General features: G+C 39.4%; 3 protein-coding genes, 1 non-coding gene and 3 pseudogenes across 5 annotated transcripts; 1 reads left to right on the top strand and 6 right to left on the bottom strand.

Moving 5' to 3' along the window:
* Positions 1–38139: 38139 nt before the first annotated feature.
* Positions 38140–38975, bottom strand: LOC123462966 (autophagy-related protein 101-like). The gene has a single exon (XM_045157623.1). It carries the CDS (start codon positions 38844–38846, stop codon positions 38190–38192), a length of 657 nt encoding a protein of 218 aa, XP_045013558.1. The 5' UTR covers positions 38847–38975; the 3' UTR covers positions 38140–38189.
* A 4116-nt stretch (positions 38976–43091) lies between these two features.
* Positions 43092–43719, bottom strand: LOC101618017 (annotated as a pseudogene).
* A 47756-nt stretch (positions 43720–91475) lies between these two features.
* LOC123462705 (lysine-rich nucleolar protein 1-like) lies at positions 91476–93565 on the bottom strand. The gene is made up of 2 exons (XM_045155696.1): positions 93562–93565; positions 91476–93263 (listed from the first exon to the last, which is right to left on the bottom strand). The coding sequence occupies exon 2, from the start codon at positions 93259–93261 to the stop codon at positions 91879–91881; it is 1383 nt and encodes a 460-aa protein (XP_045011631.1). The 5' UTR covers positions 93262–93263; positions 93562–93565; the 3' UTR covers positions 91476–91878.
* A 107754-nt stretch (positions 93566–201319) lies between these two features.
* On the bottom strand, positions 201320–1056934 carry Plcb1 (phospholipase C beta 1). Of its 2 annotated transcripts, XM_004661511.2 has the most exons (33): positions 1056737–1056934; positions 1038514–1038591; positions 791886–791954; positions 534848–534985; positions 505371–505450; positions 503591–503644; positions 502565–502640; positions 494111–494211; positions 492415–492581; positions 457373–457519; positions 446985–447142; positions 437088–437170; positions 429602–429686; positions 426743–426920; positions 419240–419307; positions 416778–416874; positions 414502–414586; positions 412409–412533; positions 404763–404917; positions 400774–400938; positions 400465–400564; positions 398004–398108; positions 397083–397192; positions 366675–366807; positions 362778–362831; positions 359474–359693; positions 355433–355613; positions 312691–312767; positions 312505–312594; positions 312036–312093; positions 310944–311030; positions 299952–300069; positions 204461–204588 (listed from the first exon to the last, which is right to left on the bottom strand). In XM_004661511.2, exons 1-32 carry the CDS (start codon positions 1056833–1056835, stop codon positions 299971–299973), a joined length of 3522 nt encoding a protein of 1173 aa, XP_004661568.1. In that variant the 5' UTR covers positions 1056836–1056934; the 3' UTR covers positions 204461–204588; positions 299952–299970. The 2 variants fall into 2 exon arrangements, with proteins under 2 accessions (XP_004661567.1, XP_004661568.1); XM_004661510.2 differs by lacking the exon at positions 299952–300069 and having other exon boundaries at positions 201320–204588; positions 1056737–1056933.
* On the bottom strand, positions 335926–336032 carry LOC123463045. Its single transcript, XR_006638657.1, has one exon. It is a non-coding gene; the product is annotated as a U6 spliceosomal RNA (small nuclear RNA).
* A 21718-nt stretch (positions 1056935–1078652) lies between the features above and the next one.
* On the top strand, positions 1078653–1078766 carry LOC123463007 (annotated as a pseudogene).
* Positions 1078767–1087327: 8561 nt separating this feature from the next.
* Positions 1087328–1088639, bottom strand: LOC101595644 (annotated as a pseudogene).
* Positions 1088640–1152096: the final 63457 nt, after the last annotated feature.

Raw genomic sequence — 1152096 nt, 5'->3', positions numbered from 1 at the left:
GAGAAATGTGGGGAGCCCCTCGGCCCGCATGGCCAAGGCCTATGGGGAGAGTACCCCTGGCCAAGCCCTAAAGATGGCTCCTGACGGAAGTTCAGTGCTTGGGACAAACAAGTCCATATTTGGAGGAGTTTGCCATCTCTGCCGCTCATTGGTTTCTGATGCTCGTCTGGAGGGGTTGCGTGGCCTGGGGTGATTGGGCAGAGTGAGTGCGCTAATAAGGAAGCCCGCCCGAGGCTCCGGGGAGATGAAGCTTGAAGTTGCCTGAATAAACTGCTGTAAGAAGAACTGGTGGTTGTGTCTTCCTTGCTGGTCGAGGCGGACGCGACAGAGAAACAATAAAGTCACCCTTGTGTAACTGTTCTTTTCTTTTGTTGGGACAAACACGCAAGAGAAACAACCTAAGGGAAGAGTTAATTATTTTGGTTCACAGTTTCAGGGGTTTCAGTCCACAGTCTGTGAGAAGTCCGTGAGAATCTGTGAGATGCTCTGTGAGAAGGCAGAGCATCGTGGTGGGAGCATGTGTCAGATACTGCTCACCTGTGACAGTCAGGAGATGAGTGGGGAGTTCCTGGGACAAGGTACAACACCCAAGGGCACACTCCCATTGACCTTCTTCCTCCAGCTAGGCCCTACCTACTAAATTCCCAGAGCCTACCAAAACAGTGCTGCCAATTAAAGACTGAGCATCAGCATATGAACCTGGGGGAGAAATTTCATATTTCAATCATAACAGCTTCTTCTCTCTTCAAATTCTCTAAGTCACCAAGTCAGGAGGCAAAATGATCCAAGGTAAGTTTAAAAAGCTTTTAAACTGGAGCTCTATATTGGACCAGTCTGAACCCTCTTTCTTTCTTCCTTTCTTCCTCCCTCCCTCCCTTCCTTCCTTTCTTTGTCTCTTTATATCTTTCTTTCCTTCTGGTATCAGTAATTCTAGCAATTTCAAATGAAATTTATTTTTGTTGACTCTTATCCCCCTCCCTACTCTCAATATTCCCTTTCTCCCCCAGTCCTCTCTACTTCACCAATGTCATCCTCTCTTCTGCTTACATGCCACATGTGTTTCTTCCACCTTCCTTCACCCCTCTTCCAGCTCTTTGTAAATAACAAAGTGTAGTAAAGATATTACTAGTGACCACAACTACCTAATTGTCTCCTTATGACCACATAATCATCAATCAATCAATCTGTGCTCCAAAACCTCCATGTAGTTGGGCAGAACTGTGTGTTACTTCCAGCCAATGGACTCTAAGCAAAAGTGATAAGTGTCATTTTTGTGCTGAGAAAGTAAAATCTTTGGAGACCTTACAGTGTTTTCGTCCCCTGCTGTGGTCCCCTGAAAGTCATGTATTAGATTAAACAGAATCATAAGATACAGGCAGATGGGTCTCTGAGTCACCTTTTGGAAGGGAGATGCCTTAGAAATCTGTTCAGCCCATGTCAGGTTTTCCATGAGTAAGAAATAATCCTTGGTCAAGTCATTCTGACTAATGTAGAATATGACACTAGAAGAGGGTTGTCACCGAAACAGAAATCTAAAATATTTGGCAAAAATTTGATTAGTAATGTGGTGGGCACACACGTATATAAGTCTAGGAAGATGGTAATCCAAGTGCAAAGCTGAAAAATATTGATTAAAAATTGTTGCCAGACAACTTGGTATATCATTAGATAGTTGTTGCTGCAAGGAAAACAACAAACACTGCAGGTTAAAGTGAACTTGATATCTTAAAGTTTTAGTGGGCAAAAGTCAAAGGAGAACTTCCCCTGGCCACAATCAAGGCATCAGTAGCCTCCTTTCCTTCTGCAGCCCTCAAGGGCAAATGTTTGCTCACTCAGTTGAGTAGTTGGCACAACCCACTTCCTGGCATTTGTAGGAATAAAGTTTCTATTTCCTTGCTGTCTGTTGACTATGAGCTGTTCTCAGCTTTAAAGGCCACTACATCCCTTCAGTTGTTACCTTCTTAGGCCACCAAGCCAGCAAGGACAGACGGGTCTTTTCACAGAGAATCTGTGATTCACTCTTCTATCGCCCTTTTACACTTTTAAGAGCTCACATGATCAAATAGAGGCCACCAAGAAAATTCAGGATCATTTCCCTACTTCAAAGTTGTGTGTCAGTAAAAAAACACAAAATGCCTTATCTTTTCTCTGCTTTAACTCCACAATCAGCACACAGACTTCTGTTACCTCAAAAGGCATGGAAGCTTTTGCCCATGAGCAAGAAACCCGGTGGCAAACAGCAGTTGAGTGTCCACTAAACTGCTGCAGAGTTCAGGTCAGATCTCACAGGTTGAGGTCTCAAACACCCAAACTGGCCCTCCCCGTATTTTCGATGCCCACCAATAAGCCACAGTTTACTTCTGATCATCCAGCCAAGGATATTACCATTCTGTCCTCAGAATGGTAATAACCACAGACCTCAGAGAGACACTTACTACAGCTCCAAGGTTCATATGCAGATAATTAGAAAAGTTGCAGATGAGGACATAGGTGGGAAACGATGGATGCATAGCTCTCATGCTTCCCTGAACAAGCCACTGTCTAGGAACCCCATGGGTTCTACTATGAGAACACTCTCCAATCCTTTTTGTAAAAAATATCTATTTATTTAATAGAGAGAAAGAAGGAGAGAGAAAGAGAGAGAGAGAGAGAGAGAGAGAGGGAGAAAGAAAGAAAGAAAGAAAGAAAGAAAGAAGGAAGGAAGGAAGGAAGGAAGGAAGGAAGGAAGGAAGGAAGGAAGGAAGGAAGGCTGTTCATGATGCCAGGTCCTCCAGCCAATGCAAACAAACTTCAGACGCATGCGTGACGTATGCATCAGGATTATGTGGGTACTGGGGAATTCAACTTGGGTTGTTATGCTTTGCAGGCAAGTGCCTTAGCCACTAAGCCATCTCTCCAGCCCCCCAAATCTTTTCTGTAGAGATCTGTCATCACTTCATTGCATAGGCATGGCTAGAGCATATGTAACCAGGTCAAAGTGAGGCTCAACAAACATGGGTATTGCCTACTGAAAAAGTACTGAGTGAGGAAATGCAGCAAGGCTTGTCCATTCAGATTCTTCTTAGTATCTGTGCACCATTCCTTCCTCCCGGGTTAGGGACTAGAATGTTCCTCACTACTATAAGGAGGTTTATACCACCTAGTATAGGACAGAATTAGGACAGAGAATTTCTTTATGGCCACTTCCAAGACAGAAAGGAAGAAGATTTGAGTTTCTGTGAGTTGACTTGGGGAGATGGCAGTCCATGGCCTGCCTTGGGAAGGGAGCTGTAAACCAGAAGCCATGGATAAAAACCAAAAAATATATATATTCTAATATCAGAAACATTAACTGATTGACAATCTTTTTCCATCTGCAACCTGTATTCCTTTTGCCATGTGAAGTTACATATTTCACTTTTTAGGGATTAGGCAGACTTTTTTTTAGAATCATTAGTGTGCCTATCACAGAAGGAAAATGTCTGCGAAACAGAACTTTGATGATTGCTGCAAGCCATGCTTCACAGCAGTGTTGCAGAAAAGGCATGCACACGCAAAACCTTGCCAATCTGCAAGTAGAAATGAGAGGAAATCAAGAAGTTCTAGAAATTCAAAGTAGTATAAATTTAGAAATGGCCTCAATTTCCATTCCTCAAAGGGGATATGTACATATGTATGTGTGTGTGTGTATTATGTATGTGTGTATATGTACTCACACACACATACACACACCTGGATTTATCCAACAAAATCCTGGGATAAAGGACATTGAAGCAAAGAAAAGGCTAAGAGTACAGTGTTCTGTGAAACTTTTCACTGGGATAAAATAAGTCAAAAATAACAGTATATGGGTTGTCCTCTTCTGGAAGCCCTGTACCCTCAAAGGAACCCTATGAAGTTGGAAATGGAAGATGAAACCCAAGTCAGCAAAGTAAGTCAGGACTTAGAAATCATGGTCTTGACGTTATAATAGGGGGAAAAGAGATGCCATCACAATAAAAGAGATTGCATGGTGGTGGTGGGGAATATGATGGAGAATGGAGCTGTAGAGAAAGGAGAAAGTAGGAGATTATCATGGTTTATTGTCTGTAATTATGGAAGTTTTCAATAATAAATTTTAAAAAATGAATCATAGTCTTGGGTTGAAGAGATGGCTTAGTGGTTAAGGCCCTTGCCTGTGAAGCCTAAGGACCAAGGTTTGATTTCCCAAAACCCAAGTAAGCCAGATGCATAAGGTGGCATATGTGTCCGGAGTTCATTTGCACTGGCTAAAAGCCCTGGCATGCCCATTTTCTCCTTCTCCCCCCCTCTCAAATAAATAAATTAATAAGTAAAATATTTTTTTAAAAAAAGAATTATTGTCTAGGAAGATTTTTGATTGTGTTTATTGGGATTACTGAGTACATGGAACACTGATCTCCAGTGTGGCTGGAAAGCATACAAAAGAAGCAGGATTCTGGGGTCATAACGGTGGCCTCAAATGCCATGGGCAGGTTGCTGAAAGAGGAATATTTATTTTCATCCATGACAGGTTCAAGGGCTAAGGAAAGGAAAGTGGGCATATGCTCAACCATGTTGCCTCTGTGCGATGCATGTATGTTCCTACTGCTCCAGGTCTATAATTTTTAAAGACCCAGGGGGAAATCTTGATGAAAATCAATGTTTGGCCTTGTTACATACTGTGTAAGGAATACCATGATGCTCAAGAAATCCAAATATGCTTTCCTTGCAAACCACTGCAGCTCAAACAGGACAGCTTCCCTGTGGTTAAATGAGATTAGGTCATGCCAAGTAGGAGCTTTATAAAGTGTTCTCTCTCCCACTTAAGGAATAGTAGAGTGACCCATGTGGCCCAATATTACTTCATGTTGAAGGGACTGAGAGCCAGGGGAGAAGGCTGATTGTCTGCTTTTCATTGCTTTGCATTTTCTTGGTAATTATTGGTGATTCACTAATTAGCCATTAACCACAAGTGTAAAATTAATCCCACCACCATCCTGGCATTTCAATCCACAGGTGTAACTCACTTTACTCAGGGATCTATTACTGAAATGTTTTTTTGTATTGTTTTGTTTTTAAATTTGAGGTTTCCTGCTGTCAAATTGCATTTATATTTTATCTTCTGTTTTATTCAAGTTTCAGTATGATTTTAAGATGGTAACTTTCTCTATCCCTAAATTTATCTGCCCAGGAGGTAAGCATTTAAATAACTAGAATGATTAGTCTTTGTACATTATTTAGTAAGATCACTGGTCACTATGGATTCTTTTTTTTTTTTTTTTGAGGCAAGCCCAACAGATTGGCCTTTTTTTTTAATGTGAGAAAGCAAGAGAGAAGGGGAGGAAGAATTGGCATGTCAGGGCCTCCAGCCACTGAAATCAAATTCCAGATGTGTGCCACCTTGTGTGCATGTGGGACCTTGCCCACTTGTATCCCCCAGCTCATCTGGCTTACGAGGGATCTGGGGAGTTGAACATGGGTCCTTAGGCTTCTTAGGCAAGTGCCTTAACCATTAACTTATCTCTCCACCTCGTCACTACTGATACTTAATTTTCTTTCCCATTATTATCATTTATTTTGCATTTTGTACCTGTCCAAGCTTCTTCAGAAGTTCCTAGGAGTCAGTAGAGCATGTACTTACCATGTTCAAAGCCCTGGGATCAGTTCTCAAAACTACAAAAATTAAAATAAAGTGAATCTTCCATTTGTCAGAAGTTCAATACAGAAAAACTGACTGTTGGGCTGGAGAGATGGCTTAGCGGTTAAGGCACTTGCCTGTGAAGCCTAAGGACCAAAGTTCGATTCCCCAGGACCCATGTAAGCCAGATGCACAAGGTGGCACATGCATCTGGAGTTGGTTTGCAGTGGTTGGAAGCCCTGGTGGGCCCATTCTCTCTATCTCACTCTGCCTCTTTCCCTCTCTCAAATAAATAAATAAAAATAAAAATAGTTTTAAAAAACTGATTGTTAAGCATTTGGGCTACTGCCTATGCAAAAAGATACCTCACAAAAGTAGTTATGCCTCTAAATCCAAAAACCTCAGTGAAGGGTTCATAAAATCCTGACCCTTTCTTACTCTCTGTTCCTGCTTTGATAATGTCTTTCTATGTAGCCCAAGCTGGCCTCCAATTTATGATCCTCCTGCCTCCAGCTTTGGAGCAGACTTCCCCCCACCCCCACCCCAGTAGTTTGGAGCCTCTGAGGTTCTGCCAGCTAGGGGCCTCAAGGAGGAGATAAGTTCTCAAAACAGAAAAGGAAGACCACTTATAGAAGGGACCAAAGTAGATAACTTACTGAAGAATGGATAATATCTTACAGTCTTTTTTTCTTTTTGTACTGAGAAATCAAACCCAGGGCCTCACTATGCTAAGCAAGCATTCTACCAATGAGCTTAACCCTTTCAATCTGTCAAACACTGAAGGCTTCATAAATGACCACCCTTAGGGTAAATGAAACATACTTTCTAGTGATAGTATAATATTCTGGAAAATAATTTTTAATACTTTATATTGCAGTAAATGTAGATTCATTTATATTAATTTCTTCAAAATATATGGAGTCATTGGAAAATGATATGCATTCTAAAATATTCAGGTTAATGAATGAAAATAACTAGAATCAGCAAAAATGTTGAACATACAGAGGAAGTAGCTGATTAAATATGAGTTGTGTTTCCACTGCTAGCCTGAGAACCTCCTCCAAGGAGATGGCAATAGACACAGACAAGACTCAAAACATAAAAGACAAATATCAGAAGCTGTAGAGAGCTCAATACTAATATAAGTGAAGGACACTTATAACACCCTCTAAAGCTCAGGAAACATTGTGGACTAGGGGCTGGAAAGAATGTAAGAACCACAAGGTGGAAAGGAGTATCCTGAAGCATTGTTCTCCTGCCTATAGCAACTGACTGGTACATTCATGACCCCCACAGTGAAAACCAATAATCCCCCACAGTGGAACGGAGCAAAAGACAGGGAACATAAAAGTATAATGCAAGATGAATATAATCAATACACAATATGTTTATACAGTGAAATTCACAATTAATATAAATATCCAACAATAGCTGAGCAGCCCAGATTCTTGAAAAATGTTGAGATTTTAGGTTCACTTCCCAGCTATAGAACTTTGGACAAAATACAGTGTTTCTGAATCTGTGTTCTTGCTGGGAAAATGGGAATATTATATCTAAGATTTATTGAAATTATATGGAAAGGCCATTTTACAAATACTCTTGAGGCTATAGAGATGACTTAGTGGTTAAGGCATTTGTCTGTGAACCCACATAAGCCAGATAGATGCACATAGTGGTGCATGTGTCTTGAGTTCATTTGTAGTGGCTAGAGGCCCTGGCAATCCTTTCTCTTTCTCTCTCTCTCTCTCTCTCTCTCTCTTCTCATAAACAAGTAAATAAAAGTAAAATACTTATTATTTGCTGTTAGTTTTCTCTATGCAGGCTTATTTTGACCATCTATAACCATAAGTTCCAATAGGTATTTTTCAGTATCCAAGAATATCTGTTTCAATAGTCACACCAGCAGTGTCTCAGTTACTCAGCAGACAAATGCTGGTAGTGTCTACCACACTGGGCAGTGTAGATACCTTGGAAAAATCTTTTGTTCTATGTTACCCTAGAGCCTTGTACTCATAACAGAAACATGAAAGTGAAAGATAGTAACTGGAGATAAAATGTAGATTTTCAGCATGCATTTTAAAAAACATTTTATTATTTATTTATTTATTTGAGTGAGAGGCAGATATAACAGAAAGAAAATGGGTGTTCCAAGGCCTGTAGCCACTGCAAACAAACTCCAAATTCATGTGCCACTTGTACATCTGGCTTTACATGGGTACTGGGGAATCAAACCTAGGTCCTTTGGCTTTGTCAGAACATACCTTAACCACTATGCCATCTCTCCAGCCTCAACGTGCATTTTTAAAGTTCTATTTATGTATTTGTTTATTGGGAGGGAGATAGAGGCAGATAGAGAATGGGCACACCAGAGCCTCCAGCCACTGCACATGAACTCCAGACATATGTGTCACTTTGTGCATCTGGCTTTTGTGGATCCTGGGGAATCAAATTTGGGTCCTTTGGCTTTGCAGGCTAGTGTCTTAACCACTAAGTCATCTCTCTAGCTCCCTCAGTGTGCATTTTAATAGATGCATACTTAGACCTGCATTTTGAAGCATTACTCCTAAAATTTAGTTAGAAGAAAAATAAGTTCAATTACAAGGTGTGATCCCACTATAAACACCAAGACAAATTGACCACTGAAACTTTAATTGTTGTCTGTTGGCTTGGATTTCCTCATTTGTCTCAAACTATATTGGACATAGATTATTTCTGGATTTTCCATATTTCAGTCAGTTCTTAGAGAAGTAATTGCTGAATTACAGTCATTTAAAATATCTTCCTAAGTTCTTATTGAATATACTACTTTGAAAACTTCTATGTATTTAATCTATTAATAAAGAACTTTAACATCACTTCAGTGAGTGCTATAATGGGTGTGCACTATATTTGGAAGCCCTTATCTTCCTTGTGTTTCACACAGACCATGGTTTTCTTTTTACTAGTGAAGTGTCCCCCAATACTACCCGTAATATCTAAAACTCAATATTGAGGTCCAAACTGAGGTCCAGATTTAAAGATGCTTCTCACTCCCAGTGTGCATGTAGTCTGCTCTCCCTCCTCACAGGTTGCCCATCCTTCCATATCTCCATCCACCATATACAGTTCCAAGTATCCTGAGACTATTAGTTTGGTTTTACAAAGTTATTTACTTGGGTTTGAAATGGGTTCAGGTTCATTCTAACATCATGATCTGGAGAAAAGGCTTTAAATTAGCTTCACTTACTAATCTGTAATGGAGGATAATGGAAGCACTTGCTTATTGGCTGTTCTGAGAAGTCAATAGAAATAAAGTGTACAGCATGGCTCCTGGCAAAGAAAAACTCAGTGGTAGCACTGAGCATAAGCCTTTCCACTCAACTTATTTTCAACCAGTACAACATCTCACTAGGGCTAGGGATCCCCAATGATACCTCTCTGAGGAGTAGGACATGCTGACTGTATCAGACGTTATGCACACTTGTGCTTTGGGTGTGAAATGTTCCCATAAGTTTGTGTGTTTGGGCTGCTGGTCCCCCACTGGTGGTGCTGTCTGGGAGGCTGGAGGACCTTTAGGAGGGTAGCTTCACTTCAGGAGCTTCTCTGCTTCCTTACCACAGAAGTGTTGTGGCCAGCAATGTCACACTCCTTCCACTGTGCTTTTCCTGCTGTGAAGAACAGTATGTGCTAACATCAATCCTTCCTTCCTGAAGTGGCTTTGTTAGATATTTTGTCATAACACTGAGGAAAAACTTCTAATATATGCATACCAGCAAGGTCAATCCCTCATTATACCTTGTGAATTAGAGAGCATGAGTCAGTTCTTCGAGGTCAGTCTACTGCATCTATCAGGAAAAACTGAATTTAAAAAAAATATATTTATTTATTTGAGAGTGACACAGAGAGAGAGAATGGGCATGCCAGGGCCTCCAGCCACTGGAAACAAACTCCAGATGTGTGCGACCCCTTGTGCATCTGAATAACATGGGTCTCGAATTGGGGTCCTTAGGCTTCACAGACAAATGCTTAACCACTAAGCCATCTCTCCAGCTCCCCAAAAACTGAATTTCTGCAAACATACACTTAAGACCAACTCCAAATTAGAATAACCAGAAAAGACACTCACTTTATCCTCGCAACATAGAGATGAGCTTCTCTAAACCCACTCTTACATTGTGTTAGCTATAACTGACACAACCACAGGCATCTTTTGTGACTCACATGTATGCATCATCCTTATGACCATGCTCTGGGTAGTGTTTATTTATTCATTTATTTTTTGAGATAGGGTCTCAGTCGAGCCTAGGCTGACCTTAAATTCATTATGTACATTCAGGATGGATTCAAACTCACAGTGATCCTCCTTCCTCTCCCTCCCGAGTGTTGGTATTAAAGGCATGCACCACCATGCCCAACAGGCAAATGTTGCTTTTAGGGGTGCATCCATATTTGCCATTTGTATGGTTTGAATATCTCTTCTTAGACTCATCAAGATGTTCAGTTGCCACCATATAAGTGTTGAGAGGTAGAACTTTTAATCTGTGAAATATGTGATTAGGTCATGAAGGCTCTACCCTGGTAATTGGATTAATGCCATTATGATAGACTGGATCAAAAAGGATAATTCCCTCTCTTTCTCTCTCTTTCTTAGTGCATGTGATTTCTTCTGCCATGTTAAACACAGGATGAAGGACCTCATTAGATGAGTCCCTCTATCTTAAACTTCCCATCCTCCAGAACCATGAGTGCAAAACCCTTCTATTGTTTACATATAAAATTCACCCTGACTGTGTTCTGTGATAGCAGCAGGAACTAAGACACCATTAGTCTCTTTGCTCTCAAAATGTTTTGCGTCACTGCATTGCAGAAATAGCTCAGTAAGGGTTAAATTTCAAATAAACCAAAACCTTTGCCTTTCAAGGGTAAGAGAAGCACCTAGCACCATTATCCACAGTAAGTACCTAACACAAAGTTGTTCATCAACGTTTCTCCTATTGTTTCGTTTTTGAGTCTCTTGATCATTCTTTTTCTACCCTTCCTTCTTGCTACCACCAAAGATTGCTTTGAGCGGGGGAGGGATCCAATAACCTCATTCACATTAAGATGCAAATTAGTTATTCCCTGCAAGGCTTAATAGGGTCTCTCCCATGGGGAATTTATATTTTAATGTGAACCAAAGGACCACATCTATAAAAGTATAATTTTAAGGATCAGAAAGTTAAGTAGAGGAAGGTCACTCAAGGAGGCTGTAGGCATGTCTAGCTTCTATATGTGTCAGATGTTGGGCAGGTGGAGCACAGCAAGGTCTGTGAGGAGCAGCAGGAGCTAAGGACCAGACAGAACATTGGGCAGAACATTGTGGATCCCTCCTAGGTAATCCAGGAAACAGGAGGTAGGACGTGCAGTGAAAGGACCCTGTGACAGATAGTCAGCAGTGGTTGAGCTCTTCCAGGGTTTAGCATAGGGACAGAGCAGCAAGGACAAGCTGGTGGCACATGAGGTAAATTTGGCAACAGAAAACTTCCAGACATTCAGGTAAGAGACAGAAATGCCAGGAAGCACATATTCCATGTAGCAGGGCAGGGGCAAGTGTTGATATTCAAAGTAGGATGAGAAATTCCCAAGTAGTATCTTGAGACATTGTGATTTTTATCTTGATATAAATTTGCTTGCAACCTCTGCCTATTTTACAAGAGTGGTACTCATTCAGCTGTCTATCCTCAATTGTTTTCACTGTGTGGTTTGGCGACACCTTGATGTATACTCTCTGACTCCCCTTGGCTGGCTCTCCACCTTTGGTTCATGGTGTTTTCCCTTTTTCCTGTTGTTCACTTTTGGCATTATTTGGAGTTATTCCTTTGGAATAATTTATGCTTTATACAGAGTAATCAAGACATGTCTCTGACAGTTGCAAGCCATTTTCTTCCTTTTTAGAGCCAAGCTGACCAATTTTGTCTCAGTTGCCATTAGTGGGAGGCCTGACAAAACTGGCTATAGGAAGAGCTTGGCCATGCAAGTCAGCTACAGTGTGAAGATTAGCTTTGTCTAGAAACCTGAGGCTTTCACCTCTTAGGAGCCCAGCAGCAGCTTCAGAGCCCAGAAACAACTAGTCAATCAGCTCTTTTGCTGTTTCAGGGCCTATTCCTATGTTGTGGATCCTTCCAGACCATATAACAAAATCTAGAAAGACTAAAGCTCTATTTGTCATTTTTTTGAGAGACTATTTTTGATTATTAGTTATGTACACAGTGTAAACAGTCATGTTGGTACCATCATTAGCCTCCTCTCTGTCCTCCCCCCCTCTGCAGGGACCCTCTTTGTTGGGGAATACGGGTCATGCATTGTGAGGTTAGCCTTCAGTTATGGGTTAGGACAACATGTGGCTCTAACATTCTTTCTGCCTTCTTCTGCGAATTTCCCTGAGCCATGTTGTCTTCATTTTAGGTCTTTTTCAGTGATGACGTCTTGGGAGCCTTTGTGTCTCTGGATATCTGGTTTGGTAGGAGTTGAGTGTTCTCTGTGTCTATCTCCTTCACCCTTGTGCTGGTAACAGGTTCACCAAGGAAGCAGCACTCTTGCTCCTTTCCCCAAATACTCTTAGTTTTACCTGGGGCCCTTTTGAGGTGTGATGGGCTGGTTCTATCCTTAGAAGCTGCATCCATCTGAAAAAGAGAAGCAAATTCTCCAATAGAAGGTGAAGTTAGCACCAGATAAATGGTATAACCTTATTTTTTAGAGAGAATTTAATAGGTATTTGTCTTTTGTAATTATTGTTGCATTAGATGTTTTTCTTCATGATTATGATTCCATGTACTAAGTATGTTTGTACTCAGATTCTCCTCCTGTGGCTGGCTAGACAAGTAACTGCACATTGACTGGATCAGCCTTGCATCCGCCCATGGTGCTCATTTTAGGACCCAGTCTGATGCAAGAGGACTCCTTCTCATGTCAAATGGCAATAGTATGAGAAAAAGCTAAACTATGTGAATAAATCTAAAACCTTTGGACAGACATGGTATGGTTTATATCTTCTTACAGTCCATTGACCGAATCCAGACACACTGCCAAGGGTAATGCCAATAGAGGGTACAGAAGTAGACCTTCTAAAGAGGGAACCACAGCATCTCTGAGAGCAAAAAATAGAAAGGAAAAATATAATACTATCTATGCATTGGCTTATAGAGTGAAAATGTGAAAATAAAATAATAGGAGGGAGCTGGAGAGATATTTCAATGGTTAAATATCTTGCTTACAGAGCCTAACTGCTTCAGTTCGATTCCCCAGTGCCCACGTAAAGCCAGATGCACAAAGTAGTATATGCATCTGGAGTATATTTGCAGTGGCAAGAAGCCCTGGCATGGTCATTCTCTCTCTCTCCCTCCCCCTCCCCCACCTACCTATCTACCTAACTGCTTGCAAATAAATAAATAAAATGCTCAAAAAATATTAGGAGGAAGAGGAGGAGGAAAAGTTACCCTTTGTTGAGTGGCTTCTTTGGACTAACAGTGGATTAAGTACACAATATGTGCTTTCTAATACATGTTATTGACAACTCTGAAAATACTTGATAGATAAGGACATTTACCAACAGAGACATCAAGTAAGCATGTAACAACAACAAAATAGTTATGAGTTCATAGTTATTGAATATTACATCAATTTCATGCCTTTTCTGCTAGAACTAATAAGCACTAACTAAAGTTGTTTTAAGGTGGTATTAACTATCTGCTGTGAGAGAGCTCTAGCTAGGGGAATTTGAAGTTTGGCTTCCAGTGGTCCAAGGTCTTCCTTGCTTCTGTCCTGCCATCCTTGTGTGTGTGATAGCTCATGATGCCAAAATATTCGCAGCATTTTCAGGCTTCATAACAACCTCTGTATTTCTCTAACATGTATCCCTTTATTAAAGTCTCAATTGAACATTTATGCTCATTTCTCATTGGCCACAATTACATCATAGATTTATGACTAAGCCAATCACTTGACAAGTAGTAAATCACTCAAAGTGACTCAAACAAAATTATGACTCACAGTTTGGGCTTAGGAAAATCCTGGTCTTCCAAACAGACAGAATCCTCTGGGATAGTTAAGTAAAGTTAGGATTACGTTAGTATGGAAGAAAGAGAAAAAATCTGATTAGACAGCTGAAACATTTGCCAACCTCTTACTTGGTGCCTGTGTTGTACTTATCATTGTACCTGAATTAAATATGACCATGATGCTGCAATTTTTTAAATTCATTTTTAATATTTTATTTATTTATTTGAGAGGGACAGAAAGTGAGAGAGAGAATGGTGTGCCAGGGCTTCTATCCACAACAATCTCCAGATGCATGTGCCACCATGAACATCTGGCTTACATGGCTTGTGGGGAATCTAACCTGGGTTCTTAGGCTTTGCAGCCAAGTGCCTTAACCACTAAGTCATCTCTGTTATTGCTGAAGATTGTAATTAGAGTCAACTTTTAGATTTCATTCCGGAAATTGAAGTAAATTTTCTAACATCATTCAAATAATAAATGTTAACCCTGAATCAAAATTAGCTTCCACAGGGCTGGAGAGATGGCTTAGCAGTTAAGTGCTTGCCTGTGAAGCCTAAGGACCCTGGTTCGAGGCTCGGTTCCCCAGGTCCCACGTTAGCCAGTTGCACATGGGGGCGCACACGTCTGGAGTTCGTTTGCAGAGGCTGGAAGCCCTGGCGTGCCCATTCTCTCTCTCTCCCTCTATCTGTCTTTCTCTCTGTGTCTGTCACTCTCAAATAAATAAATAAATTAATTAAAAAATAATAAAAAAATAATAAAAAAATTAGCTTCCACAGCCAGAGTTATTCACCAAAGTGTAGATATTACAGCTTAGGTTGATTATAGCATGTACATTTTTCATTGTATGTGATATGTGTACATGTGTATGCATATGTGTGTGGTTGCATGTGCCCATGTGTGCATGTGTATGGGGAGGCCAGATGTCATTGTCAGGGGCTTACTAAATTACTCTCTACCTCATTAGTTCTTTTTGAATTTTCTTCTTACATTTATTTATTTGTGAGGAAGAGAGAGAGAGAGAGAGAGAGAGAGAAAGCGAGCGAATGGCACCTCACCACTACAAACAAACCCCAGATACATGCACTACTTTGTGTATCTCTCTTTATATGGATAATGGAGAATCAAACCTGGGTTGTCAGGCTTTACAAGTAATTGCCTTTAACCACTGAACCAACTCCCCAGCCCTCTACCTTATTTTGTAAGACAGTTTCTCACTGAACCTGGAGCTCACTGTGTCCACAAGACTAGCTGTTTAGCAAGCCCAGGGAGCCACCTGTTTCTACCTCCGTAGGGCTAGAATTTCTGGCATGTGTCATGCCTGGCTCTTATTGGATGTTTGTGTAGCAAGCATTTTACTGACTGATCCATCATTACTGCTCTCATTTCTTAAAATTTTAATCTCTGAAATCAGAATGTAACTAACAGTCAATAGTGGCTTTAAATTTCACTCACAGTGTTTCTTTTCCCTTAAAAGTATATAAAATCATCTTAATATCTGTCTTATAGTCAGAGATATAGCTGGGAAGAAATATGCTTCAAGTTATTGGTAAGGTTTTAAAATGATACCAAATTGTGTAGCCTGTGTATCCAAAATACCAACATCCTTATTAATCACCACTAGGAACATGTGGAAATGCTCTTCAAGGTTCCCTTGCTCCTTGTTGATGGGGCATGGCTAGTCCAGAAACACACCATAGTTATGTATGCCAATGACAAAGTCTTCCTTTTATGAGCTCAAGCCCAAAATGATACTCTAATGGGTGGTTGTCTCCTTTCTTGGAAGCTCCCGGGAAAATGGACAGAGAGCCATGCCAGTCCTGGCCTCATCTTTCTTGATAGCATGGTGCCTTTTATCTAGAACCTGATTCTCTTGGGACCTGACAATTCTGTGATCACACAATGAATGAGTACACCAGCAGATAGGCTTAATTCTATCATATTCCTGTCATCTGACTGACCCAGGAGAAGACATGGTTCTTCCCTTCCCAAGGAATCAAACCTATGAATTTGCCATCAGGCCCTTGCAAATCACAAGGGCCTCCTTCCCATTTCTCCCTTTCCCTGTCCTCCTTGTAATCACAGTCCCCACACCACTGGGGACAATTTACTCTCACTTGATTCTTCTACTCACCTCTGAGTCCATGGGTCAGCTCTGCTAAAATCCAGGGGAACTTAAAGGGCTCTAAAGCTGTAGCTAGTATATCCATATCAGTTCTTATTAAGTTCTTATTAAGTGTATCCTGAGGGGGAAACTTCAGAAGGGGTTTAATGGACACCTGGATGAAAGACAGACACTCTCTTAAGCCAAGCAAGCATTCAAGCACCAAATTACAGTGGATGTAGATTGCTGTGACTTGAGTAGAATGTCTTACAAACCTGATTTGGTTGGAGGTAGGAGTGAATATTCAGAAAGGCTTTATGGAAAGAGAAGCATTTTAGCACAGGTGTAATATGCTAAAGCTAACTACTCTATACAGGAAAGGCTACAGTTTGCGAGGCAGAAAGATGAGGGTGATTTCAATAGAAATCAAAGGCGAGGCTTGAATAAGCCGTATGAAAAAGCCAACAATGTGGTGATGCTTTCTATTAGATTCCTCAGAAGCAGAAATTGAGGTGTTCTCAGGACTTGCTGATGAGCTATGTCAGGGAAAAGTCATGCATTGGACCAATTTATTTCAAGACAAACATACTTGAAGGAAAAGTGACACTATTAGCTCAGGTCATTAGAAAGCATGAATTTGGAGCTAACCTGAAAGCTAATGGATGCAAGACTCACGTACAAGAAGTCAGGACCCATCAGGGCAGTGGAACTGGCTCTCTATGCGCTTAGCTCTTCCTTTACTCTGTGGGAAGGTACAAGGGAACAATGCTAGACAAACACCTTCAGACTAATACTAGATAATAACCTCAGAAATATGACAGGGCTTTTTGTTGTTGTTGTTTTGTTTTTTCGAGGTAGAGTCTCGTTGTAGCCTAGGCTGACCTGGAATTCACTACGTAGTCTCCAGATGGCCTTGAATTCATGGTAATCCTCCTACCTCTGCCTCCCAAGTGCTGGGATTAAAGGTATGTGCCACCACGCCCAGCCCATAAAAGGGCTTTTTATGCTACATTTCAGCCTAGGCAAATCCCAGGGAAGAACTCTGCTTGGCTGCCTTGAGTCCCATAGCCACTTCGTGGATAGATCCCTGGGAATAGATTATGTGGCAGAGACTGATATGGGTTGACAGATGTGGTGGTTTGATTCAGGTGTCCCCCATACATTCAGGTGTTCTGAATGCCAGGTTCCCAGCTGATGGCAATTTGGGAATTAAAGACTCCTGGAGGCGGTGTACTGTTGGGGGTGGGCTTATAGGTGTTATAGCCAGTGTCCCCTTGCCAGCGTTTGGCACACTCTACTATTGCTATTGTCCACTTGATGTTGGTGAGGGGGTGATGTCCACCCTCTTTTCATGTCGTCGGTTTCCCCTGCCATGATCTAGCTTCCCTTCAAGCCTGTAAGCCAAAATAAACCTTTTTTTTCCCCCACAAGCTGCTCTTGGTTGGGTGATTTCTACCAGCAATGTGAACCTGACTGCAACAACAGATAATATTTTCCCTCACCTCCTACCACATATTTATACCTGCTTTCCCAGCTTACCTTGCATTTTGATGTCACTGGGCAGAATGTGGTTTGAACAATGACATGTGGAATCATTCAGATATATTTTTTCCCTATATGCTGGGCAGACATGGAGGACCAAGCCAAGAAACTAAGGCTCAGATCCCTGGATGGGAATGGCAGGGTGAAAGTCTGTTTCTCATCTATGAACATTTACCTTAGATCTTACATGGGCAAGAAGTACATTTTTCTCATATTAAGGCACTGAAGTTGGAGGGCTAAATGTTGCAACAAGAAGTGTTTCTTGTTCCAGCTAACAGTGCTCTGAGAAGCTTTGTGCTCAGTCTTGTGGACAGACAACTGTAGCCTTTGGTACACTTAGCTATTGGCTCTCATTGGATTCTGATTGACTGTGTTTCAGTCACATATCTTTGCCCATAATAACTGTTGCTGTCCCAGAGATAGCTTACCAGATTCAGCCTGGCCTGAGTTACACAGCTTCTCCTGTAACCAAAGGTGTGGAACTTGACTGACAGCCCACCTGAGTACAGACAAAATAGTGTACAAACTGATCCCCAAAGAAAACAACAGTACTCTGTAGACAAGGGCAGCAGTACAATGACATCATCTCAAGGAAGGCCACCAATGCCATCCGCACGCACAATGACCACTGGCACAAGCCATGATCTTGAAGGAGGCTGTCATTCTTATTTAAAAATGTTTGGCCAGGAAAATACATGTTGGCATTCTCAATGTCTGACAATAAATACCTCATCCTAATGCTTGAGTACCCACTCCTCTGCATGATTGTTTTTATTCTACCAGCATGTTCTCCATGTTGCAACCAATTCTGGTTCCATGTGCCACAGCCTGGCAGGTCAGTCCCTGTAGCCCTGGGGCAGTGAGTCTCAGCCTCAGTGTTTGATTCACCCAGGCAGCCGGTGGGAAAGCATGTTCCTAAGCAACATATCCAGAAATTTTGTTTTAATAGAACTGGACTGAGAAGGTGCCCTTCCATCAGCTTCCCTCATAATGCAGATGCTGCTGACCTGAGAACCAGATTCTGGGAACATGGAGAGAAAGGTGGCGTATATGCTGGCAACTGTTGACAGCTTTCAACTAGATATTAGACGGTCCTAGCAGGCTTAGAGAAGAAATAGCTGGTTTTAAAGCAAATATCACAGGGTTGGATCTTCAAACAGTAATAGACAAAGCCGAAAAGGCTTTGGTTGACCAAGTTCCACAAAATCTTCATGTTAGAGCACAATGATTTAGTCAGAGACAAAGGTGGTGTAAGCCACCTTACCTTCTTCCCACCTGATCCCATTTTCACACGTGTCCCCAAAGTAGCTGCCCTTGGCTCAAAAGAAAGACATGGAACTAGAACACGACAGCCGTGAGAACTGTGTCTAGCACCAGAACTATGTGATGACATGAGTACAGTACGTTTCTGAAGCTCTTCTTTGCCAAAGAAGCTGTAAGCCAATCTTGAAGTCATTTGGGTTGTTAGAACATTAAAACAATCTCTAGTCTGTCTTCTGCAGAATGTAAGACACATGAGAAAAGGGATTTGTGTTTTTAACCAGTGTTCCCAGTGCCAGCACAGGCTCTCACACAGAGTATAAGCTTAATAAACATGTATATAAAGGGAAAAATAAACATTCCCATCAGAAACATGAAATTTGCGAATAGAGGGGCTGGAGAGATTGCTCATCAGTTAAGGTACCTGCCTGAAAAACTTAACAACCCGGCTTTAACTCCCAGTACCCAGATGTACAAAGTGGCACATGAGTATGGAGTTTGTTTGCAGTGGCTAGAGGCCCTGGCATGTCCATTCTCTCTCTATCTCCTTGCAACTAAAACTATTTTATATTTATTTATATTATATTGATACTTTAAAAATTTTATATGGGCTGGAGAGATGGCTTAGCGGTTAAGCGCTTGCCTGTGAAGCCTAAGGACCCTGGTTTGAGGCTCGGTTCCCCAGGTCCCACGTTAGCCAGATGCACAAGGGGGCGCACGCGTCTGGAGTTCGTTTGCAGAGGCTGGAAGCCCTGGCGCGCCCATTCTCTCTCTCTCCCTCTATCTGTCTTTCTCTCTGTGTCTGTCGCTCTCAAATAAATAAATAAAAAATTTAAAAAAATTTATATAAAATTAAAAAAAATATATTTAAAAAAATAAATTTGTAGATAGAATCTGGCCATGAAAACAATGTCTCCCAAGGAAAATATAGTCTCCCCTGTTGTGGTAGTTTGAATGTATGTCCTCCACAAACTCAGGTATCTTATTAAAGCATGTAAGGTAGGCATCCAGCTGCCTGACTGGGGGAGGTATCACTGGGGGTGGATCCTGTTGAAGTGCAGCCCTAAGGTGTGTTTGGGGGCAGATTTGATTTCCAGCCCAAAAGTACGCAGAGCAGTCTGAGCTCTGCCTAGTTCCCCCTGCTGCTTGCTGCCGATTTTTATGCTTGTTTCTTTTTGCTGTGTGCTGGCTGGTGTTGTTTGCTCAGCTTGGATGCATGGAAACAGCTTCTCCCGCCACTGATGGAACTTCCCCTAGATCTGAAGCTCGAAATAAATCTTTTCTTCCTCTAAACCATGCCTGGTTTGGATATTTATACCAGCAATGTGAAGCTGACTGCAGCACCTATGCTCCCCAGATAGGGTCATGGTAATGCAAGGACAATAAAGAGTTTTCTTAGGGGCAGAATTAGGGCCATGGGAAATCTACAAAAAGGACTCATGATCTATCAAGGAAGTTCTTACTCAAGTAATTTTGGGTCGAAAATAGGCAATGTGTGCTTAGTGAAATTTCATAATTGGTGTATTTGCCTCTCCCTTCTGACTAAGAGGTATGTTTGGTCACTGCAGGGTCATTTCTTTATTGTGTGTTACATGTGTTTGCTGGTCATTTATCTTTGTGGCATTACCTGTGACCTTGGAGTTGAGCTGAATATGTGATTGGCTAGAATTTGAGTTATTTGTGACTATATCACTCCAGGCTTTAAGAGCAGCCTCTTCAAATCCTTCCCTGCTTGCACTTCACACTGCCTTCCTTCTCTGTGTGAGGGGATATCCTTGTACTTCCCTCCTGCAAGGACACTTGTGAAGGCACTTAGCACTCACCTGGATAATCCCAGATAATCCCTTAATCTCAAAACTCTTAAGTATATCTAGAGCATGCTGTCTGTGAGAAACACTACTGCTACTTAACATAGAAGTGGAAAGGTTAACAGCTGTCAGTCACACCATTTAATAGGAATTCATAAAAGGGTAGTTGATACACATAACTGTGTATGGGAGTAAAATGGTATGCCAATAGAGAGTGAGAAATAAAATGTAGAATGGGACACATGGGATAAATGTGTAATAAACTGGGCCTCAAAGAGCTCTTGTGAGCTGAGTGTGGTGGTGCATGCCTTTAATCCCAGAACTCGGGAGGCAGAAGTAGGAGGATTGCTGTGAGCTTAAGGCCACTACAGAGTGAGTTCCAGGTCAGCTTGGGCTGGAGTGAGACCCTACTTCGAAAAAAAGCAAACCAAAACGAAACCAAACAACAATAACAAAAAAGAGCAATTGTGTTATGGAGGGTTGAGGTTTCAATGTGTCCCCCAAAGGTGTCGTGTTGGAAACAAGCTCCAAATTTATATATAATGGTATTTGGGGCCTGTGGGAAGTAATTGGTTTTAATGAGACTGGTCCCCATGCTGGCATTAGATGGCTTTATAAGAAGTAGAAGAGACACCTATCTAGCACACTTGCTGTCTTGCCATGTGATGCTCAGCACCATGGTACAAGATAGTAAGAAGGGCAAAATCACACCCAGAGCCATGGTATAGAACTTTTCAGACTCCATAACTATGTAATAAATGAGACTGTATTTATCACTCTCCCAGTCTGTGGTATTCAGTTATAGCAACAGAAAGGAAACAAAGATAAAGGGAATTGCATAGGGAACAAAAGTGGACAGGTGAGTGCAGTGTACGAAAACCAGGAGATTTTTCAACTTGCTCTGGCTGCAAATAGAACAGAGTGAAGAGACTGCAGTCCCACCAGTAAAGAGCCTGGAGGGGACAACAGAAGCAAGATCATGAAGCAAAGCCCCTGGAAACAGTGATAAGAATCTGACTTTATTCAAGGAAAGGTGAGTGGGAGGGGAAACACACTGAAAATTTTCAGCTGAGTATTGTGCATTATTCAATGTACTGCTGAGCGGAGGGCAAATACTCAACACATTCTTAGTCAATGAAATCATTGTAAGTGCTCAGAGTTTGTCTAAATTCAGGAAGAATTTAATTCACTCAGCCCTAATCTTATTTAGATACATGAATTCAGTGTGCAATTTAATCAGAATATAAGGTAGGTTTACTGTTAGAACAAGAAAACTCTTAGTGTCTTGACCTGGTAGAGATTCATTTCTTAAGAGATAAAAGCACTACTGCCTAGTGGCTTGGAGCTCTCTGATTTCCTTGCATTCCTGCCACACAGTGAAACTAGACAACATTCACCAGCTCTTCATTGCCTTAGCCCAGAGTGACTTGCATCACTCAACTCACATGCCATTGGAAAAACTTCTCCTATGCCTCCACGTAAATATAAGAGCAGAACAGATAAGCTGTGTGCCCAAGAAAATGCAAGAGGACACGGATATTGGTTGTCATGCATAACTTCTGAGAGGTTTTAATAACCTTATATTCAACAAAGCACACCTGTGTTTAGTTTCTTAAAAGATTGGAAAGAAGCCAGACATGGTGGCACATGCCTTTAATCCCAGCACTCGGGAGGCAGAGGTAGGAGGATCGCCATGAGTTTGAGGCCATCCTGAGACTACGAAGTGAATTCCAGGTCAGCCTGGACTAGAGTGAGACCCTACCTTGAAAAACAAAACAAAACAAAACAAAACAAAACAAAACAAAACAAAACAAAAAAAAGATTGGAAAGAGATTCTTATTTTTTAAGTATTAATGACTCATCTCCCTAGAGTTGTAGAGGCCACAATGACTATATGTAAAATAAATTTTGAGTCACACATTTTTCTTAATATCTTCTATTCCCCATCATCTGATGAAAGATGCTTGCCAAAAATTGTAATTATTGCAAAAGATGCTTGATTTTCTGCTACCAATAAACATATTAGCAAAGTTTTTGAATCCCCACCTCCTAATCTTATAACATTAACCAGCTGAAAAGGCAAAATGAGAGCACAGTTTTGATAAACTGTGGACTTCAGAAGTGAGTGATTTAACTATCAAAAGTTGAAAGAAGCCACTGAGAAAATTTGTGAAACCCTCAATTTTATTTGTTAGTTTACCTTGTTATGATCACTCTATAGAAGTCTAATGTGACTTGAGGGTGTTGCATCACATGTAACACAATTCTACATACTACATATAGCCAAAAGTCAACAGTCAACATTTGATTTATTCATTTTGTGGTTTAACAACTAACAGAAAACTATAATTTTAACATTAATTTAATGTTTTTTTATATACACATATATACATATATATACATATTTGTGTGATGTACATATATATATAACTATATATATGGAATGTACAAGCATGCACATAATATATAATATATATGTTGCATGCATATATATAATATGTGTAAAATGTTTATATATATCATGTATACATTTGTTTGTATGTATTACATGTAACAAATTATTTTTTTATTTCAGGTATATTTTTTATAATTTTTATTTTGTATTATTAAGAATTTTGGGAACTGGGCGTGGTGGCACATGCCTTTAATCCCAGCACTCGGGAGGCAGTGGTAGGAGGATCGCTGAGAGTTCGAGCCCACCCTGAGACTACAGAGTGAATTTCAGGTCAGCTTGAGCCAGAGTGAGACCCTACCTTGAAAAACCAAAAAAAAAGAAGAAGAAGAAGAAGAATTTTGGGGCTAGAGAGATGGCTTAGCAGTTAAGGTACTTGCCTGCAAAGTATAAGACCCAGGATCAATTCCCCAGTACTCACATAAGCCAGATAGACATAGTGGTACATGGATCTGGAGTTTGTTTGCAGTGGCTGGAGGTCCTGGCATGCTCATTCTCTCTCTCTATAGCTATCTGTTTCTCTTCCTGCTCCCTCTCTCAAATAAAATAAATAAATAATAAAAATATGTTTTATTGACCATATTTTGTATGGATACATCGTGTGCTGGTACCATCTTTTCCCTCTTTCCTGCCCACATTCTGCAGGGGCCCCTCCTCAGTGAGATTGCTGGTATTCCCCATGGGGTTGTGGGATATGTGTTCTGGGAGAAGCAGTCAGTTATTGGGGGGAGGCAGTGTCTCTGGGCATGGCATCCCAATCTGTGCCTCTTACAATCTTTTAGCCCCATCTTCCACAAAGTTCCCTGAGCCATGGTGGGTGTGTTTTAAGTCTACATCTGTGATGAGTACTTAGGAGCCTCAGGATTTCTGCTTGGGTAAGAGTTGAATATCCTCAGTGTCTGTATCCTTCACGCTGGCACCCTGGCACTGTTTGTCAGGCTCCCCATGGAAGCAGCACCCTTACTCATCTCCCCACTTCCTCTGTGGATTTAAATGGGTACGACTGAGATGCAAGAGGTGGTTTATCTCTTCCAGTCTTGATGCCTTCTAAAAATGAAAAACAGATTTTCTAATGGAGAGGGAAGTCAGCATAGGTTAAATTGGATAAACATTATTAATTAGGGAGAGTTTGATGGACATAGCTCTTCTTTTAGCCAAATACTAATGGGAGCCTGACCCTGAGAGCATAATCATTGTCTCCATAGGATTCTGATCTGGTTCCTAGTTTGAGATATGAGTTCCTTTCCACTGAGAAGATCTCTTAGCCAATCAGAAAGCCGCTGGTTACCCACCAAGGCTGTGTGCCACCCTTGCACTGGTGTGTATATCTTGTCACACTGGTTGCTTCTTGAGTAGCTTGGACCCCTGCTTGTTCACACCATTATTGTATACTTTCCCCAGTAGCTCATGTACCACTTTCCAGCACTAGATGAGCTAACTGTTTGAGGATTGGCTTTCTTCCAGATTCCAGCCAGGTCTCTCTGTGTTCTGTGCCAGCAGCATATAGTGTCTTCAGCAATACAGTCTTACCTTTTACCTCAGGCTGGTACTCAAGTGTTTTGACATAAGTCTGTCTGGTTTGGGGGACCTTGTAGGTCTCTCCAATCAACAGCTCAATGTGGGTAGCACCTATTTCTGGTACTGGGAGTTATAGGTCAGAGCCAGTTTTTTTAGGATTAGGCTTCATCCCACCCTCTCCAGAGCCCTTCTTTTTGTGTCAACCCCTATACCCTTGTTGAGGATTATATCTTTTAGTCTGCCTTCAAGGACAAAGGTCTCTATGGTACCAGCTCATTGGGGGCTTAGTTTTGTGTTTATTTCCCACCAGCCTCCCCTTCCTCTCCCCCAAACCCTTCCATCCCTATTGTTTGGGCCTCAAGTTGCCTATCTGGTATGTCAACAACTCAGGCTGATCCAGGTTAGGAACCACAGATGAGTGAGAACACGTGGCATTTGTCTTTCTGAGATTGTGTGTGTTCACTGAATATGATCTAAGTCCACCCATTTTCCTACAAATTTCATTGTATCATTTTTTTCTTACTGCTGAGTAGAATTCCACTGGGTATATGTACCATAGTTTCACTATCATTTGTCTGGTGATAGACACCTGGGTTGATTCCAGTTCTTAGCTATTATGAATTGAGCAGCTATAAACATGGCTGAGCAAGTATCTCTGTAGTGAAGCATGGAGCTTTTCGGGTAAATGCCCAGTATAATAACTGAGTCTGTTGGTAGTTCTACATTGTAGAGCTTTTAGGGTCAATGCCCAGTATAATAACTGGTGATACCTCCAGAGGTGTTTCTTTTGCTGGGCATATATTTGGATAGCCAAGGCCTGCTGCCAATCCATATTAATTTTGAGATCATTTTTTCTATCTCTGTGAAGAATGATGCTGAAGTTTTTATTGGTATTGCGTTAAATCTGCATATTGGTTTTGGTAGAATTGCCATTTCACAATATTAATTCAACCTATCCAGAAGCATGGGAGGTCTCTCCATCTTCTCAAGTCCTCCTCATTTTCTTGAGTGTTGCTATGTTTTTAGTATATAGGGTTAGGGTTTTTGTGAGGTAGGTCTCTATATCAGGTTGACCTGGAATTCACTACGTAGTATCAGGCGAGCCTTGAATTCACAATGATTCACCAACTTCTGCCTCCCAAGTGCTGGGATTAAAGGAGTATGCCATCACACCTGGCTCTGTATTTTGATATTAGATCATTTTTCCATTCCTCTCTATGAAATTTTCATCACTATTTTGTTACTAAATTTTTCAATGCCCATGTGTGAATAGCAAGGTTCTCTGATTTGAAGAAGTTCTGGACTTGAACTTTGTAGGCTTGGCCGCTATTGAGGGATTGTGAATAGCAACGTTTGGTTTAAACTATCCACAGACAAGTTGACTTCTATATATTCTAGGGTATTATTAAACATTTCCAGGAAAGTAATTGAATGAGCTCAGGCGCAGAAAGGGTGGGGAGTGACTGGAGGAGATCAGGGGAAGCCAGGTTCAGAGGCAACATTGTCTCATGATGTTTTAAGCAACAGCCCCTCATGCCTCTTCACCATTCCTTAAAACAGTAGAGGCATTTAATGTACTTCTCTGGGTATATAATGATGCCCAAGGCCATGGTTATTAACATTTCTATAGTTGTTAAGCTAAAATGTCAGGATATATAGGAACTGTAAAGCGCTATACAAACTTCCAGTGCATTTTATTTTTTGGTGTATGACATTAAGGTTCTTCCATGGGAATTCCATCAGGCTGTACAGCTATAACTCAGTAGAAATGAAGTGATTTGCAATATACTTTAGGATTCTTCTTTATTTTTAAATATTTTTATTTATTTATTTATTTGCAAGCACACACAGACAGACAGAGAATGGGTGTACCAATGTCTCCAGCCACTGCAAATAAACTCCAGGCTCATGTACCACTTTGTGCATCTGGATTTTATGTGGGTACTGGGAAACCAATCTGGGTGGTTAAGCTCTATAGGCAAGTGTCTTAACTGCTGAGCCATCTCTTCAAGCCCTGTTAATAATTTTTTTGTTTTGTTTTGTTTTTCAAGGTAGGGTCTTGCTCTAGCCCAGGCTGTCTTGAAATCTACTATGTAGTCTCAGGGTGGCCCCGAACTCATGGTGACCTTTTTACCTCTGCACCACCACACATGGTTTATGACTCTTTATATGGGTCATTTATAAGCTTTTTTAGTTCCAATCTTTTAGTTGTTAAAAGTATGTTAGTAAGTGAGGTGTGGTGGCTCACGCCTTTAATCCCAGCACTCAGGAGGCAGAGGTAGAAGGATCCCTGTGAGGCTACCCTGAGACTGCAAAGTGAATTCCAGGTTTATCTTAGCTAGAGTGAGACCTTACTTCAAAAAAAAAAAAAAAAAAAGAGTATGTTAGTAAGCTATTTCCATCACAGAGAACATTCCCTGCAGAATTTGAATCTTTTGCAATGTTCATGAGGGTTTTTGTTTGTTTGTTTGGTTGGTTTTTCGAGGTAGGATCTCACTCTAGCCCAGGCTGACCTGGAATTCACTATGTAGTGTCAGGATGGTCTCAAACTCACAGCAATCCTCCTACCTTGCTGGGATTAAAGGAGTGTGCCACCATGCCAGGCAGAGAATATCTTTAAATATACCCTGGCACTTGGTCTATCTTTGTGAACCTACTGCTTGAACTTGAAAAGAATGTGTTTTGCAGTTATTGGGTAAGATGGTCTATAAATATCAATTAGGTCAAGGTGGTTGATACGGACTGTTCAGTTTTAGAAAAAAAAATTAAATGGCTAATCATTTGGGGAATAGAAATTAAATCTGGTAAGTTTATAGACGAAGCTATTCTATTGCTGAATACTCATGAATAATTTTACTCTTAACTTTTTCAAACTTGGGAACTGTTCTTATTAGCTCACTGTATTCCCCTTTCAGATAAATTCCTTGAGTGGATGAGAATGACCTCACATTGTACAAACTACAAAGAAAAATTCATTGTCAGAACTCCTCACATAGCATAGCATTTTATGCATCAGCTTTCCAATCTCTTGAGGGGCTATCTAAAGCTTGAGCATGGCATAAGCCACCTTGTGCATCTGGCTTACAGGGGTACTGAGGGATAGAACCTGGGTCCTTAGGCTTCGCAGACAAGCACGTTAACCACCAAGCCATCTCTCCAGCCCAACTCACTGCCTTTCTGTCTGACTCTCTCTGTCTTTCTCAAATAAATGAATAAAATAAAATAAAAATATTTTTAAAATTGAAGGGTGGTAGAACATGACACCCAAAACGTGCCTCTTTGGCATAAGGATTATTTTGAGCTGAGACCAATTAAGAAAAAGCAGATACTTGCCAGGCTTGGCGGTGTATGCCTTTAATCTCAGCATTTGGGAGGCAGAGGTAGGAGGATCACCATGAGTTCAAAGCCACCCTTAGACTACATAGTGAATTCCAGGTCAGCCTGGTCTTGAGTGAAACCCTAATATGAAAAACAAAACAAAACAAAACAAACAAAAAAGCAGATACATGCAAGAAAACTTTCTTAATTTCCCATAATTCTCTAAAAGTGGGACATGGGTTTGTAAGACAATTATAACCACACAATCCTATATCTTTATCAGCCACAGAGGATATTAGAGGTCCACTTGAAACAAACCTTCCTGCAAGTAGCTCTTATCTGCCATCAGTTTCCCATGGAAAGTCTGCCTTCCTAGAATTTCCCATCCCTGGGAGCTCAGTCCTTTTCTTCTGCCTTGTTACTTCCCCATCAATGTATTGTTCTTTTGCTTAGAAGTGATATAAATTCACATTCTAGTCATCCCTTCACTGAGGGTTTCCACATGATGCATGTACTTTCTCATGTTAATCTAACTTGCTTGGGGACAGTGACATTATTAGTAGAAAGGGAAAATCAAATAAATTGTGATTTTATTGGTTCATTTTATCAGGCAGGATTTTTATCTGCAAGTTACAGAAATGAACTGTAGATGATCTGAACTGAGAAACACTTAGGGATAGTGGGTGGTTTCTGAAAAGATGATAATGGGAGTTGGGATCTAAAAATGGACAAGAATAAGCCGGCTGTGGTGGTGCACACCTTTAGTCCCAGTACTTGGGAGACAGAGGTAGGAGGATTACCAAGAGTTCAATGCCACCCTGAGACTACATAGAAGTTCCAGGTCAGCCTTGGCTAGAGCAAAACTGTACCTTGAAAAGCCAATAAATAAATAAACAAAGGACAGGAAGCTAGATGTGGCAGCACATGCCTGGGGAGACTGAGACAAGAGGATTGTGAATTCAGTGTCTATGTAGTGAGATCCTGTCCCAAAAAAGGAGGGGGGAATAAGCATAAAACAAAGCAGACAGGAAGCAAGGTGTCTGGGTGAGGAATGGTTCATCATATGACAATTGTGATGACCTGAGGAACTGTGAGTGGCTGCCATGTTCTCTCTGTCTCTGTCGGAGGCTCCTTTGACAGCTCTGCACAGACCATCATATTAGCCAAGGCTGTCATGCAGGAAGCTCCTCTCCAGAAGGAAAAGGGTTCAGACAAAATCAGGACAAAATCAGATACTAGACACATACTTTCTCTGTGTCTTTTTTTTTTTTAACTCTAAAATATATTTTATTTATTTATTGAGAGAGAGAGAGAGAGAAAGAGAGAGAGAATGGGCACACCAGGGCCTCCAGCCACTCACTGCAAATGAACTCCAGACACATGTTCTACTTTGTGCATCTGGCTTTACATAGGTATTGGGGAATTAAACCTGGGTCCTTAGGGTTTGCAAGCAAGTGCCTTAACCATTTAGCAATCTATCCAGCTCTTTTTCTGTATTTTTAAAAATATTTATTTGCATGCAGATAGAGAAGAGAGCAAGGAAGAATGAGAGGTGGTGAAAAATGAATGTTCTCTGTAAATCCTCCCGTTTGTGAGTTTATCATTATAACAGAATGTCCTGGCTGAGCACCTGGGGAGCCAACCAAAGCACGGCGCTCCGGAGCCCGCTCTCGGCTGCCAGGACCTGGACAGCCTCCCAGCCTCCTCTCCTCCCAGAACCCCCAGCCATCTATAGTCATCTCCTGAGGACACACCATCCAGCTCTGTTGGTCACTGTGTTAAGTATATTCTGCCTGAAGGAGGCTGTCTAGACGATGTCTTTCACTCCTTGCTAATACATTTTTGCTTTAAAAAATTAATTTCAAAGTGATGAATAAGATACATTGTGTCTGTTCCCTGGGTACTTACCTCACAACTAGAAAACATTACACAATTTCAATTCGGAAGAGAGGTTCAGAATGCTTTTCCTGGGCACATATTATTAACTATGAGCAAGCACATTTAAAGAAAGTTTTTGTTTTATGGAAGTTTGTTTTAAAACCAGAAAGCTATGATATGGGAAATAAATGACAACTTTGGAATGCATTGATACTTGGGCAAAATAGACACCTGAAAATACCCATCTGCATTTTATGTCCATCTTGGCAAGGATTCTCTGGGGTTTATGAAACTCTAAAAGTCTGGCATTTGCTTGCTTTTGGGATGGTGCCAAGAAAATGAAATGTTTGTCATCTGATAGAACAGAAAGCCTCTTTGATTTCCTGGAAGAGTACAAACTTGGAGAATTCAAAGCCTGCAGAAAGCGAAAGGAACCCCCCACCCCCAGAATTGGGCCAGGCTGCCAAGCTTTCTGGAGGATTTGCAGAACAGGGACCATATTGTGAGGTCTTTCAGCTACCCCAGACTTCTTATCACTCCTTGCTGACAACTTAGCTAAGCCTCATTAAGGACCCAGAGATTTGCTTCCCAGTCCTAACTGTGTCTACATTTCTTCTGTCTGAAGAAGAACTCAGGTTAGCTGCTGCTTCTCCCATAGTGCCTGTCTGAATCTATGCTTGCCTTTAATTCATGTCGCTCATAAGTCCCCTATGTGGAGACAGGTTTGTTTATACAATGTGGAGTGGTGTCCCCTTTTCAAGCAATTTGTGTCCACTGATGTATCCATTTGAACTCCCAGTAAACTGTGCTGGTTTCCTGCTCAGTCAGTCCCTGACCTGCACACTTGTCCTTCAGCTGTGAGGAGAGCTGCTGCTGTTGGCTCACAGCTGCTGGGTTTTCCCAGAGCATTGTTCTTGGCTGATGGCAGTCACCGCCTGCAGATGCCTGACAGCTTGTCTGTCCCCTAGCCATGTGGCCAATGACTAATAAATAAGAGACACACATTTGGCCTAATTCTAGGCCCCAAGCCTAGATAACTTTTCAGTGCAACTGAAAATGACCCAGAGCTCCACTAGCCAGGCTAAGACTAAGAGGTTAATACTACAAGGTATAAGGCTACCTTCTTGACACCACATCCTTTGCTGGGCTCCCTCTCCTCCTCTATCCTGCTTTATTCCCTCTTTCCCTCCAGGTCTTTTGACAGCACTCCCTAAATAATTATGTGTGCACACATCCTTAGTTGAAGATTTCCTTCTATAGGAAACTTAAGGCAATGGGCTTGTGACTCCAGAATGGGGAACCCATACTATGATGGTATCTTATCTTGCTTTGCTAATTTTTTTTAAAATATTTATTTATTTGAGAGCGACAGACACAGAGAAAGACAGATGGAGGGGGAGAGAGAGAATGGGCGCGCCAAGGCTTCCAGCCTCTGCAAATGAACTCCAGACGCGTGCGCCCCCTTGTGCATCTGGCTAACGTGGGACCTGGGGAACCGAGCCTCGAACCGGGGTCCTTAGGCTTCACCGGCAAGCGCTTAACTGCTAAGCCATCTCTCCAGCCCACTTTGCTAATTTTTGTTCTGGTCAACATATTCTCTTGTTGCATGCAAATGTAATGTGTAGCAAGCCTGCAGGAGAACACTGGCAACTGCCCACTACCCCTCTCAAAGATGCTTAGGGTGTTTGCATTCATCTGGACACCATAGAGTGTTGCCCCGTTAAATTTGTGGATAAAGACCACCCACCAGTGACCATGACATAAACATGCACCATATACTTATCATAAGGACTTCATAAAAAAATCTTAGTTTTAGATGGGGGTGATCCTCCTGCCTCAGCCTCCTGGCTGCTTAAATTACAGATGCGTGACACCATGCCCAAAGACCTTTTTTTGTTGTTGTTTTTTCGAGGTAGGGTCTCACTCTAGCCCAGGCTGACCTGGAATTCACTCTGTAGTCTCAAGGTGGCCTCGAACTCGGCGATCCTCCTACCTCTGCCTCCCGAGTGCTGGGATTAAAGGCGTGCGTCACCACGCCCAGCTCTCCAAAGACCATTTTTAACATAAAAATGATTTTGACTAGTTTGAATGCCTACTGAATTTCTTCATAATATTATCCACGAGAATGAGTCTGCCACTTTCCTCTCAAAACATGGCCCCTTGGGCTGTAGCTGGGGTGATTTTACAGATGTAGAATCTTGGACCTGAATTCAGACCAACCATATCAAAATGTGTGTTTTTTAACCAGATTCTCCCAGAGATTCTTAGAAATATGAATTGAGAACATTGGTTTGATGAATTTATTTCAGCAATGCACTAGTTGCAATCGTATAACTATGACAGAAGGCCTGACATAAACAGTTTAAGGGAGGGGTGGTTCATGATTTCAGAGGATTAAGTCCATAATGACTCAGCCCCCTGTGTTTGGGCAGAACTCCATGAGACAGGGTGTGTGAAGGAGAAACTTCACTTCATGGAGGACAGGAAGCAGAGGGTTTGGAAGGTGCTGGACATCAAGTTTAATAATTAAATGTATGCCCATTTGGTCCCACTTCCTCAAGTTTCCAGGGCTTCCCAAAATAGTGCCTACCATCTGGGGCCCAAGTATTCAACACATGAGCCTGTGGGGCACATTTCATTTTCAAACTCTAACACTATGTGTTTCATGGTTGTTAATGTTACAAGTTTTAGAACTCTCTACTCATCCCTCCTTCTCTTCCACCACCTGGCCATCCTAATTCCAAGACTGCCTTCCTATTGTAGACCTCTCACCTCATTCCCTGCCTCTATCTTCTTAAGCTCACCTGCCTCGTCAACACCTGAGTGGCTTCTCCAGCCTATACACTCTCTCCTTGGAACTATGCTGATGCATGCCTACCCCAGGCCTATGCCTCCATGACACCCCTCCCCACTTCATTACAGGTAGGAGACTGTGTTTTACACTGTGTGGCAGTGGACTCCTTCCATCCAAATGGGAGGGAGCCTTAAAATTATTCTGATTATTCCCATAGCCACAAAGCTCCAGGGATGCCTCACTGCTTTTATTTCTACTTACTAAAGAAAGCAGAGCCTCCCACTGCCTTAAAGCCAACTGCCTCTTCCTCCTCTGCTTCATCAGTCTTTTCCAAAGACTGCTTATAAATAGGATCACAGCCATTTCCAGAGCTAAGAGATGGATCAGCTCAAAGCTGTATTCCTGCTGCTGTCCCACTTAGTCACACATTCACATTGACCCCATGACCAGCTTTCTGTATAATGGAGTTGGGAATGTTAGAACCATAATATCTGCATTTTTGAACTCTGATCACCATTTGACAATGTGTAAGTTTCTGGTTCCCAGAAATGGCCCAGGCCACCTATCTCAATTACAAAACAATATATAAATTTCTATTTCCCTGAAATAGTCCATATCACCTGTCTAATTGTCATTTTCCTGAAGAGTAGCACAGGCCCTGCAAAAGAAAAATTCCAACGACTCCATTGCCTCTATAAGAACCCATAGTTTCATAGAAGTCATCCCCAACCTACCTGGCCAGAGCCCTTCTCAGGCCTTCCTGAATAAAACCTCTCTCTGCTGTTGAGTGGAGTCTTCTCTCATTTTATTTCTCTGCACATTCCTGAATTTCTCCTAATAGCTGTGATATCTGCAAATAAATTGATAATGGCAATCAAAGTTCACAAAAGCTGTAACATAAGGTAGAATAAGTGTGCAGTGATGCAGTTCTTATAAACCCAGAACCCAAGAGGCCGAGGTAGAAGGATCATAAGTTTGAGGCTTGTATAGGCTACATAGCAAGACCTTGCCTCATAAGAAAACAAAGTAGAATAAAAGTTTAGACATCTAGACAATATTTTTCTCTCATATGAGCCATTCTGGACAGAATCTAGAACTTTGGGAGGATGGGGGGAAATATGTCTGCAAAGCAAAACGAATGCCACAAAGCTCATAAACCGAGATTGTCTTGGGCAGTTTAGGGGTGACAGGGCCTGAATGTAAAAGCCAGGCTTGTCTTGGAGCCTGTAGGGGAAGAATGTGTCTTTTCCTTATCTCTGCACCCACGCCCTGGGGAGTCTTTCCACTCCTTTCTAAGAAGGTTCTTCCTGGAGAATTAAGATTTCTGGGAAAATTGCTCTTTTCCACAGACACATGACTTCAGGAGTAGACTGATTAGACTAGCCACTTATATAAAAATTCCTACCTTCAGGCCAGGTGTTGTTGGCCTTTAATCCCAACACTCGGGAGACAGAGGATCACCATGAGTTTGAGGCCACCCTGAGACTACATAGTGAATTCCAGGTCAGCCTGGCTAGGGTGAGACCCTACATCCAAAACCAAAAACAAACCAACAACAACAACAACAACAACAACAAATTCCTATCCTGAGTCTCAAGGCGGCCTTCTTACACCCCTTCTTTCCTCCCTGGATAAGAGCTCTGCTCCTTCCCCTTCTCTTAACTTCTATCTATAGCCTAATAAAAGCTTTCTGAACTTTACCCACTGGTCTGTGGATTTCGTTTTTTGTATTTGTAAGACAAGAGCCCAGCGGCCTCTGACTCAGTGTACATTTTGCATGACGTGAGATTCCTGGCATCCTAACTCCTAAGTTATTGCTCACCCAAGAGCAGAGATAAGACTCCAATGCTCTCAAGTGCTCAACCATACTCCCAAGTCATTGTATTGGTCTTACAGAAAAAAATCTCAGAACCTGTGAAATGATGTTTACTTTTAGCTGTCTAATGAGACTAGTAAACTGGACCTGAAGTCTTGTGAAAACTTGAAAGAACAATTGGAAGGGTGAAAGTGGCTCCCTGAGCATCACCCAGCATGTGCATGTGCTGGTGAATTTGTGAGTACAGATCCCAGGTCCACCCTGAACTGTGGAATCAGAAACTAAGGATATGGTCCAGCCCACCATGGCTCAACAGATCTGCCAGGTGATTCTCAATGATGATGCTCATACTCTGCTTGCACTGTCTTGGAGGAAGCAGAGGAAAACAAAGATGAAGGGACCAGATATTGAGCAGTCTGGGTCTTAGCACAATAAAAGGATAAGGCCATTTGAGGGTGACTGGGCCCTGATAGTAAAAGCAGGGAATGTCCTTGAGCCTGTCCTTGCAGTCTCCACCTGGCTAGAGATCAGAGAAGGATCTGGTTTTTCCTTATCTCTTGGCTAAAGGAGTTCCCTAGATCTTTTTTTCTATAAACAGCCTGAATCCCTCCCTAGGAAGGAGTTTCCCTTTCCTAGAATGAAGTTCCTGGAAGGATTAAGTCTGGTCATGGCACTGTGGTTGGTTAAGTTCAGCTCCCAAACTTGGCATCGTGGCTGGTTAACTCAGCCCTCATTCCGAACCTACAAATGATCCCAATTTGGGTCACTAGCTGGGGCTATGAACCTCGCCTATCTTCTCATGAACAGGAGCTCTCTATACTTTCTTCTCTTTCCTTCTTTTAATCTAGTAAACCTCTCTAAACCTTACCCTCTGGTCTGTGGATTTCAAGTCTTTGAATTCATAAGACAAGAGTTCAGGAATACTCCAAAATTATTGGTGCATTGGTATCTATTGGTGCATTGATGAAGAACCTCAAAATTCTTGTACCAGGAAGCCTTTCTTCCCTAGAACCAGACCCTTCTTTGAAAGGCCTTGGCATAGTAGAGAAGGTGAGTAGGGAAAGATTTCTGTTAAGGGGCCAGTTTCAATGAAGACTCAGTCAGGAAATACCTATGTGCTCAGCTGGGCATGTATTTTAAAGGATAGTAGAGGTGCTGCTAAGAGGCAATTGGAGGGTCATTGCAGGCAATTTAAGGAGTGCAGCTTTTGCACTTCCAAGTGATGAGGAGCCTTGAATCATTAAGTGGTACAGAAACATGCTTCAGAAGAAAAAAAAAAAGTACAAGTGAAAGGAAAAGGGTTCTATTATGTAGAAGTCTAATTTATCCAGGGTTGTTGAGGAGACACTTTAGTAGTCAGCTGTCAGATTAACACCATGCACGTAACCCTGGAGTCACAGACACAGAGCATTGCTGTAACAGGATCAAGTCTGCTGGATTTTTGTCTTGAGGTGTGAGTATTGTACAGACAGGAAGTGGCCATGTTAACAATCAGAGTATGATCTGTATTTAGCACAAAGCTATTTCTTCCCTCAACAAAAGGTTGTGTGATTTTTTTACTCTAACTATATTTCATATTACAAATTTTTCTTTACCATGTTTCCTTCATGCCTGTGTATTTATACCCAGTATTAAAGCCACAGTTAGCCTCTAAATATGACTAAGGTTTCTGTCAGAAGCAGCAAAGCTCACTACCAGCCACCCATAACTCCCAGAGCAAGCGTCCATCTCCCAAAGACCTCACAACTTTCACAAATTGCCACCAGCTATGGACCAAGTATTCAAAGCATATGAGCCTCTGGCCACAAACATGCACCTGGCCAAGGGGTTGGGGGGATATTTTGTCCTTCTACACTTAACTAAGTGGAGCTCTTGGGTGGGAGAGATGGCTTCCATGGATAAAGTGCTTGCCACTCCAGCTGGAGTACCTGAATCCAATCACCAGACCCCATTTAAAAAGCTAGAAGCTGTGTCAGGCTTCTTCAATCCAAGCACACTGACACGATGGGGAGATGGAAGGCTGAGATAGGAGAATTTCTCAGCAAAGAATGGCAGAACAGGAATCTGGAAAAACCCTGCCTCAAATGAGGTGGACAGTTGCCCTCTGACACTCTGACAACCACGTGTGCATGTGCCCACATTCACACACAAACATGTGCACACACACAAATAAATAAGTGAATAGATAACTAAATAAACCAATGCAGCTCTTGGAGTGTCTGCCTAAGTGTCTTGGTACCTCTGACCTAGCCCAGGGAAAGAGTCTGGCTGTCATGACCATGACCAGTAGTCTTGGAGTTTCACAATCTTCCCTGGTGTAGATCTTCTTGAAACAGAAAAGAAAGACACAGGTTGCACTTGAAGGTCTTTGCTAATACTTAAAGCATTCTTAAAAATTCACAAAATGTTCTTTGCAGTTTTTCTATCAATAGTGGTCTTTGGCTTATTACAAAATAGGACACCTGCTTATATAACTGAAACAAATGGAAAACACATTACTGAAATGTTTTGTTTAGTGCGTATTATGTAACCTTTCAGGAATAAACAAATTGTGCTTTTTATATGAGGCTACATAAACATGATGGAGGCTCCTTTCACAGTGTACTATTGTTAGTATAGGTGAAGTTGTGCTGCCTAAGTTGTCATTTTTACTATTGTTATTAGTAAAACAACTCAGTGACTCAGAGTCTAATTGGGCATATTTTGACAAACCAACTATGTAAATACATATAAATTTTGTTTATTTACTGTTTTATGCCATGTAAATTGAGATATGAAAATACAGGCTGTCATCTTCAATCTTGACTGGATGGAGAACTATCTAGCATCTATGAGATTGTTTCCAGAGATGACTAGATCATGAAGGCTTCTCAGTGGATCAACTCTTCCTGGGAGGAGGTGAACGGTAGGAGGTGAAGCATACTTGGAAGAACTAAGCCAAGTTACATCTATTGTCATGTTTACATTTTATAACTCCAAACCTATTTTCTCTTAATATTTTATAATCATAAAATCTAGTTCTTCCTCTGCCATCCTCTTGACACTGGAGAAAATTTTACCTGAGAAGCAAACTTTACACAAATTGGGCTAGAACTCTGTGGGCTCTGATGAAAGAGGGCATTCCATGCACCTAACACTTAAACTGCATGCATCTATATGCTGAGTCCAGTATGTGAAAATGAGGCCTGCTGTTTTCCTGCTGGGTAAAGAATGCATGCAAGTGGCATCTACTAATCCTTATCATTGTTGGTACAGATGGTTCTCTGGATTCTCTTTGGCTTGATGTTCATATAAAGAGCTTTGGAATAGGTTGGCATTTGGCGATAAAAATTATCCATTTTGAAACTTTCCCCATGTATTCCTATCCTTGAAACTGTAGATTGTGGTAACTTCATGAGTTTTTAAAACATTTTATTGACAGCCTTCATACATATATACAGTGTACTCTGATCCTAATCCCCTCCTACTGCCTTCCTTCCTTATTTCCTCATCCACAGAACCCCTTTTTCTTTCCAACTAGTCTTTCTTCTATTGTGATGTAATCATCATTTCCCTCCTCATATTATGCAAGTCTTATTTAGGTACCAACAGACACTAGAAGGTCACGAATGCAGGCTGCTTTATATCTGTAAGAGCACATTCTAAAGCACTCGTCTCCATCTTTTGGCTTTTACATTCTTTCTTCCCGTCACCTCTTCCACAATGGTGTCTGAGCCTTAAAGAGTATGACAGAGTCTCACTTAGTGCTGAGTGCTTAAGACTATGGTCACTTTGAATTTAAATTTTATTATACCCACCTTTTCTTTTTTTTTTTTTTTTTTTGAACCCAAACTCACATTGCAACTTTATTCACCGCTCCCACAGCACCGTGGAGAGTGTAGAAGGGGAACCCATCAATGGTGTGGAGAGCCTGCAAGCAGAACTTAAGGATCACCAGAGGCTGGTGCCGCCCCTTCCAAGTCTTACCAAGAACCTACAGCAGGTTCCAGAACCCCAAAGGCTTGATAATACAAGCCTTAGAAGCCGAGATCTGGGAGCCATCCAAGAGCTCCCGAGGCTCCAGCAAGGCCTACAGGGCAAGGGTGTCTTTGATAAGCCTGCGCACGGTGGTGGTGACGGAGGCTCCCAGGGCTACGGTGATCTGAAAGGAGATCTTGTAGAGGGAGGGCTGCACATCCCGCAAGCCTGTGTCAAACACGTTGTCCACTTCAGACTGCGTGGGCATCTTGGGTAGGCACTCGTGCCGGTTCATCACCTCCACGATGTTGATGATCTTCTCACAGAGCTTCTCGCCCACCTTCTCCCGGCATATCTGCCCTTCCTGTTCTGTGGCCAGGGCCACCACATGCACCTTGACTGTCCACACCTCCCAGGGAAAGCACTCATCTGAGAACTGCCAAGGAGACTTCTTCTTCTGATAGAACTCCAGGGACATCTGGCACAGCCCATCACCACCTGAGTTCCGCAGTGCATCCTTGAATTCCCCAACAGCTTTGCGCAGGGCCCGGTCCAGCTCCTCAGAAGAGACGCGCACGTACGTGAAGTCAATGCAGTCGCAGTCAACATCCTGGATGCCCATGGTGCCGATGGAGTAGGTGCCTTCCTTCTTGTAGTGGACCTTGCCCGTGCTGCGGTGCAGGAGCACGGTGTGCAGCCCAGCCAGCATGGCCTCCTCCACCTGCCTCCCTTCCACCGACACCTCCAGCACCTCCGAGCGACAGTTCATCCTTGCACGTGGGGACTGAAGCGTCGCTCACTCCCTCGGATCACCCGTCCTCCTCCTCGGGCCCAGGGACGACCTCCGCAGGGACACCGAGCCGCGAGAGGACTGTCAGCCGAGCCCACGGCTCCCCGGGCCGGCACCAGAGCCCCGTGGCCAGAGCGGCGCCGCTATACCCACCTTTTCTATATTACCCATTGAAAAGAAATCAGAAAATCATCTCCTGATAGAGATATAAAAACAACTCCTCCCTGTGGCCTTTTGTAGACAAAAGACAGTCCCTGCACTAAAGAGCCTGGTATATGTCCATGCATATTGTCCACAAAATGATGGCAGAAACATTTGCCTTCCTAAAGCTGTCCCGCCAATACATCAGTAGCTATCCCTTCACTACAAAGAAGCCAGGCTTCTGATCCACTCTGTAAAGAAGCAAGCAGTGGGCAGGCAGGCAGGAAGAGAGGTATTTGTTCAAGCCACAGAAACCCTTGAAGAAAGGGGGAGGCAGGCCGCCTTCCTCTGTCAAGTGAACTCCTTTGTTCTGCCAGGTTCAATAGCAGCTTTATTGTTGTGTGTCCAAGCTGAACAAATCTTGAGCCAAAAAAATGAGAAGCAATTCTCAGAACACTGTTAAAATCACTTAAAATATGATTCCATGAAGAGATATGAAACTATAATTTTGCCAACTATCTGTACCTAGCCACAGGGCTGAAATGTTGAGTGGATGTCCAATAATTGCACGATGAATATGCCTGTGCTTCTCCCTTGGACCAAGAACATATAGAACACTTAGGAGCAGCACACAACCAAGGGCCTGCTACACATCAACTGCTTCAGCTTGAGTGGATGAAGATTTTAGCATCTGTTTGCAAAACAGAATCCTAAAAATTAATGTTCCTATGCTCTGAGTTCACTAATTTAAATAAAGGACTTTCACCAGGGGGCATGTTTTGTATCAGAAAAATGGAAGTTTTGATATAATTCTCAAAGACTTAATGAAGTCCAGGAGGAAAAAAAAAATCTAATACCAGAAGAATGTAACACAAATCAGTCTCCAGCGTGGGAAGTAATAATATCACCTAATGAAATGCATAACGGAGCACTAGTGATTACTTCAGGATAATTTAGGCGTCATCACATGGAATCTGCCACCTGCTTTTATCAAGCACACATCTTACTTATGGGCTGTGTCATCTACCTCAGGTGCTATGCTGAGTACAATGGCTGCTTCACGCACAAATCTCCTGCAGGGTTTGGAAGTCCATGGGTGCTCAGTGGCCCAGGGGTCTGCATTCGCTTGAGGGCAGAGCCATAATGCAATCACAGCTGCCATTCTTCAGGCACTATTTTCTATGCTGTGGCCTAGGGTTCATTGACAGGAGCTCAGGCTCCTCGACACTGGCTACTCCTCTGAAGAACTTGCCTCTCCCACCCCAGCGACATTTCCTGCCTCTCAGGGAGGAGTGGGACCTTGTGAGTGCTTCCCATGTCCCCTAGCAACAACTATCTTCCTATAAATTCTCAGACAGGAGCAGGTGCTCATGAGCCCTTCCCCCTTACCCAATGACAGGATGTTGACAGGCCCACTTGTATGCAGTTCTTGTGTCAGTAACTGCAACTGCTGTGAGCTCAAAGTGCTGTGAATCCAGGACTGGGGAACTCTCAGCTTTCAGTGGGACATCTATAGTACCACCCTGAAGTTCAGGGAGAGAGCACTTTGGAAGAGGGGGCAGAGAGAATATCACAGTTGGAGGAAGAAGAGGAGTGAGGTAGAACACTGTCTTCAAAACATGACACAGCCACTGCACTATTGAGCTCACAGCAGAAGAGCTTCTTTGACCAAAGCTTATGATAGCACTAATCTACGGATTTAATATTATATAATAATGGGCATATGATTTCCATTTAGCAAAACAATAGCAGTAGCTTCCTCACTAGGGCCTATGAACTCTGCGGCCCTGGGCTTTTGGAGTAGGTATACAGTACTAGATACGGATTACCTCCTGGGGAAAGGGCCTCAAATCCAAAGAGAAAATAGTTGGTTTCTTCCATTACTGCATATCCATTATTGCACCAGTAGATGCTTCTGTCCTGTTGGGTCAATAGTAGAGTAAGCAGTGTCCATAGCTGAGTGAGACTGTTGATGACAATACTAACTACCCCAGCAGCCTGCAGGAATTCTCCAGCACTATGACAACTAACCAGAGGGAGGAAGTTTCCATTTTCATTCCTCTGTCTTGTAAAGCTTCTCTCTCTCTCTCTCTCTCTTTTTAGAAGGGAGTTTTTTTTTTAATTTTTTGAACTTTATTTATTTATTTGAGGGAGAGAGAGAGATAAAGAGGCAGAGAGCAGTAGAGAGAGAATGGGCACGCTAGGGCCTCCAGCCATTGCAAATGAACTCCAGATGCATGTGCCCCCTGTGCATGTGGCTTACATGGGTCTTAGGGATTCCAACCAAGGTCCTTTAGCTTTGCAGGCAAATGCCTTAACCGCTAAGCCTTCTCTCCAGCCCCAAGCTTCTCTTTTTTTAAAAAGAAAACTAAACAAAACACTAGAATAGTGTAGAGGAAAAGCAATGTGTCCAAAGTCATAGAGTTAAGAAATAGTAGTAGCTTTGAAGTTAAGTGGTATGACTCCAAAGTCAGTGGTGTTGCCTGTGGTATTAAATTGTCTTACATGCCATTTTACTTTATTTTATTTTGTATTAATTCAAAATATCTTTAATTTTTTAACTCTGGATTCACAACTTTCTATGACAAGTGAACTGCAAATGGGGGACTGGGTTGCTGAGAACCCTGAGCTCCAAGTCACACAGCAGTATGCTGGGAACTAGCAGTTGGGTTGCTGGCTGCCACCAGCCTCCTCATCCATGGTGTCCCTCCTGAGGCACTGGCGACCTCCAAAAAAGGAAAGGTGGATGGAGATGGTGGTCCTTCCTGGGTAGCATGAGAAGTTGCAGAGGAGACAGTCCAGAGTGGGATGGGAAGAGGGCAGTGAACTATGCCATGCAGGTTGGGTGGTCACTTGGCCACTCCTCGGCCATCCTGTGCTCTGGTCATTGACGGTGACTTCAGCATCTCTGACCCAAACCTCTCCGAAGGCCCTGGGATAAGCCTGACATGATTGGGGATTAGGAGTCATCCTGGCCTCCACTCTCCCAGCCTGTTGCCCATGCTTTATGCACATGCACCACTTTGTGTGTCTGGTTTTACATGGGTACTGGGAAATTGAATACAGGTGGGCAGGCTTTGCAAACAAGTGCCTTTAACTAACTGCTCAGCTATCTCTCCAGCCCTGTTTTATTTTATTTTATTTTTCTTTCAAGGGAGGGTCTTGTTCCAGCTCAGGCTGACCTGGAATTCACAATGTAGTCTCAGGGTGGCCTCGAACTCACAGTGATCCTCCTACCTCTGCCTATTGCATACTAGGATTAAAGGCGTGCACCACAACACACAGCACTGTTTTTTTCTTTTTCTTTTTCTTTTTTTTTTTTTTTTTGGTTTTCCAGGTGTTGCAGTCCGGTTCTCATTGCTGGTAGAAATCACCCAACCAAGAGCAGCTTCTGGGAAAAAGAGATTTATTTTGGCTTACAGGCTCGAGGGGAAGCTTCACGATGGCAGGGGAAAACGATGGCATGAGCAGAAGGTGGACATCACCCCCTGGCCACTTAAGGTGGACCACAGCAACAGGAGGGTGTGCCAAACACTGGCATGGGGAAACTGGCTATAGAGCCCAGAAGCCCACCCCCAACAATACTCTCTCTCCAGGAGGCAGGAATTCCCAAATATCCATCAGCTGGGAACCTAGCATTCAGAACACCTAAGTTTATGGGGGACACCTGAATCAAACCACCACACCAAGGTAGGGTCTCACTGTAGTCCAGGCTGACCTGGAATTCACTATGTAGTCTCAGGGTGACCTCGAACTCATGGTGATCCACCTACCTCTGCCTCCCAAGTGCTGGGATTAAAGGCGTGCACCACCATGCCCGGCTGATGTTTTTTGCTTTTTGAGACATGGTTTCATTCATTATGGAGCCCATGGTAGCCTTGAACTTCTGGTAATTTCCCTGCCTCAGTCTGGTCTCCTGAGTGGTGACATTACTAGCCAAATAACCGTGGTGGGTTTCTAGTTTTGAGGACATAAGGTCGATCACACCATGTGTGGGACCCTCCTTGGGAACTATGCTGGCCAGGGTGGCTGGTCTGAGAATGCTGTGGAGAGGCACTCGCTGGTGCAGCCGCCTGGCCCTGGCTACTGCACCAGACAGTAAGTGATGTAGCCGCCAGCCATCTCGCTGGGCTGGATGATCTTCATCACCTGCCCTCGCCTGATTCCAAAGTAGCGTGCCACAGGGTCCCCAGCCTGGATCCTGGGCAGCTGGCTCTCACGCAGCTTGTATCACACCAGCAGCTCTGTCACCTCCTCCTTGGTCATGACAACGTGCTCTGGGACCAGCTCGTGCTCTGTGGTATTGATTAGAAGCTCCTGCTGCAGAAACTTCTCCAGGACGTACTTTGGGGCCATGTCCACCACAGACTGCTTGGAGGGAAGGCATCATGCCTTGCTGGACCACGATGAGGGCACGCGTGATGTTCTCCTCCTGCATATGCTGGCAGTATACCTTGATGGTCTTGATTCCCACCTTGGGCTCCTCTGAGAAGAAGAAGAACATCTGATCAGTAGGGTCATCGTTGTGGGCGACCAGCACTGTGAGGTCCGTGCTCCAAGGTCGCCCCTCACTTGGCTCATCCCCAAACTGGGCCTTGAACTCTTTCAGTGTCTGGTCCAGCTCATCCTCGGTTACCAGGTAGCCATGGTCATGACACAGCTGCACGATGGTCTTGTGGATCTTCCACAGCTGGTAGGTCTTGTCATCCATGCTCTTTTAAATCAGATGTATATATTATAAAATCAATCCTAGTTTACAAATGAGGCTTATCATAAAGTTTCAGTTAGTCCTAATATCATTTGCTCCATCTTTTGCACACTTAATATGCATGATATTCTGAGATAGTAGTCCATGGTTTAAGGTACATACTTTAAAATTTCTATATACTGATTTCCCACTATGACAATGTTCTTATTACCTGTAAATTTTTCTTTGTCAAAACAACTCAAGCTTAATGTCATAAGATGACAAGCCTTTATTATCATTACATCTGGGCTCATCTGGATGGCTCTCAGGCATTGCTTCATATGCATTACAGTTGAGTGTGGCTATGTAATCAGGCTAAGGATAAAGCTAGGTCATTTTGTTATGCAATAGCCTGTTACTGTTTCTATGATATCACATGATGGTGAATGGGAAGTCAGAAGAGGGCCTCTGTTGCTATCCTCTAATAGAATGTATAGGACTTACATGGTGCTCAGTGAGTGTTTATTCAATGAACAAATGAATAAAAGGATAGGTAGATGAGTGAGTGAATGACTTATAAAAAAGAGAAATGGCAAAGCCTGAAAACCTGAAGGAGAAGACAGCAAGAACCATCTGAACAGCTGCTCAAGGAGAACACAAACAGAAGCAACTGAGCAGTTCCAGTACAATGACAGGCATTTTTGCAAAGCTCCCCATCCTTGACCTGTCAGGACTGTGAACCTCAGAGAACTCACTCACCTCTGATAAAGATTTCAAAACAAATGATTATACAAGGTAATCAAAGGAATCAAAGAAGAAAACAAACTACTGAAGGAAAACCAAAAAAATAAATAAATACAAGAAATCAGCCTAATGAAATAAAGAAATCAATATAAGACATGAGTAAGGAAATAGAAATAATGAAAAAATACTAAGCAGAAATACCAGAAATGAAAAACAGAGTAAGTAAAACAGAAAACGCTGTAGAAATTCTCACCAGTAGAATGGATCAAGGAGAGGACAGAATATCTAAACTATATGACCAGATGGCATATCTAATACAATCCAACAAACAGAAAGACAAACTAATAAGAAGGCATGAATGGGAATTTCAAGACATTTGGGACATTATGAAGAGATCACACATAAGAATTCAGGGCATAGTATAAGGAGAATTTCACTCCAAAGGCATAACAGGTTCTTTCAACAAAATCATAGAAGAAAACTTCCTCCAAGTATGGAAAGTGATACCAGTGCAGATACAGGAAGCCTAGAGAACAACACACAGACAAAATCAGGAAAGTCTCTCTCACTGTCATATTATAATTAAACTACAAAACACACAAACCAAAGAAACTATATTAAGAGCAGTTAGAGAGAAAAATCAAGTCACATACAAAGGCAAGCCTATCCGTAAAACAGTAGATGACTCAACACAAACTTTAAAAGCCAGAAGGAGACTGGAGAGATGGCTTTGCAGTTAATGTGTTTGCCTGCAAAGCCAAAGGATCCTGGTTCAATTCTCCAGGACCCACGTGAGCCAGATGCATAAGGGGACACATGCATCTGGAGTTCATTTGCAATGTCTGGAGGCCCTGGCATGCACACACACACACACACACACACACATACACACACACACACACACACACACACACACACAATCTCTCTCTGTCTCTCTCTGTCTCTCTCTCTCTCCCCCTCTCCCTCTTTCTCTCTCTCAAATAAATAAATAAAATATTTTTTAAAAGTCAAATGATATGCTTGCAATGGTATCCTCCAAGTTCTGAAAGATAACTGTCAACCAAGGTTACTTTATCCTGCAAAGTTATCCATCCAAGTTGATAAATAAGGACATTGCACAAAAAAATCAGTCTAAAAGGATATATGAAGACCAAACCAGCTTTATAGAAATACTTGAAAGGATCCTCCTGCTAAAGAGAGAGAAAAGCACACATATAAGGAAACTGGAAGAAATAAACCATACTCAAATACTAGTTAATACAAAATAGTAAAGGTAAAACTGGAAGAACTACAAAAAAAGAAAAAAGGCAATAATAAATACACACCTTTCAATAACAACTCTTAATATCATCAGCCTCAATGACCCAACCAAAAGACACAGTTTTTCAGACTGGGTTAAAAAACAGGATCCTTTGATTTGATGTCTCTAAGAAACTCACATTTCCATAAAAGAAGGACACTATTTTAGGATGAAAAGTTGAAAAATGGTGTTTCAAGTAAATGGGCCTAGAAAACAAATAGGTGTCACTATCCTAATATCTGACAGGGTAGACTTCAGAGCAACATTAGTATGTCTCTTGCCTTATTGCTATGGCTAAGACTTCCAGTACTATTGTGGTGGTTTGATTCATGTAGCCCCCATAAACTTAGGTGTTCTGAATGCTAGGTTCCCAGCTGATGGAGATTTGGGAACTAACATCTCCTGGAGGCAGTGTATTGTTAGGTGCAGGATTATAGTTATTATAGCCAATCTCCCTCCTTGCCAATGTTTTCCCCTGCCATTGTGGAGTATACCTCGAGTTTGTAAGCCAAAATAAACCTTTTATCCCCACAAGCTTCTCTTGGTCAGGTGATTTATGACAGCAATGCAAACTTGACTGCAACAGTAATGTTGGTACCAAGAGTGGGGTTGCTGCTAGACACCTGACTGTATAGCTTTGACCTTTTGGAGCTGATTTTCAAGAGCAATGTGGAAGGAGTTGAAATTTGGTAGTGCTGTAAGTATAGATTTGTTGAACTATTCTGGTCAAAGTTGAAAGCCCTGAATGTAGTAAGAGCTAAGAACCGTGAGGTTTGGCTTATGAGGGTAAGAAAACCTTTGCCTGGACTGGGCTTGAAGCAGTTTGTGCGAGTGACTTGCTGCTAATGTGAGCCAAGGGACTTAGCACAGAAAGAAATCTTTGGGCCAAAACTTCTATATTATTTGCATATGTTGTACCATCCCTGCATCTCTGGGATAAAGCCTACTTGGTTGGGGTAGATAATCTTTTTGATATATTCTTGTATTCTTTTTGGCAATATTTTGTTGAGAATTTTTGTATCTATGATCATGAAGGAAATTAGTCTGCTGTTTTCTTTTTTTGTTCTGTCTTTGTCTGGTTTTGGTATGAGAGTGATGCTGGCCTCATAGAAGGAGTTCAGTAGAATTCCTTCCTTTTCTATTTCATGGAAAAGTTTGAGAAGCATTGGTGTTAGTTCTTCCATGAAGGCCTGTAAAATTAAGTATATCCATCTGGGTCTGGACTTCTTTTAGTTGGGAGATTTTTTGGTGTTGTTGTTTTGTTTTTTCAAGGTAAGGTCTCACTCTAGCTCAGGCTGACCTGGATTTCACTATGTAGTCTCAGAGTGGCCTCAAACTCACAGCAATACTCCTACCTCAGCCTCCTGAGTGCCTGGGATTAAAGGCATGCGCCACCATGCCTGGCTATAGTTGGGATTTTTTTTTTTATAACTTCTTGGATCTTGATATTTGTTACAGGTCTATTTATGTGGTTAATCTCATCTTGATTTAAATTTGGTAGGTCATATAAATAAGGAAATTATCTGTTTCTTCTTTCAGATTTTCAAACTTAGTGGAGTGCATGTTCTTATAGTATGTCCCTATGATTTTTTTTTAAAATTCCTCTGGTGTCTGTTGTGATAGTGTCTTTTTCATCTCTAATTCTTTAATTTGTGTCTCTTCTCTCTTTCTTTTGATCAGATTTGCTAAGGGTTATCAATCTTGTTTATCCTTTCAAAGAATCAACCCTTTGTTTCATTGGATTATTATTTTTTGTTTGCTTGTTTGTTTCTATCTCATGAATTTCTGCCCCAATCTTTATTACTTCTTCCTGTCTACTGATTTTTGCTTTGTCTTGTTTTTCTTTTCCTAAGTCCTTAAGGTAAAGCATTAAGTTGTTTACTTGTATACTCTCTAATTTTTTTAATACAGGTACTTAAAGCTATAATTTTTTCTCTTAGGACTGCCTTCATTGTGTCCCAAAGATTTTGGTATGCTGTGTTCTCATTATTACTTGATTCTATGAATTTTTACTATTTCCTTTTTTTTCTTTTTAAATTTTTTTGTTGTTGTTGTTCATTTTTTATTTATTTATTTGAGAGCAACAGACATAGGGAGAAAGACAGATAGAGGGAGAGAGAGAGAATGGGCGTGCCAGGGCTTCCAGCCACTGTGAACGAACTCCAGACGTGTGCGCCCCTTGTGCATCTGGCTAACGTGGGACCTGGGGAACCGAGCCTCGAACCGGGGTCCTTAGGCTTCACAGGCAAGAGCTTAACCGCTAAGCCATCTCTCCAGCCCTACTATTTCCTTTTTGATATCTTCACTGACCCATTCATTATCTAATAATGTATTGTTATGTTTTCATGATTTTGTGTATGCTCTATAGCTTTTCTTGCTTTTAATTTGTAGTTTGATCCCATTGTGATCTGATACAATGCAAGGGGTTATTTCAATTTTCCTGTATTTGTTAAGCTTTACTTTGTGTCCTAATATATGCTCTATTTTAGAGAATGTTCCATGTGCTACTGAAAAGAATGTGGATTCTGCAGCATTTGGATGAAATGTTTTGTAGATATCTGTTAGGTCCATTTGTTCTATGACCTCATTTAATCCAAATGCTTCTGTTTATTTTTTGCCAAGATGACCTGTGAATTGATGAGAGTGAGGTGTTGAAGTCACCACTACAACTGTATTTGGTATTATCTGTGACCTTATTTCTAACAGCATTCATTTGATGAAGTTGGGAACCCCTGTGCTATGTGCATATATGTTTAAGATTGTAATATCCTCCTGTTGGAGTGTCCCTTTAATTAATACAAAGTGACCTTCCTTATATTTCCTAGCTAATGTTGGTCTGAAGTCTACCCTATCAGATATTAGGATAGTGATCCCTGCTTATTTTCTAGGTTCGTTTGCTTGAAACACCATTTTCCAAACTTTCACCCTAAGAGAGTCCATCTTTTGTAGAAAGGTGTGTTTCTCCGAGGCAACAAATTGAAGGATCCTGATTTTTTTTTTTTTCTTTTGGTTTTCCAAGATAAGGGTCTCACTCTAGCACAGGCTGACCTGAAATTCACTATGTAGTCTCAGGATGGCCTCAAACTCATGGTGATACTCTTACCTCTACCTCCCAAGTGCTGGAATTAAAGGCCTGTGCCACCACACCCAGCTATGCTGCTTTTTAACCCAGTCTGCAAACTTGTGTCTTTTGATTTGGCCATTGAGGCTGTCGATATTAAGAGTTGCTATTGAAAGGTGTGTATTTATTTTTGCCATTTTTCTTGTTTTTTAGTTCTTCCAGTTTCATCTTTGCTGTTTTGTATTAACTAGCATTTGAGTCTGGTTTGTTTTTTCCAGGTTCCTTATATGTGTGCTTTTCTATCTCTTCAGCATGTATCCTTTCAATTATTTTCTGTAGAACTGGTTTTGTCTTCAAATATTGCTTTAGCCTGACTTTGTCATGGAATGTCCTTATTTCTCTGTCTATTTGAATGGATAACTTTGCAGGATAAAGTAATCTTGGTTGACAGTTGTTATCTTGCGGAACTTGGAATACATCATTCCAAGCCCTTCTGGCTTTTGAAGTTTGTGTTGAGTAACGTGCTGTTATCCTGATGGGCTTGCCTTTGTAGGTGACTTGATTTTTCTCTCTAACTGCTTTCAATATATTTTCTTTGGTTTGTGTGTTTGGTAGTTTAATTATTATATGGAAAGGAAAGGTTTTTTCCAGGTTTTGTCTGTTTGGTTTTCTAAAGGCTTCCTATATCAGCCTTATTCCCACTTTGGAGGAAGTTTTATTCTATGATTTTGTTGAAAATTCCTATTATGCCTTTGGAGTGAAATTCTTTTCTTTCTACTAGAACCTGAATTCTTATGTTTGATCTTTTCATAGTGTCCTAAATATCTTGGAATTCCCATTCATAACTTCCTATTAGTTTGTCTTTGTCTGTTGGACTGTATTAGATCTGCCACCTGGTCTTAGATATTCTGTTCTCTCCTTCACCCATTCTACTGGTGAGACTTTCTACAGAAGTTTTTATTTGACTTACTGTGTTTTTCGTTCTTAGTATTTCTGACTGGTTTTTCTTTATTATTTCTATTTCCTTATTCATATCTTATATTGATCTCCTTATTGCATTAAATTTGTTTCCTGTGTCTTCTTTGATTCTCTTGAGCATATTTATAATCATTCTTTTGAAATCATCTTTCTCAGGTATTTCCTCTAAATCATTCTCAGTGGAGGTCAGTTCTGATGCATTAATATTTTTGTGGATTTATATTGTCTTAATTTTTTGTGTTTCCTGTATCATAATGTAGAGATATTTGCATCTTGTATTAATTTAATGCTTAGATTTTCTAATTATCTGCAGTATCAATGTATCAATCAATGTGACATTATATATCTTTAGGGTGGGTAGAAGCTTAAGGTGCTGGGTGTGGCTCTTAAAAGACTCAGTGTAACCATAAAAGTGACCCTAGGTGTTGGGTTTGCTTGCTATGAGACTATTCTAGTAGGCTGGGTGGAACAAAAATACAGGCAAATTATAAAATTTAACTGAACAATATACATATTCAGTGAAAACCAGCACAGAGTATTTATTTATGCATGAATAGGTCTTATGACAAACAGATCATCTAATGAAGTCAAAGTCCCTAAGGATTTATGTTGCCCCTCACCCTTAATCCTTTCAACTGGGAGGCTGAGAATTTTGATCTGTAAAGGATTCCAAGGTCAGCTTGTGACTGAGTGACACCCTGTTCCAATGATGGACAGAAGAGGAGACAAAGGCATTATAAATCAGAAAGCAACAAATGACAAGCTCCAAATATAGCTTATTTAAGAATGGCAAATCTGACCATCCATCAGATTTAACATATAATTTACCCGGACATGGAAAGTGCAGTTAACACTTCTAATGCTTTTTTTTTTTCCTAATGTTTTTTGTGGGTACTGACCTGGTGTAAGCCCAGTTACCTTTTGGGATGGCTTTGATCTCAACTATACTGCATGCCCAATTGGGTCCCTCTTTGCTATGCTGTGAACTCAGGTAGGCTGGCTAGGTTGGTGTGTCACTGTTCTGATAGCCTGTGCCAGGTTCTGTCTAGGTGAGCTCCTTTCCCCAGATCTCTAGCGCTTGCACTAGCGGTGGGGGGAGGGGTGGCTATGGATGGTGGCTGAAGTTTTCCCACTGGTCCTGGTTATTCCTATGGCTCAGGTCAAGCCTGGTGGCCATGGCCATAGGAACCCGGTGCCACTGCTGCTGGAGCCACTTCTGCCTGCTCTGTGGTCTCTGTATGCGCTGGATCTCTCCTACTTCTCTGCTGTGGTAATTTCTTATACACCTTCAGGTTTTAGTAGAAGTGTGTATTTTGCTAGGTTTTTTGTTTGTTTGTTTGTTTGTTTGTTGTTTTGCTTTTTCTCCCCTGGGTTGCTTTGGCATGGTTCCTATGCCACCGCCTTAACTGGAAGCTATTTTTTTTTTTTCTATGTAGGGTCTTGCTCTAGCCCAGGCTGACCTGAAATTCACTCTGTAGTTTCAGGGTGCCCTTGAACTCTTGGCAATCTTCCTACCTCTGTCTCCGGAGTGCTGGGATTAAAGGTGTGTGCTACCACACCTAGCTTACATCTCTTATATAAAATATATTTACTTAAAAGCAATGCAGCCAGGTGTGGTGGTTCACAACTTTAATCCCAGCACTTGGGAGGCAGAGATAGGAGGTAGGAGGATCACCCTGAGTTTAAAGTCACCCTGAGACTACAAAGTGAATTCCAGGTCAACCTGGACTAGAGCGAGACCCTACCTAGAAAATAACAACAACAACAACAACAAATGGCACATTGATTCAAATACTATTTTTATTTATATATTTGAGAGTGACAGACAGACAGGAAGAGAAAAAGATAGAGAATGGGCATTCCAGGGCCACTAGCCACTGCAAATGAACTTCAGAGGCATACACCACCTTGTGCATCTGGCTTAGGTAGGTCCTGGGGAATCAAGCCTCAAACTGGGGTCCTTAGGCTTCATAGGCAAGTGCTTAACTGCCAAGCCATCTCTCCAGAACAATATATAATATCTTTTTAACACTTTCTGAAATGTGTTTATTTATTTGAGAGAGATAAAGGAAGAGGTAGAGAGAGAGGGATATAATGGGCATACCAGGGCCTTTAGCCACTGTAAAGGAACCCCAGGCATATGTGCCACCTTGTGCATTTGGCTTATGTGGGTACTGGGAAATGGAACCTGGGTCCTTAGGCTTACACAGGCAAGTGCCTTAAGCACTAAGCCATCTTTCCATCCCCAACATATAATATTTTTAATTTAGTAAATAACAACATACAATATTTAATCATAGAAGAAGTTGTATTTTGTTTTCTACATGAATATGAATCTAACTCAACCTTTAAAACCAAGTAGTCCAAGCTCTTAAAATACATAAAATTTCCAGTCAACTTAGTTCAAGGAACCTTGGTAGTGACAGTTGGAATGCAGTCATGAGAAAATGAAGACGTAGTTAAAACTTCCTCATTTTTAGCTCCTACCACTACAGGCATACAGTCTGTAAAAATATTCAAATCTCTTTCCAAAAAGCAACTGGAGTAAAATCTAAAAAGACTTAGGAAACAAGGGCATCCAGACCAAAATGTAACTATACTGAGTGTATCTTTGTGAAGCCTCAGAGGCATAATTTAAAAATTACTGGGTTAATTTGCTTTTCTATAGCAAATGGTCCCTGAAAATGATGGTGTAATTTATCACCCAGACACATGGATGAAAAGTTCCTGGTGGGTAGCCAGGTCTTGTCTAATCGCATATGGCCTGGTATTGAGATATTTCCTCCATTCTTGGTGAGTTTATGGACACAGAATATTTCCATGGTTTCATCTTTCATTACAGTTCTTCAAATCTAAGTCTTTCTATTAAAATAAAAATGGCTAGAGAGATGGCTCAGCGGTTAAGGCCACTTGCCTGTAAAATCTAATGAACCAAATTTGATTCCCTAGTCCCCATGTAAAAGCTAGATGCACAAAGTGACATCTGGAGTTCATCTGCAGCAGCTGGAGGCCCTGGCATGCCCATTCTCTCCCTCCCTCTCTCTCTTCTATTTAGTTATTTATTTGCAAATAAAGAAAAAAAAACATTTTTAAATACCAAAAACAAACATAAAAGCCAAACTGCTCTTAGCAACAAAAACTCAGAGAGAATCAGGCAGAAGGAAGTTAGTGCTGGTTGTGGGTCACCATTATAATCAGGCCTCTTTCTTGTTGAGAAGACCACCACGGCCTTGATCTTCCCCACCCCAGCTTTACCAGTCCTCCTTTGCCTATCCTGGCCTCCCATCACAGTAAAGAACACACAACAATGAGTAACAAGTTTCTCTTCCAAAGACTGCTAGTGTCTTAGGAGAGCAGGGTTCAAGACGGGGCACTGAATCCTGATGTTGAAATCTCTGACACTAGCGGGATTTTCTCTGGAATTGTGGAGAGTAGGTTTCACATATCATCCCACTTAAGAGATTAAATACTCATACAGAATAATCTCTATATTGATTCATTCATCCTTTAAGATTTTTCATCAATTCAATACTCACCTGGGATCCATTCTCAATACTTCCCCTTCTTAAATGAACAAATTTAAGTAATTACATAACCATGTTATGTCTTAGTTTCCTCTTCTATGAAGTGAGAGTACTTAACTCTCAGGTCTACACTGAGGGGGAACTGAGATAATTCACATAGAACTCTTCTTTGTGGTACTGCTAGGGATTGAACATAGGGCCTTGCAGATGCAAGGCCAATGATCTACCACTGAGCCACTCTCCCAGCCCTTCCAGAACTTTCAAGTTTGTACCTGATATAAGCAAGAAAGTGTCTCAGTGTCTAAATATCGAGTAACTGTAAACTAGTCATTTTGTTAAGTTCTAATTATACAAGGAGAAACAGAATGTTACTGGCATCAAATACCTTCCAGTCTATGGAGGAAGCAGTCATGACACAATGACAAGTAATTTTACATGATATGAACACTGGATATGTATATTGCAAGAGTCAGAAAAACATCCAGCTCTTGACTAAGGCAGTGGAAAGAACATGAGAGCACAATGTGGAAGGAAGGAGATAAATTCAGCAGCCTTTTAGAAAACAGACCAATGAGACATGGGAACTGATTAGATGTACCCTCGACCCCAAATTCATCCAGCTTTACGATGAGTTGAAATTGTTGATATTGGGTGTTAGGTTTAGAAGGGAAAACAATATCATTTTTACTTTTTTATTTTACTTTATTTTATTTTATGTTTCTGGTTTTTTGAGGTAGGGTCTCGCTCTAGTCCAGGCTGACCTGGAATTCAATGTGAAGTCTCAGGGTGGCCTCAGACTCATGACGATTCTCCTATATCTGCCTCCTGAGTGCTGGGATTAAAGGCTTGTGCCACCATGCCTGGCTCATTTTTATTTTTTAGTATTCAGTACATGAGTAATGGACTGGGGGTGTAAACATTTAGACCATAGCACATGATTTTAAGGAGGACATAAGAAAATGGCCAGTCTTGGATTAGATGGTGGCCAGAAGCTGGATCATCTGACTTTCTTTGCTAGGAGGCTGGATGGGTAAAGCGCAGCTAGATGCATGGGTGGTAAAGAAGCAGCTGTCACCCTTTACTCAGAAGAGGGTCATGGTTAATCACTTGCTGTCCACACCATGTGGCCTTGTGGCTTTCCTGCATACATGCTTTAAGCATGGCTTCTATTCAGTGAGTAACACTGTGGCCTTGTCAAGAGAACCCTTTTTCACTCTCCTGGTTCTTTATGTATTTTTTTAAAAAAACATTTATTTGCAAGGAAGGAAGGGAGAGAGAGTGAGCAAGAGAGAATGGGCATATCTAGGCCTCTAGCCACTGAAAATGAACTTCAGGTCCATGTGCCACTCTATGTATCTGGCTTGATGTGGGTACTGGGGAATTGAACCCAGGCTGTTACTTTGTAAGCAAGCACTTTTAACTGCTGAGCCATCTCTCCAGTCCCCTCTATGCATTTTTTTTTTTTCCCAAGGGAGGGTCTCACTCTGGCCTAGGCTGACCTGGAAATTCACTATATAATCTCAAGGTGGCCTTGAACTCACAGAGATCCTCCAAACTCTGACTGCCGAGTGCTGGGATTAAAGGCATGTACCACCACACCCAGCTGAATTTCATTTCTTTTCTTTTCCTTTCCTTTGTGTGTGTGTGTTTCAAGGTAGGGTTTCACTCTAGTCCAGGCTGACCTGGAATTCACCATATAGTCTCAGGTTGGCCTCAAACTCACAGGGATCCTTGAACCTCTGCCTCCTGAGTGCTGGGATTAAAGGTGTGTGCCACCACTCCCAGCTCCCTCTATGCATTTTTATGCAGGGCTGGCACATCTGGGGTGCTAAGACACACTGATGTCCCCTGAGGACATCAGTGTGCACTTGGGATCTTGAGGCCAATCCTGTGGAGTTTCACACTTTGGGCAAACTTGAATTCTGTTCTATAATCAGAGCATGCATATATGCACCTAAAATGATAAGGGGCAGGCGACAGAGACAAGCATGGTTCCCTAATGAAATGAACAAGCATCAATCTCACACTTGCAGACTGGAATGAAAATAGCATACCCAATTATCCAGAAAACCCCATGTAAAGGATAGATTACCATTAACATAAAAAATTAAAAGGAATTTCATTAATGGCTACAGCAGTCTTGTAGGTTGTTTTAGAAACTATTAATAGAAATGCAAGTTGTGATTCTTCAGTGCACACACACCATTAACTTCATATGAGGAGAAAGCCATCAGAAAGTAAGTGAAGCAATTCAACCGGCAGGGAGAGGGGGTCTTCAAGAAAACCACCACTTATAGGCTACAGCCCCAGGTGCCTTTCCATTCATGCTTGCTTATTGGTCGTACCAAATAAGCTCGGCTAAGAAGAGAAAGAATAATTAAAATCACTTTCACTGACATTATAGTAAGGGGGTTCTGCTGCTGGCCGTTTCTTTAAGCCGAGATGTTTTCCAAAGCACTTGTAAATGGAACCCTGACTCCAGTGGAACTTTTGATCATGGATGATGGGTCTTAAATGTCAGCCAAGGGCTTATGTATTAGGTTGGATGTCCAGGATGGCATTATTGGGACATGGTGGACACAGGGCCTTGTGGATGTCTTTGGGTTATTAGTAGTGTGCCTTTGAGGGAAACAAGGGAATTCTTACTTCCTTTTTTTCCTCCTTCTCCATGAGGTTTGCAGTTTGGCTCCTGAAATGATGTGCTTTCTGTCTTTAGGCCTAAAAGCAAAAGAGCCAAGCAATCATGAACTTGAATCTCTGAAATTGGGAGCAAAAACAAGCCTTTTGTCTTTGTAAATTGATTATCTTAGGTATTTGTTATGGTAACTGAAGGATGATAATACAGCTATGAAACTGATTCTAGAAGTCCAGATCTAGAAAATGGAGTCACAGGTTAAAAATCTTAATCACTTACAGGGGGTGGTATTAAAAATGTGATTCTGACACACCAATTGTCTCTCTCTCTCTCATAAAGATAATTACAAGAAAAAAGGTAGAGACTTCTGGTTAAGATGGCGGCATAAGTACCACGCCAAAGCAGCCTAGGGGAGAAAAAGACCCAAAAAACTCAGCAAAATACACACTTTTACTAAAAAGTGAGGTATATAGGAAATTGAAGAAGCAGCGGAGAAGTAGAAGAGATCCAAAGCATCCAGAGACCGCACAGGCTGGCAAAAGCGCCCCGGGCACCTCCGCCAACGACGGCGGAGGCGACTCAGCACCAGAAAACTGCCAGGCTCGGCTCCAGCTGCAGGAAAAGCCAGGTGCGGGAGCTTCCCCTCACACTGCGCTCTCTGCAACTCAGGATATGTGAAGGGAGAGTGGCAGTGAGCAACGGAGGAGCAGACCACGAGGTAGTAGAACATGTGGAACAGCGAGAGAACCAGAGCAGCAGTGGCTCCCTCCCCGCCTCCACCGCCTGAGCCCAGCTCCAGCAAACAGAGCAGCATCCCGGAACAGGCCATGCCAACTTGAGCCGACAGCAGAACCCAAGCAGGAGCAGAGTTCGGCAGCAACATCAGCAGCTCCGGCATCGGTAACAGCGGCCCCAGCAGCAGCAGACCCAGGAGCGGCAGCAGCGGCAGATCCCGCAGCAGCAGCTTCAGTGGCAGAAGCGGCAGTGGACCCAGCAGCAGCAGCTTCAGCAGCAGTGGTGGCTCCAGCAGTGGCAGCTACAGCAGCAGCAGCAGAGGCAGCAGCAGCAGTGGGCCCAGCAGCAGCTTCAGCAGCATCAGTTCCAGCAGTAGGGGTGCTTATCTGCAGGGCCACACTTGCCAGGCTCGGTTTGCCCCACAGGAAAAGCCAGTGCCCAGCTCTAGAAATCAGAACAGCAGTCCGACGACCCAGGGAGCAACTTGACTGAGACCAAAATCTTCCAAGGTAACTGGAATTGCACCAGGGAAGGGTCTCACTTGGTCACAAGCTGACTTGGATCCCTAAACAGACCAGAAATTTTAACCTCTTTGTTGATAGGGCATCTGGTCATTATAATAACTACTCTTGCATACATGCTTGGGGCTGTTTTTGATTGAATGTGTACAGTATTTAGATAAATTTTAGAATCTATCTGTATTTTATTCCACTCAGCCTGCTTGTATACTCCCATAGCAGGGAAACTCAACCCCTAGGAACACCTTTGTAGATACTCTGAGAGTCTTAAGAGCCACACCTAACACCTTAAGCTCCTACCCTGAAAATATATAACTTCAAATCAATTGATACAGCTAAGAATACCCAGCTAGCTAGAAAATCCAAGCTTTAACTTAATTCAAGATGCAAAAATATATACATTATAACACAAGAAACACTAAAAAACAAGATGATATAAATCAACCTAAAAGTATTAATGCATCAGAAATGTCCTTCAGTGAGAACAAGTTAGAGGAAATGCCTGAGAAAGAGTTCAAAAGAATGATTGTAAATATGTTCAAAGAGGTCAAAGAACAAATCAAAAGAATCAAAGAAGAAATCAAATAGGAAATCAAAGGGGAAATCAAAGGAATCAAAGAAGATGCAGAACACCAATTTAATGAAAGAAGGAAGGCAATACAAGACATAAATAAGGAAATAGAAATAATAAAGAAAAACCAGTCAGATTTACTAGCAATGAAGAACACAGTTAATGAAATAAAAAACTCTGTAGAAAATCTCAACAGTAGGATGGATGAGGGGGAGGACAGAATATCTAAGCTAGAAGACCAGGTGGCAGATCTAATATAGTCCAACAAAGAGAAAGACAAACTTATAGAAAAGCATGAGTGGGAATTTCAATATATTCGGGACACTATGAAAAGATCAAATATAAGAATTCATGGCATAGTAGAAGGAGAAGAATTCCACTCCAAAGGCATAGTAGATGTCTTCAACAAAATCATAGAAGAAAATTTCCCCCAAATTGGAAAAGAGGTGCTGATGCAGATACAGGAAACCTTTAGAACTCCAGCCAGACAAAACCTGGAAAGAACCTCTCCTCGCCATATTATAATCAAACTTCCAAACACACACACCAAAGAAAAAATATTGAAAGCAGTTAGAGAGAAAAATCAAGTTACCTACAAAGGCAAGCCCATCAGGATTACAGCAGGTTATTCAACACAAACTTTAAAAGCCAGAAGGGCTTGGAGTGATATATTCTAAGTTCTGAAAGATAACAACTGTCAACCAAGGTTACTTTATCCTGCAAAACTATTCATTCAAAAAGACGGAGAAATAAAGATATTCCATGACAAAAGCAGGTTAAAGGAGTATTTGAAGACAAAACCAGCTCTACAGAAAATATTTGATAGAATCCTCCATGCTGAAGAAAAGGAAAAGCACACATATAAGGAACCTAGAAAAAACAAGCAATACTCAAATACTAGTTAACACAAGAGAGCACAGTAGAACCAGAACCACAAAAAAAAAAAAAAAGGCAAACATAAATACACACCTTTCAATAATATCTCTTAATATCAATGGCCTCAATGCCCCAACGAAAAGACATAGGTTTGCAGACTGGGTTAAAAAGCAGGATCCTACAATTTGTTGTCTCCAAGAAACTCACCTTTCTACAAAGGATAGACATTATATTAGGGTGAAAGGTTGGATAATGGAGTTTTAAGCAAATGTGCCTAGAAAGCAAGCAAGGGTTGCTATCCTAATATCTGACAACGTAGACTTCAGTCAAACGTTAGTCAAGAAAGATAAGGAAGGTCACTTTATGTTGATTAAGGGCACACTCCACCAGGAGGACATTACAATCCTAAACATATATGCACCTAACATGGGGGCTCCCAAATTCATCAAAAAAACACTATTAGAACTAAGGTCACAGATAACACCAAACACAGTGGTGGTGGGTGAATTTAACACCCCACTCTAATCAACTGACAGGTCATCCCGGGAAAAAATAAACAGAGAGGCATCTGGACTAAATGAAGGTCATAGAAGGAATGGACCTAACAGATATATACAGGACATTTCATCCAAAGGCTGCAGAATATACATTCTTTTCAGCAGCACATGAAACATTCTTTAAAATAGACCATATATTAGGACACAAAGCAAATCTTTTTTTTTTTAATTTAATTTATTAGTTTTCTTTTCAGTAAATACAGGCAGTTTGGTACCATTATTTAGGCTCATCTGTGATCTACACCCTCCCATTAGACCCTCCTTGTTAATGAAAATGGGTCGTGCATTGTGGAGTTAGCCCCCACTTATTGGTATGATAAATGTCTCTGCATATCATGACCCAACATGTGACTCTGACATTCTTTCTGCCCCCTCTTCCGCAAAATTTCCCTGAGCCATGTTGGGTTCATTTTTGGTCTGCTTCAGTGCTGAGGTGTTGGGGGCCTCTGAGGCTCTGGCTCTCTGATTTGGTAGGAGTTGATTTTTTTCTGCATTGATTTCCTTCCCATTTGTGCTGGTATCCAGTTCACAGGAAAACATCACCCTTGCTTATTTCGCCAGTTGTCCTTAGTTTCAGTTGGGCCCCTTTTGAGGTATGTTGGGGCAGCTCTCTTCTTAGGATCTGCATCTATCTGGAAAAGAGAAGCAGATTCTCCAATGGAGAGTAAGTTAGCACCCAGAAAATTGAGATAACACTTACTTTTTTGATAGACAGTATGGTAGGTTTAGGCCCTCTTATACCCCGTGATTGATGGTAGCTTGATATTGTAGAGTGGGCTTGTGTTTGGGTGTGGTTCTGACTTGTTTCCCAGTTCCAGCTATGGGTCTAGTACCACTGAGTGGATCAGTTAGCCAAATCAAGAGCAATTGATTCCTCACCATGGCTGTGTACCACTATTGCACTTGTGTGGGCATCACATCCGGTTATTTGTTGCTAATTAGGTTAAACAATGTGTTGCTTGGACAGATCTTGGTCATTTCCCCCAGTCGCCTATGTAGCGCCTTCTGGCACTAGACACGCTGACTGTCTGGGGACTGACTCTCTCCTGGCTTCCAGCCATGTCATTCCATTTTACGTGTCAGCTGCGTATGGAGTCTTCTGCAATAGGGTTTTACTACTGGCCTTTGGTGGGTCATCAAGTACTCTGACAGAAGTCTGTCATTGTTTTGGGAAACCTTGTAGGTTTCTCTGATCAAAAGCTCATTGTGGATGGTAGGCCCAAGCTGGAAGTGGGGGTTACAGATCAATGTCCACTAAGAAATTGAGGAAAAAGATAACTAATATACAAGAGTTAGAGAGGAGAGAGATAGAGGGGAGAGGGGGAGAGGGAGGGAGGGAAGATGTAGGAGATTTAGGTCAGTCTTGATCCTACCCTCTCCAGTGTCTTGTGGTTCAGGTGTTTCCTGTAAGGGTCTAGTGAAGGTTCAGCCATTTGGTCTGTCTTTTAGGAAGTAGAATTTTATGGTACCAATTGCCGTTTGGGTCCGGATTACTGTTTTCCACCCTTTGATTCCCTCCCCGCCCTCCCATCCATCTTATTGTCTAGTCCATGAGGTGCTTGCTGGGTATGTAAGGCATCTTGTGCAGATTCATGTTAGGTGTTGCAGATGAGTGAGACTATGTGTCGATTTTTTTTCTGTGATTGCGTAAGTTCACTGAGAATGATCTGTTCCAGGTTTAACCATTTTTCCTCAAATTTCTTTATATCGTTTTTTCTTACTGCTGTATAGAATTCCATTGTGTAGATATACCACATCTTTGTTGTCCATTCTTCTAATGATGGACATCTGGGTTGATTCCAGCTTTTAGCTATTACGAATTGAGCTGCTACAAACATGGTTGAGCAAATCTCTCTGGCTTTTGGTTTGAAGGTTTTAAGGTAGATGCCCAGTAATGGTATAACTGGGTCTGTTGGTATTTCTATAGTCAGCTTTTTCAGGAGTCTCCATATTGGTTTCCAAAGTGGTTGTACCATCTTGCATTCCCACCAACAGTGAATGAGTGTCCCTGCTTCTCCACATCCTCGCCAGCATTTATTTTCATTTGACCTTTTGATGTTGGCTATCCTTATTGGGGTAAGGTGGAATCTCATAGTTGTTTTAATTTGCATTTCTCTGATGATTAGGGATGATGAACATTTTCTTGGGTGTGTGTTTGCCATTTGTATCTCTTCCTCTGTGAATTGCCTGTTTAACTCTATGCCCCATTTTGTGAGTGGGGTATTAGTCTTCTTATTGTTTAGACTTTTGAGTTCATTGTAAATTCTAGAGATAAGGCCTCTATCAGTTGGATAACCTGCAAATATTTTCTCCCATTCTGTGGGTATTCTATTGGCTTTGCTTATTATATGCTTGTCTGTAAAGAAACTCTTCGGTTTCATATGATCCCAATGGTTGAGTGACTATTTAAGAACTTGAGCCACTGGGGTTTTATTCAGGAAGTCTTTTTCCATTCCTATATCATGGAAAGTACTTCCTAAATTTTCTTCCAGTAGTTTTCGAGTTTCTGGTTTTATGTTGAGGTCTTTGATCCATTTGGATTTGAGTGTTGTGCATGGTGAAATGTGTGGATCAAGTTTTAGTTTCCTGCATGTGGTTATCCAGTTTATCCAGCACCATTTGTTGAAGATGCTATCTTTTTCCAGTCTATATTGTTTGGGCCTTTGTCGAATATCAAGTAGCTATAGTTGCTTGGCCCAAAATCCGGGTCCTCAAGTCTATTCCATTGGTCTATACTCCTGTTTTTATGCCAGTACCATGCTGTTTTTATTACTATGGCTTTGTAATATAGCTTTGTATCAGGTATGGTGATGCCACCAAAGGTATTTTTTTTGCTGAGGATATGTTTGGATATGTGAGGCCTTCTGCCTTTCCATATGAAATTTGAGATCATTTTTTCTATCTCTGTGAAGAACACTGTAGGGATTTTAATTGGAATTGCGTTAAATCTATATATTGCCTTTGGTAGGATTGTCATCTTCACAATGTTAATTCTGCCTATCCAGGAGCATGGGAGGTCTTTCCATCTTTTCAAGTCCTCCTCAATTTCTTTTTTGAGAGTTTTTATATTTTCGTTGTATAGATCTTTTACTTCCTTGGTTAACGTTATTCCAAGGTATTTTATTATTTTTTTTGTTGCTATTGAAAATGGGACTATGTCCTTTATTTCTTTTTCTGTGTCTTTGTCATTTGCATACAGAAATGCTACTGATTTTTGTGCATTGATTTTGTATCCTGCTACTTTGCTATAGGAGTTAATCACCTTCAGGAGTTTTGGGATGGAGTCTCTCGGGTCTCTTACATATACAATCATGTCATCAGCGAATAGAGATGACTTAACTTCTTCCTTTCCAAATTGTATCCCTTTTATTTCCTTCTCCTGCCTTATTGCTTGGGCTAGGACTTCCAGAACTATATTGAAAAGCAGAGGTGAGATAGGACATCCCTGTTTTGTTCCTGATCTCAATGGGAATTCCTCCAGTCTGTCTCCATTAAGTATTATTTGGGCCTTTGGAGCTTTGTATATTGCCTTTATTATGGTAAGATGTGAACCGGCCATGCTGATTCTCTCCAATGTTTTGATCATGAAGTGATGTTGTATCTTGTCAAAGGCCTTTTCTGCATCTGTCGAAATGATCATGCGATTTTTATGTTTAAGCTTGTTTATGTGGTGTATTACATTGACAGATTTTCGTATGTTGAACCACCCTTGTGTTCCTGGGATAAATCCCACTTGGTCAAGGTGGATAATGATTTTGATGTGTTGTTGGATTCGGTTTGCGAGTATTTTGTTGAGGACCTTTGCGTCTATGTTCATTAGGGAAATAGGCCGATAGTTTTCTTTTCTTGTGGCATCTCTGCCTGGTCACAAGCAAATCTTAACAAATACAGGAAAATTGAAATAATTCCTTGCCTTCTATCTGACCACAATGGAATTAAACTACAAATCAGTATCAAGAAAGCTATAGAGCATACACAAAATCATGGAAACTAAACAATACACTACTAAATGATGAATGGGTCAATGAAGAAATCAAGAAGGAAATCAAAAAATTTGTAGAGTCAAACAATAATGAGAACACGACATACCAAAATCTCTGGGACACAATGAAGACAGTCTTAAGAGGTAAATTTATAGCTTTAAGTACCTATATTAAGAAATTAGAAAGGTCACAAGTAAACGACCTAATGCTTCACCTTAAAGCCTTGGCAAAAGAAGAACAAGGCAAACCAAAAATTAGTAGATGGAAAGAATTAAAAAGATTAGGGCAGAAATTAATGAAACAGAAACAAACAAACAAACAAAAAACAACAATTCCAAAAATTAATGAAACAAAGAGTTGGTTCTTTGAAAGGATAAACAAGATTGATAAACCCTTAGCAAATCTGACCAAAAGAAAGAGAGAAGAGACACAAATTAATAAAATCAGAGATGAACAAGGTAACATCACAACAGATTCCAGAGAAATTCAAAAAATTATAGGGACATACTATAAAAGCATATACTCCACAAAGTATGAAAATCTGAAAGAAATGGATGATTTCCTTGATCTATATGACCTACCTAAATTAAATCAAAATGAGATTAATCACTTAAATAGACCTATAACAAACATGGAGATCCGAGCAATTATCAATAATCTCCCAACTAAAAAAAGCCCAGGCCCGGATGGATTCACTGCTGAATTTTACCAGACTTTTAAGGAAGAGCTAACACCATTGCTTCTCAAGCTTTTCCAGGAAATAGAAAAAGAAGGAATTCTACCAAACTCCTTCTATGAGGCCAGCATCACCCTGATACCAAAACCAGGCAAAGATAGAACAAAAAAAGAAAATTACAGACCAATCTCCCTCATGAACATAGATGCAAAAATTCTCAACAAAATATTGGCAAACAGAATACAAGAGTATATCAAAAAGATCATTCACCCGGACCAAGTAGGCTTTATCCCAGAGATGCAGGGATGGTTCAACATACGCAAATCTATAAATGTAATACATTACATAAACGGGTTGAAGGACAAAAATCACATGATCATCTCACTGGATGCAGAGAAAGCATTTGACAAAATCCAACATCCCTTCATGATAAAAGTCCTACAGAGACTGGGAATAGAAGGAACATATCTCAATATAATAAAGGCTATTTATGACAAGCCTACAGCCAACATATTACTAAATGGGGAAAAACTGGAAGCTTTTCCACTAAAATCAGGAACAAGACAAGGGTGTCCACTGTCCCCACTTTTATTTAATATATTACTGGAAGTCTTAGCCATAGCAAGAAGGCAAGAGACATACATAAAAGGGATTCAAATTGGAAAGGAATAGATCAAGTTATCATTATTTGCAGATGACATGATTGTATACATAAAGGAGCCTAAAGACTCTACTAGCAAACTGTTAGAGCTGATCAAAACCTACAGCCATGTAGCAGGATACAAAATAAATACACAGAAGTCAGTAGCCTTCATATATGCTAAGAACAAACACACAGAGGATGAAATCAGAGAATCACTCCCATCCACAATTGCATCAAAAAAAATAAAGTACCTTGGAATAAACCTAATGAAGGAAGTAAAGAATCTCTACAATGAGAACTTTAAAACACACAAGCAAGAAACTGCAGAAGACACTAGGAGATGGAAAAACATCCCTTGTTCCTGGATTGGAAGAATCAATACTGTGAAAATGGCAATCTTACCAAAAGCAATCTACACATTTAATGCAATCCCTATCAAAATTCCAAAGGCTTTCTTCATGGAAATAGAAAAAACAATCCAAAATTTCATTTGGAATCACAAAAAACCTCAAATATGTAAAATAATACTGAGCAACAAAAATAAGGCTGGTTGTATCACCATACCTGATTTTAACCTATACTACAGAGCCATAGTAACAAAAACAGCATGGTACTGGCACAAAAACAGACATGTAGATCAGTGGAACAGAATAGAGGACCCAGATGTAAGCCCACATAGCTATAGCCACCTGATATTCGATAAAAATGCCAAAAATACTCATTAGAGAAAAGACAGCCTCTTCAGCAAATGGTGTTGGGAAAACTGGATATATATATATATATGCAGAAGGATGAAAATAGATTCTTCTCTCTCGCCATGCACAAGAATTAAGTCCAAATGGATTAAAGACCTTAACATCAGATCTGAAACTCTGAAACTGCTAGAGGAAAATGTAGGGGAAACCCTTCAACATATTGGTCTTGGTAAAGACTTTCTGAATACAACCCCAATTGCTCAGGCAATAAAACCACAGATTAATCACTGAGACCTCATGAAATTACAAAGATTTTGCACTGCAAAGGACACAGTGAAAAAAGCAAAGAGGCAATCTACAGAATGGGAAAAAAAATCTTCAGCAGGTATATATCTGATAGAGGATTAATATCTAGGATATACAAAGAACTCAAAAAGTTAAATAATAAGGAATTAAAGAAGCCAATCAAAAAATGGGCTATGGAGCTAAATAGAACATTCTCAAAGGAAGAAATATGAATGACATATAAGCATCTAAAAAATGTTCTACGTCACTAGTCATCAGGGAAATGCAGATTAAAACTACATTGAGATTCCATCTCATTCCTGTCAGATTGGCCACCATCATGAAAACAAATGATCATAAATGTTGGCAGGGATGTAGAAAACCAGGAACTTTTCTACACTGCTTGTGGGAATGCAATCTGGTCCAGCCATTGTGGAAAACAGTGTGGAGGTTACTAAAACAGCTAAAGATTGATCTACCATATGACCCAGCTATAGCACTCCTAGGCATATATCCAAAGGACTCATCTCATTCCCTTAGAAGTATGTGCTGAACCATGTTTATTGCTGCTCAATTTCTAATAGCTGGGAAATGAAACCAGCCTAGATGTCCCTCAACTGATGAGTGGATAATGAAGATGTGGCACATTTATACAATGGAGTTCTACTCAGTGGTAAGGAAAAATGAAGTTATGAAATTTGCAGAAAAATGGATGGACCTGGAAAGTATTATACTAAGTGAGGTAACCCAGGCCCAGAAATCAAGCGCCACATGTTCTGCCTCATATGTGGATCCTAGCTACAGATGATTGGGCTTCTGCATGAGAAGGAAAATACTTAGTAGCAGAGGCCAGTAAGTTAAAAAGGAGACATAAAGGGAAGAGAAAGGTAGGGAGGAGGGTACTTAATAGGTTGATATTGTATATATGTAAGTACAGTGATTGAGATGGGGAGGTAATATGATGGAGAATGGAATTTCAAAGGGGAAAGTGTCATGGGGGAGGGAGGGAATTACTATGGGATATTTTTTTATAATCATGGAAAATGTTAATAAAAATTTTTTTAAAATGTGGTTCTTTGGGAAAGAGCAAGAGTGCCCATAGAAAAGAGGCCTTGGAGAGCTCTCTCCCACTTTTTACTGGGTGAGATCAGTCACAGGTGCTATTGATAGAGCAGAAACCAGCCCTTACCATACATGGAATGTTCTGTCCCAGGTATGAGTGCAGATTGGATTCTAATACTTGAAGAAACCATGAATGCCCTTTGCAAGGATTGGGAATTGTGCTCAGAGGTTGGGATCACAAGGTATGAGGCCCTAGGGCAGAAGTAGAAGAGAAGAAGAAATAAAAAGCTCAGACAGGGGGGAAAAAATGGAGAAAAATGGACAGCTGTAAGATCCGCAGGAGAGAGGCAGGAGACAGCAATATTTTATGAATGTTATGCACTTTAGATCCCTTCAAGCCTCCTAAGGTAAAACTACTGTCTAAGGCTCTGAGGAATCCAAAACACAGCAAGGGCTGCCTGTTTCTTCAGTGTACTGCCAGGGATTGAAACTAGGATTGCAAAAGGAAGCAAGCAGGGAACAGACACTGAGGAGCTCTCGGGGATGGAGGTTGGCAACTATGGCCAAATAGGAGCATGTTCGCCTTCAGTAAATTTCATCCTAGTCTGGAACCTTCACATTCCTTGATGGTCTTACAAAACCTCCTCAGTGTCAGCTGTGGGAGGTGCAGCCGATCTCCATGAAACCCGAATGTTCCTGCCCTTCCACACTCTCCCTCCTGGATGTCCTTGCCTGACCTTGCTTACCTCTCTCTCTTCCTCTCTTGCCCCTCATCTTCATAGATGCACTTTAATTATTCCTTCTAATCCCTCAGAATGACTGGGTCACTTCAAAGGTTGAAAAACAAATGTAGCAGAGGCCAGCACCAAATTCTCATTATCTTTTTTTTTAACCATATCCTCTCATATTATTTATTTTTCTTTTATTTCCTTCAATGTTTCTGGTTTCCATTTTCAATTTTTCCCTCAAAATAAAATTCATATCTCTTCATTTCTAGAGTAACTTCCAAAATAGATTTGTTAGTAATATTTTCATCATCAGTACTATCTTTACTTATTTACTTTTTGTAAGGTGCCATAGCCAACACTCTCTGGATAAATACATTTCCATCTGCCACACGTTCTCTATCACCGTTGCTGTGGAATCCCTAAAGAGACAAGCCCCTTACATCTGGCTGGTTTAGCAGGTGCTAAAAGCCCCAGCTGATCAGTGTATTCAGGTGAAGAGGCAGAAAGCAGTTGCATGGATATAATTTTCCTCCCCTCTTTCTGTCGCTGCTGCTGCTGCTGGAAATGAAACCTAGGGCCTCACACATGCTAATCACATGCTCTTTCACTGAACCCAGTCCTAGAAAACCTTATCATATTGTGTTCTGCTGATGGGCCACTTCCTCCTCCTTCTTGAGCCATGCAAAGGAATTTTAGCTAGACTAAACTTTGGCCTTTTCTAGTTGCTAACCCATTTCTCCCCAAAGAGAGAAGCAAAGTCTCATTTGATAGAAGAATTCAGAAGCAAACGCTGAACTTTCTTTGTTCAATTCCTGCCACATGGAGCTGGCTTCATTCTCATCTTCTCTGTGACATAAGCCCAGTTCCATTACTCTCAGGAGCAGCTTCTGTGAGGGACACAGTTTTCTCAAACACCTGTAATTCATATACATGTTCTAGCAGGAAAGCTACATTGGAGACCAGATAGAACAAACTTTATTAAACCTAGCCATTTTCAATCATAAAAGTTATATTTTATAATCATACAACACATTCCCAATTAGGATACCCAGGCCAACTTGTACTATGGAACTTCTGGAATAACTTTAGTCTTCATGGAGAGAAAAGCCTAAGACTGGCTGGTATTCCCCCCCACCACCAGTTTGAGGGTAAGTATGATACCTGAAAAAAGTAGCCATCTTATACCCATGAGAATAATAATAAAAAGGATGAAATAAAATCATAAGTTAAGTATGTGGAATTAATAAGATAGGAAGAGCTAGAATTTGCAATTCATACATATCAAAGCCACCAATTGCCTACCTCCAAATTCCATCTGGCTTTGAGAGGATAGGGAATCAATTTTTATTTATGAAGGCTCTGCCAGTCAAATGCTTTCCTATTATGCCACATGCAGTCATGTATAAGGCATGATTCCTACTCTAAAGCTGCCCCGAGTCTGCAGCCACATCATTAGGAGAACACCATTATGATAAAACATCAAGATGAGAAGGATAAAAATAGAAAATAGGACACTAGCTTAGGCTAGTATGTGCTTTTTAGAAAAGTCAAATCCAAGGCAGAACCTGAAAATCTGAAGTTAAAGTATAGAGATATGGGAAATAGATGCACAACTAGAAATGATAAAAACAGAATGAGGTGGAAGTGAGGAACGGGAAAGAGCCAAATGAGGACAGAGAGATGAACGACCACCAGATGCAAATCTGACCTGATCCCCACCAACCTGTGCATTCTATGCTCTGTGTAATTCTGAGCATACACTGTGGATAAGTAATTATGATCAATAATTATTTCCCATGGCTACCTTTTTTTGTCAAAGAATTCATGATGAAACATTTTGTGATGATTTGATATGCAAGTCTCAAAGCTCTCCTTAATCTCTACTGGGGGGCCAGTCAGCAAACAAACTTTATCTCCAGATACTGACACAAATTCTACTGGACATGTGTTGTATTCAGCTCTGTGCCTGTCTTCTTTGAGGATCTCCAGCCCTGTTATGAGCTCCTAGTCCAGTTCTTTTTTTTTTTTTTTTTTTTTGGTTTTTCAAGGTAGGGTCTCACTCTGGCCCAGACTGACCTGGAATGCACTATGGAGTCTCAGGGTAGCCTTGAACTCACGACGATCCTCCTACCTCTGCCTCCCGCCAGTTCTTTTTTAAAAACATATTTTATTTATTTGTTTGAAAGACAGAGACAGGCAAACAAAGAGAATGGGCATGCCAGGTCATCTAGGCACTGCGAATGAACTCCAGATACATGTACTACCTTGTGCATCTGGCTTTATGTGGGTATTGGGGAATTGAACATGGGTCCTTTGGCTTTGCCAGCAAGCGCCTTAACTGCAAAGCCATCCTTCCAGCCCCTAGTCTAGTTCTTGATTTGTATCTGGTTATGGCTGAGTGACACGTGGAACCTACTGGTACTTGGGGATCTTGCCTGGAAAGATGGAAAATGGAAGCTCACTCAGAGTGGCCTGGTGATCACACTCCAGCCTAGGAGTCACCATTTTATTGATAGTAAGCATTAACTTCCCTCTGCTTTTGAGTGCTTGTGGTTGGGTCTGGCTGCATTTTTTGATGTAATGGTGGTTAGATCGGTCAGCCAAGGCCTGTCTCTCATAGTTCATAGTAGTTTCAGCTCCAAAGTATCAGTGCTGTCCAAGCCTCTGCTTATGTCATGTTTGTTACTGTCCTATTGGCCAAACCAAGTTAGATGGCCAATGTTATCTTCAGGGAAGTAGAGAAACAGTCTTATGTGTGTGTGTGAGAAAGAGAGAGAGAGAGGAAGAGAGAGAAGAGAGAGAGAGAAGAGAAGAGAGAGAGAGAGAGAGGCTGAGGAATGAACACCCAAGACCTTGCATATAAATGAAGCAGGCTTTTTTTTGGGGGGGGGGGTTCAAGGTAGAGTCTCACTCTAGCCCAGGCTGACATGGAATTTATTATGTAGTCTCAGGGTGGCCTCAAACTCACGGTGATCTTCCTACCTCTGCCTCCTAAGTGCTGAAATTAAAGGTGTGCACCACCATGCCCAGCTGAAGCAGGCATTTTTAACATCAAACTGTATGCCAGGCTCCCAGAAGACTCCTCTTAACTGTAAAAATAATGAAAACATAGTGCAAAAAGGGGAATAAAATTGATGGTCTTTTTCTGGCATTCATCCAACCACAGCTGCATGATAAAATCCATTGAGGATGATGACTAGGTGGTATACCAAAACAATCGCATCAGTTTCTAGAAGTGTGATTTGGTATCAGCAGGTATGTTTGTACGTATGCATGAGTGTCTGGTATATGCTAATAGCCAAGAAGTTTCTTCAGTTTCCAGTCTATAGAAAAGAGTGAGGCCCTGTGAGAAACTTGCTGGCCAGTTAGGAAATTTCTCACTTATTCAAGACATTTTTTGGCATGCATGTGTGTAGAATCTGTGTGATGTGGTGTGTGATGTGATGTGTGTATACTATATGTGATGTGATATGTGATGCATGAAGAGGCCAAAGAAGAATGGTGGGTATGTCCTAAACTCCATCTACCTGTTCATCCCAGAATGCGATTTTTGCCTCTTTTTTTTTTTTTTTTTTTTTTGAGCCACAGGCTTTCTCTGGTTTTTACAGCCCACAAGACTGGGGTTACAGACATGTGTAGTCACACCAGTCAGTTTACATGGCTGCAAGGAATTGCACAGTCTCCGGTCTTCTCAAGCTTCATGTTTGCACACCAAGCACTCTTAAACATGGAGCCCACTTCTCAGCCTGCTAGTTCAACAATCCTTAACATGCAAGCACTGCTTTAGTACACCTTACCTGGCAGGTTGACTTAAATACTCAAGATGTACTGGCCTTCATAGATCAGGTTTCCTGAATTATAGAGTACCCCAGAATCACCCAGGGAATTTGAGAAGGCAGATTTCTGGACTCTGCTTCCAGATTCTGATCGAGTCATACGGGGATGGGGCTGGCGAATGTGCGGATTTACAAGTTCTTCCATGGTGCTCTTCCTGCTGGCTGGAGATGACATTTTGAGAAAATACTATGACAATGCTGCCTGAACCAGAGTGGATTTTTTTTTTCAACTCCAATATTTATTAAGCACATACTAAGTGGAACAGAGTTAAGGAATCCCTGTCTCACTGTCCCATCCATGTGCAATTCTGAACACTCATCCCTGTTCTTTGTCCTCAGCTTGGAGCAGTCTATACTTCTCTCCTTTTCTACAAATTATGCAATATCCAATAATGTAGTGGCAGACTTGCTCAAAAGTTGGCGTTTTCTCAGAGAGTTGTAGCTAGCACAATGACACCCACAGCCAATGGAGACTTTCATTCAGTTTAAAACTCCACTGAGGTAGACTCAGTACTTTCCAGGATGGTGCTTGTCTGGTCTCAATCTTTGCTCACAATTGCTGTTTGGAATGTATAGTAACCTTCTGTGGTCTCACTGGCTTCTTCCAGAAAGCTGGAGATGGTTGGCTCAACATCAGTAGAGAACATAGAAGTTGGTGTACTCTGTCAATATGTGTCTGGGGTCAACTCTACGTCTGTGGTTGGGTGCAGATCAATGGTTGAGTCTTGGCCCATGGTTTCCTCTAGAGAAGTGGTTAGCTCCACTTCATCCAAAACCTCTGAGTCAGTAGTCAGTTCCACTAGGTCACTGATTGGTTCCAGTGGAGTCAGTGGTTGATCCCAGTGGGTGACTAGTTGATCCCTGGAGGAGAATGGGGAAAGTCACAGCCTGGGAGCTCAAGGCAAAAAGCATAAGGACTTTGCAGAGCTTGGTGTCACCATGGGGCAGGACAACAGGGAAGCGGGCAGAAGGCAGGAGCCCAGTGTGGACTTTTGCACTAGTTTTCAAAGTCTTTGCCTCTTGGATAGTTATATCCAGTTAGACAGTAAGTAATCACCACCATAGAGAAAGGATCCTCCACTGGGACAAAAGACTGTTCCAATTGCTTATGACCATGAAAGTACCTCTATCGGTTTCCACTTGGCTAAGAACCTAGTTCTCTGCCTTCCCTCTTAGCTTCTTCCTATTAAGTGAATAGAATGGAAAAGGATTTGGAGTCACCACAGAAAGAAATCTGAAGCCCAGCACTCAACAATGAAAATCAGAACTGTGACAATGAACTCATGTATCCGGTTAACTTCAATCAGAACACACAAAGGATGGCAGATGTATCCCTAGGGAGTCTGTGAGCCTGACCTTTGCCAATTGGGAACTCGTAAGAACAGAGACAAATCACTTGCTCTCTTAGGTAAGAGCAAATGCTTTTTAAGTGCAGTATTTACAGCTCATGCCTTGATCAGAGGAAGTGAATACTCTGGCTACATCCTGATAATTGCAATTGAGAGTAGCTCTTATCAGCACCGGCCAGAAAATTATTTTCTATTCTTTAATGTAATCAGCAGTCTATTTGTAAAATATATCCTCCCTCAGAGGATTTCTGTTTTCTAGGTAAAAGGGTTTAAGTAGTTTACTAGACAGACAATTCATCGTCTGAGGGAGTTTCCAAAGAGCAGGTTGTATTCTAATACTGCATGACGCTCTCCTTTCATACTGGCAACATTCCTAGTTTGGCCAGAGCACAGGATCTTGACCCTAACCCTAATCTAACCCACACATAGCCTAGGCCACTGCTTTATACTGATCTGCCCTCACTGCTAATCATTTCTCCCCTGTGACTCTTGATTTTCCTTATTCCCCATGCTCCTGAGACTCCAGTGTTGATTATGTTTGGCTAGTCAGCAAACATTCTGTCCTTCTACCTTCCTTGTTTAAGAGCAAGGACTTAGGGCTTAAGAGATTGTTTAGTGCTTAAGGCACTTGTCTACCAAGCCAAAAGACCCAGGTTTGATTCCCCAGTACTGACATATGCCAGATGCACAAGGTGGCACATGCATCTGGAATTCGTTTGCAGTGGCTGAAGGCCCTGGCATGCTGATTCTCTATCTGCCTCCCTCTCTTTCAATTAAATAAATAAGTACTAAACAAGAGTAAGGACCTCAGCTAATAGTAAAGTAATGGGCCTCAGTTAATATGGTTGTCAGCTTTATCATATATGTCTTCCCTTCCATATGCACATAGGAATGTTTTAGAAACAGTTCAAGAACACATTTATATAACCACAGTAATGAGTATTATAAGAGTTAAAGGCTATAATAATTAATTTTTATGAGCTATCATGTTTTATATTGAATTAGCAATGTTCAGTCTGAGTCAGTGATTACTATTCTCATTTATAGATGAAGAAACTTAACCATAGAGAGAGTTATTGTTTTCTTAATTTTCTGTTCACAAAGTCTGCACATGAACTACTGCTTCAGACCCATAATTGTATGTGTGTGTGTATGTATGTATGTATGCATGTGTGTATGTATGTATGTATGTATGTATGTATGTGTGTATGTATATATGTATGGATGTATGTATATACTTGAGCACAGGCTCTGACCTCAGATTACTGTAACTAAGGAAGTTCTCCTCTAAGATTCCTGGTATGTGTCATGAAAGAAGGGTGGTATGATTTGGGGAAAGCTGCCAACAAACTTAGAGTGTCACTGACCAAGTGGGTCCCTTGTTTCCTGTAGATATAAGTCAAATGTGAACCAGGTCTGAAGTAAAGCAAAATGAATGTTTCTTCCAGAAGAGACGTACTGAAGGCTAGTCCACAGATAGAGCAGCCTGGGTTGATGTTAGGTGAAAACAGCAGCAAGCTGCTCCAAACACAGAGTAGTCCCTGGGATTGGGTGGTCTTTGCTTAGACTCCTCAGCCTTGTCCTCCATCCTCACCTGTGGAGGAAAGGTAAGGGTTCCTCATGATGCTTCACATATGACATGTCTCATTAGCATAATGTGAAAATTTCCTTGCCTCTCCCCCACTCCAATATTAAGGGATTAGACTAAAGTCTTATGGAATCTAGGCAAGTGTGATACCTCTGAGCTATATACCAGTCCCTTTTCTCAAATTTTTATTTATTTTATTTATTTTTGAGAGAAGAGTCTTGCTAAGTTGCTCTAGGTTGGCCTTGAACTTGTGATCCTTCTGACTCTTCCACCAGGCTCTACCACATCTAAACCTATTCCGTCACATCTGAACCTCTGCTCCAACACAGCCAGAAATCCTACTGCAATATTTTATTTAAGAAATGTCAGTCAAGCCAGGTGTGGTGGCACATACCTTTAATTCTAGCACTCAGAGGTAGGAGGATTACTGTGAGTTCAAGCCACCCTGAGACTACATAGTGATGCCAAGTCAGCCTGGGCTAGTGTGAAACCCTACCTCGAAAAGCCAAAAGAAAAAAAAAAAGTCAGTCAAGTAAAATGTGGGACATCCAGGGATAAAGGATGAACACTGTTTATTACATGCTGCATAGATGACTATTTGTGTCAATCATTTTGTTGCTGGCACAACACACCTGACTGAAAGCAGCTGACGAGAGGATTAGTTGTGGCATATGGTCTCAAGGGGAAGCTTCAAAATGGCAGGGACAGCCATGGCACGAGCAGAGGCTGGACATCACCTCAGCCCCATCAGGTAGAAAACAGCAGCAGGGGAGTGAGCTGGTCTCTGGCAAAGGGGAACTGGCTATAATATCCCTAAACCTGCTCTCAACAACACACCTCCTCCAGCAAGGCTCCACCTACCCAAATTGCCATCAGCTAGGAATCAAGCACTCAAAAGTCACGAGTTTATTGAGGATATCAGCTTTGAACCACCACAAATGGTGAACCTTGTAGGAGCATCTTCAAACAAATAGGACCCACAGGGACACACTTATCTCAAGCCAGTCCATTTACAGCCAATTTAACATTTTCAGTTTCCTAGGAGTTGCATTGCATAGAACAAAACCACTGACATGGAACAATTGTTTCAAATGTACTTTATAGTTTAAATTTAGGCTAGAGCTAGAGAGATGGCTCATTGGTTAAAGGCACTTGCTCACAAAGCCCAATAGACCTGGTTTGATTGCCCAGTACTTATATAAAGCCAGTTGCACAATGTGGCACATATACCTGGAGTTTGTTTGCAGTGGCAGGAGGCCCTGGTATGCCCATTATCTATTGCTGTCTCTACTTGCAAATAACTAATAAATAAAATATTTTAAAATTCAGTTATCACTTCTAATCTCATATTTCTTCTAATTGCCCAAAAGCAAACTCTAAGACAAATCTGAATGTTATATTCAAAAATTTGGTAACATTTCAATATAGTAAACCTATTAAACATTAGATCAGATTAAACATCTGATATTTATTACCTAGATAGAAGTTTAACATATTTATAATCATTGTGATGACTGATATAGTGTTTTTTTTTAAATTTTATTTCTACCACTTCAATTTTTAGTTTTTTGTTTGTTTGTTTGTTTTTCAGGGTAGGATCTCGTTTTAGTCCAGACTGACCTGGAATTTACTATGTAGTCTCAGGCTGCCCTCAAACTTACAGCGATCTTCCTATCTCTGCCCCCCAAGTGCTGGGATTAAAGATGTGTGCCACCATGCCTGGCTCAAATTTTACTTTTTATTGGAAACCAAGGGCCTTGTCAATGGCCAGTAATGTTTTAGGGTCTTCAAGTACCTCCTTGGAAACAATACACTGGAAGGTATCCCATCCCTGGCACTGAAAATTTTCTAGTAACAATCTATGGCTTCTGGGTGTGTCATCCAATAAATTAGATTTCCATACAGCTTATTCCTAACATTTTAAGTTCTGATTAACCCTGCCCCACCCTTCCTTTACTTGATCCCTTCCCCTGACCTCACTTGGCAGTAATCTCTTCATCTACTTACATACATTCAATACTCTCTCCTTAAGTCCTCCCCTCTCCTCTCTCCTTTATAGAACCTTTCTAGTTTACTGGCCTCTGTCACCAATTTCTATTCCAACTCACATACAAGTCTAAACATTTGTAGCTAGGATCCACATATGAGAGAAAACATATGGCATTTAGCTTTTGTTAAATTTCTTTTTTAAGTCTTTTTAAAAATTATTTTATTTATTTGAGAGAGAGAAGGGGAGAGAGAGAGAGAGAGAATGGACACACTAGGGCCTCTAGTCACTGCAAATGAACTCTAGATACATGTGCCCCCCTGCTTCATCTGGCTTATGTGGGTCCTGGAGAGCCAAACCAGGATCCTTTGGCTTTGCAGGCAAATGCCTTAACTGCTAAGCCATTTCTCCAGCCCTTAATTTCTTTTTAAAAGATATTTATTTATTTTTATTTATTTACTTGACAGAGAGAAAGAGGGAGAGAGAAAGAGAATGGGCATGCCAGGGCCTCTAGCCCCTGCAAATGAATTCCAGACACATACACCACCTTGCGTTAACATGGGTTCTGGGGTATCAAACCTGGATCATTTGACTTTGCAGGCAAAAGCCTTAACCACTAAGCCATCCCTCCATTCCTTTTTTTTTTTTTTTTCTTGAGGTAGGATCTCACTCTAGTTCAGGCAGATCTGGAGCTCATTCAGTAGTCCCAGGATGGCCTCGAATTCACAGAAATCCTCGTATCACTGCCTCCCAAGTGCTGGGATTAAAGGAGTTTGCCACCATATTCAGCCCAGTATTTTAGTCTTGAAGATATCATCATTCATCATGCTTGTTTGCCTCATCTGTTTTTTTGTATTTTTTTCTTCTTACTTTCTTTTGTTTAGGAATGGTCCCAGGAACCCAGGCTATGTAGCCAGTGATGACCTTGAACTTTCTGTTCCTCCTGCCTCTACTCCACAAGTGCTGGGATTATAGGCATGTGCCACCTGGCCTTGATTACCAGGTGCTAGGGATTGACCCCAGGGCACAGCACATGCCAGGCAAGCACTCCATCAACCGAGCTCTCTCCTCAGGCCTCTTCTATAGTTTTTGGAAGAAATCATTAATAAATCTGTTTTATTAACTTAAAGGTAAAGTATCTTTTTCTCCTTGGCTGCTCTTAAGATCTCTTCTTGCTGGGCATGGTGGTTCATACCTGTGATCCCCTCACTTAGGAGGTGTAAGCCAGAGGGAAGAGTTCAAGGCCAGCCTGGAATACATAGTGTGCCCTTAAGCAACAAACAAATCAAACAAGACATCATCCTTTTTTTTTTTTTCTTTTGGTTTTTTGAGGTAGCGTCTCACTCTAACCTAGGCTGACCTGGAATTTACTATGGAGTCTCAGGGTGCCTCAAGCTCACCATAATCCTTCTACCTTTGCCTCCCAAGTGCTGGGATTAATGGTGTGTACCACCATGCCTGGCTCAAGACATCATCTTTGCCTGCTAAACTAGATCTAGGCACGCAATTCTTTTTATTCTGATAAAATTTTATTGTACTTCATGAAAATCTACATTCTGGGAAATGATTTCTCAATATCACCACTCCTTATTCATTAGATTTCTCCTTCAGAAACAGTAGAGGTATGACCAACTTTTTTGAAAATTATTTTATATATATTGTAACAAGTTATACTCTTATCTCCTTGCCCCAGCTCCTATTATCTTGGGGGCTCTCCTCAGTGGGATTCTGGTCATGAAGTCCTCAGTCAGTCCGTATAGGGTAGTGGGGGTACCACGAATCAAGGTATTCCTACCCAGTCTGTGGCTCTTACAATATTTCCACCCCCTCTTCTGCAATGTTCCCTGAGCCATAGAAGGTCTGTTGGAAGTCTGATTTCATGTTGAGTACTTTGTAGCCTCTGTATTTCTGCTTTGATAGGTTTTGATTGAGAACTACGTCTGCCACCATCCCCTGGGAGCTGGTTGTCAGGCTGCAGTAAGAGCAGTGTTCATGGTGCCACTTCCACTGCAAGTTCTCCTGGGCCCTGGCAGATGTGGTAGAGGTGGCAAGTCTCATGGTGGGAAGTTGGCTATCTTCTTGTCTTATCAATGGATCTTGGCTCTCCTCTGTTTGTTCTGCTGTCTGTAAAATAAAACAGATTCTCTAGACAAGAATGAGAACAGCTTGAGTTAAAGGAGATATGCAAAGTTATTTGAGAGATTTTTGGTATGCAAACCTACTCTTCTTATCCAGAGAGCAATGGGGTCTCCTCTCTGACGTATGAGTTTCCTGAGTGGGAATCTGATTTGGTTTCCAGCACTAGGTGTGAGTTCCCTCCCACTGAGCAGGCTTCATGTCCAATCAGAGAAGAGTTGGTTACCCACAGAGGCCATGTATCACTAGTGCACATGTGTGTGTATATTGTCTGCCTGGTTGATTCATAGTCCGTAGTGTCCCCTGCTTATTCATACTGCTGGTGACTGTTGTCCTGCAATGGCTTCCATAGGGCTCTCCAGCATGATGAAGTCTAGCCAGGAGGGAGCTCGTTTGCCTTTCAATTACAGCTTAGCAGTCCAATGTCCTGTGACTGAAGCCTGTGGTGTCTTCAGCAATAGGGTCTTATCTTTTAGCTCTGGCAGATAATCAAGTATTTTTGCAATGGCCTACATTGTTTTGAGGACCTCATGGGTTTCCCTGGCCAACAGCTGACTGGGGCAGGGTGGCGTGGGGAGCAAACCCACTTCTGGGCCTGGGATTTACCTGTCAGAGTCAGTGGTTTTAAAGTTAAGCTTTTTCCACCCAGTGTCCCACTGTCCCTCCTCACCCTTTATTGGTGGTTATATCTTGTAGAATGCTGGTCAGAATGAAGGTTTCTATGGGACTGATTCATGTTGTCTAATTTCCCTCCCTACTCTTCTTATTCCATACTGCTCTAAGTCCCTCCACCCCAATATTCTGTCCCTCCCCTAATCTGTCAGGTGACTCCTCCTCTCACTCTGTTTCTTCTTTCTCCAGGTCTCACTCAAGTCTTATGCCCGGACTTCTGGTGTTAACTGCCATCTGCACTCATGTAGTATTGAGCCCAGTTAGGAAGCACCGAGGAGAGAGTACATGCGCTGTTTGTCATTCTGTGCCTGTGTGTTCTTGCTTAGAATGTTTGTATCCAACTCCATCCATTTTTCTGCAAATTTCATTATTTAATTTTTTCTTACCACTGAGTAGAATTACATTGTGTGTATGTAGCACATCTTCATTATCTATTCATCAGTTGATGGGTTTGATGGGCATCTGGGCTGATTCCAGGTCCCGGCTATTGTGAATAGAGCAGCAACAAACATGGTTGAGCAAGAATCTCTGTAGAAAAGAATGGAGTCTTTTTTGTTTTCTTTTTTGAGATAGGGTTTCACTCTAGCCCAGGCAGATGTGGAATTCACTATGTAGTCTCAGAATGGCCTTGAACTCACAGGGATCCTCCTACCTCTGTCTCCTGAGTGCTGGTATTAAAGGTGTGCGCCACCACACCCGCCTAAGAGTAGAGTCTGCAGGGTATATGCCCAGGAATGGAAGAGTTGGATCAAATGGTAGGTCTATTTTCATCTTTTCCAAGGGTCTCAATAGTGATTTCCATAGTGCTCATACAAGTTTGCTCTTCCACCAGCAGCAGGTGAAGATTCTTCTTTCTCTATAGCCTCACCAGCATTTGTTGTCATTTGACTTTTTTTGTTCGTTTGTTTTTAGAGTTAGGGTTTCACTCTAGCCCAGGCTGACCTGGAATTTACTATGTAGTCTCAGGGTGGCCGCAAACTCATGCCTCTACCTCTGCCTCCCGAGTGCTGGGATTAAAGGTATGTACCACCACACCCAACTGTCATTTGACTGTTTGACAAATGCCATCCTCACTGGAGTGGGATAAAATCCCAGAGTTGTTTTGATTTGCATTTCTCTGATGTTGAACATCTCTGTAAATAGGGCTAGTTTGAGTTCTACGTTGCTAATTTGTATCCCTTTTATTTGTTTCTCTTTTCTTAATGCTTGAGCTAAAACTCCAAGTATTATGTTGAAATGCCATGGTGAAAGTGGGCACTCCTGTCTTAATCCAGACCTTAATAGGAACAATTCAAGTTTTTCCCTATTTAGTGAGATCTGGGCCTCAAGTGCATTATACATTGCCTTCATTAGGTCTAGATATGGCCCTTCCATTTCTAGTTACTCCAGTGTTTTAATCATGAATAGTGTTGTGTTTTGTTCAAGGTTTTCTCTGTATCTTTTGAAATGATTATGTGATTATTGTGTTTAAGTTTATTTATGTGGTGAATAACATTATTTAATTTCCCTGTGTTGAACCATCCCTGCATCTTTGGGATGAAACCTATTTGTTTGAGGCAGATGATACTTTGATGTGTTCTTGGATTCGGTTTGTGAGGATTTTATTTTGAATTTTTGCATCTAAGTTCAGTAGAGATATTGGACTATAATATTCTATTTTTGTGGGTTTCTGTTTCATTTAGATATTAGAGTAATGTTGGTTTCATAGAAGAAGATTGGGAGCAGTCACTCCTTTTCAATTATGTGAATTAATTTGACAAGAAGTGATTTTAGTTCTTGAATGAAGATGTATTCAGCACTGAATACATCTGGGTCTGAACTTTTTTGTGTGAGATTTTTAATTATTTTTTCCTATTTTGTTAGAAGTAATAGGTTTGTTTAGGGAGTCTATCTATTCTGGATTTAGTTTTGGAAGTTGATATGAGTCAAGAAATTGACCTATTTTTTCCACATTCCCAATTTTGTGGATATAAGTCTTTGAAATACACCCTGATGAATCTTCCAAATTCATTGGTATCAGTTGTGACATCCCAATTTTCATTTGAAGTTGTCCTGTGACATCCAGACAGGATTCATGGCACATGCCTCCCCAAATAAACACATAAGTAAATAAAATACTTGTCACCAAAATAAAAAGGCCTAGACCACAGTGACCTTTTCCTTTCAGCTTCCTAAAGTTTCCACCACCTCCCACACTAAGGGCAGCGCTAGCTGAGAGAGAATAGGAGCAAAGTAGTCTATTTTTCTGGTTGGTAGCAAGGGACTGACCCACAGAATCATGGTTGCCACCTTGCTGGTTCTGGCAAGACTAGAACCCACATGTGGTCCGTTCTCATCCAAGATGGCTGCAGGCAACAGCATCTCTGTGATAACCGCTTCCTGTTTCTTCCACAATTTCATGGTCTTGGCCACTGTTGGTGGGCTCTCCCTGAGTCACTGTTCCTCTTGGGCCCAATAACCAATCAGGGGTTTCTCCCTGCACGATTGAGTCTGGTGATGAGGCTCATTCTAGTTAGAAATCAGATTTATACAATTGGCCCTGATCCATGGTTGATCTCCCTTTGTCTGATATTTTAGCCCTTACCCTTACTTCTCTTATCCTTTTCTCTCCATCCCTATGTAAAGGTGATCTTGTGGATCTCCCCTCCTCATTCCCAGAGAAGGGAGAATTTATTTTGGCTTTGGCTTTCTTGTCTTACTTTCTCTTTTAATCCTAACTCTCCATAATATAAATCTCCTAATTTACCATCCCCCGAGTCTGCATTCTCAATTCTATGTTAGGGTGAGTAAGAACTCCAGATTTCAGAGCTACTGGTGTGGGGACTCTAATCCTACAGAGAGCTCTCCTGCATCATGGGGACCAAGCATTCAGTCCAAGAGCCTGAGGGGGACATTTCATATTCAAATTCTAACTGCAGATAAACCCCTCCACCACTGAGCCATGTGAATAGCATTTTCGATAGCCTCTTCCTATCATTCTGACTCCTCAGTACTATGTAATTTGCTGTTACACCCATCTGTTAGATTTCTCATTTAGCTATCATATTTTTTTGCCTTTAAAAGGTCACTGATTTTAAATCTGCAAACAGTAATAACCTCTTGTTCTATTTATTCTGAAAAAAAAAAACACTACTTTTTTTCCTGTTCCACATTTGTTAATATAACATACAGTCTGCTATTTTTATAGGTCTTATTCTGATGACCTCTCATGCTGTTTTGCCATTTTCTTATTAATGCCAGAGGTCATAGATTCTGTTTCCTGCCACTAAATTGAGGCCTTCTGCACATGGTACAGAACTAGCTGGTTAGCCTTACCAGGCTCCAAAGACAGTATGGCAGCCTCCCAAAGCAGACCATGTGGAGTATTCCTGCCCTACTTAAGCCGAGGAATGAGAAGGCACGTTCAGGCAGCTGACCCTGAGCTGAGGTGGTTAAAACTAGAGTTTCTGCTTTGGGGGCACAGTAACTTAGCCCACTAAAGAAATAAGGTCCAATGAAAACCATTCTCTGCCCACTTATGTAGTCAATATTCTTCTTTAGAGAGAAGCAAAAAGCCCTGCAGGGTGGTGGGCAAAATGAAACACCAGCAGAAGTTCCTTTTGAAAGTGGCCTAAGGAAGACCCTTTGCCTCGCGGCACCGAGTCTCTCCACTGTGGTGTGGTGAAGCTCTCCCTGGGCTCCATGTGAAGGCATGGGAGCTCTCTGTCTTCAGGTAATGAGGCTGAGCTCAGCCCATGGGGCGGGTACACTGGACAATAGTCTGGCTGCTTCTTTGGGTTTTGTCTCCTGGGCTGCTAATAGTCCCTAAAAATTATCTCTAAAACGAATCAAACACTTGTGGCTGGGGAAGTCATAGTCCTGAGGACAGAAGACGTGACTTTTGTTTGAATAACTGGATGTGTTGTGCCCATGAAATTGTCCTCTGAGTATGTATGTTTTTGCCCATAGGAGAGTACTGCTCTTGTGCTTGGTAAGTGAAGCTTCTTTATGAAGATGGTAGTGATTGCTGGGGTGATTTGATGGCTGAGTGCTCAGCACTAAATGACACAACGCTATCATGTCCTTCAATACACAGGAAACAAAAAGAATGGAGAGGAGTGCTTTGAAACACTGGCTTGCAGGCATGAAGTGCCCTGATCTTGCATTACTCATGACCTGTTTGGCAGTTTCACTGAATACATCATATTTACTATAGTCACAATGGAAGAATGAATTGATTCAAATTTAAACAAAGTCATAGGTGAAGATATCTTAATAACATTGTTCTAGCATTAAAGTTCACTATCAATTGTATTGGCATTTTAAGAACTCATATGTTTAAGGAATAGAATAAAAACTTGCATGCATTTAAAAAAATATTTTATTTATTTATTAATTTATTCATTCATTCATTCATTTACTTTTTGTAAGAGAGAGAGGGAAAGAGAGAGAGAATGAGAATGGGTGTGCCAGGGCCTGCAGCTACTATGAATGAACTCCAGATGCATGTGCCATCTTGTGCATCTGGCTTACATTGGTCCTGGAGGATCAAACCAGGGTCCGTAGGCTTTGCAGGCAAATGCCTTAACTGCTAAGCCATCTCTCTAGCCCTTGAATGTATTTTTTTGTTTTGTTTTGTTTTTTGAGGTAGGGTCTCACTCTAGCCCAGGCTGACCTGGAATTCACTATGGAGTCTCAGGGTGGCCTCGAACTCACAACAATCCTCCTACCTCTGCCTCCCGAGTGCTGGGATTAAAGGTGTGAGCCACCACGCCCAGCTCCTTGAATGTATTTTTAACTGAGATTCACCAATAATTAACAATTTTCCCTTTACTTCCTCCCTCTGACCTGTCTCTATCTCCCTGTATATCTGTCAGTTCCTCCCTCCTTCTCTTGTGTGTGCATGTGCGTGTGTGCACGTGTGTGTAGTTTGTTTCTTTGTATCCTAGGGCTCTGCATTGACAGACTCAAGCAACCACAGATTAAAAATATTTGGATAAAAAGAACTTCATCTGGACTGGATAGGTACAGACATTTTTCTTGTCATTATTCCCCAAACAATCCAGTATAACACCTATTCACATAGTATTTATGATACATTAGATTATTATAAGTAATCTAAAGGTGAGTAAAAGCATAGGTCATATGCAAATACTATGCCATTTCATTAAAGGGACAGAATGCTATTACCTTTTCCCTGAATGGTTCTGAATGCATCTGTACAGATGGGTATATATTCTTTTACATAAACACAGCACAAAGATTGAAATCTAGAAATTCAATATTAATACAGTGTTGTGATTCAGAATATATACTGAAAATTTTTTTGAGGTAGGGGCTCATTGTAGCCTAGGCTGACCTAGAAACCACTCTGTAGTCCCAGGCTAGCCTTGAACTTACAGTCCTCCTACTTCTGCCTCTTGAGTGCTGGGATGAAAGGTGTGCACCACTACATCTGGCTTCAAATTTTGATAGTGGTCTTAATGTTTTTAATGGGAACTTTAAAAAAATCTAGAAAGGTTCATTAGTTTGTTTCATGATCTTTCTTTCTTTTTTCTTCTTTCCTTCTTTCTTTCTTTCTTTCTTTCTTTCTTTCTTTCTTTCTTTCTTTCTTTCTTTCTCTCTCTCTTTCTTTCTTTCTTTTTGGATTTTCAAGAAAGGGTCTTGCTCTAGCCCAGGCTGACCTGGAATTCACTATGTAGTCTCAGGCTGGCCTTGAACCCATGGCTATCCTCCTACCTCTGTCTTCCAAGTGCTAGGATTAAAGACATGCGCCATCATGCCCAGCTTGTGACATTTATATTTTTGAGGTGTACAGGACAATTGCTCATATAATCTGATGTCATCATTCAGAGAAGTTTAAATAATGGATCTCAGAGTGGCTACACTTGTTATCTATAGATGTGGTTCCAATTTTGTTAGGTTGTGGCAGCTTGTGGCTTATATTTTGCAAAACTCCCTCATTCTCTTGTCTTCAACATACTCTGTGCTAGATATGTATTTATACAGCTCAATTAGAGGAGAACAAGTGAATTTAGAGCTTTGAGACACTTTTCTGACGTAATTGGGGTCATTTATGGTGGCTGCAGGCTGCGGGCAGGGTCTGACGGTGTAGTAGGAAGTGTAGAGCTCAGAGGCTAACAATCTGGCAGGATAGTTACATCAATAAATTTATCCCGAGAAGACACATGTGCACACATCAGAATAAAATTGATGGCAATGTAGAAAATGAAATATTTATCAAGAATTTTTTTATTTTAAAAATTATAACAACATGGTTGCACCCTTAGAGAATGAGTGGTGATTCTATACAGTGTGCACGAGCCATGATATATATGATAACCTACTTTTTACGAGATTTCCCCTTAGAACTAAAACCATCCCAGTTATGATGAAGAAAAAAGATATGACTTATTAAAAACTGTCCCAATATCCAAAGCACAGAAGGTAAGCTACGTTTATATATAGCAGCCCAGCTCCCCGAGCTTTGTCACCGAGAACATTCCTGTTGGACCCAAGCTCAATTGTCATGTCATTGAGGGGCAATCTATGTGGAGGTTTCCCCCTAAGGATTCTGCTTTTTGAAATACAATGAAAGAAACCAAGACACAGAGATGGCTAAGCAGAACAAGGGACGATGAGGCACCTTAGCCCTGACTCCTACAGGTTAAGGGACCTGGAAGCAGGGATTGCTCCCACTAAGGACAGCAGGTAAATCATCTTTACAATAACACCTTTATTTACAATATTATTTATTTATCTACAATATTAGTACAATATTATTTATTTACAATCAATCACCTTTATTTTCTCCTATCATTCTATGAGCCTTAAGATGTGGAATATTCTCATTTGCTTTGTGTTAAGTATAAGGCTTGTATAATGTGATTAGAAAAAACCAAGCATCCATTCCTGCCTCTGGGTAATGTTGAATTCCAAAGTGACTTCCCATGTAATGATGTTTTACATTTTGAATATTAATCTTCTTGGAGCACCTACAGTGTTAACTTAAATGCAGTAAATGTGTTATTATGTCAGAATTCAGAAAGTTTCTTCTGTTTGGTTATAAAAGTGTACTATTATTTAAAGCTCCTGTATGCTGAGTGCCTCGGCATATGTTGCAGTCGCTTGTAGGAATGTCAGGACCAGAATGATCAAAGTGTCTGTTAGATTTAGAATGGAAACCCTCTCAATAATCTGTGCAGCATTCCAGATCAAAAGCAAGGAGGAAACTGCTGCTCCCAGCCATTGCCCAGGGAGCATTATAATTCACTGGGCACTGAAACTACAGGAAGATTCTCTATAATATATGCTTCTACAATGTGGGATTTAACATGAGATTGTATCATGAAAAAGAAAGTATAGAGATCTATTTGGCTTTAGGCAGGTTTTTTTTTTATTATTTTTACTCTTTTTGACCCTGTCTTTTACTGTTAAATTGCTCCCTTCTTGTAGGAAGGTATCATTGTAATTTTTGGAAGTGCACTTTTTTTTTTCTTTTGAGCTAGGGTCTCGCTCTAGGTCAGGCTGACCTGGAATTCACTATGTAGTCTCAAGTTGGCCTTGAACTCACAGCTATTCTCCCTCTACCTCTCAAGTGCTGGGATTAAAGGTGTGTGTCACCATGACCAGCTCATTGTCATTTTAAATTGAAGTTGGAAATACAGCAAACATACATGGTAATGTAACATTTTTAAATGTGTGATTCCTACCTCTGGAGACAGTGCACTTGTACAAATCAACTCATACAGGTCAAATAAATGCACAATTCATTTGATTCCCTTATTCCAAGCCTTCCCTTTACAAATGCAGAAGTGTAGAAACTAAAACATGACTTCTTATCTAGCTGATTTAGATCCTTTGAGTGAAATAAAAATCCAAGTTATCTGTAAAATGTTTTTAGCTTGTCTGCTTGCAGGGAAATTGCCTTTTGTTCTTGAAAGATGAGAGATGAAACTCAAAAACACTAAAGGGTTTCAGATCCTCACAAGGTACCAGTGACAGAATCTATGTCCTCCTTCTATTTACCCTTCGATGTTTGTCCTATTTTTGTTTCGGGGTCACTTTCCTCCTGTTGAAGAAGCCCATGTCACACAGAATAAACTTCTCTACAGTATTTTAAAATTAAAGCTTTAGATCTTAAGTACAGTAAAACTCAAAATGCTTTATTCCTAGCAAGGATGCTTGATTTATATATTATGAGTAGGAAAAAGTTGGAGGAAAGGGGAAAGATTTAAGAGACATTTTCAAACATTTTTAGTTTGGGACGCACTCAGGTAAGATAAAATCAAGGTCTCTATTTATGTTCCATTCTTTTCCTCTTCTCCCCCCACCTGCCACCCAATCCTACATTGAATTGACACAAGTACATGAGTGCACATGCATACTTGATTGGTGACCGAGACGGGGTATTGCATGGTAACTGCTGTGGCTGGGACCTGGTGAGTAGTGATAATAATGGGAAAGTGAGATTAAGATCTGTCTAACAACCTCTCCTAGAGTTGTCAAAATATGCTTTGTTTTATTTTTAATATTTTATTTTTATTTATTTGACAGAGAAATAGGGATAGAGAGAGAATGGGTATGCCAGGGCCTTCAGCCACTGCAAATAAACTCCAGATGTGTGTGCCCCCTTATGCATCTGGCTAACGTGGGTCCTGGGGAATCGAAACTTGGTCCTCTGGCTTTGCAGGCAAATGCCTTAACAGCTAAGCCATACCTCCAGCCCACTTTGTTTTATTTTTTAATTTGAAGAGTAGTATATTGTCTTTGGTTGTTGTTAGGGTCAAAGGTAGGGCTGAGAAGTATGGTAGAGATCATATGGTCCCTAAACAGATTTATTTTAACTTTTTAAGCTTAAATGTTTCATTGGTGTAAGAACTTTTGACATCATGAAATTTCCATTGGGAAAAGATTTTTTTTATTAAGTAGAAACTTTGTATGGACACATCATGTGTTGGTACCATCATTTCTGTCCTCCTTGTCTGCACTTCACTGAGAGCCTTCCTCATTGGGCCTGCTGATATTCACCATGAGGTTGTGGGTAATGAGTTTTGAGAACAGCAGTTAGCCACTGTGTGTGGGGTGGGTAATGGCTTTGGATATTCCCTCCCACCCTGTGGCTCTTACAATCTTTCCGCCCCCCTTCCACAAAATTCCTTGAGCCATGGCGGGTGTGTTTCAAGTCTACTTTAGTATTGAGCTCTAAGCAGCTTCTGGATTTCTGCTTTGGTGCATTTTGAGTATCCTCAGTGCCTGTCTCCATCACCATGGCACTGGTTGTCAGGCTGTCTATAGAAGCAGCGCTCTTATTCACTTCAGTTCCCCTCTGTGGTTTCCCGTAGGCCCTGGCTGCTGTGTGATGGTTCATCTACTGCCAGGGAGTCAGCTATATTTTCTTGTCTTATTGATATGTTTGGGTTGTCCTCAATTCTTGCTGCCTTCTGAAAAAGAAAAATGGATTATCCAATGAAGAGCAAGATCAGCATAGGTTAAAGGGGATAAGCATTGTCAATTTAGAGAAATTTTGCCAAAAACTAGTGGGAGCTTGTCTTTGAAGACCATATTCTTGATCTCCATGGGATTCTGACTCTGTTTCCAGTTCCAGCTATGGGTTCCTTTCCACGGAGTGAATCTCTTAGCCAATCAGAAAGCTATTGGTTACCCACCTAGGCTGGTTGCCACCATTGTGCAAGTGTTTACATCTTGGCAGGCTGGTTGCTTTCTTATAGCAGTGTCTCCTGCTTGCTCACAACATTGTGGGCCACTTTCCCCCAGCAGCTCAGTATGATCTTAGATTTTAAGTATATATACAGTAATGTTATCCTTAGTTACAATGTTGTACAACTAATCTGTAAAAAAAATTCTTATTTTCCTCATTATGCTAAGAATATTTAAAATGACACTGTCCTCTTTCTAGATTTCTCAGTGTGAAATATTTTACTATTGACTCTAGGCACAGTATCGCCCAATAGCTCTCTAGAGCTTATTCTTTTTGCCTGACTGAACATTAATTCCATTCACTAATAACTCACTTACCCTCCCTTAAGAGCCTGTAACCACCATTCTACTCTTTGGTTTTATTAATCTATGTTACATACCTCATGTATGTGGAATCATAAAGTATAGTTGACTTTTAATGACTGGCTTATTTTGGTCTTCCAGGTTTATCCACATTTTTACTAATTATAGAATTATTTTATTTTTAAGGCTGAATAATATTCCTCAATATGTATATGAATCTTTAAAAATAGTTTTACTTTATTTATTTATTTATTTGACAGAGAAAGAGGGAGAGAGAGAGAATGGGCACGCCAGGGCCTCCAGCCACTGCAAACTAATTCCAGACGCATGCTCACCCTTGTGCATCTGGCAAATGTGGGTCCTGGAGAATCAAATTGGGGTACTTTGGCTTTGCAGGCAAGCACCTTAACCACTAAGCCATATCTCCAGCCCTAAATTCCCCAGAACCCATGTAAGACAGATGCACAAGGTGTTGCATGCTTCTGGAGTTCGTTTGCTATAGCTGGAGGCTCTGGCATTCCTATTCTTTCTTTCCCTCTCTCTCTCCCTCCCCCCTTCTCTTTCTCTCTCTCAAATAAATAAACAAAATTTAAAAAATTATTCATTTATTTATTAGAGATAGTGGGTACAACAGAGCCTCTAGCCACTGCAAATGAACTCTAGGCATGAACTCCAGTTACATGAGCAAACTTGTGTATCTGGTTTACGTGGGTACTAGGGAACTGAACCTGGGTCCTTAGGTTTTGCAAAGAAGCACCTTAACCATTAAGCCATTTCTCTAGCCCACCATGCCTTTGGTATCTGTTGTAGTCAGGTTTGCATTGCTGGTGGCCAAAATTAACCTACCAAGAGCAGCTTTTGGGAAAAAAAGGATTTATTTTGCCTTATAGACTTGAGGAAAAGCTCCATGATGGCAGGGAAAATTATGGCATGAACAGAGGGTGGACATCACCTCCTCACCAGCATCAGGTGGATGATAAAAACAGGAGAGTGTGCTAAATACTGACAAGAGGAATCTGGCCATAATATCCATAAGCCCACCCCTAACAATACAACAATATACTGTCTCCAGAAGGCATTAATTCCCAAATCTCCAGCAGCTGGGAACCTAGCATTCAGAATACCTAAGTTTATGAGGGATGCCTGAATCAAACCACCACATTATGCCCTGGCTCTCATAAACTGATAACCATCCGTGATATAAAATGCAATGCATTCAATCCATCTTTAAAAGTCCCCATAGTTTTGTTTTTTTTTTTAATTTTTAAAAATATTCATTTGAGTGTATGAGACCCGGACGTGGTGGTACACACCTTTAATCCCAGCACTTGGGAGGCAGAGGTAGGAGGATCATCATGAATTCGAGGCCACCCTGAGACTACAATAGTGAATTCCAGGTCAGTCAGCCTGGGCTAGAATGAAACCCTACCTGGAGGGAAAACAAAAAAACTACAGGAGTCAAGCATCTTGTTCCCTCTAGTACCAAGTAAAGTCCTAATGTTGATCAAGGGCAGAAGAGATTAATTCCTGTCACAAGTTGACCACCGAAACTAATTCAAATACAGACCTCTGCCTACTAGGAGGTAAGACTGCCTCTTATTTAACTCTAGGAGAGGCCAAGTTCACCTTGAAAGAAGAGGCTTAAACTTGCAGGACTTGACCTGGTCAATGCCTGCAGGTTAGAGGACAGGGAGGTCAGGTGCTGCCCATTTGGTATCCATGGGGCAGTACCGAATGCCATACCCTCTTCCTGGCTGGCCTGGGAGGACTCTTCCTTCCCAAGGGGGCTGATTCAGAAACAAGCATACAAACCTGAAGAGGTCTTTCAAGGAGCTTCTGGAAGTTTCTTTGAGCACAAAAGGGGTTTTCTCCCTTCTCTGAAATGTCCTAGGTTCCTTATATGGTGCTTGTAATTGCCTCCACCATCTTCCTAGCAGCTGGATGAAGCCAGTGCCAAGAACAGAGCAGGAAGGAGATGGTCCTTGGTGATCACTCTACCGTGTCCCCTGGCCAGGATTTCCCGCTGTGAGATCTTAGACCTGCCTGTACTGGGATGGCTATGTGTCAGGCCAAGCGACAGGGAAATGCCTCTATCTGAACATCTAGGTGAGGCAGCAAAATGAAGGTGCATGGAAAGGCAGTCATGGGTCCTCATACCCAGAAGCTCTCTGCAGCTTTCCATGGAGCTCATGCCTCTTCAGCCGAGGAGCACCTTCCTCTATCACCCTGCAGGCCAGGCCTCCACGTGGCTTCCACAGAGGATGCCTTTTCTGGCGACCACAAAGCAGCACGTATTTGCCATTAGTTTATCTGTACTAATTGCTGTCCTAAATGCCTCGTTCATTACCAGTCAATGCAGAAATGCCAAATGAAGCCCAACTCAGGAAGGGCAACAGCTAGAAAGTCAGGGTAGCCCAGAGAAGCACTGCATATCAGGGATATTGGGGCACCTAACCACCTCTGGACCAGGGAAAGAAAGTTTGCTGTTGCCCACATAGCATTAATTCCATTTTCCAGTATTTAGACATGGATAAAGTTTGATCCCTCCATGCACTAATCCCCATCAAGTATTTGGGCTCAAAGTCTCTAGAAGGGACTTTTAGGAATGAGCAGTAATGTAGGGCACCTGGTGGCACTTATTGCTAGGTGACCCTGGACAGTTTTATTACTTTCATCTCTGAACTTCAGTTGCCACATCTATAAGATGGAGATAAGAATAACATCCATTTCATAATCATGATTATTTACACTAATGCAAAGAAAACCCTTCAGTATGTGCTCTGTACATGCTAAAACCTACCAGATGTTAGATACTATTACTTACACACCAAGCAAGGATTGAACACTTAACACAGAAAATAGAAGTTTTAGCCACACATATTCTAGTCCTGACACACAAGCCATCCTACCCATTTAGTCCAAAACTCATCATGAGTTTCCTTATTCTTCTTGTTTAACTCAAGACAACTTTCCAACTGGCTTTCATCTACAAAATCAAACAAGATGTAATTTGGGTTGCTCGGGGAGGCAAGACCCTAGAATTTAATCATCAAACTTGACAGACTTGGAGGCGTTCCTATCGCTATAGAAGAGTTTGTTTGTGGTGGTGGAGAATCCAAGGCCAGCTCCACGGCTGTATTTCCAGCTCATGGCTCGGTCGTAGTCCTGCTGCAAGTTCTGCTGTAGTGTGTCTGCGGCCTTCTTGCTGAGGGCCATGTTGGGTCTCCCAGTCATGTTGGGGGGCCGGTTGAATGAAGGGGAAAGATGCTTAAAGCCACCCATCAGTTTGAGAAATTTCAGTTTCTGTTCCTCATTTTCAAAACCAGCAGTATCCCACTGACCAAACTGGGTTCCCGTCCACTTCCTGGGTTCTGAAGCTTCTGTCTTGCCAGACTCCCGATCAATCTCTTCTTGCAAGGCCTTTCGCCTCACCTGGTCTATGTAGGTTTCATCCATGTTGCCCTTCTTTTCCAGCACCACCTCCAAGTCTGCATCAGACACCTCCTCCTCCTCCAAGGGAACTTCTGCTACTCTGTGCTCTTTCCTCTTCTTCTTTTTCTTTGTTTTCACTGCCAGCTCCTCACCAACTGGCTGTTCTTCCTTTTTCTTGGACTTCCCCTTCTTCTTCCCTGGAGATTTCAGGCTGTCTCCTACTGAGATGTAGTCTAGAACTCCAGCTTCAACCGGCTGCTTCTTCCTTCCTCTCCCAGGGCTAGTCTCTACAGCCCTACTGTGCCTACAGTGAACCTGGAGGGTGTCGCTCTCCTGGGGGGCCTTCTTCTTCTTTTTCAAGCTGTGCTCTCTGGTGCTGCCTTGCTTGCGTTTCTGCCCCAAGGCCACCTGCCCCTCAGCCTCCTCCTTCTCCACTGAGGCTGCGTACAGAGCATCGCCAGCCTCACACAGCCAGGGGTCCTTGGTAGAGAAGGCTATGGCATCTCGTGTCTTTTTCTCCTTCTTGTGCTTTTTGACTTTCTTGCCAGCTCCGCTCACCTCCTTGCCCTGTTTGGGGTCAGGGGAAGTCTTCAACTTTGAGCTTTGGGAAGCAGCCAGAGATAAGGACTTCCTTTTCTTTTTCTTCTCTCCACTAAGACATTCCAGCTGGTCAAGGACCTGGCTTCTAGCACTGGGTGACTCTGTCAGTCTGGCACATACCAGGGGCTCAGGTTCTGAAAACTCCTTACAAGAGGTATGGTGGTCCTTCTTTTTCTTCTTTTTCTTGCCCAGAGACATCTCGGAGACCTGCCCCTGACCCACATTATCAGAGGGGGATATGGGCCTTGCAGGAGAAATGTCAGAAAAATAATTGTCACTATTTAAGACAGAGTATTGAGTCTCAGGTTCTTTGACCACTGCAATCTTCTTTTTTTTCTTTTTCTTCTCTGGGACCCCTGGGCCCAGGTCTACTTTCTGGGTCTTGGTGATCATTCCTCACAGGCCTTGGAGTCGTTAATACGCGAGTGCAAGGTCTCAGAGTTATCAAAGCTGCAAAACCGGGATTCGAACCCATCCCGCAGGACTACCCCGAGCCCAGGAGAGAGGCCGTTCCCACGTCCCGCGGCGCCCCCGCCTCAGCACAGGCAGAGCCACGCGGGGGTCCCCGACTTCAGAGCCCAGGGCTTCCGGGGGACCATCTGGGGGTGCCGGCGGTCCTCCTTCCTCCTCACCGCGCGCCCGGCCCCAGGCCCGCGCCAGGCCCGGCCCCCCGCCCGCGCCCCGGGCACTCACCCGGTCCACCCGCGGGCCCCCCATAGTTTTTTAAATCCTAATTATGTGCAAATATCCCCATAGTCCAAGATCTTTTACCTGAGCCATAATACCAAAAAATTCCCCCAAAACCCATAATGGCACAGAATAAACATTCACACTGTAAAACATGGCATTGGGCATAGCAAAGAAATATTCAGCCAATACAATATTGAAACTGGACAAACATCAAGCTCTGTAGCTCCAAGTCCAACAACTCTAGTCAGTGACAAATTTCCAAGTCTGATAATTCTAACCAGCAACAAGTCTCCAGAGTTCCAATTCCACCCCTCCAGCTGGGCTGCTCACAGTCATGGAAGACTTTATCCAGGGCCAGCAGATTTCCTTAGCAGCCATCTCATGGTCCCAGCATCAGCAATTGGGTCTCCACTGCAACCCACAGTTCATCCTCATGGCTTCATGGGGTCTCCATGCAGGCATCCAGAAAATCTGCTTCACACTGCCCATTGCCATTTCCAAAACATAAGACCAAACTGCAAACTAAATGACCCTCTCTTTCCTGCATTTCTTATACTCCACAATACCAGATAGGTTGCCAATTTATTAATGCAGGGGGTAATAAAGCAGACTTTGAAGAACAGGACACTCCTTGAGTACTCAAAAATCCCTTCAAAAGAGTCTACATTCTTCCTGTTGCCCCAGTGTAGGTCAGCTGGCCCAATCTCAAAGGTTGTAATATTTCATGTAATTGAAGCTAGACAGGCAGAAGTTTCAGCCCCAGATTTCTTTCTGTGCCATATTCCTTTACTCACACCAGTCCATTTCTATACCAAGCAACCCTGCACACAAACTGCTTCTAGCCCGTTCCGGGCAAAGCTCTTTTTCACCCTCACAAGCCAAACCTCACAGTTCCTAGTTCTTAATGTATTCTGGTCTTTCAGCTATGACCGGAATAGACCACCAAGCTGGACTTACAGCAATGCAAGACATCTCCTAGGTCAAGGTTTCATATTCATCCACATTACTCTTGAAAATCAGCTCCAAAAGGGCAAAGGCACATAGTCAGGTGTCTAGCAGCAAATGATACGACTCCTTGGTACTAACATTACTGTTCCAATCAGGTTCACATTGCTGGAAGAAATTATTGACCAAGAGCAGCTTTTGGAAAAAAAAGAAAAACAGGTTTATTTTGCCTTATAAATTTGAGGGAATGTTTCACGATGACAGGAGAAAACTATGGCATGGGCAGAAGGTAGACATTACCCCATGGCCAACATAAGGTGGACAATAGCAATAGGAGAGTGTGCCAAACACTGGCAAGGAGACACTAGCTATAATACCCATAAGCCTGTTCCCAACAATACACTGTTTCCAGGAGTTGTTAATTCCCAACTTTCCATCAGCGGGAACCTAGCAGTCAGAGCACCTAAGTTTATGGGGCCACCTGAATCAAACCACCACAGTATTCATTCATCTGTTTTTTTTTTTGTTGTTGTTGTTTTTTTGAGGTAGGGTCTCACTCTAGCCCAGGCTGACCTTGAATTCGGAATGTAGTCTTAGGGTGGCCTTGAACCCGAGGTGATCCTCCTACCTCTGCTTCCCAAGTGCTAGGATTAAAGGCATGCGCCACCACGCCTGGCAACATCCTGGATTTTTGAGTAGTGATTCAATGAACTAAGGTCGCCATACATTATTATTTCATACCTCACAGTGTGGCTATTATTATTTCTTTTTTATTTCAACAAATGTTGCCAAAGATATGCAGAAATCAGAACTCTTGAACTCTGTTTCTGGCAATTCAAAATGGTATAACCACCATGGAAGACAGCATGGTGAGGGCTCAAACAATTAAAAAAATTGCCGTACTTTATGATAAGGTAATTCTGCTCCTGAATATTCATCTAAAAGAATTGAAATCAGAACCTAAAAGGAAATCTAACACGCCTAGTTCACAATACCTAGAATATTTGTTATCTGGCCCATCACGGGGAACATTTCTGCCCCTGCTTACAAGCTTGAGATGCCACTGCACCCAAACTAGCAGATTCAGCACCAGCACAATGTTGTTAGTTCGTAAAGTCCCCAGCCACATTCCACACCAAAGGAAGGAACCTAATAGCGAGTGTCTCATAAGACTTCCACATACTGCTGGGACACACTTGTGTTTGAGCCTCCTGCAGTTAGTCCTGAGTGTCCTGACTGGATACAGTGCTGGTGCAGGTATACCAGAGGATATACTAGAGGATTGGACCTTTGGGTCATGGCTGGCATCTTGTAGAATCACAGAGTTCTGTCTAGAGCAGGATGTTCAAATTGCATTATTAAAGTTCACTTAAGCAGATCAATGATTTTCACACAGAGTGAATTTCCTGTCTATAATAACAAAATGAACATTTGATCACACTTCATTATTTACAAGATAGTTCAAGGTGGACTCAACATAATATTTTAGGAGGCAGAATACCACTGAGCACAGCCTTTTGTCTCTCTGTGGATGTGCTTATGTGTCTTAATACTTTCTGCTTCAAGTAGGATAGATAGGTAATTTAACGTGGATTCAGCAGGTGTGCTTCAGATGTTGAGAGTGATGGGGCCTTTCTCAGGCCAGGTAGGTTTGACTTTAGTGGCTCAGCTGCTGGATAACTCAAGAGTCACTAGGGCCACTGCAAGTCAGTGGTTCTCCAGCTTATGCCCATGCCTAAAATGAGCAGGGTGTGGTAGTTTGATTCAGGTGTCCTCCATAAGCTTATTATGCATTCTGAATGCTAGGTCCTCAGCTGGTGGCAATTTGGGAGCTTAAGCCTCCTGGAGGCAGTGTATTGTTGGGGGCAGGTTTATGTGTGTTATAGCCAGCTTCCTCTTGCCGGTGTTTGGTGCACTCTCCTATCGTTTTTGTCCATGTGATGTTGGCCAGGAGGTGATGCCTACCCTCTCTGCTCATGCCATCATTTCCTCTGCCATCATGGAGCTTTCCCTTGAATCCGTGAGCCAAAATAACCCCTTTCCTCCCAGAAACTGCTCTTGGTCAGATTCTTTGTACAGCAATAGGAAAGTGACTTCAACACAGGGTGAAAGTAGATTTTATTAAGGAAAATATAGAAAAAGATGCCAGAGAGGGTGGGAAAAGTCCCCCCCCCCAAAGAAAGAGAGTGAGGTTTGGAAGACCAGGTGTTCAGGCTAGGAATAGGAAGGTGGGAGAGCCCCAAAGTGGCTGAGCATCAGAGCACGCAAGCCAGTGACTGTGGTTGGCATCCAAGGAAGTGAAAGAAAGGAAAAACAGAAGTGTTGAGCTTTTTGAGCTAGATTTCAGAAAAACTGGCAGGCTTAGCAGAGAGTCTGTAAGAAGCTGTCCTGTGCTGGGGCTTCTTGGGGGCAGGGTAGAGTATATCATCTCATTAAGGATATAATTATTCCTCCCACCTCTTTAGCATGTTTTTAAGGAACAGATATTCTCTTGACAAGCTTCATCTCCTCTGGTTAGAAGGAAGTGGCTCTTCCTTTTCTAATGTTACCAAGGAAACAGGAGTGGTATCTGTCCTCCAGTGACCTCCAAAACTAATGTCTGCCTACCTACAACAGAGGAACATACAATTTTGCCATAAAATGTCCTTAACACACACATACAAATTTCCTTAATGAAATTGTATTGTGCTTTAAGAAAATATTATGTATAAAAATCTAGACAGATAAATTATATCAGAGGCCCAAAATATTTGATAAGCAATTTACTTGTGATAGTAATTTCCCATCTTTCACCTAAGTAGGCTTTTACTGACAACCATTACCACAAGTCACCTTTTAGGAACCTCCCTGTTGCTTTTGGCCAGGCAAGCCTGCAGGTTAGTCAGCTCATACCTGCTTGCTTATACTCAGACAAATTATGAACACACAGAACATCTATCACAATGATGGAGCGTTGACTGGTATTGCACTAGTCTCAGGAAGTGGGTCCATCTCCTATGGGTATTCAGAATCCTTTTTGCAAATGTCTATTCTCTTGAAACCCATAAGTGGATCCCCAAAACTACTTTAAAGCCAGATCCATTGAGTCCAGATCCTAGGGAATTCCCTGTAGGTTTTGACTCCCTGGTTTTCTGTAGAACTGAGTCCAGGCTGCTGTTAGCCCAGGTTGATCTGGCACACCCTGCTTATTCGCTCCCACCAAATACACATAAACCACACATCAGCATGGAAGCCCTTGGGTATTTGGAATTTGAAGGGAGTGTACTCTACAAGTACCATGCGGGGACTCTTAAGCATATAGGGTTGCTCTTCCCAGTATAGGGCCAAATAACCATTGGAGGGTTGATCACCCCTTCTGCTGTTCCTGCCACAGTGAAGTCTTCCTGTTCATGCACCCTCTCCCTGGCTGGCACACAGGTACACACTTGATAAAGAGGCCTTCCTTCATGGGGTGATTAAGAGGAGGCTTGGCTCTGGATACTCAGGGTGTGAGCTATGACAGGAGATGTGGGCTTCGGAAGACCCTCTTTGTTTATAGATTTCCTGCTTCATGACAGCTTGCATAATTGGAAGGAGGCTAGAGTAGGCCCTCTGAAGTTTTGGTCCAGGACAGGAACTGTAGCAGACAGCTTCAGGTTCACTGAGATGAACTTCCAGACTAGGAACAGTTATGGAGGAAGAGATATTTATTGAAGCTTACAGATCCAGGGAAAGTTCCATAATGGCAGAAGAAGCTGGCCTTCTTTCACAACATGAAAGAGAGGGAGAGAAAGATGCACAAGCCTAAAAGCTACACAGCACAACACACTTCAGGAACTCCAGGTAGGCACACTTTTCATATCTTTAGATTGTAATCGGAAACCCACCACCACACCTTAAGATCTGCCCAGTGACGCTGCCTCCGGCCAGGTGGCTGTAGATGCAAACTACAAACTAGTAAAACACTGAATATAGTGGGGGCCATCTATTCAAACTACCACAGGGACCAATTCCCCTAGTGGCTCTAGACTGGGTTTCTCAACCTTCTCATTGCTGGCATAGATAATTCCTTGTCATAGGGGCTGAGCTGTCTGCTATAGATGTGTAACTTCTTCCATGACCTCTGCATATTTTATGACAGTGGTATCCCTGTAGCAGTGGAAACTAAAAATGCCATTAGACCATGTCTGCAGATATGGCCAAATGCCCCATGTGGGGCAAAACATTTGAGAACTATGGTTTTGTAGCAGATACCACATATTCCCAGCATGCACTGGTCTTATGTGATTGACTGGAGGTGGCTGCCCCTTACTGGGCCCTTCAGACAAAAATGGGATGTACAATGGACAGCTCCAGAATATTCCATCCTGTGTCGTTATTGTGTATAATGCTGATTCCTAGCCTCATGAGAATTGCTCCCCCTCCCAGTGAAAGATAAAAATCAGAAATTTTCTCAAAAATTTCCAACCTGACTTTAGGACCAAATTCATCACACAGGTGGTTTCTATCTGAGAACAAAGCATCCAAGAAAAATTGCCATGTCCTGTGGTGATTTCATCAAAGGCATACAGAGACTGTCAAGTGTCATCCCACTTACTCAGAAGGACATCTCTTTAGTGATACCAACCCTAAGTTACAAACACAATGCAAATATCCAGCAGAAAAATCTTCCTCACCAAGTCTATAAAGAATGATGGATGTGACATTCAATTCCTGTTTCAATATGTAGCTAGTCCCTAGAGATTGGAGTTTACTTGACATCATGTTTTCTTTTTATGATTTCCACAAACAAAATAATGCAGGCAATTAACAAGCACTTATTTATACCAAGTCATATTACATTATTGAGTTTTGATATTGTTTTCTTTTATATTTTTTTGTGTGAAAGCACATGTTCAAGAAAAAAATTGCACCTCAGAAAGTTAGGAAGGGAAAATATAGAAAATTATATAGGGTACTCATGAGCACACTACAGATCATGGACCAGCCCTGAATTTGTAAATAAGGTTTTATTTTCATATTTTCTATGGTTGCTTTCATCATACTACAGCAGTCTTGAAGATTTATCACCAATCAAGACCATATGGCTCGTAAATCTGAAAATACTCACTATCTATCCTTTACTTGGAAGATTTTTGAATCCTTGTATGGGAATATGGAGTGTCACTTTGGAGATCTTAAATTGTTTTTTAAAGATAGAATCTTGCTTGGTGGTGGTGCATGCCTTTAATCCCAGCACTCGGGAGGCAGAGGGAGGAGGATCGCTGAGTTTGAGACCACCCTGAGACTATGCAGTTAAATCTTATTCAGCCTGAGACAGAGTGAGACCCTACCTCGAAAAACCAATAAAAAAAAAAAAAAAAAAAAAAAAGCATCTTGCTTGAATTCCAGGTCAGCCTGGGCTAGAGTGAGACCCTACCTCAACCCTGCCCCAAAATAAAAGATAGAATCTTATTATGTAGTTCAAGCCTGGCCTTGGACTAGCAATCCTGCCTCAGCCTCCTTCTGAGCCCTACAATTATAGATGTGCAGTGTCACACTGGCCCTGGCTTCTAAATAGTTAAAGGTTTCCTATTGGTGAGGGTTATGGTAATTATGTTTGGTAGTTTTATGTGATATATATGGGAGTGATCTGATTTGTGAGTCAACTGTTTGAGCAGCAAGACAAGGGCTGAGTGGACCATGTGGTATCACTCAGTGAGCAAATACAGGCTATGTCCTGGACAATTGACACAGGGAGATCTTGGTTAAACATGTTACTGTTTATTACTGCAATTATTCCACATCCAAGTATATTTTCTCAAAGGTTGTGTCAAAAATGTATCAAGGTTGGAGAGATTTCTCCATTGTTAAGGTGCTTGTCTACAAAGCCTAAAGACCCAGGTTTGATTTTCTAGTACCAACGTAAAGCGAGATACACAAACTAGCACATGCATTTGGAGTTCATTTTCAGTGGCTGGAGGCCCTGTCATGTCCATTCTCTCTGTCTGCCTCTTTTCTATCTCTCTCCGCTTGCAAATAAATAAATAATAAATAATAAATAATAATAAATAAATAATAATTTAAAAAACTGTATCAAGCCCTGAAATAGACTTTGGAATCAGGGTTTCTTTTTTTTCTTAAATGCTCTTGGTATTTTCACATTGCTCATGCTCTCTCCAAATGCTAAGCAATACTTTCTTTGGTCTGACTTTCTCCAACTGAACTATTTTGGCTACTGTGATACTTTCCAGTGGATACTTTGGTTTGCTTGTGTGAAAGGACAGAGGCAGCCATTCTGAAGTTTACCATTTGTCAGTATCACGGTTCATGACTGTCCTGTGCATTTGGCTCATGTTTACTGCTTTTGTGTTTTGGATTCAAGTGAAGTCGTAGCTGGAGTTCTGTCATGATGGCTCTGGGTACTTGTCTCAAGTCATCTATAATGACTTGTGAGTACTGGTCTTGAGAGGGCCGAAGCACCAGAGGAAATGCTTAGGAATCTGAAGAAATCTTAGATAATGTATGTTCGAGAGCATACATCCTATGGATATAGTGTACTTAGTATTTTTACATATCTTACTCTTTGTATGATATAACATATGCCACAATATTCAGTCGCCCTAGTATATACATGTGAATATGTGTGGATGTGTAAATGCTATGTGTATATAGGTAGATGAAGGCATATGTGTCTTGCATGCTGTGTCAAAAGAAATACATCTCCAAACAAAAATGAGGGTAAGATCTTGAAGTAGCAAAGTACTTGTCACACTCTTTTTTTTTTTCCTGATGGAATTGTGATGGGTTGAATGGTCAATGTCCCTCAATAGATACAGGAGTTTATTAAAGCTTGCAATTTAGATCTTTAGCCACCTGGCTGGAGGAGGTGTCACTGTGTGTGGATCCTGGATTCCAGCCCTAAGGTGGATCTGAATTCCAACCAAAGGTATGCAAAGTGATTGAGCTCTGCCTGCAGTTCCTGGGGTGAGCTTGCTTGCGGTGTCAGTGGTACCTTTTCTCTTGGTGTGGCTTTTCTCTGGGCGTGGGCCTATGAAAGGGGCCCAGCTTCTTCTACCCTTATGGAATTTCACCTGAATCTGTAAGCTTCAAATAAATTCTCTTCTTCCATAACTGTGCCTCATTTGAAGCTCATCCAGCAGTGTGAGCTGACCCTGTTGTAATGAACTTGGTTGTATTGGCTTTGCTGTGTTTCGTCAGTACAGAAAGCACTGACTGTGTGAAATGATGCATTGTTCACCACCCTACCTGATTTTAGCTTCTAGAAGCATTTGTCTTACATTCTTTTCATTTTATTCCTGACTTTTCATTTTTCTTCATCCCAAGGACTCATTCCTACTTGTGGTGGTTAATTTATATAGTCAACTTGACTGGATCAAGAGTCAAGTGTACTCCTCTTGGATAGGTCTGTTAAGGCATTTCCAGGAGGGATTAATTGAGGGGAGAAATCCTCCCCCTAGACTTGAAAGTCCTTCTGGTGAAAACCTATGTATAAGAGGTCCCAAGATAAAGCAGCCTTATTGCTTGGCTTCCCCTGCCACTGGCTGTTGAGTGCTTCTAACCTTCTGCTGCCTCCTTTACTCACATTGGACTTCAGCTTTTCATGCCTACAACATGGATTGAGGACCAGTGGCTCTCTAGGAAACTTTCCCACCTTTAGCACCAGATTGGGACTGCTGAAGCATCTAGCCTCTCCAAGTAGCTACCAGATTCTCAGCCTCTCCAGTGTGCAGACAGCAGCCATTGTGAGACTATACGACCCATGTAAGCCAATCTTGTAAGTCCCTGTGGCAGTCAGCTTCGAGTTGCTACACAAAGAACCCAACCAAGAGCAGAATATGGGAGGAAAGGGTTTATTTTGGCTTACAAACTTGAGAAGAAGATCAACAATGGCAGGGGGAAATGATGGCATGAGCAGAGGGTGGACATCATCTCCTGGCCAACATCTGTTGAACAACAGCATCAGGAGAGTGTACCAAACACTGGCCAAAGGAAGCTGGCTATAACACCCATAAGACCGTCCTCAAGAACCAGTCTAGGAACCTTCTAGACCTTTAGCACCAGATTGGGACTGCTGAAGCATCTGGCCTCTCCAAGCCTCCTTCCAAGAGGCTCCAATTGCCACCAGCTGGGGACCTAGTACTCAGAACACATAAGTTTATGGGGACACCTGAATCACACTACCACAGTCCCCTTGGTGTGAGATATATATATATATATATGTGTGTGTGTGTGTGTGTATATATATATGTATATATATTATCATGTATGGTCTCAAGAGAACCATAACCCTCCACCTTTTTCACTGGCTCTCCTTGGAGCCAGCCTTGTAGGCATCATTCTGATGAATGCTCACAATGAGAGAATCCAAGATTTCTCAGATACAACATGCTCTCATTCTATAACTTTGCCTCATTTGAAGCTCATCCAGCAGTGTGAGCTGACCCTGTTGTAATGAACTTGGTTGTATTGGCTTTGCTGTGTTTCGTCAGTACAGAAAGCGCTGACTGTGTGAAATGATGCATCGTTCACCATCCTACCTGATTTTAGCTTCTAGAAGCATTAGTCTCTTATTTCTTTATCTCTTTATTTATCTCTTATTTCTATCTGTTGATCATTCTTCAATAAATCACAATCAGCCTGTGATTTATTCACAAGGAAGTCAGAAAGCCATCAGCTAGAGGGAAAGACAAGAGCCCAACCAGCCCAAACCCCTTGTGAAAGTACTTGTACATACGCCAGATGTTAGTGCCATCTTTGTTTCTGATATTACCCTCCCAGAAAAAGCTCCCTTGAACCGCCAGCACACCCTCTTCACCCTGCCTGTTAAAGTTCTCCCCATTCCTATACTGTGAGCTGCCTGGATGGAGGAACTAAGCCTTGATTATATTCTCCGAGAATATAAAGTCAGGGACAAATGAACATTTGTTGAATTAGAAAATACTTAAGATGACTTTTAAGCCTCTCATATGAGAAAAAAAACATAAATCAACAGTGAATTCTGCTTCCTGACAGCTTAACTGATCCCATCTCAGATAATAAAATGTGATATAGTTTTGAAACAATTCCAAACACAGAGTTTACAACATAATATTTCTGTTTTTGAATATATTCCTCCAGCCCTTTGAGTGTCTGTCTAGCACCTTACCACACATTCCATAGGCAAAAACTTGGAGTGAATTCCTCCTCATATCCTCAGAAATGCAACACCAAATCTGGCTGGACCCACAATAAAGGAATTACTGACTTAACCACCAGACTTCAAGCTGTACACAAACTTGAGTTTGATGGACACTTGAGAGCATAGGCAACATTCTGGTAGCTGCTTCTCACAAGGTCAGGAGCATATGTGACATAGATTAGCCAATGCAGGTACCTTTCTTTGTTTGAATTTATATTTTTATTAATTTGTGGAGGGAAGGAGAGAGAGAGAGAGAAATATGAATGAATGAATGAATGAATGAATGAATATGGACATTCCAGGGCCTCTTGCCTCTGCAAATGAACTCCAGATGTATGTGCCACTTTGTGCATCTAGATTTATGTGGGTACTGGGTAATCAAATGCAGGCTGGCAGGCTTGGCAAGAAAACATCTTTAACTGCTGACACCTTTCTGAGCACTAGGAGCTCAGGATGAGCCAGGGTCCCTTGTTAGCCTCTGATAAGTGAAGTCTCACCCGCCACCCCTGCTACCACCTTCTAACATGGAGAGAGATGTAATCACATAGGTCCCAAGAGCCATTCATATGAAGGTTCACATCAAGCTTGAATTAGACTTTACTTTCCACACAGGTTTGCTTCTACTCTAACCAGGCAGCTGAGCTTTAACAGAATCTGGAGCTCATGCACTTTGGGGTTAATATGCCTCTTGTGTTGAGTGTTCTCTCTGCGGGATGTGTTTACATTAGCTTCTTCTTTAATCATTGTAAACCTTTCTGTGGTCACAAACAATATCATTCATTAAGCCAATACTTTGATTGTCACTTTATTTCTACCACATGTCACACAAAGTGCAGAGAGGAAACCTAGGCCACGCACTCCACACCTCAGCCACCTGCTGCGATGCACGAGGCTAGGAGGGGCAAGGAGACTAAGCAGTTATGTGGCACCAACTGTATGCGAATGCATGCTTTGCAAATACCAAATCATGGCAATCTCTTTCTTCCTTAGTGTTTATGACAAGAAATAGAAAATTAATGTGAAAAATCAGCATGACAAGCTGCAAGCAGCAGCTTTAAGTTCATAGATCTGGAGCAGAGGTGGCTCTGCAGAGCTTCTGGGCATTGGCCACTCACCTTGCTGCCTTACCAAGAAGCTCTTGACTTAGTCAGTGGGGTTCTATAACAAAGTATCGTAGACCCAGTGCCTTATTAACAACAGAAATTAATTTCTCACAGTTTTGAGGAATGGAAGTGCAAGACTGGGGTGCCAGGATGATGGGGTGTTGGGTTGAGTTCTCTTCCTGGTTGTAGACTGCTGGCTTTTTATTGTAGCATTGCATTATAGACAGAGTGGGAGTTAATCTCTGGTGACTCTTATATCAGGGCACTAATCCCACACATGAAGGCCCTCCCTCATGACCTAACCACCACTTCAAGCCTCCACCTCCTGATACCACCATATTAAGGGTTGGGATCTTACCTTGGGAATTCTTCTTTTTGGTTTTTCAAGGTAGGGTCTCACTCTGGCCCAGGCTGACTTGGAATTAACTATGTAATTTCAGGGTGGCCTTGAACTAACAGCAATCCTCCTACTTCTGCCTCCCGAGTGCTGGGATTAAAGGCATGTGCCACCATGCCGGGCTCAATTTGGGAATTCTTTAATAAATATATTTATTTTTTTATTTGAGAGAGAAGAGAGAGAAGGAGACAGATAGAAAGAGAGAATGGGCATGCCTGGGCCTCTATGCACTGCAAGTGAACTCCAGATGCATGTGCCACTTTATGCATCTGGCTTATGAGGGTCCTGGGGAATTGAACCTGGGCCCTTAGGCTTTACAGGCAAGCACCTTAACCGCTAAGCCATCTCTCCAGTCCTTCAATTTGGAAATTTTGTTGAGTGGGCAAGAATTATAAATATGAGGTCAATAATAGACACTGAGTACTAAAATTTTACTCTGCCAGATATTAACTTATAACCATATACTATCTAATCACTGACAAGTTATAAATAACATAAAAAAGTGAGTAGAGACTATAAGAGACACTTTAATCAGGTGCAGCCTATGGATGTTGGATCCTGACTCACAAACCAACTGTAAAAGAAAGAAAATTGGGGAAACTGGAGCATGAAGTGATCCAGTTGTGAATTATTTTATGTGAATTTATTACTTTGTTGTTAAAAGATCATTATGTGTTAGAAACACATGTATAAGTAATGATAACTAAACTATATCATATCTAGGGCTTACATTAGCATACTTACATTTGTTCATATATTCTGTAAAATTATGTTTTTTAAACTATAATAATATCTGGAATCTTTATATTCATACGTCAGTTTTATCTCATACTTGCTCGGTATAAGTCCAGTTTTAAACAAAATCTGTTTTCCCTCAGAGCAAAAATGCATACTGATAAGGTCAGGCATACTAAGAACATTCTGCTCCTGTCAGTTCTCCAAGGTCACCTGAGATGTTTCCTTCTGGAACACCTGTTTAAACTAAAACAAGGGCATCTCCATTCTAAAGTGAGGTCAGATGTTGTGATGTGAACAAAATCTACTGGTAAAATGAAATCAATTTTCAAAGATCTTCCTCAAATGTATATGTGAGGACTGTGGGAGTTTATGGCTTACTTACCCAATGGTGCCTGCAAATCCCAAGGAGCTGCATGTCTTTCTCTACACTTCCTGGGAAGATACCTTGGGAAAAGACAGAAAATAAATGGTTCATATCCTGCCTTCTGTCTACAGCTCACAGAAGAACAGCTGGCCAGATCCTCTGGGGAATGTGGAGAAAGACATAAGTTGAGGGAAGGGAGACAAAACCTTCAAATAATTCTACAGTTTAAGTGGAGAAACTAACTTTCAATCTCAACATGTAAAAAGAGAATCCACAATTTATACCAAAATAGCCTTTTAGTGCTCATCAGGCCATTGCTTCTAAATTTACAGTGTGCAGATAGTAGCTACAGAAAGCTGTTCAAATAGATATTGTGATTCAGCGGCTCTGGCATGAGGCCTGATATTCTACATTTCTAACAAGCTGTCAGAGGGTGCCCTGCTGGTCCAGAGACTGCTTAGAGTTCAAGGCCACAGGGTCACTTTCAGGGGAAGGAGAGAATGTTCTCTTTCTTATCTCTCTTTAGTGTCATGTCTTTGTTATACATCATTTCTTAAATCTGTTAGAGGTAGTGAGTACAGTTTGAGAACAAATCTAACAATGACTTTTTTGTCAAGTAGATGGTGACTATTCAAATTTAAATCAATGGTAAACCTTCAGAAAGGTCTGGAAGAAGGGTTGGAGAAGAACATTTGTAAATTCTGGGCTTTTAAAATGTTTTTCCATTTAGGCTTTCAAAAGCTCTGTTATGTGAGGGCTACTTTCCCTTCTTTAATAATAATAATAATGGTAATAATAATGATAAACTTGGAATGGTGGTGCACTCCTTTAAAATCCCAGCACTCGGGAGACAGAGATAGGAAGATTGTCATAAGTTCAAGGCCACCCTGAGAGAATTCCAGGTCAGCCTGGACTAGAGTGAGACCCTACCTTGAAAAATAATAGTAATAATAATAATGAAGTTTGAACTATCCAAAGAAAATGTAGGAAAAGTAACCCAATTTCTTCAAAAATAAATATCAGGAAAAAAGGATGAGGGTGGTAACTGTCATGGACAAAGAGACTTCAGGGGCATATGAAACAATGCAAGATCAGGACTTTGCAGGAAACCTGATCTGACTGAAGAAAACATATGAAAGACTTTTTTTTTTTTTTTTTTTTGAGTTGTTTGGAGAAACAGAACATAGACCAGGTAATAGGCATCAAAGAGTCATTGTTAATGTTCAGTGTCTGTTATTAGAATCATGTTCTACCAGTCTTTATTGGTCAGAGATCAATGGTGAAATTATATCCTGTCTGGATTTGCTTGAAAACACACACATAAAAACAGGGGGATGAGCGCCAAGGAAGGGTAGATGTAATGAAAACAGAAGAACATTCATAAGCATCATTCTTGTCTCTGTACAAAAGGTGTGCTTTGCTTTCTAGCATTGCAGAACCCAGTTAATATATCTTTGAGTTACTCCAATGTAGCATCCTACATCACCAAGATACAATGATCAAAAACAGGAAATCAGCAATTGGATAATGTCACTAACTGAACCAGAGATTTTAATTTCAGTTTTCCTCCTCCACTAATCTCATTTTTCTTTCCCAGAATCTTGGGTAGGATCCCATGCTGCATTTATTTGTCATGTCTCCTTATTCTGCCCAGGTTGGTGATAGTCCCCTCTCCCCTCTTGCTAGTTCTCATGCTCTTGATCTGTTGGCACAGTACTCATTACTTACTTTGTGAAACGTCCTTCAGCATGTGTTTGCCCTAGGTTTCATTATGATTACATTGATAAGTGTTGAGACTGATGGATTCAGGCCTAAATTTTTATTATACTGTTCTCTCTACTTTTGGGTGTGCTAAAAATTTTCCATAGTAGAGATCAAAACAGTTTTAGGTAACAGGTAAAGATGGTTCATTTTGTATTATGCTCTTTGTAATATAAAGGATGCTGTTTTTTTTTTTTATTGTAGTCTAATGGGTCTGAATTCTAATTTCAGCTCTGCTCATTTAGCAATAACGTCAATTTAAAGAAATGATGTGAGCTGGAAAGATTGCTCAGTAGTTAAAGGCATTTTCTTGTGAAGACTGATGATCAAGTCCAAGTCCCCAGTACCCATGTAAAGCCAGATATACAAAATGGTCCCTGTGTCCAGAGTTCATTTGCAGCATCAGGAGGCCTTGGTGTACCCATTCTCTCCTTCTCTTCACCCCCTCAAATAAATAAATAGTTTAAAAAAAAAAAAAGAAGTTAAGCCAGATGTGGTGGTGCATGCCTTTAATCCCAGCACTCACTCAGGAGGCAGAGGTAGGAGGATCACTGAAACTACATAGTGAATTCCACGTCAGTCTGAGCTAGAGTGAAACCCTAACTTGAAAACCAAAACAGAAAAAAAAAAAAAAGAGTGAGAGCAGCATAAATCAAAGGGGATAAACACAGATATTTGGAAAACAATTTCATGGGCACAACCTCTCCTTTTAGTTAAAAAAAAGTGGAAGTTCCTCTCTAGGGTCAATGACCTTTCTGACTTGGCTCTCTGTACCAAGTATGAATTCCATCTCACTGAGCAAACATCATATCCAAGTAGAGAGCAGTTGAACTACACCCACAGCCTGTGTCACTGTTGTACAATGAAAACCTTAGCCTGGCTGGTTGATCTTGTAGCTTGCAGGATCCATTGTGTGTTCATGTTGTTGGGGACCTTTATCCCTTCTTAGCTTGCCTAGAACTTTCTAACACTATCAGAACCAGCCAGCAGGAATCTGGCTTCTATTTCAGTTTCAGCATGATCTTTGAATGTCCTGAGACTGTAGCCTGTGGCATCTCTAGCAACAGTGTCTTACCATTTAGCTCTGGTGGGTAACCAAGTGTTTGGCAATGGCCTGTATTGTTTTGGGGGCCTCATGGGCTTCCTTGGCCATCAGCTCACTGTGGGGGGTAACCCAATTCTGACACTGGAATTTACCAGTAATAGCCTATGGTTTTAGGGTAAAGCTCTCCCCACTCTACAGAATGCTTGTGCCCAAACTATTCCCTATTCTCTCTTATTAAGAGAGTTACATCTTTTAATTTGCTAACCAAGAGCAAGGTTTCTATGGTACTGACTCATGCCATCATTAGTTTTGTGTATCTATCCTTCCCCTCTGTTCCTTATCCCAGCCTCCCTTCCCCCAGACCCCTGTATTCTCTCCTTCTACTTGCTGGTTAAGTATACCCTCCTCTCATCCCTCCGTACACCCTTCTTCTGCCTCCCAAGTGCTAGGACTAAAGGTATATGCCAACACAGCCAACTATGTTTAGATTTTTTGAGGAAGCTCCATACTGATTTTCATAATGGCTATACGTGTTCGCATTCCCACCAACAGTGGATAAGGGTTCCTCTTTCCCCACAACTACCTTCCCAGCAGCAGAGACTTGTAAGTGGTTAGAAATCAAAGCTTTTTCTTTATATTGTTTTGAACGGAATCTGGTTGTGAGTACCTGTCAAGAATGACTGTATAGCTAGGCTTGATGGTGCACACCTTTAGTCCCAGTCCTTGGGAGGCAGAGGTTGGAGGATCATCATGAGTTCAAGGCCACCCTGAGACTACATAGGGAATTCCAGGTCAGCCTGGGCTAGAGTGAGACCCTACTTAAAAAAAAAAAAAAAAAAGAAAGAAAGAAAGAAAGAAAGAAAAGAATGAGTGTATAAAGTCAGGGTTGAACTGTTTTGCGCAGTATCTTAGAAATAGTGTTCTTTGAGAAACTAAAATTCACACAGGAAAGCAAAAATAAATATTGAATATATGGTGTCAGAGTGAGTCATAGAATTCATTGGAACAACAGATTTCCTTGGGACAAGAACTGAGTAAAAGAAAGCTGTAGACCTCTCTTTCTCTCTGTCTCTCTCTCTCTCTTTCGATACAAGAAAGAGATGATTTTTCTCTTTTTCTTGTGTATATTTCCATTGTGCTACTTCTCTACCTATAATCTTTCTCCATCTTATGTGTCCATAAATGAGGAAATACCTATTTGATATTGTAAACCCAGGTACAGCAAAGTTCAAGTTCTTCATTTGAACGTCTGCAGTCTTCCTCATTCACACTCTGGAATCGTGTAACACGACATTATTGAGCTGTGGGCTAAATGGCCATATCAGTCCAATAAGCTACGGCTATGGGGAGGCGGAACATATGTTACCCATAGTAACCGAAGCTGCTCCTTCACTTAGGACTGGCTGGTTGAGAGAGAGAATGGAATCAGTAAAAGCTAAAAGCAAGAAGCAAACTAGATCTTTCTTCCTCAGAATCCATCACTCATTAGTTGCATCAATTTCTTAACCTAAATTCTCAGAGGAGATCACAGTAACTGATTCCCAGTTTTTTCTTAGAAGTGAAAAATCACAATGTAAGTGAAAAATGACTATACTGGGTTGGAGCGATGGCTCAGCAGTTAGGGCACTTGTCTGCAAAACCTAGCAACCTAAGATTGATTCCCCAGTGCCTATGTAAAGCCAGATGCACAAAGGGACACATGCATCTGGAGTCTGTTTGCAGTGGCTAGAGGCCCTGGAATGCCTATTCTCTGTCTCTCTCTCTCTCTCTCCTTATAAAGAATAAAAAATATTTTTAAAAATGACTATACTGTGATTGACACTGCAATGGGAATATACACAAAACTCATAGGAGGAGATGCTTAGCCATGTCTTGGAAAAGGGGAACAAGAAAACTTCAGGAAAATATTAACAAGACATCTAGAATTTGAAGGCCAATTTGAAGGTGTGTCCCTCTTCTAGAATGACTTCCTGAAGGATAAGCCTCAGGTCTTTAGTATGTAGGAGAGCTAAGAGAAGAGTTTTTCCCAGTGGAGCACAGGGTTCCATTGTTCCAGATTTTTCTTCTTTCAGCCATGTTAGATGTCATGATAAAATGGTGAGTATCAAAGCTGGGCATGGTGGTGCACACCTTTAATCCCAGCACACAGGAGGCAGAGGTAGGAGGATCTCTGTGAGTTCGAGGCCAGCCTGAGACTATATAGTGAATTCCCAGTCACCCTGGGCTAGATTAAGACCCTAGCTCCCCAAACAAACAAACAAAAAAAATGAGCACATATATTGCTCTTCTAATGGTTGAAGCATCTGAAATCCAATCTCATTGATTTAACTTCCCAAGAACAGTAATTCTGTTAAGCCATAAGCCTCACTTAGATGGTGTCACTATGTTGTTCAGTTGTCACTATGTTTCCGTTTAGGGCTCTTTGGTACAGGACTTCTGTCTCCAGTGAGGAGACAGACAGTATGGCTGGAACACCTGTGGCAGCTTCACCTCTTCTTCTGTTTACACTGTGAAAATGTGTAGGAGGAGAAGAGAACTTTCATAATCAGGTAATTCCATCCCTTTCCTGGCCTTAGAAAAGGGAAGAACAGGAAGAGAACTGTGTAAAGCAAAGGAAAATGTGTCTAAGCTCATGAATTCTAAGAACCAGAGCAGTTGACATGCATCTTGTACTGTGCCTCAAAGCATCCACTTTAACCACCAGGTTATTGGATTTCTGGGTGGAGAATGGTCTTGGTCCTTCATCAGGAATGCTAGGTAGAGAGCATGGGTGTCTATAGACAATGCCCACTGTTGTTGTTAACCTAAGCATACCCAGAAGCCAGTGTTGAGAATCACAATATGACAGAAACATAGCTGGATTTGTTGTAGAACAATGATGTCATGGCTACATCTTTCACCCTATAATATGTGCACGTTACTAGAACAGTGCTAAACAAATGAAGTCAGAGTTTAACATGGGCATGTCTATGTACTGTGCTAGGATTCATTGGCCATCTGGGGTATATAATTAAAGGAAATCCACTGGAAGGAAACTTCTGAAATGTCTAAACATTGTTGCTTGCATTTTGAAAGCTTAAAAGCACATAACCAGTTCTTCCTTGGAAAGGAACTTGTTTATGCTGCTCATCTGGAACCAGTGCCAGACCCTCATGGTGTTGACTGGCTCCAAGGACTCTTTTGTTTTTGTCCACTGGGGCACTTGATCCTGGCTGGTTTCTGCAAATAAGTCTTTGCAGATAGCATAAGACTTTCCTCTTTAGTTTTAAAGACCTTCAAATTTTCTGGGAAATCATTTCAAAGTCATCTCTTTCTCCCAAAGCTGCCTGGAATCATGGAGAAGAAAAGGCATTAATATTTATAACCACTTACAGAGTTGCTACTGCTGGAAAGGTTGGATAATTATTGTATTGCGGAATGGGAAAGAGGTGTGAGGCACAGGCATAGGGAAAACCAAGCAAAAAAAGTGTCATTTTTGAGATAAGCCTGTATTCCATTCAGAGAGACAGGCGTATACACAAGTTGTACATAGGAACTTGTTTTCAAAAAAGAAAAGGAGGGAAGAAATGAGGGAAAGCCATTTGACAGCACTTCAGTACGAACATCAGCTCAGTGTACTGTCATCTCATCCTATGCCTGTGGAGGCTCTCTGTGCCTTTCCCAGTCTGAGATCACCCAGCTAGAAGGCCTGGTCACACATTTCATCCCCAGTGTGATTAGCATCTGGAGTGCCTTGGGGCTCACTCACACTGTGAGGATGAGAAGATGCTGAGCTTGGAAATGGAAGAGCTCTGCATGACCACAAAACCCCACAGTCCTAGCACAGACACAAGCCAGGAAGTCATTTGCCCTCTGACCCCCTATTCTTCACCGGTTAAATCTGAGATTTGGAATCAGTGGCTTCCAGACCCCTTCTGTTAATTTTAATATTTGATTTTTATTTATTTGAGAGAGATAATGAGAATGGGAGCACCAGAGCCTGTGGCCTCTGCAAATTAACTCTAAATGAATGCACTACCTTGTGTGTCTGGCTTTATGTGGGTACTGGGGAATTGAACCTAGGTCCTTTGGCTTTGCAGGTAAGCACCTTTGCCACTAAACTATCTCTCCAGCCAAAAATTATTATTTTGTTAAAGATTTTATTTTTATTTATCTATTTATTAAAGACAGAGAGAGGAAAAGAGAGAGAGACAAAGAAAGAGAGAGAGAAAATGGGCATGCCAGGGCCTCTAGCCACTGCAAACAAACTCCAGATGCATGTGCCACCATGTGTATCTGGTTTACATGGGACCCAGAGAATCAAACCTGGGTCCTTAGGCTTCACAGATATGTACCTTAACTGCTAAGTCATTACTCTAGCCCCCCAAATGATTATTTAAATTTTTTTGTTTATTTTTATTTGTTTGAGAGCAACAGACAGAGAGAGAAAGAGGCAGATAGAGAGAAACAGAGAATGGGCATGCCAGGGCCTCCAGTCCCTGCAAATGAACTCCAGACATGTGCACCCCCTTATGCATTTGTCTAACGTGGGTCCTGGGGAATCGAGCCTTGAATTGGGGTCCTTAGGCTTCTCAGGCAAGCGCTTAACCGCTAAGCCATCTCTCCAGCCCTTAAATTATTATTTTTAAAGTATCATTTATTTATTTTCAGGGAGAGAGAGAGAAAGAGAGAGAGAATATATGGATTCCCAGACCTGTTGCTGCAGCAAATAAACTCCAGATGCATATACTGCTTTGTGTATCTGGACTTTTGTGGGTAGTAAGGAGTTGAACCTGGGTCACAAGTTTTAGAAGGAAGTGCCCATAGCTGAGCCATCTCCTCAGTCCAGGCCTACTCTTTTTATCCAGAGAGCAGTGGGGACTTCTCTCTAGAATTTATGCATTTTCTATCCATGGGACAGTCTGCAGGTAACCAACTGTTCTGCGATTAGGTTTGAAGCCAGTATTATTTTATTTATTCATTTTTCTTTTCAAATTTATTTTTGTTAACAACTTCCATGATTATTAAAAATATCCCATGGTAATACCCTCCCTCCCCCCCACTGTCCCCTTTGAAACTCCATTCTCCATCATATCCCCTCCCCATCTCAATCAGTCTTTTATTTTGATGTCATGATCTTTTCCTCCTATTATGTTGGCCTTGTGTAGGTAGTGTCAGACACTGTGAGTTCATAGATATCCAGGCCATTTTGTGATGGGGGGAGCACGTTGTAAGGAGTCCTACTCTTCCTTTGGCTCTTACATTCTTTCCGCCACCTCTTCCGCAATAGACCCTGAGCCTTGGAATATATGATAAAGATTTTGCAGTGCTGAGCACTCCTGTCACTTCTTCCCAGCACCATGATGCCTTCTGAGTCACCCCAAGAGTATTATTTTTGTTTTAAATTACAATTAAGGAGACTGGAAAAATGGTTCAGTGGTTAAAGGTGATTATTTGAAAAGCCTGGCCAAGGTTTAATTCCCAAACACCCACATAACTCAGATGTAAAAAATTGTTTGCCATGGCAAGAGGCTATGGCATTGCCTGCATACACACATGCAAAATAAAGAAAAAAATTAATAGTTGAAGTAGTGGCTTCCAATAAGAAGAACTGAAGGAACCCCAAGATGGGGACCCCACGCTCTGCCCGGATATGGCGACACCCCAAATCACTCACGAGAAGCGGTCTTAATGCAAACTGCAAGAGGATTTTATTCCAAGCGCGCTGGGGCCCACAGTCGTACACCTCACAGGGGTAGAGGACTGCAGAGCCCCGAATGCAGGAACGGGACAGTTTTTATAGGGTTTCTAACAAAGCCTGTGCATTAGACCAATCATTTTTTTAACATCAGGAGCCCGCGGGGTGAGAGCCAGTCAGTTTGTGCCATTCCATAGTTTCTAAGCCAATTAGTTTAATTTGTTCAAGCCCCTCGTGGACCAATCAGTCTCCTATGACCTTGGTGGTCTGAGGCAGGCTGCTACAGCTTATGGTGCAGGCTACTAAGGCTTACAGTGTGGGCTATTGGTGCAGGCTATTTACAGAAACTAAATAAGTGGTTCACTTCATTTCCCATCCTTGAGGGCTATCTCATGCCCTTTGTACCTAATTTTATATTAGGAGCGGGCTCTGTTATAATGAGAAGAGGGATTCTTTACTTGCTTCCAACAGAGAGTAAAGCCTGGAGTTTGAGGTACGCAGGGGCCCGGTTAAGCTCCCTTTGGAGCGTGATAGTGTTTCTGGGCTTCTGAATTCTTGAGCCTTTCAGAACTAGTACATGGGTCATATAGATTCTGTGATTCTATGTCGATCACAGTCTGTGCAAAGCACACAGTGCAGCCTCCCCTGGCATCTCCACTTGTGACAGAGCCTTCCAATCTGTCAAAACCTAGACCCAAGAGTATGATCTTGTGTAAGTGGCCTTCATCCAACACTTAAAAACTGAATGTTGTAATTAAGATTTAAGTAGAGTGTGTTTCACTCCCCAATGTGTTTTCACATGTACCCTGCCTCTGGGACTTTCTTTGCTGGTCTCTGCTGCCTTAGGAATGCTTCCTCATCCTTTGAAACTGGCCATCTTAGGTTCAATTCCCCAGTGCTCATGTAAAGTCAGATGCACAAAGCAGCACTTGTATCTGGAGTTTGTTGGCAGTGTCCATGACACACACACACTCTCTCCTTGAAAATCAGTAAAATATTTTAGAGATGGGCACACCATATTTTGTAAGGTATCACCTCCTTACATGTCACCCTCTATCAATGTGGCTTTTTTACAGTAAACATAAGCTTGCAGTGAAGAAACACCAACCATAATAATAATATCAAGTACTTACCTCAGATCACATATGGTTCCAATAACTTTACCATTACTAATTTAAACTCCCCAAATATCTATTCTCTCAATTTTGAAAATATGTCATAACAAGAGATTTAGAAAACCTGCCAGGTAAACTACAAGCCAAGTAAAATGTGGCTTCCAATCCCAGCTCTAATTTTATCAGGAATGCTGCACAGCGACTCCATGAGTGGAATTTTTCTAGTGTGACACTTGTGGCTGCGCTGTCTACATATTCTTCACAATCTTCAGTATTCAGTAACTCGAGTAGTTATTGCACACACCGCTACATATGTTTCAAGCATTAATAAAGTACATATCAGAAATTTGTTTCAAAGTATATTTTAATTCTATTTCAGAGCTGTTTACTTGAGATTGCATTTTTTTGTTTTATACATACATATCATTATTCAACTACAGTACAGACAAACCTTAAGTATGTTAAATGAAAGAAGCCTGTCACATAAGGCCATGTATTGTTCCATTCCCTTAAAAAAATATTTATTTAAGCGAGTAAAGAGTCAGATAGAGAGGGAGGATGGGCCCACCAGGGCCTCCAGCCATTGTAAACGAACTCCGGATGAGTGTGCCACTTTGTGGATTTGGCTTGCATGGGTACTGGAGCATGGAACCTGGTTTCTTAGGCTACACAGGCAAGCACCTTAACCTCTAAGCCATCTCTCCAGCCCTGTTCCATTTTCTTAATGAAACTTCCAGAACAGGCAAATCATAAACACAGAAAGATTAGCAGTTGTCAAGGTGTGGAAGAGAAGTTGGATAGTGACTGCTGGTGTGGACTGAATTTCTTTTGGGAGGAAATGTTCTCAGGTTAGTTACTGGTGAACATTATACCACTCTGTAAATGCACTCAATACCATAATGTTGTACACTTTAGTTGAGTGTATTCTAAAGCACTGAAATTATATTCCAACACAACCATCACTAGCAAACACAACATTATTCTGAGGCGGTTTATGCCTTGCCTCAGTTGTTTGTGGTCCCACATACAGACATATAAACAATAGAAGCTCACCATCTGGCTATGCTTGGTAAATGTATGAAAGGGTTTTGATTAAAAATTTCAAAATATATACTATGAACTGTGTGTTTAAGTAGCTGAAATTGCATAATGATTTGAACTGATATGGAGGAACTAACAGGAAGGGATGTGAATATTAAGGAGTATTTCCTGAAATCCATCAAGAGAACTAGAGAAACAAAATAAGATCCCAGGATTGTTGACCCAGCATTCCTTATCCTCCGGTATCAGTTTCCTTCCACATTTCCCATTGAGTCTGGCTGTGCCTCAGGATACCCCCAGGGCAGGAAATAGGGACTTCCTTTCCTTTTCTGACTGGCCCAACCCACAAAGATGCCTCTGCATGGAGTGCAAAGTGATTCTTCAGCCCCTTCATGGCACTTTACCCTTGTCAGGAAACAGTTTGTTTGTTTCTTAGGCTGGTTGGTGGTCACCCCTAAGTGAGGAAGTTGTCTTTTTAGTGGCTTTCCATCTCATAAACCTTCTTGGAAGATTTCCATTCTCCTCATCCTGTAAAGCCCAGCAAGAGGACCAACTTCTCCAAGAGGGCTTGTCTGAAGACCAAGTTCACCTACCTTGGAACAATGATGTCATGTACATCATCTCTTAAAGCTTATTGGCTTTCTTTGGTTTAGCCTTACAGAGACTTTGTTGATGCTCTGCCTATGGTCCTTTGCAGCTTTGGAGAACAGTTTCTATACATGTTGACTGTGCTGATGAGAGGGCTTCCTGGTTATGGACTAATTTGTTTTTATTTTTATTTATTTATTTATTAGAGAGAGAGAGAGAGAATAGTGTGCTAGGGCCTCCAGCTGCTGCAAGCGAACTCCAGATGCATGTGCCACCTTTTGCGTATGACTTATGTGGGTCCTGGGGAATCGAACCTGGGTCTTTTGGCTTTGCAGTCAAACACCTTAACCTCCAAGCCATCCCTCCAGCCCTGGATTATTTTTTTAAATGAACTTAGTTGCAATCCATAACCAGGCTAGAACAGGCTTTGGACCAACCACTTGTTTTCCTCACCCTGTATGGGAGTTAATTCTGCTGTTCATCTAGGACCACTGAGCACCCTGTATCCAATTGATAATGTACTCATCAATATGTTGTCTGTCACCTTTCCCTCATTCCTTACTTTGCTGCACCATCCCTTATGTTAGCTTGTGCAGATCATTTCCAGAATAAGCTACATGTACACAAGTTCTTGTCTCAGTGATTGACTTGAGGAAACCCCAATTTAGATAAACATGCATGAGCTATGATTAGACATAAGTATAGCAGATCTTTACATGTGATGAGTAACAGAGCATCCATCAGGTAACAAGACCCCAGGATCCACAGGGATACAGGTTTCTCATTCTATGAATGCTGTCATTGCTACAGCAACTGGGAGCCCATGTATTAATTTTTTATTTTATTTTATTTTATTTTTGTTTTTCAAGGTAGGGTCTCACTCTAGCTCACGATGACCTGAAATTCACTATGTAGTTTCAGGGTGGCCTCAAACTCACAGAAATCTTCCTGTCTTTGCATCCTGAGTGCTGGGATTAAAGGTGTGCACCACCACACCTGGCTTTATCTTTTTATTTGTTTATTTATTTGCCTATAAATATTGCATTGAGTTCTCTGGTTGTATCACATTTTCATTTGGTGAGCTTTAAGTAAATTGTTCTCCATTGCCTGGAGTTAGTTCAGGCCAAGACTAAATCACAGGGTTGATTTGAGTAGGTGACAAAATTGTTCTTTTTTCCTCATGACTCAAAATGACCCCAAGGAGATGTGTTTCCTACTACACAGCAGCTCACAGGCAGGAGCAACACAAATGCCCCTCGAGTGGTAAATGAATACAAAAACTTGGCACAACCACACAATGGAATGTGATTCATTCCAAAAAAGAAATAGAAAGGTATTTGCTATGGTATATATAAGCTTTGTAAACACAATGCTAAGTGAAATAAGCTAAATATAAGGACCATGTGTTTTATGGCCCCATTTATGTGAAACACGTAGAAGAGACCAATTCTGAGAGAAAGAAAACAGACTAGTGGTTTCTAGGAGGTGGAGGGGATGCATAGTAACTACTTACAGGTTATAAGGTCATCTTTTGGGAAGCTAAAAATGTCTTGAGTTAGGTAGAGGTAATGATTATATGGCACGAGTGTGTTAGATGTCACTGGAAATGCTTAATATTCAGTGTACTTACTTGTCATGGCCACCTTAATGCAGGTCAGCCGTGGGTTAGAGGTAAGGTCCAGGAGCCCCCGCGTAGTGGTGCTCTGTGTCTGGACCAGAGAAACCTGGGAAGCTGGGGTCATAAAGGACCACTCTGCGGTCAGTCATCACAATGGTCATGTACATACTATTATTGGGAAGTATGTTCATGGTATCAGGATCTAAGGTCAGAGGGCCAACTCTGAGATAACCCAACAAATTAGGTCTGGCTGCATATCCCAGAAAGCAAATGGAAAGGTAGTGTTGGAAAGACAAGACTAATCACTATGGCCAAATTGGAGAGATGGAGAAGGTCAAGCATCTCAGCCCATCTTCCAGAGCACTCCTTCCCACATTTTAACCCAAAGGAGCAGACATGGGGCAGAGTGAGGATAGTGTGTAACTAATCAGTCTTGGTCATTGTCTCGGTTCTCATTCTGTGAGGTGGTTCCAGAGAAGTCACCATCATTGTCATCACCTGCAGGAACAATATGTACTTGTGAGGTGATTGTTCCTGCTTAGGGGACGCTCTTGTCATGAGGTTTGCTTTCTGCTAGGATTCACTGTTTAAGTGTAGGACAATAACTGAAGTCTTCCAGGTACCATTCTGGGGACCTGGAGAAGGATGTTGTAAAAGCAAAACACCCCAGTTACCCCCTCTTGGCATCATTTGTCTTAGAGAGGGGTGAGGTTGGTTAGAGGGACTTAAGGCTAATTAACCATGTACTACCAGTTTAGAAACAGACACTCTGGAGGTGATTATTTCAGAGTCAAGAAGAAATCTTACTCAGTCTTTAAGGCAAAGGGGAAGGAGACAAAATGAGGGCAGGGATGCCAGGCTTTCTTCTGCTTTCAGCTAACCAAGGGTCTCTTTAGGCTCAAGAGAAGAGTTGGTGCTTTTAGCAAGAGCAGCATCTACGTCCTTGTAACATTAAGACTCAACAACTTGACAGTCTTACGCTGCCTGATCATCTGTGCTATTCACAGGAGACTGTCTGAGAACTGGCCTCTGTGTTTGCTCAGCAGGGTCTTTGTCCAAGAACATTCCTCCTCCTAGCCTCGGGGCCCAAGGTGAGGGTGTAGCTCAGGCTATACCTGAAGAAGGCTACATCTGAGTTCCCCACCATTCATTCACCTGATGGCCAGTAAGCCGTGATGTAAGACACCCAGATGCTCTGGAGCAAAGTGTGTGTCCCTCCCCTTTGCAGTCCCACTTTATGGGTGAAAAAATCCATATTTTGAAACCCAGTGGGAGCCCCACTGGGAAATCAGGATCTACGGCCTTGATGCTCAAAGAGTAGTCTGGGATCAGAAACCTGGCTCTCCTCCAGAAGCCTGTCATAAGTGGAGAAAGTTGGAGCCTGCCACAGCCCATGAAGGAGGACTTCTACACAACACTGCAGAAGCTCGGTAGAAGGAGGCCATCCCTTCGGACCTCTGACTATTTAGTTTTCAAAGCAGAGGCTTATGCCTCTCTTCCTTGCAGCTCTTTACCACCAAGCTGAAGAACGCACCTCAGATCTTTCATATACCATGCAGACCTCCTCTGAGAAGAGCCAAAGCAGCCCTTAGCAGGTCCACAATAGCTTAAGCCTCTTGATTTATCTTAGAAATTTGTGTAAATTTTGTATTCAATTCTGTGTTATTTCACTATCTACCCTAACCTATTATTATTTGCTTTTCCGTTTCAAAACTTTGAAACAAATTGATTCTCCAGAAAGCTGCAGTATGTTTTTTTCTTCACTCCCCAAAGCTTCGGTTATGGTTGGGATAAGTGTGGCCCAAGGGCAATGCTTTCAAGGCTTGATTACTAGACTGCAGTGCTCTTGAAAGGTGGTGCAAACTTTCAGAGATGCAACCTAGTGGGAGGAAGCTAGGTCATTGGGGGTGAGACCTGCAGGGGGATTTGGGACCTTAGCCTCTTTTCTCTGTATGCTTCCTGGCCATCATGAGGTGAGCAGCTCATTCCATGACACCTTTCTCATTATAGTGTTGTCCCTTGTCATAGGTCTGAAAGGAGCAGAACAGTAGACCATGGACTGAAATCTTCAAAATACTTAGTGAAATAAACCTATTTCTACTTTAATTTCATTATGTCAGGTATTTTTTTTTTTACAGCAATAGGAAAAACTAAAATAGATGCAAAGTGACTCAATAAGTTGATCATTCCACAGGGAAACACGGCTCAGACACCAAGTATGAGGATAAATACACACATACAAAAATATAATTAGAGTAGATCTTCCTTTGACTCTTTTTATTCTTATTAATTTTATTTATTTATTTTTATTGACAACTTCCATGACTATAAACAATATTCCCTCCTTCCCTCCCTCCACTTTCCCCTTTGAAACTCCAGTGTCCATCATATCCCTTCCCCCTCTCAGTCTCTCTATTTTTTTAAATTAATTATTATTTTTTTTTCGAGGTAGGGTCTCACTCTGGTCCAGGCTGACCTGGAATTAACTCTGTATTCTCAGGGTGGCCTTGAACTCATGGCGATCCTCCTACCTCTGCCTCCCGAGTGCTGGGATTAAAGGCGTGCACCACCATGCCCAGCATTCTCTTTTATTTCGATGTCATGATCTTTTCCTCTTATTATGATGGTCTTGTGTTGGCAGTGTCAGGCACTGTGAGGTCATGGATATCCAGGCCATTTTGTGTCTGGAGGAGCATGTTGTAAAGGGCCCTACCCTTCCTTTGGCTCTTACATTCTTTCCACCACCTCTTCCGCAATGGACCCTGAGCCTTGGAAGGTGTAATAGAGATATTTCAGTGCTGAGCACTCCTCTGACACTTCTTCTCAGCACCATGGTACCTTCTGAGCCATTCCAAGTCACTGCCATCTGAAAAGAGAAGGTTCTCTAACCAAAAGTGCGAGTAGCATTAATATATGGGTATGAACATTAAGAGAAGTGCTTACTGGGCAGTTTGGTGAGCATAGTGTATTCATTTAGCCAGATAGCAGCAGATGTTACACCCCTAGGGCTCATGACTACCCCTGTTGTAGGTTTTCTGTATCAGGGATGCATTCCCTCTCATGGAGTGGGCCTCTAGTCAAATTAGAGGGCATTTGTTTCCCCCATAATAGACGTGTCACTATTGCACCTGTTGGCTCATTTGGCCTGCCTGGCCAAATATAAGGCTTGCAGTGTCCACTGTTGAGTATCTTCACTGGCGATTTGTCTCTTTCCTATTGAATTGCATGCAGCATGGCTTTTTTCCAGCTTTCTGTCAGCTGGTCTACATCTTATCTTCCTTTGACTTTTTAACTGTGGATGTTGATCACAAAAATTTGTTTGAGGTATTCTCCAAAACCAGGAGGAACTTAGATTAGCTCCATAAAAAGTTCCTGATGTCAGTGACATTCTTAGTTGGTCCCTCAAAGCAGAGCCTGGGGTGAGTGCTGGGTGTGTGCTACTTACCTGAATGGGCCTCTTGGAATAAGCAGAGTGTGGAAAGCAGAGCAGGCTGGGGCTGAGCGGGGACGTCATCTTAGTGAAGCCTCACTGCGGCTGGCATCACAGAGACCTCTGGAGCCTGACTCACACCAGAGCTGCCTCACTTGAGGAAAGAGTCTGACATTCTGTCGTCACGTCTGCTCTTCGTCACTAAGCTGCTTGCAGAGGGAGGGGAGAAATCAGAGCACAGTAATTTCTACTCAGCCCAGGGCAACTTTTTGAAGAAAGGGGTCTTTCCTTTCAGTCACAAATCCCAGTAGCAGCGTGGCCGGGAAGTTTGGGTGGGTGGCAGCCATGTCTGCGAGGGCCTTCAGCCTGCACATTCTCATTCTGCCCTGTCCTGTGTAGAGGCTGCACCTTGTTGGTTTAGTCCTTGCAGCTCTCAGCACTCGCTGGCGCAGCTGGGTGTCTCACAGACATGTGTCCATAGCTGATTTTTTTATCGTGTGTTTAAGCATCCTAGGCATAATTACACTAATTAAGGAGGTAAAAATGTCACCGAGCACAAGAATCTTAAGAAATCACAGCAACATAAGCTGCTGGCCACTCGCTAAGACATCATCCTGCAAGGTTTTCTTCCTTAGTCAGTTGTTGGCTGTGACCACTGTGTATAGCCACTGGCTTTTGCTCTTGAAAAAAAAAAAAAAATCCTAAAGGATCCTGAGGATTTCCACAAAAGCCTTGCTAACTTGCCACCTCACTCAGGTGACGTTACTGAGGTGGCTCTCTTCCTTCCCACTTTTGATTTCCACTGTGGCCCTGCCCCGGACACACCTATCAGTGCTTTTTCCTGAACACAGAGTCCCAAGGAAATAACACAAGGGCAGCCCTGCTCTTATCATTCTAGATGATTATTTAAACAGCTGCCAGAGCACTGCAGCTGCCTTGGCAGGCATCCATGGTGAGGAGGGGTGCACCACCCCCTCGCAGCACTAAAGGCATAACCAGGCAGGGAAACATCCATAAGTGTCAAGGAGCTCTCAGACATGGAGAGTATGAGCCTATGTCATCACCTCGAGTGACCTGGTGCTGGGAGGCAGCCTGCATTCAGACCACACTGAACCTGGAAGTGGTTTTATTACTGCATGAGCTCATCAGAGTGCTCAAGTCAAAGAGGCCAGGAGGTGGCACGCAGACTGACTGCTTCAGGGCCTCTCTCCCACATCACTCCCTTCTAGATGCTGTGTGCTTCCTGCCCTTGCCAGTCTGAGGCTGTGGCCACCGTGACTGCTGTCTCATCGCATGGCGGGAACAGGAACTCCTGTAAGCAGGCATTGGAGTTCTGAAGAAAATTGAGAATTCACAATGAATTACTCCCAGCGCAACTATTCTGTTTTTATTGTTCTAAAATCTCTCTGTAAGTGGTAAATGCTGTTTAAATATAAAGCATCCTTAAAGATTCATAGTATGTTCCATATTTCCTGCACTATTGTCATAACACTTGGCCATGGAGTAGTGGGACACTTTAACTGTAATGCATGGAAATTGATGGGCTCTGAGTTCTTTCTCTGAGAACCATGTTGAGATTCTCAAGCTGCGAATCAGTCTCTCTGTAAGGAAGTGGCTATGTGGAAGATTGTGTGTGTTGTCATTTTCAATGGTGGTGGTGTTTTATTCAAAAATTACTTAAAAAAAGTCTTTCCATGTTGACTATGGTATCAAGTACCCTTTTTTACTGCTATCAAGATTCAGATGGACATGTTTGGTTATTTTATTTTTCTAAAAAGAGTTTAAGGGATTGGGGGTATGGCCCAGCTAGTGGAGTGCTTGGTTAGCATACACAAAGCCCTTGGTTAGCATACACAAAGCCCTGAGTTTGATTCTTAGCAGTGCATGGAAACAGGCATGGTGGCTAATGGGAGGTGGATGCAGGAAGGTCAGAGTTCAAAGACCATCCTCAGCTGTGTAACAGTTTTTATTTATTTATTTATTTATTTATTTGAGAGCGACAGACACAGAGAGAAAGACAGATAGAGGGAGAGAGAGAGAATGGGCGCGCCAGGGCTTCCAGCCTCTGCAAACGAACTCCAGACGCATGCGCCCCCTTGTGCATCTGGCTAACGTGGGACCTGGGGAACTGAGCCTCGAACCGGGGTCCTTAGGCTTCACAGGCAAGCGCTTAACCGCTACGCCATCTCTCCAGCCCTGTGTAACAGTTTTTGAGTCCAGCATGAGACAGAGAGGGAGAGAGAGACAGAGAGGGAAGGAGAAAGAGAAAGAGTAAACAACCAGGCCAATTTAACTTAGTGTTTTGGAAAGTCACCTCATGATGTCTTTTGGCCTGAGGAAATGTCACTTTCCCAAGTGTCCTCAGGGAAGCCCTTTTGTCCCTACTTCCTGAAGGGAACAGTGTGTCTGAGAGGGTTTCCTCTCCCACTGCTCTAATTAGCCAGTGACAACTGGGAAACTCAGTAGCCTGTGCATAGGGTCGGCAGGAATCTGCCCAAATGGACAGCTGGCCTGTGGCTCTGAGGCTCAGAATAGCTCATGTTCCTGTGAGTTTTCCCAGGTTTCACAGTTCCATCAGACTAGTGACCTTTCCCAGAGATCGTGGCAGTGTCCTTGGTTTAAAACTGTCATACTGCAATCCAGGTGGGTGGGCATAGACCTCAGAGGGTCTTTCAGCCTCACTGCCACTTGACCTCTTCTTTGAATATCCCCCAAGGTCATCTCCTTCATCCTTAGTCAGGATGTATCCTGCCCAGGTATGAGTTCTGTTCACCAAATCTGCATTTTATTCTCTGGCCACTAGATATACCCTGAACTTGGCACAGACTTGGTACACAGTGGATCCTCATTTTGTGGAACAGTTGATAGAAAATGTACATTGGGTGTTAATCAGCAACATCAGCCTGGGTTCATCTATACCTTGTTTTATTTTTTTTTCCTTCCCTTTATTCCTTCTTCTCTCCTTTCCTATGTGATCTGTAAGAGCTCCAAGTCTACGTTGCATGAAGGCATCACTTACACATAGTGAAATGGACTGTGGTGGTTGTTCACCTCTCAGGCTGATCAAGACAGCATTCCTATCAGCCCAGGAGGCTCCTGCCTTTTTACACGCCTGCTCCCCACACCCCCTTTGAGCGGAGCGCGCTGTGCCACTTTCGCTCACTGTAGACCTTTCTCCCTGTTCCCGTGTTGTACATCAGCAGCTACATTCACTCAGCATAGCATGTTTGAGAACAAGTTCTCATCAAACTCAAACGTACCAAACTTGAACAACATCAGATTATGGGCATTCCTAAGTCAGTGTTAGGCTCCTAGTTGCCCTGGGTGTGGGAGGGGGAAGCATAAGAGAGGGAACTTCCTGAGGTCCTCCCATTCTGCTTCCGTGCTGGTTGGCCCGATCATGTCCATTGTCTGAGCTAACACAATGATTGGAACTTGAGACTATTGGGGTCCCTGTAATCCTTAGACAAAGAGCTGTTGGCAAGGCCAGGGCCACAGTGCTCACAGAAGGCCTCCTAGGAGTCTTCCCAGATACACATTGGAAGTCTTGCCCTGCGTCCCAAAATCTGTGCCTTGGCTCTTGATGTGGGCACCTGCAGGCCTCTATTTCCTGCCCAGTCTAGGGAAAATCTCCTCTCTCAACTCCCCATGCTATCCTCCCATACCCCGGAACCTGCTGCTGTGGTATGCCTTCCATTTTCCTCATCTAAAGCTAAGGGTGGGATTATTTTTTTCTAGCAGCTTCCCTGTGGCCTGGCCTAAACCCAGGCAAAAGAGCACAGAGACTTTCTCTGGTGGACACTGCAGTGTCCTTGAACCTCCTCTGCAGTCAGTTCTTGCATGTATTTGCATGTTAACAATTGAGATTTTGCAGGGCAGTGTAGTTCTGATGTTGGTTAGGCTCAAGCATCTGGCCTTGTGGGAATATCAGCTAGTATGATACTGATGACAAGGCCAGGTAAGCTTACTCACAGTGAAGAGAGAGGGATGCACCAGTGAGCAGATACTTTAAGAGCTCCTGGTTAAGACATAGGTGGTAGTTTGATTCAGGTGTTCCCCATGAACTTAGGTGTTCTGGATGCTAGGTTCCCAGCTGATGGGTATTTGTGAATTAACGCCTCCTGGAGGCAGTGTATTGCTGGGGCAGGCTTATGGGTGATATAGCCAGTGTCTCCTTGCCAGTGTTTGGTACACTCTCCTGTTGCTATTGTCTACCTAATTTTGGCCAGGGGGTGATGTCCATATTCTGCTCATGTCGTCGTTTTCCCTGCCATCATGGAGCTTCTTCTTGAGTCTGTAAGCCAAAATAAACCTCTTTTCCCCCTACAAGCTGCTCCTGGTTAGGTAATTTCTGCCAGCAATGTGAACCTAACTGCAACAACATGGTTGCTAATATCCATTGGCCAAAGAAGTCACAGTGGCCAGTTGAATAGGTAGAACAGTCAGCACGAGAAGTTATACCACAATGTCTTGGGTACAGAAAGGATACACTGTTGAGGTCATAGAATAAACCCAGTATACACACAGGGTACTCCTTGCTATATAGAATGCATTGCATTCATATTTTGTGGATTTATGAATACTGAATTGCTTGTGTGTGGGTGTGTATAATGTATGTGAGTGGTGTGTGTGTTTGCATGTGTGTGCCCTTATAGCACCCTGTGTGTTCCCCTGTGGCAGGATGTGTTTGCCTACAGTGACTAGAGTAGAACTCTGGTGTCCTGAGATGGGGTTTCTTACTGATCACAGAGCTTGCTAGCTCTGAGAATTCTAGGGTATCCGTATCCATAAGAGACTGGAGTTATAGGCATGTGGCCATGCCCAGCAGTTAATGTGGGTGCTGGGGATTGAACTCAAGCAATCTCTCAGACCTTCATGCTTACCCCAAAAATGCCCTTAACCACTAAGCCATCTCTCCACTCTATGAAATATGAACACTCAAGGGACTTTTGCCACTGTAAAAAAAACTCCAGATGCCGGAGTCACTTTGTGCACCTGGCTTTATGTATGTATTAGGGAAACAAACAAGTGCCTTTAACTACTGAGCCATCTTCTGCAGCCCACAATTAACATTTTTTTAAGTCTCAGGAAAAAAAAAACCCAAAACTCTAGCAGAAATATTGGGAATACTATCACTAATGAAGAATAATTAATCTGGGGCATCAGAACAATCTCAGAAGGTGGGATAGCCCTGAAACAACATGCACAAGTGGATTAAGGCTGTCCTTCTGGACGCAGCTTCCTGTTTTAGGATGTGGGCTCCATCATGGCCGAGAACCACTGTACTGGGCAGTAATAATCATGCAACTGTACTCAGAAGTCCGGGGCACACACATCTTAGGACCACTGTACTCAGAAGCCCTGGGCACTCACATCTTAGGACCACTGTTCTCAGAAGTCCTGGGCACTCACATCTTTTTTTTTAATTAAAAAAAATTGTTGTTGTTGTTATTTTTATTTATTTGAGAGCAACAGACAAAGAGAGAGGCAGAGAAAGAGAGAGAATGGGCACGACAGGGCCTCCAGCCACTGCAAAGGAACTCCAGATGTGGGCGCCCCCTTGTGCATCTGGCTAACGTGGGTCCTTGAACCAAGGTCCTTAGGCTTCACAGGCAAGCGCTTAACCGCTAAACCATCTCTCCAGCCCGGCACTCACATCTTATCACAACTGTACTCAGAAGTCCTCACATCTTAGGATCACTGTACTCAGGTGCCCTGGACACATCTTAGAACCACTGTGAATCTTTGTCTTTGTAAAGCTCTTTGGCTTGACTAGTACTTTGTCAAGTGGTTTGAATGTCTCCATTTTTCTATTTTCATATCTTTTAGGGGAGGAAAGTAAAGATTTATTCTGTATGGAAACAGGCAGCTGCTAATATTTGCTATGGTGACTTTTCTCTTGAACGTTTACTTGAAGCATGGACATCTCATAGTAACTTTTGGGAAAAATAACTCTTAAAGTCCTAGAAAAATAAAAGTTTGCCTTATCTGAAGGAAGCATCTCAAATCCCAGTGAAATCACCAAATATTACACACAGTTGAGGTTATGTAGGTAAATCCAATTCAATACAGTAGCATAAATTGCCTTTCATAATAGTGCCTGTTTGAAACATTTGTTACAAAAGTCTCTGTAAGAGCTGGCTTAGTGGTTAATACATTTGTCTGTGAAGCCTAAGGACCCAGGTTCAATTCCTCAATATCCACATAAGCCAGATTCGCAAGGTAGCACATGCATCTGGGTTCATTTGCAGTGACTGGATGCCCTGGTGCACTCACTCTCTCTCTACTCTATCTGCCTGTACTCTCTCTCTGTCTGTCTCTCTCAAATAAAAAACAAATAGAATATTTCAAACAAACAGTTAAAAATAAGTCTCTGTAAATGACTAACCCTTATTTGGGCCTCAAGGGACATGTCATACATAGGGAGGCAGTTTCTAGCATGTTTGTGTTATGATACATGGTGGGGACCAATGCACGACCCATATTCCCCAGGAAGGAGGGTCCCTGTGGAGGGGGGAGGGCAGGGAGGCGGCTAACGATGGTACCAACATGACTATAAACACTGTGTACATAACTAATAAAAAATAAAATAAATGGTGTGGACATCATAAATGGTATAGAGGCATAATTCTCACCTATAACACATATAGTTTTGAAACATACTAAATTTGTATGTGTGTGTGAATGAGCTTTTTTTTTTTTTTTTTTGAGACAGATCCCTTGTTATTCTTGTCATTGGTCTGTCTATTTAGCCCACCACAGGCTTCCTGAACTTTTATGTGGGTTCTGGGTAAATGAACTTTGGTCAGCAGGCTTGTATGCTAAGCCATCTCTCCAGTCTTATTGTGCCCTTTTTCTAAGCATTCAAAGGAAAGAAGTCTAAACCACGACCACAGAGCCAAAGTTAATGTATGATGAGTATGGCTGAAGTTTTTTTTTAATAATTCTTGTTTTAAATATTTTATTTTTTTAGTTGGCACACAACAATTTAGTTATTATTCATTCTGGAAATTTCAAATACAATTTGTTTTTATTGATTCTTGTCCCCCTCCTGCACTCAGCCCCTCTCTCCCTTTCAACTGCCCTCGTTCTCCCTAACACACTCCCCCTCCGCTTACATATCACATACTTTTCTTCGCCCTTCCCTCACTCCTCATCTAGCTCATCTCTTTATACACACATTTGGTCATCATTCTACCCTGGTGGGTTTGACCCACTTTTCCCCTTCTAGATATGACATTACAAGCTAAGACCTGCATATCTGAGAGAGCATATGGTTTGGGTTTTTCTGAGGTTGGGTCACTTAGTATGATTCATTGAAGGTCCATCCATCTTCCTGCAGATGTCATGGCTTCATTTTTCCATACTGGAAGATGTGGGGAAAGAGAAACCCTACTTGCTCTTGGTGGGAATGCCTTTATGGGAATCAGTATGGAGGTATCTCAAAAATTAGAAATAGAAATCCCATGTGATCCATTTATACCACTATTAGGCATATAGTGAAAAGATTCCACACTCTACTACAAAGATACCTGCACATCCACATTTACTACTGCTTTTATTTTTTTATAATAGTTAAAAATTGCAATCAAGCTGGGTGTAGTGGCCCAGGCTTTTACTCCCAGAACTCTAGCATTTGGGAAGCAAACATAGGAGGATCACTGTGAATTCAAGGCCACCCTGATACTACATAGTGAACTCCAGGTCAGCCTGGCCTAGAGCAAAGACCCTGCCCTGAAAAGCCAAAATAAATAAACTAATTAATTAATTAATTAAAAAATGACCCCCAAAAAGGAATCATCCTAGATGCAACAAATGACTGGATAGTGAAAATTTTATTGTATGTATAAATGTAAATAGAATTATATTTTATTTTTGTCATCTTTAAGAGTTATATTTATTTATTTATTTATTTATTTATTTAAGATAAAGAGTGAGTGAGAATGGGCTCCAGGGCCTCTAGCCACTGCAAATGAACTCCAGACAAATGTGCCACCACGTGCATCTGGCTTATATGGAACCTGGAGAATTGATCCTGGGTCCTTAGGCTTTGCAGGCACATGCCTTAACCTCCAAGCCATCTCTCCAGCCCCATAAATGGAATTATATTCACTCATATGTCTGTGTTTTCTTGAGGTTGTTTACATTGTTCTATCACAACATTCTTTTTCTAAAATATTTTCTAAGTTTCTTTAGACACTCTAAATCATTTATTTATTCAGTAGAGAGACAGGGAAATACAGAAAGACACACACACACACACACACACAGAGAGAGAGAGAGAGAGAGAGAAAGAAAGAGACAGGGAGAAAGAGTGAGAGTGAGAGAGAGAAAGAGAGTGTTTGGACATGTCTGGGCCTCTTGCCACTGCAAATGAACTCCAGAGGCATGCTCTGCTTTGTGCATCTGGCTTTTACATAAGTTCTGGGGAATTGAATCCAGGACATGAGGCTTTGCGAGTAAAAGCCTTTAGCCATAATCTAAACTTTTAAAATCATAAATAATCCATAGCAGAAGAAAGCACTAAAAAGTAAAATGTGAGAAAGTAAAAACTGAAAACTGTACCAGCTCAATCAACTTTTCACCATGGGAAGTGTGCAGAGATCATCTTTCAGAGATGAACACTTTCAAAGTTATCCATGGACCTGGAATAATTATGGCTGTTGTTGAAAGAAGAATCAGAATTTGGGAAGGTACATAAAAAACTGCTCAAGGACAATTGCCTGAGGCAGCAATGATATAGACTCTTCAGGGTCAAGAGGTACATAGGATGTTTAGGGACAACTTTCTGCAGAGGATAACTAAGGTGTCAGGAAGATGTTACTTCAAAGACAGCAACTCTCTGCAGTTTCCCTGGGGGCTGATCCTGGGGCAGTCAGTGCCAGCCCTCTTAGATTATTGTCAGTGTCAGATGGCCTTAAATGCTTTCTGTGAGGTTCTAACACAGAAGGTGGTAATGTGCTAGAATATTGACTTGGAGAGTGATCTGGAATCAGGGAAGAATCAGCTAGATTTCTGCTTCAAGGTACACTTTTGGAAAGAGTAATAAACAGTGTGGAAAATATTGATGAACTTGGTCCTGGTAAAAGCTTCATCTCTTTTTCATCTCTCCAGAATTACAGATCATTACCAGCAACAATTCCTGTGACTGAATCTTCAATAGAATCACTTTGTCTGACAGCTTTGCTATTTTATGAGACAATTTTTCCAAGTGACACAAAGTAATTAAAAGATACTACAGAAAATCAATCTGCCTAGTTAATCTTGCCTCTTTCAAACTCAGAAAGGACTTTATAATAACTTGTTTCTCAGACAGCAAAAACAGATTCTTACATTTAGATATCAAGAGTGGGCAGATGCTTTGACAAATAACACAGTAAAGATTTTTGTCTTTCCAAGACACATGGTGTCTACTGCAGCTACTTAATTCTCATTTCTTAGTACATGAGCAGTGGTAGCTAAAATGGCAATTAATGAATAATGATGTTTAGATGTAACCTGCTTATAAATGGCAGCAGGGCTGGGGAGATGGGTTGGTTAGTAATGTGCTTGCTATGCAAGCATGAGCCGTGAGTCTGGTCCCTGGGAAGCATGAAAGCTCAGGCTTGGTGGTAAATGCCTATAATTCCAGGGCTGGTTGACAGAGACAGCAGCATCCCTTGGGCTCATTGGCTAGCTATCAGACCTGAATCAGTGTGCTCCAGGTTCACTGAGAGAACCTGTCTCAAACAAACGTGTAGGGTGATAAAGATACCCCAAAAGATACAATTCTGGGGGCTGGAGAGATGGCTTAGTGGTAAAGCGCTTGTCTGTGAAGCCTAAGGACCTTGGTTCGAGGCTCCATTCCCCAGGGCCCACGTTAGCCAGATGCACAAGGGGGCGCACACGTCTGGTGTTTGTTTACAGCGGCTGGAAGCCCTGGTGCGTCCATTCTCTTTCTCTCTCAATATCTGCCTCTTTCTCTCTCTGTCACTCTCAAACAAATAAATAAAAATAAATACAATTTTTTTAAAAAAGATACACTTCTGGCCTCCACTCCTACTCACACACATGTGAATGCACAGAGCTTGTACAATGCACTGCCTACACCCATATGAACATGCACACATATCACAAATAAAACAAAGCGAAAACCCTGCAGCAGCCAATAGCCAGGGGTCACAGTTAGCAAATGTTCCTTTAAAGTCTTTTAAGAAAACAATAGTCTTGGGGGCTGCTTTTAGAAAAGAGAGAACTTGAGAATAACACATTTGAAAAACAAAAACAAAAACAAAACAAAAACCCAAAACAACAACAACAACAAAAAACCTTCCCTCACTACGAAGAAAAAGATCCCAAATCCACAAGCCAAACATGCCCAGAAGTGTCTTATTAATTTTATTTTACAAACAGTAGCTTTGTACTTTTTTTTTAAAGTCAGGGGAATATACTTATTTTTCTCAAGGGCACATTTATAAATGTGTCGTTTAAAAGCAATTACAAAGGAGGTGCTGTATATGAAAGGAGAAAGGTGTGCCATCTTCTCTCACCCTCTCTACACTCCCCTCTTGCATCCCTTGGAAACTTCAGAGTGTTGAACAACTAGAGATCAACTGCTCCAGTATGACAAGAAACATACCTTGCCTCTCGCCAGGCTTATATACTTTAGCAAGTGAAAATTTAGAATGCTCACTTACATTTCAATATCAGATTAAAAGCTAACACTTTCTAAATAAGCATGTCCCTCAGTATTGATCTGAACTTCACATTTAATAACAGCCTAGTCTGGAGAGATGGCTTAGTGATTAAGATGCTTGACTGCAAAGCCAAAAAAAACTCAGGTTTGATTCCCCAGAAGGCATGTAAGCCAGACTCATAAGGGGACACATGCATCTGGAGTTTGTTTGCAGTGGCTGGATGCCCTGTTGTGCCCATTCTCTCTTTCTTTCTCTCTCTCAAATGAATAAATAAAAATTAATTTGGCAGCCTGTTCTTCACTGGCTGCCTGACCTGGATGACTGTATTTGGCCTCTTTATACCTAGCCTAAGTTTCTCATCAGAAAACTGCAGGAAATTATAGTATCTCTGTAGTTGAAATGTTTGTAGCTTTAGCAAAACTAATATTACTATTTTAATGAATAAGATGCATTCCTAAGATCCTGGCACATACTATTATAGAATGTCCTAGTACTATTATTAGCTACTGTGGCGGTTTGATTGAGGTGTCCCCCATAAACTTAGGTGTTCTGAATGCTTGATTTCAAGATGATGAGCATTTGCGAATTAATGCCTCCTGGAGGGAGTGTATTGTTGGGGGTGGGCTTGTGGGTATTATAGCTAGTTTCTCCCCTTGCCAGTGTTTGGCACACTCTCCTGCTGCTATTGTCCACTTTATGTTAGCCAGGGGTGATGTCCACCCTCTGCTCATGCCATCATTTTCCTCTGCCATACTGGAGCTTCCCCTCAAGTCTGTAAGCCAAAATAAACCTCTTTTTCCCACAGGCTGCTCTTGGTTGGGTGATTTCTACCAGCAATGTGAACATGACTGCAACAGCAAAGTGGTACCGAGGAGTGGGATTGCTAGACCCCTGACTGTGTGGTTTTGGCATTTTGGAGTTGATTTTCAAGAGGAATGAGGAAGGACTTGAAACCTTGGCCTAAGAGATGCCTTGCAGTGCTATAAGTATAGCTTGATGGACTATTCTGGTTAGAGTTGAAAGACCGGATATAGTAAGAACTATGGACTGTGAGGTTTGGCTTATGAAGGTGAGAAAGAGCTTTGCTTAGACTGGTCTAGCAGTTTGTGTGAAAAGCTTGCTGTTATGCCCGTGTCCTGAGAAGCTGTGCAGGGTTGCTTTGCTCAGAAATGAACTGGTGTGAGCAGAAGGATATGGCACAGAAAAAACATCTTTGGGCCTAAACTGATGCCCACTTGCCTGCATATTGTTTGAGAGATAACAACTATTGAGATTGGGCCAGCTGACTTGCACTGGGGCAACAGGAAGAATGTAGACTCTTTTGAAGGGGCCTGAGTGCTCAAGGAGTGTTCTATTCTTCAAAGTCTGCTTTATTCCCCTCTGGATTAACAAATTGGCACCTTACCTGTTATTGTGGAGTATAAGAAATGCAGGAAAGATAGGGTCATTGGGTTTGCAATGTGGTCTTATGTTTTGGAAATGGCCATGGGTAGTGTGAAGCAGGTTTGCTGGATGTTTGCATGGAGACCACATGGGACCATGAGGATGAACTGTGGATTGCAGTGGAGACCCAGTGGAGATGCCAGGACCCGGAGATGGCTGCTAAGGAAAGCTGCTGGCCCCATGAAGTTTTCCAGGATGGTGAGTAGCGTAGCTGGAGGGGCAGATTTGGAACTCCAGAGACTTGTTGCTCATTAGAATTATCAAAGATTTGTCACTGACTAGAGTTGTTGGACTTCAAGCTACAGAGTTTGATGTTTGCCCTGGTTGTTTTAAATCTTGTACTTGTTGAATATTTCTTTGCCATGCCCGGTGCCATCTTCTGCAGTGTGAATAATTATCCTGTGCCATTATGGGTTTTGGGGGGATATTTTAGTATTAAGGTTCAGTTGAAAGACCTTGGATTATAAGGATGTATGAACATCGTTGGAATTGATAAAATATGGGTATTTTTTTCTTTTTATTTCTTTATTTTTATTAATTAGTTTTGTATTCAGCAAATACAGGCAGTTTGGTACCATTATTAGGCTCATCTGTGACCTACCCCCTCCCCATTGGCTCATCCTTGTTGATGTAAATGGGTCATGCATTCTGGAGTTAGCCCACAGTTACGGGTAAGATAAATGTCTCTGCATATCATGACCCAACATGTGGCTCTGACATTCTTTCCGCCCCCTCTTCCACAAAATTTCCCTGAGCCATGTTGGGTTCATTTTTGGTCTGCTTCAGTGATGAGATGTTGGGGGCCTCTGAGGCTCTGGCTCTCTGATTTGGTAGGAGTTGATTTTTCTCTGTGTTGGTCTCCTTCCCCCTTGTGCTGGTATCCAGTTCATCAGGAAAACAGCACCTTTGCTTGTTTCACCAATTTTTCTTAGTTTCAGCCGGGGCCCTTTTGAGGTATGATGGCTCTCTCCTTAGGATCTACATCTATCTGAAAAAGAGAAGCAGATTCTCCAATGGAGAGTAAGTTAGCACCAGGACAAATGAGATAACCCTTACATTTTTTATAGAGAATTTCATAAGTGCAGGCCCTCTTGAGCCCATGATTGATGGTAGCATGATATCGGAGAATGGGCTAATGTTTGGATATGGTTCTGAGTTGTTTCCCAGCTCCAGCTATGGGTCCCATACCACTGAGGGGATCAGTTAGCCAAATCAAGAGCAGTTGGTTCCCCACCATGGCTGAGTGCCACTATTGCACTTGTGTGGGCATCACAACAGGTTATTTGCTGCTAAGTAGGTTAGACCATGAGTTGCTTGGGCAGATATTGGTCATTCCCCCCGCCCCCCCCCCACCCCCCCCCCCGTTGCCCATGTGCACCTTTTGGCACTAGATGCGCTGACTGTCTGGGGACTGTCTCTCTTCTAGCTTCCAGTCATGCCATTCCATTTTACGTGTCAACTGCATATGGTGTCTTCAGCAGTAGGGTCTTACCACTAACCTTTGGTGGGTCATCAAGTACTCTGACAGAAATCTGTCATTCAAACCTTGTAGGTTTCTCTGATCAAAAGCTCTTTGTGGATGATAGCCCCATGCTGGTACTGGGAGTTACAGGTCAGTGCCTACTAAGAAAATGAGGAAAAAGATAACTAATATACAAAAGTTAGAGAGAAGAGAGAAAGGGTGGGGGAGGGGGAGGAAGAGGAAGAGGAAGAGGCAGGGAAGATATAGAAGATTAAGGTTAGCCTTGATCCTACCCTCTCCAGTGTCTTGTGGTTCAGGTGTTCCCTGTAAGGGCCTGGTGAAGGTTCAGTCATTTGGTATGCCTTTTAGGAAGTAGAATTTTATGGTACCATTGGGTAGATTCAGGTTAGGTGCTGTAGATGAGTGAGACTATGTGGCAATTTTTTTCTGTGATTGGGTAAGTTCACTGAGATTTTTAAAACAAGTACAGCTATCAGTTTATGGGGGCCAGGAGCAGAATGTGGTAGTTTGATTCAGGTGTCCCCCATAAACTTAGGTGTTCTGAATGCTAGGTTCCCAGATGATGGACATTTGGGACTTAATGTCTCCTGGAGGGAGTGTATTGTTGGGGGTGGGCTTATGGGTGTTATAGCCAGTTTCTCCTTGCCAGAGTTTGGCACACTCTCCTGTTGCTATTGTCCACTTTATGTTAGCCAGGGGGTGATGTCCACCATCTGCTTATGGCATCATTTCCCCCTGCCATTGTGGAGCTTCCCCTCGAGTCTGTAAGCCAAAATAAACCTCTTTTACCCACAAGCTGCTCTTAGTTGGGTGATTTCTACCAGCAATACAGACCTGACTGCAACAGGTACTCTCATTATATATGTTATTAGCTGATCAATAGTACTAGCAATAGATAATTACTAGCAATAGATATATTCTAATGAGATTTGATGACTGATGTCATTGTTAAAATTGAATTGTGTCACCCTCCAAATTAATCTGTAAAAGCTCTAATCCCCAATGTGACTCTGAAGATGTAATTAAAGTTAAATAAGGTCATAGTATTATGTCCTCATAGGAAGAGCGTGAGACTCCAGGCATGAGTTGAGCACAGGAAAGGCTATGTGGAGACCCAGTGAGCAAGTGATCATCTGTGAGTCTAGGAAAGAGGCCTCAAGGGAAGCAAACCTGCAAGTCTGCACCTTAACAGCCACAACTTTGAGAACATGAATTTCTGTTGTTCAAGCCACTCATTCTGGAGAATTTCATCATGAAAGTCTTGAAACTTAATGCAATAATCAGACAGTTGAATTTAACAATGTATTTCCATTGGCTACTTCAGAAATTGAGATGTTATTATTTATTTATTTTGGTGTTTTGGAGGTAGGGTCTCACTTTAATCCAGGCTAATCTAAAACTCTGTAGCCCCAGAATGGCTTTGAACTCATGGTGATCCTCTTACCTCAGTGCTAGGATTAAAGGTGAATGCCATCATGTCCTGCTGAGATATTATTTTAAGTTTGGGTCAAAATGATGATTTGATAATGACTTGATTTGATGATTTCTTTTATGAAGTGCACTCAGACATATTTCTTATTTTTGGACTTTTAGTATTGTTCTTTGATGTTTGCTTCTTGACCATGGTAAGTTTTGTTTATTTTGCATTTATATCATAAGATGTTTCCATTGATGGAAGCAAAGTGTCTCAAGGAAGTACCACTTCAGCCCAGAGCAACACCATTTCAATCCGCAGATGAAGCAATGGCGGTTAGCATTAAAATCCCTCTACTGCAAATTTCTCTTTTCTTCTTCCTTCTCTCCTGCCACTAGGACTTATAAACCTGATAAGGAGTGGATATTCACATATATATATATTTATTTATTTGGTTTTTCGAGGTAGGGTTTTACTCTGGTCCAGGCTGACCTGGAATTCACTATGTAGTCTCAGGGTGGCCTCAAACTCATGGCCACCCTCTTACCTTTGCCTTCCAAGTGCTGGGATTAAAGGCGTGTGCCATCATGCCCAGCTCTCACATTTATTTTTTGGTGGCATTCATTATTCTAGCTAGACCAGGAAGTTAAAAACAACCTTCTCAATATTCCATGTAAATGCCTGTGTGATCCGTCTTGGAATGGACTATTTTTCTTTATTGTTGGATATGCATTTGTGCTTTATTTTACATTATGTTAACGTATGGATAAAATCATTCCTTGTGATTTTATAAACACTGAGATCTAAATAACTTCCATCTCCTGAAAAAATATAGTTTCATTTTCTTCCCTTCCAAGACATCCATAAAATGGAGGCTTTGCTTCAAAATAGTGTGGGAGTGAGAGGAGTGAAACCAGATTAGCAGGGAGGTGAAGGCTGCAACTCTTTGCTGCCGGCTTTTAGGTATGTTTACCAATTTCTACATTATGGTACATTTCCCGCTCTTCACTCTCTCTATGCAACAGTATTTACGCACACCTTTAATGTCTGTGCAGTGACTCCCATCCTGATAGGCATTGATAGGATTCTTCTCAGAGAGAGGATTGGGGCTTCTTTTTTTTTGGAGGTGGTGGTTAGAGGTAGGGTCTTACTCTGGCCCAGGCTGACCTGGAATTCACTCTGTAATTTCAAGGTGGCCTCAAACTCATCCTCCTACCTCTGCCTTCCAAGTGCTAGGATTAAAGGTGTGTGTGCCACTATGCCTGACTGGTGCTCTTTTTTTTTTTTTTTTTTTTTTTTGAGAAAGAGACAAAGAGGCAGAGAGAAGGGGCAGAGAGAGAATGGGCGCACCAGGGCCTCTAGCTGCTGCAAATGAACTCCTGACACATGCGCCGCCTTGTGCATCTGGCTTACGTAGGTCCTGGGAAATCGAACCTAGGTCCTTTGCCTTTGTAGGCAAGTGCCTTAGCCAGTAAGCCATCTCTCTAGCCCACTGGCTGGCATTCTTTAGTCGGTGGAATTGGGTAGGCATGATATGAGCAGCATGCAATCAGTGACTTTGCATATATAATTTTATTTATATGTGAAGAATGTAATTTTGCATGTTTAATATTGGTTATAAAATTGTATATTTTATGGGGTACAGCATGACATATGTACCTAGATGTGTGTGTGTGTGTGTGTGTGTGTGTGTGTTTACATGCATTGTAGAATGGCTAAACCCATCCAATTAACCCAGAGACTAAATACACTTGCACTACTCTCTGGGGAGTCTTGCTAACCCAACTGTGGTGTGGGTGGCTGCCATTCCTTCATCCTGCCTCCTGAAACAAAAGATGTGAGGTACATCTAAATGTGGATTATAATTTGAGATCAGACCCAATCCACACCAGCTGAAGGTGGCTGAGCCACAGCCAACATATAGGCCTGTGAGAGTATAGCACATGTGTTCTAAGCCAGTGAGATCTTAGAATTGGTTGTTACACTACACAACATTGTGATGGTTTATATTGATTGTCATCTATTGATGCTGTCTGGAGAGAGACCTACTTTAAGTCTGTTCAATAACAGAAAGAGTGCAATGAGTACTGTCACCAGAATTCAGAGGTAGGAGCCATGGCCTGTCTGGCCCATCAGGGAATAAGAATTATAACCAAAGCCAAAAGCGAACCCATGGCTGTGAAAGTTGAGATGTAAGACACTCTTTTGTGTTTTAGAAACAGCACATGTTTCTGTATTCATTAGGCAGTGACTAAGGATCAACCAAAGAGCTATGGGTGGGACATCCAGCATAGCAAAGATCATAAGATGTTGCATTTGACTCCGGATGTATATGACCAAATGTGATACTCTGACCATGTATGCTGCCCTTAAATTCACATGCCAAAATTCCCACACTCTTATACACACTGCCTTGTTGATGATATTATCTGGGCCTTTTGAGAAATGATTAGTTAGGTCATGAACATAGCTCTCATGAATGGATTTGCATACATCTAAGCAAGAGTCAGAGAGTCCTTGCCCTATTCCCTGTGAGGTGAAGTATGTGAGAATTAAATTTCTGTTTGTTTATAAGCTTACCACTCCAGAATACTTTGTTATAACAGCTCAAATGAACTATTCCACTAGGGAAAGTATTCTTTTTCTGTGTTTCCAGTGAGTGCACCCCTCCCCCACCTCCCCGCTGGGAAAGAGAGAAGGGGCCCAGCACAAAGTGAGAAGAGTCATGCGCCACCACCGGTTCTCCCTCTCAGGATCTCCCTCTGCCCTAAAAGGGCACAGAAAGGACAGCAAGTGGAGGCTTAACTGGAAGCATCTTCTAGGCCCAGCCTACCTGTTACAATAGTGGGGCCAAATTTACACTGTTTCCAATCACATCTCCAGGATTTCTGTTTTCTTCTCTTTCAGTCTGACTGCTCTCAGCACCCCTCTTGCTGCCCTGACATTAACCTTAAACCGAGCCTCCTGGATGTGTCCATCCTCTCTAATGCAGTACTCAAAATAGTTCCCACAGAAAAAGGACAAGTAGCCAGAGAAGATAAACTCTCGAAGGATAGCGTCAAAACACCAAATGTTTAGCCAGTGAACTGGGCCCCAGTGAGGACCCATCATATCCTTATGGCTCCATGCCTTTGCTCTCTTTTACAGATTCAAATTCCCAGGAAAGAAACTTTGTTGTTCTGCTATATGTTACCGGCTGAGCAACACAAGGTCCTTAAGTGCCACCTCATTGGCCACTTTGGGTTAGGATGGGAACACTAAGCCCTAGTGAGGAGGAAGAGAGTTAACAGGATCTCTATCAGCAAGGATGCATCCCCACAAAGTTAACACAGTGAGACTAATCCAGGAAACTGAAAGCCTATGTATGAAAGTAGATTATATTGAGGTCTCTGACATCTCTTTCTTGGAGATGTAAAGGCAAGGTATGAGGTCCATGGGGTGAGGAAGAGACTGTGCTGAGGCCAAGCTATTTGTTCTCAAGTCAATGTATTTCATCTGTTAGACATATAAAGTCTCCAATTCTCATCCACTATCAAAAGACCAACTCTTGGCTCTGGGTTGATCGCTTGCCTTACTTTTTCTGCTGTACTGAATACAGGCTCAACTGGTCATACATGCTTGTGAAGAAGGCAAAGCCATCCTTTGAGACTATGAGAAACATTCTTTACCACTGCTAACTTTGAGGTAATCATAAGATATGAGTGAGATCAATTGAGACCAGCCACATCCCCACAGATGGGTCTTGCCACCTGATGAATGCCAATCTATGTACACCTGAGCCGACTCAGTGGAGATCAGAAAAATTGTGTAGCTGCTCCAAGCCCAAGGGACTATTCATAAATTGGGATTTAGCATAGTTGCCATTTTAAGCCATTATATTTTGGGATAGTTTCATTAATACAATACTGATGGAATCAAGAAGCAAAAGCTTTGAGTAGTACTTTCTTTTTTCTATACTGCTTTCCCTGTGGACTCTACAATTCCCCATCAGCACAGTTCTCTGACATCTTTTCCGAACCTCCCGCCCCTCTGGTGAAGAGAACAGTGGGGTAAATCTGGGTCAGAATAGCCATGGGGAATTTCCTTGAAATGTCACTGCTGGGTTTTGCCAGGTGTTGGGGAGAGGACAATGGGAAGTAAGCTTGGACAGAGGCAGCTAAGAATGTCATGTTAACAGGAGAAACTATTCAGTAGTACAGGTCAAGTCAAAACAGAAGCCAAGGGTAAAGATATAGACAAGGACACTGGAATACACATCTCCACAGACTTTAGTGCTATATCAGTTACTTTCTTGTTGCTGAGACAAAAGAACCAACCAGAGGCAGCTGATGGAGGCAAAGGGTTTATTTTGGCTTACAATCTTGAGGGGATGTTCCATCATGGTGGGGAACATATGGGAGGAGCAGACAGCTGGCATCACACTATCGTATCAGCAGAGAGGAAGTAGAGTGAACAAGCAAGACTGGGTTGTAACATCTCAACACCAGGCCCTATTAACACACTTCCTCCAGCAAGGATCCACATTCTAAAGGGTCCATAAACCTTCCAAGCAGTGAGGATTAAGCATTCAAATACATGAAGCTACATTCAAATAAATAATGCTGTGCTACATCATTGCATGAATGTTTGCTTGGCAATTATTCTTTTAATTCTTCTTTCAAAGCTCACTGGTGTCTGCCTATGCATAGGTGAAATGTTTAGAAAGGAGGCTGTATCCACCTGTGCTGCCCAGGAACTTTCCAAGAAATTCCCCAATCAGAACACTCAGTCAAGGCCATTAATGAAATCTGTTTGCCCAGTGACACCATCAGCAGGAGGTACAAGTGGCAGTCTCCTACTGATGAGACTGCAAACACAGACATCTGCTGCTAACTTCTTGGATGAAATCTGTCTGTGAAGCACTTCTGTTAGAGCACATGTGCATTCCCTCGACAAGGTGTTCTTAAGAACCACATGCCTGACAGGGTCATGGCTTTGTTTTTCAATTTAAGAATAATTTGCTAAGTTACTCAGAATGCACCATATGCAAGAATATAAAGGTTTTTTTTTGAGCTTCAAATAGATTCCACAGTCAGCTCCCAATCCAAAGCCCTGAGGCTTCCCACAGCTTTATTTCTCGAGTTAAGGAAGAAATTGTTCTGTGAAATATGTCCACACTGCATGCTGCCTGTCCTCGAATGCCTGAGCCAAATTTATCAAAGGTATTTCCCTCCTCGTTGTGATGGCAGACCCTCCATTCCCTCACTTGGATGGTGGTTTATCAGGACAATTCTACCTAGATCCAGCAATGACTTGAGGATTATGTGGAGTTAGTTAAAGGATGAGAAAACAGGCAGAAAATGCTAAAGAGCTGTACAAATATGAGGCTTTGTGGAAATTGCTTCCCAAAGGAGATCTTCTGGGAACATATTTTCCTGCCAAATTGTTCACTCAGTAGAATTTTCAGAGTACAGAAATAGGGCAGTCCGAACAGTTCTTCAACTCCTGCCATTTACCTGAAAGCATGTGTGTACACAGGTATCATGCTTGCATAGGTGCACATATGCGTGCAAGTTATATACATTTGTGTGCGCAGGTCAGTGGAAAATCTGAGATGTCATTCCTCAGGAAACTTATTGGGTCAGGGTCTCTCACTGGTCCAGAACTCACCAATTACACTTGCTGGCCAAGGAGCACCAGAGATCAACTTATCTGCACTTTCCCAGTGCTGGGATTATAAGTACAAGCCACTATGCCTGGCTACTTTTAAATGAGTTCTTGTGGCTTGAAATCATGTCTTCATGCTTGTGAGGTAAGCACTTTGCCAGATGAACTATCTCTCCAGTCCATATGCCTGAATGTTTAAAGTGATAATGTATTAATTGTACATATTAATGGGATTCTGTGTAATAGTCCATTATATGCATGCAGTGTGCACAGATAACATTCAGACTTTATTTAGCCATCCTCCCCCTCCTTCCCAATTTCTATTAATCACTGTTTTATATTTGGATAAATTTTTTTAACTCCCTATATGAGATAGAACACACAGGACTTGCTAATCTGTGTCTGGCTTGAGACTTATTACACTTAACATAGTGTCTTCGACTTTTATTAGTTTTGCTTCAAATAATGAGATTCATTCTTCTGATGTTTGGCCTTTATCCACTGTGTATATTACCACATGTTCTTTGTTCATTCAGTCATTGATAGGCCTGTAGGTTGATTCTGTGTCTTGGCTGTTGTGAATGGTGTCACAACAAACATGGCTGCCAGGTCTCTTTTTGGCATGCTGAATGTGGCTTCTCTACCACTGCTCATGGCTGGCTCTGTCTTCCTCAAAACCAAAAGCCCACCGAGGGCTGGATAAGTCACAGCAGCTCATCAACTGTGCCAGCATATATTGGTTCACTCTATAACAAAAACTTGCAACTTGATTTTTATTTGAGGTGGACAAACATTGACAAAGTCCACCACTGTGGTCTGAAAGCCAATTTTGGGTTTGCAAGTCAGGGATGGCTCTTGTTACCATTCCTTTCAGGCTCCTTCTAGGTGTCTACCATGTTTGCCAGAATGGAAACAAGTCAGATAATGTCTTATTAGACTATAGATAGAAGAAGGTACTGTGAGTACGTTGTCCTACGTGTAAGCAAGTTGTTCATGTTCGTGTGTGTGTGTGTGTGTGTGTGTGTGCGCGCGCGCGTGCATGCGTGCCTGTGTGCGTGAGTATGTATGCATATGTGTTGATGGAGATCCAATCTAGGGCTCATACATGCCAAGCAGATGTTTTATCACTGAAATGGACCTTTAGCTCCTGTCCTTTGTGGAGACCAGCAATTATTCTCTGTCACCAACCTCTGAGCAGTACCCACCCCCTTCTTTATGGTCTTTCCTTCACATGAGTATAGTGGAAAATTTAGGTTATTGCCTCTGACAGCCATAGAGATAAGAATTGATTTTTGAGGTTTTTTAAAACCTTCTACAGTCATTCTTTCAACAACCCACAAAAGCCCATTCTCTTAATAATTGCCCTTCTTAGAGTGACAGTTCTGGCTCCAGCTCCTCCTCTGCCTCCTTCAACTAGGAAGAGCCCAGCCCACCATAAACTGGGACTATCCCGCCCCTGCCCCCACAGGTCTTGTTGAAGGCAGATTGATGCTCCTGGGCACAGCTGTTAGTTGTCCCTGGCAAGGATGGTCACGGGGTGGGCAGCCAGGAGGGCCTAGCTTGTTCCTGCCCCTCATCCAGTGCAGTTGGCTGCAAGGCCTTCCCTATAGGGTCTCTCACAGCACATGCACAAACTAGTCATTCGGATTTAATTTTCTTTATACTTTATACTTCCTTCATTGCCTCTGCCTTTTTCTCTTGTTCTGTGGCAAAGTGAGGTATGCTGAGGAGGGAAGGTACAGCAACAGAATTACATCATTCTGAGGCTTCCAGAAGAGTAAATAGAGGTACATGGCTCTATCCTAATTATTTCCCTCTTGGACTCCAATTACATGTTAGGAACTTTCCAGCACTCCATCAATTCATCATCTTCAAATTTCCATGGATTATAAAAACTAAAGGGCTTGATCCCAAAGCTTGACATTGTTACAGTGCCAGCAGAGGCTTAAAGGATTAGATCTGGGGAGGCTGGAGAGGATAGTTTCTGTCTTAAGCGGGTAAATAATGGCCTCAAATTTGGCTGACATTCTCTTGCTGGAAAATCTCCCTTTTCTCCTCATTGTCAACAAACCTATAGAATTTTTTCCCCCTCTTTACAATAGCATCATGAGCTCTATGCACAAAGCAAGGACTACTGGAAAATAAAAGGATTATTTCTATAACATGAATTCCCACTTTCTGTGAGTGCTTTGCTGGGTGTTGTTTTTTTATTCCATCCTTCCTCCCCCGCCCCCTTTCTTCCTTTTCCTGAGGATTCAGTGCAAGGCCTCATCTATGTTGGGCAAGTGCTCTATCACTTACTCTCTTTTGATGTGTCCCCAGAAAGCGTGGGAGCAGTTAGGCTATGGTCTCTCCAAATGAAGGTCATGGGCACTTTCTTTGAAATAAAACATATCAAGAAGTATGCCTTGTCTGTGAATGTCAGCTTCTGTGTGTGGTTCTGAGTACTTGAGGCGGTCACTTTCTTGTTGCTGCACAACAGAAACAGCCCTTGGAAGGAAAGGGCCTATGTTGGCTTCCAGTTTCAAGTGGAAGCTTCATTGTGGTGGGGAAAGCATAACAGGTCTGGGCAGGATGCCAAAGTTACAGGCTCACAGCAGCAGGGAAGAAGTAGTCAACGCCAGCCATTTGCACTGGCCTGTGTGGCTGGGCTCCGACATTCCAAGGCCTGCTCCCAGTGACACACTGCTCTAGCAAGGCTACGCCAGCTGGGGATTGACCATGAGGCATCATCAAAAACACAGGAGGCAAGCTGGCCGTGGTGGCGCACGCCTTGAATCCCAGCACTTGGGAGGCAGAGGTAGGAGGATCGCCCTGAGCTCAAGGTCGCTCTGAGACCACACAGTGAATTCTAGGTCAACCTGGGCTAGACTGAGACCCTACCTTAAAAAACTGAAGAAAAAAAAAAAAAAAGAAGAAAGAAACAAAACAAACAACAACAACAACCACAGGAGGCTGCAGGGAACATTTTACATTTGAACCACTCAAGGTTTAAATGTAACCCATCAAGGCTATGCCTTATTTTCATGCGCTCTGGTAGGGGCTGTTGCAGTCAACTTTTGTCACCAGGACAGACGTCAAACCAGAAACAGCTTCTGAGAGAAAGGGCTTCCCGAAGGCTTTCAGGTTCCAGGGAAAGCACTTCAGTGGAGGAAGAAGCTGGCTTGCTGGCTCCTTTTAGCATCCACAGCAGAGAGAAACGGCTGGCAGTGGCAGCACCACCAGCCAGAGCTCAGACGGCTCTCGACACACCTTTGGACTGGACTCAAGATCTGCCTGCCCCCAGTGACACCGCCTCGCGCAGGCTGCTGGAGACTTAAGAAAAAACCTTAATCTTAGTCAGAAATACCTGATTTGGGCTGGAGAGATGGCTCAGTGGTTAAGGCGCTTGCCTGCAAAGCCGAAGGACTGGAGTTTGATTCCCCAGTACCTACGTAAAATCAGGTGCACAAGGTGGTGTATGCATCTGGAGTTCGTTTGTAGTGGCTGGAGGCCTGGCACACCCATTCTCTCTCTCTGCCTCTTTCTCTCTCTCACTTTTCATATAAATAAATCAGTAAATAAAATATTTTTAAATTTTATTTCAGAGAGAGAACGTCAGAGAGAGAGAGAATTGGCAAGCCAGGGCCTCAGCCAGTGCAATCGAACTTGGGACGGTTACATCACCTACTGGGCATGTGCAAACTTGTTCTTGCCTCACTTTTCTGCATCTGGTTTATGTGGGATCTGGAGAATTGCACATGGGTCCTTAGGCTTTGTAGGCAAGTGCCTTAACCACTAAGCCATCTCTCCAGTCCCAAATAAAATATTTTTAAAAATATGCCTGAGTCTATGCAAGCCACCACAAGGGACCTGGTGGAAAATGCGTGGCACATTCAAAAGTGATGACTGAAGGATGCTGAGTGAAGGACTGTTTAGGAAAGCAGGGAATGTGGCTGTGTTTGTAAAAGCCAAGAGATTTCCCCCTTTACCTGCCATGGACCTGGGTAAGGGGTGGCTTTCAAGGTTAGTGACTACTTAATGGACAGTCACCAGAGTATTCAGTAAGGGCCAAATCATGGCATTGTAGTCTACTGGCCAAATTCAATCAGAAGTCAGATGGAAGAGACTCACAAGATGGAGCCATTAGAGAGTAGCTTTCTGCTGTCAGCTGAGACTGGATCTCATAATAATAATCGTTGTTTTGCATAGAAATGAAAAGGTCATGTAGCTGGCCCAGGGTCACCCGTGTAGGGAGTACTAGAATTGAATTTGAACCCAGAGTGACTCTTCTAGCACTTGGACTCAGAGTTCCCCGGCTATTCTGCTATTGGAGCCACTAGACACAAAACACTTCAAGTCCCCCTGAGCACATCTTTCTTATTTCTACTTTCTTCTGCTGATGGAATGAATCTGCAAAGAAGCCCGTGTGTCAGGTTCTGTTACTTGCTACCTTGGTCCTTTCTTAGGATGGCTTTCAGCAATCTAGTGCTATTGTATTTCCCCTAGAGTCACTTTTGCTTCAAGTTTAAGTTTTCTATTTCTCCAGCCTGAATGGCAGGTGTTGGAAGTTTTAGACTGCATGAGGGGTTGAAATAAAGGGACCAGAAGACACAAACGTCTCCTCTCCTGTCTTCTTAACACCCTGTCTGCTACTTTTCTTGGGGGCCTGAGTAGTTGCTCTCTCATCTGCCTGCAGAGAACACTGGAGACTCGGACCTTCACAGACGCTTGCCTCCCCCGGCTCCCTTTCTAGTCGCAAATCTGTGCTGCCTCAGTTTACACCTGACTGAGCCTAGGTAGGACCTGCAGCTTCCTTTATTTCTTCATTCGAACTAGGGAAACCCGAGATTCCATCAACTGCACGTCATGAATATAGGTTTCACAGGGGTTGGTTGTACGTGTGGAAGACCATTAAGGTGACAGGGTCCCTAGAGTCCGATTTAGTGCCATGGAAGGTCAGAACTTTGGCCTCACTGAACCTATGAGAATGGAAAGCACCAAATACCATAATGTCCTTGGCCTTTTGCCCTCGATAAGGAGAGATCTGTTATAAGCAGGAGCAAGGGAACTGGCTGAGAAGGCAAATCCTTAAAGAGGGCAGCCTAAAACCTTCAAGTGCTAACATGCCGGCAAGGAGGCTCCAGACTACTTGTCACTGCTTAGGTACAAATGAACCAAAAATGCGAGTTGGCTTAACCTGGTCACAAAACTGAAGTGATGGTAGTAAATGCACCACTGTACTTCCTGATCCAAAGCTAATAAAAGGTAAATTCATGGAACTCAGTTAACTGTCTCCCATCTCAAATGCCCATCCTGTGGTTAGGATACTCAGAGTGGCCTTTAACTGACTGAATCATTAAGCCAACAGAATAAAGTTAATTGTTTCTTCCTTAAATGGCCTGAGGGGATAAAGCACAGTTTCCATGCCCAAGGCTTATGTTGTCCTGGGCAGAATGCAGCTCTCCCGTCCACCCCGTGAGAGCCAGAATGCACAGATCCACCAAGACACCATCTTTGTTCTTCTCCCAGTTTGTCACCCTGCTGCTTCTTACAAGATGTCCTTTCCTGAGCTCCGGCGTTGTTAAAGCTCCCGTACTTACCCTTTCTTTTGGCTCCCATCTGCGTCTTTGTTTGGGAAGGTACTCTAGGGAGGAAACCTCAGCAAGAACGGGGTGTGTGTGTGGGGGGGTGATTTCCCAGTTCTCCAGGAACAAGCCTACACTGTGATGTTATTCTCCCTGCCCCTTCAGTGAGTGTTAAGAAATCAGCAACTATTCTACTTATCCTTTGTGTGTGTGTATGTGTGTTGTTATTGTTGTTTTTTCATCAATGCGTTTCATCTGAAATTCTCAGCAGAATTTGTGTTTGTTCCACACAAAACTGGTATTAACACTGAAGAACAAATATGCTCACCTCCCTGCAGATAAGATCTGACCTCAGACTTGCTATGTGGCTGAGGATGACCTTCAACTTCTAATCCTCCAGCCCCCTCTGCCTCCTGGGGGCTGCGATTCTAGGCACATACCACCCTGCACGGTTTTATGTGATGCTGGGGCTTTGTGCATGCTAGGCAAACACTCTGCCAACTGAGCTACAGGCCCAACCACTATTCTTTATTTTAAAAAATATTTTATTTATTTATTTGAGAGAGATAGGCAGGGTGTGAGGGAGAGAATGGGCACGCCAGGGCCTATAGCCACTGCAAATGAACTCCAGACACATGTGCCACTTTCTGTAATTGACTTATGTGGGTACCTGGGAATCGAACCTGGGTTCTTAGACTTAGCAGGCAACTACCTTAACTACTAAGCCATCTCTCCCAACCCCCTATTTTTACTTTTAAAATCTAAACATAAAAGATATTTAATTTCTCAAGACCTCCTTGACAAACTTTTCTTGCCTCAGTGGTTAAGAGAAAAAAAAATTCCAGCTCCTCCTGACCCTTGTGTGTCTGAACATCATGTTTTGTTTGAAGAAGTATGCTGTGGAAGTGATTGTTTTTCTCTATTGATATTTTTAGGAAAAATACTTCACACTTTAGGGAGAAATGCTTCAATTTCTAATATGGGGTAATAGGGCTGAGAAGTTGTGTATATTTGAAGGAGGAATATAATTGGGTCTACTCTTTTTCTAGCACAGTCTACATCAGACAAGATAGATACAATTTTTAGTTTGAAAGAATAAAGTGTTCTAAAGTCTTCCAAGCAGTCTACATGATAAACTAGATTTTTCAGAGCCTTTATCTAAAGAGTTTAATATGTTTAAAATCTAATTACCTCTAAAAATAATTTTAATATAATTTTTTCTTATGAGAATTCCCTAATGTACACAGTAAAATGAAAAGTACCATGAGCTCCTATGGAACCATTACCTGGGCTCAGTAATTACTAGAAGTTTGCCAAACCTGCTTTATCGATTTTTTTCTTTTTGAAAACATTTTTCTAACCTCTCAATGCTGTCAGGTATGGATACAATTATTTCAGTCCCCTAACTTCATGGCGTTGCCTCCTTTGGTAGTGGAGATGCTCAACTGCTGCTTGAATATAACCATAGCACAGTGCTCAGTTCTATTTTATTAAAATCTCAACACTTAAGAAAGTGTAAAGTATGGCTGTTACAGAGCAAATGCTAGACATTGTGTTACAATATGCCCACTGACATGCTGTAGTATACATCTATAAATATCAGCTTCTACAGCACAATGTCAACTAATATTTCTTTTTTTTTTTGCTTGTGTCTGTGTATAATGTGGTTGTGTGTATCTCTGTGCATGGTTCATTGTATGTGGTAGTAGGGTATGATCATGGCCCCTGAAACATCCCATGCACTCATGAGCACTTGCCTGCCCTGGGGGTCCTCCTCTGAGGTGGCCAGAGAGGAACATCTGGCATCCTGCTCCATTGTTCTTTACCCTTCCTTCCTTCCTTCCTTCCTTCCTTCCTTCCTTCCTTCCTTCCTTCCTTCCTTCCTTCCTTCCCTCCCTCCCTCCCTCCCTCCCTCCCTCCCTCCCTCCCTCCCTCCCTCCTTCCTTCCTTCCTTCTTTCCTTCCTTCCTTCCTTTCTTTTTGTATTGTGTTTTTTTGAAGTCAGATCTCACTCTAGCCCAGGCTGACCTGGAATTCATTATGTTATCTCAGGGTGGCCTCATACTCCTGGCAATCCTCCTACCTCTGCCTCCCGAGTGCTGGGATTAAAGGCATGTGCCACCACACCTGGCTCCCATTCTTTTTTAGTCTAGAGTCTTTTAGTCATCCCAGAGCTTGCAGTTTTTTTCCTGAGTTCTGGAAATTCTGGGGCCTCTGCTCTCCTATGGGACTGGGGCTACCGATGTGTGTGGCCATATCCAGCTGTTTATGGGGATCCTGAGGGTGGAACTCAATCATTCTCTCAGGCCTCCTCAGACCTTCATTCTTGCACAGAAGTGTTCTTAACCACTAACTTTCGCCAGTGAGACCAAGAAGAACTTTCAAAAATAATATCCATTATTTCAAAAATGTTATTCATCAAAAAATAATCATCCACTTTTGAGTAGTTCTGCAGTAGGATTTGTATAAATTCAGTCAAGGCATGCTTGTGAGAAGAGATGAAAGTCCATTTGAACAAGTTTTAAAAAGACATTTTTGTTCATGAAAGTGTCTTTGAACCAAGCCCAAGCCCAAGAGGGAGCCATGTTGCCCACTCCACAAAGGCATCCAGCTGGGAGATGTATAATATGGCGGTGGGCAGCAGTGGGGTCGGGGAGCTTTCTCAACCTACCAGAATGTTTCTCTGACAAATTTGTGGCCCCAGATATGTCAGCCTCATTCCTGCTTTGCTCTTAATAAATCCCTGCATGTGCCCTATGTTGTTTTCAGCTGTGGGAGGAACTGAGGCTTCTGGGGGTACTCACTTGGGAGCTGCTGTGCTTGGATGCAGAGCTCAGTATTTTGCAATCTGTTTCCAGAAACTTCACACTTGACACCTACCAGACTTGATGCTGACATCCTGAAATTCTGGTTTTGTGCCACGGGGACCACCCATCTCTGTGTGAGGCTACTCTCTTCCCTAGTCTTTTTCTTCTGATGCTAGAGAATTCCAAAGACAGGTGTCTGTAGCAAGTGTATAGGGCAGATAGTCGGATGCAGGGGAGTGCTTGTCTGTGGTTTCTGTAGCACACTCATGAGGGGATGAAGATTCTGAGGACTGCATCCTGAGGCAGCTTGGAGATGGAGGTGTGCTTGGTTCCATGGGCAGAACTTATGACCTTAGACTGGGAATGCTGGCTGCCATGCGGACCAGTTTCAGCGGGGCTCCCCTTCCAACAAGGAGAGAACATTTCATGCTTTCTAGTCTAATACCTTGTGGTATCTTCATTCTGCTCTATCTGGCATCTAGTTTTTTCTGCTCTTGCTTGTGGTGCAAAGAAGTGTCTGTCTCGGGCTGGAGAGATGGCTTAGCAGTTAAGTGTTTGCCTGTGAAGCCTAAGGATCCCGGTTTGAGGCTCGATTCCCCAAGACCCATGTTAGCCAGATGCACAAGGGGGTGCACGCATCTGGAGTTCGTTTGCAGTGGCTGGAGGCTGTGGCACGCCCATTCTCTCCCTCTCTCTCTCTCTCTCTCCTCTCTCTCTCTCTATTGGCCTCATTCTCTCTCTGTCTGCCGCTCTCAAATAAATGAATAAATAAATAAAAGAAGTGTCTGTCTTTACTCCAGGGGTCTCAGATGGTCTACCTAGAGCTTCTATCTCATGGTCTATAGTATTTCACAGGCAATGCAGTTGTCCTGGGGAAGACTTGGCATTGCTTTCCCATGCTTTGTCTAATTAACTGTGGTCAAAGAAGAGAAGGCAGAAAAGGCTGCACAGAAAGCCCTTGGGGTTGGGAGAACAGTTCTGACAGAAATGATTTTTGTATGGGGAGGTACACCTGAAAGATGGCAGTCCTAGCTAAGCATCCTGTGAAGAAGATAATTTTATCCCCCTTTTACTGAAGGCCTCAGAACTGTTTTGCCTAAAATTGCACATTGGGATGGCAGAACCTGGATTTGAATCCACTTCCATGTGAATTCTCAGCTCATAGTTCTGCTACTCCCAGCCTGCATTCTTCTTAAGATGAATGCATCCATTCAATAATTGCCTCATCATGGGGACTCAAGCAATTTCTTTCTTACTTTCTTTGTTATGTGTGTGGTGTGGACATGTATGCATGCATGTTCATATGTATGTGGGTGTATATGTATATAAATCTGCATGTATGTGTATGCATGGAGGCCAGAATTGGATGCCAGATGTCCTCTTTGATTGCTCCACACCTCATTGACTGTGGAAGGGTCTCTCACGTGCACTCAGAGATCACCACTTCAGCTAGTTTGGTGGGCTATCATCCCACCCTGCATCTAAGTGGGTGCTGGAGGTCTGAACTCTGGATGTCACATTTGTGTGGTGAGTGCTTTATCCACTGAGCTGTCTCCCTAGTCCCACTTAAAAATAAAACCTGCACACTTACAATATATAGAGTGGTTATTTGTTTGTTTCAGTGTGTAAGACACCAAAATCACTTTGATCATTAGGTCTTAGCCAACCACTTAAAAATATGCCCTCATGTAGTTTACAAGACCCCCAAATTTATAGAGGCCAGATTGCCTATGTCAGTAGTTAGCATCCTTTTATGTAAGGTTCAGATAGTACATATTTTGAACTTTTTGAGATACATGGTTCCATTGTAACAGCTACTTAATATCACTGTCATAGCCTAAAAGTGAACAGGAAGATATGTTAACAAATGAGATGCAGTCTAACAAAACCTGCTTTATTTACAGCAAATATTGAATTTCATGTAATTCCAATTTCATTGCTATCTTTTTTTATTTGGTTTTGCGAGGTAGGATCCAACTCTAGCTCAGGCTGACCTGGAATTCACCCTGTAGTCTCAGTGTAGTCTTGAACCCATGGTGATCCTCCTACCTCTGCCTCCTGAGTGCTAGGATTAAAGGCATGCACCACCACGCCTGGTTCATTACTATTTTTGTTTTGAGATTTTCAAACATGTTAAAAAATCCTGAGGGCTGGGTAGACAGATTGATGAGTGGTTAAAGGGGCTTGCTCTGCAAGCCTGCCTACCAGAGTTCAGATGCCCAGAACCCATGTGAAGTCAGTCTCTAAGTGTCTGTAATACCAACACACTTACGCTAATGGGAGGAGGACTCGGGACAATCCCAAAGCTTGTGGGCCAGCTAGTGTGGCCTGCCCAGTGGCAAACAACAAGCAAGACAAGAGAGAACTTGTCTTAAATAAGGTGGAAGGAGAGCACAGATAACCCGAGGTTGTCCGCATGTGACCAATAGCATATGATCACCAATACAAACACACACATTCCATACACATAGCTATAACTTTCTGTTTTATTTTAAAACATTTTTTTTTTGTTTTTGAGGTAAGGTTTCACTCTAGTTCAGGCTGATCTGGAATTTACTATGTAGTCTCACGGTAGCCTTAAACTCACAGTGATCCTTCTACCTCTGCCTCCCAACTGCTGGGATTAAAGCCATGTGCCACCACACCTGTAAAGCATCCTGCATTCACAGGTCATGCAAAAAGATTGTGAGCTGAAGTTGTCCAGTAAGTTATATAAGTTACAAACTCCTGACACATAAACATGTGATAGAAACAAACCCAGATCTTGTTAGCATGGAATGAGGCATGTAGTGGGAAGGCAATACTAATCACAAATACTAATCTCAAAGAATTTAAAAGTCCAAAGCAGTGATAACGGTCCTGAAAAGAAAGATCAAAGAGCTGTGAGGAGTTTATCTAGTCTGGGGATGGGATTAGAAAACTCCCTCTTGTATTATAACCTTCCCATGAGCTCCCCCACCTACAGTTATCATTATAGACTCTCATCCCTGGCCTGGCACCCACAGGCCCTGCTGCCCATGCCAATTATGGTTGTCTAGCCACGCTGGCCATTTCTGCAGCCACATGAGTTTGCATAGTGATGAACAGTCCTGCAGTTGTTCCCATTGCGTTTTATCTCATTCCTAACAGATTGTCTTTTTAATTTGCCTCGGTACATATTGAATTCTACTCTGGTCCCTTGAGGCTCTAGAGACTCTATCTCACTCTTCTTTTAGTTTTCCATTTGAATCCCTATTAATCCTCAGTGCTTTCAGCCAGATAACTGATAAAGATACTCTGTACCCAGACTAAAATTGCCTCCCCTCTTCCAGGTGCATGATTCTGTTGTAATTCTAAAACTGTCTTTTTCTTTAATCAGTAGACACAGCTGTAACTCATAACTTGGTATTGTTTCTAAGATTTCTTATGGATGCTCAAATCCCTGGATAATCAAGTTCCTTACACAAAATGGTATAATATTTGCATATAAGTTATACATATCTTTCCATATACTTTAAATCTTTTCTAGATTACTTACAATACCTGATAAAATGTTAATGCTATTTAAGTAGTTGTTATCTACATATTTAGTGCAGATAAATATTTTCTGAAGAGTTTAAATTCTCAGCTAGTTGAACCATAGCGCAGAACTCATAAACTCAACGGGCCCATAAAATTTCACACTATTGGTGCTGGATTAATGCCCAGCTCAAACAAATGGGTCACAACATCCTAGGACAGTGATAGGATGCAAGAGATCATCTCCAAAGCATCCAAATACTTGGCACAGAAGTTGTCTCCGAGGTGAATGAAACTTATTTTAAAGCCTAAGCGCTCAGAAATAGTTTTTTAAATGTTAGACTTAGAGTGAGAAAACACAAATTCAGTATTTGGCCCTGCAACTTCACAGGTAGGGGACTGGGAGCCCTTTTAGGCTTTTCTGCTACAAATGTAGCAATGAGATATCCAGGTCTCTGGTACAGAATTAGAGGAACAAGGTTGACAGAAATTCTGTTTCCATTAAATGTGAGTGTCTTAAAGCTTCTTCGATAATAAATGCAGAGGAGTAATTTATTAGATCATTTGCATGTCTGTGACCACATGTAATATTTCAAGTATAGTCCCAGAGAACCTAAGAAGACAGTCTAAATCTAATGATTTAGTTTTCACTTGTATCATGGTGTGGCAGTTCTAGAAAATGGCTCAAAATTCTTTGACAGCTTTTGCAGTAAGAGGGGAGTTTAGGGCTGGAGAGATGGCTTAGGGGTTAAGGCGCTTGCCTGTGAAGACAAAGGAACCAGGTTCAACTCCTCAGAAAGAACCCATGTAAGCCAGATAGACATGGTGGCACATGCATCTGGAGTTCCCTTGCAATGGCTAGAAGCCCTGGCATGCCCATTCTCTCTCTCTCTCTCTCTCTCTCTCTCAAATAAGTAAGTAAGCAAATAAATAAACATAAAAATGAAGAGGAGGAGTCTAATCCCCTCCTTTCAAATTCGCTTGGGCTTATGACTCAATTGTAATCAACAGAATTAAATAGAAGCAATGTTGTGTGGCTTCTAATGTAAAGTCAGTTCCCTTGAGGTTTTTTTTTTTTTCTTATTTAACAGTCATTATGGGAAAGGTGAAAGGTAGGCACCATGTAAGAAAAGCAGTAACTCCACCCAGCATGCTGGGCCCTCACAGGTGAGTGCATCAGAAACCAGCACTAGTTGAGCCCATTTGACAGCTTCCCCTGCCTGCTGCTATGGTCTACATGAAGTGTCTTGGATGACCAACCTAGCTGAGCCTTCACATGACTGCAGCCCAGCCAACATTTGATTGCAACTGCTTCAAAGATCCCCAGAGATAACATCCTGGCTTCTGGGTTACAAAACCAAATAAAAAAAAAAAAACAGGGCTGGAAGGATGGCTTAACAGTTAAGGCATTTGTTTGCAAAGCCAAATGAGCCAGGTTCAATTCCCCAGGACCCACATAAGCCAGATGCACAAGAGGGTGTGCATGTCTGGAATTTGTTTGCAGTGGCTGGAACTCTCTCTTCCCCTCTTTCTCTCTGTCAAATAAATGAATAAAATATTTTTAGAAATCAAACTGTTAAGTTTGAGTAGTGATTTGTTACACTGCAGTAATGCCAGCAAAAATAATGCCAGACATAACTGGGGCTGGAGAGATGGCTTAATACTTAAGGGACTTACCTTCAAACCCGTACAATCCAGGTTTGATTTCCCAGTACCCATATAAAGCCAGGTGCACAAAGTGGTGAGAGCATCTGTAGTTAGTTTATTTGCAGTGGCTGGAGGCCTTAGTGTGCCCATTCTCTCTCAGTGTCTGTCTCTTTTCTCTCTGTCTCTCTCTGCTTGCAAATAAATATTTTTAAAAATATCCATAACTTTAATGAATATTATTCTAATCATAAAGTTGGTTGTGGTGGTGCTGGTTCCAGCAAGAAAGCAATATAGTTTTCTGGCTTTTGTTTATATTTGTTTTGAAAGATAGTTTTTTAAAGCAATATAATGTTTTATAATGTTAGATTCACACATACTGGTTGTGATTTATTAGTGTCACTATAATGAGTCAAAGGAGAAGCATGATGGAAACAATGAGCTGAGAGCCAAGGCTTCATTGCCTAGTGAGGTTTTGGAGTCCACTAAAGTGCTATGTGGACTCCTTTGAGCATATAACAGCCATGTATTTCTGGCACTAAACACCTGACCAGAAGCAACTTATGGAAGGAAAGGTTTTATTTCTGGCTTATGGTTTTGAAGGGACATTTCATCATGGCAGGAACAGACAGCAAGACATCATATCTTTTTCAACAGCAAATAGCAAAGAGACAAAGCAAGCTCCAAGCACTCAATGGGACTGGACTCATACACCTCAAAACCCACTGCCGGCAATACCTCTCCTCCAGCAAGTCTCCACCTCTCAAGGTCTCCACCAGCTGGGGACTAGCTACAAAGCTTAATCACAAACCCATGAGGGTATGGAGCACACTTTACATTCAACCACCTCACCATGATGACTTAATGTCACCAGGCAAGGTCTACTTTTACTTTTAACTATATATAAAAGTCAAAGTGATTTTCCTAATTTCTACTTTCCCAGTCACTTCAACATAGCATAGTTTACCTCTGGTCACCCAAATGTGGGAGAATTTCTTGTTGGCAGCAGCCATTCATTTGCCTGTTGGGAATTCAATTATGATACATTGCACATTGAAGAGACAGCCTAATCCCACAGATTTGAGGGCTCCCACAAGACCACCCCTATTTCATAGCATGGCTTATCACTAGTGACTAGAAGCCTCAGCTCTCAGTGCATCTTAATGGTAAATGGTTCATTTGTTAAAGAGGCCTCCACAGCTCAGGAAAATACTTCTTTCATTCATCAGCTTAATGATAACAGAGGTTAAAAAAAAAAAACAAAAGGATGCAGATAGATAGCCAGAGAGAAGGGATGGAGAGTACAGGGTATGTGGGAAGATGCTCAGAGCTCCCATGCACTCTCTGGGCCCTCCACCTCCAGCAACCTTTACCTCTTCAGCTCTGCAGAAGTTTCCTGAACATAGTCTTTGGGATTTTTATGGAGGCCTCATTACTCAGGTATGGTTGAGTAAATAGCAGAACATAATCATTCACCTCAACCTTCAACCTTTCTCCCCTACATGGAGGTTGAGGTGGTGCTGAAGGTCCCAACTCTCATGCCTTGCCTAGGTCTTTCTGTGACAAGTCCCCATTGAAGCTACATAGGGACCCCAAGCTTGTCATCTGGAGCATGCAAAAGACATGACCCCCTGATTTCAAGATATTTAGGGTTGTGTGTCAGGAAGACAGATGAAGACCAAATCTGTATTCCACACATCACAGTTTCCACATGTTACTCATGGTGCACTGACCATGTCTGAACCTTAGCTGAGCACTTTAAAATATGTATATTGCTTATGATGACAGATAGAAGCAAGAGAGGAGGTGCCAAGTCACATACATCTGTTCAAAATCCACTCATGTAAAACTGCTTCAATTTGATCTACTAATTGGCAACATATCAAAAAACCCAGATGGATTTTTTCCCTAAAAGCATTTCATAAGCAATTAATTTATTAGTTGAGAATCTCTGAAGTTTGAAAGGTTTTAGTGATCCTTTTTAAGTTTTTTTTTTTTTTTGAGGTAGGGTCTCACTCTAGCCCAGGTTGACCTGGAATTCATTTTGTAGACTCAGACTGCCTTTGAACTCCACCTACCTCTGCCTCCCATTGGTATTAAAGGTATGTGCTACCATGCCTGGCTCTTTTAAAGTTTTATATTGGATTTTCAAGCAAACATTTCATGGAAATTAAACATATATATAAGTTATGTACTATATATGTGACAAATATAACATATTTAACTTACAGGATATGCAATACATAGGACTTAAGCATTGGTGAACCACCCATTAGTTTTCTTTCCAAGATCACGTTGCTCACATTCATTAGTTTATTGTAAAAGAGTTTATAGGTACAGATGAACAGTCAGAGAGAGGGGATACAGAGCCCAAGCCCTATGGGAAGGGCCTCAGTGCTATTATGCCCTCTGTGGGCCTTCCACTGCACAAAGGGAAGTAGACCCTGGGTCTGAAAACATGACGGTTCTCCCAACACCCCTCACACTTTCCAGATTCTACCACATCTTCAAAGGTACCATCATTCTGACTTCCAAAATGGAAGATCAATTTAACTTTATAATTTTTTTAAATTTTATTTGAGAGAGAGAGAAAGAAGCAGATAGATAGATAGGTAGATAGGGAGGGAGGTAGGTAGATAGAGAGAGAATGGCCACAACAGGGCCTTCAGCCGCTGCAAACTCCAGAAGCCTGCACCAACTTATGCATTTGGCTTACATGGGACCTGGGAATTGAACCTAGGTCCTTTGTCTTTGCTGGCAAGTGCCTTAACCACTAAGCCAGGCTTCATTTAACTTTTTATAGAAGAGGCAGGGTCTTGCTATGCGTCCAGGCTAGTGTCTTTCCTCATTGTAGTAGATTCTGAGGCCTTGGAGAGGCAGACACATGGAAGTGGAGAGACGCTGAGTATGTCTTAGAAGGCTCACCCCTGACAGGAATGAGGTGCTGCACCACTGTCGGCGAGGCAGTTGGTGTTGGTGTCCATGCGAGCTACATGTCTCTGTTGAACTACCAGTATTTGGAAGATGATTTGATACAGACCCTAATGTTATCCACAAATAATACCAAATTGTCCATAACCACAAAATGACCCAAGCAAGTGACTAAGAATTGATTCCTCTATGGCATAGTTTCAAGTAGAAATTTCATTAACTAGGGAAAGGAATTCTCTCTGAAGTCAACTCTGAATAAAAGTGTGTGTTAAGAATTCTAATTAAAGTACATGTGTGTAAATCACTGGGGTTAAAACAAAAACCTTCCCTAGTGCCTTCCCTCAGTGATCACTGGTTATTTGCCATTTGTTCTAAGGGCATGGCATAGTCAAGGATGTGGACAAAGACATTGTCTACTCTACACATACCCAGATGATGCTGGGGTTTAGTTCCTGGAGGAACTTGTAAGAAGGCAAAGCTGGAGTCACATCCTAAAGCTGACATGCTTCCCTTTTTGTCTTAACTGCCAATGACTTCAAGACCACATCCTTGCACAGTGGTAGCAATGATCCTGTCTTTTGTCTCTGGAAATATCACTCTTTGTTCTTTTTATGTGGCATAAAATCTTTCAGTTGTGTTATGTGACAATTCATTTCATTTTTCAAGCTGCCTGGGACTCTTTTTAAGTGTTGACCCACATTTTAGTCTTGTGTGTATGTATGTTCCCCTATATGAGTTGTGAGGAGTTATACATTGATGTTGGGGCCTTTGAACCTTCACAAAAGGATATCTATTGTCCAAAGAGGCAACTGACTAGCTAAAAACAGAAGTATAAATGTGACTCCCATCTGTGAATTTGCTAAGCAAGCATAGTTCCTATTTATTTATTTATTTATTTTGGTTTTTTGAGGTAGGGTCTCACTCTAGTCCAGGCTGATGTGGAATTCACTATGTAGTCTCAGGGTGACCTTGAGCTCATGGTGATCCTCCTACTTCTGCCTCCCAGGAGTGCTGGGATTAAAGCTAGTTCTTATTTTAAAGAATTAACCAGTTTTCTCTTTGCTAGGTTTGTGGGTTGAATGTATCCTTCAAAAGACAAACATTAAGAGCTTGTCCTCACAGTGATAATGAGGTGGTGAAGCAAAATAAAGCTCATGCAAGATAGTAAATTCCCTGTGGTGATTTGATTCAGGTCTCCCCCATAAACTTAGGTGTTCTGAATGCTAGGTCCCCAGCTGATGGCAATTTGGAAATTAAAGCCTTCTGGAGGCAGTGTATTGTTGGGGGCAGTCTTATGGATATTACAGCCAGTTTCCCCTTGCCAGTGTTTGGCACACTCTCCTGTGGCTGTTGTCCACCTTATGTTGGCCAGGGGGTGACATTCACTTTTTGTTCATGCCGTCATTTTCCCTTGCCATCATGAAGCTTCCCCTTGAGTCTGTAAGACAAAATAAACCTTTTCTCCCCCACAAGCTGCTTTTGGTCAGGTGTTTCCTGACAACAGTGCGAACCTGACTGCAAAAGTTCCCATCACTTTCTGTAAAGCTAATGGAGGCAATTTTTCTGTACTCACTCTACTATTAGGCACCTTCATGGTTACATTGGGACAAAAACTTTAAGTCTGGTATTTATGTCTGTGGCACATTTGAAAGGGTGGTGTGTAGGGGGAGGTTGTTTTGCTAAACAAGAATTTCCTTGCTAAGACTTGTTAATGCAAAACAAAAAATGAGTAGATTTACTCTTTCTCCTAGTACAACAGTAATAGCAGCAACATTCTGGTAATAACAGTCAGCGTCACATGCATGTGAATGTATAGCAGCCTTGCCTACTCCAAACACAACTCGCAAGATGCCTTGTGCTCATGCCAGTGGGTCCTCACCTCTGATTCAGCATCCCTTAACTCCTTCGCCCCAGCTCGCTCTGCATGGGCTCACTAGGTCTTGGTCAAGTTCAGGACCCTGCTGCTGCCTTCTCCTCACATTTCCCCCTGGTCTGCTTAGCTTGTTCTCCCATTTGCTTGGGTCTTGCCTTGGCTCTTCTCATTGCCCTTAGCTTCTCTGGGGTCTTGGAATGCCTAGCCTTTCTCACATCTTATGTTTATAGTGAACAGTACCCCATTTCTACTCCTATCCCCTTTATTTGCTCATCTGAATATGACACACTTACATTTCTTTGTGCATTACCTCTTCACCACAGAGGAAAGTGAGTTCCATTTATTGCAATGAGTAGTTCTGTATATAGTAGAAGCTCAATTAAAATTTGTTGAATGAACAAGGGACTGAAGGAAAGAAGGAATGATAAGACATGCAATATTGACATGAGAATTAAGGAAAAGTGAACAGGCTGGGCATACACACTTTAATCCCAGCACTTAGGAGGCAGAAGTAGGAGGATCACCATGAGTTTGAGGCTACCCTGAGACTACATAGTAAATTCCAGGTCAGCCTCTAAGCCAACCTCTAAAAACAAATAAAAAATAATAAAGAAAGAAGGAAGGAAAGAAAAAGTAAAAGAAAAGCTGAACAAGGCAACTCACTGTTAAAAATAAACTAGTCCAGACAGCCAGGCACAGTGGCACATGCCTTTAATCCCAACATTTGGGAGGCAAAGGTAGGAGGATCACCGTAAGCTCAAGACTACAGAGTAAATTCCAGGTCAGTCTGAGCTAGAGTGAAACCCTACCTTGAGCCCCCCCCCCAAAAAAAATAAAAATAAAAATAAAAATAAATTAATCATTTTCTGCAAGGCCCTACACTGCACACTAGAAAATAGACTCCATTTATTTATCTGCTTTTGCATATTTTATGTAGATATTCATTTGAGAGACAGACAAAGGGAAAAAAAAAAGACAGAGAATGGGCATGCCACGGCCTCTTGCCACAGTGAACTCAGATGCATGCACCACTCTGTACATCTGGCTTTATCCAAGTACCCAAGTACTAGAGAACTGAACCCAGGCTGACAGGCTTTGCAAGCAAGTACCTTTGAACACTGAGCAGTATCCCTAGCCCAACTCTATTTTAGAGGATATTTTGCCTATTGTACATTTTTTCAGGAATAGATATGTAAGTAAAATAATCTAATCCCAAGAGTCCACCACCTAAACTAGATAATGTCGATGGTGGCAGAGAGGATTTTTCTACCCCAGCTGGTCCAGTGTGTGTTCTGGTCGTAGCTGATTACTGGTCACAGTAGCTGCAGAATAGGTGTAATTTGTCCCTCAAGGGTGCAAGTGTTGTAGAGTTGGTCCTCAGTGTAGTGGTACTGTGGTGGGACTTTTAAGAACAGGCTAGTACAAAGTCCGTAAGTCAATGGGGACATGCTCTTGAAGGGATTAAGGTGGTCTTTGTGGGGCCTTGGAATTAGTTCACCTGAGAAAGCTGTTAAAGAGAACAAACTTGGCCATATATTAGCCTCTTTGGCTTCCTGTGTAGCAATGCGATCTCCCACCTACACTAACTCTCCCCATAGTAATGCCATCTGCCTCATTGGAGCCATGCCCTTGAACTTTCTGAACTCTAAAGTAAGCTTTATAAGCACACAGCTGCAGATATTCTATTACAGCAGTGACAATGGAGGAATGTAGGTGGCTTCTGGCCATGAACTAGTCTTGGTTTCAGACTGAGTAGATTGGCTTGTGTCCCAGAACAAAAAACTCTTCTAAAATAACAGAAATGGCTAAGACATTGATATTAATCTTGGTTAAAGTTTGCTGAATACAAGGTAGAGTATTTCTTATCTGAAATGCTTTGGATAGAAGTGTTTCAGACTTTGGATTTTGGAACATTTGCATATATGTAATGAGCTATCTTAGGGTTGGAATACAGGTGTAAACATGAAATTCATTTATGTTTCACATGTACTCATACATGTTACCTGAAGAAAATCTATAATATTTTTTAATAATTTTAAATATGAAACAAAGTTTCATTGTGTGGAAATTTCCAGTTGTAGCTTAATGTAAGTGCTCAGAAAGTTTTTTTTTTTTTAATTTTTGAGCATTAGGATTTCAGGTTTCTAGATTAAAAATGCTTAACTTGTACTTGGAAAGTACCACAAGCCATGCTGCAGCCTTCACATAGCTTTTCCTGTTTACTCCTTACAACTGTGTGAGGAGCATTCTTTTTCAAAGATGAGACAGCTAAGGGTGTGGCGAATCTTACATAAATTGGGATAAGAATCAGAGCTCCCCTTCTTGTAGTACACTGATCACATATTCTTTGGGAGCCTGTGGTGCTCTGTGAGGTACCTAGTACATGTCTAAGCCTGGAAGAGAGCTGAAGCTGGCTGACAGTATACACTGGGGTGAGATTCCCACGACATCGAGTCCAAGCATCCCCTTCTGACTTCATGCATTGTATGTGACGCACTTCCTTCTCAAGAAGGCAGCGCTGCACCACCAGCCCCAAACCACCCGTCACGTAATGATGAAATAGTTCTGAAAGTGCTTCATTAGACAGTTTTTGTGCGTGTGCAGAGCATGGAGTAAATGTACACAAACTAAAGGCTATATCACTAGATGATAAAGCCTTCAGGGACGCCCATTGTGTGTGTGGTTCTGCATTGACCCCAGCCATAGTTGTTTGATACATGGTTAAAAACCACACCATTGAGGCATTCATTACTTTGAGGCCTAGACTGAAGCTCAAACACCATTGAGAAGGAGTCCGAGCATCCAGAAGTAAGCTTCTGTTAGCTAAATTGTTCATTTAGGAGTCACAGAGGTCTAAATATTGTAAATTAGCATTTACTCATTTCTACTTTTGTTCAATGCACAGAGAAGTGGGAGGCTTGGTGAGACTAATAGCAGAGTGAATCCCTGTGCAGTCAAACACGTCTTGTCACCCTGCAGGGAATGTGCCAGAATGTGATACTCGACTAGGGATGGGCAACCTCCAACCAGAGGGCCTAACATAGCCACGCTCATTCCCGCATGTACTGAAGAATGCTTTGCTGCCATAGATGTAGAGTTGAATATTGTGACAGAGCCCATCTGGCCTGCAAAGCTGAAGTATTTGCTATTTTAAGAAAAAATTCTCAGGCAGGAGAGATGGCTCAGTGGTTAAGGCACTTGCTTACAAAGCAGAGTGACCCAGGTCCTATTCTCCAGTACCCACATACAGCCAGATGCACAAAGTGGTGCATATATCTGGAGTTCATTTGCAGTGGATGGAGGCCCTGGTGTGACCATCCTCTCTCTCTTTCTCTCCCTCTGTCTATCTCTCTCTGTTTGCAAGTAAGTAAATATTTTTTTTTTTAAAGAAAAAAATCTTCTCACCCTTGCCTCAAACCTCCAACACTAATCATAGCAGGCAGGACAGTGGCTGAGCCGCTCATCCTCCGCAGCACAGGGCTTTTCAGTGTTCTTACATGCTTATGGCTGAATCTTGGGGAAATTGTATTTTCTCCCTTTGGCCTAGTTCAGGCTTAAGACTATGCTAGAAGGAACCAGCTTGCTAAGTAAAGGAGAGAAAGTGGGTTAGGTTGAGGGCTTTATCGATCCCGTATTAACACCATGTGCCATGGTGTTACCCCAGTGATAGCAAGGTTGGCACTTCCTGCTTCAGCACAGGGAATCCACCTGTAGGCTCACTCAGCTCCGGTTTGGTTCTGTCTGGCACAGGGAAATGGGCTGGGTTGAGGTGCTTACTGCTCTGTGCAGACCCGTGCTTTTTTTTTTTTATTTTTTGGGGTTTTTCAAGGTGTGTTTAAGAGTTGGTGACAAATGTTTGGTTGGCATGTGTGAATTTCTCCAGTGAAGATGGCCCACACTGACTAGCAAAACCAGCCACGTGTGGGGTCAGGAGAGTAGCAATGGCACCTACATGTCTGTTTCTTGGCTTAAAGACCATGCCTGGAATTCCTCAGACCAAAGTCTGAGCTGTTAGATTTGTCCCAGATCTATACCACACTTAATTTTATACCGGGCAGGACAGTCCTTCCTCAGGATCCCAACTACGGCTTTCCTCACCAGTCACAAGGCGTTCAGGAACCTGAGAGAAAAAACCAAACAAAACTTTTCAAGACATACTTTTAAAAAAGAAACTTCACAAGCTAGAAAGATGCCTCAGTGGTTAAGGCGCTTGCCTGCAAAGCCTAACAACTCAGGTTCAATTCTCCAGTACGCATGTTAAGCCAGAGATGCACAAGGTGATGCATGTGTGGAGTTCATTTGCAGTGGATCGAGGCCCTGGTGTGCCCAATTCTTTCTTACTAAATATATAAAATATTTAAAGAAATAGAAACTTCAGGTAGGAGATGTGGCTCATCAGTTAAACATACTTCCTGCACAAGTATGAGGGCCTGAGACCACTTGAGCTTGAATCTAAGAATCCCACACATCTGTAACTCCAGTCCAGGGGGGTGTGGAAACTGGAGAATTGTTGGAGCTCCTGAGCAGCAAGTGCTGAATCAGTATGAGACTGCATTGCAAGAGGAAAATAGGAGGGTGAGTGATGGAGGGCACCTGATACTCTCCTCCAGCTGCCACAGGTAAGGGCATGACACAGGTGCATGCACTACCCCCCCCCCCAACACACACACACATTGAGAGGGATCAGGTAGCTCTTTTACGCAGTTAGGGTGAGTGGGCCCCTGGAAGTTTTGTTTTTTTTTTTTAAAGCAGGAATGCCTTTGGGCTTATCTTTGTGGTCTCCGCTTTGCTATAGATACAGGATCTGACTTTTTATCTCTTACCTAGATCTGTTTTTTCACAAACAACCTGGGCTCCTCCTGGGAGGGAGGTCTCTCCTAGGGTTTAAATCTAGCCCTAACATTGTGGTTGGTCAAAGTTCAGCCCCAAGAACTTAAGAGTCCTGGCTAGCCTCATCCTGAGACAGTCCCAAATCAATCAGCTGTCCCTCAGGTGAGCTGAGACAGAAGGCAGGGCCCACCACCACAAGGTTAGAAACAAGTTTACAAGGGTAGAACAAGGTTTCTAAGCTGCCTGACCATTTGGGAACCTAAAGCTACTGGCGAGGTTCCCCTCAGGTAGCCCAGGCCCAGCTAGACTGAGCTTAGGGGAGAGCCCCCTAGCCCTACTCACTTCATGGGGTCTTCATCACCTCCAGCTCCCCACATGGGAGGACCTCTTTGAACTTTTTTTCTGTCCTTTTCGCTGTTTTTTTCAGGCCTTCCATATGGGCTCTCAAGCTATGTGGGTGTCTTTCCTAAATAAATGTAACAATTCCAAATTATCCTTTTCAGTCGTGTTTTATTTAATTCTTTGATTAAAAGTAAACATGGACCTGGGGTTTAGGGTTCAAGGACTTTCCTGAACCCCTAGCACCCCATTATGACACCACAGTACCATGCATACTATGCCAAAAGAGAGAGAGAGAGAGAATGCAATTTCCTTTTTCAAGGAGGACTATGACAGTGACTTCCATTTATATGATTAAAGGCATTAGTTACATGATTACAGTGATTCATGGACTTTTGGGTCATCTAGTACTCAGAGAGCTAGAGAGATTCTCATGAAAGAGAAGAAAGTAATTGAAGTGTGATCTCTAATAATCCAAGTCTCTGGTTAAAAAAAAAAAAATCCAAACAGAAAGTCGCTGAGTAAAGCAAATGAAAGAAACATCAGGCAGATACTTTCCAGGGAACGTGAGTTCAATCTATGATTAGCACCCTTATTTTCCAACACACAGTACAGTGATTGAACATAGCAGGTGCTCTGTACAAATCTGTCCTGTAGGGGGTTTAGATATTTAATTTGGGGGCTTCAAACTCAAAGTCCAGCACTGCCTTCACCCAGTGGTGTGGTGGTTTTTGTTCCCATAAGGCTATTTATGATGTGCTAAACTACTCTCTTCGGCATGCACATCCTCCCTCTTGATATGTTGATATAGTTAAACAAGGGCTCTCTCATGCCTTCAAGGTAGTTCTTTATTTCAAATGAAGAAGTAAAAAGGCGGTTCCTCCAGGGAGCTTTGTCTGCTCAGAAGCACACAGGAGAAGTGGAACTCATGTGTAAAACCAGAGCCTATAAGCAAATACTAGGGATGTGTTGATAGCAGCCCCAACACAACCTCCCGACCCTGTGCTTGAACATCTCTGTAGGGACAGAATTTAGGTTTATTCACCTTCCTAAAAGGCTTCCTAAAAGGGTCTGAAGGAAAAAACCCCAGCAGAGGGTCCCCCAGGCTCTGCCTGGATATGGCGACACCCCAAATCACTCACGAGAAGCGGTCTTAATGCAAACTGCAAGAGGATTTTATTCCAAGCACGCTGGGGCCCACAGTCGTACACCTCACAGGGGTAGAGGACTGCAGAGCCCCGAATGCAGGAACAGGACAGTTTTTATAGGGTTTCTAACAAAGCCTGTGCATTAGACCAATCATTTTTTAATATCAGGAGCTCGCAGGGTGTTAGCCAGTCAGTTTGTGCCACCCCATAATTTCTAAGCCAATTAGTTTAATTTGTTCAAGCCCCTCGTGGACCAATCATTCTCTTATGACCTTGGTGGTCAGCATTTGTGCAGGTCCTTGGGTGGGAGTAGCAGAGTATGTTACCAGTCTCCTATGACCTTGGAGGTCAGCATTTGCGCAAGTCCTTGGGTGGGGGTAGCAGAGTATGGTATCAGCCTCCTATGACCTTGGTGGTCTGAGGCAGGCTGCTACAGCTTATGGTGCGAGCTACTAAGGCTTACAGTGTGGGCTATTAAGGCTTATAGTGTAAGGCTTATAGTGCAGGCTATTTACAGAAACCAAATAAGTGGTTCACTTCATTACTCATTTCCCATCCTTGAGGGCTATCTCATGCCCTTTTTACCTAGTTTTATATTAGGAGCGGGCTCTGATATAATGAGAAGAGGGATTCTTTACTTGCTTCCAACAGAGAGTAAAGCCTGGAGTTTGAGGTATGCAGGGAGCCCGCTTAAGCTCCCCTTGGAGCGTGATAGTATTTCTGAGCTTCTGAATTCTTGGGCCTTTCAGTTCAAAGACCACAAACCAGTTAAGGTGGCCTCCTATATAAAATGGAATCATACGGAACTTCTAGAAGTGAGTTGCCATTTCATTTATTAGAAATTACTTGAGCAGGACTGGAGACATGATTTCATGGGTAAAGCCATGAACGTGTGAACACTTGAGTTTGAATCTCCAGAACCCATGAAAAGCTGACATAACAGTATAGATTTATAGATCTGCAAGGGAGGCAGAGGCAGGAGGATCCCCGGAAGCTTGTAGGCCAACTATCCTGGCATACCCAGTGGTGAGCCACAAGAAACTCTGCCTGAGCAATGTGGAAGGTGATAACAGACACTTGATATTGTCAGAGGACCCCCCCCACCACCACCACACACATAGATTTGAAAAAAGAAAATTAGCCAGGCATGGTGGCGCACACCTTTAATCCTTTAATCTCAGCACCCAGGAGGGAGGCAGAGGTAAGAGTGTCTCTGTGAGTTCAAGGACACCCTGAGACTACATAGTAAATTCCAGGTCAGGCTGGGCTAGAGTGAAATCCTACCTGGTGTGGGGGTGGGGGGAAGGAAATTAACAGAGCACCTCTATTATGGTAGTCACATTATTAGTACTGAGGAACAAAGACTAAGTAATATGAATGATTGAGAACTTTCTGTAAGATAGGGCAATTAAAGATAATTTAATTAAATACTGCCCCATATGCAATTAGTGAGATGTACATATTGGTTGCAAAATGAGAGACACAGACAGAGAGAACCTAAATTATACCAAATCATTAGGAAAGGTTTCTGGGGAAACAAAATGCTTGAGAAAACCTTTTTCAGAGCTACATAATATTTAGGCTAAGAGTTAAGAGTGTAGATGTGAGTAATTCTGGCAGAGAAAACGATGCATGTAAAGATGGAGGTGATGAAATGGTGTGACATGTTCTGGGAGATAAAGTCCCAAGGGTATGCTGAGTCTTGTTTTCAAAGCTAAGAGTTTAGCAGATGTAGGAACAATTTGATATGTGCTTCATAAAGCCCATTCTGCAAACACACTGGGCAGATCTTTTGGTGGGGGCAGAAGGAAGAGAACAGAGACAAATACAAAAATTGGAGCTGAGCATGGTGGTACACGCCTTTAATCCCAACACTCAGGAGGCAGAGGTAGGAGAATCATTGTGAGTTCAAGGCTAGCCTGAGACCCTATCTCAAAAAAAATTTAAGAAGTAAAAACTTAAAAAAAAAATTTTTTTTGTTTATTCTTATTTATTTGAGAGTGACAGACAGAGAGAGAAACAGGCAGAGAGAAAGAGAGAATGGACGCCAGGGCCTCCAGCCACTACAAATGAACTCCAGATGCATGCACCCCCCCTCCCCCCGTGCATCTGGCTGACGTGGGTCCTGGGGAATCGAGCCTCGAACCGGGGTCCTTAGGCTTTGCAGGCAAGTGCTTGACTGTTAAGCCATCTCTCCAGTCCCCCAAAATAAAAATTTTAAGGAAACTTGGGAGATATTGATGGAGAAGGGAAATGGACTAGGAAGTTTTGTGTGGTAAGAAGTTTTGAAAGGTTGGGGAGATATCTCAGTGATTAAAGGCACTTGCTTGCAAAACCTGTGGCTTGGGTCCAGTTCTGAAGTACCCATGTAAAGCCAGATGAACAAAGTGTTAGATGTATATGGACTTTGTTTGCAGTGGCAAAAAGCCCTGGTGTGCCTGTTCTTTCTCCCCATCCCTTCTTTAATAAATATAATAAAATATATTTTTTAAAAAGACATTTTGAAATTATTATTGAGTTCCAGTTCTCTGTGGAATGATTTGGAAAATAGACAAAGTGGGTTTAGAAAAATATTGAGTTTAATTACAAACACTCTTAAAAGAGTTTACATTAAGGGGCCTGTGGGGATCAGTAGACATTTGCATATGGCATTTGCATATGAGCCTGAAACCTACAAGGCAAGGCAGGTCTGGTGTTGTGAACACTCTATATGAGAAGCAGAGCTGAATGTGCTTTTGTCTTTCCACAGTGCCAGAAAATATTGAACTAAATTTATAAGGTACAACAGCTTTCTTGCCAGCCACTTGCCAAGTAATCCTGAGTCCCTTGGTAGCTAACTAAGGCAATCAAGATTTTTGTTGTTGGTGGTGGTGGTTATTATGCTGTTGTTGTTTCATTTTTCCAGGTAGATTCTCATTTTAGCCCAGGCTGACCCAGAACTCAGTCTGTAGTCCCAGGCTGCCCTTGAACCTCATGGCAATTCTCCTACCTCTGCTGCCCAAGTTCTGGGACTAAAGGTGTGCACCACCATACCCAGCTCAAGGTTCTTTTATTTCAACATTAAGGACTAATATTGACAATAATCACACACATTACATATCACACAGTAAATAAGTATGTATATTTGTAGGTTCAGAATAGCTACAGAGGGTTAAAGAGGTTTTAGCAGGATTCAACTAGTTTTGAAGAGGTCTAGCTGAGAGGCAGAAATAGAAGCTGATAGGAATGCAGAGTCCCTCACCCTGTTCAAGATCTGCTGGAGGTTCCTGTTTAAAAAGTTCTGATAAGCCTCAGGGTTGGGTTAAGCCACAGAACTGACATGTGGGCCACAGAGACCATAGAGGTAAAGAGGCAGGACTGAGTCCAGACAGAAGAACAAACAAATAGACAGCAGGTACAAATGGGCAAATAGGTGGGCAGGTGGATGGCGTTTCAAGAAGACTACATCAACAGTGAACACCAAACCAAACTAGGAGCTCTTTACCTATCAGTCCCTTGACATATACACCAGGTGGTCAGATAACAGGTCAGTGGGGGTGGTCACCATTGCAGTGTTTGCTGTGCTCCTCTTTGTGGGGTCCAAACTGGTGTGTTTGATAGTACTCAAGCCTAGGTTCCTGACATGATTTTAATATGCTCAGGTGCTCATATGGTCCCAATTTACTTTGATAAATTTACAGGCTTATACCATTTCTAGTTATTTAGGTTTTTTTTTTTGTTTGTTTTGGTTTTTGGTTGAGTAGGGTCACACTCTGGCTCAGGCTGACCTGGAACTCACTCTGTAGTCCCAGGCTGGCCTCAGACTCACAGTGGTCCTCCTACTTTTGCCTCCACAATGCTGGGATTAAAGGTGGATGTATCACATCTGGGTCCTTTCTAGTTTTAAGAATAAGTTTCTTGGGGCTGGAGAGATAGCTTAGTGGTTAAGCACTTATCTGTGAAGCCTAAGGAGCCTGGTTCGAGGCTGTATTTCCCAGGGCCCACGTTAGCCAGATGCACAAGGGGGCATATGCATCTGGAGTTCATTTGCAGTGACTGAAGGCCCTGGTGCACCTACTCTCTCTCTATCTGCCTCTTTCTCTCTGTCTGTTGCTCTCAAATAAATAATAAATAAAATTAAACAAAAAAAATTAAAAAAAGAATAAGTTACTTATCAGTCTGTGCCCCATAGATGTTGTTAGACACATGGTATTATGTGCCCACAAAGGTGTAGAGTCGTCCTGTTTTCTGTGTTTGCATTCAGCATGGAGTCAAAAGCTACTTGTAAAATAGACTATCCCAGGGCAATGCACAGCCTAGAAAACCATTGCTTTAAAAATATGGATTAACTTAGAACAGGGCACAACATGATCTAACATCTAGAAACAGAGACTTGGAGATCTTTAATAGATATGTGATAGTAAAGTTTGGATGAAGGTCTCAGTGAAAATTAGTATAGTGAGAATAAGAGAGTTTTAACAGGACTGAAGTTTGGGGATCAAGGGACAAATGAAGACTCTGGTCAACACACACACACACACACACACACACACACACACACACACTGGGAGGATGGCCACAGATATGATGGGAAGACCAAGAGGCCAAAGGAAAAGGAGACATCAGTCAGGGTATGTCAGGCATCAGGACACACTGTATGGCAGTCAGGTAAGGAATCCACTAGGTACTTAGCAGAAGCCTTTCCTTTGACCCAGCCTAGTGGAAGCAGAAATTAGACCACAGAAGGTTACAGAGTAAATGGAGATGAAAACAGAGAAAGAGAGAGAGAAGGAAAGAAAGATAAAAATGAGCTTATCTAGGAACAGAAAGAGAGAGTAAGGAGCAGTAGAGATTATGGGATTGAGACATAGCAATTTGTCACAGACATCATAGGGGATTTAAAGACATTGACTTACTGAGAGGGTTTGGAGAAACAACTGGGCACAAAGGGACTGTGGAGGTAGGGTTCAAATAAGTAATGTGAGAATTTATGTTGGTCTTAAAAGCATTATGTCATTTACTTTGTGATTTTTTTCATGATTGGTTTTCAAAAGAAATAAACAAAGCCAGGCACCACATATATTGCATGGTTCAACTTTATATGAGTAGGTAAATATATAGAGAAAGTAGGATGGTGATTATCAGGGGCAAGTGTGCAGGAGAATGGGAGTAACTGCTAATGGGACAGGGTTTTGTTTTTGCTTTGAGGAATTAGATAGGGATAATACTTACATAACTTTGTAGAAGTTGCTGTAGAAAAAAATTACTGAATTATACACTTGAATGGATAAGGTTTATGGGATCAAAAGCATAGGCAGGGATGGAGAGATGGCTCAGTGGTTAAGGCACTTGCCTGCAAAGCCCAATGACCTGGGTTTGGTCCCAGAGTACCTACCTAAGTCAAATGTACAAAGTGGCATATGCATGTGGAGTTTGGCATGCCCATTCTCTTCTTCTCTGTCGCCTATCTCTCTCTGCTTGCAAATAAATAAATAAATAAAAATACAATAATTAAAAAGAAATATAGTTAATTGAGTTCCAAATGCTTGAAAAAAAATTTGCTGAGTAAAACCAGAAATAGAAGTCACTGGGGTATGAATGGGTCATTCCCATGGCAGGAGGCACCTAGAGCCCCAGCTATGTGATTTGCAGTACCTACTGTGAAGTGTGAGTGTGGAGCCCCTGGATCACATCATTAAGAATTTTAAGATCTGATAGCATGGCATTGTACTGAGCATGAGCAAAGACCTGGTAGGAACACACGTGCATGAAGCGTATCCCACAAGAGGGTCACCTCACCTGATGATATGGCTTATGGAGCTAGGAAGTGAGAGAAGGTGCAAAATGAGAGAATGGGTGGAAATCTGGAATTGTTCTTGGGGAGAGTTGGAGAGAGAATGTTTATGGACTTGAAAGGTAATGACTAGGCAGGTATGACAGCCAGCTATTGATGAGAGCAGCAATCCATCGTCATCTGCTTGAGACTTTTGGTTTTTACTACTTGCTTTCCCAAGACTAGATATTGGGATTTAAACAGTTGGACTTGCAGGAAAGTCTTGAGTAGCTATAGTTCATCACAGGAGCATATGAATACCAGTTAATGATTAGGCTAATTGGAATTAGTAGATTGCTACAGATGGGTTAAGGGAATTATTTCACCTTAAGTGTGCTTATAAAATGATGCCTGCAGAAAGAGGTATGGAATCCAAGTGAGGTGCCCTTGTAGAAAGCTGGGAGAGACAAGTGAAAGTAGCAAGATGGTGGGTTTGGAAGGAATTATTAGAATTGAGGGATTCAGGTTTGGAGTTCTGACTGTTAACCAATCTAAGCTCCAGCTCTGCTACCTTGAGGCTGCCTGGAATGACAAGATGCCCAGAGACTCAAGAGTCAAGAACCTTGCGTCTTAAGATCTAATGGGGACGAGTTATTCTTGACAGGAAAGAAGTGTCCTCAGTCGCACACAGCAAATTGAGTGTTGATAGATGCTACTGCATATGGCATGACAGATGGAGAAAATCAGGGAATATGCCTTCCCCTGTCACAGAAGTGTTTTCCCTCCATGGCTTTGCTCCTTTTGCAGTAGCTGTACTTCTCACAGTTCTCTCCTCCTCTCCTGCTGCTACTGAGAAAGGGTGCGCCAGGCACAGCACTCAGGGGGAGACCAGGAACCTGGCCAGCATGTGATTGTCCAAAGGATGCAAATCCATTTCGTCTTCAGTTTCTCTAAATAAACTATCAAGTGGAGCTCAACTTACATATACGAGAGTACACAAATCCTAAGTGTACATGCCCATGGGGTCAGTACAGAGCACTCCCCTATTGTACCTCCTTCCAGTAATGGCTCTCCCACAACGATAATGACTGTCCTGATTTCCAGCAGTGAAAATTGATTTCTCCTGTTTGATACTTTGTAAACAAAATCACACTATATGTACTGTTTGGGTTGACTTTTCTTGTCACCATTTTTGTTTGGGAGATTTGTCATGTTGTCATGTCAGCTTTAGTTCATTATCTCTGGTTGTTATAGTCTGGTGTCCAGGAGGGGTTGGGTCCAGGACTTCACAAGGATTCTGAGGAGCATGGATGGATGCTCAAGCCCTTCACATACACTTATGCATATATTTGAAATGTGCTTGAGACCATCTGCTGATTACTTACAATAGCTAATGCAATCTAAACATACACCATCTTGTTTAAAAAAATCTGTGCATATTCAGTGCAGTCAGAATTGTTTTCAAATATTTTGGATTCATTGTGGTTAAACCTGTACATCTAGAGGATCAACTATACCATATTTAATTATATTAGTACACTATCCACCTTATTTATTTATTTTATTTTTTATTTTTTTGGGGTAGAGTTTCATGCTAACTCAGGCTGACCTGAAATTCACAATGTAGTCTCAGGGTGGCCTTGAACTCATGGTGATCCTCCTACCTCTGCCTCCTGAGTGCTGGGATTAAAGGCGTGTGCCACCATGTCCTGCTCTATCCACCCCATTTTTGATAGAAAATTGGGTTTTGGACTGGAGAGATGGCTTAGCGGTTAAGCGCTTGCCTGTGAAGCCTAAGGACCCCGGTTCGAGGCTCGGTTCCCCAGGTCCCACGTTAGCCAGATGCACAAGGGGGCGCACGCGTCTGGAGTTCGTTTGCAGAGGCTGGAAGCCCTGGCGCGCCCATTCTCTCTCCCTGTATCTGTCTTTCTCTCTGTGCCTGTCACTCTCAAATAAATAAATAATTTAAAAAAAAAAGAAAATTGGGTTTTGTCAAATTTGAACTTCTCTGAATATTTTTCTTGTACCTGTCTTTTTGTTGAGTATACTTGTTTTGCTGTTTGTATGTCTATGGCATTGGAATTTCTGGGTTCTCATGTATACATGCATATTAGGATATTCTAGGTACTATAAAAGAAACTTCCATTATGACTATGTTTATGCTTTTTTTTTTTTTTTAAGGAAAGCGCAACAGACTGGCCTTTTTAAAAAATGCATGAGAGTGAAAGCAAGATTGCGAGAATTGGTGTACCAGGGCTTCCCGCCACTGTAATTGAACTCCAAATGCATGAGCCACCTTTGTGCACATGTGCGACCTTGCACACTTGCATTACCTTGTGTGTCTGGCTTACATGGGATCTGAAGAATCATACATGGATCTTTAGGCTTTGCAGGCAAGCGCCTTAACGGCTAAGAAGTCTCTCCCGCCTGACTGTTCATTTTTGTTGTCACTACCACTGCAAGCGAGTCCCAATTGTTATATACTTTGCCAACATTGGCACTGTGCTTTTAAAACTTAGTAATGCTTTGGGGTTGCTCAGTATCACACAGGGTAAATTTGTCTTTGAATTTGTAATGCATTTAATAATTAACCCATTGTAGACCTAGTACTGCTCTGGATTCTGAAGGATATTCCTGGAATGTGGGCCAGGACTCTCTCCTTTCAAGTGAGGAAAACTCAGCAAAACAGAGAGATTTATGTCTGTATAAGTAACTTATAGAAGGACTGCTGAAGCCGAGATCTGAATAGTAGCTGGGCTTCTTGGGCTTTCTCTGAGTCTTGGCTTCATTTTTGCCTGCCCTAGACAGACTTCTTCACATGGCTGAGCCCATGGACAATGACAGGGCTGAGGGAGCACTCCATCTAAGAGCAAAGAAGGAGCAAATAGCTTTTCATCTAATAAGTTCTAATGATAAATGCCCTAGAGATATATTTTATCAGACTAGCATGGTTATGTGCCATCTTGGAACCAGTTTTGGAGGCTCTTGTTGGAGAAATCGGGAGGGAAGATGGTAGGTATGTCATGAGAATTATTACATTTTAGACAGGAATCTAACCTTTATCCCAGTATTTTGTCCCAGGAGGCATTGATAATGGACAAGGATAGCAATCCTATTCCAATGATCTAGCTCAAATTCAGGGAGAGGCGCTATCTCAGAAGGAGAAAGGTTAACAGACATGCTTCCTTGAAGAACTCTTAGGCGCCAGGCCAGTTTTAGCAGTAGACAATTTGTAAAAATTTCAGCAACTATTCTGTTTGTATCTGAGCTGTCATGAGCATACTGTCGGAAGCATAAACTCACACATTTGTCTCTTTTCCACAATGTTAGAATTTATTAAGAAACAATAAATTCATGGGCTTAGCAGTTAAGGCACTTTCCTGCAAAGCCAAAGGACCTCAGTTTGATTCCCCAGGACCTACGTAAGCCAGATGCACAGGTGGCACATGTGTCTGCAGTTCGTTTGCAGTGGCCAAAGGCCCTGGCATGCCCATTCTCTCTCTCTTTCTTTCTTTCTCTCAAATAAATACATAAAAATAAAAAAAATAAATTCACAAGCTACAGTGTTTTCATTGATAGCAATTTTTCCTTTTCTTTCTTTTTTTTTAAATTTTTATTTATTTATTTATTTGAGAGAGACAGACACAGAGAGAAAGACAGATAGAGGGAGAGAGAGAGAATGGGCGCGCCAGGGCTTCCAGCCTCTGCAAACGAACTCCAGACGCGTGTGCCCTCTTGTGCATCTGGCTAACGTGGGACCTGGGGAACCGAGCCTCGAACCGGGGTCCTTAGGCTTCACAGGCAAGCGCTTAACCGCTAAGCCATCTCTCCAGCCCAATTTTGCCTTTTCTTGAAAGGCCCTGTTTTTCATTCCAGTCTAAATTACTAATATTAACTCTAAGATCACACATTTCACATCTCACAGTAAATATATATGCACATATATGTATGTTACAGAATGGCTACAAAAAGGTAATAAAGGCAAGGTGGTTCAAAAAGGCCCAGGAGCGAGGGAAGTGGGAAGAGATGCAAGATGAGTGTCGCCGTCACAGGACTAGCTGGGTTGAAGGTCTGCAGGAAAGTTGGAGAAGGAAAGTCAGGCTGCTGTGGGTCACAGGTTTGAGTGGAGCTGCAGAGTTGAATCCAGCTGCAGAATCAGGCATCGAATAATACAGTGAAGACAGGACCAAGTCTGGGCAGACAGACACATACATGGTTGGACAGCAGGGCCACATGGTCAGATAGGCAACCTAGCAGATGACTCTGTAGTAGGCCCCATCAATGGAAGGGACTGAGGGAGTTGAGGCCCCTGGGAGAGTCAGGAGTTTTCAGCCTATTAGTCCCTTGATACCCACCAGGTGGGTCACCATGGAAGCATTACTTGTCCTCTTCTTTATGGGGTCCATGTGCGGGAGTTTTGTCCTTTTCTTGGTTTGGTTTGTTCAGTGAGTACTTGGGACTGGTTTTCCTGATAGGACCGTAACACACCAGTCCATGTATTCCTATAGTCTTAATTCATCTCAACAGATTTATGGGGTAGCATGCTACCTCCTCCCAGGAATAAGTCATTCATCACTCGATGCTGCATGAGTGGTGCTGGACAGATAGTGCCATTTATGCATCCACCCATGGGCAGAGTTCTCTACCTTCACCATGGAGTCAGAGGCTGATCATGAAAAGCTCTCAGGGCAAGGCACATTTGAAAACCCACTATTTCATACGCTATGGGACAACTTAAGACAGGGTAATCCCTGCTCTTCAAATGCTATGACACCAGAGCTCCTTCTGTTAAGATATAGAGTTAGGCTAAGGAGATGGCTCAGCAGGCAATATCACTTACTATGTAAGTAAGAGGGCCTGATTTGCTGTGAGTTCAATTTCCTAGCACCCACATTGACAGCTAGGTGTGGACGTAGAATACCCATAGGCTAGTTTTGTGGGGAGTAGAGCTGAACTTGAAGAACTACAGCCCCAAGTTCAGTGAAAAATTCCACCCAGAGGAAAAATGGAGATGGGCAGCAGGAGGAGGTTATTTGATAATCTCCTGGCCTTCACACAGATGTACACAGGGTGCGTGCATGTGCATGTACATGTGTGTATGGCACAATGCTAGCAGAAACACCACATCACATGCAAAAAAAATTTTTTTAAACATATGGAGTTTACATCCTTGCTCCTTGAATTCAAGTTGGCCTTGTATCTTCCATTAATGGAAAATTCAAGAAGTAGCAAAGTGCCAGTTCTGCACTTCAGAAGCCCTCTTTTTTCTAGAAGCCACATGAGCAAGACTTCTGGAGGAGGAGAGGTCATAGAGCTCATACATGGAAAAATGTCTGTCCAATTATCCCAGCTCAGGCCTCAGACATGAACATGTAATGCAAACTCAGGAGAGTCATATATATAAGGAAGCCTGGCCAAGACAAAAGGATCTCATGGGTGAGTCTCTCCTGTCCCACAGAATAAGTGTGAATGTGTTAGTCATGTTGTTTGGAATTGTTAAGAAGTAATAGCTAACTGAAATCTCATCCCAGTTTGTGGTTGCTAAATAAGAACATTGAGTAATATTCCCCCTCACCCCCGCTTTTTGGTTGTTTGTGGTAGGGTCTTGCTCTCATATGGAACTTATCTGGAATTCATGATTTGGTCTCAAGTGTGTCTTGAATTCATAGCAATCCTCCTACCTTGGCCTCCTGAGTGCTGAGACTAAAGAAAAGCTCTATCACATCCAGATTTTTTTAAAAAAAAATAATATTTCTTTTCTCCAGGATTATTATTTTGGTGAAAAATAATTTTTAATGAAAATGTGAAAGAAACATATGAATAGTGTCAATCAGGGTGTGAATAAAGTGCAACGAACAAGCGCTGATGTAACGAGCATGGTAGTGTAAAGTGCCCTGTGCTCAAAGAACGCTTCAGGGAGCTGCAACGATTTAAGGATGTCTTCAAGGAAATAAGAATGAGATGCTTACAAGAGAATGAAAGTCATCCTTTGAACAATATTTTTATTCAGGGTTGGCAAGATGGCTCAGCAGTTAAGGTGCTTTCCTGCAAAGCCTAGTGACCTGAGTTCCATTCCCCAGTACCCACATAAACCTCCTAAAAGTAAAAAGGGTACTACCCTAGAAAGTAACCAAAGAACACTAAGACCATATAAACATAGGAATGTATTTAAGCGATATCAGGAAAACATTACACACTAGACAAGGAGGAGTATAATCACTTTCACCTGGACCCTGTACTACAGAGAAGGACACCTAACACTGTTGTATCAATGCCCTCCCACATCCCCCAGTCCTGTAGTCTGGGACTGACAGGTATAGAATTCCTGACTGTCCCAAGGGCTTCCACTCATGTCAGTGCCCACTGCTGGCACAGTATGCCTGAACTGCAGTCTGCCCATCCACCCATTGATCTCTTTGGACCCAGTTCTGCATGTCTGTTTTGTAACCTCCACTGTCCTGTTAGCATTTAGCAGCAGTCGGTTCAGCTCAAAGTAAAGCTGAGCTTAACCCCGTGACCCTGCAGCTTGGCTCTTAAGAGACACCTCCTCCGCTCTCCAACAACGGTCTTTCTCTAACCACACTCTCCAGAGAATATCTTTGCATCTCTGCCTCTGTCTCCAGTGAGGCCTCTTTGAACTCACTGAGGTCAGCTGGGGCCTCTTTAACCTTTTTGTAGCCATTCTGCAATCTACGCAAGTATGTATTTATTTTTGCATATACATATAAATATGTATATTTTTGTGCATATAGTTGCTATGATGTATTATGTATGATCTGAGTTAATACTAGAAGCTAAAATTGGGATAAGAGAAACAGTGCTTGCCTTAGGCAGCCATCAATGGAAATCAAGCTAACTTGGCAAATTGCAGCTAATGAAACTGACTTAGCTAGTGGATTTATTGCTGTTCAATAAATTCTGACATTGAGGAAAGACACAGATGTGTTCATCTATGTTTTAGACAGTGTGCTCACTCAAAAATGACATGGAAAATGTAATTGCTAAGCAAACTCTTCTGGTGGGAGCAAATGGAACTGAGATGAAGAGGCAAGAAAGTGAGGGTGCTAAAACTTACTAGAGAGATATTGCCATGAAAAAGTTCAGAAGATCAATATGCAGTTTCTGAAGATCATGATAACTAAATGATTAGTTATGATGAAAATGAAGAAATTAGTGATTATCCCAAAGTGGCTAAAATAATTGGTGACTCAAACAGTAGAAAAGTTGGAAAGAGGAATTAGTTTTTTTTTAATTTTTTGTTGAGGATCATTTATTGTTTTATTATTTTTATTTTATATGTTTATTTGTTTTAGGGAGAGTTAAAAAGAAGCAGAGAAACACACACACATGCAGAGAGAGAGAGAGAGAGAGAGAGAGAGAGAGAGAGAGAATGGGCATGCTATGACCTCTAGCTACTGCAAACGAACTCCAAATGCATGTGTCACCTTATGCATCTGGCTTATATGGGTACTGGGAAATCGAACCTGGGTCCTTAGGCTTTGCAGCCAAGTGCCTTAACCACAAAGCCATCTCTCTAGCCCATATTGGGAATTTTTAATAGGCAAACATACTCCATTTCACTATAATCACCTCCAACTACCTTTTTTTTTTTTTTTTTTTGGTTGTCCTCCCCTACCTCTATGAAAGAGCAGTTAGTTTTAAAGATAGAATAATGCACTTGGTTTATCAGCTAAGTCCAGTAGTCCTCTTAGCAAAAGAAAGCTATTACTAGATAGCCTAAAATTAAAGCAGCATCCATTTCAAATAATGAGTCACTTGTTCAGGGAAACATTCAGTCGACCGCTTAGGATCACTGTCTCCTGGCCTTACACTCAAGGTATTAAATATTTTTTTCTGTTGCTGAGTAGTAAATCACTCCAAAGTTAGTAACAAGGTAATCACAAACATTGTTTATTTATCTATCTGAAGCTGATTAGGTCAAGGTAGGATGTCTCCCAGGACTAAATGGACCCCAAGACCTACACTCCCTTATATGGTCTCTCAACACCTGGAATATTTTAAACTGAAAAAATCTGTACAAACCCTGTGCAGAAAAGGCCACTCTAACCTACCCTCTGCACTTTCCTTAAGACAGACCCTAAGACCCTTATGGGAGAGCTAATTACCTGGATAAAAGGAACATCCTTGTCTCTAGGGCAAGGAATGCTGAGAAGAATCTGAACAAATGTCCCAAGAACCCATGGGAGAAGTGAATGCTATTTTAAGAATCTGGTCATGAAAGTCTCTTCGGTATTCCATTGGTCAAGGCAGCCAAGAAGCTCTGCTCAGACTCAAGGGCAGAGTTCACAGGTTCCACTGCTGGGTGGGAGCGTTGTTGCCATCACACTCAAGAGGAAGTCTTTAGGAAGTGTGATCAGGATAAGATGGCTATTTCTTCTTATTTCCGTGTGTTTCTAGGGAAGGACAAGAATGTGAACTCCAGTATGGTACAAGGAATAGACAATGGAAAATTTGATTTGGGTATTAATGTCATTTAACTTGCCAGATTTTTAACTCTGAACTGAAATGACCTTCTACCCAGAAATGAAAATGTAAACTTAGAACTGTAGAATTACTAGAATGGATCAGCTCATAAGGGAGCATCTAGCACCTTCCTTTGATTCTAGGTAAATTTGAATAACACATTCAAAGGAGACTTGACTGATTTTTTTTTTAATCACCATATTCAGAATGGATCCCTGCAAGGAAACTCTTTTAAATAATTAAGGACATGTAATGTTTAAATGCTATATGCATTTGATATTGCCCTTGTCACAATAACTTATAGAAGTACTAAAACCTAGGTCTGAATCTGAAATATTCAAAGTCCAGAAATCCCTATGGAGTCCAAAGCAAGCTTCAAATAAAATATATATATCATTCTCTTAAATGTTTCTCTTGCCTTTTCCTAAAAATCTTAATACAATGTGTGTGGTTTGACTCAGATCCTGCCCATAAAGTCGTATGTTTTGAATGCTCTGAAAGCTGCTGGAAGCTTTGGACGTAGAGCCTTGCTAGTGGAGGTGGGTTGCTGAGGGTGTACCTTGAGGTTTTTCAAGCCCCTAACCTGCTAGTGTTAGTTTAGCTCAGTTGCCTGCTATTGTTTCCACCTGCTGTGGCAGAGGTGATGCCTAGCCTCTGCTCATGCCATGCTTTCCCCTGGCATCATAAAGCTTCTGTCAAGACTCTAAGCCAAAATAACTCCTTTCCTCTCATCAACTGCTTTTGGTCAGATGTTTTGTTCCAGCAATGTAAAGATAACTATAACACCTGTATAAATTTACATTAATCTGGTCAAATAAAAGAAATTATGTTGAAAGAACAAGTATATTAAAAAAAAATCTTTGTCTTTTAGACACAAGAGCAGATCAAAGCAAGGATGTAGGCTGGACCTGCTTATGCTTGGTTCCTGTGGTTCTGCTGGTCTACTCAGCTGCTGCCTCTTACGTTGCCCCTGGGCTAGCCTAGAACCTAGGGCTCTGCAGATCTGCTTTGGAATCACCGGTTACTTAGAATTCTGTGCAGAAGGGTTAGCATAATCACTAGGAGATGTGTAAAGCTGTCTAGCACATCATTATCATCATTGGCATTATCATTATCGCCATCGCCTTCAGAAAACATTAAAGCTGAGTTTTCATAACATTCCCTACCAGGTCAAGTGTAGAGTAAACCAAAGAGTGTCTTCATTCTAACAAGGATAGCCCAGGCTGATGAGGCATGAAAAACAAAACACTGGGTGAAGTTAATCCACAAATCCATGAAAGGTTGATATTTTTAATATATATTTATTGGAATCATTTACTTTGCCCCCTGTCAACAATTTTGAGAGAAGAAAGTGAGTGTAGGAATGGCTGGCCTCCCATCTGTTAGCCATCCTAGAAGAACAATAAGGATTAAAGGCCAGTTGGAGACAATTGTCTTAGCATTGGCTGCCTCTCCAGGTATAGTCAAGCAGTGCATCACAGAGACCAGTTAAGTGAGTTTAGCCATGGTATTCTTTTGTTAAAATGAAGATTCTGATTCCTAGAGCAGGAAAAATATTCTATATATCTAATTAGCCCCAAGATAGCGTTCTTGGAGAAGTGATTTGGGGAAAAATTCTTATTCCATTAGAAAGGATATATTTACCAGGTGATATCTAACTTAACAGGAGAGAAGATACTTGAAATCTCTGGATCTTATCATATGGAAGAAATGATAAATTCTTTTCCTTCCCAGTTCCTAATAGAACAAGGTTATTTATTTGTTTGGGATTCTGGTAAAGTTTCAGGAAATCTTGAAGGGTGTGTGTGTATGTGTGTGTGTACATGTGTGTGTGTACATGTCTAATAAAACAACATATACAGATTATAACACATAAAATACAGACAAATTTTGTACATAGCAAGAACAGTTTCTTCAATATAATATAATAATATATTATTAGTAAAATTATGTGTTCTATATATTATGTAGAGTATAGAACATTTATCTTGTTATACATGAGAATCTAAAACCACTTTCATGCTAAAGTAGAACAAATTCACAGAGGTTTGAAAAGAAAGATAATATAAATAAATAATTTAAATTTATTAATTAAATTAATGAGAATTGACTGAAAATTGTCTATTATATCTCAGGTACTGGAAAAGAAACAAGGTGATGGCCTTGTGCTGGGGTAGATGGTAAGGATTCAGAGCCTAGTATAGGAAAGAAACATACATTTGTAATGACTATAACACATTTGACAATAGATACGGTTGCTGAATTTTTTTCCATATGAGAGGAAGAGAGCTGACTCATTATCAAGCCTGAGACAACATCTCAGTTTACAAACACCTTATTGAAACTGTCAACAGTGCAGGTCCAAAATGAGAAAGAATTCATGTCCTGGTGAGCATGTGATTCCAACATATGGCTGCTGTCTAATAATGAGAAGAAAATCTGAGCTCCTCTTCCATTAAAATAATTAAGTGAATGAAATGAAAGCATCACATCTTGGCAAACTACTAGGTTTGTTGTCCTGTTGAAATTAACTTTTCTTGTTTTCCAAGAGTTCATTGGATTTTCTTTTTCTGAGGCATTTTACTCAATATGTAAGTTTGAGTTGTGGACAATAGCTGTGGTTAGTTTTTTTTCTTTCCCCAGTAAGCAAGAACTCCTGTGAAAAGTCAATTCTAGATATTGACCACATAATAGCATCTTTCTTCCAAAATGTTTTGATAGGGTTCAATCTTTCTCTAATTTTCTTGGATCAATAATTAGAAAGAGGTTGTCAAACTTCCAGATTGCTACCATCACTTACAGAAACTTTTTGAGCATTTTATGATAAAATGGAATGGAATTCAATACAAAGCAGTGCAATCCACCGAAGTGCATCCGCCCAGTGCAATCCAACCCAGTGCATCCACCTAATGTAATTTAACCCAGTGCATCTAACCCAGTGCATCCAAGCCAGTGCATCCAACCAATGTATCCACCCAGTGCATTCATCCAGTGCATCAAACCCAGTGCATCCCACCTAGTACACCTAACCCAGTGCAATCCAACCAAGTGATTCCACACAGTGCAATTGAAACCACTACAATCTAGTCCAGTGAAACCCAGTGCAGAATTCCTCTTGGCAATTATAAGAAGACACTCTTTTTGCCAGGCTGTAGCCTGGGGTGATGACTCAGGGCCTAATCTCATCCTTCACTGCTTCTTCAATGGCTACTGCAGACCGACTAAGTTATATAGCAGTCAAAGACCTCCTCTTGGATTTGGCACCATGTTGGATAAACGATGATCTAATTGGTAGTTTAATAGGTTGGTGAATGTTCTCAGGGAACCAGACATTCTAGGCACTGTTTAGATAGTTAATGAAAGTAGTCAGAGACAAGCTGAAGCTCAGTGAAGTCTGTGAAAGTGGTCAACAGGGTAAGGCTATAAATGGTGGTGAGGGGTGAGGAATATTGACCCAAGAGCAGACACTCAGTGTTTCTTGGGACTTGTCACTCATTTCCTGGACCAGATGACCTGGGGTAGTTTGTCTTTTTCTCTCTCATCTTTTTGTTTTTTAATATTTCATTTCTTTCCACGTAAGCCAGATGCACAGGTTGATGCATGCATCTGGAGTTCATTTGCAATGGCTGGAGGCCCTGGCACTCTCTCTCTCCCCCTTTTACTCTCTCTTAAATAAATTAAAGCAATAAACAAATACATTTTTAAAAATACTCAGTGTTACAAAGAGATTTCTCTCTTTAGGAGGAATCAGATGCATACAGCTAGAAAACTTCTATTCACAGAGAGAATCCACTTAAAGGGTCTGTCTACTTTCTGATTTCTTACATTGGGCTGCCATCTGCCCATGTGCCTAAGGGTGACTGTATGTGTTACAACTGTAGCCCTGGGCCCAAGATTGTTCCTTGTAGACCAGTTTGCATGGAACTAGTGATCAAAGACAACAGGGAAAAGAGAGGCCCAAAGCAGGGCACAGGCAGGGTGGAAAAACACGATGCTCACCACTATTGGATACTTACTTCGGCATCTGAAGTCAAACATTTTGTATGTCTTCAGAAAGGTCATTGGCCATGTATGGAGAAAAGACTTAATTTTAAAGTTGTGACAGTGAATGGACTGCTTTGTTTCTAATTTAGATCTACTGTCCTGAGAGTTCAAGTTCACCACACCTGCTGCCATCCACCATGTGTTACTCTCTGGCCAAAATCTACTGGAGGTGAAGTCCCAGACCCCTGAATCTCCATGGGAAGCCAGCAACGTTTATCGAGAGTTTGCTATTCAGAGGATTATTATTATTACTATTATTATTATTTTAGTTTTTTTAGAGATAGGGTCTCGCTCTAGCCCAGCCTGACCTGAAATTCACTATGTAGTCCCAGGCTGGCCTTGAACTGACACTGGTCCCCTTACCTCTGCTTCCTGAGTGTTAGTATTAAAGGTGTGCACCATAATGTCTGGCAGAGAGAGACAGAGGATGGGCATGCCAGGGCCTCCAGCCTCTGCCAAGAGCTTCAGATGCATGCACCACCTTGTGAAACTAGCTTTACGTGGGTACCGGGGAATAGAACCTAGATCCTTAGGATTTGCAGGCAAGTGTCTTAACCAATGATCCATCTCTCCAGCCCCTCAGAGGGAAGGTGTGGTGGTTTGATTCAGGTGTCCCCCATAAACTTAGGTGATCTGAATGTTAGGTTCCCAGATGATGGAGATTTGGGAATTAATGCCTCCTGGAGGGAGTGTATTGTTGGGGGAGGGCTAATGGGTGTAATAGCCAGTTTCCCCATGCCAGTGTTGGGCACACCCTCCTGTTGCTATGGCCCGCCTTAATGTTGGCCAAGGGGTGATGTCCACTCTCTGCTCATGCCATCATTTTCCCTGCCATTGTGGAGCTTCCCCTCGAGCCTATAAGCCAAAATAAATCTCTTTTTCCCAGAAGCTGCTCTTGGTTGGGCAATTTCTACCAGCAATGTGAACCAGACTGCAACAGAAGGTTATTTAGACAGGACTCCAGCACTCTCTCCATCTTTTGTTGTGCATGTATATGTTGTGTGATGTGGTGTGTGCACATGTATGTGCTCTTGCAGCTAGCCATGAGCTCACCTATGGTGGCAAAGCAGAATGTTGCTTGTTAGGCTCCATGGCTCTTCAGTCCATTCTCATTGAGCCAGAGGGATCTGGGAAATGAGAGTTAGGAACAAAGTCAGTAAATAATTATTTTATTCCCATTTGCATTGTGGGTTCAATGCACTTTCTGGCCCATTTGAATTTGTATTGGCTGTGTGGGATGTTAGCAGTTATCAGGTAAGTCAAGGCCTTACTTGATCTTGGGCACATAGGCTTTGCTCTTTCACTGCTGTGACTGGCTCAGCAAAATTGCTGTCATGATTGGCTCAGAGAAATTGCTGCTGGGCAGACACCACTGCTTCTCTTTGAGTTTCAGTGAAAAAAAAAAAAACATACAAGGGAAGAATGACTGCACACAGTTTAGTTGCTCCACAGCCTAAGCAGAGCCTCAGCTGAGCCAACACCTAGATTATGATATTATTTTTAAAACTCCTTCACATGAGGTGTAGTAAGAGTTTTAATTTTTAAAAAATATTTTATTTTTATTTATTTATTTGAGAGAGAGAGAGAGAAAATGGACTCTCCAGGGCTTCCAACCACTGCAAATTGAACTCCAGATGCATGTGCCACCTTGTGCATCTGGCTTAGTGCGTCCTGGGGAATTGAACCAACATCCTTTGGCTTTGCAGGCAAGGGCCTTAAATGCTAAGCCATCTCTCCAGCCTAAGAGTTTTAATTTTTATCAATCTAAAATTCTGATGAGTTTCCTTCTAACCAAAATAACAGCTTTCTCCATATGGAGGCTAAGGGGCAGCTGGGATCATCACACACCCAAAGATGACAATGGGGTCCTTAAATTAACTAATGTGTACCTATCAGTCTGGAGAGTTTATTGAAATCTTTAATCCAAAGATTTTTTTTGAAATAGTCTAAATGTTTTGAAGTTAACTTGAAAATTTCAGCCTTCTTTGTTTTTCCTCTGTCACATGTAAACTGGATTAGAAGGCAGTCCCCAGAATTCCAGAAACATCATGAAAACATTACCATTTTAGTTTTCAATCAGGCTAAATGCATCTAGCTAGGAGTGAAGTTGTCACCCTGCAGGATGGTATCTTGTGTCTCACAACTTCTGCTTCAGAAACTCCATCACAGAATCCAAGGTGTTAACATGTCATTTTGAATATCCTTTTCAGATGTTGTGCTTTTTTTCTCCAACTTTCTTTCCTTCCTTCCTTCTTTTCTTTTTCTTTTTCTTTTCTTTTCTTTTCTTTTTTTTTTTTTTTGAGGCAAGCCCAACAGATTGGCCTTTTTTTTTTTTTTTTTAATGCAAGAGAGCAAGACAGAGAGAGAGAGAGAGAGAGAGAGAGAGAGAGAGAGAGAGAGAGAGAGAGTTGGCACTCCAGGGCCTCGAGCCACTGGAATCAAACTGCAGACACATGCACCACCTTGTGTGCATGTATGTCCTTGCATTCTTGCATCATCTTGTGCATCTGGCATATGTGGGATCTCGAGAGTTGAACATAAGTCCTTGGGCTTTTCAGGCAAGTGTCTTAACTGCTAAACTATCTCTCCAGCCCCAGCTTCCTTTTTTAACTTTTCTAAGCTCTCTTCTGGAGTTGTAGAGGCTGACAGCTTCATCACCCTTTCACTAGATTTACCACCCTTATCCAAAGCCACATCACTCACTCTTCCTGAGTTCTAAGACCTGGGAAAGACCCTCCCAGAGTGCCATATTCACCTCCCCCTCTCACGAAACTGCTGTAATCACTATGCTTACAGCTTCACTTGTCAGATCTGTTATTTCATTTTGTTTGGAGCCATGCTTGGAATGTTAAAAGCAGAGTATCAAGGACTATAGAGCCAGGCATAGTGGCTCACATCTTTAATCCCAGTATTCAGGAGGCTAAGGTAGGAGGATCACTTTGAGTTCAAAGCCAGCCTGAGACTAATTCCAGGTCAGCCTGGACTAGAGTAAGATCCTACCTCTAAAACCCAATAAATAAATAAATATTAAAAAAATAAGCTGGGTGTGATGGCATACACCCTTTATCCCAGCACTTGGGAGGCAGAGATAGGAAGGTCTCCATGGCTGGGCGTGGTGGCGCACGCCTTTAATCCCAGCACTCGGGAGGCAGAGGTAGGAGGATCACCGAGAGTTCGAGGCCACCCTGAGACTACATAGTGAATTCCAGGTCAGCCTGAGCCAGAGTGAGACCCTACCTCGAAAAACCAAAAAAAAAAAAAAAAAGTAAGGAAGGTCTCCATGAATTTGAAGGTAATCTTAGATTACATAGTGAATTCAAAGTCAGCCTGGGCAAGAATAAGACCCTACCTTGAAAAAAAAAAGTACAGAGCTCAGTTTCTTTCTGAAAATAAATAAGGGAACTAAGAAAACTAAGTATTCACTCCCTTTAGACTTTGTGGGTACTTGGTTTGCTGAAGGCCCCTGCATTTCATTTAGTCATGTTCAGCTTTCTTCTGTGCATTGGCCACTGGCCTCATCCTTGAAGCACTGAGATTTGTCACATCTACTGGCTCTACCTGGTTGTCAGGGAGCACACAGGGATAAGGAAGGGCCCACGTGCTTAGCTCACAGTACTCAATAGGGTAATATGGGTCATTTTGGCCAGGGACCATTCTAGCTGCTGATTCCTGTCCTGGGAAATTACCAACTTGCCTTAAAAAAGTATAGGTCTGGGGTTGGTAGTGGGTACTGGCTTTTAGTGGGGACCTCAGCTGAATCTGTCAACTGGAACACCTTATATGGCCTTTTATTATTGTCTGGGCTTGGGCATAGCACTGTAGTCCCTGGGTACTGTGGCTTCTTATATGGTGGCTTAGGTTATCCCGGGACACAAGGCAGAAGCTGTACCTATTCTATGTGGTTTAGCTTTAAGGTAGTTGGTGGCAAAGCAAAGACGATTTACTCTGCTCAGTGTTCTAATGCCTTCATTATCCATTCTGTTTTTACCTTTCCATGTGACCATCTAATGTGTGAGCACCTGTGTATCTTATGAGAGCTAAGCCATTAGGTCTTTTTGTTGTTGTTTTTGGTCTTTGGTCCTTTGAGGTAGTCTTGATCTCTAGCCCAGGCTGACCTGGAATTCACTATGTAGTCTCAAACTCACAATGATCCTCCTACTTCTGCCTCCCAAGTGCTGGGATTAAAGGTGTGTATCACCACACTCGGCCAGAAGTTCTTATAAAATGCTGGGCTTATGTACAAAAGATATTTTTTGTATGTTTTTGATTTTTTGGGGGGTTGGGGGTTAGGGTCTCACTCTAGTCCAGGCTGACCTGGAATTCACTATGTAGCCTCAGGGTGGCCTTAAACTCATAGCCATTCTACCTCAGCCTCCTAATTGCTGGGATTAAAGACATGCACCACCATATCTGGCTCAAAACAGTTTCTTATATGTTTGTCAGAGTTCTCTGTTACAGACAGAGGTTAAACATTGAATGGCATTGGATAGCTCACAGCATCTCTAGAATGGTCAGAGAATCAGGCATGGAAGCTTCACAGTTTAGGAACAACTCCAGGGTTGTACTTCAATTCAGGGAAGAACTCTACCTGCTCCTGGAAAGACTCACTGCATCTCATCCACCTTCACCTGTGTAATGGACCAGAACCTCTGCCCACAAGATCTGGGACATCTGCCTTTGCCTCTGTCCCAGTCGCATGGGTCAGCACAGGGCCTGCTTCTGAATGTCATTTCAAATAGCTACCTAAGTGCTGGGTTCATGTGTCTGTGCTATGGCTGCAACCAGGGAAGTGGAGTTCTAGTGGTCGTACTACATTGCAGATAGGCAGATTGTTAAGGTGGAAACCTCTTAAACAGAACAGTGTTTACAAGGTGCTGAGATGGCAAGAAATAAAAAAGCTCACCAGGTGAGTATGTGGTAGTATTTTACCATCACATGCTCCTACTTCTCAAAGATATCCCTAAATACCACATATTAAGAATTATTTCTCTCTCCCCTGTCAAATAAATAAATAAAATCTTAAAAAATGGCTGGGGAGATTGTTCAATGGTTAAAGGCACTTGCTTGCAAAGTCTGACAGCTTGGGTTTGATTCGCCAGTACCCATGTAAAGCCAAACACACAAAGTGATACAAGTATCTGGAGTTCATTTGTGGTGTCTGGAGTTCATTGCAGTGGCAGGAGGCTCTGGTGTGTCCATTCTCTCTCTTTCATTCTCTTTCTTTCTGTCCTTCTCTCAAATAAATAATTTTTTTAAAAAAAGAATTACTGTAAAAAAATTACTGTCCCTTGCTTCAGAGGAGTCACTGTTATATGGATTCCATTGTGTAAACACAAACGTGTCACTGTCATATGAACTCTATTCTATACACACAAAGGTGTGTTTGACTCCATTTATATACACAACTCCATTATACTTTAAAGAAGTTGAAACTGTTAATGTACAATGTGATCTCATGCCAACAATATAATCAACCAGTAAAAGCCAAATGGATATTTAGTAAAATGAAAAATTTTTTTCTCTTGATGTTTAAAATATATTTTCATATGTATCTCTGTGTGTCTGTATGTGTATAATGTGTCTGCGTGTGTTTGTATGTGTGTATGTGTGGCATGAAGGCCATGAAGCATGTGTGGACATCAGAAGACAGCCTTGGGGTGCTTCTTGTCTCCTTCTATCTTCTAAAACCAGTCTCTTTTGCTGTTGTAGCCTGCAAGCTTTGGAGTCTCCTGGCCCCACCTCCCATTGTCATTGGTACCTAGGCATTACAGATGTGCGTGCCACTTTGCATGAGGTTCCATGCAGGTGCTGGGACATTGAACTCAGCCAGTGAGCTTTGCAAGCAAGCGTGTTTAAGTGCTGCGCATCTCCTCAGCCCTGAATGGATCTTTTTAGTAGTGCATCTGTTCCATTGCTAGTATCTGTCAGTGTTCTTCTATGGGACACTGATAAAACACAATGTTCAATAAATCCTTGACTAGCCAGGATGCTTATCTTAGTAGATACTATTTGGTTGACTTCTGCTTTGGGACTAAACTGGCAAATTCAGGATAAAACAAGAATCACAGTAAGCCCCCAAGAATTTGTTCTAAATACATGTCCAGAGATGGTCTAGCAAGTGTGTCTAATTTGTGGCTTGTGAACTGTATCCTGCCTAGGATAGCTATGAATGTGACCCAGCACAAAACTCTTAAACTTTCTTAAAACATTGTGGATGGCCAGGTGTAATGGCTCATGCCTTTATCCACAGTACTCAGGAACCTGTGGTAGGAGGAGGATTACCATGAGTTCCAGGCCAGCCTGGGACTAGTGTGAGTTCCAAGTCAGCCTGGGCTAGAGTGAGGCCTTACCTCAGGAAGAAGAAAAAAAAACAAAAAAAAAAAAAAACAAAAAACAAAAAACAAAAAACCACAAAAATAAAACACTGGGCTTTTTTATGCATTTTTAAAATAACTTGATTGCATAGTTCTTAAGTGGACTTTGTAGAAAGGTCATGTCTGTAAGGCCAAAATTTTAAAACTCCTCATGTGTAAGGCACAGTAAGAGGAGAGTGCTTTTTGCAAGACCAACAAGCTCATGGCAGAAGATGTATTAGAACTGTGAATGTCTGATTTTCTACATGGTAGTCCTCTCCTCTAAAACTCCCTCAGGTGTACCAGTTAATTCCTGCTGCATAACATATCACCCTGAACTTAGTGGCTAAGACCAACCAACTTTTATGAATGCATCTAAGTTTGCAAGCTGAGTGGTCCTGCTTCCTTGGGTCAGTTTGGCTTCCCAAGCTAAGCTCCTTCATACATGACAGCTAGCTGCTGGCTACCAAGACAGCTCAGCTCCTCTTGACTGGCTCATTATACTTCTTGAGTTTCCGCTGGGAAAATGGGGTCAGCTCTGCTTCAGACAATTCCTCTTCCAACAGACTAACATTAAGGTTGCTCTCATGTTGGTGTCTGGGTTCCAATGGGTGGAAGTGGCAAAAATGGAATAATCTCACTTAATTATCCAAAGCCCATTCTAAGGTCAGCCCATATCTGAGGGCAAGGAAAAGACAGAAAGACATACCTTTTAGTGGCAAGATCTATCAAGTCAAATCATAAAAATATAGCAAAGCCATGATCAATACTACATTTTTACAAGCAGTCAACCATAGTCTAATTTATTCAACCTTCTTTGCTTGTCATCCATTGTATCTGGCCTAGTTGCAATAATCTCTACAGACAAAAAAAATGATGATTAATCTTATTTTCAGGTGAAAAATAAATCATTAAAACATCAATTTTCTTAGGAAATCTTGGTTATCCAAAGTCAAATTTTATCTTGTTATCCAGAAAAAAATCATTAGTCCTCATGAGAAGGAGTCAGGTAGCTTTGTTAGACAGTTAGGTGACTGGGCCCTTGAAAGTAAAGGCAGGAATGTCTGTAATCTGCATTTGCTAGAGATCAAAGGATGATCTGACTTCTGTTTTGTTTTGTTTTTGGTTTTCTAAGGTAGGGTCTCACTCCTTCCTCTGCCTCCCGAGTGCTGGGATTAAAGGTGTGTGCCACCACGCCCGGCTTGATCTGACTTCTTATCTTTTGCCTAAAGGAGTTCCCGAGATCTGAGCCCCTCCCTGGGAGGGAGGTCCCTTTTCTTAGAATTTAAATCTAATCCTGACATTGTGGTTGGTCAAGTTCAGCTCCCAGAATTTAGCATGGTGGCTGGCCTCTTCCTGAGTCAGCCCATAGCCCAGACCAATCTCCTCTCAGTCTAGCTTACTGACTCACCAGAGCCAGAAGGTAAATCCCACTACAGTAAGGGGAGGGCAAGCTCTCTGGGTAGGCCATTCCTCACTCTTAAAACTCCAGGTTCTGGTGATTCCCCCAACCCCTGTTCCCACATGGGCTCTTTCCCACTCCCTCCAGCCCTCCATATGGCTGGAGCTCTTTGTACTTTATTTTCTTTCTTCTCTATCTTTTCTTGTTTGTTTGTTTATTTTTATTTATTTTATTTTATTTTATTTATTTGAGAGAAAGAGGCAGATATATAGAGAGAATGGGCGCACCAGGGCCTCTAGCCACTGCAAACGGTCCTGGGGAATCTAGCCTCGAACTGGGGTCCTTAGGCTTCACAGGCAAGTGCTTAACTGCTAAGCCATCTCTCCATCCCTCCTCTCTATCATTTTATAGATTTTTTCAGGCCCACAACATGGGCTGTCAGACCATGTGGGTATATTCATAGTCCTTCCCTTGGGTCTGTACTTCACTTAAATATAATAATTTAATAATTATCCTTCTCAGTCTTATTCAATTCTTTGGTTAAAGTAGACATGACCCTAGGATTTGGGGTTCAAGGAATTTTCTGAACCACTAACACTCCATTTCACATAAAGTTGTGATTATACCTTGTGTTATAAAAACCATAGAAAAGCCGGGCGTGGTGGCGTATGCCTTTAATCCCAGCACTCGGGAGGCAGAGGTAGGAGGATCTCCACGAGTTCGAGGCCATCCTGAGATTACATAGTGAATTCCAGGTCAGCCTGAGCCAAAGTGAGACCCTACCTCGAAAAACCAAAAAAAAAAAAAAAAAAAAAAAAAACATAGAAAAGGGGTGAGAGATTGCTCAGTAGTTAAGTGTACTTTCTGTACAAACATCTGGGTCTGAGGAGGAAGGCTAGGTTTCCCTGAGTTTAATACCTCCAGGACCCATATAAGCAGCTGGGTGTGGCCATGCAACTCTGTAACACCAGTCCTGTGGGGAGCACTGGAGCTCACAGGAAAGAAAAAAATCACATAGAAATTCAGGAATAATATAAGGTGCATACATAAATTAAAATTGTCTTTGGTGAGAATAATTGACTTCTCAAAGGTGAAGCCAACAGGGAACTGTCAGGATAGATGAGTTTTTACATATCTCCAAGAGAAACTGGAGCTCTTAGTGCTAAATTTTTCTTACAAGGATCTCATGCACACATTTGGCAACTTCAAGGTCTTCAATGTATAGGAGTTTTTACAATCTCTATCTGATATTTTCCTAATTGCTATTTCAGTGGAGATATATGAGTGAGGCTGCAGAGTGTATCCACATAATGCATAGGCCTTCATTTTTAGATTTTTAGATTAGCTACTTTCCCCAGGAGGTTGGCAGTAAAAATTTCAACTTATTCAGTTTCAAGATCCAGTCTGGGTAGCATCAAAGGTGTTCTTCAGGGAAATGGTTGAAATGTTTCAAATAGAAACTGAGTAACTCTGAAAGAAACACTAAGATGTTAGATGAAATAGAAAAAAAAATTAAAAAAAAAACTTTTCCTAAAGAAAAAGAAGAGATGAGATAGCAATTAATCATAGGCCAAAACCTGTTCTCTGGCTAAGATCTAAGCAAAGGACTGAGGCCCATTTGTTCTAAGATTATGTGTCCAAACAAATTTCAACATTTATTTTGGAAGCCTCATGAGATAAATAAAAATGAAAGTCTGAGTCCATTTAAAACAGAGAATCTAACAGCCATTAAGCTGGCTCCCCAAAGGATTCAAAATTAGGATAACATAATAAAATTAGAATAAAGGAAAACCAAAAGTAATTTTGAATAGCAGTGTCTTTATTACAGGGTCTTCAGAGAAAACGTTTTGGGAATTAGACCTAGAGCTTGTACATACTAGGTAAGCACACTACAATTGAACTATATAGTAATCCAAGAAGGTCTTGAACTTGTGATTATACTGTTTCAGCCTCCTGGGTCACTATTATCACAGATTCATATGCCAGACCCAGCTAAAGGAAGGTTGCATTAATACATTTGTCTCATAGAAAATTTTGCCTTTAATGGTCCATCATAAACATTAGTTCAAAAATATTATTAAAACAAAACCAATCAAGACAAAATAAAAACCTAAAGGAGACTGGGCTGAACATTCTCATAGATAGAAATAGACACTGTCTTTCTGTTCGAAGGTATCTAGCCCTGGAGCTCAGAGAGTTCTCACAAGCCCTTTCCGCAAAGAAAATAAACATTATACAGTAAATGTTAAACACATAAGAGAATGAAAAGCTATAATCCAGAACTAGCAGAAACAAAATCATAAAACTGACAGATACAAAGTCAATCATCCACGTAAAGGAAAAAGACAGGTAGAAATAATACTTGTAGAACAGAAAATCATGAAAATTTCCTTTTTTTTCTTTGGGGGTAGGGTCTTACTCTAGCCCAGGCTGACCTGAGACTCATTCTGTAGTCCCAGACTGGCCTGGAACTCATAGTGATCCCCCTACCTCTGCCTCAAGTGCTGGGATTAAAGGTGTGAACATCATGCCAGGTGATGAAAATTGACTTAACAGTACAAAACATACCAAATAGTGTATGTAAAAATAATAACAATGAGATAGGTTGAAATTGGTAGCAAACAGCTCAACAGATTTAACATGATTAGACATAGCTGAACAAAGAATCTGTGAACTAAAAGATCTGAGAACTGGAAAATCAACTGAAAATGATAATTTCTGCTGGGTATGGTGATGCACGCCTTTAATCCCAGCACTCCAGAGACAGAGCTAGAAGGATGACCATGAGTTCGCGGCCAACTTGGAACTACAGGATGAGTTTTAGGTCAGCCTGGGCTAGTGTGAGACCCTACCTCAAAAAATAACAACAGCAAGCTGGGCGTGGTGGCGCACGCCTTTAATCCCAGCACTCCGGAGGCAGAAGTAGGAGGATTGCCATGAGTTCAAGGCCACCCTGAGACTACAGAGTTAATTCCAGGTCAGCCTGGACCAGAGTGAGACCCTACTTCGAAAACCCCCCCACAAAAAAAAAAAAAAAAAACAGCAAAAAGAACAAAACCCCAAACTGATAGTTTCCTCAGAAGCCACCATAAAGTACATGGGCTGAATGGGTGAGGAAGGAATTTGGAAGAACAGAGTAGACTTGGAGGGCATGGACAGTTTAAGTAGCTGATTTATGTCATGAAGTTATCTGTTCTCCTCTTGAGTCATACAGATGATAGATGACTAATAAGATAAACAACATTGTTGGCTGTGACCTTTTTTCTTGAGAATAGAAGCCAGCACATGATAAGAATAACCTGGTTATACTAGACCACAGGCCGCCACAGGCTATTGGAATGGAAAGGGCAAGCTATGCCATCAAATTCAGGTGAAAATGTAAATGTTCCCAGATTTTAGAAAGGTGTTAATTTTGGACTAAGTGGAATGCTATGTCCAACATTTCAAGCAGTGAGAAGAGGCTTGGTGGTCTGCATGGGGGTCCCGTAGATTATTTTTTTTTCCTTATAGTTTGCCAGTGGATAGTTTCTATCTTGTATATCAAAGAAGATGTTTTGGATGATCTGAGCCCTTTGGGTATAAATAACAATCATTAGTTCAGAAATCTTTGACAGGATATACATTCTGTTTAAATAAACAAACTTAGCTCAGTCTTTGAGCACCCTAAAAGCAAAGAAAAAAACTTAATTATTTTTAGTAGCAGGTAAGTTTCAGGAGGCCTATATAGTGATTAAGCTTTTGCTGAGGAAGGACTTTGGTCCTGCAGGCCTCCACTGAGACATCCTTGTTCTGATTCGTTACGGTCCTCTCAGTCCATTTATGCGCAGTAGTTCTCTCTGATTTGAGTGTGTTATCTTTGGGTGTTGTGAGCTTTATCTGTTGTTTGGTATGGGGACTTCTCAAAGCTATCTCTGCATTGCCATTAGCTGAAGTTGACTGTGCCGCTGCCAGGATCTTATTTTTATTATGGTACTTTGCATAAGGAGACAAGATTCCTCTGGTACAAAGCAGTGTGACACTTTCATCTCCTACAACTTAAAAATTGTCTCCCAGCACAGAAGAGGTTACTTTGTCTCATGATTGCCCTCAATAAGTGTGCCCATATCTTTAGTTTTTTCCATTCCCCAGTTCACAGATGTCTAGCCTTCCTCTTGGGTGCTTGAGTTCCCTAAGATCATTGCATGGTCAGCTCTTTATTTTATTTTTATTTTTTTAATATGAGTGCTAAGGAATTGAACTTGGATGAACTCAGGCCCTCATGCTTACATGGCAAGTAGCCTAACAGATGAGCCATCTCCCTAGCCCTGTAGATACTGCCCCCCCCCCCAAGATAGGGTTTTACTCAAAGCTCAGGCTGACCTGGAATTCACTATGTAGTCTCAGGGTGGTCTTGAACTCACGACAATCCTCCTAATCCTCCTATCTCTGCCTCCTGAGTGCTGGGAGGGTTTATTTTTTTTTAATTTTCCTGTAGATACCTTTTTTTTCATTTTTTGTTTATTTTTATTTATCTATTTGAGAGTGACAGAGAGAGAAAGAGGCAGAGAGAGAGGGAGAATGGGTGCCCCAGGGCCTCCAGCCACTGCAAACAAACTCCAGATGCATGCGCCTCCTTGTGCATCTGGCTTATGTGGATCATGGGGACTCTCGCCTCGAACTGGAGTCGTTAGGCTTCACAGGCAAGGGCTTAACCACAAAGCCATCTCTCCAGCCCCCTGTAAATACTTTGATACAAACCTGATAACCTCACAGATGTAGTGGAGCCTTTCTTAATATGTTGAATGTTTGGATGGAGCCTTTAGTTTATTCCAGAAGTCAGTGGAAACAATGCTCCCCACCTATGAGGTCTTTCCTTGTCTGTCAAAGGATGCATGCTGGCTGCAGGAGCTTGGCCAACAGATGTGAAGTGCTGGAAATGAATGTTCCTGCAGAGACCTGCAGCCCATGGGCATAGGTGGATAAATAGCACAGATTCTGCATGTTTTGAATTTACTGCAAGGGGCTCTCTGCAAGTCTTTTCAAGGACATCTAATGCAGTTGAACCCTGTGGCCTGAGATAACTTGCCCAACAACTGTCTTTTCTTGGCTTTCCTCACATTCTCACTCCACAGTAAGAAAGTAAAATAAGGGATACAAATAAATAATAAGATAATAAATAGAAATAAAATAAATAATCAAGGCATATAGGTGAATAGAGATATAATAATTAAAGAAGAAAAATAGAAGTAAAGGAATAAAATTAACAAAGAAAAGGAAAATGTCAACTGGGTGTTGGGAAAAACTTTAGGCTTAGATTTTTTTTCCTCCTGAATCAGTCATATAGAGTAAGGGATAAAACAGGGGAAGCAGTTTTAAGACACCATGTGGTACATTGCAAATCAATTAAGCTTGGACCTATTTTATAGAGTTAGTATCAATTCATCACTTCAATTTGGACTCACAAACCATCTCTCATGGGACACGTGTTCTATCCTAAATTTGAAAGCTTTGCCTGCCCTTTGTTAGGTGAGTTAGATTAGTACTTGGGGAAGCCATTTTTAAAGGATGGAAAATGTCAAGTGCCATTTGATGCAGAAGACACAGTCATGTGTATGTGTGCATGTGTGCACGTGCATGTGCATGCACATGTGTGTGTTCACATGTGTGAACCCTTGCATAGCAATAACATTGCCAGGATGAGGGAACTGTCCCTTCTGCTAAGTTGTACTAGGGTGGAGAAACAGAATGGCCTAGCTGTCATGCCATCCTCTGACCAAACTCCTGCCCTCTTGTCTCCCCCAAAAATCTACAGTGGAAAAGAGATAATTCTTATTTTTTGAGCCACTAGATGTTTGAGTCATTTCTAGAACAGCAATGAAATTCATGCTCCATCTTTGGGGTGCCTCTGGGACACTCACGTGTGCATCTTTGCCTATCAATGTGGCAAAATATATATTATATTTTAAAAAAGAAACAGGGCTAGAGAGATGGCTTATTGGCTAAGCACTTGCCAGAAAAGCCTAAGGGCCCAGGTTTGATCCCCTTGCATCCTCATCAGCCAGATGCACAAGGTAGTGCATGCCTCTGGAGTTTGTCTGCAGTGACTAGAGGCCCTGGCATACCCATTCTCTCTATCTGCCTCTTTCTCTCTAAATAAATAAATAATATTTTAAATATTTTTTTAATTTTATTTATTTATTTATTTTGAGAGCGACAGACACAGAGAGAAAGACAGATAGAGGGAGAGAGAAAGAATGGCCGCGCCAGAGCTTCCAGCCTCTGCAAACGAACTCCAGACGCGTACGCCCCCTTGTGCATCTGGCTAACGTGGAACCTGGGGAACTGAGCCTCAAACCGGGGTCCTTGGGCTTCACAGGCAAGCGCTTAACCGCTAAGCCATCTCTCCAGCCCAATAAATAATATTTTAAAAACCACACATTGGGCTGGAGAGGTGGATCAGTGGTTAAAGGCAGTTTCTTGTAAAGCCTAACAGGCTGGGTTCAGTTTCCCATACCCATGTAAAGCCAGATGTACAAAGTGACACATACATCTGGAGTTCATTTAGTCTCCCTACCCATGCTCGCAAATAAATAAATAAAAATATTTTGTAAAAACCTTACATCAAACGCCCCACATTTTTTTGTTTTTCCATTATGGGTCAAAAACCTTTGTTTTGCTTTCCTTAGTTTAGGAAGAAAGGAAGTAAGGCATGGAGGGAGAGAGACAGGAATTCCACTGTGAAGGCAACTGGCAAATGCCATGCCCCCCTGGGTGGAGAGTGGCAGCGGGATGACAAGCCTCACCAGACTCCATGCCCATGCCCAGTGGTGAGGCGGGCACTACATCTCTGCAGACTGCCACTGTGTCCCCTTCTACTCACAGGACTCCATGCCCATGCCCAGTGGTGAGGTGGGCACTACATCTCTGCAGACTGCCACTGTGCCCCCTTCTACTCACAGGACTCCATGCCCATGCCCAGTGGTGAGGCGGGCACTACATCTCTGCAGACTGCCACTGTGTACCCTTCTACTCACAGGACTCCATGCCCATGCCCAGTGGTGAGGCGGGCACTACATCTCTGCAGACTGCCACTGTGTCCCCTTCTACTCACAGGACTCCATGCCCATGCCCAGTGGTGAGGCGGGCACTACATCTCTGCAGACTGCCACTGTGCCCCCCTTCTACTCACAGGACTCCATGCCCATGCCCAGTGGTGAGGCGGGCACTACATCTCTGCAGACTGCCACTGTGCCCCCTTCTACTCACAGGACTCCATGCCCATGCCCAGTGGTGAGGCGGGCACTACATCTCTGCAGACTGCCACTGTGTACCCCTTCTACTCACAGGACTCCATGCCCATGCCCAGTGGTGAGGCGGGCACTACATCTCTGCAGACTGCCACTGTGTCCCCTTCTACTGGCCTCTGTCAAAAGAGGTGGTCTCTGACTCCAAGAAGGAAGAGCTGGGTTGTGTTAAGAAATTTTTATTGTTTCCTTTGGATTTGTGAATGAAAGCACATAAAATTACGAGTGGAAGAAACATCATGCCACAAAATTGCATAGAATTATTACAAAAATGTGAATTATGCATTTTAAATAATTCGAGATAGAAGAACCAAAATATGTACATTTTAAGAGCTTCAAACACTTTGTCCTATCTCTTTTTTTTCTTTTTAAAAGGCAAAAGTCACAATGTCTAATCCATCACATACAATATTAACACAGTGCACAAGCACAACATTAAATTCAAAGGAAAGCAAGCAAGGGCCCTTTCTTTCAGAACTTATTTAATGACTGCTTATTTATTACAGAAATATTAATTAATATGTTATGGTACTGAAATGTTAAAAACCAAAACGCATGGCATGTCTTTAGAACTTTTAACACTGATTTATACGGCCAAAACCACACTGTTCTCAGTAGTGTAAAGGTGTCAGGGACACAGTCTAATTTAATACACAACTCTACTCTCTATTACCAGAAAAACCACAGTACAGAATTTTACACATTCAACAAGGAACAAAGGCAAATACATAAAGGCACAAAACTGCACATCATATAGACCCCTTTCCTTTATCAATGTCTATGTTCAAGTAATATTAATATTATTACATGATAGTATCACTGTAGTAGTTTCAATGATGCAAGATGCACAGTGTTACACACTACCCCACAACTGCAAAAGTGTCATTGTACAGATATAAAAATGTGATTACAGTAAATGGCCAAATACAAATGTGCTGTAAAATGACTAGAATCACTAAGATAATGAAATCCAACTACCAAAACAGTTTTTTGAAAATCAAGGTTATTCATCCTTAGTCTGTCTCTGGATTAAAATGTGATAAAACATTCAGTAATAATTACCATTGTGTTTGGTTATGCATGCTATCATTGGGTCACTCCTCTCTAATTTTCCAGTCTATAATTTGCTTATAAAAAATGCAGCATTCAGTTTTGACCATTCTTAGTTCTTTATGAGTAATGCCTTTCCTTCAAAGTGCAAGTAGAATGGTTTAGAGAAGGGTTCTCTATCAGTGGAAGTTCAGTTTTACTAAGTGTCTAATTAGCACTAAATCCTTTGGATCAAAATATAATAATCTCTAAAGAGGATGTGATTTTCCCCTTGTGTCTCACTGGATGTGATTTTTTTAATCAAACATTCTGTCTTACTATTTGAAGTAAGCCTTCATTTTGATTAAAACTTAATTGTGATCCCTTGTTATTGCTTAAAGTTAAATAAAATCATTTCCATAAAAATATTAAATTCTTGAAACACATGTTGTAGGACACAACTGCTTTTTGCATTGTAAGATGTTTTGTTATACTACAATCAGACAGGTTCACTTTAAAATAAAATAAAGACATCAGCTTATCATTTCTGGATTTTAATGTTCTTTGTATCACTCTCTGCATTATAATTTTTCTATATCATTAATCTTTCTTACGACCTTTCAATAATGGTTTTGATTATTTGAACTATAATATACTTTGCTTTTCATTCTACTTAAAATAAAGTATGAACATAACAAAACATGATTAAGTGAAGTCAATGTACATACTAACTATATAATCAAAATTTTACTTATGTTATAATAAAATTGAAATCAATCAGTTAAAAATTAGGGAAGATAATAACACATTTGCACTCTATTTACCTATGCATTTAAAAATATTCTGATTGTTAAAAGAAGCTTAAAATCTGATACAATTTTTGATCCTGCAAATTTTTTAATTAAATTTATAAATTTGCATTTTAAGTCTACCTGAAGTTGCATCATTAACTCCATCAATTTTTTCTTACTATTTCCAAATAATTCCATGTAGTGTATATATTTGACCCTTTTCTTCTCTATTTATCCCTGAATTTGGTCTTAAATCATATGAAAGAGATTTGGGGCACTGCCAATTAATAAACACACATTTACACATAAGTGTGTGTGTGTGTGTGTGTGTGTGTGTGTGTGTGGCTACATGGCCAAGTGCATAATACATGGAGTATATACATGGAGATAATATTTATTATTTATACATAGATGTATGCATTTAGAGAAATATTCTATCATCTTCCTCTCATAAAAATATATGAGCCATGAAAAAAATTTAACAAAATTACTAACTGAACCCTGTTTGTTCTGATTGAATTTCTGATTAATATACATCAGTCCAACTCTTTTTACTAAACAGAATACACTTGTAGCTATTTGATCATTTCGGGCCAGAAAGCAATACATACACAGACTGAGTGCAGAGAGTCAATTCGGGTACACACTGCCTGAAAGCACATAGCCAACCTGTTCATGCAGCTGAATGTACAATCCATATTGCTAGTCTTGGGATGGCTTCATCGGGCATTGATACAATCAAGTGATTGTGTTGTTCATAAAAGAAACCAGCTCATTTGAGTCACTATGGTATCTAAGAGAGCCATGTCAGCAACAAATACACTGATGTGTCAATGATAAATAAATTAGCAAACTGCAAGCCACCAGTGCTTGCAAAGCAAAGGACAAAACATTTTAATATGCAATGTAACTTGGAGATATGGAGTTGAGGGGCAGTTAAGGAAAAAATGATCAAAGTTGAATGTTACATAGTGTTAATGGTGCTATACAGTTGTCAAACTATTTCTATTACTTTGCAATACTTTACATCAGAGCTTCACATAAAAACATGAGCTCAAATTTTCTCCAAAGAAGACACTGTCCTTCGTTTCATGGTCCATGGAGCCTGGGAGTTGCCTGCTTTGAATTTATTATTAGAAAGAAAACCAGAAACATCCCGCATACATGCACTCTTCTCTGGTAGACCTGCAGTAGCTTCCACGTGACATATGGAACCAGGACATAGGACTTCTGCAAGGATCCTTCCGGAACTCTCCCTGTGGTGTGGACCTTAGGCTAAGGGATGTGTCTCAGGAAGATGGCCCTGGGCAGTGATCTTTGTAGTGAGAGACAGTCTGAGGGAACTTGAGTGGCCGTGCATATCCGGAAGGTCTGGCAGGAACAGTCACAGGGGAGTATCGAACTCTTTTCTGGGGTTCTCTCCTTCTACTTCCTCGTGGGAAGGAGGCCTGTGGTGCACCTTCCCAGGGTCTGATGCTAAGGAGGGAGGGGCAGAACCGTGATTGCTCTCTTCACTGATCTTCCCCTTCATGGCTTCCTGGACAAACTCCAAAATCTCCAGGGGCAGTCTCTTGAACTTGTCTTGGTATTCTTGCTCTAGCTCCGTCTGTAGCTGAGGGACATCAAGAGAGAAGATGTAAGGTCATTTAGTTCTCTACCCACACACATAAAACTCATTTATGGACATGGGGGAAGGGTGTGGGGAGGGATGAAATATCATTGTTTGGCTTGACATTTGGTCAGTGCTGAAAGTCAAGGTTAGGTCATATGGCATCATAAGGCTAAAAGCCTTGCAGTAAGACATCTCCAAACACGCGCACATAACACATTTGAATGTTTGAAGAAGTAGTGTACAATGTGCTGAAATCTTACACTTAAAGCTTGAAGGTGATTGAGAGCAGAGTGTCAAGGTCAGCTACGAATCGGGCGGCAGGGAGCTCAGAAAGCTGAGACGGAGAGTGCAGAGTGGGCTTTGCGGAGGGCGGCTACAGCAGAGACAGGAGGCCATGAGAGCGCTGTTGTGCTTACTCGTTTTTGTAGGGTACATTCATATTAAGCTTATTGTCTACTCCTAAACCTACACCTCAGGTCCCACTTTACCATTGAACACACTCATATAACCAACTTTAACTTTGACTCTGACTACCTTTGCTCACTTCTTTATTTTTTAATATTTTTAAGGATTTGAAAATATATTTTATATTTGTATTCATTTATTTGAGAGAGAAATAGGGAGATGGGGGGGAGGAAGAGGCAGATAGAAAATAGGCATGCCAGGATCTCCAGCCATTGCAAATGAACTCCAGACCCATACTCCACCTTGTACATCTGGTTTACGTGGGTACTGGGGAAAGGGACCTGGGTCCTTGGGCTTTGCAGGCAAGAATCTTCACTTCTATGACATCTCCCAGCCTTCACTTCTTTATTTTGATTATTTTTCATTGCAATCTTTACTCGCCATGTGCAATGTTTTAACCACCTGGTTTTATACTTTGATTTTTCTTCTGATCATATCAATCTTTCAACTTAAAAGTCTTTAAACTTATCTATTCTATGTGTAAGAAAATTGTCAGACTTTTTAATATCAGGGAAATCTTTCTTTCTTTCTTTCTTCCTCTCTTTCTCTCTTTCTTTCTTTCTTTCTTTCTTTCTTTCTTTCTTTCTTTCTTTCTTTCTTTCTTTATTCATTTTTGCGTGCAGGCTTATCTGCCCTTGTCACAAAATAGTTGTAAAAGCTGGGGTTCTAGGGCAGAAGTGGGCTGGGATAGGGCAGCTGTGAAAACTACCTGCTGGGAAACTTCTGCTGCATGAAGGAGTGTAAAATACACCCTCTCCAATTATTGAATGGTAAGAGGGAGTCCAAGGACTGTGTCTTTTCTCCTCTTATAAACCTCAAGGCAACTTCTTAACACCATTCAGGAGGATGAAGTAGGAGGATCATTATGGATTTGAGGCCAGCCTGGATTACATAAGACCCTATCTCAAAAAATAACATGTCCTTAAAATCTGTAAGTAATTTTGGTTTTTGTCAACATTTAGCATGAACACAGATGAAGTCTTGACTTCTATCCTTTTTCAGGAGGTCTAGGTGGGCCTGAGGCTGACTGCATTCTCAGCAGCTTTGGGAGATGCCCGTATGGCTGGTTCACCTGACCTGCTCTGATTATGTACGTGTTTGCATTCTCCTCTAAGGCCCAGTTCTACTTCTCTCTTGGCTGTATGCCCTCTATCTATAGCTGTCGATGTGGCCTCTGGGTGTTGTCCTAGCCCTCGAGCTTTCTAGGGCAAAGCCAGTCCTCAGCGGCCTGCTGCTTGGAGCTGTGGGTTCTTTCATGGACTGTCGGTCACTTGACCAAACTCTCTTGTTCAAGAACTTTCATTCTTGCTTCTGGGCTGGGGAGATGGTGGGGATGGGGGGACAAGCCAGGGTCTCTTGCCACTATGAGTGAACTCCAGAAGCTTGAGCCACTTTTTTTGCATCTAGCTTTTTTATTATTTTATTTTTTTATGTGGGTGGCTAGGGAATTGAATGCTGACCTGTCAGACTTTGCAATCAAACACCTTTAGTTGCAACTCTTTAGTCCTTTAATCATTTTTAACAATTTATAATCATTGACCCAATTGTGGCTAAGTTAGAATTGTACTGGACTTTCCCTTTTATCATGAGACAGAGCAGATTGTATTGTATAAAAACTAGGTCACTCCCTCACACTTGGTATGAAATGCTGTATCTGTCACTCTTTTGAAAATGTTGTTACCAAACCGATTTCCAAATTGTATTTACTATAAAAGTTCAGGTTAATTTATTTTCTTTTTCTCTTATAAATGAAAGACTTGTTTATTATAAGAAAATATGAAAGGAACGTAGTTGTGACATATACATATTTGGATTGATTCCCAGAAAGTCCCACCTATCAGCAGCCCGGAGCTAGGCATCATTTTACAGGGGCCAAGAAAGTGACAGAAAGAAGAGCAGCAGGCTGTGTGCAGGAGAGCAGGAGAGCAGGAGAGCCGCGACTCTGAGAGCGGGGGGGGGGGGGGGGGGGGGGGGGGGTGGGACGGGGGGCGGGGGGGGGGGACAGGTCCACTCAACAGGGCTGGCAACAACTCGGTGTGTCAGATTCTGAAATTTTAAGAGAAATCAGGAATCCAAAGTTTCAGTGTGTGAACTTTTGATTTTTTTTTTTATTATTGGCAATCAATAGTTTATTAAACCAAAGACATTTTCAAACACTGATCGATAATCTGGTATTATCTATCAGAAGAAATATATATATAGCTTTTGATCTAGCAACCCCTCTTTTGACAATTTGGCTCATACAAATAAATGCATCCTTTTTATACTTTTGTAATTTATCTTTTATTTTTATTTGAGAGAGAGAGGGAGAGATAGAGATGGAGAGAGACAGAGAGAGAGACAGAATGAGCACACCAGGGTCTTCAGCTACTGCAAACAAACTCCAGGCACATGCACCACCTTGTGCATTTGGCATAAGTGGGTCTAGGGAAATTGAGCCTATATCCTTTGGCTTCACAGGCAAATGTCTTAGCCTCTAAGAACATCTCTCCAGTCCTCAAATAAATAAAAGCAACAGCATATAAGGACACTCTAAGCATGGAGCTGACTTTGGCAGGGTTTGTAGGGGCAGAAATATCCTAAACACCAACCAGTGCAAATAATCTTAATTTTTGACTTTGTGCTGTATATGCATTGTCTATTCTCTTTTTCTAAATTTCTACAGAACAATTTGAAAATGTTTCTGACATCATGCCATTTCAACCATAAATACTGTATCACATGCCTCCTGAAAATAAACCTATTTCTTTACATAATGACATCTGAGTGCCTTAATAACAATTTTGATTATTATCTAAAGCCACTTCATGTTCAAATTTTCTAAAAATTATCCCTTTCAAATCCTTTCTAGCTTGTCTTGTTAGACCTGAGTCCAAAAGTCACGTATTTGGTAGTTATGTCTTTATCATTTATCCCATTTGAAATACTGTCGCCTGTCATCTCAAATATCTTATAACTTTGATTTTTTGCATTTTGTCTACTTCTTTTTATAGTCCACCTACATTCTGACTTTTTTCTGATTTTCTTGTGTGTCGTTTGTCCTTGAAGACTGGTGCTTCCAGTTAAGCAGAAGAGAAGTTAAGTCTATAGGCTTTATAAGATGGGAGTTAAGCATTTGCTTTGGTAAGAATATTCAACAGGTCAGGTGGTCCTATTACCAATGACACTATTAAGTCCACTGAAAATAAAAATGGTGAGCGCTAGACCTTGATTTTTTTTAAAGACAGATTTTTAAAGAAATCTTTGAAATTGACAATTACACTATGAGGTTGGTCTCTAGACATGTGTAATTTTCCCTCCTGCCCTTTGATTTAATTGGTCATTCTTTGCTAGCTCATTGGAGGTAAATGTTAATTTCCTCAATTGCATTTAGTTGCATTCTTCTGTTGGGGAATAGCAAGGCCCTGTCTCTAAAAGCAAAATAGACTTCAGGATGTAGTAATGACTTTTCACAATCTATGAGCTAAAGTCATCCCTCAAAAGGCAGGGGAGTAGTGCACTCATTTCCTTTAATTACACATGTGTTGAATCAGAAGTGCAGGAGGTAATCATTTCAAAAAGTAACATGATTTTTTTTCTTTTCACAATTTTTATTAACATTTTCCGTGATTATAAAATATATCCCATGGTAATACCCCCCCCACACTTTCCCCTATGAAATTCCATTCTCCATAATATTACCACCCCATTTCAATCATTGTAGTTACATATATACAATACTTACCTAGTAAGTACCCTCCTCCCTTCCTTTCTCTTCCCTTTATATCTCCTTTTAAACTTATTGGCCTCTGATAGTAAGTATTTTCCTTCTCTTTTATTCTCCGGAAAACTGCAGGAAATGTTTAAAAAACTTATTCTTTGGGTTTAAGTCAGCAACTTTTTATTTTTCCAAATTGGCTAATACTTGACCAGTGAGAATCCTTTCAAACTGGCTTTGAGGTCCACCTATTGGTTTCTGGGCAGCCCCTTCAGTGAAAGTGTTATTATCTCAGCTCTGGATGCTAAAAGTACCTGCTGGAGTATCACTGTCTCTAGGAAACCTCCATGGACACTTAGGTAATACATTTTGCAAAGACATTGACACATGCTGATATTCTGAGTTTATCTTTTTGAGGTCGTTGCCCAGGCTGATCTAAAACAGAACTTACTCTGTAGCACAGGTTGAACCCATGATATTCTTCCTATCTCAGTCTCCTGAATGCTGGGGTAAAGGCATGAGCAACCATGCCCAGCTTCTGTTTGTGATTGTTTTTATAAGCTTAGAGGTTTTAGTAGATTAGAGATAGAACTAAGAGAAAGAAGGAAGACAGAGCTCATGCTCAAGAAGATATGAGTGGGATTCTTACAAATAGGGAAGTTCTGTGATTTTGATTTCTAAAATGGGGTCTTGCTACATAGCCCAGAGAAGCTTAGCATTTATTATGTCATTCAGGCTGACCTTGAATTCATGATCTTCCTGCCTGAACTTCCTCAATGCCGACATTGCAAATGTGTGCCACCATGTTTGGCTTCAATGTAAGATATAATGTTATGTAGTTTTTTTCCTAACTTCTTTGCTTTCACATTTGTATGCCTTCTCTGTGTGTGTACAATGAAAGCTTTGCTTTGTGGTAACACAAGCATGCTTGCTTATATGCCTTAAGTCAAATCATACAAAGTTTCAATATTACGATCTACTGAAATAACCTAGTAAAGTCTAAACTTTTTTGAGGGTTTTGTTTAATGCCTAGAATGTATTCAATAGAGGATGTCAATTATATTGCCCTACTAAAATGTACTTAAAATAATTATATTCTTTTTATTTTCTTTTTCAAATATAGTTGGAAGGGGAGAGAGAGAGAGAAAAATGGAAACAGAGAGAGGGTGCTTTCCAGGGCCTCCTGATACTGCAAACTAACTCCAGATACAAGCACGACTCTATGCACCTGGCCTTATGTGTACACGGAGTAGTTGAATCTGGTTCTTCAGGCTTTATAAACTAGTGTCTAAGGTGCTGATCTGTCTCTCCAGCTCATTTATATCTTTGTAGGGTATATTGCCTTGGATAGATACACAGGATCTTTTGTTTTCTTAATAGATATTTTATGTTATTTTTTTTCATCTTCACTGGGAACATCTGCCATATGTACTTAAAATTCAATTCCTTACTGTCTTTTAACTTTTTAAAATTATATCTATATGTTTTACCTTTGGGAGGAAGGTATTATAAAAATACTGTAATTTTGTTGTATAAAGGATTCTGAAATGTATTGATAAAGATAATAGAAAATAGTGAAACAAATAAGCAAAGAAACTAAGAATTAATAAAACACAAGCATTTCTATGAAATAAACCATAAGACTTGTTTTTAAGGGTATATGATATAGCCAAATAAATGTAAACTAACAAATGAATTTCAGTTTAGGGAGAAATGGTTACAATATACATTATGGTATGACGAAAATAGTATTAGAAAAAATATAAAAATACAAAAGAATGAATATTTGTGCTATAACTATGAGAACATTTTTTAAATGTAAAACTACTTTAGAAGGAAACACTAAAGCATTTACAATAATTGCAAATATTTTTACAATATTATTATTTATTTATAATTATTTACGATAAATTATTATTTACAATAATATTACAAATATTTTTACCGTGTATCATTTTATGGTAGCATGATTATATCATGTGAAACCAAAATCTAATATTTTTTTTAAATACAAAGAGGAAAAAGACAGGATTCTGAATATAGATACATTGCCCAAGAAAATTTTTTGCAGAATCATTGTAGGGTATATAGTATTAACTTCAAAATCACCATTTAGCTAAAAGGATACTAAAAACAATGAGAAAAGTATTCACAAAGTACAGTCAAAGAATGGATAGTTTCAGAATTAGCCTGAATAGTCTTGTAAGGCCTTATCTTATTTTTAGAATAATTTCAAGAATTTTTACTCCAACCAAGAATAGAAAAGTACACAGTGAGATTAGTCAGGCTACCCAGGAACACTAAAAAATGCCATGTGGAAAAAGTAGGCTATATCAATGTCCTAATCATTCTAATTTGTGTTTGTTTTCATCTAAGTTTCATCAAAATAAGTTAACATGAGACTTTGACTCAATACAATCCAAATATAGGGAAATACTAAGTAAAAATAATCACACTTATTTAAATTCATGGCTGCATTTGAATATAAGAAAAAGAAATGCCTGTCATGAAATTAACAAAAGAACTTGACACTAAGAGGCTCCCAAGGCAGCCTCTTACCTTGGCACAGAGCTGCCTGTGCCCTATGAGGATGGGGGAAACCACAGAATGTGGAGTGGGCACATGCTGATACTGAGGACCCTGGTTCAGGTCAGGGATCTCTACCCTTGAGATGGGCATTAGGAAAACATTGGAATGGGTAGGAAAGCTCAAGATCTATGGGATTGCAGGAAGAAAAATATTCATCAAGGGTATTAAGACCCAAATCAACACCAGGAATGAGCAATTTCCAAACTCAAATTACTATTGTGATTCAAGTACCCAATGCTACTAAATTAAAGCAGACCTTGTTATAACCCAGAAGGTCCCAACACAGACAGAGAGCAAATTCAGACAGTTTGGAGTCCTGCACAGTCTAGGCCAGGAGTGAGCCTTATAGACAATTACCCATGACCTTGAACTGAAGTTTAAAATTATAACTCTCTATCTAGTAAAATGCAACTCATATATTCTATCTTGTAATTCAAGATTGTTATTAACAACTGAGAGCTAAAGAAAAGGAACAAAATGGTAAGCAGTATGATTCTAGGTCGGGGGGAGGGGAATACTCTAGACATAAAACAAACACATTGTAAGAATAAAAGTCTTCTTTATGGCTTAAAAAAAGAAAATAAATAAAAGAAAGAGACCATATTTCATGCCAATGTGAAGAACATAGTGAATTTTCAATAGTTTTCTTGTAACATTTTATTAGGTACATTGGTATCATGTCTATATTTTTGGTAAAATTTCCCAGGGAAACTAAATTTTTTGAAAATAATATTAAAATTGATAACCTTTGTAAAGGCCAAAGAAGAAACAAAAAATTGAACCAGTGCTGTAGATCTACACAAAGATAGTTTACTTGGTATAGTTGAGAGTCTTTCCTGTGTTTGACATAAATGTTTGCATTTCCTTAAAAAATGAGCTTGGATGCTGGGTGTGGTGGTGTATGCCTTTAATCCCAGCACTTGGGAGGGAGAGGTAGGAGAATCACCATGAGTTCGAGGCCACCCTGAGACTACATAGTGAATTCCAGGTTAGCCTGAGCTAGAGTGAGACCCTACCTCGGAAAAATAAAAGAATATGTATATATATGTCTCCTTGGGAAGTTACTTTAAAGCACTGGGATTTTAATTTTCTCACATATAAAAGGCAGGTTTCCTGAACTGATTTCCTATAGTTTAAACAAAATCATGCCTGATCAGTGTTTGGTATGTTGTGATTGTTTATGAGTTAATAATTGATATCTTATTTCCAAAACAAGAAAGAGTAAAGGATTTTCCTATCAACCCATCTGGAACCCTGTCTACCAAGGGTCTCTTGTCCCTGTTTAAGCAGTTATTTGGTTAGTATGACATAATCATGGAACTTCTTGGCTCTCTCTTTTTGGACTACATTCTGGTTGACTATTGATTTTGATACATTTATCAATAGCAACATTTTTTGAGCAAAGTCCACATGTTTGGAGCAATGATACATGATGAAATGAGAATCTTTACAAGGTGAAAAATGATGTACATAAGGAAAAGAAAATGTTGGGCTCAGCATGTACTTCAGATCAAGATAGGCTATGGATGCTGACAATGAAGCCAGGATTGTGACCTTAAGTTGGTACTGGAAATTCTTTTGGAATGAGTTTGGAGTAAGAAAGTTAGATGTTCCAGAATGCATGGTATGTCTTTGTCAAGGGACAGAGTGCTCAATCTCTTTAGTGTGGCATAGGACACACTCACTAGGGAGACAGAGTTCTTTAGCTTAAATTCCCTTTTCTGTGGTCAATCTACAGGTGTGTTGTGTAAGTGTGCAAATGACAGAGAGTATGGTTCTCAATTTTTGAATCTGCATATATATATGTATAGATATACATCTATGAAATTTCTATCATATTTCCTTCATGTAGAACCAGATATAGATTATAAAAGAGACCCACATACTCTTTGGTTAAGGACATTTCTTTAAATAATGGCTTTGAGCAAAAAAAAAAAAAAAATGATAAAATGAGAGAACTTTAGATTAGATTTCTTTAAAGGTAATGAACATACAGAGCACCAAGGGCCATGAGGCTGCATTCTAACATGCTTTCAGAAAATGCTAATGTTGCTGGTCTAACTATATTTTGCATAGCACCACTGCAGTCAAAGATTTTTTCCATAATTTTCTCCTTTTGTGCCATATGTTTCTTCTTCCACATTATTTCAGGAAATATACATATATATATATGTATCCCAAAGGATTCCTTTCTGTAGATCTCATCACTCTAGACATAGACCTCTGGAGTTTATAATAGTAAAGGTTGGATTTAGAATGTTTACTGGAGGACACTTAAGTGAGGGGAAGAGCAAGGGATGCCAAGTGTGAAAGACAGGAATAATGGGGAAGCCAAGGACCAGTTAGTAAAAATGCAAAGTAAATGCAAGTACTGAGCCAATAAAAAAGAAAAAGCAGAAGTTAGACATTGTGTTATTTCCTGAGCACAGCTCCTAACATGCATTTGCAGTGGAACTTTTAATCAAGCCAAAAGCAAAATGCATTATAACCCAGCTCTTATGTGTACATTTCTCTTTAGATCACAGAGGAAATGTTCTCCTTTTACAGTGAAGAATAGAATTGAATTCCTGTGACTTTCCTCTTAGCTCTGTCTCCATCCTTCCTTTTTGTCCCTTTCCTAATATACCTCTCCTCAGATGTTTCTATTTCTTAACATAGCCCACACTTTACACTTCTGGGTCTTGAAATACATTTCAAATTTTTCTTTTGCAATTATCTCACAGGCACCTAGAGATTACTGTAGAAACCTTGGAAAGGAACATTAGCAATTATATAGTCAAGTCCTCCAAGATTTCAAAGTCTTGGAAGGGATTTTTGTAATTATACAGTCAAACCCTTTCCTTTTACTAAGTACAAACCTGTGGCCCAAAGTAGTTAGTGGCTTTCTAAGAATATAAAGCACATTGCTTACAAGGATAGAGCCAGGATGTTGTCATTCTCTTTTGCAGCAGGCTGACCAGATTAATGGCTCTGAGATTTCATTTGTCTGTGTATCCATGGCCTTTGCTTAAGATTGTAAGTACCTCTTATTAAAGATGTAGTGTTTCTTTTGCCTTTCTTTCAGTATGAAGGGGCCACATGACTTGGTTTAGCCAATGGGATGGAAAAGCACTTGCTTGGCTTTTACTATAGTTTCTCTGCCTTGTCCTTAGAGCTAGGAGTTGAGACCCATGGAGCAGGGTCATCCCAGCCACAGAGCCAATGTCATCCTAGGTTGATCAGCCAGCCTGTAGCTGATACCCAAAGATGTACTATGATCAGACAAGGTCCAAAGAGCCACCTATGAGACCTATAAGGAACCACAGATGTATTAACAAGTCCAGCTAAGCTTAGCTACACTCAATCAAGAGCACCTGAACCTTACAAACTTATGACCTGAATGACGAGTTATTACTATATGCTCATGCACTTTGTGTCTTGTGTGTAGTATTCTTATGGTATCCGGGCAGAACTTCCATAATTTCTCTCAAAAATTCTGTAGCCTTGGCATGGAATGATTCATTTACGATGGTCCATGATCAAGACTTTTATTGCCTTATATAAATACTCTAGCCACTCAGCATCTAGAAGCCACCTTTACCATAAGCACATCACTTCATTTTAACTACTACTGTGTGGTTCCAGGCCTTGTAAATTTTGTTACAGTACTATGGTACTATCTTCTTACAATTAAGACCTAAGAATTTTCTCTTAGGTGTCTTCTTTAAATTCAGCTGGGATCTATTACAGCTGGGAATTAAAAAAATACAAATGAGGAAAATAATTTTAATTTTATTAGACACTCCTGAGATAACTTATCTAATGGGAATTATGACTATTCTTGAAGTGTTAAAAGATGATTTGTCTTTGAAGGCCTGTGCTTTGGTTCAAGAGAATTATTTTATAATCTCGAGTGATTAAACAATTAGCACATTATTCCAAAAATTCATCACTCATGGGGTGAGGGAACAGAGGCCTACCACCTAACTGGTTTAGGAAAGAATTGAGATCTGAATCCCTAATTCTGGCCTTCTGATCCAGGGCTCCATTCCTACCACCACTCCTGACTAAATCCTCACCATGAAAAGATAAAACTCTGTTGTTGTTGAGGAAAGACGAATAGAAAATTCCAATGTGTTTTCCTTATGTGTCTAGGATTACAAAGTTGCTTTCACAAGATAATTGACATGGCTCTGGGCAGGGATACCATGGCACAGTCTTACTGATATGCTATCCTTTTAACAATCAAATGTGATTTGTGGGAATAATAAAGGCTCTTGATCAGTTGCACTGGCCAATTTGAAAACTTCACTATACATTTTTATGGGTGTCTGTCCTGCTTGGAAGATACTAGCTTTCCATTCCCCCTGCATATTCTTCAGTTTTTAGGGAATGTTTATTTGGTTAGCTGGCTGCTTTTTCGTTTGTCATTAAGATTGCAATTTAATTTGACTATTTCTGTAAAGACTCAGCAAACAGAGAGAAAACTTGAATAAGTTGAATAGTTAACAGAAAAATGAAAATCACTTAAGCTATAACAAATTTAATTAATATTTCTAATAAATACGGTAACAGAACTATAAAATAATTGTGGTAACATAGTGACAGTAATAATTATAATTTGTTAACTGCTGATTATGTGACAAGTATTGTCATTAGAACTTTCCCTATAATCTAAAGTTAGAATCTCTAAACCAAAAATCTTTTATTTTTGGCCAGGGTGGGGAGATTCAAGGTAGGGTTTTCCTCTAGTCTGGGCTGACCTGGAATTCACTCTATATTCTCAGGGTGGCCTCGAACTCACGGCAATCCTCCCACATCTGCCTCCCAAGTGCTGGGATTAAAGGTGTGCACCACCATGTCTGGCTTTGAACCACATTCTTTATTTGGTCCAAGAAATAACATAAATTTATTAGATTTAGTATAAGGCAATAGAAAAAGTGGTATCAGGACCTATGGATAACTGGTATATCTCTCATTTAAAATATAAAAAAAAAAAACCAACATACATCAAGGTGAAATAGAAGACTCAGTTGAATCAGTTGAACTGAGTGACCTGTATGTCACTAGTATGTGGCTCCTTATTTACCTGAACTTTAGGAGCAAGGGCATGACAGCTCATGGTTACTTATACCCTCGAGAGAGGGACTAAGAGAGCGTCTTCAGCTATACCATCCTGAACACACCGATTTAGTCTGATAAAGTAAGCTAAGCAATGTCAGACCTCGTTAGCACATGGATGGGAGAGGGCCTAAGAAAGAAAAGGCAGCATCCGCCAAAAGAACCACATGCTTTCAACCACATGAACTCCAAAATAATCATGAAAAATCCTTTAAAAAATCAATAAAATAAAAGATCATCAAAGGCTAATTATATCAAAATGCAGCAAGCATTTTCTTTTAGTCAAGTAGAATGCTACCAAGAGGAAGAATTGAACTGACATTCTGAATTTAATTCCTACACAGAGTGATCGTGGAAGCAAATGTCCACAGTGCAGATGGTGCTCCCAGTCAACTCAGATAACTGCAGTCCCAGCGGGACATCTTCAGGAAGTCTTGGGTATCTGAACACTTCCTCACATGGAAGGGACCTGTTCCCTTTGTGAGCCTTGGTTTAAACTGTGCACAGATTAGTACTAACTCCTTTCAAGACCCACAAAATCCTGGTAGGATCCCAAGCTGAGCCCTAGGTAGGAGTGCTCTCTCTTGCCTCAGCCTGCTCACTGCAGAGAAAGCAAAAGACAGCCTATGTCACATGTCCTAGAATGAACTCAAATATGTCCCTGGAGAATGCCCTTCTGATCACCTAAAATTAGTCTTGGTTTTTCTTTTTCTTTTTATAAATGTATATTTCAAGAGTGGTAAGCTGTCCTAGGGTTTTATCAGGATAATTGATTTTGATGCTTAGGGAGGAAGTATGTCCTAATTATATAGTCACTCCTAAGCATGATGTTTATGTCTCCTACTTAAATAGCTGTGGTCCAAGTTTGACCATTTTACAATTTGATTTGAGAGGAAATGAAGCATTTCTTCCCTGGCCTCATAGACATTTCAAAAACTTTGAATGTCAGAGGCTTAAATTTTCTACTGAAGTTGAAAATGATGAATGGACTTCTTAAGGACAGAGAACTGAAACAAAGCCAGGTAGAAAGGTGTGTGAGTGACAGGGTCCAAGTAGGAAATGTTGCAAATGTGGAGGACAAATGTGAAATACAAATGGTGGTCACCCAATCCTTTCAACCACATCTGGTTTTTCAAAAGAAATAGGAATTTTTGTTAAGTCTTATTTGTCAGCATTAGCCTCTAAATTAGACATATATAAAACCACAGGCAGGTCAATGTACAACTTCTGAAGAACCTAAGTAATATATTGCATGTCTTTGGACTTGAAAGATAACTACCCCAAAGTTGTATGGGGCCACTCCACAGGGGGAAGGGCCTCCTCGGACAAGGCGGCTGCTACTGGGAAGAAAAGGCTTCTCTCCTTACCCCTGGACACTCTTGTGATCCCAGCTGAGAGCAGATGTAAAATCGGAACACTTCCCACCCTTCCTGTTTTCTCATTTGTCACATGATGGTGGTGGCATAGCTGTATTAAACCTATTGAGTTTCGGATGGGAATGCTGATAAACCAAACGGCATGGTGTTTTGGTAGAAACACTTTTTTCTAAGTCTTCTAGACATGCCACTCATTTTTTGAAGAGGTCTACAGAGGTGACTTCAAATACAAAGGGGTGACTTCACTGACTTGACCTCTAGGCCTTCAGGGTTTTATATGGTAGATCTATTGAATCTCATTATCTTGTTCTATACTGCAGAAAACAGCTAGCTCTCCTCAAAATTTATATTCACTTTCCCATGGCATCTGCTAGACCTCATTGGAGGTTGCCTAGCTCAGGATTTCTTTCTTTCTTTTTTCTTTTTTTTTTTTTTTTGTTTTTTTCAAGGTAGGATTTCACTCTATCCCAGGCTGACCTAGAATTCACTATGTAGTCTCAGGATGGCCTCAAACTCAAAGAAATCCTCCTACCTCTGTCTTCCGAGTGCTGGGATTAAAGGCATGTGCCACCGCGCCTGGTTCAGAAAAATATATAATCCTTCTTACCATCTTCATAACCAGGTATGGCCATTTGTCTAGTCCTTGCCAATAAAATGTCAGAACAAAATATTTTACATGCACATGGGGGCATTGCTAATGTTTCAACCTCTTTCCCAGTGAGCTCTTATGTGATGATGGAGCCACATTATGAAAGAACCTGGGTCTGTGAATCACTTTGTGGAAGTTAACTGTCCATCAGCTGGAAACACCCACGTGTGACCGTTCTGTTATGTGAAGCCATTTGGGTGCTGTTTGTCATAGCAGCTAGGAGTATGCTATGATACATTCATACATACAATCTATGTGGTATCATTACATTGAGATCAGTGTAATGATGAACATATAAGTAGATATTATGGATGTGTCTCTTATTCATGACTTGCCTTTATTAGCCAAGTTTTATACCATAAGGATGGACTCTTAAAGTTGCTGCAGGGTTATTTTTATTATTCTGAATTTAAAGTAGAACTAGAGAATAAATCCAAGTATAAATAGTGAGTACTTTACAGTTACTTTATGGATGTAAGAAAGAGCTAGAATTATGAAGCCCAGGGACATTATTACTTTATATCAATCTTTATCACTTTTTTCTTTTACAAGGCAATGACAGGAATGAAAAACAATTGCCCCTTTCTTCCATCACGGTGTTTAAGTATATGCAGTACCTATAGTTTATGACCAGAGTGAAATTAATCTTGAAATAACAAGAGTGGGTGGCTTCAGTTCAGTACTATTGTAAATTGATTTACATATATTGTTCTTTTTCTTCTGCTTGTGTAACAAGGAGAGTTAGAAAGTAAAATATTACTTTCAGTAACCACTGTTTCTTATTAAGAATCCATTCCTGCCATATAAAATCCTGAGACCACCTTGAAAACTTGGGGGATTTCTCTAAAATCTCTCAATGTTGGGGACTAAAATCTTTTTTATTTACTAGAGGGAGAGAGAGACAAAGAGAGAGGCAGATAGAATGGGCATGCCAGAGCCTTCAGACACTGTGAATGAACTCCAGACACATGTGCCACCTTGTGCATCTGATCTAGCTTATGTGGGTTCTGGGGCATTGAACCTGGGTCCTTTGGATTTGCAGGCAAGTGCCTTAAATGCTAAGCCATCTCTTCAGCCCTAAGATTTTTTTTTTTTTTTTTTTTCCTGAGGTAGTGTCTCACTCTAGCCTAGGTTGACCTGAAATTCATTATGTAGTTTCAGGGTGGACTCAAACTCATGGTGATCTTCCTACCTCTGCCTCATGAGTGCTGGGATTAAAGGCACGTGCCACCATACTTGGCTCCTAAAATAGTTTTTAATGAGTCATAGACATACTTATTCACACAGGTAAATGTCACAGGAAAGATACAACTGATCTTGATGGTGACAGCAAAGTCTCCTGAGTTCTAACCAACCTATCCTGGTTCTCAGTTGATCATATCAAAAAGTCATCCTGATTCCAAATCAACAACATATTCAAATATCTGGAATAAGCTGTGATTCATTCTTTTCTTATACTAATGTTTTCTTTGTCTCTCCCTACTTCTACATTTACAGATTATTTCACTCATTTTAAGTATCCTTCTGAGTATTTGGCATGGTGATTTTGTAGGCACCGAGACATGAGAGAAGCACAGCCTTGTTTTTGAGGAGTCTTCAGGATGGTGGGTGTTAAATGGCATTTTCCTTTGGGCTTAACATGATGCCATCTTGGAGAAGAGAATTCTTTGGCCCAGTAGCGATAGCATATTTGGGGCAGAACAATACTATGATATAGGTCTATGGCTTTGGTCATAGAGCTATTCCTAATAGCTGTAAGAGGGGAGGGTCACAAGACGATTACCTGGAATTCTGGCTATTGTCCCTTCTGCCTTCCCCTCAGCTTCAGGTGATCTTGGGAGAAGTTGGATTATACAGGAAGCAGAAGGTGAGCTAGAGGGGACTTGATGATGCAGCTTCCATGAGGTTGCCCTCCAGGATGGGGTGGGACTTTGCAGTGATGCTGCTGCCCTTGAATCACCCATACTTCTGGAAGTAACTGTGCTCTGTAAGTAATCCCAATAAACTCATTGGCTCTACCAAAACTGGATCTGATGCAATCCTGCTTTGGTTTGCTGTCTGAGCCATATCTAGGGTGAATAGATATATGTGTTCTCATAGCCCCAGCAAAAAGGTTTCATGTGAAATGAACTAATGTGCTAAATAAAACAGATGTCTCGGTGGTTAAGGTGCATGCTTCCCAAACCTAACGACACTGGTTCAACTCCCCAGTACCCACATACAGCCAGATGCACAAAGTGGCATATGCATCTGGAGTTTAAGCAGCTAGAGGCCCTGGCAGTGACCATTCTGTGTGTCTCTCTTCTATGCCTCTCTGCTTACAAATAAATAAATAAAAATATAAAAAAGTGAAAGTTAAACTTTTTTTTAAAAAAAAGATACTATTGTGATATGCTGAGATAAGCACCATGCTGAAATTGTATATATTGAGTTATATAGCTTAAAAGAGAAAATCCCCTTTCTTGGGCATCCCAAGCTAGCAATTACTCAAGACCAGGAGTATTGCATATCAGCAAATGTCAGCCAGTTTTTTTCCGTGTTTGTCTAGATAACAACCACTGAACTGTAATATTGGCCTGTCATGTCATTTCTGCCTTTATACTCCATAGTGGATTACATTCTGAAGTAACTATAGGAACCTTAACAAGAATTCTGAGGTCAGGCCTATAATCCTAGCACTGGAGTGGTGGGTGGCAGAGGCAGGAGTTATCACTGTGAGCTCAAGGCCAGACAGGGCTACATAGTAAGACCCTATCACAAAAATCAAACATCAAACAAAATCCAAGAATGTGAAATACTTTTTTTTTTTTTAATGTACAAAGTTTCCTAGTTTTATTCTAAGTAGAATAAAACTCCTTAGCAGGTAAAAAAAAAAAAAAAAATTATTCCATGATGATCTGTCAATCAAAGAAATCATCATAAGCAAAGTGCTATATAATTACCACTGAGAAGATCTACCAACCCAATTCTTATTAATGTAGTCCTTATTATGAATCGTCATCTCCATACATGTTAATGAAAGTGATAACAAGCATGACAGCTTGCACCGGCAGTGGGCCTGTAATCCCAGCTACTGAAGAGGCTGGGGCAAAATCATCCTAAATTCAAGGCCAGCCTGGGTAACCTTGTAAAATACTGCCATAAAATAAAAACATAAAAATGGGATGGGATTACAATTTAGTAGTAAAGTGCTTGCTTAGCACACTTGTTAGCACTGTATTAAATCCACAGCATGGAAAAAGGAAATAACAAGTTATGATAGACTTCTCAACTGATTAAAAGATTCCAACCTGAACCTTCTGCCCTCTTCAGATGCCGAAAAGTTCCCTTGCTTAATTCTTTCAGTTAAAAGTAAATTGAATCCGGGTGTGGTGGTACACGCCTTTAATCCCAGCACTTGGGAGGAAGAGGTAGGAGGATCACCGTGAGTTCGAGGCCACCCTGAGAATACAGAGTGAATTCCAGGTCAGCCTGGTGTAGAGTGAGATCCTACCTAGAAAAGCCAAAAAAAAAAAAAAAAAAAATAGTAGATTGAAAATTTGTCAAGGTCTATTATGTGTCTATTAATATATATATATATTTTAAATCAGGTTTGAGAGATGGCTTAGTGGTCTAGGCACTTTCCTGCAAAGCCAAAAGACCCAGTTTTTATTTTCCCAAGGCCCACATAAGCCAGATGTACAAGGAGGCGCATGCATCTGAAGCTTTTTTGCAGTGGCTGGAGCCCCTGGTGCACCCATTCTCTCTTTCTCTTTCTCTTTCCCTGCCTATTTCTCCTCTCAAGTAAATAAATACATAATATTTTAAATTAAAAAAATATTTTTGCATGTGTATGTATAGCATGCCAGGATGTCTTGCTACTGCAAACAAATGCCAGATTCATGAACCACTTTTAGCATCTGGCTTTATGTGGGGCAGGGTGAACTGAACCTGGGCTCATATGCTTTGCAAGTAAGTGACTTTCACTGAGCCATCTCCCTAGCCCAAGTTTCTTTAACTAAAGAGTAGAAAGTAATTGTGGTGTATAGTAATATCAAAATGCAGAAATGATGAGGGCAGTTCAGGAAAAGTGCATGAGGCTGTACAGAGCAACTTTTCATATCATGGACACCAGAACCATCAGCATCACACGAGATCTTGTTAGAAATGCAAATTCTCAGCCTAAATTTAATAAATCTGACACTCTAGGCTGGGGATCATATTTATTTGGGTTTTATTAGCTGATTCTGATGATTCCAAAGTCTGATAGCCACTAATGTAGAGCTTCAAGAAGACTGAAGACTTGCAGGTGATTCTCATTTATATGCATTAATGTCAGACATTCTTATATTTGATGATTAAGCTTTGATAAAAAAAATAGTGCTATATTTAGAAAAAAATTTCTACACCCTAGACATACTTGGATACTGCCAGACACAAGATACTGTTTAATGCTCCTGAAGTTCAAATCACTGAGAGAGTGACACTATAATCTTGGGGGTGAGGAGGAAGGTGGGGTGCTCATCCAGTTCTGAAGTTGACGGTCATGGTGATTGTCAGGTTTGTGCTAAGCACCGTGTGCACACTACCATAACTCCCGCTGCATCTCTAGAAAAGTGCATAACTGGCTCTGAGCGCTGGCAGCAGTTGGTGTTGGTGTGTGTGGATCACTGCAGCTTCACCCCTTGCTAGGATGTGCAAAGGTCCATACTCAATGAGCACTAGCAATTCCCTGATAAGACTGAACACCAGCTGTCCAGTTGTAATTTGGTGGACAAAAACCATACCTTTTCATGGCTGTCTTCCCTTCCCATCTCACCTTTCCATTTCCTGACTGGATTTCTGATTTCACTACAGTTAATGGGAGAAAATTTTATTAGACTCGAATATTTGTCTCAGGGTCTGCTTCTGGCAAACCCAGATTAAGCCATTAACTGAGTATTTAGTTTGAATGTATTGGCTGGTATATCCTACAAAAAATTTCAGGGTTTCATTATTTTTTAGATTGGTGTGCCATAGTCCCTCATGCATGTTAATATTATTTGACTTTTTTCATGAAATATTTGAGAGAACATTCATAAATTGCCCAATGAATTCATTTTGTTTGAAGAAGAAAAACTGTTCCTTTCTGTCTGAATCTGTATACGTCTACTTGGTCTTACAACAGACAAAATACAATCAATTAATCCAAGTAAGTTTGAATTTGAATATCTTTTAGTTCCTACTATATGTAGAGATTTTAACCTCAGTTGTCACATACACTGTAACAGATGTCTAAGCTGCTGCAGAAAATTTTCCACAAAGGAGAGAAATATATGCTGAGGAGAGCAGACAGTCTATGGTGAAACACAGCCAGCAAGAATAATGCATAGCTATTTTAATTTTCACATGGAATAGGTGGATAAATGAAAATTCCAGTTGGTCCTGGTGTCTGTGTTCTATAACATTTCAAATGAGAGAAAGGGCTGTTGAGAAAAACTATGTTCAACACTTAAATAAATAAAGCATGCACTCCATGGGAGCAAACTCAAAAGCAGTTTATCTCATAAAAACAATACCAATAATTCTACAAAAAGAAATGTGCTATTGCACTATATTTAATAGCAGGATATAATGGTATCTTTAAGAAAATAGTTTTTACATTACAATAATAATCACATAATAATGCTAGAGATACAATATAAAGAAAAAGTCTTTTGCATGAAAATATATTTAGTATATCCAGCTGTCACATGTGTATTTGAAGCATTTATCCAACAAATCAAAATTCATTGATTTGTTTCGCCTTCTTTTAAACCAAATATTTTATGTTTTAATTCACAAATGAATGAATTATTCTTTGTTCCTGTCTTTCAAAGGCTTAAGTACATGATCCTTTACTAACGCATTTCCTTTTCCTAGATCACATGCTGTTAATACATATGCACACAATGGAATTGTTTGTTCTATACAACTGTGTTTACATTTCATCCATACCAGCAAATACAGTCAGCATTTTCAAGTAAAAATGCCACTAATCAAAACACATGACCTGATTGAAAATATAGCCTTTTGAGTTAAAATACAGCTGAGAGGATTGATTTTATGTTCTCTTTCTTTTAGTAACTCATAAATTGCTTTCCAGCTTATTCTCCCTTGCCCCCAAAACATTTTAAAATGCATATATTCAGTAAATCAGTAAGCAGCTTCTTCTTTGGAAACATGTAAACCAGGATAAAATCGTATGTGTCAAATTAAATGTGGACATAGCGATGATATTAATTTTCCCAAAACAGGTGTCTATTGTATGGTCAAAACAATAAATAGGAAATCAAGAAACTTGTTGAAAAGACTTTGAATTATACCTTGTTTGAAAATTAATTAATGGTTGTTCTGTCAGTATATAGATTCCTCCAAGTACTCCTTCAGATATCAGAGAAATCTTATTCCAGCAATTGAGTATGATTTCGCTGGTAAGACACCAATTTCTCAAAGAAAGGACCTCAAGATACCCTTACTGATGTCCCAAAGATATGTGAACTCATGGTTTGATGCCAACAGTCCCAAAGGCGTAGTTTTGAAGGCTTGGTCCTGAGCTGGTGGCATTATTGAGAGACAACAGGTTCACAAAGGTGTTAAATTTCAGCAATAGATAATCGCTGAATTGAACGAGTGGGAGGTGAGGCCTAGTTAGAGGAAGTAGGTCCCTATGTGGCATACTCTTGAAGGGTGTAACTTGTCCTCTATCCCTTGTGTCTTTGCTCTCTCCCCTTCTGAGCCATCATGAGGCTGCCATAATGCTCCTCTGTGATACCAGCCTGCCCACACAACTATGTGACTATGCACTGAAACCCCTGGTGTTGTGAACCAAAAGAAATCTTTCCCCTTTTAAGTTGCAGTCTGCATTCTGTCACAGTGACTAAAAACTAACATGTATTGATTATGTTAATTAATCATTGAAGTCATTAATGAAATGCATTGATTGCCTGCTAGTGAAAATGAATGGCTTGGTGGTAGCTGGCTTGAAGTGTCCTAAACATTATAAAATCTGATATCTTAAAGATTAGATACTTAAAATATTAATCAATAACTGTAGTTGGGATATAAAATGTCTCCCCTAGCCTCAGGTGTTTATGATTAAGCCTTCTACTTAGTCCCGTGCTGGAGGAGCCTTTGGAAAGTGGAGCCTTGCTGGAGAAGGTGTGTTGCTAGGGGTGGGCCTTGAAGTTTATTAGTCCAACTGCCTTGGGTGTTGAGAGCTAGCTCACTTGGACTACTTCCTGCTTGCTGCTGTGACAAGCTGTGATGTCCTGCTGTCTGCTCTGCCATGCTTTCCCCACCATGATGAAACTTCCAAATCTGTAAGCCAAAGTCAACCCTTTCCTCCCATAAGCTGCTTCTAGTCAGGTGTTTTGACTCTGCAACAAGAAGGCAATTGCTACAGTAAGGTAAAGTGAAACCATAACCAGCCAATCAGATAAAGAGAATGCTGAAACCATGACCTACATATTAATTCTGGGCCTTCCTGCTGAAAGCCTGCAATTACCACACATGAAAAGGACCCATTTGCTAGCATTTCAAGTATAAACATTTTCCTCCATTGGGCCCTTTGCAGCTGTCCAATAACAGTTAATGGAAAACACTGACTGCTACTGTTAATATTTATTGAGCAGTTACTGTAGACTGGGAGCTAGGGTAAGGGCTTGCCCTGAATTATATGCTGGATTGAATTCTGTCATTATTCTCTGTCAGTAAATATTATTGCCATTTTATGGTTAAGAAACACAGTGGCAAATTAGAATTCAAACTGCACATTCTTCAGTTGTAATCCCTTCTTGTAATATGCTTTTGAAAGAAGCCTATATTATCTGTATTTGCTCAAAAGTTCCCTCCAGTGGAAAGGTAGAGAAAGAAATCTTCCCACACAATAAATGTAGGATGAAGGCCAAACGGATACAGATTACCATGGTAGGAGAGGTGGGAGAAAAGGATATTGCTCCCACTGTTTTCCAGGTCTCACTACATTCTAGTAGGTACTCCTCAGTTAAATTGCCTATCACTGTTGCAAATGATTAACTTGATTTAAGAGACTGATGTAGAGTTTACACTACAAGTATCCTTAATAGGAAATACATAAACAATACCCCACAATTTGGAAGACAGGTTTTAAGTGTCCAAAAGATTTAAGCAACCACAACAACAGCATAAAACAGATTTCTTGAATTAATAGAAAACGAAGATAAAAATGATTTAAAAGCTTTCTGGATGGTCGCCAGAATGGCATCTTTAGAAGGAAAAGCTCTTTAGTTCAGCTGCACCCAGTGCGATCCTGGGACCATCAGTAGTACAGCAGCGTCACTCAAATCTGCTGAGTCAGAATTTGCATTTTACCTGGACCTTCAAGTAATCTATAAGCACATGACATCTTTAGACATTAAAGTTTGAATATCATTGTTATGTCCTTATTTTCAACCATGTCCTAAATGTCAGGAGATGCTATTAGCAAGCCAGATGGCATGCTTCTTTGAGATGAATGAGTGATCCATAGAAGAGCAAGCTTACTTTTCTGAAGCTGTGACCTTAGAACTGGAAGGGCCTACTAGGAACCATGCCTTCTTCGAAAGTAGAAACCGTGGAGAAGATGGAACAGTCAACAAGGAGCAGGCCGCCATCATCCAGTCTTCTGAGGCACCAGTACTAGCCCAGGTGTCTTGAGATACTATGTGCTGTTTGAATCTGTGCCTATCCTTTCCAACTAGAGTGCATGTGACAGGCTAGAGAACCATTAGCATGCTGCCTCTGCTGGCCACCCGCCTCTTTTGGATACTCCAAGTAACTGAAACCTAGTGTCAGAAAAAGCATAAATGGACTTTTCTTTTTTCTTACTGACCTTCCTTTTATGTTAAGGTTCCTTTTAAGAACCTGTATTAGGTAAATGAAATTCAGCTGATTATTTGTAAACAAATTTGCACAAAGAAAAAAGAACTATTTATACATTGAAATATTCTCCTTTCCCAGTCCCACTCAGAAGTCATTTCTTGTTGTAACTGAGACAAGAACTGTGAGAGTCCATACTACCATCCACTGAGCACATTCACTGGAGGGCAACAGTGAACCACATGATCCTGTACACTCACATTATCTATAGCCTGAGTCATGCAAAAAACCCAAGACTCCTGACAGGGAGAGTGTATAATTGGGTCTTGTGTAGGGTTACACCATGCTGCCTTGAGTGATCCTTGTTTCATTCTAGTTTGGGCCATCTGTTGTATTTCCATTATTATACAACATCCAGGTTTGGTGTTAAAACTAAATGTTCATTGCAATTATTCTTGACTTGTCAGAACAATTAGACACTGAGTCTCAGATATTTAGACAGTATTACCAAGGCCAAGTTCATGCTTAGATATTTTATAATGAATACAGGACAACATTATTTCTACTGCTCGTATACAATGGTAGGCTATTATGTGTGTGTTCATATGTGACTCAGAAATGAAAATTATAGGTATGGCTGCATAAAATTTACAAAGGGCTCAAAGGATAGGTCAAAAAATAGGAAATATGATAATTATGGCCTAAGGCTATTTCAAAAGAAATTTAGAAATTTTAGGAAAACAAGCTATTAAGGGCTTAAAACTTTCTTGCATGGGAAGGAAAAATCCTGAAAAATTCCTGTGGAATACAGAGCTAAGACTGCTGCCGTGGTTTGGATGTGGAATATCCTCAAAAGGCTCACAAATGAATTAATAAAGGCTTGATGCTATTGAGAGGTGGTGAAAGTGCACCCAGTAGGAGATCTCAGGTCCTTGAGGACATACTCTTAGATCACAGTGGGACCCCACCTGCTCCTTCAGGCCTTCCCTGACAGACATTTTGACTGAGTTATTTATACTATTAAAATATTCTCCTGCCTCAGTCCTGCTCAGAACCCATTTCTTATTATAACTTAGACAAGAAACCATGAGAGCACATTACCATCCACTGAGCATGTTCTCTGGAGGGCATCACAGTGAACCACATGATCCTAGATACTCGCAGTACTTATAACCTGAATCATGCAAAAGACCATCCAAGGTCCAAAGCAGCTAAGGTAATTGGTCATGGGAAAAACTAAGACTATGAGCAAAAATAAACCTTTCCACTTCATAACTGGCTTGTCTTGGATATTTGTCACAGTAACAGAAGACTAACATAATAGCAGCATTTGTAAAGAAGCACACTGAAGAATAACCTTGGCATTACAGGTTGTGCTACAGAGTGATATTGAAGGGATTGGTGCTGACACCAAGATGACACATTAACCAAAGGGTTAGAATAAGGAGCTCAGAAACCAGTTGGCCCTTGAAAGATGAGCATAGTGTCATCACAAATTGGTGAAGGAAAGGTGAATTATTTTATGGATTATACTTACAAAGGTGATTATCTTAGGGATAAATATGACCTTAGATCCCAACCATATACCACATACAATGATAAATTCTAGCCACTTTAAAAATTTAGGTCAAAATGAAATCTTTGATATTTTAGAAGATAATACAAATTAATACATTTCAATCCTTTACTAGGAAAGGATTGCTTAGACAGGCCTTGAGTAAAGCTAACAAAAAGAAAAAACAAAAATCAAATACTAGCTGGCTGTGGTGGCACATGCCTATAATCCCCACATTCAGGAGGCAGAGGTAGGAAGATCCCATGAGTTCAAGGCCACCCCAAGACTACATAGTGAATTCCAGGTCAGCCTAAGCTAGAGTCAGACCCTACCTCAAACCTCCCCCAAGTGCAGCAAACCCCCCAAAGCTTTAAATTTAATAAATCTGTCAATCAAATGTTAATCTTCAATACAGTGAGAAGCAACGCATAAACTTGGCAAAGATATTCCCAGGAAACATGTATGACAAAAGAACAGTTTTGCATCTATAAAGAACTAGTATGAAGCAAGAAGACAACCTAAATTATAAAAAAATGAGGAGGGGCTGGAGTGATGGCTTAGTGGTTAAGGCGCTTGCCTGCAAAGCCAAAGGACCGCGGTTGGATTCCCCAGTACCCATGTAAACTATAGGTACAAGATGGCACATGCATCTGGAGTTCATTTGCAGTGGTTAGAAGCCTTGGAATGCCCATTTTCTCTCTCATTCTGCCTCTTTCCCTCTCTCAAATAAGTCAATAAAAATAAAATATTTTTTAAAACGAGGAAAGGACATATAGGCATTTTACTTAAGGGGTGTTCTTTGCCAAATTCACAGCAACAAACCAAAACAGAATGTGTGATCCTTGTCTTCATTGACTATGGAAAGGTGAAGCAAGACCACAGAAAGATGCCATTTTACCAGGAAAAACAGGAAGCTGCATAAAATATCAGCCACAGGCAGGTGTCCAGACTGACAGGTTCTTCCACACACTGGGCAAGGAAGCTGAGTGTCACTAGTACTTTGGAAGACTGCTTCACATCATCCTGTGAAACTGAAGACCCCTATTTTCCTTTTTTGTTGTTGTTGTTTTTGAGGTAGGGTCTCACTCTAGCTCAGACTGACCTGGAATTCACTGTGCAGTCTCAGGGTGGCCTCGAATTCATGGCAATCCTCCTATCTTTGCCTCCCAAGTGCTGGGATTAAAGGCGTGCACCACCACACCTGGCTTAAAGACCCAAACTTTCTATGGAAAGTCAGTACTGTGCTTTGATGTGCAAATGAAAGAAGCTCTATGTTTGTGCGTTTGCTTCTTTTTGAAGCAGGTCTTACTCTAGCCCAGGCTGACCTGGAACTCAGGGAGATTGTCCTACCGCAGCCTCCTGAGAGCCATGCATAGTGTGTGCATTCTAGGAGAGGCTAGGCACAAATGTTAATAGCCTATTCACTAACTACAAAACAAATTGGGAACTCCTCACATGCTCATTTATAGGAGAATGGAAAAAACTGTAATAAACTTATGGAATAGAGAATGAACTGAAAGTTAACAGGAAGAAGTGCCATATTCAGCAAGTACAGGTAAATCATATAAAGATATATGTAATTTAAATAAGATTCCTTGTTAGGATTCATGGAGAAAAGTGGATGTATCACAGCAGATTGTGTTCAGTATGATGACATATGGTTCACTCTCCATGTGGTTCAGTAGACTATGACATGACTGACATTGCTTCAGTCCTCAAGCTACTGCCCCAAAGGCCCCATATTGCCTTCTCTTTTCCTTCTGGAACACTCCATCAGTATGCAAACAAGCCTGGACTTTTTATCATTGGTAAAGAACTAGAGAGATCCAATTCTAAGTGAGGTCATCTTGAACCAACCTATATCCATAAATATTCTCAGCAGAGTTGTGTATTTGACTTACAGCTGACTCTACATACATAATTGAGGCCCGCCAAGGTCAGTAGACTTTCCCAGATCAACAAGTTGTGAATAAAAATGATTGCTTCTTATTTTATGCCACTGAGTATTTAGATGGCATTTATTATACAGCAACAGCTAAACTGATGCAATAAGTTTATGAATTCATGAATTTTTTTTTTACAAAGTGAACATACGCATTTCACCACTACCTTATCTGGACTCCAGAAATCTTCTTTCCACTTTTCAATTACTAACTACCCTTTCCCCCACCAAAGATAGCTTTTCATTTCATATAAATAGAATATGCTGTTGGCATGGCTTTTTTTGTTTTGTTTTGTTTTATTTATTTATTTTTTTTTTGTAACTGGAGCCTTTCACTAAGTATTTCTTCTGAGAAAGTCAGCCATTTTGCTATGCGCCGCCATGTGTTGTTTTCTTGTTGACATACTGGATTCGAGCACATGAATAGATCACCCTTTGTGATTCACAGTTGGCACCTAATCTGTCTGCTCACAAAAATGTTGCATTCTAATGTGTAAAATGTTTCCCTCATTGTCAATCATACTTAAAATGTCCTGCTTTCTTCCACTTGAATGGTATTCTTTTTTCAGATATATTTCCTGAACTTTCCTGCTATGCTTTCTGGAATGCAGAATGGGAAATTAGATTATTTTCTTTTTGCCATGTATGTGACTAATCCATCACATTTCTTAGAACTGAGAGGGAATCTTGGGCCAGGAGGTGGTGGTATTGATTTGGATTAGATTCTGCTGCAGCTAGGTGAACTTGGCCCTGTAGACTTCCCTCAGGTTGATGTCATGAGGGAGAACTGGCCAAAGTGTTACAAAGGAAATGGTGGCAGTGCTTTCCTTTTCTCCTTATTCTAAGAGCACAGCTCAAAATATACTCTGGACTTCATTTCTCTGGTGGGACAACCCCTGTAATCAGTAGGTATTGAGAAGGAAGAAAACATACACCCCAACAAGGTGAAAGCACATTTTGTAGTTTCCTTCATGTTGCTGGGACAACTTGTAAAGCAAGTTTGGGACAAGTTGTAAAGCAGATGATGGGAGGAAAGGGTTTATTCTGGAAGTGTTGGCATGGCAGGGGAAGGAGGGTAGAGGAGAGGCTGGACACTCCTTGCCACAGCAGCTGCCAGAAAGCAGCAAGAGTGAGCTGAATTCTGACAAGGGGAAAGGTGGGCTATAAAATAACCCTAAGCCCACCCCCAGCAGCACACCTCCTCTAGTGAGGCTCTGCCTCCCAAATTACCACCAGCTGGGGACCAAACTTTCAAAACACATGAGTTTATGGATGACTTCTGATTCAAACCACCATAGCCTCACTTCTGAGTTGTCTGAATTTTCCTTCTTCTGTATGCTCATGATGTTGATGCAAGATTCCCAGATCAATTCTACACATCGATCACATCCCCCTACTAATCAGGTGTTTTTGCTACCTTCCGCAACAGACAGAAATTCTAAATTCACTAAGCACACATCATTTAAAATTTCCCCTATCCCTGTTAGGTTATTTAAACTTTCCCTACATATCAATTAGTTTGAAATAATAAGTCTTTAGGCTATCCATTAATTGCTGCACTGTAGAAATGTTCTGTATTTAAAATTATGCAAGGAAAATTAAGCCGAAACACTAAGGAGTCTTGGCTAATGGTGAAGGCTTCTTAGCCCTTCAGAGCGGGGAAAGATGGCAGGGGCAGCTCAGGGGCTCCTTGCCCAGTCTGCCATTCGCCTGTGTGTGATGAAAACGGCCTGCTCAAGCTGTGGGCTCTCCTTCCTTGCTTTTCAGTTTTCATTTTGAATTCTTACTGTATTTGGTCATGCTGAGGCAGAAGCAACCGATTGTCTGCCAAAGTTCCTTTTCTAGTGGAAATTTATTATAAATAGTTTAAAGGCAACAGAGCCTCATAATTAATTCTCTTTTCTCTCCTTTCTCTTCAAGAAACAATACATAATCTTGGTTAAATTTGTGGGAGGTTGGAAGGGGCTGAGCAGAGGGAGGGGGAGAGAGTGAAAAGGTGTCAGAGCTGGCAGCCTCCTCACCCACAGTGCCTTGATTTCAGGCAACACTGCAATTTTATTGGAAGAAAGATTACTTGTGAAGAAAAAGTCACTGAGCTTCCAGCTATTAGCACAGGGCCATAGGAGCTGTGGCAATTTGTAACAATTGTTCCTTCTTAATCACCAAGGCTTTATACTATGCTGAAAAGTGCCCTCCAAGATCTGGGCAACCTGGTCCATCTCAGAGGATGTGGAGTCAATGGGCAAGTGAGTGCGGTTGGCAACCAGGGCTGGAAAGAAAGGAAAATTGAAGGAGTGTTTAGAAAGCAGGTGTCATTTTTACACCCTCCTTGCCCCGGAAAGTTTAAGCTATGCTTGTTGATGTTGCCTTTGCCTCTTGGTTTTTCCCCCTGGCTTCTTTTGGCCTCACCACGATTAATCCTTTTGACTATAGATCTTGCAAAGCCAGGCACTGCAGGATCGTGCTTGCCCTCTAGTGGTGAAATAATACATGAACAGACTACAAATGCTTTATGCTCCTGACAAGGACACGTTTAGAGCTTGGATATATGCCTTTCCCTTCCTTTTTCATGGATAAGTTTTTGTTTTTTTTTTTTAAAGAAACTTCAACATACCTATAAGGTTTTTCATGTTGTGTCTAGTGGGAGTCTCTAAGTACTCTTCCCTCCTCTTCCTTTCACATCCCTCCCCATGCCTTCCTTTCTCTTCTTTTCCCTTCCCTCTTGTTTTCCTTCCCTTCCTTCTTTTTGGAGGCAGGGCCTCACTCCTTTGTCCAGGTTACTTGAACAACTGGGTTCAAGGAATCTTTCTAACTCAGTTCCCTTCTGTGGTAGAAGCTGGTCATTTGCAGGATGGCACTTTAACCAATGCCCACACAATAGTATAAGAGGCTTCAGCTGCTCGGGCAAAAGCATCCACTCTCAATTTCATTAGTTTTCAGATTCAAATAGAAGTAGGAGAGTCTTTTTAGGGATTTTTTTTTTTCTTTCCCTTGCTTGCATTGAAATTTAGGAACCAGCTTTGCCTTACATTTTTTCCTAGTTCATAACAACACAACTTGGAATAATGAAAAACTAGACATAAACCAGCTGCCTATCAACAATAAGATGGATAGATTGTGATATATTCAAATGCCTTATAGCTATACAGAAACACAGTTAAAGCTATATATACAATGAGGAGTGAAGGCAGGTGCAAAAGATTACAGACTGGGTGACTCCATTAATGTCAACTTCCAAATCAGAAAACGGAATCTCTGTGTCCACTGAAATGTGAATGGCTGCTACCACAGAATGGCGGTTGGGGGTTGTTTATATTCTGTATCATAATGTAAGTGATAATTTCATAAGGTTTTATAAAACATTTCCACACTGTATGATCACAACTCTGGCATCTGTTATGTGATGTTTGCCAGGGAGATGTGAACTAAGGTCTATTTACATCAGGACAGGTTACAAACAGACCAAATAATAATTCCATCTACATCCAACTTGGTGAGCCAATGACTTTATTAGGGTGACTTAAAGGAGTGTGGGTGACTTTCATGCCGCTGCATTAGCATCAAGTCCCCCTGCGGCATGAGTCTCAGCTCAAGAAAACAGCACCCACAGAGTCCCTCCCTGCACTTAACCTACCACCTCCCACAAACTAAGCCCCATCCACCCAAGACCACATACAGCGGGGGATAGAAGCAAGTCATAGGTGGACTCCTAGGTGATGGGTCTGCGTCCTCCCTATTCCATCTCCTAAGACACATCCAGTCTCTCCATGGCCCTCTCCACAGACCTTGCCTTCACTATATGGTTCTGCTTTCTTTGCTGCCAGAACTGGGGCCACCAGGACTCACCACAGAAGCTCATGTCCATATGGGTGATGGTCGTGTCATGCTGGGCACAAAGTACTCACCACAACTGCACTTAATACAGGTCACAACATTGGATGAATAGCCCACTTTATCTTGCTTATACTACTTGTTATATGCAGACTGTTAGATGCTCACCATTGTCTGGACCAATGCTGGCTTTCTGTTGTTTAGTTAATCTCTTTTTTTCTGTTTGTTTGGATAAGCTCTTTTTGACAAACTTCAATATGCATTTGTCTTCCCATCATTTTTAGTGGGAGTTGTCATTTCCAATTACCATCTGAGCCATATGTCCACTCACCTCCCTGACCCTCATTTGTCCATTGGTCATGTAGATTGTTAGTCCAAAGATGGCCACAATGGAACTTCTGGCCACCACGTAGGAGCAGTGACAAAATTAGAGCTCAGTTCCCCAACAGCTGGGGCCAGCCAGAGACTGGTTTGATGTGATCATCCTGTATAAGTATTCTTGAGGAAGTAAAAATGATTGGTGAATATTATAAGAAAACCATAAACATTATGGACAGAGTTGTGAAATCAGAATTGGAGGAGGCTTGTGGTAACTGCAGACCCTTTGCATTTTTAGGGCAGGAAAAGTGACAACTCTCATACTTAACCAATCAATCCCAGAAAAATCTAGTGCCTGCTTACATTCCACTCTCTTTGTCTGTGAGTGACTGCTGGAGAAGCAAGGAGATCATATTTCCCAGGAACACAGGCCCATGCTGAGGATATCAGGATATGGCCAGTTCTCTGCTACTTGTATGGACAGGGTGCTCATGCCAGACATGCCTGCTGGGGCACTCACTGCTGTAAGTTCCCTGGACTACAGGCTCCACATGGTAGGTCTTTTCATATTTCTAAAGATGGAAGGGAATATTTTTAAATAGGACGTTTGAGTTTTAAAACTGGTGACTAGTTTATAAGAAAAAAAAAAGATAGTAAAAATAACAACAATAACAGCAAACACACTGTGGTGGTTTGATTCAGGTGTCCCCCATAAACTTAGGTGTTTTGAATGCTAGGTTCCCAGATGATGGAGATTTGGGGATTAACACCTACAGGAGGCAGTATATTGTTGGGGCAGGTTTATGAGTGTTTTAGCCAGCTTTCCCTTGCCAGTGTTTGGCACATTCTCCTGTTCCTGTTGTCTACCTTATTTGGACCAGGTGGTGATGTCCACCCTCTGCTCATGCCATTGTTTTCCCTTGCCATTGTGGAGCATCTCCTGGAGCCTGTAAGCCAAAATAAATCTCTTTTTCCCTCAAGCTGCTCTTGGTTGGGTGATTTCTACCAGCAATACAAATCTGAATGAAACATAAAGTGGTACCAGGAGTGGGGTTGCTGCTAGACCCCTGACTGTGTGGCTTTGGCATTTTGGAGCTAATTTTCAAGAGGAATATGGAAGGATTTGAAACTTTGGCCTAAGAGATGTCTTGCAGTGCTGTAAGTACAGCTTGATGGACTATTCTGGTCAGAGTTGAAAGACCTGAAAGCAGTAAGTACTATGGACTATGAGGTTTGGCTTATGAGGGTGAGAAAGAGCTTTGCTTGGACTGGGCTAGCTATTTGTGTGAGGCTTGCTCTTATGCCTGTGTTCTGAGAAGTTGTGCAGGGTTGCTTTGCATAGAGATGAACTGGTGTGAGCAGAAGGAAATGGCACAGAAAGAAAAACCTTTGGGTGAACTGCTGGCCATTCTACTACAATTGAGAGACTACAAGCTTTGAGATTGGGCCAGCTGATCTGCACTCAGGCAACAGGAAGAAAGAATGCAGACTCTTTTGAAGGGGCCTGAGTACTCAAGGAGTGTCCTATTCTTCAAAGTATGCTTTATTTCCCTCCCCGGATTAACAAATTGGCATCCTACCTGGTATTGTGGAGTATAATGCAGGAAAGATAGGGTCATTGAGTTTGCAACATGGTCTTGTGTTTTGGAAATGACTGTGGGCAGTGTGAAGCAGGTTTCTTGGATGCCTGCATGGAGACCCAGTGGAGCCTTGAGGATGAACCATGGATTGCAGTGGAGACCCAGTGGAAATGCCAGGGCCACCAGATGGCTGCTGAGGACAGCTGCCAGCCCTGGATGAGGTTTTCCAGGACTGTGAGTAGCCTAGATGGAGGGGTGCAATTGGAACTCCACAGACTTGTTGCTGGTTAGAATTATCGGACTTAGAGACTCATTACTAGCTAGAGTTGTTGGACTTGAAGCTACAGAGTTTGATGTTTGCCCTGGTTGTTTTAAATCTTGTATTGGTTGAATAATTTTTTGCTATGCCTATTGCCATCTTTTGCAGTGTGAGTGTTTATTATGTGCCATTATAGGTTTGGGGGGATGTTTTTTGGTATTATGGCTCGTTGAAAGATCATGGATTATAGGGATGTCTGAAAATCATTGGAATTGATTAAAAACTATGGGGACTTTTAAGTTGGATGAATGCATTGCATTTTACATCATGTATGGTTATCAGTTTATGGGGGCCAGGGGCAGAATGTAATGGTTTGATTCAGGTGTCTCCCATAAACTTAGCTGTTCTAAATGCTAGATTCCCAGCTGATGAAGATTTGGGAATTGATACCTCCTGGAGGGAGTGTATTGTTGGGAGCAGGCTTATGTGTGTTATAGCCAGCTTCCCCTTGCCAGTGTTTGGCACACTCTCCTGTTCCTGTTGCCCACCTTATGTGGGCTAGAGGGTGATGAACACCCTCTGGTAAAGCCATCGTTTTCTCCTGCCATTGTGGAGCTTCCCCTCAAGTCTATAAACAAAAATAATCTTCTCAAGCTCTTCAAGGTAGGAGGTTCACTGTGAGTTTGAGGCCACCCTGAGACTACGTTGTGAATTTCAGGCCAGCCTGGGCTAGAGTGAAACCTACCTTGAAAAACAAAACAAACAAACAAAAAAATTCATAAAGATACCAGAAGCCTCTCCCTAACTTCAAGGCTCCTTATCAAGATGATCTTGGTTGGGTGATTTCTACCAGCAATGTAAACCTGATTGCAACACACCATAAGGATACATGAGTCAAATAACTTGTGTCTGAGGGTTAGTGCAGCAGGTTAGCACTATGCAATTTCTAGGGCATGGATTATGGTTGAAGTAGGATAATCAGAATTATGGTCCTGGAGGCTGAGGAGCCCAAAATAAAGGAACCCACAGAGTCAGTGTTGGGTTATGGCTGCTTTGTTTCCAACAACACAGTGCCTTCCTGCTGTGTCTCCCATGGTGGAGGAATAATGAGAGCCACACAAGACACCTCAAATCCCTGTAAGATATGCTCAATGATCTCTTAATACTGTTGCATGCGGGTTCAGAATCAAGAGGCACATAAACTTTCATTGCAGAGCAGCGGGATCATTTTAGTCCTGCTTCACTGATACTGAGGATGAGACTCAGAAGTGCTTTCCCTGGGAAGCTCAGCCTTTGATCTTTTCCTGACCAAGAAAAGGAAATGTGGCCTGCTGCCCTCTCAGAAGTGTTGGCCTGTGCATGTGACTGTCTCCACATAACTCATGAGCCTTATCAGTAGACACTTACATGGCCCCTCCTACGCCCAGACATATCTTGTGGCTCTGTTAATGCAAGAAGAAAATGTCATGCTTCTGGGTGTTTCTGAGTATCTTGATCTATCCTGAAGCTAACAGGCATCTGCTCTAGCCATGACAAATGTTAAATATTGATAATGTCATCTTTTTTGCTCAAGGGAAAGAAAAATCTGCTAAGAGTCACAGAGTTCTAAATTGAAAACTATGGACCATGTTTTAAAGAGGCAGTTTAGAGTTGGGATTTAGATAACATAAGGGTCAGCCTTTATGTGAACAGCTGCATAAGCTTGGGCTAGGGGCCAGACTGTTTGCCAGACTTGCAGCATAGAATGAGGATGGCAGAGTAAGCCTTCCAGGCACTGAGAGAGACGGCAGGAGCAGCCATCAAGGCAACTGCTCATTACTTCAGAATACCATGGCCACGGTGGGGTTTACCTGCACATAGGTAGAGGCAATGTCCACTGGAGTTCTTGGCTTCTCCTTTATTTCTAAGGTCATATACAACCAAAGCATCCAAACAAAAAGATTTCAGAGAATCAGTTAGCCTGGGACTCCTTCCCATTTTCCCAGTGCCTCCAGTCACTGTGTCCTGGGATAAACTGTTTGAGACTAAGTATTAGGTTTCCAAGGCCCCAAACACAATCCAACCTGAAAACTGTGGCAAATTCCCCATTTGACATTGCATGCTGCTGCCAGGATCTGGGTACTGGGAAATGTTAGGCAGAAGAGAGAAGAGGGAAGGCTGGTCTTGACTCTGTTTCTCTTGTAGAGCTGGTTTTCCTAAGTGTACCTTGTGGGCATTTTGCAACAGAAAAACTGGAGGAAGTCTGTTAGGATGAGGCCTACAGGGCTCCTCCAGACCTCCACTGTGGGCTAGAAGTGTGCATTCCCTGGGATCCCCTTGGGCCTTCTGGCCCATTCATTAGTGCATCCTACATGGAGATGGGGCCTAGTCCCAAGGCTGTCATGCCCCTCTGTAGGTGCCTCAACCACAGTCTAACAATAAATAACATTTTGTCTTTGTACAGGGTAATGGGCATGCAGCTCCTACAACCCTTGGAATCCCCAGAGTGAGAAGCGTATGTTCTATTAGTCATCATGACTCCTGTCAATCATGAGTTGATGCTAACCATGTATTTCACAGAAGGGCCCTCAGAGAGTTTCAGGATGGCTATTCACCAGCATGAGTGATTAGAAGGTAGACACTTACAGCCTTTAGTTGTGGAGGAGCTGGAGAGTGGATGTAAAACCCTTAAACAATAATGGTTTTTTTTAAATTTTTTGTTCAATTATTTATATATTTGAGAGTGACAGACAGAGAGAGAAAGAGGTAGAGAGAGAGAGAATGGGCGCGCCAGGGCCTCTAGCCACTGCAAACTCCAGACGCGTGAGCCCCCTTGTGCATCTGGCTAACGTGGGTCCTGGGGAATCAAGCCTCAAACCGGGGTCCTTAGGCTTCATAGGCAAGCGCCTAGCCGCTAAACCATCTCTCTAGCCCAACAATAATGTTTGAGAGCTTTCAAACTGGTGCAGCTTCTGTATTTGGGTTTCTTCTTCAATGTGTCTTCCATTGTTTGAATGTATCTCCTCCAAAATTTAAGTGTTGAGACTTAATGGCCAATAGGATATTAAAGTAGGCTGTAGATATAGTCTCACTGAAGAGTGCTTGCCTACTGTGCACAGCTCCTTCTTTCGTTTGATTCCTACTACTGCAGAAACAGCAACAAGAAAGGCAAGGCCTTCAAGAGAGGATAATGCCCATGCGGGCTCTTCTTCCATCATGGAGATTAGGCCTTCAGAAAAGTTTCCTGAACTACCCCTCAGCTCTCTTGCCCTTTTACCACATGAAGAGACAGGGTTCCATACTGTGGAAGATGCTGCCTTTTCTAACTGGCCAAATCTGCCAGTGCCTTGATTTTGGACATCCAGCCTCTAGGACTGTGAGAAAGTAAATTTTTGTCCCTTATATATTAACTAGTCTCAAATAATTTGTTATAGCACTACAAAGAAAATTTAGACATCATATATATATATGCTGGTATATACATGCATAGCATTTTCCTGAGTTCTAGGAGCCATTCTAGCAAATTATAGAAGCTTAAGAGGTATATAGAAAGAAGTTCCACTTTGTAGCCAGCTAGGCACAAATAAAGGTGGCCCAGGAATGTACTTGCAACTTACTGACATGGAAACAGCCTTGTGAGACTGAATCCTTAAGCACTAACTCGAAGTAGGATCCAAATTGACTTATATGTTTGGACATCTAGCTTGTGTGGGAAAATAGGTTAGTATAAAAATATTTCAAGCCGAGCGTCGTGACACACACCTTTAACCCAGCACTCGGGAGGCAGAGGTAGGAGGATCACTGTGAGTTTGAGGCCACCCTGAGACTACATAGTAAATTTCAGGCCAGCCTGGACTAGAGTGAAACCCTACCTCGAAAAACCAAAAAAAAAAAAAAAAAAAGTCATGAAGATACCAGAAGCCTCTCCCTCACTTCAAGGCTCCTTTGTGGGCACTCCCAGTCTTCTTCCCGAGTTCTATCTTCCTGAGAGTAGGTCTTATAAATCCAAAGGTTGGATGTGTGTGTGTGGTGGAGGAGGGGCTATACCGCTATGCCCAGAAGAGCTTGCCTGGTATAATACAGGTCAGGGTTCTGCTTTGGACCCTCCAGGTACAGTAGTCCCTATTATTCACAGCTTTGGTTTCTGTAGTTTAGAGTTACCTCTGGTCAGTTACAATCTAAAGATATTAAATTGAAATTTTTAGAGAAAAAAGGCCCATCAATTTTAAATAAGTTGTATTATGGTACACTGTTATAACTGTTCTATTTTATTGTTGTTAATCTCTTATTATGCCTGACAAACTTTATCACAGGTATACATAGATATGTGTACATATATAAGTATGTTCATATGCATATCCAAGTACATGCACACACAGATAAATAGATATGAGTTGGTACTGTCTGCTGCAGCTTCCGGTATTCAGTAGTGGTCTTAGAGTATATTTGCATGAATGGGGTGGGGACAACTGCAGTCCGCTGGACTTTGCTGTATCCCTGGGAATCTTGCAAGTGTGGCCACCAAATTGATTGAGTTAGAAATACTCAATCTTGGCTGTACCTAAAATCACCTAGAGAGCTTTTCAAATGCCCAGTCTTCTTCAGAAGCTGATTAAATTGGGATTTGAGGTGGGTTTGTGGGTGGGACCCAAGTATCAGTATTTCTCAAAGCTCTTCCTATCTAATATTTTACCAAGTTGACAGACAGCCCCTGCTTAGGAGATGAGAACGGAAAACAATGGAAATCAGCAGTGGCAAGCGGCCTTGCAGTGGAAGCGGGGTGAAGGCATGGACGAGTCAGGCACGTCCTCAAGCTGGCCACCATGAGCAGAACAACATGTCCTGTGGGTCTGGCCCTATCTTTAGAGCTTCAAGAGCAGTTGCAGCTCTTTATGTGAAAGTTTGCGCAGCCACTGCTAACACGGAGTTCGACATTGCGCGCTGGCAGGATGCAAAGCAGCCTGGGCCGCTGCTGGCAGGGCTTGGGCACTGCGTGGGGCTTTGCAGTTACACGCTTCCTACCCAGTGTGGACCACGAACCAGCAGCTACAGCGACATCCAGTGGCTTGTTATAAAATTAAGCCATGGAGGCGGACTTGTCAGGAAGTTCTCCCAGACACATGGATTCAGAACTGCATTTCAATGTGACTGATGTGCATGTACACCACAGTTCCAGAATTGAGCAGTAGGAGGTTGCCCCAGTATAGTGAGAGCAACCTCCACATTGTGGGCAGGGTGTCTTTGTGCACTGCCAATTTTGCTGGGTTTCCTGTTTATGGAATTGCTCACCATCCACTGTGTCTTCAACATCAGTGTGCCCTAGGGGACTTGACAGAGAGACTGTACCCTTGGACCTTTGACACTATGCAAAACTGACCTCCAACCCAAGTTCTGCCTCTCTAAAAAGGAAAACAGAAGCTAATTTTCACTTAAAAAAATATGATTAAGACATCCATTCCTTCCCACAATTTCCACTGAGGACCTAAGCAAGACTTATTCTACATGTCACATCGCCAGTTCTCCCCTCAGCCTTCTTGCTTCCTTTGGCACCTTGGTTACCCTCATTATCCTCTTATCATTGCAATGTAATTTAACTCATTAAAAAAGATTTTAAAAGCTTGGGCGCAGTAGAAAGAGAATTAGTTTTTATTGAAGTTTAGCAACTTATAGTTGTACAGTAAACTTTTGTGAGGGCCAACAAACACAATGAAATTCATTAGAGATAAATTTTTTTTCAGAAGAGGGTGGTATCAATTTTATTAATCTTTTTAGACACATAAAGCAAACTTTTAGCTTTGTGGAATTTCTGTTTTCTTTTTTTATCTTGCTGAATTATGTTTTTATTTATTTATTTTTTGGTTTTTCAAGGGAGGATCTCACTCTAGCTAAGACTGACCTGGAATTCACTATGTAGCCTCAGGGTGGCCTCAAACTCATGGCCATCCTCCTACCTCTGCCTCCCGAGTGCTGGGATTAAAGGCGTGTGCCACCACGCCTGGCTCTATGCTTTCATTTTTTAAAATAATTTTCTACTTTCTCTGGGTTTAACATGTAGTTTCTGTTTTAATTTCTTGAGATGCAAGTTTGGATGAAGACGGTTATTATCCTTTCTTCTTTTCTAATCATGCACTAAAAACTTTCTTACTAAACACTACAGAAAGTTTACCATTTGCTTTGGTAAGTAATATTTTCACTATTTGGTTCCAAATACATTCTCATTTTTATTTTATTTTAAAAATTATTAATTCATTTGGAAGGGGGGAGAGAGAGTAATAGAAAGAGAAAAAAAATGGACACACCAGGGCTTCTAGCAACTGCAAATGAACTCCAAATACATGTGCCACTTTGTACCTCTGGCTATACATGGGTACTATGGAACTAAATTTGGGTGATGAGGCTTTGCAGTTAAGTGTCTTAACCTCTGAGCCATCCCTCCAGCCCCTTTCTAATTTTTTAATCTTTTTTTTAACCCATGGATTATGTATTGCTTATTTTCCCAAACATTTAAAGATTTTCTAGTCCTCTTTCTGCTATTGATCTCAAGCTTAATTTCATTTTGTCAAAGAGCATACTCAACATGATTTCAACCCCTTAAAATTTTTGAGATGTATAAATACTTGAAGATTTTGAGACTATGATCTCACATAGTCTATGTTGGTAATTTTTCAAAGTGTAGTTGAGCATTATTGTATAGTTGTTGGATGTGGTTCATTAAGCATGTGAATTATGGTAGCTAGTAGTGTCACTCAAATTCTCTGTGATCTTTTCTGTTTCCCTCTGCTTTGATGGTAACAGAGAGGGTATGTAAGAATCTCCATGCTGGTTGTGTATTTGATTCCACATACACTCATCACCCAAGAAACAAATGGTGTGGGTGTTTCCATATTAGATGAAGTAGATGTAGAGGCAGTCATTCCCAATCAATAGAACTTTCTATTGATGAAATCAATTTTCTAAAGTTGAGAATTTGAAATACAGATTTACTTCTTTGGCTAACAATGATCTTTGTCTCATGCATATAGCATATTAATGAAAGTTTAAATTAGAAGGGCACTTAAAATTTAAACATTGCCAGGAATGGTGTTGCATGTCTTTACTTCCAGCACTTTGGAGGCAAAGGTAGAAGGATTGCTGTGAGTTCGAGGTCAGCCTAGGACTACAGAGTGAATCCCAGTTCAGTCTGTGCTAGAGTGAGACCCTACTTATTAAACAACAGCAGCAAAAAGTTAAACACTGATTGTAAGGCCAAACCTTTCCAATTGATGCATGGGATGAAGTACAGGGTGCAGTGATGCAGTCACCATGGGGTGAAGTACAGGGTGCAGTGATGTGATCACCATGGGGTGAAGTACAGGGTGAAATGATGTGGTCACCATGGGGTGAGGTACAGGGTGCAGTGATGCGGTCACCATGGTGAAATGTTCTTCTGCTTTGATCTTCAGATACCTGTGAGGAGTGATTTTTTTTTTTAAAGCAGCAATAGCCTTCCAAAAGTTTAGGAAAAAGTTAAAAGTTAGAGTCAGATGTTTGGATTTCTGTATCAGTGTTAAACCAAGAGTTTTAAAAATCATGAAAGCTATTTAAACACATATGTTCCCACGTTGGGTTGACAGCAAGAGTTATTTTTAAGCATTAACAAATGTAACCAAATGTTAGTTTTATTTCTATTTTATCACTTTACATTTTATTTCATTTTAGAAAGTATTTATATATTGTACAGTAATTTGTAAGAAATTATTGTGGTAATAGTCAGTCTGATAATATCTATTGTGTAAATAAATGAATAAATCTTGGTGGAAGTAGAGTATTCAGTTTCTAGGGGAGTAAAATAGAAAAATGTGGATACACTGTTTTAAATTACTTTCCTAATATTTAACTTTGCTTTCAGGACAGTAATGGTCACTGGGGTATCGGTGTATAAGTGTCTTATTTTTTAGAACATGAAAATTTCCAAAGCCAGGAAGGAGGTCCTAACTTTAAAAGAATTTAAAAAATTTTTAAATTTATTTTATTTTTAGAAAGACAAAGAGAGAGAAACACACATAGAATTGGCATGCCAGGGCCTCAGCCACTGCAATCAAACCCCGGGTGCTTGTGCCACCTAGTGAACATGTGTGCCCTTTGCTTGCCTCACCTTTGTGTGTCTGGCTTACGTAGGATCTTGAGAATCTAACATAGGTCCTTAGGCTTTGCAGGCAAATGCCTGAACCCTAAGCCATTTCTCCAGCCCGAAAGTAATTTTTTTCAGAAGTTGATGCATTTATAGTATTCCCAAAATTACTATCTATATGTTAAGAAGTCATGATATATTCATAAACTGGAAATGCATAGATGGCTGAATTATTGTCATTCTCCAAGTTCAAATAGTTATAGTTTCATGTCAGTTGATTTTTCAATGTCTTTTGGTATTTCTCAAATAATATTTAAGCTGATATCATTAAAGGGTACGTATACACAAACTATAACTTCCTCTCTTTTATATTTTGGCACTTTGTTATTCCCATATAATTTCATTGTCAAGTTTATTTATTTATTCATTCATTCATTTATTTATTTTTGAGCAATAGAGAGAGAGAGAAAGACAGAGACAGAAAGCCAGGTCCTTAAGCTGTTGCGAGAAAACTCCAATTGCATGTGCCACTTTGTGCATCTGGCTTTATGTGGGCAGTGGGGCATCAAACCTAGGCCATCAAGCCCTGCAAGCAAGCACCTTTAACTACTGAGATATCTCTTGAGCCCTGTAAAATCTATTAATAAGAGCCTTTTATTCATGAATCCACATAAGGTTAATATTTTTCAATGAAATAATATAAAACATTTCAGGAGAAAATTTTGCAATGCCACAAAAAACTGTAGGTGGCTTAAAAACTGCACTTTTGAGCTGGGTGTTATGGTGCATGCCTTTGATTCCAGCACTCCAGAGGCTGAGGTAGCAGGATTACCATGAACTTGAGGTCAGCCTGGGATATAGAGTGAGTTCCAACTCAACCTGAGCTAGAGTAAGAAAGATGCTGCTTCAAAAAAATGAAACAAAACAAACAAACAAAAAACAGTATACTTTTGAATTGTAAGGCTAGACTAAAACATTCAAAATTAGTCATTATTATTAAGAAACAATTGCTAGCTTTGTTTATTTGATAAAAATTTATCCAAATTGACCAAATATTAAGAATTCCCATTAAAAAATCATCATGTACTTTTAATGTAAGCATTCCCACTAATTGTTGGCTTATCCCTCCTTGCGCTTGAATGAGCTGGCCCCATCAATTCTTTCAGGATTTCATTTTTTCAATGAAACAAAATATTGGTGCTGCAGATTGAACCTAGGACCTCACACAGGGCAGGTACATACTTTACTAGTAAGCTACATGTCAAATTTCCCCCAACACTCTGGGTTTCAAAATACTGTACAGCATGGCATTGGCAAAGGTCAAATTTCCTTCTATTTTACTTTGATGTCATCATTTTTTCTTTTATCTTAATTTTATTACCATTTGCTACAATGGCAACATAAAGAATATTTGGTAGATGTTGGACAAAGTTAATCTTTATTTAAATATATTCTTTTAAAATATTTTATTTATTTATTTGAGAGAGAGAAAGAGAAGAGCCAGAGAGAGGGAGAGAGATGGGGGGGGGAGACTATGGGCACGTCATAGTCTCTAGACACTGCAAATGAACTCCAGACGCATTTGCCACTTTATGCATCTGGCTTACATGGGTACTGGGGAATTGAACCTAGGTCCTTCCTGAGGCTTTGCAGGCAAGCACCTTAATTGCTAAGTCATCTCTCCAGCCCACATTTATACTTTTATTATCCCCAAACAGAGAGGAAACCAAGTAACTAGCTCCTTGAACAAGGCTGAAAAGTTAAAGCTCCTTACAAAAACCCAAATTTCTACAAAATAACCTTAAGATACTACCCCAAGTGTGACTCACACAGCAAGGTCATGATCTCAGAGTCAACTGAGAACTTGAGCTGCATAGCCTGATACATACCCTCTCCACCCCAACACAATCAGCAGACACTCATAGTTCAAGTTGATGTCATCTGTTGGCACTTCCTCTGGAATTCCATATTTAATATCAGTTAACACAGTGTAGGAGCTGATTATAAGTTGAGGGCTGTATGCACACACTTGCCAGTGGCCTTGCTAATGAGTCCCTTGCCAGCAAAAGGCTTTGTCTTATGGAAAAATAGAGATAGGAAGGAAGGAAAAAGCCCTGAGATTTAACTGAACACAGAATTCAGAACCTCTTGGTCTTAATAACTATGATTGCCTTGGTTTTCTTTAATAAAGTTATGTTTTGAAGAAACAAGACAAACAAATTAGTCTCCAGATTTACATGGAGAAAAAATCATTTGTATTTGTAATAGTCATGATAAATGATTCTGTTCTTTAAAATATAGTTACTGCTAAAGGTAATTAAAGTGTGACAATGTATTGTTTGAGAAATGACTCCATCAAATCACTTAATAGCCACTTCTACACACTTTAAGGAAACTGTCTCTTGAGATAACAAGTCTGCTTTCATAAATTGTGATCATAACATGATGGTGGAATGCTTTATTAATTCTTAACTGAGAACTGTGAAATGCCATGCTTGGATATGAAATCAATCTGATTTCAAATTTTATTTATTTTACTTTATTTTTATTTATTTGAGAGAGAGAGAGGCAGCTAGAGAATGGGTGTGCCAGGGCCTCTAGCCACTGCAAACAAATTCCAGGTGCATGTGCCACTTAGTGCATCTCGCTTATGTGGGTACTGGGGAATCAAACCTGGGTCCTCAAACTTTGCAGGCAAGTTCCTTAACTGCTATGCCATCTCTCCAGCCCCTCAAATTTTAAGAGACAGAAGTCACCTAGTATACTGAGTGAATTAGGTCACATTATTCATTTATTTATTCATTTATTTTTTTGAGGTTGGATCTCACTCTAGCCCAGGCTGACCTGGAATACACTATACAGTCTTAGGGTGGCCTCAAACTCACGGTGATCCTCCTACCTCTGCCTCCCAAATGCTGGGCTTAAAGGCATGTGCCACTATACCCAACTCAGGTCACATTGTTCTTGATGACATTTAATCTGAAGGAGTTTTTTTTTTTTTTTTTTTTAATTTAATAAAACAGGTGAGGAGCTTTGAGTTGAATTTACTGTTACAGAATCTTTGAAGCTACTGTCTTCAATAAATGCATATTGACTGCCTAAGATTTTGCAGTTATTAAAGCTTGTAACTTAGAAAGAAAGAGGCTCAAGCCAGGCATAATGGTATGCACCTTGTAATCCTGCACTTGGAGGCTGAGGCAGGAGAACTGTTGTTTAGAGCCCATGAGACTGTCAAGGCTTCTCTTAGATTGCTGAAGCTGTCCATTCTGTAGGCTTTCTACCTTCCTCAGGTCTGATCCAAGAGCCAGCTCTGTCTTGTACCCCCACCTCATAATGTCCTTAGCCAGTGCAGCTTTCTCCAAGGGACTACCCTCATCTTTGAGCTTCTGTCTAAGATAAGGTCACACTTATCTCCTCACTCTTGTCTCCCATCTTCATTTTACTTGGTTTTTATCACTCTGATTTCCAGTGAACTTAAAGCCAGGGCCATGACCCTGCATTTCAAAAGTTTGATTAGTTGAGTAAGACTCAGGGCTGTGTTTGAAGCCTGGCTTTAACCAGAGGAGACTCATCATTGATGATTTGATTTAGTCTATATGGTGCTTTGGGCCCTAATAGCACCATAGCAAAATGCTGGAAAATTTCCAAAGGGTTTCATGAAAGATATATACAAAACTCGGGTCAGGGCTGGAGAGATGGTTTAGCGGTTAAGTGCTTGCCTGTGGAGCCTAAAGACTCCGGTTTGAGGCTAGATTTCCCAGGACCCACATTAGCCAGATGCACAAGGGGGAGCATACATCTGGAGTTTGTTTGCAGTGGCTAGAGGCTCTGGAGCACCCATTCTCTCTCTCTATCTGCCTCTTTCTCTTTCTGTCTGTCGTTTTCAAATAAGTAAAATTTAACAAAAAAAAATTAAAAAAAAAAACCCAACTCAGGTCAGCACTGGAGTCTCTGACTCAGATTCTTCTAAAACGTTTTCTATAAGGCAGCTTTAGATATTGCCAGAGTTATGTTTGATTCCTCATTCTACTAGTGTGTTTTGTGAACTGTCACTGAATTGCATTGGTCTTCATGTCTTCACTTATAAGAACATGGATGAGTAGGTATTGGTAATTTCTTTTGACTGTCATGCACTGTTAGATTCCTGGAAGTTTCACTGAGATAAGAGGCCCTTGAACTTTTGTCAGATGTATTTCCACTCTCTGATGAGCTCATGTCTTCTGAATAAGTTTAGAGTATTGCTACTTCTTCTCACTAGCCTCAATCAATAAAATGTTGTTGGTATAATAGGCAAGAGAGGCATCTTCTGCAAGAGAAGGGAGACTTAATGCTGATGTAGGGCTGGAGAACTTATGTGGCCCTGGTGCAGGACAGTACAGGTGTGTTGCTGGCTTTGCCCACTGTAAACAAAATGCTTCTGATGACCTCTATTGACAAGGATGGAGAAATGGGCATTTATCAGATCAATAACTACAGGTGCTGGGATGCATTAATTTCTTCCAGAAATCAAACTGGAGTCATCTTTTGAACAAACTTGCACAATGTACCAGGATCCATTTACATTTTACACAGGACAAACGGGTAAGTTGACAGACCTGCATCATGCAAGTTCTTGAACTGACACTAACTTTTACCATCAGACAGGAATGTGGTTTGCTCTTGGTGAATAACTCTCCTAGGTAGAGGTAGAGGACCTAGTGACTTCCATCTGGCCCTTCCTACTATGATAGCCCTCACTCTAGTAGTGAGGGAACTGTTATGTGGGTTCTGCAAGCTCCTGACAGTTTTTTTTTTTTAATTTGAGAGAGAGAGAATTAGCATGCCAGGGCCTCAGTCACTACAATAGAATTTCAGATGCTTGTGCCACTTAGTGGGCATGTATGACCTTGTGCCTGCCTCACCTTTGTGTGTCTGGCTTATTTGGGTTCTGGTGAGTTGAACCTGGGTCCTCAGACTTTGCAGGCAAGTGCCTTAACCACTAAACCATCTCTCTAGCTCCTGCTGACAGTTTTATTCCAAGATATACTTCAGGACTTGGAAATAGACACAGGATGGGCATTAGAGACCCACTGCCTCTACTGTGAGAAAGATCTGAGCTAAATTTCCATTAATCATGTGATCTCCATAAGCTTTTATTATGATTTGTTTGGACCACTGGATTTCTTGATCTCTTATAATCAGGGTCATTTTAGATCCAATTACCAGTAGCCCCCCAAAGATATGATTACTTCCTTTCCTCCCAACCACATTAACTCCAGTGGAAGGTCCTTTGGGGGAAGGCTAGGAGAAAACTTAACTTTATTATTTTTTTTATACTAGAATTGTTCCTCAAAGAAACCTAGACTTTCTTTTGTTCAGAGGGTTCTGAGTCCATAAACTGGCTCATCTGAAATAGTTTAAGGAAAAAGACTATTTTCTTTTTTTTAAAAAATTTTTAATTTTTTAAAATTTATTTATTTGAGAACAACAGACACAGAGAGAAAGACAGATAGAGGGAGAGAGAGAGAATGGGTGCGCCAGGGCTTCCAGCCTCTGCAAACGAACTCCAGACGTGTGCGCCCCCTTGTGCATCTGGCTAACGTGGGACCTGGGGAACCGAGCCTCAAACCGGGGTCCTTAGGCTTCACAGGCAAGCGCTTAACCACTAAGCCATCTCTCCAGCCCCAAAAGACTATTTTCATCATTCAAAATAAGATGTTTGTTAATTTCATTAATTTTTTTTTATTTGAGAGAGGGAGAGAGTGAGAAAAAAAGAGAGAGAGAATGGGTGTGTCAGGGCCTTCAGCTGATGCAAACTCCAGATGAGTGTGCCCCCTTTGCACACGTGCGACATTGTGTGCTTGCATCACTGTGCGTTTGGCTTACATGGGACCTGGAGATTCCAACATGAGTTTTTAGGCTTTTCAGGGAAGTGCCTTAACCAGTAAGCCAGCTCTCCAGCTCCATTAAAATGTTTTTTGCTCATATAGATCAAATAATGTTTTAGTAGACTTTTGTATTTAACTTCAGGAACACTAGCCAGCATGATAATAGTTCCATGTATGGCAGGCCCCTGTGATTGCCTCTTTTATCCTGAAGTTCATCAAGAGGACCATACCCACCTTGCCTGAGATGGCTGACTGCCCTCGTTTGGCTCCTACCACCCCAGGATCCATCTACTTCTGTTGTATTTAAGTTTCTTAATTCATTGACTGAGGTTCTCACTATAAGTTATGGCCTACAGAGAAAGGTGGTCATAGAACTCATCACAGATTCTCCAGTTCACACAATTTTCTCACAGTTGTGGTAAGAGGTATGCCTATTGGATCCTTACCATGTAAATTGGTCTTAAATGGCAAGTCAAACACTCTAATATCAATTTTTCCTCCAATATCCATCTATTCCTCTACATGAAACTGAGAGTGGTCTTTTATGTCCAGCTTGCTGATTGTGGGCCACTTTCTGGTCCAGCTTTCAGTCAGCCAACCAAACAAATCATTCTAGCCTTTACCAATTACCCAGTGTGCAACATTACATCCCAGTTCTTTGCTTAGTGAGCATATGAGTGACTTTAACCTGATCCAACTTTATGTTAGTTCTTTACTCTTAATATCCATTCCCCCAAATTTCTGTCTGTACAAGTTAGACAGCTTAAGTAGTTACTTAGAATGCAATGTATTTCATGTGTTCCACCTTTAGGAGTTAGAAAGTTCTTGGGACTTGAGTGCCATTGTAGATATAGCAGTAAAGAGGGGAGGTGGGAATGTCCTGAGCAAGTTCAGCGTGTTCTTACACAGCAGCTACTGTATGAGAGTCACTATAGTTCCCTTAAACAATGAAGGATTTATGCTCCAATGAAGATGCAGAAATCTCCCCTTCCACTGGCAAAAATCATCTCAATTCAGGGTTTACTGTCTTCAGCTTCATGAGCTTCATTCATGTGTCACCACTCAAAATGTCAACAATCTATTCCTTCCCAGTCAGTGTCCTCATTTTAGTAATAGACTCCCCTATGAGACTGAGTCAATTTGTTCTATAATTAGCCAGTTGCAAGATGAGATACTGCACTGGATACCAAGTCATCTCACTCCATGGCTGTGTGAGACCGCCTTCCTCAAGCACACAGAGGCTTTCATGCCGTTTACTGTGCCGTCATCCTTGGAGTTCTCATGTCGGGTAGATCAGCACCATGTGGATGATAGCAAGTACCATGGCCTCTCAGGAAATAGCAGGCACCTCTTGGACCATGGCTGCAATGATTACCTGGGAAGCTGAGCCTGATAAAACACTTCCCTAGGCAATCCTTTTTCAGCAGGGTGTCCTTTCATTTAAAGAAAAATCTTCTAAAGGTCTTAAAATGTCCAAGCATAAAGATACTCAAAAGGGAGATTATTAAAATGTTTTTTTAAGAACTTTGAAATGAAATAACTATGTGCAATGCCTTACTGCATGAGAACACTAAACAGAAATGACTAGAAAGTCTTTTATCTTTTGTTTGCTCTAAAGTATTATGCATGGATCATGATGAGAAACTGGCAGATAGCTGTCATGCCATAGGAGAAGGTTGTTCCTCAAATACTACTTTATGGCCTCATTCTTTATTTTATATACAAAAGTGGCTTTAGAAGACCTCACCTGGTGTTAGAAGAGGGCCATGGCAGTCATGGCCTGGTGGTGCTACCACACTGCACAGTGGTTTGGACGGAAGCATAGGGGCAGGTCTGGGAACCAGAAGAAGAGGGTCTCTAACACCTGTGCTCTGCTATGGATTTGAACACATATTGTTGGTTCATTTATATCAAATCCTTCAAGATTCTGCAGTAAAGACCTAAAAAGGGTACATTTGTGCCATTCATTTTTGCTTATTTATAAACCTAAGTAGTAGACTGGCAAAATTATTAGTGCAATTTGGGTGCTACAATTATAGGACTATTTGAGTAGAAAACATTACAAAATAATAGAGGCCCTGTCTTTTAAGAAGAAATAGGAAGCTATAAAAAAGATCTGCCATCATCCTGTTCTTAGGGCCTAGCGAACTGAGAAGCTAGTGTCAAGCACTCCAGAGCTTGGGAGTCTTCACTTCCAAGTGAAATGCATCAACACTGAGTTAAAGCTGGAGCCAAGAGAACAGACCTCATGTCTCATTTGTATGATAAGTTTTTAAGGAAGGGAGGTCCCAGATTTTCTTTAAATCCCTAAAAATCAAACTTTTCTCCTTTAAGCATTCCCCAGATACTCCCACCCCCAAACTACTTTCTGTCCAGTTTCTCCTGGTGGCAGTTCTTTTCCTCAGCACAAGTTGGCGGAAGGAGTTTCTTGGTCTCCGCCTAGCACCACCCCTGGTGCACAGCAACAGCCTCTGTTGTTTCACAAGCACTTTGGTTTGTCTGTACTTGCATGTCTGTTGTCCTGATTGGAGCCAGTGTTTTCTAGTTGCCTCTTAAAAATAGCTTGTGTTGAGAGAAAATATAATTCATACTGTTAATACTCAGTTTTCTCATGAATTTTTCATGGTGGAATTTTGTTTTCAAAGGAAGACATTGGCCTCTTTTATATAAGTACAGGAGTAATGAATTGTTCACTTTTATTTTCAAACTTTTTGTCCATGTGGTTCACACAGAGCTAATTTTTATACATGTCTCACTAGCCTGAGCCTGAAGTCTAATGACATGTGTTGGCCTTGTAAGAATCCAGCCAGTTAGCAGAACTGTATCTAGTTGATCTTCACATGAATCAATTGATCACATTAATTTTGGTATCAACCCATATAAATAAATTAGGAAGAATTATTTAGTTTTCTTCCCAGACTAATAGTGATGTTCAAGTATGATATTTTTTTTAAAGGGTTGCACCTTCAAAATATTTTGGTGAGGTCATTCTCTGCATTTTTCACTTTATGCTACTGCCTTTTATAAAGAACTAGTCTGTCTTTGAAACAGCACAAAAATGCAAAATTCATAATTGTGAAACCTATGACTAACTCAATGTCTTCAAATCTAATTGACTTAAAAATATTGATACTTCAATATTTCACTTATTCCCTGAAAAAAAAATCTTTTGTAAAAGGGAGGAGGATTTTTGCATACATTTTTACTCGTTAAATAAAGAAAAGTCTTTCATATGCATTTTCGTTTTTATGTCTTTAGAGCCTGTGGTGAATTGTCACCTTGCTCCAAGGCACCTTTCCTAGTTCCCCAATGCAAAGCAAGCTGCTTCTTGGGAATGGAACACTTTTCTGTAGCAACTCTGGCTGCTTTGCCCACAACTTTAAATGTGTCCATGTGTCTTTCCTGGTAATCTGCACATCTGTCTCATCCTTCTGCTGTGCATTTTGTTCCTGATTCCCATTGTAAATCTGGTTACATGGAGCTAGCAATGGGCATGACACAGAAGATGGTATGCTCCTTGAAATTTTCTTCACCAAATTAATTAACCTTTTACTTCAAAAAAGTTTTAGTTTTTATTGTATATTTGAGAGAAAGAAGCAGAGAAGGGATGGGGAATGGCATGCTAGGACCTCCAGCCACTATAAATGAACTCCAGACTCACATGCCACCTTGTGCATCTGGCTTAGGTGGGTCCTGGGGAATTGAACTTGGGTCCTGTGGCTTAGTGCTTTAAACCTCTAGCCATTTAATCCTTTACATTTTTAAATTTATTTTCAGTCAATAGACAAAATGTCAGATTTTTTTTCCCCCAGAATGAAACATAAACGGCCTCTATTCCAGTTATGCCCAACAGAGTCCTTAAATCCCATCCTCATGAAGCTGGCCTTCACTAGCTGCATTTAAAGCATTCTGGTCTTCTAAATTCTAACCAGAGTCACCCACTAAGCACTGCTTACAACATTCTAGAATTTTTCTAGTCACAGTCAAATTTGAGTCACAGCAACAGCTCCATTTCTCTCATATCAATTTTCTGTATTATTTTTATGTTGCTATGAGTACAACATCTGACAGAAGCAACTTAAGGAAGGAAAGTTATGTTTTGACTCAAGGTTTCAGAGGATTTCAGTTTCAGTAGTGGTGGAATTCGTGGTGGTATGAGATGAGTGACAAAGGTTCTTTATGGCAGTGTTGAAAGTAGAGAGATTGAGGACAGATTAAGAGGGCAAGTAATCTCGAGTTCCACTCCCAGTGATCTACTTCCCTCAGTTAGGTCCTGCCTTCTAACATTTCCATAGCCTCCCAAAATAGCACCACCACCTGAGGAACAAGTATTTAGAATGTGAACCTTTAAGGGACACTTCAGATTCAAGCGAAAGCCAAGACAAAGAGATGATTTTACAAGAAATTGGCTCATGTGACTATGGAGGATAAAGTGTCTCAAGATTTCTGATTGGCAAACCAGACCCAACTGTCTACTTTCAAAATGAGTCCAGTGGTTCACGAACCAGGAGAACCAATGTGGCAAGTTCCAGTGCTAAACCAATGGGCCTGAGTCAGTCTCAGAGCTCTCTGCCCATCCCCCCTCTCTTCCCTATCATCTAGCCATGCTAACCTTGGTACTCTGGGACTGCCTCCTGGAATGGTGTAGTGGTTTGAATAGATAGACCCCAGTATATTAAGTTTTTTTTTTTTTTAATTAGTTTGTTGTTTGCATCTGTAACCAACTGGCTGGAGGCAGTGTCACTGGGCAGATCTTAAGGCATAGTGGTGGGTTTGAGATTTCAATCTAAAGATATGCAAAGAGTGCCTAGCAAGACTTCCTGAAGTGTGCTGTTCTGTGTGGCTTTTGGCTTGTGCTTCTCTCTCAGCTTGGATCTGTGAAGGCAGCCTTCTTCTGCCACTATGGAACTTCCCCTGGATATATAAGCTTCAATAAATCCCTTCCTCCATAACTGTGCCTGGTATGGAAGTTCATATCAGTGAACCTGAAGCTGTCTGCTACATATGGTAACTGAAGATAACTCTGGGCCAAGAGGAGAGATCACCTGCAGCCCCAGCCCACATTTCTGCATTACCACCCAAGGGCTCTCCTGAATAGCACAGTTTCCTCTCCCCACCAAACCTTCTCCCTGACCGGCTCACTCTATTTTCTTTCTCCTGCTCCAAGGGCATGCATTCTGTCTTCCTTCTTCTTCTCCTCTTCCTCCTTCTTCTCTCTCTCTTTCATATGTACCTTTCTCTCTCTCTTCCCCTCTTTCTCTAATCCCACATTACAATAATGTTTTGTGAACCCTGAGTCTAACAGAGACCAAAGAAAAGCTGATGGTGCACTTTGAATTTGATGGCTGGAGATGCTCAATGGTTTCAGCACCAGCAGTCACACAAGTGAAGTTTCTTCACTTTGTCTGCGGCAGTGGTGGCCAGCTCCCACCATCAAAGTAAAAGCAGGAAATGTTCTTCAGCCTGGCCTTGCAGTTTGCACTTTGCTAGAGGTCAGAGAAGGATATGTGGTTTCTCCTGATCTTTTGTGGCCAAGAAGAGTTCCCTAGATCTGTTTCTCCTTAAGCCGAAGCTGACTCTTTTTCTAAGAAGGAGTGCTCCTCTCTTAGAATTCTAAGATTCCTGAAACTTGAATTTGATTCTGGGCATGGTGGTACATGGCCTTAATCTCAGCACTGGGAAGGCACAGGTGGAAGGATTGTTGTGAGCTTCAGGCCAGCCTGTGCTTCAGAGTGAATTCCAGGTCAGCCTGAGCTAGAGTGAAACCCTACTTTAAAAAAACAAAACAAAACAACCACCCCCCAAACCTGAACTTGACATTATGTCTAGTTATCTCAGGCCCCATTAAGAACTTACAAATGACCAGAATTTGAGTCTCTAGGTGGGCTTTACCTCTTCCTGCCTTCTCAAGGGCAAGAGCTTTCTGCACTCTGGGCTTCACTCTGCTCCTGTTTTTTCATGGGTGGGAACTTCCTGTCCTCTTTCCTCTTTCCTTCTCTTAATCTAATAAAATTTCTGTAAATCTTGCCCTCTTATCTGTGGACTTTAATTCTTTGGTATCGATTTTGTATTTCCTGAGCTCTGCAGAGCTGACACATGAAACCTGCAGGACATGTGGGTGTGATGTTCTGCACTGACTACCATAGAACTGGCCATACACCAGAAGACTATGCAAGCACAAGGGAGGACAGAGGCCTTCTGGGCATCTTGCCTAAAAGTGTAGGTATTAGAGAAGGTACCAGTGGATGGGAGGAATAGAATCAATTGTTAGTGTATCCAGTTTCATGTGGCTACTCTCACAACTTACCAAAACCTATATGTGTTAAAACAACAGAACTCAAGGTGTCCTGAGAGCCATATGCCCTTGAGAGAATTAGCTCCTTACTTCTTCCAGTGCTTAGAAGCTGCCACATCATTCCTTGGCTTAGGCCTGGACAACTGTAGTGTTACCTCTATGGTCATATTTCCTCCCTCTCTTATTCACCTGTGTCTTATCTCTCATTGCCTCACACTTTAATATATATTATCATATACTATTTAATATATATTATCAGATTTAGGGCCCAATGGATATCCCAAAATGATCTCATTGCAACATTCCTACTTTAATTAAATTTACAAAGACCACTTTTCCACATAAGGTAACATTCACATATTCTGGGAAATAGTTATTTTTTTATTTTTTTTTAGATAAGGTCTTACTCTAGCACAGGCTGACCTGGAATTCACTATGTAGTCTTAGGGTGGCCTTGAAATCACAGTGATCCTCCTACTTCTGCCTCCCGAGTGCTGGGATTAAAGGTGTGGCCACCATGCATGGCTGTTCTGGAAATTGAAATGTGGAGATATCTTGTTAGGGATCTCCACTAAACCTATTGCTATTTGAAAAAATTTGGATTTTTCCCCCCTGATTCCACAGTGATGATCCTGGACAGAAAGTGCAGCTGCTGCTATAAAGGTTTTTGTACCTTCGTCATGAACATAACTAACCCTCTCTGGTTCTTCAAACTCTGGATTTAATCCATTTGGCAAAGTGTGAAACAGTTACTTATTACAGAAAAGGTCTCAATCCAGAGAAAGAAGAACAAACAATGTCTTTCAAAAAAAGGAGCCATCTGTGGGTTAGGCCTCACTTCTGATTGTGTCCCCGCATGCCTCTACCTTATGACAGGATCTTATCATCTGCTTGAGCTGTGCGCTAATCCATGGCATGAGAACACACACACTTCACGCTCGAGTGTTAAAATGTCAGTGGCCATCCAGCTCAGCCTTTAAACCCAGCTGTAGCACAGGCCAGGCAAGAAATCCAACTTCAGAATTACTGGCTGTGTTTCCTGGTGCTAATCTCTATATCCCATGACTGTATGTTCACATTTTTCTAGCATTCAAGGGGCTGTATATTTTGAAATGAAATAAAGTTTAGTTTGTTTGATGTATTTTGATGGAGGTGTTTTAAGACCAAGTGTTCCCTAATTTATTTAAATATCCTATATAACTTCCCATTTGTTAGAGGAAGTAGAAACAACTGTTCAAAAAATCGATGTCGATAGTTTTCATTTTAGATCTTAACTTTCAGGAAAGAGAAGTCATATTGCTAAAAAAAAAAAAAAAAAAAGGAATTGGTAAGGTTTAGTCGACATTTCAACCAAAACCTAAGGTGACTCTTCATTCTTTCATAATGATCTGATAAACTGAGGCCAAATAAATCCACTTGGATATAAAAGCATGATGTTTAGAGAGAGATTCTTAAATAAATGAACAAAGAAAGACTGGCAGTTCTCTTTAGGTCAGCATTCCGGTAGAAGCTGACGTGTCTGTCCATCACACAGCACGGATGGTGGCACAGTGGTGCCCTCGTCCAGCCCCCAGGCACTGGCAGCTGACCCTGTGGAAGGCTCCACCTCTAAAGAGTAGTGTTTCTGCCTGTTCCTCTGTCTGAACCTTGGGGGCATTCTGGGACCCCCCATGTTACCTGAGGAAGTCTGAGCTAAACTATAGGCCCTGTCTAGACCCAGTGCCATGGTTTGACTTTATCCCCTAAATAAGTATGTTGGAAGTTCATATCCTGCGTGGAGGTTTGGGAGGTAGAGCCTAATAGGATGTGACTGGGGTCGAGTTGTTTGTTGAGTGAGTTAATTACCTCAGGAAGCCCTTGTCAAAGTGAGTTCTCTGCTTATACTCTCTCTGTTTTTTCAAGGTGGGGTCTCACTTTTGCCCAGGCTGACCTGGAATTTACTATGTAATCTCAGAGATGGCCTTGAATTCATGGTGAATTCCACCACCATGCCAGGCTTTCACACACTCGCTTTTAAAAACACATGCTTGCTGGGTGTGGTGGTGCACGCCTTTAATCCCAGCACTCTGGAGGCAGAGGTAAGAGGATCACTGTGAGTTCGAGGCTAACCTGAGACTCCATAGTGAATTCCAGGTCAGCCTAGGCTAGAGTGAGACCCTACCTCAAAAAACAAACAACAACAAAAATGGCCTTTCACCTTTGGCCATGTCATTGTGTAGCATAAGGCCTTCATCACATGCTGCCACTGTGCTGGTGACTTCTCAGCCTCCAGAGCCACTAGCTAGATAACCTTTTCAGAAAATAAATTTCCCAGTGTGTGGTATTTTGTGAGATCAAGAGAAAAGAGAGACACATACTAGTGACAACCTTTGGATAGGTTTTGCTATACTTACTACATGGAGACATTGTATTTAGTAGGACTTTCAATATTAAAAACACAGCTGTAAAGTTTGGCTTCATTCAGGAAGAGTATTTCGCCACTTCTAGAGGATGTCCACAGTGAACCCAAGTTTTTTGTTGTTGTTGTTTTGTTTTTCTTTTCTGAGGTAGGGTCTCGCTGTAGCTCAGGCTGACCTAGAATTCACTATTCACTATGTAGTCTCAGGGTGGCCTCAAACTCTTGGCGATCCTCCTATCTCTGCCTCCCAAATGCTGGAATTAAAGGTGTGTGCCACCATGCCAGGGCCAAGACTATGTTTTTTATAAATTTGCTTTTTCAGTTAGCTTTATTCTGGTGGTCTTTTATTTTTTTAAATTTATAAGCAGGGAGAGAGAGACAGAGAGAGAGAGAGAGAGACACAGAGAATGAATGGGCAAGTCAGGGCCTCTAGCTGCTGTACACAAACTTAAGATGCATGCTCCACTTTGTGCACTGGGCTTCACATGGGTACTGGAGAATCAAACCTGGGTCCTTAGGCTTTGCAAGCAAGTGCCTTAACCACTAAGCAACCTCCCCAGCCTTCACAATTGTTTTATTGCTAACAGCTTAGCTGTGATAAGTCAAAGACAACTGAGTATATAGACAATTTAAAAATGAGATTTAGGATGATTTATGTAGAAAAATGGAAGCAATTGTCACACAGTCTGGCTTCACGACACTTTCTTATAAAACCATCTACTTGGCTTTGGATATTCTATGTGGGGAAAAACTATCACATCCCAAAAGCTACCACTGTATGCTTCTGGGCCTGAAAGAATAATTTCAAAATTCTTTCAGTAATACCGAATTTTTTTTTTCTTTTCCTTTGAGATGCTGTAAACTGAACCCAAGAAATGTAAATTTTTATCTGAGAGTTTTTGTCTTGTTACTTTTGAAGAAATATATATAATGGTCTATCCATTGTCAGTTTGTTGTGCCCTCCTTGCTCTTTGATATTAAATTGAATTAAATAAACAGGCACATGTCCCTAAGAAATCTAAGTGTCAAAGTGATTACTTGTGGCTCTCTTTGGCCAAGGCCACATGAGTCTATGGGCTCCTTTCAAGCTATGTGGCATTCTGTGCTGAGCCAACTAGAAGCTCTTGAAGTCACTTAGAGAATGCTCCTGAAAATACTGTTTAGCTGAGGGCATGCAGAAAGACAATGCATACTGAAGCAGGCATGCAAGGACCAGGTGCAGAAAACGTTAAAGCCAGGAAGTCTAAGTACTTAAGCTTGTTCTTTGCATTGGGCATTAACCTGAATTTTCCTAGTGGCCCAGGAGTGAAATTGCCAGGGTGAAATCAGAGGCCGCCCACTGCTGAGCTGAGATCTGCATTTGAGCTCAACTCTGGGACAGCAGTTCTCTACCTCATTGACTTTCCTGATGGCTAACTCTTTTGAAGTCAGTCATGCTCCCAGCTAATGCTGAGGATTACAGGACTAAACAAAGTGTATTCCTGGATAACTTATTTCCTCCGACATTTTATTAGAAAATTCTTCAAACACGTGCACAGTTGAAAGACTTTTACAGCAGGCATTGGCATTCTTGCTGCATAGGTCCTACCACACCTTGCTACATGTGCTCTGGCATATGTGTGTCTCATTGAAGTTATTGGATACACTTCAAAGGAAGTTCTGGATATCAAAACAAACACTGTGGCATATGTGTGATTAGCTAGGGTTCGTGATGGGTCAGGAAGGCGCTCTGCAAGGAATCATGATTCATTCCAGTTTTTCTGGGTCTGGATGTTGCTAGTCAGAGACTCCATAGACAGAGCCATACACTTATCTTTCTCTAAGTAGCTTTTTTGTTTGTTTGTTTTTGAGTAGGTTCTTGCTCTAACCCAGGCTGACCTGGAATTCACTATGTGGTTTCAAGGTGCCCTTGAACTCATAGTGATCCTCCTACCTCTGCCTCCTGAGCGCTGGGATTAAAGGTAGGTACCACCACACCTAGCTTGAGTCTCTGCTTTTATCAGGGGAGAAAAAAAAATGAAAAGCTTCCCCCTTTTCCTCCTCTCTCCCATACTTCAATATTATTAAGTGGCTGGATGGACTCCACAGAGCGCTCTGTCTCTCCACAGAGTGCTACTGAATGGTAATTCAGTGCATAGATACAGGAGACACAGTCCTAGGCCCACAGAAAACCTCAATAGCTCTGTGACATTTCTGACCAAGAATGTTGATGAAGTTCTTACATGTAGGTAAGCTTTGCCCAATGAGAACATGTTCTTTTCTAAAAGATTATATATTTATTGCATATGTATATGTGTGTTAGTATGTGTATAGGTGCATGTGCATGTGTGTGTGTGTGTGTGTGTGTGTGTGTGTGTGTGTATGTGGCAGCTTTTTACAACTTTACTTAAAGAGAGAGAGAGAGAATGAGAATGGGCATGCCAGGGCATATAGCCACTGCAAAAGAACTCCACATTCATGCACCACCTTGTGTATCTGGCTTATGTGGGTACTGGGGAACCGAACATGAAGCTTTGCAGACAAACACCTTAACTGCTGAGCCGTCTCTCCATCCCTCACATATCTTACTTGATTGCTCTCCATCTTACTTTTTGTGACAAGGTCTCTCACTGAACCCAGAACTCACTGATTGAGCCCTACAAATAGCCAGAAAGCCCAGAGATGCTTCTGTCTCCAGCACCCCGTTCTGAATTACTGGCCCATGCTGCCATGGCTGACATTTTATGTAGGTGCTCGGGACCCAAAAATAGGTCCCAGTGCTTGTGTTGCAAGCACTTCAGCCACTGGGCCATCTCCCTAGCCCACATCAAGTTCTTAGTAATGTGGTTATCCTCAAGAGATGGGAAGATAGACATGAGAACAGATTGATGCTGGGTTACATCAGGTCCCACTGCAAACTAATCTTTCATTGTTTTAGCCATTTGCCCAAGAGAAGGTTAAAAAGATAACTGACATTGCTGGAAGGTGAATTTCTTTGTCTCATATTGCCAAGCCTTTGAGAGAAGGGAGTGGGACACTGAAGAAGATAGTGGATTATAAATAGAAGTGAGCTTTTGAAAGTATCTTAAAAAGAATTACAAAAAGACAGAGAAAGTTGAAAATCCAATGATGACCTATGAACACATGTTAAGGCTCCCTCCAACATTTCTGGGAATTGTATCCCAGTCCAACATCAAATCTTAACATGTAGGCAAATTATTCAGCTACAGATATATTTTTCTCTTATTTATTTGCTATAAAATAGACTATTTTCTATTAAAGTGGTTTGTCACACTGAATCATTCTTCCCTTTAGCTCAGGTGCCAGCGAGCCATTGTCTAGGGCGCGGTGGGTGACCCAGGCTCTCCTGTCTCTGCTGCACGTTTTCAATTTGGCTGTGGTAGTACAAAAACGCAAGCACCACATACAGAAGTAAGCATGGCTGTGCTAAGGAGATCAAAATTCAAATCTCCAACTATTTTCTTTTTTTGCGAACTCTGAAATATCCTTTTTTTTTTGTTGAGTTTTTAATCATTTCAAAATGCAAAATGCATCCTTTGATCACAGACTATGAAAAGTGGGTGGCAACCTGGATCTGATTTCCATTCTAGTTCGGTCTCTTTGGTAACACTTTCCATGATGGTAGAGAAGCTGTACATTGGCACTGGCTGCATGGGATTATGGGACACATGAAATGTGAATGAAGAAATTATTTTTAAATTTCGTTTGTTTTTGTGTTTTTTTTTTGAGGTAGGGTCTCACTCTAGCCCAGGCTGACCTGGAATTCACTATGTAGTCTCAGGGTGGCCTCGAACTCACAGCAATCATCCTGCCTCTACCTCCCGAGTGCTGGGCTTAAAGGTATGCACCACCACGCCCAGCTTAATTTTGAATTTTATTACATTCTAATTAATTTAAATTTGAACAGTTGTGTGAAACTCATGGCTATCCACTAGACAGCTCAGTTCCTTGGCCTTTCATATTAACTTGATTAAATGCTCTTTCCTCTCGCCTCAAACAAATGGGCAAAGTCCTTCCTTTTTAGGTGAAGTCACACAGGTACCACTCCCTGTGTGGGGGTGCAGGTGATGTCCTGGCTCACATATCACAGCGGCAACACGAACAAACACATGCAGCATGTGCAAAAAAACCAGTGCACAGATGATGCATGGTGCCCGTGCATAGCGTGTGTGTAGTGCACACAGTGAATGCACATGTGCACTTACCCAAGTGCATAGCATGCAGTGCACAAGCACACAGGGCACAGCACACACGAGCACAGATAGTGCATGCCCATGTGTGCACACGATGCACAGTGCATGCGCACAAGTGAACAGCATACTCGGTGCCCACGCACAACATGCAGTGCAAGTGTACGATCACTCAGCCCACAGTGCACGTGTACACATAATCAGCTCTTCGCATCAAAATAACCATGGGAGAAAGTGAACATGCTTCAATACATGATCTCCCCTTCTAATCAATATCTCCCATGCAAATATAATCTAGGAAAATGAAAACTACCTTACAGCATGATAATATTTTGATGGCTTGTTCAAATATTTATTTAAAGTCTTATATCCCCTTTAGTCAGCTTGCAGTAATGACTTTGTGAAAGTGACCTAGGAAGTGACATCTTCTGATATATGCAAAGTAATTTTCAAGTAAATGACGATATACAACCTTAGATCATTTCAAATCAAATCTCACAGCCTCCATGGCAGCGCCTCATGCTGAGTTTACAGGTTAAGCCTAGGGAAGCTGACTCCCACACAAAAGCATAAAATTACTAACATTTAAACTGTTTTGCTAACAAGTATATTCAGCTTGTCTATTAAGTCTTACTCCTTAAAAGCAAATCCAAGTATATTCTTTATTGTGATTAAGCCCATTTATAGTTCAATTTTTATCATCAGTAATAGGGATGAGTTAAAGGTAACTAAGGAAATCCTAGATGAGATGGGTGACCTTTGTTATGCATTAAACAAAATAATAGGGCTAAAGTTCAAGCTAAGGTGGGGTGGGGGTGGAGAATAAAGAGTGCCCTCACAATTTTAATGCCATGCTCAGAATGATACCAGGCTTTGTGGCTCCTTGAAATCTTTCCAGGGAATCATCCTTCTTGTCCTGATGTATCATTTTCTTGAGGAGCCTTCTTCTTGATCATTGCATCTCTTGATCTTATTCTTCCATATTTACATGTATGATTTACAATGAGCTTTTATTATCAAAGACTGCCTCTCAATTTTTTAAATTTTACTTTCATTTATTTGACAGAAAAAGAGGGAGAGAGAGAGAGAGAGAGAATATACATGCCAGGGCCTCCAGCCACTGCAAACAAACTCCAGATGTGTGTGCCCCCTTGTGCAACTGGCTAACGTGGGTCCTGGGGAATTGAACCTGGGTCCTTTGGCTTTGTAGGCAAACACCTTAAGTGCAAAGTCATCCCTCCAGCACCCTGCCTCTCAATTTTAAACTGTTTATCTCATGATCAATTATGTGAACTCTTCCCTTTCCCCTCCTTTTTTTTGAGATGGAATCTTGTGGCCATTTCCTAGGTTTCAGCCATCCTTTCACCTCTGCCTCTGAATAGCTGGCACAGGTGCATGCCTTAGAGCTCAGCTTTGTGACTTCTTTATTTAGATGCTGCAAAGGCATCACAACCATACTGTGTCCAACACTGCTTTCACAGTTTCTCCCATCTTTCTCAGTTTGGCTGTCTCCTACAAATCTGTAGCTCACTGATAGGAGCCAACATCTACTCTATGGCACATGATATGAAGCCAGATAATTCTTTTACTTCTCTCTTTCTTGATGCCTTTTAGCTAACCCAGTCCTGAATCCTGTCTCGCATTACTCTACCTTGTCACAATCCTAATCCAGATGGCTAATGGATCTTGCTTGCATTAACATAAGAGGGTTAACTAATTTTTTTTGAAAGATCAAAAAAATGTGTGAAGGGGGTTGTGAAATTCTATCTTCTGGATAGGCCATGGCCATTCTACTCAAGAACTCACAATATCTATGGTTTCTAGCACATGATTGAGTTTATCTGTACTTTACTACCAATGAGGAAAGGATACATTAGACCCCAGACCTTCCAGACTCGTTAATGGTTGCTGGGAGAGGGGAGTCGGGTTCATCAATGGTGTAGTCATTGGTAAGATGTCCATTCCACAGTAAATAAACTTCTACCCATGATCATGCAAGCAACCCTAACTTAACCCATCTGGTTTGAAAAACACATAAAAATAAGATGGGGATTGTGGAGAAGGGCATTAATAGGAGGGTTATAAGAGAGCCTAACTGGGGCTGGAGAGATGGCTTAGCAGTTAAGTGCTTGCCTGTGAAGCCTAAGGACCCCGGTTCGAGGCTCGGTTCCCCAGGTCCCACGTTAGCCAGATACACAAGGTGGCGCACGCATCTAGAGTTCATTTGCAGAGGCTGGAAGCCCTGGCGCACCCATTCTCTCTCTCTGTCTCTCTCTCTCTATCTGCCTCTTTCTCTTTCTGTCTGTCGCTCTCAAATAAATAAGAATAAACAAAAAAATTTTAAAAAAAAAGAGCCTAACTGTGACAATAAGATCAAAATTCACATGGCATGTGTATATGTGGTGCTGCTCGTGCATGTGTCTATGTGCTCATCTGCAGTGGTGTACGCTTGCCTGCGGTGGCCGGAGCGGAACACTGGGCATCCCTCTCCATCACTTCCTTTCATTCTGATTTGAGTCAGACTGATCCTGGAGCTTGCCTTTTTTTCCATGAGTCTCAGCACTTCTCTGGCCTCTGCTCCCCTACAGGACTGGGGTTACAGATCTGCATGTCCATGCCTAGCTGTGGGCCCTAGGGATCAAACTTGAGCAGTCTTAGGCCTCTATAGACCCTCATGCTTGCACAGGAAGTGCTCTGCACCACTGAGCAATCTCTCTAGGCCTACTTGTTTCCATCATATACTTTCCCACACTACTGCACATAATTCACTTACCCTGGATTTGTGGGCATGTAATCATATATTTAGATTAATGAAGCAGAGACATGGTCCATTCAGATGTTGACATCCAATGGCAGTACAAGACAGAGAAATTATAGCCAACGCTTATATCTGTGCTGTGATATATTTGGAGTTACTCTGAAAATGTTATTCTGGGAACAGGTTCTAGCCTGTGGTATGTACTTGGCACACTAACATTTTACTCATGGTCCCCTTTTCAGAGATACATTTGTATCCATCTGACATTGATGCCTGTAGCCAGATGGCAAAGGATGGACTTGGCTCATTCACACAGTGTGTGACCTATTTACAGGCCCAACAATCTGTGGTTTGATGTGAAATAAAGTATTAAGCTTCTGAGTTTTTAAATTTTTTTTTTGAGGTAGGGTCTCATTGTAACCCAGGCTGACCTGGAATTCACTCTGTGACTCAAGCTGGCTGTGGGCTCATGAAGATCCCCTTACCTCAGCCTCCAGAGTGCTTAGATTATAGTCATATATCACCACACTGAACTTAAGGATTTTTTTAAATGACATTTTTTTTGGTTATATCACATGACATGGACAGTTGATTGATGGATGCATGAAATCCAGCTGTCAAGAAGATAAAATGCAAGATGCATTCCCTGAGACTGGGTGGGCATGATGAGTGGAGGGTGTGATTGTTAACCTAGCGAGGTTCTGACAAGGTCATTTAAACACCGAAGGAAAAAATGTCACTGATACCTTGCTAATTCTTTTTTTTATTATCAAATATTCAGGCAAAAATATATAACTCATTCCATAAAATTGGTTGCAGAGCTCCTCTAGGCCAGATTGATCCTGTGTAACAGTTTGATGAACAGACAAGGACACACATGAATGTGATATCTTCAGATCAACATGTGCCACAAATGGTAGAAACCAAGGGCAGGAATTGCAGCCATTCCTGTTTGAGAAAATCTCTGGAAAGGTAACATTTGAATCATGAATGGAAGACAAAGGAATGCACATGGAGAAATCTAGCAGGTTCATCCAGCAGCAAGAAGAAGAAAAGCATAGGTCCTGGGACAGAGAGCTGGGAAGGCCAGAGCATAGCCCATGCAGAGGAAAAAGGCAACTTGGAGTGGGAGGAAGAGCCAGACCATGAAGGTGGCCTGTGGAGGAGGTTGGCCTGCTCAGAGCCCAGAGAAGAGTTAAGATAAAGGCTTGATTTGAATGAGCTTATGTTACACTTGCTATATGTAAAATTATAGTGAATCATTTCAACATAATGAGAAAATGCTAAAGATGCTGACATATGGAATTATTCCATCTACAAAAATTATGTTTATAGGACATCCGTCCATCGTGATTACTTCTTTCTTCCTTCTCAAAAGCATAACCCTGACTTTTAAATGTAGAATGAGTGCAAAGAAAGGAAAATAGTCAAAAGACATAAGAACATTGAAGGGCCGGAAAGATCACTTAGTGGTTAAAGTGACGGTCTGCAAAGCCAAAGGATATAGGTTCAATTCCCCAGGACCCATATAAGCCAGATGCACTCAAGTTCAATTCCCCAGTATCCACATAAAGCCAGATGAACAAAGTAGGCTATGCATCTGGAGTCCCTTTGCAGTGGCTGGTGGCCCTGGACTACCCATTCTCACCATGTGTCTCTTTTCTATATCTCACTCTGCTTGCAAATAATTCAAAACGCTTTTTAAAAAGCTACTAAAATTTGGTATTTATTGATGAACTTGAACCTATTTATATTATTGACTCTATGTTACTCTCTGCATTAGAAGTCTGTGTTATTGACTATATGTAATTCTCTGCATTAGAAATCTTTGAGATTTTATATTTTATTGTCTTATTTTCCTTAGTTTAAGAGAATCTCATATACATTAATACTAAAACATTAGCATCATGCATTGTATATATCATTATACAACAAAATACTACTTTATGAATAGCAATTATCTGTTTTCCAAAGTATCTTCTAATAAACAGAACATCTTATGTTTTGCTTAGAGCATACCAAGTGATCATTTTTTTTTTGTTAAATTTTGTTTTTTTCTGTATTGCTAAAGAAGTCCTTTCCTTCCCTAGTCTAAGTTATTTTCTAAAGATTTATAGTTTTCTGGGCATGGTGGCTCATGCCTTTAATCCCAGCACTTGGGAGGCAGAGGTAGGAGAATCACTGTGAGTTCAAGGATAGCATGGGATTACATAGTGAGTTCCAGGTCAGGGAATATAGTAAGACCTTGCTTCACACAAATGCATACATACCCACACCCAACAACTTCCCCCAAGATTTACAGTTTTATAATTCACATGGTTTTAAATGACCAAATTATCATAAAACTACCAAATTTGAGTTTCTATGTATTTTGTTAGGTAGTAATATTCTTAATTTCTTTTTTTAAACTTACAACTCATGGTTCTGCTCCTATGTATCGAAATGCCCCAATTTTTCCACTAATCTCTAATGTTAACTTTGTTTAAAATAAAGATTCACATTGTGTACATTTATTTGTGCTAATGTTTAACCCATCCAAGTCCCATCAATATCTTTAGTGTTATATATTCATAATGGGTTTTGATATGTGATACAATTTAAATGTCTTTATCTATTTGTCAGCAGTGAGACAGACATAAGCAGAGTAAGAATGGGCATGCCAGGACCTCTAGCTGCTGTGAAACAAACTCCAGAATCATGTGCCACATTGTATATCTGGCTTTATATGGGCACAGATTGTTAGGCTTTTTCAGGCAAACCCCTTAATCACTGAGCAATCTCTCCAGCTCTGTGATACATCTTTACATTCTGTCCTAGTTCAGGTACATCCCATTAACACTTGGATCATTATTTTCCCATAGAAATCTGGGAATTAGCTTGCCACATTCTATAAATGTTGAGGCTTGTTTATCCCTTTGGCATTGCATTTACTCCATAGAGCAACTTGGAAAAAAATTTTTTTTTATTCTATTGGCTCTTAATGTTCACAAGCATGTGCAGGTCTTATCTGATGTTACTTATTCTCTCATAATGTTCCATACCTGCTACTGGGGTTGTTATTGGCAGTAGCAGATTTGCTAATGTATCATAATGTTCAAGAGTTATGCTAGTTGGCTATTCCTTATTTATGAAAATTCAATTGATACTTTATATATTAATTTAATATTCAGGACAGTTGCTAAAATCTTATTAAAATTATTTGTAGATCAGTTGGAACAGATGTTAATATCATTTGCAAATTAAATTTTACTTACTGAAAATCTCATGCCTTTTATTAATTTTCCATGTCTTACTGCATTAGATAGAAAGGGATAATAGTGGGCATCTTTGTCTAATAGCAACATTTAATTGTGAGGCTTTTCTTGGATTTGTTTTGGTTGTTGTTCACATATATAAATAAACATATACAATCATATATACATACACAAATTAGCAAAACATCTAGTTGTATATTCTTACTCAAGCCCTCTATTTTTTTTCCAGTCTGCTGTATGTGTCAGCCACTGAGAGATTGTGTCACTTGTGTTTACTAAAGAAGTAGATGTAGTATGATGTGTGTCATTTTTACATTCTGTTACAGTATAAGACATACATACACTCTCTCTCTCTTAAAGTTATATACCTCAAAGAACTAGGCATTTTGTCATTGCATAGTAGCTTTCTCTCTTTTTGCACCAAATATATTTTATTTGCTATAAACATAGCTCAAACAGATTTCTCTTAGTTACTTTTTTCCTGGTATGTTACTATTTTCTTTTTGGTACACCTTTTCTAAACCTTCATGTTTCAGTCAGGTTCTCCTTAGGCAGCATATTGATGAGTTAAAAAAGGTAAAAGCTGAGTCTCTGATACTTGTAACTAAAACCTTTCACATATGTTGTAATCACTGATAGTAAAGGAGTCACTTTCAGCATCTCAATTTGGGCTTTCCATCTTTTATGTTTTAAAAAATATTTTTAAAATTTTTATTTATTTGAGAGAGATGGGGGGGGGGAAGTAAAGAGAGTGAATTGGTGTTCCAGGGCCTTCTAGCCACTGCAAGCAAATTCCTTTGTGCTTCTGGTTTATGTGGGTCCTAGGGTATTGAACCTGGGTCCTTTGGCTTTTTTTTTTTTTTTTTTTTTTTTTTTTTTTTTTTTTTTTAGCAAATCCCTAAGCAATCTTGCTAGCCCTGTCTTTCACATTTCTGGTTCCCCCTGATTCCTCCTGCCTTTTTGGATATTTTTTAATCTCACATTTTAATACTTTGCAGTTTATGATGTTATAACCGCGTTATACTTTCAGTGGCATTGGAAATTTTAATATTTGTCATTGTCTAGGGTTAATCAGCATCTTTACAGTCTTTCTGAAGAGCTCACAGACTTTTATTATCATCTCTTTGTTTATTTATTTATTTATTTATTTGAGAGCAGACAGGAAAAGAAAGAGGGAGGGAGGGAGGGAGGGAGGGAGAGAGAGAGAGAGAGAGAGGGAGAGAGAGAGAGAGAATGGGTGCACCAGGGCCTCCAGCCATGCAAACGAACTCCAGATGCATGTGACAGCTTGTGTATCTGGATTACATGGGTACTGGGGAATCGAGCCTCCAACCAGGGTCCTTAGGCTTCACAGGCAAGCGCTTAACTGCTAAACCATCTCTACAGCCCTATCATCTCTTTTGAATAATGTATTTATTTATCTTTTCTTCCTATTATATAACCCACAAAACATCATCAATATCATATATAGTCAATGCTTATTTATATTTATCTGCCTATTTACTTTCTCTTCTTCAGGGGTAGTCTTTGTCTAGTCTTCTTATTGTGGATCAATTTTTCTCTGATCATTTCCTGGAGTAAATATCAGAGAGTAGCAAACTCATCTCCTGCTGTTCTAGACTGGGCTAAAGGTACTGCTATTGCTTCTAGTCTTTTAAAAAATAGTTATATATGACACACACACACACACACACACACACACACACACACATATGGAGAGAGAGAGAGAGAGAGAGAGAGAGAGAGGGAGAGAATGGGTTTGTCAGGGGCTCTAGCCATTGCAAAGGAACTCCAGACATATGCACCACTTTGTGCTTCTGGCTTATGTGGGCTCTGGGGAGTCAAACCTGGGTCCTTTGGCTTTGCAGGCAAGTACTTTAACTGCTAAGCCATCTTTCTAGCTCCTTGCTTCCATTCTTAAGTGATATTTAGATTTCTGAAATTCACCATGGGTATCAAAGTATGAAATTGTTTAAAATGTATCTTGCTGAAGATTCCTGGATCTATGAATTCATGTCTCTATTAATTCTCAACATGTGTTCTTCAAATCCTCTCCTGTTTTATTCTCTCCTCCTTTTATTCTCTCCTACCTGCTCTCATCTTTTTTTTCATGGCCTTTCATTTCTTACCAACTATTCACTGAATCTTAATTTTTTTTTTTTGAGGTAAGGTTTCACTCTAACCCAGCATGATCTAGAATTCACTACATAGTCTCAGGCTCGCCTTGAACTCACAGTGATGAGATCCTTCTACCTATGCCTCTGGAGTGCTGGGAGTAAAGGCATGTACCACCACATCTGGCTAAATTTAATATTTTTTATTTATAGAATTAAATTTCTTTTCAAGTGTGCTTTATCCCTTTTTTATAATAAGTTGTTCATTAGTATGTTGTCTATCTTAACATACTTGTTTAACTGTTTCTTGTAATTTTCAGCTCAGATGCTTCTGTGGTTTCCACTCATGGATGTTCTTAGTATGTACTGTGATCTGCTCAGTACATATTGTGATCTGCTCTGGTGGATACTGTTTCTTGGAAGTTTATCTGCAGTAATAGTTTAAGGCATGGTTTGAAGTTGTTTCCTTTATAAACAAATAAATTTATTATGCCAGAAGTCACTAGGACTTACAAGATGAGAAAGTCAAATACCAAATCCTGGGTTTGTCAAGTGATAAGAACTTGAGACTCTAACTCCTGTGATAACCATCCTAAAATCATGATTTTTCAGGGGCAAAAGAAAAATCTTTCTCTTCATAGTCTACCAACTTTTAAGAACAGCAGTTTTCTTACAACTGCTTATAGTAATAGTTTTTTAAAAATGTTTTCTTGATGCATGCTCAGACTTTGTGTGGCCTTTTGGTGTCTCCACCTTCAGGTGATGGGCCTTTCATTAAATGTGTCATAGTGGCAGCACTTCCTGTCTCACATTGCCTATGCACCATGCAACATGGAAACACAGTGTCCACATGGCAGGCAGCTTCAAGGTGAAGGGCCTCAGCACTTCTCTGCTGTCTTCCTGGGAGCTGCTTCCACTGGAGGCTCTGCTGGGAGCTCCTTGCTTCATCTTTACTATTGACTCATTTAAATACCTTTGTTTAAAAATATTTTTATTTATTTGAAAGCAGAGAGGCAGGGGGAGAAAGAAAGGGCAAGGCCTCTAGCCATTGCAAATGAAATCCAGAAGCATGTGCCAGTTTGTCACTTTGTGCATCTGGCTGTATGTGGGTACTGGAAAATCAAACCCAGACAGTCAGGTTTTACAAACAACTTTCTTAACTACTGAGCCATCTCTCCAGTCCTTAGATTCCTTTTTTTAAGGAGATGCAGTGAGTTTTAATTTAGAAATTGTTTCTCTAGTTTTTTTCTTGATATTTTTATATCTCTTAAAATATTTTATTTATTTATTTTTTCAGAGAGAGAGAGAGAGAGAGAGAGAGAGAGAAAGAATGAGAGACAGAGAAAGAATGGGCATACTAGGGCCGCCCACCACTGCAAAAGAACTCCAGATGCATGTGTCACCATATGCTTCTGACTTACGTGGTTTCTGGGGAGTTGAACCCTGGTCCATCATAGGCAAGCACCTTAACCACTAAACCATTTCTCCAGCTTGATATTTTCATATCTTAAATCATATCAGCAACAGAAAAGGGATTGTACATGACAGAGGGAAGCAAGTGATTTCAGAATTGCTTCAGTATTGCTTTAATACCACTAAGAACCAATTAAGCTAGAAGGGCTCATTAACAGAAATGTGAGAATATCAAGGAATCATAATGGCTCCTTTTAGCCTGAATTGAATTTTTTTTAAAAGCTAGGATAGAAAGATGGCACATGAAAGAAATAAGCAGCTAGAGAAAAAGCTTAGGATTTCAAACAATCTACCATTTAAAGTGAACTTTTAGGGACTTCCGGTTAAGATGGTGGCTTAGGTACCATGTCAAAGCAGCCTAGGGGGGAAAAGGACCGAAAAAGCTCAGCAAAATACACACTTTTACTAAAAAGTGAGGTGTATAGGAAATTGAAATGGCAGTGGAGAAGTAGAAGAGATCTAGAGCCCACACAGGCCAGCAAAAGCTGCCCCGGCAGGTCCGCTGACTGCAGTGGCAGCGCACCAGAAAGCCGCCAGGCTCGGCTCCAGCCACAGGACAAGCCAGGTGCGAGGAGCTTCCACTCACACCGGCGCTCTCCACAACTCAAGAAACGTGAAGGGAGAGCGGCAGTGAGCAACAGAGGAGCAGATCACAAGGTAGAGGGGCACGTGGAACAGTGAGAGAACCAGAGCAGCTGCAGCTCCCTCCCCTTCCCCACCACCTGTGCCCAGCTCCAGTGAACAGAGCAGCAGTCCCAGGACCTGGCCATGCCAAGTTGAGCGAACTGCGGGACCCAAGCAGGAGCAGAGTCCTGCAGCAACATCAGCGGCTCTGGCACCAGCAGCAGCAGTACCAGCAGTAGCAGATCCAGTAGTGGCAGCAGCAGCAGATCCAGCAGCAGCAGCTACAGAGGCAGCAGTTGCAGATCCAGCAGCAGCAGTGGAGGATCCAGCAGTGGCAACTAAAGCAGCAGCAGCAGCAGTGGATCCAGCAGAGGCAACTGACACAGCAGTGGTGACAGATCCAGCAGCGGCAGCTTCAGGAGCAGCAGTGGTAGTTCCAGCAGCAGGGGTGCTGATCTGCAGGGCCACAGATGCCAGGCTTGGTTTGCCCCACAGGAAAAGACAGTGCCCAGCTCCAGAAATCAGAACAGCAGCCCAACGACCCAGCCAGCAACTTGGCTGAGACCAAAATCATCCAAAAAGGTAACTGGGATTGATTGTACCAGGGAAGGGTCTCACTTGGTCACAAGCTGACTTGGAACACTCAACAGATCAGAAATCTTAATCTCTGTGTTGATAGAGGATCTGGTTGTTAAAAGAACTACTCTTGCATAAATATTCGGTGCTGTTTTGATTGAATGTGTACAGTGTTTAGTTAAATTTTAGAATCTACCTGCATTTTATTTCACTCAGCCTACATGAATACACCCATAGCAGGGAAACTCAAACCCTAGGAAGACCTTTATAGATACTCTGAGAGCCTTAAGAGCCACACCTAACACCTTAAGCTCCTATCCTGAAGATATATAACATCAAATCCATTGATACAGCTAAGAATACCTAGCTAGCTAGAAAATCCAAGCATTAACTTAATCCAAGATACAAAAACATATATATTATAACACAAGAAACACTAAAAAGCAAGACAATATATATCCACCTAACAGTATTAATGCATCAGAAATGACCTCCAGTGTGAATGAGTTAGAGGAAATGTCTGAGAAAGATTTCCAAAGAATGATTGTAAATATGTTCAAAGAAGACAGAGAACAAATCAAAGGAGTCAAAGAGGAACTCAAAGAGGAAATCAAAGGAATCAAAGAAGACACAGGACACAAATTCTATGAAATAAAGATGGCAATTCAAGACATAAATAAGGAAATACAAATAATAAAGAAAGCTAGTCAGAATTACTAGCAATGAAGAACACAGTTAATGAAATAAAAAAAAATCTGTAGAAAATCTCACAAGTAGAATGGATGAAGGAGAGGACGGAATATCTAAGCTAGAAGACCAGGTGGCAGATCTAATACAGTCTAACAAAGAGAAAGACAAACTTATAGAAAAGTATGAGTGGGAATTTCAAGATATTTGGGACACTATGAAAAGAACAAATATAAGAATTCAGGGCATAGTAGAAGGAGAAAGATTCCACTCCAAAGGCATAGTAGGCGTCTTCAACAAAATCATAGAAGAAAACTTCCCCCCAATTGGAAAAGAAGTGCCAATGCAGATACAGGAAGCCTTTAGAACCCCAGCCAGAGAAAACCTGGAAAGAACATCTCCTCGTCATATTATAATCAAACTACCAAACACACAAACCAAGGAAAAAATATTGAAAGCAGTTAGAGAGAAAAATCAAGTTACCTACAAAGGCAAGCCTATCAGGATTACAGCAGATTATTCAATACAAACGTTAAAAGCCAGAAGGGCTTGGAGCGATATATTCCAAGTTCTGAAAGATAACAACTGTCAACCAAGGTTACTTTATCCTGCAAAGTTATCCATTCAAATAGATGGAGAAATAAGGACATTACATGACAAAAACAGGTTAAAGGAGTATTTGAAGACAAAACCAGCTCTATAGAAAATACTTGATAGGATCCTCCATGCTAAAGAAAAGGAAAAGCACACATATAAGGAACCTGGAAAAAACAATCAATACTCAAATACTAGTTAACACAAGAAAGCAAAGGCAGAACCAGAACCACACACACAAAAAAATGACAAACATAAATACACACCTTTCACTAATATCTCTTAATATCAATGGCCTCAATGCCCCAAACTAAAGACATAGGTTTGCAGACTGGGTTAAAAAGGAGGATCCTACAATTTGTTGTCTATAAAAAACTCACCTTTCTACAAAGGATAAACATTATCTTAGGGTGAAAGGTTGGAAAATGGTGTTTCAAGCAAATGGGCCTAGAAAACAAGCAGGGGTTGATATCCTCATATATGACAAGGTAGACTTCAGTCCAACGTTTGTCAAGAAAGATAAGGAAGGTTACTTTATATTGATTAAGGGCACACTCCAACAGGAGGACATTACAATCCTAAACATATATGCATCTAACATGGGGGCTCCCAAATTCATCAAACAAACACTATTAGAACTAAGGTCACAGATAGCACAAAACACAGTGGTGGTGGGTGACTTTAACACCCCACTCTCATCAATTGACAGGTCATCCTGGGGAAAAGTAAACAGAGAGGCACCTGGACTAAATGAGGTCATAGAAGGAATGGACCTAACAGATATATACAGGACATTTCATCCAAAGGCTGCAGAATATACATTCTTTTCAGCAACACATGGAACATTCTCTAAAATAGAACATATATTAGGACACAAAGCAAATCTTAACAAATTCAGGAAAATTGAAATAATTCCTTGCATTCTATCTGACCACAATGGAATTAAACTACAAATCAGTAGCAAGAAAGGCTATTAGGCATATACAAAATCATGGAAAATAAACAATACACTACTAAATGATGAATGGGTCAATGAAGAAATCAAGAAGGAAATCAAAAAATTTATAGAGTCAAATGACAATGAGAACACAACATACCAAAATCTCTGGGACACAATGAGGGCAGTTCTAAGAGGTAAATTTATAGCCTTAAGTGCCTATATTAAGAAATTAGAGAGGTCGCAAGTAAACGACCTAATGCTTCACCTTAAAGCCTTGGAAAAAGAAGAACAAAAAACCAAAAATCAGTAGACGGGAAGAAATAATAAAAGATTAGGGCAGAAATTAATGAAATAGAAACAAAGAAACAAAAATCCAAAGAATTAATGAAACAAAGAGTTGGTACTTTGAAAGGATAAACAAGATTGATAAACCCTTTACAAATCTGACCAAAAGAAAGAGAGAAGATACAAATTAATAAAATCAGAGATGAAAAAGGTAACATCACAACAGATTCCAGAGAAGTTCAAAACATCATAGGGACATGCTATAAAAGCATATACTCCACGAAGTATGAAAATCTGAAAGAAATGGATGATTTCCTTGATTTTTATGACCTACCTAAATTAAATCAAAATGAGATCAATCACTTAAATAGACCTGTAACAAGCATGGAGTTATCAATAATCTCCCAACTAAAAAAAGCCCAGGCCCGGATGGATTCACTGCTGAATTTTACCAGACCTTTAAGGAAGAGCTAACACCATTACTTCTTAAGCTTTTCCAGGAAATAGAAAAAGAAGGAATTCTACCAAACTCCTTCTATGAGGCTAGCATCACCCTGATACCAAAACCAGGCAAAGATAGAACAAAAAAAGAAAATTACAGACCAATCTCCCTCATGAACATAGATGTAAAAATTCTCAACAAAATATTGGCAAACAGAATACAAGAGTATATCAAAAAGATCATTCACCCTGACCAAGTAGGATTTATCTGAGAGATGCCGGGATGGTTCAATATACGCAAATCTATAAATGTAATACATTACATAAACGGGTTGAAGGACAAAAATCACATGATCATCTCACTGGACGCAGAGAAAGCATTTGACAAAATCCAATATCCCTTCATGATAAAAGTCCTACAGAGACTGGGAATGGAAAGAACATCTCAATATAATGAAAGCTATTTATGACAAGCCTACAAGCAACATATTACTAAATGGGGAAAAACTGGAAGCTTTTCCAAGTCATTAGGCTTTGCAAGCAAGCATGTTAACTTCTGAACTACCTCTCCAGCCCCAAGACTGACTTTTAAAAGCAGTGGGTATTGTCCACTCATGACCAGCATGGAGGCAGCTATGCAGAAAGGGCCAGCAAGGGGTGCTCATTTGTCAGTCTGCTTGCTAGTGTCATCAGAAAGGATTAACAAATGCAACAGACAGATAATGCACATGGTGTAAAATTCAAAGAAAGTGTTGCACTGCAGTATAATTTGGTTGAGAAAATGTTTCTAACCAAGATAGATGTTATTGGAGTTTTGTATAAAGCAATCAGGAAATTGCATTTTGTGTGTGCGTGTGTGTGTGTGTGTGCACATGTATACCACAAAGACCTCCATTTTCATGGGCTCTGGATCATGGATTTAATCACTCATGGATAAGAAATATTCAAAAGAAAATTTGCAACTGTACTGACAATGTACAAACTTTTACTTCTGTCATTATCTCATTAAAAAATAATAGTTACCATCAAAGCACTTATATCATTTTAGGAATAGAAACAATCCAGACATGATTTAAATTAAAGATCTGCATGGATGTACACAAGTGTTTTGTATTTTTTTTTTTGTACGAAGTTCATTTATTTTCCTTCATTGCGCAGCTGAGAGCACCATAATGCAGCATTTGCTTTATACAGTTGGTTTACCAAAACAGCAAAACTTGATGAGATCCTATGTTTAAGAACAAATTAGTTTTTAAAGTCTTTACTGACTATTTTAGCCTTATTTATGTAATTTTTACAACATGCTAGACAAACAAGTTGCTACTGAGCTGCATTCGAGTGTCATATAAGCCTCCTGTATTCCAGGCTGTCTTGAACAAGTTTTAAGCCAATATGGTACTATCTTTAGGGACTTGAGCATCCATGGACTTTGGTATCCATGGAAAGTCCTGGAAAACTAGTCTTCCATGGATACTGAGAGATATCTTGCATCTGCAAGTAGATGTTGCGGATGGATGGATGCTACTTTTACAATCAGTATCCTCCAGGTAAAAGTGGTAAGAAGAGACTTATGTTCTCTTCTACTATTTCACAAGTAAGGATTTTACTTAGAAAACTGGAAACCTAAGAATCAAAATACTTTTCAGATGTAGTCTTTGGGTTTTCAACTCAGTCCTTATGCAGAATGTTCCTAGAGGCCAGAATCCTGGTCAGACAAGGACCAGAATGCAATGTTATGGAAGGACACCACACATTTTTCTTTGTCCTGGCTCTTGTCAAATCTCACATAGTAGCTTTTGCCATATTTTAGTTTCAGCAGGAAGATTAAGTACTACTTACAGATTGTAGACAGTAAAGTGATCAGGATTAAGTTATGATATCACACAGTACATTTAGGCACAAAGTTTGAAGAAATAGAAACCATTTCTAAAACTTCCAAATGTGTGGGGGAAGCAGTCCTATCCTTTCCAACAGTTATAGAAAATAGAAAATTTCCATTTGAGTTGCTTTAATAGTCCACACCCATCTAAACTGATTTCAAAGTCTCTCTCTGTTGGACACAGGCAAGGGCCACAGGCCACTGAGGGTTAAAATGGGCCTGAGCTGCCAGGCACATCTAAGGGCCCCAGGGCTCCAGGAGGCCACTCCCTCCCCAGCCCAGGACACCTAGAAGTCCTGATAAGATTTAGGTTTCACTCATAGCCCTGTGACCTTTGGCCAGTTGCCTAGGAAACTCCTTATATAGTATCAGCCAGCAGCCTTCACACAGTCCATCCCCCTTGTGACTCATAGCCTGTGGTGATTTGATTCAGGTGTCCCCCATAAACTTAGGTGTTCTGAATGCTAGGTTCCCAGCTGATGGAGAGTTGGGAATTAATGCCTCCTGGAGGGAGTGCATTGTTGGGGGCCGGCTTATGGGTATTAAAGCCAGTTTCCCCTTGCCAGTGTTTGGCACACCCTCCTGTTGCTGTGGTCCATCATATGTTGGCTAGGGGGTGATGTCCACCCTCTGCTCATGCCATCGTTTTCCCCTGACATTGTGGAGCTTCCCCTCAAGCCTGTAAGCCAAAATAAATCTCTTTTTCCCCAGAAGCTGCTCTTGGTTGGGTGATCTCTACCAGCAATGCGAACCGGACTGCAACATAGCCTATACCTTTTCCTGCCACCACACAGATCACCTGACTCTCTCCCTACAGGCTGGAATGAATGTCTCTAGGCATTGGAAAGCAACCTTTGAACCTGCAATCCCCTTAGGACCCTCTTTCCTGCTTTCTCTCAACTGCTTATGAAAACTCAGTCCCCTGACAAATAAACGAGCTGTTCTCTGAAGCCATCTCCCTGGTGTTTCTTCCTATCACACTCACGGCCACTCAAGATCCTGCTCCACCGTTTTCTGGATGCCTTCAGGGAGCCTATGTGCAATGGCACCCTGAGGAACCAGGGACCCCACATCTCTCTCTCTCTCTTTTTGAGGTAGGGTCTTGGTCTAGCCCAGGCTGACCTAGAATTCACTATGTAGTCTCAGGGTGGCCTTGAACTCTCAGTGATCCTCCTACCTCTGCCTCCCGAGTGCTGGAATTAAAGACATGCACTGCCAAACCCAGCTTTGATTTATTTCAAAGTTTCTTGCATGAATCAGTCTCTGAGTTAAGCGCAATCTTTCAAAGTTGCCCTTGTCGTTTCTCAGATCACCTGCAAGGTGGTGAAATCAATTCTGGAAGGAACTCTTTTCAATGGGGGAGATGTGTAGGAGGCACCAGAAATGCAAAGCCCTCTATCCTTTAGGGGCCCTGCATCCATCTGCTGCCTTAGGTGTCTCCACTGGCTGATGACTGCTTGTCATTTGGGGTGATTGATGAAGTCACTTACATGAGTCTATTATGTGTAAAATACCTTCCCTCACATTTAAGCAGAGTGGATTCTAGTGACTGGAAATAGAATTGGCAGCTTCTTGGTGGCAGATGTCTCAGCACAGCACCCAGGCACCTTGCAGCAGCCCTATCAGCATTGGTGACCCACTCATCCATCAAACTGTCACTTCCCAAGTATCTCACCTCTCTACACTGCTGCAGAGGCAACCAAGTTTTCAACACAGGAAATGTGGGGGACACATTCAAACCAGAACAGCTGCTGGGTAGTAGAGCTCCCAAGACCATGATGTAAAATGTATAAGCATTCATATGTGAAACAGGAAAAGAAAACAACCTCCCATTGAAGCACTATCTACAGGAATTATTATCTTTAGAGTTCTTAGACATTTATGTTGCACAATCATTAAGATATTTGAGGGGGGAGTTGGTGTTTTAAGAGAGGGTCTCACTCTGTATCCAAGGCTGTGCCAAACTCATTATATAGTCCAGGCTACTCTTAAATTCATGGTAATATTCCTACCTCAGCCAGGTGCTGGGATTATAAGCATGAGCCACTATATAGAACCAATATTTGTACTTCTATTGAGAGAACAGCAACTCTGCCCACCATTAGCATAAGTAAGCCCCTTTTCCCTCTCCTTCCCTGACAAGCATTTTATTTAGTGTCTCATATTAAACCACACTGAATTATAAATCTGAAGTACTTATGAAAATCTTCAAAACTAGACTTTCCTTTTTATTGCTATCATTTATCTCTTACTCTTATAGAAATATGCTTCCTTTGAGTCTAATTTCCAGAAGTGTGTTAGACAAGACACTTCCTGCTTATCCTACCTTTATCTGGACTCTACACCCACGTTCTACTGATTACTCACAAATAATGAATCTACTAATGATGTGCTGGTTAATGAAGTCAAAAGACACTCTTAGCTGGGTATAGTGGCCGATACCTTTAATCTTAACACTCAGGAGGCAGAGGTAGAAGGACTTCCATGAGTTCAAGGCCAGCCTGGGATGGTAGAGTAAGTTCTAGGTCAACCTGGGCTAGAGTGAGACCTTACTTAAAAAAAAAAAAAAAAAAAAAAAGACATTCTTCTCTACTACCCAGAAGCTGTTCAGCTGTTCTGGTTTGAATGTGTCCCCCACATTTCCTGTGTTGAAAAACTTGGTTTCCCATACAGCAGGGTGGAGAGATGGGATACTTGGGAAGCAACAGTTTGATGGATCAGTGGGTCACCAGAGGGTTGGACTCATTGTCAAATCCACCTCTTCCACATCTTACTCTGCAATGTGACATACTCTGCCTTGCTAAGATTTATCAAGTTGATGCTTACCAGATGCCAAGTAGATGCTGGTCCATGTTCTTGGGTTTCATAACCTCTCAAACTGGGAGCTAAATAAACTCTGTCCTTGCTTCCTTGACACTTTTACCTCCCATTGAGATCAGGTGGCTGTGCCATGCCTCACATTACTCCATATTGCATAAAATATTTTTCTTTTTCAGAGTAGGCCTTGTCCTGAGAGAATCCATTTTACAAGCTGCTTTTGACTCATTACTAAGAATGGAAGATGACTCTGCACCCTGGTGGACACTTAAACACCATCTGTTTAGCACCATCCATGAGGTACAGACTGATAAACAATTTATTCCTATAAGTAGAAGAGGATGCCACCATATAAATTTATCAAAGTAAACTGGGACTATAGGAACACATGGGTGTAGTAAAATCATATCAAGAAAACCAAACCAGAGAACTTATAAAACATACCAGGCAGTGGAAGGGGTGTAAGCCCTCATCTGGACCCCATAAACAATACACATAGTACTGCAGTGGTGATGTCCCTACATCTATTCATCAAGTTTGGGCATCAAGAGATTGACAAAAGAACTCTTGACTCCCCATAGCTTCAGCCCAGCTCAGTTCCAACTGTTGACACCACCTACTTAAACTGCCATCTGCCTGTAGGCCTGTCTGTCTGCCTGAAGGTACTGTCCATTCTTGTGCCCAGACCAAACTATGAATCTGGTCCTGTCCTTTAACTCTACAGCCTCCCCAGTCCCTCACCCCATTCCTACCATTCATGATCCTGAGGATCAACTTAATTCTGACCCTGAAGCCTGACCCTTGGCAGCAGCAGCAAGCAACAACCCTTCAGCCTGGGTTCACTACCTCACTCCCACAGAGACTCTTTTTGCAACCCTATCTGCTGCTTGGCCTCTTTGAAGCTCCTGCCTCCTCAACCTCTTGCAGCCATTCTGTAACCTACATTGACACACATATATAGATACATTTACTTTGTGCTGTGTGATCTGCGAGTCAATATTAGTAATTAAGATTGGCATAAAAGGATCTGGGTGTGCCTTAGCCTTGGCCTGGTTACCAAGGGAATCACAATGACTTGGCAAGTGCTGCCAACAAAACTGACACACATGAATTTATTGTTATTCAATACGTTCTGACACCATGGACAAACATGCTCTGTGTGTTTCTGACAGAGTGCTCACAATACTCCCTCCTTACAGGTCCCTCTTTATCTGTCTCTTCCTTGCTATTTCTTTGTTATTTATTTATGAGAGAGAACAGCATAGAGAATGAGGCATCTCTAAACTGCTGCTTACCCTAGCATCTCTTCTATTTCACTTCTTTCTACTTAAAACTTGTAAAGGCTAAAATATTTCCTCTAAAATGAGCCAGACAAGTGTGAGTTTGACATCAGCTGTGAGATAGTGGTAATAGTGGGAGGGCTATTAACATCATGGATGAAGCAATTTTCAGGTGGAAGACATCGTGTAGGCTAGAAAACTGTTGTTAAAGCTGGGTTTGTGTTTTATGGGACTTTCTTGTTTGCCCCAAATTGTCCATACTGGTCACCTGAAAGTTCGTAGGTTAATAAGACAGTCCCACCTCTCTCTAATGTAGGAAAAGGAAAAAGGCATTAAAAATATATTTCAGTACAAGGTTTGAAATGGTTTGTTCTCTCTGAAATTATTGTTGAAATTTAATTTATATTATAATATATTAAGAAACTGAATAAAGTAGGTCATCTAAAAGGAGGATAGGGCTCTGTCCTAACAAATAGATTAATTTATTCATGTGATTAACGGGTTAATCGGTTATTTCAAAACTGCAATTACTATAAAAGCCCATTTTCTGTCCCTCACCACACAATGCCTTTCGCCACCTTGCAACTCTGCCAGCAAAACAATCATCATCAGATTGGGTTTCTTGACCTTGGGCCAGAGCCATGAGCTTCAGTAAACCTCTTTTCTAAATAACTTGTGCAGTCTGTGGTATTGTGTTATTAGCAGCAGCAAATTGATTAAGATAATCTGTAGCAATCATTTTAACAAAGGCAAGCTACAAGAGAAACCATGTAGATCCTGCGGACACTATGTTCCAGGAAACAGCAGAGCTTGTGCCCGTGGTGCACTGGTACACCTTTACAAAGCAATTCTCCTAGAGAAAAAAGAGGGCTGTGTTACAGTCAGATTCACATTTTTGGCAGAAAACACCTGACCAATATTGGCTTATAGGGAAAAACAAAAGGTTTATTTTGGCTTATAGACTTGAGGGAAAGCTCCATGATGGCAGGGGAAAATGATGACCTGAGCAGAGGGTGGCCAACATCAGATGGACAACAGCAACAGAGCAGTGTGCCAAACGATAGCAAGGGGAAGCTGGTTATAACACCCATACACCCAACCCCAACATTATACCACCTCTGGGAGGCTTCAGTTCCTAAACTGCCATTAGCTGGGGACCTAGCATTCAGAACATGCAAGTTTATGAAGGGCACCTGAATGAAACTACCACAGGCTGTATTTATAGTGGTTGGTAAATTTCATGGAATAAGTTATTGCACCATGAATATTTTCAGACTATTAAATGAGAGCCAGGTGTGTTGGCTCATGCCTTTAGTCTCAGCTCTTGGAAGGTGAAGTAGGGGGATCACTGTGAGTGTTGCAGTCAGGTTTGCATTGCTGGCAGAAAACATAAGACCAAAAGCAGCTTGTGGGAAAAGGGTTTATTTTGATTTACAGATTCAAGGGGAAGCTCCATGATGACAGCAGAAAACGATGGCATGAGCAGGAGGTGGATATCACCTCCTTGCGAACATCAGATGGACAACAAGAACAGGAGAGTGTGCCAAACACTGGCAAGGGGAAACTGGCTATAACACCCATAAGCCCAACCCCAACAATACATTGCCTCCAGAAGACATTAATTCCCAAATATCTATTAGCTGAGAATCTAGCATTCAGGACACCAAAATTTATGGGGGACACCTAATCAAACCAACACATTCCACCCCTGGCTCCCATGAACTGATAACCATACATGATGTAAAATGCAATGCATTCATCCAACTTTAACAGGCCCCATAGTTTTTATTAATCATGATTATGTTCAAATATCCCCATTATCCAAGATCTTTGAATTGAGCCATAATACCAAATACAACAACAACAACAAAAAACCCATAATAGCACAGAATAAACATTCACACAGCAAAAGATAGCATTGAGTATGGCAAAGAAATATTCAACAAATACAAGATTTAAAACAACCAAGGCAAACATCATACTCTGTAGCTCCAATTCCAACAATTTTAACCAATGACAGGTCTCCAAGTCTGATAATTCTAAGCAGCAACAACAAGTCACTGAAGTTCCAATTCTACCCCTCCAGGTAGGATACTCACAGTCCTGGAAAACTTCCTCTGAGGCCAGCAGCTGTCTTTAGCAGCCATCTTGTGGTCCTGGCAGATCCCATGTGTCTCCACTGCAATCTATGGTTCATCCTCATGGCTCCATTGGGTCTCCATGCAGTTACTCCTGTTTCACACTGCCAATGGCCATTTCCAAAGCACAAGACCATGTTGCAAATTCAACGATCCTCTCTTTCCTTCTTTTTTTATACTCCATAATAATTTCTTATACTCCAGGTGGGGGTGCCAATTTGTTAAACCAGGGAGGAATGAAGCAGACTTTGAAGAACAGGACACTCCTTCATCATTCAGTCCCCTTCAAAAGACTATGCATTCTTCTGTTGTCCTAATACAGGTCAGTGGCTGTAGTCACTCATACAATTACAGCTGGCCAGACAGAAGTTTTGGTCCAAAGGTTTCATTTTTTTCTATGCCATATTCCTTTGCTTATCCCAGTCCATTTCTATGCAATTAAACCCTGCTCAAGTTCTCAGAACATGGGCATAACATCAAGCCACTCACACAAATGGCTTCTAGCCCAGTCCAGGCAAAGCTTTTTCTCACCCTCATAAATCAAACCTTCCAGTCCTTAATTCGTACTGTATTCAGGTCTTTCAACCTTGACCACAATAGTCCATCAAACTATACTTACAATGCTGCAAGGCTTCTCTTAGGCCAAGATTTCAAATCCTTCCATATTCCTTTCAAAAATCAGCTCTAAAAGGCCAAAATCTATAGTCAGGTATCTAGCAGTAATACCTCCACTCCTGGGACCAACTTCACTATTGCAGTCAGGTTCACATGGCTGGCAGAAAACACCAGACCAAGAGCAGCTTGTGGGAAAAAGGGTTTACTTAGGCTTACAGACTCGAGGGGAAGCTCCACGATGGCAGGGGAAAACAATGGCACGAGCAGAGGGTGGACATCACCTCCTCACCAATACCACGTGGACCACAGCAACAGAAAAGTATGTCAAACACTGGCAAGGGGAAATTGGCTTTAATACCCATAAGCCAGCCCCCAACAATACACTCCCTTCAAGAGACATTAATTTCCAAATCTCCATCAGCTGGAAACCTAGCATTACAAACACCTAAGTTTATGGGAGATACCTGAATCAAACCAACAGAGTGAGGCCAGTCTAGCCTAAAGAGTTGCAGGTCAGCTTGGTCTAGAGTGAGATGCTACCTCTAATAAAAACAACAATAACAACAACAACAAATTATCAAATAAACCCCAACCAACTCTCAAAACAATAACCTTGAAGGAGTTGGGGGCAAGTTTAGTTATAATCCCCACACAGACTCTGTGTACACAAAATCTGTACTTTGGTAGCACACCAAAAGCTACTAAAGTAGTAAGTGATAACTTTTGAGCATTTACTTTATTTTTACTATATTTCCTTGTAAGTGTATGCAGATTAATTTTTAGAAATAGCCATATTTAACATGTGGCTCATAAAATCCTTGAAAAACCTGCCAACTCTTAGACAGCTCTAGTTCATGAATAATTTGCCATCAAATAATAAAGGAAAATTAATGTTTGCTTAATCAATACTTAATACACTTGAATTCTGTAAGGCGGATAATTTGGTTTTGGTATTTTTTATACTTTCTAATACTCTAGAATGCTACCTATACATATACAAATCAAAAACAGCAATTCCAGGTCAGCCTGGACCAGAGTGAGACCCTACCTCAGAAAAAAAAAAACAAAACAAAACAGCAATTAAAATATACCACTTTCAAGTAGATGATGATTTTCTAAGTAGTTTGTGTGAGCTATATATGTGATATATATTTCCTTTCTGTGAAAAGCAACCTGGAGGAAAGAGGTTTGCTTGATGAATAACATGATTTATTTTTATTTTTATTTTTATTTTTATTTTTATTAACATGTTCCAAGATTACAAAATATATCCCATGGTAGTTGCCTCCCTCCCCACCCCCACACTTTCCCATTTGAAATTCCATTCTCCATCATATTACCTCCCCATTACAATCATTGTAATTACATATATACAATATCAACCTATTAAGTATCCTCCTCCCTTCCTGTCTCTTCCCTTTATGTCTCCTTTTCAACTTATAGGCCTCTGCCAGTAAGTATTTTCATTCTCACGCAGAAGCCCAATCATCTGTAGCTAGGATCCACATATGAGGGAGAACATGTGGCACTTGGCTTTCTGGGCCTGGGTTACCTCACTTAGTATAATCCATTCCAGGTCCATCCATTTTTCTGCAAATTTCATAACTTCATTTTTCCTTACCGCTGAGTAGAACTCCATTGTATAAATGTGCCACATCTTCATTATCCACTCAGCAGTTGAGGGACATCTAGGCTGGTTCCATTTCCCAGCTATTATAAATTGAGCAGCAATAAACATGGTTGAGCACGTACTTCTAAGGAAATGAGATGAGCCCTTTGGATATATGCCTAGGAGTGCTATAGCTGGGTCATAAGGTAGATCAATCTTTAGCTGTGTTAGGAACCTCCACACTGTTTTCCACAATGGCTGGACCAGATTGCATTCCCACCAGCAGTGTAGAAGGGTTCCTTTTTTTCCACATCCCCCCCAACATTTATGATCATTTGTTTTCATGGTGGTGGCCAATCTGACAGGAGTGAGATGGAATCTCAATGTAGTTTTAATCTGCATTTCCCTGATGACTAGTGACGTAGAACATTTTTTTAGATGCTTATATGCCATTCGTATTTCTTCCTTTGAGAATGCTCTATTTAGCTCCATAGCCCATTTTTTGATTGGCATGTTTGATTCCTTATTATTTAACTTTTTGAGTTCTTTGTATATCCTACATATTAATCCTCTATCAGATATATAGCTGGCGAAGATTTTTTCCCATTCTGTAGGTTGCCTCTTTGCTTTTTTTCACTGTGTCCTTTGCAGTGCAAAATCTTTGTAATTTCATGAGGTCCCAGTGATTAATCTGTGGTTTTATTGCCTGAGCAATTGGGGTTGTATTCAGAAAGTCTTTGCCAAGACCAATATGTTGAAGGGTTTCCCCTACTTTTTCCTCTAGCAGTTTCAGAGTTTCAGGTCTGATGTTAAGGTCTTTAATCCATTTGGACTTAATTCTTGTGCATGGCAAGAGAGAAGAGTCTATTTTCATCCTTCTGCAGATATATATCCAGTTTTCAAAACACCATTTGCTGAAGAGGCTGTCTCTTCTCCAATTAGTATTTTTGGCATTTTTATCGAATATCAGGTGGCTATAGCTACTTGGGCTTACATCTGGGTCCTCTATTCTGTTCCACTAATCTACATGTCTGTTTTTGTGCCAGTACCATGCTGTTTTTGTTACTATGGCTCTGTAGTATAGGTTAAAATCAGGTATGGGGATACCACCAGCCTCATTTTTGTTGCTCAATATTATTTTAGATATTCGAGGTTTTTTGTGATTCCAAATGAATTTTTGGATTGTTTTTTCTATTTCCATGAAGAAAGCCTTTGGAATTTTGATAGGGATTGCATTAAATGTATAGATTGCTTTAGGTGAGATTGCCATTTTCACAATATTGATTCTTCCAATCCAGGAACAAGGGATGTTTCTCCACTTTCTAGTGTCTTCTGCAATTTCTCGCATGAGTGTTTTAAAGTTCTCATTGTAGAGATTCTTTACTTCCTTGGTTAGGTTTATTCCAAGGTACTTTATTTTTTTTTGATGCAACTGTGAATGGGAGTGATTCTCTGATTTCATCCTCTGTGTGTTTGTTGTTAGCATATATGAAGGCTACTGATTTCTGTGTATTTATTTTGTATCGTGCTACATTGCTGTAGGTTTTGATCAGCTCTAACAGTTGGCTAGTAGAGTCTTTAGGGTCCTTTATGTATAGAATCATGTCATCTGCAAATAATGATAACTTGATCTCTTCCTTTCCAAGTTGTATTCCTTTTATGTGTCTCTTGCCTTATTGCTATGGCTAAGACTTCCAAAACTATATTAAATAAAAGTGGGGATAGTGGAAACCCTTGTCTTGTTCTTGATTTTAGTGGGAAAGCTTCCAGTTTTTCCCCATTTAGTAATATGTTGGCTGTAGGCTTGTCATAAATAGCCTTTATTATATTGAGATATGTTCCTTCTATTCCCAGTCTCTGTAGGACTTTTATCATAAAGGGATGTTGGATTTTGTCAAATGCTTTCTCTGCGTCTAATGAGATGATCATGTGATTTTTGTCCTTCAACCCATTTATGTAATGTATTACATTTATAGATTTGCGTATGTTGAACCATCCCTCCATCTCTGGGATAAAGCCTACTTGGTCAGGGTGAATGATCTCTTTGATATACTCTTGTATTCTGTTTGCCAATATTTTGTTGAGAATTTTTACATCTATGTTCATGAGGGAGATTGGTCTGTAATTTTCTTTTTTTGTTCTATCTTTGCCTGGTTTTGGTATCAGGGTGATGCTGGCCTCATAGAAGGAGTTTGGTAGAATTCCTTCTTTTTCTATTTCCTGGAAAAGCTTAAGAAGCAATGGTGTGAGCTCTTCCTTAGAAATCTGGTAAAATTCAGCAGGGAATCCATCCGGGCCTGGGCTTTTTTTAGTTGGCAGATTATTGATAACTGTTCGGATCTCCATGTTTGTTATTGGTCTATTTAAATGATTATTCTCATTTTGATTTAATTTAGGTAGGTCATATAGATCAAGGAAATCATCCATTTATTTCAGATTTTCATTATTTGTGGAGCATATGCTTTTATAGTATGACCCTATGATTTTTTGAATTTCTCTGGAATCTGTTGTAATATTACCTTGTTCATCTCTGATTTCATTAATTTGTGTCTCTTCTCTCTTTCTTTAGTCAGATTTGCTAAGGGTTTATCAATCTTGTTTATCCTTTCAAAGAACCAACTCTTTGTTTCATCAATTCTTTGGATTTTTGTTTCTTTGTTTCTATTTCATTAATTTCTGCCCTAATCTTTATTATTTCTTCCCGTCTACTGATTTTTGGTTTGCCTTGTTCTTCTTTTTCCAAGGCTTTAAGGTGAAGCATTAGGTCGTTTACTTGTGACCTGTCTAATTTCTTAATATAGGCACTTAAGGCTATAAACTTACCTCTTAGAACTGCCTTCATTGTGTCCCAGAGATTTTGGTATGTTGTGTTCTCATTATCATTTGACTCTATAAATTTTTGATTTCCTTCTTGATTTCTTCATTGACCCATTCATCATTTAGTAGTGTATTGTTTAGTTTCCATGATTTTGTGTATGCTCTATAGCCTTTCTTGCTACTGATTTGTAGTTTAATTCCATTGTGGTCAGATAGAATGCAAGGAATTATTTCAATTTTCCTGAATTTGTTAAGATTTGCTTTGTGTCCTAATATATGTTCTATTTTAGAGAATGTTCCATGTGTTGCTGCAAAGAATGTATATTCTGCAGCCTTTGGATGAAATGTCCTGTATATATCTTTTTTTAAAAAAATTATTTATTTATTTATTTGAGAGTGACAGACACAGAAAGAAAGACAGATAGAGAGTGAGAGAGAGAATGGGCACGCCAGGGCTTCCAGCCTCTGCAAATGAACTCCAGATGCGTGCGCTCCCTTGTGCATCTGGCTAACGTGGGACCTGGGGAACTGAGCCTCGAACTGGGGTCCTTAGTCTTCACAGGCAAGCGCTTAACTGCTAAGCCATCTCTCCAGCCCATGTCCTGTATATATCTTTTAAGTCCATTCCTTCTATGACCTCATTTAGTCCAGTTGCTTCTCTGTTTACTTTTTCCTGGGATGACCTGTCAATTGATGAGAGTGGGGTGTTAAAGTCACCCACCACCACTGTGTTTGGTGTTATCTGTGACCTTAGTTCTAATAGTGTTTGTTTGACGAATTTGGTAGCCCCCATGTTAGGTGCATATATGTTTAGGATTGTAGTGTCCTCCTGTTGGAGTGTGCCCTTAATCAATATAAAGTGACCTTCCTTATCTTTCTTGACTAACGTTGGACTGAAGTCTACCTTGTCTGATATTAGGATAGCAACCCCTGCTTGTTTTCTAGGCCCATTTGCTTGAAAAACCATCTTCTAACCTTTCACCCTAAGATAATGTCTATCCTTTGTAAAAGGTGAGTTTCTTGGAGACAACAAGTTGTAGGATCCTGCTTTTTAACCCAGTCTGCAAACCTATGTCTTTTTGTTGGGGCATTGAGGCCCTGGATATTAAGAGATATTATTGAAAGGTGTGTATTTATGTTTGCCTTTTTTTTTTTTTTTTTTTTTTTTTTTTTTTTGTGGTTCCGGTTCTACCTGGGCTCTCTTCAGTTAGCTAGTATTTGAGCATTGCTTGTTTTTTCTAGGTTCCTTATATGTATGCTTTTCCTTTTCTTCAGCATGGAGGATTCTATCAAGTATTTTCTGTAGAGCTGGTTTTGTCTTCAAATACTCCTTTAACCTGCTTTTGTCATGGAATGTCCTTATTTCTCCATCTATTTGAATGGATAACTTTGCAGGATAAAGTAACCTTGGTTGACAGTTGTTATCTTTCAGAACTTGGAATATATCACTCTAAGCCCTTCTTGCTTTAAAAGTTTGTGTTGAATAATCTGCTGTAATCCTGATGGGCTTGCTTTTGTAGGTAACTTGATTTTTCTCTCTAACTGCTTTCAACATTTTTTCTTTGGTGTGTGTGTTTGGAAGTTTGATTATAATATGGCGAGGAGAGGTTCTTTCCGGGTTTTGTCTGGCTGGGGTTCTAAAGGCTTCCTGTATCTGCATTGGCACCTCTTTCCCAATTTGGTGGAAATTTCTTCTATGATTTTGTTGAAGACGCCTACCATGCCTTTGGAGTGGAATTTTTCTCCCTCTACTATGCCATGAATTCTTATATTTGTTCTTTTCATAGTGTCCCGAATATCTTGAAATTCTCACTCATACTTTTCTATAAGTTTGTCTTTCTCTTTGTTGGACTGCATTAGGTCTGCCACCTGATCTTCTAGCTTAGATATTCTGTCCTCTCCCTCATCCATCCTACTGGTGAGATTTTCTACAGAGTTTTTTATTTCATTAACTGTGTTCTTCATTGCTAGTAATTCTGACTGGTTTTTCTTTATTATTTCTATTTCCCTATTTATGTCTTGTATTGCCTTCTTTATTTCATTAAATTGGTGTCCTGCCTCTTCTTTGATTCCTTTGATTTCCTCTTTGATTTCCTCTTTGATTTCTTCTTTGATTGTTTTCATGTGTTCTTTGACCTCTTTGAACATATTTATAATTATTCTTTTGAACTCTTTCTCAGGCATTTCCTCTAACTTTTTCTCACTGGAGGACATTTCTGATGCATTAATACTTTTAGGTGGATTTATATTGTCTTGCTTTTTAGTGTTTCTTGTGTTATAATGTATATATTTTTGCATCTTGGATTAAGTTAATGCTTGGATTTTCTAGCTAGCTGGGTATTCTTAGCTGTATCAATTGATTTGATGTAATATATTTTCAGGGTAGGAGCTTAAGGTGTTAGGTGTGGCTCTTAAGACTCTCAGAGTATCTACAAAGATGTTCTTAGGGGTCGAGTTTCCATGCTATAGGAGTATTCAAGCAGGCTTAGTGGAATAAAATACAGGTAGATTCTAAAGTTTAACTAAACACTGTACACATTCAATCAAAAACAGCCCTGAGAATATATGCAAGAGTAGTTATTATAATGACCAGATCCTCTATCAACAAAGAGGTTAATATTTCTGGTCTGTTGAGGGATCCAAGTCAGCTTGCGACCAAGTGAGACCCTTCTCTGGTGCAATCCCAGTTACCTTGGATGATTTTTGTCTCAGTCAAGTTGCTGCCTGGGTCGTTGGGCTGCTATTCTGATTTCTGGAGCTGGGCACTGGCTTTTCCTGTGGGGCGAACCGAGCCTGGCAAGTGTGGCCCTGCAGATCAGCACCCCTGCTGCTGGAAGTGCTGCTCAAGCTGCTGCTGCTGGGTCTGTAGCCGCTGCTGCTGAAGCTGCTGCTGCTGGACCCACTGCTGCTGCCTCTGCTGCTGCTCTAGCTGCCCCTGCTGGAGCCACCACTGCTGCTGAAGCTGCTGCTGCTGTGTCCACTGCCGCTGCTCCCACAGAAGCTGCTGCTGGGTCTGCCACTGCTGCCGCTCCTGGGTCTGCTGCTGCTGGGTCTGCTGCTCCTGGGTCCGCCGCTGCCGCTGTGACTAGAGCTGCTACTTCTGGGGCCGCTGTTACTGGTGCCGGAGCCACTGATGTTGCTGCTGAACTCTGCTCCTGCTTGGGTCCTGCTGTCGGCTCAAGTTGGTGTGGCAGGTCCCGGCGCTGCTGCTCTGTTCGCGGGAGCTGGGCTCAGGCAGTGGGGGAGGGGAGGGAGCCACAGCTGCTCTGGTTCTCTCACTACTCCATGTGTTCTTCTACCTCACGGTCTGCTCCTCCGTTGCTCACTGCCACTCTACCTTCACGTTTCCTGAGTTGCGGAGAGCACGGTGTGAGGGGAAGCTCCCGCACCTGGCTTTTCCTGAGGCTGAAGCCGAGCCTGGAGGCTTTCTGGTGCGCCACCGCCGTGGTTGGCTGGGCTGACAGAGCCACTTTTGCCGGCCTGTGCGGGCTCTGGATGCTCTGGATCTCTTCTACTTCTCCGCTGCTGCTTCAATTTCCTATACACCTCACTTTTTAGTAAAAGTGTATATTTTGCTGAGTTTTTTGGTCTTTTTTCCCCCTTAGGCTGCTTTGGCGTGGTACCTATGCCGCCATCTTAACTGGAAGTCAATAACATGATTTTGATAGACTGATTGTCCCCTCAAATCCACATGTGTAAGCCCCGACTCCTAATGTGAGTGTATTTGGGTCAAAGGGGAGGAGACACCAGACACCCATCCTATGGTATCACCAAAGGACACAGTTAAATGGCATTCTATGCAAGCTTGGAAGAACAGTTTCTCTTGAAACCAACCTTGCAGGTACTTTGATCTTGGACTTCAGAGCCCACAATGATGAGACTATAAATTTAAATTTTTTAAGTCCCCAGTCAGTGAAGCTTTGTGGCAAAAGCCTGAGCTGTTTCATACATCATGAAACAATGAAGGAATATGCAACTCTGAAACTTCAATACCACACTAGCAACTCTGGAATTTTAAGCAAAGTCACAGGGAATTCCTTTATGTTCCTCTGTTACAGACTTCAAATGAATCCTTTGGGTCTCAGTTCAAAGGTTGCCATCTTTGCAAAGCCATCTTTGCTTTTGGTTTTCCCAAGTACATACTAGCCCTTTTCTCTTTATAAATAGCTTTTGAATTTTTTTTAAAATTTTTTTGTTGTTTATTTATTTATTTATTTGAGAGCGAAAGACAGAGAGAGAAAGAGGCAAAGAGAGACAGAGAGAGAGAAGAATGGGTACGCAAGTGCTGCTTAGCCACTACAGATGAACTCCAGATGTGTGCGCCCCCTTGTGCATTTGGCTAATGTGGGTCCTGGGGAATCGAGCCTTGAACTGGGGTCCTTAGGCTTCACAGGCAAGTGCTTAACCACCAAGGCATTTTTCCAGCCTAGCTTTTGAATTTTTAATTCATTATTATTTATTATTATTTTTTTTTGTTGTTTTTTCGAGGTAGGGTCTCACTCTGGTCCAGGCTGACCTGGAATTAACTCTGTAGTCTCAGGGTGGCCTTTAACTCAAAGTGATCCTCCTACTTCTGCCTCCCGAGTGCTAGGATTAAAGGCGTGCGCCACCACGCCTGGCTATTTATTTATTTTGAAATGAGATCTCACTCTGTAGTCTAGGCTGGTCTTCAACTCACTCTGTAGACCAGGATGGCTTTCCAGCCCATGGCAATTGTCTTTCCATAGCCTTCCAAGTGCTAGCAGGTATGAGCTACCACATTCAGCTTATAAATAACTTTTTACAATGATGATCATGACATTTTGTGCTAATTCAGATCTTTTGTAGGTAGATTGTCTGGATACTGGAAATGAAACATGTAGCTGTTTACACTTAAACTTAAATAAAAGTAAAAGTAAATTAAAAAATCATTAGGAGAACCACTATGAGCTTGAGGCCAGCTTGGGACTACAGAGTGAATTCCAGGTCAGCTTGGGCTAGTGCAAACCCCTGCTTTGAGTCCCTATCCCTCCCCAAAAACCTCAATCACTCCATTGCATTTCAAGTCATTAGAACCATCTGTGGCCAGTGGCTGCTACACTGACCACTCAGAGATAATAAATTTAACTGGACGACAGTAGACAATTATCCATTGATGGTAAGACAAGCATCTTCATATTTTCTCAGTCTCTAATGCAGTGGCTGTTATGTAATAGATACCCAATAACTGTTGGTTGAATTGATAAAGCAATGCACACTTGTCACCCAATTATAGCTCTGTGAAGCATTCTTGGTTCCAAGGGGGCTACAGAAATGTGCAAATGCATGAACATTATTGCTGATGAACACAAACTAAAACTGAGCAATTTTAATTTTCGCTATTATCAGAACACCAATATGCATGGTTAAGATATAATTATAGCCTTCATCTCTCAGGTGTTAATTTAGTAATATATAGTGATTAGTTTAGAAGCATACTATTGATTCTAATTTTTTTTTTCTAGGCCATCTAGGCTCCATGGTTCTATAAGTGACCCTATGGGCTCATTAAATCCTTCAGCATGATATTTATGAGACTCTGGTTAATGAGTCCTCCAATGCCTTCAATTCTCTGGCCCTCATGCCTATTATTTTAGTGACAAGCTTCTGATTTTAATTAATCATATCTTTCATGCACTCAAAGGAGATCATAAAAAGGTTACTGTGTCATACGTAGCACTCTGCTACCAGAAGAGTTTTCTGTCTCCACATTTAAAGATCTTCAAAGGCATTTCAAACAACCCGTGGGAATCCATTAAAATGCTCAGATATTCTTATTCTCTGAAAACTTTACTTCATGCCTAAAACTTTGAAAATTTAGCCCAAAGCATTTTCCTTGACTCTGTCACCAAAGAAAAAGAACAGGGTCATTTATCACAAGTCTGGAAAAGCCCCTTCCTGCTGTATGAGCAAGAGTTAAGCATAATTTAAAAGGAGATATTTCTCTTTTATATGTTTTGATAGATTTCCCAGTATCCTCAGGGGTAAACACTAGGACTCAGTAAATATAACTTGCATGAATAAATAAAATAAAAATGAAAGACAATTGCTTAACAAATAAAAACAGGCCCATGGCAAAACTCCAAGTACACACCAGCTCTATCTGGGATATCAGTAGGCTTAGTTAACAAAGATGCTTATCTAGGGCTGGAGATGCAGAAAGTGTCACCAGGGAGGGAGTGGAAAGGGAAGAGAGGTCCAGGGTCTCTGGTTTGGAGTCAGCCCTTATGGCTATAAGCTAAACAATCTGTGAGTAGAAAAGAAGAGAAGAAGGAAGGAGTGAGGCCCTTCATCTCTCTAGAACCTCAGTTTCTTCAAGTGTAACACAGTGAGAACAAGAAGTAATGCACATGAGGTGCTTTGGAAGTGTGCATTTCAGTGATGGGCTCAGCTCAGAAATGCAAAGTGTTATTTTAGAGTGGATTTCAAATTTATTTTAATTTATTTGTGTGTGTGTTTGCATGTATGCACATCTTTGTGTGTTTGCATGTTTATATATGCATGACAGTGTCTTCTGCATGTGTTATAAGCACATGTGTGGAGGTCAAAGGACGAGTTGCGGGTTGGTCCTCACCTTTTCACATCATCTGAGGCACGGCCAGTCTCTCTCTCTGGACCTTGCTGTGCTGTTCTGTGCTGTGCTTGCTCCTGTCTCTGCCTTCCATTTCACTGTCAGGATGTTGAGACCACAGGAGCCCACTATGGATCCTGGGCTTTTTAAATGGGTTCTATGACTTGAACTCAGGTCCTCAAGCTTGAGCAGTGAGCACTCTATCCATTGAGCTATTTCCCCAGCCCTTAAATTATGTTTACTAGGAAAACATTTTAATGCCCTTCTAAGGTCTTCATTTGACTTTAATATATCAAAGCATGGCACAGTGATGTACTTTGTTCTTTGTATTATCTATTGACATAGTCTGGAATACAGCAAGGACTTAAATACTTGTCATCAATTTATAATTTTCTAATGTGATATTATCAGTATTTTTACAAATCAGTCATTCTCCAGTTTTATATCTAATGATTCATATGTTCACAAAGTATCAAACATTATGGATCCATTTTTTTCATGATATTTATCATCAAATATAATAGCTGTATGCATTATTAGCTTTAATTCATTAGCTTTGTTTTCAGAAGTCATTTATAAGTGGAAATGTTTAGGGAAAAGTAATCAAGGAACATTTGTGGAAAGATTAAAACAAAATTTACTTTCAATGTGCTGTCATAGCACATTTTGTTCCTTTTTAAACTATAAAATACTATAATTAGTTTTTTTTTCTGTTTTAGCAATAAGATCTAATTTTTCATGAAAAGTGTGAGACTAGCTTATTTTTATGTCACTGTTTGTCTGTGGAAAGTTAACAGGAACAAACTATGTGATTGAGGGCTCTTTTGGAAGTTTGGGTACTGTGGGAATATTTGTGTCTTTTCAAAATTAAACACTTGTTTGCTAGGCAGGAAGGTCAGTCAACGTGCTGATGGAAATGAAGTTGTGAACAGCTGTCACAAGCCTGACAAAGCACAGCACAAAAGGGTAACATTTGCCATCTCCATGCAGTTGTTTTGAGACCAAAATCCAAGTCCTGCATTCTTAGTGGAACTGTTGTTCACCATGCACGAGGGAAGCCAACATTCTACTTATGATGTGAACCATTTCACAGTGGTTCTTAGAACTACCAGGGCAGCCACAGGTGCAACAAGAAAATGTGGTAATGTTCATAATTGGTAATTTGAAAGACAGTCCTAACATTCACATCCAAGTGGCAAAGGTATGTTAAAGCCTCCCAGATGGCTGTCTGTAGAAGCTGGAACTGAGTATTAATTCGCTCTCCTATCCTTAAATGCACTTGATCACAAGTTCACACAGTTAATTGTCACTGTTGAAGGGACACGGACAAAAATCATAGCCAGACTCTCTTGTTATAGTCAGGAGAAAATAAAGATATCAAAGGGCCACACTTGTGATTAGATAAAGGCATTAAAATCCAACACCATGCCATAAAGGCCACTTGAAGCTTTTCCCACATGGTTAAATCAAGAAGAAGGAATTTTCTAGAAACATGACATTATGTGGTCACTGGGAATGTGGCAGCATCAGATCAGGAATCATGGAAGCTGGGTAGAATGATAGTTTTAACACCCCTCCACACACATCAGATTTGTTGGGTCAGGAGCTGTAATATAATAAGATGCCCAAGTAATTCACAGACCTACCAAGTTTTGGCCAGCACCAAGCTAGAGTATTGAGTGGGGAAGAAGTAGGGGAACTGAGGTCCACCCTCAGGAAGGAGTTCTTTATAGTCTTTGTAGTCACTTTTGGACATATTCCTAAACTCCATGATTTCACAGATCAGCAAATCCTTGAAAGTCAAAAACATTTCAACTTTTACCATAGAACACTGTATTCATTGCATTGGTATAAAAGCTTGACACTATAAAAGTGCTTCACTTTTTACATATTTTGTATTCTTTAATATGATATGTTTATGTGGGGCAATATTTCAGTACTTGCATATGGTGTGAGTATCAGGGTGACAGGCATGCACCCATCACCTCAAGCCTGCATTATTCCTTCGTGTTGGGAACATTCAAAATCTTCTTTACTAACGATTTTTTAACATAAAGTTAAAGGTTGTCAACAAAGACTCGTTAGTCTACTGTGCTATTAGAAGTTTGTTTCTTTTAATCACAAGAATGTGTTTCCCCTTCCAAATACACATCCTTTGGAATGGCACAGGTCCCAGTTTTTCAGATTAAAGGACTACAATGGCTCTCATATTACATTTCCATGGCAAGTTAAGTTCTCTCTTTGAAGTTTAAATTCCTTCCAAACTACAGTGTGTTCCAATCACTAGCACCCAGCATCCTGACTACAGAGATTTATCCAAACACACTTGCTTTGCAGAGTTGGAATCATGAGCTGCCTGCTTAACTCAAAATGCCATGTGGGGATAGAAAGAATTTTGTTGGGGGTTTTCAAAGGAGGGTTTTCATAAATTGAGTGGAGTAGGTTGAAAATGTTATTTTGATCCTACTACATGTTAAGATACCAGGACTGTGGGCAATAAGAGAAGTGAGATCCAGGACTGGAAAATGTCTCTAAAGTCAGAAGAATGGACAAAGAGCAAGAAAGAAAAATTAAGCTTCAAAAAGAAGCCAGGTTTTCAAGTACAGGAACGATGGGAGTAAGAACAAGGAAGAATTGAACTTCTTATGTCAGGAAGAGATGATGTAATGATGAAGAAATCACCATGAAGGAAAGCAAGTATATTGCAAATATGGCTGGGACTTCCACAGGAAGGGGAGAGGGGCGGGTGAAGACCAGGGCATGACTCCATGCTGACTGGACAGGGCATGGCTGCACACCACCCTTCTCTCAAAAGCGACCCCTCCCATCCAGTCCTACCTGGCCGGAAGGATGGTGGTCACCACGTGAGAGCTTGAGGGTTTGGGGGAGTAAAGTTGGGGGGAACAGAGGGATCCTCATGGCAAGTTTCCGACAAGAATGAGGAGGAACCTTCCCCCTGTGTGGAAAAAAAGGGAGGCTGTCATTTTTTTATGTCAATGAAATTGTTTCTTGTGTCATTGGCATTTCAAATTAAAGTCTGGGTGGTTTCTTGGTGTGCCTTCTGGCACAGAGATTTAGCATCCCCACCTGCCAATACTACCTAGTACCTGTAGTATGGCATGGGGCCTGGCCTGCCACGCATGCAGTGGGATTGATAAGTGAGTTCTCATGGATTCTCCCCCATCCTTTCTAGGGATGAGATGACAACTCTTTCTTTAAAACAATTCTTCACAAAGTCCTACTACCACCAGGAAATCATAGAAAATATAACACTGAATGACTGACAGCTTTTTAGAAATTTTATTATTATTATTTTTTCTTCTTTTTTTTACTGAGAGCTTTTGTTCAGTTGAGCAATACAGCTCAGTAAGTCTAATGTTAATGTTAGAAAAATGTCCTCCTAGATGTGAAGTAAGTTTAATTAGTCCTTTACATAAATTGTTCACTCAAAAATAATTATTGGTATTCCAATATTAACTGGAACCATATAGAGAAGATTGACATGGCCTTTAAAGATGGCATGCAAAGTTATACAATATTTATCCAACACCAAGTGTGTGCCAGTCATTGTTCTTGGGTGAATGGTGCTTGATGGTGATAGTGAGCATAAATGGTCAAGACAATTGGTGAAGGCCCTGTCTGGATGTTGATGACACCCTCATGAGAAATGCCCTCCATTGAATAACACACTTATGAAAGAAGTCTATGACTGAATAGAAGGTAACAAGTTTATGAAGAACAGAAAGTAGACCAGTAAAAAGAAGATGGTTAGGGATGGGAGAGTGGTGGAGGGGGTTACAAATCTCAATGGAGCAATCATGGAAAGTCTCTTTGAGAAGATAGACTTTAAAGACTGAAGGGCAGCAGTTGTTCAAGCAGACACTTGGGAGATAAGAAAACAGTACATATAAGAGCCCAGGAATGGGACTGGACTGGCTCACTGAGGCCTAGCAATAAGTCCAGTGCAGGGCTGGAGGCTGGCTTAGTGGTTAAGGCATTTGCCTACAAAGCCACAGGACCCAGGTTCGATTCCCCAGGAGCCACGTTAGCTAGATGCACAAGGGGGCTCACACATCTGGAGTTCATTTTCAGTGGCTGAAGGCCTGGCATGCCCATTCTCTCTATCTCTCTCCCCTCTTACTCTGTCAAATCAATAAGTAAATTAAATAAATAAATAAAAAGTCCAGTATGGCCTGAATGTATTAATGACATATTATGGCCTGAGTATATTAATGACAAAAGGGGGGAGGGTTACAGAAATCAAGGGTTGGTTCATGTAGGATCTTGTAAGAATTTAAGCATTTACTGTGAGTGAGATAGTAGCTACCTAAGGGTCTTGACCTGATTTAAAGGGAGACTGACTGTTAGGCTAGGGATAGAGTGTAAGTAGAAACATAGCAACATCAAGACCTATTAAAATGCCATTTCAAAATCCATGTCAGATGATGGCAATTGGTACTATAACAATTATTTTAGGTCTTATTTACCTTATCATAATTCAAGTCCTAGGGTTTATGATTCTATTTAAAACAAAGACTAATAAGTTTAGGAGTTGTGGCTCATTTTGTATGTCTACAAGTGAAGAGCTCCTCCTCCTCCTCTTTCTCTCTCTCTCTGTAACAGGTAGGATAATGTGGAAAGTTCAAAGAAAAAATGAAACAAATCATTTTAGCCAAAGGTAAAATATAACATGTTTTCATTCTCTCTACATACCCAAACCATACACATGATACTGGCACAAAATTTCCATGAATCAGCATAATGATCCAGGGCAAAATCTGTTTTGATGTCATGGTTTGAATATGAAGAGGTCCCACAGGCTCATGTGTTAGGACTTGGAGGCCAGCTGATGGGTTTTTGGAAAGTGATTGCATTATGGGGCTCTGACTTCATGAATGGATTAATCCACCGACAAACTCATAATTTCGTTTTATTGGGAGGTGCTAGAAATGTCTCTAGAGGTATGGCTTAAAAGATATGTCTTGTCCCCTGCCAGTTCCTTTCAGACTCTTCTCTCTGCTTTCTGTACAAAACAGGGTGAACAGCCATGATCACATGTTCCCTCCAAGTTGTTCTGTCTCACCATAAACCTAGGAACAAGGAGCCTAGCCACCCTGGACAGGACTCTCTGAAACCATGAGCCCAAATAAAACCTTCCTCCCTGAAGCTGTGTTTCTTGGGTAATTAATAGTCATAACCATGCAAAATAGCTAATATCAATGTCAAAATGGTTACATCTGTTAAGATGGTAGTTATATCAAGCTCTCTCTCTCTATTGCTTTGAAATGTGAAAACATTGTTGGAAATTCAAAGAACTGTTTGTTAAAATCAAAGATTCAACTAATTGCTATAATGACTGCAGGAATCTTGTGCCAATTGATTTTTGTTGCCAAAAAAAAATGTATGAAGGGAATCCCACAGTATTGATTTGTTATATCAATTCAGCTGAGGCATAACACACAAAATAGAGACTGTAACTTTTGCTGTTAGCCACTGTTTTCCTATTTTGAACAGAAATTTTCTTTAGTGTTTCCTTAGCATAGTGGTTCTACAACTTCCCTTTTGTGACAACCTTTTCTTTGTTCCCACATTCTGATTCAAAGCACACACTATATTTCCTCTTCAGATAATATTGAAACATTTCACTAGGTTTGAGTTTATCCATCCTTTCCCTTAAAATATCAAGAAACAGTTTTCAGGGATCAATTATAATTTTATCTGCTTTGCTATAAAATGTGTCTGTGATTGGTATTTGTTGACATTTTTCATTATTGTCCATAAGGGGGCTTTAAAAAAATCAGAGATTTATTAAGAATTTGACAATCTAATGCCTAATAGAAAACTGCATACAAACTACGCAGAAATGGCAGGCACACAGAACTGGAGGCAGAAGTAAACCCCAAAGATTTTCTGTTTCTAGGTATGCAGATATATTAATTACTTGTCTCCCAAGTTTCTATCAGAATTGACCATTAACTTCTGTTTAAAGTATTCAGGGGCATTTTTAATGCACAGTTCCAATCTCTTCCACATTCCTTTGGAAAACTAGTTCCAAAGGTTTACAAACCAGTCAGGTTTCTCAAAGGAAAGGCCCTACTTCTCCAGTACCAATTCTCTATGTTTGTTGCTTTACTCATTGTGACCAAATACTTGACAGGAAGCAGCTTAGGAAACAAAAGGTTAACTTGGTTTCGGGTTGCAGGAGGGTGCATTCCACTATGGTGGCAGGAAGATGAAGCAGCTGGTCATGTTACTTTCATAGTCAAATAGCAGAGTGAGAACATGCAGTGGGACCAGGCTACAAGAGCTCAGGGTCTGCTCTCCCCTCCCCACTGAAACACCTCCCCCAGATAGGCTCAACTGCCTAAAGTTTCCACAAACTTCCTGAACACAGCTACCAGCCAGGGAACTAGTATTCAAAGACATGAGTCTATGGGAGAAATTTTATGTTCAAAGCACAATAGGTTGTGAACATGAAGATAAGACAAAGCTAAACAGACGCCAATAGTGTCAGATACCAGTGCCATCTTATGGATTCAAAACCCTTTAGGATTAGAGTAAATTTTTAAAAAACTTGGCAAAGGAAAAATGGAGTCAAAGCAACTCTCACATCCTGCTATTGCCCAGTAGGAAAGCAAACATGTCTTAGTTTTATTCTCAACAAACTCATAAATGACTACATTTGTTTCCAAAAATGGCAATTTATTACACAGGTAATAATGAAAAAAGAATAACCAAAACATCAAACTAGTATGTAGGTCAATCAAGATTAGAGAATGAAAAATCTAGTCTCAGGCTAATGCTCCCCTGTGGGAGCTGACTTCCACCAGAAATTCTAATTGGTACAGGGCGAGGGAATCCTTTTTCCTTCATCTAATAGCAAAAGATTACAGGAGGCACAAAGGAATTATGTAAGAAGAAAAGTTTTACTTTAGCTCCCCAGCTAGACCTCCCTAGTGAATATGGCAAAATGTCAGCCATGTTTAGGGCTCCTCAAAGACAAGCAGTGGGTCTCGCAAGATTAACTTCACATAGAGATGAGTCACTCACCCTGCAACAAAGATGTCAGAGGAGAAATGAGGAGAATCAGTCTATATTCCCTTGGTGAATGAGGAAAAAGTCAGTAGCTACATTGTGAAACATTCTTTTGGAATAAATTCAAATGCCCTACAGCTTCTTGGGATTCTCTCCTGAAGTTGAACTAAATTATACAGAAAACCCATGTCCTAAACAGCATCAAAGACATGCTCAGTGTCAGAGGAAAAGAAGGAAATTACATATTTATCAAATATTTTATGAAGATATGGAAGCTATTCATTAAAAAGTCCCATCAAAGCATGATTCTTCTTATAACCAGAGCCAGTAGCTACAGAGTGATCAATATTTATAATGGGATATTTGCAGCAGTTTCAGAGAGACATGTGAAAATAAACCTCTTTGAAATGTTCAGGATAAAAAGCAGAAAGTCCTTTGTATCATGATCAGTTCAGAGTTGAGCAAGAACACACACACACACACACACACACACACACACACACACACACACACGGCTTCTGTAGCCAGTAGGGGACTTGAATCACTTCCAACACTTTGTAAACATGGATTCTTTCCCATTGGCTTGGCAATCCCAGGTATAGAAATCCCATAGAAAAAAATTATGTCATTGCTTCAGAGGGCTGGGAATATATATATACATATACATATACATATATATATATATATATATATATATATATATATATATATATATATATGTGTGTGTGTGTGTGTGTGTGTGTGTGTGTGTGTGTGTATGTATGTATATATATATATATATGCATACATACACATACATACATATATATGTGTAGATAGATAGATAGATAGATAGACAGATATTCCTCTTTAAGAATTCTGCAACTGGGTTTTATGAAAAGATATACCTGGACCATAATAAAAACTCATATACTTAAGGCTTGAAACATGCATTTTGCTGCCAGGAGACACACAGAAGAACATTTCTTAGAACTGAGAATTCTACACAAAAGGAAGTTTAGTATTCTCTTTTAAGAAAGTCTACTATTTGTAACTTAGTAAGCTTCAGGAGGGCCTATATACAGCAATGGAAATCTTGCTCTTATGTCAAACCGAGGGTCAGAATATTTATCTGTTCTATAAATTGCCTCTAAAAATAACTCACCTCGATTTTCTGCAATGGCCTCAAAAGTTACATGCAAAAGGAATAGATTTGTTTTATCTCATTTTGAATGGGGATAAAAGGCCCTGGTTCATGTCCCAATGTGGGACAGTCTAAAATAAGAGTTCATATTGTGTGTCTACCTGCTCCCCAATAAATATAGACTGGCCCAATTCAAGACTAATCTCTGATTAGCAACTTTCTCCTGTAACTATTCTACTGCAGGACAGGAAGGATGTTGGGAACTTGGGTTCAATACATCTTGAACTTGGTGAGTAAAGGGTCAGCAAAGACACTCTAAATGTATTTTCCCAGATAACTTGCCACCAAAGTACTGTTGGCTTCTATCAGCTGTTTTACAAGTTACCTAATTAAATTTTTTGGTAGGGCTAGAGAGATGGCTTGGCCGTTAAGGCACTTACCTGTGAAGCCTAAGGACCCAAGTTTTACTTTCTAGATCCCACCTTAGCACAAAGGTGAGACAAGCACAAAGTTGCACATGTTCAACAGGTGGTGTACCTGTCTGGAGTTCAATTTCAGTGGCCTGGCACACCAATTCTCTCTCTCTTCTGTTTGTCCTTATGGGACAAAAAATTGTTTACTTGCAAGGTAGAAGATTATGTAGATATGTTTGGTGTTTGGAATAGCTCAAATTAGTCAAGTCAGGAGAACAGTGAAGGTCTCTGCTCAGGCTAAGACTGGGGGCACCTACACATTTCATTACTTAGAAGTTGATGAAGAAGAAATAAATTATTATATTCAATAATCCAGAGAAAGAAACTGAATAAGATGAGATATGTGCCATGCACTATTTATTTCTGCTGTAGGCAAAGACTGGCATGAGCAGTTTCTACTGAGGAAACTTGATCCTTCATGTTCAATTCCTGTGAGAGGGCCACTGGTCTTTGTAACCTACAGTAATGTGTTTTTCTGTGGCTGCCACAAGTGCATGTAACATCTCCCACTGGAAGGTCAGTTCCAGTTTGTCAAAACTTCAGTGATAGAATAGGTCAAAAGTTTCCAGACTTTTCTGGCTAAATGGAACTAACTCAGCCAATCTGTTTTATGGCTACCACCGCTGGAATTATTTGCTTGAGTTTTTCCTCTTTTTATTGTTTCTGCCCTTGTAATTTCACTGCTATCTATGTCACAACTCAAAGCTACCCCGTACCGTAATAAGAGGGGGATAATTTCAAAGCCAGTACCATCCACGGCCCACAGTTGTAGATGTTTTGAGGACAGCTCTGTCATCCTGGCTTTCATAACCATCATGCACCTGTGACTACTGTCCTGTGTGTTAGTTCTCCACTCACTCTACTTTCTTTGAGAGAGGGAGAGAGAGAGAGACACAGAGAGAGAGAGCGACAGAGACAGAGAATGGGCACACCGTGCCTTCAGCCACTGCAAATGAACTCCAGATGCAAGTGCCCCCTTGTGCATCTGGCTATCATGGGTCCTGGGGAATTGGACCTGAGTCCTTTGGCTTTGCAGGCAAATGCCTTAATGGCTAAGCTATTCCTCCAGTTCCACTCACTGTACTTTTGACCATGCTATCTCCCTCTGCTGCTTCTTAGAACTCCTTGCTGTAGTTTGGATCTGCAATGCTCCCACAAGCCCCCAGGCTTGGTCTCCACCACGCAGTGGCATAGAGAGTCCCTGGAAGCTTTAATACGTAAGGCCTGGGGCTGGAGCAATTGCTCAATGGTTAGAGTGCCTGTCTACAAAGCCTAATAACTTGGTTTCAATACCCTGTATCCGCATAAAAGCTGGATGCAGAAAGCACTGCATGTATCTGGAGTTTATTTGCAGTGGCTAGAGGCCCTGGTGTGCCCATTTTCTCTGTCTCTCTTCTCTCTTTCTCTGCTTGCAAATAAATAAATAAAAAATATTTTTTTAAAAAGAGTTAAGGCCTGGCCAGAATGGTAGATCACATAGCCATCATGAGGCTGAGGCAGGAGGATTGCTGTGAGCTTGAGGTCAATCTGGGCCATACAGTGAGTTCTAGGCCAGCCTGTGCTGCAGAGTGAGACTTTGTCTCAACAAAACCAAGAAAGAAAAAAGAAGCTGGGTGTGGTGGCACTCGCCTTTAATCTCAGCACTTGGGAGGCAGAGGTAAAAGGATCACTGTGAGTTCAAGTCCACCCTGAGAATACAGAGTGAATTCCAGGTGACCCTGGGCTAGAGTGAGACCCTACCTCGAAAGAGACAGAAAGATAAAGACAGAAATGTTTAGTAGGAGGAAGTTGGCATGCCTTAATATTGGAATATTGGAAATTTCCCTGTATTTGCTTCCTGGCTGACAGGTACAAACAGGCTTCCTCTACTATATGCTTCTCCTGTGATGTGCCTTGTTACCACAGACCCAACTAACCTTTGACTAAAACCTCTGACCCGGTGAGCTGACATAAACCTTTTTTCCTTTTAATTTGATTATCTTGGCTATTTTGCCACAGTGATAGAAAATTCATAAACATTCCTCCCAGTTATTGTTGTTAGCATTTTCATTTATTTTCCACTTGCTCTCAGAATATTACTATATGTGTTTTCTTATTTTATGATTAAAGTTGTGGTTCCAAAACATATTTGTAAGTTCCAAAGAACACCATTCAATAAATGCTTTAGTCTGACATGAAACCAACATTCTCCAAGGGTTACCTTCAAATCCATTTGTAACAAGATGATCATAAAAACAATGTTACAGAGGAAGAGCAGAGTAATTTATCATGGTACCTGAGGCTGGAAGATCCTGAAAGTAACAGTAAAAAGTGAAAACAAGGGACTTAATAAAAAATTCATAGAAATACTTAAGATCCTTTCTAAGGAACCAAGAAAGAGGAAAGGAAAATTTTCTATCAATATAGATATAGAACCAACTGTTCATTACTATCCAGTTACTTTACTCTCTATTTGATGCTCCAACATTAATTTAGTTCAAGTACCTGGTGACCACGGAAGAGAGAAGCTGAATTCCCTCCATCTCTATGAATGTATTTGGAACACTTTAAGCAGTTATCATAAAACTTATACTCTCTTGCCGTGGCTGGCCTAAGAAAGAGTACATAGTCTCATTACTGCAAATGAGGAGTGAGGGGAAATCTATTGGTGAGATTTTGGAAAGTTTCTATCAGTCCTAAGAAGTATATACTCTGTTCTGCTTTTTTAAAAGAAATATTTATGTGTTTGGGAGAGACAAAGCCATAGAAACAGAGAGAATGAGTATGGGTACAGCAGGGCCACCTGCCACTGCAAATGAACTCCAGACGTATGTGCCACTTTGTACATATGGCTTTATGTGGGTATTGGGGAATCAGACTTGGGTCATCAGGCTTTGCAAGCAAGTGCTTTAACCATGGAACCATTTCTTCAGTCTTGTTCTTTTTCTTTTGAGTTACTTTTAAACTTTTCATTGACAACTTTTGCAAATATATATAATATAACATGATCATAATCCCCTCCCATTACCATCCTTTTTCTCCTTCTCAAATTCCCCCTGTTCTTTCCTACTTGTTCTGTTTTTGAATGGTTTTATTTAAGATAATGATATAGGAGGTTCTGCTGATAACTTGTGACTGTAACTTTAACAGCCCAGGTGATACCAAAGTTAACATCAGAGAGCATGAGTGAGAAAATGTGTATCTGAACATATCCACCTGAGATTGTTGTCAACATTTTTCTTAAAGCCTAGTCAAACCTGGACCTTTTATTCCAAATATTTGAGCACTTAGGACATGTAGATCCAATGGGAACCACTTGTCCTCCCCTGTATATGGGTGACACTTTCAAAGGCCCTCACTGTCTGTCTGAAACCCTGGATAACAACTAAGTCTATATTTCCCCCGATCTTCCCTGTAGCATGGTCACAGATTATCTGAGTCAATTTTTCCTTGAATGTTTCATGCTTTGGTGGCTCCTTTGCATCATTACTTGAGTGATGAACAATTATCAAGTTAAAACAGGTCACCAAAATCCTGTGGTGCCCTAATAGTGATTCTCATAGTACAGAGGGTTGCTGAGTGACTGCTGGGTGGGTTTCATGTGGTGTGGGGTCATGAGGAGTTGTCCTCTAAGGGCAGCTGAAGAGCTCTGGGACTTGGAAAGATGGGCAACTTAAAATTTTGTTCATTTTGGAATTTTTCATTTAATTTTTTTTTTCGAGTTAGGGTCTCTTTCTAGCCCAGGCTGACCTGGAATTCACTATGTAGTCTCAGGGTGGCCTCAAACTCATGTTGATTCTTCTGCCTCTGCTTCCCAAGTGCTGGAATTAAAAGCATGCACCACCACACCTGGCTTAATATTTTTTTAAGATTTAATTTTAAATTTATTTATTTCTGTTGACAAATTCCATAATTATGGATAACAACCCATGGTAATTACCTCCCTTCCCCACTTTCCCCCTTGAAACTCCACTCTCCATCATACCCCTTCCCCCTCTCAATAAGTCTGTTTTACTTTGATATCATCATCTTTTACCTCCTATTATCATAGTCTTATGTAGGTAGTGTCAGGCACCGTGAGATCACAGATATCCAGGCCATTTTGTGTCTGGAAGAGTGTATTGTAAGGAGTCCTACCCTTCCTTTGGCCCATTTAATATTTTTGTACCATGGTTGGGCATGAGTAAAATCCAAGGAAAGTAAGACTGTGAATAAAGAGAGACTTGGGTGACAATTTCTAAAACTCTGCTGAAGTGCATCCCATTTTACTTGTAAGAAGCCTGAGAAAGTGGTAAAGCATCTCTATATAGCATATTTACATGGGAAACATAAGAATTAACAGCATAGCAAAGCAATGATCAGTCTCTGAGGGTTTCTATAGCCAAGTGTAAAGACTTCAGAAATCAAAAATCTTGAGTGTCTTGGGCAATGAATATAAGGAAGGAAGTGCATATAAAACCATGAAAATATACTTAGAATTAACTATGAGACATCTGTTTGCGGAATGAAATATACAATCAGTAAAACTAACACTTGAGTTTTACAGACTCAAAAATCACTCATGTGGAGAAGCAGTACTTTCTGGAGTACATAATGTATCTGTAAATAAAGGCAGGGAAAACTGAAAAACACATTTTTTCACATACAGAAAAAAAAATATTCAGTGATAAGTCACAATGGATGGAATGTTCTAAAACAGATGCTGCTGGCTAACCTGAAAGTATTTCACTTGTTAATATTCATGAGGCAATTCATCTGTAAAAAGCAATGAGCATGACATGTTTTATTATTTTGGATTGAACCCAGGTCTTTGTACATGCTAAAGAACTCACTCTACCACTGAGCTATACTTCCAGACATCAGAAAATTTGAAAGTAGAGCCCAGTAAGATGTTATTATGGGCATGGGAGAGTTGTTTTTGTCTGGTTTATGAGAGCTTACCACTGGCTATAGAGCAGGATGACTTGGTATAGGGCATACTCTACTGGACAAATCCTAAAATTAAAATAACCATGCCCTAGACCTCAGACCTACTGAAACCAAACTGTGTACCCACCTGGTGGTGATAAATGCTTGCGGAAAGGTTTTTATTGTCCCTGGGAAAGATAAGCATTTCAGTAATGTAGTCTGTGTGAGGTGCTTACCTGACCAGATGTGTTTTATTTTCCCTGGATGGAAAGAAAACAGAACGCATGTGAATTGTGACTCAGCTCTGTTTACCTTGGGCTTCTCATCCAGGATCTGCTGGCGGATCTCCTTGTGTTTCTCCACAAGTTTTTCTTGCCTTTTGCTTTGTGCCTCTTCTAACTACAAGAAAGTTACCGAAAGGAAGGAGTCATTTTCAGGAAACAAAAATAAACTTTTGTGTGTGTTTTCAGAAAAACAAACAAACAAAAAGAGAGAGCTTTACAAATCTATGGCACACATGTCCTTTGAAGCTGGTGATGTGTACATAGGGAAGGGCAAGGTGGTGATCCATGGACACACAGTCTTGTAAATGAATAGCTCTGTAATCTCAATTTTAAAAAAATCATAAGGACTGACTCTAGGGGGCATCTTTTCTATTACTGATAACAAATATAGAATTGTTTTCTGTATGGTGGTCAGGGAATACTCCATTTACATTATCTTTTAAGGCTCCTAACTTAGGAAGTGATTTGTGTCTGCTTTTTTTTTTTTTTTTTTTTTAAATTTTATTTATTTATTTGAGAGCGACAGACACAGAGAGAAAGACAGATAGAGGGAGAGAGAGAGAATTGGCGCGCCAGGGCTTCCAGCCACTGCAAACGAACTCCAGACGCGTGCGCCCCCTTGTGCATCTGGCTAACGTGGGACCTGGGGAATCAAGCCTCGAACCGGGGTCCTTAGGCTTCACAGGCAAGCGCTTAACCGCTAAGCCATCTCTCCAGCCCTTTTTTTTTTTTTTTTTTACTTTATTTGGAAGTAGAAAAGAGAGAGAGAGAGAATGGACATGACAGGGCCTCCAGCAGCTATAAAGAAATTCCAGATGCTGGACCCATTTTGTGCATCTGGCTTCATGTGGGTACTAGAGAATCAAACCCAGGCAGTTAGGCTTTGCAGGCAAGTGCCTTAGCCGCTAAGCAATCTCTCCAGCTCATGCCCGTTTTTTAGATTAGCTCGTTATACATGTGGTTTACATTTACATGTGTGCTGATGCTAAAGAGCCATGGAGCAGCTGGGTGCCAGAGATGAGTAGATACAAGGCACAGCTGACTTTCTGGAAGTGCACAGTGACCCTGATGACTGTTCTCTTGTGACCTGCACACTGGAGAGAGCAATGAGCCCACATACCCTCTTGATGTACTGCACCACCTCCTGGATGTATGACCGGATCATCTCTGTTTTCTCCCTAAAAGAAAATGATGCACAAATCATTACACTAGCCCACCATGAATCTCTCATGTCTGGATGCAAGTTTAGAGAACTCATCATTCTTATCACTCCTGCAAGGAAGGTCTAATATGTCAGTCTCTGGACAAAGGTCAGGCTTCTTCTGGGGCATAGGCTCTATTTTCATTAAATGCTCCCAGGATCAACAACTAGGAAGTGAGGATAGAGCCATTTCCCAAAAGAAGACCTTTACTTTTTTTTTTCTAAAAGACCCAGGGTACCCATTGGAGAGAAAGCTTACAAAAGGGATCATTTAGAGGGCAATGAGAGGAGCAGCTTCACGAGGGGCTTTGGTCAAGAACCCATTTCTCTGACATGGGATACAACACATCATGGGTCCAGGTAGAGGAGATGGGTTCTTTCTACTCACTCTTCCATCTGGCTTTTATCTTTGGACTTGGCTTCTGTTATCTTCTCTTGCCTCTTTTTGTCCATTTTCTTCTTTAGTTCCTTCTTTTCTCTGGAAAAACAAAAGCTCAGTCAAATCAAAGGCCATTAGGTTTAATGCGCTGACACCCAGTCATGTCACCCATGGCTACTGGGAATGAAGGCTTACTTCTCACAGATCTCCTTGAGCTTCTTCAGCTGGTTGTTCTGACACTCTTCTGCAACGTCCGTCAACTTCTGAATAAGCTGGGGAAAGAAAACACTGGTTTTCTGTTTTCCATCGTCGCCAGTGCAGCCTCCGGCCCCCGCTCTTCCCCCCCCACAGAGCAGTGTCAGTAGCTAGAAATGTGTGATGGATGCTGAGCAATTGTTAGAATCGCCAGACATCACACTGGCAACCAGCACATAACTGAAAGCATCACATTATCTGGGGCTGTGGCTTTCAATATAAAATCCTTCTGATTATTTTTTCAAATTATATTTAATTCATTGATTGTCATTACAGCTCTGGCAGTCTGGTTCAATGCAAACACAGAGAACAGTGGAGACCTAGGTTTCTACTTCTATTCCATGACTTATCAGAAGTGTAATTTGGGGGCTGGCAACATTACTCAGTGGTAAGCTTTAAAAATATGGTTTGGGCTAAAAGTTTACATTTTCTAAACCTACATTTTCTTGATTATAAACAATCATTACTGCCTTTATCTCTGGTAGGTAATGTGAAGCTTAAGTAAAAGTCACTATGATACAAATATATGTTATAACCAGAAATGAATTATAATTCTTGGTCTCCAGCTTGGCTTACTTTGAGAATGGCATTAGTAATCTATCTTGGAAAATGATGATATGTCTTTCTGTGGGCAATGTCAAGTTAAGACAGAGAAAATTGAAAGTTCTCTTTCATGCTGTCACTGAGGTTTGAATTACTGTATTACTGATTTGCAGCCACTCAAATCAAGATTCTAGAGGGCAGCACTTGGCTCTTTGTATCCTTAGCACTCCATGTGATTCTAGCTGTCAGTAGATGCCCAGTGCACTCTTGTCAGTTACATGAAAGGGATTTTTTTCTCCTGCCAATCAATTCTTACTCTTTATTCCACACGAAGAGACTGTGGAACCTACACTTTTCTAGGCTGCTGTTGCAAGTGGACTCAGTCTTTCTCCCTGGAGCACCAAATAGATGCCATGGACTTCTTTTGAAAGGCCTGACTGCTGTTATCCAAAGGTGAAGATTTTATTTTCCCTAAACTTATAAGATAGGGTGAGTTGACTAGTTTCATACAAGTATTAGCTATAATAGTAACAACGTAGTTAATATACAGCCACCCTCAGGTTCCATGAGAGATTGATCGTAGGGCCTCTAGTGTATACCAACATCCACAGACACCCAGAGCCCTTATATTGAATGGTGTAGTGTTTGCCCATAGCCTTCATACATTCTATTGTGTACTTTAAATTACCTCCAGATCACCCAATCTATATAAACAGTTTTTATGCTGTAGTGTTCAAGGAATAATGATAAAAAAACTATATATGTTTCAGTGCAGATACAATAATTTTTAAATTTTTTATTTATTTATTTGAGAGCGACAGACACAGAGAGAAAGACAGATAGAGGGAGAGAGAGAAAATGGGCACGCCAGGGCTTCCAGCCTCTGCAAACAAACTCCAGATGCGTGCGCCCCCTTGTGCATCTGGCTGAAGTGGGACCTGGGGAAGCGAGCCTCGAACAGGGGTCCTTAGGCTTCACAGGCAAGCGCTTAACTGCTAAGCCATCTCTCCAGCCCCAGATACAATATTTTAAAAATATTTATTTACTTATTTGAGAGAGAGTGAGAAGGAGGAATGAAGGGAGGGTGGGAGGGAGAGAGAAAGAGAGAGAGAGAGAGAGAGAGAGAAAGAGAGAGAGAGAGAGAGAGAGAGAAAGAGAGAGAGAGAGAGAGAGAGAGAGAATGGGCATACCAGGGCCTTTAGCCACAGCAAAATGAACTCTAGATATATACCTTGTGTATCTAACTTTACATGGATACTGGGGAATCAAACTTGGGTTATTAGGTTTTGCAGGCAAGTACCTTAACTGATGAGCCATCTCTCCAGCACTTAGAAAATATTTTTGGTCTACATTTGGTTGAAATTATGGATATAGAACCTACAGATAAAGAGGGCTGGCTATGACTGCAACCCAGCAACCCTTCACTGGCAATCTGTGTATGTGGGGCACATTCTGAAGAGCTTTACATGTATTTATGTAATTGGTTTGGAGCATTGCTGGGTGGTTGGTGTCATATCTTCATTTTACATAGGAACATGTTGATGCAAGAGATTCAGTTTTGAGGCTCAGGCCCAGAATTGGTAAGTGGCAGAGCTTGGCAAAAAGTCAGGCAGGCCCTATGGATTGTGGCTTTTATTACTGCCCTGTACTTCTTCCATGATGAAGCCCTTTTTAGCTAGGGGATTGAAAGAAGTCAAGACAGGAATTCTTAGGAGAATTATAGTAAATAATCCACATTCTGAAATTTGAAACAGATATGACCTCAGGCGTGGGCCAGCGGAAAGCCTATTTGATCATTTCAAAGAGGTTCCTCATCTTGAGTGCCATGGCCAAGGAAATCATAAAATATATAGCCTTGGGCTGCATGACCATCAAATTGTCTAGATGTAAATTTTGGTGTGCAAAGACTGTGGCCATTTTTTTTTCAGAGACTTCCCCTAGCCCTTTGTTCTAGCCCCACGTGTCTTTATACCAATATGTTCCTTTCCCCAGAATGCCTTTTTCCTCTTCCTCCCACCCCAAATATTTCACAGAAGGTTATGCAGGGACTCCCCACATTGCTGCAACATTAGAGTCAGTTGGGGAACTTCTTATAGATTCCAGGGCCTGGTTCCAGATGTGTAGGGGTAGGGCCTGAGCATAAGTATTTTCAGATCTCTAGATGATGTGGATTCTGTGCTAGACCTTGAGGCATCTCCACAGATTCTCCCTTATTCTACAGGCCACTGCTATGCCACCAGTAACATTTGAATTTAATGATAGCACATTTCTCTTTCCATGTTTTTTAAAATTTTTTTTGTTCAATTTTTACTTACTTATTTGAAAGCCACAGACAGAGCGAGAAAGGCAGATAGAGAGACAGAGAATGGGCGCGCCAGGGCCTCCTGCCACTGTAAACGAACTCCAGATGCCTGTGCCCCCTTGTGCATCTGGCTAACATGGGTCCTGGGGAATCGAGCCTTGAACCGGGATCCTTAGGCTTCACAGGCAAGCGCATGACCACTAGGTGATCTCTCCAGCCCTCTTTCCATGTTTTCATCTCTGTCATCAGCCGGAACCACAAACACTTCACTTTCTTGGTTGTGCTCACATTTGCTGCTTCCCTCCCACCACTGTTGTGATCCTTGGTGACATTCAGTTAACAAAGCCACCAAACCAGAGATTTCTCAACTTTTCTGTGCACTTAGTTCTAACATTTATATATTTATATTTTATTTTTCTAACCTTTATTAATTTGGGCTCAGCCTCCACACAAGTGACAGCACCACATTTATTCAAGGGTCCCTACAGCACCCGGCCTAGCTCATCTGGAGGGCCTCAGACCCTGTCTGCTGAGTCCTTGTCCTCCTCAGCTCCAGTTCCCACCTCCTTTGCTCACATTGTGTGTGCATTTTTGAAGAACTATTCAGCTCAGCCCAAACCCAACAATGATTGATCAAGTGTCTCCCAAGACTGTTCTAGAAACTCAGCGAATGAGTCACATTAATTGATCCTGTTGGTCAGATGGTCCATTGACCAACAGCAGCATCAGCATGACATGGAGTACATTAGAAATTCATACACTCAGGTCCTCCTCAAGCCAATGAAGTAAGAATCTCATGTCCACTAGCTTCCACAGTGGATCCTGTGTACATTTGAAACATTGTCCATATGACTGAGGAAAACACAGGAAGCCTAGGAGGAGGAAGCCATGAAAAGTGAAGACCTTCAGAACTTTATCTGTGCCCTCTGCATTACTGCAAATTAAACTTCCTCATGGCTGTTACCATATCACGTGGGAAAGCTTTAAGGGAAAACAGACATGCAATTTCAAGAGACGTGGGTCCATAACATGCTTTGCTGTCCTTTCTTCCAAGATTAAGTTTCTTTTCTTTCTTTCTGTTTTTAAAATCTTTATTTGTGAGGAGATAGAGAGGTAGAGAGAGAATTGCTGTGCCAGAGCCTACAGCCACTGAAAACCAAATCCAGGTGCATGTACCACTGTGCATATGGCTTTATATGGGTACTGGCAAATTGAACTTGGGTCATTAGGCTTTGTAGGCAGGTGCCTTAACCGCTGAGCCATCTCTGAAGCCCGAGATAAAGTTTCTTTACTTTCCTTCCGGCTTTCTCCCACATGTGGCAGGACCTGAACATTTCCATGGCCTCTCTGAAGCACTCCCTCTGCTTCTGTGTAACAGCCATCTCTATCTTCCCCATGCTCCTGGAGCCCTGCACTCTTGTTCCATCTTTAGTGGAAGAAAGCTCAGGTGGTGGCTCTTTCCTGTAATCCTTCTACATGGGAGGATCATGAATTCAAGGCTAGCCTGGGCTACTTAGTGAGACCTTGTCTCAAAAAGCAAAGCAAAGGAAAAAAAAGGAAGAAAGATAGATGACTCTTAGCACTGCAATGCCCCTGCCTCACCTCCTTAAACCTCATTTTACTTTTGTCTTGAACAGTGGTATTTATCTCCTCTTGCATTAATATTTCAAAACCTTTTCTTCTATTTACCTAGCTGGGCTCTTTTTCAGTACTTTTATTATTCCATAAAATAACACAGGGCACTTAGGATAGTGATTTTTTTTGGATATTCTTAGATTAAAATAAATTGAAGAATAATTCACTTATTATATGGTTAAGTTCAAGCAACATATTAGCAGCAGTTTGCCCCATAGCTTCTATAATGGCTAAGAGGCTGAGACAAACAGATCTCCATGAGTTCAAGGTCAGCCTGATCCACATAGTGAGTTTAGAGCAACCTGGGTTAGATTGAGGCTATCTCAAAACAAACAAACAAAACCAAGCAGATGTTTTATTAGTTTATATTGTTTAAATATAAACTATTTCACTATAATGCAGGTGAGATTCCAGTGTGGTATCTGAAAGTACTGCGGAACAGTGTAGGACTGTTAAATGACTCTAACCATTTCATAAGAGACAGTGGCTAACCAGTCTCCCACAAAAAATCTCTGTCCTTAACTTTCAAGCTCTGCAGGAATTACCAGTTCCTCCTCTTTCAGTTCCTCTAGGATCTTCAAGTCAGTTCAGTATCTCCACCTGCCTGCTGACCATTTCTACCTATGGATGCTGGCCAGCACTCCACCGTAGCATTTTGATGAGCAAGCAGTGGCTGTGTCTCTTCCAGAAGACCAGGCAAGGTGTGTTTCCTTCATCAGCTACTGTAGCCAGTTCAAAAGTGGACTTTGCCTTTTACTTTCCTCTTGGGTACTGTCCATGTCCACTGAGTCACAGACACATGAATTTCTCTGCAACCATGTCTTTCTGGTAACAAGACTGAGGAGATGTTTGTGAACTACAGTCGCAACCACACAAGAATTTCTTTCCTATCTTTAGTTTGCCTTTGGCCTTCCACTCCATCCTAAATGTTCGTCTTATTTATGTGCCACAAAGACTTTATCTCTGTCTCCAGATGTTACCTTCCAGCTCTGTATTTCCTTTGCTATACTGGCATTTGTCACATCCTAATAAACCAGGCAATAGTTTGCTCTCAGAACTCTTTGGGTACATGCCTTCAGGCACAGTTTTTTCTCTTGTCATTTTCTCCCTTTGATAATGTCCCATATTAATATCCCAGATGACAGGAGCTCCCATGATTGCCGGACATCACCTCGGATTGTTTTGCTTTGCTTCTGGTGTGGCAGGGGACACCAGTGCAGCTCTATTTCTTTAATGACCTTCTCTTTCCTTTCTTTTTTTTTTTAATGCTATGCATACATCCAACTTTAAAAGTACCCATAGTTTTTATCAATCTTGATGATATTCATACAAACATCCCCACAGTCCAGGGTCTTTTAACTGAGCCATAATACATAATAAAAATACCCTCCCCCCAAAAAAGAACCCATAATGGCACAGAATAAACACTCACACTGCAAAAGATGGCATTGGGCATAGCAAAGAAATACTCAACCAATACAAGATTTAAACAGGGCAAACATCAAACTCTGCAGCTCCAACAACACTAGTCAGTGACAAGTCTCTAAGTCCAATAACTCTAACCAATGACAAGTCTCTGGAGTTCCAATTCTGCCCCTCCAGCTTCATCTGGTGCCAATAACTCTCTTTGGCAGCCATCTTATAGTCCTGGCATCTCCACTGGGTCTTCACTGCAACCCATGGTTCATCCTCACAGCTCCACTGGGTCTCCATGCAGATAATCCAACAAGCCTGCTTCACACTGCCCATGGCCATTTCCAAAATACAAGAATGTAGTAGTTTGAATAGATGGCCCCCAATATGTTCAGTGTTTTAATCGTTTGTAGTTTGCATCTGCAGCCACCTGGCTAGAGGTGGTGTCACTGGGTGGATCTTAGGGTCCAGCTGTAAGGTGTGGAGGTGTGTTTGAAATTCCAATCTAAAGATATTCAAAGTGCCTAGCTCCTGAAGTGTGTGTGCTGTGTGGCCTTTGGCTTCTCTCTTTCTGCTTGGACCAGTGAAAGCAGGCAGTTTCTTCTGCCACACACTTCCCCTGCGACTTCCCCTGGATCTGTAAACTTCAATAAATCCCTTCTTCCATAACTGTGCCTGGTCTGGAAGTTCATCTCAGCAACCTAAAGCTGTCTGCTACAAAGACCATGTTGCAAATTCAATGACATTTCCTTTCCTGCATTTGGTTATACTCCATAGTACCAGGTGGGAGACCAATTTGTTAATCCAGTGGGAAAAAAGTAGACTTTGAAGAAGGAAACACTTCTTCATCACTTAGGCCTCTTCAAAAGACTACATTCTTAAACCAGGCGTGGTGGTGCACACCTTTAATCCCAGCACTCGGGAGGCAGAGGTAGGAGGATCACTGTGAATTCAAGGCCACCCTGAGACTCCATAGTGAATTCCAGGTCAGCCTGGGCTAGAATGAGACCCTACCTCAAAAAAAAAAAAAAAAAAAAAAAGAAAGAAAGAAAGAAAAGAAAAGACTACATTCTTTCTGCTGTCCAAGTGCAGGTAAGGTGTCCCAATCTCAATGGTTGTAAACTCTAAACAATGGCAGCTGAAAAGGTAGCAGTTTTGGTCCAAAGATTTCATTTTTTTTCTGCACCATATCCCTCTGCTCACACCAGTCCATTTCTATGCAATGCAACCCTGCACAAGTTCTCAGGACATGGGCATACAGCAAGCCTGTCACACAAACTGCTTCTAGCCAAGACTAGGCAATCCTCACCCTCATTAGTCAAACCTCACAGTCCATAGTTCTAATTGCATGCATGTCTTCAAACTCTAACCAGAATAGTACATCAAGCTGTACTTACAGCACTGCAAGTTGTTTCTTAGGCCATGGTTCCAAATCTCTGCACATTCCTCTTAAAAATCAGCTCCAAAAGGCCAAAAGCCATACAGTCAGGTTCTAGCAGCAATGATCCCACTTCTTGGTGCTTGTCTGCAAAGACTGAGGGCCCAGGTTCAACTCCCCAGAACCCACATAAACCAGCTGCACATGGTGATGCATTGCATCTGGAGTTTGTTTGCAGTGGCTAGGCCCTGGTGCAACCCTTTCTTTTTTTCCTCTCTCTCTCTCTGAGAAATAAAAATGAAATATTTAAAAATTAAAAAAAAACCTTTAAAAAAGCCACGTGTGTTGGCACACACCTTTAATCCCAGCACACGGGAGGCAGAGGTAGGAGGATCTCCGTAAGTTTGAGGTCACCCTGAGACTACTTAGTGAATTCCATGTCAACCTGGATTAGAGTGAAGCCCTATCTCAAAAAACCAAAATAAATAAATAATAATAATAAAATAAAAATAAAATAGTTTTTAAAAATAAAATCTTGTTGGGGTTGGAGAGATACCTCAGTGATTAAAAGTGCTTACTTGCAAAGCCTGCCAACCTGGGTTAAATTCCCCAGCTACCCAACATAAAGCTGGACTAGTATTCATCCGTAGCATCAAGATCGACCTTCTCTTTTCTGACCTTCCTTTGGGGATTCTCTTCTTTGGCAGCCCAGATGACTAGAGGTCTTGGTCCTTTAGCTGGATTTTTCTATAAGTAGCCAGTTGTAGGTATTTACTTTTTGTTAACTCCTTCCCTTCTTCTCTTTCTTTTTTATTAAGTAGAAACTTTGTACGGACACATCATGTATTGGTACCATCATTTTCCTCCTCTTGTCTCCACTGTTCTGAGGGCCTTCCTCAGTGGGGTTGCTAGCATTCATCCTGGAGCTGTGGGTTATGAGTTGTGACAGCAGCTGGAGGCCATTGTGGTGGGCAATGCCTCTGGATATTCCCTCCCACCCTGTGGCTCTTACAATCTTTCTCTCCCCTCTTCCGCAATCAACTCCTTTTCTTGATAAGGTTCTAGAATGTCAGGCTCTATGCAAAACTGGAGCTGACAAAATGATTGTGAAAGCAATTTTTTAAGTTTCAAAATGACCTTGACCCAACCTCAATGCTAGCCAAGGAATTTCATATCCGGGCCATGGGCTTTTCTACTGGAACCAGATTTAAAAGCATTTTAAACTAAGTTTTCTTCTTTTATGATGAGGCTCCTTAATGTAAATATAGATATATAAATTTTTCTGTCTTGCAATCAAGAGAATATTGACCAAAAATAAATAATTTAAAATTCTAAATTTTTCCACTGGTCCCCAAATAATATGAAAGCACTTCTAAGTTTTGGTCCAAAGTTTTCATTGTATGAGATGAAAACACAGGAGTGAGTGACCCATAGGAGTAGGGTTTTAATCCAGTAATTGAAGCATTTTGTAACTAACGTAAGAGCAGAGAGCACTTTTGGAGTATTTATTAAAAAGTGATTCACTTATTCATTAGCCGCAAACCTCTAAAAGGAAACTATTTCAGGTGGCAAAAATTAATTAAGAATTCCTGGGAAAGAAACTAAAAGTGTACATCGTATCCTGAAATTTTGTAAACAACACTTAATTTTAACTTTTTCTGCTCCAAAGGAACAGTCACATATCAATTACTTGTTTACCATTCATGAAAACATTCCTAGATAAAAGTTCAAACCTTTTAAGGAGAAAAAAATAGCCCCAGGGAATAGAAATTCATGCTTGTTCTGAAGTCTGAGCTAAATTTTACTTGGTTAGTCATTGGAAGGAGAGAAAAGATTTCCATGGAAGATAATAACTTGACACTAAATCAAAAGGAATCAAAAAATCTGTGGACAGAAGTTGTTGCACTTGGAGTCTCTTCTAAGAAGGATAATTTTGTAAGTGGATAGAAAGCCTGGTGTCAAATGCTCAGTCTTTCCATGCATATATCTTCCTTCCTCTTTCACTAATAGGGTTCTGCCTCCCAAGAACTGGGATTAAAGGCATTTGCCACCATGCCTGGTTGGTGTTCAGTCAATTTACAGAGTGCCTAAGGCATAGCAGAGTACTCTTGGCCCAACTGTGAGCGCAGAAGGGCCTGTCCACAGACAGCTGGCTTTCTCCAGTAATTCCCTTCTCTTTTCAAAAGAAGAAAGTCTTTGACTAAAAATGTAGCTGTCGTTATTATTCTCTGAGTTATTATTTTATGCCTATGAAGCCATTATTTACTTATGTGTGTGTATGTGTGCAAGCATTCTTGTGAGGGTGCATGTACACATATATATGTATGTGTTTGAGGAGGCCAGAGGACCACTTCAGATGCTGTTCCTCAGGTGCCATTCATCTCTTCTTTAAATAAAGATGTGTGTGTATTTTTATTTATTTATTTGAGAGTAACAGACAGAGAAAGAAGCAGACAAATAGAGAAAGAATGGGGGCACAGGGCCTCCAGGCACTGCAAATGAACTCCAGATGCATGCACTACCTTGTGCATCTGGCTTATGTGGGTCCTGGGGAATTGAGCCTCATACCAGAGTCCTTAGGCTTCACAGGCAAGTGCCTAACCACTAAGATCTCTCTCTAGCCCTATCCATCTCTTCTTGAGAGTCTGCCAAAGGCTTGGACTTCATCAAGTAGGCTATACTGACTTGCTGGCAAGCCCCAGGGTTCTTTCTGTCTTTTATCACCACAGTGCTAGGATTATAAGTACGCACTACCATGCTTGGCTTTTTTTTGGGGGGGTCGGTGGTGCTGAGGTTTGAGCTCAGGTCATCATGCATGCAAGAAAACACTACTAAATGACTTATCACCCTTGACATTCATTATTTATTTACTTCTTTTCTTTTTTCTTTCTTTCTTTTTTTTTTTTTTGGAGGGAGGTTTCAAGGTAGGGTCTAACTCTAGCTCAGGCTGACCTGGAACTCACTATGTAGTCTCAGGGCAGCCTCAAACTCACAGCAATCCTGCTACCTCTGCCTCCTGGATGTTGGGAATAAAGACATGTGCCACCACACCAGGCTACCTATTTTATTTTATTTCATTTTCTATAGCTAAAAAAAAAAAATTTATAGCTGTTTACTTGAACCTAAATGTTTTATTTTATTTATTTAAGAGAGCAGGAGGGGGAGAGAATGGACACACCAGAGCCTATTGCAAACAAACTCCAGACACATGCGCCACCCTGTGCATCTGGCTTTATGTGGGAACTGGGGAATCAAGTCCGGGTTCTTTGGCCTTGCAGGCAAGCACCTTAACCACTGAGCCATCTCTCCAGCTCCTTAAAAGTTTAATTTATTATTTACTTATTTATTTTACCTCTGGGGAGTAATTCCAGGATCCAGTGTACACCAAGCAAATGGTCTCCCACAAACTAGACCCCCAACCTTGATCCCAATATTTAAATGATTCTTAGATTTTCTTCTTCAGTAGGGAAAGATGAAGTGGAAGTGAAATTCATTGTTGGTAACTTCAGCCAGTGAACTCATGTCTTAAATTATTTTCTACTGTTAAATTATGACAAGGCAAATATCATCTTTTTAGCTCTCTGGGAAATAAAAATTGAGCAATATAATGTACTTCCTTTAATGATATTTTATGTGGTCATTAGCTTAAAATACTTAAAAAATATTTCTAAGAAATCAAGAAGTGTATAAAATAGGGAGATAGAGTCCTGGTGTTTTGTTTTGTAGCCTAGTGACACATGGCTGTTCCCTAGTAACTCACTGGGTTTTATTTCTTCACCATTAACTATAGGAATTCAGTAATCTCTGAAAGTTCCTTTAATACATTTTTAAAATTTTTCTTTTTCTTTTATTTATTTGAAAGAGAGAGACAGAGAAAGAGAGAGAGAGAGAGACACACACAGAGAGAATGTGCATGCCAGGGCCTTCAGCCACTGGAAATGAACTCCAGATGCATGTGTCACCATTTGCATCTGGCTTATGTGGTACTGGCAAACTGAACCTGGGTCCTTAGGCTTTACAGGCATGCACCTTAACTGCTACGCCATATCTTCAGCCCCCATTAATACATTTTTAAATAGTGATAATAAGTGTGTTCTTAGAATTCAATAGTGACCTTATTATATTCTGAAAATAGTAAATAATAGCTATTTATGACCACATAATATTTATATTTCATGCTGTACAAAGTTTTACTTAAAATAATTTATATAAGCCAGGTATAGTGATGCATTCCTGTAGTCTAAGCCACTCAGAGCCTGAGGCAGAGGATTGCTTGAGGCAAGCCTGATACCCACATTGAATTTTTTTAGTGTAACTTCAGATAAGAATTTATAATAGTGACTTCCAGCCAAGATGGCGACTGCCTAGCTGCGCTGAAAATCCCAGGGAAAGAAAAACAAGACATTAAGGGTTCTCTGGGTCTTCTTGTCAGTGGGAGGGTACGGGGGGGGGGGGGGGGGAAGAACAGGGAATCGTGAATATCCTCGTGGGCGGGTAGCCCACCCCTCCCACCAAATAGCCGCTGTGCCTGGCGCCACTACTGCCACACCCGCTGCTGCCGTGCTCTGATCACACACCAATTGCACACTGATGGATCCCTGCGTGTAGAAGCTTAAGCTACTCTGCACACTCGCCCACATTACTGCTCCTGCTGCTGCACGTTCAGTGAGCCCAGTCCCACAGCAATTGCCACACAAGTCAAGACTGTGTCTCTCGCTTGCGCCAGCTCAGGTGCCATCCCCTACCTGTCTGCCATGCCCAGCCAGAGTTTGGGCTGCTTCAGTGCTTGGTACCTCAGTCCCCCTCCATGCTTGAACACAGGCAGCTTTGGTGCATTACCACTTGAGAATTCAGGCAACTTTGGTGCCCCTGTCAAGCAGTAGATAGGCGGCTTTGGCAAGTGGGAGCCAAAACCCAAGCTGCTTGGCAACTGCCCAGGCTGCCTCAGATTCCCATTGCACTAGAGCTCAGGCTGATCCACCCACCTATGTGCCCATACACTATCATTGGCAGAACACAGCGCAAAAGAAATAACATGAAAAATCAAATGCAAGAAAATCCAGTTAGATCACCCAGTCCTACAATGAATACATCTAACCAAAACATAGAAGAGTTATTAGGATCAGAATATCAAATTGAAACTATGAGCAATGCAACCCTGACCAACCTCTGGTGGAACTTGCAGGAAAGCAACAAAGGACTAATAATCCTGTGGATGGTACCATCATTAAGCTAGAATAAACAGATAAGAAACTAGAAGGAGTTCAAAGAGAGTTAAGAGTTTGAGGGAGAGTGAAAAAAAAGACCTTAAAAAATCAGCAGGCCATACTAAATGAATACATAAAGAAATATAGGGATGAATTTCAAGAATCATCAATAAATCAGAAAATGGTGTGAAAAGGGAGCTTGACAGAGGAATGGAAATGGTACAAAGAAAAGTAATAGAAAATGCAAACTTAATTGAACAAGTCCAAAACTCTCAAGAGGCTCTCAAGAATAGAGTCAGCGAAGTGGAAGATAAAATCTCTGATCTGGAAGACAAGATGGAAGAATCAGTTTGAGAGTTCAAATATTTTAGTAAGTTCAAAAGTTCCTGTGAGGGCTGGAGAGATGGCTTACCGGTTAAACGCTTGCCTGTGAAGCCTAAGGACCCCGGTTCGAGGCTCGGTTCCCCAGGTCCCACATTAGCCAGATGCACAGGGGGGCGCACGCATCTGGAGTTCGTTTGCAGAGGCTGGAAGCCCTGGCATGCCCATTCTCTCTCTCTCCCTCAATCTGTCCTTCTCTCTGTGTCTGTCACTCTCAAATAAATAAATAAATAAAAATTAAAAAAAAAAAAGTTCCTGTGAACAGAACATGAGGGAATTGTGGCATACACTTAAACATCCTAATATCAGAATCATTGGAATACCAGAAGGAGAAGAATTTCAGTCCAAAGGCATGGAGAACTTATTTAACAAAATAATTGAAGAAAACTTCCCCAGTGTCTTTAAAGAAAGGCCCATCAAGATACAAGAAGCCAACAGAACTCCAAGCAGACTGGCCCAAAGGAGAAACTCTCCAAGACATATTATCATTAAAACTCTAAACATTGACACTAAAGAGAAAATCCTAAAAGCAGCTAGGGAAAAGCAGCACACCACTTTCAAAGGTAACCCTATCAGAATTACTTCAGACTTCTAAATGGAAACCCTGAAAGCTAGAAGGGCCTGGAAAGAAACTTTCCAAAGTCTAAGAATCTGTGGTTTCCAACCCAAACTACTCTACCCAGCAGAAGCATCCCTCATAATAGATGGTGAAAGAAAAACTTTCCATGACAAAACTCAGCTTCACAATTATATGAACACAAAACCAAACCTACAGAGAGTATTTCAGGAAATTGTCCACAGAGAAGAAATAAATAATCAAACTCAAATGCCTACAAGAAGTAGATCACAATAACCAAACTCAGAGTAGGCACAAAAAACATCAAAGTCCATGAAAACACCAACACACATCTACCATCACAATATGGCAGGGATAAAATGTAATCGCACAGTTATTATCCTAAATATTAATGGCCTTAATCCACCCATCAAGAGACACAGCTAACAGGATGTATCAAAAAATGAGACCCCTCAATATGTAGACTTCAAGAAACACACCTCACCACTAAAGACAGACACTTCCTCAGGGTGAAAGGGTGGAAAACAGTATTCCAAGCAAATGGGAATAAGAAACAAGCAGGTGTAGCTATATTAATATCTAATAAAATAGGCTTCTAATCAAAAAAGACAATGAAGGCCACTTCCTACTTATCAAGGAAACGATATATCAAGAGCATATTGCAATCATAAATCTGTATGCACCAAACACAGGAGCACCACAGTTCATAAAACAAAACCTACTTGACAATAAAACAGAAATAACCAGCAACACCATCATAGATAGGGACTTCAGTACACCATTATCACAGATCATCCAAACAGAAGCTAAACAGGGAAGTAAGAGAGCTCAACAAAACCATAGATCACTTAGACCTAATGGACATCTACAGAACTTTCTATCCCAAATCCACAGACTACACATTCTTCTCAGCAGCCCATGGAACATTCTTTAAAATAGACCATATACTGGGTCACAAAGACTTCCTTCACATATTTAAGAAAATTGACATAATTTCCTGCATGATATCAGATCACAATGATATAATGTTAGAAATCAACAACAAAAAACCCACCAAGAATCTCAATGGCACCTGGAAACTGAACAGCACACTCTTAAACAATAAATGGATAGCGGATGAAATAAAAAATGAAATTGAAAAATTCCTGGAATTGAATGATAATTAGAACACATCATACCAAAACTTATACGACACAAAGAAGGCGGTCCTCAGGGGAAAATTCATAGCACTCAATGCCTTCATAAAAAAGAAAGATCCCGAAGATGGTGACTGCCTAGCTGCACTCCAGATACCAGGGGGAAAAAAAAAGCAAGTATTCAAGGGCTATTAGGGTCTTATTGCCAGTGGGAGGGCACAGACTGGGGGAAAACAGGGAAGCACACACCCCCACGCCCCGCAGCGCCCCGCCGTGTCACAGTGAGACCTGGCGGCCCAGTGTGCCCCGAGCCCCGAGCTCCCCAGCGGCCCCACACACCCCGGCAGCCCCGCGTGCCCCGAGCCCCATGCGCCACACGCCCCCTGCATGCCCCGTGCCCCCCCGCACACCCCGACATGTCCCGCGCCCTGGCAGCCTCATGCCACAGCATGCCCCACAGGCCCCGAGCCCCCCGCATGCCCCACGGCCCCCCCCCGCGCCCCGCCGCACCCCACACACCCTGCCCCGCATGCCCCGCGCCCCGGCATGCCCTGCACCCCGGCTTGCCCAGCGTCCCGGTGTGCCTGCGCACCCTGCGACCCGGAGCGCCCTGTGTGCCCTGCGCCCTGGGGTGCCCTGCGCCACAGCCTGCCCCGCTCCCCAGCACAACCTGCATGCTTCGCGTGCCCCACGCCCCCCGCGCCCACTGTGCCCCCCGTGTGCCCTCGCGCCCACTGCGCGCCCCTGCTCCCTGCACACCCCCTGCGCGCCCCGCGTGCGCCAACCGCACGCCACACATCCCTGCATGGCTGTGCTCTGTTCGGGCACCCACCAGCCACACCCGCCAGCCTGCTGCACTGAAGCTGCAACCTCCACCCTTGTTCTCTGATCCTGCGAGTTGGCCAGCCACGTGGTGCTCGGTTCGCAGGCCCACGGGGGCCACCTCTGCCATGATTAGGTGGCTGCCATATCCCCTGCTGCTGTACTCCCATCACTTGCCGGCCAGCCAGTCTCGGCTGTGTCCTGATCCCGTACCCACATCATCTGCCTCTGCACTACAATTGCATGTGCAGTGGGCCCAGTCCCACAGCAAGGGCCACACAAGTCCACACTGAGGCACTAGCGCCAGCGCAGGTGCCATCCCCTACCTGTACATTGCCACCCATCTCCTATTCCCCTGAGGTGGGAGAGTGCAGGATGTTCGCAGGTCCCAGTGTTCCCACCCAGAGTTTGGGCAGTTTCAGGGCTTGCTACCTCAGTCCCCTTTCAAGCTCAAAGGCAGGCAGCTTAGGTGCATTACTGGGTGAGAATTCAGGCAACTTTGGCGCCCCTGTCAGGCTATAGATACGCGGCTTTGGCAAGAGAGAGCAAAAACCCAGGCTGCTTATGACTGCCCCAGGCTGCCTTGGATTCTCATTAAGCTAGATCCCAGGCTGCTCCACCCACCTACCTGCCCATACACTGACATGGGTAGACCACAGCACAAAAGAAATAACGTGAAAAATAAAATGCAAGAAAATCCAGACAGATCACCTAGTCCAACAAGGATTACATCTGACCAAAACATAGAAGAGTGCTTAGGATCAGAACATCAAGTGGAAGCAATGAACAATGCAACCCTGACCAACCTACTGCTAGAACTGGCAGGAAAGCTACAAAGGACAGATAATCGTGTGGATGCTACCATCACTAAGCTAGAGCAATATGATAAGACACTGGAAGGAATTCAAAGAGAGCTAAGAGAGTTGAGGGAGAGTGAAAAAAAAGAGGACCTTAAAAATCAGCTGGCCACACTAAATGAAAACATAAAGAAATGCAAGGATGATTTCCAAGAATCATCAAGAAAATCAGAAAATGAGATGAAAAGGGAGCTGGACAAAGTGATGGAAGTGATACATAGGAAAGTAGTAGAAAATGCAAACTTAATTGAACAAGCCCAAAACTCGCTAGAGGCTCTCAAGAATAGAGTCAGTGAGGTGGAAGATAGAAATTCTGATCTGGAAGACAGGATGGAAGAAACAGTTCGAGAGTCCAAAAATTTCAGTAAGTTCAAAAGTTCCTGTGAACAGAACATGAGAGAATTGTTGGATACACTTAAACGTCCTAATATCAGAATCATTGGAATACCAGAAGGAGAAGAATTTCAGTCTAAAGGGATGGAGAACTTATTTAACACAATAATTGAAGAAAACTTCCCCCATCTCTTAAAAGAAAGGCCCATCAAGATACAAAAATCAAACAGAACTCCAAACAGACTGGACCAAAGGAGAAACTCCCCAAGACATATTATCATTAAGACTCTAAACATTGACACCAAAGAAAAAATCCTAAAAGCAGCTAGGGAAAAACAGCACACCACTTTCAAAGGAAACCCCATCAGAATTACTTCAGACTTCTCAGTGGAAACCCTGAAAACTAGAAGGGCCTGGAATGAAACTCTCTAAACTCTAAGAAACTATGGCTTCCAGCCCAAACTACTCTACCCGGCAAAAGTCTCCCTTATAATAGCTGGTGAAAGGAAAACTTTCCATGACAAAACTCAGCTTTACAATTATATGAACACAAAACCAAACCTACAGAAAGTACTCCAGGAAATTCTCCACAGAGAAGAAACAAATAACCAAACACAAATGCCTACAAGAAGCAGATCACAGCAACCAAACCCAGAGTAGACAGAAAAAACTTTAAATTCCATGGAAATGCCAACACATCTCTACCACCACAACATGACATGGATCAAATCAAATCTCACAGTCATCACCCTAAATATTAATGGCCTTAATTCACCCATCAAGTGACAGAAGCTAACAGGGTGGATCAAAAAATTAGACCCCTCAATCTGCTGCCTTCAAGAAACCCACCTTACCACTAAAGACAGAAACCTCCTCAGGGTGAAAGGGTGGAAAACAACATTCCAAGCAAATGGGAATAAGAAACAAGCAGGTGTAGCTATATTAATATCAGATAAAGTTGACTTCAAACCAAAAACAATCAAAAAAGACAAAGAAGGCTACTTCCTACTTATAAAGGGAACAATCCATCAAGAGGATATTACAATCATAAATCTGTATGCACCAAACACAGGGGCACCACAGTTCATAAAACAAAACCTACTTGACAATAAAACAGAAATAACCACCAACACCATCATATATGGGGACTTTAACTCACCATTATCAGTAATAGACAGAACATCCAAACAGAAGCTCAACAGGGAAGTAAGAGAGCTCAACAAAACCATAGAGCACTTCGACCTAACAGACATCTACAGAACTTTCCATCCCATATCCACAGACTACACATTCTTTTCAGCAGCCCATGGAACATTCTCTAAAATAGACCATATACTGGGTAACAAAGAAGGCCTCCACATATTTAGGAAAATCAACATAATTCCATGCATAATATCAGATCAATGCTATATTCCTAGAAATCAACAACAAAAAAACCAACAAGAATTCCTACGGCAACTGGAAACTGAATAGCACACTCTTAAACAATAAATGGATAGTGGATGAAATAAAAAAATGAAATTGAAAAATTCCTGGAATTGAATGAAAATGAGAACACATCATACCAAAACTTATGGGACACAATGAAGGCAGTCCTCAGGGGAAAATTCATAGCACTCAATGGCTTCATAAAAAAGACAGAAAGATCCCAAATCAGTAGCCTAACCATCCACATAAAGATATTGGAAAAACAAGAAAAATACAACCCAAAGAGCTCCAGAAGGAAAGAAATAATTAAAATCAGAGAAGAAATTAATGAATTGGAAACCAAGGAAACAATTAAGGAAATTGACAAAACAAAGAGCTGGTTCTTTGAAAAAATGAACAAGATTGACAAACCTTTGGCCAATTTCATCAAGCAAAAAAAGGAGAGACTCCAAATTAACAAAATTCAAAATGAAAAAGGGGAGATCACAACAGACATAAGTGAAATCGGCAGAATCATCAGGACTTATTTCAAAAACCTCTATTCCACAAAACTGGAAAATGTGGAGGAGATGGATAAATTCCTGGATGCATATCATCTACCAAAGCTAAACTCAGAGCAGATTAATCACCTCAATGAACCCTTCACACTCACGGAGATTGAAAAACTAATAAAAAAAACCTCCCAAAAAAGAAGAGTCCAGGACCAGATGGATTCCCAGCTGAATGTTATCAAGCCTTCATGGACGAACTCAAACCAATCTTTCTAAAACTTTGCCACACAATTGAAGAACAGGGAAAGTTACCCAACTCCTTCTATGAAGCTAGTATCACCCTAATCCCAAAACCAGGCAGAGATGCCACAAGAAAAGAAAACTACCAGCCTATTTCCCTAATGAATATAGATGCAAAGATCCTGAACAAAATACTCGCAAACCGAATCCAACAACACATCAAAAGCATTATCCACCTTGACCAAGTGGGATTTATCCCAGGAACATAAGGGTGGATCAACATATGAAAATCTGTCAATGTAATACACCACATAAACAAGCTTAAACATAAAAACCAAATGATTATTTAGATAGATGCAGAAAAGGCCTTTGACAAGATACAACATCATTTCCTGATCAAAACATTGGAGAGAATCAACATGGCCGGTTCACATCTTAACATAATAAAGGCAATATACAAAGTTCCAAAGGCCCAAATAATACTTAATGGACAGAGACTGGAGGAATTCCCATTGAGATCAGGAACAAGACAGGGATGTCCTCTCTCACCTCTGCTTTTCAATATAGTTCTGGAAGTCCTAGCCCAAGCTATAAGGCAGGAGAAGGAAATAAAAGGGATACAATTTGGAAGGGAAGAAATTAAGTTAGCTCTATTCGCTGATGACATGATTGTATATGTAAGAGACCCGAGAGACTCCATCCCAAAACTCCTGAAGGTGATTAACTCCTATAGCAAAGTAGCAGGATACAAAATCAATGCACAAAAATCAGTAGCATTTCTGTATGCAAATGACAAAGACACAGAAAAAGAAATAAAGGACATAGTCCCATTTTCAATAGCAACAACAACAACAAAAAATACCTTGGAATAACGTTAACCAAGGAAGTAAAAGATCTATACAATGAAAATATAAAAACTCTCAAAAAAGAAATTGAGGATGACTTGAAAAGATGGAAAGACCTCCCATGCTCCTAGATAGGCAGAATTAACATTGTGAAGATGACAACCCTAACAAAGGCCATATATTGATTTAACGCAATTCCAATTAAAATCCCTACAGTGTCCTTCACAGAGATAGAAAAAATGATCTCAAATTTCATATGGAAAGGCAGAAGGCCTCACATATCCAAACATATCCTCAGCAAAAGAAATACCTCTGGTGGCATCACCATACCTGATCTAAAGCTATATTACAAAGTCATAGTAATAAAAACAGCATGGTACTGGCAAAAAAACAGGAGTATAGACCAATGGAATAGACTTGAGGACCCGGATTTTGGGTCAAGCAACTATAGCTACTTGATATTTGACAAAGGCCCAAGCAATAGAGAATGGAAAAAAGATAGCACCTTCAACAAATGGTGCTGGACAAACTGGATAACCACATGCAGGAAACTAAAACTTGATCCACACATTTCACCATGCACTACACTCAAATCCAAATGGATCAAAGACCTCAACATAAGACTAGAAACTCAAAAACTACTGGAAGAAAATTTAGAAAGTACTTTCCATGATATAGGAATGGAAAAAGACTTCCTGAACAAAATCCCAGTGGCTCAAGTTCTTAAACAGTCACTCAACCATTGGGATCATATGAAGCTGAAGAGTTTCTTTACAGACAAGCATATAATAAGCAAAGCCAATAGAATACCAACAGAATGGGAGAAAATATTTGCAGGTTATCTAACTGATAGAGGCCTTATCTCTAGAGTTTACAAAGAACTCAAAAGTCCAAACAATAAGACAAATATGCCACTCACAAAATGGGGCACAGAGTTGAACTGGCAATTCACAGAGGAAGATATACAAATGGCAAACACACACTTAAGAAAATGTTCATCATCCTTAATCATCAGAGAAATGCAAATTAAAACAACTATGATGTTCCCCCTTACCCCAATAAGGATAGCCAACATCAAAAGGTCAAATGAAAATAAATGGTGTCGAGGATGTGGAGAAGCAGGGACACTCATTCACTGTTGATTGGAATGCAAGATGGTACAACCACTTTGGAAAGGAATATGGAGACTCCTGAAAAAGCTGACTATAGAAATACCAACAGACCCAGTTATAGCCTTACTGGGCATCTACCCTAAAACCTTCAAACCAAAGGCCAGAGAGATTTGCTCAACCATGTTTGGAGTGGCTCAATTCGTAATAGCTCAAAGCTGGAATCAACCCAGATGTCCATGATTAGAAGAATGGATAACAAAGATGTGGTATATCTACACAATGAATTCTATACAGCAGTAAGAAAAAATGACATAAAGAAATTTGAGGAAAAATGGTTGAACCTGGAACAGATCATTCTCAGTGAACTTACCCAATCACAGAAAAAAAATCGACACATAGTCTCACTCATCTACAACACCTAACCTGAATCTACCCAAGATACCTTACATACCCAGCAAGCACCTCATTGACTAGACAATAGGATGGATGGGAGGGAGGAGAGGGCATCGAAGGGTGGAAAACAGTAATCTGGACCCAAATGGCAATGGTACCATAAAATTCTACTTCCTAAAAGACAGACCATATGGCTGAACCTTCACTAGACCCTTACAGGAAACACCTGAACCACAAGACACTGGAGCGGGTAGGATCAAGAGTAACCTAAATCTTCTACATCTTCCCTCCCTCCCTCTCCCCCTCTCCCCTCTATCTCTCTCCTCTCTAACTCTTGTATATTAGTTATGTTCTTCCTCAATTTCTTAGTGGACCCTGACCTGTAACCCCCACTTCCAGCTTGGGCCTACCATCCACAATGAGCTTTTGATCAGAAAAACCTACAAGGTTTCCCAATACAATGACAGACTTCTGTCAGAGTACTTGATGACCCAACAAAGGCCAGTGGTAAGACCCTATTGCTGAAGACTCCAGATGCAGCTGACACGTAAAATGGAATGACATGGCTGGAAGCCAGGAGAGAGTCAGTCCCCTGACAGTCAGCGTGTCTAGTGCCAGAAGGTGCTCCATGGGCGACTGGGGAAAATGACCAATATCTGTCCAAGCAACTCATTGTTTAACCTAATTAGCAACAAATAACCTGATGTGATGCCCACACAAGTGCAATAGTGGTACACAGCCATGGTGAGGAACCAACTGCTCTTGATTTGGCTAACTGATCCCCTCAGTGGTAAGGGACCCATAGCTGGAGCTGGGAAACATGTCTGAATCATATTGAAACATAAGCCCACTCTCCAATATCAAGCTACCATCAATCATGGGCTACAAGATGGCCTACACCTATTAAACTCTCTATAAAAAAAGTAAGGGTTATCTCATTTGTCCCAGTGCTAACTTACTCTCCGTTGGAGAATCTGCTTCTCTTTTTCAGATAGATGCAGATCCTAAGGAGAGAGCCACCCCATCATACCTCAAAAGGGCCCCGGCTGAAACTAAGGAAAATTGGCAAAACAAGCAAGGGTGCTGTTTTCCTCATGAACTGGATACCAGCACAAGGAGGAAGGAGACCAACACAAAGAAAAATCAATTCCTACCAATTCAGAAAGCCAGAGCCTCAGAGGCCCCCCACACCTCATCACTGAAGCAGACCAAAAATGAACCCAACATGGCTCAGGGAAATTTTGCAGAAGAGGGAGTGGAAAGAATGTCAGAGCCACATGTTGGGTCATGATATGCAGAGATATTTTTTGTAACAATAACTGTGGGCTAACCCCACAATGCACAACCTATATACCTTAACAAGGAGGGGTCACTGGGGTGGGGGTTGGCCATGGATGAGCCTAATAATGCTACCAAACTGCCTCTATTTGCTGAATACAAAACTAAAAATAATAATGATAATAATAGGCTTCACTGAGATTAACAATCTGTTTATTAAATGTATTTATATGATAGATACCCTATGATAATATTGAGATATAGAGATAATAAGTATAATGGAATGACCTCTATAGCTCTTAAACTCTGGTAGGAAAGATGTTATTTTTGTATTCATGTCAATTTTCCATATTTTTATTTTTATTTTTATTTTTATTTTGTATAATGATTACTATGGTGAGATTGTAAAAGGCAGTATAGAGTATGTTAAGACTTATTAAAGAACTGGGCACAGTAAAAAAAAAAAAGAATTTATAATAGCTCAAAGGATCATCCTTATATAAGTACTAATCAGGGAACTTTCATGAGTTATAAAAAACAGGTGCAGGGGTGGGGAGATTGCTCAGTGTTTAAACATATTTGTTTATAAAACTTGATGGCTTGGGTTTGGTTCCCCAGTACATATAAAGGTAGATGCACAAAGTGGGTAATGTATCTGGAATACATTTGTAGCAGTAAGAAGCCCTGGCATACTCCTTTCTGTCTCTAAAACAAACAAACAAGCAAACAAAGAAATAGGCATACATTCACAAGTAGTATAATTATGAATTTCCTTTTTTTTTTTTTAAAATTTATTTATTTGAGGAAACTATGGAACGCTTCACGAATTTGCGTGTCATCCTTGCGCAGGGGCCATGCTAATCTTCTCTGTATCGTTCCAATTTTAGTATATGTGCTGCCGAAGCGAGCACAGATTTCCTTTTTAATAAACAACTTTTTGTTAATTCAGTTAAAAAATATTTTTATTTATTTTCAGAGAAAGAATGAATTGGTGTGCCATGACTTCCAGCCACTGCAAATGTACTCCAGATATTTGTATCACTTTGTGCTTCTGGCTTTATGTGGGTACTGGGGAATCAAACCTAGGCTATTAGGCTTTGCCGACAAGCACTTTAACCACTGAGCCTTTTCTCCAGACTTCAATTAATTTATTTTTATTTTTTAAAAATATTTTTTGTTTGTTTTTATTTATTTGAGAGTGACAGAGAGATTAAGAGGCAGAGAGAGAGAGAGAGAGAGAGAGAGAGAGAGAGAGAGAGAGAGAGAGAGGGAGGGAGAGAATGGGGGTGCCAGGGCCTCCAGCCGCTGCAAATGAACTCCAGATGCGTGTGCCCCCTTGTGCATCTGGCTAACGTGGGTCCTGGGGAATCAAGCCTTGAACTGGGGTCCTTAGGCTTCATAGGTAAGGGCTTAACCACTAAGCCATATCTCCAGCCCAATTTTTTTTTTTTTTTGTTTTTTGTTTTTTTGAGGTAAGGTCTCACTGTAGTCCAGGCTGACCTGGAATTCACTATGTAGTCTAGGGTGGCCTCAAACTCACAGTGATCCTCCTACCTCTGCCTCCCAAGTGCTGGGATTAAAGGTGTGTGTCACCACATCCGGCTCTTAATTAATTTTTTAACATAAGTTGTAAAATGTCCCCTCCCCTGGTCCCCATTTTATAGTGGGTCCACCCCAATAGGGTTACTGTTGTTCATTGTGGGGTAATTAGGGCCTCTGTCTCATGATATTTCTATCTACCTTGAGCTTTTACAATCTATCCACCTTCTCTTCCCAGTAGATCCTGAGCCTTAGTGGGTATGTTATTTGTTATTAATTAGTAGTTAGTTTTTTTTTTTTTTTTTTTTGGTTGTTGTTGTTTGTTTTTGTTTGTTTTTTGAGGTAGAGTCTCACTCTAGCCCAGGCTAACCTGGAATTCACTATGTAGTCTCAGGGTGGCCTCGAAATCATGGTGATCCTCCTACCTCTGCCTCTCTGCCTCCCAAGTGCTGGGATTAAAGATGTTTGCCTATTAGTTAGTTTTGAATTTTCTGTAGTCTCTGTATTTTTGTGATGAACTGAAACATGACATTATGGATTTCTTCATTAAAATACAAGTCAAAAAGAAAATGTTTGATTAAATGAAATGAGATTATAGCCAATTAAAGCAGTTGAAGAAAAATAAGACCAAACCCACCAAAATTTTAGGCTAAGGCTTCATAATTCTGAAAGTTCAAAGGCTACTTATTTTAGAATAAATTTAAAAATGTTGTTTATACCCTGATATAAAGCTGTAACTCTAATATTCAAATGGAGGTTTTCAGACATTATCATTGGGAATCTCATTAAGGGGAAAGATTTGCCATGTTTTTAACTAAACTGTGAGTACATCATGGCTTCCAACAGTCCATTTGGAAGGTACACCCAGAAGAGGTGCCAATGGAGATGAATATCCTGCCAGTAACTTCCTAATACAAAATATATCATTTCCACCTCTGTCACCTGCCAGATAAAATGCATGCAGTAAGTCCCATAAATGGCCAGCTGTGTGGATTCTATTTGTAGAACTTTCCTTACATCAGAATGTCTTCCGTTCCTAAACTACTTTATATTGACACTAATCAAAGCTATTCTTTGCTTTGCCTTGGGTTTGGTTCTGTGTACTGACTGTTTTTCTTAATCTTTCCTAAATAGTCAATAATTAACAGCATTAAAAATACATTAAAACAAAATATATTGTATAAAAATATAAAGAAAAACCAAAGTCAGAAACCATCTATTGCTTTTAACTTCCTTTATTCTTTATTGTTTTACTATCCCTGGGAGTTGAGTCATTTGAATTCTGTAATTGAAGAGGTGGCAGTGGCCAAATGGCAGCAATGGTCAGCTCCACAATGTGATGCTGATGGGACACCATTCCCAGGGCTGCTGCATCTGAGATGTTCTTTGGCAGGGCCCAAGAAATCTTTCAGCAACCTCCCGGAGTGCCTGTTGGCTGACAATTTGCACTATTGCTATCCTTTCCTTAGAATTTTTGGAATTATTATAAGTTTATTACTGCTTATTTTTACTTTCATTTTCCCCTTCTCAGTAGTAATAGGGGAATCGAATTAATAAGCTCCTTTACTCTCCCTTAGGTCTTCTCACAGGGTGCACAGAGCCCATCTCCCTCACCTTCTCTATAACAGGTGTCTGCCAGTGACTGCCCTGAGCCAGCTCAATATGGGATGGTATGAGACTCTGCTTCACTCGGGACTAAGTTGTAACAACATGCTATACTGGTGCTATTGATCTCACCACTCTGCTACCTCCAGCCACCATGAAGCTGCCTCCTCATCACCTGCCCTGAAGAGAGACCCATCAACTGCATTATCCAGCCTCTCCCATAAGAACTCATCACCCTTAAGGTCAGCATGAAAAATTAACCATCATCTCTTATCATTAACAAAAGGCTAGAATTTTAGGTCAGGACAGAATGGAGTTTTAGCAAGAGGGCTACAGAGACATAAGGAAGTGGGTCATCCACATTCCTGAAGGAACCATCCAGCCATTATCCCTTCGTTGCCTAATAAAGCCCCAGGTCTAGCTTTCCTGCCTCCTATCTTCCACCTGGTCACTTCTGGTCTCACCCTATGGCTAATGTAAAGAACAAAGGAATTCCTTCCTTTCCTTATCTTCCCCCAACTGAAGATCCCTATAAAGCACACTATCTATGGAATCTCAAGTTGACTGCTCAGCTTTTGAGAGGCAGTCCTGGCAGCTAGCCCTCCCCACAAAAAAGCTTCCATCTTTGCCTCAAAAAAAAAAAAAAAAAAAAAAAAATCTTCCTTTTATGGAGAGATTTGCAAGGTCAAGAGCAAACTGTAAAACGGAGCAACAAAAAAAGTCATAAACAGAAAATTAAATCAGTACTGGATTAGAAATAGAGAAACATACTGTTATTCAGGCCCCAGGATGATATTATGTGGAGAGGGGCTAACACAGCAATGAAGAAGTAAAAATAACTGCCCTTCTGAGGTCAAAAACGTCTGTCACCTTATAACTGCAGGAGCTGCCTGCCAGGGCTCTCGGCTAGTTTCCATGAGCCTGGGTAAGATATTAACCTGCTTGCAATCTTCGACATTCTTGTTTAAGATATTATCAGAATGTCTATGGGGCAAAAGGCTTATGAGTTAAGCAGAAGCAGGGAAAACCAAAAAAAAAATATTGTGCAAGATTTCTTAGAGAATAGAAGCCACATGAATAAGTTACTATGTCTTGCTTGTAAAAAATATAATGCATAAATAAAGAAGCAGATTTTTGCTCTGCATTCAGTGTGCCTCACCTAAACCACTGGTCCATATCATTTCCTCACAATGCCAACTAAACACATTCCCTTCGAGTTCTACAACCCACTGAGGCTGGACCTTTGCAAGGAGGAAGTAGCATTATAGTCAGATGAAGACTTTATAAGCATCCTTGTGTGAACTTTTTGTTTTAGAACTAGTGATGCAAACACCCAAAGAGATGAAATAATTTATCTAAAATTACCTATGTGCAAATGGAAGTCAGATCTCTCTCTAAATCCTATGCAAATTGTCCTTTTGAAAGACTTTGGAATGGTTATATTCTCAGCACCTTGTTAAATTTCCATGAACTATTTTATTGAAATTTAAAACTAAACTGTGAGAGCTGTGCACAGATTATTTAAATCCAATTTTATGCTGTTCCTCATCTTCACACTTTGCATCATAACTTTGCTTCTCAAAACAGGAGCTAGAGTCCACATCCCTCACCTGACTCCAGGTGAGTCTTATCATTTGAGTTGGCCAACAGGATAAGAAGTCAAAGGCCTCTCGAGAGCCCTTGCCAATGCTCCTCTGCTCTCAGTTGGAGTCCTTTCCAATGTCAGTGTGAGCAAGCCCTGGCAGTCAGTGTGCTGGATCTTAGATATATGATCACCTGCATTGACTCCACTGACAGTCAGCCAACCTTCAGAAACAGAGTCTAAGGAAATGACAGCTATGCCAAAGATACATGCGTAAGGCAAACCAAATTATGTAAAGCCCAAATTGCTAACACATGAAGTCACAAGCTAAATAAATGGTTATTTTTAACCAGTACATTTTAGGGAATGTTGTCATGCAAAAAGGTAATAGATAAAGATGGCATGTTAGTAGCATGCCAGAGCCCTGGGCCACAACAAGCTCCCAAGGGGCGGAACCTCAATGAAATCTGACCCACACTGAATCTTTCCACCATCATATGGGCCACAGGAGGCCTTCAAAAACTGTTGGTAAATGAATGGTTGCATACACATACTTAACACTCTCTGACTTGCCTAATCTGCTGATAGTAAACAATGAAAGAATACAACATCAAATCTGTCCTAACAGAAAAGTAGGAAATGGAGATCAACCAATAGTTTGTAGAAAAAAAGGAACATAGTCAATACAAATCTAAAAATACACCGACCTATACTTTTAAGTACAGCTATGTAGTTTAAGATAAACAGCACTTCCAATAATTTGCAGGGAAACAAACAAACAAAAGATAAATCAGGCAGGGGGAAAAAGATAACCATCACAGTGGTGAAGGTATGAATATCAGACTCTGGATGGGATGGTACGTATTGGTAGAACCTCTTTGGAATCCTTTTCCTTGTCACCATTTGAGGAACAATGTTCTCTGAAGGACTCAGGAACCAGATGTATGCCATGACAGGCTTCAGAGTCCTCAGTAGCCCTATGTTTCTGTTTCCCGGCAAGGTCTAAGTTTTTATTTTCCAGTAAGAATGGGCTTAACAGTTACTGGAAACTGATTATGCCATACATTCTTAAAGTCATAAAATTCAATTCCCCTAGCTCCAGCCCGCCGACTTTGCCATAAGGGTAGGCTTAACAATTAAACCGATTATGCCATACATTATGCCATACATTCCTGAAGTCATGAGACATTCCCGTAGTCATGGATGAGCTCAATTCCCCTAGCCCCAGCCCACCAACTTTGCCCACCAAAATCCTAAGCCAACCAGAAGAGTATACTGTTTAAATCAACTAATCATGTACCCATCCCCTTCTTCTATGTTCAAATCCCCATAAAAACCCTACCCTCCCACTACTCGGGGCTCTTGCAAGGATCCACTGCACTGGTGAAGTCAAGAGACCGATCTTAAGCCCGAATTAAAGCTCCTTGCCCTTGCATACGTGTTTGGTTGTCCTTGGTGGTCACTGGGGGTGCCGAGAACTGGGCATAACATTTTCCACATCATTATTGCAGTGACTTCCAGAATGCAAGACACTGAAAACAACTTAAAATTCCATCAGTGTTGGAGACAAGGAGATGAGCCCTGAACAGATCTTTGCCCTGAGATAACTTCTGCCCTGAGCAACTTCCGACCTTTCCTCATCCCCCCCACCCTGCCATACCTAACTGATTCCATCCCATCACCCCGCCACACCTAACTAATTAACATCCTGCCTGGCGACTGCAGAGATGTGAGAACTATACCGTGAATTCTTGGAATAACTGCAAACTGTCCTAGGCCAAAGGCCAAGAAGATTCTGTAACTTTCCACCACCTGCCTCCTCCAGCCCCCCCCACCCTCACCCAAGACCCTAACCCTAACCCTTAAAAAGGCCACTGTGGCTCAATAAAATTGGACTCTTGACAAGTGTACATTTGCTTGAGTCTCTTCCTCTCTCTCGCCCATCTTATTTCAGGTTAGGGTCCCCCTCGCCCCCACGAATAATGAGGTACCGCGGGTCGGGACAAGTGGCGCCCAATGTGGTGGCTCGAGGCACGGACCCCTACCGGACGGAGACCCCCAATTCAGCGACCTCCGGAGGATTTGTTAAGTGGTCACTGCTTCTCCACCCAAGAAGATGGCAAGACCTGGTAAGTTTTCCCTCTTCATTCCGTTCCATCAAGATGGGCCATTCATTGTCTAAAGAGGCTTCTTTCATAAAGGATTTAAAAGCCTCTCTCAGAGAGCGAGGAATATGGGTAAAGAAAAAGTATCTTATACAGTTTTTTATTTTTGTTGATAAGACATGTCCATGGTTTATGATTGATGGACCTAACAGTCATCCCAAGAAATGGCAAAGAGTCGACACCTCTGTCTCCTGCGTGAGATATGTGTCGACCCCAGAGCTCTGGTTTCCTAAATAAAGCCTCATGCTTTTGCAGCAAGTTGGGTCTCCTGTGTGTCTTTGGGTGCATGCTATCTTGAGACTTGAGTGAAGGTCTCCCTCTGGGGGTCTTTCAATTGAGGACTCGTCCAGGGATTTGCACGTCTACCCCGGACTCCAGAGACCCCCTTGGAGGTAAACAATGTAAATGTCTGCAGCACTGCTTGTCTGAGTGTTTGTCTGAGTGTTTGAGTGATTTCTGTTGCTCTGATCTGTTTTAATTTTGGTTTGGGCAGCTGTTGTTCAGGACCGTGAGGACCTGATAACGGTGGTTGGCAGGACCACAGGCTGCAATCCTGGGGGACGCCCCAGGATCTGAGGAGAGTCAGGGTGGCTGACAGTCTCCTATCTGGTAAAGGAAGATTGTGTATTTCTCCTTCAGGAGAAACCACAGAGGCATCTTCCATCTGAAACTGCATTTGGTTTTCTGTTCTGGACGCATCGGAGGTGTCACGGTTTTTGGTTTCTTTTTGTCAGTATCTATTTTGTGTTTGTTTGTGGACTCTTGTTTCTAATTATGGTACAGACTGTGATGACCCCCCTGACTCTGACGGTATCTCATTTCTCTGAAGTTAGAAGTAAGGCTCATGACTTATCTGTAAAAATTAAAAAAGGTAAATAACAGACTTTCTGCTCCTTTGAGTGGCTGCCAGAGGGAGCATTTGATCTAACCATTATTTCTGCTGTTAAGAATATTGTTTTTCAGAAGGGACCCATTCTCACCCAGATCAACAGCCATACATCCTGGTCTGGGAGAGCCTAGTGACGGATCCCCCGGCATGGGTCAAGCCCTGGATCCACCCCCCATCATGGTCAGGCTCCTGAGTCCTGGCAGTGGCCCAACAAGCCACGAGAAAACCAAGCCAAGTGGCCCCAGACCTCTCGGCTCAGCCCAAAATATATCCTGAAATAGAGGACCCTCCCGAGTGGCCCTCTGCCCTGATTCCATCTCCCCCACCTTAGCCCCCTGCTCTTCCTGCTCCAGCTTTGCCTGAGGGAGGAGGAGATGGGCCCGCTACAGGGACTAGAAACTGAAGGACCTGATTCCACCGTACAAGCCTTTGGTCCTCCCCCTGACCCTAGCATGTCTCAGGCCCAAATGAGTAGCCTACCTAGCTCCCAAATGAGATTGATGTGGGATTCCCTCTCACCCGACCTGAATGGAATTACAACTCAGCAGAAGGTAGGGAGCAACTGACAGTCTACCGCCAGGCTCTGATGGCAGGTCTCAGGGGGGCTGCTCGTCGCCCCGCGAATCTGGCTAAGGTAACCTCCCTCTATTTTTTTAGAATGCTTGATGGAGGCTTCCCGGAGATATACTCCTTTTGGCCCTACTTCTCCGGGTCAACAGGCAGCGATAACAATGACATAGATAAGGCAGTCTGCTCCAGACATTAAAAAGAAATTACAACATCTGGAGGGTTTACAAGATCTAGCTTTGACAGACATAATTAAGGAAGCTGAAAAGGTTTATCATAAGAGAGAGAGAAAAAGAAAAGAAAGAAAAATAAAAGGAAGCAGAAGAGAGAAAAAATAACGGGAAAAGGAGACAAGAAAGGAACTTAAATAGGATATTGGCTGCAGTGATTAAAAAAAAAAATTTCAGGCTTAAGTATGTTGGGATAGTTTGCTTGAGCTTTATCAAATTTAAGTCATGGGTAAAACATAAAATTGTTTTATGTTAATAAAAAATTTCTGTGGTGCATGAAATCAATAGTTATCAAGTTTAAGCCAAAATCATTGGTTGTCAAATAATGTTTTTTCTTTCAAAAATATTTATCAAGGGTTATATTAATATTTAGCTAGCTGTTTGGGCTCAGAAAAGACCAGATTCTACTCTGTTATATGTAAAGTAACTGTCTCAATTTTGGCATCTTAAGTCCAGTGCTTATAACAAAATTAACCCTTAAGACATATTCCCTACTTTAGGGCACAGCCTCATGCTCAAATAATGGTCCTCATTCTGAGAAAAAAAAAAAAAAATCAAGCTCCATGGTTCTATTTCCAATGTTCTCTGAGTAATTTGTACCCACACAGGTATCTGAACTAATCAAAGATGTTTTCACACAGGTGCTAAGACCTTATACTGTCTTACTTGTTTTCTAGGTTAAATAAGTTAAGTTTGTAAATCAACTGGCACTGTTTTCAAGACTGATAACAGGTTCTGCCTATACTTATAAATGTTGGATATTTAAAATGGGAGATGTGCCTACTTTCTATACCTCAGATATATGGCTTATGCTACCACAGTACAACAAAAATTTTAAAGATAGGACAAAATGATTTTAGAAGCCCTGTGCCATTCTTTAGTTAAGTCTATTTCAGTAATTAAATGTGCTCCATATGTATGTACATCCAAGCTGATGTAACTTCCTTTTTAAGTGTGTTAATCACCTATGTAGAAGCCAAAGCCAATTGGAATCATCGGAGTAAAAAGTGTCAATATTTTGGCCTGTGCTCCCATGTCATGAGGCCACTGGAGATGATGGGACACTTCTACACTGGCCCCCTGGTAAGTCACCTGTCTTCCTGAGCAGGGAGGATATGGAGACCCAAACAAAAGTGGTGTACAATGTAAAACAGGAGAGTCACAATTGAGAAGCAATCAGTCCTCCTGACTTCCCAAAGAAGGGAAAACTACTTGGCCAGCATGGCCCTGACTCATCTAACAGGCAAAAGACACCAGTAAGCTATGGGGCTACTCCTGTGTCCCTAAAGTCTCTTTGGAGAGCCATTAATGACCTCCAAAATTAATCCTTAATTAACTTTTGGCTATCTGCAAGGTCTTAAACACTCAGAGAAAAATGTATAACCAAAGATAAAAAATAGCTCTTTATTATTAAGATTAAATGTTATGTATATGTTTCTGATAACTCTGCTAGCATCTCATCTGTTTTACAAGCCATGTTAAATACTACTGTGCCATTTAATGAACAGTTCTGAAAGAAAATCTCAGCCAGCTCATCCTCAGATGGTCCTGAGATGATCCAAGCCTGTCTACCTGGATTCCCTCGACCTACAAAAAGACCAGTTTGCTGTGTGTTCACTTCTCAGTAACTCCTTACTTTTATTCTTTCTTTCCAAAGTTATCTTTCAAGATTATCTTCCTACACTCTGGGGTACATTAAAACAGTTCCCCTCTCTAGGAGAGATTCTCTAACTGCAACAAGTCTCCACTTCGTGTCCCGTTCAGCAGGAAGTAGTAAATGATCTGATGTCTTCGACCCAGCCCCCTAAAGCAGTTAGAGTGTCTTCTCATGAGAGGGAGAAATAAAAGGGAAATAGACTGTCTATACCATACGTTCCTGTTGTCATAGATAAAAGTTTACTTACAATAAGTTTATTTAAAGTTCCTCAAATAAAATTATAGAGCTTGATTGAAATGCCATACAGATTAAAAGTTCTAGGACCTCCCTTTTATGAGGGAATTGCCATCCTTACATCTCCTGTGTCTACTAACAGTGCAGAGGGATTATTCTGGCACTCTGCCCCAGAGGGGGGTATTACTCTTGCATCCATTTCTGGCCTCGGACTGTGTCTATTAGGCCCTGATATGCTCCCTCCTCTGACTCTTGAACCAGTATGCAACCAAACTGCTATTATCAATGACTCCTTTATATATACTAAAGCCCCTAGTAACTCCTATCTTGCTTATTCCATGGGGCTGACTCCCTTTATTGTCAACAAGGACTTTTTACCGACTAAGGACTATTGTGTTGTAGTTATAGTTTTGCCACGATTTTTCATTCATGATTCTGAAAGTTTTACAACTACTATAGATCAAGGCATTGCCATTAGACCAAAAAGAGAGCCTTTAACTGCCCTCACCCTGACTGTGCTCCTGGGACTCAGTGCTGCAGGGGCCGGGACAGGTATTACCTCGCTGGTAACCTCCCAACAGCATTTTTCACAACTCAGTGCCTTAGTGGACAGAGATCTTAACCTCATACATGAGGGGATACAAGATCTCAAAGATTCTTTGGCCTCACTCTCTGAGGTTGTACTTCAAAACCGGAGAGGGCTAAATATGGTGTTCTTAAAGGAAGGGGGACTCTGTGTAGCCCTCAAAGAAGAATGTTGTTTTACTTAGATAAGACTGGGCTAATACAAAATAGCCTTGATAAAGTTAAAAGAAATCTAGAGGACTCAAGAACAACAAGAATCTTGGTATAAAAATTGGTTTTCCACATCTCCCTGGCTAACTACTTTGCTTCCCAGTCTTTTAGGCCCTTTTGTTGGATTCCTTTTGCTTATCTCCTTTGGCCCCTGGGCCTTCAGACGACTAACCAGTTTCATTAAGCGTCAGGTAGATTCTGCAATCAAGGCGGTGGAAGTCCACTACCTCGCCTCGCCACAGAAGAAACATCTGCCGCTGACCTGCCAAAAGAACAAGACAACCCCCCATCTCGATCCTTAGACTTTACCTCCCTGCAAAAACCCACCCTGGGGTGGAAATTTTGGTCCCGCCCCTCCGAATAATAACTCAGGTCTCCGCGACCCCTCATACTAATTGGCTACCAAACATATTTCCTCCAGGATCCTTATGGGGCTTTGACGGTCTTGTTGAGAGCAAAATGCGTTACATTTCCACAAAGTGAGTGGTCTGGTAAGTCAGCGACGGAACGGGTGGCTAAGTCTCGACCCGCCTAAGACAGGACGACCTCGCCGAGAGGAGGCCGATCCAATGACGGGTAAGGGTCCAGCACTGCCCTTCTAACAGGCTCAGACCCCGTTTGTGCCCCTTGTTCGAAGGTCAATCCAAATGACTTTATCGAAATCAATGACCTATGAGTAACAGCGCTCAACCTACTCTGGGGAATGCTCGCCTCTCTGATGTCAGGTTGCTGTCAGGTTGCTCCTCTGGATCCATTTCTACTCTTAAACAAAAATAATCGGCCACCAAAACAAGCCCTTCTTTGGGACATCATTAAGGGGTCGCGGTAACCTCCCTATCCTGGTCCTTGTATACAGAAGAGGGGGAGATGTTGGAGACGAGGAGATGAGCCCTGAACAGATCTTTGCCCTGAGATAACTTCTGCCCTGAGCAACTTCCGACCTTTCCTCATCCCCCCACCCTGCCATACCTAACTGATTCCATCCCCTCACCCCGCCACACCTAACTAATTAACATCCTGCCTGGCGACTGCAGAGATGTGAGAACTATACCGTGAATTCTTGGAATAACTGCAAACTGTCCTAGGCCAAAGGCCAAGAAGATTCTGTAACTTTCCACCACCTGCCTCCTCCAGCCCCCGCCCCCCACCCAAGACCCTAACCCTAACCCTTAAAAAGGCCACTGTGGCTCAATAAAATTGGACTCTTGACAAGTGTACATTTGCTTGAGTCTCTTCCTCTCTCTCGCCCATCTTATTTCAGGTTAGGGTCCCCCTTGCCCCCACGAATAACGAGGTCCCACGGGTCGGGACACATCAGCATAGGACTGAATAAAATGAGTTACCTTGTACCATGAAACAGTATGGAGACATTGTGCAACATTGAATAGCCTAACATTAAAAAAAAAATTGCCCATGAAAGAAATAAGTAAAAATTGTCCATGACATAATGCTAAAACAACAAACAAACTGAAGATCTTATATGCATCTGGATTATATATTTTCTGTATGTGCGTGCATAAAGTCAACTCTATTAGAGGAATAATAGAAAATTTGCCAAATAAAAGTCCACTTTGGAAATTATTCATTCCTCAATTCAATATTAAAATCACTTACGTATTTGTCATTTCTTGTTTGGTGAAAAATGCAACATTTTAGAGGAAGCCAAATCATTTATTTCTCTAGAAAAATGATCCTTCGCTAAAGTCAGAATATGGGAGGAAGACAGATTACACCACAGCAGCAAACAGTGAAGACATTTCCTACTGCAATTGCTCCTAGAATGTAAATCTCAGCTGGGTGACCTGAGAGGGAGGAAATGCAAGCAGCTCTCAGAAAGCTGGAACATATGCGGCTAATGCAAATCTCCAAAGGAATGCAGTGAGTTCCCTCTAGGAGGATGTTAGTAATAACAATGCACATTTCTTTCTTTCTTTCCTTTTTTTTTTGTTTTTGTTTTTTGAGGTAGGGTCTCGCTCTAGCTCAGGCTGACCTGGAATTCACTATGTTATCTCAGGGTGGCCTGGGACTCATGGCAATCCTCCTACTTCTGCTTCCCAAGTGCTGGGATTAAAGGTGTACACCACCACATCTGGCACAATGCACATTTATATTTAAATGTAGACTTCCTAGCCAGCTCATATATTGTACAAAATAAAGGTTTTCATTGAAAACTGATTTTAAATATATTTTTAAAAATTTTATTTGCTTGAGATAGAGAGAGAAAGAGAATGGGTATATCAGGGCCTCCATGTAAATAAACTCCAGGAGCATGTGCCATCTTGTGCATCTGGCTCATGTGGATGCTGGAGAATTGAATCTGGGTCCTTTGCTTTTGCAGGCAAATGTCTTAACCATTGAATTATTTTTAATTTAATTTTTATTTATTTATTTGAGAAAAAGGGAGAGACAGAGAGAGAGGAGAACTGTTTTAAGCACACTGTCCTCTTACTTACTCATCCCTATATTTCAATGGACTGAGAATTATTATTATTATTATTTTTTTTTGGTTTTTCGAGGTAGGGTCTCACTCTGGCCCTGGCTGACCTGGAATTCACTATGTAGTCTTAGGGTGGCCTCGAACTCATGGCAATCCTCCTACCTCTACCTCCAGAGTGCTGGAATTCAAGGCATGCACCACCGCACCCGGTGAGAATTATTCTTATCTCCATGGGTACCTGAGAATATTGAAGCTCAGGGTGGACATGTCACTTCTTCATGGGCAGCAGTATCCAGCATTGGGTGTATTTGGCTCTAACTCCTATGCACCATTACATCTGTTGGACCATTTCTCTCATAACTGATGAGAATTCATCCAGTGCCCTCAGTTGGAAACACAACTTTCTTTTTCTTTTTTAAATTTTGTTGTTGTTTATTTATTTGAGAGCGATAGAGAGAGAAAGTGTGTGTGAGAGAGAGAGATGGAGACAGAACGGGCGTGCCAGGGCTTCCAGCCACTGCAAACGAACTCGAGACGCCTGCGCCCCCTTGTGCATCTGGCTAACGTGGGTCCTGGGGAATCGAGCCTTGAACCGGGGTCCTTAGGCTTCACAGGCAAGCACTTAACCACTAAACCATCTCTCCAGCCCAGATACACAACTTTCAATTCCTTGGGATTGGCAGAGAATTATGGGGTCTCAGATCAATGGGTTGGTTTGGAGTCCTGTAATGCTGGCTAGCATAACAAACAGGAAGATACATAAGAAGACCATGGCTAGTAAAACTTAAGTAAATGAAGGGAAAAATGGTTGGACTATAATGTATTGGATGAGGGCAGGTATAGCTCTGTGGTAGCATGCTTGCCCAGTATATGTAAAAGCCTGGGCTCAATTCCCAGCACTGAAAACACAGGAAGAAGAAAAGATAGAAAGTGGTGGGCCTAGCCCTTCTATGACTCACGAACTATGAATAGCACTATCACAACACAACACCCTCCATCACTCAGCTGTGTATTTAGTTTTAAACGCGAGGCATGAGTAAACACTGAGAGGAACTGGGAGCCTGGTGATGCCCCTGCCCCAACTTCCCACAGTTACTTTGAGAAGGAAAACCTCATCCTACAGGCATAGACAAAGCACAAATAAACCTGAATAACACGTTAAGAAATGGAATAGATCCCCTAGCCATATAGTTCTTCCTAGGAGTTAGGTCCTTACCCAGGGCAAAAAGACTCTCAGGCTATTCACAGAGAGCACTCAGGGGCCCAGACACTAGAGTGGATGGGGGAACTTCCATCTTTCTTCTCATACTTCAGAAACATTTTCTTCCTGTTTATCAATTTATAGAATCGGGGAAATTGTTTCCTTATCTTTGTTTTTGTATCAATCTGATAATAACTTCATTGTTTCATTATCCTTGATGTATCCTTGATGATCCTTTGGTATGTACGGTGAGGATATTTTACTTATTTCTTTAAATATTTTTATTTATTTATTCACAAGCAGAGAGAGATAGAGAGAAGAGAGACAGACAGAAAGAATGGGTATGCCAGGGCCTCCAGCTGTTGCAAAAATTTTCCCAAAAAAATCCCTCCAGAATCATGCGCCACTTGGTGCCTCTGGCTTTATGTGGGTACCCCTATTTTACTTATTTTATCTTAAGCATCTATGTGAGTATTGTGCTGATGCGATTGTTTTTAATGAACATTTGGTCAGGAGCTTACTGTTGTCATGGTTTCTTAATCCTTGAAGTGTGGAGGTAAGCATTTGAAATATATAACTTTTAACCAAAGCCAATTTGTATTTTAAACCCAAAAGCAATTTTGGAAGATGAGATACCTTGTTTAATTTTCCTCATCACCCTTTTTACCTGGAGCCCACTGACTTTTTAATTGCACTTCCATTTGTCTGATTTAGCCTGGGAAGCCCATTAGTCATTCAGAGGTGCTACCAAAGATAGAATTGTCACTTTTGGGTGCCTTTTAGTCAAAAGATTCCTGGGCAGAACAAGCTCTTATTTTTCCCACTTAGAGAGAAAGGTCTAGTGTGTATGTGTTGGAACTAAAGTCCTGGAATGTGAATTGTAGAAGCAAAAAGTCCATGAAATAAACTGTGTCTTTCCAAAATTAGAGTGTGAGCCTTACAATTCTCCAGCGACCTTTACAGTTTTTTGCAAAAGGCACAGGGGACTCACCAGAAGTCTAAATCCACAGACATACTGGTGAAAAGGTAACTATGTTGAGTGGATTGCTCATGTTTGACATGAAAGGATTTAGACACACATTTATATTTTGAAACAAGTTCTTAAATAAATAAATAAAAAAATTAAAAGTTCTTCTAAGGCTGGAGAGATGGCTTAGAAGTTAAGGACTTGCTTGTAAAGCCTAAGGACCCAGGTTCAACTCCCTCAAGTGCTGGGATTAAAGGTATGTACCACCACACCCGGATTTAATTTACTTTTATCTGAAAGAATTAAGCAAGGGAACTTTTCTGCATCTGAAGAGGGCAGAAGTGTCAAGGTTGCCAAACGCACAGGTGATTCATGCACACAAGGTGATGCATGTACACAATGTGGCACACACATCTAGGGTTCCATTGCAATGACTGAGGCCCTGACGTGCCAATTCACTCTCTCATAAGTAATAATAAAAAGTTTTTTTCTAAATTTTCAGTATACACACACACACACACACACACACACACACGCACGAACACATACATTCAGAGTGATTTTCCCTTGGGCTATAGGGAATGGAAGCACATATTCTGGAGTTCGACCTCCAGTAGGATTTCTTCCATCTGTTTCCTCTGCCCCTCAGAAACTAAGTCTTCAGCTTTCCACACTTCACCAGTGGGATTCCTTATACATCCCACTTTGTAGCTCAAATTCATTCCTTCCTTGACTGTGAGGGCTTCTGTTCTCATCTCCACTCTGTGTTCTTGTCTTGGGAATCTCCAGTGAATATGCTTCCCTTTTACTCCACCTTATCTTTTCTGAATATCCACACATCTCTTCCATGAATGGATGGTATCTTGCCCAAGGGACATTCCTACAGCTGGGTTGTTCTAGACTCCTCAGTGGCATTCATCTGTCTAGTCAAACCCAGGATTTTGTGATTTCTGGGGATAACATTGGCTTGAACTGAGCTTTGGGATTGCTTCTTCCTGGGAAATCAGTTCTCATCATGAACTGAGAAAGACAGCCCCAGAGTGGTCCTTGAGAACATTATTTCAGATCATGTCAGTCCACTGTTCTGAACACCACAGTAACACCCACCTCACTCTGAGGACCATACACAGGAGAGGCATAGTCCTAAACATCTTAAATCCGTCTTCCACTCCCCAAATCCCAACTCTCTCACCCATAATTTATAACCCTCCCTGGCAGAGCCTTTCTGATTTTCTTCCAGTGCCCAGGCCTTTTCCTAGTCAAAGGTTTTGCACGTCAAGTCTTCTGCCCCGAGAAATCCTCCTCCATGTGCATGTCCAGGTCAGTCATTCACAGCTTGATTCTTGTGTTGTTATCGGGACGTCCTTCCCCATTGAGTCTATTGAAAACTGCCAAGTACGTGCTTCATCCTTCCCCCACCCAAGCCCAACTTCTCATTTACAATTCTGTTTTAATAATCTATTTTTGATACCAAAATGCTACAACTTTTACTCCTTCTACTCATTTTGCTTGGGGTCTGAGTTCCCCTTCTGCAAGGTCAGCTACAGAGGGGCTAGGGTTGCTGTCATGCCTATCTACTGCTGTTTTGAAATATTTGCTGAGCAGCTGTTTCATAAATCTTTGTTGAGTAATAGATCAATGGCTGAATGAAGAGTTTTGGCTTTGGAGTGATGAAAATAATAACACTGATTTTGATGGTGTTTGAAGAATTTGAAATAAACTGAAAATTAGTTTTGTGTGAATGAACTATATGGATGTGAGGTAAGGCTATTAAAAAAGAGAGGAGCTGGGCATGGTGGCGCACGCCTTTAATCCCAGCACTTGGGAGGCAGAGGTAGGTGGATCACCATGAGTTCGAGGCCACCCTGAGAATACATAGTGAATTCCAGGTCAGCCTGGACTAGAGTGAGACCTTACCTCAAAAAAAAAAAAAAAAAAAAAAAGAAGAAGAAGAAAAACAAAAAGAGAGAGGAGTATAGAATCCCACTCCTCGAGAAGAAAGGCATGGCAGTGTGTGAGCAGGAAACACAACACTATCCCTTCATTATGATGACACTGACCTGCACTCTGAATTAGGAGGTGTAGAGTAGGATTCTCAAGTCAGATGGACAAGGTTCAGATAAAATCACAACAATAACAAAAAAAACCAAACAAACACTTTCTTGTCATGGAAACCTGAAAAAGTCACCAGGCACCTCTATAAGTTTTCTTTTAAATATTTTATTTATTTTTTTTGAGAGAGGGGAGAAAAAGAGAGAGAGAGAGAGACAGGCAGATAGAAAGAAAGAGGGAGGGGACACACCAGGGCCTCCAGCCTCGACAAAGAAGCTCCAGACACATGCACCACCTTGTCCTTATGTGAGTTCTGGGGAATCAAACCTGGCTCCTTAGGCTTTGTAGGCAAGTGACTCAACTCCTAAGCCATCTTTCCAGCTGTTTATTTTTTTTAAAAAAATATTTTATTTATCATATTTGAGAGTGAGAGAAAGAAACAGATAGAGAGAGAGAGAGAGAGTCTATACGTTTTTTTCAATATGGAAACTGCACTGAAAATTTTACCAAGTGCTAATGGTTGTATTAGAACTCAACAGGACAATAACTTAGCAAAGTATATGGTCTCACAGTGACAATATATGGTTGCTATTTTCACCATTGTTTTATTCTGAAGTATGGGTCGTAGTGTGGTGGTTTCAATGTAAAATGTCCCTCCATAGTCTCTTGTGCTTGTAACTAAGCCTTGTACTTAGTCCCCAGGTGTGGAGCCTTTGGGATGTAGAGCTTTGCTAGAGGAGGTTTGTCAATGAAGGCAGGCTTTACAATTATGTAGTCCAGCCTCCCTTGCTAGTGCTAGCTGGCTCACTCTTGCTGCCTTCTCCCAGAGGCTGTGACAAGATGTTATACACTGCCATCTGTTTTTGCTATGCTTTCCCTGCCCTGGTGAAACGTCTCCGAATTGTAAGCCCCAACATAGTATACAGCCTCAGTCACTGAGATGAACCTCTAAACCAAGCACCATTATGGAGAAAGGAAAGTTATTTAATGTTTACAGATCCAGGGGAAGTTCCATAATGGCAGAAGAAGCTAGCCAACTTCCACAGGTCCAAGCAGAGAGAAAGAGAAAAAAAAAAAAAAAAAAAAAAAGCTATAAGCCAACCAAGAAAGTACATTACAGGAACTTCAGGCAAAACTCAAGCACTTTGCATATCTTTAGACTGGAATTCCAAGTCTACCACCACACCTTAGGGCTGGACCTTAAGATCTATCTGCCCAGTGTGACACCTCCTTCATCCAGGTGGCTGTAGATCTAATTACAAACTTTAATAAAATCCCGAATATAGTGTGTGTGGGGGGGCTAGCCATTCAAAGTAAATCATCAAATAAACCCTCTTCTACCATAAGCTACTTCTGATCAGGCGTATTGTTCCTGAAGTGAGAAGGTAACTGCTACCCATGGGTTGCTGGAAAAAATTAGATAGCAGTTGTTACAGCTGAGTGGAAAAAATGACTTACTAAAATTGACTTTTGGCTAAACAGTTAAGTGGGGTTCCTGAGTAGCTGAGGTAGCCTGAACACACCCAAGTTTAACTTTCCAGAACCCACTTAAATAGCTGGGTATGGCCATATGTGCCTGTAATCCCAATCCTGCAAAGGGGCATAGTGACAATGGCAAAGACTTTCTCTATTCCATAGACTGCATGTTCATACACAGTGAATGTACTCATATGCACAGACCCTCAGCAAGAAATGGGCACACTACACAGACTCTTCTATGAACCCATCCCTTTAGTGTACTACTGACTCCTGTTAAGCTTACTTATTTGTCTTATTTTTAGAATTAGCTTAGTTTCAAGGCTACTTTAGGACTAATTTCACTTAATCGATATGCTATTAAATATTGCATCCCTACTACTTGTCAAGTTGTCAAAAACAAGGGGGAAAGTGTCATGAGTCATGAGAAAACATTTTGGAGGACAAAACTCATCACTTACAAAGAGGGTGGATTTACTTTCATCAGGACCTTTAGGAAAGCAAAGGACAGTGGGCCATGTTGGGATTTTGCTATTTATTCTGGAAAAGCCCAGCAATGTAGAAAAAAAAAATGTAAGAATTTTCTTGTAGCATGTTCTCTTTGTTAGAAAAGAATTTTTTACTCCCTGTGTAATCCTAAAGATCTCTTAAAACTACTAAAATTCAAAGGTAAGCTAAAAAGTAAAAAAAAAGAACATAACTTCATTAAAGATATAGCAAGGGGTTTAAAACATGCTAGAATAATGGCGTTTATAAAATGTTCATGAGATGGGCACCAAGTGGACCCTACAGTCTCTCAGCTGGTGTCATTCATACCTGTCCTTGTGTCTTTGGAGTCACCCAAGAGCATCAAACATTTGTAGCAAAGAAATGACAGTGGCACAGACACACACACCCCACATTGCCCAGGCTCACCAGCTTGATGTGCTCTCGTTTCTGGTATTTCTCACTGTAGTACTGCTCTTGCCGGAGGTTAAGCAGCTGCTGCTGCTGCTTGTCCTTGAGGTCTACTAGCTTTTGCGTCATTTCAGCATCCAGGGCAGCAAGGTCTTGCTCAATGGTCGATGGACCGTGGTCAGGGCTGCTGGGTTCTGATCTGCAATGACACAGAGCTTGTCTCCCAAAATGTGCCAGTGGTAGCAGGTGTCTGGAAAGCTACCCAAACCTAGACCTTCACCAAGAGAGCACAGAGCTTGGGAATAAATAGTTTAAAATATTTTATTTATTTATTTATGAGAGAGAGAAAGAGAGAATGGGCATGCCACAGCCTCTAGTCATTGCAAATGAACTCTAGACACCTGCACTACCTTGTGCATCTGGCTTACATGGGTTATAAGGAATCAAACCTAGGCTTTGCAGGCAAACATCTTAACCACTAAGCAATCTCTCCATCCTAGAAATAAATGCTTTGATAAGCCAAATCACTAGAAGAGGATGAGACTCCAAAGATAAACTTAGCAGACAAAGGTCTTTAGTTATAGATAGTGAACTAATTTTGTGTTGTTGTGGGATAAATCAGAGGGACAAAAGAAGCCAGGCAACTGGGGGCCTATGACAAGTGTGGTGAGAATGATAATGCCACATTAGGAAAACAGTATCTAGGAAGAATTTTTTAAAATATCCTTTATTTATTTATTGTAAGGGAACATAAATGTCATTTCTGTCTACACTTGACCTATAAAAACTACTCATTGGGTACTGGAGAAATGGCTCAGTGGTTAAGGGCACTTAGCTTTCAAAGCTTGACAGATGGAGTCAATTCTCCAGGACTCATATCAAGCCGGATGCACAAAGTGGCACATGTATCTGTAGTTTGTTTGCAATGGCAGGAGGCACTGGCATGCCCACATTCACTTCTCTCTCTGTCTGCTTCTCTTTGTCTCCCTCTCTCAAGTAAATTAATAAATAAAATAAAAAATAGCCTACTCATCAAGTAAATTCTGGTGGAGGCCATCAAATAGGTGCCCTAGGGGGCTGGTGAGATTGCTCAGTGGTTAAGGCACTTGCCTGCAAAGCTTATTGACTTGAGTTTGACTCATTAGTACCTATATATAGCCAAATGCACAAAGAAGAACCAGCATCTGGGGTTCATTTACGGGGGGGGGGGGGCAAGAAGCCTGATATACACACTCTGTGTCTATCTGTCTGTCTCCTCTCTCTCTCTCTCTCTCTCTCTGTTTCTGCTTGCAAATAAATAAAAATGTTTTAAAACATATCCTATTTTGCAGAAGAGTGATGTGGATAGAAAACAAAGTATGTAGAATTATGTATGAATAACTGATGATCTTCCTACCAGGCATGTAATTTCTGTTTCTTATGATTTTTAACATCAGGACACATAACAAAAATAAGGCTCTTTGGGAGTTGTGACAACTTAATTGATATTACTAACCAAATTGCATGTTCTCAAAATTTTTTGTTACAAGGAAAAAGGAGATATGACAAATTCATTATAAAGTCTTCCTTGTGTTCATTATATGCAGAAGGACATTCTCTACTCTGTTTTTGAAAACTAAGGAAGATATTTAGAAGATTAGGACTGCTGGGAATGGTGGCACATGCCTTTAATCCCAGCAATTAAGAAGCAAAAGCAGGAGGTTTGAGGCCAGCCTGAGACTACATTGTGAATTCCAGGGCAGCCTGCCCTATAGTGAGACTCCACCATGAAAAGCAAAACAAAGAAATAGCCAGGCGTGGTGGCACATGCCTTTTATTCCAGCACTCGGGAGGCAGAGGTAGGAGGATCACCATGAGATGAGGCCATCCTGAGACTACATAATGAATTACAGATCAGCCTTGGCTAGAGTGAGACCCTATCTCGAAAAACAAAAACAAAGAAAAAAACAAACAAAAAACCCCACAAAAACTAAAACAAAAACTGAGAAACAAAAAAGATTAGGACTAACCAAGATGAAGCAATTCTCACTAACTTACAGTATGAGATTCCTTATAATTTTACAGTCTGTACAGAGAACAGTAGGAAGGGATACAGAGCGAAATGGGGCAGATGGTGCGTGTGTTGGGTTCATGTACGTGGAACCCTTTTCAGAAAAGCCAAACCACCATTCTGGACCTAATACATCAGCCTGGGTTCAATTTCCCAGTATTCACATGTAAAACCAGATGTACAAAGTGGTGCATACATCTGGAGTTCATTTGCAGTGGCAAGAGGCCCTGGCATGCCTCTCCCTCTCTTTGTCTTTCTACTTTGCAGATAAAAAAACAAAAATGTAAAAAGAAGGCTCTCCAGCTTGTCATGAGCATGTCCCATTACCCCTCTTTTATAGCAGGAGTCAGTGTGGCTGGAACATAAAGATGCTTCTTCGATCAGCTATAACCACACAGCAGAGGCAGAGCTTGCTGACCAGCTGCTCCACACATGCCAGGCACACTCACACCAGCCAACCACTTAGGTATGGCCACCTCCAGTTCTCATCTGAGGACACTGGGGCCCTGTGAGACACAGCACGTGGCAGAGTAGAGGACCAACACTGCTGGGAGGCAGAGCCTCTGGGGACAGCATAATGGCATTGAGCCCCACATCTGGACAGAAACAACCTCTTAGTAAACTGCTCTTTGCCTTATGTGGAATGCTCAGTAGAGACGATGGGTATTTGAGTGAGAAAATGATGTGATGGATGTAATGCCAGATGATTACTCTGAGAAATTTTTAGAGCTTTATTGTGGATTAAGGCTGATGCGAGACAGACAGATAGACATAAGCAGGACCTCAGGGGCTTTGCCTCTTCTGACAGATCTCTTGATACTTGATGCTCAGGCCCTTTTTGCTCTTTGAGGAATAGTCTAAAAAACAACCATATGTCAATGTCTCTGCATCATCCATAAAACAGGGTCAAAAGCACTATCCTAATGCTACTTAAAATTAATCCTTTGGTAACTTAATATTGGACAAGCCTTTGTGTCTTCTGGAGGATCAAGCAATCGTTCTTTAATCAGATAAGGAGATCTATGTGACCTTTATTTCTTTTCCCTCAGAGGCTGAAGTGAATTCAGTGTTCAAGGAGAGAAATCACACCAAAAGGTTGATGCAGTAGAAATACGATGTGATATTTCCCCATGTATGTCATTTAAGATGCTTAGTAGCAATCTATAAAAAGAAGTGAAATTCTCTTTAATAACATATAACATATATTATAAGCTAGGTGTGATGGTTCACGCCTGTAATCCCCAGGCTCAGGGCATACTTTTTAATAAGTATGAATTGATATTGGTCAAGATTTTAGAACAATGCCATAAGCCACACTCTACAATGTTCATTAAATGACTAAAATTAAAAATGAAAAATAATTTTGATATTTAGCTAAATAAACCCTGAGGAAAACAACATTGTGCCATAAACAATAAGAAATTAAAGTAACTGCATCTTATTTCTATTTCGCTAGCCATCACACAGTGAAGAAAAGCCAGGAGTGTTGGTACATGCCTTTATTTTCAGCACTAGCCAAGCTGAAGTAGGAGGGAGGATTGCCTTGAGTTTGAAACTAGTCTAGAGTGAGACCCTGCCTAAAAAAAGTGGGAGGAGGCTGGAGGGATGGCTTAGCGGTTAAGGCGTTTGCCTGCAAAGCCAAAGAACCCAGGTTCGATTCCCCAGGATCCACGTTAGCCAGATGCACAAGGGGGCGCACGCATCTGGAGTTCGTTTGCAGTGTGGCTGGTAGCCCTGACGCGCCCATTCTCTCTCTCTCTCCTCCTTCCTCTGTCAAATAAATAAATAAATAAAAATAAAAATATTTTTTAAAAACCAACAAAGCAACAAGAACAACAACAAAACACCAAACCAAGCCAAGCCCAAAACACTGAAGCAAGGAGTTTCATAGAAAATGACTCCCGTTTTGTGAGCGCTCCCTGATGACTTATCACCGTCTAGTTCACACTGCAAGCCTGCAAAGATGTCCAAAGCAAGGGGATGAACCAGGGAGTTCTCATTCAACTTACTTTTTCTTGCTGTCCTTTTTGGCGGACTTTTCCAGAGCAGCCCTCCTCCTCAAGCAGTCATTGTGGATTTCGTTGTACTTCGCCGTGTGCTCCTTGATCAGCTCCGTTGTCTTCTTGTGGTGTCTCTTGACCAGCTCCTTCATTTCTTTGTAATGCTTCTTCTGAAGTTTCACGAACGCTTTCTGTTGCTTGAGCTCTTCGATGGTCTGAGCCTCCACCTCTGCAACCAATGAGCACAAGAGCTGAGGGATGGAGACTGCCCAGGCGGATGGGGCTGCAGCCGGCCCAGGAGCGGCGTCCAGGATCTCTGCCCAGCGTTTGGCCTTCACCTGCGGTCCCGTCCGTTCCGCCACTCGCACCCTCAAGACTGTGCTACCACACTTCACAGAGATCAGTTTCGTTTATGTTTAAAGTATGGGTTCCATAGAAGCATGTGGTTTTCTCAGTGCCCTGGGGGAGAGGGAGTGGAGGCCTGCAGGTGCAGCATCTGAGCCCGGACGCGTGTCCGCATCAGCCCGAGGCGCGCTGCCTGACTCCTGGGAAGCCGTGGAGTGTGCGCTGCGCTCCAGACTGCTCTCCTCAGGAAGCAAAAATGTGGGTCAGTCAGTAGCAGGAGGCATAAACTTTTAGAAAGGGTCTCCCTTTTGACTGAGAGCAATTTTGCAGAGACAGGGAAGCTCTGAACTTGAGAGGCTAAGCTTCCCTGCCCTGGGACTGGGGCCCTTCAGACACACAGGGAATCTTGGCAAGGCATCAGCACCGCCTGCTTTAAGGGTCAGGACACTTCTGCCACTTAAAGGGCTCCTATGATGATGAAATACCACGGCCGCCATTCCGCAAAATAACGGACTATTGCTACCACGACGCATAAACTACACCCCCATGGGGAATACCTGCAACCCTACTGAGGAGCGTCCCCAACGGAATGGGGCAGGGATAAGGGAAAAGAGAGCACCAACACATGGTGTATCCATACAAAACATCTTGTTAAAAATAATAAACATTTAAAAATGCAACTAAGGCAAAGGCAGGAGGATCACCATGAGTTCAAGGCCACCCTGAGACTACGTAGTGAATTCCAGGGAAGCCTGGGCTAGAGTGGAACTGTACCTTGAAACATAAAAACAAACAAAACAAACAATAAAAAACAATAACAAAATAAACTGAGGGGCGGGGAGGAAGTCCTGGAAACAGTTTGATAGTTTTTGGCACCTTAGTGAACAATTACTTGGGTTCCACATCTTTAAGGGGTCCCATTCACAAGGAAGACATCATTGTTTTGTCCTGTCTCTCCATAGTATAGGGCAGTTAAGTGCCTCCGGGGAAGTGCTTTAATGTGCACCTGATGGGTTAGTGACAGCCTATGTGACTGCACAGAATTCAGTCCAGTGTTCAGAAAACATCTGTTGTGTCATAACCTGACCTTACATCATCCTAGATTTCGTGGGCATATTTTATCATTTCTGTAATATTCATTTAATAATGCTCGCATTTCTTAAAATTGCACGGGACAGTTTTCCAGTGCTTTTCTGGGCAAAGCAGGAACCGCAGGCGCCTTTCCCTGGACAGCTCCTCCCTTTTATCATGTGTCTCATCACGACTTTGGGCCTAGTGATCTGAACTCTCTGCTATATTTAAAACTGACAAGAGATTCAGAAACAATCAATGCATGACTCACAACAGACCTGAGTAAAACATGAAACTTATGGATAAACACTGTCGTCAGAATGATAATTTAATTTCTTTAATGCTAAATACACAATTGAGATGTACTTCCCATCCTTCCCTTAAAATGTGTCTGTTCTCTTGATATCAGATTTTTTTTTTTGAGAAATAAGTTGTGGAGAAAACTAGGTACTTGTATTTAACATTTTCCCTCAGGCCTAAGCAGACTTATTATGGTTGAGTAAGAAGTGATTACATTAAGAATTTAAGAGAATAAGGAATTGCTGAATTTTTGGTAACTGATTATATCTTACAATTTAAAAATGTGGTTTCTAGCAAATCAGCTATGGGTAGGTTAGAAATGGGATGTGGTTCCAATGTTCTAAGTCTAACCTATAAAACAAAAATAACCTCAAATGCTGCCTTTGCAAAAGTCTGCAGGCCAAAGGCTGCCCTTTAAAATATGTTCCAAATATAAAAGTAATGTCCATTTCTATAAAGGCAAAAAAGTCACTTAAAAAAAAGCAACCCAGGGATAATCAGAGCTGACACTGTGATGCTGACATGTTGCCTTTTTGTCTATTATTTACATATATCTAATAAACATTGCTTTCTGTTTTCATAAATGTACCATTTTCCATATACCCACTTTAAAATATGTTTTGTTTCCTTATAACAAATTCTTTCGATATTTTTTCTATGCATAATTTATATTTTTGATGAAATATAAAGGCATGCATTAAAGTGCCTAAATCATAAATATTCATTCTTGTTTGGTTTTGTAATGTTAGTATGTCTCAGTAACTATCATCCTGGTGAAAATCAGAATATTACCAGTTGCTTGGGCATGTTCTGGCTCCTGCCCTTCATTGGGGATAATCCTAATCTGGGGTTTCAATGGTGTGAATTCATTTTGCAGGTCTCTGAGTTTTATGTAAATGAAACCATGCTCTTTGGTGCCCCACTTCTTTTTCTCAACACTATACTTATGAGTTTTATCCACATGGTTATGTGTCACTTTTGTGAACGTACAATTGACTTATCTACCTTACTGTTGATAGTCATTTGTATCATTGATATCTGAGTTTTACTAATAGTGGTGTTTTTGGTGAATGTGCATATAATTCTGGTTGGGTTTTGGGTAGTGTATTGTAAGTATTTTTAAGACTCCATTCCATAGTGAATGTTGATTATATTGAAGAAATCTTGCATCAGTTTTAGTCCTCACCATTTCATGTAGCCAACTAAATAGAATATAATTCTCAACTGTATCACAAGTCAGAAACATTGCACATTTTGTGGTCATATTTTTCATAAATGACATATGAGTACTTTAGGAAGACCTCTATTACTATTCTCTGGCTCTTTTGCCAAGAGGAAACTAGTCCTTGGTTTGAAATAGCCATCTCCAGAGCTGCATTATTTTTAGCCTGTGGGGTCCTAGCTCCAAATATGTTTACTTCTTTGTAATCTTAAACCATGTACTGTGACCTAAGTTAACACTAGATGTCTATAGTCTCTCTCAAAGAAGAAATATTAATGTTGTTATTTTTAAGAAGTAGAAATCTCCTCTGCTATAAATATTGGCTTATGTAATGTTCAGCTATCAAATTTCATAGAGGGTAAGGGCAGCGCTTACCTGTTAAGACACTCTGAATAAGGTCTTCTGTTTTGGCAGGCGCCTTTACAGAACCTGTGACAAAAGATAAAATAGGTAGCCTTATTTGACTTTTACATTTTTATTCCATTTATTAGAAAATAGTTTGGGAATGGGGGTGTAGCTCAGTGGTAGAATGCTTGCTTCCATGTGTTTTATGCTTAGCATAGAAAAAAAGAATTACCCCTTGGTTTTGTGTCTCATTCTCTTGATTTTTTAAAAAATATATTCATTTACTTATTTGCGAGAGAGAGAGAGAGAGAGAGAGAGAGAGGGAGAGAGAGAGAGGGAGAGGGAGAATATGAATGGATATACCAAGAACTCTTGCTACTGCAAATTCCAGATGCATGTACCACTTTGTGCATCTGGCTTTATATGGGTACTGAGGACTCAACCCCAGGCTGTCAGGTTTTGCAAGCAAGCACCTTTAACTGTGCAGCCATCTCTCTGGCCACTTTTTCTAGACTTTTAAATACTTTTGGGCTTGAGAGATGGATTAGTGGTTAAGGCACTTGCCTGTGACACCTAAGGATCCAGGTTTGATTCCTCAGAACCCATGTAAGCCAGAAGCACATGGTGGTGTATGCATCTGGAGTTTGTTTACAATGGCTGGAGGCCCTGGTGTGCCCATTCTCTTATTCACTCCCTCTCTCTTAAATAAATAAAACATTAAAAAACAAATTTTAGGGCTGGAAAGATGGGCTCAGCTGTTAAGGCGTTTGCCTGCAAAGCCTAATAACCAGATTTAGATTCCCCAGTTCCCATGTAAAGCCAGATGCGCAAAGTTGCACATGTGTCTGGAGTTTGTGGGCAGCAGCAAGAGGCCCTGGCACCCTGAATCTCTCTTTCTCTCTGCCAGGGTGATGGTGCATGCCTTTAATCCCACCAGTTGGGAGGCTGAGGTAGGAGGATCACTGTGAATTTGAGGCCAGCCTGAGACTACATAGTGAATTCCAGGTCGGCTGGGACTAGAGTAAGACCCTACATAAAAAAATATATATATATAAAAAATAAAAACTTTAAAAATGTGTGTGTGTGTGTGTGTGTACTCATGCACCAGGGCTTCTTGACACTTCAAATGAATACCAGATTTTGCACCACTTTTTTGCACCAGGTTATATAGGTGGGAATTGAGCTCAGATTACCAGCCTTCATAGACAAGTGTCTTTAATTGCTGAACCATTTTCCCAGATGCTTTTTACCTTGAGTTTAAGTCTCAGAAAGAGTACCACGTTGTAGGACAAAAGTATTTATAATGTAATTATTCTAAAAACTGTGTTCATTTTGTAACTGGAAGATAGTCCTACTTGAATATCAAGTTACATGTATTTTTCCATACTGAGGGAGAAAAAGGACATCACTTTGCTTAAAAGGAAAAATTCAATGTAGGCAGGGCTACTGCCACCTTTTGGCAAAATCAGGAGCAACAAGTTTTAATTTAATACTTAACAGGAAGTGGTGATAAACTGCAGGCAAAAAGCATTGGTAAGAATTTAAAGAAAGGCGGAATGTTTGTGCACACTCAAAGTTCCTACCACTAGAAATCTAAGAGTTGAGAGTCATAACTTTTAGGAGGAAACCATCCTCATCTAGCAACCCACAGCACCAGTGATGGGATGTGTCAACCAGCATCACCTATCCCTGAGAGGATGCACCAAGAAGGACATAGCACTCAAACAGGTAGAAGTGCTGTCTGACCATGAGAAAAATCTAGGAATCTCAAAGTGAAGGACAATCTGCAAATTAACTGATCAAACTTCCACCCAAAATATCAAGCTAAGAGGAACAAGAAAGACTTGAGGACTACCATAGAGGGAAAGGGGACCTTGAAGACATGACAAGAAAGTGCAATGTGGGATCATGAGTGGGGAATGCCAACATAAAAAAGATATGACTAGGGGCTGGAAATGAGACACAGTGGTTAAAGGAGCTGACCTATAAAGCCTGATGGCTCAGATTTGATTCCTCAGTACCCACATAAAGCCAGATGCACAAAGTGGCACATGCATCTGGAGTTCACTTGCAGTGGCAAGAGGCCCTGAAGTGTCCCCCTCTTGTTCTCTCTCAAATAAATAATAAAAGAAAAAAGGACAAGACTGAAAAGCAGATGAAGGTCACACATGGTCATTGTGAGCATTTCACTGTGATCTTGCCAAGTGTTAACATTAAGGAAAGAGAAGAGTTTCTGCCATACATTCTGCATCATTTAAAAAAATGTGTCCTGTAAGTCAAAGTATTCTTGAGTATCTCTTAGCAATCAAATGTTAAATTCTCTTTTATTCTCCAAAGCAGTCAGATATACTGACATATATATTATTATATATAACATACTTCAGAAGCACTGAAATGTTTCCATGTGGTAAACAAAAATCTCCATTTAAAAATATTGTTTATTGTTTGAGATTCATAATCTATTATTGATTTTATCAACCTTTTAAAAAATATTTATTTATTTATTTATTTATTTGAGAGCGACAGACATGGAGAGAAAGACAGATAGAGGGAGAGAGAGAGAATGGGCGCGCCAGGGCCTCCAGCCACTGCAAAAGAACTCCAGACGCGTGCGCCCCCTTGTGCATCTGGCTAACGTGGGACCTGGGGAACCGAGCCTCGAACCGGGGTCCTTAGGCTTCACAGGCAAGCTCTTTAACCACTAAGCCATCTCTCCAGACCATCATCAACCTTTTAAAAATCATACTATCAGTACATGTATGTGTAGTACAAATTAAATAGAACTGACTCTTTTTAAAGTATCGTCCTCCACCATGAGAAGTACACTCACACATCAAATGGAAGATCTGAACCCTACCAATGCCACATTCTACTATGATACAGAGGGAATGGGGCATGAAGTCACATGGGAGAAAACCTTTTACTCCTCTGTTTATTAATTGGCTCAACTAACAGAGATCACATGTGTGCCATTCCTCAGTAGAGAGGGTGCAGAAACTGAAATTGGTCCCAGGACAGCTACCATCTGCTGCCAGAAACCTGATACACACGAGATAATCACATCAACCAGCAGTGAGATGAGAAACCAGTGAACTGCACAGAAATCAAAGGATTTCTTCTGAGAAGTGAGTATGGCTCAGGCTGGCATACAGAAGCTCAAAGCAAGAGTTTTAGCAGCGTCTGGAGCCCTGCCTGACCTGACTTGCCCTTTATTGGCTTTGTGGTCTTCAGGAGGCTCATTTTCACTGCCCACATGTGATCTTCCTGTAGAGGCTTGGAATAAAAGTAGAATGAACAACCCACAGGCAAGACTTAGCAGAGTGATGAGCAGAGGGAGGCATTCAAAGTTACTGAACAGTAAGTTGCTTGCAGAGACTTAATGAATTATATCTTCAAAAAGATAGGTGTTCTAAGTAGAGCTGAGATTGTGCTTTAAAGGCCTAGATGTTCTCAGCTGCTTGAAGAACTCTTCACAAACCTGGCTGGCAGGTGGATTTCCACTCACTGCTGAATATAATCCAGTATGCCTGGATGAGTTCTAGGCTGAAAGCAGAGCCGGATGAACACTTTTGGGGCTTTGTGGCATCTGCCCATCCATCCCTCTCTCAATTCATCTTCCCTCTCTCCTTTCCACATCTTTAGCTCCTTCCCTCCATCCACCCATCTATTGCTTCATCCTTCCCTCCTTTCCTCTATCATTCTGTCTCACCATTCCTCCCACTTCTCTGCCCTCTCTCCCTCCTTTACTACTTCCATCCACTATCTTTCCCTTCTTCCCTCCATTCTTCCATGTCTCCACCCACCCATCCATTTGCTCATTGTCACACAAGTCCATGCCTCCTCCTTACCCTCTGCAGCCATCTACAGAGGCACACCAGGCTGCTGACTGAGATATCTAGTGTCACCAGCTCTGTCCTCACTGCTTACCCGGAGCAGGTTGGCTGTGCTGAGCTTGGGAGGGTGGTTTGGGTGCCAGGGATGCAGTGTGGTTCACTCCATTTTCTGCTGGAGTTGTTCTGGCTTCACTTGGAGCCTCTGATGGGGTTTCCCCAGGATCAGCCTAAAATCATAAATATCCTTTAATTTTCCATGTTTCTTATTATCCTTTTATTACCTTCCTACAGCAACAAGTCTACAGATTATGACATTTGGACAATTCATTTGGAACCTGAAACAGCAACTTTAAAACCATCTGGAAAGCAAGATAAACACAGGATAGTGTTGAATCATGATTGTGGAAGGTTCCTTGTATCCCAGGCCCCAGTTTCCATTCCAGTGCCCAGGCCCTTTGGTAGTGCCCTTCCACTTGCCTGATCCAACCAGCTGATTTGTTTTCATCAAATGAGAGAGGAGCACACTTAGTACAAGCAGAGGACCTTAAAGACACCTGAGACTCTTCCCATTCTCTCTCAGAGCCCGGCTATAGTAGTGGGGATAAGAAGTCTGTGGCAGGAGCTGGGTCACCTTTTCAGGTCATCCTGGGCTGACCCAGCTATGCACACACAAGAATGAGCCTGGTCCAAGCAAGAGCTGCCCTGCTGAATAAATAACCTGGGAAAGAGAATAAGTAGTTCCTGTCTTACACTGAGAAATATGGGGGTTGTTTGTTTCATAGTAAAAATGGATGTGATGCTAGGAGTGCAGACTTGCCTGGGCTCCAACTCTTGACATAGCCACTCCACTCTCTGGGCTCTGTTTCATCATCTTACTGACAAGGCTACATCTGTGCTAGGCATCATAATCCCATGTGTCTCATACACTTGCTTAAAGGACCCAAGAAGTTAATGTGTATAGAGTGCTTGGAATCCTTTCAGACACTGGGTAAACATACGCAGGGTAAATAAATATCATATGCAAAAACATTTAAGTCCATTCAACACTACCAATGAATAATAATAAATGCATCAAATATATATAATACACAAATACACATAAAAGTAATAAATGTATCAGCTCATCTGGCCTATGCTACCACTTCAGTAGGTACTCCATGATATCACATTCGGAACAAACATCTATTAACATCTGTTGAAAATGTGCCGATCTTTGTAAAATGATTTCCTTGGAACTGCACACCATTCAGTGACGCTTCTCAGAGCGCCCAGTGTCAGAACTGCACTCCAAGTCCATGGTCGGCTTTACTGACAATGGCTTAATCCCAGTGTTTTGTTTTGTAGTGCATTTATCAGACATATTAGGAATTCATTCTTCCTGCCATCAGCTGGAACCCAACATGAAGTGTGGCATATAATTACATACCAAAGAGAAAGGTGACTTTTACCAAGGATAGGATGGAAGTGAAAATATCAGCATTAATAGTGACAAGTGGTCATGATGTTTTCCCCACATTTTTTTCTTTGAAATGGGGCCTCGTTCTGTAGCTTGGACTGCCCTCATACTCATGATCCTCCTCCCTCAGCCCCCTGAGTGTGGAGTCTACAGACACATACCAAGGTACCATTTCATAAGTGGTTTTGAATCTATCCCCCAAACACATTTAACACAAGTGTTCTACAAGCAATCATAGAACTTTATAGCCCTGCTCACGTACCAGGCTTCTTCAGTGTTGCTGGTCTCAAGGTGGGGAAAGATGAGCCTTGTAGCAGTGGCAAGGCATCCAGTAGGGGACACAGAAGCCTACCCATATGTGCTTTCTATGGTGACGTGCTGTCTTCTGACAGGTAAGCTCTGGTGCAGTCACATCATTTAGTTACACCCAACCAGGAGACTCTCCCTAGAATCATACTTCAAGGGTTTTCTGGCTTCATTTTGCCAGTCATGTCTGCCCCACTTTCAGAACCATGACAGAGCTGCTGCTGAGAGACTGTACCCAGCAGACACCCAGGGACAGAAGTAAGAGTCTGAGTGGACATTATAGTCTAATGTCTGTATTTTATAATATATTTTATTTATTCATTTGAAAGTGAGAAAGAGAAAGAGAGAGGGGGGGGGCATTCCAGGGCCTTCAGCCACTGCAAACGAATTCCAGATGCATGCACCCTCTTGCACATCTGGCTTACGTGGGTCCTGGAGAATCAAATCAGAATCCTTTGGCTTTGGAGAAAATGCTAACCGCTAAGCCAGCCCCTAACATCTGTAATTTTAAAGTTGTGGGTACTCTGTATTCTATGATAATGACAACTTAAAACTACACTGAAGCCGGGCGTGGTGGTGCACGCCTTTATTCCCAGCACTCGGGAGGCAGAGGTAGGAGGATTGCCATGAGTTCAAGGCCTCCCTGAGATGACAGAGTTAATTCCAGGTCAGCCTGGACCAGAGTAAGACCCTACCTCGAAAGACCAACAACAAAAAAAAAAAAAAAAAAAAAAAAAAAAGAACTACACTGGGTGTGATCACGAAAGAAATGTGATCACAATTTTCAAAGAAATCACATTGTTTCACTAAAAAGGCAGCATAGAAAAAGTGAGCAAATAAAATAGTTAATCACAAGCCCTTAAAATTAAAAATGCTCTCCTAAAGTTGGGAAATAATATTTCTGATATAACTGAAAAATTGATGTACACGAGATGTATGTGTGAGCTGAAATCCAATAGAATCCCTGTCCCACTCAAAGCAATCAACACTGTGACTTGATTGCATATGCATCGAGCTGGAAATTGTGACAGAAACAAATGCAGAAGAAATGTGTCATTATAAATTTGATTAAAATAAGCTTTAAATTTAAGTAAATTTCAAGGAAAGGTTCAGAAGACTGGACTGCAGTTGCTTTTAGTAGATTTTTCTTTTTGCAGCAGAGAACAAGCACAGAAAGAAAGAAGTGAGCCTCCCTCTAGTGGCCAGATTGAAGTATTGCAATATATTCTTCAAAAATTGACTTAAACGTTGACTTTACTTTTTAAAAAAATGTATATATTTGACAGAGAAAGAGGGAGAGAGGGAGAGAGGGAGAGAGGGAGAGAGGGAGAGAGAGAGAGAGAGAGAGAAAGAGAGAGAGAGAGAGAGAGAGAGAGAGAGAAAGAGAGAGAGAGAGAGAGAGAGAGAGAGAGAGAGAGAGAGAGAGAGAGAGAGAATATGAATGGGCACGCCAGGGACTCGCCACTGAAAATGAACTCCAAACATCCCACTGTGCATCTAGCTAACGTGGGTCCTGGGGAATCGAACCTGGGTCCTTTGGCTTTGCAGGCAAATGCCTTAACTGCTAAGCCACCCCTCCAGCCCAAGACTTTATTGTTTAAGTATATGCCTCTCATGTTATCCTTATTTATAATTGTATATTTTTAGTTGGCATACAGAACCTTAGTTCATCATTTCAAGTCCAATTTGTATTAGTTGAGTTTTTAAATATTTTGTTTATTTTATTTATTTATTGGAGAGTGACACAGAGAGAGATAGAGAAAGAGAAGGAGAGAGAGAGAGAATGGGCTTGCCAGGGCCTTCAGCCATTGCAAAGGAACTCCAGACGCATGTGCTGCCACCTTGTGAATGTGGCTTACATGAGTCCTGCAGAATCGAGCTTCAAAGTGGGGTCCTTAGTCTTCACAAGGAAAGCGCTCAACCACTCTCCTGCTGTTTACATGTCACTTGTGTCCTTTCCCTCTTCCCTCACCCCTCTTCCAGCTCATCCTTTTGAAAAACTGGGACTTAAAAATTCAAATTACAGTATGGTCATGTACTAAGTTCTCAATAAAATGTTAAACAATAAAGTAAAAAGTTAAAATTTTAAATAAAATCTAAAATTTTCATATTAACATTTTGTAAACATACCATTTCAAGACTGAAAATGAACTTAATTCCATTTTTATAGGTTTGGTAGGAGAAAAGTTGACCAAAATTTTTTCTATTCTGGGCACTGAAATTTTAGCTCTGATGCTCAGGCAATCACAAACTCATTTTCAAAACCTTATTGAACTTTTCACATGGAAGGAAAGGGACTTTTTTTTTTTTTTGCCAGCTGTGACTGAGGTACTCGAAGTATTAGAAAATGTTGGCTTTTCCTGGGTTGTCTATCTTCTCTGTAACTGGTTACGTTGATTTGGATGCCAGGTTGAATTAGAGATAAGGTTATCATTTTTTTTTTTAATTTTTATTAACATTTTCCATTATTATAAAATATATCCCATGGTAATTCCCTCCCTCCCCACCCCCACACTTTCCCGTTTGAAATTCCATTCTCAATCATATTACCTCCCCATTACAAACATTGTAATTACATATATACAATATCAACCTATTAAATATCCTCCTCCCTTCCTTTCTCCACCCTTTATGTCTCCTTTTCAACTTACTGGCCTCTGCTACTAAGTATTTTCATTCTCACGCAGAAGCCCAGTCATCTGTAGCTAGGATCCCCATATGAGAGAGAACATGTGGCGCTTGGCTTTCTGGGCCTGGGTTACCTGACTTAGTATAATACTTTCCAGGTCCATCCATTTTTCTGCAAATTTCATAACTTCATTTTTCTTTACCGCTGAGTAGAACTCCATTGTATAAATGTACCACATCTTCATTATCCACTCATCTGTTGAGGGACATCTAGGCTGGTTCCATTTCCCAGCTATTATAAATTGAGCAGCAATAAACATGGTTGAGCATGTACTTCTAAGGAAATGAGATGAGTCCTTTGGATATATGCCTAGGAGTGCTATAGCTGGGTCATATGGTAGATCAATCTCTAGCTGCTTTAGGAACTTCCACACTGTTTTCCACAATGGCTGGACCAGATTGCATTTCCACCAGCAGTGCAGAAGGGTTCCTTTTTTTCCACATCCCCGCCAACATTTATGATCATTTGTTTTCATGATGGTGGCCAATCTGACAGGAGTGAGATGGAATCTCAATGTAGTTTTAATCTGCATTTCCCTGATGACTAGTGACGTAGAACATTTTTTTAGGTGCTTATATGCCATTCGTATTTCTTCCTTTGAGAACTCTCTATTTAGCTCCTTAGCCCATTTTTTGATTGGCTTGTTTGATTCCTTATTAGTTAACTTTTTGAGTTCTTTGTATATCCTAGATATTAATCCTCTATCAGATATATAGCTGGCGAAGATTTTTTCCCATTCTGTAGGTTGCCTCTTTGCTTTTTTCACTGTGTCCTTTGCGGTGCAAAATCTTTGTAATTTCATTAGGTCCCAGTGGTTAATCTGTGGTTTTATTGCCTGAGCAATTGGGGTTGTATTCAGAAAGTCTTTGCCAAGACCAATATGTTGAAGGGTTTCCCCTACTTTTTCCTCTAGCAGTTTCAAAGTTTCCGGTCTGATGTAAAGGTCTTTAATCCATTTGGACTTAATTCTTGTGCATGGCGAGAGAGAAGAATCTATTTTCATCCTTCTGCAGATATTTATCCAGTTTTCAAAACACCATTTGCTGAAGAGGCTGTCTCTTCTCCAATGAGTATTTTTGGCATTTTTATCGAATATCAGGTGGCTATAGCTACTTGGGATTACATCTGGGTCCTCTATTCTGTTCCACTGATCTACATGTCTGTTTTTGTGCCAGTACCACACTGTTTTTGTTACTATGGCTCTGTAGTATAGGTTAAAATCAGGTATGGTGATACCACCAGCCTCTTTTTTGTTGCTCAGTATTATTTTAGATATTCGAGGTTTTTTGTGATTCCAAATGAATTTTTGGATTGTTTTTTCTATTTCCATGAAGAAAGCCTTTGGAATTTTGATAGGGATTGCATTAAATGTGTAGATTGCTTTTGGTAAGATTGCCATTTTCACGATATTGATTCTTCCAAGCCAGGAACAAGGGATGTTTCTCCACTTTCTAGTGTCTTCTGCAATTTCTCGCTTGAGTGTTTTAAAGTTCTCATTGTATAGATTCTTTACTTCCTTGGTTAGGTTTATTCCAAGGTATTTTATTTTTTTTGATGCAATTGTGAATGGGAGTGATTCTCTGATTTCATCCTCTGTGTGTTTGTTGTTAGCATATACGAAGGCTACTGATTTCTGTGTATTTATTTTGTATCCTGCTACATTGCTGTAGGTTTTGATCAGCTCTAACAGCTTGCTAGTAGAGTCTTTAGGGTCCTTTATGTATAGAATCATGTCATCTGCAAATAATGATAACTTGATTTCTTCCTTTCCAATTTGTATCCCTTTTATGTGTGTCTCTTGCCTTATTGCTATGGCTAAGACTTCCAAAACTATATTAAATAGAAGTGGAGACAGTGGACACCCTTGTCTTGTTCCTGATTTTAGTGGAAAAGCTTCCAGTTTTTCCCCATTTAGTAATATGTTGGCTGTAGGCTTGTCATAAATAGCCTTTATTATATTGAGATATGTTCCTTCTATTCCCAGTCTCTGTAGGACTTTTATCATGAAGGGATGTTGGATTTTGTCAAATGCTTTCTCTGCATCTAATGAGATGATCATGTGATTTTTGTCCTTCAACCCATTTATGTAATGTATTACATTTATAGATTTGCATATGTTGAACCATCCCTGCATCTCTGGGATAAAGCCTACTTGGTCCGGGTGAATGATCTTTTTGATATACTCTTGTATTCTGTTTGCCAATATTTTGTTGAGAATTTTTGCATCTATGTTCATGAGGGAGATTGGTCTGTAATTTTCTTTTTTTGTTCTATCTTTGCCTGGTTTTGGTATCAGGGTGATGCTGGCCTCATAGAAGGAGTTTGGTAGAATTCCTTCTTTTTCTATTTCCTGGAAAAGTTTGAGAAGCAATGGTGTTAGCTCTTCCTTAAAAGTCTGGTAAAATTCAGCAGTGAATCCATCTGGGCCTGGGCTTTTTTTAGTTGGGAGATTATTGATAACTGCTCGGACCTCCATGTTTATTATAGGTCTATTTAAGTGACTAATCTCATTTTGATTTAATTTAGGTAGGTCATATAGATCAAGGAAATCATCCATTTCTTTCAGATTTTCATACTTTGTGGAGTATATGCTTTTATAGTATGTCCCTATAATTTTTTGAATTTCTCTGGAATATGTTGTGATGTTACCTTGTTCATCTCTGATTTTATTAATTTGTGTCTCTTCTCTCTTTCTTTTGGTCAGATTTGCTAAGGGTTTATCAATCTTGTTTATCCTTTCAAAGAACCAACTCTTTGTTTCATTAATTCTTTGGATTGTTCTTTTTGTTTCTATTTCATTAATTTCTGCCCTAATCTTTATTATTTCTTCCCGTCTACTACTTTTTGGTTTGCCTTGTTCTTCTTTTTCCAAGGCTTTAAGGCGAAGCATTAGGTCGTTTACTTGCGACCTTTCTAATTTCTTAATATAGGCACTTAAGGCTATAAATTTACCTCTTAGAACTGCCTTCATTGTGTCCCAGAGATTTTGGTATGTTGTGTTCTCATTATCATTTGACTCTATAAATTTTTTGATTTCCTTTTTGATTTCTTCATTGACCCACTTATCATTTAGTAGTGTATTGTTTAGTTTCCATGATTTTGTGTATGCTCTATAGCCTTTCTTGCTACTGATTTGTAGTTTAATTCCATTGTGGTCAGATAGAATGCAAGGAATTATTTCAATTTTCTTGAATTTGTTAAGATTTGCTTTGTGTCCTAATATATGGTCTATTTTAGAGAATGTTCCATGTGCTGCTGAAAAGAATGTATATTCTGCAGCCTTTGGATGAAATGTCCTGTATATATCTGTTAGGTCCATTCCTTCTATGACCTCATTTAATCTAGATGCCTCTCTGTTTATTCTTTCCCTGGATGACCTGTCAATTGATGAGAGTGGGGTGTTAAAGTCACCCACCACCACTGTGTTTGGTGTTATCTGTGACCTTAGTTCTAATAGTGTTTGTTTGACGAATTTGGGAGCCCCCATGTTAGGTGCATATATGTTTAGGATTGTAATGTCCTCCTGTTGGAGTGTGCCCTTAATCAATATAAAGTGACCTTCCTTATCTTTCTTGACTAACGTCGGACTAAAGTCTACCCTGTCTGATATTAGGATAGCAACCCCTGCTTGTTTTCTAGGCCCATTTGCTTGAAACACCGTCTTCCAACCTTTCACCCTAAGATAATGTCTATCCTTTGTAGAAAGGTGAGTTTCTTGGAGACAACAAATTGTAGGATCCTGCTTTTTAACCCAGTCTGCAAATCTATGTCTTTTCGTTGGGGCATTGAGACCGTTGATATTAAGAGATATTATTGAAAGTATGTATTTATGTTTGCCATTTGTGTGTGTGTGTTACTTGTTCTACCTGTGCTCTCTTCTGTTAACTGGTATTTGAGTATAGCTGGTTTTTTCTAGGTTCCTTATATGTGTGCTTTTCCTTTTGTTCAGCATGGAGGATTCTATCAAGTATTTTCTGTAGAGCTGGTTTTGTCTTCAAATACTCCTTTAACCTGCTTTTGTCATGGAATGTCTTTATTTCTCCATCTATTTGAATGGATAACTTTGCAGGATAAAGTAACCTTGGTTGACAGTTGTTATCTTTCAGAACTTGGAATATATTACTCCAAGCCCTTCTGGCTTTAAAAGTTTGTGTTGAATAATCTGCTGTAATCCTGATGGGCTTGCTTTTGTAGGTAACTTGATTTTTCTCTCTAACTGCTTTCAATATTTTTTCTTTGGTTTGTGTGTTTGGAAGTTTGAGTATAATGTGGCGAGGAGAGGTTCTTTCTGGGTTTTGTCTGGCTGGGGTTCTAAAGGCTTCCTGTATCTGTATTGGCACCTCTTTCCCAATTTGGGGGAAATTTTCCTCTATGATTTTGTTGAAGATGCCTACTATGCCTCTGGAGTGGAGTTCTTCTCCTTCTACTATGCCCTGAATTCTTATATTGGATCTTTTCATAGTGTCCCGAATATCTTGAAATTCCCACTCATACTTTTCTATAAGTTTGTCTTTCTCTTTGTTGGACTGCATTAGGTCTGCCACCTGGTCTTCTAGCTTAGATATTCTGTCCTCTCCCTCATCCATCCTACTGGTGAGATTTTCTACAGAGTTTTTTATTTCATTAACTGTGTTCTTCATTGCTAGTAATTCTGACTGGTTTTTCTTTATTATTTCTATTTCCCTATTTATGTCTTGTATTGCCTTCTTTATTTCATTAAATTGGTGTCCTGCCTCTTCTTTGATTCCTTTGATTTCCTCTTTGATTTCTTCTTTGATTGTTTTCATGTGTTCTTTGACCTCTTTGAACATATTTATAATTATTGTTTTGAACTCTTTCTCAGGCATTTCCTCTAACTCTTTCTCACTGGAGGACATTTCTGATGCATTAATACTTTTAGGTGGATTTATATCATCTTGCTTTTTAGTGTTTCTTGTGTTATAATGTATATATTTTTGCATCTTGGATTAAGTTAATGCTTGGATTTTCTAGCTAGCTGTGTATTCTTAGCTGTATCAATTGGTTTGATGTAATATATTTTCAGGGTAGGATCTTAAGGTATTAGGTGTGGCTCTTAAGACTCTCAGAGTATCTACAAAGATGTTCTTAGGGGTTGAGTTTCCCTGCTATAGGAGTATTCAAGCAGGCTGAGTGGAATAAAATACTGGTAGATTCTAAAATTTAACTAAACACTGTACACATTCAATCAAAAACAGCCCCGAGTATGTATGCAAGAGTAGTTATTATAATGACCAGATCCTCTATCAACAAAGAGGTTTAGATTTCTGGTCTGTTGAGGTATCCAAGTCAGCTTGTGACCAAGTGAGTCCCTTCCCTAGTGCAATCCCAGTTACCTTGGGTGATTGTGTTCTCAGTCAAGTTGCTTCCTGGGTCGTCGGGCTGCTGTTCTGATTTCTGGAGCTGGGCACTTGCTTTTCCTACGGGGCAAACTGAGCCGCTGCTGCTGCCTCTGCTGCTGTTGTAGCTGCCACCACCAGAGCCACCACCGCTGCTGAAGCTGCCGCTGCCGTGTCCACCGCCGCTGCTCACCCCGAAGCCGCTGCTGCGGGATCTGCCGCCACTGCCGCTCCTGGGTCCGCTGCTGCTGGGGCCGCTGGTACCGGTGCTGGAGCCGCTGAAGTTGCTGCCGAACTCTGCTCCTGCTTGGGTCCTGCTGTCAGCCCAAGTTGGCATGGCCGGTCCTGGGCCGCTGCTGTGTTTGCTGGAGCTGGGTTCAGGCGGTGGGGGAGGGGAGGGAGCCGCGGCTGCTCTGGTTGTATCGCTGTTCCACGTGTGCTTCTACCTCGCGGTCTGCTCCTCCCTCCGTTGCTCGCTGCCGCTCTCCCCTCATGTTTCCCGAGTTGCGGAGAGCGCGGTGTGAGGGGAAAATCCCGCACCTGGCTTGTCCTGCGGCTCGAGCCGAGAGTCCGGCGGCTTTCTGCCGCGCCGCGGCTGCGGCAGTTGGCCGAGCTGCCCCGAGCCGCTGTTCCCGCCTGTGCAGGCTCTGGATGCTCTATAACTCTTCTACTTCTCCGCTGCCGCCTCAATTTCCTATACACCTCACTTTTTAGTAAAAGTGTGTATTTTGCTGAGTTTTTTTGGTCTTTTTCCCCCCTAAGCTGCTTTGCCGTGGTACCTACGCCGCCATCTTAACCGGAAGTCCAAGGTTATCATTTTTACAGAACATCATGAGCATGACTTACAACTGCATGATGCAAAAATTCAGTTCACTCAGGACAAATATGGGTGGTTATTTTGGCCTTATTAGAGCCAGACTTTCCCTCTAGGCAGCTTCCTCAAACACATGTGTAACTTCTACCTTAACTTTTAATTTGGTGAATAAAATGAGATAATGTATTCACTTCATTTCTAAGAAATTCAGAATCACTCATGAAATCCATGTCCTGATGTGTGCATATTTAAGTGTTTAGGAGTAACGTATGGGGATGTGTGTGTGTTAAAATTCAGATGAAATGATCATGAGGTAATTTTATTAAAGGTGTTTGTGTTAATATGCAAACCAGAATTTAATTATAGATTGATATATGAGTGCTCATGTACAATTCTTTCAAATTAACAGATTTTGGAAGTTTTTGAAGTGTCTAGCATAGCAAGAAGCAAAAGCTTTTAAGAAGTGGATAAATCCATCTTCTGATTTCTGACACAGAGATTGACTGTCAATCATGACCCCACAATAATTACCTATAACCCCACTGAGGAGGGCCCTTCATGGAATAGGAGGGGCAAAAGGGGGCATGAGTATAACCTGGCTGGATGTGGTGGCTCACAACTTTAATCCCAGCACTTGGGAGGCAAAAGCTGGAGGATCACCATGAGTTCAAGGCTACCCTGAGACTACATAATGAATTCCAAGGTAGCTTGGGCTAGAGCGAAACCCTACCTCAAAAAACAAACAACAACAACAACATAAAACAACCAAAAAACCCCCAAACACCCTTCCTCCCAAAACAAATAAACAAACAGAGTATATCCTGACATCCTGAAGGACATGTAACTATTTTGCAATAGGTTCACATATTATAGTCCTCAGTAAAAAGTAGGTGTCATAGAAAAAAGTGAAACTTTAGTATTATTTAATATCTTTCCTTTTAAATATTGCATTATGCCAAGACCACTCACACACCTTTTGTATGATGCACACTCAGAGGATGTTGGAAATTCCTGTTAACAGAAGTTTTGGGTTTTAAGGGCATGTGTGGTGTGGAACCACACAGATGTTCAGTGATAGAACAAATTCTCCCAGGTATGGAGATGAATGCTACCTCAGTGAGTGAAGCTGCTGTACCTTGGAGGTTTTGGGTTGGGGGATTTTGTCTGGACAGTGTCCAAGTAAGTGTAACCCACATACATAAACCTAACTTGCTTACAGACATATTCACACAATATTCAGTGATATCAAGGGTGAAAGTTCTTGGCATTCTACTGAACTAAAAATTCAATACTTAGAATGTTACTATTGAAGATGAAAGCCATATGCCCTGTGCTCCTGGGAAGGATGAAGAAGCAGTCCTTGCTGAAGGTTACCAGAACCTTACCGCCTTGTTACTGAGGTAGTGGGATGGGCTGGGATGCAAAATGGGCTCCACTGGCCAGTGGGATGTTTTATCACCCCTACTGAATCAGGCTCTCCACTTTATTGGATGCCTTGATCTGAACATTGAAGCCCTAGGGGAAGCTTCAGAGTCAGGCTGCCTGGGACTCAGTGCCAGCCCTTGCTTACTAACTGTGGCATTGGGCAAGGAACTCAACCCTTCAGAGCCAATAGTGCTGCAAATGTTAAAAAAAAAAATAAGGGCTGGAGAGATGGCCTAGTAGTTAAGGTGAAAAATTAAGAGCAGTTAGAACTTGTGGATGTTTTAAGACATAAGTAAAGCGGACCTGGTGGCACAGATCATTCCATCCACCCAGGAGGCTGACAGGAGGAGGACCGCAAGGACTATCTGGGTTACAGAATTAGTTCAAGGTCAGTCTGGGCAATTTAATGAGACTCTCAAAATAAAAAAGTAAAATGATGGCTTAGGATGTAATCAGTGGCAGAATACCAGCCTAACCAAAGAAAAACAATTTAAAACATAAGAAAAAAGAAGCCTACATGTTAACACACTAAAGGGTTTTATACATGGCCTGGTACATAGTAAGTACTCAGTGTGCCTGTTCTGATATGCAAAAGAAGTTATGATTGAATATTTCATTTTGACATTAATGTTATTATACAATATTTTCTAGGCAATATTTTGAGTCATTGCTTTTTCCCTTTATATGTATATTTTAAAAATAGAAAACAGGGGCTGGAGAGATGGCTTAGTGGTTAAGCACTTGCCTGTGAAGCCTAAGGACCCCAGTTCGAGGCTGGATTCCCCAGGACCCACATTAGCCAGGTGCACAAAGGGGTGCATGCGTCTGAAGTTCCTTTGCAGTGGCTGGAGGCCCTGGAGCGCCTATTCTCTCTCTATCTGCTTCTTTCTCTCTCTGTCACTCTCAGATAAATAAACAAATAAAATGGAAAGCAGGAAGTGTTACTGATACTTCATTTGATACCCCTGTAATTACATTAAAATATTTGTACTGTGAAAATATCTTTTATTTGTAACCAAAGATATATTCATTGAGAACATGCTAAAAGGACATGCATCAAAAGTATCTAGACTATTTGTGTGATTACTAAAGGTTTTGTTTATTTCTTTTATTATGTTTTAAGCTTTTTTATTTACTTTTATTTAGAGAAATATCTATAAATGTTATAAACACTTTGTTAGTATCTGGATTATGTTTATATTTCACAAATTTACTAACCTTCAGCCTTAATTGTGATTTAACAAACTGTTAAAAGTAGCTGGGGACGGGGGGAGTTCCAATTAAAATGGCCACATAGGAACCATACCAGATCAGCCTAGGGGAGAAAAAGCCAAAAAACAAAACAAAACAAAAAAGTGCAAAATACACTCTTCTACTAAAAAGTGAGGTGTATAAGAAATAACCAATGGCAGCAGAGCAGTAGGAGAGATCCAGAGCATCCAGAGCCCACATAGGCAGGCAGAAGCGGCTCCAGCAGCGGTGGCACCAGGTATGCAGAGCCACATCTAGAAGGCTCGGCTTGAGCCACAGGAAGAGCCAGGTGAGGGGATTTTTCACTCACACCAGAGCTCTTCACAAACTCAAGAAATGTGAAGGACTGCAGCAAATAATGGAGGAGCAGATCACCATGTAGAGGATCTCGTGGACCAGCCGGAGAACTAGAGCCACCATCCACTGCCTCCCCTCCCCTACCACGAGCGCAAGTGCCAGCAAGAACCAGAGACCAGGGGAAGGGAGCTCACAGCACCCAGCACCAGTGACCAGAGCAGCGGTCCAATGACCCAGCCAACCTACCTGAACCCACAGCGCAGCAAAGAAGGACCCAAGCAAAAGCATAGCATAACTGAGACCAAAATCATCCCAAAAGGTAAGTGGGATTACACCAGGTCAGTACCCACCAAATAAGAAAAAAAAAAAAAAAAAAAAAAAAAAAGCCTGGTATAAAGGCCTGAATCAGTGCTAATTTTACCTTCCATATCAGGATAAATTATATGTTAAATCTGATGGATGGTCAGATTTGCCATTCTTAAATAAGCTATATTTTGGGCTTGTTGTTTGTTGCTTATTGATTTATAGTGGCTTTGTTTCCTCTTTTGTTGTATATTAGAGAAGGGTCTCACTTGGTCACAAGCTGACTTGGAACCCTCAACAGACCAGAAATCTTAACCTCCATGTTGACAGGATTAAGGGTGTGGGGCACCTAAGGGACAGTGACTTTGTTAGAGGATCTGGTCGTCACAATACCTACTCTTGCATAAATGCTCTGTGCTGTTTTTCATTGAATGTGTACATTGTTTAGTTAAAGTTTTGAATTTGCCTGTATTTTGTTCCACTCAGCCTACTTGAATACTCTCATAGCAGACACACCCAACACATGGGGTCACTTTTGTAGATACTCTGAATCTTGAAAGCCACACCTAGCACCTTAAGCTCCTATCCTGAAGATATATAGCATCAGATTGATTGATACATCTAATAATACTGTGGCTAACTAGAAAATCCAAGCATTAAATTAATCCAAGATACAAAAATATGTACATTATAATGCAAGAAACATCAAAAATTAAGACAATATAAATCCACCAAAAAGTATTAATGTATCAGAAATGACCTTCAGTGAGAATGAGTTAGAGGAAATGCCTAAGAAAGATTTCCAAAGAATGATTATAATATGCTCAAAGAAGTCAAAGGAAATCAAAGGAATCAAAGAAGACACAGGAAACCAATTTCATGAAATAAAGATGTCAATACAAGAAATAAATAAGGAAATAGAACTAATAAAGAAAAACCAGTCAGGATTACTAGCAATGAAGAACATAGTTAATGTGAAATAAAAATAAAAAAAACTCTGTAGAAAATTTCACCAGTAGAATGGATGAAGGTGAGACAGAATATCTAAACTAGAAGACAGTCCAACAAAGAGAAAGACAAACTAATAGGAAAGCATGAATGGGAATTTCAAGATATTTGGGACACTATGAAAAGATCAAATATAAGAATTCAGGGTATAGTAGATGGAGAAGAATTTCATTCCAAAGGCATAATAGGCATTTTCAACAAAATCATAGAAGGAAACGTCCACCAAATTGGGAAAGAGGTGCCAATACAGATACAGGAATCCTTTAAAACACCAGCCAGACAAAACCTGGGAAGAACCTCTCCTCAGCATATTATAATTAAACTACCAAGCATACAAACCAAAGAAAATATATTGAAAGCAGGTAGAGAGAAAAATCAAGTTACCTACAAAGGCAAGGCCATCAGGATCACAGCAGATTACTCAACACAAACTTTAAAGGCCAGAAGGACTTGGAGTTATATATTCCAAGTTCTGAAAGATAACAACTGTCAACCAAGGTTACTTTATCCTACAAAGCTATCCATTAAATAGACAAAGAAATAAGGTCATTTCACAACAGAAGCAGGCTAAAAGAATATTTGAAGACAAAACCAGCTCTACAGAAAATAATTGAAAGAAACCTCCATGCTGAAGAAAAAGAAAAACACATAGAAGGAACCTGGAAAAATCAAACAATACTCAGTTAACACAAGACAGCAAAGGTAAAACCAGAAGAATTACAAAAAAAATGGCAAAAATAAATACAGACCTTTCAATAATATCTCTTAATATCAATGGCCTCAATGACCCAACCAAAAGACATAGGTTTGGAGACTGGATTAAAAAGCAGGATCCTTCAATTTGTTTCCTCCAATAAATTCACCTTTCTGCAAAGGATGGACAAGGGTGAAAGATTTTTCAAGCAAATGGGCCTAGAGAAGAAGCAGGGGTTGCTATCCTAATATACGACAAGGTAGACTTCACTCTGACATTAGTTAGGAAAGATAAGGAAGGCCACTTTATATTGATTAAAGGCACACTCCAACAGGAGGATATTACAATCCTAAACATATATGCACCTAATATGGGGGCTTCCCAACTTCATCAAACAAACACTGTTAGAACTAAGGCCACAGATAACACCAAACCCAGTGGTAGTGGATGACTTTAACGCCCCACTCTCATCAATTGACAGGTCATCCCGGGAAAAAATAAACAGAGAGGCATCTGGATAAAATGAAGTCATAGAAAAAATGAACGTAATCGATATCTACAGGACATTTCATCCAAATGCTGCAGAATATATGTTCTTTTCAGCAGTACATGGTACATTCTCTAAAATAGACCATGTATTAGGATACAAAGCAAATCTTAACAAATAGAGGAAAATTGAAATAATTCCTTCATTCTATCTGACCACTAGAAGGGAATCAAACTACAAATTAATAGAAATTAAAGCTATATAGCATACACAAAATCTAAACAATACCCTGCTAAATGATGAATGGGTCAATGAAGAAATCAAGAAGGAAACCAAAAATTTATGGAGACAAACGATAATGAGAACACAACATACCAAAACCTTTGGGACACAATGAAGGCAGTTCTAAGAGGGAAATGTATAGCTTTAAGTGCCTATATTAAGAAATTAGAAATGTCTCAAGTAAACGACCAATGTTTTACCTTAAAGCCTTGGATAAAGAAGAACAAGGCAAACTGAAAATCAGTAGATAGGAAGAAATAATAAAGATTAGGGCAGAAATTAATGAAATAGAAACTAAAGAAACAATCCAAAGAATCAAAGAAACAAAGATTTGGTTCTTTGAAAGGATAAATAAGATTGACAAACACTTAGCAAATCTGACCAAAAGAGAGAATTCGGCACAAATTAATAAAATTAGAGATGTAAAAGGCAGCTCACAACAGATACTAGAGAAATTTAATAAATCATAGGGACATACTATAAAAACATAAACTCCACTAAATATGAAAATCTGAAAGAAATGGATGATTTCCTTGATTTATATGACCTACCTAAATTAAATCAAGATGAGATCAATCACTTAAATAGACCTATAACAAGTATGGAGATCCAAGCAGTTATCAAAAATCTCCCAACTAAAGAAAGTGCAGGCCCAGATGGATCCACTGGTGAATTTTGTCAGACCTTCAGGGAAGAACTAACATCATTGCTTCTTAAGCTTTTCCATAGCACAGAAAAAGAAGGAATCCTACCAAACTCCTTCTATGGAGCCAGCATCACCCTGATACCAAAATCAGGCAAAGATAGAACAAAAAAAAGAAAATTACAGATCAATCTCCCTCATGAACATAGATGCAAAAATTATCAACAAAATATTGGCAAACAGAATTCAAGAATATATCAGAAAGATCATTCACCCTGACCAAGTAGCTTTATCCCAGAGAAGCAGGGATGGTTCAACATTTGCAAATTGATAAATGTAATACATTATATAAATGGATGGAAGGACAAAAATCACATGACCATCTCATAATAGGCAGAAAAGACATTTGACAAAATCCAACATCCCTTCATGATAAAAGTCCTACAGAGGCTAGGAATAGAAGGAACCTATCTCAACATAATAAAGACTATTTATGACAAGCCTACAAACAACATATTACTAAATGGGGAAAAACTGTAAGCTTTTCCACTAAAATCAGGAACAAGACAAGGGTGTCCACTGTTCCCACTTTTATTTAATATAGTACTGGAAGTCTTAGATATAGCAATAAGGCAAGAGATGGACATAAAAGTGATTCAAATTGGAAAGTAAAAAAATCAAGTAATCATTATATGAAGGTGACATGATTCTATACATAAAGGACACTAAAGACTCAACCAGCAAACTATTAGAGCTGATAAACACCTATAGCCATGTAGCAGGATACAAAATTAACACACAAAAATCAGTATCCTCCTTATATGCTAACAACAAACACACAGAGGATGAAATCAGATAATAACTCCCATTCACAATCGCATCAAAAAAAAAAAAAAATAAAGTATCTTGGAATAAACCTAACCAAGGAAGTGAAGGATCTCCACAATGAAAACTTTAAAACACTCAACTGAGAAATTGCAGAAGACACTAGGAAATGGAAAAACATCCCTTGTTCCTGGGCTGAAAGGATCAATATTGTGAAAATAGCAGTCTTACCAAAAGCAATCTACACATTTAATGCAGTCCCCATCAAAATTCCAATGGTATTCTTCATGGAAATAGAAAAAACAATCCAAAAATTCATTTGAATCACAAAAAAATCTCGATTATCTAAAATAATACCGAGCAACAAATACAAGGCTGGTGGTATCACCATACCTGATTTTAACCTACGATACAGCGCCATAGTAACAAAAACAGCATGGTACTGGCACATAAATAGACATGTAGATCAATGGAACAGAATAGAGGACCCAGATGTAAGTTCGGGTAGCTACAGCCACCTGATATTCAATAAAACTGCCAAAAAATACTTGTTGGAGAAAAGACAGCCTCTTCAGAAAATGGTGCTGGGAAAACTGGAAATGTATCTGTAGAAGAATGAAAAGAGATTCTTCTCTCTCTCCATGCACAAGAATTAAGTGCAAATTGATTAAAGACCTTAACATCAGACCTGAAACTTAGAAAATGCTAGAGGAAAAAGCAGGGGAAACCCCTCAACATACTGGTCTTGGCAGAGACTTTCTGAATATAACCCCAATTGTTCAGGAAATAAAATCACAGATCAACCACTGACACCTCATGAAGTTACTAAGATTTTGTACAGCAAAGGACACTGAATAAAGCCAAGCGGCAACCCACAGGATGGGAAAAAAATATTTGCCAGCTCTACATCTGCCAGATGATTAATATTGCAAAGTGAATGAATTTGAAGGAAAGACATCTGAGATCAACTAAAGAGTTACTGAAAGTGCAAGCAACTCCAGAAGTCCGAACTCTCCCATCCCCCACCATCAGACCTTTGAACCTCCATCATTCAGCCCCTAGTGGCAGCGCAGCCAGCAAAGCTGAGCAGAGGTACAGCTGCACTGCACAGCACAACACGGAGGGATCGAGGTGGGCAGTCAGCATTGGTGAGATTGGAAGCCAGCCCATAAGGTAAGGAGGCTGACTGACCAAAAAAAGATAAAAGAAAAAAAACACAAGCAAACAAACAAAAAAACAAGTACACAGGCCTGTACTTGTCAGGGCAGGCTATGGGGTATATATTCTTGGTCAATGAAATAAAAAACTCTGTGGAAAGTCTCTCCACTAGAATGGATGAAGGAAAGAACAGAATATCGAAACTAGAAGACCAGGTGGCAGATCTAATATAGTCCAACAAAGAGAAAGACAAGCTAATAGCAAAGTATGCATGGAAATTTCAAGATACCCGGGACACTATGAAAAGATCAAACATAAGCATTGAGGGTATAACAGAAGGAGAAGAATTTCAATCCAGTAGGTGGTTTCAACAAAATCATTGAAGAAAAACTTCCCCAAATTGGTAAAGAAATACCAATGCAGATACAAGAAGCTTTTAGAACAACAAACACAAAATCTGAAAGAACCTCTCCTTTCCATGTTGTAATTAAACTACTAAACACAGAAACCGAAGGAAAAAAAAATATTGAAAGCAGTTAGAAAGAAGAAGAAAGTCACCTACAAAGGCAAGTCCAATCAAAATAACTGCAGATTACTCAACACAAATTTTAAAAGCCAGAAGGGCTTGCAATGATGTATTCCAAGTTCTGAAAGATAACAACTGTCAACCACGATTACTTTATCCAGTAAAGCTATCTATCTAAATTGATGGAGAAATAAGGACATTCCACAACACACACTGGCTAAAGGAATTTATGACAACTAAACCAGCTCTGCAGAAAATACTTGAAGGAATTCTTAATGCCAAAGAGAAAGCAAAACACACACAGGAAGAAAAAGGAAAAAATAAACCACACTCAAATAAAAGGGAAAACAGGAAACACTACAAAATAAGAAGAATAGCAAGAATAAATGCATACCTTTCAATAGAAACTCTTAATATCAGTGGCCTCAATGCACCATCCAAAAGACACAGGCTTGCAGAATAGATTAAAAGGCAGTATCCTACTATTTGTTGCCTCCAGGAAACTCACCTCTCAATAAAAGATTGACACCACCTTAGGGTGAAAGAATGGAAAACAGTATTTCAAGCAAGTGGACCTAGGACACAAGCAGGGGTTGCTATCCTAATATCTGACAGGATAGACTTCAAACCAACATTAGTGAGGAAAGATAAAGAAGGTCATTTTATACTGATTAAAGGAACACTGCAGCAGGAGGTCATTACAATCCTAAACATACATGCACCTAACATGGGGACTCCCAGTTTCATCAAACAAACATTATTAGTCTTAAGGTCACAGATAACATCAAACACAATTGTAGTGGGAGACTTCAATACCCCACTCTCATCAATTGACAGGTCATCCTGGCAAAAAATGAACAGAGAGACATCTGAATTAAATGACGTCATGGAACAAATGTACCTAACAGATATCTATAGAACATTCCATCCAAATGCTACAAGATATACATTTTTCTCAGCAGCACATGGAACATTTTCTAAAATAGACCATATGTTAGGACACAAAGCAAATCTCCACACATACAGGAAAATTGAAATAATCCATTGTGCTCTATCTGACCACAATGGGACTAAACTGCAAATTAGCAACAAGAAAAGCTACAGAGCATATAGCAATTCATGGACACTAAACAGTACACTACTGAATGATCAATGTCTCATTGAAGAAATCAAAAAGGAAATCAGTAAATTCATAGAATCAGATGATGATGATAATACAACATGCCAAAACCTTTGGGGCACAATGAACACAGTCCCAAGAGAGAAATGTATAGCTCAAAGTGCCTATATTAAGAAATAAGAGAGTTCACAAATAAGCAAATGAATGCTCCACCTTAAGGCCTTGGAAAAAGAAGAACAAGGCAAACCAAAAATCAGTAGACACGAAAAAAAATCATAAAGATTAGGGCAGAAAGTAATGAAATAGAAACAAAAAAAAAAGAAAGAAAATCCAAAGAATCAGTGAAACAAAGAGTTGGTTCTTTGAAAGGATAAGAGAATTGATAAACCCACAGCAAATTTGACCAGAAGAAAGAGAGAAGAGACAAAAGTTAATAAAGTTAGAGATGAAAAAGGCACTATTATAACATACCAAAAAAATTCAGATAATTATAAGGACATACTTTAAGAATACTTTAAGGATATATATGCATCTAAGTTTGAAAATCTGCAGAAATGGATGATTTCCTTGATTCATATGAGCTACCAAAATTAAATCAAGATGAGAAAAACCATTTAAATAGACATATCACAAGTATAGAGATACAAGCAATTATAAAAAGTCTCCCAATTAAAAAATGTCCAGGCCCAGATGGATTCACTGGTGAATTTTACCAGACCACAAGAAAGAACTAACACCAATACTTCTCAAACTTTTCCATGAAATAGAAAAGGAAAATCTTTCTATGAAGCTACCATCACCCTCATACCAAAACCAGTCAAAGACAGAAAAAAAAAAAGAAAATTACAGACCAATCTCCCTCATGAACATAGATGCAAAAATTCTGAACAAAATATTGTCAAACAGAATACAAGAATATATCCAAAAGATTATTCACCCTGACCAAATTGGCTTTATTTCAGGAATGCAGGGATGGTTCAACATATGCAAATTAATAAATGTAAGTCATCACATAAATGGTCTGAAGGACAAAAATCACATGATCATCTCAATAGATGCAGAAAAGGCAGTTGATAAAATCCAACATCCTTTCCTGGTAAAAGTATTACAGAAACTGGAACTAGAAGGAACATAACTCAACATAATTAAAGCTATTTATGACAAACCTACAGCCAACATAATACTAAATGGTGAAAAACTCAAAGCTTTTCCACTAAATTCAGGAACAAAACAAGGGTGTCCACTGTCCCCATTTTTATTTAACATAGTACTGGAAGTCTTAGCTATAGCAATAAGGCAAGAGGCACTCATAAAATGGATACAAGTTGGTGAAGAAAAGATAAAATTATCACTATTTGCAGATGATATAATTCTATACATAAAAGGCCCTAAAAACTGTAGCAGCAAACTGTCAGAGCTGATAAATACTTTTAGCAATGTAGCAGGGTACAAAATAAATATACATAAATCAGTAGCTTTCCTATATACTAACAATAAATGTGTGGAGAATGAAATCAGGGAATCTCCCATTCACAATTGCCTCAAAGAAAATAAAGTACCTTGGAATAAACTTAGCTAAGGAAGTAAAGGAGCTCTATAAGGAGAACTTTAAATCACCCAAGTGAGAAATTGCAGAAGACACAAGGAAATGGGAAGATATCCCATGTTATTGGATTGGAAGAATCAATATTGTGAAAATGTCAATCTTACCAAAAGCAGTCTACACATTTAATGCAATCCCCATTAAAATTCCAATGATATTCTTCACAGGAATAGAAAAAAAAATCCTAAATTTCATTTGGAAGCACAAAAAAACCTTCAAATAGACAAAATGATTTTGAACAACAAAAATAAGTCTGGTGGTATCAACATACCCAATTTTAAGCTATATTACAAAGCCATAGTACTGAGAAGCAACATAGTGCTGAGAAGAAGGGATGGAGGAGTGTCCACCACTGAAACATCTCACACCCTCCAAGGCACAGGGTCCATTGTGGAAGAGGTGGCAGAAAGAATGTAAGGGCCAAAGGAAGGGTACCACCCCTTACATACAACTGTCCGGACAGAATTTGGCCTCAATATCCAAGCCCTATCAGTGCCTAGAAGTACCCACACATGACCCTCATAATAGGAAAAAAAGATGATGACTTCGAATAAGGAGAGACTAATGGAGAGAGGGAGGGAATATGACAGAGAGCAGAGTTATGAAGGGTAAAGTGGGGGAGGAGAAGGGAAGGGAAGGAAGGGAAATACCATGGTTTGTTGTCTATAAGTATAGAAGTTGTGTATATATATATATATTTTAAAAGTAGCCAGGTGTGGAGGCACACTCCCATAGTTCCTATCCTTGGGAAGCACAGGCAGTTAAGATGTCTAGTTTGATCCCAGACTGGGCTACATGATGACACCCTGATCCAAACTGTTAAAATCAGCAAACATTTATTATATTTTCAACCTCCAGCCACTATTCATACATGAACTATGACTGTTACAATATGAATCCCATGTTATATAAACATATAATGAGAATCATGTATTTTCACACAATATGATGTACATTTGTGTAATTTGAACCCAGGGGAAAGTTCAGCTTTCCTATGTATTCATTTTGAAAACTAATCTAAGAAGATAACTCATTAGACTATTAAAGATTTGGGAATGTCCAAATCCAGTGGCTTATAATGTTCAGATAGAAATGACTTTTAGAGGCTCTATGTCAAAACATTCACACTGAAAAAGTTTTGTTTTTCTTTTTAAAATGAGTTCTCCAGTGCCTACATGCTCTAGATAGATTTTTCTTTGGCCAAAAACTATAGCCACAAATTTTTAGCAGTCTCATTTTATACACACACCATTGTAAGACAAGGTACAGACACACTTTTATTCAAAGGCTGGAAGCAACTTTTCCCAAGCATTTCATGATAAGCATGAGATTTTTTTTTTTCTTCAGTTTCAAAAATGTGATGACTAAATGATTTAGACATTTCAAGGGGAAAAATCGTATTTCTCTATGAAACCAATGTAGAGGTTTTATGACTTAAGGTCTCCAAAATAACTGTGAAAATGTTGCCATGTCATCTGAGTTTAAGCAACATCATACATTTTTGAAAATCACTTCTGATTACTTTATGAGAAACACAAATAATACTGACTTAAAACTCTCTTATTTCTGTACTTTTACATACTTTAGTGTTTTATTCTTCCTAAATAGCGTCCTAATATATGATACCTAGTGCAAAATAAAAATGAAGCTCTTAATGGACACTATCGCTGTGGATTCAAAGGTTATCTCTCTTCCTCTCCTTGGAAAACACAGTTTGTTCCAGTCATTAGTCATGACCACTGTGAGGCACTGTCAACAGAATGCCCTTTGCAAGACTTTCACCTCAGCTGTTGTACTTAGTTGATGAGCTGAAAATGGAGGCGTCTGCACATGTGCTTTTGACCTTTGGACGTGAATAATGACTCCTTGGAGAGTCAGGTAGAAGGATGTGTGCAAAGCCACTGATTGAATTCCCAACATTGCAAATAAGTAAATGAGTAAATAGTTTTTAAAAGCTAAAAGTATTTGTAATTTTACTCAAAAATGCTTTCTTTTAAATTCTATTTCCTGGAAGATAAAGTATATCCAGTTGATGAAGGAGATTTATGTCTTCTAATTATGAAAGAATGTAATGAATATTTGTACCTATGTAAATTATCTTTACCTTGAATTATATTATCAAATAAAATACATTTTATTCTATTAAACAGAAGAAGGAAGAGTTACGATAAGGAAAAAAAAAGCACAGAAGCTATTCCAAAGAGAGAAAGTAAGGAGGAGTTTTGGAAATTCACAAAAGCAGTGACAGGAAGCTTGAAAGCTGTGGTGACAGAGACATGTGATTCACTGAGGATAGGCCAAGTTCCCCTGGCACAGGGAAAGCAGGTGGGCCAGGCCACCATGGAGAAAAGAGGCTGGCTGTCCTACCTGCAGGACAAGTCCACAACCCTCACAAGCCCCAAATCCAGTTGCACATGTTGGTAATGTTGTGATTCCTGTAGTAGGTGGGTCACCTGTAGAAAGGAGTCCATTTTGTCACTATATGACTCAGCCAGGTGCACTCCTGAGAGGGAACTTTCATTTAAAACTGAGCTACTCCGTGGGCCCTAGAATCAGAAACAATCTCAAGTCAGAGAACCTAAATTTAACCTGCTGCCTCAGGGTGAGAAACAGGCTAGGGTTGCACTTGTGGAGAACAGGCAGGCTAGATGCCAAAAGTCAGAAAGGGCAGAAAGCTGGGCTCAGGAAGGGCATTGCATAGGGACAGATAGCTCTATCCATGATGGCCAGGAATGGATCTCATCAATTTAGAATAACCCTGGAACTTGATGGCTCTGCGCCTGAGGTCAGTGGGTGGATTAACCTCTGGAGCCTCCTACCTGCTGTTCGTTGCTGTAGATTTGAGGCCTCTGAAATACCAGTGGTCCAACTGACACCCATAGCTGTGTCCCTCCTGTGGGATGACTAATACTCAAGAGCTCTTGAAAGAAAGACAGGCCCTCTGTTAGTACTGATCTCAGTGCTGAGGTTGCTTCCCATACCCCAACACACTTGGGATACATGTGGATTAATGGAGTAGAATAGGGGTCCCCAAAGTAATCTTACTCAGCTATAGCATGACAAATCTCAAAAGATTTATTGTATAAAAGACAGCTTCTTCAATGAAAGGTGCTTAATGGGAAAACTTGATACCTATATGTGAGCCAATGAAACTAGGTTCATATCTCTTACCCTACACAAAAATTAATTCAAAATTAATCAAAGACCTTAACATAAAATATGAAAATTTAAAATTGCTAGAGGAAAACAGATAAAACATTTCAAGGTATAGACATAGGTGAGGACTTTCTGAAACAGCAGTCAATAAATCTGAGAACTGACAAATGGGTTATATACATGAAATCAAAATAGTCACAGCAGAAGAAACTGTCAACAGTGAAAAGTAACCCTTCAGAATGGGGAAAATCAGTGCCAACTACATATCAGACAGGAAGTTACTATCTGGAATATATAAAGAACTGTAAAAATTAAACATAAAGCCTACCCCACAAACAAATCAACCAATCCATAAATGGGCCAATGAACTGAACAGATAATCTGAAAGGGAAGAAACAAAAATGTCCAATAGTATTTGAAAAAGTATTCAACATCTCCATTCATGAAAGATGTGTGAACAAAAATTGCTTTGACATTCCTACTCACCCCAATCAGAAAGGCTATCATTAAGAAGACCAATGGCAGCAAATGAAAGTGGAATTGTGGAGAAAGAGTAATTTTCACACATTGTTTGTAGAAAAGGGAACTGGTGTGGCTACTTAAGAAGTCTGAGTGGAAACCCCCCCCCAAAAAAAAATAAGAAAACCACCATTGGATCCATCTATTCCACTCTGAGGCATATTCCTAAAGGAGTGCAGGTCAACATATCACAGAAATACTTGCCCATTCACATTTATTGATGCACCACACATAATAGTGAAAAACTGAATCCTAGATATCTATCAACAGGTGAATGGATAAAGAGGATGTAGATAAAGATAAAGTGGATATATACATAGTAGAGTTTTATTCAGCCATAAAGAACACTGATCATGATGTGGAAGGTTTATGGTGATTGCCAACTTGTCAAGACCTAGAATCAGCTAGGAAATGAACCTCTGGGCATGCTTGTGAAGGACGTATGGGGAACTGTGGGTTATACCATTCCAAGGGCTGGGGTCCTGGACTGTATAAAGAGGAGAGAAATGGTGAGCACAAGAATTCATCAGTTCCATCTTCCTCACTGAGCACTGAATGTTACCAGCTGCCTCAAGCTCTTGCCACTATGTCTTTCCAACTATGATGGACTATAAGTTCAAGCCATAAGCTGAAATAAACCCCTCCTTCCTTAAGTTGCTTCTTATTAAGTATGTGACCACAGCAACAAGAAAGGAACTAATACAATGACAACTATAAGAAAATGGATTGAAGTACGAATCATTGTGTTAAGTGAAATAAGCCAGGTAGATACAAATACTGGATATCTTCTCTCATAGGCAGAACACACACACACACACACACACACACACACACACACACACACAATGTATATGTATGTACTCATGTGTATTTATGCATATACATATATCTGTGTGTGTGTGCATATATGTGTGTATGTGTTGGTCATGAAAGTAGAAAGAATACCATGAGAGAGGAGGAGAAATTTTAAGGATGGGGAAATTGCAGGGCAAGAGCAGGTAATAGAATATATGTGACTGCAGGTAGAAAGAGAGCTTTTTATTGGAAGAGGACTAGCAAAGGTGAGCTCTAGGAGAATATGAGAGAATAATGGTGGAAGAATAATAACTTAGAACAAAGTATACTGACCAATATGTATGAAAATGTCATAAGGAAACCTATTATTACTGTGTGTGATAACCTAAAAATTGTAATCTAAAAAGCATATGGCAATTGTCAATTCTACTGTCAGCTTCTAGTTCCCAAGAAAAAAATTCAGGAGGGGGCTGGAGAGATGGCTTAGTGGTTAAGTGCTTGCCTATGAAGCCTAAGGACCCCGGTTCGAGGCTCGGTTCCCCAGGTCCCACGTTAGCCAGATGCACAAGGGGGCACACGCATCTAGAGTTCGTTTGCAGAGGCTGGAAGCCCTGGCTCACCCATTCTCTCTCTCTCTCCCTCTATCTGTCTTTCTCTCTGTGTCTGTCCCTCTCAAATAAATAAATAAATAATTAAAAAAAATTCAGGAGGAACACTCACTCTTGTACCTAATCATAAAACAGCAGTCTCCATAGCATTGTTAAACTCCCAGATGCTGAACTGGACTTGAGGACTCTTGAAACCATGCTTTATGGAGAAAACATTTTCGGCAAGGGAAGTAGCATAAAGTATGGCTTCTGTCAAGGTTCACACCCAGCTGCGCTGGGGACAGTGCGGTGTGTGAGTGCATCCTAGGAGGGCCCCACTCTGACTTCCTACTGAGCTGTTCCTGTGCTAGGTCTGTGTCACCCCAATCAGAAAACAAGTTTGTAGGACTCTTCAGGCCTACTTGTTCCTAATAGGCCAGGAACAGTAACTGTTGCCTCCTACAGCAGCCCTTTCAGGGTAGGTTACAGTGGCCCAAAGGTGAGATCTGACTGGGACTGTAGCAGATCTACTTCAAGCATGGAGACACCTGGCTGTGGTGACAGGAATGCATGATGTCCCCCATAGTCTCTTGTGTTAATGAATAATTTCCACACTTAATCATCATTTGGTGGAGCTTTTGGAAGGTGGAGAATGTGTGTCATGGGGGGGAGGGCCTTGAGATTTATTAGTCCAGCCCACTGGGTGTTCAGAGCTCCTTCACTCTGGCTGCTTTCTCCAAGCTGAGGTGACACCCACTGTGTGCTCTGCGTGCTTCCCCTGCCATGATGAAGCTTCCCCTTGAAACTATAAGCCTAAGTGCACCCGTTCTTTACCTAAGCTTCTCCTGGTAGAGCGTTTTGTCCCAGCAACAAGAAAGTAACTACTACGCTGGCTTTATATGGATGTCCTGGAAGCAATACTGCTTGTATTACTTTTATTAAATTCCAACAGAGAGTTCAAGAGTATTTTTTTGTTTTATTTTTCCCTCTGCAGACACCAGGCACAGGTGTTTGATATTTATGATTAAGTATAATTTTAATGGTATTTATGAAAAGTTTTTCAGTCTAACTTAATTTGTTATGGAGAATGATGTGTCTATTGGTTTTATAGTAGAGAATGACTGAAGTTCAAATAAGAGTCTACAAAGTTTTACTCATGTGCAATTTCTTTCCCTTTACTTCATGTTCTCTTTGTTCAATGAGCTCACCATCAAAATGTCCTAGAATTATAAGTAAAGAACAATGAAATCATTATATGTGTACTTAAAAATGCATTGACATGATATTCACTGAAGATCTTGAAATAATAAAGTGCTATAATGACTGGGGATTGGGCAAATGCGCTATTATAGAGCTTTATGATGTAAGACTAAGTTATTAAAATTATGCCAGAAGAAAATTTAATGACAAGGAAAATATTTGTATCAAGTGAAAGTAAAAATGCAGATTAAGAGTATTATACCATTTTATCCACCCCATATTTTTAGTAGCTTGGATATTTGAATTACAGATGATATCTTTGAGGGTAATCTTGTCTCAATTTTTTTTCCTTTCCTATGGTAAACTTGACTGACTTCCATAAGAGTAAAACATTACTTAATAAACATTACCAACTAGACTGGGTTTGTAATTAAACATAGCTATCTGAACAGTTTTTTTTTTTTAAATTATTTTATTTATTTGAGAGCGACAGACACAGAGAGAAAGACAGATAGAGGGAGAGAGAGAGAATGGGCGCGCCAGGGCTTCCAGCCTCTGCAAACGAACTCCAGACGCGTGCGCCCCCTTGTGCATCTGGCTAACGTGGGACCTGGGGAACCGAGCCTCGAACCGGGGTCCTTAGGCTAAGCCATCTCTCCAGCCCGTTTTGGAGACTTTGACTTGCAAAATTTTTATATTTTAGACTCTAATTTTTCAAGATTATGATTACCAGGAGTTTGGTCTGTGAGTATTTTAAACATAATTTTTTTTTACTTATTTATTTATTTATTTGAGAGTGACAGACACAGAGAGGAAGAGGCAGATAGAGACAGAGAGAGAATGGCGCGCCAGGGCCTCCAGCCACTGCAAACGAACTCCAGACACATGTGCCCCCTTGTGCATCTGGCTAACGTGGGTCCTGGGGAATTGAGCCTCGAACCAGGGTCCTTAGGCTTCACAGGCAAGCGCTTAACCGCTAAGCCATCTCTCCAGCCCAATCTGAACAGTTTTTAAGCTTACTTTCTCACTTGTTAGTTTTTTATCATTTGATTTTTTTTTACCTAAAGTTTTCTTCTAAATATTCAAATGAAAGATGAAAAGAGCTAATTTTTAGATACATTTTTTTGATGTTACTCTCAATAATCATTAGATCATACTTTCCTTTTTTTTTTGAGGTAGGGTCTTGCTCTAGCCCACACTAATCTGGCATTCATTATGTAGTCTTAGGGTGGGTTTGAACTCACAGCTATCCTCCTATCTCTGTTCCCTGAGTACTAAAATGAAAGGCATGTGCTACCATGCCCAGATAATTTGCTTTTAAAATACAAAAGGATTACCAATCCATAGAGTTTTGTAGTTTTATATTTTGTTTTTAAATTTTACGTTGTGACATATAATTTTAAAAATGTACAAATCACCTTGAGAATCCATGAATATATAATAATAGTAAACACTTTATGGCCATACCATATGCCAGTCATCATGTTTAGCATTTTTGCATTACAAGAGAAATTTAAAAAACACTTTGAAAAAACTGTATTTTAAAGTAAAAGCAAAGGAAGATATGGAAGCCATCAGCAGGAAAGAATGTACAAACATCTGGTGTGCAGTGGTCAGTGTAACCATAAGTTAAGACAATGGTGCAGGTTACAGAAAAGAGAAAGAAATGTGAAAAATTTGGTCAATCATTCATATGTTTTGTGACAGAACTGAGCTCCATTGAAGCATTGTTACACTTGCTATTTCTTCTCTCAAGTTTGAATTTGGTGTACAAATCCTGTTTATAGCCATGCATTAAGATCCAAGCACTTGCCAGGTATGGCGGCACATTCCTTTAATCCCAGCACTCTGGAGGCAGGAGGCAAAGGTAAGAGGATTGCTGTGAGTTTGAGGCCACCCTGAAGCTACATAATGAATTCCAGATCAACCTGGACTAGAGCGAGACTGTACCTCAAAAAAAAGAATTAAAATTAAAATAAAAAAGACCCAAAGCACTCCCACCTCTTTTTTGATGTCTTCTTCATCTTCCAGAGTCAAAGCAGCCAGTTGCTTTGCTCTCTGCTCCATGAGATTCACATACCGGATTGGATTTGACAAGGCTTCAATCACATCTAAACATGGCAGAGACATTTGCTTAAAGGTTTTAGAGGTTATTGTTTATCATCTATCCATTGATCCATCCATCTCTACAATCACCTTTCCATGAACCCATTTGCCATCCGTCTATCCACAAGTCTATTCAGCATCATTCATTCCTTCATCTAACCATGTAACTATTCACTTAGCTGTGCAACAGCTGAGAAAGACACAGGACTTGGCTAAAAGTTGCAGAGAAGAGGTCAAGTACTTTAGCTCTGAGCACAATGGCATGGGCTCCAAACAACCCCAAGATTTGGCAATCTGGCACTGAATTACATGGCAGTAGCCAAGTGGAAGGAGCATGGCATTTTGGAATGAGGCATATGCTCCAAGTTTACCATAGTCTCCATCTCTCCCCAGTGTCTCACTCCAAATATAATCATTTAAATTTGTGATTCCTGGTTAACTTAATTCTTATAAATTTAAAACTTCATCTATAAAATGATCAGAGGTCTAAGACTAGCTGAAGGCAAATTCATTGTACACACCTAGACAGACAACTATAGCACTGGGTAGCATGGGTGAAGATGTGCTGATACCAGAGGAAGAAGACCACCAATGTGTAAATATACTGCACATGGAGGTGATGGGGTTTAAATTAAAATAAGCCCTAAATAACTAAAATGAATCCACAAAGGCTTGAGCAACTGACCTTTAAGCATACATACAAAAGCAGATGAGACTCTGAGGTCACAGATCTGCCTTCAGTTGAGTTTTCCTTCCACTGAGCCATAAACATGTATCTGACTCCCAATGGCAATGTCTCTGAGTGAGATCGCTTACCTGCATATGTGTCTGGCACATAGTCTTTCACTTCTATGTAAACAAAGACAGCTGGCAGCATCAGAGGCTGGTTCCTCTCATTCCTCAGAGAGATGTAGTGATAGCCTTCAGGGTAACAATTATACTGCAGGTCAAATTTTCTTTACAATGTTAGCTAGGTCCATAAGCACCCATGTGATGGAAGTGTTATTATTATTGGTGACATTGGGCAGCAAATAAATTACTTCTTTCTCATTTTAATCATATAGTCTTAAATGATAAGGTATTATTTTTCTTAACAGACAAGATAACCTTATTGATTCTGAGTTTGTTTTTAATTCTAGCTAGATTTTTCCCTATTAGAGCAAATTTAAAACTGTAAAGCAGAGTCTGAGCTATTAGGACAGATTTGCCGCTGTAGTAGAACTATGCCTTATTTGATTTCTTGACTTGGGCTCTGCCTTGTCTTGTGGGATGTGAGTGATATGGTACAGGCAGAGTTAGGATGTGAGTGATGTGGTACAGGCAGAGTTAGGATGTGAGTGATGAGGTACAGTTAGAGTTAGGATGTGAGTGATGAGGTATAGGTAGAGTTAGGATGTGAGTGATGTGGTACAGGCAGAGTTAGGATGTGAGTGATGAGGTACAGTTAGAGTTAGGATGTGAGTGATGAGGTACAGGTAGAGTTTGGATGTGAGTGATGAGGTACAGGCAGAGTTAGGATGTGAGTGATGAGGTACAGGCAGAGTTAGGATGTGAGTGATGAGGTACAGGCAGAGTTAGGATATGAGTGATGAGGTACAGGCAGAGTTAGGATGTGAGTGATGAGGTACAGGCAGAGTTAGGATATGAGTGATGAGGTACAGGTAGAGTTAGGATATGAGTGATGAGGTACAGGCAGAGTTAGGATATGAGTGATGAGGTACAGGTAGAGTTAGGATGTGAGTGATGAGGTACAGGCAGATTTAGGATGTGAATGATGAGGTACAGGCAGAGTTAGGATGTGAGTGATGAGGTACAGGCAGAGTTAGGATATGAGTGATGAGGTACAGGCAGAGTTAGGATATGAGTGATGAGGTACAGGCAGAGTTAGGGTGTGAGTGATGAGGTACAGGCAGAGTTAGGATGTGAGTGATGAGGTACAGGCAGAGTTAGGATGTGAGTGGTGAGGTACAGGCAGAGTTAGGATGTGAGTGATGAGGTACAGGCAGAGTTAGGATATGAGTGATGAGGTACAGGCAGAGTTAGGGTGTGAGTGATGAGGTACAGGCAGAGTTAGGATGTGAGTGATGAGGTACAGGCAGAGTTAGGATATGAGTGATGAGGTACAGGCAGAGTTAGGATGTGAGAGATGTGGTAGAGGCAGAGTTAGGATGTGAGTAATGAGGTACAGGCAGAGTTAGGATGTGAGTGATGAGGTGCAGAGTTAGTCCCTTTCCATGGCAATGTTTCCCCAAGAGAAGTCCATATTTTGGGTGTTACTGCCTACATTCCAGAGTAAACATGTGGGGCAGATCTTCTCCCAGCTGGGGCCCTGACATACAATTGTGCCAATCAGATGCTGTGCTACAATTTGCTGCTCTTTGTCCCTCAAGGGGTTCTGCGTCAGAAGCCTGGTCCTCAGTGGTGATGTGAGAGGTGGTGGGGTCTTTAAGAGGAGAGTGCCAGTGTGAAGGCCTTATGCTGTTGGGACTTACCTCTGAAGTGACTAAGGCAATGCTAGTGCAACTCACAGTAAGTTGGTTTATTATTAATTATTATTATTAGTAGTAGTATTTGGTGGTTCTGATGATTGAATCTAGAGCGTTGTATATGTTAGGCAAATGCTCCACTACTGAGAAGTCTTCTTACTCCTCAGTCTTCCTTAGACTTTTTTTTTTTTTTTTTGAGACAGGTTCTTGTTATTTTCCCAGGCTGGCATTAAACTCACTCTATCCCAGGATGCCTTGAATTGAGAATTTTCTTGCCTTAGGCTCCTGAGTAACTGAGATTATGAACTATATCACCAGTCCTTCTTAGGGTTAGTTCTTGGAAGAGACTTTCATAAAAAGACAATTCCTGGCCTTATCCAGCTCCCTGGCTTCCTCATCAGATGCAAAATTGATGAGGCTAATATTGGGTTTGCAGCTTCAAAAATCTTAGCCAAAAAACCTCTTTTCTTTATAAAGTAGTCTAAGTCTGGTACTTTCATTGCATCATTGATAAAGAAACCATTATACACTTAGAGTCCATAGACCCATGATCCAGGAACACGAAAACGTATAAGTTTTGAGATAGCTTGTTACACATAGTTATTTTGGTAAAGGTTGACTTGTAAACCACACAGCATAGCACCAAAATGTAAAACTACTAGAGTTAAGTAAATAATTATGTAACTATTGTATACAGAACAAGTTGCTTACAGCATTCTTTGAGATTCATGTCAGGTAGCAAATGAATTTCTCTACAACTTTGATAAGATTTCTCACCACAGTAACCATACCTGGCCGGATAGCTTGTACAGGCAAGATCCGATGGCCAATAAATTTACCTCCTTCTTCATAAACTGCTATCCTCAAACAGGCCAGAGAAGGCAGAACCACCTGAGGGAACATGAAAGACATGACTGGTTACAAGAAGAAGAAATCCCAAGAATGTAAAGCAAATGCTGGAAAAGTAGCTTTCCTGATAGCCTTCGAAATGCAATTGCTTTATGAACTCATACATTCACCCAGTCAGCTACTTACTTTTTACTCAGTGAAAAACACCTGGACAACAGAGTTGCATCTCACATCAGGATTTTGAGGCTCACCTTTTTAAACACAATGGGTTCTTCTTCCCAGACAGGATTTACAGCATTCCCTTGGGATGTCTTGGTCTTAAATGCTTTTCTCCTTGTATCCACAGGCAAACCAAACATATCCACTTCCACATAAGTCCCAACCTTTTTATCAGAAAGAAACTGACCTGAAATAATCTAGAAGACAATTAAAAAATCTTGATTAATGTGTAACAAAGATAAGGAGACACTTTTAAGGAGTAAAGGCTTCTAATGATTGTTAACTGTAAGCAAATGTGATGAAAGCAAGAGTAGAAGTATATTCCTCTTACACTTAAGTTGATAGAGGGATATTGAAGTGGATAGATTAAGCAGTGAACTTTGTAAGCTTTATGGCTGGCCACCCAGGCCAACTGCTCTAATTGATGCAATGATAGCATATCTGTTTTGGAGGAAACCAATTGCTCTCTGATTGGATTTGGGGTCTGCTCATGGAAGGGAATTAATGCCTGGTTCTGAAATAATAATCAAAAGTCTATGGCAGGAGAGGGCATAAGTCCTGGGGTGGGGGAGCTACTACTGTTGTCTGGCTAAAGGAATATATTATGCATATAAACTGCCCTCTTAATACTTATGTTTATGCCCATATATTAGTGTTACTCTCGCTTTTGAAGTGAGAAGCTTCTCTTTTCAGTTGGTGGTGGATACTAAGGTGACTAAAAACTCACCAAAGTGCTGAGAAGTGACAGTGGCATGTTAAGCATTAAACAAGATATTTCTACTACATCCTCCAAGGCTCAGAGACACTTGCCGAAGAGGCGGTAGGAAGAGTGTTATAGCCAAAGGAAGAGGAGGAATGCTTACAATACTGTATTTCAGAAGCAAAATGGCCATGGTATTCATGACCTCATGGTGCCTGATTCTACCTACATAAAACCTGCATAACAGGAGGGAAAGTTATGACACCATCAAATTGGAAGAGGGACTACTTGGAAAGCAAAAGAGAGTCACTGGAGGGGGGGGGGTAGAGGAGAGGAACTAGGAAGAATGGTGGAGGGGATTCTGATCATGATATATTATCTATATGGGTTTTAACTTTTTAAATGTATTTTATTTTATTTTTTGAGAGAGTAAAAGGGAGAGAGAGAGAGAGAGAGAGAGATCAAGAGAGAAGCAGATATAGTTAGAATGTGTGCTCCAGGGCCTTCAGCCACTGTAAATGAACCCAAGAAGCATGCATCGTCTTATGTATCTGGCTTACATGGTTCCCAGGCACTAGAACCTGGGTCGTTTAGCTTTGCAGGCTAGTTAACTGCTAAGCCATCCCTCCAGCCTTATCTTGTCTACATGTATGGAAGTTGTCAATAAAAAGTTAAAAAGATGGAGAGGTTAGGAGTTAATATGAAGGAGTAATATAGGAGAAATAGATGAGCACCAAACCACCATAATCAATTTATCATTCCATCTGACCTCACCCAGTGAGTCATCTATACAATTGTGAGACTCATTTGTCTAGTGACAGAATGAACCAGTGTTGTGAAGTTAATCATAATCTTAATGCTACATATTTATAAAGGTCTCCCATGTCTTCTTCTTGTCAAAGTCTTAGGGCTGCATCCCCTGTCATAAAGGTTAATGGACACATAGAATCTCTTTCTATTTCATCCCAGGAAGAGAAGCAGCAGCAAGCTGACTTTGAGAGTCTGGATTGTGTGGCAGGAACAAGGAACAAAGCTGTCTGCTGGTCAAGAGCTTTCTGAGTCACCAAAGATCAGGAACAGAATTTGCCTCGTCATGGCTAGGACAGAAGTCAGACACAATGGTGACATGAGCATAAGCATGAGAGGTTGTGTGAAGCCAAGGACACTTTTGTGTGGACGTCAGAAATTCTGAAGGACTCAGGGAGGATGTGAGCAAGACAGCTGTCTGAGTTGCCCTGGGACAATTCACTCTATTTCCTGTTCTCTTCTGCATGAGTGCACTGACCAATCACTGTTCCACCTCTGCACAGGCATTCGGCAACATGTTTGAAGCGTTCAGGTGAGAAGAGTGCCTCCAGGGATTCAGAAACATTGAGGTATTAGACGCCTGTGGTACTTGACCAAAGTAGAGGCCTATATAACCGATGACTCGGAGTACTCATCAGTCAGGTGAGATGGGCCACGTTTGAGACTATTGGCTGTATGCGAGGAGATCAAAACTAAGGCATGACTGGACAGACAGGGGCCATGTCCTGGCTCTGGTTGTAATGACATGAGGTTGTGAGACTCTGGTTGTGGGACAGGAGGGACTCTGCCTCTGGTCTGTCACTCAGAGAGTCTCCATTTTAGACAGAGGCAGCAGGGTACACTTGTTTGAATATCAGCTATTACAACTCAACTTTTCTGCCTTTGTGTTATGGTTTTATAATTGCTTACACAGTCAAAGTAGAATTTTCACGACAAAACCAATAACTGAGAAAACATGTAGAAAGCACGTTAAACCTAAACAAGGCAAAAATACAACTTGTTTGACTCAGGACAAAAATTGAGAGAGCTTCAAAACTAGCATTCTATCACTACACAATGCATCTCATTGTGTTTTTCCACACTTGACAGAAATTAAACATTCTTTGCTGACAATGATTTCTTAAAATAAATATAACCATGACACCCTAATTCTACCAACTTGACTCCATAGATGCGGCTTGAGATAACTTCAAAAGATATAGTTAATAGATTTCCTTGAAAATTTATTTTTAAAACTTTGATGTAAAGTGACCGAGTGGTGGGATAATAAGCAGCTTAACAGCAGCAAAGCATGGTGGTGTACATGGACATTTCAGAATTCAGGAGGCAGAAGCATGGGGATTGCAAGTTCAAAGTGAGCCTGAGCTACCTTGTGTGATCTACTTCAAAAATACCAAGGGAGGGCTGGAGAGATGGCTTAGCGGTTAAGCGCTTGCCTGTGAAGCCTAAGGACCCCGGTTTGAGGCTCGGTTCCCCAGGTCCCACGTTAGCCAGATGCACAAGGGGGCGCACGCGTCTGGAGTTCGTTTGCAGAGGCTGGAAGCCCTGGCGCGCCCATTCTCTCTCTCCCTCTATCTGTCTTTCTCTCTGTGTCTGTCGCTCTCAAATAAATAAATAAAAAAATTAAAAAAAAATTCCTGGATTGTCTGGAAGATTGAAAAGCATGTTATGGGAACTTGACAGCTTTTGTTTAGTGTTTAATAACAGAGTAAACAGGAAAGGGAGTAGGGGAAGATCAGATTTCCCTTACATAAGCAACTATATATATCATTTTTATTTATTTATTTGACAATAAAAGAGAGAGAGAGAGGATGGGCATGCCAGGGCCTCCAGCCACTGAAAATTTGTGCAACTGACTAATGTGGGTCCTGGAGAATCGAACCTGGATCCTTTGGTTTTGCAAGGCAAATGCCTTAACTGGTAAGCCATCCCTCCAGCCCTAAACAACTATTTTTGATATATATTTCATGACATAAATATTTACACCAAAAAGAGGATATGTTATGATAATTCTCACCCATTCATTTGATTTATTTGGGGCCCATTCATGTACATATGCATCTCAAGAAAGAGACTTGGCTCCTTGGTCGAATCCATGTGGCCCATGAAGCTGTCTAACATGGATGTAATTCTTAAGAGGAAAAAGATGTATTAAGAAGTTTTGCTTGCTACTAAACTTTTTTAAAAGATTTATTTGTGAGAGAGAGAAAGAGAGAGAGAGAGGGAGAGAGAATGGGCACAACAGGGCCTTTAGCCACTGTAAACAAACTCCAGATGCATGTGCCCCCTTGTGCACATGTGTAACATTGAACATTGTGTCACTATGCATCTGGCTTAAGTGGGACCTGGAGATCCGAACATGTGTTCTTAAGCTTCACAGGCAAGCACCTTAACTGCTAAGCCATCTGTCTAGCCCGAGTTACTAAACTTTTAATGATGAGGCTCTTTTCTATGCAGGATAGATAATATTAAAAGCTTTTGTTAGGGATGGGTTTGTAATAGGGGTGTACATACCTTAACTGATAAAGTGTTGGCCACTATCCCATCTACGATGCCTTCTGTAAATGGATCAAAATGCTTGTCCGGCCTCCTCATGAACTCTGGCTTCAATCTGTAGCCACTCTTCCCATTGTATTCATACATCCCCATGTTTATTTGCATAGCCAGGTCTGGTAACAAAAGCAACTCATTATGAATGCAGTTATGTTTGGTGCCAGACAAAATGTAAAGTTGTAAAATAATATTGTATTACAGTCTACTTTTCTGGAAGGTCTCACCTTTACAGAAGAGAATTACAGATCATAACAATGTAGAAAATGAGTAAGAGAGAAAATCAGCTTATGTCACAAAACCAGAGCTACCATTGCCAACAGGTTGGTTTATAATGTTTTGTTTTCCATTTCAAATATATTTTCATGTACATTACACTTTTTTCAAAGCATTTCTATGGCTAATTTTAACAGCTGTATAAAATTCCTTTGAATACATATATTTGACAAAATGTATTTAGCCAGCTCCCTCTTTGGGCACATTTATGTTTCTTATAAATTTTCACCATTTTATTTATTAATGTTTCAATGTGTATTATTACAGTTTTGCTTTTTAAAAATTTCATTAGTAACTTCCTAAGAAGTAGAATTTCTGGGCCATAATATGTGCACATGGAAAATGACAATATTTTTTCTTTTGATAAATCTTGTTAAAGTGTCCTCCGGAAAATTTAATTTATTCATCTCTAAACTTTTTGAGGGCACTTTTTGAGGACTAATTGCCATAAATCTCACAAACAGAGGGTATCTAATTATGTTTTACTTATTTATGGGAAAAATTTAAATGCACATTTTGATAAGTTACAATGAGTATCCAATTATTTATCAATTCTTTTCCAATGGACAAAGGCTATTGGCCAGTTTTCCTAACAATAAGTGAACTAAATGAATGTCTGCACTTATTGTGTATTATGCTTGTATTAAAAATAATACATATTAGGGTTTAAGGGTATAGCTCAGTGGCAGAGCATTTGCCTAGCTTGCGAATGTGACATAAGTCCTGGGTTTTAGTTTCCTCAAAACTGTAAAACAACAACAACAACAACAAGCAAAAACCATGTTCAGGGGTTAAAGTTATTTGCTTGCAAAGTCTCATGATCTAGGTTCAAGTCCTCAGTACCCACGTAAAGCCAGATTCACAAAGTAGTGCATGTATCTAGAGTTTGTTTGTAGTGGTGGGAAGCCTTGGCATGCCCATTTTCTCTTTCTTTCTCTTAAATAAACAAAGCATAAATATATATTAAAAATGAAATTGGCAAGGGTTCTAAGAAACGTTCAGTTGTCTTGGATTGTCTGTCATGATTCCTCTCCACTAGTATGAACAATAAAGAGGTGAGGATAGAATTATTTTAAAGTTTCATGCTACAAATAATTTTTGCAGCAGAGAAAATAAATAAAAACTTCTCTAGTATTTATTAACCTCTTAAGAATATGATGCTAAAGTTAGACAAAGTGCCTCCAAAAAGAAAATAATAGACCAATCATACTTGTGAACAATTATAAGTGCTTAAGAAATTACAATATAAGATAATTTAATTGGAAAATTATTAATTGGACAAAATTCCTAATCAGAGGAAGAAAATAAGAGAATTCTCATTCTTCAAAACAGTTCCAAATGCTCAAGGAATCACATTCCTATGACACATGTTTTATACAATAATTTACAACACACAACTAGAGTTCATTCTAGGAACAAATGAACAATAGTGCAGTAGGTCTATTAAGATAATTACATTAATACACAGAAGATGAGATGGACATTTGGCCATCCCTACTGATGTCTGAGAGATTTAGTGGCATGTAACAAAACTTCCTAAAGCACTGTCTGGGCTGAGGATGTTGCTTAGTGGTAATGTTCTTGCCAGCATGCCAAATGTCCTGGGCTCAGTCTCCAATAAATCATATGCACACACAAACATACCTTAAATGCTATTAGTTCATGAAAGCTAAGTGTAGACTACTTTTGGGTGTTAAAGAATGTCTGTCTTAAAGTAGAATTGGTGCTATGATGATAACTCAGTGAGTAGGTAAAGGTCTTTCCACTGAGGATAAGAATACCCTATTCAACATCAACATATCATTAAAATTCCCATTAGTATTGAAATGAAGAGGAAGATTCCGTGGTGGTTTGAATCAGGTGTCCCTCATAAACTCGTGTGCTATGAATGCATGATCCCCAGCGGGTGCCAATTTGGGAGTTGGAGCCTTGCTGGAGGAAGTATGTTATTGTGGGTGGGGTTAGGGGTTTTATAGCCAACTCCTCTTGGCCAGAGATCAGCTCAGCTCACTCTCCTGCTGCTGTTTTCCCTCTGCTGTGGCAGAGGTGATGTCCAGACTCTGTCCATGCCATACTTTACTCTGCCAATATGGAGCTTCCCTTGAGACCATAAGCCACAATAAAAATGTTACTCCTATCAGCTGCTTTTGGTCAGGCATTTTCTTCCAGCAACATGGAGGTAACTATAATCGATACTATTTTATTTATTTGAGAGAGGGAGGGAGAAAGAGAGAGAAAGAGGCAGATACAGGGAGAATGGGCATGCATCTCCAGCTACTATAAATGAACTCCAGACACATGCACCACCTTGTGTGTCTGGCTTATGTGGCTACTGAGGAATTGAACCTGGTTCCTTAAGCTTCAGAAGCAAAAGCCTTAAATGCTAAGCCATCTCTCCAGTACTGAATCTGTTCTAGACTCCAGGTAAGTACAAAGGAAGAAGGCAGGGAAATTAAAAGTGATTAAATGTTTGTGTTTTTGAAAATCTCAATGAAATCTACTGACCAAATAGACTATTATAAGAAATAATGAAGATAATTTTTTGAACTGTTTTGATATTTAATTTTAAAAAGCCATGCTTAAAAATAAATGACAGGGGCTAGAGGGATGGCTTTGCAGTTAAGGTACTTGCCTGCAAAGCATAAGGATCCTGGCTTGATTCTCCAGAGCCTACATAAGCTAGATGCACATGGCAGCACATGCATCTGGAGTTCATTTGCAGTGGCTAAAGGCCCTGGTGCACCCATTCTCTCTCTCTCTCTCTCTTTCTAATACATAAATAAAAATAAAATACTGAAAAAATGCATAACAGAATTTCTATAAACTGCACACTAATCTTAGGTAGAAATTAATTAGTAATGTGTTCATGAAGGAAGATGATAATTTATTAAATATATTTATTTACAAAATAAAGATACAAATGCCAGTATCCAGAGATAATGTGTTAAAAAATAGAATGCAAGGGCTGGGGACATATCCCAATGGTAAAGAAATGATTTACATCCCTAACCATCAGGGAAATGTGATTAAAGATACGTTGAAATTCCATCTCATTCCTGTCAGATTGGCTACTATCATGAAAACAAATGACCATAAATGCTGGTGAGGATGCAGTAAAAGAGGAAAACTTCTACACTGTTGGTGGAAATGCAATTGGTCTAGCCATTGTTGAAATCAGTGTGGAGGTTCCTGAGATAGCTGAAAATAGATTTACCATATGACCCAGCTATACCACTCCTAGGCATATATCCTAAGGACTCTTCTCACTACCTTAGAGATACTTGTTCAACCATATTTGTTGCCACTCTATTCACAATAGCTAGGAAATGGAACCAGCCTAGATGTCCCTCAGTTGCTGAGTGAATAATGAAGATGTGGCACATTTATACAATGGAGTTCAACTCAGCAGTTAAAAAAAATGAAATTATGAAATTTGCAGGAAAATGGATGGATCTGGAAAGGATTATACTTAGTGAGTAACCCAGGCCCAGAAAACCAAACATTACATGTACCCTCTGATATGTGGATCCTAGATACAAATGATTGAACTTCTATGTGAGTAGGAATAAAACTCAGTAGCATAGGCCAGTAAACTAGAAAGGAGATATAAAGGAAATATAAGGGGAGGGGAGGGGTGCTTAATTGTATATATGTAAGTAGAAGAACAGATTAATGGGGATGAAAAGGCCCAATTGAGGTCAGGGGAAGAGACTGAGTAAAGGAAAGGTGGAGGGAGGGCTAATCAAAATGTAAGAGGATGCAAATAAATCATACCTTTTTGGACAATGGAACCCTCAGAAGCCATATATTGTTATTAGAAAATTTTCAGTGCTAGGGATGGGATACCTTCCAGTGAGTTGTTGGCCAGGGAGGTCACTGATACCCCCAAAACTTTACAGGACATTGCTGAGGCTTTTGGTTTGCCACCAGGAATAGTTGGTAAAATCCTATTGCTAAAGACTGCACATAGTTGGGCTGCAAGGTCTCTGAGAAATCCTGCTGAAGCTGAGCTGAAAACCTCCTCCATGTAGACCAGTTGACACAAAGCTGGGAAAAACTATGCTCCATGCAGTTCAATGGGAAAGAGAGAAATCACCAGTGAATATACTCAACAGTGGACACTGCAAGCCTTATACTTGACCACTCAGGCTAAATGAGTCAATGGGTACAATAGTGGCATGTCTATTATGGGGAAAACCAACCACTTCATGGGAGGGAATACATCCCTGGTACTGAAAACCTACAACAGGGGTAGTCATAAGCCTTAGGGCTGTAACATTTGCTGGTGTCTGGATAAATGTATATACTATGCTCACCAAACTGCCTAGTAAGCACTTCTCTTAATGTTCATACCCATATGTTAATGCTACTTTCACTTTTGATTAGAGAAGCTTCTCTTTTCAAATGGCAGTGACTTTGTGATGACTCAGAAGGTACCATGGTGCTGAGAAGAAGTTACAGAAGAGTGTTCAGCAATGAAACATTTCTATCACACCTTCCAAGGCTCAGGGTCCATTGTGGAAGAGGTGGTAGAAAGAATGTAAGAGCCAAAGGAAGAGTAAGACTCCTTACAAAATGCTCCTCCAGACACAAAAAGGCCTGAATATCCATGACCTCACAGTGCCAGACACTATCCACACAAGACCATCATAACAGGAGGAAAAGATGATGACATCAAAATAAAAGAGAGACTGATTGAGAGGGGGAAGGGGCATGATGGAGAATGGAGTTTCAAAGGGGAATGTGGGCGGAAGGAGGAATTTACCATGGGTTATTTTCTGTAATTATCGAAGTTGTCAATAAAAAACAAATTTTAAAAGGAGTGTTTATCTAAGTAAACTTGGCCTCTAATGAGGATGAATGATTTTGCTGAGGGACTGAATGCCAAAAGTTTTTAGTAGAAGAAAACACTGTTTCTGTGAGAGTAAAATTTAAATTTTTAAAAAATGTGTTAGTTTTTGCTGTTCATTGTGGTACACGCCTATAATCCAAGCATTTGGGAAACAGAGGCAGGAAGCTTGAGAATTAGAGGTCATCTGGCCTACATAGTGAGTTCTAGGTTAACAATGAATTATTCAGTGAGAACTTGTCCAAACCACACCAAACTAAACAAAAACGACTGTGAGTTTTCTTCAGATAAGTTTGAACTTGTTTTCAAGTACTATAAGCATCCTACTAAATAAAGCTACTTATTTTCCCCTTTTTAGATATAATCCAATTAAACTACACTCATTGGGAATAAGAATTCTGCTGGCAATATTGAAAAAGAAGTGAAATTAATAGTAATGAATGAGACCTTCCCCTTCTAGGAGTAAGCTATATTCTAAATCATCACTGAGTTATTGCATTCACAGTGGTAGACAAATTTAAAGATATAAAACAATGAAAATAAATTCTAAATTAACAAAAGAGGTCACATCTATCAAGCTTCAATTCTAGTTCAGTGAAATGAATGACCAGTTCAGTTTCAGCCTAGTTCAATGGAGTGAAAAAAAGGATTGATCTCACGGAAAATATATACCATAACTAAATTTGGATGGATTAAAGGACTAAATTACCAATGAGAAACAACAGGAGTAAATGGCTCTGTTCTGGGATGGGATTCTGTCACAAAAAGAAACCAAAAGACAGAAAATATTACTCAACCTGATCTCATGAAGTACATTTTTCTGTGTCATCCAAAGGATAATTTGACATTTTTAGGAACACTATTGTTATAATGACCAGGAAAGCATCCAGTAGTCCTGCTAGTGGGAATGAGTCCCAAAGGCAGAAACATTAAAATGAAGGGGATTTTAATTGTTAAGCCTGGATAATAAAGACATGTGATGAAAACAGTGAGATACTGTATTTCATCTGAAACTTACTATCATGATTAGTAGTAGCACTTGACCAAAGTCTCAAAGGACAGATGCACTTAATACCATATATAACTATTGAAAAATATGCCAGCAGAAACCTTTTAAGTTTTGCCATTTTGCAACATGCCAAAAATTTGGTGCTTAAAACTTACTCATATTTAGAATATTTCCCCCCCAAAATTTAGGAGGTGAATTTGATAGCTTACATGCAAAACTATTCTCAAAATAGTGGTTACAGTAGAACAGCCCTCACATGACTAGTGGTAGAAATTATTTTGTGCCTTGTGAAATGCACTTAGTACATAGCTATTAAAATTCAGTTTTTTGCAGAATATTTAAGTATGTGCACATTTTTCCTTTTATAGAGAATTATATGAAACAGTATTTACTTATTCATATAGCTTACCATGTAAAAAGTTGAATCCGTTACTTAGAGCACTGTTGGAAGATTTATCTTTTTTTTTTTTTTTTTTTGGTTTTTCGAGGTAGGGTCTCACTCTGGTCCAGGCTGACCTGGAATTAACTCTGTCATCTCAGGGTGGCCTTGAACTCATGGCAATCCTCCTACCTCTGCCTCCCAAGTGCTGGGATTAAAGGCGTGCGCCACCACGCCCGGCTGGAAGATTTATCTTTTTGTTACACTTTTTAAATTTCCATTTTTCCTAAAATAATTCCATAGTACTTTGAAAAGTTTAAAAACTCACTTGGACAAAACAACACAAAGACCATAGATATGGAGCTGGAGAGATGGCTTAGCTATTAAGGCACTTGCCTGCAAAGTCTAATGACTTGGGTTCGATTCCCTAGTACCCACATAAAGCCCGATGCAGACGGCGGTGCATGCATCTGGAATTTGTCTGCAGTGGCAGAAGGTCCTGGTGTGCCCATTCTCCCTCCTCCCCACCTCTTTTTCTTTCTCTCTCACACAGAAATAAATAAAAATATTAAAAAAACATAGATACACCCTTTTTATAAATTATTAAAGATAATTTTGAAATTTACAAAATTCAGAGGTTTCTTTGTTGTGATTTCTCTTCATTGAAATTCACCTTTAAAAATAGTTTCCTTATTTATGTGTATGCACCCGAGTGCCTGAGCTGTTGCACGTGTGTGTCACAGCAGGAGTGTGGAGTCTGAGGGTAAGTTTTGAGTAAGTCTTCGCAGGCCCACCTCACTTGAGGCAAGGTTTCTCTGGATCTCATTCATCTGTTGTCCTTTCTGGAAAATGTTCTTGTCTTTACCTTTCATCTCCCACAGCATGGAGGGATTACTGCAGCCTGACTTGGGTACTCAGCACGAGCAGCAAGCACTCAGCCATCTCCCCTGGTGCACCGAGCCCCTGATATGGACCTTTTTGATCAAGTTTGTCAAATGTTTTTTTTTTTTTTTTTTTCCTAGCTTAGCTTCCATGGGAATGGTTTGTGGACACTGGAAAATGTGACTTTGAAACATGAGGGGTGGTCATGAACTTACCCACTGTCTGGAAGTTGAGTGCCACCATCTGACAGCCGGCATTCCAGAAGAGCTGAGGCATGTAGTTGGATGAATCCACACGTGTTCCTTTTGGATATATCCTGCTAAGCTGCATTTTGTTATATCTGGACCATCATGTTAAGCAGTGAATGCAATTTTAAAAGTAATCAGTTGATTATATTAACTGCGAGGTTACTTTTCATCTTTCTCATTGGGAAGTGAAGTCAACATTCATGGGAACATTGGACAAGTGGCCAAATATGCAAAAAGCTATCTGAGTAAAGCGAACAAGTACTAAGTGTGCTGTTAGGGGAGAAACAATGTATCCCCTTTGGGAAGCCTGTGGCTGAGAGTCATGGGGCAGTAGAAATAGCAACAAAGTCAGTATGACTGTGTGAAGTGTCAGGGGCAGTGTCAATGATGAGGGACACAGCAGGAAGCTGGAGTTCACAAAGTTACTTGAGAGGAGAGTATTGCATGTGGCACAAGTAGACAATGTGACCTGCTTGAGCTATTTCTGCTAGCTCTGCCCTCATTGTCTTTCCTTCCCTGGGAGTGCTGGTGCCAAGACTGTGGCAGTGTTATGATTGATAATGGGGTAGATATAGCACTGAAACTTCTGCCCTTGCTTCCTTCCAGTTGTAGTTCAATTTCCACACTAAGCACATTGTAGCTACTGAACATGCCGCATCTTTACCACACCACTGACTGGTTCCTCTTACCAGGCACAGTACAGGTTAGCTGCCATTGCAAGCCAGACAAAACTGATCAGTCTTCACTTTGGAACATGTTGGCATGATGTAAGTTACTTCATCTTTATGTGCCCAGTTTTCTCATCTTTATTAATTTAACAATTTCAATTTTGGTTTTGTTTTGTTGAAGCAGAGTCTCACTTTAGTCCAGGCTGACCTGGAACTCACTCTGTAGTGCCAGGCTGGCCTCAAACTCACAGTAATCCTCCTACCTCAGCCTCCTGAGTGCTGGGATGAAAGGTGTGCACCACCATACCCGGCGATAATTTTTACACCATACGACAATTGCAAATAAAATAAGATCAATGCTAAATGCAAACAGAAAAGATTTTTGAAGAATGATTTTATTTATGGAGTTCACATTTGTTTCCTTTCCTGCCCCTGATAAATGCTTGATTCTTTTCTTTCTTCTTTAATATATATATATATATATATATATATATTTGAGACAGGGTTTCATATGTAACCCAGGCTGGCCAAGAACAAATAGTTACCCTGCTTCTGTGTTCCATGTGTTCCAGTGCTGGGATGATCTGCGTGTACTGCCATGGCTCTCGGACTCTGTTGATGAGTTTTAAAGGGGACTTTCATTCAGGAACTGCTCCACAAAATTGAATTTTTTGGGATGGTTAGCCTTAATTTTATGAAAACTAATTTAAAGGCTTTGATTTTATTTTGATTCATGGTTAATTATAAAAAGTTGTATGAAAAATGCCATTGTCATACGTTTACATTCATGTTACATCATCACGTGAACTATTTTTATTTATTTATTTATTTTTGAGGTAGGGTCTTCCTCCAGCCCTGGCTGACCTGGAATTCACTATGTTGTCTTAGGTTGGCCTTGAAATCACAGCAATCATCCTACCTCTACCTGCCAAGTGCTGGGATTAAAGGTGTGCATCACCATACCTGGCTTGAACAATTTCTTAAGTGGACATGTATTACTTGCATGTGAGGTGCCAAGTCATGTCTCTAGATCTGTATACACACTACCTGTGGATAACACATGTATAGAGTATGCACACTTGGTCACAAGTATTGTACCTAATCCAAACAGCAAATCATCAAGCTAGTGGCATTATTTCCATCTAAAGATGAGGAAAAGCAGGATTAGTAAATTGTGAAAACACTCAGTTGGATGCTGTTAGGCAGCCTTCTTAATCCCAAAGCCAGCTGGCTTCCCAACAGCCCAGGCTACATGCACTGCGCATGACACCTGAGCCCATGTGTCACTCCAAGGTTATAGACAGAGGTCATTCTATGCGGCTTCACCATTATTAAGCAGAGAGCCCATGACTTTAGCTGTCCATCAGCGGTCGTTCATCAAATCAAGGATACTCTACAAATTCCACTGGAGACTTCGTGAGTTGCTCAAGGCCCTTGGTTTCCACAAAAGAAGACATCTCAAAGCTCTTATTTCTTTCTGAGTTAAACAACAACAAAAGAAAAGTGAGAAATAAAATTCAACAGTATAGGTTACAATACTATAAAGAATTAAGCAAATGACATGGAGGGCAATTAATTCTCAACTTTCATATTCAATTCTTTTCAATGAACTATTTTCCTATAACAGAAGCTGAGTCTTGCCAGTTATCTCTTGGAATATGTACCACTTGGGTGAGATATTTTTCTGGCTGTGTACTCTCAGGGTATTAGTAAATTTTGGAGGACTATAGTGTGGCAATGAAATTAGTTGTGTTCTAAATCCATCCAGATTTCTCCTTGGGGGCTAATTCAAGATACCCTCAGGGCCAAGTGCTAATACTGCATATGTTATTCCTACCCACATTGTTATCGTCTCACTTACAACTGATGTGCCACCATTATGTGGGATCTTTCAAAGCAGAAGGGCCCTTGGGAAGGCTCCAGCCTGGCAGGCTCCTTTGTAAATTAGATAATAAAGGAGCGAGATGCTAAAGATCTCCCTCTCCTGAACATTTGTGATAGACCAACGTGCTGAAAGTGGCACATACGTCTCCAGTTAGAGGGAGAGGAACAACAAAAAAAAGTTATCCTTGGTTAGAAAGATTGAGAGACAGTCAGGTATGATGGCACATGCCTTTAATCCCAGCACTTAGGAGGCTGAGGTAGAAGGAATACCATGAGTGTGAGGCTAGTCTGGACTACAGAATGAGTTCTAGGTCAGCAAGGGCTAGAGTGAGACCTTGAATCAGCAAAGCAAAACAAAGCAACACAAAGCATAATCAAAAACAAACAAAGGGTGAAAGAAAATTTCACTGTCTTCCCAACTCAAATATCAATGGCCATGTACAGCAGTCAGACAATGATTGAACAGAATGTGTAAACAGCTGTTTTTAAAACTTGGTGAGAAGTACCTCTTGGATTTTCCCCTTTCCAAATTTAAACCTCATTCTTCTTCCTTAACTTACCCCTGACTCTATCCATGACCCACCTGTGTGGTAACAAACATCAGTAATTAAAATCACAGGAAATGTTGAAATCGTCATGTATAAACTACACTGACAGTTAAACTCCTTGTGAATAATAGGTGGCACCATATGCCACTAAGCCACATCTTTTGAGAAAAAATACACAAATATCAATAGCATATAAAAATTTGAGTTTGGATATATTTATGAAGTGATTCTTGAAAAGGCTGCTGTATTTAAGCAAAAAACTGTCTTGAAGACCATATCCTTAAGCAACTGGCAAGTCCCCAGGGTTCTCTTAACTCAAGCTTCCCTGAAGTTTACGACAGCACATGGCACCATCGTAACAGGGCTCCTTTCTCTAGGTAGAAGGCAGATGATTGTCTTCCACTCAATACCGGTGACAGGAAAACTTAAAGTGGTATGGCATTAATTATACATTCTCCTAAGTATATAAATGTGCAGGATAAATGGAATCTGAGTGAGCTGGTTCTCTCTAATGTTGCCAGGACTGTAAGTGTGCCTCTTTCTGTGGCATGGGTAGACGTTTCACACTTTCACTTGTGGAAGACGTTTCACACTTTCACTTGTGGAATGCTTGTGTCCCACCATATAGCAAAACCAAACCAAACGCAAAACTTTCAATTAGCTGCATGTTGGTCTAATATGTTCAAGGAAAAGTGTATCATCATTGTGAACCAGCTCCAGATGTGTTTGCCCCCTTGTGTGCATGTGCGACATGGCCTGCTTGCATCACGGGCGTCGGGCTACATGGCACCTGAAGGTTCAAACATGCATTCTTAGGCTTCTCTGGCAAGGACTTTAATGATTAGGCCCAGCAGCTGAAAGGCCCTGGTGTACCCATTCTCTCTCTCTCTGTCTCTGTGCCTCTTTTGCTTTTTCTCTCTCAAAAATAAAATAATTAAAAATATTTTTTTAAAAAGGAAAAGTATATAATCTATAGTCCTGTCAAATATTTTGGAGTGATGTCATGAAATAGTCTTGTGATTTTTATAAATTTAATATGATATATAATGTTGCAATATGAGGTTGTATTTGTGTAAAGGTTAAAAGATAGCTGAACTCATACATACATCCAAAAATTCACCCAGTTCCATTAAGGATAATATTCTTGGATCCAATTACCCTATATTTACAATATATTCGCTATATGTCACACCAGTTTTTTTTTTTTTTTTTTTAATCCAGGAAAGGCTTACTTACTTTTTGAAATTTCAAATGACTCAAACTTGACTGGCTGAATATAGTTCACCAGGTTTGACATCTCCTCTGTGGCCATGGCCTCACTCCCGGCAGTGCCCTGGAGACAGGGTAAATACAAGAAACATTGCTAGAGTCATCTTATGCTACCCAGGTTATTCTCCCAGGAAAGTGGTCACATGACTCTGAAATGACCTTTGTAGGCAGAAACGCACCATTAGAGAGAGAAAGCAACGCCACCCGTGTCCCTTGCTAGTGCCTGGGGCCACGTGTGTTTCAGAGTTTGAATTTTGGAACATGTATATGAAGGGGGCAGAGATAGGCCTACATATAAACAGAAACTTCACTCAAAGCTCATATACACCTTGTGCACACAGCCTGAAGGCAGTTTATTTATTTATTTTTTTCCCAGTTCTGAGAATTGAACCTAAGGACTCTTGTAAACTAGTCAAGTTTTTCAATAATATTTTGCATGCAATAGTTTCATGGTGTGGAATTTTCCACTTGTGGTAACTAGCTGGCTTCAAAAAGTTCCTGGATTTTAGAATTTGGCTTTGTAACTTTAGCAGGTCAAGCCTACACTTCTTTTATAACGCGGTGACAGGGGTGCGTGCAAGGGGGGGGGGGGGGGGATAACAGCCTCAGTACCCTCCCTCACCACCAGAGGGACTCAGGACCTCAGCCCCTCCCTCCACAGGCCTCAGAAACCAGAACCTGGAGTAATAAGATGTCAGTGCTCAGCAACACACAGCGGGCTTGAACAGCAGGAGCAGGGATGAAGCCCACGGTGAGGAAATTACAGACATTATTATACAGGTAACTCGTTGGGAACTGAAGATTGTTAATAATATTTTGGAAGGAGTGCCTTGCGGAAGTGCATTGGAGTAAATGGATAAGTTCTGAACATCCAGAGTCCAGAGTGCTGGACACCGTGGAACCCCAGATAAATGTCTGCAATTCTTCACACGTGTCCCTCCTTCCGTCCCTCCCTCCCTTTGGCTCCTTTATGGAGTAGGATTAGTAGCGCAGGTTCCTCAAGGTCACCTGATTTCAATCATAATCTCAACCCCAACAGTTGAAAGCTACTGAACTGTAGACAAGTGACTTTACTTCTCTGTGCCTCAGTTATTCATCTCAAAGTTAGGATTCAACATCCGTCCTGACAGTATACAATGTTTTAGTAAATATTGAGTTCATTTATGTGAAAAAGCTTAGAACATGCCTGGCACATAAAGGCTCGTATGATTTGAGGCGTCATTTGCAACTACATAGTTTTTCTTTAATATAATTTTTAATACTGAAGGAAACCATTTCTGAAGTACTAGCATAAGATGGGCCTCTATGGAGTGAGTTAATATTTTATTCTGTTTTTAGAAGAGAAGATGCATACAGGCAAGGTTTCACTTTGAGAACTCTAGAAGAAACGTTTTAGTTAGATGTCAGCTGGGCTGTTTTCATGTATAAGTAGGCAGTTATAATATGATCCAAGAACATTAACAAACTGACATCAAAACTCACATCATTCTCAGGAAGATGTATTTAAGATGTATTTGCCAGATACAGTAACAGTGTTCTAGTTGTTGCCTTTGTAACAGTGTTTTTTTTTTTTTTTAATTAGGATGGAAATTACTGAAGAAACATAAAAAAATTAAACTAAGCTGGGAGTGGTGGTCTACATTGGTGGTTCCAGCTTCCAGGAGGCTAAGCAGGAAGGATCACTTGAGCTCAGGAGTTTCAGAGTAACCTGGGTTACATAGTGAGACCCATTTACAAAAAACCCACATACAAATTTAGACAACCTTAAAATATTTGTAAGAAAAGAGCACCAAATAACAGTTTATTGAGCGAGGTGTACACACCTGTAATGCCAGCACTCTGGAGGTGGAGGTGGAAGGACCCTGAATTTGAGACCAGCCTGGACTGGCTAGCAATATCTTGTCAAACACCCCAATGAATAAATGAATGAGTAAGAAAAAGAAGATGCTGAATTTTTATTTCTGTGAAGACACCAGTGAGGAGATACGGGCTTGAGCATATCTGAGAGCTGGTCCACTATAAGCCTTGGGAGTCTTTGGCTAAAACACAATTCTGGAATGCTGCTTGACCTCTCCCTGGTTTATTTCTAGCTTCTGGGCAATTATGACTTCTGGGTAGGTGACGCTGCTTGGGGAGTGTGAGTCTACAATAACATAGCTCTAGAAACTCCAGGCTTACAACAATGAAGTCAACATTACAGCGCTAAAGTAGTTCTGACATGCCAGTAGACAACTTTTATATTTAAGTTTTTATTTTATTTTATATAATTCATTAATAGCCTCAGAAATTGAAGCTGGCAATGGAACAGCATATGTTTACTCTTTAAGCCACTAGGTGGCAGAAGAGGATCACAGGTCATGTCCAGGCGTCTGCACTGGACCTGGCCAGTCCGTGAATCTATTTGTGGGACAGAAGGTCAAGATACCCACCTCATCCATTGAAGATTTTTTACAGTCATCATCGTCGTCGTCGTCGTCACTCTCTGTGTCAGCCTCTCCTGTCAAATTTTAATAACAGACCATCACATCAAGCAACACTGGCATGTTCAAAGCCCTTGTAATAGCGTATTCCCAAACGTAATTAGGGACTCTTTTAGAAATTGGACATTCTGTTTCTTTTTAAATTGTAGTAGTTTCAGAAAATTATACTAATATTTTTATTTTTTTAGCTTTGAGAATAAATAAAATTTAATATTTCAAATGTTATAAAATGTTCTAACATATTTTTTCTCCACATGTCGTAATACCAGCACTCGAGGAAGTGTGGGGGGGATCACCGTGAGTTTGAGGCCACCCTGAGACTGCATAGTGAATTCCAGGCCAGCCTGAGCCAGACTGAGACCCTACTTCGAAAACAAAAACCATGTGACGTTATATACAACTTGCTTTCTGAGGTGCTTGTGCTCTGCTGTGAGAAATACCTTTCAGGGATGCTACACTCTGTGATATAACACAGATAAACACCTCTCTCTTTTCAGCTTTTATTTATTTATTTTTATTTTAGAGAGAAGAGGGAGATAGGGAGGAAGGGAGAGAATTGGAATGCCAGGGCCTCAGCCATTGCAATTGAACACCAGACACTTGTGCCACCTAGTGGGCATGTGCGACCTTGTGCTTGCCTCACCTTTGTGTACCTGGTTAATGTGGAATCAGGAGACTAGAACATGGGCCCTTAGGCTTCATAGGCAAGTGCCTTAACCGCTAAGCCATCTCTCCAGCCCCTCTTTTTTCATCTTTGTCTTCTTTCCCAGCCCTGACTCTTTCAAACAATCTGTAGTAGACAGCCTCAGGTTCACTGAGATGAACTTCCAGACCAGGCACAGTTATGTAGGAAAGGATATTTATTGAAGTTTACAGATGCAGGGGAAGTCCATAATGGTGGAAGAAGCTGGCCTGCTTTCACCAGTCCAAGGAGAGAGAGAGAGAGAGAGAGAGAGAGCACAACCTACAAGCTAAAAGCCACACAGCACATTTCATGAACTCCTGGTGGAACTAGGCATTTTGCATATCTTTAGATTGGAATTTCAAACCCATCATCACACCGTAGGGATGGACCCTAAGATCCACCCAGTGAAACCACCTCCAGCCAGGTGGCTGCAGATGCAAACTACCAACTAATGAAATACTGAATGTATTGGGGGCCATCTACTCAAACTACCACACAACCCTGGGCCACCATGGAGCTCAGAGGGCCTCACAGAAGCCAAAGAAGTTCTGAGGGCAGCCAGGGACAGTGGGACTATGGGTAGCACAAATGACTACAGGAAAGAAAGCTGAAAGTGCCCTGCATCTGAGCTGTCTGCAGGCTATGTGGAATGCCATCAAAATCGTGGGTGCAGCATTCTCAGAAGGTGGGGACATTCTGTGTGAGGGGCAAAGGTAAGCAAAACGAGTGCTTTAAATTCTTCTTGAAGAGAAAATCTAACTAGGGCCTAATACAACTTCATATTTGGTCAACAGTAAGTAATTTCAGTTGATTGTTTCCTCAACTCCCTCCCCCCAAAAGTTAATGGGTATATTTACTAAACTATCCAAATTAGTATGAAGAATTACATTCTTTCATATCTCAAGGCTTCATTCATGCCCAGTAATGTTAACTGTGTAAGATTATTTTCAAATTAAAAGTAAGGAAGGCTTAGTCGTTTTTAACTTCCATCACTCAGTGCACGCACAGTGCAATGGCACGTCGTGGACAGTAGATGGCAGGGTTAGCTTAGCAATCTAGCAGCCTGCTTTGCTCCTTACCTGCTTCTGCAGGGGGCTTCTGAAAGTTAACCTGCCCTGCTCAACCTGTGGGACTGACAGTGCTTGTCGGACTGGCTTCCAAGCAGGTAATAAATGGCCAAGTCCAGTCATCCACTGCCGAGAGACAGTAAAGCATTCTTGATATATCTTTAGAGGGACACGTGACCCAAGAATTAAAGAAGGGCATACAAAGCCACTTCATGGCAGGAAGCTAGAAAGGGGCTATGAGGGAGGGAAGAGCTGGGAGGACTTAAAGGGAGGGTATGGTAAATATGTAAGTAGAGGGCAAAATATTGAGGGTAGAATGGTCTAAGTGGAATCAGGGGAAGGGATGGAGGAGAGAAGGGGTGGGAGGACAGTTCAAAAAATTTAAGATATTATGAGTAAGCCATATGGAAACCTACTTTTTTGCTGGCCAATAATATATATGTTAAAAAAGAGTTTGGGCATAAGTATTCTATGGAGGTGGATAATGGTGCACCCAGAAGCCATAGATTGTTAAAAATTTCAGTGGCAGGTGTGGGATACATTCTAGTGACTTGTTCACCAGGGAAGTCCATGATGTCCTCCAAACTTTACAGGCCATTGCCAAGGCTCTTGGTTGCCCACTAGAACCAGATGATAGGACCCTATTGCTTTTGGGCTGCAGGTCACTGAGAAATCAAGTAGGAGTGGAGCAGGAAGCCTTCTCCCAGTTGACCAGCTGTCAGAAAAGCTGGAAAGCGCTCTGCTACATGCAGCCTTTTGGAAGAGAGTTGTCAAAAGTGCCAACTGGCAGTGGTTCCTGCAAGCCTTACAGCTGGTCAACTAGGCCAACCGGTGTGATGGCGGCATGTCTGTTATGGGGGGAGACACTGCTCTGTTATTGGATTGGAGGCCCACTCCATGGGAGGGGATTCATGTGTGGTACTGAAAACCTAGTCAAAAGCCTATGTCCGGGGAGATCATAAGTCCTAGGGGAGTAATGACCACTGTTGTCTGGTTAAGTGGATATATTATGCCCACCAAATTACTCTCTGAACATTTGTGTTCATGCTTATGTATTAATTATATATTAATGCTACTCTTAGTTTTGGATAGAGAAGCTTCTCTTTTCAGATGGTGGTGACCAACAAGGTGACTCAAAAATTTCACTCACCATAATGCTGAGAAAAAGTAACAGAGGAGTGTTCAGTACTAAGGGAGACATATCTATCACACCCTATGAGGTTCAGGGAACATTGTGGAAGAGGGGGCAGCAAAAGCATTAGAGCCAAAGGAAGTGTTGGACCTCCTACAATGCTGTCTTCCAGAGACAACATGGCCTTGATATTCATGATCTCAAAGTGCTTGACAAGTGCCTACAAGACCTTTAGAACAGGAAGAAAAAAGTGATGACATCAAAATAGAAGAGAAACTAGTTGGAAAGAAAAAGGAATTCAATGGAGGGTGGATTTAGAAGGGGAAAATGAGGGTGGTGGGAAGGAGTTATAATGGCTTATTTTCTATGAAAATTATCAATAAAAAGTTTAAACTACTTTATGATGCTGATGTCATAATAAGATGAATCAATTTTACTGTGGGTATAACATGTATCTTACTATATTTAGACACATTCTTTTTTTGCTTTTTCAAGGTAGGGTCTCACTATGGCCCAGGCTGACCTGGAATTCACTATGCAGTCTCAGGGTGGCCTTCAACTCATGGTGATTCCCTACTCTGCTTCCCGAGTGGAGTGTGCTTGAGATTAAAGATGTGTGTAACCTTTAGGAGCTTGCCACTTAGAATTTTTGTATGCTTTTTCTTTTGCCACAATTTCTTTTTCTTGTTGTTGTTGTTAAAACAGGAGATTCTTTTAATCAAGTAACATGAAATGATGCTTGACAAAACCTTCTACAAAACATTTCATAAGACACTGCAACCCTCCAGCCATTTCAATGCCCCATCAGAACACTCCAATATGTATGTGGGAAAGAATATATCTTCCTCTACTATAAGAGCAAGAATCTGATTTTCCTTTCACAAGTTACATAAAGCAAACTATTATTTGCATTTGTATTTTAAATTGATACACAGAATTTATACATGATTAACGGGGCTCCCTATAGGCTTTTGGAAGGACCCTGAAGAAATGCTATTGAACTATACATTTTTTTAAATTTATTTATTTGAGAGCGATAGACATAGAGAGAAAGACAGATAGAGGGAGAGAGAGAGAATGGGCGCGCCAGGGCTTCCAGCCTCTGCAAACGAACTCCAGACGCATGCGCCCCCTTGTGCATCTGGCTAACGTGGGACCTGGGGAACTGAGCCTCGAACCGGGGTCCTTAGGCTTCACAGGCAAGCGCTTAACAGCTAAGCCATCTCTCCAGCCCTATACATTTTTTTAAAGTGTCAACAATGAAAAGACCCCAATAAGCAGCATCTGGCTTGACTCTAGATCTTCTAGACAAAAGTCCTGGCTTGGGTCTGAGTCCTAGAAGAGACCCCTGCAGAGCTATTAGCTTGAAATCAGAGCCATGTCATGTTGTTTGAGTTATTTGAGTTCCTGATACTGGGAACATCTACAAACCAAATGGTAAATTAGTAGGGCTCTTTTTCCAGAGGTCTACCTACATATTAAAATCTCCAAAAATTTCCATGGAAAAAAGTAATGATTGCACAACAGACTACTGGCTAGTTTAGGAAATCTACCGAATTACTAACAGATTGCTGCTCTTTCTCCATATTAAGCAATCATGTTTGCTGCCTCGTGGTGTTATGCATCCAGTTAATGAGAGGGGAGAACTGATAGTTGGAAAGGCAGATGGTACACAAACATCAAGCACCCACGCGCAAAGGAAGACATTCCAAGGGCACAGGCAGGTTAGGAAGTAGTGCCTCTCATGACAACCATCTTGAAACTTCAAAAACATTCTCACTGAGAATGGAAGTTATTTCTCAAAAGTGAATCCAAATTGTGTAATAATCTTTGGTGTATACATTCAAAATCCTTTCAAAGAATCATACAATTTCCATTGGTAAGCATGCTAAACTAAGTCATAAACTCAACTGGCAATTAGGAGACAAGGCAATTAGCAGAAAACGAATGCCAGTCAAGGCCTGAGGTGCATCTTGGTGGGGAAGAACCTGCCTCACATGTGAGCAGCCCTGGTTCAGTCCTAGTTCTCAAAAAGGCTTGTCCTAGACTTTATATTTTAATTTTTCAGTTGTTTAAAAATCTTTCAATTGATGTTTGATAATTGCACAGATATACATAGTCCATGGACTTTTCTAGTAGAGAAGTGTCCACACTAAGGAAGAAAATATGACCAGCCTCCAGAAGCCTTTGAGGTTACTTCTGCATAGAGAGAGGGATTAGCTTGACAATAATAATAACAACAACAAAAGCTATTATTACTTTGGATTTTAAAAGCAGGGTCTGACTCTAGCCCAGGCTGACTTGGAACTCACTCTATCACTCCAGGATGGCCTCAAACTCACAATGATCCTCCGGCCTCAGCTTTTAGACTGCTGGGATTAAAGGTGTATACCACCACACCCAGCGGGATTAGCTTGACATCTAACAGCATTTATTACTCTTGCTTGCTTTCATACTTCTCAATGGAGTCATATAGAGCTTGTCTATTTGTACTTGACCTCTTTTGCTATGTTTAATAACATTTGTCTATTTTTATGGATAGCTGTAGATCATTTTCTCCCTACACATTATGCTTTTGTGCAAATATACCATGATTTTTTAATCAGTTTATGGGCCTTTTGTAGGCTCTGGGATTTGGCTACTTTCCATAGTGCTGCTTTTAGATTTTTGGTAAAATCCACATTCATTCCGTTGGGTATTTATTTAGGAATAGAATTACTGCAGCATGGTGAAAGTATATGTTCAGCTTTTTAGGGTAAACATTTTTTCTTTCCCTTTCTTTTCTCTTTTATTGTATTTTTAATTCTCCTTTCTTTCGCTGTTATGATAGAACCCAGAGACTCACTGCTGCCAGGCAAGTACAGAGACCTACTCTGCTTGCTACCCATATTAAACCCATATTAAACCTTTGTAGTGTGTGTGTGTGTGTGTGTGTGTGTGTGTGTGTGTGTGTGTGTGGTTTGCATGTGTTTACATGTGTAGGAGGGCATGTGTGTACATGCATATGTGACAGCCGGAGATTGATATTGAGTATCTTCCTTACTCACTGTCCTTCTTAGTTTCTGAGACAGAGTCTCTTACAGAGTTCAGTGCTCAGCCATTAGCCAGACCAGCTACCCAGCAAAGATAGGGGTTCTCCTGTCTCTACCTCCTCCTCACTGATGCTATGGGTGCATGGCCACCATGTTTGGCATTTTACATGAGCACTGTGGATCTGAACTCTGGTCCTTATGCTTGAGCAGCAAGCACATTACTCAATGAGTCATTTCCCCAGCCTCCATGTTGAACTTTTAATGGAATAACTTCCTAGAGTCAAGCTTAATGCATCCTCAATTTTTATCACCCTACAAAAGAGGATAGAATCAATGACAAATAATTCAAAAACCATGAGTAACCCTTTTGAATTATTTTCTCATATCCACAAAAACAATCCAACACACCCAAATGTAAAAGGAAATGATAAGCATTGTTTAGTGGCTTTTACAGTAAATTCAAGTAATTTTGCTTCTTCATATATATATATATTTTTTTCCAAATTAGGGTCTTGCTCTAGCCCAGACTGACCTGGAATTCACTAGGAAGTCTCAGACTGCCCTCAGCTCACAGTGATCCTCTTTCCTCTGCTTTCCTAGTGCTGGGATTAAAGGTGTTCACTACCATGCCCAGTTCACTTCATAGGTTTTTAAAGTTTTGAAAACATGGGACATTGCAATGCCTAGAACATTTTAGCAGTGTGTGTGAGAACGTCTTCAGTATCTCCTGTCCTGAGTCCTACTGTTAGTGCTCATGAAGAGGCTTGGGGTCGGGTGGCCACTGCAGAGATGACTGGGCTAAAGTGGAACCCAAAACAATGCCCACCCCCCACGGTGTCCATGTGCCGACTTGATAGGAGGTAAAGGACCTGGAGGTGGCTCATAATCCAGGACTCTTTCAGGGGGTCTTAGGTGATGATATGAATCTTTAAATGCAGACAACACTTCTCAGTGGTGATAAGAGGTGACGTGACCACAGAGAGATAACAGGAAGGCAATGCTGATGGGCTTTGAAGCTGGAGGAAAGAGGCTGTGAGGCAGTGGATGTAGGTGGCCTTTAGGAGTTGGGAACCCCCAAAATCAGTCTTCCTTAGAGCTTCCAGAAGGGAATAGAGCCTTGCTGGCACATTTAGCTTATCCTGTAAGTTCTCTGGGGACTTCTGGACTTACAGAATGGGAGGGTAAGACATTTACATTTTCTGTAAATATTATTTATTTGAAAGAGAAGCACAGAGAAAGACAGAAAGAGAGTATGGGCGCACCAGGGCCTCTTGCCACTGCAAATGAACAACAGACACTTGCATCACTTTGTGCATCTGCCTTTATGTGGGTACTGGGAAATGAAGGGCCAACAGGCTTTCAGGCTTTGCTGGCAAGTACCTTTAACTAATGAGATATTTCTCCAGCCTACATTTGTGTTTTAAAGTTTATGGCAACAATAGAAATGCAATGTGTTAAGGACAGGTAAAAGCCCTTCTAGGCTAATTTGGGTCCACAGTCTCACTACCCACTCACAGTGTGAGCCCCTGGCCTCACCAGCTCCTGGAGATGAAGGCTCAAACACGCTGGAGGAATCGCTGTATGTGTTGGAGGCTTGTTCTGAAAGCTTCTTTTTTCCACTTCCCTCTGAGGACTTGTGTGATTTTTTCTTGTTTTTCACCAAAATTTTATACATTAAATCCATAGGGCTTGGAAGAGGCACTCCGGATTCCAACTAATGAAAGAAAAGCAGTTTTTAAAAACACTACTACTTCCTTTCAGATTTCTGCCCAAACCCTCAGCACAAGTGTCTAGATTATTTGTAACTGTCTTAAACATGGTTCATTGAACTGTTCTGTGTCTTACAGTTTTTAAATAAAAAGATTTATTTTAATTAATCAACTCATTTTCATAACAACATCTACATAAATAAGATCATAGGACTGTGCTAGTAGATTTGATTATTAAACTGAATTTCCATGAGTTCTATAATGGATGATATAAATCCAAACACTTTGATGCAGGACAGATAACAAGGCCCTGGCCTGAACTTCCAGAGGAAGGCCAGACACCTGGCAGAAAGAATTGGCATGGGTGGGCATGGTTTTCTAAATGAGCTCATGGAGTGAACTTTTCAGAGACAGCTTACAAACAGCCACATCTTAGCCTGGTACTTGGTGGCTTAGCTGTGCATGTCCATGGAACAGGAAGAGATGGGCTAGGTGGTTGCAGAGCTCTTGCAGCCCCAAGATCTAATCTGCTAGTATCAAGCCTTATTTACAGCTAATGGGAAAAATCAACTTCCCATGAAATGGTTATGAGATGTTGTATCAGAGAACACTGTGCAAGCCAGCCATGAGAAAGGCTTAGTTTTAGAAAGTCTACTGAAGTAACATAAGTAGGTGCTCTGCTCTTTGCTCCCAACTAGTCTAAGGACCTTGTGGAGAGTAGGCCAAAGGATCAAGGTTGGGGAAGCCTCTCTCAGGTCACTGCTGCTGTCTTCCTTCCCAAACAGTGTAAGGATGAGGTTGTCACCAGCCAGCTGGCTGGGGTCCTTTTCCTTTACTCATATAAAAGTGACAAGTAGTTGCAAAGCAGCTCAAGCACTGACAGAAGTCCCAGCCTGAGGCCCAGAGGCTAGCAGTGCCAAGCCTCGAGAGCCAGGGCTATCTTTTCAGGCTTGAGAAGCTAGACACATGGCTCTAGGCACTCAGGTTGGATGTTCATAGCTCTGGGCTTTACCCACCAGTGGCCCTGGCCCTGGAACACACTAAGGGCAGCAGTGAGCAGCAGCCATGGCCAGTGCCTGTTTGTGTTATAGCTCCTAAATGGGCTTGGCTATCGGAATCCTCAGCTCCTAGCAAGGCTAGCATGACAGCTCTCAGGTCAAGGTGTTAGGACCCTTTGCTCTTAAAGCCCAGAACTACAAGAAATTCTTCTAGCAAAAGGGAACCTGATACTCTTTTCCTTAGCTCTTCATGGCCTTTGTCATATCTCGATCAGCTCTTCTCTCCAAACCGGTCACTTTTTGGAACCCTTCTATCGCCGTAGCACTGCCACTTCGCTGCACTTCTGCCCTCTCCTCTTCACGCTACCTGCTCACCCACTAGTATTCTGAGGACAGAGATCTAAAGTGGGCAGAAGAAACTCCAGAGAAGCAACACCAGGAGGTGGCACCAGAGGGTATTATCCAGCTGAGACAAAAACTGAGTGTATCACTTCCTTCTAAAGTTAGAAGGGAAACCAGGAAAATAAAATAAAAAATAGCTGGGCATGGTGGCACACGCCTTTAATCCCAGCATTAAGGAGGTAGGAGGATCACCATTAGTTCAAAGCTACCCTGAGACTACATAGTGAATTCCAGCTCAGCCTGGGCTGGAGTGCAATCCTACTTTGAAAACCCAAGAAAATAGGAAAAAAAAAAAATTAGAGACGGAGTGTGGCAGAGGTGTATGCCACAGCACCTTGTGCAAATTAAAAATTGTGCTTGCCTTACTTGTAGACCTTCTGCTGGGGTCACTAGGAAAAGTGCATCTTCTGGCTCCCCCCATCCTCCATCTCCCAGCCTCTGTGAAAATGGCTGCTAGAGTTCACTGAGGCCATTGATGCAAGTTTTGAAATAGCAGTGGTTGGAAAAATGCCTTCTGGAGCTGGAGGAGCTGCGCTTTGGCAGCAAGCACCTATGGTTGCAACAGAAGTTCCTTAAGGCAGCCATAGTGTTCACAGCAGCTAGATTGCCTTGAGGGCAGTGCCACCGGCTGCCAAACCAGGACTAGTTGGCTGACAGTCAAGTGTAACAACTGTTACTTAGGGAGTCATATCCCTCAGGCCCCTAACATCTTAGCTTAAAAGAAAAATATGCATTGAGAGAGTTTCTTATAAAAGAGCCCTCACATTAGCATTAACAATACTTTAACAGTATTTAACAGTGCTGTACTCTTAGCCAAATACCCAAGGGGAGAGTTAGGCCATTTTACCTGTTTATGACTATAGCCATTGAAGGCCAGAGTTCTGCCTGAAGGGTGCATGAAAGTGGACAGCAAACAGCAGAAACAAGCCAAGAAGTCATTGTGCCACCTTTCACAGCCCACCTTACGTTTATACCATAAGTGTGACAATCATCACTGGGGTGAGCAGAGCCTTGTCTTCTTACACCTTCTCTGCAGGCTGACTGACATTGCTGAGAATTCTGCAATCCTGCCTGAGTTATATTAGACACAGAGAGAGGGACAGGACTGGGATGGGGAAGAACAAAGACGTATGACTTCTGCCCTCACCAGAGCCCAGCGCTGGTATCCCATTGGTCAAACTACGTTAGCTTTAATAAGCAATAGACACAGGGAATTGAAGTCTCCCTTTGGACCCAACCATAGACGTCAAGTGCCTTCCTTCACAGCTAAATGCTAGCACACTTACTGGGTGTTTCTCCAGGGGTTCCATGAGCAGGGCATCGCCAAAGATCAGCCGGCAATACTCAGCCATTTTGGCCTGCTGCTTCGGGCTAAGGAGGAAACAAGGCAAGTAAAAGTAAGCAGAGGGCTTTATCCAAGAGGCAATCTCTCATTAGCTGTCATGGAAACAGAGATTTGCCTAATCTTGCTGTTCAGGATTAATTTCTGTCATTCTGTACCCCTGTCCTGATTTTTCTAAATTGCACACACACGGTGGGTTGGTCAGTATTGGCATGGGCACTGTGAGGTGACGCTTGTTTTCTTCATCTTCTTTTTATTTTTTTTAGTATACATGTCCTCATATGCCTACAAGATATTTATTTTAGCAAGTCAATGGCCAGGACTGTTCACCCTGCTGTTTCCTTGTCACTGGATTCTTGAAATTCCGAGAGTTAGAAACCTTGTTCTGCTTGCCTCAGTCCATGATTTTATATTAACTGGCAAAATACTTGGCAGGGGGACATTTTCATAGTTCCATATTCTTGGGTGAAATTTATCAGTGCAACAGAGTTGTGAGGGAGTATTTGTAAGGAAGTAAGAGAGGAGAGAAGAGGGAGAGAAGAAGGAAGTGAGAGAGGTAAGTAGAGTGGGAGAGGTAGCAGCAGGGGAGAGAAAGAATCTCAAATGTAGAAGAAAACTTAGCAGACTGTGGGTCTGTGGAAGGTTCTGGAGAGAGAGGCAAGTGCAGCAGGCAATTTTGTGTGTGTGTGTGGGGGGAGGTCTGCTATTCCTTTTTTCCTTTTTCTTTCTTTCTTTTATTTCTTTTTTTTTTTTTTTTCGAGGTAGGGTCTCACTCTGGTCCAGGCTGACCTGGAATTAACTATGTAGTTTCAGGGTGGCGTCAAACTCACAGTGATCCTCCTACCTCTGCTTCCTCAGTGCTAGGATTAAAGGCATTTGGCACCAGGCCTGGCTTCCCTTTTATTTTCTTTTTGATTTTTTTTTGATGTTAATTTTTTTATTTTTGATTTTTAAAACATAGTCTCACTATGCAAGCCAGGTTAGCCTGCTGCTCAAGAGCCTCCTGCCTCAGCATCCTGATGGCTGCAGTCACAGGAGTGTACTCCATGCCCAGTGTGGCTTGCCTGTAACTTTTCTGTGCAAGAGAGCTAACTAATCAGCAGCTCACAGAGGCTGCCAGGAGGAGCTTGATCTGACCGGGACTGCTCTGGATCTATAAAAACAGGAGGCTCATCACTGTTCTTGAAATTGAACAGAGGATACTGAGAAGACAAAATGATGTCATGGATGCAAATGCCTTTGAAAAGCAAGAGCAGGACACATGTAAGATGATCACACTGGTAGAAGGCCTGCTCTGCTGACTTGAAGAGACAGGCAGTGCCTCCACCTCATGTCAACACAGTGTTGTTCAAGGGAACATCCAGATTCTTTCAGAACTCCAGCCTCCCTTGACCTTTTCAAGTGCAATTAAAAATATTTTCCTCCTTCTGCTTAAGGTTAAACATCATTACATGGCTTCTAATTCTGGTGGGTATTTTGGTAGATTTGATCTACGGCTATGGAACTGGGCTTCCCAGTTCCACTGCAGTGATGGTGCCCTATGTCAAGAGAAGACTGAATAGACAGTAAGTGATAAGAATGGTGGTGATTTACTATAAATCATATCAAAATAAGATAAATTCATATTTTCTTTTCTTCTTCCATGTAGCCTGGAGCACACTTTTCTAGGAAGGGGGTACTTAGAAGATTCAAATCCTATTCAGAACTTCACAGGTTCATGACACCTCCTTTACAGTTATGAAGTATGTATTTTGGGGGTCAGATGAGCTCCATAGTGTTCATATATCAATTCCCAAACTGATGGCCTTCTTGGAACTACAGGGAGAGTCAAAGGAGTGATTCAAAGAACTTGTAAAGCCTGAATAACAACCTTACAAAGAGACGGATGGGTATCATCCAATCTCTCTTTGAGACAATCTTCCTATGGAGCCAAGGCTGGCTTCAGACTCAGTAAATAGTCCAAGTTGGTCTCAAATTCACAATCCTCATGCCTGAGGATCCCAAGTGCCAAGATCCATGTGCATGCCACCACATCCACTGCAAAGCTTTAAGTCTGTCTTGCTTCTATAGGTTTTTACCACATGGTTTACACAGCCCTGAGTATAGACAGTGATCACTCTCAGTAGTGACTCAGGAGGACTGATGAGGCTTGACCCTGGAAAGCACCAGAGGTGGAGGTTTAAGAACTACCCAGGATGGACATTTGGGAGCAGGTAGGAATGACTGGCTCAGTGGTGACTCATACAGGTTATCTGCCTGGTCAGCCCATGCTATGGTGGCAGCTGTCTGTGTGTTGGATTCACATTACATGCTTTACTAGAGAACTCCCAGAATCTGTTTTATTTTACAGGTGGCATAGACAGCTGGGGAGATCCAAGATCCATCAATATGACAAGAAAAGACAGTCGGCTTTCCACCAGCAGATATCTACCACATTTACCGGGGTCCAAAAGAAACTTCAGAGGAAGCAGTGACATGAGTATTGCTCCCAATGCTAGCCTGACAACCACCTCTAGGGAAGCAGCAACAAAACTGTGGTGAACTGAAACATATTGTAACAGAAATACAGAGGCTACAGAGAGTTCAACACTAAAAACAAACACTAACATACCAGTAAAGGCTTAGATATTGTTGTGGAAGAGTAGGTGCTAAGATTGTAAGAGCCATAGAGTGGGTAGAAATATCCTGATGCACAGCCCTGCACCCCCTCGAGACCAACATAGCCTGTAATCACCCCACAGTGAACACCAATAATTCTACTGAGGAGGGCTGTCAGGGAAGTTGAGACCAAGGGAGAGAGGATATAAGACTATAACTTACGTGAAAAAATTGTTTTTAAAAAAAGAAACTCCCAGATATTTCATTGTACTTGGTGACCTTATTAAATGTCATGGCACTTTCCACTTCCAAGAGTAAACCGACAGCATCTTCATCACCTGAAGCTTTTTAGAAATGCATGCTGGGAAGCAGAGTCTCTGGAGAACTGGGGCAGCTGCCTTGTCGCCCACTCTCCTCATGCTTATGATGCATGTTCATGTTTAGAAACCACTTGGGGGCTGGAGAGATGGCTTAGCGATTAACCACTTGCCTGTGAAGCCTAAGGAGCCCTGTTCAAGGCTCGATTCCCCAGGACCCACGTTAGCCAGATGCAGAAGGGGGTGCATGCGTCTGGAGTTTGTTTGCAGTGGCTGGAAGCCCTGGCGCTCCCATTCTCTCTCTCTCTCCCCCTCTTTCTCTCTCTGTCGCTCTCAAATAAAATAATAATAATAATAATAATAATAATAATAAAAACCACTCGGTGGATTAACTTAGGTTAACAGGGGCAGAAGTACATGATGTAGCTTCAGAGCCCTCTGCTTTCTTTGACAATGACCAGGAATTAAAGGCAAGAGTTTTACACTGATGGCTTCCTGTCAACTTTCCCTGGTTAGTCACGTTTTCACCAGAAAAACATCAGGAACATGTGTTGGGTGTCCTTAGATGGGTGTGATCTGCCAGGGGTCCCCCGTCAGGTTTTGAGAAGGATCACACTGGATCCATGAATCCTACTCTACCCACTCCACAGACAGCCGAGCCATTAGGGGAAGTGAGGCTGCTGAGTCCCTGACCTGGCCACTGCTGCCCATGCAGTGGCCCTGGGTGTGAAGAAACCCGCAGGTGACTGGGATGCGGGTGGCTGATGAGCCACATGCTCCATTCTAGTCACCTGGGGTGTCAGTGAAATGCAGTTTCATGGGTCACTTAGAAGAACAAATATCTTTGTCTGAGATTGAGTAAGCAAGATGTAGGTGTCCAAGGAGAAACCCAAATGGCTATTTGGCAATTGGGCCACTCATATTCTGAATAAACACACTATCTCTTACCTTAATCAGCACAGAGAGCAAACTGAACACAAAAGAGCAGTGGAAAACAAAGGATGCTGGTTGCAAGTATGAACTACAGAAAAAAAGGCATTAAAACCACACCTGGCAAACAAAAAGTCCTGAATTTTTTAGACCATCAACATTAGCTACCAGGAAAATAAAGTGAGACGAAAGCATTCACATGTATATTTTGAGCTTCAAGCCAAAATATACATTTCTAAACACTTCAAAATATCCATAGAGCATCTGGCAAGGGAGCCAGTTTTCTGAAAAAGAATGTGTCTCATTTCCTAGGGCAAAATTCTCCAAGTTAAACTAAACCAACCTGCTTTATAGGCAAGGAACCTGCACTTCATGGATATTAAAAACTGAGTGCAAAATCTCAAAAACTAGGGCTGGAAGTTGCTTCACTTGAATTCTGTCTAAGATTCTTTCTACAAAAATGCTACTTCACAAATTAAGTGGGGCATTTTTGTGCAGAGGTAGACAGCAGCTGGGGAATCTGTGGCTATGGCTCACTGGGATGCTGACATAGCAGGTGGATAAGGGAAGAGCAATGGCAGTGTCCCCTTTGTTATTTGTGGGAAGATAATTTCAAATATTTAAAGGAAGAAATGTCATTAGATCCATGTATTTCTTCCATTACTTACAGTGTGTATTAGTGGTGACTGTGTGGGTCAAATCAATGTAGAGGAGTGGTTCTATGCTAATTTTGCAGGGGCACCATATAGAACATTAAAGTGGTTCACCATAAATGGCTTCCAGGCTTCAGATGAATGACAGCCATGCTGTTGGCAACAGAAGCTAGTGTGTCAGTCTTTCATTGCTACTAGAGTGTCTCAATGATTTGAGACAAATCATGGCATCATGGTATTCTGTGAACGTTTTTTTTTTGTCACATGTAACAAATTAGTTAAAAATTTTAAAATTAATTTTATTTATTTGAGATAAAGAGGAGGAAGAGGACAAGGAGGGGAGGGAGGTGAAGAGAGAAAGAGAGAGAGAGAGAGACATAGAGAGAGACTAACTATCGACATTCCAGAGTTTCCGCTACTGCAAAGGAACTATAGATTCATGCCCAACTTGGTCATTTGACTTTACATAGGTAGTGGGGAATCAAACCCAGACAGGCATGCTTGGCAACCAAGTACCTTAAACCACTGAGCAATGCTTAATTTATTTAACCAGAAAGCGAAGCATGAAAGTACTACATTCTTTTTGCTTCTGTGCACAATGTAGGAAATTGACTTCCCATTCTGTTTTGGATCTCTGTAGGATCCGTGTGGAAGACAGCAGAAAGCACCCTGTAGTCGGGGTTACAAACCACAAATGTGAACATGCATAGGCAGTGAGTCGCCTTGCACATGTCCTGGTTGCCTAAATTTCATGCTTTGGAGACTGATGATACTCCTGATTAGGTGTAGGATATGGTGTTAGCTCAGTACCTGCTTTCTGGGGCCAGGATCATTGACATGACATGACATGTCATCTTAATGGTGTTTTAGCTGCATGGCCATGGGTAAGCTACCTGCCCACTTTGCCATTCAGTTCCTTCATTTGTGAAAAAAAGATAATCCTGATATTTCCTCAGGCACCTGAGTTTGTAGTGAGGGTTGCATGTGGTTAGGCATGTTAAATGCTTTGAATGCTGTCTGGCACAAAAACACATGCTCAACAAGGGATGGTTTCTATGTCCATGGTGGCGGTAGATGTTGTGACCTTGCTGTCCACCTACCTCAGAGAAGAACTTGTGACAGGTGGGACAATTCAGAGTGGTATGATAGTCTTTGATTTTGCTTACTATAACTAGAAATATTTCTTTAAGAAAATAAGTATGTTGAATGTATTATATCAAAAAGCATGAGAAAAAAGGAAAATGGGACACAATCAATAAATATGGAAAGTACTTAGCTAAAAAGAAAAGTAGCAAGGTGTTGTAGAATCCCAAAGGCAGGAGGGAGGGGCAAAGAAGAGAAAGATATCCAGTGAAGTGACTTGCAAATCAGAGCTGTTGTGGCCAACCAGGTGTTGAATATGGTCGCTGTAGAGGAGTCATAAAGGAACAGAACACATTCCCTCTAAGAGAAATTCTATTCTGATCAGACTCTTTCTTTAACACTGCATGAATTTGTTGGGAATTTGTGAATGGATGTATATGACACTAACGTACATGACAAAGAAACATCAACAGACAAGAAAATCTTATAAGGACCTGAAGGGGATGTATGAGCTCTGTTAGTGTAGGTGCTACTGTTCTTCAGTGAAGAAATCAGATTTCAGTCCTTGGGAGGAACAAGAGCAGATACTCTTTGAAGTAATAATGGCCTCACTTTATCTCCAGACACTGATTTCATACACCACAGTCTTAGTTTCATAAACTTTGGCTGACTGGAAACAATAATCTTTTATTGTGGGGCCATTTAAAGTGAGTAACTCTATGATAAACTGATGCTCAGATCTTAGATGTAATTTGTCTCACTGTGATACTTTGTGATAAAATGAACATTAAACAGTTAAGTGGCATGGTGACACACCCATGTGTTCTCAGCCCTTGGTATTCTGAGGCAAGAGGACTGGGATAGCAAAGCCAGACTGGGTTACCCAGCAAGCCTCCTCTGTCTCAGAAAACAAGGTGCTAGAGTTGCTGCTCAGCAGGGAAGCACTGGTCTAGCACGGGCCAGGCCCTGGGCACACTCACCAGCACTGCAAATAAACAAGCAATAAATAAAATAGTCAAGTCAGAACAACCTCTTCTTTGTGTGGAGCTCAGCAATAATGCAGGCTAGCTTGGAAAAGGAAAAGATGTACAAACACGAATAAACGGGGAGACCAACAGGCAGGGTGTAGTGTCTGGTGGACAGAGTTAATAGGTGAGGTGGAAGAGGAGAAGTTACCGTTCTCCCCCAGCCAGAGCAGGGGAGTGGGGGCATTGTAAAGTGCCAAAGCTGACTACACATTGTGTGCAATACAAAGAGCTGATGAGAGGGTTTTATAAGTGGCCCGCTGAATTCCAAATCTTAAGGGGACAGGTATTGTATAAAAACATGTGTTCTCATTGTTCATATCCACACAATATGAATTGTGATGCTATCTACACAAGACCTGAATAGCATGAGGGTAAAAGAATAAATGATGACATAAAAATAGAAGATGGACTAGTTGCAAAGGATAGAGGGGAGATAAAACAAATGAGGGGACAAGAGTTTGGCGACGGGGAATTATGACTTATGATCAGGGTATGCTGTGTATATGAATGGATGTTGTCAATAAAAATTTTAGAGAAAAAAACACAAGAAAAGAAAATGCATTCCATGGCACTATAAAATGAAGTCTTCGGTTTAAATCATACCATGGCATGAGAATAGACCTGCAGAGCCAATGGGCTGCTGACAGGATTTAAGTGAGAGAGCGTGTTCCATTACAGGCAGATGAAAGGATGCCACTTACTACATGACATGATTGAAGGACAACATTAATAATGCCAAATCATCTCAAATCTGATGGGCACTTATTAAAGATGCCTTACTTAGGGATTAAAGATTGTCACTGAAGGTAATGAATACTTACGAATCCACGTGGTTCTCAAATGAAAGGAGAATTGGAAAAGGTGAAGTCTTAAATGCGCACTCAGCGATTGCCTCTATCACCTCCTAAAAATGAAAACACAAGCAGCATCAACAGAGCACAGCGTGCTAACTGTGCATTTTGTTTTCTTGGAATTAAATCCATTAGTACGGAGGGGAGGGGGATTTTGTCATTTGTTTTAGTTGTTTTGTGTGTATGTTTTTAATTTTTTTAAGTGGTAGTGTTTGTTTTGTTGGTGCTAGAATTGAACCCAGGGCTTCATGTATGCTAGACAAGTACTCTACCACTGAGCTACATGTCCAGCCCATGTGTTTATATGTTTTTATTTAGAGACTTGTATCAAATAGCTTGAAATGGATGGAAGGGGCTGTGAGCTTTCTGAATTTTGGTTATACAAGGTTAAAAAGAAAGAAGAGTGGATTTTAGTGGAGGGAGAGAGACACTTGTAAAGAATGATTCTTGCCTTCCCAGTGCTGGGTTTTAAAGGTATATGCCACCATGCCCAGCTTCTTCTGATTATTATTAATTTTTTTGGTTTTTCAAGGAAGTGTTTCACTCTAGCTCAGGATGACCTGGAATTTGCTATGTAATCTCAGAGTGGCCTCGAACTCATGTTGATCCTCTTACCTCTGCCTCCCAAGTGCTGGGATTAAAGGCATATACCACCACTCCCAGCTTTTCTGTGTGTTTTCAAAAATATTTTATTTATTTATTGATTTAGCAGAGAAAGAGGGAGAGGGGGAGAGAATGGGCATGCCAGGGCCTCCAGCTATTGCAAATAAACTCCAGATGCGTGTGCCCAATTGTGCATCTGGCTAACGTGGGTCCTTGGGAATTGAACCAGGGTCCTTTGGCTTAGAAGGCAAGTGCCTTAACAACTAAGCCGTCCTTCCAGCCCTCTTCTGTTTTTAATAATGAAAAAATCTAGTCATATTACAAAAATTTGGGATAATAAGGAAGAGGCAAAATTTTTACCCATAAATTCACTTTCTGAACCAAACCACTGTTAGCATTTGGTTGTATTTATTTCTAGTCTGTTTTTCATATACTTGTGTGTCTTAGTTCTAATTATAGTTACATAATCTGTATCTTAATAAATATTATTATTAAGAGTAACTAAAGGGCCTGAGTGTACAGAAAAGTGGTATGACACTTCCCTGGCATGTTCAAAGCCTTGGGTTTGATTCCCAACACCAAAACAAATAAACAAACAAGCAAGCAACAACAGAACTATAATTCAGCCACTTACAGTGCTCAGCACAACTTTTTAGTACATTCAGAGTTGTGCAACCATCACCTTAATTTACTTTGATACTTTTGTCAACCCCCAAGGAACTATGATCCCACTAGCAGTCACTGCTTTTGCCCACCCAACCCCTACCTCACAGGTGTATTCCTCAGCAGCCACAGATCTGTATGTTTCCCTCGATCCATCTGCTCCAAACATTTCATATTGATGCAATCATGTAATATGTGGCTTTGGGTGTCTGACATCTTTTATGTAGCATGCTTTCAAAGTTCATTGGTGTTCTAACATGTATCAATGCTTCATTATTCCAACTATGTTTATTTAGATGTTTTTCAGGACTGGGGCTTTAGCTCAGGGGTAGAGAGGTTACCATCATACTGTGTTATCCCTGGCATTAAAAAAAAAGTCACAAGATTTAATAACATAAAATTCCAGAAAAAAATTAGAAGTATCAGGATAGATTCAACTACTTGCTAGCTATTAGACTCTTTAGCTGATTTGAGATGATTTCCTCAACATGCACTGACCCCTTCACCTCTCCCATGGCCTCTTCACATCAGATCTGTGGAATGAAGTTTATCACCATGCCAAGTCACAGAGCATGAGGTCATTTTTCTAGGAATAGATTCCTGCAGGAGGAACTACTGAGTTAAATAATATGAAGAATACCATAGGCTTCCACATTAGTTTTCATTTTTCAGCTGCCTAGAGCAATACGTGTAGGACCATATTGCAATGCAGAGCCACCAGCTTTGCATCAGTTCTTTAAAATGTTTTCATCACTGAACTGGTGTGTAAGTGCAATCTCATTTATTGCTTAAGTGTTTTACCATCAATACTATTTAACTTGTACTTGCCATACATGCCTTCATTTACAGTTAGTCTTTAACACTCACTCTTATTCTTTATGAGAAAACCTTTTCTGCTATCTCCGTTACCTTTCCTGTACAACGCATAGCTTCTTTATAGCTAGGCCGTTAAGCCTTTTTGCTTTCCCAGAGTATAAATAAGGCTTTCTAATTCCAAACTTCATTTGCATATATCCTTGAGGAATGATTTGTCTGCAGGGAGTAGGAATCACTGTTTCTTCAAATGAATTCACAGATTGCCTTTCATATATAATCAACTTAACTTTTATCATAGTTGAGTCCATCAAAATAAGTGTAGTATAAAAAGCAAGTTGTACAAGATATGTTTGTTTTTACTGCCTTTATTTATACACAGGTGGTAAATTTGTTTGATTGGTTTATATCTGGTTGCTATGTCTTAGACTTACAAAGCTGTGTGACTTTGGGAAAAAATGATTTCATGCTCCTGAGTCTTTGTTTGATCATCTGAAAGGTGGGGTGATAAACTTTACTCCATGCAACTGAAGTGAAGATGCAGGGAGAGACAGTAAAAGGGCTGGCTCATTTAATGTGAATCTTCCCTAATCAGCTACCAGTACCTGTGTGACAGTGGTTTCTTCTAAATTGACCCTCATGTTGGAGCATCTTGCTAATAACAAGAGCTGTATTCAGTGAACATATGTTCTGCTCCACATAGATGTCTTATATTGCATTGCTAATATTCCATTAGGAAAATATTATATACCACTTTATAGGCTATGAAGTGGGAATTCTAGAGTTATCAACTGCTTCCAACTAAAAGTGAAGGTTAAGAGATATTAATTGCCTTTCCCCAAGTTAAAGGAAGAGAATCCCCCATATGTTTTAAAACTTATCTGTCATACCCTCTGAGCTCCCACTGGGCCCCACAAGCAAGACCTGGTTTGTATTGAATTTACCACATACCTTGGGCTCCTGGCACCTTTATAGAATTGAAGTAGATGTCATGGGCTGGGCATGGAAGGTACTGTGGCCGCCATCTCTGCAGATTTATGAAGGACTTGGTCTGGCTGAATTAGAATTCCTTAATTATGTATCACCACAACCATCATAATGGAAAGCTGAACTTTGGTCACCTCTTTCAATTACAATGTCAATGGCTCCCATTTATAGGGTACTCACGGCATGGAATGCAGTATCTATAAATTGGATGTTTTTTATAATGACCCTAGGGGGTGTGCACTATAGTTATCTGTTTTACTGATTAGGGAGAAGGCTTGGGATGATAAGGAAGCTTCTAGAAGATCTCGTAGCCAGCAGTAGGAGAGCTGGTCCACAAATGGCCAGCAGTTAGCTAGACAGCAACATCCAGAACATTCTTTTCTTTTTCTCTACCTATCTTTCATTTTCTTCTCTCACCATATCTCCTCTGTGTCTTCCATAACGTTAGCTACCACTTCAGAAAAACATTCAAACTTTTATGCTGAAGAAAATATTAACTGAATTTCATCTAATACTTGTAGTTGGGAGCAACTGAAAATTCTAGGAGGCCTACTGGAGGGCTTTATGTTTTCTGTTTGAAATATGTTGTATGGTATGCAGGAACATTCAGGATAAAAAATCAAATAGTGGTTTTATAATGAAACAATTTTCATTACTTCATACATGCTACACGCAGTGGACACTGGATGTAACAGCCCCTTCCAGTGTCATTGCTCCTTATTATGCCATGGCCAGTTTTCAGAGACTTTACAACACTGTGTTCAGTAATCTGTTAACTATTTGGTTCAATGGCTAAGCTCCAGTGGGAAAAACTGCCCTTGAACTCCTTTGCTCTTGACAGACAACAGCAGGGTGCATTTGTATATCTGCTTTCGATGGGCTTTGATGGAGCCATAAATTGCATCCTGAAATATTACTATTCCTATCAGGTAATGCAGCCTCATTTTTTGAAGTGATTCAGTTGACAATTTGATACCTTTTCAACATGCACTCTTGTCTGTTACTCAGTTTTCCCTTCTGTATGGTTGGTGGTTAAAAGGGACCTGCCTAAGGGGAAGAAAAGAGGACTGGCCTGGAATAGAGTGGGAGGTGAGGGTTATCTGTCCTGGATGAGGATGAAGAGACTGAATGGAGAGAATGAGGGCAAACGGTGCATGACCAGGGCACAGCCATCTGAAAGACTAAGGGAAAGATGTAAGGGAGAAGTAGGATGTGAAGCTAGCCTGCGGAATACAAAGGCCTCCATAAAGGAAGGACATGGAGCATCTCTCTTTTCCCAGAACATAACATTTTATTTTGGACCAAGTAACTAGGCATCAGATGTCAATAGGAATGGCTGTTTCTGGGGTATTTCATGCAGTAGTGTTCCAGTCCATATAAACTGAAAGCAGAAAAACTGTGACGTAGTAACAAGTTCTGCCCTCAGATTTTGCAGCAGCTGCAGTATGGCTCAGAGACAGAATGCAGTCTAATTACATGGGGACAGTCAGTTCCAACTGTACAGGAAATGCTGTAAGCAGATTCTCACTGCTTACTTGCACACTGTACATGGACTCTCACCCACGAAAGTGAAGAAAGACAAATTCTACTTGTGAAGTGCATAGAGGCAAGAGGGACTCAAGTGAAGGCTGTATTTTGCTTGGTATTGGGATCTTTATTGATCTGACCCTCCATGGAAGCTCAGTTCTCAGCACTTTGTGTAGATGAGGGTACAAAACCAAGACCTCATCCTTGTGGAGGGTTCATGATGTTAGAAGAGCCAACAAGCAAAGGAAATGGTAACTAAGCAGGTGAGGCAGTGCCTTGTGGGTAACTGGAAACCACAGAGTGAGCAGGATCATGTCAGGGTGGCGTGTGGGAGCCACAGTTGGCAGCAGTCAGAAATAGACATTACTAAGGGGATAAGGAAAAATCTCCCAAGAAGTAAGGGAGAGTCGTGTGGAAACCAAAGGGCCTGTCAGGCAGAGGAAATAACCTCTATAAAAGCTCAGAGGGAAGGCCTGCCTGGTATGGTCAGGGACCAGCAAAAAGGTCCATGTAGTTCTAGCTGAGTTGAGTGAAGGGAAAAAAAAAATGTTAAGAATCAAGGTAACAGGGGAGAGGCCAGTAGAAATTCACAGAGCCTTGTCATAGAGTCTCTTCTCACCCTCCCTTACTGTCACACTGCATTTGGAAAAACAGACAACGGGCCTATAATATGCAAAGTGGAGCCAGTACTAGACTGAGGAAGACAGGCCCAAGTGCCATGTTTATTATTATTACTTTTTTATGAGAGAGAGAGAATTAGCATGCCAGGGCCTCAGCCACTACAGTCCATTTCAGATGTTTGCGCTACTTAGTGGGCATGTATGACCTTGTGCTTGCCTCACCTTTGTGCATCTGGCTAACACGGAATCTGGAGAGTTGAACATAGGTCCTTAGGTTTCGCAGGCAAGCACCTTAACTGCTAAGCCATCTCTCCAGCCCCCAAGTGTCATAAACACTGTATGTCCCTGCTCTGAATCCACAGGCCCCTGAGAGCAAAGGATCACCTTGACCTTTGCATTAGTGTTGCACTTGATTTGCCCTCTTCTGGCTCCTACTGAGAACATGTTACTACCGTATTTATCCTCAACCCAGCCAGGCAATTCTCCTCTCAGCCCCAAACCAACACCTACATCTCTGCAGAAATCCATCTTTCCCAAACATGACTAGAGGAAGCAGGATGGTGTGGTGATAATTTTGTCCTCTCTGGCCATCTGAGTCCCACACTTACACTTCCAGCAGACAGAAACGCCGTGCTCTGTGCTGGATTAAGCCTCTAAGGCTGGCAATGACTGTGTAGACGAAGTGGAGAAGCTGGCTTCCGGACCTAGTAAAGGAACATTCATGGAGCCTGTGACTCAGGTATTAAAGATGTGGTGAAAGAACTACTCGTAGGTCAAGTGCATAGACAAGAGTTATTTCAAGAGACTTTGATGGAAAAGGCCAGGAAGCAAATGTTCCATACAAAATAAATACACCCTCAAGTGTGTTTGGTGTTTATTCTATCCCTAAAACTCAAGGAACTTTTAAGACTAAATGTTAATAGAACTGTTACTATGCTGACAGAGGGTGGGCCTGGGCAGGACATGCACATGCAGAGGGCAGGCCCCCTCAGCACCATCAGGAGGGTCTGCACCACAGACAGGCAGCGGGGCCCAAGCCACATGGGCCCCATCCCGCCATCTTTTGTTCGTCTCATCTCCACTTTCTCTTACAGAGACTACCAGCTGTGCCTGGGACCTCTGATAAGCGACGAAGGACAATGGCAGGGGATGGAAGGGAGCAGGGAAGGAAGGAGGGATGCTATCAAAATCAAACAATGAAACCACTGATTTTTCCACTAAAGAATATGCAGGTTGGGCTGGAGAGATGGCTCAGTAGTTAAAGCCACTTGCTTATAAAGCCTGACTACTTGGGTTCCACTACTCAGGACCCACGTAAAGCCAAAGCCAGGCACACAAAGTGGTACATGCATCTAGAGTTTGCTTGTGTGACTAGAAGCTCTGGTATACCCATTTCCTCTTCTCCCTCTGTTCCTCCCTCAAATAAATAAATATAAATTTTAAAATATTTTACTTATTCATTTTAGAGAAAGAGAGAGAGAAAGAGAAATGGGCATGCCAGGGCCTCTAGTCTCTGCAAATGAACTCCAGATATATGTGGTACCTTGTGTATTTGGCTTTATGTGGGTAATGGGGACTCGAACGTGTGTCCTTTGTCTTTACTGGCAAGTGCCTTAAGTGTTGAGCCCTTTTCATATATATGGTCAGAAGTAAAGTCAATATCATATTCAACATTGTGATATTTAGTGAAGGGTGACAGTAGTTTTCTCTAATTGTGCAGTGTGGCCTATATGCACAAGTCTCCCATAGCCAAATAACTCCAGGGTGGGTGATGCAGGCCTGTAATCCTACCACTCTGGGGACAGATATAGGAGGTATAGTTGGAGGGACCAGTGGGCTACATGGAGAAACCCTATCTTTTCAAATACTGAAGGTGGACTGGAGAGATTGCTTAGTGGTTAAGGCACTTGCCTGTGATGCCTGAGTCCCCAGGTTCAATTCCCAAGAAACTATGAAAGCCAGATGCACATGGTGGCTCATGTGTCTGGAGTTTGTTTGCAGTGGCTAGAGACCCTGACACACCCATTATCTCTCCCTCGCCTCCCCTTCTCTTGTAAATAAATAAAAATTAAAAAGTATATAAAAACACTTTGTTTAAAGGAAGAAAGGCAAAGTTAAATTCCTTTTGATACAACATACTTAGTATACAACAGATATTACGAATGATACCTCTGCAATACATATGTTTTTGTTATAGTCTAATACAGTACCATTGACCAGAACAATCCATTTGTCTAAACTGAAAATTGGCTGTCCTTCAACAATCCAGCTTCTCTTTTGCTATTCTGTTAAGTGATAGCTGCTTATTTTTATGTCAGTTATCCCAGAGGTATAGGGTCAATTTTCCCAAAGTTATTCCTGAAAAGTTACTTCCCAATCTTAAAAAAAAAAAAAAAATAACAAAATCCCAAGTCACTCAAATTTCTTCTGGTGACTTTAATATTAAATGTCTCCTATAACCTCTTATTCTTTGAATACTTGGTCCCCAGCTGGAAGCAATTTGGAAGGTGAAGCCTTGCCAGAGGAAGTGGGTTTCTGGGGGTGGACTTTTGTGTTTTACAGCCTGTGAGGTCACCATTGTCAGAGCTAGCTCACCCTTGCTGATTTCTTCCAACTGCTGTGGCAAGAAATGATGCCCAGCCTTTTCTCTGCCATGTTTTGCTACCAAGATGAAAGTTTCTTTTGAAACTCTAAGCTCAAATAAACCCTTTCCTATAATTAGCTGCTTCTAATCAGGTGTTTTGTGCCAGCAATGATAAGGGAACTAACACCACCACCTCCTCTTCACCTTTTCTCATGTCTCCTGTCTGCTGAGTGCCCCTCATATAGTAGACTGTCTTTGTTACCAACCCTAATGATGCTTATGTCTAAATTCATTCAATATTCTGGCCTCTTACCTGCAAACATCAAGAAATCTAATGAAAAATAAATGCTGGCGAGGATGTGGAGAATTAGGAACACTCATCCACTGTTTGTGGGAATGTAAGATGGTACAACCATTTTGGAAAGCATTATGGAGACTCCTGAAAAAGCTGACTATAGAGATACCAACAGACCCAGTTATTCCCTTACTGGGCATCTTACCTGCAATTTTCAGTGGCCTTGTCCCCAATTCCCTCAACTACCCACACATTTGCCCATGTTTCCTTGGTGTTTTAGGGCTACAGTTTGTGATCCTGAGCCACTTCTATTCCAAGACCCAGGTAACCCAGGTAATGGGACTTATGTCTGGGGACATGGATCTTATCCTCTGGCCCTTGATTTTTTATTTCCTTCCAAAGTGCTAAGAAATCTGAGTCAGCTACGAGAACATGTTCCCCAAATCCAGCACAACCCCTTCTAGATCATTCTCAGGGGACCTAGGACCCTCAATTTTCTCATTAAATTGACTTCAACCCCTTGTGGATTGTTCTTTGTAGGGGATAAAGGTTTGGATATCTTGGCTTGGATGTTCATACTCATGACTGTGAGGACCTTTATGTTACAGGATGGAACTGTGGATGGAAAGTGAAGGACAAAGGAACACAGTCTCCTTCACAGGGTTTATGAAGGTGTGATCATAGCATTATTTCTGCTTCACAATAGCAGCCAATCTATCACAACACAATCTTACTTTCTTTAACCCTCTTCCAAATCACCTAATGTAAACTCAAATCCTGACAATTCTCCCAAATATTCATGGTGACACCACTGTTCCCCAAGACATGTGGTCTCATCATCATGAGCAAATAAAGTCAGTTTTGACTACATGCATGTTACAATAAGTCTTGGGCTAGTATGCATTCACAATCTAAAAAGTAGCCTGAGGAGTGGGATTTTACAGCTATTCCATTCAGACCTGAAAGTATGAAATCAAGATACTCGCAAACGTGAAGCTTTGACATCACCAATATTATATGTAAAAACATTTGTTTTTTCAAACATTTGGATCTCAAATTCTCAGATTTTAGAGTTTTGGATGTTCTAAACTCTATGTAAATCTGAAATCTGAAACTTTTGGTTCCAAGCATTTCAGATAAGGGATATTCAAATGATATCATAATAAAACAGTAATAATACAAATAGAAATATATGCAAGAATACTGACAAATCTCAACAAGGTAGAGTGAAAAAACTGAATAAAAATATATCTAGAATATGAATTGATGCAAATCAATTTGAATTATCAGTAAAGATTTCACTCTTTAGGGCTGTCCTTGAAGTTGTACAGTTCTAGAATGTGAAAAGTAGTGATCACAGTGAGGACAGTCACCTCTGGGGAAGGAAGGTCATTCTGATAAGAATGGGGAGTGTTACTGGGGTGTCAGTAAGGCTTTGCTTTTGACTTAGGTGGTACTTCCATAAGTGTGTACTTTATATTCATTTAGTTAAACTGAACAAGTAAGTCTTATATATTCTTTGCAAGTATATTTCACAATGATAGAAGGAAAGAAAAAATAAGAAAATACCCTTTACTGAGTCAGGTTCTTTAGAATACGGTTAGCATGCTTTAATCCACTCCATGTCAGTCAATAACACATATGTAAAAGGCTATATTTTATCTTCTCAAAGTACAAACATGATTCCCAGTCTGTGACTTTCTGTCTGAGGAAGTTTTAGTCCAAAAGTATCGGGTACCCCAGTTGCCTCTTTGGGCAACTGCCACTCACTTTACCTTGAAGGATATTTCTGTTGTCATGGTGAAGCCATGGGTGATAACAGGCTCTTCCTCTGCAGTCCTCCCTTTCCAGCAGTCCAGTTCCACACAACGACACCCAGACAGGAGCACTTGGCGATACATCTCGACAGAGGAGTTCCCAGCCAACTGGCCAGCTATAAGACAGGAGAGAAAAGCAAACTCAGAACTCCATGAATCCAGCAAGATGGTGAACAAGGGTTTCCTACAAAAATTCCTCAACAATATCAAATGAGGCATTGGTGAATGAGGCGTGGATCTCAGCCTTTCTTTTGCTTCAACCTACCAGAAGGCATAAGCCCAGGTGACATCATAGTTTCCTACTGATGGGTTGGGGGAAGGGAGGAGAGGAAGGAGGACATTGCGATAGAAACAATGACATGTTTATCATCTGTTCATTGTGTTGCTGTTCATTGTTCAGGTTTTTGGAGTCAACATTTAATAAAAAGAATAAAAAACAAGAGCTGGAGAAATGGCTCAGTGGTTAAAGACAGTTGCTTCTAAAGACTTACAGCCTAGGTTTGATTTCCCAGTTCCTATGTAAAACCAGATGCACAAAGTGGCTCATGCATCTGGGGTTTGTTTGCAGCGACAAGAGGTCCTGGTGTACCCATTCTCGCCCTCCTATCTCTCTGTCTCTGTGCTTGCAAAAAACAAGTTAAGTAATTAAAAAACAGCAAAACTCTACTGGGTAGAACTATTTTACATTTTAAAAAGTCCATTTTGGATAATGAAAACAGCAGAGAACAGTTCAGTTACCCAAGTTTCTAAAGATAGGAAATAGAAGCCATGCAATTCTGCTTATGGAGCAGATGACTTAATGTAGTAGGCTCACATTAATCCACAGATTCCATTCTCATCAAAATCCCACCTGACTTGTCCTTTCTTCATTTTCTTACAGAAACTGACATACTGATCCAAAATTTCATATAGAAATGTAAGGGACCTTTATCAGTCAAAATAATTTTGAAAAATATGAACAAAATTATACTATTCAAAGTAGTATGGTAACAAATAGAAGCACAATAGAAAAAATACTAGAAATGAGTGCAGAAATAAACTTTAGATTTAAGTCACTGTACTTTCAATAAGGTTGTCAAGATAACTCAGGGGGCAGAAAAATTAGCCATTTCAATAGACTTACCTTGGACAACTGCATGGTCACATGCAAGAAAATAAATTTGGATTCCTATTTCATACAAAATACAACAAATTAAGTCAAAAAGGATCAAATACATAAAGTGAGAGCTAAAATATAAGAAGTCTGGGCTGGAGAGATGGCTTAGTGGTTAAGGCGCATGCCTGAGAGGCCAAGGACTCATGTTCAACTCTCCAGGTCCCACACGAGGCAGATGCACAGTGACACAAGTGCTCAATGTTGCACATGTGCACAAGGAGGTGCTCACGTCTGGAGTTCGGTCGCAGTGGCTGGAGGCTCTGGAACACCATTTTTTTTTCTCTCCTCTTGCATAAAACAAAAAGGCAAGTTTGTTGAGAGCTCGCCTCAAAAAAAAAATATCAAAGTCTTAGAGGTAAGCATAGGGGTAAATTTTTGTATCTTTGAAAGTTCACTGTTTGTATAGATGTGATACAATAAAACACCCAACAAAGGGAATAACAAGTAAATATCAAAATTGAAAACTTGTGGGCTGAGGTAATGACTCAGTGATTAAAGGTGGAATCTGAGTTAAATCTTTGGGCTTTAGGTACAAACATGACATTCTAAACTATTCAAAATATCATAAGATCACTAAACAGCCAGGGGCTTTCTGGTAAAGAGCAAAGGCATGCCACTGTCCATTCCTTACCACTAATCCAAATGGCCCTGTCAATCACCTACACAGGAAATGCCTGTCAAGGAAGCTGTCTATTCCAGAGACCATAGACAACAATGCAGAGCAGGACTAACCATGTAGTTTGGTGCAGTGGTTTCTCTGGCTATGTCTGCTCTCATCCTGTGACAGTGTTTTCACACACAAAGATACTTTCTCATCCTCCAGAGTGCCCCACTTGACCTTGTGAATAAATGACCTGACCTATGTGCTGTACTCTGTGCCCTGCCCTGTCTGAGCTCTTGTTATGGAGCTCACCAGAATTTGGGAGCTGAGATCCTGTCAAAAGGAATAAAAGCTGCAATAATGAAGACAACTGAGAGGAATGAAGAATGTATCAGGCACAGATGTCAATCTACTCTTCTCTCACTTAAGTTAGTGGAAGTCATAAATTTATCCATAAAATTACTTTTCAAAGATTAATAATAAATTGAAACAAGCATATTATTAAATGTATAGATTGATGTCATTGGCTTTTCATGTTAAAAGTATATCATGCATATTTTTATAAATATAGATATATAGCATATTTTTTTCCTGAGTAAAATTTTTACTATGTGGCTTAAATTGGTCTCAAATTTAAAATTCTCCTGCCTCATCTTCTCCAGTATTGGGATTATAGGAACAGTTGGATTTTAATAGCTGTTTAGAAGATTGTATGTTGACAAAAGCTGTCAAAATGACTTTGAGAGGGACAACATCTGCTCTGTGGAGACACATAGGAGAAAGAAAATGAGATTAAGCTGACTGGCTTAATTTTATTTTTACATGGATGTCACAACAGTCATCCATCAGTGTAACAAAAAGATGACATTCCTGAGCTCTATAGAGCTCTAGTAAAGGTACTGAAAGGCTAAGTAGATCTGTGAAAAATGGGGCATTTAAACACACAAATGTATTTGCAAAAACAGAAATGCTGACAGAACAACCTAAAAAATTCTTCATGCTGGGTAATCAATTTGCTGTTTATAATTGCTTCAAAGTTTATTGTCATTGCCAAACTATACACATCTCTGTTGCATAATGAGCAAAGGACTGTGGGAGGGAAGATTAACTATTGTTTGACCCATCTCTGCTTGTCCACTGAACTTAGATTGAATTTAGAGCTGAAGCTTCACTCCAGAATCATTCACAATGGAGCCTTGAGTCACAGCTTACTGGGGTGTGTCATTTGTGGTGGCTGGTTACATTCACTGTGAAACTTACGGAAGACTAGCTTATTTAAAGAAAGTGAAGGATTTTAATAATTATCAGATTATCTCATCAAAAGTGTTTGTTCCTGAAAGAAACTGCATTAGTATTGAAGAATAAAGCAGGTATATGTGTGTGTGCGTATACATCTGGGGAGTCACTGAAGTTGTGTTACTGACTCCATCCAACACCATCACACACTGTGAAATTACTATTTTATTAATAGATTGATGATTGTCATTAACATTGGCAATGATGCTACCATGGGTTTAGAAGGTAAAGTTGATGCTATAGTTAAATAGATGACTACTGTGAACAGTTCTCCAAGAAAGCTATATGAAAGATGTGGTAGAAGGCTTGACCTTGGCAGACCAGAACATCCTGACTGGAGGCAGTCAGAATATTGTAAGGTCAAAGCCAAAATTACTATTAGCTACCCTAGGTCTTTGAGTAGTCAATTACATTAACTTTTGGGGGGAGATGATATGGATGGGATAAAACATGCAGTCCAAGCAGGCCTCCAACTTTCAATCCTCCTGCCTCAGCTTCTTAAGTGGGTTCTGGGTCTGCCTTCAGTTATCTGTATTTTATATCTGACCTAACAACCTTGTAACTTATAGATGTCAGTATATATCACTGAGTTTCAGAGACCTCAAGCCTCCACAAGGCCTAGCACATAGGGCTATAAGATAACATCTGAAACCCATAGCAGAGATTTCTTCCCTTTACTAAACCTGTCTATCTAACCTCCCACCAGCGCCGCTGGCTAATGTAATGATTTGTGACTTTATTTTGTCCAGTGGTCACAAAAATTCATGTGACCTCTTCCATAGTGGAATATGTCACTGAGGATAACCTGACTCTGTTTCTGGGCCACGGCTCCCATAGTAGGCTCAGCATAAATTGCTTTCTTATTTTTCTCTAAAGGCAGTGTCACTGTCTTATGCTGACAATAAGTAAGTGAAGCTGGAGTGCTCTGTCATCGATGATTCAGTTTCTAGAAACATTTCTTTGCCATTTAAAGAACAATTAGAAAGAATTTAATGTGCTTTTCTAGTATTGATCAGTCAATGTTTGTGAGATGCAAAATAATGTTCAAGCATTAAAGACTGTGTTTATTACAATTCAACACTTAAAATCATTAGAATCCCTCCAAGGTAAACTTCTTATGAAAGGGTAGGTTGATCTCACCCCTTTTTCCTGCTGCCCCAGTGAAATCATGAATCTTTCTTTTTTATTTAAGTTTTTGTTTATTTATTTGCAAGCAGACAGGGAGGGAGAGATAGCGAAAGAGAGAGAAAGAGAGAGAGAGAGAGAGAGAGAGAGAGAGAGAGAGAGAGAGAGAGAGAGAGAGAGAGAGAGACAATGGACACATCAGGGCTTCTAGCCACTGCAAACAAACTCCACATGCATGGGCCACTCTGCATTTGGCTTTACATGGCTACTGGGGAATCAAACTCAGGCCCTTAGGCTTTGCAAGCAAGCACCTTAACTACTGAACCATATACCCAGCCCATGAATCATTCTTGGTTGTGAATTTGAGTGCTAGAGGATGACTTGGCTGAGAAAGTATGGAAGGATACAAAGTCATTCCCACTCCTGAAAAAAATCATTTTAGCCATATGTCATCAGATTTAGGGTCTGCACATATTCCCAAACACTCTGTGCAAGGCCCTGGTCACTGTGGATGAGAAACTGACCTCACCTTCCTGACCTTATCATCCAGGGAAAGGTGGCAACAAATAGGGCTCTCATTTAGTAGGTAGCTTAAACTCTCATCAGAACTGAATACTTCAGGTCATGCTTTATTGCTCTTTTTTCTTGCTAGTAACAATATCATATTTTGGTTCTTATGTGCCTCACAATCCTCTCCTCAGTGCTGGAGAAAATCTAGAATCTTCTCAGATGGTCATGGCAGTTCCATGTCTATGATTGTATCAGCGTGGGCCCAGAAGTTCTCATGTAATTTTGACCATATGTAATAGGACATAGAGAGATGTCGACTGGTGAAAGAAAGGTCTCGAAGAGCCTCTAGGAATACTGTCTTCATTTCCCTCCTAGAGAGGCATGTAAACCAAAGACCTTTCCAGAGGTATGAATGGATGTTGGTTTATAGACAGGCCATGGTTAGTAGGACAGTCATCTTGAAACCACAGTAACTGAAATGATAGAAACCACCTGGGTTTCTGATAACATCAGTGAATTCCCAATTGAATTGAATCAACTATTAAAAATATTATTTATTTATTTATTTGGAGAGAGAGAGAGAGAGAATGGACACACCAGGACCTCCTACTCTGCAAATGAACTCCACACACATGTGCCACTTTGTGTTTCTGGCTTTACATGGGTCCTGGGGAATTGAACCCAGGCCTCTAGGCTTTGTAAGAAAGTGCCTTTAACCACTGACCAGTCTCTCCAGTTCCTTGAACCAATTTTTAACCACTCCTCCTTGGATGCCTTGCTGTGTAAGGTAATTAATTCCTTAATCTTTTAAGTCATTTAATAACAGTGTCCTATTACACTCAACCACAAGGGTCTCTGAGTTTTATTTTTATTTTTTTAATAAAGAAAAGAAGGTAAGCATGTCATTTATAGGTAAATTTAAACTGGGTGTATTAATTTACTAAGCTCATGTCACATCTTCTGTTCATCTTACTACCCAATTTTCTTATATCTGTGCATAGGTTATGTCTTAAAAAAAAACAAACACACAAACAAAAAATGGTAAGTGCTTGCATATGTGAGGAACTAGTGAGTGGAGAAGACGTGAAAGAAGGGAGTAAGTAGCACTCCAGCTAAGGATGAATGATGAATGAATGGTACAAGAGAGATCCAAGTGGGCCTTTCCAACAGCCAAGGAAACTGACACGTGGCAAAGAGGTGAATAGTTATTTGAGGCATTACTGAGATAATTATGTTACTGAAGATAACCAAAGATAATGTTTTTCAACATTAAATCTCAAATACTGTGTTTTTTCTTAAGCCAAATAAAGATATTAACTTTGCAGATGTGCCCATTGCCTTGTGTGTATATGAACCATTATCTCCTCTGCTGCTGGTGAGTGAGAAGGACATGAGTCTGCTAGGGTTCGGCTTGAAATGACTGCCCTCTGCTCTGTCTCAGGAGGAGTTCTCCTGGAGCCACAAGGGTAGATTCTTCAAGGAGACACAATTTAGTACGTGATGACTACTGGGGACACCTCCACGGCCATTCAAAACTCTCGGAAATGACTATCATAATTAAAAACCAACTCATTCTATGCTATATTTTTTCTCAGCAACTTAATTTATGTTTCCTTTTGGATTCATCCTGATACTCAGTAGGGAGCAATAATGAGGATAAAAATAGACATAATGATAATGCATTGCTAAATTGTTTTTCATACTGTATATTTGATTTCTATAGTCCCTTTGAAGGCTCAAAAGAAAACAGTCCACATATTAGAATTCTTCTTTTTTGGACTTAGATTGGAATGTCTCAAGGAATACCAGTTCATAGAGTGTTCCAAGAAAAGCAGTGTGGTGACGAGGTTGAAGCAGTGCTGTCGGTCACCTTAGTGACTAAATCTTACAGTCTTTCTCTCCTGTATTCAAAACATACCAGAGCAGCAGCTAACTTTTGTTTGCACCCAGCATGTTATAGCCTTAAGTGAACACCAAAGCCTTTCCACTGTTACAAACCACCCCTTTGAAATAAGGTTTCTATAAAGTTTCCAATTGCTCTGAAAATAGGTGTAAAGTATAAAACCTAACTTATTTTCTCACTGTTGATTTTTAAATTTAATTGGATTCTTTTGGGTTAGGCTTTGACTGTATTTTTATTACATAGCATCCTTAATTGGTTTTGGGAGTTTGGATTATTATAGCAGAGATGTTCCATTTATCAGAAGGCCCCTGAGAAATGAGAGTTCTATATTAGCTTTATGTGTGATTAAAACACCGATTCTACCATTAACATGTGAAAGAAAAGCATGTTTTGACCCATAAATCTAAAGATTTCAGGCAAAATCTTAGGAGCCTATATTAACATTTTTATATGATATTTTCTCTCTTTCTTTTTCATCTTCCTTCCTCCTTTTTTCCCTTCCTCCCTTCTTTCTTTTCTTCTTAATTTCCTAATTTTATCAAATTCTGGAACAAAGTAATATAATGAGAGTTTATTTAGCATAATTCAAATCTACATAATTACCAATCATGGTATAATAATACACAGCTTAGAAAAGGGGACAAGAACAACAACAAAAATTATATAGTTACTGAAGATCACAACTGAACTTAGCAGAGGTAACAGAGTTTCAAAGTTAAGTGTTTGTAAATAAGTGCACACTGATGTTACTAGAAATTAAATCATAAGACATCCAGAATCATATAAATGAGCCAAATGTTGAATTTGAAAATAATTATTTGAGGTCTTTCTTCAACAGCACAATGAGTTTGGGAATATAACTAAGTGGCAGAACACTTGCCTAACCTGTGAGAAGTCTGGTTTCCATACCAAGCATAGGAAGGGAAAACAAAAGTGAGTCGTGAGTCCTTCTATTTACAATAGCTATTTCACTTTGTCTCCTCCTAAGAACAGTTACCCAATAATAGGCTAACACTTTCAAGGGCGTTTGTTTGTTTGCTTGTTTGTTTTTCAAGGTAGGATCTCACTCTAGCCCAGGTTGACCTGGAATTCACTATGTAGTCTTAGGATGGCTTCAAACTCACAATGATCCTCCTAACTCTGCCTCCAAGGCATGTACCACCAAGCCTGGCTCTCAAGGGATTTTATTGCCATGTATTCATTGTACAAAAGATGGGCTTCATGTAAGTATTTTATACTACATGTTTTGTTTGTTTGCTTGTTTTGAGGTAGGGTCATGCTCTAGCCCAGGCTGACTTGGAATTTGCTATTTATATAAGGCTGGCCTTGAATCCTCCCACCTCTACCTCTTCATTGCTGGGATTAAAGGTGTGTGCCACAATGCCTGGCTACTACATATTCTGATTTTAATCACTCCCCAATTTCCTCTCTCCTATTTCCCCTCACCCATCCTCCTGGTCCTCATCTTTTTCCTAAACAGTTCCCTCTCTGTTTTCAAGTATTTTTTTTTCTTAACATCTAAATACTATAAAGAAGAGGAAACATGAAAAATTTGTCTTTCTGGGCTTGGTTTATTTTGTTTAACATTACTTATCACCCTTTCCATTTCTTCAGTAGACCTAAACAGATAACTCAAAGGAATGCTGAGTAGACACTCTACTCCCTTACACTTGCAGGGCCTATAGAGGTTTCAAAACAGGACTGAAAATTATTTGACACTTTTCCTCTCTTTGGATATTGGTAGACTTATGACTCTGCTGACGGAAATGACATTATTTGAGTTTCAGTGGTCAAAGTGTAAAAATGCAGTGAAGCTTTCCCCATGTTTCCTGGAGTGCTCTTTCTTATAGCCCTCGAGTGGCCATGTAAGAAGTTTACCTTCCCTGGGATGGCCGTGCTGTAAGGAAGCCCAAGCTACCATGTGAGGTTTGTTATATGAAACTAGGTTCACAACCCTAACTAAGGCCACTGTTGGTTCATTTCAACTGAGGTACCAGACATGTTGGAGAAGGTTCCAAATGGTTTATCTCTGAATCTGCTTCTGCCCTTATTCTCTTCCCCAGTGAGTCCCAAGACACCATGAAGCAGAGGAGATTTACCATCCCCTTTGTACTGTCAGACTTCTGACACACTGAATGAAGCTGTACTTGTTTGATGCTTTAGAACACTGGTGCGATTTGTTATGCAGAAATGGTGATTAGAATAAGGTTTGGGTTGAGCCAAACAAACATAATTAGTTTCATGGCATGAGGCTTAGTAGAAAATGCCAGTTGGAACAAAACAGGTATCGTGGCCTGTGAGTTTTAGAATTTGGATGAAAAGCATCTAAATTGTAGTCGAACTAACTGTAGAACTCAGGCATGTGGTTCTGACCAGATGGCATCAGATTAGGTGGTTTACCCTGAGACAGCCCATTCTGGCAGTCTCAAGGCCACATGGCTATCTCCTTTTTACCTCATATGGGAACCAGGCCAATGCAGGCTTTAATACAAATGTACCATGCCCTTGAGGCTAGAGAGAAAGATCTCCATACAGAAATTTTAAGGAAAAGTCTGCTTAACTGTCACCTGGCTGGATACAGAGAACTCCTTGGATGACCCATTTCTATCCAGTGATGAATTTCTCTTGACTTCATGTGTATATCATTGTCAGTCTACCCTGGGTCAGGTGCCATTGGCAATTCAGCCTTCCCCTTACCCCCTGTAAACCATCAGGACTCTCTTCCTCACTCAGACACCAGATAATATCCCAGGCTTCTGTTGCCTGGTGTACATCTGGCTGTGTTACATGTTAGGATGACGGGAAGCAGCACCGTGATGGGGTTTTAAAAAAGAGTTCCTATTTTAAAAACCAGCAGCTTATTTTCTACAATGACGTCTCAAAGCTTGTGACAGGAAGTCTGCAATATAGAATTCATTTTGAAAGGAATGTGTTTTGATTATATAACTAATCTCAGATTATTAAGATCAGAACTTTTGAAATCTTAATTCTAAGATCTGGTGAGATTATGTGTATATACACACACACACACACACACACACACACACACACACAGAGGGAGAGAGAATATATGTTTTAATATTTTCCTTTTATTGATGAATCACCAAAAACCATAACAATGCTCAATGCAGAGCAAATTAGGACATATAATGTTGTTTTGCCTTACTTTGTTATATTTACAAATAAATCTAAGTTGTCATTTAGATTTCTATCTGTGTGTATGAAGTCCTGTTTCATACTGAGAATAAAAAACAATTTTCTTTCAGTAGCAATTATTTAGGTCTCAGAGCTCTCTTATAGATGAACTCAGTGTCAAGAAGGTCGAGTTATCAGTGACTTTTTTTTTCTTTCTTTCCTTTCTTTCTTTTTTTTTTTCTGTGGTGCATGAGATGGAGTCCAAGGCTTCTCCATCCAGCAAGTGCTCTGCTCCTGAGGCACATCCCACCCATGAACTAAAAGTTCCCTGTACAGTCAGTTCAAGCACATTAAAATTCCATGGTCTGTAGATACCAGATGCCTAATACGGTTTAGAAGACTTGAAATCTAGGTCTCCATGGAAAGGCAATGGTGCTGCTTTACAAACAGACATAACTGCTTTTAGGTGGAGACCTGAGCAGTGGAAGCCCAGTTCCCAGAGGTACTGGCCAGGGAAAGGGGAAGAAACTTGACTTTAGTTTTCCAACAATGGAAACTGGAGCCTGGTGCAATCTCCTGAGACCAGCTATCAGAACAGTCAGAGAATGACAAATTCATACCTGTGAGGTAGGTGTTGTGTGAGGAGTTAATGAAATAGTGAGACAGGGGCTGTGACATGTCTTCATTCAAATCCAGTTTCTCAGGAGAAACAACTCCATTTTCCTCTCCACTCAGGTAGCGCATAAATCCATCTACTGAGATCTGCCCTGGAGGAATGGATCATAAGAGGAAAGTGAGCGTACTCATTCTAAGAGTTGGTTGCATCAGGTGGTTTTAAATATCCTCCTGGTCTCCCAAAACCTGACATCATTCAAGGAGAAGACAGGAGCGACAATTTCACTGTAATATAGACAAACAATGGTCTAGGACTATGCTATGTTATTACAATGATCTTCAGTCATAAAGAAAAAAAAATGTAGTTTCCTGATGTCCACTGACTTCTTAGAGGATTTAGATAACTAAATACACATATAATATATATTTTTAAAATATTTATTTATTTGCAAGCACATGCACATGGTGAGAGAGATTGTGAGAGAGGGGGAGAGAGAGAGACAGAGAGAGAGAGAGAGAGAGAGAGAGAGAGAGAGTGTTACATGGGTATTGAGGATTAAACTTTGGATCTCCAGGCTTTCTAAACAAGTACCTTTAACAGCTGAGCCAACTCCCAGCCCTAAGCCTTCTTTTTCTAAAACATAAGAATGAATATCAACTTGGGCTAAAAAACGTTATATCTAGGTAAATCACCTTGAAATGATTTTCTATTTTTTTCTGTTATATGGAATATATGCTACTTTTTTTTTAACTTTAATCAAAATTTATTTAAATTTTCTTATATATGCAGACTTGGTTTTATTACTTAGAAAACTGAAATTCTCTAATATTAGAAAAATTATTGTACATGTCTTAAAACTCTATCCCACAAAATAAGCATATAGTAAGCCAGCTTCAACCTAACCAGATTATGGAAGGAAAGGAGAGGCAAAGATTGTTGAAATCATTAGCATAAACATTATTTTAAAAATAAAGCCTGTGAATCTTCCAGATTAAAATGAAACAAAAAAGGCTATCATTAGTTTTTTTAGGTTCAGGAACAAAATTAATATTTCCCAGCTAAATGAACTCAAACTAAATTACTAAATTACTAAAATAATCCAACAGAAATCCAGTTCTCTACTAACCTTCCTAATTCATTCTATATTTTTGACCTCAAACCTGAGGAATTTGGAACAATGGATATTGACTATAGGTTTCTTAGCTTACTAGAAGGATAAAAAATTATTTCAGAAAACCCCAAAGTACAATTTTATATATATATATATGAAAAAATGAGAATCTTAGTATATTGATATAAATTTCACTTTCAAAACAACATGTATTCCAAAATTATCAAAAAAGGAAGATAAATTTGTCAATATAACAATTCAAAACATCTTCCAAAAACTCAAGAGTTTGCATTTTTGAGCAGGCAGTCTCAACACAAGAGTAAGATCAGACCTTCAGTAAGTCACGAAATTACCACTCAAAAAAGATAAGACTTTTTCCATGTAAAGGGTAAACCTAGAACTTAATGATGAAACTGTAGAATACCAAAGGTAAAGAGAAAAGCTCTGAGAGATTGTATGTACAGTGCGCAAACCAAAGGTCACCCAGTTTCTCAACACTTCAAAATTCTGAGCAAAAATCATTTCTTTATTTGTATTTTTACTTAGCCAAACTACCAATTAAGTAGTTCCTTTTCTAAGAATAATGTAGAAAAATGTGCTCTTCCAAAAGGACAGTAACTAAGGAAGAAGAATTCAAGAGACCCAGAAAGCAATACAGAGGATCCTCAGCATGACAGTGAAGCAGGCTCCTGATAAAAGCCATCCTCAAGTCTATAGAGAACTGAGGGCTGCAAAAGGTAGTCCATGCTGGGCATGGTGGTGCACGCCTTTAATCCCGGCACTCAGGAGGCAGAGGTAAGAGGATCAGCAAGAGTTCAAGGCCATCCTAAATTTCATAGTGAATTCCACGTCAGCCTGGGCTAGAGTGAGACCCTGCCTTGAAAAACCACAACATCCAAAAAAAAAAAAAAAAAAAAATTTAGTCCATAGAAAACAAAGTGGAAACGATGTTTATGAACTCCTAATGTTTAGAATGCTTAGATACAAACAATATTTTGATAGGCATAATACAATGTTGTCTCTATTTGGCGGAGATGGAAGAAGGGAAGGAAAATGATTAAACAATCTAAAACTAAAATGTCATCAAATAGTGGTTGAGCACTTGAAATTTTTCAAAGGGGCTTTTAAAAATGAAAGTGGCAGGCTATTGCTGTGACACAAGATTGGAAAAACAGAAAAGGGGATAGAAAGTATCTTTCCCTGTATTTACATTACTCCTAATATAAAAAATACCCCTGCTTTAAAACTTAGGTAAGAAAGAATTCAACAATGAAATGTTCTCTAATATTCTATAATGTTTTGCACAATTAGGGTCTAGTAATATTAATTGCAAAAGACAAGTTCATACATTAATGATGCTTTGAAGGATACATTGCACAAGACAAAACCAAGAGGCACCAGACTAAGCTGATGTTCATTTCCCGTGTAGACTTCATGAAATCATAGTAGATTTCAGTCACTAAATATACAATCATAGCAGGCACTGTGAAATCCACCAGCCACTAGTATTCTGGAAAGTAATGCAATGCTGCCATTACAGATTAGCCATTGCGCAAGAGAATAGTGAGGTATAATCTTCTGCATGACACTGCCCATCACCATGGTAACAACCAGCTGTATTCCTATCACACTCATGGCACCCAGGGCACATTGTGGGCACCTCCACACTTCTCTGTGTCTCCCTGTGGGCTCTGAGCTGGGTTTGGTGGGGTGTTGGGGAGAGGCAGAGGGAAATGTCCTCAAAATGGCAAGGGGAAAAGGTGTTCTGGCTCAACTGGAAGTTTTCCCTGTGCTATGCTATTTTTTTTAAATATATGTAAAGTGTCTTTATTTTGAATGAGTTAAAGTGTTTTTGAATCATCATTTTCTGTTACCCAGAAAGTAAAGATGACAACAAATGAGGTTTGCTTTGCAATAAATAATGAATACTTATATAAAGGGAGATCTTTGAGTTTATGTTGAGAATGATTTTGCTTCACACAGAAGAAATGTGAGTCACCCTTCAAGATTTTATTTAGAAACATTCTTTTTGTTGTAAAATGTTTTAAGTGAATACAGCTAAATATGGAGATCACTTTTTTCAGCTTTACCTAGGTATAATTGGCAGACAGATGATAAAATTTAAGTACCATTTGATGTTGTGATTCCTCATTTTTACCATACTAACTTTCATAGGTGCAGGAGACACATCTTAATGATTTTGGTCCATCAGTACAGCTTGTTTCTTCAGTTTCAACAATTCAAACTTCAAAATAATATCAAATTTATGAGAAATGAAGATGGTAACCAGTAAATATTGAAGGAGACTTCTTTCTTTTTAAAAGTTATTTATTTATTTATTTTGAGGTAGGGTCTCACTCTAGCCCAGGCTGACCTGGAATTCATTATGGAGTCTCAGGGTGGCCTTGAACTCAAGGCAATCCTCCTACCTCTGCCTCTGGAGTGTTGGGATTAAAGGTGTGTGCCACCATGCCTGACTTGAAAGTTTTTTGGTTTAATTTAAAAATTAAATTTTTAAAAGAACTAAATGTAATTTAAAAGCACTAAAAATCAGCATTTAATGCTCATTGAAGAAAAATATTGACATAATATAAGCTCCAAGGGAAAAAAAAAAAAAACTTGGAGAGATGGCCCAGCCATTGAGGCTCCTGCCTGCGAAGCCTACGAACCCGTGTTCACTCCAGACCCCATGCACTACTCCTGAGTCCATGTACGCACGAGCACAGAGGAGAGGTGAGCACATGCCCACCCAGTAGTGCAGACGCCTGGAGTTCGATTACAGTGGCTGAGGCCCTGGTGCACCCATTCGCTCTAAAATAAAAAAAAAAGTTTTTATAATCATTTATTTGTTTATTTATTTATTTATTTGACAGAGAAAGAGGGAGAGAGAGACAGACAGAATGGGCACACCAGGGCCTCCAGCCACCGCAAATGAACTCCAGATGTGTGTGCCCCCTTGTGCATCTCGCTAATGTGGGTCCTGGGGAATTGAACCTGGGTCCTTTGGCTTTGCAGGCAAACACCTTAACTGCTACGTCATCCCTCCAGCCCCAAAGTGGTTTTTTTTTTTTTTTGAATACACATAAGTACTTTTTCTGAGGAAAACAGTGTTAAAACTTTGGTGGGTATGCATCAAAAAAGTGTGTGTGCATATTTCTTTAATGAAGATACAATCATACATGCATAAATATATAATCATATTAAATTTTGCAATATCCTCCATATTAACTGAACAATCCATTATGGAACATTTTTATGCAAACATAAATTCCACAGATATATGTTTAAATATGATTCATAAAATATATACTTCTTTATATTCCATATATTATAAAATATAAAATTATAATAAGACTAATAAATATTCTATTATCATTATCATTGGTTATTAAATTTGTTTTTTATTTTTTCACACTCTGTTAAATCCTCTGGTGGTTAAGTCCTGAAACACACACTTAATTGCTTCTGTGGTACAAACTGTCAAGAACAGAATTACTAACTCACAAACTATGCAAGTTTTAAGGCTTATAAAACATTTCACCAATTTTCCTTTTGTTCTAGCAATTAAAGCTTTCACCAATGGCATATTAAAGTCCTTGTTTTCCATCTTGTATTCCCTGCTACAATACTCAGAGGTAAAAGCATACTGACTTGAACATTATTTTTTTCTTGAATGACAAGGAGTGTGTCATTTTTAAATGGCCAAGTTAATGACTATCAGAGTAAATTAATGTTTTAAACATATAATAAATATCTTGAAGTAATTGATGTTCACCTTTTCTTAATCCTGGGCACATTATAGCTAAATCATTTTCAATATTATTCAGGAATAAATAAAAAGAAATGTGACAATTGTCTCTCTTTTGAAGAGGGTGGCTGATTCATAAAAGAAACATCTTTCTCAGGGTTGGGTGATGACTCAGTGGATAAAATGCTCGCTATGTTAGCATGTGGGTCTGATTTCAGATTGCCAGAATTCATATAAATGCTCGGGTACAGTGATTATATAGCTCTAGTCCCAGTGCTCTGGAGTCAGAGAGAGAATCCCAGGGCAAACTAGTTATCTACACCTGCCAAATTGGTGAGCTCCGCGTTCAGTGGAAAACCTGTCTCAATAAGTAAGGTGGAGAGCAAAAAAGAGAGACCCTTGACCTAGACCTCTGGCACACACATACACACACACACACACACGTACATGCACTCATGTGTACCCACACACATACAAAAATACATATAGACATGCTTGCACACCACATACACATGCCAAAAAGAAACAATTTCCTAACAAAACATTTATAGAAAAAAAATGTTTGCACCATAAACTGCCAAAAATGAGCTAAGTGTACATCATGATAACTTTAGTAATGATAAAATGAAAACTGCTAAGAAGGTCTCTTGTGTTAGAAATGACAAGTATGGCATAGAATCTTTCTACTGGCATGTTTGTGTGTGAGCTGTTTAATAGATATCAAATAGTCCTCATCTAACAAAGTAAGCATCCTGGTCATGACGCTATTGAAAAGAACACCTTCCATTAAAACTGTGTACTGACTATGTTCTGATGAGTGTATATGTACATCTCTTTGGACTGGTTGTGATTTTTGAAAATGAAACAAAGAAATTTATTTCAGTAGATGGCCTAAAATATTTTGGAGTATAAAACTCTTTGAGATAACATTTCATTATTTTTTTCAGTATTCCTATTTTCTATGATAAATCCAACTTGTCAGGTAATACTTACTCTAGCCTCTGCTCTTCCTTCCTCTATCTTTTTCCTTCTTTTCTCTCTCTTCATCTTCTATTCATTTAAAAATAAATTTAACACTTGCCATGTGCTAAATGCACAAAAAATAGAGCCCAATAAGCACAGGCCTTGCCTTCTCATAGAGGATAAGACTGTCCACCCACTGACTATCAGGCATGGGCACCCCAAGTCAGGTGTCCATTTATATTGCAATCGCCCCTGCAATCTCCCATGATGCCATGAGAACACTGTGAAATTACTTCTCTTAGTGATTATTTTGAGTCAAATTACAATATATGCTGTTCTGAAAGTGGAAAAGCACCCAGGGCAGTATCATTTTGCATGATTCTTGTTGTTTGGTTAAGTCAAGTCATATGAAAGTTGATTACATATTTGGCATCTTAACATATGCAAAATGGAAATTTCGTTCAACTCTATCTATCCTTAGAGGCAAGACAGCAAAATGCCAGGTTGATCAGAGCCAGAAAAGGTGAAAGAACTGATCAGTAATGCTGCATACCAGGAAATGTGGGGCTTAGTTGCTATGTTCCTATAGCAAGTGTGTATGCCTTTTATAGGCAGGTGAAGTGTGTCAGAAGAACACTGCAGTCATGCAGCTATCTACATGGTGCTGCTCTTGACCCCAGGGCTGTCAATGTTTAACTGCAATCCTTTTTCAGGAAAAAAAACTAGCACTGGGCTTGTTCAGAAACATTTTAAAAATATTTGATTTTTATTTATTTATGAGAGAGAGAGAGAGAGAGAGAGAGAGAGAGACAAAGACAAAGAGAGGGAATGGGCATCATGCCAGGGCCTCTAGCAACTGCAAACAAACTCCAGATGCATGTGCCACCATGTTCATCTGACTTATGTAGGTCCTGGGGAATTGAACCTGGGTCCTTAGGCTTTGCTGGCAAGTGCCTTATCTACTAAGCCAGCTCTCCAGCCCTGATTAGAAACTTTTAAAAGCAATTAAAATAAGGTACATGCTAATAGGGTTGAGATGACAAATGAAGTTTAACTTTGGCATCAATTCCTATTTATTACTAGTACCTTCTGGGTACTTTGGATGGGAAAGACTATGAACTATGCTTGTTATTAATTTTAATGTCTATGTTGGGTACAGGGCAGAAGAATGAGGGTATGTAAGCTATACAAATCCTCCTTCACTTAAGAAATTATAATTCATGTCATGGTATAATTTGTAAAGTAATGTGTAGTAGTTTCACTTAATTATTAATAATAATGCCAGGAAGATGACAAACGCAGTTCAAAGAAGGCTATGAAACATTATTATCTCTAGCTCTAACATCTATCTATACACATATCTGTGTATATGCATGTCTCTCACATGCACTCTAAATGTTAAATGCCCTCAATAGTCTCATGTGTGTGTGACTAAGCCTCTTATGTAGTCTCTACTTGGTAGAGCCATGCTGGAAGAGATGTCTATTCCTAGGGACAGGCCTTGGGGTCTTATGGTTTAGCCCCACTTGCCATTTGCCAGTAGCTTACTCTCTTTACTTGTCTGCTTCTGTGGAGATGTGACAACGAGCCGCCTACCTCTGCCATGCTTTCCCCACCACAGTAAAACTTCCCACACTGCAATCCAGAAATAAAACTTTTTTTTTTTCCCCATAAGCTGCTTTTGGTCAGGTGTTTTGTCCAAGCAGTGAGAAGGTAATTACCTTCTCTTTCTCTCTCATCTGTATCTATTATCCATCTATGTCCTTTTGACAAGTTTTGTGCCAGTGATTGAGTCCAGGTGCTCACACATGCCAAGAAAGCACTGAGCATGCCAACAGGCCAGGGACTCAGGTTAAAAAATGCAGATATTTTGGTAACTACCAATGAGTTGTACCCCTAGTGTCTTTATCAGCAAAAAACCCCCATAAACAAACAAATTAACAAAAAATGCAAAACTAAACAGAGACCTGGATAAATATTACTAAATAAAATACAAATCTAGCTGGGTGTGGTGGCATATGCCTTTAATCCTAGCACTCAGGAGGCAGAGGTAGGAGGATCGCCATGAGTTTGAGGCCACTCTGAGACTATAAAATGAATTCCAGGTCAGCCTGAGCTAGAGTGAGACCCTACCTCGAAAAACCAAACCAAACCAAAACAAAACCAAACGAATCTAGTTAAGGTCCTTCATGTCAAATAAACAATAGCTTTTTTTTTTTTTTTTTTTTTTTTTTAAGGTAGAGTCTTGCTCCAGCCCAAGCTGACCTGGATTTCAGTATGTAGTCTCAGGGTGGCCTCCAACTCAGAGCGATCCTCCTACTTCTGCCTCCCACGTGCTGGGATTAAAGGCATGCGCCACCATGCCCAGCTCAACATTTTAAGGTTATGTTTTCTACCTTATTTGCTTCATACGTGGGATGGGAAGATGGATTAGACGTTAAAGAATCTTGCTTGTAGAACTTGGCAGCCTGGGTTTGATTCCCTAGTAGCAATGTAAGGCCAGATACATAAAGTGGCACCTGCATCTCAAGTTCATTTGCAGTGGCAAGAGGACACATATACTCTCTCTGTCTCAAATAAATATAGTTTCATAGAAATGAAAGATTTATCTTTTATAAAAATGTTTTGGGGATTGAACCTAAGGCCTAAAATATTCTAAATAGGCAATCTACTATGTGCTGTACCTCCAGACCGTTACCATAATATTTAATATAGATTAAAATCAGTAAAAAAAAAAACCTAGAAGATAAATGAATTAGTGTTTGTGAAAATTAATTATATAAAAGATTAAACAAATCACCAGTGAAGAGCTTTATCTGACTTTGAGTAAGAATAATGAACAGCTTTGGTAGGCTAGGTCAGATAGAAGACGGTGTGGGTGGCAGGTGAACAGACACTAGGCATCAATTTTCTACCACAAACTGCCTTGCGAACAATGCTGGGCTCAAGGCCTCTGATATATCATATGACTGGGTAGAGATGTGTCAAAGTCACGAGAATCCACTATACAAATAAGGATTTGGAGTAGTCATTAAAATTTAGAAAATATTTCAACTAAGGGGTCAGTTAAGTTTCAAAACTGTAGATGTTTATTATATCTCAAAGATATATCTAATAAAGTGTCGGTGTTAGAGGCAGACACTCTATGGATTATTCTTGGTTCCATATAATCTATAGCTAGAAGACTGCTGTAGTCATTGACTTAAATGTACCAACTTAAAAATAAAAATAAATCTTTCATTGTGTGGAAGTTTGAATGTGGAATGTCCCCCACGCCATCATGTGTTTTGAATGTTTGGTCCACAGCTGGAGGCAAATTGGGAGGAGGAGCCTTGCTGAAAAAGGCAGGTTGTTTGGGGGCAGGCTTTGGGGTGTTAAAGCCCAAGAGCTTGTTCTTACCAGACCTCACTCACTCCTGCAGCTATCTTTCATCTCTCGTGGCATGATGTGATGCCTAGCCTTCTTTCCAGCCACCATGAAGCTTCCTCTTGAGATTGTAAACCCAAATAAACTCTTTCCTCCCATCAGATGCTTTTGGTTGGGTCTTTTGTTCCAGTAACTCAAAGATAACTACAATACTGTTTCTGAAAAATTACTTTTGCTTTTCCTAGTTCAATGAATATTACAGAAGAATGGGAAATCTTGAGACTTGAAAGATGATGGGGCTAGGGATTGTAGTTCAGTGGGCAAGTGTTTGCCTAACACGTACTAGGCCAATGGGTTCAATACCCAGCACTGAAAACAACAAAATAAAGAGAAATAAAGCTCTAAGTGATAAGACATATATTGTCTTTATAAACAAATAGTAGAACATGAAATACAGCTTCCACATTTTGGTTATCAATACATCCAAGGACAAATCCTTAACCTAAGGATGAATAAACTAGGGCTCCCTGAGTTTTCAATTCTGGTTCTCAAGTAATAAGAAGTCTAGTGGGCCAGTATATTAGGAATGGCCACTAGCTAAATTAAAAGTTGCCTCATACTAGAATAAAGTTAAGAAACATCAAGCCACAATGGAAAGCAGAGCTATAATTTCCCAAAATAAAATCAATGAAAATAAAATTCAAGTTCAGAATGGGAATCACCCCAGCTGACACGGCTAAAAATAAACTTATTCACATGTTTACTTAATAAAGACTAGTATGCTTTCAATTATACATGTCAGTCCCATGATGACACCTAAAAGTCTTTATAAGAACATACATTATTTAAACCATTTGGAGTCATTGTATGGAGTTATGTCCCTCAAGTAATAGGATGTAGCACTGTTCTATGAAGTTGTTCAGAAAAATTCTGGTGTTCAATCAAGAAGAAAATAAATGTTGCAAACAGACTTAAATGGAGAGGAATCTTCTTTAAGAGACCTCAGAGGAAAGTGATGATTAGATAATGGTCCCCAGGGGCCAGTGCATTTGTTGCAAAGGAAACTCTAGCTTTCATGGACCTATACCCTCTCTTCACTTTGTCTGGTCTTCTTCATCCTTTGGGGCAGGTAATGGCAGAGGCTGTGCTGATGTACTCCTGCAGATATTAGGAAGACACAAATTAAAACACCGTGGAGACATTATGATACCCATGATGGTACATTAGTTTATCAAGTTGACAGGATTTGGAATCGCCAGGGAAACAAATCTCTGGTCCTGTTTGTAAGGATTTTCTATACCAGATTAGTTGAAGTGAGAGAACCACCCTAACTATGGGGGGTGCTATCCCATAAGCTGAGTTCCTGGACTCCATAAAGGAGAAAAGCTAGCTAAGGATTCAACATTCATTGCTCTGCTCTACCTTTTCTATGCTGATGTGATGGTATGAAGCTGGCTGTCTGCTTCTGCCAGGCTTTCCCACTATGCCAGACTTCTCAAAATTATAAGCCAAAAATAAATCTCTTCCTTTCTAACACTTGTTATGATTGGATATTTTGTCCCAGCGATGAGAAAGTAATTGACAAAGAAAAATTGGTGTCAGGAATGGGGTTATTGCTGTGGTAAATCTAACCATGTTGCTCTGTTCTCATTCAATGATTTCCCTTGTCAGAATGAAATTTATCCTTGAGACTATGGGACCAAACAAAAACTTCTTTCCCATCAGTTGCATTTGGTTGGGTCCCTTAACACATCAACAAGTTATCTCCGAATCTGGGGCCACATCATAGGTCTTGAAAGACAATGAAGAATGGGGGGACTTATTTTCAGAAAATGGATCTCTTGAGAATAGAAGAATCATCTAGATCTTAAACTGGTTCTCAGAACTGTCTAGATTGCCACTCCTGTCCCAGGCATCTAGGCAAAGATGATTCTAGCTGAAGCCTCTTGGCAAAGAGTCAGATGTCTTGAACACACACTAGAACTGAGGTCCTTCTTATTTGTGGTTATCAACAAGCACATTTTTAATGGGACTCTACCTTGATACACCATGAGGTAGTGAGAGCAACCAGGAATGTGTCCATTAGCATCTGCCATACATCAAGATCTGTAAAACAGCCAGGCATGGTAGCACACACCTTTAATCCCAGCACTTTGGGGGCAGAGGTAGGAGGACCGCTGTGAGTTTGAGGCTACAATGAGACTACAGAGTGAATTCTAGGTCAGCCTGGGCTAAAGTGAGACCATACCTTGAAAGACCCCCCCCCCCCCCGCAAAAAAAAAAGAATCTTTAAAACATAGCTTGAAATATTTCATTTTAATTCTTTTTTATGTCCAGTTAATTTTTTTGGCTTTTCAAGATAGGGTCTCACTCTAGCCCAGACTGATCTGGAATTCACTGTGTAATCTCAGGGTAGCCTCAAACTCATGGGGATCCTCTTACTTTGGCCTCCCTAACACTGGGAATAAGGCATGTGCCACCACACTAGGCCTCCAGTTCAAATTTTAATTCATTTAGTGCAATGTCCTAATATATATGTAGCTACTAAAGGACAGGAGAGTGAAGTTCACATACTTACTTAGGCCACCACGTTAAAATTATGTTAGCTATATAAGAATGTTCTGGATTCTTGAGGACTCAAATTTCAGCAACCTTTTGTTCCACTCTTTTTTAATTTCGGGTGTTGAGAACTTTGCAGTACATATTCACCATCCCCCAAATAGTATGTAATCTAGTTTATTATTTTATTTATTTATTTTTATTTTTATTCTTTTAGGTAGGGTCTTGCTCTAGCAATTCACTATGTAGTCTCAGCCTGGTCTTGAACTCACAGTGATCCTCCTACCTCTGTTTCCTGAGTATTGGGATTAAAGATGTGCATCATCACACCTGGCTGTAGTCTTTTTTTGTTTTTTGTTTGTTTCTGGAAATCCTGTCTTTGGCTGCAATTTATTGAAATTTTACAATGATGTATTTTAGTATGCTTTTATCTTTCTCTTTTGTGCTGGTTACCCTTTGAGATCTTTCAGTCTGAAAGCTATCATCCTGTTTGTGATAAATTTCACAAAGTATTCCTATAATAATTTATTTTTCTATAATACTATTTAGCCAGATGTTAAATTTTCATACAGTTTACACAATGTAGATGCTAATTTTCATGAAACATATTTATTTGACTCTTGGGACTATTTTTTCAATTGTATTTCTAACTTTTCCTTCACTGTTTTCTATCTACTAATGGACTAAGACAAGATGCATATGCTCCATTCATTAAGTTTATTCTGAAGTCCCATGATAGTCTATTATATTACATACTGTTATTTTTGTTGATTAAGATTGCATGCTGTTAATCTTTGATTCTAGTATTTTTAGATAAAATTGAATCAGATAAAAGGGACTTATAGTAACATTCCCAGGCTATCTTTTCTTTTTTGTTTTAAGATTTTAGTGTTATTTATTTATTTATTAGAGACAGAGAGGAAGGAGAGAGAGAGTGAGAATGGGTGTGCCAGGGTCTCTAGCCGCTACAAGCAAACTACAGATGCATGCGCCACCCTGTGCATCTGGCTTACATGGAACTTAGAGAATCGAACCAGGGTCCTTTGGCTTTGCAGGCAAAGTTCCTTAACTGCTAAGCCATCTCTCTCCAGTCCCCCGGGTTGTATTTCATTTCAATCACTGTATGGTAAAGCATGTAGTGACTAAGATCTCACCACAGGTGGCGCTGTATGTATAACTTGTCAGTCAGAGTTTCCTGGCTGCTTCTCTCAGGTAGAATGAATGCGATCACAGCCCCAGAAGCAGTCTGAGCTCTCAGGTACTTGGGGAACTGCTGGGACCCGGGTTTCTTGTGCCAGCCTCACAGGGCTCTTGAAAGGGCATGATAAGAATATGAAAGACAGCCGGGCGTGGTGGCGCACACCTTTAATCCCATCACTCGGAGGCAGAGGTAGGAGGTTCGCTATGAGTCCAAGGCCACCTGGAGACTCCATAGCGAATTCTAGGTCAGCCTGGGATAGAGTGAGACCCTACCTCGAAATCCCCCCCACACAAAAAAAATAAGAATATGAAAGATGCTGTCAAGGAATGTTAACTGAATCAACCTGGCCTTTGATGACCATCTTCCCTCATGGTGGTCATGGGAATGTGGCCTTGTGACTTCAATCAGTAGACAATCAAGTCCACAGTTATAATTGCATTTCTTTTTTGTTTTGTTTTGTTTTTCGAGGTAGGGTCTCACTCTGGCTCAGGCTGACCTGGAATTCACTATGTAGTCTCAGGGTGGCCTTGAACTCACAGCGATCCTCCTACCTCTGCCTCCCTAGTGCTGGGATTAAAGGCGTGCGCCACCACGCCCGGCTTATAATTGCATTTCTTAAATCTCTGATATAAGTTTTGAATTTGAGTTTAAAACACCATTAGAGGAATGATCCAGTTATCTAAGAATATGTAAGTAGACTTCTAGAACTAAATTCTAAGGCCTTGAAATAATTACATACTCAGTCCTAAAGTAGCTGAGTTTACTTAACAAAAGAGATGTTTCTCCCTTATCCTCCCAAAGTCTGACCCTCTGTCTTCTCTCTGCAATAGGTAGCAGCAAGTATGCTACCTTTGTCTCAGCAAAGGAAAGAAAATAAAAAGTTGTATTTTCTGCTTGTTCCTGTGGGATCTTTTATACCAAAACTTTCTTTTACCCCAGTGTAGAGGAAGTCCCAGAAAAGTTAGACTTCTAGATCTGTCAAAATCATCCAGGAGAGGGGGGTAGGACAATGCAGAACACGATAAATCCTTCCTTTGGTGATTAAAAAAAGTTGGATGTACTGCATTAGACTGCATATGGCAAGCAACTATCCATGGACACACACTCCTCTTACAGTTTTTGCTCAGCTCTGGCAGAATTTCTTATTAAAGTCACAAGTAAAAAGAATATCTGAAATAATCTATAGGCCCCAATCCTCTACCTGAAAGCTTATGAGTAAGGCTTTCAATAAGGACATGATAACACAGGTGAATGCTTCTCATTCATACTGAAATATGTGAGCCTAGTAGAAAGTTAAAAATACTATATTCCTATGATTTTTTTTGGATACATCATTGTTTATTGTTTCAAGTGGATGGAATATATAAATCCTACTGAGTAGTTTAGTGTGGCCCTGAATCACATATCAATAGGTTAAATGAAGACTTTATTTTGTAATCTGGGTATTCATGTATATACCACAAATTGCCTTAATGACAAACCCAAACTTCTTTTATGACTTGGCCTGTTAGCTATTCATCCTTTGCACTGGGAGTGATGGTACAGAGAGTGAGAGCCTTTCACACTGAAGAAACAAGATGCTTCCCACCAGTCACCAAGAAAGGAAATGTTCATGCTGACTCTGTATGACTATAAAGTCACTTGAAGAATCAGTTACTATCCAATGTAAAATACACGAGTTGTTTAACCCTATGATTTTTTTTTTTGTATGATCTCTATGGCACAGGGACAAAGACAACACATAAAACATAATTTAAACGTAATCTCTACATAGAATTCATCACACATCACTAAAGTGTTTTGAGAATCCCCAATTTCTTTCTTGCTCAGTATGTACCTTTTTGAGATAATTTTTGGCTCAGGTTGTCCTGGTACTTACTATTAGCCCAATATGCCCTTAAATATAGTGGCAATCCTCCTATCTCAGCTTCACAAATACTGCTATTATAGGTATAAGCCACCATGACTGGCTCAGTATGAATTGTTATTGGGATTGTGTGATGGTTAATCCTCATTGTCTACTTGACTAGATTCAGAATAAGACAGACCTTTGAGTATGTATCTATGAGTAGGTTTCCAGAGAAGTTTAGCTGAGGAGGAAGGACTAATCTTGAATGTGGGTGGCCCCATCCTGTGGACTAGGGGCCTGAAATGAAAGCCAATGAAAAAGGGAGAAAGCAAGGTGAACACAACCATTCATTCTTTTTTTGCTTCTTGACTGTGAAAATAATGATGCCAGCTGCTTCATGCTCCTGCCTCCACCGATAGAACTACTGGAGTTGCCACACCTTCCCCAATATTGTGAACTGTGCACTTAAACTGTGAGCCGGCTTAAATGTTTCCTTCCTTAAGTGGTTATTGCCACGCATTTTATCACAGCAACAAGAAAAGTACAGAAAATTGGCCACAGGAGTGAGGTTGCTGCTATGATAAACCTGGTGAAGCCTGACTGTGTGCTTCACAGGCCTTTGGGACGTGTTTGTGGAAGGAATATAGAAGACTTTGGAGCTCTGTGCTAGAGGATGTTGTAAGCGGCTCTGATAGCCCACACTGGTGGGGGTGTAGAAAATCAGAATGGTAACAGAGGCAAGTAGTGGAGACTGTGCTCACCATATTTCAGAGGGAAACAAGGACTCTATCAGAAAATAGACCAGAGGCCATTTGTGTTATATTATATACCAAGAATGGAGGTGTATTCTGATCAGATCCTGAAAATTTGAATGAGGTTGAATTCAAAAGTCATAAATTAAGTTATTTGTTGGGAAAATTTCAGGGCAATATACCATTCAGGCTATGCTTTCATTTCTGCCCACTATTATTAGTTAGCTCAACCATGAGAGAGAGAGCAGAAAAATAGTTAAAAAAGTGCAGTTTGATGAGGAAAGAGCATCAGCATGTTTAAAGTTATAGACATGGCAAGTACAGAGAATAGAAACTGTAATTGTTTAAGAGACTAGCACCATTAAAGAAAAACCTGTGCTGTACTGGGTCAACAGGGAAGGTGCCCTAAAGGAAAGAGTCCATTAAATCAAGGCTTCAGCTTGTAAAACCATTTGAAAGTAAAAACAAAAAACTGAAAATGCTTCTGACTATGTTTCCTGCTCAAAAACAACTACCTAAGGAAGTGTTTGCTTAGGTTTGTCTGGCAAGGTACACAGAGGTCACTGTAGCTGTGATCAAAGAGACCAGAATATACTTCCAGTTGGCAGCAGAACCTGGCACAGTTGTTCACCTGATGTTGGCTTTACACATATGAAAAATATAAGAGAGAAGGGGTTATGGAGGTTTTCACCAAGGTTTCAGGAAGCCACTGAGTCCATGCAATATGTAGCTGGGGCGGAATTCCTACAAAGGGGCTCTGAGAGACCACTGTGCCAAGTTGTGAAGGTGAAAACTAAATTATAACAGAACCCTAGGATGTTAGAGATGCCAACACTATGCCAATGAAAGCTGTAGGCATGGAGTGGGGTCAATCTTTGGAATAGGTTGTGTGTGCTTCAGATAGCCAAATTAGAAGGGCAGGGCTACCCAAGGCTCTCAGAGCCCAGATGATGTCACAAGGAGCCCCAGATACGAAACCTGGCGCTTCAGGATTTGGTATTCTCTTCATCCTCCTGCCTCTGACTCTTCAGCAATATCCTACCAGCGTGGACCGCCACAACTGGCAGGATTTGGTATTCTCTACTAAGCTGAACTTCCCTTGCTTTGCCTCCATTCCTCCCTTTCAGAATGTGAGTGCTTATTCTGTGCCATTGTATATTGGAAGTATGTAATTTGTTTCTTACTTATTTGTTTTTTATTTTATAGGTGCTCACAATTAAGAGATTACCTTGAGTCTCAAAAGAAACTTTGTACTTTTGAACAACGTTGAATTTATTAAAGACTATGGGGATTTTCAAAGTTAGACTGACTTCATTTTGCTTTATGAGACAAGAATGAGCCTTGGAGGACCAGGAGTGGAATGGATTTAGAATTATGTAGGAGACAACTCTAGGTGAATCTGTGAGGGTGTTTTCAGAGAAGTTTCACTGAGGAGGGAATGGCTACCCAGAATAAAAAGGGAAAATAGATAAAAGGAGCTTATCCTTTCCTCTCTCTCTCTCTCTCTCTCTCTCTCTCTCTCTCTCTCTCTCTGCTTCCTGACTATGGGTACAATGTGTCCAGCTGCTTCATGTTCCTGTCACCACAGCTAGTGACAGCAGACCATATTCATTGCCACAGTCTTCATCATGATGGACTGTGTCCTAAAACTGTGGGCTAAAATAAATATTTCCCTAAGTTGTTTGGTCAGGTATTTTGTCACAACATTAAGAGAACCAATCCATATACTTATCTAGGAAATGTACTGTTGTAGCTACCTTCTTGTTACTGGGATTAAAAACCCAGGTAGGAGTGAGGATGGGAAAAAGGGGTTTACTTTTGTTTATATAGTCTCAAGGGATAACTTCATGATGGCAGGGAAAAGATGACTGAGAGAGCAAAGGCTGGACATCACCTCCTTGGCATAGCAGGTGGCAAACAGTAGTAGGAGAGTGAGCTGACTTCTAGCAAAAGTGAGCTGCCTATAATACCCCCAAGCCTGTCCCCGCATCACACTTCCTCCAACAAGACTCCGCCTCTAAAACTGCTGTCAGCTGGGAACCAAAGAAAACATATGAGTTTATGGGCAACACCTAATTCAGGCCACTACATGCACCAAACACATGACATGAAATTGCTCCTGAACTAGTCCTAAGAGCAGATGTAAGTTAGCAGTGGTGACGTGCTAAGGAAAAAAAAAAATCAATGAAGCTTCAAGAGGAGACCATGTGGCTGGCAATGTTGATATACACTATCTTCCTTGTTAAATAATGGACTTCATCTTGGAAGGAATCCTACCTAACATGTAAGTGTAAGCAGGTATAACAAGGAAGAAAAAGAATGCTTTTGAAGAGGTTCAGAGGTTTGATCTGCCTCTAATAATATTATTTAACATACTTTACATGTTGCCTACTATTTGAAAAACTCATTTCATCCTTACTCACACTCTGTAAGTGGCCGGTAATTTTGTGCCTATTTTACAGATAAGAAATCTGAAGAAAATAGTGTGCTCAAGATAATGCATACCATAAAAGAATATGTTAGGATTTGAGCCTAGGTGGACAAGCTTTTTATCCCATGTCATCAACAACTATGCTATGATGCTGTGGAAGACACTGGCATCGTCTAGTAAAATAAAACTTAAAAAAATAAGCAATCATAACATGAGCTACCATTACAGGCCACAGGCCATGTATCAGACATAGAGAACCAGTGAGAGGACTATTAAATTTCCATTAAGTAAATTGAGGCCTAGAGAGAAGAGCACCTTGCCTGAGGGTATAAGAATAGCCAGTGTGGAAACTGGATCAAGAGCTCATGCTGAGATGAGGAAAGGACAGATGGTGGTGGCTGAGATAGCTCACGTTTATCCACACACCTCCACAAGAACTGGCCTGAATAAGGCCACGGACCATGAAAAAGAAGTATTTTGCCGCATTGACAGTTTGCTTCAATCTGGTTACCCTGCATTAGTTCTAAAAATAGCTCTGAATGTGACCAGTGAAGAGTTTTTCCCCGTGATTTACTTATCTCTCTAAAATGTGTTACTTTAATCTTTCTGTTAAAAGAAGCTGGGCTCTGGCAGAGAAATTCTCATCTGGCAGAGGCGTGAGGATTAGCTCTTTGATTTGAATTTATCTATCTAGGTCCAAAATTTTTTTCCAGGCTTAATTTACATTCTCAACTCTGCATACAGTTTTGAAGGCATCCTCTAGCATTTTCCTTCTCCAATGCACATTTAGGAAGAAAAAATATAATAGAAAAGTTGTTAGGCCAACATAAGGATAATATGAATGCTAAATAGAAGAGGTGACATTGTTTTCTGAAAACTATGCAGGTTAGCTTGAAAAAAGTAGAAACAGTCCAACACATACAAATATCTTTAAAACCTCACAGCACAGAGAAATTTTGCCTTGGTAGACAGATGGCCCATAAATCCACATAGAATCATCAGGCTGTCATGATGAGTGAACTGGACAACGTGTCTGCCAGCTAGCCTGGGTACCAGACTCATATTGTTGAGCCAACTGCCAATTAGGCAGGATCTGGCCCTCATATGTTTGGATGTCACTGGGATTAGGTGGTTGAGAAAGCATTCATCATCATTCAATCGTCACTCTTCATGCAATGATAGCAGAGCTGCTGGAACACTAGTAGCCCACGAGCTTAACACCTCCTTAAATCACTTCCCCATCCAGCATGGAGAAGCTATTTCTGAGCTCCTGTTTATTTCTGCTGCTATGATTCTTGTGGCAATGATAGCTCAGGGTTCACTAAAACCTATCTGCCCGCTTGTAGAGATATTTGAATATTCCTTTTTCAGTATTTATCTTTGCTTGGGTCCACATTTTCTTAGCCCGTATGCGAACCAACTCTGTATTTGTATATACTTTGCTGAAGTCTTTATTTTTCATCAAGATTTTTTTCAGCCCTGGACTTAGTATGCTATACAATGTACTCACGCATTATTATTTCGTCTTGAATTAAAAAAGGTTATCCATTTTTATTGTCCATGGACCATGAAACCTGCTCTGTTCCATAGCTGTGAATGTATACAAGCTTGTGGCAGGGCGTGATGACACTCACTGAGGGGCATGTGCTCTTCCCCAAGCTTCTGCAGCTGAGCCTCTGGCCCTGCTCTTGCACCTGCTGCTTTCCTGCACGATGCAAGTTGCACTTGTTGACAGGGTTTGTGTGAATGTTCTTAATAATGACAGCTAACCTTGGCTTAGCACTTTACATTCCTAAAATATTCTCACATCTGTGGATTAATGCACTCCTCACTGTTCTGTAACAAACATTTATTACTTAACATGACAGAGAAACCTTAACATAAAGATTTAACTGTCCCTTTAAATTGACAAGGAGAGATAAAGATAAAATCCAAATTAAACTTCCTTTCTTACCCAGGAATGGTGGCTCACCCCTGTAATCAGGACATGTGGGAGGCTGAGGCAGAAGGAATGTTGTGAGTTTAAGGCCAGTCTGTAATGTATAGTGAGTTCTAAGCCAGCTTGGGTTACAATTAAATTCTGTCCCAAAAAAACACACAAACAACAACAAAATATCAGAAATAAGGTACATTTTTTCTCCCCCCCCCCACCGCCACAGTACTGGGGATTGAACCTAGGCTTTCACATACATGAGGCATGAACTTGACCATTCACCACCCAATTTCCTTTCCTTCTAAGAACAGCCATAGACCTGTATACCGAGCCTAGAATTGTGTAAATATGAATTTATCTTTGGAGTCAAAGATTCTCAGGGGGCTAGGGCATGCGTCCTGATGCATTCTATGACAGCACTGCCGCTCTGCTCTGAGTGATGTCTCACAGTGTTTCCTTTCCACAATGTAAAGGAGGCAAAACGTTCTAGATTCGTAACTGGAATGCAGTTACCCTTGGTCAAACTGGATGTGGGCTTTATACAGGCAAGGAGCCTCACTTTCTTTACCTCTCTCCAGCATGAAGGAAGACCAAGGGTATGCTTCCTGATGAGCTGCTTGGAACATTTTTCCCTCAGTGCCATCCCTTATCTGGGCCTCAACACACAGCAGGACACATCATTTCCTCTGAATAAGCTTTTAGCACATCTTTCCACATACACTGATTGGACTTGAGGTTGTGATACACAATGGCCTGGGAAACAAACAATAGCATGTTTCCATTGTCTAGCTCGATGGTTACCGCAGACAGTCAAGCTCCAAACAATGTGTACTGAGTGTTCGACAAAGAGTTGGGTACTTGTCAGGAGGGAGGTTTAGTGGGAGGATTACAAATTCTGGCCCAGCCTGGGCAAGATGGTGAGACAGTCTCAAATAATCAATAAAAAGGCAACATAAAAAGGATGGAAGTGCAGTTCAGTAGCAATAGACTTGCTTAACATGTATTAGGCCCTGGGTTCAATCTGAGTAACACACACACACACACAAAGAGAGAGAGAGAGAGAGAGAGAATGAATGAGAGAGAGAGAGAAAGAGAAAAAGACAGACAGAAAATGAATGAGCCAAGGGTAGTACTAAGGCTTTCACTGACATCACTAATGCTACCATTTGAAACTATTTCTCACTAATTCCTTCTCAAAGAGTGTGAGCTCTTCCTAAACTAGTCATGTTCCTTGACCATTAAAAGATTCACTTTCCTTTTCATAAATAGGAGATAAAAAAGGTAAAACCGAACTGGGTGTGGTGGCACACACCTTTAGTCCCAGCACTTGGGAGGCAGAGGTGGGAGGATCTCATGAGTTCAAGGCCATCCTGAGACTACATAGTGAGTTCCAGGTCAACCTGGGCTAGAGTGAGGCCCTACCTCAAAAAAAAGTAAAGCTAAAGGTTTGTTCTGAGGTATGCCAAAGGGCTTATTAGAGAGGCAGGGACAGAGGGCTAAAAGGAGGAAGAGAAAGCAGCCAGCAAAAGCTGTAGTACTGGTATGTGTCTCCAGAGCTCAGTCCTGAGGCTCTTATTACAGTTGCAGAGCTGGCTAGAAAAATCCTTTTTATACTACTGTGATCACAGGGAACATTTGCTTTGCTGGTAAGGAAACTATAGTAGACTACATTGGTGCCTTAGGGGATATGACTGGAATTCTATTTGCATCTTCTTGCCTGATGGCTTACTTTATGTCCAGCAGCCACAAGTGCCCAAGAGTTAACACTTTCCTGAGAGAGTCCTCCTGTAGCCATGGATGGATGTCCTACAAACTAACAGTGTTTATGGCAGGACTGAGTTCTGGTTACACACACAGGGGCAACAGTCTTTACTGGCTGCTGTCTCTTCTCTCTCTCTCTCTCTCTTTTTTAGAGAGAGGGAGGGAGAATTGGTGCGCCAGGGCCTCAGCCACTACAATAGAACTCCAGACACTTGCACCACCTAGTGGGGATGTGCGACCTTCCACATGCCTCACCTTTGTGTGTCTGGCTTACATGGGATCTGGAGCGTCAAACATGTGTCCCTAGGTTTTGCAGGCAAGTCACATACCTGCTAAGCCATCTCTCCAGCACCACTCTGATTTCTCATTTAGTCTCAGCTCCTGAGGAAAAATCCAGCATATACCAACATGACCAAGAAACATGCTTGGTACATTTCTTTTTTTTTACCTGCTAGTGGCCAAGATTGATTTTGTATATCATAGTCTATGAAGACTCATCTTGGCATCTGGAGAGGTGGCTTAGTGGTTAAGGCACTTGCCCATGAAGCTAAAGAACTGAGGTTCAATTCTCCAGTACCCACGTAAGCAAGATGCACAAGGTGGTGCATGTGTCTGGAGTTTGTTTGCAATGGCTAGAGGCCCTGGTGCATCCATTCATTCTCTCTCTCTGCCTTTTTCTCTCTCTCAACTAAATGAATAAAATTTTTAAAAAGACTATTTTTAATTAACACTATCCCTAGCACAGAGATAATTGACTTACAACTGGAGTCTTGGAGATTGCAAAGATCCAGAGTTAAGACAGAACTTGTAAGTACAATGTATTAATGTTTCTTCAGTCACTCTGGGAATCCCAAGGACTCACTGCTGTGGCCCATTTTTCAGATTTCCAATGAGGTAGAATGGACCATCCCCTGTGGTCTCTTTGTGTTACAGTGTCTGTTCCCTGTGCTCAATGCTTCCCTCTGACTCACTGCTATAAGTTGACTCTTCACAAAATCAGACTCTGGGAATTGCAGTACCAGGGATCACAGGCCTGAGCTTTATGGACTTTTTCCAGCACAGAACAACCTGCCTCCTGTTCTTGACTTAACCAGGCTCCTGCCTGGCCCCAGCACTGGGGCTCACATGCCTGTGGCTTCATGGCCTTTCTTCACCACTGAGCAACCTGTCTCCTATTCTTGACTTAGCCAGACCCCCGCCTGACCCCAGCTGAGAAGGTATAACAGCAGCCAGTATCAATGCCATGTTCTGCTGGGAAGTTATATGGAAGGGAAAAGTAGCTATTCTCTGCTTTGTCCCAATAGCTCCCACACAGGAAATGGCAAAGCATCTGGGGAAGGTCTCATCTGATGAAGGGAAGAGGCGTTAACAAGACAGCAGCGTACTGTGGGTGGCTCAGCTTGCCAAGCTCACTTCCTCACGCCCTGGGACAGCATTTGCTTTTGCCTTTTACTATTTATACTTTTCCTGTCTGTGTACTTTATGGACAAAGGATTTTTCAGCTCTGAGGCAATGTGGTTGTGACTTTTTGGCTTGAATGGAGCTGTTGAGAGATGCTGACAGAGGTCACTGAAGGAAAGGCCCAAGGAAGGAAAAAAAAAGTGGGGGGATTCCTGGGTCAGGCCTTTCCCCCTTTGGACCCAGTCTCTTCCCCTGGGGAATGAAGGAAATGCAACAAGAATCCAGAAGGGACAGTGCTCAAAGTTAAGTTGCCACATCAACCAATGAACAAATGACCCATAACAATGGCTATCCTGAAGCAAAGGTGTATTTTTCCCTTCTGGTCATTCCCAGTCAATTCATAGAAGTCTAAGACCATAAGAAGCTCAGACTTAAGGGAGGTTGGGATGTACTCAGGAATGACAAGGGCATTCTTCTGTAACCTTCCCCAGAGGCTAGAAAGTCAGTAGGTGGACTTTAAATAGGATTCTAATCAATAAACTACAGTGGCTTTCAACAGCTTTCTAAGTGTAGTAAATTAAGGCATGAAAAGAGTTAGCTGAGTCATACAGTTTTCATCTACCTTTTGAGAAGAAAACCTGTCTTATTCAAGTTTACTTTGTTCCTTCATTCCCTCACTGGCTCTGCAAGGCATCTATGTATACAGGGGTAAGTGACCACCTTAATTGCAATGTTGCTCTTTAAGCCAGTCAATGTTTCCTCCAGATAAGTGGTTTTCAGAGCATCCTGCATCTCCTGGGTGTTTGGCAGAAATGCATGAAGAACATAGGCTGGACAGAGGGGAGGGAAGTCCTGCCATCAGGAGCTGTACACTTTTGTTTGATCTAAACAGTATTTTTAATGGTTTTCCCTACCTAATTCCTTCCCATTATTATCACTCATTGTTAGGGTTCTATTTTGTGTGTGAGACAAGGTCCCTCTTGCTGGTCTGGCTGGTCTGAGAGCTTCAGGATTCTCCTGACTCTTCCTTTAGTCCTTGTTGGGCTTATAGATACATGACTACTGCATGTCTGGTTTTACATGAGTGTTCAGGATCTGAACTCTAGTCTTCAGGCTTGTGCAGCAAAAGCTTTTAACCACTGAGCAATCTCCCCAGTTCTCTATTGATTTTTCTTATAATGGTTTCTTAGAAGAAACAAATAAAAGCATGCTAGGTTAAGGACAAGCTTGCTGACCACTGATGTTGATGGCAACTGCTAAACCCCAGAGTCAGTGCTGTGTCTTTTTTCTTAGCAAGTGTTGATGGAGGCCCTGTGGGAAGGGGTGTGTGGAGAAAATAGGAGTTTGAGGCACAGCACTGTTTCCTCTATGATCTGGGAGTTTGAGTTAACCTTGGAGACAGGAAACACAGGATTTGAAGCCACTTGTGAATGGTAGCAAGTGAGGCAATTGTGGGGTAAGAGAGACAGAACGGGCTGGGACACAGCACAGGTCATTTTCACTCTCACAAATCTTAGCTTCTCTTAACTTGCTTATCTCTTGCTCCTGAAATAGTTGTTAGGACTGTGGGCCTGGGGCCTTTCAAAAGCAGGTTCTGAGACAACGCTTTGTTTTCAAATACCTTACTAAGGATGTAGACTAAGAGAAGTGAGAAAAACTACAGGGGGAAGGTCATCAGACAGGTTATAGTTGTAGAGAACTAGGTAGCAGAACACATGTGTGGGACTATAGTCACATACACATTTCTGTGACATAACACCTGACCAAAAGCAGCTGATGAGAGGAAAGGGCTTATTTTAGCTTATAGTCTTCAGGGGAACTTTCACCATAGCAGGAAAAGGCTGGTAGAACACAGACTGGACATTGCATCTTGCTATAGCAGCTGGAAAAAAGCAGGAAGAGGTGGGCTGGAGAGATGGCATAGTGGTTAAGGCAGTTTCCTGTGAAGCCTAAGGACCCAGGGTCGATTCCCCAGAACTTAAATAAACCAGATGTACAAGGTGGCAGATGCATCTGGAATTTGCTATAGCTAGAGGCCCTGGTGCATCCATTTTATCAATCTGCCCATCTCTCTCAAACAAATAAATAAATTATATTCTTTAAAAAAAAGCAAGAAGAGTAAGCTGAGCCTCTGGCAAGAGGGAGCCTGCTGTAACACCTCTAAGCTGGCTCCCAGCAACACACCTCCTCCGGCAAGACTCCACCTACCAAACTGCTACCTGCTGAGGACCAAGTATTCAAAACACATGAAGGTATGGAGAGACATGTGATTCAAACCACCACATGGCATGGGGCAATCCAAGTAAGACACTAATCCTCCAACCATTCCTGGGCAGTGGCATCCACGGAACTGCAGGCTGGCTGTGATTGGACTGAGACAAAGTCCTGGAAAGTCACAGAGGATTCTACTGGCTGAGGTGAGTGCCAAAGGATCTGGGAGGAGCACTGATGTTGCTGTATAACTGGTGTCCTCACATTTCACAGACGAGTATCCTGAAGACCAAGAAACGAACACTGCTTGACTAAAGCATACTAGCTTAACTGCCACCTGGGTCAGGTATTTTCTTTAATTTTGGCATGTTTGATCTCTCAGGGATGCTCTCAGAGATAGTAAATAATCCTTAAATTTTTATAATTTCTACCTAGAAATACAGAAATTGTGCTGGGAACATATAATTTAAAAATGTTGATGAGAAAACTCAGTGATATCCACTTAAGAGTCAAATGTATATCCTAAGTAATGAGTCAAGTACACATCTTGATATGTTTACAATTAAAATCATAACTCAGGTAAATGAAAATTTATATAAAGAAAATGCTGAGCTAGAAAGGAACATTTGGGCACAGATGTAACATGTTATATTCTTATAAGGTTACATTAGTAATTATAAGTTGAAACTTAACTAAGTTATGTAAGCTTATAAGCCAAGAAATGATTTCCCAAAACTTTGAATAGTACTCTTAGTCTACAAATGGCTCAGGACAATTTAGTGTAAATAAGTACTAATGGTAACCTTGTAGTGTCCCAGGTCAACTGTTTAGTAGGCAATAATTCTACATACATATATATGTATCCACACACACATGTGTTTGTGTGTGTGTGTGTGTGTGTGTGTGTGTGTGTGTGTGTATGTATGGCCTTCTCATCTTAAATTCTTTGAGCAATTATTTCAGGAATCATTTCAAAGATGAGCAGATTGGGGAGTGGAGCTGGTCAAAGAAGTTAAATGGCTTCCTAAAATCATAGGAAAACTGATAACTGGGTTTGGTTTTGACCCAGTTCAAGTGGAACTTATTACTTTTCTGTCATGTGACCAAATTAGCTGACACAAATTAAAGGAGGAAAGATTTATTTTGAATCAGAATTTCGGAAAGCTTCAGTCCATCCTGGTGGCAGAAACTTGGGCAGAGGCTGTTCACATTGTGGGTAAACAAAACACAGAGTGTGTCAGGAATCAGGGGCATGTGTAACCTTTAAAAGATCAGTGACCTACTTATATCATTCGGGACCCACTTATGGTCCTCAGCCTCTCCAAATAGCACCACCAACTGAAACAAGCTTTCAAAATAACTTGTATGGATATATTTCAGATACTATGACATGGGCTCGATTACTTTTATCTGTCCTATAGCCATTCCTCTTTTGCCTGCTGAGCATATCCCATTTGAACTTTGAAGAACCCTTTCCCTTCCATTATCAGGTCACATGACTTGTAACTGATGTAGCTGACTCTTCACTGGCTCTAGGAAGAATCATGTGACCTCAATCCATCCAGTGACTTTAGTTCAGGGGTGGCTGTGAGTGGTGGACCAGGGTCAGTAATTTGGGAGGTGTGATGAAACCATGAGTATACTGAGATAACTCATGTTGACAGGGCTGAAACTACTGAAAGCTATCTTGTTACTTCACATAGATCTGACCAAGAAATATAACTAGCATAGAAAAAAAAAGATGACAGACAAGGAAAGATAATTTCTTATTTTTGTTATTGGAAACAAGCTTTAAAAATATTTGTGTAGTACAATGTGATGTTTTGATACATAACTGCATGGCAAGGTGATTAAATCAAGTGAATTAGATCCATCACCTCACATATTTCCTTTTGTGTTTTAAACATTTAAAATCTCATCCATTGGCTATTTTGAAATAAAGAGTATATACTACTTGTTATTACCATTGATAAATCACGAAAGCTCATTATTCCTGTATACCTAAAATTTGGTACTCTTTGACCAGCATTCCCCTCTTCCTCATCAACCCTCCTCTCTCAGCCTCAGGTAACCACAATTCCAATTTGTAGCTCTGTGAAGTGTGTTTTTTTGTTTTGTTTTGTTTTGTTTTGTTTGTTTGTTTTAAAACAGGGCTTCACTCTAGCCTGGGCTCACTTGAGAAAGGATCTAGTACTGTTTGAAGCCATTGAAGTCCTGATTAAAAAAAAAAAAAATTGCCTGTTGGTACTGAAAGGCCCAAGAATTCAAGAGCCCAGAAATACTATCACACTCCAAAGGGAGCTTAAGCGGGCCCCTGCATACCTCAAACTCCAGGCTTTACTCTCTGTTGAAAGCAAGTAAAGAATCCCTCTTCTCATTATATCAGAGCCCGCTCCTAATATAAAACTAGGTAAAAAGGGCATGAGATAGCCCTCAAGGATGGGAAATGAGTAATAAAGTAAACCACTTATTTGGTTTCTGTAAATAGCCTGCACCATAAGCCTTAATAGCCCACACTGTAAGCCTTAGTAGCCTGCACCATAAGCTGTAGCAGCCTGCCTCAGACCACCAAGGTCATAGGAGACTGATACCACACTCTGCTACCCCCACCCAAGGACCTGCGCAAATGCTGACCTCCAAGGTCATAGGAGACTGATACCACACTCTGCTACTCCCACCCAAGGACCTGCGCAAATGCTGACCACCAAGGTCATAAGAGACTGATTGGTCCACGAGGGGCTTGAACAAATTAAACTAATTGGCTTAGAAACTATGGAGTGGCACAAACTGACTGGCTCGCACCCCGTGGGCTCCTGATGTTAAAAAAATGATTGGTCTAATGCACAGGCTTTGTTAGAAACCCTATAAAAACTGTCCCGTTCCTGCATTCGGGGCTCTGCAGTCCTCTACCCCTGTGCGGTGTACGACTGTGGGCCCCAGCGCGCTTGGAATAAAATCCTCTTGCAGTTTGCATCAAGACCGCTTCTCGTGAGTGATTTGGGGTGTCGCCATATCCGAGCAGAGTGTGGGGTCCACGTTTTGGGGGTCTTACAGTACCAGTAAACTCAAATTTAAGTTTTAAAAGAAGGAACCTTACCTAATACTACAGATTGTCAAGTCCAGAGCTCACTTGGCCCGTTTCTTGCTGTTGATAATAATGCTACCGTATATTTGAATTGTGTTATAAACAGCTTCCCGTTATTGGGATAAACTTTCAAACCAGGCAAAGTTTAAAGGAGGAAGGCGTTTATTTCAAGCTTACTGAGCAAAGGGGAAATACCAACAGTGGTGGAAGAAGCTACTTCCGTGCATCCAAACAGAGAGAAACTATCACCAGGCACCAAACACCAAAAGCAACAAGCAAAGAACAGGCCTGGGCCATGAATCGTAGGGGGGACCCGACAGAGCTCTCTGCATGCCTTTGGCCTGGAATTCAGACCCGCCTGAAACATACCTCAGAGCTGGACCACAGGATTCATCCTCAGTGACAGCTCCTCTAGACAGTTGGAAATCCAGGTTATAAGCTTTAATAAAAAACCTGAGTCTAGCTGGGCATGGTGGTGCATGCCTTTAATCCCAGCACTGGGGAGGCAGAGGTAGGAGAATCGCTGTGAGTTCGAAGGTACCCTGAGACTACATAGTTAATTCCAGGTCAGCCTGGACCAGAGTGAGATCCTACCTCAAAAAAACCAAAAATAAATAAATAAATAAATTAAGCACAACTGAGTCTACAGGGGACATGCATTCAAACTACACATTGGATCAGGACACTGAAAACACAATACGGCTATCTCTATGGATATAATCATTGCTATCTTAGGTCTAGTTGGAGGAAAACTGTTCTCTGTATTTTAACTTTTATTTCTGTGCTTAAAACCGAATTGCTATGCAATTATTATTATGAGTTTATTTCAACTATTAAACCATTAACTCCCTAAGTACTGATCAAATACTAAAGGAAATTATATAGCTTCATTTCTTATGATTTAACTGCAATATAATGGGAGGATTTTGTACAGCACACCTTATAAAAAATTTAAGAGGAAGAATTCATGATAAAATATGGACCTTGAAATACTCAGAATATAGCCTGCTATTTCAGCTCACTTACTTAACAAGCACACATACACATGTGCTCTTCACAAAGGACTGACAGCATGAAAAAATTCAACTTTTTTGTTTAGGTTTTGCAGTTTAAGCAAAATTTGGCTTTCATTTATGGACATCAGTTGAATCATGAGATCCATATTATATTGCCAAAATCACTGATAGAGTTATTTTATTTTTCATCATAATTTTTACTCACTGTCATTTTTCTGAAGAGTTTAAGTGATTAAAAAGACATTAGGCATCAAGCTACAACATTCATGACCTTTTTGGAAGAGGCTGGGGTCATTGTGTATTCTTATGTCAAGCACATTTAGGCCTTCAGTACAGACAACTTGGCAAGGAAGAGACATTTCTGACTAGGGCAGAAATATTTTTAAATATATGATTGTATTTTGTAAAAATAAGCCAAGCGGTCCTTGAGAGTAATAGTCTCCGTGATAAGATTCAAACACTCTCTTAATGGAAATCATACATGTGAGGATTTGTTTTAGCATGTGACAGAGACCCTTGGAGTATTTATTTATTTTTTTTAAAGATTTTATTTTCAGTTATTTATTAGAGACAGAGAGAGAGAGTGAGAATGGGCACACCAGGGCCTTTCGCCACTGCAAACAAACTCCGGATGCATGTGTCACCATGTGCCTAGGTGTGACCTGGAGAATTGAAGCTAGGTCCTTAGGCTTCGCAGGCATGCACCTTAACCACTAAGGCATCTCTCCAGCCCTCTTGGAAAATTTATAATCAATATACATATCTCCCCACACAGAGGAATTCCAGTGGAGAAATGTGACAACCATGCTACCTATAGCAGGCTTGCAAAATATCAAAGACTACCCATTCCTGATGTTCATGTTATATGTGAAACCTATAGTGAGCTTGATGTTTAGGCTTTGGGCCACCTTAAAATATTTTTCCATTCAATTTTAGGTTTTTACTTAAATATATAAAATACACATAAAAACTAAGCATTAACATGCCAGCTTTATTGTTTGTTTATTTAAAATCTACTTTTAAATGTGTTTATTGGTATGAGTTTACATATATGTGCCCACTTATATCTTTGTTATATAATACAATTAAGTATATTTTTATGCCTCACATTTTATAAACAGAGGCAATATAGAAGTGTGTTTTTAGATAAATAAGATTGAATTTGTTTGTTAGCACTGTGGTAACAACAATTTAACTAATTCTTGTGGCACATATGAGGAACTAGTCAAAATGAAAGCAGCAGAAGAAAACAAATTATAATGGTATATTAAACTTTCCTATTTCTTTATGTCTTTATTGATTAAAGTACATGAACTGCCTGACTTAAAGCCTGGCTTCTTGAAAAGCATGCTGTTATTCATTTGACTCCACAATGTTAACTTGACTTTTTGCAAAATGTTACTGCGCACTGCTATTCTTATTGATTTATTTATTTTATAGCACTGGGAATTGAACTCAGGCCTGCACTCATGCTAGGAGAGTGCTGCCACTGAGCTCCATCCCTGGCCCCATGTGCATTTTGAAAAAATATTTTATTTTTTATTTTAATTTATTTGAGAATTTGAGAGAGAGAGACATAGAGAGAGAGAGAGAGAGAGAGAGAGAGAGAGAGAGAGAGAGAGAGAGAGAGAGAGAATGGGCATGCCAGGGCCTCCAGCTACTGCAAACAAACTGCAGATGCAGGAGCCCCCTTGTACATTTGGCTTATGTGGGTTCTGGGGAATTGAACCTGGATCCTTTGGCTTTGCAGGCAAATGCCTTAATCACCAAGCCATCTCTCCAGCCCCCACATGTGCATTTTTTAAAGTCGCAGAATAAATGAAAGCTATTTCCTTACAAATCGGTATCAGCCATCATATTTAAGTTGAATAGAACTTTCTTAAATTGCACTTGATGTTTATGTACAATTACTTAACAAATAAGTAAGATCAAAAAAGAAGTTTATGGAAAAAATCCTAAAGTCAATATAACAATATGAACTACAAAATGAAATTCAAAAAATCGATTTTCATTAAGAAAAATTTAAACTGTTTCAAACACTTCAATATAACACATCAATTTCTTCATCCTACAAATGAATTTCAAAATCATAATCCCTTTGACTGTGAAATAAAAATGAACACAAGAAAATTATCTCCAATCTTTTCTGTTTCCATAAACACAGTGTTTTAACACACAAAATCACTTAGTATCAAATAGCTCAGTTCAATATCATTTTCTCATTCAACTTTTTGGGTTAACAAATAAATTTGGAGATTTAAAGATTTCCTACAGTGAGCTAATGAGAAAGTTAAAAAAAAAATAGTTGTCTGGGCCTATGTCCAAGTGTGCTTGCTTGTCTTCAGAACTCTTTGGATTTACCTTGTGAATTGTTAAGGCTCAGCCCTAAGTTTTCTTGGGGCTTAATATAGAAGGGTGCCTTAAAAACATTTTCTGAATGAGGGAATGACTGAATAAAGGAATGAAACATTCTATCCTAGGAAAATCTCATTTCATCCCTGTTGAAATTAACTCAGCCTGAATATTATCTCTTCTTTGAACCTTCCCTCCAGGAAGACACCTCCCCATCTTCCTGCTTCCTCTAGGTATTTCATACCCCTCAAAGCCTAGTTGCTCAGAGCAGGGGTAGGTGTGGGTGAGTTCTGGCCAGATGGAATTAGCATTGCCTAGTTCTTTATTAGAAATGCAGAATCAACAATCTGCATTGTAACAAGGCCTTAGGTGATTGCTTGCACCTTAGAATTTGAGAAGTGATATTTGTATTCACATTTTATTTTATTTTTTTTAAGACCACAAGTCTTAAAACACCTCTTGTTTTGGTATTTATGCTTTCTTTCTTTTTTCTTTCCAGGCCTTGAGAGGCCCAGAGGTCTTCCTGCTTCAGCCTCCCCAGTGCTGATATTGCTGGCAAGTGGTTCTAGGCCCAGTGATGTGAGTCTTCGAAAGTTTGTTTTTTTATCTGCTGAGCATCATCATCCTCTGCTTCGTGCTCTTCATTAACAATTTATTGAGTACAAGGTCATGAATGAATGCAGATCGGTTTGAGTTTATGAGAACACCAGAGACTGATGCTCCTCTCCCCACTGCAGTGCTGTTACTTAAGATAATTATAACTTAATGACAACTGGGTGCTGAACTAAACTTTAATAAGCACAATCTTACTGTATCCTTAAGACACAGTTACTATAAGTGCCTATAAAAATGATTTTTATTTATTTATTTGCAAGCAGAGAGAGACAGAGAGAAGAGAGACAGAGAGATTGAGCACTCCAGGGCTTTCAGCCACTACAAATGAACTCCAGTTGCATGTACCACTTTGTGCATCTGATTTTACATGGGTACTGGGTAATCAAACTTGGGTTGTTAGGCACTGCAGGAAAACACCTTAACTTCTGAGCCATCTTTTCAGCCTGTAAGTGCCTTTTTAAGTATACATGCTTTGGGGATGAAATGACTCTACTAAAGTCTTTTGTAATTTGATCAGTTGACACCTAGAGAGTAGTTTCTTCCATATGGAAGATGGATGGGGAATGGTGTCAGCTGTAGCCATCTAGACCTGCTTATTTGTCACTGGAGTCCCCTGAGGTGATAGAAAGTACATCTCCTAGGCTCGTAGGTGGTTAGCTGTCTAGTCACATCTTGGTGTTATATACCAAGCCCCTGTCTTGCTCATGCTTTTGGTAGAGAGCTACCAATCTAACTTCTTTGTACAATAACAATAGATGACATTCTCCAGCGACAAGTTGGATCACAAATGCTTTATCAAAAAGGCTGATCACACTTCACCTATATTAAACATTGCATCACATACAAACCCACATTCTAGGTGACAGAGGGAATGAAAGGAGTTCTAAGGCCCAGATGATTTATGATATGCTAGAAAACATCCAAGCAACTAAAACCAACTCTCTTCATTGCAATGTACTATTAAAGTTAGCACTTGACCATCACATCACGTGGACTAGATGCTGTTTTTGCAGATATCATCTGTTTGAAACTCACAAGAAATCAATCAAGAACTTTTTCATTTCAGTTGAGAAGATGAGGCAATTCAGGAACAGAGAACCCAAGTGTCAAGATCACCTTGTTCTATAATGTCTCTGTACTGCGGTGAATCATGACACAGGGACTCATGGCTAATATCATTAGGCCACAGGGAGGATTGAGGGGTTTCACAAAAGCTTTCTGTTTTCCTATTGCCATGAGCTAATCATTTTTAGACATCAGGCTGGAATTGTCATAACAGTGTATGTCAGCTGTTCTTGGAGATATCTGGATTTCACAAGCGGAATCCAATCTATGTTCCAAAAACCATCACCAAAAGTTTTTCCCTGCTTGAAGAGACAGATAAATTCAGAGTGTTAGAGAAGAATAGACATCATGTACAGGTATATTTGGAGAGGCTGACAAGACTCTCTGTCAGTTATGTTGCCTCCTTTGACCCTTGTAGCAACAAGAAGAATAATGACAATAACTAAAGCAAAATACTTGAACAAGAAAATAAACAGAAACTAAAAAATATCTATAAATTCTGAAGTAATAAAATGAAGGAGACATAAGATTTTACTTTATACTTAGTAAATACTTCATTACTGGTTCAGAAGACCAATTCTAGAATAAGTACAATGTGAGAAAAGACATGATAACCATTCTTTATTTTATTTTGAAAGGAGAGAAAGAGTGACACACACACAGAGAATGGGTATGCCAGTGCCTTTCAGATGCCGTGAACAAACTCCAGACGTGTGGCCCCTGTGTGCATGTGTGACATTGCACACTGTGTCATCACATCTGGCTACGTGGGACCTGGTGATTCAAGCATACGTTCTTAGGCTTCACAGGTAAGTGCTTTAACTGCTAAGCCATCTCTTCAGCCTGATAATCATTCTTACTTTAAGCATGCTACAGTTATTTCTGTTGCCATAGAAATTGTCCACATATTCATATGCAATTTATTTCTTCTCAATAATTGGCTAATGATAGCTTGTTTAGTTCCCGATGAAATTTCTAGACAATTTGCTATAGTATTAGTACAACACACAGACTTACTAAGAGGATATTTCAATCCAGATATGATCCAGTCTCAATGGTAGAAGTCTAGCCAAAGGTCATATTTGTGGGCACTGCTGTTGATATAACTCAAAACTTCCAGCAAATTGATTTTTGGCAACTCATTTTTTTAGAATAAAAAAAAATATTAGTAACTTCCAGGCAACTTTGAGCTGTCTTTCTCATATCAATGTTTGAACTTATTCCTTTTCTACTAACACTACTTTTTTTTTTTTTACCTACAAGGCCAATTTTTCTAGAATATTCCCTCAAGATGAGATACCATAAACTGGAATAAAAAGAATCTAATACACCAAATATTCCCTTCAGTTTTAGAGATTTAGAGCAAAACAAAATAAAATTCATAGTCTACTCTATAGGACTTTCTGAAAAGTCACTCTCAAAGGCAACCTTCAAATCAGTAAATTTCATATATGAGAAATAAATATTTAAATTTGGAAAAAAAATGAACATATGTAGCACACATACATAGACATAGAAAGTGACAGAAACAGGCATACAGTGGGGGCAGATGGTCTGGGCCATCGGTGATATCCCTCAATGGTAACCAGAGGCTTGTTAGTGGTATGCAGAGCCTGAGTGCACTGACCTTTTTTGGCAAGGCTGCTGTTGGGCTCATACTTCTCGATCAGCACTTGAACTTGCTCTTGCTTCAGAGGTGGGTAGAGTATTTCATTCAGCCGGGGGTCTCGCTGCTTGAGGTTAATAAAATCCATCATCTGGTCTACAGTAAGGTATGGTTTGCTTTTGGCACCACTAAAAAATAATTCAAAAATGATAAATTCCAGTATTTTCCTCACCATGTCTTATTTATGCATTTGGCTACAGAGAAAAAAAAAATCCAGCACACCTAAAAACTGTACATTATACAGTAATTCTACCTTTCCCTAAAAACAGTGGTGTCCCACCATATTGCCTGTGGACCTATGGGCTACATACAACTTTTGTCATCAGCATCATCACTCAATCCTAAAATCTTTGGAAAGACTCAGGTGCCCAAGAAAATGCACAGTTGTATGACACTGCAAAGATGGTGCAAGGATATACTCTAAGTTGGTCATTATGGTATGTATAAGCTTATGCTTACTTAACAATGAAATGATTCTTTGCCATTGAACTTTCATATCTCACTTATTTGAAGATGCATGTATTACTGATTCACTGCTTTAACAACAACAAAAAAAATCCTTGCATGGACATAGCTTTTCATTTCATTAAAGCTACAGTTTCTTAAGAGTCTAATATATATATATATATATTTGTTGTTGTTGTTGTTTGTTTGCTTTTTGAGGTAAGGTCTTACTCTAGCCCAGGCTTACCTGGAATTCACTATATAGTGTCAGGGTGGCCTCCAACTCACAGTGATCCTCCTACATCTGCCTCCTCCTGAGGGCTGGGATTAGAGGTGTACACCACCACGCCTGGCCTAAAATATTTTTTTGAGATGAGGTCTCACTAATTACCCATGACTGACCTAGTACTTAGTAGGTATGTAGTTTTACCTGGCCTCCAACTCAGGTTGAGCCTCCTGACTCAGCCTTCTTTAAATAATTGTAATGATAATTTATGACTATTGAGTGTTGGATTAAATCATTAATACACATAATCTTTGTCCTTATAACAATATAAGGTAATCAAAGTAATGTGGTACAAATTACCCATCTCAATTTACTGACCACTTAAAAACAAGTTCAATGGTATAAATATTATGTATCTTCCACAAGTCTTTCATGGTGATAAAAATCATAAAACAAAACTATCCAGCATGCAAGGTCATTCTCTCATATGTCTTGATACTCTGATTTACTAGTTGTCTGTCTCTTTAAAAAAATAATGCCATTATAAGTTTGTAATTTCTAAGAGAAAAGAAAATAATATTCCATCTTGGAGGGTTGTTAGTAATCCCATTTTCTCTTTTCACTAATGTGGTTCAAAGCCATAAAAAGAGTAGCTCCCAGCTGAAATGTCTCTGCTACATGAGTCTGTCTCCTGTGTACCCACACACCTTTCTTTTCTGTCTGTAATCTTTACACAGTAATCATCAACAGAGTATTGGAAAATTACACCCAGCAACCCATCATAGCAAACATCTGCTTAGTATAACAGTGGTTGCGTGTCAAGGCCAGGTTCACCTCCAACATGCCACCCAGCAAGCATTGTTTTCTGACATGGTGTGTGATACTCTTCCATCTCTGCCTTCTTCCAGTACCAATCAATATACCGCCCAAGCCACACTGAGTACCAACACAATCAGGAAAACAGTGGATCAAAACACATCATCTTACAATTCAGAAAAGATGTTATCAATCTCAGGTCGGGGACAAAGATTGTTCAGGAAAACTCTGTACACATCTGGAGTGAAATCCTCTTGAGGTATGGACTCATTCTGGGAAATAAAACATTTTCGTCAGAAATTGGCCTATTTCTTTCTATACTTCCTTCTCTCTTTCCCCTCTCTTTTCTCTTTTCCTTTTCTCTAGACCAGGCAAGTGCCCAGAATACATCTATGAGGCCAACTATTAGATCTTGATCTTGGGGTTTCTTTCTCTCTCCCCCTCTCTGTAGACTAAGGGACATCAGGGTATTATTCTCATAAACACTATTCACTTGTTTTTGAGACAGGTCTCTTATTGTCAGGGAGCTCAACGATTACACTAGACTGCTTAGGCAGAGAGCTATGGGAATCCTTCTGTCCCTGCCTTCCAGGCACTGGTATTACAAACATGCACTGTGGCATTAGTATGTGCACATTGTATTTTTATTAGTTTTTTTGAGTGAATATTTTTTAAATGATGACCCTAGAGACAGACATTGTCAAAATGAAAACCCAAATTGCAATTTTGTGTCATTTGTTTACGAACACTCTTCCCTCTGGTTTCTATGATCCAATCAGTTTTCATAAGTAGGACAGCATCTATAATTATCTATCACTGACTGCTTCTACTCCTATTGTTTGGGAAACAAGTTATCAATATGAAAGGCCACTTCTATGGCTCCTATTTTCTGTTTGGTTGGGCTGCCATGGAAACCAGATGCATGTATTCAAGCCTTTATTAACAGGAAGGGCACTTTCCATGCAGTTTTCTATTTCAGTTATGTGTCTACATGATTATTTTTATTGCCAAACTCCTAAAACAAAGAAAACACACTTCCTTTTAAGTATATTCATGTTTTTGAATATATTTTTATACAAATTTCTAAAAGTCATTTTCTAAAATCATATAGTGCTTGCTATCAGATAAGAGCATTCAACTCACCACTTGGCAGATAGTAGGAGCCACACATGTGTGGAATGAATGAATGGAGTACTATTTCCTTTACTAAGCTCATTAAGAGAAGGGAAAACAATTTGCTGTAAAATAGAATTTCAAAACAAAACAAAATGACACACGACAGCACACGAGTCATTTCAGTATAGAGGGATCTTTGTGTCACTAGGCTTAGGCTACTCAAACATGGTTTGTGTCCTTAGATCTAGGCTATGGAGACAAACACTTCACTTTGAGTCACTCCACTTAGCTTACGAACTAAGACACATACTTTAAGATCATGAACATAAGGTGTCAAATCTGAGAATAATAGGAAAATCTCATGGATTGAGTTTTATTATTGGTGTTTTGCCAGCCAAAAAATGGGGACATGTATAACCTATAAACAGGTTTCCGGATTTCCATTTTTTTTAAAATTTTTGTTTATTTATTTGAGAGCAACAGACAGAGAGAGAAAGACGGTGGGGGGGGGGAAGAGAGAGAGAGAGAAAGAGAGAGAGAAAGAGAGAGAGAGAGAGAAAGAGAGAGAGAGAGAGAGAGAGAGAGAGAGAGAGAGAGAGAGAGAGAATGAGTGCACCAGGGATTCCAGCCACTGCGAACGAACTCCAGATGCATGCGTCCCCTTCTGCATCTGGCTAACGTGGGTCCTGGGGAATCGAGCCTCAAACCGGGGACCTTAGGCTTCACAGGCAAGCGCTTAACCACTAAGCCATCTCTCCAGCCCTGGATTTCCATTTGATTTATAAAAAGAAAGTCTGTTGGATAGAGGATACCATTCTGCCTCTCCCCTCCTCCCCGCCTCTCTCTCTCTCTCTCTCTCTCTCTCGTATGTGTGTGTGTGTGTGTGTGTGTGTGTGTGTGTGTGTGTTACACACACAGAACTCTTTAGTTTGTTTTGTGACCAGTCAGAAATACCTTGGCTACCCACCTCTGGCTGTAAGACATAGGAAAGAGGAAGGCTTAAAATAATTTGAAGAAAGCTGTTCAGTGGTGTATAGCTCACTAATTGAAATGCACACAACTTTATTTCATTTGTGAATCCCTGGTATGTTTTCCAGTTCTTCTAGCGCCTTCTAATGTCACCCAGCTGACCATAGTAAACTGATTTTCCTCTAGGATATTATCTGCTGTCTTCTTTTTCTTACTGGATTCTTATCTGATTTTAAAGTCTCCTCCTCTGGAAAGCTTTGGTTATGCTGTATCTCTTCTCTCCTGTCACAGCTTGCTTGTCACAAGCTTCAGCACCCATCTAACTCTGGTGTGTGCTAAGCTGTAGCTATCTCTCTATTCCTTGCCAGCCTATAGGTGAGCACAAGCTCCAACCTGCATGGTGCTTGATAACTGCTTAATTTACAGGGGGCAACACAGTAGGCAACCTATAAATAGTTATCAAATGAATATCAGAATGGTGAAAACTGATAACACTGATTATATAGTATATTTCCTTTGGAAAGATCAATTATACTCATTTACACAAAAGTACAGGCACATAGTCTCATAGAACAACATATTTTACAAAACTTAACCACTGTTTATTTACCAGTGGACAAGATAACAGGATAATTGGTCTGAGCACAATATTATTCTCATTGCCTGTTGAAACTTAGCACATGCAAAATAAAAAGACAATCAGTAAAGTTGGTTTTTTTAAAAAAAATATCTTATATTTTTATTTGAAAGAAAGGCATTACGAGATTCAGGAGAGAGAATGGGCATGCCAGGGCCTCTAGCCACTGCAAATAAATTCCAGACATGTGTGCCACCTTGTGCAACTGGCTTTATGTAGGTACTGAGGAAATGAACCTGGGTCCTTTGGCTTGGCAGAAAAGTACCTTAATTTCTAAGCTCTCTCTCCAGCCCAAAGGTGGTTTTCATTTTCTCATTATCCTCCTACCCAGATTGACCAGGCATGATGCCACAAATTCTTTGGGGTCAGTTGGTGTAAATGGAATAAACATTCTTTTGTAGAAAAGGATTAAAATAAGTGAGCATTACTGAAAGCTACAGTGAAAGGGCACAGGGGAGATAGTTATTGAAAAGCTACGGATGAGACTGAAATTCAGATCTCAGCCACATGCTTTCTCTTCTTACCTTATGAGTTGGTAAAGTGGATGACAATGGTTCACTCCACAGTTTGACAAGGAAGAAGCAAAAGTCCAGGGTGCTAAAGGTCATGTGTCCATGTATGTCTCTGTGAAATTGTTTATATTTCTAGTTTTCTACTATCTGTGTTTTTTTTTTTTTTTCACTGCCGGGTCGATCTCATTACTTAATTCTTTTAAATACTTAATTCCTTTAAATTCTGTGCAAGATGCCTGGAATGCAGTAGACACTTAATATCTGTGGGGTGAACCCAGGAGGTAGGACTTGGCTTTAGGTCTTCTTGTCTTGTCATTCAGGACCTGGTCTCACTCCAGGTATCCAATATCAACTACATAGTTACTGGTTATTTGTTGCTGCTGTACTTGAAATTTTGGGTAAATTAAGAAGGTTAGTCTAATTTGAAACAATATGATCTGAACAAGGGCTGTTTAATGTACTGTAAAGAATTAGCTACTGTGAAAAATGAATTGTTTCAGTTATATTAGGAATCTCAACAGGGAAAAGTTATTAAAGAATTTTAAAACTTTTCTTGACAGTTTCAACTACTGTCATTTATATTTCCAGATTCCATTGACCTCACAGTATTACATCAATATATCAAATTAAAGTAAAAAAATAAAAATATGGGATATGTGTGTGTGTGTATATATATATATATATATATATATATATGTATATATACTATGTTCAAAAAGATAACAAGAATTAATATTTATTATTTGCTATGTGCCACACATGTGATGCTTTGTAACGTTTATAGAATCTTGACTGCTTTTATTTCAATCCCTGGGCCAATTCTATGACGCTTCACTGTTACCATTGTATTGTTATAGCTTGAAAAGGAAGGGTGCAAGGAAGTCATGACTCGCCTGTGAGGTCCTTGTATAGCAGGGTGGTGGCGGTGGCAGCATTCAGAGTCTGGGTTGCTCTGTTCTACAGCTTACTCAGTCAGCTAAATGTTACTATTAGTTTTAGGATAATGTTTTATAATTTCTGTGATATATATTCGCATGTTTAAAGAGATAATTCTATAGTGACTAGGTATTTAATATTCAAAACTCTGATTTACAACTATATTTTACTGAAGCAGATTATAATAGAATCCAGCCACATATTTTTATGACAAGTGAGTGATTATTTCCCAGTACATTTAGACATTTAACTTTTTTAAAAAATATTTTTATCCTAAAACTATGGAACAAAAGTTGAATTAAAACAGTGCAGTGCTCATGAAATAATTAAAATTACATTTCTCATTACGAGTGCTTATGAGGTTTTAAACAGAATTTTGATGTAATCAATATTAAGAACCATAGCTGCAGAAACAAGTATGTCTCTGATTTATTTTCAACAAGTAGAGACAATGAACTATATTATACACAGAAGTCCTTTAAAAACTTTATTCATAGTATTCCTTAATGAAACATAGTATCCTTTGAATCCATTTCCTGATGTATCATATGTATGTATGTATGTATGTACATATATATATATATATATATGCATGTATGGGTGTGTGTTGGCAAACAAGGGTGGTAGTTGCAACAGCATGTACTATATATATATATACGTGTGTGTGTGTGTGTGTGTGTGTGTGTGTGTGTGTGTGTATGTATAAAATCTACTATAGTAAACTAAACTCTGTACTTAAAAAATATAGATTCATTTCTTATCTTCATTATAATGCAATCCTACAAGCCAATGTTATGGCAAGACTGTACTGCAACTCCAAATGTCACCAAGCTCTTTTCAAGTTCATAAGCCTTAAATCAAGGGAATTTGGTGATAAATTACTTTCAGTTCTCAGAAAGCTTGTGAGTACAGTAGTAATTTTCTGAGTGTGTAAAGGTTTTCAAAGGTCTCACTGGAAAATGTGTTTGGATTATTAATAGAAGGGCAGTAATTGGTTTGTCTCTTTTTAGGCGCAGTATTCATTTTTAACAACGAGGGTAACTTAAGGTTAGCAGCTGTAATCTCCAAAGGAGTACCCTCTGAAGGAATGTGTTATTCCTGTGTCAGCCAGGGTACAAGTTCAAGTGCATTAATTATCCTTAACAATGTGTACAAAGATGATGTTTAAAAAAATCTCAACAGGATATCCACTGTGTTTCTGGTAAAGTATCTATTTACAGAACACAATTAAGGCAAGTTTGAATGATGGCTGCCTAGGAAACAGACTGGTTTATGCAGGACTAGCTACCATTTATATAGCCCCTTTCTTCTGTGCAGTGTTTAAATTACTTCTTATTAATAAATTCAGAATCTTTCATCTAATCAGTATTTCTTATATCCAATGTTCTGTAGATATACAATTACCACGAGGATTGTAAAACAGAGTTTCGATGTGCCATAGGAAGTTCACAGAAATACTTTATTCTGGCTCTGAACCTCCTGGTTTTTGGATTTTTTTAAATTGAGAACTTTAATGAATAAACATATTGTAATTTGATTGTGTTTTCATTGTTTTTGGATTTTTGAAAAAACATTCAAATTCTTTAAGTCTTCCAAGTAAATTAAACTTTACTATGAATAATGATCTCTTAAAACAATGATGGAAGTTGATTATATTTACAGCATCTTCATTTTGTGATCAGAAAATTGCCATTACATTTAATTTGCTAAAGTTTTTTTTAATTTAAATATAATGCCTGCTATTTGAATCTCATTTCCCTTCTAAAGTGTCTCTGGTTGATAGTAAACTGAAAGTAAGAGCCTATAATGACATAGGAAATTATAAAGACTCAATTTATGTTTATTGACTGAAGTGTCAGAATCCAGTTGTTTAGAAAATTGCATTTTGCAGAGGATTGACTAATGTATTAGATTTTTCCATGTGTCTTTGCTTTTTATCCCTTCTTTCACTTAGCAAAATGTATATTACCAGTCAGATTTTTTCAAATCATTGACTTCAATAAAGTCCTATTCAAGAATTTATCCAGGAAATATAAAATAGGAAATGATGACAAAGAAAAATGTTCTTTGAATGTCTTTGTAATCCCATGTCTCTGAATGTAGTGGTCTTAGTTGCTCAAACCAAGTATGTTCTTCTTGCCTCAGGGCTCTGAGCACACTGTTTTCTTTTTCTAGAATGATCTTCCCTTACTCTTAGTGGCAGCATTGGATTTTATTTTTAATAGCACTACCGCTTACTTATAAATACATTTGCTGATGATTTATCAACTAATTCCCCTAGAACATGCTAGAGTCTTTTAATCCCGGGGCTTCATTTTATTTGCCAATATATACTCAATATCTTTTAATATGTATTAAGAAGGTGAGAAATATCTATTGAGTCAATGACAAGATCATCATTGTTGTATTTTTCCTACTTGAAAGCATCTAGTGAGCAATAGTAAGTAGGTCCAATCATTTTACTTTGCTTAGTAAAATTAAGAAAAAGGGCCAAAGGTGTAGCTAGGTGGGAAAGAACTTGCAAAGCATGACCTAGGTCTTGGGCTTGATCCTCAGCGTGGTCTCTCCTCAAAAAGAAAATCAAAGAAAGCAGAAGAAAGGTAAAGAAAAAAAACTGTTTTGCAAACTTGTGCCACTGCCCAGTTTTGCAGCAGCAATAGCCTTTGTACTTACTGAGTAAACACAGTACCACAGGGGAGAACCACTCTTTATATGATCTACCAAAGAGTCTTCTCTCTCATTTTTGGGTGATTTATGGGACAGAGAGAAAGAGAGAGAGAATGGGTACCCCAGGGTCTCTAGCCACTGCAAACAAACTCCAGGCATGTCACCTTGTGCATCTGGCTTACATGGGTTCTGGATAAACGGAATCTGGCTAAGCCATTTCTACAGCACCCCTTTCTTGAGATAGTCCTGGTTGTCCTAGAACTTGCTATGTAGACCAGGCTAACCCCAAACTTGCAGTAATTTCTCTGACCCTGCCTCCTTAATGGTGGAGTTACTAGGCATATGACACCATACCTAGCTATCTTTCTTCTCTCCACCTCCTTCTTTTTCTCTTTCTCTTTTAAGTTGTTGTAAGAATTGACTGTGAACTGAATAAGTACCACTCAGCACTTTTTTATAATCTGATCACATGTTGAAGAGCAGCTTCAGAGGCTCGTATGTGCATGGCGAACAAGGCTGGTACCTTTTTAAGCGCCTTCCTGTACAGTCAGCGCTATCCTTAGGTAAGCTCTATCTATACCATGGGGCATAGGGTTCACATAAGACTCTGGTAATCAATAGTAATGAATGGTTTTAGATTGATACAGAAGACACTGGAAATTATTCTCAGGAGTTAATGCATGTGGAATATATCCACAATGCTTGCACTCTCCTAGAATAAAGTAGGTGAACTCCACACTGTGTTGAACTTGAAACCCTCTCAGTCTAACCTTTAAAGTACAACCTTGCAGAGTACATACACTATATTTATTTCAAGTACTGACATGTCAACTGTAGATGAAACTGCCAAAACTTAAAGCTAGAAATTTAAAAAAGAAAAGAGGAGATTCCTATTTTACAAGCTTCATTTGTAAATATAACAGCTTTGCATCATTATTAGCTAATATTTCAAGAGATACTAAGAATAATTTTATAGTAAGTGAAAATGATAGGTTCAAATCCATTTTAAACATCTCTTGTTGGATAACACTGATCTTTAGGTTGGTATGTGTGTGTGTGTGTGTGTGTATATATATATATATATATATATATATATATATATATATATATTTCTCTAATATATGAAATTAGTAAATGTATATTTACTAACTGGATTGTCCCTTCTTCCTTCCATTTTTCATTGCAATGTTGGAGATCAGACTTAGGCTTCATGCATGCTAGCCACAACTCCAGTCTGCATTATTGATTTTTATTTGCTTGTATATAATTTTGTTTGTTTTGATGCAGTGTCTCATGTAGCCCAGGCTGGCCTTGAACTTACTATGCCTGAGGCTGCCCTTGAACTTCTGATCCTTCTCCTCTACCTCCCATGTAATGGGATTATAGGCATAGGCCACCATGTTCAGCTAAACTTTTTCTTCCAATAACAAAGGGCCATTCTAGATTGAAATCCTGAGCATGAATGATTTTAACAGTGGTTCTATATATTGTAGATATTAACAAGTCATAGACTTCTTCCTCCTCTTCTTTTTCTTCTTCGTTTTGTTTTGTTTGTTAAGACAGCTGGGCTACAACATCACCCTGGCTGGCCTCACACTGCGGCAACCCTTGTACTTCTATCAATTGAGTAATGGGCTACAAGTGTGTATAACCATGTGCACCATCACACCTGGATAAGTTATGGGTTTCTTAATTCTATGAAGGTATGTCTAAGTTATGGAGAGGCAATGTGTACTAAGAACTAAGAGCTATTTTTGTGGAGCTATTACAGTCAAGTAACATGCTCACCCTTGAAGATGGAAGACTACAAGCCTCTAATGCGGTTTCCACTCGCTTCCGGTCTGCTGAAAACAAGCGATAGATGCTGTGAAGTGAAAACACAGGTGAGAGCTATTTACCAGGTACTGTGGCTCACCATACTCATAGATGACACCAACTCAGAGCACTCCATTGAACCAAACCTCGTCATGGTTGATAATTACAAAAAAAGATATCCATCCCCACCACACATCTGTTCTCAAGACCTCCACATGTCCTTTCAAAAATTGCAATGTCCTGGGTAATTGAGCCTGGGTCCTTTGGCTTTGCAGGCAAGGCCTTAAATGCTAAGCTATCTCTCTAGTTCCAATAATTTAAGTTTTTATTAACAAAAACACATTGATAGTTTAAAAATCAAAGATTAAGTACTTTTGACTAATATGAACTACAATGTACTTCCTTTGGTCATTAATTTGGCTTTAAAAATATAACTTAGTTCTGGGAAATTTATTATAATGACTTGAGTTTATAGGTTCTATAGAAAACATGAGATAAACTTGTACCTGGCACATACAACTCCCACCAGACATGAGGTGAGGTTGTCATCATCCTTAGACTGGTTTTGCTCTGTTGCCTTCTTCCTCCTTCCACTCTGGTTTATCACTTAAGCTCCCTGCCTGGCTCCTGCAGGCACTGGATATTGCAAACTCTGCTTTATGGCTGGAGCCACAGCGACAGCAGGAGGCATCAAGATCACCCAATTTACACTCCTAGGATTGATCTGAACTGGTATTGAAGCTTGTGATAGAAGCAATGAGGTTCCTTCTTACCCCTTCTATTCACTTCTCATAAAAGTGAAGCCACAGGACAGGGTGACCCACAGAAATGTTATGAGAAAACCAGCTGCTCTGGTGCGAGACCAGTAGAAGGAGGGCAGAGTTTCCACACTTTTCTATGGCCCCACCCAGCTGGGGGAGAAATGAAGCAGAGCAGTGACACAGACTCACGTCCAAGAAAATAGGAATAGGAGCAATAGGAAATGGTCTTGAAGCTTACTTTTTGAGAGGAATACGTCCTTCTGGAGTGACTTGCAGCTTCAGTTTAGTGTATCTGTTGGAAAAGTGGAAAAGCAAATATTTAAATTTTAAAAACTATTGATAAATATAATTCAAAAGGAAGATCCCATGCTTATGTGTAGTGTGCTAAATTGTACAAATTGCTCAAATCTGCAAACTAGCACACGGATGAAGAAGTGAAATTCCGTGACACTAGTAGCCTCCTAGAAAGCCCCCTCATACTTTCTCCCAGAGTGTCTTTCTTCCCCCAAAGTAGGCATCATCCCAACATTAAACAGCAGGTCCTTTTTACTTTCTTTTTTTAACCTTATATCAATGGGTTCATATTCTTTGTATCTGCCTTCCTTCACTCAGGATTATGTTTTTGAGATCCATATATACTTTGCTTATAGTTGCCATACTTTGTGTCTAGGAAATTCCACTGTAGGAATAGAAGAACTTTACTATCTCTCCAACCGTTTAGAGACACATAGGTAGAGAGCTGGTACAACTACAGTGTGTGTGTAAATGGGAGATGCTACTATAGAAAACTCATTCTCAGTACCCAGTCATACTATGTCTAAGAAGTGTGTATGAAACAAAAATGTTCACAATATTCCCATCAAAAGTCATGCTCTCACAGGGAGACAGATTCTCATCTGGAATAGGCATCTATGGTAGATAGTGTTTAGTTAACCAGTTTTACCCAGCTATATTTCAGGTAGAACAATTATTTTCCTCCATGTCCCCTGCCATTAGCATGGCCTGGAAGAACAAATGTTGTAAAAATCTTTGATGGACAAAGGATGGTAAGATTAGATACAGGATAAAGGGGAGACAAGGAGACATGTTGAAAGAATCCATAGAGTAACAAAATCAGGAGAAGTGATGATCCCATGATGAAACTTTTAAGTGAAAACCTGTGACTAAAGTAAAAGGAGTTCATAGAAGAGCAAAAAAGAAAAGTGACTGAAGTATGAAGTCTCGAATGATGGGTCTGTATCTATAACAAGAGGGAAGACAGGAGTGTATTCAGCAAAACAGAGAAGCACCTATTAATGTTTCTGCTTGTGGGTTAGATTTAAAGGTCTCCCAACTTCTGAATCACCACAGCTTCCAAAAGGAACACAGCCAGACTTCCTTACTGCTCATATGGCAAACACTATTATTTTTCTTGGTCAGTTAATTTTTAGAAAAGCTCACGCAATTCCAGAATGACTGGCTAAATTGTTTTGCTTTCCTTTCCCTCTCAGTTTTCTTCTGCTCCTTCCTCCACAGCCTGTCTCCTTCTCTTTCCTTAGTACTACTCACTCTAATAATCTCAGGTCTGGAATCATGGATACCAGCATACTGATTTAGTAGGCAGAAACTGTCATCTCTTAGAGAGGGCATCTTGGAGATCTCTGAGTCGAGGGCAACCCAGAGACAGTTGCTCTTCATTCTTTTTCTCAGCTTAGCAAGTGAGAAGACAGAGGTAGAAACAGAAATGGGTAATTCTTCATTCTGAGCCCAGCTGCCAGAGCTTGGAAGTACCCTCGCTGTATGGCGAAGGCATCAATGTCAGGCAAGCTTAGCCCATGCAGGAAGAAAGAGCAACCTTTCTTGGAAGTCTCCCAAAACTCTGAACAGTTGGAGGTATCAGTTCTCTAACAAATCCCAAAGGGAAATTTATGTTTATGAATGTGCGAAGCCAGGGCAGCATAAACAAAAGCCTCACAAAGGAGAGAGGAAACTGACTCAGAAGAAGCAACACCCTTAGCAATAAAATTAGAATGACTTACGCTTTTTCCAGAAATGCGTCTCTGGACATGTTTTGGGCCAGCAGGTTTGTTGCCAAGCTGAAGACCTCATTTGTCCATTCCTGAAAAATGTAAATCACAGTTTCATTAGCTTAAATACTTCTCTGTCATAAGATATGCTTTCAGCATGGCTTCTGGGAGGACAGATTAGTTCAATGGGTTACTTATTCCACTTTTGTTGGATAAAAATGACATTTCAAATGTCTGTGATGTCTTTTTCATAAGGAATTTTTTTTACACATAAACCAGCAGTTTTAAGCTTTTGAACATCCTCATTGATAGGCAAGTGCTATCCTTCAACAACTGAACACCTTTTACTAATTTTGTTGAAATGTAAATGTAAATAATAGTATATATTTTCAATAAAACTACAAATAGCATCTTCCTACTTTTCTACTCATACAAAAACCACTGCATTCTAGAGATCTAAATTTTAACTCTAGTTCTAGAAGTTTCAAAGTGGTCACAGTGCCAAACAATGCATAGTCCTCTTCCGTAGTCCTCCAAATCCTGTTAATCCCTCACTGCTTTCCAAATCTTCACTCCTATCTCACAACAATCAGGAGTTACCTCACATTGCCTTTCAGAAAATTGAAAACAGCAATTTTGCCAAAGGAATGCTGAGTCTCCATTCTTCATAATATTGATAAATCAGAAATGATTTTTATTCTAAGTGAAAATGATAAAAGTGACAGTTGATCAACTGATAGTGTTGTTATGGGTTTGGATCTCTTCTTTTTTTATTTTTAAAATAAATACTGAATGGCTTTTCTCATTTCTGGTTTCTAGATTTTATTTATTTATTTGCATACAGAGGTGGGGGGGAGGGAGAGGGAGAGAGAACGGGCACACCAGGGCGTCTAGCTATACAAATAAACTCCAGATGCATGTACCACTTTGTGTATCTGCTTTATGTGGGTACTGGGGTATCAAACCTAGGTCATTAGGTTTTCAGGCCAGTGCCTGAACCATTGAGCAATCACTCCAGTCCCGGATTTCTCCCTAATGAGATAATACCTGATGTTCCATAATTACCACATTTCAGTCAATACCCTTTCCATATCTATTGATATATGCTTTTAAAATTTTTAGGCATTCGCATGTTGTTGGCTGCATATGTATTTAAGATTGTTATATCCTCTTAATGGTTTAATTCTTATAATATAGTGACTTTCTTTGTCTCTTTCGACAGTTCCTGACTTAAAAATCTATTTTGTCTGATATGCTTTGAAGCATACTTGGTTAGTTCTGGGCAGAATTTGCCTGCAATATATTTTCATTCCATATTATATTGTTTATATACATTCATAAAACTAAGGTGTATTTCTTTTAGGCAGTATATGGCTGGATCTTGGTTTTTAAAGTATATTTAGAAAAATTGTGTCTTTTGACTGGAGAATGGTCCCCAGTTATATTTATTGACTTGTAGGCAGGTATTCACTGCTGGTGTTTTATCAGTTTGGGGCTATTTGAGACTTCTCTCTCCAAACCTTAGGATCTTTCCTTTAATTTGTTGTGAAATAATGTCTTTTAGTTAAATCTAGTTTTGTTGTTATTTATGCTATTGATTTTACTGAGTGTTTTTTGTTGTATTATTTTTTAATTATGATTATTTGTTTTGTGCTTTTGGATATAAGGCACTAATAATATGCTGTCATGTAATTAAGTACCATTTTTTTCTGAGACTACACTAACAATGGGCCTAGAATAATGGGAAAGAGATGAAACTAAGAATGAGAGGCTAGCAAATGTATTAGGAGTTACATGGAACCAGAAACTATCTAACAGGAATTAGAACAATGAAAAGTTGCAGCTTAAAAGTACAGCTGAGTGTCAGAGTAAAAGAGCATTTTGTGTCTGATCTGATGTCTATAGATAATGGAGCAGAAATGTGATACTGCCAAGAGCTCCTTATTAGGGAGCAGTGAGGAGAGCCAAGGATACACTCAGCATTAGGGAGATTATCTGGCAGCAAGAAGAACTCAATTAGGAAGGTGCGGTGTAGATGAAAAATCCCGAAACCTTGACCTCTATTGATTGTAGGCTGAGGGTTTAGAAAAGAGCACAGGACAGCTATGAGAGGAAGAGGAAATTATTTATTACCACATTTGATGTGCACAAAAAGAAGCACCAGAAAAAGGTGAATAGTTTGGAAATCTAGAAATAACTTCCAATCAGGTAATATATGCTGTCACTGGTTTTATAGATAATTTCCTTACAAAGTATATTCTGCAGTAAAGGTCAGACTTTAGCTATTTCCAGCCTTATGGCAACTTCATGCATCAGTAAACATATTTATAGCCAAAGTTAGTGTACAGCACTGTTTGTTTGGTTAGAGATAATTCCATATCAAATATAGGAAGAGAAGAAATAAAAGGTTTTGGCAGAGAGTTAATTTAGTCTGACCTTTAAGGTAAAAACTAAAACTTCCAATATATCCATTCCAATGAATATATACTGTAAGTCATATACAATTCATAATTTTTCTTTCCTTTTTATTTTTTGAGACAGGTTCTCACTGTAGCCTGGATTGACAAGAAATTCATTTTTAGCCCAGGCTGGCTTTGAACTCATGGATCCTTCTACCACAGCCTCCAGACTGCTGGGGTCAAAGTTGTGTGCCCAGATTAATATAGAATTTTATATTAGACAATTTTAAGGAACAAAAATGTGCAATTAATTTCACTGAGATATTTTATTTAGTTCAGTATTTCGAAGTTACTAGTATCAAGACTCCTTAATCTAAAAATTCAAAATCCAAAACTCTCTGAGCATCTCCATGGCATGACAAGTGGGAAATTCACTTGATCTCATGGCATGTATCACAGTCAAAATGCAGATATAATAAAAATATTCCGTAATGGCATGGGAAGATAGTTCACTTGTTTACAAAGCCTACCAGCCTAGGTTCAATTCCTCAGCACCTGGAAAATCAGAAGCAAGGCAGTGTTTGCTTCTGGAGCTCATCTGCAGCAGCTAGAGCCCTGCGGTGCCCAGAGGACACTCAAGAACATGCATGTAAATATAGAAATTGGAAATGTATGAAGTAAAATCGTCTTCAGGCTATATATAAAAGTTAAAAATGAAACATAAATTACTTTTATATTTATACTTGAATCCAATCTCCAAGATTTCTCATATGTATGCAAATATTCTGAAATAATAAAAAAATCCAGAATCAGAACCGCATCTGCTCCTGTGTGTTTTGGGCAAGGGATCCTTAGCCTGTATCAGTCATATAATCAATACACAAAGCATTATTTTTTCTAATACAAAAATTATTGAGATATTCTATATTCTTTGACATGATGAGCCATTGAAATGTGGTCTCAGTTTGCATTGACCATATTTCAGGTTTTTTTTAAAAAATATTTTATTCATTTGCAAGGAGAAAGAGAGAGAGAGAGAGAGAGAGAGAGAGAGAGAGAGAGAGAGAGAGAGAGAGAATGCCAGGGCCTCTAGCCACTGTCAATGAGCTCCAGATGCATGTGCTACTTTGTACATCTGGCTTCACATGGGTACTGGGGAATTGAACCTGCGTTTTAGGCTTGGAAAGCAAGCACCTTTACCTCTGAGCCATCTTTCCAGCCATGTTTCAGGTTCTTGACAGCTACATGTGACTATGGCTGCCACAATGGCCCGTATGGATCCTCTAGATCCATCTGTGTTTCTGTGGGCTATGGAATAAAGGAGTGTATTTTACTTTGGATTCCTCAGAAGTGGATCCTGAGGCAAGAGTTGATGAGAACTAGATCAAAAATTATTTATTTATGTATTTAAGAGAGAGAGAAAAAGGGTGAGGGAGAGAAAGTGAGAGAATGGGCACTCCAGGGCCTCTAGCCACTGCAAATGAACTCCAGATATATGTGCCACCCTGCACATCTGGTGTTACATGGGTTTAGGGAAATTTTATACATAGCCTGAAGACAATTTTACTTCATACATTTCCAATTTCTATATTTACGTGCATGTTCTTGAGTGTCCTCTGGGCACTGCAGGGCTCTAGCTTCTGCAGATGAGCTCCAGAAGCAAGCGTTGCCTTGCATCTGATTTTCCAGGTGCTGCCCCAGTATCTATATTAAAAATAGCATGGCTGAAGAGATGGGGCCAGAGTAGATTAGACAGGCAGAGTTCTTCATGGAATTATGAAGGCCTGCTCTGGGGCAGGTGGGTCACATGCAGTTGTTTACACAAATTCGGTGCCGGGAATGGCAGCTCTTTCTTTATCTGGAGGATTTGCCCTTTAATTTGCCAAAGCAAGGTTCTGACTATCACTCAACTGGGTTCATCCTCTGCCATTTAAACCCTCAAGCTTTTTAAAGGTCATTTTTCTGTCTTATGATTAATCTCCTCTTAGCAAGGGGTTAAGCAAAGTTTATAACCTGAGAAAATGGCTCTAAAGACTGGAAAGATAAATAGGTAATTTTTTTTTTAAAGAAAAGAAAGTGGCTCTAGGACTGCAGAGATAGCTTAGCAGTTAAGATGCTTGCCCGTGAAGTCTAAGGACCCAGGTTTGACTCCCCAGTACCCATGTAAGCCTGATGTACAAGGTGGTACATGAATCTGGAATTTGTTTACAGTGGCTAAAGGCAAGGGCATGCCCATTCTCTCTCTCTCTGCCTCTATTTCTCCAAATAAATAAATAAATAAATGAAAATGGCTCTAAATATTAACTTCCATTGAATTTGACTAGAGTTTAAATGCTCACAATTCTAGATTACTTTTACAAATATGTTTACCACAGATGCCAGTTTAGACATGGCCAGAGATACCAAGTTTTTGTGCCATGTCACAAAGTTAGTGAATTTTCATTTCTTTTAAAAATATTCATTTATTTATTTGAAAGAAAGGAGTGTGTGAGAGAGAGAATGGGCACATCAGAGCCTCTTGTCCCTGCAAATGAACTCCAGACACATATGCCACTTTGTGCATCTGGAATTATGTGGGAACTGGGGAATCAAACCGGGGCTATCAGGCTTTGCAACCAAGTGCCTTTAACTGCTGAGCCATCTCTCCAGCCCTACATCTTTATTTCTAAAGCTACTTAAGTTCTGAAGTGTGTGGCTCAGGATTTTATGTCTTGCTTTTTCCTGTGGATTACTGTTTGACAATGGTCAGATCCTCTGATAGCTAATGTACCTCATTCGAAGCAAGACTCTTTGTATCCAGTAGCTTAAGTCTTGCACCATTTTCCAGAATGTAGGTGGCTAATATCCTCATTGTATAGACAAGGTTTGATTCATGTTTTGTTTTATTGAGGAGGGTCTCACTCTAGCTCAGGTTGTCCTGGAATTTACTCTGTAGTCTAAGGGTAGCCTCAAACTCACAGCAATCTTCCTACCTCTGCCTCCGTAGTGCTGGGATTAAAGGCATGTGCCATCATGTCCAGCTTGATTCATGGTTTTAAAGCACTTAATCCAGTTTCTTATGTCTTTAGGGCTAATCAAGACACTGCTTAGGAGCAGATTACTAGTTTCTTGGGTTTCAAATCTGGACTTGTAGACACTTTACTCATTATCACTTGCTCTAGAAAACTGGAAGATGGTTGATATACACAATTAAACAGAATGAAACTGGTAACAGTCCTGTAGCTGTATTGTATAGCCAACAGTGATTTAACACTTACTATACCTAGACACTGTTATAAAAATTTTGTAAATAATTAAGTCATTTAACTCTTATAATGCCCTAAGAGATAAACTCTATTATCAATAGCCCATTTTACAGATAAGAAAGCTAAGGGATAAATGAGAGAAGGTGACATAGCTAGTTATGGGAGCACCTGGAACTGAACTTGAACCAGGGTTCAAAGGTTTGCCTCCAGAGTTGAAGCATCAAATCACTACTTCATGATAATGGAGTAAAAAAAGTGGAGGGGAAATGAGAACTGATAAATATTATGAGGAGAGTGGTGTAGTTTTGATATAACTGAAATTACTGAAATAACTGAATAAATGAAATAACTGAAGCCTGAAGTATAAATCTAGCCCACCATCTGTTTTTACAAAAGTTTTTTTTTTTTTTTTTGTCTTTCAAGGTAGGTTCTCACTGTAGCCCAGGCTCATCTGCAATTAGTCTCAGGGTAGCCACGAACTCATGGTGAGTCTCCTCTCTCTGCCTCCTGAGTGACCACACCTGGCCACAAATGAAGATTTATTGGAACATCTGCCATAAAGGGACATGACTAGCTTCAAAAGAGACCTCTGAAATGGAAAACACTATGTGACCCCTCCCAGGCAATCAGTGGGAGCTCTGGGTATGGACTTGTCTATGTTTCAAATGTTATAGAACTTTTTTCATATTGTACACATTCTCTGGCTAGAGACTCTTTGCGCTCAGCACTATTTCTTCAGAATGTGGCCTGCTGCTGCATGAAGGTCTAGTCCACTTTAATTTCCATACTCTTCCATGATAGTAATGTATAATTTATGAATCCATTCTTTTATTGATGGACACCTATGTTTATTTCTTCAAAAATGATGTTGGCACAACATGTTTCGTGTTGCCTTAGGGCTTATGTAAATGATTCTCTAGGGTGGAGAAATCTTAAGCATTTTCAGCAGTACTTCTTGTTCAACGAAGTGTGGGATATCCTACAGTCCCACTGGTAGAGTGGCAGAGCTGGTATCTCTTGCATTCTCACAAACATTTGCCTTTATGTGACCTTCAGAAAAATTGTACAAATCTAATGGCTATAATGTGCTACCTTGTGGTAGTTTTAACTGGCATTCTAATTTACCTACCTATTTGATCATTGCTTTTTGTATTTGGGAGCTGTTCTGTTTTCTTTTATTGTGTGTGCAAATTTCATGTTTGTATTCCTAACCTATTTTTCTATTTATTGATTTGAAAGGCAGGTAGAGTTTTGCTTGTTTGAGTTTTGAGTTCAAGCATCATGGCATGTCAGGTACCTAAGCAATGGCTGTGACATAGCTGGAGTCATCAGAAAAGGCAGAAGGCATCCTCCGCTTTCATTCTGAATACCTCTGTACACACACACACACACTGCTGTGTACATGTGTATGCATGGATACGTATGATCATATTTAATTATGAGTCAATGGTTTTGGCCATATAGTTAAAAAATAGCAAATGATAATGTTCTGAAAGCAGGTATTTCTAAAGTTGTTCATTTGAGAGCTCTATTCATTACAATTATGTATTTACTAGACTTTTTAAATGGTGCTTTAGGTTCCCAGCAATACAATGGCAGGCAGAGGTTTTCTGTATATCACATGCTTCACCTGTGTATAGCCTATGACATTATCAATATCCCCCACCAGAATGGTAGGTTTATTAAAACTGACATGTCTGCATTAACTCATGAACTCATTATTATGCAGGTTCCATCATTTACATAAGCATTCATTTCTTTCATTCCTTTTTAAAAATTTATTGGTTTTTTTTCGAGGTAGAGCTTCACTCTGGCCCAGGCTGACCTGGAATTCACTATGTAGTCTCAGGGTAGCCTAGAACTCACAGCAATCTCCTACCTCTGTCTCCTAAGTGCTGGAACTAAAGGCATGTACCACCATGCCTGGCAAATTTATTGATTTTCTTTTAATAAAAAGGTTGCACACATAGACTCCCCTCTTCCCCATTCCATTTCTATTGAGGATCTTTAGTGGGGTTGTTGGTATTCACTGTGACGACCAAGAGGCCTCAGTCAGTCTTTGCAGGGATGGGGAAAACATGGTGTCTGAGGCGATTCCCACCCACCCTGAGGGTTTTATATTCTTTTTACCTTCTCTTCTGCTATTGTAGTATCTGTGACATATGCAACGGTTCTATTCATTGAGAAGTTCTTCCTGCTATCATTGACAATGGTGTCATCCTGACTAGCTTTGCTCATCTGTGGTGCTAGTCTGGGATTGGAGTAAGGTAGAACATTCTCTCCCTCAGCATCGCCTTCCTTGTCTAACATGTTTCTCTCCTCTAGTGGCATGCAACAAGATCCATCCTGCTGAACATTTGTCTTAAGCATGCAGTGAGGAACCATTCCACAATGACAGTGTGAGTTGTATAGTTTTCTTAAAATCAGAAAGGACTGTAAAAGGGCTGTAGAGATGGCCCACCAATTAAAGGTACTTGGTTGCAAAGCTTGATGGTCTGGGTTCAATTCCCAGTATCCATGTAAAACCATATGCACAAAATGGCATGTGCATATGGAGTTTGTTCTGGAGTTTCCATTTTCCCCTCTCTTTCTCATCTCCTTGCAAATCAATAAAAATAAATAAAAAATTAAAGGCTGTAAGAGAAATGACTGCATGTATGATATAAAGTATAACATATAGAATTATACAGAATTTCGCAAACATTTCTGGTATAGTTTCTTTGCATTTGGTACTATGATAGGCCTTAGATCTTAAAGTTAATATGTTCTCATTTTTAAAATATATTTTTTATTTATTTGTTACAGAGAGGAAGAGAGAGAGAATGGGTGGACCAGCCAGGGCCTCCAGCCACTGCAAATGTACTCCAGGCGCATGCACCACCTTGTGCATCTGGCTAATGTGTGTCCTGGCTAATAGAACCTGGGTCCTTTGGCTTTGCAGGTAAGCACCTTAATCGCTAAGCCATCCTTCTAGCCCATGTTCTTCTTTTCAATGTACTCAAAGAGAAGTGTTGCCAGCTATAAACAACTATGGCCACTACAACAAACCACAAGCAATAATCATACTAGGACCCAGGATTGTCACTGCTGGAACAATAACAGATCATACTACTCAGCTGATATGAAATTTAGGTAAGGTACATAATTATTTTCAAATGCATTTAGGTTATAGTTAACAAAAGCACAACTTAAGCTAATGGGAAATGGGGGTATTGATCAAGGACACAGAGCTATTTATTTCAATTAAAGGAAAAGTTGAATAAGTTATAGCAAGAGAGTGAATTAGTAACATAAGCTTGTCAAGAATTTGGAGCCTGAATGTCAGGATACTGTTTTCACTGCTTTTGCACTGATCTCTCTTTCAGCTGTCATGATTCTTTTCCCTGCCTCTGAGTCTCCCTCCTCCTCCACCCCTGTGCTGGCCACAAACTGCACCAATGGTTGTCACATATGATGTCTCCTGTTACCAGAGACAATCTCCCTGATTGGCTCACTTCTAGAAGTAAGAATCCCAACACTCTGATGGATGTATCTTCAGGAAAACTAATTCAGGTAAGAACCCAGCAGTGACCAGACCAAATCTAGGTGTGGTGGTTTGATTCAGGTGTCCCCCATAAACTTAGGTATTCTGAATGCTAGGTTCTCAGCTGATGGAAATTTGGGAATTAACACCTCCTGGAGGGAGTGTATTGTTGGGGGCGGGCTTATGGGTGTTATAGCCAGTTTCCCCATGCCAGTATTTGGCACACTCTCCTGTTGCTGTTGTCTACCTGAAGTTGGCCGGGGGTGATGTCCAACCTATGCTCATGCCATCATTTTCCCTGCCATCATGGAGCTTCCCTCTTGAGCCTGTAAGCCAAAATAAACCTCTTTTTTTTCCCCACAAGCTGCTCTTGGTTGGGTGATTACTACCAGCAGTGAGAACCTGACTGCCACAGTAGGGAAGCAATAAGCAGAAGGAAGGAAGAATGCAAAGAAATAGTCTGCCTTCACTTTACATAGGGGCATCATGGAAAAGAAGATGGAAGAGAAGGATGCATATCCCATAGCTGGTGTGGCACCTCAGAGCTCTTTTCATTTTTACATTTTTATTTTATTTTATTTTTAGAGAGAGTGAGAGAGAGCTAGACAGAGACAGAGGGAGAAAGAGAGAGAAAATTGTCACTCTAGGGCCTCAGCCTCTGCAATCAACCTCCACTTGCACCACCTAGTGGGCATGTTCGACCTTATGCCTGCCTCACCTTTGTGTGTCTGGCTAATGCGAGATATGGAGAGTAGAACATGGGTCCTTAGGCAAGCACCTTAACTGCTAAGGCATCTCTGCAGCCCTCAGAGCTCTTTGGTTTTTAAATAAAAGAGTAATAGCAATAAATTCATATTTATGAATTGACTGCATGAATGAATATATAAATGAAAAAGATTCGCTCCTAAGTTTTATGTCTTTTTTGTCTTTTGAAGTTAAGTCATAAAGCTCTCTTATCATTTTAGGTTTTGATCACCCTTCCTGGTTACAGGTTTATGACACAAGTTTTACACATTTCTGATTGTAGTGTGAGCTGTGCTGGAATAAATTAAAAAGAAATGCTGGGAGAAATGGGTGTACCAAGGGGCTGGGGGAGTTCTCCAGTGAACAATACATGGAAACAGCAGTGTTTAAGTTTAGAGCTTCTTTGCTGGCAACACACATACTTCATGTTATGTTCTGTGTTTAGGGGCTGGGTTCTGAGGATGTGCCACCCAACTGCCAAGGAAAGGCACATTGTACTGTGACACCTTGATGGTCAAGGGAAGCAATGGCATGCCTACAAATGCATTACAGAGGATGCACATGTACAGAGATCCACATTTCGTATGCTTTTGACGGGTGTAAGTCTAGTACATCTCTAGTCTCCTTGACATTTATTTGTTCTTCTAATAGGGAAATCTCAACATAGTGAAATAAAATTCAAATGAGCTTGAAGAAAATTATTTGCCAAAATAAATAAGAAGTAAATAAAAACCCTTCATATGGTTTAGGTATAGCTTGTCCCCTCTGAAACTCATTCTGAATTTAAATTTTCATTGTTATGGGAGATGGAGCCATTAAGACATGATTGGGTCATGAGAGAGAATTTATGCTGCTGTCAGGGGATAAGTTAATAATTGTAGTGAGAAAGTTCTTATTCTCATGGGACTGAATTAGTTACTGTGAGAGTAGTGAGGTAGCATGGAGTGAGGCCAGCCCTCATGACGGGTGTCCTGCTTGTTCTTGGGCTTTTCTACTGTTTCATGTCACAGTGCAAAGGCTGGCTTCTTAATCCTGGACTCCAAACCTTTTGTCTTTTATCAACTAGCCAATCTCAGTCAGACGGCTGTGCTAGCAGAAAATTGACTCAGGCATCCCCCAAAAGAGCAAGTGAAAGAAGACAGAAAGGTATTTGCACTGGCTGACCTTCAGGCCTGCAGCTGGGTCCTGAGTGACAGGGAGCACCAAGTGAGGTCTTGGCATCAGCTAGTTTTTAAAGTCACTCCCAATGTGCACAACTGAGTGTTCCTTTGTGGGACCCTCTAAGATTTACTGCGGTGGCTTTCCTGTCAGTCTGCCATGTTCTCCAAACAGTACCCTCCAATAGCCCCAGGTGATGTTATGTAAACATTATTCATTATTATTCTGTACCTGCCCAGTATTGGGTGTTGTAGACCACAGATGTGTAAGCAGAATCTATAATGACAGGTGCTATCAATGATTACTTTTAAAGTAATTTTATTTGAAGAGATCAAATGCAAACAGATTTTTTTTAAAGGAAGAAGTATGGTGCATTTTCTTAGTAAGATGCGACTGAGAAGAAAAGGGGAGGAGTCACAGTTTCTTCAGAGTTAAGTGGCGCAGCTAATGCACTGAACTGAAACATCTGACTAAATTAAGACTATGTTCCTTGAAAGTGAAGCTGCAAACTCCACACAGGTAGTTCCTCATTGACATACAACTTACTGGCAGAATTCCGCTAAAACGTAATTTTCTCATTTGGAAATCAATTTGTTTTCAATTACCTTAATTATACCTCCCAAGTTTACTTTACAGCTTTTGGCAAGCTAGATTCATTTCCCTCAAATGAAGGGGTGTGTGACCAATCCTATGCCTCCTCCTTGTCCTGAGAGCTAGTCTCTGCCTGTATATCACTTCACCTGTGATCATTGCCCACTGCATTGAAGAGGACATGGGTAAGGAGGTCTTAAACAAAGTATTTCTTCTTGTTTTCTAATTTTCATTTTTTAAATAATTTCATTTATTTGCAAGAAGAAAGAGAGAATAGGAATATAGGCAAGTCAGGGCATCTTGCCATTACAAATGAATTCTAGATGCCTGTGCCAATTTGTGGATCTGGCTTTACATAGGTACTGAGGAATGAAACTCAGAACGTTAGGCTTTGCAAGAAAGTGACTTTAGCCACTGAGTGAGCTCTCTAAGCCCCTGTTTTCTAATTTTCAATTAAGATACTTTGATCAATTTATTTAATGGTTCTTTCTGACTCCTACTGGTGAAGTCTATTCTAGATTATTTAATATAGTTTACTGGATTTTAGAACCATAACTACCACTTCCAAGCTGTGGACTCACTGCTAAGTGCTATCTAATGGCCATTGGCTCCTTCCTGCCTAAGTGGAGCCCAGTGGTGTCCGGGTCAGCAGTGTGACCAGCTGAAAATTACACTTAGCCACTTCCTTAGCCCTTGGGTGCTGACATTCTTCATAGCCATCATAGGAAGTAGATGTTTTGGAGTGGTTCTAGGAAAATGTGATTTCCTGATGTCAGTGTTATGGACTCTGCTGTTGGAAAAGAAGCACGGAATGGCTGGAATTGGGGCAGACCCTGGGTCTGTGAGATGACCATGGCTTCAGTCTTAGTAGCTCTGAGCTACTGAATCTAGGCCACAAACCACCTGCCTCCAGGCTTCCTTCCATGTCAGAAAAATACAGCAAATAATATACCAGCAAATATTGTAAATTGTTTAAGTTAATGTTTGGCATAGTGTACTCTAGCCACCACAGTTCTTTTAAGATAGATTACTCAATTTCTTTTTAATTTTTTAAAAAAATTATTTATGAGAGAGAGGGAGAACATGGTTTAGCCGGGGCCTCTAGCCACTGCCAATGAACTCCAGACACATATGTCACCATGTGCATCTGGCTTGCATGAGTACTGGGAAATTGAACCTGGGCCCTTAGTCTTTGTAGGAAGCACCCTAACGGCTAAGCCATCTCTCTAGCACATATATTACTGAATTTCTTAACAGACAAATCCTCAGATTTCTGTCCTAGGAAGTAACTGGTTATCAATTTTCCTGCAGGAGAAGGGGATAATCATTGTATTCCTTCAATTAATTGCTCAGGTTTTATTTTGTTTTGGATGGTGGTGATTGAACCGAGGGACTCATGCATGCCATATATGTACTCTATCCTGAGCTATACCCTGTTTCGTATTGCTCTTATTTTTACTTCCTCTCACCAAATCTTTGGTTACCTTCAAAATAGATCTGGCATCTATTCAGAACCCCCGCCCCCTGCAAGCACTCTCCTCTCTTCTACTTTTGGCTTGCTTTTCACCAGAGCAGCTGGGGTAATCCTGTTAAAATATGGCACACCAAATCAATCCCTTGTTCAAGATGACGCAATATGTTCCATTCCAGGAAAGACAAATGTTTGTAATGTACATATGTTATGCTTTGGGTCAGCGTCACCCCTCACCCTAAATCAGCCTGTCTGTTCTGGCTGCTGCCCCTCGTCCCACTTCAACCAAAGCAGCCTCGGCATTGTTCTGCCAGTGCACTGGGCTCCCTTGTATCAGGATCTGTTCTTCCCCCAGACAACTGCTTGATTCTTATTTATCTTCCTGGGTTTTGTTCCAGTTGCACCTTTGTATTCTACTCTGCTCTAACCACCATGGCTGAAACTGAAACACACACCCTCGCTCCAGTACTTCCTGCCACCTTCTCTGCCTTATTCCCCTGGCACTACCACCAACTTGTTTATCTTGTTGTCAATCTCCCTATTCATACATATTTGATTATTTGTGTTATGACAGCACTCAAAACAATGTGTGACACACAGTGAGTAATTAAATGAATATAACCATTAGAAAAAATTAGTAGCAAGGTATTTTCAAAAAGTTTTTTTTTTTTTTTTTAATTTTTAGTGACGGATTGCTCACTGGAAGCATTTTACTCAACTATTGCATCTGGTTTCATGGTAGTCCAACTTGCCTCTCTCAAAGGAAGTCAGGTGTATTTTTGCTCCAATATTTTACATGTAAAGGGGGAAGTTCAACAAAGATCTTCTTCCTACAAAACAATACTGATTTATTTATTTTTCTCTTGCTCCCTTCCTCCCTCTTTGATCTCCCTCTCCCACTTTCTGTCAGCATACCTGCATCAAGGCCAGTCTCAAAGATTCTATGCTCAGGTACATTTAGCTACCAGGCACCAGAAGACATGGACTCGAGGAGGCAGCTGATTGTCACTGCAGCCTGGCTGGGTGGATGGGAAGGGGAGATGCCACTGCCTAGCTGGTTTTCTGTCTTCCAGTTCTGGGGAGACCAGGGTCTCTACTCATAGTAGCCTACAATCATAGATTATGATTATTTCTATTTCTATTTCCCTTCTCTTGAACTTCAGTGCTTTCATGTGGCATCCTAGAACACTGTCTGGTTCCAAGAAGCTCATGATTAATGCATGAAAAGATAATACTCAGAGGTCCCAAGACAGACACTTTATCATACAGCCACTAGAATGAGAGTCACTACACTTATCTGTGGGGAAAAGATGTTCTAGGTTGTTCTTTTGTCTCTTTTTGTTATAAATATCTCTTTCTTGAATTCCGAGATTTTAAATATCTATATGAATGTTACAGATGTGACATTTTCACAAAATAAAATTTAGGACTTAAAGCTAAATGAAATATTTGTTTTTTATTTGCCTCACACTAAAATCAAACTCAAGTGCAGGACATGGGGGAGCTCTCATTTTCTAACAAAGGCTGTCCATAATTATAAGACCAAGATTATAGTGCACTGACATGCTAAGAATTTGTTCTGAAATTATGGCTGACTTGGGATATCATCTAAGATGGTCTAGGTTTGTATTGTTAAAATTAGAAGGTCAGGAATAGTAGGGAATGATTCTAGAAAATATAATAAATAAAATATCTTACATTGCATTTTGGCAAATAGTCACCTTTTGGAATTCCTAAGGAAGTCACTCATGTTTCCCTTATACTCTCAAATTTGTTGTTGAATATAATTTATAGTGCCCCTTTTTTCTTTCTTTCTTTCTTTCTTTCTTTTCTTTTTTCTTTTTTTTCTTTTTTTTGGTTTTTCACAATAGGGTTTCACTCTAGCTCAGGCTGACCTGGAATTCACTATGTAATCTCAGGGTGGCCTCAAACTCATGGTGATCCTCCTACCTCTGCCTCCTGAGTGCTGGGATTAAAGATATGTGCCACCACCCTAGCCTCCTTTTTTATTAATAATTTTTCAATTGAAGAAAATTCAGAGGTATAGCCATTGCTTACCACAGATTGGTCCTAAAACAAGGAAGTAAGGAAAAGAAATTAACTTTTTATAGAGAATATCTTAATGTTTGCAAATTCTTACAATGCTTGTGTTCCCTGAATAAAAAGGTCAGTTTAAAATATCATTTTAATGTTTTTATTTCTTTATTGGAGAGAGAGAGAGAGAGAGAGAGAGAGAGAGAGAGAGAGAGAGAGAGGGAGGATGAGTGCGCCAGAGCTTCCAGCCACTGCAAACCACATTCAGATGCAGGCGCCACCATGTGCATCTGGCTTACGTTGGACCTGGAGAATTGAACCTGGATCCTTCAACTTCACAGACATGTGCCTTAACCACTAAGCCATCTCTCCAGCCCTAAAATATCTTTTTGTACTATTAATTTTGAAGATTGTCTAAGAAAATTTCCAAAGGTTTTCATGAGTTAAATTCTAAAACAGAATAGCTTAGAAGTGGCTTGGCAGGTCCCATTAATTGTTCCTTTCTTTTTAATTTCCCAATTTTATGCCATAAAGTATATATAGTTTTCTCTTCCCCCACCACTTTACTTGAGACTGGGTCTTGCTTCTATGAGGCACTTACAGCTGTTATCCTGCCATAGCATCCCAATGCTGGGATTGTGGACATCTACTTCCATACCTACCTAGGTAATTTTCTTAAACCAAAAGCTTCTTTTATTTTTTGGCCTAAAAGGTATTAAGTACTTGGAAAACAGAAGCTATTTTAGCTAGTTTTAATAAGCATTTTGTAACTGATGGGGATAGAGGCAGAGGTAACAGCATCAGGAATTCTGAATGGGAACAAGGTTGAGGCTGTAAAAAGATTAGAATGGGAGTCATCATACTTAGGGCTTCCTCTGTCCTCCTACTGAAGCTTGGCAAATTGTGCTGGGAAGATTGAAGCAACCAGCGAGCTGAGGGTACTCAACTTCTTCAAGTCTAAAAAGATGAGATTAGAGTCCGTAATGCTCAAAGTCCCCATGGCCTTAACATTTTATATCATCTGTCAGTTGTTTTCAAGGGCTCAGAAGCCTCTTCCCCCTCTTTCTTCCCTAGATTTTTCTTTTTACCTTCCTCCCTCCTTTCTTCCTTTACTTCCTTCTTCCTTCTTTCCCATTATCTTTCTCTTCCTCCTTCTCTCCATCCCCTTTGTTTTATCCCTTTTTTCCTATCCCCAAAGACATTTAAAGATAATCTATTTACATGCCACCACTAAGCTAGATCACAAGTTTCTAAGTTATGACATTTCACTTTCACCAGTTTATAAACTCTGGGTAGTTTTTTGAACACATTAACAGGTAATGTAGAAGGAATTACCACAGTAGAAAATATTTATGCCATACATGGAAAATCAAAGGAGAGAACAGTGAATTCTTCCTGAAAATCATGGAATGGAAAGAGGAATAGGGTGCCCCTCCTGAGGCTTAGGCCTTTGTATGCAGATGGGCAGGCCTAGTTTGAGAACAAAAAGTCCAGGAAAGCAAGTATTAGATGAATAAGGGCAAGAGCTTGAAGAAAACTACTAGGGGAAGGAGAGTGAGAAAAGAGATGTGAGAGCCTATCAGCGAGTTGAGAGATCTTGGCTCTTATCCAAGTGGTTTTCCAGACGGTGCGCAAACAAACTTCTGGGAAATACCACATCACAGCCTTCAAGCCAGTGATATCTATCCTCTCAAACACAGCAGCAGAGGTCCCCTTAAAAAATCTAAAATTACAGATACTCCAGGCTAATGCTTACTATGTTGAATATGTTTTTAGAAAGCTCGTTTATTCTGTGACAGTTACTTTAAAAGACAATTATGTAGCATACAGAGATGCCCTGCTAAGCTGTGTGTGTGCGTGTGCGTGTGCGTGTGTGTGTGTGTGTGTGTGTGTGTGTGTGTGAAATAACATTTTAAAGTGTCATTGGATCAATGAGTTGGGAAACTGGCCATATATCTTATTATCTTATACAGAGATGCCCTGCTAAGCTGTGTGTGTGTGTGTGTGTGTGTGTGTGTGTGTGTGTGTGTGTGAAATAACATTTTAAAGTGTAATTGGATCAATGAGTTGGGAAGCTGGCCATATATCTTAAGACAGAACACATGAAAACCTATGAGCATCAATTACGCTCTCCAGTATATGCCCCAAGAAAGCAGATTTTTGTAGCATCACTGTTACCAAAGCCTTGTATTGGAAACTGCCTGAATGTTTGTCAGCTATAGAATAAATTACAGAACATTGTTTAATGAAAAGAATGTAAACATATAAACCATAGAAATAGAGAAAATAAATAAATTTAGCATCATAGGAGACACAAAATATTGTATAAGTCCAGGAGATATATTGAAAGCAAGTAAAATAAATTAATAATATTTGAAGCCTAAAAAGCTCTGTGTGGATTTTTTTTCTTAGTTTTTGCTGTTGTTTGTTTTGTTTCTTAAAGTGGGGTCTCACTCTAATCCATGCTTATCTGAAATTCTGTAGCTCCAGGTGGACCTCAAATTCATGGTAATCCTCCTACCTCCTGAGTGCTGAGATTAAAGGCATGTACCATCATGCCCAGCTGTTTTTCTTTTCAACCTATATTTTATGAGAGAGAGAGAGAGAGAGAGAGAGAGAGAGAGAGAAGTAAGGGCACACTGTGGTGGTTTGATTCAGGTGTCCCTCATAAACTTAGGTATCCTAAATGCTAGGTTCCCAGCTGATGGAGATTTGGGAATTAATGCCTGCTAAAGGTGGTGTATTGTTGGGAGCAGGCTTATGGGTGTTATAGCCAGTTTCCCATGCCAGGACTTGGCATACGCTCCTGTTCACGTTGTCCACATTATGTGGGCTGGGGGTGATGTCCACCCTCTGCTCATACGATTGTTTTCCCCTGCCATTGTGGAGCTTCCCCTTGAGCCTGTAAGCCAAAATAAACCTCTTTTTTCCCCACAAGCTTCTCTTGGTTGGGTGATTTCTAGAAGCAATGAAAACTTGACTGCAATAGTAATGTGGTACTGGGGAGTGGGATTGCTGCTAGACACCTGACTGTGTGGCTTTGGCCTTTTGGAACTGATTTCAAGAGGAATGTAGAAGGATTTGAAACTTTGGCCTAAGGGAAGCCTTGCAGTGATGTAGGTACAGCTTGATGGACTATTCTTGTCAGAGTTAAAAGACCTGAATGCAGTAAGAACTGTGGACTGTGAGGTTTGGCTTATGAGGGTGAGAGAGAGCTTTACTTGGACTGGGCTAGAAGCAGTTGCGTGAGAGCTTGCTGTTATGCCTGTGTCCGGAGAACTTGTGCAGGGTTATTTTGATTAGAAATGGACTGAGGTGAGCAGAGGGATATGGCATAGAAAAAAAATAAAATATTTGGGCCAAACTTCTCCCTGTTCAACTGAAATTGTAAGATTACAACCTTTGAGGTTGGTCAGCTGACATGCACTGGGGCAACAGGAAGAATGTCGGCTCTTTTGAAGAGGCCTTAATGCTCAAGGAGTGTCCTGTTCTTTAAAGTCTTCTTTAGGGCTGGAGAGATGGCTTAGCAGATAAGGCACTTGCCTACAAAGCCAAAGGACTCAAGTATGATTCCCCAAGACCCACATAAGCCAGGTGCACAAGGAAGCACATGCATCTGGAGTTCATTTGCAGTGGTTGGAGGCCCTGGCTTTCCCATTCTCTCTTTCTCTCCCTCTCAATCTCTCTCTCTCTCTACCCCTGCCTATTTCTCTTCCTCTCTCTCTCAAATAAAATAATAAAATAAAATAAATTCTGCTTTATTCCCCCTGGATTAACAAATTGGCACCCTACCTGGTATTGCTGATTATACGAAATGCAAGAAAGAGAGGGTCATTGAGTTTGCAACACGGTCTTGTGTTTTGGAAATTGCCATGAGCAGTGTGAAGCCGGTTTGCTGGATGCCTGCATGGAGATTCCATAGGATCATGAGAATGAACAATGGGTTGCAGTGGAGACCCAGTGGAGATGCTGGGACCACGAGATAGCTGTTAAGGAAAGCTGCTGGCCTGGATGAAGTTTTCTAGGACTGTGAGTAGCCTAGCTGGAGGAGTGGAATTGGAGCTCCAGAGACTTGTGGGTTAGAATGATTAGACTTGGAGATTTGTCATTGACTGGAGTTGTTGGACTTGGAACTACCGAGTTTGATGTTGGTCCCTTTTTAATCTTATATTGGTTGAATATTTCCTTGCTATGCCCAATGCTGTCTTTTGCAGTGTGAGTGTTTATTCTATACCATTATTATTATTATTATTATTATTATTATTATTATTATTATTCGGAGAGTTTTGGTATTATGGCTCAGTTAGAAGATCTAGGGGGATGTATGAACATCATTGGAACTGATAAAATCTATGTGGGCTTTTAAAATTGGATGAATGAACTGCATTTTACATCATGTATGGCTATCAGTTTATGGGAGCCGAGGGAGGAATATGATGGTTTGATTCAGGTGTCCCCCATAAACTTAGGTTTCTTGAATGCTAGGGTCTCAACTGATAGAGATTTGGGAATTAATGCCTGCTGGAGGCAGTGTATTATTGGGGGTGGGCTTATGGGTGTTATAGCCAGTTTCCCCATGCCAGTGTTTGGCACATTCTCCTGTTCCTGTTGTCCACTTTATGTGGGCCAGGGGGTGATGTCCACCCTTTGCTCATACAATCATTTCCCCCCTGCCATTGTGGAGCTTCCTCTCGAACCTGTAAGCCAAAATAAACCTCTTTTTCCCACAAGCTGCTCTTGGTTGGGTGATTTCTACCAGCAGTGTGAACCTGACTGCAACACACACCAAGGCCTCTTGTCACTGCAAACAAATTCCAGATACATGTGCCACTTTGTGCATCTGGCTTTATGTGGGTACTGAGCAACTGAACCCAGGATGTCAGACTGTGTTCTTAAGGAACAACACTAAGGTTGACCCTTAGCTTCCACATTCATGTGCATACAAGTGGACACAATTACATACACATATGCACCTGTGTACACATGAACACACACACACAGAGTCAAAACAATGCTGTCTGCCAATGCCTGTGCAGATGAATGAACCAAATGGAAACAAAACTTTCTCTGCACGGTTATTACTAGGCATCTCTTTGTTTAAAGCCACTGGGTCATTGCTTGTCTAATATTCTGATTCTCAACCAATGAATGCAACACTAGGGCTGAAACTTGCCAAAATTGGGGGCTTATTATCATGTCTAGTGATATAGTACTTCATATCAGAGTCTGAATCTCAAGCTATATCTCAGGGTGACAGGCTACCTCACCAATGTGGTCCATTGAACAGGAAGCAGGAGTGGGGTAAGGAGGTGAACCTCCATGGTCACACACAGGAGATCAAACAGAAGGCTTAGGTTTTCCTACACCACCAGCCCCAGACTTCTTAAAAAGCCTGCAGTCCAGTTTTCATCATGGATGATAAGAAAAGGAATTAAATTCAAAGAAAGGCAAGGTAGAAATCACTTTGGTTTTCTAAGTGCAAAACAGGGAAGGTTTTTACTATAACTTTCTTTACATGCTGGGATTCTTCTGAGCTAAATTACGGGACAGAATTTTCGCATTCCAGATCTGTGTGGTCTCTTAGCAGCTGCGCAGTGGGATTTGAAGTCTGAGGTCGTTTCTAACATATGACAATCCTGGGAGAACTTATTTCTGGCTCATAAGCATTCTGCCATTTACAACTTTCACAGCGCTGCTCACCCTGCATGATACTAGGGAGTAGTGTCCACAGCCCGATGTCAATTTATATGCTACCACTCTTCCAAAATAGAACAGGCTATGGAATAAATGATGGAGCTGGGCAGGCAGAACAAAACTATGCTATCTTCAGATACACTGGGCGGTTGAAAACTTTATCTGATGAATACGTTAGCTTACTCACAGTAATGACTTTTTTTTTTAAACATAAGGTCTCACTCTAGCTCAGGTTGACCGGGAATTCACTATGTAGTCTCAGGGTGGCCTTGAACTCACAGTGATCCTCCTATCTTTTCCTCCTGAGTGCTGGGATTAAAGGCAGCACCACCATACCTAGCTTTCACAATAACAACAAATTTGTGAGTGGATGTAAGTGACCTGCCTCATATAGTCCATGCTAACCTTACCAGTCAGATATTTAAAGCAATCCACTAACAAGTGGGGAAAGGTGCTTGAGAAATCAAATAGTCCTTATTTGCACACTGAGTGGCTTCTGGCTAAAATCCAGCTTCAGTCACAGGAGAAAAGAAGCAATCAGACAAGAACTTCTACAACGTGTCCCACTTACTGGCATCTCCGTCTCTACGTCTCTTCTCTACAGTGAGATGCCTGATGCTGCCTAGATCTTGCCTCTCTGTGCAATGTTTGGGGATAAGAATCAGATAGTAAATAGTTTAGGCTTTTTGGGTTATATGGTTGAGAGCATAACAATTCATGTCATGTAAAAGCAACCTTAGGCAATATGGAAACAAATGGGTGTAACTATGTTCCAATAAAACTTTATTTATAAAGCAGACATTTGGCAGAAATTAGTCCCCCATACTGTAATTTCTCAAGTCCATCACTCAATTCTACTTCTCTTGCCTAATCAAACACACGCTCTAGTTCTTCTACTCACCTGCACCAGCATTTAACCACGTTTGGTTCCTGCCCCGTATGCAAATATTTCTCCCAACTTAAATATCAATTCTTGACTTCACTTCCCCTTCTAATATCTTTCTCACATCTTCTTGTGCTCTTTACATCACAATTTTTCAGAAAAGCAATCTGCTTTAATTAAAAAAATATTCCTCCAATATTCTCAGAAGTCACTACAAGAAGAAATTGGACCCTATGATTCCACTGATCTTCACATCATCAGAACCTACTGTCAGCTTTTGGCCTTCAACTTACTTAATGGTGGGTGAGCACTGTTGACCCAGGTGATGTTTCTCCTCCTTGACATACATTTTTCACCCAGCTTCAATGATAAATGTTTGGTGGCTGCCTCACTGGTGGCTCCTTCTTGGCCTCCTTTCTGATTATTTTTTGTTGTTGTTGTTTGTTTGTTTTTGTTTTTGAGGTAGGGTTTTGCTCTATCCCAGGATGACCTAGAATTCACTATGTAGTGTCAAGGTGACCTTGAACTCACAACTTTCTTTCCTCCTATCTCTGCCTTCTCCCAAGTGCTGGGATTAAAGGCATGTGCCACGACACCTGGCTTCCTTTCTGATTCATATATCTCCTTGTTACAGAGTCCATGACTCTGACCTTTGATATGTTCTCTGTCTAGCATTATTCTCTAACTGATTTCATATGGATTCATTAAGTTCCATGATGACTTTAAATATTACTCAACCCAAAGAGTCCCAAGTTTATGTGACATATTTGGTGTTGAATTATAACCAGCAACCAACTCAGCATCTCCATTTGGATATTCAATAATTTTAAGCTGCTCATGACCAAAACTGAATCCCTGCCATATGCCTTCAGGCAAAAATTCACATTCTAGATTACCTTTTTGTTATATCAGTGACACTTCCAATTTTGATGCAACATTCTAACATCTTTGATTCCTTTCTCTTGCATGGAACATGGATCATAAGCAAAGGTTCTGTTATTTTGATATGTAGATTTTTTTTAATCTCCTTCTCAATTCTACTGTGGTCCAAGTAACAATGACTACTCTACTCATAGTATTTCAGTAGTTTCCTAAATGATCTGCCTGTTCACATTGCTGCCCCCTCCTCCCCTCAACTCTGCAGTCAGTTATTGAATACATCCTATGTCATATCATTTTGTCCTCAAATCAAAACCCTCAAACAGTTTCCAAGTCACTCCAGAGTCCTTCAACAATCTATAACCCTACAAGAAGTCAACTTCTGTTGCCATCTCCATTCTTTCATTAGTACCTTTTCTCAGTCTTTCTCTCCATGCTCCTGCTACACTTGCCCTTTACTATTTCCAGTTTATCAATCTCTTGCCTTAGGGCTTTTGTACTTTATGTCTCTCTATTGGGATATTTTCTCTACCCATATTCTCATGGCTTGCTCCCTCATGTGCTTTAAGTCCTCACTCAGAGGACTTGCTTACTCAGAGTTAATAGCAAGCCCAGACCACTTCTCAACATCCCCCACTTCTTCATTTTTCTTCCTATCACTCACCTTTTCCCAATATGTGGCATGAATCAATGATTAATTGTTTAGTTTCTCTCTTTCCATAACACACTTCATATGGAAAAAGGTCTTTGTTTTGTTCATTTTTATCCTCAGCATCTAGAACAGATCTTGGGACATTGTGCAGAGCTTATTAAACTTTCATTAAATAAATCTGTGAGTAATGGGCCTGCATTTTATGGGTGAAGAACTGACCCAGATTGTTACGGGACTGAAGGGCTCCTATCCACTTGCCAGGACAATGCAGCTGAAACTTCTAATCTGCAGATTCCTTCTCTAGTGCTCTCATCTCTTTAGTGTGCTCTTTCCTAGAGCACTAATCTCAGGACATATAATCAATATGAGCTCCTTCCTCTCTTCATTTCTTTCCTGTATCAAGCCAAAATGGTCTTTTGGTTGGAGGTGACATTTCATTTACAATAGTCTTATTTTCTTCAGCTACAGAACAGCCCACATTAATTCTCAGCAGTAATTCAATTGCTTGTTTTGCATTTGTTTAATTAATACCCTAGATTAATTAATAGAGGTGACCTTGTAGAACATTGTGTAGTGTTTATGACCTTCCTGACTATAAAATTTGGGGCTGGAGAGATGGCTTAGCGGTTAAGTGCTTGCCTGTGAAGCCTAAGGACCCCGGTTCGAGGCTCGGTTCCCCAGGTCCCACGTTAGCCAGATGCACAAGGGGGCGCACGCGTCTGGAGTTCGTTTGCAGAGGCTGGAAGCCCTGGTGCGCCCATTCTCTCTCTCTCCCTCTCTCTGTCCTTCTCTCTGTGTCTGTCGCTCTCAAAAAAAAAAAAAAAAAAAAATTAAAAAAAAAAATTTAAAAAATTTGTCCTTCTTATGTCATGTGTCTCTTAGTCTTTCATTTTATTCTTTTTATTTTATTTTTTTAAAATATATTTTTGGTTATTTTTATTTATTTATTTGAGAGCAACAGACAGGGAGAAAGAGGGAGAGAGAGGGAGCGAGAGTGAGAGAGAGAGGGAGAGAGAGAGAAAATGGGCGCGCCAGGGCTTCCAGCCACTGCAAACGAACTCCAGACGCATGTGCCCCCTTGTGAATTTGGCTAATGTGGGTCCTGGGGAATCAAGCCTTGAATCGGGGTCCTTAGGCTTCACAGGTAAACGCTTAACCACTAAGCCATCTCTCCAGCCCTTCTTTTTATTTTTTTTAAATACATTTATTTATTTATGAGATAGGAGGATGGAGAAAGAGGGCAGGGGAAGAGGCAGATAGAGAGAATGAGCAAGCCAGGGACTCCAGTTGCTGCAAACCAACTCCAGACACATGCATTACCTTGTGCATCTGGCATATGTGGGAACTGGGGAATTGAACCTAGGTTCTTAGGCTTTATAGGCAAGCACCTTAACTGCTAAGTCATCTCTTCAGGCCTAGTCTTTCATTTTCAAGTTCTATGCTTAGAAATGGAGGCTAGAGGCATTCTGAAGATTTCCTTCCACATTATTCTGTCTTCCTTCTCTTCAGAGCCATGGAGATGTTCTTATTAAGAATGCAATCTGATCAGAGGCAACAGATAAGTGGCTATAATTAAACTTTAAAAAAAATTACACAGTGGCCATGAAGGGGGCAGATGATTCTATTTCTTGAAAATATCCTGTATTGAGGACATATGTCTCAGGCACTGTAAGATTGTAGAAATGGTTTGCAATATAGAGAATACATTCTGCTGAGGAATGCAGATTCTGCTCTGCCCATTGTGCTCAGTGGTCAGTAAATAGTATTCTATTATTTATTCATTTATTTGTTTACTTATTTACACAGGGTCTCATGTATCCCAGGTTAATCTTTTAATCTTGATCTAACTGCATAGCCAACTTCTTTTACTCCTGCTTCTGCCACCCCAGTGATAGGATTACAGGTATGTGCCACCACGCCCTGTTTATGTAGCACTGAGGATTGAACCAGGGCTTTGTGCATGCTAGGCAAGCACTCTATCGAATGAGTTTCAATCCCAGCCCTTTAAATCAATGATTTTCTTTAATATGATCTTCCTGGAAATGAAATCTAGGTAGTCAAACTGACAAATGACATTCTGAAATCTTGCCTATCCCATAGTTATATGTGTTTTCCCACATGCCCCATGAAAATAACTGGTGACAATATTTAACCTCCTATTTGGATTGTGCAGGCGCTTTTGGAAGAAAACCCAAAGGTCTGTCAATGTTGCGCCTGTGGAAGAAGAGAGACCCTCAGAGTTCAGTGTCTAGACTTCACATGGCCTGGGAGCTTGTGAGGGATGAGAGTGCTCAGACTTCATCCTAACCACCTTCACTGGGCTGAGGCCCACCACCCACCATGTGCTGTTTTCGAAAGCTTCTCTGGTGGTGCTGATACATGCTGAAATTTTGTACTCACAGAAGCTACACTGATGAGAATTGCTTGGGCAGACTGCTAGGTTGCTACTACAATTTTCCCAACTCTGTCTTACCTCTGTGCAATGTAGTAATTAACACCTGTCAAAGTCCTACACAGATATAAGTCTAAATCCAGCCTATATTATCCCTGAGAATTAGTGATTGATCTTGTGTCTGATGCTGTCCTACAAGTTAACTGATGGGTGAGTAGGCATGTTGAAATATATTAGCACTCATCTATGGTGAGGGATCTCAAAAAAGACTAGACTAAGAACTAAAGGCTAGTCCAGACCATCAAAAAAGTCAGAGGGAAGACTTTATGTTAAGTAGATGCTACATAAGAAAAAGTGAAACGTGTGCTTGAGTCCATGGTCTTCCATTGTAATACAAGAGGCTAGAGATAAGAGGTATGTGGCTATGATTAATAAAGACTCTCCTCTGAGTGAGGCTAGGGGTTATACTGTAGTGATTTCCAAGAAAGACTCAGTCATGGAGAGAATTAAGAAGTACATTAGCTACTGCAGCATATCCCATAGAAACATCATGCCCATGTTTTAACTCTGTTCTCTTCCTTTAGACTATGAGGCAGCCATATTTATTATAGAGCTTATTTTCCCCCTAATCCTTTGTTTTCATGTGTTCACTTAGTTTATTCATACCTCCAACCTTAGTATAGACTGTGTAGCCATGAGAGGGGTGTCTGTTGAGAGCCAACAGTAGGCAGGCAAAGATGATGGTGACATTCACCCCCAAACCTGTAGCTCTTGGAATGGGAAAGAAATTCCAGGAGGTTACATGAGGTCCTGGAGCTCAAAGTGGTAGAAAACACAATGAATCCACTGGTCCTCAGGGAAGCAGAGATGTATGGAGAACTCTGTAATATTTACTTCCTGTTTCTAAAGATCCTTTCAGGGGTTGCTCCCAGAGGGAAGTTCACTGTTAGAGTACAGGAGGGCTGGCAAGTCATTCTGGGTGCAGAAGCAGAGGGTGAGTGTTGTTTATTCATCTAACCACACCGAGAGAAGTTAAAAGACAGTTTCCCCTACTTGTCTGTTGCTCAAAGGATTCCCTTGTCTTAACGAATAAATGACAAATTCAGTTTCAACCAGCCATGGTGGTATAAGACTGTAGACCCAGCACTCATGAGGCTGAGGCCAGAGAATTGCAAGTTTGAGGCCAACCTGGCTATATAGTGTGATTTTGTCTCCAAAAAACTTAATTTGTGTTTGGGGAGATGGTTTATCTATTAAACATACTTGCTTATAAACCTTGCTGATCCTGTTTCAGTTCCCTAGTATTCACATAAAGCCAGATGCACAAAGTAGTGCATCTGAAGTTACATTGCAATGCAAGAGGCTCTGGTGTGCCCATCATTCATCTCTTTCTTTCCTTGCACATAAATCAATAAAAAATGATTTTTTAGAAATTAATTTGCACACACTTAGAATACTATCTAGACTAGTGTTGCTGCTGACTAACTTCTTCAGGTTTTTGTATTCTCTAACCAATCCTGTAAGAGAAAATTCCTTACTCTTGCATCTCACTCTCTGGCCTCCTCTGATGTATCTGCACAGATCCAGATAAGGCAAAGCATGTTCACAAATTCGTTGAGTTAGCTGGTACTATTTCCTGCAGTGCCAGCTCTTGGAGGGAACAGTTGCACTCACTGCCACAGCCATAGTCATAGCCATAGCCCCGTGCCTGGAACTGTGTGTTGTCTAAATGAATGAGTGGGGATCCACTTTAACCAATGTCTTCTGGAGACATCGACTTGAAGTTCAGGACTCTATTGGGCACCTTACATCATGAGACACTGAGTGGCTGAGAATTTCAATGTGCTTGGGGGGTGGGAAATACCCTATATAAAAATACAGTCAGAAAACATAAAGTATACTCCATAGCTTCATTAATTGTATGAAGACCATCAAGAAGCTGATGGTGGACAATATAAACATCATCCTGATGGGGACTATTACAGGGCTTAGAAATCAAAATCCCCATGGAAAATTAGTGGCTAGAAGTCATAGAAGTGAAAAAAACCATACTTAAATCATAATTGCACAAACGTTTAATGAATGTTAAAGTATGCAGACTGGTATGCAATATAAATAGGTCTATCTATATTCACTCCTAGTAAAAATCTGCCTGAAAGTGACATTTTTTGACTGTCTTGAGACCTATTGAATCTCATGATAGGTCATTTTTGAAAGGGGATATAGTCATATTTGTAGAAAGTAATTTTAAAAATATCTTGCCAATGTCTAGAATTTTTTTTTTTTACCTTGTCCATCCATCATCCAGCTACCTGTCCATCTATATGCTGAGAAATGAAGCAGATACAACTCAATGACACCAGGATAGGAGCTACTGCAGGGCAAAAATAATGCCGTCGCACACACAGGCAGAGTTTCATTGCAATGAAATCTCCCCAAGTGTAAATTATACAGTGAAAGCAAATGAGCAACTTGGTTGTTACAGACAGAAAATGGATTAGGCTCTTACACACTTAGAAAGAGTAGTTTCAAACACCTTAGAGTATTAAAACTGGCTGTTCATTCTGTTACTAAGAATTGAAGTCAATATAATAAATATTGGAAATAAACCCCTGCCAAAAATCACTGACAGTTACAGGACAGGCTAACACATCCACTGTCACTCTCAGAATTGTTGGAGCACCACAGACTACAAAATGACAGATCACAATGCCCAAACAGTGCATGTGCAGCTGGACTAACCCTGGGGTTGTGGCCAATGACATGAGATGCTCTACTGGGTCATGTAAAAGACATGAAGACTCTAAGATACTCTTATATTCATACTTAACTCATAGGAAATTATATGAAGGGCCATAATCGTCACTTGTGCTTTGGATGAACATGGGGGAAAAGCTCTTCTTTAAGTGTGTTCAGTCAATGCCAAATGGGCATTTATAGAGGAGGTATCACAGTGGAAGTGCAAGGTGTCTAGACAGTTACAGCTTTGTGACTGCTATATTATACTTGTACCCTAATTATTCCACATGCATTTTAAAGGTTCAGTATCATAGTAGAATAGCTATTCTTTGGAGAAAAGACCGTATTTAAATCATCCCTCTAGTTTATAGCTGAAAAATACATTGAGATGTTTAATATTTTCATTATTTCACATATTTGTTAACTATTATATGAATGGTGATCTATGTGCTATGTAGGAGAAAAAGTTAAAAATGTGTTAAAGTTTATGCTCTCAAGGAGAGAGAAAGAATGGATATGAAGGAGGAAATTGTATCAAGATGAAGTTAAGACAGAATGATTTGGGAGAAGATGTTAAGTTGAAATGGAATGTGGTTTGATGTATATTTTATTTTGCAAAGGAAATATATCAAATTCTTTATTCCTAATGAAAAGAACAATCTCTGTAAAACAAAGCCAGTGCTACTCTTTAGGAATATTTGAATTACACATACTTGACAGCTTAATTATTTTTAGATACTTTTTTTAAGAAATATTTTTATTTATTTATTTGAAAGAGAGAAACAGTAAAAGAGGAAGAGAGAGAAAGAGAATGGGTGCACCAGGGTTTCTAGCCACTGCAAACAAACTTTAGATGCATGCTTCACCTTGTGCATCTGGCTTACATGGGTCCTGGGGAATTAAACCTGGGTGCTTTGGCTTTGTAGGCAAGCGCCTTAACCACGAAGCCATCTCTCCAGCCTCTTAGATGCAACTTTAACATAAATTAAATATGACACAAAATCACAGTCTTTCATGGGTATTAGTACACTGTTGCAACATCTGGACAAAAGTGATAGTTTTTTTTATATTTCCATCCTCCATACCTTGGCCACTTCTTCTTGGAAAGCCACGAGATTCAAATGAGAGATGTTCACTAAGTCAGGACCATATACCACAGTTATCATGCGATGCTCCAGGCGCCCAATATTCCCCACATCCAGAAGTTCACGTAATTTGGGGTCCTGGATAACAAATGTTAAAAAAAGAATTAGTCTATTAGAAAACATTCTAATATGGTAGTATCACTAAAAGAAAAAAAAACAACAAAAAACAAAAAAACGAGCTAGAGCTAGGCATGGTGGTGCATGCCTTTAATCCCAACACTTGGGAGGCAGAGGCAGGAGGATAACCATAAGTTTGAGGTCACTCTGAGACTACATAGAGAATTCCCGGTCAGCCTGGGCTAGAGTGAGACCCTACGTCAGAAATCCACATGCATAAAAAGAACTAGATCTAGACGGAATTCAAAGCAAAGTCTCTCTTTTTTGATAGGAAATGGTACAAATTGAAATGTTCCACCCCAGCTAGAGAGATAAACAACTTGCCTGAAGGGTTCAGGGAGAAAATTTCTTGTTCAAGGTCTGTGACCTTTAGCAAAGTCTTTTTTTCTGTCATACTGCCATTCTATAATACACTTTTATGAACCACCATTCTTTATTTCCTCTAATCATCCCATGAATTGAATATTAAATAAAAAATCTCCATCTTTCTTCATTCTTCATGGATATGCTACAACAAAGTAGTACTTATGGTTTAAAAATACTTATTATGTTTGTGGTCATTTCAATAGTTAAGTAGCCCCCATAAGTGCCTATGATTAACGTCAGCTTAGTGCTATCGGGAGGTGGGAGCAGGTAAGAGGGAGTGATCATTGAGAGTGTCACTCCTCTTCCTCTTTGTTTTAGCCCTTTCTACCCATGGGGTGAATGGCTTTGCTAAGATTCAAACTTCGGTGTGAGATGCTATCCCCTCTTTCTTTCCATCAGATACCAAAATGCCTAGCTCTGTACTAAAACCTCCAAAGCTGTGAGCCAAAATAAAGCCTTTCTCCTTATAAGCTGACTGCCTCAGTATTTGTTACAGCAATAGAAACATGACTAACAGTATCATCTAGGCCTGGGGCACAAACATAGCCCAGAGTTACAGCACAGACCATGTGGCTCACTGAGCACAGATGTACTAAGACAGGACAAGAGTGTGAACCAAGGGCTGTCACCAGCTACATAATAATAGTTTAGACCATATTTTTTGCTCAGTTGCCACTTGAGACATGCTTTCAGCAGAGTACCCTAGTTGTGTTTCCACATTGGAAGATAATCAGAACAGTTAAGAAGCCTGACAGTTTTCATTTAACTCCACTTTCAAATTTAAGTCCTAGATTCTCTCTATTCCTAAGAGTTACAAACTAGAGACTGCCTATGTAAGTGGATTCATTCTCTCTTAAACATGGGGAGTTGTGATTAAATTATTTTATATTCATTCTAAAGAGTTTGGGGTATTTGACCACTGAAGGAATAAAGACTACACCTAAGAAAGGTGGATTCAATAGCAATATGTTTGTGTAATTATAATATTTAATATATAATTTAAAATGTTAGAGCTTTATGGAAAGAATAAACATGTGACCAAATTTTTTACAAGAGTATTAAATAGCAGTTTAAATCATCACTACTTCATCTGAATTTTAAAGAAAAGCTCTTACATTTGCATTTCAGTTATTCAACAAATAAAATAAAATTTTAATATATTTAGATATCATCTTTGGCACCAGAAGCATCTTTTTTGAAGAAAGTAAGCCTTACTCAGTTATTTTCCATCTCCATTTTATATATATTTAGTGGATTTGAGGCTGAGTCAACACTTTGTATATAAGTTTAATTTTGTCGGTAGCAGTTAATACAATATTTCCAATTTGCCTTATGCCACTTTCATTCATCACTCAATGTGAAAGATTTGGCAGGTGAAAGACTTTTCACCAATATTCAGTACCACAGTTGAAAATAAAAAGATTCCTTGATACAGTTAAGTGAGACTGAGTAGTACCTATAATTCAATAGACAGAAAAAAATAACATATTATCCAAGTCATCTTCCAAAGTGGTTTTATCTTATTAAAATAATATTAAATAAGATTAAAATAAGATAAAATAGGGGTCAGGAGACATGGCTCAGTGGTTAAGGTGCTTGCTTGCAAAGACTAAGGACCTGGATTTGATCCCCTAGTATGAACCTAAAGCTAGGTGCACAAGGTGGTGCACATGTCTGGAGCTCATTTGCAGTGACTAGAGCCCTTGGCATGCACACTTATTCTCTCAAATAAATAAATCATTAAAAATAAGAGAAGATAAGTTGCTTCATCTTATTAAAATATAAAACGATCCACTTGCCAAATCAAAGTAAGAAATAAAAGATGACCTATTGGTACCAGTTGCCTTCCTGGGGTCAAATGGAAGCTAAAAGGTAAAATTTGATCTCTTGGGCAATCATCCCCACTGAAGCTCACAGTGCACAAAACTCACAGCAGTTTGTGACAGGGAAAGCAGCTAGCTTCCTCTCCTCATGTCAGTATTTGTCCAACATCAAAATTCCAAAGTATAGCCAGACTGTCACTCAGGTGATAAGCAACTCCATCCCTTCTTTCTGCTTTGACTGCACAACCTCCCAAGTGCCAGAAAAATTCAGGTGCTCAGCTGCTGGGATAGCAGAAAAGTCACAGCCTGAGGGCAAAGATGTGTGTGAAGCAGGCAATTAGGAGTCTTGGTCCTTCACATTTAAGCCTCTCAGAGAGAGGGAAATAAATTATTCTCTTTTTCAACCTATGTGGAGACCAGATCCAATAGGTAATTTTCAATTTTTATGCCTTGGCTAAAAGGATACACAGGTTATGTGAGTGTAACTCATCTCCCTATCCCTGGATGGTGAGCTTTTTGTTTTTGTTTGTTTGCTTTCTTTTTGAACATGCATGTGTTTTTGGTGAGGTGGTGTTTGGCAGTGAAGTGTATGTGTGGTACATGCATGTGTATGTGTGCAGGTGAACATTCATTGGTCAGAGAAGAAAGAGGCAGCCTCCTCTATCACTAATCTGAGCTTCCTTGAGAGAAGACTCTCACTGAACCTGGAGTTGCTATTTTCTCAGTCAGACTGGCTGCCTAGATAATGCCGGTGATTCTCTGATCTCTGTTCCCTGTTACGGGTGTGCATAGCTGTGCCCAGCTATTGATGTGAGTGCTGAGACCCTCATGGAGAATCAGGATTCCTTGGGCATTCTAGCATATATGGCAAGCTGTCTGAGCTATCTCCCCATCTACAGAGTTTTGTTTGTTAATTAATGTTCTTTCCCTTTATTCTGTAGAAATTTATTTCCTTCCATGGTACTTTGCTCTGGTTTTATGTTGCATAAAATGAACATAATTTAAAGCTAAACATATTTAAAAAGAAGGTCCAAAAATTTCTTTTTTAAAAAAAATATAAATTAGTTTTGTACTCAGTGAATACAGTCAATTTGGTACCATTATTAGGCTCATCCATGACCTACGCCCCTTGGCCCCTCTTTGTTGAGGTATATGGGTCATGCATTCTGGAGTTAGCCCACAGTTATGGGTAGGATAAATGTCTTTGCATATCATGACCCAACATGTGGCTCTGACATTCTTTCTGCCCCCTCTTCCGCAAAATTTCCCTGACCATGTTGGGTTCATTTTTGGTCTGCCTCAGTGATGAGGTGTTGGGGGCCTCTGGGTCTTTGGATCTCTGATTTGGTAGGAGTTGATTTTTCTCTGTGTTGATCTCCTTTACCCTTGTGCTCAGAGAGGAAGAAATACAAATGGCAAAAATTTCTTAATGACAATGTTTTCTTTGTCTCAATGTTGTATGAATATGTGTGTATGGATGGATAAATATGTCTTAAACACATACATAGCATACAGTATGGCTATATTGACACATTCTCCTTGAATTTTTGGACTCACAAACAGTAGAACAGGGTTTGGACCCAGGGGAGAGGGTACAAGGAAGGATTTTCTATCAGGATATCTGATGGAAGCTTCAGCTCTGAGCAGCAGCAAGTCAGGTGGTGGCTCTTGAACAGAGGAAAAGAGGTAACTTACATAGGAAGAATTCTTACCAAAGGTTCCTATCTAGTACTTTCATACAAATGAGGGCTCTGTACTGGCAGAGTGTTCATTCTTGATTTGCCAATGCCAAATAAATGGACCTGGTAGTATAGATTCATAATTCACAGCTACTGGCAAGGCTGAGACAGGAGGATCACTAGTTCAAGGTCTACCTGGGCACTTGAGAACATGTCTCAAAAATGAAAAATAAAAAAGGGCTGGGATATATCTCAGTCATAGAGTGCATGTCTAGTATGTGAAATGCCCTGGGTTCAATTATCACTACCAAAGAGAAGGGTGCAGGGGTAAGAGTCTGTGTGTATGTGCAGTGTGAATGTGCAGTGTCTAGCCCTCAGCCTCAGTCTCAGAGCTCAGCTGTGGGCAGTAGCTAATTGATCAGCATTGAGTCTTAGGAAAGCAAGCATTCAGAAGAACGAATCTTATTTGCATCTTTATGACTGGGATGTGCTTAGTGATGCGTTTCTCACTCCAGGGGGCATATGAGCTCTGTGTCCCTGGTTATGTTCTTTGTAGCCCTTCAGAGAAAAATAGGTATGATCCCTTGGGAACCTTATCTGCATCTAATCAATTTTATCACCCTTTTGGGTGGACCTTGACCTTTTCCCATGGAGGAAGGCAACAGAATCTGACTTCAGGCATTAATGCAGTAATCCAAATGACTCCTAAACTGTAACAGGTCACATGTGCATAGAATTAATGTCTTTTTTTTTGTGGTGACTGACATGATTTCTTATTCTACATATGCTATGAAATAAATATTAGCTCCTTTAACTTTTTATTATTAAAATTATGAATGTTTTGAAGAGTTAAAAGAAGAGAAACTTTCCCAACACTTTAGTATAAAGAATTGAAGGAATTTGAAGTAAATGGCTATTTTTTTCCATGACTGCCTGAATAAAGATAAATGTTTCACTGAAGGCTCTAAACATAGTTCAAAATTAAGTATTATTTGATTTTTAGATTTTTAAATTTATGGCTGTTTACTATTGTTCTAAATATATATAAATTAGCCATATCCCATAACATATGAAGATCAATAATGCATGATACCTTAAGAAGGGACACAAAACCCTTTACATTTCAAAGTCTTGGGGAGATCTGATGTCAACTTTTATAAGAATTAGTAGCATCTAAATAAGTCCAGGCTTAAATATGCCTTTTTATATTTGTAATTTTCTTTGAAAATAAGAAGTCTTCAAAATCTCTCACTACCCAGTCATCAATTATGCATGAAGAGCAAAGCTGTCACCTCTAAGACCTCCATTTTCAATGAATAGCGATCATCCTAACAACTGCATGATTGGGTCTATTCAGTAACACCAGCCAGGTCAACCATGTCTCCATACCCTAAAGTGGTCACCAGCATTCATGGCGCAATTCTGTACAGGGAATAAAAATGGAATTTAAGGAGTTTGAAGCTCTCCTAATTTTACAAGAGAATCATGCTGGCATTATGAGTCACATCTTTACATTTTACTTGTTGATCTGCACAGATGAGCTTTTTTCTTTGTTCTCAAATCTTCGCTGTCTTTTCACTTTTTTTTTTCTTCCTTCCTAAGTTCTCAGACATTTCTTCTGTCCCTCACCAAACATTTATGTTAGGGGAGTTTGTAAATCTATTGCAAGGCAGGAAGTCAAATGTTCTTAAGTCTTCCTAAGAAGATGACATTTAATGCATGAAATATTTTGAGATAAAACACATTTCCCAGTTTCCTACAAAGAGAATTGAAAGCATCCCATTGTCAATCACTAATTGAATTTTTCCCACTTTTTGACTTCGTTATTAGTTTACCCACATATCTGCCTCATGGTTAAATTATTGCAACCACTGTCTGAGCTGCGCAAGCAACATACGATGTAGGACTAGGAGAACACACAGACTCACCTTTTAGCTTTAATGATCCCTACTCAATACCATTCTGTGAGATGTAGTTATGAACAAAAGTTTACAAAACTATAGACTAATTTTATTTAGCTTGTTTGATTTTGTAGTATTGCTGGGTAGTTTCAACAGTTGAGAGAAAAAGACACTGGGCCATGAATGAGTTGTCTTCTGTGGTATGCTGGTAATTATTTAACAATAGACTTTCAGAAAACAAAATGAAACAAAATAGAAAATCCCTAAAACCATGGATACTGGATGGTAAATCTCAGTTTCAGAATTGGCTTATTTCCCCACAGTGAGCTGTTATCTGTGAGACCCATGGGGTACCCAAAACAATATAGCTATTGCCATGGAACTTGGTTACCTGCAAAAGCTAAAAGATTATTGCTGAAGAAATCGCTGCCTGTAGTCAGGACATCCAGAGACCACCTTGGAACTGAAAAGAAAACCAGTTTTCTCCTGGTTAACCCTCATAGCACTAGAAAGTTCTATGGGAGCTACTGAGGAATGATAGTCACCAATAGCACAAATAAGCAGGAGATCCTGCAAGCTATGAAATCAACCAGCCAGGGCTTGAAGTACATACATGCCTAATAATGGCATACAGCCTATGTGGGAAGCAAAATGCTCTGGGATTGGACATGAGGTCCACTTAGTGAGAGTGGGCTTATATGTGGTACTGGCAACCGACTCATAATTCCATAGATAAAAAACTCATAGGCTCCAGAGAACCTTCACTGCTCTTTGGCTAAGAAGAGTGGGTACTGATATCAAAGAATGTCTCAAATAACTATGCTTATCCCCGTTAATCCCAACTGTTCTCACTCTTGGCTGGTGATCCTATTTTAATTTACAGATGGCAGGAAACACTGGGGAGATCCAGGATCCATCAAAATGACATGAAAAGATAGCCAACTGCCCACCATGAGATGGGTCTCCTCTCCCACATCTTCTGGAATCCAGGAGACATTGCAGAAGTTGTTGTGACATTAGTACTGCTCTGACTGCAAGCCTGACAACCTGTTCCAGAGAGATGGTGACAGAAACTGTGGTCACCCAAAACTCACCAAAGCAGAAATCCAGAAGCTATGGAGAACTCAACACTAAATCAGACTTATGTGTCATCACTGGATAGGTTTCACTATTATAAACGATGATTCCATAAACATCTTTGAATGCACATATGGGATCAAATGCCAGATTTACCCTTGTTTGCTAACATGCCTGGCCCACTGCTCTTTTTTTTTTTATGACCCAAAGGAGAGCAAGAAAAATAAGAACATCATGCCAGTATCTCTCACATGCTTCTGCTTTACTTGTGTGACAAACTGAGCTATGGCTGCAAGAAATATCCAAGTATTGTTTTTACAGTGAGGGTCCAAACTTCTTTCTGACATACAACGACGGATGGTTTCTTTAAAAATACTCTCACCACACAGTGAAGTATGGTTGTTTTGTTAATTAGGCTGGCAGTTTCATTTTTCACAATAAAGCTCTGATAGGGGTGGGACTTTGAACCCTCTAAGGCATGAAAGAGCTGGTGCAATGTAGAGAAGTTGGAGTCTTTGCCTCATCAGTAAATAGGGCAGAAAGATCAGGAGGGAGGCCCATAATGTCCCTTGTGCCTATGGAACCTGGGCCATTTCTTGCTTCTGGGTTACAGATACCTGAAGGTAACTGGGCTTCTGGGTGGGTAACTTACAATTTCTGGAGGGCAATGGCAGAGAAAGATTTTAGGAGATACAACACAGGCCAGGAGAAGATGAAATCTAGAAGGCTTAGCAGGAATTTAATTAAACTTGGAACAAGTTATTCTTTCCCCTAACCTTGCCCAACCAGTGAATGACAAAAATGAGGACCTGAGAACTGCCTTCTTCAAAACTGCCTTTTGTGTTTTTCTCTCATAGAATTCCAAGAAAATTGTGATTGTTCATTTAAGTCCCCTTCACTCTAGAAATTTGTATACCTATCCACAAATAGCATCTCTACACTTAACATAAATACACTTTTTCCATTTGTCCTACTTTATACCTCTTCATCTCTCACTCAACAAACTATATTCTTATTGATACCCTGTGAATTGGGCAGTCTCTGTTCTCAAGGTCCTAAGGATCTCATAGTATAAAGAAATATATGGACTCTGACTATAGCCGGGTAAGTGTCCTTAGAAAAAAAGAGTGCAGCCACCTGGCTGTGTTTAAGAAAGTTGAAAAGGGTACGAAATATCCAGCTGATTGGTTTTTAACAGAGGAAGCATGGAGGTAATGCACTCCTTAAGACATCTTGACTATTGCTGAGAGAATGCTCTGGAAATACTATTGGAAACAAGAGTAGAGATCAAAGTTACTCAATATTTTCTGTCTACTCAGGTAATACAACTCTATAGACTCTATTGGCCAATAACTATTTTCCAGTCAATATTACTAGATCTCCTGGGAATTGTAGCTCTTCTGAAAAAATTGTTTTTATGGATGCAAGAAGTAACATGCAGTGCTGAAGGGATGACAGCAGTTAAGGCACTGGCCTGCAAGGCCTAAGAACCCAGGTTCAATTCCCCAGCACACATATAAGCCAGAAGTACAAGGTGACTCATGTGCATAGGTGCTGCATGTGCACAAGGAGACACATATGTCTGGCGTTCATTTACAGTGGCTAAAGCTCTGGTGTGCTAATTCTCTCTCTCTCTCATAAATAAAAAATATAAAAATAAAGAAGTGACATACAGGTAAAAATTATGTTTCTAGCAGTTAAGAAACTCAAAACAATTATTTTTTTTTGCTTGTTTGAGGCGGGGTATCATGTTGGCCACTGTACCTGCCTTCACTTTTATAAAAATTAAACATAAAATAGGCAAAATAAACAACTAGTCTTATTCTAACTGATTTAAACAAACTGATTATAGTTGTTGGGATTTAGAACACTCACCCGGTATTATTCAAGGCTTGGCTGCCAATTTGTGGTGCTGCTGAAATGGATGTGGAACTTTTAGAAGGTGGAGTCTAGGGGGAGGAGAATAGTCCCTAAGGGTATGCCCTTGAAGGGGCTCTGGGAGCCTTGCCCCCTCCTGCTTATGCTTTCTGGAAACAACGAGGTTTCCAGAGCCTCCTCAATCATGCTTCTGTCATCAGTAATTACTACTTTACTACAGGCCCCCAAATACCACAACCAACTGGTCAAGGACTGAATTCTCTGAAACCATGAACAAAAACAATTCTTTCTTCTTTTAAGCTTATCTCAGAAATTTTTCATAGTGATTTTATTTTATTAAAGATATGAATAATTTTTTAAATTTCTACTTGATCTACCACTGAGGCTTAATCTTATCAAAACAAAAGTATTTATTTTCCCCATATTTGATAAGTAAAAATTCAAGAAGATAGTTCACAGTGATGCCATTTTAGATTTTTAGATTATTGCATATATGTTTTGTCAACCTTTAAAACACAAGGGATTTTTTACTTTAAAATAAAAATAAAATTCCACATTCACACAGACTATGGCACATAAATGTATGTATTATACATATACAGCATATAACACACACACCTATAATTTCTTGGATGCTTATAAGGTACCATAGATTTTAAGCTCTGGAAAAAGTTAAAAATTAAAATACATTTACTCAACACTTATAACCTCATATTATATATAAATTTTACTCAAAACATTATCATAGATATGAATGTAAGAGTTAAAACTGTAAAGATTTTAGGAGGCTATGTAGGTATAAATCTTTGAGATATTGGATTAGGTGATGGTTTCCTATATACTAACAGCAAAAGCAGAAACAGTAACAGAATAGCAAATTTGGCCTCATCAATTCTCAACACAATGGGCTTGGGGTATAACTCAGTAGAACACTTGCTAGTATATGCGATTTCCCCAGGTTTGCAAAGAAAGACAACAATTGATCAGTCACTAAATAATAAGTAAATATACTACAGAGTAAAGATCCTATCAAGAAAGAAAAAGAAGACAACCAAATGGGAGAAAATATTTGCAAATTTTAATAACAGACTTGTCAAATATGCCACTGTTGGGAATGTAAATTTGGTATAGCCACTTTAGAAAAAAGCTTAAAATTCCTTGAAATGGTAAACAGTCAACCATATGATTCAGCAATATCCCACCTAAGTACACAGGCATGAAAAAAGAAGTTTATGTCAACAATAATAACAAAACCTTGTCCATAAAAGCTCATATCAATGTCTTTTTCACAACAGTCAAAACTTTGAAATAGCCAACGTGCTTCAGGTTAGCTCACAGCTGTTAATTCCAGCCCTCAGGATGCTAAAGCAGAAGTCCTATAGTTTGAGGCCTGACTGGATCATAGTGAGTTTCAGGCCAGCTTAGACTACAGGTTATCTTAAAATAAATAAATAAATAAATAAATAAATAAATAAATAAATAAATAAATAAATAAAACCAGACAAGCAAACAAAAATTGAAACATTGCTAATCAACTGATGAAAGAATAAATTAAAGCAGAATATTACTTGGAAATTAAAAGCAATGAAGTAAAAATGCATGTCACACCATGAACAAACATTGAAAAGATTATGTTAGTACAAGAAGCCAATTGTGAGTCTACTAATTGTACAATTATATTTATAGAATAGTCAGATAATCTTTTCTTTTTCATTTTTGAGACATGGTCTCATATATCCAAGGATGACTTTGAACTACTGATTCTCTTGTTGCTCTCTCTCAAGTGCTGAGATTCTAGGCATATGCCACCATGCTTAGCTTAGAATAGTCAAATCTACAGAAAGTAAAGGTTCATGGCCGCTATGGGATAGGGGAGGGAGAGTGATATCCAATAGTATAGAATTTCATTGTATGCTGATGAAAATATCTTAAAGTTAAACATCAGTGACAGCGTACAACCTTAATTAGTAAAGTATGGAAGAAACTAAAAACCATTGAATTACACATTTTCCAAAAATTAGTAAGCTTCTATGTAGACACAGATGTTCATTTGCAGATCCTATATACCTGGGGGTGTGCATACTGTGTTTTAAAACTTGTAGTTACACTCTCATTGCTGGCACAAAGCACCCTACCAAAAGCAGCTGATGGGAGGAGAGCTTTTATTTTGCCTTATGGCCTCAAGGGGAAGTTCCCTGGTGGCAGGGGAAAGCATGGCATGGTTGGGCATCATGACTGCCACAGCAGGTTGAAAACAACATTGAGAGAGTGAGCTGAACTCCATCAAAGGGGGGCTGGCTGTAATACACATAAACCCACCCTCAGCAACACCCCTCCTCCAGCAAGGCTCCACCTCCAAAATTGTCATCATCTGGGAACCAATCACTCAAATCACATGAGTTTATGGGGGACATCTAATTTAAAACACCACAAGAACATTTGTGTGAACCATGGGATTTGGTGGGTGGGGTGGTTTTTCTTGGCCTTGTAATAGACGGCGAATTGAAGGGAAAGAAGATGTTGTTACAGCAGAGGATGGTGACACAAATTTCTTGGATTCAGAGTTTATAATGTTCTCAGATCCTAAAAATATGCTTAGCTTGCCATGATTGTTTACTCTCTAACTCGCTATAGCCGTGACATTCTGTTCCTGCTTGATCCAAATGTTGGGGGAATTTCCAGATTTTTTACCTTGTTGGGCTGTCCTAAGTCACAAATACAAATGTTTGAGCCAGGTCCAATATCTTTGAGACATGTACCGTTCCAATGTAATAAGATACTGAAGACAAGTAGCCTAAATTCCGAAAGACAGACATGATTTTGCTGTACTGATCTACTTGCTGTGTATATGAATGAAACTGAGAAAAGGAGAAAAGTTGAAAATATAGTCTTTTAATTCAGTAACTTCTTAGCAGGGAACAAGAACATTTAACTTTTCATTATCTCAAAAACTACCAGGAATTCTAGTGCCAATTTGGGGGAAAGGGATATGTAGAAAATTAAGTAATTAAGATGCTTTATATTGTCACAACTAACTGTTTTTTACAACAAAGAGAATCTAATTACATAGGACATCATCATGTACAATTGATAATTGTTGCAGTGAAATTATGGAAAAATAAACATTGAAATCATTCAAATACTAGACACTGAAATTAAAATAAGGCTTCATTTGGAACAAAAATAATTATCTGTAATATTTTAATTTTTTACTCTTTTGCATTCATTTATTTTTTCATAAAATATTTGTTGTTACACTGTGCATGTCACTATGCAAAGTGCCTCATATTAGTGTTTTTTTAAATGCATTTCTGAAGCATTCTATAAGAGAGACTAGTGTCTTAGGGAAGAACCTGTCCTATGAATCCAAACATCATTATTAAACATTTAGAAATACTGTCTTATTCCCAGTTAATAAATGCCACAGGATAATAATGCCTTGCTCAGGTGAGCAGTGGAAGGTCACATGACAAAGAGGTTTCTGAACTGGAACGAGGTGTTCCTGCAGGCATACCCTTTTCTTTTAAGCCAGAGTTGATTATTAGCTCATTTTAAAGTCCATTTACTACCTTGAGTAAGGAGAACAAATTTATCACACATATGATAGATCTCAAAGTCTAGAAATCCAAAGCTCTCACTCAGAGATTTTAAATTTGGGTGTGTTGAGACTAAATGGTTTTAATGTCATCAGGTCTCTAGCCTTATTGAATACATATTTTTAGATTTATTTTTAAAATTAATTTTGAGAGAGAATGAAAGAGCACATAGAGAATGGGTGCACAGGGCCTTCAGCTGCTGTAAACAACTCCAGATGTATGCGATGCCTTGTACATCTGGATTACATAGGCACTGGGGAATCTAACCGTTGTCCTTTGGCTTCCAGGCAAATGCCTTAACTGTTAAGCCATCTCTCCTGCCCTTAAGGGCAACATATATACGTTAATGATTATAGATTCATTGATTTTAAGTGTATAGCTTAATGACTTCTATGTATGTATAAAACATGAATCACAATCACCCCTTGTTACAATACAGCACATTCCTAGACCCTCATATAATCTAGTCATTGAAAAATTATTTATATGAGAAGTCATTGTTGTATATATGTATGATGTACAAGATGATTACAATGTGGGGTGGTTCAATCAACTATGTAACATTTGCTTTGCCTCACATAGTTACATGTTAAAAAAAAATTTTAAATACTTCTTTATTTGAGAGAGGGAGATAGAAGTAATGGACACCCCGGGGCCTCTAGCCACTGCAAACAAACTCCACACACATGCGCCACCATGTGCCTTTGGCTTATGTGGGTATGGAGGAATCAAACCTGCGTCCTTATCACAGGTATGTGCCTTAACTGCTAAGCCATATCTCCAGCCCTAAAATATTTTTTACAATTCATTTATTTGTCTCTGTGTGTATTTGTGTGAGTGTGTGGGTGTGTATGTGTGTATGCCAGGGTCTCTTGCCACTGCAAATGAATGCCAGCCACACGTGCCACTTTTGGTGACTTACTTTATATGACTGGCTATGGAATTGAACCTGAGCCCTCAAGTTTTTCAGGCAAGCACCTTTAACCATTAAGCAGGCTGGTCATTTTTATGTCTATAAGTAACCTTTGACTGAAACCTTTGAAACTGTTACCCAAAATAAATAATTTCTTTTTTTTTTTGAGGTAGAGTCTTGCTCTAGTCAAGACTGACCTGTAATTCACGTAGTCTCAGGGTGGCCTCAAATTCATGATGATCCTCCAAAGTGCTGAGATTAAAGGCATGTATGACTGTGCCTGGCTCTTCCCTCCTTTTAAAAACTTTTAAATTTTTATTTATTTGAGGCAACCAGAGAGAAAGAGACAGATAGAGAGAATGAGTATGCCAGGGCCTCTAGCCACCATAAATGAACTCCAGACATATGGTACTGGGGAATCAAACCTGTGTCTTTAAGCTTCACAGGCAAGTGCCTTAACTGCTAAGCCATCTCTTCAGCCATATTCCCTCCTTTTAAGAGCCTATGTTGGTTTTTTTTTTCCTTTTCTATTCTCTAATCCCCTATTCCCTTCCTCCCTCCCTTCTTCCTTCAATTCTTTTCTTCTTTTTGTGCATAGAGTGACTAAAAGTTAACTAACACAGGTATGGCTGGAGATTTTCCACATTCATGTCCCAGAAGATGTTGATATTGCTGGTCTAGAGTCTATGCTCTGGGAGTTAGTGATTAAATGTAGGCACAGCTGGATTGACAAAATTCTGGATTCACAGAAAGAGCAGTGGCCCATTGGGAATCAACTGGTAATGCTTAACCTCACCAGGTGGGGATTATCCATAATATTGTTTGAATTACATCTCTGAGTCTCATATTAAGGAAAGTCCAAATGTTAACCTGATTTTGGATGGGAGCCACTTTAAAAACCTTAAATATGAGCTTAGTAATTTAGAGGGATGTGTACCAAAGAGAGGTACTTGATTTTTTTCTTTTCAAGGTAAGGTCTTACTTTAGGCCAGGCTGACCTGGAATTCACTCTGTAGTCTCAGGGTGGCCTCAAACTCATGGCAATCCTCCTACTTCTGCCTCCCAAGTGCTGGGATTAAAGGCGTGTGCCACCATGCCTGGTGAGAGGTACTTGATTTTTGAGATGAACTTGTGAGGCCAGGTTCTACTTACTTTGAATTAAAGTCAACAAGACAAAATAAAAGAAATTCTGAAGCATTTATTTAAATGATAAATGCAATAATGTATCACACATTGTGGTAAAAATCAATTTTATTTTTAATAGAGCATGTGCTATTTTTCATATGTAGTTTCAGAGAACTTAATAGAATGTAAGTGGTCTTGTTATACAAACAGTATGTTTGAAAGGTGAATTTTATGTATCTGAGGATCTTCAAAAGCAAGATATGCAGAAGAAACATACACAAAGAAAATAAGATAAAACTTTTAAAAATAAAACATGCCAGGCTCCTCTGTGAGGAGCTTTAGCTGTGCCATGTCTTGGACTGTTGTATATAGCTCCATGTTGCTAGGGTGAACATCTAAATTGGACAGAGTTTAGAGGAAGAAGGGGTTTATTTCAAACTTACAGATCCAAGGGAAGCTCTATCAGTGGTGGAAGAAGCTGCTTCCATGCATCCAAGCAGAGAGAAACCCTCACCAGCCAGCAACATCAAAAGTGATGAGCATAAGACCAGCAGCCAGGAGCAGGGACCTCAGCAGAGCTCAGACTTCTCTACATACCTTTTGGCTGAAAATCAGATCTGTATCAAACATATCTTATGGCTGGACCCAGGATCTGACCCCCCCCTCCCCCCCCAGTGACAGTTCCTCCAGCTAGTGGCTAGAGACAAACTTTAATAAAACACCTGAGTCTAGGGGAGGCAGACATTCAGACTATCATATGTATTGCCACTATACACTGTGAAAAATTCTTGGGAAGAATAGGAACATTTTCAACCAACAGGCCAGCTTCTTGGTATGCTCTCAGTTTCTGTTTCCAATGCTTCAAAAACTAGGGACTGGGCAGATGGCTCAGTCAGTGAAGTGCTTGCATGAGGGTTGGAGAGTGGATCTTCCGCACCATGCGAAAGCCCAACCCAGCAGCAGGCATCTGTAATCCCGGTTCTGGGGAGGCAGAGGTTATATGGTGTCTGGGGCTTGCTGCCTAGGTAATTTAGAAAATAGGTGGGCTCTAGGATCACTGTCTCAAAAAGTTAGATGGAGAGCTAATGAGGAAGAGACCAAATCCTGACCTCTGGTCTTCAAGTGCTCCTGCACACACCTGTGTGCCCTCACACGCACATACACACATGCATAACACAAACATACACACAATAAAATGGCTACAGAAATTAACCTTCTTTTAAAATACTTTTTATTTTGTTTATTTGCAAGGAGAGAGAGAGAGAGAGGGAGAGGGAGGATATAAGAATGGTCTGTCAGGGTCTCTAGCTGCTGCAAACAATCTGCAGATGCATGTGCCAGGTTTTGCATCTGCATTTACGTGGGTACTGGCAAATTGAACCCAGGTTTTTAGGCTTTTCAGGCAAGTGTTAACCACTGAGCAATCTCTCAGCCCAGAAATTGAACTTTTAAATAAGTATAAAAATTAAACTTTTTTTTAAAAAAAGACACATATATCTGACACAACTATAGTTTAGCTTGTAGCACTCGGTGTTTCTAAGTTATCATGAACAATAGATCACAAAGAGAACAATGAAGTAAAATTTTAATATGCTTTGAACACCTACTTTGCATGCCCTTTAAATGATGAGATTTTTTCCTTTAGTATTCCTTGACCTGAATACACTCCTCTATCATAATACTGAAGACTTTGATTGGGTTTCAGCTAGAATTTGTAACCTCTGGTTAATCATCATGTATTACATAGTTTTTGGATGAAATACATTGGGACAGGGATAGATAAGTCTATTCATGTTAATTCAGCATTGACATTCAGAGTTTAATTCAATTTTCAGAAATGATGATATCCTTGGTATTTCAGCAAGTCCAATTTTAATTAATATCTTGACACCTCTTTAAATACCATTTTGAATTTTACATACCTGCTTTAAATTAAGGCAGTTTAAGGTCTGTCATGAGAGCCTCTATTCTGGGAACATCAAGAGTCAACCTTGCTTTTGTTTGATTTTGACAGAGGGAACTTGGTATTAAATACTCATTTTATCTCCACATCTTTATGGTTATTGGAAAATCTGCTTTGTTTCCTGTGATCATCTTTTCAATTTAGCTTCATCTGTGAACTTTCATTTTTTTTTTTTAAGCTACATAAAGTAGTGCCTCATGTGAAATATGAGAAGTGACAGACGAACCTCAGGTGAAACCTGGGCAACCTCAAGGAAGAATAGGCAAGGAAATGTGGTCAAGGTGATGGGCAGGAGCAGGGGAGGCAATGGGAGCATTGAGCTCCGGGGATAGCAGCCACTGTGCTTCCTGGGCAAGCCTGTCTCAGAGCAAGGAGAGACTGCTTGCAAGCTCCAACAGATTTAGATGAATTTTACATTTCCACCAAGAGTTAAAAGCTTTCTCCATGAACATGAACCCTCCTCCCGCATCCACTTTACTTGGGCATGATGAAAGCTTGCTCACAGATATTCTAGGGACTAGTCACCTATGTGAGTCCTGGCTTGGTTACATACTAGCCTTGTAAGGTAAGTGTTTTGTTCCGATTCTCCATTTTGGCATGTAAACATTCAGTTTAGGCTGTTTTCAAATCATAATCACTAAATTTTATTTTATTTTATTTTATTTTATTTTATTTTGGTTTTTCAAGGTAGAGTCTCACTCTAGCTCAGGCTGACCTGGAATTAACTATGTAGTCTCAGGGTGGCCTTGAACTCACGGCGATCCTCCTACCTCTGCCTCCCGAGTGCATAATCACTAAATTTTAGAAATCAGGGAGTGTCCAGTGAACATGAGCTTTTAACATTGCCAGTATTGCTCCTGTTGAGCTCAAGGCCTAGTGCATGCTAGGCAAGTGCTCTGCCCCTGAACTCCACCCTCATTATGACTTTCATATTCACAGTCATCATTTTCATATTAGACAATAAATTATAGGAAATTAATTTATAATACTGTTCTCTCTTGATTCATTTGATATATTTAGATTAACTTTGATCTCATTAAAAGCTCCTCTTTCCTCTCAATTTTATACAGAAACATTAATTGTCTTTAAAAAAATCTTTCTTTAGTTTGCATCTAAGAGATATATATTATCCTTCAATGCAAGTTCATGGACACTTCTTTTAAAAAGTACCTCTGTTACATTACCTGTATTATAAAATGTAAAACCAACTTTTAAAATGATTCAAAGGTTAATACAATAATGCATTTCTTTATGGAATGCCCTTTAAGCACTTAATGTGGGAGAGGAGCTCTGCCATCTCTGAGCACATCTGATGTGTGTTGCATGGCTGTCGGATGGAGACAAGATGCACTTAGTGAGGGGCGTTGTTTCTAAAGGTAGTAATTTCTCTGCTAGGCTATTTATGAAATGCATTGAAAGCACTGAGCTCACACTGATACTGCTGCCTAGAAACTGGTACCTTTTGATTCTGCAAAGACATGTGAAAGGGATTCCTACAAAATGATATATGAAAAGAGCTCTCTGAGGGCTGGACAATCAAGAGAGCTCTCAGGGCTTCACTTTTACATAGATAAAGGTACTCAAAATACAGTTGGTGGGCTGGCAGCAACCCCACTGCAGGCAACTAGAAAGAACACAGGCATCTCAAGCCCCAAGCTCGACTTATACACTACCTACATCAGGGTCTGAAAAACTGATGTAGACAGAGACTTGCAGTGTGGTTGGGCAGCCAGGAACATCAGACACCAAGGTTAGCGATGCAGATCTTGGGCTGGCGAGATGGCTCAGTGGTTAAGAGTGCTTACTGAAATCATGAGGGTATGCATCTCCTGACCCCAAGCAGGAAAACCTTGATATAACTCGTGCCAGAAGACCCCATACCAGGGTGTTGTAGTGATGTTGGTATGCTATATTTCTGTAGCAATCCGTATTACTTCCAAGGAGTGAGAATATGAGCAGGTCCAGGTCAGCTTTCGCCCTAGATTTTGCCTTTGCATTTGGCCATGTTGGCTTTTTTTTTTTTTTTTTTTTTTGGTTTTTCGAGGTAGGGTCTCACTCTGGTCCAGGCTGACCTGGAATTAACTCTGTAGTCTTAGGTCTCAGGGTGGCCTCGAACTCTCAGTGATCCTCCTACCTCTGCCTCCCAAGTGCTGGGACTAAAGGTGTGTGCCACCATGCCCGGCTCATGTTCACTTTTTTTTTTTTAAATAATTCTTTTTATTTATTTTATTTGAGAGCGACAGACACAGAGAGAAAGACAGATAGAGGGAGAGAGAGAATGGGCGCGCCAGGGCTTCCAGCCTCTGCAAACGAAGTCCAGACGCATGCGCCCCCTTGTGCATCTGGCTAACGTGGGACCTGGGGAACCGAGCCTTGAACCGGGGTCCTTAGGCTTCACAGGCAAGTGCTTAACCGCTAAGCCATCTCTCCAGCCCTCATGTTCACTTTTTAATCAGGTCAGAAAGAAAGGTTCCAGGCAGGAGTATGCATGGAAAACCATCCCTTCATTTCTTCAACAAATGACTGAACACTGATTACAGTTGGAGATTCTTGAACAGTATCCATGGCTTAAGCAATCAAAATCTTTCTGTTCTGGAATTGATACTCAGGTAGGATGAGGAAAATAATACACCCTCTGCCTTTGAGGCAAAAACAGAATGAAAAGACCACAAATGAGTCCCCCCACTCCAAGGGAAAGCATGAAGCATGAGATCACAGATACTAGGTCATTCTGAGCTAGGATGGGCTGAAACAAAATAAAACAAAAAAGTCTAAGTAAATATTTTCTTGAGGACTCTGGTGCTAGAATGCATATATGGGCTCTATCCCCAGCATTGCAAATTGGTTGTTCCAATTCTTTTCTGGAAGATACAGCAAAATGAACCAAGACCTTCTGGATCAATGCAACTGCTGTAGGCAAGTTTCTGTGACCTCCTTATTCCTGTTGTGTTTCTTTGAAATCTCTGTAAGTCTGGATCCTTGACCATTTTGGTAACACATTCTGGACAATAGAAGATGTGCTTTTCCTTGGGTGGTTGGTTCTTATTTTGATTTAAATCAAGTTTTTGTTCTCAGATTCAGTGTGCCTAATCTTGCCTTTTAGGCTGACATTTCTGTAGAGTGTGGCAAATCTTCACAATGACTGTTCTTGCTTCCCCTACAGGCCTTTCCTGACCGCCCTGACTATCAGCCATGTACACCATTACTACAGTGTTTTCTGGCTCCAAGAGTTCAGCCTGAGATGAGGAGTATGTCTTCAATGAGTCTCAGGTCTTCCATGTCTGTGGATGAGACTGGGTTTTACTCTAGTTGTTTCCAAGTACTCTGTGAGTATGAGTTGCCGAGTTGCATCTGTATAGTGTGGCAACTGTTTCTACCTTCCTTGGTGGGAGTTTGGTTAGATGAGGTTGCCTTCTAGTAGGATCATAGAATTTTTGTTTCCAACTAATTGACAATTAAGATACAGTCTTTTCACTGCCATGTTCTGGATTCAGTTTCTGAAAAACTTGTAAGCTGTAATTGCTTTATTCAAATATATATTTTGTGAAGTGGATTTATCTTTGACTGTGACCAGTCCTTTCACTCTGACTGCAATGAAAACATGAGAGAACAAATCTTTCCATGAAGGGAAAGGAGAGACATTGCTCTACCATTCCAAAAGGATGCTCTGAGAAATGGAAGCCCTAGTTGAAACCTTGCTCAATAGCCTCAGGAGGCTTCCAGGGACTTGCACTGGAAGTTATTTTAGGGATCTGTAAGCTCACTCAGGAGGTAAACAAGGAGTCACCTCAAGCATCCAACTTCCTGTTAGGTAGTTGGGTGTCTGAGACTCATAAATGAGCTAAATGACTCAAGAGAGAAACCTACAGGAGTCAACCTCACAAGCAGCACATTTGGCATTACACATGGTATGGGATGCTCTGGGGGTTCCCTGCACACTTGGCCTTACACACAGTCAAGGGTATTCTGAGGGTTCCCTAAACACTTGGTCTTACACACCATATGGGATGCTCTGGGGGTTCCCAGCACAACTGGCCTTATACACGGCCTGGGATACTCTGAGTGTTCCAAGTACACTGGGCCTTACACTCAGCCTGAGACACTCTGAGGGTCCCTAGGAGGCCTTTTTTTTTCTCTTTACTAATATCCAAGAAGAAACAGAAATTAATTGTTGTTAATAGAGCACAAACCCTAGCTCTTATAGACACTGGTTAGATTGGCTCTTTGTGTCCTCAGCTCCACTACTTTCAATTATCATCTTTAGGACCAGAGTACCTCAGTGGTAGAGCACTTGCCTAGCATGTCTGAGGACCTGTGTTCAAACCTTTCAACCCCAAATAATAATAAATTATCCTTTCTTTGGAGTACTGAAACTACTCAAAAGGTGATGGTTTCTAACCATCTTGTGACTGCTTGTAGTGCTAACCCATAGTGTTCCATGTGGGGCTCTTGCAGGCTCTCACTTCTTTCTGCTTACTCCATAGTTGCCAGTACATCTTCATGGTGTTCTCTCTCTCCCTCTATCTCTTTCTCTTTTGATGAGTCTAGGCTACCCAGGGTTATCTTGAACTCCTGGACTCAGGAGACACTCTAGCCTGTCTTTGAGCAGCTAGGATTACAGGTGAACCCACCATGCCCAGCTCTGTAGTGATTACTTAAAAATTCAAAATAGAAATATTTCCTTCCTTTCAAAAGGCTGGTGGTGGGTATTTTTAGGAAACAAAAACAAGAATACCCAGATTTAGACTTCTATGACAAGCTATAGACTCAAAAATCCCTTCTCCACAAACTGTCTTTCAAAAATGACTAAAATTTGTAATAAATTAAAACAAGAAAAGCTCGAGAAAGACTTAAACAAGCCTTCCCAAATACTCCCTCAGGTCAAGTGGGCATACAAAATGCTCTTTGCTCTATTCCTTAAAGGGCTATGCCTTTAAGTCTATAAAATATTCTTTAAGAGCTACATTAAAAGGCCTTTAATTGGGCCAGAGAGATGGCTTAGCAGTTAAGGCATTTATCTGCAAAGCCAAAGGACCCAGCTGCGATTCCCCAGGATCCACATAATCCAGATGCATAGGGTAGCACAGGCATCTGGAGCTTGTTTGCCGGGTCTAGAGGCCTTGGTGTGCCCATTCTCTCCCTCCCCCCTCTATCTCAAATAAATAAATAAAAATAAACAATATTTTTTAAAAAGTCTTAAGTTTATCAACTAAGTTGATCTCCAAAATATGGCTTTATGACATTTTAATTAGACATTTTTATACTCTTTATACAAAAACGTTCTACCTATAAAGGAAGTTTCCATGCTTAAGGGAGGCTCTTTCCAGGGAGAGACCTGAACTAGAAACCTCATGGATGACCTCAGCCAGGACTCTTTCCTCCCCAGTGGCCATTATCCTGCCCTTAGTCTCAGCACATTGTGGTGTTTAGATCTAAGTCCTTTTGGTTAAATGGTAAATTTTCTTCCTTCCTTATTTTACAAGAGTCAAACCTTTTAGAAATTCCAGTATTGAATGTCTAGTTACTGACAGGGCTTGGGGTATCAAACAAGTAAGCAAAAAGACTGATGGTATAATGGGAAAATACTGCTTAAAAGCTAGCAAATGAAGAACGTATGTGATAGCTCAGAGATCTTTTCTCCTGTCTGTATTTTATATGTGTTTTTGTACATGTGTGCAGAGTATGTGATGTCTGTATCCATGCTCACCTACACTTGTGTTCCATCATTGTCTATATGATACCAAACTGATTGGAATAGAGAACTTTCCACAACCACTATGCCATTTTTCTAGTCCCTGGAATAGAGAACTTGCATTCCATACAATGGACCTTGGGAAAGAACCCTGCGGGCTGCCTCTCTGCATCCTATTATTTCCTTGGCAGAGGCATTTACTCAAATTGGACCTAGCTTATATAAGTTCTCTTTGAAAAGGGTGCCTCCTTCCCTGTCTTAGACCCTCCACAGGCATTGTTTACCACAGGCCTTGTGAGCTCCTAGATAGATATGGATATCAGGAGCATTCCTGGGAGCAGGATTTTAAATTGAGCCTTTGCTGATTAGCACTTGCCTCTTCTTGAGCCATTGTGTTTTTCAATATTTTAGAAAGGCAGACAAAACCCAAACTATGGACATGACTTAGGAACCTCTTGCGCTTGCTAAACTGCAGCCTCATGATTCATAAGGGTCCATGTTGGTGACAGATTTGGCTCCTTATAATTCCAGCACTATCTTCCTTGAAATGTGCAGCATACCATCTAAAGTCATGTGAGACTTTCCACTCACTTCATGACCATCAGTACACCATCAGTGCTTCCAAAGAAAGACTTGGGTGCAAAAGCAAAAAATGATTAAGGATATAAATGTTGTCATGACAAAAATCTTTAGCACTAGAGAAACATGAGGCATGAAGCCATGGTCACCTAGGTCATGCTAACCTGCCACAGCAGGTTTCTTCTGACACTCAGATGCTGTGAATATAATACCTAACTCCAGTGAAAACTTGTCGTGTGTAATCACCATTCTTACCTGGATTGTATAAGGGGTCAATGGCCAATCAACATCTTCTGCTACTGTTGTTAACCACTGTACTTGTGACAGTTTGTAGAAACCTGTTTTTGTTTTTATAACTTCATAAACTCTGTAACAACCTACACCCCTTGGATACCGTCTTTGGAGTGCTTATTATGGGCACCTAGAATTTTTTTAATTCTTATTTTGCTCTAATAAACTCTTCATTCTCACACACTGCATGCCTCAATTTACCTTTTAATTTGACAGGAAAGATCAGTATCTTACAAAAAATTGTTCCTTTCTTAGTCCATTTAGGATTCTGTGTACAATATCCTGGACTAGATATTTATAAGCAACAAAATGATTTCTTCACATTTTGAAGGCTAGGAGCCCAGGTTCTAGCTTGATTCAGTGTATGGTGAGTTCTGCTTCCCCATTCACAGTATTCTTGCTGTGTCCTTGATGCTGCAAAGGGATGTCTTTCATAAAGACATTAATCTGATCCACAAGAGGCCATCCATGAATCACTTCTGAAAGGATTTACTCTTAATGCCATTACCTTAGGGATGAGGATTTCAAAGTATAAATTTGAAGAGACATATATATTCAGACCATTATGATAAATGGATGAAAACTCTACATATTATGAATTCTGAAATAGTGCCTTCTAAATTAATTCTACTTTATTTTCAATTCATTACATAAAGTCACAATAAATAAAAAATATTAAGTTGGATATTTTGAGCTCCTTTATATTAATTTATATGACAAATAAACAACACAGCATAAGATAAAATTAATACAGACATTTGCTCTGTTATTTTCAATTTTTGTTACTACTCCTACAGCTGGGGAAAATTATACATTTAGTGGTTTAAATCAACACAAATTTAATATTTTCCAGTTTTATAAGTCAGAAATCTGACATAGATGCCCCTATATTCCTTTCTAAAAGCCTTTCCCCTTCTGGGGAAATCTGTTGTTTTGGCTCTTCCAGTCTCTAGGGATGACCAGCATTCCATGCATCATGACTTCTTTCTTCATCTTCAAGGCCAGAAAACCTGAATCCAATTCTTCCCAATTCAGCATTTCTCTGGCATCTCTTCAGAATCCCTCTTTCTCTTTTTTGGATCCCTGGGATACACTTCATCTACCTGTATAGTCCAGTGTGGCAAGAGGATAGGCTTATTTTGGCTTAGAGTTTTGGAGGCCTCTGACATGTTTTGGGGGTACTGGTGTTGAGGCAATGCAATATGATGGGAGTCCAAGAAGGATCAAACTATTAACCTCATGGCCAAGACATGTAAGAGAGGGACAGGGGAGAAAGAGAGGGAGAAAGGAAGAAAAAGAGTGAAGAGCTCGGAGTTTTATAATTTCCTTTGAAGGCACGGTCCTGAGTGACCTAATACTCCCACTAGAGCACACTTCTTAAAGTTACTACCACATCCCAATGGCACCATGCCAGGAACTATATGCCTTTAACACCTGGACCTTTGAAGGGACACTCCTGATCCAAACGATGCTATATCTAAGATAATTGTTTGTTTTTAAGATAAGATCAGCAACCCTAATTCCATTTGCAACCTTCTCTTTTTAAAGATGTCATTATAGAGTTTAAGAGAAGAAGAGAAGGTAATACTCCTATAAAACAGGAGATATTTTCAGCAGGGAATCCCTCTGCAACCTCCTTACCCCCCACCGTGCATTTTAATACATCCCCAAAAACCTTTGGAGAGCCATTACTTGGCCTACACCTTACCACTTTTATCTATCTCTCTCTCATAATTAAATAAATAAAGAAAAACAAAAACAGTTTCATGTGCCCTGGAACAAGAGAAAATAGAACCAGAAAGCTTTACCTGCCATCCTAGTCATTTTGGCACAAAACCAACTTTGAAGGTAAAATAGAGGGAAATAGGTTTTTAAAGTTATGATTCAAATTCAGCAGTCCTTCAGTCTTGGAGGAGTACCTGGATGTGAGTGTCTGATGACCCTCATGGACACCTGATAAAAGTATCTCCTGAGTGCTTGCATGCACATCTATTCAAGAGGCTACATGGGAATGCCCACCTGAGGAGCAATTGCTTTTATTTTTTATTTTTATTTTTTTGGTTGTTCAAGGTAGGGTCTCACTCTAACCCAGGCTGACCTGAATTCACTATGGAGTCTCAGGGTGACCTCGGACTCACCACAATCCTTCTACCTCTGCCTGCTGAGTGCTGGGATTAAAGGCGTGCACCACCATGCCCGGCTAGCAATTGCTTTTAAAACCTGTCTATCTACCTTTGGCTGGTAACCCTCCTGGGACAAGCAACTGTCCCAGGTGTACTATATAACATCATTTCATACAACTTGGGGGTGACCAAGTAATATTTATTTGTGTGTAACATCCTAATTATTCTAAGCATTAGAATAATAATAACTTATTTTTATTGAGTAGTGTCTTAGAGACAACACTCTACTAAGAGCTTGTGATCTGTTATCTCATTTAAATATCATAGAAACAAAGGAAATTTATAACCACCATGTGGTACAGAGACACACCATTATATTAAGTGACACATCTCACTATTTCTCAAAATAATGTTAATAACTATTTTATCTTCTTATCTTGCTTTGAGCCTTTTCAGACTGTATGCCATGCTAGGAGCTATATTTTGAATATTCTTGAACTGTTCTATATAATAACAAGTGGAGATCCTTGCATGACATGCTCAGCCAGCCAACATGCATTGATTCATATTTTACATTTCTACCAACTATATTTATTTATTTATATTTATTTGAGAGAGAGAATGAGTGCACCAGGGCCTCCAGCCACTGCAAACAGACCCCAGATGTACACACCACAGTGTGTATCTGGCTTACATGGGTAGAAAGGAATTGAATGTGAGTCCTTAGGCTTTGTAGGCAAGGACCTTAATCTCTAAACCATCTCTCCAGACCCCCAACTATTTTTTTTATAGTAACTAAGAGTTATGGTTATTCACTTCAACAAAAGAGGGACATTTTATTCTTTTATAATTTTTTTTTTACTTGTATGTAAGGAGAGAGAAATAGAGAGGTAATGAATAGAGGGGAATGAATGACACTCTGTGCCTCTGACTTTATGAGAGTACCAGGAAATTAAACCTAGGACAGTAACTTTTGTAAGCAAGTGTCTTTGTCATGGAGTCATATCCTTAGCCTAAAAGGGACATTTCAAATACATGATAACTTGGTACATATTTGATTGTGCAATTTAAAAAAATTGGTGAGAAATAGGAGAGATGGAGGAAAGTTTTAAATTTCAAAAATTGAAGTGGCTTGGGAAGTTACCTCATTCACAAAAAATATTTAACAAGTAGTCTATGGGCAATGAGCTTGGAAAAACTAGGACCCCAGAACTTGACTTACTCTCCACTTGTTTCTTAGGGATATTAATTATGCTGTATTAATTGAACCCCAGCATGAAGGTGTGTCAAGATTACTACCTCATGGTACAACTTGAGCATGTCTAAATCTAAAATCAGAAATACTCTAAAATGTGGAACTATTTGAGCATCAGCTCTCAAATCGTTTTCAGATTTTGGAGCATTCTTTGTTTTAAGTTCTTTTGGAAGAGAGATACTCAACCAGCAAAGTCTGCACGGATATTCCAAAATCAACAAGAACAACAAATATGAGGAAACCTCCAGAATCTGCCACACTACTATTCCCACATGCTTTGGACAAGGGATACTCAACTTTTACTTTGAAATTTTTATGTCAGAGTTTTAAACTTGAACACAGTGACTAGAGAAATATAATTGTGCTGTTTCTTCTGTAGACCTTGCATTTAAACACCTTTAAAGATAGAAAAAAAAACATGAAATGATAAAAGAAAGAGAGGTAAATAAAGAAAAGAAAGGGAAGAATGATGTGAGGGTGGGGGGAGGAATAAAGAAAGACAGAAAAAAGAGAAAGGGAGGAAGAAAGGAAGGATGGAAAAAAAAAAAAACAGGACTTGTGATGTGGTCAGTAATGAATGGTCCTACTTCCCCTCTCATGTCCTGAACTTCTTTAATTCTGGAAGGCCATGGGAATCTTCTTTGAATGGACTGGTGTACATTCTTGTGGACTTTCTTGCTTATAGCCTTATGATATTATTATACCAGAAAACAGCAGAGTCAAATTGCCACACACTCTCCTTCAGTGGTTCCCTAGACAGGCCACATTAAGGATGGTGCTGTATGATCTCATAATTGTTTTAATTTCTACTAATTAATAATAACCCAACTCATTTAGTGTGAGTCCAGGGAGAATTCTATGTTGCAACTGCTCAAAGCTAAGAAGATTTTGTAACTTCCTCTTTGGAATTTATATTCAGCTTTTATATTTGATAGCTCTGGTATTCATTTTAATGGGAGAAAAGAGAGAAAATCATTTTTTGTGCTTAAAATTTTACAAATTCAGTAACACTTCTGTTAGATAAAAATTTGTTCATCTAATGAAAGGTATTTTTAGGCCTGAAAAGTTTGTAAAAATATCAATCATTGTATACCTTAGACCAAAATGCATATCTTTTTCTCAAACTGAAACATATTGGATGCTAGGAATTTATATCTCAAGGAGTCCTTGGTGCATTTGTGTGAGGACCACTGCTTTTGTAACCCAGAATTTTCACATTTTTAAAATATGTTTTCCATCTTTGATATTTTTATATATGTATGCAATGTATTTTTGACCTTGTTCCTTAAATTACTGTCTTATCTCTCTCCTCTCACCCTTCTCCTTCTCAATCCCCATTTGCCTTTCATGACTTTTTTCATACATTGAGTGTGCATGGAAGGTTATTTACTGTGGAATGGCATCTTACCAGTGGCTACACCACTGATCAGCCCGACTCCCCTTCTCCCCATAACTGGTATTCTCATGAGCTCACAGCAGCTGTTATTTCCATCACAAGATCCAGCTTGTCAATATTTGATCATTTATGGGGGCAGGACACAGAAGTTTCAAATAATTCTTGATTTTGGAATTGAAATTTTTGAGACCAGACACCAATGTTTGGACTTACACTTCTGAGAATCTTAATTTCCTCTGATTTACAACAATGCAAATCTTACAGAATATATAGAAAGTTTTTTTTTTTTACTGTATTTTTGTAGTGATAGGGTCAAAACACAAGACCCTGCAATTATGCTATGGAAATACTCTATCACTGAGCTATGTATTTTTTAAATTAAATTTGATATTTGAGTTACTTTTGTTCTATTTATGAGTGATCACAAAGTCTATGGCAGGCTGTGATTTGTCACTCTGAAGTGTCAGATCTTTGTAGAACCTGCATGACCAACGTAGGATAGCACGTTAATTAGTAAGTCTCCACCTGGCCCTAGCCTGGTATCTGCTTTTGAAAAGAAAAAATAACTATTTTGGTGAAGTACAGCTTTAATTCCAGAACTAAGGAGGTCGAGGGAGGAAGGCCAGGAGCTTAAGGCCATCCTTAGATACACAGTGAACGGGAGACCAAACTGTGCTGCATGAGACCCCGTCTCTAAGAACAAGACAAATCCAGAACCTTGCCCATGAGCTACATCTTCAGCCCTGTACCTACTCTTAGATATAAATTTATTGTCTGTACTTATTATGTGGATGATAGCTCTTCTACCATCCCCAAACAATATTGTTTTATGAAAACATCTTCAGATAAAAAGGCTAAAGTTGTTAAACCATTCCAGAAAACCTGATGCTGTGTTAGACACAAGACATTCCAGAAGTATAGAAAACAGAGGGGGAAAAAAAAAGAAAACATAATCCTTTATCTCTCTCTTGATGTGACCTTCACTGTGTATGTGTGTGGGTCTCTCTGGATTCCCTCTCATCTCTGCTTGGATACTCCTGAGTGTGGTCCATACCTCCACCCAGCCTGGCTGGCTTGGGGTGAGACAACATACTATTACTTTTTGGTCTGTATTGTTTTTCTGCTTGTCTCTGCTTTAGAGTTTGGGGTAAGTTCTCACTTTAATTACAGGTATGATTTTCCTCTGGGCTGTGACCCTCCCACATGTGTATCTTCCCTACACTCTAAGATTTACCACATGTGTGTTTTCTCTAACTCTAGGCCTATTACCTATGTAGTTTTCATAAATTCGAGGTAATCACGAGTGTAACACTTTTCATTACTAATTTCTCCTCTTAATCTCCTGGTCTCTGCTTTGATATTTTCTCTCTACTGTTAAGTTACCACCTTTTGCCATTTTAACTTCTCTTGAACGGATCTCATGGACTATGCTGTGTTTTCCACATGATAACATATTTCCTACCTCTCACAAGTTCAGCCTCCCTTCCTAGACCCTACCCCAATCTTCCTTAAATAAACCCCCCAATTTGTGATTTTCTCCTAAATAAACTTAATAATTCATAAATAACAAAATTGAAAGTTGGAAGTCACTTAGGTCTCTAAGAGGAGTAAGTCAGCTATATATATACCAGAAATGTACAACTGAAATGCTAATAAGATATTTGAAGATGAAATACAGCCTTTGTGACATGAAGGTATATGAACTCTACAAGTCAGATAATGCAACCAATATATATATATATAAGAGCATCTTTGACTAATTTTAGCTGATGTGATTAACCAAGAAGAAAGGTTTGCGTGTCTCGGGAAGTCTGCATGCATGTAGTCAGTGAGCGCTGAGTGACTATGGGCCCTGAGTAGGACAGGAGCCGGGCTGGAGTTCGGTTTCTAGTAAGACAAAACACATTTCCTCAAAGAGTTTTCATTGCCTAACAGGAAAAGTAAAAGGTATCAACAACCTGTTAATGTTGTGTGGAGAGGAAAAGCTTTCCTATAGAGAGAAGATAGCAAGATTTCATGGAGGCAGTCTCTAATTTTGAATTTTAAAAAAGTATGGTATCTCCATATTTGTAGCTGTCAAGAAGGAAATCTCAAACTTGGTAAGCAGTGGAAGGAAGGCATGCTAAAGAAGCAAATTAAGGGGATGAAGCGATTACTCAGTGGTTAAAGTGGTTGCTTGTAAAGCCCAATAACCTGGGTTCAATTCTGCATTACTCATGTAAATCCAGATGTACAAAGTAGCACATGCACCTAGGATTCAAATGCAATGGCAGAAGGCCCTGGCATGCCCATTGTCTCTCTTTTTAAATAAATAAATAAAATCATAAGTGCATTAGGGCTTGGGCTGTACCCCAGTGGTGAGCATGTCATTGGCATGTACAAAGCCCTGGATTCAATCTCAGTACCAAAACCTAAACCACACCATACCACACCACACACACCACACCATACATACCATACCACATCACACATACCACACCACACCACACATACCACACCATGCCACACCACACTACACCACACATACCACACTACACCATACAAAAGATGGACTTGCAAATTTAGGATTCCAGAATATGACCACTAGGTTGAGATTTGCAAGAAAAAGAAGTTCTCAAAGCTATGCATAATGATTGTACCTTGAGAGATTGAGTCAGCAGGATTATGAGTTCAAGACCAGCCTGAGCAACAAAGTGAGACACTGAGTAACAACAACAACAACAACAACAAAAACCTTCAGACCAAGAAAGGTAAACAGTGGAAATTCTGGGAGATAAGAGACAATGTTGAAGCCCATTAACATTCTTGGAGTAAACTTGGAGTAAAACAGGTATAACACTCATGAAAGATGCTGAATTTCTTCCCAATCACATTTCATCTTGAAAAATTATGCGGATTTCTCTAGAAGGATCTGCTGAGCTTTGAGATATAAGCTATGCATAGTTAAGGGTTGGGGTAGTAAAGACTGAGACGGAATGTGATCCTGCCTCACTTCCCTTGACCCTTGCTTACATACAGTAAGGCACCAGTTCTTGGATATGACAGGGGCGTAAAGAACATCCTAGAATATGCTACTAGAACTGTGCCTAGACCAGCAGTGCTGAACCCTGGTAGCCATTTTTTGCTGCCAGGAATTTAGCAAAAATCACACCTGTATTGAAAGGAGCATTTCAGTAGGATCCTGGCTATAGCATGGGCAAAGGTGAATGATGAACACATCACAGGGTGATCTTTTCTAAGAAAAAAACTTGTTTGTTGGGATCATGAGGATCTAAAGAGAAGCTAGAAATAGCAAAGGACATGGTGCCTAGATTACTCTCACTGCTTTTTAGTGCACCAACTCTTTTCAGGGAAACACAGCTATCTAGGATAAGCTAGGATAGAAGGTCAGTGAGGGCTACTTTTAAGCAGTCAGTAACTGAGGAAGCTTGGTGAGGTACTAGAGAAATTCTCTCTCTTAATATGGGCGGTGTTTCTCTGGTGCGTAAACACATGGGCAAATTAGTCCAGAGATACATGTAGGATATACATACCATACCATACCATACTATTTCTACTAAGCCACAATAGAGTAAAAAAAAAAACAAACAAACAAGAATAAAGATAAATTACTTCCAAATCCTGGTTCTCAATTTTATATTTGTTAAATCTTATATATTCACAGTGTATTTACAGATGTCCACTTGGGGTAAGAATATAATAATGTCTTTATTAATAATAATAATAATGTGCTTCATTGGTCATTGTTTTTTAAAATATATTTTGGGGCATCATCAAATTTTTCCATGTGACTATAATATCCTTAAATCATCTTTCATCATTTAAACATAAAGTGAAAAGTTGTTCTAAATTATTTCTATTAATAAGTAAACTGATTCTAGAAGTGTTCCTTGTATAGTTAACTAACAATTACAGACAGAAACCAATATTATTTTTTTCTACTAGAGTGCTTCATTTCTCTAAGGTCCTTCTTTTTGCCCCGGAAATACTCATTTAAATGCAGGTGTGAGGATGCATAAGCTTCTTAGCAGTGACTCAGAGTGCTGACGGGCCCCTTTTTATGATTTTTCCAGACAGAGAGAGATGGTTCAGCATGTTAAGTAGCTATAATGGTATAATTCAGCTATAAATGGCTGCTCCATACAATTGCTTACCGCTCCTAAATTTCTCCACCATAAATGCCAAGTTAAAACACTTGAATTTCGTTTCTCTTTCCCTTACTTCCTTAGATAAAGGCAGATCCAAAGTTCAGAATGCAAAAATTGAAAGTGCCCCTTGAAAGAAATTTCAAGGTTTTTACCAGGTATGCAGGAGGAATGAGGGAGAAATTACAGGATGAGATTCCAGCAAGCAGAGCAATCAAAGGCACACTCTCTGTTTAAAGTAAGCATGCAGGTCACCAAGTTCTTGCACTTGTTTGTTATTTAGTATGGGAGCTACATGCTTGGGACTGTACATTCCATTACTATTCTCTTGGACTGGGTATATCCGGTCAGCTTGCCCAGAAGCCAAGCCTGAGATGAAGCTCTACAACAGTGACTTATTGAGAAAGGCTCCCAGGGGAAACACATTAGATAATAATAAATGAAGGGCTGGAGAGATGGATTAGCGGTTAAGCGCTTGCCTGTGAAGCCTAAGGACCCCGGTTGGAGGCTCGCTTCCCCAGGTCCCACGTTAGCCAGATGCACAAAGGGGCGCACGCGTCTGGAGTTCCTTTGCAGAGACTGGAAGCCCTGGCGCGCCCATTCTCTCTCTCTCCCTCTATCTGTCTTTCTCTCTGTGTCTGTCGCTCTCAAATAAATAAATAAAAAATTTAAAAAAAATAATAAATGAAATATTGGAAAGGGCAACAAGCTGAGCAAGGGTGTAGTTTCAGCTGGAGACAAGTTTCAGCCTCTTCCAAGAGGAGCTCTAGAGTTCAAACATGCCACATCCTAGGCCCAATTTGAGATTGTCTAGTTCTTTGTTGTGGAAAAAATTGAAGATGGCTCAGATTTTCTCAGCATTTTAGAGAAAAAGAAAGCAACTGAATTTTAATTTACCTGATTTTATATCCTAAGCATATGATCATGAACATATTGAAGACTTTCTAGTCATAGTCGATATGTTTCTGTACCAGTGCTTAAAAAGAAGCAGTTAAATTTGAGTATTTGAAATTAAGGTACATCAGTCAGGTAGTAGCACAGTAAGATCATATAACAAGCTGCTCCCATTCATGGTGGCTTGCAACATTGACTTGTTTATGTTATTCTATGTGTGCTGGCCTCTTGGTTCTGCTTATACACATGGAAGTGACATGCTGTTGCCACATGAAGGATGGCTTTGTCTGAGACAAATGTTGAGTTTTGCTCCAAGCTCTTTCCCTGGCAGGCTTGCCTGGACATATTCTTTTTATGAATCTGTTAAAAACAGTCTAACTGAAAGTTCAACTGTACTACTACTTTTGTTGTGGATGTCACACTGCTGAGTTGAATGGAGGGCAGTTAGAAAGTTGCCAGTCTAAAGGCATGGTTACAGGAAGTGGTAATGATGAAGAATTGGCACCTACAATGTAATCAGTCTTCCAAGAAAATAAATACCAGCAAGTGCACTTAAAGGAATAGAAGTGCTTTGAATACAAACAGGATTAATATTCTATCATCTTGCCACAATGCTTGGGAACTGAGATTTACATTTACTAAATAACTCTAAAGAACTAACATAAATTCCTTTTTTTAAAATGCCATCATTTATTTGGGAGGGAAGATTGAGTGGGGTGGAGAGAGAGAGAGAGAGAAAGAGAGAGAGAGAGAGAAAGTGCCTGGGCGCACCAGGGTCTCTTTGCACTGCAAATGAGCTCTATATGCATGTGCTACTTTGTTTGTCTGGCTTTATGTTGGCACTGGGGATTGCACTAGGACCTGTGGGCTTTGCAAATAAGGGACTTTAACTGATGAGTGATCTCTGCAGCTCCCACTATGAATTCCTATCAAGACTGAGTATTGCAAGAAACTTCCTCATGTCTGGATCTTAGTATCCTTTGTATTATTGATTCACTAACTTATTACATGATAGGCTTAAAAGAAGTATTTGAATCATCACCTGAGGTTATAATGAAGGTGATAAGAAATAGTGATTTTTTTTTTCCCTTCAGGGATCCAGATTATGAAGGGTCTGATTTTTGGTCATCTTGAGTGGTAAGGGAGAAAGAGGAAATGTGTATTTGGGGAATTAAACAAGACTATGTGATTCTACAACATTCATCTACTTTTTACATTTTGGTTCTTTAAACAGCATTGATTGGAATTAAGTGATCAGAACTTTCTATTTTGTTATTTTATTTATTTTTTTGTTAATTAGTTTTATACTTTCTATATTTGGTATGTTTACTCATACAAATAATTTATGTGAGTTCTCTATTGTAATTTTTCATTTTCTGACCTTGCCACCAATCATCTATTCTTTTTTAAATTTTTATTTATTTATTTATTCACTTATTTTGAGAGAGAGATAAGAGAGAGAAGCAGATGGAGAGAGAGTGAATGGGCATGCCAGGGTCTCCAGCCCATGCAAATGAACTCCAGATCCATGGACTACTTTGTGTATCTAGCTTCCGTGGGTACTGGGGAATTGAACCTGGGCCCCATAGGCTTTGCAGGCAAGTGCTTTAGCCACTAAGCTATCTCTCTAGCCCCAATCAACAACTATTGTTTTTCTTTTTCTTAATTTATTTTTATTTTTAGAGAAAGAGAGAGAGACAGAGAGAGAGAGAGAATTGGTGTGCCAGAGTTTTAGCCACTGCAATTGAACTCCAGATGCTTGTGCCACTTAGTGGGCATGTGGAACCTTGCACTTGCCTCACCTTTGTGTGGCTATCATGGGATCTGGAGAGTAGAACATAGGACCTTAGGCTTCACAGGTAAGGGCCTTAACCGCAAAGCTATCTGTCCAGCCCCAACATCTGTTCTTGATATCACATTCTTAACTAGGACAGATTAATTTTTTATGAACCAACAGTTGTGCTCTCACTGCTTCACCAGATCAAGGGCTCTAACTATTTACAACTTTGAAATGCACTGGAATATCACTGCCATTCCCCTACAGAGAGTAATTAGACAGAAGTGGCTATTTCATGCTCATACAAAGGAAATTCACACAATTAACAAAATTAAGGGAATATATAACACAGGATAAGCACTAGGTTGATGTTTGTAAAGCACAGGAAAGAAAGTTTGTCTGGACCTTGGCCTTAGTAAGCTATTAAACAACGAAGAAAAAGAAATGAGCACATGAAAAATAAATTGCAAAGGCTAATGACGGTTAGGATTAGAAGTTACTTGTTAGTGAGCTTTATTAGAACAGAGAGGGAAGACATCTCTATGGGATTCAGGGGACAGGCTTATTAGCTACTGGGCAAATTTTAAAGACATGCTTATGAAGTCAGATGCTCTGCAACCCACACACATGGCCCAGGTATGGGAATGTGGTACATACAAATGTACCAATGATTTTACAACACAACCAAGTACAGGAAACACTAATGAGCTCTGGCATTTTCATATTGAAACCAGAATCAAAGAAGAAAGACTGATGGGGAAAAAACTAAAGTAGTGATTGATAATGTAGTGATTAGCTAAGAGGAATCACATGGGTTATTTCCAACACATTTATTTACATTTAGTCTTTTAAATTCATAATTTCAGTTTAAAATGTCAGCTATTGTAAGACCCCTTAGATACTAAGGCTTATGAAATAAAACTTAAGCCACATTTCACTGGGGAATGTTTAAAGTTTTATTTCTTTTTCCTTTGACAGTTAATATTGCTTAAGTTAAAAAGTCATCAAAGAAAATGTGAAATGGTCTTATGAGTCAACATGATTTTTTCAAGACACTCAAAAGTATTTTTATGTTGTAACTAATGGGTGCTTTGATTGTTGCTGTTTTATTAATGTTTTATCATCAAACTTTCTTGTTTTGCACCCCAGCTCCTATGTTGGGGCTCTTTTCTCCTTTTCCACAATCTGGCACCATGGAATTAAGGTAAATTCTCTTGCAATACTCTTTACATCCTTCAGTGCATACTTTAGCTTTTATTTCATCTCTGACTCTCATCAATAACCTTGGAACACCCATAGTAATGTAATTGATGTATGGAATACTATGTATCAATCATTAAATTGCAGGCTTAAAATTAAAACCAAATGGCATAAAATGCAGTCTCATTCATAGTTTATCTTAATTTGGAAAAATATTAAAAGGTAAATGAATACTTTAAATTGTACTATTAGAAGGAGAGATTCCAGAAAGTTAACTTGCCTTTGGGAGGAGAGATGAATAGCAGATTTATTCTGTGCCTTTATATGAACTTATATGTTCCTCATATCTACCAAAACCAACATTGCAATCATACATAGCAATTTTACATGAGCAATGCATCTGTGTACTTACATAAAAATGGAAATAGTAAATTTAAGGTATTACCCCAAAATAATGCCTGGATATATGAAAGTGTGAAGTGTTTTCTAATCCAAATCTTTTGTGAGAAAGAAAAACAAGAGCAATTCTGAAACTATATACCAAAATAGAAATATCGAGTTAGGGAGCATAACTTTCTTCTCCTTGCTCTCTTATTTATTGCTTGATACTCTGTTCATTGCAGACTGGAGGAACTTTATCAATAACTGAGATGGGCTCAATAGCCATTCATGCAGAACTGGTCCCTAAGCTCCTAGATAGTACTTTTTTTTTTTTTAATTAAGGCATGGAATCAGGTTAAGTTCTTTAGCAAGAAAGAATAAACTACTATCTTTAGTGAAAATTAGCCAGAAATGTCTACCAATTGTCAGAAGATTACTTTTACCAATGTGTTCCTCCAGATATAAAATGGCCTGGATATCCATGACCTCACAGTGCCTGACACTGCCTACACAAGACCATCATAATAGGAGGAAAAGATCATGACATCAAAATAAAAGAGAGATTGATTGAGAGAGGGAGGGGATATGATGGAGAATAGAGTTTCAAAAGGAAAGTGGCGGGGGGAGGGAATTACCATGGGATATTGTTTACAATCATGGAAGCTTTTAATTATAAAAATAAAAAAAATATGCTAGAAAAGATTACTGTTAATTATTCATTTGGCCATCTAGAAAGTAGTTTCCAAAATTATAGAAAAATTTAAATATTCAGAGAAATTTAAAAAGTACTTATTGCAGTTTATTTTAACATATGTCAATATCTGCTCTTTAAACCGTAATTTTATTGTATTTTATACCTTAAAGTAACTATAATTTTTAAAAGATTTACATTTTTAAAAATCCAGGTACCTTCCACAAGGCAGATTTATCTGTGAGTTTCACAGTGTGAACAAAGTATATCTCTCAGCTTATCACTGGCATGAAATTAAGAGATAAAGCAAGTATCACAGACCCCAGTCACTGGAGTGGTGTAGAGATCAACTCTCATTGAAAGCAGATCAAGATCAGGCTGGAGTTGGCATATTGTCCAGCTTCCCCATGCAGACAAGTATAGATCAGGGAGAAGCCCTCTGTGTCACTCTTGAATGAGCTCAAAAACTTCCATTTTCATGCTTACAATAAATTAAACCCTACCCATAGGAATTCATTTGCAGGCAAACTGCTAAACAGGTGTGTGGCATGACTGGAGTCTGATTTAAAGGATAACAGGAAGGTTCCATCTACTTCCTGACACTCCCCACTGTTCAGTTTATGACTTGACTCTAAAGTCAAGAAAGAAAATGTAGGAGTCACATGGACTCAGAGTGCTTGCAGACATGGTCTGTAGGCATAATAATCTTCTATGGTGAAGGCAACACTATTTGGAGTCTTGATACTGACTAGCTAGCTTTAGTTTGAATTTCTAAGAGACTCCACCAGACACATGAAGCACCTTACTAAATGGTCATGAATCACACATATTAATACCTTAAGAAAGCCATTTTCCTATTTTTAGTGTATCCTTGCTCAAGCCACTCAGTTATTTCATGTCTTCACGAGTCAATCTATGTATTGTGCTAGATAGATGATTTCCTAAGTGGCTGTGAGAGGTTTCTGTTTGAGTAGCATGAGACACACTTCTGAAGGAGTTTTATGTTATTATTGCATTCCTTCTCCCTGCTACCCTCATCATAGGGCTCTGTTCTCTACTCATATCTCACATCAATGTTTTATCATATTTGAACTTGGCTTCTAAATTCTGGCCTTTTATCTTTCTGGCTGGAATAATTTTTTTCTGTGGCCAGAGCCTGCTTATTGCTTAACCTGTTGGAAGAACCAGAGATATGATATATTCTGCAAACAGCCCTCAGCCAATGATGAGGAGAAAGTTGGGGGATAAATAGCCCAGGTCCTTTGCATGTTAGGCAGGGAAATTGAGGCTTTTATTAAGTCCTGTTTCCAAGTTTTCAATGGGATTGGCTGTGGGTGCCCATTGTAGTGTCTTGACAACATATCTTTTATTGATTACATCTCTTCCTTGTCTCATACCTTTACCCCTCTAATACTATCATCTGTTAACTCTATCAAAATAAACTATTTTGACTCAAATCTCTGACACAAGATCAACATCTGGACAGTCTAACTCAGATACCTTCTACTATTGATAGCTAGGATAAACATGATGAAGAATTGCACCCACTTATTACATCTATTTTCCCAATAAATTTTTTAAAAGTTCCATGATCTTAGGGTATTATATCCTTAATCTTAAAAAAACTTAATTGAAAAAGATTGCTCTGTGGTTCAGTCTTGATATTTTTTATTCTGTGGTATATACTGGTTTCTGAAATCTTTTGAGATCAGTTTTAAGCCTGAATTAGACTTTTAAGAACAGAAGTCTTAGAGGTAACTTTAAAGAGATTTACATTTATGTCATCCCTCTTTTGTCCATGGGACATGTCCATTAGCCATTAACTGCAAAATTGTAAATGTTCAGTTGCCTGGAGGCAAGAAACTCTAGGCTTCTTGTTTAGTTTTCATTTGACTCTGGCCTGAAAGCCATGAAGGAAAACTATCACTATTGTCATCCATTGATTCTCAGAAGCCCTGTTCCTGGAGACAACAAACACAATGTAAAAATATTATATGCCTTTGAGAGCTTACAGTATGCTTTTAGGAGTACAGATCAAAGTTAAATGCAGCCATTTAGAACTTAGGATTTTTGCAGATTGGTCACAAATGTCATTTGTAGAGAATCTCATACACATGTACTACAGAATGCATAATTGGAAACTCTTCTCACTGGTGTCTGGAGGGAAAGTTGGCAGAAACTATGGAAAAATAGTCACAGATAGAGAGATAGTTAGATATGGGTAGATATGAACATTCACAAAAGTATTGTTTTGAAATAAAAAGAGGAATTTAGAAATAGTCAAAATGTTCAAAAATACAGAAACTTTACCTGAAACTCACAATTGAATTCTACACAGTATTGAGATAAGCTAGTGGCATAACATCAATATCAGTCCTGTGACAGTGTGTCCTCCTGCAGTCTTGTTTCTCTGCAACTTTTCCTAGCAAAAGTTCTTGAAAAAAGTGTGATCTCTATTGTCTCTTTTCTCCCTGTACCTTATGAACGTTCATTTGAATACTTGTTTCCACTTCCCTCCAGAGGCTGCTCTAAAAAGTGCAGGTGTCTGTGTGTGGTATGGGTACGTCTTGGTCTCTTGCCACTGTAGAAACAAGTGTGAAAACTTTGTGTCCAGCTCTACATGGATGTTGGACAATTGAATCCAGGCCAACAGGTTTTGCAAACAAGTGCTCCAAATCACTGAGCCATCTCTCCAGCCCCAAAGCCTACGTTCTCAAGGTGACCAATGACCTCAACAGGGTCAAACTAATTGATAACATTTCAGTTCCTCATTCCTTCCTTCCTTCCCCTTCCTCCTCTTCCCCTTTTCTTTTCCCTTCCTTCCTTCCTTCCTTCCTTCCTTCCTTCCTTCCTTCCTTCCTTCCTTCCTTCCTTCCTTCTTTCCTTTCTTCTTTCTTTCTCTCTCTCTCTTTCTTTTTATTCCTTCCTTCCTCCTTCCCTTCCTCCCTTCTTTTATTCCTTCCCTCCCTCTCTAATTCATTTAGTTATTATTTATTTCCTGAGCGTTGTACCTCGGGCTGCATGCTAGACAAATGCTTTACCACTAAGCTATATCCCTAGTCCAATATTATTGTTCTCATCACATTTGATTACTTGGTAGCTTTTAGGTTAAGTGACCATGTCCTTTGCTCATGATTTTAATCTTTTACTATTGGGCATATAATCCAAGGCCTTTCATCTTCTCTATTTTAAATGTCATCTTTTAGATAGCCTTTAGGGATTTGTCCCCTATTCTTCTTATGTTAACTGACCATTTTTTCCTGTTCACTTTGTTTCTTCCTCCCATATGTTACTGCATTATGTAAGGATTTTTTTAGAGCTATTTTATTCATCTGCACAACTCCCCTAAGTATTTATATCTATCTATAGCCTAGATAACTTTAGTCTATAAGTAATTAGAATTCTCAAGTCTATCCCCTTTTGCTAAAATACTCTAGATCCCAATACCCACTTCTTATACATTTTTGTATGAATGCAGGGTTAGCTTTAAGAGTATGAGATTAGAATAGTCACACTGGAGACAGATTTACAAAGGCTCATACTTGGCTGAATGGTCAGCAGTTGTGGTCCTAAAATTCTTAATTATTTGATATCTGACTAATGTTTTGCTTCTGAAATCTGATGGGGCTGCATAGGAACAAAGATGCTTTTTCCATGGTGCATGTCCATAGTCCCTTGATGATCCACTCACACATAGCATCCCAAAGCTACACTACCAGTTCATGAATTTACAGTGCTTGAGAGATCAGAGAATCATCTTGAGGCTTTGAGAGCCAGGCTTTTCATCAGGATCACAACTTGCTTCAATGGCAGAGAGAAGACAATAGCTATTACTAAACCCAATCTTACTTGTGCATTTCCCCATATTAGTCAACCACCACATCAAATAGTTGACACAGAAGTGAGAAAGCCAGGGTAACCCAGAGATCCTTTTCCTTTCAGTACTTTCTTCTGCACATGGAAGAAGGCTGCAAATGTTAGTAGAAATTTCAAGACATGAAATAAAAATACCCAAGTTAGTTGGTCAGCATGGCTATTATCCTTATCCTGTTAGGAACAACAACAACAACAGCAAAACCATAGGCATGTACTCATTCTGAAAAAGAAAATGTGGGCTACAGAGAAGGCTTAGGCAGTTAAGATGCATGCATGCAAAGCCCAAGGACCTAGGTTTAATTCCCCAGTACCCATGTAAGCCAGATGCACAGAGTGACACATGCATCTGGAGTATGCTTGCAGTGGCTAGAGGCCCTGGTGTGCCCATTCTCTCTTCCTCTGTCTGTCTGTCTCTCTCAAATAAATAAAATAAAATATTAAAAAAAAGAAAATGTAGGGGCCTAGAGAAATGGTTTAGTGGTTAAGGTGCTTGCCTGTGAAGCCAAAGGACCCATATTTGATTCCCCAGGAGCCACATAAGCCAGATGCACAAGGTGGCACATGCATGCAGAATTCGTGTACAGCAGCTGAAGGCCTGGGGTACCCGTTCTTTCTGTCCTTCTCTCTCTCACTCTCTCTCTCTCTCTTTGCCTCTTTCTCTCTTTCTAATAAATAAATAAAAGTAAAATATTATTAAAAAGTTTGAAATAAAAGAAAATGTATTGTTTGGTGATTTGATATTCAAGTTAAATGCTTTTAGATATGCTTCCAAATTCCAACATATAAAACTATATGGTAGCTCATGCTGATAACATATTTCTTAAATTTTATTTACTTAGGAATACATGAAACACAGGAAGGCTATAGAAGAAAAAAATATTTCTTTTAGGTTTATTCCAGGGTACTTTATTTTTTCTGATGCAATTGTGAATGGGAGTGATTCTCTGATTTCATCCTCTGTGTGTTTGTTGTTAGCATATAGGAAGGCAACTGCTTTCTGTGTATTTATTTTGTATCCTGCTACGTGGCTGTAGGTGTTTAACAGCTCTAACATTTTGCTGGTAGAGTCTTTAGGGACCTTTATGTATAGAATCATGTCATCTGCAAATAATGATAACTTGATCTCTTCTTTTCTAATTTGTATCTCTTTTATGTGTGTCTCTTGCCTTATTGGTATGGCTTAGACATCCAGTATTATATTAAAAAGAAGTGGGGACAGTGGATACCCTTGTCTTGTTCCTGATTTTAGTGGAAAAGCTTCCAGTTTTTTTTTTTTCTGAAAATACACAGGAAACTATAGAAGAAAAAAATACTTTATATTTTAATAACTTCAATGACACAGCACTTTCATCTCTGCTTTTTGGAAAAGAGGCACCTCACTTTTATTTTTATACTATCTTGGCACATATGCAAGCGCCCCTGAGTGAATGATGCTCAACGGACATGTTGAACTTCAAATCCTCAATTATGTTTCCTTCCTTTCCCAACCTCCTTCTCTGGCTTTTCTTATCTTAGTCACAGCCTGTAAATCCATCAGTTGCTCAAGTGAAAAATTCGAGTCAGATTTTATTTTCTGACTTTCACAGCTGTGAAAGTCCCACGTATGTTACAACCTCCCCAGGTCAGCCCTCCAGCCGTCCTCCTCTCCGTCTGCGACCTCTTAGCTCAGCTAGCTATCATGCCTCACCTGGCTAGTGTGGCTGCTGTTAACCTGACTCCCTGTTGTCTCTCCAAGAGACATTTTATGAAAAGGTCTTAAGGAGATATTTTAAGTAATAAATAGATATCTTCCTTTCTTGTTAAATATACTCCATCTCGTTGCTTTTTACATGAATCCTGGATAATGGCTTCCAAACTTTTATAAAATCTTGTATCGCCATGCTGGCTTAGAGCTTTCCTCATTTCTTTCCCCTTTTTTTCTACACCCTATATTTTCTCACACAACTTCTGATGATTTCTCCCAGCTTCCAGGACTGCTTTTTTATTTCTATCCTTTTTATACTACAGGGATTTTTGTTTGTTTGTTTGTTTCTTGGTGTTCTCAGTACTGTGATCTTTGCTGAATGGATCTCTCATACAGATCTTAGCTTAAATTCTGCTCCTCAGAGTCCTTCTCTAAATACTCCTAAGACAAAAGTTCATCTAGTTACTGCAGGTTCATCACACTGTTTCTCCGAGTGCTTAGACTTGTCTGGAACAAGAGAGATCCTCAGTAAGTACATGCTGACTGAGAAAATACGTGGAAAAAAATGAATTAACTTGTTAGGTTTGTGTGGTGGTTTGAATAGATGGCCCCCAATATATTCAGTTTTTTATTTGTTTGTAGTTTGCATCTGCAGCCACCTGGCTGGAGGCAGTTTCACTGAATAGATCTTAAGGTGTGGTGGTGGGTTTCAGGTTTCAATCTCTTACTGTGTAGCAGGCCCAGATTTGGAATGGAATAGACTGACCCCTGTGGTGGAGGGGCTGCAGGTTTCTTAATGGACAATCTTATTCCTCAGCAATTATATTTGGTTTTATAATGGGCATAAGCCCAGAGAGTAAGGATACATTTTTGGATCTTGTTTTATAGCTAAAAAATAAACCTTATTTCTGACCCTTAGTTTGATCTAGGAAGTATCTACTTCTAGGCTCTACTGACATCAGAATGGCAATGAAGAGGAATGGTGAATTTGGCATGAAACAGGCAGCAGAGGAGTGACAAGAGAGGAATCAATGACCCGCTGACCAGGTTGAGCTATGGATGTGTCCATCCTCATTAGTTTTCATTTCCAGGCCTTCTGGTTACACCAGGCAATAATTCTCATTGCCTAAACCAGCAGGAACTGGATTTTTCTTTACTTGCAAATGCAGAATTGTAATGGACAGAGTAGTAAATTTTAACCACTGTTTACATTTGGAGTGTATTTCTTTCCAGGAGTTTTTAATGCTATATAAAATAAGAATGATATAAAAAAGAATGCATATGCAATTTCATGTCATCTTCTACTTATTGTTAAATATTGGCATTTGTTTTCATATTCATATGTATTTTGCTAAACATAATCTTGTTAGTTAGAGAAATAAATTTTGATGGTATATTCTATTTTACATTATTTACCATTTCCCTGTTTTCAGAAAGTTGAGTATTATCACTCCACATGTTTACTTTCATTTCATTTCATTTATTTATTTAAAGAATATATTGGGCTGGAGAGATGGTGTAGCAGTTAAGCACTTGCCTGTGAAGCCTAAGGATCCTGCTTTGAGGCTCGATTCCCCAGGACCCACGTTACCCAGATGCACAAGGGGGCACACAAGTCTGGAGTTCGTTTGCAGTGGCTGGAAGCCCTAGCACACCCATTCTCTCTCGCTCTCTATCTGCCTCTTTTTCTCTCTGTCACTCTCAAATAAATAAAAATAAAAATAAAAGTAAAAAAAGAATATATTGGATTAAGATATATAAAAATTGTTGCACCCACTGAAAAACAATGCTAGCTTTAAAAAATTTTCCAGGTATTTCATACAATAGTAGCTTTCTTATATTGGGCTTTATCACAATTTAGTATATTTTAAAAAATAAATAAAAATAATTGGTATCACCCTGCTTTAATTTGCATTTTTTGCTACAGTGTATATAATTTTTGACATGTATTTGATTGAAATATTTATTCTTACTGGTGATGTTTGTTCAACATTTAGTAGGATTTTTTTGTTTCAAGGTAGGGTTTCACTCTAGCCCAAGCTGACTTGGAATTCACTATATTTTATAGTAATCTTCTCATTGTAGCTGATGTGGTCACTATCCTAATAATACTTCCTGAGTTTTTATTATTCCTCTGAACACAAATAATGACCAAAACAAAGACCTGCATCTTTCTGCCTGGGAACATTCTTACTGATGAGTCAAATTATGGAAGTACCCGAAAGACACAACTTCATTCACAAACTAGAAATATCCACCATCAAACATCATCAGGAGTTGATGGACGCTCCCTTGTCCTTGGGTGGATAACAAGTCTGTCTGTGTTTATGTTCTCTGCAAGGCTAGGTTCCAGTTGCCCACAGTGGCAACTCACTTCTTTGTAGATGTCTCTGTCTGTCGGTTGAGATAGGATTTTCTGACGCCCAGGATGGCCCGGGACTTTCTATGTAGCTGAACTCTTTGATCCTCCTTCTAAGTGCAGGGATTACCTATGTGTGCCACCATATGCAGAGCTCCCCTTCACTCACCTTACATTCCCATGTTCCTTTCATTCTATCATCCCTTGCTCCCAAATGGATTCTTGTTGAAATCACTTTCCAGATAAACTCTGTGCCCCAAATATTCTTTTTAAATTTTTTTTCTTTTCACAATTTTTATTAACATTTTCCCATGGTTACAAAAAATATCCCATGATAATACCCTCCCTACCCTCCCCACACTTTCCCCTTTGGAATTCCATTCTCCATCATATTACCTCCCCATCTCAAAAATTGTAGTTACATATATACAATACTAACCTATTAAGCACCCTCCTCCCTTCCTTTCTCTTCCCTTTATATCTCCTTTTTAACTCACTGGCCTCTGCTACTAAGTATTTTCCTTCTAAGACAGAAGCCCAATCATCTATAGCTAGGATCCACATATGAGGGAGAACATGTGACACTTGGCTTTCTGAGCCTGGGTTACCTCACTTAGTATAATCCTTTCCAGATCCATCCATTTATCTGCAAATTTCATAACTTCATTTTTCTTTACCACTGAGTAGAACTCCATTGTATAAATGTGCCACATCTTCATTATCCACTCATCAGTTGAGGGACATCTAGGCTGGTTCCATTTCCCAGCTATTATAAATTGAGCAGCAATAAATATGGTTGAGCATGTACTTCTAAGTAAATGAGATGAGTCCTTAGGATATATGCCTAGGGGTGCTATAGATGGATCATATGGTAGATCAATCTTTAGCTGTTTTAGGAACCTCCACACTGATTTCCACAATAGCTAGATCAGATTGCATTCCCACTAACAGTGTAGAAGGGTTCCTCTTTTTCCACATCCCCACCAACATTTATGATCATTTGTTTTTATGATGGTGGCCAATCTGACAGGAGTGAGATGGAATCTCAATGTAGTTTTAATCTGCATTTCCCTGATGACTAGTGACATAGAATATTTTTTTTTTACATGCTTATATGCCATTCGTATTTCTTCCTTTGAGAATGCTCTATTTAGCTCCATAGCCCATTTTTTGATTGGCTTGTATGAACCATCCCTGCATCTCTGGGATAAAGCCTACTTAGTCAGGGTGAATGATCTTTTTGATATGTTCTTGTATTCTGTTTACCAATATTTTGTTGAGAATTTTTGCATCTATGTTCATGAGGGAAATGGTCTGTAATTTTCTTTTTTTGTTCTATTTTTGCCTGGTTTTGGTATCAGGGTGATGCTGGCTTCATAGAAGGAGTTTGGTAGAATTCCTTCTTTTTCTATTTCTTGGAAAAGCTTAAGAAGCAATGGTGTTAGCTCTTCCTTGAAGGTCTGATAAAATTCAGCAGTGAGGGCTGGAGAGATGGCTTAGCGGTTAAGCGCTTGCCTGTGAAGCCTAAGGACCCCGGTTCAAGGCTCGGTTCCCCAGGTCCCACGTTAGCCAGATGCACAAGGGGGCGCACGCGTCTGGAGTTTGTTTGCAGTGGCTGGAAGCCCTGGCACGCCCATTCTATCTCTCTCCCTCTATCTGTCTTTCTCCCTGTGTCTGTTGCTCTCAAATAAATAAATAAATAAAATTAAAAAAAAAAAAATTCAGCAGTGAAGCCATCTGGCCCTGGGCTTTTTTTAATTGGGAGATTATTGATAACTGTTCAGATCTCTATGCTTTTTATAGGTCTAATTAAGTGATTAATCTCATTTTGATTTAAGTTAGGTATGTCATATAAATCAAGGAAATCATCCATTTCTTTCAGATTTTCATACTTTGTGGAGTATATGCTTTTATAGTATGTCCCTATGATTTTTTTGAATTTCTCCGGCATCTGTTGTGATGTTACCTTTTTCATCTCTGATTTTATTAATTTGTGTCTCTTCTCTCTTTCTTTTGGTCAGATTTGCTAAGGGTTTATCAATCTTGTTTATCCTTTCAAAGAACCAACTCCTTGTTTCATTAATTCTTTGGATTTTTTTTTGTTTGTTTCTGTTACATTAACTTCTGCTCTAATATTTATTATTTCTTCCCGTCTACTGATTTTTGGTTTGCCTTGTTCTTCTTTTTCCAAGGCTTTAAGGTGAAGCATTAGGTCGTTTACTTGTGACCTTTCTAATTTCTTAATATAGGCACTTAAAGCTATAAATTTACCTCTTAGAACTGCCTTCGCTGTGTCCCAGAGATTTTGGTATGATGTGTTCTCATTAGTGTTTGACTCTATAAATTTTTTGAATGTCCTTCTTGATTTCTTCATTGACTCTTTCATCATTTAGTAGTGTATTGTTTAGTTTCCATGATTTTGTGTAAGCTCTATAGCCTTTCTTGCTACTGATTTGTAGTTTGATTCCATTGTGGTCAGAGAGAATGCAAGGAATTGTTTCAATTTTCCTGTATTTGTTAAGAGTGGAATTCTACTTCTACTATGCCCTGACAATTTATATTTGATCTTTTCATAGTATCCCAAATATCTTGAAATTCCCACTCATACTTTTCTATAAGTTTGTCTTTCTCTTTGTTGGACTATATTGTATCTGCCACCTGGTCTTCTAGCTTAGATATTCTGTCCTCTCCTTCATCCATTCTACTGGTGAAATTTTTTAGAGTTTTTTTTTTTTTTTAATTTCATTAACTGTGTTCTTTATGGCTAGCAATTCTGACTGGTTTTTCTTTATTGTTTCTATTTCCTTATTTATGTCTTGCATTTCCTTCTTTGTTTCATTAAATGGGTGTCCTGCCTCTTCTTTGATTTCCTCTTTGATTCCTTTTATTTCCTCTTTGATTTCTTCTTTGATTCCTTTGATTTGTTCTTTGACTTCTTTGAACATATTTACAATCATTCTTTTGAAATCTTTCTCAGGCATTTCCTCTAACTTGTTCTCACTGGAGGTCATTTCGGCTGCATTAATACTTTTAGGTGGGTTTATATTGTCTTGCTTTTTACTGTTTCTTGTGTTATAATGTATATATTTTTGCATCTTGGATTAAGTTAATGCTTGGATTTTCTAGCTAGCTGGGTATTCTTAGCTCTATCAATTGATTTGATGTTATATATCTTCAGGGTCGGAGCTTAAGGTGTTAGGTGTGGCTCTTAAGACTCTCAGAGTATCTCCAAAGGTGTTCCTAGGGGTTGAGTTTCCCTGCTATGGGAGTATTCAAGTAGGCTGAGTGGAATAAAATACAGGTGGATTCTAAAATTTAACTAACCATTTACACATTCAATCAAAAACAGCACCAAGTAGTTATGCAAGAGTAGCTATTATAACAACCAGATCCTCTATCAACAAAGAGTTTAAGATTTCTGGTCTGTTCAGGGATCCAAGTCAGCTTGTGACCAAGTGAGACCCTTCCCTGGTGCAATCCCAGTTACCTTGGATGATTTTGGTCTCAGTAAAGTTGCTGGCTGGGTCGTTGGGCTGCTGTTCTGATTTCTGGAGCTGGGCACTGGCTTTTCCTGCAGGGCAAACTGAGCCTGGCAACTGTGGCCCTGCAGAATGGCACCCCCGCTGCTGGAACCGCTACTGCTGTTGTTGAAGCTGCTGCTGCTGGGTCTGTTGCCACTGCTGCTGGATCCACTGCTGCTGCCGCCGCTGAAGCTGCTGCTGCTGGATCTGCCACTGCTGCTGCTATTGGATCCGCTGCTGCTGGGACCACTGTTGCCGGTGCAGGAGCCACTGATGTTGCTGCTGGACTCTGCTCCTGCTTGGGTCCCGCTGTCGGCTTGAGTTGATATGGCCAGTCCCGGGACTGCTGCTCTGTTCACTGGAGCTGAGCACAGGCTCAGGTGGCAGGGGAGGGAGCCGATGCTGCTCTAGTTCTCTCACTGTTCCCACATGTTCTACCTTGTGATCTGCTCCTCCTTGTTCACTGCTGCTCTCCCTTCATGTTTGTAGAGTTTGCGGAGAGCTCCGGTGTGAGTGGAAGCTCCCCTCACCTGGCTTTTCTTGCAGCCTGAGCTGAGCCTGGCGGCTTTCTGGTGTGCCGCTGCCACCACTGCCATAGTTGGCAGACCTGCTGGGGCCACTTTTGCCGGCCTGTGCGGGTTCTGGATGCTCTGGATCTCTTCTACTTCTCCACTGCCGTTTCAATTTCCTATACACCTCACTTTTTAGTAAAAGTGTGTATTTTGCTGATTTTTTTGGTCTTCCTCCCCCCCCCCCCATGCTGCTTTGGCATGGTACCTACGCTGACATCTTAACTGGAAGTCCCAAATATTCTATTAGGTTATGTCTAAGAAATACAAATTATGACACATCAAATGAGATTGAATTATTGCCTGAAGGTTTTTAAAACATTGAACATTTGAAATCTTCTCAGTTCTATGTTTAAAATATTCAAAATGAAGTAGTTCATTTTCCTTTAAAATTAGCACAAATGTACGCTGGTATTATTTCAAGAAAAGGAGTGCAAATAACTGATGTTTCATGGTTTTAAGCATTTTTTTTTCATTAATTACAGTTAGGAATCTAGAACTTGTTTTGTCCACCATCCCCAGCACTGTGAGGTACTTTATTAGAGCTTTTAAATAGTACAGATTTCTCTCTCCCTAGTCTTTAGTCCTCATGTGTTAAAGAAATCTTTTGGAAGGAAGGCAGCATATGTTGCAATAACTGGGCCCTTTCATTAAATTTATCCCTTAAGAAAAGACCACACAGTAACTGATTTGATCTCAGTTCAAAGAGAACCTTGACTAGAAAATTTCCAGAGGTAAAATATGAAGAGCAAAAGAAGTTTTTCACATATTAAAAATTTCCAGTAACCGTAGTATATTCTCTCCAGCATCGATCTGGCTAGGGTATTTTAAGTTCACTTAAAATTTAAATGATATTTTATAGACCACATGAATATCTTGTTTCCAAGTATACTTGCATTAGTTAGCTTTCTCTCACTGGAATGAATACCTGAGGTAAATCAACTGATAAAGATGAAAGGTTTATTTTTGGCTCATGGTTTCTAAGGTCTCAGTACATGACTTCTTGTTCCCATATCTCTGACCCTGTGACAATGTAGTACAACATGGCAGGAGTGTGCGATGGCTGCTCACCCAATGGCAAACAGAAATTACAGGGAGATACTTTAAAAGATTATTATCCCCACTTTAAAGGACATGGCTCTAATAACCCATCTTCCTTGTACTAAGTCCCACATCACAAAGGCTCCCTACATCCCAAAAGCAACACAAGCTGTAAAATATGCTTTTCACTCATGAGTCTTTAGAAGACATTTTAGATCTAAACCACTGCAACCTAATTTGTTTTAAAAATTAGTACTGTAAGAAGAAATTCTTCCCAAAGAAAGTTTGTAGCTGAGACAATATCATAGCTATGCATTCATTACTGTTTCACAACACCACAATTTAGAACTTCTGACTTCTTCAGATTTCCAATTTGTGTATAAGATCTGAAAACCCAACGGATCATAAATTCCTTTTAAAGTATAAAATTACTTCAAAGACACAACTTTGGTTGCTAAGTCACAACTTCTAAATAGTGTCTTAAAATTTTTAACCATTTCAAACAGACTTTTCAACACTGGTTGCTTTTAAGTAGAGTAGGAATATACTGCCTACTACTAATAATTATTGCTAACCTATTTTAAAATAAAGTACCATAAAATAGTTTCATATGTATACCAGTGCAAGTTTTATGGGCATCATGATGTACACTGAAAATATTTATAGTTTGAAAGAAAGATCTTTTTTTCCATCACAACTTAGACAGATCTTCTATAAAGATCTTAATGTGACTGTAACTGAACTTAAGAGCATCATGTCCTCAGGTGTCAGGGTATACATAAAAGAGGAAAATGAAATAGAGACGTGAAAGCCTTGATGATTTAGGGTAAAAACCGGATAATAGGAAGAATGGTTTGAGATAGAAGAGTCAGTAGAAATGGGTCACCATTTCAGCACCCATTCTCTTTGTATTTTAGCTATAATACCTTTCCTAAACTATAGAACTTGCCCTGGAGCTTAAGGTCAGGAACACACAAATTAGAACATTGCCTTGAAAGTCAATAGCACTTCAGTTGGGTAAAAGTGCTAGCCCTTTCCAATGTTCATGAGTTCAGTAGCCAGGCCGATATTACACAATGATACAAAATGCCTGTGATGCCTTCATGGGGGAAAAACAAATGTGGTCTTAGGTAGCTATATAGCTTATAACTACAAATTCTGTGACATTTCCTTTCATCTTACAACTTTATATTAACTGTCTCTTGCAAACCAATTCAATGACTATATAAGTACAAACTACACCAATAAAACTGCATATCCACATAGTTTTGTCCTGATATATCACAGAAAACTATGCTTATTTATTCCATGAATGTATAGCTTTCAAAACTCAGAAATGATTTATATTCTCAAGGTAGTTCAAACTAGGTAACTGAGATCTAGAAAATCTAAAATAGTCTTCATCCCTTGTAGGTTGTATGAAAAAGTAGCCCTGTAGTATAACCCAGCATGTACTAATTTATGCTGCAATACCAGGAACATTCCAAGGAAATTCAATGATGTCTACTGATGGAATTCAGTGCTATAATTACCAACCAAGCAAAACAAAGCTGAAATATATTCCATGGAAACTCTAACTGCCCAAAAGTTGCCCACAAAAATGTTATGTTGATTTGGTGAACTTAAATAATGATCATCATCTCATTCATATTCATGTATTTTCTAAGAAATGTCTTTCATGTTCCTTGGATAGGTCACACATCATTTCCCAGCTCTCTGTGAAGGTGTTAAGAGAATCTGTTGTCACATTTATTAGACACAACTTTGTGATGAGGTGTGTGTTTGTTTCACATACTGAAAAATAACATAAGTCAGATGCCTTGTCCATCACTCACTTGACACACTAAGCAGGCATTCCTTGATACTTAGGAATTGCAGTCATCTACTGATAACACACCAGTGTTATTGCGAGTGCATCTTATAAATAAACAATGGTATAAAGTAAAACATCCAGATAGATTCATTCTGAATTCCAAATAGGTTGGAGATATATAATTAATCTAGAAAGGTTAAAAGTATCAACTTAAATATACGTACCTCATACTTATATCAATAATGAGATGAAAATTTTGAACAATTGATTTTTCTTAATACATAGGAATTAACTTGATTTTTTTATACCATTGTTTAATGTACTATGTAAACTTTTAAAGTTTTAGCTGTCAGTCTCATAAGTCTACACACACACACTATATATATATATATATATATATATATATATATATATATACACATATATATATATATATATATATATATATATATATATATATGTTTATACTCACATGTTTATACTCCAAAAACCACTAAGAAGGCACAACTTCAAGCAAACAATGGATGTGACAATATTAATGACCAGCTGATTGGCCAACAACATGTTTTTCATAAAAGATGGGGAGTGTTTACTCCAAAACATAGACCTTGATTATGTACTTTCCTGGATTAGAATTTTCTGTGGTCAATAATAATAATAATGAATCACTCACAATATTACCAAACCTAGTAATTTGAGATTAGAAATATTTTAAAAATGAGTTCATTCCAGTAAGATTCCTCATGTAAATTCACATTGCAAGATTACTTGCAATTTCAGTTGACTACACTAAATTGGAGTTATGTTTATTAAAAATGTCATCCACTTTTTAAAAAGAAACAATCTTAAGTTCATAATGAAATCAGTATACTGTTTTGGCTGAAAGGCTGCCCATTACTCTGGTAATCAGGCTGGCTTCACACAAACATTAGTTATTGACATGCAGCTGATCAAATGAGATTGCCTCACTTAGTTACTACTCACAAGGCAACAGGAGACACTAAACCCACTTCTTTTTTTCCCAGAACAGTGCTCTTATTGAGAGAACCTCTCCCTTTTCCAAAGTCCAAGTACTGCTAGCAGTGAAGTGGTAGCTCTCAACATCATTACCTTGCCTCTGGTTTGGCTGGGCAGCCTTTCAGATCCTTTTGGCTTGGGTTGCTTTCTGCCCTCAGAATTCTGGAGTGAGACAGTATGGCCAAGGCTGAAATCCATTCAAAGTTTCAAGATGTGAGTAAGATGTGTGTAGGAGCAGATATTAATGGCTGCTTTCTGCCTAGTCAACCCTTCCTACTTAGACTTGTGCAACTAAGAAGGCTAGGAGTAAACTTGGCAAAGACCCTTCACTCTCTTTTCTCTTCCTTCGCCCCCAAAAATCTGCTCAGAAAATAAGGCAATCAGTCTTAACTAGACTTTGTCCTGCTTCATGGGAGTATTTCTTGCTGTAAGAATATCATTAACTTGGTCTGGTCTGATTAAGTTCAGGTGACAAGAGAAAACAGATGTATTAGTCCATATATGCTAATTACAGTACATGTTCTTGATTTTACTCTAAAGCCACTATTAACTTTTGGATCAGTTTTCTTTAAGGTCATTTACATTGATGATCTCTATACTGACGAGGTTGATTGTAAAGTAGATTTAGCCTATAAACTGTACTTCCTAATTGCTTTTGTTAATGAGATTTAACCCTCAGATAAATTGAGGAACCTAAGCAATTTTGGTGAGGAAAACAAGGGAAAAAACAAGGATGATAAATATTTCAATATTCTTATTTAGAAGTGAATCATAGCAGTCCTTTACATATGACATATGAACACAAAATCTAAAGGCATACTTGGAATTAACCTTGAAGTATCAAACAACTGCAGACTTTGTTCCCACTTCAGTGAATTAAGCAGTACTTACATGCTACTCATTTCTGTATCGTCTTAAGACATAGAATAAAAATGAAGTCTCTGTTGTTATGTATTACACCCCCCATTTCCAGTTGCAACTTTTACTTATATAAACTATAATTATATTTTAAATTAAAGATACCAAATTTTTTGATGAGGAACTAATTCTATTCAGTTAGGCTTAAAGATGAGGCAGGCTTCATAGGCATAGAGAATTGTCAGACAAAATGAACAATGGCTGGAAGCTGATGCAACTGAAGAATGGTATTATAGCAGACAAACATCATGTAAGCAGTAGCAAAGACATAGGCAACCCAAAACCAGGGGGACAAACATGCACAAGTGAGATGATGGCTAGATGTCCTTTGCTTCATTATAATGGTATTTGTGTATCATTAGTCTTGCAAAAATGCTTTTTTCTATTTTGTATTTGATAGCATGACATGTCCAGAAAATCCTACATAAAGACAGAGAATAGAATAAATCCTATTCCAGGAGAATTCAATTGGCTCACAGAATTCTCCACAACCTTTCCATCTTAATTCATCACCCCCATTAAAGTTTTCCTATAAGGTGCTATTCAAAATCCTTGGTGGCATGCCACAACCCTACACACCCAAGCTCACGCTCACCTCATGTGCAAGTACTTATGATTTACTTATGTACTTACTCTCTGAAGTGAACTACCTTCTTACCTGTGAATTGTTTGGATATAAATAGTCCCATAGCCTCAGGAATTTTCTTTATGAGGATTATGCTTCCTACTTAAGTTTCCATTACTGCTGGTGAAGTTGTGTCATTGGGGTGGATCTGGAATTCAGTCCTAAGATGTGTATTCAGAGTCAGCTCTTGCTGGCTAGTGCTGACTGTTGTCTCTGCTGTGGGTGTGATGTGCTGAGCCAGCTTCCTCTGCCATAATGAAGCTTCTCCTGGAACCTTTAAGCATGAAATAAACCCTATACTCCTATAAGCTGCTTCTGGTCGGGTGTTTGCCCCAGCAACAAAACAATGGGTAGTAGTTTCATAGAGTCACTTTATCTCTGAGACTACCTCAGCCCTAATCACCAGAAATGCAATCACAAGAAGGTCATAAAAGTTACATGGGAGACACTAAGTCAAAGTTAAATGAGAGAGCTTATGGTGGTCTGAATCTAAACTGTCCCCATAGCCTCAAGTGTTTGTGATTAAACCTCTTCCTATTATTAAGCTTCCAGTTGGTGGAGCCTTTGAGAGGTGGAATCTTTAGGAGGAGGTGTGTCATGGAAGACAGACCTTTAATTTTATTAGTCCAGCCTACTGGGTGTTCAGAGCTAGTTAGCCTGCTCTTGATGTGCCCATCCTGATGTAAAGATGTGAATCAGTTGTCTTTTCTGCCATGGTTTCTCTGCCTCAATAAAACTTGAAATTGTAAGTCTGACATAAACCCTTCCCTTCCATAAACTGCTCCGGTTGGGTGTTTAATCTTAGCAGCCAGAAAGAACTGCTACAGACCTCCTTCTTGCAAGTACCCTTCAAGTATCTATCTCAAACAGTCCTTGCCAGCTCTTAGGTCATCTCTCACATTAATTTCCCTATCCTCTGTCAGCTAGCAGGCATTCTGCTTACATCTTGTTTTTGTGTTCAGAGACTGAGGTTAACTTAGGCTTAGGGTTAAACTTAATGCATGCTAAACACTCAGATACACTCCCAGTGTACTTACTTTTCCATAATATGTTATATCACCACATTATCCCCTAGACCAGTCTAAGTCTATTGGATGGGAACACATCACTTTCCTAACTTCCTTTCATTATGCATCCATGGTTTCCTTTATCTTTGTTAGCATGTCTATGTCTCTTCAAGCCGAGTTTCTGTTAATTTTATTTTCTGTGTGGATGTGCTATCTTTTCTTGGTTCATTTCATGCTTTGATTTTTTTTTTTTTTTTTGTAATTGCTGAAACCTAGACATTTCAAAGTGTATTATGAGGTTACCCTAGGAATCACATTCTTTCTTCTCCTTAGGATTTACTGTTTCTGCCTGTTATAGGTTAAAGTTGTTTGTTTAGTGACTTTTCTAAAGTACATTTTTATCATTAAACTACACAGCATAAATGTCACCATTTCAAGTGTATAGTTGAGTGACACTGAGTGCACTCACAATGCTGTTATACCAGTATTACTGACACTATTTATGGAGCATTCTCGTCTCCCATGCTGAAAGTCTGTACCCATTAAAAAAGAACACCTATTCTTTTTGTGTATGAATTTATTATAGGCACCTCATATAATATCCTTTAATATAACATCTTCAAAGTTCATCCATGTCCAAATGCATGTCAGAATTTCTTTCCTTTTAAAATCTGCATAGTATTACATTGTTTGTTTCTCCATCCACTGATACAAAAATGAGTTGTTTTCACCTTTGGACTATTGTGAATAATGCTGTTATGAACATGAGTGTGAAAATATGTCCGGGTTCCTGTTTTCAGTTGCTTGGTGTAGACTCCCAGAAGTCAACTTGGTAGGTTATATAGTAGTTTTATAAGTTAAAGCTTTAAAACCCATATCACTTTCCATGACAGGTGAAACATTTCACATTCTTTCCAGGAATGCACAAACATTTATTTTCCCACAATAAGCTAACACTTGTTATTTTGTTGTATTTTTAGTATAATTAAAATAATAGCCATATTCATATGAATAAAGTGGTTTCTCTCTCTTCCTACCTTTTCACCTCTTTCTTCTTTTCTTCCTTTTCTCTCTCTCAGAGCATTTTAAGGCAACATTTTGCCCTAGCCCAGGTTTATCTAGAACTCACTCTCTAGCCACAGGTTGAACTTGAACTCACTGTGATACTCCTACCTTAGCCTAAATTGTTTTGATTTATATTTCCTTCATTTCAATCAAATGTGATGGCTAATCTTGACTGTCAACTTGACTGGATTTATAACCAAGTGAAGGACATGGCTCTGGGGAGGTCTTTGAGGATACATACAGAGAGGTTTAACTGAGTATGGAAGGGTGGCACCTTTCTGTAGCAGTTTAGACATACAGCAGTGGTCTGAGGACAAAGCAATGTTTTTACCCCTGTTTCCTATGGTGTGTGCATCTGCTCTGTGGCTGATAATACTGCCGTCCTTTGTTGACAAGAGAACCCAATACCATTGGTCTTTCAGCATGTACTGGAGACAAGCAGTTCTCCAGGAATCCTCTAGGCCTTTAGAAGCAGATTGGGACTACTGAGGGATTGGGCCTTGTGGACTGAGCAGCTACCAAGTTTTCAGCTTCTCTAGCCTCTATCCTGAAAAGCAATGTAATAAATTACTTTTACAATATGTATTTATTCTATCAGCATTCTATCAGTTCTGTTCCTCTAGAGAAGCCTTACTAACACACTCACTGTTGGTAAGCAACTTTTCATGTACTTACTGTATACTTTTAAATTGGATATTTCTAAATGTCTTTTTAGTTTTTCACTCATTTATATGGACTAGTTTTATAAGGTTATATTTTTTGTTGTGGGTCTCCAAGTTTGCTATTTAGTTATACTGTTTTAGGTAGTAGCTTAACAGAGGTTTACCTAAATGTGTACACACACACACACACACACACACACACACACACACACACACACTCCTAACCTGGTCTTACTTAGTCTGGCTATTTAAAACTGTCTTATTTTCACTGCTGTTCTAGAGTCTTAAGTTTTTAAGTTGGAAGTAAAATCTTAAACTCTTCTCAAATCTTTTCTGGGAATTGTTCCTCCTCTGTCTCATGCATAGCTCTTAGACTCCTCAACATACGGGAACTTTTTAAAGCTATTATCACCCAGTGCCACTACTCCCAGCCTGTCCTCTCAGAATCTATTCAAGCTCATTTTTTTTTTCATTGAAATCTTTTGCTCTTTGTTGCTTGTTCATTTGACTTTCAATGTTTTTCAGAAATATTTTATACATGTGGATTGCCTTCTCCAGTTAGGTAAAATGAAACTTCTGTCATTCCTTCCAGAATCCGCAAGTTAGTCAAAGCAGATAAGCAATTTCTTAGTAATAAAGCCTGTTCTGCTTCTTCCAAAACCAGGTAAACTTGTGGTATGGGCTTTCATATTTAAGACTGCTGCCATGCTGAGGAGAGGTGTGTAGCCAGGCTAAGGTAAAAAGTTCACTATGATGGCTAATTGTGATTGCCAACAAAATTGAATTGAGAAACATCTAGGGCCCGGGAATATGGCTTAGTGGATAGAACACTTTTCATACAAGTATGACAGCTAGTTGAGATCCCTAGAACCCATATAAATACTTTGAGGGTGTCGCAGCTAAATTCTCATTGCTGGACAAACTACCACCCAGAAACAGTTTATGGGAGGAAAGAGCTTATTTCAGGTTTACAGAATCCAGGGGAAACAGTATCAATGGTGGAAGAAACTGGCTCACTTTCTTAGATTTATACCAGACACACAGCACCATGTAGCTAGCAAACACGAACAGCCAGAGCTCAAACTGCACTGAACACACCTTCAGGCTGGACTACAAGATTGTCACAGGTGATATACTTCTTCCCTAGGAGGACTCCACCCACTGGAGACTCAAGGTGCAGACTCAAGCTTCATCAAAAACATCTGAATCTATGGGGGCCATACATTCAAACCACCACATCCCACTCCTGATCCCCATAGACTCATGACTATCTCACAATGCAAATTACCCTCAGATCAACTTCAAAGGTCTTTGTCATCTTTACTGAGTTTAATATTGTCCAAAAGTCCCAAGTCTTGTCTGACTTTTAATATTATATCTTAATTATGAGCTCTGTAAGTTCAACACACAAGATATATACTTCCAATACATAATGACACAGAGAAAACAGTCCCACTGCAAAAAGTCATAACAAGGAGAGACTGGATCAATGCAAATAATAACCAGCAGATGAACATCAAATATCTGCAGTTCAAGTCCAACATCTATATACAGTGACAAAAATCTGAGTTCCAATTCTGCCCACCCACCAGCTGGGTTGAGCACACAGGGAAAATCCATTCAAAATGCACAGTGTTCCATGGTGGCTGTTCCACAGAACTGGTGCATCTAAAACATCGTTGGGTCTATACTACAAACCATGATTCATCTTCATAGCTCCACAGAATGGCCTTACTATGCATTTTATGACCTATTTCCTTGTATTTTCTCATGCTTCCAAAACCTATAGTGGTTGTGCAGCATAGCCAAATTTGTAAATCCACGGGAGAATAAACCCATACTTGGAAAGAATTCTTCCTTTAGAATTCTTCTTTCAAGTTACTTCTTTGTAAAAGTATTTGTATTATTACTCATTTGCGCCTTTGAAGGGTGGATTTCACCCTAAAGCATCTTTTTCTGTTGTCCCAATGCAAAGTAGTTGGCTGACTCTTAATAGTGGTAATCAACTTATCAGTTGCAGTTTCAGTACCTAAAACCAATCTCTTTGCTAGTAACTTTAAACTTGCTTGAATTTTTTCTGTGATTAACCTTACATCTTTCAAATATTTCTGTTTTATACCTTCTGCCAAGCATACCAGTCCATTATTTTATTTATTTTTATTTGCAAGAGGAGAGAAAGAGAAACAGAAATAGAGTGTGGGGATTGGGTGTACCAGGACCTCTTACTTGCAAATGAACTTGCTTGTAAATGAATTACAAACACACGTGCCACTTTGTGCATCTGGAGTTATATAGGTCCTGGGGAATTGAACCCAGGCTGGCAGGATTTACAAGCAAGTGCTTTTAACCACTGACCCATTTCCCCATCTCCATTACTTTTAAATTCAACCTTGAACAAATTCTTTGTGCATGGGCAGAAGAGTACAGCCAACCTTCACACCAGTAGGTTAGTTCCAATAAATTTCTCTCTTTTCTCTTTGAAAGTTCATTAGCCAAGCTTTCACAGTCCACAATTCTATTTGCTTTTATCATTTTAAAACTCTCACCAGAATAGTCCATCAAGCTATGCTTACAATAATGCAAAGATTCTCCATTTTAAAGTACCATATCTTTCCACATTCTTCCAGTACACAAGTTCCAATATTCCAAAACCTGCATGATCAGATTGACCTCATCAACAACCACACTTTTCCCAAATTTGTTGTTTCAGTTACCTTTACATTGCTGGACAAACAGCCAAATAGAAGAAACTTATGGGAAGAAAGAGTTTCAGGCTTACAGGATCCAAGAAAACCACCGTTAGTGGTGGAAGAAGCTAGCTCACTCCATTATATACCAGTATAGCAGAGAAAGAAAAACCAACAGCCAGGAAATACAGTCAGAGATCCCACTGCACTTTGTATATCTTAGGCCTGGACTACGAGATCCACCCCCCCAGTGTCATGCCCTTTCCCAATAGGGATTTTCTCTCTGGAGATTCAAATTGTAAGATCAACCCTAATAAAAGTAAATAAATAAATAAATAATAATAAAAAAAACACCTGAGTCTATGGAGTAATACATTCAGATTACCACAGAGGGCATGGAGGCCCACCTGCAATTATAGTTCTTGGGAGGCAGAGGCAGTAACTACCCAGGACAAGATGGCTGAGTGGAATAGCTGAATTGGTGAGCTCTGGGTTAAAGTAAGATACCCTGCCTCAGTAAATAAAATGGAAAGTAATTGAGGAAGACACTTGAAGTCAACCCAGCCAATGCTGGCCTCCACATATATGTGTACATGTACTCACACATGCTGTCTAAAAACATATGAACATACATACAGATACATGCAGTATACGCTTAAACATAGATGTACATAAAAACATCTAGGTGTGAGGCACACCTTTGGGTAAGACGGAGGAAGACAGGTCCTGAACCATGTCATAGGGTTGGAGCTCAGACTGAACAGAAAAGGGAAAAAAATGAGAAAGCCTATTGAGTGATGGCATTAACCTTTCCATGCTTCATGATCAACTGAGATGTGGGCATGCAGCCTCTCTGTGGACAGGAGAAGGTCCTGCTGCCTTATCTTTTCCACCATGATGGGCTGTATCCCCTGAACTGTGAGCTAAATAATTTAAACCCTCCCTCCCTTATGTTGCTTTGCTAAAAGGTATTTGTCAAGCAATGAGAAGTAACTGATAAGTTACAAAACTCTCTTAACCACATTAAACTTTATATTTTCTTGATTCTGGATCTGCCTGGATACCTTAAACCTCCGGTTCTTCCCCAGAGTTTCCACAAGTTTGATCTTTATGTTATTGGCTTACCACTTTTTCTGACTTCATCACTGACCCTCATTTGATAAGGATGTATAATCCCATAACTTTAATTGAGATGAATGGGCTTCAAAAGGCAGATCATGGTAAGTGTCTTGGGTGCCTAATAAGTAATTTGAGTTTTGAAGTTCTGTCATTATCTAGACATATACTCCACCTCTTCATCCCACTCATTTTGAATAAACAAGAGCATGACAGTATTAGTGCTTCATAAACGTAGCCATCCACATCCACTGGAGTACTCAACATTACTCAGATTGGTGTGGGCTTGGAGTTTATGGCTTAATCACTGCCAATGATACTTTCTGCTCTTGGTTGATCTTAAATCTTCTGAAAAGGTCATGAGTCTGCATATATTACCTATAAATCTCTGGCTCCCTAACTCTTATTAAGTGTTTCATGGAATTGTGGTAAATAAAAACCAAGCAACACATCTAGTTTTAATGATAAGGTAAAGCCAAGTGTGTATATCAGGCTAGACTATGTTCTCTTATCATAAATGTTACATCAGCTATTTGGTTGTCAGAGCTTCATCAAATACATCTGAAATTGTTGGAGTTGAATGAGAATAGACTGTAATTTCCATGTCTGCCCCAAATAGTCAGTCACTGACTAGAAAATTCTTGCCAGTTAAGATAGAGCCAATTTTCTCTATTTCATAAAAGTATATTATTTTCAAAAAGAAATTTTAAAATAATTTTAGGGATGATTGAAATTCTATGAAATTATAGGAAAGATATGCTGTTATAGGAATAGGTTTCAAAAAATATTTTTAAAGTTTTTATTTACTTGCAAGGAGAGAGAGAGAGAGAGTGAGAGAGAGAAAATCTGAATATGGGCATGCCAGGGTCCCTAGCCAGTGCAAATGAATTCCAGATACATGTACCACTTCCTGCATTCAGTTCTACATGGGTACTGAGGAAATGATCCCAGATCATTAGGCTTTACAGACAGGTGCCTTAACCACTGGACAATCTCTCCAGCCCCACAGAAATTATTTATAAATGAAAAGACATTTAATAAATGGCCTTGAATGTCTTCTGTGGAAATGCTCCACAGCCTACTTCTCTGGTATGATCAAAGATGTATTTGGTAATAATTAAACTGTGTAGGTTAATTTCAGCATTTGAAAATGCAGAGTTAATGGGTTTGATCTCTCTGTAATATTGCTCTGAAATCCACCCTTATCACCTCCATGTTTTCTTCTAGAACTTTTATCACTTTTCAAGCTCCAAAGTGTTAGTTGGTTTTAAGCAAGTTTGTCTGAGGAAGAACCAGGTAAAGAGATCTGTGGGACATGCCTCATGGTGAAAATCTTCCTATGGAATGAAATGTAACGTTTAGAAAATGACTTCTCTAGCCAACTTGGAAGAGTACTAAATATGTGATAGAAATTTTCCAATGCTACATGAGAAGACTGTCACCACAAAACCTCACCATGTATGAAGGTTTGCTGAGAAATCTGAATTTTTCTTTTTTTAAATTTGTGGTGCTGGGGATGGAACTCAGGGCCTATGCATGGTAGGCAAGTGTTCTGTCCCTGAGGTACATACTCGTGTAAATATACCATCATGTGTTTACCTTTTCCAGCCTGTGTAAATTCCAGTTGTTTCCAGGTTAAGGTTATTATGAGGAAAGTTATTATGAACATTATTTTTCAGGTCACTAGATAGATAGATAAATAGGTATACAATTGCTGAGTCATAGGATGCCGAGCATCTATTTACCTTTGTTAGATACTGCCACCAAGCCCGGTTGCACAGGATGTAATGTCACCTACTCATGAGGATGAGACAGGAGGATTGTAAATTTAAGTCCTGCCTGGACTACAGAATGAGTTCAAGAACAATGTAAGAGCCCATCTCAAAATAAAAAGTAAAGAGTGCTGAGGCTGGAGCTAGGTTGGTAGAATGCTTGCCTTGTGTGTGTGTGACCTCCTAGTTTCAATCTCCAGCATAACAGGAAAAGAAAAATAGATAATGACAAAGTACTTTCTACGGCAGGCATACTCAGTCACAGTACCATAGTGCAAAGCTTTGAGCTACTCTTATTATGCCAGCACTTAGTCCTCTTAGCATTTTTACTGTTTTCAATTTCAGGCATGTTCATTGATTGCTTAGTGGTGTGATGTTTATTGGAGCTTAGAAACAACTCTATAAAGTTCTCAATAATATTTTTCTGGATTCACTTACTTAAATTTTTCTTGACTTTATTTTCAATCCTCTAAACATTTCCATACCCAAAATATGATCAGCAGAACCAAGCTCATTTTTAAACATTTATTTATTGATTTGAGAGATAGATAGTGAGACAGAGAGAGGTAGATAGAGAGAGAGAGAATGGGTGCACCAGGGCCTCCAGCCACTGCAAATGAACTCTAATATGCATGTGCCCCTTTGTGCATCTGGCTTATGTGGGTCCAGGGGAATCAAACCTGGGTCCTTTGGCTTTGAAGGCAAGTGCTTTAACTGCTAAGCCATTTCCCCAGCCTAATCATCAGAATCAAACACACATAAAGTATTTAAAAAAAAAGAAACCTCTTTGTTGTGTATGTATAGAAATGCTCACATCATGAGAGAAGTGGTACATTCTAAGAAGAATCTGATTTTAATGAGAATCAGCTTTCAAGTGCTGAGAAGTTGATGGATCTTAAAATCAAGCTTCTGGATACCAAATGCTTGCTGCATTTTCAGAAATGATTCTGCCTTGTACCTGGAGCTGTGCTGATATCATTTATTTCACCAAGATTTCACTAACAGTATTAAACAGTGAGAAACTATAACAAAGCCTTGCCTTGTGATAGCAGAAACCAGAGAAAGGAAAAAAAAAAAAAAAAAAAAAAACCAACAACCCTGAAATTGCTTTTTTTTCACACTTGTAAAAGTGTGTCTTTTGAATTTTGTGATTATTGTCTCCTGAGGAAGTATAAAATGCATGCAGATTGTAAAGTCACCATGACTGACAACAGATTTACCTGTGGAATATAGTGTGGCATTTGCAACAAGACTGAGTTGATGGAGAGTCAGGCCTGCTCTTCATGAAGTTGTGGATATAAACTAGACTGCTTTCAGCATTATCAAATGCACCAAGGATACAGTCCAAGAATAGATGTCATTTCAAAATGTGGTCCTTGTTCACCTATTCAAGCTTCTGAATCCCTAAGGTAATTAACATTTAATCATCATGAAATAAGAATGAGAAAGCCTTTTCCTTGAATCTTACAACATGGATGGGAAGCTAGGAGGAAGCATGGGGCATTTTACATCTGTTTTCCAGGGGTTGAAATGTAGGTAGCGGCTCTTAGAAGTTGGTGATTGGCCTAAACTTATTCTACTAAGTATATCTGGACCAAAAAGTTGAAATGTATCACTGTGTATGTGTATGCATCATTTTGGTGCTATGTTACTTTCCACTAGCATATTTGTACTCAATTAATAAATCAACCAACCAACCAATAAGAAAATAAGTGTAAAAGCTGGAAATTCCAATATACTAGACAATGTAAACATTCTATTGGTTCTAAGTGTTGTGATGTTGCCATGTAGAACATGGTCTGTTTACAGAGCAAACCAAAACTGAAATGCTCACATGTTTTCTGAGAAGCTTATCATCAACTATCGGTGGTTCCCTCTACTACTCCTTTTCCTACTCATTTCAACCATTCACTTGCTTAACTCTTTCCACTTAGCAGCTGGACACTTAAAACTAAAGGACACCAATACAGAAAGGTATCAACAATTACTTGTATAAGGATGCAACTTTTAAGATCTGTTCAGTGCAATAATGGAAGGAAGAGTACCATGTTTAATTGTGTGTACTAAGTCACCAACAAGAACACTGAATGGCTGTAAGTACTTTCACAGCAGAGACTCTAATCATTCTAGACAGACAGTGACTTTAGTGCTGCATGAGGGTTTGGGAAGCCCTTTTTGTGACAAGTATTTACCATCACTCTGGAACCATGGAAAATAACTGGTGGCCACAAAGTGGTCATGTCCTCTGAGGAGCTGAGGAAGAAGATATTCACTAACTAATATAAAATCATTCAGTATCTTATATATTTTATTTGTCTATATATTTTCAGAGTGAGGGAGAGACAGACAGAAGAGAGAAAGAGAGAGAAAGACACAGCCAAGGTGCCTAGCCACTGCGAATAAACTAGAAATGCATGCACCACTTTGTGCATCTGGCTTTAGGTGGTGTGGTGGTTTGATTTAAGTGTCTCTATAAACATATATGCTCTAAATGCTAGGTGTCTAGCTGGTGGCAATTTGGAAATTGGAGCCTCCTGAAAGCAGTATGTTGTTGGGAGTGGGATTTTAGGTGTTATAGCCAGTTTGCCCTTGCCAGTGTTTGGCATACTTTCCTGCTGCTGTTGTCCACCTGATGTTGGCCAGGAGGTGATGGCCACCCTCTGCTCATGCCATCATTTTCTCTTGCCATTATAGAGCTTCTCCTAAAGTCTGCAAACCAAAATAAACCCTTTCCTATCATAAGCTGCTCTTGGTTGAGTATTTTCTGTCAGCAATATGAAGCTAATTGCAACAAGTGGATAACAGGGAATCGAACTTAGGTCGTTAGGCCTTGCAGTCAAGCGCCTTAACCTCTGAGACATCTCTCCAGCCCAAAGCATTCAATATTTTAATAACCAGCCAGACACAACAGTATTACAAGCTTGTATTTAGGCCTAAAATTGTATTAAAACCATAGCTTTTCACTAATACCAATGTCCCTTCTCGTAGGAAGGGTTTATTTTTCCCTGAAACAGAAGTTTTACCCAAAGCTATTCCTTTTTGAATCACTATCTAAAAAAATACCAGACAACAATTTTAGGGAAAAGAGTTCATTTGAGACTTTGTCATAGAAAATATTGATAGAAGAGTAGGAAAATGGAGACAGGAATGGGAAGAAATGGGAGCACAAACTATTGAGCAGCTAGCACCGGGAGCAACTGGAACTTCAGTATTTGGCCATCAGGAAATGGTGGAGTTAGGTAGAGGTGATGGATGAGCTGAGTATCCATCAGCTCCATTGATGACTGTTAGACTGCTGTTCTGGACTGCCCACTCTCCAGCGTTCTGAAGGAGAAGCTACCGGGGAAAGCCCCCAGGCACAGATAGAGGTAACAGCAGCTATATGAACTGAAGATGGATACACCTTCCAGGTAAAATAGTTCTTTGAATCCTTTTGAGCAAATGGTCATGACTAAGCAAAGCTAAGTATATATTTTCATTGAAATAAAGGTGAATAATATTAAGGAATATAAAGCATGGATAAATCATTTCTTACACATAAGAGTACATGTATGTGCATATTACTCTCTTCTAACTACTGTGTGTGGCTCTTATCTGCCCATGGGACAGAATAAACCCAGAAGCCATATTTCAAGAACTATACAGGATTAAATATGGGCAATGAAGAGGAGGAACAAGTAAAGTGTGACTCTCATGTTTCTAGTTTGCACAAAAGGATAGTTATAGGTGAGTTTATGATAATGCATTTGATTTTGGTCCCCATACAGGACTAATTTTGAGTCTCAGTCTGAAGCCAGGTCCAAATCTGTGATGGACAATTAGATAATTCCTTTGATTATGTTCATATTTGAAAGTGCTGTAATTGCTTATTTAAAAAATTATGCTGGAGTCTGCCATAGGGCTTCAATGAAAATAAGAGCAAGCAACGAGAAGACAGAATGAGCACAAAGAACCAATTGCTTTGTGTTCAGTAGCTCAAGGAAACAAGGAGCTGGCCTTGTTACACGTTTGAGAAGATGAGAAACTCTGTGAAGTGACAATCTACTGCTCAAGATTCTTCAGAGAAGATTCCATGTTATTATTCTGGAAATTCATGCTTTTTGTTTTATCAGGGTGTCATTTGAACCTGTAACTTAATTCAAGCCAAGTTCTGATTTGCAAATAGGAGGTACAATTACTAGTGCATAAATATATATAGAAAAATATGCTATCTGAAAATAGCAGAGTAGAGATAAGGCCAAGGCAGGGCCAGAAGATAATATTGAGAAGAACACAGCTGAATTAAAAAGAAGAGCTCATTTGTTATGACAGAAGAAAATTTACTCAAAAAAATAGAAATGCAACTTTTGCCAGCAGGGCTCATGATACTAGCCATTTCCGACAAACACAGAACTTGAGAAGGAAATGGCAAGACATAAGGATGAATAACAGTAGTTATCACAGCATCATCAACGATTCTTTCTTCCTTTTATTTTTGTATTGTTTTGTTTTTTTGAGGTAGAGTTTTGTTCTAGTCCAGGCTGACCTTGAATACATTATGTAGTCTCAGGGTGGCCTCGAACCTACGGTGATCCCCCTACCTTTACTTCCCAAGTGCTGGAATTAAAAGTGTGTCCCACCATGCCCAACCAGTGATCATTTCAGTTACAGATTTGTGGTTTATCAGATTTATGTGGAATGTACTTAGTTTTGCAGCAAGATCACTTTAGTTAGTGTTTTTCCTGGGTTTCTATGATAGTTGATAGATGGAGAGATATAGATTTAAACAGATATTATAAATCTCTCTATCTATATAATGTATTTGGGGGGGTGTGCATGTGTGCAGCTCTGGTGGCACACACATTCTGTGTGCCTCTTTCTCCCTCTCTCCAATAAAGAAAGAAAGAAAGAAAGAATGTGAAAAAATCATAAACAAAAAATCTTTCATCTCTTAAGTTGTTTCTGGCAGGTACTTTTATTAGTCACAAAATATCTAATGCAATTCCAAGTAGAAATATAGCACTATTCTTAGATATGTAGAAAATTATGGACTGGTCATGGAAGACAGCTCAGCAATTAAGGCAATTGCCTGCAAAGCCTAACAACCCAGGTCTAGCTCCCTAATATCCATGTAAAGCCAGATGCACCAAGTGACACACGCATCTGGAGCTCGCTTGCAGCAACTAGAGACCCTGGCACACCCATTCTCTCCCTCCCTCTCCCTCTTCTCTGTATGTCTCTCTGCTTACAAATAAATAAATAAAAGCAATAAAAAATTACAAAAATAAAATTATGGTCCATGATATACTCTTAAAATAATTTATAACTATGTTACATTTTAGAAAAATATTACTGAAATATTCATTGGAGGAGTTTCTTTTAAAAATGATTGACAGCACAGATACACTGGGAAGATTTGATAATGTTCAACAGAATATATTTATTTTATTGATAACTCAGTTTAAGTGACTATGTGGGTATTTCCTGGCTCTTTGATTTTAGTTTCTTCTGACTCCTAAATGATTTGTAGTATTTGGACCCTTCATTGTTTTCGTTGTTGTTTGGAACAGGGTCTTAGTGTATAGCCCAGCTTGTTCTCAAATACTTGGTACCCTTCTGTCCTCAGCCTCTGAAATGCTGAGATTAAAGGATACACATACATGATAACACATTTCATAATGGAGATCTGGCTCAGATACGTGTAGTAGAATAACTTCTAGGCCAAGCGCATTATGCCTGGTTCATTTTTTTTTTTTTTATTGTAGATGGTATTACCTTCAGGTCACTATTCCTTTGCAACTTCAGTTTCTGTATCTATAGAACAGATGTGGCCTTACTCTTCTCCCAAGAATATGTGTAGGACTCAGTGGAGTTATATACAGTATAGAGGTATTCACATCAACATCAGTTGTTCCTCAAGCCAAATAATTTAGTATATCATAAAAACAAATCCAGTACTTTCTACCCAATGCCCTCTTCTGAGCTTTTTCTTCATTTGGCCTTGAAAATCTGATATATCTTTAAATATCTTTGATATTTTCTTCTTTCTCATCTCCCTCTTCCAACTGCCAAAGGTTCTGATATCAGTATTACTTGTGTGTCTACATCCTTGCCTGTTCCTGCTCTAGTCATCAAAAATCTAATTTATCCCCTCTTAGCCACTATATTTCCTTTCTAAGGATCAGCCCTACTGTTCTCTCCAAACATGAGTTCATAACCAACTGCTGCCAAAGTCATCTCCCACAAACACATGTTGAGTTGTACCACAGTCCTGCTATAAAACTTTCTGCAGTTTTCCATTTCTAGCCAAGAGGGAAAACTGGCACAGAGTGGCTTCCATGGTCTTGTCTTCAGTCTACCTTGACCAGCCTGACCTCCCTTCATACTAGAGCCCTCAGGGAATACTCTCCCCTAGCTAAAGTAGCCATCCCATAACACAGGCCTGCCTTACTCTTCTCTGCCTCATGACATGTTCAGTCTTCTCTTGCACCTGCCATGTCCATCTTTTTCTCAGCCTACACTGTCAGCATACTCACTCCAACATCCTTCTTCATGGATAGATTTCTAAGAGACAAATTTTAAAATATTCTCTTTTTTAATTATTTTTGGTTTATTTTTATTTATTTATTTGAAAGTGACAGAGAGAGAGAGAGAGAGAGAGAATGGGCGCGCCAGGGCTTCCAGCCACTGCAAACGAACTCCAGATGCATGTGCTCCCTTGTGCATCTGGCTAACGTGGGTCCTAGGGAATTGAGCCTCGAACTGGGGTCCTTAGGTCCTTCACAGGCAAGCACTTAATGACTAGGCCATCTCTCCAGCCCTAAAATATTCTTTTCCAGTTACATTTTCCTATATTTTTTCTTATAACGTTTTCTACCTAGGACTTTGTGTTCATATTATTCTTGACATACACATCCTTCTAAATTATCATTCCACTGACAGTGAAGACTGCAATTGCAACAAAGACTTACAGGCCTTGCTTAATGGCAGATACTCAAGAAAATGTTACTGAATACATTGTGTGTAAATGTATATATCAAGTCTGTTTTTTGATTTACAACTTTAGTAAACACATCCTTTCTTTACAGAATAGATTCTTTTGCCTTCCACTATTTTGTCATAATTGAGAGAATAGCTCTGCTAAAGGACCCTATTAGACATATAGATTCTTAAACTGCTTTGTGAACCCATTAGAACATGTAATACACAAAATTTTGCATGTCTTTATTTAATTTCAGTGTTACAAACATCTAAAAATCAGAGTCTTTCCTACTTCTTGGCCTTCCTGAAATGAATGCACCTGAGCGAGGGAAGAGTTAGGCAGTTCTTGCAGTGTATAATGCTTTATAGCTCTCAAAACACTTTTATACCCTTATGCTGTAGATTGGAATCATGTACTACAATTTCTTGTTTAAAGAGAAAAATCTTGCTATCCCAGGAAGATTGAGTGACACTGTAGATTTTGATTTTATAATCTCCCGGACTTTTAGCAGTGCTGGAATCAGCTTCACAGTACATGACGTTGCACATGTCCACATCTCCTCCTCTTCTGTGGTTTAGAGGAAAGTGTGCTTTCAGTGCAGACTTCTTGTAACTGTCTTCCCTCCTCTTTTGGCTATGTCAGCCCAGGTGGTCTGAAATTCCCATGTTCAAATGTTCATGCTGCCTCAGTCTAAGGGTAGATACAACTACTGGGGCATTATTATGTATGAATTGCTTTTTTATTTTACATACTTCAAATCCCTCTTTTCTTTAGAGTTTTTTATTTGTATAAATCTGAACAGACTCATTATACTTGTACCAGTGGAAGAGTTTTGAAAAATATATACACTGGTATAATTGTACCACAGGATAATCACAACGTTCCTGTTTCCTACTTATGTTCTCCCTTGTGGCCCAGGTGTGTTTCTAGAATCCTATGATCTTTTTCATGTTGGCATAAAAGTTAAAGATGTGCTACATATATTTTGTGTGATCATGCCTTGCCTATACCTCAAGCCACTTTTCACTCAGAGTAAAAACTAAATGGCTCCACAGTCCTGAGCACTCTGTCGACATGTAGTCACACATAAGACTTTCAGTACTTATATCCCTGTTCCTTCCTCCCTTTCTTCCTTCTTCCCTTTCTCTCTCCTCCCCTCATCTATTTCCACTTTAAGATTGTTTTCTGTGACTTTCTTTTCCAATATGCACATGATCACCTAGATAATGTGGTTAAAATACATTTTCAGGCTGGAGAGATGGCTTAGTGGTTAAATGCTTTCCTGTGAAGCCTGAGGACTTGGTTTGAGGCTTGATTTCCCAGGACCCATGTTAGCCGGATGCACAAGGGAGCGCATGCATCTGGAGTTTGTTTGCAGTGGCTAGAGGCCCTGGCACGCCCATTCTTTCTGCCTCTTTCTCTCTCTGTTTGTCACTCTTAAATAAATAAATAAAAATAAAACAACAAAAAGTACATTTTCACTTAGTAGATGTGCAGTAGGGCCCAAGATTCTGTATTTATAATACACTGATCGAAGATACTGATGCGTTATGATGTAAGGGGCCAGGACACCTAGCACCAAGTAAAAGCAGAGACTTGACTTGCTTCCTTTTGACCACCTCATTCTTAGTGTTGGGTTCAGGCCTGCTACATCATAGCTTAACAGCTCTTTGATAAAGAGTGTAAGATATCTGAATACACGGATGAATGAATTCTCAGTGGAAGTAAACATATATACTGTGGCTTTCCAGATAGCTTTTGTTTTCATTGTCTGTCTCTTTAGACTTCACTTGTGCAAGCCTATTAACCTCTCTGAGCTTCAGTTTCTTCATATGCATAATGAACCCATTATGTATGTAATGAAATCATAATGTATCCTCTAAGGCCCATTTTTACTTAAAGTGTAATATTCTATGAAGGGGATGAGAAGTCTATGACCATACCACCTTGAATGCACATGAAGTGGGTGTGAAACAGTAATTTTCTAGCATCTCAAAAATATTTTTTTCTAAGGAAACATGAAGGGAAGACAATTGTATAAGTGTCACTGAGGTGCTTACATTTTTTTTTTCTTAAATGCTATTCTCTTTTTTTCTTCCCTATTCTCAACAATTTCTAGTTAAAATCTTTGAACATATTTTCTGAATTGGAATTATAAAAGATAAGAAAATTCCCAAATCATATTCAATGCCATGAGGGGTTTTACGCAAATCCACCTAGTATCTAGTGAGACTTCTGACAAGAGTGGGTAGGCAGTGTAGAAAATGTGTGAGCAGTACACACACAGCTTGTGACCCAGTGTGCCTGTCTGCTTCCCCTGTGGACTGACCCTCGGCTTTGGCATTTTACCCGTGGGAGTCAAATTCTATCCTTCCTTTGGGCAGAAGATATGGGGGTGCCTGAGGCATTAGGTCATTGTCTTCTGGTCAAGTCCAAATTTAAGTCTTTGAAAAAAAAAAAGAAAGAGAAGAAAGGCCACAGAGGCCCAGGAGCCTAGAGATCTCTTCACTTCGAGGCCATCTACCTGATTATTTCCGGAGAGCAGAGCATGGCAGAGCAGAGGAAGGACACAACCCACCATTGGAGGTCATTAGAGTTAAACAAGTGAGCGTCTGAATCCCCAGAGAATTCTGGGCTCCTGCATAGAACACGGTTTCAGTTTATTCAGAGTTCTACCTCTGAAAGGGAAGAAAATTACTCACAGCTGGGTAATGAAGTTGCATCTGTGTTCCTAACTAGCTGAAGCCACCTTGTCCCTTTTTATCTGATTCAAATTGTAGTACTATTTCCAAATTGCATGCAAATGCAACATGGAAGGAGCTTGAGAGGAAAGATACAGCTCAGAAGTCACACTGAGACTGCTTGAAAGTCAGGTTTGGCTCATTAGTTCTTCCATTAATCTTCCACGGAGTAAGGTATGGAATGAGTTTTGATTTTACTTGACAAGTACTCAAAAATAACTAATCCAAAAGAAAAGTAAATTATGTACACCTTGATAAGGCCATATCCATCACTCCACATGAACCCATTTCATTACCTTTCCTTGTTTTTTGGGTTTTACCATTAGCCATTTAGCAATCATACTTTTTTTTTTTTTTTAAACAGGATGTGTTATACAACTAGACAGAGCATTTCTGTGTGACCAGGGATAGAATAAAGGTGGGAAATTCTTCTCCACTAGTATCTCCCATTTGCATGTGATCTTGAAGCATGTCTCCTACCAAGTTACCTCACACCCTCCACCCCTGCCCCAGTTGCCAGAACTTCAAAGGCTCACTTCTACCTAAACTTCTCATCCAAAGCTTCCTCAGTTCTCAGAAGGGTCAGTGACTTGCCAGCAGTTATGAAATTTCTAAATGGTGGAGTCCAAATACTGAACCAGATGGCTTTAATTCCAAAGCCCAAACTCTAATTTCTACTCTTAGAGTTTCTCATACAACCTGTGGTTAATGTGGAATTGCTTACTTCAGGTAAAAGCCTCACTTCTGAAGATGGGAGGGGCAGTAGAAAAAGTTACAGTGGCTTCCCCTTCTAAATATTAACAGAAAACTGTGTATGGATTTCCATGTTTGCACATATGCCACAGTACTCACTGTGCAGAGTTCCACATTGCGGTAATAATAATAGTATGCCTCATTGGTGAGCATGGAAGAATTAGTAAAATAAATAAATAAAGACCATCAAAGCTCCAAATCACTGGCTTAGAATAGCTCTGCAAAGGTTATATTTTCATGAATCAAAACCAAGTCCTAACTTCAATAGGTCAATTGTAGCTATAACAACACTGCTTTTTTTCACCATCTGTCAACAGCATGGAGAAGGTAGGGATGACTCTAATCATTACTTGTATCTGACATGACCTCACTTCTGCATTCACCAATAGGAATCTATGGAGAGGCACTCCAGTGGCTTGGAAACATCTGAAAGGAGGCTCAAGATGTGGCGTGATTTAAAAGACAGGAGGGAGTTGTGAGGCTGCTGCAAATAAACTGCCAGGAAGGTTTGTTTTAAAGGATGTGTTCAGGCTGATATGTAAGAAGGCACAGACTTTCTCAGTTAGAATGTGCTTCTGATTGCTGGCTGACAAGGTATTTTCTTTTCTGTCTTAAAAAGTATGCAGGAAATGTTCCATTTTGTGATTTATGACTGGGTGAGGTTTCAACCACCTGTGGGCCTCTGAAAACTGCATAAAGAGTTAGCAAGGAGGAGGAGGGTGTCCTCATCCAAGCTTCACCACATCAACAAGCTGGAGAAACAGGATGTCCTCTGTCTCCTAGAAGGCATGGCTATCCGGAAAGGAATGGATAGCCTATTCGTCAGACAACACCACTGGATGAGGATTTTAAACAAACGAAGATTTTCATATAAGTAAACATTTTCTTGAATGTGATGTGAACCATGAACATTTTCTTATAGTTCTGTGTCAGGCTTATGAGCTAGCTGACTACTGTATTGTGTGGAATTTGTACTGGATCACATATTTAGTTTGTAATTTTAATTTGTTTTCTTTACTTGGTACATGAAGCATAGCAGCTCGACACAGTTATGGGACCCGAGGTGACAATCAGAACAAGCACGCACTGTATAATGCTCACGAGGAAACCTCCTGTCACTTCTATCACCAGTCATTCTTCTCTGGTAAACTGAGCCTGTTATTCCTATGATATCTCATTCATTATTTCCACCTTTTCTAAAGCAAATGGACTAAGGGTAGAGGTCCAATGGGGAGTAAGACTAACAGGTACAACTGCTAGTTCCTTGAGGGATAGTATCATGGGAAAAGACATTTGCTCAAAGCCCAGTGGACTGAGCTTCTAATGTTCTTAAATCTGTTCATTTAAAATAGTATTTATTTTTCCTATTGCTGCTAATTTAAACAAGAAAAAAAATAAAGAATTATGGGAAGGAGATAAGGAGGAAGGATGTGCGTGTGTGTGTGTGTGTGTGTGTGTGTGTGTGTGTGCGCCAAGCATGGTGTTAAGCACTATAGGACACTATAGTTTAGCAGCAACTGTATTATGACTCTTTCTATCCTCTAAGGAAAGGATTTTAACTTAATCCTTTTTAATCCTATGTCCTCAGCATCAGTACTGCATGTAAAATAGTCTGTAAATGTTTTGATTAGGTGACCAATTCAATCCTTGAATGAATATGAATGACTATGTGCAGCCTGGGGAAATGTATTATCAAGCTTTTTTCGAGAAAAATAATTTTAAATGACTTTATCCTCAGAGTTTTATGATCTCAGACTCAAGCAATCTTGTAAATGGTTCCATTTGTCATGTTAGTCAAAGAGGAAAAAGATAGGTTTGTTTTGTTCCTGTTCTTGGTAATCCTCAATTCCATTTCTCCTAAAGGTGGGATAAATTGAAAATGAGAATTAAGGGTATAGTTAACATATTTTATGATTTTTTAAAAAGTTAGATGTAAAAATTAAATAGAGTTTGGAAAGTTTAAGAGATAAATGAATTATCTCACAATTTTGGAGCATCATAGTTTAATACCAAAAAATAGGACTGCTTGACATAAAATGTATCAGAGAAATACAGTCCAAAAGAAGTAAAACAATGCTATGTTCTTATTAACTTGTGCCAGAATAGCATCCTTCTTGTGCATGGGTCTTTGTGAACATTGTGTGTGTGTGTGTGTGTGTTAATATTTATTTTTAACACATGTGTATCTTACTATTTGCTATTTAATCACAAGTAAGGTTAACTGAATCTATAGGATGTTACTCCTGTAATGCAAGCCACAGAACTGGTCACTCCTTTTCATGATTAGAAGTGGAATCTGAATTCATTTACCCAACAAAAGAGGGATGGACACTAGCTAACAATATTGACTAATTTGGTACTGACTTGGGTAGTGAGCTTTGATTCATTCATGCTTTCTTATTCTACCAAGCACTTTGTGATTAAAAAAATGGTAGAATTAAGCTTGAGACAACTTTTTTAGTAGAAGGTGGTTTTTAAAGCCCAATCCAAGGCTGAGGAGATGGTTCAGAGGTTAAGAGTACTTGCTGCTAAAGCACAAGGGTGTCTAGAGCCAGAGACCACCAAGTTCAAGTCTCCAAAACTCATGTAAAAAGCAGGGTATGACCATGCACAGTGTAACCCATGTGGAAGTATTCTAATCCTGACACTGGGATCTTTGTTTTATAATCCATGGATTCTGGGGGAGGCATTATCCACCCATGGTGGAGAACTCCATTTAAACTCTTTTTTTTAAAGTTGTAGCTTTAAAGTAGCTTATAATGCAATGGGTTTCCCTGTAGTTTGAAACTTTCCTAAACTTAAAGAAGTTCTGAGTTTCATACGCTCACTCACTGTTCATGGTTATATACTTGCTCCTGCACATAAATATGTCCATAAAGGAAGGACTTTCAGTATAAGTGTTTTCATAGACATGGTTCCTGCTTTATACTGCTGACATCTCTCTCCCTTATGGTATGCCAGAGTTCAAATGTTCATTGCTGTGGTAGCCCATGTTTAAAAAGGCCACTATGTAGGCCTTCTTTCTCTGTATTGCATGACACTCTCTTGTAGAGATAAGGAGTCTGGCCTGGGTCTTTTATGATCCCTTTGGCAAAAGGGATGTTTGCCAGTTCCAGATCTAGTTGTTAAAGGTCCCAGTCCTCTCTGTCTCTTGCTTCTTGGAGTACTGAGCTATCAGGTAGGATGCCCATGGTACTATACCATGCAGAAAGGTCTCATGAAGAGTACCGAGGTACCAGACATGGGTGTAGTCATTATTTATGATGCTTAACCCAGCTAAGCTTTGGGTACTTTATTTCCAACCACCAACTCCATCACCATGTGAGAGATCCCATGTAGGAGCCACTTAGCAGAGTCCAGCCAACCCACCATGCTTGAGGGTCATTTATTACATATATTGGTTGAGGAGGAAGAACAATATAACCAGATGCATCTGCTTTAGAAGTTGAAATTTAAACCACAAAATTCTCCCAAGATGCCCGATAGAGAAATTTTATCCACATTTCATCTTGTAAATCCATGAAATCTTATTTCCCTTGAAAATATTTGCTGAATTATCAACAAGGCTTAGTAATATATCTCAAAATAGCTACTAGAGAGGGCTTTGGATGTTTCCAACACACAAAAAAAATACTCAAGGTGATAGATTTCTTCTACTTGACATGATCTGCTTATTGCATAATATATTCACATATTAAATGTCACATTGCATCTAAAATGTGTACCACTATTATGCATTAATTAAAATTAAAAGAGAAAAGCCAGCCAATGTGATGTTTCTATAGTGAACATAGTAATAAAAGAATTAACTGTAAGCTCATATAACAGCTTTAGCAAAATATTTGGAAATTAGAGAAAACTAAGTCCCCCTGAGCCCACTATCTTTATATTCTTACAAAAGGGATGTTTAGTAAATTTCTTACCACATTATTTCCTCTTTAATCATAGATGCTTCACTTCACTTCAGTAACATTATAATTATGAGTGGGGTTCATTTAGAGGCACCTGAAACCTGTATAATTTACCTCGAGAAAAAAATAATAAAAAAAGAACCAATAACCATATGAAACACACTGCTGGCCCTCTGGAAAAGCCTTTAAAGGGATTATGTGAGTGAGAGGTCAGGTAATTTGTTTCACTAGCTTCCCTGTAAACCAAGCATTGACTAAAACAAATATGTTAATTTGAATCTTATTATTTAATTATATAAAAATAATGTTCTGAGTTGAACCTCAGAAAGTGAAAGATGGGCCATTTTCTGTGGGGTCACTTTGATTAGCCTCTGGATGGTGATAATTTGGGCTGTGCACTTCTTTGTTGTGAGACATTGTCTTTTTCCAGGCTTTTCCTGTGGGAAGGGGAACTAAATGACCCCACCACCTGAGAGCTTGCCCAACGGATTCCTGTCCCTGCTCAGTTATATTGTTCTCATAGATAATTATGATAGTTAAAACATATTTTCATGCATTTGATTTATTTAATTTTAAGTTTCCCCTATAAAACTAAGTTCTGTCTTAAAAGGAATGATATTTACATGTTTTTGACATCAATTGCCAAATTTTCTTTCTTAAAAGACTTTCAATTATTATAAACATAGAAAAACATATTTTACTATAAATGGAAATAAAGTAATTATAATTAATTATAGAACATATGCTACTAACTATATGCTACTTACTTTGCTAATAAGTTTTACCATTTGATAAAATACTCTCTTATGGAACAGTCATCAAGAAATTCATAAGGATGCTCTCCTTTTTTGGTTTGATTTTTAAATGCTAATAATTTACTTTGGCAAAAAAAACTACCTTATTTCAATCAATTGAAAGAGAGGACTTGAGGATGTCTTTTTAGTTAGTTTTTCTTGCTCTGTGCATGGCTCAGCCCTTCATAGTGAAGGCCTATATTTGAGTTCAGAAAGCAAAGGGTGAGATTGCTTTACCATATCTTCTTACATGTATGAGAAAGCTATAGGCTCCCATGTGTGGTAGTGGCGTCTGATTCCAGAAAACACACCACATTTCCCAGCATTTCTACACCTGTCATGTGGGTTTATAACTATAGCCATTTTTTTTTTTATTTTGGTTTTGCAAGGTAGGGTCTCACTCTAGGCCAGGCTTTTTCTGATCTCTCTATGTAGTCCCAGGTTGACCTCGAGCTCATAGCAATTCTCCTATCTGTGTCCCAAGGACTGGAATTAACGGTGTGCACCAGACTATAACTTCTCCTATTGCCCAAACATCCCATAAGCATCTTTTCCAAAGTGAAACAAAAGTCTCAGGTTGTTGTGTTTTTTTTTTATATCAGGATTAGAATCAAGGAGAAAGGTATTTTTCTCTCTCTCTGATGAGTGCTGTTAGCATTCCCTCTTTTGAGCAATCTAGGGCCCCTTCCCTATTTGGTTGAAAACAGGGTCTCCTGATGCTTTCTCCTAGTTTTACAGCTTCTAAAGCACTAGGAGGAGGATCCCAAGAGGTCATTCCAGAACTTCAAAGGTCCACCAGCCTTCCAACAAAACCATTTCTATATCACCCTTGTTCCAGGGTCTGATAGCCACAGCTCTAAACCCCTAGACAAGAATGATTTGTAACTTCCGAGGAAATTATTTAGTTCAGGCAGCCAGAGGTAGAGATATATTTATAAAATTTTTACCACATAAAGGATGTTCCCTGACAGTTCACATCTACTAATAATATTGATCTAAGATGATTTTAGAGTTTTTTCTTTCCTACTCTCTATTTCCTTTCTGCTTTTTCTCCTTTACATGTCCTTATCTTTCTTTCTTTCTTTCTTTTTCCCTCTCACTATCCCATATTTTCTTTCTCCAGAGTGTTTTGAAAGGATGTCCTGTCAATGGGACTATAAGAGAGATTTTTTTTTAATGTTGATAAATTCTTATCCATGCTGTAAAATTCCACAACTGGCTTTATGGCTTTGCTCTATGTCTATTAAATGAAAATTAGAATCTGTTAAACAAATTCACCATATTTAGCTTTCCAAAATGTCCTTGATAAAACTGACAAATATAGCATTTATAACAGACATGAAAAACAAATAACAGGAGAAACTCTCTAGCAACCTTCCTCAAGTTTAGGGAGATTAATATGAAATGCAGGTGGCATAAGCCACAGGTCAGGAAGGAATTGTATCCTTACAGCTGCCTAGCAACCAGAATGTGTACCTGATCTGGCTTTTAATCTGTAAGATTAGGCAGTGCCTGGATACTAACTAACTGATAAAACAGCTTTCTTGCTGAAGGATCTGATAGACTCCATATCAAAATAATTCAATATGTTTTCTATTTAAATGCTTTTTTTTTGCTTTAAGTAAAATACTCTCAAAATGCAAGTGACTGTGGGCTATTAGGAAGGATGAAAACCAACAACACTCCTCACTCACACTTTGACATAACCCCACAAAACACAAAATTTTCATCTGTGATGGTTGATCTTGATTGTCAGCTTGACTGAATCAAGAAACACATTGCTCAACAGTAAATACCAATAACCCTACTGAGTGCTTCCAGTTTTTACTTTTTATATACAAGGATGCTCTGAGCATTGACATACAAGGCTTTGAATTGACCCATACAAATTGAATTACTGGGCATAGGATCAATGTACATTTAGGCTTTCTAAGTGACTGAAAATTTACATTATAGTTTTTCAATGCACAATGCTACCTTGAAAACTTTCACACAAATGATTTTTTTATTACTATTGAAGTGTTTCTGCTGTTGGGATAGTTCATTGAGAAATAAGGTTAGAATTGTAGGCACCACTATGATTTCTTAGTTTTCCAACTTTCCTTCCTAAGTTTAAAAATATTATGTTAAACAATATTTTAAGGATCATCATTCCTTCAACTGAGTTATAGCAAAACTCCAATAATGTACATAGACCTTAACGGTACAGCCCAATGACATTTTACATATATAAATTCAACAATTATGGCCAATATCTAGAAAATTGAAGATTACAATACTACAGAAAATCTTACACCTCTTATAGTTTATACAGTGTCTCACAGAGAAAGGCACTATTTTTTAAAATATTTTAATTAATTAACTTGAGTGAGTGAGTGAGTATGAGAGAGAGGCATAAAGAAAGAATGGGTACTCCAGGGCCTCCAGCCATGGGAAACAAATTCCAGATGCATGTGGCTTATATGTGTTCTGGGGAATTGAACCTGGGTCCTCAGGCTTCACAGATAAGTGCCTTAACTTCTTAGTCATCTCTTCAGCCTGGGAACAGTATTTTGACATTGACTCCATAAGATTATTGCACTTGAGCTTAAATTTTATGTAAGTGCAGCCATACACACTTGAAAGCCTGGATAAGATGTGTTAGTTTTGAAAAACAAAATAATTTTTTTTTATTACACACCAAGTCTTACCATATGGCTAATGGGAATGCACCCCAAGAGCTTTTCAGTCACTCAGTGAAAAAGACAATTACACTCACTTTTTGTATAAGAAATCTCAGACTAATATAAAAACCCCTTGCCAAATTTCAGGCTGGGCACTCTGGCCACATACACCTAACAGACACCTGCTGTGACTGTAGCGTCCACCCCAACCCCTCTCTCACCACAGAGATTAAGAGGTAACTTGACTGCAGGCACATACTGTGGGATATTTATTGCCTAATCATGCTGCCTCATGAGGCAGGAGTCTGCTCATCTCTGAAGAGCACAAGCCCTATTCTTTCTAGTGGAACTGAAAACCGTCTTTGGAATCCCACCACACTATCGGGGGAGTTGATGGTCCTAACTCACATAATTAAACCCTCTGGCCTCAAGGATAATTTGACTCAGTATGGACTAGTATGGCTGAACAAGAATGCATATTCAGATGAGCCTGACATTGTCTGGTTATGTGGACCTCATCCAGCTGTGAATGACCTCATCCTGCTATGTCTGACATCATTTTGCTGTGTCTGACACCATCTGTGGCTCACATTATCCCATGGTGTTTGACCTCATCTCTCTGTGCTGACCTTGTTGTTCTGTTCAGATACCATTGTAGTATGTTTGGTACTACACTCTAAGTTTCAGCTATCATTGGAATCTAGTCCTTTATAATCACAATGGGAGACAATTATCCTTGTCCAGTTTTCTCTCTTTAGTAAGATCTGAAGGCAAGATGCTGGAGATGAGGAATCAAGAGCTGACTTGAAGACAAGTGTAACTGCCAGGGATAGCCTTCTTTCTGTATTGGTTGTACTTCCCTGCCCTTTATCTGTTTTTGTTTTTTTTTTAGAAAATTAAAATGGTAGGTGAATATAAATATTGTAGCCCACAGCTGACCATAGTATTGCTAACGGAGGTCAGTTCTTCATTAAAATGCAATTAATGCCCCCAAATATCAACATACAAAATTATATAGAATGTAATGCCTGGAGCTGCCAGTGCTGGAAAAATCTGTGTGGATTTGAACAGTAGCTTATCAGTTAAGTTTTTTACACCCAACATGATGCCCTGCTGGGGAAAACAATATACTTGCTGCCCAGGGAAGATGATGTAAAGGTAAGCCTACATCAGGACTCATGTCAGAAAACAGCTAGAAGTGTAGGGAAATATTTAATCCAAGTGATTTTCGAATACCAACTGGGAAAACAATATTGGATAGGATAATATGTTAGATTTTGCAACTAGGTTTTCCACTGTGTAAACAAGGTCCAGGAATAAGGTAGGTAAGGTTGTCAACTGATTCACATTCAATAAAAGAATGCACATTTAAGAAGCTCCTCAGGAAAAGAAAATGATTAGCCAGACTCAAAGGTCTATGTCAGGTTTGTGTGACAACCTTATACACGAATGAATACAAGAGGCATTTCTTTTTAATTTTGTTGTTTTTGAGGTAGGGTTTCATTCTGGCACAGCTGACCTGGAACTTACCATGTAGTCCCAGAATGGCCTCAAATTCACAGTGATCCTCCTACCTAAACATCCTTGGTGCTGGCACTGAAGGTACGCATCACGATGCCTGGCAATATGCAGTTGTTAAAACTAAGTTCCTTTCATAAACTTTAAAATGTTAGAGTAAAAAAGCAGTAGAGCTATATGCCTTCCTTTACACAGCACATCAGAGCACGTAGTATCTCAAAGTCACCCACATGTCCTTCTCTGCTTGTTACTCCAATCCCAAATTAAATTAAGGCCTATGTGACCTTCATTTTAAAGGTAACTACTCAAAGTCATCAGCTTTCAAGTAAACATATCACATCTTTACAAAAATACATTAGTGAAAATTGTTATCCAGTCCCATATGCATGATTTGCACAGGTGCCCTAACATTAATGGGAAAGAACTTCCCAAAGAGAACTCTATGTCCTCTGTCAGCCCCCACAAAACAAGTTCATTCTTCCCAGACTTGATGCAATTTTTTGAGTTTTACTTCACTTAATTCAGGTACTATTCAAAGATGGCAGAGTTGAGTTTCTTTACAGTTTTATTGTACATTTGACAGCAACAGAGCTCACTGTGGGGAAGAGATGAAAATTAAGTTTTGTTCTGTGACTCTGGAATGATTTCCCTGAGGTCTGCTATTCAAGATCTCTCCTTGCCCAAAGGCCCAAGTTGGTCAATTAGAGTTAGAGTAAATTGTGTCTCCTCATTCCAGGTTTTAAGCGTGTAGATAACTAGCATAATTGAGGTTGTAGCCTGAATTTGGCCTTATCAACACCAAAATCAAATCAACTTACATCATACTTACAAATATGCAAACAAATATTTATGATATTTCATCCTGAAATTTAAACCTTGAATATATGAATACTTATACCAATTATAATTAAATTTCATGGACTTCTGCCAAGGTTAAGCTCCTTTCCTAATTGGTCTCCATACAACTGGTAAGATGATATTTTACAGAAATTTTTGTTTCCTTTTCCATCCACCAGCCTTGATCTGAAATTGAAAAATTAGATTTTCCCCCTAAGTAGCAATGCCATTGTCAATAGGAATGCCAGTCTATTAGCTTTATTGGTTTTATTTATTTTTTTTTTTCTGAAAGCACATGGTCTGACATTTAACCTGTGCTCATACCTCTCCCAGTAGTCTCAGTACGCCACTAGGGCTCCCTGAGATAGTCTTGAAACAGATGCTGCAACTTTAACAGTTGTGGCAGTGAAAGTCCACATAGTCCTTGCCTCATCTCTGCCTCCCAAACCCACAGGGCAGGGGATCTAGATCAGGGGCAAAGGGAGAGGGCATAAATCTCTGAGACAGTAGTTTTGGATGATGGATGATCATCCATTAATGTCTTAGAAAGCAGCAAATGCTTACCACACCAACAAATATATTCTAGCTTATGATAAACAGTGTCAAACAAAACAATTAAGAGTCCAGCACATATATCATTTAGTAGAGACTGTGGTTTGACACTTGGTTTCACTTCTTCATTGCATCTTTTGCTCCCTTTAACTTTAGCTAACTGTGATTATAAATATTTAATCAGATCATTACTGCCAGCCTAAAATAAGAAAAAAGAAATCCTGACAGATACTCGAAGTCAAATTGACCTTGAAAAGACAAAGACACATTTAAAATATTACTGTCCTCTTGATTTGCATTTAAGGAGGGAAGCACAGGCCAGAATAATTTAGCAAAATGTAGCTATTAAAACAAAAACAAACAAACAAACAAAAAAAAACACTGACCCAGGCTCAGGTGTTCCACAGAGAAAAAATTAAAAACCACATAATCAAACAAACAAAACCTCACCAGCAGCTGCTCCTAAAATCCTAGTCAGGTTCATTTTATGTCACAATTTGTTAAATTTTCTAAATTACCAAAACTATATAAAACTGGTTTATTATGTTTATTTTCTAATATTAGTTTATAGAGTGTTACACTTATGGTTGTTATGTATATAAATATAACAATAATTTTAATCTTTGGACATAAAAGTTTTTAATACATGCCATTGAAAAGAATGCAATTATTTTTTCTGATGCTTTGATTTTATTGTTTTTTTTTTTTTTTTTCTTTTTGGTTTCTCATGGTAGTGTCTCACTGTAGCCCAGGATGACCTGGAATTCAGTATGGAGTGTCAGGGTGGCCTCAAACTCATGGCAATCCTCCTACCTCTTCTAACTCCTGAGTGCTGGGATTAAAGACATGTGCCACAGCACCTGGTTTGTTGTTCTTTTTCTTTTAAACTCCTACATAACAGGTTGAAATATATGTTGGAAGCTTTTTATGATATTTTAAAATTAAATTATAATGTAATTATCATGACATTTAGAGCTCTAACATGGCTTCGTGACTCAATCTACTGCACTCCACAAGTGGCTTGCAAAGGAGTAGTTTCTAGCAGCTTCTTTGGTGACTTACTGGTCATCTCTTGCGCATTGGGTCTTTATGTAGCATTGAAAACCCATCACAGGCAACCATCTTCTCCTTCCACTGCACATTGACATGGAAGCTAGCTCCATGTGTTAAGCACCCAGTCTACTCCACACATCCTCTTTCAGTGGGCTTCAAAGTTAGTTTATCACACAAATGATGTCCCACTGACACTGTCTCTATGGCCAACCACTTGTTCTCAGACCTTCCTGACATTGTCAGTCAAATCCTCACACTGTTTCATGAGATTGATTCATGGTCATGTGCTTTTCCCTTTTGTCTTTGGGTCTCTCTTTCTGCACACACACCCTACTTCAGCATGATTAGAATCATGAATAAAATAAAAATAAAACTTTCTCTTGGGCTTAACTTTTGTCCCATGGACTGCTTACCTTTCTTTGGAATCCTCACGAAAGCATAAGACTCCTTGGTCTTCATTGTCTCCCTTGCCCTCCTCCCAGTCCCAGTGTCCTTGCTAGTGCTGGACAGAGAGTAGGGACTTCAACATTGAGTGGAGAACTATGTAGATGCACATAAGCACCAGTGATAAACAGACGTCCGCTCTGATCAAGGACCATCTGACCTTTTAAAGAAGGTCGCTACATCACACTCAGACCTTTCTATCTGGTAGAAGGAGTGAGAATCTATGGTGATGTCATTCATTTTTTTTTTTTTTTTGTCTCATAGAGCCAAGCCACCATGCTCTGTGGCCAGCCTTCCCCTTGATAGCTTGGCCTGCACATTTCAGCCCATTCAATTAAAATACCAGCATTAATACTCTTGATTTAAGATTTCCTCATTGTAGAAGCAGAATCACCCTTTGTCTTGCCTCAGGAAATGAATCTCAAATAATGATATGCAATCATTCCATATTCCTAATTAACCTATGTTTGCAATAATTGACAAGAAAGACTTAAGATTTTTTTTATAACTTAGAACACACTATTAAAAGTTATTCTGTCTACTCTTACTGTGGTTAAGAATCTTTAAAGTCATGTTTTTAAGTCACTCATTCTTAAAATCCAAGTTTTTTCTTTTGGTCACAGGAGATTATTTCATTTGAAATCACCTTTTTTTGTGTTCTCTTGACCCTGAGGAAAGGGAGATACACCCTGCTTTCACCATGAGTGGCATCTGCATGAGGGAGAATAAAGAACTGGTGCTGGAATATGAACAGGCTTTTGATGGCATTGGCATTGGTCCATGCTGAATGGCATTTATCATCCTAGGAGTGTGTTTAGGAGAGGACATTTGTGATGACCCCACTGGCTGGCACAAGAACATGGTCATACTCATAAAATTAGTGTCTTAGCTGTGGCTCCCTTGAAAAAGGATCTCTTCAGAAGAAATCCTTGAGGGAGAAAAGAAGTGAGATGCTGGTTCAGCTGACCAGTGGTCTCCACTTGATTGTGGGAGGGTGTCCTGTGTCCTTTCCATTCCCAATGACAAATTCTTCCTATATTCCCTATAGCTATGATTTCTAGCACATTGTACATGTGTTTTATTTCATTAATTTGGACAGAAAGTCTCATATTTTAAAGCACAGAATATAGATGCCAAATACTATATAATTGACTGTTTCCAAATTATTATTGGTTACATTAAAAAGTGGCTCTTAAAATTGATAGTCTATTCAATTTAATGAAAGATAATGTATTCCATACAATAGGCATACATGGACTGTTCTGTACATGCTTGGGTTTTAGTTCTGTATCTGCTTCTAAATGGTAAAGTAACAGAATTAGAAGTGATGTGTTTTAAAATGCTTAAGTACACAGTAGCTGAACATGTACTTCAAAATTCACTGACAGAGTATAACTCATGAATGTAAGATAAAGTGTCCTGACCATCAGCCCATAACAGACCCCCAGTACCTTTGCTTCACTTCTCCTCTTCTTTCCCACCTTACTAATTTGTACAAATGAGGAGGGCCTGGATGCATTAATGAAAATTATAGGAAAGGGAACTTTTTAAATTCAAGAACAAGTAGCTGATACAAGGTTAATGAGGCATTACCTAGAATTGGCCCTTTAGGGAGCAGCCTTAATAAATGGATAAGAATAATTTATAATTAGGCTTTTCGTTGCTGTACTTGAAAGGTACTTAAGGTTAGACATATCTTCTATTGCTTGAAATTTTGTTTCTATTTTTAATTTGCCCTAGGAAGGTTTTCTTACATTTTCTGTACAGCTGACTTAACACAGTTCCACCTAGAGAAACACTTTGTTGGTATCAGAAACATTCATGTTAATAGATATCACCTTTATTCTGGTAGTGTTTGGATAGAGCATGTTGTATATCCATGCAATATTTGCAGAACTCTTAGGTTATCCTTAACAGTTCAGAAGTCTTCCTAATGCACAGATTCTGACAAAGCCAGATCTTTAAGATCATAAGCTGTATGACTCCACTGATGGGCAGCTCAAGTAGACACAGACATTATTTATGGTCAGAGAAATTAGGTGGCAAGTGCTTTGAGGAATGGTGTGATTAGCTGGAACAGAACAGGATGAAAGCTTTTGGGTGATGTTCCAAATATCAGTCTAGATGAATATTAAGAGAGTTTATATATATATATGTTAAACTTCTTTGTACTGTACAATTAATAGCTGTGTGCTTTACAGAAGTTAGATTTGACTGAAATTAGATAATCCTTAGGAAATAGTGAATAGGTTGTTACTCAGTTCTTGGATTCTGCTTTAGAGAAGTGACTACCACAAAAAAAAAAAAAAAAAGAAACAGTTGGGTTTGGGTCACTGGATGACTAATTCAATTAAAGTTTAATATATAGTTCATATGACTTATCCAAACTCTAGTCCCTGTCTAACTACATACTATAAACTCTAGATATTGTCATTGAAATTGCAATTTTAAGTTTACTAACTTTAACCAATAGGGTTTCCTCAAATGCCTAAAATGAGGTTACAGAATAAATGGCTTCTCCAAGCCTTAGCCTCACCAAGAAATTTTCATCTCTTTATAAAGTGCTAGTGGAACCTTTCACCTAAGTATGATTTCTAAGCAGCTTCTCTGTGACTTCCAGGTTATAGAAAGTTCAACTCTTTATAAATGAAACTTGAACTCTAGAACATTCATGATTTAAAAAGGAAGTAAGCCAGGTCTAGAGGTACAGGTCTATAATCCTAGCTCCTTTGAGGGTTAAGGGAGAAGTTTCACAAGGTAAAGACCTGTCTAGGCCACAGAGCAAATTCAAAGTTGGCCTATACGAATAAATGATATTCTATTTCTGAGTAACAAGTCAACAACAACCACAAAAGGGTTAGAGATATGGCAGCACTTGTTCAGCATGTATGAGGCCTCCTTAACTTCAGTCCCTGTACTACATACAAAGATAAACAGATAAATAATAAAAGAAATAAAAGCAGGCTGGAGAGAGTTCCCAGTGGGTAAGGCACTTGTTTACAAAGCCTAAGGACTGGATTTGATTCTCCAGTATCCACATAAAGCCAGATGCACAAAATGTTGCTTGCATTTGGTAATCATTTGCAGTGGCTGAAGGCCCTCATGTGTGCCACCCCCTTCCTTGCAACTAAATAAATATTTTCAAAAAGAATAAAAAGAAAACTGTGAAATTGTCCAAATAGGGTTTTCTTATGACACAGATATGCATAAAGTAGGGGCTTTGGTCAAATATAATATCCCTTTGACCATTATCAACCAGGAAATAACCAAAAATGTATCAGTTAAAAAATTAATTAAAAACAAGAAATAAGTGTGAAAACTAAGCACTTTTCAGGCTTGAATACATAATGACATAATGTTGCCGAATAAAGTCCTATAAATACAATTATTGAGATAAAGAAGCATAAAAATCTTCAACTGCAGATTTCTGGGGAAAAGTCGTACAGAACAATCTGTATGTCATGGTGGTTTTTCTGTCATGGGGTATGGTTTTGTAGATGGTTCCTAGTGTGTCTACTGTCTTTACTTATGCTCATAAACTAATGTGGAGGCAGTTATATGAAATGGAGACAATTACGTACAGATACTAAGATGTTTAGGAACAACTTTTCCTCTGATCTTCAGTTGCCATGGGTGGGCTATAGGGGAAAGTGAAAGGGTAAAGTGGGCCTTGTGGATGATATCTTGTACTTTGCTTTTTCTTCTATTTCTCATTCCTTCATTCTCACACTGGTTCATCTCATTTACTTTCACTTTTTGCCCAGATTAGAGTTCTAAGCCTCTTCATCAGAGAAAGTTTTACTTATCTTTTTCTCCCATAGACTTCCCTCCTTCCATATGAATGAATTAGAATCCCACATTAGCTACTGTCTTTTGAAGTATTCATCAGTCACAATTTCTTTCTTAGTCCCCAGACTGTAAGGTGCCAGGACCTTAGCACATGTTTTGCCTGGTATGTTGTAATAGAAATTTGGTAAGTACTAGATGAGTACACATTTGTAGCAGCAAATGGATGATAAAACTGACACAGCTCTGAACCTGAACTGTGATAGCATTGTTTCCTTAGCAAACACTAGAGATGGAACCTTAAAATATTGCATCTACACAGGTCATTTTCTTTTTACTTGAATTTTCATTCTACATTTCTCTCCTGTCCCACATCTCACACCTTTGTGAGACTCACTGGGAAGTAATACCAAATTTCTTTATACATTAACACATAATATAACTTAGAGGAAATCTGGAAGAGAAATGTATTTCTGATTTTATGGTCAGTGTAGGGTAATAAGGATAAAATACAACTCCCCACTCTTATTGACACAATGAAAATTGGTTTCCAAGAACAGGGTTTCAGTTGAGATGAGAGGAGGGTTTTTCTCTTCTCCAGTCATTCATAATCCGGACTCCCATGTTTCTCTTCTGTTTACCTCTTGGTTTTGTGATCCTCTACATTAGCTCAGTAGTAGGACTAGGATTAATTTAGTGAACCACTTTCACTCATATTCCATTGAAGGCTTAGAAACATGTCCTCCAGTGATAAATCAGGCAGGGAAATACAGCTGTTATATGACTGGATAGGGGAGGACAGAACATGAATGTGGGTGGAGCTGTTGATACTATTTCTGTACCTGCCATTGTTTGGATTCTCTTTCTCCAGTTCTTTCTTTTTGAAATCAGAATGAAAATGCTAATGGGAGGAAAGAGCTGTGGTTGCCAGGGTTGCATGGCTCTGACTGATGACCCTCCTGCATCATTAACCTGTTGTTGACTCACTTTTAAGCATAACCACACCTGCTTTTCAGTTACTACATTTTTCCCATCTTTCTAGATCCAAGTATACTGTGTCTCACTCTTTCATGTTAACTGGGCTCCAGGTTCACCCCCAAATCTGCCTTGGGGTCAGGACTCTAACTTGGGGGATGGCAGACAGAAGGTGCCAGACATAAACAACACTTCCGCCCCCTTACCTATGCTTCTCTAAATGCAACAGGATGTCATCTCTTTGCTCAGAATGCCTAGCTTCTTGTTCTGGGGAGAGAGTGTTGTTTGTTTTCTGCTTTCTCCTCCTTTAAGAGGTAGCTGTAGTATCTCCTCATCAATCAGGTGGTTAAGTCCACTCCCTGTGAAGACTGGCATATACCTGGTATAAATCTAGGACTTAAAACTTCATATAGGCAGCCTTATTCATGGGTCTGTATACGCTGTAAGAACTGAGAAACCTGAACTGTGTTGTGTTTTTCTTTAGGATCATAACAAAGAATATGTAGAAAAACATCACGAATATTTATTGGTCCACTGAATACCTTTAGCAACTTGATTATGACTCAGCTATATCTTGCTTAATATTTTAGTCACCAGGCACTTTGAAAACTCTTATATGTGACTAGAAGTATATATCATCAAAATGAAAGAAAATACTTAAGTGGATATTAAGATCATAATTTCTCACTTTCAATGAAGCCTTAGAATTCTGAAAGAAATGAGCAATTCAGTACTTCTAATTTGGCCAAATATAGCTGTGGGTATTTAGTAGCAGTGAAAATAACTGACTCATATTTTAGACATTGCTTCGCTGTCTGAAGGGGAAACTATCTGGTGGATTAGATTGTCCTTCTTAAGTGGCCATGCTGTCCCTTTCACAGTCCTGGGAGGTGACCCATCTTTTTGTCCTTGTGAATATCTGACTGACTTCCACCTTATTGTAAGCAGAGTGTGTTAGAAATAAAAAATATTCTGATTGTCCGTGTTAAAACTAAGGTGTGTTAAGTGGACTCAGGCCCAATTACAGAAAAAAGAAGCCCTGAGCTTACCCTGCAGGATCAAACATAAAGCTACCTTGCTTTCACTACAGAGTCTTTTGAACTCATAAGGAGGGAGGGGTCTTATTTCCCATGAGTGCATATAGGTTGGGCTCAACTCTGACTGGCTTTTATCCCCTGTAATCTAGCAGAGTTTATACAGTGGGTGCTTGCAATGGGTGGTCATTGCTAAATGCACCTTCATGTGTTCTGCCATTACAAGTGAGAGAACAAGAGAGGGATGTAGTAGATAGATCCATGTGGTCAGAGCCATGTCTTGCTGCACCACAGATGACTCATCAAGATAAAAAAGAAATTTACAGTGCTGTACTTGGGTGTGTACACTACCCATAGCTTCAAGGCATACATTTCTTACAGGAATTCGATATTATATCTCCCTCAAAATTATACACAACTCGCCAATGAATTATTTCAGAATAAGGTAACATACATTGAACCAATCCAGACTTGTGAAGAAGACATTGGGATAGAAGTACTAACTATTCTTGAAGGTAGTTACTAGACGGACCATACCTCACTTGGATAATTGTATTAGATGTATAAAAACACAAAGGAAGCTTCCACATAGTTACACAAGTTCACAGAGTCTAAGTGATAAGAGGAAAACTGCAGGAGAGGTAAATGATTATGGTAGAAAGTTCTAATAATTGCAATGCAACCTGAGTATATTTACTGCCATAATTACACATGTAATTTATAGTAATGGTGTCCTTATGCTAACAGTTATTATTTTAATAAAACCACTGGTATAATAAAGTAGATACTATTACTGAAACTGCTCTCTAATTGAAGGACTATTACTACAGTCACCTTAAAATAGAAACAGTAAATACGTGGTACAGACTTAAGAGAGTACAGAGAGGTTCTTTTAGGGCTGAATCTATGGAAAACCATATCACTCTACAGAGCTATCCTTCAGAACTTTAAGTTTGTCTTCTAGATTCTTCTGACTTTAATAAGTAATCACCTTGAGTCAAATCTACCCAAGATACCTAACATACCCAGCAAGCATCTCATGGACTAGATACTAGGATTGAGTCAAGATTCCTTTTAATCTAGGGTCTCAGTTGGGGGAGGACAGTCTCCATGTACATGACCTAAGCATGTACTAGAAACTCAGAATTCCAGTCCAACCCCCAAGTACTACAAGAGCCTATTACTTTTACCAAGATTATCAGCTGATCTGTATCAAGATTAAAGTTCAAGAAATATTAGCCTTGGATATCTATTTTGAGGAATTATTTTCTATGTTAAGACAAAAATAACATAAGAATAATTTCTCAAATATATTTTATGAATGTTATGGAAGTAGAAAAATATATTACTATAAAATTCAGGCCATATTTCGTTTGTTTAGGTTGAAATACAGTATATGTGAATAGACAGTGTTATACCATAGGGCACATTATTGTTTAGGAATAAGGATTATCACTTTGACATTCTTTTTTTCTTAGTAAAGTTTAAAATGCTATTGCTCTTCAGCTCTGGAAGCCCTTTATGCCTTTCATAAGCTAATTATTCATTTCCTTTGGTAACATTTTAATCCTTTTCTCATTTAGTAGAATTTAGGGATAACCATCAGGGAATATTTCATGACAGTAACTAGCTGAATGGAAATAGAAATCTTACAACACTTAGTAAAGTTGTAACTCCCTGGGATTCAGTACCTGTAGCATATGTCTTCATTCTGAATTGTCCAGTCTGTTCCAACCCATTGGGGTTATTGAAAGGAGGTGAACTCTTTGCAACATAAGAAACTATTTTTTTCTTATTATAATCAATTAAGAAAACAGTGTTCATTCTGTGTAACATTGTAAATGTCTTGTTTTAGTTTGGGGTTGGGGATTGAAGAAAGGCCTTGTTCATGCTGGGCTTGTACTGGGCCATGGAGCCACACTGTTTCCCACAGGTTATTTTCCTTGTGTATGAATGAATGTATGTATTCCATTTGATCCTGCATGAAACATGGACATCTGGGCTTTAATACTGATGGTATAGCTTACTGGATTTGTTCCCATCTGTCTTCAATGTGATCTCTATCCAGATAAGAGCATATCCCTATGACCATTGAGGATTTCCTCTATTCTCTAGTTATTAATTCTGCTTGTCCTTGAACTTCACACAAATAGAACTATATGACATATTCTGGTATGTCCTAGATTTATTCAATGGACATTTTCTGGCTTAAACAAAGCCATTCTGCTAAGTGAGAAGAGCTAGGTGCAGTAAGACATATATTGCATGTTGGCACTTATATATAGAACTAGAATCTATAGAAATAGAGGGTAGAATGGTGGTTTCTAGAGGCAGAGGGGAAGATGGAAGGGAAAAAGGGCATGGGTCAAAGTGGTAAAGCTTCAGTTAGGAAATACCAAAATTTCAGTTAGTCTACTATACAGAAATATAACTATAGTTAATAATAATGAGTTGAAATGTTCTCACCACAAAAATGATATGTATATGAGCTTATGAGTATGCTAATTAGCCTGATATGCTCATTCTACAATGTGTATGTGAGGAGAAACAGTACACTGAACACCATATATAGATGTAGTTATTGAGCTGGGCATGGTGGCACACATCTTTATACCAGCACTTGGGGGGGCAGAGGTAGGAGAATTATCATAAGTTCGAGGTCACCCTGAAACTTCATAGTGAATTCAAGGTCAGCCTGGGCTAGCATGAAACTCTACCTCAAAAAACCCAAATAATAAACAAACAAACATGGTTATTATTTGGCAACAGAAATAAAATAAAGCCACAAGAACTGGTTGAAGATCTAGATGTAGAAGGTAGAGAACTTGCCTAATATGCATGAGGCTCTGGGTTGGGTCCCTAGCAACACACACACAAATACCCACACACAGTGTCCTGGTAGACAACCTGAACTATGTATTTATGTGCTGAAAGACAATCTACACAGTGGGAGAAATATCTGCAAACCTGGCAAAGGGATAGTATATAAAGTATTATAAGGAACTAAAAAATACTCTAACATAAGAACATCCTGATAAAAATAGACAAATAACCTGCATCAACATTTCTGAAAAGAAGAAATACAAATGGCCAACGTATTTATGAAAAAATGATCTATGTCATTAATACCTAGGGAAATGGAAACTAAAACCATAGTTAAATATAATTTCACACCTGCCCTAATAACTTCTATGAAAAAGACAAAATATATCAAGTTCCTTCAAGTATGCAGAGGAAAGGGAACACTTGCATCCTGTTTTGGGGAAGGTAAATTATGATAAATGTTATGGAAAGTAGTATGGAAGTGCCTTGCAAAACACAAACAAAGACAGAATGAATATTACTTTCTCTTTAGAAAAGAAGAGCATACTGTGTTTTGAGGCAAGGCATAATGCCTTGAGGGCATTATGTTATGTAAGAAAAAGCCATACAGAAAAGCAAATGTCACATGATTTCATATACAGAATGTTAAACAACATCAAACTTGTACAAGTAGATAGTAGAATGGTGGTTCCTCATGTTGGGACAGTAATGCTTATCCAAAACTCCAAAACTTCATATACAGAAGAAATAATTTTTGTGATATATAGCACTGGTGATTATAGTTAATAATGATATATTATATACATCAATAACAAAAATGGATTATAAGTGTTCTTAGTATATAAATGGGTAATAGATGAGGTGATATGTTAGTTAACTTGGTATAATCATTCCACAATGTATACATATATCAAAACTTTGCATTGCATCACCTATATACTATTTGACAGTTAAAAACAATTAACTTTATAATTTCTAACCAAAGAAGTTTAGGGGAATACATGATGCAACCTTTCTTTTGGTTGATGATGGAGCTAGGTTTCAGAATGTTGGCTTTGCACACATCTAGCCTTTCATTCTGTCCTTAGCACCATAAAAATTAAGAACCAACTGTAAAATAAACATAAAAATAAACAAGCCCTCCTCTTCAGAAGTAGTCTAAGTTTAGCTACTTCTTTAGAACATAAAGTAAAAGCTAACTCACTTCAGAGAAATTAACTTTAAAAGGCAATTTTTAAAATGTTGATAATACCCTCCCTTTCAAAGCCCCCAAACAAAATTTGGGCCACTGGTCTTGTTCCAAATACAGAAGACAGGATCTGGCTAGTGTAGACTTTCTAAGGGAAAGCAACTTCCTCCCAGCCCTGAAATCATTTGGTTGATAAAATAAGCAAGCTCCATGTTCTAGGTGACACTCAATTCACTCTGAAATGATCAGCAAAGCGACCTGTTGGTGTTATTTATAATTGACAATTTAACTGTTTTTACATTCCCAGAAAGACTCAAAATCTGTTACAGTTTGAAATGTCCCCCATAGGTTCATAAATTTGAATACTTGGTCTCCATCTGGTGGCACTGTTTTGGGAGTTTGTGTATACTTTGGTAATATACATAGCTAACAGAAGTTGGTTGCTGAGGTGAGCCTTGAAGATGAAATCACATTCTAGTTCTTAAGCAAATTGCATCCTGACCTGCCAAAATGTGAGAGGCCACACAACAAGCAACCTTCTGCAACCATGGACAGAGATACTCCAGTTGCCATGCAGTCAAGGACATGACTGTACCCTCTAAATTCTTCCTCCTTTAAGTTGGCTCTGTCAGGCCACAGTAATGAGAAAAGTAACTTGTCCCTTGTTATTTGTAATGCATGTTAGTCAGTCAAGACATTATGTATTCCTCCATGGTTAAAAGTTACAATCATTAGCAGAACTGATAGGGAACAAGGTGCCATCATGCAGTCCCTGAAAAGAAAGCACAAATAGCAAGGCCAAAAAAAGCAGGTGGCAATATTTATTTGTACAAACTGTAATCCTATGTCTAAAGGGACAGAACCATACTAACAAATTACTGGGAAATAGACAATTATTTCTGAGCCTTCAGAAGGAGGCCTGTAGCATGTCTATAGTCTTAACATTGTCAAAAATAAAACCTATTTTTAAAATTAATTTGAAGGCTTTTCTCATGCCAGTGTTTTTACCAGCCTGTCTTGGTCTAAAATTCTGACTCACTCAACTCATTTGACACATTCACTCTTTACTTTTCTCTCTTTGTATTTCACATGCATCAGGAAGAATATAATTTGATGAATAACCTTAGCTAGCTTTTATTTTTTTAAGAATATAAACAAAAAGGCAATCATGTACTGCCTTTGCTTTTTGCCTCACACTGATTGGGGCTCATTGAAAGATCTTCCCTGTGAATTTGCATATGTTTTCAAAGCACATGAAAAATATGTTCAATAACCTCCCCTGCATCATTTTCCAGTTGCCTTGTAAGGGTTGATACTCTGTTGCTCTCTGATGTGGAATGAGGTTTGAAAGTGCAGTGCAGGCAAGCTCCTGCCATTTCTTTTGTCTAGCTAGGCATAGGCAGGAGGTCTGCGTGGTCTCTCAGCATCACACAACACAAAGATCCATAGTGTGACTGAGTACACATCAGGATTAACACTGAATCACTGTGCTTCCAAAAGGACAGGCTTGGAAGGGAAGGCCTGGAAGATCACAGTTTTTAACAGAGATAGTAAAAGAAAAGCAATCATTAAGTTGATTTAGGTAGTGATGTATACCAAGGATGGAGCTAAGGAGTGGGAGCAGGTAAGAAGGACTCATTACATGAAAGAATAACTTTGAATCATGCATGAATTTTGGTTGTATCTTTACATCACCTTTCCCTAGTCAATCTTAACAGTACCAGTGTAAAAAAAAAAAATCACTCTACCCTCTTTCAAAATCTTTTATGGTCTTCACTTTTAAGCCCTTTCTGAAGTCATGATTAAGATTTTATTATACACACACATACATCCACACACACACAAACATATATATGCAGTTTTATTATAAAATATAAGCATATATTTGTATAAATATATAAAGTTTTTACTATGTATATAAATATATTTAGACATGGAATCATATAAAGTGTATGCCAGCTTCAAATTAATTCCATTTTTTAAATTTAGTTTTAATAACCATTACATTTAACCACAGAATGTGTGTGTGTGTGTGTGTGTGTGTGTGTGTGTGTGTGTGTGAACTACTTACACTGACCCTGACATACACTAGATGTCTACAGAGTCAACACCATAGGCTTATTTCCAGAGTCACTAAGGAAAAATTTGATGTGGTGTGATTTGCTGACTTTGCTCAAAGGTCATATATGCATAGCTTGTTTTATTACCTACAACAAAGTTTAAGCAACATATTAGAAATCAGCAAGACCAGCACAGTGATCACAGTGATGGTCTAGACAAAGAACTGGAACTTTAAACTCGTTAAGGCTGTCACTCAGAATGAGTATCTGGTTACTTGTCTGAATTTACAAAATGAAGCAATGAAACAGTCTGAGATTCATGATATCATACTTTTGTTTGAGAATCCTAACGTTTAGTTCATATACAAATATATTGTAGCATGATGGTTGCTACCAGAACTTCACTTATGGTACTCTCAAAATCATCTCATTAGTCTCCATGGCTCTATGCTAGTATCAGTGGTTGATGGAAGTATTTGCAAAATAGGCTTAGGATGCAAATATCCAATTCTTTGCTATGTCTCTAAGATACGTAGGGGGATTTGTATCTATTAACACTGTAATTTACCAAATTAATTTTCTGAGATATTTTAAAGTGAAGCGAACTTAAGATCTTTAAAATTGTCTTGGAAAACAAAGATTATTGTTATTAAAAGATGTCTGGGGACTGGGGAGATAGCTTAGTGGTTAAAGGCACTTGCTTGCAAAGCTGTGAGTTCAGGTTCAATTCCCCTGTTCCCATGTAAAGACAGATGCATAATGTCTGGAAAAATTGTAATCTATTCCATTTTTAAATTAAATGTTGACATATGCTAAGATGACCATAGTGGTGACAGTGAGAGTGCCAGATGTTGTAAAAAGTATTTTAAATAAGCAAAGCTTAACATTACAAAGAGAAGTCAACTGATGAACCATATTGTAAGAATGACATGAAGTCAAGTGCACAGTAAAGGACATTTAATATAATGCTTTTATTCTATTCCTTTTTGGTTCTATCCAGCAGGGCATCTTACTAAATCATTTTCAAGTACAATATCCTTAACATTCTTGATAGCAATCTGACCAATTCCTTCCCTGATAAGAAGTAGACAAAGATAAAAATGTGGCAGCTCAGCTTACAGCCTTCTTGTTGCACAATTCATTTCTCTGCCTTCCAAATCTGTTATTTCTCTGAAGTTCATTGAGGTCACATCTTGGCTTTTGAATGTAAAGTCAATGAATTCTGGCCATACAGACAGACACTGACCTCTGTTATTCAATCTCTTCTTCATTTTTATCTTTGGTTACTCCATGTTGTCATATGTGGAATAACACTCCTCACAACTTTCCTTGTCCCAAAGAATTGGAAATTAACCCTCTCTTTGATCTTTGGCAACTATGATGTCTTAATTACTCTCAGATTCTGAAAGTCATGCAGTGACCTCCAGTTTACTAAAATAAAAAAAATATTATTCCATGTGATCAAGGAGGCCATGCAATTATATATAAATCAAAACACTTAAAAGAATAATTGGTTTTGATGAAAATTTGAGGTTATTATATTAACACACCTATGTTACACCTGCCTATTAAAATTTTTTTATACTGGATTTTATTTTATTTATTTAAAATTTTTTTTTTTACCATTTTCCATGATTATAAAAAAATATCCCATGTTAATTCCCTCCCTCCCCCCCACTTCCCCCTGTGAAGTTCCATTCTCCATCATATTACCTCCCCATCACAATCATTGCACTTACATATATACAATATCAACCAATTAAGTACCCTCCTCCCTTCCTTTCTCTTCCCTTTATATCTCCTTTTTAACTTACTGGCCTTTGTTACTAAGTATTTTCATTCTCATGCAGAAGCCCAGTCATCTGTAGCTAGGATCCACATATGAGAGAACATGTGGCGCTTGGGTTTCTGGGCCTGGGTTACCTCACTTAGGATAATCCTTTCCAGGTCCATCCATTTTTCTGCAAATTTCATAACTTCACTTTTCTTTACCACTGAGTAGAACTCCATTGTATAAATGTGCCACATCTTCATTATCCACTCATCAGTTGAGAGACATCTAGGCTGGTTCCATTTCCCAGCTATTATAGATTGAGCAGCAATAAACATGGTTGAACATGTACTTCTAAGGAAATGAGATGATTCCTTCGGATATATGCCTAGGGGTGCTATAGCTGGGTCATATGGTAGATCAATCTTTAGCTGTTTTAGGAACCTCCACACTGATTTCCACAATGGCTGGACCAGATTGCATTCCCACCAGCAGTGTAGAAGGGTTCCTCTTTTTCCACATCCCCGCCAACACTTATGATCATTTGTTTTCATGATGGTGGCCAATCTGACAGGAGTGAGATGGAATCTCAATGTAGTTTTAATCTGCATTTCCCTGATGACTAGTGACATAGAACATTTTTTTAGATGCTTATATGCCATTCATATTTCTTCCTTTGAGAATGCTCTATTTAGCTCCATAGCCCATTTTTTGATTGGCTTGTTTGATTCCTTATTACTTAACTTTTTGAGTTCTTTGTATATCCTAGATATTAATCCTCTATCAGATATATAGCTGCTGAAGATTTTTTCCTATTCTGTAGGTTGCCTCTTTGCTTTTTTCACTGTGTCCTTTGCAGTGAAAAATCTTTGTAATTTTATGAGGTCCCAGTGATTAATCTGTGGTTTTATTGCCTGGGCAATTGGGGTTTTATTCAGAAAGTCTTAGCCAAGACCAATATATTGAAGGGTTTCCCCTACTTTTTGCTCTAGCAGTTTCAGAGTTTCAGGTCTAATGTTAATGTTAATCCATTTGGACTTAATTCTTGTGCATGGAGAGAGAGAAGAATCTATTTTCATCCTTCTGCAGATACATATCCAGTTTTCCCAAAACCATTTGCTGAAGAGGCTGTCTTTTCTCCAATGAGTATTTTTGGCATTTTTATTGAATATCAGATGGTTATAGCTACCTGGGCTTACATCTGGGTCCTCTATTCTGTTCCACTAATCTATATGTCTGTTTTTGTGACAGTACCACACTGTTTTTGTTACTATGGCTCTGTAGTATAGGTTAAAATCAGGTATGGTGATACCACCAGGCTTATTTTTGTTGCTCAGTATTATTTCAGATATTCAAGTTTTTTTTGAGATTCAAATTGAATTTTTGGATTGTTTTTTCTATTTCCATGAAGAATGCTTTTGGAATTTTGATAGGGATTGCATTAAATGTGTAGATTGCTTTAGGTTAGATTGCCTTTTTCACAATATTGATTCTTCCAATCCAGGAACAGGGGATGTTTCTCCACTTTCTAGTGTCTTCTGCAATTTCTCACTTGAGTTTTTTAAAGTTGTCATTGTAGAGATTCTTTACTTCCTTGGTTAGGTTTATTCCAAGGTACTTTATTTTTGTTGATGTAATTGTGAATGGGAGTGCTTCTCTGATTTCCTCATCTGTGTGTTTGTTAGCATATAGGAAGGCTACTGATTTCTGTGTATTTATTTTGTATCCTGCTACATGGCTGTAGGTTTTGATCAGCTCTAACAGTTTGCTTTAGAACTTTTAGGGTCCTTTATGTATAGAATCATGTCATCTGCAAATAATGATAACTTGATCTCTTCCTTTCCAATTTGTATCCGTTTTATGTGTGTCTCTTGTCTTATTGCTATGGCTAAGACTTCCAGAACTATATTAAATAAAAGAGGGGACAGTGGACACCCTTGTCTTATTTGTATTTTAGTGGAAAAGCTATCAGTTTTCCCACATTTAGTAATATGTTGGCTGTAGGATTGTCATAAATAGCTTTTATTATATTGAGATATGTTCCTTCTATTCCCAGTCTCTGTAGGGCTTTTATCATGAAAGGATGTTGGATTTTGTCAAATGCTTTCTCTGCGTCCAATGAGATGATCATGTGATTTTTGTCCTTCAACCCATTTATATAAAGTATTACATTTATAGGTTTGTGTATATTGAACCATCCCTGCATCTCTGGGATAAAGCCTACTTGGTCACGGTGAATGATCTTTTTGATATACTCTTGTATTCTGTTTGCCAATATTTTGTTAAGAATTTTTGCATCATGTTCATGAGGGAGATTGGTCTGTAATTTTCCTCTTTTTGTTCTATCTTTGCCTGGTTTTGGTATCAGGGTGATGCTGGCTTCATAGAAGGAGTTTGGTAGAATTCCTACTTTTTCTATTTCCTGGAAAAGCTTAAGAAGCAATGGTGTTAGCTCTTCCTTAAAGGTCTGGTAAAATTCAGCAGTGAATCCATCTGGGCCTGGGCTTTTTTTAGTTGGGAGATTATTGATAACTGTTCGGATCTCCATGTTTGTTATAGGTCTATTTAAGTGATTAGTCTCATTTTCATTTAATTTAGGTAGGTCAAATAAATCAAGGAAAGCATCCATTTCTTTCAGATTTTCATACTATGTGGAGTATATGCTTTTATAGTATGTCCCTATGATTTTTTGAATTTCTCTGGAATCTGTTGTGATGTTACCTTTTTCATCTCTGATTTTATTAATTTGTGTCTCTTCTCTCTTTCTTTTGGTCAGATTTGCTAAGGGTTTATCAATCTTGTTTATCCTTTCAAAGAATCAACTCTTTGTTTCATTAATTCTTTTGATTTTTTTTCTTTGTCCCTATTTCATTAATTTCTGCCCTAATCTTTGTTATTTCTTCCTGTCTACTGATTTTTGGTTTGCCTTGTTCTTCTTTTTCCAAGGCTTTAAGGTGAAGCATTAGGTCATTTACTTGCGACCTTTTTAATTTCTTAATATAGGCCCTTAAGGCAATAAATTTACTCTTAGAACTGCCTTCATTGTGTCGCAGAGATTTTGATATGTTGTGTTCTCATTATCGTTTGACTCTATAAATTTTTTGATTTCCTTCTTGATTTCTTCATTGACCCATTCATCATTTAGGAGTGTATTGTTCAGTTTCCATGATTTTGTGTATGCTCTATAGCCTTTCTTGCTACTGATTTGTAGTTTAATTCCATTGTGGTCAGATAGAATGCAAGGAATTATTTCAATTTTGCTGAATTTGTTAAGATTTGCCTTGTGTCCTAATATATGGTATATTTTAGAGAATGTTCCATGTGCTGCTGAAAAGAATGTATATTCTGCAGCCTTTGGATGAAATGTTCTGTATATATCCATTAGGTCCATTCCTTCTATGACCTCATTTATTCCAGATGCCTCTCTGTGTATTTTTTCCCGGGATGACCTGTCAATTGATGAGAGTGGGTTGTTAAAGTCACCCACCACTACTGTGTTTGGTGTTATATGTGACCTTAGTTCTAATAGTGTTTTTTTGATGTATTTGGGAGCCCCCATGTTAGGTGCATATATGTTTAGGATTGCAATGTCCTCCTGTTGGAGTGTGCCCTTAATCAATATAAAGTGACCTTCCTTATCTTTCTTGACTAATGTTGTACTAAAATCTACCTTGTCAGATATTAGGATAGCAACTCCTGCTTGTTTTGTAGGCCCATGTGCTTGAAACACCATCTTCCAACCTTTCACCCTAAGATAATGTCTATCCTTTGTAGAAAGGTGAGTTTCTTGGAGACAACAAATTGTAGGATCCTGCCTTTTAACCCAGTCTTCAAATCTATGTCTTTTCGTTGGGGCATTGAGGCAGGTGATATTAAGAGATGTTACTGAAAGGTGTGTATTTATGTTTTGCCTTTTTTTTTTTTTTTGTGGTTCCGGTTCTACCTGAGCTCTCTTGTGTTAACTAGTATTTGAGTATTGCTTGTTTGTTCCAGGTACCTTATATGTGTGCTTTTCCTTTTCTTCAGCATGGAGGATTCTATTAAGTATTTTCTTTAAAGTTGGTTTTTCTTCAAATACTCCTTTAACCTGCTTTCGTCATGGAATGTCCTTATTTCTCCGTCTATTTGAATGGGTAACTTTGCAGGATGAAGTATCCTTGGTTTACAGTTGTTATCTTTCAGAACTTGGAATATATCACTCTAAGACCTTCTGGCTTTAAAAGTTTGTGTTGAAAAATCTGCTGTAATCCTGATGGTATTGCTTTTGTAGGTAACTTGATTTTTCTCTCTAACTGCTTTCAGTATTTTTTTCATTGGTGTGTGTGTTTGGAACTTTGATTATAATATGGCGAGGAGAGGTTCTTTCCAGGTTTTGTCTGGCTGGGGTTCTAAAGGCTTCCTGTATATGCATTGGCACCTCATTCCCAATTTGGGGGAAATTTTCTTCTATGATTTTGTTGAAGACGCCTACTATGCCTTTGGAGTGGAATTCTCCTTCTACTATGCCCTGAATTCTTATATTTGATCTTTTCATAGTGTCCCGAATATCTTGAAATTCCCACTCATATTTTTCTATAAGTTTGTCTTTCTCTTTGTTGGCCTGTATTAGATCTGCCACCTGGTCTTCTAGCTTAGGTATTCTGTCCTCTCCTTTATCCATTCTACTGGTGAGATTTTCTACAGAGTTTTTTATTTCATTAACTGTGTTCTTCATTGCTAGTAATTCTGACTGGTTTTCCTTATTTATGTCTTGCATTGCCTTCTTTATTTCATGAAATTGGTGTCCTGCATCTTCTTTGATTCCTTTGATTTCCTCTTTAAGTTCCTCTTTGACTCCTTTGATTTGTTCTCTGACTTCTTTGAACATATTTACAATCATTCTTTTGAAATCTTTCTCAGGCATTTCCTCTAACTTGTTCTCACTGGAGGTCATTTCTGATGCATTAAGACTTTTAGGTGGATTTATATCGTTTTGCTTTTTAGTGTTTCTTGTGTTATAATGTATATATTTTTGCATCTTGTATTAAGTTAATGCTTGGATTTTCTAGCTAGCTGGGTATCTTAGCTGTATCAACTGATTTGACATTATATATTTTCAGGGTAGGAGCTTAAGGTGTTAGATGTAGCTGTTAAGACTCTCAGAGTATCTACAAAGGTGCTCCTAGGGGTTGAGATTCCCTGCTATGGGGGTATTCAAGTAGGCTGAGTGGAATAAAATACAGATAGATTCTAAAAGATAACTACACACTGTACCCATTTAGTCAAAACCAGCCTCAAGTATGTATGTCAGCGTAGTTGTTATAACAACCAGATCTTCTATCAACATAGAAGTTAAGATTTCTGTTCTGTTGCGGGATCCAGGTCAGCTTGTGACCAAGTGAGACCCTTCCCTGGTGCAAACCCAGTTTCCTTGGATGAGTTTGGTCTCAGTCAAGTTGCTGCCTGGGTCATTGGGCTGCTGTTCTGATTTCTGGAGCTGGGCACTGGTTTTTCCTGTGGGGTAAACCGAGCCTGGCAAGTGTGGCCCTGCAGGTCAGCACCCCTGCTGCTGGCACTGCTGCTGCTAAAGCTGCCTCTTCTGGGTGTGTCAGGAGCTGAAGCTGCTGCTGCTGGGCCCACTGCTGCTGTCACCTCTGCTGCTGTAGCTGCCACTTCTGGAGCCAGTGCTGTTGCTGAAGCTGCTGCTGCTCGATCTGCCGCTGCTGCTGCTGCTCGATCTGCCGCTGCTGCTGCTACTGGGTCTGCTGCTGTTGGGGCCACTGTTGTTGGTGCCGGAGCCAGTGATGTTGCTGCCGGACTCTGCTCTTGCTTCGGTCCCGCTGTTGGCCCAAGTTAGCGTGGCCAGGTCCCAGGACAGCTGCTCTGTTCGCTGGAGCTGGGCTCAGGTGGTGGGGGAGGGGATAGAGCCACAGCTGCTCTGGTTCTCTTGCTGTTCCATGTGTTCTTCTACCTCGTGGTCTGCTCCTCTGTTGCTCACTGGCACTCTCCCTTTATGTTTCCTGACCTGCGAGAGCACCGGTGTGAGGGGAAAATCCCCACACCTGACTTTTCCTGTGGCTGGAGCCGAGTCTGGAGGCTTTCTGGTGCACTGCCGCCGTCATGGTTGCCGGAGCTGCCAGGGACCCTTTTGCCAGCCTGTGCGGGCTCTGGATGCTCTGGATCTCTTGTACTTCTTCGCTGCTGCTTCAATTTCCTATACACCTCACTTTTTAGTAAAAATGTGTATTTTGCTGAGTTTTTTTGGTCTTTTCTCCCTCCAGGCTGCTTTTGCGTGGTACCTATACCTCCATCTTAACCGGAAGCTATTAAAAATTTTTAATAAAATTTTTTCAAGATTTAGCTGAGATAAGTATGTAAAAAATTAAAAATTAAAATGGAGAGAAGGCTTAGAGGTTAAGATGCCTACCAATGAAGCCTAAGGACCCAGGCTTGATATCCTAGGTGCCACATAAGTCAGATGCACAAGGTAGCACAGGCATCCGGAGTTTGTTTGCAGTGGCTAGAATGGGTAATGCCCATTCTCTTTCTCTATCTGCTTCTTTCTCTCTTTCTAATAAACAAATAAAATATATATTTAAAAATAAAATAGCACTCAACTGTGCAAGAATATGGAGAAACCAGAAGGAAGGGAAACCTAATCTAAAAAGTACTAGCATCTTCATCTTGGACATTCCAGGCACAAGAACTGTCAGGTGTGACTTGGTCACCTGACAGAGAAAGGAGTCCTTGACTCATGTCACAAGGGATCATATGTACAGGAGAAAACGTAAATGTACTGAGATAATGAAGAGCAGATTCTGAGGCGGGCCTCAGACAGGTACATGTAAGCAACATGGATCAAATGTTTTGTAATTGCATGCATATGATACATGTCACTTTGCATGTACTTATGCAAATATATGTAAATAGTCATATTCCCCATAGATAAGTATATCAGCACCCCATGGAAAAAATGATTTGTACCTGTCTTCATAGGCCATATATTGTTTTGCATGCACTTATATAAATATACGTATATCTTCAAATTATATCTAAGAATTACTGTCTGATGGATGATTTTTAAAAATGAGTTTTAAAAATTTTTTGATATAGAGAAAACATGCAAGAGAGAGAAAGAGGAAGATAGATAGATAGATAGATAGATAGATAGATAGATAGATAGATAATGAATAAGGGCACACAAGTGCCTGTAGCCACTGAAAACAAACTCCAGACACATGTGCCATTTGTGCATCTGGTTTATGTGGGTACTGGGGAATTGAACCTGGGCCCTTTGGCTTGACAGGCAAATGCCTTAACCACTAGGCCTTCTCTGCAGCCCTTTCTGGTTGACTATTTTTTAATTTTCTCATTTATTTATTTGAGAGAGAGAAGGAGGAAGAAAGAGGCAGATAGAGAATGAGCACATCAGGGCCTCCAGCCACTGCAAATGAACTCCAGATGCATGTGCCCCCTTGTGCATCAGGCTTACATGGGTCCTGGAGAGTTGAACCTGGGTCCTTTGGCTTTGCAGGCAAATTCCTGCAAGCCATATATCCAGCCCTCTCATTGATTTTTAAGAAAAATAAATAAATTTGAATAATGATATCCTTTTAAAACATGGGAACGTGATGAATTGTGTAATTGTTGCTATCTGAAATGACGTCAGATAAACTGAGGAAAGAGTCAGTTGTTTCATAAGTAATCTAAGCTTACAGAAAGTATTTTCAGATTAGTTGTGATTGATTATGAAGACTGATTATTTGTGCTTTACATTTTTTGGCAATCTACCTTATTTATTTTTAGCTCTTTTGAAGCAAGGTCTCACTGTAGCTCAGGCTTAGGCTCACTTGGAACGTATTCAGTAGCCCAGGCTGGCCTAAAATTTATGGCAACCCTGCCTCAGACTCCTGAATGGTGGAATTATAGTTTTGATTCAACTTGTTTGGCTTAGATCTGGTATTCTTTTCAGCACATCTATAATTGCAACTTCATTAAACCTCTAATTTTCTTAAGATGCACTTTGTTTTATGAAAAGGTGTAGTTTTCAAGGTCAGTATTCACAGGTCCCCATGAGCTCTTTGGCATATCAAAATGTAGACTTTGCATAACAGTGTAGGGCACACCATTAAATAGATGGATATAGGCAATTTCATACTAAGAGCAAACTTCTTATAAAACCTGTAATCTCATAGACAATATTGTGTTTGTGGAGATTATTTTAGATGAAGCTTAGTTGGGTTAGATGCAAGTCCAGTAGAGCTAAGAATGCTAGGTTGGAATTACTGCAGAGGTATTGATAAGGCATTTTTATTCTTTAAAAAATTTAATGGCAAGTTACTTTTTTTTGTAAAATTTTTACAAACCAAAGAAAACAACCCAATATCAGATAATACTGCATTGGCTCAAGTACAATTGCAGACCAGGTTGTTAGTGAACAAGAGTAAGGAAGGAATAGGAAAGAAATAGGTAACATACACAAATTGTACAGTAGTCTCATTCCACATACTAAAATTGAAACTTTCATCCAAAAAAGCAAGTTAAATTTTCCTTCTATGCCAAGAGCTATTCCCTTAAGAAACATGGGGGAGGGAGAGCTTTCCCAGTTGTCCATTTTGACAGATCCTTCCAATAATAACAGCAAGTAATTTGCATGTAATCTAACCCACATTTAATTAAATTGTTACTCCATTCACTCTCTTAAAAGCCATCTTATTTCTCCAAACAGATGGGTCATAATTACTAGCTCCTAGAGACTGTGCCTTGACTAGAGCCAACTGTAATTTCCCTCATAGCTCTTGTAAATGTAAACTTTCTAGAGGTCTCTTGGAGAAGAATTAATATCACCAAGTAACTAAATGGTTTCCCCAAACTGTCCATAGTAGCAAAACAGGATACAGTTAATAGAGCATTTTACTTGGTAGCACAAAAATGAGAAATTTGTCACTGAAAGGACTTAAAATACACACACTTATATGACTAGAAGCCTTCTACTATTATTATTTTTAACCTATGATTAAAGAAGGACATAATACCTTCAATTATTGCTTTACTCACCAATTGCCAGTTGAGTTGATTCAAAATTTCTGTGCTAGGGTAATATGAAAACCTGTATCTGTTATCCATTTTCTATGTCCCATCCACTGTTTCCCCATTAGCCACCATGGGCTGAGAGGAAGCATACTACAGAGTTTCAAGATGGCATTCTGCTCAAGCAGAGAGGCAGGGACAGACTGAATGAAGGAGAATGGCCCTGCTATACCTATTGTTAGCAGCACAGAGCATGTCTTTGTTGAGAAGAGGGATGAGGTTTCTTTTTCGCAGTGAGAACTTTCCAATCTCCTTGTCAAGAGAAAAGTACAAAAGAGCACAGCTGCCTATTTGTCAATGCCCCTGGCAATTTTAGAAAATATAGCGATGTCTTATATTTCATTATTTTTAAGGAACAAAATACATCAGAAAATACCCAGCTAATTTTGTGTGTATATGTGTTGTTGTTGTTGTTGTTCTGGTTTGAATTGGTTCTGTGGTGACTTTTAGAATAAAATGCTTTCAGGATAAGATAAGAAGAGACATAAATGCAAAGGAGGGGAGAAAGCAGAACAAAGAAAGAGGAGGAAGTTGGGACAAAGGCTTAAGGCATAATCATCTATTTTTAATTAAATGAACTTCCTATTCAAAGCAATTGTCTTATGGTTCAATATAATAATTAAATGAAAAATTAAAATGGATTTCACTTGACTTATAATTCTTGGAAAATACTTATCAGTTATAATGATCATCATTATGTGCCTAGGACCGAACTCACAGTCTCTTGCAGACCAAGTCTTATAGTATGATGCACCTACTGGGTCACGTCCATGAGGCCCAGTCATTGAGCAGGCTCACTGTTTCATTGCAGTAGAAGAAGGAAATAGCAAGCCACAAATTGTACATAGTCACATGTTTCCACAAAGGTGACACAAGACTCTTCAGCTCACATGTCTATGTTCAAAATAAAATGCAAGTTTAAACCTACTTTTACATAGGCAGAGATATATAGTACTCCTGTGTAGTCAGAAATACCAAAAATCATGGGATCATAGTGGCAGAGTGTATACTTAATGTGGTGGTTTGAATGTGAATGTATTTCCCCAGCTGCCTGGGTGAGGAGGTGTTGCTGTGGGCAGATTAAGGTGTCCAGCCCAAAGGTTTGTTTGGGGGCAGAGCTTCTTTCTGCCAAATGTGTAAAAAGCACACTGCAACTATGAGTAACCTAAAAAACAGGTCCGGTGAGATGGCGACAGACACTGTGGTTACTTAATCCTCGTCAAAACAGATATCGAGATGCTACAGAGAAAGCAACACCAAATCAGATCCCTATTTTGCTGGCCAGGTTTCAGGGAACATTTCACAAGCAGGGGCAGAAGGACTGTAAGAGCTTCAGAGTGGGTGGGATTAGCCTGAGACACTGCATCCCCTTTTCCCAAAGACTCTTGGTCCCCCACAATGAATACCAATAATCCCACCAAAGAAGACCCCCAGCAAACTTGGGGTAGGGGTCTAACAGTAAAACCTTTTTATAAAAAAATTAAAAATAAAATAAAGCAGACTGAGCTCTGGGTGTCTTGCATGCTGCTGGCGCATGTCTGCTGCGTGCTGCTTGCTTTTTGGTGTTTTCTGCCTAGCTGTTTCCCCCTGCTTGGATCTGAGAAAGGGACCTAGCTTATTCAGCCATTAATGGAACATCCCCTTGAAATAAATCCTGTTCTCACCTAAACCATGTCTGGCTGGATGCTCATCACAGCATCCCATTCACATTCAAACCACCGCATTAAGTATACACTCTGCCACTATGATCCCATGGGTTTTGGTATTTCTAGCTGCACAGGAACACTATATACCTCTGTCTACTTAAAAGTAGGTTTAACTGTGTGTTTTATTTTGAACATGGACATGGGAGGTGAAGAGCCTCGTGCCACCTTTGTGGAAACACCTTAGGAGACTATGCACGATTTGTGGCTTGTTTTTTCCTTCTTCTTCTGCAGAGAGACAGTAGGCCTGCTCCGTGACTGGGTCTCAGATGGAGTTGACCCAGCACACAGTTCCTTGCCAATATATAATGGAACTATAGCCAAACTGAGAAATACATTTTTACTCTGAGGATCATCTGCCAAAAATGGATTAAAATAGTTCCTTTCAAGTAAAATCTTTATGTTCACATGCCTGCTTCAACCCTAGAAACATCACAAATGTCATATTGAGTAATGATTGGGGGCAAGGAGAAGAAACAGTGTCAAGACCAGCCACATTCTTTTTCTTTACCACAAACTATGAGTCAAATCATTTAGACATCAGTTGACTGAATAAAAGCTTTACATGCATCTTTCCTAGCACTTCAAAATTTTATATTAAATGTTTCACTATTTAATGCTTAGATGATCTATCTATACTTAAGACTCAAGGTTCAAAAAGGCAAGGAAAAAAACCTGTTGTGAAAAGTTTTCCTCTTCTTCAGTTCCTATCAGCTCAGGTCCTAACACCTAATTGTTACACATTTTCTTTATCATAGTTGTGTATGTTTCCAGAAATTTTCAGATGAATATGAGTGCACAAAAAGTGCAAATGTGCACGTGGCACAGTAAGAATGGTGTATAGTCTCAGTGCTCAGAAGCTAGGCAGGGAGGTAGTGCGTTGGAGAGCAGTTCACTGTGCCATACAGTGAGATTTTGCTCAAAATAGTAAAACCAAACAAAAACCCCAATACATTTGTTTATAATAAAAAAATAAACAGGGCTGGGGAGATTGCTTAGTGGTTAAGGCACTTGTATGCGAAGCCAAAGGACCTAGGTTCAATTCCCCAGGACCCACATCAACCAGATGCACAACGTGGCACATGTGTCTGGAGTTCATGTACAATAGCTGAAGGCCCTGGTGCATCCATTCCCACCTTTCCATCTGACTCTGTGCTATGTGCCTAAGTAAGTGAAGAAATGGCAGGCCTAAACAGCCATCAGACATGGAGACCTGAATGTCACTGAAATGAAGTGGGACACTGCACTTTTGGAGGAGTGTGGGAGGGAGGGATAGAATGATGACTAGAAAGACCACTTCACACGCTGCTATTGCATACTGGGCTTCTCCCATCTGCTTGCCAAGGTCTTTTCTTTTCCTGTAATAGCTCATTTGATCTGTACATCAGACTCTAAAGTGGGTTTTATTTTATGCTTTTCTAGATAATGGTCACTTCAGGCACCCAAATGTCACAGCACATAGCTGGTCAGTGGAAAAATCACAAAGGCTCCTTTTCTCTCTTGCTCCATATCCAGGACTGGTAGAGAGACAAGTGACCAGAATACAGTAAAAAATGAGCTTCTTTCTGGCCAAGGTTTACAGATTTTCAGTAACTTCAGGAAAAAATAAACAAGGATTTGAAAACATGACAGAAATAAAATAATACTCAACATTTTTTAAACACATTTTTCTCTTTTTAGGGATTATCATCAAAATGAAAAAAAAAAAAAACATTACCTGGAACTGTGGTTTTGTACAATTATTCAAGAATAAATTTCCCCCAAATCCTGAAAAGAACAACACACTTTTGTTAAGAGTTGAGAAGACTGTATTTGAGGTCTGCTCCACAGGAGGTACTTCATGCCTGATACTGAAAACCTAGTGACATGCCTTTTTCTGGGAGGGTCACTGCACTCTAATAAACTGCAGTCTAATTACATATGTTTATGCCTAAATATTGGAGATGTTCTCACTTTTAGTTAATTAACTAATTATTTGAGTGAAAAAGAGAGGGAAAGAAGGAAGGAGGGAGAGGAAGAGAGAGAAAGAATCGATGTGCCAGGGCCTCCAACTACTGCAAATGAACTCCAGACACATGCACCACCTTGTGCATCTGGCTTATGTGGGTCCTGGGGAGTAGAACTGAGGTCCTTTGGCTTTGCAGGCAAATGCCTTAACTGCTAAGCCATCTCTTCAGCTCTGATCTCACTTTTGAGTAGAGAAATTTCTCTTTTCATAAGACAGTGACTGCTGGGGAGACTCAAAACTTGTTCAAGTGCTGAGAAGTGACAGTTCATTGCTTAGTACTGAGTGAGACAATGTATCAAACACTACAGTGGCTCAGGGATTATAGGAACTGTAACAGAAGTGATGGCAGAAAAGAAAAACGTAAGAGTCAAAGGATGGGAAGGAATGCTTTGGAAAAGCTGTCTTTGAGACACAAAATTGTTACTGCATTCATGATCTCACAGCAATTGTCCTTAAATGCACCAAACCTGCATAATATTGGGCCCATTAACAGGTTGTTGTGGATAATGGAGGAGGGCAAGAAAGAAAAAAAACATCAACATAGAAAAGGGAATAGTAGGATAATAGGGTATGGTGGTGTAAGCCTGCAATCCCAGCACTGCTGATGTAGAGATACATTTCTTGGGAGAAACTGGCTATGAGACTAACCTAACCCATGGCTTTTGAAGTCCATGAAAGATCCTGTCTCAGTAAGTACGGTGGAGAATGAGAAGGGGGACATCTAATATCAACTTCTGGCCTTTACAGGTGTGCTCACACATATACCCATGTATCCACATAGACACATGTGCCCAGACACATATGAGCACACTTGCCCAGACACATGCACACCATACACACATGCCCATACAAAATCAATGGAGGAAAAAAAAAAAAAACTGCTTAGAAATAAACCTGGAATCTTTTCTCAGCCATAGCATATGAGAATGGAGCTGGAGCCGTAACTACCAACTCACCCACCAGCAGAACTTGGAAAGTTTCCTTATCTCTGAGAATGCAGTTGTTCAAAATACAACAGGAAATATCCAGCCTCTATGCACACTGATAAGGAGAAAGCATAATTAAGTAAACAGGAGTTATAAAATATATATGCACCATATTTCCTTCAACAACATATCTTTGCAAATGATAAAATAAGAGATTTAAAACTACAAGCATGTATACCTGCCTTGCCAATGGAAAAGTGTTTAAGATTTTCATAAAATTATATGGCGGCTATTAATACCACCTTTATCATTCACTGTGACAGTACTGACAGGAATAACAGAAGATTTAAATGTCAGGATGGTTCATGTCAAGTATGTTTCCTCCATGGAAAGTTTTAAGAATATATATTTTAAATAGTCATACTATCTTTAGAGCCAACTCACAGAACACCATTAATGTTAATTTTCAGTTTACATAATAGGAAATTTAAAATAAATGTGATTCATTTGTAACTAGAAGCCATTGTATACATTAATGAGTATATAATCTTAGCTCTAAAAAGTATATAAGTTGGCAAATGAAGTGAAGCTATTGCTCATAAGTTTTACTTAACTCTTGTTTACTTTTTAAAAATTGTATTTTTAGGAAAGAAGAATCAACCTTAGAGAGCTAAAACATGGGACTAATGTAAGGAACAAATATACATACATATTTAGGGCAGGAGAAATGACTTAGCAGTTAAGCTCTTGCCTGTGAAGCCAAAGGATCCAGGTTTGATTATCAAGGCCCCAAGTAAGCCAGATGCATGAAGGGCACATGCATCTGGAGTTCATTTGCAGTGGCTAGAGGCCCTGGCATGCCCATTCTCTCTTTCCCTCTTTCTCTGTCTTTCTTCTATCTCTCTCTCTCTCTCTGCTTGAAAATAAATAAATAAATCTATAAAAAAGAAATATACACATTTAATAAAACATCTAGTTAATATAGTTATTTGACTAAACACATAATACTATACAATTAATACAATAAGAAATATGAACATATGTATAGTTTTGTATTTATATATATATATATATACATATATGTAATATATATGTATATATATATACATATATATATATATATATATATATATATACACACACACACACACACTTATATTTTAAATGGTGTCCCATTATATCTGATACTTCACTTTTTATCATTTTGTAAAAGGAAAATTTATTTATAAACTACGTGTTAAGACTCTAGACCTCACATTAAGAAGCCACAGTAACTAATGAGGAGGAATTGTACTGCATGGGGCTATACAAAGCCCAGGATATCCCACTGTATGAAATTCATCATAGATTGGCATTTTGTTGCTCAGCTTAGAAATCCAGAAAGGCCAGGGCCTGGGGTCTAGCAACTCAGGGTGGCTTGTGCATCAAGCAGACAGAGACTTTTCTTTAGTAGTGTCACGAGGTGGAACAGGTTCAGCAAAGTTTCCTGTGAAGGCACAATAGAAGCAAACTTGATACAACCTTCTACTCTGGGCCATTGGTTCCAATGTGGAGGGTACATCTGTGTCACATTTCTTTAATTATCACACACAGAGCATCCTAGTCTGGTGCATTGGGTACTGTGCTAGGCATGTGAGGAACAGCAGTCTGCTATGCATCCAACAGTCTCTTCACCTGGCTGACAGCTGAAGCTATAGGGAGTGCTAAGAAAGTACATAAAGAAATGTACTTGGAAACTGTGCCAAGAAGTAGATATTCACATGCATACCAAAACTACAAGATTATATGAATTTAAATTACAACCAAAATGCCCTTGATATAATGAGCCAAAGTACACAGACATGGTAGTCGCTACATGATCTCTTTCCTCTTTTTCAATGTTCATATAATAAAAAGTATGTGGTACCGAGCTGATAGTCCTTGGTTTTGATTGACCAAAAGTCCATAGTTGTAAGATAACCCCTGTGTAGCTCTCACATAATGAAGCAAAGGTCAGAATGTCTTCTTTCTTCATGACCTGGCCACACTCTAGACCCTGCCATCACTGCCATGTGAAAGCCTGGGCTCAAGCTCCAGCACACTGACATAGAGTGAAGTATAAAGGCACAATTGCCATGGAGTTCATGGTCAGTCAGGGTCCAGCTGATTTCAAAGTTGAAAACATTCCTGTAAGTTGCACAAGCTGTGATCAGCTTAGCTTACCTTTATCAGCAGAATAGCACCTGATGTAGATCCCAAATTCCAACTGGGTGAAACATGAGACTGAATATAAAGATGTCTTAACTGATCACACTTTGGGATAATTAGTTATGAAGTAAAGCTAACTCTTAGTCAGTGGGCTAGTCACTACCATAGTCCCAGGTATTCCTGATAGTGGGCCTGCAACTTCTAAGTATCTTCTTATTTCTTACTCAGTCTCTTGAAAGTGTACTTTAAAAGCACAGGGACCTTTCACAGCTTTATTTTATGACTACATGTCCAGCTCTTAGAATAGTCCTTACCTACTCAATACATATTTGTAAAGTAAATAAATAAATTTATTTAGATAACTATTTTACAAGTGAAATGACATAAATGCATATTTCAATCTTGCTTAGATTTTTTTCTGTTGGCTTTATTATCATCCTAAAAGGTAAGCACTGACCAGAAATGAAAAAGTATTTGTAAAGTAAGTAGCACATGTGTAAGAGATGAGGAACTTCAGTCCATGTGAAAAATATTATGTACTAGATTCACAAATGAATGCACTGTTTATGAGTAAACACTTATTAATGAATAAGGATAAAATTATGTAGTTAATGAGTTTCTTGCTTATATATTAATTAATTGATTTTAAAAATACATGAATTCAATTAGTTTTTCTACACTTTATCTATTTAAAACAAGTCTGAATCTTGGCCAAAAAAAAAATATCATACCAATCTTACTGAGTTTTGTGTTTTTTTTCTTTCGTTCACACAGGTGATCAGTGTAGACACTGGTAACACAAATTATACTTAGATCTGCATAACATCATCTAAAACTACAATCTAGCAGCCATAACCAATTCATTTTATGGTCAAATTCACAGTTAAATCTTTTGTAATTAATTGGCTTGTAGCTGTTGTGAGCAGCCATCAGAAACTAAATAGTATTTGTCTTGTTTATAGATGAAATGGGTAATTTAGAGAGCAATTTTCTCCTACAAACATATTTAATAATTGCTGGCACAACTGTATCCAAAATATTATCTCCTAAATTACTTTCCAAAATTAAGTTTAGACAGACTGTATTTACCCATTTTCTCATATATAATTTAAAGTTAAATAGCAAATATCAAATGGATATTTCAAACACTCAACAATGCATTTAATGTGATTTTGAATTTTTAAACATTTTGCTAGTGATATATATGGACAGCTAATATAACCAAAAGAAAATCTAGACTTACTTTGTAATTTAAATTTTCTATATGGTTTTCTACATTACATGCATGAGAATGAATAAAAATTTTGTAGATGGTTTTCCTCATTTCCAAGCAATTATATTAATTAGCATGTCTAGGGTATGATTATTTTTTCAGATTCCTTAGATAGTTCTATAGTGTATATGACTGCTGGTACTAATAGGCAACTTAAAATATTGGATGTCAAGTAGTCTTCTCTATCTTCTTCACAATTCTTCAGGTTCACTATGTGGATTCCATGAAGATTGGCTGTTATTTGAGTCCCTTATTTTTTTGTAGCAATTTTGCTACCAACAAAACTGTCTCCTACCTAAACTTTCTCATTATCAGTGAAAGTGAACATGAATTCCTCCCATCAATATAAATGCACAGTTCCAGGCATACCATTGGGCAAGAGATTGAAATTGTGGGATAAACGTCAATTTGATTTATGTATGCTCTGGACTGCCACAGTCTTTTCCTGACCTGATTTTTTTTAATTGAGAACTTAAATATATGAACACACAGTAATATGATTGTGTTTCCATCCCTTAGCCCTTCATTGACCCTCTCCCCCACTTATCACCCACCAAAGACCGTCTTACAAAGTAGTCCTTCCTTTGTTGAGTTATCTCACTTCTTTTGTCCTTCTCTGTACTCCATGGCAAAATATTGATAAGATGGTCTTGTGAGTATATTGGTAACCACAGTGGGATCATGAATTCACCAGTTTATGCTCTCTGTGAGCTTTTCACTCTTTCTGACCACACTTTCACAATGTTTCCTGAGTCTTGGAAAGAGTGGTAGAAATTTCCTTTAATGTTGAGCTCTCAGTAGCTTCTTGTTTTCTACTTTGACAATTTTTGAGTCTCTTCAGTGTCTACCACCATCCATAGAAAAAAGTTCTTTCTTTCCATGATTACCTCTGTAATATTCCCTAAGCCCTGGCAGGTGTGATAGAGAGGATTCATCCAGTGCTAAAGCCCTTGGATTTCTCTTGTCATTTAGATGAGTCTTGAGTCTCCCTGTATTTTCCATCATTCACAACTGGAGCTTGGGGCTGGTGCCACACTGAGCTGCCTGGAATGGTTAGGATTCCCCTCTGCAACCTTACCTGGGTCTCCTCTGGCCTGATTTCAAATCAAACCAGTGGAAGACAGCATTTAACAATACTATGAAGACAGTGGATGTAGTTCAGTGGTAGCATGTGTGCTCAGCATGTATGAGGAGGCCTTGAGTTCTGTCCAGCAGATATAGAACAGAACAGTCAACAGCAACAAAATACTCTTTGCTTGCCAGCCGACCTCATGTCAAAAGACACCTTGTGAAGAAAATGTAGCCTTCTAAATGGCTTTCGTATAGCCTCTTGATCATGTCCATATGGCTACAAGCTCTTAAGAGGCTCACGAGAATGACAATGATCTGAGAAAAATGAATCTGAAAAAAATGAATCATGAGTCATTTCATAGTGTGGATGCAAAGGCATTACCCATGATTTTAGAAAAATAGTTCTCTTTAAATGATTGAGACACTCCTTTTCCACCATCTGAAAACCAACACTCTCATGTAGCTTTTCTAGTTTACACTGAAACTTTATAATGTAGATGACAATGTCCAACAACGAGGAGAAAACTGAAAAAAATAAATAATATGATATCCATGTTCTGTTACCACTTACCTCCTTTGGGATCAGTCAGAACAAAAAAGGGAAGTAAACCTCATGAATAGGAAAGGTAATCTTCTTTGGGATAAGAATTTTGAATAAAACAAAGTGGTAATAGAACAGTAGTTTAAGTAGGTAGGGTGGCCATAGATGACTAGATAGGGACTATTTTCCTGAGGTGGGATGAGCTAGAAGCATTGGGGCTGTAGAATAGCAAATGCCTTTGGACAGAAAGAAGGTTGGATATTAAGGCTAGTGCCTATGTGTGGCATAATTAGGGTAGAGTAAATGAAAGGAAGGCCCAAGCCAACAAAGCCAGACAGACCTACACCTTATGGATATTAGTCTAAGTTTCAAGAGCAGGCTCTGAAGACAACATGCTGAGGGCTATTTCTTGACCCCACCACTATTACTGCTTTGCCTGTAATCTTGCATGAAATTCTCTAAGTGTCTGCTTCTCTATGTGTAAAATAGAAATAATGACAGTTATTTGATAGGGTTATAATGACATTTAATGACTTTTTACAAGTTAAGGCTTTAAAATGGTGGTTAGAATTGTTTAGAACTAAATAAAATTTGATGGTGCAAGATCATTGTTGTTATTCTCCATATTTGTCTTTCTTTATAAGATTAAAGCTTAAGAATATTTTGAACTGAGTCTCAGATAAGGAGAACCAAGAAAAAGGGAAAAGGGTGAAAGAATGCATATTAAACATTAAGAAGACTGTGTTGTCTTCTCACATACTGTGGGTTACTCCATCATCATAGAACAAAGTGAAATATGGATCACCTAGAACTACATGTCACAGAAAGTGCAACTCACCCAGAGTCCAAAAACATTAAGAGTAGAGCTAGCATGTTGGAAGGAAGGGAAGATTGAAGGAAGAGTGGGAGGAATGAAGCCAAGGGAATCCTGAATCACTTATCTCACCAGCTTGCTTTTTTCACCAGGTTTCAGGGTCACATGTCTAAGCAGCCTCCCAAAATGTTTTTCCTGAATTTGGAGGCTGATTTCATATCTCTCAAGTTGATTGAAACCAGTTATCCTTCACTAAGGCCTGCACAGTTTTCCAGTGGTGTGCCTTTGACAATAGAGGCCTGAAAACGCCACCCTTGGAGCACTCTTCAGCTGCTACTTTCTGAATACTTCTTGTCAACAACTGCAATGTTTAACTACACTGAAGGAGAATTCATCCCTGCCTCTATCCACTTAACTCCACTCTCCAGCTACTCTGGTTGTTTATCTTATAAATACTCCCAACCCAATCCTTGCGGAGGTGGAACTGGGATTCAGGGATCCTTGCAAACTCTCAGATGCATGCTGCTTCAGTGACTGGCACAGCAGTGCGTACAAAAGAGGCCTCCCTGGGTAACAGAAGTAGAAAGTGGTAGAGGAATAGGTGAAGATAATTGTGTTGGAAAAGAAAAAAACATATGTTTTATGAGCAACTGAGAAAGAAGTAGAAACTTACCCAGAAAACTGACAAGAGGACTACTGTGACACACTAAGGAACATAGGGAACAGACTGAAGGAAGCCTATCTTCTCTCTTCAATACTAAACCATTGTTTTCACATCAGCAGCTGGCTTTTATTTTCTGACTTTAGTGCAAGTCAGCTTATACAAATAAAAAGCATCTTCAGTGACTAAACATACATCACTAACTTAAAAATACCATGTTGCATTGTAGCATTTCTTTCACTATAATGTGAGACTTATGTAAGAGTTATTCAGTTGTTTAATAGTTTCCTCTGAATTCAAACCTTTCATCTTAAAGAAAGGCCCATTAAGACCTAAGAAGTAGATCAGGTATGGTGATGCCTCCAGTGGTATTTCTTTTGAGGATATGTTTGGATATGCAAGGACTTTTGCCTTTCCATATGAAATTTGAGATCAATTTCTCTATCTCTGTGAAGAACACTGTAGGGATTTTCACTGGAATTGCATTAAGTCTGTATATTGCCTTTGGTAGGATTGCCATCTTCACAATGTTAATTCTGCCTATCCAGGAGCCTGGGAGGTCTTTCCATTTTCTCAAGACCTCCTCAATTTCTTTTTCTTTTTCTTTCTTTTTTTTTTTTGAGTGTTTTTATGTTTTTGTTGTATAGATCTTTCAGTTCCTTGGTTAACGTTATTCCAAGGTATTTTTATATTATTTTTGTTGAAATTGAAAATGGGACTATGTCCCTTATTTCTTTCTCTGTATCTTTGTCATTTGCATATAGAAAGGCTACTGATTTTTGTGCATTGACTTTGTATCCTGCTACTTTGCTATAGGAGTTAATCAGCTTCAGGAGTTTTTGGATGGAGTCTCTTGGGTCTCTTATATATATAAAATCATGTCATCAGGGAATAGAGCTAACTTAACTTTTTCCTTTCTAAATTACATCCCTTTGATATCCTTCTCCTATCTTATTGCTTGAGCTAGGACTTCCAGTACTATATCGAAAAGTAGAGGTGAGAGTGGACAACCCTATCTTGTTCCTGATCTTAATGGGTCTAAAACTACATTACAAAGCCATAGTAATAAAAACAGCATGGTACTGGCATAAAAACAGGAGTATAGACCAATGGAATAGACTTGAGGACCCGGATTTTGGGCCAAGCAACTATAGCTACTTGATATTTGACAAAGGCCTGAACAATATAGTCTGGCAAAAAGACAGCATCTTCAACAAATGGTGCTGGACAAAGTGGATAACCATATGCAGGAAACTGCAACTTGATCCACACATTTCACCATGCACTGCACTCAAATCCAAATGGATAAAAGACCTCAATATAAGACCAGAAACTCAAATACTACTGAAATAAAATTTAGGAAGTACTTTCCATGATATAGGAATGGAAAAAGACTTCCTGAACAAAACTCCAGTGGCTCATGATCTTAAACATTAACTCAACCAATGGGATCACATGAAGCTGAAGAGTTTCTTTGCAGACAAGCATACAATAAGCAAAGCCAATAGATTGCCCACAGAATGGGAAAAAATATTTGTGGGTTATCCAACTGCTAGAGGCCTAATCTCTAGTATCTACAAAGAACTCAAAAAACCTAAACAGTAAGAAGTCAAACACTCCACTCACAAAAAGGGGCAAAGAGATGAACAGGCAGTTCACAGAGGAAGAAATACAACTGGGAAACACACACCTAAGAAAATGTTCATCATCCCCAATCATCAGAGAAATGCAAATTAAAACAACTATGAGATTCCACTTTACCCCAAAAAAGATAGCAAACATCAAAAAATCAAATGAAAATAAATGCTGGTGAGGATGTGGAGAAGTAGAAACACTCATCCACTGTTGGTGGGTAGGTAGGTTGGTACAACCTACCTTGGAAAGCAATATGGAGCCTCCTGAAAAAGCTGACTATGGAGATACCAACAGACACAGTTATTCCCTTACTGGGCATCTACCCTTCTACCTTCAAACCACAGCCCAGAGCGATTTGCTCAACCATGTTTGTAGCAGCTCAATTTGTAATAGCTAAGAGCTGGAGTCAACCCAGATGTCCATCATTAGAAGAATGGATAACTAAGACGTGGTATATCTACACAATGGAATTACATGCAGCAGTAAGAAAAAATGACACAATGAAATTTGAGGAAAAATGGTTGAACCTGGAACAGATAATTTTCAGTGAACTTACCCAATGATAGAAAAAAAAAAATTGCCACATAGTCTCACTCATCTACAGCACCTAACCTGAATCTACCCTAGATACCTTACATACCCAGAAAGCATCTCATGGACTAGACACTAGGATGCGTGGGGTGGGAAGGAAGTGCATCGAAGGAGTGGGAAACACAAATCTAGACCCAAATGGCAATGGTACCATAAAATTTTACTTCCTAAAATGCAGACCAAATGGCTAAACCTTCACCAGGCCCTTACAGGGGACACCTGAACCACAAGACACTGGAGAGGGTAGGATCAAGGCTAACCTTAATCTTCTATATCTTCCCTCCCTCCCCCTCCCTCTCCCTCTCTTTCTTTCTCTTCTCTCTAACTCTTGTATTTTAGTTATCTTTTTCCTCATTTTCTTAGTGGGTACTGACCTGTAACTTCCAGTACTAGCATGGGGCTATCATCCACAATGAGCTTTTGATCAGAGAGACCAACAAGTTTTCCTAAAAGACAGACAGATTTCTGTCAGAGTACTTGATGACCCACCAAAGATTATTGGTACAACCCTACTGCTGAAGATACCTTGTGTGGTTGACATGTAAAATGGAATGGCATGGCTGGAAGTTGGAAGAGAGTCAGTCCCCACAGTCAGCATGTCTAGTGCCAGAAGTTGCTGCATGGGCATCTGGGGGAAAATAACCAATATCTGTCCAAGCAACTCATGGTCTAACCTACTTAGCAGCAAGTAACCTGTTGTGATGCCCACACAAGTGCAATAGTAGCACACAGCCATGGTGGGGAACCAGCTGCACTTGATTGGGCTAACTGATCCCCTTAGTGGTATGGGACCCATAGCTGGTGCTAGAAAACAAGTCAGAACCATATGCAAACATAAGCCCACTCTCTATTATCAAGCTACCATCAATCATGGGCTACAGAAGGGCCTACACCTATTAAATTCTCTATAAAAAAAGTAAGGGTTATCTCATTTGTCCTTGTGCTAACTTACTCTCCATTGGAGAATCTGCTTCTCTTATTCAGATAGATGTAAATCCTAAGGAAAGAGCCACCCCATCATACCTCAAAAGGGCCCTGGCAGAAACTAAGAAAAATTGGTGAAACAAGCAAGGGTGCTCTTTTCCTGGTGAATCAGATACCAGCACAAGGGAGAAGGAGATCAACATAGAGAAAAATCAACTCCTACCAAATCAGAGAGCCAGAGACCCAGAGGCCCCCAACACCTCATCACTGAAGCAGACCAAAAATGAACCCAACATGGTTCAGGGGAATTTTCTGGAAGAGGGTCTGGAAAGAATGTCAGAGCCATACGTTGGGGCATGATATGCAGAGACATTTATCTTACCCATAACTGTGGGCTAACTCCACAATGCACGACTCATATACCTCAACAAGGAGGGGTCAAGGGGGTGGATAGGTCACGGATGAGACGAACAATGGTACCAAACTGACTGTGTTTGCTGAATACAAAACTAATTAATAAAAAAAAATACTAACAAGACCTAAGAAGTAAACAAAACTTGAAAAGTCAGGAATTAAATAGCTCAGAGATTTGGAAAGCCCCTCAGAACATTAATAAGGTATAAGAACTCCCAGGGAAAAGGACTTTCTGACCCCCATCTGTGGGCCTTCAAGTCATGCAGGGAGGGACAGGGATGAAAGTTTTAGCACAACAGTCACCAGCTGGGTGAGACTATCCTCAGAGAACAACTTTATCCAAAGTAGTTAAGACCACACACAGAGACTTTTCTCTCACATAGAGATCTGGTGTGTGTTTATAACCTGAGCTTTTAGGTTCCTGCCCACACTGCCCATACCAGCTGTATTCAGTGATGCACAGGGTTCGTGTTCTCAGGAGGAGATAGTGTATATAGAGTGTGGAAGATCAATGGAGGGAAAGTTCTATCTATGCAGCAATAGGAAGGTCACCAGCCATGCTGGAATGAAACCTTTCCATGTTACAACTGATTGCGGTCTAGGTATTCCTGTCTAAGTGACTCCTCAACATCCACACTCTGTAAGGGAGCCAAATAAATGCATCAGTTCACCAGGTTGAGCATGGGGAGAATTGGTCTTTAGGCTGTTGGGGGGTGGGTCCTGCTTACGAGAAATAAACACTTTCTGGTGGTTTGGTTCAGGTGCCCCCCATAAACCTAGGTGTTCTGAATGCTAGGTTCCCAACTGATGGAGATTTGGGAATTAATGCCTCCTAGAGACTGTGTATTGTTGGAGACAGGCTTATGGATATTATAGCCAGCTCCTCCTTGCTAGGGTTTGGCATGCTCTCCTGTTCCTGTTGTCCACCTTACGTGGGCTAGGGGGTGATGTCCACCCTCTGCCCATGCCATCATTTTCCCCTGCCATCGTAGAGCTTTCCCTTGAGCCTCTATGCCAAAACAAACCTTTTTTAACAACAAGTTGCTCTTGTTTGGGTGATTGCTACCAGCAATGCAAAACTGACTGCAACAATACAATGGCACTGAGGAGTGGGATTACTGCTAGACACCTGACTGTGTGGCTGTAGACTTTTGGATCTGATTTTTAAGAGGAATGTGGAAGGATTTGAAACCTTGGCCAAAGAGATGCCTTGAAGTGCTGTAAGTACAGCTTGATGGATATTCTGTTCAGAGTGGAAAGACCTGAATACAGTAAGTACTATGAACTGTGAGCTTTGGCTTATGAGGGTGACAAAGTGCTTTGCTTGTACTGTGATAGCAGTTTGTGCGAGAAGCTTGCTGTTATGCCCATGTCACGTGAGAAGTAGTGCAGGTTTGCTTTGCATAGAAATGAATTAGTATGAGGAGAGGGATATGGCACAGAAAAAAAAAAAAAATCTTTGTGTCAACTGCTGCCCATTCAGCTGCAATTGAGAGATTACAAACTTTTAGACTGTGCCAGCTGACCTACACTCGGGCAAAAGGAAGAATGTAGACTCTTTTTTAAGGGGCCTGAGTGCTCAAGGAGTGTCCTGTTCTTCAAAGTCTGCTTTATTCCCTCCTAGATTAACAAATTGCCACCCTACCAGATATTGTGAAGTGTAGGAAATGCAGAAAAGAGATAGTCATTGAGTTGGGAACACAGTCTTGTGGTTTGGAAATGGCCATGGGCAGTGTGAGGCAGGTTTGCTGGATGCCTGCATGGAGACCCCATGGAGCCATGAGGATGAACCATAGATTGCAGTGGAGACCCAGTGGAGATGCCAGGACCATGAGATCACTGCTAGGGAAAGCTTCTGGTCCTGATGGAGTTTTTCAGGACTGTGAGTAACCTAGATGGAGGGGAGGCATTGGAGTGCCAGAGACTTGTTGCTGGTTAAAATTATCATACTTGGGCTGGAGAGATGGCTTAGCGGTTAAGCGCTTGCCTGTGAAGACTAAGGACCCTGGTTCGAGGCTCAGTTCCCCAGGTCCCACATTAGCCAGATGCACAAGGGGGCTCACGTGTCTGGAGTTCATTTGCAGAGGCTGGAAGCCCTGGCATGCCCATTCTCTCTCTCTCTCCCTCTATCTGTCTTTCCCTCTGTGTCTGTCACTCTCAAATAAATAAATAAATAAATAAATTTAAAAAATATTTAAAAAAATTATCAGACTTGGATATTTGTCACTGAATAGAGTTGCTGGACCTGAATCTACAGAGTTTGATGTTTGCCCTGATTGTTTTAAATCTTGTATTGGCTGAATATTTCTTTTGTATGCCCAATGCCATATTTTGTAGTGTGAATGTTTATTCTGTGCCATTATGGGTTTTTTTTTTGGGGGGGGTATTTTTTGGTATTATGGCTCAGTTAACAGATCTTGGATTATGTGGTTTTTTGAACTTACTTAGGGTTGATAAAAATGATGGATACTTCTAAAGATGGACTGAATGCATTGTATCTTATAACACATATGGTTATCAGTTTATAGGGGCCAAAGGCAGAATATGATGGTTTGACTCCGGTGTCCCCCATAAACTTAGGTGTTCTGAGTGCTAGGTTCCCAGCTGATGAAGATTTCAGAATTAAGGCCTCCTGGAGGCAGTGTATTGTTAGGGGCAGGCTTATTCGTGTTATAGCCAGCTCCTCCTTGCTAGTATTCCTGTTACTATTGTCCAATTTATGTGGGCCAGGGGGTGCTGTACACCCTCTGCTCATGCCATCATTTTCCCCTGCCATCGTGGAGCTTTCCCCTTGAGTCTGTAAGCCAAAATAAATCTCTTTTTTCCCACAAGCTGCTCTCAGTTAGGTGATTTCTACCAGCAATGCAAACCTAGCTGCAACATACTTCTTGGCTTCTCTCCAGAAAGGAAGTAATGCAATGTGACCCATATGAGGGTGAGCTTACTGGTGATGTAGCTGCCTTTGATTCATCCATGCTCCCATTAGAATCCCCCTCCCATTTACTCCTGCATAATTCCAATAAACTCATTGGTTTGCCTTGTTGGATTTTAGTAGAGCTATTTCTTTAGTGACCTATTAGTATGATAGATGTTTATTCATGCCTTCCCAAGAAAAATTAGCACAACACAATGTCCAAACAGGTACTCCCCAAAATGAGTTGAGGAGGAATGGTTGCATGACCCCTGCAATGGGAGCTGAAGCATGCAATTGTGGCAGGTCCATGTGAAGGTGAGGCTCTGTGAATGTCAGGTTATTTGAATGTGGAAAAATTCCTACATGGCCATCCTTCCCTATGTGGTACAATGCCTTCTTGCTATAGCCATGGTATGGTGGTCTTGCTATGGGAGTCAAGCTGTTTGAGAGCAGATTGTCTACAGAGGAAATCCCAGCATTGCCATCTTCTATGTGGCATGGAGTGGCACTCCTTCTTGAGCAAGTGAAGTCAGCCATGTGAGTATAAGGACATCTTCAAAACAGTTGAAGGGCTGAAGAATGAAATGCAATCCCTGAGAGTAGCAAAAATGGGGTGACATTTCTGGCAAGTCATTGCAGTCATTATGTGGCCACTGTTATGCATACTAAGATACTCAACTGAGGCAAACAAAGGGAAGGGACATGTCTCTAGCATACTATGCATTAGCCTCTGATTATCCAGCAAATTGGATAAAGGTGAGTATGAAATGGGCTGGCCAAGGGAAGAGAGAACACAAGTTAGATCTGTACTCAAGAGGCCTTCCTAGGGTCCAAAATCTCAGAAGCCATGGAAAGAGTCAGCTAGTAAATACAGAGAGAATGACATAGACATGACAGAGTATACCCTGCAAGTCCATGCACCCTTTGAAAGAGAGAAAGGGAAACGTCAAGATGTGGTATTCAGATGGGGGTCTTAGTAATGGTCTAATGTAGAAACCATGATGTTCAGGCAGTATTCTGCCTTGGATCTGCTTGAACTGGGAAAGACTTTTCAGCAAGAAACAAAAGAACCTCTCATGGTCTGGCTTTTGAGATGGGATTAGTCTGAATGCTTTGGAAGCAGAGAAACTGAGTAATATAATTGCTCATTCCTTGCTGAAACAAAACCAGCATCAACTGAGGCTACATAAGGGAAATTTGACCTTGATGGACAGCCTCATAGGAACCATTAGACATTGGTATGCCCACTAACAGTCTCATAAACATATCAGGGTCTGAAAGACAATAGAGAAAGTGAGGCTTTACTGGGAACTAGCATGAGAGAGGTAGTGTTTGGTGCTAAGTTCATCAGGGCAGATAGAGCTGTGTTCACCAGAAAGTTCTGAGAAAAAAATTAATTCAGTAGGGACCTTGGTAATGATATGGAGCTTTCACATTACTGAACCCCATGGTGAGTTACGATTTTCTGAGTTAGGTCAGGCTTTGGCTGATTGAAGTGACATAGACCAGCATGAAAATCAGGTTTACAAAGTCACGAGACAATCTAAAATGAGATAAAAAGAAAGGCAAAATGTCAAAAGGAGTCTGTTCAGGTCACTAGAAGGCAAATGTGGTAAGATTAATGTCAAGCCAGAGTCCTTTGAAAAAAAATAACCCAAAGCCACATGCTGTGTTAGTGAGCTTTTAGAAGGCTTTAAAGCCTGAGAAACAGTTCACAAAAGATGGAAGTGACAAAATATGAGAAAAGAGTAATCTTGACATAGTGGTGGACAATTCCCACCTCCACTCCCAACTATGAAATGTGCCTTGATACCGTGTAAGACAGTATACAGGAGGTGAAGACTATTACCCCACTCGGGGTCCTATCCATACTCAGGTGGACATTGGGAAGACAAAGGCCATAGTACTGGTCCACGTGCTCTAAGGACAGAGGAGCAGAGTGCCCTTTGGCCTAAGTCAGGATGAAAGATGCAAGCCAGCCTTAATGAAACTATCAGGGGTGGAGAGATGCACAAGTAGCCCTAGAGCAACAGCAGTAGCACTGGACCAGAGGCCAGAGGGCTCATGGAAAATGGCCTGTAGATAATAGAAGGTGAGATGGGGTAGTCCATCCATGACACTGTTCTCAATATTGGTCTGTTGAGGAAACAATACAAGTGAGGAGATCTTTCCGTGCAGCCTTGGAGTTTGCTGATGTTCTCTTTAGGATACCCTTAGTTACTGACTCCTGAGAACAATTGGTACTTTCTTGGAATACCTCCCTGCCTTCTGTAAAAAAAGCTTTCATTACATGGGTATTTTAATACTAACCTGAGTGTCTTACATATTTGTAAAACCATTTGGAAGAACAGTAAGGACAACAGTTAAGACATTTAAATGACACCCTGTGTAGGTGAAAACAGACACTCTCAAAAATCATACAGCTGTTAAATGAAACTCCAAGTGGCAGGGATGGGCCTCCCCCCTACAAGTTGTTGGCCAGGGTGGTCCTTGAGGCTCCACAAACCATAAGGCTATTGCTACTACTGTTGGTTATATACCAAAATGAGATGATAACTCCTTACTGCTGAAGGCACCACGTATTTTGGCTGTGGGACATAGAGTAATAAAGTTTGAACTAAACTGAAAGCTGCCTTATTACTGGTTGGAAGAAACTATGTGGGGTGCTAGGGAGAAAATGTTATCAATAGTTTTACTTGGCTATGGGTACTGCATGCAACAGTACCAACATGCCAGGGAAGATATGCCTGCTGGTGTAACAGTGGCCTGGGTGTTATGGCATCAGTTATATCAATCAGTTGCCTTCCATTTGGACTTAAGTCCCACTCCACAGTAGGAAAGTCATATCTGATACTGTAAGGTGAAATAACTCCTACTGTTTTTTTATGTAGTATGAGATGACTGTCAAGTTGCTTCTAAATACTTATGTTTATGCCTATGGATTACTATGTCTGCCACCCTCAGACTGTCATGGAGGGAAGCATACTACCGAGTGCAATGAGAGGTATACTACAGAGACTCATAACTGGTCAAACTCCCAAGACTCTTGCTATAGCATAGTGGCCTCCTGGCACTTGGCCACAGAAAGGAAACCTAGCCAAACATCTATATCACCCTCTCCAAGGCTGATAAACATTACGGAAGGGGTGTAAGAGAGAGTGGATGAAATGTTGTGTAGCAGTTTCCTCCATATTAAAACATTCTATTCTGGAGGAAGGATCAGGAAGTAAATAAAACAAGGGCCAGCAAGCAAATAACTTAGGAGGCTCTGGAAGCTCCAGAAACTTATAGGATTCACAAAGTTACACAGAGTAGCAACTGGGGAAAAGACACTGACCAGCCAAGCTGCCTGTAAGTTGTGTCAGAAGCTCTAAGGTTGCAGCTTGTACAGATGGTTGGTTAACCATGTTGGAGTGGGCTTTGTGGTGATGCGGCTATCTTTGAGACATCCATGCTCCTGTAAATAAGCCTTCTTTGTGCTTCTGTCCTTCTGATTTACCAAGTTGGACCCTGGTGGGATAATTACTTTGGTTTGTCACTGATGTCCTATCTGGAATAAACAGATGTATGTTCATGTCTACCCCCCACCAAGAAACAGTTAACACTTTCTTTTATAATTTGAGTTAATTTCTAGAAAGTGAGTTTTTAAAATATTTTATTTACTTTGCAAGCAGAGACAAATAGACAAACAGACACATACACACACACACACACACACACACACACACACACACACACACAGAGAGAGAGAGAGACAGAGAGAGAGAGAGAAAGAGACAGAGAATGTGTGCATCAGAGCCTCTTGCCACAGCAAACAAACTCCAGATGCATGATTACTGGGGAACTGAACCCATGTTTTTTTCCCTTCAATTCCTTAAACACATAATAATTGACTTGAAATCTTGACATCTATGGACATTTAGATAAAAAGCAACAATGGGTCAGGTGTTGTGGTGCACACCTTTAATCCCAGCATTGGGGAGGCAGAGGTAGGGGGATCGCCATGAGTGCGAGGCCACCCTGAGACTACATAGTGAATTCCAGGTCAACCTTAGTGAGAGTGAAACCCTACCTCAGAAAAAAAAAAGCAACAATGACAGGATGGTATTGCAAATAAAAACAGTATTTTGTATACATGTGTGAAAATATTATAATGAAATCTATTTTGTTCAAATATTTTACATTAAAAGAGAAAACTGGATATTTTTATAAGGCTAAAAGAAAACAATATTCCAGAAAATCTACTTATAATGTTCCAGTTTTTCAAATACACAAAGTATGACCTTTTAGTTCCTTTTGAGAATCCCCTAACAGGGAAACACAGACTGCTATAGGCTACTGTGAGGACTTGACTAGAAGCTGAATTCAGCTCATAGTCAAGTTAAAGCATGTAGAATTCTGAAAACCTTAGTGGAAATGAAGGCTTCCAATGGTTAGGTGCTAAAACCAGTAAGATTTAATAAAGTCTTATATGGAGCAAATCAGAGCCTTTCATCAATTTTGCCACGAAATCAAACCATAAGCTAAAAATGCACTGATGTATTCTTACAGACTAATCACCACTTAGATAACTGTATAACCTAGATAGGAAAATTTATCCAAGCTGTGGTGGACTTTGTTTTGAATTAAAACTGATACACATAAAGGTGCTTTAAGAAAGAAGATAGGCTTTTCCTCGCCTGCCTTCCCATGGGCAGGAGCTCTTCAGACCAACTCTGCTTTTCTTCTCATAATCTAATAAAGTCTTTCTAAACTGAAAAAAAAATAAAAAGTAAACATAAGAAGTCTGTCCCATTTTTCTTACTTTGTCTTTTGCATTATAAAATAAGAATTAGAGAATAGATGGAGGGAAATTTGAGAGATTGATGAAAGGTGGGTAGCATAGAGGATGGATTGAAAGATAAAGTATATATACTGTGGGGTAGACTAGATACATGTAAAGGAGGTCTTGGGATGATCAGTGTGAGGTATTCTTATCAAGTTCATTTCAGAAAGTTAACAAGATCAGGAAGAAGAAAATGACAAAGGTAAATTTTATTTTATTTGAATTGTTTGTTCTCTTTAAAATAAGAATGGCATTACTTGTGCATTGACATAATTAAATATAATTTAAGAATCAGGAAAATGCAATTATATTATTATGATAGAATATTACAATTAGTAAAATCAATTGTAACTCAATATAATATAACCATAAATTTATAAGCAGCGTTTTTTTCTTTGTAGAACTTAAGGCATTAAAATTTCAGGCTTAAAACTAAGACAATATAAGAAAATCTACACCTGGGAATGCTTGCATGTAGATTTCATCATATCATATATTCCAAGTCAGGTATTCTTAAGTCCTGGCTCATGTTTACATTCTCATTTGGGCACAAGAAATCCAACATTTCCCCCTACTTCATTATGTCAAAACTATAACTCACTAAATTACTCCTAATCAGGTACAGAAGGAAATTTGACTTAACAAAAACAAATATTTCCTGCTTAAATTATTGAGCATTATGCTGTGTTATTAAACAAAAAACATACACACAATTAGGAACGACTCTTAATTATTTCAAACATGCCCATAAGACATTCTTTCAGGTAGACAAACAAAATTCCATCTGGAAACTGTAGATAACAATGCAAACTACATCACAAGGCATGATTCACACACAGTGTCCAGGATACATCTCACAAATCACAACTACATCAAAAGCCTAACTCCTGGAACTCTATGTGATTAAATAGAAAGTAGAAAAATTCTAGTTCCTTCATCTTTTCCTCCCTCCCTTGCTTCCTTCCCTCTCTCCATCCTGCTCTCCTTTTTGCCTGTTTTTGCACAGATAATAGCTGATTGGGTAAAACAGTGATTTCCTGTTTTGTACAATAGCTGATTGGGTAAAACAATAACTGCAAAACAATGATTTGCTACAAATGAGAAAGCTTGCTATTAAATGATGAGACCAATGTGTTGGGTCTTGAGAGGTCCAGGCGTGAGGTCTAGTGGAACTTCCTGAGCCTAGCTAAAGTTTGACGACCTGTCTCTGGCCAGCTAGGACTCAGCAAGATGCCTAATGGCTTCTTGCCTGCTACTTCTGGGCAGTAGTTGGAATTATAATTTCAATAGTCACAGTTTACTATTGGCCCTTACCTCTCCCCTCATCCTAAAATCCCTGCCTTTGTTCCTAATATTATATAGGCAACTGCTTGTAACAATAAAGTGAGTTCCTGCTTCCACAAGACTCCCGACTCAGCGTGGTTTTTCTCCGGTGACTAGGAGAGGTTCTGAGTCATCTAATGTCCACCCTTCCCCTCAACCCCTTGGGAGGAACCAGCGGGCTTGGTCCCTCTTCAGCACTACCTGCCTGCCGGGGTAGAGCCCAGCACCAATGCACAGAATACAGTTTGCAGATAGCTTCTTTAACACATCACACTGTGAACCAAGACTATGTTCCAGTTTCTTAATCAGTCATTTCCAGTCAATGTAGAGGGAAAGGGACCTGACATACCTTTACATCTGAGCCAACAACAATAACCAATGGCAAAGGCTTGTATTTAAGATACAATGTGAAGCAACACAGCACACTGAGCTTGGGTAAAGGTAGAAAATGAGTTGAGTCCCAACTACAATCCACCTTATTCTCTTAAGTGAGCAGGCAGTCCACAGTGCAGGGAGCAAGAGTCCTGGAAAATCCTAGAGTGCCATGTACTGGAAAGATATAGCTGAGATCTCAGAAATACTGAAGCTGGAAGAGTTCACAGGAACTATCAATGGGGAGGAGACAGCTTCAGAGAAAAAGAAATCTACAGATGGGTACAGTGTTCTCAGTTAAGTACTGTTCCCATCATGCAGGTATTGAAACAACCCCAGCTGAGACAATTTCAGGACTGTGTAAACCACCTGCCCCACTAGCTAGGCTTGAAATGTAGTCTAATACCAAATGTACCTGGAGACCTTTAAAGAGGTAGAGGAGGCATTAAAAATATGAAGAAATTATATCTTAAAAAATTTCAAGTTTGATGAAAAGCATAAACCTGTAAATTTGAGGAGCTCCGTAAGTCACAAATGCAAGAAATATAAAGAAAGCATTCTAAGGGATAGCATGGTTGAATTGCTCATAGTTTGTTATAGAAAATTGTAAAAGAAACCATAAAATAAGTATGAATAACTAAAGAAAACTAAAGATTAAAAATGAATAGGTTCCTTTAAAAACATAAGCTCTTAAGACTCACTTGAGGAGAAATTGATTCCTGAACAGCTCTATATCTATTAAAGGATTTAAACTGTTGTGGTTTGAATTAGGTGTCCCCCATAAACTTATGTGTTTTCATTGTTTGTTCCCAGCTGGTGGCAATTTGGGTGGTAGAACCTTGCTGGAGGAGGTGTGTTGTTGGGGATGGGTTTAGGGTTGTTAGAGCTACCTTCCACTTGCCAGAGCTTGGCTCACTCTCCTGCTGTGGCAGAGGTGATGTCAAGCCTCTGCTCATGCCATTTTTTCCTCGCCGTCATGGAGCTCCCCCTCAAGGCTGCAAGCCAAAATAACTTTTTTTCCCATCAGCTGCTATAGGTCAGGAACTTTATCCTAGCAACAAGAAGGCAACTACAACAATGGGTCTCTAAAACTCTTCTCACAAAGAATATCCTATATTACATTGGTTTATTGGTGAATTATACCAAACATTCAAGAAAGAAATAGTACATCACACAAAGTCCCCTGGAAACCAGAAAAAGGGAATAATGCTCATCTCATTTTATGAAACTCCCAAGACCAAAAGCATGCAGAGTTGGGAGAAAAGAAAACCACACCTCAATATACTTCAACAGAGATGATAAGCTGGAAAAAGTAAATCAGCAAACCAAATCTGGTAACATATGTCAAGAAAAATACAGCAGGACTAAGTGAGGGCTTATCCCCAAGGATGCAAAGGTGATTGTATTATTTAAAAAATAATAATAATTCACCATGACAGACCAAAAGAGGAAAAATCCAATGACCATCTCAGTGGATGCAGAAAAATGCATTTAATAGAATCTAACATTGATTCCCAAAAATAACTAAAAGCAAAGTAGAAATTTTCTCAAATCTGACAAAGGATATCAAAGAAATGCCTAGCACTAAAACACTGAGCCACAGAAACCTCCAAATTGTCCTCTTAAGTCCATGAGCAAGAGGGATGTTTTCGATCCTGTTACAGCTGCTCCACAGGGCACTGGCATTTGTATGCAACTACAGGAGAAAGGAACATTAGATGATCTTCTTGAAGAAACACAGTGGAACCTGTCAAAAGCTGTTTTAACTAGCAAAACTGTCAGGTCCAAGATTACCATACAAAATCAATTTTAATTTTATATAGTGACAGCAATACATAAGCTATGAAATATTGGAAACTGTAAAACAATATGAAAGTTTAAGAAGTAGACTCAGAGCTTTGTATATTGCCTTTGTTATGGTAAGATATGAACCTACCATGCCAATTCTCTCCAATGTTTTGATCATGAAGTGATGTATCTTATCAAAGGCCTTTTCTGCATCTATTGAAATGATCATGTGGTTTTTATGTTTAATCTTGTTTATGTGGTGTATTACATTGACAGATTTCCATATGTTGAACCATCCTTGTGTTCCTGGGATAAATCCCACTTGGTCAAGGTGGATAATGCTTTTGATGTGTTGGATTCGGTTTGCAAGGATTTTGTTCAGGATCTTTGCATCTAAGTTCATTAGGGAAATAGGCCGGTAGTTTTCTTTTCTTGTGGCATCTCTGCCTGGTTTTGAATTAGGGTGATACTAGCTTCATAAAAGGAGTTAGGTAGCTTTCCCTGTTGTTCAATTGTGTGGCACAGTTTTAGGAAGATTGGTTTGAGTTCTTCCATGAAGGTTTGATAGAATTCAGCTGACTAGCCATCTGGTCCTGGACTCTTCTTTTTGGGGAGGTTTTTTGTTACTTTTTCAATCTCCATGAGTGTGATGGGTTCATTGAGGTGATTAATCTGTTCTGAGTTTAGCTTTGATAGATGGTATGCATTCAGGAATTTATCCATCTCCTCCAAATTATCCAGTTTTGTGGAGTAGAGGTTTGTGAAATAAGTCCTAATGATTCTACCAATTTCACTTATGTCTGTTCTGATCTCTCCTTTTTTCACTTTGAATTTTGTTAATTTGAAGCTTCTCCTATTTTTGCTTGATCAAATTGGCCAGTGGTTTGTCAATCTTGTTTATTTTTTCAAAGAACCAGCTCTTTGTTTTGTCAATTGTCTTAATTGTTTCCTTGGTTTCAAATTCATTAATTTCTGCTCTAATTTTAATTATTTATTTCCTTCTGGAGCTCTTTGGGTTGGATTTTTCTTGTTTTTTCAGGGCCTTTAGGTGGATGATTATGTTATTGATTTGGGATCTTTCTGTCTTTTTTATGAAATATTTTTAAGCAACTATTGTCCAAACTCATCTACATATCAAACTGAACTCAATCTAAATCCCAAATTCCTTAAACTTGACAATGTATTTTAAAAAATCATACATAAATGAAAACAATCTTATTTCAACACAACTTTGAAAATGAAAAAAATATATATATAGATAGTCAAAATTATCTGATTTTAAGTATTTCTATAATTCATGGTTGTTAAAACAATGAAATATTGACATAAAGAAAAATAAAAAAATAGAACAAGAAAGAAAAAGTCCAGAAAGTGACACACTTAGAGCAACTGATTTTCAAATGAAGTCAAGAGACAGTTCAGCAAACAGAATACATTATTTCGACAAATGATGCAGTATATCAACATAAGCAATGGAACTTCAACCCAATGTATAACTTGTACCATGTACAAACTAACTTAGCATCAATCATAGACAAGTATACAATCTAAACTAAAAGACACTTCATTTGTCTTTAACAAAAAGGATAGAATCTTTGAGTTAGACAAGGAGTTTTTCATATACAACACAGAGTACAGTCCGCAAAAGAACAAATTAACAACTAGACGGTATAAAAGTTAAACATATCTGCTATTTGAAAGACATGTTATGCAAATGAAAAAACAGGGATAAGGAGATGGTTCAGTGGTTAAAGGTGCTTATCAATTAATTCCCCAATATACATGTAAAGCCAAATGCATAAAGTGCCACATGTTTCTAAAGTTAATTTGCAGTTGCAGGAGGCCCTGGTACATCCATACTCATTCATCCTCTCTCTTCCTCTTTCTTGCTATCTCTCAAAAGAATTTTTTTTTCATTGACAGCTTCTATACTTAACAGACAAAATACCATGATAATTCCCTCCCCTCCTTTACCTTCCCCTTCACAAATCTACACTCCATTATATTCCCTCCCTCTCTCCATTAGTCTGTCTTTTATTTTGATGTCATCATATTTTCTTCCTATTATGAGGGTTTTGTGAAGATAGTGCTAGGCACTGAGAGGTCATTGATATCAAGGCCAATTTCTATCTGGTTGCTTACATTGTAAGCAGTCCTACCCTTCCTTCGGCCCTTACATTCTTTCAGTCACCTCTTCTGCAATGGACCCTTAGCCTTGGATGGTGTACTAGAAATGTTTCAGTGCTTAACATTCCTCTGTCATGTCTTCTCAGCACTACGGTGCTTTTGGGTTATCCCAGTGGTAACTGTTATCTGAAAAGAGAAGCTTCTCTAGCCAAAAGTGAGACTAGCATTAATATATGGGTATGAACATGAAGAGAAGTGCTTACATAGCAGTTTGGTGAGCATAATAAATTTCCCTCCTATAGAGCAATTCTTAGTACAATTAGACAACAGTTAGTTTTAACAGTAAAGGCAAACCACAAATTTCGATAAAATATTGGCAAATCTTGCATCTCAAAAGGGATTTGTGTCCTGAATATAGACAATTAAAGAACTCTCCAAATCTGAAAATAAACAATCTCTCCTCCCAAAGTAGGCAGATTTGGACAGCTATGTTAGCAAGGGAGAATTTGGTGAATAGTAATGAACTGATGATTCCTGGCATCATTAAACATCAGCAAAATGCAAACAAAACCCATATTGTAATGCCATTGTCCATCTACTGCAATCTACTTTACTGTGTAAAGTTAGTAACTTAGCAAACAAAGTATTGATAAGGACACAAAGCAACTGGAATCACACAGCCAGCCATGTCATTGAGCACTCTGCTAGTTTCTTTAAAAAGTGAAACATGGGCTGGAGAAATGGCTGGGTGGGTAAAAGCACCTGCTTCTCAAGTGAGATGGTCTGAGTTTAGATCACCAGAGTCCAGCTGAAAGCCTAACACAGTACCAAGCACCTGTTATCACAGCCTTCCTCTGGTGAGACTGAGGGCAGAGACAGGAGAATCCCAGCAGCTTGCAGCCTAGCTTTCCCGGCATGTGCAGCAGGGAACCACATAGAGACTCTGCCTCAAGCAAAGCGGAATGCACCTGAAACTTATCCTGTCACCTCCACACGTGCACCTTGACACATACCCACCTGTGCACACAGGAACATAAACACATAAGATATTTATATAAAGTTAAATATATGCCTGACATATGATCCAACTGAACTATTGCGTGGTACTGATGTTTAAGAAATAAAAGCATATTTCTGTGCACAAAATATATACAAAGAGTAACCTATAAATGGAAAAACTGCTTTGTTCTCATCAACAGTTTAATACCATGGTAACCAGCCAACAACCTAAAATTAGCTTTTGAACAATAGATGCTTGCATTTGTGTGTGTGTGTGCACACTGACGAACAGTAAGTACATGGTTGTCTCTTCATGACTGTGTATGTGTGTGTATGTGTATGTGCGCAAGTGTGCACATGCATGCATTGTGATATACCCTTAGCTCATAAAACATTATTCCGTGCTTATGTAATTCCAAGTGGCTCTTCACTCCAGTCTCTAGGAAATTCCCTGGAAGAAGTGCTCAGTAGCTCTTAATGACTTTTGCTCAGAAATGGATGACATCGCTGTCTTCAGACTTCACTGTCCATAGCTAGCCTGCCCATATTTGAACTCCTCAATGAGGATATAGGAAGGATGAGGCTTGGTATCGAAGGACAGGGAGGAAAAGACAGCAAACTCATTTCGATAGTAGTATGGCTCAAGGTATTTTCATATTGAATTATCTGTGGATTTTTTTTTTTTCTGTCTTGCCTGCAGAAATCCATAGATCACTGCTTAGATGCCCTCCAACGCAAGTAAGAAGAAAAGATGCTCAACTAATAAGCCAAACCTAGCCTAAGAAGTGGCTGGTGTCCAGGATCTCCTGGAGAATTTTAAAGAAAGAATAGAGCTCCCTTTTCGACAAAGCCATAGTCTAAGGTGCCAGGGTGAATAGGAACATGTTTAGTTGCCCCCTTTCATTAAAATATTTGCAAAAAATGAGAACACTTTGGAGCCATTATAGTTCTATGGTTTGCCTGGCTATATCAACTCCTGTGGCTGAACATGGGTCACCATGCTGGCTTTGTTGCTTCAGCCAACCTGACTTTTATCACCTATTTGACCTAAACCAGAACATTCTATGATATAAACATTTGGAAAAATATACTAAAATCATGTATCATTCAGACAAAAAAAAAAAAGAATTTAGTGGAGGAAGTTTGGAGGAGGGGATGAAGAAAAGGTATGACACCAAGTTATTCTTTTTATAAAATGATAAGTTATATGAAGAAACAATAGCATTTTCACTTATAACTATTTCTATAGGTCATTGAGCCAAAATATTTCAGGTATGTAACAATTGTTCTTTGAGGAGAAAAATAACTCTTATCCTGCAATGGAACTTTCCTCTGGGTTCTCAGCATTTTGTTCATCCTAGTGTGAAGGCCATATCCAATATTGTGTATTCTACAGGCTGGGGATGTATAGATACTTCCTCATGGATTACTTATAATGGGTCTAGGCTCACCTTTAACACATCTTTTCTGTTCCCATGAGAACCAGTGATAACCTCTTGGGAATGGTTCCTATATTCTACCTTTTTGGGTTACCATCCCTAGAAGCTTTATATATGCTTTTAAGGTAGTCCATATATGTGCAAAGAAAAAGAGTCATCTAAAGTTGTACACTGTGTTGATCAGTATCAAATAAAATAAAGTGTTTTATTTAGGAACATGTTTGCCAGTCTCCATCTGTCCTCAACATGCCATGCTGAGATTAAACAGGTCTATGAGGCTTTGCCATGCTATAGTTTTCATAATATGAGCTATCAGTTAAATCTTGATCTCCAATGCAACATGGTCCAGGATCAAGTCATTCACTCTAGAAAACCTACAGATTCCCTGAATTCTTCTACTTGCAGTTCTACCATGTTTAATAATAACAATAGAGTTATCAAGTACAGACCTACAAACAGCATTCCATAATCTGCAATCAATCTTGATATGATCTTATGGCGAGGAAATAGAAAATTCTTGATGTGCTATCTATATTTTATCGAACCATTACATTCTTAATGATATTAGGAAGCCTAAGAATGTGAACCCTAACCATCGTTCATGTAAATTAAAGATGCCCTGGAGAAATATCAAGTAGTCAAAAAAAGAAAAGAGATTATTTTAACACTGAGGTCATTCCATGCACAAGCCTTTGAGTTAAGAGACAGCCCTGGTTACACTGGGAGATCTGGTTTCCTTATTTATTGTTTAATCATGTTGGGTTTCTTAGAGTCAGAAACAGAGATTAGAGATGTTTGTGCCTTGGATTTATTGAGGTCCAACTCTCAAGAGAAACCTGTCAGAGAGCCAGGAAAGCTGAACAGGCAGGGGACAAAGCCAGGCAAGGATGTGGCATCTCCATCAGCCTGTTCCCTGGAGCACTCTGCAGCAAAATCCCACCCGGAGGTAAGAGAACTGCAATGTGTATGCTCCTAAATCAGCCAGTGCTTCTGCATCACCTGGGAGAGATGTAACAGAACCTCCTGAGTATTTCAAGGGTGAATCATTAGCAGCTTTTAAGGGCTGGTTGCAGAATCCTAGTGAAGGTGATTGTATAAACACTCTTTTTTTTTTTTTTTTTTTCTGGCAGGCCTCAGAAAGGGCCTATGTTCGGGATAACTTCATAGAATCCTCTTTTCTATCTAAACAGACCCATGATAGCTACAAAATGTCTCAGGAGCTTAAGAACATATCAGATCCAGAAGCTCTGCCAGGACCCTCCTTCCCATCTGACTGAAGCTGGAATCTCACCTAGTGTTGAAGAGTCCCAACCATTCCAGGGAAAATATTTCTGAAGACCTTTTGGAACCGGAGTAATTACAAGATGATTATTGTAAAGCCAATATTGGACTCCAGGAGTAAGCCCAGGTTCAGAGACTTGGAGTCATTTCTATGTTCCCTGGCTGCACCAATGCACGCATGCCAGGGCACCTCAGCTCCACACTTCCAGGAAACCAGCCATTATGACAAATAAGTATCAAGGGAAAAACAATATATTGTGCATCATCTGTTTTACCAATTCCAGAATTTCTTTATGAAACACCTCCCCCATATTGTGCATAAATGTCTTATAGAAGTATAAAATGTGTGGAAAAAGTTGCAGGTGTGAGGTCTTCCTGGGCCACAGAGTGAGTTGAAGGCCAAACCAGGAAACTCAGTGAAGCAGAGTGAGATGAATGCTGCTCAGCTTGCTTTCTGCTTTTCATTCAGGTCAGACCCTTCCTTGATTTAACCTTTATGGAAACACCCTCATAGAAACACCTCAACCTATGCTTCCATAGCAGTTTTAAACCAGTTAATTAACAGTCACTATTAACCATCACACTACCAAAATGTCAGCAACCTTTGGAAAGATTTTGGAATAAAATCAATCAAGAGAAGAGAAAAAGGAATGATTGCATGGCTGATAACTTATCATTACTAAATTTTAAAGCAACAATGCCAACCTGAAAATCTAAAAGTGGGAAAAGTAACTGGCACTTGACAGACTTATGGATCTCAAGGAGTTGGAATCAACCATACATGAAAGAGCCAACCGAAAGGGTTTCTATTAAAGTCAACATTCTTTTTTCTTAGTACCCCAAGAATATTGGTGATATTATCTTGCCAGCAGCTTTGGTTAATCTCTGAAGATTTCACAAGGAACAAAGCAAAGATCTTGATTTAATGCAGTGAATATTGCCATAGTTTGCTCAGAGCAGGCTAGGAGATTTAATTTCATAGCAAACTTAAAATATTCCCAGAAAACTATTCAGAACCTATAAATAATGTCTAAACACTGTGATAGTTATCTTCTTGTTGCTGTAAAAAATACCTAAAAAATCATTTTAAGAGAAGAAGGCTAATTTCAGTTTGCAGTTCTAGGTCACAATGCATCACAAAGGGGAAGGTATGGTGGCAAGAGCTTGGAACAGCTGGTCACACTCAGCTCACATCAAGGAAGTAGAAAGTAATGGATGTTCCTGGCCTGAGAAAGGGTACCTCAAATTAATCTAATCAAGGTATTCCTCACAGGCATACTCAGAAGCTAACCTAATATACACAGTCCCTCACAGTGACTCTAAATCCTGTCAAGTTGACAATCATTATAAACTATCACAAAAACTATTGGTGTACCTCCCTTTTGTTCCTATGGAGAACACAGATTTCACTTTTATTATTCATCCAAACAAATGCCCTTCTTGATATGCCACTGTTAAAAATTTTCATGGCTAAATGTCTGTTGCTCCTTTAGTATTTCCTGTAACAGCATTTGCAAGATCATAAACATAATCTAATGGCTTTTCAAGTTTCCATGCCCTGGATATGATCAGCACATGAAGTAGAGTCCCAGTCAATTACTAGAGTGTGAAAGGTACATCTAACAGGAACAGTTTTAGTTTATCCAGCTAAAATGAATAAAAATCAGTTTAATTGCTTATTAAACAGTAGCTGATGGACAAATAGGGTTATGAAAAGTTCTTAGTAATGTGGGCAAACAAGTTAGAGATGATCATAAATCAAGATTGAATAGTCAAGATTTTACTATTTTGGGCATCTGTTCCACAGTGGGTCAGTTCATAATCAGTGTGTCTTTTCTTGTCTAATCTTTTCTTTATAATTTGGTAGAAAAGACTGGATCTCCTGAAAAGCCAGGAGAGAGTCAGTCCCCAGACAGTCAGTGTGTCTAGTGCCAGAAGGCGCTACATAGGCGACTGGGGGAAGTGACCAAGATCTGTCCAAGCAACACATTGTTTAACCTAAGTAGCAACAATTAACCGGATGTGATACCCACACAAGTGCAATAGTGGTACACAGCCATGGTGAGGAATCAATTGCTCTTGATTTGGCTAACTGATCCACTCAGTGGTACTAGACCCTTAGCTGGAGCTGGGAAACAAGTCAGAACCATACCCAAACACAAGCCCACTCTACAATATCAAGCTACCATCAATCACGGGGTATAAGAGGGCCTACACCTATCAAACTGTCTATCAAAAAAGTAAGTGTTATCTCAGTTTTCTGGGTGCTAACTTACTCTCCGTTGGAGAATCTGCTTCTCTTTTCCAGATAGATGCAGATCCTAAGAAGAGAGCTGCCCCAACATACCTCAGAAGGGGCCCAACTGAAACTAAGGACAACTGGCGAAATAAGCAAGGGTGATGTTTTCCTGTGAACTGGATACCAGCACAAAGGGGAAGGAGATCAATGCAGAGAAAAATCAACTCCTACCAAATCAGAGAGCCAGAGCCTCAGAGGCCCCCAACACCTCAGCACTGAAGCAGACCAAAAATGAACCCAACATGGCTCAGGGAAATCTTGCGGAAGAGGGGGCGGAAAGAATGTCAGAGTTACATGTTGGGTCATGATTTTCAGAGACATTTATCATACTAATAACTGGGGGCTAACTTCACAATGCACAACCCATTTTCAATAACAAGGAGGGTCTAATGGGAGGGGGTAGATCACAGATGAGCCTAAATAATGGTACCAAACTGCCTGTATTTACTGAAAAGAAAACTAATAAATTAAGTTAAAAAAAAAAAAGAATCAAAAAAAAAAAAAAAAAAGAAAAGACTGGATCTAGGACTTTATGTGTGCTAAGTAGACACCACATTTTTAAAATCATTTATTTTCATTTATTTATTTGGAGGGGAAAAAGAAGGAGAGGAGAGGAGATAAGAGGAGAGAGAGAGAGAGAGAAAGAGAGAGAGAGAGAGAGAGAGAGAGAGAGAGAGAGAGGAGGGGTGCACCAGGGCCTCCAGCTGCTGCAAACAAACCCATATGCCACTTTGTGTAACTGGCTTACATGGGTCCTGGGGAATCAAACCTTGGTCCTTTGGCTTTGCAGGCAAGTGCCTTAACTGCTAAGCCATCTCTCAGACATCACTTTTTTATTATGGGTACATTACTATATATTCAGTATACATGTATACATATGTTTAATGCATACGATAACTACACGTTTCATGGGGTCCAGTATGGTACTTTAATACATGTCTAGGAAACATAATGATCAGAGCATGGTAATTGATATCTCAGACATATGTAAATATATCATTTCTTTGTATTTAAGTATTCAAAATCCTATTACTTAAAAAAATAATCAATTGTTGTCAAATCATAGCTACCCTACTGTGCACATTTAAACTTAAATTGTCACAGGTCTGCATGCTCTCAAGTAAAGAGCTATCCAGAATGTCATTTTAACCTTCTATGGAGGAGTTCTGTAATCTGCAAGTTCATCAGCCACACAACTATTCTCTTGTAAAAGTCTATAGCTAATTGCATTTTGAGTGGAAACAATGCTGTTTTGGTCTTTACCCCACTTTAGTGCTCCCCACCTGGCTCTCCCCTGAAAATCATACTGTGAGCTGCTGCCAGTTATAAAGCCATTTTGACTTAATACAAAACAAAACAATGAGCCATCCAAGTCACCTACAGTTTAAGATCTGAGAGGTAGAAAGGTGGTGAGTCACCCAATTAACTCATGGGTGCTGTAAATTGTTTCCTTTATGTGAGGAGTGAAGTCTCAACAACAGAATCAAAACCAAACCCCCTCCATTAATTCTGACCCATTTGATAAGAGATTAAAGTGGAAGAAAAGAAGACATTTCAATTAGTTAAAATGCAGTAGCATAAGGGAAATCACACTGAATAGAACGCTTTATTGAGTTAAAAGTATCTTAATATTTTTTACCAGAAGAGATGATTATTCAAGCCTGTGGCAATGCTAGAGTGTGGCTTTAAGGTACAATTGCTGTGCTGGATCCAACAGAAAACAAATTCTAGTGACAATGGCCTGAAGGCCATTTTATGGGAAATGGGAATTTTATTTTCAGTATCAAATACTCCAGAGTTTTAAGTTCACAATGAAATTTTCTAATTCCTCCCAATTTGTCCACTTGAAACTTAGAAACACTGAACATGCAGACATTTGTCCTCAATTCAGGGAAGTTTAATCTCTATTTTTTTCATAACAATGTAGCATTTTGTGGCTTTAATAATAACAGTTAGCACCTCCCAAAATAGCTGCCTAAATGAAATTTCCATTCTCTAACATACAGTAAAACAATATGTTGCCATTTGCAATTTTCTTTCCATGCTACAAACAGATAAAAGTAGGTCAATAATAAATGGACAGAAGGATATTCCTGCCAATCTTATTTTATGTACATGTATCCTCACTTCCTGAGCCCCCCCCCCCCCGCACCAAAAAAAGTAAGAAAAGTAAATTTAGAAGCACTTCAAAACTAAACCACATCAAATTTATGGTATGCTTGGTGGTTTGATTCAGGAGTCCCCCATAAACTTAGGTGTTCTGAATGTTAGGTTCCCAGCTGATGGACATTTGGGAATTAACACCTCCTGGAGGCACTGTATTGTTGGGTGTTATAGCCAGCTTCCTCTTGCCAGTGTCTGACACACTATCCTGCTGCTGTTGTCCATCTGAGGTTGGACAGGAGGTGATTTCCACTCTGCTCATACTAACGTTTTATTTCCTGCTTTGGCCCTCAGTCTGTAAGCCAAAATAAACTGCTCCCTTTTGTCCCCCACAAGCTGCTTTTGGTTGGGTGTTTTCTGCCAGTAATGCCAACCTGACTACAATGAATCTTTAGTGTTGTTAGAAAATCTTTCAAATCTTTCTCATACCGTTGTGAAGTGAAGCGGAAAAAACAATAACAAAAACTGCTTCTGTAGCTGTGAAGTCAAACACTTCCTGAGGCTTCCTTTCTAGAGCTGTGATGACCAGACACTTCTGCACACATCTCCCTGGGGAAGAGGGCTTTCTGCCTTTTTCTATCTATTCTTGGTTTTGTGGGCTCTCTGGCTTGCCTATTGTATACAGGGGAAGGGGTGCTGTGCTAGCTATGAGGTCAAACCTTAGGAGATGGGCACTTTCTACTCTCAAGATCCCTGAACACCTTGAGCTATACGGAGCTCTACCATGGTGACCATGTTGGAAAGGTCCTTTGAGTGACTTCTACAGAAGTCTGAGACTCAAGAAAATGGAAAAGCTTCACCACTCCAAATTCTTCATGTGTGTGCAAAAGAGTACAGTGCTGTCTACCATGGGAATGAAATAACCAAACACTTGTTTTCAGTTTCCAGGTCATGTGCTCTTTGCATGTCAGATTGACCTTCCAAACTCTAAGGTAGTTTCAGTAACATCTGTGTAGACCTCTCTCTATGAGTTTGGAGAGCTCCACTTTCAACTCCCCAGAACATATGTAAGCCAGATGTACAAAGTGATGCATGCACACAAGGGGGCACACGTGTCTGGAGTTCAACTGGGCTGGCTAGAGGCCCTGGTGTGCCAATGCCCTCTCGCACACCACATGAAAGAAATAATAGAAAAAAAAGAACTGTTTTGTACTTAGAGATGTAACGATGGAATTCAATGAGCAAATTGTCCTGGAGTTTGTGTTTAAAGTGGGGAGACAGGTAACAATCTAAAAAGGTAAGGAACATGACATTACTGGAATGTGATAAATACATTCAAGCAAAAAAGCAAAGGGAAGTGACAAAATGGAACTAGAAAGCCAAGAGGTCAGTGATGCACCTCTGAGATAACAACATGTCAGAGGAGACACAAACAAGAGAAAACAGCAGCTCTCAGGAGGAGAGCATATACAAAGGTCAAGAGGAGCACCATCTCAATGTTAGGCCTCTGCCTTCGCCGTTTGAGTTCTTTGATTTTTTCCTTTGGGGTTCCCAAACTTAGGTCACCCATGCTTCACTGTGTGTACTGCACTTTGTCTCTGCCATTTTGATCTCTTATGGAATAACACAAGACAAGCAGAAAAATTCTATGATTTTAATAGGAAAGGACACAAGTTCTTTGTCTGCAGTGCTGTAGCATCCTGAAATATCACTCATCTAAGAAATGGAAAACTGTGAAACTTTGGAGTTTGGTGTTGGCCTTAACAAAAGCTAAACAGGAAACTTATAAAATGGTCTGGCAAATGGAAACTTGGCTGGGGAGCGGGGAGGATGAGCATGACATAACATATAGAAAACTTGCATCTTTTCAATTTAAAAATTTAAATTGTGGTGTATTGACCTTTGATGATAAGCATTCTCTGCCTAAGTGAGGCAGAGCATCACTGTAACTCAGGCTTACTTCTATCTCGCTATCACTCTGTATCTTATTTACTGGCATTACAGGCTTTCTCCACCAAGCTTAGCTTGGTACTGAATATATATTATTACAAGACAGAAATACTATTCTAACAGAAATTCCAATCAATTGGCCAAATATTCCTTATAGGTTTAAGAGATTAAAAGATTAACTCAGTACTTTTAATGAGGACTCTAAAAAGCACTGTTCAGATCTTTATAATCTGAGACAGAGAAAGGCTAGTCAGTCATATGGGAAGTATACTCCATTCATTAAACTTTGAGGAGAAACTTCACTCTAATAATGTTAACTGAAGCAAGTTCATAAAGCAGCTTAAAGCTGGTATTTCAGCAGTTAGTGGAATTATGAAAACTTCTGCATATTGGTAGAATATGTGTGAGGCACATTTAGGAAGAGTTATATTAGAACACTCATCAAGAAACAGCAAGTGTTCTAGAGTAGCATATACGTCACTCATTGCCTAAGTGAAAAACAACATTCAGACTCTGCCTTAGATACCTATTTATAATGCGAGTGGGTCAATATGTTTTTTCTTTTGAGTTGGGTATTTATTAGAGATGCAATGAAGACTATTGTAGAGAGACTTAGCTTTCAAGTCACCTCAGTCTGGTTAATTAATGGGTGGTTGGTTCCGTTTCTTATTGCTTCTATCCTTATAATGCTAAAGTTTTCAAAGTAAATGGAATCAGGGAATGCCCCTTGGTTCAGTTAAGATGAGTGTCTGCCCATATCTCTCTGTCAAAAATAACAGCCACATGCTCTGACTTCCTGATGTGTTTTGAGCATGTTTTCAAAACCCATTATATTGTTCACAGTCCCATTTGGCAGACAGTCTGCATTAATATACATATTTTTTCAATATGTAAAACTGTATCCTTTGTAATTAAATTGTCTATTATTTTATTCTAAGTGAAAATAAGTAGCAGCATTTAAAAAAAAATGTTTGAATGATTTTCCCTACAATTGTGATGGTACATAACTGGATGGAAAGTTAATAATTTTGAAAATGCTGTTGTTATTATATTCAGTGAATGGTTTTATGGGATGTTATTCAAATATGTTTTGTGAAAAGTATCCTTTCTATTCATTGTTATAGGTTAATGGATATACCAATTTGTGAAGCTGGACAAATTACACAAATTTTCTCCTGAGATTGCAGAACCACAATTTTAATACAACTTTCCTCAAGAACAAAATAAATTGAGCTATAGACACTGGTTTTTATTAGACTATGAATAAATGACATACTAAAATAATTATTTAATCTGTGGTTGTACATGAAAATCCACATCAATAGTAAATGATTTATTGCATGCCTGGAAGTTATTTTGATATTTATTTTTCTTTCTTTCATGGGAGGCTATTCAGGTAGACTCCAACTCCAACTTGTTGGAAAAAAAGATAATAAGAATCTACATTCACAGATAGTGTTGACTTTCATTAGATTTTATTACTTGTGATTTTCAAATAAAAACACATTCAATTTATTTATCTGTTCAGTGTCTACTCCATGATGATTATGATTCAAGTGGACAGAGAAAAATAAAGAAGGCACATGCATGCTAGTAGAGGAAAACAACTAGCATCTAAAGAAATTCCTCCAAAATGATAATTTAAGACTATTAAAGTATGGTGGTTTGATTCAGGTGTTCCCCACAAACTTAGGTGTTCTGAATACTAGGTTCCCATCTGATGGGGATTTGGGAATTAATGACTGCTGGAGGTGGTATATTGTTGGGGGTGGGCTTATGTGTGTTATAGCCAGTTTCCCCTTGTCAGTGTTTGGCACACTCTCCTGTTCCTGTTGTCCACCTTATGTTGGCCAGGTGGTGATGTCCACCCTCTGCTTATGCCATCATTTTTCCCTGCCATCATAGAGCTTCCCCTGAAGCCTATAAGCCAAAATAAACCTCCTTTTCTCACAAATTGCTCTTGGTTAGGTGATTTCTACCAGCAATGTAAACATGACTGCAACATAAGGTATCCTCTAAGTATTGTTAATAAGATTAGCTGAAGTAAACTACATTAAATGGATAACCAATGCATAACTGCACTAAGCATTTGGTTCTGTCCCTGAACTCTGGGCCTACAGGAAGGCTGCCACACCCAGCTAGCATTGATGTGGATGCTGGGGACCTGACTCTGTTCCTCATGCTTTGGGAATATGTTTTATTGACTGAACTATTTCTCCAGCCTCTTAAGCATGTATTTCAAAATTTTCAACATGCAAGAAGAAATTTTCAAGTCTAGTTCACCAAACTGAGAGGTAGTTTGCAAATTTCCTACTTTCATTTTGTGAAGGTCATTTTTAGACTTGGTTTTTGTATGTGGTTCTCAAACTACACTGGGAGTATCTAGTTAGTACCTAGAGGTCTCCATAGAAAAGCAGAATTCTAAGGAAGCCAGCAACCACTATAGAACTTTCCCTGTTTATGACTCAGGTTACACCTCAGGCTATGATAAATATACAGTAGGAAAAGAACCAAAAAATTACAGGTATTTTGGAGAAAGATCTTCAAATATAAGTATGCCTTTCTCAGAGATGTCTTTTCTAACATATCCTTCCCACTCCTCACATCCCCAGTTGCAGGCCTTGGTTGTGTATTTCTCTAACACATGAACTTTGTTTCCTACCCTATAAGTATTTTCTTTGAACTAGTGGATTTTTAGCCACATTTGGATTGGTGTTTTCCTGTTTACTTTGTAGTAGAGAATAAGAGCTTGAGCATAGCCCTGATTTACCTTCTGCCCATCTTGGGTTTTAGGCTGGGACTTCACTCGGACATCAAGTCAGATGTCTGGAACCTTTTGGTGTCTGCGTCCTTGGCTCTGCTGGCCCAGAAGCCATGCCAGAAGTGCTACACCTTATTGTGTGAACGATGCCCGACCAACCTCAGGACTGCAAAGGTAAGGAAGGCTGAAGACCTCACTCTCTCCTTTATTTCCTTACTACTGTGCTACAACTTAGCAAAGCCCTAGAAGTCCATAGAACTTGGCATATGGGGTTAATCATTATCTGGGTGGTCTAGTCATTCTACCACCACCACGAAATGCTGGAGCTTAGCAAGGGGAATCTATTCCCTGGAATCTGAGAACTAAGACAAGAAAGCATGGAAGATGCTTGGGGTTTATTAGTTGGATCACATTACAGGTTTTTCCACATGCCTATCATCTTGGAATGAAAAATTACTTAGAGCATAATTTTTTCTCATGACAGATGATGGTAGAAGTTCCAGAGAACAACTCTTCACACAAGCACACGTAAAATTGGTCATTACACATTTGGAGGCCAAATACACCAAAGGGCCAAGATAATGGAATAGACTTAAGCCTATTCACTTTCAATTATGGCAAAGATAGAGAGCAAAAATACTGGATAAGAGCCGGGCGTGGTGGTACATGCCTTTAATTGCAGCACTTGGGAGGTAGAGGTAGGTGGATCATCATGAGTTCAAGGCCACCCTGAGACTACATAGTTAGTTCCAGGTCAGCATGGACCAGAGTGAGACTCTACCTCAAAAAACCAATAAATAAATAAATAAAACTGAATAAAAAGTAGCAGTTAACATAGATGCTAGCTATATAACATGGAATGGTATATAGCTATATTGTGAAAAAGCCTGCAGTCTGTTAAGATTCTTTGAAGTAATTAATTTATAAGCAGAGAGAACTAGAAAAAAGAGACAGACAAAAAGTGAGAGAGAGGGAGAGAGAGAGACAGAGGGCATGATTGTGCCACAGTATCTTACTGCTGCAAATAAACTCCAGATGCATGTAGCAATTGGTGCACCTGACTTTATATGGGGACCATGGAATCAAGCCTCAGTCAGTAGGCTTTTAAAGAAAGGACCTTTGATTGCTTAGCCATCACCCAAGCCTGCTATAGTTTTTCTTTTTGTTGTTTTGTTTTTCCTTTTTCCAAACTGTTGCTTTGAAATATAATGACCAATATTTTGCCTCAATTTAAATTGTCACCATCACTATAGGTTTTTGTCTTTCTTCTCCTTTTTTTCTACTTCATTTTCACTATCTGGATTTTATTGTTAAGTCTTTAATTTATGGCTTTTCAGTATCTCTGAACTTAGCACATGTTGTCGATATTCTTTGTGAATTAAACCTACACAGAAGCAAGTGATAAGCACCCAACCTTTTGTTTCTTCCGCATAGTTCCTTGCATGATGCTCTGCCCTGAATAATTCCTCAGTAATTGTTTACTTTAGTGTTAACACAGTGCTAAGGATTGCTAACACTGGAATGAAATAACCACTGGAGCAAATTGCCTCTACAGTCTCTTCCCAAAAGAAATCACTGATTCCCTTTCCTTCATGTAAACTTGTACTCAGTAGATTTAAAGCCAGAAGAAACCATTGAGACTTTGGTGGGTGAAAGCTGAGGCAAAACCATGATAAGAGAAGAGCTGGAGATGGCTTGAACAGCTGATGGAAAGCACAGCTACATAGAACCTGATGCATTTCCTGGGGTTTCTCCTTATTTTATACTACCCCAGATAACATAGGTTCAATTATAGTACCAGGATTTGGCTATTTAGATGAACACACTATGTTTAATTTTTTATATACTATTTTTATGTATTTAGTTGTGAGCAAGAAAGAGGCAGAGAAGGGAGACAGAAGGAAAGAAAGAGAGAGAATGGACATTCCAGGCATCCAGCTACTACAAATGAACTCTAGATGCATGTGCCACCTTGTGCATCTGGCTCAAGTGCCTTAATCACTAAGCAATCTGTCCAGCCATTTATTTATTTTTTTCTTTTTGCAGTCCTAGAGATCATCCGACCACTGTCAGGCAAGTTCTCTGACTGGCTATGCCCCCAGAGTCCCCAGCCCTGCCTTTCTTCATTTGCTTCTAATATCAGACAGAGGCCTATACAATGGAATAAGAAATAGACTTTCAACACCTTACAATTAAGTTGTTGTGTCAATTGTCAGGGGTTGATTCCTACTTACTGAGTCTCTCAAAACATAGTGTGCCTTGGGGATGCGCAGGAGTCTTGCTAACCTGTCTATTCTTATTCAGTAGACTTGCATGGTCCCTGATAGCCTGTCACACAAGCCTGCAGGGACTGCTGATGCTTCCAGTCTACAGACTTTGGGTATTTGACCACATACAAAGTTTGATGCTGCTTTAGTTGGTCTGGGGTGATCTTGAACATCTGTTCTATTTAGAACTTGCTGAGTAATCAAAACTAGAGTCTAATTTCAGAAAATCTGGAATGTACCATCCTCTTTCTGACAAAAATCCTTTTTACACAGCTGGTTTCTGAATAGTCCTTTATGGTAAGGAAATAATGCAACTGCAGCAAGTTTGATTGCTGGCCTATATAATGGAGTGCACGCCTCCTACCATCATTTCAAGCTAATTGTGGCATGCAAATACACACACACACACACACACACACACACACACACACGCATGCGCATGCTTCCTAATCACTGGATATCATGCATACAAAAGCCATCTTTTTATGAGAGACAGAGAAAGAGAGAGAGAGAGAAAGGGAGAGAGACAATTGGTGCACCAAGGCCTCTAGCTACTGGGATTGAACTCAATGTGTGTGTCACCTTGTGTTTATGCATAACCTTGTCCATCTTACTTATGTGGGTTCTGTGGTGTCAAACTTGGGACCTGATGCTCCACAGGCTAGTGCCTTAACCACCAAGCCATCTCTCCAGCCCAGAAAAACCATTGTAATTCAAAACTCTTTGTGGAACAGTCCAAAGATGCTCTGTATCCACCTCACCCCAGGAGCTTTTAGGAAATGCAAACTTTCAGTCCCTACAATCAGGCACATTGAGTCAAAAATATATTTTTAATAATATTTGAAGGTGATTTTTTGCTCATTAAATTTTGAGAAGCTTTAATGAGATTCCTTTTCATGTTTTATGAAGTTTCACATTCAAGCATTTGATAAAAGGATAGTGTTAACACAATGTCCAAAGTACTTAAAATAATGCTAACATCCAGCCAGAATAAATAATTGGAGGGAAGAGATGATTGGATCCTTCTTTTCATTTTATTTTAGCAAGGTAAAAGTGAGGTTACGTCATTGATCAGAACACTCATTCCTCAAGGTGACCCACCACCTTCTATGTGACCTATGCTTCATCAAGCCCAGAAAACTGATTCAGGCTGTCACACTTGAGTTAAGAGTAAACGTTTGCTCTGTGGATCTTCAGCAGTGAGTTACACAATCAACTATCACACTTTCTTTCTTACATTTTATTCCTGCTGTCATCACCCTACACCTCCTTCAAATCCTGTAATCTGCTAGAAGTTCTGCCCAGAAAAGACTCTTATGTGACCAACATTAGGGATGGAGCCCAAGGGAAAGGTGCTTGTTCAGTGCCAGTGTCCACGGAGACAGCCTGAAACGGAGACTGTGGCCTTTGGATCTGTGGCACCTGCATCTCCTCCAAGATTGTGAGAAATGCAGAGGCCTGGGTTGTACCCAGAGCTGACCCCAGGGACTCCAGAGCTTCACGTGTCTAGTGTTCAGACTCCAAGGACCCCAGAACCTCACCTGTCTAGTGCTCATACAAGAATAGAAAGTTCCAAGGAATGGGGGCAGCCCTGTGCTTCCACATATGGTCCCTTGTAACCATGTACAAAGGCACTGAGTGCACCACCTGAATCTTTTCCACACTTTGCAGCATGCCATACCTTCCATACCATTTACACTTGCTGGTCTTTGAGATAGTCACTAAAGAAAGTGTTTTACTCCCCCCCACCCCAGCTAACAATAACTGATCAACTTCGCCCATGTGCCCCACTTTCTTCAGCTTTCTAGCCTCTGGTAACCAGCTTTGTACTCTCAACTTTTATGAGAACAACTTTTTTAGATTCCACTGATGAGTGAAATAATTCATTATTTGATTTTGTTTGGTTGGCTTATTTCTCTTAAAAAAAATTACCATTTCCATCCATGTCATTGAGAATGGCAGGATTCCATCCTGTTTATAGCTGACTATCATTCTGTTGGTTACATGTAGAACATGTTTTTGATCCATTCATCAACTGAATGGATATTTAGGTCACTTACATTTCTTAACCATTGTGAACGTTATGATAATGTACATGAGGGTGCCTATGCCTCTGATACATTCTGATTTTATTTCCTTTGAACCTATACCCTCCTGACATTGCTGGATAATGTGGTAATCCTATTCATAATTTTCTATAGAGGCGCCATACTGCTTTTCATAACGGCTACCCTAATTTACATTCCTGCCAACAGTTTGCAAATGATAATCTTCAGATTTGCCAAGCATAGTCTTGACCCAGGGCCTTTGTCTCTGCTGTTCCCTATACCTGCAATCCTTTCCTAGAAAATGTCACATGGTTTTTCTCCCTCAAATCACTTGCCATTCTGTTCATGTGAGCTTTTCACACCACCTTCATCAGCAGCCTTCATCACTCTCTAGTGCTTCACTAAAATGTGTCTTCTTGATTGTTAGTGATAATTCATAATGAGCCACATTTGTGTTTAGAAGCATTTATTGCATCCATAACTATATCCACCTTGTAGCTTATGACTACACATATATTGGACAGCCAATACTGCTTCAATGAACACATCAACTACCTTCAAGTCCCACCCTCTTTGTCACTAGGGTGTGGGAATGAGCTGAAAGGTGCTATGATGTTTGTTTCAAAATTACATGTGCTAAGCACTCTCTCTTATTCTCATCACCTTGTTGAGTCTTGAATCTGCCTGGTATTAATGCCATCTGAAAACAGAAGCAATGCTAACCAAAATTTGTAACAGCTCTGATCGATCGATCGATCAATCGATCTATCTATCTATCTATCTATCTATCTATCTATCTATCCATCCAAAACCATGTAAAGTGAAATCTGATGGGCACAATGTGCTCATTTAGCCAAAGAACAACAGTGATAGCTTTCTTGAGTGCCTATGACCTTCCAAACTATATTAAAACCACTAGAGTTCAGGAGCATTGCAGAAGAGAAGGCAGAATGAATATAAGAGTCACAAAGTGGGAAGGAGTACTTTGGAGCAATCATAACCTTACAGCAGATGTTGTTACCTTTGTGGGACCTGTATAGTATTGAGCTCATCATCATTTTGTCATAGAGGACCAAGGAGGACAAAAAGAAAGAAGCATCAAAACAAAAGGACTACTTAGAGAGGGGAAGGTGCTTAGTGGAGTAAGAGTGTGGGAGGAGAGTAAAAGAGAGTAATGGGAGAGGAATACCACCAAATTACAGTATATTCAAGTATTAAAATCATCAATTAAAAATTACATGTACAAGGCGAGAGGCCAGCAGGAGACAAGGCCACAACAGACAAGTAATTGTGTTACCAAGATTCTCAGCAGGACCATTCTAGAGGGTGTGATCAGTTCTTGTCATGTTTCCATCAGAGAAGGAAGTCCCAACCTTGTACAGATGGGAGTAAAGCTTCTGCCCAGATTTGTGCACAGCTACCTCCAAGAATCTGCTAACAGCTGGGCCTTGGAAAGAATACTTCCCCAACAGTTACATCATAACTTAACCCTTCTGAATTACATTTTCAGCCACTGAGCAGTTCAGCCAGAACCAATTACATGATGTCATTTTCCATTTCAAAAAAGAGATCAGGCCATGGATGGATATTTACTTCCTATTAGCGCCCTAGAGCAAAGGCGGGTGGCTCCATCTTCTGTGTGTTAATGGTACCTGTTGAAATGAACACTAACAAGGCCAGGCTGTCAAAATCCATTTGGTAGCTACTCAATTTAATGTTCAAAGAACATTTGAGAGATACAAATAGGAGCTGGTTATTTGTTTTGTAAATTGCAAACAGATCCTTTGCTCCATAATATTTGCCTTTCAGTAATGCCAAAATCATCTTTGAACACACTTGAAAAGAACTTATTAAGGAAATTGCTTAGCATACTGATATATTAATTATTAGGCTGAGATTCACATGTATAATTAATATTTGCATGCATGTGTGATATTGTTCCTTTGGAGATAACTAACTATATCTCATTATTCATATTAGTTTCAATATCATGAACATGAAAAAGCAAATATTTGGCTGAGTGTGTCAGAGAAACCTATGACCCCCCCACCCACCAAAACAAAAAACACCATATACCTTCTTGAGCATGCATTATGCTACATTTCCTAATATACTGTGTGGGGAGGTGTAGCCATGTGACTGACTTTAGGTCAGAGGGAAGAGCTAATATGTATGTTCACAAATATTTATACTTGGTAATCCTCCATGCTATTTTCTGTTCTGGCTTGACAAATTCTTGCAGGGCAAACTGGAAGTCTCAACAGACAAAGCCAAAAGGAGGATCATGGGCTTCTGCATCAAAATTCTATAGTGTTGTAGTGGATCTAGCTTGGTAGAGGACTTGTCTAGCATGCACAGGGCCCTAGGTTCAGCCCCCAACACTATGGAAAAAAAGATGTTTATAGTGTTAACTTACTAAGATTTGAAGGCTTATCTTTTACATTTAGTACTAGAGTAGAGTAAGGTTCCCCTCTGAGGTCCTTTCTTACATCATGTCCTTATAGGCTAGAACTTAGATCTATGATTGCTTAACTTTCCCAAGTGTTTGAGTGATCACTGGTAGATCTCAATGATGAACAGAACTTTTCTATTTCAGTAAGCCATTCTAAAAAGTGATGGTGCATCTGGGGTTAAACAATTTGATACAAAATATTGACTAGGTGAGGTGGCCTAGCTTGTACATCATCTGGCTCCTGCATGACACAAGTGACCAGCAAAATCTTTCGACTGGCATTAGAGGCAGAATAATAAAATGGATAATAGAATAATAAAATACATAAAACAATAAGTAAAATTAAATAAATTGAAATGAAAGAAAATGTTCGTTGTTTTGAGTTAATGGTTTTAACTTTTTCAGTTTTTAAAGATCTTATTTTTATTCATTTATTAGAGAGAGAGAAAGAGAGAGGGGAAAGCGAATGGGTGCTCCAGGGCCTTTAGCCACTCAAACAAATTCCAGATGCATGTGCCATTGTGAGCATTTGGCTTCTCTGGGTACTGGGGCATCAAACCTGAGTCCTTAGGCTTTGCAGGCAAGTGTCTTAACTAATAACTTATCTCTCCAGCCAGAGTCAATGGTGTTAATATTTTACTTACTTATTCGTTTATTTGCAAGCAGAAACGGGAAGAGGGGGAGAGGGAGAGACTGAGAGCATCAGGGCCTCTGCCATTGCAAACAAACTCCAGTTGTGTATATCCTCTGTGCCTCTTGCTTTACATAGTTACTGGGGAATCAAACGTGAAGCAAGCAAGCAAGGGCCATTACCTGCTGAGCCATTTCTCAAACCCTGATTATCTGTGTTTAATGTGCCTTGAAATAAAATTTCACCAAAAACAAACCACAGCAAAATCCCCCAAATATTGTTAAATTTCCCAATGGATTAGTTCTAGTACTATCCTTAGGGGGAAATTTGAAATTACTGTGACTATGGAATACTTTAAAAAACTTTTACATCTCCAGCTAAAGCAGTGGGGATGACACAGTGTCTATTCCCCATGTATGTGTGCATGATTTTAGAGAAGGCAGTGTAAATGCCAGCCACAAATAAATATATAATACTATTTTCGGAAATAGCTCTTTCCTCCTGTGTTTATGACAAAATAGAATAATCACCAAAGTATGCATGAGATCTTCTGAATGAAACTAGTGGGACCAAAGTTACAGGTGTCCCCAGTTTCTATTAAAAGAGCCCCTCAAAAGGAGGGAGGCTATTCAAAACAAGCGCCTTGAGAAGCATCATATGTTAATTTTAGCACTCTTGAAATTCACAACACAGCAAGCCTGCAAAATGTGATTCACCTGGCAGGGGGTCAATAATGAACTCTGATGGCAAATAAACATGCCAGCTACCTAAGAGGCATCACAAGCTGTCCGCCTCAAGACTTCCTAGTTTCTTCCTCCTCTTTCTGTTTAATTATATTAATTTTATTTTGGTGAAATATCAAGTACTCTCCATATTAATTCTACTCTGTGGCAAGCAACTTATCCATCACTGTTTCTTCGTCTGGGCTTCAGACCTGTCCTCTTGTCACCATCAAAGATTTCTGTGGCTTTATGCTTTCTTTTGTTAAAAAAAAAAAAAATAGCACGTTTAAAGCAATGCTGCCTAAGTGCTGTTTACACAGCACAAGTCCCACAAGAAATAAGGCTTCCTACTCATGCACATCCCTTTTCCTGAACACATAGATCATGTGGCTTCACATAAAAGGCTCAAGGAAGTCCTTTGTTGCATGCACTGAAATGTATTGATTGCACCTACAGTTACCCAGGCTTATTAAACCTATTATGTCTTGGGAACTATGATATTAAATGTGACGTAGAAGGTTGGGATAAAATAATTTGTTAGAGCTTGTATGTGGATGGCTGTCATGCAGGATTTTACATGTCTAAGATCTTAGAATCCACACTCATAAGCACTGCACTAAAACTGATTCCCACTTGGAACTTATGTAGGTTTGTTCCTTAATTAATGTAAAATATATATCATGAAAGTACAGATAATAAATGTGAAAACTTATGCATGTTATGTAGGTATACAGCCATGTAACTAGTAACTAGATGAAGATGTAGAACACTTCTAAAAGAGTTTCATTCATTCTTTTTTTCTGGCCAATGTCCTCTAAACCCAGAATGAAATCTATCCTAACTTTGAGAATGATCTGTTAGGTTTGGCTGTTGTTCAACAGCCTATAAAAGAACTCACAGAGTTCACAGTGCTATGCCTGGTGTCCAGAGTTCCACATTATCTCCATGAGATTTGTCTACCCTTTTTGTGTGGCAATAATTTGTTTTTCAATATTTCTAAGCAGAAACTCATATGTTTGAGAGATAAATAGGAGAGTTATAGTCAGATTCTTTTAAAAAAATTTTCAATGGTGCCAACAATAGAACCTAGGTAGGTCTCACCAGGCAACAGGACTGAGTTGAGGAAAACCTAAACAAGAAATCTTACCTACATCAGCCAGTGGAAGTCTTTCTTGTATACAAGCTCAGTTTTACATATTCTTTTTTAAATTAATTTATTTTTATATTAATTAGTTTTGTACTCAGCAAATACAGTCAATTTGGCCACATTTTGGGTCATGATATGCACAGACATTTATCCTACCCATAACTGTGGGCTAACTCTAGAATGTGTGACCCATATACTTCAACAAGGAGGGGCCTGGGGGAGGGGTAGGACATGGATGAGCCTAACAATGGTACCAAGTTACACATATTCTGATAGAAACCTAACACAGCTTGTAAAATCATTATGGAAAGAGTTCAGAAGATAAAAGAGAAAAGGGTGAATGCTTTCTGGATATGTGGGTAAAGGAGAGAGACTGAGAGAGTGAGAGCCCGTGGGAGTTCATGACAGTCTACAGAACATGGTTATATAATTTTTAGACAAAGCAGGGACAATTCCTTACTAGCTTGGCTTCATTGTTGGGTGAGTGTCATAATATGATTTTGAGTCAAAATCTTCACAATGACACTCATGAGGATTGCAAGAAGGTGGCAATTGCTGAGCTGATATGGCTGCAGGCAGAGCTCTCAGATTAATTCAGAGTTGACTTTATAAGTTAAATTCTCATTAAATAATTTAGTTCTTTTGTAGTTATAATGATCAGAAATATAATATGTGTTGACTTTGGGAAAGCATTTGGCAAAATATGTCCTTGATGTTATACTAAAGGAGAATTAATAGCATCTGGAATAATTGCCATTAACAGGTAACTGTTATAATGGCAAACTGACCATGTCTCTTTACATAGGGGCATACAAAGTTCTGCTTTTAAAGTGAGGCTACTCTACATTTTTAACAATGACACAGACAAAAATAATTGAATTGTTTTGAACAAATGTACACATAACATGAATTTGAGGGACAGTTTGGCAGTTATAAATTAGAATCCCAAAAGTTTCATAAAGGAAGTCCTATCTACCAAATAAATTTTAATAACATTAAGTTTAGTCTTTAATTTGGACCTAAAAATCTGCATTAGAGAGAGAGAGAAAAAAAAAAACTTCACACTGGATTTAATTCAGCTGATTACATGTTAACATTCTGCTGTGGATAGGCAAATAAAGCTGTGCTGTCTGACTTCTACTCCTCAGCATGACAGCCTAGACTCCTTGTATAGCTGGAAGAAGATGAAATTAAAGTAATAAGTCATAACAGGCATCAATACTGAAGTAAGACTTTGCCCTGAGGATATCTGTAGTCATAATGACCTTGAAGTTCTATCTGCATGATTTGAAATAAAGCTATTGGAACACCAAGGAGACAGAGTATTGGCTCCTTACGTGTGCAGCTGAGGTGGAGAACGCTTATGAAATTAGAGCAGCAGAGACTGGAAATAATTCCTTTCAGAAGACAAGCTGTTTTAGTCACCTTTAACATTAAGCAAAGGGGAATACAAATCTTTTTTTTTTTTTTAGATTCATTCCTTCATTTTCATTCTTTTTTTTTCTTAATTATTTATTTATTTATTTGAGAGCAACAGACAGAGAGAAAGACAGATAGAGGAAGAGAGAGAGTGGGTGCGCCAGGGCTTCCAGCCTCTGCAAACGAACTCCAGACGCGTGCGCCCCCTTGTGCATCTGGCTAACGTGGGACCTGGGGAATCGAGCCTCGAACCGGGGTCCTTAGGCTTCACAGGCAAGCGCTTAACCGCTAAACCATCTCTCCAGCCCCAAATCTTTTTTTTTAATTGAAATCTCATAAGGACATATGGTGTGCATTTGATTGGCATTAGCATTACCTATGCATGTGTGTCTGTTGAGGGGTGCATAACAAGTATGAATCTATTGATTGGTTTTGATATTCACATGCTTCTCAAGCTAATTTAAATGAATGAAAATCTTATTTAGAGTGGACGCAGATCTCATAGAGCACTTACAATAAAGCTCCCCTGAAAACATGGAATGTCTGAGGTGATGTGGGGACATGAACAAAAACTTGTAAAAATAATACATAATGTAGAAATCACAACATCACATGGTGATTCACAAATATGTACAAATATTACATGTCAACAAAAATTTACAGACAAAATAAATTGAGAAATAAACCAATACAAACTTTTGAGAAATTCAAAGTAAAATAATTATGAATTAGGTTCTGATTTCAGTTGTATTCACAATTATCCTTTTGAAAAGATATGAGAGTATGTACATACTAATCAACATATTTGTGAAAGCATTTGGTATGTGATATGACTCTAAAGAGAAATATGAGAAAGAAAACACAGAAGTCATAGCTGTGGTTACTGAGGTGAGGAAGAAAATGAAGAGATGAGTGGGTTGTATGGTGTGTTCCTGGGTAGGAGAAGCTGGAGACAGTTTTTCTTTTAAAAGTCCTTTTTAAAATTATAATTCTTTGAATTTTTATAAATATTAAAAACTAGCATAATTTAAAAAAATTATTAGTCATGCTCTTCTAATTACATTTTTATATACAATTAAGAGTCTGTATGAACACACTCATGTACATACACATATTAATGTGCTACTCCATGCTAGTCATGTTGCTGCTGGAGTAATGCATCCATTTACAGACGCATCACCTTTAGGAAATGAGTATGATCTGAAAATAAATTCAGCCATGAAAAATGCTTAGAAAGCACACTTTCTAAGAAATAACTGGTCACATGAATGAAGTAAATCAGGTTGAAGTAACATGCACGGGTACTCTTTTCACAGTCCTTTGCTCTTTTGTTCCTGAGTGGAGAACTTGCATAGTGACTTGGACTTTAATGGCTAAGAATTATTACGGAAATCAATTAGGAATCAAATTGGGATAAAATCAAGGAAGAGAAATCAAATAAGGAATGCATATAGAAAGTTGTGTTGGTTGCATCAAGTTTTAAATGAAAATTTAAACAATTTAAATATGGAGCTTGTTTAACAATATATAAAAGCTGACAGCTGCATTAAAAAGTTGAAACACTTTAAAGAATGAAATCAATGTGCTCTCATTCAGAAATACCTTGGTTTGTCTTACTCACTTCTTGTTAAATGATTAAGTGCTCAGATCGGCCCATACATAAATCATGACTGTACAGAGGTCACTGAATGGCGCCTTCCTGCCATTGCTAGGAAGGAGAGACTGTCATTACTTCCAGAACTCAACTCAACAGCAGTCACCCAAGACCGTACAGAGGTACTCAGCCTCAGTGAATTAATATATGTAAAATGTTTAAAATAGTGCTTTTCATACTTGGTAAATGTTCATTATTGTAGTTTTCCTATTTCAATGAGGAAGGCAATGCTTTAGATAAAAATGTGCATTCTATCTTTCTCTGTCTCTGTCCTCCATGTCTCTGCCCCATGTAAACAAAGGCTGTAAAAAAAAACCCGCTTTAACAAAGTAAATTTGCTCAAGAAAAACAAACAGAAAATACTTTTGTTTTATCACAGGAAGAAATTGTGTAGCTGACACATTGGATTGGAGTATTTCCAAAATGAGATGGGCTTATAAATTTGCAATCCCAATTACTATGGTATTTATGACTACTAATGAGGTTATTAAGTCACACACAGAAAATCCCAAACCAATATATTATTCTTATTTCCACATAAAAGAAAATTAAGCTAAAGAAGTTTGCTAAGCATCTGGCCCAGGACCAGTTTGATTCTGCTCATGAGGAAAAATATTGCATGTTATTTGATGTTAATATTTTACCATTACTTCTGTGCAATGCTAGGGATCAAACCCAGAAGCACTCTAACACTGGGCTATGTCCCCGAGCTTTTTAGATTATTATTTTATTTCCCTATTAGATTATAGATGTGTTTATATAAGGCAAATTTCCAAATGGTTTCAACAAATATATAATTAATTAGAGTCAGAAAAGAACACATGTTGACAAAAACGAACATTTGCAGCTTGAAAGACACTGGAAATAAAATAATGTGGAAAAAACTTTATGTGTATAACACAGCAAATCTATGAGGTAAGTTTAACATTACCATAATCATGACTGCTATTCTGATATGAGGAAATTGATGCTTAGAGGGATTAAGTTACTTGTCAAAAATTATCTTACAATCAGCTGAGGCAAAACTACCTACCCACCATTTCTTGTAGCTTCAAAGTCAAATTATTTGATAGTTCTATGAATCCTCTGGCACAACTGTGAATTAGATCTCTTAGAAGGCATACCTGACTAGATGCATATGTTATTATTGAGCTTGTGCAAGATTCTTGAAAAATCACAAATAAGTTGATCTTATAGAAGTTGAGAATAGAATAATGGCTATACCAAATGTTGGGAGATAGTAGGAAGGGATTGGAGAACACTGGGCAAAAGGGAGGAAGTAGTAATTAGATAGGTATTCAAATGAATGGTAGAATGCCTATAGATAGATATGCTGTAGTATGTATTTGAAAATATCAAAGCAATGGATTTGTTTTTATCACAAAGTAATCTTAAATGTTTGAGAAGATACATATTTTAATCCTAATTTGAAGATCACAAAATTTAACATATATAGAAAAAAATCACATAGTTATCCACAAATATATACATTCTTTTTGTGTCATTTTAAAGAATATTCTGAAAGTTCAGAGATAACTAAGAAACAGCCTTTGACCTGGAGAATTCCCTTCTCAAGACTATGAGAATCCAAGGAGCTTATGAAGATTTTAAATCCTCCAGAAAATTCAATTATGGCAGGAAACTAACTTAAAATTCATTAAATGTAATGAATTACATTTCTGCTCCTCAGTTGTGTGTGCCACATTTCAAGTACTCAATCTCTCATGTGGCAAAGGCTCCCTGATCTAGAAAGCCACCAATATGAACTGTGTCCACCATCGCAGACACTTTGCCAACATGCCTTGCTCCTGAGCAGAGCCCCTCAGTGTGCACTCACATCAGCCGTCTTGCCTGGGAGTGAGTCAGAAAACAAGTCTCCAGTGATTCATGCGGTACTTAAAGTCTTAAATGGATGGTTTAGAGAAGAGCTTCAAAGACTTTTCCAAAAATTTCTGACCGAATATAATGTGTGGGATGGTTAAGGAAAGTAGTGTGGGCATTTAGAAGAACATAGAAAAGGTTGCATTCAAAATAAATACTGAAAAGTCAGTAACAAAAATAATGGTCATCACATATGGATGGCCATATGCCAGACAACACACAGAGAGTTTGACTATATTAAAATCATTCTCAGTGAACTTATCCAATCACAGAAAGATAATCGCCGCATAGTCTCATTCATCTACAGTACCTAACCTGAATCTACCCAAAATGCCAACATACCCAGCAAGCATCTCGAGGAATGGACAATAGCGTAGTTGGGGAGGGAAGGGAGGGCAAGGAAGGGGTTAGGAGACACAAATCTAGACCCCAAACAGCAATGATACGATACAATTCTGCATCCTAAAAGGCAGACCAAATGGTTGAACCTTCACCAGGCCCTTAGAAGGAACACCTGAGCCACAAGACACTGGAGAGGGTATGATGAAGACTGACCTTAATCTTCTATAGTTTCTCTCTTTCTCTCTCTCTCTCTCTCTCTCTCTCTCTCTCCTCTAACTCTTTTATATTAGTTATCTTTTTCCTCATTTTCTTAGTGGGCACTGACCTGTAACTCCCAGTACCAGCAGGTGGCTATCATCCACAATGAGCTTTTTTTTTTTTTTAAATATTTTATTTATTTATTTGAGAGCGACAGAGACAGAGAGAAAGCTAGATAGAGGGGGAGAGAGAGAGAATGGGCACGCCAGGGCTTCCAGCCTCTGCAAACGAACTCCAGATGCGTGCGACCCCTTGTGCATCTGGCTAACGTGGGACCTGGGGAACCGAGCCTCAAACCGGAGTCCTTAGGCTTCACAGGCGAGCGCTTAACCACTAAGCCATCTCTCCAGCCCCACAATGAGCTTTTGATCAGAAAGCTACAAGTTTTCCTAAAAGAAAGACAGATTTCTGTCAGAGTACTTAATGACCCACCAAAGGTTAGTGGTAAGACCCTATTGCTGAAGACACCATATGCAGCTGACACGTAAAGTGGAACGGCATGGCTGGAAGCCAGGAGACAGTCAGTCCCCAGACAGTCAGCGTGTCTAGTGCCAGAAGGTGCTACATGGGTGACTGGGGGAAATGACCAATATCTGTCCAAACAACTCATGGTCTAGCCTACTTAGCAGCAAATAACTTGTTGGGATGCCCACACAAGTGCAACAGTGGTACACAGCCATGGTGGGAAACCAACAGCTCTTGATTTGGCTAAATGATCCCCTCAGTGGAAAGGGCCCCATAGCTGGTGCTGCGAAACAAGTCAGAACCATATCCAAACATGAGCCCGCTCTCCATTATCAAGCTACCAACAATGGTGGGCTACAAGAGGACCTACACCTATTAAATTCTCTATAAAAAATAAGGGTTATCCCATTTGTCTGGTGCTAACTTTACTCTCCGTTGGAGAATCTGTTTCTCTTTTTCAGATAGACACAGATCCAAAAGAGATAACCACTCTATCATACCTCAAAAGGGCCACAGCTGAATCTAAGAATAATTGGTGAAACAAGCAAGGGTGCTGTTTTCTTGGTGAACCGGGTACCAGCACAAGGGTGAAGGAGAGCAACATAGAGAAAAATCAACTCCTACCAAATCAGATATCCAGAGACCCAGAGGCCCCCAACACCTCATCACTGAAGCAGGCGTGGCTCAAGTTAGATCATGATATGCAGAGACCTTTCTCCTACCCATAACTATGGGATAACTCCACAATGCATGACCCATATACCTCAACAAAGAGGAGCCAAGGGGAGGAGTTAGGATATGAATGAGCCTAACAATGGTACCCACTTGACTGTATTCACTGAGTACAAAACTAATTAATAAAAACAAAAAAATTTAATTAAAAAATTTAAAAAAAAACTTCCTTATGGCATAGGTTTTCTTTTTTATTTTTCAGTGCATGTTAACTATACAGAATAACTGGTTTTTACTGTGACATTTTCATACAGGCATATAACCAATATACTTTGTAATATTCATTCCTATTCCCCTTTCTTACTAATTTTCCCTTTCCCTGACCCTCTTCTTTTCAAATATTTTCTCTTCTACTTTCATATCATCTCTTTTATTATTATCTTCTAGATTTGACTTTAGAAAGTATGACTTGTTTTGCTAAACAGTGTCATCACCAGTGTCCTTTTCATCCTCCACAAATGCATGGTCTTAATCTTCTTTATGGCAGAATAATACTATGCCACATCACATTATATTTTTCAATTCATCTGGTTTTGGCATCTAGACTAATTCCATAGCCTGACTATTATGATACTATCTTAATAAACTGGAAATCTTACTTGCATCAGGACTGATTGTGCAAGTATATACCAATTATCATATGGAAGGTCCAGTTTTTCTCAAGGAGCATTCATACAAATTTCCATCATAGCTTGATTTATTCCCATTCCAATCAAGAGTATATTAGAGTATATAAGGGTTCTTCTCACATTCTCACCAGCATTCATTATTTTTTGTATTCTTGGTAATCACCATTCTGAACACAGTTTTTTTTTAATTTCATTGAATAATTGAGAACTCTAATATATGAACATATTAAAAATTGGTCACATTTCCTATGAGGCTGTATGCTTATTCTCCCTCTCCCTCACCCTCATCTATATTTGACTTAGGAACTCCTTAGTAGGGTTATTAGTAATCATTGTGGGGTCATAATGGACCAGACACTGTCTGTGTGGGAAGAAAATGCTTAAGAGTATACCTATGCACCCTGAAGCTCTTACACTCTTTTTTTAAAAAAATTATTTACTCATTTATGAGAGAGAGAGAAAGAGAGAGGGAGGGAGGCACATCAGAGCCTCCAGCCACTGAAAGTGAACTCCAGATGCATGTGCTACCTTATACATCTGGCATACATGTGTCCATGTTAATAGAACCTGGGTCCTCTGGCATTACAGGCAAGCACTTTAACTGCTAGGCAATCTCTCAACTCCTAGAAGACTAATTTTTGATGATCATAGCCTCTTCTTTTAGCCAAATGACAATGAATGCTTCCACTCCCTCCAACTACCCAGCCCCCTCCCCCCAGCCACCAGGGTCTATAACTTTCTAAGCCATAGGCTTCTGATTTGGTTCTCAGTACCAGACACAGGCATGAACTCCCTCCCATGGAATGGGCCTCATGTCCAATCAGAGAACAGGTGATTATTCCCACAAAGTATGCACCACTATAGTACCAGTTGGTACATCTTGCCTTGCTGGCTGCGTGGATCAGGTAGAACAACCTAGCAGAAAATCTGGGAAAGCTTGGAAGGTGCTCTCATGGCAGCCGCTTCAGGGTCTGTGGGCACACAGTCTCAGTTTTAAAATGGTGTTGAAAGTGTGAATGTTTTTAGGTTACTCTTGTAGCAAAGTATTCCTAGCATCCTACAAAAGAGATACTGGATAGTGCCAGTATATAACTGTAGCCAATACTTCTAGAAAAAAGTAATGACTTACTAAGAAAGATTCAAAAAGCAGATTCCACCCTGTCATATTTCTATGACCACTACATCCCAACATTGAAATTACAGAAATCATTTCCATCACTTTCTAAACAGTTTCTTAAGTTTGCACAAATAGATCTCCCCCATTCATAGAAACAATGCTGGTTCAGGAAAATAAAACTCCAGTGTGTTATTTCTGAGCTGGACATTTCCACTTACATTGGTATTCCAGAGGCACATAGGGAGTGTTCTCACACTGACTGTCATCACTTTGGGGAAGTGTCACAGAGAAATTTCACTGCATTCTTTCACTAATTCTGAGAAATTCTATTGGGAAAAAGAATTTATGCATCACCCTAAGGCAATTAATTTCTAGAAAGTTTCTTAGTTGCACCATACAATGTGTTGATTTGTGAGATGACCTTAAATTCGCTGGCAACAGAAAGAACTGAGACCCCCTGGGACAGTGGCCCATGCAGTGGTTTTCATGATCTGAGGTCACTTGAGGTTTCCTAGAGTGATACCATCAGATAACAAATGACTGCTTGTCTTGAGCTTCATGACATTCATAGTAGCCACCCAATACCATGTATTGTATATACCAAGACTATTTAACTATAATTGCATATTATATATGACTAGATATAAATAAATTTAATTATATCTCTAATAGTGCATAAAACATGGACATTGTACAAGATTATTCTTTTGTTCTCTCAAATATGCCCATAAATAACAGTATTCAAGGGAATGCTGTCTGAGAATAATAAAGACAAAAACAATACTCTTCACCAAGCAGCCCAAGCATGAGAAAATGATTAAACATTCAATATTAATAATTTGCTATTTAACAATGATCCAAGAACCATATTAATCTCTATCCAAAGAACACAACTGAGAAAAAAATTGAGAATGATCTCTATGCAGATGCACATTCACACCCAATACAATTGCTATGCAAATGCCTGAGGACAAAATTAACTTGCTTAGTCAAAACTTCCCACTGGAGATGAGTACAGGTTTTTGTGAAGTTAGCTGCAGAAGTATTATTCTGGTCCATGTTGTACCCATTATTTTTCTACAAAGACCAATATGAATAGATAACACTCCCTTTCCCTCCCCTGTAAAATTAACCTTACTTGTCAGAAACTTTGCAAGAACCTAGCTTTCAAACAGTCTGGTGGCATCAATACACCCTGCACCTCCATGCACAAGTGTGACAAGCAAGTCACATTTCATTCTACATTGGCTTTTCATTCTATTGAAACAGAATCTGAACATTTCAAAGAGTAGGCACCACGTTATTAGAATATTTTGTGGAGTGTCAAACTCTGTGCAAACATTATTTCATTTATCTAGATGATTTCTTCTCTAGAGTGGGTGAAGTGTTATTATTAATGTTAAGTGGGAAAAGTTTGCTTTGAAGGTCAGCTTCTCTCTACCTATGAAAGAAGAACTTATAAATAAGTATAAAATGACAACCCCAATGCTTTTAATCACAGGCAGCTACTACAAGTAAGGTAAACAGGCAAAATTAGATATGTGATAGGAATGGACTGAGAAAGAGAAGATGCACACATTTGTTTAATGTAGCAAAAGGGTTAAAATTTAAACCTTGAGAAATGTCTTGAGGCAAGGAAATCTGCTTTTTTTTGAAATCACATAGATTTATGAGGAAGCATCTTACTGTATGCGTTAAGAAAGGGAACAGTGTTCTGAGAGATAGAGTCATGGGAGGATTAGAATATTGTGAAAATGGAAGAGGAAGGAATGATCCATACTAAAATGAAATACTCTGTTTCTCACTTAACAAACATTGACTGGGCATATGAGACTGAATATGCAACTGTGCAATGTCTGATAATGTCCGACAACAGAGCTTTGGCACAAGCAGCAACCAGCTGGAAGCCCCACGACAAGCTCTGTGGAACTGAGCTCAGCATCATGTTTTGACCAGGATTTCTCAGTTCTTTCCCTTCTCCCTCCTACTGAGGCCTGGGGAGGCCAACTTAGTTCTCAAGCCACCCACATGTGATGCCCACTAGTTGTCTTGACTAGCTTCCTCCTATGAGCATACACTTGAGACCTGCCCCCTTTCTCTAAAATCTCCCTACCTGCATTAGGGTCTCTGTCAAATGCAGGTGATGGTGACCAATTTGCTTGTACATTTTACATAGTTTCCACATTCTTCTGTGTGTGGTCTTCATTTATTTCCACAGACCCATGTTTAAGGCCATCTTATAAAGTAATCCAGTAAGAGAATGCAGAAGGGAATTTCAAATTGAGTAGCATGTATTTCTGTACTAGATAGTAGGGCAAGAGCAGAATAGGGGCTGAGTGTGCCAGAGGGCAGTGTATGAGGATTGTCACAAGTGCAAGCATGAGAATTTGAATAAAAGGCAGGAAGACCATGAAGGTCTTTGAGTGACAAACGTGCTAGATTTAAAATTCCAATTGTGGTAGTGGGCAGTAGTGGTGACAAACTTTAAATGGGTACTTAAATTGACTTTGAAGTTTTGAAAGGTTACACTGTCACCATGGTTGCAGGTGGGTGGAAGATGTGCAAGGTATGGCTATGAGAACATCACAGCTGTGGCAAAATGAAAGATGCTATAGAATGGGAGAGTGGTCATGGGGAAACAGATGAGGAATCAGTAAGTGAGCAGAATCATTGATTAAACAATAACATGTATTCCTATAATTTACCACATACTTTTGATTATGATATAAAAAGTTTTGATTTTGCTGTGCACCTAGTTTTGATTATAGCCCCCACTTGCTTACCGTCCTTGAACACAGACTGGAATTAATACTTAGCATGATGATGGGCACCTAAAAAACAACTGAGAAATCTCATGAGCATTCCCTGTTGTAACTACAGTGAGTGAGTGACTATGACAGGATGCAGTTGGACTACAACATAATGCCTGCGCAGCCACAGAAATAAGGATTTCCAGCATCAGAAGGTGGGTGTAACAGGCTTATACATAGGATAATAGCACTTTTAATAATAATACTAAAATGATATTAGTGTGTCCTTTATCTTTTTAAATCATATAGCCAAGGATATAACATTGAAAATAGAATGTCTAACAGGTATTACAGAAAGAGGTTGTTTGTTTGTTTGTTTGAAGTAGGGTCTCAATCCAGCCCAGGGTAACCTGGAATTCACTATGTAGTCTCATTCTGGCCTTAAATTCACATTAGCCCTCCTACCTCTGACTCTTGAATGCTGGAATTAAAGGCATGAGGCACCATGCCCAGCCCACAGCAAGAGTTCTTGATGCCTCTTCCTCTCCCTCCCTCCTTCCTTCCCTCCCTCCCTCCTTCCCTCCCTCCCTCCCTCCCTCCCTCCCTCCCTCCCTCCCTTCTTTCCTCTAGCCTTCCTTCTCTCCACGCATTTTCCCTGTATTCAACAAATATTCATCAATCATGTGTTATGGCACATAATATAATTTTATATTTAGATACAATGGACCAAAAAGCAGAGAAGAAAAACATATGAAAGTCCATGAGGGGTACATACTAGAAGATAATAAATTAAATTGGAAGTAAGATATATAATTCATTAGATGGGGATAAGTGCTCTAGAGAAAAGAAAATACAGAGGCCAAAGAAGGCTTGGATGCAAAGATGACACCTGACTAAAGGCATGCAAGAGGGGACAGGATGAGCCATGTTGCCATCCACAGAACAGCATCAGACATTGGCATCACCATCTCCACAACAGCACCATCATTCACTCTGTTGCTCAGTCCAATAACCTATGAGTCACACTGACTTGCTTCTTCTCACTTTATATCTAATCCATCACCCAACTCTGACACTTCCACCTCCCAGATATGTCCTCAGTCCTCCCCCACCTTCTCCACAAAACACTCATGCTCATGCTCCATTCCACCTAACTGCTCTGCAGGTCACATTTTCTGGCCCACAGATGGCAGACTAGTCTTTTTAAATAACACATCATATAATTTCACACTTTAAAGCACATCTTTTCCTAAGCAATCTATCCTTTTGGCATGAAATCCTGATTCCACTTCATGTCTAAGGGATGCTGAATGATTCCTGGTCATTTCATCATGCATTTCTCTCTCTCTCTCCCTCATGTAGCCATGTGTCACTCTCATTTCTGACTCAGAGCATGCATTCACTGAGTATGGCTTTCATTAATAAAATGCCACAGACTGGGTGACTTAAACAATAGGAATTTATTTTATCTGTGCTCTGATGGCTGGAAGGTGCCTTCAGGGATGGTTTCCACTGAGGTTCTTCTTTCTGGCTTGTTTATGGCTGCCTAGTCTCTCTGTCCTCACATGGCCCTTCCTTTGTGAGCAGAGAATGAGTTCTGGTGTTTCTTCCTAAGACACTGCATTATTAGGTCCTCCCTTATCCATCCTTAACTACTCAATTAAAGGCCCAATTTCCAAATATAGTTACACTTTGTTAGATATTCTACATATAAAATTTTAGCAGAATGGGTCACAGTTCATTCCACAAGAAGAAAAGTTGTCTTTTCTTGCGCCATATCCCCCACCTGACAAGTTTGTCTCCCCAGATTTCTATGTCATTCATTTCTCACTTAATGCAGATACACTTCCTTTATTATCTGCTGCAGTATTATTAAACCCACCTCCATGTCCCACATATCCTCTCTCTTTACCCTTTTCTCATTTTTTTGCTCCCCACCCCACACCTCTAACACTGTATTTATGTAGTTTGCTGCTTGCTCCCTGTCTGGACCTAGCATAGTAACCTGTACACAGCAAGTACTTAATCTGCATTGTTGAATGGACTCATCACAGCAATTCTACCAGGGAGGGCTATCAGTGTTCACACATGTGGAAACAGAAGCTAGGCTTCCTTAGTCTGAACAGAGATTTTAATCCAAGTGTGTCACATTTCATTGCTTATCAGCTCCATCCTTCACAGCAGTCCCAAGAGGTGCCTGTGGAAGCTATTGTTACTGCTCAGCTTCCACTGGAATCTGAGGACATACTGCTGATATGATGAAGCAATGCTGAGGAGCAGGGCCAGCAGCTTCCCTCACAAGGACTGTACCTGAAGGGAGGCTTCACAGAGCAGCATCCACTTGTTGATTCTTAGGGTCATTTCCTGTGCTCTTGGATCCTGTTCAGAATGTTTTGTCCTATGCCTATATCTTGAAACATGTTCACTGTTTTTTCCTTTAGCACTTTAGTGCTTTAGGTTTTATACATACAGATCCATGTTTATTACAACTCTACTTCAATAGCTACGAATTATAATCAGCCTATATGCCCACTGACAGATAAACAGAGAATGAAAACGTACATATACACAGTGGAATTCTATTCAACAATATAGAGACATAGGAAAATAGAACTCTATTGGAACCAAATATAGTCAAGTTGGGAGGGGGTGAGCGAAGGACAAAGGACACATGAGACATGTAAACAGAAGGGAGAATATACTGCAGGGAAGAGGATGAGTGGCAGGTGATATGTAGGAATCAACAGGCTGTATTTGAATTTGGTAGAATAAATGATATATAAGTCTCTGCATAGAAACTAAAATATTAAAAAAAATAAAGACAGGACTACTCTAGGAATAATGTCATGCTGGAAACAGGTGTTCTTGTAAAGGTGAGCTATCCTACTCACAAAAGTGGAAGTCAGCAGAATCCACAGGGCAAGACTGGTGGGGCTCAAGTATAGTTGATTTCTACTGAGGTTTAAGTTAAATAGAGGAGAAATAGATATCCATAGCAGATGAAATACTCAAGAATAATCAACCAGTCAAGGAAACAAAGCATTATCAATCACAGATATCAATACATGAACGTACGTTCCATCCTCAGTCTCACTTACCTGCCCTCCTAAGTCCTGTACTCATTGGACTCATCATGTTTATACTAGGATATGTTTTATCCAGTGTATTCATCTGGTAAAGTCTTATTCATCCTTCAAAACCCAAATCAAACACCATTCCCTTTCTGGCTCTTTTGTGTCCATCTCTCTGGACAGAAACAAATATTTTCTTTCCAGGGTTCACTGATCTTCATTACCAAAACCACCCCTGAGAAGAAGACACTGTTCCAGAGTGCACACATCATTTGTTTAAGATCATTTTCTCCACAGTGCACTCAAAGATATTACCAGTATGCTGCCTGTCTCATGCCTCCAGTGTATCACTTTGGAAGAACATAATAAATGTTAGAAAATTCAACTTTAATTTCAAAAAGAGGCCCGTGATGTTTGCTTAAAGAAATCAAACAATTCTATAGCAGAGAAATGAACTGAAGGCTTAGCCCCCAAATCTGTTTTTCTTCTACACCATATTCCATCTCTGGAAGCCATTTTATTGTGTATTTTTCAGATGGCCAATAGATTCCCAGGGGTTACCTGATCACCTTTCTCTTGGGCACTTGGCTTTGGCAAAAATGCTCAAGGATGAACTGATAATTAAGAGAAGAGAAACATAAGGGAAAAATAATATCTACCAGAAAAAATTGTTTGGCGCTGAAGAGATGATTCAGTGGTTAAAGGCACTAGCTTGCAAAGCCTGTTAGACTGGGTTTGATTCCCTAGTACCTACATAAAGCCACATTCATATTGACACATGTGTCTGGAGTTAATTTCCAGTGGTAGGATGTCCTGGTGTGCTGGCATTTCTCTTTCTTTCTTTCTTTCTCTCTCTTTCTCCTCTGTTCTCTCAAGTCAGTCAATCAATAAATTAATTAACAAATAATATTTTTAAGTTTGTGTTATAGGAGATGTACTACCACAGAAAGTTAAAAATGAAGGCAAAAGGTTATGTTTTGCAAATAAGAATAATCTGAAGTATAGTTTCATGACTATTATCTACTGAACACAGCATTCAAAATTAAATTTGTTTTTAGTTTTGTTAGCACTTCTACAATTGTTTGTTTCAATTTTAAACATATGGCAAAGTCCTAGGACTGTGTTTCATAAAACTTCAATAAGCTAAAATAATCCCCTTGTATGCCTATGGGTCATTAAGATTTTTTTTTAATAAAAGAAGTAAAGTTTCAAAAGGGAAGGAAGGATGAAGAAGGAGAGAAGAGAGACAGGTGGAAAGGAGGAGGGAGGAAATTTATAATGGAGTAATTCAAATGCCTAAAAGTCTATCTCAAAGGAATTCATGGGAAGACAAAAATAAGACACATTTACAATGTGTCTCCAAGTACAAATTGTCTGTTATTTTCTCTGAGTATGATTATTAGAAAGAGTAGTGTTTTAATGAACAGATCACCATGTGACATGGTCACATGTAAGCATATCTTACTATGGAAGCAGGGAATGAGTACCATGCAGACCAACAGTGAAAATGATATGATAATGGGTTGAGCCAGTGCACAGTTTGCATATTACTGCCAAGATTTAGCATTTATCTTACAGACAGAATAGCTTTGTTTATGGCAGCAGTTAGAATCCTGTCTTATTTCACCATTTAGTATGTATCTCCCACTGCTGCTACATACAGATTCAAGAAATGTTTTCATTAGGTACAAACCTACTGTTGACGGCTTAGCAGTGAAATAATGTGGTCCAGTGTGGAAAATCATGCCAGTTGGCATGGGTTCAAATATTCCTTATATTATTTTTGGTGACTGTTTAGGATAGCATGAACTTATAAGAGTGAATTTTTATTTTTAGCCCATGTTTATTGAGTTGATCATATGTCACAAAAAGAGAATGATAGAATCTTAAAGGGGCCAGGGAGTTGGCTCAGTAGGAGAACCTGAGTTTGGATCCCTAACACTCAATAAAATCCAGTTGTAGAAGTACATGTCTGTAATCCCAGCACTGGACAAGTGTAGGTAGGAAGATTCTTGGGGGTTGCTCCCTAGCTAGATTAGCCAAATTGGTGAGCTCCAGGTTCAATGAGAGACCCTAACTCAGAAAATAGGGTGGGGGTGATTGAGGAAGACAACAATCTCTGTCCTCCTCATACACGTGTTCCTCATACATATGAATACATAAATACATACATACATACATACATACATACATACATACATACATGTAAAAAAATTGGTCCTTGACTTAGAAGCTTTTTTCCTCTATTGTCATTATCTTAATAAAACTATTAGCCTTGATAAAAAAGAAAGGACTGTTCTTTCACTTTAAGGCTATGGAGAAAAAGAGATAAACATTTCTAAATATGTGCAATGCCCATCAAATAAAAGTAATATGTCCAACTTCTATTATTCTGAATGTCTCTTAAGTATATTCTCTTTTCCTCCTCATTTGAGTTTCCATATGAAATACAGAGATATGAAGTACTACATTCACAGTAATTTCTTTGGTCGTAGAATCATTGAACCCCACAACTGAAAGGGTTCTCCAAGTTTATCCTGTTCAACAGCCTTGGTCATATCTTTAATGCAGAAGTAATTTCTTTTCTAACCTAGAAGCAGTCTGTGACCTTAAACAAATTGAGACTAACTTGTGTGAGATTCATAGCTTTGTTTATCATTGTTAATGTTCATCAAAACATCTGAAATCCAGGCAGGGGAGGAAAACAGTGTATAAAAACAAACAAACAAAAAGGACCTTCAACAAGACAGTACAATGAACTCTCATTTTTCAAAAATGAATTATTCCTGAGATAATGCATTGACATGATTTCCAAGTGTGCTCTGGAATGCTGGAATGGTAGGCATTGTTATTTCTGTCGCTGCAGGACCCTGATGTTGAAACAAGTTTTTATAAGATAAGATTTTCACAATCTTGGGCATACAATTTGTCTTCAATGGCACCATAACACAGCAATTGCTCTACCAGTTCAGGCTTCTTCCATTGCCTTCTAAGCATAGCACAGCCACAGATTTAGTGAGAAGTGCGTCAGCCACCTTGCCATGCAAATGAAAACATGCATCTGCTGGATGTCTTTGAACAGCTCCAATTATCAATTCCTAGTGGTAAAAACAGCAAAAGGTCAAAGACTGCTGCACATTTAAGATTTTCAGATCCTACTTGATCATACCTGGCAATAGCATCTGGCAGGATCAACAGAAATATACAAACACTGAGATTTTTTTCCCCTTTGAAATATGCCTGTCATTCTGGTTAAGAAAAAAAGAAAAAAATAATATGCAACTATTCAAGAGATTTGTCCCAGGAGTTAGTTCTTGATGTCAAGTCTGCAAATTGACCACAGATAAATCATTATGTACTTCCAAATGCATCTTTGGCAGACAAGTCCATCACAGCAGGAAAATGTATGTGGGATTGTCAATACCCAGTTGGAAAAGCATATCTCAGGACTGTTGCCAAGAGCTTATTTAAGAGGGTAACATGAATACAAACAGGGTGGTAAACATTTTCCTGATGGCCTGCTAAATATATATACAAGAATCCAAAATCACAGAGCCCAAGGGGAAGTTAAAGATCATTTTCTCATGGATTCATTTCCTGCCCATTCACTACTTTCTTCCTCCTTTATTAAAAGAGTTCCTGCTATACTCATATTCCACAGCTTTCATTGTTGACTGGCTCAAAATGCTACTGCTCATTAGCCTGCTTCCTGGATGGGCAACCCTAGATTAGAAAGGCATTTCTAATAAGAGATACAAAGTATTTCCTCTCACTTCCATGGAGTATTTTATTCTGACCTCTTTAAGGAAATTTCCATAGGAAATTCTTTTATAGTTTCAGTGAAGCCAACTCATATCCTCATTTTTTCCTCACAACTAAACTATCCCCTGGCCTTGGGCTGTCACGTTCTGTGCTTCCCACACTACCCCAACCCTAATAACATCAATTACAGTTTGAGCTGTCATTATGGCAGACTTGTGTGACATTAGGTTAAATCACAAATCTTAGGATGAACATTCCAGCGACGATGAACAGAAAGTATACAGTTTGCCCAAGTTTTAGAGATATTCAGGGAGTGAGGAAAGTGTAAAACCCAAGTCATTAAGATCTAAAAATTCAAACTCTGAGAGTGGAACAGGTCACATAGATTTTATGTGAGTTCTTGCTCACAGCAGTGGCCCAAAAGGTCTGACTGACTCAGGGAGATATTGATTTTATTTTTTTTTTCGAGGTAGAGTCTCACTCTGGCCCAGGCTGACCTGGAATTCACTATGTAGTCCCAGGATGGCCTCAAACTCATGGCAATCTTCCTACTTCTGCCTCCCGAGTGCTGGGATTAAAGGTATGTGCCACCATGCCTGGCAATTGATGTTTGTAATGATACTCAGAGTGATGTTACAACTTCTAAAAGCCTATTGCCTCCTACTGGACTTGTGATAAGCAAATCATTTGATATATACATACATAATACACACACACACACACACACACACACACACATATATATATATATGTATATATACACACACACATATATATATATATGTATGTATATCTGAGATATGATCAGTAATGAACACCAACTCATGGGGATGACTGCACACAGAACTGTCCATGTGCTTAACTACAGAGTCTACTCTATCTGCCCCCTGATGCTTACTGTGTTTGTTTCTAAATGCTCCCAATCTGAGGCCTTAAACATCTGCATCCATTAAAATCCCAGCAAGAAATGAAATAAAATATAAACAAATCTGAATGATACAAGTTAAGGGAAAAGACTTTAGTGAAGGAAAACTCTGAAGTTGTAAGCAGGTTGTGAGTACAACAGAACTTGCTGTACCAAGGAATTAGTCACTGGTGCAAGGTACTAATTCCTCTGGACCTGAAGTGAGGTGGCAGTAGTGGAAGTAGGAATGTGGTAAATGTACAGTTCCGTTACAGCTGGTGAGAGCTAGAACTATGGATGGATTGCTTGTTGGGAGGTACAGTGGGGGTTTAGCCAATGCCAGACATGTGATGTGATGCAGAGGCAACAGGGCATACACATCTCTCTTCCTTTGCCCTTCACTAAACTCATAGTTGATAATTCACAGTATGCTTGGCTGGTCATGAAATCACCTTCCTAGGGCAAGGAACAAGTAGAAGGTTGTGGTGACTAGTTCAGTAGGGTGGCAGTGGGAGTCAGAGAATGATGGCATAACAAACATTAACAAAAACTTCAGTACATATTGCTTCTTTGGACCATGGACCAATCTGCCAATGTCTCTTTGATATTAGCAGTGATTCATTTTATAGGAATATCAAACTGTAGATTACTTCTTTTTTTAATTTTTTTTTAATTTTTAATTTATTTATTTGAGAGCGACAGACACAAAGAGAAAGACAGATAGAGGGAGAGAGAGAGAATGGGCGCGCCAGGGCTTCCAGCCTCTGCAAATGAACTCCAGACACGTGCGCCCCCTTGTGCATCTGGCTAATGTGGGACCTGGGGAACCGAGCCTCGAACCGGGGTCCTTAGGCTTCACAGGCAAGCTCTTGACCGCTAAGCCATCTCTCCAGCCCTGTAGATTACTTCTTTACTTTATGAAATCATGGACTTCCTTCTATCAAGATGGAAGATTTGACTTCGTCCAGATCAATTGATAATATTTTTGATAACAATAAAATGCAAGGTTAGGACTCATACCCAGGGGTCATTTGCATTCAATCTCATGAAATAGTTTTGTCATTAAATATGAAAAGTAATTTCTATTCTTCATAAAACTGGTCTTTCCAAGGGGTGCTAGTGTTCATGAGAATAAAGGAAGATTAGAAACCAGTTTGTAATCAAATAGTATTTATCCAGCATGCTGGGTGTGCATGATTAGCTGTCTTAATGGATATGAGGAATGATAAAGATAATTTAACCAGCTAGGTCTTATCACTATGATAAAAATATGTAGCAGCACTGTAATTATTTATTATTTATGCCTAGGGAGGCCACATGAATCACAGACAAGAGAAGGTAATTTGGATTTGAAGTTTCACAGAACTTTTAATATAAATATTAATTGAACTGAGCTTTAAAATATAAAAACACAACAGGAATTTTTTATAAATTATTAAAAGAATATAAAACAAGTGATATATATATATACATATATATATATACATTTTTATAGAAAAATATCAAAGCACAAGTATGAAATATATTATAGAATCTCTAAATCATATTTTGTGCACATCTATATACCAATTGAGTATGTTCTATTACTTTATTTCTGCAAGTTTTCTCAAGTAATAAATACTCAGTGTACCTTTTCCTGTTTCCTCTTGTCTGAAAGCAAAGCTGAAACAAAGAATGTTTCTTAAAACCAGAGTACTTGTTTTCTGTACATATTTACCTTCAGTTAATACTTCTTTTATACCAATTACATAACAGTTCTGTGGTCAGGTGCTCCATTGTTTCAGTTTGATTATTCTTCCTCAGTATATCTGCCTATAAAGGGCTTAAGGAAATTTTCAGCTACAAAGTGCTTCACAGTTGGATAATCCAGACCAAAAGGTCATCTGTTAAAGGTCTAGCCAAAGCCTACCTGCTAACTAATAGTTTGGTCACAAACCTGTGACCTTCCGCAGAGGTGGTACAATCCCTGATAGATAGCAACAAGTGAGAGGAAGATTGGGTCCTTGGGACGTTGAATGATGCACTAAGGCTCTAACCTCTTCCTATTTACCTTCTGACATCTATGAAACCGACAGTTTTAGCTGGATCGTGTATCCCCTGCCACAATGTTTCCTCACCACAACCCCAAAGTGACTGAAATCACTAAAACACAGAAAAAAAATCAAGCTTTCTTCCTTTAAGCTGATTATTTTTCCTGGCATTTTTTAAAAAATAATTTATTTATTTGAGAGCGACAGACACACACACACACACACACACACACACAGAGAGAGAGAGAGAGAGAGAGAGAGAGAGAGAGAGAGAGAGAGAGAGAGAGAGAATGGGTGTACCAGGACCTCCAGCCACTGAAAATGAACTCCAGATGCATGTGCCCCCTTATGCATCTGGCTAATGTGGGTCCTGGGGAATCGAGCCTTGAACTGGGGTCCTTAGGCTTCACAAGCAAGTACTTAACTGCTAAACCATCTCTCCAGCCCTTTTCCTGACATTTTGACACAGCAATAAAAGCTGACAAAAAGTCATATACCCCAAAGAAAATATTAAGAGGACCCTAAGCCTCTATCTCCACATTGGAATTTTTCTGTAGGAAGAATACATAGTAGCAGAAATAATTCACGTCATGACCAGTTACTGCTTATGTATCACATGTGCTTGAATCATTTATAACCAGGTCATTTTTCACTGAGTCCTGACTTTCATGCCAAACCATATGTGTTGAAATAAATATTACTTGCAAATCTCAAGAATAAGAGATTGATTATCTTATAGCAACATGTGTTGTATTACAATCACACAGTACTTATTTTGCATGTAGTAAACTAATAATCAAAAACCTTGGCTGCAAAAATGTAGTCAAATCCATTTGCTCCAGAATCATCTTACTCTATATTTTGGAAATTCAAATCTGATTCAGGAAATTTTTAGTCGGTCAGGTTCTTCGATGTTTTTATTAGCAGACTTTCATTGCTGGGAAAATACATAATGTGAAACAAATTATGGGATAGAGGAATAATTGAGCTGAAAGTGATAGAGGTCACAGTCCATCATGAAAGGAGGGTCTGCAAAAGGACAGAAACTGATAATGTGGTGGAGAGAGAAAATACTGGTACTATCTGACCTCACTGTTTCCTCTTTGTACCCTTTGGACACAAATCTAGGAATGGTTCCTTGCATATTCACAATAGGTCTTTCCCCCATAAATAAAATTTTCTGTAAATATCCTCTGAGACATTCACAAGGATGTATTTTACCATTACTTGACACTTCTCAGTCAATTATATTGAAAAAACTAATGATCACAGTATATATTCTATGAAGCTCTATATGTTTGTAATGTTAAACTGTCTAAACTATTTCAACTATATTACTATTGCTTATGTATGCATGGTGTGTTTGCATATGGATGCACATGTGTGTGGCTATTTGTGCGTGTGTGTGTGTGTGTGTGTGTATTGAGGGCAAAAATTGATGATGAATGTCTTCCTCAATCATTCTCCACTTTAATTACTGTGTAAGCGTCTCTCATTTTTACCTAGAGTTCACTGATTCTGGAAGTCTAGGCTAGCCAGCTTGCCCCAGGGGACTACTGTCTATGCCTACAAAGTGCTAGGATTTTAGGTAAACCACCATGTCTATTTGATATTTACATGGGTGCTGGGGATCAAAACTCTGGTAGTCACACTTCACAGAAAATTTATTATCCTCTCAGATATCTCTGCAGCCCAAACCATATTATTATTGAGATTTTTTTGATAAACAGAATCACCTTTGTAAGAACCTCACTGAATTGTTAGATCTAACCATAGATCCTTGATACCAATAAATAAATGATAATGCCCTGTTAATTGAAAAAGGGACTAAATACAATTGCATGCAGCAAAAATTATTGGAACACTGTCAAGAATCAAGGCTACTTATTTACAGGTAAATAATTAATTTTTTGTGATGGTACATTTTGGAAATGATTACTCCACTGACAGACATGGAAATCTCTTCTTAAAATATCTTCACTAGAAAGTGTATTAATTTCTTAGGTAATTTCTAACCATTATAAAATATGTAAACTTTCCAGATACATGGAAACACAGATAAACAGTGAGTGTGTGTATATATATATACAAAATAATTCACTATGTGTATGAAATATTTCATGTATGTATGTATGTGTATATATATATATATGAATTATTTTTACTGGTTAAAAAACTTGTGGTAGAATAACATATGATGACAAATTCCTGTAGAAACTACAGGTATAACATGCAGTCTGATACATTTGTTCTGAGTTTTCCTTCTCCTATCCATGAAAAGGTATAATAGTTAAGCAGTTTCCTTAGACAATAAAAAACAGTAAAGCTCAGAGATTTTTAAGGAATACAATGCTAACAACAGAGATATATGGCTATTACCCATCACCTATATTATATTCATTATAGACTAGCAAATGTTCAAAACTTTTCTCATATCAGAATAATCATAAATGATTTTCTAGCCTTAGAAATATATTTTCCAGTAATTCATCGATTGCTGGTTTTCAAGTTACAGTATCTTTATGTTCAAACACAGGAAGTTTCAGCCATCCTGTTTAATGATAGCCTTGAAGTGATGAGTTTACATTCAGCTGCCCTCTCAAGAGAAGTTCATGTATATGTGAACTTTGTTAAAGTAAAGGGATGATGAGAGAAATCCTATCATTCCTTTAGTTTAACAATTTTTGCAAGTAGCTGAACCTTTTTTAATGATTAATTTCTCTATATTTTATCAGAGAGTGTATATATATATATATATATATATATATATATATATATATATATATATCTTCTAAACACTGCAAATCCTAAGACAATATTAATTAAAATAAGATGGAAAGTAGAGGTCATAATGGTTTCAAAAGAAGGCTAGGGATGAAGAAATTAAAGAAAGCCTTAAAAAAGCTAGAGGATTTTGTCACATATCAAAATATATTTTTCTATGTCTATAAAAATGTCAATGATTAGAGGAAAAAGTAAATTAAAAAAAAAAACTAGCTTATCAAAAGAGGGGTAAAGGGTTAAACCAAATATAAGGTAGTCTTTGAAAATATAGCCAAGTATATTAGATGAGAAGTAAGTTTCACTTACAGACCTGCTATCCACATATCATCCAAATGTCCAAATATCATCTGCTAAGTATCTAAGTATCACACACCTTTAAAAGGTGACAAATGTGTGTTTAGAATGTGGTGTGAATACATGAGCCATAAACCCTTTGAAAATTCGACATAAATCTCAGCTGCCTTGGTTAAATGTCTGAGTATTTTTGTACCCACTTTTCTTACAAAAGAGCAACAGTTTATGCTACTTGTTTTTATGGGTCTTAGGAAAATATGCATCTAAAAGAAGAGGTTTCTTTTTAAGGTATTGTTGAAACAGACAATAAAATATATTCCAGTCTTAATAAATGATTCAGTGTGCTGATACTACCCTAGATGGCTCAAAGTTGGGAAGTTTGTCTAATGCTACTTTAAAAATTGACCCTGAACTCTAGATAGAAGATAGAGTGATCTGGCAAATTGCCTTCCATCAACTGTTAAATCATTTGCCCACACTTGCCAAGAGTATCTTAGTCCACATTCCATATAATGCATTAGCTTTTACAAAGGTAGATGAAGGATAGTTTACAGTGTAAATGACTTTTATAATAACTGGGAAGAAAAATGTCCTGATAAGAACATGTTCTTGACTCCATTCTTACCAGTTCCTTTTCAGTAGTAGTATCAACAATCAAAGAGAAAATAGGTTCAGCAGAGTAAAAGTGAGGCAAGGTATGTTCTCTATCACCATAGAAAGGCAGAGGGGCTTCCTTATCCTTGGTGTCAGTAAGTTCATCAATGTACAGTTTCTTGTAGGCCAGTGTGAGGATTGAGGAACTTGAGGTCTCCAGGTTCAGGAAGGGGAAAATGAGCTGTTCTTGTTCCATATCAAGGTGTCTCATTCAGCAGAGCCAGAGCTCCTCACCAAAGACCTGCATTCTTTTTATTCCTACAGTTCCCCCATGGCTGAGTGCACTATGGCCTGCACCCAGAGAGGCTTTAAAGCCTTTTGAATTGAGATTGTCACTGTTGGATGGTAGGAATGACCCATATCTACCTTCTTTCTAACATATCTTATATTTTTTTCTTCCAAATTTTAACTTATATTTTTCCTTTTACTATCATGTTTTGACAGTTGGAAATTCATTAATTATAATGCACAATCTACCAACATCTTCCTTTATGGTCTCCGAGTTTTATGGCATTTCTGGAAATGTGATCACCCACTCTTTAATTATGAAGCATATTTCTGATTAGTGCAATAGTTTGTTTTCTTCTCACTGCTCAGATGTTTCCCATCTCAAATTTATTTGCATGGATTATACAGAGGTATGATGTCAAAATTACTTACATTACAAATATATATTTATTGTTCCCACACCTTTAAAGAATACATCCTTCTTTATTATTTGAAAATGTCACTTTATTGTCTACTATTGCAAAAGAAACATTTGATATGAAAGCATATACAAATACATGAAATGTAACATATGAGATATACTTTAAAGATGATCATTCTGAAAACATAAATACTTTAAGTATATAAAACATGTTACATATGCTCACATATTTTTGATGTCTGAGGAAATGATTGTCTCATGTTACAGTGTGTATATCACATATTGCTAATTTCTCTTTTTGTACTAGTCAGTCTTCTTAGGCTACAATAATGTAGATGTAGCTTGGTAAGGTTACTTAGATTCCCTTTAGTAGCTAACAAACTATATAATATGTAATTATACCTAATAATTCCTTGATTGTTATTATAGAATATATCAGAATGACAGTAAAGATAGAAATATAATATAATACTAAATAGGACTTTTTTGCCCCAATATTTTCATGAAAATATGAAATACTGGTGGAAGAAGACACACAAAGTAGATAAAAAAAATAAGATGTCACTACTCTTTACAAAATGACTACTTCCTTAAGAAATACATATGAACAGTGTGGTTTAGTACTGTGATAGATTTGCAGTCAGGCTTCAGCAGTTTAATAAAAACAGTTCTAATACAAGTGCACTCTAGTGAAATGGCATTTCATGAAGCCATTCTAAATGCATTATCTTTGTTTGGACATTTTCTAATCTGTTCTATAACATGAATATAAGTTGCACATGGTAGGAGATAATGTTCTAGTAAATAGTATCTTTAGAATATCCTCTTTTTTCTTTCTTTTGTTCCTGGCTGAAGGGAAAGGCATATTCTAGGCCCAGCACACAAGTTCACTACTGCCCATGCCTATAACAGGCAAGGTGAAGGTTGCCAAACTGTCGCAGTTGGTCCAGTGAAAGGTACAACAGGGCTTTCCATAGCAACAAATGGAACCAGAATATTTCTTGATTTGGAGCTACAGAAATGCTTAGCTAAAAAGGGGACATTATATGGAGATTAAACACCAGAAATAAAAATCAAGAACTGATGAGACTTAGTAAAAAGGGAAAAGAGAATGGGAGAGGATATTTGGGAAAGGAGTTAAGTCATAAGATATTTCAAATGAGAAATATCTTTACATGAAGTCTCAATGTGAAAGAATTAATGTGAAGTCTTAGTTTGCTTGTTTTTTTTTTAACACAAGTGAGAATAGTAGAGTTAGTGAAGCAAAAATAGTTACAGCTCATCAAATTAATATGTATTCATATTCAATATTTTTAATGATAGGATTTCAAAATTAAGCTACAAACACACCATTATCTCCCTTATGTAAAAAGTGTGTCTGTGGACTGTGGAGATAGCTCTGTGCACAAAGAACCTGGTGGACAACTCTGAGGACCCAAGTTCAGATTCACATACCCCACGTATAAGTCAGAAGCTATGGCAGGCTTCCATAATCTCACTGCACACTCAGTGGGAAGTGGGTGGAGACAGAGAACATTCTCAGCTCTCAGAAGTAGTGGTGAACAGCAAGAGATACTGCTTCAAATATAAGATAAGAGGTCAAGATTGACCCAAAAGTTGTTCTTTGTCTCCTATACATGCTCTGTGATATGTGTACATTCACACTCACAAATATATGCATAAACACACATAAAATAAATAAATTAATTAAAAATGTGTCTCTTCCAGGGATCACCTAACATCTTTAAAAACCTCTTCTCAGGGATGCCAGAACTCCCCTGCAATTCATCTTATCAGCCACAATAACATCGTTTCAACTAGTAACAAGTACTTTTAAAAATAATCTTTGTCATACACGTGCATGGGAAAAGGGATATTACCTTGAAAAGAGTCTAAATGTTTATATGTAATAAATGAAGAATAAATAGTAAAGCCAGCCAGCCAGCACTCACCGACTACTATTGGAGTGTCACTTAGGCATATGTATTACATTTTATTTGTTGTGTAATAATCTGTTACAAATCTAATAGCTTCAGACAATGCACCTGACCTCACTCTTTCCATTGGCCAGATGTCTGGACATAGTCTCCCTGAGGCTTCTATCAGGACCTCACAAGGCTGTGATCAAGGTGTCAGGCAGGTAGTGTTAACATCTCTAGGCTTGACTGATGAACATACTGCTTACAGGTTGTTGCAATCAAGTTCACATTGCTGGCAGAAATCACCTGACCAAGAGCAGCATCTCCACTATAACCCATAGTTAATCCTCATAGCTCCATCAAGTCTCTACACAGACATCCAGCAAACCTGTTTCACACTTTCCATGGCTGTTTTCAAACTGCATTAAAAAATAAATTACCCTTTCTTGCATTTCTTATACTCCATAACACTAGGTGGGGGTGCCAATTTGTTAATCCAGGGGGGAATAAAGCAGATTTAGAAGAATAGGACACTCCTTGAGCACTCAGGCCCCTTCAAAAGAATCTACATACTTCCTGCTGTCCCAGTGCAGGTCAGCTGGCCCAATATCAATGGTTGTAATCTCTCATATAATTGCAGCTGAACAGGTAAAAGTTTCAGCCAAAAGATTTCATTTCCAAGCAAAGCAACCCTGCACAAATTCTCAGGACAGGGGCATAACAGCAAGCCTCTCACACAATCTACTTCTAGTCCAGTCCAAGCAAAGCTCTTTCTCACCCTCATAAGCCAAACCTCAGAGTTCATAGCTCTTACCACAATCAAGTCTTTCAACTCTGAACAGAATAGTCCATGAAGCTGTACTTATAGCACTGCAAGGCATCTCTTAGGCCAAGGTTTCAAATTCTTCCACATTCCTCTTGAAAATCAACTCCAAAAGGCCAAAGGCACATAGTCAGGTGTCTAGCAGAAATCCTACTCCTTGGTATCAACTGTACTGTTTTAGTCAAGTTCACACTGCTTGTAGAAATCACCTGACCAAGAGCAGGTTTTGGGGGGGAAAAAAAAGGGTTTATTATGGCTTACAGACTTGAGGTAACACTCCACAATTGGAGTGAAAAACAATGGCATGAGCAGAGGGTTGACATCAATCCCTGGAAAACATAAAGTGAACAATAAAAACAGGACAGTGTGCCAAACACCGGCAAGAGGAAGCTGGCTAAAACACTCAAAAACAAGCCCCCAACATACACTGCCTGCAGTAGGTATTAATTCCCAAATCTTCATCAGCTGGGAACCTAGCATTCATACCACCTAAGTTTATGAGGGACACCTGAATCAGACCATCACACAGGTTCATTCAAGTGTTGGCAGAATTTAATTTCTTAAGTTTTATGGTTAATGGCCTTGACTTTTGTTCTGGCAGCATTACATACTAGAGCCTCCATGAAGTTCCCAAAATCTTACTACATTCCTGAGGCTGTTATATTACTTTTTTATGTGTCAGCCACTGGTAGGACCACTAACCTTATCACATATGCAAGGATTCTGTTACCTCCAGAAGGGCCACATCCCTTTTTAAAGACCTTTCACCTAATTAAGTTGGACCCAACCAGGATAATCACCCTTTTGTTTTCTTCAAAATCAACTGGCTTGGGACTTGATGTGCAAAATTCTTCCTTTTCAGCATAGTTTATCATTTGGAAGTAAGTCCTAGATCCTGTTTGCATTACAAAAGTGGGGATTATATAGAAGGGATAAAGACCAGAGGTCATGATAACGGGACCAGGTCAGAAGTCTGCCTGTCACATCTGTGCCCCACAATTTTGTATAGCAAGAATGAAAACATTAATGCATGCAGTGGATCTACATAAGATCTAGGTAGGTTTGTCAACAGGGACAAAAAAAAGGACTAGGTAGTAATGCCACGCCTGATTTTATTCCCAGTGGTAACTTTGTTACACAATATATTTCAACATGTATTCAACTGAAGGAATACTTTGTGCCATAAATTTATGCACTACAGCTATATGAAATGGTGGTAGCATAATTTACACAAACTTGCTTGAACATTATATGCGCATGAGTGGTCAGATACTATGGTGGAAAGTATGCACATCTGGGAGTCATGAGAGTGTTGGGTACTGCTTGGCTTCCACTAACCAGGTTCTGCCTTACAAAATCTGTCTCATCATGCATGAAGTACAGAAACTATCTCCAAATGCCTGCAGGGTTAAACGGTTCCATCACAGATGGATGAGGGTAATGATGAAGGAATGGGCTCTGGGACTATGCAGAATTCTGGCTAGTTCATAGATACTTATGTGTGATCTCAAGAAAGTTACATAATTCCCTTTGAACTTCACTGTTCATATTTGTTTCATAACATTAATAACTGTTTCTAGTTCCTACTAATGAAATTCTCAGCATAGTGCTTGAAATGTAGACATGAATAAAGTCAATAAATATTAGTTCTAATCTTTTAGCATATCTGAAAATCCCACTATAGTAACTAATTGAACTAACATGCATTGAATACCTAATCTGTTACAAGCACTGTTTTAAGCATAATTGAATAAATTACTGAAAAAGACAGGAAAAACTGTCCACACATGATTTTATATGATTATATAGAGAGAGTGTCTACTGCTATTATTATTTTTAAATTATATCCATTGAAATATATAACATCACTGCAACAGATGCACACAAAAAGTTCTTACTTATTCTTGAAACTTTACTGTCCAGTGTGTTGGACATAGGCAGCCAATAAAGTTTTATATGAGTGAGAAAAAATAATAAGGTAGAGAGCTTGCCTTCAAAAATGTTTAAAATCCAAGAAGAAGGGTTAGAGTCAACTAAAATCAATACATGTATTATAAACTGTCAATGAACTTTCTGTTTCATTAAAGACGTGTTATACATAATTATACCTACCTGTAATTTAGACCAAGAAAAGAAACCAGATCCTTATAAACTGGAAAGGGCAAGTGGTAACAGAAAATAATATTAAAATTAATAGCTGCTTTGATTGAAAATAATCTGAAAATTATCTGGTATTAATAGCAAAAACAAAAAGAACATAAGTTGACTCTGTTTTTAATAGAAGTAAATGTATGTACCAAATTTTCCAGAGATAGAGCTTATCCCTGATGGTACCCATGATAGTTGTTTACACTTTAGAGAATCTAGTTACAAATATATTTATTTTACGCCATGTTTGGAGGCAATTTACAGTGGTTCATTATCAAAAGGCTAATATCATTACCAGATGGATAAAACCAATTGATGACAATAATGATAAAGCATATCCATCCTTTACTGAACAATCACTTTGCCAGCATCCTGCTGCAAGAATTAAATGAGAAATAGACACAAATTTCTCATTTATTTCCTACAACATCATTGTCAGATAGTTACTCTGACATTCATTTACTGTTAAAGAAAAAAAGCAAATGAGATCAGAACTTGCTAAAGGTCACACAGAGAACAAGATTCTAGGGTACCAGTAATTTCACTTCATAGCACTCATACTTTATTTTGTAATTCATAGTGGTTCTTTTTGTAGAAAAAAAAACTTAAAAAAAACATGGAAAAATCATCTTCCACATTAAAATAATCATATTTTTCTTCCCAAACCTAAAACTCCACAACATGCAATTAACAATTTCTCAGAGATTTATTATTTTTCTAGAATCTTCTTTGCTCTAATTGTTAAAGAATTAGATTTTCCTATATGGTCATTGTAAAGTTAAATTTCCAGGAGTTTATGTCCCTGATTCTTAGGTCTATCACTCTCCTCTTGATCAACTAACCTGACCTAGGTAAGCACCGAATATTGCAAGGAATTTGGTTCTTATTGTAACCATCCTTCTTGTATCAATAAATCTTCCTGGGTCTAATTAGGACTTTATGTAACCTCAGATGATTGTGCCAATGATGCTGAATCTGTTTGCCCTGGAAAATTGGTTCCAGTGAGGACTAATGAATGGATACCACATGTGATGGGAAAATCTACAAATAGCAGAGCCAGATGGGGTCATGTTATCTTGCCCCAGTGGGTGCCACTGGGAGAAGTCATCCAGTGCCAAATTGACACAGGACAGGAAGTGTTTTCTGTGCCAGCTGGATTTCTGCTCCTCTGCCTTGTTAATTTTGATGGATGAGTGATATCCCTTCTCCATGTTTGGCTGGCAAACAGGCTGGATTGATCAAAAGGTTTATTGTTGTCCATTTCAAATGCCACTTCTAAGTTCCTGTCGCTTTGATCAAGAAGGAAAGATTTTCTCAGAAAAGAAACAAACATGGACTTGGAAGGAACTGGTTGTAGGGGGAAACAAAAAAAAGCCTGCCACAAACCACAGTATGCATACCAATGAGTATTGGTAAAATGGTGGTCAGTTTTGATGTTTAGTCTTCTAATGACCAAGTTGTACGCACCCCGTCATAGGTCATAGGTTGTAGCTTTAACCCCCAATGTGACTTTAGTTAGGAGATCTTTAGAAGAAAATTAAAGTTCTGTGAGGCTGCAAGGGCAGAGAGAGCCATCTATAAGCAGAGAAAAGAGTGAGACCTATGTGTCAGTACCTTTACCTTGGACATCCCAGCTTAGATGGGCAGGAGAAGTGCATTTCTCTTGTTTAAGCAGTCCACTCAAGTATTTTATGATCTTTTCAACTCATATTTTGAAATTAAGCTCCAGGTAATATTTTGTTCTTTCTGAGACATTTATGGGAAAACTAGGACTTAGAGAACATTTTGTTCCTACCACTAAGTAATCTGGAGAGCATGGTATCTCTGTCTGGTAAAGAATGCACCAACATACACAGAAAGCCACATATGGACTACCAGCTGTCCTATTCTGTCCCTAGTGTTGTGTATGTCTGGGGAGGGTTTACATTCCCTTATGTGTTGACTTTGAACTCCTGAAACCTCTTTAGCCAAAAATTTGCCTGTGAGTTTGTAAAGAATTCAATTAGGCAACAAAACAATGAAAATGGTTAGGAAACAATTTAAGAGATTAAAAGATCACATTTGGAGTAAAGAATCAACATTTGCCATATTTTGTTGAAAAGAATTTTCCCTGTGCTTCTATTTCTGTCCAATACCCCACACCCAAGCCAAAATGAGACGTCCCCTTAACGCCATGCTTCAGAGGAGCTTGGTGGTGCAGATCCAACCACAACTAAGGCTTGTGTCCAGTAGAGATAGTGAAAACACCCCCATGCCCTTACTTTTAGACATTTTGTTAATTCATACAGAGACATCCAACATTTTCAGTAGTGCATGATAAGAATTTTTGAAGCATTCTATTGTCCCTCTTATTTGGAGCTTAGCATGAATTGAAGAAGATGGAGATATGATTTTTAGTGTTTCTGTTCAATATATGAATTATATATGAGTACAAGGCATATACTATTACTGATCCTTTCCTATGCCTAATTAAGAAAAACAGGAAATGATTTTCTTCATACTTTTCTCCTCTCTTGATGAGAAACAACATACACATATAGATACATACATGGCATTTCCTTCTGAATCAGCGGAGCTATAGTTCTGTTGGTATTGTATACAAGGAAGCTCTAAATCAGAACCAGTATAAGTCCTAACATCAGCCAAGATAGATCCATTAAGCATGCATCCATGAGACTTGATTCTGAGCCTGGCTGGGGTCCATCCTGTTCTCAGGCAGGGCACTGCTGAGATCAGAACTCTACTGATGGATGCACCACCTCAGACTGTTCCTTTCAAATTCACCTGCCCAGTGCCAAATGCAGTGCCATTCTTCTGAAATGCCATGGCCCGAAGCTGGCCTGAGATGAATATCTTCTCTGTCCTCCTTGGAATTAATTTCTTTATTTTGCAGGTATAACTCAAATTCATGGCACATGTTTGTATTTCTCCCATGGAATTATCTTCCAGTTTAAAACCCATTGTCAGATTCACCCTCTACCACACAAACAAAAATTTAAAAGCTGAAGCTAAACACTTAAGCTGATTCATGTTCAAATCTTGGCTTTATGTCATAAACAAAAGAACAAGTTAAAAGTAGTTTATTTTTAAAAGAACTGAAAGTTGTTACCCTTTTAAGCCAATGGTGGGTCATGAAACATAATGCCTACCTTAGTTGATAACTGCAATGATTAAGCTGCTTATGTAGGGCTTGAGATGTAGGTCAGTGGTAGAGTACTTGTTCAGCAAGGGAAAGGACCTAGGTTCAATTCCCAGTACTATAAGCAAAACAAGAGCTAAATGTGTAGAACAAATCCCGATTTTAGCATTCTTTCTTCCTTTACTATAAAGATCTACAATCCTAAAAGAAATACATAGATGTGGATCATGGCTTTATATTTTTCTGATCATGGTCTCCACTAAGAAATGATTTCATATGACAATACACTCATCCATACTTGTATCTATGCAACTGAAGCAAAGTTTTAAAAGTCAGCACAGATCTCTATTAGATGTGAAACACACTGACATTTCCTATTGTGCCTCACTTGATTTACTTGATTCTATTGTGTTTCCTCCCAAATAATGTGGCAAATCCATAAAAAATTAATTTATAACTCACAAACAGATCATAATGTAAAAAGCCTGATCCACAACATCCTTTATCCCCTTAGCCATTGAGGGCACTGAAAAGAACTGTCACTCAAATTGAAAATCCAGCTCAGTTGTATATACTCCACAACTCAAAACTAAAAGAGTAGGAACACTGACTCTGCTAACTACATGTGATGAGGAGTCTATTTCTGTTCACCCCAAACAGAGAAGGCAACAGTGAACACTCAGGACTTCAGAAACCTCACATGGTCCTGGACCCTTTCCTTACTGTATTCTCCTATGTCTATACACATATTTGATGCTCCACCTTGGCTGAGCACATACTGCAGACTATGGCCATCAGTCCCAAAGTCAAAGCTAGACTAGCAAAGCCAGCATGGTTTTCTTTTTCTCTTACATAATTTCATGTACAGGAGATTGTTTTTTACTGTAGATCACAGCAATATGGGTGTTTGATTTAATTTTTTTTATTTGCTTAATTTGAGAACTTTCACCTTTTCATTTAAAGGAATCACTTTAGGGATTCTCTTCAGAATATTCAATTTGCTAGAATAGTTAATCTCATCCCTTGGGACCACTGAGTAAAATCAGGATTTCTTATTGAACACAAACATTGTGATTCTATGAGTCAATCTGATCAACTGTGAAAGCAACTAACTCGTAGTCTATACAGTGTGGATACAATGAATGGAAGGACAGAGCACAGATGTGTGAACATTTACCATGCCACCCGAAATGTCATGTGCTTTGAAATTTATGAATTATTTCTGGAATTTTCCATTGAAAATTCTTGGATTATACTCGAGTGGTATTTTATGGCTGTTTCCTCCAGGTTGGATGTGATAATTGCTGTCATGAATCAAAGCAGCTGTGATCACTTCCACCAGACACTCACAAGATTAATGCCATTAACATTGCCAGTCCTGCTGGGAAAAGAAGAAAGGCTAGGAAGGCTCATGAGGTACCTCTTCTCCCCAACAGTATATTGCAAGATGTTAATATCTAGAAGAAGACTGTTGGTGGTGTAAATGTGTGTACAATGTCCATGCTCATATAAGTAAACCCTTCACAATACATTCATTGATTTCTATGATGGATTGGGTAAAATCGTTTTTTAATTTTTTGAGGAGGAATTGTTGCCTCCTCCATCTGGGGCAAATTAAAACAGCCTCCTCAGAAAAACCTAGGCAACAACCTTAAATGACTCAAACCCCTGATGAGAGGGGAATTTCTCTAATGATGGTCAATCACATGTCTATAATGCTGAAAGCTGGCACATGCATGAGTGCACGCACACACACAAAGTATAACCATGTTTCTCCCATATGTTCTATGGGCATAAGTGTGTTCATAGTGTTCATAAAGATGCAGGAAACTTCCTCTATTCACCTGCCTAATGGGCTCCTGGAGGCTTGGAGAAGTTTTCCTCTTTGTAGGATCATCAGTGCTACCACACAGCTAATCCAAAAGTCATAGCTTTCATATTAACAACCATGGGATAGAAATCAAACTTTTTTCCTCCATTAATTCATGTTTCTGAGACATATTTTTCAGAGTTGCTAAACTAAATTAGACAGAAATTGCAGAACTGAGCTGAGAAGATAACTCAGCAGTTAAAGGCACTTGCTACCAAAACCTGAAATCCAAGGTTTAATTCCACAGTGCCCACATAAAGCCAGATGAACAAGGTGACACATGCATCTGGAATTTGTATGCAGTGACAGGAGGCTCCTGCATGCCCATTTCCCCCACCCCTGCTTGCAAATAAAGTATTCAAAGAAAGGAGTTACAGAACTAACTTTGCATGCCACTTCAGCTCTCCATCATTTCTCAAAGATGGGCTACCTGTATCCCCAAGCACCTCTTCCTGAGCTCAGTAGAATAGCTTGAGCTATTTGTTTAATCTCTCATAATTCCTTGTTTGTGACACTTGCTAAAGTAAAGTGTACTCTCCAGACAGGAACCATGAATCAAGAGTAAATAATTTTCCCCATTTATTTACATTATACTATTTCTTTTCTTCATGATTTTCTTTTATCTAAGTAGCTGCCCCCACCACCATTTTGGGATTTTCTTTCTTTGTTATATCTTTATTTTTCTTTTCTGAGAGCCTTGCATGAACTCAGAAATGTCTTGAACTCATGAGTCTCCTGCCTTAACCTCCATTACAGGTATGTATAACCAAACCTAGCCTTTTATTTCCTTCCCTCCCTCCCTCCCTCCCTCCCTCCCTCCCTCCCTCCCTCCCTCCATTTCACCACAAGTCATGGGTTTTTGTTCAGAATATAACAAATTGTTTTGTTTTCCTGGCTTTGCCCTTCTTTCTTAGTTTTATTAATACTAATCTTCAAATCTCTCCAGTGCAGGCAGTTTCCCAATCATCTCTACTCATTTAAACTCCATCTGAAGTTTTTATTTCCTATCACATTGAAGACACTGTGATGAGAGAATCAAAACTCAAGGTATGATTTTTCAAAACTTCAGAAGCCTGCTTTTCTTAGACTTTCTGGCTGAGAACAAACTGGAATTTTATCTTCCTTAAGCTGAGCTACAGATCTATGTCCAGAGTCCTGTACCTCCTTATGTAGAATCATGTTGTCATAATACTCTAATACTTCTATCTTAACTCAGTTCATTTTTCCCTCTTCTGCTCAGAAGATCTCAACCTACATATTTTAAAATAAATCTTGTGTGCATTTAGAGTTATAACATTGTGTTAGAGGAGCTATAGGCATAGTATCACAGTCATTATATCAAAAAAGTAACATATCATATTACATAGCTATTTTTTTAAATCTGCTTTTTAAACTAAAATCCCCAATACCATAGAATTCTATTAACTTCAGTCCTCATGTGTTTACTTACTGTCCATCCAACTAGTACCTTCTGGTCTCTAGCTTCACATTGCTTTAAAGTTCTGTATCTCATACAATAAACATAAATTGGACTTACAATTTGCTTATCAATTCAAATTTGTGATATCTCTCCCTCCCTCTTTTCTGTGTGTATGAACTCATGTGAGCAAACAAAACCAGTGTGCTCATTTGGTTTTCCATAATAGAGTTAAAAATCTAACTGTAACAGAATACTTACGCATTGGGCAGAAATAAAACATTTAGAATTGTGATTCATCTTCAGACTTGTCTAGAAACTACTGGGAGTTAAAGTAGCACATTGCTCATGGAGAACAATCACTGGACTGCTTCATTTCTTGCCAATCACCCTTCCGTGTCTCAGGGGAAAGAAATCACATTTCATTGTATCCCTGGCTATTCCAGGCAGAAATGAAGCAGTGCTTCCTATGTTTCTTTCAACTTGGCAAAATATCAGAATCAGCTCACATAGGTGCCAGAAAAGTGTCATTGTAAAGCTCAAAATGAAGGAAGGGTAAGCTTAAGCAGGTCTCCCTATTGCCTGCTGTAAAATACAGAAACTGAGAAGAAAGTTTGAAAAAAAGCACACAAGTGTCCTCTCATAGAAAAATTTTCCTTTTGAAAATTGAATTCAGCACAGACCTAACATTCTTGCCCACTGCAAAGGAGAAATGATACCTCAATGAGCATGGGCATTGTTCATGAGAGAATAATAGAGGGACCATGGGCCACAACCGCTGAAGTGTGACAGTTGGTTTTGTACTTTGACCAGTATAGCTCATGGTCTGGAGATTTTATACTAAGCTATTTCAGAGGCAAAGGATATTCAGTTATTTTTTAAGGCTGAGAACAATATTTTTTTAAATAAAGAGATTTAAAAAAACGTAAAAAGAACAAAAGTGGTAAGTTGGGTGTGGTAGTGAATCCTAGCACTTGTGAGGTGAAAGACAAGAGGAACAAAAGCCCAAGGTCATCCTCAGCTACATAGCTAGTTTGAGGCCAGATCTCATGGGCTCCTGAGATCCTGTCACAATGAAGAGGAGTGGGGTGGAGAGAAGAGGAACAGTGGAAAAGAAAAAGGAACAGGAGGATAAGAAGAGAGAAGGTAGAAGATAATAGTCATAACAGTAATGATGATGATGATAATGATGATGGTAGGGAATATTTTGTTGACAAGTATTAAATTTGTTTCCTTTTAGACACTTGCTATTCAGTTGATATCACCTGGAGTCTTATAAGAGATTTGGAATCTCAGGCCCAACATGGACCTATTAAATCTAAGTTGGCCTTTATAAAAGCTCCCCAGACATTTAAGAATCACCTTCAAAATGCAAATGATTTGTTTCTCTTTGAGCATAGTTACATATAGTAGACTTTACTATCCAAGGTTTTACTTTTTAAATAGTAGACAGACACCCTTGGTCAGTCTTGTTCCAAAATATGAAATATAAAGATTCCAAAAATAAAATTTGTACATTTTAAATTGTGTTTGAGTTGAATGACAAAGTCTCATAGTTTCAGTCCATCTTCTCAATTGGTGGAGATGAGCTATCCTTTGGCCAGGGTACCCCAGTGGTCCTTTCTTCTATATGCTTCCCTGTCGTTAGTCACTCAGTCGCTGAGTTCAGCTGTAGCAGTATCATGATACCATGCTCAAGTCCTTGTCAGTTTACTTAACAATGGCCTCAACGCATGCAAACTAAAACTGTGGACAGTCAAGAGAAGCCATATAGTTCTTCCTTTGAATTAAAAAGTAAAGGTCCCTAATGTATATATCCAGAGTTCAGTCAGCTACTTAGGTTTTGGCATCATAATCTGACCCTCAAGGTGAAGGGAAGACTACTCGATTGAGATGGACCATTTGCTAAATACTTATTTTTTGTTAAACATTAATCCTAGAACATCTTTGTTGTACCCAAACTATGGATGTGATGTTGGGGAAAGCAGAAGGCAGCTAAAAGGACTAATGTATCTTAAATCTGACAAAAATTGCAGAAATAGAGGAGTTATTTCATAGCTACGCTCGCTAGATCTTACACCAATGACTTTTTTCTAGTAAATAGCCCAGTGAATATTAATATAAGCTTCTTCCAATGCTGCCTGATAGAAATTATAAAGAGGGGATAAAGAAATGGTTTACTAGTTAAAGCACTTGTCTATGAAGCCTAAGGACCTAGGTTCAATTCCCCAGTGCATATGTAAGCCATATGCATCTGGAGGTCTTTGCTGTAGCTGGAAGCTTTGGCATGGCCATTCTTTCTTTCTGTATCTGCCTGTCTCTCTCTTTCTCTCTCTCTTGCAAATAAATAAAATAAGATAAAATAAATCATGAAAAGTTGGTTTCAACAAGATAATAGATCCTGTGTAAGTTACATAAATACTCTGTTGGCTTCTAAATGCAAATGAATATATTAGAGGTAAACAATTGAATTTTTGTCCTATGACTCAGAAGTTAATTTTCAGTATAATATACTTTGCAGTATCATATACTTTTCCTCTGGGTTGCTTATCTTGTAATTTGTTGTACATGCAACAAATCCAGTATTCATCATTATTGTGTGCGTGTGTGCACATGAGCCAGTAAGGTACATGTTATAATACTTGAACCCAACTTCTAGACCCTTTGGTCCTAGTAGTAGGCAAAGCCTTAGAAAAAACACAGTATTTCTTTCAGCCTGGATCTCAGGCTCTGTGGGTGTTCTTCACTTTATAGCCCAATTCACTCAGCTTGATTCTATGCTTCTTATGCATACTAAGTGCCCTGGGCAGAGCCACTTTGGGATGCTCTGAAAGGGCACAGATGAGAAACATTAGGTCTCTGATTCATGGAGTATGAAGACAGGTGTGGAAATTAATAGAAATACAGTGTTTGCCAAATGTGAAGGTCAAAACTTTTGTTATTAATTTGGCTTACATCCCACCCACAGTATAAATTGCTTGATTTTAACTGATTTACTATCCTAAAGGGAAAACAGTAAATTGAGCATAATTAAATAGTGAGATAAATGTCTTAGCTAAGCTTTTCTCTTTTGTTATGACAGAGTGACCCCATAAGGCTTCAAATTTGCTAAGCCCAGGTTGGTGTCAACCGTGAAATTTTCCTGCTACTGTCTCTTGAGTGTTGTAACTATAGGCCTATACCACTATGTTCAGATCTTCAGTGTTCTTAATAACAGATTTCTATAGTATAAGCGGTGGCATGTAAACCTTCTCCAGTTCCTAAATCATGATCCAACCCATTGAATCTTGGAGTTTTACAAAATTAGTCTCCTCATGGTGAAAAATTCATGGCTCAGGATCTTACCGGCTCCTTCTCAGTAGCCAAAAAGATTCTGATTCTGTCAATGCAGATTCTCCACAAGCAATTCAACTTCCACCCAGTATGCATGATTGAGATGGCAACATAACCAGTCTTTAAGAAAATGAGATTAGATTCATAATGAGAACACATTTATTTAATTGCCATTTTTTTATGCATTTGATGTGTTACTGTTCACCTGCTGCAGGTCAGGCACTCTCCTAGTATTTCAGGAAGACAGAGATTATCAAAACAGATCAGCCTCTTATGTCTTGGGACTCATGAATATATGGGTAAAAACTGAAAAACAATCATGCAAAAGATTATTAAGAACTTTATTGATATAATTCAATAATTTAGTAACATGCCAAATGGCTAATTAATCTTAAATAGTGATACCTCCTGTGTGGTGGTTTGATTCAGGTTTCCCACATAAACTTAGGTGTTCTGAATGCTAGGTTTCCACCTGATGGAGATTTGGGAATTAACACCTGCTGGAGGCAGTGTTGGGGAGGGTTTATGGGTGTAATAGCCAGTTTGCCCTTGCCAATGTTTAGGACACTCTCCTGTTGCTATAGCCCACCTTATGTTGGCCAGGGGATGATATCCACCCTCTGCTCATGTTGTCATTTTCCCTGCCATCATGGAGCATCCCCCTAGAGCCTGTAAGCTCAAATTAACCTCTTTTTCCCATGAGCTGCACTTGGTTGGGTGATTTCTACCAGCAATGCAAACCAAACTGTAGCAGTAAGGTGGCACCAAGGAGTGGCATTGCTTCGAGACACCTGTGTGGCTTTTACATTTTGGAGCTAATTTTCAAGAGGAATGTGGAAGGAATTGGAACCTTGGCCTACAAGATGCTTTGCAGTGTTGTAAGTACAGCTTCATGGACTATTTTGATCAGAGTTGAATGGCCTGAATACAGTAAGAAATATGGACCGTGTGGGTTGGCTTATGAGGGTGAGAAAGAGCTTTGCTTGGACTGGCTAGAAGCAGATGAGAGGTTGGCTGTTATGGCCATGTCCTGAAAAGTTGTTCAGGGTTGCACTATGTAGAAATGGACTGATGTGAGCAGAGGGATATGGCAGAGAAAAAATGAAATTTTTGGACCTAAACTTCTGCTCATTCACCTGCAAATTGTTTGGGAGATTACAACCATTGAGATTGGGCTAGCTTACCTGTAATGGAGCAACAGGAAGAATGTAGCACTCTTTTGAGGGGTTCTAAGTGGTCAAAGAGTGTCCTGTTCTTCAAAGTCTGCTTTATTCCCCCCTGGATTAGCAAATTGGCACCCCATCTGGTATTGTGGAATATAAGAAATGCAGGAAAGAGAGGGTCATTGTGTTTGCAACACAGTCTTGTTTTTGCAAATGGCTATGGGCAATGTGAAGCAAGTTTGCTGGATTCCTGTGTGCAGACCCCCATGGGGCCATGAGGATTAACTGTGGGTTGCAGTGGGGACACAGTGGAGATGCCATGACCATGAGATGGCTCCTAAGGAAAGCTGCCAACCCGATGATGTTTTTCAGGAGTGTGAGTAGCCTAGCTGGAGGGGCAGAATTGGAACTCCAGAGACTTCTTGTTGGTTCAAATTGTTGGACTTGGAGACTTGTCACTGGCTAGAGTTTTTAGTTTTGGAGCTAAAGAGTTTGATATTTGCCCTGTTTAAATCTTGTATTTGTTGAATATTTCTTTGCTATGCCTCATGCCATCTTTAGCAGTGTGGGTGTTTATTCTGTGTCATTTTGGGTTTGGGGGGATTTTTTTTTTTTGGTATTATGGCTCAGTTAAAAGACATTGGATTGTGGGGATGTTTGAACATCATTAGGATTGATTAAAAAAAAAAACAACTATGGGGACTTTTTAAAGTTGGATAAATGCATTGCATTTTACATCATGGATGGTTATCAGTTTATGTTGGCCAGGGGCAAAATGTGGTGGTTTGATACAGGTGCCCCCATAAACTTAGATGTTTTGAATACTAGTTTCCCTCCTGATGGAGATTTGGGAATTAACACCTCCAGGAGGCAGTGCATTGTTGGGGGTAGGCTTATGGGTATTATAGCCAGTTTCCCCTTGTCAGTGTTTGGCACACTCTCCTGTTGCTATGGTCCACCTTATGTTGGTCAGGGGGTGATGTTCACCCTCTGCTCATGTCATCATTTTCACTGCCATCATAGAGCTTCCCCCTAGAACCTGTAAGCCAAAATAAACCTCTTTTTTTCCACAAGCTGCACTTGGTTGGGTGATTTTTACCAGTAATGTGAACCGGACTGCAACATCCTCTTAAGGAAATAAAGCTAGCTAAGATAATCATTGCTGAATCTAGTTAATTATTATCACTTTACTTATCTGATAAATATATTTATAGTATGAAATGATTAATATTAATTTCCACCATCGCAGCACTTAAATCAGAGTAGGAGACAAAACTCTGGGCCTGCCTTTGAGTTTCTAGACTACACTAATTGAGGTGGGAATACCCACCATAATTGTTGGTGGCTGGATTCCATGGTCTGGGGTTCCAGACTGAATAAAAAGGAGATGGATAGAGGGGAGAACATTCATCCCCACTTCCTATAGCAGCTGCAATGTGATCAGACCCTGAGGCTCAGGACGATGTGCTATGCTTTTCCTGCCATGATGGGCTTTAGCCCTTTGATTGGCCAGCCAAAATAAACCCTTCCTTCTTTAAGATTCTTTGGTCAGAATGTTATCACAGCAACAACAACAAAAAGAAGGTAAAGAGTTTTGTATATTCTTTATAGATATCAAATCATTCAATTTTCAAAACTTGCTGTGAAGGGTATTTTTTTTGTCCTGTCATTTTAGAGATTAGAAAATAATGATACATCTATGGAGGTTAAAAATGTTACAATGCCAGGGCTGTGCTACCTTCCAGTGAGTTGTTAGCCAGTGAGACTCCTGATGCCTCAAAACATAATGTCATTGCCAAGGCTCTTGGTTGCTCACCAGAAGTAGATGTTAAGACCCTACTGCTGAAGATTTCATGTGCTTGGGCTGCAGGTCTCTCATAAGGTAAGCTGGAGATGAGCTAGAACCCTCCTCCCTGTTGACTAGCTGTCAGAATGCTGGGAAGAGCAGAATGCAGCCTATTTGCAGAGAGAAGTTACAACAGTGTTAACCAGAAGTGGATCCTACAAGCCTAAAAACTGGCGAGATAGGCCAAATGTGCCAGGTGGTACAATAGTGGTGGGAAGAGTATGGAAGAAACTAATTGTTCTCTGACTGGACTGGAACCCTGCTGTCATAGTCAGCTTCACATTCCTGGGATGAAGCTTCAGATCTCACAGAGTTTATGGGAGAAAGGGATTTATTTGAAGCTTAAAGATCCAAGGGAAGAGGCTGGCTCCCTTTCAGATATCTCAGGCAAGAGCAAGTAAGCACATTCAACAGCAAGATAACAGGGACTGGGGCAGAACTCACTCCGCATACTTTAGGCTAGAATTCAGTTATGCCTCCAGTGACATACCTTAGGGCTAGACCCTGAGATCCACCCACAGTGACAACTCCTCCAGCCATGCAGCTGTAAATCCAAGATACAGCTTTAATGAAACATTTGAGCCTATTGGGGAACATAAATACAAACTCCCACATCGGCTCCACTGGAGGGAAGACATGCCTGGTACTGAAAACCTCATTAAAAGTCTATGTCTGGGGATGTCATGAGCCCTAGGAAACTAAAAACTACTGTTGTCTCACCAAAGTGGCCTTTTATATATGTTTATGTCCATATATTAATGTTACTATCACTTTTGGTCAGAGAAGCTTCCCTTTTCAGATGGTGGTAATGACTAGAGTGACACAAAACTCACCATAGTTCTAAAAAGTGTCAGTGGATTGTTCACTACTAAGTGAGACATCTCTATCATATCCTCCAAGGCTCAGAGACCATTGCAGAAGAGGTGGTAGAAAGAATTTAAATGTCAAAGAAAGGGCAGTACTGGTTGCAATTCAATATTCCAGACACATATTTTTAAAAAGTATTTTATTTGTCAGAGAGAAAGAGAGAGAGGCAAATAGAGAGAGAAAGAGACAGTGGATGTGCCAGGGCCTTCGGCTGCTGCAAACAAACTTCAGACACATGCACTACCTTATGCATCTGTCTTACATGGGTCCTAGGGAATCGAACCTGGGTCCCTTGGCTTTATAGGCAAGTGCCTTAAGCTAAGCCATCCCTTCAGCCCCACAAAGTGTTTTTGACTTTATGATCTCACATGCCTGGCCCTACCTACATATGACTTTGATAATAGGAGGGAAAACTGATGACATCAAAATTAAACAGACACTAATTTGAAAAGAAGAAGGGATTCAAGGGAGGGTGGATTTTGGAGGGGGAGAATGGAATTGGTGGGAGGAAATTATCATGGTTCATTGTCAATACTTATGGAAGCTGCCAATAAAAAGTTTAAAAAAGAGAATGAAAATGAAGGGTACTTCCCATGCCCTGGATCACTGGTGACCAGTACCAGGTTTGAACATAGAAAATATATATGCAGAACTTATTCTCCCATACCCTAGGTATGCTGCAATAGGACTGCTATTAAGAGCTGGCACTGCTGATCCTGATGCCCATGATATTTATGTATTCTTCCCATATCATGGCTGACAAAACCTTTCCATTACTAAGCGAAGGATAATTCCAAATGCATGATTTGTCAAAGCATCTGGGATGGTTTGATTTGGATGTCCCCATAAACTTAGAGGTTCTGAATGCTAGGTGTCCAGCTGATGGCAATTGGGAATTAAAGCCTCCTGGAGGCAGTGTACTATTGGGAACAGGCTTATGGCTGTTATAGTCACTCTTGCCAGTGTTTGGCACAGTATCCTGTTGCTGCTGTCTATCTGATGTTGCCCAGGAGGTAATGTCCAAACTCTGCTTATGCTATCATTTTCCCCTGCCATCATGGAGCTTCCCCTTGAGTCTGTAAGCCCAAATACACCCCCTTTTTTTTTTCCTCCACAAGCTGCTCTGTGTTAGGTGTCTTCTGCCAGAAAAGTGAACCTGACTACAACAGTAAAGTTGGTACTGAGAAGGGGTGTCATTGCTGCTATAATCCTGACTATGTGGCTTCTGCCTTTTTGAGCTGCTTTTCAGGAGAAATGTGGATGAATTTGAAACTTTGGCCTAAGAGTTGCTTTTCAGTGCTATAAGTACATCTTGATCAATTATTCTTTTCACAGTTGAAACACCTGACTGTAAGAACTATGGACTGTGAGGTTTGGCTTGTGAGTGCGAGAACAATCTTTGCCTAGGCTGGGCTAGAAGCAGTCTGTGTGAGAGGTTTGCTGTTATTCCCATGTCCTGAGCACTTGTATAGGGTTGCATTGCATAGAAATGGACTGGTTTGGGCAGAAGGATATGGTATAGAATGAAATCTTTGGGCTGAAGTTTCTGCCTGTCCAGCTGTAGTTGTTTGAGAGATTACAACCATTGACTTTGGGCCAGATGACCTGCATTGGAACAAAATAAAGAATGCAGAGTCTATTAAAGTGGACTGAATACTGAAGGAATGTCCTGTTCTTCAAAGTCTGCTTTATTCCTTACTGAATTAACAAACTGCCACTCCATCTGCTCTTGTGGAGAAATAAAGTAAAGAGGTCATTGAATTTGTAGTACAGTCTTGTGTTTTGGAAACAGCCATGGGCAGTGTGAAGCATGTTTGCTAGATTGCCTACATGGAGACTCAATAGATGGACTGTGGGTGGCAATGGAGACCAATAAAGATGGTGGAACCATTAGAAAGCTTTTAAGGAGAGCTCCTGGCCCTCAATGAAGTTTTCTAGGACTATGAATAGCCTAGCTGGAGGGACAGAATTGGAACCTCAGAGACTTGTTGCTGGTTAGAATTATCAGACTTGGAAATTTGTCACTGACTGGAGTTGTAGGACTTGGAGTTACAGAGCTTGATGTTTGCCATGTTTATTATTATTATTTTTATTAGTTATGTGCACAGTGTGTATACAGCCATGTTGGTACCATTGTTAGCCTCCTCTGTGTCCTCTGCCCTCCATAGGGTCCTACCTCATTGGGGAATGTGGGTTATGCATTGTGGGGTGTGGTAGATAGCTTCATGTTCACTGAGATGAACTTCCAGACCAGGCACAGTTATGGAGGAAGGTATATTTATTGAAGCTTACAGCTCCAGGGGAAGTTCTATAAATGGCAGAAGAAGCTGGCCTGCCTTCACAGGACAAAACACAGAGAGAGCGAGAAGCACAAGTCTAAAAGACAAAAGCCACATAGCACACTTCAGGAGCTCCAGCTAGACACACTTTGCATATCTTTAGATTGAAATCTAAAACCCACCACAATACCTTATGATCCACCCAGTGGCACTGCCTCCAGCCAGGTGGCTACAGATGCAAACTACAAACAATAAAAATACTGATTATATTGGGGGACATCTATTCAAACTACCACATGGGGTTAGCTATCAGTTATGGGTAAAAGGCAATGTCTTTGTAGATAATGCCCTAAACCCATAGCTGGAGCTGGGAAACAATCTAGAACCATATCCAAAAAATGAGCCTCCTCTCCATCATCAAGCTATCACCAATCATGGGCTACAAGAGGGCCTACACCTACTAAATTCTCTATAAAAGAATAATGGTTATCCCATTTGTCTGGTGATGTTTGCCCTGTTTAAATGTTGTATTGTTTGAATATTTCTTTGCTATGCCTAATGTTATCTTTTGCAGTGTGAGTGTTTATTCTGTGCCATTATGGGGTTTTGGGGTTGATTTTTTGTTTTGGTATTATCAGTTAAAAGACCTTGGACTATGAGGATGTTTGACCATTATTGGGATTGAATAAAAATTATGGGGCCTTTTAAAGTTGATGAATGCATTGCATTCTACAACATGTGTAGTTATCAGGTCTTTTTGGCAGTGTTTGGCACACTCTCCTGTTGCTGTTGTTCATCTGATGTTGCCCAGGAGGTGATGTCCACCCTCTGTTCATGCCATAATTTTCCCCTGCCATTATCCCTTGAGTCTGTAAGCCCAAATAAGCATTTTTCCCCACAAGCTGCTCTTGGTAGGGTGTTTTCTGCCAGCAAAGTGAATCTGATTGCAACAGCATCCTTGCTGCCTCATACTGTTGCATTGATATCAGCTATACTCAAATTTCACCAGATATTTCTCTTTTTATTGATTTATCATTAGCATACAATAGGCTATACAGATATTAAGTGAATAAATAATTGAATTTGATAAAGAATATATACATGTCTACCCTATCAAAACATAGATCTTTTATAATACGTGAGGGTAGTTCACTTATACCATTTCTTGCCCAGTTATACACATTATATTGGCTTCTATCTGATATTTCTGCATGCATTTTGAATAATGGGTAATGTTTTGATTTCTCAGAAATCTTTCCATTGTCAAAGCACACCAATAATCACATTTGAATGTAATATCCATCACATTTTCAACAGCGAGCTGCAATTCTGGACTTCTTTGTCCTCTTTTTGTCTATGCAAATCTTCTTCAAGTGTCTGTCAGCCATGCCCTAATTTCACTACATATTATAGTTCTACACACATCATAGCTGACAGGGTGCCTGAGGAAAGGTGCAGGCTCATTTGCTTGTCTGTGATTTATAATATATAGTATCATCACTTACCAGTCACTAAACAAATGGAGTAGATGCATTTGCCTAACCTCCCAAAGACATGCCCATCATCATCTTCACTAGACAGGCAGAACACACAGATATGACTTGCAGGTGCAATTTGCCTGCCATTCTCACTAAATGCTGTGCATCAACCATTCCTTGGGAGAACCTTAACCTTAACTTTATGGAGATGAAGATGTGAAACCAGAACATATTCTTGACCCATGATGCTCAAACTTTAACATGAATATAAATTCTCTGAGAATCTTGTTAAAATGTGTATTCTTATTTGATGGGTCTTGGGGTTGGGCCTGAGACATGGTTCTGTGAAGCCCTAGATAATGTTGATGTTGCTTGAGCAGGAAGGTACTAGGGGCAAATTCACATCTGGAGTAAATAAACATTTACAAGAATTATATTCTTTTTCTCTTTGCTGAGACTAAATACCTTACAAGAAACTATATAGGATGGAGAGTTTATTTTGGCTCATGATTTAAGAGACCGAGTCCATCATAGTAGGGAATGTATGGTGGCCAGAGTGACTCTCACTGTGGTGGAAAAAACATGAAGCTATTTGTTTGCATCTCTGTAGAACAGAAAGTAGAAAAAGGGAGAGCTGCTAGTACTCAGCTGGTATTTTCCTTTTGTCCCTCCTTATCCAGTCAGGACCTAAGCCCCTGGGATTGTGCCATCCACATCAATCTTCACAGATATACCCAAAGTTGTGCCTCACTAATCCAATCATGTTGATGACTGAAATTAACCATCATGACAACATAAAGGTATTAGATCATAAATGGAATTTCAAGTAAAAATTTTTAGTCAGTGTAGTAAACTTAAAATGATTTGTTTAATGTTGGACTTGTTAGAGTCCTTAACATATTAATGTGAACAGCCATTTTCCCAGAATGCATCACGGTATATTAGGATTCCTAAATTTATATTAAACCTTGGATTTTTTTTTACAGAGTAGTTGAAGGATTGCATACTCCCACAATAGGATGATGGGAGCTCAGAAGTGTTTTTCCATCCTAAATTTCTAAAATTCACAAAGAGATCCCCCCTAAAGTGTATCTTTAAAACAAAAGAAAGCAAGCATTAGAGGGTACCATAGACCCTAGCCTATGCATAAAATAGCTTAATTTCTAGCACTGTGAAAGAAAAATAAGTCCCTGTTTTTTATTCATGTTTGCTTCATTTTCTTCCCTTCTTCTGAAATGACAAGTTCTACACACTTTTGGAACAGGATGACTGAGTTTGTAAACTGTTCTCAATGAATTCTCTGAGACAAGCAGACACGGGTACATAGCAAAGCTGATAACACATAACTCATGTGAACATATTCACTACACCAGAGAGCTTCAGAAATCACTACAGGGCCAGTTATTCCTTGTTTCTGCCTAAGAGCAGGGCATTCACTCTTCTTGCTGGCTGCTTGGGAAAACTGGCCCTGTGTCTTCTCATAGCTTTATCCTTCTCTCACTAGGCCTCTTCTTAGGGATGCTATATTTATCTGACAGATGAGTTTTAAATTTTCTTTCCAGTCTGTCAACCTGGTCTTTTCCATCTGAATATCTAAAACAGAACTAGACTTTAAAACTAGGCACTTCTAGGAAGCCTAAAATATTCTGAAAATCAATGGTATTTTTTTACTTTCTAATATGAGCCACACTCTTCCCGATACACTTGAGTTTGGCCTTGCATCATGCTATGATATTCTGGTTTAGTTACTTAAATACATTGATTTAAAGAACAGGCCCCAAACCTTTGAAAATTTAATTTACTAAAAAAGATAACACTAACAAAATACCATGATAGCTATTCAGTAAACCCTCATTAATCTTATATGAAATTTTTATACTTCTACTCAATCAAGAATAAGCCTGGTGGTTCCTACAACATTTAAAAATTAGAAACTTGAGCTTTAAAAATGGCTTAGTGGTTAAGGCATTTACCTGAGAAGCCTAAGGACTCCAGTTCAATTCCCCAGGACCCACACCAGCTAGATGCACAAGGGCGTGCATGCGTCTAGAGTTTGTTTGCAGTAGCTGGAGACTATGGCATGACCATTCTCTCTTTGTCTTTAGCTGCCTCTTTCTCTTTCTCAAATAAATAAACAAATAAAATTAGAAACTTAAGCTTGGTCTTTTGCATATGGAGGGCAGGATCAGGCACCTTAGACCAACAAAGGTAACTGGGGACCTCTCAGCACTAGCTGGCTGCTCTCTCATAGATAATTGAGAAGTTTTTCATTTTTCACAACCATCCTTAACACAGGAATGATCACTCCTGTTATGAGTTAGAAAATTAGGGGATTGCTCTATTATAAAAATACATAACAGTCTGTCTTAGAAGCATCTTTGGAGCTGCCAAGAAACAGAAATCACACCAATAACTGGGGGCTAACTCCACAATGCACGACCCATTTTCATTAACAAGGAGGGTCTAATGGGAGGGGGTAGATCACAGATGAGCCTAAATAATGGTACCAAACTGCCTGTATTTACTGAAAAGAAAACTAATAAATTAAATTTAAAAAAAAAGTTTAGAGATATAGGCCTATGGTTTTCTCTTCCTGTTGTATATCTGTCTGATTTTTGTATAAGGATGATGCTTGCTTCATAAAAGGAGTAGGGGAGCATTCCTTGTTCTCCAATTTCATGAAATACTTTGAGAAAAATCAGTTTCAGTTCTTCAATAAAGGTTTGCTAGAATTTGGCTGAAGGAAAAAAAAAAAAAAGAAACAGAAATCAGACTCACTATTGTGATCTTACTTAATAATATAACACTGACAGGAATATTTCTAACATACAGATGCCTTTACAATAAATTCATACAAAAGGTTGCTCCTAAAGATTTATGAGGCCTACAAATAAAGAACAGTACAATACTACCTCAGGATTAAGATATCAAAATTAGATACCTCGAAATTTCAAGAGTTATAGGCAGATTAGGTGCATCCATATTTAAATACACTTTGTGAGAAAAATTGGTCCCATTTTATACCATTATTTCCATATGAAATCACCATAATTGTTGTGAATATTTTCAGAAAATTTTTATTGATTAAACAATGTCCTAAGCCTGAGACACATTTCTAAACATAAAAGTAGACTAAGTTAAATTAAAACAGGCCATTCCCAAAGATAGATGTCACAAATGTATTAAAGCAGCTAAGAACTGAATGAAGTTCTAAAGGTTACATGTTTAATTTTATACACCAAAGACCACTTAGCTTCAACTTTTAAAAGACTAAGCTGTATTTTAGCTTAACATCATTCATTTTCCACATGATCAAGGATACTTGCATAATAATTAGCTGTAATGATTATGTGAAAATTACATTAATGAGCTGTGGTGAGAGCATACAAAATATTTTCTGTGAATGAGTTTTAAAAATGGTTCTTGTAGGATATTAAGAAATCTCAGCCATTGCCCCTCTCTTCTGTGTTGGAAGATGATGAAACATAGAACTGGGCACCTTGGAGAAGGGGTAGCATTTCATATAGAGGGACCACTGTGTTTGCAGGATGATGGGATCAAACCACCATCAGTGTATTTAAAGCCAACCTAGGTCGCTAGAATGCTCAATGTTGTATAAAAATCAGAACTATCATTATACAAAAATTCACACAGAGAATTGCTTTCCCATTACAACAATGCAAAAGTTTGATCATTTTCATTGTAAGTCACTTTTCAAAATCCAAATTTTTTTTTTTGCCTGTGTATGTGTATAGTGTGTGTACATGGGATTGACTCTATGTGAGCATGTATATACAGAAACTAGAGATAGATATAGGATTTTTTTTTTGGTCACTTTCTACCATAATTTTTTGAGACAGGATATTTTGCTGAACCTAGACATCACTGGTTTGGCTAGACTAGCTATCAAATGAATCCCAGGGATACCCTGTCTCTGTCTCCTAAGCATTGAGCTTACAAGCAAAGTTGAATGCACCATCATGCCCGGGCATGTTTACATAGGTGGTAAAGATTTGAACTCAGGTCCTTACATGCATGGCAAGCACTTTAGCCATGGAGTTATCACCACAGCAAACTCCCAATTTAAAATTACCAAGGAAATAGAAATATTTATAATCAATAATTAAAAAGAATTAAAGAACTAGGAAAACTTTTTGGAAAGTTCTCCACTAATAGATAAAGGGTCCAGCTGTCTCATGGGGCTACAGAAATGGCTTAGCGTTAAGGTGCTTGCCTGCAAAGCTAAAGGAGCCAGGTTTGATTCCCAAAGACCCACATAAGTCAAATGCTCAAGGTGGCACAGCCATCTGAAGTTTATTGCAATAGCTGGAGGCCCTTGTCAGCCCATTCTCTTTCTCTACCTGCCTCTTTTTTTTTCTCTCTCTCTTTCAAATAAAAAAAAAAAATTACAAAAGTACCTGCTCTCATGTACTTAGTAACAGAAAAAGAGACTAAGTCAATTCCATGTTCATTTCTGAGATCGATTTCGAGCAGATCTGGACATTATAAAGATGGACAAACATGGCTGGACATGATTAAACTGACTGATGTGAGAAGATGGTCTGAAGGTATGGAATGCTCTGGCATATGGTCAGGAAAGCAGAGTCATTCTGAAGGACATGGAATCTGTTATTACATTAAAAAACAACACTGTAGACTTCCAGGTAAAATGGTTGCATAGGAATCATGCCAATCCAACCCAAGGAGGATTTAAGCAAAACCACAGCAAAACATACTCTTCATCGAAAATCAGAAGGTATATAGGTTTTTATCAGACACAGCAGAGACGCAGGAGAGACTAAGATCTACCACAAAGGTGAAAATCTGCCAGAATCCGGTGGAGGTGCTTGCGGACCCAAACCACGCGAATTCATGTGCCCACCCAGTGCCAGCTGAAGGAGCAGAAACCAAACAAGGACAATTTTCAATCTCATTAGCCTCCTTGCAAAGTCAAGAAACTGGAAGGGGAGACAGCAGAGATTAGCTGAGGAGCTGCTAAAAGGGACAGAGGCAGGACCAGCTGAGCAGTTCCAGTGCAACTCCAGGCTTCCTGCACTCTCTCATCCCCCAACCATCAGCACTGAGACCCTCCAGAGAATGGATTCAGCCCCGGTGGCAGGGTATCCAGCACAGCTGATTAGAACACCAGATTCACAGCACAACACAGAGGGATCGAGGTGAGCACTCAGCATTGGAGAGATCTGAAGCAACCCAAAAAGATAACGAGACTGACTGACTGAAAAAAAAAAAAAAAAAAAAAGAAAAGAAAAAGAAAAAGAAAAAGGCAGATACATAGGCCCACACTGGAAGAGCTAATATCAGGGAAGGTTATGGGTTACATGTTCTTGATTGGCTTTACCATTCTCAATTAAGCTGTATTTGGGGATTGACTATTGTTGCCTTTGATGCTTTCAGATTCACAGGGCCTTTGTCTTCTTCTGTCATTATTGGGGGCAGGGTCTGATTCAGACCAGGCTAACCTGGAACCCAATTCAGAACAGAAATCTCAACCTCCCAGTTGATAGGATTAAGGGTGTAAAGCAACACACCCTTAGGGATTTTTGCTTTATAAGATTATCTGTTTGTTTTAATCTCCAAACTTGCATACTCTGTGTTGGTTTTTATTGAACATGTTATTGCTCATTGAATTTGAGAATTTGTCAGTAAATGGCTCTACCCAGCCCAGAGAATACTTGAATAGCAGGCAGACTCAATACCTAAGATCACTTCTGCGGATGGACTAGAGCACAAGAGCTGCACCTGGCACCTTAAACTCCCACTCTGGAGGCACATAAAGCTGGATTTTATTAGAAAACTCAAGCATCAATTCAACTCAGGACGCAAAAATTAATACATTAAAATACAAGAAACACAAAGAATCCATACAATACAACCCCACAAAAAATTATAAATCTATCAGAAATGGCCCCAAATGAGACTGTGTTAGATGAAATCCCTGAAAAAGATTTAAAAAAAAAAAGATTTTATCTATAATCAAAGGAAAAATCAGAGGAATCAAAAAGGAAAACAAAGAGGCTGGAGAAAAGGCTTAGCAGTTAAGGAATTTGCCTGCAAAGCTAGAGGATCCCAGTTTGATTCTCCAGGACACATGTAAGCCAGATGCACAAGAGGGTGCTTCCATTTGGCATTCATTTGCAGTGGCTGTAGGCCCTGGCATGCAAATTCTCTCTCCCTTTCTCTAGAATAAATGAATAAATAAATAAATAAATAATATTTTTTAAAAATCTCACAGACTTTTCAGTGAGCAGTTAAAATGGAAGAAGAAGGAGGAGGAGGAGAAGGAGGAGGAGGAGGAGGCGGCGGCGGCGGCTGCTGCGGCGGCGGCGGCAAAGGAGTTAAAGAAGAAAACAAAAGCCTGAAGGAATTCCAAGAGAACACAGGAAACCAGCTTAATTAAATAAGGAGGTCACTATAAGACATGAGGAAGGAAATAAAAATACTAATGAAAAACCAGGCAGACATTCTAGCAGTGGAAAGCACAGCCAAATAGAAAAACTCTGTAAAGTCTCAACAGGAGAATGGATGAATCAGAGAAAAGAATACCTAAACTAGAAGAGCAGGTGGCAGATCTAATACAGTCCAACAAAGAGAAAGATAAGCTAATATGAAGATATGAATGGGAATTTCAAGATATACAGGACACTATGAAAAGATCAAACATAGGAACTTAGGTTATAGTAGTAGAAGAATAATTTCAATGCAGAGGCATAGTAGGTGTTTTCAACATAATCATAGAAGAAAAATTTCCCCAAATTGGTAAAGAAATGCCAATATAGATATAAGAAGCTTTTAGAACACCAAAGAGACAAAACCTGGAAAGAACCTCTCCTCATCATGTTATAATTAAAGAACAAAACATGTAAACCCAAGAAAATATACTTAAAGTAGTTTGAGAGAAAAGGTATGTCACCTATAAAGGCAAGCCCATCAGGATAATAGCAGACTAATCAACATAAACTTCAGAAGCCAACCAAGAATACTTTATCCTGCAAAGCTATCTACCAAATTGATGGAGAAGTAAGGACATTCCACAGTAAAAACTGGCTAAAGGAATTTATGACAACTAAACCAGCTATGCAGAAAATACTTGAAGCAATCCTTCATGCTGAAGAGAATGAAAAGTCCTGAAATTCTAAAACTGCTAGAGGAAAAGGTAGGGGAAACCCTTCAACATATTGGTGTAGGTAATGGCTTTTTGAATATAGCCTCAATTTTTCAGGAAATAAAACCACTAATCAGCCACTGGGATCTCATGAAATTACAAAGCTTTTGTACAGAAAAGGATGCAGCTATACATCTGAAAGAGGATTAATGTCCAGAATATATGAAGAACTCAGAATGCAAAACACTAAGAAATCAAAGGACTATGGAATGGAACTAAATAGAGTCTTCTCAAAGAAAGAAATACAGATGGCATATAAACATCTGAAAAAAGTGTTCTACATTCTCAGACATCAGGGAAATGCAAATTAAAACTACTTTGAGATTTCATCTCACTCCTGTCAGAATGGCGACCATCAAGAAAACAAATGGCAATAAATGTTGGCAAGGATGCAGAAAACGGCGAACCGTTCTATACTATTGGGAATGTAGTCTGGTACAGCCATTGTGGAAATCAGTGTGGAGGTTCTTGAGACAGATAAAAATTGATTTACCATATGATCCAGCTATAGCACTCTGTCCATATATGCTAATGACTCTTCTTACTACCTTAGAGATATTTGCACAGTCATGTTTATTTCTACTCTATTCACAATAGGTAGGAAATAGAACCATCCAAGATGTCCTCAACAGATGAATGGATAATAAAGCTGTGGTACATTTATACAACAGAGTTCTATTAAGTGGCAAAGAAAAATGAAATTATGAAATTTGTAGGAAATGGATGGATATGCAAAGGATTATTTTTAGTGAGGTAACTTGGACCCAGAAAGGCAAACATTGCACATGGATCCTAGCTACAAATGTTTAGTATTATGTGTGAACTGGAACTTAAAATTGGTAGCAGAGGCCAGTAAGCTACAAAAAGGCTGTAAAGGAGGGAGGAGAGGGAAGGACTTAAGGTGAGGGTATTGTATATATGTAAGGAGAAGAACAGATTACAGAATAGCCTAAGTGAGGTCAGGGGAAGAGATTGAGTAAGGGGAGAGTGAGGGAGAATCAATCAAAATTTCAGATATTCTAAATAAGACATATAAAAGCCAATGTTTTTGGATAATGGCACATCCAGAAGCCATAGATTGCTACTAGAAAGTTTGCAGTGCCAGGAAAATGGGATACCCTCCAGTGAGTTTGCAAGAGAGGTCCCTGTTCCCTCTAAAACATTATAGGCTATTGCCAAGGACCTGGATTTCCCATGAGTAACAGATATTAAGACCCTATTGCTGAAGACTTCACATACCTGGGCAGCAAGGTCACTGAGAAATCAAGGTGGTTCTGAGCTGAAGACCTTCTCCATGTAGACCAGCCAACTGAAAGCTGGAAAAAGTTGCTCTGCATGCACCACTCTGGGAGACAGAAGTCATCGGTGGTGAAAACTAAATGACTGAACTGGTGAAATAGGGCAATGTTTGCTCTAGGGGAAACCAACTGCTCTCCATTTCAATTGGAGGCCTGCTCTATGGAAGGGAATACATGTCTGGTACTGAAAACCTAATCAAAAACCAACTACAGGGGAGGTCATGAACCTTATGGGTATAAAGCCTGCTCTTGTCTGGCTAAATGCATACATTACTTTCACCAAAGTTCCCTGAAACACTACACTTAATATTCATATTCACATGTTATTGCTACTTTCATATAGGTTAGAGAAGCTTCTATTTTCAGATGGTAGTGACCACTGGAATGACCCAAAAGAGAACATAGTGCTGAGAAGTGACAGAGGTGTGTTTAGTATTGAAGCATCTCTATCATACCCTCCAAGACTCAGGGTCCTTGCAGAAGAGGTGCCAGAAAGAATGTAAGAGACAAAGGATGGGTACCACTCCTTACAAAGTAACTGTCCAGAAAGAAATTGGACTTGATATGCATGACCTCACAGTGCCTAGCAATGCCTTCACAAGACCCTTATAAAAGGAGAAAAAGATGGTAACAACATCAAAATAAAAGAGAGACTAATGGAGAGAGGGAGAGGATATGATAGAGAGTGGAGTTGTGAAGGGGAAAATGGGGGAGTGGAGGGAATTACATGTTTTATTGTCCGTAAGTATAGAAGTTGTCAATAATAATAATAAATACCTGTAGGAGATGGTAAGGATTTCTCTGAAAGATAGTTACCATAATACCTACTGGTAGGATTCAGTTAACTTCGGGTCAGGATCAGAAAGTAAGGACAACATCAGGATGCAAAGAATGAGAGGAGGACAAGTTGAACCCTGAGTCTGACTCTCACCATCTCCAACATTAGCTATACTTGACTAGAGGAAGATGCAGGTGTCCTTCACTGGGAAATGACACATGTCAGGTCTTAAACTTCTCCAGGCTATAGGATGAAGGTCCAGTCAGAGCTACAGGACTGTAGATGGCTGCCAGGAGCCAGCGAGGTAAACTGCATCAGCAGTATCCTATGTGTAATGCCTGAAAAGTAGTTTTCTTAGAGGCAATTCAGTAGATCCATTCAGTCTGCATCTATACATTCCACTATATTGAATAACTATTATAAATTCAAGATAGGCTTCCAGAACTTGGCCCAGTGAATTTTTCTCCCCTAAGATTTTCTGCTCCAACATTCTGTTTCCACACCAAGGTATATGGGACTCCATTAAGAATAGTGGATAGGGATTAAATCACAAATTAATTGAATAATATAATTAGAATTAGATTGTATATAATTTCATAGGCACTGACATTATGACTTATTGCACTGAAGTGAATCAACTTGTTTACCTTCAGGGTTGGCTTCTCTAAAGCAGGAATCCTGATGTAGTTCTCACACAAGATGATCAAAAAAGGCAAATAAACAAATGGAACCACTAGAAGAATTAATCACACTGATTTCATATGGTACTGAAATAAGTTATTTGGGGCAATAGTGTCCTAGTGATCAGTTCTTTATACAATCATGTTCTATGTAATGCTTGGGTCAGTGGTCAATGACCTATAGGGCAGTGGATTATAATGGAGTTGAGAAAGTTCAATATACAAGTGGGATTGCAGGTTTCATAATGTCGCAGTACATTGCTCACATACTTGTGGTGATGCTGATGTAAAACAAACCTACTATTGTCCTGCCATGTGTGTACAAGTATAGCACTGCCTACCATGTACAGTGTGTAATACTAAGAAATGTACAATCCTGTCCATGTATGCATTTGTTATACTAGTCATGGTTACTTTAGAGTACATTACCTCCATTTATAACAACAGAGTTTACTGTACAGCAATATGCCATGTTATGCTGGCAGCAACCTCAAATGCTTTGCATTTATGAAATCTCTGGGTTATATCAAGAAGATACTCCCAGAAATTGACCTATATATCTTGGTTTGTGCAACACACTCTATGGAATTTCCTAATAATCCATATCATTAAATGGTATGTGTGTTCATCTCTAAGACACACCACCAAGAACTATTTCCCCTCAAGACATAAGTCTAGCATTCATATTTTCCCCTGGTATTTGTAACTCTATCTTCTCTTATTTGTAAGACAATCTTCAATCAGGCTACTTTTATGTGGTACCCTAAACCAAACATTTTCTTTTTTTTAATATAATTTTTAAGTTGCTTTTATTTATTTATTTGAGAGAGACAGAGAGGGACAGGAAGAGGCAGATAGAGAGAGAGGGAGAGAGAATGGGTGCACCAGGGCCTCCAGCCACTGCAAACAAACTCCATACGTGTGCGTCCCTTGTGCATCTGACTAACAGGGGTCTTGGAGAATCAAGCCTCAAACCAGGGTCTTTAGGCTTCACAGGCAAGCGCTTAACTGCTAAGCCATCTCTCCAGCCCCTAAGCCAAACATTTTCATACCAGCACTGTTTGTATAATTCCTCCGAAGGTTTCCATACATAGAATGGATGCTTCAAAATTTGGTCAAATTGGTCATTTCCAAGTAAATCATGGATAATCATATTAGGTCTCATTCATATATACTGCTGAATGTTTGCAGAATCTCCATAAAGGCCTCAGTAATCTGTCTCCCTCTTAATTTTCTTTTATGTATTTTGGGAAATGTATATATTCTTCCCAAAGGGACACTAGGTTTTTAAAACTAGTGAGCTTAGTTTTGTACCCTCCAAGGTTTGCATGATCATATGTATTGAATTTTTTGGTAGACCTTTTCAAATTTTGTTTTCATAAGAAAGACAATATGAGAATCTATAACTAAACACAATATAGCATATTAACATCTAAAACACTTTTTCTATAAACAAATTGTAGACTGGAGAACATGGTACTTAAATTGTTTATAGGTTGTTTGCAATCATGTCTGAGATAAACATAAATGAATGTATTTAAGAGCAAAAATACTGGGGTTTTGTTCAGGAAGTTTTTTATATTCCTATATCATGGAAAGTACTCCCTAAATTTTCTTCCAGTAGGATTCGAGTTTCTGGTCTTATGTTGAGGTCTTTGATCCATTTGGATTTGAGTGTAGTCAAGTTCTTAAACAGTCACTAAACCAATGGGATCATATGAAGCTGAAGAGTTTCTTTACAGACAAGCATATAATAAGCAAAGCCAATACAATACCCACAGAATAGGAGAAAATATTTGCAGGTTATCCAACTGACAGAGGCCTAATCTCTAGAATCTACAAAGAACTCAAAAGTCTAAACAATAAGAAGACAAATACCCCACTCACAAAATGGGGCACAGAGTTGAACAGGGAATTCACAGAGGAAGATATACAAATGGCAAACACACTTAAGAAAATGTTCATCATCCCTAATCATCAGGGAAATGCAAATTAAAACAACTATGAGATTCCACCTTACCCCTATAAGGATAGCCAACAAAAATCAAATGAAAATAAATGCTGGCAAGGATGTGGAGAAGCAGGAACATTCATTATTGTTGCTGGGAATGCAGGATGGTACAACCACTTTGGAAAGCAATATGGAGACTCCTGAAAAAGCTGACTATAGAAATACCAACAGACCCAGTTATACCCTTACTGAGCATCTACCTTAAAACCTTCAAACCACAGGCCAGAGAGATTTGCTCAACCATGTTTGTAGTGGCTCAATTTGTAATAGCTAAAAGCTGGAATCAACCCAGATGTCCATCATTAGAAGAATGGATAACAAAGATGTGGTATATCTACACAATGGAATTCTATACAGCAGTAAGAAAAAATGACACAAAGAAATTTGAGGAAAAATGGTTGAACCTGGAACAGATCATTCTCAGTGAACTTACCCAATCACAGAAAACAAATCGACACATAGTCTCACTCATCTACAGCACCTAACCTGAATCTACCCAAGATACCTTACTTACCCAGAAAACACATCATGGACTAGACAATAGGATGGATGGGGAGGGCGGGGAGGGCATTGAAGGGTGGAAAACAGTAATCTAGACCCTAACAGCAATGGTACCATAAAATTCTACCTCCTAAAAGATAGACCAAATGGCTGAACCTTCACTAGATCCTTACGGGGAACACCTGAACCACAAGACACTGGAGAGGGTAGGATCAAGACTAACCTAAATCTTCTACATCCTCCCTCCCTCCCTCTCCCCCTCCGCCCCCCTCTCCTTCCTCCCTAACTCTTGTATATTAGTTATGTTTTTCCTCAATTTCTTAGTGGGCACTGACCTGTAACCCCCACTTCCAGCTTGGGGCTACCATCCAAAATGAGCTATTGCTCAGAGTAACCTACAAGGTTTCCCAAAACAATGACAGACTTCTGTCAGAGTACTTGGTGACCCACCAAAGGCCAGTAGTAAGACCCTATTGCTGAAAACTCCATATGCACCTGACACGTAAAATTGCACGGCATGGCTGGAAACCAGGAGAGAGTCAGTCCCCAGACAGTCAACGTGTCTAGTGCCAGAAGGTGCTACATGGGCGACTGGGGGAAATGACCAATATCTGTCCAAGCAACTCATTGTCTAACCTAATTAGCCACAAATAACCTGATGTGATGCCCACACAAGTACAATAGTAGCACACAGCCATGGTAGGGAACCAACTGCTCTTGATTTGGCTAACTGATCCCCTCAGTGGTAAGACACCCATAGCTGGAGCTGGGAAACAAGTCAGAACCATACCCAAACATAAGCCCACTCTCCAATATCAAGCTACCATCAATCATGGGGTACAAGAGGGCCTACACCTACCAAACTCTCTATCAAAAAAGTACTTGTTATCTCTATTTTCCAGGTGCTAACTTACTCTCCGTTGGAGAATCTGCTTCTCTTTTTCAGATAGATGCAGATCCTAAGGAGAGAGCTGCCCCAACATACCTCAAAAGGGGCCTGACTGAAACTAAGGACAATTGGTGAAACAAGCAAGGGTGATGTTTTCCTAATGAACTGGATACCAGCACAAAGGGGAAGGAGACCAACACAGAGAAATATCAACTCCTACCAAATCAGAGAGCCAGAGCCTCAGAGGCCCCAAACACCTCAGCACTGAAGCAGACCAAAAATGAACCCAATATGGCTCAGGGAGATTTTGTGGAAGAGGGGGCGGAAAGAATGTCAAAGTCACATGTTGGGTCATGATATGCAGAGACATTCATCATACCAATAACTGTGGGCTAACTCCACAAGCACGACCCATTTACATCAACAAGGAGGGTCCAATGGGAGGGGGTAGAACATGGATGAGCCTAAATAATGGTACCAAACTGCCTGTATTTGCTGAAAAGAAAACTAATAAATTAAAATTTAAAAAAAGAGCAAAAATACTTCTTTACTAGATAACATATCCTCATTACTTTCATTCTAAAAAGTCAATTATCCACAATACTGTGAATTTAGAAGATGCTATTTATAATGTGAGTCAAATGGAATTGGAAACAAATCAGGCTTTGGAGATTCCTTAACATACCAAATATTTTTAGTATAACCTAGAGGCAAAACACAGAAAGAATAATTTCAAAAAAGATGAAATCAAGATAAGGTATGACTGAACAAGTATGCAGAGAATTGCTCTTAATGGAGCAGACAGTAACCTTTGTAATTAAGAATCCTGTGCCTCTGCTGCTCCCTTTTTCTAGAACTATCTTCCTAGGCTAAATAACTAACAAGAAATTCTGACCAGAATCCTGATGTCTGGTTCCTGGCTCTTACTCTTCCATGGACCTTTGGTATCTTTCTGACACACATTATGGGTAGTATCCCATTACATAAGCAATTTCAATGATGAACTTAAGACCATGAGAAAACCCAGTTGTTGCCCCATTGCCTCTTCATCCTATTGGAGGATACCTGAAGCTGAAGTTTTGGAGGACAGTTTCCATATATGCTTATTCTATCTCTTTAGACTCCTGGTATCCCCAAGAAAAAATAAATGGCAATGGTCCATTATGTTGGTTCATTCACTAACACAACTTTTATTGATCATCTTTATTTCTTTGCATCATTCTCCCTACTTACTCTCATCCCTGGGATCACTTCCAGATAACACATTCATATTGAACTCTATCTCAGAATTAGCTTTCACAAGACTCCAAATTAAGAACATAGTATAAAAGGTCAAAAGCAATCTACCATTCTATAATGTCATTTTGCTGGTTCTGGCTTTCAGAACATTATCTTGCTTCTAAAATCTATTGTGACTTTTCAGAAAAGCCTTGTCTCAGGCACGAACCCAGGAATCTATCATTTTCTTCCTTTTTTATTCATTAGAGAGAAATGAAGCATGTATGTGAATTTGCCTTGATATATCCCATAAACCTCAGACACCCACACTTGCCATACAGGGACTCTGTATTTGGTTCACAATAAAGGCATCAATAAGCTATTTTACAAGGTATGTTAGGATCACATTCAAAACTGATTTAAAGTGTGCATGAAAATACTCTACTACTTACTTCTTCTTTTTTTTTTTTTTTTTTTTTTTTTTTTTTTCCTGAGGGAGGAACTTCCTCTAGCACAGGCTGACCTGGAATTAACTCTGTAGTCTCAGGGTGGCCTTGAACTCATGGTGATCCTCCTACCTCTGCCTCCCAAGTGCTGGGATTTTCATTTTTTTTTTTTTTTTTTTAATTTGAGAGCGACAGACACAGAAAGACAGATAGAGGGAGAGAGAGAATGGGCACGCCAGGGCTTCCAGCCTCAAACGAACTCCAGACGTGTGCGCCCCCTTGTGCATCTGGCTAACGTAGGACTTGGGGAACTGAGCCTCGAACCGGGGTCCTTAGGCTTCACAGGCAAGCGCTTAACTGCTAACCCATCTCTCCAGCCCAACTTACTTCTACTTTAGAAAATACTCTTCAGTGGCTAAAGTGGGCAAGTTGCTAATATCCACGTGCCCATGATAAAAACAGAAAATTGCCAGTGTTTCTGCATGGATGATTAATTAGCACTGAAAACTACTTTAGGGTAGTGCCTCTCCAACATTCAGGAGCATACCACTTACCTGAAGAATTTTTTTAAATGCATATTCTGAGTCATTATGTTTGGGCAAGAGCCAAGGTTGTACATTTTGAATAAACTCTCAATGATGCAGATACTGCCTGTGCAAGGATAAACTTTGAAAGTTAAAGTTGAAAACACATGCTTTTCCCTAAGGCAGACACATCCATGTGTAAAAGCAGAAGTGTGAGTCCTTGTCCACACTCGTCATGTCTCCAGTGTTCAGTAGCCACTTGTGGCTAGTAGCTATCATACTGGACCACATGGACACATTTCCAGTAGTGCATAGTTTTAAATGCTGGAAAAATGTTCTCAGATAAAAATATACTTTTATTTTTAATTTAGAGTTTTCTTTTCTTAAGTGTTTTCTTTTAAATCTGTTTATTTATTTGAGAGAGGAGGAGAGAGAGAGAGAGAGAGCAAGAGACAAAGAGAGAGAGAGAGAATGGGCATAGCAGGGCCTCTGGCCACTGCAAACTCCAGACACATGTGCCACCCTGTGCATCTGGCTGTGCATGGTTACTGGGGAATCGAACCTGGGTGCTTTGGATTTGCAGTTAAGTGCCTTAACTACTAACCCACTACTCCATCCCTAAATTTTTCTTTATTATGCTTTCCATTCTCCATATCCTTCCAAAATCTCACACTGCAGCCAGCATTTTCCTTCTTATACACCTTTATACAGGATTCTGAAGTGGGAACAGGGGAATGATTGAAGACATCCTGTGTATATAATGCTTCTCAAATGGCTGGGTTATAGTTCATAGGCTATTAAGAATATGTGCTTTTCATAACTACTCCAATTTCTAGTTATTTTTCTAGCTTTGATAAAATATAGATATTAATTCTTATAGAGTTGTGAAAATACATCAAATCTGGTACAGCTGAAATGTTCTCTTTGACTGAGTAAACTAGCCACAGGAGTTATCTTTGATTTTAGTAACCAAAATAATAATATGTACACATTTATCTCTTAATATCAAGACTGAGACAAAAGACTCCTCTAATGAAAAACAGATTGTATGTTTTGGCTCATTTCCCCCAATTTGCTTTTCCTGAAAAAGATACCTTTTATTTAACTCATAGTTATTTATCATCCCAACAGCTGAAAATGCCTTAAAAGTACAATGGTTAGGATTGGTTTTAGTATAAGAATCTTTGTGGAAAATAAATATCTGCCCAAAGAACAAACATAACATACATTGTTTGATTGTAATTAAAGCAATTCAGTTTAGAAAATTACAGTTCGTGATAGAATACGTAGAAGTCAATATTTTGTGTGTGTTTGTGTGGGGAAGGTGACAGGATGTTGCTGATTGAATCATTCTTGTCCTGAGCTTAAAAATCTAATCTAAAACAGGGAAAATTGGGGGGGAAACACATAAATTTGAAACTGTGTCCAAAAATTTCTGGTATTGCAAATGAACAAGGCTCTAGAACTGTTCTATCAGGAATTATCATAGCAATCAGACACTGGTGGTAGAAGCCTTTTAGACTTTTGTTTTTGACAAAAGTAGCCTTGAAATCCACTCTGAAAGTGGTGACTCCAAAATATGTAGAGAAGTCTAAAGAAACTTAGGCATATGAGCACAAATTGTGATACTCAGATTTTAAAATGTTTATTTATCTACAGTAATAACTTGAAAGAAATAATTAACTGCTTAATGTTCTGTGTTCATGTTGTTAAGAAACATTTTAACAATTCAAATAAACCCAAAAGATCCTCTATGTCAGGAGGGTTTATTGTGGTAACAAACCCTATTCCTGTCAATGTAAGGAAATGAAGTAAGATGCTAATTTTAAATAACAATATGGTAAGGCAAGAAAAAAAATGGAAGGAATTGTTGACTATTGTTTACAGAATTTAAACATACATAATACTAATATAAAAGTTGGGTAAATTATGAATGCAAATTTGCAAATATGTATTAATATTAAAAAAGTGTCAGGTATCTATGATGACAAAATAGATTTTAATATACGAGTAGTTACTTCAGAATGTGGATAAGGTCTTAGCAAACAAAATTAACACTGGAGTTGAATTTCTTTAACATGATCCAATTCACTGTGTAAATTATTTTCTAAAATGTATAGTAGGTTTTTTAAATTTCCAATAAATTAGAAATTTAGAGAGTATTGAAATTCACAAGAAAAACAATCTTTCATTATGCCAAAACTCAAATACAGGCAGTGTTGACACATTCTTGTGTTCCCTCCATGATGTTTTTGTTTAAAAAATACATCAAAAAGGTATATTATTTTTTAAGTAAGATCAAGGCCTGGAGAGATGGCTTAGTACTTACTGTGCTTGCCTGCAAAGCCTAAGAACCCATGTTCAATCTCTCTCCAGATCCCACATAAGCCAGACACACAAAGGTGATGTCAGCACAAGGATGCACATGCACACTGGGTGGTACAAACCTCTGGAGTTCGAATTCAGTGGCTAAGGCCCTGGCATACCAATTCTCTCTCCCTCTCTCTCAAAAAATAAAAACATAAACAAATAAACCAAGGCCAAAGTGCAGGTACAAACAATAGCTCTCATCTATTCAAACATATATTCTTTTTGTTTGTTTGTTTGTTTGTTTTTCGAGGTAGGGTCTCACTCTAGCCCAGGCTGACCTGGAATTCACTACAGATTCTCAGGGTGGCCTCAAACTTACATTGATCCTCCTACCTTTGCCTACTGAGTGCTGGGATTAAAGGCATGAGCCACCACGCCTGGCTTCAAACATGTATTTATTATGGATCATGTTTTAAGCATATTACCTCAGGAATCTTCATGATACTCACAAACCCCTGGCAAAGCTATTATTTCCCCTTAACCGCCAAGGAGGCACAGGAGATACACAGCAGAACTGGTTACCAATTAGACTTTAAAATCCTTTAAGGTGGGCTGGAGGAATGGTGCAGCAGTTAAAGCATTTCCCTGCAAAGCCAAAGGACCCAGGTTCCATTCCCCAGGACCCATGTTAGCCAGATGCACAAAGGGGCGCATGCATCTGGAGTCCATTTGCAGTGGCTGGAGGCCCTGGCACACCCATCCTCTCTCTCTTCCTCTTTCTCTGTCAAATAAATAAAAAAAATGAAAACAAATAAAATAATTTTAAAATCCCATAAAATCCTGGATGCTTGCCCATATCTAACTTCCCACTCTCCTACTGTATAATTTGATCAGCCAACTAATGCTGACCTGTGATTGAAATGAAATCTAGTCAGAAGACAAAAACAGACTTTTGTTGCATAGTAGATGAGATTATTAGTCTCAGTTCTTCACTTCCTAACTTTGGTACTGTACCATGGGGCCATGCAGATGCTGTATGAATCCCAGTCCCAATAAGATAGGGTTTGCCGACATGACTATATTGGGACTATACCATATGGTGGAAAAAGAGTTCTTAATGTGATGCAGGGCTTAATAGGAAGGATAATTTTGTTCTTTATCTTTTTTATTAGTTATGTACACAGTGTGTATACAACCATGTTGGTACTATCGTTAGCCTCCTCCCTGCCCTCTCCCCTTCGCAGGGACCCTCCTCTTTGGGGAATATGGGTCGTGCATTGTGGGGTTAGCCAGCAGTAATGGGTAAGAGGCAAGGACTCTGTGCATAATGTCCCAACATGTGGCTCTAACATTCTTTCTGTCCCCTCTTTTGCAAATTTCCCTGAGCCATGTTGGGTTCACTTTAGGTCTGCTTCAGTGATGAGGTCTTGGGAGCTTCTGAGTCTCTGGATACCTGGTTTGGTAGCAGTTGAGTTTTTTTCTGTGTCTGTCTCCTTCACACTTGTGCTGGTACCAGGTTCACCAAGAAAATAGCACTCTTGCTCATTTCCCTGATTACTTTTAGTTTCAGCTGGGGTCCTGGTGAGGCGTGATGGGTTTCTTGGCATTGCTACAGGAACAACAGCCTCAGTTATTCACATCACTAGAAGTATACATTCTTGGTCAAAGACTGTTATTATATCAGCTATGCTGTATGGAATTATTCTGAGTTGGCTGAATTTGGCTGAGTCGGGCTCAGATTTTCAATCCAGGTCTCCATGGTTTCTTTGAACTGGCAGATGTCAAATTTGGTTTATGCATGAAACATTTAGAGCTCACCATGATGCTAATGTTCAGTTTGTCTGGACTGGGATATATGCCATAAAAACCCCTAAAGCCCATAAATCTCTGGTTGGCCTCTTTAAATTTGTGAAGCCATTTTCATGGAAAGATTGTCACACACAGCTTCAAGAGAGAATAAACAGTCCTTTCCCTAGCAGGGACAAGCCTTGCATGTTCTGCCTCACACAATTCAGACATCAAATCCCATGGGCATCCTTGAGAATATATGGCAAGTGGATGTGGGTATGTTCACTATTCATCTCTATGCCTCACTAAAATACTGATGGTTCTAAAAATACTTCAATTCTCTATACTATAGAAACAATATTAAATATTTGCTTTTTTGATAGCAAGTCAAACATATTTTGGACTCAGAAGCTTGATTGAAGTAGAACATGACTAAAATTAGTAATAGAATTTGATGGGTTTTAGCAATAGAAAAATTATCAACAAGTACTATTAGTAGATATCCATGACTCTCAATATATGTTTGGCAAAAACAAAAAGGCTGAAGAATGGGAGTGAGGTAATTTGTGTGAGATGCGCAGCTGGGTAGTGACACAGCTGGAAACAAACTAACACAGTTGAATCTTAACAGTGTGATCTTGGCTACTTAGACAAAATGGTAATGTGCTCAGTGGTGTAAAACTGCCCAGAGTTAAGAGTAATTTTACTTTGAGTGTGTGTATTCAACTACCCATGTATTTATGGTATATGGACTTCACTTTAAAAATGAAACATCTGATTTGTAATGTAAGAAAATTTGTTTTAAAAAGTCTAATGTTTTTGTCATTATAATATTTTTAATTAACTTGGAATCTTGAATAGCTTAGGGTAACCATTTCAGACTTCAGTATTCATATTTACTGAACTAGACGACACACTGCATCATTTTCCTGTTATTAATATCTTACTTTTCCACAACCAATAAACCAAAGCTGATATATTGTTTAACTAAAGTCCATTTGTACTCATATTTCTCTACTTATGACCCAATGTCCTTTTCCTGTCCAGAGTCCCATTCAGGAAGCCATATCTCATTTAGCCATCACAACTCCTTAGGGACATCTCTCTATAATGTGATTTTCAGACTCTCTTTGTTTTTAATGATTGTTGATTTTGAGGAGAACTCTTCTGTGCAGGTATTTTGTAAAACATCCATAAATTTAAGTCTGTGTAAATTTTTTCATGGTATTTCATGGAAATATCAGTTTAAAGGGGAAACAATTTAAGACTCATGACATCACATCATGTTACAAGTACATACTGCCAAACCACATCAATGACTTCATGTATCACTGAGGACATTAACATTGGTGACATGGCAGAGGTGGTGTTTGACAGGTTCCCTTTCCCTAAGATTGGTTATTCTTTTCCCATTCTTTGTATATTGCATTCTTCGGGATGTAGTCAGACTTAAGGGGTAGGGAGTTACATTCTACTCTACTGAAGGGAAATTATCTACATAATCATGAAAGATTTCTCTATTCTCTCCCATTTTTAAATCGTATTCAATAATTAAAATATTTGAGTATCATTCCAAAATATTTATTTTGTGGTTTAGTTTTGGTTTATAATTCAATATTGCATCATTTACTTGCTCATAGAATTCCAATATCCACACTGGAATACTTTTACTCAACCTTTGTCCCTTTGTTATATAAATTCCTGCACATTCCTAGAACAATCCATTTCTGCTAGGACTCCTGGTCTTATAGAATAGCATTAGAAGCCAAATCTGGGTCTGGATATGCTCATAGCTTCTTAGATATTATTAATTCTAAATCCTTAGCAATTAGAACTTGAGAAATAAATAAATATGTGTATGCTAATCTGATGAAATACACACACATCTATAACTGTTTTTATGTCAACCTCTTAGTATCTAAACATGGACTCTTAGTGATGTTTTATGCTAGGATCACAAGTTCATTTAGCATACCATCTGGATTTCCCATAATGACAAAAGTATTGGAAGACAATGGACTCTATTAGCCTTGAATTCACACTAATTTACATTGAAAGTTAAAACTTTTTGTGACAGGGTCTTACTATGTAGCTCAGGCTGGCTTTCCTGCCTCAGCCTCCTGAATGCTGAGATAGTAAATAAGTGATACCACTCCCTAATCTCACTGAAAGTTAAGAGGACAATATCCTTGGGGTTGACAGGTGCTTGGAATTAGCATGTTGCTTCTTTAGTTACCAGTCTAGAATTTCCCACTTACAAATATCCCATCCAAAATATTTATCTAAATTCCCATTAGACATGACCACATTCAAACAATTAATCAAAATGCTCCTAATAAATGGGTTTCAAATGAAAAGGACAGCCCAAACAAGGTGATCTCTCTCATAATGACTGGCAATCTTGCTTATTCCAATAGTTCATTGTGATGGTAGTAGGACCACAGCTTAAGATTTGAACAGTCTTCTACCCTTTGCAATGGTTTAATTTTCTTTAATTTATTTAGTTATTTGAAAGAAGAGATGAAGAAAGAGAAAAGGGGACTCTAGCCACTGAAAATTAACCCCGAATGCATGTGCCACTGTGTGCATCTGCCTTTATGTGAGTATTGGGAATTGAACCGATCATTAGGTTTTGCAAGCAAGCACCTTAAGTGCTCAGCCATCTCTCCAGCCCCCTGCTATGGTTTCATCATTGAGCTCTTTTCTTCAAAGAGCAGTCTGTGTTACACAAGCCTTTGTAAATGGAATAACCATTTGCTGCTTTGGAATACTAGAAGGTGAAATGAAAATTATCTGACTCAGAAAAATAAGGACACTGAGTCCCCATTAGCATGGATGGAGACCAGAGTGTACCTTATTTGCATTTTCTTTTCAAGACAAAATTGTTTTCATCAGGAATGACAGTGCTAAAGATGCTTGGGACTTTTTTCTGAACACATAAAACAGTGGCTATTCCCTTAAGCATTATCTGTGTTTCCTCTCTGTGGTGGTTTGATTCAGGTGTCCCCCATAAACCTAGGTGTTCTGAATGCTAGGTTCCCAGCTGATGGAGATTTGGGAATTAATGCCTCCTGGAGGGAGTGTATTGTTGGGGGCGGGCTTATGGGCTTTATAGCCAGTTTCCCCATGCCAGTGTTTGGCACACCCTCCTGTTGCTGTGGTCCATCTTATATTGGCCAGGGGGTGATGTCCACCCTCTGCTCATCCCATCGTTTTCCCCTGCCATCGTGGAGCTTCCCCTCGAGCCTGTAAGCCAAATAAACCTCTTTTTCCCAGAAGCTGCTCTTGGTTGGGTGATTTCTACCAGCAATGCGAACCCGACTGCAACAGTAAAGTGGTACCGAGGAGTGGGATTGCTGCTAGACACCCGACTGTGTGGCTTTGCCTTTTGGAGCTGATTTTCAAGAGGAATGTGGGAGGATTTGAAACCTTGGCCTAAGAGATGCCTTGCAGTGCTGTAAGTACAGCTTAATGGACTATTCTGGTCTGAGCTCCAAGACCTGAATGCAGTAAGAACTATGCACTGTGAGGTTTGGCTTATGAGGGTGAGAAAGAGCTGTGCCTGGACTGGGCTAGCAGTTTGTGTGAGAAGCTTGCTCTTGTGCCTGTGTCCTGAGAAGTTGTGCAGGGTTGCTTTGCGTAGAAATGAACTGGTGTGTGCAGAGGGATATGGCACAGAAAGGAAAATCTTTGGGTGAACTGCTGCTCATTCAGCTGCAACTGATAAATTACAACCTTTGAGGCTGGGCTAGCTGACCTGCACTGGGGCAACAAGAAGAATGTAGACTCTTTTGAAGGAGCCTGAGTGCTCAAGGAGTGTCCTGTTCTTCAAAGTCTGCTTTATTCCCCCCTGGATTAACAAATTGGCACCCTACCTGGTATCCTGGAGTATAAGAAATGCTGGAAAGAGGGCCATTGAGTTTGCAACACGGTCTTGTGTTTTGAAAATGGCCATGGGCAGTGTGAAGCGGGTTTGCTGGTTGCCTGCATAGAGACCCCATGGGGCCATGAGGATGAACCGTGGCTTGCAGTGGAGACCCAGTGGAGATGCTGGGACCATGAGATGGCTGCCGAGGAGCTGCCGGTCCCCATGAAGTTTTCCAGGACTGTGAGTAGCCTAGCTGGAGGGGCGGAATTGGAATGCCAGAGACTTGTTGCTGGTTAGAATTATCGGACTTGAAGATTTGTCACTGGCTAGAGTTGCTGGACTTGAAGCTATAGAGTTTGATGTTTGCCCTGGTTATTTTAAATCTCGTATTGGTTGAATGTTTCTTTGCTATGCCCAATGCCATCTTTTGCAGTGTGAATATTTATTCTGTGCCATTCTGGGTTTTTTGAGGTTATATTTTGGTATTATGGCTCAGTTAAAAGATCTTGAACTATGGGGATGTATGAACATCATTGAGATTGATAAAAACTATGGGGACTTTTAAAGTCAGACTGAATGCATTGTATTTTACATCATGCATGGATATCAGTTTATGGGGGCCAGGGGCGGAATGTGGTGGTTTGATTCAGGTGTCCCCCATAAACCTAGGTGTTCTGAATGCTAGGTTCCCAGCTGATGGAGACTTGGGAATTAATGCCTCCTGGAGGGAGTGTATTGTTGGGGGCGGGCTTATGGGCTTTATAGCCAGTTTCCCCATGCCAGTGTTTGGCACACCCTCCTGTTGCTGTGGTCCATCTTATATTGGCCAGGGGGTGATGTCCACCCTCTGCTCATCCCATCGTTTTCCCCTGCCATCGTGGAGCTTCCCCTCGAGCCTGTAAGCCAAATAAACCTCTTTTTCCCAGAAGCTGCTCTTGGTTGGGTGATTTCTACCAGCAATGCGAACCCGACTGCAACACTCTCCATGTTCCTTAATGCTAAATTTCTTCATAGATACTATTAAGGTGAATAAACTTATATTTTTCTCATAAGCACTACAATTTACTAGAGAAAGAGAGAAGCTGTTGATATCATATTCCTTACTTATTTTTTTTTCCATGTACATTTTTCGCTTTTGTTTTCTTCCCTTTTATTTATTTATTTATTTATTTTTTTATTTTTATTTTTTTTTTAATTTTTTTAAATTTAATTTATTAGTTTTCTTTTCAGTAAATACAGGCAGTTTGGTACCATTATTTAGGCTCATCTGTGATCTACCCCCTCCCATTAGACCCTCCTTGTTATTGAAAATGGGTCGTGCATTGTGGAGTTAGCCCCCAGTTATTAGTATGATAAATGTCTCTGAAAATCATCACCCAACATGTAACTCTGACATTATTTCCTTATTTAAAAATGCATGTTTAGCCAATTTGTACCATTACTACTTCCACAACTTTTATGTAGGATACAATTCAATTCCCGAGTACCCACATAAGTCAGGTGTAAAAGGTGGTACATGCATATGGAGTTTTTTTTTTAACTTTTATTTATTTATTTTGCAGTGGCAAGAGGCTCTGCCATACCCATTCTCTCTCTCTCTCTCTCTCTTTCTCTCTCTGTCTCCCCACCCCCTTCTTCCTCTCTCTCTTTCCCTCCCTCTAATAAATGTTGTAAATCATTTGACATGCAAAAATTAAATTAAAAAATTAAAAATTCAGAATGCAGATAATCTGGGAATTCTATGATCCTATATCTTGGTTCTCATAGTGGAAAACTTAGGAATTTAGAAACACTGGTTTTGTGACACAAATATGCAGAAATGTTGTCCAAAATTGGGAGATATATATATAAAGGTTCATTCCAAGAAACTGATACAGTCATTTCTTTCACCAATAGTTGGCTCTCAATATTCCTGTTATTAAAACTTACCTGGAGAGAAAACAAAATTAGTCATACTTCCACTTGTAAAACCTTAAAAAAATAAAGTATTTTTGTCCCTGCATACTTATGAGCTACCAAAGGCCTGCTTGAACTCAAAATCTAGGTTATATTCTAATCAAACAATGGAATTACATGTAATTCCTCTTCCTCAATGTTAAAGCAAGAACTATCTTGATTTTCAAAAGATGGATATTCACATTTCAAAGTAAGACATGCTACTAGTGAATTATTCTCAATTATTGATAGCCCTCAAAAGATATTGGATGCTATTATGGACATTGAATAAAATTAAACTTTACATATGAATCTACTTTTTCTCATGATGGTTTAGTGGTCATACTGCAGTTAATATCCAGGCTTGTTTATGAGAAATGCAAATTCTGTCTCTTGGAGAAACTTTGAACATCTCCCATTCTAGCCAACCTAATGACCATTCCACCTGGCAACATTAAAATCTTGTCCCCAAACACTTCTCTTGTGTTTCCCATTTATGCCATTTACCACATTGGGCTTTGAATTATATTGGTTTTTGTATTTCATTTTGCTCTCCTACTTCATATCTGAGAACCATAAAGATCAGAATTCAGTTCTATTTCTCCTTTAACTTTATTTGAAATGTAATGTAGGGATTTTCTTTCATTTATTTATTAGAGTGAAATAAAGAGAGAATGGGCGCTATAGGGCATCTAGCCACTGCAGATGAATTTCAGATGCATGGGCCACCTTGAATATTTGGCTTACATGTTTACTGGGAGAGCAAACATGGGTCCTTAGGCTTTGCAGGCAAGCACCTTCACAACTGAGCAATCTCTCCAGCCCATGGATTTTCTAATGGGTTATTGAATGGAGGAGATATCACAATTGAATTAAGTAGTTATCAAAACTATATGCTATATTGATTAAATTTTGCCAAACACAAATGGATGAGAATTTCCCAAATTTTCAAAAGAAACTGACCTCAAATAAAGACAGACTGATTGAGATGGGGAGGGTATATGATGGAGAATGGAATTTCAAAGGAGTAAGTGGGGGGAGGGAGGGTATTACCATGGGATATTTTTTTATAATTATGGAAGATGTTAATAAAACTTGAGAAAAAAAGAAATTTATCTAAATTCAAAAATAAAGAAAATCTAGATCCTCACAGGGGTTCATGCCTACAGTCCAGGACCCTGGAGGCTGAGGCTAGAGAACCACAGTAAGCTTGAAGCAAGCCTGGGCTGCAGTGTGAGACCGTGGCTTAAAACAACAAAAGAAAAGAGAAACAGAACCAAATAACAATGAAAAACAATATAGATATCAGGTTTGGAAATATGGGGAGATAAAGACATTACTGATCACAGCACTTGGTTGTGTTATCATTAGAATGAAGAAAATCTACTTAAATTCTGGACAAAGATACAGGGAAGTGCCTGGCAACACACTCACCAACATGATTAACTACTGGTCAGTAAAGTATAGATAGAAACTGTCTATAACTGTATCAAAGTAGTGGAATATTCAGGAAAATACTTCACATGATGAAGGTTTAAAACATTTATGAAAGATATCAAAGATGGCAGGAGTGGTGGCGCACACCTTTAATCTCAGCACTTGAGAGGCAGAGGTAGGAGGATCACTGAGAGTTCAAGGCCACCTTGAGACTCCATAGTGGATTCAGCCTGGGGTAGAGTGAAATGGTACCTCAAAACACACACACACATACACATACACACTCACGAATAATATCAAAGACAATCTGAGTGAAAATAAATACCTACTATCTGAATAGAAATATTATATTTAATATGCTTAAAACACAAAGTTTTACTACATTACTCTAAACTTTTAAATTCATACATTTAAAAATGTAAAATGGTTTTTAGAAGAACACTAGAACTGTATAAACTAAATCTGAAATTCATATGAAAAATTTAAATGTATGAATAAAAGCTACTGGTGGCACATGCCTACAATCCCAGCTGCTGGAGAGGTTGAGGCAGGACAACTGTGTGTTTCAAACCTGCCTACAGTACATAGAAAAGTGAAGGCCAATCTGGGTAATTTCTCAAGTCCCTTCTCAAAATTGGAGGATTAAACAAATGGGCTGAGGATGTAGCCCATCTGTAGAGTCTTGCCTAACATGGAAAGCTCTGCGTATAATCCCAAATAATACCAAAATATCAAATGTAAAATGATACTTATACCAGACTTCTATCCCAAAGAGCTAATATATGTCAGTTTATATTTCAATTTTTATATTCTCAAAATGTCATATAAACCAATAGGGAGTGGCTATGCATCTGATGTCCACTCTCAAGAAGACGTCAAACACAAAATTACCCTGATACTCATTTAAAGGAAAATTTACTCAATTTAGAACATTTTTAATATTCAAAAGGTGAAACTGTCAGCACCCTTCTCAGATGAAAATTTGATCAAGAAATGTGCCATTTTCACCCACATATTGCAGTTAAGGCACTTCCCTGTGCCACTCCAAGTAGTTGAGAATGTAAGAAAACTTCTGACATTATGCAAAACTTCAATCTCATAAAATTGATAGACTTAAAAAGCATGGGGCAGATGCAGCCTGAATCTGTTCCCACATACTTTATTGCTATTTAAAGAGCCTGTCAACATGAATAATGCACAGGAGTTATTTTTATATAGAATACACTTTGAATTATAGAATGAGCAGCTCAACAATGACACAGGTTTCTCAAGACTAATTCTAAGAAAGACTAACCACAAGTTTTTAATTTCCTGGGCTTTGTGGTTAAATTTACAAGAAAACATTAATTGCTTTAGTAATAATAATTTTGTTTTTCATTTCCTAAGAAACTGAAAACAACAAAATTAAAAATTTAAAACCAGTAAATAACATTCTTTGGCTATGTTAAAATATAAAACACATAAAAGTTTTCTAGGAGAAAAACACTTTTCCTTAGAAGAATAGATACTGAAAAGAGAGAACAGGAGACTAGTACTGAAAGTACAATTTCACAGGAATGGGTAGATAAAAATATAGTAACTTCTGAGGTTCGTCATTCCTGAATAATAATTAATTCTTCAGAGAACCTGAATTTAAAGTGTTATATTAAACATTGACAGACACACTGATCAGTGACATAAAATAGCTGAGAAGCAGAACCAGAGACCTAGGAAACAGTACATGAAAAATGTGGGACTCAACTTACAGGCCAAATGACAAATGATTAAGTAGGCAATGCCTAAGACACACTTCTTAAAATATGATTTTGGGCAAAAGAATATGAAATTAGAAAAGTTAAACTAGATTCATACCTCATAATAAATGGCAGAAAAATCAAGATGATCTAAGATATATACACAAAAGACAGATGACCAGAAAGCCTGTTACCCCAGCACTCTGCGGGGCTGGCAGTGTGTTACCCCAGCACTCTGTGGGGCTGGGAGTGTGTTATCCCAGCCTGGGCTGTAGCAAACATATGTCTAAAAAGTCAAAAACAAAGAGAAAAAAGCAGAAGAAAAAAAGGATGAACTACGGGTGCCCCATAATCCAAAGCATAAAATATTGGTAAATCCACAATGTAAAAATACAAACAAAATTACATAGCAGAAATTACACATATAACATCAAAGAATTAAAAACATTCAGAGAGAACATTTTTGTTCATCTATGATGAATAGAGAAGTGGTTTCCTTTATATAATTTTTAAATGAAGAGGAAACAAACAATGTATGGAAGATATGTAAAATGCAAAAATAAACATTCTGCTATAGATTGCATCCACATATTCATATATGGAAACTTAATCTTCATTATGATATGTGAATATGAGTCCATTGTGTACTGGGGAAGGGAAATGGCATACATAAATGGAGGTCAATCCTCTTAGAAGAGACCAGAGAGCTATTCTTGCATTGTCTGCTCTCTACCCTGAGAAGGATACAGTGAAATGGCCTCCATCTGCCAGTCAGGAAGTAGGCCCTTCCAGACACCGGATCTGCCAGCACCTTGATCTTGAGTTTCTCTGATGTCAGAACTGTACACAGTATATGGCTATTGAGCATACGAACTTTCACATATATTAAGAGGTGCTAGTAACATTCATATTAATAAATGTATAGTAGTAATATTTTCAGCAAAGTGATGAAAAATAAAAAGAAACCCTTGATTACATACTTTGTGATGAGATTGGGGGCAAGGGTATGTTGTAGAGAACAGCAAAAACAAAAATGTAGGAAGGCCAGAGGTTTGTGGCGAGATGGCTGGGCCACGGGCACAGGTGCTGAGAGCTCTGTTGGGAGTTGTTTTGAGCTGGTGGTGGGCTGGTCCCTCGCTACTAGCAGGGAGTTCCATTAGGTTGGAAACCCTAGTCCTTTATCTGGGGCCAGGCAAAGAGTGACAGACCTTACCCACCTCTGCATCCAGAAGTGTATGGAAATCAGGAAGAGTCAGGACTCCTCAGGTCATAAAAGGAGGAAGATGGATGCCTGATACAAGCACAGATTTTAACTTTATGCATTTATGAACACAACGACAAAGTATTAGCTATCCAAGTTTATGGTAAGGCAAGGTCAAATGGTCCTCAGTTACAAGGCTCCTGTAGGCCATCCTCCTCTTCCAAACTCTGACACTCTAAAGTTCCACCAGTTATGCCAATCAGAAAATCTTGTAATTAGTAGAATTCTGTAAGTTTCCTTTTAATCATGATCCTCTCTTTCTTTCACACACACACACACACACACACACACACACAGAGAGAGAGAGAGAGAGAGAGACAGACAGACACACACAGTGCTTTTATTTATTTTTTACGAGAGAGAGAGAATGGAAGGTGAGGGCTTCTAGCCACTGCAAATGAATTCCAGACACATGCTGTACCATGTGCATCTGGCTTTACCGGGGTACTGTCGAATCAAACCTGGGTTCTTAGGCTTCACAGGCAGATGCCATAATTGCTAAGCCATCTCTTTTGTCCATTTCTGTTTCTTTTTTAAATCCAGGAATGCCATGTTTTACTGCCATTATTTTCAGAATGTGAAAAACTCTGATTTGGTCTAGATATCCCTTTCCCATACAATCCAAAGCTAAATACCGCCTCCCCAGACAATCCAGGACTGGAATATCCCCTCCCATATAATAAAAGTCCAAGCTTCTAGGTGCTGATATCTCACAACTGGTCACTGGAGAAAACCAGGTGTTATCTACAGCACCTCCAAGATTCCCAAATTTGATGCTACTGCCCTTCCTTTCAGAAATGTTTATATACATGTGTACAACCAAGTGAAAAGCTTCATTTTAATGTAGTTATGATTTTGGAGAGCCAAGATTACATGTAAAGGTAGCTTGAACATCATTGCCTAGGCTAGACTTGAGAAAAGCAAATGATATTATCTTTTCACTATTTTTTTCCAAACAGGATCATACTATATAATCCAAGACAGCCTTGAACTGTCAGCCTCTTGAGGGCATTACTGACATGTTTCACCAGGCCCAGGTCATCTCACTCATTTTCAATGTGTTATGGATATACTATTATTTGCTATGCTGCTCATTTGCCTCTCCCCATATGCTAGGGCAAACATACTTTCTCTTTACACTCTGGGTTTTATAAAACCAGGAGCCCATCTTACAGAAAACTTGGACCAAACCTTCACAGAATCACTTGAAAAGTAGCCTCTCTTTGCATTAGCCATACAGTCATTTCAAGATTCTGTAACCATTTGCCAACAAAAACCCTTTAGTTCAGGGCAAATTGCTCCACCCTCCTTGAGTTGGAATGTAACTTTGTTTCCATGCATTGCAGGAAGTGGTCGCTGTATTGCTGTCAAACATAGATGAGTCTTCTTTCAGAGTGTATTACCAGATAAAGATGCAAGATGGCCAGGTAAATTTCAAAACAACTTTTTTAGTATGACCCTTAACCTGCCTAATATGGCTAATATTATATGTTTACCTTTACATATAATCAATCAGTTCTACTGAAGGATTCATTAAAGAATGGCCTTTTAAATGTAGTAAATTTTGAATATTTGTTTGGGAGTTGCATTGAAATATGCTACACAGTTTGAAACAAGTATATATTTGTGATGGGGGTGCAGAACTATGCAAAGAGACAATTAACAATTCAAGAAAAGAATTCCTACCTCCACTACCACAAATACCTTATTAACAAAAATGCAGGGGATAGCAGAGCCAGGTTGATTCTGGAAAGGCTGTCTACTAAGTCCATCTCTTTAAAAATTTTTTTTGGTTTATTTTTATTTATTTATTTGAGAGTGACAGACAGAGAAAGAGGCACAGAGAGAGAGAGAGAGAGAATGAGCATGCCAGGGTTTCCATCCACTGCAGACAAATTCCAAATGTGTGTGGCCCCCTTGTGCATCTGGCTAACATGGGTCCTGGGGAATCGAGCCTTGAACCGGGGTCCTTAGGCTTCACAGGCAAGCATTTAACTGCTAAGCCATCTCTCCAGCCCTAAGTCCATTTTTGGCTTGGGAGTCTCAAAGTTTGTTACAGCAAAAACTGCACTTCTGGACTGGAAATAAATTTAAGGTCATTTAGTATGAATATTGTCATTGAAAATTAAAAAGGAATTTAGAAAACAAAGAATAAAACACATGAAGAAAATATAGCAATAAAGTTCTGTGAAGGAGGTCTTATCAGAACAAACAATTCTAGGAATTTATCCTGAAATTGGACTGCTGCCTATATAGAAAGGAAGGCATATCTTCCTTTTAAGTTGTAGCTTTATTCATCATAAAATATAGATGAAGGAACTGGAATGCTTATCCACAAGAGACTGATGGGAAAACTTAGGATACAGCTCTGCAGACTAGTACATAGTTGTACACAAGAATCAAGAGGAGCACCATGATCTATTTAGAATAGTCTTGAGGTTATATTACATTAAGTAAGCTGTAACAACATATAGACAGAAAACTACATTTGTGCAAAAAGAGAGACATTTTGTACATATTTGCCAAGTTTTGAAAAAGAAAACCTGGCATCTAAGATCACTTGGCAAAAACAGACATTTTATTAACTGCAATGAGAGGATTGGGCAGGTGGGTGGGTGTTTATTAACTTCTATGAGAGAACTGGGCAGCTGGGTGCATGTTTACATATGCTACTCTTTGTTCCTGCAGAGGAGACATGGTGAAGGAAAGCCAGAAGCTGGACAGGAATGGAAGGAAAAGAATATGTATGTGAAAAAATTTTCGAATCATGTGAATATGTTAATTTGAAATATATAAAATTAATGAAATGAATTATAATATCCCAAGTCCAGTATAACTATAAAAATGTGAGCCTAACTACATGATACTTCATAATATAACTCTTCAAAAAAGAATGTTAACAACATTGAAATATATATGCTTAGTGAGATACTTTCTAAGGAGATCTGCAAAGAAGTGCTAAATTTTCTGAAAAATGTTTGTTATTAGTGACATCATATTTCTATGCTACTTTCAGATCAATAGATCATTATTGAGCCATGAAGCTGATTAATATAAACATATGTAGAATCATGAGCATGCCTGCTACATCTTTAAGTGAAAGAGCTTTAACATGACATGTATTAATACATCATTGAACATCATTTGATCTTCTAGGAGACGAATAAATGACTTGGTGCTTCTGGAATTAGTCAAATTCTAAGATAATTGATTTAATCTTTTTCTGCTGGAACTGGGAAACAAGTCAGAACCATATCCAAAAAATGAGCCTGCTCTCCATTATCAAGCTCCCACCAATTGTGGGCTACAAGAGGGCCTACACCTATTAAATTCTCTCTAAAATAATAATGGTTATCCCATTTGTCTGGTGCTGACTTCACTCTCTATTGAAGAATTTGCTTTTGTTTTCCAGGTAGAGGCAGATCCTGAGGAGAGAATCAGCCCATCATACCTCACCAGAGCCCCAAATGAAACCAAGAGTAATTGGGGAAATGAGCAAGAGTGCTAAATTCTTGGTGAACCTGTTACCAACACCAGGGTGAAGGAGACAGACACAGAGAACACTCGACTCCTACCAAACCAAATATCCAGAGACACAAAGGTTCCCAAGACCTCAATACTAAAGTAGACCTAAAACAAGTCCATCATGGCTCAGAGAAATTTGCAGAAGAGGGATTTGAAAGAATATTAGAGCCACGTGTTGGAACATTATGCACAGAGACATTGCCTCTTACCCATAACTGATGGCTAATGCCACAATGCACGACCCACATTCCCCAATGAAGAGGGTTCCTGTGGAGGGGAGAGGATAGGAAGGAGCCTAACGATGGTAACAACATATACACACTGTGTACATAAGTAATAAAAAAATGTCAGCTGCAATATCTGGGTGTTTCCAGGTTGTTGGAATCTTAATGAAAGAATTGAAGAAAGGCACACAAAAGACGTTATGCAGAAAGACGCTTCATTAACAGCTATGTGACAATACATGTTTGAATGCACTGCCAATGGGACAGTGGGTCACTCCAGCAGAGGGTACTCAAGGGCATCTTGTAACTCCAGTCAGTGGTCTGGGGCAACTCTTTATGGCCAGTTTTAAGGGACAGATAGATCACATGCTGGGGGCATAATTTAGGAGAAGGGTATGGTTGAGCTCAAGCCAAGCAGCGCCCCAGGTGGCTGAACTCTTCCCTATGCTTGCCTGCCTGGGTGAAGAGGAAAGTTACTTCAGACACAGACTAAATTAAAGACAGAATCCCCTCCTGTCACTCTTCCTAACTTGCATTTAAAATGTCCTTTGGATAAGTTTTGAAGACTAAGGCAATAAGTCAGAATTGGCCACGGAAATAATTAGTTTTCATTTCCTTGGTCACACTAGCCAGAAGGAGTTAATAATAATTCTGGTGTTGTTTCAGTGTGGAGATAAAATTAATAGTGCATGAAACTTTAGTCACATGCAACTAATACCAATTAATGCTCTTAAAGGTACATGCTTTGTTAGGATTAAAATAAATATTTTGAATCAACTTGAATTCATCAGAGCCTGACTTTTTGCCCTAGAATCAACAATATCACCTGATTAACTGGAGCATACTCTCTATAGTGAAAGGACACCTCTGATCTGCCTGCCCTCCCACCCCCAATTCCTCTGGAGCTTTATACTACAAATACATGATTTATTGTCTAACATCTTGTTGCCTGAGAAACAAGCCCAAGTTTAAAGGGCAAGGCCTGGCTCAGCTCAATGTATTTTTTTTCTCTTATGGCTTTGTAGTTTGCAATTCATAATCTTGAATAGAGCATGAATACTTGTAAATGTAAATAAGAATATTTAAGTGACATGATTAAAAGAATCTTGAGTTTCAAGATATTTGAAATATTTTTAAGTATTTGCTTGAAAGTTTTTTTATATCTAACTTTAGCACAGTGACATGTCTGAGGAAAACATGAATAACAAAGAATCAATGTGTTATTATTTTCTATATTTTACAATAGGTGAACAACTTACTATTTTTTTTCTTTTTAAAATAGAAAAATAGGGTTTGTCACTTCTACAGTATTCCAAATGCTCTATGGCATCCTTCAAATAGCTTATTTGACTGAAGAACTATTAGCACAAACCATGAAATATTGATCAAATAACCATAAAATTAAATATCAATTCTAGTTTGCTATTATACAATTTATTCTTTAACAAACTTTCCTAAAGTTCTACCAACCATTCAGTCACAGGCAATATCCTACACAACCATCTACTTTTATTTAGTATGATATTCTTTTTCAATAGTCTGTATGGAGAGTTTATGCCAAAGCATTATGACCTTAAGACTATCCAAACATAAATTTTAGTTTTCCTTACTCAGCCATTCCACATTGTGGATATATGTGTGGGATGAAAATCAGTGATATTAAATTAATTTATTTAGATTTTCATGTGGTATACCTATTTGTCAGTAAAATATGTACAGAACTCCTTCTAAACAATCTTTGATGTTCAAGAAATATTGGAAAGAAATGATTCATCAAGATACACATTTCAACGACCCTAAAAGGCAATCTCTCCCACTAATTCCCCTTTTAGGCATGAGTGCTAGAGCAAAAATAATTAATACATTTTTTTTTAAATTTTCTGGACATTTATATATATTCTAAAACATGAAACTTAAACAAAATCTTATTAAATTTCCAGTAAGTTACTATAAAGATGAATTTAAGTCATATCAGATGCAAAATGGCTTACTTATTTCATTTCAACTAAAGACAGTGAAGTTAATTTCAATTAACATTTGTAAAAAGCAAAGTTCTGCTTAGCAAACATTTTTAACCAGATATTGCAAATCTTGAAATATTCAAGCAGGGAAATGTTTAATGTAAAAATGCAAACATTTTCTTAGCATTTTCACTAACATGAAACATGAGCATATCTTTTTAAAATGTGGTTAAAGATATCATTAAAAGTGAAAACTTCCCCAAAGAGAAAGATTCCCGTATAACATGGACGGGAAATGCAAATATGTGGAGGAAGGAGTGTGAAAGCCTGACAGACAGCAGGGTCCGAAGTGCCCAGTCTCAGCACTCTCACACCTCCTAGGCATTGGCACTAATGTGCTATGGTTGTTGAATAACCGTGCTATCACTTTTGAAGGCCCCTTGTTTGAAACATGTTTTCTGCTCTATAATCCTCAAGAAACTCCTAAGTAGTTCACTGAGCTTCAATTTAGGGTTGAAGAAGCAACACATTAAAATGTCATATGACCTGATGCAACTGCATGGGTAGCACTGGTGTGGGCTCTTAAACTCTACCGCTCCCCCAGTATGGGAAACAAAGAAGTTGCACACTGGGGACACTGAAATTAACTCACATGAAATAAGAGGATCACAAAACATATCTCTTCCTTCTCTTCTCCCACCCCTATAAACAGAAACACACACACACACACACACACACACACACACACACAAAACCAAGAAGAATTTCTAGCTTTTAAAAGTTATGGCTCACCAAGTAACTTTTAAATAAATCTCAAGTCAAGTTTTACTTTTAGCTAAAGTTCTCCTGAGAAGCCCTCACAGTTCATGGAAAATTGCTATGAGTTTTACATAAGATGTGAATTCACAAAATACAGATCTCAGGATGGGAAGATGACTCAGGAATTAGTAATGCTTGTCACTAAAGCACTAGGGTCTTCCAGGCCAGAGACCACCAAGTTCAACTCCCTAGAATCCACTTAAAAAGCTGAGTAGGGCCGGGAGTGGTGGTGTACACCTTTAATCCCAGCACTCGGGAGGCAGAGGTGGGAGGATCACCGTGAGTTCAAGGCTACTCTGAGACTACAGAGTTAATTCCCGGTCAGCCTGGACCAGAGTGAGACCCTACCTTGAAAACCAAAACAACAACAACAACAACAAGCTGAGTAGGGAAAACAAACACAGAAACCTTTCATTCAATTATGGCCATTTATAGTAAAGGTGATGAGGAAATTCATTAATATTCCTATTCTTACCTGAAATAGGTAATGCTTGGTACAGATTTACAAGTAAAGGAGCCAGAGTATCAGAAGTCACAGAGAAAATGTGCTCCATGTGACAGAATTTTTATGGCCACATTAGACTTTTCATCACTGTGACCAATAACTAAGAAAAATCACTCCAAGAGAAGACTTACTGATATAGAGTTATACCTTCTGTATTTTTAGTATATGGTCTGCTAGATACATTGCTTTGGATTCTGAAGCAAAGCAGACTATCCTGGTGTCAGAAGGATGTAGAAGAGCTGCTTGTCTCTTTTTGTGTTACCTGGAAGCTGAAAGCCAGACAGAGAAGATCCCAGAAAAAGATAATGACACCAGGGACAGTTTCCCAGTGACATCTTTCCACTACATCACACTTGAAAAAATTTGTATCAATGGCATCAAATTATTGCTCCATCAGTGGATTAATCCATTGATTAATTCAGAGACATCATGATCTGATCATTTCCCAAAAGCCCACCTCTGGACATAATCTGAGCCTTCAAAACCTGAGTCTTTTGTGAAAACCATCCATATACAAACATAATGATGAAAAATGGAAGAAATTTTGGAAGTTTAAGAATTGAATGTAGACCTATATATTCCATTCAATTCTTTCTTCTACCATGATACCTCACAAATATTGCTATATCACATAATGTAGCTTGCAAAATAATATGAGGTACCTGTATTAATTAATTCTCACAGTCTATGGTTAAAAAAAAAAAATCTGTCAGCCACTAGAGATTATCTTGCCATACTTCATTGTATAATGAGGAAACTGTGGTCCTTAAAAGATAACATGACTCCTTCAAAGTGGTTCCACCAGTTGAAAATCACAAATGAAAATCCAGTGTCTTCATAATCCCATGCAGCTGTAACAAAATACCTGAGAGTGAACACTTTAAGAGTAGACACATCTTTGCTATTGTTGTAGAAGGCGGAAACCTAGAATTAGCCAGTTCAGTGCCTCATAAGGTCTGCTCTCTGAGTGACTGAGGACAAAAAGAAAGAACTCTTTGTGAAGTTCGCTTTCTAAACAGCTACATCTCATTCATGAGTGAACAGAACTCATGACCTCATCTCTTTTTAATGCCACTGCATAGGAAGCTAAGTTTCAACATAAAATTTGGAGGGGACACAAAATTCAAATCATAGCACCCATGTCCCTTGCAAAGTAGCACTGTGCTCAGTCTGCTGTGGGTACGAATGCTGTATGGGAGGTAGGATGTCAGACCCTGTATCTCAGAGAGTATTCACTGTTTAATCTCTTCTCGTAGATCATGTTCCACTTCAAATTCCAGTTTTTCCATGTTGGACTAGGTATTGAATTACTTGCCAAACTACTTTCAAACTTAATCTCCCAAAATGGAGGTAGAACACAGAATATATATGCACAGTTATCTACATGTTGTACTGAGTGCTGGGAAAAAATACATCAAAAAATGACCTTAAAACAAGGAGAGAGGTAAGTGGCAGTGAGACACACCTAAAGTCAAACACTATTCCAATGCATCTGGCAACCCTATCCAGCAGAGAGTATCATTCCAGAAACACTAAGGACAATCCTAGGAACTCTCAACTAATATGTGCTCTGGGGTTTGAATTTGGGGCTCTTGGACCTCAAGCCTTGCTATTTTATTTCCAAACAGTGCTTTATATTTTTCTTTCAGTAGTTTCAAAGTACCGAAAAAAGATACCAACATGTTCTTAACTGGAAGAAAATTGCTCTAAAATTATTTTGATTGTTTAGAAAATCTATTTACCTGTTGGCAAATCTAGACAGTTTTCAAAATAAGAACTGTAAGTCTTAGTATAACAGGGTTGTTATAATAGTTCTCTGGGGTTAGGTGTTTGGCTTAAAAGATAAGTAGGCTTGCTTCAAGTTCATTGTTTTTATAGTTAATATATTACAAGTAGATTTGTGTAGGTAGGTTAAAATACTAGAGCTTGAAAAGTATAAATTTCTCAGTGTGAAGCAATCCACAGTAGTACATGGAATTCTACTATACACAAGTAAATGACACAACACTTTCTTTTTTCTACTCTGATACAATATGAACCTTAGTTATAAATTTTATACAGTAGGTAAAACACATTGACAATAAGAGCTAAAATGTGTTTAGCATGTACAGCAAAATGACAATTTTCTTGAGCCCTTTCCATGCATTTTATTCTTCGATTCTTAGAACAACTAGATGAGATAAACAGAGATTATTCTTAAATTTCAGATGAAGGAACTAAGTCTCAGAGAAGGGTAACACCTTGCTGGGTTATACCACCTGATACTGGCTTTGAGGTACTGCTCTCTGACTCAAGTCTGCCATTACCTTCTGCTATATGCTTAGGTGTACAGGCACACATGTTGCAGAAAACCAGAAATGAGTGCTCACAATAAAAAAAAAAAAAAGTTTTGGTAGTCAAGCCACACCAGCAAGGCATTAATGTGGATTTCTGAAATGGCTGTGACTATGGAGATTTATCTACTTTGAAAACATAGTCATTATAAAGGAAGAAAAAAATCACTTATCTTAATTAGAGTGACCCTCCTTATAACGAAGTAAGTAGAGCTGGAGAGATGGCTAAGCAGTTAAGGAGCTTGCCTGCAAAGCCTAAGAACTAAGGTTTGATTTCCCAGTATCCATGTAAGCCAGATGCACAGATGGCACATGTGTTTGGAGTTCTTGTACAGTGGCTAGATGTCATGGTGTGCCCTTTTCTCATATTCTGTCTTTTTTCCCCTCTCTCTCAAATAAAAAAAAAAAAGAAAACAAATATAAATGCTTTAAATTGAGCAAGTCATAAATTTGGGTGTCTAATTTTGTGAGGAAATACTATTATTGGCTGAATTACACCCCTAAAACTTCATGTGTGGAAGTCCTAATTCAAAGATGACAGAAGAGAAGAGGCTGAGCCTCAGGACACACTGCTCTCTATTGAGTAGAGTAGTTAAGTTTCAAGAGGACTAGAATAAAAATTCTAGGAAAATTCCTAGGGCCTTTCTGGATCATACTTTCAGAATCACTATTTTTTAAAAAGAAACTCTTTCCAAGCTGGTATTCTTTTCGCTTACAGTGATGGTTATCCAACTTGGCTGAGCACCAGTGCCTTCAGGGAGCTTTAAAGAAAATATGGTGCCTGAGTGCTACACCAGACATTTCAGTTTAGTTGATCTAGGTATGTACTAGACACAAGGATTTTAAAAAGCTCCCCAAGTGCTTCTCATACGTTTATACTAAAACCCAAGTTTGAAAGTCCTGGGTGGTTGTGGTGGAGGCTGGAGGATCAGGAGTTTGAGGCCAGCCTGGGCTACACCTGTCCACTTTCTTGGCTTTTAGCCTCTCTTGAGCTTTCATGTCTCTACTTTGGTAAGCCCCCTCATCTCAGTCCAAGTGCAGGAGAGGTTGACACCCCTCCTCCCATACACCCTCCCTACACTCTCCTGCCTTCCACATGGCAGCAGCTCTCTGTACTTCCTTCTCTTTCCTCCTCTTAATCTAATAACGTCTCTCTTAACCTAAGAAAGGAAGAAAGAGAGCGATAAACTAAGAAAAAACAGAGAAAAGAAAGAAAGAGACCTCTCATTTAGAGACAAGGACACATAGTTAATTTGAGATTATTATCAGAGACGTCCACAAGATGGCGTAATTTTGCATTTGAAAGAATTAGAATGGAGAAATGTTTCCAAAACAATACTGCATCTTTGTAGATAGAACAAATCAGATTTAATTTGAATTCACATGAGATAGAAGCAATGATAACATAAACTAAAACCTTCACACAACACCTAGACTTTAGTTAAATTCATGCTACTAATCCAACCCTCAATACCAGGGTCCGCCCTGGACCAGGAGATACATATCCTAGGGGGCCATGACCTTTATTTATTCTGACTTCTTGGCAGAACTGTAGCTTCTCCCTCACTCCTCTTCAACTCTTCAAGGGTCTTTGGAGCTGTTAGACAGGAGGGTACAATGATAAGTACTTGTCATAATTTTTTTGAATCTTTATTTAGACACACATAGTTTAAGCTCATTATATGTTACAGTTGGCACACATATGCACTGAATAATGTAGCCACTGCTCGGTTTCTCGGATGTAGTTGTTAAGAGGCATACCAACATCTCCTCAAGGAAGGGAATTTAATATCTCATAAAAGTCAACATATGTAAAAATTGCTTTAAAAACAAGCAAAAAGCTTTTGATTATTAGAGATTTCCTATACTGCAGTAATCACTTTTAGAACCTTCTCTTGTTCACTCCTCAGTGTCCTTGAAGGTAATGTGCAGGTAAAAAAGCTGTCAGAGCTTTAAGTACAAATATTTGCCAACCACACCCCCAGCATCCTGATTATTTCTGTTAGGAAAGTTATATAAAGGTTTTTGTTTCCAAGGAAACCACTGACATCTATGGAATTTAATGAACATGTAAAGGAAGTATGCCTTATATTTTACATTTGAAGGTAATCTTAAATAGCTATCAAACACGCACACACATACACACTTAGGACAATTCTGTAAAATTTTAGCCCTACTTTGCTCCCCTTTAGTAAAGAAGTAAATAAACACATCGATGGAAGCAGAATGACAGAAACAAACTGAAAACGGTTTTGCAACATGTGAGGTACATTAAGAAACAGTTGTAGCTGAGAATGAGGGCCAAAGGTTGGCCTGTTAGCAGTCTAGTGAAATAGGAAGGGACCTTGGATTTTGGCATGGAGGACTCTTCTTTTCTAATTCTCAAACATCTACATCAAACTTTATGTCTGGGTTTCACGCAATGGTAAACCAGAACAAAGCCAGGGAATTAGCTTGCAATCAGTGAGAAGAGGTAATAAGTAAAGCTCTCCTTCAAACTCCATGCCTCATAGGTGATTCACTGAAACCACTGTTGTATGGCATTCAAATAGCAGCTCATTATGGAATGTTTCTATTGGCATTCATATTCCAGGATGAGCTATTTAAGATGTGACAATCCTTAGGTAAACAGCCCATTTTGAATATAAGCAGGGATAGCTCATCCTTGTGGGACATTTTGAAAGAATTTATGAAATGACATCTTCAGTAAAACTATAAGTGTGCAAAAGTGACGTTTCAATAGAAACAAACAAACAAAAAATAGGCCTGAAGGAAGTTTAGCATTTGACACAAATACACTGTTGGTGTCCGTTTTTCAAAGCACATGTCCTTATAGCTGTGATGTGCTTTTCTTTGGTCTTCTGTGTCCTCACTGGACATTTCTTTGTACTGTGACAAAGTATACAAGGCATGACTCACCATTTTAAATACAGTTAAGTGGCATTAAGAATGTCACACTGTTATTCGACCATCATCACCATCCACCTGTAGACCTTTTCCATTTTTTTCAAACAGCTCCACACACATTAAGCCACAACAATTCATTCTGCCCTTCCATAGCTGGCAGCCACCTTTGTAGCTTTATGAATCTGAATCTATATGCATATAAGGGAAATCGGGTCATGTTTGTCTTTCTGTGCCTGACTTATTTCACCTGAAGTGATATCATCAAGGTCATTCATACTATAGCAAATATTATAGTTTCAGGCACCCCCCCCCCCGGCCGAGATAGGGTTTCACTTTAGTCCAGGCTGACCTGGGATTCCCTATGTAGTCTTAGAGTTGCCTTGAACTCACGGCAATCCTCCTACCTCTGCCTGCAGAGTGCTGGGATTAAAGACATGCGCCACCATGCTCAGAGTTTCAGCCCTTTGTAAGATTACTATTCCATCTGAAGCAGATGCTGTGTTTATTATATGTACTCATCCACGGATGGCAATGATGGGTAGGTATCTTCTTGAGTTCTTCTTTCATTCTTTTGTGTCTGTTCCATTCTTACACTTTTGTTGGATCCTCCAAAACTCTTCAGTGTACAAACTAGAGAGATCAGGGTTTAGTCTCCTTTCATACAAATATTCCTTAGGACACCTCACCCAAGCCTTCATATTTAAACACACAAAGTTCTATCTCCAAAGCCAGTATCCCCCCGCACCCAACTCCAGGTGTGATATCCTTTTGATATAAATCTCCGCCTTTAGTATTCAAAAGCCAAACTGTGGACTTTTCCATTCTAAAATGTGTTCTTTTATTCCTTTCCTTCTTGGGACATAGCAACTCACTTCTAATTTATCAAGTCAAGATACTTGATGGCTGTTCTTGAACACTTTATCTCATACTTCATATCCAGCACATTAATAACTCTTTCATTCCATTTTCAGTGCATATTTAGATGTTGTGATATTTTTCTTTCATCTACAGCTACCATCTGGGTCACAATTCACCATCACCATGGTCCAAGGTGTTTCCAGTAGCCAGCCACTTACTCTCCAGTGCTTCAGATTTTGTTTCTGTGCTAAGAATTTTGTGATACCTTATTACTTTTACAGCCCAAGCCACTGGTATGGTCTCTTATATCTGAGCAAAACTGTTGTTGCATTGACCTCTCACTGTTCCTCTAACATGTTTTCCCTTGCTCTGGCTGCCCCTTTGCCTGGATGCTTCCTGCGGTCAAGCTACTTCTACTCCTCACTAATTTCCAATTCTACTCATTGGGATGCATCTCATTATTAATAGAACTTACTCAAAAGCTGTGTATAACAGGAAGCATTTCCATCCATCATTACTTGCAGTCTCCTACCTATTCTGCCTTGTTTTTCTCTGTTGTCCTCCCCACACTCTGACATGCTGGGTCCTACCTGTAAGCCAGAGGCCATGACATGCTCTATGGTTTTCATAGTTCTTCACTCAGTGACTTCAGGCAGGCAGCACAGAACTTAACCGGTTCCCACAAAAAGACAGCAAGCAAAGAAAGTCAGGGAGTTCTATTTATTTTTAAGACCAAGTTTACCAGCACTACTACTCCAAAATAGAAGTTATACAGGGAACCAAGCTGCCGGCCCATTTTGTTCACTGTGGTTTTTCCCATAGCCCTAGAGTGCCAGGCAGAAATCCTCATTAAGTGACACCTTGTCAGATCATTAAAAAATGAAAAATGAGTCATGATTTTCTACACAGTGATTACATAGAGAAAAGCAAAGCCTAATCACTTTTTAAATACTGATTTAACACTAACTTGCCTCATGTGATTTTGGCCCATACTGTCTTCCATCTAGAATTTAATTGGTGCCTAGATAATTACAAAGGAATCCATGTTGAAATTAATATTACATATCTGTAATAAACTAACTGTCTTTTACCAAAAGAATGAACTGGCTTTAGGGCATGTGAAACATCTCGCTTTGTATGTTTGTCAAACTGTAGATAAATTTTCCAGGATTCGGCCATATGCACTCCTGAATGCTGACTATTGTCAGTAGGAGGACTTCACATAGCAAAGTTGGGAGATATCCACGACCATGCTGGTCCAGTTGAGAATAGCATTCAAAAAGACATATGCAGTGTTTGATAGCAGTCCTGTTTTCTTTTGGTTTACATAGCATATTAATGTTGAGCCTATGCCCTGTTTTTCTTTTGAAAGTTCACCTGTTTGGCCATATCTATGACAAGGAGTTTTACATAAAGTCAACTTGCTTTACATTATTTTTTTTAAAAAAATGTTTATTTTTATTTATTTGGGAGCAACAGACAGAGAGAAAGAGGGAGATATAGAGAGAATGGGTGCACCAAGGCTTCCAGCCACTGCAAATGAACTCCAGATGCATGCGCCCCTTGTGCATCTGGCTAACATGGGTCCTGGGTAATTGAGCTTCGAACCAGGGTCCTTAGGCTTCACAGGCAAGCACTTAACAGCTAAACCATCTCTCCAGCCCAACATTATTTTTTAATAAAAACGTTTTTATCGGAACCTGTCATAAATATTAAAAACTGCCATGATGATAATCCCCTCCCAAAACCCTCTTTTTATTTATTTTTTATTGACAACTGCCACAATTAAGGACAACAGCCCATGGTAATTCCCTTCCTCCACCACTCTCCCCTTTGCAACTCCACTCTCCATCATAACCTCACAATCAACCTCTATTTATTTTATTTTATTTATTTTATTTTATTTTATTTTATTGTCATCATCATTTCCTCTTGTTATGATGGTCTTGTGTAGGTAGTGTCAGGCAGTGTGAAGTCATGGATAACCAGGCTATTTAGTGTCTGGAGGAGCACATTGTAAGGAATCCTACCCTTCCTTTGGCTCTTTCATTCTTTCCACCACCTCTTCTATAATGGACTCTGAGTCTTGGAAGGTGTGATAGAGATATTTCAGTGCTCAGCACTCCTCCATCACTTCTTCTCAGCACTATGGTGACTTCTGAGTCATTCCAAGGTCACTGTCATCTAAAAAAAGAAGCTTCTCTAACCAAACGTGAAAGTATCATTAATATATGGGTTATGAACATTAAGAGCAGTGCTTACTGGCTAGTTTGATGAGTGTAGTATATACATTTAGCCAGACACCAGCATATGTTATATCCCTAGGGCTCATGACTACCCCTTTCATAGGTTTTCAGTATCAGGCATGTATTCATTAACATGGAGTGACCCTCAATTATAATTAGAGTGCAGTTGGTCTCTCCCACAACGGGCATGCCCCTATTGCACCCTTTGCTCATTTGGTCTGGCTGGCCAAATTTAAGGCTTGCAGTGTCCTCTGTTGAGTATCTCCAATGGTTATTTCTCTCTCTCCCACTGAACTGCATGCAGCATAACTTTCTCTAGATTTCTGTTGGCTGGTCTACATGGAGAATGTTTTCAGCTCAGCTTCAGCAGGATTTCTCAGTGACCTTGCAGCCCAGAAAGGGAATATAAAGGAAACAGAAAGGAAGGGAGTGGGGACTTAATAGGGTGGTATAGTATATATGTAAGTAGAAGAATAGATTAATAGGGCCTAAGTGAGATCAGGGGAAGAGACTGAGTAAAGGAAAGGTGGGGAGAGTGCTAATCAAAATCTAAGAGGGTATGAATAAGTCATATGGAAACCTACTTTTTTGGAAAATGGAGCACCTAGAAGCCACAGATTGTTATTAAAAAAATTTCAGTGCCAGGGATGGGATACCTTCCAGTGAGTTGCTGGCCAGGAGGTCCCTCATGCCCTCAAAACATTATAGGCTATTTCCAAGGCTCTTGGTTTCCCACCAGGATTAGATGGTAAGACCCTATTGCTAATGACATCATTTTTCAAATCTGGAAGATAGAGTGTCTTGGCTTGGTTAACTTCCTCATTTAAAACTGGACTCAAAGGATAATAGAAAATACACCTGAAACCAGGCATCCACCATTCACTCCCATGTTACTGATTAGGAAAGGGAGGCTCCAGCATAAAACATACCTCTTTCAGCTCATTTATGACACAACCGTCAACCAAGCTGACAGCTCCACTTGCCCACCTGATGTACTTTTCAGTATACCACAGGACTCATTATAACCTAACCATCATGAGGACAGAGTTATCTTTTTGTAGTAGCATCTGCAAAACCATTCTCATATGGCATATCACAAAAAATTTATTGTGTGTGGTCACTTAGAACATATAGCTGAGAACATATAATGTACATGAGAATGTTCATGAAACAAGTCACTCTGCATAAGATGGATATTTTAAATCTACTCAAATTTATTTTCCTTTACTAATGCTGAACACAAGCTAGTGAATTAATCTGATGGGTCAGGAGTTACTAATAAGTCCAGAGCTACTGAGACAAACACTCTTTCTGCAAACAGATCCCTCTGAAATCATATACAGGTGTGCAGCAGAATCTCAATTATGTACCACAGCACCTCATATGTAAACATGCGTAACATGGAGGATGGAAAGAAAAATAAATTTTAGATTTAAAATGATAAATTTTTTTTCTTCTCCAGTGCACATTTAAATAAAACAGCCTCTCAAAATCTCTCCAAAGAGAAAATTGTAAAGTGGTAACTTGATGAAGGGCAGTATGCAGTAAAGAAGATTAGGATTGCTTGCACTATGTTAGGATTCAACATTTAAACTCATTAATAGGGCAGTACAAGATGCCTTGTCCATTTTCTATAAATGTTATTTCAAATCACAGCAGGCATAGAAAACAGTTCATTTTCGACTAGATGCTGAATTTTTATGTAACAAGATGCTGTGAGAAACAAAAATAATATGAATACATGGATAAATATTTGTAGGGGGCCTGAGCATTTTGATATATATCAGTTCCACAAATGTTTTGCCTTCCTTTGTAGTCTATGGCTTGTGCAGAAAGTCTTACAGTCAGTCTGTCCTCTTGGTATAATGTCTTTTTGTCCTGAATTGGCAAGTCTTTTTTTCATTTTGTCTCAATTTTCTTTCTTCTTTTTCTCTCTTTCCTTTCTTCCTTCTTTGATTATCTACTTTTCTTTTGACACAGGGTCTTGTTATGCAGACCAGGATGATCTAAAGTTTCTGATTCTCTTGGCTCAGCTTTATGTTCTGTGGTGTTCTCTTCAGTTTCTTCATGGTCTCTGATTGAATCGCCCTCATCTAGGCCATATGCCTTGTGTAGCAGTTACTCTACTGGCATCTTTCTGGAGAGCCCTACTGGACAGATCCTCAGTCTACACCCTCTCAACTTCTTGTCAGGAAGGGAAGGCAGTCACTGATAAGAGTGCCTTGCAGAGGACAGTCACTGTGGGAAACCAGAGGATGGAAAAGACAAATGAAATCGAGGCTGGCAAGAAAAAGAGAAGCCTAGTTATTGGTTTGTCACCAGAATAAGGCTTAACTGCACAGAGTTACGTTATCGCAGTTTTGAATACATTGCAAACATTTTGTGTTTTAATGCATGCATGTGTGTATTCTGGTGTGTACACATGCATGTGGAGAAAAGAGAACCTCATTCCTCAGGAATGTCATACTGTATTTTTTGTGTTCTTTTTATTTTGTTTTGTAAGACAGGGTTTATCCCTGGGTCCAATTAAGCAAGATTAGCTGGCAGGAACCTCAGTAATCCTTTTGCCTCCACCTCCCCAAGTGCTTAGATTATAAGTGTTCACCACTATTCCTGGCATTTTAGAAAAGATAGTGGTGTCTTCATTCTTGTGAAATCAAGTACAATAATGGATGAGCTATCTTCCAGCTCTGAACTCCTGCCAAATACTGTGGGGGGAGGGGTTGAAGGCACATGCGTTTGCAGATGTGTGCACACCACACATGTGGACACTAGAGGAGAACATTGGGTGTCCTCCTCTTTTGTTCTTCCACATTATTTATTTGAGATCTCACTAAACACATAGCTGCCATTTTGTGGAGAGGGGCCAGACTTGCTGACCATTGAGCCCAAGCAATTCTCAAGTCCCTTCCTCTAACACAAGACTGGGATCACCAGCATGCATGACCCTGCCTAGCTTTTTGCATGAGTGCAGAGTATTGAACACAGGGTTAATGAGACCCTCATATTTGCTTGTGTGGCAAGCACTCTTACTTGCTGTGCCACCCCCTCAGACATTTGATATGAGTTATGTTTATGCTTATTCAGGGTAACATCATTCCTGTCAAATCAAAAAAATAATTGTTACACTGTCACTTATATCAACATCTTTATTGCCTAGGGATCTATAAAGCCCTTTCTGGAAAGGCCTATACTCTCATCCCTCTTGAGAACATGAACTTCTCCAACCTAATAGTGTGTGTGTGTGTGTGTGTGTGTGTGTGTGTGTGTGTCTGTGTGTGTCTGTGTGTGTTTATATGTGTATAAGTGCAGGCATGAGCATGCCACAGCATGCATATGGAGATCAGATGACAACTTCAATAGTTAGATGTGGGCCCTCAGTCCAGTCCTCACTGTCTACATCCTTAGAGGAAGGATCTTCTGCTCACTGGTCTGTTTGTCAAGCTACCTGGCATGTGAGCTTCAGGTGGATTCTCCTGTCTGTTCCTCCACTCTTGTCCTAGGCATATAGATTACAGTTGGCCATTACAGCATCTAGCTTTTTATATGTGTTCTAAAGATTGAAATTCAGGTCTTGGTCTTCAGGCTTGCACAGAAAAACACTTTATCAAATAATCCATATTCTAGACCAGTCCTGAAAATTTTTCAATAATAACAAAAATCATGAGGACAGGAGCCTGGAGGTATTACTCAGTGGTAGCGTGTTTGGGAAGCATGTATGCGGCCTTTGGTTCTATCTTTAGCACCATAAGTAAAATTTTAAAAAGATGGTAATAGCAACAATAATGTCCAATGTATGTTTACTGAGTACTGCCTACATTAAATTAGTAATGTTCAAACTCTGATGACAATTTGTCATTCCAAACCCTAATGTCACACCAGACCCCTTGGATGTGAGAAATAGCCATCAGCCATTATAAAAAGTCTCCTAGGTAATTTTTAAAATTTTATTTTATTTATTTTAGAAGGGGGAGAGAGAAAGAGAGAGAGAATGGGAGCATGAGGGCATTCAGCCACTGTAAATGAACTCCAGATGCATGTGACATCTTGTACTCTGGCTTACGTGGGTGCTGGGGAAGTGAACCTGGGTCCTTTGGCTTTGCAGGCAAATATCTTAACTGCTTAGCCATATCCCCAATACCCTCCCAGGTAATTTTAAGAATAGTACAATTTGAGAACTCCTGTGCTCAAAGTTTGGTATTTTTTTGTTTTCATTGCCTCCTTATAGCATTTCTATGCAGCACCTATTGTCACTCATGTGCCCAGGAGAATGAAGTCAGGCTAAACAGGCTCAAGCAGGTATTAGGAAAAAAAAAAAAAGCAAGCTTTGGAAATATTAAGATAACATGAGACTCAGAGAGAGCAGTAGGAAGAGGAGAGGAAGAAAGCGTGAAAAACAACATCACACAGAAGAAGCCATGTGTCCCTCAGAGAAAGTGTTAGTGGAAACAACCAAGTGTGAGTCATAAAGGTGCATCCTGAGGAAAAGCAATTTTGAGTATAATCAGAATTATCAGCTGAGCAGAGTACAGATGCTACATCACTTCATTCATCCATATTCAATAGACATTTATCAAACTGCAACCACAGACAAAGCCCTTCTCTAATAAGCTGGCTGTGAGCTGTAATAAAAGGACCAACTCTCTGCCTGCAACTCTCCATGTGGCAGGAATTGACTGAGTCTGATGCCTGAGATGCAGCCAGGTCTGATGTATTGCACACCAGTGTCCTCAGCCAGTATTGATATTAAATCATACCAATAAAGCTTGGATTAAAAGATAAGCTTCATAGCTAACTTATTGACATACTATAGATCTTGGCACTAACAACAGGCTTACATAAAATTTGGCTGAAACATTATTGGGAAAGAGGAAAAGAAAAGATCCTTTCCTAAACCAAAAACTGTGAACACTTTTGAATCACCATCAATAAACATTTATTACGAGATGCTTGCTATGACGTTAAATTCCCTGCTACAAGGAGATAAATGTAAATCACTAAGTAGCTTCACATGAAACACCGTTAGAAGCTTTCTTGCAAACATTCCTGATTATTCTTTGAAAACATTTTCACTTTTCATGCTTGCTGGCAATCACTTTAACCCTCTTAGCCATGCTTCCAGATTCTGTGTGCTTGCTCTTTGCCAGACCCTTTCAGCACCTACGCTCTGCCCTGCTACGTCTCTGAAGAAAAATTGTTCTAGCTGACATTTTCTGTATTTCCAAAGCAATGGATCATTCTGGATGGCAATGAAACTATTGTGACTTTTAGAGGAAAAATCAAAAGTTATAGGAAGACACTCAAAGAAAATTGCTAGTTTGAGCTTCCAAATAGTAACTATACTTCTCCTTTTGATTTGTCAGAATGCTCTCAGCTCAAAATGAACTAAAGTGAGAAAATTTAAACCCTAAAACATTTACCACTTTGATGGCAAGTCAACATATCCCAATGGATAATATAAGTTTTAAAAATAAGCATTTCCTTCATCCCATTCTTTAATATAACCTTTAAAAATAAACTGTATCTGCACATTTCTTAAACAAAGGTTTCAAAACAAAACCAATGACATTTTACATAACGGATCCTGAAATACTCTGGTCGTCACTACCAATATGTGTTAAGACATACCTTTTGGCTTCATTGATGGTACTGTAGAACATTTGAAGTACACAGGTGATAGTAAATGTAAATAAATAAAACTGCTTCACAAATACTTGTGATGTTCAATGATATTGTCCAAGTAATGTCAAGGGTACCTTAGCAATTTTGAACTAACAAATCCAGTTTGAGTATGTCATCCAACACACTTGGATACAAAGAATTTTGAATTGCAGAAATTTTTGAGTTTTAAAATATTTGTATATATATATATAATAAATAATGTCTTGGAAAGAGACACAAGCCTAAATATAGATTCAATCTCATTTCATATACACCCCACACATATACCCTGAAGGTAATTTAATACAATATTTTTAGTGACTGCAATCCATAAAGTGAGAGGTCAGTGTAGAATTTTCTCCTTGTGGAATTTTGAACACTCAGAAAATTTCAGTTTGGATTTTCTAAGTAGGAATGTTCAACCTGTAACTATGTGGCATTATTTTTTTCTCCTCAGATAAAAGTATCAAGAGCAAAAAGCAGTCCCCTACATTTTATCCATATGGTCTCTCATTGTTCCCATTTTTTAATAAAAGTGTAAGTGTCTGTGGCATTCTGGCTGTTATGTTTTACAACATCCACAACAGAGAAACTTTTAATTGGGGCAATTAATTGACATCATGACACAGATAAAGAACCAAGGCAGCAGCTGGTATGGGAACCGGCTCTGTTTCTTACCTTGGGAGCTTTGGCATGCTTCCCACACCTGGCATCTTTGACAAGGCTGAGATCTAACAGCTCCGTCTCCTGGAAGGCAAAAAATTGTGAAACTGTTAAGCAACTGCACAGATCTTTTTACTTTGCTTCATGTTATTGACATTGCTTTTAAAAAAATAATATCATCTTGAGACTTGCTTGAGGACTTCTTTGCGCTTGAGCTGTCCCCTCCTTGCCACCCAGTTTGCAACTTATTGAATTGGGATGAAAACCAACAGATTACTTACTAGCTGTTAACTGTTCAGCTTAATATATGTTCTGATATATTTTCTAAAACATTTTGAAAGAATATAGTACAGTTATCCTCCAAGCCATTCCGAAATCAGAAGGAATCAAGCTTGTTTGTTCTACTGTTGAATAGTAATCCTGACTGTAGGTGGGCAGAAAGGAAGTCAAAGAGATGGAGGACAATGCAGATAAAAAGGAAGGAGAAATGACTTCCATTAGCTCACTCATGCATTGGTCTGTATTTGCAACCCCACAACCAACCTGTTATACCCAGCAACCTCATGCCACCATCCTCACACTTCATTATACATTATCGACACCTATAATATGCACACTATCCTAGAACACAAGACACACAGATATGATCACTTTTCCAGATTTCTATCAAGTGGGGAGGTATGAAGAAATATATGTGCTCATGATAAGGACAAGCATGTCAAATTAAAGCTAACTGCTATGAGATGTTAGCAAATAGAGTTTTCTCCTGATTGAACTATGGAGGAACCATTAAACTTTGAGGAGAAATAGGGATAAAGCTGGTTCATTTTAGTTGGAGAAATAATTTAAAGAATGGCCCAGAAACTTGGGTTTTTCCTAAGTATTCATGGTCATAGACACTTCAAGACAGAGAACAGTGCGGGAAGAAAGGAGCTGAGAAAGGGAGGATTAAAATGCCATCAGGAGAAAGACATAGAAAACCTTCAGGTATGCTGACAATGTCATTAGGGATCCACATGGGAGGGATTCAGTGTCACATTTGGGCTGAGTGTAGAGAGTGTGAAGAGAAGACATGAGAGACAATACCACCAGGGAATTGACATCCTGAAAATCAACCCCCCCCCGCCCAAGACAGTGAGCATGAAGCTTGGGGCCTACATGCTATCAAGTTATAAAGTGGACTCTGTCACCAGAAGCATTGCCTTGTGGTCCAATGAGAAAATATTGTCTTCAAGTGCCTCCACATAACTAACTTTGATTCCTAGGTAATGGACCAGTGACATTTGAGCATTTTGTCCCTTCTCCCAGAGGTACCACATAATGAAGATACTGAAGGTATCTAGTGTCAACCTGGGATTCAATGTCTTCTCTGTAGAACTGTCCAAAGGGAAGCGGAAACCACACTTTTGGAAGTTTCTTCACCTCCACAGTAACACAAAACACCTGGCTCAATGAAGTTTAACTTGGGAGATGGAAACCAAGTGGAGATTTGGAAGACAGAAGACAGAGTGAAAGTCTGTTATAGGAAAAGACATAAACAGAGACAGAATGGAAGTGCTGAGATTTCTTCTTCCTCACTGGGACTTGGAAATTCGGGTGCATTTTGGAGATGGTGGTTTAAGAAATTTGATCAAGTACAGATTCTATTCGCTAATTCATTCATTCATTCCTTATTGGATACTGGCAAGGTGTACACTGGCTTTGGAAGAACATGGTATCTTTTTATCCAATCCATTAAGATGAAAAAGAACTCTCTAGTGGGTGAAGAGAAGTGGTTTTAGAGGGAATAAGGGTCAGGTCAAAATATACAGAAGCAGAAACGGTGTTCAGAAAACCACAGGAGGGGCTGGAGGGAGGGCTTAGTGGTTAAGCACTTGCCTGTGAAGCCTAAGGATCCAGGTTCGAGGCTGGGTTCCCCAAGACCCACTTTAGCCAGATGCACAAGGGGGCGCACACATCTGGAGTTCATTTGCAATGGCTGGAGATCCTGCCGCACCCATTCTCTCTCTCTCTATCTGCTTCTTTCTCTCACTGTCTGTTGCTCTCAAATAAGTAAACATAAATGAAAAAAAATTAAAAAAAAGAAAACCACAGGAGCCTTGGGGTGGTGCAGCAGCACCAAGTAGCAGTCATCACCTTCAGATCTAGGGTCAGTACCTGAGTCCACTCTGTGTCCTTACTCATAAAGCACTGACATTCATGCTTGATGTACTTTTCCTTACAATTGCATGGTGGCTAACGTGGACATAGAATAAGATCTCTACATGCACATCGTATGTTTACCTGAAATTATAGCAACACTTGCTATTCAAAGTTACTCCTCCCAGTTGAACAAACAATAGACTGAAATGTTACTTGCCTGATTATACACAAAGCCCAAATTGCTTTCACAAAGAACCTACATTGTAGCAAGCATCATTACATAGACTTTTATATTACAGATAATGAACACTTTTCTACTTTCAGCTGGAGGAAGCGCTCATTGCCCAAGTCATGGAGGGATAGTTAATGCCAGATACCTTAGGGATTCATTCTGATACCATGGAACTATGCAACTCCTCTTAATCGTGTGTAAAATTGTTTTTGCAAGGAAAACACCCAGGGTGATACTGAAGTGGGTAATGTGCCACGGAAAGACCCAGGTGCGAGTGATGTTCATGAGCTCTTTCTGCTGGAAAGTGATAATTAACACAAGGACTCCTGCTTCTATTTGCATGGAAAAGCCATCCCCTGAATTAGCTGCGTCCCTTTCTCCTCTACAATGAAGAAAATGATGGACAAAATGAGAACCCCAAGGCACAGGACCACAAAAATGTTACTTATGTCATTAATACTTCTAGGTTAATTTTCCTGCATTAACAGTTTGACAACCCATTCTCTTTATTGTGAACAGTGAAATGTCCCCCATTGCAACTCACTGAAGAGTTACTGCCTTCCAGCTTTACGGAATTCACTGAACATCAATTGTGTCATCTAGCAAATTAAGGTGATAAGATCTCTGATACAATGGCTCTCAGAATGCGGCCTGCATGAGAGTTACCTGGAAGGCTTAAAGACATCAAGTCTGTCCATTGGCTGGACACCTTGTGAGTTCTGAGTTCCATCACTCTGGAGCAGGCCTAAGAACTACGTTTCTAACAAATGCCAAGGGATGTGGCTGTTGCTGGTCCAAGTACCAGTACTTTGATGAGTGCCTGAGTGCCAATAAACACACTATCATGATTAATAAAAGCTGTTCGAGTTATATAAAGAACATTCAAGTTGTTTTTCTATTGGGTAATGTCAAAAATATCCCTAGTGAATGCAAAAAAACTGTAAAATGTGGCTAATGGTGAATGATCTTGGCTTAAATTGGAGTTAACTGAAGAAAAATATCATCCCATCCTGTTTTGAAAAGTTCTTTTATATTAAATTTTACTATACCCAGGCTGGAGGAATGGGTCAATGGTTAAAGACACTTTCTTTCAAAGCCTGACAGTCTGGGTTGGATTCCCCGGTACCAAGTAAAGCGAGATGCACAAAGTGGTGCATGCACCTGGAGTTTGTTTGCAGAGGCTAGAGGACCTGGCATGCCCATTCTCTCCCTCTCTCTCTCTCTCTCTCTCTCTCTCTCTCTCTCTCTCTCTCTCTCCTCTCTTGCAAATAAATAACTGAAATAATTTAAAAAAATTACCACATGCAAGTAAGTATTGTTGAGTTCAGAAATGTAAACAATTACTGACAACATTTTTTTGTGGGCTGAAATTGCTCCACCATTTAATATCTGTATCACAGTTTGTAACACTAGAGATGTCTTTAGAAAAATCAAAAAAGGAAATTTATTCTCCATAACTTCTAAGGTCATCTCACAATGTAAAGAAACTGGGGTTTCCAAAATGTATGTAAGTAGAGAAAAATGTGGTAACAGACCTCTTCACTTGAGGACCAGAAATGAAAACTGCCTATTACAGAACACATCCTTAGGGCCCCTACTAAACGTACTAAAGTGTGCTTTGCCCTCTAAGTATGGAACAGTGAATTAGCAGCAAATGTTAGAGGGAATTTTCTTTTAGACTTTTGTTTTGAATGAATGATGAGAAAAGCAAGACCTCCAAGCCAAGGGGAGACAGATGGTACCTGATGCTGACTGTTCAGCAGAAAGGTTTCAATCTATCAGCCACAAACCTACCGTGAGCTAGATGAGCCATGAAATCCACTGCAGACTCAAGAAAGAATACAATTTAAAATGCAACCCTTTCCAGAATACCAATTTTTATGCATTGTTACCAAATTCCACTAGTCACCCAATATAATAGTGTTCTTCAAATTCACATAATATATAATCAGAGCTGTGATTACAGTCCCAAACATTTCACAGAGAAGATATTAATGGTTGGGTGTGTGTGGTATAATTATGCATACCTCCACATGTGGTGCATTCATTAAGTTGTTCAATCCCGATTTATCAAAAGTAGAACACATTCATGTATCTTGACTACCAAGCATTCTTAAAATGAACAATTTATCAAATGGTTTTTAAAGCGCTATAATGAGGTGATTTTAAAGTAAAGAGAACGGACATAGACTCTACTCTTTGTTTCTTAACTTTATTCTGTTTCTGAGTATTGTACAGAATTTTGACAATGTAGCCCTCCAAAAAATAATTCTCTGCATTTGCACTGTCTCTAGTTTGCTTTGTTCCCTTGGTGTGACTTTTGTGTTTGCTTTTTTTTTTTTCTTTCCAACCTCAACCTGCAATGGAGAATCAGTGAAAGAAACACCAGTCAAAATGAGCTGCACCACAGCTCCAAACAACTACAAGAAAGAGCAAAGGCAATCATTTGATTTTCCTTATTTAAACACACTTAGGTTTAATATCAGCAAGCTTCATAAAGCTAAAAATTAGAAAATGTACATTCTGTCTTGGAACTAACACTTGTTATCAATGCTAAATTAAGCAAATTATTGCAGATGCTTGTGTGTGTGTAGGGGTGCTCTTATGAGACGAACACATGCAGGTGCCAGCAATATCTTGCTTATTGGACTACTGTTTAATCAACTGAGATATTAAACTGAGATCTCAATTCAGCAAGTGGGGACAATACATGAATATTAACCCTTATCCTACAATAATTCATATCCCAAGTGAAAGGGGAAAGATCCTTGTAAAAAACAACAGATGTTGATGGACAAAAGCATCCAGTAAATAATATGTGGAAAAATATGGAAGCCTTGTAAATTAATTATATTTAATGAAATCTGAAGCCTAAGCAAGAGCATCAATTTCTAGAGGAAACTGATTTCACTTTTATGTGTCAAAATTATATGCAAAGTAAGATGAGCATTTGCAATGTAAAAAGTGCAACATGAGACTGTTCTTGTGTTACAGGTTGTAACTATTAACATGAAGTTCCTGGATTGGCTATGAATCTCTTAACAAAGAGAACTTGCTGTTTCATCTCCAGTTATACAGTGCTTACTAAAGTTCAGAGCAGGAGCTACATTCTTTGTGGTTTATGGAAAGAAATACACACTGCGTGAAGATAGTAAGTACTGTCAAGCTTGGGTTCTAAAAAGAACACATTGTATAAAGTATCAATAAATATCAGCTTTATTCAAAAGTCCAGCCATGTGCCCAGCTGTTTCAGATAACCAAAGGCTGTAAAATACTGGCTAGTAAGTACTGTGGACTACCTATCATGTTTTCATGTTCTCTCAAATGCAATACAATAAATAAATATAAAAAAGCAAACTATGAAGGACACCCAATGTTTTCAGTGTCAGCTATTCTATTCTTAAGTACAAATAATTTCCTTTCCAAACTATTCCCCTAATGAAATGGGCAGGCATATAGGTAATGTGGCAGATAACCTGCGGAGTAGTTTTATTTATATCTTCTTTACTTCTTTTTTCCTTTCTTACCCCATTAACTCTTCTTCAAAGAATAAGGTATCCACCAATGTCTGAAGATAATAAATTCTTTTAAGAGCGAATATATATATATATATATATATATATATATATATATATATGTATGTATGTATATATACATACATGATGAATATTCCACATCAACCAGCCAGGCAACAATAATGTTTAATCCCAAAAGACTGCTCAGAAAAGTATAAATTCTATTTTTTGTTTATTTTTATTTATTTATTTGAGTGTGACAGAGAGAGAGAGAGAATAGGTGTGTCAGGGCCTCCAGCCACTGCAAACAAACTTCAAATGTATGCGTCCCCTTGTGCATCTGGCTAACATGGGTCCTGGGGAGCCAAGCCTTGAACTGAGGTCCTGAGGCATCACAGGCAAGCACTCAACCACTAAGCAATCTCTCCAGCATAAATTCATAAATAAAGTATAAATTCTGTATGACTTGACTGGGTAGAAAACAGAAAGAGAAGAATGAAGGTAAAGCCTACAAAAACAGAAGACATCTAGAGTGACAACTCACTCTACATCATCCGTAGCTTAGATGTGGCTTGTGTAAAACTTGGGGTCTGGAAAATTTATTATCTCATCCTTTCATTTTTTAAATTTTTACTGAGCATGTACAATGTAGTCCACCTTTAGTAAATACTGAGGCCATAATTTTGAACAGGAGAAAACTCAATGAAGCACTAACTTGGTAGAAAGCTTTTAATCTGGATGTGGCTTGAGCGAGGGCCCTAGAGAATTGCCCAAGACAGAGGGTTCTCTGAGAAACTTATGACAGAGTTGATGCCTGAAAGGAACAAAGAGGACACAAGTGGACAAGGACACCCAAGAGATGACAGCCCTGAGGAAGGAACATAATGCATAAAAGATAGAAGCGGAAGTACTCTGAAGTAGACGGGTATAACAAGTATAAGAACTTCTGCCCTAATTAAAAGCCTTTGCAATGTTTTGAACAAGAGATTGACATGACCAGATCTTCATAGGAATAGATAGATCATTTTGGCCTGAAAATATACATAGTTTCTGGTATCTATGGCAAATTTGTTCCAGAACCTCCATGGCTACCAACTTCTGCAGATTCCCATATGTCCTTTATATAATTGGTATAGTATTTGCATATAACATGTAACTCTGGCCCAGTGAAACTATCATAAATGTTTTAAAGAACTAAGTTTGTGTAAATTTGTTATGAAGAAGTAGATAACTAATATGATTCTCCCATAGTTTATAAATTATAATGCACTTAACTCAGAAAGGCATCTAGATGAATTGCTATGCCTTGACACCTTAACCCATACAAAGACAAATGTCTTGTCATCACTCTCAGTGAGCATGCCCAGCAATCACTTTACTGCAGACCTTTGAAAGTAGAGAAAAGTAGAGGAAGAAACTCTGTCCCAAAGCCAATACATCAATTACCCCAAATCACACAGACTGTGTGCTTATTGAAAAATAATCCATATATCCCCAGACTTATTTATTCCCCTACATTACTTCACAATATTGGCATAGTGCCAGGAGTATTGAGTAATTGATATGGACAAAACACAGGTAAATCTTTGTTCACATAGAAGAGAAGCATAATTATGTAACAATTACAGATCATTATTACACAGGTTAATACAAGAATGCATCACTAGTTTTCTTTCAGAAACTACATCTGTACAAGTTAATTTGAAATATATTGAGTGATAGCTAGTTCATTTTGTCTTTGTAAATCATTAGTGAGATAATTGCAATAGTCATTGCTTTGCCTTATGTATCTTTGTTTAAAAACATTAAAAAGTTAGGAATAAAATATCTAAGTATAAATTTAAAAGCAGTTAAATATAAAACTATAATCTAAGAATGAGAACTTTATTGACATAAAAATAATAAAATACTATTGTGGGCTGAAGAGATGGCTCAGCAGTTTAAGGTAGTTATAATTGTTTTTACAAAGTCTACCAACACAGGTTTGATTTCCCAGTAACCACATAAAGCCAGACATGTCCATTTGCAGTGGCAAGAGTCTCTCTTTCAAATGAATAAAAAGGTTAAAAAAATAAAGATAAAATATTATTGTAAAAATTCTGTAGTCTGGCATAGCTGCACACATTTGGGAAAAAAAAAAAAAAAGAAACCTGTCATACCTGCTACATAGCTCCAGAATGTATTACATTACCAAAAAAACCCCTTTAATCTATATTATAAAGTGGTTTATCTATATTATATATATATATTATAAAATTAATAATGTTGCTTCATGACAGTACCTGATTTCATTTTAACATTATGTGGCTGGCATTATAAAACAACTAAAAAAAGGACGACTATCACTGTATAACATCTACATCAATCCTAAATATCCATAATATCAGGAATATGTTAGATGTTAGGAACATCACATCTTATTTTACTAACTCTATTAATTACCAGGTATCTATGGGGGGACTTGCCACGTTTGTGGGGAGGTTGAATTAGTCTGCATTTGTTAAGGATTCAGAGCTATGAAACACAATCCATGATGACAGAGAATGCTCTTACAACCTTCACTTCTTGGGCTAAGAAAATGTCCTCATCCCATGCTAATCACATTAAGGAGATATAACATCCATCACTTTGTAAATAGTTTCATAAGTACTGGAAACTATCTCCATGAATGTTTTAGGTGAGCAAAGAAACTAATTTCCATAAAAGGTCTTTTGAAAGAAATATGGTGATGGTATAGATTCATCAGAGAGACAAGCTGCTTTCACTTGAAAAGTCCACATGATCTAATGATCTAAAGTTAGATTGTTTTTTGAGTCATCTAATCTGTTATCTGTGGACTCCACCTATCTTATTGTGGCTGAGCAGCCAGCAAGCATTTTTATCTGGACACAAAGCTGTCTGTTCCACAGCCTTAACTGCATATAAATGAATATCCTATTTATCTATAGATATGACTTAAATTCCTTCATTGCTGTAGATCAGTGGTGTCCTTACCAAGGATATCAGTATGACTTAAAAACATGTGAAAAACACAAATTGTTTGTTCTTTTCTATAACTTCCTATGCCAGAACTTGGGGGTAGAATCCAGCAATCTTTGTTAATAAGCCTCAGGATGATACAGAAGCAATCAAAGTTTTGAAAACCTCTACCCTACATGTTATATGGAGCCAAAGGCTGACTAATTAAGCAGGAATAGGTAGGGCACTGGGACACCTGGAGAGGCTGCCTCCATCCACATATAAAATAACTGCATCACTACACTCAAATCCAAATGGATCAAAGACCTCAACATAAGATCAGAAACTTAAATACTACTGGAAGAAAATTTAGGAAGTATTTCAATGATATAGGAATGGAAAAAGACTTCCTGAACAAAACCGCAGTGGCTCAAGTTCTTAAACAGTCATTCAACCAATGGGATCATATGAAGCTGAAGAGTTTCTTTATAGACAAGCATATAATAAGCAAAGCCAATAGAATACCCACAGAATGGGAGAAAATATTTGCGGGTTATCCAACTGATAGAGGCCTAATCTCTAGAATCTACAAAGAACTCAAAAATCTAAACAATAAGAAGACAAATACCCTACTCACAAAATGGGGCACAGAGTTGAACAGGCAATTCACAGAGGAAGATATACAAATGGCAAACACACACTTAAGAAAATGTTCATCAGGGCTGGAGAGATGGTTTAGTGGTTAAGCGCTTGCCTGTGAAGCCTAAGGACCCTGGTTCGAGGCTCGGTTCCCTGGGTCCCACGTTAGCCAGATGCACAAAGGGCGCACACGTCTGGAGTTCGTTTGCAGAGGCTGGAAGCCCTGGCGGGCCCATTCTCTCTCTCTCCCTCTATCTGTCTTTCTCTCTTTGTCTGTCACTCTCAAATAAATAAATAAATAAATAAATAAATAAATAAATAAATAAAATTAAAAAAGAAAACGTTCATCATCCCTAATCATCAGAGAAATGCAAATTAAAACAACTATAAGATTCTACCTGACCCCAATAAGGATGGCCAACATCAAAATATCAAATGAAAATACATGCTGGTGAGGATGTGGAGAAGCAGGAACACTCATTCAATGTTGGTGGGAATGTAGGATGGCACAACCACTTTGGAAAGCAATATGGAGACTCCTGAAAAAGCTGACTATAGAAATACCAACAGACCCAGTTATACCCTTACTGGGCATCTACCTTAAAACCTTCAAACCACAGGCCAGAGAGATTTGCTCAAACTAGTTTGTAGCAGCTCAATTTGTAATAGCTAAAAACTGGAATCAACCCAGATGTCCATCATTAGAAGAATGGATAATGAAGATGTGGTATATCTACACAATGGAATTCTATACATCAGTAAGAAAAAATGACACAAAGAAATTTGAGGAAAAATGGTTGAACCTGGAACAGATCATTCTCAGTGAATTTACCCAATCACAGAAAAAATATCGACACATAATATTACTCATCTACAACACCTAACCTGAATCTACTCAAGATACCTTACATAGCCAGCAAGCACCTCATGGACTAGACAATAGGATGGAAGGGGAGGGCGGGGAGGGCATTGAAGGATGGAAAACAGTAATCTGGACCCAAATGGCAATGGTACCATAAAATTCTACTTCCTAAAAGACAGACCAAATGGCTGAACCTTCACTAGACCCTTACAGGAAACACCTAAACCACAAGACACTGGAGAGGGTAGGATCAAGTCTAACCTAAATCTTCTACATCTTACCTCCCTCCCTCTCTCCCTCTCTCTCTCCTCTCTAACTCTTGTATATTAGTTATGTTTTTCCTCAATTTCTTAGTGGGCACTGACCTGTAACCCCCACTACCAGCTTGGGGCTTCCGTCCACAATGAGCTTTTGATCAGAGAAACCTACAAGATTTCCCAAAACAATAACAGACTTCTGTCAGAGTACTTGGTGACCCACCAAAGGCCAGTGGTAAGATGCTATTGCTGAAGACTCCATATGCAGCTGACACATAATTGGAATGGCATGGATGGAAGCCAGGAGAGAGTCAGTCCCCAGACAGTCAGTGTGTCTAGTGCCAGAAGGTGCTACATGGGCGACTGGGGGAAATGACCAATATCTGTCCAAGCAACTCATTGTATAACCTAATTAGACACAAATAACCTGATGTGATGCCCACACAAGTGCAATAGTGGCACACAGCCATGGTGGGGAACCAACTGCTCTTGATTTGGCTAACTGATCCCCTCAGTGGTACGACACCCATAGCTGGAGCTGGGAAACAAGTCAGAACCATACCCAAACATAAGCCCACTCTCCAATATCAAGCTACCATCAATCATGGGCTACAAGAGGGCCTATACCTATCAAACTCTCTATCAAAAAAGTAATTGTTATCTCTATTTTCCAGGTGCTAACTTACTCTCCGTTGGAGAATCTGCTTCTCTTTTCCAGATAGATGCAGATCCTAAGGAGAGAGCTGCCCCAACATACCTCAAAAGGGGCCTGACTGAAACTAAGGACAATTGGCGAAACAAGCAAGGGTGATGTTTTCCTGATGAACCGGATACCAGCACAAAGAGGAAGGAGACCAACACAGAGAAAAATCAACTCCTACCAAATCAGAGAGCCAGAGCCTCAGAGGCCCCCAACACCTCAGCACTGAAGCAGACCAAAAATGAACCCAACATGGCTCAGGGAGATTTTGTGGAAGAGGGGGCAGAAAGAATCAGAGTCACATGTTGGGTCATGATATGCAGACATTTATCGTACCAATAACTATGGGCTAACTCCACAATGCACGGCCCATTTACATCAACAAGGAGAGTCCAGTGGGAAGGGGTAGATCATGTATGAGCCTAAACAATGGTACCAAACTGCCTGTATTTGCTGAAAAGAAAACTAATAAATTAAATTTAAAAATAAAAACAAATAACTGTATCAGAGACCTAGTGGAAAAGAGACCACTGCTAAATCAAACAGTTTAACAAAGTTTTCTATAGGCCACTGGGTTTATCTGCAACAGAATATCACCATACACTACAGGGGCTATTTTCACATTTTACTATGGATGCCAGGCAGAGTCAGAGCCACTGGAAGCATGGCTGTTGTATTTTCGGCTATTCAGATGTAGTCTTGTGCATTGTCCTTCTATATTTGCTACCAATGTACTTCCTTCTCTCCTTATACACATAATTGAGGCATGGCTGAATTATCTGAATTATTTATAAGTGGCATCCACTCTTGCACCTTACCATATTAATCACTTTATAAAATCTAACTAGATTATCTTAATTTTTCATTTATAATTTATTTAAAATATACTTAAATTTTTTTTCAGTTCAACAGTTTACATTTTATCCTATTAAGCTTACAAACCTGGAATTCGAAACTTTTTATTGATATTCTGAATATGTGAGGAGTTAATTTATTTCCCCAAATGAGACATTCTAAGTTGACACATATATAACAATATGTGCTTTGCCTTCTTTGTAAACAAGACTTGCTTCCTAAAATCACTTTCGGTTTTCTGGAAAAACAGAGTGATCCAATTGAGTCACTTCCAGTGCTAATTTGTGCCATATGGAGTTGGGTGTCTAATGGGGAGGAGTGGGCTTAATGAATTTTCCCTGAGGAGAACATTCACACTCAATCAATATACTGGCCCCAAGTTCTCCTGTAGTGCTCTGAACTTATCGGACTCAACTGCTGACCAGCCTCAGTGCTAATGTAAGTACACAAACAAGCCTAGCTGTTTATGTTAAGCACTGTAAGTACTTAAAATAAGTTAACTAGGGGCTGGAGAGAGGGCTTAGTGGTTAAGGAACTTGCCTGCAAAGCCAAAGAACCCATGTTTGATTCCCCAGAACCCAAGTAAGCCAGATGCACAGGGTGGTTCATGGGTATGGAGTTTGCTTGCAGCAGCTGGAGGCCCTGGTATACTCATTCTCCACCACCCCCAACTAAATAATTAAAAATAAAAGATTATGAATGGAAAAATTTAACTGGTACATGGCAGTGTTTTTTTTTTTAATTTATTCAGAAAATTTTCTGACAGATCCTAAAGAGGACTCTGTTGATGCTCACCATTCTCACTGCCAAACTCCTTTTGTTCTCACTACCATCCCCTACTCCCTGCTTGCTCTACTCCTGACAGGTACTGTGGCCTTTGACTACATTTGGCATCCTGGACAAACTACCCAGATGTGGAGACACCAGCAAATTCCAGGAAGGCTGCATCTCCAGGAGCAGGCTCTCACCTCTGACAGGTACAGGAGCCGGAAGGCCCAACCACCTGTCTATGGGTCAGAACAAAGTCCTAAGTATAACTTACGTACTAGAGCTGTCAGCAACAGGTTAAGTCTGCCACTCTGGATTAAAGCTAATCCTTGTCTGGCTATCTCACTCTGCTGTCTTACTTTCTCCACTTCCTCTTGGCTCTTGAGAGCCCTTCTTAGGTCCTTTCTACATAATTCCTTGCATGGAGGGTGGAGGGTAGTTCTCTGGATAATACAACCTTTATCATTTGTAAATAATTAACTTAGAAGATAATGTTAAACTTGAAATTATTAGGAATCACATACATTTATTATTTTATTAACCATTTTCTTTGGGTTTTACTATATTTCTGTATGGTTTTGGAGTTTTAAACAATCATTGTTATATTCTCATCAACTGAGCATTCTTTGGGACAGAATTATCAGTCACAGTTCTCTCTGTATGTTACATTCTATTATCTTTAGACAGATGACCAATTGTTTGACCACTCCTGGGAAACACACAGGGATCAGCCATCCACTCTGATGTACAATTTCCTCTAACAAATTGCCATAGCACTATTCAGGGAATGCTGGATTTTAGTGGAGGGAATTTTTCCTACTAAAATAAAGCAAAAAGCTATAAAAAGCATCCATTTACTCAGTCCCCATGTCAGACTTAATATCTGCCATGTCCATTGTTTTTACTTCCTTTTTATTAAAATTTATTTTTTGCTGCCTACTTTTTTTTAACTTCTCTTCCTTAAAACATTGTACATAATAGAACCTATAAAATTTTATTTCAAAGTAGAATAAAAATGATTCACCATTAAAATCAAAACATTAAAAATGCAAGTGATTTTTAAAACTTTACAAATAAAATTATAAAGCATTTTCAGAGACACTATTTGTTTTGTATTATCACCTAATAAGAAGACCATTAAGCCGGGCATGGTGGCACATGCTTTTAATCCCAGCACTAGGAGGATCACCAAGAGTTCAAGGCCCCTTAGACTATGTAGTTAATTCCAGGTCAGCCTGGACCAGAGTGAGACCCTACCTCAAAAAACCAAAAAAAAAAAAAAAAAAAAAAAAGACCATGAAAATTGATCTTGACTTTGAATTGGATGAAGAAAGACTGGGAAGGTGACACAGGACAGCTGTAGAATTGGAGCTACTGCAACTTGCAAAATTATTAAAGCTACAGAATTTTGAATGCTATAGGTACAAACAGACAATAGGTACTAGATCCAGTCATTAGCTTTTTATTCTTCCTCAGTATATACATATAGTATCACATTATATATATATATATGCACACACACGCACATATATATATATATGTAAAATTTATCAATTATAAATAATAGTCACAGCTTTTGAAAGGTGAAGTATATAATCATAAAAGGACCAAGCAGCTCAGTAGTAACTTAGAATGGACTTTAAGGGCAAAGCAAGTGTGTACAAAAAAGTTAGCCACCAGGAATCTTGGGAGAACTCACAGAGGGTGAAGATACAGAATAAGAACTTCAATATTCTAAAGAAGCAAGACTTCAATAGCTAATCAAGACAGGGAGGAATATTTGAGACTTTTCTCCAAGTTAATTTAAAATATATGTTTTAAATACAGTATAGGAACTTAATTTTCAGAGTGTGATATAAACATATTTGGAAAGTAGATGATGGGTTAGTTCTTAGGAAAAGAAAGTCAATATCATGTTGGACTTTTTGGACTTCTTTTTCTACTCCCCACGATGAAAAAGGAAATAAGGTGGTTTCAAAACTTTTAAAAGATCTAATATTTGTTCTAATTACTGATCCAGAACAGTAAGTCCAAACAAAACAACGACAATTAATGAAATCGTTTCTCTTTTTCTAGCACATTTTGACTTCAGCTTAAAAAGAGAAATTAGCTGGGGAGTTGCTGTGATTACTGCTTTCGTGGTGGCACAAGACAAGCAAACACAAAGGAACAACCCATGGTTACACTTTCCTGAAGAAGGTAGGAAGTAAGAAAAACATAAGGTAGTATACCTCAGGAAAAGGAAAAGAAGAAGGTAGACTTCAAGGATGCATTTCTAAGTAGTCTATCATGAAAGCTTACTAATGATAGTTATGACAATTGTGGTAGCACAATACCCTGAAAACACAGGAGGGAACTGCCTGTGGCCATTCACCTTGGGTTTCTGCTCTTGCTAACTCGTGAGCATCACCTTGTCACAGTTGACAACATGCTGAGAGCAGAGAAGTCATTGAGGGGTGCCACAAAGATGATTGTAAGCAATAAGTAAATAAATAAATAAACAAACAAATAAAATGGGTGGAAGTTGTCTGTGGTTGACCTTTACAAAATATTGAATTAGACAATAAACTAAGAAGCATTTGATAATGACACTGTTCTCAAACAAAATTCCCCATGGCAAACTACAAAAATTACCTTACATTTTCTCCTTTTAAATAAAACTCTTGGTAATCCTCCTAGTGCTGGGATTAAAAGCATGTGCCACCATGCCCGGCTTAATGGTCTTCTTATTAGGTGATAATACAAAACAAATAGTGTCTCTGAAAATGCTTTATAATTTTATCAATCAAAAGATTTCCTTTGTAAATATAGCTAGGAAAAAAATAATACCTGTATTAGACATTTTTTTCATGAAGGGCAAAAAAGTAGAAAAAGAGAGACACTGGTACCTTTAGTGGCTGACCATGATGTTTCTGGTCAATGAAATGTCTGATGACCTTAAAGAAGCACGTCATATACTATTGTTTACCTTTTGAAGTAAGTCCTACATACTGATTCCAGGCAGCCTTAGTTGTTTTTTTTTTTTTTTTAAGAACTTACTATGATTTTAAATTTGTTCATTTCACAATTCGTAATGTTATGATAAAATATTTTTATCCTGTAGGGTTTTGAACAACTAAATTTTATAACCTATTCAGTGTTATTGTCCTTGACTGTATAATTTTTCCACATAAATAATTCATGCATCCTCAACGTAAGCTCCAAGTTCCCAAGAGGACAGATCACTTTTTTATTATTGTGCAATATATTTCATATTGCTTAGATGAAAGTAAAAACTAGTCATAAATTTCCCTTACTCTTCCCCTCTATTAAATAAAAGGTAAACATAAGGGCTAGGGATATGACTCAGGATTAAAGAAACTATCTGTCATGTACAAGGCCCTAATTCAATTTGTAGCATCAGGGTCGGGGGTTGTGAATAAACATCCAGAGAAAAAATTAAATGTTATTTGGCTTTAGCTCAACTGCTGGAATATACTATTTAGTAAAAATATTCCATGTTTCTTCCTTTCAAAATTTTATTTGTTCTTTAATATATGAGAAACTTATTGCCCAGATAGCTTTGAGCCAGTCACTTTTATCCCTGTAATGGGCCATTTGTCTCCATTTAGCTTTCAATGTAAAAAACCTAATGTGTTTTACAACTCAGGGTTATTCGGACTTCCAGTCTTAAGTCAGACAAATCACATTTGCTGTATGTGGGTCACTCAAAATTAAGTACAGAAGTCTACACTGCCAAAATTGGTACAACTCTGTCTCATGATTATGGAATTAAAATAACCTGAGTCTTAAACACTGTTTGTCTTTCAGCATTATTATTTTTTTTGAGAGAGTAGAATCATAGAAGAAAATAGTCTGACTACAGAAAGTGCATAGATTTCATGACTCTTGCCCTCATTTCTCTGGTGTCATTTGATGGGAAGGACAGGGGTCTTAAAGACCAGACTGAATGTGCTACTCTGGCATCATCTGGGAACTCACTAGAAACCAAAATTTCTGGTCCCAAACCCACGTCTCCTGAATTTAAAACTCCAGTCTGTGGGATCCAACAGCATATGTTATCAAACAAGCCTTACAATTAATTTTTATATACTCTTAAATTTGATAATCTCCTGGTGGTAAATTATTGATTGGTAATTATGTGTATACTGGGCCTCCTGGGTTTTAAATTTTTTTGTTTATTTATTTTTTATTTGAGAGTGACAGACAGAGAGAGAGAGAGAGAGAGAGAGGGAGAACGGGTGCTCCAGGGCTTCAAGCCACTGCAAACAAACTCCAGACATGTGCGCCCCCTTGTGTATCTGGCTAACGTGGGTCCTAGGGAATCGAGCATTGAACCAGGGTCCTTAGGCTTCACAGGCAAGTGCTTAACCACTAAGCCATCTCTCTAGCCCAACCCTCCTGGGTATTAACAATCTCCTTATGTATAAATGCTGATTTACTCAAAGGCACTTAGTAAAAGTCTGCCATCCAAGTGATAATCAGACAACATTTCTAAACAAAATATCTAACTGAATATTGATATGAGAAAGAAGGTATCAGGGCAAATACAAAGAAAAGGTAATTCCAAATACAACAAAGTCTTCACATATCCATTCTTCATGTCTAATTTTCAACTTAAGTAGGACAATAGAGCAAGAAGAGTTTCTTGTTTTATTAAAGGCCATCACTGTTGGAATAGCAACAATTTCATTAATACTATTTTAGTCATATATGAGTGTATTAAAATGCATTCTGATAGAATTCTTACTAAACTAGTGAGAAGATATGAAAACTAAGGGGTAAACTGTCCCTGGTACATGGGTGGCACTGCACAAGGCCTTATTCTAATGCCCCCACTCTTCCCCCACACAGGGGAGTAGGTTTACACAGTGAAGCCTTCATGGGCCTGTTCACAACTTGACAAACAGGATGCTTACTGGCCATCAAAATATGTATTTGCCTTCCACTGTGTAGAGAAAAGTAGGAAAATCCCTTCTCTACTATGGCCCATATTTCACAGCACCCCAGGCCTTTACGGAGGACTTATAAATAGTTTTCACAAATAGAACCTGAGTAGAAAAATTGAGAGTCATTTGTGGTCTTATTTTTTCCTCTTTCCTTATACAGAAGTCAAAGATACCTTTAGGGATATTAGATCTGCTAGACTGGAGAGAATCTACAGGAGTCACTAGAAGAAATCCAAATCTGTTTATGTTAAACCATTGAACAAAGTTTGTTTTTATAGTAATTAAAATGCTTCAATTAATACAGGGCTTATATGATCCTTGTTCTAAGGTCACATGCCATAATCTCATGTTATAAGAAAACCATTATTTTATGGGAGTTGAGGAAATGGAAAGATACTTTACAGACATAATCAATTTTTATCTCACTTTTTTTATCAATCCCCCTATAGACTATGTTTTGGGATCCACAGCCAGTGATCTGTACAACTCATGTTCCATTTTATGACTGCAAACACTAATATCCAGAACTTTCAACATGCATGGCTAACTCATCTCCCTGACTTGGTAGATAGACTAAGACCCATGAAATTTATAGCAAGCCTTCCCTAACATAAATAGAATCAGATAAATTTGCTTCACTGCTAGTTTCCCTGGATAATTCTACTATATTCTTATATCTACAGAAAATTTAAGGGAAGCTAATTAATTTGAGCTAGTGACAGGAAGCAATGATCTCAAGTGCCAGTCAGTGGTGGGAAATAATAATACTGGCATCTAATGCTGTTGTAAATATAAACAACGATGTATTAGACAGACATAGTACCATAGCTGGTTCCCCTCCCTCTCCTAACAGTGTAGAGTGGATCAGACCAGGACTTCAACATTTTGTTCTGTCTGTTCACATTGAATATCATATTTAATTTCCTTATAAAAACTGTTTTGTTTTTCTTTATATGGGATTTTGTGGAGAGAGTGTGTAATATTCAAAAACAGAAGAAAGCTTAGTGTAAAACCTCGGGAATTACTTGATTCTTTGTGTTTCCATACCATCTGTTCTCTTTTCTGAATGTTCTATTTCCTTTGTGGCTCTCTTCAGCAATCCTTTCAATTCCCTTACTTCAAACCTCTTCTGTATTTGTATAAGTCTTTGAAGGAGTTTTAAGCTTTTTATTGTGATAAAATACACTTAACTAAAGTTTACAATTTTAATAATTTTTAAGTTTACAAACAAGTGATATTAAGAGCATTCAGGCTACTGTGCATTTCTTTTCCTTCTCAAATTGAAATTCTGTCCATATAAAGCAAGAAACTTTCATTATCTGCTCTCCATCCTAGCCCTTGCAATTCACCATCCTACTTTCAATCTTGGTCCACTTAAATAAAAAAAAAAATCTTTCATTCTGAAAGTTGCAACATTACAAATAGATGCACAGAGGATTTACATTTGTCAAACTCAACTGCCTTTATGGTTAATATCATATATTAGTATGATACATTAGGTACAATTACTAAACCAATATTGATATTTTAATCAAAGTCCATTCTTTATTAATATCTCCTTACTTGGATCTACTCTTCTTTTCTGCAATATGATCCCATTAAGGATTGTCACATTACATTTAGTTCTCATATCTTCTTCTTAAGTTCTAGTGTTTCTTGGGATTTTTTGTTTATTTTTGGTGACATTGAAAGTCTTGAGTAATATTTATCAGATACATGTGTCCTTCATCATACCTGCAGTGTTTTATTATTTATGTATGTATTTATTATTTGGGTACATACTTCCTGACACTGTTAGCTGCTCCAGGATTGTCTTGCATATGTCCTTCCTCAGTGCTACAGACAGTTATTTCTCTTGGAAAATGATACTTGACGCCATCATGAGTCTGGTCATGCTCATTTATACTCTGGTGTCAGCTTTTGGGTCTCAGTGAACAGAGTATGGAAATGTCCATATGAACCTACACACAAACAATCATTTCCATATTCACCTATCTGTCATCTACATCTCTGTTAAAATGAGCATGAATTCACAATGATATCTACAGCCAGAGTCTCTGAACACACAGGTCATACTAGCACTCTTTTCTTCCATGATAGCTACTTGATTCCATAATCTGCTATCCACCTAATTTTTCAATCTCAGCATATATGTAGAATAGTCTTAGAATTGCTAACACATGCCTCTATGGGAAACAATTTGATTAACCAGGGATATGCTCAATAACATAAATTGATTTTACATGTTTTTTTAAATTATTTATTTATTTATTTGAGAGCAACAGACACAGAGAGAAAGACAGATAGAGGGAGAGAGAGAGAATGGGCGTGCCAGGGCTTCCAGCCTCTGCAAACGAACTCCAGACGCGTGCGCCCGCTTGTGCATCTGGCTAACGTGGGACCTGGGGAACCGAGCCTCAAACCAGGGTCCTTAGGCTTCACAGGCAAGTGCTTAACCGCTAAGCCATCTCTCCAGCCCTTACATGTTTTTGATGTGTGGTGTGTGAGCATATGTGGCTGGGTGTTTGGATGAGTGTAGGGATGCACTGTGTGGGTGGGTGTGCATATGTATGTACATAAATGTAGAGAAAAGAGGTTGAGATCAATGTCTTTGATTGCTCTCCATATCATTTCTGGAGGCATTGCCTCTTGGTTTATTCCAGAATCTAGCTGCCAATTTTCCCTGAGGATCCACTGTCTCCTTCTCCAAAGCACTGGGATAACAGGCAAGCAGCCACATCCACCTGGCATTTATATGAGAGCTGTGAGTCTGAACTCAGATACATTTGTGTGGTAAATACTTTATCCAGTGAGCCATCTCCTTATCTCCTCTTCACGATTTGATAAAGTCTGAATATGCCAAGTTTTGATTCACATTTTTACTATATTCTGAAAATATTCACTGTGCTTCAGCTTTTCATTCCCCACCTCCACCTCTTAGCAACTACTGACCAATTTCTCATATATATGATGATTTTGCCTTTTTGGAATGTCATACAAATGGACTCCTCCAAGATATAGACTGACTTATTTACTTGTCAACATATATGTGAGGATCATCCAGGTGTTTACCTGCTTTAATGATTAGTTCCCTTTTATCAATGAAGACTATTCATTGAATATATCAGCTTGATTATCCTCTAATCTACTGAAAGACATCTGGGCTGCTTCCAGTTTGGTATTCTAATGAATGAAGCTTCTATAAGCATCTGTACACAGATTTTTTGATACACATTATCAATTTTATACTAGGAACACAATTGTTAGATCATGTGATAGGAGAGACATATGTTTAACTTTATAATCAATAGCCAAATTGTCTTCCATAGTTACTCTACCATCGTGCATTTTACATAAAGCATGAGACACTGCTGTTGTGCCACCAGGGGCATAAATTGGTATTGTCTTTCTATATTGCCATTTTGACAGTGCAATAATATTTTACTAGTGTTTTCATTTGTATTTCCCTTAAAAAATAATTCTGAGCATTTCAATATGTGTATTTGGCACCTTTGTACTTATATAAATTTATGATTATTTCCTATTGTTTGGATTTAAATGTTCTCTGTATATGCCAAATACAAATTTGTCAAATTTTCTACAAAATTCGGTCTTTTCCTTTCATACTGTCAAGGATCTCTCTCTCTCTCTCTCTCTCTCTCTCTCTCACCCCCCCCCTCTCTCTCTCTCTCACACACACACACACACACACAAAGTTTTACTTTAAGTGAAGTCCAATTTTCAAATTATTCTTTAAGAGACATTTTTGTAATTTTAAAATAATTTATTTGTACTTATGTATGGGATAGAGAGATAGAACAAGCTAGGGAGAGAGAGAAGGTGTGCCAGAGGTTCTAGCCACTGCAAATGAACTCCAGATACATGTGCTACCATGTACATCTATCTGGCTTACACGGTTCTGGGAAAATTGAACCTGGGTCCTTAGGCAAGCACCTTAACATTATGCCATCTCTCTAGCCCTTGACATTTTCTCTACCTACAAATCCAAAGTCACTCAAAATTTCTTTTTCATTCTTTTTTAAAAAAAGTTGCTGTTTATTTTTATTTATTTATTTGAGAGCAACAGACAGAGAGAGAGAGAGAGAGAGAGAGAGAGAAAGAAAGAAAGAGAGAGAGTGAGAGGGAGGGATAGAATGGGCACACCAGGGCCACCAGCCACTGTAAACGAACTCTAGATGCATGTGCCCCTTTGTGCATCTGGCTAACATGGGTCCTGGAAAAATGAGCCTTGAACCAGGTCCTTAGACCTCACAAGCAAGTGCTTAACTGCTAAGCCACCTCTCCAGCCCTCTTTTTCATTCTTAGTAGAAGTTTTATTGGTTAAAATTTTGCATTCATGACTTTGACTCTTTTTAAGTTTCAATTTTAATTTTTTAAATATATTTTTAAATTTATTTATTTGAAAGTAGAAAGAGAGAGAATATGAATTGTTGAACTAGGGCCAGTGCTGCAAATGAATGCCAAATGCATGCACCACTTTGGGCATTTGGCTTTATGTGTGTACTGGTGAAGCAAACCTGGGCTATTAGGCTTCATAGGCAAGTGCCTTAAACTGCTGAGCTTTCACTCCAGCTTTTGGAGTTACTATTTGGATTCAAGTATATATAAATTTAAATTTTTTTGTATATGATGTCCATTTTGTAAGGACTATTTGCTGAAAAGACTGTATTTTTAACCACTGAGATGTGCTTACAACTTTTACGTCTCTATTGACTAACTTAAATGGGCCAATTTTGGAGATTGATGTTTCATTACATTTATTTCTATGTTTAGGCTTTTTTTCAATATCATGCTTTCTGTATTCACCCTGATAATAAGATTTCTCTAGCTATAATTTTACATTGTAATGATGTGTTAACTATTCTAAGTTCCTGGCATTACTATGTAAATTTTTAAAACCAGTGTGCCAACACTCAAAATAAAGTCTGGGATTGTGATTAGATTGCATTGAAACTAAAGTTTTTACAGAGTTTTGGATGAACTAATGTCTTTGCAATGTTAAATCTTTCTACCCTTAAACATGAAGTCACTCCCAGGTTCTTCAGCTTTTCCTGAGATTTCTTTTTCTCGCACGTTGTAGTATTATCCACATACCACTCACTAATCTTGTTAGATCTGTCCTCAAGATATTGTTTTCATTGACAAAGAGCATGCAGTCTAACTTGCTAGCTCTAGCTGCTTCTTCCTGCTGTACAGACTAGCATGACGTGCACATCCATCATGACCCCTACAATTCTGACGAACCCACTTTTTCTGAAAGTTTGCTAAAACTAGACTCTGGATTTTCCTACATAGGTAATCATGTCATCTGCACATGAAAGCAATTTTATTTCTAAATTTCATTAAGGTCTTTTTCATGCATTGATTTTTTGTTCCTTTTCAACTAGACCATCATACTTTTGCCACAACCCATCTGACCCCCTATTTCTCCTTCTAAGATGTGTTGTCTACCTAGACCTATAAAACCACCTGGACACACTTTCCCATCTTACATAGCTCATTTTGAAAATATTTTACTTTAATTTATTTATATGATAGAAAAAGAGGGAGGGAAAGAGGAAGGGAGAGAGAGAGAGAGTGAGAAGAGAGAGAGAATGAATGGGTGTGCCAGGGCCTCTAGCCACTTTAAACGAACTCAAGACAAATATGACCCCTTGTGCATCTGGCTAATGTGGGTACTGGAGAATCGAACTTGGGTCCTTTGGCTTTGGTGGCAAACACTTTAACCACTAAGCCAGCCCTCCAGCCCCATAGCTCATATTTAAGCAACTACAACTCTCAGTTTTCGATGCTATCACTTAACAGCCTAAACTAGCAATGGGTCAGCCATAAACATATTACCTGTCTGTTCACTTATCTTCAAACACAGAAGTGTAAGTTGAATATTCACAGTGAATATTCTCCATAGAAAAAAATTCAGACGCTACTCGTACCCTGTATCTGAAACTGATCCCTGAGCAACTGTAGTGTTTACCTTGTAACCATGAGCAACTGCAAGTCATGAGCTCAGCCTTAGATACTTGAGCAAGTACTGACTATGAACATTAATATATTAACATAAATTTCATTGATGATCTATTCACCATCCCATATCTCTCCTTATTACCACCTGTATAATCTTTCTTTCTAATCTTCACAGCTGGATGCTCTCTCCCAAATTCCCTTTTCAGCTGTTTCCTTTGAACTCTTGGGAATATTATTTTCTGTAGTAATCCTTTGTTTTATTGTATTGAATTATTATACGATGGAGTGTTTTATACTGTTTTTCTGAAAGTTTATGTGTGGGTAGATTAGATAGATAGATGATAGATAGATGGATAATATGTGCATGCACATACTTTTTTATCTTTGTGTTTGATTTAAGTTGTTTACATTGTTAAAGTAGGATTATTTTTTACCTTGAGTAAAGTTGTTTAAGGGCCAAAATTCCACTTAATATTTCTTTGAAGTCCATACACAACCAGTTATAAATGATTGATTTCTGCTTTTCATGATATAGCCCTTGGCTCAACATTAACAGAAAATAAAACAAACTAAAATGTGAATTAAAATCATTTAATCCAGCATATAATCATGTGAATGTGTTCCAATTAATTTTAAGTTCAGTACTAAGTAAAAAGAAAGACCAAAAACAACATATATAGATAGGCTAGAGACCTACTTCTTTCCCACATAAAAGCCGCAAGGAGATAGGAGTCCTGGTCAGTCAAGGTCTACATCATATAGTTATTGAGGTTCTAGTTTTTTTTTTTTTCTTTCTTTCTTTTTGCCTTGGGTGGAGATAAGTATTCATACTAGCACCATTTTGGCCTGAAGCTCACAGGAAGGATAAAGAAGCACATGTCCCTCTCTAGCAGATGGTGCTGAAATTGCCATAGTCTTCTCACAGGCACCTTATCTACAACGGATGCTGGGAACTACAAGGGGGCCCTGGATACCAGGTCTGTTGTTAACAGACTTCTTATGATTAGAAGAACATTTCTTTCTGCAAACATCTGAATAAGTATAACCTGAATCTTTCATGGGGTTCAAACAAGAATGACTGCAGTCCTTGTTTCTATGGGATTCTCCTATTGAGTGCTTCTTCCATTTCTCAGGTCTAGAATGTCATCTTCACAAACACCCTTTCCCAACAGAAATGTGAGCAAAATATCCACAATTACATCTCCTTCCAACACACTCCCACTCATTTTGCCTGCAAAATCATTTCCCATCTTACTCTCTGGCTTCCTAAGGATACAAGTTCTTTTTGTCTTCTATCAACTTGAACTAAAACAACCGTTAAATTTCTTCACAGAATGAAATTTAAGTGTATCTAAAGGGTTGGAGAGATGGCTTAGTGGTTAATCGCTTGCCTATGAAGCCTAAGGACTCCAGTTCGAGGCTCAATTCCCCCCAGGACCCACATACATTTGGAGTTCATTTGCAGGGGCTGGAAGCCCTGGCATGTACATGCTCTCTCTCTCTTTCCTCCTTTCTCCCTCTATCACTCTCAAATAAATAAAAATATTTTTTTAAAAATAATAATAAAATAAAATGTATCTAAAAATCACCCTCCATATGTTTCATTTTATTTTAAGGTGTGAGTCCTGTAACTACAACTACAAGTAACCCTTATATACAGTAGGCAAAGCAATACTCTCGTACATAACTCTTCTGGTGACTGCAATTCCCCTAATGTAGTTGCCACGTTCTCAAATAAGAGTAAATAAGTTAAGGACATCTGCCAATTTCTTACCCAGTAGCCAAACCAATGGAAATTTCCCTTGAAAAACTGATCCAAAGAAATGCAAAATTAGAAAAAAAATAAAATAAAAATAAAAATAAAAAAAAAACATGGAGACAACATCCAGCTGTGACAAGATGCTTTGATCATTCTCTATCTGCCTTCTGGGTTGGTTTCAGCCTTGTTCATCCCAGTTCAAGTTCATAGATTCTTGGCTGGTTAGCTACCACTACAAAGCAAATCATCTAGTTTTTGTTCATTTTATTCGTTTTGAGACAGGTCTCAGTATGTAGCATAGGCTGACCCTAAACTGAATTAAGATTCTCTTGCTTCAGTCTTTGGATGCTGGGATTTTAGATGTCAGCTACCATAACCCATGGTATCTACCTTTTGAAAGCTCCATATACATATATATATATGTAACATTTGAAGCCATTGAGTTATGTTTTCTTACTAACATATTTTAGAATTTTAATTACAAAATTCTTGTTCTGGCATTCTTGTCATTTATTCTAAAATTAGAAACCCTAGAGGTAAAACACATTTGTTTCTCTTAATTGGCATATTCTTAAGCCTTTCCTGTTTACAGCTTTACACAGGAATCCTCTTGATGCTGCTTGGTTGCTTCACATCAAAGCTAAAGTTACACTGTGAGTGTGGCCATTTCTTCCTAGAATTTCTACATTTAGCACTTGGCTTGGTTTATAGTTACCTCTCATCCATCCTCCAAATGTAGTAAAATGCCCATTGCTCCAGAAAGTCTGAATCCTCCATGTCAGAGCTCAACGTCACAGAGCTCCCACATCTCACAGCCCCATATTATAAGCTCTGCATCACAGAGCTCTCATGTCACAGAGTTCCCATGTCACACAGCTCCATGTTACAGACTCTATATCACAGCTTTCACCAAGCTCTAAGGAGCTCCATGTCACAGAACTTCAAGGCACTATGTTCCCATGAGACAAAACTGTGCATTTACCTTTTGAGTTCTGTTGTTCTTGTCCCTGATACCTTTCTCAAAAAAGAGGGGAAGTGGGCTGGAGAGATTGCTTAGCGGTTAAGCGCTTGCCTGTGAAGCCTAAGGACCCAGGTTCGAGGCTCGATTCCCCAGGACTCACATTAGCCAGATGCACAAGGGGGCGCACACATCTGGAGTTCGTTTGCAGTGGTTGGAGGCCCTGGCATGCCCATTCTCTCTCTCTCTCTCTCTCTACCTCTTTCTCTCTCTCTGTCACTCTCAAATAAATAAATAAAAATGAACAAAAAAAAATAAAAAAAAAGAGGGGAAGTGCCTTATGGAATTGGAGAATGTTTTCCAGAGACAGAACTGCTGTTGCCCTCTCTCTCTTTGGGGAACCCAGTGGCAAGTATCTGAATGCAGTTTGAGCTGTTAGGACAAGGGAAGACATTTCAACTAAAATCTGTCAGTGGATTTATTTAATGGCTCACTGAAAAGTGAATCTTTTCTTCAATAGTGGAGTGATTCTGGGACAGAATTTTGTGTGTTGCTACTTTAATTAATGTAAAAAATACAAAATTAAGAACATGTGTGCTTAATAGTTCCCATTAGAATTAATGATTTTGAGAAGAGGTACAATATGATCTATGTCAACTAAGTAGAAAAGAGTACTAAGAAACAGTAAAACTTAAATCTTTATTAAGCAAGGCCCTTGCTGTCACAAATCCCTTGCACATAATTCTCATGGCAGAATAAGAACAAAGTCAACATAGCATTCTTAGAATGTCAAAACCATAGCTATTAACTACTCAAGCCTTGACAATCAGGTTTGCCTAATTATCCTTAGCATGGGTAGGGCATCCTATCATGAGTAACTGTGAAGCATAACATTGCATAGGTAGGTAGTACCGAGAGAGTGAGATCAAGGCAGGGTACAATTTGTTATCAGGAAAAGGGTAACACTGCTTAGCTGGAACCATGCTTTTGTGGTGAGTGACTTATTTCTATGTATATAATGTTAGATCAGTATATTCAATAAGTTTTCTTTTAAAAACATGTAATAGGAGCTGGGATGATCTATAATCCAAGCATTTGGGAAGCTGAGTCAGGAGAATTGTGAATTTGAAGCCAATTAGGACCACACAGTGAGTTCAAAGCCAGATTAAGCTACAAAATTAGAGTTTGTCTTATAATAAGCAAGCAAGGGAGGAAACAAAAAGGGAACAGAGGCTGGGGATGTAGCTCAGTGGTAGATCACTTGCCTCACATGTGAGGCCCGGAGAAATAAATGATAGAAGACTGAGACATTTTAACCTATTAATTTTGTGTGTCATTCTACAATCAAATGTGAAACCAATGATAATGTTTTAGTTCCCTCTAGGTCTGGACTATTACCAATCTCACTGGACACTTCAAGATTAAAAGCATCACATCAACTCTCACTGGACTCTTCAAGACAGAAATCATCATATCATTCCTCTTTTTCCATTTTAGATGATCAAGAAATATATCATTGGGAAAATATTGGCCAAAGTGGAGCAGTGGGAAAGTGGTGCTATCATGGCAAGAAAGTATCTTAATTCTGTAGAACAGCTCTACTGTTTTTTGTGCTTAGGTAAGTTTTAGGGTGAGATCTAGCTTTTGCTGAGCACACTTTCAGGTTACCTAATGGACTGAAACAGTGTGAGAAGTGGGGGAGTTCTGCTATTCTTGTTCCTATCTCACCCTTTCCCAAGGCCCAAACATTTGACAAGGTCTGGAGAGAGTTTGCTTGTTACTGGATGGAAGGTGAGGTGCCTAGTGGGTACGGGGCAGTGCCTGTAACAGGTAGAGAACAGAGAACAGCACACAATAACTGGTAGTCTGCAACCCAAGGTTTCAATTTCATAGCCCTGAAAAAGGCAACTAGGGTTCAGGATCAAAGTGATTTAAGTAGTGTTTACTAAGAACATTTATGTTTGAAACCCCAGTATTATTCCCTGATTCACAATATACCATGGTGCGTGTGTGTGTGTCTGTGTCTCTGTGTGTATGCATTTGCTAGGGATTGAACTCAGGGCCATATGCAAACTGAGCATGTGCTCTATCACTGAGCCATACCCTCATACCTGAACAGTATACAATAAAGTCAAGGGCACCATGGATTAAAATCTGAAGGGAAATAGAGTAGAAAAAACCCCATTGCCAATCTTTCAAACACATCCATGTTAACACATAAGAAAATCTGGAGCTAACAACTCAAATCTTTCCTTTTTCCTAGTGAGGCACTGCAATGAACTAAAGAGCATATTTTGACAGTTTTTACTTTTCCAAAACCTCTAAAAATATAGCGAGTATACAGTGTACCAAGTATACTAAAAAATAATTGTCAATTTCATTAAAGTAACTTTCTACTTCTAATTGCCTAAAATCATACTTGTAAAAAGAAAGCAAAGACCATTAAAGGTAAAATTTCTTTCATTTTCCCAAATCTCTGCCAACCATGTCCCATTTTATAAGGCACTATGTGCCTTCTTTCTCTTTGTCAGGATTTATTCAAACTTTTGTCTAGTAAATACCTCCTTGTTTGCTTGCATGTGCATTCCTATGAAAGTCATCTAAAAGAAAAAGTGAAACATTACAATTATTTGCCTTTAAGGGACATAACACCTGGTTCTCATTGGGCTTAAGGAGATTTAATTTAAGAATTGGGTAGGCCTGCATGTGTGGTCTTAACACAATTGGAAACAGGTGCCCAGAAAGAATACACTATGGAGGATGTTTTGGGCAGAAGTGTGATGGTGAATCTCGCTTGTCAACATGACTGGATTTAGAAAGTCAGAAAAGTGGTAAGACACTTTTGAGTGTATTGTGAAGGTAAGGTCTTTTTAGAGATAATTGCTATCTGAGTCAGTTAGTGAGGAAGACTTGTCCAGAACATGGGTGGCACCATCCTCTGGTCTAGGGTTGTGATAGAACAAAATGCAGAATGGGAAGCTTGATGCTTGCCCCTCTTGAGCACTTGTTATTGTTACTATCCCCATCATCTGAGGACCTCAGCCCTCAGCTTCTTTAGTGTTTGGAAACATATTTCCAGCTGTGACCTGTAAGGACTTCCATGCCTTCATCTTCAGACCAGGGTTACATCTTTACATATTTGATTGCTCACCTGAGGCTTCCAACTTCCTGAAGGTAGACAACAAGGGACTATTCAGCTTCTGATCACATAAGCCCTCTTGTAATGATATGTGTACCCTATTGTTACTGTCCCTCTGGAAACCCCTAACACAAGAAGGGAACTAAGTGAGGAAGGAAAAGGGAAATGGCTTATGACCTAACCAGGGTATGTATGACTAGTAGCCGTGCCACAGTGCTGGTGAGTAAAGCAGAAAGGAAGACCAGTACCTCAGGACCATTATAAGCCTAGGAAATTGTGTATGAAATAGCAAAGTAATAAAGGCTACAGCTGAAACAGAAAAAGCCAATGTATGTGATAAATGAAATTTTAGCTCAGACCCCATCAAGAGTGAATGTTCCCACCCAAAGAAGAAGAAAATGTTCCCTTTGGTACTGTGTACAAATAAGGTAGACTAAGGATGTAGTGCCCAGTTGGCACAGGCAGGAAGACCAAACAAACCCACGAGATCCATCTCTTGGGTTAGTTAGCAAAGCTAGAAGTGAGCATCTGGCAGTCCATCCTGGCAGCAACTCGGGCCTCTTTATGGACTGTACTTGGAGTATTTATGGATTGAAAGAACAGCATTAGGATCAAGATCCCCAAACAAAACAAGCATAGGAAACAAATAACCTTGCATCTAACAGCCTAGAGAAGAAATGGCATGAGGTCTCACAAAAGGGAATTCAGAAAACTAGGGCAGAGTAAAGTGTAGGTCAGAGTAGCACACAATAGCTTCTATGTGACACTGGCCAGTTTCTTAAGATTTAGTGTTGGGAATTGATTGTTGAATCTTACTATACAGTATAATGACGCTGTAGTTGGTATTGTGTTAGATATGGGTTATGAGGGCATTTTAAACATTATTGCTTTGTTCTTTTCATTCTTTTTGTTTATTTGTTTGAGGTAGAGTATCATTCTAGGCCAGACTGACCTAGAATTTGCTATGTAGTCTTAGGCTGGCCTCATTTCACAGCAATCCTCCTACCCCAGCCTCCTGAGTGCTGGGATTAAAGGTGTGTGCCTGCATGCCCAATGTTCTTTACAGTCTTAATGTTCTTGTAGTCTGTAAAAGAGCTCTGAAGCCGTGTTTTTAAGGTAATGATAATCTTGATGTCTGAAATGAGAAGAGGAAGTATGTATCTCGTAGTTAACATTAAGATAATCAGTAAGACAAGCTCCCACCAAAATTTTATCTTCGGGATGCTTTTTTTAAACTGTGTGTTGTTATATGACACCCGTATTTGTGTGAAATGGTCCACCAAGAAATATTAGCAGTTTTATAAACAAAATAGGAAAATATATCAAATCATCATTTTTAGATTCTTAGAGTATAACTTTGGTAATAGTAAACCAATGAATAGAAGTAAGCAGAGCTATATCAGAAGCCACTACAAAAATACATAACTGTGTTTCTCAAAGTGAAGGACTCAGACCAATAGTTTACCATGGGAACTTGGTGGAACTGGTCCCTAGCCAAGATTCACAGAATCTTAATCTCTTTCTAAGAGGGCTAAAATTTTATGTGTTGGGTGTGAGGGTTGTTTTTGGTGGCATGGATTGATCCCAGGGTCTTATACAGGTTAAGCATATTTTATATTATTGAACTATATGTATCCCAGTTTAGAAATCTGCTTTAATGAGATTTTGATTCATGCTTTGGTCTGAGAAGGTCTGGTCTAAGGTTTTGCTTGGCAATATGTGAACCAATGGACCAGCACCACGGGCACCTGCTGAGAATTGGTTAAAAGTACACAATTTCAGGCCCCACCCCATACCTGCTGAGCCAGAATTTGTGCTATCAAGAGCCCCCTGTTTTTAGTGGTCACAAGCAGCTGTGGAAATAGAAAGTACAGAATAAGAAATTATTTGGGGCAAGTATTGGACAACTTTCCCCTCTAAAACTTGATTTATTATCCATTTATTATTTATAAAAGTATACTTTGGATGCTCACATGGAATCAACTTACTGTCCTGTTGGTATTAGAGCAGATGCACATCTACTGTATTGAATAATAAAGACTTTCATCCACTGGGGGTACACATCAGTGTTTCTAATTGTCTTCATCCAAAAAATAGTTCAATCATTTATGACCAGTGATATACATGAAGTCATTAATATTATACTTCTGAAAAGGTGTGTGTGTGTGTGTGTGTGTGTGTGTGTGCAAAAGCTAGACAACAGAACCTTGAGAAAGGCTATGAATAGGTTCTCTATAATATGGGGATGGCTAAGGGGCTGGCTTTTGCTCAGGCCTCACCACCTTTGCCAGCAACACATTTGCAGTTGACAGCAGTGCTAATGAGCTGGGAGAGTATGCTGTGGATTCACAAAAAGAAGGCAAAGTTCAGCCCAAGACAGAAGTGAACAGGTGGAAAACACCTGCTCACTTAGCCACACAACTCTGTTTTCATTGACTGGGACAGCTGTTGGCATTAATGATGAAGTGCAGAGTAAAAGAAAGGATATAGGGACAAGCACTTTTTCCTTATTTGATTTCACTTAGTTCCAGTTCTTGGCAGATGACTGATTTGTCAATGAGTGAACTCAGTTTTAAAAATGTATAGTCTTAAGATTTACATCAGACACACTCCTGTGTCATTCATTGACTACCCACAGCACTCCATGCCCATTCAACAAGAACCTCATGGTGTCACGGTCACTGCTGCTGAGCTACCATAAAGTTCCTCCATGACCTTCACAATGTTCCTGAGGAAACAATGTCCACTTCCACTAGGTTGGTTTTACTGATGATACTCTCCTCAACTCTCTTCATGTTCTCATGACATATGGTGAAGCAGCCTAACTCAATGGTTTTGCTCTCAGTTACTTCTTTCAAAGATTTTGCTGTCATACTGGGTAGTACTAAATTCTCACTACACTACTTGTTTTGACATTAAGGATAACTTATCTCATCTTTTCTACCTCAGTTTCCACATATATAAAAGGATACTAATAATTCTGGTTGGATCAGGTTCCCTTGAATATGAAATGAGCTACTGCATGCAAAAGGCTGGGGGAAGTAACTACCACAGAGCCGGTGTTCAATAAATGCCAGAAACCATTATTGACAAATGTGCAATTGGAAGGTAGCATATGTTGAACTATATTGCATAAGTTAGAATCTTGGGTGTGGAAAGTACTAAAATCATTAAAAACAGGTAGAAACTGAGGCCAAAAGTAGAAGGAAATTTCTTTGGTTAAGATGGATCAGGATTAGGAAGGCCTGTACAAGGAATTTCACTTCATGATAAGAAAGAGAACCCCAAAGAGAACTGGCAGGAGAGAGTACCAGAAGAAAAGGCAGCAATCCCAGTGCCCCAGGAGCCAGCAGTCAAGCATAGTCCCGGCAGGTGGCAGCCCACTGAGCCAGCTCAGAGGTGCGAAGGGTTCAGATGACATAAATGCATGTGGCCACTATGGACACCCTTACACTCTGAACAGAATAGTTGGTCTGGCATCCATAATGGATTTGTTGAGGTGAAAACAGGAGAGGAGGAGGTTAGAGGTATGAAGGAAGAACACTCTCTGAAGAGTTTTACTGTGATAAGCAGCAGCAAAATAAGAGATGCAGTAGCAGAGAATGATGTGGATCTGGTCAAAGGTGAGCAGGTGCCATAAGGAAAGGTATGAAGAACAGAAGCTATGAGATGTGAGTGCTGGCAGGACAGGCAAAGCAAGGGGGTCTGCAGGCTTGTTGCACCACAGTGACAAGCAGCAGGAACAGGTGCAAAAAGCTGCTTATTATGCACAGAGACATTGCCTCTTCCCCATAACTGAAGGCTAACCCCACATTGCACGACCCACATTCCCCAATGAAGAGGGTCCCTGCAGAGGGGGGAGGACAGTGAGGAGGCTAACGATGGTTCCAACATGGGTGCATACATATTGTGTACATTAATAATAATAAAATAACAAAAATACCTGCACAAGGTAATGGACATCATGTTATGTGAGAAAACAACAGAATGGAGGGATTGGAAGAGAGAGAACATATAGTAGATGGCCTTTTAACACCGAAAACATAACCTTTCTTTCTCTAGGGCACAGAAAGACCTCTCTGTTGTGAACGGGAAAAGCACCCTAGCCATGTTTGAGGTCAAAGGAACATCAGAAGTGGAAGAGTGTTCCACTTCTTTGCACATGTCAAGATACATTTTGAATGGGGAGACAGTTGATGTAGTAATAATAGAGTCTAGCAATATGTTAAAAGTTCTAGAAAAATATGTAACAGAAATCTATTTTAGCCTTATTATAAACCTTAAAATTTAATCTGAGAAAGTATGGCGAAGGTGTTCTTCACGGAGTGAGCGCTACACTAGTACACTCTCACCTGACAGACGAGTTAGAGGGCCTGCTTAATCCCCACCTAGCCCTTTGTGTAAAGTAGTAATTCCCAGGACAGTCTTTTACTGGGGACAAGGTAGGGAATAAAACATTTGTAAGAAGCAGGGCGGAGCAGACCATGCTGAGAATAAGAACAGTTGGCATTTACTGAGCACGAGACACCGACCTTTGTAAAAAAAAAAAATAATAATAATTATTAATTAGTTTTGTATTCAGCAAATACAGTCAGTTTGGTACAATTATTAGGCTCATCTGTGATCTACCCCCTCCCCTCAGCCCCTCCTTGTTGAGGTATATGGGTCATGCATTGTGGAGTTAGCCCACAGTTATGGGTAGGATAAATGTGTCTGCATATCATGACACTATCACAGCAACTCACTGCCATTTTACATACAAAGAAACAGCAGCTTGGAGTTGTCACCAGCCCGATGTTATGCACCTGTTTAAGGAGAGAACTCTTGACTTCAAAGCTTTAGAACTGAAAGAATTAACCTCGCAAATTATGAGAACAGCAGAAGAGAGTTTCTGTGGAGCTGTGGGGATGTAGTGTGGGTGTGGACAGAGAACAAGTGACGAAGAGGTCAAGGTGCAGGCAGGCTGAATGCCAGTCCCCAAATTAATTTTGTAATGCAGCCAGTGAAGATGGTGTAACTCTTAATGGAAGGTTGGCAGTGGTTGCCAGCTGAGGAGCAGTTCAGAAGTAAATGAACTTGTTCTGCTGTTCGGAGAAGGATCCATTACCTCTCCAGTGCACTGCACTGACCATCATCACCAGCCCCAGCCTGTTACTTGGAAACTGACCTCTGGCCATCCTCATCTCTACCTTCCAGCAAGAGTCACAATGTACTGAGAAGGCAGATCTATGAGCTTCAGATGCAAGAACTCACTTATTCAATTAATTTAGTTCAACTAATTTACAGTTTGTTATTTTATTATAGCAAAAAATGGCATTTCCACTGCTACTTGCAAAAGAAATTTCTTATCTCTATTCACTTCTCTCCATGACAATGTGGACTACATAGTGTACTAAGTAACTTTACAAATTAATTTTAAATTACTCATGCCAGTATTGAAATTGAGGCATCCTTTAGTTTTAGCAAGTATTTATAGTCAAAATCATGTTGTTGGAAGAAGATACCCAATCAAGAGCAGCTTGTGGGAGGAAAGGGTTTATTTTTGCTTACAGACTTGAGAGGAAGGGAAAATATAACATGAACAGAGGCTTGGCACCAACTCCTGACCAACATCAGGTGTACAACAACAGCAGGAGAGTGTATCAAACCCTGGAAAAGGGAAGCTGCCTATAACACCCATGAGCCTACCCCCAACAATACACTGTCTCCAGGTAGGTCCAGTTTCCAAATTGCCACCTAGCATCCAGAACTCATAAGTTTATGGGAACACCTGAATCCAACCACCACATTCCGGCCCTAGCCCCATAAACTGATAACCACCCATGACATAAAATGCAATGCATTCAGTCAAACTTTAAAAGCATTCATAGTTTTTGTCAATCCTAATGATGTTTGAACATCTCCATAATCCAAGGTATTTTAATTGAGCCTTAATACCCACCCCCTAAAACAAACCATAATGGCATAGAATAAACACTCACACTGCAAAAGACACCATTGGAAAAAGCAAAGAAATATTGAAGCAATACAAGATTTAAAACAAACATAACACACATCAAACTCTTCAGCTCCAAGTCCTACAACTAGTCACAAGTCTCTAAATCCAATAATTCTTGTGAGTCTCTAGTGTTCTAATTCCACCCCTCCAGCTAGGTTACTCACAGTCCAGGAAAACTTTATCTGGTGCCATCAACACTCCCTGGCAGCCATCCCATAGTCTTGGTGTCTCTATTGCAACCCACACTTCATCCTCATGGCTAAATTTGGTCTCCCCACAGGTAATTCAACAAGCCTGTTTCACACTGCCCATGGCCATTTCAATAAACCAAAACCATGTTGCAAATTCAATGACCCTCTTTTTCCTGCTTTTTCTATACTCCATGATACCAAGTAGACTACCAATTTGTATGCAGGAACTGATAAATTAAACTGTGATGAACAGGAACAGGATACTCCTTCATCATTCAATCCCCTTCAAAAGAATTCTCATTCATCCTGAAGTCCCAATGCAGATCAGGTGGCTCAATCTCAATGGTTGTAATCTGTCAAACAATGCAGCTGAATGAGCAGCAGTTTCGGCCCAAGATTTCATTTTTTTTTTCCTCTGCCATATCCTTATATTCATACTAGTCCAACCCTGCACAAGTTCTCAGGACACAAGCAGGTAAAACACAACAAACCTCTTGCACAAACTGCTTCTAGACCAGTCCTGACAAAGTTCTTTCTTACCCAAACATCACAGTCCACAGTTCTTACTGCATTCAGGTCTTTCAACTCTGATCTGAGTGGTCCAGCAAAGTGTACATACAGCGCTGTAAAGAATCTCTTAGGAAAAGGTTTCAAATCCTTCTACTGTTCTGCAAATCAGTTTCAAAAGGCTAAAAGCCACATTCAAGTTACTAGCAGCAACAACCCCAGCAGTTTCACTTTTATTGTTAGGTTTGCATTGCGGGCAGGAACACCCAACCAAGAGCAGCTTATGGGAAGAAGGGGTTTATTTTGGCTTACAGACTCAATGAGAGACTTCATGATGGCAGGGTAAAATGTGGCATGAGCAGAGGGTGGATATCACCCCTTGGCCAACATCAGGTAGACAAGAGTAGCTGGAGAGTGTGCCAAATGCTGACAAGGGAAGCTGACTATCACACCCATGAGCCCACCTCCAACAGTACACCTTCCCCCAAAAGGCTCCAAAATTGCCACCAGCTAGAGACCTAGCATTCAGAAAACTAAAGATTATGAGGGACTCTTGAATCAAACCACCACAGCAAGTATCAGCAAATAAAAGTTCTGAGTTTATACAAATCTCATATGCACCTTACAGTACTATTTTAAGTGTCATTTCTGTAAATCCAAATTTATCCCAGGAGATTTCATGTGTCTACAGCAGTTCCACAAATATGTTACACATTACAAAATATAGCACAGATATGTCCTGGATGTTCTCAAAGTATACAGGATGTATATGAGAAAACAACACAAAAAATTGTGCCACCTCTCACTGTTTGTGGCAATAAAATGAAGAAGCCATAATTTTATGTCAATGTATTATAAAATATTTCATTTTTTTCTTTTGATAGGACTGGGATTTGAATTCAGGGCCTTCAGTACTCTACCTCTGAGCCATGTCCCCAATATGTAATATCTTATGTTGAATCAATGAAATCCAGTCCATTATCTCAACACAACTATTGGGATATAAATAGTTGAGAGTCCCAATTAGGGAGATGGGATCAAATCATGATTTTATCATAAGCTAGCTGATTGACTTTGGAACAGTTGCTTAATATCCCTGTACCCCACTTGCTTTATTTATAATATTGGTCAATAATAATGCCTATTTCAGAAGTCTATATTTCAGAATTCATAATGCAATGCATATTAGACTCTTAAGCACTAACTAGCATGTCAAATATGACTAATTAGTCTTAGCCATCATTGTTGTTTATGATTTTTTATTCTAGTTCCTCTCTTTCAAATTATGAGAAACATAACTTACATATAATTGCATGTTACTATGGAAACTATCAGACCCATAGAAAATGTATACATGTTTTGAAATAAAAATACACAGAAACAGTGGAAGTTAATGATGTATTGTTTGTTTTTAATGTTGAAATAGAAAGGTTATATTCATAGTTATCACCATGGTATTGTAAGTAGTACTAGGAAACAGAGCAAAAGTACTAGTTACTATTGGTGAGACAACATATAAAAAGAACTATGTATAATCAACCTTCTTTTCCACAGCTGTGTATGTAATTCAGACAAACAAAGTCTTTAAGTCGCCAGGATGCTTAAAAGGGATTCCATTTCCATTGTAGGCATCCTTTCTAAGCAGCTTTCTAGATGTTCAGAGTTGTTTTTCTGAGTGGTCCTGGGACTACCATTACCTGTTTTATGGTAGAAAAGAATAATCCCACAGACAGAGCTGAATCAGAACCACATTTTAACAAGCTCCTCAGGAAGCATGCATGATCAGTTCTGGAGACCTGCTACTTAATGTTGTTCTAGTTACTTGACCTCTTGCAAGTTGACAATTCATGAGGCCATTTGTTCCACTACAAGATAGCCCTAGTTCCTAAATATCTTTACCATATAGAATTAAAACTTGTCTTCCACAGTGTAAGAAAAATGTATAAGCCGTGATACAATTTTTGTAAACATATGGATAAATATATAAACATGAAATAAGCTATGTGTATATATATGCAGGTACATAGGCTTAGGTTTACAAAGAAAAATTCTGCAAAATAACTTGCACTAATATTGAATTTTCAAAGGGCCTATAAGTACTTCTTTCAATTACTATCATTTTTTTTACTCTTAGTATGTCTTAGTTCATGGAAAATTCAAGATCAGCTTCATTAATTCTTTCTTCATAGAAAATAGCTTCCTGCCTTCCTTTGGACTTCTTTTCTCTAGGCCAAGGCCTCCAGCTGTTTCCACTGGTTCCTGCTACTCACCACACCTTGCCTCCCTTACCCTTCCATGCCACCAACAAGCCCCTGAGAGGCAGTGCCAGAATCCAGCTCTGCCTGACCAGCATTATTATAAGCAATCAGCTATTCTCCAGGAGTGCTTTCTTCTTGGTTAATAACTTCTTCATTTGAAAACGTCATTTTAAAAGTCATAGGAGGAATTAAGTCACATGAATTACAATAGTTCTTTTCTTCTACAATTTTCCAAATACATTGGAAATGCCAGAAAAAGTCCCCGTGTCTGCTCGGTAATAACATTAATTGCACAGAACTCAATATTCAACCCTGAAGCAGAAGAGAATAATTATAATATACACATGAAGGAAAACTATGCAGGAGCACTAAAAAGTTCCCCAGACAAGCACAAGGGGATCAGATCTGCTCATACATAGACAAAGATGTCCAACAGCAGCTAAGAGCTGCAAAATTGAGCTATAAAACATGAGGTAACAATTGATATACCAATTCAGAAAATAAAAATAATAAATGACAAGATTCTATTGGGAACTGTTTAGAAATTTGAGGGTTAGAAGTGGGTGGGATTGTGTGAAAGAATTTTCTTGTATTTAGAATCTAGGCTGACTGAACCTGAGCTTTCCAAGTCATCATGTTATTTAGTAGAACAAGTCTAGTGAGACAATGACCATTTGGCATGGCTAAATGAAATCTTTGAAGTATCAGGATTCTGGGTGGTCACCTGCAGCACTATAGCATCTACATACACATTATATTTGTTATAAGGACTAGTATAAAAATAAATCTTCTGCCAACTTCCAGGGTCAACACATGTCACTGTATTTTAACAAAGAAAACTCCTCATGGATAAAAAGGAAAAAAAATATTTAAAGTATAAGCATTAATGGAAAGATTCCCTTCTGTATGCCATTTGGCACAAAAAGCTGTGATTGTAGGAAAGTTGGTAAAGAGCACCTGAGATTATTCTACAATGGTACCTCCACTTTGATACAGGACATAAACAGTGATGAGAGGAAATACATGGGGTGCAAATAGGTATGGGTTAGTGACTACCAAGGGTATAAAGTTAGTAAGCATTACTCTGAAACCACTGGCAAAATATGTTACTGAAAAAGAGCAAGGCATAACTAAACTCAACCAACTGCTCATAATTTTAAAGGCTGGGCAGTAATAGAATTCAGTTGTTTTCGCTGAACCAAGACTAAAGCAACAATATCTTTGCACTGTGTTCACAGAATTAGCCTGGATAAGTAATGTTGGCCACTATAACAGATAACCTTTATACTCTTAGTGTCCTAAGTCATTATAAGTCTATTCCCTACTCCTGTTATGATAACGTGGGCATTCCTGGTCAGATGGCTTCTGTGGAGGTGACCATACTGGCACTTAGATTCCAATGTTTCTGGCTCTGCTATTTTAAACACATACAAATGGAATTCCCTCCACTCACGGGGGCAGAAAGGACAGTCACTTCTAAAGTTTCAGTGGGTCCTCCAAATTCCATGTGTTACAAAGTCAGACCTCAATGCAATAATGTGACAGGTGGGCCTTGAAAGATGTGATTTTGTGGACCTGGCACCGTTGGTAAAATACTTACCATGCAAGCATGAGAAACTGAGTTTGATTCCTCAGAACATACATAAAATGCCAGGCATGGTGCTGCATACCTATAGTCCTAATATTAGCAATATGAAGGCAGAAAGTTCCCTGGCTCTTTAGCCAGTTGAGCCTAATTGGTGAGCTTTAGGACAATGGTCTGTATCTCAAAGGATGATGTTTCTGAGTATGACACCTGAGGTTGCCCTCTAGCTTCCACAGGCATGTACACATATGCACACACACCCGCATACATATATGTGTGCATGTGTGCACATACACATGCGGGGATGAGGGCAATGTAAATAAACCAAATTTAGAGCCAGTGGTCAAAAGCATTTTCTCAAAGGAGGGATGGTATAGTTGTTATAAGCACAGCCACTACAATCTGAACAGCTGAAACCTCAGCTTTGCCACCAAGTGTTTGCATGTGACCTTAAGAAAATGATTTAGCCTGCCAGTGCTTTCTCATTCTTACCTGGAGATAATCCCAGGTACTAAACTATAGGGTCATCGAGAGGCTTAAATAGCACACCCAGGATCTGCAATTGAAACAAGTGTCTAATAATCAATTTTGGTTGTTGATATTTCATCACAAGATACAACTAATGCAAGATCTATACTTTTCATAGTTTTCTGACATATACATATACAACATATATATATATATACATATATATATATGTATATGTATGTGTGTATATATACACACCCACACACACACACATACATACAACTCTTTAGGGTGTATATATATATATATATATGTATGTATGTATGTATACACACACACACACACACACACACACACACATACATACATACATACATACAACTCTTTAGGGTCTATTTACTTTTCCACTTTAGCCTGTTTACAAAATAAAAGATATAAACTCTGTCAGTGACCCTGCCAGATTTGCTCATTTGTACAGTAGAAACAGTAAGAGACAGTGTCTGGGGAAGCAAGTGCCGATGAATCAATATAAACCCATCCCTGTGGCTGGAAAGCAGCCCAGAAGGCAAGCCCCACTGATAGTGAGTCAGAAGAATCATGTTCCCTAAACAGCAAGGGCAGCACGGTGCATTTGAAAGATGGAAGCAAGGTCAAATGCTTGTGTGTACTTCTGCCAATTCAGCGGCCAGATAACCTAACCCAGCACCCAACCTCACTTTCCTGTTCGTAGTCTTGAATCACCTTGTTTGACACATGAGGAGACAAAGATGCAGAAAGGCCAGTTTTTCGATGTGAGGCATGAGTCCAAACCCACATTTACCAGTGTTTGGACCAAGTGTCACACTTGTGCTGTTTTTGTGTGTATACTACAGCTTTTTTTTTTTTTTTTCCCAAGGTAGGGTCTCACTCTAGCCCAGGCTGACCCAGAATTCACTCTGTAGTGTCAGGGTGGCCTCAAACTCACGGCAATCCTACCTCTGTGTTCCGAGTGTTGAGATTAAAGGCATGCGCCACCACGCCCGGCTAATGCTACATATTTTAAAACTCTATTGAGTAAAATGAAATTCAAGCCACATGAGATAAATAAAAATCCCAAACAGGTACTGGGAGAAGCCTCAGTGTTTAAAGGCATTTGTATGCAAAGACTGCCAGCCTGAGGTTCAATTCCCCTGTGCCCACACAAAGCCAGATGATAAGTGTAATTTGTGTGTCTAGAGTTCATTTGCAGCAGCAGGAGGCCCTGGTGCACCCATTCTTCCTCCCTCATCTCTCCATAATATAAATATAATATTCTAAAATTTCCAAAGTATGCCTTCTAATAAGCTTTCCCTTATACACTGCTTTAAATTTAACAAATATTTCCCCAAAATAGAAGGTGAGTTTTCACTTTTGATGCACATTTGCATCCTCTCTTTGATAAAACAAAACAAGCCATCTCCTGTTTTGTTTGATAACAAACTTTGATTTAAGATCAAAAGATTCCCCGAGTCAGTTATTCATCAGGTGTGTAATGACCAAAGATGAGATGCGTGGTGACTCAAACACTACACTTCAGCAACTTCTATCAAACAGATGATATATGAAAGACTGCTACTATGGCACAAGCATACCCTCAGAAGAAAAACCTCCCAAAAGCTTCAACCTCAGCAGGGTAATAGAAAAAACACATTTCTTTTTCTTTTTTAGGGATTTACTTATTTTTAGACTGAGAAAGGGAGAGAGAGAGAGAGAGAGAGAAAGAGCACACCAGAGCCTCCACCCACTGCAAACAAACTTCAGGTTCATGTGCCATCTCGTGCATCTGGCTAATGTGGGTCCCGGGGAAGCGAACCTGGATCCTTTGGCTTTGCAGGCAAACACTTTAACTGCTAAGCATTCCTTCCATTGTAAAACACATTTCTTGATGGCAACTTTGGATAGTACTCATCTCCAGATTCTAACACAGAAGAAAGAAATTATGTTGAGCCTTACTTTTTCAAAGGATAAACTTTGCCTTGAGAATATGGTGGGAGACATAATATTCCATATCAGATATCTGCCTGGGAAATATCTATTAAAATTTGTATTTATTTACTTTATTGACTTGAGAGAGATAGAGACAGAGAGAGAGAGAATGGGAGTGCCAGGACTGTTAGCCACTGCAAATGAGCTCCAGATGCATGTGCCATCTTGTGCATCTAGCTTACGTGGATACTGGGAAATCAATCCTTGGCTTTTCAAGCAAGTGCCTTAACCACTAAGATATCTCTCTAGTCCTAGGAAATATTTTTGAGAAAATCCTAAGGATGGGTCCTCTCAGGTGCCTCTTGATTTCAGTTATATAGAAGATTTTTAATATCCTCTGGAGGTCAATTTTAGTTACAGTAGGTAATATGGCCCTTTGTCCATTTGTTTTGTTGACTGAGGTGGAAATTTACAAATATGTACATGTGTGTACACATTAGTTTGAGTCTGTGTGCATGTATAAGTGATAAATTTTCTACTTGTCCACTCTATTTGACCTACAAAAATGGTATTTCAAAACTGATACTTCAACATACCAGAAGGATCTGTGTGCATTAAATATCTAGTACTCACTGAAAACATGCCTGATGCTCCCAAAGAATATGACATAATACTTCTGACCTCGCTCCTTCAGTTTGTTTTGTTTTAGCCAATAACATTTCCTCAAATAAACCAGGGATAAATCCTATCAAAATGTCAAGACATTGCCTTTCAGAATCTGTTACATGCCAGTGAGTTGCTACTCAAACACCCTGCTTACTTAATAGGAACCCTTCAATTATATCAAGAAAATGCAAACCAGCCTCTCCTACAGACTCAGGAAAGCTCCAAAAAGTAAGGTGCAATGCAACTTCAGTGATGCAAACAGGGCACGTGAGTCAATTAAGAGAGCGAATGTAACATGTGAGAACCTTCTACAGAGCAGACTTGTGTATCATCACTCTTTTAAGGTTATAAAATGTAGCTTTTTGAACATTTACATGCAACTGCTGTCTAAACCATATCCTAATAAATATGGATAAGCATGATGGTTCTGCAACCAGACTCTCTGGGTTCAAACAGCAGCTTTTCCAGCTAAAGAGGTGAGACTTACTACATATTATTAACCTCTTTGTGTTTCACTTCTCATTTAAAAAGGAAAACCACTCACATCTTACTCCCTGTGTTTTCTATGATTTACTTAATACACTGTAAAGTGCTCATAATGAGGTCTCACACATAAACAATTAATAAATGAAATATTGTTAATTCATTCAACATCATTGTTTGTATTCATTGAAAGACCCCATGGTTTATTTTTCCTCTAATTCAAAACTAGACACTTGGGTAACAGGAATGGATGGGGTCATCATTTGCATTTTGCATTCTCATTGGACTAGGAATGATACTTCAGTGCTAGGTATAAGTATCTGGACTGCTCATAATTGATAGTTTTTCTTAATTTTGTGTCCAGTTTTGTATCTTGATTTGATATCCATGACTAGTTGATTATAGCAAATTATGTTTAATGTCCATTTTCATCTCTGAACAATCTTCCACCCCAGGAATACAATGAAAAGTCTCAAAACAGTAAAAAAAGCATTTTTGGACATTTTTCTCTTAACATATGAGCATATAAAATGATGTTATGCTCAAAGAATTATATTAGAGCAACAGTAAGTTACTGTATTGTATGTATACATATATATATATATATATATATATATATATATATGTGTGTGTGTGTGTGTGTGTGTGTGTGTGTATAGTTTGTGAAACATATGTAAAATGTATCATGATACATAAATTTGTATTTATTCTAATCTAGAGTTACAGAAATTACAAATAATACATCCAGTAAAAATAATAAATGATAACTAAAATTAAAATACAATTTTATCATCAAATAGCATATATATACAAAACATACATGCACACACTAAAAAATCAAAAGAATAGTCATAGGTTTAAAGATTAAGGAAATCCAGCACCAACCCGTGAGAAGCTGTCCACAGATAGCAACTCCTGCATCTGTCTCCGCTTTCAATTTTAAGCACTCTGTGCAAGTAGCAGAATTAAAATTTAGGCTACAAAAAAAGGCAGATTATAGACAACACTCTCTGATGATGAACAGCATAAGGAAAATTATCCTAGACACATTCTTGGCAAATCTGTGTTTATGGCATATCACATGTCTGTCTGTGTGCTCTTGTGTACATCCAACATGTTCTTGTGTGCACATGGAGGCCAGAAGTTAACACCAGATGTCATTCACAATCACTCTCCACCTTAATGTTTTGAGAGAGGCTCCTACACTGAACCTAACTGACTGAATTGGCTAGACCAGCTAGCCAGGCAGCCCTAAACATCCTCTTGTTCACAGTTCCTCAGTGTTAGGATTGCAGCTACATGCTACTATGTAATTGAGGATACAAACTCATTTCCTCATGTTCGCAGCAAGCACTTTACACATGAGCTATGTCCCTAGCCTTCCTTCATTTACACACACACACACACACACACACACACATTGGTGTGTGTGTGCGTGTGTGTGGTGTATGCACATGTGTGTGCCCTTACAATGTCCCATACACTTGCCTATGGCAAGGAGTCCTCACGTGTGGTGCCAGTTGGAACATTAGGTGTCTCTCTTCATTGCTCTTCTGTGTGGTCTTGTTTTTGAGCCGGAGAATCCTTCTACTTGTTTTGGAGCATGCTGGGCTTTTAAGATTCTCTGCTCTTCTGCAGGACTAGGGTTATAGGCATGCTTGGACATGCCCAGCTGTTTTACATAGGAAATTTAAACTTGGCAGACTCAAGCGCCCTTAGGCCTTCATACTTGCACAGGAAACACACTTAACCACAGAGCAACCTCTCCAGCCCTCATTCATCTTCATATGTATGCATGTGTACATGTTCTTCTGTCTAGGTATATATCACTGAGTGTGTCTAGATAATATATAGGTATATTACATATACATCTGATTTCATGAAATAAACTAAGTAATCAGTAATACATGGTCACAACCCACAGAAAAATATAATTATTCACAATGCATAAACTGAATGACCAACCAAAGAAAACTAGAATATACTAGGGGTCAAAGTGAATCACAAGTTAATTAAAAAATTGGCAAGTGTAACTGTCATAAGCTATAATTAGAAAGAACTTGGTACATCCTTTCCTGAGCTATGAAGGACAGCTTACTATAGCCAAGCTGCTTACTATTCTCTAATAACTATATATTCCCTTGAACCACCTCTGAGTTACTGGCTACTAAGCTACATGTCCCATTTTTCTTTGCAGCTAAGTACTAGCATCTGACTCAGTTCTGGTCAATAGGCTATGAGCCCCAGTGATATGGTAGTTAGAGGAAATGATTTCCCTGCGTTTTTTTCCACCTTCCCACAACAGGATTGACAACATGTTGGGTGCTGTGACCCACCCATATTTAGCCACGTGACTACTCTAGCAAGTCATGGAGCACCACTAAACAAACCTGTACAATTATACAGAGCAGACTCAGACCTCAACATGGGAAAGAAACCTTCTTCCTTGTTTAGGTCACTTTTATTTAGCCCTGTCAAAGCAGCTATGTCAACATTGTAGCAAATACCAGCATTCTTTTTGGTATTGTATTTCAGAATTGTTAAGTAAGTATACACTTATAAAAATTTCTGAAAGGTTATAGAGGAAAATGAAAATAAAGATGCAATCTAGCCTTAATTTAAAAGAAAGCACATTATATGGTTAAAATAAAATTAAAAAAAGGAAAAGACATTGGCAATTACCCAGTCAGAGGTATGGCTAGTGATAAGCACACTGTCCCTTCACAGATTCTATACATCAATAATGAACAACATAATCAACAGATTTTATAAAGAAGCAGATAACTTACACCAAGAACAATATTTTTAAGTCATGAGAATAAAATGAAATTTTTAAGATGAGATAAATCACAGGCCAAGAGAAACTAATAATTCCTAGAAAGCTTGAGAACAATTGGAAATCACCTACTTTGGCCCACAAACTAGGAGCTGAGCTGGAATGGAAAACTTCCACGGCCAGGATCTTATAACCAGGGCATGGGTAAATATTTACACATTAGGCAAATGAACAGCAAAACAAAATTAAAACCACACAAGTAACTTCATATTAAAAATATCACCATGAAAGTCCTTGTTTTACTATATAACTTCCTATGTAATTCATATTTAGCATGAAGAATTTAGGAAGAGGAAGATTTTTGAAGTCAAAGACAAATGGGAACACATCAACTCATATTTACATTTCTAAGTAGGAACACTTAACAGAGTGCAAAATATTTACTTAGACAACCCTGAAGGGCAAATCTCTTTTGAAAGAATAAACATTTAATTACACTTATATAGATTAGAGAAGTGGGTAGAACTCATACAGAGTTTTAAAGGTTTTTAAAATGTTTTCTCCCCCACAGACAATGTTTCCAATGGGCAATACTTTTTCCCACTGAAGTCATGGAGCATACCTCCAGAATCCTCCAAATCGCTCAGGCAAAGTGAAGACTTTCATCTTTTGAGCTCTTGGGCACTTCCTGGACATGCAGCCAGACCTCTAGCCCAGTCATTATTTCTTTGCCTTCTCTTTATTCTTTGGACCTAGGAACTCATTCATAACAGCTGAGGATGGAGCCTCACTTATATACAGAAGCACAGACTCTAAAGACAGGGCTAGAGTCCCCAAGCCCCAAATCACATTCATGGAGACTCAGGAATGGTACTTTACCTTCCCATGCTGTATCTCTAAGACAGGTAAGATTGTTCAGTGATGGCTGCAAGGACTGCACTGCATGCCTTAATACATGACACATCTCTGAGGTTATAATAGGAAGCATTGCATGGATAATATCAAATCAAGTTTCTGACTCCACAGCTACCTGATAAAACTTCTTGACATAAAAGATGGATTCATGGGCTGGAGAGATGGATTATTGGTTAAGCGCTTGCCTGTGAAGCCTAAGGACTCCAGTTTGAGGCTTGATTCCCCAGGACCCACATAAGCCAGATGCACAAGGGGGCACATGCATCTGGAGTTCATTTGCAATGGCTGGAAGCCCTGGTGTGCACATTTTCTCTCTCTCTCCTTTCTCTCTCTCTCTCTCTCTCTCTCTCTCTCTCTCTCTGTCTCTCCCAAATAAACAAAAATAATTTTTAAAAAGATGGATTCATGGTATAGAATCAATGTTTAATGCTCATGTGTATTTTAGAGTGAGTGTTAATTTTTAAAGGATAAAATACATAAATTCAATGAAATGCTGCTATAATCACAATTTAAGATAGTGTCTCTGGAGTTTATTACTGAAGATTCTCTAATATGGGTCTAGAATACATCAGTCAGCTCACAGTGGTAAAATCTTCTGTGAAGACATGGGCACTGGAATCTGAAACAATGGTTTTTAAGAATGTGCCTCACTTACTAATCTAGAAGGCTAACTCTACAGTTTTAAGTCACTTATCATAAGATTCTGTGAAATGCCCCTTAATTTTAGTCTCAACCTGTTAGCCCCAATTAAACCCACTCCTGTGAATAGGTGAGAATTTCAGTATGCATCATGTTTATTAGAACAAGAAACTTTCCATTTTAATGTAAAGTTTTACCAAAAAAGTACCTAGACGCCTGTTTGTATCTCTTGTGTCAGAATCAAATATAGTCAGCTCTCCATGTCACAGGTTCACTGTCCAAAGCTTAAACCACCTACAGTCTGAAGATGTCATCAGGCCTATAACTATTGCAAAAGTGGACAAACTTTTTTCTCTTGTTACTAGTCTTTAAATAATATAGTATAATAACCATCTGCACAGCATTTTTGTGGCCTTAGTTATTGTAAGGTGTCTTGGAATGATAAGGTGTACAGGCTAATGTGCACATGTTTTATGTAAACACATTATTTTATATCAAATATGTGCACATTCGTGGATTTGGTTATTTGAGAGATTCCTGAAATTGATCCCCAAAAAGAAACAGAATATGTCTGTACTATCAGAAACTTTAATATTTTTGTTCTTTGAAGAATATTTAGAAAGTCTTCCCACATAGAACGTCTGTAAGAGTCCCAGGCACATTGTCATAGTTTATGTTTTCCCAGAAGCAGATACCATGACAAGGATTTGAGTACAAGTATTTTTTTTGGAATTAATTTAGGATGGTAGTGTTTACAAATTCATGAGATGAAAAATAATATATGAATATAAAAAAGTATTTCTGCATAACTTATACTTCTACAAATTAAAGTTACAGAAAGTTAATGTTTTTATTCTCATTCAAGTACAACTCTAATGCTAATGCTTCAAATAATTCAGGAAGTTCCCAGTTCCTAGGTTCCTGACATTGGGGTCCATATATCAAAGAAGACTTGGCCTCTGTTTATTTTTTCCCAATAATTCTTCACAGTGTCTCATTCATTCAATAAATATTTTCATGTCATTTCTGATATATAAAATATAAATCCAGTGATTATTATTTGATACAGTTGATTTCTTTATGTCATTAGTATAGCATTTATTCTGAAGTGTGTATAATACTTGCTAATACATTTCACACACACATGTGCACGTGCACACACACACACATACACACACACACACACACACACACACACCTCTTTGGAGGTTGTGAACTGGAACTAACTTCCATTCATAATTTTCAAACCTCCTGCCTTTAGCTGTATTCATCACAGCAGACTATAATATTGTAACAGTTAATTAATGAGCTCTATGAAAAAAATATGTATTTATTTTTATTTAGATGTCAGCATCTTAATACTCAGTTCTCTCACTTAATTCTTCCTCTAGATAAGTATATTTTAGGAAATTGTTGGATAGAATATTAAAACTAGCAAAAGTATTGTTATGTCATAATCGGTGAGACAGTCAATTAGATAAATACTTTCTTCCTCAATGAGTAGGCATGCTATTTAGTGTGATAAATCTAATGGATTTACACACACTGCAAAGGCCCTATGATGATCTTTAGGATATCACTTCTAAAGACAGTGGTTTCAAAATGAAGCCTGCAAATTCCTCAATAACTCTTCCATGAAGAGTCATGTAGAGTCTAGGTCCTTCCCTTGGGTGTGGGCTCAGCTAGTAACTTGCTTCTAACTTATGGAAACTGAGATAACAGCAGGCAACAGTCCATTACCTTTTTTCTGCTTTTAGGAAATTAATTTTTGAAGCCTTGAACCACCATCTGAGAAGTCCTCCTATGTTGAATCCCTCCTACTGGAGTTACCTCATGGAGAGACAGAAGTAGACTCCCAGACCCCATATGTTTGATTCTATACAGCCAGTACCAACTGCCTGCAGAAGGGAGGATTCATTGTAGTTCAAGGTGCACTCCCAGCACAGATTCCTGAAAGTTCTCTGGTGGTCACTACCTAACTGGCCAGAGGTGACCTCCAGAACCATAAGAGAAAATGACAGCAAATGATGGTTACTGTTTTATATCACCATGTTTGGGGTGGCATCTTAACACAGCAACTGATAACTGAACCATGGTATAAATTGTAAATATAATTTTTCTACAACAGACTTATTACATAAAATATCCATGAAGATATTATAGAAGTAATAGGCCCATGCCAAGCAGAGAGGGTTCAAACTCTGAAAGGCACATATCACTACATGCTTGTTTCACAGCCTTCCTGGTGCTGCACTTCCACAGCACTGTAGCAACTGGTAGTCATGGAAGCCCTTCTCCCTCTGAGAGAGGGCGGGTTGACACAGCAGCCACTCTTCGAAGAGTTCTCTTCTTGTGAACAGAGCTGCTCCTTTTCTTGACTACCACACTGTGAGGTACATATTTATGTCAGTTCTGGCATACCTCAACATGCAGTATGGCCCACAAAGTTCAGTAGATCTGGTCCTTTCTTTTCCCTGAAAGACCAAGTTCGATGCCCCCTTTACCGAATGAAAGCACTGCGAGAAAACTACAAATATATACATTTTTAATTGGTAACTTTGGCAATAAGTCTGGGAACTCTACTTTCTGTGAAATGTTTGCTGTTAATTTGGATGTTTTTCTACTTTCTGTCTGCTATAACATCTATTATAATTTTATTCTACTTTTATAGCTATCTTCTATTTTAGAATTCATTGAATGATTCTTTAACATCCATCCACAACCAGCTTTCCAGTGATGTATTTTACCCACTGACATATTTCCAATTTTACATATTAGATACTGAGCAAAGAACCTGACCTTGAAGAATGGAATTTTATGAATGGTATCTTGGAATGGGCAAAGTGAAGGACTGATAGCAAAGAAAATACTATAAGACCACTGTTATAAAATAACAAGGATGGCTTCTGCAATATAATTTTGGGACCATTATGGTAGATGGCTTGTGCCCCCATAACCCCAGAACAACACATAGAATAAAGGCTTGAGACTAAGAACTTCGTTTGGGAAATGTTATCCCAGGAAGTGATCATGAGTAGGTACACAAGGAAGGGAGAGAAAAATCCCAGAAAGGGTATGTTAATAAACAGATAACTGTGGGAGTCTATGGGGGCTCAATCCTTTTGGGAAATTCTGAAAGACTGAGAATATGCCTCAGATCTGACCTGAATGAAAGTTTAAGCATTTTTAGGTTCTTTACTACCAAGTTCTATCTGTAACTACTGAAGGGCTATACCCAGGGGATTTTTAACCTGCAAAGCCTGTCCACCCATCAGAGGGCTGGTGAGTACGTGGAACATGAAGCAAGCAATGGATTCTGGGTGCCTAGGGGATCTCAGAAGGACACTGCCACATCCACCACAGGGTCCAGCGTCCTCTCATATACCATGCCCAGGACACAGAACATAAGGAAGTGATCTTAACTTGGGATATGTACTATTATGGGATCAATTGATGACCTAGTAAGTTTTATACTATGTACTATTATCAAAATCTATCTAACATGGTTGGTGATCATGTACCAATGTAATTGACTTTTCCTTCCAATGGTGGATTAGAAGCCTCACCAATGAATCCCAGTGAGAGAAAATAGTCAAGATAATACACAATAATCACTTTTCCTTAAAGAGGTAAGATCTGTTTACTAATTTATTAAGTCTGGTGAGCTCTCTGTCTAGATGCAGCTTGAATTTGTGTGCTCTGCTAAATCAGGAGGCAAAAGAAAACATGCTGGAGACAAGTGGAGACAGAGTGCTGGGTTCATAGGAACAGGAGAAGTTGAAGCAGAGAGTAGGGGCTGGTCGGGGTACCTGAGAACCACAAGGTGATTCAACCTCCCTTCCCCAAACAGGTTCAGTGAGACTAATGCCAAAGTGACGAGCTCTAACTCACCCCTCCCTCACACAGCACTGAGCCCAGACAAGCATGGGAAGGAGACAACGCCTCGCCTCAGTGCAGCTGGACCAGAAACTTATTGCAAAATGCAACTAAACCTAAATTCCACCCAGGAAGTACATATTCCAAATTTGGCTCTATAGGTTTGAACTACTAAATTCTCTAATTAGTGCAGTTTGCTACATGAAACATTACAAGAAGGAAAAGAATTCAAACTTAACCCCACATAAGAATAAATACTGACTGATGAAATTCTTTGTAAATATTATTTTTATTTATTTATCTGACAAGGTAAAGGGAGAAGAGGGAGGGGAGAGACAGAGAATGGGTGCGCTAGGGCCTCCAGCCACTGCAAACAACCTCCAGATGTATGTGCCACTTTGTGCATCTGACTAACATGGGTCCTGGGGAATTGAACCTGGGTCCTTTGGCTTTTTAGGCAAACACCTTAACTGCTAAGCCATCCCTCTAGCCTATGAAATTCTCTTTAATTCAATGTCATATTTATTTATGTCATATTTATTGCTTTTATCTTGTATTACCTATAACGTCTACTCTTGCACGTATATCTCATAATGGTTTTGCTTTTGTTTTGCTATTGCTCAGTTAGGTTTTCAGATTACTCTGTTACTCCAACCATTCCATGACTGGGCACTCTCTACTACTCTTTGTGCATATGAGTCACATACACTCCCTCACACTCTAACTCTTTTCTTCCTTATCTCTGCTTACTTCCCTTCTCTACGTACATCATTAACTCCCATCTGCCATCACTTTATAATCTGTGGCACCTAGCAGAATCCAAAGTTTCCCCTCCTAGATGCCTGTGCCACCTCAATCATTTTCAAAGTTGATCGAGACCCAATCCTTTTCCTCACCCACGCTACTTCCTTCCCATTCATTTCTTAACATTTCTGGGTAAAATTCTAGTATATGCCATTCTATCCTGGTTTGTCAGTTAGTTAATTTAGCAAATAAATAGAAGATCTGAAAAAAAAAAACAAGCTGAAATAATGGAAATGAAAAGCACGATAGGCTCAATAAAAAGCTTTGTAAAAGTATTACAAACACAATGGAACAAGGAGTGGAATCTAGATGTTACCACAGAGATGCTCACACATCCATGTCCACTGTTGCTCTGCTCACAATAGCTCGGAAATGGAATCTGAGTAGCTGTCCATCTATTGATGACTGGATAATGAAAATGTGGTATGCACAATAGAATGGTGTTTTAATAATTCATAAAGAGAAAATGAAATTATGAAAATTTCAGGAAAGTGGATAGCAATTGCACTAGAAAATATTATATTAAGTGAGGAACCCAGGCTCAGAAAGGCCAACACCATATGTTCTCTCATATGTAAATCTTAGCTTTAAATTTTTAGATATGTGTATTTAAGTAGGAGTGAGTAAAGTTAGAGGCCAGGAATCTGGATCAGGGCCATGAGAGAAGAAATAAAAGAGGCTTTACTGGGAAGGAGAAATAGAAAAGATGTATGAAAGTAGAAGATGAATGCTGAGGGAGGAAAGGTTCAAATGGGGATAATGGGTACTGAGATGGGAGAGGGGAACAGATGTGGGGAAGGGACAATCATAACTAAGCATAAATGAAAAGGCCCCATGGAAACCTACTACTTTATAAACTAAATTAAACCATAGGCAGATGCAGGTGAATCCCAGTGGCAGAACTGAGTAACCCCTTCACAATTAGCTATTGTTCAGAGAGGCACATGAGGTACCCCCCAGCAATGCAGGTCATTGTCATATCATTCAGATATCTACTAAAACAAGATGGTAAGACCCTATTATTGAAGATGCCACAGGCTTCTGTTGTAGGAAATAGAAGTCAAGCTAGAGCTGAGATAGATGCCAAATCCCTGCCAGCTAGCTATCATAGTTCTGGAAAGCACTAAGAACACTGCTTGGGGATTAAAATCACCAACAATGTGAAAAAAAAAAAACACAAAAAAACAGTGGATCCTGCAAGCTGTAAAATTTAACCAGTCAGGCAAGATATACCTACCAGTGCAATAGTACCCCATAAGCTATGGGGGTGATCTGAATGGATACTAAATCAGCTCAATAGGAGAGAATTCATCCTCATACTGAGAACCAACCCAAAAGTGTAGACAATGCTTTTCCCTGAAGCTACAATTATGTGAAAATTCCAGTGTCAGGGACAGGATACTGCCCTGTAAGATGTTGGTCAGGTAGGCCTTCAAAGCCCTTTAACAATATGGACTATGGCCACTGTTCCTGGTTGCCAACCAGGACTAGATGGTAGAACCCTTTGCTGAAGATAATTCAGGCTTGGGGTTGCAGGACATAGAGAAATCAAGCTAAAATTTAGTTGAAGTCTTCCACTGGCTAGCTTATTATTACTATTATTATTTTTTTTTCTTGTGGTATATGCACATGTATGTGTCCTTGTGATGCCTCATGCACTCAAACACAGGGGTGTGTGCTTGCCTGTTGTGGCCAGAGTAGAAAAACAGCTGACTTCCTCCAGTGCTCTTCTGCCTATTCTTGTTTGAGCCAGAATCTCTTACTGATCCCATGTTACTGATCTCTCACTTGCCCGTTTTTTCATGAGCTCTAGAAATTTCTAGGTCTTTGCTCCCAAGATTATTCTCCCTTTCAGGTCTGGGGTTACATGCATGCATAGCTATTCCCACCTGTTTATGTGTGTCTGAGAGATTCAAACTAAGGTAGTCTCAGGCCCTCAGGGGCCTTCATGCTTGCACATGAAGCACACAATTACTGAGACAACTCTTAGGCCATCTGCTCACTAGCTATCACAGTGCAGGAAGGTATTGTGCAGGCTGTAGGGTGTTGGAGTCATCAGCAGTCTTACTCAGCTGTGAACCCTGAATGTTACATTATCATCTTGCCAAGGAAGTTGTGCCTACTGGTATCATAGTGGTATGATTGTTATGGGAGTAACCAACCACTGTATGATTAAATTTGAGGTCCACACCACAGGAAGGAATTCATGTCTGATACTATAAACCTGGTCCAAAGCCTTTGCCTGGGGTGGTCATAGACCTTAGTGGTGAAGGTTTTACTGCTGTTTACTAAATTGACATTCTGTGCACCAAAAACTCCTTTCTAAATATTTAGGTTTATGCCCTCAGATTAGTGCTGCTGTCAGCTTTGGCAGCAAAGCTTCTTCCTGCAGTTGTGGTTGCTACAGAGACTCCTAAGTAGTCTACGAACTAGACTGCTTTGTGTTTAGCCATAAATGGGACATCTCTATCACCACTTTTGAGTCTCAGAAAACATGATGGAAGAGGGGCAGAAAGAATGTTCAAGATAAAGGAAAAGGAGGACTGCCACAGAACGCAGTGCTCTGGACATGACATGACCATTGCACTCGTGAACTCATAACAGCTTTCCCTACCTACACAAGGCCTGCACAAGACTTGGCTTGTCAGTCAGCATTCTATTGTAGCAGGGAGAGGGGCTCGTGAGGCTCACCATTCCCAGAGGACTTAATTGTAGTTAAAGGCTGATGGGTGAGGGAGAGCCATTTTCCTCAGTGATCCTAGACACTGATAAATTGCCCATGCTCCAGTCAATAACCCCTTGACTAATCAATCTCATTGGGTCACTAAAAATAAAATAAAGAGACATGAAAGTAAAAGGGTTGTGAGGATTACTTGGTAAGAAGAAAGATTCAATGGCAGTGATATGGAGGTTAAAAATGATCAAAATATACATGTGTGGAATTGTCAATTAAATATAAAACTCAAATAAATAAATAAGTAAAAAGAAAATTTTCATAAATGACTCTGGAGAACTACTGTCCTGATAAAATATTTAAATACCTTAGCTCTCTTTGTCTTGCTATCAGAAGATTACTTTTCCATTCCAGTACCCATATCACCCTTCTGATTTCTTCAAAGTCTCTCAGCAATATGCTCATTTATAAAGATGACTTTCTGTACCATATACCAAACATAAACAACAGAACACGGAAGTTCATATGAGCAAGCAGAGCTATGAAGTGTTTGGAATCCAACAATAAAGGATCTGATAAATAGTAAGGAAGTATGGGCAAAATGGGTCTCCTGGCTTAAAATGTGCATTGAATTAGAATTTTTCTCACTTGTGTTTACATTTCACTACAATAAAAGGAACATGTAAATACCCAGCCAAATAGAATATACCAAAGAGGAAAGCTTTGCGAGCTGGTAGTATTGTGCAGTATATATATATTTTTAATACTGCAGAAGTAGCTTACTGCCTGAACAACTTATTTCAATCGTATTTTCACAGAGAGGTCATGAATGGATGTCCCAAACACTGAAGAAAAGCATCTCCTGCAACCATTATATCACTGTTTTCTCTTTTTACCTCCCTCTTTTCCTCCTTTTTTAAAATACCTGTGTCCTTGCAATCTTTCTTTTCAGTTGGTATTAAATATAGATGTGTATGAAAATGTCACTATATAACACAGTGCCATATAAAATGACTATATATAATGGAAAAAGCTTCAACATTTTATTTAGAAAATAGAAAAACATTTTTTCATGAAAACTGTCTTATTCTCCTTAACAATGTGTGAATGGTGAGCAAAGGGAAGCCTTATTAGATACTTAGTAGGTAGATGTCAGGACAAGTACAGAATTAGATGAAAAACAGTCACAAAATGATATGCAAGTGGCAGTTTAGTTTTCTTGAGAAGTGACTTACAGGAAGGAAGCCAGAGTTACAAGTGTGACCACACATGAAGTCCTAACTAAAGCTACAGTTACACAATGGTGATTTGTGGCTGTGAGCCTGGAGACTGTCATTGTCATGGATGAATGCCTGAATTTGAGGACATTCCACTAACTAGCAGGGTTCTGTGAAGCAGAATTTCCTCATTTGCAAAACGAGGATGTTTATAATGTAACGTCGCCTCTTAAAAACAGTGCGTCTTATAGAAGGGCTCCCTAGAACACAGGTGGGCAGCAAATGCTCAGCAGTGTTCACTGCTGTCATATGTACTCTCAGATGCACTGCAGTTGATAATCACAGCCCTCAACTTCATAAGCCTATATCCGTCTATGCTCCTTTGGAAGGCCCTGCTGTCAAAGAGACACTTTATTAGTCACAACGCAGTAACATGTTTTTCTTCATTCATGATGTACTTGTCAAAAGAATCCCACATGTTGTGCAAAATCTGGGGTAAAGAAAAGTTAAACTGCCACTCCCTGGACCCCCGCATATATCTCATCTCCTTCACTAAAAATCTGGTTCTACCACTTTCAACAAGACTGTTAGTTTTGTTATACCATGGCACAATGACAGTGTGCATACTGGTTCTCATGCAGGTCTGGATACACAAAGAATCTTTATTTCAGCAGATTAATGGACTCCCCCTTTGAAGGTAGCTATACTCACCACTATGCTACCAATACAGATGTACTCCTCCTTGGATCACAGTAAGAAAGAGCCAAGTGTAACCTGTACTTTCTGGTTTAGGGATGTAGATACATGGGCTGAATCAAATGGTCAGAGACAGGTTAGAAATAGTGATGGTGGGCAGTAGAAAGGGACAAGTTGCAGCTCCTGGGTAACAGCACACTTTGCCTTCAAGATGTAGAGTCTAACTCAGGTGTGACAATGCCTGCCAGCAATTTGGAGGCTGAAACATGAGAACTGAATTCCAAAATAGTGTGGACTGCCTTGCAAGGACATATCTCAGAAAGAAGAAAAAAAGTGAAATCTAACTCCCTTCCATTTGATTTTGAATGACTTTAAGATATTTTGTGGCCAGAAGTGATAGTATGTCATTTTGGATGAAGAAGTCAATGGCTTTATTCTCTCCTGGTGCCATGCTTAGCAATGGGTAAACAAGCCAGGCTAACTTACTGGAGGATGAAAGACATATGACCCAGTTACTCCAGAATTGCAGCATTCAGATAAAAACACTCTTTCTAGATCTCCAAACTTACAGATATGAGAACTAAACAAACGCTTACTGTCTTAAGCCAGTGCAAGGATAATTTGTTATGCTACTTGGCAATAGAATACTAATATAATAAGGAAGGTAAGGCTTAAAAGGAGGCTTGGCTGGTGAGTCAGTGAATCCAAGATTCATGATTTTGAATTTGTAAGTTATCAGCCATTGCATATTAAGATGTGTATATGTACCTAGATGATACACATTCACATTACAAGAATTACATTTAGTAGGTGAAATATTTACAGCTAGGTTACTTTAAGTGGAAGGCATTAAATGTGGGGAGCAATTGCTAAAAATATCACTTTAAAAGAATTTACTTATTTATTTGCATATTTTGTGTGTGTATGTATGTATTGTGTGTGTCCAGCCTAAGGTCTCTTGACACTGCAAGAGCAGTACATGAGTGCTGGAAAACTGAACCCAGGCCAGCAGGCTTTCCCAGCAAGTGCCTTCTCCTCAGCCCAAAATATATCACCTTTACCAAACAAAGCTGATAATTTTATTTAAAAAATAAGAAAGGAACATACACTCTTACTCTGAACACTTAACAGGTCATAAACAGCTTATTTTTAAGATTTTATTCTCATTTTCATACTATCCAAAATAGTATACTAAGGGCAGGAGAGATGATTTAGCAGATAAGACACTTACTTGTGAAGCATAAAGACCCATGTTCAACTTTCCAGATCCCACATACGATAGACAAGGATGAGGGAAGAACACGTCAAACATGCCCACTCGGTGGCACGAGCATCTGGAGTTTGTTTGCGGTGGATAAGGTCCTGGCATGACAATTTTCTCTCTCATAAATAAATAAATAAGTAAAAAAAGAGAATGCTTATGTCCTCAACAAGTGTGAGGTATTTACACTAGATGAGCTGCTTGAATCATATCAACAAGACCACTGCATGAATGAAAATCAAATTTCAATTTTCCTATATCTAAGGCTCAGCGGGTAGCTTCCAACCCAAGTCTTCCAACTCCCTAAACTTTTGTATCTTTATGTCACTGAAGTTAACAGATTTTATTCATTAGAAAAGTATTTTGTGATGTAGAGAACTGTATATAGGTATTCGTTAAGGAATAGTTGTGAGATTAATTTAAAAGAAAGAGAAAGGAATGGAGGGGAATGGAAGGGATGGGGGAGAGAGGAAGAAATGGCAGAGAAAGGAGAGGGGAACAAAATGAAATGTTAGGCTGCAATATGGTTGCTAAAGAGTTCTCGGCCAACTTTCCGGGAGCTTTGAGTTGAGATGGTCTTACAGATTGTTCAGCAAGGGCCTAGGTTTCACGTGCTGGAGACAGCACACATTAGGTGTCTGCTGTAGAACAAGGAGACAGCAATAGACAAAACAGCTTTCTCCAAGTAAAGTTTGTTCCTAGAGAGATGATTAACAATATGAGACTATGAACCTGTACCTAGAACCTTACAATACTGATTAACTTGCCAATGGGGGTGAGTGAATAAAAAGATGTGGGAAGAAACACAACACTCAGACTCCTAGAGTCTTTTTTGAATCTTCCATTCCAGGGTATTCAGTAATAAAACCTTCACAAACATTCAATAGAAGTTGATCTGCAGCTTGAGAACTTTGTAGAATTAGCAATGGAGAAACCATAAGGAAGTCTTTGCAGGAAAAAGTGCTCTCTGCCAGATATCGATAAAGGGCACATGTGCTTATTCAAGGCAAGTAAAACTGCCAAGATTATAATTGCTTGTAACTGGAAGTAGGCAAAGAAATTAATGTTGCTGAATAGTGTTCAACTGCCTGAGAGCTGACAAATTTAGTCAAGAATGCATATCATTAGGCAAGCTGGAGTATAAACTCCAGGCAATATGACTAGCTTTCTCTGAAGCCCATGAGTGGTCATAGTTAACACAGTAAATATTTAGTTCCATCACTTATGGGTGCCCTTTGCTCCTAGCATTTGACTTCAACAGCTCTGAGAGCATAGACAAACATCCCAGGCTCTTGTAACCTATCTGGTGCTCATTCTGGCTAAGCTGGCTGCTTTAGGACACAGAATGTAGGCAAGGCAGAGAGACAGAACAAATTTAATGGAGAAGGAAGTAAGAGGACAGAATTATAAACTGAGACTGGAAGGAAGTTTCAAGATAGCCCTATTTGATAGATGACAAGTAAAATCTGAAACCCAGAAAGGGGAAGTGGCTTTACTCAAGGTTAGTTAAGGAGGTTTTGATTTGCATAAAAAATTTTCTTCCTGCTGTACCCCATGGTCAGTCTTAAATGTGTATGTTAACTCTTTAGTATTAGGCTATAAGATATTTCTCAGAACTTCCTATTAGGAGGAGCCACAAGAGACCTGCAGAGAGTTGGAAGACAGAAGTGAAGCAAGGGCTAGACGTAAGTGCACCTTTTGGAAGAAAGCTACTGGAGCCCTGTATACATAAGTGACCCACAGACTCCTGAACTAATTAATTGGAGGATGCTGCTATATAACATTATCTTTCAAAGAAATAATTGATACAGTTCTCTCTTCTGTTTTATCCCCTTATTTAAAAAAATGCTGGCAAATTAAAATTCATGCTGTGGACAGTGCTCTCAAGTGCACTGACTTCTTTTTTTTCCTAAAGAGAAAGAAATCATTTTCCTTTCCCATTTCATTAACTATAATATACATGAAATCATTGTCAACATATGTAGATTTATACTTTTTCTATAACTGTACAATCCCAGCTCTTTTGAAGAGAAGAGTCACTTTTTAAATGATGACATTTTCACACACAGGAAAGCCAGCCACTTTCATCTCCTTCCAGAGAGAAAGCATGGAGGCTTTTGGATCCCAGGAAACAGAACATCTCTGGCATATTCTAATGATCCAAGGTCAGAGTTTTAAGATCCCTCTCTATGTATCTTTGCTTGTGGATGTTCAACAGATGGAACGAGTATAAATCATGTCCTTTAAGTGGAGCAAGAAACAACAGGAAATAAATGTAAACAAGTACACGGCCATGCCAACGACCCCATGACTTTTTCTGGTTTTCCTCTTTGTGAGAGGGTGACAACTCTAGAATAGTACCCCCATGCATTACATACAGCTACTTTCAACAGTCATTTCCTTACCACAGGCACCTGAATACCCACATGCATTTTTTTTTTCTTCTTAGTGGAAATCATCCCTCCCATCTGAAGATGGGCCCTGCAGTCTCTTTGAGGGTATGCCCCATCTTTATAAGGAAAGCAAGTAGGAAGTTATATACTTAATATGAGTTTGTTGCCTGATTCCAGAGAGCTGTGGAGACTGTAATATACCAGAGTCATCCTTACTTTGGGAGATGGGATAGACTTTTTGGCAGAACCAGGTCTGTAAATTCTCTGCCTAGATAGCTTTCACCAACAAAAGGTAATTCTTGGAAAAGGAGGCAGCTGTCCCTTGAAAATGAATCCTCATAGCAGCACAGGTGAAGGGAATCTGGACCAGCCAATCACAATCTCTTACAACTCACTGTACCCAGTTATGGTCAGTAACATGGCCTTAGAGGTTCACTGGTGAGCTAGGGAAGACATCAACTGGGCAGAAAACTCACAAAGCAGGTGGAGATCAAGGACGCATTCTCCTCCTGCAGAGACATTACTTAGGGTCTTCTTCTCTATTATTAGAAATCTAGTCTCACATCTTTAACTATGTGTTTCTGCCAAGTGTGTCAAGTGGACCAGACTTATCTTTGGGACAGCAATTAACAGCCACCTTCCATAGGAATAGAGTGCCGCTTCTTTAGCTCCCTAACTAAGTGAAGTGGTTAAATGGAAACTGAGAAAATCCAAGGCACTGCTAATGGGAAACAATGGCTACACAATTCTGGGTGCACTTCTGTGTTACACCAAGGTCTTCCAAAAATGATTAGGTCAGCCAGCATCTTAGAACTGATGCTTGTAGTAGAGATAAAACCTAAGCTTACTTAAGGTTTTCAAATGCTACCCAACACGGATATAATCAAGCATGCTTTCCTCTCATGCCTAAGGAAGATGGATCATAGTGAAATCCCATTGATATACTTTTCAAATCAATCAAGCCCCTACTGGCCATATAAAACTATAAATGAAGACAGTTCTTTCTGGTTCAGATATTGTCTCAGAAGGGTGTGGAGAGACACAAAAATAAATGGTGCTCTAGAAGACATATCCACTTATCATTTCCAAATATTGCTGATGGAACTTCCATGAGTCCAACTTTATTTTTTTTACAGTGGTCACTATCCCATTCAGTCACTTTAGATCTCATCATGAAGGATTTATTTTTATAGGTTGTTTTACTTTTAAGGTAAAATTTAAAAATATAGTGGAATATATACATTTAAAGTATATATTTATGATTTCTGATGAGTATGCCAACATAATTTCCATCAAAGCATGGATGATTTGAACCACCCACATCATGCCCTGCCATGTTCTTCTCTAGGACAATCTCTGTCTCCACCACCCAGAGGCAATCGTGGCTTATTTTGACACCATAGGTTCATTTTGCTTGTTTTTACTGTACATCTAAATATAACAGGTAAAAGACTTAGTTTACTCACTGTAGTTTTAAAATATTAATCCCCAGCTGATGAATATCAGTACTTCATTTATTTGTGTTGTTAGGTAGTATTTATTAGGGAGATTCAGAACAAAGACAACAACAAATTCCAGCTTTTGTCCTGATTGTTGAAGGTGATTAAGATGCTGATTTGGGGCTGGAGAGAGAGCTCAGTGGAAATAAAACTCTTGCCCCACATTGTGAAGACCTGAGTTTGGATCCTCAGAACACAAGTAAAGCCAGATGTAGAAACTTAGCATCTGGAATCCCTGTGTACCTGTGGCAAGAAGGGAGGGAGAGGTAGGAAAGGCTCCTGCTATAGCTAGCCTGACTAAATCAATGATGAACAATGAGATGCTATGCCTCAAATGAGTTCAAAGAAGAGACCAACACCTCAAGTTGTCTTCTGATCACACATACACTTGTAGGTATATATGCACCTTCACTTGCACACACACATATTTTATACACACCTACATCACACACACACATGTACACCACACACGTACATCACACATGTACATATATCACAAGCACACATATCACACACCTACATCACACACACACATACATCACACACATACACATAGAATATAAAATACTAATTTAGATAATATGCATGATTTCTTTTTTAGAAAACATGATTCATTTAAATTAAATATTCCTAAATAATGGGACAATTATTTATTCGCTAGAGACACCCGTGGTCATAAAACAAATAATAATCTCCAAAGGTAAAATCCAAGAAATCCATCTTTGCTTCAAAATACAGATTTAAACAAATAATTCAAAAATAAAGTCTGTCATAATGACTGGTGACTATTCAAAAGACAGAAAGAAAAAGTAAAATAGAACTTGACAGAGATTTAATAGTAGACATTTTATCTTTAGGACTCATTGCTGGCCTAAGAAAAACCATGTTGCCAGTCCTTAAGCAAAACAGGAATATAAACCTGAAGAATGATTCTTTGGGTGCTTTATTTCTGGCCAGCTCCCTTAACTGGCTAGCATGCTAATCCCTTCCTTCCTTCCTTCCTTCCTTCCTTCCTTCCTTCCTTCCTTCCTTCCTTCCTTCCTTTCTTTCTTTCTTTCTTTCTTTCTTTTTCCTTTTTTTTGGTTTTTCAAGGTAGGGTCTCACTCTAGCCCAGGCTGACCTGGAATTCACTCTGTAGTCTCAGGGTGGTCTTAAACTCACAGTGATCCTCCTACCTCTGTCTCCCAAGTGCTGGGACTAAAGGTATGCGCCACCACGCCTGGTGCTAATCCCTTTCTTAAAGAACACTTAGCACTAGAAATGTGTGAGGCAAACACAAAAGTAAAAGTCTAGGATTGCTATGCACATCAGCACCGTGGAAACAGGGTGGCACTGCTGTGCTCAGGGCGATCAGTGAGGAACAGATGAGCTATGAATCAAAGCCTGAAGAAAACTGCTGTCAACAGGATTATGGACACAGACTGCTTCTCACTTGGAGGCGTCCTTTAATTCTGAACCAGGAGACTTCAACTTGACACTTCAATAAACCAGATCATTGTGAAGCTTCTGGTCCTCCTTTGTAGCGCCAACTCACAAAACCGTTTGTTATTTACAACACAGAAGCCCAAGTGCAGCATTTAGTTACTGCTTTTAGTTATAATAAATATATGTGCAGATGTTTTCAAAATGTACATTTTTCTACTCAAGCAACAAAATGCATGCTTCTGTGTATCTGCCATTATATAGACACAGGAATTCTTTTATTCTAGGTCCCTGCACTACATTTGTAGTCTAGTGAAGTCTGGAGTTTTGCGAACAGAAAAATTCTTTCCTAACGCAATTATGAAATTCAACATAGGTGTATCATGACAGAAAGCAATGTGATTGTCTATAGGCTACAAAGGATCTCTTGATAAAAATGTTCTTTGGGTCTAGATGATGGTGACACATATCTATGTCATAATTCATTGAGCTGCACAAAAGATCTGTTTTGCCAAGAACATAAATTATCTGGCTGATGATAAAGGCTATGCATGTGTTTTTTTTTCTATTATTTATTTTGAGAGTGACAGACACAGAGAGCAAGACAGATAGAGGGAGAGAGAGAATGGGCGTGCCAGGGCTTCCAGCCTCTGCAAATGAACTCCAGATGTGTGCGCCCCCTTGTGCATCTGGCTAACGTGGGACCTGGGGAACCGAGCCTTGAACCGGGGTCCTTAGGCTTCACAGACAAGCGCTTAACCGCTAAGCCATCTCTCCAGCCCGCATGTGTTTTTTAAACAATAAAGAACAAGTGTTTTGCTCAAGAAAGAATTTGAGTTAGATTATTCTTTCCGTGAAAGAGTTTCTTTCACTTAAAGCAGTAATATATTTTGCTTTCGAGGTAGGGTCTCACTGTAGCCCAGGGTGACCTGGAACTCACTCTCTAGTCCTAGGCTGGCCTCTAATTAAGGGTGAATCTTCTACCTCTCCCTCCTGAGTGCTGATATTAAAGGCATGTGGCACCGTGCTGCTAGTAACAGATTTTTGTTTGTTCAACCCAATTAAAAGTTTCTGGGTCAACCACTTTGATATTTAAAGTCCTCTATAACGTAAAGAATAAATCACTCTAAAAAATTAAACTCTGGCCGGGCATGATGGCACACACCTTTAATCTCAGCACTTGGGAGGCAGAGGTAGGAGGATTGCCGAGAATTTGAGGTCACCCTGAGACTACATAGTTAGTTCCAGATCCGCCTGGACCAGAGTGAGACCCTACCTAGAAAAACCAAAAAAAAAAAAAAAAAAAAATTAAACTCTGAGCTGGGCGTAGTGGCACACACTTTTAATCCCAGCACTTGAGAAGTAGAGATAGGAGGATCACCGTGAATTTGAGGCCACCCTGAGACAACAGAGTGAATTCCAGGTCAGCTGGGCTAGAGTGAAACCCTACCTCAAAAAAAAAAAAAAAAAAACAACAACAACAACAAAAAAAACAAGCTCTGAAGAGTCAAGCACATGTGTTGTTATTAACTAACAATGGAAATGATGATTAATACTGAGAAACAGCTAGACCAAAACAAAACAAAACAAAAAGAAAATCCAAACCTTGTTAGTACTGAAATGTCATCTGAATAGTGAAGAGGAATGGGCAGGTTTATGACAGATTATTCTGGTTACTACTGTGCTGTGTGGCAAATCAAGATTGCTCAATTAGCCAACATGGTTCACCTCTCTGCAGAGTCTGTCTGTGGCCCATTTGAAGCTGAGAGCAGACAGGGAAGAAAGGCTATTTCTTGTTCATTTCTGCAGAGCCAATTACAGTTGGATCCATAGACTAAAGGACTTTAAATTGACTACTTAGAATGTTCCGCCTGCACCCACCATGTGCCCCACTCCCACCCTTGGGTCTCAGGCATGCAGCCTTTACAATGAATACTATCTTTAGCCATGGAAATGTGGAAGCTTTTGTTAATTCTATTTAGAGACCATGTGGAATGTCAGCTAAATGTCCCTTTTACTTTATCCCTCACCAGACCTGACAGTTGGAAACACTTAGTTCTGCTCTGCTTCCATTGTGCTTCTGAAGTCATTTGAATGATTTAAATGAGAGATAAGTATTTGCAAATGAGCTGAAGAAAAAAAAAAATGTGTGTTTGAAAACTCCAAACTGCCTTGTTAAGAATGCCCTCAATTCTAGTTTAATTCTCATGAATTTAGTAATGCTTATAAATTGAAATAACAATTCTTCACTGATGGCCAAATTTTATGGTTAGATTCACTGCTTCCAAGCCAAGTATATTTTTAATGCTGTTAGATGATTTCTTAAACTCTTCGCTTACAAAAGCAAGGAGGAAATTGTATAAGACAAGCTCTTTATTAAACTGTCCTCAAACATCTATAACCTCCCATGAAAACAATGTTAAGTTTAATATTATCCCATTTTATCAGGCATCTACTTTGGTCTGCAATAGATTGGTCATAGACTCCAAAAAGTATTATCCTCCCATCACAGATGAAATGACTAAGGACTACACACACTGAGGTTTACTCATAGTAATGAACAAATTCATAGTATCTGACTTGTGCAGAAAACTTCACAGTTTGACATGACCAGTTTCCTGCACATGACATTTCTGGGGCACTTTTTCTAAAGGTCTCCAGTAGTCCAACAGAAACTCCAAGTTATAATAAATTCATTTTAGACAGAGAAGAAAGAGTTGGAGGTTTGTGTAAAACCCTGAACCTTTCAACTATCAATTCTGTTTGTTCCCTTCTTTCCGACATACCACTTACTCCTTGCAGTCAATCACAGCAAAGTAAAACCCCATAAGACAGTCCATTCTTTAAAGGGAATGGTCTATGGGCTTTACATCTGACGATATCTAAGATTTGAACAAGGTATACATTAATCCCCCAAAATCCTTATAATTCCCACCAAAAAGAGATGTACAAAATAAGGCTAAGGCTGGCTGTGGTGGCACATGCCTGTCATCATAGTTACTGAAGACCAGCTTAGACAGCGTAGGAAGCCTCATCCCCAAAACTACAATACAAACCTCCACCATGCTGTAGGCACTGACTAGAGAGCATCCCAGTGCATCTTCTCTACTGCTGGGCCCTATCAAGAGGGTGGGTTAATTACTAATTTAATTTAATAGTCACAGTCAAACTCTCTAATCTTGGGTGTATTTTCTTTATATGCAGCTCTAATATGCAAGCTATCTACTGCACTGGAACAGAGATCAGCATTTGCATTTACAAAGGTAATTCAAACAGTCACTTAAGGCTAAGTCTATATTGCAGCTGATATGGGCTCAGGGCCTCAGACTTGGGGATGGTATACACACAGGAGCACATTGTGGATTTGGGGCCTTTTAGGGCCTCAACTCAAGCCGCAGCTTACCTCACCTTTACCTCTTGCCACTAGAGGGTGATAGTTGTTGACAGTAACAGTGCTTTAAGAGAATTTAGCTTATTCAGTCACCATAGATGGTAGCCTTGTGAGGTAGGTAAACTGGAAGAATGGTCCACTTTAAACACTCAATTATAGCTGGCTACTTGTCGCTACAATAATAATCATCCTTCACACAAAACTCACTGTAAACACAAACACAAGTGGTGCTCAAGAAAGAATGCTAAAAGGCTCAGAGATAGTGATAGACTTAGCTTTCAAATGTATTAAAGAACTATCAAGCACAAAACCTCTGATTCACTATTTGGCCTGAGAGATACAACAGCCTCAATGGATCAAAGCAGCAAGGCTTCTCTTTTGCTGAGGTTTGGAAAGAAATAAAAATGTTCAGAGATGGTGCAAGCTGCTTTTGGAAAGAGAGACTGGGTAGTGACAAGAGAAGTCTAAGCAGACCTAGACACCTTGGACTGAAGTAGCCCTAATTCCCCAGACACTGATTCAAAAGGCGGGCACAGGTGGTTTAAGATTCTCCCAGGCCTGAGGACTGATGATTGTATGAAAAATAAGGAAGTCAGGTAATACTCCACAGGCAGATGCTCCCGCCTTTACCACATGATAGGACACTGATAAAAACCCTGAGTCCATCAGAACTCATTTCCATTTTGATTGGGCCACAACTTAGTGCTGTGCACATGGCCATGTAGTTTACCCCATTCTAAACAGTGAGGTGTCATGGGAACTGGTTCACCTCACAGTCTGAGATGACCTTTCAAGAGAACAGCAAGAAATGGTATTCATTTGACATGAGAACCTGGCCTTTGGTGCACTGGTCCATTTTAATTCATAGCTTATTGGCAATCGCTCATCTCCTGCTGGAAATTAATTAAGGCTTGTGTTCAGTAGAAACTCCTTTTTGCTTTGAATACCAGACCATACTGCTGAAACTTTGAAATGAAAAAAAAAAAAAATTTCCAATTTGGGGCTCCACCAGGCACATCTGAAGAGCCCCCTGTCGCTCTCTGCTATTCTGTTCTGAACAATGTGCTATAAATGTTCTCAGCAATAATGCACAGGGTGGACTGCAGCCACCTGGAAGTTCCAGCTGATTTACCAGGGTAAAGAAGTATATCTAAGACTGGACACAAAGGGCCAATTTGAACAGGCAAGAATTACTATGCCCATTGTTTCAATATTTTTAAAATCTCCCTCATTACTGAACTTCTCTAGTCTTTTTAAGACAGAAGTAGTTCAATATGTATAAGAGGAATTTGATCAAGTCACTTAAGTAGGATAGATTATTCCAGACAAGGGGTTTTCTGTTTAACAGAGGTCATGATTTATCATCCACTGATTTCTCTTATTTCTCATGATCACGTCTTTCAAAACAGGTGTGTGTGTGCATGCGTGCGTGTGTCCTTGTGACATTCTTTTTTTAATTTTTTTTAAAAAATTATTTATTTATTTATACATTTTTATTTTATTTATTTTTATTTTATGTATTTATTTATTTATTCATTTATTTATTTATTTATTTATTTATTTATTTATTTATTTATTTCAGAGCGACAGGCACAGAGAGAAAGACAGATAGAGAGAGAGAGAGAGATAATGGGTGTGCCAGGGCTTCCAGCCTCTGCAAACGAACTCCAGATGCGTGCACCCCCTTGTGCATCTGGCTAACGTGGGATCTGGGGAACCGAGCCTTGAACCAGGGTCCTTAGGCAAGCGCTTAACTGCTAAGCCATCTCTCCAGCCCCCTTGTGACATTCTTATTGCTTCCATCTGCTCAGGAAGGCAAGTATAAGCTCTTCTGATAGTGTCAATAACTTGCAGCAACTCTTGCCAGAAAGGCAAATGGGAAACTAAAATCATGACCTTTACTTTGTAACCCCAGATCTCTACAAAGGATAAAGTAACAAAGGAAGAAGAGGAAGTTTGCTTTCATTCCTAATTCTCTCCTTATATTTTCAAGAGCTGCTCCTGACAACAGACCATCTATTTCAGGGACACACACACAGGACATCTCAGATGAGTGCAATTCTGCTTTTACAAGGAAAGGCTATACCTCATCTCTCTTGTACTTCTGGTAGAGGTGACCATCTGCAAATGCACTGAGCTTCTGATTTGATCCCTACCTCACAGCAGAGCAGTAAGCACAGCACATGTAAACTGCTGCAATTTTATTTCTCTATTTCATCATTGATCTCCTTATACAAACACTATCTTCTCCCATCCCCAAAGCTCCACTGTAATGTCCAGACACTATATAATTAACAGCACAATAACTGATACAATTATTCCTTAGAAGCTAAAAGGACCCAATTTTTTACACACTTTGTATATGATTAAATAAAGGCATGTCAAAAAATAAAATAAGTTAAAAATGGAAAGGGCATTAAAACATGTGACTTATCATTTCCACAAGCTGCAGTGTGGGGAGTGCTCTTTGATCAAAGGGGGAGACTGGATATTCACACTCTGAGCACACAATGAGAAGAAAACCAGAGATTTAAATAGCTAAAGCACAACACTGACTCCTAACATTTGATAAAGTATAATTAAAAGGCTAATTTTTACCCAATCAGCCTATTTGAATCTGAGTTGTAGCTGACTAAAATTGTTCACATATTTGGCCCACATTATCAAGTGCCAGGGTGTTGAATACCCAGCACGACTTTGTGCAGATGATATCAGGGAAATGGAGTACATCTCTAAATTAGAGAATTGGCATGCTTTCCTCTGTAAAAGAAATTAGTTTAAGAATCTTCATTATTTTTCTGGACAAATCACCAATTGTTCATTTTCTATTACATCTAGCTAAAGTACTAAGTTACAATGTTAAGAGGACATAAAAGAAGGGTCTAACCATTCTACTGATTGATTCAATTAAGGAAAAGAAAAAATAACACAAACACATTTGAAAGCAGTGCAAGCACTTGCATGAATGCTGAGTTCTTACTAGGCCCCAGCCACTGCATAGTATAGCACACTTCCTGACTTTTTAAACGTCATCCTAATAGCTTTAGGAAACAACTTCTAATATTAACTCTGAACATTAACATTAAAGCAAAGGAGGCAGTGAAGTGTTTTGCCAAGCTCATGCAGTTAGCAAATGATAGAGCCACGACTAGAATCTAGGCATCCTCATAGCTAAATCTGTATTCTTATCAAATCTTAAGTCCTGGTGATGAACATAGATACCGTGAATACTCTGGTATATTGCTGCACCATCTCAAGAAACAGTTCTGATTGTTTTCATAGAAGAAATACTCAAAGCAAGTTTACTGGGTCAAAGTGAGTGTGAATTTTACATGTATACATGGTGACTAGATGTTGAGCAGACCTGGTCTATCAAGAAAGGTAGGTAAGAGGACTCCAGATGGGGAAACAGCATGAGCAGAAGGGCAATGGGGATCTGGATTCCGCAGCAGCGGGAGCTTAGTTTGTCTGCTGTGTGGAAATCAGGACTGAGCTTGGTAGAGCAGGGGGTAGGGTCACTCCTACCAGGATACTGGTGGCCTTTCATCTCAAGGGATTTATATCCCCTGATCCTGAATCCACACAATAGCATAAAACTGCACAAAAGATGCTTGTATCTGCTATTTAGTACCAAAAGGAAACAGTATGGATTCTTCACTGCTTCCTTATTGTCAATGAATTATGCTTGGAAAGCCTTCTACAATAGGTAAAAAATGACTGCAACACAGACCTCAGTTGTTTGAAAAGACCTGTTTTCTTTGATCTACAAAGAAGTATTTTTTTTTTAATTTTTAAAATATTTTTATTTATTTGCATGCAAAAAGAGAATGAAAGGGATGGAAGGGGCGTGCCAGGGCCTCTAGCCACTGAAAATAAACTCCATATGCATGCATCATATTGTGAATCTGGCTTTACATAGGTACTGGAGAATTGAACCTAGGCTGTCAGGCTTTGCAAATAAGAACCTTTAACTACTTAGTCATCTCTCCAGCCCTATAAGGAAGTTTACAAGCAACAATGCTGGGCTTGCAGGGAAGATGATAATGTCGATTGTGCTGGCAGCAATGGATACTATGACTTAGTTCAAGGTCCTGGAAAGTAAATTACATTCCCAGGGAGGGAGTAGTGTTTCTTTAGCTCTACTGACTGAGCTACGCATAAGCAGGGATGATCCTATAGATACATATTCTAGTATAGACTCCTGTCCCCAACTCTGGTCCGAGATAAGAGGTACATCACAGCCACTGCCTCAGAGAGCAGAGTATTTCTCCAGATGTGCACTGATCTGAGTGCTCTTGTGGGAGATGGACAGAATTACTGACCAAGGTCCTTATGTCTTCCTGCAGTAGATAGCATCATCCTTGCCTAGGGCCATGGTAAAGATGCATGACTTGCACCTTAAGGCTGTAACACCAGTTCTTTATTGTATATTCAACATCTAGTCAACACTGACACTGAACCAGACACAGTAGTCGACTTTGAAAATCAATAAGCCAACTGCTTGAAAAGAAACACTCCCAAACAAATAGCTCTGAAGTCATACATAGGGTGCTGTGAACCAGTGGAATTATGATTAGAGGGGAGGGTCTTTTGACCCAGTGTGGCTTTAATAGTCCCAATTCATTGTCTTCTCTGTACCTACATCTCTCCCCATGAAAATAGCAGATGTCCATACAGAAAGAAAAAATCATTTCTCTACTTTGTGATTACAAGTTAAGGAATGTGATTTGTTTCAGCAAATGAGATATTAGGAGCTGAGATATGCCAAAACACTCAGAGTATATGTAGTGTCCCCTCTGTGCTCACTGCCTTGTCTGTGACAATATTTTAGAGGAAGTGTGTTGTGGGTGAGACACATGGAATAGAACTGACAGTCTTCCCAAAAGAATACATCCAAGCTTGCAAATCACCATGCCTGTGATTGAGCTTAGCCATCCAAAGGCAGCCCTAGCCCTCACTTTCTATGAGCAACAGGTGTTTATTGTTGCAGTGTATGCCAGCAAGGTTTGCTGGCTGTTACACAGCATTAGTGTCACAACTGCTAACTGCAACTGAAGGTGTTATGAAAGCTGAGCACTGAGGAATAGTCAGTTAGCAAAGCCAGGGGAAGTCCTTAAACTTTGAAAGAAAGTGAAAACAAGACTAAGAAGTACTAAGAGATGACACCGACACCGGGCAACCATTTTGGGCAAATACATACATAGTTGGGTCATGATACACAGAGACATTTCCTCCTACCTATAACTTATGGCTAACCCCACAATGCATGCATGACCCATATTCCCCAACGAGGAGGGGAGAGAAAGGGGAGGAGGCTAGTGACAGTACCAACTTGTTTGTATACTCCAAATACAAAACTAATTTTTAAAAAGAAAGAAAAAATGTAAGGCCATATATCAAACAGTTTGGGAAGGATGTGAAAATTGAAAGTTTATTTAAGTTGAGGATAAGGTTGTGGAAGATATATATAAGTGGGGATGTCAAAATCTTGAATGTAAAAGAGGTGGTAAGAAGGTAGGGTAGTGTGAATTTGGGAATGAAGAACAGGTATATATTCAAAGAGATGACTTTCAGCAAGACTGCTAAGTGATAATAGAATGGGACAATGAACTCAAAAGTAGCATTGTGTTTATTATGGTTATTTATATGCTAAACACATTAGATGTAGGTTCGATTGTGACCTTAACAAAAACAAAAAGAAGAAAATCCCAAAATAGTGTTTTAAGGCAGAAATAAGAATTAGGGTATTTAGCTGTGAGGATGTTTAGGTGATCAGAGTAAGGGGTGGAGAGAAACAGTAAGGGCTCTAAGTATTCTGTCATCTGAAATGATAGGGACATGTTCCTGAAAGAAAGAGATCCAGAACACAGAGATAGTATGGTGGACCTTGTGAGGGACAGCTGCTCTCATGAGGATGCTTCTCTTCTAGTCTAGGAAATTCCCTTGTCTCTGTTTTGCTATTTTCTAAGTAGAAAAGAATGAAAGAATTAGAGAGTGAGTGAGTGAATGAACTTAGACTACCTATTTATCAATAAGGTATTCATCTATCCATCCATCTATTAGCTACCAGCAAGATAATGCTATCTTACCACTGTAATCTTAATAAAATGCCAAAATGGCCTTTGCTGTAGCATTTTCCACTGGTATAACATGTACCACACACTTGTTTGGTTGTATGTTGGGTTCTTAATTTCACTTAAATTTTCATGTGGTATGTAATAACATTAGAACTCTGGATAAAATATGCTAAGTATTTCTGATATTAAAGGACAAGTGGTAATTATTTTTCCTCTGAATAACACCAAAAATGATATACATATAAAATCTAAAAACAATATAATAGTTAAATCCCTAAATGAACAAAGAATCAGAATTCTATGCTGGTTCATTCTGTGCTGATAAGAAAGAAAGAAAAAAAAAAAAAAAAAGAACCCTGGTCTTATAATTCTAAATGAAACAATTCACTCCATGAATAAAGTCTTTTCTTTAAAATACTCTTTTTCTTTGAAAAGTCTTTTCAATAAAATAAATATCAAAAATATAACCAAGGTGATACTTTTTTAGAAATAACAAATGGCTTTATGAACTAGCATTTGAAATATGTTGGATTTTCCATCACCCACCTGTACACATAAAATCTATATAAATTCTATCAAAGACTCTTTATGTTTTTAAAATATAGGACCTCAATTCAAGCTCTGGATTAATTTTGTTAGGATAGGTATTCTGTGTAGGGTGATTTCAACTGAGCAGGAAACATGTGGTATGCAAAACAGGTAGTGAAGTTTGGAGTAACAAACCAAAGAGCATGCAGTTAAGTTAGCCAAAGCATGAGTGAGTATTTACTTCAAGGATTGAGACACAGAACGCACTTGAAAATTAACAGCTTTTGACCAACCAGACTACCATGAACCATCCTGAAAAAGGTTTTGCTGCAATTTCTAACAGTGGTGTCTACTTCTTGCCTTTTAAAATCCTTCACAGAGGCTGTGCATTAAAGATACCACCATCCTCATAGTCCCAAGGAAGCTTTCTTTTCCCAATCAATACTACACACTCTCAGCCATCCCTTGATGGATACAATTATTATTACTTGATATTCAATTGTTTCTCTCCATTTTCCCCAGTTTCCCTTTCAAGAATTTTATCAATAAGCTATTCAAGAGGCCATGATATTTAGTGGCTTTCCTCATACTATTTTTGCATGGACTGTTTTCAACATTAATGGACAGCTAATCTCTAGGTATTCATCATCTCACTATTAATGTAGCTAATCACATTCTCAGAATATAAGCTCATTTTTCATCAGAGAGAGGGAGACTGGTTGATCACTTTTAATAGAAGAGTCTCAAGTGGTACATTTAATATATATATATATGATGTGTGTGTATAATGTGTGTATATTATAATTTATATATATATTTATATAATGGGGCCATTTTATCTTGAATTTTATACATAGATGCATAAGCACACAGGCATAAAATATATGCATACAAATGTGTGTGTGTGTGTGTGTGTGTGTATATATATATATATATATATATATATATATGTATATATATATATATATACATACATATACATACATACATACATACATATATGTGTGTGTTTGTAGATATATCATGCATCCATGTGGACATGTATGTATGTGTAGATAAAAACAGATAGATATATAAAATAGGAAAACATATATTTAATCTTACCCAAGTTTTTTTCTAAGTAACTGTCCCCCCAAAAATCCCATACTACTAAAGAATAGGTTGTTGAGCAGAAATTATTTTATATTAATATCAACCTCTGGAACTCCTTTATCTTCTTTACTAGCAGTAATTCCAACATAATATTGTCTCATAAGGGGCCTGTGAAGATGGTTACAGCTGCTTTCTTGTATAGCCTGCTGGCCATGGTTCAATTCTCAAGCCATTCATGTAAGCTATATGCAAAAAGTGGCCCCAGCATTCATTTGCAGTGGCAAGAGATCCTGGTAATCCCCCCTCCGCCCCCCGCCAACACACACATGTGCACATATTTTTTTTAAAAATAGCTTTTCTCTATATATGTAAAAGTCTGGATAAAGTTACATCATGGGAAAGTCTCATGCATTTCTTTAAGCTTTCTCTCCAGCTGCTGTGTTCTCTATGGAGGGTCTGAACTCTTCCAGAGGCCTGTCTTGGCACCTTATGGTGCAGTTGGGTTAGTGGGACCTATACTGCTGGGCACATTCACAGCCCCTTGACAAAACAGACAACAGAGGGAATACAAGACAATGAGGATAGGCTGATCCAGAAGGAAAGAGCCAACCACAACTCCCACTTCTCTGTCCATTCTCTCAGATCACATTTTCCTTGTGATACCTAGAATGTCAGCACTCCAAAGGTCCGTCATGTTGGCTATCTAGACTAACCACATAATTGAGCTCTGGGTTCAGCAAGAGAACCTGTCTCAACAAATAAAGAGAAAATGGGCTGTGTATGGTGTTGCACACCTTTAATACCCACACTCAGGAGGCAGAGATTAGAGGATCACCATGAGTTCGAGGCCAGCCTGAGACTACATAGTGAATTACAGGTCAGTCTGGGCTAAAGCAAGACCCTACCTTGAAAAAAAAAATAGACGTGGAAATTAATTGTTAAAGACATCTGGTGTCAACTTATGACCTCAGCACAAGTATATATACACAGAAACACAGACCTACCATACATACATGGACATATGTGAGTCACTGCATGGGACACATACACACATGTATAAACAAAACAAAAACATGCACATGATAATATCCTTCTTGTATTAATAAAATTAACACTTTTATTATGTCTTGACTGCTAATAACATGCTTTATTCATATTTCTTGTGACAAAATGGGCAGCATGCAAGGAAGACCTCTGCAATCCACTGAAATAGTTGTGAGATAAAGGTGTGAACTGGTCTAGTTATTCTTCCCATGTAAGGATATCTTTCTTTGAAAGAATGACTGACATGAAAACAAGGCTTACTCAATCTTGGGTTAATGGGCAGATATTTTCTTGAAAAAGAATGAAAAATTCAGCCCTTTAATGTAATAGCTGACAGTATTTATCACCAATGATAAAACTGAAACTTCTAATCATAAATCTGATTTTTGTAAACTTGAATCCACCATTATCATCTTGACAGTTTCTTAATACTTACAGATGTTTCTGGTGGAATTAGTGATGACGGTAATGGATATGACCACATAAGACATGAGTTCATATTATGGCAGACAAATAGCAATGCAACCACATGAGACACTAATCCATATTATGGCACACGGGCAACAACGTGACACGTGAGACACGGATCCATATTATGACACACGGGCAACAACGTGACACGTGAGACACGGATCCATATTATGACACACGGGCAACAACGTGACACGTGAGACACGGATCCATATTATGACACACGGGCAACAACGTGACACGTGAGACACGGATCCATATTATGACACACGGGCAACAACGTGACACGTGAGACACGGATCCATATTATGACACACGGGCACCAACGTGACACGTGAGACACGGATCCATATTATGACACACGGGCACCAACGTGACACGTGAGACACGGATCCATATTATGACACACGGGCACCAACGTGACACGTGAGACACGGATCCATATTATGACACACGGGCACCAACGTGACACGTGAGACACGGATCCATATTATGACACACGGGCACCAACGTGACACGTGAGACACGGATCCATATTATGACACACGGGCACCAACGTGACACGTGAGACACGGATCCATATTATGGCACACGGGCACCAACGTGACACGTGAGACACGGATCCATATTATGACACACGGGTAACAACGTGACACGTGAGACACGGATCCATATTATGGCACACAGGCAGCATGTCTGGAGCCAAAGAATTCTCCACAACATTCTTCAATGTGGAAAGTTGTTCCCTACTGCAGCTACTGACAGTTCATCCAGCAGTCAAACAAATTCTTATTGAACATCTATTATGTGCTGGGTTCTAGGACAGACATCTTAAATGCATCTGCAATTAATCAAATGTTCTTAATATTGTTGTGAGAAATGCAATATTAACACAGGTTGCAGAGGATGAGGAAGCTGGTAGAGGTCACAGGCCCTTATTCCCAATTGCAATGATAGTATTGTGCCTTACAGTGCTCCATACTGCGTTAGACTCTGGAAGAGTAAGAGCAACTGGCACTTGGGGCACACTTGGGTAGTGCCAAACATTTGTATCTTATCTCCTCATGACTTCATCCTCATCCTGACCATGTGAGCCGAGGTACTGCCTATGCACACATTTTTTAGGTAAGAAAATTACAAATACTTTACTCTTCAGCAGTCAATATCCAAGCTCAGACTCTTCTGCTTCTCATCATAGTCACTAAGCATACTTCCTTGAAAATCACACCTGCATTTGTATAGCCACCCTCCAGGTAAAAATTAAACCTTAAGGCAGGCATTAAAATTAAAGAAGATCCATGTGAAAATGGAAAGAAATCAACATGGGAGGCAAGTAGAACCTTTTGATTAATTCAATCATTCCTCATCAGTCCTGAGTTGTGATGCTTATCAACAAGATGACTGACCAGGAAGTGCCTTTCTTCAATTGGCCTGTATTGTCTTAACTTCAGCACCCTTAGAGTCATCACAGAAGGTTATGCACACAAAATCATGGAGCAGAACTCTGGAGGTGTCAAACCATTTTCAATTCTGTTTTTTGCTCAGTGGCATTTTCTCTCTTTTATACTGACATAAAAGTACAAGTCAACCCTTTAATATATATTAAAAGATATTCCTAAAGCCTGCAATATGAGTAGGTAGGGCCAAAGGATAAACCTAAGAGTCAAAAGTAATCATTCTATTTCTTCCATCTAGTGGTGTTTTCCTTACTTGCCACCATTATGACTTCCATCTCTCCTTCTATGAAACAGGTAAAGACAGTACCTATTCATAGAAAAACTATGGTGGCTAGATGGGGATAATCTGCCAACTAGAAAATTGTCTATGCTTTGTTAACAAAAATGAAACTAAGACAAAATGATGTCACTAAGTGACATGCTAAAGCACACAGACGCTTACATCGTTACCCCAATCCCCAACTCCTACGTTCAGAAGTTTGTCTCCTGTCAATGACCCATGGGAGGAAACTTGATCATTACCAGGGACCCCAGGCCCTTCCTGTCTCCTTGCATATAGTAACAGAAATCTTAATACAAACACACACTTCAATTTCAGAGTCAGCCAGGTATAGACTCTGATCCTCCCAGTTTGCAATGTCAATAAATTCACATATTTTCTAAGGAAACAGTTAAGTAGCTACCCCTGAGAGCCCATGTGAGAACTGCATGGTGGAATTGGAGAGGACCTCAAGCCTTTCCTAACCCCTGAGTCCAGGCTCAATGAGCACACAGGTGTCAATCATTCTGTTCCTGCTTCCTTGAGCAGTATTACGGTGAGTCGTAGCAGCAGGAGCAGAGATACAGCAGGACTGATGAGAAGTTCCATTCAGCATTGTAAGGAATGATACCCTGTAGGCAGTAGACTTCCACAGGAGCCAAATTTACTTTCTGTTGCTGTGAGCACACTTTGTTATTCTTCTACTACCCCTGACAATGCTAAACACAAATGTGTCAGTCTCAAGATTAACTTTTAAGACCACTAAAAATGACTGCTGGGCTGGTGAGTGGTTAAGGCACTTGCCTGTGAAGCCTAAGGACTCAGGTTCGACTCTCCAGGACCCACGTAAGACAGATACACAAAGGGGAGCATGCATCTGGAGTTTGTTTGCACTGGCTAGAGGCCCTGGCCTGCCCATTCTCTCTCTTTCTCTGTCTCTTTCTTTCTCTTCTTCTTCTCCCTCTGTCTTGTAAATACTTTAAAAAAAGAAAGAAAAATGACTGCCACAAATAAGATTCTAGTTGATTTTCAGTTTGGTTGGACATTCTTTTATTTTGTTTTCTTTCCAACAAAAAAAAAAAAATGTTACAGACAGGAAAATCACTGTGAAGGGAAGTCTGAATAAAGCTATGAATGAATGAAATCCCTTTGGATCCTGCCTCATCTTGTCAACAGTTATAATTTATAACCATGATGCACATAATTGACAGCTATAATTTAATATACAGTCTTCTTAATGTGTACAGGCAGTAGTGTTGGAAAATGTACAGTGGACAAGTGCCTTAGTGCATGTCTTCAAGTCAAAAAAGGATCCCCTACATTTTGAGCTCTGTACAGAGTGTGCATAAAAGGACCGGGAACTGGGGAGCAGGGTGGACAGGGTTACTGGGACACAGAAGAAAGTCAGAACACCACAGTTTACATTCAGGCATTATAAGATTTTTTAGGTGCTCTGTCCACATCCCCTTGGCCTTTTCTATTCCTGTGCATACCCAATCCTACAGTGTCAAGTAAAGATGATTCAAACTCTTGTCTGTCAAGGTGTGCCAGATTTATTACCCAAGTATTAGAAAGTTAAACATCAAGATGTACCTCAACCTGTGGCTATTGGAACTGGAGAATGCATATCACTTTTGGCTTCCAAGACAGACATTAGCTCCTAGAAAATTCAAGAGGCTGAGCCCAGGTCCCCAGGGTGATAGTTTACTTGAAAGTGCACACCCCTAGTAATTTTTCCTCTTCCTCCCTCTCTTCTCTATTCCCAAAAGACATTTCTAGCACTGTATTCCAAGAAAGTTCCTGAGGCACAGACATTTATGCCTTAGAATCTCCTCTCAGGGAAAAATAAACCTCAGCAGAGTGTCCAGAGTCTTCTGAGGAGCACTGGAGCCAATTCTCCTCTTTTTTGTCTGGACCTCCACAGAAAAATTGACTTCTATTTGCTTACAAAATATTTTTTTTTTCATATACTGAAATGCAGCTCTGTTCTCACAGCTTTTAGGAAGCCTACAGCACTATTTTAGGGTACACAGTAAAAATTAATTAGACCCAAGAAAGCCAAGAAATCAATTAGAGTGAATCAGGTTATAAATCTCCAGTTGCCTGCTGTTTTACATTACATGTTGGGCTATCAAGAAAAGATAAATAAAATAACCTTTGAGAAATTATACCTGCTGTCATTCACCTCTCAGAGGCTCTGCCACTCACTAATTAGTTCTTTTTATGCTACTGGGGAACACTGTCAAACTACAGCCTAATGGTCTGGAGTCAGAGGAAGCAAGATAAAAATTGACAATCTAGCAATCTCTCTGAGTCACATTCATTCATGGCCTTACTTACTTTGGAAACCACCACAGGAAAACGTTTCTTTCATTTCTTAGCTTGATCAACCTCATGAAAACCTGTCAAGGGAAACCATTCTGCAAAATATGTCTGACAAGGGCAGGAGAGATAGCATAGTGGCTAAGGCACTTGCTTGCAAAGCCAAAGGACCCAGGTTTGATTCCCTGGGACCCACATAAGCCAGATGCACAAAGGGGCACATGCATCTGGACTTCATTTGCAGCAGCTGAAGGCCCTGATGCACCAATTCTCTCTCTCTCTCTCTCTCTCTCTCTCTCTCTCTCTCTCTCTCTCTCTCTCATCTATCTATCTCTATCTCTCTCCCTTCCCTCTTTCTCAAATAAATAAATTTTTAAAATAAAAATAATGTCTGATGAAACTTAGGAGCCAGTTTAAACCTGATTCCACCCTTTGTGAGCTCTATAGTTTTGATAAGTTGCTAAGCCTCCCTGTGCCTCATTTTCCCTATTTGCAAGAGGAAACAATAACCGACTCTACTTCACAGAGCTGATGGGTTGATTACAATGCATGAGAGCATTCCCTGCTACTTAGAGTGGCCTGCAGATATACATATCAGCTTTCCAGGTCCCCTGGGTGGCAATGCCCCCACAAAACCCACTGAAACAGAGTTTCCATTTCAATAAAGCTGCAGGGGATGTGAGTGCACAATAAAGCCTGAGAAGTGCTAAGTACTTAGATGGACCTAGACAGGCTTAGGATTCCAGTCCACTTTGACATTTTTGACATTGAAGAACCATTTTTTAGTGATAGCTAAGAATCAGCTCAGCTCATCTATGCTAAACTGTACCTTCTTTCCATGGTACAGGCTCTGTAGTACTTCCTCTCTTGTTTTTGTTTTCTTTTTCCTGAGGTAGGGTCTCACTGTGGCTGACCTGGAATTCATTATGGAGTCTCAAGGTGGCCTTGAACTCATGGCATTCCTCCTACCTCTGCCTCCCAGGTGCTGGGATTAAAGGAATGTACCACCACACCGGGCTATCACTTGGTTTTTAGTGACTTGACTCATGTCTCATCTCATGGCCTTACTGCATAATATCACAGATCTGACTTCTAAAAAGCATATGATGGAATACAAGGACATGAGAAATTGGTTTATTTACACAATGACCAGAAGAGGAGAGAAGAGGGTGAAAAAAAAACAGAGAAGTAAAAGAAGCCCAACCAGTTACAATTACAGGCAAATCTCTAGTTTTAGACTGACCTAAACAAATGAGACACTAAATGTTAAAAGTAAAGCTAATTGAGCTGGATAATAAGAACCCACAGCCAAAGCTAACATTTAATATCATTCAAAGAACTTGAAGATAATGATCCACTGCAGGAGGACAAATTGCAGGGATGCTTGATCCTACCTTATTCAGCCTCTACATATTTCGACTCATATTTTACAATTTGCTTCTGGATACACAGTTTCTGCCAGGCATTGGTAATGAAACTGGAAAAACAACATGAGTGAAAAGATGAAGCTACTGGAACTTTGCAGAAAAGATAGATAATCTTAGGAACATATATGTGTGTGTGTGTGTGTGTGTGTGTGTGTGTGTGTGTGTGTGTGTGTGTGTTACTTCCACAGCTCTGTGAGTATAAAACAAAGTGAGTGAGAGACTAAAATTGCCTTTGATAGGAGGATAAGTGTGAACTAAGTTACTACAGTTGTCAGTATCCCTGGGCTGGTACATCCATGGGCTAGTACGGCCTTTCTACAGTTTTTATGAATACCTCACACCTATATGCTTCTCTAGAAAATTGTTCATGAGAAGTACTGCACTGACTGCAGATTTCTCAAATGTTATACACACACCTTGGGGTTGGGGATAGAAAAGGACTATAGGCAGAGACAGCAAGAGGAGCATCATGGCACATTCCTCATTCTATTCTGCTGGGTGATAATGAGTTGCAGTTCATACAACAGAGGGACATGTGGGGCCATCTTAAATTATCAGATTCTTGTGCTACCCTATTTTGCCTACACACTCTCTTTCTCCCAATTACCTATCCTCAATGAATCACTTGCATGAGGATTGCTATCTCAAGCTATGCTTCTAGGGGACCTGATATAGCCAGAAACATTGCTCTTCTTGACAGAATTTTCTTTTTCTACAAGCATCCCACACCAAGCATTATAGATTTTAAGATGAACAGCCTCGTCATTTCTCTGCAGACTTCCTGAAGATGAAGCTATGGCTGGGGAGTTGAATAGAGCAATGGTCTATCATGTAGGAGGTCCTTGGCTCAATCCCCAATACCTGAAAACAGATGGACTACTTTCTTTTAAAAGAAGAATCTTAATAACAAAAGGCACTACCTATTTTGCATTTGCCTATGGGTTGTAAGGCAAGGATAGAAAGGGTAGCTCTGAAACACAGATGTTAAGATTTGTCAAGATTCCCAATGTACTGTTGGGAAGAACATTTTACTGCCAATATCTAGCAACAAGCCTGAATCAGTAGGAGACGGAGAGTAGACAGTGGAACCTCAAACACAGCAACAGAAAAGTTATCCATGTTACAGAGCATTTCATAAGCTACTAACAAAGACAAGCCCATGAAGACACATTCCTGCATGAACCTTCATCCTCAGCCCAAAGAAGACATCTGACGTCTCTCATAAGAATGATATCAATAAAAAGTATGCAAACCACCAACATTTAAGCATCATAGGTATAAACAGGGTTTTCATTGTCCACTAGACCTTAAGGGATCTGAGGCACCAATGCAAAAAAAAAAAAAAAATGTTGTCACATGTAAATGCCATGAGTTTCTTGAGTAATTAGTAGTCTGTTGAGGTGACATGGGGGTGATGAACAAGCCAAGAGATTCCCTACTGATTCTTTGTACACCCATCAGGCAGACACTATGATTCTGTTGGCTTAATTATTACACCTTGTAGAGATGAATGCAGGGAACATGCTTGTCTTGTCGGCAGCATCCCAGGGGACTGGTACTGAGTAATTGCTTTCCCTTGCTGGAGGAGCCATAACTTTCAGCCACAGGCACCATCTGGCTCTCCAGCCGCCCCCCACATGTCTCAGCAAGCTTCCTGGGGACAATATGAGGCATTCAGGGTGGCAGTAATCCTCAATAAGTGCATGGCATCCTACTTCTATTAATCAAAAGATTTGTTACTAATTATTCTTATAATATTAAGCTAAATATATTTATAAGTATATAAATTGACATTATATAGTATTATACTATAATATGCAATATACAGCAGTATTTGATATTACAGAATTTATATAAATGTATACACACATATATATGCATATATATATATATATATATATACACATACATACATATGTATATACATATATATATACATATGTATATATACAGAATTTATATAAATGTATACACACACAAATACATACACATACATTTGGCATACATATATAACAGAACAGTGAAATTTTTTGATGTATAGAATTAAGAAAGACACTTATGGACAAGTAAGAAATATTTGATAATTAGAATTATAAAAATTTACTGATTTTCTGACAAAAACACATTCATTTGAATCTTACTTATCACATAAATTCACAATAAATTTCTTTGGATTAAATCTAAAATATGGAAATCATATATAAAAATGGAAATTAATATCAATTTTAAGATTATATGAGTGGCCTTTTCATAGATTAAAAAATGGAGGATGTTTGGACAAAAGCTCAGTGATAATTTCAGCAGTACTATGTAATATTTTTCAATGCCTTTAAGCCAAAACTTTGGTATACACTTACAATGAGATCAGGATGGCAGGAGAGCATTATAAGAGTAATGAATGGCTATTTACTTCAGGAGGTACTTTCCTTAATATGAAGAAGTGGGAAATGAATGCCTGGCTTTCAGTGGAGGACATGTCTTAGAAAGATCTGAGTGTTCTCACAAACAACATCCACTATGTTGAATTAATTAGCAGCTAATTAACAAAAAGAAAAATAGGAGAAGCACTCCCACAATTCCCAGGTCAGGAACTGTGAGGGACTATTATTACACTAGGTGCTGTGGGTGACTTGCTCCTGAATGTTTACTACTCTCAATTCTTAGGAACCTGCTAGGAGCACTCCATACCCAATCAGGACCAACAAACTCAGCAAGTGACCAACTCTCATAGGTGAGTAGGAATACATGGATATGTATATGATAACTGAAAATCATTAAAATCATTAAAAGCACTTTTTGTACCCATTCTATAAAGACAAAAGCACTACAACATATGCTGTAAGTCCAGGAACATTGCCAACAATATTTTTCAATCATGAGATTCAGTTAGGTAGTCTTCCAGCTGAGATGGTGAAGCCTAGTTTAGGGACAGGAAGAACATAGATACTGAAATACAGGATATGTAACAGGGTGCTAAGGGTTCAGGAAGTCCTTAAACCTCAAACCCTAGGTTTGTGTCTATTATTAACCAAAAAATTGAATAAAATAAGCCTGAGGAAGATAATTATTAAATTATCATATTTATTTAAGGAAGTGAAGAACCAAGGGAAAAAAACAAATACACCCACATTGTTTGAGAGCCCACATGGTGGGCCTAGAAGAACCATAGAGAGGCTAGGACAGAAAGTACCCAGAGCTCATGCAGTGTGGAGTGAGTGCAGGAGGGCATAAAGAACCAATGTGGAAAGTAGGGATTGGGAGTTCTCCCCCTGGCTCGAGCCGGCCAGGCCGAGTCTAGAAGAAACCCACTAGAAGTGATGAATGGGCTACCAGAAAAAGAGACTTGTCCCCTCACATGCATCTATTTATAGCCTTATAATTGTTGGCCCTACTTTCCTGCCCAGATGAACCAGAGAGACAGCGATTGTTCTGGGATAGGAGCTGTCTCAGAAAGAGGATAACCATGACGCCAAGTTCTGGGGATTGAACTTGACCAACCACAATTATTAGAATTAGATTTAAAACCTAGGAAAGAAGACGTCCTTCCCAGGAGGGGCCCAGATTGTTTGTGAACAAAACAGATATAGGGAAGAGATAAGAAGTCAGATCATACTTTGATCTCTAGCAAAGTGGAGACTACAAGGATAGGTCCAAAGACATAACTTACTTCTTACTTTTAGGGCCCCAGTCACCCTAACTGCCTAACAAAGCTACCTGATTCCTTCTCAGGCCCGAGCAGTTCTACTACCCAGCAAAGTAAAGAAGCAATGCTAAAAACTGCAATGAAGGAGGCTAGATAAATGGCTCATTAGGTAAAAGCACTTGCTGTGCAAGCATGAGGAACTGAGTTTGATCACCAACACATATTCAAAACTCTGTGCTTGGCATACATGCTCTTTAGAACATTGCTAAGGAGGACAGAGGCAGTAGGATAACTGAGGCTTGCTGGTCAAATAGTCTAATCAAAACTCAGTGGGAGTTCCAGGCTCACTGTGAGAATGCCTCAGGGAAATAGAGCAGATGAGCAACATAGGAGGAGAGCCAGTGTCCTCTTCTAGCCTCTGTACCTTTGAGTACAGGACATACGTATCTGCACACACAAGTGTATACCACATGTGCACACCATGCGCTGCTACTATCACTACTCCACATACCAAAATGAAAAGAGAAAAATAATTACTACTTGTAGGCTAAAATATCAAAATAAAGACAGATCTTTCATTAGCAACCTAAAAGCAAGAAAATGATGGAATAAAATATTCCAAGCTCAGAAACCAAATAGCTATCAAACAAGAATGCTATGCATTAAAAAACTATCTTTCAAAACTGATTGAGAAATAAGGATATTTCTGGACAAAGGAAATTAAGGTAGTACATACCAGCTAAGCTACAGAAAATTCTGAAAGAAATACTATAGAGGGAGGAGGATGAGAGACAAACTCATCCTCATGAACATACTCCCTGGAAGTACAGATAAACAAAGATAACCTGGGGAAGAATTACCCCTGTCTAACACAGCAGAAAAAAAGAGCTGCCAAAAATCCAGACAACCAGAACATCACCTCCAAAATCTTAGGAAACAGAAAATTCTTTCAAAAATAAATGTAAGTGTAAGGAGTTGTGACCCACCAATAAAAAACATGCAGACTTGGGGTGGAGAAATGACTTAGTGGTTACGTGCTTGCCTGTGAAGCCTAAGGACCCCGGTTTGAGGCTTGATACCCCAGGACCCATGTTAACCAGATGCACAAGGGGGCGCACATGTCTGGAGTTCGTTTGCAGTGGCTGGAGATCCTGGCACGCCTATTTTCTCTTCTCTTTCTGCCTCTTCCTCTCTCTGTCTGTCACTCTCAAATAAATAAATAAAAATAAACAAAAAAATTAAAAAAACAAATATGCAGACTTGTAGCCAGGAATGTCGGTGTACATCTTTAATCACAGTACTTGGGAGACAGAGTTAGAAGAATTGGGAGTTTCAGTCCACCTTGAGACTACATAGTGAATTCCAGATCATCCTGGGCTACAGTGAAACCTTACCTCATTTAAAAAAAAAAAAAAAAAAAAAAAAAAAAAAGCTGGAGAGATAGCTTAGCAGGTAAAGCACATGGATTCAATTCCCCAGTTTCTACATAAAGCCACATGCACAAGGTGACACACACATCTGAAGTTTGTTTGCAGTGGGTAGAGGCCCTGGCACACCATGCTTCCTATCTTCCTCTTTTTCTCTCTCTCTCTCTGTATCATAAATAAATAAATAAAACTAAAGGACTGTTTTAAAAAATAAGAATTGACTATATATTGTCTCTAAGAAGGAAATAATTCAAAAGAAGATTAAAAATTTTACACATTTAGGCATTAAATGTCAAAGATCCTAATTTTCACATAATAGATACTGGCAAGGATAAAAACGGCATGGTCCCTGACACAATAATAATGGAATATCTCAATACAAATTCTTTTTTTAATTTATTCTTTTATTTATTTCAGTTTTTTTTATTAGTTTTCAATACATAATTCTCATAGAGATATATGTCTTCCATACTAGAAATCAGCAAAGGAACTCTACAGAGACCCCAGTGGAGGAGGTCACAGAAAGAGTGTAAGTGCCAAGGGATGGGAAGAAGTGCTTTGCAATGCTATCTTCCAGACATAAAAATGGTCATTGTTTTCATGACATCACAGGGACTAGTCTTATCTTAAGATGATGTGCACATGGATAAGTTGTCATGAAGGTTGAGAAGAACAAAAAAAAAAAAAAAAAGGCACCAATATAGAAGAGGGAATAGGAGGAAAAAAAGTTAGGGTTCAACAGAAGGGGATTTAGGAGAAGGGGACAAAGGAAGGTGGTAGGTATAAATTAAGTAAAATTTTAGTAGCAATTAATTTTATAAATCTAAATATAAAGAAATTCTTGAATTCATAGGGGGAAATAGAAGACACTTCTGACCTGAAATATATACTAGATCAACTTGATTTAACAGATATATAGAGAATATTACCCAGCAGAATAGGAATAAACATCTTTTCAATGGAATCTTCTTCAGAATTCATCACATCATAGAATCAATGAAAATCTTACAAATAAAAAAATATATAAACTGATATAATTCTTCATCCTATCAGTCCACAGTGGGATAGAAGTAGGAATCAACAATGGGAAACTTCAGAAACTATACAAATACATGAAGTTTGACCAAAACAATTTTAAATGAAGAATGAATCACTGAAAAAATCAGGGTGAATATTTAAAAACTTCCTAGAAAAAAATGAAAATAGCAGAACCTGCCAAGTCCACTGGGAGACAGCAAAGGCAGCTCTAAGCGGAAAGTTTATAGCTGAATGACCCACCTTAAAGCTTTTGAAAAGCTAAGAGAAGATAATCACAAATCATAAATTCAGCCAATAACAAGAAAAATAAAGATTATAGAAAAAAATTAATTAGATAAAAAATCTAAAAGAACAATATAGACAATGAATCAATCAAGCAAAAAGTGTCTTCTCTGAAAAATTTAATAAAATAGACAAACTTCTAGCCAAACAAAAAGTAGATACAAACTAATAAAATTAGAGATGGCACAATAATAGAGATTAGGTACAACAAAATTGAATAAAATTTGCAAGGTCATTAGGGAATACTTTGAAAACTCATATCCCCAAAACTAAAAAACCTAGAAGATAGGGATAAATTCTGAAATACCTACCAAAATTAAAACCAGATGATAAAACAAATTAAATGCACATTACATACAAGACTGAAGCCATAATTAAATCCGCCCCACAAAGACAAGCCCATGACAAGATGTAGTCACAGCTGAGTTCTGTTAAACTTTGAAAGAAGTTCTGACCCCAACACTTTCTCAAACTGTTCCACAAAGCAGAAAGTTTGGGAACACTACCAAGTTCATTCTATGAAGCCATTATTATCCAGATACCAAACCAGCTACAACAACAGAACAACTATCAAAGAAAGTTATAGATCAGTTTCTCTGGTGCACATAGATGCAAAGAATCTCAACAAAATATTTGCAAGCAGAAGTCAAGATGCAAAGATCATGAATCATGACCAAATGAGCTTCAACATCCCATGCATACAAGGTCATTTCAACATATACTATAATAAATATAGTATACCATATGTATAATATTCTTCTTTTTTTTTGAGGTAGGATGTTCCTTTAGCCCAGGCTGACCTGGAATTGACTATGTAGTCCCAGGGTGGCCTTGAACGCACAGCAATCCTCCTACCTCAGCCTCCTAAATGCTGGGATTAAAAGCAAGCAGAACCATACCTGGCTACAACTGGGTTTAAAAAAAAAATGTTCATCATTTATTTATTTATTTATGACAGACACAGAGAAAAAGGCAGAGAGAGAGAGAAAGAGAGAGAGAGAGAGGAAGGGAGGGAGCGAGGGAGAATGGGTGTACCAGGGCCTCTAGTCACTGCAAACGAACTCCGGATGTGTGTGCCCCCTTGTGCATCTGGCTAACATGGGTCCTGGGGAATCGAGCCTTGAACCGGGGTCCTTAGGCTTCACAGGCAAGTACTTAATCACTAAGCCATCTCTCCAGCCCACAACTGTTTTTTTTTTTAATATTTCATTTTATTTATTAGAGAGAGGTGGGAAGGAGAAGGAAAGAAGCAAACAAAGAAACAACAAAAAAAAGGGCACTCCAGGGTCCCCAACCACTGCAAAAGAACTCCAGATGCATGTACCACCTTGTTCATCTCGTTTATGTGGGTACTGGAGAATTGAACCTGGGTCTAGCCCTATAATCTTACAGTACTAGTAAGGATGGAATTCACAAAATCTTCACAGATATCTATATAAAAGGCAGCTGGCAAAATTCAATATATCTTAGTGATATCAATCATCAAAAAAAATAAGGATAGGGCTGGAGAGATGGCTTAGCAGTTAAGCACTTGCCTGTGAAGCCTGAGGACCCCGGTTTGAGGCTCGATTCTCCAGGACCCATGTTAGCCAGATGCACAGGGGGGTGCACGCGTCTGGAGTTCAATTCACAGTGGCTGGAGGCCCTGGCGTGACCATTCTCTCTCTCTATCTGCCTCTTCCTCTCTCTCTCTGTTGCTCTCAAATAAGTAAAAATAAACAAAAAATAAATAAAAATAAATTAAGGATAAATGAAGCATACCTGAAAATAATAAAGGCTATATATAACAACACAATAGTATTATAGTAAATAGCAAAAACCTGAGAATATTTCCTCTAAAATTAGGAATGAGACAAGGAATATAGAACTTGAAATCTTAGCTAGAGCAATAAGACATGAAGAAAACATCAGAATGACAAAAATAGGAAAGGAAGTCAAAACATCAATATTTACAAATGGCATGATTCTGTAGTCAACCAACCCTATATAATCTACCAGAAACCTCCTAGTTCTAATAAATCCATTCAATAAAGTTACAGGATAAAAAAATCAATAGCATTCATATGCACCAATAAAGAACTCATGGTAAAGAGCATACTAGGGAAAAAAATCTCTCACAATATTTTTCTCCAAAATAAAGAAACTAGAAAAAATATTGTCAAGAAAGTGAAAGAAATCTACATGAAAAATGTAAGACACTGAAAAAAAGCAATGAAGGAAGATAGTATATGATAGAAAGGCAACCCAGGCTCTTGGCTTAACAGAATTAATATTGGAAAAGTGGTATCTTACAAAGACTCATCTGCAGATTCAATGCAAGTCCCATCAAAGCTCCTATGACATTCCTCACAGATCTAGAAAAACCAACCCAAGAATTCATATGGAAACACAAAAGACCATGAATAGACAAAGTGATCCTAAGGAGAGAACAGATGTATCAAAACATCTGACCTCAAAACAACCTACAGAGCTACAGAGACAAAGACAGCCTGGTACTGGTACCAGAACAGACAAGGAGACCAGTGGAAAGATAAGCAGATCCAGAATTAAACCCACACTGCTTTGACCCCCTACTTTTTGACAAATGCGTCAAAAATATTCAGTAGAGAAACACCTTTTTAACAAATGCTGGGAGCAAACCTGTATGTCCACCTGCAGAAGAATGAAATTAGATCTAAATCTTTCATGAAGACAAATTTCAATTTGAAATAGATCAAAGACCTCAATTTATTAAACCTGAATTTTAAAACTGGAATTTCTAGATGAAAAGTAAGAGAACATACACACAAGCACATATGAATGCATGAGCACGCGCGTGCGCGTGCACACACACACACACACACACACACAAACACGTTTATATTATTATATGCACATAATATTATATGCATATATTCGTATATAGATTATGTGCATATAATATTGCCTATAATATTATATGCAATAACTTTCTGCACAGGACTACAATAGCATAAGAAATATCCCTAGCATTGACAAATGGTACTACAAGCAGTTACAGACGTTTCTGTACAGCAAAAGAAACTGACTACAGAATGGAAGAAACTTTTAGTAGCTATACTTCAGACAAGGAGGTAATAGCTATGATTTATAAAGACTTACCAAAATTAAATACCAAAGCAAAAGAGCTAGTAAATCATCCAATGAATGAGCTGAATGAACAGTTAGTTCTAAAAATGAAGAAACACATATGGCTAATAAGTATTTTTGAAAGTGTTCAACATCCCTAGCTATTAGGGAAAGTCAAATTAAAAGCCCATTTGAAATATCATTCCACCCCAGTCAGAATGTCTATCACCAAAACAACAGACAATAAATGTTGGTGAGGGTATGGGGAAAAAGTAACCCTTATTGACTGCTAGAGAGTGCAAATTAATACAGCCATTGTGGAAATCAGTATGGAAAATTCCCAACAAGTAGAAACAGAACTGCTATATGACCTAGCTTTTGCCACTCGTTGGTATATACCCAACGTTCTCCATATCCTGCTACAAAGATACTTGCACATCTCTGTTTACTGCAGTTTTGTTCATAATAGCTAGGAGATGGAACCAGCCTAGATATGCATCAACAAATAAACGGATAATGAATACATATATGTAGAATAGAATTTTACTCAGCATTAAAGAAAAATGAAATCATGAAACCTGTAGGAAGAATGGATGGATCCATAAGGACATATTAAATAAGGTGAGCAAAATTCAGAAACACCAAAACTATATGCTATCTCTCATATGCAGATTGTAGCTGGTAATATTTATAGGTATGCATGGGGGCAACAAACATGAGTAAACCTAAAAGTCTAGAAAGGAGATTCAGGATTGGGTAAAAAATATCAGGCAAGGAAGGGTGAGAGCCAAAGGGCACATATGACAGGGAAACACGAAATAGGGCAGGAGAGAGAGGTGGGGTGGAGGGGATGGGAAACAGAATGGGGAGAAAAATAAACTGAAAGAAAATATGTTTGAAAATGCTATAATGATATTTAATACTGTTTATGCTGATTTAAAAATAAATAAATAAAGCCGGGCGTGGTAGTGCACGCCTTTAATCCCAATACTTGGGAGGCAGAGGTAGGAGGATCACCATGAGTTCAAGGCCACCCTGAGACTCCATAGTGAATTCCAGGTCAGCCTGAGCTAGAGTGAAACCCTACCTTGAAAAACCACCAAAAAAAAAAAATTAATTAATTAATTAATTAATTAATTTAAAAAAATGAATAATAACCCACACAAAGCATGCACAACTGGTAAGTCACCACAGAATATTGGAAGGTAAAAACTAAACTCACTCCAAACACTAAAAACACATTAGAAAGAGATGGGATACTGAAAATAAGCACCAATAATGAATCTCATCTTGATAAATAAACACAATATGACGAGGAACTAACCCTGCAGTACCCCAGGAACCCACAGACAGTGGGAGCAGGAAAAGAATGCCCCGTGGAAGTACTGCATCCTATGCGGTGTGAACTCAAGCAAATTTAGGGTTATCTTCTGACTGGAGTTCATTTCAGTGGTGGTTCAAGGAAGAAATTCACATAGGATCACAGTATCCCCAAGAAAGGCCAATCTCAACAGAAAGCTAAATCAGACAACTGTCCTCCCAGTCAATGTACTAGCTATTTGAACACATGAATCTAACCTCTACGCTTCCAGGGTAAGAAATGAGAGGAAATTCATTTCAAAGCAAACAGAAAGACAGACAAAACAATATATACATTCAGGATGTGAACAGATCTAACAATAAAAGAATATATACATTCAGGATGTGAACATATCTAACAATAAAAGAATACATACATTTATACATTCAGGATGTGAACAGATCTAACAATAAAAGAATCTAACAATAATTTCACACCTGTGGGCAAACATCAGGCCTACTTTGTCAATGTCTCCTTGTTCAAAGATGAATAATATAAGAAATATAAAAGTTTCAAAATACTAAGCCCTAAAGATATTGCTCTGTATTTATCTATCCACCAATCCACCGTCTAGCTACTTGTCTGTCTGTCCGTCCATCCATCCATCCATTCATCCATCCATCCAAAACAATGCAAAGATCCTACATTTAGGGCACATATTTATCCTTACTGTTGCAAACATGACTAAGACACCTGATTTATATGCTCAACCAATTCCTTGAAATAGGAAGTTGATAAAGAATGAGAAGGTAAGGCCAGAGAAAGGGATAAAGCAGCAGCTGGGATATATACAGAAGCAAAACAAGGGCTGGCCCCATTAAGAAAGCAGTGCTGAGGGAGATGACCTCCATGGCACAGTGAGCACATTCACTGTAATATGCACACATAAGTGTCAGATCAGAAGAAAATCTGACCCCTGGCTGCAAGAGGAAATTTTGTAAACTGGAGAGTCAAGTCAAGTACCCTCTACTGATAGCTGGAGGAAGAGGCCAGAGGCACACACGAGAAGAATTCAGGGCAGAGTGAAAGGAAACATTTACAAATCTGTCTGCTTCAAATAATTCCCTAGATTCCAGATAAGAATATGCAGTATTATGAGTGTCTATTCATATCAACTTGAGACTTTTTTTTCACATTTCAAGAGGTGGAAAGTCCTTGAAGGCTTGAGAAGATAAATAAAATTAGCAACAACTTCTTACAAAACAAAAATAAAATTTAAACTGTTCTTTTAATATGTATCCCATATCTGAAGCTACTGGAAGAGTTAGGAAGGGAAATGACTATAATGATGAACCTGTGCTCTGTACAATAAATCTATGGAAAATGTACAAGAATGGTCCCTTGAGGGCTGGAGAGATGGCTTACCAGTTAAGTGCTTGCCTATAAAGTCTAAGGACCCCGGTTCGAGGCTCGATTCTCCAGAACTCATGTTAGCCAGATGCACAAGGGGGTGCACGGGTTTGCAGTGGCTGGAGGCCCTGGCACGCCCATTCTCTCTCCCTCCCTCTCTCCCTCCCTCCCTCTCTCTCCCTCTCTCTCTCTTTCCCTCTTTCTCTGTCTGTCTGTCACTCTCAAATAAATAAAAATAAATGAAAAAACAAAGAATGGTCCCTTGATATGCAGTGCAGTGTGCATAAAAGTTCTCCCCACCTTACCCCTAAAATACACACACTATCAATAAGTAACTTGAAGAGAGCTGATTAAAAGAATCAACCATTAGTGGTGAGCATCAAGAACAGTTAAATCCAGAAATAAGTCTAATTGTTGATTTGTTAAATCTCCGATTAAACAAAATTTTGATTTCTCACTAGAGATGAATAAATGTTTGTTAAAATAAGAATGACAGATAAATACCATGTGGAGAAAATTTCAAATTTAAAGCAGTGGCACAAATTATTAGTAAATTTTAAAAAAGGTAACATGTCATTCATAATGAAAAAATAGAAATAAAATAATAAGAAACCATTAACTATCAACTTATTAATCATATTCAAATTTATTATAATTAGTTCTGGGAAGGAATTCATGTGACAAGTACACTAAGAAATGTTTGAGAATACAACCTATATATGATTTTATAATGGTCAACTTTTAAATGTAAGACAAGCAAAATATGCATTTTATTCTAAGTTAAGTATCTTAGAATACCACTAAATACTGAGAAATCTTTTCAATGACTCATATCTTTAAAATATAATTAAAAATACCTAAAGAATTAAAAGTATGAATTTAGTAAAATGGTTTACATACAGAGCATTTAACACTCTACAGCCAATAAAATAAGTATTTTGAAAGATACTGCACTTTATAGGAAACTTTCAGAGTATCTTACTAGCTCAATAAATATATTACAATTTACAGTGTAATTCTGTTATATACTAAATTAATGACAGGAACTATGCCAAAAGTTAAAGGTAACTATTTTTAGTGGTGAGTTATGGATTCAGTTACTTTATTTTTACAGATTTTGACATTGTAGCAAAGACCATCAGGGGTCCACCCCTTCTTCCCATGTAGCAGAACCACTAAGTATAGGAAGGTACATGATTATATAAGTTTCCAAACTTTTCCCCGTCTCTCTATGTGTGATTGACACAGTCACGGGGTAGCAATATGTGTGACTTCCAGACAAGTCTCTTTCTTTCTGTAGGTGGCCATGAAGCTGCAGCTGAAGGAGCCATCTTCACTCACAAGGTGAAAGCAGATTATGGACTACATCATAGGAACATGAAAGAAGTCAGGTCCTAGACACCGGGCAGCATGGGGCAGAAACAGCTTCTATTCACAACACATTAGACTGAAAAGAGACTCATACCTAACCCACACTTATTCTTTGCATAGAGTACATTATGACCTCCTATCACTTGTTTTATTATATTTATTTATTTTTAACTGATTATACCGTTGTACCATCTCTCCCCTGTCCCTGTTTCCCTGGACCTGCTCCTGTGGGGTTAAAGGATTTACTATGGGGTCATTAAGGCCTCAATCAGTCCCAATGGGATAGTGGGGGACCATGGCTCTGGGTATTGCCGCCCAATTTGTGACTCTTACAATCTTTCTGCCCCATCTTCTGCAATGCTCCCTGAGCCATGGCAGGCCTTTTGGCAACCTGATTTAGTGTTGAGTTCTTTGAGCTTCTTGGGTTCTGCTTTGCTAGGTTGTGCTTGATCACCATGTTTGCCATCATTACCCTGGAGAGTTATCAGGTAAGCAGTAACAGCAGTGTTCATAGTGCCATTTCCACTGCAAGTTCTGCTGGGCCCTAGTGGATGCGGATGTGGTGGCAAGTCTCATGGTTGGCAGTTGGCTATGTCCTCATTTTATCCATGGATTTCTCTACCATCTGTAAAATACAGCAGATTCTCCAACCAAGAGTAAGGGCAGTTAAAGGAAAAATGCAATGCTATTTGAGATATTTTTGGGTGTGCAAGCCCAGTCTTCTTCAGAGAGCAATGAGGGTTTCTCTATGAAGTATGAATTTCCTGACTTTGGGAATCTGACTTGCACCAGGCACGAGTTCTCTCCCACTTAGTGGGCCTCATGTCCAATTACAGAGTATTTGGTTACCTGCCGAACTGTATGCCAGAATTGCACAAGTGTATACTTCTTGTCTGGTTGGCTGATTTTGTAGGCTGCTGAATTATTTTGTAATCTGCAGGGTCCCCTGTTTATTCCCCCTGTTTATTCATGATTTGGGTGGCTTTTGTTTTAGCAGTTCCTATAGTATTTTCCAACAGTATGGGGGTTACCCAAGAGGGAGCTAGTTTCCCTTTTGGTTTCAGCATGGTAATCTGATGTCCATGATCACAGCCGGTTGTGTCTTCAAGCAATAGGGTCTTATCTTTTAGCTCTGGCAGATACTCAAGTGTTTTGGTAATGGTCTACATTATTTTGGGGACCTCACTGGTCTGCCTGGTTAACAACTTTTTATTGGAGAAAACAGAATTAAGTAAAGTGAAGCAGGAGCTTTACTGAAAGTTGCAGGGACAAAACTGAACATGGAGTTTAAAGAAAAAGTTTAAAAAGGGCCCTTGCTGGGCATGGTGGCACATGCCTTTAATCCCAGCACTCAGGAGGCAGAGGTAGGAGGATCGCCATGAGTTCGAGGCCACCCTGAGAATACATAGTGAATTCCAGGTCAGCCTGAGCCAGAGTGAGACCCTACCTCGAAAAACAAAAAACAAAAAACAAAAAAAATAAAAAGGGCCCCAGCTGAAACCACTGAGTAATTAGGGAAATGAACAAGAGTGCTGCTTTCTTGGTGAACCTGGTACCAGCACAAGAGTGAAAGAGACAGACACATAGAACACTCAACTCCTACCAAACCAGATATCCAGAGACACAGAGGCTTCCAAGACATTATCACTGAAGCAGACCTAAAATGAACCCAACATAGCTCAGGGAAATTTGTGGAAGATGGGGCAGAAACACTGTCAGATCCACATGTTGGGACATTATGCACAGAGACTTCTCCTTTTACCCATAACTGATTGCTAACACCGTAATGCACAACCCATATTTCCCAGCGAGGAGGGTCTCTTCAGAGAAGGGAGGACAGGGAGGAGGCTAACGATGGTACCAACATGGCTGTATACACACTGTGTACATAACTAATAAAAAAATAAATAAGTTGCTATAAGTTAAAAAAGAACCATTACTTATTAAATTAGTAATATTGGCTTCTGATAACATCTCAAATGCATTAATTTAAAATTATAATTATATAAGATATTGCAATAAATCTCCTTTATAGATTAAAAAAAAACAAGACAGAAAAACATTTTGACTAAATATGTTCTCTTTTCTCGGTCTGCTTACTTTTTAAAACAAATGTACATGAGGCAATAAGAGCTGTTTATGTCTTGTCTACAGATTGTGCTGTCACTTTTCTTTGCTGATATAACACAGCATGAAAACTATTTCACTGTTGATCAAAACTCCAAACTTAAAATAGCTTCTTTTTCAAGATATAAAAGAACATACAAAATTGGTCGTAACATCATTTCTTCTCAATTCAAATTCAAATGAAAGGTAACTGTGACAACCAAAGAACTGTCTTTATTCAACATGGCCTTCCTGGTTTAACATGGTGGCTATATAACCTTAACCACAATTTAGCAATATATGTCAAATGTAGGCTCACAAGGGAAAGAAGCATGATTCACACTCCAAGTTGCTTCTGTCTCATCTCTGTACTATCTGCATTATACTACAACCTGAAACTATCAGGCAGCAGAATCATGAAGCATGACATGTAGTATCTCTCTCAAGAACACATGACTTGTTTTGAAAGAGCATTACATTCAAATAGTTATTATAATCTAATAAGCAACTGCTGTGACCATTATTTGATCCAAACTACCATATATAATAATTGTAAAATATGCAAAAACATGAGGGTTGAAATGATGGCTTAGCACTTGCTTGTAAGGTCTGATAGGCTGGGATCAATTCCCCAAAACTCTCATAAAGCTATATACAGAAAGTGATGCATGCAACTGGAGTTCAGTTGCAGTGGTAGGAGGCAGGCACATAAGCTTACATTTCCCTCTCTATCCTTCCTTCACTGTGCTTGCAAATAATTATATGTATGAATATAATGTACCAACTGTATAGTAACAATGTTTACATATAGTTGCTATATATACCTTTATATAGAAATATGAAATATAAAATGCATATTCTGAATATTCTAATATATGTGCATATGTATTATATAATATATATATTATGCATATAACTTGATAAGACTGATATCAAATTTCTTAAAGTACTTATATCCTAACTTTATAATTTATCAAAAGCCTTTTTGTTAATGAATATAATATGTAGCTTAGCTGAAGACTGTAGATGGTAGACTATGGAAACCATAGTGTAAAAATGTACAAAAATAAAATTTATACACCCCTAGAACTCTTAACTTTGGTAGACTGAACACTTAGGATAAGCAACTATTGCAGTTATATCTTCCTATACCAGAACTTCAAGGGACAAAGAGGAAAGTAAACACCTAAATAGAAGTACATAACTTTGAATAGTAAGCATATAAATTGTTGTTGTTAATTTAAAAGGAATTCTTGGATGAATAAAAGACAATAACTAAAATACAATTTTATGAAAAAAAAGTACTAATAGAGACTATCTTCCTATAAATTCTACATATTCCTTAGAGAACATTCTCATGTCAAAATCAAAAAGCATTTTCAGAAAAGAGTTAAAGAGAACAGAGAAGGGTAGCAATATGAACTGTGTGTATTGTCTTTGTTTTCTGGTATATAAAGATTAATTAGTAAAGTAAGTTTCTTGAAGAAATCTTGAAACGAAAACTTTTACTCATTTTGCACTTAAAAAAATCTGGCCCTTGCTACTGAATCATTTACCAAACAGAATCCATAATGTCTATATTTTACAGAAAGATTAAAAAATAACTTAATCAAACAAAAGTGTAACTCAGGGAAAACAGAAAAATTGCTTTAAAAGAGATCTGTGTCTACTTACATGATACCATTTTTCTTGAAAACACATACATACATACATACATACACAAATACATACATACTGTAGAAACAGCAGTTCAAACATCAACAATAACCTCCCCAGAATATAAACTTTCAGCAAGATGGAAATCCTTGATACACTAAACCACATTCTCAAATAAAACTGCTTGGAATGCTAAAGGAAATTTTGTAAGAAATACAGTGACTATGTTTTTTGCAATTCTTACTTGATATAAAATGCCATGTCACCTCCCATCATTTTGATGATTAGTAATACTATGATTTTTCCTCTAGTCTTGAAGCAGACCATTTAGAAAAAGAACATATCCCAGGAAAGAATAACCAGCTCACTGGGCCAGGAAAACCAGTGATGTCCTCAACACAGAAGACAAATCTTCTTGCAAGCAAATGCTTGCATGCCAATCTTTTTTTCTGGGGAAGTGGCTTTATTTGGAGGTTCAGTGCGCAACCAAAACAATAAAATTAGTTTTCCTGCTAACAGGGCTCTCTGTGAGGAGTGCTGCTACCCTCATCCAATTCCTAGCCAAGCAGATTTCAATTTGAAAAAGAAATAAATACACTTTGATTTTTATTTCTAATAATTAAAATTTAATATTTAATATCATAATCAAGAAGCAGAGTTTCAAAATGCAACTCAATATAGATTGCTGGGTTCTGAGGACAAATCAGATTGCACATGGATGTTTACAGCATGATTGTACTTATGTACATGTAAAACACCTGTGTGTGAATTCTCTAGAATCTATGCAAACTAAATATGTAAGATCAAAATTTCCCATAATAATCTCATGCAGCTCATTTCTGGTATAGAAATTAATTTTAAATTTAAATATAATGTAACTTATAGTTAAAAGTAAAAATTAGAAAATGGCCCAAGATTGAGAGAATCATGTTCAGTTCACCCAATTCTCCCATTACTATCCTCACCATGTAGCAATTTAAATTTCTTTTAAAATATTTTGATAATAAATTCACATATAAAAATGCATCAAGATCATTATAAATACCTACACCAAGATGTAGAATGATTATAGATTCTTCAAGAACCTTCCTGTGTACTCCTGATGCCCACTTGCTCCTCAGTAAAGACAACCACAAACCTACTGCTTTGATCCAACATGGATTGACTGTGTCTACTAAGGGGCTCACTTGCTAGAAGCTGGGAGATTTAGGTGGCTGTGTGGAAAGGGTAGACCTTTTTTAAGGTTGATAGTAATCAGAAAATTTGGGACATCACCTTCTGAGGAGATGAATATAATTTTTAGTTACCACTCGAGAGGAGTGTCTTGAAGTTAGTCCACACTCCCCAATATATACACACACACCCCCCCCCCGATATATACACAAACGGCTTTTTCTGCATGTGGCTGGTTCCTTTCCATTCCTCCACCATGTTGTTGTTCCACAACTACACTCTAGTACCAGGTTGTTCCATCCTATCATCTAACAGAATTGTGAAACAAGTCTCTTTCCTTTAAAATGTACACAGCTTCAAGTGACTTTATTATAACAAGATATCCAACTTACAGAGGCCTAATCTCTAGGATCTACAAAGAACTCGAAAATCTAAACAGGAAAAAGTAAAGCATTCCAATAACAAAATGGGGCAAAGAGCTGAACAGGCAGTTCAGAGGAAGAAATACAAATGGCAAACACACACTTAAGAAAATGTTCATCATAGCTAATCAGCAGGGAAATGCAAATTAAAACCACTATCAGATTCCAACTTACCCCAATAAGGATAGCAAACACCAAAAAATAAAATGAAAATAAATGCTGGCAAGGATGTGGAGAAGTAGGAACACTCATCCACTGTTGGTGGGAATGTAAGATGGTACAACCACTTTTGAAAGCAATATGGAGACTCCTGAAAGAGCTGACTAATGACATACCAACAGACCCAGTTATTACCTTACTGGGCTTGTACCCTAAAACTTTCAAACCACAGACCAGAGAGATTTGCTCAACCATGTTTGTAGCAGCTCAATTTGTAATAGCTAAGAGCTGGAATCAACCCAGACAGCTACAAGAATGGAGAACTAAGATGTGGTACATCTACACAATGGAATTCTATACAGCAGTAAGAAAAAAATGACTCAATGAAATTTGAGGAAAAATGCTTGAACCTGGAACAGATCATTCTCAGTGAACTTACCCAATTACAGAAAATAAATCACCACATAGTCTCACTCATCTACGGCACCTAACCTGAATCAACCCAAGATGCCTTACATACCCAGCAAGCATCTCGTGGACTAGACAATAAGATGGGTGAGGAAAGAGGAGGGAAACAGATGGGTGGGAAACACAAATCTAGACCCAAACAGCAATGGTATCATAAAATTCTACTTCCTAAAAGGCAAACCAAATGGCTGAACCTTCACCAGGCCCTGACAGGGAACATCTGAACCACAAGACACTGGAGAGGGTGTGATAAAGACTAACTTTAATCTTCTACAGTTTCCCTCCATTCTTCTCCTTCCCTTCCCCGCCCTTCTCTCTAACTCTTGTATATTAGTTACCTTTTTCTTCCTTTTCTTAGTGAGCACTGACCTGTAACTCCCAGTACCAGCATGTGGCTATCATCCACAATGAGCTTTTGATCAGAGAGAACTACAAGGTTTCCTAAAAGACAGATTTCTGTCAGAGTACTTGATGACCCACCAAAGGTTAGTGGTAAGACCCTACTGTTGAAGACACCTTATGTGGTTGACACGTAAAATGGCATGACATGGCTGGAAGCTGGAAGAGAGTCAGTCCCCAGGCAGTCAGCACGTCTAGTGCCAGAAGGTGCTACATAAGACCACTCTCCTTTATCAAGCTACGATCAATTGTGGGCTACAAGAGGGTCTACATCTATTAAATTCTCTATTAAAAATGTAAGGGTTATCTCATTTGTCCTGTTGCTAACTTATTCTCCGTTGGAGAATCTGCTTCTCTTTTTCAGAAAGATGTAGATCCTAAGGAGAGAGCCACCCCATCATACCTCAAAAGGGCCCTGGATGAAACTAAGAAAAATTGGCAAAGCAAGCAAGGGTGCTGTTTTCCTGAAGTACTGGATACCAGCACAAGGGAGAAGGAGATCAACACAGAGAAAAATCACCTCCTACCAAACCACAGAACCAGAGCCCCAGAGGCCCCCAACACCTTATCACTGAAGCAGACCAAAAATAAACCCAACATGGCTCAGGGAAATCTTCGGAAGAGGGGCGGAAAGAATGTCCAAGCCACATGTTGGGTCATGATATGCAGAGACATTTATCCTACCCGTTACTGGGCTAACTACACAATGCATGACCCATACACCTCAACCAAGAGGGGCCAAAAGGAAGGGGTAGGTCACGGATGAGCCTAATAATGGTACCAAACTGACTGTATTTGCTGAATACAAAACTAATTAATAAAAAATAAAAAATATTTTAAAATAGACTAATATACCCACCATCTATGGGAAGGCCTCCCTTGCATTTCTTATTAATTTAATCATTTTAGTTGCATTGCTTATTAAACTCTAATTTTTCCCAGTTGTTATATAAATGAGATACATTCATATAATACTATGTACTATTTTACATATGTCTCCCTTCATGTAACTGTGCATTTTACAAATTCGCTATACTGAGTATATTATGGTTTATGTGTTGTTATCTCTGTGAGTCATTATTTATATGAAAATATGTTTTTACTATGGCAAAATACACATAAAATCAAGTGTACCATTTAAACTATTTTAAATGTATAAGTCAGTAATACTATGTAAAATTATTATGTTGTATAAACATGGCCCATATGTATTTCTAAAACAGTTTTGACATCCTAAATTGAAACTCTGTCCTCATTAAATAATAATTCACTTGGATTAATCCCTAGTAACCTCTATTCTACTGTTTGGGTAATTTTCACTGTTTTTAGGTACATCATATAAGCAGAATCATATATTTACCCTTTAGCCTAATGTTTCCAGGTTTATGCATTTCCTAGAAAATACCAGGCCATAATTCCTATTTTAGTTTCCCAATAATGTCAAAAACACATGAGAGAAACCATTAAAAGGAGGAAAAAGTTGTTTTGGTTCATAGTTTCAGAAGCTAGATCCATTGCTTTGAGCCTAAGACCTAGTACGGAAAAATGATTGTAGGTTTAAAGTGAAATATTTACTTTTGATGCTAGATTTCTTTTTATAAATTGGGATGGTCCAGAACTGATTATCAAGCCAAGGCTAGTTTGAACTTGTCATCATTCTACCTCAGGCTCATGAGTATGGTGGTTATATGAATGTACCATCATGCTTGGCTCTGCAGATCTTTGCTGGGAACTGGGAGACACTGCTGCATATGTTTAAAGGTCATGTTTCCCTAGAGTATTACCAACTACATTTGTAAAGTAAATCTCACCTACAATGGCCTTACAACATTAACCATTAGTATGCCTATGAATTCCCACAAGATTTTGTTAAAAAGTGAATTCTGATTCAGTACATCTCAAGCAGGAACTCAGCAGTTTCTTTTCTAATAAATACTCCAGGTCAAAGCTGCAAGTCAGGAATATAATTAGGTAGTAAGGATGCCAAAGATCATTTGCAGCAAAAGAATAACTTCTAAACCATCCATAAAGCAAAAGAACCCTTCACTGAAAATAATCTAATTGCCTTCTCTTTTTTTTTCTTTCTTTTTTTTCTCATTTTTTATTAACGTTTTCCATGATTATAAAAAATATCCCAAGGTAATGCCCTCCCCCCCTACTTTCCCCTTTGAAATTTCATTCTCCATCATATACCCTCCCCATCTCAATCAGTCTCTCTTTTATTTTGATGTCATGATCTTTTCCTCCTCTTATGATGGTCTTGTGTAGGTAGTGTCATGCATCGTGAGGTCATGGATATGCAGCCATTTTGTGTCTAGAGGAGCATGTTGTAAGGAGTCCTACCCTTCCTTTGGCTCTTACATTCTTTCTGCCACATCGTCCGCATTAGACCTTGAGCCTTGGAAAGTGTGATCAAGATGTTACTCAGTACTCCAGTCACTTCTTTCCAGCACTATGATACTTTCTGAGTCATCCCAAAGTCACTGTCATCTGAAAAGAAGATTCTCTACCCAAAGTGAGAGTAGCATTAATATAAGGGTATAAATATTAAGAAAAGTGCTTACTGGGCAGTTTGATAAGCATGGTATATACACTTACCCAGACGTCAGCAGATGTTATACCCCTAGGTCTCATGACTACCCCTGTTTTAAGTTTTCAGTATCAGGGATGTATTCCTCCCCCAATGGAGTAGGCCTCCAGTCCAGTTGGAGGGAAGTTGGTTTCCACCATGAGAGATGTGCCACTATTGCACCTGTTGGCTCATTTGGCCTGGCTGTCCAGTTACAAGGCTTGCAGTGTCCACTCTTGAGTATCTTCATTGGTGGTATCCCTTTTCCCCATTGGTAATTGCCTTCTCTTTTGTGGGTGGCTTGGTATCCCAGTATTTTCATATAAAGTGACCCCACACAGCAATGTAACACATGGCCTGCTGTGCAAGGAAGGGATCACACCATGCAAGGGATGTCCCTCCAAATCCTTGATGCCACCAGTGGTGCTTCTCCTGGGGGCGGGGGTGATGCACATATTGTTTCCTATGTAGCTTCCTTTCTGTCTGGAGTCTGGCCAAGGGCTGAGAAGACTACAGGTGACAAAGGTGAAGGATGCTTTCTGAGTCTTTTGTGTCAATGTCTCAGCTTCATTGACATCATAATTCAGCCAGCAAAACATGTTCCAAACAAAAGCCTAATGTAAAACTAGTAGAGTTGGCATTGTGTTATATAAAAAACTCTTTCATTTAAGGAATTAAAAATAACTGTTAAATAACAAAGAAATCCACATGAACAAGTTTCCACTGCATTCTATTATTGTTAAATAGCTATGGAACCGTACTACTTATTGTGGCATATTTGCTCATTTAATCCTCATAAGCACACTATAAGGCTGACTTCTTAGGCAGGTTTCTATAAGAAGTAAGGGTTATAACAGGAGAATGCAATACTTCATTTTATTAGTCTAACCTGTGAACAGTATTTATACATTGAAAACAAAACCAATCTTAGTTCATTAGTAGCATTTTTAGAAGTAAAGCAAAATGCTAGCCCTGTGTCTGCGAATGCTGATCTGCTATATTGCTACCTATCATAGCAGTTACAGTGACAGGAACTTTCAGAGAGAATACTTTCATGTTATGAATATTTTTATTCTGTTACTCTTTTTACAAGGCTTTTGCTTTCAAAACTCTCTCTATGTCCCCCTCCCTCCCTCCCTCCCTTTCCTTTCTCTCTCTCTCTCTCTCTCTCTCTCTCTCTCTCTCTCTCTTTCTCTCTTTGTAAGCCTCTTCAGAGCTAGGAAAATAAATTAAGAGGAAAAAATCAGACTTTCCAAATAAAAATAAAGTCAGTGAGCTGTGAACGTTCTCTTATTGAACTTATAAGTGGTGATAAAAAAGAAAATATGGTAGTCCTGACCCTGACAAGAGTTGAAAGTAAAAAATAAAAGCCAGCAGGTATTCAGATAAATATTTTTAGCTTAGCTCAGGTGTATACTTGTCAAAAAACTTTTCCTCAAAGAAATAACACTTCTAAGGCAAGCAGAAAATGTTCTAGGCTTGGATCAAAACCGTATGAAAGCGAGGACGTGAAGAATTAGGAACACTCATCCACTGTTGGTGGGAATATAAGATGGTTCAACCACTTTGGAAAGCAATATGGAGACTCCTGAAAAAGCTGACTATAGAGTTACCAACAGACCCAGTGATTTCCTTACTGGGCATCTACCTTAAAACCACAGGCCAGAGAGATTTGCTCAACCATGTTTATAGCAGCTCAATTCATCATAGCTAAGAGCTGGAATCAACCCAGATGCCCATCACTAGAATAATGGATAACTAAGATGTGGTACATCTACACAACAGAGTTCTACACAGCAGTAAGAAAAAATTACACAATGAAATTTGAGGGAAAATGGTTGAACCTGGAACAGATCATTCTCAGTGAACTTACCGAATCACAGAAAAAAAATTGCCGCATAGTATCATTCATCTATAGTACCTAACCTGAATCTACCCAAGATGCCAACATACCCAGCAAAAAGCTCATGGACTAGACAATAGGATGGGTGGGGAAGGAGGGGAGGGCAAAGTCAGGGGTGGGAGACATAAATCTGGACCCAAACAGCAATGGTATCATAAAATACTACTTCCTAAAAGGCAGATCAAATGGTTGAACCTTCACCAGGCCCCTAGAGGGAACACCTGAGCCACAAGACACTGCAGAGTATATGATGATGACTGACCTTAATCTTCTACAACACCTCCCTCCCTCCCTCCCTCTCTCTCTCTTCTCTCTAACTCTTGCAAATTAGTTATCTTTTTCTTCCTTTTCTTAGTGGGCACTGACCTGTAACTCCCAGTACCAGCATGTGGCTATCATCCACAATGAGCTTTTGATCAGAGAAACCTACAAGGTCTCCTAAAAGAAAGACAGATTTCTGTCAGAGTACTTGATGACCCACCAAAGGTTAATGATAAGACCCTACTGCTGAAGACACCATATCCGGTTGACATATAAAATCGAATATATGGCTGGAAGCTGGAGGAAGAGAGTCAGTTCACAGAGAGTCAGCATGTCTAGTACCAGAAGGTGCTACATAGGTGTCTGGGGGAAAATGACCAGTATCTGTCCAAGCAACTCATGATCTAACCTACTTAGCAGCAAATAACATGTTGTGATGCTCACACAAGTGCAATAGTGGCACAGCACACAAACATGGTGGGAAACCAACTGCTCTTGATTTGGCTAACTGATCCCTTCAGTGGTATGGGACCCATAGCTGGAGCTGGGAAACAAGTCAGAACCATATCCAAACATGAGCACACTCTCCATTATGAAGCTACCACCAATCGTGGGCTACAAGAGGGCCTACACCTATTAAATTCTCTATTAAAAAAATAAGGCTTGGGCTGGAGAGATGATTTAGCGGTTAAGCGCTTGCCTGTGAAGCCTAAGGACCCCGGTTCGAGGCTCGGTTCCCCAGGTCCCACGTTAGCCAGATGCACAAGGGGGTGCACGCGTCTGGAGTTCGTTTGCAGAGGCTGGAAGCCCTGGCACGCCCATTCTCTCTCTCCCTCTATCTGTCTTTCTCTCTGTGTCTGTCGCTCTCAAATAAATAAATAAAAAATTTAAAAAAAAATAATAATAAGGCTTATCTCATTTGTCTGGTGCTGACTTTATTCTCCATTGGAGAATCTGCTTCTCTTTTTCATTTAGATGCAGATCCTAAGGAGAGAACACCCCATCACACCTCAAAAGGGCCCCAGCTGAAACTAAGAATAATTGGCAAAACAATCAAGGGTGCTCTTTTCTTGGTGAACCAGGTACCAGCACAAGGGTGAAGGAGATCGACACAGAGAACAATCAACTCCTACCAAATCAGATATCCAGAGATCCAGAAGCCCCCAGCACTTCATCACTGAAGCAGACCAAAAATGAACCCAACATGGCTAACGGAAATTTTGTGGAAGAGGGGGGCAGAAAGAATGTCAGAGCCACTCATTTGATCATGATATGCAGAGACATTTTCCCTACCCATAACTGTGGGCTAACTCCACAATGCATGATCCATATACCTCAACAAGGAGGGGCTAGTGGGAGGGGGTAGGACATGGATGAGCCTAACAATAGTACCAACTTGACTGTTTTCAATAAGTACGAAACTAATTAACAAAAAATTAATAAATAAAATATTTTTTAAAAACTAAGGAGTATGAAAACTTCCTTACACAATATATTTAAAAAATGAGAAAAATTGTTATAGAAAGATGGAACAAAAACAAACAAGAAGTGAAGTTCAATGTCATACAATAATTTTGACAGCTAAGAAAATGACATAAATTTCTGGGACAAGTAGAGGAGAGTCTCTGACTACCCACTCATCCTTTTCCAAGACAACAGTGAAATATAAAGCTATTAAGAATGTGTTTATGACCACAGATGTGGAGAGAGATTATTAAGAAATGCTCTTATCATTTTTCTTGTCTTGAAAATAGCAGAAATTTCCCCAAGAGAAGTCTGAGGATATTTCCCTATGAGAATGAGATGTATCCCCTTCCACACATTCTCTCTCTCCTCTCTATCACACACACACACACACACACACAGAGAGAGAGAGAGAGAGAGAGAGAGGCAGAGACAGAGACAGAGACAGAGAAAGAGAAAGAGACAGAGAATGAATAATATTTAACAAAATCCTGGGGGGGGGGGGCAAACAACAGGCTGGGCATGGTGGTGCACACCTTTAGTCCCAGCACTTGTAAGGCAGAGGTAGGAGGATTACCATGAGCTCAAAGCCACCCTGAGATAAAATGGTGATTTACAGGTCAGTATGGGCTAGAGAGAGACCCTACCTCAAAAAAACAGAAAACAAAACAAACAAAAAATCAAAGACCAAGCAGATGAACTTGAAGCACCCAGCTCTCAAACCCTAGGGTTCAAATGGGAAACATTGGTCTCAGATGAAGGATAAAAGCTAAGGAGCCACCCAATGGATAAGAAAATGTTTGAAAATCACTATAAAAATAAGACTTTTAGGGGCTGGAGAGATGGCTTAGTGATTAAACGCTTGCCAATGAAGCCTAAGGACTCTGGTTCAAGGCTTGATTCCCCAGGACCCATGTTAGCCAAATGCACAAGGGGGTGCATGTGTCTGGAGTTCCTTTGCAGTGTCTGGAGGCCATGGCTCGCCCATTCTCTCTCTCTTTCTTCTCTTCTCTTCTCTTCTCTTCTCTTCTCTTCTCTTCTCTTCTCTTCTCTCTCTTCTCTTCTCTTCTCTTCTCTTCTCTTCTCTTCTCTTCTCTTCTCTCTCTCTCCCTCTTTCTCTCTGCGTCTGTCACTTTCAAATAAATAAATAAAAATAAACTTTTTTAAAAGTAAGATTTTTATAAAAGGCCAATGCAACTATTCAAAACATCCCAGTTCAGAGCAAAATTAAAATATATATATATATATATATATATATATATATATATATATATATATATATAAATATAAATATAAATATATATATATATATATATATATTTAAGCATCAAAGCATAAAAAGCAAATAGTTTACCACAGGGAAAGAACAGGTCCTTTTTCTGTACAACACTTAGCTAGACCATGAGGTCACAGCTAAAAACATGACTCAAGACTATAATGTCAAGCTACACTGCTGCAACATAGGAGACCTAATAAAGTACACATACACCTGTGCCCTTCCCATACTTTTAAAAATATAGAACTGAAAGGAAACTGAGCCAATTTAGAAAAGAAACAAGGCGAAGAATTTAGGAAGACAAAGCCTTGTTAAGTGGAGGATGGATGGCACTATGAATAGATATGGTGGAGGCAATAATCTCACACGTAAATCATTATTTTAGAACAGCATGAATATTTTAATTATTCAATGTTTATAAAAGTAACCCAGGTAACAAAAGCCAAGTCTTGGGGTGTATTGGACTGAAAGTGTCTCAGGAGAGGTCCTATGCATCCTAAGGAGGAAATCAACACTAAAGCTGGAATTTAATGTTTTATACAAAATGAGCTCATTATGAAACTATTTTTTAATATTTTTTGTTTATTTTTATTTATTTATCTGATAGTGACAAACAAGGAGAGTAAGAGTCAGGGAGAGAGGGAGAGAGAATGGGCACACCAGGGCCTTCAGCCACTGAAAACGAACTCCAGATGTGTGTGGCCCCTTGTGCATCTTGCTAACGTGGGTCCTGGGAAATAGAGCCTTGAACCAGGGTCCTTCAACTTCACAGGCAAGTGCTTAAGCACTAAGCAATCTCTCCAACCCATGAAACTATTATTGATACACACATCTGACCTTAGATTTGTTTCTGTGTTTACATTACAGGAAGATTGATGATAAACCAATGTGAATGAACGGTACCATTTGAAGTGATTCTTGAGAGATTTTTTTGTGTTTTTCTTTTGTTATATATACAAATGCAAATAAAAACAGGAATGTGTATGTTACAAACATAATGCCATTTTTTAATTAAAATTTTTTATTAACATTTTAGATGATTATAAAATATATCCCATGGTAATTCCCTTCCTCCCCACCCCCACACTTTCCCATTTAAAATTCCATTCTCCATCATATTACCTCCCCATTACAATCATTGTAATTACATATATACAATGTCAACCTATCAAGTATCCTCCTCCCTTCCTTTCTCTACACTTTATGTCTCCTTTTTACCTTACTGGCCTCTGTTACTAAGTATTTTCATTCTCATGCAGAAGCCCAATCATCTGTAGCTAGGATACACATATGAGAGAGAACATGTGGCACTTGGCTTTCTGGGCCTGAGTTACCTGACTTAGTATAATACTTTCCAGGTCCATCCATTTTTCTGCAAATTTCATAACTTCATTTTTCTTTACCGCTGAGTAGAACTCATTATCCACTAATCTGTTGAGGGACATCTAGGCTGGTCCCATTTCCCAGCTATTATAAATTGAGCAGCAATAAACATGGTTGAGCATGTACTTCTAAGGAAATGAGATGAGTCTTTTGGATATATGCCTAGGAGTGCTATAGCTGGGTCATATGGTAGAGCAATCTTTAGCTGTTTTAGGAACCTCCACACTGTTTTCCACAATGGCTGAACCAGATTGCATTCCCACCAGCAGTGTAGAAGGGTTCCTTTTTTTGCACATCCCTGCCAACATTTATGATCATTTGTTTTCATGATGGTGGCCAATCTGACAGGAGTGAGATGGAATCTCAAGGTAGTTTTAATCTGCATTTCCCTGATAACTAGTGACGTAGAACATTTTTTTAGATGCTTATATGCCATTCGTATTTCTTCCTTTGAGAACTCTCTATTTAGCTCCATAGCCCACCTTTTGAATGGCTTGTTTGATTCCGTATTATTTAACTTTTTGAGTTCTTTGTATATCCTAGATATTAATCCTCTATCAGATATATAGCTGGCGAAGATTTTTTCCCATTCTGTAGGTTGCCTCTTTGCTTTTTTCACTGTGTCCTTTGCAGTGAAAAATCTTTGTAATTTCATGAGGTCCCAGTGATTAATCTGTGGTTTTATTGCCTGAGCAATTGGGGTTGTATTCAGAAACTCTTTGCCAAGACCAATATGTTGAAGGGTTTCCCCTACTTTTTCCTCTAGCAGTTTCAGTTTCAGGTCTGATGTTAAGGTCTTTAATCCATTTGGACTTAATTCTTGTGCATGGCGAGAGAGAAGGATCTATTTTCATCCTTCTGCAGATATATACCCATTTTTCAAAACACCATTTGCTGAAGAGGCTGTCTCTTCTCCACTGAGTATTTTTGGCATTTTTATCGAATATCAGGTGGCTATAGCTACTTGGGCTTACATCTGGGTCCTCTATTCTGTTCCACTGATCTACATGTCTGTTTTTGTGCCAGTACCATGCTGTTTTTGTTACTATGGCTCTGTAGTATAGGTTAAAATCAGGTATGGTGATACCACCAGCCTCATTTTTGTTGCTCAGTATTATTTTAGACATTCGAGGTTTTTTGTGATTCCAAATGAATTTTTGGATTGTTTTTTCCATTTCCATGAAGAAAGCCTTTGGAATTTTGATAGGGATTGCATTAAATGTGTAGATGGCTTTAGATAAGATTGCCATTTTCACAATATTGATTCTTCCAATCCAAGAACAAGGGATGTCTCTCCACTTTGTAGTGTCTTCTGCAATTTCTCGCTTGAGTGTTTTAAAGTTCTCATTGTAGATTCTCTACTTCCTTGGTTAGGTTTATTCCAAGGAACATTATTTATTTTTTTTTTTTGATGCAATTGTGAACAGGAGTGATTCTCTGATTTCATCCTCTGTGTTTTTGTTGTTAGCATATATGATGACTAATGATTTCTGTGTATTTATTTTGTATCCTGCTACATTGCTGTAGGTTTTGATCAGCTCTAACAGTTTGCTAGTAGAGTCTTTAGGGTCCTTTACGTATAGAATCATGTCATCTGCAAATAATGATAACTTGATCTCTTCCTTTCCAATTTGTATCCCTTTTATGTGTGTCTCTTGCCTTATTGCTATGGCTAAGACTTCCAAAACTACATTAAATAAAAGTGGGGACAGTGGAAACCCTTGTCTTGTTCCTGATTTTAGTGGGAAAGCTTCCAGTTTTCCCCATTTAGTAATATGTTGGCTGTAGGCTTGTCATAAATAGCCTTTATTATATTGAGATATGTTCCTTCTATTCCCAGTCTCTGTAGGACTTTTATCATGAAGGGATGTTGGATTTTGTCAAATGCTTTCTCTGCATCTAATGAGATGATCATCTGATTTTTGTCCTTCAACCGATTTATGTAATGTATTACATTTATAGATTTGTGTATGTTGAACCATCCCTACATCTTTGAGATAAAGCCTACTTGCTCAGGGTGAATGATCTTTTTGATATATTCTTGTATTCTGTTTGCCAATATTTTGTTGAGAATTTTTGAATCTATGTTCATGAGGGAGATTGGTCTGTAATTTTCTTGTTTTGTTCTATCTTTGCCTGGTTTTGGTATCAGGGTGATGCTGGCCTCATAGAAGGAGTTTGCTAGAATTCCTTCTTTTTCTATTTCCTGGAAAAGCTTAAGAAGCAATGGTGTTAGCTCTTCCTTAAAAGTCTGGAAAAATTCAGCAGTGAATCCTTCTGGGCCTGGGCTTTTTTTAGTTGGGAGATTATTGATAACTGTTCGGATCTCCATGTTTGTTATAGGTCTATTTAAGTGATTAATCTCATTTTGATTTAATTTAAGTACGTCATATAGATCAAGGAAATCATCCATTTCTTTCAGATTTTCATACTTTGTGGAGTATATGCTTTTATAGTATATCCCTATGTTTTTTGAATTTCTCTGGAATCTGTTGTGATGTTACTTTGCTCATTCCTGATTTTATTAATATGTGTCTCTTCTCTCTTTCTTTTGGTCAGATTTGCTAAGGGTTTATCAATCTTGTTTATCCTTTCAAAGAACCAAATCTTTGTTTCATTAATTCTTTGGATGGTTCTTTTTGTTTCCATTTCATTAATTTCTGCCCTAATCATTATTATTTCTTCCCGTCTACTGATTTTTGGTTTGCCTTCTTCTTCTTTTTCCAAGGCTTTACGGCAAAGCATTAGGTCGTTTACTTGTGACCTTTCTAATTTCTTAATATAGGCACTTAAGGGTATAAATTTACCTCTTAGAACTGCCTTCATTGTGTCCCAGAGAGTTTGGTATGTTCTGTTCTCATTATCATTTGACTCTATAAATTTTTTGATTTCCTTTTTGATTTCTTCATTGCCCCATTCATCATTTAGTAGTGTATTGTTTAGTTTCCATGATTTTGTGTATGCTCTATAGCCTTTCTTACATCTGATTTGTAGTTTAATTCCATTGTGGTCAGATAGAATGCAAGGAATTATTTCAATTTTCCTGAATTTGTTAAGATTTGCTTTGTGTCCTAATATATGGTCTATTTTAGAGAATGTTCCATGAGCTGCTGAAAAGAATGTATATTCTGCAGCCTTTGGATGAAATGTCCTGTATATATCTGTTAAGTCCATTCCTTATATGACCTCATTTAGTCCAGATGCCTCTTTGTTTATTTTTTTTCCAGGAGGACCTGTCAATTGATGAGAGTGGGGTGTTAAAGTCACCCACCACCACTGTGTTTGGTGTTATCTGTGACCTTAGTTCTAATAGTGTTTGTTTGATGAATTTGGGAGCCCCCATGTTAGGTGCATATATGTTTAGGATTGTAATGTCCTCCTGTTGGAGTGTGCCCTTAATCAATATAAAGTGAGCTTCCTTATCTTTCTTGACTAACGTTGGACTAAAGTCTACCCTGTCCGATATTATGATAGTAACCCCTGCTTGTTTTCTAGGCCTATTTACTTGTAACACCGTCTTCCAACCTTTCACCCTAAGGTAATGTCTATCCTTTGTAGAAAGGTGAGTTTCTTGGAGGCAACAAATTGTAGGATCCTGCTTTTTAACCCAGTCTGCGAATCTATGTCTTTTCATTGGGGCATTGAGGCCATTGATATTAAGTGAGATTATTGAAAGGTGTGTATTTATGTTTGCCATTTTTTATTTTTTTTCTGGTGGTTCTGGTTCTACCTGTGCTCTCTTCTGTTAACTAGTATTTGAGTATTGCTTGTTTTTTCTAGGTTCCTTATATGTGTGCATTTCCTTTTCTTCAGCATGGAGGATTCTATCAAGTATTTTCTGTAGAGCTGGTTTTGTCTTCAAATACTACTTTAATGTGCTTTTTCATGGAATATCCTTTTTTCTCTGTCTATTTGAATGGATAACTTTGCAGGATAAAGTAACCTTGGTTGACAGCTGTTATCTTTCAGAACTTGAAATAAATCACCCCAAGCCCTTCTGGCTTTAAAAGTTTGTGTTGAATAATCTGCTGTAATCCTGATGGGCTTCCTTTTGTAGGTAACTTGATTTTTCTCTCTTAACTGCTTTCAATATTTTTTCTTTGGTGTGTGTGTTTGGAAGTTTGATTATAATAGGGCAATAAGAGGTTCTTTCCAGGTTTTGTTTGGCTGGGGTTCTAAAGGCTTCCTGTATCTGTATTGGCACCTCTTTGCCAATTTGGGGGAAATTTTCTTCTATGATTTTGTTGAAGACACCTACTATGCCTTTGGGTTGGAATTCTTCTCCTTCTACTATGCCCGGAATGCTAATATTTGATCTTTTCATAGTGTCCCGAATATCTTGAAATTCACACTCATACTTTTCTATAAGTTTGTCTTTCTCTTTGTTGGCCTGTATTAGATCTGCCACCTGGTCTTCTAGCTTAGATATTCTGTCCTCTCCTTCATCCATTCTACTGGTGAGATTTTCTACAGATTTTTTTATTTCATTAACTGTGTTCTTCATTGCTGGTAATTCTGACTGGTTTTTCTTTACTATTTCTATTTCCTTATTTATGTCTTGTATTGCCTTCTTTATTTCATGAAATTGGTGTCCTGCATCTTCTTTGATTCCTTTGATTTCCTCTTTAAGTTCCTCTTTGACTCCTTTGATTTGTTTTCTGACTTCTTTGAACATATTTACAATCATTCTTTTGAAATCTTTTTCAGGCATTTCCTCTAACTCGTTCTCACTGGAGGTCATTTCTGATGCATTAATACTTTTAGGTGAATTTATATCATCCTGCTTTTTAGTGTTTCTTGTGTTATAATGTATATATTTTTGCATCTTGGATTAAGTTAATGCTTGGATTTTCTAGCTAGCTGGTTATTTTTAGCTGTATCAATTGATTTGATGTTATATATTTTAAGGGTAGGAGCATAAGGTGTTAGATGTGGCTTTTAAGACTCTGAGAGTATCTACAAAGGTGCTCCTAGGGGTTTAGTTTCCCTGCTATGGGAGTATTCAAGTAGGCTGGGTGGAATAAAACACCGGTAGATTCTAAAAGTTAACTAAACACTGTACCCATTCAGTCAAAAACAGCCCCAAGTATGTATGCCAGAGTAGTTATTATAATAGCCAGATCCTCTATCAACACAGAGGTTAAGATTTCTGGTCTGTTGAGGGGTCTCAGTCAGCTTGTGACCAAGTGAGACCCTTCCCTGGTGCAAACCCAGTTACCTTGGATGAGTTTGGTCTCAGTCAAGTTGCTGCCTGGGTCGTCAGGCTGCTGTTCTGATTTCTGGAGCTGGGCACTGGCTTTTCCTGCGGGTCAAACCAAGTGTGGCAACTGTGACCCTGCAGATCAGCACCCCTGCTGCTGGAACTGCTGCTGCTTCTGGGTCTGCTGTTTGCTGCTCCTGGGTCTGCCATTGCTGCCACTCCTGGGTCTGCTGCTGCTGGGGCCGCTGGTACCGGTTTCGGAGCTGCTGATGTTGCTGCCGAACTCTGCTCCTGCTTGGGTCCCGCTGTCGGCTCAAGCTGGCATGGCCAGGTCCCGGGATGCTGCTCTGTTCGCTGGAGCTGGGCTCAGGCGGTGCGGGAGGGGAGGGAGCCGCAGCTGCTCTGGTTCTCTCTCTGCTCCATGTGTTCTTCTACCTCACGGTCTGCTCCTCTGCTGCTCACTGCCACTCTCCCTTCACGTTTCCCGAGTTGCGGAGAGCGCGGTGTGAGGGGAAGTTCCTGTACCTGGCCTGTCCTGCGGCTGGAGCCGAGTCTGGCGGCTTTCTGGTGCGCCCCGCCGCCGCCACGGTTGGCGGAGCTGCCGGGGCCGCTTTTGCCCTTCTGTGCGGGCTCTGGATTTTCTGGATCTCTCCTACTTCTCCGCTGCCGCTTCAGTTTCCTATACACCTCACTTTTTAGTAAAAGTGTGTATTTTGCTGAGGTTTTTTGGTCTTTTTTCTCCCTAGGCTGCTTTGGCGTGGTACCTACGCTGCCATCTTAACCGGAAGGCGATAATACCATTTTTTAAAGCTTATTTTAAAATTAAAGCAAGTTTTAAGCAGCAATATCCATATATAAGGGCACATCCTTACATTGAAAGTTTCCCTCATATGTCTTCCACATCTGCTAGCAGCAGCATATTTTTGTCCTGCATCTCTTTTGATTGCATCTGTCAGGATTTAGAGATTGGTGCACATTTGTACCTTCCATGTTAGTGCATCTATATACTTTTCTGATCTGAGTGTTACATGCAAGAAAGAAACTTTGCCCAAGTATACCTCACATGGAATTGGTTAAACTGAAAACTAGGTATATCCTGAGCCAAGGCCTAGGATGTTTATAGTTTTCCTTGTGTGGGAAACAGCAGAAATTCCCCTAATGAATTCTGATGCTATTTCTCCATGGTAAGGAGAGTATCCCCTTCCCCATTCTCTCTCTCTCACATACATGTATACATGAATACACACAGAGTGATATAAATCCAATGAGTAATATGTAACAAAATCCTAAAAAGAAAAAAATCATAGACCTAATTTAAGAAAGTATATGGCATCAGAATGCTGTCCACCCTCCTTGCTGAAGACAAATAGATGAACTTGAAGCACTTAGCCCTTCAAACCCTTTGTACAAACCATTGCACAAAAAAATTGTTTTCTCAGTGCATTCAGAAATGAAATCATGCCGCAGAGCAATGCCTTCAAAGGCCACTTGGAATCAATTTCTCAAAATAAATTAAAATTATTATAGTTCCTTAAATACAATGTCTTCATGGGATCTGCTTGCTCACATCAGCTGGACTAATGGGGCTGGTCCCTTGCTGAGGAAAGTTCTCAGGTTGCATGCTTCCAAGTACCAAAGCAGGGTTTTCCTGGAGGGCCAAAAAACTGGCCACTGAACTACTGCTATCAAATGGGATTTATATAAAATCTAGCCCCTTTCAAGAGAAGTCAAATTAATAATCACAGAGGAATTTAGGACTGAGTGGTTAAGGCATTTGCCAAAGGGCCCAGGTTTGATTTCCCAGGACACATAAAAGCCAAATGCACAAGGTGGCATATGCTTCTGGAGTTCCTTTATAGTGGCTAAAGGTCCTAGCTCGCTCGCTCTCTCTCTCTCTTAAACAAGTAAATAAACAAATAAATAACAGAATATTTTAAAGGAATTTTAAAAGTAACTAATGCTAGCTAATTTCAACTTCAAGACATTTAGATTTAAGCCCTACAGAGCCAAAAGTAAATCGATGCTGGTTCACATCAATTAAAAGGAAGGCCATAATAAATGAGAAAAGCAGAAGTAGGGGCTCAATTATGTAGCATTTTCTTCTGTTTAGACAAGCTTGTGCAACATCCACAAAGGGCTGTTTACAGAGGAAGGCTTTTGTGGCGTGCTCTTATCCTATTGGTCATCATGCTATCCATTTATCAGAAGGTCCTTAGTTGGGATCAATCATTGTCTTCAAATTGTTCCACGATCACTGTCACTGTTTTACTTTCATCCATTCAATTTTGACTTGCAAGATTCTATCAGGGGTGCAAACTCCATGGAAAACAGGGGAGGAGCCCACGTGTTACACATTCATCACCATCAGGCACTCAGAAGGGCACAAATGTACACGTAGCAAAAGGACCACACACTGCTTGTATCACTGAAACCTTCAACGTGACATTTAATTTAGCAGGCACTGACTTTATTTTATTTTATTTTTCTTGCACCAAGATGTGAAACCTCAAATCTGATATAAAACAAAAGGTTTCAAATTCCACATAGCTGGTAGAATTACTTAGGAGGAGATTTCCTTAGTGCTCTGAACAATCGAGCACTGATGAACATAGTGGAAAACAATCAGGAAAATTGGTTGGGAGTTTAATTTTCCAATTTGTGTGCATTCAAAAACAGTTGTCCAAGCACATGTCATCAGTAGCAATCACACACTGATTTGAGACCACAGAAGAAAGAAACACTTGATGGAGACTGTACTGTAACAAAAAAAGTAGAAACGATCTATGGAGTGGTGGCTAGAATGAGTCCACTCTATCAGTCACTCTGTCAGTGACAGAACCCCGTTAGTCCCATTCTCTAGCACACAAACCTCAAGTCACATGAGATGTGCTCACTACAGAGCTAATACCTCTAATTAGCAATTACACAAACCCTATTTTTTCCCTTACTCAGATTCTCCTCTTGCCTTCTCCCCTGAGAATCAGGATTAAAGGTCAGGCCTTGGCTCCTTCCCAAATCACAGAATTCTTATATCTACCCCTGACCCCCAAAGACTAGCATATAAAGGTTTCGAAGGATCAAACTGTATAGGTCATTACACGTCAGAATAATGCAATGCACACACACACACACACACACACACACACACACACACACACACACGCATGCTGCTCTTACTCATGATTCCTTAGAAACCTTCCCTCCTCACATCTTCCATTTCTTCAGAGTGTACGTAGGTGGAATGTGCTGCTTGGTAAATGCAGTCTAATTATATAATCTCACTTCTTCTTTTATAAGATGCTATAACCAGGATTACCTTATTTTGTCTCTGTTATGTAATGGGTTGTAGAATACTTAAGCTTGCAGACCTACATAAACATTAACTTTATTTCTGACTTGTTAGATTCCAAGAGATGAAGCTTCAAATTTTACATACTTCTATGGGCAACATTATCTGTAACAACAGTTTCTGCCTTGCCTCTTTTCTCTATTAATTAAATATTTTGCAAGTCAAACTGTTTTATGTCCCATCTATTATATGTGTTGTATTTCTTCATTCAATATATGTAGAGATTTATTTCCTTAACATTAAATGCAGAGAATAACAATGTAAGAAAGAATAATCATGAATATTAAGTGATATACATTGTTTTCCATAAAGTAAATATTTTAAAATTTTCATGAATTTTAAATATGTCCATTAATTCTACCTGAAGTCATAAAAAGAAAGCATGAGATTTTGAGATTTAAATAAGAGGTACAGACACAAATTTCATGAAAGCATAGATGCTAAATTGTTTAGATCATATGGACAAAGGAATAACAGTTTAAATCAGATAAATACTACTGCAGAGACATTACTGACAGTACAAAAACAATAAGGCAAAATTACATTAAACTAATCCTAGGAAGAAATATTTCAGGAAGTCAGAGCAGAATCTTCTCTGTCTCTTATTCTTACAAATCATCCAGACTTATTGAGGACATGTGTAAGAGAATAGTGCATACTAGTTTCATTGAACGTACTATAAAGAAAAAAAAAATCAAACATCAAATGAAACACTGTCGTATTAAATGAAACACTGCCCTATTTAAGAATGTTCAGTATTTTCTTCTTGGGTCTATGTACAACAATACACTATTCTAAGTGTGCTTGCTGCATGGGGGTTATAAAGTTCTGTGGATAATTTCTTCCACATTTGTGTGGGTTTGTTTTGCTATATCAGCAAAAGGGCACAAAGATGGGATTGAGGCCAATTATATAACAGTAGCTTTATAATTTTTAAATGTTGATACATGACTCAGGCATTAAGTATAATAGATCAATTATTTCAGATATTTTTTGACAGAAATAAACAAGAATCTTTGTAAAAAGTGAAAGATCAGAAACTAGGTCTTGTTTATTTTTTTGCTTTCCTTTTTTGTAGCAATAGGAATGAACCTAGTGATTCCTCCATGCTAAGCAAGTGTTCTACTGAGCTACACTCACACTTTTCCCCAACCTCAGCATCAGGTTTGTTTTGTTTTGTTTTGTAACAGTATCTTCCACATTTGCCCAGGTTCAAACCCGAGATCCTCCAACCTCAGCCTGCTTAATACTGGGATTACATTGGACACCATCATGTGTAAATAAAAGTCAAGATTTTAATCATAAATATCAAAGTCAGTACACACTAGTGAGTCAATCTCAAGCCACAGAGATTTAAGTTGCTGGCTCTTAATAATTCTCATCATTAGGTTTTCTTTTCGCAACTCTATCCTTATTCATTTATCTCTATTAAGCCGCTTATTAACATAAACATATATTGATTTTCATCATTAAAGAAGGTGTTGTAACATATGTGATCATCATGTCCACAATCTTCAAAATCTTATCTACTATCAATAATTGTGCAGTTTTTCATTCTCATTAGCATTCCTACTACATAAAAGTAAGTGTAGGGGCTGGAAAAATGGCTTAGTTGGTAAAGTACTTGCCAAATAATTCAGACTGCTACCACTTGAATATAAGCTGGACATGATGCAACATGCCTGCTACTCCAGGGCTGGGAAGACAAGAACAAGCAGACCCCTCGAGTTTTCTGGCCAACTAACCGAACTGAATCAGCGAGCTCTTGGCTCAGTGTCTCAAAAGATAAAGCAACTGAGGAAGATGGTTCACATTGCCCTTTATCCTCCACACATATACATGTGCATGTGCACTCACCTTTCACAGAAACAATAACATAAAATATTAAAATGAATCAGTGTCATTATTTTTTGGAAACTAAGTCTGCAACTCTTTTTCATACACATGAGTTTTTTCAAGTTAATGAAGAAAATATTTCTGAAGAAGAAAAACCTGTAAGGAAAAAAAATACATATATGGGGTACATTTCAGGCAGGAGAAGAAATGAATATTGTCAACATGTCATAATTAGAGGAGTGATTACAAGTGGGGTCTTCGGTCAAAAGAACCAAAGAACAGGTGTGTGAATCTGGTCACCATGTTACATGAAATCCCAGCATTAAATTTTCACTTAGGAAAAATTTTTATTTTGGTAAAGACTGTTTGTCAATAATTATGGCAGCAATGATCAAAAAGATTAGTTTCAGCTTAACTATGGAATAAACCAAAATACAGGTGCTTTTTATTTTGCCATCTTGCTGAATTTTCATTCAGAAAAGGAAGTCAAAATATAGCAGCGAGATGAAGTGAACACTCCTGAGGCTTACTGTGCTGACATAACAGAAGGCAAGGACTTTGTTATGTTGGATGGACAGAGAGACAAGACTTGTGTTTCAACTTTCACTGCATACTAAAAATAGTAAGCAAAAAAATCAGCAAAAATTTCTTTTCTATGTTTATAATCTCTGAGTAATGAGACTGGAGAGATTGCTCGGTGGTTAAAAGTGCTTGTTTGCAAAGCCTGCTTGTCCGAGGTTGAATTCCCTAGCCACACATGTAAAGGCAGGCAGACATTGGTTGGTAGCAGCAAAAGAACCTGGTATACCCATACACACACACACACACACACACACACACATGTAAAAATTAAAAATAATCAATAAAGGCTAACTAAGAGTGTATATTATCCTCCAGAAAGCTCTGTTACAAAAAAATGCAATCTACACGTTAAAAAGAAAAAAAGAACTACTAATCTATAGCCAACTTCCTTAACAAAGTCATTTGGCATGCTAAATTTGAACATTGCCTCTTAAAACTGTAATTAATATGTCCATTTGTCTATGATACTCAATTTACTTAAAATGATCCTTCTATATTCTCTGGATGATACCTGGCAGAGCCAAGCAGAGGTGAGAGGCTAAATCCATTTATTGTAAAACAAAGTTCATAATCTTTTCCTCCAAGACTGCCTCATGCATATGCATGCACATTTTAAGAAAAGAGATATAGACATGCACACATTTTATATATGCAATATTTTTTTGTGTCTGTCGTGTAATTTTTTTCAATTCAGAGGGTAAATAAAAAAAGAAAAAAATGACAGAAAACAAAATCATAATGTGTGTTAAGTTGTGTTACCAACCCAGAGGCTAACACAGTGATTTGGTTGTACCCAAATAATTGCAGGTGTCTATAAGGAAGAGAGGAGGCAGATGACCAGAGAGCACATTTAAGCGAGTCAGCGAGCTTAGCTGAAGTGCACCCTGAAGCAGATCCCAAAAGAGTGAGACAACATCGGTTGCACCGCAATCCCATCTTGTGGCAAAATGGTTGGGGCACTGGTGTCCTATCACACAGCCTGGACTGAAAATAGTAATTATCAAGAAAAGAAATTAACTTTCTCTTCTGCCCCCATTCAGAGAGAGTGTGCCAACATACTAGCTGAAACACCAACCGGGGGGGGGACATGGGCGCAGCACTAAAACCAACCCATGAGGAAGGACCGTCTTGCTGAGTATTGATAACTCAGTAACCTGTCCTCAGCCTCTAGAAATCATGTCTGCAGCATAATAGGTAAAGAAAGGTGGCTTAAGATCAATCATGGATCTTCTTGGTACTAAATCTCCTTTGAGGTATTAGCAACATGCTTATCTCATCATTTTAAATTTTCCCATTCCTAACAGCACACTCAGCAGGTACTTGAGAACACAGGCAGAGAGCATCCAGAGAGAGGGGATATCAACATCCTCAGCAGAGGAAATCCCAAATCATAGTGTTTTCCAGTGAAGTAGGTGCTTGAGTGAAGATTCAGAGCTCATGCATACCATGCACATAGCCACACCTTTTGCCTTATATCTTTGTAGGTCTCTTCTAGTTTGACTTTTGGGCAGCCATGAACTTCCTTTGGAAACTCGGATGTGAGCTGATGTGATGCAAGAAGAGATTATGTACAAGCATTTCCACTTCCTTTTCAGTTGCAATGTGTTTCCTATGGGAATATGACTGAGCTACTGTGAGACAAAACCACAGCTAGCCTGCTGAATGATAAAGTACCAAAAAATGATAAAGTGGAGCAGTGTTGAGTATTTTCAGCTGAGGACCCAAACACGTAAGGGGCCATGAAGTTCAATGACATCAAACAAGCAGTGACGACAGGCATATGTACCAAAACCAAGACATCCACATATTTTCTTATAGTGCATTGCATCATAGCAACAGTCAAGTGGCACACAGAACATAGACTTCAGTACACAGAATCTCAACACTGACATTAAAGCATCAAGGAGATTTTAAAAGACTCACCAGCAGAGTAGCCCTGCAGTTGAATGAGCAAATCTATGAACTCAAAAAGGCAGACAGTGTTACTTGGCTCTAAGTGAAGTCGAAAGTTAAGTATGTGTAGTTCCTAATGATTCTACAATGATGCCTGTATGATTTTCTAAAAGTGATGGTCAAAAAAAAAAAAAAAAAAAAAAAACTTGCCCAAGCCAATGAATACTATTTCACTCTTCTAGCACATCTTTTATTTTGTTAATGAGCCATTACCAGTCATTAGACTATAGTCTTGTTAATAATATAATTATGATATAGCAAACTTGATTGGAACAGAAGTCATGCATTTATGCTCCAGAATTCTCTTTTTGGGTCAAGCAATTATAGCTATTGATATTTGACAAAGGCACAAACAATACAGGCTGGAAATAAGACAGCATCTCCAACAAGTGGTGCTGGACAAACTGGATAACTATATGCAGGAAACTGAATGTGTGTACCACACATTTCGCCATGCACTACACTTAAGTCCAAATGGATCAAAAGCCTCAATATAAGACCAGAAACTCGAATACTACTGGAAGAAAATTTAGGAAGTACTTTCCATGATATAGGAATGGGAAAAGAATTCCTGAACAAAACCCCAGTAGATCATGATCTTAAACAGTCACTCTACCAATGGGATCACATGAAGCTGAAGAGTTTCTTTACAGACAAGCATACAATAAGCAAAGCCAACAGATTACCCACAGAATGGGAGAAAATATGTGTGGGTTATCCTACTGATACAGGCCTAATCTCTAGAATCTACAAAGAACTCAAAAAACCTAAACAGAAAGAACTCAAACACCCCACTCACAAAATGGGGCAAAGAGCTAAACAGGCAGTTCACAAAGGAAGAAATACAAATGGCAAATACACACTTAAGAAAATGTTCATCATTCCTAATCATCAGAGAAATGCAAATTAAAACAACTATGAACTTCCACCTTACCCCAATAAGGATAGCAAACATTAAAAAATCAAATGAACTCCATACACAGCTGACGCGTAAAATGGAATGACATGGCTGGAAGCCAGGAGAGAGTCAATCCCCAGACAGTCAGCGTGTCTAAAGCCAGAAGGCGCTACATAGGCAACTGGGGGAAATGACCAAGATCTGTCCAAGCAACACACTGTTTAACCTAATTAGCAACAAATAACCGGATGTGATGCCCACACAAGTGCAATAGTGGTACACAGCCATGGTGAGGAATCAATTGCTCTTGATTTGGCTAACTGATCCACTCAGTGGTACTAGACCCTTAGCTGGAGCTGGGAAACAAGTCAGAACCATACCCAAACACAAGCCCACTCTACAATATCAAGCTACCATCAATCACGGGGTATAAGAGGGCCTACACCTATCAAACTGTCTATCAAAAAAGTAAGTGTTATCTCAATTTTCCGGGTGCTAACTTATTCTCCGTTGGAGAATCTGCTTCTCTTTTCCAGATAGATGCAGATCCTAAGAAGAGAGCTGCCCCAACATACCTCTAAAGGGGCCCAACTGAAACTAAGGACAACTGGCGAAATAAGCAAGGGTGATGTTTTCCTGTGAACTGGATACCAGCACAAAGGGGAAGGAGATCAACGCAGAGAAAAATCAACTCCTACCAAATCAGAGAGCCAAATCATCAGAGGCCCCCAACACCTCAGCACTTAAGCAGACCAAAAATGAACCCAACATGGCTCAGGGAAATTTTGTGGAAGAGGGGGCAGAAAGAATGTCAGAGTTAACATGTTGGGTCATGATTTGCAGAGACATTTATCATACTAATAACTGGGGGCTAACTCCACAATGCACGACCCATTTTCATTAATAAGGAGGGTCTAATGGGAGGGGGTAGATCACAGATGAGCCTAAATAATGGTACCAAACTGCCTGTATTCACTGAAATGAAAACTAATAAATTAAATTTAAAAAAAAAAATCAAATGAAAATAAATGCTGGTGAGGATGTGGAGAAGTAGGAACACTCATCCACTGTTGGTGGGAATGTAGGATGGTACAACCACTTTGGAAAGCAATATGGAGACTCCTGGAAAAGCTGACTATAGAGATACCAACAGACCCAGTGATTCCCTTACTGGGCATCTACCCTAAAACCTTCAAACCACAGATCCGAGAGATTTGCTCAACCATGTTTGTAGCAGCTCAATTTGTAATAGCTAAAAGCTAGAATCAAGCCAGATGTCCAGCACTTGAAGAATGGATAACTAAGATGTGGTATATCTACACAATGGAGTTCTATACAGAAGTAAGAAAAAATGACACAATGAAATTTGAGGAAAAATGGTTGAAATGGGAACAGATCATTCTCAGTGAACTTACAAAATCACACACACACACACACAAAAAAAATTGCCACATAGTCTCACTCATCTACAGCACCTAACCTGAATCTACCCAAGATACCTTACATACCCAACAAGCATCTCGTGGACTAGATGCTAGGTTGGATGGGGAGGGAGGGAAGTGCATCGAAGGGTGGGAAACACAAATCTAGACACAAATGGCAATGGTAAGACAAAAGTCTACTTCCTGAAAGGCAGACCAAATGGCTGAACCTTCACCAGGCCCTTACAGGGAACACCTGAACCACAAGACACCGAGGAGGGTATGATGACTAACCTTATTCTTCTACATCTTCCCTCCCTCCTTCCCTCTCTCCCTCTCTCACCCCCCCCCTCCTCTCTAACTCTTGTGTATTAGTTATCTTTTGCTTCCTTCTCTTAGTGGGCACTGACCTGTAACTCCCAGTGCCAGCATGCAGCTATCATCCACAATGAACTTTTAATCAGAGAGACCTACAAGGTTTCCTAAAAGACAGGCAGATTTCTGTCAGAGTACTTGATGACCCACCAAAGGTTAGTGGTAAGACCATACTGCTGAAGACACCTTATGTGGTTGACTTGTAAAATGGAATGGCATGGCAGGAAGTTGGAAGAGAGTCAGTCCCCAGACAGTCAGTGCGTCTAGTGCCAGAAGGTGCTACGTGGACGACTGGAGGAAAATGACCAATATCTGTCCAAGTAACTCATGGTCTAACATACTTAGTAGCAAATAACATGGTGTGATGCCCACACAAGTGTAATAGTGGCACATAGCCATGGTGGGGAACCAACTGCTCTTGATTTGGCTAACTGATTGCCTCAGTGGTATGGGACACATAGCTGGAGCTGGGAAACAAGTCAGAATCATATCCAAACATAAGCCCACTCTCTAGTATCAAGCTATTCTCAATCATGGGCTACAAGAGGGTCTACACCTATCAACTTCTCTATAATAAATGTAAGGGTTATCTCATTTGTCCTGGTGCTAACCTACTCTCTGTTGGAGAATCTGCTTCTCTTTTTCAGATACATATAGATCCTAAGAAGAGAGCCACCCTATTATACCTCAAAAGGGCCCCGGGTGAAACTAAGAAAAATTGGCGAAACAAGCAAGAGTGCAGTTTTCCTGATGAACTGGATCGCAACACAAGGGGGAAGGTGATCAACACAGAGAAAAATCAACCTCTACCAAATCAGAGAGCCAGAGCCCCAGAGGCCCCCAACACCTCATCACTGAAGCTGACCAAAAATGAACCCAACAAGGCTCAGGGAAATTTTGTGGAAGAGGGGGCGGAAAGAATGTCAGAGCTACATGTTGGTTCATGATATGCAGAGACATTTATCTTATCCATAACTGTGGGCTAACTCCACAATACATGACCCATATTCTTCAACAAGGAGGGTCCAAGGGAAGGGGGTAGGTCACAGATGAGCCTAATAAACTGACTGTATTTACTGAATACAAAACTATTTAATATAAAAAAAAATTTAAATGACTGTTTCATATATTTCATGGCAAAAATTATAAAATATCAGTAAAATATATTTGGGGTATATTTAAAATAGTAGGTGATAATAAATCTCTCTCTCTCTCTCTGTATCTCATATGTGTATGTTTTGGAATTATACACAGGGTTTCATGAATGCTAGGTAAGCAATCTTCAACTGAGCTATACCCCAGCCCAGGTGATAATTAGTTTTTCAAATCAAAAATGAAAGAATAAAACTGGCTGCAAAAACTCTGCTTTGACTTCCCATGAAGATTTCTTTCCAGTTAAGAACCTAAAATTAGAAATGATCAGTGATATCATTATTCATTATTATTATTGTTATTAAATATCTCCCCACCCTGTGGCAAATCTTAAATCCTCCCAATACACACTCCCTTGTGGGATGAAATATCTTTGAGTCACATAATTTCATCAATAATAATGAATCTTAGTGCTACCATGTACAGGTTCAGAACCAAGAGTTTGAAAGTGTATCCTCTTATTCAGGGCTCACAACTGAACTAATGTTACTCAAGTCCATGGATAAGAAAACTGTCCACAGAAATCACATAGCTAATGACTGATACCATTGGTACACTAAGGGTCAAAACCAAGCCATGTCTGCACTAAAGCCCACATCCATAACCAAGGGGATCATGTACAATATTTAACAAGAAATCTTAGTTTTCACTGTGTCCAAGTAGTTAATTTATGGGTAATCTCAGTGCTCTCAAGGGTTTCTAGTCTCCGTTACAAGATTGTACACCCTTAATCACACAGGTAAGCAGATAACATGGGATGAATATTTGTATTGCCTTATGCCATAAGTTGGAACGTCAATCTTCATGGTGGTGATGTTCACAGGTGGTGAGGAAATGATCAATTTTAGTCTACAATGAATTAACTTTCATAATCAATTAATTGTAATTTTCTATATAAATATATCAGAATGCTAAGTCCAACTGTTGGTAGAAAAGACTGAATCTATGACATATTTTTTTCAACGAGTGAATAAAATTCATATACTGGGCTTTTTACTAGCATATAGCTTATAACTTCCTAAGCATTCATAATTCTGCATAGTACCAAGAAATGAGTCCAAGTCAAAAGTGGTCAAGAAATAGCAAAGATATTATGTATTGACATAGTCTGCTCTCCAGGGAAGCTCTGCTCTAAGTTGACACTTCTCTTGAGCTCCAAAATGCTGCAGAGGAACTGTAATCACTTCCTTTACTTTGTGACAGAATTCAATGATCATGGAAGGTGGCATATTTTTAGGGGACACTGAAATCACAAATGAAGATTAAAATGAGTGGACACTACAACTGTGAAGAATGTGCCATCTTTCTTAGACTTAGGATACACTTATTATCCAAGTTCTGTTTTATAAAAAGTATGTATAGAATAATACTGGGAAATTTCTCTGTTCAAAGAAATGTAGAGACTGGGCATAAGCTGCAGTATATCTAGCTAATTCAGCCCATTTAAATAAACAGGTTGTAGCGCATACACTTAGGTTTAAGAAATTGAGTATGTGTAATCGCCAGCCATTTGTTTAAACAAAAACCAAGGCTCATGTGCATTCTACATAGCCTGCTCGTCTGATATCCCATTTTGAGGTGACATTCATATCTGTACCTATGAATGTGGAGTGGGAAACATCTCCAGTACTTCAGGCTACTTGGGACTAGTGTCTGTCTTTTATCTCTAAGCATGGGAACACAACATATAAACTCACACAAATACAGACTGAGTCAGTGTGCATGAAGGCTAGAATAAAACTCAGCCACAGTATTGATAGTACAACTGACACTGTTTACTATACAATGGTCACTATCCTGTGTGCTCAACACATAATAATTTATGTAATTCACCTACATATGTGCTAGGAGCCACTAAGATTCCTGATTCACTGCCAGGGAAGAAAAGTTTAATAGCAATACACATATAACACAGCATGGCTCTGCAGTCAGCTCTCTCGATAACTTCACAGTCACACTGGAGCACACAATTCACAGGGCGGGTAGGTATTTAAGGTCAAGGGCACGTAGGTATTCACATATGGCACATTATCTATGTCCCTTTCCCTTGTACAGTCAGCACTTTAGAGTAGATACTTAGCACTTTCCTCTCCAATGTCTTCTGCTGTTCTTTTTTAATTTGTTCAACAAGAAATAAATGGTTATATAAATGTCATTCTAATATTTGGTTATTTCTAAATTTAGCTGCTGAAGCAATTCTCTGCAGATTATATTCATTTTATTATCAAGAATTAAATGTGATTCTTTCTGTCCCAAGGTTTGAGCTAAATATAGCAAATTATGTTCAACAGGTAAAAGCTGTATTGGGGAACAGCCATCTAAAAACTAGGACTTTTAGAGAAATCTATGGAAAGGGAACATCACAAAAATAAAACTTCTGGTAGTGTTTTTTTGTTTTGTTTTTTTCCTTTTTGACGTTGGGAACTGAACCTAGAGCCTTGTGCTTGCCATATAACCATTCCACTACTGAGATAAATCCCCAACCCTCTAAAAGGGCATGCTTTAAAACAATATTTTATTTTATTTTATTTTATTTTATTATTATTTAAGAGAGAGAGAGAGATTGGGCATGCAGGGCATCCAGCCACTGAAAACAAATTCCAGATGCATGTGCCACCTTGTGTATCTGGCTTATGTGGGTCTTGGGGAATTGAACCTGGGTACGTTGACATTGTAAGCAAACATGTTAACCACTAAGCAATCCCTCTAACCTCTAAAAGGGCACTTTTATACTAAGGGCTAAAATATAAAATGGTTTAATATATAGTTCTTTTTGCCCACACCCTGTTAGGAAAGCATTTATTCCATGAGTAAAATTTCAGACTATTCTCAGAACACAGTGTGCCTGTTAAAAACACTTTACTCTAAAAAAATAATAAAACATTTATTATAATAAAATTGAGAGGAAAAACTGGTTAGCTTAAGTACATATTCTCTTTGTTAATGCATGTATTAGGTTACCTTCCACATTATTCTTTTTATTTCAGACAGAAGCAGGAAAGAGGGTCTTTCTGGGCATCTGTCCACAGGATTCCCACATATTGCTCCAGTGAAAATCATAGGGAGGGAGAACAACTCCAGGGTTGATTATGCTGATGGCCACAGTTAATGTCCTTTGCTTGGTAACTTTCTCATTCCTCCCAGCAAGAGATAATCTATTCCTCATCCCTGAAATCTGGGGTAGCCTGTGACTTTCAGTATCCAGCAGACTCAGCTAAGAGGTATTGACACAGTTCCAGCCAGACCTTACCCTGCTTCCCATACTTTCACACTCTCTCCCCACCCCTTCTCTGTCCACAGAGGAAGCGTCTGCGAGCTGTCTATGATTAGAACAAAGCAAAGCTGAAGTACTCCAGCCAACAGCCAACCAATTCTCAGAACCAGTGGCATAGCCAACCCATCCGAGCATGATTAGACACACAAAAAGAACCATGGAAGAAAGCCCAGCTTACACTGAAAACCCACAGAAATCACTCTAAGTCACTATAGGTGGTTGAAGCCACTTGGATTGGGATGGTGTGTTACACAGCAATAGATAACTGAAACAGTCTCAAATAAAGAAAATACATATAAAATTAATTTAATAATACTATAATCTCTGTATCAGCCTTTAAAATCAATTTATCTATTAATCTATTGATATATTTATAGAAGAAATGTGTCTGTCATTTAACATCAATTATAACATATAATTGAAGGCTAATCTATTTTTCTTTTTAGATATTCATATGCTCAGTAAATATGCATATATGAATTGCATGTCTACTTCCCTAAAGTCTCAATTCTTTATTGGGAGAATATTAATGTTTTAACCTTTAGACCTATATGGATTCAGGAATGAAAAACACATGATATTTAAAAGTTTTGGCATATTATGTTACAATATAAACTCAACATAAGATCTGTTATGTCTAAGGACAACAAAAGTGATCTTATATTTAAATAAAAGCCAAGAAAATGACATGTTAGTGGATTTGTTTTCTTTCTGAGCAATGATCCACAGTTAGGACATTTTATAGTTCAATTCAGTGTTTGTATAAGTATGTGAATATTTACATATACATGAATATTTAGAAATGTCCTTAAAACAATATTTATCCTTTCATCTTCTGATATCTTCTAGTATATTTGTCTATTTTCCATTCACATATTATTGTTTTGATGCTGATCGTCAACTAGTAAACTAATTTCACAGCTTCATCATGGGTCAAGACCTGTAGTTTGGAAAGCTCTAGAGTTGGTTTTCATCTGCTCTGAATGATAGTCTTTAGAAAATGCTTTGATGATCAAGTACTAGCCTAAGGGTCGAACCGTTCTTTGCTCCCTGTTGAGACTTTTTCTAACATTCTCAGTGGCCACAGGGAGTTTTTCTAATAATAATGACAACAATTCACAACAGCCTATTGTTTTTCAGATTACCAAGAATTTTTCATATATATCAACTCAAATCTCCACTGAGTTAATTGACAAGGCAATACAATATTGTTCCATTAAGTTTCATCCTCATTTGAGAGGTAATTTGATTATTCAAGATAAAGTGAACCTTTAGCAACTAAAATACATCACACCACTTTCCCATGTCCTGATAATTTAGTTAGTTTTAAATGAATGACATGTTGGGATCGCCTGGAAAAGTGTATAAATTATATGAACAAAAGAGCTTCTCATAGCTGAATAAAATAAGCCAACCATACTAGTTTGAAGTTTACAAAATGTTGACGATTTACCACTTTAACTTATGGTCAAAAGAAGATACACAAGTCCAAAAGCTAGTAGTGAAAAAACAATGGGATTTGCCTGAATATCAGCAAGGACTCATGCTTATTAATGCTTCCTCCTCTGAAAAGGGCTCTAATTTGTAGCCAAGCCACAATAAAATTACACATATTACCAGTGTTTTATTATGTTAAACATCAGTATAATGCTTCAGGAAAATACAAACTAGCCTGAAATTACCCCTTAATCTTATGTTGGGTATTATTAGACAGTTCTTTAAGTAGAACTAGTATGTCAGAAAGTTAAAAGTTAATACATATTTAGCTATTATTCTTAGGTACACATAAACTCACAATTATGGGTATAATATATAAAGAGGTCTTCAAAAGTTTCAGGGACATTTTCATATATGCAGGCATTGAATATTTTAAAGGACCCAATCCAAGACTACTATAATTTATTCAAATGCTAAAATGGCTTGGGCCAAAATTGCCAGTTTTATATCACACTGAGATTCCCAATTTTCTGAATCTGGAAAACATACAAATAAAAGCTCTGAAATACTGTTCTGGAAATCTCTGTGAGATGACTGTTGAAGTTTCAATAGTAACAAATACAATATGCCCAAAAGAGAAGCAATGATTTGGGGGGAATGAAAGGTTCTACATAATGAGTTATATGGTAATCATAATAAACATATTGTTTAATGTAACGTAGTACTAATATGTTCATGCAGACACTATTGGCTAATAATTCAATAATCTTTCTTTTCTTTGAAAATAAAATTTCAAATTCATTTACACCATGATTTATAGTTTACTTTGTTTAATATTATTTATTTAGACTGGCAAGTCTTGGCTTTGATGAAAAATAAAGAGACACCTAAGAGTGATTACAGCAGTCTGGTATGGGTATAAGGGTAGATCAAGAATCACAAGAAGGTATAGAAATAGACCCACATGTATAATAAAACTTAGCTTTGGACACAGGTACCAGTGAAATGTACTAGAAGACAGGTTTTTGTTTGTTTGTTTGTTTTGTTTTTTTCCTAAATAGATGGAGCAGGAGCATGTGCTCATCCACTAGAAAAAGAAAATCACATTTGAACACTAATTATCATCTATCAGTAAGTAGCTGAAGTATGCTCTAGGGAGAGAAAAGTCAAGAACTGCAGCCCCATAGGAAAGTGGGTCCAGAGTCCCTGTGGCTTCAAGAAAGCATGTGTAATTCAATGCCAAGAGGACAATGTGAGAAAGAACACTGTAGAATGATCACATGAAAAGGATGTGAATAAAGTACTCACAACACTTGCTGTAGATGATCGTATAACTTTTGGTCCAAACAAAATAGAGTGAAAAGGGTCAGTGGTAAGAATTATATAAGGAACATAGCATAAAACTTGACTGTCCCTGATGAACCCAGGCACTTGGTCATAAGCAATTGAAATGTGAAGTGTGATGGCACCATAGAAAGTTTTATCTTAAGCTTACCAAACTGGTAGTGATAATATATGAGCATGAAAGAAAAGCATGGCGTAGCTAAAGTTGTCTTTCATAGACATAATCGTAAACAAACTAGCCTGTGACAGCTATACTCAGAAAATACTTGTCAGAGGTGAAAGGGATGGAGGAAGGGTTAATCAGGTAAAAATTCAAATACAAATATGCTAATGAGCTATCCTTAAAATCAATCTTAACAACAATATGCCCCAACAATACTACTTTTCTGCTTAGAAAAGATATTTAATAAAGTTTCATCAAAATGAAGCTAACCTTTATTTTAATGTTTTTATGTGGTCACCAGCTACAACTAGCCATGCTTAATTTATAAAATCTTAGTTTTGCTTTTTAAATTTACATTGTACCACCGAATCACACAAAAATTTCATCTTGTTGGCAACCCTAATGGTGCCAACATAGAATCTACTTGGTTATAGCTTTCTCATGAGAAATCAGCAGCTATATATTATCTAAAAGATACTGGGTGGTAGTGTGTTATAGGCTAGGTGGACAACCCTCCCTTGGGATGCCAAGACTGGGAAGTGAAGCACCCAACACAAAACAATGCTCTTTAGAAATCTAACCTTAACCCAAAATATACCATTCAGGTAAGGCCATTCTTTCATTACACTTCATTCCATAGTAATCCCGAGTCACTGACTGGTTCTGTAAGCATGGTTAGGCTTTGTGCCTTGTCTGATTTGCATGTCCTCTGCCACTCATGATCTGATATCCACTGGGCATACTCCTCTCTGTGTCTGTGCACCAAGCCTTAGCTATAAGGCTACCTCCCTACTTTTGCCATTCAAGGTAAAGGCTCCAGCTTTGAGAGTTCCACTGTACTTGGCCTAGCCCGCCAACACTGTCATGGCCTGAGTGCTGGTATCCTTCCCCAACTCATATCTCCATTGCGATATTAATTAGAGGTAAAGGAGGCCATTAAGAGGTGACCAAGTAATAACAGAATGGGATTGGTGCATTTATAATGGAACTCTGAGGGAGTCTGTTTGTCCATTTGACTTCCAGTCAACAAGAAGATACAATTCAGACTATGTATGAAAAATGAGACCTCCTCATACTCAATGTGCTGGTGCCCTGATATAGGACTTACCAGCTTTGAGAGCTACGAGCAGTAAATTTATGATGTGTATCCATTACACAAGTCAGCAGTTAAAGACCAAGTACATGCCTGAGGTCTACTACATTGTTTTCTTTTGGATTATTTGTACAGTCCTATGATTTAAGAAAACTATATTTTCCATCTCACAATCCCCGGCAACTAGCAAAGCCCCTACCACAGTGCTACAGCTCAGAACATATTTAAGGATGGATACTCTCAAACAGAGTTGAAATGCATCATGGTCCATATCTTCTGACCCAGAACACAACAAGGTCCAAAACATATTTTGGGGTTTTAATAAATATTTGATGACTGATTAAAATGATGATTAAATGTATCAGTTCACTAAAATGCTTTTTAAATGAAATTTCAGCAAATATCATTGCGGTTTGATTTTTCTACTTAAAGTGAATTAAATTATACAAGAGGCAGAAGATCTTAGGCAATATGAAAGTCTAGAAATGGGGCTAGAGAGAGGGATTAGCAGATAAGGCGTTTGCCTACAAAGCCACAGAGTTCAGACTCAATTCCCCAGGACCGACATTGAGACAGATGCACAAGGTACATGCATCAGGAGTTCATTTACAATAGTTGAAGGCCCTGTCATACCCATTCTCTCTGTCTCTCTATTTATCTGCCTCTTTCTCTCTCCTTCCCTCTCTCTCTCTCTCTCTCAAATAAAAAAAGTAATTTTAAAAAATGAATGCTAGGGATCAAAGTAGAAAGTAGAGTAGGAGACAGGAATTGGGGCAGATGAGAACAAGGAGAAGGGTTACCCAAATCTAAGTATGTATATCAATAAATAATGAATATAAATATAAACAACACAAACAAGAAAAATATTATATAAGATAAAAGATTCCAAAATACAACAAAGATAACTAAAGATATAATGAGAAGTAATTCATAGACACATTATTGTTTCAAATCATTTGAAGCATAGTCACAACACTAAATAAATCACTAACACTAAAATAAGTATGTGTTATAATATAAAAGATACAGTATTTCTAGTAGTGATTTACACTTTGTTAGTTTAAAATTATTTTTCTGTTTAGACTACTAACTAAAGCTTCCATAGTATTGAGTAAGAGCCAGAAAAGGGATAAGTCATCACTTGCTACACATCTTGGTAGCATTTTTTGAAACTATATTTCACATCTTTCACGTCAGATTTTATACAGACAGAAATGCCAGTCATATATGAGATGATAAACTTAAGCCTAAATCCCAGTTTCAAAACTCCTTTTGTGTTTGATTTCCCAGATGTGTTGGGGGAAGTGCATTCAGTCTCAGATAATTCTCCTCCATACAAATTAAGCCAGCAGCTGAAAAGACTTGGGCTCCCTGTTAATATTTTGCACCTAAAACAATAACAGCAAATCTCTGGCAACAGTCTTAAGCCTCTCTCCTTCAGACTCCTAATCTATTGTCCTTATAGTCATAAATTCCAAAGGGAATCCAGAGCTGTAAGGATAACTAAAGGAGGGCACAGTTAATGTGCCAAATAGTCAGATCACAGGAATGGCACTGACAGCAATGTGCCCATAATCAAAAACTACAAATTGAGGCACTGGGACTTCTGGTTATGCTGTCCAATGAAGTCACACAGACAGGCTTTCTCGGCATGTCCTTCCAGCTGCCATATGTGTGGACAAGACTTCCAGTAAACCTCAGTTTAGAGGGACTGTGACTTACAATCACAAGAAAGTATAGATCTAAGGAAAATGAGACCTCAACTGTGATAATTTCTGTCCATCAAAGGTGACGAATAAAAGTGTCGACATTTCAAGAGCTTTCATAATTGTCTGGAATCTTGCCACTATTCAACATTTAGGGTTCTGTTTCCATTGCTCATATGGCTTCAAGGAAAGTTTTCTTTTCAATTACTTTCAATGATGGAAAGGTTCACAACCAGACAAGAATAATGGAAGGATGAAAACCAGCTCTGAGTTACAGATAAATGTTTTATTAACTGGTATTCAAAATATTCAAAATTGCTCATCAGTGATTTCTGATCTCTCAAGAGACCCTAAGGTATGGTACATTAAAAATCAAGGCGACTTGAAATAGATTATATTTTCAACAACATGAATGCCCTTTAAAATGAGACCATTAATATCATTTTGGAAATTTTCTATTTCAAATGACTTTGTTTCCACATAAATTCTATAATTTTTTGCAAACTTTGCACACTATTCAAATTTCATTTTCCTTAAAAGTTTCAGCTAAGATATAAAGACTATACCTTTTCAGAAGTAATCATTTAGCTTAGATTATTCATTTTTTAAAGAATAATTCTGCACAGGCTAAAAATAATCACTGACTTTTCCTTCTACAAGACTAAATGAAAGATGATTTCTTACAAACATCTTCTTGGCCCTCATAATACTCTAATCGCGCAGACCAGCATACAGAGCTTGTCGAGCAGAAGGTTAACCAGAGAGGCTGAAACTTGAGGCAAATTTTCTAGGTACTGGATCTTTAACCGTGGTCTACATTTCTGTGGCTTGGTCTTGCTTTACTAACTGTTCAGAAAATATAGTGGATAGTTTGACCTAAGGGGTAGGCTTGTCATATTGCAACAGAAAGCCCCCATTTGAAGAAGAAATTTGTATACTGAATCTTTATAAATCCAGAAAGTGATCAGCAGTCATGTGTGGTGCAACTATAACTACTCCCCCCCACCTCTTTTGCTGGCTTATTGTGTTTTAGTATGATTTCTCACACAAACATACTCAATAAACATTTAAATTTGTATTTAAATATTAATATTATGACTGACAATGTAATTACTTTTCTGAGAGCCACTCTAATTCTTGTTACCAATGAATAGTCATGTAACATTAACCAAAAAATAGAATGAACATCACTGTTAAGAGACAGTATTGCATGGCAGATAAAAATCCCAGATTATCAAATAGGAAATCCAGAACCAGAATCTGAGAGTTCATGCTGATCTTGTGTAAGTTACCTCATTTTTTTTTCATTCCCTGTCTGAAAAATGGGGGGACAATACACCACACCTCATGTTGTACCTGTAATGATTTAATGGATCTACTATAAGCTGAATAGTGCTTTATATACGACAAGTACTAAACAAGCAAACAGTGATTGCCAAAACCAGGAAAGCTCCTTTCACGACAAACACATGGACTCCACTATGCCATCTTTGTGATTCCTAACTGACCGAGTGGACAGGTACACAGGTGTTCTTTGACGGATGGAAAGAAATGACTCAGGCAATGTAAGTTACAAATCATGAGTGCTCTGAGCTCAACCCATTTTCATTACAATAAACAAAAGCCCTTGTCTTTCATTAAAACAAAATTAGCCGAATGAATTATAGTATATCCACACTATGAAGCTCTGGGGCATCTGAAGTACCAGCTGGCTTCCAGGAATTTCCGTGGATTTTGGAAGTTCAGAAAAGTTTGTACATTATGATATCATTTCTACAGCACAAAAACAAAAGTTAACTATGGATGTAAGTGCATAGGAGTGTATACATATGCACATGAACATAGCTATATATGATACTATACCTTTTCATATAAGCATAAAGAAAATTATGTAAGTTACGCAAGTTGCCAGAACAAAAAGTTCACGTGAGAGCAGAGTAGAAAAAAAGGGAAAATATTTATTTGTAATTTGAGATATAGATAGATAGATGAAAGAAAGAAAGGAGGGAAGAAAGAAAGGAAGGAAGGAGGAAGGAAAGAAAGAAAAAGAGAGAAAATTGTTGTGCCAGGGCCTTCTGCCACTGCAAATGCACTGCAGACACATGCGCCACTTAGTGGCTCAGGCTGTCCATGGGTGCTGGGGAACTGAGCCTTTACCATCAGGCTTTACAGATAAGTGTCTTAAAGTACTGAGCCACCTTTCCAGTCCAGAAAAAAATATGTCTTAAATGACTGTATTTTTAAAATCTATATATGATCCTATGTATTTATTTGAATATATATAGTTTATGAATAAAGCATTTACTTAAAATAGATTAATTTTCCTTTTATGGTGTTGCTCCTATGATATGTTACAAATATGCAAAATGCATTATATAATAGTCCTCTCCCCAACAGAACCTCTCCTAGGCAAAACTACTTTCTTCACAAGTAGAATAAACACCCTCTTTGTGATAAATACAGGGATGCTGAAGTAGCTTTGTATTCCCTGAACATTTAAATTTCATCACCTCCTCCTGATTTGGCTAAGGATCATCCTTTAATGCTACACTTAGCTTCTCCTTTCTTTGTGGAACATGGAACAGGAAAGGGAAAAATAATTTTTGAGAATTTTCTTGAGATGTAAAGCACATATTTCATAGCTGAATTATATCTCCCATCTGGTAAAATACTCAACCTCAAGTGTACAGCTAGATGAATGGTTAGCATATGTTCATACCTCTCACTCTCCCGCCCAGGCCAAGGTCAAGCAATGGAGAAAACCTCTGACTCTCAAGTGGCAAATCCACAGCATCACCCTTCCTTTCCCTATAGATGAGACAATTACTCTCCAGATGTCTAGTACCACTGATCAGTTTTGCATTCTTAAACTTATTAGACAAATTATTATTCTTATTATTTCATAACTGAGAGAATTCATCCACATTGAAACAAGTATGAACTGTTAATTCTGTTCTGTTGATGAATAATATTCTGTATTGTGAACATTATACTACAATTTGTTTCTCTATCCTCTGTTGATAGACAACTGTGCTGTTTGCAGTTAGAGGCAAGTACTAAAATGTTGTGTGATCATTCATACAACTTTTCTGACAGAAATATGCACATTTCTTTTAGGCTCAAGTTTTCCAAAGCCACAGTAATCAACTTATACTCCCCTCAGCAATGCAAGAAAATTCCAGTTATTTATACCTTTTCCAAAAACTGGCATTGTTGGTCTATTCAGTGTTCACCATCCTGACTGGCACATAGCACACCTACACTCACCAAAAGTAACATCATTACCAGTTTGTCATGCTAATTTAGTATTATAAGCATGCTTTCATTCTAAAGAATTATAAAGACTATGTGTGTGTGTGTGTGTGTGTGTGTGTGTGTACACACACACACACACACACACACAATCTTAGTAATAACCAGTTCTTTTAACTGTGCAAAAATACTCATATTTAATTTTGAGGTAATACATAAAAATGATGAGAAACCTGGAATAATATATGTACATATATTACTACATAATACATTTTGGATGTTACTCAACGTTTGTTTTCAATTCTAAGAGATCAGCTACAAACAACTACTGTCGGCCTTTAGCATTTGACCTTATCACAAGTTTTGGAAAAGAAATAGCATTTGTTTCTGACTCAACAGCCAAATTTCAAATCACTCCTATGTGTAATGCATATCCTAAAGGAATAAAATAGTTTTCAAGAATTCACTTGATGTAATATCTGGAGTTAATTAAAATAACCATTGCAAAATGTGGATTGTCTCTTTAAAGGTTCTATTTATAGCCACTGTATAACAACCATTAAGAGGTACATGGTTCCCTTAGCCCAAGTTATTGAGGCCTAAAAATATATTTCCTGGCTTCTACCAGGAACTGGCAGGGTCTCAAGAAGAAGTTCGTGCCTTGGCCTAAACACAGCCACTCTCTCAGTCCCACTCTGCCTGCACAAGGGAATGGCACATTCCTGTTAGTACAAAGAAGGAATACTTTTCAGTCCTGTGTCTGTACATTTAATCTTTCCTGTTTGCACATGTAGTCTCAGGCATGCTTAGTGATCACTGATTATCAGCCTTACTGGCCACATGCAAGGCTGACCTTATCTTAGCCAAGCCAGTCCCGGTCTTGCTTCTGGAGTCTCCTCTACTACATGGGACTCATTTATTGTTGCTGTGCTTCAACAAACCCCAAACTTTATTTCAGGTAAAGACATTTCCCATGTGTTTTGCAACTTGATAATCACATGTAACTTACCATCCAGTAAGTCCAGTGAAATTTTGTTACAAACCCAGAAATAGCATTTCCCATAATGATACAAATTTGGATATGCAAGTATCAGCTGTGAACTTCCACTTTCCTCTATTTCAACTCAAAAACTTCCTAGACAGGTTTTCATATCTTAAACACTTCACTGTTACACTAAACGTACAGTTTTATAGCCAGTATTTCCATTACCACAATTGAACCTAAGCCAGTAGTCTCAAATCACATGCATTGTCAACTGTCCTGAAGATCAGGTTGAAGTTTCTCCTCCTCAGTTATCCATTCCTAAGGACATACTGCCTTATATATATATCCCTGAACCAGATTGTTGCCCTTTTATTAGTCCAAAACTCGCATTCCTTTTTTCTTTCAAATTAGCTCCTGGTCCACTTGGCAATTCCTACTCCTTTGCCATTTCTTAAAGTTTACTCTTTGTGCTCTGTGCACATGTTATGACCGTCATCCCAAGTCTCCATCTCTTCCATTTATGTTACACCAAGCCTTTCCCCATATAAGCCTTCCTCACTCCATGAGAGGCTCAAGTTCAGGTGTTGCCACTAGCCTTCAATACATTCCACAAAATCCCTCACTTCTTTTCTTTTTTGTGCCCCAAATGCCAATCTTCCTTCTGAGAGAATGGCCTGTCCATGCTGACATTACATCTGACATTACATCCAAGACCCTGGCAAGTGAGCATGGGAAGACATCTTCCCACTGTGACTGACTGGACCAAGAATGGACAAGCATGATGTCTCTCTTTCAGCTCAGAGAGGCTAGTGCATCTGTATTTTCGCATGTAGAATTACACACTACATCATTCTGCAGAGATGTGGGATACATACAGCAGGAAGGTGAAGAGAAGGAGAGAAAAGCCATTGAGGTCTCCAGAGACGATGTCATCTGAGCCCCTAAGTGCTAATTTCTGGTTACTGTTCTTCATGATACTTCCTTGGGTTTCTTTCCACAATAGCTTCGTCTATGAGATGAAATTACCCAAAAGCCAGCTCAATAGGACTTTGTTCCTTATAGGAAAATCCTGGGAAATATTGTTTCAACATACCCGTCTTTACCTAAATACCCTTATACAGACTCGTCACACTTGTAAATTTTTGCCCCTCTTTCCTCTTTGTCTAAATCTTGGTTGTGGTTTTGGACTTGACTCAAAGTCTGTGAATTAGATTTCTCATTTTTGTAACCAATTATCTGGCACAAAACAACTTAAATGTAGAAAGCATTATTTTTGCTTATAATTTGAGAGGTTATAACCAACATGGCAATGAAGGCAAGAGGGCAAGAGCGTGAAACAGCTGGTCACACTCCATTTGTCATGAAGCCAAACGTGATATATGATCATGCTCAGTTAACACTTTTTATCCAGTCTAGGACCTCAACCTATGAAATAGAACCACCTAGAGTTAGAGTGGGTTCCCACCTCTATTACCTCCCTCACAAACATGCCCAAATACGTGTCTCCTAGAGGATTTCAGAGCCAATTAATTTGACAAGGGAGATTAACCATTACATTCTGTTTGATCCAAGAGGTTCTATTTGCTCCAGCATTCACTTAATTTCTGTCAAAATGGGAAGTACTGGTTAGCAGTGGGTATAGAAAGCTCCAGAGATTCTTTTGTATGTGTCTACAGTGTTGCTCACAGCTTCCATTGCTGATATGGAAATGAAGTCTGATGAAAGTTACCACATGAGTTTATTATGAACATGTAACAAGTAACATATAAAAATGCCTAGACTAGTTCTTTGCCTTTACTTGGTGCCCAATATGTATTTCATTGCATTTCTTGTATTTTTTTATTCCCTTGGAATTTTGCCTCAATATCAAACATACTGATGTCAACAAAAGCACAGTAAAATGTATATGGTCAACCCCACTCTCCTTGAGGGATAGTCTCTAAATAATGTGTTCTTTCTGGCCAAGAAATTTCAACTTCACCTGCACCAAACTAGCAAAGTAGGCTAGCCAAATGTTTAGTCCAGGTCAGCAACTGAGAGCCAACCTGATTGGTACATGCGTCTCAAGACAAAGAAACACAAATGACATTATTATTTTATTTTTCTAGAAAGCAAAGGTTTAATTTTTCAAATACATTGTAATTGCATTGTTTTAATCAACTGGCTATGCATCCTTTCTTATATTTGGAAAAACATCAAATGAATAAATAAAGATGATTCTGCTGATAAGGCTATGTAAATAAAATTTCTAAAGCTGGAGAATTTTGCTTACATTAGGAAATACCTCAACCATGAACACAGCAGCAGATGTGAGAACATGGGATCAAACAACCCACCAAGGTAACTTTAAACAGACAATCTTGAATTTATAATAGTTTCCCACAGCCCCTGATTTGACAACTACATCTTTATTATCCTCTGATGGGTTGACAAAATACCCAAAGAGAACTAATTTTCAAAACTGGCAAAAATGGAGAAAATATGAAGCAGAGTCACAGGGTACCTACTATAATATGTGTTTTATTTTTTCAAAAAATGGAAAAAATAGCATTTAAAATTGAAAATGTGCTTTACCCAACTCAGTCCTAAAACTAAATTAAATTTCTAGTAGGAAAAAAAAAAAACTATTAAATCACTCTAGAGGATATTTGAACCATACTTACATTAGTGTAAAGTATATAAACATTTTTCTGTGGATGCCAAAGAAAGATAGATTGTACACAGAAGTATGTACATCATAGTGTCATCTGCAGGGTGACACATTAGAAACATTCCAAACACCTCTGAGAAGATGAAAGAAAATCAATTAAGGTATTCCACAGAGTCAAGTACACTATATCAGAAAATATCTATTAAGTAGCTGTATGCCTTAATAGGCAGAAAACCTTAAGCTATATTACAAAGTAGAAAAAGCAAGTTGTGAAAAATTGGTATTATTCATTGATCATTCAGTAAACAATTATGGCAGTTTCAGCATTTTTATTTAATTTTAATTTAAAAATTAAATAAATAAATTTAATTTAATGTGGGTATTATGTTTCAATATCCATGAGCAATTTAAAATGTTACACAGACCAAAATGACAGAGCCTAGGAGGATATTTATCTCTTTTGCACTGCCTTTGGTTTGTACATGAAGAAGTTATTCATAAATTATAATATCTATAATCTGTAACTACAATATCTCCCTCCAGGTTGGGCCTACCTTAAGTCTTGTCTCCAGCTTGGGAGCAAGTGTTCATACACATGAGCTTATGGGGGGGGTATTTCAAATTCAAATCACAACAGGGACCAACTTAGAGATGTTTGCATATAAGCCAATTATGGTGTAAATAATGAATTTTATAGTTATAGTGAGTATTACAAACCAATGACACAACCTTTCCAGTTCTATTCTCACAGAGTTTTTATTTTTAATTTGGACTTCTTAATATCCCTTATTGATTGACTTTTAAAACCATTTCTAATTTATAAGCAGATCACTAAGAATAATTCATCTCAAAAAGGAGTAATATGAATATGAAATGGCCTGATGTAGTTGTACCCCAGTCCTTAGAGCTGAGAGCAGTATATTTCACAACATCCAAGCCAAGATGAACTGAGATCCTGTCTTGTGGTACACTTGTGCTACAATGCTGTGGCTTTTGTAAAATCACAAAGCCCAAACATACTGCTATTACCAACCCTATCACAAAATTCTAATGCACAGAGGAAAATGCTATTCTTTAAGCTTAATGGAAAGAATCCTTTCAGATTGTATCTTTCCAAATTTTTAACAAATAAACTCAATATTACATTAAATTCTGTTTTTGTTTAATGTCAGAAAGAGGAAAGAAACACCACCAGTGTACTATTTCACAATAATAAGTACAATTTACTAGATAGAAAATTTATTGCCTTCATAGACACATTTGGCATTATTGCACAGTTACCACATTTATCAATCGCTTCTGGGACAGGAAGCACTATCAGTTAGCCTAAAAGGAATAAAGGGCTGTGTTTTGTTGCTGTTGTTTGCTTGCTTTGTTTTTATTTTTATTTTTAGATTTTATGTATTTATTTGAGAGAGAGAGAAAGAGGCAGAGAGAATGGGCATGTCAGAGCCTTTAGCCATTGCAAACGAACTCCAGATGAATGCACCCCCTTGTGCATCTGCCAATGTGGGTCCTGGGGTATTGAACCTAGGTCCTTTGGCTTTGCAGGCAAATGCCTTAAGTGCTAAGCCATCCTACCAGCCCAGTATTTGCTTTCTTTATAGACCAGTGAAGAAGTGATGTCACTCATGAGCTCTCTGAGGTTTATCAGCCAGGGGCAGAGAAATGCCACCTATAAGACAAACCCTAACCAGAGATTGCCTGATTCTGTGGACTGGAGAGAGAAGGGGTGCCTTACTACAGTGAAATATCAGGTGTGTAGCAAATTCTGTAGTCTAGAGACTGCTCGCTTCCTAAGTCTAGCTGCATAATTGGGTAGGGAGACTTAGTCTCTTATATTACTTTCTAGTTTTTGTTGTTCTTCTGTTCACAGCTACGTTGTAAATTTCTTGTTTTTTTTTTTAATTTTTATTAACATTTTCCATGATTATAAAATATATCCCATGGTGATTCCCTCGTTCCCCAACCCCACACTTTCCCATTTGAAATTCCATTCTCCATCATATTATCTCCCCATTACAATCACTGTAATTACATATATGCAATATCAACATTAAGTATCCTCCTCCCTTCCTTTCTCTCCCTTTATGTCTCCTTTTTACTTTACCAGCCTCTGCTACTAAGTATTTTCATTCTCACGCAGAAGCCCAAACATCTGTAGCCAGAATCCACATATGAGAGACAACATGTGGCACTTGGTTTTCTGAGCCCAGATTACCTCACTTAGTATACTACTTTCCAGGTCCATCCATTTTTCTGCAAATTACATAACTTCATTTTTCTTTACTGCTAAGTAGAACTCCATTGTATAAATGTGCCACATCATCATTATCCACTCATCTGTTGAGGGATATCTAGGCTGGTCCCATTTCCCAGCTATTATAAATTGAGCAGCAATAAACATGGTTGAGCATGTACTTCTAAGGAAATGAGATGATTCCTTCGGATATATGCCTAGGAGTGCTATAGCTGGGTCATATGGTAGATCAATCTTTAGCTGTTTTAGGAACCTCCACACTGTTTTCCACAATGGCTGGACCAGATTGCATTCCTACCAGCAGTGTAGAAGGGTTCCTTTTTTTGCACATCCCCTCCAACATTTATGATCATTTGTTTTCATGATGGTGGCCAATCTGACAGGAGTGAGATGGAATCTCAATGTAGTTTAAATCTGCATTTCCCTGATGACTAGTGACGTAGAACATTTTTTTAGATGCTTATATGCCATTCGTATTTCTTCCTTTGAGAACTCTCTATTTAGCTCCATAGCCCATTTTTTGATTGGCTTGTTTGATTCCTTATTATTTAACTTTTTGAGTTCTTTGTATATCCTAGATATTAATCCTCTATCAGATATATAGCTGGCAAAGATTTTTTCCCATTCTGTAGGTTGCCTCTTTGCTTTTTTCACTGTGTCCTTTGCAGTGCAAAATCTTTGTAATTTCATGAGGTCCCAGTGATTAATCTGTGGTTTTATTGCCTGAGCAATTGGGGTTATATTCAGAAACTCTTTGCCAAGACCAATATGTTGAAGGGTTTCCCCTACTTTTTCCTCTAGCAGTTTCAGTTTCAGGTCTGATGTTAAGGTCTTTAATCCATTTGGACTTAATTCTTGTGCATGGCGAGAGAGAAGAATCTATTTTCATCCTTCTGCAGATATATACCCATTTTTCAAAACACCATTTGCTGAAGAGGCTGTCTCTTCTCCACTGAGTATTTTTGGCATTTTTATCGAATATCAGGTGGCTATAGCTACTTGGGCATGCATCTGGGTCCTCTATTCTGTTCCACTGATCTACATGACTGTTTTACTGCCAGTACAATGCTGGTTTTGTTACTATGGCTCTGTAGTATAGGTTAAAATCAGGTATGGTGATACCACCAGCCTCATTTTTGTTGCTCAGTATTATTTTAGATATTCAAGGTTTTTTGGGATTCCATATGAATTTTTGGATTGTTTTTTCTATTTCCATGAAGAAAGCCTTTGGAATTTTGATAGGGATTGCATTAAATGTGTAGATTGCTTTAGGTAAGATTGCCATTTTCACAATATTGATTCTTCCAATCCAGGAAAAGGGATGTTTCTCCACTTTCTAGTGTCTTCTGCAATTTCTCGCTGAGTGTTTTAAAGTTCTCATTGTAGAAATTCTCTACTTCCTTGGTGAGGTTTATTCCAAGGTACTTTATTTTTTTTTGATGCAATTGTGAATGGGAGTGATTCTCTGATTTCATCCTGTGTTTTTGTTGTTAGCATATATGATGGCTACTGATTTCTGTGTATTTATTTTATATCCTGCTACATTGCTGTAGGTTTTGATCAGCTCTAACAGTTTGCTAGTAGAGTCTTTAGGGTCCTTTACGTATAGAATCATGTCATCTGCAAATAATGATAACTTGATCTCTTCCTTTCCAATTTGTATCCCTTTTATGTGTGTCTCTTGCCTTATTGCTATGGCTAGGACTTCCAAAACTATACTAAATAAAAGTGGGGACAGTGGACACCCTTGTCTTGTTCCCGATTTTAGTGGGAAAGCTTCCAGTTTTTCCCCATTTAGTAATATGTTGGCTGTAGGCTTGTCATAAATAGCCTTTATTATATTGAGATATGTTCCTTCTATTCCCAGTCTCTGTAGGACTTTTATCATGAAGGGATGTTGGATTTTGTCAAATGCTTTCTCTGCATCTAATGAGATGATCATGTGATTTTTGTTCTTCAACCCGTTTATGTAATGTATTACATTTATAGATTTGCGTATGTTGAACTATCACTGCATCTCTGGGATAAAGCCTACTTGGTCAGGGTGAATGATCTTTTTGATATATTCTTGTATTCTGTTTGCCAATATTTTGTTGAGAATTTTTGCATCTATGTTCATGAGGGAGATTGGTCTGTAATTTTCTTTTTTTGTTCTATCTTTGCCTGGTTTTGGTATCAGGGTGATGCTGGCCTCATAGAAGGAGTTTGCTAGAATTCCTTCTTTTTCTATTTCCTGGAACAGCTTAAGAAGCAATGGTGTTAGCTCTTCCTTAAAAGTCTGGTAAAATTCAGCAGTGAATGCATCTGGGCCTGGGCTTGTTTTAGTCAGGAAATTATTGATAACTGTTCATCTCTCCATGTTTGTTATAGGTCTATTTAAGTGATTAATCTCATTTTGATTTAATTTAGGTAGGTCATATAGATCAAGGAAATCATCCATTTCTTTCAGATTTTCATACTTTGTGGAGTATATGCTTTTATAGTATGTCCCTATGATTTTTTGAATTTCTCTGGAATCTATTGTGATGTTACCTTGCTCATCCCTGATTTTATTAATATGTGTCTCTTCTCTCTTTCTTTCGGTCAGATTTGCTAAGGGTTTATCAATCTTGTTTATCCTTTCAAAGAACCAACTCTTTGTTTCATTAATTCTTTGGATGGTTCTTTTTGTTTCCATTTCATTAATTTCTGCCCTAATCTTTATTATTTCTTCCCGTCTACTGATTTTTGGTTTGCCTTGTTCTTCTTTTTCCAAGGCTTTAAGGTGAAGCATTAGGTTGTTTACTTGCGACCTTTCTAATTTCTTAATATAGGCACTTAAGGCTATAAATTTACCTCTTAGAACTGCCTTCATTGTGTCCCAGAGAGTTTGGTATGTTTTGTTCTCATTATCATTTGACTCTATAAATTTTTTGATTTCCTTTTTGATTTCTTCATTGACCCATTCATCATTTGGTAGTGTATTGTTTAGTTTCCATGATTTTGTGTATACTCTATAGCCTTTCTTGCATCTGATTTGTAGTTTAATTCCATTGTGGTCAGATAGAATGCAAGGAATTATTTCAATTTTCCTGAATTTGTTAAGATTTGCTTTGTGTCCTAATATATGGTCTATTTTAGAGAATGTTCCATGCGCTGCTGAAAAGAATGTTTATTGTGCAGCCTTTGGATGAAATGTCCTGTATATATCTGTTAAGTCCATTCCTTCTATGACCTCATTTAGTCCAGATGCCTCTCTGTTTATTTTTTCCCAGGATGACCTGTCAAATGAGGAGAGTGGGGTGTTAAAGTCACCCACCACCACTGTGTTTGGTGTTATCTGTGACCTTAGTTCTAATAGTGTTGTTTGTTTGACAAATTACGAGCCCCCATGTTAGGTGCATATATGTTTAGGATTGTAATGTCCTCCTGTTGGAGTGTGCCCTTAATCAATATAAAGTGAGCTTCCTTATCTTTCTTGACTAACGTTGGAGTAAAGTCTACCCTGTCCGATATTAGGATAGCAACCCCTGCTTGTTTTCTAGGCCCATTTTCTTGAAACACCGTCTTCCAACCTTTCACCCTAAGGTAATGTCTATCCTGTGTAGAAAGGTGAGTTTCTTGGAGACAGCAAATTGTAGGATCCTGCTTTTTAACCCAGTCTGCAAATCTATGTCTTTTCGTTGGGGCAGTGAGGCCGTTGATATTAAGAGATATTATTGAAAGGTGTGTATTTATGTTTGCCATTTTTTTTTGTGTGTGTTTTTCTGGTTCTACCTGTGCTTTCTACTGTTAACTAATATTTGAGTATTGCTTGTTTTTTCTATGTTCCTTATATGAGTGCTTTTCCTTTTCTTCAGCATGGAGGATTCTATCAAGTATTTTCTGTAGAGCTGGTTTGTCTTTGAATACTCCTTTAACCTGCTTTTGTCATGGAATATCCTTATTTCTCCGTCTATTTGAATGGATAACTTTGCAGGATAAAGTAACCTTGGTTGACAGTTGTTATCTTTCAGAACTTGAAATATATCACCCCAAGCCCTTCTGGCTTTAAAAGTTTGTGTTGAATAATCTGCTGTAATCCTGATGGGCTTCCCTTTGTAGGTAACTTGATTTTTCTCTCTAACTGCTTTCAATATTTTTTCTTTGGTGTGTGTGTTTGGAAGCTTGATTATAATAAGGCAATAAGAGGTTCTTTCCAGGTTTTGTCTGGCTGGGGTTCTAAAGGCTTCCTGTATCTTTATTGGCACCTCTTTCCCAATTTGGGGGAAATTTTCTTCTATGATTTTGTTGAAGACACCTACTATGCCTTTGGATTGGAATTCGTCTCCTTCTACTATGCCCTGAATTCTAATATTTGATCTTTTCATAGTGTCCCGAATATCTTGAAATTCACACTCATACTTTTCTATAAGTTTGTCTTTCTCTTTGTTGGCCTGTATTAGATCTGCCACCTGGTCTTCTAGCTTAGATATTCTGTCCTCTCCTTCATCCATTCTACTGGTGAGATTTTCTACAGAGTTTTTTACTTCATTAACTGTGTTCTTTGTTGCTAGTAATTCTGACTGGTTTTTCTTTATTATTTCTATTTCCTTATTTATGTCTTGTATTGCCTTCTTTATTTCATGAAATTGGTGTCCTGCATCTTCTTTGATTCCTTTGATTTCCTCTTTAAGTTCCTCTTTGACTCCTTTGATTTGTTCTCTGACTTCTTTGAACATACTTACAATCATTCTTTTGAAATCTTTTTCAGGCATTTCCTCTAACTCATTCTCACTGGAGGTCATTTCTGATGCATTAATACTTTTAGGTGAATTTCTATCATCCTGCTTTTTAGTGTTTCTTGTGTTATAATGTATATATTTTTGCATCTTGGATTAAGTTAATGCTTGGATTTTCTAGCTAGCTGGTTATTCTTAGCTGTATCAATTGATTTGATGTTATATATTTTAAGGGTAGGAGCTTAAGGTATTAGATGTGGCTTTTAAGACTCTGAGATTATCTACAAAGGTGCTCCTAGGGGTTGAGTTTCCCTGCTATGGGAGTATTCATGTAGGCTGGGTGGAATAAAACACCGGTAGATTCTAAAATTTAACTAAACACTGTACCCATTCAGTCAAAAACAGCCCCAAGTATGTATGCCAGAGTAGTTATTATAACAGACCGATCCTCTATCAATACAGAGGTTAAGATTTCTGGTCTGTTGAGGGGTCTCAGTCAGCTTGTGACCAAGTGAGACCCTTCCCTGGTGCAAACCCAGTTACCTTGGATGAGTTTGGTCTCAGTCAAGTTGCTGTCTGGGTCGTCGGGCTGCTGTTCTGATTTCTGGAGTTGGGCACTGGCTTTTCCTGCGGGGCAAACCAAGTCTGACAACTGTGACCCTGCAGATCAGCACCCCCACTGCTGGAACTGCTGCTGCTTCTGGGTCTGCTGTTTTTGCCACTCCTGGGTCTGCCGTTGCTGCCACTCCTGGGTCTGCTGCTGCTGTGTCCTCCGGTGCCGGTTTCGGAGCTGCTGATGTTGCTGCCGAACTCTGCTCCTGCTTGGATCCCACGGTCGGCTCAAGTTGGCGTGGCCGGGTCCCGGGACACTGCTCTGTTCGCTGGAGCTGGGCTCAGGAGGTGGGGAAGGGGAGGGAGCCACAGTTGCTCTGGTTCTCTCTCTGCTCCACGTGTTCTTCTACCTCCCGGTCTGCTCCTCCGCTGCTCACTGCCGCTCTCCCCTCACGTTTCCCGAGTTGCGGAGAGCGCGGTGTGAGGGGAAAATCCCGCACCTGGCTTTTCCTGCAGCTGGAGCCGAGTCTGGTGGCTTACTGATGCGCCCAGCTGCCGCCGCAGTTGGCGGAGCTGCTGGGGCCGCTTTTGCCCACCTGTGCAGGCTCTGGATGTTCTGTATATCTCCTACTTCTCCGCTGCCACTTCAGTTTCCTATACACCTCAGTTTTTAGTAAAAGTGTGTATTTTGCTGAGGTTGTTTGGTCTTTTTTTCCCCCAGGCTGCTTTGGCGTTGTACCTATGCTGCCATCTTAACCGGAATTCCTTTGTTTTATTTTTTATCTTTTGGTTCATTCCTATACCCAGCATAAATCAAGCAATAGTAATAGCAACTTGGCAACTGGGTTTGATATTTTGACTCACCTCTTACCTTCTATTCTGGCCAGCCCTTCTGATTAACCTCAGTCATCTATTCATCTGAGAATCCCCCTGCAACATCAGATTAGTGAGTCCTCCCATTTCTAAACTTGGCCTAGTATTTTTGTTTATTAACTGTGGCCCAAGTGCTGGATGCCCTTTTAGAAGGAAGGACACCCTTTTTAAAAATTGCACCTTGGGTCCCTTGTAGATCTTTGGCCTAGAGGTCCCTCCTAGAAGTCATATATGCTAACTGAATCACCTCCAATCCTTTGTGGTCATCTTGGACCCCTTTTCCTCCAAAGGGAAGCCCCTTAGGTACTAAGATGACTGATTTCCTGGCTTACCATAGACAAGCTCCTCAATCCATTCAGATGCATCATTAGGATTTATTCTAAAGAACTAGGGTTTGATCGTCAGACTTTTAAAAGGAAATGTCTCATTTTCCTTAGACTGTCATTACATCTGTCCCCATCACATATAAATGGTCTCCATTCTAGCCTCTGACTGATTATCTTACTGCTAACACTAACAAAATGACTTCTTTTACTTAAGTGCGTATAACAAGCTTCACCTTTTGACCCTCTGGGCTGCACCGGGCCTCTCATAATGCTGAGGCTAAGCCCTATGTCTGTGAGATATAAATTTTCTACTTTATTTCCAGTAGGACTAAACTCTGAGTAAATGCAATCATGGATTATGTTCACTGAGTTTCTTGTTAAAGTGTTCACAATGATTGATTTCATCTAATTGTTTTTTAATTTATTTTATTAATTTTTTTAACTAATTAGTTTTGTGCTCAGTGAATACAGTCAAGTTGGTACCATTGTTAGCCTCCTCACTGGGCCCCCTCCCCCTGTGTTAGTATATTTTTTATTTGAAACTACAATATAGAGGTTTTACTTCTCAGTATAAATATTTAGTTTTCTTTGCATATCTTGCTGTTTCTTCTATGAAAGTACACACCAGTTAATTGGCTTGGGACTGAAAAAAATACAAAAGACACTCTCTCTATATCTAAACACTGAGGTTTTCTTAAGACTTATAAAAGCAATTACCAAAGCTTTGAGAGCTTAACTAAATAAACAGGTGACCTAAATTTAACTTTTAAGTATATATTTTTTGTATGCCACATTTATATACTCATCATGTCATCAGTTTACATGGCAAAGTTTTGTAAAAAGGATTTCATTCAATTGACCTACAAGTAAGCTTGCATATAAACTTAGTCCAAATCCTCCTTAATTCATAAAACTTGAGAAAATCTAACAAAATCATTGTTTTAACTTTTGTTAATAAAACAAAGTTGAATAAAAATATCTCTAGGATTGTCAACACATTTTGCTTATGTTATTCTCTAATATTTAAGGTAATGTTGGTGTTTTTTTTTGTTTCAAATACAGCTTCCTGGATTCTCATCAATGCATCAACATTTTACTTGCTCTTGGGAACTTTACACAAGCTGCCTTAAAACCCAAAACTTTTGAGGTTAAGGAGATGGCTGAGTGAACAAAGTGCTTGCCTCACAAGCATGAGGACCTGAGTTCAGATTCTATCCCTCATCTACAATATAGTGGGCACGGTAGTCTGCACATGAGGAGGCAGCAACACGGAATCCTAGAGCTCACTATCATGCTTGTCAGGTCAAATTGGTGAGCTCAAAGTTACATGAAAGCAGAAGAAGAGGTGGGGAGGATAAAAGAGGCCCAGAAGGGTTGGGTGCCTTTGAGGAAAATCAACTAAAACAAATGTGTTCTTGTAAAACATTTTACTCATTTATCCACTTACTTATTTGAGAGAAAGGGAAGCAGAGAGAGGGGCAAATCAATGGGAATGTCAGGACCTCAAGCCACTATAAACAAACTCAAGACACATGTGCCACCTTGAACAACTGGCTTTATGTGTGTACTAGGAAATCAAATCTGGATCCTTTGGGTTTGCTGGCAAATGCCTTAACCACTAAGCCATCTCTTCAGCCTCAAGATATGTTTTTAAATATCATAATAATACCCAATACTTTATATACTAATTTTTAATGAAAGAATACTGTGGGAAGTGATGGAGTAAGATATGCAGTGTCAAACTCTCACCTCCACATGCTGTGCCCACACAGTCTCACACACATGCAACCCATGCATTAATGAACATCACACATGCATATATACATGTAAAAAAGGTTTCTGCTATATGAAAGGCTTTTATATATGTTGGAACCTGAGTCATAACAGGGACCATATTTGTTTGAAATGGCCGAGCCTTACCTAAATGTTATACAATAGTTAAATTATAAACCACTACTCATTCAAGACTTGTAACTCAGCAGCTATATATTCAACAACCAGACTTGAAGGCCAGTAACAATAATGTCAAGGGAACAGCCAGTATTTTGGCCTTTGACACCATGTCAGCTAGGTGCAAGGAGGCCAGGCAATGGTGGGGCACATCTAAAGTAATCCCACAGCCCTGGGAAGTCACCCATCATCTTTATGATGGATTTGGTGGAGACTTAAGAGGTTATACCTCTTGTATATCAGTATACAGTCTGGCAAAGAGAAGGCTCTTTATGGAGGGAAATGTTCTCAATTCTTCCCAATGAGAGCCTGTGGTCAGAAAGATCCTAATAATAGCTTTTAGGGCATGATATCATTGGTAGAATATAAACCAAGGGAGCCAAAGGGGCTCCTCAGGTCCCCAAAATAACCCCAAAGGATCTTCACAGACCTTGACTGTAAAAAAGAAACAGGTTAAATTTTGACCATTGATATGGTCTCAAACATCCAGCAATAAAAGACACCCAGGAGGAAACAATTAGTAGTATTACTAAATACATTTCTACCAGACTCAAACCAGGACTTTCATCCTGACCTGGTTCAGCCAGAAGACCTGGTGTACCTAAAGACCTGCAAAGGCAGTCATGTGGATAACCAGCATCAAGTAAGGTCAAGGGAACTTTACAGGGAACTATTAACTATTCAAATGACTATTAAACTTGAAAAATTGCTAATTGAATTGCTTTTCTGATATAAAACTCTGTTTTAATTTTTTTTTCTTTTTCATTTTGGTTTTTTGAGATAGGGTCTCATTCTAGTTCAGTCTGACCTGGGACTCACTATGAGGCATCAGGATGACCTTGAATTCATGGTGATCCTCCTAGCTCTGCCTCCTGAGTGCTGGGATTAAAGGCATGCAACACCATGCCTGGAAAAACTCTTTTTTTTTTTTTTCTCAGAAAAACATTCAAACTAACAATTACTTTTTTGATAGAGAGTTTGATAGATGTAGGCCCTCTTGTACCCCATGATTGATGGTAGCTTGATATTGGAGAGTGGGCTTATGTTTGGGTATGGTTCTGACTTGTTTCCCAGCTCCAGCTATGGGTCTTGTACCACTGAGGGGATCAGTTAGCCGAATCAAGAGCAGTTGGTTCCCCACCATGGCTGTGTGCCACTATTGCATTTGTGTGGGCATCACATCAGGTTATTTGTTGCTAATTAGGTTAGATAATGAGTTGCTTGGACAGATATTGGTCATTTCCCCCAGTCGCCCATGTTGCACCTTCTGGCACTAGACATGCTGACTGTCTGGGGACTGACTCTCTCCTGGCTTCCAGCCATTCCATTCGATTTTACGCGTCAGCTGCGTATGGAGTCTTCAGCAATAGGGTCTTTGCTGGGTCATCAAGTACTCTGACAGAAGTCTGTCATTGTTTTGGGAAACCTTGTAGGTTTCTCTGATCAAAAGCTCATTGTGGATGGTAGCCCCAAGCTGGAAGAGGGGTTACAGGTCAGTGCCCACTAAGAAATTGAGGAAAAACCTAACTAATATACAAGAGTTAGAGAGGAGAGAGAAAGAGGGGAGAGGGAGAGAGGGAGGGAGGGAAGATGTAGAAGATTTAGGTTAGTCTTGATCCTATCCTCTCCAGTGTCTTGTGGTTCAGGTGTTTCCTGTAAGGGTCTAGTGAAGGTTCAGCCATTTGGTCTGTCTTTTAGGAAGTAGAATTTTATGGTACCATTTTATGGTGCTGTTTGGGTCCAGATTACTGTTTTCCACCCTTCGATGCCCTCCCCGCCCTCCCCATCCATCCTATTGTCCAGTCCATGAGGTGCTTGCTGGCTATGTAAGGTATCTTGGGTAGATTCAGGTTAGGTGTTGTAGATGAGTGAGACTATGTGTCGATTTTTTTTTTCTGTGATTGGGTAAGTTCACTGAGAATGATCTGTTCCAGGTTCAACCATTTTTCCTCAAATTTCTTTGTGTCATTTTTCCTTACTGCTGTATAGAATTCCATTGTGTAGACATACCACATCTTTGTTATCCATTCTTCTAATGATGGATATCTGGGTTGATTCCAGTTTTTAGCTATTACAAATTGAGCCACTACAAACATGGTCAAACTAAAATACTACAGAGGTCTATTGTTGTAGTAAAAAAGGGTCAGCAAAGGCCAACATCAGATACATATATCTATGAACCCATAACACTAAACTCGGTTTTAGAATTATATAAATAGGAGATATTTCAATAACAACACAAATATTCAATCTTGTCTGTGTTCCACCACACAAATCCTTTCTTATCCACAATGACTTTTATTTATTTATTTATTTTTTTTTTGGTAGTGCTGAAGATTGAACCTAAATCCCTAAAAATGTTCAGCAAACTGTGTCTTACTGAGCTATATCCATATCCCCCCAAAATATTTAATATATTCTATTGTCTGACTCTAAGTAAGTAGACCTTAAAATCTGTTTATTATCTGCCCTAACAAAAACATCTCCATCCAAGCCACATCAGTCATACCCATCCTCTGGTGCAACTTGAATTGTCAATGTTTTACCCTGGTCTCCAAAAGATTTCCCAAAATTCCCTCTAGAAGTGTCAGGCCAATGAAGACCCTAATGATATCACAAGGAGAGAGGTACACACTAATTAGCTGTATGTAAATCTGTCTCCTATGCTGACTCTCCCTTGCCTCAAGTGGATTCCCAAACACCAAAATGCTTTTCTCCATGCTCTTGTCTTCCTGTTATGTTCTCTAAGTGGTAAAACATTTTTCTTCATGTCAGGCCTGCTGGTCAGTTGTTTTCTCACTGCCAATTTTTCTAATCAATATTTAGATGTGTGTGGCCAGGTACGATCCCCTTTATCCATCAGATAGGATTTTTTTTTTTTTTTTTTTTGCTGGACCCAGAAAAAAAATATCTTTCCCTCCCAACCAAATGGAAAGAAAGATATACCTGACTATCCATCTTTTCCAAAATCACATTTAATCAGGAGTGTATATATCCACAGTTTAAACCTGCTTGTCAAATTTATATCTTCTAGGACTCAATACTCTTATCTTCAGGTGATGCTTCCACAAGACTTTCAGCCCCTATTAGCAGAAGCAACTTCCCTTAAGATCCTGGGACTGACCAATGCAGACTTTCTAGCAAAACCAAGCCTACATATGGTTCTCTTTGTGGTACTCCACCCAACCACTGTCAGTGTAGAAAGATAGGTAGCTGCAGTGCATGGTCCCTGCCCAGCTTAAAGAACCTACGGGAGAAGTGACCACCAACCAAGGTCCTAAGAATGGGTTTGTTGTTCTATCTTGTTGCATGTGATAAAAAGCCATGACTGAGAGATCAGGAAGGGAACTGGTTCCTGATAGAAATGTCCACAGTTCAAGTATGGTTCAGAAAGCATTCATAAATAGCCCAAACTGCAAAGGGCAGTAGAACAATGAAATTATACCTTACACCATAGAGCTGTCGTCCTGTACATCCAGACTCACCCAGCCCTGCCCTCATCAGAGTGGTGGGGATTGCATGATGGGAAACTATATGCACAGTGATTCACCCTAAGTAAAAGGGGTCTGCCATAAAATATAGACAACCACAGCCTTAGACAAGCAGTTTCTTTGTAGATAAACTCAATATCTTTCTATTTTAATCTAAAGTGAACAATTCGTTGCAAGAGATTTTCAGTACTCAGGTCTTTCATTTTCTTTCCAGAAAATAATTTTCAACCCTAAGAGAAAAGTTGGAATAATTCTGTCCAAGTCTGTCTGAGGATTATTTTCATTTTGTATATGCTAACCCTTACACTGGGTCATCAAACAATACTTCTTACAAATTGTCAGGACAAATTTTTTAGATTAATATTTTATTGTTCTTATAAGGAAAAGATATTCTCCCAGGGTATGGTTGTTGAAACAGGAATCTGATTTGTGTAATTAGTAGGATAATTAATCCCAGGGTTGGTGCCTGATTATATTTTGGATTCTATTTGTGTCTCAATCAGAGTAAAAGAAAAACCAGATTATTAAATTTACTAGTAATGAGGAAACCAGTGAATATATTTCTGCTAACTATGAATTAATATATAGTTGTGAATGTTCCATTTCTTTTTCTGAGTTTAGAGTACAAAATATACCTTATGTAAAATAAAATGAAATATGAGGTTATGATAAATGATGAAACATAAGCTCATTCTAGAAAAATAAAATAAAATAAAAATGTGAGCCAATTACAAAGGATTAAATTAATATAATACATAATCTACCAGCAAAGAAAGCTACTGTTATTTAGGTTCTCAAGTTTCCAGACTCTTTCCTCTTTATAAAATGCAACATCTTATACATTTTCCTTATGGCTTTCATATTTCCATTAACAACGATAGCATATACACATGTTTATGTATTATTTAATTAGGCATCATCATTTTACTGCCAGCAGAAGATTCTCACATACATACATAACATAATTATTCAACCAATTTACATTGTTAAAATTTTCTTTTCTTTATTTTTTAAATACTAGTGTGATACTATTGATCAGTATCACAATGAATTTCATTGAAATATCTGATGATTTTCACAATAATTTCCTCAGAATAAGACATTCATAGTAAAATTGTTGAAATGACAGTTTTAAGGAATTTTAAATTTTGATAAAATTTTCAGACATTCAGTAAAAATGAAACCACTTATATTATCTTAACAATAGCATAAAATAATATCATCAACCACTGCTGCTTTAATTTAAAAATAAAGGAATTTGTGTGTTAAAATAATTATTGTGGGCTGGAGAGATGGCTTAATGGTCAAGCTCTTGTCTGTGAAGCCTAAGGACCCTGGTTCAAGGCTTGATTCCCCCGGGCCCACATTAGCCAAATGCACAAGGGGGTGCACGCATCTGGAATTCATTTCCAGTGGCTAGAGGCCCTGGCATGCCCATTCTCTCTCTCCTCTCCTCTCCTCTCCTCTCTCTCTCTCTCTCTCCTTTCTTCCCTCCCTCCCTCTCTTCCTCTTCCTCTTTGTCTGTCATTCTGAAATAAATAAATAAAAATTTAAAAATTAAAAAAAATATATTCTTACTTTAATTTGTATGTCTTGGGTTAACACTAATATTAGTAATCTTTTGCTTATCTATATTTCTTTTCTTTTTAGTTAATTCATACCCTTTATCTGTTTTTCTACTTTTTATATATTTAATTTATAAGACTCATTTCAGAGTAAACATTTTCTAGTTTGTTCTACTTTGTTCATTGATAAATTGTCTTCTGAAGAGTACTTTACATTATGGTGTCAAATGTTCAATTAAAGCCTTCTGTAGGTTCTGCCTCTATGGTAATCATCTATCTGACCTCATCTGGTGTTGTACTATTTGCTGATGTTTAATCTTGGCCACTTGTGTCCATGGACTGCAGCATTGCACATAAATAATATACAATGATCTTTATATTATGCTACATTTGAGTTTTTCATTTGCTCAAGAATCTCATTGTTCTCAAATCATTTCCTCAGGGTTTCAGATCTGTAAGTCTGACTTACCTTAAAAATTAAAAAAAATAACTTTCAAATTTTGCTGAATTTACATGTGTGAACTTGGAATAAATCTAAATCTTTATAATATTATCTCATATAGAAACACAGTAATTATATTTCTTAAAGCTACTTTTTAATTTAATTAATTTATTTGCAAGCAAAGAGAGATAGAGATAAAGAGGGACAGACAGGGAGAGAATGGGCACACGAGGGCTTCTAGGCACTGCAAAGGAACTCCAGACACATATGCCCCTTGTGTATCTGGCTTATGTGAGTCCTAGGAAATTGAACCTGGATCCGTTGACTTTGCAAGCAAATGCCTTAACCACTAAGCCATCTCTCCAGCCCCTTGAAGCTACTTTTGATTGCCTTGAAAATATTTCAGATTTCTGGAATATATGTACTATATGCATAAGTTTTTTTTTGGTTTATTTTTATTTATTTATTTGAGAGTGACAGAGAAAGAGGGAGAGAGAGAGAGAGAGAGAGAGAGAGAGAGAGAGAGACAATGGGTGCACCAGGGCTCCAGCCACTGCTGACGAATTCCAGATGTGTGCACTCCCTTGTGCATCTGGCTAACGTGGGTCCTGGGGAATCAAGCCTTGAACCAGGGTCCTTAGGCTTCACAGGCAAGCGCTTAACTGCTAAGCCATCTCTCCAGCCCCATAAGTTTTTTTTAAAAGACTTTTTTTTTTAATTTTATTTACTTGAGAGTGACAGAGAGGAGGAGGAGAGAGAGAGAGAATGGGCAGGCCAGGGCTTCCAGCCACTGCAAACGAACTCCAGATGCATGTGCCCCCTTGTGCATCTGGCTAACGTGGGTCCTGGGGAATCAAGCCTCGAACCAGGGACCTTATGCTTCACTTAGGCAAGCGCTTAACCACTAAGCCATTTCTCCAGCCCATAAGTTTGTTTTCTAATGTTGTATTTTTGTAACTGGAAGTGAGATTTTGAACATTAGGTTTACTAGCTTCTCTTTCTGGTTTTACCTTTACTATTATTTTATTAGACCTACTTATAGGGTACATTATAATAATTTGAGATATGAATACAATGTAATAAAAATCAAAATTCTCATTCTTAAAATCAGTTTGGAAATAATCTCTGTATCACTCAACTTATCTTTCATATTTTAAAATATTTTATTTATATATTTAAGAAAGATATAGAGTCCTAAAGAGGCAGACACAGAGAGAGTGAGTAAGGGCATGCCAGGGTTTCCTGCCACTGCAAATGGACTCCAGACACATACACCATTCTGTATATTTGGCTTTATGGGCATGTTGGGGAATTGAACCCAAATTGTAAGGCTTTACAAGCAAACACCTTTAACAATTGAGTGATTTCTCCAAACCCTCTTTGAGAATTTTAAATGTTCTTGTATTCTCAGTAAAGATAATCACATCAAATGCAAGTTGTAAAATGTCCTTTTGTCCAATTTATTGAGCAGTGTTCATTAATAGGAATGGCATTGGGAACTTAGTTTCTTCTTTGTTTATTAAGAATGTCTCTTAGTGCCATTACCATATAGCATGTTGGCTATTATTTTGAGATTGTATTCTAATATTCATATCTATTACTAATAGTGAAATCTTTTAAAACATATTACAACCTTTGTCATTTTATGAGTATGATCATGTGTTTTCACTACTTTTACCTGTTGAGATTAAATTTATGGAAGTTTACCAACATTAAAACACTCTACATTTCAGGATTAATCTTTATGACATTTGATTTTAAATGTAGTATATTTTATATATAGTATATTTTGTCTACAGATACCTTCAGTATTAACTACCTAGTAAAATAACTGTGAATTTGGGAGTAGAGACAATACATTATGTGAATTACCTGAAAGTAACACATTGTGATGTCATTCAGTCCAAGTTCCACACATATGTCTATGATTGGAAGAAAGGCACATGCTTCCAGACATATTTTCCAAGAAAACCTTCTAAAGGTTCAGAAATGTTCAAGAAACAATACCCTGACTGAAAGAAGAAGTTATGCTAATTAGTCTAAACAAAATGTTGATTCTTTTTAACCTTTTAAGGGAAATGGCATTTTGAAAATTTATTTATTTATTTATTTATTTGTTTGTTTGTTTGTTTATTTATTTATTTATTTAAAAGAGAAAAAGATAGAGAAAGAGGCAGATAGATAGAGAGAAAGAGTGGGCATGTCAGGGCCTCTAGCCACTACAAATGAACTCCAGATGCATGTACACTATTTTTTATCTGTCTTACATGGTACTTAGGAACTGGCCCTGGGTCCTTAGGCTTCATAGGAAAGTACCTTAACCAGTAAGCCATCTCTCCAGTTCCAAAATGACAGGTTTAAAGGATTACCTCACAACACATATAGTACTCTGTGAGTATGAATGCCCAATCCCTAAATTAAAATCTCACAAAAGACAAATGAATTCTAACCATAACCTTACCAACAAAAAGGGGTTGAAGCAGTCAGCTTATATTCTAAGTGACACTTAACATCACCATCCAAAAATAAAAAGAGAGAGAGAGAAAGATATTTGCTTGCATTGTTTCTTAAGACACAGACCATCCAATCAGCCAAGAGGTTTATTTTTAGCAAAATACTGTTTTAAATCTAATGATCATCTACTCTCAAAAATCTGTTGCCAGATCTACAAAGCCAAAGCAAGGATATTCAAGACAGATAAATATGGATATTAAAGCGAAGAACTGTTCATTAGACCCTCCATGAACAGGTTCATCATCATAAGTGCATCCGGCCTCCAGAATGGTATTTAGGGACATGGAAATTTACACTTGGCATTTAATGTGATTTAACGTGATTGTGTGTTGAGAGGGCAGGCGTTCAGAAAGGGAGAAGTGTTACATTCCATCAGTGGCTGGAAATTTCAGACAAGAACAGCAAAAGGAACATATGGCAGGCTTTCCAATCCATGGACACTGAGACCCTCACAACAACTTTTATAATCACAAAACACAGTTCTTTGTTTATTTCATATTATTTTATTCTTTTTTGCATGGTTGCATTGTGTATGTGAATAGATTATGTGTGTGGTATGGTGTTTATGAAGTACAGTATGTGATGTGTGGTGTACACATGCAGGTTTGTATATGCAGATGCACATGCCCCATATATATGTGTGGAGAATCCAGAGGAGAATGGTGGGTGTCCTATTCGTATCTCTCATCCACACGTTTCACTGATCCAGGGTCTACTTCAACTGGGTGCTGCTACCTGTCAGTGAGTGCTAGTGCCTCTCAGATCTCTGATCACCATGGACTGGAGTTACAGATAGGTATGGACTTGCCCAGCATTTTACATGGGTTTTGGGGAGTGGATCTCAGCAGTTTGATAGTAAAGTCTCTCATGCTTAAAAGTAGTAAGTGCTCCTAACTGCTGAGCCAACTCCATCACCACATGTGTGTATGTGTGTGTGTGTATGTGTGTGTAGAGAAAAAGAGAGAGAGAGAGAGAGAGAGAGAGAGAGAGAGAGAATTTTGGTATAAGCCCTCACCTTTCCACCTTTGGTTGGGTTTCTCTCTGGATATTTGCTCTGCTATGGTCCCTTGCATATGCCTTGACTGCTTTGAGCTTCTGGAACATTCTCCTGCCTTCACCTCTCATGTTACCATTGGAGTGCTGGAATTACAAAAGCCCGCTACAGCTTCTGGCTTTTCAAGTAGAGTCTGGGGAGCTAAGTGGAATGTGGATACCAAGCTCAGGTACTCGGGGAGCAAAGTGTATTGTGGGTACCAAGCTCTTGACTCAGGCTGAAGCTGTCAGTTTTTCATGGGCTGGTATTTCCATCTTCCTAGCCCCTTATTAATCTTATTGTTTTAGCCTTATAAATAATCCTTGTGTAGTCCTTAAAATTCAGGCCTAGTCAAAACTAGTTTGGAAAACTGCTTGATGGAATCTTTGAAAGCTGGATGTATGAACCTTTAGTTAGCAGTGTGCTGGGCCAGTTGTCTCTGATTGTGAGCTGACTGTACATCTCTTCCCTACATTACCTTCTACTGCCTGTCTCTCAGTGCCTCTACTCTCACTGAAATGCCCATCATACATTTATATGGGCACAAGGAAAGAAGCGCAAAGAAATGTATGTAACAATGCCATTAAAAATTTGTTTAAAGCCAGGCGTGGTGGTGGTGGTGCATGCCTTTAATCCCAGGACTCGGGAGGCAGAGGTAGGAGAATCCCCATGAGTTTGAGGCCACCTTGAGACTACAGAGTGAAACCCTACCTCAAAAACAACAACAACAAAAGTCTATATAAAATCTCCCAAATAACAAGCTGCCAACATGCCCATGACTAGACAAGTGAAGTTGGCATCCATACCATGGAATATTATATAGCAGTAAGAATTATAATATATGACAACATGGTACATTTAGAAACAAAAACGAAAACACCAGACTTTCAAAAAGTGTGCTTGCTACATGGCTCCACTTATGGTGTCAAACTATAATAGTTCATGTTCTAAAAGTCAGGTTTTCTTTGTGTGAAGGGAAACACTGGAGAGGGAGAGGGAGAGTGCTGTGATATGAGGACTTCCGGGATGCAGGGTGTGTCCTGTCTCTCAGTTCGGGTATGGGCACGCTTGTACATGGATGTGCTTCATTAACAATAAAAAAATACTTGTTAACTATCTACTTTCTACCATATTTTACACTTCTGGACATGCTTAAAAATAAAAGGAAAATATAATTATTTTAGCAAAGCATCAATTTCAAAGTGAGGTTTCCTCTATCTTAGATATCTCTATGCCTAACTCACTGAGTGGCTAAAAGATGTTAAATACAAATATAAACTGTATAAAAAATGAACAGTGGTGGGCTGGAGAGTTAGCTTAGTGGTTAAGACGCTTGCCTGCAAAGCTAAGAACTCATGTACAAATCTCCAGGTCCCATGCAGCCAGATGCATGGTGATGCAGAGTATGCAATGCACAAAATGGGGAGCATGCGTCTGGAGTGCATTCACAGTGGCTGAAGGTCCTGGCGAACCCATTTTCTCCCTCTCTCCCACTCTCCTTCTCTCCCTCTCTTCCTCTCTCTCAAAATATTTTTAAAGAATTTCAAAAAATGATCAGTGATTTAGCTGGTATAAAAATGCAAACCATGCAAAGAACCTACTCTTATCATGATTCACTGCCCACATCACCATGTTACTGTGTACATCAATTTACCACACACTGTAGTGATGCTTTTACTCATCACTGTCCCCATTACATGGCCCTGTTTTGAACAGTACAGCATCAACTTGTATCCACAAGGCCAGCAATGAGTGGGTGTCTGATAAATACTTGATGAGACTGAGTAAATGATGATAACAAGGCTTCCTGACTTTGAATTACTGGTATACCAGGTGATTTTGAGGCCATTTTCCCATTCTTCTGACTGCTCATGTTGGGGACAAAGCTGAACACAGCTGCCCAGGACTGGGCATCGGTGGAATCAGGGCAGGAAATGCCTGGAGTTAACCTTCTGCAGTGAGGAGAAGTCCCTCTTAGTCACAGTTTACCATTCCAGGGTCTCAGTTACCCAAAGTAAGCTGTCATCTAAAAGTTCCAGAAATAAGCAATTCATAAGATTGGTATAATAGCACCACTAGTACACATGGAATTGACAACAGGAGGATCAGAAGTGAACTTTTAATAATCTGCCTAATAATTTGGCTATGAGTCAAGTATGTGCTTTGTCCCATTTAATTTTTGTAATAATTCTTTTGGAGTATGTTTCATAATTACATTGGGCTGTATGGATGTAGAAAAAAAAAAAAGGTTCTTTTCCTCTGACAGTTGGAAGCACTTGCCCGGTAGACAACTGTGGGGTGGAGATGAAGTAAACATTTCAATTATTTCAAGGGACAGAAAAAAAAGTATGGATTTGTAGAGAAATGAAAGAAGTTTTATTTTTGAAGTTTTAGGCAAGTTTTATTTTTGAAGTTTTGTGTCAGCAAATGTCAGATGCTAATCATCAGTAATCCACACCAGTCTAATCCCAACTTCGTGCCAGGGTAGGACTATGTGCCAATTCTTTAGGACCTGTCATTTATTTACATCTCTAAATCTGTTGTTAGAGCTCATGAGGAATACAGCAACTTAGGTGAACTATTGAATACTTTAACTAGAATCATCTTCACTTTCAAATATTAGCATTGCTATAGCTTCATACTCATGTTGAAAAATCATATCTCTGATTGGCTTTTCCTCCCAGGAATTGTGTGGGTTCTTGAGAGCATAAAAGTTAGACCATTTCTGACTCTCATTCCTAAAGATACAGCATAAACTTTATTTGCATTCTGTCATTACCATTTCTACTTTAAAACAATCTGTAATAATAAAATCATGTTTTTAAAACATGGCTGTATTTTCCTGAAGTCACAAAGCAATTTGAACATATGTGGGTATGAGAAGAAGTAAGAAAGGGTCAGGCTTTGCTGCCAGAAAACAAAATTTACTCCTAAGAGTGGAAGTAACAAAGGCATCATGGCAGCTTTGAGAATTGATTAATTGGTTGAGTCCCCACTAGATGTCAATGCTCCTAATAGTACTGGTTGATTAGGTGGAGAAGAAACACATTATCCCAATGATCTAAAAGACACTACCATGCCAGAGATATAGCTAAGTGGTTAAGCACTTGCCTAACATACATAAGATCCTGGGTTCAATACATAATACAGCAAAGAAAAACAGCTATTTCAGGGAAAGTTAAACTTTATGAATATAAATGATGTTGGACATAAGGCATCTGGAATTAGTGAAATTCTAAGACAAGTGCCAACAATTGCACCATCCTAGGAGTTCTGCTTATTTGCGATTTTGCCTCTCTTTTAAACTTACCTAGAAGCTTCCTCAGTTCAACCTTAAATTACTAAAACCAGGACTGCATCTACTGGTCCTGAAATATAGCTGTTCAAACTTAGAGGTGGCATCAACACAAAATACACAAAAGAATTCAAATGTCTGTAACCACCCACAAGGAAAGGCAACAGAGAATGCAAAATATCTCCATAATTTTCACATTGACTATATGTTGAAAGGCTAAGTTGGAAGTGTTGGGTTAAATATGACTTTATTAATTAGGTTCACTTGTTTTATTTTTCTTTAATTTGCTCACTTGAAGAGTTAACAGTTCAAATAAAGTGAAATCACAAAATTGATCCTGGAATGCTGGGATAAACCATGGAAAAGAAAGCAGGAGATAAAGAGCATAGAACTCAAAAGGTCCTGGTGTCTTCCCAAAGAGAAACCCCAGATGATGTGGGAAATATATCAATCATGGTTTCCACAAAATTCTCCATGAGTGTCATCTGTGTTTAGCTGTCCCTGGAAAGTGCATGCAGCCTGCCCAGGCACAATGAATAGCAAAGGTGATGGAAATGGCCATGCACAAGCCACAGAGTCCAGCACATCACAGACATTGAGGGAAAGAAGCCAGAGTGTGTGAGTACTAAAGGAAACTATGACTTTGGTGACCAAAAGGTCTGAGGTACAGATAGAAGTCCATATTGAGATGTGGGATTATTAAAAAAGACTCAGTGAGGTCATCAAAAAGGTGCCAGGGACTGACGACATGGATCAGTAGTTAAAAGCACTTGTCAATTAAGTAGGGTGGCCTCTCTAACCAGATTCCATGGAGGTGTATGCAGAAAATCACTGGGGCAGTTCTGGATTGAGGGAGAGAGGTAACCTACCTTCAGGAAATATCCAAATGACACACAAGAGAAAGTCACCTCTCTCCTCTGCACACATTGCATGGGGTATACACATCTTAACACACACACACACACACACACACACACACACACACACACACAGTCACATGCTATACCACATATATGCACACAAAAAGAAAAAAGTTGTGCCAGGATGACCTTCAAAAATGCACATTTCTTGGGATGGAGAGATGGCTTAGCAGTGAAAGTGCTTGCACATAAAGCCTTACAGCTTGAGTTTGATTACCCAGTATCTATGTCAAGCCATATGGACAAACTGGCACATGTGTCAGGAGTTTGTTTGCAGCAGATAGAGGCCCTGGTGCACCCATTTTCCCTCCTTCCCTCCCTTCCTCTCCCAGCACTCAGAAGACTGAGGTGGAGGATTACTGAGAGTACAGGCCAGCCTGGAACTACATAGTGAATTCCACTTAAACCTGGGCTAAATCCAGACCCTACTTTGAAAAAAGAAAAAAAAAAAAAAGAAAAAAGAAAAACCACCAAAAAGGAGACACAAACCTCAACAACCTCAGATGTAGTTTGCCATCACATGTAGGAACATTCTAGTACAAGTGATGGGTAAGGAATGAGGTAGCAGGAATGGAAGGCTAGAGAAACATTAACTTGGAAAAGACTGAGAGATATTAAACTGTAAATATCAAATGTTTTCTGTGATCAGGAATACAGCTTCTTAAAAGTAGAAAAGCTGGAAGCAAAACTCACCTAAGCCAACACCTGGTTGTTTCCCCTTCTCTGTTAGGTCTTAAAACTCACTCCTTCCAGGTCCCACCGGCAGAGATGAGAGTTGAGGGTGAGATAACTTTGGTTTGCTCAATATAGATTCCTCCAAGGAACTTTCTCAACTTTTGCTGATGACTTTCTTTAGTTAAGTGGAGCTAAGACAGCCCTCCAGTATGTCACTTTGCAGGGAAATTAAAGGAACACAGCAACAAAATGAAGGCTTCAAAATATGAACAGAAAAAAAAAAAAAGATAACAAGTAGATCAAGTTCATCTCTGAAGTACAGAAGAGGTTTGAAGATTTGAAAAAGCAAGATCCAAAATATGAAGAAATCATGACAATCACAATTTTTAACATCTGCAGGTATTACAAACTCCAAAGAAGATGTAATTTGAAAATATTTAAATTTTCTCTTCACATCAATCTTGAAGAACTGGAATCAGATTCAAATATTCAGGTTTTATAAAGAAAATATCAAAACTAAGCATGGTGGCAAATGCCTCTCTGATCCTAGCACTCCAGAGGTTGTGTCAGAGGATCATGGGTTCAAGCCCACTGTAGAATACACACCAAGTTTCAGACAAGCCTGTGGCACATAGGAAGACCTTGTTTCACATATCCACTTTTCCACAACAGTTTATGTGTGTTTTATGAAGACCTTGTTGTGAACAACAAAATTCCCTATGAGAAAATAAAGAAAACTACTGATCTCCGGTAGGATGTTGATATCATGCACTTACATGTTAAGTTCTTACATGTGCCAATAAGACACTCTTTTATTTTTTTACTGAGACATATACTGAAATTTTCACAGGTAAGAAGGTAGTATGTAGGCAGAAATCAACTCATGCTTTGGGAACAGGAGAGAATTAGGTAGATTTCTAGATAAAGCAAAGTACTCATGAGTTAAGGATGTTTTCTAGAGTTATGGAAACACCAGAGCTTATTGCATATTCCTGTTCTTTGTGTATGACTGATGTGACAAAATAATATTTTTGCATGTGTGTGTGTGCATGTGTGCATGCACTGTGTATGTCTGTGTGTGTGTGTGTGGTGTTGTAGACATGAGTAGCCACACTCAGTTCTTATGTACGGCCTGTCAGAGTTGACTTGCAGTCTCTGGCCTGACAGACCCTCCTCTTTCAGTGGTGAGAGTTCTTAGCCATTGAGCTATCTTCCCAACAAAATAAATAAGATTTTGGAAAGTTACATAATATAAAGTATAAATCATACTTTTCATAAATGAGTAGATCACATATGATTTCAAACAGATATCATTCAAAACCAGACAAAATGAATCCAGTACGTAGAAGTGAGAAGCGTGCCCCCCGCACACACTGGTAGTGAATGCAGTGAAGTGCAGGTCATGATCTGAGCAATGGCTAAAAGGCTTTTGTTGTTGTTATTGTTTACTTTTTGGAAAGTACTTTGAGTTGTACACTAATGATTTTTATATTTGCTATGTGTATGTTAAACACTGTAAAAGGGATTTAAAAAAACATTTTTATGCATTTGTTTGAGACAGAGAGAGACTGAGTATGGATGTACCAGGGCCTCCTGCCAGTATAAATGAACTTCAGATTCATGCACCCCTTTGGCTTTATGTGGGTACTGTGGAATCAAAGCTGCTGTCCTCAGGCTTTGCAAATAAGTGCCTTTAACCACTGAGCCATCTCTCCCACCATAAAATGCATTTTTGAAGCTAACATACTATATAGAGATTATTAATACTAAATTTATTAATTTATTAAATTTATTTATTTATTTGTACACATGTGCTTTCTGGGTCATGACTACAGTGTCAATTTCACAAGACAACTATTTGACATTTAAGTTAAATTACCTCAATACCAGTATGAAAGCAACATAGCCTACAAGTTGTTTGTCAAAAACGAATGTTGTCATTCCTTGGTCATATCCATGGTCAAAGTCAAAGTACTTATCAAAGGTTCATTGGGTGTATGTTGCTTTAATAAACACCTACTCAACATTTATAGACAGACACTGTCATTTTTATTTCACAGAAAGGGACACTGGCTCAGAGGAGCTAACCATCCACTGGAAGCCCTAGAGTGGGTCACTCAGGACCCCATCCATATGCACCTGGCTCAAACGCCATGTGACTATTTCCATTTTACCACAATGACTTCCAAACCAAGCATCCAACAAATGTGCAAATTAACTTACATGTTTATTTTACATTAAGCAGACTGTTTTGTTTAAATTTTGGTCTCTGCTTTTAACCAAAATAGCTCAAAATGAAAACAATTTGAAACTGTAAGCAATGATCTACTTTGAAAAAAATTCATTAACCTCCCATGTGCCAAATCTCACTATAACTCATCTGTTGATTCTATCTTGTGTTTTTTCTGGAACACAGTTCCAGTGAAAGGGCTTCAGAGGTCATTCTATTCTCTATCTGAATGTAAAACATGCTCTGTGGTGGAAGGTGAGTTATTTGTAGCTGGTTAAGAAAATCCATTCCATTTTTAAAACTATTTGTACAAGATGCCTCCTGAATGAGAGGTTTAATCTACATGCTTGTGCTAAATTGGGTCACTATTAAGAATGTATGTGCTTTCTGAATTCTAGAAGCATTTTGTTAGATATTTATATATGTAGAATACAACTGTTTCTCATGGAATTTAACCAAGATTCTGTGCCCTGGGAAATGAAGAGACCTGGACTTAATTCAACAAAAGCAAATCTGCATAGTAAAATAAGTTTAATGCTTAATTGCCAAACTTCAAAAGTTTATAGACACTATAATCAATAATAAGTGGCCAATCTTCTATTTTCAAAGGGAAAGAAGTAAAAAAAAGAGAATGGAAGAAAAAGAAAAATGTCAATGCTGAGATTGGACCAAGTGTTCAATGTGGATTCCTCCACATGGCTGGCTTCCAGGGCCCTTGCCAATGTGGTGGCAAGAATGGGTGTTTGAGTCTTGCTCAGGACAGAGGGGTCTTGCTGCTTACTCTAAAAGGAGCTGTGTGACAGTATAAATTTTCAAAGAAAGTCTTTGTTTGGAATTTATTGGGTGAGATGCCTGAGCACTGTGATTTCTATGGTAGAAATGCAGGCAAGCCGTTGCATTGGATGCAGACAGAGCAATTCAGGATGTGGGAGCAAAACCAGAGTACCAGCAGAGGTCCTGCCAAGAGCTCTAGGAAGGTGGTATTCTCCCATCTGTGGAAGCTCATTCAATGTGACTGGACAAAACTCTTTGATTTAGAGCAGTCAACAAATATGTGGAAATGGTATGTTATTCCTGAATAAAATGGTAATTTATTTAATTAGATAGGATAGCCAATGTGAAATTAAAGTTTAGAAATACATACTTATTGGACAGTTGACTAGTATTGATTACAAAGAGACTAAACAGGGCTGGAGAGATGGCTTAGCAGTTAAGCGCTTGCCTGTGAAGCCTGAGGAGCCCAGTTCAAGGCTTGACTCCCCAGGACCCATGTTAGCCAGATGCACAAGGGGACGCACATGTCTGGAGTTCGTTTGCAGTGGCTGGAGGCCATGGCACACCCATTCTCTCTCTCTATCTGCCTCTTTCTCTCTCTGTTTGTCGCTCTCAAATAAATAAATAAAAATAAACAAAAAATAAACAAAGATACTAAATAACCCAAATGAGTATATAGTGAAAGACGATTTATTTCACGGAGACTGAGAGAAAATGGAAAGAATCAGAGCTGGAGCAAAGGGTTGCTGGTTTAACGTAGTCTAAATTCAGTCCTCCTCAGCACTCATGTAAAGCTGGAAACAAAGTGGCTCATGAGTCTGTAATCCTAATGCACCTATGGCAAGGGGAGGCAGAACAGGAAGAATCGAGAAGCTGGCAGGCAGCAGCATCAAGAGCGACCCTTTCTCAAAATAAGGCAGAAGGATTAGAGAAACATCTGCAGGTTGTCCTCTGACCTCCACACATGTGCTGTGGCACAATGCACACACACACACACACACACACACACACACACACACACACACACACACAATTAGTAGAAAAGGCCAGCAGGTTTGCAAGTGAGTACCTTTAACCAATGACCCATCCTTCCAGCCCTGATATTTTACATTTTGATTCATTTTGTGAAACAAATATTCTCACCTGGGCATTTGGTTTCTGTGTAATGAGTTCTTCTCATCTCTCCAACAAATATATGTGGGTAGTTTTATGCAATTTTCTCTAAATGTTCCTTATTTCATAGTCTTATAAAGTAGAACTGTATGGGATTGGACTCTGCCTCAAAATGCCTAGTTTATAATAACAGTAACTTTTAGAAGGTATTAAAGCTATTTGTGCATATATACTAATGCCACATCTAGCCTCTCATTTAATCTTCAATTCAATGACCAGGCTAGAAACCCCTACTATCACCTCATATTTCAGGTGGAAAGTGAAGAATGCCCAGGCCCCCAGGGTGTTGCGAGTGGTGACTATAAAGTCATATCTTTGCCCCCAAATTGGTACATTATCTGCCTCTCAGGATATATCTCTAGAACCTAGGGGTGCTGTGACAAAGGACTACAAGTCAGGGCATGTTAATCATCGGGAATGTGTTCTTCCATAGTTCTGGATGCCAGAAGTCCCAACTCAAGCTGTCAGCAGAGCTGTGAACCCTCTCTAGGATCTGGGGGGACAATTCTTCTCTGCCTCTTCCTGGAAGTCACTCACATTCATTCCATCACCTGCATTTGCATCTCACTGGTTTGTTGTGGCTATCTTCAGAGTCCATGCATTCTGTGTCTCCCTGAATCCACCTCCTCTTCTTATCAGTATACCAGTCATGGGATTTAAGACCAAAACCTGTATGGCTGAATTAGCTTGAGTGCCTCTGCAAATCCACATTTCTAAATATAGTTACATTGTGAGGTTCCAGGCAGATATGAATTTGAATGAAACACTGTTCAAGCTAAATTACCTCTAATGGATGAGCCATTTCCCTTGTATAAGCCCAAATCTGATTTTATACTTTTTTGGAGAAATTTTATATTTACTCAGAACCTTGTGGATTTCAAATAGCTTTTTCTGAAGACCTCACAGTAGTCACCCTCAACTAGGTTGAAATGACACAGAGAGTGAGTCCAGGTGCTTGGAGGGACATGTTGGGGAAAGCAGGACACTCAGCCACTAGAAGCATCATGTCAGGGAAATGCACTGACATCTTGTGGTTTGCTCTGGGTTTCAAATTCTCCATTAGTAACAGGCATGAAGCACAAGGTGCTTCAGTTTCTTTTTGCAGTGCACTGCAGGGGATTGAACTCAGAACCTTGCACATGCTAGGCAAGCACACTACCAACTGTGCTATATTCCAGCCCAAGTCCTTTGGCTTTCATATAGACATTGTAGACAGAAATATTTCTTGCATTCATATGCAGTGAGGGAAATACTCTGAATTTCTCCATTTTGGGCTCCACTATGTTTGGTGTGGATCTGTAATTTATCTTTCAACATGAGCACTTGTGGGGCCCTTTTTCTGGCCTCTAGGAGTTCGAAGATTTTCTCTTACCCAGAAAATGACTTTCAGCTGAGTGGATGCTATGACTTATGATCAGACTTCTAGTTCTACGTAAATATCCTCATTTTCTATCTGTACTTAGAACTGATTTTTTTAAAGCCAAATTCACCTCTGAACTCTTGTCTCTGTTTTCAAAGTCCCTCTCAGTAGGCATCAAAACAGAACACATCAAATGAAGAGAATTCTGAAATCCTAGCACACTCTCAGATAACTTTGGGGTCTTTGGAGTGAATCCTAGTGCCTGGTACTCAGTCTGCAACATATAATGATCTGTGCTCCCTATTTTCATTTTCATTTTTTCTCTAATTTAAAGTATTCCTGTAAATACAAGTCCATGTATGCATCATGGTGGGTGCTCTTAATTCTATTATAAAGACTCCTAGTTAAAAAAAAAAATATGTAAAATTTTGCCAAGAACTTCCAAATATGGTGTTTATTCAACTGTGAAAGCTTTCCAGTTTTTCTGAACTTATGTCCTCATGTTCTATAATCACACAAAATGTCAAAAAGATCCTAAAATATCAGCTAATATTAATAAACAGCTCAAAAATGATATAAACAGAAAGAAAAAAGTGGGCTATTATCAAATTAACTTTGTGTAAGTAGTTCTTGCATTCATGTCTATAAATTAAATATATGTATGCAAATAAATATGCATACAGATAAAGTTTAAGCTACAGTAGATTCTCTAATGTATTGTCCTACTTAAGAATTCTTTGGAGCTCTTTAGACAATCTTCCAAGGTTCACACTTTAGGTACACATTTTAGGTTGCAGCCCTGAATATTAATCTATAGAACCAAGCAATGCTGATAGTCATAGAGCATCCATAAGTTCAAATTTGTCAAAACAAACCGAGTTTTCAGTGTATACATCTATCCTTACCCTCCACCTAGGTCTGTTAAGGGAGAATTCAAAACAAACTACACAGAAGGGGAAAAAAGTGGAACCTTAAAACCATGGACTCTAGCTGGTAAATCCTAGGCCCAAATGGGGTTGTCCCCCTCCCTTGAGCTGTTGAAGAGGGAGATACATGAGATCTGCAAAACAATGTAGGCCATTGCCAAAACTCTTACCTGCCAGAGTTGAAAGGTAAGACTCTGTTGCTGAAGACACCACAAGCTGCACTCACAGGATACTGGAATACCGTGCTGGGACCAAAAAGGAAACTAGCTCCTTCCTAACTAGCCCTCTTAGTGCTGGAGAGCCCTATGGAAGCTGCTGGAAGACTAGAGTCACCAACACCATGAATAAGCAGGAGACCCTGCAGACTATGAATTGACCAGCTACACCAGAAGCGCATACTTGTGCAAGAGTGGCACACAGCCTCTGCAGGAAATCAGCTGTTCTCCAATTGGACATGAAGCCTGCTCAGTGGGAGAGAACTCACACCTGGTACTGGAAACCAAGTCAGGTTCCCATAGTCAAGAAACTCAGAGAGAAGCCCCCACTGTCCTCTGAAGAATAAGAGTGGTCTTGCACACCAAAAAGTCTATCAAATAGTTTTGCATATCTCCTTTAACCCACACTGCCCTCAGTTTTGCCTGGAGAATTTGTTTTATTTTACAAAAGGCATATAACATTAAGAAGAACCAATAATAAGACAAAAAGATAGCTGAATGCTCACCATAAGACATGTCACCTCTACCACGTCTTCCAGGGCCCAAGAGAAATTGCAGAGGAAGCTGCAACATGAACACTGTCCTTACTGCTAGCCTAACCACTAGCTTCAGGGTGATGCTGACATATATGGTGATCAATTAGATGTAATTGCATAACATCTGGCTGTATTACTCTATAGGAATAAGGGATAGAGAAGTCTAAGCTATTTCAAGTCTCCTGACCTTCACCAATAATAAATCAAACATTTTCACTTTCATCTCATCCAAGAACTTGTCTCAACTTTTCTTCCCTTTACTTGAATTTTCAGATTCATTAATTGATTCAAGATTTTAAGAAGCATACAACCAAATGGGGTTCTATGGGTTAGCTCTTTCTGTTGGTGTAAAACGATGAACAGGAAAGGCCAATGAGAGCTTTCAGGAGGTAAAGATGTCAGAAAAACAAAATCTTCCTGTACATGGAAGCCATGTATCAGAGAAAACAGTATCTGCATTGCCCAGCTATTGTCGTCAGCCTTTTAAAAACTGGTTTGGGGCTGGAGAGATGGCTTACTGGTGTGAAAGAACTTGTCTGCTAAACCGAAGGACCCAGGTTTATTTCCCCAAGACCCATGTAAGCCGGATGCACAAGGCAGCACATGCATCTGGAGTTTGTTTGTAGTGGCTGGAGGCCCTTGCACACTCTTTCTCTCTCTCTCTCACTCTCTGTCTCTATCTGCCCTGTTCTCTTTCTCTCTCTCTCTCTCAAAATAAATATTTTTTTTTTTAAAGGCTGGTTTGGCATTAAATATTCTTTTAGACAGTACAATACAAAGAAATAAAATGATAGGAAGAAAATTCTGACAATAACTGCACCATTTTCAAATTAGCATATCTAGAATCTTAGCCATCTCACAGACACACTTCTTCCTTAAGCACAAAAACACAGTCCCCCAAATAATAACCTAGTAGGCCTAGGTCCTTTCTCTACTGGAGAATTAAAAACACCAGTTAAATAGCACAGGCCACTGAAACCACCAAGTTCATGACTGCTTCAAGGGCAACTTAAAGGCCACATGAGAGGATATGACCACATGAAGAAGAAATGAGGTCACATTAGACTTTCACATAAAAGACAGCAGGCTTACATGGGAGGAAAGCAAGGCTGAAATGTAGGGTAAACACATTTTGTTAACCTTTTATTGAAAGAAAAGTGTGCTACCTTTATCATCCAACAATGAACCTTTTTTTTAACTTAATTTAATTTAATTTAATTTTTTTTTTTTTTGAGGTAGGGTCTCACTCTAGCTCAGGTTGACCTTGAATTCATAGTGGAGTCTCAGGGTGGCCTCAAACTCATGGCAATCCTTCTACCTCTACTTCCTAAATGTGTCACCACATCTGGCAATGAACCCATTTCTAAGTAGTAAGAACTATTATTTATTATCTGTAGATGGTTCTCAAAGCTGGAAGCCTATACTAAGACTGAGTTTTAACCTCCATTGTTTAATTGATTTTTGTTTGTTTGTTTGTTTTTTCCTGACTTAATCATGAGGATTTTTCAAACATTTACTCTAGGAGACTAGTTAGATTAAATTATGTGGAAATTTAGTTATGTATGCTAAATAGAACTGGGACTCTAGGCCCTGTAGGATAATGACTTTGTTAGTATTTCCTTGATGAGTGCTGAAAAATAGTTCCACTGGTAAAGAGAATTACCTCCACAAGAATTATGAACTATTGCTTCCATCAGAAATGGGTATTAAATAAGCCAGATCACAACTTTTAAAAGTTTAAGCTTTTGTTTTTAGCATTTTATCTGAATTTGTGTTGATGAAAACCTAACCATGATGGGAAATTACACTTGGACACCACGCACACGTATACACTGATCCTATTGCTACCATTACTCAAAGTCTCCTCTGTCTTCTGTTGCATTTCAGATATGATCAAGTCTGGCCAACTGGGCAAGCTGTATGTTAGCCCCTCCCTGCAATTACCTTTATACAAATTACACATTTTGTTCCACCTTTGGCTTCATGGCTTCACTTCAGCAACTCCAGCTTCAGTGCCTTGGCATATTCAATCTCCTTGATTACAGAGGTCAACTTTGCAGCCCAATTACTGCCCCTATCACTGCAGGCAATTAGCTCCTACTCATCTTCAGGTCTAAAGACCACTTGCCAGTAGCCATTTCATGTAGCCTGTGCCCCAGCACCTTCAGAATACCATGGGTCCTGTACTCACAGGACTCTCCTCAGCTTGGAAAAGCACATGCTTTCCTGCCACTAATTAATGTTTTTGACCCTGACCACCTAGACTACAGCTCCATCAGGTGTTACTTCTGCTTCTACTGTAGCACAGGCTCCATGCCATACCAAGCCTAAAAAACTGCTGCATGAATTAACACATATACCTTTTATCACCATCTTCTCTCTCTCTCTCTCCTCTCTCTCTCTCTCTCTCTCTCCTCTCTCTCTCTCTCTCTCTCCTCTCTCTCTCTCTCACTCTCTCTCTCTCTCTCTGTGTGTGTGTGTGTGTGTGTGTGTGTGTGTGTGTGTGTGTGTGTGTTTGGTGTATGCCCTTATGAGTGCAGATGTGTATATGCCTTGAGGGCACATTGGTGAAGTCCAAAGGAGAATATCAGGTGATCTCCTTGATTGTGCACTCACTTATTTTCTTGAGACATAGTTTCTTTGAATACAGAGCTACTGTTTTTAGGACCCTTAGCAATTCTCAGGTCTCTGTTCCCTATAGGACTGGGGTTACATGTATGTGTGGCCATGCACACCTATTTACATGAGTTCTGGGCAAACAATCTCAGTGTGAACCAGGACCTCTCAGGCCCTCGTACTTGTACAACAAGCACTTTTACCCACTGAACCATATCTTCAGCCCCACTATCCACTTCTAAAAATTGAAATTGTAGGATTCCAGCAGGAAGCAGGATATGCGATCTAAAATTTATCTAAGAGGCTATGTATGATAAGTCTCCACATAGGTGGAGGACGGGATCCAAGAAGGGACAGATTCTTCTTCTCAACATGAAACTTACTAAGAAAAAAATAACACAGTTTTATCATAGCCTTCATGGGAGCAAAAATTAATTAATTAATTAATTAATTAAAGTCCTGGCTGGAGCAATGGCTTAGTATTTAAGGTGCTTGCCTGCAAAACTAAGGACTTAGATTCAGTTCCCCAGTACCCATGTAAGCCAGATGTACAAGATGTGACTGGAGTTTGTTTACAGTGGGTAAAGGCTCTGGCATGCCCATTCTTTCCCTATCTTCCTCTTTCTCTCACTCTGTTTCAAATAAATAAATAAAATAATTATTTAAAAAATTAAAAGTTCATACATTTTGATTAAACATTTTCACATGTAAATTCTGACAAATGTTCAAGAATATTCATTGGTTATGGAAAATGTTAATAAAAATTGTGAAAAGAAAAAAAAAAGAATATTCACTGGGAGCCTGTGTATGTAGAATGCAACTGAAACTTAAAGTGCTCCAAATGTCCTTCAGAGAGTAAATATATGAAAGCACTATGGTGGTTTCAATGTAAAATGTTCCCTATGGCCTCAAGTGTTTATGATTATGCCTCATACTTGAATTCCTGCTGATGGAGCCTTTGGGAGGTGGAGCCTTGCTGGAGGTGTGTCACAAGGGGTGGGACTTGAGGTTTATTAGTCTAACTGTAACAGAAGAGGATACCAGTTCAGGGCTGGCTCATTCAGACTACTTCCTTCCTGCTGTTATAACAAGATGTAATGCCCCAGCTGCCTGCTCTGCCATGCTTTCCTCGTCACGATAAAACTTCCTTTAGAAACCATAAGTAGAAATAAACCCTTAGCTGCTTCTGGCCAGCTATTCTGTCCCAACAACGAGAAGTGAGCTGTCACAGGTACACTCAATGCAAAGGGGTATCTCTCAACTATGGGAAAACAGTGGCTCAGGTCTGAAATTACAGATATAAAGTTTATCTATAGGAAAAGAAATGTGAAGATCTTAAATATTATTTTGAAAGAATTATATATCCATTAATACAATGAGCTACAAATGCAAGTGCCACTCTGAGCTTAAAACATTGAGTTACTACTTACTAATGCTAGAGAAGTTTCGTTTTTATTTTAAAAATTCATAATAAATCACCTTTTCTAACTGAACAACTGAGTATCCTATAACAAGCCCTCAGATTTTGCTACAATCAAAATGTCACAGAAAATAAGCAAGTCCATCTTAGAAATAAAACTTTAGTAGTAAATCCAGACATGCCATGAGTCTTTGTCTCCATGTCTGTTGGATGCAGGCTGCTGACTCAAAGACAGGAAAGTGAATTCAAACATCAGTCACTTAATACAACGGTGGCATTCATGGTTCAGATAGATGTAATCAGTACTAAAGGAAATTAACTGTATTATCCTATGAAAAACATATTAATAGCTTAATAAAGATTGACCTAGAAAGCAGATTTTTATTTTAAACAAGGATAGAATGATATGGAATGAACTGTTTTTAATGGTTTATTTTAGGAAAGTTGATAGACTAAGAAAGTTTGCAATTTGTTCCAAACCTACCTCACTGAAGAACTGGTATATATTTCCAGAGGAAATGTAATGAACTCAACTTCCATTCTGTAATGGTTAAGTTTTGCTGTCAACTTTGATCTGTGTAGGAATCTACAGACATTCCTCGAATGTCTCTCTAAAGTTGCTTCCAGGAAGGATTAACTAAAGGCGGGAGTCTTTCCCCCACAGTGAGCCCTTCCTCCAGAGTAGATGGCCACTTTTAGAGGGTGAGGTGGGTGTTATCTAAGGAAGCTCTGAGAGAGAAAAAAATCCAGCTGCTTACTGGCTTCCAACATGGACTGAAGATCAAGGACTCTCCAGGAAGCCTCCAGGCCTTCAGTGCCAGAATGGGACTGCTGAGCTATCCAGCCTCGCAGAATGAGCAGCTACTGGGTTCCTTGACTCCTGGGCCTACAAACTGCTGTGGTTGGACTGCTGTAAGCTAGTCCAATAAATTCCCTTTTAATACAACTCATTCTATCAGTTCTGTTCTTCTAGAGAACCCTGACTCATACACAGTCTGAAACACAAAGCTAAGAAAAATTTAAATAATTTCAGTGACCCAAGAACAGTATAACCAATATTTTCCCATTTTATGTCATCATTAATGCCTATGGGTCTTCATTCTGTCCTCTTTGGAAAACATCTTAAGACTAAACCATACTATGTACAGTTTCACGTGAATGCAGATAGTCCACAAATTATGGTGGTTCCACTTACAATCTTTTGATTTCATGATGGAATGAAAGTTGTGCATCTAGTAGAAACAGTGTTTGAAATTTGATGTCTGCCTGAGTTAGTAATATGGGATATTATCCTGTCTTGGTGTTGGGCAGGGAAGAAACCTTAAACTGTTCAGTGTATTCTATTGCCAAGCTGGGATGTCTGGGCTGGTGGATATATTTAAAACATTATCAACTTCTAAGGTGTCCAATTTATAATGGAGCTGTGGAGACCACATCCCACGGTAAATCAAGGAGTGTCTGAAGTGCCTGAGTTCCAATTCAATTAAATTTGCAAATATTCATAATTGATATTTCCTCTTCCACTCAAATCATCTAGAATAATGATAATCAAACATAAAAGGGAAATAGTTATGCATGTCAACATTTCCCACGAGAAGCATGGAGCTGGAGGGTTGTCAACAAGCAGCATTACAGAAGGCTTTCAATATGTATTGTACAGCTAGCTCCTCCTCTTCAGAAAAGAAAAACATGCCTGTCATCCCAACAGCATCTTGCTTAGGGGCATTGTCTTAGGAAATAGAATCCTCCCAAAAGTATAGAAGTCCCTGCCATACACTATACAATGAGCAGGCAGTGATATATTGGGCTTCCCTGAATCATATGTCTATTCACAGATCAGATATAATGACAGTGAGGCAGAAAGAAAGTGATCAATACAAATTTAACAAACATGACTCTTTTATGGTCTATTTGAAAGTGAAGTTTCTATCCAGGGGATAGTTCTGTGAGGACAAATGGAACTGAGTTGGAAGGGATCTTGATGGCAGGTTTTATCAAGACAAAAACACATGGCTTTGTGACTTTTATATCATAGGCAGGGTTTGGAAATGAACTGGCTACCATGGCAATATATATGGATGTTTGTCTGAACTGACAAATGAAATCAGACCATTCCTGACCATGAAGGCTGGGTTTTGGTATTCCAATTAGATTATGCCTAGAATATATTCTATGTATAAATATATTCTATATATTTATGTCAAATGACATAAAACTACCAATGCAAGGTTTGGACAGACATCAATTTATGGTAAAGTCATATCTGGTAACCACAGTGACCTTTGAGGGGTCAGAAAAATGGAGAAGCTACATTTTTTATTTTCTGTATTATGTAGTGTCTTTTCCAATAGAAATGATGGTACTGGAATTGAAAATCATAAGTTAATTTCAAAAAGGAAGTACAATTTTTGTAATTAAAAAAGATAGAAAAGCCAGGTATGGTGACACATGCCTTTATTCCCAGCACTGGGGAGACAGAGGTGAGAGGACTGCCATGAGTTCAAGGCTACCCTGAGACTACATAGTGAATTCCAAATCAGTCTGGGCTACAGTGAGACCCTACCTCAAAAAAAAAAAAAAAATAATAATAATAATAGAAACATTTAAGTTTAGTGGAGTAAAACAAATTTTTTAAATAATATAATATACCACAGTAAAATATTCATAAGATTAAATCCTCCTTTTCTTTTCTTTAATTACCCATTGTTGGAAGGCAATGACTAACTTCCCTGAGAACAAATTCTATATTCGCCAAGAAAAGCTGTTTCGTACTTTCACTTACAAAGGAAAAGTCATTTGGTTACTGAACTGAAAACTGCATACTGGTTTGCTCCCAACCATTGACAAATTACAAGGTCAAACACATTGTGTAATCTTAGTGCTTATTTAGAAAGAAAAAGAAAAAAAAAATCACTATACTCCTGCCCCTAAGTTTAATTAGAAAAGCCACCAATGTTCCTGTGGTCAGGATGGTCATCCCCTGAAGCTCATAGTTGTTCTTTAACACTATCTCCACCCCTATTAATCATCCTCTCTACAGAGAACTACCAGCAAGGCCGTTTTAGAAACAAACACATTAATACCAGTTTGACTCTCCGATCCAAGTTTTCACTATGGAGCACCAAGACAGAAACAGCAAAATTTTAATATTATTCAGAACAAAAATTTCTTCCATTCTTGATTTTATGTAACTGAGTTGGTTAAGAAAATTAAACCGATCAATAAAATATGTATTCTGTATACTAAGTTATTTTAAAGAATAGTATAATTTTCATATTAAATTAGTTTTAATAATCTTATGAAGTGGGCTGGAGAGATGGCTTAGTGGTTTAAGCACTTAACTGCAAAGCTAAAGGATTGATTCCCCAGGATCCACATAAGCCAAGTGCATAAGGTGGCATATGCATCTGGAGTTCATTTGTAGTAGCTGGAGGGCATTCTCTCTCTCTCTCTCTCTCTTTCTCTCTCTCTCTCTATGTGTGTATTTGTGTGTGTCTTTCTCTCAAATAAATAAAAATAAAATATTTTAAAGTCATCTTTTGAAGTGAAAACCATTAGTCTTAATTTAATTAAATTAATTAACTTATAAAAATCTTCCTATCTTTTCATGTAGATCAAATATCACACATAAGCTCCTTGGGGCAGGAACTCTATTATTATATTCTGAGAGCTCACCACATGCCATCTATAAAACAGATGTAATGCTACTAAACCCAGCTTACCCTTTATTAGGCTTCTGTGTGGTTAGTGTGATAATGCCTGTTAAGCCCTTTAATTAACTTGAAAAACAATGTGCTACATAAACAAGGGACTGGGTAATAGTTCCTTCTCAGGAACAATAACCTAGTGATGGAATGAAGCAAGCATGTCTATGGTTTGTTCATACATAGAAAAATGACCGCCCCCTCCCTTTCCTGTCCATTGCTAGCACTGAAAGCTTATGTCTATAATCTCTACTTAAGAAACAGGAGCTTTGCATGAGTTCTAATTTTATCTTTACTATAGAAAAAAGAAAGATACAAAAATGACCTGTGTACTAAAAAATAAACTAAAAACATTTTATCTACTTGTTAGGTGTGGTGACACAGTAATCCAGCACTGGGGAGTCAGAGCCAGGAAAATCGAGACTCTAAGGACAGTCTAGGCTATAGGCCTAAACCCTATCTAAGAAAATCAATAAACAGACTACCAACACACACTCTAGTTTCATGTCTATATCTCTGGAGCCCAAGAATTCTGTTAGCTCTGTAATCCAGATAACATGATCCCTAGAACAGGACCTGCTGTTTCTTGATATAAAGAATAAAAAACAGAAAACAAATGTTCATGGGATGTGTCTATTCTCTGAGATTACGTACCTCCTTCTTCCAGCATGAACATACCCCTTGAGATTATAGGAGTTATGATTCAGTGTTTCCCTAGGAATCATTTCTCTTCAATTTAGAAGTTGTAATGCAGGTAGACCAAAGGGGTAGCTACTGCAAAAAGAACTCAGTATTATACAGAAATGAAAGGTGGCACTGTGATAGAAAATGCCACTTTAGAGAAATAGAGATTATGTAAAAAAGAGACTCAGTGGCCTTGTTTTAGTAGGCACTCATCTGGGCTGGCATCAACTGGGAGATGTAGTACTTTGAAGGCATGCATGTGGGTGACACCATCTCCCTTTCCTGTCTAAAGAAGGCACACCCATGAACACCTATATCATCTGTCACAATATGAGTGGGGTAGTTTGCTGCAATGTAGACACTGCAATTATTAGAATTAGATTAAAATCAATTTTCCATTTATGATTGCACATTCAACATAATTAGAGTTCCCCATGGCAGAATTAATTTTATGTTCCCTGTAATTTTTATTGAGAATTTTATTGAGAAGATTATACTCTTGTGTTCCTTCTCCCTGTCCCACATTCCACTGATGGCCTTCCTCAGCAGGGTTATTGGTAATCACTAAGGGGTCATGTTTTGTAAATATTATAATAACAGCAGAAAGGAATTTGAAAGAAAAAAATAAATCAGTATAATGCAACATCTGGCTTAATTTTTGAATATCCTCTTCCAGACTTAATCTCCAATCTAATAGCTATACTTTCATATTTATTATCATATTGTATGCTTTATTCTGCTTATATTTTCCCTGATTTTGCATCAAAATGTTTGAATACTGAATCAGTTTTAAATTTTATCTCTCATAGTAGTGCAATAATTCATGCTGTTAAAATACCATATATTTTTTTTTCTCATTTCATCCCAAGGAAACATAGGGACTCTCTTTCCATAAATTTACTATTTCTCATCTTTTGAAATATTTTCTTGGGCTATATTGCTATAATTCAGCAAAAAAATTTTGTTAACTATTCATACCTATCATTTCTAGTAATAAAAATAACTGCCAGATGCACAAGGGAGTGCACGCGTCTGGAGTTTGTTTGCAGAGGCTGGAAGCCCTGGCGCGCCCATTCTCTCTCTCTCCCTCTATCTGTCTTTCTCTCTGTGTCTGTCGCTCTCAAATAAATAAATAAATAAATAAAATTAAAAAAAAAATAACTAAAGGGTTGGAGAGATGGCTTAGTGGTTAAGTGCTTGCCTGTGAAGCCTAAGGACTCTGATTTGAGGTTCAGTTCCCCAGGACCCACAATGGCCAGATGCAAAAGGGGCACATGCACCTGGAGTTCATTTACAGTGGATGAAAGCCCTGGCACACCCATTCTCTCTCTCTCTCTCTCTCTCTCTCTCTCTCTCTCTCTCTCTCTCTCTCTAGCTCTAGCTCTCTAGCTCTCTATGCCTCTTTCTCTCTCTGTCTGTCACTCACAAATAAATAAATAAAAATTTAAAAAAATAACTAAAATCCCTATTAGCTAACAGTCATCAATTATTTTATATTTCATATTAGTTTTGACAGAAGCAAATATAGATGCAATAAAAATAAATTCTATTAATTTTATCAAATTAGTTTATGATTTGAAAAGTATTTATAAGAAACTAATGGTTTCCCAGCCATGGATGCTATTTCTTTTAAAAAATATGACAATGACATCAAAGCTTTCATATTGCTTTATTAAGTTTTCCTGCCTCATTTTATTGAGTATTTTTGGTCTAAAATTAATCAAAACGACCGGGGGGGGGGTGCAATGTATGTTCAGGTACCCTATTCTTTTTTGGTAGTATATATTAAGATTATAATTTATATAAATATAATATATGAGTGATGTACAGAAAATGTAAGAAGAATCTTCATCTAAAAATAAATACAAAACAATACCCAACAAACATGTATGCAATCATAACTAAGGTAAAGAAGATACATGAATGTGTGTTTTTTAAAATCACTTTACTGATCAGTGGCCAAAACTTCATTCACAGTGAAACTTATTCTAAAATGAGTTTAATTCATCATACAACCTGTTTAACCTATTCTTGAGAAATATATGAATATAAGAAATTATACAACAAAAAATTTTGGTGTAAAATTAAAGTATAAACTATGATATGTCCACATACTGAAGGCAATCTAGCTACTTATATGTGACCTTAAATTTCCAATTTTATCATATGCACAAAACAAACAGAAGGGTATAAGAAGCATTATGTTTTAAACCTAGCATTTCAACCCATCACCCAGTACATGCTGCCCCTCCAAATAATGTGCACTTTTAACTTCCCCTGCTTCAGTTTCATCAAGACATAGTGTCACAGTCACTCAACCAATGGGATCATATGAAGCTGAAGACTTTCTTTACAGACAAGGATACAGTAAGCAAAGCCAATAGATTACCCACAGAATGGGAGAATGTATGTGTGGGTTATCCAACTGATAGAAGCCTAATCTCTAGAATCTACAAAGAACTCAAAAATCTAAGCAGTAAGAAGTCAAACACCCTACTCACAAAATGGGGCAAAGAGCTGAACAGACACTTCAGAGGAATAAATACAAATGGCAAAAACACATTAAGAAAGTGTTCATCATCCCTAATCATCAGAGAAATGGAAATTAATATAACTACGAGATCCACCTTACCACAATAAAGATAGCAAGCATAAAAAAAATCAAATGAAAATAAATGCTGTTGAGGATATGGAGAAGCAGAAACACTCATCCACTGTTGGTGGGAAGGTAGGATGGTACAACCACTTTGGAAAGCAATATGGAGACACCTGAAAAAGCTGACTATAGAGATACCAACAGACCCAGTGATTCCCTTACTGGGCATATATCCTAAAACCTTCATAGCACAGGCCAGAGAGATTTGCACAACCATGTTTGTAGCAGCTCAATTCATAATAGCTAAGAGCTGGAATCAACCCAGATGTCCATCACCAGAAGATTGGATAACTAAGATGTGGTATATCTACACAATGGAATTCTATACAGCAGTAAGAAAAAAATGACATAAAGAAATTTGAGGAAAAATGGTTGAACCTGGAACAGATCATTCTCAGTGAACTTACCCAATCACAGAAATAAAAATCACCTCATAGTCTCACTCATCTACAGCATCTAACCTGAATCTACCCAAGATACCTTACACACCCAGCAAGCATCTCATGGACTAGACACTAGGAGGGATGGGGAGGGAGGGGAGAGCATGGAAGGAGTGGGAAACACTAATCCAGACCCAAATAGCAATGGTACCATAAAATTCCACTTCCTAAAAGGCAGGCCAATGGCTGATCCTTCACCAGGCCCTTACAGGAAACACCTGAACCACAAGACACTGGAGAGGGTAGGATCAAGTCTAATCTAAATCCTCGACATCTTCCCTCCCTCCCTCTCCCTCTCTCTCTCTCCTCTCTAACTCCTAAAAATTAGTTACCTTTTTGCCTCATTTTCTTAGGGGACACTGACCTGTAACTCGCAGTACCAGCATGGGGCTATCACCCACAATGAGCCTTTGATCAGAGAAACATACAAGGTTTTCTAAAAGAATGACAGATTTCTGTCAGAGTATTTGATGACCCACCAAAGATTAGTGGTAAGACCCTACCTGTTGCTGAAGACACCATATGCAGCTGAGATGTAAAATGGAATGGCATGGCTGGAAGCCAGGAGATAGTCAGTCCCCAGACAGTCTGCGTGTCTAGTGCCAGAAGGTGCTACATGGGCGACTGGGGGAAACGACCAATATCTGTCCAAGCAACTCATGGTCCAACCTACTTAGCAGCAAATAACCTGTTGTGATGCCCACACAAGGGCAATAGTGGCACACAGCCATGATGGGGAACCAGCTGCTCTTGATTCCACTAACTGATCCCCTCAGCGGTACGAGACCCATAGCTGGAGCTGGGAAACAAGTCAGAACCATATCCAAACATAAGGCCACTCTCCAATATCAAGCTATTCTCAATCATGGGCTACAAAAGGGCCTACACCTATTAAACTTCAAAAAAGTAAAAAAAGTAAGGACTCTCTCATTTGTCCTGGTGCTAACCTACTCTCCGTTGGAGAATCTGTTCCTCTTTTTCAGATAGATGCAGATCCTAAGGAGAGAGCCACCTCTCAAAAGGTCCCCAGCTGAAACTAATGAAAATTGGCGAAACAAACAAGAGTGCTGTTTTCCTGATGAACTGGATACCAGCACAAGGGAGAAGGAGACAACACAGAGAAAAATCAACTCCTACCAAATCAGAGAGCCAGAGCCCCAGAGCCCCCCAACACCTCATCACTGAAGCAGACCAAAAATGAACCCAACAATAGCTCTGGGAAATTTTACGTAAGAGGGGGCAGAAAGAATGTCAGAGACACATGTTGGGTCAGGATATACAGAGACATTTATTGTACCAATAACTGTGGGCTAACTCCACAATGCATGACCCATATACCTCAACAAGGAGGGGCCAATGGGGAGGGGGTAGGTCATGGATGAGCCTAATAATGGTACCAAACTGCTTGTACTTGCAGAATAGAAAGCTAATTTAAAAAAAAGACACAGTATCATGTAACTATATCTGGAAATAAATTAAAAGTCTTTCTAAAGGTGAATTTTCCTTCTTCCTAGCATACAGTTTTACTAAATACAAGCAAGTACTCAGTATTCGAAATTGTCTCACAGGTAGCATAATATTTATAATCTCAATCCAAATAAAAGCAATATGGTGCAATTGATTAAAGTAACCTGCTTTACCCTAAATTATAAAAACCTCTTTTGTTTTACTTTTTTTTAAATTTTGTTTTACTTTTATTTATTTATTTGGTGACAGAACAAGGTTTCTTTTCCTGAAGATTTTCCTTTATCCTATAATACAGTGCAAACTGATTATGTCATTTAATAACAAGTCTCTCTTAATGGTATTTTCAATAAATCATTACTTAGATATAGGGTTTGATAAATTTCAAGTTTGGCTTTTTCAGCAAGACTTCTTCATAAGTTTTTGTATCAAGAAGACCTTTAATTATGTTAATATATGCATACTAATAAAGTTAGAACCACAGTACCAGGAAAGATAATCAGCAAAGAAATAAAGGGACAATTTTGTTCTATTTCAGCAATTTTTAGAGCAGGAATTACCTTTCCAAGAATCTTGCCATATATCATAGCAACATTATTAAACTGATTATTTTAATTAATTTTTTTGCCATTTCTGATTACTATCCTCAATGTATTTTGTCACACAGAATTTAAGAAAGCTGCTACATAGATATTAGGTTTAAATTTAGGCATAATTCTAGAATAATAATTTATTATCCTAGATAGTTAAAAGGGAGTAAATGAACTGAATTCAATATCAGCAAAATAGAAGTAGAAGCAACCAAGCCTGACTTCAAATACAGAATAAGGGTAGACAAATGCTAGAAGGGAACAATATTATTTGAGGCAGAAAATCGTAAGTGTGAAACTTTTTTTTTTTTTTTTTTTTTTTTTGGTTTTTCGATGTAGGGTCTCACTCTAGCCCAGGCTGACCTGGAATTCACTATGGAGTCTCAGAGTGGCCTTGAACTCATGGTGATCCTCCTACCTCTGCCTCCAGAGCGCTGGAATTAAAGGCGTGCACCACCACGCCTGGCTCCAAGTATGAAACTTTTGAGAGACACTTATAAAGCTCACTCAGCCACCCTTTTTTAATAATCTTCTTTATCAAGAATGACCACAGTGCATTGTAAACTTATATACATCCATTCTACTGTCCTCATGGTTCAAGGGGTGAACAGTCACTAACCTCCCAATTCCATCCTTTTTCCTTCTTCTGACTCATTTAATTACTTCTACAGCTCATCAAAGTGTTCTTTTTTACATTCTTAGGAAGAAATGAATACAAATTTTCATTTTCTCTAATTTTCCCAAGTAGTCCCTGACTCAAAGTTTCAACTATTCTGTGGTGACCCCAAGAAAAACTCCGAGGGTGCTATAAGACAGAAGGAAAAGGAGACAAGGGAAACAGAAGGAACATGCTGCTTAATGAGCAAGTGGGGCTGAATTCCATTGCAGAATTCTAAAAGACTGTGCAGCCTGCCTCCAGATTGTGCCAACTGACTGACAATGGAATGAGGACATTAGTTAAATGACTTCTGTCATAAACTTATTGGCTATTCTCCCTGAGAACACATAGCCTTAATTCTTAATTTAAAAATTCTTTTTTTAAAAGTTTTATTTATTTATTTTAGAGAGACAGACAAAGGCAGAGACAGAGAGAGAAAGTGGGTGTGCCAGGGCCTCCAGCCATTGAAAATGAACTCCAGACACATGTGTCACCTTGAGCATTTGGCTTAGGTGGGTACTGGGAAATAGAATCTTGGTCCTTAGGGTTTTAGAGCAAACACCTTAACCAGTAAGTCATCTCTCCAGCCCTCAATTTTAAATAAATATTGCCCAAGTTTCCTCCTCACAGCTCACTGAGTACTCTTCTGCAAGAGGGTAGATCCTTCCCATCTCTGCACCTTAGTTTCCACTTTTCAGTATGTTTAGTTTTCTCTAGATGTTTATCCTCTTCCTATGTTTTTCCACCACACATAGCTAGCCACATCTGTTGGTCTAAATCTCACCCTTCTAAGAGCTACAAACACATTTTCCTCATGAATACTGGCATATTCACCAAAAGGTCTAAGTTCAAAGCCATCTTCACTACTATTTCCTCATCATCATCACAAGATCACAAGGGAATTCACTATGGAGTCTCAGGGTGGCCTTGAACTCATGGTAATCCTCCTACCTCTGCCTCCCAAGTGCAGGGATTAAAGGCATGTGCCACCACGCCCAGCTCCATTTGTTTTTAATAAAATGTATAATGTAACCCTCCTCCCTCTCCATTCAATCAGTGGGTCACCTTCCCTCTAGTCACCAGCACTAGACATTCCTCCACTAACATTGTTTCTTGTTCTTCATCATTTACTAAAAATGTTAGTGTGTTTATGATTTTACTTCTGTTTCTCTTTTTTATTTATTTTTTATCATGTTCCTCTCACTGCTACAGCTATTCAGCTTGTGAGCTGCACTCCATGTGCACATGCATTTTCTCCAAATCCCAGTTGAATCTCCAAGTTATTGTCAGGTTAATTTATGTAAAAACTACAATGTATGAACAATCCATACCCATCTTAATGGCTTCATATCCACCCCTCCCCCTGCTCAGCCTGGGGCACTGCATCATTTACCATCCCCCAAAGGAGCAAAGGACTTCATGATCCAGAGCTTTCTGGGGGTCCTTCTACCTAAAATATATGTAGGTTTATGACAAAATCCTGTTTCCTCTGTGTATCCTTTCTCACCTCTCCCACATTCATCCCAGCTCTCCCTAAAATTTCTTCCTCTCATTGTTCCATCAACATAGTTTTTATGATGTCAGAATACAAATCATCATTTGTCTATTAGAATTGCTGCAGACAAATAATACTCTCTCCTTCAGAAAACAATACCTTGCCTGGCAAAACCGTGTCTCACTGGACAGTGCTAAATCAAATGAAAGAGCAAGAAATATCCAACATGTGACACTGGACTCTAGCAACTACCTGAACATCCTCTGTACCTAAATGTCCAGAAGGAAAGTCCCTCTGGATAAGCTGATCTTGGAGTAAGTGCAAGTATACACATGCACACTGCAAACCAGACAATAGCTGGATTTCTAAATAGTATAATACTGACATCAATAAGAATCAAAAAAGGTAGGTAAGTAAATGACAAGAACAGAACTACTGTCCAAAATCCATGCTTCCTGACACTGGCAAAGAAATAAGATTAAACAGGCCATGGGGAAAATTTTCATTTTGAAGTATGTGTTGAATATAGGTAGAAATCAAGGAAGATCTACCAGTCTAACATGGTCAAAAACTCCAGGCATTCCCATTCACGTTGTGATAAACTGTATTATTCATATATCTGCTACTTTTTTTAAAAATAAAGTTTTACCAAATTAAATTTATTTAATATTAATTTTAAAATCATGCCATACGTGATATCACTGACTGAAAACCTGAAAGTATGTTCCTGAATTGCTTTAAAATTTTCATTTTTTTTCTCTAGAAAGTTATAGCTTGCTTCAGTATGCTTGGGAATTCCAAGAGCTTGCTGAAGTAAATCCTTAACTCTGGCTATATAATAGCATACTTGAGTTGGAAAGTTTCTCAAATTAAATTTCTCCTGTAGTTTTATTTTTTGATAATGACTTAGACCTGTATGAAGGATGGGATCACATTGTTGAATTATGTAGTAACTTGAACTTATTTCAATCCAGAAACCTACAGCAATTTTCTTGGGCAATTCAGCTGATACCATGAAAAATACATTTCAGACCAATGCTAAAAACAGACTTGGATTTATTGTCTTGTATTAAAAATAAAAAATTCACAAATTTGCTTGGCATGTGTAAAAGGAGAAAAACCTAAGTGAAATTTAATATAATAAAATACAACATCTAACACATAAAACAGTTCTTAAATATAGAAAAGTGATTATTTTTATAGTATTAATGGGTGAGCTTTGCAATGCATTCTCTTGCAACACCTCTCACAGTACGTCTTGTGGGAGTTTTTCATTATAAGCCCACCACACACATCTCCTAGGTATCAGAGACCAACCCTTGTCTTCAACTACATAGTTCTAGACAAAGTATGATCAGTGAGCAATTACTAAGTGATGAATGGATAAGTGAATAGAGAAATTAATACATATTTAATAGAAAGGTCACATAAGCTCCATGCCATGATAGTTAAATCTGTGGCTAGGAGAAGAAGGGGTTGGTCCATCCCATTCCATTTGGGCTATTGAAACAAAACACTAGACTGATTGTCTTATAAAAATATAAACTTCTTGCTCGCACTTCTAATGAGACTCAAGAAACCTAGCAGATATTGTATCAATTGAGGTCCACTTTATTCTTGGTAGAAGTCTATATCTTCTTGTGTCAGAAGAGGCAAGGTGCCAGTCCACTCATGAGAGGGAACCTCCAACCATTCTCTAATCACCTTTTAAAATCCCCTACTCCACATACATTTACAAGGGGTAAGTGTCAATGAAAGAATCCAGAAGACAGGAACATCCAGTCTATAGCAGAACCTAATTCTGAATAGCATAAATACAAATTATCACTTTATCAGCTAAGATGCTTTCATTTTCTTACTCTTTGGGATAGTTTCTTATTTTCCTGAAAGATTTATCTACTGATAACATGTGGGGAAAGCCCATTTCCATAATGTAGAATAATTATGCAAAAATTTGCTGTAGAATATTATTTATACATAAAGCAGAGAAAGAGAAGCTAAATTGAGTATGCAGATTAAAACTAGTATAAGGGGCCCCAAAGAAGTCATCCCAGGTCGAAAAGAAATGAGATGTTATGAAACATTAGTCAAGTTTGATCTCCTTGGTGTTACTACATTACTTCTTGGCAAGGGAAGTAGGTTTAGGCAGACATTTTATGTAAGACAGGCATATGAATATAACAATGTAAAGCATCCCCTTTCTCTTCAAATATGAAAATGTATGTTTTCCGCCACTGAAAGAATGATATATCTATTTACTGTCAATCATTTTTGAGAAAAACAGTTCACATTTACTTAGTATATTCTGTGGTAAGTCATATTCATGGATGTCTTCACTGCAAATAAACCCACCCTCGCCACTATCACTTCATCAGATACCTATGAATCTAAAACAATATTAAATCCATTCCAGTTTTCATCTTTTTCCACCTATTACTCCTCAGACTTATTTTTGGCCTAAATTAAAAATATGGCAATACTTCTCACCTGTCTCTCTCTTGAAATCACTGTAATTTCTCCTTTTTAAATATACAATTGAGAACTGTAATGCTTATTTTGATTAATGTAGCTACGTTAAGTGCTAACAAAATATTAAAATTCCACTGTACGTCTACCTTAAAAAGGAAAGTAAAAAGAAAAGACATGATAAAGTTATTCGAATATTTCCAATATGGATGCTGTGGACTACCACAGTGACACAGCCACATGTTGTAATTTTCTGATGACATCCATCCAGAGATTTGGTAAACAAACCTAAATAGCTGGGTCCCACAAGTTCATAAAATAAAATATCTCAAAGGAAAAGAAAATTCAAATTGAAGACCAACACTGATCAGATTCCATTGTCTATTGTCTATCAGTACTATAAATTAAATCAAATAAAGAGTGGAATACAGAAGATTGGAGCTGTTATCCTGGCATGTACAAGAATTCAGGAATCAGGCAATGTGGGGGCGATGGTAGCATCAGAACTCATGTTTCTTTCATTTCTAACTTCTTAGCCCATTACTTCCAATAAGTTCCCCTACATGGCCCAAGATGTCGACTGTGGTTCTGAACATTAGGAAGAAAACAATAAAGCAGAAATGCCTCTTGTATATGACAATATCCATTTAAAAATATCAAAGTTGGGCTGGAACATGCCTCAGCAGTTATATAGATACATGCCTGCAAAACTTTCCCCAGTACCCACATAAGAAGCCAGATGAACGAAATGACACATGCACCTGGGGTTCATGTGCAGTGGCAAGAGGCCCTGATGGGTCCTAGTGCACTTTCTCTCTCCTTCTCTCTCAAATAAAAATAAAAAAAAATTAAATATAATAATAATAATACATATCAATGTATATATGCCTCTTTTTATATGCCATTAGTCTCAGAACTACCTCTAGCTGCAGGGGAAACTATGGTGGTATTGTTTTCAATCTATAGGAATACACATAGATATTTAGAATGCCGTTATATTGGTACTATTTGCAGCCTCAAGCACAGAAGTTTCTTGATGCAAAGGCTACAGGTGATTTCAGAGATCTATAGATGACAAAGTTACTAAGAAATAGCAAACTGTGCTCGGCTCTAAAGATAACATCTGAACCACACTTTCAAGGCTCAGGGAAACTCACTTAAGAGTGGGCAGAAAGAATGTAAAGGCAAGAAGAAGAAAAGTGGGTGGGGCTGCAGAAGCTACCTTCTGGGTATGACAAATCTTCTACACTCATCAACTCAGGGCAGGTGGGGCTTCCTCCACATGAATGACCTGTCAATATTCTATCATGCTTGGATAAGAGGTCCATGAGACACCATACCTCCCAGAGTCAATACTTGAAACTAAAGATTGCGGGGAGAAAGGGAGTCATGTCCTTTAGTAGTATAGCCAATGAGGGATTGCACATTTTCCAGGAAATATTATCTCACCCATGATTAATTTAAATCAGTCAGTCAATAAAATAAAATAAGATTAACAAGGGTATAAAAGTAGAATGTGGGATCGGAAGAAGGGTTTTAGTGGGAAGTAAAGAGACAAGCTAAGTGGATAATCAAAATGTATTATATAAATATATGAAACTCAAAGGTTTAGAGTTACTTATACAGTAATCACTGTATTTAGAAAATTTATGTTCATATCTTTAAGGGATTTTCTACATTAGAGTATCTAAAGGGGAAGACTCACCCTAACTGTGGCAGCATAATACCATGGGCTGGGTGGGGTTCTAGACTATATGAAAAGGAGAAAGCAGGCTGAGTACCAGCATTCATTCCTTTCCCCTTCTTGACTATGGAACCAATGCACCCAGCTGCTTCATGCTCCTGCTATCATAATGCACTGAAACCTTGAACACTAAGCTAAAATAAACACTTCCTGCCAAAAAAAAAGTAATACTTTTAAGTCTAAAGGATAATGATCCTGCTTAAAATGAAAAAAAAAGGAAAAAAAAAACTGAGAGAGTACATATTGGGGTGAAAAATTAGCAGTTCTTACCATCCTTATAAGAACAGAATAGTCTCTTTTTTTTTTTTCCAAATAGTCTATGAAAACACTTAAAAGTATAAAAAGTTTTACCAGTGAAGGCTTTCACAGCCACCCATCTCCATCTGCCAGTTTCCACCCACCACAAAACACTATTCATTTTTTTTTATCTCCTTCTTGTTTCTTTAAGACAAATATATGCAAAAGGCTTATCCTCACCTTCCCCTAGAGCTATTTCCAAATCAGCACATACATTCCACTCCCTTCCACTCCCTCCACTGTTGCACTTCAGACTGTCTTTACAGCAGCCTATCATTCCATGACTGGATTTAGCAGAGATTTTTAAATGCATGGTTTTCATTTTATCCTTTGTTTTACTAAACTGTGTATAAGTGAATCTGTAGAAGGAGTTACAGAAGCTGCACTTCCAGGGCAGAGGGTTTCTGCCCTTTCGATGGGTACCACCTACTTGTCCTCCATGAATGTTAGAGCAATTGAAGCTCTGACAAGCACCATTTGAGCAGGCCTACTTTTTTACTGCTTTTCCTACAAAACAGAGTCCAGTTGACAGTTCTGTTCTAGGAATATTCCTTGTCAGCCTCGATTCATATTCTGTTATAGCTCATAAACTATGTATGCAAAGACAGAGATTCTAAGCTGCACATCAATATAATAAAGTATATGCACAGACACAAACAAATGTTTTAGCATGTTATACATATAAGTGAATATGTGAAAGTCATCAACCATAATCAGGGGCTGTCTGTCTAAAAGGATGCCAGAGACCACTTCCTCAGCACACGACCTATTTTCATGAGAAGTGACAACAATCTGGAGACCCTTGACACACACATTGGTCTAACCCTCTGTCATATTTGACCACTGTTCATCAGCTACTATCTGCTTTCCTTCACATATCCACTACTTTAGTGTGTGTGGGTGGGAGTGTATACATATATGCTTGCCTTTGCAGCTCCCCATGTGTTTGCCAGCAGAGGTTATAGGAGAATGTCTGGTAGCCCACTCCATCATTTTTCTGCCCATTATCATTTTGAGCCAGAGTATCTTACTGATACCTGAGTTCCTGATTTTCACCACCCATGGTTATTCCCTTTTGTCTGTTCCCCTTTGAGAGACTGAGGTTACAGGTTCCCAAGGACATGCCCAGCTATTTTATGTGGGATGTGGAGATTTGAGCTTGGGAGGTTTCAGACTCGCTCAGGACCTCATGCTTGTACAGGAAGCAGTTAACCACTGAGCCATCACTTCAGCCCAAATCTGCTCTTGTTTACTGTTTCTTCAAATGTTCTATTCTGTCCTTTGAAGCAGCTCCAGTTCCTCATGAATATTCTCTATCTTTGCCAAGGTACTATCTCCCACTGCTGAACCCTGAGGACTGACACTGGTGACATGTGCTCCATGTAACCGACACAAGTGCAGCTTGACCTTCAAAATGGTAATAGGAGAGATGCTTGCACTAGCTCTGTCACTCACCCGAGCATTCAGGTGATGCTGCCTTCTCTTTACAACTTCCAGTGTCACTGCAGCAACTTTGAGGTCCAGATGCTCAGGAGGTACTATTGAGGGAGGCTGTCCTGCCACAGGTTTAAGTCATGCTCCCAGGTGAGTGAAGCTATTGGTCACCTGGCCTTTATGTTGTTTTTAGTATTCATCACAACCTACTCCCCCACCTAGCAATACACAGTAACTATGGATTATTTTTTAACTGGATTTTTGGTCAAAAGGTCTCCAGCTGAGTTAAAACCATCTTTTGTAACACATACTGAAAAGACTGAACAACAGATAGGTGGTAACAGATGACACTACTGATCAGCCATCCTCCAGTCTTCAGCATGAAGGACATAGCTTTCTTACCGCTAAATAGTATACCCCAAAACTGGCCCAATACTATTTTTAAATTCAAAATCTGAATATGTTGTCTTTTTTGCATTATTACACTGACATGTGCAAACAATTTTAACAGTTTTTATGTGTCCTGTAAACCTTTTATGATACAATTATATCTACACTGAATTTTATATGAAAAACCAGATCCAACACACTAAGAGGTAAAACATTAAAGCCTAAATATCAATGAAGTGTCTAAGGTCACAGTCATTTGCTTTCATTCTCCTGTTTATATGCAACATAATTTATTAAAACATACCAAATTAGATAATTGTATGTACTATTATTAATAAATATCCTGATTTTGATAATGATGCATTATGGCTATACAAAGTAAATGTCTTTGTTCTTAGAAGATATGCAATCAACTATTCAAGGGTAAAGGAGTATCATTCCTGCATGATGGTACAAGGAAAAAGATCTATAGATTAAAACTATATTCAAAAGACTGATGAAACAGATATGAAAAGTCAAAACCAACCAGTGAATCAGTATAAATAAGATAGACCTTTGCCTTTTTTTATCTGATGAGTTTTCTCTAATAATGAAATAATACCAAAAAGTTACAAAAAATTCATGAAGGTTTTCATCACAAAATGCTTACACATGCATACATATGTATATATACACATGCCTTTATGTGTGAAGCAGTTTTATAACAAATCCTAGAAACTCTACTATGAGCTCCTATCACAAGTGTTGATCTGCTTTTTCTTGCCAGAGCACAGTTACTATGAACTTGATTAGTATACTAGGTACTGGCCAACTACAAATAACAAGCTAGCCAGCTTCCTCACAAGACCTGTGTCACTCACTTACGAAAGAACATTAAATATTTGAAACCACACAGTGACCTTCAGTGAACTGCACCTGTGACAAAACCAGCAAATTTAGGAGAATACATGTCCACTTCCAGGCCTCCTGTTACTTATTAAATAGCTCCCAGGTGACCCACAAGAGTTAATGCTCACCCTTACATATCCTGCTCACATTCGCAAGGGACTTTGAGTACTGCAAATAGAAGGCAATTGGGACCACTATGTACCTCACAGTTTGTCTACAGATGACTCTGCAACTTACTTGCTGTACCTATAAACTCAGCAGCCAGCCGATCTGGGGCCTAACAGCCACAATAATTGTCTGAAATTCTCACTTCACTCTACCATCATAAACACAATGAAAGGCACAGTTTCAAGGTCATTAACTACAAAATGTAACTTGTCCATGACACCCATCAGGGACCAAGCTAAGCATTTAAGTTTCAAAATTATAGCATTGGTATTTAGGAATAATTTGATTTTTTAAATTGTGGAATTGAATTTCATGTATCAAGCAAAAATAACAGTAACCTAATACTTTTAACAAAAAGTACAAAAGAAAAAAAAGATCAAGAAAAAGTTTATCTTAGAATTTCAGATGGTTAACTTTCTGGCCTGCTTAATGATTACCCAGCTTTTACAAAAGTACATTAGGCATGTATACAGTGAGCAGAGCAGAATGGAGTAGCCAGAGCATACTTCAACAACACACTGGGAGTGGTGTCATCTGCCATTAAAGTTTAGTTTTTAACAGGCTAAAACGTAAGTTTCAGAATCCTGACTCTAGTACTTAAGATGATATCTCTATTTCTAACCTTGTCATATACCAGTGAGGACATATTTTATATATCTATGTGGAAAAGAAAGCCCATAAAGTCATGTGCTTACTAGCTGTTTTACTCAACTACTTACTGTTGGGACACAGTAACTGACAAAAAATCAACTTAGTTGAGGCCACTGGTCACATTCCACAGTGAGGAATCAAAAAATTACAAATGTTACTGCTCAGCGAGCTCTCTAGCTCTTATACAGTTCAGGACCACAGTCCATGGAAGGGTGCCACTCACAGTTAAAGTGGGTCTTCCACTTTAAATAACCTAACCAATATAACTCACAGGTGAGTCAAAGTCCTGGAAAAGTATCAATATAAACCATCAGACTATCAAGTAAGTATATACTAGAAACAAATCCCCCATTTAACATCACAGCCTCAAATCTTGAATGTTATGTTAAAATTATACTTCTCTTTGTCCTTCTCTTGTACACTTATGCAGTTTGTTTTCGTACCAAAGCATTCTCAAAGTGTTGAGGCTTCTGATGTGTTCTGCAGATGATAAATAGCCAAGAAGTGAAAAGTTCTAAACTTCTTCCAAGTTGAAACAGATAAATTTCCTGGATTAATCTCACTGTGAATATGATACAGTTGTACAAAAGCTGGGTGAAGAGAAATTAAAGAAATGTACATGATTCTTAAGATTCTATGGATGATAAATTCATTTCATTTTTGATGAATTTTACAATTTGATTAAAAATTATAGTACATCTAAGGTGGCTTTTTGGGAGGGGACAAAGCAGCGGAAGGTAAGCTACAGCCACTGCAAAATTAGGCTGAGCACAGGGGTTAAATGCCAGGACTAGACACCAGTCCAAGGTGGCTGCCTGGGAAGGAAAAAACCAGTGGAAGTTCAGCTGTAAGCAGGGCCATGTACCATTGTGAGATGGGGCTGAGCTCTACAGGTATGTGCCAAAGCTAGATGTCATCCCAGAGCAGCTGTTCGAGTGGGAACGAACCTGTGGAAGGTCAGCTGCTAGCAGGACCACACAGCATTGTGAGCCTGGGTTGACTGCAGGGTTGTATACCAGTGCTAGATACCATTCCACACCACCTACCAAGGGAGAGACAAGCCAGCAGAGGGTCAGTGGTGAGCAGCCAACCAACATGGTTTCTACTTCTCACACTCACCCCACAAGCCTGACCCCCAAAAACAATTATCAGAAAAAGGGCTGAAGCAAAGGGTAACTGTGTACCAGCCCCAGCTCACAGGAGAAGCTAGGAGCTGATCTCACTCCAAAGAGACAGACACTGAATAAGACTGGAAGAAAAGTGCCCAGCTTGGACACCAAGAAAGTCAGGCCTCTCAAGATCTTACCTAGATTTGCCAGGAGGTAGTACGCACAAAGTAGATCGTGTTCAGGTTCAAGTTAACTCTAACCCTACGGATAGTCTTAAACCTCACGCTCACCTTGATCAATTTAGATAAGGTCACCCAACACGTTATATATAAGAGCTGCTGTTGCTGCATCCTCAGTGAGACAACTAATCTCAAGATGGGAAGACCCCAACACAAAGAAAATAATACAAAACAATAAGCAAAGGGATTCATACCAAGATTACCTAGTCCCATAATGGAAGCCTCCAAAAAAAAGCTTAGAGGAAACCCAAGACATAGAAGCCAAAAATGAAATCTCAACAAGCATTTAAGTGGATTTAATGAGACCATGAACAAATGGCTGGTTGAATGGAAAGAAAATGAACAAAGAGTAACCAAACAGGAACTCCAAGAATGGCTGAAGCAAATGACAGAAAACCAGCAAAAACCTCCTCATACTTAGATAAGCAAATTGAAAAAAAAAAATTCTTAGAACCATTACACCAAAAATCATGTTTGTACTCAGATGATAGGGTTATATTTTTAAATGTACTTTTCTTTCTATTATTATATTCTAAAAATACATTGTATTCAAACATTGTATACAGTGATAATAACAATAATGAAACATTCATTATTGCAATGGAAAAAAAAAAAGAAAACCAGCAAAAAGAATTCAAATTACATATCAAAGGTTAGCTCAATTAATTGGAAGAAAGGCAAAATAAATAAATAAATAAATAAAAAGGTGCTCAAAAGCTAGATGAAGGAAATGAAAGATAATCAACAAGAACATCTCAATTGATGGCTGAAGGGCACCAAAGGAAATCAGGACACAGCACACCATGAATGGCTTAATGAAATCAAAGTCAATAAAAAACACATCCACAGAAGGCTAAAGGAATTTGAGGAGAATCAATAAATAAATAAACTCATGGGCCAATGGAACAAGTTCAACAAGGACATATCCAAATGCAAATGAACTCCAAGAGACAATAAAAAGGTAAAATCAAAAAATGAAAATGGAATTAAAGCAAGAGATGGAAATGCTGGAGAAAAACATGATAGAAAATAGAAATGCAATAAACTTCTTGGAAGGTTCCCAACAAAGCCTCACCAACAGAATACACTGAATGGAGTACAGAATTTCAGAACTCAAAGACAAAAAAGAATTGGACCAGGACTCCAAACACAGTTTAAAATTCAAAACAACAACAACAACAAAAGTGTGAACAGAACATTAGGGAACTTGGGACGCCTTAAAAAAACAAAATATCTGGATCACAGGCATACAAAAAGGGAAGAAATAAAGGCCAAGGGCATAGAGAATATCTTCAACAATATAATTGAATAGCCTTACAAAAGAGAGATTAATAAAGGTACAAGAGGTGCACTGCACAAAACACCAACTAGACAAACCAGAAAAGAGGCACTCCACATCACATAATAATCAAAACACTAAACACAGAAAACAGGGAGAGAGTGGTAAAAGCTGTCAGAGAAAAATATCTCATTATATATAGAGGTAAGCCCATCAGAATTACCTCATATTTTTCAATAGAAACACTAAAAGGCAGAAAAGGTTAGAACAGAGCATTTCAATAACTAAAGGACCATGGCTGCCACACCAAACTAGCATACCCAAAAAATGTATATTCATAATATAAGGTAAAAGAAAAACCTTTCATGATATAAATCAGCTGTAGGATTCCATGAGCACTAATGAACCAGCATGCATATGAGCAGACTAAAAGAAACAGTCACAACTAGAATGGAAATAAAAGCATTCAAAGACCAAGAAGACACCAAACTCCACAAAACCCTCAACAGGACAGGGTCTAACTCACACCTCACATTTATAACTCTGAACATTAATGGGCTCAACTCTCAATCAAAAGAAACAGGTTAGGGCTGGAGAGATTGCTTAGTGGTCAAGGCACTTGCCTATGAAGCCTAAGGACCCAGGTTCAATTCCCTAGTACCCACATAAGTCATATGCATAAGATGGTACATATATCTGGTGCTCATTTGTAATAGCTAGAGGCCCTGGAATGCCCATTCATTCTCTCGCTTTCTCTGTGTGTGTGTGTCTCTCTCTCCATTCCATACACATACCTCTCTCTGTCTCTAAGTAGATATTTTTTTTTTTAAAAAAAAAAAAGACATAGGTTAACAGCATAGATCAGAAAGCTGGATCTATCTATTTGCTGTCTATAAGAAACCCACCTCACAATTAAAGATTAACACCACCTTAGGGTACAAGGATGGAAAAAGATTTTCCAATCAAATGGAAAGAAGAAAAAAGCAGGGGTGGGTATACTGATTTTTGATAGAATAGACTTTAAACCAAAAATGTTAAAAAGAGATAAAGAAAGCCACTTCATATTCATTGAAGGAATAATACAAGGGGATATTATATTAATAAACTTACATTCACCAAACACAGGAGCAACTAAAGCAAAATTTACTAGACAATAAAACACATATAAATCCCAATACAGTAATAAGTAGGAGACTATCGTCAACAGACATATCCTCCAAGCAGAAGGTAAACAGAGAAACACTTGAGGTAAACACTACCAAAGATCAAATGGACTTAACAGACATCTATGGATCATTCCCCCCTTAATTCTACTGAATATACATTCTTCTCTGCAGCTCATGGAACCTTCTCCAAAATAAACCATATATTTGGGCATAAAGCATGTCTCCACATAATCAGAAAAACTGACATAATTTCCTGCATTATTTCTGGCCAAAATGCATTAAAACTAGAAATCAAGAACAGTAACAAAAGAAAACACACTAACTCCTGGAGACTGAACAAATCACTATTAAACAATGAATGGGTTGTTGAAGAAGTCAGAAAAGAAATCCATAAATTTATCAAACTAAAGGACAATCAAAACACCATAACTTATGGGACACAATGAAAACAGTTCTAAGAGGAAAGTAGATAACAGTAAAGGTCTGAATCAGAAAAATAGAGAGATCACAAATAAACAACTTAACTATCCATTTGAAGGTGCTGGAAAGACATGAGCAGTCCAAGCCCAAAAGTACCATATGGAAAGAAATTAGCAAGATAAAAGCAGAAATTAACAAATAGGAAATAATTAAAACAATTAAAAATTGATGTAACAGAGCTGGTACTTTGAAAAATAAGCAAGGTTGATAAACCACTCACCAAGTTGATCAAAACAGAAGACGCAAATCAATAAGCTTAGAAATAAAAATGGAGACATCATAACTAACACTGATAAAATTGGATGAATCAACAGGGCATATTTCAAAAACCTGTATGCTACAAAATTGGAAAACCTGAAAGAACTGAATCCATTCCTTGACTCATATAACCTTACAAATCCAGGTACAACAAATCCAAAACAGACAAACATCCTATATAAAAGTATTACATCTAAAGTAATTGAAAAAAATTAATTCAAAATTTAAAAATTCCCAACAACAATGACAAAAAGTCTAGGTCCAATTAGAGTCACTGACCTTTTGATGTTGGCTATCCTTATTGGGGTAAGGTGGAATCTCATAGTTGTTTTAATTTGCATTTCTCTGATGATTAGGAATGATGAACATTTTCTTAGGTGTGTATTTGCCATTTGTATCTCTTCCTCTGTGAATTGCCTGTTTAACTCTGTGCCCCATTTTGTGAGTGGGGTATTTGTCTTCTTATTGTTTAGACTTTTGAGTTCTTTGTAAATTCTAGAGATTAGGCCTCTATCAGTTGGATAACCTGAGTCACTGCTGAGTTCTAATAAAACTCATTCAAAAACTCAAACTACTTCTCAAATTATTTCACATAACTGAAAAAGAGAGAATAATACCCAACTCCTTCTATGAAGCCAACATTACTCTAATGCCTAAATTAGACAGAAGCAACAAGAATAGAAAACTATAGACCAATATACATAATTAACTTAGATTCCAGAAACATTATTCACAGAGATGGAAAAACTAGTCCCAAAATTCACATGGAAGAATAGACAGCCATAAATATTCTCAACAAAAGAAATTTATCTGGAGGTACCACCATACCTGATTTCAAGACATGCTACAAAGCCATATTAACTAAAAAATAAAAGCATGGTACTGTTGCAAATACAGACACATAAATCAATGGAATGCAAAAGACATAATCCAAACAACTATCTCATCTTTGACAAAGGGGCCCAAAATGCATGCAGGAGATAACTACAAGCAGAATAAACAAAATCATACCACTTCTCTCATCCTACACAAAAATCAACTCTAAGTGGATTAAGGATCTCAATATATATTCTGAAACTCTAAAACAGCTAGAAGAAAAAATAGGAAGAACAATTATAATATAGTCATAGGCAAAGACATCCTGAATAAAACACCAGTAGCAGAGGAAATTAGATCAAAAATCAACCACTGGGACCTCATGTATCTAAAAAGGCATTGTATAGACAAGAAAATCATCGACCAGGTTAATATATATCCCACAGAACAGGAGAAAATATTCACCAGCTATGCCTCCAACAAAGGTCTAATAGCTACAAAGGCCTAAAATCTACAAAGAATTCAACAAACTAATCAATAAAAAAATATATATATATATATACAACCCAATCAGATAACGGGTAGAGGCTTGAACAGAGAATTCTCAAAGGAAAAAGTGTAAATGACCATTAAACTTAAGATGTTCAACATTTTTAGTCAGCAGATAAATGTAAATCAAAACAGCTCTGAGATTTCATCTCACTCCAGTCAGGATGGCATTCATCAAAAAATCAAATGACAACAAATGCTGGCAAGGTTGTGGAGAAAGAGGAAACCTTACCCATTGCTGGAAAGAATGAAAACTTATACAACCACTATGGAAATCAGCATGGAGACTCCTAAGTAGATGAAAATACATCTACCATTTGATCTAGCTATACCACTCCTGGGCATATACCCTGAAGACCCCAGTCTTTGCCACAAAGACATTTGCTCAGTCATGTTTGTGGCTGCTCTATTCTCAATTGCTTAGGAACTAGAATCAGTCCAGATGCCCATCAACTAATGAATGGATAATGAAGATGTGGTACATATATGCAATGGAATCCTACTCAGCAGTAAGAAAAAAAATGAAATGGTAAAATTTGAAGGAAAATGGATGGGGTTGGAAAAACATCATTCCAAGTGAGGTCATGCAAGCAAACACCACATATACTCCCTTATCTGTGATTTCTAACTGGAATCCACTGGAGTGAAAACAGTAGTCAGTACTAGGAATATGAACATAAAACTAGTGAGACCACTAGAGATAAGAACTAGGGGTAGAGGCAAGGAGGAGTTACCTGACTGGTTAGGGGAGGAACAGAATATAGGGGTGACAGGGTCTTGGAGGGATAGGGATAGGGATGATGAGGAAGGGATTATACAAAAGTTAATATGATATCAATCGGTTCCATAGAAACCCTCATTCTAGCTAGCATTCTACAAGATATAACCACCAATAAGGGGGAAGAAAGAACAGTCCAGACAGAAGGTAGGAAAAGCTTAACTTTTAAACCATGCACTCTGGATAGTAAATCCCAGGCCCAGAATTCAGTTGCCTACCCCAAACAGTGAGCTGTGGGCCAGAGACATCCATGAGGCCCCCAAAACAATGTATGCCATTGACAAAATAGTTGATTGCTGGCAAGAGCTAAAAGGTAAGGTCATATTGCTAAAGATACCACAGGCTGTGGTCATAGGACATTAGACTATCATGATAGAAGTGAAAGGTAAACTAGCTCTCTCCTGGGTAGCCCTTAGTGCTGCCGAGCCCTATTGGTGCCACTGAAGGACAACAGCACTGACAGCATGAATAAGCAGGGTATCCTGGAGACTACAAAATGAACTAGCCAGACAAAAGTATGCACTTGTGCAATAGTGGCACACAGCCTCTGCAGGTAGTCAAGTGTTCTCTTATTGGACATGAGGCCTCCTCAGTGGTAGAGAACGCATATCTGGTACTAGAAACCAAGTCTGAATTCCATGATCTGGAAACTCATACTTCAGAGAGAAGCCCCCACTATATATGTGTGTGTGTATATATATATATATATATATATATATATATATATATATATATATGGTGTGTGTGTATACATATATATATGTATGTATGTGTGTGTGTGTATATATATATACACACACATATATATAGTCTATATGTGTATATGTATATATACACTATATATGTATATCTATATATACATATAGATATGTATATGTATATAAATATATATATAATACATTTTTGAAAGAAATTATATTACATTCAATCATATGTTCTCAGTGCTTCCTATGAATGGATCAAGTCATGCTTACAAAATGGAGTAAGCACACATCATGTTCATATAGGTGATATCTTAAAATAAATATTACTATATATACTATTAAGTATTATATATACTATTATATATATATTTGAGGTATACAATATGCTATTATGAAATACATATATATGAAAATGGTTACTATAATGAAATATATTAACATGCCCATCACCTTACTGAACTCATTTTTCCCTCTGGCAAGAAGAGATATAATTTACACATTTAGCAAAAATACCAAATACAATATGAGGAAGACATTATGCTAAATAAAATAAGCCAGAAACAAAAATAAAAATCTTGAACAACGTCACTAATATGTGAAGCAAATAAACATAAATGTAGATTATAACATTAATTTAAGAATTGTAGATTTAGCTGGATGCTTATGTGCTGGTGTCTAACAAATTGGCTCTTTTTTTCAGAACTTAATATAGTCACTTTCTAGGTAGATTAGGGTTTACAAACATGAATTAAAATTACCTGGAAGCTTCCAAAAGAACTGTGGAAGTTGTTTAAGTTAGTGGCCATCTAATCAGAATGCTGCCATAAAATACTGCCATCTAGAAACCCCCATTACCTTTCTCTTCGCTTTCACTGGATTCAATAGGAAATTGTACCATAATTAAACATACATCACGAAAACATAGCAGAACCCATGCTTGCTTCCTTACTGTAGAAACAATCACTGTAACTGTACCAGGTTGCATTACTTCCCAGTCCTGAACCCCTTCTTGGGTCCACTCCCTTCATGCCCCGCCCCCTTGTCCTTTGATGTTGGATTCAGCCATATAAATTGCTTTGGCCAAAGGAACGGTGGTAAAGGCAACACAGCAGAGACTTCAGATGTCCTTTTCAGCTGGCCTTCAAACCTCACATTCTGCCATCCATGGACAGAGCCTTCTCCACATGGCAGCTGGTTGTTAAGCCTGGGCACCACAGTGAGCACAGGTTGGGAGACCCACAATCTGTAACAGATTGGACCTGAAGCAGATTGAAGGGAATCCAACATGAGCCAAACCTAGATTATCCAACTCCCACCACCCCCCCACCCGACCCAGCCCCAGGAAAGCCCGAGACAAGAGAAATAGGAACAAACAGCCCTGTCATATGCCATGGAGATTGTGTGGTTGTTAATTGTATAGACCACTGACTGATATGATGATCAGCCATGGAACAGTCTCACACCTTGCCCTAACAACAGATGCGCACAGGCACACCACCGCCGCCACAACCACAATATAGTGCCCTTATTTGGTTACTGATTTAGTTCTGTATTTTGGCTCTATCTATACTACTATGCTGGGAGTAGGCATTGCCGGCTCTGCTATCTGAAATTATATATTACAAAAAAAAGTATCATTCAGTCTCTGTGTAACAAGCAGAGGTGCAAAACTCACGAATACCACATACTCATCTGTCATCACACTTTGCTTTTTTTGCGACAAGCATAACTATGAGGGAACCACAGAGAGAAATCAGCAATGAGAACTCTAAAAAGCAGACAGATGTGAGTATGAAACGACCATTAGGAAAAAAGATGGATTTGCAGTGGACAGCTCTATCTTAAAACACATAATAATGAAGAGGAACCTACGACTGAAATAAGGACTGTCTTCATAGGAATGATGGAGGAACAAGGGGCCAGAACTTTTGGTACACTCAAAATTCATTATGACTGGCTGGATATCTGAGATGAAGGGGAAGAAGAGAGAGAGATGACTGTAAGGTTTTCAACATGAGAAGGAAGGTGACAAGAAGAACGACGACTGTGAGAAAAGATGGGTGTAGGGAAGGGGTAAGGATCATGAAAGCATATGGGGTACTGAGCTGGAAGGGTCTGCAATGCAGAAAGTCTTAAAGGCTACTGGTGGGAACTATGCTTGTCATGCCAGATAGGACCTCTATCAGCACGGTGCACTGGGAAACAGTCATCCATATCATCAGAGCAGGAAAAGCTGTTAGAGAATAAATGAAAAGAAAGACCCAGATAAGGCTTGAGGGTATGTAATGTCAAGGGCCACAAAGATGTCCTACTAACCAAAGGCTCAGCCAACCTGTGCTGAAGCCAAGACCCCTTCCACCACTGGTGCTCACAGCCAATGACTACACCCAACAGGGAGGTGCAGGCTGGTCCCTGCCTTGACAGCTGGCCCTCTATCAGAGGTCTTTAATCAATCCACCTGCTCCCCTTAAATTTATATCTCAGTCTGAAGGCTCTTCCAGCCCCGTTCAGATATTTTTTTTTCACTTACAGGTATTTCCTAATAAATCTTTGCACAATCAGTCCTATCTTGGCTTGCACTTTCCTGGCAATCTGACCTGTCAGGCACGCAGAGGACATGATGGCATCCCTCCCCTTCTTTCTTCTATTTCATTATTTCCCCTTTTTGGAGGCAAAACTCACAGAAGAACATTATCTACCTTCCAGGCATAGAAAATTTTATGGTAAAGTTTACATCACAAGAACCATAAAATAAAGCTATTAAGTAGCCTAGCTATTAAACATATTCAAAGAATTCAGAAGACCGTAGGGTAAAGAGCTGAGAAAATTAAAACGTACTTCAGAGCTTGAGAGATTGCTCAGTGGTTAAAGGCACTTGCTTGCAAAGCTGGGACCCTGGATTTGTTTTACCAGTTCCCTCATAAAGCCAGACGCACAAAGTGGTGTATGCATCTGGCACACCCATACTCACTCGTTCTCTCTGTCTGGCTCTTTCTCTCTGTCTCGCAAATAATTAAAATAACTTTTAAAAACCTACTTCATGACACATGTGACTAAGAAAACTACAAAACTTCACATTCTGATTTTTCATAAACATTCATGAAAATTAATAATTGACAATTTAAATAACATTATAAAGAAAAGTTTAAATTAAATATTTCAGGATTTAAAAATTTTGTCTCTGCATCTATTTCATAATGGAAACTTGGCAATAAAACTAATACCAGGAAAATAATTCAACTTAAAAATTACTACTTTGGGCCAGGCATGGTGGCACACATCTTTAATCCCACCACTTGGGAGGCAGTATAGACAGGTAGATTGCCATGAGTTCAAAGCCATCATGAGACTACATAGTGAGTACCAGGTCAGCCTGGACTACTGTGAGACACTACCTTGAAAAACCAAAAACAAAACAAAACAAAACAAAACAAAACAAAAAAAAAAAAACCCTACTATTTTGGAAGTAATATGAGAGAATATAAGCTACTTTACTTAAGAACATTTGCCTTAAAAAAATCACCAAACAACAACAAAAAGCAGAGGGTGAAAACTTTGTTTTGTTTAAAATTTGACGATACAATTCTAAAAGAGAGGAAAGTGAGGTTAACAAAAATAATATACATAAAAAAAATTTCTATGGTATAGGAATGAAAAAAGACTTCCTGAACAAAACCCCAGGAGCTCACGATCTTAAACAATCATTCAACCAATGGGATCACATGAAGCTGAAGAGTTTCTTTACAGACAAGCATACAATAAGCAAAGCCAATAGATTACCCACAGAATGGAAGAAACTATGTGCGGGTTGTCCAACTGACAGAGGCCTAATCTCTAGAATCTACAAAGAACTCAAAAAACCTAAACAGTAAGAAGTCAAACACCCCACTCACAAAATGGGGCAAAGAGATGAACAGGCAGTTCACAGAGGAAGAAATACAAATGGCAAACACACACTTAAGAAAATGTTCACCATACCTAATCATCAGAGAAATGCAAATTAAAACAACTATGAGATTCCACCTTACCCCAATAAGGATAGCAAACATCAAAAAATCAAATGAAAATATATGCTGGCAAGGATGTGGAGAAGAAGGAACACTCATCCACTGTTGGGAATGTAGGATGGTACAACCACTTTGGAAAGCAATATGGAGACTCCTGAAAAATCTGACTATAGAGACACCAACAGACCCAGTTATTGCCTTACTGGGCATCTACCCTAAAACCTTCAAACCACAGGCCAGAGAGATTTGCTCAACCATGTTTGTAGCAGCTCAATTTGTAACAGCTAAAAGCTGGATGAATGGGGAGGGAGAGGAGGGCATCAAAGGGGTGGGAAACACAAATCTAGACCCAAACGGCAATGGTACCATAAAATCTACTTCCGAAAAGGCAAACAAAATGGCTGAATCTTCACCAGGCCCTTACAGGGAACTCCTGACCCACAAGACACTGGAGACTGGAGAGGGTATGATGAAGACTGACCTTAATCTTCTACAGCTTCTCTCCCTCCCTCCCTCCCTCCCCCCCCCCCCCTCTCTCTCTCTTTCTCTTTCTTCTCTCTAACTCTTTTATATTAGTTATCTGTTTCTTCCTTTTCATAATGAGCACTGACCTGTAACTCCCAGTACCAGCATGTGGCTATCATCCACAATGAGCTTTTGATTAGAGAGACCTGCAAGGCTTCCTAAAAGAAAGAAAGATTTTTGTCAGAGTACTTGATGACCCACCAAAGGTTAATGTAAAACCCTACTGCTGAAGACACCTTATATGGTTGACATGTAAAATGGAATGGCATGGCTCGAAGTTGGAAGAGAGTCAGTCCCCAGACAGTCAGTGCGTCTAGTGCCAGAAGGTACTACATGGGCAACTGGGGGAAAATGACCAATATTTGTCCAAGTAACTCATGGTCTAACCTACTTAGTGGCAAATAACCTGTTGTGATGCCCACACAAGTACAATAGTGGCACAGAGCCATGGTGGGGAACCAACTGCTCTTGATTTGGCTAACTGATCTCCTAAGTTTTATGGGACCCAGAGGTGGAGCTGGGAAACAAGTCAGAACTATATCCAAACATAAGCCAACTCTCCATTATGAAGCTACCATCGGTCATGGGGTACAAGAGGGTCTACACCTATTAAATTCTCTATAAAAAAAAAAAGTAAGGGATATCTCATTTGTCCTGGTGCTAGCTTACTCTCTGTTGGAGAATCTGCTTCTCTTTTTCAGATAGATGTAGATCCTAAGGGAAGAGCCACCCCATCATACCTCAAAAGGGCCCTGGCAGAAACTAAGAAAAACTGGTGAAACAAGCAAGGGTGCTGTTTTCCTGATGAACTGGATAACAGCGCAAGGGGGAAGGAGATCAACACAGAGAAAAATGAACTCCTACCGAACCACAGAACCAGAGCCCCTAGGCCCCCAACACCTCATCACTGAAGCAGACCAAAAATGAACCCAACATGGCTCAGGGAAATTTTGCGGAAGAGAGGTTAGAAAGAATGTCAGAGCCACATGTTGGGTCATGATATGCAGAAACATTTATCTTATCCCTAACTGTGGGCTAACTCCACAATACATGACGCATATACCTCAACAAGGAGGGGCCATGGGGAGGGGGTAGGTCACAGATGAGCCTAATAATGGTACCAAACTGACTGCATTTGCTCAATACAAAACTAATTAATAAAAAAAAGAAAAATTGTTGTTTCATATAAAAAATTTAAAGGATTTTAAGTAAAGATACTTAAAAATACGATGCTCATGCATAAACTTAGGACACAATATTAATGAACCTTTCATAATGATCTACATGACAAGATTATGTTCTCCAGTGTTGCAAAGCCCCGACTAGTCTTTAGCTAAAAGAGAACTTATATCCATCAAATTCTCCCTTAATTAATAATGTTTATCCCATTTAGCCGATGCTGTGTTCATTCTCTTTTGGAGAGTCTGTTTTCGTTTTCAGAATGTATCAAAACCTGAGCAGATAAATGACCCCTCGCCCTTCAGCCAAGCCCCAGCTGAAACCACAGAGGAACTGGTAGATGAGCAACAGTGCAGCTTCCATGGTGAGCCTGTCAATCAGCACCAGGGTGAAAGATACAGATGCTGTGGATATGCAACACATACAGTCGACTTATGACACACCCACTACAGCTCAGGGATTTTTGGGGAAGAGGGAGCAGAAAGATTGTTAGACTCATAAGTTGGGACATCATGCCCAGAGGCATTGCCTCCTGCAATAAATGAATGATGTTTCTACAATGCATTATCCATAACCCCATGGGGAATACCAGCAACCCAATGAGGAGGGCTGCCAGTGGAATGGGAGACAAGGGAAAGGATGGTATCAACACATGTTGTATTCAAACTAAGTACATCCATGATAAAAATAAAATTAAAAAGTGAATCATATTAAAGAAATCATAAATGGAAATCTTGAGAATTGAATCCTCTAATGTTTGAGTGTGCAAGTGAATGTGGTTTTTGCATGTGTGTATGCATGCTCCTGTGTGTGGGTACATGCATACGTGTGCATGTATGCATGTACAGGACAGAGGTTCATGTCTTCCTTGATCACTCTCCATTTTACTTATTCAGACATGGTTTCTCCTAAGCTCAGAGTTCATTGACTTGGCTAGTGCAGCAAGTCAGATTGCAGGATCCTGGCCCTGTCCCCCAAGGTCTAGGATTACACACCGGCTGCCATATCATCTGGCACTTGCACAGCTGCTAGAGATTCGAACTCAGGTACTCATACTCCTGGAGTAGGTGTTTTACTGACTGAGCCCAATTCCCATCCCTCTACCAATATTTGACCTTCATTTCTGTGATAAATAATGGCCACTTGTTAATGAATAAAATAATTTAAAGTGATGGTGACCAGTCTTCTAGTGCCCTGTCTGTCCTACCCCTTCCACATTAAGCAAACTCTTTCATTAATTCACATGTCTTTATGCAAACACAAATACAGGCATACTCTTATCAATTTCCATTATTACTCATTCTAGTCCTGAGCATATTATTGATTGCCATATCATAAAGGTCTTTCTAATATCAGAACAGAGAAGTAAGTCTTTTCTTACCCTTTCTGCCTTTTCTCCCAACTTCCTACAAGCTGTAAACATTTCATTGTATAAACAGCCCACTATTTTTACAGCCCAGTCCCATACTGCTGAACATTTATGCTCTTTCAAATGTAAGTTTTTATAAGCAATACTGAGATGGCTCATCTGACATACGTCATTTTGTACAACTCACATGTACATAAAAGATAAGCATGCAGAAGAGGGGGTGCTGACTTACAAGATAAATGTATTTATAGTTCTTTTATATATTATTAAATTACCCTCAGTAACAGTTGGCTAATGGCACTTGTCCCAGCAATGTATGTATAAGGCCTATTTACCCACCCTTCCCATTAAAAGGTGTGGTCAAACTGAGATTGTCCATTCTTTAATAGCTAAGAAGAGGAAACTCAGTAGAGCTATAGAGTTATCATTGGTATTCCTAGTACTGTAAATGGGTTTAGTCTTTTTTGTTGTTGTTTTGTTTTTTTTGTTTTGGTTTTTCAAGGTATGGTTTCACACTATCTCAGGCTGACCTGGAATTTACTATGCAGTCTCAGGGTAGCCTCCAACTCACAGTGATCCTCCTACTTCTGCCTCCCAAGTGCTGGGATTAAAGCAGTGTGCCACCATGTCCACCTTAGTCTTCCTTTTTATAGCTAAAAACTTGCTGCAGTTTCTACTTTAACTGGATTGCTGAAGTCTAACAATTACCTTTAATCCATTTCTGGAATTATTACTAGAGAGCACCATGGCATAGTAGAAGTTTTACAAATGAAAAGACACTGTAACAAATACATTTAGGGAAAGAGAGGTTCAAATGAAAAAAAAAAAAAATAGAAGCCCACCCAATCTAACTTCTTCATCCTCCACATTAGATATGGCCATAAGCTTTTTTTTTTTTTTTTTTTTTTTTTTTTTTGAGGTAGGATCTCACTCTAGCTCAGGCTGACCTGGAGTTCACTATGTAGACTCAGGGTGGCCTCAAACTCATGGCAATCCTCCTACCTCTGCCTTCCAAGTGCTGGGATTAAAGGCATGAACCACCATGCTGGCAACAAGCTAATCTAAATAATTACTTAAACATTAAGTTCTCTATAATCATTTATCTTAACTCTAGAGGTATCCCTTGGGATCATTTCATGCAGTAAAATTGATAACTTGATTTCAGCAATGCCGATTACATTCAACTTCTTTTTTATGCTTAATTTAAGTAGAGTTAAATCCATCTGTGTTAGTCAGATGACCTCATGTCTTATGTGCCCGTAGTTTGGAATGTGTTCCTACTTCTGGGGGCACATAGACACAGATTTGGATCAGCAATTAGATTCTTTAAAATTTGCAGTATGTGTTTCTTGATAAACACATCCAATATACACTTTAATCACTTATAATTTCTTTTTTCAGATTTTATGATTCCATATCATTACAAATGGAGTCATTATTAAAAAAGAGATATCCATAATTTTCAAGATGGTCTATGCAAGAATAGAATTTATAGCTACAACAAGATAATCAATTACTCTTCTTTAAAAAATTAAGGATAAAAGTCTCATTTTGGCTACTTTAATAACAGAGTTAGTGATGTTAGGAATCAATTTGTATTCCTATGGCTGCTAAATGGTCATTGTTGACACACTGCTGTGATTCAGAATTGCACAAACACCTGCACCCAGAGAATAACAAAATGCAGATGAATTTAAACAAAGCCAACTTGTAATTACTTCTATTCTTGCTTATTCCTTTCCCAATCACAGGTGAAAATTTTTACTTTCAGGGCTATCTGGTTCACATACTGATATATCTAAAACTGGCCTTTATACTTAACATTCCTAAATTCAAAAATGTATTCAGCCAAATCCAAATTGTTCCTGCTTTAAGATCCTTTTTTATCCATTTTATAAAACTACACAAGTCTTACTCCATAGACAAGTTCAATTTCACTTACACTTAGTAGTACCAAGGCATGCTTAAGTTAATTTAACACTCAAGATCAGTGAGGTTGAATGAGGCTTTATGTTTGTTTGTTTTATTTGCCAGTGACAGAACAAATGCATTACAAATGTGGTATTTGATTGTAAGATAGAGAGGTTTCCATTAACCTAAATTCACATTGTAGTTCCCAGTTAATAAAGACATATTTAAGTATTCCATTTCACTAGAATAATTTTGCTTACTGGCAAAATATTCTCTTCTATTACACTCCCTCACTTCTATCATTAACCACTAGGCAAAGATAGCCATGATGTTTGCCAAATCATGGTGAGACAGGACTGTCTATCTCGCACTGTGGAGTGCTGCAATCACAGAGTCAAAGAGCAAAGGGATGACCTACAAAGGAGCAGACTGCCTGGACAACCTCCCTTCACTCCACATCCCTCAGCACTGCTTCACACCCTAGTTCCCATGGCTGAATTTCTCCCAGATGTGCTAGTAAAGAATTATGTTTGACCTAAATTTCCAGATTATATGAGACTAAACTCTACAGGGTATTGATGCTTCTGTGTCTTATAGAGATGTTAGCAAAAGATCTGGCATGGTTTTCCTTGTGAGGTGACTCTAGAGAAAGCTCTTAGAAGCACCATCAATTGTGTTAGGTATGGTGACCATTAGGAACCTCATCAGCTGGTCTGTTCACACCCGTGAGAATCGTTGCACATGCTGCTGGGAAACTCAGCCAAACTGGGGGATGGTTTGGCATACTGCTTCATCTGAACAACCTCAAATCTGTGGGGGTTTATTTACTTTTTTTGTGTTGGTGGTGGTGTTTTTGTTGTCTTGTGACATATCCTAACTTTTCTTTCCTTTGACTTTTTACTTTTTAAAATGGCCACATCCTCCTATCTTTGTGTATGTGTGAATGACATGATTTCCCATTTTTCCAATAAGAAGGTCATCATTACATTGGAGTATTGATAAAATGCATATAAAATGCATATAAATTCCACCCCTAATCATACTACTATTTTCCAGAGTCAAGCACTGTTAGCATTTGGGCATGTGTTCTGTCTCCCCTTCCCCTTTATTTTATGCACATGCACATACATACATTTTTTTATTTTTTTGTTTTATTTTTACTTATTTGAGAGCGACAGAAAGAGAGAAAGAGGCAGATAGAGAGAGAGAATGGGCACGCCAGGGCCTCCAGCCACTGCAAACCGAACTCCAGATGCGTGCACCCCGTTGTGCATCTGGCTAACGTGGGTCCTGGAGAATCAAGCCTCGAACCGGGGTCCTCAGGCTTCACAGGCAAGCACTTAAATGCTAAGCCATCTCTCCAGCCCCATTTTATATTATTAATAACTTTTTTTAATTCCAGTTTTCTTTTCAATGAATGGATCATGAACCTTCTCCTATGGGTACTGATTCACTGTACAATCTGGATTTACTGTAAATGTTTGGATACTGCAGAGAGCAATAGTATGTATTTCAGTGAACATCATTCTTTCTCATAATTCTCAAAGATTTAAATCTGTCCATCACTCACTTTCACATTGGTGTGAAATTATTTTGAGTATAACAAATAACACATTGATATACAAAGAGATAATTTCCTATAGCATACTCATATAGATTATTGAGAAGGCTATAATGAAAATATCATACTATGGAAGACACCTACTAAAGAAATTCAGTGTATAATTTTGTCTGGAGAGTCTCAGAGTTCAAAGCCATTGCTGGGAGTTCTCAATAGCTGCTTTTGAGATCTTTTACTTCATTAACATTTTATTGTGATACATATACATTCCTATGATGTTGTATAAAATAATGTAGAGGGATTCATCCCATGTGTCTGTCCTTTACCAGAACCAGAGTATTGTCGGTGGCATAATTCATCAATTCTTGCACATTTCCCAAGCTTTATTTGTACTCCTTGTGTTCACATAGTCACATAAGCCAACATCCAGTTCCTTACAATGTTACCATGTGCAGGTTATCACAACATGGAGCATCACTACAGGAATGCCTCATGCATTTTCACCCTCCCTGTATGCCTACACTTGGGGTAAACAGAGCAGTCATAAACATCTTGCCCATATCTAAAGTTTGGGTCATTTCAAAACTGTCAATAAATGGAAACAGAAAAACAACAATCTTTTAGGACAAGATTTTTGACTCTGTATACTAAAGATTTACCTAGGTTATATGCATCAGTGGTTCATTTTTTCAATGTGCATATGCATGCATGTTGTGTACACATGTTTGTGTGTATGTAGATACATGCACACTTGTGTGTGAGTACGTGTGTACATGTGTGAGAAGGCAGAGGTTGACACTGGACATCTTCCTCAATTACCCGCCGCCTTATGTATTGACACAGTAACTGCCTCAGAACCCAGAGCTCACTGATTCAGCTAGTCTACCTGGCCAGTTTGCCTAAGGGATTTGCTTGTCAGTGCATCGAGCACTGGGATTACTAGCATGCACCTCCACTTCTAAGCAATTATGTGGGTGGTTAAATCTGAACTCAGGTCCTTATACTTGTGTTACAAGCACTTCTTAGTGAACAACTGGCCTAGTCCCAAAAAGATCATTAGTTTTTATGGCTGAGTAGTAGTTCATGCAACAATTAAATGTAGCCATTCACTCCTTAAAGGACATCAGAACTGTTTGCAGTTTGAGGATATTACAAATAAAGTTACCATGACCATTTACATACAGGTGTTTGGTATAAGAATGACTTTTCAATTTTTCTCACGTACAGGCTTAAGAGTAAAACGGTTCTGTCACAATTACATGTTATAACTTTTATAAGAAACTAGCAAACTGTTCCCCAGAGTTCTCTACCATATCGCTTTGCCATCAGTGATGTGCCAGTGCTCTGATTTCTGAACATCCTGGCTAGCACTAGATGTCCATATTTTAACTGTAGCTATCTCAGATGGCATGCAAGGGTGCCACACTGGGTTTAGTTTCCACTTTATTAATGACTAATGAGTTTATCTTAGATGCCATCTATACAGCCTGTTTCATAAATTGTCTGTCTGTAACTTTTGCCAATTGTTTTGCCTCCGTGTGTTTTCCTTGAATTCTTTTTAGTATTCTATTTGAATTTCTTCATAGTCTTATTTTTTATGGGAGGGGGAGTTCACAGTGAACTCCAAGCTAGTTTTGAATTCATGATCTTCCTGCCTCTGCCACCTGAACTCTAGGATTTCAAGAATACTTTATACCACATCCAGCTATGGTTTTATTTTTAAATGTATGTAATAGTTGTCTTGGCTATTACACATGTATGACATAACACATCCATAGTATCATTTACTACTTCACTTGAAGCATGAAGATTATTTAACTACTATTTAGATGTCTTTAGCTTTCCCCTGCTTTAAATAGAACTGTGTTGGATAGTGAATAGTAATATAATTTAGTTTCAACTGAAAACACGATTTACAACATGCACAAGACAAAGGAATTTTTGTTCTTATAAATCTGTTATTTCTATTGTTTTTTTTTTCTTCCAATACTTTTCTTTGAGCTTTAAAAAATAATGTACGACTATGTTCTGGCCTCCCTGATTTCTGAATGTTACCCACTGTCATTGGAGTTGGTGTCCCTGACAGTTAATATGTCATTCCTGTGTGACTTTCACTAAATTTGGGAAGTTTTAAGCCATGATGCCTTTGGAACTCTGAGACTCCAGTGATATTAATTAGAGTAGTATTTTGTTAACTGTGCTACATAGATCCTTTGGCTTCTGCCAGTTTAAATTTTCATTTTATTTCTATTGTTTAAATTATATAAATAATATCACTCTTCTCTCAATTCACAAACGTCTCTACTATTTTAATATGTCATTAAGTTATTTTGACTACCATATCTTTCACTTTTACTATTTCTATTTGTTTTGTAATTTCTATTTATTTTGCTGGGATTCTCTACATTTTCATTGAATTAAAACAATATGTTACTATCAAAATGTTACTATCATGGCTGCTTTAAAGTTTTTGTCACATAATTCTAGCATCTGGCTTGGGTTGGTGTCAGATGGCTGTTTTTTCCCACTCAAGTTGTGGTTTTCCTGGCTCTTGGACTGATGGGAGATTTTTATTTGTTTCCTAGACATTTCATTTGCTATGTTGAAAGACCCAGAATTATGTTTGTATCTTTTACTTTAGCTGACTGATTTGTTTGTCTTATGTGTCTCGATGTACTACTATGGGTTGACATTCCAAGAAAACTTTAAGTTTCTCAACTTTTTCTGTGTCTTTTTCTTTGTTTGGCTTAAATGATGCCATAGGCCGCTGAGACCTCCCTGAGGAACAGTGGAGTCTTCAACTGGGCCAGCCCAGATAGAGGAGACCCTCTGGCCTATGGGGACAGGTGTCAAGTGCTAGTTGCAGATGAATCCTTTGTGTGCGTGTTACACAGCAGCCTAGGGCTCTCTGTGGACAGAAGACAGGGATGTCAGGCCTGTCACTGTCGTCCTTTAGTGGATAGCATCCAAACACCCCTATAATGTGCCTCTGGAAACATTGACTGTCAGATGAGCTCCCAACTCACCCTCTGCTGGTGGTGTTGGACTGATTTTGTATAATTGGAGGTATTCTCACTAAGTCCACATGAGGTTTCCCTTGGCCCCTTTCTGATGTTGGGTCAGGACAGGGGCAGTAGAATGCCAAGTGGGGGTGACTGTCTTTACTGAAGATGTACAATGTGTCACTGTGTTGTGTCTCTGAAGCCACAAACAAATTCATCTTCCTCTTAGCACCATTCAGGATCTTCTGCTGCCTATGTGTCATGGTGATTGTTCTCTACAAAGGACACAGAGAGATGAATTTATGCCACCACTATGAGTGGCCCTGTCTTAACAATACAAGTGTACTCTGTCACACCTTTATCCAAAACTTTATAATAGCTACAAATTTCATTCAGAGAAAAGCCAATCTCTAAACTGGGTTAAAAAACCAAACACAATTTGTTCCTGTCTTTCAGTGTAACCATCTGACCTCCATCTCCTATTATGGGTCCCAATTCCCATTTGCTCTGTCCCAGACAACTGAGTTCTACTACTCATCCAAATATCCCAAAAGTGAGTCACGGGTTGTCTCAGAGCCCAGAAGCAGAATACTTGCTTCACATATGTACAAGTGAGGCAGGGACTTCCACCCCAGATTCAAAACAACATCAACAAAAAACGAAACACAACTTCATGCTTATCCATTGTTTTGCCTAGAACATTCTTCCTTCAGAGATGCCTTGTCCCTACTCATCCTCCATCCCACCTGTAGACACTGAGCACACTCAAAATCTATCAAATCAGAATTACAGAAGTTTCTGAGATAGTAACACTAAAGTTGTAACATACCCACCAAGGCTCCAGGAACATTGGGAAGATGAGGCAGGAGAATTATAAGAGCCACAGGGTGGGAAGGAGTATCCATAGAGGATTACATCCCCCCAAAACACACATAATGACTGACTTCTGCTCTCACAACTCATAATCCATAACCCATGGTGAATACCAATAACCCAGGTTAGGGATGATGGGAGTGGTACAAATGCATGATATGTTTTTACTGTTTCTACTTAATATATATAAAATCAGTTTATTGGGGATGCCTTTCCTAACCACCTACATAAAAGAAGTCTTCCAACTGTCTCCCTCTGCTCATCTCAAACATACTACTTCCCACAGTAGTTCCCTTCATTTGTTATGCTAGTGATGTCTTTGACACACAAGAGTGATGCCACCTAGGAGAACCTCAATAAAATTGTTCTATTCAGAGGCCCAGGAGAAGCCTCTCTTATGAGGTAATAACAGAGATGAGAAGAAGTGCAGAGGGGCTGAGTGGGCTAAGGGAGGGTGTTATGGGACACATATGCTCAAAATGCAAAATATATGTATGAAAAATTAAGTTAAATTAACTGTGATGTGAAAATGAATGAACCACAGAATGTATATCCCATGTCAAGACCCAGGCCTCCCTCAACATGACTAGACTGGTTATGCAAAGCTGCTTCTTAGGAAAGAACATAACAACAACAAAAAAAAAAATTCTCTGGAGTACATAAGAGGTAGTAAGAAATGGAAGAGTTCCAAGCCAAGCCAAGTAAATACCCACGGGTGGTGAACTATCTTCTACCAATCATCATAAAATGTGGCCTAATGAAGGAAGTTCCATCATATGGGCTCACTCAGCTAGAATGAACTTTACAAAGACAGAGAGTTGTGCCCACAGATGAATGCCTGGTACTATAGGAAATTAGTGCAGTGGCTCATTTAAAAATATAGGAGTTATTCTTTATATGGCCCAAATACCCAAGTTTCATATATCAGATTATAATGAAAGACAATTAAAATAAACATAGTATTTCCAAGGTGATAAACACTAATCCAAACATGTATTAATTCATGAAGTCCAGACCACAACCTTTCAAAAATGTAATATTATCTTCCATTTATATATGTGAGAACCCATACACAGAGTACACTCAACTCCTACCAAACCAGATATCCAGAGATACAGAGGCTTCCAAGACCTCATCACTAGTGTATACCTAAAACAAACCCAAAATGGCTCAGGGAAATTTGTGGAAGAGCGGGTGGAAATATTCTTAGAAACACATGTTGGAACATTATGCACAGAAACATTGCCTCTTACCTCATTTTGGGTCTAACCCCACAATGCACGACCCACATTCCCCAACAAGGAGAGTCCCTGTGGAGTGAGAAGAAAGGGAGGCTAACGATGGCACCACCATGGCTGCGTACACACTGTGTACATAACGAATAAAAAAAGACAGAGAGGTTAAGTCACTTGTCTAAAGAGACATAAGCTCAGTAATAATGGTGTTAGGATTAAAATCCAGGCAGATGGCTTTATAATCGTCATGTTTAACTAATCAACAGTGCAAAAACAACAAAAACCTAAACCAGCTTATCCCTAAAATAACACAAACAAACATGACTCATGAATGAATACAATAATAAATGCACAAGAAAATAATTCCAATTGGAAGCAGACCCTAAGCAAAAGTCTTATACACCTTCACTTTAAATGGATACCATTAACGAAGAGAAGCCTCCACAGATTCTTGAAAGTAACATATTCCATAATGTTGCATATGAACTCTGGCACTAAACATGGATGTCTTAGAGTGCAACATCATCATTATTAATAGAGAAATTACTTTGTGCCTGCCACATTAACCTCGGGCTCTAACTGGTTATCAGTTGGTCAGTGTAGTAGAAGCACTGCTGCTCTTTCAGAATGACAGTTTCGTTGGAATCCAAAAAACTGTCCTGTTTGACTATTTTTGACCTACAAGTATGGCAATTTGAAATGTCTTAACCTAGGCACATTCAGACCCTCTCTATTTTCTTTTTGTTTTTTTTTTTTTTTTCAAATCAGTCTTTTTGATTCACGGTTTTTAATGTTTACATAAAGCTAGAGATTAAAGGTCACCTCAATTCTCTGTACAGTGTGTACCCTTTTAATACATCATGCTTCTTTGCTTCTTTCAGATCAAAAAACACAAAACATTTAAATATATTTCCTAAAATATCTGAGGCAATAATGTGCTTTTTTCATTCAAACTTTGCAATCTAGATGTGGCTTAATGTAAATCTGTAAATGTTTTCCCCATCCAAGTGTTCCGTCCTAGACTTTGAAAGAAACTGACTCCAAAATTATAATTTTGATTATTTCCCCCAACTAACTATATTTAAAATTTATTATCTATGAGGCGTTTTAATTGTGGGGTTTTTTTGAACATCTATGCACATATGAGCATGCCAAGGTCTCTTAACTCTGCAAGTGAATGCCTGATCAGCTTTACATGGGTGGCTGAGAAACTGAACCTGGATCAGCAGGCTTTGCAAGCAAGCACTGTAAATCACTAAGCCATCTTCCCAGGTTCTGTTACATGCGTTTAGTGAATATCCAAATATAACTACTTGAATAAACCATATATGAAAAAGTAAATACTTGCCATTCATTCCCAGACTTGGTAAGATTTTCTATTTGTACTTACAACACATTAAATAACCAATTTCATTGGCATCTCTAGCTAGAGATATCAGATTCAACAGTAAGAGCCCAAAGTAGACACCCAAAGATCTGTGGATGAGTGCCTAGGTTACCCATACAGAGCCTAGTTCGAATACTGACATTGGCCATTGAAGGACAAATTCCATGAGTGTCTAATTGATTGTCTGAAGCCATTATGACTGAGACCCTAATGCAATTCTTGTACTAGAGACTGACATGTAAAAGATGTCAGATATCAGAGATCTAAAGAGAAATTAGACATTGTACTTGTTTTCCCAAAGGTGGACATTAATCTCACTCTGCATATCAAATCCAGCAAGTATGTCCTCCTGGCTTGCATAAGGTATGGTTTAAATGCAAACAACGATCTTCTGCTCAATCTCCCCTGTTGATGTTCAATGTGTCAGGAAAAACTGAGGGTATCAGTCCCACACTGAGTCCTCTCTTAGGTGATCCCCGTGATCTGTATTCCAGAGTTCCTGGGAATCTTAGTGTTCATACTGTCTCTAATCATGGAGAACATCTGCAAGTTTGAATATAACCATGGTCCAGGATACTGACATTCCTTCAAGGTTCCAATTTTTCAATAAAATCAGGTACAAAAAAGATACATAGTATAAGGGCTAAGGAGATGGCTTACTGGTTAAGGCACTTGCCTGCAAAGCCTAAGAATCCCAGTTTGATTCCCTACTACCCACGTAAGCCAGATGCACAAGGTGGCACATGCAACTGGAGTTCATTTGCAGTGGCTGGAGGCCCTGGCATGCCCATTCACTCTCTCTCTCTCTCCCTTTCCCTAACTCTGTCCCAAATACATAAATAAAAAATATTCTTTAAAATACATAGCATGAACCAGAAATACCTGAACACCTGTCATAGTTTGACCTCACGGTATGTATGTCCAAAATTTACTACAGTTCTACTAGAGTTGGCCAGCAGGTATGAAGTGCTTACTGTTTGTACCCTGCCCAGTGTTTTAGGAGTACTATCTCATTTAATATTCAAAAGATTTCTCTCAAGTATATTTATTTTTCCTGTTTCACATAGTCATTTTAGTCTTCCTCAGCAGCACCTACAATGTTCAAGCTAGGTTCTGAACCAGAAAGATGGTTTTCAGAGTCCATGACCTTACATGTATACTTTACAAAAGAACAGTTACAGAGTTCATGAACTAATTTTCCAGAGCATAAAGTGAAGATACGGTGATAAGTGAACTTTTCAACCTCAGTGGCTCCCACCCAACATACATCCACCAGATAACAACCTTCCTTCCTTTTCACCACATGCCCTGTTAGCTCGGTTAGATATAAATATGCTGATGTCTGCATCTTCACAGAGCACACTCAGCTTAAAAAAGGATGAGCTCAGAGCAAGGACAGATCCCTTTGCATGCTTCATTGACAAAGCCTGTTGTACTTGCTCTGGCTTAAACTCATACCAGAAAAATACATGCATGGGTCTAAGTTACAATAAGATGTCTACAATGATTTCTAACTCCTTACTACAGAAAATTCCCCATGATCATTTTCCAATAGTAGAAAATTCTGAGGTTTAATTTCCATTGCCCCTATTTTCTTATAGACTTTAGATTAGTACCATTTTCTCAACAAAGAATACAAAGAAAAAAAAATGCCTAGCACTGAAAAATCAATAAAATAAAGAACAAGGAGGGAGAATACTGGACTTTCATTTTTGTGCTTATTAATGTTCAAGCTCTCATAAGGTAGACCTAATAGGTTTCTAATCTGGAATCTTCCTGTCTCCACCTCTTGAGTGCCCAGATTAAAGGTGTATACTACCACTCTTGGCTTAGTTTGGATCTTAAACTGTCCCCAAAGGCCCAAGTGATAAGACTCAGTCCCCAGCTTTACACTGTTAGCAGATGGGAAAATGTGTAAGAGGTGGGACCTGGTGGGGGGGTCTTCTAGCCTTTGGGGTGCATTCTTAAAAGGGGCACCTCTGTTTTACCTCTCAGATATGAGACAAATGTTTGTTTGTTTGTTTGTTTTTCTTTACTTTGCACATCTACTACTGCTATCCAGCACACCACCACAGGTTTAAAAATCAGTGGATCCTCTTGATGACATATTCAATATCCAAGACTGTGTACCTTCTCTGTTAATAAGCTGGTTATCTCAGGTATGTGTTTTGATTATGGGAAGCAACTAAAACCACAAATTGGTAGCCTCCTCAAAGATGACACAGGGCTTACCTAGCCTGTTATAAATACCTTACACCACCTCATTCCTCAGGACATTTGAATAAACACCTGGTTTCAAGAGCTAGGCTAGAAGGGTACTGCCTGAGCACTAGTTTGGTACATAGCTTTACTTTCCTAGTACCTCACAGGAATCTGTTGCTTTTAGAATATCACTTGAATACCTCAGGTCCAGGACATAGAGAGAGACTCTACTTCTCAGTAGGGTAACAGCTCTAAGGTTATTGCACACAATTTACGCAGGTACATTTGCCTCACTGTTTCCAGAAAATGAGAAAAACATTAGTCAGCTCTGCCCCACTGAAAGATTATACAATTATATAGAAAATCTTCTATTGATTAAAAAAATGTCCTTTCTGCATTTGATAGCAAAACTACTAAAAAAATTTCTTGACAAAATATTTTTGCAGGCCTTATCATGAATAGGTGGTATCTGTTTCCCCACTTTATGAGTGATTTGCTTTGACATAAAAATATGGCAGAGGTGCCATATGACAATGTTGTTTCTATGGCCTTGAAGGTTCTTCTTTTCTTCAGAGCAGAAAGCCAATGCCATACCAGAACAGGCTAGACTAGCCTGTTCAAGGAAAAGAGCCCACATGGACCACATATAAACCCACCAGCCCACCCATCTGACTTCTTGGCCATAAAAGGCAGCCGTATCACAGAGCCACAGTCCACCCACACTCGCTGCAGAGGCCAGAGAGAGCACAGCTGACACCACGAAACGATCCACTGGAGCCACATCAGGACGTCAAGCCATGGAATAGTTTTAGGATAGTTTATTACACAGCAAAAGCTGACTAACATCTCTTTTTTTTTCCTACAAATAACTATATCAGAAAATTAAAAGGGAAAAACTTAAAAGGGAAATGACTGCTTCTTGTAGGTATTTGAGTTTGGTTATTGATTTTTCTGTGTGCAGAATTTCCTGAAATACTCTCTGTCGGTTTGGTTTTGTGTTCATATAATTGTAAAGCTGAGTTTTGTCATGGAAAGTTTTTCTTTCACCATCTATTATGAGGGATACTTTTGCTGGGTAGAGTAGTTTGGGTTGAAAGCCATAGGTTCTTAGACTTTGCTGTGTTTCATTCCAGGTCATTCTGGCTTTCAGGGTTTCCATTGAGAAGTCTGAAGTAATTGTGATGGGGTTACCTTTAAAAGTGATGTGCTGTTTTTCCCTAGCTGCTTTTAGGATTTTCTCTTTGGTGTCAATGTTTAGAGTCATAATTACAATATGTCTTGGAGAGTTTCTCCTTTGGTCCAGTCTATTTGGGGTTCTGTTAGCTTCTTTTATCTTGATGGGCCTTTCTGTTGAGAGAGTGGTGAAGTTTTCTTTGATTATTTTGTTAAATAAGTTCTCCATGCTTTTGGTCTGAAATTCTTCTCCTTCTGGTATTCCAATGATCCTGATATTAGGACATTTAAGGGTATCCCACAATTCCTTCATGTTCTGTTCACAGAAATTTTTGAACTTACTGAAACAGTTTAACTCTCAAACTGTTTCTTCCATCTTGTCTTCCAGATCGCAGTTTCTATCCTCCACATGGCTGACTCTATTCTTGAGAGCTTCTAGGGAGTTTTGGACTTGTTCAATTAGGTTTGCATTTTCTACTACTTTTCTATGTATAGTTTCCATCCCTCTGTCAAGCTCCCTTTTCACATCATTTTCTGATTTTCTTGATGTTCTTGGAATTCATTCTTGCATTTCCTTATGTATCCATTTAGCATCACCAGCTGATCTTTGAGGTCCTTGTTTTTTTTTTTTTTTTCACTGTCCTTAATATCTCTTAACTGTCTTTGAATTCCTTCCATGTTCTTATCTACTAGGTCTAGTCTAATGATGGCAACATCCACGCGATTACCAGTCCTTTGCTGCTTTTCTGCAAGCTCTCAGTAGCTTGGTCAGGGTTGCATTGCTCATAACTTCATTTTAGTGTTCTAATCCTAATGACTCTTCTATGTTTTGATTATAGATGTTTATTGTAGGACTGGGTGATCTAACTGGATTTTCTTGCATTTGATTTTTCATGTTATTTCTTTTATGCTGTGGTCTGCCCGTTACATTGTATGGGCAAGGAGAGTAGGACTGTGGTCTGGATGGTCGGGGGAAGTGGTGCCTCTTGGGGGAGCTGGCCTGAGCTAGCCAGCAGGCAAGCAGATGGGTTGAGTGGTCTTGAGCTAACACATAGGTGGGTGGATCAGCCTGAGCTTAAGCACCGTGGGAAGCTGAAGCAGCCTGAGGTGGATGCCAAGTTGCCTGAGCTCCTGTGTGGCAAGGGCGCCAAAGTTGCCTGAGCTCTCCCCGGTGATGCGCAAAACCTGCCCACACTAGCGCTAGGAGGGACACTGAGGCACTGGCACCAAAGCAGCCTAAACTCGTGTGTGGAGGAACACTGGGACCCAGAAGCAGTCTGAGCTCTCATCCCACACGGTAGATAGACATGGAGGGGCTGGCGCAGGTGGACCGGCAGAGTGAGCCAGAACTCTTGTAGGCAGGTGGAATGGGATGGGTGGCAGCTGGAGCAGTAAGTGGGCAAATGGCAGAGGAATCAGGCTAAGCTTGCACAAGCGGGGATCAGAAGCATGTTTATGGCAGGCAAATGGAGCCTGCCCAAGGTCATATGTGGGCAGGGGTAGCAGGTTGATCACCCCTGTGCAGTGAGGCAAGTGGCACTATGTTGGCCTGAGTTTCCTGAAGCTGGGACTGTGTGTAGAGCAGCTGCTTGGGAGGACTCGGGGACTGGTGGGCTACCCACAAGTGAGGGAATCAGCGATTCCCTTTTTCTTTTCCCTTCTGTGCCCTCCCACTTGCAAATTATTGGGGATTGCTCTCCCCTAAAAGACCCAGTGAACCCTAATGCCTTGCCTTTCTTTCCTAGGGATGTGCGGCACACTTAGATGGTCGCCATCTTGGCCAGAAGTCCCTTCAAACTTTGGTTATGTTTTGAAATGTCCTACTACTGGTGGCTTCAGTGAACAGTTTAGAGGACCGGTGGGGACAGATTCCAGATAGATACAGGTTAAAAAGTAATAAATCATGAAGATGGAGAATACCTAGGCAAGTCTGTAGAAGTTCGCTGACAATTAAAAAAAGGAAAGAATGGAACTAATGAGGGACAAGAGAAGGAACATGGTTTCCTTTTCTAAGTATGTTTGTGTGTATGTGCGTGGGCATAAGTGTGCCTGCACATTAGACGCTAAAGAACAACTCCAGTGTTGTTCTCAGGAAGCATCCATCTCTTCTTCTAGATGAAGTCCACAGTTGGCTTATAATTTACCTAATCAGGCTTGACTGATGGGCAATGATCCTCAGGGATTTAGCCTGTCCTACCTCACCAGCACTGGGATTCCAAGTGTGGACCACCATGCCTAGATTTTTCTTTAATGTGCTTTCTAGCAACCAAACTCTGGTTCTCCTGTTGTGAGACATATATTTAACTGCCTTATAGCCACTGTCTCAACCTCATGACTTTCTTTTACTACAGAAAAGGAATTCTATATTTAATATATCTGGTTATAGGAGAAATATTGGTAACACAGGAAAGAGATAGAATAAGTATTAGTGTAAATTTATTGAGAAGCTAGGGTCTAGAGCCAAAGAGGTAAGAATGACATATGAAAGAAAGAGGCACACAGGAGGCCAGGTAGACGAAGCGGACTTCTGGAGTTGGGGATCTGGAAGATGATGGAGACACTATCATACTTTCACACTTTCTTCTCAAAGAAGTTAGAGGTTACATGTACTTCTTAGAAGGAGGCATCTGAAGGCTGAAACAAAGAGGCTGTAATGAATGACACTCAAAATGTCCTTGAATTCAAGACCTTCCTTACTTAATGGACAAGCAAGAAGGAGTCAGATAAAATTGACAGTGTTAAAAGAAGAGTTCAAGCTAAGAAAAGCATGAGAAATACTTGTAGCACAAGATGGGGCCCTACTCTAATCCACCAAGGTTAGAAACAGTCTTCCAGGGAAAGAATTACCTTACCAATAACCTCAGTTTCTTCAATGCAAAATTGAAAAGAAAATCAAACAAATTATATGTTAAATAGTCCCCATAGTGCATCTTACCACAACATCTACAAGATGGTCTATCAGTAAGTTCTAGGTTCCTTCCCAATAAATTCTCTTGATAAAACTGAGAGTGTTAGATTAATATATAAAATTGACTAACACATTTTCTGTGTATCTTTCACTTGTTTTCTAAGACATATCCTTCCCTTGTGATTGCTAGAATTCAACAAGATTATTTTTGTAGCTAAAGTCCAATTTATAGGGCAATACAATAATGTCATAAAAGTAATTAAAGCTACCAATTTTATCCAAATTTCACAAATTCTATCCACTCTTTTGTTTATCCATTATGTTTACAGGGCAGAGGTAGCTGAATACTTACTATCTGTGTTTCAGCCTCCCTTCAAATAAATGAGTATCCACTATCAGTTCCTAATCTTGATTACAAAAGCAATTGCATGCTTCAAACTGGCATAGACAATTAAGAGACAAAGGGACTAATTTGCTGTTGAGATTGAAATGGACTAATGTGGCATCTCAAATGATATCACCAGTGACCTGGTTCTTCACTGTTGCTATGGTATAGATATAGCTTCATCAAAGGTTCGTTTTATGGAAGCTTGGTTCCAGTATGGCACTGCTGAAGTGGTGGACCTTCAGCAGGAATGGCATAAGGAAATTAGCTCATGGGGGATAATACCCTTTGGATGAAATATTGTAGTTCTGGCAGAATTGAGTTACTTAGCATGAAAAGTAATTGGTTTGACCTCATCACATGGTCTTTTCTATACACTACCAATTGCTTTTCTGGTGTTTTGCTTTGTTTTTCTGATGCTGTGACTCAGCCAGGTGGTCCTTAATCTGATTCTGCCACCTCCTGCCACCAAAACTGGGAGCCTCAGGTATCATTAAAGCAAGTGATTTGTCTTCTGCTGAATTAGCTTCCCCATACTGTCTAAATTACTCCCTGAATCTTCTACCACTGAAACAAAATAACAAGGGCAGGTCCAGACATTATACACATGATCTAGCTAAAGAAAAAGTTTTCTCTACTAGATCACGGAAACCTATTATTTCTAGGAAGCCGTACATTGACAACTCTGAAACACCATTCCTAACCTAATGTTTGCATAGCAATGTCCAACAAAATTTTCCACCATGATGAAAATGATGTATGACTTCTATCCACAGATGGTTATGAGGTGCTCAAATATGGTTCCTCTGATGGAGGAAATGAATACTAAATTTAATTTTCAGTGATCAAAATTTAAATATAAAAACTCCCAGATGTCTAGAGAATATGGTATGAGACAGCACAGGCCAGTCAATGCTCACAGTGTTGAGCTGGAGGTGATGTGAATTTCCTTCCGTCCACAAAGGGAAATCATTCTGCCTGGTGTGCTGGAATCTGCCACTCTTATTTCCCTTAGATTAATGGTCCAATTCAACTTGAAACCCTTTGCCAAGGAGTCATATTTATAAATCTTACCTAGCACAATGCCATGTGAAAGTCACTTTGGAATAATTGCCTTTTAAAGTGAAGAGAGATCTCAGGGCTCATATACTTCAGATCCATATTTCAGAGGGAAAAGGTGGGTTTAGATCATCAACTGCTCTGTTTAAAGCACTCAAAAATATGCTGACTTTCAGTCTTTAGTCCATATATTTTGATAGGTCTACTAAGACAGAATTAGCAAGAACACTCACAATCACTAGCTGATTGACGTTTCCAGACACAGTGTCACCATAAAGGCCTGAGAAGTTATATTAAAGATTTGAATAAGGTTAAAAATTCATGTAAATTAGATCAGCTGGCCTGCTGAGCACTGTGGCAGATTGTATATGGCAGGCCCTGCCTACGGAGGGCAGCTGTTTTTCTGCTCCCTCCATATGTGCTCATGGGGTCTGCAGGGCTGTGGTGCCAGTACCTTGCGATCTTATTTGTGAGAAATCTAGATTTATATATGAAATCCTCTGATTTTTAAAATGCTGGGAATTTGTATTTATATGATGAACACATTATGTAGACTAGGAAAAATCTGTTGATGAATGGGTTCAACCTTCAACTAGACCTTATGAGACTGATGTTTAAACTCTGATTTACTAAAACGTAAAGCCCCCCACCCCATGATCACTGATGGTGGTGACAATGCATAGCCACGTATTCAAATGACATCTCTCAAGTACAACTCTGTCTGGTGGCTTTCTCAAAGCCTGGGTGGGACTCATTTGATTGCAGCCACTGGAACAACAAGAGAAGCTGACAAATGGCTGAGAAAATACCACCAAGACAGCTAGAAACTAGTGAATAACCCAGTTCCGTCCCCCCCCCCTACACTGCCTAGAATTTCCTACTAGCATGGAGTACCTTGTGTCTACAACCTGAACTTATTTAATCACATATCCTGCATTGGTTGCTTCCCTTGTCTGCCTCACACTGTCCAGTTTCCTACCCATATTTCATGGGGTCTAAACCACTTGACATTAGGATCAACTGCTAGAACTCATGCTACAAACACCAAAACTTGTTTTAGTATTTGTTTAATTTTTATCTCTAATTGTGACCAGGGCTCAAACTTATGAAAAAGTCGGAACATATATAAGGATGAATCTACTCTGGTATGCTAATATCTCAATTTTCATACTCTCGTGCTGAAATGGCTGTCCTCTTGCATAATGAAGCCATGGAAGAGGAACAAATGTTCATCTAAAAATAGAATCCATTATGTGTAGCAGCAGTCATTAGCTTCTCAGTATAGTAACTAGTTCTGCCTCATAAAACTTTTCATTGAAGCATTCATTTCACACAGGTGCATTGTTTGCCATGATGCAATACCATTTTCAGACCACAACCCCCAGTGGGAGGTTGCAAAATGCTGGAGAGAAATCTCATGCAAAATCATTCTCATCCAAAAGGGAATGACAGAATGACAAACAAGCATTCTAATTACAGCCATGTGAATTTCACTTTCCCAAATGTACTATGTAGATTAGAGGTGAGTAAAGGACAGGCTTCCTACCACCTGCAAATTATCTGACTTTCTTTGTTTCCCTAGTTGGGTGTATATGGCAAAAAAGGAAGCATTCTGAGAAACTTGTAAGAAATGACACAGTGTTGCAATGTAATAAGATAACTTCCTTTGTAGTTACATATAAATTTAGGTTACAATATAAATAATTATATAAGTTTGGGGTTTTCAGGTTCCTTTGGATGTTTTGCTTCGCTTTGTTTTATGTATGGGAAGGACTGAGCAGGTCCTATTTCATGCTAAGCACACTCTCAACCACTGGGTTCCACCCCAAGCCCTTTAAGGTCACCCTTAATACAACATCCTTTATGCAAAAGTGCAGTTAATTTAACTAAATATGGAATTTTAGCAGTGCCTTGATCTCATCATGGAGGATCTAGAAAAACAGACATAAAGGTGCATGAACAGGCTGAATGAGGACGTGTTTGCTAAAGGCAGAACAAACAGCTCATACCTTAGCATTTGAGGAATGAGAAGCTAAATGAATTTTAATCAACTGAATATAACCAAAAAAATCTACTTTTATTCACTCATGGTTATTGAAATATTAGTAATTTCCTGCTTTATTAAGTATGGTATATAAAATATTTTCCAATCATAGTTAAATAATTTACAATCTTACAAGGCGTGTGGATGTCCATGAGGAAAACTACTGCTGTGGAAAGCAGGTTGTGCCGTGGATAGCCAAGACAGCACATGTGCAGCATGTTGGGAAGTTTGCGGGAGTCACTGGTCATGTGAGCTCACTTCTTTATTATGGCCACCCTGGCTGCACAGTGCAGTTCAATGAGGCGTTTTCAGAACACAGCAGAGAGCAGACCACGCAGCAGTCTAGTTACAATCTCAGGAGCAGGACCCAGGCAAAAGTATCCTCTGTAATTCCCCAAGTGAGTTTATTTTACAGTTCAAATCAGGAATCCTTTCATACTACCTGCTTCTTCCTGGAAAATATGCTATGCATATTGAGGTTATTATTTTATTTTCAAACAAATCTAAGAAAAATTCCCGCAGATAAACAACCTTTTATATTAATCAGGTTTCTTAAAACACAAAATATGAAAATATAGGCTGCATAGTCAGACTGTCCTGGATGATTGAATTTCTGACCTTGCCACTAACCAACCTATGACAGGGTCAGTAATTATCTCTGTGTGCATTAAATTTGCTTTTTAATAAGTAGGGATAAATAAAGCATTCCCTTTCACAGGCTTACAGAAATAATTAAATATTCTATACACTATTATAGTATGGTTTTATATACATATATACTACAATACAGTATTTTGTATGTAATTATATATATTACAGTATGTGTATACAAATATATACTCATCATATATTTACAGATATACACAGTATATATTCATTATAGCATAATATATGCCAAAATATATGCTGTACCTACCATATATGTACATTTATGTAAAAATCTAATGAATTTATATGTGGATGTATGTATTATAATATGGCTGGCACATGCTAAACAGCACATGTGTGTTTGCTACTATTGGTGTTGATGACAACAATAATAATGATAAAAAGATATATGCAAACTAAGTTAGTAAGCATTCAAACACTTTCCATACCTGAGATTTATTTAAATATAATTTAAATTAAATAAATTTATTTAAATATAATGATGGCTTTGCAATAAACTAGTTGTTCAAAATTTGCATTAATCTTCATTAAATTATTTTTAAAAGTTAATAATAATAAAATATAAAATGGGATAAAAATATTATGCTATTTATTTTAGTCTTAATATTTTATTTATTTATTTATTTATTAGAGAAAGAGGCAGATACAGAGGGAGAGAACGTGCATGCCCAGAGCCTCCAGCCACTGCAAATGAGCTCCAGAAATGTGCCACCTTGTGCATCTGGCTTACATGGTTACTAGGGAATCAAAAGTGGGTCCTCAGGCTTTGCAGGCAAGTGCCTTAACTGCTAAATGATCTCTCCAACCCTTGTATTAGTCTTTTGTGTGTATGATAAAAGCTTACATAATGCTATCTAAATTTAGTTTTGTCAAAAGGCAAAGAGGTTTGTCTTGCTGGTTGACTATAGAAAGATCTAGATACGATCCTGACAGTTGAATAACAACCTTGAATTGGCAACATTTTTTTTAAAAAAGCACTGCAAACAACTAAGAACATCTGTCGCATCTAAGATATGTAAGTCAAATAAGACAGCACAACTTTATGTCAATACAAATAGCTGGGAACTTGATCACACCACCAGCAAATGGACTGTTCCCAGAACAGGAAACAAAATTATGAACTATATACAGAAGGTATGTCCTCCACATAGTCTTCCCATTCAATCTCCCAAACTATATCTGGTATCAAAACATATAAAACTCCCTTATAACAGTTTCATAAAATGGAAAGTATCCAATTTAATTTCTCCTAATAGACTGAGAAGAACTAAATATAATTACCTCATAAAACTGAGTATAATTTAGTAATTAAGTTATATTAGGTGTTTGAATTTTGAAGAGAAAGCAAGGTTACCATCATATGTGTCTAAACTTGACTTATAATGCATTAAAAGGTCCATGGGAGTTATCACCATGATGAAGTATAGTGATGGTAATTTTTAAAAACCTATAAATGGATTTATACCCTGAAAATGATTCCAACAAAATTGTTACAATGTCATTTAATAAAATCAGAACAATTTTAAAATATGATTCAAGAGGCTATGCCTGAATTAGAAATTCTATCAAAAGATCATAAATTACAGCTTACAATGATTTGTAAAACACACCATTCTAATGACAACCATTCTTAGATAGTGCCCATAAGCTTTATTAGGCTTATGTGTTATTAAAACTTGGATTTCCTATGCTAGCCAGAGTTTATGAAAATAAAAACTGAAGGGAAGTGATGGCAGTGAAAAGACAATGTCAATAAAAGTAGAAGTTGAGGGCTGGAGCGATGCCTTAGCGGTTAAGTGCTTGCCTGTGAAGCCTAAGGACCCCAGTTCGAGCCAGATGCATAAGGGGGTGCACACATCTGGAGTTCGTTTTCAGTGGCTGGAAGCCCTAGCATGCCCATTCCCTCTCTGTCTCTTTCTCTCCCTCTCTCTCTGTCACTCTCAAATAAATAAATTAAAATGAACAAAAAAAAGTTGAATTTATGAGTAGAATTTTTTCATTCATAGCAATTTGACCTGTAGCTGGCTGTCCATGCTCAAAAAACTAAAAGCCCAATTTCTAAGGATCCAGTCAGCAGGGATAAGAAACAGTGCCTGATGCCAATATAACTGTTATCATCCTAAAACGATTATCTAAGAAAAAAGATCCAGACAACCACGGGAGCATCTGAATCTTCTTGGGAATAACAACACCATTTTCTCTTCTCAAAGGCCTTTAAATCATCTTAAAGCTTATTCTGTAAGATGCTTCAAATTCCCAATGGTCTAAGAAACTTTCACCTATGATGGAGTATTTATTGGTAAATTATCCTCAGAGGAAAAGCCTTTTGTCAACAAACTCTTTCTTTCCTTGTTCATGGCTCTATTCCCAAATATTATGAAATACATAAATAAACATCTTGTTTGCCCAACCAGGCCAATGCCTCAATGCTTGAGATCAAGAGACCATAACAGAGCCTGAGGAGAAAACAGGTCACTGTCGCCTTGAAGAAGGAAAGAGAAATATAAGCGTGTACAAAGTAAATGCTCAATTGGTTCCCAGGGCATCACCTTGGTGGCCTGAGGATGAGTTAGGAACAGCTGCTGAGTCAGAAGCTGACTGTTTGTCATATGGTAATATAAGTGTCATCACAAAGCACTAGGTAGTTACTGTATGCAGTAGGCACTTCAGTGAACCTTCAAGCCCACTCAAAGTGACTCATGGATGAGAAAAGCCTGGCCTGGAATGTTGAAGACTTTTGCCAGAGGTGGGACATTCCACATATAAGAGGCCTGGGACCCAAACACACACCTGGTGCAGCATTTCTGTCAGAGTACTTGATGACCCACCAAAGGTTAGTGATAAGACACTACTGTTAAACACACCATATGTGGTTGACCTGTAAAATGGAACGGCATGGCTGGAAGCTGGAAGAGAGTCAGTCCCCAGATAGTCAGTGCATCTACTGCCAGAAGGTGCTACATGGGCGACTGGGGGAAAATGACCAATATCTGTCCAAGCAACTCATGGTCTAACCTATGTGGCAGCAATTCTAAAGCTTTTGTATCATGTAACTTTATTTTGTATCATGTATGTTGTATGCTGTATTTTGTGTTATTATGTATTATGTATTGTTTGTATTCCGTGTGCAAGTATGTGTGCATATACTACGGCACATACACAGAGAACAGCTTCCAGGTGTTTCTGCTCTACCTTCCTGAGACAGGGTCTTTTGCCATTGCCAACTGCCAGACTCCAAGTGAATGTCAGACTAGCTGATCCAAGAGCTTCAGATTCTCCTGGTTCTGCCTCCCATTATCATAGGTTCACTGGAATCACAGATGCATCTGACTTTAGGTGAGGGCTGGGGAATTTAACACTGACTTTGCAAGCAAAGGCCTTTAGCTACTGAGCCATTTCCCCAGTCTCCAAAGATGGTTTTCTTAACCAATTTTAGGCACCTCAAATTATGTTTGTTTTAGGCAACCCAGCCCTGACTTAAAACAAAGTATTCATTCTAACATGTTTCAATGTCTCTAAATAAAGAACTTTTGCCAGCCTTAATGAAGAGGATTTTACAGTAATGTGTTCAGCATGTCATAGCCATGACAAAGGTTCCAGACAAGGATTCTAGAAAAATAGCATTATATGTTGCTCTAGGACCCATCAGGAATGAGAAAGTGAGACGGGAATGGAAGAAAGCTGTATGGGGTGTTTTTAGGCCAGTTACCAGTGCTCTAGGAAATAACACATGCACCTTTGAGATTTCCCACCCAAGTGACAACATACATATGAAATGTCTTCCTCAGATCTCACTGGATAGGCTGGGTGTTAACTTGCCAGAAAGTTACATGCAATGGCATGAGAATCAAAGTGACTTCTAGTGGCCAGAAATAACGAAAATATGTGCAGCTTCTGGCAAGTCACTGGTATGTAGCTAGGTGTCCTATGGAGGAGTGAGAACCAAAGCACTTTGCTAGGAAGATAGCCCTATGGGCATAGTGCCTGCCTTGCAAGCATGAGACCCAGGTTAAATCCTCAGAACCCACATAAAATGTCAGGCATCCCCTGTACTTCCAGCACTAGGGAGACAGAGGCAGGAGGACCTATGGAGCTCACAGGCCAGATGGGCTAGCTTAACTGGTGAACTCCAGGATAATGAGTGACCCTGTCTCAAAAAGAGGTGTATGACATACTTGAGATACGACACCTGAGAGTTATCCTCTGACCTCTCTCTGCATGCACATACATATGAACAAACACACCACATGAAGAAAGGGGGGCACAGACAACACTGTGTCAATTCTAACTATTAGCATCATTGATAACAATGAAAGAAGGGCAGAGAAGAACAAGGAAAACACTGTGTCCATTAATCAGCAATGACTGGTGTTCTGCTCTGGGCCAAGGAACAATTACAACTTTCAAGTCAATGCTCATATGAATTTTGCTGCTTTCTAACGTGTGTTTAGCTATTGTTTCGTCCTTTGGTAAAATTTAAAAATTAAAAACAAAGAGACTTCATTTCCTTAATATAATACCACATACTTATGTTCAGGTACTCCATCAACTCTGGAGTGTTCATCCTACTTAACACATAGAAGGAAAGTCAAAACTAGTACTTCTGGGATGACCTAGACAAGCATGTGTTTCCTAAAGAGAAAGCATCAGTGCCCAAGTCATTCAGGTGTCCATCAGGTCTTTATGTATGTCATTGGTGTCATGGGAAATCACACATATTTTGCTGTTGTTGAGGTCTGTGATTCCTCATCCAAAATTTCCACACTCTTCGTACTCTGAACACAGGAAGACAGCCCCAAGGCCAAGTGTGCAGTCAGATGCTTCCTTCGCTGGCTACTACTAGAGAGTACAGGTAGGCACCAACACACAGAATAATCCATTTGAAGAACTTAAATAAGGAGCTCAACCTCACATCATTCGACAGAATCCAATGCAAGGATTAAGAACCTCAATAACAGTAATGATAGCAATAAAGATAACAAGCTAGAAAAGTGTGGAAGAAACTGGGAAACCTTCAACGTAACTGTTGAGCTTTGAGACTTCAAGTCATCTTTTTGTTAGGCATGAACCAGATGTTAGGAAATTCAAGACAAGGCACAGACAGAAAGAATGTTATTTGCAAACATTTTTAGGCTTAACTTCTAGAATACAAGGAAAAGTATCAACACAAGATATAGTAAATAACTCAGATATGGCCAATAAATGTGTGAAAATAAATGCATTCTCCTAGCAAGTCCACTTAGGGTAGATTAAAGTTAGGAGATACAATGGTTGCATCAGATAAGCAAAAGTTATAATATTTCTAATAGTGTTGATTGGGGTTTGAAAAATCAGTTCTTCCCACGATTAGAGTTAAACAATGATACAGTCAACGGCTAAAATTTAAGGCACATATAACCTTCATCTAGCATTGTACTTCTAAGTATTTCCTTTAGGGAACTCCTGGCCTACATACCCACACAGAGATACACCAGGCTGATCATTTCTCTATATGGTAGGAATGTTTGCTGTAGCCCCAAATTACAAATAAATAAACATGAAGAGTTTACTTTTTATTAATAAGTAAAATTTTGCAATCAATTATTTAGGATACATGAGAGCCATTTAAAAGAATGAGATAGATACATCCATGAACATTTCTCTTAGATAAAATGCTATGTGAAAAGTGTATTGTGAAACAATAAATTAACACGAAAATGGGATAAAAGGATTTAAACAAAACAAAATGAAATAGCGCCTCAGTTATGCATACAAATATTCATTAAATAAATAAATTTATTTATTTATTTATTTGAGAGCAACAGACACAGAGAGAAAGACAGAGGGAGAGAGAGAGAATGGGCGTGCCAGGACTTCCAGCCTGCAAACGAACTCCAGACGCTTGCGCCCCTTTGTGCATCTGGCTAACGTGGGACCTGGGGAACTGAGCCTCGAACCGGGGTCCTTAGGCTTCACAGGCAAGCGCTTAACTGCTAAGCCATCTCTCCAGCCCAAATATTCATTAAATAAAACCAACAAGTTGTTACCAATACTTGACTCATTATGAAGGACTGGCATTGGGGTCAGCAGAGATGTGGGCTCCTGATCCTTTTCTAAATTCTTACCAAAAAGAAAATATGAGTTATTTACACAAAAAGTCAACTCTAGCCGGGCATGGTGGTGCACGCCTTTAATCCCAGCACTCGAGAGGTAGAGGTAGGAGGATCACCGAGTTCAAGGCCACCCTATATAGTGAATCCCAGGTCAGCCTGAGCCAGAGTGAAACTCTACCTTAAAAAAACAAAACAAAACAAAAAGTCAACTAACAGAAAGTAGTAAATCGTTCATTGAAAATGTGTGTTTTATTTTCTTCTACTCCTTTATAAAAGTCATATGTACTCCTCCCTCCCACAATCTCCCTTTTTAGGGATACAAGGAAGGGTTTTCTAAATTATCTTGAACTTCTTGGATCTGAACTAGTCTCAACTGGTTTTATTTTTACACCAAACTTGGCACAGAATCAGAGCATCGAATTGCAAGGCCAAGGTCTGCCGTTTCATAGTCCAGCAGACTGGGGTTTGTGAGCTGTTTCACTTTAACCTTTTTTTCCTCACAACTAGAATACAGATTTTCATCATTTACATGGGTTCCATGGCCATCAGTTCCTGCCATTGTTTCTTCTATCCACATGCCATATCCTACCTAATGCAAGCAATCTCATCAGTATTAGAGGTGGGTAAGAAGCCCTCCTCTCCCACCACTATCAAGTGAACTCATCCTCTTCATGTAACCTATGCGTGCACCAGAAAAGCCTCTGCACTTTATGCTTTATCATGTTTACTAGATCATTTCTGCTCATTACATTCAATAAGGTGTCCATAACCAACAATAGGCAAAAATAATTGTCAAATCAGTCCAAAGCTGGTAGAAGGTATGAACACTTGTGACATATTCACAGTTATCTGTTTCGAACAACCCCAAACATCCTCTCATTGTTTCACTTAAAAATATTTAAGGGATGGACAGATAGCTTAGCAGTTAACACACTTGCTTGCAAAGCCAAAGGACCTAGGTTCAATTCCCTAGGACCCATGTAAGCCAGATGCAAAAGGTGGTACATGCATCTGGAATTCATTTGAAGAACTGGAGGCCCTGGTGTGCCCATTCTCTCTCCCTCCCTGCCTCCCCCCCCCCTTTCTATCATCTGCCTGTTTCATTCTCCCAAATAAATCAAAATATTCTTAAAAATAAATATAAGTCTATTCTATTTGTCTATACTCCTGTTTTTATGCCACCAGTACCATGCTGTTTTTATTACTATGGCTTTGTAATATAGCTTTAGATCAGGTATGTCAGAGGTATTTCTTTTGCTGAGGATATGTTTGGGTATGTGAGACCTTTTGCCTTTCCACATGAAACTTGAGATCATTTTTTTCTATGTCTGTGAAGAACACTGTAGGGATTTTAATTGGAATTGCTTTAAATATATATATTGCCTTTGGTAGGATTGTCATCTTCACAATGTTAATTCTACCTATCCAGGAGCATGGGAGGTCTTTCCATTTTCTCAAGTCCTCCTCAATTTCTTTTTTGAGTGTTTTTATGTTTTCGTTGCATAGATCTTTCACTTCCTTGGTTAACATTATTCCAAAATATTTTATTTTTTTGTTGCTATTGAAAATGGGACTATATCCCTTATTTCTTTCTCTGTATCTTTGTCATTTGCATATAAAAATGCTAATGATTTTTGTGCATTGATTTTGTATCCTGCTATTTTGCTATAGGAGTTAATCAGCTTCAGGAGTTTTGGGATGGAGTCTCTCAGGTCTCTTACATATACAACCATGTCATCAGCGAATACAGCTAACTTAACTTCTTCCTTTCCAAACTGTATCCCTTTTATTTCCTTCTCCTGTCTTATTGCTTGACCTAGGACTTCCAGTACTATATTGAAAAGCAGAGGTGAGAGAGGAAAACCCTGTCTTGTTCCTGATCTTAATGGGAATTCCTCCAGTCTCTCTCTATTAACTATTATTTGTACCTTTGGAGCTTTGTATATTGCCTTTATTAGGTTAAGATATGTACCAACTATGCCAGTTCTCTCCAATGTTTTGATCATGAAGTGATGTTGTATCTTGTCAAAGTCCTTTTCTGCATCTATTGAAATGATCATGTGGTTTTTATGTTTAACTTTGTTTATGTGGTGTATTACATTGACAGATTTCTGTATATTGAACCACCCTTGTGTTCCTGGGATGAATCCCACTTGATCCAGGTAGATGATGCTTTTGATGTGTTGTTGGTTTCGGTTTGCGAGGATTTTGTTCAGGATCTTTGCAACTAAGTTCATTAGTGAAATAGGCCAGTAGTTTTCTTTTCTTGTGGCATCTCTGCCTGGTTTTGGAATTAGGGTGATACTAGCTTCATAAAAGGAGTTGGGTAGCTTACCCTGTTCTTTAATTGTGTGGCACAGTTTTAGGAAGATTGGTTTGAGTTCTTCCATGAAGGTTTGATAGAATTCAGCTGAGAAGCCATCTGGTCCTGGACTCTTCTTTTTGGGGAGGTTTTTTTTTTATTACTTTTTCAATCTCCATGAGTGTGAAGGGTTCATTGAGGTGATTAATCTGCTCTGAGTTTAGCTTTGATAGATGGTATGCATCCAGGAATCTATCCATCTCCTCCACATTATCCAGTTTTGTGGAGTAGAGGTTTTTGAAATAAGTCCTGATGATTCTCCAGATTTCAGTTATGTCTGTTGTGATCTCTCCTTTTTTGTTTTGAATTTTGTTAATTTGAAGCCTCTCCTTTTTTTGCTTGATCAAATTGGCCAGGGGTTTGTCTCTCTCACCTCTCTAACTCCTATACACTAGTTACCTTCTACCCTCATTTTCTTAGGGGACACTGACCTGTAACTCCCAGTACCAGCATGGGGCTATTACCCACAGTGAGCTTCTGATCAGAGAAAGCTACAAAGTTTTCTAAAAGAATAACAGATTTCTGTCAGAGTACTTGATGACCCACCAAAGGTTAGTGGTAAGACGCTATTGCTGAAGACAACATACGCAGCTGACACGTAAAGTGGAACGGCATGGCTGGAAGCCTGGAGAGAGTCAGTCCCCAGACAATCAGCGTGCCTAGTGCCAGAAGGTGCTACATGGGCGACTGGGGGAAATGACCAATATCTGTCCAAGCAACTCATGGTCTAACCTACTTAGCAACAAATAACCTGGTGTGATGCCCACACAAGTGCAATAGTGGCACACAGCCATGGTGGGGAACCAACTGCTCTTGATTTGGCTAACTGATCCCCTCAGTGGTACAAGACCCATAGCTGGAACTGGGAAACAAGTCAGAACCATATCCAAACATAAGCCCACTCTACAATATCAAGTTACCATCAATCGTGGGGCACAAGAGGACCTACACCTATTAAACTCTCTATAAAAAAGTAAGGGTTATCTCATTTGACCTGGTGCTAACTTACTCTCCGTTAGAGAATCTGCTTCTCTTTTTCAGCTCTTAAGGAGAGAGCCACTCCATCATACCTCAAAAGGGCCCTGACTGAAACTAAGGAAAATTGGCGAAACAAGCAAGGGTGCTGTTTTCCTGATGAACCAGATACCAGCACAAGGGGGAAGGAGACCAACACAGAGAAAAGTCAATGCCTACCAAATCAGAGAGCTAGAGCCTCAGAGGCCCCCAACACCTCATCACTGAAGCAGACCAAAACTGAACCTAACATGGCTCAGGGAAATTTTGCAGAAGAGGGGGCAGAAAGAATGTCAGAGCCACATGTTGGGTCATGATATACAGAGGCATTTATCTTACCCATAACTGTGGGCTAACTCCACAATGCACGACCCATTTACATCAACAAGGAGGGGCCAATGGGGAGGGTGTAGGTCATGCATGAGCCTAATAATGGTACCTAACTGCCTGTACTTATACAGTATAAGAAAAAAAATAAATATAAGGTTTATTATTTAAAACAATAAATAAAAATACTTCAGCTCTCTAAAACTGACTTGCTCAATTAGACTTTTAATTCTGAAATCTATCATTTGTGCTGCTCTCTTTGTCACCTATTATTTCTATGGTGTCAAATTTAAAAAGGGGCTGGGAAGGCAGCATGCTACTGCCTGTAGACAGAAAGCCAGTGGCTTGGAATCATGGCTGTACGACAAGTCCAATGCAGCCAGGACAAGAGCAGTAAGTAGCTGAGATGATGTAAAACATGAGGATTGTTGTCCACTACTACAAAAAGAAAGCTCTTATGACAATGGTCTCTATCAAGGGTTTCTTAAAGCCATTCAATTCACCTGTGAACACATGAGGCTTTAAGTGATTACTAATCAAAGTGCTTCAGTAGCAGATTGTGGAAGAAGAGTAGAACAAGCTAGGGAAAAGCCTTAGGAAAGAAGACAGGCACATGACAACCACTGTCAATGAGAGCTTCAAAACAATGAAAACCAAATGTGTAAAATCAAAGGCTAAGTGTTAAGGTATCTTACTGTTTTCTCTGAGTGGGTTCTCCACAGTTCAGATAAATTCTTTAGTAGCCTGAAAAACATATTCTAAATGAAGTAGTCCTGTAAGCATCCTCGTGAACACAGCCCCAGGCCTAGCCCTTCAAATGGTCTTATGCAAAAGCAACTTAAAGCTTTCTGGGTCATTCTTTATGTATGCAACATCTAGTCTGGCCTGAATTTACTCCAATGCATAGCTTACACTCGTCTATGGCCTAAGAGAAATCTATCACTCATTCTGGTTCCATGACTGGGCTTAAAGCCAGATGGAAAATGATGAACTTGAAAACTTTCTTTTTCTTAAGTCCTCTCATATTTTAGATGCTAAGATATATAATCATTGACAAAAAAAAAAAACTAAAAATGGATCAATAACTGAGGGATGACTGGGGATCTAAAATGTGAAAAGTAAAATTTACTATCTCATGAAAGGGAAAGTGATAAAGAGATAAAAAGACTTGTTATTATTTGTGTCCACTGGTTATAGACAACATTGCTACTCAGAAGAAAAGGCTGGTTTCAAATACTGAAATAAAATTTTCCACATCTGAACATAAGCTGCGTCAAAATACTCCACTCAAAGAACAATACAGTTGTATCAAGGAACCTTTGGTCCTAATCCCTTCTCTGTCCCAAGCAGAGGAGTATTTATGATTGGTCTTCCAGGAGAGCTTAACTGAGTTGCTATGAATTATTTAAAAACCCCAAAATATCTTGTGTTGCTTTTATGGAAACTTGATTTACAAGTTGAGAAAATCAAACTGACAGTCTGGTCTCTTGTACAAACACCCAACCTTTAGAAATGCTCTAGGCTTTTATAAATAAATAGTTCACAAATATAGCTTCAACTGTTCTAAAAATAGTCTTTAGGAGGGGGGAAAAACAAAAAAACAATACCTCTTTCAAGCCATTGTTTTATGCATAACAGCAGGAAGCCAAACAGAATGTCTATGCCAAAGTGATTAGTTACACCCAGTAATAAACATGGACATTAAGTATGAAATCTTACACATAATCTTTGACAGCAGCATCAAGCCTATGGTTTACTCCCACATCTGTGGTCACAGATGGTTCCAGGACACACATGGTTCTCAGAATGTAACTCCACAAGGCTGAAATTTGCCTTGTGGGAGATTCTGACTAGGCCCATGCAGAGCTAACCTTGGGACACGGCATTTCTTTTTAACACAGGAAGACAGTCTGCAGGATCCACACAGCCCTCATCATGCTGCTCTCAGGTCAGTGCCAACCACTGCTCACAGGTGTAACAGAGGTTGCTCTGAGACAGGCTGAAAATGATGACTCAAGGGACCTTGCATACGAGGGATCTAATGTGGAATTCTGCAAGGTAATGATTTATATCGCATTCCACTGTAATAGGGAGTGTCCAGAAGTCCTAAAGGTATTATGCTGGTTTCCAAATTCATTTATCATTCTCACAAACCCCTTTCATATCTTTCCAGCTATCACAGCTGAGAGAACCAAAAGATATTGGGCCTCTTAGGTTCAAGTATAGAACTGTGCCAATGATTGTGAAAATAAATACTTCCTATGAAGGTTCTTGTCTGACTGTCCATTAAATCCCAAATAAATCTTATGATTCTCACACATTCTACTTTTTTTTTAATAATTCAGTAGGAACCATCAATTGGTTTTGTAAGAAGTGAGCTACTGAATGCATGGTATTGTGAGCAGAAAGATAACTGGAGAAGATTCCTGAAAGCTGAAGAGAAAGAGTAGAGGAATTTTATCCTTAATTTTCTAACATGAATAAATTATCAAGACCAAATTCTTAGTACTACTGAGAGAAAGGAGGAAAAGGAAATGTCCAATCTTTGGTCATTAAGGTCAAAAGAATTTTTTTTCATCTGCATTGGAAGAGACTTAAATCAAAATAACCTTCTTCACCAAATACAATCCATATGTCGCTGTTCTTATCCTATACTAAAACACTGTTGCTCTCTAGGACCTAGTGCATCCAATATTCCAAATTTGTGTACATGAAAACTGCTAAGGCATTTGGCTTTACATAGTCTCTGGAAGTAGAATTTTCAAATATATTGCAAAAGGTCATCTCTGAAGTAGACTGATTTTTATAATTAAGATATACAAATATTTTATAAGTTAATAACCAACAGGAAAATGTAAGAAACACTTATCACATTCCTTACCTTATTCTGATCTGTCCAGTAAAAGAAAAATCCCTGAGGATCAGTCCTCAAAATGATTGGAGTAACAATAGTGGAGTCCTAAAACCATAAGAAAAAATAAAGCATGTTATAACACTGGAAATTCTTCCCCACGAGTTACTAAAGAAGCAACAATCCATAAGAAATTCTCCAAGGTCATCAATTTGCAAACAAATTAAGCATGGCATCTTTAACTGCATAAGATTATTAATCACCTACCAGAGGTACACCAATGATCATACTATTTGCATCTAACTGGAAATGAAAAAGGCCAGTAATGAATATATCTAAAGATAAATTTTTATAGTGATTGTCATATTTTCTGTTAGAAATTTATATTTATTTTTCCACATAATTTAATACTAAGCATAATAATATTTCATGTGATTAAGGTTAATAAAAATCCATGCTTGAAGTTAATACTTTAATTTACATTTGCTCGATAAAATGCTTTTTAATTGTACTAAGGAGAGTAATCATAGCATGTGAGCATCACGGTTTCCAGGGTAACAATAAATAAGGCCATCTCCTAAATATTTGGAAAGGTACAGACAAAACTGTTGTAAATTTCACATACTAAGATAAAATTTCATAGACCATCTAATATAATAAATACGTATAACAAGGTAAAAGTTGTATGCATTGTAGTTGTATATCAAACATTTCTGAACTATGTGGGGGTTTTAGCAATTTTCAGAAAGCTATAGTACTTTGTACAGAAAAAAAAAAAACCTGCTGTCAGATAAAGATGTTTTACTGAAGTACTCTGGCTTTTTCAGGAAAGACATTTATTTTATTTTATTTTATTTGCTTATTTTATCTATTTGATAGAGAAAGGAAAGAATGGATGTGATGGAGACTTCAGCTGCTGAAAACGAACTCCAGATGCATGAACCAACTTGTGCATCTGGCTTATGTGGGTCCTGGGGACTTGAACCTGGGTCCTTTGGCATCGCAGGCAAGTGCCTTAACCACTAAGTCATCCCTGCAGCCCAGAAAGACACTTTTTAATAAAATGTAAATTGCAAGGTTTTTCAATTTTTTTATGCACATCTTACCCACAGCTGGTCTTATCCTCTGTATGTTAAAATGAATTTATGATAAAAATTAGAAATTACAGAAATAAATTTGAATGTTTCGTTATTGTTTGCTTGTTTTCAGGATGGACAGAATGATAGAAGCATTTTTATCAACTGGGTAAGTTTACTGTAAAAGCCCATGTCTGGAGGCTGCCCGCTTGACTTCAAATGCCCTTCTCTTCTCTCTCTCTTCCCTTTAAGCTCTTATTCCTCATAGCTGGAATGAGAAGCTGTTAATAATGCTTACCTTAGCAGGTTGTTGTAGATATGTAAAGTCTCATTTTATTAAAGCATCAGTACAAATGTTATCACATAAAGATATTTGCTATTATAAGTCACTTTGTTTTTAAATGTATTAAAATATCAAACGAAGTTGGGTGTGGTGGTGCATGCCTTTATCCCATAACTCTAGGAGGCAGATGCAGGAGGATCCTTGTAAATTCAAGACCAGTCTGAGACTACACAATGAATTCCAGGTCAGCCTTGGTTAGAGCATATATATATAATGAAGATTTATCTTAATTTGATTTGCTATTGTGGTAAAACATATAGCATGGAATCATCACTGTTTGTATTAATAACTGTGCTACCATCACTAACATTCGTTGCCAGAACTACTTCATCTTCCCAAACTGAAATCCCATAGCCATTAAACACTACCTCTTTATTCCCTCCATCCACAGTACTGGAAACCACCATTCTACCATTCTACTTCTATCTTGAAGAATTCTTTTCTATTCCACATAAGGCATGTAAGTGAAATGATACAGATATCTTCCTCTCTCCTTTCCTTTTTTTTTAAGTAGAGTCTCACTCTAACCCAGGCTGACCTGAAATTCACTATGTAGTCTCAGGCTGGCCTCAAACTCATAGCAGTTCTCCTACCTCTGCCTCCCGAGTGCTGAGATTAAAGGAATGCACCAACACTGGTCCAATGTGTCCTTTACTGTCTGGCTAATTTCACTTAGAATACTATCATCCAAGTTTATTCATACTTACTGTAGTTGCTTTCTGCTGCTAGCACAAAGTACCTGACCAAAAGCAGCTGATGGGAGGAGTTTATTTTGGCTTACATAATCAAGGAGAATATCCATTATGGTGTGAAAAATGTGGAACAAACAGAGGCTAGACATCACCCCTTGGCCAACATCAGGTAGACAACAGCAGCAGAAGAGTGTGCCAAACACTGGCAAGGGGAAGCAGGCTATAACACCTAAAAGCCAGCCCTCAAGAACACATCTCCAACAAGGTTCTAATTCCCAAGTTGCCATCAGTTGGGGATCAAGCATTCAGAACACCTAAGTTTATAGACGACACCTGAATCAAACAATCATAATACTGTAGCTGTGAAATACCCTTCCTTTTTAAGGCCAAATCATGTTCCAACTTATTATATTCATACTGTATTTTATTTAACTAGTCATATGTCAATAAACATTTGGATAATTATGAGTAATAACACTAGGAAAAAAGGAATGTGAATATCCCCTTGAGACTTGCAATTATTTTGTGTTGATGCCTAGAATTGAAAGTTCTACATAGTTCTATGCTATCTTGTCCTTCTTGACATACAATTTGGAAAATATCATTTCAATCAATTACACTATTGCACAGAACTTCAGAAGGACTGAAATGTTTCAATGATGCTTAAATTTTAAATGTCAAAGAAAAGAAACAATATTGGAAATAAATTTAATTTTCAAATTAAGGACTAATTTTAAAACATTTAAGCTTCTTTTATGAGATTACATATATCACATATCATAGAAATATTTCCATCAAATCACAGCAACATTTTCAGCTGTGTTTTGGGTTCTTCAGGTGGACAGAATAAAAGCTCAGGAAAGCCAAATACAGTACATACAGATGACCTGGAAATAACCAGCAAGTATAATTTTTCATTTTCAGTTCACTTCTGCTAATCAAAGCATAGAAAAGTGCTGGTGGCCATTCATTACAAGGATCTCAGACAATCAAATATATAAGTTAGCAGAACAAAACTGCTCAAATTTAGATTTTAGAGCCTTATGCCATGCTACAGTATTTAATTCAGATATTTCAATTTCTATTTTATTCTATCTTTTTTCCTTAATATTATCAATGTTTACATGGCCCCACTGTCTGGCCACAGGCTCTCTGTTAAATGGTCACTCATGTTGGCTCCCTGCCTGCTTCTTCCATAATCACCTAAAACATTCCAAGATCAAGTGGAATTTGGCATACTTGCCACATAAGGCAGGATCTGACCCAGAAATACATGAATCTCCATTTTCAGTTCCACATGCTTTCTTTCTACTGTCCACATCTATATTCTCCACATACTAAAGTAGCTCCTGAGCCTACATGCCAAACATTCTTAATTGTCAGAACAAATGCCTAAGAAGAAAGTTTGAACAGCAAGGTCATACTTCATTCCCTAAAGATGAATTATGACTGTTGCAGAAGTTTACGACAGAAGAATGGAGTCAGTCCTCAGAGGGTGTGCTTTTTATTCTGTCTTTCTTCAATATCAATAAAGTGTATACTCCATACATGGCAGTTTTAAATGTCCAGGTGCATCAGAGTCAGTGAACTGTGAAAACAGATTGCTAACCTTTTCCCGAGTCTGAGACAGAGTCTGAGAAATCACACTTCTAGCAAGTCCACAGAAATGCTGATGCCGCTGAGAAACACGGGCACAGACCTCCAATAGGTAAGGCTTTGGGTCAGGAATACAATGGATGATATAACAACCAAGGAGTATTAATGAGTTCAGAATGTAGGCAAACCTGTATCATGGAAGTAAGATTTTAAATTCAATTTATTTATTTAATAAGTTGTAAGGCATTGTTCCCATAATCATCAAATTTAAAAAGAGGGCAGAATAAAAGAATTGCTTGGTGATGTATAATAAATTTATGCTTATTTTTATGATTAATCTGGAATCACTTTACCTCCATCCCAATCTCATTAATGTGACCAAGAAGCCACTGCGTACCAGCTTACATAAGTCTCTGCAAAGTCTTAAAACTGCTTTTTGGTCCTTTGTTGGACAATCAAGGACCAACCTGAAGACCCCCCCACAAAACCTTGATATCCACAAGAATGACAATTGTCTCAGCAAGACAGAGTCTCTGGGACCACATTAATAATGCCCACTTCAATGATTCTTTGGAGCAATAATTTTCTTGTCAATGAACTGTTCAGTATGCATAAATAATAAACTCTAAATAAATTGAGAAGTAACAAAGGGAATAGCAGCCCAAACTCCCTTCCTCTACCTGATTCTTGCAGAAATCCTTGAAACGTTAATAACACATCCTCAATATTTGATCTGAACCACTCCTATGGAATGAGCTACAGACTATATTACACAATTCCCATAAGATTATAATGGAACTGAGAAACTCCTGTTGCCTAACACATTTACTGCACATATTCTATGTTTAGATGTATGACCATTACTTACAGAATTCATTGCAGTTACATGCTAGGCACATATGTAGTCGATGAGCAAGAGGCTATGCCATATAGCCTAAGTGTCTATAGGCTAGATCACCTAGGTTTTTACATGCAAGCTACACTGCTTGATCCATAATCAGATTACGTAATGATGCATTTCTCAGAACTGTCCTATTATTAAGTATCACATAACTGTACCTATAATAATAAGGTGGATGGGATTGTCCACATGTAAAATATATATAAAATGAGGCTTGGGGTAAATAATCTGCCAGTGGAAATTTAATGAAACTAATAAGAGAAGCACTCGAAATTATACCTGCAAATTGTGCTCCCTTCATGATCCCCTACATTTTTTCATTAGTTTCCCACTCACTGAGAAACTTTGATCGACATTTATTACCATCATCATTCTTCATGAAATGTTAGTATGATGGTATCCTGAATAGGCATTCATTGGCTATATGTACACTTGTGCTTCAAAACTCTTCTTAGAAATTTTTGGTTCCGAGGAACCATTTTTGTTTCCTGATGATGAAATGGCCTCTATTGTGAGTGCCAGCTCTGTTCCTGCACTGTCTAGTGCCATGTCCACTGGGGCTCACCTGTGACTACAGAGCACTTGGCAAGTCAAGACTGAAACAAAGATGTGCAGCAGGAATTCAAAGGTAAGAATGAAAACAAGACTTTGCAATAATAATTTAAGATACTTATAACATGCTAAAATGGAAAAATTAGGAGAAATAGAATTTATTATTAAAATCAACTCTTTTTTTTTTACTTGTTTTACTGTGGCTACTAGAAAATGTAAAACGTCTCAAATGGCTGCATTTTTAAATTTTTTTTAAAACTTGTAGCAATTTATTTGAGAGAAAGAGAGGAGGGATAAAGGCAAATAAAGAGAGAACAGGCATACCAGGACTTCTAGCCACTAACTCCAGATGCATGTGCCACCTTGTATATCTGGCTTATGTGGGTTCTGAAGAATTGAACCTGGGCCCTTTGGCTTTGCACACAAGCACCTTAACTGCTAAGACATCTCTCCTGCCCAGTTCCATTTTATTTCTATCACACCGTACACCTTGATGGGGACACTCCTTAGCTGGGAAATCATGTGAACTTGGTTAGTCTTGGTATCTCAACAGATAACTCCAAATAAGACAGTTCTAAAGATTTCCCATTATTATATCTACCTCCCAATTTTTAATGTCTAAGTATTATAAAATAAATTTAGTTGTTTTTTCAAATGTCAATCTTAATATGTAAGTCAAGCATCATTATGTTACCTGTGAGTTCCCATTTAACAGGCTGTGGGAGGCTGTGAACTGAACTGAGGCCACTCCCACACAAAATACATACACTTAAGGATGGGATCTCAATTGTGACCTTATTGGGAGATGGGGATCTTTAAAGAAATGTTTAAGTTGAGAAAGTTTCAGTGTGGGCTCTGATCCAGTGACGCATGTCCTTATAAGAAAAAGAAGTTTGGACAGAGACGTGCACAGAATGAAGACAGAGGGGAAAAAACAACCTCCTATAAGCCAAGAATAGAGGCCTTTGTGGCTCTCAGAAGAAACCTTGTTGAAACCTTGACCATGGATTTTTTTTGCCTCCAGAAATGAAAGAAAATAAATTTCTATTGTATGAGCCACCCACTCTGTGCTCCCTTGTTATGGTAGCTCTGGTAAACTGATGAGAAGTACAACCACAATTCTCATGATTAACATCAAGGACAAGTCCTTGTGACCACAATTCATTCCTAAGCCTGTGTAGGGTGTGTTAGGCAAGGTTAACTACTGTTCAGATGTCACATCATCCTTTCATGCTATTCAAGAGAGTGTGTGTATATCAACACATGTGCTTCATCTAATCAATATGACAAAGTCAACATGGAAACAAAATGCAACACCACCCAGGAAATGCTTAAGACTATCGAGAAGTAATGGAAAATATGGTGATAATATACACTGGGATAGAGGTACAGCTACCTACACAAAGGAAGTCTAAAGGAGATAATATCAAATATAAACAATACAGCCTTGACTATGAACTAAAAAGCATAATAAGTGGATATTGTTTTAGTTACCTCTCATTGCTGTGACCAAATATCAGAAAAGAAGCAATATAAGAGAGTGTTTATTAATTCAGGCTCATGGTTTGAGGGATACAGACAGTGGCTGGAAAGGCACAGCAGTAGGTGACTCTGTGCCAGTGGAAGTGAGCAGCAGCTGTGCTCTCACATCATAGCAGATAAGGTGGCAAGGGGGATCTGACCAGAAACAGGGCTAAGCGATAGCCCTCAAATCAATCTTTCCTGCCCCTGGATCTCACCTATCAAAAGTTTCACAACCACCCATGTCAAGACCATCAGTTGGGACCACGTGTCCTAATACATGAGCCTGTGAGCCTGTGGAGGACAATCCCAAATCAGAGCATGTAAAGCTAGCCCAGTGAATTAGTATCATAAAAGCCGAATTGCCACATGCTTTGATACTGGTGAGCATTTCCTCCAGGGCTATGGGTAGTCTGAAAGTTCTCCAAAGACAAGAATGATGTGGGGTAAGAACAGAAAATAGAAAACAGTAAAGTCTAATTAAGAAACTTGTCTTTTACTGACAAAAATTAAAATCCCTTCTAATCCAATAAAAGGAAAACCCAGAAGCATGGTTCTTTAAATACCATGTAATATACATCAGATACTGAACTAGTGACCAAAACAAAGCCAAGATTTCCCTCACCATCTCCCTTTTCTCCCCACCCACTCCTTCTCTGCCCTCCAAAGCCTTACCCAGCACTCATCACTGGTTTACAGTTTCTCACCACTGCTTTGAAATTTCCTTTACCATGCATGTGACACATGTGAGGCCCCAATTCTAAGTGAGGGGTTCAGTAGTTAAAGGAACATGCTAGCCACCAATTCCAAGTGATATCTTTTTCAATATCTATTTTGCATCTTTTCCTACAGTATTATTTCTACTCATCTATTCATACTTTAAAACTATATTGATATACCATCATCGTGGAGGGAAGGAAAAGAGGGAGAGTGAAATAACTAAAGGAGGAAGGAGGGCTACAAGCCTTGTGGTAGCTTTATATCAGGATTTTTATGACTAAAGGCACTACTATGACTGTGACAGCAATGTGCCCCAAAGTTCTATGTGTTAAAAGCTTACTCCTGTAGTGACACAATTGGGAGATGACGGAGCCTGTAGAAGGTGGGGACCACTGAGAGGTTTCTAGACATGTCTCTGAAAGGGCTGATGGGCCCTTCTCTATTTTGCTTCCTGGTCATGAGGTGATTGTTTTTTTTTTTTTTGTTTGTTTGTTTGTTTTGTTTTGTTTTGTTTTTTCTGCCACTCACTCCTGCCATGATGCAGGAGCTGTACAAAGCCAAAGAAGTAGAAATTTTATTATACGTGAAAATTTAGAAGTATAGGCCTTCATGTGTTATTTTTCATTTTAGTGATAGAGGTGATGCATTAAATTTTCTCCTTATGAATCATCCTCATGACAATGTTTTCACACAAATCAATCATTTTTATGCCATTCCCACCATTTACAAATTTCTTGAAGGACAGTTCTCATTGGTGATATGTGTGAGTATCTCTTCCAAAAAGCAAGAGTTTTAAATACAAGTCCCTCAGGACATAAAATAAAGCTTAAAACAGAGCTTCCAAGCAAAGCCACATGCCACAGTGAAGATCATGAAGGTCTCCTCTGATTTGACCCACATTTGTTTATTCCTCAAAGCTACATGCTTCCCTGTGTGAGCCCGACATACACCAAGCCATTCCTTCATCCCACAGATACCCCACAAGCATCTGCAACTGCCAAGTTTCAGACCTGTGTTCTTCCTCAGAGAAGGCATATAAATCACATAATGCTAGAGTCTTCCATGGGCCCTAGTCTAGATATAATCTAGATAAAGTATATCTACTCCCTACAAGGCTGACTTAAATCTCTCTGAATCAACATGACCTTGAGTTACAAGCCAGCCTACATCCTGCTTGGGAGCAGGGACTGTCCTCTATACTTCACTTCCTTCATGCCTACCATACCTTTTATCTTCCATGAGCCATAATTTCCCTGAAACCATGGAACTTCCCTTAATAGAAACCCAAGAAAATGCAGTACGTAGAAGTACATAGGGAAGAGAAAAATTGTCATATATAATGAGCCTTACTGGATACCAAAGTGTCATTTACTAGGTAATGAACAAAAGTGACCTTTATTCTAAAACCATTCACAACATTTATTTTTCATACACATGCCTCCACACTAACTCACATACACAGAATATTTTTTTTAAAGATAGAGTACACACTGGCCTCTATACCTACTTCAAAGCAGCAGGGACGTTTTCTCGTGCCCCCATATCCTGTGCAGTGTACACAAAAATAGACTTTATATATACGTCATGAGAAGAGCTATTTTGAATACACTCAATACAGTGGGGAAGGTTTGCAAGACTCTAGGATCCTTTGCATGACTCCTACAATCAAGGAGAGTCTTTGGGAGAGTCAATGTGTTTCCTTTAACTTTTGAATCACTGAATTCTGTTAAAAGTTCTATAATCCAAGAATTGAGTAGGCTGAGGCAGGAAAATTCCAAGTTTGAAGTTTGTTTGGCTCCATAGTGAGGTCGAAGCCAGTCTGAAATACATAGACTTTGTCTCAAAGGAAGGAAATAAGGAAGAAAGGAAAGGAGAGGCGAAGGGAGGAAAGAGAAAAAAGTAAAAAAGAAAAATGTTACTAAAAGGATTCTGTTTGGAAACATCTTTTTTGTTTGTTTATTTTTGCTTATTTATTTGAGAGTGAAAGACAGAGAGAGAAAGAGACAGAGAGAGAATGGGCACCCCAGGGCTTCCAGCCACTGCCAACTGACTCCAGACATGTGCGCCCCGTTGTGCATCTGGCTAATGTGGGTCCTGGGTAATAAAGCCACAGACCGGGGTCCTTAGGCTTCACAGGCAAGCGCTTAACCACTAAGCCATCTCTCCAGCCCTGAAACCATCTTAATAGACTGGAAAAGTTCCTGAATTTAACTGCTAGCCTTCATTTCATATTTGGGGTCTGACAGTGGTTTAGGACTTTGGGCAATCAGAACTCACTATGTAAAGTGGGAAGAACATATGTATGTCCTACCACAGGAGGTGGCCTCCATGTCTGAGTGAGAGTGTATGCTAATAAACAGTGGTGCTTACAAAAGGAGATCTGCTACTAGGACTCGCTCTTGATACTGAATATCATAGGCAGCATTAGAGCAAATTTCCACTTTGCCCAATGTATCACTGTAGAAAAAAATTACAAAGTTTTTTTTTATTACAAAAGATTTTTTTAAAAAAGATTTTCATATGTTTATTTGTTCTGTGAAACAGGATCTTACGATATAGCCCAGACTGGCCTCCAACTCACAGTGATGCTCCAGCCTCAGCCTCCCAAGCTGGGATTGTAGGTGTGTACCTCCACACGACTTTACATAGGCTCTTCAGATAATCACTGCATATTGGGATTAAAAGCTACAAACCATAAATGGCCATGTCTGGCAGAGATTCATGTAGGAAACAGACACCTCTCCAGAACTTTGAACCTAAAGGCATTTTTGGTACAGGTCAGATTCACTTAATAGGGTCACTGGAAAGCTGAAGACGCAGGCTCCAGAGACCAGAGACCTTGATCTCTCCTGAGGAGGGTTACTGGATTTGCTATACTCAGAAGTAGGGAAATCAAGAAGTGCTCAAGTCCAACGCACCAACATAGCTAAAGACAAGGACAAGGTTATGCTGCTGAAAGGGACATCCCTGTTGCCTCTGAGAGGCACTGGAAATCTGAAACACAGTATGTTCCTCTTCCGTTTCTCATTGAACTACAGAGACAACCCAGAAGATGTAGGCAGTTGGATCCTTTCACACTTCTTTCTTCTAGGTTTGATACACATATCTATTTGCTAGAACTTAAACATGCAAGTAGAACACTGACCCTTCGGCGTGTTCTATGTCCAGGCTCTGTGTTATAAAAAGCCCTGCCAAGAGATTGGATGCAAAGACTCAACCGTGTACAGCAGTGCCATGGAATGGTTTGCTCCTTAACTTTTTTCAATCTATAGACCACCTGCCAAGTTGCATTGTGGAACTTCAAGTTCCTTTGTGGGATCACATGGCCTCTCCTACTAAGTAAATTAAAATTAAATTACCAACACCTACTCATATACAAGTGCCAAAAACTGATTTTTTAAAACAGCAGAATTATCTCTTAAAATCCTATATGTATAAGTGCTGTTCACTGACACATACCATGTTCAGTTCAGGTGAAACTGCTTCCTGTGCTAACTAATCCCTTTTCCCCTGAATCTGCACATAAACCTTCATGCAATAAAGAAAAATAAAACACCAGGAACTCCAAAGGCCATGAGATGAAAAACAGATGTTGGGTGTTTTTAATTCTATTTTAATACCAAATATCTATTTGTATTATTGTATATAGTAGTCTGTTTCCCAATCAACAATAGTTTGGTTTCTTGGTAACAGTATAGAATTAGTCAACAAATATGAACACACATACCTAAATATTTTTCAAAGAATACAAAATAATTTCTTTTCAAAATCAGAAATAACACATGACAAAGAGAAAATGAAATATTAGTCCTTACAAGAGAGTTCAAAGGAGAGAGGGAGAGACCCGCACACACTTAGAGAGATTGGTCATCCTTTATGTCCTATTTCAGATAGTTTTATTCCCCTACAAAAATTTAAAGCTTCATTAGGATCCTATAAGGAAACTGTCTTAGAAATGTGTCTCTATTTCCTTTGCCTACTGAGACATAGGGACACATGGCTCTGATTAAGGAATCAGACATGGTACATTCAGGGAAAGGATTAGATGGAATGGGTGGTGAAATATGCCTGAGCACATGGAATTTATGAGAATATCTAAATAGGCTACAGGAAACTAATGTTAGTTCAGGTAACAGGAAAAGTAACATTTTCAGTTACGAAAGGTTTTTTTATTGAAGTAAGAGACCCACAGCGTTAGTCAACAATTCATAATCAATCCTATTCCATTTCTGTTGGTACTTACTCCTCATGGTAACATGAAACCACTTGGGTAATGAAACATTTAACTACAGGTTACCAAGTTCATCATACAAAAGCAAAACGTTCCTGTTCCATTTAAATATCACTGCAGGTAAATATAACATGACGCTATTATTGATAGAATAGACTTCAAAAAGAGTATTTGAGATATGCCAATAGCCAGAGTAAATGGCCCTTGTCTACCATAGATTAGGGAAAATCTGTGTCAGGCCTTATGAAAGGGCTAGCATATTGTTAGTCCAAGACTATAAGTACACAGGCTGCTTCTGAACTGTTTTCAAATGGTTAAGCATTGCTATGTGAATTTTTAAATTTTTACATGTAAAAACAAAGTAATAAAATATTAAATTAAAAACTAAGGAGTGTTATGGGTACAGCTCAGTGACAGGGTACCTGTTCAGCTATACAAAGGCCCCAAGTTCAATCTCCAGCACAGAAATGATGGAGAGGAGAGCTAGAGAGAGGGAAGGAAGAAGGATGGGATGGAGAGATGGAGGCAAAGAGGGAGCAGAAAATAAATCCTGGCAACATCCCTGTAAGTGCTGCTGTGCTCTGTAAATGTCAACCCCGGCTAAGTTACCAGAGTTGTACCTCGTTCCTCCTGCGTGGCGCTCACCACGCCTGCTGCACTTCCCACCACAGGACAGATAAGGACCTAACCAAGGACCATCTACACCGAGGATCAGTCACACCTGCCACTGTTGTTCAAGAGGGCCAATTCTCAAATGACGAAAATGCTTTCGGTTGAAGAGTTTTACTATATTTTTCTTCAAAAATAAAAACAGCTCTTTTAGACTAGGCAAAACCAATCTCTGTAGTTTACTCTTTATGGATGCAAAAATAATCTCAGGTGGGCTGCTGGCCCTGTTCCTTACCTTTTGTTGTGTACAATAGTGTTCACTGTGTGAAAAACTGATGGATCGGGACACATGACTGGTACATTGTCTGGCCTGTAAGTTACACTCTGGCGCAAATCTTAGTGTGCACTTATTACCTCATTTAGACAAAAGTATAATTTGTATGCATTTAGATTACAGTAACCACTGTCAATGGGAAATTTACAGTTTTGTGGACACAAGAAATGGACATATACTGGTATATTTAAGTGATGGTCTAGGGGTACTTGTTATCCTTCCAGTCACAATTCAGCCTCTGCAGCTGCCCCAGCCTGAATCCACTTGCTATCAAACCAAGCTGCTTCCCATGACCTTTCCAAACAGGAGTCTGCTGTCACCGCCCCCATAAGCCTGCCCCTGCTCCCACCATTAGTCCTGTTATCACGTGGAAACTGGAGCTAATTCTACCTAGTAGAGAAGCTCTAGCTAAGCTTATTGTATGGGATGATGTCTTAGCCACACTTTCATCTTTTGCTTATGGTTTCTGTCGTTGTTGTTGTCGATGTCGTTTGGCTTGACTTGTGGGGACATGCGGAGCAAGAGCACCAATTTGTTCCAAATCCAGAGGGCATTAATGCAAATGTACATGTCTAAATTTCCTCAGACTTCTTGTCAAATCACTGTGTCTAGCAATTACAGTATTTGAGTGGTGGATGGAGCTTACAGGAGAGGCTGCAGAGTGTGAAATTCCATGTGTGTGTGCGTGCATTCAGAAATAACTTTTTGGATGCTTGTAAACTGACTTGGAGACTGACTTGTCAACTGAGTTACTGTATAAATTGGATTGCTTTGAATTATGGACTCATTTTCTCTGAAACATTGGAAACAGGGACAAAATGACTACTTTTCTGTTTACATTATAAAATATAAAGTCAAAATACATCTTAAAGGGATTAGCGGAAAGGTCTGGATTTACTTGTGGAATGAGGGTGTCATGTAACTCATGCTGACCATCTTCATAAAACTAATGTACTCCTTACTGATATTGGGCAATAATTTTTTTAAAAATACATAGCATCTCCTGTGTAACCAGGTACTGCACACACTTCACTCATCAAACAACCACATCTCTTCTAAGATGCAGGAAATGGAATCAACATGTAACAGTAAAGAAACCTGAGGATGGAATACAACTTGTCCACAATCAAATCTGAATTTTGAAAGTGAGAGAGGAGAAAATGAAAGAACAATTTGACAAAAGCCCTTTCGCTGGGAGATAAACAAGGTCCTGGGTTTGGAAAACAGCAACAAATCAGGAGCGGGTGGAACCTGTTACACAGTTGGGGGTCTTGCTTCTTTCCCTCTATCCCCTGTCAATGCAGAAGAGAGAAATGTCAGTTTCATAATCTCCCCAGCTAAAATGGAGAAAAAAAATCTCCTTCTACTGTCTAGGTCACTGTAAGTTGCCAGTAATGCCCACAGTGTAAATCATTGTGAAGACTGTACGGCCGGAACCTAGAAATGTTCAAATGCAAAATAGAAACAAGGCTGCATGTTGCTGCATTTTATGACATTAGTAAGCAAGTGGACATGATAGGTCAGGCCTTTGTCTTCTTGCCAGATTCAAGAAGACAGGGTCAGCTTTGATGTTGACATTATGTGCATGGTTAATAGTTTTAAAACATTGTAAGATTCTAACCCTCCACCTGCCTCTAGGGACTCCCAGAACTCCCTGTGATCAGGAAGCAGAGGGGTGAATGCTTGGCCAGGGGCAACAGGGCGTCCCGAAGGCCCTTGTCACTTCTTGTCCATTAGGACTGGTAGTGCCTATGCCAGAGTCAGCATCTACAGTCTCACAAGGACTGGGGTAAAGAACTGACAAACTGTGTATCTGACAACATGGTCTAGATGAACTGTCCAATTCCATATGGTGGTCAGAACAGGAGAACTAATTACGGTGGTGCTTTAATCACTTAAAGAACAAGAAGTAATCCCATCACAATCTAAAATGGCTCCAAATGTGTCATTTTTAATGTCTCATTTTGTGTTATTCTTTCTAATGGAATACTGAGAATCTATTAGGAATTATAGACCAGAAAGTAGATTACTTGTGTGTGCGTGTGCATGTGTGTACGCGCGTGCACACGTGCATGTGTGCACACGCACATGGCATGCAGGTGCACTTGATCGAGCATTGTGTGGAGTCCAGTCTCTTTGAATGTTGTTCTTCAGGTCCTGCCCACCTTTTGTAAAGGTTAGGTCTCTCACTGGCCTGTAACTCACCTAGTGGACTAGACGGTCTGGCTAGCAAGCCTTAGGAGTATACCTGTCTCTGCCTCCCCAGTGCTGGGATTACAAACACATGCCACCATTCCTGGTTTTGGATGGACAGATTTTTTTTTTGGGGGGGGGGGTTCTAGTTAGGGTCTCACTCTGGCTCAGAATGACCTGGAATTCACTATGTAGTCTCAGGGTGGCCTCGAACTCTCGGCGATCCTCCTACCTCTGCCTCCCGAGTGCTGGGATTAAAGGCATGCTTCACCACGCCCAGCAGGATGGACAGTTTTTAAATAAGAGTAGATGCACACAAAGCTTCTCAGTCATTTCTAGCATTCACTTTTTTTGCCTCTAGACAAGGAGATGACACATACCCTGTAAACTTGGGGCAGTGGCCTCCACAGTTCAATGGCACAAGCCCAAACCAGGCAGCCTCTCAACTTCCCAGTCCCTAGAAAACCTACCAGAACAAGGTAAGAACTAAAAAGTAGAAAAGGACAGCAACAGGGGAGAGAAGGAGGGAGAGAGGTAAGAAGGAACAAAAGAGAGAGGAAGGAACAAAAGAAGAAAGGAAGTGAGGGAGGGAGGAAGAGAGAGGAAGGTAGGTAGGGAGGTTGGTTGGGTGGGTGACACATTTGCTATCAACAATTTAAGTGAAAGATATGAATTAAGGCAGTCTGAGTCTTGTGAAGAGATTCTTTCTTGTCCCTTAAATAGTAAAGAACCACCATGACAAGAGTATCTGTAATCATGCCACTTCCCAGATGAAAAGGAAACAGTTGGACAAATTTTTCTAAATACAAGTACAGATAAAACTAAATTCACAAAGCACAGAATATTTACATGGGTAAGGGGGAAGCTATGTTAAGTCTCTTTCACACTCTCCAAGTTCATTCATAAACCTTATCTTGTTGATTTTCACAGTATGTGCTTTCCCAGACCAGCACCATCAGTGCCTCCCAAGACCCTGTGAGAAATGAAGGCCCTGGAAGCCCCACTGCAGACCTTAGTCAAAACAGGAGAGAAAACTGAGCGCTAGCAGCCTTCTGACACCCACCTGCTCAGATGTGATAAGTGAGAATCCATGCTGCAGGCTTCTCTCAGTGCTTATGTGAAATAAGGGAATGTAGCACTACCACAGTTTGCAAAGAAACAACAAAGGTTCAGGGTGGATACATTATTTACCTAAAGTCACACAGCTGACTGACAAGGGACCAGCGGGCAAACTCAGATGTGGGTTCAAGATCTATTTCTCTTTCATCTTTAAAGCACGGTTTCAAGAAGATGCAACACAAACAGCCAGGCAGATGAAACTGGCTTCATTCGAGAAGGAGGAGGACTGAAGAGGTTGGTGCCTGGGGACTATGAAGGCAGCACTAGGAACATCTGGGCACATCTTCGTGCACAGATCACAGAGCACAAGAGCCAAAGAGTCTGCAAGGCAGTTCCTACCAATCCAGTTAACTCTGAGAGTTCTCTTTATAAAGACCTGAGATTCTACAGGCTGTCTCGCTAGTGCTGCCTTCTTCCCCTTTAGCTTTCCTAGACTGCAGGCTGCAATGCTCCAGGGAGCTGACCACCTACCAGTGTCTACTGACCAACCTGCAGCTTCTGCTATCTCACTGCATCAGGCAGTCCCTCTCAGTGGAGCTTATGGTGATTTTTTTCACTTTTCCACCCATCATGTTCAATAAAAACCAGCAGTGGTTTCATGTACTTTCCTCGCCATCCCAGAATGGAGTTCGGGGCTGAACTGAAGTGACAAGGGATGTTTGTTACATAAATACCTATAAAATCAGCTACCTTGATATTGCAAATTCATCTTTATTTTTAAAGAAAACTTTCACTCTGAAAGTGATATTTTCTCCAAAACCATAAATTAAGGTGAATTACTTCAACTATGGTATAAAACCACCACTGAAAGGAAATCAGGGCTTTATAGCAAAATTTAATCCCTTTTTATTTTAGTTTTATTCAGACATTCCTATTTACTCTCTCCGTTTCTTTCCTTTCCTTCCTTTTCTTTCTCAGCAAATCCTCATCACATTAGCTCTCAAGGATCTCAGGATGGGCATAGCCATTGTATTTGTTGAACTACATTTTCCTTTATACAAGCAAAACATTTTATCTATGTCTGAATTTATTGTTTAGATTCTATTCCATTTTCAAAAACATCCGGTCCGTGGTAAAAGTGCATGTTTGCACCCTTGCCTGCAGCATTTAATAATTGGCATGAGACTTCGAGGAAGCTGTGGCTCGTGCTGCAAGTTCGGTTTGTGCTTCCAAGTGGACAAAAATACAGACACAAACGCACTCAGCTAAGTAATTGGATTCAATACCTGGAATATTTAAATTGTTTTCAGACCCTGGAAATTGCCTTAAGAAGATTAAAGAAAAATCCTTTAGAGGATAACAGGCTATAATTTACTAGGTGGAAAATCTTTTCAGCAAGAAGACTGCCTCATTCTGCTGTAATTCCTCCTGATTAAGAGATGTATGTATGAGTCATTTGGACTTATATTTCCTTAGACTCTTGACAGCTCGGGCTTATTCCAGGCAGCTCTCATCAAACCCTTTCAATGACACTCAGCACATTAACTTGATACGACCGTGTAAACCCTCCCAGGTCTGCTGTGGTATTTAAATGTTCTGAAGGTAAGTGGAATGGAAAGAAGGGAGAGGCGATCAAAAGGCCAGGGGTCTGGACTGCAAGAGAAGCATAGAGACCCAGGAAGGGCTAGGTTCTCTCTAGCCTACATGGCAAAGGGTTCAGGCAAATCCTTGGAGAACATTCTGTATCTATTTCCAAGAGAAGATCCCAGCCAGCTCCTTTCTCAAAACCTCTCTCCTTTCCTGCCTGCAGGCCCACCCTGAGCTTGTCCTGGACGCTTCAAGGGCCCCTTATGCTCACTGGCTGGAACCCGGTGTGTCTTCCCCATCCCTTCTCAGTGCCCTGCACTCAGAAGTCAGGCGCTAAAGTTCGGCATCAAGGACGACCACCTGTAGGCTGGATCGCTGTGTCCTCTGGCGCGTGGCTAGTATGAGAGCGCCCACGGGTTCGCAAGCACTGGACTATTCCTTCTTGAAAGAGGGCAAAAGAGGTAATGGGACTTCTTAGCCATAGGGGAGGGGCGCGTCTGGTCCCAAACCAGCGCTTTCCCAGTGGTCCCAACTTCACACTTGTCACTTTCCAAACTCTCTGGACCAGGCAAAGCCTGTCCCTCCAGCTCCACTGGTCCCAAGACCCTCAGGGGGCGCTGGCCAGACCTAGCCAGAACGTCAACAGGAGCAGGAGAGATCAGAGTAGGGCGCGCGCTAAGCTGCCGCCCTTTCCATCTCCCGGGATGCCAACCTGTGCGCCCCGAGGCGGCCCCTGCCCGCTGCCAGGGCGCCCATTGCATAACGCGCCCCTCGCCCCACCCCCACGCAGCCAGCCCCGCCGCCGGGTGCCCCGGCCGTCCGTCCCTCCCTGTACTTACATCATCCCACTTGACGAATTTGGTGCCCTTCTTGAGGCTGTCGGACACGCACACGGGCTTGAGTTGCAAGGCGTGCACTCCGGGTTGAGCCCCGGCCATCTGGGCTCATCGGGGTTCCGGGCGGCCCGGGGCGAGCGCGGCGGGAACAAGGCTCGGAAGCGCCGGGTGCAGGCTCGGTTCTCGGCTCGGCAGGGAGGCGCCGGGCTCCGGTCCCCGCGCGGGCCTCCCCGGCCTCCTGGCCTCCGCTCCTCTCCTCTCCTCTCTCTCCGCTGCTCTCCCGCGGTGCTCAGCAGCAGGCGCGGCACGCGGGGGCGCAGCGCCCGGCCATGCCCGGGGCAGGACGCGGGGTCGGGAGCCAGCGGTGGGGATGCCGAGCCTCGGAAGACCGAGGGCAGCCGAGCCGGGCAGCCCGAGACGCGAGCAACCGCCAATGCGAGATCCTGCTCCTCGGCCGCCGCCTCGGAGCGCACCATTCAGCACATCCTGTATACACGGCGAGCGCGAGTGACACACGCTCCCCTCCCCTCCTGCCCCCGCTCCTCCCGCCCCTCTCTCCGCCACCGTCGCGCGCCCGCCGGTCCTCCTCCTCCTCCCCCAGCTCCCGGGCCAACTTTGCGCTCTGGGTCAGCGCCGGGCAGCGGGGACGCAGTGCCACCTGCCGGTTACGGAGCCTCACTGCAGCCAACGCCTGCCTCCCCCGCGCCCACTCTGAGCATGCCCGGTAGCCTGGCCCACCGGGGTGCAAGCGTCCCCCCACCCCACCCTGCAGAATTCTCCTTTGACTTCTTGGGGAAAGTTGGGCACTCCTCGGGGAACAGCTTTCCTTCCATGCTAAGCCAATGGACAAACGGAGAGAATAGGGAGTGGACCCATAGCTTTCGCCCTCGCAGGAGCTCTCCAGTCCTTTTAGAAAGATTATTTATGAGCAAGGCAGAAGCGGCTGGGAGCGAAAGCGCTTTGTAGAGTTGGCAGCGCGCTGGGCTCGAGCCTGGCAGAAAGGTGCTTTGGAAATACAAAAAGTTCATCTTGAGAGAAGCGAAGGATTTGGCGTAGTGGTTTTGTTTTCCTAAAGAAGACAAAAGTCCCCTCTCTATCTCCTTGTGTGTGAGAGGGAGGAGAGAAGAAAAGAAAAGGAGAGGGGAAAAGGAGAGGAGGTGTGAGTTAGCATAAATTTATTCACTTAGAAACGTGGGCCCAAGAATGTTTGTTTCAGCTATTAACCAGTGTTTCTCATAGAGGCATTGGGAAGACGGAAATGGAATTTTAAAGACAGATGATATCAAGGCTTTGAGATGGTTTGGAGCAACTAGAATTCTCATCCATGACTACACAGAATACAAAAATAGTGAAGCCACTTTAGAAAAGTTTCTCATCGTCAAACTTTTGCTTATCACCCAATCCAGAAATTCCACTCCTAAGCTTTTCGCACAGAAGAAACAAAAACTTAGACATGGTAGACTTGTACAAGTCTAATCGCCTTTTTTCTAGTAGCTGTTTTTCATAGGAGACCTAAACTGAAAATTGCAAATGTCAGTGAGCATGTGAATGGATACACAAGGGATGGTACCCTCAAACTTGGAATACTGCCCTGTGAAGCAAAGGAATGAACCTGCAAGGAGATGTATGGGTCATTGTTCAAACTTTAAGCTTAGTAAAGGAGGAGGTAGGGCTGCAGAGATGGCTCAGTAGTTAAGGTGCTTGCCTCTAGAGACTAAGGACGTGGCTTTGATTCCTCAGATGCACAAAGTGGTGCATGAGCCTTTGCAGTGGCTGGAGGCCTTGGCACACCCATCCTCTGTCTCTTTCTCTCATATTTTTTTTTTTTAAAGAGGCAGTACACTAGGCCCTACATGATTCTTTTGTAGAAATTGTAGGAGACTCAAGCTATTCTGGACCCAAACAGCACATCTGTGACTAGGAATATACAGAGAGAAAGGGCATTTTTGAGACTTATGGAAATATTCAACATGTATTACACTTGTCAAAACTCATGAAACTGAACACATGGAGGAATTTTATTATAATGAGGATCTATATCATAAAAGCTTAATTTTGTCAGAAATTATAAAATCACAGAACATGAAGAAAGAAAAAAGTATATATAAAAGGTTTTTTTTAAAAAAATCTTTTATTCTCTCTGTCCTCAGTGACCAAAGTTTCAATGGGCCAAGGTTTATATTCAGTCACATGCTTACCATAAAACCTGAAAGGCAACATTGCTATTAAATATTTCAGTGCATTCAAAAATTATGTGTTAAGCCAAGCAGAATGGGACATACCTATAATTTCAGCTATTGTTTTGGGGGTAGGGGAATAGTGGAAACAAGAAGATTGAAAAATCAAGGGCAACTTTGGCCATTTAGGAAGAAGTTATTTCAAAATTAAAATAACAAAAGAAAAGGCTGAGAATGTAGCTCAGTGGTGAAGTACTTGCCTGATATGTGTTGGGCTCTGGGTTTAATTCCAAGTACTATCCAAAATAGACAACCAGTGATATGCTTGTTACTATTATAATAACCATAGTGAGCAAGACCCCCTGACTCCTGCTCTTTTGGGGACCTTATCTTATTAGAAGAAACTTTCCATATTGAATTTCATTAAAAGACTAACATTTCAGTTTTGTCCCACATGTCTAAACTAAAACCTGAATCTACCATCTATAGTCCTTCTATTCAGTGGACCTTTGCTTTATAGTTAACTCTCAGAAGATACTGGTCACATTTTCATAGTAATCTCTGGTGATTTGAATATAAAATATCCCTCATAGACTCATTTGTTTGAATACCTACCCCCAGTTTGTGGCTCTATTTGGCAAGTTGTAGAACTTCTGGGAAGTGGATCCTTGAAAGATGATGCGAGGCCCTGGGGGCAGGCTTTGAGATTTTGAAGCTTGTCCTTGCTGGTTCTTTCTTCTTCCTCCCTGATGTGAATATACAACAGAGGCTTCCTACTTTTGGTCATGCTTGCCACACCATGATAGGCTTTCCCTCAAAACTATAAGATAAAAATAAAACTCTCTTCCCTATGCTTGTGGTCAGGTATTTGTCCCTGCAAAAGAAAGTAACTGATACAATCATCTTTGAGAGCTACAACAAATCTCTGCTTCTAGGGGTTCCAGATGTCCCACTTGTCCTTACAATGTCTACTACTACAAGACTGTACTGTTCTCGTTCATTCTTTACTTTGTGCTTGATTTTCCCCCACTTTATTAGGCAAAAACTTTACCTATCAGAGTAAAATGGGAATTTGGGGGTTCTTTGCCAATATACCAATATGAAATCACAACAACAAATTTAGGGTACCCCAAATTCTTCTCTTATGAATTGAAAAAATTAAAATCTATAGTCCAGAGAATCAGGTTTAGGGAGACTTTAGTAGATTAATAGAAGGGTAGAGAAGAAAGTGCAGAGACCTTGTGCCATGGAGAGGGCAGGAGGGGGAAAGAGCCCATATGGTATTTTGGGGGTTCTCCCCTCATCTATACCTATGTGGGCCAAGATGAGGGAAGCTTACCAGAACCCAGATGTTTGTAAGCAGCCAAGAGAGCTGTCACCCTGAAAAGGGTCCCCTTATAGCCTTACTGTGGGGCCTTCACCTTCAGGGTCAGGAGAGCCAGAGTGAGGGCTAATTGGTCTGGCTAAAGGCTGGCTCAGGAAGAGGCCAGTCATAATGTAACCAGCCACAGTGCAACAATCAGATATGAATTCTAGGAAAGGGGAATGCCCTCCCAGGGAGGGGCTCAGGCTGTTCCTGGACACAGGTCTAGGGAACTCCTTTAGGCAAGAGATAAGCAGTCAGATCATTCTTTTATATCTAGCAAAGTAGAGGTTGTAAGAACATTCCTGCTTTTACTTTTGGGGGCCCAGTCACCATAAATTGCATAACAAAGCTACCTGAGAGGTCTCAAGAATGCTTTAAGAAGGAAAGATATAGACCAGGGCTCTGGCCCTATACCTGTGATCTGGAATACCCTTAGGACCAAGGTAAGCACTTCTCTGGTGCTCCATAATAGAATCTTCATTAGGATCCCCATGGTCTTCATCTTGTCCAAAAATCCTGAATGTAAAGCTGACAGCCATACACCTTCCTTTTCCCTGAAGTAAGCTATGAAACTAATAGTAATTCCGTTCCCTTTGTCTACAAGTAGTTACAAGCTGCATAAGGAATCCAGATTTGATTAATTGGGTGGAGATTAGGGTATCTATTGAAAACATTCTCTCTCTCTCTCTCTCACACACACACACACACACACAAACACACAAACCACACACACTGAATGGAAAGATGTAATAAGTCTTGTTCCTTCCTGGAGGTTTTAACTCCCTGAAGTACCTCTAGACTTTCTGATAAGCATGACAATAAATATATTTATTGGTCAAGCTTTAATTTCCTCTCCACTTATCTGTCATATAAAATTATTGACCATGTTATGCTGATTATAAAGTCAAGACATGGCATTGTGAATTTACCTCTAGATTAAACATCTTGGAACTGAGATTGAGATCCAAGAAATCTGATTTTAGAAACTTAACTTGCCATAAAGCTCTGAGAAGTCTCTCTCTGCTTTTAACCACAAGGCATGCCAACATTCCCAATTCCCCTACACACTACACTGTAGGATGTAGCCCAGAAAGAATAGGCATTTTGGTTTGAATAAGCATATCTTTTTTTATTACACTATTCAATTTTATAACCTTAATATATGAGTTGAATAAATTAGTTATTAATTTCTGAGAAATACATTTTAATTAGTAACATAATTTTTATTGTTGATATTTTTATACATGTATATAATGTATTTTGACCTTAATCACTCCCCATTACCTTCTGGACCCTCTTCAAACTCCCACTCAAACCCTCCTTCCCAAGTAATCCATCTCCTAGTCACATGTCTTTTTTCTCTTGATCAAGCTAGTTAATTTAGGGTTGATTGCATGTGAGGTTATTTCCTAGATTATAGGCAATTTAGTGGTAGCTACACCATTAAAGGATATGCCTCACTAACTATTAATAGTCAATAGGTTCTCTGGAAGGAATGGAGTCTCATAAGCACCTAATTTTTCTATGCCTCTGTGTTTTGGGTTTGATCTTCTGTGGGAACCCACAGATGCTGTGAGCTCTTGAGTGTAACACCTATGTTGTATCCAGAAGACAAAAGTTCATACCCCACTTCCTCATCTTCTGGCTCTTAGCATTCTTTCCACTCCCTCTTCCAAGAGGCTTCCTTAGCCTTGGAAGAGGTTGTTTAGATGTCTTGCTTAGACCCAGGCACATAGTAGTCACTTGTTTTTTAGTATTTTGCATCTCTGCGCTAACCTGTGCTTATTGCAGAAGGTTCTGTAACTGGGCCCAGAGCAACAGTAATCTATAGATGCAAGCACAGATTTTTAGAAGGCAGTTTGACAGCCTGTCTACTTAGCAGAGCAGCAGTGGTAGATGGCTCCGTAGGATCTGTGACCGCCCCAACCACAGGCTCTTCACTGGATTTACAGTATCAGGAATTGATCCCCTTGTAGATATCAGGTGTCAAATACAATCAGAAAGCAGCTGATTAATCCAATTACAGTCATGCCAATATGGCACCTGTGTCCCCATCTTGCTTGAAAGGTTGTTTGTGGAGCTCATAGTATCCACAGCTGGGTAAGACTGTTGGTGATTTTTCCCCCCATTAGTCTGCATAGCACCTTCAGCCATATAGAAAGCTAGCCAGCAGAGAGAAAGCTTCCAGCTCAATTTCAACTTGACTTTTCTACATCCTAACCCTGTGTGGTTAGATATATCTTTGAATAATCAGTTCTACCAAGTTCTAGCTATCTGTGTGAATGTGGGAGTCTTTCACTCATTCTGAAGTGAAATATGCTAATATATGTAAATAAGAAGGATAATGAAAGACTATTTTGTTCCAGGCACTGTTCTAAAGAGTTTTGTACTCAGTGAATTAATCCTCATATTAACCCTGTGAACTGATGACTTAATGATATTTTCTTTGTTTTATACTTTAGAAAATTGAATCTGGGAAGGCATAATTGGCTGCCCAAATTTTTCTAGCTAGTAAATGAAAGAACCAGAGTTTAAGCCCAGGCAGGTTGGTCCTCCAGCTTGCAGATTAAATCAAAGCGCACTAAGCTGTCTTGGAGAGTGATTATAATCATGTGTAAGTCACTACCACATACTTAGTATTAATCAATATAGTGAACACACTATTTTTCTAAAATTATTCTAACTAAAATAACTCAGTCTTCAAAGATAGTACCCAAATTCTTTGGTCTGTGTTTTAGTCAGGTTCTTTGTTACTCGGTTCTGTAAACTTTAATTGGTCCTATTTTCTTCTCTAACCTTCTAGAATTGAAGGTTCTTTTGTCCATCAAGAACAGATGAGTTGTAATTGCATCTGATCTTCAAGGTTTCTCTAACCTTATGTAGTTTGAAAGAATAAAGAGAGATGAAGAAAACTACCCATAGACAGTCTTGGAATAACCATATCTGGGTTACACTAAGGTTTTGAGCTCCTAAAATCCCTCAAGGTGTGATTTTCACCTCTCTTACCCTTCAGGTTGGCTGGAATACAAGTGATACAAATGTGCACACACAGCTACCTGGGTAGCTACAAGTAGAAGAAAGTAGAGGTATTGTTAGCCAGAGTCCTTGAACAGCTCTATGGAAGGACACTGTGATGATTTATTTGACCATCTGCCCAGTACAGTGATGTGAATCAGAAATGCATTCAGAGTGTTTGAGCCAAGAATTAAATGTCATTTGCATCGTAATTACCATTATAGTCCACATTAATAGAAGAGATAAGGCTTACAATCTTAGGTGGTAAATAAGAGAATTCATTCCTGATGGAATTGACAAGTACTGACTCAGTGAAGTCTGTTATCCAGTGAAATAGGGAGATGGGCAGAGCCTCAAAGAAAACAACTTGAAATTATTACCAGCACATGGAATAGATCCATACTTTCTCTTTCCTGCAGGTTCTTATTTGAACCTGTTCTTCTGGTTTCACTTCTGTGCATGTGTGTATTCATGTTTGTGTGTATGCACATATGTGCAGGTGTATGTTCATGTGTGTGCACATGGAGACCAGAGGTAAACACTGGGTGTCTTTGTCAATCACTCCTCATCTTATTTTTGAGGCAGGGTCTTCTCACTAAAACTGGAACTTAGCAATTCAGCTATATGTATTAGCCAGCAAGCCCCAGGGATCCTCCTGTCTCTGCCACCCCAGTGATCAGATGATGGGCACGCACTGTTGCATGTAGCTTTCAAATTGGTTCTAGGTTTTGATCTCAGCTCCTTGTGCTTACATAGAAAGCATCTTATGTGATGAGTGATGCTCCCAGCCCCTAAACTCTTTCTTAAAAAAATACTTCCCTAAATTCTATTGCACAAAAGAAAAAAGAAACATTAGTTATATTATAAAAGATGTGTTTTTCTCTTGAAAAATGACCTTAAGTATGTAAAAAGACTACTTTGCCCTTCATTTAAAGCAGAGGTTTTTATTGAAACTGGCTGATTTTCTTAAACACAGTTCCAAAATTTTTTTTGAAGCTTAGACCTAACAATGTTTAAGGATAACACTCATTAGAATGTGGATTTCACAGAAAATGTGTGTGCTAGGGAAGGGGGACTACAGAAAGAATGTCTCAAACTGAAAGGAAGTGTTGATTTCACCACATATTTCTTCCTGCTATCTCTGAACTTTCAAATGGAGTGAATCTTTATGCATTGTTTTCTCCTCCAAATATGTATCTTTTCTGTTTATGACAACAAACACCAACATGCCCCTATTCTTTTGCTTCAAATAAATCCACTAAGCTTTGGGCCTTTGGTGATACTTACCTGGTAGGTGACAGAATCCAGAGATTTCTATTTTCATGCTTTTGGGGGCTATGAATGGGTTCACATTTAAGAAAAAAAAAAAAAACAGTTTTCCCTTCTGATGGGTAGGAGTGAATTCTCATTTAAGGTATGTGTAAATAAGTGCCACATTTCTGCATTTCTTTTTCTCTTTCAATGGTGGGTATAAAGCATGCAAACCATTCACTGTTACTCTTCCAGGGATGTCTAACAATATCAACATGATTTTGCCTACTGATAGGACTACTCTTTCTAACTTTCCCTCCTGTCTCCTACCTTAGACAGCTAAAGCCAACTCTGTGGCCACATCAGATTACAATGACTCCTGGTATTCTTTCAAACCTGAAGAGGCACTTTTCAAAGATGCTCTTCTTGAGATCTCTCACCAGCAACCAGGGCCCATTCTCATAAATCCCACTAATATAATGTATTTTCTTCACTTTTCACTTCCTCCTCTTATTGCCTGGAATACACTTGATGGAGAGTCATCTGCCCATGAGATGACCTTGAGAAATGAAACCAGTAGAGAAGAATAAGACCAGTTGTTTGAACTCCCAGCTGTCACAAGTCTGTTGGTCACTTAGGTTTGAAATGTGAGAAATCAAAATCAGTTCTGTCTTGCTCAAACTCCTGTGATCCAAAAGTTTCATCCCATGCAGGGTCAACTAACCCTAGCCAACATAGCTGCAAACACTCGGAGCCTCCGTTGCTTGTGCTCATCCCACAAACTCACAATTGCCTTTCTGTGATAGTACAGGTAAGTTGGGGTGAAGGTCCTTTGTTTTATCTCACCTTTTCCCAGAATCACGTTCTTGAAGAAATTTTGAAGAAGAAAGATTCTCATTCATTTTACCAAACTTTGAAATTACTTTGTTCTCCCCAGAATCCATACACAAGCACTAGTTTTCATGGGAAGAAATCACATATAAAGTATTTGTGAGCATAGGTCATGTGGGAGCTAACACAGTGACACATTTCATTTAAAAGGAGTTCTAGGGGCTAGAGAGCTGGCTCTGTGGTTAAGGTGCTTGCCAGTGAAGCCTAAGGACCCAGGTTCAATTCTCCAGATCCTACATAAGCCTGATACACATGGTGGCACATTCATTTGGAGTTTGTTTACAGTGGCAGGAAGACCCTGGTGTGCCCATCCTCTCTTTCTCTCATTCCCTCTCTCTCTCTAATAAACAAATAAAAACTGATTTTTTTGTAAAAAAAAAGGAGTTCTGAATGCTACATAATTAAATGAGATATTACCTGTTACGCATATATTTGTATATAGACAGACACTCCAGGTCTCACCTTCTCTCACTTGAATATCTTCTTTTATGTTGATATGGATATTTAGAATATGCTAGGGGACTGACAGATTAAGGCTTCGCACAACTTTATAATTCACTGAACTTTAAAAATAGCTGACCCAAAAGAAAAAAAATAAGTTCTAGTTTCCCTCCGATTATACAGACTGAAATAAATACAAAATCTATCAGTGTTGACCCAGTTTTGTGATACCAAACTGAATGATATGAGGCAGAATGTTGAAGTAGGAATTTGCACTCCCCACAAGAAGTGCCAAGTTTGCAGTTTAAAGCTCTAAGCTTCTCAATTAAATATGATACATTGAGTGGATACAAATATTTCATAAAGGGGATGCCTCTCCTTACAGTATATTATGCATATTGCAACACATTTATTATCAAGTGCACATATGCAAAAACATGTGGCATATAGAATATCCGGTTCACATAAATAAATGTGCATACAGAGCAGGAGAACAACTAAGTGAGGCAATGGTTGTCAGTGATGATGCTACAAGCAGGACAAGAAATAACTTGTAAAATGATTTCTCTAAAATTACAATTTAAAAATTAAAATTGGGATCTAGAGAGATTGCTTAATGGTTAAGGTGCTTGCCTGTGAAGCCTAAGGACCCAGGTTTGATTCTCCAGGTCCCACGTAAGCCAAATGAGGTGGCGCATGTGTCTGGAATTGGAGTTCATTTGCAGTGGCTAGAAGCCCTGGCATGCCCATTCTCTTTCTCTCTCTCTGTCTCTCTCTTTCTCTCTCTCCCTTTCTGTCTCAAATAAAAATAAAGAAAAAATTCAAATCATTAATAGGAATATACAGAAAATGTTCCCATTTCTTTGTTTACAAAGGAAAAACAAAAAAGGGTCAAGGGGATGGAGGGATGGCTTCGCATTTTAAGCACTTGCCTCCAAAGCCAAAGAACCTAGGTTCGATTCCCCAGGACCCATGTAAGCCAGATGCACAAGGAAGCACATGTGTCTTGAGTTGGTTTGCAGTGGCTGGAAGTCCTGACACACACATCCATTCTCTCTCTCTCTCTCTCTCTCTCTCTCTCTCTCTCTCTCTTTCCCTCTCTCTCTCTCTCTCTCTCTCTCTCTCTCTCTCTCTCTCTCTCACACACACACACACACACACACACACAGACACAAATAAATAAATACTATGTTTTTAAAAAGTGTCAAAAGCAGATAGTCATAGCTAAGCATGGTGGTTCACACCTATACTCCTGTTACTCTGGAGGCTAATTTGGCATGATCTCTGTGAGTTCAAAGACAACCTGGGCTATAGAGTGAGACCCTACCTACCTTACCTACAAAATATAAAAACAAAGACATTTAAACAAGTAGTCACTCCTTTTGTGGTCAGAGTTAAAGAAAGAAAAGAAATTGAAGACAAGGGCAATGCAATGCACAAATAAGATGAGGTTTCTAATTCCTCTGCAGGCTGATTCCAGTCCTCCTAAGGAAAGTTTATCATACTAGCTTCTGATACCTTTCCATATCAGCTGCTGTGGCAGGATGGACAAATATCTCTGATGAAAGTTGGAGCTTGATGTACCTTATGGTAGTTACCATCATTTGAGCTTTGCCACTGTAAATTGAGAATGGTCATAGACAATGACTAAATGAAGGACTGTTTCTTTGGACCAATGAAAACTTATTTTTAGAAAGGATGGCAGACTGGGTTTGGTCCATGGACTGTACTCTGTTAATTCTAAATTTACAGAAACAAATCATGTCAAGATTACTTGAAACTGTCTGCCTTAAATAATTAAACATTTATTTTCTAATAAAAAATGTGCCATTTACTTTCCTCTGTGATATAAAATATGTAGCTCCAGTATATTTTACTAGGATTCTATAGCTCAAATGATGAAGCATACATATCATATGAAAATATATATTATAAAAGATGACAGGGGACTGACTGAGCTACATAAAGATAAATGAAAAGAAAATTGGAGCCCATTACAACCAGACAAATTCATAATAAACAAAAATATAAGGAAATCACTTTGCAAATATATGTTGTCTATAAAATAATGGTTGAGATATCTAATTTATAGCTGTGCAAATTAATCTCCATAAATACTTGATAAATTCAGTAATTAGTATGTCTCATTAGCATTATCTGCATAAATATATGCAAATATACGTATTTGTGTAAATATATGTCTAAATAAATATAAATATACATATATATATATGTATTCCTACCTTCATTAAATGTGGTCAAGACCTGTTATGTAAGGCTTCTCTTTTATATTTGTCTAAGAATAGTAGTCACCCAAAATAGGTAACTGAGTTTCTAGAGTATTATAGCCAATCTCCCTTTGATGACATCCATATATGAGGAATTGTTGCTATCATTTAACACCTTTCTGCTCCATGTGTTGGCCTCAGTCTTGCAGCACAGCATTGCTTTAAGGACCTCTTAGACATAAAGAACTTTGAGCCCCATCTCAAACCTACATCAACAAGAATTGCATTTTATCCAGAAATCAAAGGGATTGATATTAGAGAGGAGAATTAATCTTCAGTGGTATTCAGGCAAGTGACTCCCCAGTGTCCCAGAGTCCTACTTTCAATTTTCTGAGGAGACACTTTCTTATCAAGGGATAGGTTGGCATTCACCTAGTTACTCATATTAGAATATGCTCTTGTATGCCGCAGTCATGGAAATTCAAGATGAGACAAAGCTACCTGAACTTATGATGGTTGATTCTTAATGTTAATTTGTAAGGAATAGAATTATGTAGGGGATTGCTAAGACACCCGTTGATTGGGTCAGGAGTTTCCAGATATAATTAACTGAAAGATGAAAACTGCCTTTGAATGTTGGTCCCCATGGTTTGGGGACCCAAATGGAATAATAGGGGGTATGGTGGTTTGATTCAGGTGTCCCTCATAAACAAATGTGTTCTGATGCTTAGTTCCCCAGGTGGAGGCAGTGTGTTGTTGGGAGCCAGCTTATGGTTGTTATAGTCAGCTTCCTGTCTTCAGTGTTGCTATTGTCCATCTGATGTTGGCCAGGAAGTAATGTCCACCCTCTGCTGATGCCATCACTTTCCCTGCCACCATGGAATTCCCCCTCAAGTTTGCAAGCCAAAATAAACCCTTGCCTCCCACAGGCTGCTCTTAGTCAGGTGGTTTATACCAGCAAGTGAAGCTGACTGCAACAGGGGGGAAGGAGAATGCCAGGTGGACACTAGCATTCCCTTCTTTTACTGCTGTTGATCAGCCATGAAGTGAATAGCTCCTCCACTTGATCACTCCACCAGCATGTTCCATCCAAGGACATGGGACCACGTGACCCCATGAAACCATGAGTCAAAGTAAATAACTGCTCTCCTTAAGTTGTTATTGTGTATTTTGGTTGCAGCACTGAGAAAAGCAACTAGTATCCTTTCATTACTCTGACATCTAGTTTATCTGCATGTATTCCCCTTCTTGATCACTGAATATTGAGAGAACTTATTTTAACACTTATACTATTAATAACCAATGCTACTCAGAAAATGGCTGCTAAGGACTATAGCTTACTAATGTTGATGTGCATGCTGTTAAATATGGCAATTAACTGTTTAATATTTATTCTTCTAGTACATATTAATTTTTGATCATTCATTTAACCAAAGGGTTTTATAAATTTTAATGAGACCAACTAAAATGTTCCATTTTTGGAAACATATTGCCTCTGGCAATAAAGCATAATCTGTAATTTTACTCTAGTATTTATGTCAGGGGGAGGCCAAGAGCAATGGTTGGCCACGGTTATATTGTTGACCAGTATTCACTCTAAGTTGGTTAACAGATTTTGGGTCTCAGGAAAGTGAGGTAAAATCTTCAGATAAGGTTAGACAAAGAACTGCAGTGCTTCACAGGAAAAAAAAAACAAACAAAACTTTTACTTCTAGAAAATGGTTGTTTGGGGACGATGATGGTACTGGCATGTGTGTGAAAACATAAGCATATGTGTGTTCCTGTTTAAAAACTCCACATATCTGTTTTTTTTTTTTTTTCTGGAAAAAATGCTTTCATTTTTTAAAGATTGAATCAATATGTAAGGCTGTAGATACATTGTTCTCAACATATAGAATTTATTTTAATCAATAAGTAAGCACTTAGTTTTAAAGGAACAAATTTACAAAGTTTCTTAAAAATACAAACTGCATCTTGTTCTTCTTTCAACCAGCTTGTTTACCTTCAGATATCAATATTTCTGTTATATTTGTCATTTTTTGTTATTTAGTCCCATGTAGTAAAAAAGCATATATGTATATTTGTGTTCTGTAAGCTTGGTACAAAATATGAGTAAGTTGCTCTTTTATGTCAACCTTGCCCTCATCTTTTCCTTTTGTCTCTGCCTTCATTATCCTACCATGAGTATGAGTTTAATTGTGGTTAGCTAAATATATAATATTGGTATTGTTGTTATATGTTATAAATATTTAGTTATGGTAATCTATAAAATTGCAGTGTTTTATGTAGTCACACATATATCTAAGTAAAATGTATAATCATTGTTAAGTCTTGGTTATGCAAATACAAGGCATTTTGTTTCCTGTAGTTTTCTTCTGTGTACTTTCTTTTATCATTTCATCAGCTCACTATGTACTTATCACTAAGTCAAGTCTGACCTACATAGCCTCAGTTGAAGACACTTCCCTGTCATGTGTGGAGACATGTTGAGAAGTTTCTCAAATTCTGGCAGAGGACTTTGGTAGAGACATCTGTCCTTCTCCAGTCTGGATTCTTCTCTCAGTCTCTTAGAAATTTCTCATTGCCATCAGGCTGATATTCCCCCTCCCATACTCTCCATTGTCCCTGGAACACCTCTCATCTTCCTCAGAGATAGTTAGTGTGGTTAAAGGGCTCTTCCTTCAATAAACTCCCTGAGAAGATGAACAGGGAGGTAAACTGCCTCCAATTAAAATCTCTACAGTATTCTTCACAGAGATAGAAAAAATGATCTCAAATTTCATATGGAAAGGCAGAAGGCCTTGCATATCCAAATGTATCCTCAGCAAAAGAAATATCTCTGGAGAAATCACCATACCTGATCTAATGCTATATTACAAAGCCATAGTAATAAAAACAGGATGGCACTAGCATAAAAACAGGAGTATAGACCAATGGAATAGACTTGAGGACCCAGACGTTGGGCCACACAACTATAGCTACTTGATATTTGACAAAGGCCTGAACAATATAGTCTGGAAAAAAGACAGCATCTTCAACAAATGGTGCTGGACAAACTGGATAACCATATGCAGGAATCTGAACTTGATCCATACATTTCACCATGCACTACACTCAAATCCAAATGGATCAAAGACCTCAATATAAGGCCAGAAACTCAAATACTACTAGAAGAAAATTTAGGAAGTACTTTCCATGATATAGTAATGGAAAAAGACTTCCTGAACATAACCTCAGTTGTTCACGATCTTAAACATTCACTCAAACAATGGGATCACATGAAGCTGAAGAGTTTCTTTACAGACAAGCATACAAGAAGCAAAGCCAATTGATTACCCACAGAATGGGAGAAAGTATTTGGGGGTTATCCAACTGATAGAGGCCTAATCTCTAGAATCTACAAAGAACTCAAAAAACCTAAACAGTAAGAACTCAAACACACCACTCACAAAATGGGGCAAAGAGCTAAACAGGCAGTTCACAGAGGAAGAAATACAAACGGCAAACACACACTTAAGAAAATGTTCATCATCCCTAATCATCAGAGAAATGCAAATTAAAACAACTATGAACTTCTACATTACCCCAATAAGGATAGCAAACATCAAAAAATCAAATGAAAATATATGCTGGTGAGGATGTGGAGAAGTAGGAACAGTCATCCACTGTTGGTGGGAAGGTAGGATGGTACAACCACTTTGGGAAACAATATGGAGATTCCTGAAAAAGCTGACTATAGAGACACCAACAGACCCAGTTATTGCCTTACTGGGCATCTACCCTAAAACCTTCAAACCACAGGCCAGAGAGATTTGCTCAACCATGTTTGTAGCAGCTCAATTTGTAATAGCTAAAAGCTGGAATCAACCCAGATGTCCATCGCTAGAAGAATGTATAACTAAGATGTGGTATATCTACACAATGGAATTCTACACAGCAGTAAGAAAAAATGACACAATGAAATTTGAGGAAAAATGGTTGAACCTGGAACAGATCATTCTCAGTGAACTTACCCAATGACAGAAAAAAAAAAAAAAATCACCACATAGTCTCACTCATCTACAGCACCTAACCTGAATCTACCCAAGATACCTTACATAGCCAGCAAGCATCTCATGGACTAGACACTAGGATGGATGGGGAGGGAGGGGAAAGCATCAAAGTGGTGGGAAACACAAATGTAGACCCAAACAGCAATGGAACAATAATACTCTACTTCCCAAAAGGCAGACCCTTACAGAGAACACCTGGACCACAAGACACTGGAGAGGGTAGGATCAAAGCTAACCTTAATCTTCTATATCTCCCCTCCCTCCCTCTTTCTCTCTCTCTCTCTTCTTTCTAACTCTTGTATATTAGTTATATTTTTCCTCATTTTCTTAGTGGGCACTGACCTGTAACTTCTAGTACCAGCATGGGGCTATCATCTACAATGAGCTTTTGATCAGAGAGACCAACATGTTTTCCTAAAAGACAGACAGATTTCTGTCAGAGTACTTGATGACCCACCAAAGGTTACTGGTAAGACCCTACTGCTGAAGACAACATATGCAGTTGACAGGTAAAATGGAATGGCATGGCTGGAAGCTAGAAGAGAGTCAGTCCCCAGACAGTCAGCATGTCTAGTGCCAGAAGGTGCTGCATGGGCGACTGGGGAAAATGACCAATATCTATCCAAGCAACTCATGGTCTAACCTACTTAGCAGCAAATAACCTGTTGTGATGCCCACACAAGTGCAATAGTGGCACACAGCCATGGTGGAGAACCAACTGCTCTTGATTTGGCTAACTGATCCCCTCAGTAGCATGGGACCCAGAGCTAGAGCTGGGAAATAAGTCAGAACCATATCCAAACATAAGCCCATTCTCTAGTATCAAGCTACCATCAATCATGAGCTACAAGAGGGCCTACATCTATTAAATTCTCTATTAAAAAGTAAGGGTTATCTCATTTGTCCTGGTGCTAACTTACTCTCCATTAGAGAATCTGCTTCTCTTTTTCAGATACATGTAGCTGGGAGAGAGCCAACCCATCATACCTCAAAAGGGCCCTGACTGAAACTAAGAAAAATTGGTGAAACAAGCAAGGGTGCTGTTTTCCTGATGAACCGGATATCAGCACAAGGGGGAAGGAAACCAACAAAGAGAAAAATCAATTCCTACCAAATCAGAGAGCCAGAGCCTCAGAGGTTCCCAACACCTCATCACTGAAGCAGACCAAAAATGAACCCATCATGGCTCAGGGGAATTTTGCGGAATAGGGGAAGGAAGAATGTCAGAGCTACATGTTGTGTCATGATATGTAGAGACATTTATCTTACCCATAACTGTGGGCTAACTCCACAATGCATGACCCCTATACATCAACAAGGAGGGGCCAATGGGGAGGGGGTAAGTCACAGATGAGCCTAATAATGGTACCAAACTGACTGTATTTGCTGAATACAAAACTAATTAATTAAAAAAATAACTAAAATGCCTTAAAATGTCTTTACTCATGACTTATTAACAGATTGGCTGAACAGGCTACTTTAGAAACCAGCTGTTCCCAGCATTTAAAAGGCTTATGTTCCCTACCATTTTCTTCCAGCAGTATTTTTAAGAAATCTCATTGTCTTTCTGGATCCTCCAGATGAAAACTACTTGTTTTGTTCCAATTTCTCCCTAAATTTTTTTTTTGGGGGGAAAACCTTTGTTCCCCAGCGTTCTGAATTTTTGTGAATTTTGAATTTGGGTGTTTGTTATAAAATTTTACATGGTGCACACTCACTGAGTTGTTTTAAAAATTCTAGACTTACTTCTAGATTACTTCTTCCTCTTTATTCTGTTCTCTGTAGAAACTTCATGTTTGTGTATATGCCTTCATAGATTAATCCTTTGATTATTTTTCATCTTTTCCTTTTGTCTTCCACATCTTTTTTTTATCCTCTATCTTCTGTAGAATTTTATTATTTTCTATTACCACCATTGCATCACAATTTTCTCCTATTTTTTAAACATTTTTGTATATTCCAACTCCTCCCATAATATTGTGCTTTTAAAAAAGATCATCTATTGGCTGGTCATCAGTCTTATCTGATTGTTCCTTTCTTTTTTCTTTGTCTCAATGATTCACATCAAAATTTCCCACAAATATCTGATTACATCTGGCTCCCAAACAGCAAGATAAAAAACAAAAAAGCTGACAGAGCTGTAGGGAAGAGTTTATTAAAAGTGGCTCTTGGGCTGGAGAGATGGCTTAAGCAGTTAAGGCACTTGCTAGACAAACCTAGGGACCTGTGTTTGATTTCTCCTGTACCCACGTCAAATCAGATGCACAAGGTAGCACATGCATCTAAAGTTCCTTTGCAATGGCTATAGGCTCTGGCATGCCCATTCTCTTGTTCTTTCTGCCTCATTCTCTCTCTATCTCTCAAATAAATAATAAATAAAATATATTTTGAAAATATGGCTCTACTGTGTGGTAATCAGAATGGTCCATTCAGTGGGAAATTTCAACATTAACATTTTCAGTCTTTAATTTTTTAAATATTTATTTATCCATTTTTAACAGATTATACATTTATTTTCTCTCCCCGTTTCAGTTTCCCTGGAGCCCTCCCTTGTGGGGTTGTAAGATTCACTGTGGTGTCATGAAGGCCTCCATTAGTCTCAAGGGGACAGTAACTAACTGTGCCTTAGGGTACTCTCACTCACTCTGTGGCTCTGACAATCTTTCCGCTCCTCTTTAGCAATGCTCCCTAAGTCATGGCAGGCCTGTTGGTAGTCTGATTTAGTGTTGAGTTCTGTGTAGCCTCGGGATTTCCACTTTGATAGGCTGTGTTTTATCACCATGTCTGCCACCATCATCCTGATGCTGGTGGTCAGATTACAGTGAGAACATTGTTTGTGGTTCTGCTTCCATGGCAAGTTCTCCTGGGCCCTGGCAGACGTTGAAGAGGTGGCGAGTCTCACGGTATGCAATCACTTATCTTCTTGTCTTATGGATGGATCTTGACTGCCCGCTGTTTTGTCTGTAACATATATGATATTTTCCAAAGAACAATGAGATAATCTTGGGCTTAAGAGGGTGTGCAAAGTTATTTGGGAGATTTTTGGTGTGCAAGCCTACTCTTCTCCTCCAAAGAGGATTTTCCTGAGTATGGGCATGTGACTTGGTTGGCCGTACCAGATATGAGTCCTCTCCCACTGAACAGGCCTCATGTCCAATCAGGGAACAGTTAGTTACCTGAAGAGGCTGTGCCACTATGGCAGAAGTGGGTAGTTCTTGTCCAGCTGATTGATTTTGTAGCCTGCAGGATTCCCTGCTTATTCATGCTATTGTTGGCCATGTTCTTTCCAGCAGCTCCCATAGTGCTTTCAGCACAATGGGGGCTAATCGGGAAGGAGCTACTTTCCTTTTAGGTTCCAGTGCAGTAATTCAATATCCTGTGACCTTGGTCTGTAGTGTCTTCAGAAATAGGATCTTACCTTTCAGCTCTGTTATGTAATCAAGTGTTTTGACAATGGTCTGCATGCATTGTTTTGGGGTCTTCATGGGTATCGCTGATTAATAGCTTACTGTGAAGGGCATCCATATTCTTGGCCTGGGAATTACTGGCCAGAGACCATGGTTTTAAGAAGGTTAAGCTTTTTCCACCTTCTGTCCAGACTGTCCTCCCCCGCCTTTATTGGAGATTATATCATATAGAGTGTTAGTCAGAATTAGGATTTCTATGGGACTAATTCATGTTGTCTTAACCTTTGTGTAATTCCCTTTCCACCCTCCCTATCCTTCCAAGCTCCCCCCACCCAATATTCTACACTCCTCTAACTTGTCAGGTAACTCCTGTTCTCCTCTCTTTCTAGCTCTTCCCTCTGCTGTCTCATTCTAGCTTTATGCCCATATTTCTGGTGCTGACTACAGTTTGCTCTCATCTCTAATTGATCCTGGTTAGGAACCACAGATGAGAGAGTATGTGGGATGCTTGTATTTCTGTGCCTATATGACCTCAGTTAGAATGATTTTTTTTTCCACCTCCATCCATTTACCTATAAACTTAACTGTTTCATTTTTCTTTACTGCTGAGTAGAATTCCATTGTTTATATGCACCACATCTTCATTATCCATTCATAAGTTGAAGGGCATCTGTTCAGCTTTTTCTCCTTACATTGATCATAAAGTCTAGCTAACATTGGTCTATTTTAAACTAAGTGCCATTTCTGGTTATCATGATTTATAGGTTGCTTGCTACATATTTTCTTGGGACACATAACATTATTGTATGGTTAAAAAAATAGTCCTATGAGAAGTAATGTTTTTTTCCAATTTGAAGGTGAGGAAAATTAAGTTGAAAGAGGTGACTTACCACCATATCACTGTCACATTAGTAATGTTGATTAGTACTGGATTTGAATCCAGAACTCATCTTTATTTAACATTAGACTGAAAACTGATATTATAAGTACCCCTCAGTTAAATAAATATTTGAATTCATTGAGGCTACCAGTGATGTTGAATAAATAAAGGACATAAAATTATCCTAAAGACCAAGGACAGCATTCATTTTAATGTACACATGGCATGGTACAAGACTTTCAGTTCAAAAGCAATTTAACAGGCTGAAAAAAATACCTTGTAAGAAACAAGAACTCTAACTAGAACCATAGATAAATGAAAAGTAGTTCTTTACATAAATCTCACTACATACAATTTCCTGGGATTTCTGTTTATTTGTCTGTGTGAAATTTGAGATAGAGCCTTACTGAGTATTCTTAATGGGCCTTAAACTCACAATCCTCTTTCTTCAATATCTAGAATGCTAGGATTATAAGCACCTAACACTTTGTCTATCTCAATCATCTGATGTTTGAAAGCCAATTAGAACAGTAAAAATGTTGCAAGTTTCAGCATAACATGTAAATTATCTTCCCATGTACAAATGCCTGGGGACAGTATAGACTGCTCTACATGCATTCCTGTCTGAGGAGCAAAGATGGCTAGACAGCTACCTGTGCTACAGTTTGAAATCTCTAAAACCACACTAGTGAAGGTTGATTCATTTTTTTTAAATTATGTCATTTTATATGTTCCACAGTGATTTCATTTTAATTACTTATTTTACTTTCCCAATGATGTTGTTTAATTGTATTGTCTGTATATGGAATATGTATTCAAAACCCTTTTTAATTTATTTATTAGAGAGGGGGGACAGGTATATATGTAGAGAGAATGGATGTGCCAGGGCCTCTAGCCACTGCAAATGAGCTCCAGATACATACACCACCTTGTTCATCTGACTTATACAGGTATGGGGGGATTGAACCTGGGTTATTAAGCTTCACAGGCAAGCACCTTGACTGCTAAGCCATCTTTATAGCCCTAAAAACACTTCTTTTATTAGTAAAGCCAAGCAAAAATATGCAGTTACTGATCTTAGTAACTCTTTGGGATTCCAATTAAGTGAAAAAAATTGTCTATAGCAACAGAAGCAAAAAACTATAACTTTTCCCCACAAATGCTTTTAATTATTGAGGCATCTTAGTGAATGTGCTACACAAATGCCATTTGTATGAGGACTTACATTCCCAGATTCATATTTGTGCTCACATTCACAAATTCATTGCATGAAGATGGCTTTTTCCTAAAAATATTAGTGTTAAGGAAAATATCAGAAAATGACAGGTTTGTTGTGTAAACTAAATCTAGTACATAAATAAGTAGCATTTTGAGGCCCAATCTGCTGAAAGGATGCCTGAGACAGGTGTCATCCCACTAGTTACTGCATACAGTTTGATTGCTCAAGTAGCACAAATGGGATGTTTCAGATGAGAGAAAATGTACGTCAGCCAAACTTGCACATTCATAAAAGTAGTTGGCATGTGTTATAGATCCCTCTAAGTACAAATTTGGACTGCTTATTGTAGTGGCATGCTGCTATTGCAGTTGGCCAAATTTCTGAAGCTTACCATATGTTATAAGTCTTTAACTCATAAGAAAATTTGAGTAGTATAATAAATGGAATGAAAAAGTGGACACACATTTCTACCTTTCTGTGTCTCAGCCTTTGCTATGTGATTTTACAGCTTCTCTGATCCAGGAGTAGGGTCTCTGCCTACTACTGAAATCTACACTCGTCTTAGAACCAGAAGAAAGGTACCAAAGTGAAATATATCAGTTCTGAGCCTAAACTAAAACCATGCTGAGACAACATGAGGATAGGCCCTATAATCCTGCTACAGAGTAATGAGAACCCAGTTAGTCAAAGCCTCCTGGGCAGATCAGTTTACAGCCAAACTGCACTGAACATGGGAGATCTCCAAGACAGCAACCTCCCAATCCCCACCTGACTGCAGAGACTTGAGTGTGTTCAGCAAATACCAGAAGACTTTTCCAGTTGATTGACATAAACATAAACAAAAATAAATTCCCATTGTTTTGACCCAGGGTTTGTGTGGCATTTGTAATATTGTGTTGTTAAGGCAATAGGTAAATAATATGAGTATGGATACCATAGCTATTTAGCTAAAGCCCAACTGTGCTCATATTGTTTTTAATAATCTTTGTCCTATCGCTTCTCAGCCTGTTGGCTAAGATCAAGTGTAGTATCTGTTCTTATCAGTTTAATAACCTTTGTCCTGTTCTGTTTTTTTTCAATCCAAAGGTTCTATATACTTACCCATAGTCATTTAAGTTATGACTTCCATTTGTTCATCTTAGAAATTCCAAAAACTTCCATTTTGCTCAGATTAGTATTGTGACTCAAATAATAGTCATGAATAACAAAACACTGTTTACATAACATAAAAGTAAATTGACGTGGCAAATACAATGACTCATCACCTTTACTAACCTAAGAGAAACTTCCATTTGGTAGGAAGAGAAATTAAATCTGTGTCTCTCTCTGTATCTCTTGTGTGTATGTGTATGTGTTTGTGTGTGTGTGTGTGTGTTCAAACCCAGAGCCTAACACATATAAGCCATACAAGTTACTGCTGAGTTTCATCCCCAGCCCAAAGTACCTCTTTTCCCTACACAGAACAGCCAGATTCCTGGAGATGCTACTGAGTTGACCAGTCCTAAACTGATGGGTCCATATGTGTCTCATCCCAGTTTTTAGGCATTAATACCAGAAAGAATAATACCTAAGTCTGGCCTTTGACTAGAGGTTTATTCAGGTTATTTCGTTCATATCCTTGGTATACAAGTTGCACGCTAATACAGCTGATAGCATGGCAGTCCAGGGAACAGCTAAACCAACTAAGGGAAGACTACTGCTGGATTAGCCAGTGTGGCCAATGGGGACACTGAAAGTTGGGGTTCCCTGTGATACTCCACATACAGAAGAATCTATTCATGAAGAAATAGTCCCAACTGACTCATTGGCTTCTGTTGTGTGTGCTGTTTGGGGTTCAGAGTCAGGGCAATCTTTGAATTAGTATTTTGTTCTCTAAAACAGGAGGGGTAAGTGCACTGTCACATTCAATTAGTGAAGAATGTGCATTGATACTCACAGCATGGATAGACTGAGTCCGTACTTACTGTGCAGAGTGTGCCAGTTGTTCTCTGGAAGATCTTGGATACAAATCACCCCCTGCAGCCCCCTGGAACCCAGGACTGTAGCCACTACTGACAGCTGCACTTAGTGTGTGTGGTGAGTGAAACCACGGATCCCATCTGCTTATGACCTTGACAGCAAGAAGCCACTCCTGCCAACGTGGCAGCAGTTCTGCCAGCATCCCAGCTCTTCCTGAGTTCATCAACTTTCTTTGTCTCCAACTAGCTCAGGCTAAGTAAATAAGTGGGCTTTCATCTTTATCACTTAGTTTAGGGTACCAAACTCTCCAAGTGAGAGCTCTTCTGCTAACCTCTCCAAATCCATCCTATCTTTTTACACCTTGCTAATCCTCTGGAACACTAAGGATAAGTGTACTAACAGGGCACTTGCTCTCCGTTTCCTTATTGGCCCATCAGGTACATCAGGATGAGTTTGGTGGAATGAAAAGGGTTAAAGTATTTGTTCTTCTGGGTTCTTCCCTATTGGAACTCTAAGGAGGGCTAGCTCCTGTTAAGCAGTCCCTGCAGTGCATGCTTCTCTATCTCTGTCTCTCTCTTTCTCTCTCTGTCTCTCTCTCTTACCACTTATTCAGTAAGGACTAGGAGTGCCATTATTACTCAGCCTGGAGTGCCTCACTGTTCCTGCTTTCTTCCTTAGCTTTTTGTAATATACATTTAATTAACCTTCCTTTATTAACCATCATGCTCAAGGTGTCCTCTGGTTCCTAAGAGGACCCCTGACTCATACTTTGTTGGGTGATATCTCACTGGCCATACTTACCTTATTAAATACACACACACACACACACACACACACACACACACACACACACACTATGTGTTCCATTTTAATGAGCAGTGTTCATACTGTACTGAAAATAAAGTCTTTGGTTTTCAGCACAGCCTCATGTGACAGCTTTGTGACCACAGACAACTAAATTACATTTTGGGAAAAATGTTTGACTGCACTAGCTAGAACTTAAAACACAAAAGGAAATTGTATGGGAGATGAGATCCTCATGTAGCTCATAATCCCAGCATCTAAACATAAACAGAAATCCCTAGAACATGATGGTATATTTAAATGTTATATTCACCTACAATGATTTAATATTTTGTTTTGTAATTATGCATAAGATCTATAATACTGTTTTTATAGGTTCAGATACTAAGTGGTTACATGATAGTCATAAAAATTGAAAATATTTAAGAATATGCAATAGTAAATTGTTAGCAGGTGGAATATATTAAACATGTATCACAATATATAACATAACATGCTTTTGCTCTACTAGTTTTTGCAATGCTAGTTCTTCAACTCATGGCCTTGCTTATACTAAGTAAGTGTTCTACCACTGAGCTACATCTCCAACTCTAATCTTTTATAAACTGAATTAATTATAGTTTGTCCCTTACTGACACTCATAGTAACTTAGATAGTGATGCTTTCCAGCAAGAATTTTTACCCAGCATAGGAACTAGTATATTGGCCTACTGATCTTATGTATTGAGTCTTTTATTCAGCTAGTGGTTTTCATGGTAGCCTATACAAATTAAGTAACAAAGTTAGCAGAATCCAGGTGAATCTGTGAAGTTATAGATAGCTACTAAGATAGGAGTTTAAAGAGGCTGCTTTACTAGATGAAAAGGCAATTAATGAAATCACTACTTTTATTCAAAAAGCTATGTCTGAAGGTACAACTTTTTATACTTTTATGTAACTACAGCTGAAAATGCCTGATTCAAAAACCAAAAAAAGAGGGTTGTAGATATATCTCAGTGGTTAAGGTGCTTGCCTGCAAAGCCTTATGTCCTGGGTTCAATTCTCTAGTACCCACATAAAGCCAGCAGCATAAAGTGGTGCATACATCTGAAATTTGTTTGCAGTGGCTGGGAGCCCTGGCATGACCATTCTCTTTTTATCCTTGCAAATAAATAAATAGATAAAATATTTTTCTAAGGAAAGAAGTGCTCTTTTGAATACCTGCCTGAGATAAAAGGTAAGACCCCATTGCTGAAAACACCATATGCTGCTGACATAGAACACGGAGAGACCTGGCTGAAATTTGGAAGACATCCAGACCCCAGACAGTTAGCCCATCTAGCACTGGAAAGCACTACTTGAGCTACTGGGGGAAAGTGGCCAACAAAGGTGTGAGCAAGTAGGGGTCTAAGCTACTCAGAAGCAACCAGCCAGACAAGAGTACACACCAGTGCAATGGTGGCACACAACCTTGGTGGGTAATCAGTGGCTTTCTGATTGGCTAAGAGGTCTGCTCAGAGGAAAGTAGCTCATATCTGGAACTGGGAAGCAGATCAGAATCCCATGGAGACAAAGATTATGGTCTCCAATGACAAGTTCCCACTAGTCCTTGGCTAAAAGAGGGGCTACATCAATAGAATTACCCCTGAATTAACAATACTTATCTGATTTAACCTATGGAGTCACCATTCTCTGTTGAAGAACCTGTTTTTCTTTTTCAGAAGGTAGCAAGTCCTGAGTTGATCAACCATCTCTCACACTTCAGCCAAGGCCCAACCGAAACCACAGAGGAATTGGTGAGATGAGCAAGATTGCTGCTTCCATGGAGAGCCTGACAGCACCAGGGTGAAAGAGACAGTGTCCAAGGATACTCAACACCATCAAATCCTAAATCCAGAATCTCCTGTGAGTTTATCAATGAAGTAGCTTTGCAACACATCCACCATGGCTCAGGGAGGTTTGTGGAAGAGGTGACCAAAAGATTCTAAGAGCTACAGGTTGGGACGTCGTACCCAGAGACATCGCCCCTGCCCCCAATAAATAACTGCTGCTCCCACAATGCATAACCTACAACCCCATGGGATATACCAGCAACTACACTGAGGAGGGCCCTCAATGGAATGAAAGTAGTGAGGAGGGAAAAGATGGTACCAACACATGATGTATTCATACAAAATATGTTCTTAATAAAAAAGTGTTCTTCAACATGTGACTAATGCACAATTTTTATCCTTGCCCTTCCTTGTGGTAGTAACACCTTTCTTTGGGAAACAACCCATGTGGTTAAGGTGAAAGTAACCATCATCCTTACCTTTTTCACCCATGAGAACATAGACCAAAATCTTCAAACACAGAGGATCTCAAACATCTGACCATAAAGTTTGGCTTAAGTTTAGTTGCATCATATTAGACAGGTCAATCAGAATCTTCAGTAGAGCTCTTATAGTAAACTGTCATCACCACAACTAGCTCACATGTAATACTAGAGCTAGTAAACTGGCATATTAAGCCAAATGCACAGAGTGGAACATGAATCTGGAGTTTGTTTGCAGCAGCTAGAGGCCATGGTGTGCCCATTCATTTCCTCTCTCTATCTCTCTTCAAATAAAGAAAAATTTAAAAAATAAATTAGCATTCACCTTTTCTCTCCACAGGAAGAAAAGATTTTAGAAATATTTTACGCTGCTTTCAGAAAGACAAGATTATTTTTCAACTTAAAAAATGGGAAGTAAGGGCTGGAGAGATGGCTTAGTGGTTAAGCACTTGCCTGTGAAGCCTAAGGACCCCGGTTCGAGGCTCGGTTCCCCAGGTCCCACGTTAGCCAGATGCACAAGGGGGCGCACGCGTCTGGAGTTCGTTTGCAGAGGCTGGAAGCCCTGGCGCGCCCATTCTCTCTCTCTCCCTCTATCTGTCTTTCTCTCTGTATCTGTCACTCTCAAATAAATAAATAAATAATAATAAAAAATGGGAAGTAAATAAGGAACAATTTAAGAAAAATTTCAAATAACTTTAATGTAGAAATACTAGGGCTGGAGAGATGGCTTAGTGGCTTATGTGCTCACCTGCAAAGCCAAAGGACCCAGGGTTAATTACCCAGTATCCATGCAAAGACAGATGCACAAGGTGGAGCACATATCTGGAGTTTGGTTGCAGTGGCTAGAGGTCCTGGTGTGTCCATTCTCTCATTCTCTATTTCTATTATCCTCTCTCTCTCTCTCAAATTAATCAATAAATAAAATATTTTTAAAAGATAAAATAAAATAGAAATATTAAATATTAAATAAAATGAATTCCAATTCAAAAGCTGAAATAAAAACCACTTAATTTTCAGGACATGAACTTATTTATTCATTTAATAAACATTCATTTAATATCTGTTATCTGCCTAGTACTATGAACTAGATGCTTGACTTTTCCTAAACAGATCCCATCCTGGATAGCTGACCTTCAAGATGCACTTGATCATGGTAAATACAAACATTATAAATAAGGGACAATTGATATTTGTTTGACAACAGACATGAAAATAGGAAAATGGATATTACTCTTCATGTATTATGGGAAAAGACAGGTTTGGGAATTAAGTGGGTCTTTAGGAGTCAGCCTCATTTTGAAGTTAAGATGTATTCAAATACTTGTGAAACATGAAGGATAGAGGTTGTACCAGGGGCAAGAAGAGTACATATAAAATCCGTAAGGTAGAAGTGTTTCTGAGATCCTGGAGAAAGGACAAAGAAACAGAGTGAAATGAGTAACAGCCTGGAAGGTGGAACCAAAAAGCTTTCAGGGACAGATAATAAAAGTTTTTATAGATGATTCCAAGTACTTAGGATTTTATATTCTGATAAACAGGAATCAGATGCAGGATTTGAGAGAACATTACTTTTGGACTTAAGTTGGACTCTGTTCATTATAGCCTCTGAGATAGGAAGAGACTAGGAAATTCCAATACCAAAAACAAAAATATAAAGAGGGTGGAAAACTAATTTAAAAAACAACCAAAATCATCAATGGTAGTCAGGTATGTTGACTCACATCTTTAATCCCAGCACTCTGGAGGTAGAGATAGGAGGATCATTGTATATTTGAGGCCATCCTGAAACTGCAGAGTGAATTTCTGGTCAGCTTGGGCTAGCGGGAAGACCCTGCCCTCCCCCACCCCAAATATCAGTGGTTAAGGCCCTTTTCTGCAAATGCAAAGTACCCAGGTGTGATTCCCCAGGACCCATGTAAACCAAATGCATAGGTGGTACATGCATTGTTTGCAGTGGCTAGATGCCCTGGTAGACCCATTCTCTCTCTCCCTTTCTTTCTCTTTCTGTCTGTCTGTCATTCTCTCTTATATACATACATACACACACACACACACACACACACACATATGTATATATATTATATATATAAATATATAATATTTAAAAAGTAATCAAGGGTCATTTGACACAATATAATATCTACCAAAGAAGTCCAAGAAAGAGAAAACAAATTGAGTGGAGAAGTGGTGAAATTAACCACAAAAATTATAAAAATAAATTTCCTATTTCCAAATTAAAACATGGTTTTCTGGCCAAAAGCCTCATTGAGTCCTGAATAAGTGAAAAAAAAAGCTATATTATGTAATTTCACATTGCTGGGACTAAATGCCTGACCCCGCAAAAAAATCATTTTGAGTGAGGACGGATTAGTTTCAGTGTATAGTTCCAGGTTACAGTTTGGCATGGCAGAAAAGGCATGGCAGCAGAAGCTGATCATATTCAGTCAAGAAGAAGGAAGCAGAGCAGAGCAGAGCGATGGATGCTTCTGTTAGCCAGTGATCTTTGTTTTATTATACAGTCCAGGACCCCATCCACAGTCTTCCCACCTCAACTCACTTAATCAAGATAATCCCCCTCACAGGTAACTCTACGTCCTGTCAAGTTGAGAGTCAGTATAAACCATCACAATATCTGCAACCAATTAAATCTTAAAGAAGAAAAACACCCATATGGTGATTTCCCAAGAAATTTGAACAAGAATAATATTGGACTTTTCACTAATAACAACAGAGCCACAAAATGATATAATCATGCTTTCTAAATGGAGGGATGAATCTATTTTGAACAAAGAATTCCATACATAGGCATGCATAAATATAAGGGAAGATAACATTCTCTTTTAATATGTTTACTTACTTATTTGCATGCAGAGAGGAAGGAACAGAGAGAGAATGGATGCCCCAGGGCCTCTAGCCACTGAAAATGAACTTCAGATGCAACCACTCCGTTATGCATCTAGTTTTATGTGGGTACTGGGGAATCAAACCTTGATCGTTAGGCTTTGCAGGCAAGCATCTAAATTGCTGAAACATGTCTCCAGCATGAGACATAATCTTATGTGGAAAGTTTCAATGAAATATTCTGAAAGTTTTATTTGAAATGTAATTCAGGCAAATACTGAAGAAATTCAGAGACACCAAGGACATGGGAAATAATACAATAAGAACCAGTGATCAACATATTGTTGAGTTATTGGGACAACCAATACAGTAATAAAATAATAACAAAATAAGCTAAATTAAAAAGCATTTCAATTTCAATTAAATACTAGTTCCATATACTTCCACCTATATTTTTAAATTTAAAATTTAAAAATAATAATTGAATCATATCCAATTTTAACAATACAAAGATACTGTATATTATCTGCAAACTGTGGCAATTTTGTATTTAATTTTACAGAAACTGCCAAAGGGTTTCATAGATCATTGTGCAAATTTCTTTAACTTTTTCGTAATAATTTTCAAATATATATATCCTTTGACATTAATCTTCTGTTCCATCTCTGTGTCTTTTTTTTTCAGAATTTCCTTATTTTTATTTTGTTTTCCCTTGAAAACTAACTGACTCCCACACCAAACTCTTAGCCTTTTGCATCCAGAGATACGTAAGCTCTTTCTATCTTCATGATACCCCTGTGAGGTGAGTAGCAAAATTCTAATTTCCACTCAGAAACAAGCTAAGGCACAGATAAGGGCTGAGTGGCAAAAGCGGTCTGGACAAACCTAAGCACGAGGTCCTTGGATTTATGTACCATCAATGCAGGTAACTCATGACACTGAGCCCATATACTAGGTGTGCCCCTGAAGTCAGCACAGTCTCTAAGGCTCAGGGGTGGAATCTTGAGAAATGATCATCAGTTAGGAGTTCTAGCACCTGCTTTCTTTTGAACAAAGAGACCAAAACTCTGACTATGGGAAAAGGATTGAAGGCAGTCTTATTTCCCTACACTGTTAAGATCAGAAAAGTGGCAATTGTAACACATCATGTAATCCAATGAGGCTTAGTACTTAAGTTTCTGCAGTAAAACTGCAAGTTCTTTGCTTTGCCAATGATTTCTGTGTTTTTGACCAGACACATTTCTACATCCTTGGCCCTGAACAGTTCTCTTGCATCATAACCAGGTCATCTGTATTAAACGGCATTAACACCAGGGTCTGAAGCAAACAGTGCATCCAGTCAGCATACACTGGTTCTATGTATTTTGGGGAACACTTAAATATACAAAGGAAGCATACAATGTTTAAAAGAAGATTTGAACAATGTTGGTGACCTGTGTAACGGAGAATTCAGAGTACTTTGGGAAACTGAAGACATTTAAAAATTGATCCCCAATTTCTAGAAACACTCCAAAAATGAGCACTTCAATTTGATACAAATATACAAATTTAAAATGTGTACAGTTCAGTGTGGCCTACCAATTTTAGATTGCTTAAGTGCAAGAAAATATATAGTCAATAAAAAAATACCAGAGAGGTGGGGACAAAAAGCTCTCTGGATCTGTACAGCAACAATGAACAACACTTCAGTAGGTAGCAGTTATAGTGGAAATAGCATCCTTGGAATCAAGAAGTACTGCAAGATGGAAGGTCACAAATCTGTTGATGGGGTTAAGACATATAGTAAGGCCCATTTTCCCTGGCATCATATTCCAGGACAAAAGGAGGAAAGTTGATCTGCTCGGGTGATATAGCAGAAAACAGCTGGTGCACTTTATCCTTCAGTCCTGAGACAGAAAAGGTGGTGAAAAACCACGTTGAGACCTTTGAATGAAATGTTGGGTGAACAAAATAAACATCCTTCAAATTCCTCTTGTACCTTGTCCATATCTATCAGTGTTACAGGAATGTTTCTTCCAACTACCACCATCACTGTACGACCACAGTTGTCCACACCTGTTTGGTATAAGGCTTTCAGAGAAGCAATATCAGACAGGTCCTCAGATCTTGCTTGGCACAACCAGCGATTATAACTTCTCTGATGCTGCTTCTGCAGGGCTGCTTCTGACAACTGTCCCTGAAGGACCAGGTTTCTTTGCTTATCAATATCTCCTTCCATTCGAGCAAAAGCAAGAGAGCCAATGAAAGACACATCAACTCCTAAGCCTTCATCTTCCTCTTCTCGGTTGTCCTCAGAAGCACCCGGCTTCTCACTTATTCGAATCTGCCGTTCAGGTACCACACGCTCCCCTTCTGCACTCCCAATGTCTGCTGGAAGGCTTGGCAATGATTTGCTCTCCTCCTTTAAGGACCTTGGGAAGTACCGAGGTAGCAGCTTCTGGTAAGTGGCCTCTTCAAGTTCTGAAACAGCAAAGACTACTTTTTCAATGGTTTCCCCACGAATCTCTAGAAATCTCCTTACAGTACAAAGTGCAATGTGTGTTGCATCCTCTAAAAGATAACCTCGTTTTGCAGAATTGATGACAAAGAATGCAACAGAAGACATCGACTGCTCTTTTGCCAGCTGGAGCACATTTCTGTAGCAGCTATACAGGGAACTTTAAGCTGCAGTGCGATAGCGGCTCTTGTACTTAGGTCCCACTGTGTGAATGATGAACCTAGCAGCTAGGTTAAATCCCTTTGTCAATTTAGCTTCACCAGTTCCGCACCCTTTAAGTTTCTGGAGGTCTTCTTTCAAATCTGGCCCTGACAGCATGAAGATACTTTATGACACAGGATTCTTGTCGGTGAGACTTTCATTGCTGGTGTTCTCAATGGCTGTACAGTTCAGTAACGCCACATCTCCTTTCCAGAGAACCAATTTTCCATTGATGTCCTTATTGTAAAGAAATGGTGATCTAAGAGTGTCCTCCTGAAATGCTTCCTGTGCAGCATCAGAACTTAATTCATCTTCACAAGAGTCACCCCAGCTTGGCAACATATACACATCCACAAACTGGGAAGGTGCACCCAATGGATCCATGGAATGGGAACTTTGGCTTGTCCTTTCCCAAACTATTCAGCAATTCAATATTTCTTGGAAATTTTAGAGCTCTCTGGCTGGCGTCGCGGTCGTGGACGGCGGCCAAGCTACATGCCCGACCACAGGTTCTGGGGCGCTGGGTAAAAGGGGGACCGGAGCCCAGCTTCTGCGCCGGCCTCTATATCTTTTTGTGAAATAACTATTCATAACCTTTGACTAGGTTTTGATTACAGTGCTTGGTCTTTTATTGCTGAGTGTTGACAATTTTGTATGTTTATTATAGATTAGTCTTTTACTGGGTATATATGTATGGTTTGCAAATGGTTTCTCTTACTCTTCACATAGCCTGTCTTTTCACTTTTCTAAGGGAAATTTTTATAGAGCAAACCTTTTTAACTTTGATGATGCCCAAATGAATCCTTTGCTAGATTATGTGATTAACATTGCCTAAGTACAACTTGCCTAGTACTGCATTCAAAAGATTTATTTCAATGATTCTTTCTAAAATTTTATAGATTTACATTTGATACTTAAGCCTGTGATCAATTTTGAGTTGATTTTAAGACAAAATATGAGGATTAGATAGACGGTGTTTCTTTTTTTTTCTTTCCATCTTTTTTCCTGTAAGAGGTGCAATTTTTTTTTAATTTAATTTATTAGTTTTCATTTCAGTGAATACAGGCAGTTTGGTACCATTATTTAGGCTCATCTGTGATCTACCCCCTCCCATTAGACCCTCTTTGTTAATGAAAATGGGTCGTGCATTGTGGAGATAGCCCCCAGTTATTAGTATGATAAATGTCTCTGCAAATCATGACCCAACATGTAACTCTGACATTCTTTCCGCCCCCTCTTCCGCAAGATTTCCCTGAGCCATGTTGGGTTCATTTTTGGTCTGCTTCAGTGCTGAGGTGTTGGGGACCTCTGAGGCTTTGGCTCTCTGATTTGGTAGGAGTTGATTTTTCTCTGCGTTGATCTCCTTCCCCTTTGTGCTGGTATCCAGTTCACAGGAAAACATCACCCTTGCTTATTTCACCAGTTGTCCTTAGTTTCAACATCATTTCTCACAAGAATATTTTCCCATCACTGAATTGCTTTGTGAATTTCTTTGTCACTATTTAGACTTATTTGTGTGAATCCCTTCCTGTACTCTTATTTAATTACCAATTATTATTTTGTCCCATAGATATATGTGTTTATCCCTTGGCCAGCACTATGTAGGTGCAATTACTATCGTTATATAAAAATTCTTAAAATCAAGTGCATAGATTCTACCAGTTCTTTTACTTTTCCACAAACCTTATGGAATAGTCATGTATATATCCATAAACATATGTTAGAATTTTGATAAAATTTTATTACATTTACACAATAATTTGGCTAACTGATGATTTCTATATATTAAATCTTACCATCTATGAGAATACTAAAACTCTGGTTCAGTTGGGTATTAATGAGTTCATTTCCTCAACATTGTGAAGTTTCACCTTGAAACCCTCTAACATGCTTTGTAAGATAGTGTACATATTTTATTATGATGGGATCATGCTATTGCATTTTTAATTTCAGTGCCCATTGCTGACATATAAGCCAATTTATTTTTATATGTTTATCTTGTGACATTAGTAACTGCAGCTGCTAGCTCTAAAAATGTTTTGTAGCTTACTTGGGGTTTCCTGCATAGACCACTATGTCTTCTGCAAATAGATAGTATTTTATTTATTCTTTTTTATCTCCATACCCTTTTCCTTTTTTTGCTTTATAAGCTATGGAGGCATTTAAGAATTATGCTAAAAAAGACTGGCAAGAGCTGACATAGTTGTTCTGTTCCTGAGCTATGGGGAAAATTTTTCAATATTAAGTAAAATATTATCTAGAGAATTTTTATAGATAAAACTTTAATAATTTGAGGAATTTTCCTTCTATGATTCATTTTCTTGATGTTTTTCCTTTGTGTTTATAAGTTTTGAATTGTGTCAAACCCTTTCTGCCTTGATTGATATGTGACTTTTCTTCTTTGTCCAGTTAATATGATTAATATTTATTTTTGAATATTCAACTATCCTTCCAGCTCTGTAATTAGTACCACATGGTCATGTCTATCATTTTTTGTATATAATACTGAATTAATATAAATATTAAATATTTTGTGGCTATATTTGTGAGAATTACTTTACTCTTTCTACCGGTTTTATAGGAGGATTGTGCTTACTTCATAAAATTAACTGAGAACTATTCCCTTATCTTTTCTTAAGGAAATTGTATAGAGTTCATGTTAAGTATTTAAATGTTTACTAACACTATGTAGTGAAATCACCTGGGCCAGGGGATATCTCTTACAGTAACATTAAATTTACAAATTCAGTTTTCTTCGTAGTTATAAAGAATTGCTTTTATACAGTGGGTTTTTGTAGTGTGTGTATCTTTTAAATAATTGGTCCAGTCATCTAAGTTGTCACATCTTTGTGAAACAATTTTTTATAACAGGATATACAGTGATATATAAGTTCATTCATGATTTAAACAGTAGGTAACCAGAGACCACTTCTTAGTCTTGTCAGAGATTCATCAATTCTTGATTTTGTATATATATATATATGTATGTATGTATTGACAACTTCTATACTTTCAGACAACAAACCATGGTATTTCCCTCCCTTCCCTTGCTTTTGCCTACATAACTCTGCTCTCCATCATATCCCGTCTATTAGTCTCTGTTTTAATTTGACATCATCATCTTTTTCTCCTATTAAGAGGGTCTTGTGTGGGTATAGGTAGGCACTACGAGGTCATGGATATCGAGGCCAATTTCTGTCCAGACAGTTATATGCAAGGAGTGGCACTATTCCTTTGGCTCTTACATTCTTTCTGCCACTGCTTCTGCAATGGGCCCTGAGCCTTGGAGGTGTGAGATGTTTTAGTGCTGTACATTACACCATCCCTTCTTTTCAGCACTATTGTTGCCTTTTGGGTCATCCCAGTGGTCATCACCATCTGAAAATAGAAGCTTCTGTCTTCCGGTTAAGATGGTGGCATAGGTACTACACCAAAGCAGCCTAGGGGGGAAAAAGAAAAAAAAAAAAAAACTCAACAAAATACACACTTATACTAAAAAGTGAGGTGTGTAGGAAATTGAAATGGCAGCGGAGAAGTAGGAGAGATCCAGAGCATCCAGAGCCCACACAAGCTGGCAGAAGCAGCTCTGGCAGGTCCACTGACTGTGGCAGCAGCCATGGCACACCAAAAAGCCACCAGGCTCAGCTTGAGCAGCAGGAAAAGCCAGGTGAAGAGATTTTCCACATACACTGGAGCTCTCCGCAAACTCAAGAAATGTGAAAGGAGAGCGGCAGTGAGCAACAGAGGAGCAGATCACAATGTAGAAGAACACGTGGAACAGCAAGAACTAGAGCAGCATCGGCAGCCTCCCCTCCCCCACTGCCACTGCCCCGCTCCAGTGAACAGAGCAGTGGTCCAGGGACCCCACCACACCAACTTGAACCTACAGCGGGACCCAAGCAGCAGCAGAGGTAACTGGGATTACACCAGGGAAGCTTCTAACCTGGTCACAAGCTGACTTGGAACCCTCAACAGATCAGAAATCTTAACCTCCTTGTTGTCAGGATTAAGGGTGTGGGTGGACACCACACACCCTAAAGGACAGTTAGAGGATCTGCTTGTCATAATACCTACTCTTGGATAAATACTCTGAGCTGTTTTTCCTTGAAAGTTTACATTGATAGGTGAAATTTTAAAATTTGCCTGTATTTTGTTCCACTCAGCCTACTTGAATACTCTCATAGCAGGCAAACCCAACACATAGGGTCACTTTTGGAGATACACTGAGAGTCTTAAGAGCCACACCTAATGCCTTAAGCTCCGACCCTGAATATTATAACATCAGATTGTCTGATACTTCTAATAATACCAAGCTAACTAGAAAATCCAATCATTAAATAATCCAGAATGCCAAAATATACACATTATAACACAAGAAACACCAAAAATCAAGACAATATAAATCCACCAAAAAGTACTGATGCATCAGAAATAACCTCCAGTGAGAATGAGTTAGAGGAAATGCATGAGAAAGATTTCAAAAGAATGATTATATATATGTTCAAAGAACTCAAAGGAGAAATCAAAGGAATGAAAGAGGAAATCAAAGGAATCAAAGAAAACACAGGACACCAATTTAATGAAATAAAGAGGTCAATACTATACATAAATAAGGAAATAGAAATAATAAAGAAAAAGCAGTTAGAATTACTAGCAATGAGGAACACAGTTAATGAAATAAAAAAACTCTGTAGAAAATCTCACCAGTAGAATGGATGAAGGAGAGGACAGAATATCTAAGCTAGAAGACCAGGTGGCAGATCTAATACAGTCCAACAAAAAGAAAGACAAACTAATAGAAAAGTATGAGTGGGAATTTCAAGATATTCAGGACACTATGAAAAGATCAAACATAAGAATTCAGGGCCCGGTAGAATGAGAAGAATTTCACTCCAAAGGCATAGTTGGCGTCTTCAACAAAATCATACAAGAAAATTTCCGCCAAATTGGGAAAGAGGTGCCAATGCAATGCAGACACAGGAATCCTTTAGAACACCAAATGGACAAAACCTGGAAAGAACCTCTTCTTGCCATATTATAATCAAACTACCAAACACACAAACCAAAGAAAACATATTGAAAGCAGTCAGAGAGAAAAATCAATTTACCTACAAAGGCAAGCCTATCAGGATTACAGCAGATTTTTCAACACAAACTTTAAAAGCCAGAAGGGCATGGAGTGATGGATTCCAAGTCCTGAAAGATAACAACTGTCAACCAAGGTTACTTTATCCTGCAAAATTATAAATTCAAGTAGATGGAGAAATAAGGACATTCCATGACAAAAGCAAGCTAAAGGTGTATTTGAAGACAAAACCAGCTCTACAGAAAATACTTGCTGAAGAAAAAGAAAAGCACACATTCAAGGAATTGGGAAAAAATCAACAATACTCAAATATTAGCTAACACCAGAGAGCAAAGGTAAAACCAGAAGAAGTACAAAATTATGGCAAAAGTGAATACACACCTTTCAATATTATCTTTTAATTTCAACGGCCTCAATGCCCCAACCAAAGGGCATAGGTTCTCAGACTGGGTTAAAAAGCAGGATCCTTAAATTTGTTGCCTCCAAGAAACCCACCTTTCTACAAAGGATGGACACTATCTTAGGTTGAAAGGTTGGAAAATAGACCTATAACAAGCTTGGACATCCGAACAATTATCAAAAATCTCCCAACAAGACTTCTGGCCAAGATGGCCACTGCTTAGCTGCACTGCAAATCCTGGGGAAAGAAAGACAAGCCATTAAGGGTGTTCTGGGTCTTCTTGTCAGTGGGAGGGCTTGGGGGTGGGGGGAACAGGGAATTGTGGATCCCCCTGTGGGAGGGTGGACCACCCCTACCACCAAACAGCTGCCGTGCTCCGCTGCCACACCCCACCCCACCCCACGCCCCGCCACTGTGGCCCACTGCTGTGGGTGGCAGGACCGCTGCTGCAGCCGCTCTCTCCAATCGCACACCTATCATGCGCCTATCAATCCCTATGTGCATAAGCTTAAACTGTTCTGCACATTTCCCCACATTACTGCTCCTGCCTCTGCACATTCATTGAGACCAGTCCCACAGCAACTGCCATGCAAGCTCAGATGGTGTCTCTCACTTGCACCAGCTCAGGTGGCATCCCCCATTCTCCTGTGGTGGGGGAGTGCAGACTACTTCCAGGTCCCAGTGTTCCCAGCCAGAGTTGGGCTGCTTCAGGGCTTGGTACCTCAGTCCTTCTCCAAGCTTGAACACAGACAGCTTTGGTACATTACCACTTGAGAATTCAGGCAACTTTGGAGCCTCTCTCAGGCAGTAGATAGGCAGCTTTGGAAAGTGGAAGCTAAAGCCCAGGCTACTTGGCAACTGACTTGGCTGCCTCAGATTCCCATTGCACTAGAGCCCAGGCTGATCCACCCACCTATCTGCCCATACACTGTCAAGGGCAGACCACAATGCAAAAGAAATAACATGAAAAGTCAAATGCAAGAAAATCCAGTTATATCACCCAGTCTTACAACGAATAATACATCTAACCAAAACATAGAAGAGTTATTAGGATCAGAACATTAAATTGAAGCTATGAGCAATGCAACCCTGACCAACCTACTGTTAGAACTTGTAGGAAAGCAATGAAGGACTGACAATCATGTGGATGCTACCATCACTAAGCTAGAACAAATTGATAAGAGATTGGAAGGAGTTCAAAAAGAATTAAGAGTTTTGAGGGAGAGGGAACAAAAAGAGGATATTAATAATCAGCTGGCCATATTAATGAAGACATAAAGAAATGCAAGGATGAATTTCAAGAATCACCAAGAAAATCAGAAAATGATGTAAAAAGGGAGCTTGACAGAGAAATGGAAATGATACATAGAAAAGTAGTAGAAAATGCAAACCTAATTGAACAAGTCCAAAACTATCTAGAGGCTCTCTCAAGAATAGAGTCAGCAAAGTGGAGGATCAAAACTCTGATCTGGAAGACAAGATGGAAGAAACAGTTTGAGAGTTCAAAAATTTCAGTAAGTTCAAAAGTTCCTGTGAACAGAACATGAGGGAATTGTGGGATACACTTAAATGTCCTAATATTAGAATCATTGGAATACCAGAAAGAGAAGAATTTCAGACCAAAGGCATGGAGAACTTATTTAACAAAATAATTGAAGAAAACTTCCCCAGTCTCTTAAAAGAAAGGCCCATGAAGATAAAAGAAGCCAACAGAACTCCAAACCGACTGGATCAAAGGAGAAACTCTCCAAGACATATTATCATTAAGACTCTAAACATTGACACCAAAGAGAAAATCCTAAAAGCATCTAGGGAAAAACAGCACACCACTTTCAAAGGTAACCCCATCAGAATTACTCCAGACTTCTCAATGGAAACCCTGAAAGCTAGAAGGGCCTGGAATGAAACACTCCAAAGTCAAAAATCCTATGGCTCCCAACCCAAATTACTCTACCTGGCAAAGTATCCCTCATAATAGATGGTGAAAGAAAAACTTTCCATGACAATACTCAGCATTACAACTATATGCACACAAAACCAAACCTACAGAGAGTATTTCAGGAAATTCTCCTCAGGGAACAAACAAATAACCAAACTCAAATACCTACAAGAAGCAGATCACAATAACCAAACTCAGAGTAGACACAAAAAAACTTCAAAGCCCATGCAAACACCAACACACATCTACCATCACAATATGGCAGGGATCAAATCAAATATCACAGTCATTACCCTAAATATTAATGGCCTTAATTAACCTATCAAGAGACACAAGCTAACAGGATGAATCAAAAAATTAGACCCCTCAATCTGTTGCCTTCAAGAAACCCAGCTCACCACTGAAGACAGACAACTCCTCAAGGTGAAAAGGTGGAAGAAAATATTACAAGCAAATGGGAATAAGAAACAAGCAGATGTAGCTATATTAATATTGGATCAAATAGACTTCAAACAAAAAACAATTTAAAAAGACAAAGAAGGCTACTTCCTACTTATCAAGGGAATGATCCATCAAGAGAATATTACAATCATAAATCTGTATGCACCAAACATAGGGGCACCACACTTCATAAAACAAAACCTATTTGACAATAAAACAGAAATAACCACCAAGGCCATCATAGCTGGGGACTTCAATACAACATTATCAGTAATAGATCATCCAAACAGAAACTCAACAGGGAAGTAAAAGAGCTCAACAAAACCATTGATCAGATGGACCTAACATACATCTATAGAACTTTCTGCCCCAAATCCAAAGACTACACATTATTCTCAGCAGCCCATGGAACATTCTGTAAAATAGACCATATATTGGGTCATAAAAACTGCCTCAACATATTTAGGAAAATTGACACAATTCCCTGTATGATATCAGATCAGAATGCCATATTACTAGAAATCAACAACAAAAGACCCACCAAGAATCCCAACAGCACCTGGAAAGTGAACAGCACATTTTTAAACAATAAATTGATAGTGGATGATATAAAAAAAAATGAAATTGAAAAATTCCTGGAATTGAATGACAATGAGAAGAGATCATACCAAAACTTATGGGACACAATGAAGGCAGTCCTCAGGGGAAAATTCATAGCACTCAATGCCTTCATAAAAAAGACAGAAAGATCCCAAATCAATAACCTAACCATCCACCTAAAGGCACTGGAAAAACAAGAAAAATCCAACCCAAAGAGCTCCAGAAGGAAAGAAATAATTTAAATCAGAGCAGAAATTAAAGAATTGGACACCAAGGAAACTATTCAGGCAATTGACAAAACAAAGAGCTGGTTCTTTGAAAAAATAAACAAGATTGACAAACCTCTGGCCAATTTGATCAAGCAAAAAAAGGAGAGGCTCCAAATTAACAAAATTCAAAATGAAAAAGGAGAGATCACAACAGACATAAGTGAAATTGGGAGAATCATCTAATGAACATAGATGCAAAGATCCTGAACAAAATACTAGCAAACCAAATCCAGCAACACATCAAAAGCATTATCCACCTTTACCAAATGGGATTTATCCCATGAACACAAGGGTGGTCCAACATATGAAAATCTGTCAATGTAATACACCACATAAGCAAGGTTAAACATAAAAACCACATGATCATTTCGATAGATGCAGAAAAGGCCTTTGACAAGATACATCACTTCATGATCAAAACATTGGGGATAATCGGCATGGACGGTTCACATCATAACATAATTAAGGCAATATACAAAGCTCCAAAGGCACAAATAATACTTAATGGAGAGAGACTGGAGGAATTCCCATTAAGATCAGGAACAAGACAGGGATGGCCTACCCCACCTCTGCTTTTCAAAATAGTTCTGAAAGTCCTAGCTCAAGCAATAAGACAGGAGAAGGAAATAAAAGGGATACAATTTGGAAAGGAAGAAGTTAAGTTAGCTCTATTCACTGGTGACTTGATTATATATATAAGAGAGCTAAGAGACTCCATCCCAAAACTCCTGAAGGTGATTAACTCCTATAGCAAAGTAGCAGGATACAAAATCAATGAACAAAACTTGGTAGCACTTCTGTATGCAAATGGCAAAGATACAGAAAAAGAAATAAGGGATATAGTCCCATTTTCAATAGCAACAACAACAACAAAAATACCTTGGAATAATGTTAACCAAGGAAGTGAAAGATCTACACAACAAAATATAAAAACACCCAAAAAAGAAATTGAGGAGGACTTGAGAAGATGGAAAGACCTCCCTTGGTCCTGGATAGGCAGAATTAACATTGTGAAGATGACAATACTACCAAAGGCAATATATAGATTTAATTGAATTATATTTAAAATCCCTACAGTGTTCTTCACAGAGATAGAAAAAAATGATCTCAAATTTCATATGGAAAGGCAGAAGGCCTCACATATCCAAACATATCCTCAGCAAAAGAAATACCTTTGGTGGCATCACCATACCTGATCTAAAGCTATATTACAAAGCCATAGTAATAAAAACAGCATGGTACTGGCCTAAAAACTGGAGTATAGACCAATGAAATAGACTTGAGGACCCAGATTTGGGGTCAAGCAACTATAGCTACTTGATATTCAACAAAGGCCCAAATAATATAGGCTGGAAAAAAGATAGCATCTTCAACAAATGGTGCTGGACAAACTGGGTAACCACATGCAGGAAACTGAAACTTGATCCACACATTTCACCATGCACAACACTCAAATCCAAATGGATCAAAGACCTCAACATAAGACCAGAAACTCGAATACTACTGGAAGAAAATTAAGGAAGTACTTTCCATGATATAGGAATGGAAAAAGACTTCCTGAACAAAACCTCAGTGGCTCATGATCTTAAACAGTCACTCAGCCAATGTGATCATATGAAGCTGAAAAGTTTCTTTACAGACAAGCATATAAGAAGCAAAGCCAATAGATTATCCACAGAATGGGAGAAAATATTTGGGGGTTATCCAACTGATAGAGGCCTAATCTCTAGAATCTACAAAGAACTCACAAATCTAACCAATAAGAAGACAAACACCCCACTCACAAAATGGGGCAAAGAGATGAAGAGGCAGTTCACAGAGGCAAACACGCACTTCAGAAAACGTTCATCATCCCTAATCATTAGAGAAATGCAAGTTAAAACAACTATGAGGTTCCAACTTACCCCGATGCAGATAGCAAACATCAAAAAATCATATGAAAATAAATACTGGCAAGGATGTGGAGAAGAAGGAACACTCATTCACTCTTGATGGGAAGGTAGGATGGTACCACCACTTTGGAAAGCAATATACAGACTCTTAAAAAGCTGACTATGGAGATACCAACATACCCAGTTATACCATTATTGGGCAACTACCCTAAAACCTTCAAACCACAGGCAAGAGAGATTTGCTCAACCATGTTTGTCATGGCTCAATTCGTAATAGCTAAAAGTTGGAATCAACCCAGATGTCCATCACCAGAAAAATGGATAACTAAGATGTGGTGTATCTACACAATTGAATTCTATACAGCAGTAAGAAAAAATGACACAAAGAAGTTTGAGGAAAAATGGTTGAACTGGGATCAGGACATTCTCAGTGAACTTACCCAATCACAAAAAAAAAAAAAAAAAAAAAAAAATCAAAACATAGTCTCACTCATCTATAACACCTAACCTGAATCCACCCAAGATACCTTACAGACCCAGCAAGCACCTCATGGATTAGACACTAGGATGGATGGGGAGGGAGGGGAGGGCATAGAAGGGGTAGGAAAAACTAATCTTGACACAAACGGCAATGGTACTATAAATTTCTAGTTCCTAAAACACAGATCAAATGGCTGAACCTTCACTAGATCCTTACAGGAAACACATGAACCACAAGACACTGGAGAGGGTAGGATAAATTCTAACCTAAACCTTCTATGTCTTCCCTCCCTCTCCCTCTATCTATCTTTCTCTCTCTCCTCTCTACCTCTTGTATAATAGTTATTTTTTCCCTCATTTTCTTAGTGGCCACTGACCTGTAACACCCACTACCAGCATGGGGCTATCATCCACAATGAGCTTTTGATCAGAGAAACTTACAAGGTTTCCTAAAAGAATGACAGACTGCTGTCAGAGTTCTTGATGACCCACCATAGGTCAGTGGGAAGACCCTATTGCTGAATACTCCATACGCAGCTGACACATAAAATGGAATGGCATGGCTGGAAGCTAGGAGAGAGTCAGTCCCCAATCAGCATATCTAGTGCCAGAAGGTGCTACATGGGCGACTGGGGGAAATGACCAATATCTGTCCAAGCAACTCATGGTCTAACCTACTTTAGCAACAAATAACCTGGTGTGATGCCCACACAAGTTCAATAGTGGCACACAACCATGGTGGGGAACCAACTGGTCTTGATCTGGCTAACTGATTCCCTCAGTGGTAGAGGACCCATAGCTGGAGCTGGGAAACAAGTCAGAACCATATCCAAATGTAAGCCCACTCTCCAATATCAAGCTACCATCAATCATGGGCTACAAGAGGGCCTACACCTATTAAACTCTCTATGAAAAAACTAAGTGCTATCTCAATTTTCAGGGTGCTAACTTACTCTCCATTGGAGGATTTTCTTCTCTTTTATAGATAAATGCAGATCCTAAGGAGACAGCTGCCCCATCATACCTCAAAAGGGGCCCCACTGAAACTAAGGACAATTGGTGAAACAAGCACAGGTGCTGTTTTCCTGATGAAGCAGATACTAGCACAAAGGGAAAGGAGACCAACACAGAGAAAAATCAACCCCTACCAAATCAGAGATCTAGAGCCTCAGAGGCCCCCAACACCTCAGCAGTGAAGCAGACCAAAAATGAACCCAACATGGCTAAGGTACATTTTGCGGAAGAGGGGGTGGAAAGAATGTCAGAGTCACATGTTGGGTCATGACATGCAGAGACATTTATCGTACCAATAACTGTGGGATAACTCCATAGTTCATGACCCATTTACATCAACAAGGAGGGGCCACTGGAAATTGGTAGGTCATGGACGAGCCTAAACAATGGTACTAAACTGCCTGTATTTTTGAAAAGAAAACTAATTAATTATTTTTTTTTAAAGCATTATCCAACTTGACGAAGTGGGATTCATTCCAGGAATACAAGGGTGGTTCAACATATGGAAATCTGTCAGTGTAATACACCACATAAACAAGTTTAAGCATAAAAACCCCATAATCATTTCAATGGATGCAGAAAAAGCCTTTGACAAGATACAAAATCACTTCATGACCAAAACATTGGAGAGAATTGGCATGGTTGGTACATATCTTAAACTAATAAAGGCAATATACAAAGATCCAAAGGCACAAATAATACCTAATGGAGAGAGACTGGAGGAATTCTCATTAAGATCAGGAGCAAGACAGGGTTGTCCTCTCTCACCTCTGCTTTTCAATACAGTAATAGAAGTCCTAGCTCAAGCAATAAGACAGGAGAAGGAAATAAAAGGGATACAATTTAAAAGGAAGAAGTTAAGTTAGCTCTATTCCCTGATGACATGATTGTATATGTAAGAGACCCAAGACTTCATCCCAAAACTCCTGAAGGTGATTAACTCCTATAGCAAAGTTGCAGGATACTAAGTCAAGGCACAAAAACCACTAGCATCTCTATATGCAAATGAAAAAGATACAGAGAAAGAAATAAGGGAAATATTCCCATTTTCAATAGCAACAACAAAAATAAATAAAATACCTTGGAATAACATTAACCGAGGAAGTAAAATATCCATAAAACAAAAACATAAAAACACTCAAAAAAGAAATTGAGGAGGTCTTGAGAAGATGGAAAGACCTCCCATGCTCCTGGAAAGGCAGAATTAACATTGTGAAGATGACAATACTACCAAAGGCAATATATAGATTTAATTGAATTATATTTAAAATCCCTACAGTGTTCTTCACAGAGATAGAAAAAAATGATCTCAAATTTCATATGGAAAGGCAGAAGGCCTCACATATCCAAACATATCCTCAGCAAAAGAAATACCTTTGGTGGCATCACCATACCTGATCTAAAGCTATATTACAAAGCCATAGTAATAAAAACAGCATGGTACTGGCATAAAAACAGGAGAATAGACCAATGGAATAGACTTGAGGACCCAGATTTGGGGTCAAGCAACTATAGCTACTTGATATTCGACAAAGGCCCGAATAATATAGGCTGGAAAAAAGATAGCATCTTCAACAAATGGTGCTGGACAAACTGGGTAACCACATGCAGGAAACTGAAACTTGGTCCACACATTTTACCATGCATTACACTCGAATCCAAATGTATCAAAGACCCCAACATAAGACCAGAAACTCGAATACTACTGGAAGAAAATTAAGGAAGTACTTTCCATGATATAGGAATGGAAAAAGACTTCCTGAACAAAACCTCAGTGGCTCATGATCTTAAACAGTCACTCAATCAATGGGATCATATGAAGCTGAAGAGTTTCTTTACAGACAAGCATACAATAAGCAAAGCGAATAGATTACCCACAGAATGGGAGAGAATATTTGCAGGTTATTCAACTGACAGAGGCCTAATCTCTAGAATATACAAATAATTCAAAAATCTAAACAGTACGAAGTCAAACACCCCACTCACAAAATGGGGCAAAGAGCTGAACAGGCAGTTCACAGAGGAAGAAACACAAATGGCAAATATACACTTAACAAAATGTTCATCATCCCTAATCATCAGAAAAATGCAAATTAAAACAACTATGAGATTCCACCTTACCTCAATAAGAATAGAAACATCAAAAAATCAAACGAAAATAATTGCTGGCGAGGGTGTGGAGAAGTAGGAACATGCATCCACTGTTGGGGGAAAGGTAGGATGGTACAACCACTTTGGGGACTTCTGAAAAAGCTGAATATAGAGATACCAACAGACCCAGTTTTTCCCTTACTCAGCATCTACCCTAAAACCTTCAAACCACAGGCCAGAGTGATTTGCTCAACCATGTTTGTAGCGCCACAATTCGTAATAGCTGGAATCAATCCAGATGTCCATCACTAGAAGAATGGATAACTAAGATGTTGTATATCTATACAATGGAATTCTATACAGCAATAAGAAAAAAATGACACAAAGAAATTTGAGGAAAAATGTTTGAACCTGGAACAGATCATTCTCAGTGAACTTACCCAATCACACACACACACACACACACACACACACAAAATCGCCACATATCTCACTCATCTACAGCACCTAACCTGAATCTACACATGATACCTTACACACCCAGCAAGCATCTCATGGACTAGAAACTAGGATGGATGGCGAGGGAGAGGAGGGCATCTAAAGGGTGGGAAATACTAATCTGGCCCCAACCTGCAATGGTACCATAAAATTCTACTTCCTAAAAGACAGACCAAATGGTTGAACCTTCACCAGGCCCTTACAGGAAACACCTGAATCATAAGACACTGGAGAGGGTAGGATCAATTCTAACCTAAACCTGCTACATTTTCCCTCCCTCTCCCTCTCCCTTTATCTTTCTCTCTCTCTCTCCTCTCTAACTCTTGTATATTAGTTATATTTTTCCTCATTTTTTTAGTGGGCACTGACATGTAACTCCCACTACCAGCATGGGTTATCATCCACAATGAGCTTTTGATCAGAGAAACCTACAAGGTTTCCTAAAATAATGACAGATTTCTGTCAGAGTACTTGATGACCCACCAAAGGTTAGTGGTAAGACTCTATTGCTGAAGACACCATATGCAGCTGACACTTAAAATGGAACAGCATGCCTGGAAGCTGGGAGAGAGTCAGTCCCCAGTCAGCGTATCTAGTGCCAGAAGGTGCTACATGGGCGACTGGGGGAAATGACCAATATTTGTCCAACAACTACTGGTCTAACCTACTTAGCCATAAAAAAAAAAAACGTTGCGATGCCCACACAGTGAAATAGTGGCATATAGCCATGGTGGGATACCACCTGCTCTTGATTTGGCTAACTGATACCCTCAGTGGTACGGGACCCATAGCTGGAGCTGGGAAACATGTCACAATCATGTCCAAACTCAAGCCCTCTCTCCAATATCAAGTTACCATCAATCATGGGCTACAAGAGGGTCTACACCTATTAAACTCTCTACGAAAAAAGTAAGGGTTATATCATTTGTCCTGGAGCTAACTTACACTCCGTTGGAGAATCTGCTTCTCTTTTACACATAGATGTAGATCCTAAGGAGAGAGCCACCCCATCATACCTCAAAAGGGCCCCGGCTGAAACTAAGAAAAATTGGCAAAACAAGCAAGGGTGCTGTTTTACCAGCACAAGGGGGAAGGAGACCAACACAGAGAAAAATCAATTCCTACCAAACCAGAGAGCCAGAGCTTCAGAGCCTCCCAACACCACATCACTGAAGCAGACCAAAAATGAACTCAATATGGCTCAGGGAAATTTTGTGGAAAAGGGGTTGGAAAGAATATCAGAGCCACATGTTGGGTCACAATATGCAGAGACATTTATCTTACCAATAACTGTGGTCTAACTCCACAATGCATGACCCATATACCTCAACAAGGAGGGGACAATGGGGAGGCAGTAGGTCATGGATGAGCCTAATAATAACTGCCTGTATTGCTGAATAGAAAACTAATTTAAAAAAGATGCCAAAAATACTCATTGGAGAAAAGACAGCCTCCTCATCAAATATATTGAGAAAACTGGACAAGTATCTGTAGAAGGATGAAAATAGATTCCTCTCTCTCTCCATGCCTAAGAATTAAATTCAAATTGAGTAAAGACCTTAACATCAGACCTGAAACTCTGAAATTGGTAGAGGAAAAAGTAGGTGAAACCCTTCAGAATATTCGTCTTGGCAAAGACTTTTTGAATATACCCCCAATTTCTCAGGCAATAAAGCCACAGATTAACCACTGGGACCTCCTGAAATTACAAAGATTTTGTACTTCAAAGGACACTGTGAATAAAGTAAAGAGGCAACCTACAGAATGGGAAAAAAATTTTGTCAGCTATATATCTGATAGAAGATTAATATCTTGGATGTACAAAGAGCTCCATAAGTTAAATAATAAGGAATCAAACAACCCAATTAAAAAATGGGTTATGGAGCTAAATAGAGAGTTATCAAAAGAATAAATATGGAAGGTGAATAAGCATCTAAACCTACTCATCAGGGAAATGCAGATTGAAACTACATTGATATTCCATTTCACTCCGGTCAGATTGGCTACCATCATGAAAAAATATGTTCATAATTGCTGGCATGGATGTGGAAAAAGAGGAATACTTCTACACTGTTGGTGGGAATGTAGTCTGGTCCACCCATTGTGGAAGTCAGTGTGGAGGTTCCTAAGACAGCTAAAAATTGATCTACCATATGACCCAGCTATAGCACTCCTAGGCACATATCCTAAGGACTCATCTCATTTCCTTAGAGGTACATGCTCAACCATGTTTATTGCCACTCAATTCATAATAGTTGGGAAATGGAACCAGCCTAGATGTCCCTCAAGTGATAAGTGGATAATGAAGATGTGGCACATTTATACAATGGAGTTCTACTTAGCGGTAAAGAAAAATGAAGTTATGAAATTTGCAGAAAAATGGATAGATCTGGAAAGGATTATACTAAGTGCGGTAACCCAGGCCCAGAAAGCCAAGTGCCACATGTTCTCCTTCATATGTGAATCCTAGCTACAGATGATTGGGCTTCTGTGTGAGAAGGAAAAAACTCAGTAGCAGAGACCAGTAAGTTAAAAAGGCAATATAAAGGGAAGAGAAAGGTAGTGAGGAGGGTACTTAATAGGTTGGTATTATATACATGTAAGTAGAAGAATAGATTAATGGGGGTGAAAAGGCCCAAAGTGAGTTCAGGTAAGAGACTGAGTAAAGGAAAGGTGGAGGGAGGGCTAATCAAAATCTAAGAGGATGCCAATAAATAATATGGAATCTTCCAGTTCCAGACAATGGAACACTCAGGATCCATAGATTGTTGTTAGAAAACTTTCAGTGCCAGGGATGGGATACCTCCGGTGAGTTGTTGGCCAGGGAGGTCCCTGATGCCCCCAAACCATTATAGGCCATTGCCAAGAACCTTGATTTCCCACCAGGAATAGATGGTAAGACCCTATTGCTGACTACTCCACATACTTGGGCTGCAAGGCCAATGAAAAATCCTGCTGTAACTGAGCTGAAAACCTCATTCATATAGACCAACTGACAGAAAGCTGGAAGAAGCCATTCTACATGTAGTTCAATGGGAGAAAGAGATACAACCAGTGAAGATACTCAACAGTGGACACTGCAAGCCTTATAACTGGCCAGCCAGGCCAAATGAGCCAACAGGAGCAATAGTAGCACGTCTGTCATGGTTTGAAACCAACTGCCCCCCAGTTGGACTCGAGGCCCGTTCCATGGGGGGGGGGCGATACATCCCTGATACTGAAAACTTAAAACAGGGGTAGTCATGAGACCTAGGGGTGTAACATCTGCTGATGTCTGGGTAAGTGTATATATTATGCTTATCAAAATGCCCAGTAAGCACTTCTCTTAATATTTTATACCCTTATATTAATGCTACTCTCACTTTGGGTAGAGAATCTTATCTTTTCAGATGGCAGTGACCTTGGGATTACTCAGAAGGTATCATAGTGCTGGAAAGAAGTGACTGGAGTACTGAGTAACATCTCGATCTCACCTTCCAATGCTCAGGGTCTAATGCAGAAGAGGTGGCAGAAAGAATGTAAGAGCCAAAGGAAGGGTTGGACTCCTTACAACATGCCCCTTCAGACACAAAATGGCCTACATATCCATGACCTCACCATGCCTGACACTACCTACACAAGACCATCATAAGAGGAGGAAAAGATCATGACATCAAAATAAAAGAGAGATTGATTGAGCTGGAGAGGGGATATGATGGAGAATGGAATTTCAAAGGGGAATGTGTGTGTGGGGGGGGGGGGGGAATTACCATGGGATATTTTTTATAATCATGGAAAATGTTAATAAAAATTGAGAAAAGAAGAAAATACAAGCTTCTCTATTCAGATGTGAGAGTAGCATTAATATATGAGTATGGACATTATGTGTAGTGCTTTCAGGGAAATTTGGTGAGAGTAATATATGCATTTATCCAGTAAAGAGCAGTCTCTATACCCCTAAGGCTCATGACCTCCCCTGCCATAGGCTTTTGATTAGGTTTTCAGTACCAGGTATGTATTCCCTTCCATAGAGCAGACCTTCAGGCCAATTAGAAAGCAGCTGTTTTTTTCCCCAGAGAAGACCTGCCACTATTGCACTTGTTTAGTCATTAGGCATGTCTGGCTAAACTTGAGGCTTCCAGTGTCCACTGTTTTCACTACTGATGACATCTATTTCCCATATGGCTGCATACAGGGCAGCTTTTCTAAGCTTTCAGTTGGCTGGTCAACAGGAAGAACGTTTTCTGCTCAGCAGCAGCTTGAGTTCTCAGTGACTTTGCCACTCAGTCAAGGGAAGTCTTTAGCAATAGGGTCTTACCATCTCTTTCTCATGGGAAACCAAGGGACTTGCCAATATCCTATAATGTTCTGGAGGCAACAGGACCTCCCTGGTCAGTAGCTCTGATTTTCTTTGGGCCCTCTCTTCCACAAATTTCCCTGAGACATGTTGGGTTCATTTTAGGTCTGCTTCAGTGATGAGGTGTTGGGAGTCTCTGTGCCTCCTGATATCTGATTTGGTAGGAGTTGGTTGTTCTCTGTGTCGATCTCCTTCACCCTTGTGCTGGTAACAGGTTCACCAAGAAAACAGCACCTTTGCTTGTTTCTCCAGTTATTCTTAGTTTCAACTGGGGCCTTTTACAAGTATGATCAGGTGGTTCTCTCCTTAGGATCTGCATCTACATGCAAAAGAGAAGCAGATTCTCTGATGGAGAGTAAAGTTAGCACCAGATAAATGGAATAACCATTTTTTTTTTTTTTTAGAGAAAATTTGATAGATGTAGGCTCTCTTGTAGCCCATCATTGGTGGTTGCTTGATACGGGAGAGTAGGCTCAGTTTTGGATCAGTTCTGACCTGTTTCCCAGCTCCAGCTCTGAGTTCTGTTCCACTGAGTGGATCAGTTAGTCAAATCAAGAGCAGTTGGTTTCCCACCATGGCTGTGTGCCAATATTGCACTTGTGTGAGCATCACAACATGTTGTTTGCTGCTAAGTATGTTAGCCCATGAGTTACTTGGTCATTTTCCCCCAGTCACCCAGGTAGTACCTTCAGTCACTAGATGTGCTGACTGTCTGTGGACTGCCTCTCCTCCAGATTCCAGCCATGTCATTCCATGTTACATGTCAACCACATATGGTGTCTTCAGCAGTAGAGTCTTACCACTAACTTTTGGTCGTCATCAAGTACTCTGACAGAAATCTGTCATTCTTTTAGGAAACCATGTAGGTCTTTCTGATCAAAAGCTCATTGTGGATGATAGCCATCTGCTGGTACTAGAAGTTACAGGTCAGTGCTCAAGAAGAGAAGGAAGAAAAAGATAAGTAATATAAAAGAGTTAGAGAGGAGAGAAAGAGAGACAGAGAGAGAGAGAGAGAGAGAGAGAGAGAGAAAGGGAGAGAGAGAGAGAGAAGCTGTAGGAGATTAAGGTCAGTCTTCATAGTACACTCTACAGGGCCTTGTGACTTTGGTGTTCCCTCTAAGGGCCTGGTGAAGGTTCAACCTTTTGGTCTGCCTTTTAGGTTGTAGAATTTTATGGTATCATTGCCATTTGGGTCCAGATTTGTGCCTCCCAATCCCCTCCCTTGCCGTCCCCTCACCCTCCCCCCCTACTGTCTGGTCCTAGAGATCCTTGTTGGGTGTGTCGGCATCTTGGGTAGATTCATGTTAGGTGCTGTAAATGAGTGAGACTATACGGCAATTATTTTTTCTGGTTTCAATTTGATTGAGTGTTGTTATTGTGATAAATTGTTTACTTCCTGTGGCCTGATTTGGGATTAATTTGCTCTTTATCATCTGTGCCTTATATTTTCAAAATTTATATATCTGCACTGTGAGTTTGGTGTGTGTGTGTGTGTGTGTGTGTGTGTGTGTGTGTGTGTGTGTGTAGGTAGGTACACAGGGTCTCTTACTGGTAGTATTTGTCTTTATATGGGTGGTTGGGGACTTGAACCCTGTCCAACAGGCTTTGTAAGCAAACATATTTCACCACTAAACTATCTCCACAGCCCCCATGTGCATTCTTAAAGTAGGAACTTTAATATAAATTTAAAGTTTTCCTTCTTTTTTCATGCATTCATGTAGTACTCAAACTTTGCTCTAAGCAAACATTGAGTTAGATGGATGTTTCCCATAACTTTGGACACATTTTCCTTCATCTCATCTCAAAGTATTTTTAACTTTTTCTCCGGGATCAGTTCCTTTAAAGGGTCTTTGGGTTATGTGAATGGATGCTTCTTAGTCTTCAACCCTTTGGAGATTCTCCTGTCATCATTTTTGCAAATTGGATTTAGCTTGATTCTCGTGTGGTTGCTGAACAGACACTAATTCATTTTTTAAAAAACTTTGTTGAGTTCTGTGTGGTGGCTCAGGATATGATCTATACAAGCATATGCCCATAGTATGTAATGCTTATGGATATTGACTCTGGGAAGAATGTTGTACAAAATGTCAATCATATCCTCTGTTTAATAGAGTTTTTGAATTGTATTTATGACTAGTTCTGCTGTTTGTGGAGACATAGATAGGAAAGTCTTCTTCTGTAATTGTCAGTATGCATATTCTCTCACATTTTATCACTTTAGCACCATCTACCTGACATCTCTGTGGTCAGGAGAATGTACATTTTAAATTTCTAAGTTTTCTTTGAAGGCTCATATTTTAATCATTATATAATATCTTTCTTTAAGGTTATTTTCCTTGCTCTGAAGCCTCATTTATTGAATATGTTATATCCAGTTCCTACTTTAAAAATATTTTTCAATATTTTTACCTGTAAATTATATAATTTTTAAAGACATTTTTATTTTTTAATATTAATTAGAGACAGACACAGGGAGAGAGAGATAGAGTGAGAAGGGGCTCACCAGTGCCTTTAGCCACTGTAAATGAACTCCAGACACATATACCACCATGTGCTTCTGGCAATTGTGGGTCCTGGAGAATTGAGTCTGGGTCCTTAGGCTTCACAGGAAAATGCCTCAACCACTAAGCAATCTTTCTAGCCCAAATGACTGTAATTTTATATGTAAAGCCAGTTTTGTTTTTTCGAGGTAGGTTTTCATTCTAGCCAAGGCTGGCCTGTGATTCACTATGTAGTCTCAGTATGGCCTCAATTCACAGTAATCCTCCTACCTCTGCCTCCTGAATGCTGGGATTAAAGGTGTGCACCACTACATCTGGCTGATTAAAGCCAGTTTTTATATATAGCGTATTGTTGGGGCATTTTAAATCAGTATACTTAGACATTTTATACTTGGTAAAATTATTGATATATCAAGATTACATTTTCCAGTTTGAATTCATCTTATATTTAGTGATTTTTTAATATTTCTTTTTAGTGATTACTGCAAGTATGGACAAATATTATTACATGATTCTAATGAAGTGATTTTACCATTTTGAATCACATGTAGAAACTATACCCTCTTTAATTGCTTTCATCCTTCCTCATCTATAATATGGTTATCTTAATTTACTCTTCAATTTCTTTTATATTTAGAGTCCTGTAGGACAGTGTTGTGTTTCTGTTTTGCAAAATCCATGAATTTAATTATAAATTGAAATTACTATGACTAAAAAGCACATTATAAGAGACTCAACACCATCATCTTACCAGGAACAGACTGAAGCCACAGTGAGATTCCACTTTGCCACCTCTGCATGAGTATGGTTGAAAAGATGGTGATATGTAGAAACCTAAATGCTCATATACTGCTGGAAGAAATACAAAATTTGGCTTCTTTCTTGAATAGAAAGATTCCAAAGTTAGACATGAAGTTGTCATGTAAGCTAGTGATACCTAAGATAATTCGGAACATATGTATATGAAAATGTGTGCACTAGCATTCATAACAGTGTTAATTATAACAGCACAAGATTAGAAACAATCTAAATGCCTATTAACTAATGAGTGGATAAAACAATGTACTGTATAAATACAATAAAATATTCAGCCACAAAAGTGAATAAGAATGAATGATGCTTGTTGTAACATGAATAAACCTTGGAAACTTTGTACTAAGATTTTGAAGCCATATTCAAAAGGTCACATATTCTAGGATTCTACCTGTATGGAATGTCAGGTTAGGCAAATCTTTAAGAGAATGTAGCTTAGGGGTTGCCATTGATTGAGATGAGATGAGAATAGAAAGTGATTGCTAAGTGGACACAGTGCTTCTGGGGATTTCTAACATATTCTGGATTAGATAGTGAAAATATTTGCATGGATTCATGATATTTAATGCAGTGATTTGTATACTTCTGTGGGTAAGCTTTATGGCATATAAATTATTCTATTTTAGAACTTTAAAAGAAACATACAGTCCCAAGAGAAGTAGCAGGTCTGTGGGTCAAGAACTTCCCTATCTCTAGGATTCTATTCACTGTTGCCTCCCAGTTTTTTTTCCAGTTTGATAACAGTTACTGCTCTTCCAGGTCTTCCAGTACATCATTGGCCTAATAACAGATCATGAGCAATTTTGAGAGTACTCTACCTCTTTCTCTAGATGAACTCATTGTCTTTGTGATCATTAACTGAATTTTCTACAGAAGCAGTTGGGTTTATAATATCTGATCTGCACCTAGTTTTCCTTCATATATGAGACAGAGTCTCAATTTTATGCACAATACCTAACAAACTTTTTTCAATTGTACCCCTTTTCCTTTCAATAAAATTTATACAAGTCAAAGATGCAAGGTTAATGGTTTTGTGGGAGAAAACATGTGTTTTTTCTTATTTATTAGCAATAAATATTATGTAATATGTACATGAATATAAAATACCCCCCATAACTCATGTGTTTTAATACTTGTTCTCTTGCTGATGACATTTGGGAAAGGTTATGTACCCTTTGTGAAGTATAGTCTTGCTGGAGAAGTTATGCCACAAAATACTCCAGAGCACTGGATATTAGGTTATCTCACTAGGACTACTTCCTTCTTGCTAATATGTGATGATGTGGGCCAGCTTCCTACTCATACTATTTTTTCTCTACCATGATTAAACTTCCCCTTCAATCTAGGAGCAGCAATAAGCCCTTTCCTTGCACAGGCATCTTCTGGCCCAGGATTTTGTTGTAGCAATTAGAAAATAACTGCTATACATATTATGTTATGACTCTCATTGAACTTCACAACTGACAGTGATTTCTTTTGTTGGACCAACAATTGCCACTTGAAATTATGTTACACCACTCCACTGTTGGCCACCTTGTCCTGGAATATGCCCCTCTTTGAATCAATTTGCCCAAGATAATGAGTGATGGATGGATGGACAAGCCTAATGGCCACAATGCTGTTGAGCACAGGGCAGAAGACAACTGGTGGGATCCTTAAAAATAAGGAACATGGACACATAATATTTACTTATAGACTTCTACTTTCCTGTGCTAGAGGAGAATATCCCTCATCCAGCTGTTATAATCATCTCCTATATAAATCCTCCATGTTCCCTCCCTGGATGGTCACTTCTACAGGGGGAAAACTTCTGCAGGACAGCAAGAAGTAAATATCATATAGATTTTACACAAGTAGGAAAATCTTAAGAAGTAACCATGCAGACATAAACTCTACATGGAACTTGTGTACATGTTAGAGAATACATGAAAATTTTCACAGAACTCAGTTTGGGGATCCAAGGACAATTCTGTAATCTCAAAGGACATGGCATAATATTTAAATATAAAGTCAGAAAGCTAGCAAAAGGGCTTGCTGGCACTCAGCCAAAATCCTGTGCCTCCAGCTTTTTGCAACATGAAGAAACTTGATTTAGTTGCTTATAAAATGAGAAGAATCTGACACACCACAAATGTGGTCAATTTATAACCTTATCACAAAGTTATAACAGTTGATATCAAAGAATTCCGGTCTTTAGCAATGACTACTCATTCTCACACATTCCTCACCAGCACACAAGTTTCAACTGAAGAATCAAACTGTGACAAACAGAATTTTCACCAAGGAATGGGCAAAGTGACCTAGTTTAACATATTAAGCAGCAAAACGTATAGTTTTATTTACTTTCTATTTATATCTTAAAATAAAAGGACTGCTTAAGTGCAGAAGTACACACATAATAATTTCTGAATAAATACAATTTCAGTTATATATGCAAACTGTGTTTTGCTAATGAGCACATAGAATTTAAAATGTTAGATAGCACAGACTTAAAGAATAAAGTGTGAGTTTAGGGTTAGCAGACCTCAAGAGTAGAATTGAATCCAAGCTGGTCAAAAATGTGGTAAACTTGAGATAAACCAAGTATTCTTGTTTTTTTATATGCCTGATTGCTGTTATGTTCATTTAGGGCTTTAATGTGTTGAGAAATCTTAAGATAAATTATGAAATTTTCTTGGGAAAAAATGTACTCATAGGACAAGGCACTTTATAGCTGTAAATTGGTCCACTTGTCATTATAACTCACACTGATGGACCTTTTGTTTCTCTATCACTGGAAGTTTGTAAGATTCCAATTACAAAGTTTGGCATTAATCACAGAAAAAGAAGAAATTTATATTGATTATCAGGGATTCTGCATATGTTAGTCCACTTGACCCTCATTCCACCCTTATAATCAGTCACATCACTTCTATTCCATGGAAAGTGGCCGCAGAAGATACACTGAACCTGGTGCTCCACAGCTGACCAGGGAAAAGATGACATTTATTTTGAAATGGAAATCAAAACATGTAACAAATATAGAAATTCATTTTTTAAAAAAGAGAAGGTAACATTCCTTAAACTCCCATGACACTCTTTAAATAATGACCTTCTGAAGGATTTTCAGAGCTCTCTTTAACATTCAGTAACTGAATGTTGAATTTGAGAAAGATAATTGGAAAAAGTTAATTGTCACCTTCATTTTATGAAACCAGTTTTGTAAGATAACTAAAGAGAGTACATGGCTGGCAACATTACCCATCATTTGTATGATAAGTAGCTCAGCCTTGGATACCATTCATTTTCAATTCAGAAGTAAATACACAAAGAGAGACACAAACACAGTCACACACACACACACTCACACACACACACACACACACACACACACACACACACATAAGATTTTCCTACTTGTGTAAAATCTATATACATATTCACATTATGTACAATTTTTAAAACCCTCAAGGCTAAAGAAAACCTTGATATAGGTGAGGAAAATTGTCAGTATGGGACCATTTCTCAGCAGCAACATGATTGAAGAAAGTATATCTCCCCACAACATGGATGCACTTCAGAGGAAGCTATTAAATGATAAGAAAAATTATAATTTCTCCAGAATAATTTTACACGTAAAGAAATATTTTACACAAGTGGATACTATTTTCTTTCCAAAATGCAAGTTGCTATGGCTGGTGATGTAATGTTTAAACTACTAAGGCCCTGTATCTCCTGGAAGTTGCAGATAATAACCCATCATCTGCAATGTTCATTTTTCTATTGTCTGCAAAGGTGAACAGAAAATAAAAGGGAATAACAGATGTGAGTGACTCACTTTAGTGAAGCTGGAAACAAAAGTATTAATCAACTTCAAAACAAAAGAACAAATGCTACCTGAAAAATGCCATAGGGGTAGCCATATGAAATATTTGAACGTATTTTTACAAAAAAGAAGTAATAGATTTTATTTTTTGTATAAAATTGATAATATCAATGATTATTCCATTAAAAATTTGTAGTATTTTATATACTGTTACTCTTAAGGGAAACTTTTTAAGACTTGAAATATTAGCCTGCAAATTAGAAAATGAAAATCATTGGAATTTCTAGAATCACCAGACAGAAAATAATAGACATAGTAGAGGGAATCATTGGTCTGGAAGGGATTATAAAATGTCCCTGTGGGTTTGTTAGTGGTGATACATGTGAATATGTGCACACAGGGACAATACATGCTTTTCTATATTAACTAGAAAGAGAATGACAAATCACCTTATTTAGAAAATAAGATGAATGAAAACAAGTGTGAAAATAGACTATGGGGCCAATATCTACCAAACTCCAGTATAGTTTTTACAAAATTATCCTGGCCTCTCATTTTCATTATCTCCACAAACTGAACTGAAGATATTTTCATTTTTGCCATTTTTTTTGTAGTTCTTCCGTTTTTCCTTTGCTCTCTTGTGTTGACTAGTATTTGAGTATTGTTTGTTTATTCCTGATTCCTTACATGTGTGCTATCTTTTTCTTCAGCATGGAGGATTCTTTCAAGTATTTTTTGTAGAGCTGGTTTTGTCTTCAAATACTCCTTTAGCTTGCTTTTGTTGTTGAATGTCCTTATTTATCCATCTATTTGAATGGATAGCTTTGCAGGATAAAGTAACCTTGGTTGACAGAATTTCAGAATTTGGAATACATCACTCCAAGCCCTTCTGGCTTTTAAAGTTTGTGTTGAGTAATCTGCTGTAATCTTGATAGGTTTGCCTTTGTAGGTAACTTGATTTTTCTCTCTGACTGCTTTCAATATGTTTTCTTTGGTTTGTGTGTTTGGTAGTTTGATTATAATATGGCAAGAAAGGTTCTTTCCAGGTTTTGTCTGTTTTGTGTTCCAAAGGATTCCTGTGTCTGCATTGGCACCTCTTTCCCAATTTGGGGGAAGTTTTCTTGTATGATTTTGTTGAAGATGCCAACTATGCCTTTGGAATGAAATTCTTCTCATTCTACCGGGCCCTGAATTCTTTTTTATTTATTTATTTATTTATTTATTTATTTATTTATTTATTTTAAAGAGCTGGGTGTGATGGCACACGCTTTTATTTTTTTTAATTTTATTATTATTTATTTATTTGAGAGCAACAGACACAGAAAGACAGATAGAGGGAGAGAGAGAGAATGGGCGTGCCGGGGCTTCCAGCCTCTGCAAACGAACTCCAGACGCGTGCGCCCCCTTGTGCATCTGGCTAACGTGGGGCCTGGGGAACCGAGCCTTGAACCGGGGTCCTTAGGCTTCACAGGCAAGCGCTTAACCGCTAAGCCATCTCTCCAGCCCTGAATTCTTATGTTTGATCTTTTCATAGTGTCCTGAATATCTTGAAATTCCCACTCATACTTTTCTATTAGTTTGTCTTTCTTTTTGTTGGACTGTATTAGATCTGCCACCTGGTCTTCTAGCTTAGATATTCTGTCCTCTCCTTCATCCATTCTACTGGTGAGATTTTCTACAGAGTTTTTTTTTTTTTATTTCACTAACTGTTCTTTATTGCTAGCAATTCTAACTGTTTTTTTTTTATTATTATTTCTAGTACCTTATTTATGTTTAGTATTGACCTCTTTATTTCATTAAATTGTTGTCCTGTGTCTTCTTTGCTTCCTTTGATTTCTTCTTTGAGTTCTTTGAACATATTTATAATCATTCTTTTGAAATCTTTCTCAAGCATTTCCTCTAACTTGTTCTCAGTGAAGGTAATTTCTGATGCATTAATACTTTTTGGTGGATTTATATTGTCTTGGTTTTTGGTGTTTCTTGTGTGGTAATGTATATACTTTTGCATCCTGGATTATTTAATGATTGGATTTTCTAGTTAGCTGGGTATTATGAGATGTATCAATCAATCGGATGCTATATATCTTCAGGATAGGAGCTTAAGGCGCTAGGTGTGGCTCTCAAGGCTCTCAGAGTATGTACAAAAGTGACCCTAGGTGTTGTGTTTGCCTGCTATGAGAGTATTCAAGTAGGCTGAGTGGAACCAAATACAGATAGTTTCTAAAATTTAACTAAACAATGTATGCGTTCAATGAAAAAAATAACAGAATATTTATCCAAGATTAGGTATTAAGACAACCAGATCCTCTGTCTGTCCCTTAGGCTGTGTGGTGCCTCACCCTCTCCCTTAATCCTGACAACAAGGAGGTTAAGGTATCTGGTCTGGAGAGGGTTCCAAGTCAGCTTATGACCAGGTGAGGCCCTTCCCTAATGTATAACAGAAGTGGAAATAAAGCCACTATAAATCAAGAAGCAACAAATAACAAGCCCAAAATGCAACTTATTTAAGAATGGCAAATCTGATCATCCATAAGATTTAATATATAATTTATCCTGATATGGAAGGTGCAATTAGCACTTCCAGTTCAGGCTTATATACCAGGTTTATTAGGTAGGTACTGACCTGGTATAATCCCAGTTACATTTTGGGATGATTTTGGTGTCAGTTATTCTGCTCCTGCTTGAGTCCTGCTGTTGATTCAAGTAGGCATGGCTGGGCCCCTGGGCCGCTGCTCCGTTTGCTGGAGCTGGGCACTGGTGATGGGTGAGGGGAGGCTGCTGATGCTGCTCTAGTTCTCTCACTGTTCCATGTGTTCTTCTGCCTTGTGATCTGCTCCTCCGTTGTTCACTGCCGTTCTCCCTTCACATTTCTTGAGTTTGCGCACAGCTCCAGTGTGAGTAGAAAATCCCCTCACCTGGCTTTTCCTACAGCTCATACAGAGTCTGGCAGCTGGCTAGCGTGCCACCACTGCAGTCCTGCAGACCTCGAGCTGACAATATTTTCAATGAATCAGCTCTGTGAAGGGTTAACGTCAGTGGCTGTAAGGAGAGTTCTTATTTCAGAACAGTCTTACCAAAGTATGCAAAGATATCTTATTAAGAACTTTTTGGAATCTCAAGTAGTGTGTCCTAAAATACTTGAGAAATAGAATTTCTTAAAATGTTTCTACTTCACTTCAGTATGATTCAGAATATTTTTCTTGCTTGATTCTAGCTATATAAAACATCTATTTAATCTCTATGCTGAATACTTTTGTCCTGTGTGTTATAGTTCTTATGATCTACAGTCCTTTGTGTGTAAGAAATCTCACGTAAAAATGCTTTACAGGCTGGAGAGATGGCTTAGCAGTTAAGGCACTTACCTGCAAAGCCTAAGGGCCCACATTCAACTCTACAGATCCCACATAAACCAGACATACAAAGGTGAGGCAAGCTCAAGGTTGCTGATGCCCTCTATGTGGAGCACATATCTGGAATTTTATTGAAGTGACTAAAGCCCTGGCACTTCAGTTTTCTCTCCTGTCTATCTCTCTCTCTTTCGCTCTTGCTTTCTCTAACATAGACAAACACTTTTTGTTTTTACTTTACCATTGTTTTTACTTTAGTAACTTTGTCAGTAAAATTAAAATAATAGCGTACAATACTAATTAAATAGAAAGGATTAGAATATGATCTGCAAGCACTAGGGAGGCAGAAGTAGGAGGATCACAATGAGTTTGAGGCCACCCTGAGACTACAGAGTGAATTCCAGGTCAGCCTGAGCCAGAATGAGATCCTACGTAGAGAAACCAAAGAAGCAAACAAACAGAATATGATCTGCATAAGCTGTAGGTAGTAATATTCACCAATGAATGCTCTAGAATTTAAATGTACATATTTGAATCTTTACTATTTAATGGTGCGTGACTTAAGCAAGTTATTCCCATGTTTCACTTTACTCTGATTAAATTGCAATGAAGAATTAAAATACATTTGTAATTATATGAAATAATAGAGAACAGATTTATATTCCTATCTGAAATAATAAAACATCTGGGCAAAATGGACAAGGCTACAGCATTAAGACACTTATATCAAAATAAGAGAGCGACTGATTGATATTGGGAGGGGATATGATGGAGAATGGAGTTTCAAAGGGGAAAGTGGGAGAGGGAGTATATTACCATGGGATAGATTTTATAATAATGGAAATAGTTAATTAATTAAAAAGTAAAAATAAAAAAACAATAAAATGACACTGAATATCAAACAACCAAGAATGATAATACATGAGATATGTGAACCTGAGAATATGCACCCTAAAATGTTCTGAGCTAAAGTTTTGAGGGGATTTTATATCATGGTTCAAAAAGTGGGAGTCCCAGAAAAAGTGCAGCAAATTCTATGAATTATGGGACTTTGTCTAGGGAGAATAGAATGTGTGTGTGTGTGTGTGTGTGTGTGTGTGTGTGTGTGTGTGTGTGTGTGTAAAATCCATTTTGAGAGAGACAGAGAGAAACAGGCAGATATAGAGATGGAAGGGGCACATGAGGACAACCAGCCACTGCAAATGAAGTCCAGATAGATGCATGTGCCACCTTGTGCATATGGCTGATGTGGGTAGTGGGGAATCAAACCTGGGTCTTTACTTTTCACAGGCAAGTGCCTTAACCACTAAGCGATCTCTCCAGCTTGAGAATAGATTTTAACAGCTCTCTTGGCAGTGTATTTGAAAGAAGAGGGATAAATAGAGTGAAATTTCCTGAGAAGCAGTAAATTTTCTGTGAGCCTTCAGTCAAGTATTAACCAGCACATAACATAAAGACATTACCTGAATCTAAGGAACAGTTACCCTCAAGGATTGGAATGAACTCACATAGCACTTGGAACAGTGCTTGTACCAACTAACAGTATTGGAAAACCCTCAAATATTGGGCACTGCTTTTCAACTCCAAACAGGTGCTCAGTACTGCATTTGAAGTGGGCAATAGTTATTACTAGACCAACCACTAAATGAATAAGCCAAATTATCCACAATTAAACCTTACAGGATAAAACTGTTTCCAAGTAACATAGCTCTATTCCAGAATAAAAAGAAGTGAATGTGTATAGTAATATAAAAACATTTAACAGCCAAAATAACAAAATTTTATCAATGCCAGAAACTGAACTAAAAATTATGAGGCTTGAGAGGAAACAGAAAAATAAGATTTAGGATGAGAGTTTTAAAAAGTTAAGAAGAAAGGCTGGAGAGATGGCTTAGCGGTTAAGCGCTTGCCTGTGAAGCCTAAGGACCCCGGTTCGAGGCTCAGTTCCCCAGGTCCCACGTTAGCCAGATGCACAAGGGGGCACACGCGCCTGGAGTTCGTTTGCAGAGGCTGGAAGCCCTGGCGCACCCATTGTCTCTCTCCCTCCATCTGTTTTTCTCTCTGTGTCTGTTGCTCTCAAATAAATAAATAGAAAATATTAAAAAAAAATTTAAAAAAAGTTAAGAAGAAATAGTACAGAACTTATGCAGGTATCTAGATAGGCAAAGTGTCATGAGACATCCCATAAAGTCACAGAGGTAAGAAATAAAATTAAAAACAAATTAAATTGTAAATTAAACATTTAGAGATGAAAACCATCATGTCTGATATAAAAAATACATCAGATTGGACTAATAGCAGAGAGAGAATTGCAGAACAAATTGTTAGAAAACAAGAAAAAATAATAAAGCTATGCAGAATTAAATATATCCAGAGCTTCAGTGCAACTTTGAATGGTATATATATATATATATATATATGAGAAATTAATAAAGGAGAAAGTATTTTCTCAAATTGGTGAAAATTTAAACACCCAAGATTCAATAATCTCAATAAAAATACAAGACTAAGTATGTCTAAATATGATATAATCAAATTGCTAAAAGTCAATAATAAAAAATAAAGTCTTTCTGGGTATTGTGACTCAAGCCTTTAGTCCCATTACTCAGTAGGAACAGTTAGGAGGATCTCTGTGAGCTTGAGGACAGCCTGAGACTCTTTATTGAATTCCACATAGGCCTGGATTAGACTGAGAGCTACATAAAAAAAAAAAAAAAAAAAAAAAAGGCCTGGAGAAATGGCTAAGCAGTTAAGGTGCTTGCCTATGAAGCCTAAGGACCCAGGATCAACTCTCCTAAACCCACATAAACCAGATGCACATGGTGGCATTATGTGTCTGGAATTCATATGCAGTGGCTAGAGGCCCTGGTATACTCATTCTTCCTCTCTCTCCCCCCACCTCTCTCTCTCTTTCCCTCCCTCTTTCTCACCCAAATAGATAAATAAGACTTTTTTAAAAAAAAAAAAGAAAGAAAGAAAGAAAGAAAGAAAGAAAGAAAGAAAGAAAAGTTTTAAAGGAGCATAAGACATTCTATGTAGATAACCTAAGATAAGCATGATAGCATATTTCTCATTATCAATAATGCATGATAGAATGGTAGAATACAGTGGAGTTACAGCTTACAAATAGTTCCAAAAATGTCACTTGAAATTTTTCTTTTTTCTTAATTTATGCTGGTATGAGGAGATACACAATTGTAAAATAAACATAACAGAAACCACATTACATGCAAAGGATATGAACACTCCAATTAAAGGGCAGAGTGATATATGGAAAATAAGCAAGACACAACTATACATACAATAAAAGAAGTAAAATATAAACTTAGAATGAAATGAATAAATAACAAGGATGAAAGAATGTATGCCATGCACTCCTTAAGCAAAGGAGATAGCATAGTAAATAAAATTGCTGGTATAAGGGAAATCATTTCATAATGACAAAGGGCTCAAAAAATCAAGAACATATGAAAGTCATCTTTGTTTATGTAGTTAATAACAGTATGAATATACATCAATTAAAACTGCCATTGTTTCAGAAAACAAAAGATCTACAGCTTTGTCAGATTAAAATATACCTCTTTCAGAAAAATGATGGAATGAAGTGGAGAGTTAAAACATAGAAGAAACATAGAATTAAACATAGTAGATTTAATAACACACTCACTCAACTTTATCTAAGTAACATTTGCAGGCCTCTCACCCAACAAAAGAGTGTAGATTTATGCAGACACACCTAGAACACTTACTCATTTAAACAATATTTGGGAACATAAGACAAGTCTCAGTGAGTTAATCTGGGACCCTGTCACAAAAATTATCCCCTTATCAACAACTTAGGAAAAACAGAAGTCATTAACATAAAGGATCTCTGAAAAGTCAAAAAGATGATAATTAAACTACATGCATCTATTAGTCAATGAATTAAAGAATAAGTCAAGGGCTGGGGAGGTAGACCTGTGGAAGAGTACTTGCCTAGCGTTTGCCATGCCCCAGGTTCTGGCCAAGCACCAGAAGAATAAGTCAAAACAGATTTTAGAAAGTATTTTTATTATTTATTGCAAAGCAGAGAGACACACAAAGATAGAGAAAGAGAGATGTGGTGGGGAGATAATGGGCACACCAGGCCCTCCAGCCACTGCAAACCAATTCCAGATACATGTGCCACTTTGTGAATCTGGCTTTATACAGGAACTGGGAAACAGAACCTGGGTTCTTAGGCTTTGCAGGAAAGCATCATAACCTCTAAGCTATCTCTGTAGCCATGGAAAGTATTTTGAGCTGAATGAAAATTAAAACATGGGTCAGAGAGATAGGTCAGCAGTTAATAACACTTTCTGCACAAGCATGAGGACCCGGGGAGGCTTGAGAAGCTGGTCTTGTTCAATCGCTAGGACCCACCTAGACAGCTAGCATCCCTATTTGCACAGCAGAGACAAGACCCCTAGGAATCACCAGAACTTAGGGAAGAAAAACCTGCAAGCTCTAGATCAGTAAGAGACATGACTCAAACAAGAAAGGGTAGAAGACTAATAGAGGGGCAAGAAAGGTCATTTTATGAAGTAGCTGCAGCTGAGGTAAGCTGTGTTGAAATGTGGAACAGGAACTCCAGAGGCAGCATGGACCCTGTGTTGGCTTCCCAACCAAACTGGAAGGAAGATGCTGCCTCTCTCTTCCAGTTTCCATTCCAATTCTGATTGAAGCTTGAATTGAGAATGTTATTTTCTCTCCAGATGTTCTGAATTTCCCTTAGCATGGGTCAGAATTAAAGCTCACAGGCAGAGAACAGCAGGTGTCTGCAAATAGTAGCCTCAGAGGAGAGGGATGAGCCCCAAGGGGTAAGAATAAATTATGGTCTCAGTTATGCCTAAGTCATCCAAGAAGGCAGTGATTTTTCAATTTTCCTTGCCATTTAAATTATCTTTAGTGTCTTAAGATGACCAGTCTTTCACAGCTGCTGTTCAATGGATTGCTTCATCACATTTCAGGGTATGACTTCAATTTCTTGATAATGTGTTTGGGAAATGTGATGGGATTTCAAGATGTACTGCAGCTGCCACACGATTATTACTAACAAAGAGTGGTTTATAGTCACTCATAAGCTGAATTATTGTCCTGAAGGTTTTCTCCTCAAGTGGTCAAATCACTTGCTTGTCAGTGTAACTCATCAGATGTAATTTATCATTAAAAAATATTCTTATTCATGGATGATGGAGGAGGGCAAAGAATGTCATCAAAGTAAAATAAAGACTAGTTTGAAAAAAGATGGGGTTCAGTGGAAGAGGAATGGGGAGGGACAACAAAGGGAAAAATTATGAACAAGGTACATTGTGTATATGTATGGAGACTGCCAATAAAAATCTAGAATTAAAATTCTTAAGTATTCACAATGACCATGCAGAAATCCATTCTTCATTCTTTTTTAATATTTTATTTTTATTTATTTGAGAGAGGGAAACAGGAAGAGAGAGAGAGAGAATTGGTGATCTAGGAACTCTTGCCACTACAAACAAGCTCTAGATGCATGCACCACCTTGTGCATCTGGCTTATGTGGTTCGGGGGAATCAAACCAAGGTCATTTGGCTTCATGGGCAAATACCATAACTGCTAAGCCATCTCTCCAGCCCTCCATTCTTCATTCTTTATTGAACAATTATGTTGATTTTTCCAATGTGATTTTATGAAAAAAATGTTTAACACAGGAAATCTGAGTCTTAACAAATACTATAACTTGCCTTATCCTAAATGAGAAGTCAAAATTAGTAAGTCTATTTTCATGACCATCAAAGTTCATTAATAACAAGGGATATTAAATGGACAAATTTCCAAACCCAACTGAAAACTAATGATGTAAGAATGTTCAGAACATGGGAGGTGTGCAGTTGTGACTTGAACATTATTAGGAGGAATATCACAATGGTCTCTGTTGCAGTCCGGTTCGCATTGCTGTTAGAAATCACCCAACCAAGAGCAGCTTCTGGGAAAAAGAGATTTATTTTGGCTCACAGGCTCGAGGGGAAGCTCCACAATGGCAGGGAAAAACAATGGCATGAGCAGAGGGTAGACATCACCCCCTGGCCAACATAAGGTGAGACACAGCAACAGGAGGGTGTGCCAAACACTGGCAAGGGGAAACTGGCTTTAATACCCATAAGCCAGCCCCCAACATTACACTTCCTCCAGGAGGCATTAATTCCCAAATCTCCATCAGCTGGGAACCTAGCATTCAGAACACCTAAGTTTATGGGAGACACCTGAATCAAACCACCACAGTCTCAAACATCTAATGAGGCATGGAAACAGTTGGTTTTCAAGCTGTTTCTGGGCTGGAGAAATTGCTTAGTGGTTAAGGCACTTGCCTACAAAGCCTAAGAACTTAGGTTTGATTTCCTAGTACCCACATGAAGCCAGATGAACAAGTTAGTGCATGTGTCTGGAGTTTGTGGCAGTGGCTAGAGGCCTTGGAATCCAATTCTCTTTCTCTCCCCCTTTTTCTCTCTGCCTCTTTCTCACTCTCATAAATCAATCAATCAATAAATATTTTTAAAAAAACTGTTTCTTATCACAAGATTCCTATAATGCCCATGAGTGTTCCACTATGAGTTGCCTATGGTGTTACTATGTTCTGGATAAAAGGTTCAGAAGCAAATTAAATTAAAATTTTGTGGCTCAAAATATTATATTGTTATCTCACAGATATCTCTGGGCAGGAACCTGAGCATAGCTTACCTATGTTTTCAACCCCAAGGTGTCGTTCGAGACTACAGTAAAATCTGAGTGCCGCTGTGTTCAGCTTACAGCTCCACTGAGAAAGAAGTCACTCTGTGGTAGTAGACAGGATTCATGTGCTCACTGGGTGGTGAACTGAATCTTCCTTCACTTTCTTTTTATATGGGTTTCCCTATAGTGCAATTTACAACATGATATTTAGCTCACATTAGTCTGAAAAATACAGGCAGGAGGAGAAATAAAATAAGATGGAAAACAGTCTTTGGAAATGATATCCCATCAACTTTGCCAAAAATTGTTCTTTAGACATAAGTCACTTAACCTCATCCACAGTTAAAAAAAAAAAAAAAAAAAAGGAGTTCACATAGACAATTAAAACCCAGTGGCTCCTAAAAAAATCAGAAACTTTCCCTAAAACAGAATAATGCAACTACAAACCACCCTAGAAAATGAAATTCTCACATTCTCTTGAGACAGCAGATTTCTATTTCCTGACTACCTCAAGAAGATTATGTTAAGTGCTAAAGAATTTCAGAGAGTTGGCATGCTCAAGGACACCTCTGATAATCCAATGTACATGGCTTATCTTTAGATTTGTTTTACATGTTCCAAAGGCAATCTAATTTTCATATTTTCATGGGGGTTGAGGAATGGAGAAGAACATTTGGCATTTCTGTAATGTTTTAGGCAGCCAATCTACCACTAAGCGATAGCCCAGCCTTACAGCAGGTTAAAAATCAAAGAGTGCTACCACAGAGACAAGGTCAGCTCAAAGGCACTGAGTACCTTGGAGAGAAAACAGAATTGTAAAGGGAGAGTAAAGGTGAAGAAGACAGACAGATTCTGGTCTAGGGAACTCCTGTCTTCAATATTTCAATGGTCAAACACTCTTTGAAAACACACTGTTGTGGTTTCAGTTGGAAATTCCCCTTATAGGCTCATGTGTTGGAACACTTGGTCCTAACTCATGGTTTGGGAAGGTTGTAGACTTTTACAAAGTGGAGTCTGCTGGAGGACGTGGGTCACTGGAAGTGGGCCTTGAGATGATATAACTCAGTTTCACTTCCTGTTCAGGCTCTACTTCCTGCCTGCAGATGCGATGTGACCAGCTACTGACCACTGCTATATCTTATCTGCTATGCTGGACTATCTTCCCACAAACTGTAAGCCAGCAAACCCTTCCTTCCTTTCTTGGCTTTTGTCAGATATTATGTCACAGCAATGAGGAAAGTGGCTAACATACACACCTTGACCATGTTTGTCCTTCTTATGGTTTTCTTTTGACGTTCCTTGATTTGCACAGCATGCAATCAAACTTATTTAAAGCTCTCTCAAAGTTCGATTTAGATTATTTTCTTTGCAAATGCTCCAATGACATATCTTGTTTAATTCTGTTTCAGTAAAACTGACATTAGAAATTAAGAATTTCTCCTGACAAAATTATCTTCTCTTTTATTCCCACTTATATGCACTATTCCATAGCTACATTCAGAGTCTAGCTCAATCTTTCCACATCACACTGAACCTCAATTTGGTTTTAATTGTTTATTCTGATATTTAAAATCAGTGCTATACTACTGTACTTATCATTTATTATTTCTTTTTTTCTATTTATAGCATATCCTTTAAAATTGTTCATATCTCATTTCTGTAGGTGCATTTTAATATCTGAAGGAAAACAGTATGCTAAATCCTATTTCAGTACTTTCAAGTTTTACATGTTAATTATCTCTGTTGAAAAGTGAGAAATATATCAGTGAAAACAAGCTACTCAGAACAATATCCCTTGTACACACTGAAATGGCTACCTCTTCATCCAAGGTAGACCATACAAGCCACGAGTATGACTGGGCTGCTTTGTTCACTGCTTCTCACTGTGGCCTAGAAAAGTGTCACTGGATCATAAGAGACACTCAATGGGTTTTGGTAAGTGAAGGAAAATTGTGCTTGATTACTGCCACTAACCATGAAATTTTAGGTATTTAAAAGTGTATATTTTTTTTTATTACATAGGACAAGTTAAGGAATCAAGGATATGAGTATCTCCTGTAGAAATGAGATAGCATCTACTATAATGGGAGAAATGAAATATTCACTAAATGGTACTCAAAAAACAGAATTTTCATCTGGAAAACTTCAAACCTGACTCCTGCCTACCAATATCAAAAATTAATTTCAGGGCTGGAGAGATGGCTTAGTGGTTAAGCGCTTGCCGGTGAAACCTAAGGACCCTGGTTCAAGGCTCAGTTCCCCAGGACCCATGTTAGCCAGATGCACAAGGGGGCACACGCGTCTGTAGTTTGTTTTCAGTGGCTGGAGGCCCTGGCGTGTCCATTCTCTCTCTCTCCCCCTCTTTCTCTCTCTGTCACTCTCAACTAAATAAATAAAAATGAACAAAAATTTTAAAAAATTAATTTCAGATAGGGTAAAATCTAAAAATATAAATACATAAAAAGCATTAACCAAGATGAGAGTTTGGTTATGATGATAGAAAGTTCTGGCACTGGTGTGTGTGTGGGGGGGTGTGTGCCAACTTCACATGTGCATGGAGGCCAGAAGTCAACTGCAGATGTCCTCAGTAATGTTGTCTACTTTTCTTTTTCAAGAGAGTCTGTTATAAGCCTAGAGGCTCTCTATATAGGCTAGGCTGTGTGGCAAGTAAGCCACCATAAGGAAAAGCTTGTTTCTGCCTCCCCAGGCTTGGGCTTACAAGTGCATATCACCATGCCTGGATTTTTTTGTAGGCATTCTAGAGATGGACCTCAGTCCTTCAAACTTTGAAGGTAAACACTTTACCTGACTGTGCTATCTTCACAGCCCAGGAAAAGATAATTTAAAATTCAATAAGTTTAAATTTTTATGCTATAAAATAAATATTTATTAAAATTAAAAGACATTAACAGTGGGAAAACATTTACAAATTAGATAGTCATGATAGACAGTTACCTTCTTTGATTCAATAAGAAAATACTTTCATATAATATTCCAAATGATGATTAAGATTAAAACTATAAAATGCATCAACCTAATCATTGAATTTCTTTATTTGTATTTCATAACTAGAAAATTCAAGGTAGGAAATGTAACAGACCAAATAAGCATCTAGAAAATATGCTCATTTCAACTTGTTACCTGGGGAACTAGAAGAAAGTCTGAACAAATTTGATAGAATGACTTAAGTCAGTTTGGCAAAACATAAAATTAAAAATTTTGTTAAATCCTGGTGTTGGCAAGTGTGGAAGACACACACATTTACGTTCCTGCATGACTTGTGGGAATAATTTAGCACAGGCGTTTTAAAGGGGAACTTGACAGAATTTCTTTAAAGAATTAAAATATGCATCTCCTTTTAGTGAATAGTTCTGGTTACGCTTGAAAAACTGACACATGGGCAGGAGAGATGGCTTAGTGGTTAAGCACTTGCCTATGAAGCCTAAGGACCCTGGTTCGAGGCTCAATTTCCCAGGACCCACGTTAGCCAGATGCACAAGGGGGTGCACACATCTGGAGTTTGTTTGCAGTGGCTGGAGGCCCTGGCATGCATCCATTCTCTATCTATCTGCCTCTTTCTCTCTATTGCTTTCAAATAAATGAATAAAAATAAACAACAACAACAAAAAAAAATGACACATGCAAGAAGGTACAAAATGAGAACAGTTAAATAGTATCTGTTGAATTTCCTTATATCCAACAGTTCAAAAAGAAATTAGTGTACCTTTATGTTCTGAAAAGGAAAGATTACCAAGTGTTTTCTAAATGACTGGTATGGTGATACAACCATTGCAAGCTATTTATATACTAAAAATCATGTATTTATGTGTGCATATACATATGTATATACAGACATATGCATATATATATAAATAAATATATATATATATGTGTGTGTGTGTGTGTGTGTGTATTTAACAACATAAGGCCTTCATTTCAATTCCATGGGTAGTAAACTTGCAGATGAGGAAATGGACATAGACAAGCTCTATGGAAACTTCTGACCTACATTGTAGTAAGTATATGTATGTGAATATATTTATGCACATCTATCATACTCCCATGTAGACAGCCATGTGTAACAAAAATAATTACAAAGATAGATGCAGTATGAAGGCACTGAGATTAGAGGACAATCATAAAAATTTTAGTATTATTTGTTGCTTGAGAAACAAATATTGGCAATATAATACATATGTAAATCTATGTAATAGCAATAAATAAATTTTAATTAAAAGCAAATAAAGCAGCAATTGAAAAGAAGCATTATTTTTCCCAGATATATTTGGCAATCCCTGCTGCTTTTTCTCCTGCCTGCTAAACCCTTGGGAGATAAAATAGGCATTCTCATACAGCAGGCAAAGTATGAATGCACACACACATCAGATTGCCTCATTCCCAGCATCTGAAGTCCTGTGTAACTCTGGGTCCATGTTTCTGATTCACTCTGTGATTTCCTGGGGAGATACCGATTCAGGAATTTGGCCACTTCATGCCTCAGAGAGTCAAATGAAGTTCATGACCACTTTCTTACAGCAGAGCTTTTCATGTTCAGTAATTACCTAGAAAATGGACTACTTTCAGAAATAGACCAGTGATGCCATATTTTCAATTAAAGGTCTGTTTTCTTAAAACAAAACTTTGTACAATGAAGAAGTTGTTCTTTTAATCAATGATAAAAATTCATTGCTGATAATGACTTGGATCCCAATATCCCCATAGTTATCTAGAATAATAAACACACACAAACAAATGCTTATACCATCATTACTTAGCTTATCTTCCTCTTGAGAATGATCACATTAATATTTTAAGAGTTTTGGAGTTTCAAAGGGAAAAGTAGGGGGATGGAGGGAATTACCATGGGATATTGCTTATAATCATGGAAGTTGTCAATTAAATAAATAAAGAAAAAAGAGGATAAGAAGAATTTAATGTGTTGTACTTTAACTCATGTATTCAAAGCCCTTCTGAAATTTTGATGAGAATTATTTCCTAGCACACTAAAAGTGACTGTTTTTTCTGTCCATATAAGGTAGCCCATTGTTGGCTATATTCAGAGTTTTTAAATTTTTCATTACATTTGCCAAACGCAGTATTTATTGAGGGCTTAGGTATAACAATCTCCAAATACTTAACTCTGTAAATTCAGTTCCTTAAAAGTTGAAAAAATTAATTCTGTTTTCTCAGTCACATTCTTTTATAATGTCTCATGCTTTTCAAATGCCAGGCATATGCTTTTAAATTTACTGCTATGACTCAGACTTTCATAATAATAATGGTGGATGTTTTCCATATTTCAAAGGTCATTCTAGGTAGGGGGAAGAAAAGCTATTTTTTCTGATATCATCAAAGAATTAAGACCCTTCCCATTTCTCTACTCTAAAAAAGAAACTTGAGTTTTTCCTCACTTCTCCCCTTCCTTCTTTCTCTGTGTTACTGTCTCTGTGGAGCTAAGTATGAGTCATAGACATTGGTATCATCTTATACTTCAATTTTTTATAACTTAAATAATGTATAATGCCTAATTATCTCTGTAGTTATTAAGTTTAAGACTAAAGTTAATGTGGGGATATGAGGGTGACAATATTTTTGACACTTTTGTACATATATACAATGTGTTTTGATCTTATTTCCCACAATTACCTTTTATTATCCCTTATACTTTCCATTAAAACTCATCTTCTTCAAACCTTATTTTATTGTTTAAATTAAATTTGGGTTGCTTGCATAAGCATGTATGGGAAATTGTTTACTGGCGTATGGGCAAATAATGACTTTGTACGCCACTGAAAGATATGACTCTGCTTCTCTTAGCAACTGTTAGCTACTCAGGGAGGAATGGGTATTACCCCGATCAGATGTTGACAGTCTTGTACAGGAAATCACAGTTGTTGTGAGTTCATGACAGCCATTCCACATAAAGAAGATAAGATTCCATAGTACTCCTCTCCAACCTCCAGAGCCTTTGGAGAGGGTGGGTTAGATGTCCTGTTGAAGGCTGAGCACATAGTAGTCACTTATTTTTGGCAATTTTTGCCAACTGTGCATCTCAACTTTAACCCATGCACATTGCACAGAGAAACATCTGTGGTTAAGGCTGACATCACCACTTATCTATGGAAATAATCATAAATATTTGGACAACCTTTCCTTTTAGTATAATAACAGTTGTACATTCCCCCACCAGGGTCTATGTTCCTAGCCATAGGCTTTAGGCCAGGTTTACAGCAGAAAGAATGAATTACCTCCAATGGAAGGAGCCTGAAATCCAATCACAAAGCAGTTGCTAATTCACATGATAGTCATGCCTCTATCATGGCACATCTTGCTTGGCATGCTGGTTGTGGAGCACACAGGGTCTTCGGGTGAGTAGAACTACTGAAGGCTTTTCTTCACCAACAGCTTGCAAAGCACCTTCTGGCCTAATAAAAGCCAGCCAGCAGGGAGGAAGACTCCACTTCAGTTCACTTGATTTCTTTACAATCTGTAACAGAAGCATGCAGGATTTCCATCAATAGGGACTTACTACCTAGTTTTGATGGACATCCAAGAGTGATGACAATAGTCTGTATTATTGTAGGGGCCACTGTAGCCTCCTTGATTAACAATTTGTTGGGATGTATTTCATCCTTGGCACTGGAATTTTAATTTACAAACCTGTGTTGTTGGAAAACCTTTATCCACCATGTAGAGGTTCTTTGCTGAAACACCTTTTTCTTGATATTTCAGATTAGCTTACCAATAATAGGTTTCCATATGGTGTATTCATATGTCCTTAGTTTTGGTTCATCTTTTCACCATCCACTTTCCCCATTCCCCCACCCCTGTTTGCTCAAACCTTTCCCTCTCACTAGTAACCTTACTACTCTCACATCACAGGTGTTCTCCTACCCCTTCCATTAGACCTCATTCTTTCCTCCCATCATGACTTTTATCTAGCTTCCGTGCCTACTTAGGCACTCATTAGGACTCATACCTACGTATCTATAAATGCAAGGCTAGTATCTTCCTATGAGGAAGAATATAAGGCACTTTCATTTCTGAGTCTGGACTAACTCATGCAAATAATTTTTTACAGTTGCATTTTCTTTTTATGAATTTATTAATCTTATTTTTCTAAATAGTTGATTTAAATTCTACTATGTATATGTACAATGACTTCATAATCCATTCATCATTTATCTAGGCAGATTCCATTTACCACCTATTGTGAATGGAGCAGCAATGAACATGGTTGAGCAAGTATCTCTGTAATAGACTGTATGGCCTTTAGATTATGGACTGAGAAGTGGCATAGGCAGGTCATAAGGTAGTTCTATTTTTATTTTTTTTTAGAGAAGTTCCCACATTGATTTCCATAATTTCTGTACCAGTTTTCACTCTCACAAACAGTGACTAAGGGTCTCTCATTCATTATACTCTCACCAGTATTTTGTTTTTGTTTTTTGTGGATGCTTGTACAATTATTTTTCTGTGAGGTATTCTGTCAAAAGTGAGATGGAATCCCAAAGTAGTTTAAATTTACATTATCCTGATGGCTAAGGATGTTAAACATTTAAAAAAATGTTATTAGTAACATATATATTTATTTCTTTTGAGAACTCTGTTCAGTTTCATAGCCCATATTTGATTTGGTGGTTTGATTTCTTAATGTTTATTGAGTTCTTTGTATAGTCAAGATATTAGCCCTCTGTCCAATATGTAACTAGCAAAAACAATTTTACCATTCTGTAGTATTCATTTTGCTCAAAATTGCCTTGGAAATCTGGGGTCACTTGTGATTCCATATGAATTTTAATTTTTTTTTAATTTCTGTGAAGAATGGTGCTAACATTTTGATTGGAACAGCACTGAACTATTTGATTATTTTTGGTAGGAGGATGGCCATTTTCACAATGTTAATTGTACTGATCCATGAGTGCCAAAAATCTTTCTATCTTCTCATATCTTCCTCAATTTATTTCTTCAGTGTTTTACTGTTTTTATTATAGTGGGTTTTCACTTCCTTGGTTCATTTTATTATGAGGCATTTTTGAAGCTCTTGTGAATGGGTGCAGGGCTCAGAATTGTGCTTGGGAATGCACTGACTTTGCCTGGTAGGGCTGAGGGTCACAGACTGATCTCCACATCCCCCCCCTTTTTTTTGGTGGTATTTATTTCATGGTAATTCTTTTCACTCTTAATAGCATTTTTATGCTAGCAAAAAAACACTGCAAGTAAGCTAAATGGTTTTCTGAGGCTCTTCAAGTTTTGTTTTGGGTGTGGGGGGAGTCTACTCATTCTCTTTATTATTTTCCCCCTTGATGGTTTGAACTGAAGTTGTTTCTAGTCTGCCATCTAGGTTGTCAATATACTGAATTATCTTTGCAGTTCTGAATGCAAACATAAGTTGAGGAAATGCTTCATCAGCTACTAATTATCCATGTGGAGAATTTGCCAATATTTACTTGGAAAAAGCATCAATGTTTTATGCAAGATTTTTTCCTCAAAAATGGCTCCTTCTTGTTGACATTTAAAATTTTACCACTTACAGTCCATGACAAAGTAAACGTGTTTCAGTTGCAGTCCTGTAAGTCATTTATAATTTAGGCAAAATCACATTAAACTGAGTAATACAAAAAAAAAAAAAAAGTCCAGGAAGTGACAAACCTTAGTTATCTTTTTTATGCCTGATATTGTTTATTTATTTATTTATTTAAGAGAGAGAGAGAGAGAGAAGCAGAGACAAAGAGAGAGCGTGAGGGGAGGGGAGAGAGAGAGAGAGAAGCAGAGACAAAGAGAGAGCGTGAGGGGAGGGGAGAGAGAGAGAGAGAGAGAGAAGCAGAGACAAAGAGAGAGCGTGAGGGGAGAGAGAGAGAGAGAGAGAGAGAGAGAGAAGCAGAGACAAAGAGAGAGAGGGAGGGGAGTATGTGTGTTCCAAGGCCTCTAGCCATTGCAAACTCCAGATGCATGTGCCACCTTGTCATTTAGCTTACATGGGTACTGGGGAATTGAAACTGGGTCCTTAGACTTTGTAAGCAAGCACCTTAACTGCTTAACTGCTATATGCCCTGAAATGCTTTTTCTCTAAAATGTGTTTTAAGGATTATGGATTCAGCTCAATGTAGAATACCTATATAAGTGTGAGGTCCCAGCTTCAGTCTCCAACATGTGTGCAAATACTTGCACACATGCATACACATACACATACACACACAGGTATCTTAAATATTCACCATCTTGGCAAAATTTGTAATGCTCAAAGGAAGATATTGGATATGGCAGAGCTGCTCTAAAATGCAGAAAGTTTATATGATGATTGGTCCTTTTTGGAAGAGAGAATCTAAATGTTTTCTACTAAATGAGGTTAAAAATGAAAGATTCATAAGGCTATATACTTTGGTGACAGCTACTAAGAGTCAGGAGCAGGGAAAGGCTACAGTTAAGATGAGGGAAAGTTACAAGTTTGGAAAGAAATAAATTACTTTTCTAATATTTAAATTTAATAGGGGATCAAAGGAGGAATCTATCATTTTTGTGCTAAGAGTTACTGAAATAAAACCAAGTCTTCTTGAAGCCAGAAGTTGAATGTATGAACTGAAAAGATCTGTCACTAGGAATTCGAATATACAAGATAGCCCCTCACTATCTGAAAGACATCTTTCTGCAGGAGCACAGCAACAGAAAGTATGGTGGTCCCTGGAAACTGCCATACTACAATCTGAATTTCCATCAAAGAATAATAATAACACCTGGAAAATGTCTAAATAGGGCCTCCTCTCATGGGATGAGTTTAACTGTGAGCAAAATCTACCACCAAACAAGGTGTTTCAGAGCCACAATGCTTAGGAAATGGCAATTTCTGTTGCAGCTGTTCCCCTTCCAAAGCTGGACTGGAATGCTCTCATATGTCTAAGAAGTCATGGGTTCCTGTTCTGCTAATCTAGAGTTGCAGAGGGAAGGAAACTGACCTTAAATACTTCTATTATTAAGTGGAAAATATAATATAGCAGTGTTGAGACTCACTGACAGATATTACTTATGCAATAAATAATATAGGAATACCAGTTTAATAATTATGATAGTTTCCAAAGTTGAAAAATCAATAAATTTTGTTGTAAATGTTACAAGAAAAATCGTGACTAATTTGAATTTATGTATATGTTTGTTATGTTAATATCCCAAGTGAGCACTTTAGTACTTCTAATTGCTTCCTTCCTTAGACCCTAAGAAAGTATTTGAATTACCATGTGGGAAAATGAAACAGGTGAACTGGATTCAAAGTGTCCCACTGAAATCTGACTAGATCATGCTGGCCCCAGCCAACCCCATGTCTGGCATCAGATACATGAACAAGCCTAGCCAGGATTAGCAGAAGCACTAAGAGGAGCCATATACCCATAAGAATTAACAAGTGGTTGTTCTAAACCACTGGGATTTGAGTGGTCTGTTACACAAGGTGATGTGGCATAACAATGGAATGATAGCCAAGAAATCTGAGGTTGTGAGTTAAGCAGATGATAGTGAAGATTATCTTTTAATCTGTTTAGAGAAGAAAATTACTGTATAGACGTTAAAATAACAAGTACTCATAAATGCTTTCCAGTTTGATATCCAATATGCAATTTTACTTTCAACTAAGATTTTCTCATAGAAATTTATACTCATAATACTCAGAAATATTGTCATCCATCACATTAGGCAATTTTATGGAAATCTCTGTGGCTCTTCAGTGTCACTAATTATAAAGAAGAAAATATATTCCACACACATTTTTGGCTTTTAATACTGTTTATCTTAATTTTGAAAAATAATAGCCCATTAAAAAGCCAAGGATAATAAACATCTTTGTACCACACACAATCTGGAAAGTTTAAATTTTGTATAGATGACTGTAATTAATTTGAAAGAATATTAAAAATATGTAGCAAAATAATTTTCTTTCCTCTGTCCCCGCGATGACTCTCTTAGTTCCTTTCCAAGGCTAAGGACCATGATGAAGTAATTTCTTTAAAAACACATATTTTAAGTAACCCTATATTATTGGATCTGTATGATTTTTGAATACTTTTTAATATTACAAAGGATAGCATATCTGTGTCATGAACTTAAACACACTTCTTTGCTTCTCTGTAGACACTGGAGACCCAATCCATCCACTTCCTTCCCTGTGTCTAATTTCAGTGCATCACTCCTCCAGCCTAGCAGTGACAGATATTTAGGGTACATCCAATTGTTTCATTATCCCAAAACATGCCAAAATCAATGTCTTTGTTCATGTCTTCCAGAGACTATGCATAGACATGAAAATGCTGAGTCACAGGTATGCATCTCTTAATTTTTATAAAATGCTTTTCAGAATACTTGTGAGCATTGAAAATTTTCACAGCTGTATGTGTATATATGGGTTCCTGTGTCCTCGGAGGCCTAGCCATGGTCCCTCGAAGGCACCCAGGCAACCAGGGTGGGTGAGTGCACGAAAGTAAAACACTATCAGGAGGAGTTTTGGTGAATAGCTCTCTCAGTTTATTGTCAGTGAAATGGGTTTATAAGCATCTGAGGGTGGGGGAAGGGACACTAAAGGGATTGGATATACCAAGTTCATTTCTCATGCCTACTTAGCATATGAGGGCATCCATTCCAGCAGAAAGGCAATGGTGGGGCTTGGGGGGGGGGGCAGGTGATCTAGGGACTCAGGACTGTGAGAAGGCTGTTAGCTGAAAAGGAGTTTCCCAGGCATTTGGCCAAAGGTTACAGGGCTATGGGCAGAACCTAAGTTCAGGTGTGCTGGACTTCGGGAGAGAGTGGCCTTCTTTAGCCTGGGGGCGGGGGGTCCTTAGCCATGCCTGGCAGCTCAGGCTCCTCTCCTGAAGGCTCCAGTATGTGCCTGGCAGTGCTAGACAACTTTCCCTTTGTTTTGATAATGGGGCAGTGTCATCCCAAATGAGTTCTTTAAAATTTGCCACAGGTCCAGATAGAGTTAGGTGGTGTATGAGGACTTGATTAGTAGCAACCTTAGCAATACTAGTTATTTGTTATCTGAGAAACTTGATGAGACAGGGGGCTACAAGCAATAGGGTTCCTATAGTAAGGAGTGGGCTAAGGAGAGGCCAGGTAACTAAAGGGTTAGAGAACCAGGTGGTGGGGTCCTCAGGCTTGTAGCAGTCAAGCAGCTTAACAACATTTGAGTTGTTAACAAAGAAAACAATATTCTTGTCCCAAGATCATACATGCCCCCTAAGTCCAGCAGTAATGAAATCTAAGGCTAGATGGTTTTGAAGTACTACACCCAAGAAAAAGTTCAATTGTCTCTGGAGATTCGAGACTGCTGGTCACTGGAGACATCCAGAAACAGTGTCATGCCAAGGCCGAGCAGCAAAGGGATGATTTCTTGCGGTTGGCTCTGATGGAATTTGTAGATTTTTTTCTTGTAGAGATAAAACTGTGAAGCAATCAAGACTGGGGAACAATAAGTGGGAGAGGAAATATTTATGTATGGAGTGGTTAATCCTTTTGCACCAAAGGAGGTCCAGTGTCTTGACACAACTGGTCCTGATTATGGAAATATTGAACAGGTATTCAGGTCGGCTTAGAGCTGGACAGGCAGAGAAACACAACTTGACATGCATCAAAGAGGGCGAGGCCTGTCCTTGCAGAGCCAGGGACTCAAAGCACACATGGAAAACCAGTACTTTGGAAATGTGCAAGAGATAAGAAAATTTTTTCTTGTTCTTTTTACCTTCAGGGGTCCAGTCACCCTAATTCTATCCCCCTTTATTTCTCCCATTCAGGAGATGATACTCTAAATCCTTTTAGGGGACAAGGGACAAAGACAGGTCACTTACTATTTCCTGATGAATGGGACATTCAGCATTAGTTGTGGAAGTTAGAGAGTCTCTCCCAGAGAGGAGAACTATTCTAATGGACCCCGGAGTCCAGGAAGATAGTCTTGGAAGATAATATTAGGGAGAAAGAATAAATAAAAGTAAAGACTTAATGAGAAGTGAGCACACAGCAAAATGGTCCTTTTTGTGGTCGAGGGAAACCAAGTAGACAGGCTTGGATCATCCAGGACCATCTGAGGATGAGCTGGCTGAGGCTTTCTACCAGAACTGTTCATTAAATGGCACAGTAATATTTGACATGGCTTGTAAAACAGATTACATATTAGCAGAGTTGTCAGAAACATAAATGTAACATTGGACCTTGATAATAGAGAGCCATTGGGTGCCATTAAAGACTGTACAAATATATTTTTTGGTCTCAGAACTTATTTAGATATTCTAGATTTGAAAATAACTCTTTTGATATCTATAGTTGCTTTTTAAAAAAATTATAGAATTAGAACTATGGGGTAAAGATGTCTTAATATTTGTTTCCCCTCTTGGAAAGCTCTTGTTGTATTACTGAGTAGGCCATTCGTATATTTAAGGTATTTTTTTTATCTTTGGTTATACATTTCTCTCTGAGTGTTTAAGACCATATAGGTAGCCGCAATTTAATTAAGGATTAATTTTGGAGGTCACTAATGGTTCTCCAAAGTGACTTTAGGGACCCAGGAGTAGCCCTGTAGCTTACTGGTGTTTTCTGTCTGTTAGGATGAGTCAGGGCCATGCTGGTTATATAGTTTTCCCTTCTTTGGGAAGCCAGGAGGACTGATTGCTCCTTGATTGTTACTCTTCTGTTCAGACACCAATTTTGTTTGGGTCTCCATATCCTCCCTGCTCAGGAAGCCAGGTGAGTTACCAGGGGGGCAGTGTAGAAGTGTCTCATCATCTCCAGTGGCCTCATAACCTGGAAGCACAGGACAAAATATTGTCTCTTCTTGCTCCAGTGATTCCAAATGGCTTTGGCTTCTACATATGTAAATAATGCACTTAGAAAGGAAGTTACACTAGCCTGGATATATGCACATGGAGAGTACATTTGATTACTGAAGTAGATTTAGTTAAAGAATGGCAAAAAGGCTTCTAAAATCATTTTGTCCAATCTTTTAAATATTTTTGTCCTGTGGCAGCACAAGCCATATACATGAGGTACAGAAAGTAGGGACATCTTACACTTGAAATATTTAACATTTATAAGTACAGGCAGAACCTGTTACCAGTCTTGAAAGCAATACCAATTAATTTACAAACAAACTAATTATTTTAACCTAGAAATTGTCAGAAAAGGACAAATAAAACCATATAGAGTCTTAACACTTGTGTTTGAAAACACCTTTGATTGGTTCAGATACCTGTGTGGATACCAATTACTCAGAGAACATTTGAAACCAAACCACATAGCTTGAAGATTTTTCTCAGATGAGGACCATTGTTTGAACATAAGTCTGTACCCTAAAGTAGGGAATACATCTTAAGAGTTAATTTTGTTATAAGTGTAAGACTTAATTGAGATAGTTGCTTAACATACAATAGAGCATAATATGGTCTTTTTTTTGAGCCAAAACAGCTAGATAAATTCTAATATAACCCTTGATGAATTTTTTTTTTTTTGAAAGAAAAGGCATCATTTGACAATTAATGATTTTGGCTGAATTTTTTTTTTTTTTTCTTCTTTCCAAGATAGGGTCTCACTGGAGCTCAGGCAGACATGGAATTCACTATGTAGTTTCAGGGTGGTCTCAAACCCTTGGCGATCCTCCTACTTCCGCCTCCCGAGTGCTGGGATTAAAGGCATGTGCCACCTTGCCTGGCTGGCTTAAACTTGAAAGCTATTGACTTTATGTACTATAGAAACTTTTAGTAACATGAAACAATTATTTTTTTATTGTTTTTTTGAGGTAGGGTCTCACTCTAGCTCAGTCTGACCTAGAATTCACTATATAGTCTCAGGGTGGCCTCAAACTCACAGTGATCCTCGTACCTCTGCCTCCCAAGTGCTGGGATTAAAGTTATGCACCACCATGCCTGCCTATAAAACAATTTTATGTTTTACCCATGACTTAAATTTGATAAAGCTTCCTCAAGCTATCCCAACATATTTTAGCCTAAAAACTAGGTTTTTGTTCCTTAAGAGTTCCTAAACAGTTGAAAAATGTCTAACTTTAGTCACAGTGAAAATTATTTCCTACACACACACATCTTTAGCCACATATTTTAACATTTTGATCTAATTACCACTCAAAAAGCATTTTTAATGAACATTCTGTGTCCCAACATTGAAAAATTCCTTCCCAGTTCCTTCAATCAATTCATCTCACCCCATTATTAACCATCTTTTATAAGACTATTAAGGAAAACTACACCATATTGATTAATCCTATTACTCACTGACAAGCAAATAGTCTAAAGACAATTTTATGTCATTAATACCAACAACACACTTGGAAATTATTTTATTAGGAGTAAGTAATGAAAATTTTGTTGCTATCTTGAGGCAGGCTGGCCTAGAAGTCAGGTCAGTTGCCTCCTCCTTTTAAGTAACAGGACATTAAAATCTTTTTTTTTAAATTTTAAAATACCTGACAAATTATAAGTCACCACTTCAAGAGAATTCTTCAGTTTTTAATAATCCTCTATGTAAGTTGAAGTTCACCTAGAACATAAACTCAGGAATTACATTTATGATATCATGTAACAAAGTATGGCATTGTTTACATAAAGCTTCAGTTCCCCATAGGCTTTAGTTAAATGAGTCTTTTTTTTTTTTTCTTTTCTTGGCGGCTGGGTGGGGCTTGCATACACCTTCAATCAGCCTCACCCAGCTCCCTGGGTGCTCACTCGGGGTCGGGTCTAGTACACATGGAGGTAATGGCCAAGACTGGCCAAGATGACTTCTGGAGTCCAAGTCCAACTGCCTGCAGCTAAGAGGCATCCCCAGGACCACTGGGGAGCTGCTGGGAAAGGAGGGTCCCCCTATGGGGGGAAATGAGGACAAGAGGTATTGGGACCACCTGGGCCACTGGAGAAGGAAGCTGAGACATGGCATCCACGACTGAGGTACCATTATCTGGGCACGTGTGAGCCTGCCACCTGACTCTGACTCAAGCCACTTTGGAGCGCTTGCAAAGCCAGCTTGTAGTTTCGCCTCTTAAAGGGAGTCGGGGAAATTTCATTCCTGAACTTTTGTTTCCTAGCCAGATAAGCTATGCGGGTCTATGTGTCTGGACCACATGGACGCCCAGAAATCATCCAGGGGCCAACCTGGAGGACTTCTTCCCTAAAGGAGACGGCCTCCCTCTGGGAGATCTTCATTTCCTTAACTTTCAGAAGAGCCATAATCTATGAATCTGTGATTCCTTTTGGTGGGAGACAATAATCAAGTAAAAGAGGAAAAGGAAAACTAGCTTCCATCTGATAGAGGAAAGATAAATAGATAGATGGTTTTTACCAACACCCAATAGGCTGACAGGGTCCAGGCAGAGGATGCTGGCTTTCAGTCAATACCAAAAAGTGGCCTCGGCCAAGAGACATCAGTTGCCCGTTTGTCGTATCTGGTCCCATGCGATGGCTCAAACCAAAAAGAAAGGACAAAAAAGAGAAAATTGTGAGCCCTCAAAAATGTGGAGGCAAGGCCACATGGGCTGATGTCTCCCAGTCCTTGTGGGAGAGCACTCACCTACCCTGTCTGTCTCATAGTGTCCCTGTTCAGGTGCCAGCTGTGGGTTCCTGTGTCCTCCGGGGCTTGGCCATGGTCCCCCAAAGGCGCCCAGGAAACCGGAGTGGGTGAGCGTGCAAAAGTAAAAGACTTTCTGGAGGAGTTTTGGTAAACAGTTCTCTGCTTATTGTCAGTGAAATGGGTTTATAAGCATCTGAGGGTGGGGGGAGGGATTGGATATACCAACTTCATTTCTGATGCCTAATTAACATATGGAGACATTCATTACAGCACAAAGGCAATGGCACAGGTCGGGGGTTCAGGTGATCTTTGGTCTCAGGCCTATGGGAAGGCTAGCTGAAAATGAGTTTCCTAGGCAACTGGCCAAAGGTTACAGGGATATGGGCAGAGCCTAAGTTCAGGTGTGCTGGGCTTGGAGAGGGAGTTGTCTTCTTTAGCCTGGGGGGTCCTTAGCCATGCTTGGCAGCTCAGGCTCCTCTCCTGAAGGCTCCAGTATGTGCCTGGCAGTGCCCGACATATATATGTATATGATATGAGATCTCATTCCTCCTTATCCATTCTTGACATTATAAACCTGTTTAAAATTCTGTCCTGTAGTAAATATAGAATCTTATTTCTTCTTTAAATTTGGTTTCTTTGAGTGCTAGTAAGAATAATCATCTTGGGCTGGAGAGATGGCTTAGCGGTTAAGCGCTTGCCTGTGAAGCCTAAGGACCCCGGTTCGAGGCTCGGTTCCCCAGGTCCCACGTTAGCCAGATGCACAAGGGGGCGCACGCATCTGGAGTTCGTTTGCAGAGGCTGGAAGCCCTGGCGTGCCCATTCTCTCTCTCTCCCTCTATCTGTCTTTCTGTCTGTGTCTGTCGCTCTCAAATAAATAAATAAAAAATTTAAAAGAAAAAGAAAAAAGAATAATCATCTTTTCATGTTTCTCATCTATGTAAGTTTCCGGTTTTTTGTTTGTTTGTTTTTTTTTTTTTTTACAATTTTCTAATCCATTCATTGTTTCAGTCATCATTTTGTGAAAATTTGTGGGCTTTTCTTATGGAATCTTGGTCATAACCTTTAAAACAGGTGTAGGGAGTAGTGAACTCTTTTTGCACTGAATTGAAGACTTTCCTTCTTGACAGACAGATAGCAACACAACACAGCAACCCCTTCTAAAGTGAGAGTGAATGTGTGCATGGAGCATGACAGCCAGAACCTTTGGTAATCTAGTCATGTAGACTTCATGCCCTCCACATCGAGGCATTCTGTTAGAAAGAAGCGAGTCACTCCAAGGGTGGGAGTCACCCAAAGCCATGCAAAGCAGCAGAGGGAAACCATAGGGGACCATCTTAAAACCTGCCTAATGGCCTGGAGAGATGGCTTAGCAGGTAAGTGGTTGCCTGTGAAGCCTAAGGATCCTGGTTCGAGGGTTGATTCCCCAGGACCCATGTTAGCCAGATGCACAAGGGGGCGCATGCATCTGGAGTTCGTTTGCAGTGACTGGAGGCCCTGGGGCACCTATTCTCTCTCTATTTCTTACCTGCCTCTTCCTCTTTCTCTGTCATTCTCAAATAAATAAATAAAAATGAAGAAAAAAAATTTTAAAAACCTACCTAGTGCATTGTCATTTCCAGAGACCTGTGAGTCAATGTCTTCTATGTATGATAAAAATTTGTTTGCTTTAAAGCTTCCTTTGTTTTTTGTTCAAACATCATTCTATATGCTGAGATAGTAAACATAAAAAGCTACAGTTTTGTCTCATTTTGTCCAAAACTAATTTCATCTAGTTTTACTTTATGATGTTAATTACAGATCCGTTTTTATGCTGTAAAATTAGTCTAATACCACTATGTCCACACAAATTTGAAGTCCTTTGACTTTTGTAAGTTAAGGCCCCATTTGTGATTTGGTTTCTGCTTCTAATTCTATTAGATCTATATCTCTGTTGGGGTGCCATGATTTTAAAGATGACATTTTTTAATTACTATGATTTATAATGAGTCTTTTTATTTATTTTTATTTATTTTTAATTTTTATTTTTTTAATTAATTAATTTATTTATTTGAGAGTGATAGACAGAGAGAGAAAGAAAGAGGGAGAGAGAGAATGGGCACGCCAGGGCTTCCAGCCTCTGCAAACGAACTCCAGACGCGTGCGCCCCCTTGTGCATCTGGCTAACGTGGGACCTGGGGAACCGAGCCTCGAACCGGGATCCTTAGGCTTCACAGGCAAGCGCTTAACCGCTAAGCCATCTCTCCAGTCCTATAATGAGTCTTTTTTAGTGTGTGTGTGTGTGTGTGTGTGTGTGTGTGTGTAAAATATGTGTGGTATATTGTATGTAGCATTTGTCACTTTCAGCTTATAACATGAATGCAAATGCACATGCCCAATACATACATGCAGTGGCCAGCAGAGAATGCTGGGTGCCCTCTTGTCACTCATCAGTGTATTCCCTTGTGATGAAGTCTCTCTCAACCCAAAGTTGCTGCTGTTTTGGGTCAGTGAGCCCCAGTGATTCTCCAGTCTCCACGCACCACAGGACTGCATTTGCAGACATGCATGCCCATCCCAAGCTTTTCACATGGGTGGTATGGAATCAAACTCAGGTGATCTTCGGCCCTCATGCATAAGCAGCAAGACCTCTTACCTGCTCAGCCTTCTCCCTAGCTGTAATCATGATTCTTGTTAACTGGTAGGCATTCCACTTTTCCTTCTTTCTTTGCAAAACAACTTTGGTTGTTATTGAACATTTTCTTCTCCTTACATGGAGGAAACATTCTAATTTCCCTAGTAGATATCTAGAGCCTTATGTAATATTAAACCATATGTACATATATATGTAAATATATATGTAAACATTATATATGTACATATGTAATTTTTCTTATATACATACATAAGAAGTTTAATTCATAAATTACTACAGAAAAATGATGACAATGATGACAACAATATGGAAATAAAACAATTGTAATAGAAAACAATTCTTTAAAACTAAGTATGAAAGGCCCCTCCATAGTGTAAGGTCTTGGCTAGCAGCTAATGGACTTTTGTGAAGTAATTGCATCCAGACAGCGTTGACTTCATCAAGGGGTTAGTGCCTTGATAGATTCATAAAGGGAGTGCTGATGAGTAGGAGGAGTGACACAGTTGGAGGAAGAAGGATACTTGGAGCATTCTCTGCAGGGATCTTATGATTCTGGCTTCCATGAGATAAGTAGCCTTCTCCTACACATGCTCTCACTACCATGCTTTGCCTCGGGTTCAAAGTAATGGAGCAGACCATGGACTGAAACAGGAAGTCAACATGAATGCTTAATATGTTAAGTTACTATTTCAAATATTATCTAATTTGTCACAGAAATGCTATACTGTTTAATACACTTGTAAATCATTTAATCTGAAATTTATATTGGTTTTTGAGCAGGGGTGACCATGAGTAGCAAAGACCACAGAAAACATAATTATTATAGAGGTTATTATTATAGAGATGACCTACTACATAAAATTTTAGAATTAGTTTGTCAACTTCTTTGATAGGAGTAATGTCCTGCTAAAATTAAGTTTAAATTTGGTTTAGGTCTTTCTAAGTGGAGATCCAATATCAAATTATTCTGGCTTCTACACGGCTCTATATCTGCATATCAGGAATATGAGGTGACTTTGATAATACAGAAAGTGGAATGCAGATTACCACTTCTGAGTTGGGAGGAAGCATGGTGACTTAGCATCTAGAATGGCTCTTGGATTCTATTTGATGGAAAATGTGGCTATTGTTTGAGATGCCCTCCTTTCTCTATCTGACTTAGCTGATCCATGTATGACTAGATTTCTCCAAAATTCTCTTTGCTCAGGTTGAGTATAGGGTATCTTAGCTTAGTCCTCCAAGGGATCGTATTTTCTATCCCTTCTCCCCAAAGTCCTTGTCATAGCAGAAGTCAGACACTGTATGCATCCACCTCCCCTAATACTTGTTTAGTGAGACATGGACAAATGCCATTTCTCTTTTTGGAGGTGTGGTTATCTAAAGTTTACTAGAATCCCACCAAAGTTCAAAGCACAATTTGATGGCCAAAGTGGTGGACAATCCCTCACCTTTGCTTAGATACCTGCCTCAATCTCTCTCTCTCTCTCTCTCTCTCTCTCTCTCTCTCTCTCTCTCTCTCTCTCTTACGTTTTCTCCTTCCTACATACACACAAGCATAAAAATTGAGGCCTTACCACATCTCCCACTAAATGATTTCAAACACTTCAGAAACCCAACTTCGCTATTTTCAAGATGATGAGCCATCTTTCACAGGGCTGTCATTGAGCACCTCAGCCACTTTTCTTCTGTTGTAAAGGTCATTAGATTACAGAGGTCTCTTCTAGGCTTCTTGTGCTTTTGTTTAATAGTTCTAGTGCACTATCACCTTTCTAAATCCCATAGTTTTACAACAGGTCTTGATTCCTAGTTCAGCAAAATTTATCTCCTTTACCTTCAAAAGCATATTAACTGTTACTTACTTGCATGAAAATTCATCAGCAATAGACAGAGTCCAAGAAAGCCTATGCATGTAGAAGGTTGCTTTTGTTCATGATACCCATTCACTATTCTCTTCTTGAAAACATTTGTGATTTACCCAAGAAAAAAGCATTGCTATCCTTTTAAATGGTAACTTAATTGAATATTCTCAATTTTTAAACAAATTTCCACAGAGCCAAAAGTAACCTTAGAAAAAGAATTTAGATTGCAAATCCATTTCTTCCTCAAGCCATTTCTACCTTCCATGTTTATAAGTACTGTGCTGTGTTCATTCCCTTCCTTCACATATGCTAAAATGTAGAATATGAAGATAGTAAAAGTGAAAGTATATATTTGCTTGAGGATCTTAGTTATTTAAAGGGAGTTAATCATTTTAGTTTGTGATATTATGTCTGACCTACAGTTAAGGCACTATTTAATTATTCAATCTAAAAATTTATATACTATCTTATATACTATACGTGAAGTAGCCAAAATAAATGCTAAAATATCTATAATTACATATAGAATATGGCCTCTTTTTCCATCCTTCCCTCTCATCTCTATTGATACATCATCCTAAAATCCATGTTTATAATGTCCTTTGATTTTTTCATGATTGGTTTTATTTTATTTTTTTTATTTATTTGAGAGAGAGAGAGAGAGAGAGAGAATGGATATGCCAAGTTTTCCAGTCACTTCATACAAACTCCAGACACATGTGCCACCACCTTGTACCTCTGGATTAAGTGAGTCCTGGGGAATCAAACCTAGGTCCATTGGCTTTCCAGGCAAGCACCTTAAATGCTAAGCCATCTCTCCAACCCCTTTAATGTGATTTAATAGCTAAGATACATTTATCAACATTTTCTAGACTTTTAAAACTTTAAGATGGCAACAGTTTTTTTTTTCTTTTTCAGTAATGTGTGGGACATGAAATCCAACTTTGTTAGTCATTTTTATAGGACTATTATTGAACAGCTCATCCTGTTTTATTCTCTTACAGACTGTTGCAGTTGGGTTCACATTGCTGGTAGAAATCACCCAACCAAGAGCAGCTCATGGGAAAAAGAGGATTTATTTTGGTTTATAGGTTTGAGGGGAAATTCCACGATGGCAGGGGAAATGATGGCATGGGCAGAAGGTGGAAATCACTCTCTGGCCCATATAAGGTGGACAACAAGAACAGGAGAGTGTGCCAAACACTGGCATGGGGAAACTGGCTATCACACCCATAAGCCCGCCCCCAACAATACACTGCCTCCTGGAAGCATTAATTTCCAATTGCCATCAGCTGGGGAACCTAGCATCTAGAACACTCAAATTTATGGGGGACACCTGAATCAAACCACCACACAGATCAAGGATCATTACTTATTGATGTATTTTCTGTACTTCTAATTCAGTTGCTGAGTAGTTTCCCTGCTTGGCCATTACCTCCCTGCCTTAAATTCTATAGTTTTATAGTAAGTCTGGAATCCTAGTACACAGATCAGATCTTCCCTCTTATTTCTTCTTCAAAGCATCTTGACTGCTACTAGTCAATTATTCTTCCATGTAAACTGTAGTATTTTCTTAGCCATTCTCCAGAAACGCTCTGCTGGACTCTTGACTGAAGTTGCATATAATCTCTATGTCAGTTAGGGAAAAAAACTTGAATATTTGTAACATTAACAATAATTTAATCTGTTTGCTTATTTGAAAGTATTTAAGAATACCATGGAAACTACTCTAGACCATGTTTTTGAAGGGTTTTTTAGTGTTTAATTGACATGGGAGGACCCATTTTACACGTTGGTAGTATCATTTCATAGTCTGGGATCCCAGACTACATAAAAAAGAGAATGCTAGGCCTGGGGAGATGGCTTAGCAGTTAAGCACTTGCCTGTGAAGCCTAAGGACCCCAGCTCAAGGCTTGATTCCCCAGGACCCACGTTATCCAGATGCACAAGGGGCACGTGCATCTGGAGTTCATTTGCAGTGGCTGGAGCCCTGGCGTGCCCATTCTCCCTCCCTCTCTCTCTCTCTGTCTCTTTGTGCATGTCTGTGACTCTCAAATAAATAAATAAATATACCCCCCCCCAAAATTTAAAAAAACATCAGCATTCATCTCTCTTTGCTTCCTGACTATAGATTCAATGTGATTAGCTGCCTAAGGCTCCTATAACCATGCCTTTTGCACCTCAATGTACTATACCAAAAAACTGTGAGCCAAGTTAAATTCTGCCTTCCTTCAGTTGCTTCTGACATGTATTTTATCATAGCAATGAGAACTGCAACTAACATTTACATGAAAATCCATTTATTTGTGTATTCTTTAATATATTAATACAATTTTGTATTTTTCCCAATGGATATCATGCATTTTTGTTAGTTTTATCCCTAGGAGTGATATTCTCTGGTGTTACAATGTATGTATCTTACTTTAATTATATTTTCTATATACACAGAAATATATTTCTATTAGTGAACAAAAATTCACTAATTTTTATGATTAATCATAACTAACAACTTTATCAAATTCTGACTGCATTTAAGAATTTGACATTTCAAAAATACTTTCCATGCACACACAAATCATAGAAATAATGTGATATAATTTACAATTTAAAATGCCCATGTATCTAACTTCTGCTTCTGCTATGGTACTGGCTAGAACTCTAGCAATACTGTTAGAAGCAATGATGTGGAAAACCTTATATTTAATATTTTTAAAGATATTTTAAATATTTCTCTATTTACAATGATCTTTGATCTAAATTTTAAGAATATTTGGCAGTTTTAAAATTCTTTCTCTCTGATTTTCAAGACTTTTGAATGTCATGAGCAGATACATATTTTATAATTGCTTATCCTTAGCTGTGAGCGTCACTCAGCTGTCACTTGTGTAACATGTACAGGCCCTTCAGTCCTAGCCCTGAAAGAATTCTGGAAGGAAATAATTGCTCATCCTACAATTGCTGACATGGTTTCAGGGTTCAAAAAGTCATCTTGGTCATAGCTTATCATTTTGTATACTGATTAAATTTGTGCATATATTGTTGAGAATATTGACATCCATAAAATTTCTATGTAAATTTTAAATATTAATCATTCAGAGAATTTACCAAAGTAATGCCCCAAAGCAGTAATTTTAAAAGTCGCCTCTACAGAAACAGACAGACACCATCATTGAGGATGACAATGCATGTAGTATGACACCGTTTGGTAATGTATGTGTGGTGGTTTGATTCAGGTGTCCCCCATAAGCTTAGGTGTTCTGGATGCCAGGTTCCCCAGCTGATGGCAATTGAAAATTAAAGCCTCCTGGAGGCAGTATATTTTTGTGGGTGGGTTTATGGGTGTTATAGCCAGTTTCCCCATGCTACTATCCAACTTATGTTGGCCACAGGGTGATGTCCACCCTCTGCTCATGTCATTGTTTTCCCCAGCCATCTTGAGCTTCCCCTCCAACCTGTAAGCCAAAATAAACCTATTTTTCCCACAAGCGGCTCTTGGTTGGGTGATTTCTACCAGCAATGCAAACCTGACTGCAACAATATGATTGCATTAATATTAGTAACTTCTAAAAGATTACTCGGGTGATAGCTCAGTGAGTGGCTTGCAAGTCTGAGGACCTGAATGGTATGTGTCTGTAATCCTAGTGCTTCAGGATGGACAGAGAAAGGAGGCAGCTTGGAGCTCAATCAGTATAACCAAATTGGTGAGCTCTATGCCTGTGCGAGACCCTGTCTCAAAAGAGGGGTGGGGGCTGGAGAGATGATAGTGCTTGCCTGTGAAGCCTAAGGACCCCAGTTCGAGGCTCGATTCCCCAGGACCCACGTTAGCCAGATGCACAAGGGGGCACATGCATCTGGAGTTCCTTTGCAGTGGCTGGAAACCCTGGCGCGCCCATTCTCTCTCCCTCTCTCTCTCTCTCTCTCTCTCTCTCTCTCTCTCTCTCTCTCTCTCTCTCTCTTTCTCTCTCTCTCTGTCTGTCACTATCAAATAAATAAATTAAAAAAAAAAAGAGGGGTGGATAGGATTCCTGAGAATAACATCTGAGATTATACTTTGGCCTCTACATTCAGACCCAGACAAACACACACACACACACACACACACACACACACACACAGAGAGAGAGAGAGAGCTTTTAATTCTTTTTCCAATGTGATTCTAAAACTTTATCTTGTGAAGCATCCTGTTCAGAATGCTGGAAGCTGGGTTTGGTGGTATACACCTATAATCCCAGCACTTGGGAAACTGAGGCAAGAAGAATGTGAGTCCAAGGCCACCCTGGGCTATATAAAAAGATTCTCAAAAAGTCACCCCACCTCAATGTGTTGAGAAATGCTGAATTAATGGGAACAGAAAACTTTGAAGGGAATCACTTTGACCTTTATGGACTGAATTTGTATTTATGAAGCAATAGGCAACACTGGGCAGTGAGGTAAAATAGATTTGCTTTGTTCTGACTTAGGCAGCAAATCCAGAATTTTAGTGTTAACAGTGGGACCATTGTGTAGAACATTTAAACTATTAATCTTCATCAAGGACTGTCAAGCTGAAGGTGCCTCAAAGCATGGGCTATGTCCAGTCCTTTTGGCAGTAAGGCAGCAGAAGTGGGTTCTAAATTAAAGGAGACATCTGACTAATGGACCACAAGTCCTCTTGTTTGTATAGTTGGAGCCATTCCTACCCCTTCCTCCCTATGCCCTCTGTTTATGCACTTTCTTCCTAACAACCACACTGGTAATGGTCACTTTCTTAGAGAGAAGCTGTAGATAATAACTGCCTGTCACAGGACTAAAACAGACACTTCTTGAGGTGGGACCAACTCTAAGGTGTGAACTATGCTTCAAAGCTCCCTGCCAGGTGAGACCAATGTTAGGAAATCACTTGAACTCATATCTTTGTCTACCTCTCTATCATTTCTATCTCATTCTGGTTGTTTCCTATGGGAACACTCACTTAAATCTTTTGTATGTGTTCTTTGGAATCAGCATTTGCTTCTGGGGAATGCAGTCTTAGACCAGTGTTATAGACCACTGAGAAGACTCAGTTCCATTCCTCCATTTGTTGGGCTTGTCATTTGTTGATCCAATGGCAAGTTTCTACATGGGCTCCTTATCTTTTTCACTGGCCTTCCTGTCACCAGAGGGTAAGGGAAAATAAGTTACCAGGAAAGAAAGCCTACAAAATTTTTCATATTTGGGGGCTAGAGAGATGGCTTAGCAGTTAAGGCGCTTGCCTGCAAAGCCAAATGACCCAGGTTTGACTCCTCAGGACCCACTTAAGCCAGATACACAAGGGGGCGCATACATCTGGAGTTCCTTCGCAGTGGCTGGAGGCCCTGGCATGCCCATTTTCTCTCTCTCCTCTCTCTCTTTCTCTCTCTCTCTGCCTATCTCTGCCTATTTCTGTATCTCTCTCTCTCAAATAAATAAATAAATAAAAATTTTAAAAATCGGGCTGAGAGATGGTTTAGCGGTTAAGCACTTGCCTGTGAAGCCTAAGGACCTAGGTTCGAGGCTCGGTTCCCCAGGTTCCACGTTAGCCAGATGCACAAGGGGGCGCACGCGTCTGGAGTTCGTTTGCAGAGGCTGGAAGCCCAGGTGCGCCCATTCTCTCTCTCTCCCTCTATCTGTCTTTCTCTCTGTGTCTGTCGCTCTCAAAAAAAATTTTTTTAAAAATTTTAAAAAGATTTTAAAAAATTTTAAAAAATCATTCCTATTTAACGGCTTGCAATGTTTTTCATTCCTTCATAAACACATGGTTACTGCTATGCAAAATTACTGGAGGTCATTAAAATTCTCATACCTAAAATGAATCCAACATGGGTCAGGGATATTTGCAGAAGAGGAGGCATAAAGATTGTTATAGCCACCAGTTGGGACATTGTGCACAGAGATATTGCCTCTTCCCCATAACTAATGGCTACCCCCACAATGCATGACCCACAATCCCTCTGGAGGTACTGGCATCCCCAATGAGGACTGTCCCTTTGGAGGGAGGCAGGGATGAGGGTAAGGATGGTACTAACATGTGTTGTTTACATATAGAGTATGTTCATAACTAATAAAAATAAAAAATAAAATAAAATAATTCTCATACTGTTTAAATGTTAGGTTTGGATGGACATGACTTTAGTACAGCGTTCTTTATATAGGAAGTAAATATCACTGAAAGCTTTACAATGCATTTATAGCTTATATCTGTTTTCTAGTTTTTTCTATCCTTCAAAACTATCAAGTAAACAGTGGACACAGAATAATGGTGGAAATACACAAAAGATGAGCTAGTGTCCCCTTTGATGACAGATATTATCAAGTCATTTCACTAAATGAAAGACTCCCATATGGTTGGCAATATTTGTTTTCAAGACTGACCTTAGGTAATGGAAGATTTTAAAAATAGCTGAGTGAAGTTCAAGCTTCTAGAATGAGATGTCCCTTTCCTGTGTTTCCCCCTAAATATATAAAATTGGCAAAAGAATAAAGACATAGCAAGTGATATAAAACTCTTCTAAATTTTCAAAGGCAAGGTCTGTTTTATGTTCATATTATTCTTATAACTTTGAGGGTAGCATAGG

The sequence above is a fragment of the Jaculus jaculus genome, chromosome 8 (assembly GCF_020740685.1).
Source record: "Jaculus jaculus isolate mJacJac1 chromosome 8, mJacJac1.mat.Y.cur, whole genome shotgun sequence".
Lineage (NCBI taxonomy): Eukaryota > Metazoa > Chordata > Mammalia > Rodentia > Dipodidae > Jaculus > Jaculus jaculus.
This window is presented reverse-complemented; position numbering and strand designations above follow the sequence as displayed.

Excerpts from the sequence above, each read along its gene's own strand:
- LOC123462966 (XM_045157623.1), bottom strand. The coding sequence starts at position 38,846 with ATGAACTGTCGCTCGGAGGTGCTGGAGGTGTCGGTGGAAGGGAGGCAG.
- Plcb1 (XM_004661510.2), bottom strand. The coding sequence starts at position 1,056,835 with ATGGCCGGGGCTCAACCCGGAGTGCACGCCTTGCAACTCAAGCCCGTG. Across the intron at positions 505,451-534,847 it reads TCCAAGAAGAAGTGGCCAAG|GAATGGACAAATGAGGTCTT; the intron begins GTATGGAGGATG and ends TACATTTTTCAG. Across the intron at positions 400,939-404,762 it reads CCAACACTTTATCAGTTAAG|ATTATTTCAGGTCAGTTTCT; the intron begins GTATGTACACCC and ends ATTGTCTTCTAG.
- LOC123462705 (XM_045155696.1), bottom strand. The coding sequence starts at position 93,261 with ATGATCACCAAGACCCAGAAAGTAGACCTGGGCCCAGGGGTCCCAGAG.